General features: G+C 40.2%; 3 protein-coding genes and 1 non-coding gene across 5 annotated transcripts; 1 reads left to right on the top strand and 3 right to left on the bottom strand.

Moving 5' to 3' along the window:
• Positions 1 to 55,648: 55,648 nt before the first annotated feature.
• SMYD3 (SET and MYND domain containing 3) lies at positions 55,649 to 799,546 on the bottom strand. The gene is made up of 12 exons (XM_052653627.1): positions 799,383 to 799,546; positions 636,267 to 636,330; positions 614,234 to 614,341; positions 612,642 to 612,699; positions 610,770 to 610,906; positions 220,558 to 220,625; positions 218,939 to 219,041; positions 209,413 to 209,523; positions 166,030 to 166,117; positions 161,499 to 161,673; positions 75,650 to 75,758; positions 55,649 to 55,897 (listed from the first exon to the last, which is right to left on the bottom strand). Exons 1-12 carry the CDS (start codon positions 799,544 to 799,546, stop codon positions 55,796 to 55,798), a joined length of 1,287 nt encoding a protein of 428 aa, XP_052509587.1. The 3' UTR covers positions 55,649 to 55,795.
• On the bottom strand, positions 765,212 to 765,338 carry LOC128061897 (small nucleolar RNA SNORA18). The gene has a single exon (XR_008200752.1). It is a non-coding gene; the product is annotated as a small nucleolar RNA SNORA18 (small nucleolar RNA).
• A 19,351-nt stretch (positions 799,547 to 818,897) lies between the features above and the next one.
• Positions 818,898 to 836,159, bottom strand: TFB2M (transcription factor B2, mitochondrial). 2 transcript variants are annotated; one of them, XM_052653628.1, is made up of 8 exons: positions 835,753 to 836,159; positions 835,001 to 835,089; positions 828,427 to 828,580; positions 827,950 to 828,098; positions 825,857 to 825,946; positions 823,302 to 823,364; positions 820,735 to 820,886; positions 818,898 to 819,553 (listed from the first exon to the last, which is right to left on the bottom strand). In XM_052653628.1, the coding sequence occupies exons 1-8, from the start codon at positions 836,060 to 836,062 to the stop codon at positions 819,376 to 819,378; spliced, it is 1,185 nt and encodes a 394-aa protein (XP_052509588.1). In that variant the 5' UTR covers positions 836,063 to 836,159; the 3' UTR covers positions 818,898 to 819,375. The 2 variants fall into 2 exon arrangements, with proteins under 2 accessions (XP_052509588.1, XP_052509589.1); XM_052653629.1 differs by lacking the exons at positions 818,898 to 819,553; positions 820,735 to 820,886; positions 823,302 to 823,364 and adding an exon at positions 824,489 to 824,700.
• A 317-nt stretch (positions 836,160 to 836,476) lies between these two features.
• Positions 836,477 to 922,436, top strand: CNST (consortin, connexin sorting protein). Its single transcript, XM_052654016.1, has 11 exons — positions 836,477 to 836,585; positions 867,508 to 867,936; positions 885,679 to 885,884; positions 893,795 to 893,825; positions 895,837 to 895,923; positions 896,374 to 896,488; positions 898,671 to 898,692; positions 898,874 to 898,970; positions 908,444 to 909,330; positions 920,341 to 920,476; positions 922,117 to 922,436. Exons 2-11 carry the CDS (start codon positions 867,558 to 867,560, stop codon positions 922,320 to 922,322), a joined length of 2,166 nt encoding a protein of 721 aa, XP_052509976.1. The 5' UTR covers positions 836,477 to 836,585; positions 867,508 to 867,557; the 3' UTR covers positions 922,323 to 922,436.
• The last annotated feature ends 22,813 nt before the right edge of the window (positions 922,437 to 945,249 follow it).

Genomic DNA, 945,249 nt, shown 5'->3' with positions numbered 1-945,249 from the left:
AACCAGTTCAACGGAGCCATATTTTTGTTTCTCAGTTTTGCAAATTTATTAGAGCAGAGGATTTTTCCCAGTCTGGAGACCTTCTTGGACTTGTAAATGCTCAGAGATGGAAGTAGTATTGGTCCAGAACAAGGAAGGATGGGGGGCGGAGTTACACAACTTTTCTGTTGTCCAGAGTGCTATTTAATGCAAGAAGTTCCAGTCCTTTTGAACAAAAGCCTCCATACCAAGAAAGGACCAGGCCTCTCTGCTCAACCTTGACACCTGAAGGCAGGGAAAGGTTTCCTGTCATACATTACACACCTGTGGGGGCCAGGGTTTCATGCATGTGGGTGTACAAGGCTTGACTCCAGGAACTTTGGACTTTATTCTCAAATTGAGATGTCCATCTCTGCCACAATTCTCTTAGGGATTAGTATACCCATTTTAGTGATGGAAACCCAAAGCATGGAGTGGTCCAGGGATTATGTAATAACAGCTGTGCAACAGCAGGGTGTTTACCTACCTTCCAGTCAGGGCCTTCTTCCAGGCCTCTCTAGCCAGGCCATTGATAGACGTGCCCAGGATTTTCCAGAGTATTGTTCTTTTTGACCTCAAATGCAACATAACTTCATGAATTTATTTCCAGGCGAGGCAGTCCTGGCTAACTGACTCCTCAGCCCCAACTGCTCCCCAAGGAAAAAGAACAATTGCATTTGCCAATGCTCCTTTGTACACATACAGCCCAGCATAGCTGGCTAAACAACTGGCAAAGCTTATTGAACCCAGTAAATGGGAACCGAAGTCTTGTGAGCTTCATAGTGCAGCCCTTTACTGGTCAGAACAGGGCACAGACAACCCCCTAGACTAGGAGCCAGCTTCTGTCTGGCTTTATGTTCAATTCAGACTTGCTCCTATGGCGCCGTGCACACAGAAGCTATGCTCCATCTGATAGCTAACACGGGCTAAAATATAGTGAAATGTTACTCCAGAATGGATGGTTTCCCCCTCCAGTTTAACAAGTCACCTTGGGAGAGGCAGGCCATCCCCACCCTAACCCCATTCTGCAGGGCAGCCCCGTGGTTCTTGGGCTGGGGTGTGCTCTGGTCTCTGCACTTGCGTAAATGATTTTGTTAAACAGCAGCCTTAATGGAAATAGCTGGACCCCAAGAGATGTCAACCTGTTGAATTTGTTTGGATTTTCCACTTGGCAACCCTTTGTTTGCTGGCTTGAAATATACTATTTCATGGAAAGCCTTTGATTGAAGGACTGTCAAAGGTATCTTTCTCTTTGTTGGAAACATACACATTTGATTAGTAATCAGTGTCCTTAGCTTTTGCCCTGGCCTTATCTTCCCCACAGGTTACTTCACTGAGCTGAGTTCCTTAACAGACCAGCAAGGGGGCCCTCGTGCCTTTGCTGGAATGAGACTAAGTAGAAACATCTACAGGAATTTCAAATCTTGACCAGTGAAATCTTTCCTAGGGGTAATGGCCTTCAGTTTGCATCCTGCCTAAACCTGCTTTATATGTAACAACTTTGTGAGATAGCAAAGGGTTGAATAAAACCAAGAGCTCTCTTGCCAAGTCAGATTGGCCTCTTAAAATGCCACACTGTTGAACTTCTCGCAGGCTGCTGTTGGCCATGGAGTAGGATGAACGACTTGGCATGGAGGTTGTTCATTCTGACTTTTTCCTTTTTTTTTTCTGTTCTGACCTAAGTCAGCTACAAACAACATACCAAGTATTGATGAACTCTGTGAAGAAATCATGAATTTTATGCTATCATGTGATTGCTCCTGGTTCTATCAGTTGATTGTACAGCTGATCAGCTGTCCTGCAGCAGTTCTAGTAACCGAAGAAGAACTTCATTCAATGACCAAATGTGAAGTGGTCCAGGTCCCCTTGTGGTTTTGATGACAGATAACCTAGGAAGGCAAAGAGAATGTCAAAGAACCCATTATTCTATTCTATTATCCACAAATGAAAGGCTCAGAAAAATATTTACTTGAAATTAACATTTAGAAGCCTTGATTCTTTGTCTGAAATCCTCTTCCCTCTCCAAAGTTCAGCTCAGTGTGAGGTGGAAGCATTAGCACAAAACTCAGAGCCCCAAAGGGGAATAGTGACGTTGTTCCCTAGGAGTAAATCCATAGTGCATCTCACGATGGTGTTTCATGTTGCCACAGAGTGAGAGTTTGCTTTATCCTGGGCTTTCAAGCCGCACCTGAGAGCTGGAACCTTTGATCTTCTCATCCTTGAATTCCCCTCTACATCATGGGGAAGCTGTTGCTAACTTTCATCTCTTCCAGACTTGAAATTGAAACACCCCGTCTGTTGTTTTCTCTGCAGTTGCTATTCTGAAGGTGGGGAGCTTGAGATGCGGAAGTAGAAGTTGGTCCTGTGTTGACTCAGGTGGGGTTCATACACGAGATCCCAAACTGGGGGGAGAAGAAAGCTGTGATAAAACGCTATGCAGCCCAGAGTGGGGAATTCAGCAGGCAGGAATTTGGCCATTTGTCATAAATTAGTCTTAAACTTGAAGTCTGTGTTCCTGGAAGGGGGCAGTGACTTCACTGTAGCCGCAGAAACCATCCAGGGCTGTGGTTCAAATAGCCTGACTCATACATATGTATCTTACACTGGTTCTCGGATTCCTGTTCATTTTGAGCAAAAGACCGTTTATGGGCTTCAGGTGCTGATCATGAGTTTTGGTTACTCCGTCAGCCTTTATCACAGGTGTTACTCTTCAAAAGCAGCTGTCTGACCTGGGTTTCTTGGGATGGAGGTAGAGCTTGCAAGAGCCTGGGCTTTTGTTAAGCTCTCTCTCCACACAGTTGTCTGTGTCATTGGCCACTGCTGATGTGTAATCAAGGCTCCCACCACGAATAACGATGTGATGGATGTTTCTAAATTCCCTATTCCATAAAGGGTTTGGGCCGTAACAGACATTACTAAAGATGAGTTAATTTCAAAATGGAAACTAGAAGAATTGATGAATTTACTCATTGTGCTTTTCCTGCTGGAATATTAGCCCCACTCTTAGAGCACATATTAAAAGGTTTCCTCGCTTTTAAAGGCAATGTGTTTTAAACCCTGAAACCACGCCTGTAAGAAACATGTTGAAAGCCCCATTCTTGATGAGTTGATGCTGGATAAACCATCCATTGGCACTGGTCCTGGGGCCTGCCTGCTGCCCCGACCCAGGTAGTACTGCCCATCTTTCCTCATAGAGGACGCTCTTCAGCAGTGCCACACTGAGGCATGACTGCCTAAGGGAGGCCAGTGCAGCCCGCTTTCCTCTGTGCCCAATGAAGCAAAACTGACAGTCTCACTGACAACTGCCAGAAATGGTCTAAGTTTTTTTTGGGGGGGGGTGGGGGGCTAGTGGGAGGACAAGGTGATAGAATATAGCGTTCCTTTGGATTCTAACCTCTTTCTCTTCCTCCAGCAAAGATCTGTCAACATTTCTGGGTAAAATCTTGCAAATTGTGTCACTTAACAATCATCCTGAAAAAATACATACCTGTTCCAAACTGTTTGTCATTTCCAGATTAAAGCATCATTCCAATCCAGGAGAGGCTCATCTTCTCAAAAAATAAACAAACACAAAACTTTTTTGCACAATTTTAGAGGCTACTTATCCCATCCCTAAACAAACACATTCTGCTTTTTGGTGGCCCCCCTCAGAACCAGAGATGATGTCATAATATCAGAGACATAGTGGTGCTTGAGGTGGTATCAAGGCTTCAGTGCATATAATTAATATTCTCTAAATGCATTTCCCAGTGTCTGTATGTGTATTATAGTGAGTCCTGAAGTGCGGGCCCAGGCACATCTATTTTATATAGATAGAGAAATTACCTTCAAAACGAAAGAGGCTCACTGTTTTATTCCCCATACTGCTCACCAATACCCCACATTGTCATATTCACTTTATGAAGAAGTTATAATTTATTTGTAAACTCGGGCTGTTGTTTTGTAGCATTGCTTGTGTTTTATATTATTTATACATCATGGTTGGAAATGCGATCCAAGTGCTATGCATCAAAGTGTAAGTTTGGTGTATCTGCCTATGGCTGTTTGTTCGCCTCACTCTAAGAAAGCTCCATTAACAGAGACACAGGTCCCAGAAAGGAAAGAGAAATCAATCAGGAGAACAGGGACTAGGGTCCAATCCTTGAAGTACAGGACTGAGTTCAAAATGTAGTTTGTTTCTATAGTAGGTAAGTAGCTGAAAGGTAAAAGATCCTTTCCTTTTGAACTTGATGATAATGGACTTGGAAAGCAGCCTCCACAGGCCTTAGTGAGAGAGGATCCAGCCTCTTCCTGCTGGTCCCACACTAAATTTCTGAAAAGTGCAGACAGTATTAGGTTCCAACATTTCCCTGAGAAACCCCAGCACCCCTGGTGTTCCTAAAGGGGGTTTGGAAAAGGAACCTGAAATTCCTTACCTTGGAGATATATATATACATATATATATATATAGTACATGTTCTTTTCTGGAGAAACCAAAGCACTTTAGTGAGTCTTAAAACCCATAATACTTAAGGCATCTTGTCCCCTCCCTGAATCCCCGAGAAGCTGGGAGGGGCTGGGGGGTCAGTAGTCTCATTTGAGAGGCAGCTAAACCTAGGAGAAAAAGCCTTGAGCTTGAGCTAAGGAAGCCAGTCTCTGGGTCTGGTTTCCTCACTCGCTATGCAACCTTGGGCAAGTCGCTTCACTTTGCTGGGCCTGTGGCTCACTGATGGAAGATCGGGGGTTATATTAGCTGCCCATCTGGGATAGTGTCAAGAGAAAGGTATGGGAAGTGCTTTGAAGAGATGAAAGCTCTGCATTGGAGCTGGGGATAATCATTTTAGATGAAGAAACTGAAGTCAATAGCTAACGACTGGCCCAAGTTCACAGAGTAGGTTTATAGCAGAACCGGGATCTGAGTCCAGCATCTTGGACTCTGCCCACAAGGTGCTGTTGTACCAGGCGTGTGATATGTGGACACCCACCACACTGAGGGACTGACGTGTGTGTGTGCACAGGGGCGTATACGGATGCATGTGTACAGAAGGTATGTGACATGGTGGAAGAACATAGGACAGAAAACCTGGGTTCGAACTCCAGTTTTGACCATAGTCCTATGGCCTTGGATATATTACCCAACTTTTCTGGAACACAGTTTTCCAATTTGTAAAATGAAGACAGTGTGCTAAATGATCTTTGTGGTTCCTTCAGCTCTAGTCATGTATGTATGTGTATATAAATATGCTAATCTGTAGAAATGGGCCAACTTGAAAATTGGAGATAAGACCTGCCCAAGTGCATTTATTGTGTCAGAAACAGTGAATTCATAAACAAATTCATAAAATCTTTTTTTAAATTCAGTGGTGGTATTTAATGTCATTGTGTTAAATTCACTATTTGGATAAAAGATTGGTGCCATTTTAAAAATGAAGTTCTTAGCTTACAAGTGTTTGCTGTTAAAAACTTTTAATAAAATTTGTTAAAAGTCAGAAATTCAACTATTCTGTACTTGGGTAGGTCCCAGCAGCCTATTTGCAAACAGGCTGGTTTTGTGTATGGGCCTTCACATAGCGATAAAAGAGTTAACTGTTGGCTTGATCTTGACAAAATGTGAGCAGGCTACCTGGAGAACAGTCTGGAAATGAAAGTTATAGTTCTCAAAAACTGGTGACATGATTTCATTAAGCTGTGTGCCATTTCCAGTGTGAAGACATTGTTTGCTGGCTACGATCTCTGACTTTTTGTGGCATATGAGGTGTAAAATGTTGTCGAAAAAGAATCTGGTGTTTAAAAAGAATCAACCTATGGTGGCATTAAATGTTCATTTTTCTCCTGCTCAGAGTCATGAATTCCTCTCTCCAGTTTATCCTTCTGAACAGAGGAGGGAACAATTCAAGGTCTGGGGCAAGGGCATCTCACTAGAGCAACACCTTGGCTGAGGACTTCCTCCCAGGCCCCAGGGCCTTCCTAGGATGAAGCCTGTCTCCTCCCATTGTGGGGCTGGCCCCCAACAAGTTCAGAAGCCCAGGCAGGGGTGAGTGGATGTGGGGCTGAGTCCTGCATCCCTGAAAGTCTGCAGGTTAATGATCGCACATGAAACATGTCAAGAAGTTAGGTGTTGATGTGGTGATGGCTTTGTTGGCCTATGGACTCTGTCTCAGTCCAGTGCCTCTGGGACTAATACAGAATGGAGGCCTTGACAGTCATGAAGACTGCTTGGGCCTGGACACACAGCCCCTTGTCACAACTGTGCTGGTCTCACCTGTAACTAGGTATACTCAGGTAAGAAAGCAGGAACAGGTCAGAAACTGGAGGAAGGCCTGCTAGGTGTCCCCCATCCTCAAGAACAGTCTGGTGCCTTCCACTGAAGGTATTCCCCTGGGCAGCATGAGACACTTCTCGATGGTGGTAACCCCTCCATCCAATGAATGAGTGCTCTGCAGTCTGACAGAGGGCAGCAACCACTCCTAGCAAATCACACTCATTGTTCCTGGCACGGCGTGCTCTGAATCCATGTCTCCTGCTTTGCCGAGCCAGCCTGGACACACGCAGCGCCCATCCACCTGCTCCTCTTGTCTCCACATCCTACACTGGACCTTTGTTGGCTCACTTTGGGCCACTGTAGCTGAAGTCATAAGTTCTTAAGAAGCCAGGAGTCATAAGGGTTTTCTAGACAAAATGCCTTCAATAGAAGAGCTGGTGGAGGGGATACCTAGCCCTGGCCGTCCCCTTGGAGTGAAGAGACCATGAAGACAGCACCTAGAACTGCTTCTAACCCCTCGCTCTTCCCTCAAGGGAGGACTACCAAATATGTGATCTTATTTGTTGTTTCATCTCTAAGTCATGTCCAACTCTTTCATGACCCCATGGACTGTAGCCCGCCAGGCTCCTCTGTCCGTGGGATTTCCCAAACAAGGATACTAGAATGGGTTGCCATTTCCTACTTCAGGGGATCTTCCCAAAACCCAGAGATTGAACCTACCATCTCCTGTATTGGCAGGTGAATTCTTTACCATTGAGCTACCAGGGAAACCCATGATCTTACGTGGATTTGTCTCCTAAACCATTAAGCTCTCCCAATTGTTATTAACATAACTGTTATGTTTTTTGTCCTTTCCATCCTGTCTTTTGGTCTCAGGGAGGACATAATGACTCTGTCTATCATGGGACCATGGCACACTCCTGCAGACATGGGGACTGGAAGGACATAAAAACCAAAGCAAGGTGACACCACCTTCCAGCAGCAGCAGACCAGGCCATTGCTACATCTGCGTGGAGAAAATGCTGCCCTGTCTCACTTAGGGCCCATGGCAATGTCTGATCTTCCAGTTGAAGGTTTTGTTTCCAGAAAACCTTTATAAACATACAGAGCACTTGAATGTAAACACATTGGCCTGTCAGCAGCCAGTGTACCTAGCACCAATGGGTGTCTCTTGTTCTTCTGTATCCCCAAGGTCTAGAACAGCATCTTGAATGTGGTACTCAAACAATACTAATTGGATGCATGAGTGAATGAGTGAAAGGATCACCTTTGGAAGAAGAGGGGTCAGAAAAATCCTGGGCAGAAGTGTGTGGAAATGTCAGACTTCTTTAACAACAGAACTGAAGGTCTGCAAACGCCTCTTTGGGCATGAAGTCCGTAATTACAATCTGCACCAGGCCCGCACCAGGCAAACTGGAGCCCTTGCTTACCAGACACACAGCCCTGATTTCCCCACCACTGAGCAGCCTTGGCCTTTGGGCCTCCTAGAGATAGAAGAGTAGCATTCAAGCACATGGATGCCTTCTCACCATTTACAAAGTAACCGTGGGACACATCTTCAGTGAGGGCTTGCTTTGTCTCAGACACTGCTGGGGCTGAAAACAAAGCAGACTCCAGCCTCCAAGAGCTCAGTAAGCTGGCAATACCAGCTGGCAAACAGAAACCCCATTATAAACAGGCAAACACAGTTCCCCTCACGGTAGGGTGATGGTTTCTCCTGCCAGCCCCCACCACATGCCCCTTTTCATCTATTTGGAACCTGGGGCCAGACCTCACCTCCAAAAGAATCTTCTTGGGCCCAAGATTGGGAGGACAAGGAGGGGGCAAGGATGGAGAGAAGAAAAGTATGGATCACCCTGCAAGTCACCTTATTTCTCCTATGGAAGTTCACTCCCCATGGGGTCCCAGGCTGGCCCAGCCCTAAACCTGTCTGCTGAGGCTTGTCATCCCCGGGGCTGCTCAGCTGAGTCCTCTACCCCTTATTCGGAAGCCTTCTCCCTGCACTTACCAAGAGTCTGAAAAGAATCCAGGAGGGGTTTAGGAGTGAGGGGTAGATTGTTTCCCCCAAGCCAACATGGCCTCTCTATCTGGGGAAGAGACCTGGAGGTCACCTGAGGAAGTTGCTCTGGGAGCTCCTGGTCCACCTGTGTGCTGGGTAATCCACTTATTTTTTGAGTTGCTTCCCTGGTGGCTCAGATGGTAAAGAGTCTGCCTGCAGTGCCAGAGACCCGGGTTTGATACCTGGGTCAGGAAGATCCCCTGGAGAAGAAAATGGCAACCCAGTCCAATATTCTTGCCTGGGAATTTCCATGGATGGAGAAGCCTGGAAGGCTACAGTTCATGGGGTCACAAAGAATCCAACATGACTGAGTGACTTAACTCTCTTTCTCTCCTGCTTATTTTTTTGTTTGTAATTGTTAAATTGCCCTGATCTACCCATCCTTGGACACCTTCCTTCCATAGCAGTCCCAAGTCCAGACGTGTATGTTACATTGTCTTGTGTGTGCTTGGAAGAAAAACTCAAAATAAAGGCTTTCCACCAAACCACAGAGCTCCATCCACAAACCCCAAGTTCCCTGAAGAGCCAGCAAGAGAAAGGCTTTAAAAAAAAAAAAAAAAAACTAGGATTTTGAAAAGCTGGAAATAGAAAATAAAAATTATCTTTAATCTCACTTCAGAGAACCACTGTGATAATAGACACACAAAAACACCTGTACAAATACTGGCTAATCATAGACTTAACCCTTTTTCAAAATTTGCTTTCCTCCTCCTTAATAATCTTACCCTGTAGCTCAATCAGTAAAGAAGCTGCCTGTGATGCAGGAGACCTAGATTCAGTCCCTGGGTCAGGAAGAGCCTCTGGAGAAGGGAATGGCAATCCACTCCAGTATTCTTGTCTGGAGAATCCATGGACAGAGGAACTTGGTGGGCTACAGTCCATGAGGTCCCAAAGAGTCAGACACAACCGAGCGACTAACACTACTTCCACTAATAATCCTATGGTGCACATTGATTTCCCCAGTCAAGAACATGTGTTCTTACAACTAATGTTTAATGGCTCCTGCATATTCCATCGGGTGGATTAACCACCATTTCGGTACTACAGTTCCTTGCTATTGGACCTTAAAATTGTTCCCACTTTTTTTGGTATAAATTACATTACAATAAACATATTGAACATAAATCTCTTTTTTACATCTCTGGCAAGTCTCTTAGGATAAATCCCTAGAAGTGATTCCTCCCAAGAGGAATCCAAGATTACAAGGTGTTTTATACACAGAGAGTGGCCATGTTTTAAACCAAACATTACAAGGCATTTTATACACATGGAGAGTGACCTGAACAATTTAAAGGCCTCCTCCAATGGCCCCATTTACAGTCATCTCTTCCTCTCTAAATTCCTATTTCATTGACTCAATTACTTGTCCACCCCACAAATATATATCAAGAAGTTCCAAAGTGGGAATGAGTTCTTGCTCTAAGGTGCAACAAGTCCTTATACATTCCTTTGTATCTAATGGAAGAAAAATGTATCTGTCTCTGTATTAGGCTCTGGAGGTATAGCAGAGACAAAACTTAACTCCAGCCTTCTTAGGTCTTCTGCTGTTCCTTAGAATTAAATTGACACAAGACAGATTTACAGAAGAAACACATTTATTTAATATAAGCTTTATGTGCCACTAGAGCTTTCATTAAAAAAGAAAAAAATGAAGATCCAAAGAAGTAGCAAAGCCTAAATGCTTTTAAACTCAGCTGAAGAGAGGCAGCTGTGAAAACGGAACTAAAATATGTGGGGAGGCTAAAGGAAGATGAGTTATTTTAACAAGGCTCTACGTGTACTCTTCTCTCAACCTTGACTCCCCATCCCTCATGATAAGAACGTTTTCCTTCTCCTCGGTACTGGGAGGGCATCTGTCATAGGGGAGTTATATCTCCTGTTTTCAGGAAGAAAAGGGGGAGATCAGAACATACTTCTTACATCTGTGGTTTTTCAAGTGCCTTTAGTTCAAAATAACCCTCATGCTAAACTGGCATGTTGTGGGTGGCAGGTTCTTCAACTTTTCCAAGCACAGATCTTTCTATGACCCATAGTGTCTAGCACAGTGCTGGGCACACAACTGTTAGCACACAGAGGGTTTGGGTCATCGCTCTCAGAGAGGAACTTTTATATACATTATAAATATACACGTTTGGGGAACTCTTCCCTGAGAAGCCAAGAAGTCACAAACCTGGGTGCTAGTTTGAGAATGGCATTCTGCACTCAACTTTAAGGGGGTCAAGGGAGATCTTTGGGTTCAGATTCCTTGTCTGTGTAGAAGTGAATGTGTGGCCGAGGTCCCTTGGGCTGGTTCTGACAATGCAAGGAGACACTGTATGCAGAAGGATGTCAGAATCTGCTAATGCTCATCTGAGGTAAGCTACTAGAGCACCAGGCATTTAATAATTAGAACAAAGACCTTTCAGACATGCTTTCACTTCTCCCACCGGCTGTGCCTGTCATCCAGTGGCCTCATTCAGCACTGGTCCATGCGTTTATAACCCTCAGGGGCCGCCTCCTGTTGGACGTAGATGGGCTGTCTGGCCCCCACTCCCCAAACCCCGCCCCCAGGTGGGATGACTGATGAAGGCCCAGGTGGTGGGATTCTGCTGCACGCGTAACTTTTCTTTTGTCCCAGGTTCATAGCATCCTGCCTGCTCCCCGTCCTCAGTCACTCCGAGGAGAACCCCGTTCGAGGGGCACAGGCAGCTGCTCCAGGGGACATAGCTGCCAGCGCTTCCCTGAACGATGGGGACACAGGATCAAGGGGAACCCCAGACCCAAGGCCTCGCTCCAAACGCCCTGCTGGATGCAGGTACAATCCCCTCCCCCCACCAAGGATGGTTCAGTTTGTTTCTCAAGTCGACCACATGCCTTCAATCTAATATTACTAAGAAAAACAATTTCAAAATGCCTTAGCTATCAATTCACGAGCCCCCCTGGTTTGATTCAGGTGATGAGATTTAAACTGATTACTGTGCTGTGTGGCTCTGAGTCTTCACGTGCTGGCTAGCCATTCCTGGCGGATGGCTCCAGACTTCGCTGCAGAAGCTGACTACGCCTGAGGTGTTCCCTGCAGCTCCCGCGAACCCCGGTTCGCAAAGAACGCTTTATTGTACTGGAGCAGCCCCGGGAGCACGGTCTGCAGGCGCATCCCCGGGGCGGTCAGGCCACTCTGCGCACGCGCAGCCTCTCGATGGTTGGGGGGAGCTGCCAGGCCCGCACCGCCCGCTTCTTCTGCGGCCACCGCCCCCGGGGCGAGCAGAGGTGGTAATGGAGTCTTTGTCGAATACAAGTGAAAAATGAAGAATTACGGCTTGAGTCCGCACTGTGCACGCGCACGTGCCTGTCAGAGGAGAGACAATCCCACCCTGAACGAATGTGTGGCCGCCGGGGACTCCGCCGCGGTTCCCAGAAGTGATGGGCGCGCGGCGCCACGGTCCCGGCTCAGTCGGGCGGAGGGCGGGTCCGGGCCGGGAAGAATGGCAGTCTGCACGTGGACGCCGGGACTGCGCTTCGCAGAGCACAGCGATCCACCGTGTGCCTCGGCGCCCTCGGAGGTGCTGGTCACCCAGACCCCGTGGGACTGTGCAGCTGCCCTCTGCTTGAGCAACTTCAGTGCTGTTTCCAAGACACACCAGCTTCAGGCTGCTGATCTTTCTGGAAAGTTTTTTCACTGTGGAGGAGAAAGGAAACGTTTTAGCTTTAGAAGCTGGAACTGCCTCAAGGGCAAGGCAAAAAGGTGAGGGGACTGGAGGTTAGAAAGGTTCAGAAACTGAGGGGGAGATCAGTTTTACCTTCTCCACAGCCTCTCTCAGCCCCCTAGGCCCTGCCTCTTGAGTTTCCTTTTTTGGACACCTGAAAACCTGAACTGATTTTACAGCTTTCCCACCCCCTCACCCCAACCACCCCCCCTCCCCCGGCTCCGTCTCCCCGCCTTTGCCAACTGTTTTCACCTGGTGGCTGTATCTGAGGCGGCAGGGGTAGGCAATAATTTCATCATCCCAGTCCTTCTCCACTTCACTCAGCTGTGTGCTGGGTGGCTTCAGTCATGTCCGACTCTGTGTGATCCCATGGCCTGTAGCCCTCTAGGCTCCTCTGTCCGTGGGAATCTCCAGGCAAAGATCCTAGAGTGGGTTGCCATTTCCTCCTCCGGTGATCTTCCCGACCAAGGAATTGAACCTGTGGCTTTTATGTCTCCTGCACTGGCAGGAGGTGTTTTTTTGTTGTTTTTTTTTTAACCATTCGCCCCACCTGGGAAAACCACTTCACTCAGTATCACGTGCTTTTTTTTAATAGACAAGGAAGGCCGTTCTGTAAAAGGCCAAAATGAGCCCTTAGATGCGCTACGCCAGCCTGGAGAAAGAGAAGGGAGCGACTTGAACCCTCAGGCTTCTCGCACTTCGCATGAGGTCACCTGGTTTGTCCATGTCTCCCTCTGGCTGCGCTCTAGCAGATAACTGGGGACTTTTCGGTTCAGGAGTTCTTGGCAGGGAAGGAGGCTTCTCCTTGTCCCTGATGGAGCGTTTCGATTCACTCAGGCACAGACAGGCCGAGGGGCTTTGCTCCACAATACACCTCCCTGTAGCCTCCTGAGCCATCTCAGGCTCCAGGCCGGTGGCAGCCCCTCTTACCGGCCCCAGCTCATGATTTAAGATGGCTCAACCCCTGCGTACTCCTGTGTGACCCACAGCAGTGAACAGACATCCTTTTTCCATATGTACACACATCCTATTGGTTCTGTTTCTCTGGAGAACCCTGACTAATACAGGCTGCCTCCCACCATGACTGTGGAACTCCTTTCTCTCTAATAAGAGCTCCCTTTGGGAGAGCTCAATAAGAAAAAAGAAAAACCCTCATTAGGACTGTCCACAGGAGCAGTGACTGCGTGAACCCTAATTACTGCACCCGAATTATTATTTTCTGGTTGCGAAGGAAGGAATCTCTAAGGTCCTTATTAAAACGTAGGACACTTCTAAAGAATGATAAATTGAGAAGGCTTGAGTCTTTTTTTTTTTTTTCTTTTGCATTGACAGGAACATATAAGATCCTAAGGGCTTCTGAACCCCAACCAGGTCAGCCCAGAATGGCTTCAGCCAACATGCCCCATGGAAGGGAAGAGGCGGTAAGTAGTAATTCATGTTTATAGAGCACTTTATACTGTACTAAGTGCTTTCATATTTGTTAATGTCTTTGATTCTCATCACCACCTCCTTTAGGTTAAGTATTAGCTCACGTCTTTGGACAAGGACAAGTCAGAAGGTGAGAGTAAGGTAGGAAAAGCATTTGAAAAGAACAGGAAGAAGGACCTGCTTGTTGGTTCTTTCATGCACTCATTGCACAAATATTTATTGGTTACCACAGTGTGTCAGCTGGGGAGACAACAGTTAATGAGGGCAGTCATGGTCTTAAGTCCGTTATGAGCTTAGAGTCTAGCAAACATTTCTTCACTACCTGCCCCGGCAAAGCACTATTGGTGAAATCCAAGTGTGCATTAGCCTGCTTACTGGACGGTTTTCCAGGTCTGAAAGGTACCCTGCGGTGAACTTCCTTGTCCCCTCTAGCGTACCTCTGCCTCAGTGATGGTCACTCTCTCTTCTGTTGTGGTTACCTCTTTTATTATTTTTCTCACCAAGAGCAGGACCATTCTCTGCCCAGCCCAGCACAGTGTCTAGCCCGCAGTTCCTAAGGCATGTTTATCTACTAAAGACCTATTGTGAGCCATGCTTAGCAGCAATAACTGAGGCTGCAGGAAAGGAAGAAACCCAGGTCCTTTCCTCTAGGGATCTGGAGTCTAATGGGGAGAATGACAAATAGAGAAGCCATTATGTTGCTGTGATAAGTTTTGAGGGGAGTGAATAGATGCTTAAGCAGCACAGAGGTCTCCTTAGAACCGTCAGAAAAAGTGAGCAGAAAGTTTCCAGGCGCATGGGGGGTGGGAAGGCAGAGGGCATTTGGCACAGAGTGAGTAACATGAGCACAGGGGCACGAGGGAACAGACTGCCAGGAGCTGGGCTTGGCTGCAGGGTAGGCGGCTTCTGGTAAGGTGGAGGATGGTGAGGCTGGACGCCCTGTCAAAGGCCACAGGCTGACAAGCACAGGGACAAATGGTGGCCAGGGGTACTTGGCGCTGGTGGACAGTACTGAATCATTTTTGCCCTTTAACCCTCATGGCAGAAAAAAATGTCCTTCAGATATAAAATCACAAAATGTGTTGGAAGCAAACTCAGAAGTTATTTAGCCCAATTGTCACTGGATGCAGAGGTAATTTACCCAAAGTCACAGAGCTTATGGTAGAGACAGGACACAAGAAGTCTTCTGGTCTTTTTTACTAACATCCCACATCCTCAGGCAACAGCTGCAAGAATCTTTGTATCATTTATAGAAAACTCTCAGGAACTTTAGGGTGTGTCAACAACTTAGTCTGAAATAATTCAGGAAAAAAACAATTTTTTTCTGTCCTGGACTTGCAACTCTTCTGGAATTTTGTGATTGTTTTTTCTTCAAAACCATTCCTAACAGAATGGTTAACATATTAGTTTGCTAGGGCTGCAATAACAAAATACCACAGGCTTAAACAACTTACCCTCCTGGAGACTGGGAGACCAGTATTGAAGTGCTGGCAGGGTGGGTTTTCTCTGAAGGCCTCTCCCCTTGGCTTGCGGATGGCCACCCTCTTCCTGTATCCTCACATGATCTTTTCTCCATGCGCACACCCCTCTGGTATTTCTTTGCATGTTCAAATTTCCTCTTCTTTTAAGGACAACAGTCAGATTGGATTAGGACCCATCCCTAATAGCCTCATTTTAACTCTGTCACCTCTGAAAAAGCCCTGTGTCCAAATGCAGTCATATTTTGAGGTACTGGGGGTTAGGACTTCAACAAGCAAACTTGGGGAAGGAAGACAGAATTATCCCATAATAGTTAATTTCTTCACTTTCCTAATACCTTTCTCGTGCATGCTCGCTCACACTCACTTGCTCTCTCTTGAGTCTATACCCTCTATTTTCTGGGAATTGGCAGTGAATCTCTAGAAGGCTTATCCTATGTCTTCAGCACCCAGGAGATGAGTACTTAGTGACTGAAAATCACACATCATTGGTTTGTCTGTTCTATGTCTTCACTACTGGGCAGTGAGCTCTGATGGGCTCTGCAGTGACTGTTTTCCAGTACACAGAACAGAGCCTTGCACAAAATAGACATATTCTCAGTGGTTAAATGCACTCAATAGTCACATATCACACAGCAGTTAATTTGAAGTTTTTAAAGAAAAGCAGAAGAGCAAAAAGCTGAATAACATTTTTTAGATTAGTTAGAAATGTATATTCTATACATAAGAAATATGAACCAATAGAATGAAGTCCCAGAGTATAGTTTTCACATGTGCTTGCAGTGTGATAAGTCCGTGTTCCCTGAAGAATCATGTGCTTGCAATGTGATAAGTCCGTGTTCCCTGAAGAATCATAAAAATTCACTAATCGTCCAATATTTAATGTATGAGAAAACTACCTAAATCATGGGGGAATGTTGCTTGGTGGAGCACAATCAACTTTTTTCTCTCTTACTTGTTTCATATTTGTGATTGTACATGCATGTGCAGCCATGTGAAATCAGTGTTAATATCTGGTTTCTACAGAAGGTTCTGAAATGATAGGAAGCCTGTCTTACTAGGATATTGCAAAACTCGGCACATTGCTGTGTACAGAGAATTCACATCATGAAATACCTCAGAAACTAGTCTGTGGATGATGCTTGTTATTTTTACAGGTTTTGCTTAGTTACCCAGTCAGAGTTTCTCACGCTCTGTTGTTCTAATGACACTGGTTTATCAAATGTAAGGAGTAAAATGCCTACAGCAGAACTAAAACAATCAGAGTGGTTAATGAAAGAGAGAGAGGAGAAGAGGGGAAAAGAATAGGAAGGGTGAGTAATTCCCGTTCTCTCATAGTGGGTCATGTTTCTTAACTCAGCTATGAGGAAGTCCCAATTCATGCAAAAATAATTCTGTCTTTATTATTCCATGTCTATGGTGATTTGAGCCCTCCTTTTCTGAAGGGAAAAGAAAAGCATGTGTCTTAACAATACATTCCTCCTGTTCCCACTGAAATGTTATGTTAGTGACCGTGTTTGATCACAATATAACCTGGTTCAGACCCCCTGCTGGGCTCTTACAGACCATTGTTAATGCAGACTCCTTCAGGGGCTGTAATTTGGGATTCAATTTGCCATAAAATTGTCCTGAGTGTCACCTTGGTAATCGAAGATCATGTGACCCGTGAAACACATTGAACTGAAAGATGGCACCTCTTGAAAATTAATGTCAAATTGTTTCCAGTAGTAAAAAGGCCCTAGCCATTTTATGTGAAATGAATGTCGCTATATCTCAGAGCTGGTAAGGGGTTCAGAGGAGGATGCTCCACCCACATCCCTTGAGCTGGACCTGTAGGGTCTCAGAGCAGAGTCTTCACCATAAATACCTCAACGCTCAGCACACAGACTGGTCAACCCAGCAGCCCCTCTGGGTTTGATGGTCCTTATCTTCTTTTTAACCAAAAATCTGCATGTGGTTTAGTAAAGGGTTTTTATTCTGATTGTACATATAAAGGCAGTTTAAATGTAAAGTCTGGGCAAACAAAAGTCAGAAATAGATGTTGGATTTTGTCAGAAGCTTTTTGTGCATCTGCTGAGATGTTTATATGTTTTTTTTCTTGTTTGTTTATATGGTACATCACATTGATTGATTTGTGAAGAATCTTTGTATCCCTGGGATAAATCCCACTTGATCATGGTGTTCAGTTCAGTTCAGTTGCTCAATTATATCTGACTCTTTGTGACCCCATGGACTGCAGCATGCCAGGCTTCCCTGTCCATCACCAAATGCTAGAGCTTGCTGAAACTCATGTCCATTGAGTCGATGATACCATCTAACCCTCTCATCCTCTGTCATCCCTTTATCCACCTGCCTTCAGTCTTTCCTAGAATCAGGGTCTTTTCCCATGAGTCAGTTCTTCCTATCAAGTGGCCAGAATATTGGAGTTTCAGCTTCAGCATCGGTCCTTCAATGAATATTCAGTACTGATTTCCTTTAGGATGGACTGGTTGGATTTCCTTGCAGTCCAAGGGACTCTCAAGAGTCTTCTCCAACACCACAGTTCAAAAGCATCAATTCTTTGCCACTCAGCTTTCTTTGTAGTCCAACTCTCACATCCATACATGCCTACTGGAAAAACCATACCTTTGACTAGAGGGGCCTTTGTTGGCAACTTAATGTCTCTGCTTTTTAATATGCTGTCTAAGTTGGTCATAGCTTTTCTTCGAATGGAGCAAGCATCTTTTCATTTTATGGCTGCAGTCACCATCTTCAGTGATTTTGGAGGCCCCCCCCCAAATAAAGTCTGTTACGGTTTCCATTGTTTCCCTGTCTGTTTGCCATGAAGTGATGGGACCAGATGCCATGATCTTAGTTTTCTAAATGTTGAGTAAAACTCAAAAAAAAAAAAAAAAAAAAAAAAACAAGCCAACTTTTTCACTCTCCTCTTTCACTTTCATCAAGAGGCTCTTTAGTTCTTTGCTTTCTTCAATAAGGGTCGTGTCATCTGCATAACTGAGGTTATTGATATTTCTCCTGCCAATCTTGATTCCAGCTTGTGTTTCTTCCAGTCCAGAGTTTCTCATGATGTACTCTGCATATAAGTTAAATAAGCAGGGTGACAATATACAGCCTTGACGTACTCCTTTCCCAATTTGGAACCAGTCCATTGTTCCATGTCCAGTTCTAACTGTTGCTTCTTGACCTGCATACAGATTTCTCAGGAGGCAGGTCAAGTGGTCTGGTATTCCCATCTCTTTAAGAGTTTTCCATAGTTTGTTGTGATCTACACAGTCAAAGGCTTTGATATATAGTCAGTAAAGCAGAAGTAGATGTTTTTCTGGAACTCTCTTGCTTTTTCCATGATCCAGCAGATGTTGGCAATTTGATCTCTGGTTCCTCTGCCTTTTCTAAAACCAGCTTGAACACCTGGAAGTTCACGGTTCACGTATTGCTGAAGCCTGGCTTGGAGAATTTTGAGCATTACTTTACTAGCATGTGAGATGAGTGCAATTGTGTGGTAGTTTGAGCATTCTTTGGCATTGGGATGAAAACTGACCTTTTCCAGTCCTGTGGCCACTGCTGAGTTTTCCAAATTTGCTGGCATATTGAGTGCAGCACTTTTACAATGTCATCTTTCAGGATTAAGCTCAACTGGAATTCCATCACCTCTACTAGCTTTGTTCGTAGTGATGCTTTCTAAGGCCCACTTGACCTCATATTCCAGGATGTCTGGCTCTAGGTGAGTGATCACACCATCGTGATTGTCTGGTCGTGAAGCTCTTTTTTGTATAGTTCTCCTGTGTATTCTTGCCACCTCTTCTTAATATCTTCTGCTTCTGTTAGGTCCATACTATTTCTGTCCTTTATCGGGCCCATCTTTGCATGAAATGTTCCCTTGAATGAACATGCAAAATGTTCCCTTTGCATGAAATGTTTGTTTCCAAGGCAAACCATTCAATATCATGGTAATCCAAGCCTATGCCCCAAGCAGTAACGCTGAAGAAGCTGAAGTTGAACAGTTCTATGAAGACCTACAAGACCTTTTAGAACTAACACCCCAAAACGATGTCCTTTTCATTATAAGGGACTAGAATGCAAAAGTAGGAAGTCAAGAAACACCTGGAGTAACAGGCAAATTTGGCCTTGGAGTATGGAATGAAGCAGGGCAAAAGCTAATAGAGTTTTGCCAAGAGAGTGCACTGGTCATAGCAAATAGTCTCTTTCAACAACATAAGAGAAGACTCTACACATGGACATCACCAGATGGTCAATACTGAAATCAGATTGATCATATTCTTTGCAGCCAAAGATGGTGAAGCTCTATACAGTTAGCAAAAACAAGACCGGGAGCTGACTGTGGCTCAGATCATGAACTCCTTGTTGCCAAACTCAGACTTAATTTGAAGAAAGTAGGGGAAACCACTGGACCATTCAGGTATGACCTAAATCAAATCCCTTATAATTATGCAGTGGAAGTGAGAAATAGATTTGAGGGACTAAATCTGATAGAGTGCCTGATGAACTATGGACAGAGATTCGTGACATTGTACAGGAGATAGGGATCAAGACCATCCCCGTGGAAAAGAAATGCAAAAGAGTAAAATGGCTGTCTGAGGACGCCTTACAGGTAGCTGTGAAAAGAAGAGAAGTGAAAAGCAAAGGTGAAAAGGAAAGACATAAGCATCTGAATGCAGAGTTCCAAAGAATAGCAAGGAGAAATAAGAAAGCCTTCCTCAGTGATCAGTGCAAAGAAACAGAGGAAAACAACAGAATGGGTTCCTCTGCTGTTTCTAAATCCAGCTTGAACATTTGGAAGTTCATGGTTCACATACTGTTGAAGCCTGGCTTGGAGAATTTTGAGCGTTACTTTGCTAGTGTGTGAGATGAATGCAATTGTGCATTAGTTTGAACATTCTTTGGCATTGCCTTTCTTTGGGATTGGAATGAAAACTGACCTTTTCCAGTCTCGCAGCCACTGCTGAGTTTTCCAAATTTGCTGGTATACTGAGTGCAGCACTTTAACACCATCATCTTTTAGGATTTGAAATAGCTCAACTGGAATTCCATCACTTCCACTAGCTTGTACATAGTGATGCTTCCTAAAGCCCACTTGACTTCACATTCCAGGATGTCTGGCTCTAGGTGAGTGATCACACCATTGTGGTTATCTGAGTCCTGAAGATCTTTTTTGTATAGTTCTTCTGTGTATTCTTGCCACCTCTTCTTAATATCTTCTGCTTCTGTTCATGAATCATGGATCATGGTATATGATCCTTTTATTGTGTTGCTGGATTTTGTTTGCTAGTATTTTCTTGATGACTTTTGCATCTGTGTTCATCAGCGATATTGGCCTGTAATTTTCTTTCTTTGTGATATCTTTGGTTTCGGTATCAGGGTGATAGTGGCCTCGTAGAATGAGCTTGGGACTATTTCTTCCTCTGCAATTTTTTAGAAGAGTTTGAAAAGGATGGGTGTTAGCTCTTTTCAAAATGCTCAATAGAATTTACCTATGAAGCCAACTGGACTTTTGTTGGGAGATTTTTTTCTTTTTTAATATTTATTTATTTTTAACTGATTGCTTTACAGTAGTGGTTTGATTTCTGTCATACAGCAACATGAATTAAACATAGGTGTACGTATGTACCCTCGCTCTTGAATCTCCCTTCCACCTCCTGCCCATTCCCACACCTCTAGGTTATTACAGAGTGCCAGTTTGAGTTCCCTGAGTCATACAGCAAATTCCCATTGGCTGTCTATTTACCTGTGTTGGTGTGTATCCTTCCATGCTGCTCTCTCCTTTCATCTCACCCTCTCGCTCCTCTCCCCCATCCTTGTCCAAAACTCTGTTCTCTTATGTCTGTGTTTCCATTGCTGCTCTGTGAATAGGTTCATCAGGTTCCTCTTTCTAGATTCCATTTATATGCGTTAACAAATGATATTTGTTTCTCTCCTTATGACTGACGTCACTCTGTACAATAGGCTCTAGGTTCATCCACCTCATTAGAACTGACTCAAGTGTGCCCCTTTTATTGCTGACTAGTATCCCATTGTATATATGTACCACAGCTGCTTTATCCATTTATCTGTCAATGGACATCTAAGTGCTGCAGTGAACACTGGGATATACGTGTGTTTTCCAGTTTAGGTTTCTTCAGGGTATATGCCTAGAAGTGGTATTGCTGGGTCATGTGGTTTTACTCCTTTTTTTTTTTTTTTTTTGGAGTTCTAAAACTTATTTTAACAAGCAATTTAGTTAGAGCTTGGGAAATTCAAAGGAATTCAAATTGCATTGTATGTACATGCCAGTCCAAAGAAAGCAGATCTCATCCTCTACCAGTTATTGTATTTCCAGAGCCCTTTTCATAATTTTTTTTTAATTTTTATTTTTACTTTATTTTACTTTACAATACTGTATTGGTTTTGCCATACATTGACATGAATCCAGCACGGGTGTATATGCGTTCCCAAACATGAACCCCCCTCCCACCTCCCTCCCCATAACATCTCTCTGGGTCATCACCGTGCACCAGCCCCAAGCATGCTGTATCCTGCGTCGGACATAGACTGGCGATTCGATTCTTACATGATAGTATACATGTTACAATGCCATTCTCCCAAATCATCCCACCCTCTCCCTCTCCCTCTCCCTCAGAGTCCAAAAGTCCATTATACACATCTGTCTTTTTTGCTGCCTTGCATACAAGGTCGTCATTGCCATCTTTCTAAATTCCATATATATGTGTTAGTATACTGTATTGGTGTTTTTCTTTCTGGCTTACTTCACTCTGTATAATCAGCTCCAGTTTCATCCATCTCATCAGAACTGATTCAAATGTATTCTTTTTTAACGGCTGAGTAATACTCCATTGTGTATATGTACCAAAGCTTTCTTATCCATTCATCTGCTGATGGACATCTAGGTTGTTTCCATGTCCTGGCTATTATAAACAGTGCTGCGATGAACATTGGGGTACATGTGTCTCTTTCAATTCTGGTTTCCTTGGTGTGTATGCCCAGCAGTGGGATTGCTGGGTCATAAGGTAGTTCTATTTGCAAATTTTTAAGGAATCTCCACACTGTTCTCCAAAGTGGCTGTACCAGTTTGCATTCCCACCCACAGTGTAGGAGGGTTCCCTTTTCTCCACACCCTCTCCAGCATTTATTGCTTGCAGACTTTTGGATCGCAGCCATTCTGACTGGTGTGAAGCGGTACCTGATTGTGGTTTTGATTTGCATTTCTCTGATAATGAGTGATGTTGAGCATCTTTTCATGTGTTTGTTAGCCATCCGTATTTCTTCTTTGGAGAAATGTCTATTTAGTTCTTTGGCCCATTTTTTGATTGGGTCGTTTATTTTTCTGGAATTGAGTTGCATAAGTTGCTTGTATATTTTTGAGATTAGTTGTTTGTCAGTTGCTTCATTTGCTATTATTTTCTCCCATTCAGAAGGCTGTCTTTTCACCTTGCTTATATTTTCCTTTGTTGTGCAGAAGCTTTTAATTTTAATTAGATCCCATTTGTTTATTTTTGCTTTTATTTCCAGTATTCTGGGAGGTGGATCATAGAGGATCCTGCTGTGATTTATGTCGGAGAGTGTTTTGCCTATATTCTTCTCTAGGGGTTTTATAGTTCCTGGTCTTACATTTAGATCTTTAATCCATTTTGAGTTTATTCTTGTGTGTGGTGTTAGAAAGTGATCTAGTTTCATTCTTTTACAAGTGGTTGACCAGTTTTCCCAGCACCACTTGTTAAAGAGATTGTCTTTACTCCATTGTATATTCTTGCCTCCTTTGTCAAAGATAAGGTGTCCATATGTGTGTGGATTTATCTCTGGGCTTTCTATTTTGTTCCATTGATCTATATTTCTGTCTTTGTGCCAGTACCATACTGTCTTGATGACTGTGGCTTTGTAGTAGAGCCTGAAGTCAGGCAAGTTGATTCCTCCAGTTCCATTCTTCTTTCTCAAGATTGCTTTGGCAATTCGAGGTTTTTTGTATTTCCATACAAATCTTGAAATTATTTGTTCTAGTTCTGTGAAAAATATGGCTGGTAGCTTGATAGGGATTGCATTGAATTTGTAAATTGCTTTGGGTAGTATGCTCATTTTCACTATATTGATTCTTCCAATCCATGAACATGGTATATTTCTCCATCTATTAGTGTCCTCTTTGATTTCTTTGATCAGTGTTTTATAGTTTTCTATATATAGGTCTTTAGTTTCTTTAGGTAGATATATTCCTAAGTATTTTATTCTTTTTGTTGCAATGGTGAATGGAATTGTTTCCTTAATTTCTTTTTCTACTTTCTCATTATTGGTGTATAGGAATGCAAGGGATTTCTGTGTGTTGATTTTATATCCTGCAACTTTACTATATTCATTGATTAGCTCTAGTAATTTTCTGGTGAAGTCTTTAGGGTTTTCTATGTAGAGGATCATGTCATCTGCAAACAGTGAAAGTTTTACTTCTTCCTTTCCAATTTGGATTCCTTTTATTTCTTTTTCTGCTCTGATTGCTGTGGCCAAAACATCCAGAACTATGTTGAATAGTAGCGGTGAAAGTGGGCACCCTTGTCTTGTTCCTGACTTTAGGGGAAATGCTTTCAATTTTTCACCATTGAGGATAATGTTTGCTGTGGGTTTGTCATATATAGCTTTTATTATGTTGAGGTATGTTCCTTCTATTCCTGCTTTCTGGAGAGTTTTTATCATAAATGGATGTTGAATTTTGTCAAAGGCCTTCTCTGCATCTATTGAGATAATCATATGGCTTTTATTTTTCAATTTGTTAATGTGGTGAATTACATTGATTGACTTGCAGATATTGAAGAATCCTTGCATCCCTGGGATAAAGCCCACTTGGTCATGGTGTATGATCTTTTTAATGTGTTGTTGGATTCTGATTGCTAGAATTTTGTTAAGGATTTTTGCATCTATGTTCATCAGTGATATTGGCCTGTAGTTTTCTTTTTTTGTGGTGTCTTTGTCAGGTTTTGGTATTAGGGTGATGGTGGCCTCATAGAATGAGTTTGGAAGTTTACCTTCCTCTGCAATTTTCTGGAAGAGTTTGAGTAGGATAGGTGTTAGCTCTTCTCGAAATTTTTGGTAGAATTCAGCTGTGAAGCCGTCTGGACCTGGGCTTTTGTTTGCTGGAAGATTTCTGATTACAGTTTCAATTTCCATGCTTGTGATGGGTCTGTTAAGATTTTCTATTTCTTCCTGGTTCAGTTTTGGAAAATCGTACTTTTCTAAGAATTTGTCCATTTCTTCCATGTTGTCCATTTTATTGGCATATAATTGCTGATAGTAGTCTCTTATGATCCTTTGTATTTCTGTGTTGTCTGTTGTGATCTCTCCATTTTCATTTCTAATTTTATTGATTTGATTTTTCTCTCTGCTTCTTGATGAGTCTGGCTAATGGTTTGTCAATTTTATTTATCCTTTCAAAGAACCAGCTTTTGGCTTTGTTGATTTTTGCTATGGTCTGTTTTGTTTCTTTTGCATTTATTTCTGCCCTAATTTTTAAGATTTCTTTCCTTCTACTAACTCTGGGGCTCTCCAATTCTTCCTTTTCTAGTTGCTTTAGGTGTAGAGTTAGGTTATTTATCTGACTTTTTTCTTGTTTCTTGAGGTATTCCTGTATTGCTATGAACTTTCCTCTTAGCACTGCTTTTATAGTGTCCCACAGGTTTTGGGTTGTTGTGTTTTCATTTTCATTAGTTTCTGTGCATATTTTGATTTTTTTTTTTTTATTTCCTCTGTGATTTGTTGGTTATTCAGAAGTGTGTTGTTCAACCTCCATATGTTGGAATTTTTAATAGTTTTTCTCCTGTAATTGAGATCTAATCTTAATGCATTATGGTCAGAAAAGATGCTTGGAATGATTTTGATTTTTTTGAATTTATCAAGTTTAGATTTATGGCCCAGGATGTGATCTATCCTGGAGAATGTTCCATGAGCACTTGAGAAAAAGGTGAAATTCATTGTTTTGGGGTGAAATGTCCTATAGATATCAATTAGGTCTAACTGGTCTAATGTATCATTTAAAGTTTGCGTTTCTTTGTTGATTTTCTGTTTAGTTGATCTGTCCATAGGTGTGAGTGGGGTATTAAAGTCTCCCACTATTATTGTGTTATTGTTGATTTCCCCTTTCATACTTGTTAGCATTTGTCTTACATATTGTGGTGCTCCTATATTGGGTGCATATATATTTATAATTGTTATATCTTCTTCTTGGATTGATCCTTTGATCATTATGTAGTGGCCTTCTTTGTCTCTTTTCACAGCCTTTGTTTTAAAGTCTATTTTATTGGAAATGAGTATTGCCACTCCTGCTTTCTTTTGGTCTCTATTTGCATGGTATATCTTTTTCCAGCCCTTCACTTTCAGTCTGTATGTGTCCCTTGTTTTGAGGTGGGTCTCTTGTAAGCAGCATATAGAGGGGTCTTGTTTTTTGTATCCATTCGGCCAGTCTTTGCCTTTTGGTTGGGGCATTCAGCCCATTTACGTTTAAGGTAATTATTGATAAGTATGATCCTGTTACCATTTACTTTATTGTTTTGGGTTCGGGTTTATACGCCCTTTTTGTGTTTCCCGTCTAGAGAATATCCTTTAGAATTTGTTGGAGAGCTGGTTTGGTGGTGCTGAATTCTCTCAGCTTTTGCTTGTCTGAAAAGCTTTTGATTTCTCCTTCGTATTTGAATGAGATCCTTGCTGGGTACAGTAATCTGGGCTGTAGGTTATTTCATCACTTTAAGTATGTCTTGCCATTCCCTCCTGGCCTGAAGAGTTTCTATTGAAAGATCAGCTGTTATCCTTATGGGAATCCCCTTGTGTGTTATTTGTTGTTTTTCCCTTGCTGCTTTTAATATTTGTTCTTTGTGTTTGCTCTTTGTTAATTTGATTAATATGTGTCTTGGGGTGTTTCGCCTTGGGTTTATCCTATTTGGAACTCTCAGTGTTTCTTGGACTTGGGTGATTATTTCCTTCCCCATTTTAGGGAGGTTTTCAACTATTATCTCCTCAAGGATTTTCTCATGGTCTTTCTTTTTGTCTTCTTCTTCTGGGACTCCTATAATTCGAATGTTGGAGCATTTCATATCGTCCTGGAGGTCTCTGAGATTGTCCTCATTTCTTTTAATTCGTTTTTCTTGTTTCCTCTCTGATTCATTTATTTCTACCATTCTATCTTCTATTTCACTAATTCTATCTTCTCCCTCCGTTATTCTGCTATTTGTTGCCTCCAGAGTGTTTCTGATCTCATTTATTGCGTTATTCATTATATATTGACTCTTTTTTATTTCTTCTAGGTCCTTGTTAAACCTTTCTTGCATCTTCTCAATCCTTGTCTCTAGGCTATTTATCTGTGATTCCATTTTGCTTTCAAGATTTTGGATCATTTTCACTATCAATATTCGGAATTCTTTCTCAGGTAGATTCCCTACCTCTTCCTCTTTTGTTTGGTTTGGTGGGCAACTCTCCTGTTCCTTTACCTGCTGAGTATTCCTCTGTCTCTTCATCTTGATTATATTGCTGCGTTTGGGGTGGCCTTTTTATATTCTGGTAATTTGTGGAGTTCTCTTTATTATGGAGCTCCCTCCCTGTGGGTGGGGTTGTATCAGTGGCTTGTCTAAGTTTCCTGGTTAGGGAGGCTTGTGTTGGAGTTCTGGTGGGTGGAGCTGGGTTTCTTCTCTCTGGAGTGCAGTGGAGTGACCAGTAATGGGTTATGAGACGTCAAAGGTTTTGGAGTAACTTTGAGCTGCCTGTATATTGAAGCTCAGGGGTGTGTTCCTGTGTTGCTGGAGAATTTGCGTGGTATGTCTTGTTCTGGAACTTGTTGGTCCTTGGGTGGAGCTTGGTTTCAGTGTAGGTATGGAGGCATTTGATGAGCTCCTATTGCTTAATGTTCCCTGAATTCAGGAGTTCTCTGATGTTTTCAGGCTTTGGACTTAAGCCTCCTGCTTCTGGTTTTCAGTTTTATTTTTACAGTGGCCTCTAGACTTCTCCATCTATACAGCACCGATGATAAAACATCTAGGTTAAAGATGAAAAGTTTCTCCACATTGAGGGACACTCAGAGAGGTTCACTGTTTTTGAAGACAATGGTCTGCTTTTCTGGTTGCCTGATGTCCTCTGCCAGCCTACAGAAGTTGTTTTGTGGAGTTTGCTCAGCGTTGAAATGTTCTTTTGAGGAATTTGTGAGGGAGAAAGTGGTCTTCCCGTCCTATTCCTCTGCCAGCTTAGGACTGCCCCCTCCTTTTTTTTAAATATAAATTTATTTATTTTAATTGGAGGCTAATTACTTTACAATATTGTATTGGTTTTGCCATACATTGATGTGAATCTGCCACGGGTATTCTGGTTTTTTAAGGAATCTCCATACTCTCTTTCACAGTGGCTGTATCAATTTACAGTCCCACCAGCAGTGCAAGAGGCCTCCCTTTTCTCCACACCCTCTCCAGCACTTGTTTGTGGATTTTTTTGATGATGGCCATTCTGACTGGTGTGAGGTGATACCTCATTGTAGTTTTGATATGCATTTCTCTAATAATGAGTGATATTGAGCATATCTTCATGTGTTTCTTAGCCATCTGTATGTCTTCTTTGGAGAAATGTCTGTTTTGGTCTTTGGTCCACATTTTGATTGGACTGTTTGTTTTTCTGGTATTGAGTTGTTTGAGCTGCTTGCATATTTTGGAAATTAATCCTTTGTCAGTTGTTTCATTCGTTATTATTTTCTCCCATTCTGCGGGTAGTATTTTCACCTTGTTTTTTAGTTTGTTTGGCTGTGCAAAAGCTTTTAAGTTTAATTAGGCCCCACTTATTTATTTTTGTTTCCATTATTCCAGGAGGTAGGTCATAAAGGATCTTGCTATGATTTATGTCATACAATGTTCTGAAAGTTTTCTTCTCAGAGGTTTATAGTTTCTGGTCTTACATTTAAGTATTTAATCTATTTCAAGTTTATCTTTGTGTATGGTGTTAGGAGGTGGTCTAATTTCACTCTTTTACATGTAGTTGTCCACTTCTTTCAGTAGCACTTATTAAAAAGATTACCTTTTTCCCATTGTATATTCTGGTTTCCTTTGTCAAAGAGAAGGTGCCCATATGTATGTGGGCTTTCTGTCTTGTTCCATTGGTCTATGTTTCTTTCTTTTGTTTGAGTACCATTCTGTCTTGATGACTGTAGCTTTGTTACATAGTCTGAAATCCAGTAGGTTGATTCTTCCCAGTTCCATTCTTTTCTCAAGATTGCTTTGGTTATTTGGCATTGTTTGTGTTTGCATACTAATTGTGAAGGTTTTTGTTCTGGGTGTGTGAAAAATGCCATTGTAATTTGATAGGGATTGCATCAAATCTGTAGATGGCTTTTGGTAGTCATTTTCACAATATTGATTCTTCCAGCCCAGGGAGAAGGAATGTTCTTCCATCTGCTTGTGTCGTCTTTGACTTCTTTCATTAGTGTCTTATAGTTTTCTGAATACAGCTCTTTCGTCTCCTTCAGTTCAGTTCAGTTGCTCAGTTGTGTCTGACTCTTTGTGACCCCATGAATCGCAGCACACCAGGCCTTCCTGTCCATCACCAAATCCCGGAGTTCACTCAGATTCACGTCCATCGAGTCTGTGATGCCATCCAGCCATCTCATCCTGTCGTCCCTTCTCCTCCTGCCCCCAATCCCTCCCAGCATCAAAATCTTTTCCAGTGAGTCAACTCTTCACATGAGGTGGCCAAAGTACTGGAGTTTCAGCTTTAGCATCATTCCTTCCAAAGAAATCCCAGTTGATCTCCTTCAGAATGGACTGGTTGGATCTCCTTGCAGTCCAAGGGACTCTCAAGAGTCTTCTCCAACACCACAGTTCAAAAGCATCAATTCTTTGGCGCTCAGCCTTCTTCACAGTCAACTCTCACATCCATACATGACCACTGGAAAAACCATAGCCTTGACTAGATGGACCTTAGTCGGCAAAGTAATGTCTCTGCTTTTGAATATGCTGTCTAGGTTGGTCATAACTTTGTCTCCTTAGGTAGGTTTATTCCTAGGTCTTTTATGCTTTTTGTTGCAGTGGTAAATGGGATTGATTCATTTCTCTTTTTGATTTTTCACTGTTAGTGTATAGGGATGCAGGTGATTTCTATGTATTGATTTTGTAATTCACTGGTTCTAGTAATTTTCTGATAGTATCTTTAGGGTTTTCTGTGTTCAGTATCATGTCATCTGCAAAGAGTGAGAGTTTTACTTCTTCCTTTCCAATCTGGATTCCTTTTCTTTCTTTCTCTTCTCTGATTGCTGTAGGTAGGACTTCCAAGAGTGGGCACCCTTGTCTTGTTCCTGATTGTAGAGGGAATGCTTTGTTTCTCACCATTGAAAGTAATGTTTGCTGTGGGTTTGTTGTATGTGACCTTTATTATGTTAAGATAGGTTCCTTCTATGCCCATTTTTCGAAGAGTTTTTTTTTTTAAATCATAAATGGGTGCTGAATTTTGTCCAAAGTTTTTTCTGCATGTGTTGAAATTATCCTATGGTTTTTACCTTTTAATTTGTTAATATGGGGTATCACATTGATTGATTTGCATATATTGAAGAATGTGTTGCATCCCTGGGATAAACCTGACTTGATCATGGTGTATGATGTTTTTAATGTCTTGTTGAATTCTGTCTGCTAGAATTTTGTTGAGGATTTTTGCATCTATGTTCATCAGTGATACTGGCCTATAATTTTCTTTTTATGATATCTTTGTCTGGTTTTAGTATCAGGTTGATTGTGGCCTCGTAGAATGAGTTTGGAAGTGTTCCTTCCTCTGCAATTTTTTGGAAGAGTTTCAGAAGGATAGGCATTAACTCTTCTGTATGTGGTTGATAGAATTCACCTATAAAGCCATCTAGTCCTGGGCTTTTGTCGTTTTTTTCTTGGGAGATTTTTTATCACCATTATTTCATTGTTTGTAATTGCCTGTTCATAATTTCTGTTTCTTCCCGGTTCAGTCTTGGAAGGTTGAACTTTCCTACGAATATGTCCATTTCCTCTAGGTTGTCCATTTTATTAGTGTATAGTTGATCATAGTAGTCTCTTCTGAGCATCTGTATTTCTGCATTGTCTATTCTAACCTCTCCTGTTTCATTCCTAATTTTGTTGATTTTTTTTCCCCACTTTTCTTGATGAGTCTGGCTAATGGTTTGCCGGTTTTGTTTATCTTATCAAAGAACCAGCTTTTAGTTTTATTAACCTTTACTGTTGTTTCCTTCATTTCTTTTTCAGTTATGCTCTGATCTTTATGATTTCTTGTCTTCTACTAACTTTGGGGTTTTTCTGTTCTTTTTCCAGCTGCTTTAGGTGTAGTTAGGTTGTCTGTTCAGTGTTTTTCTTGTTTCCTGAGGTAGGATTGTATTGCTATAAACTTCCCTCTTCGAACTGCTTTTGCTGCATCCCATAGGTTTTCAATCATTGTGTTTTATTTGTCATTTGTTTCTAGCAATCTTTTGAGTTCCATTATTTCTTCAGTAACCTTTTTGTTACTTAGAAATGTATTGTTTAATCTGCATGTGTTTGTGTTTTTTGCAGTTTTTTTTCCCCTGTAATTGATATCTAGTCTCATAGAATTATGGTCAAAGAAAATGCTTGATACAGTTTCAATTTTCTTAAATTTATTGAGGCTTGATTTGTGACCCAAGATATGGTCTGTCCTGGAGAATGTTCCATATGCACTTGTATTCTGCATTTGGATGGAAGTCCTGAAGATGTCAGATCCATTTGGTCTAATGTTTCATTTAACATTTGTCTTTCCTTATTGACTTTCTGTTTTGACAATGTGCCCATTGGTGTAAGTGGGGTGTTAAAGTCTCCTACTATTATTGTGTTACTGTCAATTTCTCCTTTTATGTCTGTTTGTGTTTGCCTTATGTACTGAGGTGCTCCTGTGTTGGGTGCATAAATATTTACAATTATTGTCTTCTCGGTCTATCCCTTGATCATTATGTAGTATCCTCCTTTATCTCTTATAATAGTCTATTTTGTCTGAAATCAGAATCACCACTCTGGCTTTCATTTGATTTCTGTTTGCATCAAATATCTTTATCCGTCCTTTGACTTTCAGTCTATAAGTATCTGTAGGTCTGAAGTGGCTCTCATGTAGACAGCGTATATATGGGTCTTGTTTTTTTAATCCATTCAGCCAGTATGTCTTTTGATTGGAGTGTTTAATCCATTTACATTTTTTCCTTTTTTTAATATAAATTTATTTTAATTGAAGGGTACTTACTTTACAATATTGTATTGATTTTGCCATTTACATTTAAAGTAATTATTGATATATGTTTTTATTGGCATGTTCTTAGTTATCTTGGGTTTGTTTCCTGTTTCTTGTGTTTAATGCCTATATAAGTACCTTTAGTATTTGTTATAAAGTTAGTTTGTTGGGTGCTAAATTCTCTTAACTTTTACTTATCTGTAAAGCTTTTGATTTCTCCATCAATTTTGAATGAGATATTTGCTGAGTAGAGTAATCTTGGTTGTAGATTCCCCCCCCCCCCCCCGCCAGTATTTTAAATATATCCTGCTATTTCCTTCTGGTCTGCAGAGTTTCTGCTGAAAGATCAGCTGTTAATTGTACGGATTTTCCTCTTGTTGTTACTTGTTCCTTTTCCGTTGCTGCTTTTAATATTCTTTCTTTGTGTTTAAACTCTGTTAGCTTATTTAGTATGTGTCTCAATATGTTTCTCCTTGGGTTTATCCTGTATAGGACTCTTTTAGCTTCTTGGACTTGATTGACTATTTCCTTTCCCATGTTGGGGAAGTTTTCTACTATAATCACTTCAAAATTTTTCTCAGTGCCTTTCTTTGTCTCTTCTTCCTCTGGGACCCCTGTAACTTGAGGGCGTGTTTAATATTGTCCCAGAGGTCTCTGAGGGTATCCTCAATTCTTTCCATTCTCTTTCCTTTATTCTGCTCTTCAGCAGTTATTTCCACCATTCCATCTTCCGTCTCACTTATCTTTTGTTCTGCCTTAGTTATTCTGCTATTGGTTCCTTCTGTTTTTAATTTCAGTAATTGGGTTATTCATCTCTGTTTGTTTTTTACTTCTTCTATGTCCTTGATAGTTGATTGCTTCTTGTATTTTCTCCATTCTGTTTCCTAGGGTTGGAATATCTTTACTCTCATTATTCTGAATTATTTTTTCAGGTAGCTTGCCTGTTTCCTCTTTGTTTATTTGGTCTTGTGAGTTTCTACCTTGTTCCATCATTTGTGCTGTATATCTCTGTCTTCTCTTTTTTTTCCCCCAATTTACTCCTTTTGAGGTCTCCTTTGCCAAGGCTTTAGGGTCATATTCCTTCTTCTTTTGGTTTTTGCCCTTGGTGGGAAAGGTTGGTTCAGCTGTTTGTGTTGACTTCTTGTTGAGTGTAACTTGTGTTTACATTCTACTGGGAGCAGGTGAGTTGGGTTTTTTTTCCCCTTTTTTCCTCTGATGGGCAGGGCTGTGTGAAGTGGTATGTTTTGGAGTGTCTGTGGGAATCCTGTTGCTGATGATTGTTTTTGTGTTTTTGTCTTGCTTGTTGTTTGGGTAAAGTGTCCTGCACTGGATGTCATCGACAGCTGGGTGTTACCAGACTTTGTGCACAAGTGTAGGCCTTCCTGAAAGTTCTCAGTAATTAATACCCCTGGGGTTTGGAGCTCTCTGGCTGTCTGAGATCCTGGACTCAATACTCCCATTTCAGTGGTTCAGGCCCAGTCCTTGGACGGAGGACCGAGACTCCATAAGTTGTTTGTTATGGGGTTCAGTTCAGCTCAGTCATGTCCGACTCTTTGCGACCCCATGAATAGCAGCACGCCAGGCCTCCCTGTCCATCACCAGCTCCCGGAGTTCGCTCAGACTCACGTCCATCAAGTCAGTGATGCCATCCAGCCATCTCATCCTATGTCGTCCCCTTTTCCTCCTGCCCCCAAACCCTCCCAGCATCAGAGTCTTTTCCAGTGAGTCAACTCTTTGCATGAGGTGGCCAAAGTACTGGAGTTTCAGCTTCAGCATCATTCCCTCCAAAGAAATCCCAGGGCTGATCTCCTTCAGAATGGGATTAAAGGGGATTAAAACAAACACACCAAGACAGAAAGCAAAACATAACATGAAATAAAAGACAAACACAGATAAATGGAAAATACAGGATCAGGCAGGTAATTAGAATAACAATGGGACACATATACACACACCTACACACACACAAATATAACCAAAGTATTCCAAAGAGAAGAAAGTAAAAGAGACTGACTTGGTGAGCAAAGGAAATAAAAGATGATACTGACCAATTAAAAATAGAGCTAACTTAACACTCAGACCAGAAAACTGAGCCAGAGCGGAGTGCCAACTGGGAATATAGCAGAGAAAACATAACAAATTAACGTGCATGGTGAAAAAAGAGAGTGAAGGGGAAAACAAAGAAGGGAGAGAAAAGAGAAAAGGAAGGGGGTGAAGGAAAGGATTAAAAGAAAAACTAGAAAAGCAAAGATGAATAGACACGTGAAAAAGATTTGTATATATTAAGGAATAGCTCCAGCAGGAAAAGAACAATAAAAAAAAAAAACTGAACAAAAACAAAACAAAATTACAAAAAAGGAAGAAAAAAATCTTAAAAAAAAAAAAAAAAAAGGAAAAATCCACAGTTCCACAAAAAGCCAATGTAAAGTTCAAAGTATGTAGGGGGAATAAAAACTGATTTAAAAGAAAGAAAAAAGTTCTCAAGGTGCCTGTTCTTCTTAGTCGTGGAGTTTGCCCCCAGTGCATGGGGATGGATGAGTGTCCTGTGATGGCTTCCTGGTTGGGGGGACTTGTGCCTGTGTGCAGTTCGGTGGAGCTGGATCTCCTCTCTGTGAAAGGCAGCACAGTCTCCAGTAGGTTTTGGGGTGTCTGTGGGTGGGCAGTCCTTGGCTTAGGCTGTGGCTCAGGCAGTGACACTTCCACAGCTGTGTCAAAGTAGCCCTCCTAGTGCATCCTCACTGCTGCCAGCCCCTGATTCTCCCTGGGATCTTTGCTGTAGCTTCTGCCTCCAGCCCCACCTGTGCTGCAGGGCAGAGCCTGCTTGTGTGGCTTTTTTCTCTGCTCCCTGACCCGACCCTCTGCTCAGCTGAGGTTTGTGTGCGCATCTCTCAGCACCCTTGGCCACCCTCTGTTGGGAGGTTTTTAATTACGGTTTCATTACTTGTGATAGGCCTATCCATATTTTCTATTTATTCCTGGGTAAGTGTTGGAAAGTGTTTCCTTCAGTGAAGGAAAGTGTACCTTTCTAAGAGTTTGTCCATTTCTTCCAGGTTGTCTGTCTAATTGGCATATAGTTGCTTATAGTAGTCTCTTATGACCCTTTGTATTTCTGCTGTGTCAGTTGGAATTTCTCATTTTTCATTTCTTATTGATTTGAGACCTCTCCCTTTTTTTTCTTAATGAGTCTGGTTAAAGGTTTATCAGTTTTACCAGTTATCAATTTTACCAGAAAACTGCTGGTACTAATTGGTGAATTTGGTAATGTTACAGGATATAAAAATTAATGCACAGAAATCTCTTGCACTCTTATACACTGACAGTGAAAGATCGAAAAGAGAAATTAAGGAAACAATCCCATTTACCATTACAACAAAAATAGCAAAATATCTAGGAATAAAGCTACCTAGCAAGGCAAAAAAAACAACAACTTTATTCAGAAAATTATGCTGATGAAAGAAATCAAAGATGACACAAACGGAGAGATATACGATGTTCTTGAATTGCAAGAATAGATATTGTGAAAGTGACTATACTACTGAAAGCAGTCTACAGACTCAGTGCAATCCCTATCCCAGTGGCATTTTTCACATAGGTAGAACAAAAGTTTTATAATTTGTATGGAAACACAAAACACCTCGAATAGCCAAGGCAATTCTGAGAAAGAAAAACAAAGCTGGAGGATCAGGCTCCCTGACTTCAAACTATAGTACGAAGCTATTAATTAAGACAACATGGTACAAGCACAAAAACAGGAATATAGATCAGTGGAAAAGGATAGAAAGCCCAGAGGTAAACCGTGCACCTTTGGTCATCTAATCTATGACAAAGGAGGCAATGGAGAAAAGACAGTATCTTCAATAAATGGTGCTGGGAAAACTGAGCAGCTACATGTAAAAGAACAAAATTAAAACACTCCCTAACACCATACACAAAATGGATTAAAGACCTAAATGTAAGGCCGGACACTGTAAAACTCCTTGAGAAAAACATAGGCAGAACACTCTTTGACATAAATGGCAGCAAAATCTGTTCTGATCCACTTCCTAGAGTAATGAAAATAAAAACAAAAATAAATGGGACCGAATTAAACTTAAAAGCTTTTGCACAGCAAAGAAAACCATAAACAAGATGAAAAGACAAGCCTCAGATTGGGAGAAAATATTTACAAATGAAGCAACTGACAAGAGATTAGTCTCCAAAAGATAAACAGCTCATGCAGCTTAATATATTTTAAAAAGCCCAATCAAAAAATGTGCAGATGATCTAATAGACATTTCTCCAAAGAAGACATACAGATGGCCAACAAAAACATGAAAAGATGCTCAACATCACTAATTATTCAGTTCAGTTCAGTCACTTAGTCGTGTCCAACTCTTTGCCACCCCGTGAGTTGCAGCACGCCAGGCCTCCCTGTCCATCACCAACTCTCAGAGTTCACTCAAACTCAACGTCCATCAAGTTGGTGATGCCATCCAGCCATCTCATCCTCTGTCATCCCCTTCTCCTCCTGTCCCTGATTCCTTCCAGTATCAGAGTCTTTTCCAAGGAGTCAGCTCTTCGCATGAGGTGGCCAAAGTATTGGAGTTTCAGCTGTAGCATCATTCCTTCCAAAGAACACCCAGGACTGATCTCCTTTAAAATGGACTGGTTGTATCTCCTTGCAGTCCAGGAGACTCTCAATAGTCTTCTCCAGCACCACAGTTCAAAAGCATCAATTCTTCGGCGCTCAGCTTTCTTCACAGTCCAACTCTTGTATCCATACATGACCACTGGAAAAATCATAGCCTTGACTAGATGGACCTTTGTTGGCAAAGTAATGTCTTTGCTTTTCAATATGCTATCTAGGTTCCTTTCCTTCCAAGGAGTAAGCGTCTTTTAATTTCATGGCTGCAATCACCATCTGCAGTGACTTTGGAGCCCCCCAAAATAAAATCTGACACTGTTTCCACTGTTTCCCCATCTATTTCCCATGAAGTGATGGGACCAGATGCCGTGATCTTCATTTTCTGAATGTTGAGCTTGAAGCCAGCTTTTTCACTCTCCTCTTTCACTTTCATCAAGAGGCTTTTTAGTTCCTCTTCACTTTCTGCCATAAGGGTGGTGTCATCCGCATATCTGAGGTTATTGATATTTCTCCCGGCAATCTTGATTCCAGCTTGTGCTTCTTCCAGTCCAGCGTTTCTCATGATGTACTCTGCATATAAGTTAAAGAAGCAGGGTGACAATATACAGGCTTGACGTACTCCTTTTCCATTTGGAACCAGTCTGTTGTTCCATGTCCAGTTCTAACTGTTGCTTCCTGACCTGCATATATTATTAGAGAAATGTAAATCAAAAGTACAATAAGGTTTCATTTCACACTTCTCAGGATGGCCATCACCATAAAATCTACAAACCATAAATTCTGGAGAGGGTATGGAGTAAAGAGAACTCTCTTACACTGATGATGGAAATGTAAAGTGATACAGCCCCTATGGAGAATAGTATGGAGATTACTTAAAAAACTAAAAATAGAACTACTACATGACCTAGCAATCTCACTACTAGACATATATATACCTGAAGAAAACCATAATTCAAAAAGATACATGCACTCCAGTGATCATTGCAGCACTATTTACAATAGCCAGGACACGGAAGCAACCTAGATGTCCATCAGCAGAGGAATGATAAAGATGTGGTATATAGACACAGTGGAATATTCACTCAGCCATAACAGAAATGGAATTGGATCATCGAAAAAGCAAGAGAGCTCCAGAAGAACATCGATTTCTGCTTTCTTGACTATGCCAAAGCCTTTGACTGGGTGGATCACAATAAACTGTGGAAAATTCTGAAAGAGATGGGAATACCAGACCACCTGACCTGCCTCTTGAGAAACCTGTATGTAGGTCAGGAAGCAGCAGTTAGAACTGGACATGGAACAACAGACTGGTGCCAAATAGGAAAAGGAGTACATCAAGGCTGTATATTGTCACCCTGCTTCTTTAACTTATATGCAGAGTACATCATGAGAAACACTGGACTGGAAGAAGCACAAGCTGGAATCAAGATTGCCGGGAGAAATATCAATAACCTCAGATATGCAGATGACACCACCCTTATGGCAGAAAGTGAAGAGGAACTAAAAAGCCTCTTGAATGAGAGTGAAAGAGGAGAGTGAAAAAGTTGGCTTAAAGCTCAACATTCAGAAAACGAAGACCACGGCATCTGGTCCCATCACTTCATGGGAAGTAGATGGGGAAACAGTGGAAACAGTGTCAGACTTTATTTTTTGGGGGCTCCAAAATCACTGCAGATGGTGACTGCAGCCACGAAATTAAAAGAAGCTTACTCCTTGAAAGGAAAGTTATGACCAACCTAGATAGCACATTGAAAAGCAAAGACATTACTTTGCCAACAAAGGTCCGTCTAGTCAAGGCTGTGGTTTTTCGAGTGGTCATGTATGGATGTGAGAATTGGACTGTGAAGAAGGCTGAGTGCCAAAGAATTGATGCTTTTGAACTGTGGTGTTGGAGAAGACTCTTGAGAGTCTCTTGGACTGCAAGGAGATCCAATCAGTCCTGGGTGTTCTTTGGAAGGAATGATGCTACAGCTGAAACTCCAATACTTTGGCCACCTCATGTGAAGAGTTGACTCATTGGAAGAGACTCTGATGCTGGGAGGGTTTGGGGGCAGGAGGAGAAGGGGACGACAGAGGATGAGATGGCTGGATGGCATCACCAACTCGATGGGCGAGAGTTTGAGTGAACTCCAGGAGATGGTGATGGACAGGGAGGGCTGGTGTGCTGCGATTCATGGGATCGCAAAGAGTCGGACACGACTGAGCGACTGAACTGAACAAAAATCGTGTCCTTTACAGAGACGTGAATGGAACTAGAAACTATCATACAAAGTGAAGTCAAAAGAGAAAAACTAGTATCTTACATGGCTTTTATGTGCAATCTAGAAAAAAATGATACAGACTAACCTATTTGCCAAGCAGAAATAGACACAGACTTAGAAACAAATATATGCACACTGAGTGGGGAAGGAGAATGGGTGGGATGAATTGAGGGGTTGGTAATGACATATATACACTACTATGGATAAAATAGTTAATTAGAATCTATTGTATTGCACAGGGAACTCTACTAAATTCTCTGTGGTGGCCTAAAGTGGGAAGGAAATATAAAAAAGAATGGATGGATATATGTATGTGTATAGCTGATTACTTTGCTGTACAGCAGAAACTAACACAACATTGTAGAGAAACTATTGTTCAGTCACTAAGATGTACCTGATGCTTTGTGATCCCATGGACTGCAGCACACCAGGCTTCAAAATTTAATTATTATTCTGAAATAAAAGGATTAATGATTATAGTTATATTATTATGATTATATTATTTTTACATTGTATTTATTACATATTATATGTATACTATATAATATAATGATTACTGTATAATTATATCGATTATAGTTATATAGTGATTATAATGATTAATATTTAGTCTTAAATCTTTTCTTTTTCTTGTCTTATGACACTGGCTAGGAGCTCCTGTATAATGCTGAGAAAATATTTCTTGATAGAGTATTTCTTTTTTTAAAATAAAATATATTTGATGTGTAATATTATTGTAAGTTCAAGGTGTGTACCAAATGTTTGATTTGATATGTTTTTATGTGACTGTCATTGTAGTACTAGCACCTCTATCACATGACATAATAATCTTTTTATGTGATGGGAGTAATTAAGATTTAGTCTGTTAGCAAGTTTGATTATAATACGATATTGTTGCCTATATTCACTAAACAGTGCATTATGTCTCCAAGACTCATCTACTAATAAAGGCAAACTTCTAATTTTCACTATTAAGTGTGGTGCTTGCTATATTTTTTTGTAGATATCCTTCACCTTTTAAGGATTCTCCTTGTATTATTAAGGTTTTATTTAATCATGAAAAGATGTTGAATTTTCTTTAAATGCTTTTCTGCACATCCTGAGATGTTCACATGATAACATCTCTCTAGTGTGTAAATGTAGTGGACTTACTGTGTGTATCATCCCTTTTATTTGTGCTTACTTTGGCTTACCAGCATATTAAGTGTTGCTGACTTTGATTTACTAATATTTGTTTAGGGTTCTTATGCTTATATTCTTGTGTTTTCTTTGTACTTTTCCTGTCTGTACTGTCAGATTTTGGTACTGAGATAAAATGTATAAATTAGTTGGAAAGTGCTCCTTACTGTTCTCTTCCTTGGAAAAAAAATTGTGAAGGGTTGAATTCTTTTCTTCCTTAAATGTTTTGGTGGAATGCACTAGTAAAACCAACTCAGCTTTTCATTATTCTTTTAGAAAGAGTACTAAAGAGTATAAAGTGTTCCTTGTTGTTCATTAGTGAATTTTTTTTCAGATTTTTAAAACTTTTCTTGAGTCACCTTTGGTGAATCACATCTTTCTAGGAATTTGTTCATGTATCTATTCAAGAATTTTGGTATAAAGTTGTTAAAAATTATCTTATTTGATGCTGAGGCATCTGGAGTGCTGTTCCCTTTTCATTTCTGAGACTAGATGCTTGTAGCTTCTCTTTATTTCTTCATTAATTTTGCCAGAAGTTTGTCAGTTTTATAAGTCTTTTCAAAAGATAGACTTTTTTATTGACCCACTGTATTTTGTCCTTACTTTGTGTTTTTGCAGATTTTCCCCTGGTCTTTATCATTTCCTTCCTTCTACTTTTGTTGGGTGTATTTTCTCAGCTTTTTATAAGCTTTTGAGATAGGTTCTTAGCTCATTTATTTTTGGCCTGTTTTTTCTTTGAATAGTACAAGGACCTTGCAACATTTCTAGCCTATATATTTACACTGTCTATATCTGATTACTGCTGATCCTGCAAGTTTTTGTTATCAATCAGTTAGAATATATTTCTATTTCTTTGATCTTTAAGTTAATATCTCATTATGATTGTTGATATGTCTGTTTCTGTTAAAAGTTCTGTTCTTTTCTACCTTATAGGTACTAAGCTAAGTCACTTCAGTCGTGTCCGACTCTGTGACCCCATAGACGGCAGCCCGCCAGGCTCCCCTGTCCTTGGGATTCTCCAGGCAAGAACACTGGAGTGGGTTGCCATTTCCTTCTCCATGAAAATATTCCATAAATGAATTTCAGTAACTCTTAAACATTCCACAAAATTTCCTAAGAACCTGTGAGAGTATAATACATGACAATCCTCTCTAAAACAGAAATTCACCTATCTGCTACATTACTGCTGATGATCTGAAATGTACATGATCTCTAAAAAATAACAGTACTGAATAAAACTGAAAGGATCATCCAAGTTCCTACATAATACCAAAGTATTTATCCAAGATTACTGAATAAATCATAGCAATTTGGTATCCTTTTCAGAAAAAGAAAAATCTCAGAACTTACAAGCATGTGGCATTTCACACTGTAGGTACTAATGCTATATTATCATATGCCCTTTTAGATTTTATTTTTAGATGTCTTTATTTCATCCTTGCTATTGAACTTTTGCAGGGTATAATATTCTAGGGCAACTGTTTTCTTTCATCAGTTGAAAACAGCTTTCCATTTTTTCTGACTTCAACTGAGGCCTTTGAGAAGTCACCTGTGAATCTTAACTGGCATTCTTTTGAGGATTATCTGCCTTTTTCCTTTGGTTGCTTTTCAGATTTTGTCTTTTTTCATTCTTCTTAAATTCACAATTGATGTACCTGTTGTGAATTTCTTGTTATTTATAATGCTTGAAATTCACTGATCTTTGAATCTGTGGATTAGTGTTTTTATCAGTTTGGGGAAAGTTTCAATCATTATATGCATGAATATTTTCAACCATTATGTGCTGCATGTTCTTACTCTTTTTCCTTAATATATTTTATTGATGTATAATTGATTTACAGTGTTTCAGGTGCACAGCAAGGTGATTCAACTATACATATACACATACATTACTTTTGAAATTATTTTCCATTATAACTTATTACAAGATACTATAATTCCCTATGCTATACAGTAAAACTTTGTTGCTTATTGTATATCTAGCATTCTATCCATATGAAGTCAAACAAGTGGAATCAAAATGTCATGAATTTTTTAGTTAGGCAAAAATTCATAAGTCTTATAAAATACATAAATTATATATACAGAAAAGCTTTTCTACTATGCTTGATAAAGGCTTGAGAAACTGGGAAACTGGAAAACATAAATGAAATGGGATCATTGAGTATAAAATAGAAAAAGTGAAACAAACTAGGTAAAAGTAAAAGATAATCATATAGTCCCGTTGTTTTTAAACATGGCCACTCATTAGAAATGTATCTGGAGCTCTGAAGAGAAAAAAAAGCAATATGTAGGTATTTGTATTTTTCAAAAAATTCCAAGGTAATTCTGATATGCATCTGGATTTTAAAAAGTGATTACAGGTTTTTCTATTAAGTTGTAGTTTTGGTGATAATAGAATTCTATTGTTTTTCTGTTGACAAATCTTGATACAGTGGTATTGAGTAATAGTTACATAATCACAATAGTAAAAGATGTTTATCAGTTTTCACAATCAGTAGCCAGACACAAATTAAAAGATAATTACAGTTGCAAGCCATAAAGGGAACATGATTAAATCTCACAATATAAAATAATTACATGCAATTTAGGGGGTCAGGCAGAGTGATATGATAGGTGGAAGTGCATGCATATATATGTTTTCATCCACCCAGCCAGTCTGTGTCTTTTGGTTGGTGCATTTAATCCATTTACATTTAAGGTAATTATTGATATATATGATCCTATTACCATTTTCTTAATTATTTTGAGTTTATTTACTGTAGATCTTTTCCTTCTCTTGTGTTTCCTGCCTTGAGAATTTGCTTTAGCATTTGTTGTAAAACGGGTTGGGTGGTGCTGAATTCTCTTAACTTTTGCTTGTCTGGAAAGCTTTTGATTTCTCTATCAAATATGAATGAGAGTCTTGCTGGGTAGAATATTCTTGGTTGTAGGTTATTCCCTTTCATCACTTTAAATATATTGTGCCATTCCCAACTGGCTTGTAGAGATTCTGTTGAGAAATCAGCTGATAGCCTGATGGGGATTCCCTTGTATGCTATTTGTCATTTTTCCCCTGTTGCTTTTTATATTTTATCTCTGTCTTTAATTTTTGTCAGTTTGATTACTGAGTGTCTTGGTGTGTTCCTCCTTGGATTTATCCTGCCTGGGACTCTGTGCTTCCTGCACTTGGTTGACTATTTCCTTTCCCATTTTAGGGAAATTTTCAGCTATTGTCTCTTCAAGTATTTTCTCAGGTCTTTTCTCTCTTCTCCTTCTGGGACCCCTATAATGTGAATGTTGGTGCAGTTAATATTGTCGCAGAGGCCTCTTAGGCTGTCTTCATTTCTTTTCATTCTTTTTTTTATATGCTGTTCTGTGGCAGTAATTTCCACTATTCTGTCCTCCAGGTCATTTATCAGTTCTGCCTCCGTTATTCTGCTATGGATTCCTTCTAGTGTATTATTCATCTGTTTGTTTGTTCTTTAGTTCTTGTCGATCTTTGGTAAACATTTTTTGCATCCTCTCCATTGTTTTCCCAAGATCCTGGATCATATCTTCACTGTCATTATTCTGAATTCTTTTTTCTGGAAAGTTGCCTGTCTCCCCTTCATTTAGTTGTTTTTCTGGGGGTCTATCTTGTCCCTTCATCTGGGACTTAACTTTCTGCTTTTTCATCCTGATGAATTTCATGTAATGTGGGTTTTGTTTCAGCTGCTGTGGGATTGTGGTTCTTCTTGCTTCTTCTGTTTGCCCTCTGATGGAGGAGGTTAAGAAGCTTGTGTAGGAGGGACTGGTGATAGGGAAAAACTGGGTCTTGCTCTGGTGGGCAGGACCTTGCTCAGTAAAGCTTTTATCCAGTTATCTGCTTCTAGGTGGGGTTGTGCTCTCTCCCTGATAGTTGTTTGACCTGAGGTGACCCAGCCCTTGGGCCTACAGTAGAGTTAATGATGACGTCCAAGAGGGTTTATGCCAAGGGGGACCTCCCAGGACTGCTGCTTCTGGTGCCCCCATGCCTGTGGTGAGCCCTTGCTGACCTACGCCTCCACAGGAGACCCTCCAACACTAGCAGATAGTTTTGGTTCAGTCTCCTGTGGGGTCATTCCTCTTTCCTTCTGGGTCTTGGTTCATGCAAGATTTTGTTTGTGCCCTCCATGTCTGGAGGCTCTGTTTCCTCCAGTCCTGTGAAAGTCCTATAATCAAATCTCACTGGGCTGCAAGGTCAGATTCCCTGGGGATTCCCAGTCCCTTTGTCAGATCCCCAGGCTGGGAAGCCTGATGTTAGGTTCAGAACCTTCACAACAGTGGGAGAACTTCTTTGGTATTATTGCTCTCCAGTTTCTGGGTCACTCACCCAGTGGATATGGGATTTGATTTTATCGTGATTGCACCCCTCCTACTGTCTCCCTGCAGCTTTTTTTTTTTGGTAGGTTCCAGCATCCTCCTGTAGATGGTTTTTCAGCCGATAGTTGTAATTTTGGTGCTCTCTCAGGAGGAGATAAGTGCACGTCCTTCTGTTCCACCATCTTGAACTGGAAGCCTGCATGTTCTTACTCTTCCTTATGGATCTTAGATCAAATGTATGGTTGACCTTATTACCATTTCCTCCTCACTCTTCACTTATTTACTATATATTTTTTTTCATATTTTTCTCTCTGTGCTGCGTTATGGATCATTTCTTCTGACCTATCTTCCAGTACATGGCTTGTTTCTACTCTGACCAATTGGCTGACAAGATTATCTATTACAATTTTCATTTCACTTACTGTATTTTTTATCTCTAGAATCTGTGATTGTTTTTCAAATATATTATTTTACTTTTCATTCCTTATTCTCTATTGTTTAAAAACCTATCATTTATTATTTTAAATAGTGAACTTAATTGTTTTAAAATACGTATGGTATTTCCATGCTTGGAATGTGAGTGTGTGGCTGCTCTTTGTTGTTTTCCTGATACAGACTCGTTACTTCTGCTCTTGAGTTCCTGATTACCATTGACTGGTCATTAACTGGTCGTGAAAAATGACTTGTGCGCATTGCCAGAGTTTTTCATTTGTTTCTGCCAGAGATTTGGGGACATTATCAACTGAGAATCAACCCCGAGTCAGTTCACAACCTGAGGCTCATTGGTTAACCCAGACTTTGCCTGGTTGGACAGTAAATAAACGGAAGTTCTGGTCTCTAGGCATGACTGTCACAGAGTCTTCTTTTTGCCTCCCCTTTCATTTTCCATTTATTACTCTTTTCAATATGAAGACATTCCTGAGCCAGTCTCCTCTTAAAATAAGTATTTAGCCTTCTGGGGTCCCAGTTCAATATAAACAGAATCTCTGTTAAGTCTAACCACGTTAGAGATTTCATGAGTCTTAATTTCTGTCCCTTTTCCCCCCACAAAGCCTCTGAAATCCAAATATGCAGCACTGACAAATGCCTTTAGTGGATAAGCAGCTTTGGTTCCAATATCTAACAGTTCCCTAGCCTCTCTGTTACAGGCTTTCATCCAAAAATTAGCCTCAAAGCACCTCAGCTTCTTAATCTCTTCAGTGTTTTAAAAGTTATTTTTGTGGTTCCCCCCTCCCCCAGCATTTTCCTCATGAAAGAGTTATGCCACAAAACTCAACATTCCATAATCAGAAGCCATAAAATCTCCAAACTCTTTTATGGAATCCTATTCTAAATTATGGATAGCCAGTGGTCACTGTTATGCCCAGAGTCCGAGTCCCCAAAACTGAGAGAATAAGACGTCCACAGCGATGCAAAAGCATAAACGGGTTTGTTGCCAGCTCGAGCCAGGGCTCCCGTCTCATCCAGCGCAGTGGAGTCTTGACGAGAGCCCCGAGCCCAGATTTACAGCAGTATTTATAAGTTTAGAACAAAGACAGGGAGTTGGCAAGGGTTGATTGGCTGCAGGGGTTTCCTGGTATTTACTGATTGGCCAGTCATCATCTTTCTGATTGGCCAGAGTTACCATCTCTCTGATTGGCCAGAGTTACTATCCCCGGAAGCCCCGGAAGCATGACTCAGGGATTATTTTTGGCCTAGTGCACCTCTCTGAGCCTGTCATGGCTCTGGTGAGGTTGTAACAGTCACCAGATTTTGAGAAAATATATTATAAGAAGAATGAATAATAAAACAAAAAGAAAAAGGTAATTTGGCCAAAATCAGTTATGCAGAGAAAAAAAAATTAACCTTCTCTTCATGTCATTAGTATCCTTGGAGAGATAAGATATTGAATCCATAAAACAAGAACAAGATGCTATTTAGGAAGAACATTAGGATATAAAACAAGAGCTCTTGGAAGTTAAAAGTGCTAGCAGAAGTGAAAAAATTCTATAAAAATTTGAGACTTAAAATGGAGAGAATCTTTCATAAAGTAAAAATATAAAAGACTGAAAAATAGGGAAGAGAGACAAGAAAATTAGAGTGCTAAAATCATCTGATAGCTTCCTAAAAAAGTATTCATGGGAAACACAATGTGGGAGACTTATAGTCCTTATTTCACATTTACTTTTAATATACTAGGTTGGCATTTATCTTTCAGATTTGGGTTGTAAACAGTTTTCTCTCACAATTACTGTTAATAATGCATTTGCAGATTTTTGCTTCCTATTCCTGTGACTTTTGAATCTGCTGGCTTAAGTTCCATGGCTTAAATCATTCCTCACTTAGAAAAGGGAGAAAGATTCCTCCAGGAAATACAATAATGGCACCATTATTATGGGAGCTGAGATTTTCATGTAGTTATTTGGGCCTCTTCTTGCCTCTGAATCAACAGTAGAAACAGATTACTGATCTGGTTGGACTGAGTGATCTCTTTGGAGTTGGTGCTATACACCTGGGTAAAGGAGAACCATGTCTGAACTCAGGGGATTCTCTGAAGTGCATCTTAGTAATTGTGTATCTAGTTCAGTGAAGATTGAGGCAACCCACAAAGGCAAAACCACTAAGGACCCTGACAGTCAGGTATGAACATCTGAATCATTTCACCAGGTAAAGAACCTTGACAAGGCAAGGTGCTGAGTGAAGTCAAGAAGATCATAGAATGGATTGTAGAAGAATGAATTTTAAAATGTTAACTCCTCAGGTCAGTTTATTTCTCTTCCTCAGTTCTCGTCTCATTGCAACAAAAATTTTGAACTACAGACTAAAAGGTTTAAAACAACAGACAAGTTATAGTTCAATTCAGCACAAGCAGACGATCTTTTACTACAGACACTCCCAAGACATGGGAGCAGACCAGCAACAAAGGAGCCGTCCTCCTATCCTTCTTGACTCCCCCCTTTTTATACTTCCTGTGTTTTCCTTTTGGTTGTGCCTTGTGCAGAATAGGGTTTGTACCCACCACCAGTCAAGAAAGGGAGTGCAAATGGGCATATGCTCAAGGCCAACTGACAGCTGCAGGTTATATAACAATAGGCTCTGTTGTGCATGTCTTCCCGTAATCCTGCCTGTTATAAGCAGATGTATATATGTGTAGAATATTTATGAACCATTAATGGGCTCCTAGCTGCCCTGGGTTACTTGAGACAGCCCAGTGGTTAGTTTGTATCCATTGTGTGCCTAGGGCACATGTGCAGGAGGTAGAAACATCTCTGGTTATTTTGGTAGCATATCTGTGAGCTCTGTGTCTGGGATGGGGTTTAGAGATCAGCTTGAATCCTTTTTGGCAAGGCCACCCCTCTTTGCTCATGCCTAATTTCCTATCTAATATTCCCCTCCTCAAGTGTATGGACCCCAATTCTTTGGGAAATGGATGTCTTTCATTCTGGCTACTTCCTGCTAAGTTGGGCCTTGAGTGTCCATCACTTGCTAGCTGTCAACAAGAGGGGCTGGTAAGGACTGCTGATGTCCATCCAGGGGGGAGCAGTATGAGGAAGTTTTCAGAGAGGTCAGGGGTTAGTGTCCATGTTGCATCAGAACCAGCCTGTATTTTGTTGACACGAGTAGAAATAAACAAAGAGAGAAAGTTGAGGAAACAGGGAGCTAACAGAATTATAGGCCAGAACCACTGTAGGAGTGTATCCTTGATTGACAGAAACCGGGATGTTGCTGTGGTGACCTTGTCTTGTTATGGTCGTTTGGAGGCCTGTTCCCCTAAAGGCCTTGCTAGTAATCTCTGGAGGGCTTTGCCTACTAAATAAGTGGTAGCATATAGGGAGCTGACCAACTTCCATTCGAGGTTCCCAGGCAGAAAGAAGAGTCCCTCCTTTTGGAACCACCCCACATGATCTTGTTGAAAGCCCTCACTCTTAGCTGTGAGTGTCTCCCCTTCGGTATAGGAAGCAGTTTCTGGCAAGGTAGACTGTGGAACTAGGGTAGCAACCACTGTTATGTCACAGTTTTGTAAGGCTGCTCTCTTAGGCGCCTGATTGGCCATTTGGTTTCCTCGTGCCACCTCTATACTTTGTTTTTGGTGTCCCCTGCAGTGGGAGATGGAAGCCTCAGTGGGCAGATGGACAGATTCCAGGAGCTTAAGGATCTGGTCAGCGTATTTGATTGGGGACTTCGGGTGGTCATGTGGCCCCTCTCTTTCCAAGTGGCAGCATGTGCATATAGCACCAGAAAGGCATACATGGAGCCAGTGTAAATAGCTACTGCTTTTGCTTTCCCTGGCTCTAAAGCTCCGGTCAGAGCTATGAGCTCAGCCAGTTGGGCTGAAGCTCCTGGTGGTAAAGTTTTAGCCTCTGTGGTCTCCAAATTGAAGACTACTGCATGTCTTGCTTTCCTTTTTTTATCAAAAAGCTGCTTCCATCAGTGTGCCAAATTTTCTCAGGATTGGTCATCGGATCTTCTGAGAATCGCTCTCGTGGCTTTGTCCAATGGTCTGATGGTTTCTAGACAACAGTGGAAGGGGAGAGAGCCCTTAAGTGGGCAGAAGGGTAACTAGGTTAAGAACATCACATCACTGAACATCTAGTCAGTCCTAGATTTTCCATCAGCAGTACTTGATATCTGAGGATCCTTTGATCAGACATACATAGATGTCCTTTCCTCTTCAGTTGTTTCACTCAGTGGGTGATAAAAATAGCTTGTCCCCAAGAGAGCATTTTAAGGCATCTTCTATCAGGAGTGCAAGGCTGTAAGGTTTTGAAGGCAGGGAGGCCAGCCTCAGGCACTTGGGTTGAGCCTCTTGGAAAAGTAAGCCACTGGCTAGGGTTCAGGTCCCAACTTTTAAGTTAATACTCCCAAGGCATCAAGTCGTGGCACTGAATGTCAGGTCAGTTTATTTCTCTTCCTCAGCTATTGTCTCACTGCAACAAAAATTTGGATGACGGACTAAAGGGTTTAAAATAACAGATAAGTTATAGTTCAATTCAGCACAAGCAGACAGATATTTTACTACACAGACACTCCCAAGACATGGGAGCAGACCAGCAACAAAGGAGTCGTCCTCCTATCCCCTCTTGGCTTCCTCCTTTTTATACTTCCTGTCTTTTCCTTTTGGTTGTGCCCTGTGCAGAATAGGGCTTGTACCCACCACCAGTCAAGAAAGGGAGTGTAAATAGGCATATACTTAAGGCCGACTGACAGCTGCAAGTTCTATGACAGCAGGCTGTGTTGTGTATGTCTTCCCATAATCCTGTCTTTATAATCAGATGTATATATGTGTAGAATACTGAGGAGGCAATGGCACCCCACTCCAGTACTCTTGCCTGGAAAATCCCATGGATGGAGGAGTCTGGTAGGCTGCAGTCCATGGGATCGCGAAGAGTTGGACACGACTGAGCAACTTCACTTTCACTTTCATGCATTGGAGAAGGAAATGGCAACTCACACCAGTGTTCTTGCCTGGAGAATCCCAGGGACGAGGGAGCCTGGTGGGCTGCCCTCTGTAGGGCCGCACAGGGTCAGACATGACTGAAGGGACTCAGCAGCAGCAGCAGCAATGGGCTTCTAGCTGCCTAAGGTTACTTTAAGTCCCTGTGGTTATTTTGTATCCACCGTGTGCTTAGGGCACATGTGCCAGAGGTAGAAAAGTCTCTGTGGTTATTTTTGTAGTGTATCTGTGAGCTCTCCTTGGTGTGCCTGGGATGGGGTTTAGAGATCAACTTGGATCCTTTTTAGCTAGGCCACTCCTTCCTCAAACCTAACTTTCTACCTAACAAACTTATGAATTGTTGAGTCAAGAACCATCTGAGGAAAGTTGGTTGTGCTTACTAGTTTTATAACTGGAAGCTGGTTTATCATGGAGTAGAGTTCTTATGGAATGTTTTTGAAACCTCTGTCCAAAGGAACTCAGGGCAAAAAAGTAAAGCAAAGTCAAAAAGCAAATGCATGCTGAGAGATTATTTATTATAAAGGGAAAATCTCCCTATTATATGAAGGTCATGAGGGAAAAAACAAAAAATCTGATAGAAAAATGGACAAAGGGCATGTAAAGATGGTTCACAAAAGATAGGCAAAAAGTCTTTAAATATTTGAAGACATCCAACTTCGCTAATAAGGAGAATGCAAATTTAAACTACATTGAGATACCTACCATTTCTCACCTGTCAGCTTAGAAGAATCCATTCTGTTGGAAAGGCTGAGGGGACACAGGCATAATTATATTACCCCTCTCAAGGTAAATTTGACAGCACCTATCATATGTACATTTACCATTTGATTCATAAATTCCACTTTTAGGAAATTACCCTGAGTGTACATCTCTAGCCGCGGGACAATAAAAAATAGGCACACAGTTTTTCATTATGGCATTTTTTATAGTAGCAAAATATAATATATATTAATATATTACTTTGATATTTATATACCAGCATACATCAATAATGGGACAAACTGTAAAATCGAATTAAAAAAAGAAACCTAATTGGATATCAAATTGATTACATAATCACATGCGAAAATTTAATTCAGAATTTTAAACATAGTATTCTGAAAATACCGTCTCTTTTGCTTAAGAACAAAAAGCACTAGAAAACTTAAATTTCACTTAGTAGTTTTGCTGTTAGTGGAGGTCATAGTCATAATTTTGGAACTATTGTGTGTGTATGAGAGAAGTACAAATATGGAAGGAGGAGGAGGAAGAATACCTTAGATGCTGGATTAATATAATTTTTTTTTTTTTGGCTGAGCTGGATCTTTGTTGCTCTGCAGGCTTTTCTCTAGTTTCAGCAAGCAGGGTCTGCTCTCTAGCTGTGGTGCACAGGCTTCTCACTGCAGGGGCTTCTCTTGTTGGAGAGCCTTGGATCTAGAGTGCAGGCTCCGTTGTGGTGCTTGGGCTTAGTTGGTCCGCAGCATGTGCAGTCTTCCCAGATCAGGACTGGAACCCACGTCTCCTGCATTGGCAGGTGAATTCTTTTAGCACTGAGCCACTAGGGGAGCCCTGCAGATGCTGAAGTTTAATCGGTGGTATCAGTGTGAGCTCATGATTTTAAAAAGGCCTAGAAAGCTGTGACTCGCTAGGAGCAATAAGCAAACACAGTACCTGGATCAGGGCTTCTAATAAACCTTTCATTAGTAAAAGAAACCAGAGATCTTCAGAGAACGGTTAGTTCCAGGTCTACAGTGCAAAAGTGTAAGATGAGCCTAGAATATCTTGCTGCACCAAGTAAAAAAGTGTTCCCCAAAACATAGCAACTCATAGGAAACAGGATCCAGCTTGAAGATGATTCCAGTAGCCAAGACTGATACAACCTGAACATCAAAAATAGTAATTCTTGTTACAGAATGTAACATGTTTGGATGATTTTTAAAACAACAACAAAAAAAGGAGGCTTGGGCTAGACCTTTGAGAATGGATTCAATTTAAATAGATGGAGAAGAAAGGTAGTTTAGTCAGTAAGGAACCGGTAAAGAAGAGGGCATATTTCAGGAACCTGGAGTTGGGATGGGGTTGATCCAGCTAGACTGCAGGTTCACATGGGGATCAGTAAGCATAAGAGTTGATAGTTCCAGTGCCAATCTGAAGACTACATTTTGAGTGTAGTGGCAATGGGGAGCCACTGTAAGCTTCTGAGCAGGGGAGATATATGAGGAAAAGACAAAATAGGTGTTTTGGGAAGATGACTGGCAGCTAGATGGACAACAGGAAATAGAGGGATGGCAAGCAAGGAGATCAGTGAGGGAGTCTTTGCAGAAGTGCTGTGGCCTGCAAAGAGCCTGGGACTGGATAAGGATAGAAAGGGATGACATTTAAAAAAGCATTTCAGAGGATGAATAGACAGAACTTAGTCCTCTGAAGGACAAGGGACGAGTCAGTGACTCTTGAGTTTCTGTGCTGAAGGGTAGAAAGATGATGACGGAGCTAACCTAAATATGAGGAGCAGCGAATTGTTTTTTGATGTATTTTTTAATGGAAGATAACCTGCTTTATTTTTTTCATTTTGTATTGGAGTATAGCCGATTAACAACGTTGTGATAGCTTCAGGTGAACAGTGAAGGGAGTCAGCCATACATGTACATGTATACATTGTCCCCCAGACTCCACTCCCGTCCAGGCTGGCACATAACACTGAGCAGAATTCCATGTGCTTTACAGTAGGTCCTTGTTGGTTATCCATTTTAAATATAGCAGTGTGTGTATGTTCAGAGTTTTGATGTATTTCAAATTGGTTTTGAATATATTGACTGAGCCAATAGCATTTTGATGTTTACAGATCTCAAAAACGTCAAATGGGTGTGCCACTTTAGGGATGGTGCTGCTGAGCTTCCTCAACCAGCTTGATCTCTTACAGAGCTCAGGCGAAAGCAGGGCTCTGGTGTTTCCCTAAAGCTGCTGTCAGTGTTTGCTTTTCACAGTACTTTATGCTGCTCCACAGACAATGCTCAGAACAACCATGTGTCTGTGGAAGCCCAGTGGGCTACTCTGAGCGAATATAACATCGCCTCCTGGTTGGGCCAGAATAGAGTTTTCAAGGCACAACTCAGGGGAGAGCGCCCATATATGGAATTTCTCTTTCATCCCTGCAGTGAGGCTTGACTGAGGGGCTTCTGTGGTTTGTGGCTGTCTGGCTTCATCACAGGGTGACTGCCCTTTCTAGCCACCCCACACTCTTGCTTGGCTAAAGGAAGCCTGTGCTGAGCTCTCACAGTGAGCAGGTTTCCAGGCAGCCTTCCTCCCCTGCAGTCTTGGCATCCACATGGCATGGCTATAAATTATGCCCAGTGTGTTCATTTTCAGTTTAAATGTGTTCTCATCCCAGAGGAGCAACTAATGGCATCAAGTTACTGATGTGAAAAAGCCTGCCGCTACAATGACTATGGATTAATGAAATAGCAGACATGGAGGCTGGGGCAGCAGTAAATTGTCAGCCACCAGTGACGTGGGTTTTAAATTATATTCTCCATTTCCTTTCCGCTTCTCCCAAATTGTTTTCCTGTAGAGTTGTTCTGTAAATGTTTACCATTGTTTAAATGTTTGGTTTCTGTTAAAAGTTGGTGTAAGCTGGGCCCCTTCCTCTTAAGAGCCCTTTTCTCAGAAAACTGGAGGTGAGCTAAGAGGGATTTAAAAGCCTATCATGCTTTCTATAGGAGGCATGAAGGCAAATCTCTTAATCCTGGATCATCACTGACTGATCACTTTCATTCAGAAAATTGGCAAACACAGGGCTCTATCAGTGAATTCTGCTCATTCAGCATGTAAGTTGGCTACAGTTACCTTCTATTATGACCTTTTTCTTTTCCTAATGAATTTAAAATTCACCATGTTTCTGAAAGGCAGCGAGTCTGTTTTTCATAGATGAAGGACCCCAGGCAATCCACTGATGGGCCATAGGGAGATCAAGGATGCCTGATCCTATAAGCAAATTGCCCATATGGGTATGTTTCCCTAGAAGGAAGGTCTATGGGTTTCATCAGATTCACCAAATGTTCTGTACCCCTGAGATAGCTTAAGGGCTGCCATAGCGGACTACCATCTCCCTGTCCCCAGATCTATACCCTTGCAGTGCACTTTGTATTTCTTCTGACTGAGAGGAGTCTAGCTACCCTTTATCCTGGACTGGCATTGTGATTGGCTTTGTCCTCTGCTGTTCAGTTGCTCAGTCATGTCCAACTCTTTGCGACCACGTGGACTGCAGCATGCCAGGCTTCCCTGTCCTTCACTATGTTCTGGAGTTTGCTCAAACTCATGTCCATTGAGTTCATGATACAATCCAATCATCTCATCCTCTGTTGTCCCCTTCTCCTCCTGCCCTCAGTCTTTCCCAGCATCAGGGTCTTTTCCACTGAGTCGACTCTGCATTAGGTGGCCAAAGTATTGGAGCTTCAGCATCAGTCCTTTCAATTGATATTCAGGGTTGATTTCCTTTAGGATTAACTGGTTTGATCTCCTTGCTCTCCAAGGGACTCTCAAGAGTATTCTCCAGCACCACAATTCAAAAGCACCAATTCTTCAGGGCTCAGCCTTCTTTATGGTCCAACTCTCACATCTGTACATGGCTACTGGAAAAACCATAACTTTGAGTAGATGGACCTTTGTTGGTTTCCCCCATCTGGCCTGCCAGCAACTGCAGACAGTGAGTGTGCCCAGCTGACATCAGCCACTCCAAGGTTTATGGATTTCATTAAACTCACTAAATGTGAGTTTATGCTGAAATAGTGTAGGGGCTGCCATGGTGGATTGCATATGTGGCCGCAACTTCTTCCTCTCCACACATCTATGCTCTTGCATTGTGACTTTGCAAGAGCCAGGGGTGTATGGAGACTGGGCCAAACCAGAAGCAACTGTTCAGTCCAGATTGCTGACATACAGAATAGTGAACAAAATTAATTTATTTTGGAGTAGTTTATTATACAGTAAAACTAACTGATATAAATACTCTAACTGTGCCTTTTGAGAATGAGGGATACATCTTATTCAGACTTTGTATCTCTTTCCCGTAAGAACACAATAATCATTTAGTATGCATGTGTGCTCAGTTGTGTCCAACTGTTTTCAACCCCATGGACTGTAGCCCTCGGGCTCCTATGTCCTTGGGGTTTTCCAGGCAAGTGGGTAGCCATTTCCTTCTCCAGGGAATGAACCTGCATCTCTTACGTCTCCTGCATTGGCAGGCAGACTCTTTATCATTGCCCCACCTGGCAGTTCTCCAACCATTTAATACATATTTATTGAATTGGTTAGAACTGGTCTCTCAAAAAGACTGGGATTCAGCCACTTTCTCAAGGTCACTTAATAAATCAGGAGAGACCCCTAAGCACCTAACTCTGGCCCTCCATTTCCTTATTTATAAAATGTGCTTCAAAACACCAACCTTGTGGTGCTACTGTGGCTATTAGAGATACTGTGTGCATTAGAGATGCCCAATACTTGGCAGACAGTGGCTGCAGCCAAGCACTCTGATGAAATGGCTGCAGGACTCATCAGCATGCAGGAGATCAGGCATGTTTCGATGATCACAGTGACCACCAGGTGTGAGGCACGTGGACTCGTTTCCAGGTGTCAGCTTTCTTTGCTGCAAAATGAGGCTGGTTCCTCCTAGCTCGACCGTGTGTCTTTCTGACGTGGCTGCTGCTGCTGCTGCTGCTGCATGCAACCATGTGGCCAGAGGACTTGCCACTCCCTCCGTGGGGGTGGGGAAGCCTCCTGAAGGAACAAGAGTTGCTGCTCTGGCTTCTGCCATCACTCCCTGTATCTCATTTCCTTGCTTATAAAATCAGGTGTGGGTGACAGGAAGCTCTCTGAGAATGCTGTCAGCTGCAGGAATCCAAGGGCTTCAGTTACTACCAGAGTCTCCTCTAAGGACAGGGGACTAAACTGCTCTCAGGATCACTGAGCCGTAAGAGAAGTTACCTTGCATCTACTAGAGGAAAAGAAAAGGTGTCTGTATTTGTCTAAAGCAGAAAGAGGAAAAGCAGACCACAGAATTGGGGAATAACTAGTGAGGACAAAAGGGAAAGGAGCAAGCCTGATTTGAGCTGGGGTGCTAGAACCCTGCTTCCTGCAGGGTAATGGTGCCTCATGCTGTGTAGATCACATGGTCGAACCTTAGACATAGAGAATTACAGAAAAAACTTCCTTCCCCCAAAGCATGACACACACAGTTATGAAATGCTTAGAATGAATTACACAAAGAGCCATGAGACATATGAATTTTTTTTCTTTTCCATTAAGACCTCCTGTCCTTTTCTAATAAAACCTAATAAACCTAATATGACTTCTTTCTAAGATTTAGAATAAAACTTATTGTGTTGGAGACATATTTGGAAGTGAATAATGGACACACGTATCATTTACCACAAGCAGTGAGGACAGTATCTGAAAATCTTGCTTTTTGCCAAAACAGACATTAACTTTTGCTTGGAAGCAAATGTGAAAACAATGATTTCTATCCAACTCTCAACATATATCCAAAGAGAAAGTTAGAACTTATTCTGTTATGCTTTTAATAGGATTTTCTGTCTTTAATGTTGAGATCTTAAACATTAACATTACCAATGAAAGAAAGCAAAGAAAACAATTACCAGATGGTATTTTCAACCAAATTTTTTTATATTATAATCATGCTTCTCTAATTCTTGTGGTGTGCAAACCATATGTCTGCTTTTATTTACCTAAGTAAATATGGCACAGCATTTCCAATAGGGGAGGTCCACACAACAAACAAAATATAGATTGTGTGACCTCAATAAGGCATCCAATAAAGGTACAAGCTGGCTCTTCCTTTGCAGAGTTCTCTTAGGGTGCTCTGATGTTGGCGTCGCATTCTTCTAAGAGTAGAATCAAATCTTCAATCAGGCTGTGCTCTCTGCCATGTGTTACTCTCATAATATCAAAAGCCTGAAGGAAAAAGAAGATGGATTAGATCCCCAAGTGAGGCAGGTCCCCACCTGTTCCTCATCTTTTCTTGGGCCAGGAGCCCGGAAAAACCCGCAGCCTATAGTATGATCAGCACAGTGGTTCTCCACACTAGAAATGAAGTGACAAGGGTGAGTTTAATGTGGTGCTTGGACTTACTGCTTGAGTCTTGCTGGAACTGGTGTCCAACAATGATCTTCAGGGATTATTAGAGCTTAGATTTGGTGTAGGTAGTTAACAGAGGTTAAAGAAGAGTTACTAAAATGATTAATATTAATGATTACCATGCTGTTATCACCTTAAAAGAAGTTTTCATTTTTTCATGCTGTATTCTCATCTATATGAGACATATAACACATACATATACTTTTGGTATTCTTTTCATGTTATATGGCATTATAGCATTTGCATTTTGACATTCATTGCCTTCAGTCTGCACTAAATCTTGTCAATTCTGCCTCCAAAATATTTCTGAAATCTGGATGGATTTGTAACCACTACAATAATAGAGTATGATGGAATTAATGCTGTCAACTTCCAAAGCTAGGTCAAAAAGCCCATGCAACCTTTGCCTTGTTTATTAGTACACCTGCTCCTGGAAACAGGAGCTTCTATGCTGTGAGGAAGCCCAAGCCACATGGGGAAGCCAAGGGTAGATGCTTTGGTTGATAGTCCTAGCTGAGCCTATCTTTAAATTTTATTTATTGACTACTTTTGGCTGTGCTGGGTCTTCACTGCTGCACAGACTTTTCTCTAGTTGTGGCAAGTCGGGGTTACTCTCTACTTGTGGTGTGTGGACTTCTCATGGTGGCGGCTTCTCTTGTTGTGGAGCACAGGCGCTAGGTCGTGCAGGCTTCAGTAGTTGCAGCTCCTGGTCTCTGGAGCATAGGCTTAATAGTTGTGGCACACAGGCTTAGTTGCTCTGAGTGAACCTATCTTTAAAATCATCCTAGCCCAAACACCAGAAATGTGCATAAAGAAGCCTCCAGATGATTTCAGCCAGATTTCTAAGCTACTCTTAGAACTTTGCTGCTACTGCTGCTAAGTCGCTTCAATCGTGTCTGACTCTGTGCGACCCCAGAGATGACAGCCCACCAGGCTCCCCTGTCCCTGGGACTCTCCAGGCAAGAACACTGGAGTGGGTTTTAGATCACTACCAATTTTTTGTTATGGTGTAAATCTTCTGGCATCAGCTAGATTCCAGTCTTCCCAGCTGACACCCAAGACATTAGGGAAAAGAGGCAGGCCATTCCTACTGTGATCTGTTTGAATTCCTGATCTGAATCATCTGTGAGCATAATAAAAGGGCAGTTGTTTCACTTTGCTAAGTTTTGGGATGCTTAGTTATAGAGCAATAAATAGTCAAAATATCCACAAAATATTTTTGCAGTAAATTATAGATAAACCATATCATCCTGAGCTTCCCAAACTGGGGGCTCTCAAACAGAAGGGCTGGTCAGCTCAGTTGGTTAGAGCATGGTGCGAATAAATTACACCAGGATCAGGGGTTTGTTCCCATATGGGCCAGGCTGTGCAGTGACTATATTTATGGGCTTCCCTAGTGGCTCAGTGGTAAAGAATTTGCCTACCAGTGCAGGAAACGTGGGTTTGAGCCCTAGGTTGGGAAGATCCCTGGAGAAGGAAATGGCAACCCACTCTAGTACTCTTGGCTGGAAAATCCCATGGACAGAGGAGCCTGGTGGGCTACAGTCCCTGAGGTCGCACAGGGTTGGACATGACTGAGCGACTAAACAGCAACAAACAGAAGGATCATCAGATCCATTGTCTTCCATGTAAATGTGCCTCAAGAGATAGGTAAATACACTTTGGGTGTTTTAAGCACTCAGAAAAATACCTGGCAGGCAGTACCATGGCTTTCAGCCTTGGGTGCACAGCTGTATCAACCAGTGGGCTTCCAAAGGTGTACCAGTGCCCAGGCCCCACACATGGTCAATTGAATCCTGTTCTCTGGAGGTGAGCCTGGCCTCGGGAGAGTTTCACATGTCCTCAGGGTTGAGAACAACTGATAGAGTAAGCTTTCAACAAGTAATAACAACTATTGATTATTCAATGGTAACTTGTAGCCAACCATAATTACCCTTTTAATGGCTGTGTACAGTTCATTTCATGAGGTTTATAGATCATTATTCACTGAGCTACTCTTAGAAATTCAGATCACTACCATTTTTTTTGTGGTTGTGATGTAGATCTTTTAGCATAGGGCTTTTTTGGCTTTGCTGACTCTCTGCTTTAGATGCATTCCTGGAGGTGGGATTCCTAGGTGTGAGCATCTTTAAAGCCACAGAGACTTTAAAGCTGGGCACACAGTCTCCTGAGGAGGAAACCTGAGAGCGGAAGAAGCAAAGTGTTCAGGACTAGGAGCACTTTCCACCCGTGTTCCTGGCTTTTGGGCCTCTTTAAAAATGTTCCCTTTAGGCTTGAATGAAGGAAAACAGGCAGACAGATGGGGTCTAGATTTAGCTGCTGAGAGAAAAGAGAAAGGGAAAGAAAGGCCTGCCATCTCTGGCACTGGTGTGCCAGCCTGGAAAAGAGCTCTGCTTGTGGAATCAGCTGTAATCCTGCAGACCCATCACCCATGATACCCTAGCTGGAAAACCAGAAGGTGGCCGTGATGGAGTCAGGGTGGTGGGATTTAGTTTTTATTAACTTGATTGGGTCTTCCCTATGTAGTATCTGCAAGCAAATCCCCTAGGGTGGGTGAGTGAAGGGTGTCTGAGATAGAGGGGAGGCGTTGGGAATAGCCCGCACCTTGGAGGCAGCCAAACTCAGTGAGATGTCTTTGGGCAGAAAACCAAAATCAAATATTTGATGCCATTCAGAGAACAAATGTCTCCTGTCTCCTCCCCATACCCCCCTTGGTGCTCCATTGTTCTGGACATCTCAGGGTCTGAGGCAGAGGCATATGGGAGAGCATGATTGGACAGAGACTGGAGAGATGCTTAAAGCCCTTCATGGGAAATTCTCTCACTCAAAAGCTGCTTACGTGTTCTCCCTTCTGCTCAACAGAGGGCCAGATGTACTTGTGATCTGACAAAAGGAGTGAATGCTCCAGGAGCACTGCCTGAAAAGCTCTTTGCAGGAAGAGTCATACTGTTCTACCCCACCCCATGGACAGGAGGGCCAGAGAAAGGCCCGCCTGACCTGTGGGGGCTCTCGCCTCCCCACTCCTCCCAGTTCTCCTCTGCAGGGTGAGGGCCTGGCTTTGTTTCTCAGGACTCCCAGACCAGCTTCTCTTTGTCCTCCTTGTGTATTTCTCCACGTTCCGCCCCAAAAGATATTTCTCAGGGACTTGAGTCAGAGGCTAGGACAGTCACCTTCATACCACTCGGACAGGGTCAGGCCCGTCTGCATGTTTTCAGACCTGTTAACAGCTGTAGCTTCCTTCCTCACTGCCATTCTTTCAGTCATACGCTTCGCTGTCTCCTCCCTTCCAGCTCTAAGAATAAGGCCTACTCCTCAAGAGCCAGAGTTCATGGTGGTTGATCTGGAGTCTTCCCATTCGTTCCTGCTCATCCCACAACAGGGCAGGTGCCAGCAGGAGGCTTCTGGCCCCGCAGCCCTTCAGGATCCACAGAGCCACAGCCAGGAAGGAAAGCCTCACTTCCACACCTCCCAGCCTGTTCCCTTGCAGGAGCACCATAAAGACCATCTGGTCCAATGTCCTCATGTCTGGCCTGAGAGTGGCCCCAGGGTGGACCCAGTGTTCATTCCATGACTCTGCTCTGTGGCCTTCCCCTGCTGAGAGTCTGCAGTGACCAAGGAGAGGGCCTGGAGGGTCTCTGAGGTATGACTTCTGCAACACCTTGAGGGGCCACGAAGATCTTCCTAGTCAGGCTGCTGCTGGTTTTGACCTTCATTCTTATTTGGTGATGAATGAAGCACTAGAAGCGAAAGTGGGGTGGGGACAATCCCTGGGTGTGTATATGTAAGATCCGAGATACTAAGATTAGAGGATCTTATCTACAAGGGTGGCTAGAAGCGGAGCAGAAATGGGCATAGCTGGGAGCAGAGGACCAATATGAAGAGCCTGGGAAAAAAGTCCATATCATTTGTCTAGAAGGTAAAACCAAATATAAATATGATGAACAAGTAAATACTGTAATTTTCTCAGAGCCATGGGTGGGATAGGAGGGAAAGAAAAGAAAAAAATAGGATTTAGTTATGCGCAAAATATGATGATGACTGTGTTCTGTGTGTGTTGAGTAATACGTCAATTTGGATGTACAGGAAGCTAAAACTCACACCTGGTCAGGTAGGACATCTGGTCCTTGTCGTGGATGCCACCTGGGCCTCCAGGTAAGCTGGGGCATAATTCTCAGTGATGTCAGAAGGGAGCCTTAGGGAGCTGTCAGCACAGGCTGGCTCTCTGCGGTGGCCACAGCCCCTCAGCCTGGCAAGAAGAGGAGGGCTCCCCTCCCCCAGACAAAGTTACAGTAAATCTCTGACAAACCAGCATAATTGTTTCTGGTAGCTCTGTGTCTCCCCTTCTCTCAGCCCTGCCCAACTGCCACACATACACAAGTCGGAGAGAACGGTTTTGATTTAATTTCCTGCAGCAGTATGTAAAACAGATTAAGGAAGCATAAAACCAGAGCCGGCCTGTGCTGGGAAAAGCTTATCTCTTTCCATTAAATTTTATTTTTTTAATGGTAGCATTTAAAAAGAGCCTGGCATAATCTCCCACTGAGGACCTATTTGAAGCCTTCAAGGGGGGCTGCTGCCCCTGTGAACTGACTCTAAATGTCACAGGAGGAATGGAAGCACAGATTGTCTGCCACTTGACAGGCACGGTTCACTCAGGAGTAAAGATGCAGTCTTTAAAAGATAGGGTCCCCAGAACTGATTTCAATCTCATCACAGCATTTTTTTTAAAAGTAATTTTAGAACTGTGGTCATATATTAAATAAAATGAATATAGCTTTCTTATTAATTTTTAATAAAAATATATTAAGCTTATCAAGGATCTCATATACTCTCTCCCAAAAGCCTGAGGGAATCCAATAAATGACTTCCCCAAGCAGGATTTAAATATGGATATAAATCAGAGGGAAAAGAAATGCATGCATGATAAAATCCTCTGCAGTCAGATCACAAGAGAGGGAAATGCAGGCATGTTTTCCTCTGCCCATTCAGGATGACAGCAGAGTAGTGGGGTAGAGGGTGGTGGGCATGGGCTGGACGTGTAAGAAGACAGACCCACAACACATCCGGAAGCTCCAGAGCCATGATGGGCCCTTCACAAGGGGCAGCAGGGACTCCCAAGGCTTTTGATGACCTGCCTCAGCTCACAGCACCCTTGCAACTTCATTGTGCTCTACACTTTGTATAGGACCCACTGGAAGGACCTGTCCTCCTAGCAGGCAAAATTTCCTTAGAAGGTCTGTCTACACACTAAATATTGTCTGTGCTGTGCTTAGTCGCTCAGTCGTGTCCGACTCTTTGCGACGCATGGACTGTAGCCCGCCAGTCCCCTCTGTCCATTGGGTTTTGCAGACAAGGATACTGGAGGGGGTTGCCATGCCCTCTTCCTCCAGGGGAACTTCCCAACCCAGGGATTAAACCCAGGTCTCCTGCATCGCAGGTGAAATACTGTCTAAGCAGCTATAATGAGTAAGACTTGGCCTTTACCCTGGAAGGAGCTTTGGCACAACCAGGAGACAGGGTTATAGAAGGACAGTGTGTGACAAAGAGAGATGAGAGGTGCTGAGTATCCAGAGGAGGGAGCCCCGAAGGGGTGACAGATGTGCTGAGCTGAGGTGTGTGTCTTCCAGTGGGAGGAGCTATTCCAGAAAGAGTTGACTTCGTGTTGCTCTGTTGAACTAATCAATTGATCCAAGGCATATTTATTTGTTAAGTACCCGAGAGAGCCTGAAGACATCATGTCTCCTCCCTGAGCTTAGGTGTCCTCATTTGAATACGAGGAGATTGGATTAGATCAATTTCATTGGAGTTAGAGAATTTACCATGTATGACCTGAATCCTTTTACGTTTATTGAGACTTGTTTTATGGCCCAGAATATGGTCCTTCTTGGTATATGTTTTGTGGGTACTTAAACAAGAACATGTATTTTGTTACTGCTGGATGGAGTTTTATAAATGTCAATTGGATCCTGTTGGTTGGTGATGTTGTTAAATTCTTCTATATCCTTGCTGATTTTCTGTCCATTTCTTCTGTCTGTTGTTGACAGTGGGTGTTACATCCCCAGCTATACTCATATCCGTAAGTCTATTGCCTGTATCTCCTTTTAGCTCTATTAGTTTTTGTTTCCCATATTTTCAACTGGGTTGTTCAGTGCATACACATTTAGGATTGCTTTTAATATGTGTCCTTGATAAATTGACCTCCTTTTCCAAAATATAATATCCTTCTCTGTCTCTAGTGTCATTTTCTTTACTATGAAGTCTACTTTATCTGATTTTAATATAGCCATTCCAGCTTTCTTTTGATGAGTGGTGCTTTCATGGTATATCTTTTTCCATCCTTTTACTTTCAACCTCCCTGTATCGCTATATTTAAAGTGAGTTTCCTATAGACAACATATAGTTGGATCATTAAAAAATCCATTCTAATAATCTCTGTCATTTAGTATATTTTAGACAAGAAATTTACACTTCTTACATAGATCACTTACCTAATGTCGCTAATATATTAGAGTTTTAAGTTTGCCATTTAGAAAAATTTGTCTATTCTGATTTTTTTTTTTTGCTTTTATTTTCTTTCTCTTTCATTTCCAATGGATAGCTAACTTTTTAAAAGAATTCTATTCTGTAATGTTTTTGAGCGTATTTGTGTAGTTTTTAAATGGTTACTCTAAGTGTTATATACAGACATAGACATTGTTATTATTGTTCAGTTGCTAAGTTGTGTCTGACTCTTTGCAACCCCATGGACTGCAGCATGTCTGGTCCTCTGTCCTCCCCTATCTCCTGGAGTTTGCTCAAATTCATGTCTGTTGAGTTGGTGATGCTAACTGACCCTTTCATCTCCTCCTTCCACCTTCTCCTTTTGCCTTCAGTCTTTCCCAGCATCAGGGTCGTTTGCAGTGAGACATATATATACACAAATAGAGACATATTCAGTTGTGTATGGTATCTCTTTACACTTATACTGGTGTTCTCATTTTACCAGTTCAAGAAACCTTACCTCCCTTTATGTCTTTTATCCTCCCCTATTTTGAATATAATTGTCCTAAACATTTCCACTATATACGTTTAGAACCACAGAAGACAGTGTTATACGTTTTGTTTCAACTGTCAAAGATTAGCTAAAAAACTTAAGAGGAGAATTAAAGTCTATTTCATTTACCCTTACTTTTGCTTACCATGTTCTTTCTTCCTGATGTTCAAAGATTGCTGCTTTTATTACTTCCTTTCTGTTTAGAGAAATGCTTTAGCAATTCTTTTAGAAGAGGTCTGCTGGGGACAAATTCCCTTAGTTTTCCTTCATCTGAGAATGTTTTGATTTCCCCTTAACTCTTGAAGGCTATTTTGCTGAATGCAGGTTTTTGGCTTAACAGTTCTTTTCTTCAAGTCCTTGAAAAATGTGCCACTGTACATTTGGCCTCTGTGGTTTCTAATGAGAAAGCCACTGTAACTCAAATTGTTTTTCTCCTACAGGCAAGGTATCATTTTTCTCTTGCTGCTTTTAAGATACTGTTGTCTTTATAGTTTTCAGAAGTTTGACTAGAATGCCTTGATGTGCATTTTCTTGGATTTTTCTTATTAGGATTCACTTAGCTTCTTGAATCTGCAGGTAGATATTTTATTTTTAGTGGCATTAATTACATTCACACTGTTGTGCAGCCACTACCACTATCCATACCTAGAACTTCTGCATTATTCCAGAGTGAAGCTGTATACCCACTAAATAAGCATTCTCTATTCCTTTCGTTCTCAAGCCCTTGGTACTGCTATTCTACTTTCTGTCTCTGTGTTTGACTACTCTAGGTACCTCATATCAATGGAATCATACAACATTTGTCTTCTTGTGACTGGCTTATTTCACTTGGGGCTTCCCCGGTGGCTCAGCAGTAAAGGATCTGCCTGCAATGCAGGAGCTACAGGAGACACAGGTTCGATCCCTGGGTCAGGAAGATCCCCTGGAGAAGGGCATGGCAACCAACTCCAGTATTCTTGCCTGGAGAATCTCATGGACAGAGGAGCCTGGTGGGCTACAGTCCATGGGGTTGCAAAAAGTCAGACACGACTGAAGTGACTTAGCATGCATGCAATGTTCAACAAGTTTCATCCATGTAGTTTCACTTTTAAGGCTGAATAATATCTCATAATATGTATATTCCAGCTTTAAACTACCCACCATCCATGGACATTTAGGTTTTTCCACCTCTTAGCTGTTGTTAATAATGCTTGCTATGAACACTGGTGTACAAATATCTGTTGAAGTCCCTGCTTTCAATACTTTTGTGTACATAACCAGAGGTGTAATTGCTGGATCAAATAGTCATTCTATGTTTCACATTTTTTAGGAACTGTTATACTGTTTTCCACAGTGGCTTTTCCATTTTGTAGTCCTGTCAGTAATACGCAAGGGTTCCAGTTTCTCCACATCTATACCAATACTTGTTTCTCTTCCACGTGTTTCTTTCTTTTTTAATAATAGCTGTCCTAGTGGGTGAAAAGTAGTATCTCATTGATTCTGGTTTGCATTTCCCTAATGATTAGTGATGTTAAGCTTATTTTTTATGTGCTTTTTGGCTGGTTGTATATGTTTTTTGGAGAAATGTCTATTCAAATCCTTTGCCTGTTTTTGAACTGCACTGTTTTGATGTTGTTGTTGACATTAGGCATTCTCTATGTATTCTGGATGTTCACCACTTGCCAGAAATGTGATTTGCAAATGTTTTATTCCATTCTATGGGTTGCCTGTTGATTTTTACTATTTACTCTGTTGATCTTGTCTTTTGGTGCACATTTTTAATGTTGATGAAATTCAGCTTGTCTATTTTTTCTTTGTTGCCTGTGCTTTTGGTGCCATATTCAAAGAAACCATTGCCAAATTCGGTACCATGAAGCTTTTCCTCTGTATTCTTCTAAGAGTTTTGTAGTTTTAGCTCTTATACTAAGTCTAACCCAGGTATTACTCTTTTTAATATAGTATTAGGTGAGGATCTATCTTCATTTTTTTGCATGTGGATATCCAGTTTCCCCAGCACCATTTGTTCAATAGACTGTCCATTCTGCACTGAGTAGTCTTGTCACTCCTGTCAACAGTCATTTGACATATATATGAGAGTGTATTTCTCAGCTCTCTAGTGTATCCCATTGGCCTTCATGGCTGTCTTTATCCCGGTCCCACCTTGTTTTGATTACTGCAGTCTTACAGTAAATTTCAAAATCAAAAAGTGAGTCCTCCAACTTTTTTTTTCAAAATTGTTATGCTATTAGGGTTCCTTTAACTTTCATATGAACCTTTCCATTTCTAAAAAAAAAAAAATGTCATTGGGCTTTTGACAAGAGATTTCACTGGAACTATAGGTTGCTTTAGGTACTATTATATGTGCTTTAGGTACTTATTAACAGTAATAAGTCTTTCGATCATGAACATGGGATGTTTTCTGTTTGCGTTGTCTTATTTTTTTCAGCAGTGTTTTGTACTTTTCAGTGTATAGTCTCCTACATTCTTGGTTAAGTTAATTCCTCAGTATTTTATTTTGTTTGCTGTTGATGTTCAGTCACTCAGTCATGTCTCACTCTTTGCGAACCCATGGACTGCAGCACGCCAGGCTTCCCTGTCCTTCACCATCTGTCAGACTTTGCTCAAACTCATGTCCATTGTAGTCGATGATACCATCCAGCCACATCATCCTCTTTCATCCCCTTCTCCTCCTGCCCTCAATCTTTCTCAGCCTCGGGGTCTTTTCCGTGAGTCAGTTCTTCACATCTGGTGGCCAAAGTATTGGAGCTTCAAAATCAGTCCTTCCAGTGAATATTCAGGGTTGATTTCCTTTAGGATTGACTGGTTAGCTCTCCTTGCTGTCCAAGGGACTCTTAAGTCATCTCCAGCACCACAGTTCAAAAGCATCAATTCTTCAGTGCTCAGCCTTCTTTATGGTTCAACTCTTAAATCCGTACATGACTACTGGAAAAATTATAGCTTTGACTATACAGACCTTTGTCAGCAAAGTTATGTCTCTGCTTTTTAATATGCTGTCTAGGTCTGTTATCGCTTATCTTCCAAGGAGCTAGCATCTTTAAATTTCATGGCTGTAGTCACCATCTGCAGTGATTTTGGAGCCCAAGCAAATAATGTCTGTCACTGTTTCCATTGTTTCCCCATCTGTTTGCCATGAAATTATGGGACTGGATGCCATGATCTTAGTTTTTTGAATGTTGAGTTTTAAGCCAGCTTTTTCACTCTCCTCTTTCACTTTCATCAAGAGGATCTTTAGTTCCTCTTCACTTTCTGCCATTAGGGTGGTGTCATCTGCATATCTAAAGTTATTGATATTTCTGCCAACAATCTTGATTCCAGCTTGTGATTCATCCAGCTTGGCATCTCTCATGATGAACTCTCTACATAAGTTAAATAAGCAGGATGACAAAATACAGCCTTGATGTACTCCTTTCCAAATTTTGAACCAGTTCATTGTTACATGTCCGATTCCAGCTGTTGCTGCTTGACCTGCATACAGGTTTCTCAGGAGGCAGCTAAGGTGGTCTGCTATTCCCATCTCTTTAAGAATTTTCCACAGTTTGTAGTGATCCACACAGTCAAAGATCTTCGCGTAGTCAGTAATCAGAAGTAGATGTTTTTTCTGGAATTTTCTTGCTTTTTCTGTGATCCAGTGGATGTTGGCGATTTGATCTGTGGTTCCTCTGCCTTTTCTAAATCTGTCTTGTACATGTGGAAGTTCTTGGTTCATGTACTGTTGAAGCCTAGCTTGAAGGATTTTGAGCATTACCTTGCCAGCATGTGAAATGAGTGCAGCTGTATGGTAATTTGAACATTGTTTGGGATTAGAATGAAAACTGACTTTTTCCTGTCCTGTGGTGACTGCTGAGTTTTCCAAATTTGCTTCCCTATTGAGTGCAGCACTTTCACAGCATCATCTTTTAGGATTTGAACTAGCACAGCTGGAATTCCATCACCTCCTCTAGCTTTGTTCATAGTGATGCATCCTAAGACCCACTTGGCTTCACACTCTAGGATGTCTGGCTCTAGGTGCGTGACCACACCATCGTGGTTGTCTGGGTCATTAAGACCTTTTTTGTATAGTTCTTCTGTGTATTCTTGCCACCTCTTCTTAATATCTTCTGCTTCTATTAGGTTAATGCCTTTCATGTCCTTTATTGTGCCCATCTTTTTATGAAATGTTCCCTTGGTATCTCTAATTTTCTTGAAGAGATCGCTAGTCTTTCCCATTCTATTGCTTCCCTCTATTTCTTTGCATTGTTCACTTAAGAAGGCTTTCTTATCTCTCCTTGCTACTCTTTGGAACTCTGCATTCAGATGGGTGTACCCTTCCTTTTTCTCCCTTCCCTTTTGCTTCTCTTCTTTTCTCAGCTATTTGTAAGGTCTCCTCAGACAACCATTTTACCTTCTTGCATTTCTTTTTCTTGGCAGTGGTTTTGATTACCACCTCCTGTACAGTGTTAGAAACCTCCATACATAGTTCTTCAGGCACTCTATCAGATCTAGTTCCTTGAATCTATTTGTCACTTCCACTGGATAATCATAAGGGATTTGATTTATGTTACACCTGAATGGCCTAGTGGTTTTACCTACTTCCTTAAATTTAAGTCTGAATTTTGAAATAAGGAGTTCATGATCTGAGCCACAGTCAGCTCCAGGTCTTGTTTTTGCTGACTGTATAGAGCTTTTCCATCTTCAGCTGCAAAGAATGTAATCAATCTGTTTTTGGTGTTGATCATCTGGTGATGTCCATGTGTAGAGTCATCTCTTGTGTCGCTGGAAAAAGGTGTTTGCTATGACCAGTGCCTTCTCTTGGTAAAACTCTGTTAGCCTTTGCCCTGCTTCATTTTGTACTCCAAGGCCAAACTTGGCTGTTACTCTAGGTATCTCTTGCTTTCCTACTTTTGCATTCCAATCCCCTATGATGAAAACGACATCTTTTTTTGGTGTTCTGGAAGGTCTGGTAAGTCTTCATAGAACTGTTCAACTTCAGCTTCTTCAGCATTACTGGTTGGGGCATAGACTTGGATTACCTTGATGTTGAATGGGCTGCCTTGGAAATGAACTGAGATCATTTGGATGTTTTTGAGATTGCACCCAAGTACTGCATTTTGGACTCTCTTGTTGACTGTGAGGGCCACTCCATTTCTTCTAAGAGATTCTTGCCCACAGTAGTAGATATAATGGTCACCTGAATTAAATTAACCCATTTCCATCCATTTCAGTTCACTGATTCCTGAAATGTCCATGTTCACCCTTCCCATCTCCTGTTTGACCACTTTCAATTTACTTTGACTCGTGGACCTAACATTCCAGATTTGTATGCAATATTATTCTTTACAGCATCTGAGTTTACTTTCTCCACCAGACACATCCACAGCTGGGCGTCATTTCTGCTTTTGCTCAGCCTCTTCATTCCTTCTGGAGCTATTTCTCTGCTCTTCTCCAGTTGCATGTGGAACACCTATTGACCTGGGGGTTCATCTTTCAGTGTCATATCTTTTTGCCTTTCATACTGTTCATGTAGTTCTCAAGGCAAGAATGCTGAAGTGGTTAGATGCAATTACAAGTAGAACTGTTTTCTTAAGTTTCTTTCGGCATTGTTCCCTCTAAGTGTAATTAAACACTGCTGACTTTTGTATGTTAATTTATATCCTCCTGCTTTGCTGAATTTCTTAGTCATTTTATCTCTGTTTTTTTTGATTGGACAGCTTATATTGCTCTGTCTTCAAGTTCATTAATTCATTCTTCTTTCTGTTCTGTTGTTAAGCTCCAGTCTGTATATTTTGGCAGTTGTATTTATCAGCTTTTAAATTTCTGTTTGCTTCTTCTGTGTTAATTTCTTTGCTGCAGTATTCTATTTTTTCATTTGTTTTGAGGATGTTTGTAATTACTATTTAAGCATATTTATCATGGGTTTTAAAATCTTTGTCAGATAAGTCTAAAATCTATTATCTTTGAGTTGGCATCTATTGATTGTCTTTTTTTTCAATCAAGATTATAATCTTCATCTTTCTTATGGTGAGTGATTTTCAACTGAAACCTGGACATTGTGAGTATGACACTGAGATTTTGAATTTTATGTCAACTTTCTGTTTTAGCTGGCTTTCTCCACCATTGCTTCAACAGGAGTATGGTGGATGATACCTTGTTACTGCCTGGTAGAGGTACACGTCCAGGTTCCTCACTTGGCTGCTTGTCACTGCTGGGATTACACTTTCTGATAGGTAAATTTCTATTTGTTTCCTTAAATGCAACTTAATCACTATGCTCTCATTTTAGGATCATTCTCTTATCTTCTCCTTTCTTGGTTGAGAGACGTACTCTTGAAACTACTGTTTCCTGTTTCAGGTTAGTAGGGGCCTGTCATAAGCACCAGAGTCAGAGACTGTCAGACTCCTCTTTGAAGGCGTCACTGGCTATGGCACCTCATCTCTGCACACCTTCTTGTCCTCCCCATGTCCTTTCCATCTGTCTACATGTGTGATGATACACACTTAGAGGAGAGATTTTTTTAACCTAGAGACTGCTAGCCTAGAGAAAGTCCATGGAGAGTCTTCAGGTGGTCCCTATATCCCCTTTCCCCACCATATATATATATATATATATATATATATATATATATATATATATATATATATACACACACACACACACACACACACACACACACACATATATATAATGTTCTATGTGTGTACATTATCTCTGATGAGTCAGTGGTTCTCACACAATTCATAAATAAGAAAACGACCAGAGAGGTTAAGAATCATTGTAGCAGATTAAGAAACGGGAACAATAGATGTGCAGGCTCTAAATCATCCATTTAAGGGGGAGGACTTGAAATCAGGGTGCAGTCTGGAGTAGACACACACCAGCTTGTGCTTGGAGCTTTCCTTGAATGTGCTGAAATAGCTCCTAACTGTGTGGGTGTGAGAGGAGCTCTGTGTGGGACTGAGCCTGGGCTCCCTATTCAGGTCCAGGAAAAGCTTAAAAGATCCTCAAGATGCTTCAACATACGAAATGAGAAGAGAAAAAGCATTACAGTGTAATTTACATCTCAATAAAAGTGGCTATTGAGGGGGGTGAAGTCTGACTTTTTCCTTCTGAGTTCAGTTAACAAGGCACTGCTGACAAAGCAGCTAGTCTAGCCAGGGTGAGGGAGTTGGCAGTGTGCAGAGCTCACAGAACAGAAGCAGGCTCCCTGATAAGACAGCCCAGATGAGGACGGTTGCCCTTAAGGTCTAAGAAGTCAAATTAGTCCTAACAAAATTCTTCTTAGAAATAAATGGAAAGAAATGAAAGTAGATTAGAGACAGGACAAAGCAGGAGGGAGGTACTGTGAGGGGACCCCAGGGCTGTCCTGTGGCAGCAATCACAAGAATTTCAGCTGAGCCCAGTGGAGATGGGGGCCTAAACCAAATCAGAGCTGGGCTAAATGGATTCCTTTCCTGGAGGAGGCTGGGCCTAATTGAATCTGTAACGCATTTTTGTTTCTGAAGCTTTTCTTATTTTTGTTCCAAACTCAGCCTTTGGAACCGTTATTCAAACTCTTTCTTCCGTCCTATTATTTCTAGAGTTTCTAAGAAAGAATATCTAGGGGTGCCAGTCTAAAAAGAACATCAGTTTATTTTTTAAAAATGTTTATTTATTTTGGTTGCACTGGGTCTTCATTGCTGTGCAAGGGCTCTCTCTTGCAGAGAGTGGGGGCTACTCTTCGTTGCACTGCTCAGGCTTATCACAGTGGCCTCTCCTGTTAGCGAGCAGTCCCTAGGCTCACAGCCTTCAATAGTTGCATCTCACAGGTTAAGTAACTGTGGCTTATGGGCCTTAGAGCAGAGGCTCAGAAGTTGTGGTGCATGGGCTGCTTTGTTCTGGAGCATGTGAGATCTTCCCAGATCAGGGATCAAACCTGTGTCCCCTGTGTTGGCAGGCAGATTCTTATCCACTGTGCACCAGGGAAGTCCACGAACCTAAATTTTAAAAGGCAAGTATATATATATATATATCTTTCTTTTCCTTTCTCTGGGTCACCTGAGCCCTGAGAAACCTCAGGAGGAGAGTCTTTCTGCAGAATGAAACTGACCTGCTTCTAGACTCAGGTCCTGTGAACTTGCAAAAAGATGGATGTGTGTCGGCCATCTCTCTGTGTGACACTGTGATATATAATAAGAAATATACACTTGGTCTTCATCCCTGTTTCTGGTACCGAGCTCCTAAAACCCTTGGAATTTCCTAAGTGAGGAAAATGATCAGGGTGTCTCTTGTTATTTTAATAAGATGACTTTTAGAAGCACCTAAAATGTGGGGGCTGGTTGCTAGGATAACCATGTAATTAGAAGGTTGGAACTTTCAGTCCAACCCCTGATCTCTGAGGGAAGAGGAGCTGGAGGTTGAATCAGTCACTAGTGACCAATGATTTAATCAATCATGAGTCTCTAATGAAGTCTTCATAAAAACCCTAAAGGATAGAATGTGAGAGCTTCCGGGTTGGTGAACACATGGAGAATTGAGGAAAGTGGTATACTCGGAAGGGGCCTGGCACCTCCATGCCCTTTTCCAGTGCCCTGCCCTGTATGCATCCCTTTCATCTGGCTGCTCCTGATGTATACAGCCTTTTATAATAAATGGGTGATCTAGTAAGTAAAATGTTTCTTGGAGTCCTATGAGCTGCTCTGGCAAACTAATCAAGGCCATGGTGGGATTCTTGGAACCCTCAAGCTGTAGCCAGTCAGTCTGAAGCCTGTATGACAACCCGGGCTTGTGACTGGCATCTGAAGTGGAAGAGGCTCTTGTGGGCTGTGGAATCTGATGCCACCTCCAGGTAGATAGTGTCAGAGTTGAGTTGGCTTGTACGACACCCAGCTGGTGTCTGAGAGATGTTTGTTGATGGGGGAAAACCCCTACTGCATGCTGGAATTGGGTGAACAGAATCTTACTCTGCTAGTAAATGGCCAGCACAGGTCCATATGTGTTAGGTTAAACTGGACAAACTAGACCTGGCTGTGCCTCAGTGGGACTCTAAGCCTTAGCTCCTTTGGTTTTCAAATGGCCATGAGAATGCCTGGCCCACTGGCCTCAGATGGCCGTCATGAGGACCAGAGCATTCATGTATGCATGAGCAGGATTAATACTCTCTAGTCCCATGAGACATAAAGGATTAATTTGATTATCTGTAAAACACCTACTTGGAGGTGACCCTTGGTTAGGTCACATCATACACTTGGAAAATTTCCTCCAGAAAGTTTTTGTGGGAGATCATTCATATGGTAGACCCTCAATAAGCATTTTCTGCCCAGCTGATTTGACTGGCTGACCACCATTCACCAGAGCGGAAAAGGAGAGTTCTTCTGAAACTGCAGGAACCTTCCAGTGTTCTTCTGTCAGTCTGGGTAAAGATGTCAGACCAGGTGAATGAAATAGGAAGTGATGCTTGCCTTCAGGAATCCTAGGATTCTTCCTGTTGATGTCACTTGGAGATCAGGAAAAGACAACAGGGCTGGTATTCAACAAAAACCAGCATAAGGGAATGTCACTTTTGAGTATCCCTTTGTTCTTATTGCTCAGTCGCTAAGTTGTGTCTGCAGTGAACTGCAGCATGACCAGCTTCCCTGTCCTTCTCTGTCTTCTTGGGTTTGCCCAAACTTATGTCCGCTGAGTCAGTGCTGCCATCCAACCATCTCATCCTCTGTCACCCTCTTCTCCTCCTGCCCTCAATCTTTCCCAGCATCATGGTCTTTTCCAGTGAGTCTGCTCTTCCCATCAGGTGGCCAAAGGATTGGAGTTTCAGCTTCAGCATCATCCTTCCAGTGAATATTCAGGACTGATTTCCTTTAGGATTGACTGGTTTGATTTCCTTACTGTCCAAGGGACCCTCAAGAGTCTTCTCCAGCACCATAGTTTGAAAGCATCAATTCTTAGGCACTCAGCCTTCTTTATGGTCTAACTCTCACATCCAAACATAACTACTGGAAAAACCATAGTTTGACTATACAGACGTTTGCTGGCAAAGTGATATCTCTGCTTTTTAATATGCTGTCTAGGTTTGTCATAACTTTTCTTCCAAAGAGCAAGTGTCTTTTAATTTCACGGCTGCAGTTACCATCTGTAGTGACTTTAGAACCCAAGAAAATGAAGTCTGTCACTGTTTTCATTTTTTCCCCATCTATTTGCCATGAAGTGATGGGACCGAATGCCATGATCTTCATTTTTTGAATGTTGAGATTTAAACCAGGTTTTTCACTCTCCTTTTTCACCTTCATCAAGAAGCTCTTTAGTTCCTCTTCGATTTCTGCCATTAGGGTGGTGGTGCATATCTGAGGTTATTGATTTTTCTCCTGGCAGTCTTGATTCCGGCTTGTGATTTATCCAGCCCACCATTTCACATGATGTACTCTGCACAGAAGTTAAACCAACAGCGTGACAATGTACAGCCTTGTCATACTCCTTTCCCAGTTTGGAACAGTCCATTGTTTTGTGTCCAGTTCTAACTGTTGCTTCTTGTCCTGCATACAGATTTCTTAGGAGGCAGGTAAGGTGGTCTGCTATTCCCATCTCTTTTAAGAATCTTCCACAGTTTGTAGTGATCCACACAGTCAAAGGCTTTGGTATAGTCAGTGAGGCAGAAGTAGATGTTTTTTGGGAATTTCCTTGATTTTTCCATGACGCAAGGGATGTTGGCAATTTGCTCTGTGGTTCCTCTGCCTTTTCTGAATCCAACTTGAACATCTGGAAGTTCTCGGTTCATGTACTGTTGAAGCCTGGCTTGGAGAATTTTGAGTGTTACCTTGATAGTGTGTGTAATTTGAACATTCTCTGGTATTGCCCTTTTTTGGGATTGGAATGAAAACTGACCTTTTCCAGTCCTGTGGCCACTGCTGAGTTTTCCAAATTTCCTGCCATATTGAGTGAGGCACGTGAACAGCATCATCATTTAGGATTTGAATAGCTCAGCTGGAATTCTATCATCTCCAATGCCTTTGTTTGTAGTAGTGCTTCCTAAGGCCTGATTGACTTCTCACTTCAGGATGTCTGGCTCTAGGTGAGTGATCACACCATCATGGTTATCTGTCATTAAGATCTTTTTTGTATAGTTCTTCTATGTATTCTTGCCACCTCTTCTTAATCTCTTCTGTTTGGTCCTTGCCATTTCTTTCCTTTATTGTGCCTGTCTTTGCATGAAATATTCCCTTGGTGTCTCTAATTTTCTTGACGAGATCTCCAGTCTTTCCCTCTATTTCTTTGGTTTGTTCACTTATGAAGGCTTTCTCCTTGGTCTTCTCTGGAACTCTGCATTCAGTTGGGTATCTTTCCTTTTTCTCCTTTGTCTTTCTCAGCTATTTGTAAGGCCAGCGGCAGGATAACATGATGATATGGAAAGTATCCCTTAGGCATTTGTTATTTTTCTCATCTAAATGTGGACAACCAGCCCCTAGACACTCCCTGAGAGATCCCATTTCAGGGCCTGAGTCTCTCCACTCTTCTGCAGACAAGGGCATCATGGCCCAGAGGACCTTGGGAAGGTGCTGTCCCTGAAGCCCCACACACCAGTTCTCCGTACAAGCCACCAGTCCAGTGCCTCAACCAGAGGTGCATATGAGCTCTGCTTTTGGAAGCTCTGCCAGAGTGGAGAGGTCAGGACAGCATAGAGCCCTGGGCCTTGGTGGCAGTGGAGGCGCCTAGAGAGGGTAAGCACAGGTGTCATCCTTTACATCACATCCCAACATGAACCCAGTTCTCCCCCTTGGTCTCTTTGCACTTATTGCAAGGATTGTACTGACCTCTCCCTTCTTTTTCCAACAGTGAATACTTCCTGAGTCCCAGGTTCTTCGCTTGATGCTGAGCTGGTTTCAAAATAGACACACAGAGACCTTGCAGTCTCCTGAGGGGAGCGGCATCAGGTATTTGTGCTGCTGTGTGGTGAGGGCTCAGCTGACAGAATGAGCAGACTGCAGAAGGTCAGGGAGAAGACAGCATTCCAGTGGGCTTTAAAGGGTCAGGAGAGTTATACCAAGCCCAGGGGTTTGGGGAAAAGGCATTTAAGGCTGAGGAAACAGCTTTGAAAGGACCTAAGTGTGAGCATGCCTTGGGCACTGGTGAGTGTCTCCGTGTACACTGTCTGTAATGTGTGTGTGTGTGTGTGGAGGTGGGAAGGGAGGCTGGAGGTGAGGAGGCTGTGAAGGTGGTCCTCAGACAGGTGGTCAAGGGTCTGCAGATTTAGACTCTGTTCTGTGGGCTGAGGGCAGGGAGGCATGGAGACAGATGGGTACAGGGGTGTCTGAGGTCAGTTTGCACCAGTTAGTAAGAGTTAATTGTTACTTTTTCTGAGTTTTGTGAACTGGTTGATTTGACATTAGTAGTTTAAACTCAGTGACAGGGGAAATGTTCATACCCACTGTCATAGAAATTGGCAAACACTCCAGTGATTTTTTTTTTAACATTTATGGGCATGTGTGTGTATTAATGCATGTGTCTGCACACTGGTATAGAGTTGGTAGGCCCCTTCCTTGTGATTTCTATCAACAGGCAGAAAGAACTGCATGTGATTTTGGTACACTCACCAGCCTCAGATTCTTCATGGCTTGGGGAAACATGCCTTGGTGTAACTGCAGTTTGCCAACTTTCATTATCTGCACACCTCTGACGGGATGGTTTCCTGGGTAAAAAATCCTGGAAGAAAAAAAATGGCAAGCAGTGTGAGTAGCTCTCACCCATGCAGTCAGCATTTCATCAGGAGAATACAAAAGTGGGAGCAAATGCTGGCTGTGACTGTCAACGAGCCACTAAGCAGAATCAGCTTTGCAGCCTTGGGAACGCGATGCTGAGGGAGGAAGCTCACTGCTGGTCTCCTGCTCCCTGGAATGCCTTCTGCATTCGGGGAAAGAGATGGGACTGGAATGCCTCTCTACTAAACGCTAAGAGAAGCTCCAGCACCCAGGAAGCCTTGGACCAGAAGCTCGCCTCTCAGTATATAATGGTTAAGTAAATCAGTGATATGCCCACAACCCTCCTTTTCACCACAGAGTCCTCTGAGTCTCAGCTGCAGAGTCTATCCTTCATTGCAGCCCACCTTTCTCACTGCCCCTGTGTATTCATTCCATCATCACTGGATCCAGAGCTTTGGATTCAGACACCCCATCTGTGTTGGCCACTGTGTCCTGCGTGTAAGAACTCCACACATACTTGACCTCTTTCACCCACAGTGGAATAGAACAGAGTGTTGCAGTGGACTGAAGAATGAAAACCCAGGACTATGTTTCAGACCCAGTGTTATTTCACCTTGACTCAACAAGAACTTACTATATTAGATTCAACAAAATGTGAACAGTTCGGCCTCTTCTTCCTCCTCCATCGTCTATCCTGAGAGTCTCCTGGGCTCCTGCTGTATGACTAAGATCGATTCTAGGGCTGGAGGAGAGAGTACACTGTATATATGTGATCTTTTCCCTCGAGGCTCATAATCCCATTAGACACAAGACAGACATTCATACAACAGTTTCAAAATATCACAGGATAGAGCATGACTTAGTACACAGCAATGGTCAGTTCAAGTGTGTGGAATGAACTGAGAAAATGACACAGGAGTTACAAAGAGGAGAGTTATGATGGTTGGTGGGATCAGGGAAGGTTTCCTGGAGGAGGGGAACAGGGCACTTCAGTGGGGCTCCCTGGGATCTGGGAAGGCTTGTCTTGGTGGTGAGCGGGGAGTGGAAATGCATTCTTGCTGTTGAGTGGTGTGAGTGAAGGTGCATTCCAGATGCTGCCTGGCCAGAGACCACAGGTACTTGCCTGTAGGCCTCCAAAAGGTAATCCTAGAAGTCATGACTTACACAGGGCTTTCCATGTGCCAAGCACTGTTCTGCATTTCATTTATGAACACGTCATAGAACCCACATTTAGGCTCTACTGTGAGGTGGATTTATCAAGAGAGACATATATTCTCCAATTAGTATACTATCTGCACACCATTCCCTAGCCCTGAACCTCAGCTCTTGCCCACGTGAAATGTGATATAGAAACTTTGTTCATTCAGGCTCTTAAAGAAATGGAAAGCAGTACCCAAGAGAGGGAGGTGTTTAAATTAATAGAATGTTGGCTATGTTTCTTTTAAAGAACTAAAAAGGGAGGGGACGGAGGGAAACAAACATGACACCTGGGTCCTGGCTTTTCCTTCATCTACTGAGCCTGCCAAGAGGTCAGTCACGTCACCTCTCCCTCTTACAAAACGAACATCATTATCTACTTGTGTGGAAAAGATTTTAAGATCCCCGGACGAAAGGCTTAAGTATAGGACGCCATTGCCCTGTACTTAATTGCCTTGGACGCTTTCCTTGAAAAGCACACCTGGATTTGGAACTTTATTTTATTGCTATGAATGTGACATAATTAAATTTAAAGGCCAAAAAGTAATTTCATACTAATAATCATTCTATTCAGTGGATGTCTGTCATGTCAGTTAGCAGAAGCAAAGAAAATCTTGGGTTCTATGGTTGCAGAGAAAGTGGTGCATATAATTACTCCATGACAGGTACCTGCTCTGGTTGCTTAAAGATATTAAAAAACGAACTGGAGTTTAATCAGGAGAGGATAAGGAAGTGTCTGGGAGGGGGACTTCCACATAAGTATTTACGGAGCAGCCTTGCAGCTCTGGCAGGGGTGCTATGCATGTGCCTGGGTTGTTTCTGGAGGCCTCCCAGCTGACATATGGAATAAGCATCATGATTACTTGCCGGAATAGCACTCCAGGGAAAACTGGTGAAGCTCACTCCTGCCGGGAGAAGTTCTCTACCCAAGGCACGGCTTTCATCAGCTTTCCGCATGTGACAGTGATGAGGAGGGAGGAGGCCTGCAAGAGGTCTTCAATCACAGAATCAAGGCCAGGCTGAGGGCCTGAACCAGAGAAGGAATGAAGGATGCCCAAGGACTAAAACAGGAGTTTGAGTGGGAAGGTGAGACTCTAGAGGCAGAGAGACCTGAGGCAGGATGGTGGTGGTGAGAACAGAAGAGAAGGATCTGAAGTAAAAGATGTTCTGCAGCTGACTGGATAGGGCCTGGAGACCTGCTGAGGTCTGGCAGGCAGAGTTGACTCCACGATTCAGAAATCAAAATGCTGCCACAAAAACACAAGCAGACTGTATAAAAACAAAACTTTCATTCAGCCAGGCATTCTGCCTGTTTGGTATTATGAATTTTCTTTTCATGGGTATAGTGCTAGCAATCATGGTCCAGGATGCTGGGCCCAGAAAGGAAAAAGTGCCCTTGGTGTTTCTGTGGTGAAGAAGTGTATAGGAAGGAAGGTGTTTAAACAAGCAAGAGAAAAGCAGCAGCACATGCTAGTTTAACTAAGACCTATAAGCACCAAGATCTTGCTGCCATATTCTCCCAGAAGGCTTTGGGTCAGAGAACTGGAATGTCTCAAATTAAAAGGGGATAGAGAAAAACACACCTGATGGCAGGACCTATGTTGTTGGTCTTGCTGAAGTTTTCCCATGTGATGCAATTACAAGTCACATTTCTTCACTACAGGTAGCAGTTCTAACATTTGTATGACAGCAAAAACCACTTATTGTTAGGACTTTTTTTTTTTTAGAACTGATATAAAATGCATTACTGGATTTAAAATACGACCTTAACTATATAAACTATTTTAGTGTAATCAAGTAGCTATAATGTATTAGTATGAATTTTAGCTGATAAATGTGAAATCTAATTCTAATAATTGAATTAGAAAAATCAGCATTTTGCAACTCTTGAAGAAATAACTAATCCATGGAAAGTGTATCACTAGATGAAACCAGTAGATCAAAGAATGATGGAAAATTTTACAGTGTGTAAGGTTGTTACCATCTGAACCCAGTCATCAATCTTAGCATCACTAACATGGGACAGCCAGACATTACCTGCTGTCTGAGCTGACACAGTAAGATTTTGTACCACCTATAAAGGATCTTTGACAAAAAAAAAAAAAAAAATTTAATCAAGCCCATAAAATTCCATTTCACAGGAAAAACAATTGGTAGAGGAACAAATAAAAGCAACCAGCTAAATTCAAAATATGGGAAGTTTTACAGAACCATCGTCACCCAGGATCTTCAGCAGGTCCATGGCATGTAAAGAAAAAGGTGGCAGAGAAGGAGAAGACTCTAGATTAAAGAGATACAACAGTCAAAGGTAATTTGTAGACCTTTTTCATTTTAACTCAAAATAACTATAAAAAGATGTTTCTGAGTCAATCTAGGAAATCGGAACATGCAATGGCATTGTAAGGACATGCCCACATTTTTCAGAGATACAAACTGAAATACGCATGGATAAAATGATGTTATGACTGTGATTTGATGTAAATCTCTTCAGCATAATTTCTCCTTCCAGAAATGATGGGTTAGTTTTTTTCAGACCAAACTCCATGCTAACAAGAAACGTTAGACAAAATATTTATAAAACTGTTTGAAGGTGTTGAAGAATGACTGAGGGACTGGAGTCTGAATGATTCAAGTGGCAGAAAGAATACAATCTCAAGTAGGTAGTCCTTTGTTGCTACTTTTCCCTTTGTTGATTTCAAAGGAGAGGCAGCTAGGCTAAAGAGCTGAACAGGAGTTTTGGCAGTCTCAAAGGTATCAGTCAGTCAGTCAGTCAGTTCATTCGTGTCCAGCTCTTTGCGACCCCATGAATCGCAGCACGCCAGGCCTCCCTGTCCATCACCAACTCCCGGAGTTCACTCAGATTCATGTCCATCGAGTCAGTGATGCCATCCAGCCATCTCATCCTCTGTCGTCCCCTTCTCCTCCTGCCCTCAATCCCTACCAGCATCAAAGTCTTTTCCAATGAGTCAACTCTTCGCATGAGGTGGCCAAAGTACTGGAGTTTCAGCTTTAGCATCATTTCCTTCCAAAGAAATCCCAGGGCTGATCTCCTTCAGAATGGACTGGTTGGATCTCCTTGCAGTCCAAGGGACTCTCAGGAGTCTTCTCCAACACCACAGTTCAAAAGCATCAATTCTTCGGCACTCAGCCTTCTTCACAGTCCAACTCTCACATCTGTACATGACTACAGGAAAAACCATAGCCTTGACTAAATGGACCTTAGTCGGCAAAGTAATGTCTCTGCTTTTGAATATGCTATCTAGGTTGGTCATAACTTTTCTTCCAAGGAGTAAGCGTCTTTTAATTTCATGGCTAAAATCACCATCTGCAGTGACTTTGGAGCCCCCAAAAATAAAGTCTGACACTGTTTCCACTGTTTCCCCATCTATTTCCCATGAAGTGATGGGACCAGATGCCATGATCTTCGTTTTCTGAATGTTGAGCTTTAAGCCAACTTTTTCACTCTCCTCTTTCACTTTCATCAAGAGGCTTTTTAGTTCCTCTTCACTTTCTGCCATAAGGGTGGTGTCATCTGCATATCTGAGGTTATTGATATTTCTCCCAGCAATCTTGATTCCAGCTTGTGTTTCTTCCAGCCCAGTGTTTCTCATGATGTACTCTGCATAGAAGTTAAATAAGCAGGGTGACAATATACAGCCTCAACATACTCTTTTCCCAATTTGGAACCAGTCTGTTGTTCTAACTGTTCTAACTGTTGCTTCCTGACCTGCATACAGGTTTCTCAAGAGGCAGGTCAGGTGGTCTGGTATTCCTGTCCCTTTCAGAATTTTCCACAGTTTATTGTGATCCACACAGTCAAAGGCTTTGGCATAGTCATTAAAGCAGAAGTAGATGGTTTTCTGGAACTCTCTTGCTTTTTCGATGATCCAGGGAAAGTTGATTTGATCTCTTGTTCCTCTGCCTTTTCTAAAACCAGCTTGAACATCAGGAAGTTTATGGTTCACGTATTGCTGAAGCCTGGCTTGGAGAATTTTGAGCATTACTCAAAGGTAGGGAGACACAGAATTTGGAGTTCAGGGCTCAGCAAAGAAGAGAAGGAGCACTAATAAACACCCTTGGCTTTCATTTGTGACCCAGGGCCCCCCTCAAAGGGCTACAATTCAGGAATAGAGTAGCTTTACTTGTAATATGATGCATTTTTGTTATTGTTTAAAAAAAAAAGATCCTAACATTGGGAAACAAAACCAAAGAAAGAAAAGAATGTATAGCAAAGAGAAGCCTGGTGGGGCTGGGAGAGGCTGGGAAGACACTGGTTAAGTAGTCAGAAGCTGCCTCTTTAAGGAAAGGCTTATGATGTAGATAGAGTTAAATGCCCAATTTTGAACCTAAAAGTTTGAGTTTTAGCTTTCTTTAAAACCAATACAGTAAAGTAAAATTTAAAAAAATTTTATTTAAAAAAATTTTTTAAAGAAAAATGTACAGAGAAGACATTGCCCATGCTTGTAACTTTCAACTAGGTGTGTTTAATTAGTTTAATTTAACCCTGGATTTGTGCACAAATTTCCTCATCCTCTTGCCAGACCTGCTTATGTGCTGTCTGGTCTACTGGCAGCGTGGCTAACAGTGGGGAGATGCCATGGGCCAGCCAGCATGATGAATTATACTGTGACTATAATTTAGTCATTAAGTCCTTGGGAAAAAATGGCAATGAGATTTTCATTAGAAAAGTTCCACTTGTCCTGTATAAGCTCTATTTATTCACTTACATGGGCAACAAAACTCACCATCGAAGTTCTAAATGTGCTCTCTAAATCCCCTTAGTATCTGAATACACAGATCTCATATCACTCAGAGATCAGTTCCCAAGAAGAAGCCCTTGAGTAGAAATCTTGTTTTCATAAATTAGATTTTATTTGAGCCTGTTAGTTCAGATTTATGAATATTGTTCTGATGCTGTTTTACTGGTAATATGGCAAGTTTAGTAGCCATATTGATTATCTCACTGAAAACAATGTAAGGCGGCAGGTAAAATATTTTTTAAAGTAAGGATGTGCTGGCAAGATAGTAAAGAACCATCAGGCCAAAATCTAAATGAAGAGGTACCCTTGAGAAGTAAGGAGAGTGGTGAGATGGCTGCTCCACTGGTGTGCAGAAACCTCTGGCTTCATCTGCTGTTGGGAGCTTGTGGGGCAGAAGAGCAAGCTTAGGGTCTACCCAGTGTGGAGGGGTCTAATAGGAAAGCCTCCCCTTTGGCCAATCATGGGAGACAGATTACATTCAAAAGAGATGCAGTAAGGCTGACAGTGGAAGCCTGTAGAATGATACCTTCAATGTGCCTAGGAAAAGTGATTCCTAGACCAGTATTCTGTACCTTCAGAAATATCTTTCTCAAGAATCAAGATGGATAGCTGAAAGGTATACTTCTAGAGGTGATGAAAATGTTCTAGAATTGACTGTAGGCATGGTGTCATATCTTTGAACATAATTTAAAAAAACCACTAACTTGTACCTTTAAATGGGTTGGGTAAGTTGTATGGTGAGTGAATTGATTACAACTTAACAGAACTTTAAGAATGAGACATTAGACATATAGAAAATCTGTATAAGAAAAATTGGAAAACTCTGATGAACAAAATCAGAATAAGTGGAAAGATATTCCATGTTCACTGACAGGGACAGTCAGTGTTGTCAAAATGTCAGTTCTTCCCATTTTGATCTATAGATTCAGTGCAATCCCAAACAAAATTCTAGCAACTTATTTTGTGGATGTCAGCAAACCCATTCTAAAGTTTATATGGAGAGGCAAAAGATTCAGAATAGCCAGCACAATACTGAAACAGAACAAAGTTGGAGGACTGACACTACCCAAATTCAAGACTTACTGTAAAAGCTACAGTAATCAAGGCAGTGTGGTATTGTATTTGAGAAAGAAAAGACAAAATACTGGGTTGGTCAGTGAACTTTTTGCCCAACCCAGCAGATCAATGGAACAGAATAGAGAGCTCAGAAAGACCCACATAAACACAGTCAACTGATCTTTGACCAAAAAGCAAATGCAGTACCATGGAGCAAAGACAGTATTCTTTTTTTACCCCCTCAAGAAATGATCCCAGAACAACTGGCAATCCATATGCAAAACAAAAACAAAAAGACACAGATCTTAACACCCATCACAAAAAAGAACTCAAAACCAATCTTGGTCTGGTGGTGGCTTTTAGATACATCAAGGACACAATGAAAGTGAAAGTGAAGTCGCTCAGTTGTGTCCGACTCTTTGCGACCCCATGGACTGTAGCCTACCAGGCTCCTCCGTCCATGGGATTTTCCAGGCAAGAGTACTGGAGTGGGTTGCCATTCCCTTCTCCAGGGGCTCTTCCTGATCCAGGGATTGAACCTGGGTCTTCCACATTGTAGGCAGATGCTTTTAACATCTGAGCCACCAGGGAAGTCAAAGAAATAATTGATAAGCTGGACTTCATTAAAATAAAAAAACTTCTGCTATGTAAAAGACAATGTCAAGAGAATGGGAAGATAAACCAGACTGGAAGAAAATATTTGCAAAAGGCACTTCTCATAAAGGCTTGTTATCCTAAACATACAAAGTACTCTGAAAACCCAAGCAAAAACCCCATTTAAAAAAAATGGGTCAAAAACCTGAACAGACGTCTTACCAAAGAGGATACAAAGGTGGCAATTAATGATTATGAAAATGTGCTCCATATTATATGTCATCAAGGAAATGCAAACTAAAATAACAATGACATATGGGTATACGTCTGTTAAACAGCCAACACCCAGAACACTGGCAACACTAAGGGCTGGTGAGGAGGTAGAACAGCAGCTTTCATTCATCACTAGCGGGAATGCAAAATGGGACAGCCACTTTGGAAGAGTTTGGCAGTTTCTTACAAAACAACACATGCTAATCAGACTAAACCGCAGTATCCAGGAATTGTGCTCCTTGGTATTTACCCAAAGGAGTTGAAACCAAAAACCTACACATGGACACTTATAGCAGCTTTGTTCATGATTGCCCAAAGTTGGAAGCAACAGAAGTGTCCTTCAGTAGGTGAATAGATAAATAAACTAAGTTACTGATACATCCAGACAATGGAATATTATCCAGTGCTAAAAAGAAATGACCTATCAAGCCATGAAAAGATATGGAGGAATGAACCTTAAGTGTATAAACTGAGAAGCCAGCAACTGGAAAGGGCTACATGCCAACTGTGTGACATTCTGGAAAAGGCAAAACTATGGGGACAATAAAAAGATCAGTGGTTCCGAGGAGTTCAGAGCTGAAGGAGGGATGAACAGGCAGAGCACAGAGGCTTTCAGGGCAGTGAAATACTCTATCTACCACCATAATGATGGGAAAATGTCATATACATTTTCCATATACATATATATACATTTGTCCAAACACACAAAATGTACAGCACCAAGAGTGAACCCCAGTGTAAACCATGGGCTTTGGGTGGCTGTGATGTGTCCTTATGGGTTTCTCAGTTGTCACAAGTGTCCCATTCTGATGAGCAATGTTGATAATGAGGGATGCATGTGTGGGACAGGGAGTATATGGAAAATCTCACCACGTTCCACTCAATTTTGCTGTGACCCTAAAGCTTAAAAAAAAAAAAAACCCACAAAAAACAACAACTAAGGTGTAATTTTTTTTTAAAAAGGAATGAGGTTGAAATAAAGTCATTTTGGACAAAGAAAAGCTGAATTTGTCACCACGGATCTTAACTAAAGGAATTTCTAAACCTATATACTTCTGGTAGAAGGGAAGTAAGTGAAGATGGGAAGTCAGAGGTTCAAGAAGGACTGAAAAGAATGCTTATATGGGCAAGTCTACAAATACAAACAAAACAATTTTAGGAGGTTAAAAATACAGTAAAAGTAAAAAATATAGTAAGTACATCATATATGTCAGTAGGAAAGAAAGCAGGATTCAAGTACTCTAAAATCCTTCTATGTCCAGAAAGAACTTGTATATATATATATTTCTTTAAATAGTTCATCCATAATTTATATACCCTTTGATGTATTTAATGATATGCATTTAATTTAATAATTATTTAATAGTCTTAAATAACTGAATTAACGTTCTGTTTTAATTTCTAGGTACAAAACTATTGTGTAAAGAACAATTAGATTAATTATAATTGGCATCTGGCTGATCGCCTGGAGAATCCAATGGACAGAAAAGCCTGGCAGGCTGTACAGTCCATGGAGTCACAAGAGTTGGACATGACTTGGCAACTAAACCACCACCACTGCCCATCACTTCATGGCAAATAGCTGGGGAAGCAATGCAAGCAGTAGCAGAGTTTATTTTCTTGGGCTCCAAAATCACTGCGGACTGTGACTGCACCCATGAAATTAAAAGACACTTGCTTCTTGGAAAAAGGCTATGACAAACCTAGACAGCACACTAAAAAGCAGAGACACCACTTTACTGACAAAGATTCATATAGTCAAAGCTATGGTTTTTTCAGTAGTCATGTACATTTGTGAGACTGGGACCATAAAGAAGGCTGAATGCTGAAGAATTGATGCTTTTGAATTGGGGTGCTGGAGAAGACACTTGAGAGTCTCTTGGATGGCAAGGATACCAAACTAGTTAATCCTAAAGGAAATCAGGCAAGGACTGAATAGTCATTGCAAGGACTGATGCTGAAGCTCCAGTGCTTTGGCCACCTGATGGGAAGAAGAGCCAACTCATTGGAAAAAGAGCCCGATGCTGGGAAAGATTGAAGGCAAAAGGAGAAGGGGGCGGCAGAGGATGAGGTGGTTGGATGGCATCACTGACTCAATAGGCACGAGTTTGAGCAAACTCCAGGAGATAGTGAAGGACAAGGAAGCCAGGCCTACTGCAGACCATTGAGTCACAAAGAGTCAGACACAGCTACTGAACAATAATAACAATGAATTTAATGATCTCAAAAGGTTGAGTACTAAATGAAGAAGGGGACATTGTGGTTTTTAAAATGTACATACACACCTTTCCTTTGTTTTGAAGGAAAAAGATTTATAAAAATTAACAATAAAATGTTGCACAATCTAGTTTTACATAGAAGATGAAATACAGCTTGCCATCAGTAAGGCTAACCAAGTTGTGTGTCTGTATCTGTAATACAGTGTGTCGATATCCAACAACAGAGTGTTGTTGACATATATTCCAGAAGTGACAGGTACTTTTACTGAAATCAGCTCATACAGATGTCAGGCACTCTTTAAGAGCACCCTGAGCTCTTGAAGAAGTCTTAGGTTCCCAGAGCACAGGTGTGGGGAGGAGCTGGAATGTATGCCAAGAAACAGAGAGGTTCTCTTTTTCAGTGATTTCCAAGAGAAAATATAGCCTGTTGGAGCAGAGCAGATGCCACTGCTAAGATGTAAAATCTATGACAGTGAGTCAATAGCAGGGGTCAGCAAACTATAGCCTGAAGGCCATACCCCACCTGCAGCATGTTTCTGTACACTGTTTTGTTGGCATACATCCACGTTTATTCGTTTATATATTGTCTATGGCTACTTTCAGGCTAACTCAATAGAACTGAGAAGGTGACTGGACTGTATGACTTGCAAAGCCTAAATATTTACTGCCTGGCCCTTTAGAGAAAGTTTGCAGACAGCTGGTTTATATAGTAATGGAGTTTCTAGAAGTAAGAGGCTGGAGAGAGGCTCTCATGCAAAAAAATAAAAAAAACAACACTCTACAACAGATGACTATGAATATGTATTAGATATGTAACTATAGAGTTGTCTCTGTCACTAATAATAATGATAGCAAATACAGTTAAGAGTCCTTGCTTCCTATCAGGCACTGTTGAAGCACTTTATTCTAAAATAACCTTATATAAGTAAACTTGGTAATGATGATGGGATCCAAGAGTCTCCTCTGCAAAAAAAGTATGAAGCTGGACAAAATTGCCAAAAGCTATCACTTCAGGGCATGATAAATTGACCAAAGGCAAAGAACAGATTGAAAAGTGTTTATTCTCAAAGCAACAACAATAAAAATAGCTAGAACTTAGAGTCAGAAAAGCAGAAGTCTATAACCTGCTTGCCTGGATGAGCCACAGAATGACTGAGACAACCTCTCCATGTCACCTGGGTACCTGAGAAACTGGACATCCACAAGAAAATCTGGAGATGACTTGGGAGGTTGAGAACTGGCTACAACATTGAATGCAACCTTCCCACACGTGGCAGAAGGTAGAAGGAAGCCTTATAGGTTCAATGTGTCTGAGCAACACTTCTGCCCACGTCATTGGCTGGTCACTAAGCTGTGCAGCCAATAAATGGAGAAGCTGAGTTCAGAACCCAGCAACTGCTTCCTGAATCTGTTTTCTTTTCAGTCTGCATCTTTGCCTCACTAAATCTCCCCAGTCTAAGTTTTGCCTTAGATTAGCTCTGTGTACTTTGTTAACCTCTCATAGTACACCTAAAATATCTCCAGGTAATCTCAATAGCCCCAAATCTGATACCACTGAGTACAAGCGTGCCAGCAGCCTGACATTACCTCTTGCCACCAGGTGCCTACAGGTGAAACCAAATTGATCACTTAACTGGAAAAAAAAAATCACAAACTGTTGAAAAAATACAAAACCAGTGAATCTGCCAACATGGTTCACACAGAGAACTGGGAATCCAACATCCAAAGAAATAGCAGGATACTGTTGCTACCAGCTGTGCTCCCATTTAGGATGCCATTTGTGGAAAATATTTATCATAGTCTTCCATTTTCTCTGTGCAAAATGAAAAAATTGAGAAATGCCAAATTACATTGTTTTAAAAAATCCTGCCATAGAGCATCTCTGCTCTTACATGCTATTCTCTGAAGACATTATTGATGTTCTACCAGGTTGATGGAGTAATATAATTTGCTAGCAGGAAGAAAGGCTGGCAAAGAGAACTATGTTCATTAGAGCAATATCTTTACAATGACTTATTCCATTTTCGTTATTTTTCAAGATCACACACGTCACAGGACAGAACAGTTGGCTTGCTATGCCCTGGATATTTCAGTATTTTTACAGTTGGAAGTAGATTTTTTAACACTTCTGCAGATTACATCTATTTTTGCTAGAAAGGGCTCTTTATACTGCTGAGGAAAAGAACTCTCTGAACACCTATGTGGCTTCTGTTTACAGGCAGCTTCCCAGATTTCACTAGTGGTAAAGAACCTGCCTGCCAATGCAGGAGACCGAGTCGCAGGCTTAGTCCCTGGGTTGGGAAGATCCCCTGGAGGAGGGCATGGCAACCCACTCCAGTATTCTTGCCTGGAGAATCCCATGGACAGAGAACCTGGGGTCGCAGAGAGTCAGAGATGACTGAAGTGATTTAGTACACATGCACCATCATTTTAGACTCAGTAAGTTCCTGTGGGGCAGTCTTTTCCTTAAGCAATTCATCAAGCCCATCTAGCTGGGGCTGGACCAGCTCTAGAACTGACATCAAAGTTTTGAAGTAACTGCCATTTGTCTTCACTCATTTCATATCTCCTCCTCTTTAAAACTCTTCCCTTCAGGCTGGGACTCACCTAAGCTGCCTTCCCCACTTCCCAAGAAAGAACTCTCTTCACCCAATCAAAACTCCCAATCTTCGATTCAAATAGTCTGATTTCATCAAGGTGTTAAAAAATGCAGTCCTATTAAATTATATTTGTTTAATGGTTGATAATTTCAGAGAGGTGTTTGCATTCTGAAGAAGAAATTTTCATTAACCCAAAGAATTTCTAATGGATAAAATTCAGAACAATATAACCAGGTGATACATTCTCATTAGTGAGAAGGAAAAGTATTGGGGGGCACAAATACCTCTCAGGAATGTTTTTTAGAACTCTGGTGAGTTGAGGTTCACAAGTGTGGTAGTTGACCACTAGCCGTGGTACAGCCAAGGTGAGCACCCTCAGCCTTGCTACTGAAGTGTCCATTAGCTTGTTTAAGATGCCAGGAAGGGCCTCAAACTGCCTGACCAGACTCCACAACAATGACTAGAAAGAGAGAACCCTTTAGGCCTTTTCTTCTACTTTCTAAACTGTTGGGATTTGAAAGACTTGTTACTATGAGGTCTGTCATCTGCCTTCCTCTCTTTCTACCAGTCTTTCATGGCATTTGGCTGGCCACATGATACTCTTGGTACGTGCTTTGCTTACAGTTGTTAGAATGAATAATAAACTGTTCAGAGTTAGAAGGAATCAGAGATCATCTACTTCAGCCCCTTCAATTTAAAGACAGTGTAAAACCCAGAAAAGTTGCTCAGAGTCCACCAACTTGTGCTAAGCCATGTAGCATTAGGGTGGCACCACCCTAGTTGCAAAAAGCAAAGAGGAACTAAAGAGCCTCTTGATGATGAAGTTGAAAGAGGAAGGTGAAAAACCTGGCTTAAAACTCAACATTCAAAAAACTAAGATGGCATCCTGTCCCATCACTTTATGGGAAATAGATGGGGAAAAAATGGAAACAGTGATAGACTTTATTTTCTTGGGCTCCAAAATCACTGTGGATGGTGACTGCAACCATGAAATTAAAAGATGCTTGCTCCTTGGAAGGAAAATTGTGACAAACTTAGCATATTAAAAAGCAGAGATATCACTTTGCTGACAAAGGTCCATATAGTCAAAGCTATGGTTTTTCCAGTAGTCATGTATGGATTTGAAGGGTTAGACCATTAAGAAGGCTGTGCACTGAAGAATTGATGTTTTCAAACTGTCATACTGGAGAAGACTCTTGAGAGTCCTTGGACAGCAAGGAGATCAAACCAGTCATTCCTAAAAGGAAATCAACCCTGAATATTCATTGGAAGGACTGATGCTGACACTGAAGCTCCAGTATTTTGGCCATCTGATGTGAAGAGTGGATTCATTAGAAAAGAGCCTGATGCCGGGAAAGATTGAGGGCAGTAGGAGAGGGGAGCGACAGAGGATGGAATGGTTGGATGGCATCACTGACTCAATGGACATGAGTTTGAGTAAACTCCGGGAGACAGTGAAAGGGAGTCAGAAAGAGTCAGACTTGACTGAGCTACTGAACAAAACAACAACGTGGCATGATATTCTGCCATTGGTTTGGGACCTTTTAGGGAAGCCTGGCATGCTGCAGTCCATGGGGTTGCAAAGAGTTGGACGTGACTGAGCAACTGAACTAAACTGAGAGATAAATGTCACTGTCACCATTCAGCTATAAATGGAAAGTTGTTGCACAGAGGGGGTGAGGGCATTCCAAACCAATCACAGAACAAGAATGGCACCAGAACCCAATGAAATTTAGCATAGACCTGGGATTATTAGTAGTTTGCAACTTTGCAATCTATGGGCAAGGAAGGATTCCAATACAAAAATTAATTTTAGGCCAATGAAAGAACTCAACAAAGTCAACCTTTGACCACTGAATTCAATGAACAGAGAACATGTGACTAGGGTAATACAAACAGGGAATGACCCCAGATCTTTTATTGAGAGCCCAAATTCTTTAATGGCTATAGAATATTATTTACATTTGAGTAGAATTGTGTGGCCTGTGTTTTGGAAATTTCCTCCAAAAACTTAACTACTGGTGCCAGACAGGTAAGGTCTAAAGTAAAAAAACTTTCATAAGCTTCCCATTGTACCTCTTTCTACCATTGTCCAATTTTATTCAACACTAATAGCTGATTTCTCCTAGCCTCTCTCAAAATGTTGCTGGCACAAGGACTATATCAATTGGCTAATGGATTTCCCTGCTCAGGCATTTGAACTTTCTAGTTGAAAAGCAAAAACTCCTCGCATATTCTTGATCAAAGAAAAATCCCCATCATTGATACGACATACATCTTGGGAGAGAGAAACCAGGAGAACCCATTTATCTGATTGGTCATTTGTTAATTCATTTACTTATTCATTCATTCACTATTTACTGAACACCCATTATATTCCAGGCATTATGGAGAATATGGCTTCCCTGGTGGCTCAGATGTTAAAGCGTTTGCCTGCAATGTTGGAGACCCAGGTTCGATCCCTGGGTCAGGAAGATCCTCTGGAGAAGGAAATGGCAACCCACTCCAGTACCCTTGCTTGGAAACTCCCATGGACGGAGGAGCTTGGTATGCTACAGTCCATGGAGTCGCAAAGAGTTGGACATGACTGAGCGACTTCACTTTCCTTTTTCCTTTTCATGGAGATAAAGAGGAAATAAAGCAGATAATGGTTCTTCTCTTCATGATGCTTACATCACTGGGGATGGGCCAGACATGGTGAAGTACCGACAAGTCTGGTGAGTACCAGGTAAGCTTCTGTAGGCGTCTGTAGCAGGGGCTTCCCTGGTGATTTAGTGATCAAGAAGCCGCCTGCTGGTGTAGATGTGGGTTTGATCCCTGGGTCTGGAAGACCCCCTGAAGAAGGAAATGGCAACCCCCCACCAGTATTCTTGCCTGGAGAATTCCATGGACAGAGGAGCCTGGCGGGCTACAGTCCATGGGGTCGCAAAAGAGTCAGACACAACTGAGCGACTCAACAACAACACATAGCAGGAGACCTACTCTAAACTGGAAGGCCAGGGAAAGCCTTCTGAGAACAGGAAACAGCTGGGGTCTGATCGATGAGTCACAATCAGACTGATGAATATTCTGGGCAGAAGGAACGGTAAGTACAAAGGTCATCGGGCACAAGACAACACTTGTATTCAAAAAACTGATGAAAAGTCAGTGTTCTGAGTATGCAATGCAGGTGACACAGATCATATTGATTTGCAGCGAGAAAGAGAGAGCATATGACGGCACCTGCTGTATCCGCTTAGTCATGATTTGCAGCAAGAAAGAGAGCACGTGACGGCACCTACTGTATCTGCTTAGTCATGATTTGCAGCGAGAAAGAGAGCACATGACGGTACCTGCTGTATCCGCTTAGTCATGATTTGCAGCGAGAAAGAGAGAGCATGTGACGGCACCTGCTGTATCCGCTTAGTCATGATTTGCAGCGAGAAAAAGAACACATGAGGATACCTGCTGTATCCGCTTAATCATGATTTGCAGCAAGAAAGAGAGAGCATATGACAGCACCTGCTGTATCAGCTTAGTCAACCCCCGTGGCTCACGAGGCCACATGAGCCTGCCCTCACCCACCCGCTCGTGTCAGGTCCAAGCCAGGGAGAGTGCCCATAGTCAGTACAGCAAAGCTCGGACAAGGCAGGACCTGAGGCTCCAGAGCAATGGTACCTTTCACACCCAGCTACAAACCAGGCCAGCCAGCACCCAATCAATGTGAAGGCTTTAAAAAGAGGGAGGCACAAGCACAGTTAAAGACAGAGTGGCAGCCACATTTTGGAAGCAGGAATTGCCACAGACAAGCCATGATGGGCGGTGAATGCACTTACAATGTGATACTCTGGCACCACTGCTTGAATCATTTGCGTTGAAACAGCGAACTTCAAGAAAAACATTTGAGCATCTTTATGGATCAACCAAAAATTGAAGCTTAGCAACAGGGCCGAATTTGAATCCAAGACTCTAATGACTCTCTGTTCTAATTAACCATCAGACCTCATTAGTTTCTACTAGGGAATAAAGAATTTTTTGCTTAAATCACTGTATGTGTACTTCATTCCTACTAAGTTGCTTCAGTCACGTCTGACTCTTTGCGACCCTATGGACTGTAGCCCTCCTGGCTTCTCTGACCATGGGATTCTCCAGGCAAGAATACTGGAGTGGATTGCCATGCCCTCCTCCAGGGGATCTTCTCAACCCAGGGATCGAACCCATGGCTCTTATGGGTCCTGCATTGGTAGCTGGGTTCTTTACCCCTGGCGCCACCTAGGAAGCCCCAGTTCACTATATAGTGAGTGAAGTCGCTCAGTCGAGTCCGATTCTTAGCGACCCCACGGACTGCAGCCTACCAGGCTCCTCCGTCCGTGGGATTTTCCAGGCAAGAGTACTGGAGTGGGGTGCCATTGCCTTCTCCAAATTCACTGTATATTCCTGAGTAAATCTTATTTTTCAGTTGAAAGAGTATTGTCTCTACCTCAAAAGCCCAAGAAGCAGAAAGACGACTGATACAGATGAATCCATTGTGTAATTACAGACATATATTTTGTGTTTGTCATTAAGAAGAGATGCACAGGAGACAGGAAGAAAGGAGGCAGCTTCAGTGAGCTGCTCAGCTCACCTCTCTCTTTAGAGAGCTGTGTCATTACAAAGGGATGTCCCCAATTCCTCCCCAGCATCTAAGAATTCAGTCATTTCCTCAAACTGGCTTTTTTTTTTTTTGGCTCATTCCCTCTTTATGAAACTGTTTTGGGCATTTTGCAGGGAATGAAATCAGCTGGGTAAAAGACAACTTCTTATTTCACCTAGGCGAAGAGGTCTGGCAAGCACAGCAAGAGCCTTTCCAGATCCCTCGTGGGCACCAAAGTACTTCTTGCAACACTAGTTAATGCAGGGGATCAGTTTATCCCACTGACTCCGTGACTCTGCAAGATGGCATATGGAAACGGCAGGAGTCCCAGCGTGGGGCACTGTGACACATGTCTCTGTCGCTAACCAAGGTTTATGTGCTTACAGTCTGTGTTTTTCTTGAGTAGGGATATGGAGCAGGGCTCAGCCAGATGGATTATCATTTTCTATAGTTAATGAGTTTATCTGTCTCTTAGGAAAGAAATGCAGAGAGAGAAGGGTGAGGGGAGGGAGGGAAAAAAATGTGTCCATACTCATAGGAGCATCGGTGGACATTTGTCCTGTAGAAATTCAATTCATTAAACAGAAATTCTCATCTTTTTAGCCTCTAGCCAGGTTACGTCTGATACCCAGAAGGTCACATGTGTTTGGAAGCCACTGAAGAAGTGACACTGAGCAGCTTCTGCAGGTCAGGCAGGCTCCTCCCCTCCCCCCACACTCCCCTCTTGCTTTTCTCCCCAGAATCACTGCCTGACTCTCTTTTCTCTGAGCTGCTCCCTCCTCCCATCAGTAGCTCTTTTCTCATTTTTTCTGATTAGCTTTCATTGTCAGGCCCAATGACACAGAACCACCTGATTAGATGTATGAAAACATTCTAATCTGAAACAAGTCTATGTGTCTGTGTTAGTGGCACATGTAAATTTCTTCCCCAAAAGTCTGCTCTGAGGAATTCTGTTCATGTCACTGTTCTTGGCTTTTTCTCAAATATGGATCAAAGACTGCTATATGCCTAGGGGCTTTACATCTCTCCCTCCTCTCCACCCCCACCTTCCTCACCCCCACCCTGCAGCTTCCTTCAGTCCTGGAATATTTACTGAGTACTGAGAATTAGTCAAGCACTCTTCTAGGCCCTGGGTGAAAGTGAAGTGAAGTCGCTCAGTCGTGTCCGACTCTTTGCGACCCCTTGGACTGTAGTCTATCAGGTTCCTCCGTCCATGGGATTTTCCAGGCAACAGTACTGGAGTGGATTGCCATTTCCTTCTCCAGGGGATCTTCCCAACCCAGGGATCGAACCCAGGTCTCCCTCATTGTACACAGACGCTTTACCATTTGAGCCACCAGGGAAGTATTGTTCTACAAAAGCATTACTTCAGTTAATCCTTAACAGTAATGTGTTTAACATTATTATTCCCATTCTATATGAGAAAACTGTATCTCATAGAAGTTAAATAATTATCCCAAATCATATAACTACTATAGTGCAAAACTGGTCTATCTCTACCAGTTAATCTTTTCACAGTGCTATAAGCTATTAGGTCCCTTCATGGATCACAGCCTTATTGTGGTGAAGGAGCTTTGACACCGTGAACTATGCTGTGCAGGGCCGCCCAAGATGGACGAGTCATAGTGGAGAGTTCTGACAAAATGTAGTCCACTGGAGGAGGGAATGGCAAACTACTACAGTATTCTCGCCATGAGAACCCCATGAACAGTACAAAAAGGCAAAAAGATAAGATCCGAAAGATGAGTACCCCAGGTCAGAAGGCGTCTAAGGTGCTACTGGGGAAGATCAAAGGGCAACTACTAACAGCTCTAGAAAGAATGAAGCCACTGGGCCAAATAAGAAACGATGCCCAGTTGTGGATGTATCTGGTGGTGAAAATAATGTCCAGTGCTGTAAAGAACAATATTGCATAGGAATCTGTGGTGTGTTAAGTCCATGAATCAAGATAAATCAGGTGTGGTCAAGTAGGAGGTGAACATCAATATCTTAGGAATCAGTGAACTAAAATGGATGGAATGGGTGAATTTAATTCAGATGACCATTATATCTACTACTACTATGCCCAGTACTTTGGCCACCTCATGCGAAGAGTTGACTCACTGGAAAAGACTCTGATGCTGGGAGGGATTGGGGGCAGGAGGAGAAAGGGATGACAGAGGATGAGATGGCTGGATGGCATCACCAACTCGATGGATGTGAGTTTGAGTGAATTCTGGGAGTTGGTGATGGACAGGAAGGCCTGGCGTGCTGCGATTCATGGGGTCGCAAAGAGTCAGACACGACTGAGAGACTGAACTGAACTGAACTGAACTATGGGCAAGAATCCCTTAGAAGAAATGTGAGTAGCCCTCAGAGTTGACAAAAGACTCCAAAATGCAGTATTTGGTTGCAATCTCAAAAAAAAAAAAACCCAGAATGGACTCCGTTTATTTTCAAGGCAAAACAGTCAACATCACAGTAATCCAAGTCTGTGCCCAAACCATTCATGCCAGAGAAGCTGAAGTTGACCAGGTCTAGAAGACCTGCAAGATCTTCTAGAATTAACACCCAAAAAAAGATGTCCTTTTCATCATAGGGGATTGGAATGCAAAAGTAGGAAAGCAAGAGCTACCTGGAGTAACAGGCAAGTTTGGAATTGGAGTACAAAATGAAGCGAGGCAAAGGCTAACAGAATTTTGTCAGGAGGATACACTGGTCATAGCAAAACATCCTTTTCCAACAACACAAGAGACAACTCTATACATGGATATCATGAAATGGTCAGTACCAAAATCAGATTGCTTATATTCTTTGTGCTCAAAGATGGAGAAGCTTTATATAGTCAGCAAAAACAAGACCTGGAGCTGATTGTGATTCATATCATCAGCTCCTTACTGCCAAATTTAAGCTTAAACTGAAGAAAGTAGGGAAAACCACTAGGCCATTCAAGTATGACTTGAATCAAAATCCCTTATGATTATACAGTGGATGTGATGAATAGATTCAAGGGATTAGATACAACAGAGAGTGTGCCTGAAGAAATATGGACATAGGTTTGTAAACACTGTACAGGAGGCCATGAGCAAAACCATCCCAAAGCGGGGGGAAAATGCAATAAGGCAAAATGGTTGTCTGAGGAGGCTTTACAAATAGCTGAGGAAAGAAGAGAAGTGAAAAACAAGGGAGAAAGGGAAAGATACACCCAACTGAATGCAGAGTTTCAGGGAATATCAAGGGGAGATAAGAAAGTGTTCTTAAGTGAACAGTGCAAAGAAATAGAGGAAAACAATAGCATGAGAAAGACAAGATCTCTTCAAGAAAATTATAGAGATAGCAAGGGAACATCTGATTTCATGAAGAATGGGCATGAAAAAGGACAGAAACAGCATGGACCTAACAGAGGCACAAGAGATTAAGAAGTGGTGGCAAGCATACACAGAAGAACTGTACAAAAGAAATCTTAATGGCTGGGATAACCATGATGGTGTGGTCGCCCACCTAGAGCCAGACATCCTGGAGTGTGAAGTCAACTGGGCCTTAGGAAGTATTACTGCCAACAAAGCTAGTGGAAGTGGTGGAATTCAAGTTATTTAAAATCCTTAAAAATGCTGTTAAAGTGCTGCATTCAATATGGCAGCAAATTTGGAAAACTCAGCAGTGGCCACAGGACTGGAAAAGGTCAGTTTTAATTTCAGTCCCAAAGAAGGGCAGTGCCAAAGAATGTTCAGACTACCAGACAGTTGCCCTCATTTCCCATGCTAGAAGGATTATGTTCAAAATCCTTCAAGCTATCTTCAGCAGTACATGTACCAAGAAATTCTAGATGTACAGTCTGGGTTTAGAAAAGGCATATTGTCAACATTTGTTGGATTATAGAGAAAGCAAGGGAATTCCAGATAAGCATCTACTTCTGCTTCATTGACTATACTAAACTGGAAAATTCTTAAAGATATGGGAATAGCAGACCACCTTACCTGTTTCCTGAGAAACCTGTATGCAGGTCAAGAAGCAAGAGTTAGAACCAGACATGGAACAACTAACTGGTTCAAAACTGGGAAAGGAGTATGTCAAGGCTGTATATTGTCACCCTCCTCATTTTACTTATACACAGAGTACAGCCTGTGAAATGCTGGGCTGGATGAGTCACAGACTGGAATCAAGGTTTCCAGAAGAAATATCAACAACCATAGATAGATAGATGATACCACTCTAATGGCAGGAAGTGAAGAGGAAATAAAGAACCTTTTGATGAAGGTAAAAGAGGAGAGTGAAAAAGCTGGCTTAAAACTCAACATTCAAAAAACAAATATCATGGGATCCAGTCCCATCACTTCATGGCAAATAAAAGTGGAAAGGGTAGAAGCAGTGACAGAGTTTCTTTTCTTGGGCTTTAAAATCACTTGCAGGTGTTGTATGCAGCCACGAAACTAGAAGACACTTGCTCTTAGAAGGAAAGCTACGACAAACCTAGACAGTGTATTAAAAAACAAAGACATTACTTTACCGACAAAGGTTTGTATAGTCAAAGTTGTGGGTTTTTTCAGTACTCATGTACGAATGTGAGAGTAGGACCATAAAGAGGGCTGAGCACCAAAGAATTGATGCTTTTGAACTGTGATGCTGGACAAGACTCTTAAGAGTCCCTTGAACAGCAAGGAGATCAAACCAGTCAATCCTAAAAGAAATCAACCCTGAATATTCATTGGATGGACTGATGCTGAAGCTGAAGCTCCAATACTTTGGTCACCTGATGTGAAGATCCAACTCATTGGAAAAGACCCTGATGCTGAGAAAGATTGAAGGCAGGAGGAGAAGGGCATGACAGAGGATGAGATGGTTGAATGGCATCATCCACTCAACGGACATGAGTCTGAGCAAACTCTGGGAGATAATGAAGGACAGAGAAGCCTACTGTGCTATAGTCCACGGGGTTTCAAAGAGTTGGACACACTGAGTGACTGAATAACAACAACAAACATGCAAGGGAACTCCCATCAGGTTATCAGCTGATTTCTCAACAGAAACTCTACAAGCCAGAGTGGAAGGGCATGGTATATTTAAAGTGATGAAAGGGAAGAAACTACAACCAAGAATCCTCCACCCAGCAAGACTCTCATTCAGATCTGATGAAGAAATCAAAAGCTTTCTAGACAAACAAAAGTTAAGAGAATTTGGCACCACCAAACCAGCTGTACAACAAATGCTAAAGGAACTTCTCTAGGCAGGAAACAGAAGGAAAAGACTTACAGAAAATAAACCCAAAACAATTAAGGAAATGGTAAAAAAAAAAAAAAAAAATCACTGCAGATGGTGACTGCAGCCATGAAATTAAAAGACACTTACTCCTTGGAAGAAAAGTTATGACCAACCTAGATAGCATATTCAAAAGCAGAGACATTACTTTGTCAACAAAGGTCCGTCTAGTCAAGGCTATGGTTTTTCCTGTGGTCATGTATGGATGTGAGAGTTGGACTGTGAAGAAGGCTGAGTGCCGAAGAATTGATGCTTTTGAACTGTGGTGTTGGAGAAGACTCTTGAGAGTCCCTTGGACTGTAAGGGGATCCAACCAGTCCATCCTAAAAGAGATCAGTCCTGGGTGTTCATTGGAAGGACTGATGTTGAAGCTGAAACTCCAATACTTTGGCCACATGATGTGAAGAGCTGACTCATTTGAAAAGACCCTGATGCTGGAAAAGATTGAGGGCAGGAGGAAAAGGGGATGACAGAGGATGAGATGGTTGGATGGCATCACTGACTCAATGCACATGGGTTTGGGTGGACTCCGGCAGTCGGTGATGGACAGGGAAGCCTGGCGTGCTGCGATTCATGGGGTTGCAAAGAGTCGGACATGACTGAGTGACTGAACTGAACTAAACAGGATCATACATATCAATAATTACCTTAAATGTAAACGGATCAAATCCTGCAACCAAAAGACACAGACTTGACAGATGAACACATGTGCATGTATGCAACCTCACTTGCCACACTATTCTGCTTGAGCCCCTAAACTGTATGTAATTATATTTTATATTGTTAGGTTAATCATGTTCCCATTATGGCTTACAGTTATAATTATCTTTTATTTTTTGTCTGGCTGTTAATTGTGAAAATTGATAAATATCTTTTACTATTATGATTATGTAATTATTATTCAATACCATTATATCATGATTAGTAAAGAGAAAAATAATAGAATTCTATATCACCAAAACTTCCATCTAATAGAAAAACTTGTAATCACTTTTTAAAATCTAGATGCATATCAGAATTACCTTGGAGTTTTTTGAAAAGTACAAATGCCTAGGTAGTTGCTTTTTACTAAAAAAAAAAAAAAAAAGTTGCAAACAGCCACAAGATCTAGAAAACAGTTGCCATAGACCACACACTTCTGTCTTTTTGGCCAAACTTACCTACACGAGACACACTGACAATAGTGCTATCTGGAAATATAAAGGTCAAGATTATACATAGGAATGCCCTGATATGACAGGAAACATACTTCTTGGGTTGGGAAGCCTGATTTTATTTTGGGGATTTAGATGATGAGTTATCTGGAAGTTGGTATTATGTATGATAAGCAAACACCCCTTTTCAACAACACAAGAAATGACTCTACACATGGACATCACCAGATGGTCAATACCAAAATCAGATTGATTATATTCTTTGCAGCCAAAGATTGAGAAGCTCTATACAGTCAGCCAAAACAAGACCGGGAGCTGACTGAGGCTCAGATCATGAACTCCTTATTACAAAATTAAGACTTAAATTGAAGAAAAGTAGGAAAAACCACTAGGCCATTCAGGTATGACCTGAATCAAATCCCTTATTATTATACAATGGAAGTGACATATAGATTCAAGAAATTAGATCTGATAGAGTGCCTGAAGAACTGTGGGTGGAGGTTTGTAACACTGTACACAAGACAGTAACCAAAACCATCCCCAAGAAAAATAAATGCAGTAAGGCAAAATGTTTGTCTGAGGAGGACTTACAAATAGCTGAGAGAAAAGAAGTGAAAAAGGAAAGATATATCCATCTAAATGCAGAGTTCCAAAGAACAGCAAGGAGAGATAAGAAAGCCTTCTTAAGTGAACAGTGCAAAGAAACAGAGGAAAAGAATGGGAAAGACTAGAGATCTCTTCAAGAAAATCAGAGACACCAAGGGAACATTTCATGCAAAGACAGGCAAAATAAAGGAGAGAAATGGTATGGACCTAACAGAAGCACAATATATTGCATATTTGGAAAACTCAGCAGTGGCCACAGGACTGGAAAAGGTCAGTTTTCATTGCAGACCTGAAAAGGGGCAAGGCCAAAGAATAGTCAAACTACCGTATAACTTCGCTCATTTCACATGCTAGTAAAGTAACATTCAAAATCCTTCAAGCTAGGCTTCAACAGTACATGAACCACAAATTTCCAGATGTACAAGCTGGATTAGAAAAGGCAGAGGAACCAGATGATCTGGTTCCAGATTTGCCAACATCTGTTGGATCATAGAAAAAAGCAAGTGAATTCCAGAAAAACATCTGCTTCACTAACTACACTAAAGCCTTTGTTTGGATCACAAGACAGTGGAAACTTCTTAAAGAGATGGGAATAGCAGACCACCTTACCTGCCTCCTCAGAAACCTGTATGCAGGTCAAGAAGCAACAGTTAGAACCAGACATGGAACAATGAACTGGTTCAAAATTGAGAAAGGAGAACGTCAAAACTGTGTATTGTCACCCTGCTTATTTAACTTCTGTGCACAGTACATCATCCAAAATGCTGGACTGGATGAAGCACAAGCTGGTTTAAAGATTGCTGGGAGAAATAGCAATAACCTCAGATATGCAGATAACACCGCCCTAATGGCAGAAAGTGAAAAGGAACTAAAGAGCCTTTTGATGTAAGTGAAAGAGTGAAAAAGCTGGCTTAAAACTCAGCATTCAAAAAATGAAGATCATAGCATCCGTTCCCATCACTTCATGGCAAATAGGTGGGGAAACAATGGAAACAATGACAGACTATTTTCTTGGGCTCCAAAATCACTGCAGACAGTGACTGCAGCCATGAAATTAAAAGATGCTTGCTCCTTGGAAGAAAAGCTATAGGAAACGTAGACAGTGAATTAAAAAGCAGAGATATCACTTTGCTGACCAAGGTCCCATCTAGTCAAAGCTATGGTTTTTCCAGTAGTCATGTACAGATGTGAGAATTGGGCCATAAAGAATGCTGAGCGCCTAAGAAGTGATGCTTTTGAATTGTGGTGCTGGTGAAGACTCTTGACAGTGCCTTGAACAGCATGATGATCAAACCAGTCAATCCCAAAAGGAAATCAACCCTGAATATTCACTGGAAGGACTGATACTGAAGCTCCAATAGTTGGACCACCTGATGCAGATAGCCGACTCACTGGAAAAGACCCTGATGCTGGGAAAGATTGAGGGCAGGAGGCAAAGGGGGTGGCAGAGGATGAGATGGTTGGATGGCATCATTGACTCAATGACATGAGTTGGAGCAAACTCCCGGGAGATAGTGAAGGACAGGGAAGCCTGGTGTGCTGCAGTCCATGGGGTCACAGAGAGACGTGACTGAGGGACTGAACAACAACAACATGATAAGCAAAGATTCTGTTGTTTCAATATTTTCTAAAAGAAAATATAATAAGTTCATTTATTAGGACTAATTGGGCTGATTAAACAACTTATTTAATAGAAATTTTAAATTCTTTTAGTAAGACAGATTGTTTTATTTTATATAAGTGTGTACAATAACAGAGTGTTGGCTACTAGAATCTTGCCAGATAGAGACTCTGCCAGGGCCTGCTTTAATAAATAGTGAGGAATTGTCCATGATTAGCAGTGTTTATTTGGGATAGCATGCTTAAAGGCAGCATTAATGAGTATGTCCCCTATAATTTCCTACATATTAATCATCTGCTTTTTAGGAAACATTTTTTTTTTCTTCTATAGATACTGGAAATGTGAAGATCAGCCCAAGTCTTCTCTAAACCACCATACATTCAAAACCCATGAGGCCAAATCAAATGGATTTGATGTGCACAAAACTCTTGCATATTTTGATTTGAATTTGGAAGGAAACAGTGTAGTCACTGCATGTGCAGGCAGCTCTTTTTTTTTTTCTAAATTCATTTTTTATTAAAGGATAGCTGCTTTACAGAATTTTGTTGTTTTCTGTCAAACCTCAATATGAATCAGCCATAGGTATACATATATCCCCTCCCTTTTGAGCCTCCCTCCCATTTCCCTCCCCATCTCACCCCTGTAGGTTGTTACAGAGCCCCTGTTTGAGCTTCCTGAGCCATACAGCAAATTCCCGTTGGCTATCTATTTTACATATGGTAATATGTTTCCATGTTACTCTTTCCATACATGTCACCCTCTCCTCCCCTCTCCCCATGTCCATAAGTCTATTCTCTATGTCTGTTTCTCCATTGCTGCCCTGTAAATAAATTCTTCAGTATCATTTTTCTAGATTCTGTATATGTGCGTTAGAATACGAGATTTATCTTTCCTTTTCTGACTCATTTCACACTGTATAATAGAGTCTAGGTTCATCCACCTCATCAGAACAGACTCAAATGCATTCCATTTTATGGCTGAGTAATATTCCATTGTGTATATGGACTACAACTTCTTTATCCACTCATCAGTCGATGGACATCTAGGTTGCGTCCATGTTCTAGCTATTGTAAATAGTGCTGCAGTGAACAATGGGATACATGTGTCTTTTTCAGTTCTGGTTTCCTCAGAGTTATGCCTAGGAGTGGGATTGCTGGGTCCTAAAATTAATAAAACAGTGGTTTTATTCCTAGTTTTTTAAGGAATCTCCACACAGTCTTCCATAGCAGCTGTATCAATTTACATTCCCACCAACAGTGCAAGAGTATTCCCTTTTCTCCACACCCTCTCCAGCATTTATTGTTTGTAGACTTTTTGGTGATGGCCATTCTGACCGGTGTGAGGTGATATCTCATTGTGGTTTTGATTTGCGTTTCTCTAATAATGAGAGGTGTTGAGCATCTTTTCATGTTTTTTTTTTTTAATTGAAGGATAATTGATTTACAGAATTGTGTTGGTTTCTGCCAAACATCAACATGAATCAGCCATAGGTATACATATGTCCCTTCCCTCTTGAACCTCCCTCCTGCCTCCCTCCCCATCCTAACCCTCTAGGTTGTTACAGAGTCCCAGTTTGAGTTCCTTGAGTCATACAGCAAATTCCCGTTGGTGCTGATGAAATTATTTGCAGAGCAGCAATGGAGACACAGGCATAGAGAACGGATTCATGGAGGTGGGGGAGGAAGGAGAGGGTGGGATGTATGCAGGGAGTAATAGGCAGCTCTTTTACTGCAACTTGATCACTGCCCCAGTCTCTCAGTTTCAATCAGGCAGCAAATAGCTGGTGAAGTGAGGAGTCTCAGAGTTTCTTTCTCCTTTCTGTCTCTCTCTACAGAAGGCATCACCATTCTGATTAGTCTGTCAGAAATGAAAGGCCATGATTAAAGTGCAAAGCCCCTAAGAAATCATGATGAGTCTGAAAGGAGACATATCTATACTAGCTAGTGCACTCAGGAGCCAGATGATGGAGGAAATTGCTTCTTTGTTAGTATGAGTGAAAGTTTTCAAAACAGTCACTACAAGGAACTCTCTATTCAAGTACCAGATTGCTGGACACAGAACATGAGGGGATTTGGTGTATGTTTTCTTTTAAACAGGGCCTTCCTTCATTTGAAGGAAAGCTGCTATGTAAGTACAGGAAATGGCCAACTCTGGAGAGATTTCGGGTCTGCTGCAAATGGCCACTACTGGCAGCTTTTCCAAACTCTGCCAAGGTGTGTCTCCCCATTTGCTTCTGGTTTCCAAAAGAAAGCTGGACCAAGAGATTGTCGACGCTCATTACTACCAGTGTATTCCAGGGAATTCCATTTTCAAAAGCTGTAAGACTTCTCACGATATGAGTTCAAGGATGCTCAGTATGTGACATTAGCCCCTTGGGGCATAGAAAACAGGTTAAAGATTAGGCATAAATGTCCAGTGTTACCCTATGTGAATGAATCACAGTCCAGAAAATAGAAACAATCTTTAAAACCTTTTTTCGAAAATTATCTTACCTTTAAAAATATATACAATTCTTAGCTGTTACTGGCTACTTCAAATTCCAGGAAATCACATGTGAGATTTCTCACACCCAGTTATTGCCGTTGAGCATGGCAGCCCCAGCCGCCCTACCGCCCCGCCCGGCCCAGGCCTTTACGTCCCCAAGCTGGCCTTGGCTTCAGTCCCTCAGCCCCGCACAGAGGATGCAGTTTCCAGTGCAAGCCAGATGGGCCCCACCTGCAGAGAACTACAGTCTGAGAAGCCTTCTGAGTGAGGAGCCCTGTCTGTTTAGCGCTTGCCCGCACCCATGCACGCGCGCACACCTTGCGCCTTCTCCATGCTGAAATGTCACCAGCTTCTCAGCCTGTCCACTCCAGGGCAAGCAAGCGAGGGGCCAGTATCAAACGTCTTAGGCTCCCTGCTTTCTCCAGGCGGGGCTTGTCCCGTATGAGTCTGAACAAGAGCCAGGGGCAGGTCTCCTTAGCTCTGCCGTGGCTGTGCGTCCTGTATCTCCCGCCTTTCTGGCTCTGGATTAGTACTCCAGGCTGCACTCCTCACCCTCGCTGTTCGAGTCTCTTCAGATCGCCATCCTGCCTTTGCTCCCTATTTTCTCACTTCTCCACTTCTGTCTTTCGTTTCCCCCCGAGAACGCATCATCAGCCCCTCAGCCCTGCTGTTCTTTCGCTCCCTCTGCTTCCACCGTCTCTCCCTAACGACAGACATCCTTGTGACTTTTCCACAGCCCTTGCGTCCATGCCCCTCCCACTCCCTAAACGCTCCGTACTCTGCCTGGTTGGAAAGCGTAAATAACGTCAATCACGGGGGTAAACTGCGCAGGCACATCACGCTCCCTGCATGCCCGCAGCAGCGCTTACTGAGGCGGCAGCCATCCTGCCCTGGGGTAGGTTCTTCGTGCTGTCTGCTCATGGGCTGCTGAGCCAGAAGAGGATTCTCCTGGCAACCCCAGCCACAGGCTGTGCCTGCCCAACTGCCCACCGCAGGTTGCAGCTCAGGTATTCACACCAACTGCCCGAGCAGGTGGCATCCCCTCCAGACACCCTGTGGGGGCCTCTGCATTTAATAACAGCAACTTGAAACAACTACCAAGGTGGCAAAGCAGCCAGCCTAAGGCATGTGCCCATTTCGCCAGCCTCCTTCAGGGCCATTCATCCTGCCCCATCCTTCACGTCCTCCTCACCCCCAAACACACTGGCCTTTGTGTAGATTCTTGAGTCTGTCATATCCCTCCTGCCTCAGGACCTGTGGGCCAGCTTTTCTCCGAGACTGGCTCAGCCCTTCTCTAGTTCTGAGAGCAGTGTTCTCTTTCTACTGCCACCCTTCTGCACCCCAGACCATGCCAGGTCCTTCCATCTTAAGTTCTCATAACAGTGTATCTTCCCGGCATAGCTCTAACACAGTGCTTAACTACATGCTGTATTTTTAGAATCATGTCATTAAGGTACGGGTCTTCCCAGGTGGTGCAGTGGTAAAGAATCTGCCTGCCAATGCAGGAGATGCTGGTTCAGTCCCTAGGTTAGGAAGGTCCCCTGGAGGAGGAAATGACACCCCACTCCAGCATTCTGGAGAAGGAAATGGCAACCCACTCCAGTACTCTTGCCTGGAAAATCCCATGGAGGGAGGAGCCTGGTAGGCTACTAGTCCATGGGGTCACAAAGAGTCGGACACAACTGAGCGACTTCACTTTCACTTTCACCAGTATTCTTGCCTGGAAAAGTCCATGGACAGAGGAGCCTCATGGGCTACAAGTCCATGGGTTTGCAAAGAGTCGGATACAACTAAGCACTCACATTAAGGTATGCCTCACGCTAGGGTATGAGCTGCCTGGTGGCAGGATTCCTATATGCTTTTTTAAAAAAATACTGTATCTAATAGTGCTTGGTAAGTGGGAGATAATCAATAAATAGTTAAATATTTAAGAAGTTGATGAATGAATGGCAGAGAATGATGCGACAGAGAGCCCTAGCATGCCTGTGTAAAGAAGCAGTGAGGGAACCGTTGCAAGGCACGCTAGGTCGCTTCAGTCATGTCCAACTCTTTGCAACCCTATGGATTGTAGCCCGCTAGGCTCCTCTGTCCGACATTCTCCAGGCAAGGATACTGGAGTGGGTTGTCATTTCTTTCTCCAGAGGATGTTTCTCACCCCGGGATCAAACCTGAGTCTCTTACATCTCTTGCACTGGCAGACAGGTTCTTTACCGCTGTCACCTTCTGGGAAGCCCTCCTACTGGCTGGAAAAAAACAGAAATCTATTAGAACCAAATATGGAGCAACAGATTGGCTCAGAAAGGAGTACATCAAGGCTGTATATTGTCACTCTGCTTATTTAACTTCTGTGCAGGATACATCATGCAAAATGCTGGGCTGGATGAATCACACGCTGGAATTAGGATTGCTGGGAGAAATATCAATAACCTCAGATATGCAGATCATACCACCCTAATGGCAGAAAGTGAAGAGGAACTGCAGAGTCTTGATGAAGCTGAAAGAAGAAGGTGAAAAAGCTGGCTTAAAACTCAACATTCAAAAAATGAAGATCATGGCATCTGGTCCCACACTTCATGGCAAATAGATGGGGAAAGAATGGAAACAGATGTTATTTTCTTGGGCTCCAAAATCACTATGGACTATGACTGCAACCATAAAATTAAAAGATGCCTGCTTCTTGGAAGAAAGGCTATGACCAATCTAGACAGCATATTAAAAAGCAGAGACATTACTTTGCTAACAAAGGTCCGTGTAACCAAAGCTATGGTTTTTTCAGTAGTTGTGTACTGATGTCAGAGCTGGACAATAAAAAAGGCTGAGCACTGAAGAACTGATGCCTTCCAACTGTGGTGCTGGAGAAGACTCTTAAGATACCCTTGGACTGCATGGAGATCAAACCAGTCAGTCCTAAAGGAAATCAACCCTGAATATTCATTAGGAGGGCTGATGCTTAAGCTGAAGCTCCAGTACTTTGGCCACCTGATGGGAAGAGCAGATTCATTGGAAAAGTCTCTGATGCTGGGAAAGATTGAGGGCAGGAAAAGAAGGGGGTGACAGAGGATGAGATGGTTGGATGGCATCATTGACTCAATGAGCATGAGTTTGAGCAAACTCTGGGAGATAGTAAAGGATAAGGAAGCCTAACGTGTTGCAGTCCATGGGGTTGCAAAGAGTCTGGCACAACTAAGCGGCTGAACAACAACAAATGGATAACAATGGATGAAAATCTTTTCTTAAAGACTACATTTTATATAAAAGCATAAGGAAAGACTAGGACTTTTTTTTTTTTTTTTGCAGTTAATAATAAGGATCCTAAAATAAGCAGTAGCCAACCCAGCATCACCTATGGGAGACTGAGAGGTGCTTAGGGGAAGGTCCCCAGGACCTGGAAAAAGGGTTTGGTGTGGCTGATGAAGGACACTCTTTCCTTGGACACCGTGGCTAAAGATTAGCACTACCTTTCTGATGGGGAAGAAAGAGAAACTGTCAGAGTGGGGCCCATTTGTGGTTAGTTGCACATAACTGTATGAATTTTATGTAGTTCTCATTACAGAGCATGGGACTTAGTGATTCTCAACAGATTCTTTGTTTATCACATAAAATCCTGAGTTGACGAAGCCCTCTAGATAATATGATGTTGAGGTGCCAGAATGCACTGGGTCCAGTTTGGCTTTTAAAGTCAAGTGTCTGGTGGACAAACCAAATAAACAGCCCCACTTAGAGAATTTGATCTTAAAGAAGTTTATTTTTTGTCTGGGTGTGCTACATATTATACCAGAACCAATCACAAGTGTTTAAAATAGCTAAACTTCGAAAGATGTGTTTGATGCTTTTATACGTAAAAGCATTTTCAAAAACAATAATAATGTCAATAAACAGAGTATCAGATGTGACAAGGTAGATCACTAAGTGGCTGAAAAACTATTCCCAGAGGATGTTGATTAACGTTTCCCTCTGGCCTGCAGGGCACTGGAAATAGGCCATCCCCAGCCTGGATTTAGTCAATGTCTGTAGCCATGATCTGGATAAAGATATTTAAGACATGTTTATGAAACCTGAAGCTGCTACAAGTCCAGAGGAAGGGATAATAGCTCTATAATCTTGGCCATGTTACTTAATCCACTGGACTCTCCATTTCCTCATCTATAAAATGGGGATAATGCCTCTGACCCCAGAGGAAGAATTAACAAGCTAAAAGTACATCAAGTGAGCCAATAGGCTAGTTATCCTCCTTCTTATGCAGAGGAGTGGAATCAGGATTTTTTTTAAAGTCTCAAGTTTGAAAGGCTGAAACTAACAATAATTATATCAAAATAAAAGGGGAATCCTGCATTTACTTTTCAAAACAAAAAATGACTTCGGGGAAGGATCCACACAAAAGCAATGGCACAAGAAGAAAACAAATGAGTGGCAAACAGACAAAAACAACATCAAAAAATGAACTTGGAATAACGTCATCAAATCATGTTCTTCCAAAAGATAATGTCATTTACAGAGTCTTGATTAAGTCTTTGCTACACCAGTCCATTAAAGGAAGGTTGTCTGTTGTACAATTCAGTCCAGTGATTCCCAGGGACCTGAATTCAGGAATGTTATAACCATTGCTGTGAACATATTCCACTGTGTTTTATTTTGTAATCATTTGAGTTATTGAAAATAATTTGAGTTACTTGCAGAGTACACCTGCATATAAGCAAAAAATTACTGAAAACTCACAGAATGGGAGAAATCTGACCCGACAGCATTCCTAAGATGGAGTTTTCCTGGCCACCAGCGCAGCAGGCTGCTTTAAGGTTGTTGCAGGACTATGCATGAATCCTAGAGTGAAGAGTCAAATGTTAACCCCTCTGCTTCTCAAATCATGAGATGACTCTTTCTTCTTATTATAAATTATAAAAATAGCTACTATACTAAGATCAAAACTAATTTAATCTCTTGCAAGATGATTAGTTGTTTTTAAGATTAAAAAAAAAAAATCTTATGCCTCCTAAAGCAAAAGGACTGTGGTATTAGAGATGGAATTTGCCCATGCTTTGGATACCCTAGGTCAGTGGCTGCAGGCTGTAGTCTAGGGCCTGTCTCTGGGCTTTGAAGATTTCTGGCATTTAAGGTGGCTCCAGTTTCTAACGTTCCCTCATGTGTCTGTCTGTGACCTAAAATTTCACAATTATTAAAAAAAAAAAAAAAAAGTCAAGCTATGAAGAGGGAGGGGAATGAACTTGACTCCTCACTTGGGAAGGCCAGCATTGCTCCTGGAAATGATAGAATAAGAGGAAAAAGACAGGACTGGTAAGCCAGAGCCATAAGCCTTGTCCTAGTTCTGACTCTGGGCGCATATCTTAACTCACTGAGATTCGATATTCTCATCTGTAAAGTGAGTGGCTAGATTGTCTTTAGAGTCCTCTCCAGCTCTGAAATTCTATTCTCTGTTAATGGCTTTAGCACATAGGTAGATTGGCCTTTTGGGGATTTATGGACACTCCTCACCCCACCAACAAAGGCAGAAGTGAGTTAAAAAGCATGAATGTTTTAAGACTCACAGGACTGGCAGTGAGGCGCTGCAGTTTCTAAAAATGTCTATCTTTCCTCATTATCTGACTCACAGAACCTAAATTAACGGTGAAATTCTGGAACGGTATGCCAGAACCTCCAACTGTGACATGAGAGATGGTCATCTTGGGCACAGGGCTCAGTTATGAATGACTTGCCATATGCTCAAGCACTCTGTCATTTGCCTCCAGCTGTTTATACATCACACTGAGGCCAGGAGAGGGGCCAGTAACAAACCATCAACAACAGCAACAAAAAAATAGCAATTTATGCAAGGTTCCTGCTGCTGCTGCTGTAAAACATTTACCACGGCAAACCTGATATTTTAGATTGAACTGTATGAACCTGCCAATTTCATAGATCAGAAATGACTGGCTATCAATAGTTTCATATGGTTAAAGCTACACAAGATCCCTGATAGATAGGGAAAGTAGAGTTCTACAGATCTGCCTCTGAGTGCACTACGATCGAAAGAAGATAAATGACAATCCAAACACAAAGCCAGGACCCATAGAGGCTAAATGGTTTTCATAAAACAGAAGGACAGTTTTGGAGGTGGCGTCTGGAATAGTGGAATTAGGTGAAGGTTCAAGGGAAAGAACAAATTCACTATTTCTAGAGTTAAGAAAAATTAATAGAAAAATGACACATTTTAAAAAATTTTAAATCAGGATGTACCTGATTATGAAGCCAACACAAGGGGAAACAGCTGGAGAGAAACAGTGTTGTATTCTTGGAGCCCTGGATCCAGCTATGACTAAAGCTAGATACCCCTGAACTTTTCAGTTCCATGAGTCTTCCCACTAGAAAACATACTCACACTTACACACAAATAATAATTATGATATACACAAAAGCTTATGATGCTAGACCAGGCTGACTTAAAATGCTGAATCACAAAGAGGCAGAATCCATTTCTTATCAAACATTCAAAAAACCTTAGGCTTCTAGTCTGCTTTACAAATCCATGGGGTCAAGGCCCAGCTAGCTGAAAACTGCAGAGATAAACTGTTTATGTAAGTTTGTGAGTAAACGAAAAAAGAATATATTTCCTGTCAAAACAAGAGAAATGAAAGAGAAACTTCTCATATCCACAGGTTCAGCTAGTGTGTTATAGGGTCTAATGCAGAGCTGAAAGTCAGGCTATTTCACAATTAAGTCTTCAGAATATAAGACAGAAGCAAGTTTGTTATGCCCTCATTCATAGGCAAGCAGCTCAAGTTTAGGTAGACTGTGCGATTTGCACAAGCCAACAGCTAAGATTTGATTAAAATGATCAAATTATTAGATTAAAACTATTAGAATATTCCCATATTATGCTAATAATAAAAACATTAGAATAATACTAATAATTCTATTAGTACTAATAATTCCAAGTCAATTCTGTCTCTTTTCTGAACTGGTTAAACATTTGTGAATATGTAATACAGAAAGTAATAGCCATCTGCTCATTTGTGTCCTAAGTCTTCCTGCCCACATTCTGCTCTGATAATTTATTGTTTCAGGCAAATAAAAGATAGATTTTAATTTACTGCCAAAATGCGTGGCATGGGCAAAGGATAAGTTGGAACAAAAAAAAAATATTTTCCTTTTTACCATCTATTAGTCACCATTTGAAAATCAGTAGTCACCCCATCCGTGGCTCCAGACAACCAAGTGAAAACTGTGTTCTGTTCCCGGTTCCAATTGATGATGCATTGTGCCATTATCCTATGAGCTAATATGAGAATCAGTAGCTGCTGTCTCACCTGACAAATATCCCTTCAGAATCCAGGTTCACGCACATTACTTGAAGAATCTGCAGCTAGGAGTTTAACATAATTTATACTCCTGAGTCCCTCACTAAAGCTTCTCTATGCAGCGTATGACTTGAGACAGAAGGATAGAGAGACCAGAGTGGTTCTTTTCTTTCCCGCTCCATCATCTAGTTGGTTTTGGACATTCCTTCCATCTCTGTGGTCATCTTATTACATATTGAGGGCCTACTGTGTGCACTGGAACAAGTTAGCTGCTGGGAATATGGTGATGAGTAAGACAGTCTTTCCAGTGGTTCAGCTTCTTTGATATTCATAGGAAGGATCAAAGAGGAGAAGAATTCTAGTCTGGAGCAGTGTTAGAAAGTATTCTAAAAGTACTTCAAAGTAAGGATGTAGAATTAAAATGCACCCCCAAAAGAATGCCAATGTTCCATACTATAGACAATAATTAAAACATTAGCAGCTAGTATCTGTTGAGTACTTATTTTGTGCCAGGCATTTACTAAGATTTATATCCTTTAATCCTTATTACAATCCTATGAGGCAGGTTCTATCAGTACACTCACTTTAGAGATGGGAAAAGTGAGGCTCAGAGACACTAAGTAACCCATATCTAAAATAAGAGACCTCAAGGCAATGGAGTTGCAGCACGGCCTTATTTGACTCCTATCTAAACTCTTAGCGCTATGTTATACTGCACTAATTTACTCATAAACTTATATCCTGCCAATTTAGGACAGGATATAAGTATTTCTTAAGATGAATTTTCAAAATGTATATATTTTTTAAAAAGCCATGTCTTCCCCTAAATTAAAAATGAATCTGATTGAGGTCAGGGCATGAGGGTGGGCCTTGGCTACAAATCACAAGTAGGTTGAGGTCCAGCTGCCACTCACGTTGAGTCCCCTCCCAGCCAGCACCCGAGCGCCCCCTAGCGTCGAGGCCGGGCTGCGGGCAGGTGGGAGCTCCGCTTCAGGTGTGTTCAGCTCCAACTCGGGCCAGGCTTGCAGTCAGAGACTGGGGAGCTAACTAGGTCTGTGATAGAACAATGACCTCAGATCCAAATTCAAGAAATCACTTATTAGCACAGCCCTGCCACGCAAAGACATTTCTACCAACAAAGAGAAAAAGCGATGAAGGGAATGAGAGGAGGAAAAAACATTTGGTTAAGGCCAGACAGGGTCAGCCAATTAAGCCTCCCAACTTCTGGCCAAATGTTAATTCCTTGTCCACTGGTGACAAGTCAGGAATGGACCCTAAATTGTGCAAAGCTATTTGAAGGAAGTGAGGCTGGCAGTGAGATGTCATTACTGGCACTGGTTAGAGAGAACAGTAAGAGCCAATTTGAAAATGGCCTTTCGTTCCTGGACTGGTTACTTATTTTCTGGCCTCTAAAAAACCAAATAAAATTAAAATGCACTATTAATAACAAAACAATACTTTACTATTCCCCTTTTCAGAGACCCATCCGTGACTGCATCTGATCAAAGCTGAATTATTAAATGTCTATAGATTAATCCTCTAACTCTCAAGGGCTTGGAGTTTGTAATTTCCTTGAAAAAAAAAAATAGTCACAATCCACACCGTGAAAAATTTAATTGCACTTTAATTACCAGTTAGGCTGACTAGCATGAGATATGGGTGCCTTCAATTTCTAATAGGCATTATGATTCCAAGAGAATTTTGAAAGGAAATAATTGAATCTCTTGGGAGTTTTCTCTTCTTCTTCCACTGCCAAAATCAAAATGAGAGCAGGAAAAAAAAAAAGTAAAGGGTGATTCAAATTCTTCCAGATCATAACCCAGGACGGTCCCCTGCAATAATAAACTGGCCGTTCCCAGGCAGCTGTACTGCACATTTGGTAATATGCTAATAGAGAAACCAGTTTCCTGCAGTTGAGTTCTGGTACATTAAACAGATAAAGGCTCTGCGCTGGGGTGTTTCTTTACTAAAATCAGATCTAAAGATGTCATACTTGTTTCTTTGTTTCTAGGAGCTAGGCACTCCTGTGGGCCTGTGGACCCCACCCCAAAGCACTTATGTATACACCGGCTCCTCTCCCACCTGTTTCCATGATGTTTCAAAAATATTATTCTAAAGGAAAAAGGGTAGAAAATAACACCATTATGTCTCCAGCAAAAATAGAAATCGGAAGAATTCAAGAGGATACAAGTTTAGCTTTTCACCACTTTCACTTTATCAGAGAACCAGCTGGGAAGAGAGCAGGCCTCCTGAGAGCTGGTGCAGGGGGTGAATGGAGGCCAAGCACATGTTGGCTCCTAGGTGCCCCAAGGTTCTTGAGGTGTTTGCCGTGTCTGTGTGTGTGTGTGTGTGTGTGTGGGTGTGTGTGTGCGTGTGTGTGTGTGTTTCCATCTAGACTGTGGAATGCCTCAGCCTCTTTGGGGGTGCCATCCACCCCAGCACAGGACTTTTTATATGAAAACAAATGCGGCTGTGCTTTTTTAAAGTCAGGCTGGAGAACAAATGGGCAGATACCTGGAAGATTGAGACTGGCATATATACAACCATGTATCAAATAGGTAACTAATGAGAACCTATTGTATAGCATAGGGAATTCTACTCAGTGCTCTGTGGTGACCTAAATGGGAAGGAAATCCAAAAAAGAGGGATGTATATATATGTGTAGCTGATACATGTTGCTGTATAGCAGAAACTAACACATTGTAAAGCAACTATACTCCAATAAAAATTTTAAAAATAATAAAATAAAAAGCAAAAAAGAAAAAAAAGCTTCAAAATACAATTTTTCACGAGGTCTCCAACCTTAGAGCTCTATACTGGCTGCTGCTGCTCAGGGCTACTGGGTTTATCACCTCGGTGTTAGTGATCATTTAGTAGCTGGATTACAACTTCATTTGCTAGGCAAATGTTCAGAATTATCTGCACTTTTCTCCAGCTCTCTGTATCCAACCTGCATCAACATACAGTATTGCATGAGGTTGGGTGGGATTTGCCTGTCCCTCTCTCAGGGACCTAGGAGCTGGGTTGAGCGGTCCCATCCCAGCCATGTGGGTCCCAATGTACAGAGGAAGCACAGGCCCTTTCCTCCTGAGCCCTGTGGTTCAAGAGAAGGAAGCGGTAGACCTTAACCCTTCCATCAACACTTGGATGTATCACGTCTTGGGTATATGCTCTTGACTTCCTTGGGGTGGCAGCTGGGTGGCACAGACATGAGATACTCAGGTTAGGGACAAAGGAGGACAGCATTGGAACACCATTCTATAGATCCCCAAGTAAAGACTGTGAGCCCGCAGCGTTGAGGAAGTGAGATGCGGCAGGCATCAAACATCAGAACCTGGGCAGTCTGGACTGAAGAACAAGCAGGGATGCTGAAGTAAGGATCCAAGCCAGCCCAGCACACAGCGCTCCCCAGGGCCATGTTGCTCAGGGGGAATTCCTTGGTGAGAAGGATCTGGGAACTGGTGGCAGCAGAAGCTCCTCTCTATCCTTGACAGTTTATTATTTATAAGCACTTGGAGTAAACTGTACTGCGTCTTCATTATAGATGGTGAGCTCTCTCTCACTCGTCTCCACCAAGACTCAAGATATAGACACCTGTCTAGGTGGCTGGTATGCCCAATTTGCCACCAGAGCTGGTTTTGGTCACAGCGGAGGTGAGCCTAGGCAAGCAGGCTGCTGTGGGTGCTGTCCATTTCCCCAGCAGAAGCCAATTTCAGCGGGTTTCTGTTCTCCCTGCTGCCTGGGCAGAAGAAAGCTTTGCCTCCCTTGATTTGTGTTCTGTGTGTTGAAGCCAGATAGCCAGCGCAAGAGCTAGAGCAGCTCTTATGAGCCAGCACCGCCTCCTTGCTGGGTCCTAAGCAGGGGCCTCTTGCCCAGCAAGCTGGGAGAGGCTTGTGTTCACAGAGTCTAGAACCCATTCCGGAGCTCTTCAAGTGGGCCAAGCACGGATGGCCCACCCCCCTCGGCAACGACCACTGCCACCGTGGTACTCTTAGTGGGAGCATCCGGCCCAAGTTTCCCCTGAATGTTCCATACTCCATTTCCAGAAGTGCCAAGTCCTCATCCAAGCAAGGCTGGAACTGATGAGTGAACGCGAGTGGTCACGAGGCCAGTCTCCAGCATCAGCGCCCTGTCGACTGAAAGTTGTGTCTCCATGCAAGCCCCTCCTTCCAGGCCGGGTGGGCTGGCTCTGAGGGGCGCTCCTGCTGGCCTGCTGTCTTCGGAGCCTTGAGGGGACCTGAACAGCAGTTTTAGGTTTGAGGAGGCTGGAAGAGGAGAGCCATCAGGGTGCCTATGAGCCTCTGGTCTGTGTCAGAATGCGACAGTTTGAAAGACAGAAGTGACCTGAGAGCTGTGGAGAGAGGACCAATTTCCCTAGCGGTCCGTAGTAGCAAACTGAAATATGTTGGCAGCAGGATGCTACAAAGGGATTGGCTGCTAAAACCATGTGGCCTGGGAGACAGAGGAAATGCAGTTTCCACCTTGAGGCAGACTGGGAAAAAAAAAAAAAAAAAGACTAGGAAAGATTTTTTAGTAGCTACTGAGGTTATCAGATATTCTGACCAAAGTCCCTAGTGCTCATTATCCTTCCAATATTATTTTCTCATCTCCCTTCAGGCTCACTGGTGCATCTTCCAATTCAACGGGGCCTCCCGTTCTGAACGGAGAGCTAGCCCCTCTCAGAATGTAAAAGTGTGAAGGCGGCCCTGCAGCTGTCGCACTGGGGCAGATCCCTGTTGCGGACTCCTCCGGCCTTCCCAGGATCCCGGTGTGATGCGAATGAACACCCGGCGGCAGGTAAACAGAGTGCTAAAGTGCAAAGCGCAACTCTTATTTATAGATCAAACACCTGCCAACAATTTAAACAGTAGTTATCTAACTTGAAAGTTGAACAAGAGACTGAATGCCCCCTTGAAGCAAGTAATTTTGAAGCAGCAGTTCATGTATACAGATGTGTTTAAAGCCTACTTCAGAATGCTGTAATTATCATCAAAAAGACAGATTCCATTAAATATCTGTTATGCTTTTAGGATCTGCACTTTCAGACAGATTTGAACAAATGGCGAAAGCCTTGGGTTTCTTAACACTATATTTTAAACATTATTTCCTTAAAGGACTGGGGTTTAGGATCTTCAGAATTTGGAAAACCATCTGATCAGAGGTTTTGGGAACAGATAATGATACAATTTGGCTGTTCCTGTCATTTTGCCTTTTCAACCACAATTCTATTGCCAGCCCCCGCCTCTCTCATATACATAACAAACAATATTTGGAGAAAGCCATCTTCCTAAACACAAATCAGTGAAGAGTGAATGCATCTCTAATCACAAGCAAATAATAACTATCATTTCTTGAATGTTAAAAATAAGGTGATGTATGGTACAGGTGTACCATGAATATTATTCCATTAATACTTTTGATGAATTCTTGAAGACTAGTGTTATTACCTTCATGAGTAAAGAAATCTGTATGCAGGTCAGGAAGCAGCAGTTAGAACTGGACATGGAACAACAGACTGGTTCCAAATGGGAAAAGGAGTACGTCAAGGCTGTATATTGTCAGCCTGCTTATTTAACTTATATGCAGAGTACATCATGAGAAACGCTGGACTGAAAGAAACACAAGCTGGAATCAAGATTGCCGGGAGAAATATCAATAACCTCAGATATGCAGATGACACCACCCTTATGGCAGAAAATGAAGAGGAGCTAAAAAGCCTCTTGATGAAAGTGAAAAAGGAGAGCAAAAAAGCTGGCCTAAAGCTCAACATTCAGAAAATGAAAATCATGGCATCTGATCCCATCACTTCATGGGAAATAGAAGGGAAAACAATGGAAACAGTGTCAGACTTTATTTTCTGGGGCTCCAAAATCACTGCAGATGGTGATTACAGCCATGAAATTAAAAGACGCTTACTCCTTGGAAGAAAAGTTATGATCAACCTGGATAGTATATTCAAAAGCAGAGACATTACTTGGCCGACTAAGGTCTGTCTAGTCAAGGCTATGGTTTTTCCTGTGGTCATGTATGAATGTGAGAGTTGGACTGTGAAGAAGGCTGAGCGCTGAAGAATTGATGCTTTTGAACTGTGGTGTTGGAGAAGACTCTTGAGAGTCCCTTGGACTGCAAGGAGATCCAACCGGTCCATTCTGAAGGAGATCAGCCCTGGGATTTCTTTGGAAGGAATGATGCTGAAGCTGAAACTCCAGTACTTTGGCCACCTCATGAGAAGAGTTGAGTCATTGGAAAAGACTTTGATGCTGGGAGGGATTGGGGGCAGGAGGAGAAGGGGATGACAGAGGATGAGATGGCTGGATGGCATCACTGACTTGATGGACGTGAGTCTGAGTGAACTCTGGGAGTTGGTGATGGACAGGGAGGCCTGGTGTGCTGCGATTCATGGAGTAGCAAAGAGTCGGACACGACTGAGCGACTGAATTGAACTGAAGAGGTTTAGCACACTGAGATCACCCAACTAATAAGTAGAGGAATTTGGATTTGACCACTGGTTGGCCTGGTTCCAAAGCCCTTGTTCTGTCCACTACATCATACTAGCTTAGGAAAAAAGCACCGCCACCACCCCCTCTTACTTGCGTTGGTGTTTTTCAGTTGCTCGGTCATGTCTGATTCTTTGCAACCCCATGTACTGCAACACGCCAGACTTCCCTGTCCACCATTTCCCAGACTTTGTTCAAACTCATGTCCATTGACTGGGTGATGCCAACCAACCATCTCATCCTCGGTCACTCCCTTCTCCTCCTCTAGTCTTTCCCAGCATCAGGGGCTTTTCCAATGAGTTAGCTCTTCGCATCAGGTGGCAAACGTATTGGAGCTTCAGCATCAGTCCTTTATTGTTTCAAATTTTATTTTCCATGTACAAGGATATGGCAAGTCCTTCTGGAAGCAGGTGACGACTATGTTCAGTGGCTAGAGACTGGTCTGACCTTTGAGGCCTGAGTCAGCCCATGGACCGGACTGAGCTGCAGGCCACATCAGTCAGGCACATGTGTGGGCAGCTCATTTCCCTTCATGGCATTTCTTCTCCCCCAGGAAAATGCAAGAATGGCTTGCAGAACTCTGACGTTCCTTATAATTCTATTCTATATGCTTCCGAGTCATGACTGCCTTACCCCGGCACTGGTGAGGGCAGGTTTGTGCTCCGAAGATATAGTATGATTCTAGGCTCTGAAGGCACCTGCTCTCCTCCAGCAGAAGCTATTCCTGCAGATTGTAACACCCTCCCCCTTCCTCCAGCTCCCTGAATTGCTGGGTAAAGAATGTACAAGGCAAGGCGTGAACACAGACATGTCTTCACTGTGTTCTTTGGGAGGGTGTGCCTCTCAATTTCCTTCTTTATGACCAACATAACACTCGCAACCCGCCTCCTACCTGAGGGAGGGAGCTGTGTTGTCCGGTAAACATGCTTGGGGTCAGATCCTGCGAACCTTCCCCTAGTCAGCACAACCTGATGGAGAACATTTCCAGTCATCTGCCAAGCAGGAGAGACTCACCCAGTAACAGGAATAAAAAAAAAAGACAGGCACCCACTCAAAGGGGCGGGGTGAGAAGCACTATCTTATTTGTCAGGATATAATGATTAGTACCTCTTTTTTTTCTTTTTTGGTATAAACTACTGTGAATATTCATTGGAAGGACTGATGCTGAAGCCGAAGCTCTAATACTTTGGCCTCCTGATGCCAAGAGCCGACTCACTGGAAAAGACCCTGATGCTGGGAAAGATTGAAGGCAGGAGGAGAAGGCGGCGACAGAGGATGAGATGGTTGGATTGCATCGCTGACTCAATGGCCATAAGCCTGGGCAAAGTCTGGGAGACAGTGAAGGACAGGGAAGCCTGGTGTGCTGCAGTCCATGTGGTCGCAAAGAGTCGGACACGACTGAGTGACTGAACAACTATGAGTGAGTGACTCTCATCCAAGGAACAAGCCAGAGAGTTTGGTTTGAGCAAGGATGGAGATGCAGCCTGGGTCCAGAGGAAGATGAAGGTGGAGAGAGGCAGTGAGATGGCTTCTTTTCATTTGAAAAAATCCCTGAGATAAAATTCACAAGGTCAGCACACAGCCTGAGAGGCACAGCTCCCTCCCCTAGGTGCAGGCTCAGCAGCTGGCCTCAGAATAAGAGGAAATGAATAGCCTTGAACAAGGCAGGCTGCCCAGGCAGGAGAATCACACCTTATAGATGGCAAGAAAGCAAGCTATTCCCTGGCCTAAGAGAATTTGGGAGAAGTATATGAATAGTAATTATCTGAAAAGAGATAACAACAAAGGCTCAGAAGGCCAAGTACCAGTCCAACTAATTTACTCAACCTTTACAACAAGGCTGAAGACTAGGTGAGTTAATGACCCGCCCATCAAAGACTTTATTGTGATTTCTAGATGCTCTACAGAAGGCATCCAAATAAGACCAGAAGTTGGGGAAAGACTCTGGAAACAGAGTAGAAGGGTGGTTAAGGGTGGACTAAGGGTGGTAGCTATCTTCAGGAGAAAGGCAAAATTTAGATCTTAGATGTCATCAGCATATTAGCACCTGAACTGCTCTTTCACTTGGGTTACCTCATGGGGCCTTATCTATGCATAGATGAATCACTGGTATAAATGAGCTAAAATATTAATTGTAGTTGCATTGAGGTGATGGGGTTGTTGGGGGGAGGTGTCCATTGTTGTACCTTTAAAAAAAAAAAAGATAGCATAACTTTTATAATCAGAAAGGGGTAAAGGAAAATCAACAAAAATCCAACTGTTGTCTTTACAGTGTAACAACTGCAAAAAGGAGCTTCAGTCAACGTCAGCACACCTACTCTCTAGCAGAGGAGTAAAACATGACTATTCATGAACTATTAAGTAAGATTTGAACTGCAATCCTGAAGGAAGGCACTCAAATTTCCGGACCTGCTTTGAACAGAAACAATTTAATAATGTCATTTATAGCTGTGTCCAATTATACAAGCCATTGTTTGCATAGAAATATTAGAAAATGAAGATGAAAAATCTGTGAGGCAGCACAAGGGTAAGAACACATACAGCTCATCTTTTTAAAAGAATTCTTTTTTCAATCTCATTTAATTGGGGGTAAAAAGAGAGCTTTGTTGTTACACACTTGTTTAGCCTTGTCCTAGTACTGAACACAAGCAGCCCCAGGGACCTGTGAGACGGATGCTACTGCAGGACGTTGTTAAATGACATGTTTTTATCTCCTGTGCCTGTGCACCTGGAATTGCTGAGGAGCTGCTCTTCTGAAGGATCCGAGGTCACTTAGCTTGTACTGGCTCTGTCAGGAGCTCCAACGAGGAAGGCTTTGGGACCTTCCACCTGACAGAACTTTGGAATTCCCAGAAGTATGTTTTCCTCAGGTTCCAGATGCTCAGGAATGCCCTCATACCAGGGATTCCATCATCCCTACATTCTCTTCATTAAAGGTTCCCCAGACAACTTCCTCACAAAAGGGCCTTGGTTAGTGCTTGAGATGAAGAGTAAGCTAAGCTCACAAAAGACCATGCTGGACAAGGCCAGAGCAGGAAATGGTCTCAATCCCTTCTCTATGTCTCCAGGTGAAACAGGAGGGAGGGAGGCAGGGCAGAACATCTGAAAGAAGGACTTAGCCGGAGGACACACGACGTAAACTGATTAGAATCACACGGGTCCAAGATGGCGGACAAATCGACTTCAGCTGGGCTTAGAGCCTCAGTAGATGTTCACTGTAACACATCAGTGTGCTAAGTGATACCTCCACAGGAGCCATGACATTTCCAAGGCTGACCATCAAAGACCAAAAGAGGGTGGTGGCCCAATTCCTGGAAATCTCTGCCCCTTCCCTGGTGGCTCAGCCGGTAAGGAATCTGCCTGCAATGTGGGAAACCTGGGTTCGATTCCTGGGTTGGGAAGATCCCCTGGAGAAGGGAAAGGCTTCCCACTCCAGCATTCTGGCCTGGAGAATTCCATACAGTCCACGGGGTCACAAAGAGTTGGACACGACTGAGCAACTTTCACTTCACTTCCCCAGAATAGGTAGCCTATGAAATTAACCCAGCTCATAAAAGCTAACCACACCACATTTCAAGGCTGCTGTCTCCTTCTGAGATGGCCCACACTCTGTGGCGTGTGTTTCTAAATAAATCCACTTCTTACCTATCACTTTGCCTCTCACTGAATTTTCTCTGCAATGAGACTTCAAGAACCTGAGCTTCATTAAGTCGTGAAACCGGTATCAGTTGGAAGACTGTGAGTTCTGGCCACATTCGAGTCCCAGCCATGTGGGTTCCAGTCCCAGCCAAGTCACATGGTTTCACAGGTACAGCCTCCCAAAATGACTCGAAGGTGAGCCAGGAAACTGTTGTTACCAAATAGTGGGATCTTCAGTGTATGAAACAGAAGGCACTCTTATGTCTGTGACACCACTATACCAGACTTCCCCACTGGCTCAGGGGTAAATAATCTGCCTGCCGTGCAAGAGACCCAGGTTTGATCCCTGGGTCGGGAAGATCCCTTGGAGAAGGAAATGGGAACCCACTCCAGTACTCTTGCCTGGGAAATCCCATGGACAGAGGAGCCTGCCGGGCTACAGTCCATGGGGTCACAAGAGTTGGACACAACGTAGTGATTAAGCCACTGCCACCACTATACCCCAGGGCCTCCTTCCCAGATGCGCAGGGATGAACACTCTGTGTGTGGCTAAGAATTCGCACTGACTTGGCAAGGCTTGAGGCTCTGGTTTGGGATACACTTCAGCTTTCCTTCTGAAGTTATAAGTAGATTCAAAACTTAACAACGGAAATCTCGGACCCAGCGTTGCTTCTTATCCATGACTATAAGAAGTCAAACATCCCAACCAGAAGGAAACAAGAACACACAGAGGAAGCTCTTGTTGCCAGATGGGACGTCATGGAGGCAGAACCAGAAGAGCTGCTGGTTAACTCCGAATGAAGTTCCCCTGCCTCCCACCCAGGGGTGCACGTGGACATCACACCTGTGTTCCCCTTCTACCCCATGGTCACCTAGTCTCAGCAGTGCTCTCTAATTTTTCTTAAAGTATGGTTTATGGATAACCTGCATCAGAATAGTTGGGGAGCTAATAACAGATGTATCCCGACCAACCAAAGAAATTAATTAGAGGGCTGGGGCCTTGGGAATCGGTATGTTTAAAGTCCAGGCGATCCTGATGCATATTAACACTGAGGCATCGCACCCAAGGAAGTACTCAGATCCCATTGCCAGTGACAACCTGATGGGTGGGGAGCAGAAGCCACCATGTTCTGGCAGTGCCGCCCCTGTGTGGTTGCTGTCCTGCTTGATGGCATTCGAACACCCTTCCCAGGTAAGGATGGCGACAAAGGGTAACATCTTTAGCACTTTGTAGCCTACAAAGTTTGTCCACAGCCACTGTCCCATCACATCAACCCCTCTGAGGTATAGGCTAGAATCTGTTTTCACAAACTCAGAAATGACATGCCCTAATGGCAACCCACTCCAGTACCCTTGCCTGGAAAATCCCATGGATGGAGGAGTGTGGCAGACTACAGTCCCTGGGGTTGCAAAGAGTCGGACACGACTGAGCGACTTCACTTTCACTTTCAATAATACCACACAGTCTGCTGGTAAATAGCTGAGCTGAGACCTTGGACTTGGGTTTGGTGATTCCAAACCCTGTGATCCAGCCATTCATTAGAGCTGCCCTTCAAGTGTCCATGGTGGCTGCCCCACAGTGTTTACTTTCTCTGGCCAAGTGGGTAAGGTGCAGCTCATGGTTCTTTTAAAAGAGCGGAACACCTCTGTGGGGGTTCCTAGGTGGCTCAGCGATAAAGAATCCACCTGCTAATGGAGGAGACAGGGGTTCGATCCTGGGGTGGGGAAGATCCTCTGGAGAAGGGAATGGCAACCCACTTCAGTATTCTTGCCTGGAGAATCCCATGGATGGAGGAACCTGGTGGGCTACAGTCCACTGGGGTCACAAAGAGTCGGACACGACTCAGCAACTAAACAACAACAATAATACCTCTGTGGAAGAAGATTGGCCAGGGTACCTCAGAGAGGTTTGGGGCAAAGCCCTGGGGTATGCGAGAGGGGTCAGCATGTCCCGTGAAGCTCAATGGGAACAGAACGACAGATCCAGGCGTTCCTTCCTCCCATGAGCCTCTCCCAATTATCTGTGCCAAGAAACCGAGGTTTTCTCCAGATGGATTACAGCTGAGGAGAAGAGAAAATTTAAGTCTATTTCCATGCAGATCGCAGCAGTGGTAGACTCCCCACACAGAGTGTTCCTTGGGGGCACAATACCTTTACTCCATATCAAGACAGACCAAGGGGAGTGAGGCTCACTCTGACATTCCTGGAGTCGTGCTCAGCTGAGCAGCATCCTCAGACACAGCTCAGAATGGGAGAATGAAGCAATGCGATATTCAGCTGAGCCACTGCAAAGCCAAATATTATGCAATCCAAGGTGACCTTGACTGTGAGAGGTCCCCTTCATCTGCGTAGAAAATGCCAGATGCCGTCAGCTGCTACCAGCTGTGGTCCCAGGGGCTTAGTCGTTTCCTGGGGATGCTATACGGGCGTGGCATTCTTTGCATGGTGCCCAATTTCCCAGCTGAGGTCAAGGACTCAGCAATCGTGACCCCACTGACCTGCCATCCGCTTCAGCCACTGCCACTCCACGTGGCTCCTCCACCCGCCCACATGGCACTTGGTCTCAGTATCTCCTGCAGCTCTCCAATCAAAAGACATTTTTACACATGTGGCATAAAGCCCATTAAAAAAGAAAATCTTCCAATGAGGCTGAACTCAAATCTACAGAACAGGGCTGAGCCAAGTGAGTGTTTAATAAACAGAACTGGAGGATGGTCAGGGCAGGCCCTACTCCACTTCTGGCAGTGAGGGCGAGTGCCCTGAAGCGCGTGGACTCTGTGACAGCAAAGGGGCCTTCATTCTCTGCTTCCCTAGTTAGTACAGTCTCTGCCTGCCACCCCACAGACACGGGCCCTGTGCGGGAGGAGCTCAGTTAGCCCTTTGGCGTGAAATCAGAGTGAGAGAGGGCTTCCCAGGTGGCTCCGTGGTGAAGACCCCACCTGTCAACGCAGGAGACATAAGAGACGCCATTCGATCCCTGGGTCAGGAAGATCCCCTGGAGGAGGGCCTGGCAGCCACTCCAGTATTCTTGCCTAGAGAATTCCATGGAAAGAGGAGCCTGGTGGGCTACAGTCCATGGGGTCACAAAGAGCTGGACACGACTGAAGTGACTTAACGTGCATACACGCAGAGTGACAGAGGCCTTTGGCTTTAGAAGAATGGGGATAGATAACACACACAAAAGGGGACACAGGAAAAGCATTTAGAGAACCTGATTCCTGTCTTCTTTCTTTCTCACCTTCTTTAGGACAGCTTTTAAATTCAGTTTTAAAATTTCTTCCTCTCTCTATCCCTTCCCTAACCATTTCTGTGCTCACCTGCCCCCTCCCCCGACAGGTGTGGGTGTGCTCCTCTTTCCAAGGCTGCGTTATCTGTGCCTGGAGAAGCTCACCTCATAAAAGCAGGGAAGAAAGAGGGGAAATAAAAGCAAGTATCCTTTAAAACTCGGTGCCACACAGCACTGCAATTTCCTGGGCCAACGGCTTTGTTCAGGAAAAGCTCCCACTCATGCCAACAGGCCCAGTAGGATTTATCAAATTCAGCCATATGGACAGTATTCATAGATGTTCATTCCCAAAGCTCTTGCTTTATTGACTCTCTCTCATGTTTTCTCCCCCTAGGTTGTTCACTGAAGTGGCCGGACGACCTTTAAGAGGAGACTGGACATGCGATTTCTGCTCTCCTTTTCTGTTGAAGAGAGAGAGGACAGGCACACGGGGGAGAATGCCAGAGGAGGAAAGAATGACCTCCCTGATTCAGTCCCGGTCTTGGTCCTGGATGAAATGACGCTGGAGGAGAAGCTCTGGTGTGGCCCCAGGAACAGTGGGGCAGGCAAGGCTCCTCTCCTTCACATACAGGGACCCAGAGGCCCGGGGCCACACTTTCTGTGACCCGAAAACAGGGTCGAGTCTGCACAGCCTTGGCCCTGGGGCACTCCTCACAGTCACCCAGCGCTGCACACAGCCAGCCACTAATCAAAAGTACTGTCATCATTTAATAAGCAAACGGTCTGGAAGAAGAGACACCTCATAGCAAGGACTAGGGACTATATCCCACCAGGCCCCTCAGACCATGGGATTCTCCAGGGAAGAATACTGCAGTGGGTTGCCATGCCCTCCTCCAGAGGACCTTCCCAACCCAGGGATCCAAACTGCGTCTCCTGTGGCTCCCGCATTGCAGGTAGATTCTTTACTTCTGAGCCACCGGGGAAGCCCATTTCTTCCATACTGAGTATCAATAAAGGTTAGTTGTTTAAAAGAACAGGGAGATGAAGGGGTGACAGAGTGAACAAACATAAGGCATAAGTAAGGCATTATTCTCGCAAGCCTCAAGCCAAGCATTCACTGAGGTACTTTGACAATGCAGACCCATCAGTGCTCAGCAGGGATCTGGATATGTTACCCTTAGGGAGGCCCCCAGAGAAGCCACCCAGACCCTTGAGGACACGGCTGTGCCATAAAACAGATGTTAAAAGAAGAGGTCCTACCGTGACTCGCGGCAACCTGTGCCCACCTTCTCCTAGACTCCGTGCTCTCAGCGGCCGCCCCCAACCACCTGCGCTAGAAGACTTCACACCTGCTTGGGGTCTCAGGCTTTTCTCCAGCTGTCCCTGCCTCTCCCAGTTCCTGATCAAGAAGGAGAGTCTACCATTGTTAAGTCACTGGCATGAGATTCCTAAGTGGCTATATTAGTCTGCTGGGACTGCCATGCCAAGACACTATAAACCGGGTGGCTTCAACGACAGTTCTTTCTCACAGTTTTGGAAGCTGGAAGTACAAGTCCAAGATGCAAGCAGATTCAGTTCCTGGTGAGAACACTCTTCCTGACTTGCAGATAGCCCTCTTCTTACTGTCTCCTCACACAGCAGAGAGAAAGACAGAACTAACTTTCTGGTCTCTTATAATCCCATCACAAGGACCCCACTCTATGACCTCATCTAAATCTAATATCAATACCTCCAAAGGCCTCAGCTTCCAACACCACCATGTTGGGGGTTCTGGCTTTAACATATAAAGTTGTGTGGGACACAGACATACAGTCCATGCCAGCGACCCCTCCATCTAGTCTGCATCCCTATCATCAAACCAGGAGGTGTTCATAGGGTGGGATGAGGCCATCCTTGGCCTTCCCTGAACACCTTGCCTGTCCCTCCACTTTTCTTACCACCTTTGTGACTTCTGTTGTGTGCAGGCATTTTTTTGACCTCTCCCACAAGAGTGTAAACCCCTCTAAGAGAGGAATCGATCATAAGAGCATTTATTGAGCCTGTGCCCACTGTTCTAAATACACTGTCACTTCATTCCTATGGCAGTCTGTGAGACAGACATAAATTGTTCCTATTTCACATCTATAGCAAGCTCACAATTGGAAGAAGTAACTTGCCCAAGGTCATGCCCCAGCAGTGGCTCATCTCGGATTGGAATTGAGGTCTCAAAACTGTCGGTTATTTTCTTCCCTGAAAGCAGGGACCTCCCCTTGGTTGTCTTCGTATCCCTGCTCTTACCTCTGGCACCTGGCACAGTGCTTTCTATGTTGTATTTATTTAAATACTCATTAAATAAAAATGGAAGAATATGTATCTTTTATTCACTCCACCAAATTTTTAAAAAGTTTACAGTTGGGTAATATTAAGTATATTCACATTGCTGTGGATTAGATCTCTGGAATGTTTTCATCTTACAAAACTGAAACTCAGTACCCACCGAACAACTCCCCATTTCTCCTTTCCCCAGCCCCTGGCAACCATTATTTTATTTTCTGTTTCTATGAGTTTAATTACCTGAAATGCCTCATCTGGGTGGAATCACGCAGTATTTGCTTTTTGTGACTGTCTTATCCCACTTAGAAGAAGGCAATGGCACCCCACTCTAGTACTCTTGCCTGGAAAATCTCATGGATGGAGGAGCCTGGTTGGCTGCAGTCCATGGGGTCACGAAGAGTTGGACAAGACTGAGCGACTTCACTTTTGACTTTTCACTTTCATGCATTGGAGAAGGAAATGGGAACCTACTCCAGTGTTCTTGCCTGGAGAATCCCAGGGACGGGGGAGCCTGGTGGGCTGCCGTCTATGGGGTCGCACAGAGTCGGACACGACTGAAGTGACTTAGCAGCAGCAGCAGTATCCCACTTAGCATACTATCCTCAAGGCTCATCCATGTTGTCACAAATGCAAGATTTCCTTCTTCTTTATGGCTGAATATTATTCTAATATATATAGTCCACTAAGTTTTGTTGTTGTTGTTTTTTTTTAAATAAATGATTTTCTTTTTAGTATTTTAAAGTATTTATTGAATTTGTTATAATACTGTTATGCTTTTGGGTTTTTGGCTGCAAAGCAAGTGGATTCTTAGCTCCCTGACCAGGGACTGAACCCACATCCCCCGCAATGGAAGGTGAAGTCTTAACCACTGAACCACCAGGGAAGTCCCCTATTCCACTAGGTTCTATAATTGCCCAGTCTTATCAAGTTACTTCCTTATACACTTCTACATTTAAAATGGATAACCAACAAGACCCTACTATATATACCACAGGTAACTCTGCTCAATATTATGTGGCAGGCTGAATGGGAGGGGAGTCTGGGGAAGAATGGCTATGTGAATATGTATGAGTCCCTTTGCTGTCTACCTGAAACTATCACAACGTTGTTAATCGGCTATACTCAAAAAATACAAAGTTAAAATACAAAGTTAAAAAAAATAAACAACCCTCAATGTCACTTCACTCACAGAAGAGCTTTGATAATATGACCACCACCCCCACCAGCTGATGAACTCTCGCACTGTGCTAACCGATCCTCTCACTCTGTCCTCACAGTAATCCTTGAAGATCACGGTGTGATCTGCAGATGAGAAACTGAGGCCCAGGGAGATTAAAGAACATACTCAAGGACACGGTACTGCAGAGTGCAGCAATCTGGATCTCTGACGCCCTTCCAGGGCCCCTCTGACTCGACAGCCTGCTGCCCACCATTCATCTTTACTTCCTCCAGTGAGTGACGCAGCAGAAGCAGGGGACCAGAAGCATGAGGTGACACCCGAGGATGCACTGCCCTTTAGCTGTAGCAGCGGGGTGGAGCCCTGAACCCCCGACTCCCAGCCCAGGGCTCTCTGCCCTGCTCACCTGCCACCCACCTTCCCAGGCCACTCCTCATCTGGGTGACATGTGCACGTGATTCTCAAGTCAAATCTCATACCCTCCTCAAGGCCCAGATCAAGACTCACTTCTTCCTGTCCAAATGCTCCCACTGACTTTCCTTGTCGTTTGCTTCCCCTTTGCTTTGGGTAGCCAAATCTAGTCAGACAGACATTCTCCCAGGTAGCGTTAGAGAGTGCTTTGTGATCCTCCAAGGAAGGATGCACAAGCCCCTTCCCACCTCTCCACCTAATAGCATCCTGGGGATATGGCCAGCACTAGGTGAATGCTTTCTGACCAGATGCACCATGGAGCTGTGCGATATAAGAGCTTCTTTAGGGAACATCTGCCTCAATACTCTTACTTTCCAGATGAGAAACTGAGTCCCAAGATGTGTAGTGACCTGTCTGGTTACAGAGCTAAATAGTGAAGACTGGGGCCTTGGAACCCAGCCTTCTGTCTCCTGGTTGGAGTTCTGCTGCTGCTGTGGGTGCTGGGCCTCATCTAACCAGAGTCTTTAACTCTTCTCTGCATCAGAACTGTGTCCTAAGGCCCTAAGTGGGCAAACACAAGGAAAGAGAGGTTAAATCCTACATTTAGTCATTTTAAGGGGATATGAAAATACTACTTTTTAATTTCTAGAAGAGAAAAAAAAAAGATGAAAAGGAGTTTTGAACAGAGAGAGATACATAAAGAATAGTGACAATTCCCAGTTCTTACAGAGCTATTAAATAGCTGAAAGACAACACAGTCTCTCTGTCCTTCCTCCTCTGCCCCTGCCACCCTCGCTACAATACCGCTTGCTTTAAAGGAAGGTTTGGGAGATGTAATTCTCTCCAGGGCGAAGTGTGAAAATCTAGAAAAGGGCATTAACATTTTATGACCTCAAAATTCTTAATAAATTAACTTTATTAAAGGATCGCTGGGTTTTTAGTACCTTGAAAATGAAATTGCACCTTCTAGAAAATATATGTTCATCTCATTTGCAGGATTGCTGCACTGTTACAGCTACTCACACCTCTCTTTCCATAACAAAGAAACCGTACATTTCTGTAGCACAATTCATAAAACATCTGAGCACATTGTTTTTTTCAAATGCCTTTTCTTATAATAAACCTAGGGGATTGCCTAATGGAGGTATTTTTAAATTTAATCCACAAATGGGACTTTTGAGAGCCTACTGTGTTCTGGGCACTATTCTAGGGCCTAGGTATACAAGATTATACTAAGCAGAGAAACTTGCTGTTCTTCTGGAATGTATTCTATTCCAATTAGCTCCCCTTTCATTGGATGAGACCACTGAACCTTAGACAGCCTTAAGTGATTTGCCCACGGCGCTCTGGTTAATGAGCAAGAGGACTGGGGCTTGGATCAAGGCTTCAGATTCTCTCACTCTAGAATACGCCTGCTTTATGCAAACAGCTGTTTGTTTTCTCTAAAGTCAAGGGTCTCTCTGTTCTCCCAACACCTTCTCCTCAACTGTGGGACAAAGGTATGGGGAGCAATTGGTCTTTAACACAATCAGAGTGACTGCCCAGAAATGGATTCTGGATTTTTTCTTTTAGAAAATGATATGCAACAACTACATATCCACATGAGATAGGACTGGGCCCCTACTCTTCACTCCATACACAAAAATTAAGCCCAAATGAGTCAAAAACCTAAATATGAAAGCTGGAAACCTACTAGAAGAAAATCTAACTATAAACCTAGTAAAAGAAAATATAAGGATTAATATTCATGGCTTTGTATTAGGCAATGTTTTCTTAGATATGGTACCAAAAGCATAAGCAATAAAAGAAAACATAAATAAATTGAACATCATTAAAATTAAAACTTTTGTGCATCAAGAAGAAGAAAAGATAACCCACAGAGTGAGGGAAAACACAGGCAAATTATATGTGGGAAAGAACTTCTTTCTAGAATATATAAAGAGTTATTACAACTCAGTAAAGACAAAGGGTATGAATAGATATGAGCAAAGTATATGAACTGACACTTCGCTAAGGAATAAATAATAGTAGGCAAATTTAAACCACAGTGCAATACCAATACACATCCACTAGGTTGGCTAGAATCAAAGGACAGATAATAGCAAGTGGTGGCAAGGATAGGGAGAAACTGGAACCTTCATACACTACCGGTGAATGTGTAAAATTATGCACCCACTTTGGAAAACAGTTTGGCAGTTCCTTGAAATGTTAAACACAGAGTTACCACATGATCTAGCAATACCACTCTTAAGTATATACTTGGGAGAAATTAAAACATGCCCATACAAAAGTTCGTGCAGACACGTTCATAGCAGTATTATCCTTAACAGCTAAAAAGTGGAAAGAGCACAGATGTCCATCAGCAGATATATGGATAAATAAAATCTGGTATATCCATCAAATGGATTATTATTTATCAATAAAAAGAAACAGAGTACTAATACATGCTATAATATGGGTGAACCTTGAAAATATGATATGAAAGAAGCCAATCAAAAAAGGCCACCTACTGTATGATTCCATTTACATACACTGTCCAGAATAGGCAAATAGAGAGAGACAGAAAGCAGATTACTAGAAACTAGGGGCTGAGAGGATTGTGGTGTGACTGCTAATGAAAATGTCCTAAAATTGCATTAAAAAGGTAGTTGAGTCATAATTCTGTAAATATACTGAAAGCCATTGAGTTGCACACTTTGGCAATTGTCTACTATGTGAATTACATCTCAATAAAGCTGTAAGAAAAAGAAAAGATTATGTATAACCTAGTCTTTATGGTAAAAGATGACCTCAATAGCTATGTGTATAAGTGAGCAGGCAGCTGGCCTGGGAACAACCTTGTCTTTTACCTTCCGTAAACCTGTAGAGAATGATCCTTTAGGGAACTTTCTAGAACAAGAGTTTGTGACAGAGTGTAGTCAGCAAATATTTCCCAAACTACCATAGAAAAAGAAAGCTCAGAGATTACTGATTTTCCTGGCAGAATACAGCCTCTGGGAAGGTTGACAGCTTCCTACGGTGGCACCACATTCTCAAGTCTTTCGCCCGAGAGAGCCAATGGGGTTGCTAAGTTGCTACGTCATGGCCGATGTTTTTGTGACGTCATAGAGTGCAGCCCACCGGGCTCCCCGGTCCATGGGATTCCCCAGGCGAGAATACTGGAGTGGGTTGCTGTTTCTTCCTTCAGGGTCTCTTCTTGACCCAGGAATCAAATCTGTGTCTCCTGCATTGGCAGGCGGATTCTTTACCACAGAGCCACCAGGGAAGCCCGAGACAGACAATGCTGCTGCTAAGTCGCTTCAGTCGGGTCCGACTCTGTGTGACCCCATAGACGGCAGCCCACCAGGCTCCCCCGGCCCTGGGATTCTCCAGGCAAGAACACTGGAGTGGGTTGCCATTTCCTTCTCAAAGACAATACCTGTCTTTAAACTAGAAGAGACAGATATTTGTTTCATCTTCCTCTCCAAAGGTCACCCTCCAGCTTCAAATTGCCTCAACTGAGTTTCAGAATTATCATGGAGCGAAAGATGTAGATTCTTGGTGGGTGGCCTCTCAGCCCACGTCCCTGCCCTGCCCCCTTCCCTCTTCACAAGGGTTGGCCTGGTTTCTCTCACCACAAACAGCACTATCAACAACCACATCCAAATTCCACAGCTTCTTAGCCAAACTTGAGCTAATCCCAAGTAAACAGTACTTGAACTTCACAAGTCTGGGTCCATACGTTTGTGTGAATGACACACTTCTCAGTATTTTAGCCAGGGCCCACCCTGAGTGACTGTTTTTCTGTAATGACAGTTCTGTACCTTATTGAGGCTAATAAATGCTTGTCCTTCTCAACGGAGCTACACACAGGACCTCAAATGATGAATTGGCTGCTCTGTATACAGTGAGAGAACTCTAGCCATGACATATACAAAGAAACTAAGTGTCTTTACTCATCTTCACCGGTGGGAAGGAATCAAGACATCTATCTGGTAAGTATAGTCCCTCCATCCATGCCTATTTTGGGGCAAAGCATGTGCCTCAGTAACCTTCTCTCTCATTTGTTATTCTGCCAGAGCAGGGGCCAACTCTGCCCTTATTGCCTTGCCCCAGAGGAGCCATTAACAACTCGAGGTTTCCGTCAGCTAGAAACATACCTGCCAGACAGTTGCTTCACTGCAGCACTCACACAAAGGCAGCACTCACACAAATGTCTGGACTGAGGTCCAACAGAGTATTTTTCACTTGGTTGACATTCTTTTCAGTGTTTTCTTGTTTTCCAGTGATTGAAGGTCAAGTCTGGAGCAGGACACTGGATTAATAAAGTCCTCGTGCAATGACACATTAACCCTTCACTCACCGGAGAACCGAAAACTGCCAAGCAAGGCTCTGAGGACAACAACTTTCAAATGTCCCTCGATAACCCGAGGCTGATTCTGGAGGAGGCCAGGGTTTGTGAACGTGTGTGTGTCTGTGATGCAGGAGAACCCTGGCTCACAAGTAGGGAGTCTTGAATTGGAAACCTTGCCAGACATCACCTAAGCCGGTGTCACAGGAGCAGCGTTTGCTTCTTCCCTCAGTGATGGGTGTTAGTTTCCTAGAGCTCACTACATTTCGTGAGGGAGGGAGGGAAGGCCTTGCCAACTCTGTGTACCTTCATGCATTTCCGCCTTATTGTATAATGAATGGGAGGTCTGGGACACCCTTATCACCTTCAGAGAATCTGAAAAGGATCTGTATGTCTCATGTGACTTAAAGCCTGGCTCAGTAATCAGCCAAGAGGTTGGGTTCCACTTTTTAGGGGTCACTTATAGCAGAGCCCCTCTGGGTTCAGAAATTCTCTCTCTCTTTATTGGCTGTGCTGGGCCTTCATTGCGGTGTGCCAGCTTCTCTAGTTACGGCACTGGGGCTTAGTTGCCCCTAGGCATGTGGGATCCTAGTTACCCAACCAGGGATCAAACCAGAGTCCCCTGCACTGAAAGGTGGATTCTTAACCATTGGACCACCAAGGAAGTCACAGAAATTCTCACTTAATCAGTATGTAGCACACTCATTCCCAAACTTTACAGCTACAGTTTTTATAACTAAGAATTCACCTTGTAACGAAAGGATTCATAATAAGTAGAGTAGAGCACCTTCACCCAAGGATGCTCCATGGAACCCCAGGGTTCCCTGGGCAGTTAAGTTTGAAAAAATGTATTCCCTTTTGTTTTATTCTTTGATTCATCAATTGTAAGCTCTCCACTGATTTAATAGCAGTGCTTTTGAAAGGATGAGGAAGAAATACCTGATTACAATTACACAGTTTTGTTTTTAAATTATAAGAGTTTACATTTATCTCTACAGGCACTTACAGACTTCCTTCTTCAGTATCTCAGTAATGGTTTGTATCTAATTCTTTGCCTTCAGATTCTGAAGATTTTCTGAATCACTTTTGACCTTTGGAAATTATCTTAAATATCATAATGATGAATTGCTTTTTATAAACTTTTCATGACCTTGACTTCTTTTGCAACTTTAGGATAAAAATATAACTCTGAATCCTGTAAAGGAATATTAGATTCATGAGCCTTTTCTTTTTGCTAAGTTTATAGCTTCCTCTTTTCCTTCACTGAGTAACATGTCACTAGATGGTATCAACTTCACTTATGTGTGAGCTGGAAGCTTTTAATAAATGCTTGGAGACAGAGTTAGGGTTCTTAATAATGAAGGACTCATCATTTCAAAGAATTAGCACACCAATTTCTCATTTTGAAATCTCTATGACCCATTCCTTGAAATCTGGTTATTGCTATCAACTTTAACTACACTGCCTGCAGGGTGGCAGAAAATTTGCCTTTACAATGCTACTTCATAACAGTCTTTTCTTTTTAAAAATATTTTGCTTGTAGATAATTTTACATTTACAGAAAAGCTGCAAAGACAGTACAGAATTCCCATAATCCTTCTCCAGTTTTATTACCAAGGAACATTTGTCAAACTAAGAAACCAAAGTTGGCGTACTACTGATAATTAAGTTATAGACTTTATCTGGATTTACTAGTGTTTCCATCAATGTCCTCTCTCTCTTCTGGAATCCAATTCAGGGACAAAACTGCATTCAGTTGTCATGTCTCCCCTTTTTTTTTCTGGACCATGGCAGTTTCTTAATCTTTCCTAGACAGTCTCAAACAGCACTGGCCAAGTTACTCTATTCAATGTACCCTGATCTGGGTTTTTCTCATGACTAAATAGGGGTTATAGGTTGGTGCAAACAGTATCAGAGTTTGCCATGATAGGCACATGGCATCACTGATGATGCTAATCTGAATACTATATGGTTAAAGTGTCATTTGCTAGGCTTTTTCCACTGCAATTCATAGTCTTTTCTTTCATTCTTCCTTCCTGTTTAAAAAAATTAATTTATTTTAATTGGAGGCTAATTACTTTACAATATTGTAGTGGTTTTGCCATACATTGACATATAATAATCTTTTAAAAGTCAAAGAAAGGGACCTCCCTGGTGATACAGTGGATAGGAATCTGCCTGTCAATGCAGGGGACATGGATTCAATCCTTGGTCTGGGAAGACTCCACATGCTGAGAGGCAGCTAAGCCTGTGCCTCACAACTACTGATCCCACGCTCCAGAGCCTGTGCACCACCACGAAGAGTAGCCCCCTGCTCGCTGCTAGAGAAAGCCTGTGTGGAGCAACAGAGACCCAGCTCAAACAAAAATAAATAAAATAAATATTTTTTTAAAAAAGAGTCAATGAAAGGGTCTAAGGTAACATTTAACCTTGGGGAGCTATTTTAAGCACTCACTCAAGTTGTCATGAGATGAGCAGACCTCTGGGAAGACTAAGCCCCAGCATTTTGTGCGGTGGGGGAGCCTCAGCACATCCACACCCCCACTGGGTGCCACCTGGGGCGGGAGGAGGGTGAGGCGAGGGAGGCTCTGGGCATGCTCGCTCCCGGGTCTCACCTGCAGGACCCTGAGAATGAGCATCTTTTTAAACCTTGCTCTCTACACACATCACCCGCCTCACCCTGTTGCTGACACTGATTCGAACATTTACTGCACGTTCAGATGCATTAGAATATAGACCAATGTGCTCGTTATTTTACAATAGAATGAAGTGAACTGTAGAGGCTCTGGGCTGTCCTGTGGTACCTCATTTAATCCGCTGTTTCTCAAATTAATTTGATCACAGAGCCCTTTTTTTTTTTTCATGTCAGAGCCCTTTCTTCACCTACACCTGTGACTTACTCTTTGGAACAGAGGGGAGGGTAGTGGATTGGGTCCAAACTCTTGGGTTCTGGAGCGGAATCTGCCTCTAGTCCCACCTGCCTGACATGACCACATTTCCTCATAAAGAAATGCTCTTCAGAGCCTCTGCCATCCTCGGCGACATTTCTGAGGTATATAAATGGATTTCTCTGACCTCTCCCTCACCCTGGGAAGGCTGTGCTTGCACTTCTGTGAGCTGTGTATGGATATGCTGACAGTCCTCTGGGAGTGGCTGACCTCTGCCACCATGTCGGAGAGGAAAAACTCTCTAGCTGAGCGGCTGATCACTCCAGTGCTGACCCCGTGAGAATCCTATCAGAACTGCTCACACTCCACCATGAAGGCTGGCGGGCTGCAGCCAAGCCCTGCCCTTGCACCCCAGGCCCCCCACCCTACCCCCGTTAACCTTTCTGTCTTTTAACTGCCAGGACTCACACACGACTTTAATAGAATGCACTCCTGTTCTTTGATACAGGCTCTTTAACATCCTCTGAAGAGCACTGTATGGGCAGCCTAGTAGGCTGCAAATTTAGGAAGCAAATTATGATCACCAACCTCATTTCACCATCCTGAGTGGCCCCGATGGAGCAGTCTTCCTGTTCAGAAGATCACAGCAATGTCCTGGGTAACAATGGTTCAGTCCACAAGCGGAAAACCAAAGAGGGCGATCTAATGTCAGGCTCTGTCTTGGCTACTGACAAGGACATTTAGGACACAGGATTGTATTTTTCCTACTAAATGACAGCAGCATTTAGCAGCAGGCACACATGAGTACACAGGTGTGTAGAGGGCCATCCATCAAATGAATTAACTCCTACGGGGAGTCTCTGGGGGAAAATTCCAAATTACGGGAATTGGGAGCCTTTTCAGCTATTCGACAAGGTGGGCTTAGAGACCAACAAGGGCAGCTTTTCATTTTATTTCAAAAAATCTGTCATCTTTTGTAAAAAGAACAGTATGGTAGAAAAGGTATGGACTTGAAGTTGGACAGTCCATGATTCAAATCTTATCTCACGGGGCAAGTTTCTCAACTTCTCTGCGTTTTGGTTTTCTCACTAGTAAAATAGGAATAATAACAAGGATGACTGAAAGGACGTCCTATTGGTAATGATACATGCGTGCATGCTAAGTCGCTTCAGTCGTGCCCCACTCTTCGTGACCCTATGGGCTGTAGCCCGTCAGGCTCCTCTGCCCATGGGATTCTCCAGGCAAGAATACTGGAGTGGGTTGCATGTCCCTCTCCAGGTGATTTTCCTGACCCAGGGATTGAATCCAAGTCTCTTACGTCTCCTGCATTGGCAAGTGGGTTCTCTACCACTAGCGCCACCTGGCAATGATACAGTAAGAATCAAATGAGGTCACTTGTCTGAAGCATTTTAGCCAGTGCCTGGCACAGAGAAGATGAGTAGCAAGAAATTCCCTTACTCTGCAAACTGCCTTTACACTGGGGATTATCTCATGGTCGACACCACACGGCATGGCCTCAAATCTGCACAAGCCTGGTACGCCAACGCCCCAGCTTTGAGAGGGTCTCAGGGACAATCCAGAGAGACAGGAGCCATTCAAAGCTGTCTCTGGAGTGTGCAGCACAATCAGGACAGACGTCAGTGCCGTGAAGCGAGTCTACCTGAACAACCTGACATCACTTAGAGCTGAGGGGTCTTATTCTCTTTGGACATGATCAGAATGCTGTTTGCTCCTTCTGTTTGCTCTCTGCCCACATTTTGTTAGCGTTTATACTGCTCATGCACAAGAATCATAAGGGCAGCTAAGACTTGCAATCATACCCAGTCTGCTCTGATCAAAGTGAGTTTTAAGTACAAGTAAGGAGATTAATGTGCAGAGATTGCAAGATCCAAGACGGTCCAGGGATTGCCGCACTGGTTGGTGCCTGGTGACCAGACTGTGATCCTTAGAGCTTCAACAACTTAGATTGATGCTTTTTTATTTATTAATATTTCTTTTTGATTGTGCTGGGTCTTTGTTGCTGCACATGGGCTTTTCTCTAGTTGTGGAGAGCGGGAGCTACTCTTTGTTGTGGTAAAGCAAAGGCTTCTCATTGCGGTGACTTCTCTTGTTGTGGAGCACAGGTTCTAGGTGCATGGGCTCAGTAGTCGCAGCTTGCGGGCTCTAGAGTGCAGGATCAGCAGCTGTGGCCCAGCAGCTTAGCTGCTCTGCAGCATGTAGAATTTTCTAGAACCAGGCATTGAACCTGTGTCCCCTGCACTGGCAGGGGGATTCTTATCGACTGTACCACCAGGGAAGTTCCCTACCTTAATGCTTTGATTTCTGTTAAAATAGAGGTGCCCTTGGGAAACCCAGATTATAACTTGCCAGTCAGGAGACACCCTGTGGGACAGAAGGATCTGAGAGTGGTTTTAGAGAGGACTACAGAGAGACAAGAGTGGGGCCTTGAGCCCCTTAGGGGCTAGAGGAGTCACCAGTGAGGGGAGGCAGGGAAGGGATACAAGAGGAATGGCATCGAGGAAGAGGGTGGTGATGCCACAGACCAAGTCTGCTGCACAGACACACCCGGCACCAGGCTCAGTGAAGCTAATTCCTGCATTAACTTTGGCGACAGTGACAGACCTCAGTTCCTCATCCTTTCCATTCCTCTCCCTTCAGGACTGTAGCTGCAGGTGACTTCTGGTTAGGCAGAGACAGCTCCATGTTTTCACTTGTTTGGTCCTCCACGTGTCATCTCAGAGGTGCCTCTGTAGGCCAACACCTGAGCCCAGGAGGCCAGGCTCCTTCCTGCCAGACCAGAAGTCCCTGCTCCTTTAAACGTTGTTGTTGTTCAGTCGCCACATCGTCTGCGACTCTTTTGTGACCTCATGGTCTTTAGCCCTCCAGGCTTCACTGTCCATGAGATTTCACAGGCAAGAACACTGGAATGGGTTGCCACTTCCTTCTCCAGGGGATCTTCCCAACCCAGGGATCGACCCCACGTCTCCTGCATTGGCAGGTGGACAGGTGGATTCGTTACCCCTGAGATACTAGGGAAGCCCACTGAGAAAATTTTTTTGGCAGAAACCATTTCTGGCCAATCTGGTTAAATACTGCCATGGCCAAGGGACAAGGATGACACCCTTTGATTTATACATAAACAGACACTGGAGACCTAAGAAGTGAGACAGGATAAAGCCAGAGCAATGACTCGGTCCAGCAATGGCCTCAGTCCAGCTCCTGGCTGAGCTGAGGAGTGAGGCTGGTTTCCAACAAGACTGGATCTGAGTCGCTGCTGCTACCTTCCCTCCACATGGCGCTTTCCCCCTGCAGCCCCTGGCCCCAGACCGGCCACACACACCCTGCAGTGTTCAGGGGTCGGTGCCGAGGAGTGCTCTTTTCTTGAAGGACATCTTGAGAGAGGAGTCTGTGTTTATGAAGGTTAATTCCAAGCTCATCCAAAGGCCACCTGAGGCACTGATGTGGGTTCTGCAAGTTCCATCTGTAGCTGAGCACCTCGCTGCGGTGCACGTTTCCAGTCGGTGGACTGCCCTAAACATTCTCAGCTGCTGACAGACGAAAGCTGGCCTCGCCGGGCTGCACACATTCTTCAGTTTGCACACATACTCTTATAAGGAAGTGGGGCTTAGCAGGCACTCACTCGCGCACAGCCGGGGAGACTGCGACAAGGATGCTCACAAGGATGTCCTGACTCAAACACAGAGGTGGCTCCAATGCCTCATTTTGTGATTTTACTGTTACCAGTGTCACTGAAACCTTGGCAGAGCAGAGTCAAAAGAAAGGTGTGCCTTGAGACAAGCCCTGAGAATCCACCTTTAAAGGAACAACTCTGCTTCTGATTTGCCAAGGAACCAGGGTGTCAAACGCGCTTCCCTGGTGGCTCATCGGTAAAGAACCAGCCTGCAATGCAGGAGCCACAGGTTTGATCCCTGGATCAGGAAGATCCCCTGGAGGAGGCCATGGCAACCCACTCCAGTAGTCTTGCCTGGAAAAATCCCAACGACAGAGGAGCCTGCTGGGCCACAGTCCATGGGGTTGCACAGTCAGACACCACTGAAGTGACTTAGTACACATGCACAGCATATCAGACAGGAGCCTATTACACAATTCAGCCCCTATCCCAGGTGATCAGACTTTGTCAGGAGCTGGGGTGACTTTTTGCAGTATGGCAGAGTTCCTCATCAATCAGAAGCGATGCCAGTTGTAGCAATGGAGCAGGTCCCAGAAGGGGTGTAGGGCACCCACCTGTTTTGGTTCCTGGATGATGGGAAAGTTCCAGGATAAAAGCCTGTGTAGCTGCACAGAGGGTTTGGGTCATGGCTGCTTAACAGCAGGGAAGAAAGTATTCTAATGCCATTATGAGCATGAGTCAACACCAAGTCGAGGGGCTTCCCTAGTGGCTCAGTGGTACAGAATCTACCTGCCAACGCGGGAGACACAGGTTCGATCCCTGATCTTGGGAGATTGTCTCTGCAGCTAGGGAGCTGCAACTATTGAGCCCATGTGCTGCAACAACTGAAGCCCGAGTGCCCTAGAGCCTGTGCTCTGCAACAAGAGAAGCCACGGCAATGAGAAGCCCGCGCACCGCAACTACAGAATAGCCCCCGCTCACCGCAACTGGAGAAAGCCCACAGGCAGCAACAAAGACTCAGCACAGTCAAAAATAAATAAATAAAACTAAACAAAAACACCAAGTGGAGGTGAATCCTGGGCCAGTGAAGGGTTGAGGGTGAAGATGCAAACACCGAGAGAGCAGCATGGAAAGAAAGAAGCCTCTGTAACCTTGGCCTTTCCGATCACACCATGGTATTCCCCATGAGTTAAGGGGACCAAATTGCTACTGGATCAATAATTTGAGAATAAGGAAGTTCTAGAAAGAATGAAACCCCCTAGAGCCAGGTCTCGAGTTAGCCTGGGGGCTGGCTGGCTATAAGAGATCGACCTGAGACATTGGGAGATTTCTTCTCTGCCTCTGAGGCATTCAGTTCAATCCTCCAACAGACTCAGACCATCTCTTCTGGGCATCAGTGGCTCAGATTTCTACTCAAAACACATATATCTGTGTCTGGGGAAAGGCAAGCATGAAATATACTTCACTGAGAAGCTGAAAAGCATGGAGGGTAAGTTAATTTCCACAGAAGAAAATCACGGCGGCACAACCCAATGGAATGCATGATTCGCCTCTCCAGAGCAGACATTGATTTTCCCACCTGGGAGAATCACCAAATTAGTTGGCAGTTGAAAATATGCTCTTTTTTTTTTTCATTCCCCTTAGACCTTACATTTTATTTGAAGACCATGAAACAACAGAAGATTAAAAGTCTTATTCAGAAACAGAAGTGGAAAGGAGAATTCAGTATTTCTGTTTAGAGAAAATACTTTCAAAGGTATTTCATAATTGAAACCTAAATATGTAGGCAGAGGTGGGGGTGGGGGTTGTGTGTGGCTTTCCTTGTTTGATTCCTGTTGGATAGAGAGACAGCCCTCCTCGCGGGGGCGGGGACAGAGGAGGGGAGGAGGACAAGTAACGGGAAAAATCATTCAGGTATGACATGTTCTGCCTCTTACTAGATGTGTGACCTTGGGCGAGGCACCCAGCTCTCTCAGCCACAGCTTTAATAGCTCTAAGTTGGGGTTAATCATATCTGCTAAGATGGTTGGATGGCATCACTGACTCAACGGGCATGAATTTGACCAAACTCTGGGAGATAGTGGAGGACAGGGAAGCCTGGCGTGCTGCAGTTTATGGGATTGCCATGGCGTGCTGCGATTCATGGGGTCGCAAAGAGTCGGGCATGACTGAGCGACTGGACTGAACTGAAGAGTCGGACACGACTTGGTGACTGAGCAACAATAACAAACATCTGCTCTAATCTAGAGAGGAGGCCCTAAGTTCAGGTTTTCTGATGCCTGACTCTACAAAATATAATTTTGTAGGCCTTCTTTAAGGAAAAGAATGCAAATACAGGATTGAGAACAGGGTTTTAGAAGGGGTTCATGCAGGTGGAGAATCCTACAGTTTCGATTTCATTAGTGCCATGGTGAATTCACCTTTGCACACCGCCTATCTCAGATAAGGGATGAGGATACAAGAGGTGCTCTGCAATTGTAAGGCATTATATAAACACATGGCACTGAATTCTTCTACAAATATATAATACTTACTGTGCTAGACAGTATGCCAAGAGCAAGAGACAGAGCTGCGAAAGAGACACACATGTCCCCCCACCCCCATTCCCCTTAAGGAACCCAGAGTCCACAGGCACTGGATCAGCATCTGTGGCAGGATGTCCTCTGAATCCTGAACACAGAGGTGAAGCTGATCAGTACAGAAGGTCTGACTGCTCAGCTCCAACACCAGCCCCTTTCAGGGCTCTCCAAGGTCCTGTTCCCACACCCAGCTTTCTAGGACTTGGGTTCTACTCAGCCTCAACCTCTGCCTTTTACTCCTTCTCAAGCACTGTCTTCTGACCAGCCGCCATCCTGAAACCCACAGAGCAACAAGTCAACCTTTCTAATCATTTATTTTCAAATATGGAGGGACAGTGGTGGCCTAGGGCAGCAGGGGTAGGTGGGAGTGAGTGAGAAGATTCAGTTCAGTTCAGTCACTCAGTCATGTCCAACGCTTTGCGATCCCATGAATTGCAGCATGCCAGGCCTCCCTGTCCATCACCAACTACCAGAGTTCACTCAGACTCACGTCCATCGAGTTGGTGATGCCATCCAGCCATCTCATCCTCTGTCGTCCCCTTCTCCTCCTGCCCTCAATCCCTCCCAGCATCAGTCTTTTCCAATGAGTCAACTCTTCACATGAGGTGGCCAAAGTACTGGAGTTTCAGCTTCAGCATCAGTCCTTCCAAAGAACATCCAGGACTGATCTCGTTGCAGTCCAAGGGACTCTCAAGAGTCTTCTCCAACACCACAGTTCAAAAGCATCAATTCTTTGGTGCTCAGCTTTCTTCACAGTCCAACTCTCACATCCATACATGACTACTGGAAAAAACATAGCCTTGACTAGATGGACCTTTGTTGTCAAAGTAATGTCTCTGTTTTTGAATATGCTATCTAGGTTGGTCATAACCTTCCTTCCAAGGAGTAAGCGTCTTTTAATTTCATGGCTGCAGTCACCATCTGCAGTGATTTTGGAGCCTAAAAAAATAAAGTCTGACACTATTTCCACTGTTTCCCCATCCATTTCCCATGAAGTGATGGGACAAGATGCCATAACCTTAGTTTTCTGAATGTTGAGCTTTAACACACACATACTCATAGCTCAGTTGGTAAAGAATCTGCCTGCAATACAGGAAACCCTGGCTCAATTCCTGGGTTGGGAAGATCCGCTGGAGAAGGGATAAGAGCCACTCTAGTGAGAAGATTAGGGGATAGATAACCACTAAAGAGCATGGAGTTTCCTTAGAGGGAAATAGTGAAAATGTTCTAAAATTGATGATAGTATTAGATGTACAACTCTGGGAATATACTAAAAGCAACTGTAAATTTTAAATAAGTGACATGGCATGTGAATTATACCTCAATAAAGTTGTTAAAAAATATGAATCAAGAAGCACCTAAAATTCAAGAAAAGAGCACAGAAAAAGATCAGAATAAACTGAAGAAGAAAAAAAAACTTGAAGAAACAGAGATCATTCAGAAAATGGGAGAGAATTTTTTGAAAGACCAGTTATCTTTAGATTCGAGAAGATGCTGAGTCCGAAAATAGAATAGAGAGCTATGGAAAAGGAAAATTTCAAGAATGGACTCTGACCAATTTAGAAACAAAAAATTTTTGCTGAGATATAAAAATTCTAATAAAGGTCTGGAAGATAAAGCCAAAGATAACTCTCAGAACATAAAGCAAAAGACCCAAGACACTAGAAACATCTAACCACGAGGACTTTCAGGACAAAAGAACAGAGAAAACAGATGAAACTGAATTGAAAAAAATAAAGAAAAAATTTCCCAGAGATAAAGGAAGACAAGAGCCTTTAAAATGAAAGGGTATAGCATAAATGAAGAAAACCTATGCCTAGATACATCAATGTGAACTTTCAGAACATCAAAGAGAAGAATAGAGTCTAAAAACTTACAGAAAGATGAAATGATGATCAACAAAGAAACCCAAATCCAAGTAGAATCAGAAATAAAAAACCTTAGAATATAGGGTAGCAGGCTTTTAAAATGGCCACTGAAAGTCATTTTGATGGGAATTTTATATCTTAATTCTGCATCAAGAACAGGAGTACTAAACCTCCATCTAATGGAGTGGGAAACCAAGGAACATGCCAGAAGTGGATAGAATGAGAAATAGAAATTTCAGTATATTGCTTTAAGTTTCACAGGTATCCATTAAGGTAATTAAACAATATAATTTTGTAATGGAAAGGAAGAGGAAGGATAGAGAAAAGAGGATAGTATGAGGTAGAGTTTTGGTTTTTCTTAGCCAGGAGTTGATAATTTATTAGGTAATATACAAGAAACCTAAATCTAAAAACATCATTCAGAGGTATAAAAATAACTATTAGAAATACTGAAAACAGTAATGTTTTTTAAAAATTGCTCTTAAGAAGCAACCTTGAAAGTAGGGAGGCAGAAGCCTGTTATTTAAAAAATAAGATACAAGGTTTTAAAAAAGTTTTAAAATCTAATTAATGGAACTTTTAAATACAAAGCCCCAAAGCACCAAAGCGAGGCCAACACCTGTCACCCAAGTAGTGGTGTGAAACTCACTCCTTCATGGTTTGTGGCTTTTGCAGTTGTTTGAGACTGAAAACTATCATCTTATTCTAAACGCCTCTTCTAGACATTCACAATGTACACTAGTTTATTAAAAACCTTGAGAAATGCTGCACAAAAGAAATCAGTTTAACTCCATCTGAAAGCAGGTCAATTCACTGAAAGATAAATTTGATGAGTTATTTGCTGATTTTAACAAGTTTACTAACTGTCATTTTTTTCCTTCAAGACATGACTTATAGTGGGAATGTCTTCAAAGCTCCAACAGAAATGTTCAAGCGGCAAAGAAGTATTAAACTTGCAAAAAGTTAGTAAAATATAAATTAATAGAAATGGATACTTTCCCACAAATAAGATTGTTTAGGCTGCTTCTGGTTTCTTTTGGATGTTTCTGAATGTTGTTTTTAGGTTTGTTTAAAATGTCAAGCATGTAAAGTTTGTCTATTTCCTAATTCCTTCAGTGGCTTATCAGCCACAGTTTAGTATTTCTAGCACTTAAACATGTAAATTAAATATAAATTCAAAGGCCCCCTAAAGATATTAGAATTTTAAAGTAATTTAAGTTGAATTTAAATTCTAAATTGATAGAAATACAGAACTAAGGCTAATAAGCTTTTTAGGAATTGGCAAACGAACCTTAGAAAGAATATTAAAAATGCTTAAGTTTTTTTAAAAAATGACATTTTGACAGCATAGAAAAAAATCAAATATAGCTGAGGCAATCCTGTCACATATGAAATGTCGAATCATTCGATAGAAAAAGTGTACTATTTCAAGTAGCAGTTTTTCAAATAAACTGAATTTTGCTTTTGCTAGCATTTCAGAATTTGTATTTTCCCAACATCTTGGAGAATATCTCAGTATTAGTTCATATTCAGAAAAGTATCTTTCACTGTCCATTTATCAGACTGAACTTTTTCTTATATAAGCTGCTAGATCATCATAGGTAAATTTGGCATATGTGACAAACAGGTCTATCATGGAACTGGTGTTTGGTGAGCTGGCTACCAGTAATTGATTTTCAGCAAATTGACCTGAAGTACCTTTTCCCAGACTCACTTGACCAGAATCTTTTTTCACATCAGATCAAGAGAATAATTGTCCCCAGGGAACATACTTCGGGAAACATAACAAGAACGGGGTCAGGTGTGTGCATCAGAGGTCCTGGGGAATAGCAGACTCTGAGTTCATTAGAAACTGATAACAAGGGAACTAATGAGAAAAGGTACTTAATGTTTACCCAGATGTTACATTTTTATAAATCTGCAAACTCTTATGTTCTATTCATCCATTTCTAAGCATGAAAAATGCCACATTTTCTATTAAAATTTAAAATTAAAACCTTGTATTGTCATAGAAAACTATGGGTGAGAATGAAGTGTCAGCTTTCTTCTTCTCCTTCCGTGTTCTTTGGATCTGAGAAGCAGCATGCCTCCACATCTTAATTCCCTCCTACTCCCAGTGGCCTCTGTGATAACAGCCAGCACAGGGCTAGGAGCGAAAAAGGCAATATTCGGGGCAGAGATCACACACTGACAAGCCCGCTGGGACCGACAGGATGCGGCTGAGTGAAGTTGAAGCTGGCCTGGTCGGGGAACGGTGGGAACCTTGGCAATGGACAGAGCACAAGCCAGGTTTAAAAAGCCACTGCTGCCCTGCCCAGCGAGTAATGCTTCGGGGATATGGATCCACTGTCACCTGGACTTCCGACTTCTCAAGCGAAGCTAGAAATTCAGGCTTTTTAAAGTATAAAAATCTCTCACTTTCTAGAGGTTAGCAACTGTTTCCATTTAAAACGCAACTGATGAGAAATGTATCCTTTAAAATATATGAATATGAATGTGTATGTGTGTATATATATATATATCAGTATATATGTATACATACATATAACTTAAGCAATATTACTCTGTGAAAGTATTAGTTGCTCAGCCATGTCTGACTCTTAGTGACCCCCATGGACTGTAGCCTGCCAGGCTCCTCTGTCCACGGGATACTCCAGGCAAGAATACTGGAGTGGGTAGCCATTCTCTTCTCCAGGGGATCTTCCTGACCCAAGATCAGGAAGGGATCGAACCTGGGTTTCCTGCATTGCAGGCAGATTCTATACCTTCTGGCCACCAAGAAAGCCCCACTCTGTTTATATCTATCTATATCTATCTATATATATACACACACATACACACACACACACACCACTTAGTAGGTGGTGAGCTTCCCTGGTGGCTCAGATGGTAAAGAGTCTGCTGCAATTGCAATGCTGGAGACCTGGGTTAGATCCCTGGGTGGGGAAGATCTCCTGGAAAAGGAAATGGCAACCCACTCCAGTATTCTTGCCCGGAGAATTCCATGGACAGAAGAGCCTGGCAAGACCCATTTCATGGGGTCTCAAAGAGCTGGACAAGACTGAACGGCTAACAGTGGCTGGAGAATAATAATGTATATATTATAATTATATTATTATATATAGAATGATATATATTATTCTCTCTATATATTATTATAGTTACTATTCTACCACCTACGAAATTATAGAAAAATATTGTAAGCTATCAAAGCTACACTTACCTCAGGATGTTCTCTTACAGCCAGGCAGAGGAAGGAAAATTATGTATCATTCATAACTTAATGATAATTGAGGCAACAGAAAATCAGAGTTGAGCTGGTTGTTTTTGTACTTTATTTGTGACTAAAACTGAAGAGGTTTTGGAGGGTTCTTAAACTCACAATCTCAGCCAAAAGGGACATTAAAGCTCATCTGGACAAGCTTCCCACCTGATAAGGGAATTATTTTGATAAAATTCCAAATGATGGTCACCTGTTGTGTACACACTTCCAAAGATGGGTAATTTACTACTCTTCAAAACAGAATGGACCACTATGGGACACTTGAATTGTCATGAACTGCTCTTCCTAATATCCTGGCATGCGAAGTGTCATCTCCTAATTCCAAGTCAGACATCCTGGTTCCTCCTCCTTGGGTTATGAGGAAGAGTCTACTCCCTTCCTACATTACAGCTCTTTAAAAATTTGAAAACTTGTAACAGGTCTCGTTCACAAAGTCTCTTCATCTTGTGGTAAAACCTCTCCGTTTTTCATCTGCCATTTCCCATATAATGTCTCTACAAGATTCTTCTCATTCTGGTCACTCTCAGAGAGGAACTCTCTAGACACACTGGTGGATGCATGTATCCAGTCTCTTCCAGTTACTTAGAATCATGCAGTATACAGGCTCAGCTGGTAAAGAATTGGCCTGCAGTGCGGGAGACCTGGGTTCAATCCCTGGGTTGGGAAGATCCCCTGGAGAAGGGAAAGACTACCCACTCCAGTGTTCTAGCCTGGAGTATTCCACGCACTGTACAGTTGATGTGGTTGCAAAGAGTCAGACACGACTGAGTGACTTGCACCCACAGTATAAGGCGGCATTATCTTTCTTGGCCATTGCACTGCACTCGTCTCCTGCAACCCCCCCACAGAGAGCAGTTAGGATTCTTTATATGATATGAGCCAAGAAGTCCAGTTCAAACTGGCTGATAAAAAAATGACATCTATCAGCCTAAGTGTTGTGTAACTCAATATTATAGGGCTGAATTTGGTTTCAGGCAATGCTTAAACAATGGGAACCAGGATCTCTCTCCACTCCTTCCCTGTGCTTCCTGGGTTTCATCTCCATTCTCTCTTTATAATCTAGCAGCCTGCATCTCCTGCAGCCATATGCTTCCTCTATCATGAGGCATAGGAAAGGGAAATTTACTTTCTTAATATTGCAAATAAAAGTCTAAGAATGGACCATCATTGGCTCTAACTGGTCTGGCTTGAGTCAGGAGACCAGAGAAATATGATTTTCTAGCTTAAGCTAATCATGAACTGCCCCCGTGGTCAGTCAATCACATATAAACTACATGGCTAGGACATCTGAGGTTCTATTAAGAAAAAGAACAGAGGAATTAATGCTGGTGGGGCATCCAAAAATTATCTACTACAAAATACTACAAAAACTCTCCAGCCAGTTACTGAATTTTTTGTCACAAATGCAGACTTTTCCGTGTATCCCTGTTTAAGTTCATGTTGTTGGCACTGGCCAAATGTTTCTAATTAAGGAGATAATTCTGAAGTTTGGTTTAGTCCTCCAAAGTGTTAATTATTCTACTCAGCTTTGCATCCCTTGCAAATTTGATATACATAACTCCTATGTATTCCTCTCATTAAGTCTTTAATAAAAATGTTGATTCAGAACCAAAAAAGTGGAGCTTTGAGGCAGATACCATTATATGTTTGCCCAAAGGAGTCTATCAATCTGTTAATGGCTACAGTCCAGAAATGGCTGTTTAAAAGGCATAAACCAACTTTACTAGCCCATTTTTTTCCATCTATAGGAAACGTACCAGAAGACATTATCAAACTCCTTGATGCAATCAAGGTGTACTCTTTCTGCAGCACCTCCAAACTGAATGCAGCCTTCTGGTCATGTTCCTTAGTGCCAACAGCCAGAAACAGGTGACACACACAGGGACTGAAAACCCTGCACACGATGGACCACACGCTGCCATCGGGCGCCCTTTCTTACACAACTTCTCTGCCTCAGGTCGGGCCTCACCAGCACCCTGACCCATCCGTTGCTATTATAGCAAACAGACTTCTTAAGCAGCTATCTTGTGTTCTGATCCAACTGAATCCTGCTGCTCCTTTTAAAATTCTAGGAATCTGCTCTTGCAGAATGTCATTCCTAATTCATAACTTTAACGGTAGAATGCTGCCTTTTCTTTCTCTCCCATGTCATAACTTTTTATTTACCAGCCTTTGGACTCTTTTTCCCACCTTGGGATTTTTCCTTTTTTTTAATTTATTTTTAATTGGAGGATAATTGCTTTACAATGTTATGTTGGTTTCTGTTGTAGAACAATGTGAATCAGTCACAAGTATACATATATCCCTTCCCTCTTAAATCTCCCTCCCACCCCCATCTGCCCCCATCACCCTCCTCTAGGTTGTCACAGAGCACTGGGCTGAGCTCTGTATGCTATATCTATTTTACACAGGCTTCCTAGGTGGTACAAATGGTAAAGAATCACCCTGCAGGAGATTCAAGAGACGTGGGTTTGATCCCTGGGTGGGGAAGATCCCCTGGAGTAGGAAATGGCACCCCACTCCAGTATTCTTGCCAGCAGAATCCCATGGACAGAGGAGCTTTGTGGGCTACAGACCATGGGGTCACAAAGAGTCGGACACATGTGAGCACCATCTATGTTACACGTGGTGATATATATGAATTTTTTTCTTTCCAAAATTTTTACTAGATCATCTCTGAGTACACTAGTACAGTGGAGAACATTCTACTTTGTCCATCATTCACATCAGTCACTCATCATGACTTTTGATTCACTTGGATCGAAAGTCCAAGCTTTTGAACGCTCTCTGTCCATCCTACACCTTGTTACTGGTGTAGGATGGAAGGGCTGCCAGCACGTCGACTCCCTTGGTGCAAGCAGCAGAGGGCATGAGACCCAAAGGTGAAGCAAGTCCACCCAAAACACATGCTCTTAAATGTGCAGCTAGAGGGACTTCCCTGGCAGTCCAGTGATTATGACTTCCCACTGCCACTGCAGGGGTGCAGGTCTGATCCCTAGTCAGGGGACTAAGACCCCACGTGCTACATGGCATGGCCCCCCAAAAAACCAAAAAATTTAGAGCTAGAGGAAATACGTCTTCTTTCATCACAGAGCTAGGAGAATGTGAACAGGGGCTACTGGAAGCCATCTTCTCTACCGCACTGTGGGGAGATGGCCTGTGTGGGAAAGAATGAAGGCAATAGAGGAGGGCGCAGAGAGAAACAGATGTGGGGAGAGGAGGAGGGAAGGACTGGGAGTAAGAGAGGCAGAGACCCAGCTGATGACCCAGGCTGGATCCCTGACTTCTGTCACAGTAACTCCGTCCCTGGCTGAGCGGTTCTGTGGGCAGCAAACTCCCTTCAATGCTTAGGCAGCCTGAGATGGGTTTCTGTCACTTGTAACAAAAAGAATCATGATAGATTCATGTAGCAGGATGGCAAGGTGGTGGAGCTGGAAAGACTACTCAGCCGTCTACAGTGTAGTAACAACCCAGACTTTTATAATCAAGCAGATCCGGGGTCAAGCTGACTCAAACACTCTTCTGGAAAGTTATAATCACTATAAAATAAATAAATGTAAGGCCCGAGCCTGAACCCCAGCTCTGCCACCGAGTTGGCAAGTCACCTAGGTCTCATCCTCAGCCTTTGCATGTGGAGGACAGGGCAGGCTAACTTCCTGCTCACTGTGCTGGGAGGATAAGAGGGACGAGCAAGCTGCCTGGTCCACAGAAGGCTCTTAATAAATAAGAGCAATTACTTTTCAGTTGAGGGAAGCTGAAAGGTGGAGGAGAGCTCTTACTGTCCTCTCACCCGCTCCTCTCAAAAGAGGATGCTAAAGGATAGCTGGCGGATGCTTCTGTGACGGCTAAACCCGATTTATCTCACTCCGGGAGGATATTACGGTGATAGTTCCCATTACAAGCAAGAGCAGATTTGTTTCTCTTTAATTCTGAAGGGCAGTGTAATCGCGTGATTGGTGTGCTTTGTGTAGGAAGCGCCACTTCCATCAGCCATGCATTCTTTGTAGAGCCGGTGCTGTCTCCACTCCCCTCACGGCCCCCAGGGCCCCGCCCTGTTCAAGGCTACAGACAGCCACCCCCCTTGCACGCCAGTTTCCTTGTCCCTGGCTGGGTTGCATCCCTTGAACATATCACACATTTCCCCCCCCCCCCCCCCCCCCCCCCCCCCCCAGGCAGTATGTTGGTGGCTCACACAGTAAAGAATCTGCCTGCAATGCAGGAGACCAAGGTTGGATCCCTGGGTTGGGAAGATCCCGGTAAGAGGGGAATGGCTACCCATTCCAGTATTCGTGCCTGGAGAATTCCACAGACCGAGGCTACTGTCCATGGGGTCCAAAGACTCCTACAGGACTCAGCGACTAACACTTTCACTTTTCATGCTCTCATGAGCTTTGAACTGTCTAGGCGGAAGGATATTGTTCCAGCTCAAAATAACCTGGCTCTCTCAAGAATTGGGTCCTATCATTTTGGGCGCTATTTACTCCCCATCTTTCATTTATTTCAAGGACCTCTTACTGTTCCTTACAAATGCCATCACCATTCTCTGTAAGTGATCAAATGTATGAGGCTTGATAAATCAGCTTTACTTGTGTAATTTAATCCAAGGTCCATTCATCTATCCTTGGAGAATTTCTGAAAACTCAGTATGGACTTCACTCAAATACACAGATAAACAGAATGTGAGTGTGTGGATCAAAACATTTTTGTTTAATTATAACACATGTATTTATATGAAATTAAGGTTGGTTTTCATGGATTCATTTTGAACCTTCTGAAGCTGTATCTGTCACTTCCCCTTTCTCAGGCCTGCCTGATTTTCTGTTGGTTCCCTACAGAGGTAAATAGGAGATATATATATATATATATATGGTGTTTTTTTTTTTTTTTCTTTTTCCTCCTACTTTCTCTTCCAAGAGCTGAGAAAAAGGAAAAGAGATAGTAGCTAAGTGCCTGCAGGGGCAGCCAAGCAAGAGATTGATTCAACAGGAGAAATTCAACGCATCCCAAAAGATTCCCTAGGATTTGATATCCTGCTGCTCAGGGTACAATTTGTTGTAATAAGAAACAGAAGATTTCTGTCAGCAAAGTCAAAGTACTCAGCAATGGCTTGTGAAAGTTAAAAAAAAATGCGAAATGGAATGAGAAATGATTTTCTTCTGGAAATGTTTTCATAAACAGGAGGACTGAACACCATTTCTCAGAGGATACACACTTGTGAACGCAGAAGATGAAATGCCTTCCGGTGCAGGTGCCTGATCCCAGGATGGAGCGTGGCTTTCATCTGACGCCACAAGGAGGTTGTTTACTGAGCAACAGGCAAATGCAACATAGGAGAGGTAGGTCCTGTGTCCCCACCCAGCTTGGGGTCTCTAGAGTCAAAGTAAGAGTGGGAACAGATGAGGCTGGCCTGAGGCTGCACGATTTTCTTGTCTGAGAGGAGGAATGTGGCTATGGGCAATGGGCTGATCTAACAACTCAAGCATGGGATGGGGTGGCGGGGTAGGATGGGGAGTTGAATAAAGTTCAGCAAAGATTTCCTAGGATCAGGGCAAAGCAGAAGGTGGGGCCTCTGAAAGATGATCAGGAGGTGGCCCGCCTGTAGCCAGGAAACAAACATCAGAAGTGGTATGGCCAAGAGGCAGGAGGAAGCGTGGATTTTACGTGTGTGCTGCTATGAACAGCATGTTGGGGCAATGTGTGGGTCACCTTCCCTTCCCAGCAGGGGCTGTACATATACCAGCAGTGCCCAGTTATTTGGGAATAGCCAGGTTGAATGAGGACTTGGCTTGTGAAGCTGGCCCATGACCTAGGCCTGTTTAGAGCTAGAGCTCTGGCAAAATCTGCAGCCCTTGTTCAGAGGCCAGAGAGCCCGGGGTGGCAGCGATAGACAGAGGAACCGCTGCATCGAGGACAATGGGTGGGCTCGTGGTCACCCCTCATCTCTTTCAGAGACTGTCAGAGCCTCATGCCAACTCCAAGCACAGACTATCCTTTATTTCTTTCAGAACTAAGACCACAAAGCTGGGTTATTCTCATGTAACTGGAACCATCCAGCATACTGTCGATAAATAGGTCTTTCCCCAAACATACAGGCAGCATCTTCAGCAAGATGGCTAGAGCGAAAGAGAAGTTAGGGTACTTTTAGAGGAGTGGACCACTGAAGGTGAGATTTTTTTTTTCTGCTGCCCCAAGAAAAGTACAGTGAGAGAAACTGCTTATCCTGCTCTCCTTTCTTCTACCAACAGGCTCACACTAGCTCCAGGTTATGCATTCCTGGAAAACGGGACACTAGACATGAGCTTAAGTCAGTAGTTTAGGAAACATACGTGTACCTGAACTGCTGCAGCTCATCGGAGGTGCTGTCCTCACTGTCTTCCTTCCCCTCTCTGCCTCTGCATTTTCCTATTGTTGTATTTCTAGATTCTATATTAAAAGAGCCCTCTGGGGGCCTCCCTGATGGCTCAGTGGTAAAGAGTTCTCCTGCCAAGGCAGGAGACACGGGATCGATCCCTAAGCCAGGAACATCCCACATGCTACAGGGCAACTGAGCCTGCACTCCACAGCTACTGAACCCGCACTCCACAGCTACTAAGCCCACACTCCACAGCTACTGAGCCCGCACTCCACAGCTACTGAGCCCACACTCCACAGCTACTGAGCCCGCACTCCACAGCTACTGAGCCCGTGCTCAAGAGCCCGGGAGCTGCAACTACTAAGCCTGGGTACCTAGAGCCTGTGCTCTGCAGCAAGAGAAACCACTGGAACGAGAAGCCCATACACCACAACTACAGAGCAGCTCACACAGTAACGAAGACCCAGCCCAGCCAAAAACAAGCAAACAAAAAAATAATTTTTTTTTCAAAAAGACAGTTTTTTGGTATTAAAGTTCTGCTACTAAATGGGTAAAATTAAGATCACTTAGATCTCAATGGGCCCCTTCCCCCACAGCCAAGCAGGCGGTCACTGCCCCAGTGTCAAGGTAAGAGGCGATGGCTAAGAAATGAAGCTTATAGAACTGGCAGCAAAGAGAAAGGCCGTGATTAGAGGTAGCGGGTAATTCTGTGCTTTACACAAACATGCACACAGGGCTTAAAATCTTACACAGGGGGTTGGCCACCGAAGATACTTTAATTGAAAATTACAGTGTATAAAAAAAAATGACTAAGTGGCTAAGGGATTACTGTCCACATCAGTGAGCAGAGAATAAAACATTTGTTCATTCATTGTGTGAAATAATTCTGTAAACCTCAGCATGGAAGATAGATGGCAAACACCGTAAGCGAACAGAGCACGGGGTGAAACTCAGATGCTCGCATCCGCTCCTGGATGGAGACCTGGCTTGGCTTGATTTTCTGGGTCCTCCTCTATGAGTGTGGCTGAGGGAAGTCTTACCATACAAGACCCTGCAGTCTAGGGATGAGCTTCAGTGACAGGGATATGGAGGGGAGCATCCTCCTGGAGCCATCTCACAAGGTCTGTGTGACACGGAGACGTGAAGGAACAGCAGAGCAGGGAAGCGCTGAGTGAGTGACTGTACCCGGGTAACGTGCACTCACATGCCCTGCTGGCTCCCAGACCAGAACGTCGTATTGACGGATGACAAAAACCCCACAAAAGACCAGCTGTACATCTTCAGGGGAAAAGCCAGTTTGAAAACAGTAGTAGAAGGTACTGCTCTGACGAAGCCTTACATTTCATTAACTTATCTGCTGAAGCTTCTAAGGGAAAAGTTTAAAAATTACTGGCAAAATGAAAATGGAGGCGGCTGCTATGTAATTACTGGCAATGTCTGATTTACAGACTCTTACTTGTAACTATGTCATGTACACAAACCACTAGCTGCATTTTACTTCTGTTCTTCCCACTATTTTTTTTTCCCTGACAACAAAGCACAGAAACTGACCTAAGATGAAATCTTACTCTTTCATGCTTTCTTTCCCCTAAGGAGGATTTCATACCCCCTTACTTCTTTCTCTGATCATGGTACCATCATATATGCACTCATGCTTAAGATCCTTCATCATGCCTATCCTTCTGTGTCTTTAAAGGTAATTTACAAAATGTCATACCCAGCACTACTTGTGGACAAGTAAATCAGTCCAAGCAAACCTCACTCTATAAGAACAGACCTTGATCAGGGAAATGAGAAGGTCCTTATATATTATGAAATGAATTTAAATCAGACATCATCAAGATCATGCCATCCATTCTTAATCCTTTAGAAGAAAGAGAGACATTTTGGTGGATGGGGGACACAAATTGGTAATAGTTATCTACATTGAAAATGAACATCACCTTTGCTAGAGCAAATTAGCATTTAAGGAATTTATCATGTGGACTCACCCTATGGATTCAGTCACATTGGAACACAAGCATACAAGTACATGGCTGTTAATCAGAGTATTGTTTGACATGGTAAACATACATGGAAACCAGAGGGATGAATTATGGTACACTCATGAGATGATATACTAGCTGTCTGTTATAGAGAATAGGTACAGAATGAGGCCCAGATGTTCACATTGGTTATAAAGTGAAAAAAGTCAGTTATGGAACATGAGACAGAGAGAGACCCTATTTTTTTCCCTTCTCTCTCTTCCACAGAGGAGAATCCCACTGGCTTCTATATTCTTTTTCTCCTTCTCACCTTTCTTTCCCCACCCACCAGGCTAATAGGCATATTTAATAGATCAGGATGGGGACCAAGTCTCTTCCTAAGAAAGACAAGAAGAGAGAAAGTGAGGAAAGGAGGGGAAAGTGAGGAAAGAAGGGGATAGTGGGGCTTTGAAATATATTCAGATGAGCACCTCACACATTGAAAAGTTCAGAAAGAAACTCACCACGGCTATCGTCAGGGAGCAGGAAAGGAGTGTGAAAGAAGAGGGTGGTTTTTTACCTTTCCATTGTTTTGAAAATGTCCTTTCCTAAAAGTATACATTATTCTTACCATAAAAATTAACAGAATGTGCAGATATCTTGAAAGTACTCCTTGAAGCCTTAAAAAGCCTCTCTATTTCCATATCATCCTCTGGTTCCTAAAGAAAATCAAGTTTCATTTGTATTCAACATAATTTAAATCTTAGTTTTTAAAACTATGTACAATTTTGTTTTTGGTATTTCTTTCTTTCTTTCTTTAATTTATGGCCTACATTGATGATGCTGAGCAGACTTTCATGGGCTGGTCCAGGGGACCTCAGATGATCTGTAACACCTTCTTCAATAAGAAAATTCTTTCCAAGTTCTAAACTACCAACTGGCAAACTAACTTGCAGGACCCAATTTATCATATGGCTGAGATTTGACCGAATTAAATTTTTAAATAAAATTTGTGAAGTATCTTTAACTTACTTTCATTCTGCTTAATGTCTGCAGTGCTAAGGGACAGATGACCCTGCATATATAATCAGAGATACATGCACAGATAACCTCAGGGGACATATTATGAATCAATACTAAAGATTACACATTTTGTCCTATGTGAATTAATTCTAAATTGCTTTATGGAACATAAAGAACTTAATATTTTATGTTGCATCATAAAAGGAACTTCTATTGAGTAAAAATAAGTGGAGTGGCAAGAAGGGAGTTGAGGGCAATGCATTGATTTGGATTGGATAAAAATGGAATAATGGACACCTTCTCTCAGGTTGGCAGTTACGATTTCACCAAGGTCAGCAGTAACAAAATCTCTATGAGAGTCTTGACCTCAAGCTAGTTGTTGAAAACGGTAATATCAACATTGTAAACCTGTTACAGCAGACAGCAATCCAGTCACCTCTCAGTAACACATGCCTAACTGCCCATGTCCTTGGCTATAGGTGGACAAAAAGCCCCCCCGGAGCATCTGCTGGGCTTGCCTGGTGGCTCAGATGGTAAAGAATCTGCCTGCAATGCAGAAGACCCTGGTCAGGAAGATCCCCTGGAGGAGGAACTGGCAACCCACTTCAGTATTCTTGCCTGGAGAATTCCACAGAGGAGTCTGGTGAGCTGCAGTCCATGGAGTTGCAAATAGCTGGACATGACTGAGGGGCGAACACAACAAAACCAAGAGCGTCTGCTGGGGGATGGTGTAGACTGCTGAGTCCCTCACCTATGGCCCACTGCCCACTTTGGGATTCCCACCTCACAGTTTACGACTGTTAAAGGGCTTGAGGGGAGAAAGGACCAAGTCGGCCAGCATCCACCCCTCTCTCTTTCCTCTTAACTCTGTTGGTTCTGGGTTACTCATCTCCTTCTTCTCTGCTACAGCTCCGAAAACAAACCGTTCAGTTCCCACTCATTTGAAGTGGATCGCTGCAGATTTGATTTCTTGAAATACAGAACACCGCAGAGGAACTCTGTAACAAGCTCCAGGAGGCAAAATGGAGGGAAGCTTGGAAACATGTCACCCAGCCTAAGAACAGAGGGTACATTTACAGAGTGAACATGACCTGCCAAACACCAGAGAAACATAAGCAAATGTATTCCAAACAACATGGAGTACATTCTGGTGGATTTGGCCTCACTTACAAGAAAGGCCTCTTTGTTTGATTCAAATTTAAGTTGGTGAAACTGCCAGTTAATGAAGGGGTAAGAAAGTCCTCCAGAGAAGCCTCAGTGGGTATAGAGAAAAGAGGATTCAAAAGTACATGCAGAAGGAGCTCCCTCAAAGGCATGCTGCCTTCTTAATGAATCAGGGGACCAATGTATGTTTCTGCGCTGGGGGCAGGGGTGGCTTGGCTGCAGAAAGGAAGGGGAGGATGGATAGAAAGGGTTAGTGTGTGTCCAGCCCAGCCAGCAGCATGGGGTGAGTGGCTGCCAAGGGGGTCTGGAGGAAGGAGGATTTTTTGTCTCCTGGCTGGCATCCATTCACTCATCAGGCAGCCTGCAGTTCAGCGTCCTGAGACCCAGCCCTGAGTTCAGAGAGGTAACGCCAACCGTCCCCAACCTGCCTCTCATTGCAACACAGAGGCTCAGAAAGTGAACGAAGCCTTATCTCTTTGTATTCAATTCCTATTTTCTGAGAACCCGCAAGATTCATCATACCTAACAGACATTTCACGCTCATGGGAAAGTCTACAGTCTCAGCCCTCAAGGCAATCTCTTATAAGTTTGATTAAAGCTGACTCACAGTCTGGATTCCAAAGCTGTTCAACCACAAGGCAGTGGAAGAAACCACCTAGAGAAGCTCTGAAAAACGCCCTCAGGGTCACCTGGGTGCTGTGGCTGGCCTGTGGACTTCTGCCATGCACCTGGCTGGTGGGTCTGCACCATCTTTAGGTTCTTCTCTGTCTGCACCATGCTCCTGGCTTCCTGACCAAGCATGTCATTTCCAGCTTCCTTCCTTTGCCTGAACCCATATCCTAGATCCTGGACTTGCTTCTGTTCTTATCACGTAGATCCTGGTAACTTCCCCGCTCCACTGTCTTCCGAGGCTCTTCCTCAAGTGCAGACAGGTGGCACCCTGGGCTCTACTTCCCTCTCCTCTTTCTCCGAGGACCACTCCCCTGCCTGCTGTCCATGTTGCATAAGTCTAGACTGGATCCTCCCTCTGCTCAGTCCCTTAGGGCTGACATCATACGGTCTTCAGAGTTGCGAAACTCGACATCTCCCTGGAACAGTGCCTCTGCTACCCCCGGAAACTACCCCCCATCTCCAACCCCTGCAGGTCTCATATGCTTTCAAGGCACCTTCACCACACTCGGTGACCTTGTTTCATGCCGGAGATGGCTATTCCAACCTCAGATGGTGGTATGTATGTCTCTGTGTCCTTTCTTCTAGACTGATCTATCTCATCTTCCAAACTCAGGTTCTCTAGTTCAGTTCAGTTGCTCAATCGTGTCTGACTCTGCAATCCCATGGACTGCAGCATGCTGGGTTTCCCTGTCCATCTCCCAGAGTTTACTCAAACTCATGACATCAGTGATGTTATCCAACCATCTCGTCCCCCTTCTCCTCCCACCTTCAATCTTTCCCAGCATCAGGGTCTTTTTGAATGAGTCCATTCTTCCCATCAGGTGGCCAAAGTATTGGAGCTTCAGCATCAGTCCTTCCAATGAATATTCAGGACTGATTTTCTTTAGGATTGACTGGTTAGATATCCTTACAGTCCAAGAGACTCTCAAGAGTCTTCTCCAACACCACAGTTCAAAAGCATCAATTCTGTGCTCAGCTTTCTTTATAGTCCAACTCTCACATCCATACATGACTCCTGGAGAAACCACAGCTTTGACTAGATGGACCTTTGTTGGTAAAGTAACATCTCTGCCTTTTAATATGCTGTCTAGGTTGGTCATCAGAGAAGGCAATGGCACCCCACTCCAGTACTCTTGCCTGGAAAATCCCATGGATGGAGGAGCCTGGGAGGCTGCAGTCCATGGGGTCGCTGAGGGTCAGACACAATTGAATGACTTCACTTTCACTTTTCACTTTCATGCACTGGAGAAGGAAATGGCAACCCACTCTGGTGTTCTTGCCTGGAGAATCCCAGGGATGGGGAAGCCTGGTGGGCTGCTGTCTATGGGGTTGCAGAGAGTCGGACACGACTGAAGCGACTTAGCAGCAGCAGCAGCAGGTTGGTCATAGCTTTTCTTCCAATGGAACAAGTGTCTTTTAACTTCATGGCTGCAGTCACCATCTGCAGTGATTTTGGAGCCCCCAAAATAAAGTCTCGCACCGTTTTCATTGTTTCTCCATCTATTTTCCATGAAGTGATAGGACCAGATGCCATGTTCTTAGTTTTCTGAATGTTGAGTTTTAAGCCTACTTTTTCACTCTCTTCTTTCACTTTCATCAAGAGGCTCTTTAGTTCTTCACTTTCTGCCATTAGGGTGGTGTCATCTGCATATCTGAGGTTATTGATATTTCTCCTGGCAATCTTGATTCCAGCTTGTGCTTCATCCAGTCCAGCATTTCTCATGATGTACTCTGCATGTAAGTTAAATAACTGGGGTGACAATATACAGCCTTGACATACACCTTTCCTGATTTGGAACCAGTCTGTTGTTCCACGTCCAGTTCTAACTGTTGCTTCCTGACCTGCATACAGATTTCTCATGAGGTAGGTCAAGTGGTCTGGTATTCCCATCTCTTTAAGAATTTTCCACAGTTTGTTGTGATCCACACAGTCAAAGGCTTTGGTGTAGTCACAAAAGCAAAAGTAGACGTTTTTCTGCAACTCTCTTGCTTTTTCCATGATCCAGCAGATGTGGGCAATTTGATCTCTGGTTCCTCTGCCTTTTCTAAATTCAGCTTGAACATCTGGAAGTTCACAGTTCAAGTTCTGTTGAAGCCTGGCTTGGATAACTTTGAGTATGACTTCACTAGCACATGAGATGAATACAATTGTGCGGTAGTTTGAATATTCTTTGGCATTTCCTTTCTTTGGGATTGGAATGAAAACTGACCTTTTCCAGTCCTGTGGCCACTGCTGAGTTTTCCAAATTTGCTGGCATATTGAGTGTAGCACTTTCACAGCATCATCTTTTAGGATTTGAAACAGCTCAACTGGAATTCCATCACCTCCATAGCTTTAGGTTCTCAGCCTATTGCAAACCAGGGTCCCACACCCGCCAGTGCCAAACTCTCAGCACCAGACTTTAACACCGCTATTCCTCCCGAAGTTCCTCTGATCTGGGGTGAAACACACACTGGCCTGGAGGAGCTGAGACTAGTCAAGAAACAATGAGCAACAGTCCCTTCCTCTGACTCAGTGATGTGTTTGACAGGGCTGTCTCCCTGCTCTCCAGCTCGGGTCATAAGGCAGTTAGGAGGTCAAATGATTCAAGTGAAGGCACCCCAGCAACCATGAAGCCCTGAGAAGTGAAAGAAACCAGCGTTGCTGTCAGCCAGACAGAGGGCCCCGCACCGCGTCCATCAGCAGAGCTAATGCCACAGCCCCAGCGCACAAGCTGCGTCTGTACTGCACTCCTCTCTGCCCCCCTTGCCCCGGGCCCTGCACTTGCCTTTGCCACCTCGAGCAGCACACTTTATTAGAATCGCTGGCTCCATATAGAGACAGCATCTCACTAGTCCCTGCACAGACACAGCGCCTGACACATGGAAGGAACTTCATAATGATGAATGAACACATCAGTGAACAAAGGTTTGGCTTGACACATCAAGCGAGCAGCAGATGCAGCACTCTTATAAAGCAGCTCTGATGAGCATGGGGTCACATTTTCGAGTCTTTGCCCCTTACTCTAGCCTGTCCCCTCGACTCACCTGTAAGGTTCCATGGTCCGGATGCCGTAGAACAGCGCCTCCTCCAGCAGCCCGAGGTTGATGCACGCGTCCATGGCGCAGTCGAGCACCTTCAGCTGGTAGATGTTGATATCAGGAAGCCGCTCAGCGTTACTGCTTATGATCGACTGGCACATGGCCAGAACCTGTTCCCACTCTGTTATTAACCTCAGTTAAGGATTCATTGTGTTCATCAAGAGAAAACAAAAGTGAAATGAGATTCTCTACAAGGCTGAAGAGCTCCCAGGCACAGGAGGGAAGGAAGTGCCCATTATTTTGCACAAATGAGCTGCCTGAAAACACACTTGAGAAACAAAACATGTAAGTGGCGTCTCAGAGAAGGAATTCTGTTTACACCAACAAGCCATCTTCCAACCAAGCCTGTGCTTTGGGGGCTTAGATTTCCAGAGAGCCATTCTTTCCTCCTAGTCCTACTAGATGAATTCTCCTGAAACCTAGTCCTCAAATGAATGCAGCTACTTATTAAACTCCGCTAAAGACTAAGTTCACTTTATAATTATTTACTCTGTTAGCTGCTGTTTCAAAACTCATCTGAAATTAAAGACGCTTTAGAGAGATGCCTTTTAAAAAAAAGGAGGAGCTCATTTTTGCTTCTGTGTCATTTGAACCTTGGGCATATATGAAACCAAAAACACAACCCATAGGCACACACAAGGGAAAGCAATTGAAAGAAATCCATTCCGCTGGATCTCAAATTTTTTGAGTATAAAACAAAAGTGATCCAAGTCTATCCTTAAACAATGTGTGTGTGCTCAGCCAAATCTACTTCTTCCAGCATTCAGACTCTCAGGGCACTGCTTTCCAACCACATTAGTAAACAGTTTAAATAAACCAATCAAGTCAACTATGTGAGTGGGAGCTTGTATCTTTCTTTTTTAACTTTTTATTTTATTTTGTATTGGGGAGGGGCTTCCCTGGTGGCTCAGATGGTAAAGCATCTGCCTGCAATGCAGGAGACCTGGGTTTGATGCCTGGGTCAGAAAGATACCCTGGAGAAGAGAATGGCAGCTCACTCCAGTAGTCTTGCCTGGAGAACTCCATGGACAGAGGAGCCTGGGGAGCTATAGTCCATGGGGTGGCAAAGAGTCGGACATGACACAAAAACTATCACTAATATTACAGCCAATTAATGTTGTGGTAGTTTCAGGTGAACAGCAAAGGGACCCAGCGTTACATATACATGTATCCATTCTCCCCTAAACTCCCAAGAGCTCATATGTTTATTAATCCTCACAAGAAGTATATAATCCTCAGAAGGCAGAATACCTGGCACTACAGGCCTGACTTCCTGGGTAGAACTTCAAGCACCAAAATTCACGGGTAACAAGCCTTTCTGCACATGACGCTCTATCATTTTAGGCCGAGTCCTGTCTCTGAGGAGTTAACTGTGGTCTTAAGAGGTACATTTACTGAAGAAAAGTGACTTGGTGGCTTTCTGTTTTACTCATCTGACGTGTGTGCTTAAAGTTTACTGCACGTATTCCCTAGAGGCTGGGGGAGGCGGTGTCTTAGGCAATGCACTGGTTTTGTAACAAACTCCAGGCTAACCTCTGTGGCTTTTCATCCTAGGATTAGATATGTGATGGATTATCAGGAGGAATGACTGTCTCTTACACAATAACCCAGACATTTCTGTGGCAAGACTCTGACCCTATTTTAACATCAAGTTGTGTGACTTCCATTATTATTTGCCTATTCATTTATATACACTCCAACTCATTTTAAAGAGGTTTGGGGTGACAAGCCTTGGAAGTAAGAGCCAGATGCAGCCGCTGATAGGAATACATCTGCTTTATGCCCCAGCAAGCTGGCAGGAACCACATGACGACTTCCCTTTGCAACACTGGCAATTCTCCTGGCAAACAAGGTAAACCTTTCCTGTAAAAACACCTCAGTGAGCAAAAAAATGGAATAATTTTAACTAAGCGGCTTTTCTCCCAAGCTAATGCTAACATGTATAATGTTTGCTCAAAAATGTAGTCCCTGGCATTTGCTGGGTGTTTACCACAAGTCCCTCTGTTCCAGTGAGGAGAGCAGGGCAGACAGCCTACCTGAAGAGAAAAGAGTGCTGATGCCAGGACAGGCACCTTTCTGCAGAGTTTACCATGACTGTAAGAGAATTGAGGCGGGGAGAGAAAGGGGAACACACTGAATCCCCCTGGGAGTTAACTTCTTGAGACTCAAAGACTGACAACCCTGGCTCTTAGAATCGTCCACTGCTTACAATCCTCCCATGGTCCCCGAGCCTATACGTAACACCTAGTCTGGTGCACGACACTGAAGCAAGGCCCGGCCACGCTCCCGTCTCTCACACTGAACAACTCTAACTGGGCTGCAGGTGGCTGCGCCTTCCGCGCAGGCACAGGCTTCTCCCTCAGGGTCTCCCCTTTTCCACTGCCTGCCTGGTGAGCTCCCCCTAACCCTCCTGGGCAGTCACCTCCTCTGTGAAACCTTTAACCTCCCAAAGTTGACTGCTGTGCTTTCAATGTCCCTCAGATATTAATCTATGTATTTACTACCCAGCTACTCATGAGGGTGGGGAGTACCGGCTTGTCTTCTTAATCCTGCCTGGACCATAAGGTGGGTTATAACCAGTAAGGCGCCTGGCACAGTGTTCATCGTCAGTAAAGCTCATCCCATTGAGACTGAACTGATTATCCTTGGGCCCTAATTTCTCTGCAGGGCACTACACGGAACAAGTCTTTTCTGCAGTGTAACAACAGCTCTCTGGGCCTGAGAACAGCCATCTTGCTCTCAGATTAAACTGCTTGCCAATTGTCTCCCATCCTGTCTGCAGAGTTTCAAATACCACTTGATCCTGGTTCCATTCCTCAAAACTCATTTTCTTCTCTATCCCTTTGAATGTGTCCTACCCCAAACTGAAGAGAAAATTTTAGAAATGATCGGACTAATACTATTACCTTTCTCATTTTCTATTCTCTAGTTCTACTAATGAAGTCCAAGATCACAGGAGTGTTCCCCCCCCCCACCCCCCCGGGGTTGGGGGGGGATTATATCATACTCTTAAGTTTTATTGAATTTTGATGTTTACTAAAAATCTTAAAATTCTTTCACAGATTCTGCCATCAAACTTTATATATATTTATACACTTGAACTTTTTGGCCCAAATAGAAGATGTGAGATATCCTCTTATTGAATTTCATCTTCATCTCAGGCATCATTGCATCATTCAAACCTTCAAAGATCTTTTGAGCTCTTGATTTTGTCATCCTAGCTCTGCCATCCTTCCAGTCCAAATACTTCTGAGAATCTGATGAACCTGTGCCCTGCATCCTCAGACAAGGTGCTGAAGCAAAGATGGAAGAGGACTGGTTTGGGAACAGAGCACCCCACAGTGACAGCGATCCACTAAGCATCAGTTCTGCAGTTTGGCTCTTCAACCATTTAATGAGACGTCTGGTCACTCTAGCATCTAGCATAAATCTCTTGGTTACTTTTTTAAAATCAAATCTCTGTCTGAAGTCCACATACAAACTTTACCAAAGAAAGCCATGACTCTGTGAACTCACCCGCTCTTAAGGAACCCCTGCAGCATCCTGGCGATCACAGCTTCCTTTCCATTCCTTTCCTTCCTTCCCATTCCACAGCTCGAGATTCTTTACCAATACTGCTAACAACAAACAAAACCCCACTGGACTATAGATTTTAGGAATTACTTATTTCACCTTTAAAAAATAGGAACATTTGTCTAACTGCCTCTCCTGCTCTTTTACAACTCTTTAAAGAACACTGTATTTTGGAAACCTCATTTATAGATTTTCTTAGTGCCTGGGATATAATTTATCTGACGATGTTTTGCAATCTTTTTTTTTTTAATCTACATTAGTCTCTTTCTCCTTACCTTTCAGTTTCCTTTTGTCACATTTTTGCTCAAGCTAATTCCACTCCTGGAAGTGGCTCCCTCTCAGCCTCTGCCTGTATAAACCTTGTCCCTGATTTGGGCTACTTTTCACACAGTATAACATTGGTGGAGCTTTCCCAGAGGACCTCCATCATAAACAGTCTCTCCTTACTCTAAAGTGTACCCACTCACGGTCCTTACTATTTATGCCAAGAAAACATACTGCGTAGCACCGCTGACTACCACTGTAGTCATGACTACAGTCATTAAATTATAAGGATTTTAAGTTATACATTATAGAGATGTAGGTCATGGGAGGAAGGGAATCCAGAAATTTGTTACCTTGTACATATGTAAAGAGAGTACTCCATACTATCCTACTAATCCTAGCTATAAATTTTGATTATCAACTAATGATGGTGAGGAATTCACGTGACCTTACCACAATCTTCCCTCACCATTACTGAAATTGTTGGCTGGGGACAGGGATGCAGCCTGTGTCTATGGAACAGAATGAAGCTCTCTGGCTCATGGAGAGGTCAAAGCCTGGATTTGGATTCATTAATACCAGGCTCCAACCAGTAAGGAAGCAATCCTATAAACAACTCAGTCCATAGGTAAAAGGATACTCCAATGTGCCTTCAGTTCTTCAATTTTTTTCAGGGATTCTTGGACTTCCTTCCATACCTTTTCATCACCAGTCAGCATATCAGCATCCTGTTCAGGCCACATTAAAGAACAGAGGAAGACAAATTCCTCAATTAAAAAAATGGGCAAGAATAGACATTTCTCCAAAGAAGGTATTCAAATGACCAATGAGCACATGAAAAGATGCTCAACATTATTAGCCAACGGGGAAATGCAAATCAAAACCATAAGGAGATATCACTTTGCACCTACTAGAATGGTTATAATAAAAAAGATAATAAAATGTTGGTAAGGTTGTGGAGAAATTGATATCCTCGTACATTACTAGTAGGAAAGTAAAATAGTGTAGCCACTTTGGAAAACAGTTTGGCAGTTACTCTAAAAGTTAAACAGAGTTATTATATAACAATTCCACTCCTTCCATATATGTCCAAGAGAAATGAAAATATATGTTCATACAAAAACTTATGCATAAATGTTCACAGTTACATCATTCATAGTAACAAACAAAGTGGAAACAATCCAAATACCATCAACTAATGAATGGGTAAATAAAATGTGGCATAGTTACACAATGCAATGCTAGTTGACAATAAAAAGAACTGAAGTACTACAATAGGTACAGCATAGATTAACAGGAACAACATCATGCTAAGTGAAAGAATTCACTAACAACCACATATTATATGATTTCACCAATATGAAATGCTCAGAATAGATAAATCCATATAGACAGTTAAGTACATTAGCAAATGGCTGGGGCAGGAGGGTGGTAAGTACACAGAATTGAGGAGGGACTGCTAATGATTTTTTAGGGGTGATGAAAATGTTTAAAAGCAATCCTGGTGATAGTTGTAATCACTTTCTGATGTGATGAAAAGCTATAAATTGCTACACAAAAAGCTATCAAATTGTACACTGTAACTGAATTGTATCCTATGTGAATTATGCCTCAGTAAATATATTCATATATGTATGTATGAATATATTCAGGCTTCCTTGGTGGCGCTAGTGGTAAAGAACTTGTGTGCCAATGCAGGAGATAAAAGAGACTCGGGTTCAATCCCTGGGTTGGGAAGATCCCCTGGAGGAGGCCATGGCAACCCACTCCAGCATTCTTGCCTGGAGAATCCCTTGGACAGAGGAGCCTGGTTGGCTACAGTCCATAAGATCATAAAGAGTCAGACATGACTGAAGCACCTTAGTGCACAAGCATGTATGTGTTTATCAGGAAAGAGAACAGAGGCAAGAGCAAAAATCATTTGTCAGGAGACCCATGTATAACACCTGAATCAAATATTGAGTCATCAATCAAAATGAGGATAGGTAAAAGATGAGTACAATTATACCCAGGTGAACCAATTTGATTACTACAAAAACTAAAAAAATAATAATAATAATTTAAAAAGCAATTCAGAGATTCACAGGTGTCTCAGTGGTAAAGAATCCACCTGCAATGCAGGAGATGTGGGTTCAATCCCTAATCAGGGAAGATCCCACACGCCTCGGAACAACTGAACCATTGCGCCTGTGCTCTAGGGCCTGGGAGCTGCAACTACTAAAGCCTGAGTGCCCTAGGGCCCGTGCTCCACTACAAGACAAGCCACTGCGATGAGACGCCTGAGTACCACAACTAAAGGGTAGCTCCCACATGCTGCACGCAGCTGGGGAAAACTTTGTGAAGCAACAAAGCCCTGGCCCAGCCAAAAATAAACTAAAATATTTTTTAAAAGGCAATCCAAAATGAAAGTAGGAGTTACCATTTATTCATTGTCCATCCTCCCACTGGGTCCTCTATTTTTCCTATACATCTACATTTTAAGAACTCATAGCCACATGTGGCTGTGGCTCCCACACTGGGCAGTACAGACATATTAGAACAATTTTGTCATCACAGAAAGTTCTACTGGATGGTGCTGCTTTAAAGAGGTTAATCAAAGGCTAAGAAATTCTGGGGCATTTCCTTGGAGGTCCAGTGGCTAAGACCCTGCGCTCCCAATGCAAGAGGCCTGGGTTTGATCCCTGGATCAGAAACTAGATTCCACACGCCAAGACTAAAGATCCTACAATGAAGATCAAAGATCCCATGTGCTACAATGAAGACCGGGCACAGCCACACAAGTTAATTAAAAAGGTAAGAAATTCTCAGACTTTACTCAAAACCAGGTATTCCATATCCACTAGATTCTCAGTGGGGGTCAGGGAGAAGAGCAATTCTAGGAAGTTATATCAAATCACAGCCACTGTGGGGTGATGGTTAAACTGAAGGAGGGCAGACTTTTTTGAACTCTATGTATCTCCCTAGAGATTCTTACGTACCTTCTAGGGAAGGTTTATATCAACAGAATGACCCCTGTGAGAATCACTCCCTGAGTAAATAAGCCTGTGTTACTGGTGGGAAGATACAAGTCACTCGGGTGTGCCAGGGCAGGGGGAAAAAAAAAAAGAGGGCTACCAAGTGCCACAGAAAAGAGATCTCAAGTACAGAGAGAAGCAGAGGGGTTATGTATGAGGAAATTGTGTGTGTGTGTGTGTGTGTGTGTGTGTGTGTGTGTGTGTGTGTGAGAGAGAGAGAGTGTGTGTGTGTGTCTGTGTAACAGGGCTTTATGAGTCTCTCTATATATGTGCTGTACACATGTGTAATATGACAGGATGGTTTTTAAAAAGACACTATAAATGGACTCTGCTTTGTTTATGAAATTCTAAATAAGAACCTAGCTTTCTGTATGTATAACAGGGAAATAAAAAATCAATTGCTTTAAAAGAGGTAAACATCAATTTCCCTCCAAATACCTGCTCTAAGTCCGTCTTCATCTCCTGAAGCCTCATTTCCAACACGTGACTCCAGAGCCTTGAGTAACTTCCCAGTGCCTCCCAGATAAAGCCCACATATTAAATCTTGACAACCATGGCCATTCTTGATTAATTTTTTGTTTTATATTTCACTACTGGCAGCTGAAACCTTAGGCTCTATGCAAAATGTCTCACTTGTTGGTCTTTATGGTAGGGAGAAAGAGGATCCCCAAAAATATCCACATCCTGATCCCCAAAACCTGTGAATATGTTAGCTTACATGGCAAACAGGAATTAAGTTGCAGGTGGGACTAAGATTGTTGGTCAGCTGACTTTAAAGAAATCATCCTGGACCACCCAGGTAGACCCAGTGGAATCACAAGGGTCCTTAAAAGTGGAAAGAGGCAGAAGAGAAGGTCAGAGCAATGTGATATGAGGAGGACTCAACCTGCTTTTGCTGGCCTGGAAGATGGAGGAAGGGACCCTCAGGTCAAGGAGTACAGGCAGCTTCCAGAAGCTGGAGGTCAGGGAAATGGATTCTAGCCTGCAGCCTCTAGAAAGAGGGTAGCCTTGCCAAGACCTTGATTTTAGCCAAATGAGGCTCCTGTCAGGCTTCTGATCCACAGACTATAGATAAGAAGTTTGTGCTAAGTCACTAATTTTATGATAATTTGTTATAGCAGCCACAGGAAATGAATACAGTCCATGACATACTTCTGCTTTTGTGACCACTGGACTTTGGCACATGCCTTGCCAGTGCATGTGAGGGTCCTAAGTTGCATCAGTAGTGTTGGATTCTTTGCAAATCTATGGACTGCGGCCCACCAGGCTCCTCTGTCCATGGGATTTTCCATGCAAGAATACTGGAGTAGATTGTTATGCCCTCCTCCAGGGGATCTTCCTGAACCAGGGGTCAAACTCACATCTCTTGCACCACCTACATTGGCAGGTGGGTTCCTTAACATTAGTGCCACCTGGGAAGCCCACCCTCCCAGTATCTGAAGGTAATTAATTTGATCACTCATCTATTCAGTTAGTATCTACTGAGTGCTGTAGGCATTGCTCTAGGATAGAGAAGTAAATCTGATTTCGCTGTTGACCATCTGGTGATGTCCATGTGTAGAGTCTTCTCTTGTGTTGTTGGAAGAGGGTGTTTGCTATGACCAGTGCATTCTCTTGGCAAAACTCTATTAGCCTTTTGCCCTGCTTCATTCTGTATTCCAAGGCCAAATTTGCCTGTTACTCCAGCTGTTTCTTGACTTCCTACTTTTGCATTCCAGTCCCCTATAATGAAATGGACATCTTTTCTGGGTGTTAGTTCTAAAAGGTCTTATAGGTCTTCATTGAACTATTCAACTTCAGCTTCTTCAGCATTACTGGTCGGGGCATAGACTTGGATTACTGTGATATTGAATGGTTTGCCTTGGAAATGAACAGAGATCATTCTGTCATTTTTGAGATTGCATCCAAGTACTGCATTTTGAACTCTTCTTGACTATGATGGCTACTCCATCACAGACATCACCACATGGACATCGCCAGATGGTCAACACCAAAATCAGACTGATTATATCTTTTGCAGCCAAAGATGGAGAAGCTTTATATAGTCAGCAAAAAACAAGACCAGGAGCTGACTGTGGCTCAGATCATGAACTCCTTATTGCCAAATTCAGACTTAAATTGAATAAAGTGGGGAAAACCACTAGACCATTCAGGTATGACCTAAATTAAATCCCTTATGATTATACAGTGGAAGTGAGAAATAGATTTGACTCAATCTGACACAGTGCCTGATGAACTATGGACGGAGGTTCGTGACACTGTACAGGAGACATGAATCAAGACCATCCCCAAGAAAAAGAAATGCAAAAAAGCAAAATGGCTGTCTGAGGAAGCCTTACAAAGAGCTGTGAGAAGAAGGGAAGCAAAAACCAAAGGAGAAAAGGAATGATATACCCATTTGAATGCAGAGTTCCAAAGAATAGCAAGGAGAGATAAGAAAATCTTGCTCAGTGATCAATGCAAAGAAATAGAGGAAAACAATAGAATGGGAAAGACTAGAGATCTCTTCAAGAAAATTAGAGATACCAAGGGAACATTTCATGCAAAGATGGGCTCGATAAAGGACAGAAATGGTATGGACCTAACAGAAGCAAAAGATATGAAGAAGAGGTGGCAATAATACACAGAAGAACTGTACAAAAAAAAACCTTCAGGACCCAGATAATCACGATGGTGTGATCACTCACCTAGAGCCAGATATCCTGGAGTGTGAAGTCAAGTGGGCCTTAGGAAGCATCACTACAAACAAAGCTAGTGAAGGTGATGGAATTCCAGTTGAGAGATTTCAGATCTAAAAGACGATGCTGTGAAAGTGCTGCACTCAATATGCCAGCAAATTTGGAAAACTCAGCAGTGGTCACAGGACTGGAAAAGGTCAGTTTCCATTCCAATCCCAAAGAAAGGAAATGCTAAAGAATGCTTAAACTACAGCATAATTGCACTCACTTCACACGCTAGTAAAGTAATGCTCAAAATTCTCCAAGCCAGGCTTCAGCAATATGTGAACCATGAACTTCCAGATGTTCAAGCTGGTTTTAGAAAAGGCAGAGGAACCAGAGATCAAATTGCCAACATCCGCTGGATCATCGAAAAAGCAAGAGAGTTACAGAAAAAAACATCTATTTCTGCTTTATTGACTATGCTAAAGCCTTTGACTGTGTGGATCACAATAAACTGTGGAAAATTCTGAAAGAGATGGGAATACCAGACCACCTGACCTGTCTCTTGAGAAACCTATATGCAGGTCAGGAAGCAACAGTTAGAACTGGACATGGAACAACAGACTGGTTCCAAATAGGAAAAGGAGTACGTCAAGGCTGTATATTGTCACCCTGCTTATTTAACTTCTATGCAGAGTACATCATGAGAAACGCTGGACTGGAGGAAACACAAGCTGGAATCAAGATTGCTGGGAAAAATATCAATAACCTCAGACATGCAGATGATACCACCCTAATGGCAGAAAGTGAAGAAGAACTAAAGAGCCTCTTGATGAACGTGAAAGAGGAGAGTGAAAAAGTTGGCTTAAAGCTCAATATTCAGAAAACTAAGATAATGGCATCTGGTCCCATCACTTCATGGGAAATAAATGGGGAAACAGTGGAAACAGTGGCTGACTTTATTTTTCTGGGCTCCAAAATCACTGCAGATGGTGACTGCAGCCATGAAATTAAAAGACGCTTACTCCTTGGAAAGGAAAGTTATCACCAACCTAGACAGCATATTAAAAAGTAGAGACATTACTTTGTCAACAAAGGCCCATGTAGTCAAGGCTATGGTTTTTCCAGTAGTCATGTATGGATGTGAGAGTTGGACTATAAAGAAAGCTGAGCACCGAAGAATTGATGCTTTTGAACTGTGGTGTTGGAGAAGACTCTTGAGAGTCCCTTGGACTGCAAGGAGATTAAACCAGTCCATTCTGAAGATCAGTTCTGGGTGTTCATTAGAAAGACTGATGTTGAAGCTAAAACTCCAATACTTTGGCCACCTGCAGCGAAAAGCTGACTCATTTGAAAAGACCCTGATGCTGGGAAAGATTGAGGGTGGGAGAAGGGGACACCAGAGGATGAGATGGTTAGATGGCATACCGCCTCAATGGAGATGAGTTTGGGTGAACTTCAGGAGTTGGTAATGGACAGGGAGGCCTGGCGTGCTGCGGTTCATGGGGTCGCAAAGAGTCAGACACGACTGAGCAACAGAACTGACTGAGAAAAGTAAAAGACATCAGACAATGACAGTGTTCACAGTGAGGAGGGAGGAGGGGCTCTGTGTATGACAGAATACACACACACACACGTAAAAATATATTTGTCAGAGAGAGAAACAAACGGGAAAGAGGGAAGGGGAACACTGGTCCCAGGGCGTTTAGGGTGATCACGAAAGGCATTGCTGAGAAGATGACTCATGAGTGAAGGAGGAGGTGAGGAGCAGAGACAAGAATTCTAGGGAGAGTGAACAGTAAGTCCCACAGTACAGAAGCAGGTGCAGGCCTGAATGTTCCAGGAGCGACAAGGAGGCCAGACCCGGGCCGTCATTTGTGTGCATGTGACATCATCCTCATTCAAAGATAAGTGAAAGTGTTAGTTGCTCAGGTGAGTTGGACTCTTCGTGACCCCATGGACTATAGCCCGCCAGGCTCCTGTGTCCATGGGATTTCCCAGGCAAGAATACTGGAGTGGGTTGCCATTTCCTTCTCCAGAGGATCTTCCTGACCCAGGAATTGAACCTGGGTTTCCCCATATTGCAGGCAGGTTCTTTACCTCTTTGATTCTGCCACTTCCAAATACCAGGCACAGAACCCTGTATGGAACAAAAGCTCACTTAAACATCTGCAGAATGGCTCTGGAAGGAGAAAATGAACATTTACATGATAACAATCGGAATGGCTCTTACATGTCTCTTTATTCCTCTCACCATCCCCATAGAGCATCAATACCTATAATTTACAAAGGTGGCACAAGACAGTCCTAAAGCTTAAGTAACCACTACAAATGTCCCTTCTACATCGAATTGCCAGAGGTAAGATTCAAATCCAAGTCTGTCTGGCTCCAGAGCCCATGCTCTTTCCACCATCTTCATGTTTAATTTGAATTTGCTTTTTTTCCTAGGCTTGCTTAAAAGGTAAAACTCATGTCTGTGAGACAGTAAGTTGAACATATATTCAACTCAATCAATTTAATTTAATTGATCATAGACCAAGTCCTCTGATCTTCCTAGTCTTAGCACTTGGAAAAGGCAATGGACTCCTCCAGCATGGAACCCACAATGGGACCTGTATTCTTTCACCAAGCAGAGTGAGACCATGGCCCAGGGCAGAACAATTTCATACGGGAATTATATTCACAACTAAATCCCCACCATTATCTGAGTAACTATTCTTTGGGTTGAGCCTTAGGCTTTATTTGCTTAATAGAAGAGCAGGCAAGCTTGGAAATTGTTTCCAAACATTCAGAAACAATAGCCCTAGGGAACACTATATATTGGAGCTAGACATTCACTAACAGCTAACCATCCACACCTGGAGTGTTTCACCAAGGTGACAGTCTCCACTTCCAGGTTCCCAACACACCTCCCCTCACTGCCATGCCCTGACCCTCCCAATTCCATTCTCCCATAACTGTCCCTAAAATGGGGCCAGTCAGGAGGGGACCATTCAAAGGGGAGTGTGTGTGTATGTGTGTAACGTATATACACAAACAGAGAGACTACTTAGGGAAGCAGAACTTAAATCTTCTCCTTTTTCAATTTGCAAATAGAGGAGTAAATTAGTGTGCTCTTTTCACAGCCCCTGAGCTATGAAATTAGTAAATTTATTTCATTATTTCTTATCCAAACGTATCAAAGATGTTTGCTATCATTTAGGAAAAAAAATTTTTAAATTCCTTTTCGAATTTCAGCTTTATCTTGTAAAAGGGGCTTGAATGAATGAGTCCTGATATTTGTTTTCAGTGGTGGGAGAATATTTTATTTATAAAATATATATTATACATTATATATGTATGTATTTGTGTGTGTGTGTGTTTTGTTTTGAAATCAAATGTAGTATTGCTAAGTTTTCTACAAATGATAAACATAACTCAGACTATAAGCAGAAGGACTCCAAAGAAGGTTCTCTCTGCTGGGAAATTATGAAGAGAATTGAGAACATGTTGGTTCCAGCCCCAACAGCGCCTCTGTCCTGACCCCTGTGTGTCCCTGTGACATCCTCCTTTGTCTGCCCCCAGCTTCCTCACCGGTAAAACAAGAAGCTGGTCTCATGACCACCTGACCACTTTAGAGCCTAGAGCAGTGCAGAGCTAGTTCGGCTCTTCTTCTGGTAACCACTCCCCCGCACAGCTCCAGAAAAGTCTTTAAAAAGTGACTCCATTTTAAACAATAAAAACATGGAAACAGTTCATCCAAGGCAGGACTGTGCCAGCTCTTCTCAGAATCTGAGTAGGAATGAATCTCCTGAATTTCTCCCTTCAACTACTCAAGCTCCTCTATCTGCCCCCGCCCTCTCAGTGGCCAGGTACAAACCCCCCAACAATCTGAATTATCGCTCTTGATATTTGACTCTTTCTCGTTCATTCCCATTCTTTTCTCTCCCAGCCCCGCCTCAAATCTGACCCATCCCCTGGCTCCATCTTACTGCCAGTACACCTACTCTTCCAAGGAATCTTTGCCCTTTGGATTCTGCCAGGACTAGGACTGGAGTTTTCTGCTCTTTCCTTGCCACTTCCCAGTTGGCGCTAGTGGTAAAGAAGCCATCTGGCAATGCAGGAGACATCAGAGATGTGGGTTTGATCTGAGTCAGGAAGATCCCTGGAGAAGGAAATGGCAACCCACTCCAGTATGCTTGCCTGGAGAATCCCATGGCAGACTATAGTCCATGGGGTTGCAAAGAGTCTTAGATTGCCATTTCCATTCATTTCTCCAGCTTTCTTCCCATTTGTCTTTTAGGAGGCAGTCTCAAATGTTCTCAGTTAGGAAATCTTGTCTATCCACCCTCTGAGGCAACCCAGCCCTCCTGAAGCATCATAGCCGCTCTGCAAACCCCTCTTTAAAAAAAAAAAAGTTAAGAAAAACCTAATTCTAGTTGTTTATGTATGTACTTATTTTTGGCTGTGCTGGGTCTTTATTGCTGTGCCAGCTTTCTCTAGTTGCGGCAAGCAGAGGTTATTCTCTCATGGTGCGCAGGCTTCGCATTGCAGTGACCTCTCTTGTGGAGTAAGGGCTCCAGGGCGTGTAGGCTCAGTAGTTGTGGCCCCCTGGGGTTAGTTGCCCTGTGGCATTTGAGATCTTCCTGGCTCATAGATCAAACTTATGCCTCCTGCACTGGCAGGCGGATTCTTTACCACTGAGCCACCAGGGAAATCTTGCAATCCTCTCTCTTAGCGCCAAGGTGTCATTAATGATCTAATGTTTCTTCAATTAGCTCAGAACTTCTTGAGGGACCTTGACCTAATCATATCTATTCCCCGGGCCATCATGGTGAGCTATTCAGTAAATGTCTGGTGACAGAGTAGATGAATGCAGAGAGAGGGAACATCTACAATCCACAGGTAACAGTATTATAAGAGTAAGACAACTTGGACTTCCTTGGTGGTCCAGTCGTTACGAATCAACATGGGTTTGATCCCCAGTCTGAGAAGATCCCTCATGCTGTGGGGCAACTAAGCACTTGCGTCACAACTACTGGGCCTGTGCCCTAGAGCCTGTGCCCCACAACGAGAGAAGCCACGGCAATGAGAAGCCCGCGCGCCCCAACTAGAGAGCTGCCCCTGCTCTCCACAGCTAGAGAAAGCCCGAGAACAGCAGCAAAGACCCAGCACAGCCAAAAATAAAACAATACATTATTTAAACTACAAAAAAAGAACAAAGTACCTTAATTCTGCAACAACAAGGGCAACCTCAACCGAGGAAACAGAAGATTATTCTCTTTACTCCATATTTGCATCTTGACTTATTTCTAATACTACTATGCCAATAGTTATGTTGGAAAATGGCATGTTCTTACTAAAACTGTTGGTATTTACCAAATGACTAGATATGCATCTAGAACCTAAAGGTGACCTCTACCCCAGCACACGGAATTCCACCCAGGCTCACGAGCTGTGTTCCCAGACAGCAGCATCAAGACTGTTTGCAAGTCAGCTCTGTTGACTCCCCTGGTTTCTACCTCCAACATCACCCCGAGCCTCCTGCCACTCAGTTGGCAGACAGGCCCCTGCCCTCAACTACCCGTGGATGGATCAGCAAGGCCATCCAATTTCCCCCATGCAAAGCTGCTCAACAAATAAATGTTTTTCCCTTAAGAGTAAAAAATAGGTTCCAGATGATACGAGACAATCCACTACATCAAAGGGTGTCAGTCCGCACAGTTACATTCAGTTGGCCAAATGCTTCCTCTGGGTTTCAGAGTAGGCAGCATGCCTGCCAGCTGCCAGTGGTCCCTGATAGAACTGGAAATCTGAGTCTCTATTAATAGAGTAAGGCTGGAATCCAGCAGGACTGGTTGAGCACATCCTTGGGGAAGTGGCCAGTGGCTCTATCAGGTTCAAACATCAGAGGCAGCCATCCAGACCTACTCTGCATCTGGAACACTTACACAGATGTGTTCACTTGGCTCACAAGCATTTGATGTTGAAACTCTTGCACTGGGTTAATTTCAGATGGTTCACATTAAGAGGAAAAGGAGAAAGGCAATCTGCTTCTCTGTACTTCCTGTTATCCAATCCTCATGCAAACTCTAATTAGATTGGATTGGAGAGAGATGAGTACAGGATGGGAAATAAAATTACTGAACACATAAACTTTTCCAGTAATTCAATAATTCTAGTGTCTTAAAAGAAGAAGTTTTTTGTGGTCTGTTGTGTTTCTACAGCAAAACGAGGCTCAAATATAGTGTCTGCACTTAGGAGAGAAATTGGAAAGTCCTGAAATCAAAATTATGGGAGAAACAAAGTTTAATTTGCAGTGCTTTTTACTGAGGTCCTCTGGTTCATAGATAATATACTGAAACTAATAAATTAATATGGGCTTCCCTGGTGGTTCAAATGGTAAAGAATCCATGTGCAATGTGGGAGACCTGGGTTCAATAGCTAGGTTGGGAAGATCCCCTGGAAAAGGGAACAGCTACCCATGCCAGTATTCTGGCCTGGAAAATTCCATGGACAGAGGAAGCTGGCTGGGTACAGTCCATGGGGTCACAAAGAGTCAGACACAACTGAGCAACTTTCACTCACTCACTCACTCAATAGATTAATATACAACATCATTCAAAATCTTTATGATCCACAGGAAACAGCTCTACAGGAACCAATTTCCACCTCTTTTGAGAAAAAAAAAAACAAAACAAAAAAAACAACTGAAAACATTTCAGATTTAACGTGAGGGGAAAAATAGCTCTTTCATAAAGTGGAAAAATGGTTAAAAATAGAGCATTCACTCTTATTCATATCAACCACAAACCAGTCAGTGGGCATTATGGACAGAGAAGAAGAAAAAGAATCTTCTCTCAATGAAGCATGCTCAACTTGCAGAATGTTCTAATTAGCAATTAACAAGCAACGGTACACAATAATTAGAACTTAGTGAAAGGAACACTGGATTTAGCCCTAAAATGAATCTCGGCTCCATAGCTGAGTGATCTTGGCAAGATATTTAATCTAGCTAAAGCTAAGTTTTTCAGTGGTAACAATCCTGAGTAGATACACATTCTAACCTTTACTAGAGGCACTAATGTCATGAATGGCATCGTGCCCTGAGTTTTCACTTCCCATCCTAGAAATCAGGGGTCTGACTGGAGTCTGTTTTGTTGGTGGGAGAGAGAAAAAGTCTCATCCTCATGAAGGAGGGAGCAAATTACAATCAAGAACCACTCTGCCCACCCCCACATCTCTGTGTGTTTCATTCCCTCAACTGAGTCATCCAGACAAACTCCTCTCATGCATCAAGAACCTCTGCCCTCCATAGGCACAATCCCCTGTATATCTTCCACTGGGTTCCGGGCTAACTGTAGCTATGGGTCACACTGATGCAGATGAAAAGGATGTCATTCAGATAGGCATGGAGTACAATCACCTTGCAAAGTTTCTTTCTTTCATCTTCTTCATAAAATGCTAAAATCTCAGCGCCTACAAGGGATGTGCACCAAGAATCTACAGCCAGGCTCGAAACTCTGCACCTCCAAGAGTCTGACCAAAGCTCTAGCCTCCTGCCCCCTCGTGGCCCCTGAGCTGGCTGACCCCAGAAGAGACGTCTTCTTCTCAGGTTGGCAGGCCTCCTGCAGATAGCCAGTCCTGTCACTGTCTGGGATCCAGGTGAGCATTTGGGCAACTAGGAGCACTAAGCCCAGTCCAAACAAGTACTGATGCTGAAGAGAAGGTTCACGAAACCACCTGGGCCCATGGCAGCACTGTTCCACTTCACCTCCACAGACTGTGTTCCCACTGCTGACCTCAGAGTTTGCCAATGCCCGTTTAATTTCATTTGCCATAACTCTACTGCAGCTACAGATTCCCACAAGGCCATACACTGTGACCAATTGCAACGTCAAGGTTACACGTATAGGAACACAAAGTTGCCGGAAGGAAGGGGCATGCCCCTTCAGGGCTTCTAGGAAAGCGATCAAAGCCTTGAGCATGACTAAGAGCCACTGGCCTTTCCTAGCTGTGGCCTTAACACCTCCCCTCCCTCTGTGCTCAGTGTTCCCATCACTGCAACTAAAACTCCTTCTCCGGGAATTAAACTCATTTGCTTATATAAAATCACGTCAATTTAGAGGAAATAACAGCATCCACACACTTGGGGGAGTTTGAAAGCCTACCTATGTCAATGGTGCTTGCTGGAAATCTGCCTTTAATGTAACCATATGTGAAAAACTGACTTCCCAGGGGGCACAGTGGTAAAGAATCCACCTGCCAATGCAGGAGACGCAAGAGCCATGGGTTCCATCCCTGGTTCGGGAAGATCCCATGAAGAAGGAGGCAACCCACTCCAGTATTCTTGCCTGGAAAATGTTGTGGACAGAGGAGCCTGGAGGGCTGAGTCCATGGGGTCGCAAAGAGTCGGACAGGACTGAGCATGCGTGCATGCACGTGTGAAAAACTAGCATGACTAGCTGACATGCAAAGGCAAGTAAAGATTGCATGAAGACACTGAAGTAGCAGACACTCCTCCCACGAAAAAAGACACGTTCTTCAAAGTATATAACAGGGTTATCTGAAGCAGAAGGCTACTGGCTCTGTTTGCAAAAGCACACTTAAGCAGAATTTGTTGCAATTCCTAGCAGAGTCCTGCCAATCCTGTCATATAACCATCACAAGGAGGAAGGTTTGAGACTGGGAAAAATACAAATTATTTTACAGGAAAAACTGTCTGAATGGCAACCCTCATTAAGGTAAAGCATACCCCCAAATCTCAGGGCAGGTGTTATTTTAAGGGAGACACAAACAACAGCCCTCACCTCCGTCTGTCTGCTACACCTCCATCTCGTCATCCCTTCTTTAGGAATAGCTGCTTTCACTTTCCTCTGCAAACAGAGAGGAAGATGCTTGAAATCGCAGCTGAACAAACCCAAGTTAAGTACAGGGGCAATGTTCTAAGAGCAGCAGTTACAATGCTAGTTACAACTAGATGTGGCACTTCCAAAGACAGCTATAAATAAGATGAACAATGGTAGGATTTTACTTTCATGCTCCTGGCATAAGGGAGTGTGTGACAGGCAGCACCATGAAATGGAAACAAGGAGCCCCAACCCCAGCTCTGCTGCTGGCCAGCTGTGCACCCTGGAGGCTAACAATGCTTCCTGGCTCAGCTTCCCCAGGTGAGAACCTGATTAAAGTTACCATGGAGATGGAAACCTATCATTCTACTCCATTAGTCACCTGTGTCTGTGGTGTCTGCATGAAGAGAGACCTGAAATTCTGAAGGGTAAGACTTTGAAATTTGTGGTTGTGCAACAGGTTACAAACACGTTCATCCTCTTTTAAGCTGATTTTTCTCGCTATGAAATATACCAGTCAGAGCAGAGACAGTATGCAGAGGACTGAACGAAGACTAGACCCAATCCAGCAGAGCGCTCTACCAAACCCAGAACTTGACAGTGACCATTTAATCCACACGTCTCCCTGAACACTCGTATGTATAATGATTAGTGTTGGGAACATTCCAAACTCACACGAGAACATGCCATTTGCTTATCTCCTAAAGCAAGTACACCAGATTGGTTTGGTCTGTGATCTCAAACTGGGGGCTTCCCTGGTGGCTCAGATGGTTAAGAATCTGCCTGAAATGTGGGAGACCCTGGGTCGGGAAGATGCCCTGGAGAAGTAAACGGCAACCCACTCCAGTATTCTTGCCTGGAGAATCCCGTGGACAGAGGAGCCTGGCAGGCTGCAACAGTCCATGGGGACACAAAAAGTCAGACACAACTGACTACCTCTCAAATTTAGGGACTAATTTCGTTGGGGCTCACACTAGCAATTTCAGATAATGAGTCCTGAACAGAAGTCAGTCTACTGCTGCTGCTGCCAAGTTGCTTCAGTCGTGTCCGACTCTGTGCGACACAGACGGCATAGACTCTCTGCCCCGTAGACAGCAGCCCAACAGGCTCCCCAGTCCCTGGGATTCTCCAGGCAAGAACACTGGAGTGGGTGAACAGAAGTCTAGATATATTCGTTTAGGAGGTAATCATAAGGGCAACCAAAGGAAATGATTTAATGTGACAGCAGAATCTGTCCTATAACCCCAGTTAATGCAATCTCCATCAGCACCCCCTCCCTTTTCAGAGCTGGCTTGCACAAATTCACCAGTTCTTACTAATATCTTGTAAGGCAGCACTGAAATCGACAGACGGTGTGCCACACAGGCAGATGTTCCAAAGAAATGTCCCAATTTGAGGGGAAGAATTATCTTTAATATCTCAGTCATAATTTCAGAAATAAAGAGCCCAGAATTGCATTTGTCTCCCAGAGGAGAAAAGCCAGCACTCCTCCAGTTCTAAAATAATTCTGTTGTCTGTGAATTAATTCACCAAGAGCTCTGTTCCTGGAAGCTGGCAGGAATTGGGGTGGGAAGGGTCATTCCAGAGGGCATTATTCATAAGCTGAGGGTCTGGCAGGGAGACCACTCCTTCTAAGGTCTGGGAGAGGAGGTGACCACAGTTCAACTTTTTTTTGCCCCACCTCGAACCAACAAGAGACCCTTTACAAAATCACCAGGACTCAGATGCTCTCCCTAGCAACCGTGCCTGTCCTGGAAGTGAAGTGCTGGCCGAAGGTATGGTGAGCATTCCCTGGCATAAAGGCACACATCTGCATTTTATATTCCAGGAAACTCCAATCTGGCCCTTGGCCAGGGGACCTTTTTATAATGTCAAAGATAAAAGCACCGGCTATGTTTGGTACCCTGCCCCCACCTCCATTTTCCTATAACCATCTCGTAAACCAAGCAGGCATTACTGTTAACAGAGCCTTCCAGACAAAAGTCTGATGGAGCTTCATAAGCATTACCAGACAATGACCAGAGATGTCCCCACTTCACAGGAAGAGAAAGAGGTACAGAAAGGGACAAGGGATCTCACGGAGGGCACACTGGAAATCCTGGGTAAAACCGGAGACACACACTGCAGCATATACTCAGTATACTCCTGCTTCCAAAGAATACTCACTATATCTCCTGAACCATGAGTATCTTTCAGGTGCACCCGGCTTGTGGGCAATGTCAAATCTCAGTTCTGCCCCAACTACTACAGGTATAGGTGTAATCTGAACACTGATGTCTGATAAGGACTCTATCAAATTCTGGGTGTCCAAATAACATTTTGGGTGTATACAAGAGAACCTAATCCTCTTTTCATACCTCTTGCCCCAGGGAATGCTACAATGCCAGTTATAGAGGATTTATAAAATCATGATGTCTTAATCACTTTTTATTTTCTTTGTGAGTCATATTCAATGGGTCAAAGTACACAGCCCCAGCTATTTTCCTTTAACATTGCTATTTTACTGTTTAACTTCCTAGATTACTTGAAAGTAAGATTCTAATATTTATTACTCAATGCTCATCATCAATTAAAATAGGCATGGAATTCCTTTCTGGAAGTAGACAAATGTGAAATATCCCTCTTGCTCTGTACAAGTGTAGACAGAACCTCATTCAGAGAGTTCTCAGAGACTTCTCATTCACACATGAGGGAACCTGCTTTTCATCACCAGTGGGAGATGACTCTGTGGGACATGCCAGTTTTATATCTGTTGGGGGCTTTAGTTCACTCTAGGCATCTACAGGGTCTTCTCAGGTGGCTCAGTGGTAAAGGATTCTGCCTGCCGATGCAGGAGCCTCAGGTTCAATCCCTGGGTCGGGAATATCCCCTGGAGGAAGAAATGGCAACTCACACCAGTATTATTGCCTGGGAAATCCCACAAATAGAGGAGCCTGGTGGGCTACTGTCCATGGGGTGGCAAAAGAATCAGACACAACTAAGCGGCTAAACTACCAACAACCAACCAAGGCATCCACGGAACGCTCACTTCCTGCCCCCCCAGAAATGTATAAAGAGCAGAGGCCCCCATGCCCACGCCTGCACCAGAACGAATGTGCTTTAAGGAATACCAAGGTCTCTGACTTTGCTCCAAACTCGGACCTACTGTTCCTCCATGGGGGCAGGGAGGGCAGAAAAGGAGGAGGCGAAAGAAACATGAAGTTGGACGAGGAAGAGGGGAAGCCAGTCAAGGTGAGGTTTTCACATGAGCAGATAAATAAACTTTCTTTGCTCCAACTACAATTCAGCCAAGAAACCAACACACATTTGTTTAACCTCCAGGAAGACCAGTGACACTTCTGTAATCTAGGTTTCATGATGCTAATAACAGATTTTAGAACTGCTTTCCCATGTCTCCACTCCCATTTTTTTTTTTTAATTGAAATTTAAATTTATTTATTTATTTATTTTTTTTTTAATTTTAAAATCTTTAATTCTTACATGTGTTCCCAAACATGAACCCCCCTCCCACCTCCCTCCCCATAACATCTCTGTGGGTCATCCCCATGCACCAGCCCCAAGCATGCTGTATCCTGCATCAGACATAGACTAGCGATTCAATTCTTACATGATAGTATACATGATAGAATGCCACTCTCCCATATCATCCCACCCTCTCCCTCTCCCTCTGAGTCCAAAAGTCCGTTATAGACAGCTGCGTCTTTTTCCTGTCTTGCATACAGGGTCGTCATTGCCATCTTTCTAAATTCCGTATATATGTGTTAGTATGCTGTATTGGTGTTTTTCTTTCTGGCTTACTTCACTCTGTATAATCGGCTCCAGTTTCGTCCATCTCATCAGAACTGATTCAAATGAATTCTTTTTAACGGCTGAGTAATACTCCATTGTGTATATGTACCACAGCTTTCTTATCCATTCATCTGCTGATGGACATCTAGGTTGTTTCCATGTCCTGGCTATTATAAACAGTGCTGCGATGAACATTGGGGTACATGTGTCTCTTTCAATTCTGGTTTCCTCGGTGTGTATGCCCAGCAGTGGGATTGCTGGGTCATAAGGGAGTTCTATTTGCAATTTTTTAAGGAATCTCCACACTGTTCTCCATAGTGGCTGTACTAGTTTGCATTCCCACCAACAGTGTAGGAGGGTTCCCTTTTCTCCACACCCTCTCCAGCATTTATTGCTTGCAGATTTTTGGATCGCAGCCATTCTGACTGGTGTGAAGTGGTACCTCATTGTGGTTTTGATTTGCATTTCTCTGATAATGAGTGATGTTGAGCATCTTTTCATGTGTTTGTTAGCCATCCGTATGTCTTCTTTGGAGATGTGTCTATTTAGTTCTTTGGCCCATTTTTTGATTGGGTCGTTTATTTTTCTGGAATTGAGCTGCATAAGTTGCTTGTATATTTTTGAGATTAGTTGTTTGTCAGTTGCTTCATTTGCTATTATTTTCTCCCATTCAGAAGGCTGTCTTTTCACCTTGCTGATATTTTCCTTTGTTGTGCAGAAGCTTTTAATTTTAATTAGATCCCATTTGTTTATTTTTGCTTTTATTTCCAGAATTCTGGGGGGTGGATCATAGAGGATCCTGCTGTGATTTATGTCTGAGAGTGTTTTGCCTATGTTCTCCTCTAGGAGTTTTATAGTTTCTGGTCTTACATTTAGATCTTTAATCCATTTTGAGTTTATTTTTGTGTGTGGTGTTAGAAAGTGATCTAGTTTCATTCTTTTACAAGTGGTTGACCAGTTTTCCCAGCACCACTTGTTAAAGAGATTGTCTTTACTCCATTGTATATTCTTGCCTCCTTTGTCAAAGATAAGGTGTCCATATGTGTGTGGATTTATCTCTGGGCTTTCTATTTTGTTCCATTGATCTATATGTCTGTCTTTGTGCCAGTACCATACTGTTTTGATGACTGTGGCTTTGTAGTAGAGCCTGAAGTCAGGCAAGTTGATTCCTCCAGTTCCATTCTTCTTTCTCAAGATTGCTTTGGCAATTCGAGGTTTTTTGTATTTCCATACAAATCTTGAAATTATTTGTTCTAGTTCTGTGAAAAATATGGCTGGTAGCTTGATAGGGATTGCATTGAATTTGTAAATTGCTTTGGGTAGTATACTCATTTTCACTATATTGATTCTTCCGATCCATGAACATGGTATATTTCTCCATCTATTAGTGTCCTCTTTGATTGCTTTCATCAGTGTTTTATAGTTTTCTGTATATAGGTCTTTAGTTTCTTTGGGTAGATATATTCCTAAGTATTTTATTCTTTTCGTTGCAATGGTGAATGGAATTGTTTCCTTAATTGCTTTTTCTACTTTCTCATTATTGGTGTATAGGAATGCAAGGGATTTCTGTGTGTTGATTTTATATCCTGCAACTTTACTATATTCATTGATGAGCTCTAGTAATTTTCTGGTGGAGTCTTTAGGGTTTTCTATGTAGAGGATCATGTCATCTGCAAACAGTGAGAGTTTGACTTCTTCTTTTCCAATTTGGATTCCTTTTATTTCTTTCTCTGCTCTGATTGCTGTGGCCAAAACTTCCAGAACTATGTTGAATAGTAGCGGTGAAAGTGGACACCCTTGCCTTGTTCCTGACTTTAGGGGAAATGCTTTCAATTTTTCACCATTGAGGATAATGTTTGCTGTGGGTTTGTCATATATAGCTTTTATTATGTTGAGGTATGTTCCTTCTATTCCTGCTTTCTGGAGAGTTTTAATCATAAATGGATGTTGAATTTTGTCAAAGGCCTTCTCTGCTCCACTCCCATTTTTTAAATGTGTTTTCATTTTATAACAAAGCACCTATAGTCTTGAATAATGAGGGCACATTAAACTATTGGGAAACTATAAGCTTGTAAAATTCCTGATAATCATTTAATTTCACATTTGCTGTACCCTTTTCTATTTGTACGATGGCACCACTTCCCCATCCTGAACAAAATCTGAGAGCGTGACGCTAAAGTAGCTGTTAAGCATTTCCCAACAGGAAACGGAACTACAGAATCGACCTTACACAGCTAGCATCAGGACTAAACAAAATGCGATGCGTGTGAAGTACTCAGCACAGCAACCGGCTCACAGTAACTGCTAAACAGACAGACACACAAGCTGTATCATAACAGAAGGTGGGACAAGAGCAGACAACCCCAGGACAGTCCCAGACAGCAGCAGTCACCCAGGAGACTATAAGGAAGGGAGTGCTGAATGACTGCAGCTTTCAGGAAAGGTTCTGGGCTCAGTGAGCAGGAAGCAAGCACGAAGGGATTTATAGCTTGGCGTGAGTGGTATAAGATCAACAGATAACACAGAGAACAGAGCTACATGACTCCAAGGTTTCTCCCCTTTTCGTTTCTCCCCAGAGAAATTATTCTCAAACAGGACAGGGCAGAACAAGGTATCTTTAGGAAAGTTCCTGTGTTTAATTCCAGATGAACTAATATCCCAGGGTAGTCAAAGAACTTTGCAGAGACAGCATGAAACAATTATTATTCCTCTGATGAACTGGAGGAAAGGGAGTGGCAGCAGAAGCCCAAAGTGGTGGCATAAGAGGTCCCAAGAAAACACAAACAAAAATAAAAGTGTGCATAATAAACACATAAGCCCCCTCCCATCAGGTAACTCAGTGTCTTTCTTTGGCTAATGCTTACTGAGACTTCAAAGGATACAGTGGCATTCCTGAGTATACCAGCAAGGGAACAAGAACAACAAACCTTGCACTCTGCACTCATCTCCTCACAGAGACTGTACAAGCGCACAGGGTGAACATTACTAATAACATATATTTCTACTTCAACAAGTATTTAAGTCTTTCATGATGTTCTGAGGGCAAGGTAATTAAAATCTGAGATCTACGCTACAAAATAGTGCCCGCCATTAATAACACCATACTGTACACTTAAAATTTGCTAAGAAGGTAGAGCTCATGTTGTGTTCTTTCACAAAAACTTAGTAAGTGTAGTAAAAGGAAAGTTTTGGAGGTGACTGACATGATTATAGCATAGATTGCGGTGATTGTTTCACTGGTGTGTACTTATCTCTAGACCCATTCAGTTGTATGCATTAAATATGTACAGCTTTTTGCATGTCAATCATACTTCAATAGAGTGATTTTTTTTTTTTTTTTTTAGAAAAGATAATGAAATCTGGTTAGGATGAGAATGCATGTATAGATTCCCGGCTGACTGACCAATCAACCATGTCTTAGGACTAAATGAAGTCAACCTTGGACCACTCATTGGTAGGAATTCCTTTCCTTATTTTACAGATAAGGCTGAATTTCAGAGATCTGGCTAGCTGCAGGGGAAAAAATGATAATAACATGTATTGAGATATATTGAACTAGTTACTTTAAGTGCTTTACCTCATTTAAGCATTTCAAGAAGGTACAAGGTAAACACCAATCAGTCCCTAATTTATAGATAAGAAGACTGCAGCTGAGAAAGATGAAGTGACGTCTTCAAGTTCAAGTAGCTAGAAAGTAATGGAGATGGAACTGATCTTCGGGTTGTTTAACTGATGGCCTGAGTGCTCTGTGCTACCCTGTGCTGGGCTTAGTCCTGTTGCCCGCCAGGCTCCTCTGTCCAAGGGATTCTCCAGGCTAGAATACTGGAGTGGGTTACCATGCCCTCCTCCAGGGGATCTTCCCGACCCAGGGATGGAACGAGGGTTTCCTGCATTGAAGGTGGATTCTTTACTAGCTGAGCTACCAGGAAAGCCCCCTGCACTACTCCACCTGCCTCCAATATTCTGATGGGTGGAGTAAGGATGCTATTTACTCTCTACATAGCACTAGCGGTAAAGAACCCTTTTCCCAATGCAGGAGACGTAAGAGACGTGGGTTGGATCCCTGGGTAAGGAAGATCCCCTGTAGGAGGGTGTGGCAACACCCAGTGTTCTCACCTAGAGAATCCCGTTGACAGGGTAGCCTGGTGGGCTACAGTCCATGAGGTCAGACACAACTGAATCGATTTAGCACACACACACACTTGTACATGCTCCGCCAAGCAGAACTAGAACTCTGATGTAAGTGTAAAAAGACAAGTTTGAATTCATGAGGTTAATTAATTTGATAATCACAGTTGCCTGAGAGTGAAACGGTCTACCCGAAGACACTGAGTGTGCTAAGATCTCCACAAAAATGGGTTCACACTGAGTTCTATATCCACCAGCAGGAATAACCCCAAAGAGGTTCCTGCCCTGGTTGGGCAGGGCCTTTAAGATCCTTCCTAGTCCTGGGCTTACAGGTCTCTATGAAATTACTCTCTTACACTGTGTTAATTATAAAAAACAAAGATATCCAACAGGGTAATGTGAATAATATTTATGCTCCTGTGGTTGTAAGTCATGTCTGACTCTTTGCAACCCCACAGACTATAGCCCACCAGGCTCCTTTTTCATGGGATTTCCCAGGCAAGAATACTGGAGTGGCTGCCGTTTCCTGATGCTTCTGAGCAGCTTAGAAATATCATGTATCTTGGTACACACCACCCTGTGTGAATAAAGTCTAGTTTCACACACGCTGGAAATGTGTGCTTTCTGAGAGGACAGTATGCAAGGGGCTCAGACGGGGCGTCTCATGACTAGGTTCCTGGAACAATGCACTCAGTCTTTCTGGGTGGTTTATATGCAGGTTTGTAAGCCTTGGTGTTGGGAACCGGGATAGGTCATGTTCCAACCTAGAAACTTATGGAGGAAAATTAGGTGAGAATATTCCTTCCTCAAGCCCATCATTTATACTATTATGAAGTTGTTTTACAAGCAAAAGTCATTTCAAAGCTTCTAGTAATGCAGTTACTTGGCATATCCTATAGAACTTAATAGTAGGCAAATAGCAGTATTTTTTGACCAATTCATTCATGCAACCCAAATTTGTTATGATCAGTTGTAACTATGGCAGCAGTGTGCTAGGCATTGAGGACACCACGGAAAACAAGACTGATAAAGTCCTTCTGACTTTCTTAATAAGTGAACACACAGGCAACTACAAACAATAATGATATGTAGTAACGGTGCTCTAATGGAGATAGAGAGGGATCAGGGAATAACGTGGAAGGAGGCACCTTATTTCACAGAGGAGTCAAGGCTGCCTCTCCGAGGAAGGGAGGCTGAGCTGAAGAATGCTAAAGAAAGAGCTGGGGAGGCACAGAGACACAGATGACTGATTCAAGCACAGGCAAGCCATGTGCAAGGATCCCAGACAGCAAAGAGCTTGGTAAGTCCCTGCCAAGGGGTTGAAATTAGAACGGTGAGCAGCAGAGGCCACATGGTGACCTCACCAGGATCACTCCATCTCTCCTTCCAGTGAATGGGGTGTGGGTGAGAAGTCCCTCCTGAAAAACACCCCTCTGGTTTCTCCACAGAAAATAATTTCTGGAGCCGCAGGTAGCAAGAGGCAGACCACTTAGCACACCCCTTCAGCAAGCAGTCCAGGTAGGAGAGAATGGAGCAGAAGACATCCTTAGAGTATCAGAGCTGCTACTAGAGGGAAAGAAAGAAGTGACAGGGAGCTGGTGTGGTCACACGGTCTGGACTGGCCTCACTCTGGCGTGCTGGCTAGTGAAAACCGGTCAGGTTGATTAACCTAGCCTCCGGCTGCCTCAAACAGCTGCCACTAAACCTTCTGCACGCTTGCAACAAAAGTCCCTGTATATCCTCTGTATTCTCAGCTCTCTTAGTCATCAGACCCTTATCTCATGTAAAAGAGAACCCATCCATAGCTTGCAGTGACTACAATAAGCCAAAACTGAATTGATCATTTTGGGTGATTGCTCTAAACCTATTTTTAATGGGGGAAGGGAGGTGGGAGGTAGCAATGGAAAAGAGAACAAAGTTTGGAAAACCTGCAGTGACATCTCTGAGTCAACAATTTAAAGACTTAAAATAAATAAATAAATGTGCCAGCGCACCCTGGGGCCCCGTTCTTATTCAGATACACATCTGTTCGACAATAGAATGAGGAAGTTAATTACTTTTCTATGACACGTATGTATTTTGCGAAACGCCACACTGTACCAGTTAATAATGATCTACCTTCTGTTGACACAAAATGTTTAAATTAATAAAAATCTAAATGCTATGTCTCATAGCAAAGCACACTTAATTGAAAGGCTGGATGGTGAAGAGTAGTAATTTTCCTGGGTAAAAATTATTGGGATGAGCTTACGGCAGCATGAAAAGCTCAGTCAACAGACGGACTTACGTAGGCAAACTGTTTTCAAGCGTTTATATTTTACAGAAAGAGAAGACTAAGCTTCTCTAATTGCTAACACAGCGGCGCTGGGATTGTTCCAGAGAGAAACTGAGACTGATAGTCGGTCACTGTCCTTAGTGGACAATATCAGTGATTTTACATTTAAACCTGTCCATTCAGTCTTTAAGTTCTGAAATGACAAATGCGGAAAGGGCATAGACAATCCCTAAAAGCTTTGTTAATAACATCAAAAATCCATCTGCTCCTCACTAAGTACAACCCTGATACCTAGATGCTAAACCAACAGCATTACGGCAACAGTTTATTTCTTCCCGACTATAAAATAGTATTTGGTTACCTCAGAAAAATCCAGATAACGTCTGAAGCAGGCTCCCAGCACAAAGACTAAGGGGTGCACTTGAAATAAACTTGAACTTGTCTTGTTCAAGCCCTGAAACCACCCAAAGACAAGTCTGAAACCCAAGACACCCTGTGATAATTTTGCTATCTTCCACTTTTTCTGGGGTAAGGAACAAAATGGTCTACCACCTTTCATTTTTAAGCTCCCCCCCACCGCCCCACCCTGTCTATTTGCCACTCAATCATGCTTAAAAAGGGTTTCCCTGATAGCTCAGCTGACAAAGAATCCACCTGCAGTGTGGGAGATTTGGTTCAATTCCTGGATCGGGAAGATCCACTGGAGAAGGGATAGGCCACCCACTCCACTATTCTGGCCTGGAGAATTCCATGGACTGTATAGTCCATGGGGTCACAAGCAGTCAGATACGACTGAGCCACTTTTACTTTCATGCTTAAAAAACAGAACAAAACAAACAAAAATATTGGGACTGAGGTACAGAAGTAAACTCTATTTCCCTGTTTACTAATTTGCTTCTTTTTGTGTGCTGATCCTGAAGGACCAGGGAGGAGGACTGCCTCGTTTCCTTGTTTATTTGTTTAAGTTTATTTTTGGCTGTGCTGGGTCTTTCTTGCTGCTTTCTCTAGTCACAGTGAGCAGGATTACTCTCTAGTTGCGATGGATAGGCTTTTCATTGCAGTGACTTAAAAAAAAAATTAATTTCTGTTTTAGTCGAAGGATAATTTCTTTATAGAATTTTGTTGTTTTCTGTCAAACATCAATATGCAGTGGCTTCTTTCATTGCTGAGCCTGGGCTCTAGGTGCACGTGGGCTCAGTAGTTGCAGGTCCTGGGCTCCAGAGCGTGAGCACAGTAGTTGTGGCACACAGGCTTAGCTGCCCTGTGGCACGTGGGATCTTCCAGGAGCTGGAATTGAACCTGTGTCCCTTGTATTGGTAGGAGAATTCTTCATGACTGGACCACCAGGGAAGCCTGGAGGACTGCTTCTTTCTGACCTCTCAACATCTTTATCCCTGGAAACCAACTGGAGATCACAACACACACAGATGGCCCAAAACAGTAAGAATCCAGGCATCAACTGAATAGGCTTAACCCTCTTTTCATTCTTGCCTATTTCTGGCCTGCTTTCTCGGAGCTTCAGTTAACAGGGTCTTCTTTTAGGCCTTGGAGTAGATGGCAGGCACTCAGCAAATGCTTGCTGAACACATATGTCAAGCGGATGAGTAGATAAAGGTGAAATGACCCAAACCCACAGTGGGTGATTTTTTAAGAAGTCTTTTCTTTACTGGCAGAATGTGTGATTTTTAAAAAAAATCCTCCCCTGTCCACCCAATCTCACTTATCCAGAGAACTATTAGAGTCAAATAGGTTCCAGAACTTAAAGAATGGTAAGCTTCTTGGGAAGCCAAGCAAGAGACAGATGGGAAAGATTTTGTTCTTAGAAGATCCCCTTGAGGGGAAACACCATCATGTCTTAAAAACAAGTCTGGAAGGTCAGTACATCTAATCCAAAGGTCACTGTTGTTGCTGTTTAGTCGCTCAGCCGTGTCCAACTCTTCGCAACCCCATGGACTGTAGCCCTCCAGGCTTCTCTGTCCACGGGATTTCCCAGGCAAGAGTACTGGAATGGGTTGCCATTTCTTACTCCAGGGGATTTTCTCCACCCAGGGATCAAACCCTTGTCTCCTGCACTGCCAGGCAGGTTCTTTACCACTGAGCAACCAGGAGAGCCCTGTCTAATCCAAACATTTGCAACTGAAGTCTGTTTCCCCAGGCTTAGTTACCACTGAAGACTCCAGGTTGCCCTGCCTGGATGCAGTCCTGCCCCTTCCCCTGCAGGCTAAAGAGTCCTGTTCCCTTATCTGCCCTTAGAATCTTATTTTTCTATAGCACTTCTGCTTCTCTGAGGACATGGGAGGTTCTCCTTGTCCCTTTTTTAAGTTATGGCTGCTGGACATGGTGACTTCCAGCTTCAGAAGAGAGCTGCCCTGGGCCTTTTGTTGAGCTTGAAAGGCAATGCTATGTAATTAAGGCGGTTAGTCTGCACAGTTCTTACCACGACTTTCATTGACCTTATTCATAACAAGACACAGTTGTAAAAAGGTAGATATTCACTGACATGATGTCAAATTCGGGGAGTTTTTCTCATCTTCTGAAGGTGTGTGCCATTCCCACTGAGGAACTCTCCATGTTGAATGTGGCCTAATTGTTTAGAAATGATTAACATGTCTTTATTTCATTTGCAGAAAACATAATTTATTAATTGGCTGCTGCTTTCTGTGTTTCATTTTGAGAAGCACAATAAATAAAGAAATTAGCATAAGGAGGCACTGAAAAAAACGCGAACGTTGACTAAATTCTGAAAAAAACAAGATGATTCTAAATTAAGGATACGCAAATTTATTGCATAAAAGGCTTTAATGACAAATGTGGAGACAACTGTTTTTATGAGCCCTTAGCTGCAGCTTTCAAATTTTAATTTCATGAACAGGAAAGAATTATCAATGCTTTAACAATTTCAGGGTTCAATTTATATATCAAAAATGGAGAGACAGAAGCTCACATGTTTCTTTACTTTTTAAGAGTTCTCAGGGTCTGAAAAACAACTGGGCAATAAATGTTGAAGGAGAACAGCAGACATGCTGATGTCTGCATCTGAAGCAATACAATATCCTAATTACCGGGAAGTACAGTTCTAGTTCAGAGAACCATCACACCCTCTCCTCAGCAACTAATACTCAGCACAATTGGTACACATGCTAGTCTTTAACTGAAACACCCAGAAACAGCCTGTAAGCAGACGAGTATCTGAAATAGACCAGCTGCCATATCCCCTGATATTAACTGCACCCAATGACATCTCATTCTCTGCGGTGGTGGGGAGGGAAAAAGGCAGGGAAGAACAAAATCTGACTCCATACTGGATCTGGTTCTTTTACTTTAACCTTGGCTTTCCCTTGCTTTTGTTACTATACTCACTAACAAGATGCTGTCTGTAGCTGTAAGCATACAAAATGGCCTTTCTGCCTGAATGTTACACTAAAGTACCCTTGTTGGGATCACAAGGAAACACCCTGACCTTGCCCAGCTGTGAATGGCTTCAGGAAAGAAGAAATTAACACATTCCTTCCCAGAGGCTGGCCAAATTGAGAGATATTTTGCAGGATTTAAGGCCTTTTTACTTTACTTCCTCACCTCCTCCCCTTCTGTTGCATAAAAGAAACTAGCATCCAGACCCCTTAAAAGGGTACTCTAAGACCCTAGTCCACCATCTTGTTGGACACCCAGCTTTCCGAATAAAGTCATTATTCCTTGCCTTAACACCTCATCACCCAATTATTGGCCTGTTGTGCAGCAAGCAGATGAGTTTGACTCAGTAACACCATCACAAACATGCAACAGCAGCTTTCAAAACACCCTTCTGGATGTAATAGTTTAAGAACCTTACTAATTTCCTCACCTGTTTTGAGAGTTTCTGATTCTCCTTTGTAGAATAGTTTCTGACTTTTTTATTTCTACACACACGATTATATTTTTCCTGGCTGCTGCTGGTCAAAAGCCAACCCTCACTTTTTTTAATGGCTTCCCATCACTCTGTAATGAAAATCCAAACTCTTTGCCTGGCTTACCTCTCTCCTTGACCCCAGTCACTACCCTTACCAACCTTTATCCTCTAGGAAGACTGAACAATATGCAGTTTCCCGAAACACATGTGAGAGTTGGACCATAGAAAAGGCAGAGTGCAAAGGAACTGATGCTTTCAAACTCTGATGCTAGAGAGGACTCTAGAGAAACCTCTTCGACAGGAGATCAAACGAGTCAATTCTAAAGGAAAGCAACCCTGAACAGTCATTGGAAGGACTGATGCTCAGGCTGAAGCTCCAATACTTTGGCCACCTGATGAGAAGAACTGACTCACTGGAAAAGACTCTGACGCTGGGAAAGATTGAGGGCAGGAGGAGAAGGGGACGACAGGATGAGATGGTTGTATGGCATCACTAATTCAATGGACGTGAACTTGGCAAACTCCAGGAGACGGTGAGGGACAGAGAGGCCTGGCGTGCTGCAGTCCATGGGGTCGCAAAGAGTCAGACACGACTTGGCAACTGAACAACGATGACACACTATACTCTCCAAACCTCCAGGACATTTCCCAGGGTGTGCCCTCAGTGTGGAATGCTCCCTCTGAACCTGCCTCACTGAAAACACCTTACAACCTTTATATCTCAGGTCAATGTGAAGTCTTCTCTGACTGTGCAGGGTTATTTTTTTCCCTTTCCTTTGTTCCCACTGCACTTAAAACAGGCTTCCATTATGATAACTGCTGTACTGACAGAACTGCGTATCTGATGTCTGTGTCCACACTAGAATGTGCAGAAAGGGGAGGTCCTTTTCTCTTAGGATTACCATAGTTGGTGTATTACAAGTCTTACTTCATTAAATACTTCAGAAAGGAAGAAAGAAAGGGGGGAGAAAAGGAAGGAGGGAAGTAAACACTCAAGCAGGTTTGCTGAAAGATTGGCGATAAATGGTGACTGTGAATGAGAGATAAGCAAAAAAGGAGAAACGTCCACTCCCAAGTCCTAAGCAATACCAGAAGCCCGATTTCCTAAGAATTAATGCTCAGGCTTGGAATAGAAAAGACTTCTTGGAAATCACAGTCCTTGTTGCAGAGTGTGTCTGGGGGCTCCTTAGATGCACCACTAGCAGCTAGTGGTTTAGTCTTTTTATAGGCTCAACCTAATCTCATGTTCCTGGGTGGTTAGTGGAAGCATTAATGAACATTAGTTCTTGGTCTTGGACAGACATTACAATTAAAATACACTAAGTTATCCAATGGTAAAACAATCTATCTAAACAATACAAAAACAATCTAAAACATATACATTTTCTGTTTTTATTTCTAGAGTTCTGTCATCCAAAGGAGATGAGAAATTGGATAAAGATATTATTTTGAGTACTTCAAGATGAGTGAACAAATGGAAGTGATCTTGCAAGAAAAACAGTCAAGGGGGAACTTCTAGCCAACTTACTCTTTTAACCTTTACCTTTGCCCCCATACCCAGGTACACTACCCACAGTGCCTCATCAAAAGAGCATCACCCCAGAGTTAGCATCCCTGGGTTTTCTGGTCCTGACTCTCTAACATCACTCACTGTCCAGGTCACTTTGACTCTCCGTAAAAGGCAGGTATTGAAGCAGATGCCTAATGTTTCTTCCAGCTATTCAAACTGAACTGATACCTTCCGACATATCACTAGCCTCTTGTGATATTTGTTTATGGATCTAAGTAAAAAGCATGCTTTCTTGTGCCGATCTTTTAGGCTCTGAAAGTATGCACTCAACAATACGTAGGAAGAACCCAATCTTACCATCATCAGGTTTTGGGGTAAGAGTGTGGAGAAATGCAGACACACAAACAATATGCCGTATTTACCTGGAGCCCTAGAGCTACTTCTCAAAGCAAAGGACTAAGAAAGTGGAACCACAGTTGGTAGCCCCCATCCACAACTCACAGAGCCGCACCACACATTCTCCTAGACTCATCAATGACAACAATTCCCCAGCTTCATCCCTTCATGGAGGTGGTGTTGCTGGAGGGGCCTGCTGCTTAGTTGCTCAGTTGTATCCGACTCTGTGACTTCATGGACAGTAGCCCACCAGGCTCCTCTGTCCATGGGATTCTCCAGGCAAGAATACTGGAATAGGTTGCTATTCCCTTCTTCAGGGGATCTTTCTGACCCAGAAATCAAACCCAGGTCTCCCACACTTCAGGCAGATTCTTTACCTATCTATAACTACACAAATAGTGAGCCCCAAGGAGTTATCATGAAATTCACTATTTAGTCTGCTTATTCTCACATCACCATGGTGAGATGTCAGTGGAAGTTTGTGTGACAGAGACCCACAGGATTCCAAAAGTTTGGGAAGTCAAGCACATCATATTTCAAGGGCATTGGGCAGGTACCATGGATAAAAAGTCTTAGCCTTCAAGTCTGCTCTTGTGCCCAGCAAATAGATATGGAGGGGGAAAATGTACTTTGCAAATTAAATAAAGTTATTTTTGAGTGGCATCATATTCTCTTAGTTTCTACACAATGACAGATTATGACAATTGAAGGAATGAGAATACCCCATCTTCCCACTCCTGACTGCAGGGATATCCTTCCTCTTGTCACTGCTAAGCCAGCTACAGGTTTTAGGCACAACCCTCTGCTGCCCATTGCCCTGCAGAGAGAGCTGGGCTCACTCACTCTGGAGCCCTGAGCTGCTGTGACTGCTGAGGAGGCCTATTCTCAGGCTCAGGGCTGAGGGAGTATGGGAAACAATCCTCTGCACTGTAGTGAGAAATCAGTGGCAAGGGAAGTCTTGTCTGGCCTCCATTCCCATGGAGTTCCACGATTTCTGTTTCACTGTGGGCAAAAGATTCCAAGTATAGTCACACTCAGAAAGGAAGAAGAATTCCTGTGTGCTAAATCCGAAAAGCAGCAGCATCTCCTCTGGGAGGGAACTTGAGGAAAGAGTCCAGGATGACATCTGCTTTGTCCAGGGATCTGGGAGGAAGGGGAGGACTGGCCGGCAGGTCACTCTGGCCGGGGTCACTCCTGCTGTCTCTGCTGTCTTCCCACTCATTCAGACAGCCCCCTCCCTACCCTCCTCCCCGCACATACCCCACATCCCTATATACAGCCCAACCACACACCCTTCAGTGTGAGCCTCGTCAGGAAATGTGGGAATGAACAGGGTCACATGTGATGAAGGGTCGTGAGATGCCTCAGTCTGGACACAGGTCAGCTCCCTTCTCAGGAGGGAGTGCCCAGGCGGGGGTTGAGGGGTGGGTATCACAGGGTGAATACAAGAGTGAAAAGTACTAATCACCACAACACAGGGATCACTGGAGCCAAACAGAAGGCATTAGGAACAAAGAAGGGGAAGGAAGCAGGCAAAGATGACGAAAAGTTGGAGCAGGAAGACCTCAAAAGCTGTCAAGAAGATTAGGTGAGCAATTCGGGGAATCTGATCAGCAAGTGATGGGAACGGCGGATGCTGTAATTCCTACAACTTTCCATTTAGGCTCTTTCCTCAGACTACTCAGTAACAATAATAGCCACCATCACTGAGGAAATACCACCTCCTGAGCTAGACTTACATTATCTAATTGAACCCTCCAAGCAGCTTTGCCAGATGTGGATTATTCTCATCTTACAAAAGGAAAAACTAGGGACTATCACAGGGAAACCTGCCAACATCCAACGGTTAGGGGGCAGGAGACTCTGCACGCCTCTAAGGCACGTACAGTCAACTGCCCTGCTCCCCACCATTCAGATTTGATCTCTGGCTAGCGGCACCAGTGTTCCGCGCAGGTGTTCCAGGACTAGAACCCAACTACTCCTGTATCTAACACTGCACTCTTCCTACGATATACTATTGTCTTACGTAAGATATTGATTCAACAAATGCTACTGGAATAATGGGGCATCCATTTGCCAAAAAAATTAATAAATAAACAAACCTTGTACCACATATAAAAATTAACTAAAAAATGGATCAAGCCTCAAACTATAAAATTTCTAATAGAAGACATAGAAAAATCTTTATTCTCTTGGGTTAGGCAAAGATTTCTTAGATAGACCATCAGAAGACAGATTTGTTAAAGAAAGAGAATGAAAACTGAATGACAGTAAAATTAAAAACCTCCACCCTTCAAAATACTCTTTCAAGAGAATTAAAAGACAAGCCACAGACAAGGACAAAAGTTTTCTGAAACATGTATCTAATAAAAGACTTGGATGCAGGATAAAGAACTCTCAAAACTCAAGAAGAAGAAAATACCTAACTTTTAACATGGGCAAAAGATTTGAACAAGTAAATCACCAAATAAGTTATATAGATGGCAAATAAGCACATGAAAATAATAAATCATTAGTCTGTCCATGGGGGTTTCTCCAGGCAAGAATACTGGAGTGGGTTGTCATGCCCTTCCCCAACCCAGGGATTGAACCCACATATCTTATGTTGCCTGTATTAGGTGGGTTCTTTACCACTAGTGCCACCTGGGAAGCCCCATTAGCCATTAAAAAATGCAAATTAAAGCCAGAAAGTGATATTAACTATACGTCTATTTGAATGATTAAAAACAAAACTGATAAAATTAAGTGCTGGCAAGGAAGTGAAGTAAAATGGAACTTTCATTCATTGATGGTGGGAAATTCAAACTGGTACAGCTACTTTAAAAAACAGGTTGGCAATTTCTTATATAGTTTAGCCATATATTTACTGTACAACCCAGCAATCCTACTCCTAGATAGTTACCCAAATGAAATGAAAATTTATATTCACACAAAGACCTATATCAGTTCAGTTCAGTCACTTAGTCGTGTCCGACTCTCTGTGACCCCATGAATCGCAGCACGCCAGGCCTCCCTGTCCATCACCAACTCCCGGAGTTCACTCAGACTCACGTCCATTGAGTCAGTGATGCCATCCAGCCATCTCATCCTCGGTCGTCCCCTTCTCCTCCTGCCCCAAGTCCCTCCCAGCATCAGAGTCTTTTCCAATGAGTCAACTCTCCACATGAGGTGGCCAAAGTACTGGAGCTTCAGCTTTAGCATCATTCCTTCCAAAGAATACCCAGGACTGATCTCCTTTATATGAATGTTTAAAGTGGCTTCATTGATAACCACCACCAATTGGAAAAGAACCCAAACACCCTTCAATTGGTGAATAGATGAACTGTGGGACAGGCACATAATAGAATACAACTTGACAATAAAAAGAAACCAAATACTGAGATTATAAACTTATATGCATGTAAAAATAACATGGCTGAGTATCAAATGCATCATTCTAAATGAAGGAAGACAGAATCAAATGGCTGTAGGATCAATTTATATGACATTCTGGCAAAGGTTAAGCTATAGTGACAGGAGGTCAGGGGTTAGCAGGGGCTGGAGGTAGAGGTGGAGGCTGACTTTAAAGCAGTTATAGGGGAATCTGGGCGGGGGGGGGGGGGGGGCGCGGTGATGGGATTGATCTCTATCCGGGTAGTTGTGGTGAGGCAAATGGCATGTATTTGTCAAAACTCAGAACTGTGCAGTAAAAGAGTGAATTTTAATGGATGCAAATCATACTCCCATATTTAAAAACTAAGAGAGGGAAAATGTATATACTATTCGTGAAACTACAGAGACAATATAGTGGAGCAATTAAGAATGTAGCTCCTGAGGTTACTACATCTGCAAAGCGTGAAGAAGAGCAACCACCCTCTTATAAGATGATGGAGATTAAGTGAGAGGAGGCATATAATCATGCCCGGCACACAGTAAGAGCTCCCAAGCTTGAGCAGACAAAATATGATGATTATATTCTTTGAGGAAGAGTGCCTCCCTCTAGGGCTTCCCTGTCGGCTCAGCAGTAGAGAATCCACCTGCTAATGCAGGATCAGGAAAATTCACTGGGAGGAGAAAATGGCAACACCTTCCAGTATTTTTGCCTGGGAAATCCCATGGACAGAGGAACCTGCAAGGGTCCATGGGGTTGCAAAGTGTCAGACACGACTTAGTGACTAAACCACCACCACCACCTCCCTCCACAGCACTCCTTGAACACCGTGCACCATGTGTTGAGTGAGGTAATGTGCCCAGGACACAGAATACATACTTCCTTGTCACAGGAGCTGCCACCACTGAATCCGTTCCCCAAGCCAGAGCTGCTTCTACACCAAAAGCCCGGAGAAAAGAGCTTGTATGCAAGAATTGTAAAGGTTGTGAGATGGAATTCATGTCACCAAAAATTGTGGTGAGACCCTCTTCTTACCCTTGGGGTGGGCTTTTGGATAAACTGGAGCCATATGGTCTTGGGGGGGAAGTCAGTGTTGAAGCGCTGTGACCTGTGATATGGAAACAGCACACCCCAGGGCTAACACCACAGCTACAGTGTGTATTTCACAGCCCAATATGCTCACCGTGCCATGCCCAGAAGCCTTGCCCTGGCACTCAGAGTGACACTGCATGAGGAGTTAGGTGATTAGGAAGCCAATAAATTCCCCTCTCCTTGCTTTAACATTAATGACAGCCACGTTTGGAAAAACCATTCTTCTGGTTGTTTGGCGATACAAGACAGGTAACATATAGTACTGTTAGGTTTTACTGCTTAAAAACTTCTCACACACACATGCACAACAGTGTCTTGGTCTCTTTCCTTCAGTTTCCTGCCAAATCTTGCTAATCTTCTGAAGATAACGTAATTCTGTTATGATGAAAACTTTAGAAACAGGAAACACATTCTACTTAGATTGTTAAAACGTGAAATATAAAACAGTTCAGAGCTGACTGGGCTCATCATTCCTACCATGAGGCATTTCTGCTTACAATTAATTTAGCAAAATAGAAGAAGGCCCCAAATATATATATATATATATATATATATACAGGGTTTCTAATGACCTTTCAGTAATTGCTCATATTTCAAATAGACTCAAGTTACCACAAAAACCTCTTCCTGGGTAGAAAACCTTCATTTCCTTTGAATACAGCTTTAACTCTACACCCTTTAGTCCTTCTTCAGACAATCCTTGTTCCTCCCTTTGGGTCAAGCCTGACCCTTCTCCCCAGTTTTTCCCGTTTGGCAGTGACAGGGCAGGGACAGCACAGCACATTCAGGCACCAAGGCTGCGCTTGCCTGGCACCAGCAGTAGCCGTGACTCTAAGGGACGCTGGGCTCTGCAACCCACAGAGGTTGTTGTGGAGGGCCTCAGAGGGACCCAAGAAAAGAGACTCTCTGAAAAGAAACTGAAATGATTACCAAAGACAGTTACTAACATTGCTTTATTTCTATAGAAGAAATTGTGTATCCATAGTCGCTCAGTTGTGTCTGACTCTTTGAGACCCTTTGGACTGTAGCCTGCCAGGCTCCTCTGTCCATGGGATTCTCCAGGCAAGAATACTAGAGTGGGTTGCCGTTTTCCTCCTCCAGGGCATCTTCCCAGCCCAGGGATTGAACCTGCGTCTCCTGTGTCTTCTGCATGGCAGACCATCAGGGAAACCCCACAGAAGAAAATAAGAGCAAGTGAACTCAGAACTGTAGCACCAGGGAATGAGGAGTTTCTGAGGGTGCTTCTCCTACAGAATCATCTATTAAACTATTTTTGAAATGGATACACTTTCAGAATGACTCTACTCAACTCTCTGTCCATAGAAGGCCCAGTGATACAAGACACAGATCCCTGCTTCGCAGACAGGCTGGTACCAGGAAAAGCGCACACATGTTTGGAAGCCCTCAGGAGAATTAGATCATTGTTTATCCTCGTATCTTCTTCTGCCGCCAAAGACTTGAATTCTTAGCTATGAGAAGCGAATAGCAGGCTTCCAACATGATGGTGTAAGTTCAGACTTGGAGGTGCTCACCTCTACTCCAAAGTGATAGTAATGATAAGTAAACTATAAAAAGAGAAACAAAAATGGCTTTATTAATTAAAAAACAAGATCAACATCTCTTCTGGACAGAAATTTCAGTAGCAGAAATGCAGAGCAGTCAGCAAAACCGAAGCCAGAGCCTCAGGTCTGGAAGCCGGCAGTCACAGACACACGTTTGGCCCAATGGTTAAGAGAGAGAAAAGTGCTTCACAGAAGAAAGGTGAGCTTAAAGGCAAGGGTGAGTCTTCCCTGGTTATGAAAAGAAGCTGAAAATATAGGATGATGACATGTTTCCTGGGGATAAATATTTACAGGAACTGTTGGCCGTGGAAAGCCTAGAAGACACATAGAGTCTCTCCGGGTACAGAGTCAGATGCTTATCGCCTAGTAACCAGGTCTGCAATCTCAACATCACTGTGGTCCACACTTACAAACACCATGAAGTCTGGTTCTGAGCTGGGGCCTGAGGGAGGCAAGCAGAAAGCTATGAGAGGGCAGATGCGCAGAGAAGGAGAGAAAAGAACAAAATAAGAAGACGTCCCACTAAAAATGGGCCTGCCACACAGAATTCCAAAACACATAGTGAAATGCAAGGCTAAGGTAGATACTCAACGAAAATAAAAAAATCAAGAATCTGAATGTGATTTCACTCCAGGAAAATAAACTGAACGACCAAGCACTGAATGACCAAGACTTTAAGATTAGGATGTGCAAATAGATACCTAACAGAGAAGCACGTACTGGATATGAATAAGAAATTACAGAACAGAAACGAGTAGAAATAAAACCTAAACTGGAAGATTGGGAATAAAAAGCAAATTTGAAATCCTGCAAATAAAAAAAGTCATTAAACCAACCCAATAGCAAAACAGGGTGTGATTTAAGGGCACTTTAGTTTTAGAAACACAGAATAAATGTCAGAAGCTGAAATGGGGCACCTCTGGGGGCAAGACTTAGGGAGCAGCAGGAGAGAGAGTGTACTGAAGTTTTCACTACAGGTCTAGTACTTCAACTTTTAATAATTTTTTTTTAAATTAAAAGACTATAAGAAATAACAAAGGATTACTTGCAGGATATGTAGTCTTTGCTTTCTTCTATATAGTTCTATAATTTTACTCTTGGAATGAAGTAAGCTAGAGAGATAAGAACCTAGATTACATAAATTTTCACCTTCCTTACTTCTTTGATTAAGCTATAATGTGAAATTATATCAATCAGCCACACTGAAGAATATTATAAAAGTCAGCTATTTAAATCTTTGTGGATGTCTGGACAAGGATATTGATCATTCCGTCTCAGTGGGACCTGTGGCGGGGGCCTCAGAGACAGGAAAAAACTGCTTCAGCTGAGGAGCATGTATGTGTCCAGTCTTCCAGCTACTGTGCACTTTGAAATTAGTTTTAATACAACTTCCTTGTATTACAGATGATAGAAAAAAATCAAGAGAGGCTGAATGCCTTGTGCAACATAGATACAGGATGGACTGGAATCCAGCACTTTTTTTTTCTTAAATAATTGAGATTTTCTTGGCTATTTAAGATCAGTACACAGATATTTGGCTGCTGAGAAATTCAGAGCAAATTTGTAGTTTATTTCTTGTCACTCTACAGGTTCATATGGGATGCATTCTGGGTTCTAACTTGCTTTTATCTGATTTTTTTGTCACTTATTTTACAAATCAATGTAAAATGTATCACTGTATGGCATATGCAGCTATATATTACTGCATACATGTGTATCATGTACGCATGTGTGCCTGAAAGCCACTTCAGAATCTTTTGGATGGGGGAAGGTTATAATCAGATTAAACAAGTTAGATCAGATAACTGAAGAAGAGAAGAGAGGGAAAAGAGAAAAAAAAACCACGGTAGGCTGGACTTTGGGGACATGATCCTGGAGGACAGTGAATGCCGTGCTGAGTTTGAGGTTTATCTTGAAGACTAAAGGTAATGCTAAATATTTTTTAAAATTCTGAATAAAGCATGGAAGTAGTGCTGTTTCAGAAAACTTACTCTGAAACCAGGTACGAGACAGATGAAAGAAAGAAATTTGAGTGTCAGGTGACCATTTAGGGGCTATTTCAATAATCTAGGAATGAGGCAAGAGGGCTGTGAGTAGATCAACACTGTGTTTTAAAAGGAAGATCATATGTAACAGGTATTAGGAAAGAAAACATAGCTTTTCCTTTCACAATAAAACGAGTGACATCCAAGGAGGCATACTAGGTACTATCCACAAACTTATGGAAACAATCAACTCCATTTAGTCTGTTCTGTTTCTATTGCCTTGGATTTTGACCTGCACAAGCCAAATCATTCCAAAACCTTCTCTAGAAGGTAAGTTTTATTTCTTCCAGAAATTAAGTTGTTGCTGATTACAAAGGACAGCTAACTCCACAAATGCAAATTACCCCTGCTATTAAAAGGCCTCTTGCCTTCCTGAAACACGACACCAGGCAAGTCCAGTAACACGCAGATGTAGGCACATAATAAATACTACTTGATGCAGAAACCTGTTGAGATGAATTTTCTAGGTTCCAAGAAAAGCAGAAAAATAAGCTTGAAAACTTTAAATCTAGGAGCTGAAATAAATATAATTTTTGACTGAACTAATTTTGAATGTACGCTCTTTTGGGGATGCACTAAATTGAATTCACCTCTATATTTTTCAAATCAAATAAACAGTATAGAGAATTCAGAGGAATGTTTATATTGCTAAACAGGACAAAATTCTCAAATAGAAACTTGAAAATATAACTGATGAACTAATTGAAATCAAGTGTATATTCTCATCTAAATGTATATTCTACTCACTTCCACTAGGAAACATTTCATAGAAATAAGCTGTAATAGAGCCAGAAGGGGCCTTAAGATGATCAAGTCTTAATACCACTCCTCCCTTGTATAAATGTGAAAATGATGACGTAAAAAATCAGAGAGGAAGACTGCCTTGCTCAAGATAGATACACAAAGGACTGGAATCCAGCACAGAAAGCAAGCACTTTTTTTTTAATAATAGAGATCTTCTTGGCTGTTTTGAAGATCAGTACACAGATATTTCAGTTTGCACAGAATTCTTAAAATCTGAAAAATCATGTCATTGTGATTCTTTCCTAAACAGTTATTCTGGTGACTTTCCAGCTTAAAATTTGAAGGCAAATTTTTCTTAATAGGATATTAAAATACCAATATCTTCAAATATTGTTAAGTTGCTACATTGTAAATTTTACTAATTCACAACGTAATATCATATACACTATACATTAAAATTTTCAGCTTTCTTTCACAGCATATTACCAAAGTTACTACAGAAACTGCACTACCATGGCCAAAGATGCTAGCATGCAATTCTGACAGGGACAACCAAGACAAGGGATTTTCTTTAGGAAGTGATCCTACTGAAAACAACACAGGCATGGAAGTTCAAATGTTAAAGACACAGTAAATATACTGACTTCAAACTGCCATCTAATATGCTTTGTATTATAAGATATAAAAAGTAATCCCCATCTATGGTATGTTAAGTGGACATTCAAGACAATCAAAACCTCCTTATTCAATATCCCACTATTTTCTAGTTGTACCAAAAAAAATTAAAAAAAGATGTTTTTACCTCTTAAAAAAACCCTTGCAAGGGGAGGGAGGGACAAATTGGGAGAGTAGGACTGACATATATACATTATCACGTGTTAAATAGATAACTAGTGGGACGCTCAGAGAAGGCAATGGCACCCCACTCCAGTACTCTTGTCTGGAAAATCCCACTGATGGAGGAGCCTGGAAGGCTGCGGTCCGTGGGGTCGCTAACAGTCGGACATGACTGAACGACTTCACTTTGACTTTTCACTTTCATGCACTGGAGAAGGAAATGGCAACCCACTCCAGTGTTCTTGCCTGGAGAATCCCAGGGACGGGGAGCCTGGTGGGCTGACGTCTATGGGGTTGCACAGAGTCGGACATGACTGAAGCGACTTAGCAGCAGCAGCAGTGGGAAGCTGGTGTAGAGCACAGAGAGCTCTGCTTGGGCCTCTGTGATGACCTAGAGGGGTGTGACAGAGGGGTGGGATGGGGGAGGGGTGGGAGGGAGGCTCCAGAGTGGGGGATATATGTATACACATAGCTGATTCACCTTATTGTATAGCAGAAACTAATGCACTTATGCTCCAAAAAAAAAAATTTTTTTTTAAACCCTTCACACTTAAAAAGGGAAGGAAGTAGAATTCTCTTCTTAAAAATGTCTCCAGAGCTTCTAAAAGTCTTGTATTTACAAAATATTAGATAAAAATATTCCTCTGGGTCATGCCAGAAGGGAGACGGGACCACTGATATGACATAGCAGATGATATTAATCAGACAGCTTTTTTCTCTCCTGTTTCATCAGAGGCTAGACTTGCTTCATTTTTAGTTTCTCCATTTTCTACAGGTAAATCTTCTTCAGTTTCTTGCTTAGGCATTTTGGCCGGTTTTCCCTCTGCTCCCTTTTTCCCTTTTGTGTGCACTTTTTGGTCTGAAGAGTTTCCTTTCCTGCTGCCTCTGTGGCTTCATGTCCACGTTTTCAGGAACAGGCTTAGCTGACAACCTTGCCCATCTCTTGGGCTCCCCATTCGCCACCCCTTTGGTACAGCTGACCCTCCCCTTGGGTGTCATGATGGTGGTGGGGCAGCTGTGCGCCAGGTGCCTTTGGGCTTCTGTGCACCAACAGCCTTCCCAAAGCCAGATGCTGCCACGCCTCCTGCCCTCCAGTACTTTTTTGATGCTACAGTTTGGCCTACCTCTAACACAATATTTATAATGGTTAAAGTTATATGTCAACTTGACTGGGTCATAGGGTGCCCAGACATTTAGTCAGACATTACTCTGGGCATGCCCATGAAAGTGTTTTTGGATGAGATTAACACGTGGATAAATTGGCTTATTAATGCAGATTGTTCTCCCCGGTGTGGGTGGGCCACACTCAATCAGTTGAAGCCTTGAATAGCACAGAAAGGCTGACTCCACCACTAGTAAGAGCAAACTCCTTCTCCCTGACTACCTTCTAGGTAGTCAGGATTTCAATTTCTTCCTCCCTTTGGACTCAAACTGAAATACTGGCTTTCCTGCGTCACCAAGCTTACCAACTTTCAGACCATAACTTATGCCATCAGCAACCCTGGGTCCCCTGCCTGCCGACTGCAGGTCTTGGGACCTGTCAGTCCCCACAATCACATGAGCCAAATCCTGATAATCAATCAATCAACCTGTCTCTTTACATGTGTGCGTGCATGTGCACACACAAACACACATATACACCCTGCTCATTCTCTTTTTCTGGACAATCCTAATATTATCTCAAACTCTGAACTCCAAGGAGTAAAGAAAATGGTCTTAATGGATATGATAGACACTACAAATCAGCTACCAAAAAGCTATTCACAACTTCTTCTTCCTTATCTTTTTCTAGTATAAAGGCTGAAAAGCCAAGATTCTGTTTCCTCACCTCTTTTACAGCTGCAGGAGTATATGACACAGCTCTGACCCATAAGATACAGGTGGAAATCCCCAGGAGAGTTTCCCTTTTTTCTTTGCCTTTTATCGCCCCTTGTTTTTCCTGTATAGAGCTTGGATGCAATGACTGGGGCTTGAGGGCAGCAATCATCCTGGGGCCATGAAGACAAAAGCATATGCTAGGGCTGTCTAAGGAGGAAGACACAAGGATTCTGGGTCTGTGATGAGACCTACCAGTAGCTGCTCTCATGTTGGGCTGCTTCTCTAGAATTATTGAGAAAAACATATTACACTTACCAAAGCCAGTTTTCTTTGGGTTATCTGTTATTTGTAGCTAAACTCTTTCCTATTATTTCAGCCCATATTTCAACTATAACAATAAGCCAAAAGTGAACATGACCTGAGTTTTAATCAAATAATCACTCAAAAAAACAACTGAGGGTCTGCCATATAGATGGCATGTGGGCTTGCATGCAGTCATTAAGTCATGTCCGACTCCTTGAGATGCCATGGACTGTAGCCCACCAGGATCCTCAGTCCATAGCATTTTCAGGCAAGAATACTGGAGTGGGTTGCCACGCCCTTCTCCAAACTGGCAGGTAAGAGGCACTAAGTGCAATAGCCTTCCCATCTCCAACCAAGGATGCTGATGGGATGCTAGCTTGCTCCCAGCCATTCTAGGTTAAACTCTGAGGAGGAATTCCAGGGGATCTCTGATTTCTGGAATGCTTGTGAATGGCAAACTGGAAACACTATATTAGACTGAAGCTTGGGAAGCTATCAGTAATGAACCCAACTTTTCCCATTCCATTCATTTATTTCTATAATCTATGCTTTTTTTAAAACTAATACTGGTTTGTTTGTTTTTTTTTTTTTTGGTTTTACTATATGACGGGCATGGTTATGGCAAATTAAAGTATCAGACTGATCAAATTAATCAAAGAGTGTTTTCATTAATTCAAGATGGTGTTTCATTCAGAAGACACATCCTATTAGCAAAACTTACCATTAACTGTTTTTTTAATTGGAGGATAATTGTTTTATGATACTGTATTGGTTTCTTCTATACAACAACATGAATCAACCATAGGTATACATATGCCCCCTGCTTCTTGAACCTTTCTCTCTATAAGCTATTTTTAATGAAAAACCAATCATGATCATTGACTTCTGCATCTTTTAGAATGAGCTTATGCTCTCTTCTCATGGAGTGAAAGCAGCTACCTTTCTCCACTGAAGTGGGCACCAGAAGCCACAGGTAGTTGTCATACAGTGGAAGGAGCACTAGGTTTATCAAAAGATCGGTGTTTGAGACTTGGCGCTACCACTTTCCCTTCATCCTATCCCAGAGGCACAGCTCTGAACCTTTCCGAGTTCTGTTTCCTAATTTATGAGTCTTAAATTCAAATGAGATAATGATTACAAAAGAATTCCAACAAATATAAAACACTCGACAAAAGCAAGAGTCCATTAGACAACGTGACTGTGTGCGAACTAAGAGTAAATAGGTTCGGTGTAAGGAAAATATATGAGTAATATGAGAAAAGTTTATTTATTATCCTTATGGCATTCATTTTGACTCTTCATTTCTCAGAAAGTAAAAGTTGCTGGATAAGGAATCTCCATCTGATAAAGTATTGCAGCAGAAAGGGTTACAGGAGGAACTTTAAAGAAATAAAAACTAGATAAAACTTGGTGTATTTACTACTGAGCAATAACTGTTACCACTCATATCTTAATTAGCCTTCTTGCTATAGGCTCTAATAGCACTCTGGCCTCCGACATCTTTTCAATTACATGTTTTACACCCACATTCCTTCTAGACTCCATAGATTGTTACCTGAGATTAAACCGCTTGTTGCCTGGTGGTTGGTAAGAGTTCCAGGAAATAAAATATACACAGCACAATGAGTTATTTTATTTACCTTTGTTTCCTATTATGCACTGAGAGTCATTTACTTTTGGGTTAATGGGAAATAAAAGCAGAGTTCTCTGCAAAATCATAGGGATATTGTCTGGGTGGTGTTTCAAGCTGGTTGCATACCACATACCTTGTCCTGGGTTTGACATCGGAAACAGTCACAGTCAAAGCAGTACTGGTCCCTCAGCTGCTTCCTGCGCTCCTCGCTGGTCATCAGCATATCCAAGTAGCAGATGGTGAGCTGCGGAGGCCAAACAGAGGGAGGCGTCACATGGCTGCTGTGCCCACCTTCTTTAACAAACGGCTATTACTTCAAGTTGTTAAAGTAAAACGTGTTTTAGTTACATACCAGAAAGGGTGAGGAGATGCTTCTTACAGTCTCTCCACTCAAATGATCACATGTAAAATTTTTTAAGGCATTACCTTCCAGTCTTTGTTAGGTATATCATGCATTTAATATTTTAAAGAACTGGGCTCATCAACTCTATGTACTTTTGCACATTTTATTCACTAAACAGAAAATATCAAGAGCTGTTAAATGTTTGGTACTAGTAAGTTTTGGTGATACTTTCTGTAACCACTGGCAATCAGAGAAGCCATATTAATCCTGGCAATCAGATGGATAGCAGATTATGTAGCCAGATCGCTCTTAAATCCTACTCAATTCTATAGCTGTTTCATGGAACTTAGGCTCAACCAGATTTGGACTGTTGGAAATGAGGAGACAGTTCTTTCACTTGTGAGGATTTAAAAAGATGGAACACTTTCCAGATAGGGAGAATTTAATGTCAGGATGCGATCACTGATGAAGGTAACTAACTTGACTTCCTTGAACCCTTTTAAATATAATAACTATGCCCTGCCTTGAGTTTTAAGACAGATTTTTCACTCTCCTCTTTCACCCTCATCAACATTCAAAATGCTAAGATTATGGCATCTGGTTCCATCACTTTATGGCAGATAGAAGAGGGAAAAGTGCAACCAGTGACAGATTTTATTTCTTGGGCTTCAAAATCACTGAGGACAGTGACTGCAGCCTTGAAATTAAGAGACACTTGCTCCTTGAAAGGAAAGCTATGACAAACCCAGATAGTGCATTCAAAAACAAAGACATTACTTTCATACAGTGAAAGCTATGGTTTTTCCAGTAGTTATGTACAGATGTGAGTTGGACCATAAAGAAGGCTGAGTGCCAAGAACTGATGCTTTCGAATTGTGGTGCTGGAGAAGACTCTTGAGAGTCCCCTGAACAGCAAGGAGATCAAACCAGTCAATGTTAAAGGAAATCAACCCTGAATATTCATTGGAAGGACTGATGCTGAAGTTGAAGCTCCAACACTTTGGCCACCTGATGTAAAGAGTTGACTCACTGGAAAAGACCCTGATGCTGGGAAAGATGGAAGGCAAAAGGAGAAGAGGGCAGCAGAGGAGGAAATGGTTAGACAGCATCACCAACTCAATGGACGTGAATTTGAGCAAACTCCAGGAGACAGCGAAGGACAGGGAAGCCTGGCGTGCCATTGTGCATGGGGTTGCAAAGAGCTGGACACAACTTAGCAACTGAACAACAACATGCCTTGCACTGAATAGTGAAAGACCACAGGTGAGAGGGCACACCTGAGGGACTTTCCAGGTTTCTCTCTAGCCCTAGGTTTTCATTTCAAGATGCAGGTCTTTATGTAACATCAAGATGTTTAAACATTTCTTAGATCTCCTATCTACTGAAAGTATAATTCAAAACATACAAAATGGAACTCCAGATTTCCACAACCTTTCCCTCACAGCTGGAACATTCCTAGTCTCAGTTGATATTAATTCATCTTTTGTGTTATCCAAGTGGAGACCTTGAGGTCACCCCTGATTTCCCTTGCTTTCACTTTTCCCACTGAATCCACTAGGAAACTCTGTGGGCTCATCCATAGAAATACATCCAGAACCACTCATGTTCTACCTTTTCCTCCTATTCCATCCTTGTCTGAGCCATCATCTCTTGCCTGTAATATGCAAGTCTCACCAGGCATCCCTGCTTCTCCCCTGAGCTGCCTGCACTCCATCCTCTAAACCAGAGTGATTCACTTAAAGGTCAGTTGGATCAGATCTTTCCTCTCTTCTAAATGTTCCAACAGGTCCTCCTTTAGCTTAGAGCAAAAGCCAAGTCCTTACAATGGATTCTCATAACACGACTCAAAGTGTGGTTCTACAGCGTGGATTATAGGTCTATATTGAAGTGAGTACAGAAATGCAAAGGAAACATTTGGAAATTTTGACATCAGTCTGGTAAGAGAAATTTTATGTGGCTCTAATAAAAAATACTAGGCTCTTATTTTAAGTTCACTTTTCTTGTAATTCGTTTTCATTAAATCTTATAAAACTATCAGCTGACCATGGACTAAGGAAAAAAATAATAAAGAAACTGGTCCTTCATCACAGGTAGTGAGGGCAGCAGTGGCTTCATAAAGGTCTGTTCCCATCTCCTCTCCCCTCCTGGCTGTTTCAGGCAGTGCAGCCCCACCGGGATTTCACACACACACCTGCTTCAAGGCCTGCACATGGGAGCTTCCTCTGCCCTTCCCCCAGATCTACTATGGTGACCTCCCTCAGCTCCTTTGAGTTTCCATTAAAACTGACTTTCTCACTGAGGTCTAACCTTACTACCCTATTTATCTGGCTGCTCCAGGTCTTCAGTTGCAGCACGCAGGATCTTTAGTTGTGGCATGTGGGATAGAGTTCCCTGACCCAGGGCCCCCTTGCACTGGGAGCTCAGAGTCTCAGCCACTGGATCATGAAAGAAGTCCCCTTACAACCTTATTTAAAATAACAGCTTGACTCCTCCCTCACCCAAGGACTCCTAGTTTCCTCATCCTCTTCTAGTTTTCCTTTTTCTGTACCAGATCAGCTAGTGACACATTGCATAAATTATTTCTTTATTTGCTTTTATGTGTAGAAGTAATTAAGGGGGGTTGCCCTTTCACTTTTCACTTTCATGCATTGGAGAAGGAAATGGCAACCCACTCCAGTGCTCTTGCCTGGAGAATCCGAGGGAGAGGGGAGCCTGATGGGCTGCCGTCTATGGGGTCACACAAAGTCAGACACGACTGAAGTGACTTAGCAGCAGCAGCACCTGTGTGGTGGGGGAAGAAGCGGGTAGTAAAGAAGAAGGAGGCAGGATTATCCACTGAGGGAGATGACAAACACTCCCTAGAGTGGAACATGCCATGTGGCTTTCTGAGACTTAAAAGAAAGCATCTCCTGTCTACAAAGCCTGATCTTTCCTGTCTGACAGCATGGTAGGGCAGGGGAGGCCATACCCCGACAGAAAACATGGCTTCGGGAGGCCTCGTTAAAGCGGTCAGTGGGGAAGAACGTCAAGTTCACCCTGGCCATCACCAGGGTGACAGAAGCCACAGCCTCAGCTGGCTGGCCCTCTATAAACCCTTCCCATGTGAGGCGGCTATAACATGCTGCTCCACAAGCAGAAAACAAGAGTGCCTGTCCTTAAGGAATGTACACTGACATTACTGAATATCTACGATGTGCTGGGCACTCACCAGTGAAAACCAGCCTAGATCCATTTGGGAATTGCACCCACGTCTATTGATTCAGGCTGACACTCTTTTTACAGTAGCACGGCTCATGCCTCTGCTGGGGTGCTGGGTGGGGAAGAGGCTGGGGAGTAGAATTGCATCATGTGGGGTCTTCCATTGCAGCACACGGACCCTCTAGCTGTGTTGTGCTGGCGCCAGAGCGGGTAGCCTCAGTGGTTGCGGCACATGGGCTTAGTTGCCTGTGGCATGTAGGATCTTTCCAGATGAGGGACTGAACCCATGTCCTGTGCACTGGCAGGCAGGTTATCGGAAAAGTCCCTACGACTCTAGTTCTCCATCCAGCCCAGTGGCTCTTAGTCATCGGCCCCAAATATCAGGATTAACCAGTAATAGTTATTGGGTGATTCCAACGTGCCCAGGGTGAAACCAACAAAACCAGGCCCTGTCTCACCAGAGAAATATGCTTGACAAACCTGAGTTTATTACAAGGGCCAAAACTCATGAGTGATCATGCCAGCCAGAGAATGGGCAGCAGGAGGCCAGTTATTTCACTTAACCCCAATAGAGAGACGCCTACGGCCTCCCTCAGTATCCTGTAACTGCCTGGAACCATTACCTGGACTGTGTAATGATCTTCCAGCTGGCCACCCTGCTGGCTTTAGCCTATAGTACATCTTCTAAATTGCTTTAAGGGAGATCTTCCTAAAGTTCACATTTGATCACGTCATTTGTCTACTACACGAAGTTCTGATGCTTCCTCCTTGAATAGAGGATGAGGGTACACAAGGCTTCCCAAGCTGATTTTCTGTCTGCCTTTATAACCTCAAAATCCCCCCCACACCCTTTGGCAGTTTAGTTGCTCAGTCACGTCTGACTCCTGCAATCCCATGGACTGTAGCCCCCCCAGGCTCCTCTGTCCATGGGATTTCCTAGGCAAGAATACTGGAGTGGGTTGCCATTTCCTTCTCCAGGGGATCTTCCCAACCCAGGTTTAGAACCTGGGTCTTCTGCATTGCAGGAGGATTCTTTACCCTGCCCACTACCATCTTCCATAATTATGTATATCCAACCTAACTATGTTGAAACAGTGTACACCATGCAATGTGTATGGTGTTGACCTTCACCAGCCAGTGAATGCCCTTTCACCCATTCTCAGTCTATTCAGAACTCTCTCCTCCTTCAGGCATGGCTCAAACAGGACTCCTCCAATGAAGAATGCCCCATTCTTCTCCTTGGGCCTCTTTCACACCAGTGAAGTTTGCAAAATACACTATCAAAACTGAAGGTCTCAACAGTGAAAACATTTTTATCCATAATTTTTTTGGAAAAAAAATCCAAAATACTAACTAGTGATGACAGCTAAATCATTCTATCAACCAGAGCTAAAAACCTTTATCAAAGACTCACTGACTCACCAGTTTTAATGGAGAATCTGCTCACTCAGTATAGGGCTCATTTAGTGGGAAAAGATATCTGAAACTTTGCCATTGAGCAGTGGATGTCTTAATGGCAAAGAACAAGATCACATTAAAATATTAATGCTACTGACCGTAGCTTTGCCATTTTAGTGCAGCTCTTATAGAAAATGCAGTATATCATTCCCAACATTAGAGTAATATCCTGAAAGATATTTGCTGGATATTTAATTTGTTGCTTACTTGAAAATTTCAAGGCAAAATGAATCCCTTTTACATGAAGCCCATCTTCTCATTATGTATTTCTGAGTGGATAATAAGATCAAATTAAAATTAGACTCTGTTTTCATTTCTCAAATTACACTGTCACAATTATAAATTTTTCTAATACTGGCTCTGAATTGAAAATAGACTTTGAAAAATCCTTCCTCTCTTGGAGTAGGATTGACATATACACACCACCATGTATAAAACAGCTCGTGGGAAGCTGCTGTATAACACAGGAAGCTCAGCTCGGTGCTCTGCGATGACCTAGAGGGGGGATGGGGGCGGTTAAGAGCAAGGGTGTAGATACATACACACACACACACACACACACACACACACACACACACACACATATATACATATGGCTGATTCACGTTGTTGTACAGCAGAAACTAACACAAAACTGTAAAGCAATTGTGTGTGTGTGTGTGTGTGTGCTCAGTCATGTTCGACTCTTTGTGACCCCATGGACTGTAGCCCACCAGGCTCCTCTGTCCGTGGGATTTCACAGGCAAGCATACTGGAGTGGGTTGCTATTTCCTTGTCTGTAAAGCAATTATACTTCAATAAAAATTAATAAATAAAATCTTTTTAAAAGAAAAAGAAAAATCCTTCCTCTCTTTAAAATCAAACTTAAATGCTAATCATGTCTCTGGTCTTTGTCACAACCTTGTAGCCAGTTTTCAAATTCTGCTAATTCTCAGTTCAGTCAGTTCAGTCACTCAGCTGTGTCTGACTCTTTGCGACCTCATGGACTGTAGCACACCAAGCTTCCCTGTCCATCATCAACTTCTGGAGCTTGTTCAAACCCATGTCCATCAAGTCGGTGATGCCATCCGGCCATCTCATCCTCTGTCGTCCCCTTCTCCTCCTGCCTTCAATCTTCCCCAGTATCAGAGTCTTTTCCAATGAGTCAGTTCTTCCCATCAGGTAGCCAAAGCATTGGAGCTTCAGCTTCAGCATCAGTCCTTCCAATTCAGGGTCAATTTCCTTTAGGATTGACTGGTTTGATCTCCTTGCAGTCTAAGGGACTCTCCAGAGTCTTCTCCAGCACCAAAGTTCAAAGGCATCAATTCTTCAGCATTCAGCTTTCTTTAAGGTCCAACTCTTACATCCATACATGACTACTGGAAAAACCATAGCTTTGACTAGATGGACCTTTGTTGGCAAAGTAATGTCTCTGCTTTTGAATATGCTGTCTAGGTTGGTCACAGCTCTTCTTCCACAGAGCAAACGTCTTTTACTTTCATGGCTGCAGTCACCATCTGCAGTGATTTTGGAACCAAGGAAAAAGGCTGTCACTGTTTCCATTGTTTCCCCATCTAATTGCCACAAAGTGATGGGACCAGATGCCATGATCTTAGTTTTTTGAATGTTGAATTTTAAGCCAACTTTTTCACTTGCCTCTTTCACTTTCATCAAGAGGCTCCTCAGTTCCTCTTCACTTTCTGTCTTAAGGGTGGTATCATCTGCATATCTGGGGTTATTGATATTTCTCCTGGCAGTCTTGATTCCAGCTTGTGCTTCATCCAATCCAGCATTTTGAATGATATATTCTTCATATAAATTAAATAAGTAGGGTGACAATATACAGCCTTGACATACTCCTTTCCCAATTTGGAACCAGTCCATTGTTCCATGTCCGGTTCTAACTGTTGCTTCTTGACCTGCATACAGATTTCTCAGGAGGCAGGTCAGGTGGTCTGGTATTCCCATCTCTTGAAGAATTTTCCACAGTGTGTTGTGATCCACACAGTCAAACGCTTTGGTGTAGTCAATAAAGCAGAAGTAGATGTTTCTCTGGGACTCTCTTGCTTTTTCTATGATCCATTGGATACTAAAGGAGTCATATGCATGTGTGTGAGCATGCCTGCTCAGTCACTCAGTCATGTCCGACTCTTTGACACTATGGACTGTAGCCTACCGGGTACTCTGTCCATAGGATTCTCCAGACAAGAATACCAGAGTGGGTTGCCATTTTCTACTCTAGGGGATCTTCCCAACCCACAGATTAAACCCATGTCTCAAACCCACGGATCAAACCCTGCATTGGTAGGGGAATTCTTTACCACTGAGCCACCTGGGAAGACCTAAGGAGACACAGTAAGACACAACTGCCCGAGCTCATGCAGCTTGTCACCGAATGGAGAAGTCACTAAAAGAGCCAGAATAAATGCCAAAGAAATATTAATAACCACTCTAAGAGAGGTCTCAGAGAAAAGAATCTCATAATTTGAGAACTCAGGAAACATTTAATAGAAGAGATGATATTTGAGGGGTAAATAACATTAAGAAGGTAGAAATGCTGGGAAGACAGAGCCAGTGAACAGAGAAAGTGTATAATGGTAGGAAAACATTTATTTTCTGAACAAACTGGTATAAAAAGTACTTATGGGGACAATTCTCTCTGTTGAGAAGCCATTTTGATAAGGACTGTAGGGGGAAATATCTGAGTCTACAGGGCAGATGCTGAGCAGAAAACTACTTTGTGTGAGGCAAGAAGAAGGATTTGCTTGTTGCTTCAGAGATGGAAAGTAAAGGAAATGAAATAAGCACTAAAAGACGGTGTTTTTCAACTAAATGAAAACTAACCAAGGAGAATAATTGGCAGCCAAGCCTAGAAAACAAGATATGAAGAAATTTGTTGTTTCTGAGAAGTCCAATTGTTTCTCATAGTTTTCCTGTTTGCTTGTCAAGTTACCTATTTTTTTTTAAATTTAATAAAACAACAACAACATTATCAAAAGGCAGCCATCGCTCAGCTCCCAAACTAATGTTGTTGAAAATGGACAGCAGTCCCCTTCTTCCCTGGCTTGAAGTCACATATGGTCTAAGGAAAAAAAAATCTAAATTCCACATATTGTTGACAGATATCCCCATGTACCTACTACACCAATCCTAAACACTGGAAATTCAATTAAGTGGCTGATAAGAGACAGCTTATTCAGTCGCAACTCAGTTTGGAGGCAGTCTTATCAAAGCCAAATCCCTGTCTACATAAAATATGGTACCTCTGAGTTTAGGTTTTATTGGCTGAGTGCTGCATAAATGCAATAAAAGCTTATGATAGTCTGTTTTCCTTGCAGTAAATATCCACTTTAGCAAATTGGAAGGTAGAGGGAAACTGGGTTCTAAAAAGCATAAATATCTATAACCCAGAATTCAGAGTAGGCACTGTGCAAACTCTGTCAGGCTCGGGTTCAACAGTGCTGGAGTAGCCCATCCACAGCTGTCTTATGAGTCTTTGGACTTCTGAGAAGGGTCCTCATCAAAAGAGGCTGGCTGGGCAGCCTGCAGAACTGGAAAGGTCAAGGCCAGTTCAGTGCTGGAGGTCATACTTCCTGTCCTCTATTCCCTTCACATCTTTGATTGGACAGTTACTCTGAGAAGCTGATGCTGATAGGTTTGTAAAGGCCCAACGACAACCTGAAAGAATATAAACCTGTTTGCTTTCTTAACACAAAGGTAAAAATGAATCATCCTTGAAATGTAATTAACGGCCTTGGGAGTAAGTAAACCCTTGCGATCTGTCACAAGCTTGGGCTGACCTCTCTGACTACAGAAGGATGACCACTTGCAGAGACGCAAGAGGCCGATGCACTGTCATATGCACAAAACACACACACTATCACACACACATACACGTCTCTCCCACACACATGTGGTAGGAACTTTTCATCATCCAGGAAAATGATGATAAAAAAAAAATTTAGCCCACCTATATCTGGAAGTAATGATGGTTAAATTAGTCTCTGGGCAGAGGTATTCTTTTTTAGTTAATTTTTTGTTGGAGTATAGTGGCTTCCCTGGTGGTTCAAATAGTAAAGAATCTGCCTGCAATGTGGGAGACCTAGGTTCAATCCCTGGGTTGGAAGGATCCTCTGGAGGAGGGCATGGCAACCTACTCCAGTATTCTTGCCTGGAGAATCCCCACAGACAGAGGAGCCTGGTGGGCTACAGGCCATGGGGTTGCAAAGAGTCAGACATGACTGAGCAACTAAGCACAGCACGGCACATAGTTGCTTTACAATGTTGTGTTAGATTCTTCTGTACAGCAAAATGAATCAGTTGTAGGTATACGTATGTATAGCTGATTCCTTTTGGACTTTCTTCTCATTCAGGTCACCGCAGTGCATCAGTGGATGAATGGATAAAAGGAATTTGATATTTACATACAATGAATATCATTCAGCCATGTAAAGGAATGAAATGCGGTCATTTATAGAGACATGGATGGACCAAGAGAATGTCATACGGACTGAAGTAAGTCAGAAAGAGAAAAAAAAATATCGTATATTAACACATATATGTGGGTAGAGGTATTATATATATCTTTTCTTCAGCAGAAAGACAATGAAAAGCTGCCCTTCAGGCACAACTGGTTTTAATGGAAAAAGAGGCCAGCCAGTGGGAAACATGGGTTCCTTACCTCCTCTCCCGCCTCAACGTCTCGGACTGCACGCAGCAAGAGGTGGGGCCCATTGAACACAATCGAACAGTTGGGGTCACAGCTGTGATTGAGCAAAGACATACTGGAGGAGAGAAAAAAAAGGAGAATACTGTGGCTCAGTAGACAGAATCAAACATCTATATTTAACAACTATAAAGGCAAAAGACATTTTAATTTAGGGGCAGAGGGACAGGTAGGGTTGACAGTGTACCAGGGATTGAGTCCTCTGGGGGCACTAACCTACTTCCCATGAAGTGAAAGGCTCCCTGGGTGAAAGCTCATTAGGGAAGTTTGTTAATAAACTTTAGGGGATGGGGAGGTGGCTCACTAGGTACCAGCTACTAATGCGACCCAACATGAAGATGGGGAAAACAAACTGCCTTGCAAAGGAAAAATTTCTGAGGTAAAGGGATACTTTATTTACTTCTGAGGTAAGTAGGAAGCAGCCAAAATATCCCTGAGCTTCCCACTCAGGATCACATTTGTTGAACTCCTTTGGTGGAACTGCCAACCTCACTAGAACACATGCAACCGTGTCGCAGAATAATTAGAAGTACTTCCTCTTCAACAGAATGTTGAGATTATCTCACTACCAAAACCCTCATGCATTTCAGGCTGTGGCCAAGTCATTTCACTACCTTGGAGGAATACCTTTTACTTTTGGGAAAGGGAATGTATTTAAGCTGCCACCACATTTGATAATAATTAGAAATAACTCTAAGTGGGTATTCACTATGTAGAAAGCACCTTCTTAGCACATGATCATGTTGATCAAATTTCATCATCACAATAATCTTACGAGAGTCATTTATTGCTCCACAGCATAGACCTGTGGTTTATAACACATGAGAAATAAGAAGCTGACTTCTCAGATTCACAGTTAATTATAAGAAAAGACCCTCTTTGTATCTGGACACTAATAGTCTGAAAACAAAATGAAACTCAGTGCTCGTCAAAGGAGACTCTAGCAGCTCAGCGATACAGATCACCTGGGTGAGAGCTGGAGAGAGCTCCTTGGGAGACCAGAGCCTAAGAGGGTTCCACCTCGTGGAGCACTGGGGTTCAGAGGAGGCTGAGCCAAAAGACAAAATGGACCCAACTGGTGCATTACAGCATGTCTGGTATAATAACCATCTGATCAGCCCAGAAGGCTAGGAATAAGATCAGGGCAGGGTGGTTTACTAGCACCCACAACCCCTAACTTTTTTTAATGTTGGGGTGGTTTTTTTTCTTTTTGGTCATGCCCTATAGCATGTGGGATCCTAGTTCCCTGATCAGTGATCAAATCCATACCCTCTCTGCTGGAAGCACACAGACTTCACCACTGGACCACAGGGTAGCCCTCAACACAATTCCCAACAAGAATTTAGGTCTGAGGTCTGCCTCTCCATTAATAGCATAGAATATAATGTGGGGTTATAAAACTGTTTTCTTTAAACTTCACATTTTCCATTTTTCTTGTAATTTATCATTAAGTTTCAAGCTTAGCTCTCAAACCAGCTGCATGTAATAGCCTTTCTAACTACTTTTAAAAGGTTGGAGAGCTGGGTGGGAATTAAAGAGGCTTCTTCCAGTAAATGAAATAGCATCCACCCTACCTAGGATACAGGCCAACACCAACTTCCTGCATCTCTGCATTACAGATGGTGAAAGAGTTGCAGATCACCTGTAAAAACAAGAGGGGAACAGTCAGGATTACCTGTCACCTAAGAAACCTCATAGGCAAAAGAACACAAATTGTCGAAATAAAATGCAAGAGCCTTTTAGTAGCTGCTTTGGAAAGACTCAAGCCAAACATGGATACTCTTCCATTTGTAAAAGAACATGTCTGGGACATATTTTCCTGAAGTTTGAGAACTGATGACATATGGATAATCTTTAAAAACAATATTTTTCTGTCAATATCATGGTGACACAATAAAAAGGTCATGATATGATGCATAAAAATCTACATAGTATGTAGTGTATAAAGAAGGCTGAGTGCTGAAGAACTGATGCTTTTGAATCGTGGTGCTGGAGAAGACTCTTGAGAGGCCCTTGGACTGCAAGGAGATCAAGCCAGTCAATCCTAAAGGAAATCAACCCTGAATAGTCATTGGAAGGACTGATGCTGAAGCTCCAATACTTTGGCCACCAGATTTGAAGAGCTGACTCACTGAAAAAGACCCTGGTGCTGGGAAAGAATGAGGGCAGGAGGAGAACGGATGACAGAGGATGAGATGGTTGGATGGCGTCACCAATTCATTGGACATAAGTTTGAGGAAACTCTGGGAGATAGTGAAAGACAGGGAAGCCCGGTGTGCTGCAGGCCATGGGGTCACAAGGAGCTGGACACAACTTAGTGACTGAACAACAGTGCAGTGTGTGATCCTGTTCTTTAAATATACACACAGACACACATATGTATATTTTATATATATGTATATATATATAAAATTTGTATACATTAAAAAAAAGAACTTTGGGTGGTTAAATGCAGAAATATCAACAACATCAAATATCAACATCAAAAACAACCACCACCACCACCACCACCACCACAAAATCCTCAGGCTTAAACCAGCACAATCTAATCCTCTCCATCAAGTATTCAAAATTCAGAATGCAAATAATCTATTTACTGAGAACCAGAGTCTCACCATGTTAGATTTTTCACGCAAACAAACTGCCTACAGTTTCTGAATGCCACTGTGTACCTGGGGAATAACCGCAACTTGTCTTTTATTCCTACAAAGGGTGAAGTACATCCTGAGTAAGTCTGCGATCCAAGCTGATGACCAACCATATGAGCACAGGAAGTAATTCAATCAGGCTATGTACAGCACTGACTTGGCACATGGAACCCCACACTGAGTGTACAGCATGGTCCTATATCCTATGAGGCGATGGGGCAAAAGAAATAAAAGATACAATCACTGCACTTGGGGAACTTAAAACCTATGGAAGGGCATGTAGAACCACGGAAAGAGCAATGGACTTAGAAAATCTAGGGCCTGGCCATAAATCCGGCCTCAGGTAGGTATTAGGGATAGAACAAGAAAGAAAAAGAATTCCTGCCTTAATGGAGCTTAAGTACTAGCAGGGAAGAGATAAATATTTGATAGAAAAATGACACATGTGGATAAATGCTAAGAAAGAAATAAAGTAAAAGGGCAGAAAAAGGTGTTCAGGAAGTTTCTTTAGGACAATTAAGTTCTTAGGAACAATTAAGTTCCTTCCAGAAATCTGAAGGAACTCTGGAAATGAACATGTGTGTATCTGGGTGATGACGGTTCATGTCACAGCAAGTGCAAAGGCCCTGAGGTGGGAACGCTCCTATCTCAGGTACAAAAAAACAGCAAGGCTGATATGGCCAAAGCAGAGTAGGTAAGAAGAGAGGAGAGATATGAGATCAGAGAGGTAGCTAGATCATATAGGGACTTATCGCCATGCCTGGATTTTACTGTAAATGAGACAGAAAGCCACTGTGTTTATTCTGACCAAGGATTGATTGGATCTTATTTCTGTTTTGAAAGAATCACCCTGGCTGTTCTGTAGTGAATGGCTATAGAAACTCACAACTGGAAGTAGGGGAAATAGTTAGGAGACCAAGCCAATAGCCCAGGCAAGAGATGGTGGTGGCATGGAGGTTGGTAGCTGTAGAAACTGGGAGAAGCAGGTGGTACTGCCAATGGATTGCTTATGGAGATGAAAAGAGCCGAGGATAATGTTCAAGTATGGGGCCTGAACAAGACTGCCATCGCCGTATCTGTGAAGAAGACTGTGAAAGGAGCCAGGTTTGGTTACTGGAGTCGGGAGGAAGCCCGGTGGCTTTGTTTTAGTGACGCTAAACTTGAAGTGACCTATTAGACATCAAGCCAAGACTAAGAATGAGTAATTGGGGTTCAGGGAACAGTTAGGGCTGGACATTGACACTCAAGACAAAACAGAACAAAACCCATCAAGAAGACGACAGAAAAGGCCACTACAGACTTGAGATGAACCAGTGGCTACAGATGGATCTGGTTTGTTGTTATGAAGTTTCTGCAAAGGAAAAACCAGCGATAGGAATGTCTCTAAATCAGCTTTACGTGAAGGAACATAAAGTATGAAAAAGCATTCAGTCCTTTTAGTCTCTTTCACTGTTCCAAAGAGCTCTTAGATGAAATCTAGTGCAACCTATAATGATTTGGCATTTTTCCTCTACAATTCTGATAACACTGCAGTTTTAAGTCAGGAAATAAATTGGTGTACATACACATACTTTAGACACACACTCATTAAATTGCTGTAAGGGCATCTGTTTCATATTAAGCTGCAACAGTGTACTGCCTATACATATTTATACATAAAATGGATGTTAAAAATACAGGACAAAAGATCCTGTGCTTTGTTTTTGAAACTTCATAGATATTTTTAAATGGGTATGAATCTTTTAGGGGGAAATATACATTAGAACATCTATTTTAAATGTGTAATCAGGACTTTACCTAAAACAATTCACCAATGAAAAGCCAGGTCAAACAAATGTAATTTACTAACTAATCAAACCAAAATTAAAAATTTTTTCTCAACTATAAAGAAACTGAAAGGTTTTTTTTCCAAAAGAGGCATTCTGATGGAATTTTTAAAAAGGACAAGTGAACAAGGGGAAATATCAACTTGGCTCTCTCTTACTTCAGGAAACTCTTACTGATCCCAAGACTTAGCTGACTTTTACTTATCTCTTTAGCAGCATTTATCGCACTGAATCATTTATCCATTTACTTGGCACAACTAGATCATGAAATACTCAGAGGGCAGTGATAGAGTTGCATTCACCACTGTATCTCCCTGCCTAGCACAGTGCCTGGCACGTGGAAGACACTAAAGAACATTTTTTTCCAATAGATGGTTGCTTGGGTGTAGACCTCAGCATGCCCAGAGAGTCATTATCCAAATAGGGTATGAGAAGATGCCAGAAACATATCAAAAGCATCCTGTGGGTGTGAATAAGGGGATATGGATGTAATTCTGTACCACGAAAAAGAATAAGTAGAAGTTAACCTTCCACCTCTCTTGTCCTTAGGCATCCAACTTTTATATTTTCTGCTCATATTTCTTTGTCCTTTCTTTCTCTTTATTCCAGCTCACTTTTGTCTCATCCTCTTTTCTTTCAGTTCAGTGAAGGGGAAGGCGGTAGTATATATCAGAGGAGCATTAAGGACTTGTTTAATTCTCTGCTTAAAATGCCAGAGGTCCAATACACTGAGCACAAAATATGTATTTGGAAAACGAACGAACCAGTGACTAGATAAGTGATGGTCCTTCTCTTTTCCTTTCACTTCTCTTCCATCTTTTCTTTTTATTCTTTATTTTCTTCCCTTCTTGTCCTATTTTCACTATTATCAGTCTGTCACCATCTCTCATTCTGTCCCACTCCACAATAAGCAGGACTGTTTTAAAGTTTTATTTAACAAATTCTTAACAAGTCCCGCATTTGTATTCTGAGAGGTGTTATGTGCTAGTGTTAACTGAGCTAGCAAACAAAAGGTTTAATTTTTTGCATACAACTACTTTTATTAAAAAATATTGGTTCCATTCAGTAATATGTGATTTAAGAAAAGTGTTACAGGGATTCTTTTGACATATATAACTGATAGCAATGGTGGACATGAGTTAGCCCTCAGGTTTTATCTTTTTTGCATGAAATAACAGGTAGATAATATTTCCATATGTGCACTACTAAAATCTGAAAAGAATTCCTCTTTATACCAAGAGATAAAAGAATGTATATGGAGCCAAAACTAAAAGTTTAAACATTTTCCAAAATATTATCTCACATTTTCTTAGGAAATTAAACAGGTTAAACAATCAATGAATGAATATTTCACACTATAGAAAAGCCTATTAATGGAATTATTCCTAAGAAAGCAATTAGGTTAAAAAAGTATTTTTTAAAAACTAGCTTGACTATTACTGTAAAAATATTTCCCATGACATGAAGCTAAAACATACATTTAAAGTATTTTATAATTACTGAATGTAACATTATGTGTACTCTTTAGCCATGGAACATCTCTATTTTGTAAAAACAACAACAAAAACAAAAACTAAAGTGAACTTTAAAATAGTCTATAAACCAAATTCTTAAGTCATTTTATTCATGTTCCAGAACCTGACATTTTTGTTTTGAGTTTAAAACTTCTCTGCAGCAATCAATACCACTTATTTAAATTTCAAATCTTTTGGTCAAGTTTTCTGAACTAGAAGCCTTCTATTATAGTGCCAGACAAATAAAGATGTTTGAGACACAAGGGAAAATCACCAGCATAATGGCTTTTAATGGCAAAGCTGAACAGCTATAAGAGAGCTTACCACCGATTCAGAACACAGTAATTCTACACCCTAACAGGAGAAGCCATCCACTTCCCAGCCGCCCCCACCCAGCCCAATTACGGATTTTTACAAAGAACTGAGTCTTGTGTGCAAGTAGCTTTAGCTGGTTTCTAGCCTACTTCAAAGAATGCTTTCAATTTCAAGATATATAAATTTTAAAACACATTTAAACATAAGGGAGCTCAGTTTCTGAACTGAATATAAAGTGGTTTCCTCAAAGACCATCTGCATCTCCTTAAAAATGTCTCTACTTGAAGCATAAATAGAATGCTCACGACACAGGATTTTGACACATAGAGTTTATTAATTAGAGTACCTTTTCAAAAGGAAGCTTACTGCACTTAGTTTTATTAAGCTCTGGGGACAGAAGGAAAGGAAGAAGAGTAGGCAGGTATGAAAACCAAAAGCAGGGGTTTTCATTCAAAATAACGGCCCTCCCCGCTACTCCTTGAACTAGCAATTCTCTAACTTCACAAGCAAGATAAGCATTTCAGTCAGGGAATATTATTCTCTTTCCATAGAATATGATATTTTATTGAATAGAGAATTCTTTCCAAACATTCTCATGAGCCTTAAGAGATTAAAATCTTTATTTCTTGCTCCCTCCTATCTTCATGGCAAATGTTTATCCCTCTTTCATGACTCAAAGCAGGCCTTTCCTAATACCTCCCTCCCTCCTTTGGTCACTCACTTACAGTCTTTTCCTAGCCTTGAAGATGAAGGTTTTGCAGTCTCCAGACCGGGAGAACGATGGGAGGAGACCAGGCTGCGGAAGAAGTTTTCTCAAAAGACAAAACCATAAATTCCAGGATCCACAAGTGTTTCCCAGGCTTACAACAGTAAGGATGGTTGTGACATCTGTTTCAATTCGGATTTTTAACAATCAATATACAAGACAAGCGCTGCAATATATTTGCCCTTTATCAGGAAGTAGCTGGCGAGCCTCCGTGTTGTGTTGTGAGTGGGCCGTAAGGAGGTGGGGGCAAACCAGTCTGCTTGAGATCCCATCACTGAGCCACGTCTCTGCTGCACTGCAAGCTCCGTGGAAGTCTGACATTATAGTGTTTACTAATGTGCTATTTCATTTGCAAACCTAATGGACCACTGGTTAAAGACAGCAAGCAAGGATTGCAAGGAGGAACACAAAAATAATAATTTTATAAATAAATTATATAAAGAATTCTATAAATCTGATTCAAGATGTTCCATATAACGACTCTGATCTGGTTGAAATTCTTACATAGCACCTCCAGACATTTCTAGTGTTTAGAAAACGTTAGACAGAGAAGTATAATGAGTACATAATCTTACTTTTAGCAGGTGACATGAACTCTATTAAAGTCTTGTGCATGCTGTGCTGAGCCGCTTCAGTCGTGCCCAACTCTGTCCACTTGCAGTGTGTTATTTCTCACCTAAAACCTTCTCTCTTGCTTCATCACTTAGAACATGAAAATTGTGAAATCTAATCTATCTGGATTTAGAAAAGTAAATGATAGTAATGGCAAACATCAGGTCATAAAATAACGATACTGTCTAAGGCCAAACCAAAAATACTCATTTAAAAATCTAGTCACCTATGGTCAATTAATCCACAACAAAGGAGGCAAGATTATACAAAGTCGGAAAGATAGTCTCTTAAACAAAGGGTGCTGGGCAAACTGGATGGTTACATGTAAAAAAATGAAATTAAATCATTCCTTAATACCATATACAAAAATAAGCTCAAAATGGATTAAATGCCTAAATGTTAGACTGGACACTATAAAACTCTTAAAAAAGAATATAGGAAGAACACTCTCTGATATAAATCACAGCAATTATCTTTTTCAATCTGTCTCCTAGAATCATGGAAATAAAAACAAAAATAAACAAATAGGACCTAATTAAACTCAAAAGTTTTTGCATAGCAAAGGAAACAATAAGCAAAACGAAAAGACAACCCACAGATTGGGAGAAATTATTTGCAAATGATGAGACCAACAAGGGCTTAGTCTCCAAAATTTATAAGTGGCTCATGAGGATTAACTTCATCTAAACAAACAACCCATCCAAAAAGTGGGCAGAACCTAAAAAGACATTTCTCCAAAGAAGATATGCAGATGGCCAAGAGGCACATGAAAACATGTTCAACATCACTAGTTATTAGAGAAATGCAAATCAAAATTAAAATCAGATATCCCTCAGTTCAGTCACTCAGTTATGTCCGACTCTTTGTGACCCCATGGACTGCAACACCCCAGGCTTCCCTGTCCATCACCAACTACTGGAGCTTCCTCAAACTCATGGCCATTGAGTCGGTGATGCCATCCAACCATCTCATCCTCTGTTGCCCCCATTCTCCTCCTGCCTTCAATCTTTCCAAGCGTCAGGGTCTATTCCAATGAGTCAGTTCTTCCCATCAGGTGGTCAAAGGATTGGAGTTTCAGCTTCAGCATCAGTCCTGCCAATGAATATTCAGGACTGATTTCCTTTAGGACTGACTGGTTGGATCTCCTTGCACTCCAAGGGACTCTCAAGAGTGTGCTCCAATACCGTAGTTCAAAAGCATCAGTTCTTCGGCGCTCAGCTTTCTTTATAGTCCAACTCTCACATTTATACATGACTACTGGAAAAACCATAGCTTTGACTAGACGGACCTTACTTGGCAAAGTAATGTCTCTATTTTTAGCATGCTCTATTTTTTGGTCATAGCTTTTCTTCCAAGGAGCAAGTGTCTTTTAATTTCATGGCTGCAGTCACCATCTGCAGTGATTTTGGAGCCCCCCAAAATAAAGTCTGTCACTGTTTCCAATGTTTCCTCATCTAACTGCCATGAAGTGGTGAGACAGGATGCCATGATCTGTTTTCTGAATGTTGAGTTTTAAGCCAACTTTTTCACACTCCTCTTTCAGTTTCATCAAGAGGCTCTTTAGTTCTTCTTTGCTTTCTGCCATAAGGGTGGTGTCATCTGCATATCTGAGGTTATTGATATTTCTCCCAGCAATCTTGATTCCTGCTTGTGCTTCATCCAGTCCGGCATTTGGCATGGATATCCCTCACACCAGTCAAAATGACCAGCATAAAAAAATCCACAAACAATAAATGCTGGAAAAGGCATGGAGAGAAGGGACCCTTCTACATTGTTGGTGGGAATATATATTGGTACAGCCACTATGGAGAACAGTGTGGTGGTTCCTTAAAAAACTAAAAACAGAACTACCATCAGTTCAGTTCAGTCGCTCAGTCATGTCTGACTCTTTGAGACCCCATGAATCACAGCACGCCAGGCCTCCCTGTCCATCACCAACTCCCGGAGTTCACTCAGACTCACGTCCATCGAGTCAGTGATGCCATCCAGCCATCTCATCCTCTGTCATCCCCTTCTCCTCCTGCCCTCAATCCCTCCCAGCATCAGAGTCTTTTCCAATGAGTCAGCTCTTCGCATGAGGTGGCCAAAGTACTGGAGTTTCAGCTTTAGCATCATTCCTTCCAAAGAAATCCCAGGGCTCATCTCCTTCAGAATGGACTGATTGGATCTCCTTGCAGTCCAAGGGACTCTCAAGAGTCTTCTCCAACACCACAGTTCAAAAGCATCAATTCTTCCACTCTCAGCCTTCTTCACAGTCCAACTCTCACATCCATACATGACCACTGGAAAAACCACAGCCTTGACTAGACGGACCTTAGTCGGCAAAGTAATGTCTCTGCTTTTGAATATGCTATCTAGGTTGGTCATAACTTTTCTTCCAAGGAGAGTCTTTTAATTTCATGGCTGCAGTCACCATCTGCAGTGATTTTGGAGCCCCAAAAAATAAAGTCTGACACTGTTTCCACTGTTTCCCCATCTATTTGCCATGAAGTGATGGGACCAGATGCCATGATCTTCGTTTTCTGAATGTTGAGCTTTAAGCCAACTTTTTCACTCTCCTCTTTCACTTTCATCAAGAGGCTTTTGAGTTCCTCTTCACTTTCTGCCATAAGGGTGGTGTCATCTGCATATCTGAGGTTATTGATATTTCTCTCGGCAATCTTGATTCCAGCTTGTGTTTCTTCCAGTCTAGCATTTCTCATGATATTACCCTGCAATTCCACTTCTGGGGGTATACTCAGAGAATATCATACTTTGAAGAGACACATGCACTATATATATATACTGTGTATAAATATATATATATATAATAGTGTGTGTGTGTGTGTGTATATATATATATATATATATATATATATATATATATAGAGAGAGAGAGAGAGAGAGAGAGAGAGAGAGAGAGAGTTCAGTTGGTACAAAATCTGCCTGTAATGCAGGAGACCCCTGAAATGCAGGTTCAATTCTTAGGTCGGGAAGATCCACTGGAGGAGGGATAGGCCATCCTCTCCAGTATTCTTGGGCTTCCCTTGTGGCTCAGCTGGTAAAGAATCTGTCTGCAATGCGGGAGACCCGGGTTTGATCCCTGGGTTGGGAAGATTCCCTGGAGAAGGGAAAGGTAACCCACTCCAGTATTCTTGCCTGGAGAATTCCATGAACTGTATAGTCCAGGGGGTTGCAAAGAGTCAGACACAACTGAGTGACTTTCACTTTCAGCATTAAAAAGAATGAAATGATGCTGCAGCACCATGGATGAACCTAGAGATTGTTATACTGAGTAAAGTAAGACAGACAGAGAAGAAATACCCTATGACATCCCTTACATGGGGAACCTAAAAAGAAATGATACAAATTAATTTATTTAGAAAACAGAAACAAATTCACAGACTTAGAGAATGAACTTATGGTTGCTGGGGGGAAAGATGGCGAGAAGGGATAGTGAGGCAGTTTGGGATCGACCCATACACACTGCTCTATTTAAAATGGATAATGAGCAAAGACCTGCAGTATAGCACAGGGAACTCTGGTCAATGTTATGTGTTAGCCTGGATGGGAGGGGAGTTCAGGGGATAATGGATATATATGGTTGAATTCCTTTGCTGTTCACCTGAAACTATCACAACATTGTTAACTGGCTATACCTCAATACAAAATAAAGAGCATTAAAAAAAAAACAAAACCATGTGTTGATAAATAATGCATTGTGCAAATAATGTTTGGATAAATAATGTTTTGGGTGCAAAACTAACTTAAAGCAAATTTAACCATGTATACCACTTGTTCAATGGAAAAATTAAAAAATTGTCCTTGTGTTAAATGAATATTCATGTATGGATGTGAGTGTTGGACTATAAAGAAAGCTGAGTGCCGAAGAATTGATGCTTTTGAACTGTGGTGTTGCAGAAAATCCTTCAGAGTCCCTTGGACTGCAAGGAGATCCAACCAGTCAATCCTAAAGGAAATCAGTCCTGAATATGTATTGGAAGGAGTGATGCTGAAGCTGAAACTCCAATCCTTTGACCACCTGATGGGAAGAACTGACTCATTGGAATAGACCCTGATGCTTGGAAATATTGAAGGCAGGAGGAGAAGGGGATGACAGAGGATGAGATGACTGGCTGGCATCACTGACTGAATGGACATGTGTTTGAGTAAGTGCCAGGGGTTGGTGATGGACAGGGAAGCCTGGCATGCTGCAGTTCATGGGGTTGCAGAGTCAGACACAACTGAGTCACTAAACTGAACTAAATGAATATTATTGTTTTGGTAAATGTATTATTATACAACCTAGGTAATAAATAATCTTACTTAAGTAAACTACTTTATCACATCCCATATAACAATGTATTTGGAACTGTGTGCTTCTAGACCCTAGTACATTCAAGTACTGTTTCCACAACTTTAACAGTGCCTTTCACATTTCAAGCCGTGGTCACAAATAGTGTACCCTAGACATATGGAGGGCCTCCCCGGTGGCGCTAGTGGTAAAGAGCCCGCCTGCCAAGGCAGGAGACATAAGAGATGCAGGTTTGATCCCTGGGTTGAGAAGATCCCCTGGAAGAGGGCTTGGCAACCCACTCCAGTATTCTTGCCTGGAGAATCTCATGGACAGAAGAGCCCGGTAGGCTATAGTCTATAGGGTCACAAAGAGGTAGACACAACTGACGTGACTTCACACGCATGCACACAGACATACAGAATACTCAGCATTGACTTGCCAAGGCTAAAATCAACAGCAAGATCAGCATCATAAGTGAAGGAACAGCAATCATAAATTTGGGCTTTCTGTTTTACATTTTCCCCAAGGTCAAACAACCCAATGTTAGCAAATGAGGATTCAAAGAATGAAGCCCCTTTAGATATCATGTTTGCTTTCTAAAATCTACCCACATTTTCATTTTTCTAAGGGCTTCACTCACAGCAGAACTTATTATATCCAACAACTGTCCTTGATAATAGAAAGCCAAACAGAAATGATATTCACAAATTTGCCCATTGTTCTTTCCCTGGGGATATTACCTGGCATTTCACCTCCTTATAAGTCATCTGATGAAAAAACCACTTACTGTAGATGTCTGTCAAGTATGTATAAAAATATGAAGTCCTAGAACATGATTTCCATTGTTTAATTTTCCTCCCACATCCTGAGGCTCAGCTCTACTAGGATATTCTTAAATAATTTATTACAGGATATTCTAGGTTTCCATAGCTCTGACATAAGAGTCTTTTCTGTTAAAAATTTCACTGAGTCACGCTCCTATCCAAAAAGTTTATGACCACAGCGAATTCAACTTTTTTCCACAGAGCACACTTAAAGATTCTTTTGTTTGACCTGAATTGCAAGAAATGTTCTCTTACATGATCATTTAGTTTCATTATTCTCTTTCCATGTAAACAGAGCAAAAATCTACCCACGGACAGTTGAGTATTCCTCGCTGTAATTTTTCTGAAAGTGTGTTAGTCGCTTAGTCGTGTCCAGCTCTTTGCGACTCTATGGACTGCAGCCTGCCAAGCTCCTTTGTCCATGGAATTCTCCAGGCAAGAATACGGGAGTGGGCTGCTGTTTCCTTCTTCAGGGGAGCTTCTGGACCCAGGGACTGAACCCAGGTCTCCTGCATCCTAGGCAGATTCTTTACCGTCTGAGTCACCAGGGAAGCCAATTTTTCTGAGCTCCAGTGCTACACTTCTAAATGAAGTATGCTAGGTAATGTGTGTCCCCAGCTGAGCCTGAACTGGAGAGAGCAGAGTATGCCTCAAATCATCTGTGTTTTTCCATCAAGTTAATGGAGAAAAAGAAAACTACAGAAAAATACTCCATGTGAAAGGGAATACTGAGCACTAACCAACTGCTTGATGTAATCCCCAAATGAAAGACAAATTCACATGTGAGCTAAGGTTACACTCGCTATGTAGAAATTAAGGTGAGTTTTCTTTCCGGGAGAAATGTTGGCAGGTGAGGGTTTATCATCCTGATCATACCTGACATCTCAGGGAATGAAACCCCAGAAGCATATATTTCACCTTAGACCAGGTGTGCAGGGCTCATGTACAAGCTGCATGAACCTGTACCCGGGTGCTTTGGGGACTAGGGTTTGGAGCCGTTTCTGGCAGGCAATGGCCACGGTTGAGGAAGCACTTCAGTGGGTCAATCCCTGTGTGGTTTTCCACGCCTACCTGATCCCTGGACACTGCCTGTTGACCCATGTGAGCGGGAGCCAGGGAAGAAAGGACCCCAGACTAGAGAGAGTCACAACTCTACTCCTGTAGTCCAGTGTATGGAATGAGGCCCTGGGATGACAGTCCCTCTCGTGATCTTTCAAGGTGAGCCCCTTTATCTTCAGAAACACAGGGTCAAGTAAAAGAGAAGGTAAACCATGGCTTCATCCCCGCCCAACCCCCTTCTCTAAGAGGTGATCAGCCTTTCCCCTGCTTCCTCCAGCCACTCTTACAGACAGATACACAGAACAGACGGGTGGGATTTCAAAGCAAGGACCCCAGGTGATTATTTGTCCTTTCTTCTGGTGCCATTTTAAATTAAACAGCATAATGAATACATAAATGGTACTATTCCCAGCCTCTCTTCTGACCAAGAGCCTGAGTTGGTGACTGGATAAAACACCAACACACGCCCTGCACCACTTCGGTGGTAAGCTACAGAGATTCCTAAGGAAGGACCCCTCTCCCCATTCAGAGTTCATCAGAAAGTGATGAGGAGGGTTATCTGGAAAAGCAGACTAAATACATCTTTTCTTCTGTAACATGCATTGCTGAAAATAAAGTTTGCTAGTCTTGGCTAGGGTGTGGGACTCTGTAGTAACAAAGCAATATATTGTTGTTCAGTTACTAAGTCATGTCCGACTCTTTGCGAACCCATAGACTGCAACACGCCAGGTTTCCTTGTATTTTCAGTATCTCCTGGAGTTTGCTTAAACTCATGTTCATTGAGTCAGTGATGCCATCCAGCCATCTCATCCTCTGTCGCCCCCTTCTCCTCCTGCACTGACTCTTTCCCAGCATCAGGGTCTTTTCCAATGAGTTGGCTCCTCAAATCAGGTGGCCAAAGTATTGGAGCTTCAGCTTCAGCATCCGTCCTTCCAGTGAATATTCATGGTTGGTTTCCTTTAGGATTGACTGGTTTGATCTCCGTATTGTCCAAGGGACTCTCAAGAGTCTTCTCCAGCACTAGAGTTTGAAAGCATCAATTCTTAGGCACTCAGCCTTCTTTATGGTCCAGCTATCACATCTGTATATGACTACTGAAAAAATCATAGCTTTGACTTTACAGACCTTTGTTGGCAAAGTGACGTCTCTGCTTTTTAATAAGCTGTCTAGGTTTGAAGCATGAGCTTTAAAAAGATCTTCCCTGTTGTTGTTTGAGGTTTGACCTTTCTTGGGTAAAGAGGTCATTTATCTTTGTAAACATATAAAACATTTTTGCCTTCTCCAGTTTTCTGTTAATGGCAAAAGAATGGAAGTGAATAAAGTTCCACTGATTCTTGAGACACTAAAAAAATTTAAAAGAAAAAAAAAAAAAAGATAGACAAGCCCTGGGCTAGGGAGAGAGGCTAACTGTTGGACTTGAATCTGGTCCTGACCAAATTTTCCAGTCTATCCCGGCACTGGCCTCTCACACTGCCTTTGAATTTTCCACTCTTAATACCCTGATGTCTCTGTGGGGCAGGCCAATCTTTCTGTCTAGAATTGTCCCCTCTCCTTTTCCCACCTATTGAATGCACTCCCACTGATCCTTTGAGGTCCACCTGAAAAATCTTCCCTCCTGGGAGGCCGTTGGACTTGCCCAGCTGGGAAGTGAGGCCCCTTGGCCAGCACTCCTGCACTGCTATTCACATATCCACTGCCACCATCGATGCAGGACATCATGATGAGTTCTGAACACCCGACTTCCAGGAGGGTAGATCTTCCACTTTATCCTTTTTCTCCTCCTGGCTCAGATAGGTCTGATACATTGAGTATGTTCCAAAAATGTTTGCTGAATGAATGATTATGGACTGACTACTTTAGTGACTCTGTTAGCTTTTGTGACTTCTATATAGAAATGTTCATAAACCAAGGCAATCACCACTGTACAATCAAAAAAAAAACCAGTTCTCTTAACATCCTCCACTCTTCCACACTTTTCTCTCTCTCCCCATCTCATTCCTTCCTACAACAAAGTCACTCAGCGAATCACATAGACAGGTTCTGGAACTGTAAGAAGATATGCAGTCAGACCCTGCGTTCAAGGACTCTGAGACCAGCAGGCAAGACAGCTGTATGAACTACATCACACGCTAACTGAACTAATGCCCAGTGGAGCGGTCACTAGCTGGGCTGGGTCAGGTCAGGGAAGGCTCAATGAAGATCAGATGCCAAAAGAGGGACCCGGAGCCTGGAATCAAAAGCGTAACTCAAACTTCTTATTCCTTCTGAGACAAAGTGGGAAAATATCGACTTAATCATAAATTCTAAAAATCTGTTTCCTAAGACTGAAGAAAACTGGCATAAACTTAATACCTATACAGACCCCCTTTGACTTTTAAAAAGTTAAAGGTGGTGACATCCGATAACGGCAGCTATTACAAAGGAAACACCAACAAGTAAAAGGAATAGGGACTTAGGATTTTGCCAGATGGTAGGAAATACCCACCACATTTTCTTTCTTCGTTTAAAAAGGTCCACAAGCCTCTGAAATGTACCTTGTTTTCACTCCATATTGTGGAGAGGAGAAAAAAGGATTTAACTGTTTTCTCTGAAGAACCAGAGAAGGGTATACTTCAATTTAAAAAAAAAAAAAGGAAAGAACCAGGAAGGAGATGCAGGAAGAGCAGAATGCAAGGTGTGGGTTCACACCACTGAACCCACAATTTTCCAGCACAGCAAAACCACGACTAAACCTAAGTGCGCTGCCGGAGAGCCAGCTGACGCTTCTGCGGTGCCCTTGGAAGCGCTTCTCACTGGATTTCCTCTACTCTTGCAGTCCACCAATGAGCCGTGAGTACTGTGGCTTCATTTTAAGGATGAGGAAAAGCAGGCTCAGAGAGATCAGTGCATGTTCTCTGGGACAGATTCACTTGCTCTCACACAGCAGCAAAATGTAGTTCATCTTAGCAGAAAACTCGGTCCTGGAGGAAGTCCCAGACTGGGAGAGGGAGTTCACTGAAAGGTGAGATCTGGAAGGATGGTGTACCAGGGCCTTCAGATATGAGGATTTATTCATTCATTTATTAAGGGCCTTATATGTACCAAAAGCTCAGCTGGTAAAGAATTCGCTTGCAATGAGGGAGACCCTGGTTCGATTCCTGGGTTGGGAAGATCCCCTGGAGAATTTGATCGGCTACCCACTCCAGTATTCTTGGACTTCCCTAGTGGCTCAGCTGGTAAAGAATCCACCTGCAATGTGAGAGACCTGGGTTCGATCACTAGGTTGGGAAGATTCCCTGGAGAAGGGAAAGGTGACCCACTCCAGTATTCTTGCCTGGAGAATTCCTTGGGGTTACTAAGAGTTGGACACAACTGAGCAACCTTCAATGTGCACCAAAGCACCAGGAGCAAGGAGCAAACGCTACACCTTCCACCATTTTGTCTGGTGATCCCGGTGAAACAAGCGAGTAAAAACAAATGTCATGTTTCTCTCCAGTTCTGACAAATTTTAGCCTTCCTCAGTCAAAGATTATTTTCCTGACTACTGACCATATTTCTTTATGAGTCACTATGTCAAAATACAAGTTGCAATAATGCAGGGCACCACTCTGATCTGTCAGGTCAATTTAGAAACACATGAGTCCACTGCTCTTCCATGGCCCTGGGAGGCGGTCTGGCCTCCCCATCCCCTGATCATTCACACAAGAGATTGCTGGGGATTACTGAAGACCAGCTGGGAGATGTCAAGTAAAATGGATGGCTTTTGAATTTTCCACTCTCCCACTGTCTGACTGCAGCCCACTGCCTTCACCAAATTAGTGCCACAAAGAGAGGGATGCTCTCTCCCAGAGCAGTCTGGAAAGATCAATCAGCTATAAAAGAGCAAGTGGCTGAAGAAAGAAGGAGAAAATGAGGCCAAGGATACTCTGGCACATGACTGGCATGGTATCTGCAGGCACTCACACAGGGAGGGATCAGAGACAGAATCTACAAAGAACTCCTTCCCACGTGGTCCTCTCTCTGAAATAACCACGGTCGCTTTCTCTCTTTTCATGAATGCCTTCTGCCTTCCCACTTGATCACATTTAAACATCAGGGAATCTGTATTTTTTATGTGGGATGAAATGTGCTACATTAGGTATGTGCCTGCATTTCTATGGGCTTCCCTGGTGACTAAGTTGGTAAAGAATCTCTGCTTGCAATGTAGGACACCCAGATTCCAACCTTGGGGTCAGGAAGATTCTCCAGAGAAGGAAATGGTAACCCACTGCAGTATTCTTGCCTGGGAAATCCCATAGACAGAGGAGCCTGGTGAGCTACAGTCCATGGGGTCACGAGACCTAGACACGACTTAGCGACTAAACCACCATCACTGCATTTCTACACTATTGGCCAAATAGTTTAGATTAGGAAGAGCCCCAAAATAAAAGATCAGAAATTATCAGAAAGCTATAAACCAGAGGAATTGTGAAGATTAAGTGAGATAATAAATGCAGGCCTCAGAAAGTCTCCCGGCACACAGGAAGCTTAGTGAATAGTATCAAGATCATTATTACTGCCCAGTTTATTAACTATAAGACAAACTCAATAATTAGTAAGATACACCATCATATACACCACTAGGAAAAAAACACAACCAAACTATGTTAGGTTGTCAGTCATATAAAACAGATTCCAATTTCAGAGGTGTAAAATTATAAAAAATATGCAGCTTGGAATGAATAAAATACAACATCACTCCATAGAACTCCAGGTTCCTGGAAGAACATCAGTTGATGTTGATAAACAGCTGGTTTCTGCAGATGTCATGCCCTGAGTTTCTGACCTCACAGATCCTCTCCCACCAACAGACTGGGTTGCTCTCCTCGACTCTTACTATCACTCAAAGGTATTCACTACCAAGATGTTTTCACCATCTTCTGAATCCGTCATCACAAAACAGACTATTGTAAGTCACTCAAAACCCAAAGGACAATTGTGATATAAAGTTACATCACTTGAGCCAAGTCAACTGTCTTGCAAATTTAGCTATACTCTTGAGGCTGACCTAACGCACATATGTTCCCAGTATCTTCTTTCAATACTCAGTTAAGCAGTGCAATTTCCCCTGGAAAGGAATTTGTTACTTTAAAGCCCAACCTCACATTTTTCCCCCACCTATCATATAGCTCTCTCTAAAGAATCAAGTGAAAGCACTTTTGAGGATAGTTTGGGTGGAGACACTGCAGACAGATTTCAAAGTCACTCATCATTAGCCTGACAAGTCACACAGATAGGAATTGAATGCTCCAGAATCTTAGTTAGTTTTCAAGAAGAGTACTGGCCTTCAAGACTACTTAACACATAAGGAAATGAGAAAGATACACAAAGACATAAATAGAAACCACACAGGACTTGAAGAAAGAAAAGGTGTGTTGTTTCTACAACACCCTTGTCACTTCACTGCCAAAGAGTGGGTAATCTTCTAAAGCCTCAGCCAGAGTCCTTGGTGATCAGCAGTGCACTGCATTCCTTGGCTATACAAATATCTGAGAGTGAAACGTCCACTTAATGCTCACCTTATCCTAATGCAAATATACTCTTCAGATATATTTGTAAGAATGCTTCTTCGTGACCATAGACAAATCCTAATTATTAAAAATCAGATTATGCTGCCTGTGGTCTGGCCATTCAAACTCCCCACTTCTTTTGCATTGTCCTTCATAATGATCACACTCAGAGTTGCCTACACAAAGAAGAAACATCTGAACTTCCTAATTTGTGAGATCCAACAGTCCACCCTTACAATCACAAAAGAGTCAAGTTTTCCCTTGCTTGGGTTATACAATTTTAATTAGTTCTTTAAATGAAAAATAAAATTCCAAAAGATTCTTCCTTTACCTCCAGACTTATTTTGCACATACTCTCTCCTCATTTTCTAGCAACATCTAAATGCAAAACAGAACATATTCACTGAAGGAAACAGAATTTGATAATTAAAGCAAATAGAACAGAATTTGCATATGTAAGGTTTCCAACTTTGAATTGAGAGACAATGAGTAGAGAATTAATCTGCTATTTGTGAAAAAAAAAATCAGTAAGTTATCAATGGCAGGAAAAGAAATGTTGGTTTCAAAGAAAATAACACAGAAATACCCCTATGTGAAGATTATTATTACAAAGACAATTTGAAGGGGAAACAATAAACCAAAGCATTATCAGTAAAAGGTAAGTTCACAAAACTGAAATGCAAGGATCATTTTGGGAAATGGAGCAAAAACGAAATAGAAAGGAAAAAGGCATGAAAAGGAGGTTAAGGAAACATAAGTTGACAACAAAAAAGTTACAAGGATAGTAAACCTAAGTATGAGAATTACTGATTTCTAGTATGTATTTGGCTTGTCATGAAGAAAAATAAAAGATTGACAGGAAAAGGAACAAAGACTATGATTTTTACATGACTGCCTGATAATAATTCAGTCCAGTAAGTCAGAGTTGACTTTCAGAAGCAGATCAATGAAGATGCAGCTTACAGGTAAATGGGGAGAGTACAGTGTGGTAGGCACTATTGTTACCACTGTTCTAATCTGAGCAGATTGTGATACAGGCTCCCCAGATGCTCCTGCTACTGATTAAAGACAGGTATCTCCCCTCCCCATAGCTTCCACCATGGTGAAGATTCTGTGCAAAAGAAACACTGAAAGTCAACACGCACTAACCATATGTTTTGTAACACAGTGTAGACAGAGCAAGCTTTACTAAGCTAAAGGCAAACGAAGCATTGGCTACCCACAGCAGCAGAGAGTTGTAAAACTCTTTCTAAAATGAAGAGCCTCAACTTCCCAAATGCCCTACACATGTTGGAGTGTCACATTCCAGCCAATGCCTTTTGAACATAAGCAACTACCCTTCCCTATGCGGGGGTCCGTGCATACCCAGATGATATATCAAGCCAAAGACTAAATATCATTACTGTTAGGAAGGCACTAGAATCAAAACAGAAAGGCAGTTATCAGACAGAATAGGTAGCAATTAGAGGCTGAGCAGGAGGCTGTAGGAACTTAAAACAAAGGAGCTTGGCAAGCATGTAATCATGAAATCCCCCAAAACACCCCAGAAAGTGATAAAAATAAATACCTTTGGGTACAGTGTTTTTATTTCCCGAAAAAGGAATTCAAGACAGTTAGACCTCTTTGGTCCAGTGTATTTGGAGAAAGAAACAAAGTAAGGTGAGATGTTTTTTTCCTGTACTTGAATTTATTATAATTGGGAAACTTGTCTACACTGACATGCTGGACTCCAACTATATAAAATCTTTAAATAAACTAAAAATATTTTTCAGGATGTTATTCTGAGGCAGTAGGGATAGAAAATGTCAGGAACACAAGCTTACATGTAGGGTTCAGTATTCAAGAATGAACAGCAAAAATAACAAAAACCTGACTCAGTGGAGATGAATCTGAGTAAACCCAGGAAGATGGTGAAGGCCAGAGAGGACCTGATGCGCTGCAGTCCATGGGGTCACAGAGTCAGACACGACTTTGTGACTGAACAACAGTAAATAATATGAAGTATATTACGTGATTAGTTTTGGGCCTGTTCTTCAACTACAGTACTACATACCATAAATGAAGCCTAGAAGCTCAACATCAAGTTAAGGTTAAAATGTGTTTAGTAACTTGTACCTACTAAGGCCCCTAGAACTTCAGAAAGATTTTCAACAATGATTTTTGCTGAAATTTTAAGAGATTTTTTCTGTTTAACTTTTTTGAAATACAATAATCCTCTTTACCTTGAATAATTAAAAATAAAACAGCTAATGGATGGAATGAGTGAGTGAGTGAAGTCATTCAGTCGTGTCCGACTCTTCACGACCCCACGGACTGCAGCCCACCAGGCTCCTCTGTCCATGGGATTTTCCAGGCAAGAATACTGGAGTGGGTTGCCATTTCCTCCTCCATAGGATCTTCCAGACCCAGGGATAGAATTCAGGTCTCCCGCATTGCAGGCAGACTCTTTACCATCTGAGCCACCAGGGAATCCCAGTGGATGTAATACTTTTAAGTGAAAAGAAACTAAAAAAGGTAGCGCACGAGGTGGCGCATGTTTAGGCACTGATATGATTAAATTGGAGATAAGTGACCAAATCCTGAACTATCAACATTGTAATTAGGAAAAGCATATTTCTCCTTAGTCTTTACCCATTTGCCCCAGTATAAATATTTGTTGCAAATACTGCCAATCTTCCCCAGATAAATGTTTTAAAGATGTTAGGTAAAATGCAGTTGGTAATGCCTTTCCTGAGTTGCTTGTTATGTGGCAACTGAAATAAAAGGATGCAGATCAGGATAGGACTGATGCAGGAGTCAATGGAAGTTCAGTTCAGTCGCTCAGTCGTGTCCGATTCTTTGCGACCCCATGAATCGCAGCACGCCAGGCCTCCCAGTCCATCACCAACTCCTAGAGTTCACCCAAACTCATGTCCATTGAGTCGGTGATGCCATTCAGCCATCTCATCCTCTGTCGTCCCCTTCTCCTCCTGCCCCCAATCCCTCCCAGCATCAGAGTCTTTTCCAATGACTCAACTCGTCGCATGAGGTGGCCAAAATACTGGAGTTTCAGCTTCAGCATCAGTCCTTCCAAAGAGCACCCCGGACTGATCTCCTTTAGAATGGACTGGTTGGATCTCCTTGCAGTCCAAGGGACTCTCAAGAGTCTTCTCCAACACCACAGTTCAAAAGCATCAATTCTTCCACTCTCAGCTTTCTTCACAGTCCAACTCTCACATCCATACATGACCACTGGCAAAACGATAGCCTTGACTAGACAGACCTTTGGTGGCAAAGTAATGTCTCTGCTTTTGAATATGCTATCTAGGTTGGTCATAACTTTCCATCCAAGGAGTAAGCGTCTTTTAATTTCAATACAGTCAGCAAAAACAAGACCGGGAGCTGACTGTGGCTCAGATCATGAATTCCTTGTTGCCAAATTCAGACTTAAATTGAAAAGTAAGGAAAACCACTACACCATTCAGGTATGACCTAAATCAAACTCCTTATGATTATACAATGGAAGTGAGAAATAGATTTAAGGGACTAGATCTGATAGATAGAGTGCCTGATGAACTATGGATGGAGGTTCGTGACATTGTAAAAGAGACAGGGACCAAGACCATCCCCACGAAAAAGAAATGCAAAAATGCAAAATGGCTGTCTGGGGAGGGCTTACAAATAGCTGTGAAAACGAGAGAAGCAAAAAGCAAAGGAGAAAAGGAAAGATATAAGCATCTGAATGCAGAGTTCCAAAGAATAGCAAGGAGAGATAAGAAAGCCTTCCTCAGCGATCAAAGCAAAGAAATAGAGGAAAAGAACAGAATGGGAAAGACTAGAGATCTCTTCAAGAAAATTAGAGTCAATGTAAAACCGGGACAAAAAGGTAAGATAAAGAAAGTGGTGGATCGTTCCAAATTCAATTACCAATCAGGTCATACCTCTGTGTCACCTCTCACATTCATCCCTTTCTTTCCATTTCCACTACTTCTTACACCTTCATCTTTTGCTTGCACCTTTCCAAGGTATGCTCTCTGCGAACTCTCCCATTCCCTGCATCTTTTTCCAATCCATTCTTCAAAATGCTACCAGATAAAGAGAAATCTGAGATCCACTGAGTAGTTGCAGAATAAAGACAAAATTCTTTAGCATGACATTAGAGGTCCCGAGTCTAGCCGCATCCTTTCTTCCCTCTGCATCCAGCACTAACTGTAAGTTTCAGTTACACTGGCCTCGTTGTCATCCTCAGCCATGTCCTGTACTCAAGAGATGTTACATTTTTGTTTAGAGCGTTTCCTCTTTATTTTTTAATAATTTTATTTATGTATTACTTATTGTGGTTTGCTTTGTGTGTGTGTGCTGTGTCTTCATGGCTGCACAGGTTTTTCTCTTCTTGTGGCGGGCGGGGGCTACTGTCCAGCTGTGGAACGCAGGCTTCTCACCGTGGTGGCTTCTCTTACTGCAGAGCATGGCCTCTAGGGCGCTCGGGCTTCAGTGGCTCCTGGGCTCTAGACCACACAGCTCAACAGTTGTGGCCCAGGGCTTTTTTCCCCGGGGCATGTGGGATCTTCCCGGATCAGGGATCAAACCAGTGTCTCCTGCACTGGCAGGCAGATTCTTTATACCTGGGCCACCGGGGGAAACCCTACAGTATCTCCTCTTTAAAAAAAACTCTTCCCTCATGATCTGTGTTGCTCATAATTTTATTCACCCTGCAAGATCCAGCTTGTATGACACCTCCTTTAAGAAGCTTTCCTATAACCTATCCATTTTATTTCTCTATACTCTCATAGCACTTTACTCATATGACATTTATTATATTCTACTTTGAATTGAAACTGTAACTGAAATTATGTAAAAATTAATCTCTACACGGGACTATAAGCAACTGAACACCACGAGTCATCTCTCTCCAGCACTTTGCGGCATTTATTTGCTAATCTGTCTTTTCTATTTCAATAAACTGTAAATTTCTTGAGGTCATGATCCACACCTCCCTCTAAAAATATTTTAAGTAAAAATTAAATATGTATCAAAAATATAAATATGATACTTAATATAAATGTATGTCAAGGTTCCATTTACTCACTAAATAAACAGAAATTAACCAGAGTTTCCTGTATGGGTGGAACAGTACAATAGCCTTTGTGCTTCCCCCATCTCATTCCCTCTCCATCTTCCTGAGATTATCGCTGTCTTAATTTTGTACAACTTATTCCCTTGTTTTTATGATAGTCTTATCCCATATGCATGCATTCCTAAACAATGTTTATTTTTCATGCTTTTGGTTTCTTATGAATGGAATCATACCGATTTATTACTGTGTTGCAAACTTATATGTGTTTGGTTCTTGGATCAACATTATGCTAAGATTCACATATGTTAATGTGTGTAGCTATAGTTTATTCATTTCACTACCTAAGACAACCTCCTGCAAAGGAGCTCTGGGAGGCACATACAAGAAAAATGTCCATAGTAACATTTATAAATGTAAAAACTGCAATTGACCCGAATGTGTCTTATCAGGAGGATATGTAAACAAATCAAGATATTTTCCACACTTGTGCTTTTACTAATGTGTCTGGCACACAGTAAGTCTCCATAAGTTTTTTTTAAATAGATAAATGGATTTGAGGAAAAACAACAATTGATTCACCATGGCCTCCCCGTGCAAGCCCAACACACAACACACACTCATATGTTCAGCAAATATCTGAGACATTTATTCACAAAATCAGGTTAGCCCCTAAGGCTGGCACTGGACAGGTACTCAGATAAACTGACAGCTTAGATAAACTGCACCGAGCAAGTGAGAGAACAAAGTGGAAACTGCAATGTGGCAATCCCTGGTGGCTCAGTGGTAAAGAATCTGCCTGCCAAGCTGGAGACCCAGGTTTGATCCCTGGGTCGGGAAGATCATCTGGAGGAGGGCATGGCAACCACTCCAGTACTCTTGCCTGGAGAATCCCACGGACAGAGGAGCCTGGTGGGCTACAGCCCATGGGGTTGCAAAGAGTGAGACAACTGAGCGAGTAAACAACAATGCCTACCACCAGCTAGGTGGATGGAGTGTTACACTTGACAGTGTTAATTCTACCTGCTTACTTTTGAGGCCTTACAAACCACTGTGGCTCAAAGGCACCCTCCTTTCTCTCTGCAACCCACCCTCTCCCCCACACTTCCTCATCTCCTTTGCTACTCTCTTCTTCTGAATGAATTTGCTCTGCTACACCTGGGAAGGATTAGGGATGGTGGTAAGAACTGACCTTTGAATTTCCATTCTCTGCCTACCCATCTCAAGCTCTGACTTGCTCTAGTGATAACTACATTCTCTTAGGCAATGATCTGTCTCTCACTGTGTCACCATTTGAACACTGCAGACCCATTTTCAGGCAGTTGAACTACCCTGCCTTTTGCCTTTTTAACATATTTGATGTCAGCTCTTCAGCAAAACCTAGAAAAAATGATCACCATCCCAGCATGCTCTATGTCTATTTCTCATTTTACTGAAATAGAAACTAATTCTCAGGATAACACTGCTAGTGGAGATGCAGGGGAAGACAAATTACATCAAACCAAATAAGTATATGTTTATCTGCAGCACTAGTCAATTTACTTTCAAAAGAATTGGTGTAGAAAATGATGAAAAGGGATTAAATCCAAAGATAAAGAAAAGACTGTCAACTACAGACAAGTTTTTCCATGAAATTGAGTATTATTCATAGAAGTTCATCTCACTTTGAGTTTTGCTGTCATCATTTTACCATGGTCATAATTTAGATCTGATTATTTAGCCAAGAAAAAAAAAAAAGGCAGGGGGCTGCTATGGAAAGGAAGGAAGGAAGGGGAAAAGCCATTATTCTGACACAGCAAATATACAAATACAAAGCCACACACATCATCCTTTCCTTCACTTCCGTTTCATCATTAAATCTCCCCTCACCTGCTTTCCCATGGCTCCGCTAGTCTCATTTCCTCCTCCACGTCTCCCTTGCCTCTCTTGATAAAGATCCTTGGACAGGGCTAGAGAGTAGCCAATCCTTACTTTTTAACTTCAAGTTTTCTCCAGGCAAGGCTTTTCCTTTCTAATTTGAGTTTCCATTTCACTGCAAATAATTCAACTCTTCCTTTTACACTCTGGGTCTTTCTTAGGATGGCTATATTTCTTGCACGTGCTTTTAGCTAAAGCATATCCTCTGCTCCAGACATATTGCTACTACACTTGAGTAGGTTCAGAATCCTTCTTCAAACAAAATATATTTATCATACAAACACTGTCTCCCCCACATACTTCAATCAAATCCAGTAGCTTCCCTGACCTTTTTGTCTGACTCTCTCAGAAATCCTCATCATCTCACCCTCTTAGTTAGCCTGCTAAAAGCAGAATATCTGGAAAAATCATAACTTACCTTTCTAATCACTTTCTCTCTCAAAGCCTTAGGAAGTAATAAGCGCAATCTTTACTTTGGATTTAATTTCACTCCATAATGCAGAAATGTGTGGTTAGGTAAAAATGACAGGATCTTTGCCAAAAACAAAACAAAAACAAGACAGTCTAAAGTTAAGAGTTTACAACAGCCAAGGTAGGGCCTCTGGGTGTAATTATCACAGAGACTTTAGCAAAAGAAGAGAAAGATTTTAATAGCTACAGCGAGTCAGGAACTATGTGAGGTGCTTTCACGTACCCTTTTATCTAAACAAAAGTTGGGAAAAATTACTACCACCCTCAATTTACAGATGAAGAAACTAACGCTTAGAATGGCCTCATACTGGCGTCAGGATTTGAACCTACAGTTTTCTGATCATCATGCTCCGAAGCAGGACAAGTTAAATTTGAAGGCATCTTAAGGGGGCTCAGATGCTAAAGAATCTGCCTGCAACGCAGGAGACAGGGGTTCGATCCCTGGGTCAGGAAGACCCCCTGGAGAAGGAAATGGCAACCCACTCCAGTATTCTTGCCTAGCAAATTTCATGGACAGAGGAGCTGGCAGGCTACAGTGGGGTCGCAAAGAGTTGGACACGACGAGTGACTTTCACTAAGAGGGGTGAAGGCTAAAAAAACACTCTTCTGACAACACAGCTGCACACGATGTAGGCGGCTGCATCTTACTCCTGCGTCCTTTCCTCACCTTCTCGCCCCTCACTTGCCATAAATCTCCCTACCTCCAGCTGTACAAATCATCACACTCATCTCTAAAGTGATGCGCTAAAGAATGATTCTGAGCCTTTCCGCAGGTTCTTCCCTTTGTCTGAGATGCCCCCTCTTCTTTCTTCATCTATGTATCTACTTATTCTAAAACCCAGCTCAAGGGTCACCTCCTTCAAGCAGCTTTTCCTCACCTGGTTCCAGCCTGATTTAGATGTTTCTCCTGCACAGCAAAGCACATACCCCTCCAGAGTACTTATCCTGCTGGCTCCTCATTACTCATTTATTTGACGGTTTCCCCTACTAAGCTCCTGGAGGGCAGGAGACACATTTTATTTCACTTTGTATTACTAAAAAATAGAAAGTGCTTGAGACATCAAGGAAGAAGACTGGGACAAATGGACAGAAATCAGAGGGTAGTCTAACTGGGATCCCCATACCGAAAATCTGTAAGAGCTGGACTATCTATCTCATGAGCCAGTGTTCAAGTAGGAGCCAGATAATAACCCATCAGGGTGGTAAAGAACTCCTAACATCAAGCGAGGAGTGGTACAGATGACATAACACACCCATTCTAGCTCAGATGTTCTGTGGTTCCTGACAACTCCTGACCAAATTTCTGTGACAAAGATGAGCCAGCGTCTCAGAAGGTACCATGGCATAATAACAAGCAGACAGATACAGGAGTCAGAAAACCTGGGTTCTAGCCCTGACTCCATTGTGTGACTTTAGGGAGATACATACTTTTCCCATTTATAAAATCAAAAGTGAAAAAAGAATTGGGTGAATGCAGTCAACTGATGGCTTGGAAAATGTCCTCCCACTCTAAGAAAGGCTGTTTGTTTTCCCATCACTTACTGTGTTCTGAGCAACATACTAGGCTCCCCTGGTGGCTCAGTGCTAAAGAGCCCACCTGCCAATGCAGGAGACCGGGGTTTGATCCCTGTGTGGGGAAGACCCCCTGGAGAAGGAAATGGCAACCCACTCCAGTACTCTTGCTGGGAAAATCCCATGGACAGAGGAGCCTGGCAGGCTACAATCCACGGGGTCGCAAAAGAGTCAGACATGACTTAGCAGCTAAACAACAACATGCAACATGCTACTGTCCAAAGCCCCCTACTCATTATCTTGCACCAACACTTTTTTCTCTGTCTGATGGCTCTTTCTAAACAATAAGGTACGACATGAACAAAAAACTGAGTAAAATCTACATATTTTGCTTGAGAGCACTGGACAGGATGACTTCTGGGGGGAAAAAGCTAATAAAACAAATGAATGCAGGTAAAATCCAAGTCCAAGGGGAAATGGGTATTAGCTTACAAAATTTAATCTGTTGCACTACAGTAGACACTTAGTATTCATGGGTTTTACAATTGCATATGTGATGCTGAGGGTACATGATATGCGATCATTTGCAATTTTATTGAGAAAGATATTTGAATTCTCCTTGCTGTAAGCCTGATGTCCACAGGAAAAGGTCCATTACCTAGTGACTGATTCATGGGCTCTGTTATTCTTGGCTGTTCGTAATGAAAGCAGAAACTTGGGCAAAATGGAAAAAACTTTTTTTTTCCTGCCTGAAAATGATCCTGCTAACATGAAAACCAACTGACCGATGTTGGTGATAGAAGTGAATCAGTCTAAACAACAGCCATGTAGTAATTTTATAAATTACTTTAATCCTGATTTTATGGAATCATTACATATCTGGGTTGCTTAACTTTCTCTATTAGACTTTACATTTTTCAGGAAGAGAAAAAGGAAAAATTACATGTTATATGGCATTTTTACATTTGGAGATTTGTAGTTGCCCCAAGACACAGTCCATGTGAATGCCAAAGGTCTCCTGGATGGTATTTAAGCCCCTTAAAATGGCAACAATAAGAAAAAAAAAATTCCCCTCAAAAATACACTCAGTTTGGTGAAATGCTACCAGATGGCTTTGAAAATTACTGAGGGAAGGCAGAGTTAGATAAGATGCAAGATGTTTGTAGGTATCTAAGAAGAACTGAAGATAATCACAAACTAGGATTCATTACGTGCTCAGTTGCTTCAGTCATGTCCAACTCTGTGTGACCCTATGGACTACAGCCTGCCATGCTTCTCTGTCCACGGAATTCTCCAGGCAAGAATACTGGAGTGGGTTGCCATGCCCTCCTCCAGGGGATCTTCATGACCCAGGGATTGAACAAGCATCTCTTCAAGTCTACCTGCATTGGTAGGCGGGTTCTTTACCACAGCGCCACCTGAGAAGGGTTCATTATCCACTCAGGTTTCTCTCAGGCTCTACACAAAGAAGGTTCTCATGCTTCTCTGCAGAGATGTACAGGCTCATTTCCAACCAAGTCAACCCTCACTCCTAAGAACATAATTTTCAACCAAACAATTTTCTGGAGCTTTCCACTTTCCCCACATCAGCTGGCTAAGAAAAGTTATCTGGGTTATAACTTCATTTTTAAAGGGGATGAGTCTTTAGAGAACATTTCATCTTGTCAGCATTCTGGATCTAAATTTCCTTCTCATCCTTCCATCCTACAGCTCTCAGCTTGCATAAGACACAAAGCAAGACACACAGCTGTGAGCATCCGAGATGGCCAAGGAGGGCAAGGTGGACAAGTCACTAATCAGCTATCCAAACTGGACCCTCGAACAGAGGAATCACCCTTTTCTTCTACCTAATATTTCTGGGAGGGTTTATGGCAGTAATGGAAAATTTACATGCTGTCATATGATCCCACCATTTTTCCCCCTCCCCTCTCTAGCTCTGAATGATGTTCTAGCTGTTAAAATGCCTGACCTATTGTAGTGGTTTGAACATTGCACCCTCAGAACTCCCGGAGCCAAGAAGAGAGAGGAGGGAGACCTACAGGTCTTTTTCCCCTAAATTCATTTTACCAACACTAACGGGGCTTCCCGGGCTTCCCTCGTAGCTCAGTCAGTAAAGAATCTGCCTGCAATGTAGGAGACCTGGGTTGGATTCCTGCGTCAGGAAGATCCCCTGGAGAAGGAAACGGCAACCCCCTCCAGTATTCTTGCCCAGAGAATCCCACGGACAGAGGAGCCTGGCAGGCTACAGTGCATGGGGTCGCAAAAGAGTCAGACACGACTTAGCAACTAAACCACCACCACCAATAGGGATCCCCAGGTGGAATAGTGGCAAAGAATCTACCTACCATTGCAAGAGACAAAAGAGACGTGGGTTTGATCCCTGGGTCAGGAAGATTCCCTGGAGAGGGAAATGGCAATCCACTTCAGTATTCCTGCCTGGAAAAGACAGGACATGGACAGAGGAGTCTGGTGGTCTATAGTCCATGGGTTCACAAAGAATTGGGCATGACTGAGCACAGACAGGGCAAAATCTTTATAATGAGAATGCCTTTTTCTAACTGGAGGATAATTGCTTTATACTGTTGTGGTGGTCTCTGTTATATATCAAGGCCTCCCATTCCCCCGCCCCATGTCATCACAGAGCACCAGGCTGAGCTTTCTGTGCTTAAATCCAGTAGCTTCCCACTAGTTATCTATTTTACACATGATAATGTATACATGTCAATAAAGCAAGGTTGTCTACCTGTTTTCCTCAGGGACATAACCCTGTGCTTAAAATAGAGCCTAGAATATAGTAACATATTCAATGAAAACTTCTGAATGTGCAAATGAAAGGATGGATGAACCATAGACTTAAGGCAGCCAAGCACTGTTGTGTCTTCATAGCCACCCTCGGAAGCAGGGACAGTGGTCATCCTCCTTTTGCAGACGAGGCACCTAAGCAGTGCAATGGTGGAGTCTCTCTCCTACACGACACCACACTACACAGCCTCCCATGTGGGCCAGTAGCTGCTCTCATCTACTTCACATAAGGTATTTCCCAACACTTGACTAAAGAAAGTCAAGTGGAAGACTTTTTGGGTGGCAGAGAAGAAATGCTTCAAAACCACTGACTTCGTGGTGAGATGCAAGTTACAAATCTCACTTTTTGCTCTCTGTTTTTACCACTACCTTTGGGACTTCAAGCAAGTGGCTGAATTTCTCACTGTTTCACGTTCCCTCATCTCTCTTTATCACTTACCTTGCAAGGTTACTCTACACAAAATGATTAGAGAATCCTGGTGTTGTCAGAAATACAATTTTGCTAACATTGATTCCAGAACTGTGAGACAAGGGGAAGGACTAGGTGATCACAACACTCTTTCTAAAGTTCAGTGCCTCCGTGAGTGCAGGGCTGTCCACATGGTTATTTTATTCCTGAATATCCTTTCTGACTGAACAAGCCATATGGCTTTCGGTTTGGTTGCCAGGCAGCCTGGCCAAGCTCCTATCAACATGTCAAGTAGATGAGGTGGAGGGGAAGGAGAAACAGAACCCTGCGTGTTGGTTGTGCTGAACGGTAAAGAGAAAACAGAGACACAAAATCTTGGGCTAAGGTTTGACCTCAACAGCTGCAAAACCAATCATCTCAGTGTTTCATTAGGTTTCTAAAAACATCCATGGGAGCAAAAAAAATCACAGTAGCCCTTAATATATAATAATGCCTCTCATGGGCTTACTTCTGGTATGATGTTTTAAATATGTGACAAAACCCAAAAAGCTACAGTTTCAGATCTTGCCAGAAACTGGGATTTCACTTTAAATGTACAAGAGTCACAGGGGGCTTACTGGATAAGACATGAAGTCCTTCTTTATAAATTCTTATAAGACTAGAAACCATGGCATGCCTATGCAGGTCCAGCTGCTGGCATTTTGTTCAGGAAAATAAAATGGTCCAAAACCCTGTTTTAAAAATTGGATGAGACTTCCAGTTTCCGGCTCAGCATGTAAGGAGCTTAGAGGTTGCCACTCCATCCTAACAGCAAGTAAAACGCTGAACAAATGAAAATTTAATGATTCTGCTGAAAACTCTCAGAGAAGTGAGGTCATAGGGCAGACAGCTGCCCCCAAACTGGAAAGATAGATAGAGAATCACAACCTAAGGCAAACAGAAACCCTCAAGCAGAAACCTCCATGAAAACCAGCGCTGGCACAGGAAAACCCAAACGGTAATTGATAAATTGCTGGAAGCTCAGTGTGGACAAATCTAAGCGTGAAAAACTCTAGTGGGACTCAGGTCAGGGGTAGAGGACCCCACACCTTTGTGAGTTTTACCTCCCAGAGCTCGACCAGAGCCTCACAGTGAGTACTTGAGAAAAATCCTTTCATGTTTCCGGCAGAGGGAGGGGAAAAGGAACCATTTTGATAAACACCACAGAATTCTGTTCTTTACAAGGCCTGGCCTTGGGAGAAACTATTTACCAGAACCTATCCTGCTGGGGTTTTATCAGAGAATAAATGACCTCGGGAAGGGAAATATCCTACTCCAACTTGGCTGAATAATTCAGCCATCTTGTTCCACCTGAAAGAGGGGATAAAATTGAAGAGCACTGGTGAGGTCCACAGCCCAGGGTAGCTGCTCACCAAAAGGCTGAGACCTAATCACAGGGCTACAGGGACTTTCCTGATGGTGCAGTGGATAAGAATCCACCTATAAATGCGGTGGACACAGGTTCGATCCTTGGTCTGGGAAGATCCCACATGCCTCAGAGCAGTTAAGCCTGTGTGCCACAACTACCGAAGCCCGCACTGCAGAGCTTGTGCCCTGCGACAGGAGGAGCTACCACAATGAGAAGCCCGTGCACCACAATGAAGACTCTGCAACCAGAAGTAAACAAATCATTTTTAAAAACCACAGGGCTACAGAACACTTCCCAGTGCCTCAGACTTTATGAAAGGTCTATTTACAGCAGTTCCTTTTATCCACTACTTCACATCAACCTTTCAACAAAAAATGACAAGGCATAATAAAAAGCAAAAAAAAAAAAAAAAAAAAAAAAAAACACTGCTTGAACAGACTGAACAGTATCAGAGCCCAAATCAGGTATGGTAGCAATTTTGGAATTATCAGACCAGGAATTTCAAAATATTAATATGTCAAGGGCTTTAGTGGGAAATGTAGATAACATGCAAGAATAGATGGATATTGCAAGCAGAGAGATGGAAACTAAGAAAGAATCAAAAAAGAATGCTAGGGATTAAAACCAATGTAACAGAAATGAAGAATGCCTTTGACGGACATAGCTAAGAAAAAAATATCTCTGAACATGAGGCTATGACACAAGAACCTTCCAAATTGGAAAAGCAAAGGGGAGAAATAGAATAGAATATCCAAGAATTATGGGGCAACCATAAAAGGCATAACATATGTGAGACAGGAACACCAGGAGAAGAAAGAAAGACACAGAAGCAATATTTGAAGCAATGATGACTGAGAATTTCCCCAAAATTAAATGTCAAACACCAAACCACAGCTCCAGAAGCTCAAAGAGCCCAAGCAGGACAAATGTCCAAAATACCTACTCCTAAAGGTATCACATCTAAGCTTCAGAAATCGAAGATAAAGGAAAAAAAAAACAAACTTGAAAGAATCAGAAGAGAAAAGAATCTTACCTATAGAAGAATAAGGAAAAGAACTCACTTGACTTCTCAGAAACCATGCAAGTAAGATAGTGAAGTGAAATACTTAAAATATTGAGAAGGGGAAAAAAAACACCAACCTATTAATTTTGTTCTTTATGAAACTAGCCTTCAAAAGTGAAGGAGAAATCAAGGCTCTCTCAGACAAAGAAAAATTAACGGGATGTGTTTCCAGTAGACCCATCTTACAAGAAACATTAGTTCTCACAGAAAAGGAAAATGATATACATTGGAAATTCAGATCTATGTGGAAAAGGAAAAGCACTGAAGAAAGAATAGGTGACGGTAAAATAAAATTAAAACCCTTTTATCTTTCTTATTTTTAATTATTTAACAAAAGCTTGTTCAAAAATAGCAACAATACATTCAACTATATATATATATGCTTATATATAAATGATATGAATGACAACAATTACACAAGGAACAGGAAGGAAAAAAAAGATTATTTTGTTATTATAAGCTACACATACTACCCATGAAATAGTATAGAGTTATTTGAAAGTGGACTTGGATTGGTTGTAAATGTACATTGCAAACTCTAGGGCAACCACTAAAATGTAGCTTTAAAAGACATTTAATGGATATGCTAAGAGGAGAGAAAATAGAATCATATAAAATGCAGCTTTATTTATAACTGCCAAAACCTGAAAGCAACCAAGATGTCTTTTGGTAGGTAAGTGAAATTGTGGTTTATCCAGAAAAGAAAATATTCAGTGCTAAAAAGAAATGAGCTATCAAGTCACGAAAGACAGGGAGGAAAGGTAAATGTGTATTACTTGCTAAGTGATGAAGCCAGTTTAAAAAAGCAACATGATGATTTCAGCTATGACATTTTGGAAAAGGCAAAACTATGGAGACAATAGAAAGATCGGTGTGGCCAGAGGCTAATGGGGAGGGAAGGAGGAACGGGCAGAACGCAGAGCGTTTTGAGGGCAGTGAATCTACCCCGTGTGAGGCTGCACTGGTGGATCCATGCTATTACACATCTGTGCAAACCTAGAGAGTGCACAACACTGAGAGTGAGCCCTAAGGATGTGTCAGTGCGGGGTCACTGACTGTAACACACGTACTACTGCGGAGCGGATGCTAGTCGTGGGCGAGGTTGGGCTTGTGTGGGGACAATGGGTACACAAAAACCTACACTTTCTCTACAATTTTTCCATGAACCTAAAATTGCTCTAAAAAATAGTTTATCAATCTTGACAACCATTTTCCTCTTTCTTCCTTATCACAATTATTATTTTTCCTGCGTTATATAGCTGTTTTTAGCATGAAAATAACATATACACATTAAACAAAATGTGAAAAACAAAGGAAAAAAGAAAAAAAAAATCACTGAGAGTTTTCCAACTGGGAACTACAATTACAGGTTGTTTCCTCATAACCTTTTTTCTAAGCACAGATTTTTTTTTTTTTAATTCTGCTTAAACCTGACTGCTAAGGCTCTAACCCTGGGGAAACAAACTTTTTAGTTAATCTAGGGTCCCTATTTCCTCTTCACCCTCAAAACCTATCCTGCACCTGGGGTCTGGGGCTTGCTCTAGAAGCCATAACTCTGTGCATGAGGAGGTACCACCCTGGGTTGTAGGGAGACAGGGGAGGATCTTATGTAGTCTCTCAAACACTGCTTCTCTTTCAAGCTCTCCGTATCAACTCATCCTTCTCAGCACTCGGCTTCTTCAATTTCTGAGTGTTTCCAGAGTTCTGCAGGAAATCCGCCTGCTTCTCTTTGGCAGCCATTACTGCAGGCACTGGGTCTCACAAAGCTCTGCCCTATGCATGTAGCCATCAGACCTCCGATGGTTGCCTGTCTCCACTGCTGGTAGACTGGTGGTGTAGGTGACTGTTGGTCTCATCAGTTCTATTTCTCATTCTCCTTTTCATTGTCAAATGATGAATGGTATTTGGGAGAATGAAGAGGATGAAAGGTTTTTATTCCATCATAATTCTTATACAGTATCCTAGGTATTCGGGAGAATGAAGAGGATGAAAGGTTTTTATTCCATCATAATTCTTATACAGTATCCTAGTACTATATTCTCTGTATTATTATCGCTCTTTATTTCACTGTTAGGAATATACCCATTTCAAATATGACTGAATGTTTCTGGAAGTCTTTTTCGTGTGTTTGTTTTTAAAATTAGGAATGAGTTGTAAGATCAATGAACTGCAAAGAAGTTCGAAATTCTGAACACAATTTTCACAGGTGAAACTTCCTCTATCAACTCCTAAGATAATGCCAGGCACGTAGCTGGTGATCAATACCTGTTGAGTGATTACGGAGAAGCTGTCTGGGGGAAGGTCGATAGCGTACATAGCAGCATTTATGGAAACCTGGGCTTGTCCCTGAAAGAAAATCTGTTGTACTGTGAATTGTTTCAGTTTGAGAAGCAGGGAAGGTTGGCCTGTGACCACATCTGGTATCTATATGTACCTACTACGAAGGGTGTTGAAGCATCTGTAACACAGACTTAGTTCATCTGGTGGGCTCACCAATGACCTGCTTACTGTGTGACACAGACTTCCTGGGGCCCTCAGACCAGGGCCAGGCACAATTCAAGAATTTCTTCTTAATTAAAGCAACAGAGATCAAAGCCCTAAACAGAGTGGTAACGACAGAGCATTAAATGCAAAGTAAATGCATCATTCCTTGAATAATTCCATTTGTGACTAATTCAGCCACATGGCCATAGAAGAAATCATTTCGGCGGAATGGTTGGTACAAGGCAACAGGCAGGAAGAATGGCATGAATTAATGTCTTCATATTTCCACTGCTTATGCCTCACTTTGAGGGCATGTTTCATTTTTAAGCGTCCACCTTGTGGCTTAAGGGTGTTTCTTAACTCCCCCTAAACCTTGCATTCTGAACCAGTAGAGTGCAGTATATATTCATACCTCTGGGAAACATCTGTGACAAAGTTAATGTTTCCTGAACTCAGTAAATGAAAACCCAGACTTCTCGAGCTACTTAACAGTTTCTATGGAAAAGGTCACTTCTTCCTCAGTCTATTTCAGCACTGCTCCAATCTACGCACTGCTGTCAGAACAATCTTAGAACACAACTCTGAGCACTTTAATCCTCTCTTCAGAGATGGCTTTCCTCCGCTTCCCAGGTCCTGGCCTAAAACCCTCACCTCCTGATGCACTCAGATCTCCCCAAAATGAACTACTCTTCATTCTCTGACTAAGCCTGCACCTTTCTCACCTTTGCGCCTTAGCCACGCTGTGTCTTCTGCCTGAAATGCCCTTCATCAGACAGCTGAAATGGCAATCCTCCTTCGAGGCTCCCACTCCTTTTTTAAGAAGGAATAGTTAGAACTTTTCATTTCACCAAAATCATTCAGAACTTGCATTACACTCAAAAAGGTCACTATTCAAAGCGGAGGGTGAAAATCATTCAAGGCCAAATAAATTTTGTTACCAAAACATGTTGCACAAACTGCTATGGGGCAAAGCAGAAGGGATGGATTCTGAAGTCAGATATATGTGGCTTTATATCCTGGCTCTGACATCTTTTAATCTCTCGTGACCTTGTTTAAGTGAATCAACCTTTCTGAAACTGAGTTTTCTCCCCTGTAAAACAGACATAATGATCCGTGTTGTCACAAATGTAGGTGTTAGACACAAAACACACATTTCCCATGTTCTAATGAATAATTCTATGCTGCCCATGTCCCTCCTATGTTGTAAGTTTGGGTCTCTTCAGGTTTCTTTCTTTTGCTGGTCACTACAGAGGCTTAGTTCCCAGAGCTAGTGGAAGATGTCTCTACAGACTGTTAAGGAAATGTTCCCTCTCCCCATCCCTGATCACAAGGGAAGATAATAATATTCTCCATCAGAAAACTGAGACTTCCAGACTTCGGGGACTTCTACTGTGTCCTGTAAAAACAACCTCTAAAAACATGCAATTTTGATTGTTTTCTCAATTTTTGATGGTTTTGATTATTTGATTGTTAATAATGGGTTACCCTCGTAATACTATGGAAACGAACCTCTCATCTTCCCCCAAATGTAAGTACTTGTGAATTCTCTTCATTAAGTCATAAGGGGAGGCAAGATGAAATAAGAGTAGATCTGCAGAAGTTCTCATTTCAACTAAAATATTGAGAGCCTGGGATGAAGTTAACATGAAGTTAAAATTAACATGGAGTCACTGCGAAAATTAATCTCAATAATTCATTAATACTACTCAGCAGATAGGACATAACAAAACATAGCAATAATGTAACAACTGCAACCATCTCTTCTAGCAGTAAAGATGATGACAGAGCTTATTTTAGCACACACGCTTTCAAGGCCTCCGCCAAAACCTCTACTACGCTGAGGAAAAGCACAAGCAAAGCTCTCATGTCTGAATCAGCCGGGCTTCTCAGCCAGGGTATGTGCCTGACCCTGTTTTCCCTGCTGACTTTGCCATCCTGTCATAAATCTGTCAGCGCGAGCCCAGAAACATACTCTGTTCATTTACTTAATAGCATGCAACTCTTCAAAGGGCAAAGGGTTTTGAGGAAATCCGAACTAACCGAGGAGGGAAAAAGGCCAGAAGTGTGGATTCCTCTGCTGGAGATAAATGGTACCTATCAAACGCACACACAAATCCCTGAATAAATACGGAGAGCATTCCTTTGTGTTGCTTCAGAATTGAGACTGCATTTGGAAAAGAGCAAGGTAACTTACTTTTCGTCACACCGCTAAGTCTTCGCGCTGTCAGAATGCTATTAGCATTAATGGGAGATTTTACTACCTCTCAAAGTGTGTGTAAAAAGCAAGCGTCTCTAAAAAGTATTATTTTGTTGGCATTTATCATAAGGGCTATTAAAACAACATATAAAAATGTCAATGTTTCATCTGAATACCTAGTTGCACCCAAACTGGCTATTGCACAATTTTAGTTTACACAATCTATTAACAGAACACACACTCTAGTCTGATTAGACTACATTATTCTTCCTGAGGGAAAACCTGAAGCTACTATGTGGTGGGCTCTTGGCTTACATGATCCATGAGACTTAAAATGATGCTGTGAAGCAGCTTTCATTAACCCCACTTTTCAGAGGAGAAATCTCAAGCTTAGGAGGATTAAGGAACCTGTCCAAGGTGACATAGCTGGTAAGTGACTGAAGGAGACTCAGCCTGCAAAGCCTAACTGAAGTGAGCAGCGTACTGTCCTCAGCGTGGTCTCCTGTGCCCTGGTAACAGCTGGTCTTAGAGGGCTTCTGGGTGCCACTGACTCATTTCAACTGAAACAAGTGAGCAGGGGCCACTGATCCAAAGGTGTTCTTACCCCAGGCCATGTCCTCAAATATCTTAATAAGTACTGATGTTATTATTGTTGAGTCACTAAGTTGTGTGCCACTCTTTTGCAACGCCATGGACTGTAGCCCGTCAGGCTCCGCTGTCCATGGGATTTTCCAGGCAAGAATACTGGAGTGGGTTGCCATTTTCTTCTCCAAGAGATCTTCCTGACCCAGGGATCAAACCCGCATCTCCTGAATTAACAGGTGGATTCTTCACCACTGAGACACTTGGGAAGTCCCCTGATACCAGATTGCTTTCTTGTCCTCGCCTCTAGCTCCTGAAAAGGAGAGGACAAGGAAACCGGATTTCACATCTTAAGGATTATGCTGTGTTTTCACTCCACTACTAGGTCACAGGCACTTTAGCTGCTGGGTAAGAGGCTGGACACACACTTCTGAAGCTGTAAGTGAGTTCACATACCTGAAGCTCCACCGTCAACTCCAGAGGGTTGGAGGGCAAGGACAAAGTGCTCAATGGCAATGGGGTGGTGAGAAGAGTGCAGAGTTTGGACTCTAATAATTAGGATCCAGCTCATCCAAATCTTTGACAATTCTGCTTCCAGAAAGTCTCCTGAATGCATTCACTTCTTTCCATCCCTGCTGCCAGCCTCCTAGTTAACACCATCTTCTGTCTCTGATTGTAACAGCCTTGTACTCAGCTTCAGCTCTTGCCTTCGTGGATCCACTCAAAAGTATCAGAATCATCTTTTTAAAAACACGAATTCGATCTGGTCACGCTCATATTTCATACGTTTCAATGGTTTCCTACTGCTTTGACATAAAATAGAAACTTCTTCAAATGGCCCATGAGGTGCTGCTAGATCAGATCTGCCTGTTACCCAGTGCTCAGCGCCCCCGCCTCCAAATCACCTCTCTTCTGCACGCTCATCCGCTCAGGGTAGCTCAAATACAACCAGCGTAGCAGCCTACCCCAACCAAAAAATCTGGTTTCCTCTTCAATTTTCTCTCCATTGCCTGATAATGTTTTCTCTCACACCCTTCCAGTTACCACAATTTGTAATAGTGCCTTTATTTCTCTGGTGCTTGTTATCAGCACCTCTGAAGGGAGGTAGGAATCATGCTATATTACAACGTGGGCTCGCTCTCAGTCTATGTATATGCTCCTTCAATCCTCACCAAAACCCTATGAAGTAAAGACTAATACTATCCCCACTTTACAGATTAAGGGATCTGAGGCAAAGAGAGGTTAAGCACCTCCCTCAGGTCACACGGCTGCTGAGAAGCAGGGACAAGCACACGCCCAGGCAGCCTGGCCTCAGAGTCTGTGCTCGGCGTTACCACTGCAGGTAAGCCTCCTGTACAAGCAGCAGGCCTGGCTCATGAGGGCGCTCCATAAATACTGACTCAGGGAACAATGCAGTAAAATCGTCTAAGTCTGAACAACCGGAGAAACTGAGGACGTTTATATGTTCCCTTACTCACTCCCAGTGCAGTTATTTATGTTGGTATGCACTGTCTCTCTCCACTAATTTATAAGCTCCTCGAGGGCAAAAATCATCCTTTATCCGTCTTTATGTCTCTCACGGTATCCAACATAATGGTAGGTGCTCAGAAAAGTTTGCCTAATGTGTGCCGGCAAATTAAAAGTTAGCAGAACCAGAATTGCAATAAACTAAAAGTCACCTACGTGTTCCTATAAAAAAATAAGTACAACAGTTACCATTCATCATTTTAATCACTTACGGAGTTGATTTGATCCTACAGGTATTCTTTGTCTTTCAAAATTAAAGAGCCCTTTTATGGAGTGTGGCATTCTATTCCATGAGTGAGTAGGAATCATTTTTACTGGAAAAATGTTTAAGTGTGGGGGAAGGAAGGGAGAACTGTTTCAAAAGTCTGAATCCCCCAGGGTAGGGCACGTCCAGCCTTTCAGAGCATGGCTAGTCTACCACAAGCCTTGTGGGGAGCTCAGTGTGGCCTTACCCTCCAAGAGCCTTGTGTCTCATCAGCGCTGTTCCCCACACCACCCCTGTGCTCCTGCGGCCCAGTCTCCTCTCCCATTTCCTCCTGTCAGCTCTGACTTCTGCTAAACCAAATGATGGTGATCCATACTGCAAAGCTCTTTCTACCACGTTAAGAATTCTCTCCGGGCAACACCTAGGAGAGGGCCTACAAATTCAGGGCAGTACAGTCTAGTATGAAGTACCCATCCCTCTCAGAGTGGGTATGTATCTTTAAAGTATCTGGCTACTGTAAACCAGGCTTTCCTGGTGGCTCACATGATAAAGAATCCGCCTGCAATGCAGGAGACCTGGGTTCACTCCCTAGGATGGGAAGATCCCCTGGAGAAGGGAATGGCTTACCCATTCCAGTATTCTGGCCTAGAGAAGTCCATGGACAGAGGAGCTTGGCAGGCTACAGTCCATGGGGTTGCAAAGAGTTGGACACGACTGAGCGACTTTCACTCACTGTAAGCCAAAACACGGAAGCAACCTAAATGTCCGTTGATGGAAGAACAGATAAAGAGGATGTGGTACAGGTGCCCACTGGACTACGGCTCAGCCATTACAAAAAAGAACAAAGTGATGCCATTTGCAGCAACGTAGATGCATAGAGAGTATCACACTAAGTGAAGTTAAGCCAGAAAAAGAAAGAAAATACCATATGATATCACTTATATGTGGAATCTAAATTACGGCACAACTGAACCTATCTGTAAAACAGACTAGACACACAGACATCAGGCTTACAGTCACCAAAGAGGAGATGTGGGGAGAGGGATGGACTGGGAATTTGCGCAAGAAGCAAACTATTACGTTTAGAATGGATAAATCACAAGGTCCTACTATGGAGATAGGGAACTATATCCAATCTCCTGAGATAAACCATAATGGAAAAGAATACTTCAAAAAACAACATATATTTGTGTAAAACTGAGTCATTTTGCTGTCTAGCAGAGATTGGCACAACACTGTAAATCAAGTATACCTCAATTTTTTATAAAAAGTATATGGCTATTGTAAGAATCCAGACCTCCTTGTTCTGAAATGTGGCTTTCTGCTCCATGAGAGGACAGCAACAACAGTCGTTAGTGAAAGAATAAACCTAGCTTCCTAGTGAAGGAAATCTAGATGACTAAAGGTCTGGCATCCAGCCCTTCTCTGGAACCACCACCACACCACCAAACAGAAAGACCTTGAGGGCAGAACCAGTCAAATCAAATGCCCAAGGAGGCCAGAAGCAACAGAGGTCTGTGAATCTGTTCTAGAGGAGATGAAGGAGAGTAAAGTGGGGGTGAACAGGGAAGTTCTGTCCTATCTAAAAGTATCTGTTAGGGGTGGAATTATGTTCTCATCAAAAAAAAGACTTGCTGGACACTGGACCAACCACCAGGACCTCAGAATGCGCTTTCTTTGGATACATGCCACTGTGGGTGATTTAGTTAACATGAGATCACATAGTCGAGGGGCCCCTAATCCAATGCAAATGGTGGACCTTGTCAGAAGGCTGTATGAAGAGGGATGCACAGAAAGCTCCATGTGCAGACAGAGGCAGAGGTTCGGTGAATGCAGCTCCTAGCCAAGAAGCACCAAGGATGGTCTGCTATCACCAAGGCAGAGGAATGGGACAGGCTCACACTCAGAACCCTTAGAAGGAGCTACCCCTGCTGACACAGTGATTTCAGACTTCTATTCTTCAGGACTGTGACAGAATCAACTTCTGTTGTTGTAAGCCATTCAGTTTGTGGTACTTTGTTTTCGTATTTTGCTTTACAGCCCTAGGAAACTAACAGTGTCCAAATTCAGATGTCTTAAAAAAAAAAAACAAACAAACCTGTGTTGGCCAAACAACACATCTGTGGCCCTGATCCAGGGCCTGGCCGCCAGATTGCCTCTAATTCAGTGTTCACTATCCAGGGGGTAGTCATATTTTTGCTAAAAATCAAAAACACTGTTACAAGACTCTTTTGGGGTGGGGGGGGTGGTCAAAAAGAAAGTTCATTCTCCGGATGTAACACATCAGCATATGTTCTTCTAAAGAGCAGAATTACCTTTCAGGGTCTGGAGGTTGGAAGAAGCATGAGCTCATATGCTGGCCCTGATGCTCACCAGCTGTGGGGTTGGGCTCTCTGCACCTCAGTCACTCCATCTATAAATGGAGACGATACTGTAACATGCCTCACCCATGAGTATATACGGCACTCTGGGCAGCCTTCAGAATCACGTAGAGGAAAGAGAACTCAGCAACCAAAGCAGTGTGGTTTCTATCTTGGGTTGAATCATTTGACTGCATTTTGCTGTGCATTACTTTCTGGTTACTCTACTGTGAACTCCTCTAGGACAAGGTCTATGTCTTGGTCTTTTCGCCTTCCTTGCATGGATGTGATAGGTGGTCAAACACATTGGGAAAAGAAGGTATGAATTTACTTCATCTCTTTGACCTCTGATTGTGTACTCCCTGAGGGGAAAATCTGAGTTCTGTTTCCTCCACAGTGCCAGGCATCAGCTGAAAGGTTACGCACAGAGTAAATGGAAGTGCTCCCAAGGGAGGGATGTCTGTGGCTGGGTGAGGAAGATCCCCTGGAGAAGGGCATGGCAACCCACTCCAGTATCCTTGCCTAGGAAATCCCATGGACAGAAGAGCCTTGCGGACTACAGTCCATAGTGTCACAAAGAATCATTCACTACCAAGCTGGAAAGAGAGCCAGAATTAAATGCTTCCTTCCAAGTTCAGTGTCTGGACCTGAGTTTGCCTATTTCCTTCCTGCTTATCACACACATATGACATGTAGAGCAAATCAGGGTGATACTTCCTAACTGAAGACTCTAGGAAAACCTATTAAATCCAAGGCAGAGAAAACAGTTTCAAGAACATGACAAACGCAGCAGTCAGTAATTCTGCAACAATCAGCAAAAGGTGAGAGATACACCTACTCTATGGCTGCTGGATGCTGGCTGGAGCAATGCCTTCCAGTCTGGAAGGCAGAACCCTAGTACAGACTGTGTTATGGATGTTGCCCCACTGAATTGCTGCCGTTATCTGATACGCCAGTTACCTGTTTTGTAAATAAAGTTTTATTGATACTCAGCCCTGCCCATTCACTTACATATTGTCTATGGCAGCTTTTGTGTTCAAGGACAGAGTAGAATAGTTATAACCAAGACCAGAAAGCCTAAAATATTTATTTACTGCCTGATTCTTTATAGAAAAATCAGCCAACCTCTAATCTGAACCATCCTATAGTGTTTATGCTACAATTTTAGCTCTAAGATGATAGGAACCTTGTCTGTCTGACTCAGACTTCTATGTCTGACATTTGGAAAACCTGGTTTACAGCAGGTACTTGATAAACCTTTGAATATAGAATGAACACACAGCCAAATAAACGGTGAGATTCTATGATGGGCAGTAGCAACAGCATACCAAGTACTGGTAGGATGCCTATGGGGCCAGGCCCGTGTCCAGAGGCTCTGCCCCCTTTGAGAGGCCAAACCATGAGTAACTAGGGCTGCCACTGTATGTCCTTTGGTCAACTAAGTACCTAGGAGCACTCTGGGAGCCCAGGCTGGACAAACAACCAGGGCATAATCACTGTAAGAAATCAAAATTGCTGGCCTGTCAGGACAGATTAAACCTAACTATGAAGAACCTTTCAAAATCCTTTTTCTATATATATACATTTACATTAGAAATGTTTCAAGGGAATAAACACTTGCAAAGCGGTTCAAATTTAAGGGGTCCCTTACACAGTTGAACCCAAAACAGCTGTCAGAAGCCAAACATTTATAAACACAAATGTTCAAGGTACTGAGCAAAAAAAAAATAAAAAATAAGACTTTCAGATCTGAAAGAAAAAGCTCAATCTAACCTGCCATAACAAAAGCAAAGAAAGAAACAGAAAAGCCAGACATTTCTAAGCAAGATCCTTTAGTGTTAATATTAAAAGCATGTGTAAGTTCTGGCTCCAATAACATTGTTTATGGTTAGATTTAAAGTAAGGAAGGGTCCTTTAACTTGGAAAATGATCACATAGAACTTGTTGCATAAAGGAAGATTTTGATATTATTTTTCTTTTTTCACTTTTTCCCTCTCACTCAAAAGAACTCTTGCTTCTATGCACATGTCTTGGAGGCAGGCTTGGGTAGAAGACTCTAGGTCCTGCCTCAAGGGATTTGGGGCACAATTCATACTTGCAGGGGCTCTAAGCGCTGTGGTGTCTTCTTTACAGGAGGTCTGTAGAGCTGTGACTTTCTCCTAATCCACACATATTCTCCTTTAAAATGTTTTTGGTAATACTGAATTACCATCGTTGAAAGCAGTGGGGGGTTTAATTACTGTTATGACAGGATTACACTTAGATTTAAATAAAAGTGGCATTTATTTTCTCAGTTTCTGATCAAATATGAAACAATCAAAATACCACTCTGAAGGTTGACCTGACATTACAATAAAAGTATAATAAGTTAAATACTGTACCAAAGAAATCTCAATGTAACAGAGTTTTAAAAATTAACTGTCTCCAAAGTCCACTTGAGCTTCCCTGGTGGCTCAGATGGTAAAGAATCTGCGGGCAATGGAGGAGACCCAGGTTTGATCCCTGGGTTGGGAAGATCCCCTGGATGAGGAAATGGAAACTCACTCCAGTATTCTTACCTGGAAAATCCCATGGATGGAGGAGCCTGGTGGGCTACACCCCGTGGGGTCACAGAGTCAGACACAACTGAGCAACACACACACACACACACACATTTAAGCCCACTTACTTCATATTTATTAATAATTCAGGTACTATGGGAAAATGTGCACAGTCTATACCAATTATTTTTATAATATTAAGAAAATTTATTCCATAGGATGAGCAAAAAAATCAGACAAAGATTAAAAAAAAAATCACACTAGACTTGCTTTGAGGAGTGTTGTATTCCATTCAGAAGTAGGAATTCCCTTTTTGTAGTCACACCATGAGGGACGTGGTCAGGTGTTTCTTACAACAATTTCTAAAGTGCTGGTGCTCTGCATGATGGTACATGATGCCCCAACATGACCCTGCTCCCCTGCTACCAGATGAGAACACTCAGCAATGAAGATCTATTAATAATAGACATAACATCTCTCCCCTTCCTTATTTTGCCATGGCCTTCAGGACATAATTTTCAGTTGTAACTTTTCAAATTCTCACCCTTAAGGGATTCTGTGCCTAGATTAGAAGTAATATAAATGCATTCTTCAAAAGGTAATAGCAAAAGAAAATTAATGGCTATTACAGCAGATTGAAAGCCCCTGATGGCTCAGACAGTAAAGAGTCTGCCTGCAGTGCGGGAGACCTGGGTTCGATCTCTGTGTCGGGAAGATCCTCTAGAGAAGGAAATGGCAACCCACTCCAGTATTCCTGCCTGGAGAATCCCATGGCCATGGGATCGCAAAGAGTCAGACACGACTTCACTTTCACTTTCATTATTTTTTAATAAGAATTGGGCATGTCAAAATGATGCTTCTTTGTCAAAGTCCTTCATTATATTGAAGTCATAAGATGAAATGGCAACCACCTTTTCATGAGATCAAAAGTTCAGCCTATATGGGCCACCTGGACCCTTGACCAGACACTCAGATTTTTTTAATTGTTTGGCTTTTCTTTTTAAGATATATGTCCTGCTTTTCTCTTGATCATTTCAAACCTTCCATGTGAGAATGTTAATAAGAAGCTATTAGTAACATCTGTCAATCTCTTATTGATATGATGGATCCTTACTTGTTTTCATCTTTATTTTGGTTCTGAGTGATGTGATCTCAGCAATCTCCCAGAGTATCCAATGACTAAGACAATATTGTAAAAGCCCCATTGAAATCACAAACAAAAACCCAAAACACCTAAAGACATAGTTTCCAAACACATGGTGTGATAGGGACAGTTCGGGTTGGAAGGAATTAGAAACCAATAAGCAAAACAGCTTGCTCCTGTGAAAAATGGCCAGGAGAAAGATCCAACGAGAGAAAGAACAGAGTTATATTTTAGCTTCAGATTAATCACATTATAATTCAACTATAAGGCAACACTTTCAAAACTTAAATGGGTATTACATTAGGATAGACTCAATTAAGCCTACTCTTTTCGTGGAATCTTTCATAGACAAAGCTACTTTCTATTTCTAAAAGAAAAATTATTCAATCAGAAGCAACTTCACAACCATTTACCAAGAATCTATTTGCACTTGAACCCTACAGAGATGTTTCCCTTCCTGTGTAAGGTGTGTGTACCCACCTGGGCTCTCAATCTCACCCCTCTCCCTTCCCTTTGAAAAGTGAAAGCCACTCAGTCGTGTCCGACTCTTTGTGACCCTGTGGACTATACAGTCCATGGAATTCTCCAGGTCAGAATACTGGAGTGGGTAGTCATTCCCTTCTTCAGAGGATCTTCCCAATCCAGGGATCCAACCCAGGTCTCCCACATTGCAGGCAGATTCTTTACCACCTAAGCCACCAGGGAAGCCCTTCCCTCTAGGAGTTCTCAGACTTGAGGGTGTATCAGAATCACCTGGAGGGCTTGTTAAAACTCTGGCTGCTGGGCCGCAAACCCAGAGTTTCTGATTCAATAGGGGCTGAAAATTTACTTTTCTAAAAAAGTTTCAGGTGATATTGATGCTGTTGCCTCCAAACAAGACTTTCAGAAACACTATTCTAGAACCTGTTGGGTTGACTGTCCTCTCTTCCCAGATTCTTAAGACTCCCCCTCCATATTGCCTTTCTCTCAGCATATAAACATGTTTAAATTTCTCTCATTTAAAAATGCAAAAAATAATCTCCCTTGACCTCGTTGAGAATGGGTGTAGTGTATTTCTCTCTCCTTCCTTACGCATCCAAAATTCTTAAGAGAATGTTCTCCACATATCACTTTCTACTTTCCCACTTAACCCGCGCTGCTCTGCAGCCTGACAGCTGCCCTCTCAAATCCACTGAACCTGCACAGCCTATGCTCCTGCATAACTCGAGTTTCCAGGCTACTTCTTGGTCCCCATCTTAATCTTTCCACAATGTCTGGCGTACTCACCTGCCGAAAGGGCATTCCCTCCTCCTTTGGATTTTGTAGCATCTCTCTATCCCGGGTCTCTTACCCCTCTCTTGCTGACCCTTTTTGGTCTCCTTTGTAGGAATGTATTTTCACATCCCCCTTAGTATCGGGACTCCTTAGGTCCTTCTCCCTTGGCCCTCCTCTTCCCGCTCTACACATTTTGCCTGAGAATTGTCATTTATGCTTGTATTCCAACTATTTTCTATATCCTGATAACTCTCAAACCTACACCTCTCTCCTAAACTTCAAATACACAGCTATCAGTAAACAACTGATAGACAATTCTATTTGTCCAACAAGCACCTCAAAGATATCAATGCATAAAAGTGAACCCATTACCTTCTACTTCATTCCTGTTCTTTTTTCTTAATTTCCTGTTCCGCTTTCTTTATTTTCTATCTAATAATACCCCCCTGCTCCATTACCCACTCGTGCAAACCAGTCTGCAAGGACCAGCATGTCCTATGTCTCACATCCAATCATATCCTGAGTCTGTCCAATCCACTTCATATCTCCAAACTGGCCATTTGTTCCTATCTCCATGACCTTTGCACCAACTTAGGTCAACATCATCCAGCCTGCACCAATGATCTTCTTACTTCTAAGCCCTCCCCTTCCAAGCTCTACATTGCAAACACAGTGATCTATAGTCCTCTATGCAAAATTATTCAGTAGCTCCCATTACCACTGAGATAAAGATTTTAACTCCTGCGCATGGCATTCGGAGCTTTTAACATTTGGCTCTTCCCCATCTGTCTAACCTAATTTCTAGTCACTCCCCCCTCATATTTTAATCTCTGGTAATATTAATCTATTTAATTAAATCTTTGAATATGTCATGTTCTCTCACATCTAAAAATGTCTGTATATCCTATTCCTTCTGCCTGGAAAACTATCTATCCTTAAAGCCCTGCACTAGTTCTCTCTTCTTTCCAAAACTTTCCCCAGTCCTTTTGGATTCAGAGCCCCTTCCTGCTCCCACTCCACGTGGCACCTGCCTCCACTGAAGCAAACGACCTGTTCCTAAGGCGACCGGTGCACTAGACTGCAGAGTTCTCAGAAATAAACCTTTGAAGGGCTACTGCTGAGAGCAATACCTCGCTCACAGTATGATCCTTACTAAAAATAAGTTTTAAAGAATGTATCAGTGACCCTGAACAAGGGAACATGTTCCTCTGGCAGTCACTGAAACACTAAATTTCAGACCACCAATGTCTGATTTTGTTTTGTTTTTTCACCTCAGTTCAAATACGTTAATCTGTTTTTCATTTCATTTCTTCAAGGAACTGGGGAAGGAGACATGAAATTGGATTTGGGAATGATTAACAGTCTGTTAAAACATTTTTTGAAATGTCTCTCTCAACAGTTTTTCTCTTCTGGTTGTTAGAATAAGGGAAGCTAAGGGAAGCTGGTGAAAAAAAGGGAAAGTGTTAGTTGTTCAGTTGCGTCCAGCTCTTGGCAACTCCATGGACTGTAGCCCGTCAGGCTCCTCTGTCCATGGAATTCTCCAGGCCAGAATACTGGAGTGGGTAGCCGTTCCCTTCTCCAGGGGATCTTCCCAACCCAGGGATCACGACCCGGGTCTCCTGCACTGCAGGCAGATTCTTCACTATCTGAGCCACCAGGGAAGCCCGAGGGAAGCTGGTGTTGGGAATTTTTATTTCTGTAAGTACCGGTTTCCTAACATTCGAATCAAAGACAGTGCCTTGGAACACATTTGTGCTACATGACTCTGGACTGTTACTCCCGCATCTGGGCCAAGGAGGACAGACTACCCACACAGCCCTGAGTCAGCCCAGCTGCTTTCATATATTATGAGACCATGAACAAAATCACAAGAAGTTTTAAGGCCAGTTGTAAAGGCCCCAGTTAGCTGACTGAAACTGGTAGCCTCCCGGCACTTTCACGGTCTTCAGTGAAGGCTTTACTGCCCCGAATGGCCCACCATCGAAGCAGGACGCTCCACTCCCATCTCCTCAGTGTGAAGAGCCACCTGCGCCCGCAGGCCTCAGCGAGGGCCAGCTGGGCACGCTCCCCATCAGGGCTCAACAGTCAGGCTCTTGTCTGACAGGCGCTTCACAGAAAACCCATTCACATGGACAAATCGAGTAAACATGCATTTGAGGATCAAGAAATAAAAATAAATAGAACTAAACAAACACACTTGCATTTTACGTAAATGGCAATGCACTCTGCTGGAGAGGATATCTCCCTTAAAGTCAGTCATCACGGCTGCTGCAGAGGAAAATGCTGACAGATCTACACCAGAGAAAGCAGATCACAGTGGCCTTGGAAACAACCTACGTTGACGATGAACCTCTCATACTATGCCTCCAAACAAAGCTTAGGCCTGAAAATAAGCCGAAGCATGTCCAGAAAATCTTCAATAATCCAGAAATTTCTGTAATTGTCCACTGATAAATTTCCCAAGAGAAGAGAACTTACGCAAGGATGGGAAATTCCCAGATATTAAATATCTAGAGGATATTTGCATGCAGAGAAATGGCACACTCAGACCACAGGAAGTTACAGTCCTACCGTTTGCTGACATGGTCAGATGCCTAGAGTTGTGTGCTAACATCTACCCACCCCATACCACTACCCACTTTCTAAAGAAAATGCAGGGGAATCGCATTTTAAGAGGAAAATTAAAGTGCACCAAAAACGAGGGGTAAAAGAGATCTTGAAAATACAATTTTAAAAAGAGCTAGAGGAGCAGGGGACTTTAATTATTATCAACAGCTAATAATATCCATTGAACCCTTTCTGCATGCCAGCATCTTGCTAAGAAATGCCACATGCTTTTTAAACTTTTTCCTTGCAACAATTTTTTTTTTTTTAAATATAGGCTAATTATTCCCTTTTTACAAATAAGGAAACTAAGGCTTAGGGATAATAAGAAACTTCCCTGAACTATATGACTTATAAACAACAGAGAGGAGGGTTTGAACACAGTCTTTCTGATTCTGAAATCTCAACTGTGAAGCACAACACAAGAACCTGAAGAGGCAAATGGCCCTAGGAGATGAAACAGTCTTAAATATTTCAAGATTTGTGACATGGAAGAGAGAAGAAGTTGGTTACGTTCTAAAGTGCAGGCATGTGTGCTAAGTTGCTTTAGTTGTGTCTCTTTGCAACCCTATCGACTGCAGGCTGCCAGGCTCCTCTGTCCAAGGGATTCTCCAGGCAAGAATACTGGAGTGGGTTGCCACGCCATCTTCCAGGGGATCCTTCCAACCAAGGGATTGAACCCAAGTCTCTTATGTCTCCTGCATTGACAGGTGGGTTCTTTACCAGTAGGGCCACCTGGGAAGCCCGTATTCTAAAGTAGGAGTTCCCAAAACTGTGTATGCTAAAGGACCATCTCTGGAACTGATGCCCTGCTGGCCTGAAAACCACTGCTCTGGACCTCAGAACTGGAATAAAATGCAGAGGAGTTTCACAAGGAGGCAGGTTTAGCTTTACATTATTAAACAGATCAACCAAACCACATCTCCATTCACACACCAGACCTAACAATCAAAACTCTTCCAACATGGCAGCAGCTCCCTCCTAGGACATCACGACATAATAGATAAGAGCTCAGTGTCTGCAAACAGATGTGGCCGGTTCCACTCCTGGTTCAGCCATTTGCTAGGTGTGCAGCCTTGGTCGAGTCACTTTCTCTGAGTTTCAGCTTTTTTCAGTTACAGAATTTGACCTACCTCAAAAGACTCTTGTTATGAACTAGAGATGATTAGCTAAAATTCCAAGCACTGTGGCTGGCCTGAGACGGGTCCCCAAACACCCATGAGCAAGTGGGGCCTCTGCCTGCTTGACACGTATCCAGGCTGAGATGACAGCAAGTCTTGATAAACATCCACTCCCTTCATCCCCACCACCACCCTTCCCACATGAAATATAATGGAAGAGGCTCCAGCCTCAGCTTACAATTGGCCCAATCCAATCAGCTGACACCTGCCCCCTTGGGAGAAGCAATAACACAGCTTAAACCAATCAGCAAATACTGTTCCTCTGGCCACAGTGGCTGGTGTGAAGGGAGGCTGCATATGTGCCCTAAATGGGCCCCATTAGAATGAATTTGGGCTTCCCAGGTGCTGCAAGTGGTAAAGAACCTGCCTGACGTAAGAGACGTGGGGTTCATTCCCCGGGTTGGGAAGGTCCCTTTGAAGAGGGCATGACAACCCACTCCAACATTCTTGCCTGGAGAATCCCATGGACGGAGGAGCCTGGCAGGCTACAGCCCATGGGGTTGCACAGAGTGGGACACAACTGAAGCGTCTTAGCACACATCCAAATCCCTTTTATAATCCATGCTGCTTTGAAGTTCTTTTTCTATTACTGAGACTGCAAACATTTCAACTTATTCAGAATCGCCTCTTGGGGAGTGGTGAGATATAAACACTTGGATCATTTCTAACTTTATGATTCTGTAACTTCTTAGGACTATTTACATAATTAGTGCCTGTCATAAAATTCACAACATTTATGATGACAGGTTTCTACCTGAAGTGCCCTCTCTCACTTCTCCTGAAAAACTCCTCTGCAACTTTTAGGGCCTGTAGAGGGATAGAAATTAGCCAAGATGGCAATGGTCATGCTCTCTTGCCCCACAGCCTCTCGCTCTCACCCCTCGTTCTGTAAACAATGACTTTGCATGGTTAAGTAACAGCTGAGATCATTTATAGCAATGCATACGCACGTCATGATGTACTCACTTTGCCACGAGCCACCTTTGTTCTGTATACCTATATAGTTCAGTTGCTCAGTCGTGTCTGACTCTTTGAGACCCCTTCAGTTCTACCATATACCTATATAAGCAATACCATCAGTTCTACCACATACCTATATGAGCAATACCTGAAACAGTGCTTGTGTCAGAGTCAACCATTAGAGAATAAAGCATGTTTGACTTGCTGCAGCAACAGCCACCAGCAAAGAAAGTATGTCTGCAGTTCCTACGGCTCCTTTCATCTTCTTCCAGCTTCCCCGCTTGGGCCTTGCCTACCCTGGGTTCAGTGATCGGCAAGACAGGGCCCAACTTAAATGTACCCAAGGCTGCGAGGCCTTAAAGAGAAACACTCCCATAAGCACTCTACTCACATGGTTATAGGCAGGCCTCGGGGCTTACTGGCTGCTTGCCAGAGGCTCCACAAGGCTGCTACAAGGAAGCAGGAGGCTTCTCCCCTAATGAGAAACCCAAGAAAGAGAAGGACCAAAACAGAAGCCAATGTCTTTAATAACCCACTCTCAGAAACAGCATACCATCAGCTCTACCATGCTCTATCGGTCACACAGACCAACTCCAGTCCAAGGCAGGAGGGAATCCTATACAAGGACGTGAATACCTGGAGGCAAGAATCATGTTGGAGGCTGGCTGTCACACCATGTTCTTCCAAAAGATTTCAACAAAGGAAGCCATTGAGCATAAGAAGCACGGCTCTAGAATGTGGTCACGAGGCCTGAAGTGGTCATGGGTCGGCTACTTTCTAGTGTGTAAAACCCATCAAGGTTCAATCTCCATGATTGCAAAATGTAAATGGAATCCCAAATAATGTTTTTTTAAGAGTTATTTTGATGTGGACCATTTTACCAGTTTTAAAGTCTTCATTGTATTTGTTCCCATATTGTTTCTGTTTTATATTTTTGGTCCTCAGGCATGTGGGATCTTAACTCCCAAACCAGGGGCTGAACCTGCACCCCTGCATTGGATGGCGAAGTCTTAACCACTGGACCCCCAGAGAAGTCCCAGGAGTCCCAATTATTAATCACACTGGACGCAGAAGGCCTGCTGCTCCTGCTACGCAACGTTCATTGAGTCTTTATCATGTGCCAGACACAGTTTGGAGCATCCCATGCTTATTAACTTGTTTTCTCCTCACTACACCCCTAGGAGGTGAGCACAGTTTTTACCCCCACGTGACAGCTGCAGAGTCGGAAGCACAGAGAGGTTCATCCACTTGCCCAAAGCTGCATCACTAGGGAGGCAACCAGGATTGGAACCTAGGTGAGTTAGCACCTGAGTCCATGTTCTAAGTTGCTGTACTCTACTGGCACTCCAACAGAGAGGATGAAAATAATGCAAGCAAATACACAACTTATAAAACATTAGCAATACTAAAACTTGAAAAAAAGCAATCACACTTTAAGGTTTGGTTCAAAAACAGGCACTATGAGTGCACTTATATGAGGGACCTAGAGTAGTCAAATTCATAAAGGCAGGAAGTAGACTAGTGGATGCCGGGGGCTAGGGGAAGGAGAGGTGGAGAGCTACTGTTTAATGGATACAGAGCTTCAGTTTGCCAAGCTGAGAAAGTTCTGGAGTGGATGGTAGTGCCAGTTGCACAAACTGTGGAAGTGTTAGTCACTCAGATGTGTCTGACTCTTTGTGACCCCACGGACTGTAGCCCGCCAGGCTCCTCTGTCCACAGGATTCTCCAAGCAAGCATACTGGAATAAGTTGCCATTTCCTACTCCAGGGGATCCTCCCAACCCAGGGATTGGACCCAGGTCTTCCACACTACAGGCAGATTCTTTACCATCTAAGCCACAGGGAAGTCCACAAACTGTGGACCGTGGACCTAATGCCACAGAGTTGTATGCTTAAAAATAGTTAATGTATACCTATGGAATCTAGAAGGATGGTGCTGATGAACTTCTTAGCAGGGCAGCAGTGAAGATACAGACATTGAGAACAGACTTGTGGACACAGCAGAGGACGGAGAGGGTGGGGCGAATTGAGAGAGCAGCAGGGAAATGTACATTACCATATGCAAAATAGGAGACAGCCAGTGGAAATTTGCTGTATAATGCAGGGAGCTCAAACCCAAGCTCTGTGGCAATCCAGAGGGGTAGGGTGGGGTGGGAGATGGGAGGGAGGTTCAAGAGGGAGGGGACATATATCTGCCTACAGTTGATTCACGTTAATATATGGCAGAAACAGAATATTGTGAAGCAATTATCCTTCAATTAAAAATAAATTTAAAAGATGATAAAGTCTATGTTATGTATATTTTACCACAATTAAAAATGCAGACATGAAACTCAGTGTCTGATATTCCATTCAGAACCACACAAAATGGAAAACCCCACGTATTTAAGCACTTCAAATGCTTAGAAAATAGGTTAGTTGGAAAGCATAGAAAGGAATCCAGAGGACTTGTCCATTTTGGTTGGTTCATCATCTTTCTCTCACCTTCTTCTGACTGCTCTTTTCCTCACACACAAAAATGTTAGAACAGTTTCCTCTATGCTTGTATCTCCCAAGTTGTGTAAGTAGCAATTTTAAAGTGGAAATTGCAGCCCAATCCTAAATCCAGGGAAAATCTGCCCACACTATTAAGTGCTTCATAGCCTATACTTTAGACACTACTCTGTGATTATCATCATTTATACTCTTCCCCAGATGTCTCCTGTGTGTTTCAAGAGTCAGAAATCGGCTCCACAAACTGAAAGCATGGGAGTCAGCAGACAGGGAGCTGCTGGGACCTTGGGGTAAAGATGCACAACAAGCAGGCACCTGGTAGTCAGGGTTTCTTCCTAAACTCCTGCTGTGGACATGCTGGCTCATCAGAGGCAATGTGGGAAGGTTGCTCTCTCCCGGGGTTGGCACCTTGGATTAACGTTAGAACCCTGTCCTCAACCTCTGAAGAGGCACTTTCTCCTGGTACACTGGGGAGCCCAGGGCTCATAGCCCAGAGCTCTGGCTCCTTTCTCACCACCGTGATCGTCTTCCACATTTGGGCAGAAGGCATCTCTGGTCTCATTTCAGAAACAGAGAAGACTTTAGTCATAAACGAAGTTTCATGCCCTTAGTTAAGAACATATATTTTTAATTCACTAAGCACTTCCCTTAATTATCCATCCATGTGGATGTTATGTATGTTGTCAGCCGCTTGGTCGTGTCCGATTCTTTTTGATCACATGGACTATAGCCTGCCAGGCTCCTCCGTCCATGGGGATTCTCTGGGCAAGAATACTGGAGTGGGTAGCCATGCCCTCCTCCAGGGGATCTTCCTGACCCAGGAATCAAACCAGGGTCTACTGCACTGCAGGCAGCTTCTTTACCACTTAGCTAACCAGGGAAGCCCCATAGGCAGATCACAACACTAGGTGGTATGGAGCGAGATAAACTGAAAGATATAGAAAAGTTTTTTAAGAGAAGAAGATACCGCAAAAAGGACACAGTTTGTAAAACTCAACTTTCAAAAAAATTAACTCCTTAAAAAAAATACAAATAAAAGGACTTTTCTGGTGGTCCAGTGGTTAAGACTTTGCCTTCCAATGCAGGGGGTGCAAGAGTGATCCCTGGTCAGAGAGGCAAGACCCCCACATGCCCCATGGCCGAAAACAAAACCAAAAAATATAAAACAGAAGCAATCTTATAACAAATTCAATAAAGACTTCAAAAATGATCCACATCAAAAAAAATTTTTTTTTTAAATACAAATAAATAAAATAGTAAAACAAAGCATATCATTCACCGGCATGTTTCTGACGTCTACTTCCTACACTAACTTTTGTGCTTAGGAACACTACACATCTGAGGTGGCTTTGTAATCCTGAGGGCAGCCTGTGAAGTCTGATGCTGCAGAAAGATCACCACAACTTCTTTACTGTCTGTGAGATTTCCACTTGAATGACAGTGTGTAACCTAAGCCTTTTTATGCACCTGAACAATGGTGAGAACAGTAACAAACTCATAGCCGCTATGAGGATTCAATAGGTAATTGCGACGTGTTTGAGAAATCTTTACAGATTAGGCAGATGTGAACTGTGGATGACATTTCGAGGGAGTAATTTGTTTTCTCCTCTTTCTTTTTCTCCCAGGGAGCAGATTCTGCACAGAATCTCAGCAGAGGTAGTGGGGGCTGAGGGGGACCAGGAGGTCTGAACGATTCTTGGTAGTGCTAACATCCTGGCAGCACACTTCACTGGGAGGAGGAAATGGGTAAACACAGCCACATGCAACTTCAAGCGAGACTCCTAAGTCCTCCGTGTGGCAAGGAAGCAGCAGAGAGAGAGAGCTGCCAGCCCTGTGGCGGAGACCCAAGCCCCTACCGACTTGGTCCTGGAATGACCCCAGAACCTCCAGAGGGAGGCGGTTTTCCACCACACCAGTGGAAAGAGGAATTTGAGCCAGAAATTGGGCAGCTTTAAGGAAAAAATTTTCAGTGTTATCTCTTGCACACTGTAGTTTTTGGACTGAAGATTATACTCATTCCAGTGTCTAATTTTCCAACACATAATATATTTCTGGCAGTTAGCAATGCTCAATGCAATGAATGTTTAATAAATGTTCTTGTTTTACTTTACATACACACACACACATAAATAAGCCATCTTGTCTGACTAAAAAGAACGTAGGCATTATACTGCGTTAACGAGTAGCAGGACGTATTCTGAAATGATTCTCTATATGCTGCTAGGTACACAGAGGATGCTCAGTGAAAACCTGCTCGCTGATTGGTGACAAACCATCCAGCTGCTGCTGCTGCTGCTAAGTTGCTTCGTCGTGTTAGACTCCGTGCGACCCCATAGACGGCAGCCCATGAGACTCCCCTGTCCCTGGGATTCAAGAGTGCTGGAGTGGGGTGACATTCATTCTCCGAAACCATCCAGAGTAGGTCTTAACTCCTCCAGACCCTTGAGATCAACAGTGCAAAACCGCCAACCAGGCGGCTTTGATTAGGGATGTGTTGTAATGAATGGAACTTGTCTCTGTGTAATTTTTATAGGTGTGTATAGACTAGAACTCATGATATGTATGTTCTTTTACTTTAAACACTGTGACCTAACAACCTGAGAATGGAACAAATAGATAAACCTGGGAGGGTAGGACCTTGTCTATCTAGTTACCTAATGCATTCACAGTGTCAGAAAGAGTGCTAGGCACATAGTAGGGATTCAATAAATACCTGATACATTTTGACAGACAGTCAGAAGACACAACACCTCTATCTGCAAATACAAAATAATACAGATATTTATAAAATACAAGGTCAGTTCAGTTCAGTCGCTCAGTTGTGTCCAACTCTTTGTGACCCCGTGAATCACAGCACACCAGGCCTCCCTGTCCGTCACCAACTCCCAGAGTTCACTCAGACTCACGTCCATCGAGTCAGTGATGCCATCCAGCCACCTCATCCTCGGTCGTCCCCTTCTCCTCCTGCCCCCAATCCCTCCCAGCATCAGAGTCTTTTCCAATGAGTCAACTCTTTGCATCAGGTGGCCAAAGTACTGGAGTTTCAGCTTTAGCATCATCCCTTCCAAAGAAATCCCAGGGCTCATCTCCTTCAGAATGGACTGGTTGGATCTCCTTGCAGTCCAAGGGACTCTCAAGAGTCTTCTCCAACACCACAGTTCAAAAGCACCAATTCTTCAGCGCTCAGCTTTCTTCACAGTCCAACTCTCACATCCATACATGACCACAGGAAAAACCACAGCCTTGACTAGATGGACCTTTGTTACCAAAGTAATGTCTCTGCTTTTGAATATGCTATCTAGGTTGCTCATAACTTTTCTTCCAAGGAGTAAGTGTCTTTTAATCTCATGGCTGCAGTCACCATCTGCAGTGATTTTGGAGCCCCCCCCAAAATAAAGTCTGACACTGTTTCCACTGTTTCCCCATCTATTTCCCATGGAGTGATGGGGCTAGATGCCATGATCTTCGTTTTCTGAACGTTGAGCTTTAAGCCAACTTTTTCACTCTCCACTTTCACTTCCATCAAGAGGCTCTTTAGTTCCTCTTCACTTTCTGCCATAAGGGTGGTGTCATCTGTATATCTGAGGTTATTGATATTTCTCCCGGCAATCTTGATTCCAGCTTGTGCTTCTTCAAGCCCAGCGTTTCTCATGATGTACTCTGCATAGAAGTTAAATAAGCAGGGTCACAATATACAGCCTTGACGCACTCCTTTTCCTATTTGGAACCAGTCTGTTGTTCCATGTCCAGTTCTAACTGTTGCTTCCTGACCTGCATACAGGTTTCTCAAGAGGCAGGTCAGGTGGTCTGGTATTCCCATCTCTTTCAGAATTTTCCACAGTTTATTGTGATCCATACAGTCAAAGGCTTTGGTATAGTCAATAAAGGAGAAATAGATGTTTTTTCTGGAACTCTCTTGCTTTTTCCATGATCCAGCGGATGTTTGCAATTTGATCTCTGTTTCCTCTGCCTTTTCTAAAACCAGCTTGAACATCTGGAAGTTTATGGTTCACGTATTGCTGAAGCCTGGCTTGGAGAATTTTGAGCATTACTTTACTAGCATGTGAGATGAGTGCAATTGTGCGGTAGTTTGAGCATTCTTTGGCATTTCCTTTCTTCAGGATTGGAATGAAAACTGACCTTTTGCAGTCCTGTGGCCACTGCTGAGTTTTCCAAATTTCCTGGCATACTGAGTGCAGCACTTTGACAGCATCATCTTTCAGGATTTGAAATATCTCAACTAGAATTTCGTCACCTCCACTAGCTTTGTTCGTAGTGATGCTTTCTAAGGCCCACCTGACTTCACATTCCAGGATGTCTGGCTCTAGGTGAGTGATCACACCATCATGATTATCTGGGTCCTGAACATCTTTTTTGTACAGTTCTTCTGTGTATTCTTGCCACCTCTTCTTAATATCTTCTGCTTCTGTTAGGTCCATACCATTTCTGTCCTTTATCGAGCCCATCTTTGCATGAAATATTCTCTTGGTATCTCTAATTTTCTTGAAGAGATCTCTAGTCTTTCCCATTCTGTTCTTTTCCTCTATTTCTTTGCATTGATCGCTGAAAAAGGCTTCCTTATCTCTTCTTGCTATTCTTTGGAACTCTGCATTCAGATGCTTATATCTTTCCTTTTCTCCTTTGCTTTTCGCTTCTCTTTTTTTCACAGCTATTTGTAAGGCCTCTTCAGACAGCCATTTTGCTTTTTCACATTTCTTTTCCGTGGGGATGGTCTTGATCCCTGTCTCCTGTACAATGTCACAAACCTCCGTCCATTGTTCATCAGGCACTCTATCTATCAGATCTAGTCCCTTAAATCGCTTTCTCACTTCCACTGTATAATCATAAGGGATTTGATTGAGGTCATACCTGAATGGTCTAGTGGTTTTCCCAGCTTAAAAATAGCCAAACCCAGGATTCAAGAACCAAACAAAATCAAGAATAGCATGCAGAACAAGGGCTGGCTGGCTTTCCAGTATCCCCATCCAAAGAGGGGACACTTTCTGAGACACAAAAACCTCAAAGCCTGTGGTTGTGGAGAGAGAGCGGAGAGGAAAGAGCCACTTATTAGTCTCAGGTTTCAACTTCCTCCAGCTCCTTCCTGTTCTTCAGCAACATGCCTCTGTGCTTTGGAAGGAGGAGTCTGCCCCAGATACAAAAGCCCTAACATGACCTACATTCCGGAAAAGTTCTGATTTATGAATTGGCACTGAGACTACATTAGCTGGTACAGACAACCAGGGCGTCTGCTTTGGGGAGATGGGTATGTGGGGTGTCCTTCCACGAGTGCAGTCAGCTCTGGCTCTTGGGGCTTCTGAACTTAGTTCAGGGAATGGACTTTAATCTAAGAAATGACACACTTGCCCAACACAATGAGACATTTAGTGAACTTATTTAATGATGCTAAATACGGGGAGCCCCCTTTAAATGGAATAGCACCAGGAACAGGAAGAAAAAGACTGACTTGTTACAAGTCATCTCAGGGAAACTGAATCCGTCACCCGAGTGCTGTTGTTTTTGTTCAGTCACTAAATCACGTCTGACCCTTTGTGACCCCATGAACTACAGCACGCCAGGCTTCCTTGTCCTTCACTATCTTCTAGAGTTTGCTCAAACTCATGTCCATTGAGTTTGGTGATGCCATCCAACCATCTCATCCTCTGTCGCCTCCTTCTCCTCCTGCCCTCAATCTTTCCCAGTATCAGGGTCTTTGCCAATGAGTCAGCTCTTTGCATCAGGTGGCCAAAGTCCTGGCGCTTCAACATTAGTCCTTTGAATGAATATTCAGAGTTGATTTCCTTTCGGATTGACTGGTTTGATCTCCCTGCTGTCCAAGGGACTCTCAAGAGTCCTCCAGCACCACAATTCAAAAGCATCAATTCTTTAATGCCATCCTTCTTTATGGCTCAACTCTCACATCTGTACATGACTACTGGAAAAACCATAGCTTTGCCTAGACAGACATTTGTTGGCAAAGTGATGTCTCTTCTTTTTAATATGCTGTCTAGGTTTGTCATAGCTTTTTTTCCAAGAAGCAAACATTTTAATCAAATATAACTGGGAATGTCACTCAGTGGTGGCTGGGGGAGGGGAGAACTGGAGAACTGATTTCCCTATGAAATCAGAAGTGTGAGCATCTTTCTTTTGGCTGGAGTTCACCGAGGTTACGTCTTATGCTGTAAGACACAAAAGACTCCTTCTCTCCTCAAGAAGCTTTGGAGAGACATTAACAACTAACATATTTGTTGAACAGTGCACTTTCATCTCACGTGATTTCATTCGATTTTAGCCATGAATCACTCAAGGCAAGGACTGTTTTTCCTGGAAAAAAACTGGGATGTGGGCTTGGGGCAGAGTAGGCTGTGCTGTAAGGAACTGTCTCCAGGTCCCTTGCTGCTGCTGCTGCTGGGTTGCTTCAGTTGTGTCTGACTCTGTGCAACCCTATAGATGGCAGCCCACCAGGCTCCTCTGTCCCTGGGATTCTCCAGGCAAGAACACCGGAGTGGGTTGCCATGTCCTTCTCCAATGCATGAAAGAGAAGAGTGAAAGTGAAGAGTGAAAGTGAAGTCGCTCAGTCATGTCCGACTCTTAGCGACCCCATGGACTGCAGTCTATCAGGCTCCTCCATCCATGGGATTTTCCAGGCAAGAATACTGGAGTGGGTCGCCATTGCCTTCTCCCCAGGTCACTTAGCTATGCAAATAGCGCAGTAGGAGCAAGGGCTGCAACCCACACTCAGGAGTCCTCGCCCTTCCTCAGAACGCCAGAGCATCCAACAGCTCCAGGAAACAAGACCCAACTCAAGGCGGCTGGGAGTATGCGCAGACACAGGAGGAAGGACAAAGGTGAGCAGTGAGGACCAGGGCCCGACTGTCTGGATGCGATCAGAAGAGATGGGAGTGGGCCCAGCTGATGTCAAGCGCATCTTCAAGCCCTCAGCTGCCCTGCAGAGATAGCAGTGCGCTCTGGCAGGCGCTCAGACAAGAGGTCACGCGTAGGCGCTATTCTGGCAACAGACGGACCAACCTCTCCCTGATCTCAGCTGAAAGGTTGGACAATAACACAGTCTGTAGACAAGGAAATCCAGAGTGGGGCATTCCTCCAGGGAAAATGCTGTGCTGGACCCAGGCCAGGGCTGCCAACACCTGCGAGCAAGTGAATTCCAAAATGTACAGTCACAGGTTTAGCTCCTCTGAGGCTTGGCTCACAGTGTTTCTTCAAAAGAGAAGTGAAGACTAGAAGACATCTTCCTGCTAAGAGCCCCACTTAGGTAACATCACCACCTTTTGGGAGGGTAGGGAGATCACTAACCCTGGAAAAAAGGCACAACGAAACTTTCTTCTCTAGAACGCTCATGGTTTTGAAACTTGATAAGTTTTATCAAGACATGACTCTTGTTGAATAAATAATTCTAAGTCAGTAACCTAACCAGGGACACACATCTGAAATATAGCTTGATTTTTACGATAAATTAGCTTCATTTTATTTAATAGCCATGATTTTAGTAAGGAACTATGAGAGAAACACAATGACAAACTAGATAACAAAATGCAAACACGACTTCATTCTTATTAGGATGACTGTAAGAGAGAGAGAGAGAGAGAGAGAGAGAGAGAGAGAAAGGGAAGGAAGAAAGGGAGGAAAGAAGACGGGAGGAAGGGAAAAAGAAAAGCGAAGGAGAAAGAAGAGGAAAGAAAAAGGAAGCGTACTGGTGAGGATGTGGAGAAACTTGATCCCTTGTGCATTGCTAGTGGGAATGCAAAGCAATACAGCTGCTGGGGAAACAGGTCAGCAGTTCGTCAAAGAATTAACCTAGAATTGCCGTATGATCCGGCAATTCCACTTCTAGGTATATACCTAAAATAATTACAAGCAGGAGTACAAACTAACATGCCAACGTCCACAGCAGCTTCCTTGGTGGTTCGAACGGTAAAGAATCTGTCTGCAATGTGGGAAACCTGGGTTTGATCCCTGGCTTGGGAAGATTCCCTGGAGAAGGGAATGGCAACCCACTCCAGTGTTCTTGCCTGGAGAATCCCAGGGATCAGGGAGCCTGGTGGGCTGCCATCTATGGGGTTGCACAGAGTCGGACACGACTGAAGCGACTTAGCAGCAGCAGCAGCAGCAGAGGTTACTAGGAGTTGGGGAGAAGGGAATGGGGATTACTGCCCAATGGGGTTTGGTTTTTATTTCAGATGATGAAAATATTTTGGAAATAAAAAGTGGTAATGATTGCCTAACAATATGAATGTAATTAATGCCACTGAAATATATGTTTAAAGATGGTTAAAATGGCATGTTTTGCCACAATAAAAACAACTAAATATGAAAACAAAAGATAAGGGAGAAAGCAATGTAGAAATTTGTAAAACAACAACATAACAGAGCTTATTCATAAAGTATCTTTTTTTAAAAAAAGGGGATGTGATAGTGACACACTGCTATCATGAAGTTTATTTCCAAAAGTAGAAAAAAGAATAGGATGATGGTAATATTCACAATAGAGTTATATTAATAACATTTATATAGTACTTCTTCTACACCAGGAGTTAAGTATTATACATATATCGACTCATACAATCCTCAGAGTGATCCCTTGATGTACCTTCTACTATAAGCTCTATTTTAAAGTTGGTTATTCTGAGACACCTAATGGTTAAATGACTTGCCTAAGAAAAGACTCTGATGCTGGGAGGGATTGGGAGCAGGAGGAAAAGGGGACGACAGAGGATGAGATGGCTGGATGGCATCACCAACTCATGGACATGAGTTTGAGTGAACTCCGGGAATTGGTGATGGACAGGGAGGCCTGGTGTGCTGCAGTTCATGGGGTCACAAAGAGCTGGACACGACTGAGTGACTGAACTGAACTGAAGGTCACATAGCTAGTAAGTGGCAGATTTAAACTCAGGAAGTCTGGACCCAGAATCCATATTTTCAGAACTGATCCTTGTGCCAGTATAAATGACAAAAGGGTGCCTCCACCAAGAGGTTAAGGTTGCTGCTGCTGCTGTTAAGTCACTTCAGTCGTGTCTGACTCTGTGCGACCCCATAGACAGCAGCCCACCAGGCTCCCCTGTCCCTGGGATTCTCCAGGCAAGAACACTGGAGTGGGGTGCCATTGCCTTCTCCAGAGGTTAAGGTTAGGGCTGTATAAAAAAATTTCAGACTAACTAAAGTAAGAGAGGGGCTTCCCAGGTGGCACTAGTGGTAAAGAGCCTGCCTGCCAATGCAGGCAATGTACGAGATGTGGATTCGATCCCTGAGTTGGGAAGATCCCCTGGAGAAGGGCATGGAAACCCACTCCAGAATTCTTGCTTGGAAAATCCCATAGACAGAGGATACTGGCAGGCTACAGGCCACAGGATTGCACAGAGTTGGACATGACTGAAGTGACTTAGCTCACATGCATGCAAAGTAAAGGACAGATAAAGGTTAATGAAACTGATGTGTTCCTCTTCTTTCAAAATCAGACACTAACTGTTGAAGAAATAGTGCAGGATACCACTGATCTTTTAGGCTTACCCAAGTCCCTTCCAGGAAGATGAATAATAAAGCAGAAGGACTGGACTTGAAGTTATAAAATCTGGTTTCAAATCGCAGCCCTATCATTTACTTTACTCTTTTAAGTTTACTGAGTTTGTTACATTATAGCTTCTGTTCTCTGTTTTGGTTTTTTGGCCATGAGGCATGTGGGATCTTAACTCCCTGACCAGGGATCGAACTGGGGCTCCCTGCATTGGAAGATGAAGTTTTAACTACTGGACCACCAGGAAGCCCCTATCACCTATTTTAGTTTTTCATTTAACTAGCATTTATCAACCGTCTACTGGGCACGGGGCACAGCGTGGACCATTTCTCTTGGTGTTTTGAATCCTAGCTTCTCAGCCACAAAATGGGAAGAATTATTCCTCCCTCACCAGGTTGTCAAGAAGGTAAATGAGATAAGCTGTGACCGTTCCCGACTCCCATTTACTCTCCATAATGGCTGACTGAAGACACTTTCTCTTGCTTAACTTCTCAGAATAAAGATTCTTGATAATGATCAGATATATAAATCTCGGTGCTTGTTTTTTCAAGCCTGCCAGGCTGCAGACAAATACTCCCAAACAGCTACCTTGTGTCTTCTGCCCCTCCCTGCTTCTTACCCTCAAGCCAGCCAGATGTTGACACAAAGCAGTGTACTGATAAAAGCCTCAGAACTTCTCCAGTCTTCCCAGAAGACGTGGGAAGGAGAGAGGAGAGGAAGCAGGAGAGGAGAAAGAGAGCTCATGGAAGGAAAAAAGGAAATAGGATGTGAAGCCAGAGATGGGACGTTACCTCTGTGGCCCCCCCTCCCAGCGGGGAGGAGGGGCTGTGGCCTGAGATGGGACGTTACCTCTGTGGCCCCCTCCCAGCGGGGAGGAGGGGCTGTGGCCTGAGATGGGACGTTACCTCTGTGGCCCCCTCCCAGCGGGGAGGAGGGGCTGTGGCCTGAGATGGGACGTTACCTCTGTGGCCCCCTCCCAGCGGGGAGGAGGGGCTGTGGTCTGTAGGAGGCTCCGCCCTTCCATTTCTCTCTAGAATGTCCTGTCACATCAATCACGCCCCAAGACTGAAGATGACAGGAAACTTCTCTACACCCTCGAAACTAGCGTGCGTGCTGAGTGGCTTCAGTCGTGTCTGACTCCTTGCAATCCTTTGGACTGTAGCCCGTCTGGTTCCTCTATCCGTGGGATTCTCCAGGCAAGAATAGTGGAGTGGACTGTCATGCCCTCCTCCAGGGGATCTTCCCAACTCAGCAATCAAACTTCTCCTGCACTGGCTGGTGGGTTCTTTACTCCCAGCAACACCCGGGAGGCCCACCTTAAGCCAGAGCTGGGGTCAAAGGACTCTTCCCCATTCCCCCCTCCCCTGGCCACAACCACACAGGCACAACTACATCATCATTCTTTAGTTTGCAAGAGACCAAAACAGTCACCTCGGGGATTCTTAGGTGGTGCTAGTGGTAAGGCACATGCCTGACAATGCAGGAGATACAAGAGACGTGGGTTCAATCCCTGGGTTGGGAAGATCCCCTGGAGAAGGAAATGGCAACCCACTCCAGTATCCTTGCCTGGAGAATCCCATGGACAGAGGAGCCTGGCAGCTACAGTCCATGGGGTCGCAAAGAGTTGAGCATGACTGAAGCGACTTGCACACAAAACAGTAAATGCCCTTCCCCGGTGGCTCAGGGGTAAAGAATCCACCTGCCAGTGCAAGAGATGCGGCTTTGATCCCTGGGTTGGGAAGATCCCCTGGAGAAGGAAATGGCAACCCAGTCCAGCGTTCTTGCCTGGGAAATCACATGGACAGAGGACCTTGGCGGGCTACAGTCCACAGGGCTGCAAAAGAGTCAGACATGATTTATAACTAAACAGCAAGAAAACAGTCATTAAGGAGTTTCATTTTGGAATATTCACTAATCGAGTGAACTCAAATACACAGAACAGGTCTTATGCTGATCACTGGTTATTCACCGAGTTCCTGCTGTCTAGTAAACTGCAGGATTCTGGATGGCGGAGAACGTGTCTTACTACAACATTAAGGAATATTTGTTCAACTCATCCCTGGTTTATTCAGCACTGGAAAACAGAAAGATCAAAGATTTCTTTGAAAAAATATGCTAATGGATTGAAAGTCTGGATCACTTAAATAAAGACTGACTTATTTCACCTAAGACTTCATGTAATTTTTAAAGTCCTGTGGTGGCAAGGAAAAATCTACCAATAAACAACAAATTTATTTACACTACTTTACCCATGTCTGATGAAATGGGACCACTGTCCTGCTCCTCTGATGGAAGAGAGGAGCCAGGTTAATTCCTCAGGTCACCAGAAAGAGCCGTACTTAGGGTCATTATAGACCAGTTGTAAACACGGCCTTTCAACCGGTTCACCTGAACTTCACTGTAATTTGTTACATTGTTCATTTATGTTTTATTATTATTAAATATAAATTCTGTTTATTATTAATTAAATATTAATTACTAAACATTAAATTTAAGTATTGTTAAGTTGTTCATTGTAATTTGTTAGTGTGAATTAAACAACATCTGGGAAAATGGACTTCTGACTAGTGAGGAAGGTTTACTTCAACAGAAGATGAATTACATTGAAGAGAAAACATGCCAGGCAAGTCCAAACATGTTTGCCCACCTACAAGCTTGATTCCCATAAGCACCTCCTCCTCTTGCCAACCCATCTTCAACCTCATAGGGTGTAGGTGTTTTGAAAGTTTCTCCTTGCTCTTGGTACTATGAAGAGACAGAATCTAGCTTCATCCTAGACACCAAAGGATATGAGGAATTCATCACACTTTGAAGGGGAAAGTTTTTACATCAACCAGCCTTACCAAGCTCTAAATCTGAGAAGCATGCCTGTTTCCCACCTGGTGATCTCTGACTTTGGAAAGCTGGGATGTGAAGGCAGAAACATTAATTCTCTCACATAGCAAAGAGGAACAGTTGATAGGGACAACTGAAAATAGTTTAAATATTTTTCATGATCCCCTTTTGAATTACAAATGATAGTCAAACAGAGGTCACTTCTCTTGAGTAATCCTCAGAACTGCAGACCCTACAGTAAACAGCACTCACAGATGGTTTCCTTCCTTGCACATCAGGGCTCTCCCTCTTTGGAACTGGCAGCTTACTCAGGAGATAAGGATCTTCCTGATCTCTCCTCACTTCAAAATGAGGGGTTTAGACAGAGGCCCTGGCAGCTCCCTGTCAGTTCTGGTTCTGAATGATGCCCAAGAAGATCAAGAGCAAGTTGTATGCCTCCAATACTCTACACCCCATGCCAGAGCCCCTTTCCTTCTTCTGATTGTATTTCCTAGAGCCAAACCTACCACTTTTGAGAAAGCACCAAATTCCCTGGTGGCTCAGACGGTAAAGTGTCTGCCTACAATGCGAGAGACCCGAGTTCGAGCCCTGGGTCGGGAAGATCTCCTGGAGAAGGAAATGGCAATCCACTCCAGTACTATTGCCTGGAAAATCCCATGAACAGAGGAGCCTGGTAGGCTACAGTCTATGAGGTCACAAAGAGTCGGGCAACTGAGCGACTTCACTTTCACTTTCCAAATTCATTGTAGGGGGAAGCAGCGAGCTGAGCCCACCAAGGAGACCATGCAGGTGTAAGGAAAGACCCCAGTCTGCAGGGCAAGCCTCAGCAGGTGGTCCCACTGCATGGCCCATAAATGTCTCCGCCTATCACCGCACAGTGTAAGAGCATGATGTACCCTCAAGAGAAAAATGCATACGACTCATAAAGGAGAGAAGAGTGAAGGTTATGGGTAAAGAGGATTGGTGGGCAGGGTGTAGGAAGAAAGGCTGACGGTCTAGAGGGAAAGAATGGTAAAAGGACAAAGATATACCAAGTGAAGACATGGAAAAGAACTGGAACCAGAGTCAGACATGTGAAAAAATTCTATTATACCCATGGAACGCTAATCCACACTTCCTTGGACTTGGGAACATCCTAACAGAACAGAGTGCTCACCTGGTTCTCAAACCCATGGTGGGGCATCAGGCATATCAGTGTTACCACAGCGCCATCTAGTGGAGTGGTGGGACTTACAATGACCTAATCAGAACTGTTAACTACTGTTAATTCCTAAGCCACGTCCAACTCTTTGGGACCCCATTAACTGCAGCATGCCAGGCCCCGTCCTTCCTTGTTTCCAGGAGTTTACTCAAACTCATGTTCATTGAGTCAGTGATGCCATCCAACCATCTCGTCCTCTGTTGCCCTCTTCTTTCCTTGCCCTTAATCTTTCCCAACACCAGTGTCTTTTCCAATGGGTCAGCTCTTCGCATCAGGTGGTCAAAGTATTGGAGCTTCAGCTTCAACATCAGTCCTTCCAATGAATATTCAGGGTTGGTTTCCTTTAGGAATGACTAGTTTGATCTCCTTGCTGTCCAAGGGACTCTCAAGAGTCTTCTCCAACACCAAAATTCAAAAGCATCAATTCTTCAGTGCTCAGCCTTCTTTATGGTCCAGCTCTCACATCCATACATGACTACTGGAAAAACCACAGCTTTGACTATACAGGCCTTTGTTGGCAAAGTGATGTCTCTGCATTTTAATATGCTGTCTGGGTTTGTCATAGCTTTTCTTCCGAAGAGCAAGCATCTTTTAATTTTGTGGCTGCAGTCACCATCCACAGTGATTTTGGAGCCCAAGAAAATAAAATCCATCACTGCTTCCACTTTTTCCCATCTATCTGCCATGAAGCAATGGGACTAAATGCCCTGATCTTAGTTTTTTGAATGCTGGATTTTAAGCCAGCTTTTTCATTCTCCTCTTTTACCCTCATCAAGAGCCTCTTTAGTTCCTCTTTGCTTTCTGCCATTAGAGCAGAATTGCCTAGGACTAAGTCCATATTTTCAGTAGTCATGTATGGATGTGAGAGTTGGACTGTGAGGAAGGCTGAGCACCGAAGAATTGATGCTTCTGAACTGTGGGGTTGGAGAAGACTCTTGAGAGTCCCTTGGACTGCAAGGAGATCCAACCAGTCCGTTCTGAAGGAGATCAGTCCTGGGATTTCTTTGGAAGGACTGATGCTAAAGCTGAAACTCCAGTACTTTGGCCACCTCATGCGAAGAGTTGACTCATTGGAAAAGACTCTGATGCTGGGAGGGATTGGGGGCAGGAGGAAAAGGGGACAACAGAGGATGAGATGGCTGGATGGCATCACCGACTCGATGGACGTGAGTCTGAGTGAACTTCGGGAATTGGTGATGGACAGGGAGGCCTGACGTGCTGCAATTCATGGGGTCGCAAAGAGTTGGACACAACTGAGCGACTGAACTGAACTGAATTGAAGTCCATATTGAAAATATTCCTAGCAATAAATAAAGACGACAAAATCTATTACTAAGAAATACACACAACTTAAGTTCAAATTTTTTTTTTATGTCTGACAGGTTACCTCCTCTTAGAACAAGTGAAGCATAACTTGATATTCCACATTCTGAAAGATTCCGCCCTCTTTTAAAATTAACTCAGCTCTCAATGAAATTTTTAATGAAAAAAAATGATATTTTTTCTAACAATATCTATTTTCAGCATCTCTTCTCTTAAAATCAGATATAGATGTCATGAAATATGTTTATTATATATAATATAAATATTTCATATGTATCATTAAATACTAACATACAATTTTATTGCTTTTCTTTCTCTCTCTATGGTTTTCCCATGAAATTCCCTTGAAAAGTTACAATAGTGTAAATCTCAGTGATTTATTGTACAACTGATTATACTAGTCATATTAGGACCCAGGATACGGGGCTCCAGAAGTACTATAGATTTTTCTGTGGCATCAGGCATGAGTTCTGGGAGGTAACATAGGGTGAGGGCAAAGCACACACTTTGGTTCAGATCTCGGCCAGAATTCAGACCCTACCACTTGCTGAGTGACCTTCAGTTCAGTTCAGTCGCTCAGTCGTGTCTGACTCTTTGCGACCCCATGAATCGCAGCACGCCAGGCCTCCCTGTCCATCACCAATTCCCGAAGTTCACTCAGACTCACGTCCATCGAGTCGGTGATGCCATCCAGCCATCTCATCCTCTGTTGTCCCCTTCTCCTCCTGCCCCCAATCCCTCCCAGCATCAGAGTCTTTTCCAATGAGTCAATTCTTCGCATGAGGTGGCCAAAGCACTGGAGTTTCAGCTTTAGCATCATTCCCTCCGAAGAACACCCAGGACCGATATCCTCCAGAACTTACTCAATTTCACAAGTCTGTATCATTCCTATCTGTAAAATGGGAATGCTAACATCCACTTCACTGGATTGTTGTGAGGCTTCCGTAAAAAACAAGCCTGTAGAATGGCCAGCACAGTGCTGACATTTAGAAAGTGCTAAGTATATACTAATTCTTTTCAGCTGCCCTTTCTGAAGAGACCCAACAGAGAAAGAACAATTTTCATTTTCAGTCGAGTATCCATAGTAAGTGTCCTCTGTTTTGTTTGATATAAACACAAAGGTGAGAGAGAAGAAAAGCCCTTCCAGGATCCTGATATCTGCCCTCCAGTTTTCAACTGAGGGTCAACCTAGTAATGAGCACTAGGGTGAAAATGGAATTCTGCCAGGCAAGGTACCTGGGAGAGTTCATAACACACTTGACTTTAATTCATGTGCACTATAATCCTGCGGGTTAAAGGGCCATAAAAGTTGTTCTGGTTTTGCTTACACTTCAAAGGAAGCAATTTAATGGCCATGAATTACAGTTTCCCGATTACATTGTAACTATGAAACACAACTGTTCTGGTATGATTTCCAGTCTGGCTCCCTTACCAAAGGAACTTCAAGGAAAGAATTTAAACAAAATAACCTTTCCAGGCTTTCATCCAGCTTCCTCATGTAGGAGTCTCTATCTTGGGAGCCCAAGAATACATGTGCACACAAAGCATTATGTGGGGTTTAGGACTAGAGTATGGTGAGCCACAGAGTCGAGTTGGGGACCACCCAGGAGGAGAAGGGGATGACAGGGGATGAGATGGTTGCATGGCATCACTGACTCGATAGACATGAGTTGGAGCAAACTCCGGGAGATGGTGAAAGACTGAAAGCCTGGCATGCTTCAGTCCATGGGGTCACAAAGAGTCAGACACAACTTAGTTACTGAGCAACAACAACATGAAACGGGAAGCCACTAGACACTGCTCCCTGGGGACACCCATGTGATGACAGATGTTATCAGATATAAACAAACGGAGTAACAGTGAAAACATTTAAAGGGAGGAGGGTCCTATTAAGAATGTAAGCAAAGAAAGACTTCACAAACGAGGGCTCTTCCTATCTTTTCAATCATTCACCAATGAGGTTAAGGCAAGCCTAAGAGATCCCCATTGTCCTGAGACTCAGCAGACAAACTATAAATCTTTGCCACAGCAGCAAAGCAAAAGCTCACAGCAGCAAAGCGATCCTATGTGGGGGACTGAAGACCACACTTGGGAATGGATTTAAACCCTGGCTTATCAACGGACTAGCTGTCTGACCTTGGTAAATCAATGAGGTCTGTTTTCATAATATCTTTAAAAAAAATCAGAAGTAACTGAATTCAGATCAGTAGGTAGAGGCAATAGGTATGGTGCACTGCCCTGCCTCGCACCACCAAACACCTGTCTTTCCTGCCCATACAGAACATAGGTGGAGCACAGCGTAGCGAGCTGGCTATGTGGAAGCCCCCCACATGGACCCCATTACAGATGACACCACCCTCATGGCAGAAAGGGAAGAGGAGCTAAAAAGCCTCTTGATGAAAGTGAAAGAGGAGAGCGAAAAAGTTGGTTAAAGCTCAACATTCAGAAAACAAAGATCATGGCATCCGGTCCCATCACTTCATGGGAAATAGATGGGGAAACAGTGGAAACAGTGTCAGACTTTATTTTGGGGGGCTCCAAAATCACTGCAGATGGTGACTGCAGCCATGAAATTAAAAGATGCTTACTCCTTGGAAGAAAAGTTATGACCAACCTAGATAGCATATTCAAAAGCAGCAATATTACTTTGCTGACTAAGGTCCCTCTAGTCAAGGCTATGGTTTTTCCTGTGGTCATGTAGGGATGTGAGAGTTGGACTGTGAAGAAGGCTGAGCGCCGAAGAATTGATGCTTTTGAACTGTGGTGTTGGAGAAGACTCTTGAGAGTCCCTTGGACTGCAAGGAGATCCAACCAGTCCATTCTGAAGGAGATCAGCCCTGGGTGTTCTTTGGAAGGAATGATGCTAAAGCTGAAACTCCAGTACTTTGGCCACCTCATGCGAAGAGCTGACTCACTAGAAAAGACCCTGATGCTGGGAGGGATTGGGGGCAGGAGAAGAAGGGGACGACAGAGGATGAGATGGCTGGATGGCATCACTGACTCAATGGACGTGAGTCTGAGTGAACTCCGGGAGATGGTGATGGACAGGGAGGCCTGGCGTGCTGCAATTCATGGGGTCGCAAAGGGTCGGACACGACTGAGCGACTGAGCTGAACTGAACTGTATCAACTAACACCAGGAACACAATGAACACACAGCAGGGCTGCTGGTGACGTGACAGTGAGCAAGACAAAGGACTCTGAAACCTCTAGAACATAACAGCAATGCGCATCATGAAATTCAAGAACAGGAGCAGCCAGAGCCTGAGAAGAGTCGGGGAGGGGAAGAGTCGGATTACTCTTTCCTGGTTATTTTTCTCCTGGCAAAAGTATGCTGGGTCTTTTCCCTCCCCGCTTCCTTCCTGCTACCCCAGTTAATGGCTGAGAGAGCCTTCCCCTACTGGTCCAGAAATGAAACCAAAGCCCAAAGCTGAGGACAAGATGCTAAATTCCCCATAGCCTAAAGAGACTGTCAGAGAAACAGCCAACAGCTGGTACCATACATCCTCCCCATCAGGAGTGCTAGTAACTCTCCATGACCACACTTGTCCTTCCCAGACTGCCAAGTCTGAAAAAAATGCGAGTTTATCTTTGGCCTTGATTACAAAATGAAAAGTGGTTCTATAGGGGATGGGAGAGGGTGCTTTCCCTTCCAGAAGGGAATGTTCTTGGGTATTGATAAGTGTGCATACGTGCTAAGTCACTTCAGTCGTGTCCAACTCTTTGTGACCCTATGGACTTGTAGTCCTCTAAGTTCCTCTATCCATGGGGATTCTCCAGGCAAGAATACTGGAGTGGGTTGCCATGCCCTCCTCCAGGGGATCTGGAAGTGAGTCTTATAGACAACAGACTTGTGGTTGCCAAGGGGCGGTGGGGGAGGGATGGACTGAGAGCTTGGAGTTATTAGATCCAAATTATTACATATGGAATGGATAAACAACATGGTCCTTCTGTATTGCACAGGGAACTATATTCAATATTCTGGAGTAAACCATAACGAAAAAGAATATAAAAAAATAATGTCCATATGTGTATAACTGAGCCACTTTGTTGTACAGCAGAAATAAGTACATTATTGTAAATCAACTCTACTTCAATTAAAAGAATTTAAAAAGGAGTGAGTCTAGCATCAGTTCCCTGGTTAGGTGCCTACTTGGGCAGCCGGCTTCCTGATCTCACCTCTCCCAACCTGAGCAGGGCATATGAGAATGGGAGCGCTCACAAGAAGGCAGTGGCGTTGCCTATATGCTGTCAATTGTTTGGTCACAAATACACGTGCATCCTCTGGGACAGGCGGGTACCACACAATGCAGCTGAGCTTGAGCCATCATGCTGACGCCTAATCCCAGAGGCGGCCAACAGATCTAGCACCAAGGCTTCCACGTCCAGCACCCCCACAATGGTGGGAGGAAGACAGGGGCACGGGGCCCTCCAAATTACCCACAGAGGCCTGCTGCATGAGTTCAGTATTTGGATACTCGCCACAGAGGGTGTTATAGAGCAGTAGGGACGACCAGCATGTTCTCCCCGAAAGAAAACAGAATTTTTGTCTTGAACCATCCTCCGACTGATGGACTTCTCGGGTAGCTCAAATGGTAAAGAATTCGCCTGCAATGTGGGAGACCTGGGTTCGATCCTTGAGTCTGGAAGATCCCCTGGAGAAGGGTATGGCTACCCACTCCAGCATTCTTGCCTGGAGAATCCTATGGACAGAGGAACCTGGCGGGCTACAGTTCATGGAGTCGGACATGACTGAGCAACTGACACTTTCACTTTCACCCTCCGATTGGCCCACCAGGGCATATGTGCCAAACTTATCACAGGAGGAAATGGGAAGGAGGGGAAGGAGAGGCTCCCAATCCCCTCTCCTCTAAGCTCCCTGAGTTTTAAGTCTAACCTGTGATGGGGAGAAAGATATTTGAATCAGATGTAAAGTTAAAATTAAAATCAGATGAACTGGGCTAATTTTAATAACTAAGGGGAAACCAAGACCGTTGCCAGATATCTCATTAAGGTTCAAAAAAGGTACAGGAGGGAGATTGAACACAGAACAACTGACAGCAATAAACGCCTGAAGAAATAAGTAAATGCCCTTGGAATCTGAGGCTCCTTAATACAACAGATCCATGATTCTAACACTTTGGATGTTCATTCTATAGAGGGAGAGATGGAGACTTAGGAGAAGAAAAGGCGGTAAGGAAAGAACAGAAGATTCAAATCTGGATCTCAAAGAGCTATTAACCCTGTGTCCACCATGGCATCATTCACAGTAGCTCAGATGTGGAGATGGTCTAAACGCCCATTGAAGGATGAATGTATTTTTTAAATGTAGTACGGTTCTACAATGGACTATTACGCAGTCTTGAAAAAGAAGGCGATCTTGCAGGATGTGACAATAGGAATGAAACTTAAAGACATTATGCTAAGTAAAACAAGTCGTTCGCAGAAGCACAAATTCTGCATGAGTCCCCTGATACGAGCTATCTAAGAGAGGCAAACATATCAAAGCAAAAAACAGAACGGCTGAGACTGGGGGAAGTGAAAAGAGAGGACAGCTAATCAATGGATATAAAATTTCAGTTATGGAAGATGAACATGTTTTAGAGGTCTGTGCAACACTGTGCCTCTAGATAAGAATACAGTATTGTTCACTTAAAACTATGTTCAGAGCGTCTCATGTAAGGTATCACAATATATAAATATACATATAAATATAAATATATTTAAATAATGGAAGAAGAGGCAGAAGGGTAAGACAAGAAATACACTCCAGGGCATTTTGTACTTGGGAGTGAGAAACAGGATTAAATTCATTAGAAAAGAACGAAACTGAAATTTTGAGAAATGACAGCAATGAGTCACTTAACAAACTGTTGGGACTTCCCTGGTGGTCCAGTGGCTAAGACTCTGCATCCCCAGTGCAGGAGTCCTCGGTTCAACCCCTGGTGAGGAAACTAGGTCCCACACGCCGCAACTAAATTTGTGTGCTGCAACTAAAGATCCCATATGACATGAAAAGACCCAGCGCAGCCAAATAAATACTTTTTTTAAAAGCTATTACCAATATCAAGGGGGCGATCTCATACCAAAACAAAACCACGATAAGTCATGGCCCTTGTCCATACATCAAAGACATTTACAACAAAGCAGTGTCAACAAACGAGTGCCGTTCCCAGATGTGGGCTGTCTGGAGGGGGACCACTGGTACTGTGATTCTGTGGCAGTAATGAAGTCCCTTCCCTTCTCCTGCTTGTCCTTATTTGTAAATAGGACAAGAGGGGAGAGTAAAAAAAAAAAAAAAAAAAAAAACCTCAGGGCCTCTAAACTCTTGACAGTAATGAAGCGCCATAGGCTATGCTCCATGGCTGGTCTCGGTGACCCTGGAGACACAGTGGCAATCAAGCCCTTATCACATGCCCAGAGCCTGTTCAGGGAACCCTCGGGCCCCTGCTCACCTCTGTGAAGTCTGGGGGCCCTCTCCATATTCCACAACTCCACATAAATAAGAAATAAAGGTGGGCGCTCCTCTGGGCTGATAACCGGCTTAGCCTGAATTTCTGGGAAGGAGGCAGCCCTCCCCACGCGGCTCCCTGGGCCCATTAACATTTCTGTGCTTGGAAGTCAGCTGGGCTGAGATCCTGGTGGGAGCGAGGGCGGTATGAATGCCACCACTATTTTTCAGATCTTGAAAAGTCAGTGCTAGAAGCTCGACTAACAACAGTGCTTTGGGAGTCGCTGCATCTCTGAAGTTTTCTTTTCCTTTCTCCAGCAACACGGGGAGGGAGCGGTTTAATGAGCAGCCACAGGCCAGGGAAGCAAAGCAGCAGCGTCAACACATGAGCAAGGAGCTGGCGATTGCCTAGGCCTCCTTTTCTCATGAATGCCAAAGTCATTTGTTTTGAAAACAAGAGCCCCTCCTTTGCCCTCAGCATCCCTGTGAAGACATTAAACCACAGGATCGAGTCTGTTCAGGCTTGCAGAGTGTGGGCAAATCCACTGAGACACTGCAGCACCTTTTCCGGGTGAGATGATGGCAGAGCACCAGGGGCAGAGAGCTTACTAGAGTCTGGGGTCAGACAGACCCAGGTTCAAGTACCAGCCGAGGCAACTTGCTGGCAACGTGACTTCGGTCAAGTTGTTTAGTCTCAGATTCTTCTTAGCAAAAACTAAGGAAACTAGGGTTGCCGTGAAACGCCCGACCCCTAACACAGTCCACACTCAATAAATGTTAACTCTGTAAAACAGTGTCAAAACAAGCAAAATATCTCTAAGCGTGTGTAACTTGGCGTTGCACTGAGATATTATACTCAATGCATTTAATGCAGTATCCGTCACAATACCTGTCCAGACTGTGGCAGTCAAGTCAGAAACACTCTGTGGACCCCTGTAATGGGGGAAACACCCTACTCACATATAGAAAGTTTAGTGATGATTCATCCAGGTGGTTTTGGGGGCAGAAGAGCCTGAAGCTAGAGGACTTAATGAACCTTCTCTTAAGTGTCCTTTCCATTTGTGGGAAGATTCTACAATCATAACTTCAATGTATTCTCGTCATCTCATCTAAACTAGGAGTTTTCACACTTTTTGAAGTCATGGAAACATTTTTGAATATATATTTTTAATTGGACCCTTAACCTAGATAGCATATTTAAAGCAGAGACATTATTTTGCCAACAAAGGTCCATTTAGTCAAGGCTATGGTTTTTCCAGTGGTCATGTATGGATGTGAGAGTTGGACTGTGAAGAAAGCTGAGTGCCAAAGAATTGATGCTTTTAAACTGTGGTGTTGGAGAAGACTCTTGAGAGTCCCTTGGACTGCAAGGAGATCCAACCAGTCCATTCTAAAGGAGATCAGTCCTGGGTGTTCACTGGAAGGACTGATGCTAAAGCTGAAACTCCAATACTTTGGCCACCTCATGTGAAGAGTTGACTCATTGGAAAAGACTCTGATGCTGGGAGGGATTGGGGTCAGGAGGAGAAGGGGACAACAGAGGATGAGATGGCTGGATGGCATCACTGACTCGATGGACATGAGTTTGGGTGAACTCTGGGAATTGGTGATGGACAGGGAGGCCTGGCATGCTGCAATTCATGGGGTCGCAAAGAGTCAGACACGACTGAGTGACTGAACTGAATGACTCTGCAACATGTATATATGTAGACACACATATGCGTGAAAGGGTATCAAAGGAGAAAATAACACGGGCTTGTATGTATAATATGGGCTTCCCAGGTGGATCTAGTGGTAAAGAGTTCATCTGCCAATGTAGGAGACATAAAAGAAGTGGGATCGATCCCTGGGTCAGGAAGATCCCCTGGAAGAGGGCATGGCAACCCACTCCAGTATTCTTGCCTGGAGAATCCCACGGACAGAGTAGCCTGGTGGGCTACAGTCCAAAGAGTCACAAAGAGTCTGACGTAGCTGAAGTGACTTATTTTGCACGCATGCATGCAAGAACGTCAGATTCCAACTTAGACCATCTATTTCTAATACTGAAGATAGCAGGAGTCTTCAGACAAGTCTCAACCTTTCTGATCAGGTCTCAGAATTCTCATCATTAAAAAAAGAAAAGAAACATTAAGCATGTTTTCTTTTTCATTAAAAATGAGAAACAAAAACCCTTTGGAATACTGTTGTGACCCCAAGGAGAATAACTAGAATGAAAAGGAAGAAGCTGTTGGGAAGTGATATTGTTTCATATTAGACTGTGCATATTATAAAGTTTAGTACTGTCCTCAATAAGAATGTTGTTGTTCAGTCGCTAAGTTGTATCCGACTCTGCAGCCCCATGAACTGCAGCACGCCAGGCTTCTCTGTCCTTCACCATCGCCCTGAGTTTGCTCAAACATATGTCCATAAGAGCTTGAAATAATAATAATGATGATTTTTTAAATGACATTGGGAATGGTATTTGTGGGTGTTACAAGATGCTTCTCCACCTTTTCTGAATTTCTGATGGGAAACGGAATATAGAATCATATTTTCTATTTGGAGCAACAATTTGGTTGTAGTCAAAATGTATGAAATGATTAAAAATGGACTTTAAAAAATTGACCTCTGCTTTTATACTAGTTGACTACCAAACCTCAACCAGTGATGAAGCTTTTCCATACAGAAAGTAAGGACCTAAGTTTGGGCACGAAACACTCACCAGTGACAGCTGTGCCCAGCTTCTATCCTTGAAAGAAATGTCCAACAAAGCAAGTAATCAGATCAACATGTACCCAGAGTAAACACAGTTTAATAAACTCTTTATTTTCTTCATTTGCTACTATTTTGGTTTGCCTAAAAATGAGTTCTTACAGGAGAAATCTGAGTGTATTTTTGGCAAGCAGTTAAATGAATTACCTTTGCTGATTCATTGAATGAATAGTTATGACAGAGAAAATCCAAACAGGAAAAAGAACAGGAGATGGGGAAAAGTGAGTTTCTTCATCTTTAAACATTCATCATAAAATATTTCTTAGATTAGAGGAAATTCTTACCCATGTTTAAGGATTAGAGGTCTAAAATACCTGCCAAAACATAGCTGTTGGAAGGCATCAGATATTCACTATGATGTGCTCTTTATGGATATAAAATTTGTGTCACCTGTTTAAATTTATTGAAGATCAAAAATAATAGGCTGAAAAGGGTTAAGGGAAGATGGTATTTCCCCCAAGGAAAACTGCTTATCCTAGTTTATTTATGAGTCTTCTATGAAAACTTTGGAGAGTTTCTGTCAGAGAAAACAATCGGAAGCTTCTCCCAGAATCATGAGGCTAGAAAGAGGGCTATCACCACGTGTTCCAGGGAAACGAAAGCCTAGTATTGCAGTTGGAGTGGAAATCTACATTTTTAAATAGGATTTTATATTTATATATCCAATGCCCTATTATAAGATTAATTCAAAATATATGAAAGTACAAGAGACCTCAAAAATCTCATCCAATCTGACCTTTATTTCCCATTTTACAGATAAGGAAATCAAGGCCCTAAGAACTTACAAACTTGCCTCCAAGGTTGAGAAGTAGCCTTTAAATATCTTCTGCCTCTCATCTATTACTGTGTTTGTTTTTTTTTTAATACTCTGTCTGGGCTTTGGCTTTCTTGAATTTAAAGGCCAACATGGACACCACTGATTGTGTCAATCCTCAGTAAGACAACTTAGAGTTTACTGCTAGTGGTTTAGCAGGGTCCGAAAGTCAGCAATACATGTCTGGCACCTGTGTCTGAGAAATTTAGAAAACGAATATGAGGAAGGGGGAGGATTTAGAAAGCCACTTAGGCCACTGTCAAGGCTGTGGGTGGGAATCCCCACTCCCCAAGGTTCCAGTGTAAGGTGCTTAGAATTTAGAATGTTGAGAAATGGTCTAAAAACCAGGAACAGTTTTAGAGACTGGAATCCAACAAGGTGATGTCCTTCACCTGGCCTTGCATCGCCTTCTGACCGAGCTACCTGTTTCTCAACAGGTAAAGTTCCTTAACTCTGTGAAAGCCTTTGCATTAAACCATGGTAAATTTGTACAGTGGGTGTAGATCTCTACCAATCAAAATGGCTTGAAACCTATATGACCACACACCATCTGTCAGAAACTCCTACTAAGTTCGCATTTGTTCCACTACACACACTTAACACCAGCACTCAAGACCTCCAGGAACGAAACTATTTTCCCCACAGAAGGGCAAACACCCCGGGGGCAGAACAAGTCATCTGATATGAAAATAAGCCCACACATTGTCGTTACTGTTCAGTCACTCAGCCGTGTCCAACTCTTTGCAACCCTATGGACTGCAGCACACCAGACTTCCCTGTCCTTCACTGTTTCCCAGAATTTGCCCAAACTCATGTCCACTGAGTTGGTGATGCCATCCAGCCATCTCACCCTCTGTCACCCTCTTCTTTTGCCTTCAACCTTTCCCAGCATCAAGTCTTTCCAATGACTTGGCTCTTCACATCAGGCGGAATGCATGCATGGAGAGCAGTAAAAGCAACCAGCACTGGCCATCACGAACTGTGGGCGAGCTGCCTGCTGGATGTAACACTAGTCGAGAGCACTTTCTTACTTTTTCATCCACCGTTAGCAGCTGTAAGGAAGATAAACTCCTCTTTTGTTTTCTTGAGGGAAATAAATCACCAAAAGGGAGAGCCTTAAGCTTCCCGGTGTGAAAGAAAGCACTGAAAATCACAATGCAAACAAGGACCAATGTGCATTTTCAATGTAAATCGCCTTCGCATACACTGTGAAAACCCACATTTGCTAGCCTACTCTATAATGAATGGATGAGACTGTAAATGAGGTACTGGAGCTTCCCTGTGATGAGACAAGAGAAAAGCTCCCTGGTGTTCTCTCCTAGCATCGGCTTCCATATTTGTGCAACAGAACCTGAAGCTGTTCTCTGGTTTAAACAACAGGTGGCACCGCCAGAGCTACATTTTCCCTGGCAAGAAACCTTTGCAGTTTGCGATTTCACCTTCCAGGAGGCATCAACAGTTTTCACAATCACCTCTATCGATAGCATGTACATATGTTCCCATGTAGTAAATGCAAACACGAGCAGGGAAACGTTGGAATTTGTGCGACTGCGGTTTTACCAATCACCACCTACCATCCTCACCCCTTCCTGCACAGTCATCTACACACGGGCATAAATTCCCTCAAGGACACATCACCATAGGGAAGAAGTAGAAGGGAAAGAGATTCCCATCACGTTTGTTCTGATTTTCAATTACTGTAGACGTGTATATCCCTCCCACCCCTGACACATGCAAAAGAGAAGCGCCACAAGGTGTGGGGCACATTCTAGGCAAATGATTGAGAAATCTAGGACCTGAGAAGTCTGTTAATTAATTCACATCAAGAAACAACACTCTACTGTCCATTTTTCATAAGCACTTGTCACCCAAAAAGTCATAAGCACGTCTGCACCAAAAGAGCATGCTTAATATTTGGAAGGAAAAAATAGGTATAGAAATGGCATTTCCACGAGGAAAACACAGAACTCAGGACTTTTCTCGAAAGTGCCAAGAAGACAGATTACATTTCGTAGGTTTTTTTGTGTCTCCTTTAAATATGAGAAAATTGCCATGCCAAGAATCTCTCATTCAACACCTATGGCTCATTTTCTTTTTTCACATGCTCTTTTTTTTTTTTTATTCACAGGCACAGTTTTATTATGTAACAGCAGTTACCATATGATTTCTAGACGACAATATAATAGTTACTGGCTTGATATATTAAATTTATTTAATTTTGAGTTTGGGGGTTGCTTTTTTATTATTCTTATTAGGACAATTTAACAATGGAAATCTTGCCAATGCAGTAAGGCTGAGATCAAGATGACGGATGGGCAAGTCATGAGCCTAAAGGGATGTGCCAGGTATGAGACTGTTTGGAATGCTGAGCTGCAGAAGTACTAAAAAATGTATTTTTGTAAAAGTGGATGAGTGGGTAAGAGGAAAATTACATGGAAAATCAGGCTGCACTACGAAGAGATAACAGGCTTTTCTTGCAGTGTCTTAACTGTCATATAGTATTCAATGCCCACACTCGGAGAACAGAGAGCCTGAAACTTCTACCTGAGGAGCCTCTTGGTGTACAGTTTTACGCTATCTGATTAATATTATCTGTAAATACAAAAAAGAGAGAAGAATGGAGGGAAAAAGTCAAAATATATCTCCTAGAATTCAAAAGCATCATAGAAATTCGGCTTTCATCAGCAATTTTGTCCTAAAGTACGTGTCCTAAGCAACAAACTGTGAAGCTAAGGCCATGTGATTTCCTAGTAATCAGATAACACTTCATGCGTAATTTCTGGAGGAACTGGGGTTTCACGAAATAGCATGAACTCTGAACCAAGGCGGAGAAGGCAATGGCACCCCACTCCAGTACTCTTGCCTGGAAAATCCCATGGACAGAGGAGCCTGGTAGGCTGCAGTCCATGGGGTCGCAAAGAGTCGGACACGACTGAGCGACTTTACTTTCACTTTTCACTTTCATGCATTGGAGAAGGAAATGGCAACCCACTCCAGTGTTCTTGCCTGGAGAATCCCAGGGACGGGGGAGCCTGGTGGGCTGCCGTCTGTGGGGTCGCACAGAGTCGGACACAACTGAAGGGACTTAGCAGCAGCAGCAGCAGCAGCAGCTGACCCAAGAGGTGTGGGCTTACTCCTGACTACCACGTACCAGCTGATTAACCAGTCACATTATTAACCTCTTTAAACCCCACTTCCCAGTATTCAATGATAATATAACAAATCCTTTGTAAGGCTATTGTGAATATTTTACAAGGATTCTTTACTTATAGCAGATGTTTAATTAAAGTTTATTTGAGGCCTTCTGGACTTCAGAAGATATCTTCTTTTAATTTCCCATTAAAATACCCATGAAACTGCATGGAATCTAGCCGCAGTACTATCAACTGCAGATGAGAGAAGATTCCTTACTCAACAATATGAAAGGAGTTTCCTTTGAGGACAGCACTGGTGAATGAGTGTTCAGACTTCTAACTGGCATCTAGTGAAGCTCATGACTGGGCGATCCTGTCTGTCTGCTGGCAGATGCAGATTAGAAAGAGAAAAGCATTAACACGGGTCTCTACAGTATGAGGGAAAGAGAACTTAACACTAAAGTTACAAAATATAAGCACGTCTGAAAATGTTTCAACACAGAAAACAAGAAATCCCGTCCTCAGGGAGATGCAAGGGTCAGGTGGGACAGAGACAGGCTGAGATGAAGCAGGGATGGTGGTGGGTGCAGTGAGCTGGCTAAGGTAAAAGAAAAAAGAATACATGGAAACAGAACAACCTTAATGGAAATTAAAACATATACTGAAAAAAATTATGGGAAAAAGGGTTAGCCAATGTATGGCCATTCAGAGCTGCCTTGAAGGGCTAACACTAAGAATAATGGGGATGGGGGTTTTCCAGTCTGTTAAGGATGTTTTGTAGGTGGTAAAGAAGTCACTGTAGGTAGAGCTTATTAATAGAACTTTCTCACTTAACACTAAAACACAAATACCTCAGGATACGTACATTTAAGGCTTTTGATACTTATTGTTAATTTGCTATCCAAAGGGTTATATCAGCAAGGTATCAGCACTGCCATTTTTAATTTTGTTATTTTTTATTTCAAAAGAATATTAAACTTAAGTTGAAAAAACAGGACGGTTTATTTCTTCTGAGCCATTTGAGAGGTAGCTGCCCCACTCCCATCAAATTGTGTATTTCCTATACAACATTGTCCTACAATAGAACCGTGAAAATCAGGAAATTAACCCTGGCATATCACTGTCATCTAATCCTTAGACTCTATTTCAGGTTCGCCAATCATTTTGTAATGACTTCTATGGTAAAAGGATCCAGTTCAAAGCATCCATTTCCTTATTTCCTGACACTGACACGTTTGAAGATTAGAGGCCAGCTATATTGTAGAATGTCCCTCAATTTGGGTTTGCTTGATGTTTCTTTGTGATTAGATTCAATTTATGCATCTTTGGCTAGACTATCACAGTAACGATGCTACGTTCCCATTGTAGCCTATCAGGTGGTACCTAATTTCAATCAGTCCTACTGCTACTGCTGCTGCTAAGTCGCCTCAGTCGTGTCCAACTCTGTGCGACCCCACAGACGACAGCACACCAGGCTCCGCTGTTCCTGGGATTCTCCAGGCAAGAACACTGGAGTGGGTTGCCATTTCCTTCTCCAATGCATGAAAATGAAAAGTGAAAGTGAGGTCGTGTCCGACTCTTCGCGACCCCATGGACTGTAGCCTACCAGGCTGCTATTAACTTTGATCACTTGGCTAAGGTCGTATCTGCCAGGCTTCTCCACTGTGAAGTCACTCGTATTCATTTGTAATTAATAAGTATTTGAGGGTATGGGAGTTACTTTGAGATTTCACAAATATCTCATTTCTCCTCAAATATAGACTTTAAGCACTGATTTTATTTAGCTCAGTAGAGGATTGTGAATTCCTATTTTATTCAACAGATTATAATCTATTACAATCACTATTTTTATGCTCAAAATGACCCAGGTTTGCCAAGTGAGAGCCGCTTAAAGCTTGTTCCTGTGTCCTTTTGACATATTCCCTACCTTTCTTTGAACACTTCCTTACTTTATGCAGTGGTCCCCAACTCTAACGCTTCCTTACTTTATGGCAGTGATCCCCAACTCTTTTGGCACCAGAGACCATTTTCATGGAAGACAACTTTTCCACGGGGGGTGGGGATGGTTTGGGGATGATTCAAGTACATGACATTTATTGTGCACTTTATTCCTATTATTATTACATCAGCTCCACCTCAGATCATCAGGCATTAGATCCCAGAGTTTGGGGACCCCTGCTTTATGGAACAGTAAGATATTCCAGGCTCATCTCCTACTTCTCTGTCCCAGCCCTAAAATCAGCCATTCATCCAAGGAATACTTTAAAGGAAGCCAAGGTCTCAGACTAGGTGTGCACCATGAAGCACTGCTCACAGACCCTCTTGGTGGACAGAGCTGGGAAACAGCTGTATGAATGACACAAAGATTTACATCTGTGTTTGTTTCTACAACTCTCTCTACTGAATACCATGAGTTCACACCAATACCTTCAGTGAACAGTTGTTGTTCCATCACTAAGTCATGTCTGACGCATTGCAACCCCAAGGACTATACCAAGCTGGGCTCTTCTGTCCTCCACCGTCTCTCAGAGTTTGTTCAAATTCATGTCCATTGAGTTGGTGATACAATCTAAACATCTCATCCTCTGCAGCCTCCCTCTCCTTTTGCCTTCAATCTTTCCCAGCACCAGGGTCTTTTCCAGTGAATCAGCACTTTGCACCAAGTGGCCAAAATATCGGCGCTTCAGCAATAGTCCTTTCAATGACTATTCAGGGTTGATTTCCTTTAGGATTGGCTGGTTTGATCTCCCTGCTATCCAAGGGACTCTCCAGAGTCTTCTCCAGCACCACAGTTCGAAAGCATCACTTCCTTGGCACTCAGACTTCTTTATGGTCCAACTCTCACACCTGGTACATGACTACTGGAAAAACCATAGCTTTGACTATACAGACCTTGGTAGGTAAAGTGATGTCCCTGCTTTTCAATACACCGTCTAGGATTGTCATAACTTTCCTTCTAAGGAACAAGTGTCTTTTAATTTCATGGCTGCAGTCACCACCCACAGTGATTTTGGAGCCCAAGAAAATAAAATCTGCCACTTTTCCCCCATTTATTTGCCATGAAGTGATGGGACCAGATGCCATGATCTTAGTTTTTTGAATGTTGAGTTTTAAGCCAGTTTTTTCACTCTCCTCTTTCACCCTCATCAAGAGGCTCTTTGGCTTCTCTTCACTTTCTGCCATTAGAGTGGTATCATCTGCGTATCTGAGCTTGTTGGTATTTTTCCCAGCAATCTTGATTCCAGCTTGTGATTCATCTAGCCAGGCATTTTGCATGATATACTCTGCATGTAAGTTAAATAAGGAGGGTGACAATATGCAGCATTGGCACATTCCTTTCCCAATTGTTAACCAGTCCACTGTTGTTATCAGAGTTCATTCTAATTTCCTCCCCTTCTAAAACAAGAAGTCATGTCTGTCACTGTCCCCTGGTCCTGCTTGGATGTGGACTTGGGAATGTTCTCCTCACTCCACCTGAGTTCTGACACTCGGCTCTGGGCCACTGTGGCTTTCCTCTATCCCGGGACCCTTTCCTAACCAAGGTCCCTAATTTGCTCTGCTTCATCTAATAACTTTTGCTACTGAACCACAGGGAAATAGTGAGAACAAGATATATTACCAGCTTTATATATGAGTTTGAATGTCAAAATTCAAATGCATTTGAATGTTATGTTTGCTAGTATATTTTCTGTAGAAAAATGGTTTCATGTGTTTTGCTTATTTGTCTAAATGGATCTATGTCAATTTCATATTGATTAGCTTATGATTTTTGTACGGTAAAGGTATTAATTCTTTGGTTTCAGTGTTGCAAATAATTTCCTGATGTCTTCCTTGGTTCTTAATTTCTTTTATTTTCTTAACAAGAACGTTTACTTTGTTGATTAAGAAAATCTGAACTGTTTGTTGCTTTTCTACTGCCTCTGAGTTCCACTTGTTTTCTGAATTTGGGGCATTTCTGTTATTCTCTGCACCACTGGTTCTCAATCAGGGATAATTTTGCCCCATAGGGGACATTTGGCGATGTGCGGATACTTTAGTTTGTTGTTACCCGGGGAGGGGGAGTGTGATGTGCATCTAGTAAGTTGAAGCCAGGACTGCTGCTAATCCTCCTGCAATGCACAGGACAGCCCCACAACCAAGAACGAAATATCAACAGCGTCAAGGTTGAAAAATCCTGTTCTATATTCTCTCCAGGGCTTCCCAGGTGGCACTAGTGGTAAAGAACCTGCCTGCCAATGCAGGAGACTCCAGAGACTCAGGTATGATCCCTGGGTGAGGAAGATCCCCTGGAGGAGGAAACGGCAACCCACTCCAGTACTCTTGCCTGGGAAATCCCAGGGACAGAGGAGTCTGGCGGGCTAGAGTCCATGGGGTCACAAAGAGTTGGGCAGACTGAAGCGATTGAGCATGCATGCATGCAAGCACACATATTCTCCCCACCGCTTATAAGCTGTCTTTTCATTTCTTCCAAAACGAGATATTGGAGAAGAAAGGGTAAAAGGGGAAGGATCTTTAATGTAAACAATGACTTTCTCTGAATTTGACTTATAAATATTGATCGCAGAGCCTCCTACAATCCAAAGTGATTGTAAAAAATAAAACAAAATAAAGCTGCTATTACTATTTCCACAGAGGATTCTCTCAGGTGAAGTCTTCACATGAAGACACTCACCTGATCATTCAGTTTTAAATGTGTGTTTGCAATATTGTCAAGAACCCATATCTAGATTATCTGGCTGCATTTGCTCTATCTTAAATGCCCACAAAAAGGAAGGCAAATAACAACTTAATTGTTTCAAATCCTGTAATGCCAGTACCAAGGACCTTAGTACAAAAAAAAAAAAAATACTAATAAATACACATCTTTTAAATAAAGAGAAGTATTAAAAATAAAATCCTTGCTTCCTTGGAAATCAGGTTCCTGGAAGAAAATTTTCATATAGGAGAATAACATGAAGAACTATAACAAGAGCCAATTATCTATGCCTCCATAAAGCCGAGGGAAGAAAGAATATATAAGATATATTAGAAACAAAGGGGATTTTAAAATGTTTTCTCTTTGCACACACAGCATGTATCTTCTTGCTTATAGAATCATTGCTGGCCTGCCAGAACAGCTCACTATCATTTTCACAAGTATCCAATTCTTAGAACCCAGGGATTTCAGGAGCTCCTCTACCCAATCAGGGCAATGTCTTTGTCCCAGATCCACCTGAACATAATCCGATCCTCCTGACAGAATTGACATCTACTTTCTTCCACCCCCGCACGGGAAGGGAGTCCAATAAAACTTACCCAGAGGCTAAGGGCGAAACAAAAACCAGTGCTGTCTCCCTTTCCTTCAGCACAAGAGCTTGAAAAAAGTACCACCGGTAAAACAGTAGTCTCAGAAACTGTGATTTCCAGTGAGAAAGTGTTAAACTCATTAGAGGGGCTTCTTGTGGTCTGGATTCCCTAATGAGCTGTGGGATCTTACATAATGAGGAGCACTCTCAGTCTACATAATTCAAAAGCCTACAAACCCTGTAAATTCTGTTTCCTCTCTTACATGCACTAAACTAGCTTTTTTTTCAAATTTTTAACCACTGTAGTTTAAAACTTTTGTCTCTTTCCTGACTTGTCACAAGAAATAAAAAGCCCGTGAAAATTAAATGATTATTATTTAATAATAACAATCAAAACAGGAGCTAACATTTATTGAATTGGGGGCTTTCTATGGTGTTACTTACTATTCTAAATGCTTTACATGAGTTTACATGTGTTAATGCAATCCCATGGCAACCTATGAAGTAGATATTATTATATTATAATTATTATTCCCATTTTATAGATAAGGAAACCGAAGCCCAGGGGTTTAAATAACTTTTTCTAGGTCCGAACCAGGATTGCAATCAGAAAGCCTCATTATGAAACCCACGGTACCAACCACTATTCTGCCTCTCTCATTTCCACCCTCCTTCCAGCATTATGGGCTTCCCTGGTGGCTCAGCTGGTAAAGAATCTGCCTGCAACGCAGGAGACCTGGGTTCAGTCCCTGGGCTGGGAAGATCCTCTGGAGAAGGGAAAGGCTACCCACTCCAGTATCCTGGCCTGGAGAATTCCATGGACCGTATAGTCCGTGGGGCCGCAAAGAGTCGGACACGACTGAGCCACTTTCACTCACTCGCAGCATCATGGCTTTTCTCTTAGGTTCTTTAAGTTGTATGCTAAAAGGAATGTTACTCTGTCATGGAAAATAAAACTTTCTTCATCTTTATTTTTGATTGAATCTGAAACTTCAACATTCACTCTGCATGAAACCCAGAGTCCCCCTTTTTTTTATAAAGCCTAACTGCATGAGCATATTTACATAGTTACCAGGACAAATCTTTATAAATTTGTCTCGATCATTGGTGAATTTGATTGCAAAAAAGAACATCAGTTCTTTTGTTAAGACGACCAGCAACTATTCACAGTAACAATGGCAGAAACATGTGACTATCACAAAGTAGACATTAAATTATCTGAGAAAAAGGAAAAATGGAGCGCATCTCTCCAAACGCAGAAGAAAAGCCTCTCCACCATCTTCTGTCTCCACTCAGGGGCAAAGACTGGAAGGACACTAGCTGCCCCAGTAGCGTACAAGCAAGACTGAGGAGCTCTGAAGCCTCATGATGCACATGCAGAATTCCACTACATCTTTCTGTCTTGGTGCAAAATATAACTCTGCTGTTATGGAAGTGCTCAGAGTTCATCTTTCTGTGGTGGTTACTGTTGTTCAGTCGCTCAGTCGTGTCCTACTCTTTGCGACCCCATGGACTGCAGCGGGCCAGGCTTCCCTGTCCTTCACTATCTCCTGGAGCCTGCTCAAATTCATGTCCATTGAGTCACTGATGCAATCCATCTCATCTTCTTCCCACCCTCCTTCTCCTCCTGCCCTCAATCTTTCCCAGCATCAGGGTCTTTTCCAGTGCATCAGTTCTTCACATCAGGTGATCAAAGAATTGGAGCTTCAGCATCAGTCCTTCCAATGAACATTCAGGACTGATTTCTTTTCGGGTTGACTGGTTTGATCTCCTTGCAGTATAAGGGACTCTCAAGAGCCCCTTCCTATGGTGGGGAGAGTATATTTTGACTTTGGATCTATCCACACTATCACACAAGCCCCTGCCACACACAGGGCACTCTGTGGCCAGGCAACAGGAGAGTGTGGACTGACGCCCATGCTCAGGACTGCAGTCAATGGATCTGGAATCCTACAGCCAAAGAGACACCTGCTTTGCCAACCAGCTGCCTGATCCCTATAAGGATCTGTAGGGAGATATGAAGAAAAAAATTGCTGGAGAAGCTTCTTGGGAGGCAAGAAATTCACATATCAATCATTATATTATTGATTAGCCTCTGCACTCTCTGATGTAGTAATTAATCACTCTATTGATGAAAAGCCATCTCAGTTTTACAGTTCTGTTGTTTTCTCAGCAATACAGGCAAAGTTTCACACACACCAAATTTTATTTGTATATTATTCATTCATTTTTTAGGCAAATCTAAACCCATTCAAATGGAAAGTGGAAAAATGGAACTGCACTTTCCAGTGTGATACTGAGCATAAGATATCTTTGTAAAAGGACTGTATTATTTCAGTATTCAGTAGGTGACCTCTTTGAAGATTAGACTCCTATAGAGTAAGTCCCCCAAATTGTTCCATAATCAGGGATTCTTTTCCTAGGCTCTGAATGACTCTGATAGTTGAAACTCCATTGGCACCTGGAAGCCAGTACCACTGAACAGAATCAAAGACTGGCTGACCTTATATTAAATAAATAAAAATCTAATAAAACAACAGAAGAACTGAATTCTTTGTCATAATCAAGATGATATATTGCTATGCTTAAGACATCAGGCCCTCTGGAGATAGACTGTAACTTCTTTGCACAAGTCAGTATCATTAACAAAAAAGTTGGCTCTCAGACATCAAAAATTACATATCAAAGAGAAATATTCATTAAAATGTATACAAATATATATAGAGATGTACACATCTATACAAAGATGTTCATTATAGAAACACTTATCATGGTGTAAAAGGAAAGATGAATGTCTATTAGCAGGGGGTTGGTAACATGTATTACAGTGCACATATGGATTCTGGGGCCACCAGCCTTGGTTTAAATCCTGGTTCCACTTGGTTTAAATCCACAGTCCACAACATACTCAATGTATAACCTTGGGCAAGTTACTATACCTCTCTGAACCTTGGTTTCCTCACTATGGTTTCATAATTTCTATGAAGTGCTCTGAAACAGTGCCTGGTTCTTAGTACAAACCTAATAGCTGTTAGCTATTATTTCAGAGACATCCTGGTGAATGGTAAATTTTGATCATTTAGTGAGAATAAATGTAAAGGGTTTAATAAAATACCAGACACAGAATAAGAGCTCAACAAATGTTAGCAATCATTATGATATAACATTACCAGTATGCCTGAAGTGAAGTGAAGTCACTCAGTCGTGTCTGACTCTTTGAGATCCCATGGACTGTAGCCTACCAGACTCCTCCATCCATGGAATTTTCCAGGCAAGAATACTGGAGTGGGTTGCCATTTCCTTCTCCAGGAGATCTTCCCGATCCAGGAAATAAACTTGGGTCTCCCGCATTGTAGGCAGACGCTTTACCATCTGAGCCACCAGGGAATACCCAGTATGCTTGGTAAAACACAAACAAACTTTTTGGCCGACAAGTGACCATTAAAACAAGGATGGACCTATATTTGTTAGCATGTTAAGATGGCCTTGAGTCATTGCTGCAAGCTGTAGATGAATATAAGTAGCATACCTCTGAATGTGGGCACATGACTCTGTGTGTGTGTGTGTGTGTGTGTGTGTATGCATGCATGCATGAGCACGTGCAGGGATACATACCAACTGTGGATTCCCTTGGAAAATGAGAAGTTGCTAGGCAAAGGAAAACTTTCACTTTTACACTTTTCATGATGTGAGGGTGATCCTACATCATAACAGCAAACAGCAATCATAACCACAACTTAAATTTTCTTATCTAAATTTTAATTCTGTGAAGAATTTTCTGCTGCTGCTTCTTCACATCAGGACAGTAGGATATAATTTAGGAAGAATAAGGTCACTTGTTAGCCCAGGAATTTTTAGAGCAGCAATAAAGTATACCTCTCTACCAACTCATTGTCTAAACTTCCCAGCCAGGGTTGCCTCTCCACTTAGGACATAAGCAGATATTTGTTCCTCTCAAACTTACTGGGTATTTGTCTTGGACTGGATACCCTTGGTGAGTGAAAACAGCTAAGAGGCACAAGTGGTGGGAATTAAAGATGCATCTACTTAAAAAGCAAAGTCTTGCTAATCAGTGATTGCATCTCAAGAAATGATATGCTGAAAGCACTGATGGAAAGCTTTGTTAGAATGCATGTCCAAGCAGAACTGTGGTCCTTTATTTTTATTTTTTATTAATTTTTATTGGAATACATTGCTTTACATTGCCATGTTAGTTTCTGCTGTAAAGCAAAGTGACTCAGCTATACACATATCTCCTCTTTTATGGATTTCCTTCCAGAACTGTAGTCTTTCAAATTAGCAATTAGCAAAGTGAAGATTAGGTAATACAGCAAGCTCTAACTGATAAATCCAATGTGTCGTATTATGGAATTCAGATACAAGGAAAACTGAATCTGGGAAAATGACCAAATGAAGTTGCTTGAATCATTTTCCTTTTTTTATTTCCTCCAATGGGTTTTCACCAGAAAAGGCTCATGGTTTTTCATTTTCCAAAGTCACTACTATTTGAGAATTGTCAAGAAGACAATTCTTTTCCGTGTACAGGATGATGCTGAGAATGAATGCTTTACTTTGGGCCCTAGTCTTGTTTGGAAAATGTAGCTGTGGCTTTGATTTTGAGACAAAGAGACGTAGATAACATAGAAGAAAAGAGGAATTAAACTGCATGAGTTCAAATCTTGGCTCTCCACTTTTTAGTTATTCATGTTAGGCAAGTTGTTTAATCTCTCTGGAGTTAAGTTTCTTCATCATGTAAATGAAGGTATGCACTATTAGAATCCCGTTCATAGTACTATTCTAAGGATCATATGAGTTAATTTCTATAAAGTGCTCTAAAACAGTGACTGGTTCTTAGTACAAACTAATAGCTGTAAATTATTATTTCAGAGACATCTTTGTGAATGGTAAATTTTGATCATTTAGTGAGAATAAATAGAGAACAATGACAGATTAACTCCTTCAAATTACCATATGTATGACTACCACTATACTAGGCGGGAGGAGATGAAATAAGAAACTACAGAGGTCATCAGTTGACAGACAGTCAAATGTCTTGGTCAGGTCACCTAGGAGTGAACTCGAGCTAAAATCAGTTCTTATATCACAGTCCAGTATTTTTTTCAACCACATCCCACCATATTCTTCCTTCTGCAATATTATATGGAGGCAAAAAATAGTAATCTCAGGTACAGTAATAGATATACAATATAGTTTTTTTTAATACCTAATCCAGATGGTATGGCTAGGCCCTATATTACAGTTGATAAAAAAAAAAAGTGCTACCTAAAAATGGGTAATTTTATCTGATGAATTCCAGCAGAATCCAGACATGAATTCCAGCAGAAGGTTGAGAATCCAGTTAGAACTTTCCTGAACACCTGCCACTTATCTAGAATATGCTACCTGTAGAGGACACAGATCAATAGCCTTGGTCCCTAAGACTGTGTGAATGAGCAAGAGTGCATTGTAAAGTACTGGTAAGATCTCGGGGATATGCTCAGAGAAGGGCAGGTGCACTAGTACTCTTGGCCAATGCAGCTGAGCCACGTAGGGGGATGAGCCCCAGCATGCTGGGCTGAGAAACAGGCCTGCAGTCTGAACCCAGGATATACAATACAGCTTAATCTTTTTCCAGAGAAGGAGAACCTCAGTATAATCTCTGTCTGAACAACAAAAAAGTTAAAGACTCTATTGATGGATAGCATCTAGAAAGGAAGTTATGACAGATATGAGCCAAGAGGAAAACAAATCTAGAAATAAAATAGATCATCTTGAACGTAAGAGCACTATCAGTAAGATTTGTCTCCTCCATCCAAATGATTGCTAAACTCAGATTCCTAACATCCCTCTATAAACCAAAAAGCAGTAATCAGTGACTCTACGGATCAGGTCACTGGAATTAACTGAATCATTAAGAGAATAATGCTAAGTCTAAGTCTGTAACTCAGAAAGAAAAAGCTGGCTGGGTATCCTGTACACTCTTCTGGCCTAAACCACAGAGAGGACACAGACTCTCCAAGACTCAGTGCCTTTGGACAGAGAGGGACTTGGGTCTGCCTGTGAACTTTAGCAACATACCATCTTGATAAAAGCAGTGGGTATAATTTCTCCCTTTTGTCATCTGAATAGATCATGATTATATTATAAGTGGGTAGGGAGGTAAATAGGTGGAGAGAGAGAATCAATGGACGTGGTGAGGTTACTAAGACCCAGCAACAATGAACTAAGGAGCTATATACTAAATCCCAAGTGTTCGAAAGAGAACCCTGTCCCAGAAACAACCCTGCTCTTTTTTCAAAAACAGAGTTCTTCTAACCTTCCCTAAGTTCTGTAGATGAGATCATAAAGAGCTCTTAGATCAAGTACTCTCATTTAAATCCGTGCCATATAATTATGTTTATCTATAGGATACACTGGAGAAGGAAATGGCAACCCACTCCAGTATTTGAGCCTGGGGAATCCCATGGACAGAGGAACCTGGTGGGCTACAGTCCATGGGATTGCAAGAGTCAAACATGACTTAGTGACTAAACCACCACCACCACCACCACTACAGGATATACATAGTGTAACCATGGAACCTCAAAACACTCACTTGCCTAACAAAATGGTAGTTTTTCCATTTGTCTTTGGGAGAAGACAGGTTGGTCTTTTTAAAGTTCATCTAGAGTAATCACATGGGAGAAAGCAATGGCACCCCACTCCAGTACTCTCGCCTGGAGAATCCCATGGATGGAGGAGCCTGGTAGGCTGCAGTCGGACCCAACTGAGTGACTTCACTTTCACTTTTCACCTTCATGCACTGGAGAAGGAAATGGCAACCCACTCCAGTGTTCTTGCCTGGAGAATCCCAGGGACAGGGGAGCCTGGTGGGCTGCAGTCTATGGGGCCGCACAGAGTCGGACACGACTGAAGCGACTTAGCAGCAGCAGCAACAGCAGAGTAATCATGTAGGTAAAAAGTAGCATCTTATAGGACATGGAAAATGAAGCAGATGCTTAAAGCACTCTATACTGTATTCTAGATGGCCAATCAACTTAGGCTGTTTTGTTTAAAAAAAAAAAAACTTGTAAAATAAGCTCTTTCAAAGTTCCGTTGTTGCCAGACTTGTCACAAAGAAGGTCATAAGTACATACCAACACACAGATTATGTGCACTTAACATGTTTCACCGATGACAGCGCCCTAAGAAGACTTATTAAGCATCTTGACTATAGTTTTCAAATTTTTCTGCTGTGGAACCCTTACATCTATCAAAGCATTAAGAAAACCCCCAAAAACATAGAATCACAAAATAAATGTGATCCGATGTGATGCAAGGAAGATGTGTGTACGTGTCTGGGCTTGGGGGAAGGGGACATGAACATGTCTGTGTGAGAGGACAGGGCTGCTTCCCCAGAATGTTGTTTGAAAATCACTGATGCAGGCACTTCCTTGGTGGTCTGTCCAGGAGTTAAGACCCTGCCTGCCAATGCAGGGGACACAGGGCTCCCTGCTCAGGGCTTCGCTGGTGACTCAGGCAGTAAAAACTCCACTTACAATGCAGGAGTCCCAGGTTCGATCCTTGGGTTGGGAAGAACCCCTGGAGAAGGAAATGGCAATCCACTGCAGTCTTCTTGCCTGGTGAACTCCATGGACAGAGGAGCCTGGTGGGCTGCAGTCCATGGGATTACAAAGAGTCAGACACAACTAAGTAACTAACATTTTCACTTTCAGGGAACTAAGATCCAACATGTCTTATGGAAACTAAGCCCCTGGGTGACAATCACTGAGCCCACACTCTCTGTAGCCTATGCCCTGCAATGATAGATCCCACACACCAAGACCTGACATAGCCAAATAAAAAATTAACTTTTTTTTTTTTTAAAGAAATTCACTGAGGCAGTATAAGCCTTTCATTTGCGGATAAAATTAAAAGTGGATTCCCCTCCTGGTGATGTCACCTTATACATTAAAGCCTTTTTTTTTTTCTATATGCTTCTAGCAATAGTAGTTTATGACTCTATGATATATGGTTCTCACAGGAAATCACATAAACAAAGGGAAGATCACTGGCATGATAATCACTACAATAGATCAAACTAAACAATCCTGATGGCATATTACCTCTCTGCTAAGAAAAGAGGGAGTGAGAGCTTAAGCTCAGACCACCCTGGAATCTTACTTGTGCATTTATTATGTGTGAAACATTGAGATCTAAAACTGAGTGAAGAATTAACTGGGAAAATCTGTTATTTTAATAGAAATAATATTGACCCCTGGAAATAAACATTATTTCAGGTTACAAAGATGTTAAGTTATGGTAGAAGCTGATTTCAAAAGGCTTTGCTGCTATGAACATAAAATCAGGTCATTTTCATTCTGGCTCCATTGTAGTCTGTTGGGACTTAACTGAAATCAGCCATTTTAATTCAGAAACAATATTTAGGTTGCAGAAAGCAGTGATGACGACCCTGCCTTTGCTTAAAATCTCTGAAACAAAAGGGATATTTTCTGTAATAGCATAAATTACACAGGCTCTAAAGTTATACGGAAAAGACCCTTTCACTCTTGCAGAAATGTGCAATTCTGTGGCTGCAATTTTCTGAAACTGCTTAATAAAACTTTATCCTTTTTATCAGGAAAAAAAAAACAAGCAGAATACCAATAGCTCCATAATAGGCACCCAGGCACCAACACTCTACTTATTAGGGCACGGAGTATTAATAATTAACTGTTGGTCAAGCACACTGAGAGGACAGTTTCCTGTCAAGATGTCACCCAGAAATAGCCCTTGATATTACAGGAAGGGGCTGCAATTCCTTGCAGTGCATCTGATAACTATAAACATCGTCAGAGTTTCAGTACCTGCCACGAGCAGATCAGCTCACACCTGGATTTGTCTCACCCTGTTCCCTCCTTCCCCCACTCTCATCTTTTCCACAAACACAGCAATAATTGCTGGCATCTGTCTTTCTGAGGATCAACCGTCAGCAGCTGCCTGTCCCAGCACTGAAGGATGTATGAGCTGAAAGAGAGATGGCAACCAGATAGAAAAGGGATGGAGAGTTTCTATATATACAAGCCTGGGCTTTGCCCTTGATTCTCTGGACAAGTCCCTTCAACCTCTCAGCAAAGCAGGGATCATAAAACTTACTACCTTAGCATCAAAATGCTAGGAGCTCTAATTTAATGATGTCTATCATGGACTCTGGTACCTCTGTACTGATGCTTGTTGTCTCCTCTCATGTTCAAGTAGCATGACCATTAAACCACCTTCTCACTTTTAGGGATCCAAGGTCAGGCAGAAACAGCATCCTCAGTCTTTCATTCCACCATTACATGTAAAGACTACATACTGTATTAGAGTCCTTGACTGGAAAATGTATGGATGTGGCGAGTCAGCCAGACCCGAGTTCAAGTCATAGCTCTGCTATTTCCTAGCTATGTAAGCTTGGGCAAGGCAGCTAACTACTCTGAGCTTCAGTTTCCTCATCTAAATAATCAATAGTAGTAGTAGTAGCAATAGTAGTGGTAGCAAATAAAGAAAATGCACACTTTAGAGGATCACTGCAAGTTTCAAACAACATGTGCAGCTGCCACACAGCTTGGGAATTGTATTCCTGAGTATTTATCCCAGAGAAATGAAAATTCCTATTTCTACAAAAACCTGTGCATGAATTTTAGAGCAGCTTTACTTGAAATAGCCATAAACTAGAAGCAACTCAGATGTCCTGCATGGGGGGAAAGGTTAAACTACTTAGTAATAAATGGAATATTACTAAATCATAAATAAGGAAGAAATGATTGATACACACAACAACCTGGACAAATCTGCAGAGAATTAGGCTAAGTGAAAAAAAAAAATCCAAAAGGTTGCATAGTATATATTTCTATTTGTATATCATTCTTGAAATGACAAAATTATAGAAATGGAGTGTAGATTAGTGGCTGTTTGGACTAGAGGGGTTGAGGTGGGAAAAAAAATGGATGTAGCTAGAAAAGGGCAACATTTAAGGGATGTGTGTGGTGATGAAACGCTATTTCTTGACTATAGTAATGGCAGTGTCTGGTGATACTGTACCATAGTTCTGTAAGATATCACCCCTGGAGGAAACCAGGTTAAAAACACAGAGATCGCTTCCGTATTGTTTATGAAAACTATTAATACATGTAACTTATAATAATCTCAAAATAAAAGGTTTAATTAAAAGAAATTCTGAAGATGGTGCATATTTCAGAAGATCACACAAGGATTAAATAATATATGGAACTGAACAATAAATTATTATTAAATATTATATGGAAAATCTCCTAGAACAGTCAGTTCTTGGCAAAAACAGAGATTCACTAAGTGTTCGTTTCTTTCCCCTAGGAAGTTGTTCATAGATAGAATGTGTTCTGGTGGATTTTTCTGGTTCAAATGAAAACATAATTCCATGAAAACAGTCTGATAATAATACAAGTCTTTCTTGGCCTTTTTTTCTGTAAATCTAGACTTTCAGGAAAATTTGCATTATTTCATGTCCAACAAAATCAGCCCAATTCCCATAGAAAAACTGTGCAATTCAGACACCACCAAATTTCTTTATCAAAAATGTGAATAGTGGGGCAGGCAGCAGTGGATTTTGATTTAGTTAGCCAAAGGCCACCATCAAAAGAAAAACTATGGCCAAAAATCAGTTTGTATATTCCATTACAGGTATAGCAGGAAAAAAGAGGAGAGGATAAAACCTGGCTTCATCCACTCAAGAATTCACATCTAGTTAAGGAAGAAAAAGTCACACATGAAGAGGTCAGAGAACAAGTAAGTGGAGAAGAGACCATCAGTGCAACAAAGGTGCTGAGAAGGCAGAGGTGAGCGGGCGCTGGGATCTGGGCACATGGCTGGGAGGCGGCAAGGCAAGACCAGCAGGATGCTACAGGTCTCCATAAAGCCCCTTTGGTCCTGCTGTCTGGTACATGGCCCTGGCCTCCTGAAGGACTGCAGCTGACCTTAGTATTTTGCTGATGCTCAGAGAGAGAGCTTTCCCAGAGAGCTCTAGGCCCTCTGCCTGATCCTTACTGTATAAATGAGCTTGCATGAAGCTCCTAATTACAACACAGGCAAAGGAAAGGAAAACACACACACACATATACACATACACACACACACACACACACACACACACACACACACACACATATGCACAGTGGATGAAGCATCAGAGTGTTCTAGCCCTCAAAATAAAATGAGGACCAGACTCTTTGGCAGGACAAACATTCCCACACCTTCTCCTCCAGTTCACTGCCTCAGGATACAGAATTACCAGGCGGCCCCGTCTGAACTCTTTAGTTCTAAATTAGGGCCTGAAATGATCCAAATGCAGTCCAAATCTTTTCCATGCCCAAATGAAGGTGGTAAGGATGTCTTTATTCTAGTGATCAAAACCTGGCAATTTGCTATGTTAAACCCCTACTCCATAGCCATGTATTTGAGGAACATATGTTTTCAGAATAGCATTTATTGTATAAATGCCATCTTGTTGCAAGTCTTCCAGCTAGGAGAGTTCCCTGGAAGCTGCTGGTCCTGAGTTGAAATAAATGGAAGGGAATGAAGGTCACAGCCTACAGCAAAGTTCTGAGATGACTTCTCTGCCACTCACCAAATGAGCCTTTTGACAGACTCCAACATCAGGACAGTATTGTCATTTCATGAGGTGAGCTATTGGCAGACAGATGCCTCCGAATCACATTAATTGGAACCTCTTGTCACAAGATAGCAGCATTTCAATTTCTCTGTGGAGGCTCGTGTGCTACACATGGTATCTGGCAGGTGTAAGAATCTCATCTCTGATTGCCTATATTCTCAATCTACTTTCTCGGCCTATTTTCGTACTGCAAAGCAATTACGGTGGAAAATCAGTTTGCAACATGCGCTCATCCATATTCAGTTCTTTCCACTTCAGGCAAATATTGCCCAGAAAAAAATAAAATAAAATAAAAGGAGACAGATTTGAGAAATCCAGATCTGTTCCTGTATTTTGATCCCCTGATTGTCCAAATGTTTACTTGTTGATAATCCACAATTTGCTCCATGTCAAAATAAATATTCAAAAGACGTAGCTCCAAATAACTAAAGCATACATCTATCTCTAGGAGGGCTGACACATGCAGAGAAAAATCTCAATATATAGACCAATAGATAAGGGCAGGATAAAAGCACAATGAATTAATTGAAAGCACAATGATAGAGAATAAATAAAGTGTTATTGATTTCATGTATGCTGAGGAAAACAAAGATTTAAGAGGCAGTACCTGGGACCATGACCAACTGGCCAACAAAATGGGGCTGAGGAGGGGACAGAGCATCCTCACTGAAGCCTGAAGCCTTAAGAGCCAGCCCAGCTTGGATCTCCCAATCAGCTTCTCAGATTTTGTTTGTGAAATTAACAGAAGTCACAAGGTGGGGACTAGAATTTTGAGATTCTCCTAAATGAAATTTTCATATAAAAGCTACCTATGACTGCAACTAACTCATCCATAAGATTATTTTTACTTTATTTTTAAATAGGTAGGGGATACAATTTTTGAGGGTAGGAGCCAGGTGAGTCCTCCTTTGCCTGGCAAAGCAATAGTTATTCTTTTTTTTAAAAAAATAGGTAATTAACTGACATGAATCCAAACTGAAAAGGTTCAAAACCACAAAAAAGTCTCCCTGCCCACTCCCCCATCTTTAGAGGCATCCAACTTTATCAGCTTTACTTTTATGCATATAAAAATATGTTTACATATTCTTTTCCATCCTAATTTTTACCCAAATGGCCATATACCACACAGTCCATTTTCATTTTTTCTGCACACTAAACAATATAACTTAGATTTAATTTCATATGAGGGCATAAAGAGTGTCCTCATTCTTTTTATGACTTTATAGTATTCCATTGAACAGACATAGCTTGATTTAAATAACCAGTCTATTGGTAAATGTTATTTCCATTCTTTTCATATTACAAATAATGCTGCAGTGAATGTCACTTCAAGTATTGCTAAAGTATGTATTAAATAAATTCATAGAAGTGTAGTCGCTGAGTCAAATGGTATATGTATTTGTAAAATGTATTCACAAACACACACAATACACACACAGCTTGTTTCTCTGTACCCTCGCTAACACAGGGTACCAGTGAACACCTTGCTCTTTATGAATCTAATAGGAAAAAAAAAAAGACATTTCAGTGTAAGTTTTCACTTACATTGCTCTTATTATGAATGAGTTGAGGATCTTTCATCTGTGCCCTAGGAGGCTGACCCCTGGGGACAGCTTCACCTGACCTCTCTTGCCTGGCAAGGTTCAGTAACTGGGAGGCACCAGGAGGAGATGGGAAGGTAGGAGAGAGATATCAAGGCATTTCTTTCCTATTTCTGCCTCATCCCAATGCCACGCTTCTCATGGTGGCTATAAGCCTCTATATTCACAGCTTCCTTTGGGCAATCCGTCATCCCCCGCTGCTGTTCTCACTGAGTTCTAGCAACACTATTTTCCCTCTGTGTGCCCTCCACCCGGAGTGATGGTGATGGCTTCCTGCCCTTGCTGGTCTTTGAATGTCTCATCACACCTCGTTCATTCCCTTCATCTTGCCCCTTAATCTGAGTCTTCATTTGAAAACTGTTAGCTGATTTTGTGTTTTGCTGAGACGCTGACATACAAACCCCTTGCCTATTTTTCTACTGAGCTGTTTAGTCTCTTTCATATTGATTCATAACTGTAGGAACTCATTATTTATTAGAGCGAAGAGGGGCAAACTTTTTCTATAAAGGGCCAAACAGTAAATATTTTTGGCTTTGTGTGCCATATGGTCTTTGCTGCAACTGCTCAAGTCTGCCACCATATGGTGAAAACAGCCCCAAACAAGATGCACACTGATGGGTGTACAAATCAAGTTCTAAAAAACTCAGTTTATAAAAGCAGGCTGAGTTTGGCTTTGGGACTGTACTTACAGACCCAGCATTAAGCAAATTATCCCTTCCCTAGGTTATGAGCTGCAAATATTTTTTCCCCAGTGTGTTTTTTACAGGGGTTTGGCTATACAGATGTTTTTTTAATGTTTATTTTAACACGGTAGAATTCATCTTTTATTTATGGTTTCAGATTTTTGTGTCACACTCAAAAAAAGAACCAGGAGTCAGGAAAACCACAAGAAACTCAAAGCAGAAAGCTTGCATCTTAAATTCAATCAGGTAGCCTGTGCTACCATCAATAGTCTATTAATGAGACCACTCAGCCTTCTAAGACAAGAGTTTTAACAACATGTCTCAATTAGTGAAACCTATTTCTCAAGTAAGATCTTCCATGGAAGGAAGACTGAGGCATGACATAGACTGAGCGCCACGGCTGAGGCAAACTCTCTGCTCCCAAAGTGCGAGAGAGTGACCTTCCAGCCCACTGGATTCTGGACCGTAAAAACCACTTCTCTACACGAATACTAAGGGCCTTAGAACTCAGAAGAGCTTTTACATCATATTCTTGTAAAAATTCCAAGAATTCTCCATTGCATCATGTACAGAGGCAGATGGCACGCCCACCCCAACATCTTTCCATCAGCAGGCATACGGGACGTCTGCTGCAGGTCTCAACATGAAGGCAATCTCTCAGTGTTTCCATCTCAGGCCCACACACTACTTCCTGTATAATTCTGCTCCAGGGTATAAGGGTTCTTGGCCTTAGTTTGTAGTGAATTTAGTATAGCGAATTTCCGCTGTCTACAATTTAAAAAACAAATAACTTCCGGGAATTTTTGGAAGTAGAAACAGGGAAATTAAAGCATTGCCAATTTAAATACTTATTTCCATAAACTAGGAAAGGTTTTCCTCATAGGAAAAAGGTGTTGGGCATTCAAGTCTCTACCAGGGTTTAATATTTGAAAGCCACAGTGAGCATTGCTTATTTTCTCCCGTCATGAAGAAGCAAATCCAGTTGCAGGTGAAGGAGCAAAACGCAGACTGTGGAGATTTAGAGATTTCAACATGAATTTACCTTCTACACAATAATACTAGTAATGAGTAATAACAATCTAAAATTTTTCAGTGGAGGTACAAAAATAATCTTTGAAATTGCAATCAGTTGCTCTGTCCATGACGGAACACATTTACTCATGTTTAGAGGCCCTTCTCTCCATATATGGGTATATGCAGATGTACAAATTATATGTTCATCCATATGTAAACATAGATACAGGCAGATATATACCCACCCTCATCTAATGATATTGCCTAGAAAATATATATTAGAAAATATACATTTACAAAGGCCAACATACAAAACCAAAATGGCCAAGGTAAATATAGGCTTTGGGGAAGAAGAAAGACCCAGCACAAAAATAAGCACAATACCTAGGATAATCTGAGGGAGCCTTTGAAATGTGACCATAATATCACTGTATTCCTCAAAGGAATAACTGATGCTTACAAACTGGCTATAGACTTCTTGTCTCCATTTACTAATTGACTCAATAAATTTTACTAAGCACCTAATGTGCAAGAATACCATGTGGGATTAAAAGGGTAGGGTAATTGGTGACAGTTGAGTCACAAGATAGCAAACATCAGTTACATGGCAATAAAGAGAGGAGAACCCTTGAAAGAAAAGCTGCAGACAGGAGTGTTCTCAATTGATTAGGTCCTGTTGTAGTGGAAGCAAGGTCACAGGTTCATTCCTCTCTTTGCCAATTACCTTTTATGGTGTTTCAAAGACATAGCTCAGGCCTGAGTATTCTCAACATCCTAGCAGGAGATCAAAAGAGATTTGGGAAGAAAAGAGAATGGTTCAGCCCAAACTAATCCCAAGTACCAGAAAAGTAACTTATACTAATTCAGAGTGAATCAGTACCACTATTATTGTCTAAATTATAGTGAATGTCCAACGTAATATGTGGCTATGTACAATTAAGTATTATAAAACATTTCTCCTAGGTAGTGTTAAACTGGATTTATTCAGTCACCTAATAAGACACTCTAAAGAATCAGAGAAAGCATTCACCTTTCAAATGGATGTATTCTAATGCTTTGGTTTACAAGTAATTTGGGGCTGTTTTGGATATTTATTGCGTTACAATCTGAATGTTATTAACGTGCAAAGATTAAAAAGGAGGAGGATTTATTTAGCTCCAACCTGAGGGGTTAAAGAAATAGGAAAACCACCAAGATTCAAACTCTCGGCTTTTAATCCATCACAGCATCTTCAAAAGTCAACTACTTCTGCTTTGTCACCAGAAATCTAAGAAATGCTGTTGCTTATCTTTTCTCTTACACGAACATGAACTTGGGCTTGGAATGACTCTGACACACTTTCCTTCTCTCAAAGAACTATCCCAATAAAAGCTGACAATGCCCTCCAAACACTGCTTTCTGATAGGAATTTGCCAAATTAGTTCCAAATGCAGCCCCCAGAGCCAGAAATACTCGAGTTCAGCCACATTGGGATAAAGCCTTCTGGGTGTCAGGGTTCTCAGCTGGGGCTTATATTAAACCAGTAGTTACAAACTCTGCTTCCCAGAACCTCCCCAGAGTCCCACAGCCTGGGGGGTGGGGCAACCAAGAAAGAGGCGTCAAACTCTGGGGATCCCGTTCCCCTCACATTCCCCTCAGTAAGCATTCTATATACTCTTACCAAAATGGCTTGGTGGGCTCCTGTCTCCTCTTTCATTTAAAGAAAGGGTTTTATGCTAAAATATTTGGACAAATCCTATTCCTACAGAACGTTAACATTTTATAGTCTACCCTTCACTGATTCTACTGCGTCTTAATATCTTGCTGCTTAGAATTTTGTTTGAAAATGGTTAGATGTTGCACAAATGGCAAATAACTGAAAGACAGATGGTTGTGCTTTTTCTACTTTTGATATATAATCGGTGAAGAACTACTCACTAGGAACTACTTCCTAATTAAGACATACCTATCATCCAGAGGGGCTTTAAAGTCCCCACGCAGTGAAAACATTTGATGTTCCTTACTCTCTTCCCACAATGGAGATTTCAAAATAAAAACACTATATATCAAAAGAAAAATGCTGCATATGCTGAAATTAACTACGTCTTTACAGAACTTCTAATAGTAAATTTCTGGTTAACTTGTTCAGACTTGACCTTTTTTATGAAAGTAAATTGTCTATGTGTATGATTGCCTGTGCCTGCATCTCAGTGCTGCTAGGGCACTAAGCATGCACACAGCAGCCTGAAATCTGCCTTGTGGGCAATTCAACAATGGTTATAATCTACAAGAAAGTAATTCTAAAGAGAGCTAGTGAAACATTCACATCTAAAGCAATCAAATACACTGGCTACATTAGGAAAATATTAATTTCTGGTTCTGGGAGACAATTAGAGGGGTTCGTAATCTCTTTTCCAGTGGATCCAAATGGAGTTATAACTAGCTAAATTTAGATGGTATGAAATCCTTATTATAAAAATAAAGGTTTGACCAAATAAAAAGCTTGCATTCCTAGATGAAATTACCAATAAGGAAGTTATTATACTATGCCTTAAAGCCCTTATTGAGGTACTTTGTAACACTTTTCTCTAACAGCTTCACGTATAGAGTTAGTTTCAGTGTGTGTTCATTTCATAGTAAAGGAAATTGAAGATCAAAAGATTAAAGAATCTGTCCTAGGTCATATGACTGATAAGTGACATTTTGAGGATGTGACCCTGGGCCCATCTGATTGTTCAGTTCAGTTCAGTTCAGTCGCTCAGTCGTGTCCGACTCTTTGCGACCCCATGAATAGCAGTATTCCAGGCCTCCCTGTCCATCACCAACTCCCAGACTTCACTCAGACTCACGTCCATCGAGTCCGTAATGCCATCCAGCCATCTCATCCTCTGTCGTCCCCTCTCCTCCTGCCCCCAATCCCTACAGCATCAGAGTCTTTTCCAATGAGTCAACTCTTCGCATGACGTGGCCACAGTACTGGAGTTTCAGCTTCAGCATCATTCCTTCCAAAGAACACCCAGGGCTGATCTCCTTCAGAATGTACTGGTTGGATCTCCTTGCAGTCCAAGGGACTCTCAAGAGTCTTCTCCAACACCACAGTTCAAAAGCATCAATTCTTCGGTGCTCAGCCTTCTTCACAGTCCAATTCTCACATCCATACATGACCACAGGAAAAACCGTAGCCTTGACTAGACGGACGTTTGTTGGCAAAGTAATGTCTCTGCTTTTCAATATGCTATCTAGGTTGGTCATAACTTTTCTTCCAAGGAGTAAGCCTCTTTTAATTTCATGGCTGTAGTCACCATCTGAGGCTGTTGAGGCATGTTATCTGTACATCCTAGAATGAATATTAAACGACAACGGATAGCTTAACAGTTTCCCTCCAAAGCCTATTCTTGTTCAGATAGTCCTTTGGATTTTTTATATTCTTATATACTAATTAAAATTTCTAAGATGTTCCTCCGGATTCACAAATATATACTGCATATTATAACAATGGGGAAATTATGATTAAAAGCAAATTAATATGACAAGAAAAAAACTGGGGGGTAAAATCCCAGAAAAATAATCACAATTCAAGAACCATATGGTTGCCTGAGGAAGGAGGATGCGGGGGAAGGTGGCTAAATGAATAAAAGGGAGCAAGCTGTAAAATAAATAAGTCATGGGGGTGTAATGCACAGCATGGGGAATATAGTCAAGAATATTGTATTAACTTTGTGTGGTTACAGATGGTAACTAGACTTACTGTAGTGATCATGTTACAATGTATACAAATATCAAATCATTATGTAATATGCACGAAACTAATATAACAATGTCCGTCAATCATGCTGCAATTAAAAAAGAACCACATACTCAGACTATCTCTAAATTCCTAATTGCAAGTTATGCAAAAGGAGCATGACACGCCATGTACATCAAGAGGTGTACATGCCAAACCACAGGCGTTCAGTGGCCATAGTCCTGCTCTTTTTGGGCACTGTTAGGTTCTCTGCCCATATGAACGAATTTAATATTATGAATGAACCGATTCTATAAGGGGCACCTAGTGTGACAGCTTTAATTCAAAATGTTTCTCCTCTATCCTGCAAGAGGAAATTAAAGCTGTATAAATCAACTCTCCATGGCTGCTGTTACCTTTGGCTGAAGCCCCCGCTTCTTCCCTTCTCTGTCAAGCTACCTCCTTTTTCGTCTTCAAGACTAAACCCAAGACTCACTCCTTAAAGTAAGCCTTCTTGAATCCTACTCTAGTATGGAGGCCTTATTTTGTGCCTTGACTTGTGAACCCTACCTTTATCAAAGCCTTAACCAGATAGCCTCCTGCTATCTCTTCCACTAGGCTAAGCTTACTGAGGCTGTCTCTGGAGCGTTAATGCCTGTTCTTAGTAGATGCTTAGTAAGTATATCTTGAAGGATAAAGGAAAAATCAAAGTGCCTAAAACTATTTCCAGAACATGGTGGGAAATCTTTATCTCTTTTTTTCAGCCACTCTCACTATTTCTTTATCCTCACTCTTCCCTATATACAGATAAATACAGGCCAACATTTGCACATAACAGACACATCATTATCATGATCATCCATTCTACCTTCTGCATGGACTAACACTGTCTCCACTGCCATTATTATCAAAAACAGGCAAAAAGGAATCAAGAAATCTAAGAATTTCTGATAACATACACAACACTGTATAATTCATCAGTCTCACCATGCATTGCTGCCATTCAATCAAACAAATATTCATGGAGCTCATAGTACTGTGTAAAGCACTAAAAGCAAGTCAGTTAAGATACTCACATATTTTGAAAACAAAATCCCTGAACCATCATGGATATTCAGAAAAGTCCAGAAAAGCAAAATTAACTACTGTACATAATTAAACTACTGTGCATATACCAGGGCTTCCCTGGTGGCTCAGCTGGTAAAGAATCTGCCCGCAGTGCAGCAGACCTGGGTTCGATCCCTGGGTTGGGAAGATCCCCTGGAGAAGGGAAAGGCTACCCACTCCAGTATTCTGGCCTGGAGAATTCCATGGACTGTATCCTCCATAGGGTCGCAAAGAGTCAGACATGACTGAGCGACTTTCACTTCACATAATTAAAACATATCTTGAGATAGAACCAACACAACCAAAATATACGATTATTTTAATATGGGGAATGACCCAAAACATAGGAAATAACTCAAGGGGACATGCGGGTAGCTCCCAGCCTTTGCACAGGTAATGGCACAAAAGATAGACACACATGCCCCGTGCAGAGCACAGGTTTGTGGTAAAGAATTAATGCTGACTTAAAGTGGATACTGACTTAAAATTTGATAAATGCTGTTTACTTTTAAAACATGATTAAATAGCATTTATAATGAACATGCTTAGAAACTGATGAATAATGTATTACATATGCAGTAAAAGCAAAAAACAAAATAACTGTCTGAGGGGGTAGCTTTTCCCCAGCAACGTCCCAGAACTATGATAGTATGTTCTTTTCTCAGAAACACTGGGATTAGGACTCTGCAAGAGGCAAAAATCCTCAACACAGAGAGGAAACCGAATAACGATTCTCACCAAGGATTTCTGGGATCCATAAGTGAAGGAAAACCTGTCAGAGCACTAGGTTTAGGAAGATTCAGCATTTACTACAACTGCTGCAGTGTCCGTAGGTACATCCTGGTGAGAAACAGTAGATTCTCTAGGTATGTTTCATTTTTCTCCCAGATGTCAATGAAGTTCCCTGGCAGCCTCTTTTGTCTAAGACTTGTATTTAAAAATGAAAAGAAATCATTCCACAAAATAACATACTCCAATTCTCCTCTAATTCAACAGTTTTGTAAATAATTAAACACAGATCTAACTTTAATTGATACACAGTATATTTTTCTAAGTTAGGGGGTGCTCATTGTGCAATAAGAAGTCATTATTTGGATTCAGTTCTTAGTGTAAATTATAATCGCATCACTGACTTGATGGACATGAATTTGAGCAAGCTCCAGGAGTTGGTGATGGACAGGGAAGCCTGGCGTGCTGCAGTCCATGGTGTCGCAAAGAGTTGGACACGACTGAGCAACTGAACTGAACTGAACTGATAATGATTCGTGGTTCAATTTATGGGAAATGGCTTAAATAAGTCCATGTCTACACACACCAAAATAACATGTTCTAGATGAATACATAGCAGATAAATGAAGATATCACATGATGTCCATTTTACTTTCAGGGAAACGAACATAAACTTGCTAATGTTTATGCCAGAATAAAGACTCTCATGTAAATGGATGGCTTGGGAAAGAAATTATGTAGGTACATAAAGAAAGAACTAATTTAAAGATGATACACGCTAAATCATATTTTGCAGAGAGGCTAGAGGTCAGATCACTGAGAAAAAAATTCATCAAGTAAACTGATTTCCAGCCCCCTTCACTTGGCACAAAATTTTATGATAAATTGTTTATTTGAATTAAGGCTGCACAACAGGTAAAGAGGCCTTTATGGAGACCAGCCTGTATACAAGAAGTTAGGTCAATAAAGAGGTGTGTTAAAAATACTTAATTAGGAAAAATGAAAATTACTTAAATATGATAAAGACATTTTAGAAAATCCAATAGGAAACAATGCTCAATGGTTAAGTGTTCAAGTCATTTTTATTAAAAAGAGAAATTTGACAAGGATGGCTATCATGATCTCTTTTAAAATATTATTTTGAAAGTTCTGGTTGATATAAGAAAAATACGTATATACATACTTATATATATATATAAATTTTATATATGCACACAAATAGTCTTTACTTGCAGATAGTAAGATTATATATTTTGAAAATCCAACTTTAATTGAAAGAAATATTTAAATTAATAAGAGGATTTACTAAGATGCACAGATGAAAATAAATATACCAAAAAAATCATCAACTTTTCACTATACTAGGAGTAAACACCTAGACATTTAATAAAAATATTCAACAAAAGTAGCAATACATATCATATGACATATAGGGTAAATTTAGCAGCAAAAAATAAGATCTATATGAAGAAATATCAATAAGGAATACAAGTTAGAGAGCAAGCAATGACTGTGCCAATACAGCCCACGGACAGTCTTTCACCAAAGTACATAGAGATTAGGGCCATAAACGACAAGCCAATGTTCTTTTCACTTCAAAATGAAAGATGAGAAATTTAGTATAGGCCAACACTAGACTCATAGTCTAGAATTTTTATATCGTTATTCAATTAAGGAGATCACCAAAAAGCTCTAGCCCCACAATAGTCTCTAGACAGGTAAGTCTGGTCCAATACACAAAAAAATTTCATAGATATAATCTTAACCAACTAGGAATTCAAACAGTATCAATGTACAGTAAGGAGCCCCTCAGTATCTGTTGAGGATTAGTTCTAGGACCCCTCAAAGATACTAAAGTCTGTCTGCTCAAGTCCCTTAAATACAACAGGATAGTATTTGTGTGTAATCTATACACACCCTCCTGTATACTTTGAAGCACCTCTAGAGTATCTGTAATACCCGATACAATGTAAATGCTATGTAAGCAGTTGCTGGAGCACAGTAAATAAGTTTTGCTTTTTGGAACTTTCTGGAATTGTTTTTCTTTTTTTCTCTCCTGAATATTTTTGATCTGTGGTTGGTTGACTCTGAGGATGCAGGCCCACAAATACAGAAGAGGAGGGTATCCTAGATGGGAGGCTGGGCAAAAGATGAGGGTCTCAAGCGTAGGCCAGACTCAGCGTGCAGCTCACCTAGAATAACCAAAGGTAGTTTGCCTGGGGGAACAATATTAATCACTGTGGACGAGGGAAGAAAAAGCACAGGCAAGAAGTGTTCTGAACGTCAGGTTCAATGTATATGACTTGACCATAAAAAGGTTAAAGCAATCCCTAGGCCAGGCATGAGGAAGATCAGGAGTTAAGGATCAGGGTATGGAGAAAGAAGACTGGATCCTTGCAAGCAGTTCAAACTAAAACTGAATACTGAGAGACGGTTAGAGAATCTCTGTTACTCTGCCAGTTACATAGAAAATGCTTGTGCAGGCCACACACAGATATGAACCATCTGGGAAAGTGTGCAGGTTTCCCGGCTTCAAGTAAGTGGGCAAGACAAAAGTTCCAATAGAATATCAACCATCAAATTATATTTCAATATTGCCTCTTACTGAATAACAACTCAGAATTGTTTGGGTCCAACCACAGTTCCCTGGTGGCTCAGAGGTTAAAGCGTCTGCCCGCAAGGTGGAAGACCTGGGTTCGATCCCTGGGTCAGCCATTCCGCAATGTGGAAGACCTGGGTTCGATCCCTGGGTCAGGAAGATCCCCTGGAGAAGGAAATGGCAACCCATTCCAGTATTCTTGCCTGGAGAATCCCATGGACGGAGGAGCCTGGTGGGCTACAGTCCACGGGGTCGCCAAGAGTCAGACACGACTGAGCGATTTCACTTTCACTTTCACAGTTAAACTGATAGAATAAATTATCCAAGTGGGGAAAAGCTATGTACGTCATTAGGATCCTATGATCAGAGCTAAAGGGATGAGGAATTCAAGACCATAGATATACTCTGACTTATAAAATATAAAATTATGAAGAGGAAGACATCCTAAGAAGAATTCTTTAAAAATATGAAATTTTTGTTGAGCACACCTTAATATCAATTTCCCTTTTAAAGTGACAGACTAGGAAGTCATGCAGAAGTTGATCATCATATCTAAAACAGAGTAAAAATACTCTGAAACCTTTATATACAAATTATGTGACTAAGGCTAACATGAGTCACTTTTTATTTTCAAATTAATTTCTAGCTTAGATACATCTCCCTGACACTGGAAAAATTCAGCAATTAAACTGAAGACCAGAAAACTAATTTCTTCTCCAGTACAGAAAATACAGCAAGCAAAATGTAATTTCTTTTCCTTTTGACCTACATAATGCCAATTACTTTAGATGTTTTATTTCCCATATGCACCAGGATGTTCAAATGATACATAGCCTTCTAAGAAGATGATGCATCATTTCCCAATGGTACTCTCTCTGAAACAACAAACTTCACTTATTAATCATTGTGAAAACTGTCTGCTCACAAAAACGTGAGCAAAATTGGAAGCAAGAACCTTTCAAAAACAAACAACCAACTAAATCAGATAGGCAGATTTGAACTTTTTTTTTCATCAGGCACTGCTGGCATGATCACAAAATTTAAAAGACCCAGATGATTCTGCATAAATCTAACTCATCATCTTTCTTATAAAAAGTCCAGCTCTAATGAAGTCCATAATGATCTGAATAAGATACATTTAATTAGATTATTAACTGCAACATAAAACAGCTGCACCATGCCTTTCAACATCTTCCTCACTGAAGATCAGAGGATTGAAAGGGGTTATAAAACGGCCCATTCATTTTTCTTGTCTTTTAAAAGGAGGAAGAAAAAGAACTGTTAGGCACAACCAAAGTTCCAGACAACTTTTAACAAGTGAAATCCAAGTCTTCCATATTCTGAGACCTCACACATAGGGCATGATAAAGGTGCCAGCTGAACAGCACATTGATGGGACGGTATGAGAAAAGACAACTTTGGAAAATTCTAATAATTTCCTATGTGATAGTGATAGTACAAGACTTATTTTCTGCCTGATGATGTCTAGATGAGATAGACAAAAGGGGAAAAAATCCAGGCTAATTAAAATGCATTACAGAGATAAAACTGACATGACTCTCCAATGATAGGTATGTCCACCATGAGTTTGAGATGGTGGACTAAAGACTTATCTATCCTTCCATGAGTATATCTAACCGCTCATATACCTTGCATATATATTTTAGGTTGGAAAAAACAGGAAGTGAGAAAAATAGGCATGCAAAAAATTGCTAAGAATATCTTTAAATAAATATCTGTAGTTCCCAAATACATTATCTTGACTACTAGTGACTAAGAGCATGGCCTCTGGAGCCAGCAGAGCTCTCTTGAATCCCAGTTCTAATATTCATTAGCTCTGTGACTCTGGGCAAGTGATAGTCTCTCTCAGTGGCAGCTGCCCCACTGAACACAATGTGAACACTACAAGCTTTAGGGTAATAGAGGATCCATTGCAATCTTTGTACTTTGCTTGACCTAGAAAAAGTTTGAGGGTATACACTACCTAATTTCAAGACTTATTAAAAAGCTCTACAAATCAAGATAGTATGATATTGGAGAAAGGATAAACAGAATCGAGACTCTAGAAATAGAGCCATACATATATACATCTGGCTTCCCTGGTGGCTCAGAGGTAAAGAATCCACCTGCAATGCAGGAGACCCACAAGACACAGGTTCGATCTCTGTGTTGAGAATATACCCTGAAGTAGGAAATGGCAACCAACTCCAGTATTCTTGCTGGGAAATCTAGAGATTGCTTTACTGCTTTATATATATAAATTCATTTATATGTAAAAATTTATATATTTAAGTCAATATATATAGTCAATATAGTGTTATATATATCATATATATTTTTAATATATCATTACATATATTTTATATATATCATTATGTTTTATATATCATTATATATTTTTATATATATCATTATATATTTTTATATATCATTATATTTTATATATCATTATATATATTATATATATCATTATATGTATTTTATATATATCATTATATATATTATATTCATTATATATAATATATATCATTATATTTTATATATATCATTAAATATATATATATGTATAGTGACAATAAATATATTGTTGACTATATATAGTCAATTGATTTCCAACAAAGATGACAAGGTAATTCAATAGAAGGGAAGTCTCTTCAATAAATGATATTATAACAACTGAATATATGCATAGAAAATAAACATCAAGGCCTCCCTGGTGGTCCAATGGTTAAGATTCTCAGGCTTTCATTGTAGGGGATGAGGATTCAGTCCCTGGTTGGGGAAGTTCCACATGCAGTGAGGTGTAGCCCCGCCCAAAAAGTAACAAAAACAAGAAACATCAACCTTAACCTCACCACGTGAAAAAATTATTTCAAAATATATTATAAATCTAAACATAAAAGCTAAAGTTTAAAAAGTCTATAAGAAACTTTTTGTGAATTTCTGTTGCCAAAGATTTTTAAATAAGACACACAAAAAAAGAACCATAAAAGTAAAAAATGTTACACTGACTTTTACCAAAATTAAAACTTTTGCTCTTCAAAAGATAGCATTAAGAAAACAAAAAGGGAGATCACAGATAGGGAGAAAATGTCTGCAATGCATTATCTGACAAAGTACTCATATCCATGTTATATAAAGAAGTCTTATAATTCAATAATATAAAGCCAAAAAATATAAAATGTGGAAAAGATATGAACAAATATTTCTCAAAAGAAAAATAAAACAGCAAAAAAGCACATGAAAAGATGCTCAACCTCATTAGCTAATCAGAGAAATGCAAATAAAAACCATAATGAGATACCACTACACACCCATTAGAATTGTTTCAATTAAGGAGATTGGTCATACTAATTGTTGGCAAGGATGTAGAGCAATTGGAACTCTCATATGATGCCAGTTGGAAGTGATAAAAGGCATTATCACTCTGGAAAGCAGTTTGGCAGTTTTTTATAAAGTTAATCATAAACCCATATAATCTAGCCACTATGCCCCTAGATATTTACCTAAAAGCAATGAAAACATAGTCGATACAGAAATTTACATGTGACTATCAACAGCAAATTTATTCATAGTAAATATCCACCAATAGGTGAATGGAAAAACAAAAATGTGGTATGTCTACATAATGGAACACTACTGATCAATAAAAAAGAGTAAATTGCTGATAGTACCAAAGTGGGTGTTATCTCAAGACCATTATGCTAAATGAAATAAGTTGGTTATAAGGGTATATACTGAATGATTTGGAGAAGGCAACAGCAACCTACTCCAGTACTCTTGCCTGGAAAATCCCATGGACAGAGGAGCCTGGTAGGCTGCAGTCCATGGGGTCGCTAAGAGTCAGACATGACTGAGTAACTTCATTTTTACTTTTCACTTTCATGCATTGGAGAAGGAAATGGCAACCCACTCCAGTGTTCTTGCCTGGAGAATCCCAGGGACAGGGGAGCCTAGTGGGCTGCCATCTGTGGGGTCGCACAGAGTCAGACATGACTGAAGCGACTTAGCAGCAGCAGCAGCAACTGAATGATTTTGCTCATATAAAATGCAAATAGAGTACAGTGACAAAAAGATCAGTAGTTGGGGATGGATGGATAGAGGGCTGGACTAGAAAAGTATTCAGTTACAAAGAAGGTATACAGATGGTCATTAGTATGCACATAAAAAGATGCTCAACGTTACTAATTGTTAGAGAAATGCAAATCAAAACCACAACGAGATACCACTTCATATCCATTAGGATGTGCTTAGTCATTCAGTCGTGTCCGACTCTTTGTGACCCCAAGGACTGTAGCTCGCCAGGTTCCTCTGTTCACGGGGATTTTCCAGGCAAGAATACTTGAGAGGGTTGCCATGCCCTCCTCTAGGGGATCGTCCCAACTCAGGAATCAAACCTGGGTCTCCTGCATTATAGGTGGATTCTTTACCATGTGAGTCACCAGGGAAGCCCATATCCACTAGGATAACTATTATCAAAAACAAAAAAGTACTGGTAAAATGTAGAGCAACTGGAACCCTTATGAATTGCTGGTGAGAATGTAAAATGGTGTAGCTGCTTTGGAAAACATTATGGTGGTTTCTTGAAAAATTAGACACTATGTGATCCAGCAATTCCACTTCTAGGTAGAAAACCAAAAGAATTGAAAACAGAGACTCAGATAAGTATTTGTATACCAATGTTCACTGCAACATTAATGACCACAGCCAAAACACAGAAATAACCAAATACCAAACAAATGAGTGGATAAACAAACTGTGGTGTATACATACAATGGAATATTATTCAATAATAAAAAGGAATAAAATTCTAACAGATGCTTCAACATGGAAGCATCTTAAAAACGTATGCTAAGTGAAAAAAGGCAGACACAAAAGGAAAAATATTATATGAATCTGCTTACATGAAATATTATCTAGAACAGGCACATTCATAAGAAAGAAAGTAGGTTAGAGGTTACCAAAAGCTGGAGGGAAGGAGAGAATGAGGAGTTACTCTTTTATGGGTACAGAGTTTCTATCTGGAGTGAGAATATTGTTGAAAACAGATCGTGGTGATGGTTGTACAACATTATGAATGCAATTAAGGCCATCGAATTGTGTATTTAAAAATGATTAAAATGTTAAATTTCATATTGCATATATTTTACTGCAATAAAAAAATAGTATAATGAAAAAAGTGGAACAGGAAATCTTTTCAGAGTAATGAAAATGTTCTGTATCTTCAGTGTGATTATGGTTTCATGGGTGTATAAAACTGTCAAAACTCATCCAATTAAATAGATCCATTTAATTATATATAATTATTGCTCAGTAAAGTTGATAAGGGAAAAAAAGAGACCAACAAATTAGCGAGAATATAATTTATTATGCCTCTCTTCCCTGCTTTCCCTCATTTTATCCTGCCATATCTACTGGGTGTCCTGTCATCTCCCCTCTGCTATGAGAAGCAGGAAGGAAAGAGGAGAAAAATTCATTCATCAAACAAATACCTGGGGAGCATCTGTTTCATCGGTCACTCCAGTAACAGGTGTGTGGATGAGGAAACTTGAGGTTTGGTACCATAAAGTAATTTATCCAGGTTCCACAGAGAGTAAACAGCAGAGCTCAGTTTGCAATCACTGTCTGATGATTCAGAGTCTTCACAAGAGGTGCACTCAGAGATTTTCTCTCTGTCTGTGTCCAAAACGGGCCCAAATACATGAGGGGAATCAGTGCATAAGCAGGGTCCCACATACCGGGGCGGTGGGTGGGCGGGGAGGGGAGAGCGGAAGTACTAAGATGCAAAGCCATGACAATCGATCAAAATAAAATGTGTGGAAAACAGGTACTTTTGTTCACATTTAGGAACGTCTTGTAAAGAATTCAAAACTTCTGTCCTGAGCTATTTCTCACTTCAGTCAACATTTGAACACACAGATTAAGAGCACGTGCCCTTATGGCAACCTGCTCCAGTACTCTTGCCTGGAAAATCCCATGGATGGAGGAACCTGTGTGTCTGCAGTCCATGGGGTCACATAGAGTCAGACACGACTGAAGTGACTTAGAACAGCCCTTAATGAGCATAAGTATCGTACCTCCCAGGTCCCAATCTTGGATCTAAGAAGAGACACCATCTCTTCTTCCTGCAATTTTCTCAAAGGCAAAATTGAAATTATAATAATATCAACCTCAAAAGGTTTTGCAGTGATTAAATTAAACAATAGATGTTATACTTTAACATAATGTTGGGGACATAATATATTCTCAATAAATATTAGCCTTTTTCTTATTCTTCTTCCATAAACTCCACCTATAATATCCAGGTATGGAAAGCATAGCTATATGCAAAAATTTAAAAAAAAAAAGCAGCTTCTTAGGTGGTGGCTTAGACTCATTGGTGCTTTCCTCTCTCCCTCCCTCCTTTCTTTCCTATCCTCTCTCCCTTCCTCTCTTCTACTGTTCTTCAAATAAAGTTTTTGCATTAAAAATGTATGATGGAAACCATGAATGATAGAAGCAAACCCCAGTCAGTAACCTAAAGCAGCACATTATCTTATGAAAGAATAAATGATTCATTTCTCTTTGGCAGAATTGGGGCTTTTCCCTGTCTTTCTCTTTCTAGGGAAATAAAAACTTTACTCTTTCTCAAAAACTTGGGAGATGGCTTTTTAAAAGCCAGTATGAGGAAGCTTGAGGAGGTCTTTTTATAGCTAAGCATAACAGCTGGCAGTCTAAAGGGCCATATAAAAACATTTTGCTACTCTATAGAACTCAAATCCAAGCGGCTCAGAGAAGCAAAATCAGTTTTATTGGGGAAACAATAAAACATTGTTGGAAAATTTCAAAGTCATGCAGCACAGAAAAGGACTTTTAGTGTAATAAAAATAATGTATAGATAATGTTTCTTACAGTTAACAAAGGTACCCACTTGCCTACTCAAATCCTGTATTTCTAGGCTCCAAATTAGTAAAAGTACATGAGAAAGCAACAGATCCTTGGGGTATGATGTATGTATAGTCAAGTCAGGTGGCTTGCTGCTGCTAGGTTTTCCAAAGTAGCAGAGTCTCGGATAATAAAAGACAGTCAATTATTATAGAAAAAGAAAGAATATTCAAATTAAAATGATTATACATGTTCTACAGTAATAGGAAAGCTTTTAAATTATAATCCATTATGCTTATGAACTTATTTACAAAACAGAAATAGAGTCACAGATATAGAAAACAAACTTATGGCTAGTAGGGGAAAAGGAGAGGAGGGATAAATTGGGAGGCAGGGATTGACATACACACACTATTATATATGAAATAAATAACTAGTAAGAACCTGCCGTATAGCACAGGGAACTCTACTCAGCACTCTATAATGGCCTATATAGGAAGAGGATACATAAAAAAATGAGGAGATATATATATATGTATATAATCAGTATAGCGGATTCACTACACCTAAAACCAACAAATGTAAATCAATTATACTCCAATAAAGTTTTTTTTTTTTTTTTTAAAGAATTCAACATGCTTAAAACTGAGCAGATACTTGACCAACTGGAGGTGCTGCATCTGCTATGACCCTGGAATTAGGGTCCTTTTACTCAGATTTATTAGTGGTATGTTGAGCTGACATTAGTCATACTGCAGTCTTGAGAACCAGAACTAAAAGCAGTATCTCCAAGAAGTTATAAGAAATAATTTTAGACTTGATGCTGAGGGATAGATAGGTTAAAAACAACAAGTGTTCCTTTCCTTTTAAAAAGTCTTAAGCTTTTGTAAGAAGCTTTAGGGAAAAGGCAAATAAGACAGTTATTCTGTGGCATAGTAATATTTCATTTTCTGAAACTCAATTAGGAGAACTAATGAAGAAGAAATGTGTTTCTTGCTTGTAGAAGTCAGCTGAAACTGGTAAAAAGCCTAATTACTAGCAATAGTTGTTCAACAAAATCCATTTATATTGGAGGGCATGTAAGTATTAGCATGAAAGTTAAAATAGAGAAGACAGTGCAGAATACTTAAGTTATAATTTCAAATTTGGCAGTGCTAACAAATAGAGCTACTCGAGAGATCACTAAATTTATTGCTTTTAAAAAGTTTCTCTAAATAACATGTCAATTTATTTAAATGACTTGTCAATTTTAATGAATTTTTAGTTATTGCTGTTCCCATTTGCAGAATGAATCTGAGCTCTGAAATTATCATTCCATTTCACCAACAAAGAGACCCAGGTCTCATTTTATCTTTCTGTTGCTTTGCTAGGCAAGTCAGAAGGTGGGGAAGCAGTCACTCTCATCACTACCGGGAATACCCATTTGCTTAGCATATACTAGTCTTCCTAGTGGCTCAAATGGTAAAGAACCTGCCTGCAGTGCAGGAGACCTAGGTTTGATCTCTGGGTCAGGAAGATCCCCACTCCAGTATCCTTGCCTGGAGAATTCCATGGACAGAGGAGCTAGCAGGCTACAGTCCATAGGGTTGCAAAAAGTTGGACACAACTGAGCAACTAACACTTTTACACTTTTCACTTACCATATATTACTGGTCACCTGCCTGACACATATTCCTTCTTTTCATTTCTAACATAATCCTGGTTTTATGCAGGTAGCCACCCTCATTAGAAACAGATGTTTTAAACTCTTGTAAATGCTTAAAGGTAAAATAACAGAGAGAGATAGCTGAAACAAGATATATAAGTGGGCAGTTGGGTACCATATAAATGTTTCCCCAAATAGATAACAACTGGAAAAATGTACTGATTCATGCTCTGAGATCAAATATGTGGCAAACCACATTAAGGCCACAGAAAGTGTCTTAAAATGGTAAATTTGGTAAAATACAAAAAAAACAACCTAACAAGTAAAACCCCAGGAATAGTGCTCAGCATAAACCACAGTGTTTGTACCAACGGCTTAGGATGCATGCCCGAGTTCTCTGTCTCATTTCTCAGAACTCTCTCCCTTTTGTATTCTCTACTGCAGTCATACTGAATGATGATGTACAATTGTCAGAAGGCATCACGGTTTCCTGCCTTTGGCACTTTGTACAGACCACTTGCGCTGTCTCCCTGGAACATTTTTCTGCTTTTGCCAAGGATCAGAAGCACATATCCTTTAGGCCTTTCCTAAGACATTAACTCCCCAGGTACACCCCCTCCCCGAGTCTGGACTCTGCCATGATGCCCTGAGCTTCCTCCCCTCCATGGCATGTACTACACTGCACTGTGATTTCCAAGTTTATTTCATTTATTTATCTGCACACACTAACTATGTTCTCCGTCAGGGTATGGTCTGTGCATCCACAGTATCCGCTATGATGACTGACAAATGGTTCAGCTTAACCAATATTTGTTAATTGATTAAATGTCATCATTTTAGCAAAGGGTTCTCCTGAGGTTAGCTTTATCTCTCAGCCTTTGAGAGAGGACTCAACTTAGCTCCGGTAGAAACATTGGGAGTAGTACATTATTCATATTATTCTGTTTGTATTGGCTTTGTTCAAAAGCTAACAGCCAAATGTGTGGTCCACCTCTTGTGACTGTCTAGGTTCTCATGGCATAAAATTTGTACACAAGTCCCCAGTCTGCTTTCAACTTACTTTCCTTCCTTAACTTCTTATCCTGATTATTTCTAAACATTTTGTTTTCCTTTTTAAAAACTTAAGTTCTTGCTAGAAAAAGGAAGAATATAAATATGCATAAGGCCCAGAGACAGGAAAAGAAAACATGATCCCATTCTTCTCTAGAGAAAGTGAACCTATGATGTTTCTCAGCGACCCATTTCTAGCTGAATCCAAAGCACATCTTAAAAAAGAAAATATTTCACTTCTAGCTCTGAGCTCAACTTCATGCAATTATGTCAGTCTAACAAAAGGCACACACAGGTTGTGCCCAGATTTTCCTCAGAGGATTCAGGAACACAACTCAAAGCAGCGAGTTCAGATGTACACTTTATTTGGTCAACTCACTGCTGAGAAGCTAGGTGTAAAGTGAGTTGTGTGCAGAATCAAAATTTAAATTTACTTGAGATGCTCACCATCTAAAGGAATGCTATGGCAAATCAATGAAGTTTCTTTGGGATAAGGGTAGTAAACACCCCACAATTATACCTACTTTGTCATCCCAGATTTAACTACTAAGGCTATTTTAAAATGTACTATGAGAAAATCCTCCCCAGATTCTACCATGCAATCCTTTTGTTTCATTACCTCTAAATGTAACTCAAGTCCAAAACCAGCCAGAAAAATCAAATTAATATTAAATACTGAAACACTGTTATCAATGAATTCACACTAAAAATTATTAGCATCTCAAATGTGAGAATGTGCTCAAAGTCGTGTTAATTCCTGTCCCCTTGACAAAATTTCCTTGATAAAATCCTAAGTAAAACATTGTATTAAGAGCTGGGTGGATTCAATGTAATTAATGCACAGTTCTTGCCCTCAAGGAACTTTAATGCCTACCTAATGAGCAAACCCTCTCTGTTTCCCCCTCCCCCCATTTTCATTATTATAATATCTAACCCTGAATATTTATTGGAAGGAATGATGCTGAAGCTCCAATACTTTGGTTACCTGATGTGAAGAGCCAACTCATTGGAAAAGACCCTGAATCTGGGAAAGATTAAGGGCAAGAGGAGAAGGGGGGCAGCAGAGGATGAGATGGTTAGATAGCATCACTGACTCAATGGACATGAGTTTGAGCAAGCTCTGGGAGATGGTGAAGGACAGGGAAGCCAGGCATGCTGCAGTCCATGAGGCTGCAAAGAGTCGGACATGACTTAGTGACTGAATAACAATGATCTAACTATTACTGACATCAGACAACTTTTTTCCAAGGTTTTTTTTTCCTCCTTTGCATCTGTTTTTGCTTTACAAACACTCAAGCAGGAGATAATTTTCATTAATTTGCTTTATGAAATCCCCAACAAATAACTACAAAGAGAAGGGAACACAGAGGGAAGACATTTCATACAGAGTTGGGAAAAATAAAATCATGATGAAAATTCAATGCTTGTCACCATTAAAATATCAAAATTTAATACTAAATCTTACTAGTTTTAATTGCTGGATGAAAACTCTTTCTGAATTAAATTTAAATTTTTAAAGCATTCAGTTTAATTTATGTCAAATACAAAGGCAGCAGTTCAAACTGGGCTAATCAAATGTTGCTTAGTGGACATCCTGCTGCTGCTGCTAAGTCGCTTCAGTCGTGTCCTACTCTGTGCAACCCCGTAGACAGCAGCCCACCAGGCTCCCCCGTCCCTGGGATTCTCCAGGCAAGAACACTGGAGTGGGTTGCCATTTCCTTCTCCAGTGCATGAGAGTGAAAAGTGAAAGTGAAGTCGCTCAGCCGTGTCCGACTCTTTGTGACTCCCATGGACTGTAGCCTGCCACGCTCCTCTGTCCATGGGATTTTCCAGGCAAGAGTACTGGAGTGGGGTGCCATTGCCTTCTCCAGAGGATCTTCACAACCCAGGGATCGAACCCGGGTCTCCCGCATTGTAGGCCGACGCTTTACCATCCGAGCCACCAGGGAAGACAGTATGGTGACAGATGGAAACTAAATGTTTGGTGGTGAGCCCACTGTAGTGTGTGTACACAGAAGCAGAACTAGAACGGACATATGAAACCGACCTGATAAATCAATCTTATCTCAACTTTTTACACTTAATTAAAAGATCAGTCTTTTAATATTTTTTACATTACTTTTTCTCTTCAAATTATTTTTCACAACAGCAAAACGGTTTTAGCCAGTTTATGTCCAAAATCATAACAATTTCTAAATAAGTATAATCAGATGGAAACTCTTCTTGTGAATGAACCTGACAATGAACCATGACTTAGAAAGATGTTAAGGTGCTCAATATAATTTGAGCTAAATTCTAAATGTATAAGCAAACACCTTCTAGAACACCTGATAGATCAGGGTTTTTAAACCCTTGTTAATTGTTTGCTGCTGCTGCTAAGTCGTTTCAGTCGTGTCCAACTCTGTGCGACCCCATGGATGGCAGCCCACCAGGCTTCCCCATTCCTGGGATTCTCCTGGCAAGAACACTGGAGTGGGTTGCCATTTCCTTCTCCAATGCATGAAAGTGAAAAGTGAAGTCGCTTAGTCGTGTCTGACTCTTCGCGACCCCATGGACGGCAGCCTACCAGGCTCTTCCGTCCATGGGACTTTCCAGGCAAGAGTACTGGAGTGGGGTGCCATTGCCTTCTCCGTGTTAATTGTTTAAAGGTCCCTTATTTTGCTATCTGTCATACTGCGTATATTTAACCTACTCACAGGTATTTATGCTAATTCATTAGCTCCCCCAGTGTGGGAAGGGCAGACTTTATCATCTTAAAGCACTGATGCATAGCTTCCTGGGTCAGAGACAAATAAATCTTTTAGTATAATTGCATGTTGTTTTATGTGCTGCTGTTTCCCTGCTGGGAAAAATGCTAAAATATTTAAGGTTTACTATCTGGTGTAAGAGTGGTTTGATAATTAAAGGGTGGAACGGGAGGAGTGGATGGCAGAATTTAATACTTTATTTTAGTTGGAATAACCTCTCTTGGAATTGGTAAACTTTCAGAGAGAGTCAATAAAAGTAAAAGTTTCTGGTGAATAAGAGCTGCAAGAGTAGTTTCTGAGATCACTGTAACAGCCACCTGGAGACAGGATAGTTCAATAAAGACAGATTAGAAGAACTAGGGGCATGGGTATGTCACAAAGATCATGACTATTGCCAGGGATAAACTAAACTAAACCCTATCATCAGTACTTAAACATACTAAGCTCTAATACCGCAACTGGTTTTACATATCTATATACCAGACAGCCAGAGGAGGAGCACAGTTTTGTTCTTAATTAGCACACAATTTTGAGTTGAACTATCTGCAGGGGTTCTTCAAATACTTAATACTGCTCTGTAGACTTGTACTTCCTGGTACAAATACAGACACTCCTCCACTCTCTAATGCCCTCCTAGGGCCCACAGCCTCAGGGCTCTCCCAGGAGAGCAGAGCTCAGTAGCCAAAACTAAGGACAATTTACTCCCAGATGTGAATGTAACAAGCAGGATTATTTTCATTTGACACATTTATTCAATAACTTGATGGAAATCCATTCTCTTCTTTGGCTTGAATGAAAAACATATGTGTGACAGCAACCGGGAACAGAAATTGGAACTTTCAGATGCGTGTTACTGTATGTATCTCATGTTCTGGAGAGGACTGGCCCCGTCAGCATCATGAGGCAGGAAAACCACAAACAGTTATGAGGGCCACATATCCCAGTGCCGACTAAGCTGGTGCTGCTGGAAGAGGAGCAAACGGTCCCCAACAAGACCTTATTTGGGGGGAAAAGAGACTGGGCAGAGGTTCATGAGAATGAATCTGTGGTTTGCAACTGGCTAGTCAATTCTCAACATAAGTGAATTCAACATATGTGACTGTTTAGAAAAGCAGTTAAAGACAGCTAAATATTTCTTGGTTAATTAAGTAATTTTCATCTGTTGGTGTGGTTGGAGGAAGAAGCCTCCTGGAAGCTAGGATCAGAAAGAAGGGTTTAGTGTGAAAAACATCAGTTCCAGATGATTTTGATTATATCTAGACTAGTAAGTCTAGACAATGGAAATTAAACTATAGGTCAGCAAAAAAAGAACATTCAAGAGGTAAAAAGCTGTCCTGTCACTGCCTTTATTACAGGGATGCTTCCTTCAAGTCAGTGTTTTATAATTTTCTTCTTCATAAAAAAACTTGTATTCTGATGATACAAACAATTGAAAAAGAAAAATCAAAAGTGATAATAATATTAAACCCTTCAGCTTAATATGTCCAGGCTGATCAAAGCAATGCTCAGGAGGCTAATACCACTGGGATGGAATATGAGACGCTGGTGAAGAACAAGAGCAGAAGAGACTGTACCCTTCAGCCAGCCACACTTTCCACGTCTCTGCCAAGAGTAGAATAATGCATGTAAGTATATTGTCAATAGTCATAATGAATTACGTTAGCATTTGTTAGTTACACTAATAGAAACCACAATAATAAATACTACTCATTAGTAACAAATCAAAGAATCTCTTTCATGTGGAATCAGTATGAATGACTCTTGGCAGGAAATCAGTTTTACAGACATAACAGGCATACAATTTGCAAAGTCATTCATCCAGAATCACCACACATAGGTCCACAGGGAAAGGACCAATATGGTAGCACTAGCGGTAAAGAACCTGCCTGCCAGTGCAGGGGGACGAAAGAGACGTGGGTTCAATTCCTGGGTCGGGAAGATCCCCTGGAGGGGGGCATGGCAACCCACGCCAGTATTCTTGCCTAGAGAATCCCATGGGCAGAGGAGCCTGGCGGGCTACAGTCCATAGGGTCACAAAGAGGCAGACACAACTGAAGTGATCTAGCACACATACGCACATGGTTAATGAAAAGGCGATCTTCCTAACAAAAATAAAACACCAAAACCAACATGGGAAGAATCAGGAAACAAGGCAGCTCCCATCTGAAAATAAAATGACAGTGATCAACTAGGTAAAACACCATCTGTATCGTTCTCTCCATTTTTCAGATACTGCAACAGAGTCACAGAGATAAGTAACCTGTCCAATGGCAAACTACTAAGCCAGTGGTCTGGCTCTGGACCTTGGGTTCTTAATCTTGACATTATAGCTGCTTCTTATTGTTCTGCCATGAAAAGAAAAATTTTGAAACAAAAATCTAAAAAAAAAAGTGTTAATGTTTAGTAACAAGAAAACAAACTAGGAGAATTTGCTAGAGGCAGGAAAGTTTTATTCTGTATAAGGAAAGCTTCAAACCAGATACCTTCAACTCAACATTAATATCCAACACATTCCACATAAACAAAAGAATACTGTCATGCTAATTATGATTATGTTCCTGAACTAGATAAAAATCTTGAAGACAAGCCTCTTTACAAATGTCAATATGCAATGATGCACCATGTTTGTGTTTGCAAATAAACCATGCTAAGCATTTAAAGACAAAAATATTGTCAGAAATTAAACATAAGTTCCTGAATGCATGTATTATTTTCCTAATTATTTTAATGTTAATAAGTCAAACAAATAAACACAACCTCAAATCAAGAAACAAAGCCATCATAAAAGAGAAAGATGGCATTTGTAAGCCCAAAAGATATCACTTCAAGCTGCTTTCAAACTTATCTCCATCCAACCCCAAAAGCATGTAGAATTGCTTTGTTGCTTCATTCAACATTCATTCTTCATTCAACAGAGAATTCAACATTCTCTGCAGGCTCATTCCTGAATCAAAGGCAGCAGTATTCTCTTTTTTAGCCACCTGCTCAGGAGTTAGCACTGGGCAGGCCCTGCAGAGGGTACTGCCTCAGACCCCAACACTCTCCCCCACATCCTCAGGATATGTAGCTTCAGTTGTGAGAAGTGAATTACAACATCCCACTTTCCTGTCATGCTCATGGGTGTGGGGGTCACTTCTTAGGCCTCAATCTGTGCTTTGAGAGATGGTCACCCTCCTCTTCTTTATTTTAAGGCAATGGAGACTTGGGAGCCACAAAATCCAGAGAAACAGAAAACTAGTGAGGGGTGAACTGGCAATTCCTAAATGCATGCCAATAGCTTATGTCTTGGGTCCTCTTCTTTTCCTGTTCCCCTCTATGCCTGATGGCTGCAGGGATAACATTCACCTTACCTCTTTGTGAAAGATGAGAGAAGATGCCACAACTGTGTTAAATTCTCAAAGAAGGAGAAAGAGAAAGCAGTATTTAATATCGATCAAGTCCAATTATACTTTATTGGTGTTTAGCCAGAAATACAACTGGGCATTTCTGAAGATGCCACAACTGAGTTAAATTCTCAAAGAAGAAAAAAGAGAAAGTAGTATTTAATATCGATCAAGTCCAGTTATACTTTCTTGGCACTCAGCCAGAAACACAACTGGGTATTTCTGTAGCAATCTGTAAGAGACTTTATAAATATTTAATGCATCCATTTGAAAACACCCTTTCCTCATTCCCATTTTATCTTTTGAAAAAGATATCCAAAATGATTTTTTTAAAACATTTCAGGCTGTTAGAATACCAAAAGAGAAAAATCTCTGTCTATATTCCCTTCCCCTAACTACTCAGGGATCAGGCCCAAGGGGAGTACTCTTCACCCAGAGATATGTCAGAACTCTAATCAGAAAGTAACAGAACCAAGTAAGGCAGTGGAATAAGATGTGAAGTTAACGATCGTGTCTAACTTTGCAAAGGCAGAGTCCTAATTAGTGACAAATCGGATTGTGGAATTATTTTAATGGCATGTACCTTTCATTGCTTTCAAATGCATACAGTTAGCAGAACAAGCTACTATTTCATTAGATAATGAAACATAGATAAAAATTTATATGTAATTGGTACATTTTAAACTAGGGCTTAAAAGCTATTTATCTCTTAGTTAGAAAAATATATTCTTTTAAAGTCATTAATTGGCAGCCATAAATTTTAATTCTATTCTTGGTCTAATTATCACACATTTCAAAGTAAGTAGGTTCCAAAACAATGAGGCTTTACTGGTTCAATTAAGAATACCAGTTGAAGGGTTTCCTAAGGAGATTACAATAGGATAAATTAACTCGGAGAAAAATAGAAGTATACAAAATCAAATGTAGTAGATCTGTATGTGGTAATTATGAAAAGATATCTAAGGCCTATTAGTAAGTAAAAATAAGGATGCTCACACACACACACACACACACACACACACACACACACACACAATATAATCCTTCCTATCAAAGCAGCACGGAACAATTCTCTGTTTTTCTGTGTGTGTATGTGTGTGTGTGTGTGTGTGTGTGTGTTTGTGTGTGTGTGGTCTTGAAGATCACATGCCAAAATGTCAGCAATGGTTACCTCAGGGAAGGTGGGCAGGTAGCAGGAGAGGAAATGGGGACTGAGGACAGTGACCGGGGCAGGTTTTAGCTTTGTATGTATCTTTCAAAATTAAAGGATTATATATTTTAAGATTTCAGATTAGTTATAGCTCGCTGTAATTAATCACGCCATGACTGCTTAGTACTGAAGAGGTCTAGCACCTAAAGATACTAGGAAAGAAAGCACTATGGTAGGTGCTGCAGACGTCCCTACAGTGTGTGACTCCATTAATATTCAAACTTAAGAGATCCATGACTCAGGCACAATTTCCAAAGAAAAATGTAAATGCAGTAACTGGCAAGTTGATTGTGGTCTAGGTCTTTAATACTAGAGAAACGTCTAGATAGGATCATGCTAAATTAAGAAGTGGCCTGTACCTCCAGAGAATATACTTTGATACTTCTGAGAGTCAGACAAATTCTGAGTAAAACACATTTTGCAAATAAAAACAGGAGAAAAAAAATTATCTTCCTTTTTGTTGGCTTGCCAAAAAGCTATAAATATACACTAGAAACAACAGTTATTAAAAGTTATAATAAGGCTTCTGGTAATAGCTTCTACCATAGCAACCTTCCCAAATATAACAACAATAGACTCTGGATAAAATATAAAAACCAACTAACTGAAGGCACTGGAGAGTAATGAAAAGTGGGGCAGAAACTGTAGGGGAATTAACATTTGGAAAAAAAAAGAACAACATTTGGTGAGTTTCTTGTTTTTAAGGTTTTGTAGCTGAAGGAAAGTCTGTATCAGCTGGGCAACTGAAACTTGAAGAAAAAGAAGAAAGTAAGAAGAAATGTCCCAACAATAGCACAAAGGGGAAACTCTAAATTTACTGCATAAAATCCACTTGAATCTCTGGTTAGTTTCTTAAATCCACTTGGATCAAGCAGATGCCAATAAGCCCAGCTAAGGTCAAAGGGACTGAAATGTTGCCCTTCACAGAGTTAACCAAGTTTGGATCGTGAGTTGAGCCAAGTTAATTGCTAACAAAAACAAACAAAATCCAGTATTCTTTGGAGAAATATAACAGAGTCCCAAATCCTAGAAAATATCCAAAATAATCAGGATAAAATTCAAAATTACTAGACATGTAAAGAGAGAGGAATAGGTGATCCATTTTCCAGGGGAAAATGCAATCAGTGGAGACCAACCCAAGATGACATAAATGTTGCAGTAGCTAGATAAGAATATTTTTATTTAGGTTTTATAACTATGCCCAATGGAATAAAGGCTAATATGCTCACAATAAATGAAAAAATAGGCAATAGTATCAGAAAGTTAATGTTTTAAAAACTAGAGAGAGTCCAATGGAAATTCTAAAACCTTCAATATATGCAATAAAAAAAATTATTGGATAACTTAATAGTGGGTAGCAATAACAAAAAAAAAGTCAGTGAAATCCTCTAATCTATAGGACAAAGAGAATAAGATTGGAAAAACTTTTAAGAGCTTCAAAACCTGTGAGAAAATATCAGAAAGTCTAACGTGTGTAACTGGAGTCCAGAGAAAGCACAAGAAGAGATAGGGATGCAGGGTAGAAAAAGTTATTTGAAAACACAATGACCAAAACTTGACTAAATTTGGCAAAAGAAAAAAATATTCAAGAACTTCCAAAAACCACAAGCAGGATACATTTTTTAAAAACCTCATAGTTAGGTATCATACTCAATCTGGTGGTAAAAAAACAAACAAACAAAATGAGAAAATCTTGAAGTAGCCAGAGAGAATCATATTACAAGGACATTATTTTGAGTTCTTCCCAGAAACTGTAGAGGGTGGAAGGGCAGTGGAACAAAAGCTTTATAGTGCTGTGGTTGGTGAGGAATGGACCCTAAAAATGTATAAATCCTAATCCCCAGAGCCAGTGACCATGTTATGCGACAGATAATTAAGGCTGTAGATAGAATTAAGGGTGCAAATCAGCTGACTCTAAACTGGGGAGCTTATCCTGGATGATCTAGCTGGTCTCAGTATTATCACAAGGGTCCTTAGAAATGGGAGAAGGGAGACCAGAAAGAAGGTGCAAGAGAAATGGCAATGATAAAGAGTCAGCCTGACACTGCTGGCTTTGGTGGTGGGGCCATGAGTCTGGAAATGGGCAGTCTCTAGAAGCTGGAGAAACAAGGAAGCAGATTTTCCCTTAGAACCTCCAGAAGGAACACAGCCCTGCTGGCACCTTGATTTTAGCCAGCTGAGATCAATTTTGGACTTCGGACTTCTAGACTTGCTCTATGCCAGTAAGTTTGCGGTAAACATGTTGAGAGGGGAAGAAAACCTTGTCTCATAATTCTATATCTAGCAAAAATTATTATATAAGAATAAAAATAAAGACATTTTCATATCGAAGAAAACTAAGAGAATCCATTGCTTGCAGACCTCCTGACTTCAAGAGGTGCTACAGGAAGTTCTTCCAGCTGAAGGAAAATGGTATCAGGTGGAAATTTCAAGAAAGAATGAAAAAACTAGAAATGGTAGTTATGTGGGTAAGCATAAATGACTTTTCGCCTCTGTATTTCTTCAAAATACATAGGACTAAACAAAAAAGTAAACCATCATATTCTGAGGTTTTTGAAATACATAAATGCTAATGACAGTGAACATGTAAGTATGTGTATTATAATCCCTAAAAAAGAATACAGAGGTATAGCAAGACTAAAAGATAATAGTCAATAAAAATTTTTTCCAATCAAGCCAAGGAAGGCAAGAAAGGAGCAATAGTGGAACAAAAACCAATAGGATAGACAGAAAATAAACAGTAAGATGGCACACCTAAAAAGGGCTTTCCAGGTGGCTCAGTGGTAAAGAATCCGCCTACCAATGCAGGAGACAAGGGTTCAACCCCTGGGTCAGGAAGATCCCCTGGAGAGGGAAATGGCAACCCACTCTAGTATTCTTGCCTGGGAAATCCCATGGAGAGAGGAACATGGTGAGCTACAGTCCACAGGGTCGCAGAGTTGGACACCACTGAGCAACACCTATAAGGTACAATAACCATAGTAAAATAAAGCAGCATTTCTCTCAAAATAAGTCAATATGGACTAAATACTTCTGCCTTTGCTAAATTAAGTGGGGCTTTTGATAGGTAATTAGGTAATGAGGGTGGGGCCTTCATGAACGAGATTAGTGTTCTTATGAGAGACACAATAAAGATAATCTCCTTCTCTGCCACCTGAGGATATGGCAAGAACCTAGGAAATAGGCCCTGACCAGACCCTGAGTCTACTGGCACCTAGATTTTGGACTTCTCTAAAATCACCAGATTTGTGACAAATAAATATTTGTTGTTTCAGCTCCCCAATGTAGGGCAATTTGTACACTAGCCCAAGCTGAGTAAGACATAAGTGATATTTGAAACAACTGTTCTGCCATCATACAAGTTTAAGAAACATTGGGATAAACGAAGTTAAACACTTTTTTCTGAGCAGAATTTCTCATCCTTTAATATGCAAATATACACTGGAGCTCTCCAGGGGTTATACCACCCAAGCCCTCTACCATGATACCATCACTCACAGAGTTAGTTTTTCATGGAAAATACTTTTGGCAATGCTATTATAAAGTCTCAGCCAGCAATGATCTCATTCATTGATTCCTTGCCAACATGGTCATTTGTATAAGAAGTGGTATGAGACACACTGGCAGATTTAAACATGTACACAAACGCATATGTCCATTAAAATGTTTTAGTTCTCTACTTTTCATTCAATTAAAGAAGAATGAAAGCACAGAAAGAGATACCAAAGGGCAAAACAACAAATCCATCTCTAGCTCTGCTGGGTCCATTCACAATTCCCACTTTGCATTTCAAAAGCTGAAGAAATGAGAAGACACAGTGGAGCGGAGACTTCCTACACATGCAGCCAGCTGAGAGGAGTTTCTTCAGTACAATCCACCCACTCACCCACACTGAAAACGCCCAAGGCAGACAAATGCGGTTAGATTTCAGTGTCCTTCTAATAGACCCCACTTTACTCAGGGAAGAATCAAATCTGATTCAATGTAACTCTTTTGGGTTTTAAAAACAATTCAAAATCATAGACTTCACTGTATGGTTGATTAACTACTATATAAACTGATAATTTAAGACCACTAATGGTACTGACTAAAATAATAATGAATAAACCAAGCGCCTGACATAAATATCAGTCACCTGGCTTTCTGGCTCCTTTATTTGAACTGCTTACATTAGCATCCTATCATTTTTGCCATGGTCAAGCGAGATAAATGATTTAATTGTCTTCCTTTTGGTTAGGGTTTATAATAATAACAACAACAATAATAATAATAACAGAAGAAAACACTTTGCTTCATGGTTAGTCTACATTTATTGAACATATTTACTGTAACAGCATTTATTAAAAGTCATCATAATGACTGAGACAGGGCTCATCCTCTAAGACTGAAGTGGAATAAGTAAGCTATACACACAGATAGAAAACAAGACCGACTGTCATATGGAAGCAGAAAAGAGGAAACACTATTTCCAGTTGGAGAATCAGGAGGAAGTGGTTCTTGGTGAGTGTTTCAGAGGTGAGACTGGGGTGGGGAACCTAAGATAGAAATAAAACAGCAGAGAAGTGTAGGGCATTTAAACGAAGGGGGTAGTCCAATACAGCTGGTGTATAGAGGCGATGTGGGCAAAAGTTGTGTGGGCAAGAAAATGCTGGATATGTAATTTGGGGTCTTGATGCCAAACTAAAAAGCTTGGACCTTATTTGATAAGCAGTGGAGTTGACCAAAAAAAATTTTTTTTGCCACTTTATTTTTTAATTGAAGGATAATTGCTTTACAGAACTTTGTTGTTTTCTGTCATACATCAACAAGAATCAGCCATAGGTACACCCATGTTCCCTGCTTCCTGAACCTCTCTCCAGTCTCCCTCCCCATCCCACCCTTCTAGATTGTCACAGAGCCCCTGTTTGATTTCCCTAGGTCATACAGCAAATACCCATTGGCATCTATTTTACATATGGGAATGTAAGTTCCCATGTTACTCTCTCCATACATCTCACCCCCTCCCTCATCCCCTCCCCCCATGTCCACAGGTCTGTTCTCTATGTCTGTTTCTCCACTGCTGGCCTGAAAATAAATTCATCAGCACTGTCTTTTTAGATTCCATATATATGTGCTAGTATATGATATTTATATTTCTCTTTTTAGATTCCATGTATAAGCATCAGTATATATTATTTATATTTCTTTCTGACTTACTTCACTCTGTATAATAGGTTTTAGATTCATCCACCTCATTTGAAAGTGAAAAGTGAAAGTGAAGTCGCTCAGTCATGTCTGACTCTTTGCGACCCATAGACTGTAGCCTACCAGGCTCCTCTGTCCATGGGATTTTCCAGGCAAGAGAACTGGAGTGGATTGCCATTTCCTTCTCCAGGGGATTTTCCCAACCCAGGGCTTGAACCCAGGTCTCCTGCATTGCAGACAGACGCTTTATGGTCTGAGCCACCAGGGAAGCCCACCTCATTATAACTGACTCAAATATGTTCTTTTTTATGGCTGAGTAGTATTTCATTGTATATATGTACCACGGGTTCTTTATCCATTCATCTGTCGAGGGACATCTAGGTTGCTTCCATGTTCTAGCTACTGTAAATAGTGCTAGCTATTGTAAATAATTATTGTAAATTATAAACAATGATTGTAAATAATTAAACTATACTATAAATAATTGAACTATGAATTATCTTGCTTCTCCATTTACAACAAATATTATTTGAGAGCCTATACAGTACCAGAAACTGTGCTGAAAGTAATGGTACAGAACTGAATCCTACAAAGTCCCTCAAGAAGACGATAGCCTGGCATGGGAGCTAAATGTGTAAAGCTAAATAATTTCCAAAGCAGCAGCATGGAGAACAGATTATACTATGGTGCTGCCCAGAAATCATGCCAAGATCGGGGCTGCCTTATCCAATTCATGCCCTCTAGGCTACATGAAACAAATACACGGAAGAGTAAAGAATTTAAAATAATAAAAAAGAAAGGAAAGAATAGAGGAATAAACTTTTCCTATAATCAGAATACCCATCATTGAGAGTGCAAAATAACACCACAAACCTGAGAGAAAAAAGAGATTTCTTTTTGAGGCAAAAGTTATTGCAGAACTTTTTACACATGCTCTGGTATGCCTTTCCTGTTCTGGTGATATTCTCATTTTAAAAAGGGAAATAATGGTTTGTCAAGGAAAACAAAAACTAGTATTTTCCCTTCTTTCAAGTTTCAAAATTAGTTCAAATAAAAATCTATATTGCCAGTGTTAAATAAAAGTATAGCTCAGCAACTTCTTTTAAAGTATCTTTCATAAACCAAGCAGGAGATACACTCACAAACATACAAACACACTTTAAGAAAAAAAAAAACTTTGAGATAATATAAGCTTTTCTTTTTACTATAAAACATCTGGGCAACTTTTATTTGAGCACTTCAAATATTTTTCCCCCAAAATACTCCTTATTGGACTATTGTTATCCCAATTTTACTCTTAGAAGACAAGGCAGGGGAAAGGAATATAATGACCTAAGGACTCAAATGCCACATAAACCCCAATTACTGCACAGATGCCCTCATTTCCAGTGTTCACTAATACAGTCAAATTTCATTTCTAACAACAACAAAATGCACTCTTTTTTTAACTGGTTTCTTTCTACTCTACAACAGAGATACTGTCTCATCTCTAATAATATTCAGTTCACTTCAGTCTTGAGAGTATACGAAGTCTATCTACCTTTCAAGTGCAACACTCAAGTCCCACTGAACTAGCCCTTCACTCATCCATTCAATAGTTGCACATTCTATGTCAGACCTCTATTTGCTCCTAGAGTTACCAAAAAAAAACTCGTAAGACAAAGTCCTTGGCCTCAGAGATATAACAGAACACTGGAGGAGGTAGATAAGTAATTTTAATACCATGGGATAAGTACCCTAATCATAGAAAGAGAGAATCAGGACGCTATGGGAGAATAAAGTTATGGAATTCATCTAGACTGGAGAGTCCGAAGAAAGATACATTGAAAAGGTTCAGAACTGAAGAATGAGGTAGAGAGTGGAAGGGACACAATTCAGACATGGAACATGAGTTACAGGAATTACGTAAGGGCAGATAGCATGTAGGATTGGAGAATTTCAATATGGCAGAAGCCCAGAAGGAGCTTCTGAGGTCAAAAACGACTGGGAGGTAAGCAGGGGACGGGGTTATGAAGGGTTTTCTATTTATGTTAAGGAGTTTTACCTTTATTAGAAGCCAATGGGGAGTCACAAAGGATTTAAAGATGGCTAGTTTTTCAGTCCACATGCTGTGGAAGCCTTCTTGGCTAAAGGGAGGAAGGCAAGACAGAAAGCAAGGGTACCAGTTAGAGGCTGATTCACTGATCCTTATAGTGGTGGCCTGAACTAGGGAGTGGGCAGCAGGGATGGAGAGAAACACATAGAGATTCTGTGATTCAAAGAATGTCAGTAGGTAGAACTGACTCAGTGTATTGACTGACTTCATGTGGAGATAAGGGAGAGGGAAGAGGCAAGAGTGACCCAAGGGTCAATCTGGGTCAATCGAGAATGACTCAATTCAGTCATTCAACAATTACTTATCAAATACCTACTTCATAACATGATTCTAGGCACCAGAGATACATCAATGAACAAAAGAACATCTTTGCTACCCTCAAGAAGAAAGAGGACAGACAAAGAAACAAAGCCCTCCATGAGCCCATCTCTGCTCATTCTGGCCAAAAATCATTCCTTCCTCTTAGGTGTGCCAGAGTACACCACACACATTTCAGAACTAGATGACAAAGAGTAGAGTCATATCCTAAAGATACTGACGGTAAGTGAATCTGCCTGCAAGTCCTACTCTATGTATATTAAAGAGATGATGGGGCTGATCAAGCCTGAAAGAGGCCCTTCATGTTGAAAGAACATCTGAACAATTTAAGGACTCTTCTGTTAAAGAGTCCTTAACAGAAATATTTTTTATACATTTGGACCATTTAAGAAATTTTCAAGACAATTTGGACTCTACTTTTTTTCATGTTACGTGATAAATTAAAAACCTAATTTATTTTCCATCTCTACTTCCCAAGTAGACTCTACTGTATTTTTCATTATTTTTCTGTAATTGTTTCACCTGGGTAGGTAAGTAAAACCATTTCTGTAAGTTTCCAAGTGCAGGGAACGCAACACTGTGCCTTGTGTGTCTCCACAATCCCTGTGGTCACCAGCAGACTTCAAGGCGTATAGGAAGCGTTGAGTAAACATGAGCTTAGTGGAAACCAATGAAGCTCAGTGTATAATCTGGCTGCAAATTCTGGTCCCCAGTGCGAAAAAAAACAACAACAAAAAAACCCCATAACCCAAAACAAACTAGGGTATGTCAGCTATATAGCAAGGAAATGCAATCTGTTCCCCCAAAGAAAAGAATTTAATAAACATTTCATACAAAATCATAAATGTTAATTATAAAAACCTTTGTAAGCAAATGAATGTGATGAAAGAAAATTTCATATATCAAGGTGTGAAAAAAGTCATTCTGGCTTATAGGTGATCTGACTTGAACTTTATGCTAACCAGAACAGCATGTTTTATGACCTGTCAGTCATATATTGTACATCTGCTTTCACATTAAAAAAAAAATCAAAGAAAAGAATTCATTTACCAGATTGTTTAGATGGTCAACTTTGAAGACAGGGATAAGTGACCCTCCCCCCTTCTGATGACACCCATGCTAGGACTCCTTCAAAGATGAGGCTCTCTTCCCAGACACCAACATCATGCTGACTCGTGTACATGCTAATCTCGTTTCAAACCTTGAAGGAATGTACCCCTGTCATGTTTGATGTTTGTTCTTTGTTCTGAGAAGATATATAATAGCAGTTCAAGTATCCAAAATGGAGCCAGTGGCCATTGTTGATGTGATTTCAGATTTGTTCTTGCATCACTGAGAACATGAATGTTTTGAACTGTGTCAAACTCAAGGACACCACCAGCCATTCTCAAAACATTATCTGTTAGCAGCTGCAACCTTAGGATCTCAGGGTCTCCTCCTATAACTATGCAATGATTTTGGGCCCCAGCAAATCCTTGCTTAACAAGCACTCTTACTTCTTGGCAACTCCAATCCTAATTCTTGATGAACAATTTATGTAACGTTGTGGTTTTTTGCCTTTATAATTCTCTCCCATTTTGTAGTCCTGTGGAACACAATTCAAGTGCTTTTTAAATCTGTGGCTCCCAGGGTATAGTCTTCAGTTTGGCTCAAGTAAAACTCTTCTATTCATATTCTAGGCTGTTTATTGATTATTTTCACTGACAAATGTAATCTCTAATGACTCACTACGGAGCAGTTTAAAGTCTGAATAATCGTAAAAGAATGAGAGGGGGAGAAAGAGGAAAGGGACGATCAAGTAAAGAGATAGTTTGGGGAAAGGAGGCCTTTTCAGATGCTTTGGGGGTAATTTGGAATGTTAGTACTGTTCAGGAAAATTAAACTGCAATAATCTTTAAATTATCTTTAACTTTTTCACAAACCCTTAAGTCAATGCCCTAGGAGAACCATGTCTGTGTAGCAAAAGTCCTTTAGGAAAGCTGGGGAATCTAGAAGGAAAGAGAACTAATACTAATGCAAAAAGAAAGATTATCAGGGACGCTTTTTCCTACCACACAAAGGAGGAAGCCCTTAAGATACCTTGAACTTAAATGTTCAAGTTCAGTGTATTCTTTCTCAACAAAATACACAACCCCTTAATTATCTTCTTTCCTCTATCCAACCCCTTACTTATCTTCTTTATTGTCTATCTCCCAACTAGAATGTGAATTCTGCAATGATAGGGAACTATAAAAGAAGATAATATTTCTTACAATCTATAAGCACAGTTAAATATAGAACTATTTTCTTTTTCTTTTTCTCCTAGCTTCTATCTCTTAATTACTAGTGTGCCAACTGAGAATCAAATACATCATTCCCTCTGCTAGAAAAAATTTTAAATAAATGTCTCCAGTTGGCCTAAGGGCCGAATTGAGCTCCTGGATTTTTGAAGAGCTCCCTTCACACGAAATAAAAGCTCCAAACCAATAACAACACAGCTGGTCTTGCTTACATTTCAGACTAAGTCAAAGCCATTAGCCCCTTCCTGACTGAGTTCCAAGTTCCAACCCTTGATCCAAACAGATAAACAAAAAAACAGACAAAACACATACAAAGGTCACAAGGCAGTATCTGCTGAAGAATCACACAATTCAATTTAAACCAAAGTCAAACTAAACAAAAAACTTTGTTAGGAAAAATTATCAGAAACTTGGAAATAAGGATAACTTTGTGTCCTTTCAATGTCAGAGTGGATCTGTCTCACAGGCCTACTTGAGGATTATTTAGCAACTTAGGATCCTTTATCTTTGGCTTACTTTTTTTTATTATCTCTCAGGGTCCAGACTGCTGCTGCTTGTTAACTTGTAGATTTTTGTCCATAGAGAAGCAACTGATTTTTTTCTGGTACAAAGATAACGCCAAGATTACAGTTTCATTGCCCTATGAAATAATAACCAATTTACTAATTTTACAACCTTACTTCAATAAGTAAGTGCTTCTGAAACTTCATCTCTGGATCGGGGGGGGATCAGCTTTACCATGCTGTTGACTGCCACTTTCATTAAGCAAATGACTTTATGACATGTGTGGTAATCTTATTTTCATGTATTTTTTGAAAAACATGCCTACCTGCAGAATATAGGAAAGGTAAACTGTTATCACCCTATCAGTGAAAACAAAAGAATGTAAATCAATTGCATTATTCATTCTTCAGCATACTGATTATTGATCCTATAGTGCTGCTGTTGAATTATTTACTTTAAAAATCTAGTAATTGCAAATTATAAGTGACTATCCATATTCTTTAGTGCACATTATTTTACCCCCAAAGATGCACACTAATATTTTATGGTTAAAGCACCCAGAAGACATAAAAGAGAGTGCATATAGTTGCCAAAGGCTGAGTCTACCTGTGTTTTCCCCTTAATGCAGTCTTAAGCCGTGTTTACACTGTACACACTAAGCAATACTGCATTTTCTCTTTTAAAACCACCAGGATTTTGTCTTCCAGCAAAGGCATTGTTACACTTTCTGTAGTAACTTTTAAGTACTTCAATACAGAAGTATTACAGGGTGATGGATGTGTTTTAGTGAGTTTCAGTTCACATCCAAAAGGTATCAGTTAACATCTCAAGTAGGTTAGTGAGCCATTACTCCAGGAGTGGTTAGTTATTTTCTGACATGTTATGCCACCAAGTCAGAAGTAGCTACAAAAAGGTTTCAAATATCTTTTTCCTCTTGTCAACCTTAAAGGCGATGCTAATTTGCATAAAAGATGATAGAAATAATTTTTCCTAGGTGGATACAATGAGTGTTTAAGATATGTGGATGGATAAAAATTGGAAAAGGGAATGACAACCCACTCCACTATTCTTGCCTGGAGAATCCCATAGACAGAGGAATCTGGTGGTCTACAGTCCATGGGGTCGCACAGAGTCAGACAAGACTGAGCGATTAAGTATGCATGGATAAAAATACAATGTAAATAGGTATCTTTGCTTTGTATGAGCAGGGGATGCAAACCTAGCCTGCCCAGAGCTATTTGCCTGGTATAGCCCTGGTTTACACCACTTACCGCAGAATAATTACAAATAGCTCCTCCTTTTGTTCTCAGAAGTACCCTGGCTTGAACATTAAAGTGTATGGACACCCCTGTACAATATAGCATACACATCTTAGAATCCTCTATATTTAAAAATACAATAAAAGCTGAATGGAGCTTTGTCAACCGACTAGGTTGAATAGCTGAATCCTGAAGCTAAAACACCTTTGCATCTACCTCTAATGAATGATTCCTTGTAAGGTGCTTGTGAGAGCTCTCAAAGGACAAAGAGACGGGGGCTTCAAGAAGTTTGCAGAACAGGCAGTGTGAGTTTTTGTGCCTGTGTGGTGATGTTCATATTTGTGTGTGATACTGTCCGAGACTTGCTTTCATTACATCACCCTGCCTGGAACTGCTTGCATGACAAAGACCTTCAGTTCTCACTTCCTTCTAACAACTGGAGGCTACAGACATATTTCCACATAATTAGTCACAAATAAATTTACTTAGGTCAGTTTGCAACAGGTACCTTGAGGAAGTCACGAAGTTTGACACTAGGCACACACCTCATACCTCTGAAAACCCTGGAAAGAAAGCTGAATGGCAAAAAACTGACAGGAAGAACTGAAGTTTACCAAAAAAAAACACAGTGAGGAAGGCAGTCAAATGCTTCAGTCCCTGAGACAACGACACGACAAGGACAGACAACGGGAATGAAATACCTTAAAAACTCCCAGCTCCGGGAATTAAATCAGCCTCTGAGTTGGAAATCTTGTGATGAGCTGGATAACAACAGACTCAAACATTGTACAAATGAAACACAGCAGAGCTACCAAGAAGGTTCATGAAAGGTCTTCAAAGGAAACAGGGCTTCCTTTCACACAGACACTGAGAGCTTCTCTCCACCCCTCCCGACAGATGCAGAATGCTCAGGAGCAGTGCCAGCTGCACCATGCGCTCATTTCTCTTTACTCTCTCCTGCTATTATTACCTATAAACATGACACAGTGTGCGTGGATATGTGTTAAGGGCAAACGTACTTCGGTACTTTTGTCGCTTTGGAGCAAAACATGGCGAAACCAAAATGCACCCAAGAATTCCTCAGTCCCATTGTTAGGACCAAACTGAAGCCAGGACAGGCTCTAAGGGTCAGGCTAGGCCTGAGGTTTAGTCTCTAGGAAAGCTGAGGCACTGGGAACTCCCGCAGGCAGTGTAGCTCGACCAATCAGAAAAAATCCCGGTAGCCCCCGGCCCGCGCCAGACCTGAGCCAATCCGGATAGGGATGCGAGGTTTAAAAGTCCCATGCGTGCATAGTTTAACCAATCAGCTATGCTGTTACAGGAACAAAGAACCGTCTGTATAAAAGTAGATGTGATTCAGAGCTCCGGGCTCTCGTCAAGACTCCATTGCGCTGGATGAGACTTGAGCCCTAGCTCGAGCTAGCAATAAACCCCTTTATGCTTTTGCATTGCTGTGGATGTCTTATTCTCTCAGTTTTGGGGACTCAGACACTGGGCATAACACCATCAACTTTCAGTCATATTCTGTTATGGTAAGTATATTAAGCTGTGTGCTGACACAGGGCCTAATCTTATATAGATAAATATGAATATGTGTGTATATGTGTACATTATGAAATGAAAATACCTCCTGCCATATGAAATGTCACAGCCATCAGCGATTCCTGGCCTCCAAATGTGAATGAAGTCTCCCCAAACTGGGATCCAGTGGATGCTGCCACCCCTCCCCCCACACAGAATGCTAAAGCCCTTAAATGATACCTGATCTTTGACATTCAGACTGCCTGCTCCCTTTGTTGCAAACTTGTATATAGCCCAACTTCCCCTCCTGCCTCCTTGGAGCAGTTTCATCAGAGCTACTGAGATGCTGTCTCCCGAGGGGTTCGGAGTCCTAAACATTCCCACCAAATAAAAGAACTCTCTACTCTCAAGTTGGGACTATATTTTTTAGTCGACAGTATAAAATCATGAAGGATGTTGTCAAACACAATACAAGAAGAGGAATAATATGGATGCAACTTCATTGTAAAAGGAAAAAACATCATAGATACAGCTTATGAGGCATTATCATTGATTTTCTTTTAAGAAGATCCCAACCTAACGGAACAACTAAACACAACTTATAATTCCTCTCGACGCACTGATCTCTAGAGTTGAACTTCTGAGTTGGAAATCTTGTTTACGCCTGGCTTAGGCAATAATGACAAGCTCTGACATGCTTCTTCCGGTCAGGACCCCAAGCAAAGCCTACCAGAGCTGCTTGCCAACTCCCGTCCCTGAGACTGAGATGAGCATCCCAGGGACTGGGGCCAGACCAAAGTAACAAATCATGTGGAACTAAAACTAAAGGTTAATGGGGTTAGGGAATGCATAAGATCCTTAGTGTCAATATATTTCCTCTAAACATTTGAAAAGGAAAATTGAACATATTCAAGATTCTCTCTTAGGAATACCCACTCAGCACAGAATAGCACAACTTAATCTAATACACAATATAAAAGACCTCATTTGTCTATATACATGAAAGGGAAAGAGAGATTAAGAGAAACTAAATAAGGAAAGATGGAAAAATCTATTGAGCATGTACACTTACTAAGCATCTTTAAAATATCTTCTTTAATTTAATCTCATTTTAAATTAACTACTTTTGTAACTTATTTCTCAGACAGGCAAATGCCATTATCCTCAGCTCCCAAAGAAGGGCTCATTAGCCAGAATACCTTAGGAAGATGTCTTTTTCTTAAGAGTTACTGCTTTCTGTAGTGCACACGATGTTAATGTTAACCATTTTGCCAACTTACTTGATCATATAAGCTCTTGAAAAATTTTTATGACTCAAATGTTTTTAACAAAGGGATAAATCCTCCATATACTTGCCAGAATAAACATAATAACTAAATGAAAATGGAGGGACCCTCTATACTAATACCATCATATGACTGAAGAATAAGAATTGCTAAGATTATCTGCCTTCCCACTGCCTAGGTCCAGAACTTGAGTGAATCTGGGGAAAAGGAAGACCACATGACTGAAAAGATTGCATCCCTCTCTGTGAAAATAACTCTCTACTATCTTGCAATGCTGGCTTCCCCATTCTATCATGACTGTTTTCAGATCTTCCTGTGTGCATGCTCAGTCACTTCAGTCATGTCCAATTCTTTGCGACCCCTTGGACTGTCGCCTGCCAGGCTCCTCTGTCCATAGGAGTCTCCAGGCAAGATACTGGAGTGGGTTGTTATTCCCTTTGCCAGGGGATCTTCCTGACCCAAGGATCAAACTTACATCCCTTCTTATGTCTCCTGCATTTGTAGGCGGGTTCTTTAACACTAGTGCCACTTGGGAAGGCCCTAACTCTCCTCAAATCCACATTCGCCATTTACCCTGCTGGCAGTTTCCAGCATATGAATGCTCTTCCTGCATCTTAGAGCAAACTGAGCTTTTGGCAAGAAGTACCCCACAATTCTTGCCACCAAATCTACAAGTCCATTTGCCTATTTCCAGATTCATCCTGTCACTCATGTTTAAAGGGAATTAGAATCTTTGCTCTTTTAAATTCTTGTACAGCATCTTTCTTCCAACACTAGGCTATAAGCTTCATGAAGACAGTTGCATTGTCCTTCCTTTTTTTTTTTTAATTGGAGTAGAATTGCTTTATAATGTTGTAAAGTTTTTGCTGTACAACTAAGTGAACTAGCTACCCCTCCCTCTTGAACCTCCCTTCCTCCCTTCTCAGTCTTCTCTATATCCCTGGGTTCTAGCACATTTGGCATGTACCAGTTAGTCAACATCAGAACAAACTGTGGAAAATTCTGAAAGAGATGGGAATACCAGACCACCTGACCTGCCTCTTGAGAAACGTATATGCAGGTCAAGAAGCAAGTTAGAACCGGACATGGAACAACAGACTGGTTCCAAATCGGGAAAGGAGTACATCAAGGCTGTATATTGTCACCCTGCTTATTTAACTTATATGCAGAGTACATCATGCGAAACCCTGGGCTGGATGAAGCAGAAGCTGGAATCAAGATTGCTGCGAGAAATACCAATTAACCTCAGATATGCAGATGACACCACCCTTATGGAAGAAAGCGAAGAACTAAAGAGCCTCTTGATGAAAGTAAAGGAGGAGAGTGAAAAAGCTGGCTTAAAACTCAGCCTTCAGAAAACTAAGATCATGTCATCTGGTCCCATCACTTCCCCGCAAATAGATGGGGAAACAATGGAAACAGTGAGAGACTTTATTTATCGGGGCTCCAAAATCACTGCAGATGGTGACGCCAGCCATGAAATTAAAAGATGCTTGCTCCTTGGAAGAAAAGTTATGACCAACCTAGACAGCATATTAAAAAGAAGAGATATTACTTTGCCAACAAAGGTGCATCTAGTCAAAGCTATGGTTTTTCCAGTAGTTGGTGATGGACAGGGAGGCCTGGCTTGCTGCAATCCATGAGGTTGCAAAGGGTCGGACACGACTGAGCGACTGAATTGAACTGAGTAAATCAACAAATATTTGTTGAACAGTGAATAAAAGAAAGATCTCCTGGTTTCTCCATCAGACTTCAATAGTTATTTTTCTCCTTTTGAGACAATGGGAAAGCAACGGCAATAAAAAAAAAATCTGAGGAGCAGAGGCTCTTATAAATGCTGTAGGGGAAAAGAGTTTAGCAGTTAATTTAGCAGTGGGCCCCAGGACACTTTTCTCTAAATAAGCAAAGTGTTCTATATAAAATACTTTAACCCACTGACATAGCAACTCGACTTACAAATATGGCAAGACTACCTGCTTACAGTCCACAGGGTTGCAAAGAGTCTGACATGACTGGAGCAACTGAGCATGCATGCATGTACATACCTGCTTATGCATCTTGATTTTAATGTTTAGTATGTTAAACAAACAAACAAAAAACAGAAAAACCCCCTCAATTTGGCAAAGTTGAGTTCCAACATTGCTGTGATACGAGATTACTGTATAGTTCAGGTCCACTCTGGATTCCATATGAAGATTTAAACCAGAGCCCATTCCTCAGCATCATCCAAACATTCATCAAAACAGACTCCCAATTCTAACCGACTAGACTTATAGCAGGCAAAAGTTTAAATCTAAATTAAAAAAATTATAAAGTATCATTTATAATCTGTTTCATGCACTGAATTTCTAGCCAATGCAATACTCTTGTTCTTCTCTGGATCCCTTTGGTACATGAATTGACTATTTCTGAAACCTCCAACACAGACTAAGGGAGGGACCATAAAAATATTCAACAGGAAACACACATCTGACAAAGAAATGCCTCAGAAATGCCACAGAAATGTAATCCATGTAAAAGCACATGAGCAAACACGTACACACATGTACTCTTCAGGAGTTCTCAATTTTTTGTTCCTTCTGGCTTAAATGTTGAGAGGAATGAGAGAAATTTCACAAAGGAATCTAGTTAAAATTTTTATTTTACCCAAGAGGTAAGTCTGAAGAGACTGATGATCGTCCATTTCTATCTTCAGTACCACATCACAAAATGTTTTGAAAAATGAACACTGTATGCGCCATCTAACACACTTCCTACATTGCACCCCATTTTAATGATTTCAGAAAACCTTATAATTTTAACAGGAGGGAGTCACATGTTTATTTATCTTAGAAATATGATGACAAATTGAAATTACATTGGAGTAACTGTGGTGAAGGCATACAGAAATGGAGTAGTGCAGCCACTGAGGATCTGTTCTCAGACATGTCCCTGCTCCACTGAGAACATGAATTTTTTCTGAATGGTATCAAACCCAAGGATATCACCAACCATATTTAGAACAACACTTTCCAGCTATGACTTCAGGGTTTCAAGGTCTTTACTGTAACCATGCCTCAACTTCAGACCCCCAATCAATCCTTGCTTAAGAAGCACATTTACTTCTAGATAACTCCAATTATAATTCTTGAGAAATAATTTATGTCACTCACTGCGGCCTTGCAGTTTTTGCCTTGATAAGTTTCCTCCATTTTGTAGTCTATGTTCAAGTGCTTCTGAAATCTGTGTCTCTTGGGCTGTAGTCCTAGCAAACTACAAATCAATGTGTCTTTATCGCAATCAGGTCTCCATTTCTGCAGTTTTGGTTAACAAGTCCATATGTCTGTGTGCATTCATGCTATATACATACATGCTATATTCAGGAGAATTTCAACCATATTTTTAGTTTCAGAGGTTCTGAATCCTTGGACTCCTGTGTGGGTAATTACCTGACTCTTATTTGAAATTTCAGTGCATAAAGACATGTTTCCCAGTATTTCCCTGGTGGTCCAGTGGCTGAGTCTCCACACAACCAATGAAGTGGGCCCAGGTTCAAACCCTGGTTGGAGAACTAGATCCCATATGCCAGAATTAAGAGTTGGTATGCCACAACTCTTCAGAGTCCCCTGGACTGTAAGGAGATCAAACCAGTCAATCCTAGAGGAAATCAACCCTGAATATTCATTGGAAGAACTGATGCTGAAGCTCCAATACTTTAGCCACTTGATCAGAAGAGCCGACTCGCTGGAAAAGACCCCAATGCTGGGAAAGTTTGAAGGCAGGAGGAGAAGGGGATGACAGAAGATGAGATGGTTGCATGGCATCACCGACTCAATGGACATGAGTTTGAGCAAGCTTTGGGAGATGGTAAAGGACAAGGAAGTCTGGCGTGCTGCCATCCATGGGGTTGCAAAGAGTCAGACATGACTGAGAGGCTGAACAACAAATGCCACTAAAGATTCTGCGTGCTGCAACTAAGACCTGGTACAGCCAAGTAAATAAACAAATATATTTCTTAAAAGATTATTTTTTCCTGGTACATTCTTTTTCGTATAACTAAAACATTAGGCACTGGGAGTCAGTTGCATTCTCCATGTCCATAAATAATATCTTTATTCTTAGGATCTATTTTAATTATAAATATTTGATCCAGAGAATTATTATTTTAGAAAAGATGTATATCCAACTCATCCATATTTCTAGTTGGAATCAAACTGCCCCAAATTACTTAAGCTGTTCTTTTAAGACCGCCAGAAATATTTCTGATCTTCATAAAACCTTCACAGATCACTGAAGTTATCTTCTCCCCAAAACATTCCCATTTCACATGATCATGATTTTCATGTTTTTTGTACACCCATGAAAACAGGCTTATGACTATTCAGCCAAGGCCTCTGGTAGAAAGCTGTCCCTTCATCTTCAGTAATAGTAAAGGAGTTGAAGAGTCAGGAGAGGAATAGACACAATGACTGATTCCATTTACCATCTGTTCCCCCTCCAAATGCCAGTCACACACATTTACAACACTGTTTCATCCTATAAATCATTCAGAGTTTCTACGGTACTGTTATTCAATAATTAACTCTGAAATTAGCATAGGTGTGGGGGGTGAGAGAGGTGTTTGTATAGGGGAGATTGGGAGCAATGTGGGTAGGGAAAAAGTTTTATTTCCAATTCCCAATTTCTGAGGCTAGAAAAATCTAGTCTGGTTTTACACCTTGGTCCTTCACCAACTCAACGGACATGAATTTGAGCAAACTCCGGAAGAGAGTAGAGGAGCCTAGCGTGCTGTAGTCCAAGAGGTTGCAACGAGAGGACACAACTTAGCAACTGAACAGCAACACCCTGTAGGAGTTGCCCTCAGAGACTACGGTTCAGTCTACCACTGGATAGGCAATTATTTTCCCATCAAAGAAAAGGTGAAACTGTTTCAAATCCAGGGTTAAATTTCAGATCAATAAAATATTAAAGTTTAAAAAAAATTAGAAAAATTCTATAAAGAAGCATACAAACAGCAAAACTGACCAACACACAAGCTTTTACATGATCACTCTGTTTGTCCTAAAAGGGAAAGAAATAAGTTCTAAGGGGTGGGGGGGCAAGAAAGTTAATCATATACAAGAGCTCTTCTTTTCTCACCCCTCAGTGACAGCTACAAGTTGGTCATTAAATGGGCACTGTGGAAGCAGAGAAGATGGTGTGCTCTTTCTGAACAAAACCCTGATGTCAGCCAAGAACTGAAATCACTTCTGGCTTCACACTGGGAAAATGTGCTTTAAATTTGGCTGTGGTTGTTTTCTCTGATGGTCAAGGAGAGTATGCTAGTGATTTGTGCTTTGGCATTTCCACTGCACACTGACAGACTGCTCCTTTTAAGCACATACTCAAGTGATTTAGACAAAGTCCTGTGTATGACTGTAGCTTCACTAGAAATCCTAATAGTTCCTGGAAGAGTATGTGCTAACCCAGTAAAAAAAAAGAGTGACAGCAGGCATGAGTGATTAACTTGGTACAAATGCTGCATCAGGAATATTAATCTTGTGCTTCAAATGCTACTTTCATCTCTATTATCAAGGGATATTTTCCAAGCACAACTCTTTGTAACACCTGTAACCTTTCCATTGGGCATAGAAGAACAGTGCTCTTTTACACTGTTCTTTTATCACTGTTCATCACCTGCAAAGCTGATAACAATCTCCGAAACAGAGATAACTGCTCTTTAATCATTCAATACATTTTTTTTTCTTTAAAAGCCTTTATAGCCATTACTCATCTACGTTATACAAAATTCTCTCCTAATCATGCATGTTATCTATTCAATCTTGCTTTATTTCTTATTTTTGGCTGTGCTGGTTCTTCATTGCCGCATGGCTTTTCTCCAGTTTTGGCAGCTGGGGGCTACTCTCTAGCTGCAATGCACAAGCTTCTCATTTCCGTGGCTTCTGCTGTGGAGGACGGGCTCGAGGGTAGGTGGGCTCAGTAGCTGAAGTTCTCAGGCTCTGAAGTACAGGCTCCATAGTTGGCACATGGGCTTAGTTGCTGCTCGGCATGTGGGATCTTCCGGGACCAGGGATTGAACCGGTGTCTCTTATGTCTCCCACACTGGCAGATGGATTCTTTAACACTGAGCTACCAGGGAGGCCCTCAAATCTTACTTCAAGCATAAGATATCAATTTAGATAAAAGGCTATGTGTGGACTATTATATTTTCTAATGATAAAATGTGATGAATTAAACTGCATAGCTGTGGGGTTAATCTTACTTTTTTTTGGGGGGGGGGGGTGGTGGAGCTGCAGCTATTTTAAATGTCTATGTTTCTCCAAAAGGGAAAATGTTAAAATAACTTCAAAAATCCTTACAGGGCACAGTGCAAACTTGAGCTGCTGTTTAAAATTACCCAAGACCCATCAGATCAGAGGAAACCACTGGAGAACCAGGAATAAACACATTCCTACTTTTTGGAAAATAACCCCATACGTTAAAAATTTGAAATTTCTAACAAACACTAGAAAACAATATCTTTGGGCAACAATTTTCTAACTCATTTTTAAAATTCCAACAGATAAAGTTCTAAGATGTTATTGAAGGCTCTGTGCCTATTTGGATACACTTAAAATGTAAATAAATCTCATTTATTGGCATTTTCCCCTCTTCCCCCACTTCAGATTAAAAAAAAAAAGAAGAAGAAGAAACACACAACCTATGCAAACTTCTGGCTTATATAAAGTATCTGTGCTATATGCTCTGTCAGCTGATAAACATCCTTCATCAGGGCAGGGACAGGGCCATCAAAACATCAAAACCCACTTGATCACAAGCAAGGGAGTTTCCAACAGGTGGGGTCCCAATGGCAGGGCGGGGGTCGGACAGGGAGAATCTGTATACTCACCGCAGAGACTCCTCCAGCCCCAGTCACAGAGGCAACTGCCTGGGAGAGAGACAGAGACCTCTAGGATTATGCAGGGGTTTTACATTCAGGCTGTTTCTGGACAGAGGAAAAACACTACCATGAAGGCTGGTGATAACCTTATACTGCAAATAAGAATGAAAGAGAAAGGGGCTTACAAGCTGGGGCTTTCCATGTGCCTCACCTTTTAATCCCCAGTTTAATCCATACACAGACTCGATGAAGGGTCACAGCCTTCTGTCCTAAGCAGCCTTCAATAGGCTACATAACTTTCCCAAGCTCACGTGGTAAAAAATGAGGCAGTGAAGTTTTTGCTCACTGGACAACACTGCCACTCACATCCAAGTAACTGGGACAGGCTTCCCCTGAGTGATCCTCTAGACAGTGCTTTCTCTTCCACAGTTCATAACTTTCCAGACTTTCAGAAACCTCTGGTTTGTCTGAGTTCAAAGAATCACCCTTCAAGGCTCCGGCAGGTACACAAAGGTCCGGAATAATTGTTTTTACTTCTCCAAAACAATTAACAGAGCTATTTCTGGCTGTCCCTCAGAGCTTTAAAGTCCTATACCATGTGAGTTGCACCTCACTTCTTCAAGTTTAAGTATCCCCCAGGAATACCAGAAATTTCTTAATATTAACACACCTAACACTTATCCCACTTCCTATTTTTCATATCTAAGCAGCACCAAAATTGAAAGAGTATCTCACATTCTCTAATCTGGCTCCTTTTTGCCACGTTCTCTTCCCTGCCTTGGTTAGACTTTTCTCGTCTTTGACCTTGAGTATATGCAGAGACCTACATATTGGTATGACCCCTCCTCACATCAATGGCTTTTCCATACTATAGCCATCATCTTCCATTCCAGTGGCTATCCCCTCAGACAGCCTCCTCTGGTTGCTCAGGCTGGACTGGGTATCCTCCCCTGGTTTTCCAAAACCCCCTGCACACATCATCCTATCACTGATACATGATATTTTGATTTTGATTCTGAGTCTCAGTCTATACCATGGGCTTCCTGGTAGCTAGCAAAAATGCAACTTGACATGCCTGTCCTTAACAGGAAGAAAAAAAGTCATACAGACGGCAGCCTACCAGGCTCCCCCATCCCTGGGATTCTCCAGGCAAGAACACTGGAGTGGGTTGCCATTTCCTCCTCCAATGGAGGAGGAAAATGAAAAGTGAAAGTGAAGTCACTCAGTCATGTCTGACTCCTAGCGACCCCATGGACTGCAGCCTACCAGGCTCCTCCATCCATGGGATTTTCCAGGCAAGAGTACTGGAGTGGGTTGCCATTGCCTTCTCCGCAAACATACGTATAAGAAGGAAGTACTCCACAGTCATTAGTATCTCAATCTTTCTTAGGCTTTAACTATTTAATAGTTCATTTAACAAATACTTACTGGACTTATACCATATACCAGACACTCTATTAGGCACTCTAAGGACAGAGATGATTAGCATACAGTGCCCTGCAATATGGTAAAGGAGTCGGACATGCAAACATAATTGTTAGGTGATAAGGTAAGCACAAGATTCTCTGAAAACACAGATTGAGAAGACAAATCCATGCCTAAAGATTTGGAGAAGACTGCATAGAAGCCTAGAGGCCTGGGTTAAAGACAGTTATACTGGTAGTTTATCAGCAGGAGACACAGGGCAGGATAGCTGTGTATGCTTTGCAAGTAACAAGTCAATCAAGCCAGTAACAGAGCCCTGGTGAACCAGCTCTGAAGGAGAAACCACCTGAAAGGTCACCTTCAATCCTAATGGTATGTTCATACATCAGGATCACCATTAACACTCCTTTTAAATAAGCTAAACATGCAAAGACAGTCAGCTTCTCTCAAACCACAATTATAGTAGTATTTCCCCCAAACTTAGTAAAAATTATAAAATATCTTTTCTTTATGAATACTAGAAAGGCAATTCTGTGAGGACTGAGTAAGCAAAACTTATGGATATCAAACACTATTCCCTTCACAATTGAAAAGTAAACAGCAGTATCTTTTGTTTAAAAAGAATTGTGAAAAATGTTAAAACAAATATAGAATAGCTTGCTGCTGAATATATATATACATGTATGAAATATATGCACTCATGCTTATTTCTATTAGCTTGAATGTTTAGAGCTGCTTTATGTCTGGAGCTTTCTTCAACCAACATACTCAAAGCAAGCAGAATAGACAATATGAAAAACTAACCCCTTCACTAGCCTTACTAGAGGATTAGCAGATCTTGGTCCAAGCCTCTTTGTTGGCAAATTCTATAACTGAATAAACAGAGAGACAAGATCTACAAGGCCTCAGCACTTAGAAAATTATGACAGTGGGAAGAATGAAGAGCTGAGGTCTAAATCCTTTAAACGGGAATAATCTTTGAAGAAATCTGGCAATCTCAGTCCACTGTATTTAAGGGAATGCTTTTTTAGATACTCTGATGGATTCAAGTACTCTGAAGCAGGACCACAAAGAGCCAACTAGAAAATACTGTCAACCAGAGCTTCGGTCTGAGTTAATAACATTCTACTGGCCTGAGAAAACAACGTATATGAAAAAGATACCAGAGCCAGCTTTTGTTGAACAAAGGATCCATGGCTCCGGCAAGTGTTTATCATCTAAACCGTACTTCCAATTATATGACGACAAGCACAGTCTATGAGGAGAGACACTTATAATAACTGCCACATGATCTGCCTATCTTATCAAAGGCAAGAAAATGATGGGCTCTGTGCTTGTGCATGAACACTTTTTATCCAAGTCTTTGATTTGTATGTGTTCAGTCCAAATTCTCATGCATAATCTGGGAATCTAAAGAGCTTCGTAAGTACTAGGCGCAGATATGCAATTTAAAGTTGCCCTACTGAGCCAGTTAAACGTTCTTCTATTACAAAGTATTCATTTCTTGAGTTCTAAATAAGTGGAAAATTTAGAAAACATAGGAAAAAGATAGCTTTTCAAACAAAGAAACATCACACTGATCTGCTTCTATTTGCTCCCCAAGAACAGAACTCATTTCAACCTATTTCCTTTAAACCCACTGTTCTAACTTGGGCAAAGCACAGAGTAGGAGTTGGGAGGGGTTGTAAATTATGTTGATTCCCTGGTGTGAGCCTCACTCAGCAGGGGTGGGGGGGCGGCAGGTATCCAGCTCTCCGAAAGGATAACAAAGGCAGCAAGTTCAGGGCATGAACCAGGCTTGCTGAAAAGGTTCCAAGTCAGCTCACACTGGCCACAGGGAACCTCCCCAAATTTCCCATGCCACGGTTCTCTCCACGGTTCTTTCCCTCACATTGCCAATGTGGCCATGCAAACTCGACTTGCCTGAGGAGAGTTGACTGGAGAAGCAATACGTTCTTTATTACTCCAGAGCTCTCAAACAGACACATTGAACTCCCCTCACTCCTTTCTTCCAATTTCCAACACCAACTCCTTACCTGCAACCCCACCCCACCCAAGTTCCCAACCAGCACTTCCCACTGGGAAGGCTGTGCCACACCTAGGTAGTCACAAATCCCTTCCACTTCCTGCCTAAATCAGACTTGACCACACACCTTCTGACCTAGCACATTAATTTCTATTGTTGTTCAGTTGCTAAGTTATGTCCAACTCTTTACAACCCCATGGACTGCAGCCTTCCAGGCACCCCTGTCCTCCACTACTTCCTGGAGTTTACTTTAATTCATGTCCATTGAGTTGCTGATACTATCTAACCATTTCATCCTCTGCTGCCCTCTTCTCTCACCTTCAATTTTTCCCAGCATCAGAGTCTTTTCTGAAGAGTCAGTTTTTTGCATGAGGTAGCCAAAGTATCAGAGAGAGCTTCAGTTCAGCATCAGTCCTTCCAGTGAATATTCAGGACTGATTTCCTTTAGGATTGACTTGACTGGTTTGATCTCCTTGCTGTCCAAGAGACTCTCATGAGTCTTCTCCAGCACCACAATTCAAAAGCATCAGTTCTTTGGCACTCAGCCTTCTTTATGGTCCAACTCTCACATTCGCACATTACTACTGGAAAAACCATAGCTTTGACTAGATGGACCTTTGTCAGCAAAGTGATGTCTCTGTTTTTTAATATGCTGTCTAGGTTTGCCATTGCTTTTCTGCCAAGGAGCAAGCATCTTTTAATTTCATGGCTGCAATCACCATCCACAATGATTTTATAGCCCAAGAAAAGAAAATCTGTCACTGTTTCCACTTTTTTCCCATCTATTTGCCATGAAGTGATGGGACAATATGCCATGATCTTAGTTTATTAAATGTTGAGTTTTAAACAATTTCTTTCACACTCCTCTTTCACCCTCATCAAGAGGCTCTTTAATTCCTTTTAGCTTTCTGTCATTAGAGTGGTATCATCTGCATATCTGAGATTGTTAATATTTCTCCCAACAATCTTGATTCCAGCTTGTGATTCATCCAGCCCACCGTTTCACATGATATACTCTGCACAGAAGCTAAATAAGCAGGGTGACAGTATACAGCCCTGATATACTTCTTTCCCAATTTTGAACCAGTCCCTTGTTCCATGTTCAGTTCTAACTATTGCTTCTTGACCTGCATACAGGTTTCTCAAGAGACAGGTCAGGTGGTCTGGTATTCCCATCTCTTTAAGAATTTTCCACAGTTTGCTGTGATCCACACAGTCAAAGTCTTTAGCATAGTCAATGAAGCAGAAGCAGATGTTTTTCTGGATTCACTTGCTTTCTCTATGATCTAAAGGATGTTGGCAGTTTGACCTCTGGTTCCTCTGCCTTTTCTAAATCCAGCTTGTCTCTCAGGTAGTTCTCAGTTCATGTAAGGCTGAAGCCTGTCTTGAAGGATTTTGACCATTACCTAGCAAGCATGTGAAATGAGCGCAACCGTATGGTAGTTTGAACATTCTTTGGCACTGAACATTCTTTGGCATTGCCTTTCTTCAGGATTGCAATGAAAACTGACCTTTTCCAGTGGCCACTGCTGAGTTTTCCAAATTTACTGGCATATTAAATGCAACACTTTCACAGCATCATCTTTTAGGATTAGAAATAGCTCAGCTGGAATTCCATCACCTCCACTAGCTTTGTTCATAGTGGTGCTTCCTAAGGTCCACTTGACTTCACACTCCAGGATGCCTGGTTCTAGGTAAGTGAACACACCATCATGGTTATCCGGGTCATTAAGACTTTTATTTTGTATAGCTCTTCTGTGTATTCTTGCCATTTCTTCTTAATCTCTTCTGATTCTCTTCATTCCATACCATTTCTGTCTTTTATTGTGCCCATCTTTGCATGAAATGTTCCCTTGGTATCTCCAATTTTCTCGAAGAGATCTCTAGTCTTTCCCATTCTATTATTTTCCTTGATTTCTCTGCATTGTTCACTTAAGACTTTCTTATCTTTCCTTGCCATTCTTTGGCACTCTGCATTCAGATGGGTATATCTTTCCTTTTCTCCTTTGCCTTTCGCTTCTCTTCTTTTCTCAGCTATTTGTAAGGCCTCCTCAGACAACCATTTTGCCTTTTTTCATTTCTTTTCCTTGGGGATGGTCTTGATTACTGCCTCCTGTACAATGTCACGAACCTCTGTTCATAGTTTTTCAGGCACTCTGTCTGTCAGATCTAATCCCTTAAAGCTATTATTCACTTTCACTGTACAATTGTAAGGGATTTGATTTAGGTCATACCTGAATGGCCTAGTAGTTTTCTCTATTTTCTTCAATTTAAGCCTAAATTTCACATTAAGAAGCTGATGAGCTGAGACACAGTTAGCCCCAGGTCTTGTTTTTGCTGACAGTATAGATCTTCTTCATCTTTGGCTGCAAAGAATATAATTAATCTGATTTTGGTACTGACCATCTGGTGATGTCCATGTGCAGAGTCATCTCTTGTGTTGCTTCATTCTGCACTCCAAGGCCAAATTTGCCTGATACTCCAGGTATCTCTTGCCTTCCTACTTTTGCATTCCAATCCCCTATGATGAAAAGAACATCTCTTTTTTTGGTGTTAATTCTAGAAGGTCTTGTAGGTCTTCATAGAACCATTCAACTTTCACTTTTTTGGCATTAGTGGTTGAGGCATAGCCTTGGATTACTGTGATGTTGAATTGTTTGCCTTGGAAACAAATGGAGATCATTCTGTTATTTTGAGATTGCACCCAAGTACTGCATTTCAGACTCTTTTGTTGACTATGAGGGCTACTCCATTCCTTCTAAGGGATTCTTGCCCACAGTAGTAGATATAATGGTCATTTGAATCAAATTTGTCCATTCCTGTCCATTTTAGTTCACTGATTCCTAAAATGTCAATGTTCACTCTCACCATCTCCTACTTGACCACATCCAATTTACCTCGATTCACGGACCTAACATTTTAGGTTCCTATGCAATATTGTTCTTTGCAGCATTGGACTTTACTACCAGACATATCTACTACTGGGCATCATTTTCTCTTTGGTCCAGCCTCTTCATTCTTTCTAGAGCTTTCTCTGCTCTTCCCCAGTAGAATATTGGACATGTCCTGACCGGGGGGCCTCATCTTCCAGTGTTATATATTTTTGCCTTTTCATACTGTCCCTGGGGCTCTCGAGGGAACAATACTGGAGTGGTTTGCCATTTCTTTCTTTTTTTGTTACAATCATATTTTTCCTTCCTGTGTCTACTTATTTCTAAATTACCATTAGATTCATTTTAATATTTTATTTGTATCAAACATATGAATGTCAAATACACACCCTCAAAAATAATAAGCAATTGGGGGGAAAATATATTTACACCTGCACCTAAAGAGACAATATTGCAAAAGTGTAAATCAAGAACAAGAAAGAAGATGGAATTAACTCTCAAACTACTCAAAATGAATGATGTTCACATTCATTTGCTTGTTGCATGCCAATAAACATATCTCAAATATTTGGTCATTGCCAACTAATAAAGCCCTAAGTTAAAAGCACTATATAAATGCTTTGCATCTTTTTTAATATAAATTTATTTATTTTAATTGAAGGTTAATTACTTTTTAATATTGTATTGGTTTTTGCCATGCATCAACATGAATCCGCCGCAGGTATACACATTTTCCCCATCCTGAACCCCCCTCCCTCCTCCCTCCCCATATCATCCCTCTGGGTCGTCCCAGTGCACCAGCCCCAAGCATCCAGATTCATGCATCGAATTTGGACTGGTGATTCGTTTCATATATGATACTATACATGTTTCAATGCCATTCTCCCAAATCATCCCACCCTCCCCCTCTCCCTCAGAGTCCAAAAGACTGTTCTATACATCTGTGTCTCTTTTGCTGTCTTGCATACAAGGTTATCGTTACCATCTTTCTAAATTCCATATTTATGTGTTAGTATACTGTATTGGTGTTTTTCTTTCTGGCTTACGTCACTCTGTATAATCGGCTCCAGTTTCATCCACTTCATTAGAACTGATTCAAATGTATTCTTTTTAATGGCTGAGTATTACTCCATCGTGTATATGTACCACAGCTTTCTTATCCATTCGTCTGCTGATGGACATCTAGGTTGCTTCTATGTCCTGGTTATTATAAACAGTGCTGTGATGAACATTGGGGTACACATGTCTCTTTCAATTCTGGTTTCCTCGGTGTGTATGCCCAGCAGTGGGATTCCTGGGGCATAAGGCAGTTCTGTTTCCAGTTTTTTAAGGAATCTCCACACTGTTCTCCATAGTGGCTGTACTAGTTTGCATTCCCACCAACAGTGTAAGAGGGTTCCCTTTTCTCCATACCCTCTCCAGCATTTATTGCTTGTAGACTTTTGGATCACAGCCATTCTGACTGGTGTGAAATGGTACCTCATTGTGGTCTTGATTTGCATTTCTCTGATAATGAGTGATGTTGAGCATCTTTTCATGTGTTTGTTAGCCATCTGTATGTCTTCTTTGGAGAAATGTCTATTTAGTTCTTTGGCCCATTTTTTGATTGGGTTGTTTATTTTTCTGGAGTTGAGCTGCAGGAGTTGCTTGTATATTCTTGAGATTAGTTCTTTGTCAGTTGCTTCATTTGCTATTATTTTCTCCCATTCTGAAGGCTGTCTTTTCACCTTGCTTAGAGTTTCCTTTGTTGTTAAGAAGCTTTTAAGTTTAATTAGGTCCCATTTGTTTATTTTTGCTTTTATTTCCAGTATTCTTGGATGTGGGTCATAGAGGATCCTGCTGTGATTTATGTCGGAGAGTGTTTTGCCTATGTTCTCCTCTAGGAGTTTTATAGTTTCTGGTCTTAAGTTTAGATCTTTAATCCATTTTGAGTTTATTTTTGTGTATGGTGTTAGAAAGTGTTCTAGTTTCATTCTTTTACAAGTGGTAGACCAGTTTTCCCAGCACCACTTGTTAAAGAGATTGTCTTTATTCCGTTGTATATTCTTGCCTCCTTTGTCGAAGATAAGGTGCCCATGGGTGTGTAGATTTATCTCTGGGCTTTCTATTTTGTTCCATTGATTTATATTTCTGTCTTTGTGCCAGTACCATACTGTCTTAATGACTGTGGCTTTGTAGTAAAGCCTGAAGTCAGGCAAGTAGATTCCTCCAGTTCCATTCTTCTTTCTCAAGATTGCTTTGGCTATTTGAGGATTTTTGTATTTCCATACAAATTGTGAAATTATTTGTTCTAGTTCTGTGAAAAATACCGTTGGTAGATTGATGGGGATTGCATTGAATCTGTAGATTGCTTTGGGTAGTATATTCATTTTCTCTATATTGATTCTTTCAATCCATGATCATGGTATATTTCTCCATCTATTAGTGTCCTCTTTGATTTCTTTCACCAGTGTTTTATAGTTTTCTATATATAGGTCTTTAGTTTCTTTAGGTAGATATATTCCTATGTATTTTATTATTTTTGTTGCAATGGTGAATGGAATTGTTTCCTTAATTTCTTTTTCTGTTTTCTCATTCTTAGTGTATAGGAATGTAAGGGATTTCTGTGTGTTGATTTTATATCCTGCAACTTTACTATATTCATCGATTAGCTCTAGTAATTTTCTGGTGGAGTCTTTAGGGTTTTCTATGTAGAGGATCATGTCATCTGCAAACAGTGAGAGTTTTACTTCTTTTCCAATTTGGATTCCTTTTATTCCTTTTTCTGCTCTGTTTGCTGTGGCCAAAACTTCCAGAACTATATTGAATAGTAGCAGTGAAAGTGGGCACCCTTGTCTTGTTCCTGACTTTAGGGGAAATGCTTTCAATTTTTCACCATTGAGGATAATGTTTGCTGTGGGTTTGTATTATATAGCTTGTATTATGTTGAGGTATGTTCCTTCTATCCCTGCTTTCTGGAGAGTTTTTATCATAAATGGATGTTGAATTTTGTCAAAGGCCTTCTCTGCATCTATTGACATAATCATATGGTTTTTATTTTTAAATTTGTTAATGTGGTATATTACATTAATTGATTTGCGGATATTGAAGAATCCTTGCATCCCTGGGATAAAGCCCACTTGGTCATGGTGTATGATCTTTTTAATGTGTTGCTGGATTCTGATTGCTAGAATTTTGTTAAGGATTTTTGCATCTATGTTCATCAGTGATATTAGCCTGTAGTTTTCTTTTTTTGTGGCGTCTTTGTCAGGTTTTGGTATTACGGTGATGGTGGCCTCATAGAATGAGTTTGGAAGTTTACCTTTGCAATTTTCTGGAAGAGTTTGAGTAGGATAGGTGTTAGCTCTTCTCGAAATTTTTGGTAGAATTCAGCTGTGAAGCCGTCTGGACCTGGGCTTTTGTTTGCTGGAAGATTTCTGATTACAGTTTCAATTTCCTTGCTTGTGATGAGTCTGTTAAGATTTTCCCAGGTATTCTGAATATTCAAGAACTTACTGCCTTAGAGGGACTTCCCTATAGCTCAGACGGTAAAGAATGGACCTGCAATGCAGGAGAGCCGAGTTCAATCCCTGGGTCAGGAAGATCCCTGGGAGAAGGAAATGGCAACCCACTCCAGTATTCTTGCGTGGAGAATTCCATGGACAGAGGAGTCTGGCGGGCTACAGTCTATGGGGTCACAAAGAGTCGCCCAGGAGTAAGCAACTAACACACACTATCTTAAGGAGGTTGATGAAGATCCAGAAGCAGCAACCATAGACTTTAGAAGAAAATACTTTCTATCTTGTGTTCTTAGAGCCTACTGTTTAAACATTTAATTATTTCAAGCTAATAAATAAGAAGCTATTATTTCCTTTTAAAATCTCTTTTTAAGGAAGATAGGATATCTCTGATCCTATCAACAATCCTATCCTTGTTTATAGGATCAGAGGAAGATATGCCAATGAAAGGGTTTTCAAGTTACTAAAGGGTTTTCAAGTTTTGCAAAAACAAATAAGGAATAGATCGTGTATAACTAAATCACTTTGCTGTATACCTAAAACTAACACAACATTATTAACTATATGCCAATATTTTAAAAAAGCCAAGAGGCATCAAGAATTCACAATGGGCTCTATTACACACACACATTTTTTTTTACTTTATTTTATATACATCTTAGTATTAACACTATATTTAATAATATATAAAGTGAATACCAAAAAAAAAAATAGTACTAGCTTCATTTAATAAATAATTCACCTTCCTCACTGCCCAGCAATCTGTTATAAAGCAGATTTCATATTGATTGGCTTTGTTTTGGTGCTCTGTCTTTTGTTCGATTGACTCGTGTATCCATTCATGAGCTGAAGAGTCTTAATTACTAAGGCTTTTAAAGAAATCCTTATAAAGTAGGTCCAATTCGGCCAACATCCCCCCTCCTTCTGCTGCAGGTGTGTCTTGATTTATACCAACCCCTTCTGTCAGACAGAGTTCTGAATTATATTTTGTCATGAAATTTAATATTGGGGTTTTATTAGAAATTTGCTGTGTATAGACACGTATTTGGGGAATACTAACGTTATCATTCCTAGAAGTCTTATTGGAATAATGATTACTCCTATGAAAAGGCTTAGTGCAATTCATTTCTTTATATTTTTTATGGCTATCAATAAAATGTATATTTTATCCAATAAAAAAGTAAAGTAAAATATCTCTTTTCAAATTGCCCCAATGTTTCGTATGCCATTTACAGAATAATTATATAATGATAATAAAATACTAGAAAAATTTTCATGTTGAGTGACCTATTTTATGTTTAGTGTTTTGAATTTTACATTAAAAATGAAAGTTATGTTCATCTCTTAGTATATGACACTGCATTTCTTTAGACAGGTTCCCCTGTCCTATTAAAATAGTTTTTAAATTATAAAAGATTTATTATACCCAACTTTTTATAAACATTATTAAATAAAGACAGGTATGTGTGTGTGTGCACACACAATTTGAACCCTCTGATTAAAATATAAACCATACACATAAATCTTATAAACACATTAAAATATTGAAAAAAATTCCAAAAATAACTAAAATGCCATTTTGCCAAACTATTTCCAAGTTGTCTCTCAGCAAAGAAATGTGGAATTCCTGCCAATCTCTTCCAGCTAGTCTGTCTTTAAACAATACTAGGGACTGACAACAATTTTCAACTAACAGATTTAGCCCATCTAGTGTCCTGGGTCTAGAATGTTAAGAATTAAAAGTGGTAACTGCACAGCTTGAGCTGTGATGCTCTGGAGATGGAGGCTGCAAGAAGACCACTGGCCAACAGTCTCTAAACAAATGGGGTGGCAGCAAGTTTTCCCATATGAAAATGTCTGATAAACTACGTTTCAAGCTCTTTATTGATTCAAAAGAGAATCCATATTCACCATTCATTGTTGGGTAAAGTGTCTCAAAAAAGTGTTGACAGAGCCTCAAACTGTGAATCTAGGTCAAAAACAAGTATTTAAGATTTCAGCACAGAGTAGTTCTTATTATTAATATCCTTGAGTCGAATAGGCAAGTGATTTTCTCAGAATAATTTGAGGAAAGTTCAATTTGATCTTTATTTGGACACAAACAATCATTCAGTCCCATAGTTGGCTGTGAAATAAACAGCTTTCTCTGAGTTATTGGTAAAGGGCTAGCAAAATTCAACCACCTCATCTCTCCATCTGCCTCTGTGTTGACAATGAACTGATCTATGCACAACGCATGACTCCAGCAAAGCTGTCTGTTCAAAGAATAGAACGATATCTGCAAGAAACAATGAAGCAACTACTGAAACTGAGCACTAAAAACTGTCACCAATATCCACAATAATAAAGTTTTAAACTCAAAAAGATGTTTAAAAAAAAGAAAAAGACACCTAAAAATGATTCTGGTTTGGTCCCAGTGTGGCTGTGAAAGACTATTGTCTATTATACACTGATTCACTGACAACTGGAGGGAAAAAAATATAAATTCCAACAATTATGATGTTAATAATAATTCCATTTGCAGCAACATTCAAGAAGTTGATTAGGTGATCCTAATGGGTGATTTAAAGTGAAAGGAAAAACACCCTTAGCATAATTTAATAAGTTCTTCAGACTGAAGCATATTCAAGAGTTTCATGAAAGACCTTCTCATGGCCTTTTAATAGCTCTTTCCAGTTCCAATTAACTTGTTAAATGCCAATTCTCATTACCTCATCAGAAATCTAAAGCCAGCCCTTTCTGATTAAATCATTAAATGACCATTAACAGCACAATGCCTAGTAAGTATTTATGGACAGTCCAACACATATAAGCAGCTCATAATTTTTCATGCCAATAGAACAGAAAAGCTGGAGTTTTTTTCCAGTTAATTAAAAAAAAAAAATCAGAAGTCCCTTCATCTTTGGGATACATGAGGTTACATTTACCTAACACATCACCCTGCCTAATTGTTTAGATTAGCATAACCTTTTTGTAGACCCTCAACAGAGAGTGCAGAAATGTTGATTAACAGAGAATACATTTGCATGAAAAAGCCAGGTTGGTACTGAAGAAATCAGAAGGCACATGTCAAGTGTGAGCTGTGGCACCTACCAATGTGATGAGTAAAGTCATCCCAGTCATGAGTCACTCCAATGTCTGCAGACTTCTCCGATGGGCAAGCACCACACTGACAAGCACTGCCAATGTCAATCCCACTCTAACACTCACTGTCTACACAAATCTGCCTGCAATCTTCATTTCCCCACCTGCCCTCGAGGACTGGACAAGCCTGGCCCAAGGGACCAATGAGCACACCCAGGAGTCAGGGTGTGCATACCTTCTCAAGACAGAGGACACCCACCCACTGAACTGTTCACAGGTCAGCTCGGCCACATCCCCCCTTGGACCTGAATTTCTTGCATCAGTGAGTAACCTCAAATCCAAGAGAGTGACTCAATCTGCAGAGAAGGATCCACACCTTCCCAAAGCTTCTTTGCTTACAATGTTATACAGACTCCTGTGAATCAAATTTCTATGTACCTTTTCCCCCATGAAGTCTTACAGATATTATCATTGAGAAAACAAATTAAAACAAGATCAATAAAAACTGCCACTTAACTTACAGTTGCAGATTACTATATTGAAGCAAAGGAATTATTAAGTTTCAGTCTCTTCCACAAATCAGATAAATTGCTGAAACTTTTTTCAATGAATATGTTACTAATAACACTTTGGTTTTTTAGTTGAAACAGAGCTGACTTACATTGCTGTGTAAATTTCTGCTGTACAACATAGTGCTTCAGTTATACACACACACACACACACACATACACACATATATCCTTTTATACATTATTTTCATTATGGTTTATCACAGAATATTTAGTGTAGTTCCTTATGCTATAACAGTAGAACCTTGTTGCTATTCATCCTACATCTATTTTAATATTGTTTATGGACTAAGAAGCTTGTAATATATGAAGTTCTGTCAACTACTTCTTGAGATGCTAGGGTTGGTTCTGCTTAGAATTATACCTCTAATCGGAGGCAGCCAAATTTAAGATTTGACTGTGAAACAAAAAAAGAACTGCAATGCTAGTGCATCTCTGTATTTTCCAATTGAGAGCTTACATCAGCAAACAGGAACAAATACTGCAGCGTCACATTCATATCAATGGTTTAGTGAAGATAGGGTATTATTTTAAAAAAAAATGTTATCAGACTCTGCCTATTTATCCCTACCTCTTACAACACAGTATCTGGCACAAAATGGGCTCCTTAAATCTCTGCCAATCTCCACCCACACATTCTACAAACTTGCAGGGAATTTCCCTAATTAAATGCTCCTTGAGGTATTCTTGCTGCTGTTCAGCTGCTAAGTCGTGTCCAACTCTTTCCACCTCATGGATGGCATGCAACACACCAGGTTTCCTTGTCCTTCACTATCTCCCAGAGTTGACAGAATTTTTAACTTATTCTAAATCATCACAGTATTTAAATGCTCAGTTTATAACTCTATTTTTTCATATTTTAAAAATATGGCTTATATAAATTTTATAGTGATATTTTACGTGTATGTGTGTGCTAACTCACTTCAGTTGTGTCTAACTCTTTGGGATCCCATGGACTGTGGCTCACCAGGCTCCTCTGTCCTTGGGATTTTCCAGGCAAGAATATTGGAGTGGGTTGCCATTTCCTCCTCCAGGGGATATTCCCAACCCAGGGGTGCAACCTGTGTCTCTTAAATCTCCTGCACTAGCAGGTAGGTTTATCATTAGCACTATCTTATGTTAATATATTGTACCTGTTCTCAAATTATCTCATGCTTACATTTTAAAAAAATTTCTCTAACTATACAATCCAAGGAAAGGAAAGATTTCCCCCATTTTGTCCTTCAGTATCTTTTCACTTGTCTTCGTTTAGATAAGCAAAAAGGAAGCACCAGCAGTTGCATTTGAACTGGCTTCTTTTGTCCTCTGAGGTCAGTTCAGTTCAGTCGCTCAGTTGTGTCCGACTCTTTGCAAACCCATGAATCGCAGCACGCCAGGCCTCCCTGTCCATCACCAACACCCGGAGTTCACTGAAACTCACGTCCATTGAGTTGGTGATGCCATCCAGCCATCTCATCCTCTGTCGTCCCCTTCTCCTCCTGCCCCCAATCCCTCCCAGCATTAGAGTCTTTTCCAATGAGTCAACTCTTCGCATGAGGTGGCCAAAGTACTGGAGTTTCAGCTTTAGCATCATTCCTTCCAAAGAACACCCAGGACTGATCTCCTTTAGAATGGACTGGTTGGATCTCCTTGCAGTCCAAGGGACTCTCAAGTCTTCTACAATACCACAGTTCAAAAGCATCAATTCTTTGGCACTCAGCTTTCTTCACAGTCCAACTCTCACATCCATACATGACCACTGGAAAAACCATAGCCTTGACTAGACGGACCTTTTGTTGGCAAACTAATGTCTCTGCTTTTCAATATGCTATCTAGGTTGGTCATAACCCTCCTTCCAAGGAGTAAGCGTCTTTTAATTTCATGGCTGCAATCACCATCTGCAGTGATTTTGGAGCCCAAAAATATAAAGTCTGACACTGTTTCCACTGTTTCCCCATCTATTTCCCATGAAGTGATGGAACCAGAGGCCATGAGGTCAATTCCCTGTAAATTTGAAACGAAGGATGAAAAAGAGTAACTTTGATTTTCTTTTAGCCCCATGAACGCAAACTCTTCCATTATCAATTTTAACTACCTATTTTTACATGTTGATTACTGCCCCCCAAATCCATACCAGCTTCAATTTCTCCATAGTCCTCTCTCTGCACATGAACATTTAGCTATCTGCCAGACATCTCCAGGTGTCTTGCACAGTCTAAGGGTGAACTCATCAAATTTCTCCCCAGTATGGTTGCCCCAGGCTCTTAGTGGTGGTCCCTCCACTTACGTAGCTCAAGTTTGAACCTGTGCCATCTCATGTGCCTTCCCTCTCTCATTTTCTGACCTGAATCAACCTCTATGTCTCCTTCTATTTCTTATATTACTCCTCATTCTATTCCTGATATTGCCTGATCCTGATCATTTCTCACTTGAGTTACTGCAGTGTCTCCCCGCTAGTCTCTCTGATTCTGCCCTTGCAGGATAGAACTTTTAATCCGCTCTCCACAGTGGCCAGCATAATCTATCTAAACCTAAATTTGTTCAGTAACTCTTCCAGTGAAATCTTTCAAAGGTTCTTCATCTGACCATAAATTCTCCCATGTCATACTGGGCATTCAAGAATCTGGGCATCGCCTACCTCTCCCTCTAACCTCTACACTCCCCGCCTCTTGAAAAGTCCTTCTTACTTTGTTCACCTAACATGTACCTATCTCTTAAGACTATTCTCAAAACTTAGCTCTTCCAATGCTTTCATGGCCCTCAGGCATGTGAGCAAGATTAGCCATCCCTCCTATAACCTACGTGTGCTTAGCCACTTAGCTGGTCCGACTCTGTGTGGCCCTATGAACTGTAGCCTGCCAGGGTCCTCTATCCATGGAATTTCCCAGGCAATAACACTGGACTGGGGTGCCATTTCCTTCCCCAGAGGGTATCCCCAACCCAGGGATAAACCTGAGTTTCTGGGATCTTCTACACTGGCAGGCAGATTCTTTAACACTAGTGCCACCTGGAAAGCCATCCTTCCTATAACTAACCTACCTACCCAGACCCATATTGCTGTCCCTAAATTTAGCCTGCGAGCTCCTTTAGGGGAGGGCTTACAACTTAACATTTATATCCCCAGCTCATAACCCAGTGCTTCTCGGGAGGTAGCCTTCAATTAATATTGAAGAATGAGTGAACATATGGAGCTCAAAAGTGAGAGCTAAAGATCTTTATCAGAAAATGAAAGTCAACCATCCTAGCTGCTATTTAATAAAGAAGGTCCTCCTACTACATTCCCTAGGGCAAATCTGTATTTTTTCCTTTGTCCTCTGTATCAATTTTTACATTGCTTCTTCTATTCCTGAAATAACTTCAATTATTTTGAGACTATTGGGATCATTGAAAGTGATTTTCTATGCTCTCTCCTCTTTGCTGCAAAAATCATCAGTATTTTCATCCATGGAAAAATGTGTCCCTCTGTGATTCCATTTATCTATGTGAAGGAGGTCTGGACCCTCAGCTAGTCTCTCTCCCTGCACTCCACACCTTCACTTTCAGCTCGGAAATAGTCCTTAGGCTGATTCCCTCCTCTAAATTCCCAGAGCCAGGTCTTTATCACCTCCCACTCAGACTATTTTAACTAACTCCCTACAAGAGTCTCCCCTCCTCTACCCTCTCCTCTGAATAACTCTTTATACTATTTGGGCCCTACCGGAAATCTGTTCATGCCTTAAAATCAACTCATGTGATGAAGAAAAAAGTGTAAACGTCTTAGCCTGCAAGTACAGGCCCCAGTGCCACCTTGCTCCATTCTACCTTGCTAACCTCACCTGTCTTGCTGCATTCTAGACTCACATCCATCTGCCAATCACTGATCACTTCTCATCAAGCTACGGTCTGCCACATCTCTCCAGTTTTGCTCATGCAGTTCCTTTGACTTGATCCCTTTGTCACTTTGAAAAATCTCTACTCACCCTTTTGGAAGATCCAGTTCAAATAAGCTTCTCCTCCATAAAACTTTCCAACCTAACCAAGTTACAAATAATGACTATTTCAGGCTTTCCATAGCATTTAGTTTAGACACCTGCATGAAACACAAAATACTGGATCTATCTCTACTAAAAAAGGGACACTCCAGGCCAAAAAAAAAAAAGTCTGTGAATTACCTATCTTTGATTATTCACTACCTAAGATAAAGCCAAAGGCAAAACAAGTGCTCAAAAACAAAAGGTGAATCAAGCCATCTTCATTACAGAGCAAATTCTCAAAGGCAGGAACAATGTCTATTCATCCTTGCATTTTTAGGGGCACCTATCACAGCTCCAAGATTAAGACAAACTTGTGAAATAAAAGAATGGCTTACTTTGGGGTCAAACACACAGAATAGGTAAATCAGTTAATGTGAGATATTTGGAAAACGGAAATATTTCCAAAATGATTTAAACACTTTTATTATGAAATACTTCTGGCATACAAACCCCAGAGTACGCCACTGGCCAGGAACACAGTTATGGGTCTACTGTGAGATAAGAACCAAAATAAAGAATAATCATCTAGACACTTTTATAGCAACTTGACAAGGATGACACATACACCATCCGTGGGTTTGTCTTAAGGTACCGGCGGGGTCTTGTTGAATTTACATGGTAAGTGGCATGGATGGCAAGAGTTGCAGGCTAGCCATGGCTCAACAGGTGTGCATACCATTCGTGACAGATTGAAAGTGAAAAGAAAAAAAACAGTCTTTCACTCAGAGACAGTTTGGAAAACATGACCAAAGACAATAATATAACAATGTCCCATGTACCACAACCAATGTCTTCATACGCACCTTCCATATTTGATTGAAACCTTTTTCTCCCATGACCTAAAATAGTACAGACACAGCTGAAGCCACCTCTATGTATTTCTCCAATCCTTATGTTCTCCTTTCCTCTTCAGAGACAGCTTCCAAAATGACTTTTTAAGTAGGTTACTAAATCCTGTTTGGTGCTTTCTTGATGGTTCAGACGGTAAAGAATCTACCTGCAATGCAGGGGACCCAGGTTCGATCCCTGGGTCAGGAAGATCCCCTGGAGAAGGGACTGAAAACCCACTCCAGCATATTCTTGCTTAGAGAATTCCAAGAAAAGAGGAGCCTGATGGGCTACAGTCCATGGGGTCACAAGAGTTGGATACGACTGAGCAACAAATACAAATACAGACAATAAATCCAATTTAGTCGCACGAAATTTTCCTGCTGAGGCTTATGGGAATGTGTCACTAAAGAATACTAATATTTAACAGTGGTTGATGTTATTCTGAAGACTTCTGCCTGCTTAATATCACTGTATATGAACACCTGTGTTGCGTATCCTTATCTGTGATCCTTCGGCCACTGACAGACCTGAACTCCAAGCAAAGGAACATGTGCCACCGAAAACTTTAGTGAGAGAAAGACTTTCTTAAAATGCCCACAACCTGAAAAGAAAGATTAAAGAGCAAAGGGTGAGAGTGTGGAAAGATTCCCATTGATTTCCACTAATAAAACAGGCTTCCTGAGAACACTGGGCTGATGAGACTTAACTATCAAAGATGCATATTTCGCTGTTAGAGGTTAGCTTGGAGAAGACATGAGAGAATGAGAGAGAGAAAAGATGCCTGAAGTGATAGGTGGGAAATACGTGCTTTCCACAGAGAATCAAATGGGCACTGTGAAACCCAACACGCTTCCTGAAATTCAAACCTCTGGTTTTTACATGACTGCCAACTCATTTCCAAAGCATCCACAGCTCATCCAACTTGTTTGGCTAAGTCCTTATCGAAACTTTACAAAACTTTAATTTCAGCCTCATGAGCCCTGCAGCTGTAAATTAACTGAATAAAATTTACAAACATTATGCAGTGAGATAAAGCACTTTCAAAGCCTTTTCCCCATTCAGTTGACTTAGCTGCCAAGCATGCCAGTTTTGCTTGACATGAGTTCAGAGCCCCTGGAAATCTTCCTAATCCTACTCTCTAGGCCTTGTGCCTATTCATGGAACCATGTTAACCCATATCCGGAAAATTAATAAACCTCAGATGGGTTTAAGCACTCAGAAATACTCCCGATACTTCTTGCCATTCATTATATTTAGGCATCCTCTGCAATGGGAGAATCCTTCTCAAAGGGCCACAACAGCAGCAGATAAAATCCCTAAGGCTATTAACATGCAACAAAATATCTCATTGAAGATTTCTGGGGTCTAAAGCCAAAGTCAGGAATTAAATTTACTGAAGGTGAAATTGCTTATGCTTTGGTTTAATACAGATATTCTCCAAACTGTTTTTCTGAACTCACCCATTTCACAATGAGAGTGCAAAAATTATCATGATTTTTAAACAGCCAAGGAAGTAAAACTACTCCCTTGTCTGCCAGCAAGCAAGCAGCTCACTGGCAGTTACATGACCCTACATCATACTAACAGAGAGAAGACAAAAGACTATTAATTTCTTAAAATGCGTAGTCCTAATACACCAGGTGTCATAATTTATATACGATTTCCATGGTTACCAAGAAAGAGTTGAAATGTCCCCCTCTGGTTGATTTTCACAGCACAACTGTGACCACCTCTTCCAAAGGAGGTCAAGTCTTTCAGCTTCCATTTCCAACAATTTTATCTGCATGTGGACGCCTCCAAGCCCATCAGAGCTATGGGGACAGAGGCTTATCTCACAAGCTTCTGAGATAAGCTTCCCCCTCATGGCCAAGACTTGGGTTTGAAACAACCTCTGATAACTGACTGGTAAGGGAGTTTTGTAGATTTTTGTGAGCTCTCTGAAATATTGTTCTGAACAGTAAGGTGAGGATAACAACAGTGCTCAAGTAGGGTTGCTGTGAATGTGAAATAAGAGAAAGTAATGCAAGACCTGGGCACAGAACAAGTTCTAGATGAGAAAACTTTAGAAATGTAAATATATCTATTTTTCCCTTCTTCAGAAAAGAAACCAAAAACAGAACCAACTTATTGCACTGCTGAATTGTACTTTAAAAATATGGCCCTTGCCAAGGGGGAGGTTGGGGTTGGGGAGAGATGAATTGTGAGTTTGGGATTAGCAGATACAAACTGGGGATGGATAAACAAGATCCTACTGTATAGCACAGGGAACTATATTCAATATCCTTTTCCTTTGATAAACCATAATGGAAAAGAATATGAAAAAGAATGGTTATATATGTATAACCAAATTACTTTGCTGTACAGTAGAAATTAATACAGGATTATAAATCAACTATAATGAAATAAAATTTTACTAAATACAAGAACCAAGCAAGTTCACAATTTCTTCTTTATAACTTAATCACAGAAAAGATCAAAATATCAGGTGTTTGATGGCCATAAAAGTGATACCCCCTGCCTCTGCACTGCTCAGCAAGAACTGAATAGAGTAATTCCTTGTGATAAATGCTCACAGCTTCCCTCAAGAATTCTGGGCAGTGGGAAAATTAGCTAACTCAAACAAAGTTCATTAAATAAATAAAATTCTAACACTTGTCTCTTTGGACAAGAAACAGATGGAAACAATACAAAAGACTGCTAATGCTTCGGCAAACTAATCATTCTTCCAAATGCCATTTACAAAAGCCCACCAGACCTCCAGCTGTGGCCATGCCATGGGAACCCCCTACAGCAATTATAAGTGTATTTAACTGAAGAGCATAAACACGAGAGTATTTTTCAAAAAAGAGAACTCTCAAATAAACAAATCTAGAAAAGAATTACTGTTTTTATCACAGAGCCATAGTTTCAAGTAGCCAGTGTTAATATGAAAAAATACATATGTATATAGTAACATATATATATATTTCAGGGAGAAGGAATCCTTCCCTTCCTTTCCTTGAGTTCTTGTGACTGAACTAATAATAAAATTGACGCAGTACAGATGATCAGAAGAGAAACAAATTTTATCTCGTGTACAGAGGTCTCTTTAGAAATGGGACCTAAGAAGTCACCAAAGCAGGCAGTTTTTTTACTTTTTTGGGCAAAGAAACAACAAACACATTTGTGACGAATCAACAGGACAAAGAAAGTTAGGCTTTGAATGCTTACTTAGTGAAGAATCTAAACAGAGTTTGGGCTTGGGGCAGTAAATTAAAGAAGTAACAGATTTGTTTATACAGGCTTCTTGGCCCCAGATTTCCTAAATTTAGCAATAAGGGGTATCCTTCTTCCTTCAGAGGCCCAGAGAGTACCTTTCACATGACAGATTTATATCCTGACTTCAGGGAGTCAGAGAAGGATGGTCAGAGTGTCCCTTTTACACAGGCTGCTTCATAAGGAATTTTAACTCAAAATAATTAATTATGCCATTGAAGCACATTTTGGGGTTGCCTGCCCCAGATTCCAGTACATGCACCCACTTCATCATGTAATCTCTCAACAGTAAGAACTTCCGTCAGTTGTCATCAAGGAAACAGTGAGATCTAAGCCTGGGCAGTTTCTGGAAAATAGAAAGCCCAGAGAAACTTGCTCATACACTGAAAATTATAACTAACTTTTAGAACTAGTCGGTCTTGTTTCTGACACAAAGCATTTAAAAATCTTGGGTAAAGGAAGAATTCAGTAGAGGAATCCCTTACATAGGTGGCTGATGCCTCATCAAAACACTCAAGTGCTTACCAAGCACCTACTATCGTGTTTGTGTGCTTAGTCGCTCCGTAGCGGCCGATTCTTTGTGACCCCACAGACTGTAGCCCACCAGGCTCCTCTGTCCACAGGGATTGTCCAGGCAAGAATACTGGAGCGGGTTGCCATTTCCTTCTCCAGGGGATCTTCCCGACTCAGGGATCGAAGCCAGGTCTTCAGCATTGCAGATGGATTCTTTATGGACTGACCACCAGGGAAGCCCAGTACTATTAGTACATACCTAACGCTGTGCCAAGGAGTAGGGGTAACAACAGCAACAGCAAAGTAAAACTAGCCCCTGACCTCAAACAGTTTATGCTCCAGGGAAATAACTGACCGTGACAATGCCAGGGAGGGTCACAGGGTAGCTATGAATGCAGGGATCCCAGAACATAACCTTAGTCACAATCTCAGCAAAAGGATTATGCCCTCCCCTAATTAATGCCATCAACATTAATCCAGTCCTAACGTTCACCTTCCTCTAAATTCCTTGTTTTACTGAGTTCCTGATCCACCTAAAAAAAAATGTCATCCAAACTGGTTCAGACATCACAGCCACTGCCTGCTTCTTAACACATACCCTATACCTTCTGTTACAAATGCTTCTCAATCTGGGTCCTCACTTCCAGCATCCACATCCTTCATTATTTACTAGTTACTACTAGAATATTTTCCACAAACAAGAATCTGATTTCACTCCCTTTCTCTTGCTACATCTAATTTTTATTTACTTATTTTTGGCTACACTGGGTCTTCACTGATGCCCACCAGCTTTCTCTAAGCCCCACTGAGGGGGCTACTCTCTAGTTGCAGTGCCTGGGCCTTCTCTGTGGTGGCTTCTCTTGGCGGGGAGCACACGCTCCAGGGTGCATGGGCTTTCTAGTACTTGTGGCTCCCAGGCTCTAGAGCACAGGCTCATTAACTGAGTAAGGCACACGGGCTAAGTGGCTCTGCTGCACGTGGGATCCGACCCGGGTCTCCTTCCATTGGCTGGCAAATTCTTTACCATTGAGCCACCAGGTAAGCCCTACTCTCTTTTTTATTAATAAAACCTCTAACAGTTTCTGATGGGCAGAAGATGAAGTTCAAACTAACTGGTAAGTCCAATCAGCAAAGCAAATACTCACTTTATCCCTCCCCTCACTCCCCACACGCAAGCTAACACAGAAGCAGTCAGACTGAACTCAGCGTTGACCCCAGGACTATCAAGCCACCACCGCTCTGTACACACTCTTCCCTCTCCTTCAGTTCAGTTCAGTTCAGTTCAGTTCAGTTACTCAGTCGTGTCCCTTCTCCTTAGAAGGCCTCTTCCCCTTGGCCTTGCCCAGTGAGCTCTTTCTTCTTTCTTCTAACACACTGTCTTTGGTGTAGTCTTCTTTGGCTCCGGAAAGGTTTAACATCTGGCCCTGTGTAGCTATAATATTCTACATATGCCACAGAACTGTATTCAGTGTATTGGTGTCATTTTATTTGTCTTTTTTCTTCCTAGAAAAGGACCATTTCTTAATCATCTGCCAGAACCTAGCATAATAGGTGATACAAGGAGCATATCTGAAAAATATCTGATGAATGAACTCGCAGAATTACTAATCCATCCTCAATACAAGTCTAACAAAGGAAATTACTACCTATTAGGGTGGTACTGCACCATGTTACAAAGATAAAATTATCCTGGACCTGATAAAGAAATACTGTTATAGTTCTGGAAAGAGCCAGAATGGGAGGCTTTTAATAAATGGATTCTTTACCATTCACTGCATCCGCCTGGCTCCACTGCACTCACCTTGCAGCTTGCAAATCATTTGAGGTTTGAAGTTAGCTCAAGGGAAAATAAGACCGGCTTCTGACAAACTTATTTTTAAGCTTAAGGCCAGATTTTATTTAAAAAAAAAATAAATGCAATGTATTCTAAGAAGACTATTGAAAAAATATCTCTCTGCAGCTGAAATCTTTGTATGGTCAAGAAAACATTGTTTGCTTGCCTCCAGGAAAGTTATTAACCTATACCAAAAAAAAAAAAAAAATCAGGTTTCATCAACAGTCTCATATAGTCAGCTCTCAACAAAACGATAGAGGTCTCTGACCAAATTCTCACTTACAACCAAATAACTGATTACAGACCCTGGTCTCCAAGTTTGTTTGTCTCGCTAAAATAAATTTCTCCTGGGGCTGCGGATGCATACCAGGGAGCCAATCAGGTGGGCAGAGGCCAGGCCTCAGTGTGTGGCTGTCAATTTGCCACGTGGGAGCGCAAAGGAGGAAGCAGAGACTCGGGCAAGGGTGCAGGGAAGCCTTTCTTCCAAGGTCCCAGGACTCCCCATTAAATGCTACAGGAAGGCAGAATTCTTAGGATAAGAGTAGGACTAGGAGACCAAACAAGGCATGGTGATCCATTAACACAGTCAGAGCCCCAAATGCAGCCTCAATAGGACATACAGCAAGATATTTCTCATTCAGCAATGCACACCTAACTCCAGGGTAGACAGACTCGCAGAAGTGGCAGACCTCAGCAACAAATAAACGGAAACTGCAAATTCCGGTGAGGAAAGGTCATGGATCTAGAAGTCAGAAGTTGGGCTCTGTCTTAGCTTAGTCTCCAGATGTGTTGCCTTTGACAAGTCAGTTAACCTCGGGGGAACTCAATCTCTTCATCTGTAAAGTAAGAGTCCAATCAGATCATCTCTTAGGTCTTGTCTAATTCTGAACTACTACAATTCCACATAAGGACTCTAAGCTACAAAAATGAAGACGGTCATGATTTTAGATACTCTTCAAACACTAATTTAGGAAAGACCCTTTCATTAGGATGTTTTCTGTTTCACTGCCCATGAGATCAATCACCGCATCCTCTCACAAAGAGAAACAACCAAAATACAACAGAAATGGCATTTAAAAATTGTTTTACTGAAAACCCTCACCCAGCATAACATTTGGGTACAACATGGTATTTGAGCAAGATATTCATGTGATAGAAATATGTCTAGAGGTTTCACACTCCCTCTTAATAAATCGTTAACAAAGTTCAAACCCCCCAAAGAAGACAACTTATGTTTTTCCTAGTTAAAAGAATCCAGGTGCTAATACTACTGATGCTCTCTAAGTGATCCCATCCATAATAACCAGTGTTTGAACAGTGTTACAGCTGTCTTAAGACCTCCTGAGTTAAATGCTCTCCCTCTTATTGATATTTTGACTCTGGAACAAATGATCTTGAAGGAAACCCACGTGAGCCAGCATGGGAGGGAAAAAAGCCACAATGGGCAAGCAGAGGGTCTTTCCATGCCACACATATAAGACTGCCTACAGTGCAGAATTCAGTGCAGCCAGAAGAATCTCTGGCTTTTCCTTAACACTCTTCTGGGTAGCATTGCTCAAGAACAAGTCTACTCGAGCTCCGAATCAATCATTCCAAATCTATCATTCTATCATATATATCATTTATATAGATATAAACTCCTCTACACAAGGAGGACTGCTTTCATCCATGTGGTAATGTCTCTACACAGCTCATGGATGATCCTTCTTTCTGGGCTCCTCTTGACGAGAAGGAGTGCACAATAGTCACCAAAACAGTGGACATCATCTTTTCATCCACACAGCATTCTGCTAGTTTATGTAACATCACCATCACAGCCATCTATCTGGAGTGAACCAACGACAGTACTTTTTCCCATGTTACTCTACCATGCAGGGTGAATAATATAGTTAGCAAAAGGTCTGCTCAGTGTATGGCTGATGCAAGATAGGCCTGTTTATGATAGACAAACAAGAGCTGCTTATTAACCAGCTCTTCCGTTCAGTTCAGTTCAGTCGCTCAGTTGTGTCCAACTCTTTGCGACCCCATGAATCGCAGCACGCCAGGCCTCCCTGTCCATCATCATCTCCTGGAGTTCATTCAAACTGATGTCCATCGAGTTGTACCATCCAGCCATCTCATCCTCTGTCATCCCCTTCTCCTCCTGCCCCCAATCTCTCCCAGCATCAGAGTCTTTTCCAATGAGTCAACTCTTCGCATGAGGTGGCCAAAGTATTGGAGTTTCAGCTTTAGTATCAGTCCTTCCAATGAACACCCAGGACTGATCACCTTTAGAATGGATTGGTTGGAACTCCTTGCAATTGACCAGTTAATTTATACATACAGCACAGAAGTTAGTTTTGGAGGAATATTACTTGGCTGGTATGTTCTTACCCTAGATAGAGTGGGTGCATACCCCCTATATACTTAAAATTGCTAATTACTAAGTCATTTCCTAATGAAGGCTGTGCAGCACTTATAAACAACCCCAAATTTATGAGTTTATTCTTCAAACGATATGATAAATTATCAGACAGAGAGAAAAGCTAAACCTCATTTCCTTGTTGTTGCAAAATTTGAGCTGTTTTCTTTAAGATTTCCACTGACTATTGTGAAAAAATTCAAAATTGGTCCATTTTGGAAGAAATTTAAAACTGGCCAAATGTTCTAATAAATCTTTGTTAAATTTTTGGTTCTACAATGACTGTACTACTGGATTACTTTATTTTGTTTCTACCAAATCAGTTCTTTACTAGAGTCTCCTAAACAGGTGAATAATTAGGTTTCTTTAAGAGAAGTCACTAACAATTCACATAGATGGCTACCAAGAAAAGGATCAGAGCTAAATAGCTCCAGTATTTCTTCTTTCAAGTGCTATACAGGGCAAGGTTACTGAAAAATGTGGATTATGTGTGTTTTGAAAAATCTAAGCTTTGAGAAGGAATATCTTGATTGGTATCCAAAGATAAAACAAAGAAAATTAAAAACCAGCTAATGAACTTTTGCAAATGTACCTGGAAAACAAATTACTTCATTTAATAACATCTTAGAGAACAGCAATGCTTCTGTAATATATTTTTAGAGAAATAGTTCTGCTTCTTAAAGCACAAGTTAAAATACCAATGAAGACCAAACATCTCACAGTTGTTTTATAAAAAAGATAGAAGAGACTTAATAAACAGAGACAATCCTATTTTTTCCACTAGAATTGCTGCCAAAGGGAATACATATTTTAAAGATCAAGGCTTAGAAATGCTCTCCACGTGGTAAACAGAATAAAACCTATCACCGATCTGAAAAATTACATTAACAAACCAAATTCTATGTAGGTGACTACAAATTAGTAAAGTGATAAAAAGTGTCACCTGGAGATAATCTTAGCAAGAAGAAATGTTTCCCCCAAAAAATTTTTTTTTGCTCTTTTCTGGTTTGTCGCTAAATGATAAGATAGGGAATTTTGTTTTCACCAGAAATCTGAAGTACACAAAAGCACCAGAACAGTATTGTTCAGCTTGTGCTAAAATGGGAATGACAGAGACTGTCTCTGGTGCCTAGGTCTTTAAATAGGAATGCCACAGCTTATCACACTGTATTAGAGTTTTTCATCTGCATATTTTTTCTCCCATAGACAGAGTTCCCCATGGGATAGGACATCTGCTTCTCACTCATCCTGTATCTTCCGCACCTGTATATACACGTCAAGACTGGCAGAGAGACTTTAAACTATGGCAACTTACAATCTCATCCTTGAGCCTTTCAAAAAGAGGCTGTGGGAGCAATAAATGCATTTGCCTAGAAATGACCACCTCATTCTGCTCCTTTTGAGAATGTCCACTCCATGCTGACTCACGGTCAACAGGCAGAGATGTGGCCATGCTCTTGGCACTCCTTGAAAACCTGCTTAAGAATCCACCAAAGGAAGAGAAGTCCAGCAGGTATCCTAGGAATGGGACTTCTTGGAGATGCTGCATAGATTTCCATGGTGGGACCTATAACTTAAACCTTATACTGCTCCTAACAGAACTCCAATATCAAGAGGAGAGAAAATCACTAAGTTCAGATGGGCTCTGACAGGGGACAGCACTGAGAATTTACATACAGACACTTCAGCTACCAGCCCAGCAGGAGTAATAAGAATTGGATCTACCCTTCCACATGAAACAGCCTGGATCAGGTATATGAAAAATACGGAAAAAAAGAAAGGTTTTCATGACACTGAACATGATGAGACAAAGACCAGGGATCACTGACAGATGGGAACTGAACAAAAAGGTGACCCCAGTTCACTGCAGAGAGTTATGGCGTGGGAGAGGGAAGCCTGGTGGGTTTCCTGAGTTAAGACAATGAAGCCGAGAGTACATGGAGACCTACAGGGCTAGACCTCAGAGATCAGAATGCCGGTGAGGAAAGAACTGCACAGTGGAAACTCTACAAATCTGTGAGTGCTCACCCTTAAGTACTGAACAGACCGCTGATCAGCACAGGCACATGAGGACGTTACTCTAGCGTGGGGACAGACCGCCTGAAAGAATTAGAGGCAACAAAGCCAAAAACTTGCTCCCATCAGCCGGAGAAGAAGAGCTCAAGATTCTTAGGGCACTGGATAGAGGACTCAGAGAGTCTTGCCTTGGTAATTTCACCAAGACTAACCGTTGCTCCTGCTGTGCTGTGCTCAGCTGCTCAGTCACATCTGACTCTTTGTGAACCTGTGGACTGTATCTTGCCAGGCTCCTCTGTCCACAGGATCTCCCAGGCAAGAATGTTGGAGTGGGTTGCCATTTCCTACTCTATTACTTCTGTACAATTAGCCTTTACCAAATGACACCTTCCACATAGGGAGAGTATGAGAAGGACTGGGATCAAAAGGTAATGGACCAGATGAGCCACTAAGTGCTTTCAGTAACAATGAACTTTAATCTCATGTGTAAAGCACTTGTGTGATACACACACACACACACAAACACACACACGTTTCTGCTAGACATTAGGCTATGGTACATATCCTAACCTTGAGAGCAAAACTAACATTTCTCACTTTGTAAATCACACTGAGGCCATTTTCTTCATAGTTTATCTTCTAAAATAGGGCCATAACAAAGAAATCAATAGGATAAATTTACCACAATATAAAAACAAACACACATAATAGACTGCAGAACAGAGCTGCACCTTTATCTTCATTGGTTCTCTTGCAGAGGGAGCTCCAATAAAACTTTATGATTCCTCTTTTCACTTGTAAACCAGAGAAAGAAGTACTAGTTACTTGTTAAGCATTAGACATTGTTCTTTACTGCTGCTGCTGCTGCTAAGTCACTTCAGTTGTGTCCGACTCTGTGCAACCCCATAGACGGCAGCCCATCAGGCTCCCCCATCCCTGGGATTCTCCAGGCAAGAACACTGGAGTGGGTTGCCATTTCCTTCTCCGTTCTTTACTGCAGAATACATCAAAACACCAGACTGGCTTTCAGACAGAAGCCCTTAGCTCTGCTGTTTTACTGTGTCTTTAATCATATGGGAAAATATCAAATATTAATGAGAAACAGAATAGCTTTCATACATAGTAAATAAAACTAGTTAGCCAGGCCCATCTGCAAGACTTAAGTCATTCTTTACAGAAAAACAGTGTTGCTTCAATTAATTTAGTAACACATTTTCAAAGATCAAGGGCATGAAAACAGTCAGCTAGCTTAGACCTCATTCCTTGTAACAAACAAGGGGGGAAAATTTATGCAGGCATATTAAAAAAAAAATTATATCTCTGACTCCAAAACCAAAATTTAGTCAAGTGACATTAAGTTCCCCTTTGTTTTAGCAAGAAATGAAATGGTTTTCCTTAGAAACTCTTAACTCCAATGGATAAACATATTAGAATAAACCACAAAACGCATTGGAGCATCTGCTTTTCTGTAAACACACAAGATATCTTGCAGAAAACAAGTCTCACTGAAATCAGAACTGCACGAAATAACACACTCTACACTTGCTGATCAGATTTCAGAACAGTAAACCCTACAAATATTATATCTAGTTTGCAACATCTATATAAGCTAAAACTGCCAAGAAATCTAGATCATGCTATTTTAATTTTTTTCTAATAATTTTAGGCTTAAATAAATAAAAGGGATTAATTTCAACTTTCATTTCCTTTCAGTATATTTGTATGGCACAACCACTTCTATTAGGAGGAAGCAAACCAGGCTGTTGACGTTCCAACTGATTTCTCTACTGCCCCCTTCTGCTTAAACAGGGCACAAGAAGCAGGTTCCCCAGATGACAAAAATAACTTGAAGCCAGGTTAATAGAAGGCAAAATGTTGATGTATGGCAAAAACCACCACAATATTGTAAAGTAATTAGCCTCCAATAATATAAGGAAAAAAATTTTTTTTAATAAAAGGCTTACTGAATTTAGAAAAAAAAAATCCAGCCTACCAGTAAGACTTGATTATCTCATTGTTAAAAAAAGAGCTTTTCATTTTTCAACAGAAGTCATTTCCTGTACATCCTGAATTATGCTCAATGTGTCAGGTTATGCAAACCCAGTAACGGTACTTATACTCTTAAGCAGGAAACAACCTAGGAATCCATTTTGTCATGCACGCAGCCAGCAACTTCACATTTACAGTTAAAAAAAAAAAAGAAAAAAAAAACACTACTTTAAAAACTCAGTTCCTTTAGTCCTAAAAAACAATGCAATAATAGTATTTCTCACCACTGGTCAAATGTATATATTTTCTTTATGACAGGATATCTTTCTGTTAGGAACTTAGAAACTAATAGTTACTATATGATTATTGATGTATCTTTCGATCTCAATACCATTACAATGTAGCACAAACGACATAAATTCCCAGGAGGTGAATAACAGCTATGTAATTCCGATAATGAACTTTTAAGAGAAAAGGACTCCAAGAATAATGAGTGGTTTTGAAAGTGCCTATATATTATCAGTAACCAAGTACATAAATCAGAAGTACCATGAAGTTTTACAGATGATTATTTTAAATATGTAATAGAAGAGAGATTAAGCGGAAAGTAGCTGAACACAGCTCTGCTTTCTTGTTTATTTCTCCAAAATTCACGTTAGACAAAAAAATAAAAATAAAGAGAAGTGGAAGATACATGTTATTGCTGTCATTCAGCCTCTAAGTAATGTCTGACTCTTTGCAACCCCATGGACTGTACCCACCAGGCTCCTCTGTTCACGGGATTTCCCAGGCAAGAAGACTAGCGTATGTTGCCATTTCCTTCTCTAGAGGATCTTCCTGACCCAGAGATGGAACCCACATCTCCTGCACTGGAGGCATATTCTTTACCACGGAGCCCCCAGGGAAGCCCAGAAGATATAAGTGCTATCTTAAAGGCCATTCAAAGGGCAAAAATGATTTTAAAAGCAGATGATATTTTTTTCCAGGTAGAAGGTCTACTAAAAAAGGAAATCACAGGAGAGATAACTCAGTTCCACCCTTCATTTCAAATTCACTGAAAACTCATGGTGAGCCTAGAAGCCTACATCAAACACGGCGAGTTAATACATGTGATAATCACATGGGATACAGCCCATCTTCACCCAGGGATCAGATGAAGCCAGCTATCGTTGGTACCAACTCAAGACTCTCTGTGATGGAAAATATGAAAAAAGGAAAAAAGAAAGGCTGACAGGTACCTCCTTCTGTCAATCTAAGGCCAGTTTCAACATTACAGTCACGAAGTCTGACTCCATGGACCGTGGCCCTCCTCTGTCCATGGGATTTCCCAGGTAGGAACACTAGAGTGGGTTGCAATTCCTTCTCAGGGGATCTTCCTGATATCCAGGGATTGAACCTGCATCTCCTGAATTGGCAGGAGGGTTCTTTACCACTGACCCACCAGGGAAGCAATGCCAGTTCTCTAACCAACAAATCCTCCATCCTCTGTCAAGGAAACCCTTCTAAATTCAAATCTGATGACACACCTCTAGGTAACAGGGAATGGAGTTGCTCTCCAATATCAATTCTCCCTTCTTCTTCAATAAGGAAGACCTTCACTTTTTTTTATTTATCTGTTTTTAAATGCATGGTTAAGTAGCAGTGCTGTGGAACCTCAGCAGAGGTTACTTCAAAGGCATGGGGAACGTGCACTCATGGCTTCTCTGCCTTCTTTAATGCAAAAACAATGGCTGATGCTCCAACAGCTGCTTTGAGCCATGCAGCACCTTCGAGAAGGAAGCCAGGTACAGCAGAGCCAAAGAGAGACTCGGCCAGGACCTCTGAGGGCTTTTTAAAGCTGGTACCTCATCCCTGGAATGTTTGCCTGGTTTCTTTTATGTGAGAGTATAAACTCCTACATCTGTGCCACTGTAGTTGGGTCTCTGTCTCTTGCAGGTAAATGTTTTAATGAATACATTCCCTCCTGAATGACTCTGCATTACCCATCAGATGTCCTGAATCCTGCTTCACCTTCTGTCACATGCTATTCTGCTTTTGCTAAGAACACTGTTCCCTATCATGCCCCATATTCTCATAGATCAGGTTCCTCTGCATGAAACCAGACCCCAACCCACCCACTACTGGCTTACTAAATCCACAGTCCCACAACCTAAGTTCAAGGGTCATTCCCGTGTGGTCTTTGCTGGTCCTCTCTCCCCTTCAAGTGAGGCTTTCTTCGTCTGCCTCTCTCTTCTCCCTGTACAGCATTCCATTCACAGCCCTCCTTGTTGAATTTTAATCATCTGTATACATATCTGTCTTCTATAAATCCTTAGTCCTGAGAGCAGAGAGTGTATCACGTTCATCTCTATATCCTTAGCATCTGGCACAGTGTCTGGCTCATGACCGTTACTGGATGGCCAATATTTTGATTTATAAACAATGGATCAATGGCCAGCCAAGCTTGAATGTGACTTGTTCTGGGAAATCATTCTCCTCAACCCAATCTCTCCCTCCTCTGTGCCTGCAGAACACTCTGTACATACCACTGAAAAACAGATTGTAGTTAGGTATTCACACATTTGCCTCTCCTGCCAGACTGGGAGACCCAAAAGGGCAGAGACCATGTATCACACAGGTTGATACCAACACTGAGCACCCTGACTGACTTACCGCATTGGCTCCTAAATATTTACTCAGCACTGACACAGATCAACTAAATGAAGAATGGCCTTCTTCCATCTCCTGTTCACCACACACTGCTGCAGTAGGGATACAAAATAATCACAGAGTCTTTGCTTTGAGAAGGTCACATATACTAATAATTAGAAAGTAAGAATACAGCTTTTAAGACAGAATACTGTGTTGTGTCTGCAGTCTCTAGCCCGTATTATGTACTAGTCTGTAAATATTTCATGATACTAAAGATAAAACAAAAGTAATCTAGGATATAATCTTAAGGCATGATATTTCTTGTTTGATGAGTATTTTTAAAATCCACTTAGTAAATATGTGGCAACAAAGAATCAGTGGGAAGCTAAACATTACTGCCAACTGAGTCAGACCAAGGCTGAGACCCCTCACATTTGTTTGACTTTACTTTCCAGCATTGTCATGAATTTTGAAACCCTCCCATTTTGTCAAGGATAATTGCCCTAATTAGTGTCCATTTTAATTGTAATCTTTTACAAATGAAATACTGCAACAGTCATCTATGTCTGTTAAACAAACATTTTTTGTTTCCATACTTTCCAGTTTATTCCCAAACAAGTAACACTGTTATTTTTTCTTTCACATTTTAAAGTTAACTGCAGCTAATACCATAATAGTGGATAAAGACTTGCCCTGGCCTTCCTGGTGGCTCAGACTGCAGTCCCTGGATCTGGAGGTGGGCATGGCAATCCATTCTGGTATTCTTGCCTGGGAAATCCCATGATCAGAGGAGCCTGGCGGGCTACAGTCCATGGGGTCACAAAGAGTCGGAAACGACTGAGCCGCTAACACTTTCACTTTTTGCTTTCAAAGACTGGCCCCATGGGGCAAGGAAGAAGAATAAATTCTGGACACTGGTCCTTAAATGAGGATTCAGTGATGTCATTCTGGGATAAAGAACACAGTCTTAATGCTGGCATCTGGGAATACTACCTATGACAGGAGCATCGTAACATAACAAAGAGACTTACTAAAAGATTTCTAATAAAATAACATAAACTAAGTGAAAAATTTCATGCTCAGAATAAGACACCAGTTAATACAACACCTATATCCTCTTTTATAGTGACATATCATCTCCAACAAGCTACTGTGATATCTGAAAATATTTCTATTTCCAAGGGAAAAATAATCCCCCTTTATTCGTTCAAATTTTAAAAAGAAACATATTTTATAGAATGTCTGGGAAGGAAAAACTGATAACACAAAAAGAAAAAAAAAATTCCAACATTTTATGGAGCCAAGGAGACACAATTTCAAGAACACATATGTGTTCATCTCTAGCACACACATCTACATCCTTATGAAAATGTATTCATATAAGATGTTACTAAGAATTCTGAAAACTACTCCTTACTGCCAAATGATAAATTTGCTAAAGCCCCAAACATCTGTCATGTATTTCAAAAGTGATTCACTAAATATTAATCCTATTACATGTTAATGAAATATCCCCAGTTGCCAAATAATTTTCCAAAATGCAGTTACTCATTAAAGAAAAAAATCACATACTTGACTAAAGGACATATTTCATTTAACTCTTACTGAACCTTTTCACTGAATGCTAGGTGGTCATTTTGGTAAGTCCAGCTTTATAACAGAGCTGGAACTCAGAGACCAAATGCAAGATGGCAGGGTGTGCCACGACAGGCTAAACGCAGCTGATGTCCTAACCAAGAAGTCAAGTGAACATTCTCCCTGCTATGCAGAACTACTTTCATATCTGTACCAAAACAAATCAGTGTGGAATACAGCAATTACTAACGTCAGGCCAATCCTATGGTTCCCAAAGGAGGCATAATTGTACATTTTTGGTTCATGGAATTTATTCAGAGGGAGTTTCTGTCAGTAGAAAGCATACTTTGAGTTTTTGGTTTTTACTTTGATTTCCAGGGGACATCATCTCTAGAACGCTCAGTGAAGTCCAATAAAAGAGAAAGATATAAGGGGAGATAAGAGACTATCCTCGACAATGAATTCTCCTCCTTTTTCACCCTGTTCTCTCACCAAAAACTGAGTAACTTTAGTAAAAAAAATGGAGTTCAAAACCACAGAAATCCAAAATTCTAAAGTATCAGAATGCCTACCAGATAATAACTGAAGTTGAGTATGTTCAAAACAATTCAAAATTAAAGAGAATTTTATTGGCCTAAGTCAATCTGGGCTGTAGAATAATACCTTTTCTTTTTTCTTTGTTTTAAGTCAGTAATTCTGTTTATAGAGCATGTCTTTTAAAATTATATTTATTCTTTTTTTAAAATTTTTATTATTACTTTATTTTACTTTACAATACTGTATTGGTTTTGCCATACATTGACATGAATCCGCTACGGGTGTACATGAGTTCCCAAACATGAACCCCTCCTCCCACCTGCCACCCCATATCATCTCTCTGGATCATCCCCGTGCACCAGCCCCAAGCATCCTGTATCCTGCATCGAACATAGACTGGCAATTCGTTTCTTACATGATAGTATACATGTTTCAATGCCATTCTCCCAAATCATCCCACCTTCTCCCTCTCCCACAGAGTCCAAAAGTCTGCTCTACACATCTGTGTCTCTTTTGCTGTCTCGCATACAGGGCCATCATTACGATCTTTCTAAATTCCATATATATGTGTTAGTATACTGTATTGATGTTTTTCTTTCTGGCTTACTTCACTCTCTATAATCAGCTCCAGTTTCATCCATCTCATTAGAACTGATTCAAATGTATTCTTTTTAATGGCTGAGTAATACTCCATTGTGTATATGTTAATTGACCGATTTATTACAATATTGGTTTGATTTCTGTGATACATCAACAAGAATTAACCATAGGTATATCTATGCCCCTTCCCTCTTGAATTTCCCTCCTACCCATTTCCTTCCACCCATTCCCACCCCTCTAGGTTATTACAGAGCCCCAGTTTGAGTTCCCCGAGTCATACAGCAAATTCCCATTGGTTATCTATTTACATATAATGTATATCCTTCCATGTTACTCTCTCCTTTCATCTCACTCTCTCTCTCTTCTCCCCCACCCTTGTCTAAAAGTCTGTTCTCTATGTCTGTGTCTCCATTGCTCCTCTGTGAATAGGTTCATCAGTACCATCTTTCTTAAGCCCGCATGTATACATATAGCTGATTCACTTCGCTGGACAGCAGAAATTAACGCAACATTATAAAGCAATTATATTCCAATACAAAATAAAGATAAAAATTTTTTAAATACCTTTTCTAACAGTGACAATCCTTGGTTTGCATCTTTATATTTTTGTTTCTAATAAAATTAAAGGCATTTAAATTGCATTATATGTTTTTATTGTTTTACATAAGGTAATATATAAACTACTAGTATATAAGTCCAAAAGACCTAATTAAATCATCACACAGAAATGCATGCTTTCCTCAGAGAACCAACTTATGGTTACCAGGCAGGGAAGGTTGAGGGAAGGGATAGTTAGGGAGTTTGGGACTGACAAGTACATATTGCTGTATTTAAAATGGATAACCCACAAGGGCCTATTGTATAGCACAGGGAACTCTGCTCAATGTTATGTGACAGCCTGGATGGCAGGGACGTGTGGGGGAGATGGGAAACATGTCTATGTACGATTAAGTCCTTATACTGTCCACCGGAAATGATCCTGATATTGTTAACTGGCTCTACTAAATATAAAATCGGCTTCCCTGGTGGCTCAGATGGTAAAGAATCCGCCTGCAATGTGGGAGATCTGGGTTTGATCCCTGGATTGGGAAGATGCCCTGGAGGAGGGCATGGCAGTCCACTCCAGTATGCTTGCCTGGACAATCCCATGGAGAGAGGAGCAACAGTCCATGGGGTCACAAATAGTCGGACACGACTGAGTGACTAAGCACACACCAACATAAAACTAAAAGTTAAAAAAAAGTGCCTGCTGTCAAATTTTCCGTTTTTTTTTTTTTTTTTTTTTCTTCCAAGAAATGTGCGTTTTCGTACAGGAACCATCAAATTAATGGCAGCCCCAGCATCAAAGGCTGAGCCCAGTTCTCCACCTGCCTGCATTAGCCATCCTTCCCATCAATTCCTCATGCAGGTCGTATCAGCCACCCCTTTCACTATCCTCTGTCACTGTCATCTTTAAATGCATTGCATGCATGTATGTGTACAGGATCCATTGTGCCCGGCTCTTTGAGATCCCATGGACTGCAGTCCACCAGGCTCCTCTATTCATGGGATTTCCCAGGCAAGAATACTGGAGTGGGTTGCCTTCTCCTCCTCCAGTGGATCTTCCCAAACCAGGGATTGAACCTGAGTCTCCTGCATTTCCTGCATTGCAGGCAGATTCATTACTGCTGAGCTACTACATTTTCTTTATTTTTAAATCTCTTCATTTAACATCCTTCTTAGAAAAAAAATTTGTCTTTGTATATACATCATTGCTAAAGCCTAATACCATATTCTGTGCCTAAAAATGGTCAATATATATTTGTTGAATTAATGATGAATTAGACTACAACTATTACTGTGAAAGCAATGGTCAGTTTTAATAAGTGAAAAATAATCTTTCTGAAGTATTTAAACCTAAATTCTTGATTTAATTCTCTTGCTGCTGCTGGTTAGTCACTAAGTCATGCTCGACTCTGCAACCCCATGGACTATATAGCCTGCCAGGCTCCACCATCCATGGGATTTCCCGGGCAAGAATACTGGAGTGGGTTGCCATTTTCTTCTCCAGAGGATCTTCCTGACTCAGGGATTGAACCTGTGTCTCTATTGGCAGGTAGATTCTTTTATCACTGAGCCACCTTAGTTCTGTTGCTAACTGGCTAATGATTTCGGCCAAGTCACTAACCTCTTCAGTTTTCTGTTTCTCCACCTATTAAAGACGAAGTTAGTCAAGGTGATTTTTTTTAAAAGAAATTCTTTCCAGCGATAGACGTCTATAATTCTATATTTTTAAAAGGCTATTTTAACCGATTCAAAGTCTCTCAGTTGTGTCCAACTGTTTGCGATCTCATGGACTATTCTTGAATTCTCTAAGCCAGAATACTGGAGTGGGTGACCTTTCCTTCTCCAGGGGATCTTCTCAACCCAGGGATCGAACCCAAGTCTCCCACATTGCAGGCAGATTCTTTATCAGCTGAGCCACAAGGGAAGCCCAGTATTAACTGAATCAGCATCTAAAGTTCTTCGAAGGTGATTAAAGAAATGTCATAAAATTTGAAGATGCTGTGCTCTAATGAGAAGATGAAGTGTGGGTAGTGTCAATTTCCCAACATGTACTGATCACTGATTAAGTGTAATGGTTGGCGGCTCAGTGGTATAAAAATCTGCCTACCAACGCAAGAGATGCAGGAAACTCAGGTTCAATCTGTGGTTGAGAAGAACCCCTGGAGGAGGAAAAGGCAACCAGCTTCAGTATTCTTGCCTGTAAAATTCCATGTATAGAGGAGTCTGGAAGGTTGCAGTACATGGGGTCACAAAGAGCTGGACACGACTTAGCTACTAAGCACACACACTGTGTGAGTGCACAATACTGCTAAGACGACCCCTCGTGCTTTCGATCTAACGGGAGGAGAAATAAGTAAAAGACCAATGTAACGTAAGGCAGATGTCCTAACTGCTAGAGAGACGCACAAATAGCATAATTTTAAAAAAGAAAACAACTGGCTGTGATGTCTCAAGCTTGAACATGTCTCATGGTCACATAAGCGGACCTGGGTAGGTCTCATCCCAGGCCACATATGACCCCGAAGTAGAGTTTGATCTTCTACTCAAAACAAAATCTGACCCTATTTCCTTTAACAGATTTCTGATGTGTCAACCATTATGGAAATTTCCTCTCGTTAGTAAACATGATGACGATGGCATATTTAAAACCTTGAACAAGTTTCTTAGTACTCCACATATTGAAATAGAATCCACATTCAATTTTTCTCAAAAAAAAAACCCCAAAACCACAACCCCCCCCTGCAGAATGAATACCATTTAAGTCATTTGAATATAACTTTGATCATTTCACTCATCTTAAGAACACATACTGACTATTGTCTGTCATACCAAACAAAAGACAAAATCTTACCGTGCCCATGTGGTAAACATGATATACATTACATTACATTAATGTAATTAATACATTACACTACATACTAGAGGTTTCTGTGACGAAGAAACTAGGGCTTTCTAGATCAAGTCTTTTAGATATTTTTCATTCTGGTGTAGACAGAACAAAAAAGGAGTAAACAAAAAATAAAATGAATTAAAAAAAAAAACAGTATTAAAGAAGTGATCCCTGAGTTTACAGCAATTTTAAAAGCACAGTAGAGGACCACAATATTGATGAATTGGAAGCAAAGAAATACTCCAAGGGAGTGGTGACATATCATAAAAGACACTTTCATAAAGTTAAGCGGAGTGAGAACTGCAACAATGATGATGATCACGATCAAAAGCGGTGGCAGGGATACTGAGCAACAAACAAATGCCAGGACATGGCCATGAAATTTAGATGACGACAAAGAAAAACAGCCAATCAGTCAATAAATCACCAGTAAGAACAACAACCACCAGTTCTGTAATCAGAAAGGTGCTGAAAAGGAGTAAAAACTACCTAACAATTCACTTCCTTTTACCCATAATAACCTTTGAAGAAAGTATAAAATGTATCTCAAGAAAGGGGCTGAGGAATCTGGAGAATTAGAAACCACCTGAGCAGATTTCAGCGTCCTTACGAGTTATCAGCCAGATGTCTGGAAAGTGCTTCAAGAACAGTACCAGAGCAGGAAGGGGCACCCACACGTGGTGCAGCATGGTGCCAAGCTAAGTCAGGAAGCAAAGAGCACTGAAGCTTCGACAAGACCCCACAGGGGCACAAGTGGTGAGCAACAGCTTTAGACCAGCAGCTCTCAGTGGGAGCGGCACTGCCCCTGGGCCATTTTTGGATGTTTTCAGTGATCACAATGGGAAACTGGAGCCCAGCCTGCTAGACAGGACAGTCTTCAATAACAAAGACTTATCTTGCATCCTGCAAGTCTTTTCAATGTCTCACTGGACTTTTCTGTAGATGGAAAATTCCTGTTAATTATCTAAATTTAGAATCCAACCCCAATTTACTTAGAGACACAAAGTTTCCAACACATTTTAATAACTACTAAATTTTCAAAGACTGCCATTTCCTTGAATGTAAACTGAGGAAGGATTATACCTTGTTTCATTTGAAATTATATCAGAGTTGTTCACCATTTTGGAAAAGCATGTCAGCAAATCATGGTGTTTAATACAACATACCTGCCTCCATCTGCATTTGCAGCTGTTACTTTTACGGTTACTCCATGTGTGTCTATGTATACTTACTTAGTCATCATTTCAAAATTTCAAATATAAAGAACTTTTGCCAATACTCAGTTGAATGTTGTTTGACTTTTCTTTAATCCAAACTTATGCATGAGAAATAGGTTCAAATATCTGATTGTCTCATTACATCTCTTAGTAGAGTAACGAACAAGTATTTACATGGTAAAATGCATTTAAAGTTATCTTTCGGGACCTTCCTGGCAGTCCGGTGGTTAAGATTCCATGCTTCCACTGAAGGGGCCTCTTTCTGACCCCTGGTCAGGGAACTAGATCCCACACGCCACAACTAAAGATCCCGTGTGCCACGACTAAGACTTGGGGCAGCTAAATAAATACATATTTTAAAGTTATCTTTCTTTTTTAAAATTATAGCATTATTTTAATTTCAAAGTTCAATGTATAGGTGGTTCCTTTATCTATAAATTTCATTTTTAAAATAAAGGGGGTATATTCCAAAAGATGCTAGGAAGAGGGGGCAATGAATCTGATATGGCTGGTAACGCCTGCTTTACCTGCATCAGAGAATAGATTCTGATTTTCCTACAGAGAAAGGCAAAGGGCAACAGTATCAAAAGTTGATGCTAGCAATGAAGAAGAAAACATCACCTGATCATGACTAGAATAGGAGATTGGAAAGGGCCGCTTCCCTGTTCTTTCAGCTACATCATCTAACCAGTCTGCATAAACAGCTGACTGGCTCTCATTCACAGGAAAGGTACAAGCTTTCTTGTCAATAACTGCAACTGAGATGAGCCCTAGTATTTTCAGAAATAGTGTTGTTGCCATGTCATGATACGCTATTGGAAAGTATCTGACAAAGGACAGGTGGGAAATCTGACTCTGCAGAACAACTCTCTATTTCTGTTTTATTTTGCTTTCAAAGAGCATTTCTAAACTAGTCTAATCGGTATACTCACTGGAGTGGGGCAGAGACATTGAGAGGGGAGACATGCAAGGGAAAGGAACAGAGGAAGCTAAAGTGACTGTATATATAGCTCATGATTTCTATAATGAAAGTTAATAGTGTTAAGTATCAATTTGTTATAGTAATGATTTGTACTACACATAATAATGGTAGAAATGTATATACAAAGTAAAAACCTATTTGGTAGAGTTAATAATATTAACAAAGACCTTCAAGTTTCTCTTCAAATATCATCTTCTCAATGTAGTTCATATATACAAGGGAACATTACTCAGCCATAAAAAGGAACAAAATTGGGTCATTTGTAGTTATGTGGCTGGACCTTGAGTTTGTAATACAGACTGAAGTCAAGAAGAGAAAAACAAATATCATGTATTAATGCATATGTATGAAATCTAGAAAAATGGTACTGACGGACCTATTTGCAGGGGAGGAATAGAAATGCAGACGTAGAGGATGGACTGTGGCCACAGTGGGGTGAGGAGAGGGGCCTAACTGAGACCGTGGCGCTGACGTGGATATACTGCTGTGTGTCACACGGGAGGGAGCGGGAAACTGTATAACACAGGTTGCTCAGCTTGGTGCTCGGCGACAAACTAGAGGGGTGAGTGGGGGGCAGATGGGAGGCTCAAGAAGGGGATATATGGATACATTTCACTGACTCACTTTGCTGTACAGCAGAAAATTGTAAAGCAATTATATTCAAATTAAAAAAAAAAGTCAACTTCTCAACAAGGCCTAAAGTGACTCCATGTTTAAAATCACAACTTACTCGGCAATCGACACTCCCAGTCCCTGTCAGTTCAGTTCAGTTCAGTTGCTCAGTCGCATCCGACTCTTTGCGACCCCATGAATCGCAGCACACCAGGCCTCCCTGTCCATCACCAACTCCTGGAGTTCACTCAGACTCACGTCCATCGAGTCCGTGATGCCATCCAGCCATCTCATCCTCTGTCATCCCCTTCTCCTCCTGCCCCCGGTCCCTCCCAGCATCAGAGTCTTTTCCAATGAGTCAAATTCACATGCGGTGGCCAAAGTACGGGAGTTTCAGCTTTAGCATCAGTCCTTCCAAAGAAATCCCAGGATCTGCTCAATTTCTAGCATGCTACATAATTTACTTATTTCTTATGATTATCATTGCCTCCTGCTACTAAAATATAAGCTCCACAAGGGAAGGAACCACTGCCTGTTTTGTTTGCTTTATATTCCAGCATCTAAAAAGGGGGCTGAAACAGTAGGTGGCCTGTACCTATTTGCGGAAAGAATGAACAGCAACAACTATCATTAACTGAAGGCTTTCTATGAACCAGAAACATCCTAAAGTGCTTTACAGAGAGGATTTCTTTAATCCTTACTAATAGAGCCTGCAAAGTAAGTATTATTAACCTCCATATTACAGATGAGAAAACTGGAATTTTGAGAAGCTAAGAAAGCTGTTTACAATGGACAGCCAGTGAGCGGTAGAGCTGGCATTCACGTCAAGTTCAGGCAGTGTGAGAGGAAAGTCCATCCAATGACCAATGCAATGGATCTTGGCAAAGCTCAGACTGCATCATTCTCCCCTCAGGAGATGAAAGCGGTCTCTGGATCACTCAGCCCCAGTTGAGTTCAGTTCAGTCCATCTGCAGTGATTTTGGAGCCCCAAAAAGTAAAGTCTGACACTGTTTCCACTGTTTCCCCATCTATTTGCCATGAAGTGATGGGACCAGATGCCATGATCTTCGTTTTCTGAATGTTGAGCTTTAAGCCAACTTTTTCACTCTCCTCTTTCACTTTCATCAGGAGGCTTTTTAGTTCCTCTTCATTTTCTGCCATAAGAGTGGTGTCATCTGCATATCTGAGGTTCTTGATATTTCTCCCGGCAATCTTGATTCCAGCTTGTGCTTCTTCCAGCCCAGCGTTTCTCATGATGTACTCTGCATATAAGTTAAACAAGCAGGGTGACAATATACAGCCTTGATGTACTCCTTTTCCTATTTGGAACCAGTCCGTTGTTCCATGTCCCAGAGATAATCCCAATTTTATTCACTGGCACCCTCAGCAAGGGGCTTCCCTGGTGGCTCAGGTGGCTTGGACAGGAAGGAGATCAAACCAGTCAATCCTAAAGAACATCAACCCTGAATATTCATTGGAAGGGCTGATGCTAAAGCAGAAGCTTCAATACTTTGGCCACTTGATGTGAAGAGCCAACTCACTGGAAAAGACCCCAATGCTGGAAAAGACTGAAGGTAGGGAGCAACAGAGAATGAGAAGGTTGGATGGCACCACTGACTCAATGGACATGAGTTTAAGCAAATTCTGGGAGATGGTGAAGGACAGGGAAGTCTGGCGTGCTGCAGTTCACGAAGTCACAGAAAGTCTGACACAACTTAGCGACTGAACAATACCCTCAGCAAAATATGCACAATAAAAAACAATGTGTTAATGCACCTGTGTTTCTAAATACCTCAGTTTGGGGTCTTAGAAGCTTTGATAGGTAACTGTTGACTTAACACCTCTAAAACAAAGAATGACTTCCCCTAAACACTCCATGAGACAAAAGGAAATTTATCAAATGCGGTAAAAATAAGCTTAAGAATAGAGAAGAGCATGGCTGATCTCAGCTTCCTAAAGTGACATTTTACATTTTCTCATTTCTCAAAGTATCTTTGAGGGACTAACCTTTTGACATTCTGAGCTATTTTGTTTCAACTAACAGCATCTTCTGCTGCATGTTCACTATTCAAACTAGACCAAAGGGAACAATGACAGTCTGCATCTATGATGCTGCTGTTTAATCAACCCTGAATAAAGCGCTTGGTACACATAAGAAAAGGCACGTGTGTCAAGGGACTCACAAGAGGTTATAGGAAGGGGCTGCCAGGAGAGGACTCATCTGTTCACAGGAGAGGAGTAATTCTCCATCAGGCTGAGGAAGTTCTGAATACATTTCTTTCTCTCTTTTTTAAGCCTGAATTTTTTTAAGATAATTCTACAGTACTGTTATCTGATAAGGCAAAGATAGTACTAAACTCTTAACATATAAATATTCATAATCGTATCACAATAAATTCTTCTTCAGTATGCCCTTCACTGAATTATCTCAAGTATTTCTATAATTTAAAGTTCTGATCAATCAAGATGCAATTGTAGCTCTCTCTCCTCCTATTCAAAGGCACAGAGACTAGGAAACTAAGAATATTAAGTGATGCTACAATCTGAAGACAAGTTAAAAATGCAAAGAGAGGAGAGTATCCCCAAGAAGACAGGTTCTCCAGAAGTAGGTGACCAGACTCATACAATTCATCACATCACTTTGAGTGGCCATAGTTTAGAATTAATCTCTAGTCTAAACTATGGTTTTTCCAGGAGTCATGTATAGATGTGAGAGCTGGACCATGAAGAAGGTTGAGTGCTCAAGAATTCAGACTTTTGAACTACAGTGCTAGAGAAGATTCTTGAGAGTCCCTTGAACAGCAAGGAGATCAAACCAGTCAATCCTGAATATTCACTGAAAGGACAGATGAAACTAAAGTTCCAATACTTTGGCCATCTGATGCGAAGAACTGACTCATTTGAAAAGACCCTGATGCTGGGAAAGATTGAGGGCAGGAGGATAAGGTGACGACAGAGGATGATCTGGTTGGATGGCATCACCGACTCAATGGACATGAGCTTGAGCAAGCTCTAGGAGATGGTGAAGGACAGGGAAGCCTGGCATGCTGCAGTCCATGGAGTCACAAAGAATCAGACATGACTGAGCGACTGAACAACAACAATATATAGACAAAATTATCTCCAAAAAGATTTAGGCTCCTTCACTCTTTTATATAGTTAGTTTCTAGACCTCCATATCTTTGGTGTTATAAACAGCAGTAGAATTTGCTCAAATTGAGCTCCTATTACAAGTACTATACCCACTGAATCCCCAAAACTGAAAATTTTTAATTACAAAACAGGTAATGCAGAGTGACTGCCTCCCCTAAGAATACCAATGTATGCTAAAATGTACTGATTCTTACAGAGGGATTGCCCTTTTAAAATTCAAAACTGCATCACTCAAAGAAAATTACAACCTATATTTATTATTTATAAAGAAGCTAGAAATCTTACGTGAAAACAATGCATTTCTCTTTTCGAAAACCCAATTTTTACTCTCCTTAGATAATGGAGGATTTTAATCTCCTCCTAATCACAAGGAGAAAATGCTGCTTGGATCAAAAGCAGCAGTTACATGAATTCACTGCATTTCAGATGGTTCTGACCGTTTTGAAAGAGATCAATTTTGCATTTCCATTTCTCCTGCCTAAATCATCACAAGGGTTTAACAGACTAGAGCATCCTTTCCTCTAGCCCCTTTACTTTCTAATCTATCTTTGACATTATTACCAGAATTATCTTACTAAATCATCACAATCATGTTACTCTCTTGCTTAAAAACTTTAAATAGCTCCCTATTTACTATAGAACAAAGTCCAAACTTCATACCAGAGGATTCAAGAACCTCACAGTCAAAGCTCATTTCATCTGTCCAGTCTCCCATTGTTTAGTCGCTAAATCGTGTCCAGTGCTTTGTGACCTTATGGACTGTAGCCCACCAGGCTCCTCCATCCATAGGATCTCCCAGGCAAGTATACTGAAGTGGGTTACCATTTCCTTCTCCAGGAGATCTTTCCAACTCAGGGATCGAACCCACATCTCTTGCATCTCCTGCATTGCCAGGTGGACTTTTTTTTCCTTTTTTAACCATTGAGCCACCAGGGAAGCCTTTCAGTCCCCTATATGACAATAAAGCTCAACAGCTGCAGGGCTTCAAGGACTGGGTACACACAGAGCCCTTCCCTCCACTGATCAGCCTCACTCCACACATATTCTACTTTTTTCATGAAGATATTCCTGACCCTCATAGTTACAGTTACTTGTTTCTTCCTGTGCATTCCCACCACACACAGAGTGTTACTGCTGGAATGATGCCTAGTGTATCATGATTAATATTATCAGTGGCTGCCTGCATTGCCCTCTTGCTTGCTACTGTACAAGATCAAAGATTCTGTCTGGTTTAACTCCAGATTATCAGAGCTATCTAACAAAGAACCATGTACATGGTGGTTGCCTTGAAGTGAATGCTTACAGAGTGAAAGAATGAATAAACCATGCAGTCACCCATCCCTCCATAAGAAGGGGGAAAGATGAAGCTGTGAATCAAAGACAAGGTTTTGAACACCTGCGCTTACATATATCATCACCACAGGGTTTTCAGGATGCAAGGTAAACTTACCAAAATCAAGTAAGAGTGTATGTGTTTTTGCACACCTGCATGCACACAGGAGCACATGGATGCACAAAAATTTTAAACCAATACCATTTATAATTGCTCAAAACCGAAATACTCAGTTGTAAATCTAATGAAACATAGATAGGATCCATATGGAGAAAACGACAAGTTGATAGAGGAAATTATAGAAAATCTAAGTAAAAGGAGAGACATATCATGTTCACGGATTAGAAAACTTCACATAGTAAAAAGTGTAAATTCTCCCTAGATTGATACATAGATTTAATGTAATTAGCATCAGAATCCTAGCAACAAATTTTGTAGCTATATAAAAGATTATTCTAAAATATATCTGGGGAACTTCCCTGGTGGTCCAGTGGTTAAGATTCCATGCTTCTGCTGCAGGGGGCATGGGTTCAATCTGGTTGAGGGACTAGGACCCTGTATGCCACAGTTAAAAAAAAAATTTTTTTTTTAAATTTGAAAAGCCAAAGGAACTAGAATAGCTAAAACTATAATCAGAAAGAAAAAGGGGAAAGGTATCAGTCTACATGATTTCAAGATATCACACAGCTTATGGTGATTGAGACTGTGTGGTATTGTTAAAGGCATAGACACACAAGCAATGAAACAGAATAGTGAATCCTGAAACAAAGATAAAATCTTTTGGTTTCAGGACTAGGCAAAGAGCTCCTAGACAACACCAAAAGAACTATCCAAAAAATATTAAATACTATTGATAAACTGGACTTCAACAAAATGAAAAGCTGAGTTACATACTATGAGAAACTACTTCCAAATCATGTATCTGATAAAGAACTAGAATCTAGAATATATAAAGAACACTCAAACCTCAACAGTTTGAAAAATTGAACATTTGATTTAATGCAAAGAAGGTAACTTTCCCACAACACATCATTTAAATCAGCTCTTATAACCTGACTGAGGGAAAAAGCTCCCAGGCTCTGCAATTACTGAAAAAGTCAGTTGGTCCAGTTCCCATAATGTAAGGCAAGGATGCGAGTGTTTGCCATAGTAAATCTTCATATTTTACTAAATGGAGAAGCTAGAAAATTCAAACAAAAAAAAAAACTTCAAAAGGCCTGAATGTTATTAAACTTGCTATATAATGATAATATTTCATTGTCCCTTAGGTAGTTTTCAATTTTGTTTTACTTAGTTGGGAATTTCTACAAAAAGGCGGGTGAAGAGGCCCATCTGTTACAACTGCTGATCTGCCCTAAAACCTGATTCTGGACTCATGTCATCATTATTCTGAAAGAGATCAGGAAGCAACAGTTAGAACTGGACATGGAACAACAGACTGGTTCCAAATAGGAAAAGGAGTATGTCAAGGCTGTATATCGTCACTCTGCTTATTTAACTTCTATGCAGAGTACATCATGAGAAACGCTGGGCTGCAGGAAGCACAAGGTGGAATCAAGATTGCCGGGAGAAATATCAATAACCTCAGATACGAAGATGACACCACCCTTTTTGCAGAAAGTGAAGAGGAACTAAAAAGCCTCTTGATGAAAGTGAAAGAGAGCGAAAAAGTTGGCTTAAAGCTCAACATTCAGAAAACAAAGATCATGGCATCTGGTCCCATCACTTCATGGCAAATAGATGGGGAACCAGTAAAAACAGTGTCAGACTTTACTTTTTCGGGCTCCAAAATCACTGCAGATGGTGATTTTAGCCATGAAATTAAAAGATGCTTACTCTTTGGAAGGAAAGTTATGACCAACCTAGATAGCATATTGAAAAGCAGAGACATTACTTTGCCAACAAAGGTCCGTCTAGTCAAGGCTATGGTTTTTCCTGTGGTCATGTATGTATGTGAGAGTGGGATTGTGAAGAAAGCTGAGTACCAAAGAATTGATGCTTTTGACCTGTGATGTTGGAGAAGACTCTTGAGAGTCCCTTGGACTGCAAGGAGATCCAACCAGTCCATTCTAAAGGAGATCAGCCCTGGGATTTCTTTGGAGGGAATGATGCTGAAGCTGAAACTCCAGTACTTTGGCCACCTCATGCGAAGAGTTGACTCATTGGAAAAGACTCTGATGCTGGGAAGGATTGGGGGCAGGAGGAGAAGGGGACAACCGAGGATGAGATGGCTGGATGGCATCACTGACTCAATGGCCATGAGCCTGAGTGAACTCCGGGAGTTGGTGATGGACAGGGAGGCCTGGCGTGCTGCGATTCACGGAGTCGCAAAGAATCGGACACGACTGAGCGATTGAACTGAACTGAACTGAATGGAGGGAGGCTTATACTATACTGGGAGCAGCATGAGCAAACATCCTCTTAAAGAAATGAAAATTTTCGCTCTTTCACGAGCATATTTTTTTAAAAGTAGCAGAGTAACAGCACAATAAACTCATCTGCCATCAAAACAATACTTGAAACCATTTCATTATTTTAGTAACAGTCAGAGCTAAGTTAGCAATTGACATTGCGGTGTCTCTTATTCTTATAATTAAAATTATATTCTAAGTTTTCATTTTAAACTCCATAATGAAACCATTGCCATCGATAGGCTAAAAGTACTTCAAAAGGAATACATTATTGTTTTGATCAAACTATTTAAAAATGCATGATATTTGTACCAGAAGAACCATTTCCATACACAGGCAAAGATAGCCCTGGGGAAATGACTAGTGAAACTTCAGATAAAATGACATTTTAATCTTTCTTTACAAACCACATCTCCTACCTAACTTCACAAGCATGTCAGCTCACTTTGTCACTTACTGTATTACATTAAGAAAAATGTTTTTATTTTCTCACCTTTCCTTCTAGAAGTGGCATATGACTGACATTCAAGAGGAATCGCCTTTACTTGGAAATATTTTCTTTTAGAAATAGTAATCCAAAAGTATATTTCAACCTAAATTCCAGTAAGACATATTTTAAATTGGGGCTTTTCATAAAAGCATTTAATGAACATGCATGTATTCAGCTCAGCTAGATCAGCTATATAATTTATAGATAATCTAGATAATTTATAAATGTAGGCAAATTTTAAATTATACATTTGTAATATAATTTTCAGAAGATAAATTAAACATATATTTCTTATTTGCTCCTAGCAGGTCCACTTTTGTGTTTCAGGACCCATGAAACCCTTGAAAGTATATGCAAATGTTGTTATGTGTACTTCGTTTTAAACAGTTCCTCAAAAGAATCTGTGAATCATTAGTTTATTCCCAAATGACCATTATATTTATAAACAGCATCTCTGAGCAGAAAACAAAACATGACTCTTGGAGGACTCAAGTAACCACGTAGCTGTCCGTTTATTTCTATACCTATATGCGATGAGTTTGGATTGACCAAATTTTCCAGATGCTTGCCTGTACATTAAGCCAACCTAAAAATTATGCCGCCTAGAAAATGTTCATAGTCAAACTGCAAAGAAAATTGGGTACCTAATGCTGGAAGAACTAGCATTGGGCCCTGGGATAGTGCTGAAGTGGGCAGTAAGAACTGGAAAGGACGAAGAGCTTCTCTGACTTACAACCACATCCGTATTTGAGTGCAAAACATTACTAATATTTAAAATGCAAATATGCTCATTAAAATCAAAAAGTAAATCTTTCTCTTACAGTGATGTGTTGAAGAGCTATAATTTGGTAATATACCTCAAAATGTTTCAATTCAAACCTTTTAAGATAGGTCTAGGACTTTCCTGGTGGGGCAATGGCTAGGAATCTGCCTGCCAGTGCAGGGGTATGGGTTCAGTCCCTGGTCTGGGAAGATCCCACGTGCCACAGCGGAACTAAGCCCACACGCCATAACTACTGAGGTTGCCTTCCCTAGACCCTGTGCTCCACAGCAAGAAAAGCCACCACAATGTGAAGCCTGTGCACCACCACAAGGAATAACCCCCACTCACCACAGCTAGGGAAAGGTCACATGCAACAACCAAGACCCAGCACAACCAAAAACAAACAAGCAAATAATCAAAAAAAACTGCAAAAAACAAACAGTTTAATTAACTAATTAAATAGGTCTGTCTACACTACTCTTCTTTGTCTCATTCATCCTTCTACACTGAGTGTCAGACACAGGGGCCGGTTAACACAGGCAATTCAAATAGCTTTTGATTAATTATAATACTGCATGATCTGATTAAACACTATAATTTGAACTGCTGAAAGCTATCCAATAAGTCACCTCAGTCATGTCCAACTCTTGGCGACCCAATGAGCTGTAGCCCACCAGGCTCCTCTGTCCATGGGATTCTCCAGGCAAGAATACTGGAGCAAGTTGCCATGCCGTCCTCCAGATCTTCCTAACCCAGGGATTGAACCCGATCTCTTACGTTTCCTGTGCAGGCAGGTTCTATATCACTAGCACCACCTGAATGTGGAAATTTCACCAAAAATATAGGTAAAAATAGAACAAATATACACAGTTTAAAATCTTTTCACATTCAACTCAAAATAAAATTCTAAATAAAAGGGAAGCATATAAGATCATACAAGTAGAAAGAATTGCTAGGAGTCATCTCCTTTAAGGCTTCCCTGGTAGCACAGCTGGTAAAGAATCCGTCTGCAATGCAGGAGACCTGGGTTTGATCCCTGGGTCAGAAAGATCGCCTGGAGAAGGGAACAGCTACCCACTCCAGTATTCTGGCCTGGAGAATTTCATGGACAGAGGAGCCTGGCAGGCTACCATCCACAGGGTCACAAGGAGTCGGACACTACTGAGTGACTTTCACCTTCACTTTTTTTAAAATCTCATTTAAAAGGGGTAAAGGTGTTCCAAAAGCATCCTTTGTTCACTTCTGCAAACAGGAGAGAAAACTGGATGAGAAGAGAGGAGGATTCTTAAATCTGGCAGTGCCCACTGATAACAAGAGTATTTATTCGGGATTGTTAGATCAGTCACTGGTACTGGTTTCTCTATCATTCATATTCTTAAATCCTCTCAAATAGGAATTGCATATGTTCCCAAACTCAACAAACCATCTCAACATAGTTCCAACAGACTGGAATTAACCATACACAGAACACTCTACAGAGGTGAAAGCTTATTAGGCTAACTGACAAAAACGTAGATCTCCTTAATTTGTAGTTACCATCATGCAACAGCAAAAAACTAACCTACCTAGCTATCATTCTTCAGTTTGATATCTATTATCAATTCTAAAAGCATAAGTCCCTCTTGCTTACATCTGAAAGTTGAAAGAAAGGCAGGTATTTGAGACACATCATGGAGGAGTCTAGAGACAGTCAAGAAGAATGAATCTTTTACTGTCTACAAAAGAAATACTGACTGTACCATGGTAAAGAAAAGTGGAAAAGAAGTGGTATGTAAAGAGGGACTTGAGAATGCCTAGAAGTGAAGAAAAAAGATGGGAAAAGAGCTGGGATGAAGCAGAGCATGGGCAGTTCAGGCAGAGAGAACATACCAACCAGCAGGCAATTTTAAGATAAGGAATACAGTTTATTGAAGGAATCAGTGAGTTGAATGAATGAACTAACAAAGCAACCAATGAACAAATAAAATAAATGAGTACAGGAATGAGTGAACCTATAAGTGAATGAGGCTCATGAATGGTATGCTGGAGCTAAGGTACAGGTAGTCCTGAATGCGAAGCAATGAGTTTGAATCTTTCCTAAAAAGCAAATAAGAAAGGTGCTCCTTAAGAGTTGTATAATGTACAGTCTGCCCAACTGTATGCAGACCTGCCAAAATCAAAGAGAATTCACTGTAAGTTTTTATCACTATAAAACAAATGATTGAGGAAAATTAATTTGGAAGTAGTAGGTAAAATACAAGAAATAGAAGACATAACAGGTAACTACAATTTAAGCCACTATTTTGACTACTCAAAACCAACATGATAGGCACATAACTAGAATTTCAGCATTAATGATCTTCTTAAAAATTGAGATATAAGTCACATACCAAAATATACATGCTCTTGAAGGATATAATTCAGTGATTCAACCTTCAGTTCAGTTCAGTTCAGTTCAGTCACTCAGTCGTGTCTGACTCCTTGTGACCCCATGAATCGCAGCATGCCAGGCCTCCCTGTTCATCACCAACTCCCGGAGTTCACTCAGATTTATGTCCATCAAGTCAGTGATGCCATCCAGCCATCTCATCCTCGGTCGTCCCCTTCTCCTCCTGCCCCCAATCCCTCCCAACATCAGAGTCTTTTCCAGTGAGTCAACTCTTCGCATGAGGTGGCCAAAGTACTGGAGTTTCAGCTTCAGCATCATTCCTTCCAAAGAAATCCCAGGGCTGATCTCCTTCAGAATGGACTGGTTGGATCTCCTTGCAGTCCAAGGGACTCTCAAGAGTCTCCTCCAACACCACAGTTCAAAAGCATCAATTCTTGGGAGCTCAGCCTTCTTCACAGTCCAACTCTCACATCCATACATGACCACTGGAAAAATCATAGCCTTGACTAGACGGAACTTAGTTGGCAAAGTAGTGTCTCTGCTTTTGAATATGCTATCTAGGTTACCACTATCTAATTCCAGGAAATTTTATCACTGTACCTATTAGCAGTCACTCCCAGTTCTCCTTCCTGTCAGCCTACAGAATTAACATACCGCAATCTTAACATGAATTTCTATTTTTTATATCTCCCCAAGGTGCACATATGGTGATTTACATTGAAGAATCTCAGTAGAACATAAAAGATTATTTACTAAAGAAATACTGCCAGAACTGAGGAAGTATCAAAGAAATAAATTTTCTGTCTACCTGATGTGGCATTTTTATTTTCATTTGGTAAGTAACAACTTTCAAGGTTCATTACGTTCTTAAAGTATCACTTGGTTTCCCAATTACAAAAGCTTAAGAGTTTTTTCTGCCCTTTGGATATCATAACAATCTAAATATAGTGGCCAGATCAAAAGCTGGTTAAAGAAGATGGTGAACACCTAATCACCCACTGCAGCAACCACAGCCTTAGATGATCATTGATTTTTCCTCCAAGAATGAAACTGAAATTCTCCCAAGAATGCACAGATATTTCTCTGTAAGTCCCCAGATGGAATTAGAGGGTTATAAATTCAGTTTAATTCTTTCCCCCACCCCATTTAAGGTCAACTAAGAATGACCCTCCACTAAATTTTGTACTTATAATTCTACCACTTGGTTTTGAAATTATTGTTTAGCAGCACATTTCAAAATAAGTAAATCTCCAAATATCTCTCATAGATTATTACCGTGAATCTTAGAAGAAACCTTCCCTGATAGCTCAGCTGGTAAAGAATCCACCTGCAATGCAGGAGACCCTGGTTTGATTCCCAGGTTGGGAAGTTCCCCTGGAGAAGGGATATGCTACCCATTCCAGTATTCCTGGGCTTCCTTGGTGGCTAAGACAGTAAAGAATCTGCCTGGAATGTGGGAGACCTGGGTTCAACCCCTGGGTTGGGAAGATCCCCTAGAGGAGGGCATGGTAAACCCACTCTAGTATTCTTGCCTGGAGAATCCCTATGGATAGAGAAGCCTGGTGGGCTACAGTCCAAGAGGTCACAAAGAGTCAAACACAACTGAGTGACTAAGCACAACATTTGCCTTTATATGCCACATACACACACATACTTTTATCCCTCTGTATGTTGGAGAAGACTCTTGAGAGTCCCTTGGACTGCCAGCAGATCCAACCAGTCCATTCTGAAGGAGATCAGCCCTGGGATTTCTTTGGAGGGAATGATGCTAAAGCTGAAACTCCAGTACTTTGGCCACCTCATGCAAAAAGTTGACTCATTGGAAAAGACCCTGATGTTGGGAGGGATTGGGGGCAGGAGGAGAAGGGGATGACCGAGGATGAGATGGCTGGATGGCATCACCAACTTGATGGACATGAGTCTGAGTGAACTCCGGGAGTTGGTGATGGACAGGGAGGCCTGGCGTGCTGCAATTCATGGGGTCGCAAAGAGTTGGACACGACTGAGCAACTGAACTGAACTGAACTGATTCTTTTAAAAATGCAAAATATATTTATTTTTAAAAAATATTCTTCTAGTTAACAAACTCAGGCTGAACAAACACAAAATAGAGCTTGACTTATTTTTCCTTTTCTATGAATATGGCCCCCCTCCAAAGACTGAATTTACAAATAGGACAAATGTCGTACAGTTCTCATCTGCCCCCTTCTCACTCAGCCTTCCAAGTGCTGCATTCTCAGGACCACACCCCCTTCACACATATACACACACCGATAATAAAGGTGCTAATATTAAAACAACTGTTTCGATGATCTTCAGCTTCTGGCATCAAAATAATAAAACCAAAGCCAAATAAATATGAAGAATGTGTTTTGATTGATTCACTTTTTCCAATCGACTATTAGAAAGATCCCCTGGAGAAGAAAATGGCTACCCACTCCAGTATTCTTGCTGGGATAATTCCATGGACAGAGGGGTCTAGTGGGATATAGTCCACAGGGCTGCAAAAAGTCAGACACGACTGAGTGACTAACATGCTAACTATTAGAAGAATCTATTTTCTAAATACTTCCTACAATTCTTTGAACTGCTCTCTGAAAACGAATATATGTGAAACATGTTTTCTAAAGTGGCCAGGTCCATTAAGTTCACTGGGCACAGTCTAACCCTTTATGTTTCTTTCCAGCAACTCCCAATTTTGGGAGGGCTGTAGGGGGATTGAGATGGGAGCCAAGGGAGGTGGCCTCCTCAGGCACCGCAGCCACCAAGCTCTGTCTGAGCCATTCAGAGGAAGAGGTTTTATTTTCTCCCTTTACAATGCCTCAGGACCCTGAGGGGATCCTCCATCTATAATTCATGAGCAGCAAAAAGAACATGTTCTAATCAATAAAGAGCAACGTTGAAACTCACAGCAGGTTCCACAGGACTGATGGGGTGTTATATTAATATCTGATTAAACTTCCCAGGAAATTTAATTTTTCATAAACCAAAGACCTAAAATTAACCTTTTAACCTTATGTTTACAAAAGATCTTTCCCAAGGGCACAGAAATATTTTAGAAACATATCTTAATGAAAGCAGGAAGCTAAAAAGAGTATTTCAATACCTAGAGGATTTGCTCCAGATCACACAAAAAAAGAGAATTAGAACTTAGTTCACCTCACACTTACCTAAAACATTCTTAATTGGCATATTTTTACACACCTTTAATGATTATGTTCAAGTGCATGCTATAGCGACTTTAATAAAACACACTCAGATTTTTCAATCGCCAATTCCAAATATTCAAGAAAAGGAATTTGGAGTACTTTGCATCTTATTTCTTCTTTTCCAGTAAGCTTTGTCCATTCACAGTGAAACAATCAAATTGCAAGCCTATGTGAATTTCACAAAGTCAAATTAGTACAAGTCTAGCTATACACAAAATGAAGAAACCACAAGGATATATTGCACAGCCCAAAGAATATAGCCCGTAGTTTATTATAACTATAAATGGACTATAACATTAAAAATTGTCACTATATTGTACACCTGAAACTTATATAGTAAATCAACTAAACTATACTTTAATTTAAAAAATTAGTAAAAGTCTAAATTCTCCAGATTTTGCTTATTTATGTTTGAGGATCCCATAAGAAACCTCTCCCTGGCCACAACACTTCTCAAAGCTGCCCTGGATCCTCCATCTGGTAAATCTATATCATCTATACACTCACCTGTAGGAACACCCAACTAAATAACCCCACAAAAAGGCGTTAGACAAAGATAGTGAAATTTGATTTAATGCAGAAAAGGTGACTTTTACAAAGCTTTCATAGTGGGCAGTCAGATATTTTCATCCTCACAGAGCAGCAGCATGGTTAATAAACTGCTTGTAGAAGCTCCTGTAAAGATTTATAACTTCTGCTGGAAGAAAAGCTGGAGATTTCTTTTTCATTCTCTGACTGTACTTATAAACTACTTTCTGCAGCCCAGCAAGCCTCTCCTCGCCCAGATAGACAGCATCCTTGCAGAGCTGACAAGTGGTGATGGATGTACCCACCAGAGTATTATTGAGCATTTGAGAGGCTGTACTGCCATGTCCTTGGCACTCTTGGATGCAATCCTGTGCAGTATTTCCCCTCAGAAGCTCGAGATTCTGAGATGGAAGCAGCCTCAAAATTCTAACCCTGCCCCTTCTCAATGCAATTTCTTCTCTGATTAACACTGAAGAAGCAATGTGTTTTTGCTATTTAAAGCTCATTGTTACGTTTGCAACAGTGCCAGTTTGATTGACCCCTTATTAAACTATAGTTTTTAATGAAACTCCATTTCACATAGCATCTAAAATACTACAGCTGAATTAATTATACCCTAGAAGAAAATAACAGATTTCCCTATTTCAAATACATAATGGGAAGCTGCTGTTTTATTCCTCTAATTATATAAGAATGGACAGAGTAATATACCATCTCTATCAACAAATTTCAAGGATCTGCTTTTATCTTTTTCTTTCTTTTCTCCAGTCAGAATTGTTATTAATGACAGGAGCATATCATAATTTAATTAGCCGACACTGACTGCCAATCTATCCATTTCAATTAGAGCCATTTCATAGAACTATCCATAAAGGCAGATTCTGCATAACTAATAACATTCATAAAGAAGACCTTTAGAAACCTCACAAAAAGATACAAAATATTTGGACATAGTCATTATGTTCCCATGTCACTGGAGACTGGGGCACAGAACTTCCTCTGAAGGGGACACACATGGCTAGTTCTGAAAGCATGAAACAGGGGCCCTGGGTAGCACAAAATTGCCCAAAAGTCAACTTGGCCACCACCTCACACAAGCATTACTTAACGATATACAGTGACTCAGAAATGTGGCTCTGTTTGTGAGTGCCACGGAAGGCATTTCAAGAGACTGAGTCTCACTAACCTGCCCAATCGCATTAAAGGGGGGGAGTAGTTGCATCTTAAGAACATGATGGGAAAGGTAATTGCACCCAAATATTATATTCATGGTCTTGAGATAAGGCTGTGGGGAAGTGCTAAAGAATCTGCCTATCAATGTAGGGTCAGGAAGATCCCTTGGAGAAAGAAATGGCAACCCACTCCAGTATTTTTGCCTGGGAACTCCCATGGACAGAGGAGCCTGGCGGGCTACAGTACATGAAGCTGTAGAGTCAGACACGACCCAGAGGCGGAGCACAAGATAAAACAGACACTCAATCTGCCTGAAAAGAGCTTGGAGACAATCTCTAGAACACAGCTATTATTCTTTGTGTTAGGAAAGTGTGTGGTGTACGTGCACATATGACTCCTGAAAATTGTGTAAGTACACACCTTTAAGAAACAAAGCCGGTGGAACTGAAAAATGATAAAATCATTTTTAGGTTTATGCTCACTCCTTTTATAAAATGTCAGGCTCCTTGGAAGTAGATTTTTTTAAACAGAAATACCAATAACAGAGGAAAAGGAAATAGCAACCCACTCCAGTATTCTTGCCTGGAGAATCCCATGGACAGAGGAGCCTGGCAGTCTACAGACCATGGGGTCACGATGAGTCGGACACGACTAAAGTGACGTAGCACAACATATTGATAAAATAATTGTTTAAAATATGATTCCATTCTCAGGTCACAAGATTTTCATCCATCTACAACTTTGCAGGAACTAGACTAAATCAAACTGGAGTTATCTGAGGCCACAGGGTTTTTCCTCGTATAGGATTGTGGTAGTTTCACTGAAAAAGCCTCACATGCAGTCAAACAGGCTGAGCTCTCTAGTAACAGTTCTCATTAATTAGGTGTGTGCAGTGGAAAGAACATGGACTTGGGAATCAGATCTAACCGTCAATCTGCGCACTGCCATTGTAGCTACAATGTGACGTTGACAGATTTTGTTGACTTCTCTGAGCTTCAGATTCTTATTTGTAAAATGAGGGCATGCTAGTAACACCTAACTCATAAGGCTGTTATGAAAATTAGTTAAGTATGTAAAGTCTGTTAACTAACAAATTAGTTAAGTATTGAGCACTGAATAGCTGCTCAATAAAGTAACTTTTATTCTAACAATGATAATACATTAATTTTGGCTAATAATACTGAGTTGTTTAGGATCACATTAAATAATTTTGTGCAAATATTTAGAGAATTAAAGACACTATAGGTATCTCAGCTTCACTGGATTAAGGACAATTTGTAAAGTGTAGCTCTTGTCCCTCATTTATCTTTTTTTTTTTTCTTAGAATACATTTGAATCAATTCTAATGAGGTGGATGAAACTGGAGCCTATTATACAGAGTGAAGTAAGCCAGAAAGAAAAACACCAATATGGTATACTAATGCATATATATGGAATTTAGAAAGATGGTAATGATAACCCTCATTTATCTTGATTATCAAAGTATGGTTGTTGAATAGCTGCTGTATTACTCTTCAAGGAGCCTGCAAACTAAGGAACACAGGCTCTGGAGTCAGATGATCATGTGTTAGTTTCTAGCTTGCCCACCTTCCTAGCGGTGTAATCTTGAGTGAGTAACAGACTTCTTAAGGCCTTGACTTTATCATCCCCAAATAGCAGGTAATAATACAGTACTCACCTCACAGATAGGAGTGTTTAATGAAACAATTCCTGTAGATTCCTTAGCACAATGCCTGGCATGTCCTATGTGTCAGACATTACTATCTATTTAGTGACAATTCAAGATCATACCTCTGCTATAGAGGCTTAGAAAACTCGAAGAGTCTTGCCACTGTCAAGGAGTAAATGTGGGAATTTATTCCAGGTCTGTTTGACTTATTATAATAAACCATATGGAAGATAGACCTGGCCTCAGGGAGCTTACATATTTGGAAGGAACACATAAGAGACTGGACATTGGAACTTCCCTGGTGATCCAGGAACTAAGACTCTGTGCTCTCAATGCAAGGGGCCCAAGTTTGATCCCTGGTCAGGGAATTAGATCCCACCTGCCACAATTAAGAGTTTGCATCCCACAAGATTGAAGATCTCACATGCCACAACTAAGACCCAACACAGCAAAATGCATAAAATAATAACAATAAATAGTTTTAAAAAGATACTGAACACCACAAAATAATATGCTCTGTGATCTCACAGGAAAAATACACAAGTCTCAGGGAGCACCACCAGAGAAGGCAATGGCACCCCACTCCAGTACTCTTGCCTGGAAAATCCCATGGACGGAGGAGCCTGGTAGGCTGCAGTCCATGGGGTCGCTACTGGTCGGACATGACTGAGCGACTTCACTTTCACTTTTCACTTTCATGCATTGGAGAAGGAAATGGCAACCCACTCCAGTGTTCTTGCCTGGAGAATCCCAGGGACAGGGGAGCCTGGTGGGCTGCCGTCTATGTGGTTGCACACAGTCAGACATGACTGAAGCGACTTAGCAGCAGCAGCAGCAGGGAGCACCACAGGGGGATGAATAGTTAAGTGAATAAACATGGGATGCTTCAGAAGGCAAGAATAAAGGTAATGAAAAAATTTACATGACCTCACACTTAACCCTTTTCTTAAAACCCAATTTCCAGACATGTCTAGCAGTTCAGAACATCTGAGTATCTAGGATCCAAGCCGCAGGAGTGCAAATGCACCAAAAGGAGGGAAATGCTTGTGGACTGAACTCAGTAGGGCAAGTACGCAGAGGGTAATGTGGAGGGTTTGAGAAACAGTCTCCTGCCAACTTTTTCAAACAAGGGGAAAAAGTTCTTCTTCCACAGCTTAGGAAAGACTTTAAATGTAACAGCACACAGACCTGAGGCATGGTGAGGCACGAAAGACTGCTAGGAGATCTTTCCTGAAGGTGAGTCTTGAGGAGGACAGAATAAAAGGGCCTGGGACTTCCCTGGTGGTCCAATAGTTGAGAATCCACTTTGCAATGCAGAGGACATGAATTTGATCCCTGGGTTGGGAAGATCCCCTGGAGGAGGAAATGTCAACCCACTCTAGGATTCTCTTGCCTGGAGAATCCTCATGGACAGAGGCGCCTAGTGAGTTACAGTCCGCAGGGTAGCAAAGAGTCGGACACGACTGAGCAACTAAGCACAGCACAGCAGCACAGGGAACTAAGATCCCTCATGCCATGGGGCAACTAAACCCAAGGACTACAACTACTGAGCCTGGGAGCCACAACTAGAGAATTCATGCACAGCAAGGAAAGATCCTGTGTGCCGCAATTAAGACCCACTGAAGCCAAATAAATTAATTAATTAATTAAATTTTTTTTTTTTTAAAAAGGGACTTGAAAGGGAAGCAAGGTAAAAGAGAACTGGAGTGGGAAATAGGATGACAAAAAGGAAGTAAACTGGTTGCTGCTGCTGCTGCTGCTAAGTCGCTTCAGTCGTGTCCGACTCTGTGCGACCCCATAGACAGCAGCCCACCAGGCTCCCCCGTCCCTGGGATTCTCCAGGCAAGAACACTGGAGTGGGTTGCCATTTCCTTCTCCAATGCATGAAAGTGGAAAGTGAAAGCGAAGTCGCTCAGTCGTGTCCGACCAGTAGCGACACCATGGACTGCAGCCCACCAGGCTCCTCTGCCATGGGATTTTCCAGGCAAGAGTACTGGAGCAGGGTGCCATTGCCTTCTCCAGAGCCTCTGCTCCAGAGACACAGACCTGTAATTAACAAGCCAATAATGCATTCTGAGAGATGATGCCTCAGAAAGAAGGCTGGAGAAAAGAGAAAAAAACAGCTTAAAATTTCAGGCTCCAGACTGTTGCTAATCTAGTGAAGGGTGATGGTGCTGTCCATCTACACACTGAGGTGAACTGACAGAGAACCCACAGATGGCTCTGTGTGGTTTTGGAGTTAGACTCGGGCCATTTTCCTGTATGCCTGCACACAAGGATGATAGTCCCTGGCAGAGGACAATCTGTTCAAGAATAATTAGATGCCTCCTCACTTCTTGCCTTGGTGACAGAAGCATGCGGTATATTTACAATATCCCATTTGCTTCCATCTGAACCCATATGTTCACCGATCAGGTTAAAGCTGGAGCTGCATGCTACATTCTTCACTGTGAACAAACTCCGCTTCAGTAAACCCTCAGGGAAAGCGGGGTATCCTGCTCTGTTAATTTCCCAGGCCAAGGAATAGGAGCAGCTCTGCTGATTTATTGCTGGAGAAGGGCTATGCCTTAGAGGATTCGTGTCATAAGCTGCAGGGACAGCCAGGGGAGCAGCCTTCATTTATGGTGAGACAGGAGAGAAAAACTGGGAAATAGCCCCCATGAAGAATACGCCTTTATTACATGTTGAAAGCAATGTGAATCAGAATGTGCTCTGTGGTTATAATTCCACGCTATGATGTAGAGGCCAAGACTAAAGGGTGGAGGAAAAATGGAAGGAGAAAAAAAAAAAAAAGATGGAGAAAAATCATACAGGTATAGACTGCCTGCTGTTCAACGGCACGGGGCCAGGCGTGCTATACAGGTGATCTCAAACTGCAGGTTGCCTAGCGACATCTGAAGTTAAAAGCACAATTTCCCATTCTAGCCTCCAACACACTCCTGGGATCTGCCTTTTGTGTAGTAAGTGACAACTCATCTGTCACAGGTCTGCCATCAGAATGATGCTATGGAGAGACCTGCACCACCTAAGCACCCAAGGGACTCAAAGGCTTCATCTAGTGCTTTCAGGTGGGTGAGTAGCAAGGAAACCCTACCGTCCATGGCAGGTCCTAGAACAAATGTGTTGGGTTTAGCAATGTAGATACCTTGACAGAAAGTCTGACTAGAGTGGAGGGGGCCAAAGGGTGATAAAGTAAGTTTAAGAAAAAATGGGAGGATAAGAAGCAGAACCAGAGGATAATGACACCTCCTTTGAGAAGTGTTCCTGTAAGGGAAATGAAAGCGATGAAGTAGTAGCTGATGGAGGGTGTGGTGTCTTAAGAGGTATGAAAAGTAAGAAGGTCAAATTGGGAAATAATACCTCCTGCAGCATTTTTATTAAATTATATAAACAATAAGCACTATTAGATTCATTAGAAAATACTCTGATGCTGGGAAACATTGAAGGCAGGAGGAGAAGGGGACAACAGAGAATGAGATGATTGGATGGCATCATTGACTCAATGGACATGGGTTTGAGCAAACTCTGGGAGATGGTGAAGGACAGGGAAGCCTGGCGTGCTACACTCCATGGGGTTGCAAAGATTCAGACATGACTGAGCAACTGAACAACAAAGCACTAAAAAGTATCTGAGAGATCTAAATCGAAGTCTTTCTTTCTGTACGAAAAAAATGGAGACTCAAGAGAGTTTAGGTGACTTCTTCAAAACCCAGCACCAATGAAGAGCAAGGCTGGGTTCAGAGCCCTGAGGAATCCAAAATGTGCCAAGTAGACAGAATATTAAAATTAACTTCAGATCTTGGGTGCCTTCAAAATAGAGATCAGTATTCTAAGGACCATCTTGGAAAGTACCCATATAAGACAGGAAGCTTCCTAACATTCAAAGATACACCAACTGTCTACAATTTAACCTGAAGACTTCTCTGCTCCACCCACCACCTTGCCATGCAATACCATGTCCCTTGCGCCACTGTGACTAGACCCAATTTTTGTTTTGATTTTGCTTTTACTAAGATGTTTTGAAAGACCCTGAAGATAAAGGTATCAGATTAACTAGAAGAAGTGAACTTTTTTTTTCCTTTCAGAAGGGAAATTATAACAACCTTCATCAACAAAAGGATTAAGTCTGCTTTGTGACAGAATTGCATTAAAAAAAATGAGGCAGATAAAGAAAAGCTTTTATTATTTTAATGAATTCAAAAGCTGGAAGCATTACTGAGAAGAGCAATGTGTTCACTGCTCTAATCCAATGTAATCATGTTTAAAAAATTATTCTACTTAGGAATTTTTCTGCTACATCAGACAAAATCCAAAATGTGCCAAGTAGACAGAATATTAAATGAACTTCTGATCTTGAGTGCCTTCAAAATAGAGATCAGTATTCTAAGGACCATCTTGGAAAGTACCCATGTAAGACAGGAAGCTTCCTAATATTCAAAGATACATCAACTGTCTACAATTTAACCTGAAGATTTCTGTGTCTCCCTTTTATCTCATGTCCTAAGAAAGTTACAGTACTATACATTTTTAATCTGAATTAACCATTTACTTCTATATATAAGGAAGCCCATTTAACCTCTCTGTTCTTCTATAGCCACAGCTATTAAAAAAGAAATTCAGTTTCTGACTCATCACTAGGATTGATTTTAAAGAAAAAAATACCACAGTAACTTTTAGCATAAACATAAATTTGTTGCACAAATATTTTAATCATTTAAGTCTCAGAAGAAAACATAAAAATATTTTCTTTCTCAAACAACTTAAATGCCCAAAGAAATAAATAATACCTAAAGAAAATATATAAGACACCTATAATAAGGCTGCCTTCCTTCTCAAAATACATCAAATTTCTTGGCTATTAGATTCACGTCATTCTGCTACAATTTTGACACATATAGCTTAGATACATATACATGTATATGTATAGTACTATACATATATATGTATGTATATAGTACTATATATGTATATATGCATAGTACTATATATATACTGGTGTATATATATATGTATACGTACAGATACATATAGTACTTAGGTAACTATGGGGGCAAAAATTACTTTGATCAAGCAAAGGTAATTGTATTTCACTTGTTTGAGGTTTTTTATTTTTTACTATAGCTCACTCATGCTGAACATTTCATTTTAACAGAAAATGGTAAGTTACCAATCTCAGGTTCAGCTTAAATTTCAGCATGAGAGCAACAGTAATTATAACTAAACTTGGAAGAGAAGTTCAATTCATCTTCCTTCACATTTGTGATTAAAACCACTCATTCCAAATTATTCCAAAATCCTGTCCCAACTATCATAAAATGATTAAGCCAGGTTTAAAATACCCAAAACCTTACTAAAAATCCAATCTAGAATATAGCCCATCAATCAGGCAAAGTACTTTATACCCCAAATTGGTAACAGAATATAATATAAACTTAAAATTAATATAAATATTAACTGAACATGTGAATTGGTAATCAAGATTTTGTAATTAGGGGTCAACTATCTGTTTGATCATTTCCTAGATTCTTCCACTAACATCTTAACTGTCTACAGTCTGCTAATGCTGTTGGTGTGAGTTTTCACAAGAATGAGGGAAACAGATTACCTCCACCTTCTGAGTAGGGCTAGTAGGAAGGTCTGATGAATCATGTTTTACATCTATTGGTTAAAATAATACAATATTATGCTGCTAAAAAAAAAAATTACTATACCGCTAATTCTGGACGTGACAGACTGGGACCCAAACCAAAGACTTCTCTGCAGCCATGGAGGGGACAGACTCAGAAGCTTGTCCCAGAAAGGAAAGGCCTGACCCAACCATGAAAGACGGCAGAGATAGGGACACAGGGAGACAGAACCAACAAAGTCCCATCCATGTCCTGGCCATACAACCACGGTTATAGCCTAATGGCTTATTTTCCCATCTAGAGCCCTGCCAAAACCCCAAAGATTTGGCAGAATTTTCCCCAGTTACCAACTTGAGATTTTTTTTGAGAGAAAGTAGACTTGTTTAGAAGTTTGGCTCCAGGCTGAAATAAAATTCTTCCAAAGTTATAACTTAAAATACTATTTGAGGGGAAAACAGAGCTCTGTAACTCTCTATTTTTCATATGTCATTATGTCCTTTTTATGCAGGATGGAGTGTCTATTAGCTAGTGAGTCTGCCTGAGACAGCAGAAAAAGGACAAGGTTTGAGACCAAGCAGTTTAAAATCCTGACTCCGCTCCTTACTAAACACAGTGCAACACACAAGTAACTTTAACCTCTGACCCTCAGTTCCCCAATTTGTGAAACAGAGATAATAAGCCTGTGTTGAAAGACTATTAAAAGAACGAAAAATTAAAATAAGATTTGAAAAGGGCCTAGCCTAGAGTCTACCATTCAATGGACACTGAACAAACAATTATTTGTTCATCTTTTTCCCACAATTTCTACCAACAGACAGGTTCAAATATCACTTGAATAGATAAGCAAATATGTGGCTAGAGTGAGTGAGTGAAGTCGCTCAGTTGTGTTCGACTCTCTGCGACCCCGTGGACTGTAGCCCACCAGGCTCCTCCATCCATGGGATTCTCCAGGCAAGAATACTGGAGTGGGTTGCAACTAGTTAAGGAAATTATCTTTAAGGTTCATTTTACTCCTGGCAGTGTACTCAATACCTAATGGCCACTGGAAACGAAGATAAGAGAGTCTGGGTGATGGATAGAAGAGGCTCTCAGCAGATGGCCCACATCCTGAACAGAGAAAGATAGCTGAGAATGCCTTGCACCTAGAAGCAGGGATGATGGTGCTGGAGAAGAGAAGGGAAAAGTGTCTACGAACATACACTGCAGGCACAGTGCACTTGACAAGACAGCCACAGACCTGCAGAAATGATATGGAGAGAAGAACCTGCAGTTGGGTATGTGGGGACAGAGCATAGGGAGTACCATCTTATTTCTATTTTCATACCTAACTAATATAACTCGGTAAAGCAAGAGCTATACACTTTCAGACTGTCATCTCAAATTAGGTACTTATTAAGAGGGAAGTGGTGAGCAGAGGAAGGGAGCCAGTATCTTCTGTGCATTTACTATATTCTAAGCAGAATGAAGCTTTTTCTCATTTAATTCCATGTAATTTCATTCTGCAGAACTGCATGATTTGATTAGATATACTTCTACCATCAGTTCAGTGCAGATCGTAAGGTGCTTTTTTTTCCATAGTTTTTCATCTCTTTTTTTTTCCAGTTTATTCTTTTATTGAAGAATAAAATTTACAGAATTTTGCTGTTTTCTGTCAAACCTCAACATGAATCAGCCATAGGTATAAATATATCCCCTCTCTTTTGAACCTCCCTCCCATCTCCCACCGCATCCCACCCCTCTAGGTTGTTACAGAACCCCTGTCTGAGCTTCCTGGGCCATAAAGCAAATTCCCGTTGGCTATCTATTTCACACATGGTAATGTAAGTTTCCATGTTACTCTTTCCATACCTCTCACCCTCTCCTCCCCTCTCCCCATGTCCATAAGTCTGTTCTCTATGTGTGTTTCTCCATTGCTGCCCTGTAAATAAATTCTTCAGTACCATTTTTCTAGATTCTGTATATATGCATTAGAATACCATATTTATCTTTCTCTTTCTGACTCACTTCACTCTATATAATAGGTTCTAGGTTTATCCACCTCATCAGAACTGACTCAAATGCATTCCTTTTTATGGCTGAGTAATATTCCATTGTGTATACGTACCACATCTCCTTTATCCATTCAGATGTCAATGGACATCTAGGTTACTGCCATGTTCTAGCTATTGTAAATAGTGCTGCAATGAACAATGGGGTACATGTGTCTTTTTCAATCCTGGTTTCCTCAAGGTATATGCCAAGGAGTGGAATTGCTGGTTAATATGGTGGTTTTATTCCTACTTTTTTAAAGAATCTCCATACCGTCTTCCATAGTGGCTGTATCAATTTACATTTCCATCAATTTACATTGCAAGAGTGTTCCCTTTTCTCTACACCCTCTCCAGCATTTATTGTTTGTAGACTTTTTGATGATAGCCATTCTGACCAGTGTGAGGTGATATCTCATTGCAGTTTTGATTTACATTTCTCTAATAATGAGTGATATCGAGCATCTTTTTATGTGTTTGTTAGTCATCTGTATGTCTTCTTTGGAGAAATGTCTGTTTGAATCTTTCTCCCACTTTTTTGATTGGGTTGTTTGTTTTTCTGGCATTGAGTTGTATGACCTGCTTGTATATCTTGGAAATTAATCCTTTGTCAGTTGTTCCATTTGCTATTATTTTCTCCCATTCTGAAGGCTGTCTTTTCACCTTGCTTATAGTTTCCTTTGCTGTGCAAAAGCTTTTAGGTTTAAACAGGTCCCACTTGTTTACTTTTGTTTTTATTTCCATTACTCTAGGAGGTGTGTCGTAGAGGATCTTGCTTTATGTCATCGAGTGTTCTGCCTATGAGTTCCTCTAAGAGTTTTATAGTTTCTGTCTTCCATTTAGGTCTTTAATCCATTTTTGAGTTTTGGGTTTATTTCTGGGCTTTCTATTTTGTTCCATTGGTCTATATTTCTGTTTTTGTGCCAGTACCATATTCTCTTCATGACTGTAGCTTTGTAGTATAATCTGAAGTCAGGAAGGTTGATTCCTCCAGCTCCATTCTTCTTTCTCAGGATTGTTTTGGCTATTCAGGATCTTTTGTGTTTCCATATGAATTGTGAAATTTTTTGTTCTAGTTCTGTGAAAAATGCCAATGGTAATTTGATAGAGATCCCATTGAATCTGTAGATTGCATTTGGTAAGATAGTCATTTTCACAATACTGATTCTTCCTATCCAGGAACATGGAATATCTGTCCATTGTTTATGGTGTCTTTGATTTCTTTCATTAGTGTCTTATAATGTTCTGGGTACAGTTCTTTTGTCTCCTTAGGTAAGTTTATTCCTAGATGTTTAATTCTTTTTGTTGCAATGGTGAATGGGATTGATTCCTTAATTTCTCTTTCTGATTTTTCACTGTTAGTATATAGAAATGTAAGTGATTTCTGTGTATTGATTTTGTATCCTGCAACTTTGCTAAATTCACTGATTAGCTCTAGTCCATAAAGGTTTTTGAATGAAAGCAAATTTAATTTTGAAGCTCAAGCTATATTCTTTGAATATTATCACCAAAAAGATAACCTGGAATTCACATCAAGTATTTATTGATTTATTTGGAAAACATAACCTACTATGTATACTAGTGGTCTTCAAAGCAGCTCTCAAAGACTGTTTCAGAGAATCTGAGAGGTCAAGACTATTTTCATAATAATACCAAGATACTACTGCCTTCTTCATTCTTATCATCTTGTGGACAAAGTTTTCCAGAGGCCACACATCATATGGGATCGCAAGAGGCTGAATGCCAAAGTAGACATAAGGACTCAACCATTGTCTATTACACCAGACACTAAAGAGATTTGCAAAACTATAAAACATTGTCAATTTTCTTACTAATTTTTGTCTTTGAAAAGTTATTTTTCATAAAAATATTTTTACTAATATTTAATGGATTTAATGAATTAATAAACACTTTAAATATCTCCGTTTTAAATTTGTAACATGGCAAAAATTTATATAACCCTTATAAAAATGTATATTTGGGGTCCTCAATAACTTTGAAGAGTATAAACAGTATACTTCAAAGCACTTTGATCCTGAGATCAAAAGTTTGAGAATCACTAGTATATAGTACAGTTCATCTTTCTCCACCTACAACAAATCAAGATATGGTATGACTCAAGCTTCCCTGGTGGTACAGTGGTTAAGAATCCACCTACCAATGCAGGGGACATGGGTTTGATCCCTGGTCTGGGAAGATCCCACGTACCACGGAGCAAGTAAGCCCATGCATCACAAATACTGAGCCTGTGCTCTAGAGATGGGTGCCGCAACTACTGAGCCAACGTGTCAGAACTACTGAGTCAACGTGTCAGAACTACTGAGTCTGCGCTCTAGAGTCCATACTCCGCAACAGGAGAAGCCACCACAGTGAGAAGTCAGCAAACCACAACTAGAGAGTAGCTCCCGCTTCTGGCAACTAAATAAAACCCGCATGCAGCAACGAAGATCCAGCACACCCAAAAATAAGTAAATTAGTTTTTTAAAAAAGACAAGAAATGGTATGACACTACCCCAAATCATGCTGACCTTGCCTGGGATAACATGAAATCCAGCTTTCTACAAAGAACAAGAAACACACATCCTTTCTTCTTTTGCTCTTTCCAGACAAGCTGTATTCCTTTCTGAGTGATGCAGATAGCATTTTTAAAATTAACAAGCTGTTAAATTTTGAGGGGGCTATATTTTTGCTATGAATTTCTGGGGTTTCTGTGCTGTAGTTATTGAGATTCTCTTTGCTTAATGCATGATCAAATTTTGTAATATAGTTTTATGATCATGTAAAAGAACGAATGTACTCCTAAATGTCCCTTACTCAAAGCTGTCTCTTCTTTCTCTATAGATGTAATGTCCTCTTGAATCTCACTGAGAACAGTAATATAACTGGTTTTAAAGTTTTCTCCTATGTCCCCAATTGCTTTGGAGTGAGTCCTGGACTCTGAGGACTGCCAAGTAGCTACACACGTACAAAAATCTTTTAGAAATGTTGGCCTGTGTTGTTTGGTATTGGTACGCTCTGACAACCCATGTAAATCACTGTTCAGTGTTCGTACACTGTCCTCCATAGAGATTTTCTGTCTGTAACCCGTGGATGAAGAAGTTGCCTAGTACACTTCACTCTGGAGAATCTAAAGCCCGAAAACTTTCAATAAACTCATCACAGTTCACTGTGCTGCAGACCACACGAAGCAATGTTACTGCTAACAGTTGCTGTTTCCCAACAGAGCAGTATTAGTGCCAGTACATTTCTTCCCTATTAATGCTGATACTCTGTTCCAAGTCTTTCAGGTGAAAACTTGAACTATCTCAAATACTAAACTCTTTTTCTATAGGTAGCAAATTGTGTAGAGACTGATCAGTCAAAAATAGTGCCCATAAGAACACCTAACATGGCCAAAGTTTTTAAAGAAAATAGAATACCTCAGGAAAAGTAAACTTTCAAATGTGCGTTGGAGGAAAACCTTACCAACTCCCTCCAGACCCATGTGATACCCTCCTGTTATTAACCACTCCTCTTGCACTCTAGTCCCTGGGGTACTCTGTTCTCCAAGGACCTCAAACTCCTAAACCCACTCCAGCTCCACCCCTTTATCCATCTACCCAGACCCCAAAGGGCATCATTTAATTCCACGCAATTTCAACCGTTCTATCACCAGCATCATCAACTCCTTTTCAGTTTCATCTACTTAGCAGAATGTAACACAGAGTAGTCCACTATGCACTTGTGGGCTCGAAACCAGGAAAGCACAAGTGAGGGCTGGCTCCAGAACAGCACTGCCTGCACTTGAAAATCAGCCCTGCTACTCATTAGCTACAGAACACTGAGTGATGTATTCAACTTTCCAGTCTCATCTGCAAAATGCAGATGGTAAAGACAGGAGCTTATTTTACAGCATTGTGGTGAAAACCACACAAATTACAAATTACTTTGTGCTTACTTGGCACAAAGTAAGTGCTCAATGAATGTTTGCTATTTTTATTTGCTATAACACCTGGCTGCACTCTGTGGATTAATGCTTCAACACATATATGGTGCCTGGTTTACCCTTATAACCTGCTCATGACCCTGGAACCTTGTTGCATCGTCCAGATTCATTTCCTCAGATGTCCCCTCAAACCTCCATCTCTCTGCTCAAGCCCCAATCCTCTGTGTCTGCCCCTCCTCACCTGATGATTTTGCTCCTGATTTCACAGAAGGCACAATCTGCTACGAATTCCTACCAGTCTGTTAGCTCAGACAGTAAAGAATCTGCCTTCAGTGCAGAAGACCCAGGTTTGATCCCTGAAAATGAGGAAGATCCCCTGCTGCTGCTAAGTCACTTCAGTCATGTCCGACTCTGTGCGACCCATAGACGGCAGCCCACCAGGCTCCCCCATCCCTGGGATTCTCCAGGCAAGAATACTGGAGTGGGTTGCCATTTTCTTCTCCAATGCATGAAAGTGAAAAGTCAAAGTGAAGTCGCTCAGTCGTGTCTGACTCTTCGCGACCCCATGGACTGCAGCCTACCAGGCTCCTCCACCCATGGGATGTCCCAGGCAGGAGTACTGGAGTAGGGTGCCATTGCCTTCTCCAAAGATCTCCTAGAGAAGAGAATAACAACCCTACTCTAGTATTCTTGCCTGGAGGACCCCATGGACAGACGCAGAGAGTAGGACACAAGCGGCTAACACATTCCCCAGGAACAGCACGTATGCCCATTCTTTAAATTCTCCCTCTTTGAGAGGAATAGTCCTCTTCCTGCTGGAATAATCCATTCTCCTGTATTCTAAGCTTCATTCTTCCTGCCTCCTTCCCGCTCCAGCACTCATAACTTCTACTTCCTAATCTTTAGTTTCTTTCTGTCTCCACTAACTACCTCTCCTGCCTTAAGTTTGACTCCCAGACTTCCATCTTGAAACAGACTTCCCCCTTCTAACTCCATTCACCTCTAGCTCACTTTATTTCTCCCTTCATAGCCAAACTGCTAGGAAAAATCTCCACACTCATATTCATTACTCAAATTTTCAACATTTTATAATGTGTACTGCTGCTGCTGCTAAGTCGTTTCAGCGTGTCCGACTCTGTGCGACCCCATAGATGGCAGCCCACCAGGCTCCCCCGTCCCTGGGATTCTCCAGGCAAGAACACTGGAGTGGGTTGCCATTTCCTTCTCCAATGCATGAAAGTGAAAAGTGAAAGTGAAGTCGCTCAGTCGTGTCTGACTCTTAGCGACCCCATGGACTGCAGCCTACCAGGCTCCTCTGTCCGTGAGATTTTCCATGTACAATGACACCATTAAGCCCCTCAATCTAAACTTGCTTTGGTTTCCAATGACCTCATATGCAAAAATCAGAGGATTTTGGAGTTTGTACATTTTGCTTACTCTCCCACCCTTGAATCACTCTTGTATATTTTGGTGGCTTCATTAGACTGTAAGTTCATTAATGTCAAAACAACAGCATTATTTTGTCTCTAAATCCAAGCACATAATATGGTGCCCTGTCTGCACTGAATGAGTCAATAAAATAAAGAATCAATGAAAATAATCAGTCTTGGTGGCTCCAAAGCCTTTAGTGTGCTATCTCTGTTGATTTCACCCCTGGTAAAAACTTAAAAAGTGATTCTGTAAATTACTTTGTTGGCAAAGTGAGATATCAAGGAACCAAGGTTCTACCTGATGCTACTCTATTTAGCTCTTGGTTTTTTCCTGTGGAAATATGTTTACTGGTTTAATGAGTGATCGAGAGTTTGTCTTCAAACTCTCAGCCTAGCTCACAACACAGAAGGTTGTCCAACACACTTCAAGGCCACATAGCTTCATCAGTAGTGTTACAAATGACCCTGGAAGCTGAAGCCAGTACCCCTCCCAGTTAATCTTTCCTGTAATACAGTCTCAGATCCAGTGTTTTCTCCTCTCCTTTCCTCTAAACACAATAGGGCAGGGACTTCCCTGGCAGTCCGGTGGTTAAGATTTTGCCTTCCAATGTAGGGGGTGCAGGTTCGATCCCTGATTGGGGAGCTAAGATTCCACATGCCTCAAGGCCAAAAAAACCAAAACACAAAAAACAGAAGCAATATTGTAACAAATTCAATAAAGACTTTAAAAAAGTGTTCCACATCAAAAAAAAGATTAAAAAAAAAAAAACAATAGGATGTACTTAACAAAATTTTGCAAATAGTATTACAACATAGAAAGAACTCTTTCTTTATTGTTTATACTTTTGAGGGGAATGTTTTTAGACTTAATATTTTTAGAGCAGTTTTAGGTTAACAGCAAAATTGAGAAGATGGTACAGAGATTTCCCATGCCCCATCCCCTGCCCCACACAGGCACAGGCTCTGCCATGATCAACATCCCCACCTGAGTGGTACATTTGATACAACTGATGAACCTATTTTAACATCATAACCATCCAAAGCCTATAGTTTACATTAGGCTTCGCTCCTGGTGTGGTACATTCTATAGGTTTGGATAAATGTACAATGACACGGATCCATCATCATAGTATCATACAGAGTATTTTCACTGCCCTAAAAATGCTGTTTCCTCTATTTATCTTTCCTCAATCCCTCCAACCTCTCATAACCTACATAATTTATGACAATAACAATGTGTTAAAGAAATGAAGCTACTACAAAATTAACATTATACCAAATCAGCAAAATTAATTAATGAATTGGTTTTCTTCATTCCTAAACTTCTTTACCCTAAACAAACCATGCATCCGATGAGGAGAGTGAAAGGAATGAAGAAATTTGTTTTGTTATTATTACTATGGCAAATAATCTGGCACCACTTTAAAAAGGAAAAGATTATTGCTTCCCACTTAGCTTTGTCTCCACGGCAAATTCCAGTTCTTTGAGAATAATAAAAGACATAAAGCATATAATTTTCATCCCTTTCATCCTATAATTTTCTTGATTCAAAACAGAAACCCAGTAGGATGAGTACACTGATATTTCTATACATTTTGATTAAATAAAAATATAAAACTTCGACTCCATCAAGCAGATCTTCTCTACAGTAATCAAAACCTACCTGCAGATTAAAGAAAATATGTTATCAAATCCAATAGCTTGATCTCTCATCAACACTGAGAAGGAAATATCATCATTCATTTACTGACTGATCTCTCACCAAACATTCATTATGCTAGACACTGGCAATACAGTGAATAAGATCCACTTCCTGCCCTCAAGATTTTCAGAGTCAGCAGGAGAAACAGAACCCAAACTACAACATGGCAAGAATCTTATCTATTCTCAGCTATGACAATTCTAAGGATAGCATTTTTATTAGATCAATATTAAAGTCTGAGAGGCTTGCCTTGGCTGTTAACTTTGAACACTTAACTATTGAAGACTTCCTTCAGTTTGCTCATCATTTCCAATAAATTTAGCTAAGACCCTTTCCTCAAACAATCCTTACCCTTGGTCCACAAAACTCAAGAATTGGTAACAAAAAAAAAGTGAAAGGAAATAAAACAACAAGATGAAAAGGATTTATAAAACTCCTGCCACTGAGAAGTTGTTGATGAAGGCAGAGGACTGGTAAGTCACCACCACACAGAATCAAGGTTTTTAAACAGTTTAGACATTAAACTTCACAAAGGAACTTTCAGAATGCCATCTGCTAATCCCCTAAAGCTTATAATCCTAAGTTATTTTATTTTCCCATGAAAATAAGTTCTCCATCATGGTTACAATCCAAGGTTAACTCACCAAGACCTATTTCTTTGATTCCTTCAATAAACATTAAAAATGCCTACGAAGCACTGTGCCAAGAGTTGGGGATGTGAAGTCAAATAAGATCCAGTCTCTGCCCCAAAGAGCTTAGAGTCTAGAGGAGGAAATTAATGTTTGCAGAATAATGCTGATTTCTAGAATATTCACAAGGAATTTTGAAGAGCCAAGAAAGGGGGCATTCAAATCAGACTGAAGAGGGAGAGCCCGCCCCTGGCACATTGCCCTGTCAGAGGACATGTCGGAGCTGAATTTGAAGGTTGAGAAGGAGTCAGCTGCACTAGAAAGGGGACACTAGGTGAAGACATGAAACACACCTGAATGATGGCTGATGGCTGCTTTGAGAACCTGCAAGCCAAGCCATCTATTACAGGGCTTCTCAATTTTCACATGTCACAGAACCACATGCTTCTGATCAGTGTATTAAGGATCTGGACTCACAGTTGATATAAAAGGTGAGCTTCATAAAGACATATGTTGCCAGTGAGATGCCAGTAAGTTGTAGATTGCAGAAAACTGAGATGCTTAAATTATTCTGGTTAATGGGCTTACTCTCCACTGGTTACGTACAGTAGACTGAAAGGACAGTTGCAGGTGCAAACTGAGAGGTAAACAGACCTCCAAATAAGAGCCAGGGAGCACTGGCCCAGGAAGCGCAGGTTGCAGAATGAATTATTAATCCCTGTACTGATCCACAGTCAAAGGCAGGACTGGTTTCTAACTGAAGATATCTTATTCCGAATGCTATGACTTTAAGGTTAAAAATAGACTCATAATTCCCTCGACTCTCTTTCTCTATCACTGGTGAAAAAATGAAATAGCTCCGTTGGGTGGTAATTGATGTGTCTGACACTAAAATTTCATTCTCTATACTGCCATCCTTTGAAAGGCACAGTAAGGAAAGAAGGGTATCTTGACATGCAAAATGGCGCATTTTTGAAACGAAGCCATTGAGATATTTGTGAAAGAGCATTTTCTACTGGGACAGAAATGCAGTTCTATTTCAAAGTCCACCACACATCCCAAACTTCACTTTGAGCAAACATTTCAGAGTAAACACATATACGATGGTGAAAAGAGGAAATTTCTTTGTTTTTTAGAAATACCCAGGAAAGGTAGAGTAAGGGACAAACTTTTTATTTTCTTTTTTTATACAAACTATTGAAAAATATAAAAAGCTAGAAGTCAGAGTTCCTAGCACATAAGTGTGCAATTTATTGATCTCAGGGACATAAAGAGACACATAAGCACAGATTATATAAATATATATAATCAGTCTAATACCATTAATTTTACTTCAATTTGTTTTTCTTCTTCCCAACAAATTACTGACTAAATCAAAAAGCAGCTATTTAATCCACATAACACATCTTATATTCACTTAAAAAATATTTACTAGTATCTACTTCATATCAGACACCATCCTCCATGCAAGCAGAGCAATGAATAAGATATACTAGGTCCTTGTTGTAATGCAGCTTAATTCTACAGAGAGATGTACAGTACCAAGAAGTAAAGAAACAAGATCATTCCAGATGGTGTTAACAATTTGATAATAATAAAACAGTGATGTAACAGGAATGTGAAAGGGAAGAGTCATGATGAAAGGACCAGGGAAGGCCTCTTTGTGGAGGTTCTCTTCAACTGAAAACCAAATGATGAAAAGGAGTTGGTCATACAAATTGAAAAGGTGGCGGGTTTGGGGCGGGGGCGGGGGGGGGGGGCTTCCCTAGTGGCTCAGTGGTAAAGAATTCCCCTGCCAATGCAGGAGATGCAAGTTGATCCCTGATCTGGGAAGATTCCACATGCCGTAGAGCAACTAAGCCCGTGCACCACAACTAGTGAGCCTGTGCTCTAGAGCTGGGAGCCGCAACTACCGAAGCCCCCGTCTAGAGCCCGGCTCTGCACCAAGAGAAACCACCATGATGAGCAGCCAGTGCACCGCACCTCGAGTGTAGTCCCTGCTCACTGCCACCAGAGAAAAGCCCATACAGCAGTGAAGACCCAGCACAGCCCTAAATAAATGAATAGACAAAATTGTTTAACTAAAAAAAATTAAGTGGTGGGGAAAGAACATGTGTGTGTGCATGCTAAGTCGGTTCAGTCATGTCCAACTCTGCGACCCTATGGACTGTAGTCTGCCAGGCTCCTCCATCCGTGGGATTCTCCAGACAAGAATACTGGAGTGGGTTGCCATGCCCTCCTCCAAGGGATCCTTCTGACCTAGGGATCAAACCCATGTCTCTTATGTCTCCTGCACTGGCAGGTAGGTTCTTTACCACTAGCACCATTCAATTCTATACAAGTATAAACAGCCAGAATTAAACCCAGCTGCTTATAATAGAATACCAAATAAAATGATTTACCCAAAGGAAGTTCTTTTTCTCATAGTTTGGGTCTCCAGAGGGAGACCCAAGCTCCCGCTAATGTTTCCTTTGATACCCCTGATGTATATCTTTTCTCCTTATGCTCACCCAGAGGGCCATTCTATCACTTTGCAGGAAACCAGCATCTGGGGGGTGGAGGGGGGAAGAATGGAAAAAGGTGAAGGGTAAAAGGCCCAGCCAGTCCAGCCAGTCCCTTCATATCAGAAAATAATAGCCTCCTGAAAGCTCTGCCCATAAACCTCAATTTACATTTGCTCTGAACACTGTTCCACAGCTACTGCAAAGCAGCTTGGAAAGCTGCATGCCTTTAACTTGCCTGTACCTTTTGTAGCCCCTTTGCATCCTTGGAGCAGTTCTCTTGGGATTACTCCAGATGCTGTCTCCTGGGCTTTAAGTCCTAAAAATTCCCACTGAATAAAACATAATTCTCAACTCTTAGGCTGCGAATATTTTTTAAGTGGATAACACTCATAACCCCGTCCTCTTCCACTGCCTTCATCTCTCTGCTTTAACAAGGACTCAGAATATTGAACTGACAGAACTCGTTCTCCCAAATCCATTCTGGTTATTACCACTGTCCTATTCATTCACATTTATGAGAAGTACTTCTTTATTTGTTCTAATATTTTCATTTACCTGGTACTCTAGATAAATCTCCATGTGATTCTTTACCTATCTAATATGTATGGAAAGAAAAATAATTCTTAAAAAATCAAAACTGACTGTATCTCTTTCTGATATTGAAGTTTGGGGGAGTGAAACTCATATTAGTGGGAATATAATCTCTACACAGCTCCTATTCACTCTGAGATACCTGGGGAGGCAAGAAGAAAAGAGCGAAATTTCAAAGCTCCTGCCAGTGCATCAGTGCTGTGAAACATTAATGAGCTTCTGGATTTGCAAAGGTGGGCCCAGAGCCTAAGGATGTTTGAGAGTTAAATTGCTCTGCATAATGAAGTAAAGGTAATTGAGTTTCCTGAGGAATTGGAGAATAAAGAGGTCTGGGAAAATGGAGGGAGCAGGGAGCTGGGAGGGTGGCAGTTGTCCAGGCTCACATTAGAGCTTGCAGCGTTCCAGCATGATCCGAGAGGCAGGCAGCAGTGATTCTGTGGGCAGGCACCGGGCAAATGCTCAGAGATCACGTCACACCCAGGACAAGCCATTGGTTTTAAATCCGGAGAGCTTAAAAGGAGGCAGTGAGTCTCAAAGAAGGGTAGGAGGCCAGAGATTCTCTGGAGTCTCCAGGGCAGAGACACACGGAAGGGATTGCTTATACCTCTTGCCCTGAATGAAGGCTACTGCCCTGCATGCTGAGACAGACAGTAACATCAGAAAAGCCATGAGTTCCAGCAGTTGCTTTAGATGAACCTCATTCCCTCCCCTCATTCTCAGCACCCCCTCCCCACCACCACCACCCAGCACCTCCAAGCAGAGTCCTCTGCAAATGCAAATATAGCTGGCAGGGGCACCTGGTGTGGCTGAACCCTGATTACCAAGTGTGACACTGTTTTCTCTGTGGTAGTTTAAAAAAAAAAAAAAGTTTCCTCCAGAGACCGCTCTTCCTCTCTGGGGCCCAGTGACTTTCAGTGTAACCTTCAGTAACATTACTGTGTATTACAGTGGTTCCGAGCACCCCAACTATGCCCTGCCCTCTGGCTTCCACTTATGCTGTGCCTCACCTGCGTGCCCCCCAGTACCAGTTAAGACAGAGTTCCTTCTGTCTCCTCTACATACCAGGTTACATCCCTCCTCCCCACACACAGGCTGTTCCCTCTTTTCCATGCTGCACCTGCTTTCATAAAACTGTATCCCCTATGGGGACTCCAGAAAACCAGTTGAGGCCTCATTGCCTCCAGCAAGCCTCCCCCAGCCTGATTTGAGGGGCCTCCTTCATGCCCCCCTTCATTCTGAAGATGCTCTACCCCAGCATACCGGACTCCACTGAAGTCACTGATTTACTTCTACGCCTCCTCAATAGCTGTATCTGTTAGGGGAACACACTGACTGAAACCGCGCACCCTGGCCAGGCCCTTTAGTAACCATTCGCATGAGGTGTTTTATGACAGGAGATCCTGGTAAGGAATACGGAACTAATAAGCCACCACCAACCGGAAGAGTTCAGGAAAGGTCAAAAGGAGACACCGCGTGTCCGTCCACTTCCCAGAATCCCTCTCACTAGCATCCATCTTGGCTGAGCGATGCATGGGCCACCAGGAAAGACTCCGAATTAGAATGATTGGCCAAAGACCACCCGGAAACTAATCCCATCACCACAAAGCCCGAGACTACGAGCCTCGTGGCAGAGCTGTTCTCCAGCGTTCCCTTACCCTACTGCTCTCCACCCGGGTGCCCTTTCCCAGTAAAATTTCTTGCTTTGTCAGCACGTGTCTCCTCGGACAATTCTTTTCTGAGTGTTAGACAAGAGCCTGCTCCTGGGGCCCTGAAGGGGGGGCCTCCCCCTTCCTACAACATATCCAGAGCCTAGCACTGTGCCCACAACATAGTAACTGTTTAATAAATTTTTTATGATAAATATATGACCTAAAAGTTTTTATTTCAAAGCCTAAAAAGCTAATCAGATACAGATCTGCCCAAGAAGAGCATATTTCAAATAACTGTCCGGCAGGAATATGTCTTTCCAAGTCCTGATTTTTCCTTCAACATATAGCTATGACTCTTCTGGCCTCTATCCAGACCCTCATATTACTCCTCCCTAGTTAAACTAATAGCAGCCTTCAAACCAAAATTATGAATGCTAATTATTTCAGTCAACAAGTATGTATCACACACTTCACACAGGAAGCATGGTGCTAAGCCCTGGGAATACATTAGCAAACAAAACCGGCATTAATCCTACCCCCATGGAATTAAACCAGTGAATAAACAGCTACAATATTACAATTGTGATAAATGCTTCATGATGAAAATGACAAGGTATAATGAAGAGTATAGCAGTTTAATAGGGGAAACCTAAATCAGTCAATGCTAAAGGAAATCAACCCTGATGATTCACTGCAAAGACTGATGATTACGTTCCCATACTCTGGCCACCTGATGCAAAGAGCCGACTCACTGGAAAAGACCTTGATGCTGGGAAAGACTGCAGGCAGGAGGAGAAGGAGGCAACAGAGGTTGGGATGGTTTGATGGCATCATCGACTCAACTGACATGAGTTTGAGCAAATTCTGGGAGATAGTGAAGGACAAGAAAGCCTGGCGTGCTGCAGTCCATGGGATCTCAAAGAGTTGGACACGACTTAGCAACTGAACAATAACAACAACCTAGTCTGGGTTAGAGATGGGAGGTTTGCCTGTAGGAGTGCATGAGGATTAGGGTAGGCTTCATTTGGAAGGCAGAGTTGGCCAGCAACAGTGCATGCGTGTGCGCCTGCATGTGTGTCTGTGAAAATAGTTATTACAGAGGAAGAAGCCTGTGTGCCTCCTGAGGGAGCATAGAGAGCTTTGGGAATAGAGGAGAGGACAGTGTGGTGGGACCCTGAGCTCCCTGTACAAGTGAGTGAGGTTGAACCAAGCTGCCGCAGATCTGGCTGGCTAAGCTAAATTAGTTTTGCCTTGGTAAATCTGTCAGAGAAAGACTAACTGTACAGGCTACATCTGTAGGAGCAATCTTTCCAAAGTGAAAAAGAAGCATAATAGTGAAGTCACGGCACACAGGAATGACCATCAACTGAAGAGGCAGCATCTCCAAACTGCCTAAGTGGAGGGACAGTCTTAACCTCAATTATTCCAAGAGAACCCACCAGAACTAGGTTAAGCTAAAGAGACTCTGCATTTGGGAGTGGCGGTGCTTCTGGGAAAAGGAGTCTGTCAGATCCTGGGCACAAGTGATGGCTACGAGTCACCTCAGAGAGAGCGTGGACTAACACCATAAATACAGAAGTATTTCTGAAGATTGTAGCCAACTGACTTGAACACTGCAGGCACACCAGGCACGTGAATTCTTTTTAAATTAACAGCATAGTATGAATGCTGTTGGATCATTTAAAATTCTTATCTCCTATTTAGAAGGATCTGGAATTTTGTGTTACCTCTGAATCCAAATTTATACAGTGCTGAGGAGTCCATGGTTTTCAGGCATCATTACAAAACAACAAGCACGTCCTAACAGGTGGTGGCAGCAAAAATCTTGAATCTTGAGATCAGACTTCTTAGTTATGATGCCTACCCCGGAATCACCTCAAACTCTCAAGCACAGTAACATGTTAGGGTTATTCCAGAGGTAGAGATTACTAGTATGTCAGGATTCCCATAAAAGGATATGGTATATGCATTATACCATATACTACATGATGAACAACTTCCAACTTCCTATTTAAGTGTTATAATTACAACTCATGTTGAAGATCTTATGTTAGTAGTATTTGCTTTATGCAAGGAAAAATTATTTTCAGTTGAAATGGTAGGGTGCCAGCAGCTTACTTAATATATATCCTAAGTGGCTTAGGGGCTAAGTACATAATCCTTTCAGCTGGATGCCTCAATTACATTTATCTTATTGTAGCGACCTATTGCACAGTTAATCACCTTCAACTGTATTGTTAACCTGATGCTTTAAATATTCATATTCTCAGAACACATCAATTATTTTTCTGCCATTCTTTCACTTGAAAAGGTCCTTGGCACATTAATGGCTGGTGAGATAAAAGATGCCATGCTCCTAATATTATAAATTATTGTGACTTCTATACTCCATGACCGGTTGTAACTTGGAAAATCAAAACCACAACTATATATGACTATAAAATGACAATGAAAATAGGAGTTCATTCTATACTCAGGGGCTGTTAGACATTTTCCAGCTTGCCCTGATTTTATAAAAAGAAATGACCTTGAAAATAGTTAAACCTATCAAGTGGTAAGGCTGCAGTTCACTGAAATAGACAACATGTTCATGTCTTTATAATGCTGTTAAGCATTCATGAAAGTGAAAACAATTTTATTGCTCTTTAACCAATTTATATTTGTATTTCATAGGCTTATGTATATTCACTACAAGGCTATTCTAATCTTTGTTTACCTATAGCCCTCTGAACTTGGAAATAAAGGTCTCAGCCTGCTAGACTAGGAAAAAAAGATCAGATTTTCCAAGAGGCATAAGGATCTAGTTGATATTTTATCAGCCTGTGTTTAATTAGAGTGCTCTCTGTAAAAACACCAATTCAGATTAGCTTCCTTTGCTCAGTGTTTATTAATATAGACACTCTTTAAAAGGGAACTTATGTTGACAAATAAATTTAGCTGCTGTCACTTTATAAAAGTAACAAGAACAACAATAACAACCAAAACAAAAAGACAGTGAGATGGAAAGAAAATACCTTTGAAACCCAGAGGTTACCAGGCCCACTATGTATACTCCCTGCTGTGCTGGTACACTGCCTTCAGCTACACTTCAGGACCTCAGGGTAAAGGGAACTGAGAGAAGGTTCTACAAAAGTCAGAATCTCCATGAATTGAAGGCCAAAGATTCAGAGATCTAAAGAACAGATCCTCTAAATAAAAGAAATACTCAAGACAGAAGGTATGTTTCTGTGTTTAGCTCAAGTTCTCTGAGGGCCTCCTCTTTCACTCCCACCCTAGCCGAGTCAATTCAGAGCACGAAGTTTAAATGTACAAGTAGTGTTGAGCTGTTTTTTCCCAGTAGGTTCCTAGGAAAGGGACTTGAAGGAGAATGGTATAAAAATTAGGCTTCTTATGAGATGAGGGCCTGCTTTAGATATTCTGTAAACTGCTGGGGAAAGGGTCCCTGGAGAAAGAGAACCAGGCATGATTTTTTTGACAGAAGAGAAGCCATTTTTGGCCAAAGCCATTTTGTGGTCTAAGCTGGCCACAGTGCTTGCCCTTGAATGGATCTAAGTAGTTAATGATCTTAAAGGAAGTGGGAGACTATGGGAACAAAAGAAAAGCAATCGAGAAATGATAGTAGTCTTAGTTCTTCCTCAAAAGATGTACAGAACAATCTGATATACATTTTTTAGTCATTTGCAGGAACCAAGGCTCCCACCCAGGTAGAGGACTTAAGCACATGCTGAGATCCAGCCTGGTTAGAACCTGACCCTCGAGACCCCAATCAGCTAAAGCTTAGACTCAGCAAACTTTGCCCCAATTCTACACTAAATTGTCTTCTGCTCAAGCCCCCTCATGACTAGGCATGTACCCTTCACTTAAAGCTTCCTCAGTTTTGCTGTTCAGAGAGATGCTGCTTTGGGAAAAGTTCTCCAGTGTTCTCCTTATTTGCTGCAAGTAATAAATCCTTCCTTCTCCTGATGTTTGGCTTGGTTGTGTCTTTTGGCTCAAGAAACAGAGAAACAGAAACAGTTTTCAGGTAACAGGAGAGATGGGGGGAGGAAGAAAGATTTCTTAGAAAACATTCTTTCTACTTAATACAGGAATGAGTGGCACTGCTGGGACTATGATTAAAAAAAGCTCAGTAACTGCAGTTCTCAGTGATGTCCATGAGAAACACACTTGAAGGTGAAAAAAGTAACTGTTGTGGCCAGGTTACCAGCACTAGGATCTTCCTGGACACCCACTCATTCACTTGCTCATACTGAATGAGTATCTATCATGCGCCAGGCACGCTGTCCTTACACTGAGCAAGACTGACAATGTCTCTGCTCACATGGAGTTTACATTCTTGTAAGCGGTGCCTAATAGAAACAATAATAACCAATATCTTTGGGAGAGTAATCAGTGCTATTAGGAAAATATCCATCCATTAGTCTACCCATTCCCTCACAAAAGACTGAATGCACGTTTTGCTAGCAGCTGGAAACACACAATGGGAATTAAAACACAGGCGAAACTTGGGGATCAGTCGCATATATATGGTAATGAAGCTATAGGAATTAATGAGGTCACCCAGATAGTGCGTAGAGGACAAAGGAAAAAAGGGGGAAATAAGCCACAAACATAGAAAAAGTATTTAAATTTAAACTAGGAAAGTGTTTCAAGAAGGACCCATCCATAGTACACACATTTTTTATGTCATGGATGAAACGGAGCAGGATCCTTTAGGGCTCCTGGGCACAGAAACACTTCTGTGTTCCTCATTCCCTCATTCCTTATTTGGAAGGAATAGGCTTTGGACTCCAAGAACTTTCGTAAGTTCCACAGGGCAGGTTCAAACAGATGCCAATCATGGAAGGAAGGGGATACAGAGACAAGGGAAGAGCAGCCAAGACACCACAGTGCAGCCTTGGGGCAGGGTCCTGGCTCCACCTCAAGGGACACGCATAACAATGTCTTTGAGCTCTTCTTGAACTAAAACCCCCAACAAATGAAGACGTTAACTACTTGATGTTAACCACACAAACTCACCAGGAGAACACCTGAGGCCAGATTAAAGGAGTACAGGCCCTGCAAACGCCCTGATCCTTATTAGCAACCCCACACTGAAACCATTGCTATGAAACTCCTCACCAAATCCTCCCCAAGTTGGGACACATAGTTTTGAAGGGCATGAGCCCGCCGTGTACCCTTTTGCCTGGCAAAGACAACAAAGCTATTCCTTTCTACTTCACCCAAAACTCTGTCTCTGAGATTTGATTTGGCACTGGTACACAGAGGCCAAGTTTTCAGCACCATGGAGTCAATACCAAGAGGATCCAGGACTCACTGGATTTAGCAACAGGGTGACATCAACTAGAGCAGTTTCAATTGAGTTATAGGCCTGAACCTGAGACTGCACTGGGCAGGTGAGCCCATGAGATGTACGAAAATGCAGTCTAAGAATGCAGACAATTTCAGTTTTGATTGTGAAAGAGACTGGTTCCAGGATAAGCAGAGAAACAGTTGGGACAGAAGGGTTTTTCTTCTTTTTTTTTTTTTTTTCCCCTTTCTTTCTTCCTTTCTCTCTTCCTCCCTTCCTAAAATAGGAAAGATTTAACCATACTTAAAGGCTGAAAAGACAGACTAATGAAGAATAACTTGGTGGATTGAGGTCCCTGAAAGAATAAAACAGAGTGGGATCCAGAAAGTAGGAGGAGACTCCTTTCCCCTGGGAATTGAGGGACAGGAGGACAAAAGATGCGGAGGAGAGCAACCATGGGCTAAGGAGCAGAAGTGAAGGATTAAAGGTTGAAAGACTTCTACCTGAACGGCCTCAGGCCAGGAAAATTCTCAGGCAAGATTTACTGTGAAAGGAAGAAGCCCCCAGGGACTGGAATGTGTATTTTAGGTTAGGTTAATTGACAACTGGTAAAAGTGAATGGGAGGTTTGAGAGGGGAGAAGGTGCGTTATAGTTTAATAAATTTACTTAATAGTGGGACATATAAAATTTGTCCAACTAGGCAGAAATACTTGGGGAACACAATGATTCAAACATTTGCAAATAAACATTTTCATTCATCACTCCATGTCTGGGGTAAAAAACCTTGAAATGTAGATAGAGCTGAAGCAAAAAGCTCAGTAACACAAGAGGGTTATACAGGAGCAAATATATCTGCACACATACATCTAAACTGAAGAGGGGAGGAATTCAGAGAAATAAGGTGCATGCTCTGCGAGGCACAGTTCAGTTACCTAACCTCAGGCAAGCTGCTTCCCCTTGCCGTGTCCCAAATTCCCTTCTTTTTTTTTTTTAAAGGAAAATACTATCTATTTGCTTTCAGCTCCTCAGGGATACTGTGGAGATGAATGCACTGTATACTTAAAACTCCAAGCCAACTTAGAAAAGAAACTGAGAACATCAAAAGCCCACACTAAACTGGAACAATCTCTGGGCACTGGCTACACTGGGCCACACAATGGGAGGTTCCCTTTACACTCAGCAAGAAAAAGGTACTGATGAGTACAGGGCTCTTTTCAGGAACATTCCTCTCACCTGAATCATTTGTTCCACTGTGCATGACTGAAACTTAACGAGAAGAAAGATAGCATCACGCTGTCTGAACATGCTTGAAGGCCTGTGACTCTCTTCTTACTACTCGCTGTGGGAAAAGGCATGTTAGTTCTTTGCTTATCCAAAATGTTAAGCCCTTTATTTACCGAGTGTCAGCTCAGTCAACACAGAGGGGCAGCCTCTGATAATTCTTCAAGATGGCAGGATCCGAGAGCCTGGGAACCGTGTCAATCACTGTGCCCTGCACATGTCAAGTACTCAACCTGATCTTTGCCAGATAGTGCCTGCCTGCCTTGCTCTGCAGTAGAACATGCAAGCATGTGCTCCTTAAAAGCAGCAATATCTGCAGGCCAGGTGATGCGGGATAGCTTGCTCATTTTCATTTATTTTTTTACAGAGGTGAAATTCATATAACAAAAATTAAAATTTTTCAATGAACAACTCAGTAGCACTCATGGCACTGAAGATGTTGTAGAAGTACCACCTCCACCTAGTTGCAAAACATTTAATCACCCCAGGACGACACCTTGTACCCATTAAGCAGTTGCTCCTGACTCCCTCTTCCCACAACTCCTGGAAACCACCAATCTGAGCTCTGTCTCTGTAGGTTTATCTCTTTTGGATATTTCATATAAATGGATTCATACAATATGTGGGCTTTTTCAGGAGCTTGATTAATGGTTACATAATCATTATGTTTGGAGAAGGCAATGGCACCCCACTCCAGTACTCTTGCCTGGAAAATCCCATGGACGGAGGAGCCTGGTGGGCTGCAGTCCATGGGGTCGCTAAGAGTCAGACACGACTGAGCGACTTCACTTTCACTTTCCTTTACTTAGCATAATGTTTTTGCAATTCATCCATGCTATGGCATGCATTAACACTTCTTCCTTTTCATGACTGAAAAATATTCCACTGTATCGATATAACACAACTGGCTTATTCATTCATCCATTAATGAACATCTGGGATGTTTCTACCTTTTGAGAATAGTGCTGCTACAAACATATGTGTACATATATTTGTTAAGTATTGTTTTCCAGTCTTTTTGGAGATATACTTAGGAGCAGAATCACTTAGTCACATGATAATTCTACGTTTAATTTTTTAAGGAACTGTTTTCCACAGTGGCTGTACCACTTTGCAGTCTTACCAGGAACTGTACAAAGATTCTAACTTCTCCATATCCTCACCAACACTTCTTATTTTCCACTGTTTCGATTATAGCCATCCTAGTAAATGTTAAGTGGTACCTCACCGTGGCATTTCCCTGATGACCAATGACCTTGAGCATCTTTTCCTGTATTGATTGACAAGCTGTGTAACTTCCCTGGAGAAACGTCTATCCAAGCCCTTGGCCCATTTTTAAACTGGATTGTTTGTCTTTTAGTCATTTTTAAGCAAGGTACTCCGATACTCGTCTCTAAACATACTGCTTCAAGCAGATGAGATGCAAAACAAGATGTTAACAGTATAGTCTTAAGAGGTTATGTTCTGGAACCGGACTGCTTGGGTTCACTCTGTAACTGAACATCTTTATGACCTTGACAGAGCTATGTCTCTGAACCAGAGATTCTCATTGTAAGGTGAAGATATTAATACTAAACTTCATGGATGTGTGATGAGCAATAAATAATTTAATCAATGTAGTATACTTAACTGTGTCCAAGACAAAGTAAGAACCATAAAATTGTCAATAATCAATAAAATTTGTAGGGACAGCATCTCCATGTAATTACATATGTATTCCCATAGAGATGGGAGAAATGCATGAACCTTTACCAGATTCAGCCATGCAAGGGAAAAAGGAACTCCAGCAAGGAAATATGTTAAGTATAAATGTTAAGTATAAAATGGTCTCAAAATAATGAAAAGCACTTGGTAAAATATTGTTATTTATACCTTTAACAACATAGGAAAAGCATTCTTATACTGTAGAACAGAAGGCAGAACCCACATCGGAAAAGAAAGTTTGATGATTCAAACACTAAACAAGGACCAAACCTTCTGTCCCGACATACAGTCCCTAGAATGAAAAAAACGGAGAAAGCTTGCAGGCTACTGTATTTTATAACTGTCATTTCTTTGAAATGTCTATCCATCACTGTGAGTGAGAACAGTAAATCATATTATTGAGAAGCATCAAGATTCTCTCCTTTCTGTACAAACAAAAACTTCATCACAACCAGGGTAATCATGTCAAGCAGTGCACCCACTCATATCCAAAAGTCACATGCATCTTTCTGCTAAGTCTATGCTGCTGCCTTTATGCTTTGCAGTCTTTAGAAACGCACGTTCATTGTAACATGTGACACCAATCCAATGTCAATGTGCAAAGGCCTCTGTGCTCCAAGTCTATCCCAGATTTGATAACTAAAAGTTCTTCCAGGGTAGGGGTTCAATATCTCTTACTATATTGTTGTTGTTCAGTTGCTAAATTGTGTCTGACTTTTTGCGATCCCATGAACTGCAACATGCCAGGCTTCCCTGTTCTTCACTATCCCCCAGAGCTTGCTCAAACTCATGTCCATTGAGTCAGTGATGCCATCCAACCATCTCAACCTCTGATGCCCCCTTTTCCTCCTGCCCTCAATCTTTCCCAGCATCAGGGTCTTTTCCAATGTCTTCAGGGTCTTTGCTCTTACTATATACTCTGGTTCAATTAAATCTTCTGTTTGTAATATACAATTTCATACCTGTAATTTTTCCTGTCATTTTACACTGCTTTCAAAAGGAATGAAGTCCTGACTTCACTTGAATTCCTTAGGGAGCTTGGGTTTTCTAAAGGCTTATGTATCTTCTTCCGCACATTCCCTTCACCAGCAAATTTAAACCTTGACATACTGATTAACTTAGATTATAATTCATGAGCTCTGCAAAGGATAGAGGGAAAGGAACTAGGAGTCACGGGTAAGTGAAAGTGAAAGTGAAGTCGCTCAGTCATGTCCGACTCTTTGCAACCCATGGACTGTAGCCCACCAAGCTCCTCCATCCATGGGATTTTCCAGGCAAGAATACTGGAGTGGGTTGCCATTTCAAATTCAAGTTTATTCTCAATACTGGAACAAATGAATAAGATGGAAGGGGTGGTCAAAAATTAGTAAATCAAAAGGAAGGAAACAAATCAGTAAACGAAAAGGTAAAATGCCAAAATATAATTTACAAAGTAGAGAGAAGGGAAATTAGTGAAGGTCTGTTACAGAGCAAAAAACTTTCTCTGAAAAACCTCTAATTATATGATACATGAAATGGGCAAGCTTAAAAGTAAACTTACTGTAAAAAAGAAAAATTATGTTCTTGGGAAAGCAAATAAAAATAAGTCCTGGATTAGTCATCAAAATGTTCTTGCTTGTCCCAGATCACAGTTAAAGAACAATTAAGAGGCAGAATAATGTAATGCATACACAATGCACGGGCGGTCCCAGGTTTGAGTTCCAACTCCACAAATATGGCAAGAAGCTTAGGTCCAAAATGTAACTAATAAACTCATCTTTCCCAAATTATGGAAATGATTTTTCAAATTTGGTGACAATCAGAATTTCCTGCAGCTTAATTCTGGATGCTGCCTGTTTTTTCATTTTCTAACCATTATAGAAAGTACAGAAATCACAGAATGCTGCAGCTGCTGCTAAGTCGCTTCAGTCATGTCCGACTCTGTGCGACCCCATAGACGGCAGCCCACCAGGCTCCCCCTGTCCCTGGGATTCTCTAGGCAAGAACACTGGAATGGGTTGCCACTGCCCTCTCTGAATAAGAGAATAATACAAAGAAAAAAGAAAGGGACTCTATATATACTACATACTATAATATATATTACATACATAAATGGTTTTTCCTGTGGTCATGTATGGATGTGAGAGTTGGACTGTGAAGAAGGCTGAGCGCCCAAGAATTGATGCTTTTGAACTGTGGTGTTGGAGAAGACTCTTGAGAGTCCCTTGGACTGCAAGGAGATCCAACCAGTCCATTCTGAAGGAGATCAGCCCTGGGATTTCTTTTTTTTTTTTTTTTTTTTTTTTATTTTATTTTTTTTTTAATTATTTTTTTTTATTTTTTTTAATTTTAAAATCTTTAATTCTTACATGTGTTCCCAAACATGAACCCCCCTCCCACCTCCCTCCCCATAACATCCTGGGATTTCTTTGGAAGGAATGATGCTAAAGCTGAAACTCCAGTACTTTGGCCACCTCATGAGAAGAGTTGACTCACTGGAAAAAATTCTGATGCTGGGAGGGATTGGGGGCAGGAGGAGAAGGGGACGACGGAGGATGAGATGGCTGGATGGCATCACGGACTCGATGGACGTGAGTCTGAGTGAACTCCGGGAGATGGTGATGAACAGGGAGGCCTGGCGTGCTGCGGTTTATGAGGTCGCGAAGAGTCGGACACGACTGAGCGACAGAACTGAACTAACATACATGTTATACTTTTCCCTCTAACACTGTTTTTTCAATTTAGTTATAATTTGCAAAGAATTGCATGAATAGGTTTAGATATAATCTGATTAATTTGAATACCGATAGGCATTCATGTGACTCATGCCCCCATAAGTACATGAAGAATATCTATAACCATATACAGTATTATAATATTTTAATTTATATGCAGATGACACCACCCTTATGGCAGAAAGTGAAGAGAAGCTAAAAAGCCTCTTGATGAAAGCGAAAGAGGAGAGCGAAAAAGTTAGCTTAAAGCTCAACATTCAGAAAACGAAGATCATGGCATCCGGTCCCATCACTTCATGGGAAATAGATGGGGAAACAGTGTAAACAGTGTCAGACTTTATTTTCTTGGGCTCCAAAATCACTGCAGATGGTGACTGCAGCCATGAAATTAAAAGACGCTTACTCCTTGGAAGAAAAGTTATGACCAACCTAGATACTATATTCAAAAGCAGAGACATTACTTGGCCGACTAAGGTCCATCTAATCAAGGCTATGGTTTTCCCAGTAGTCATGTATGGATGTGAGAGTTGGACTGTGAAGAAGGCTGAGCGCTGAAGAATTGATGCTTTTGAACTGTGGTGTTGGAGAAGACTCTTGAGAGTCCCTTGGACTGCAAGGAGATCCAACCAGTCCATTCTGAAGGAGATCAGCCCTGGCATTTCTTTGGAAGGAATGATGCTAAAGCTGAAACTCCAGTACTTTGGCCACCTCATGTGAAGAGTTGACTCATTGGAAAAGACTCTGATGCTGGGAGGGATTGGGGGCAGGAGGAGAAGGGGACGACAGAGGATGAGATGGCTAGATGCTGAGTGAACTCTGGGAGATGGTGATGGACAGGGAGGCCTGGCGTGCTGCGATTCATGGGGTCGCAAAGAGTTAGACGCGACTGAGTGACTGAACTGAACTGAACTGAATTTTAAAATTAGCAGAGAACCATGGACTAGCAATCAAAGAAAACCACACTGCAGTTTATTAGGTATTTATAAGTTAAGAAAAGGAATATTTTTGGTATAGTTCCTGGTTATCATAGGCAAGAATTAACTATTTTGTGTTATCCTAAATTGAGAATTTACATATTATGATTTCTTCCCTCCAGAAATACATCTGATTACAAAATATCAGAATGATGTTGTATATATATATACATATTGTTCAATTAATATTGTACCATGGTTATTTCCCCATATTATTAAAAATGATTAATGGTTCAAGTAACTTCTTTTTAGTTTCACTTATAATTCATTTAACCACTTCACATTGCTGGACCTTTTCTTTTTTTCCATTAAAATAAAGTACAATTACTAGTTGCACCAAATAGGTTCACTATGAATTAATAATTTTACACTCTTAATAAACACTTTTAAATTTGCTTTGTACCAATCACAAATCAGTGCAAACAACAATAGCAGTAACATGGAAGTGACTTAAGTTCTTGCTAACATTTCAGCATTAACATTTCTTATTAATTCCTGCCAAATGGCATTTCCCTATTTGTCTTTCTTTGATTATTAGTAAGATTAAATATTTTTTCACATTTTTATAGGCTAATTCTTTTGTGACTTCTCTGTATATTACACTGTCTTGTCTATTGATTCTTCCATGTAAAATCTAAATAATCATCTGGAAAAAATGTCTCAAAAATACTTAGTTTGGAAAGACCGCCATATTTATAATGCTTAGCCCGTCATCTACAAATGTAGTATGTCTCTTTAATTAATCTATTATTTCTTAAAGTTTGTATTTTTTTGTACGTTCCTTGTGGTATTTGTGGCCTCTAACTACCCTATTCAAGACTTCTCAGAGATTTCTGCAAGCAAAATACATGGCATTTTCCAAAACACCCTCCAATATATTTTTTTTTAATCAGAAAATTTTCTATGGCCATGACATGGGAATGACTATGATTTCCACTTTGGTCCAATAATTACAGTTTCTTAGTTCCCGGGGAATGGGTAGGGCTGAATTAACACTGGCACAAAAAAGAATCAATTTTAATAGATATCTCAATGATAACTGAATCTGAATAAACAGTATAGTTCCTTTCAGTGGGAAACACAGTTGACATACAACATTTTTTCAGGTGTACTGCATAATGATTTGACACCTGCATACATCAATTTGACACTGCATATGTCTAGTAGCCATCTGTCCCCATACAAAGTTATTACCGTATTATTGGCCACATTCCTTATGCTGGATATTACAACCCATGGCTTATTTGTTATATAACAGTAGGTTTGTGCCCCTTAAATCCTTTAAAGGATTTCACCCAACTCCCCAACTCCTTCTGTCCTGGCATCCACCCAGATTTATTTCTTTTATGAAAGAGATAAAATTCATTCCATCAAATTTTTTTTATCTTAAACTCCATTTATATGAAATTGATATTGCAATCCCTTTCTTTTAGTTTAATTGCCTGATTTGCCTTGCCTATAATTTTACTTCAATAACAAAGTTTGAGGGAGGAGGAGAGTGTAGTCACCTGTAAATAGCTTAAATTTTACAGTATTTGTTTATTAATAATGGATTTACTCTAGGAGCTAAAATAACTCACGCATGGAACAGAGCCTCAACCAACTATTAAGTTATTAATATTTAATACATCTGCCTTTTTCTATCATGCTTTCTTCTAGTAAACACCTAATAAACTGAAATGAAGTTTTCTCTGATCATTACTCCAAGGTTCTCTGCTAATTTTAAAATCAGGAATACTATAATATTATAATACTTTCTACAATCACTGCAGATGGTGATTTGATTGCAGCCATGAAACTAAAAGACACTTACTCCTTGGAAGAAAAGTTATGACCAACCTAGATAGCATATTCAAAAGCAGAGACATTACATTGCCAACTAAGGTCCGTCTAGTCAAGGCTATGGTTTTTCCAGTGGTCACGTATGGATGTGAGAGTTGGACTGTGAAGAAAACTGAGCGCTGAAGAATTGATGCTTTTGAACTGTGGTGCTGGAGAAGACTCTTGAGAGTCCCTTGGACTGCAAGGAGATCCAACCAGTCCATTCTGAAGGAGATCAGCCCTGACATTTCTTTGGAAGGAATGATGCTAAAGCTGAAACTCCAGTACTTTGGCCACCTCATGCGAAGAGTTGACTCATTGGAAACACTTTGATGCTGGGAGGGATTGGGGGCAGGAGGAGAAGGGGACGACAGAGGATGAGATGGCTGGATGGCATCACTGACTCAATGGACGTGAGTCTGAGTGAACTCCAGGAGTTGGTGATGGACAGGGAGGCCTGGTGTGCTGCGATTCATGGGGTTGCAAAGAGTTGGACACGACTGAGCGACTGAACTGAACTGACAATCATGAAAATGCTTTACATACTGATGGGAGTACATGAATGTGTGTGTTACATGAATACCTACATATCAATATTCAGGTATCACCGAATTATATCTAGGTCTGTATCTGTTACTGTTCATGAATTATAACTCAATTTAAATAAAGAGTACTCAAGGGAAAAAATATAAGTATGATGAAAGAATCATGTGGGCTCCCCAGGTGGTGCTGGTGGTGAAGAACCCACCTGCCAATGCAGGAGACAGAAGAGATGTGGGTTCGATCCCTGGGTCAGGAAGATCCCCTGCAGGAGGGCATGGCAACCCACTCCAGTAGTCTTGCCTAGAGAATGACATGAACAGAGGAGCCTAGCAGGCTACAGTCTTAGGGTCGCAAAGAGTCAGACATGACGAAAGCAACTCAGCACACACGCAGGAAGTCATTTAATCCATGCAGAAGTGACACTGGCGATACAGACACAAGCATTCGTTTCATTTATAAAATCATGCTTGAGTACGAAATTCTGTTTTTGTTGTTCAGTTGCTAAGTTAAGTCTGACTCTTTGCGACCCCATGGACTGCAGGATGCCAAACTTTCTTCTCTATCTCTTATATAATGGTATTTTGTGAAATGGTAACGATCCCTCTGTTGCACCAAAAATTAAAGCTGAATTTCAATATGAATTATGACAATAAACACAGTATTTTCCACTTGTTATGGGAGATAAAAGAAAAAGCAGCCCTGAGATAAGCTTTTGCTGTTGTTTAGTCACTAAGTAGTGTCCAACTCTTTGTGACCCCATGGACTGAAGCCCTCCAGGCTCCTCTGTCCATGAGATTCTCCAGGCAAGAATACTGGAGTGGGTTGCCCTTTTCTTCTCCAGGGGATCTTCCTTACCTGGGGATGGAACCCATGTTTCCTGCTTTGGCAGGCAGATTCTTTACCACTAAATCACAAGGGAAGCCTTCAACAAAATAACTGCTCTAATCTTTGAAATTTAGAATAACAATTATTCATGTATTAAAAAACAAACAAACAAACAAAAAAGGTTAGGTTTTTTTCTATAAGTAACTTTTACATTTAGAGGTACCCTAAACTCTACAGTTCCTTCACTACCTAAGAATTAAAACACGAAAGATTCATATCTGCCTACTCAAGTTGAACCACTCGTTCCATCACAGATCTGAAAATACTTCATAAACCATCCGGGAAGACGGGGTGTTACAACATGAGCATTCATTCCATTTATGGAAATACAGTATCCGTCAGTCCCCTATAATTTTGCTCAACAGCAATTGCTAGGGGAAGTTTCAAATATTTGTTGGAGATACTCTTGAAAAATAGAGGACAATTTACTGGTGTGTATGACTGTCAAGTGCTAGAATATGTCAATCATCTAATTACCAACTATTCACTGAGGAGGGCTTTCAAATACATTGTAAATGAAACGTGTAAATTAGCCACAAATTTGATATATATTATGCTGGATAAAAGAGAATAGAAACCTCTTTCAAATCTGTAATTTATTCAAAGGAGTTTCCATCTTAAATACATTCCTCATGAAAAGCAATTTACATTGACCCAAGTTACTACATCTTCCATGGTTTAGAATAGGTATTTATTTATTCAAGAGCAGCAAGAGAATGGGGAACAAGTCTTCTAGTCTAAGCTAATGTTACACAAAGTCACTCAGGAGCTTTTTTATTCCATTCCAACATCCTCCTTTCCTTTCAGTTGCCTCCTCCAGGCCCCAGCAAAAACTCCATTACCAGTGACCACAAAATAATTCTTATCTTTTAACACAACACTTAGTCTCAGAAACAAGTGCAGAGTTGCAAAATTGGAGATCAGTAAACAAAATTAGCCTCCCTCAACCACTGATGAGTTCCAGCTCATCAGTCATTCCTAAATCCTCCCATTGTCATCCAAATCCAAAAAGGGAACCAAAACTTGGGGCCATATTTGGCTTTTCAGAGACCTTGGCAGATAGAGAAAACATAAAAAAAAAAGAAAAAAAAAAAAGAAAGCATTTAAAACTGAACTGATACTGTGACCAAAAAGTAATTTTTTGTTATTTAAAACAGAAATGACATACATGGCCTAAAATCAGCAACAGGAATAAAATGGCCTAAAATCAGCAACAATGAGAATAATACTTATATTGGACTTTTGTCAGTGATGCTGGTAAATGCTGGCTCTTCCCTTAGGTGGTGACGTTAGCCACTCCTGACCTAAAATAACACATACATGGACTTGTCTCACAGCACAGAGAACAACTACTGATACATTCAATATCTTGTAATAACCTATATGGCAAAGAATCTGAAAAAGAATATATGTGTATGTGTTTGTGTGTGTGTGTATAATGAAATCACTTTGGCGTACATTTGAAACTAATACAACATTGTAAATAAACTATTCCCTATTGGGTCAGTTGGTAAAGAATCTGCCTGCAGTGCAGGGGACCTGGGTTCGATCCATGGGTCCAGAATATCCCCTGGAATAGAAAATGCAAATCTACTCCAGTATTCTTGCCCGGAGAATCCCATGGACAGAGGAGCCTGGTAGGCTACTTACTGTCCATGGGGTCACAAGAGATGGACATGACTAAGCGACTAACACTTTCACACCTTCAATTTTTTAAAAAAAGGAGAAAAATAAAGAACAGACAAACATACTGTATGAATCCCCAAATTACAGACTTTAACTAAAATTGGTAGAAATACATAATATTTCGATTTAAAAATAGGGCAAAAGGAAGAGAAATTTCGAAATTTTTGTCAGGCTTATAATTTGCTTATTGTAGGAACCATTGTGATTCATATTTGGCCTGAGGGTAAAAAGATCTCTGCTTATCTCCATGACTTAGTCAAACCTTTCATAACACCAGAGATACCTATTTATGATATTAAGACCACTGCTTTCTTAAATTAGATTCTACTGTTCACTATCCTTACATCATTTAAGAATTTATAAATTTCAAAGAACATGAACAAAAATCATAACCATTCATTATTATCCAAGGTAGAGTTATAGTGTCGATTTTCTAAATAAATTCTAGACAAGTTTAATTTATTTTTACCATTTAAGTCGCTCAGTCGTGTCCGACTCTTTGCGACTCCATGGACTATAGCCTATCAGGTTCCTCCATCCATGGGATTTTCCAGGCAAGAGTGCTGGAGTGGATTGCCATTTCCTTCTTCAGGGGATCTTCCCGACCCAGGAATCGAACCCGGGTCTCCCACATTGCAGGCAGACGCTTTACTGTCTGAGCCACCAGGGAAGCCCTTCTAGGCAGGTTAGTAGTCTACTAAATAAATAAAAACAATTCATAATCCCAAATACTAACAGCAGACTAAAATGATCTTCCCAAACCTTGCTGAGTTTTAACTGCCTACACACTACTCACCAAATGAGGTTAAAAGCAGCTACAGACCCGTTAGTACTAGTCCTGTATGCCACTACCGCATAATTTAAAAGAGATTCCTCCTTGTGGTACATATACACAATGGAATGTTACTCAGCTATTAAAAAGAATGCATTTGAATCAGTTCTAATGAGGTGGATGAAACTGGAGCCTATTATACAGAGCAAAGTAAGTCAGAAAGAAAAACACCAATACAGTATATTAACACATATATATGGAATTTAGAAAGATGGCAACGATGACCCTATATGTGAGACAGCAAAAGAGACACAGATGTAAAGAACAGACTTTGGACTCTATGGGAGAAGGCAAGGGTGGGATGATTTGAGAGAATAGCATTGAAACATGTATATTATCATATGTAAAATAGATCAGCAGGTTCTATGCATGAACCCCCGTCCAGGTTCGATGCATGAGACAGGGTGCTCAGGGCCGGAGAACTGGGATGACCCTGAGGGATGGGAAGGGGAGGGAGGTGGGAGGGAGGGTCAGGATGGGGAACACATGAACACCCATGGCTGATTCATGTGAATGTATAGCAAAAACCACCACAATACTGTAATTAGCCTCCAATTAAATTTAAAACAAACAAACAATAAAAGAGATTCCTCCTAAACTCTTGGAGTTTTTAATTTTTGTACTGCCATTAAGAATTTCTAAATACTAGATGCAGTAACGCTAGGCTAGGCGATATACTGAGCAAGAAAAGTATGTTCACCCTAAAACAGAGCTCAAAAACACAATATCAAGTCAAGAGACCACTCGGGAGAAGAATAAGCATTTTCATGGCAGAAGAGCACCGAAAAGGTTAAGGAATGCACAGGGACTTGTTGAAAAGTAGATTCTGAGAAGGCTATGAGTTGCTCTCCAAGCAATGCCTAGCACATGAAATGTCCTATGAGCAGACTGGTGTCCAGTCCTATGTGAAATATGGAGAAAAAAAGAGGTAAGAAAATATGTATGGTCATGAGAACAAAGTAGATAGTGAGAAATGCAGAGACAAGTTGATGTTTCTAAGAATTTAGATTAAAACAGGAACAATTAAAAAATCAATCTCTCCAACTGCATCAATCTTATCCAGATAGATTATTCTAAACATCGGGCTTCCCAGGAGGTTCTAGTGGTAAAGAGTCCACCCGCCAATGCAGGAGACATAAGAGACGCAGGTTCGATCCCTGGGTCTAGAAGATCCCCTGAAAGAGGGCATGGCAACCCATTCCAGTGTTCTTGCCTAGAGAACCCCATGGACAGAGAAGCCTGGTAGGCTATGGTCTACATAGCGTTGCAAAGAGTCAGACATGACTAAAGCTACTTAGCACACAGGCACAATCTAACAACCCTCCCAGACCATCCTTACTCCAGGTTTCAGACCCTCTAGCTTCCTTCTTTCAAAAGGGGTGCTGCCTCTATTTTCAGATGTTTATTGGGAGCAGCTTCCTATTTGAATGTTAATTACTGTTATGACACACATGATAATTTAACTTGCTTCAGTAATTTATTCTTCCTTGTAATTAGATGTAGTAATTGGAAAATCTTCCAGAGTGTAACAACAGTTCTAAAGGTGAAATGGCAAGGGGAGGGAGCTTTCCCATAGGATTTCAACTATAAATCTGGAGCTGCCTGTTCAATGGGCAGGCACTGGATGAACCAGGCCAGGAATCAGAGATGGTCCTTCTGGAGTCACAGAGGTGGCACTTGTGACCTTTAAGAGCTGGATGATTCAAGAGGAAGGCAAAGACCCAGCATATGGTTAGTTAGAGCGACCCTGAGAAGAATATTAAACACTAAACTTGAATGAAGCCAGGCATGACACGACACAGTGCTGTTTAAAATCCTCTAGTCTGGAAGCTATTCACATACAGTTCAGAAACTCTGTGAATGAGCAGGCCAAAAATACCACTGGGGTATGATGGGCTCTATTTTTACTTGATTTACAGAAGTGTTTTGATGCTTGCCATATCATATACACTCAATAAATTATTATTGAAATAAGCAACAGAGTAATTGGATAAATGAATGGATGCATGCATGGCTTAGAAATAATTATAGCCAATACAATTCAATATATAAAACATACCAAGTATCATGCTAAACACTTTATATCTCTTTTTCTTCTCTCCCAACTTCTTTTCCATTATTCCCAAAGCCTTACTACATATCTTGACATAAGATTCTTAAAAAAAAAAAAAAATTCTATGACAGATTATTTCAAACATATGCAGAAGTAGAGAGAATAGCTCACATACCCAGATTCAGCTTCAATAATATTGACCAATTTTTTTCATTTACACCTTGTGTCATTAGCTCTCCTGTATTATTTTGAAGCCAGTTTCAAATATCATATCATTTTATGCGGCAATGTTTATAGGGTTTGGGACTCTCTGGTGGTCCAGTGGGTTGAGAGTCTGTCTTGCAATGCAGGGAATACAGTTTCAATCCCTGGTTGGGAAACTAGGATTCCACATGCCACAGGGCAGCTGGGCCCACCAATCACAACTGCTGAGCCCACACACAGCAACTAGAGAGCCTGTACACCACAACAAAGGATTCCATGTGATACAACTAAGGGCCAAATAAATATATAAATATTTTTTAAAATAATTAGAGGCTTCATTTCTAAAATTTCAATGTAAAATCCCTTAAGTATATTAATAAGAATTCCTTAATATCATTCAGGCACTATACCTTTTATCCATTATTCAGTTCAGTTCAGCCACTCAGTCGTGTCCGACTCTTTGTGACCCCATGAACCACAGCACTCCAGGCCTCCCTGTCCATCACCAACTCCCAGAGTCCACCCAAACCCATGTCCATAGAGGCGGTGATGCCATCCAACCATCTCATCCTCTGTCGTCCCCTTCTCCTCCTGCCCTCAATCTTTCCCAGCATCAGGGTCCTTTCAAATGAGTCAACTCTTCGCATGAGGTGGCCGAAGTATTGGAGTTTCAGCTTCAGCATCAGTCCTTCCAATGAACACCCAGGACTGATCTCCTTTAGGATGGACTGGTTGGACCTCCTTGCAGTCCAAGGGACTCTCAAGAGTCTTCTCCAACACCACAGTTCAAAAGCATCAATTCTTCGGTGCTCAACTTTCTTTATAGTCGAACTCTTGCATCCATACATGACCACTGGAAAAAACCATAGCCTTGACTAGACAGAACTTTGTTGGCAAAATAATGTCTCTGTTTTTTAATATGCTGTCTAAGTTGGTCATAATTTTCCTTCCAAGGAGTAAGCATCCTTTAATTTCATGGCTGCAATCACCATCTGCACTGATTTTGGAGCCCAGAAAAATAGTCAGCCACTGTTTCCCCATCTATTTCCCATGAAGTGATGGGACCGGATGCCATGATCTTCGTTTTCTGAATGTTGAGCTTTAAGCCAACTTTTTCATTCTCCTCTTTCACTTTTATCAAGAGGCTGTTTAGTTCTTCTTCACTTTCTGCCATCAGGATGGTGTCATCTGCATATCTGAGTTTAGTGATATTTCTCCCAGCAATCTAGATTCTAGTTTGTGCTTCCTCCAGCCCTGCATTTCTCATGATGTACTCTGCATATAAATTAAATAAGCAGGGTGACAATATACAGCCTTGATGTACTCCTTTTCCTATTTGGAACCAGTCTGTTGTTCCATGTCCAGTTCTAACTTTTGCTTCCTGACCTGCATATAGGTTTCTCTAGAGGCAGGTCAGGTGCTCTAGTATTCCCATCTCCTTCAGAATTTTCTACAGTTTATTGTGATTCACACAGTCAAAGGCTTTGGCATAGTCAATAAAGCAGATATAGATGTTTTTCTGGAACTCTGTTGCTTTTTTGATGATCCAGCTGCTGCTGCTGCTGCTAAGTCACTTCAGTCGTGTCCGACTCTGTGCGACCCCATAGATGGCAGCCCACCAGGCTCCCCCGTCCCTGGGATTCTCCAGGCAAGAATACTGCAGATGTTGGTAATTTGATCTCTGGTTCCTCTGCCTTTTCTAAAACTAACTTGAACATCTGGAAGTTCACAGTTCACCCATTATAGTCTTTTATAGTTTGTATATGAACGTGAAAGTGAAGTCGCTCAGTCGTGTCTGACTCTTTGCGACCCTGTGGACTGTAACCTACCAGGCTCCTCCATCCATGGGATTCTCCAGGCAAGAATACTGGAGTGGGTTGCTATTTCCTTCTCCAGGGGATCTTCCTGACCCAGGGATTGAACCCGGGTCTCCCACCTTGCAGGCAGACGCTTTAACCTCTGAGCCACCAGGGAAGCCCAGTTTGTATATAATTGTAACCAAAAGATGTCTAGACAGTAGCGTGAATTGACATATCCCATAAATTCTTTTAATCTATAGATTTCCCCTCCATCTCTTTTTTACAAAACAATCTTATTTATTTATTTATTGGCCACACTGGGTCTTCATTGCCGTTTAAGGGCTTTCTCTAGTTGCAGCAGGCAGGGGCTAGTCTCTACTTGGGGAGCTCGGGCTTCTCACTGTGGTGGCTTCCCTTGCTGCAGAGCACAGGCTCAGTAGTGGTGGTGCACAGGCTTAGCTGCTCAATGGCATGTGGGATCCTCCCGAACCAAGGATCGAACCTGTGTCTCTCGAACTGGCAGGCAGATTCTTTACCACTGAGCCACCAGGGAAGCCCTCCATCTCTTTTTTTTTCTGTTGCATTAGCTGTTGTAGCTAATGATACAAAGTCATTTACCCTGTAGAACTGCCCAGTCTAGATTATTAAAATTGTATTTCCATGATATTTAATTCAGTCTGTTCCCCTGCCCTCTGTACTTCCAGTCCCTGGGTAGTCAGAGAAAGAGGCCAGATCAGATTACAGTTTGAAATTTTGGCAAGAACACTTTAGAAGCTGTGTACTGGAGACCTACAATCTCAAGGTGCCTCTCTGTGATGTCCATAAAAAAGGGGTACTTATCACTTGGATTCATCAACTTACCGGGGGTTACAAAACAATAAATCCTGACTTTCTGACCCCTTCCTCTGTTAGCAGGACTAAACCACTCTAAAGAGAGACAGTTTCATCAACTATTTGGTAAATACGAGGTATAGTTTGTAAAGGGAAGCATGCTAAAAACTTTTTTCCTTTTATTTGTCAGTTTTCAAAGTAATGATTGACTCCCTAATATCATTACAAAAAGAACCAATAAGGGTTTAACTTTCAGCTCTGAAAATCCCTTGAGGGGACTATCCCCCACATCTGTGTCAGAAATCTAAAACTATCCGTTATCTAAGTATGTCTAAGAGTGGGAGTAAAGAAAGATAATAATCTGCTTTGAGAACATCTGTCTCCTTAAGGCCTCTTCAGCAAGCAGATTTTTTTTCCCCTTAATTTGAATATCTCCAAATAAGAAAGTTAAAAAATTCTGCATCTTTAAGAATATTAAATATCTAACACCTTTCTCTCAGAGGCATGATGCAAATGCTTGCCACCTGATTTCAGAAACTCAAAGGGCAGAAGAGAATGGGTAGCAGTCACTACACAGCTGTCCCTGGTATCTGTGGGAGTCGGCTTCCAGGAACCCCTTAAACTAAAATCCAAGGATGCTCAAGTCCCTTATATTAAATGGAGTAATATTTGCATATAGCCTACATATTTACACATTGTGCTACAATTTACGTTTTAATATTAATTTATTTTGCTGTGTTGGGTCCTAGTTGCAGCATGCAGGATCTTCCTTGCAGTGCATGGACTCTCTAGCTGTGACGTGTGGGCTTAGTTGCTCTAAAGCATGTGGGACCTCAGTTCCCTGACCAGAGATCGAGTCATAACCACTGGACCACCAGGGAAGTCCCCTCCAGAACAATTTAAGTCATCTCTAGATTACTTATAATTCCTGCACTGTGCTGTGCTTAGTTGCTCAGTCATGCCCGACTCTTTGTGACCCCATGGACTGTAGCCCGCCAGGCTCCTCTGTCCATGGGGATTCTCCAGGCAAGAATACTGGAGAATGCCCTCCTTCAGGGGATCTTCCCAATCCAGGGATCGAACCAGGCGTCCCACATTACAGGTGGATGCTTTAACCTCTGAGCCACCAGGGAAGTCCCTTATTATACCTGGTACAATGTAAATTTATGTAGGTAGTTGCTGGCAAGCAGAAAACTATAGTTTTGCTTTTTGGAACTTCCTAGAATTTAAAAAAAAAAAAATTGATCCTCAGTTAAATTTGTGGATGCAGAATCCGCACATAAGAACCCCTGGATAGAGAGAACTGACTGCCACTAGTTTCCAGCAAGAGATGCTTCCTTTTGCAAACACTCCTCAAAAGTGATATAAACAGAGTCTGTGATATAAGAAGCCATAAAGAGATGTGGGAAAAGCAACCAAATACCATGGAAATGACATATTCTACTATAGAATGTACATCATATGGCTTGTATTTTTTTTTCTGAGAAATAAAGTGATCACTTAAACTATGGTGATTACTATCATCTCTCTCTCCACATGCATTTCCATCCTTGAGAAGCAGTAGAAACTGGAGGCTGACATGGTGTGCAAACAAATGCTCTTGTGCACAGAGAACTCATTCTCCTCCTAGAGGTTCCATTCCACTCAGAGGAACGACTGTGCAGAACAGTGTCTCACGAGAGCAAGGCAAATGGAGGGCTCACCAAGAACACACTACAGTAAAAGTGACCACAGTGGAGGAAAATGTCTCTCCTATATTTTTCCTTCAGACAGACAGCCTAGTCTCCAGTCCAGCGGAAGGGAGAGGTGACCTTGAAATTATATGCAGCTGTGATATAAAAAGTCTACGTACAAAATTAATGAAAAGCATCCCACCTTTCCACCCTCCAAAGCCGAGACGGCTCAGGAACAGTAATATGCCTGACATCTTATTTGCCACATACAGGACTTGGGAAATTCAAGAATGCTAGGAATTATGTATCAATTCATGAATGGCACTTTGGGCAACCAAAGATCCTCTCTACACAGAAACACAGGAAATCTCAGAATTTCTGTTCCCCACGTGTATGGATATTTTCTTAATTTGTATAATTTTATTTATAAGAGGCAGAACTCAAGTTACTGAGTTATGAAACAAGTACATAGACTAGGGTGGTCTAGTTTGGGATCCATTCTCCAATATGAAAGGGGATGCAAGGCTTCCATCTTTGAGACATGGTATTACTTCAGCTACTTGTATGCCAAGCACCAGTTGTCTAAGTAGCATGTCCTTCAGATACCTACACACAACAGAAAGCCTAACAGAGAGAGCTGAAAAACTGGATTCTAACACCAGCATATTTATTTCCAGAATAAATTGTTTAGCAACCTTGTACCTTCATTTATCCATTTCACAGAGTTTATTTTGCAGGAGCATTTTTGAAAAATAAATTCTTTGAAATCGTCGAAGAAAGAACACAACTTTAACCTAACTATGAAGTAAACAGAAAGAAAAACTTGAATAAATCCTGCCCAGTTAATCCAACTAAAGAGAGATTAGCGAGAGAGAGATCAACTTCCAAGGCTAGGAAGGACCCATTATCAGTGGCTGTAAACATTGTCTTCTCACCAGTTCCTTACTGAGGTTAAAACCCCCACACCTCGTATTTGCATCTCCATCCTTCCTCTTCGTCCCACCATCATAGCCTTCCCCCTGCTCTCTCTTGGGTCCTCTATCACTCATCTCCCCTATTTTACCCTCATTCCCTCTACAATTATAATGTCCCTCCCACTGTCACCAATAAGACTGAGCTGAAGGGGACCTTAGAACTCTTCTACTCAAACTCCTAACCAGTAAAAATAGAAAGATGAGGCCTGAAGTGATGAAGGCACAGGCTCTGCATCATCAGGAAGCCAACCATTTGCAAAGCTCCGTCCTCATCCAGCAGTCCTCCTGGGATAGCATGGTGCTACCACCTACCTGGCACTGCTCACTCTTACCCAAGAGAGGGATTTGAGGAACCAGGTGATGCATCTCATTGTTTTCTACCAGAAGGAGGGCTTCCAGTCACAAACGCAAAAATAACACAAAAGCAACCATCTTGATCAGATTAGAATCCCATATTTGAAGGACTCCACCAAAGTCCAAACGTCTTCACCCTTAGTCCACCTCATCCAGAGAGTAATATTTGATTCCACAATGACCATCTCCCAGTGGTTCTTTCCACTACTGAATGTGACTGGAAGGATACCTTCCATGAATCAAACCTAAATCCTTCCTAGAAGAAGAAATAGCCCTTAATTCTTATATGTGATGTGTGTATGTGTATGTTAAGCACTTCAATCATGTCTGACTCTTTGTGACTTCATGGACCATACTCCACCAGGCTCCTCTGTCCATGGGATTCTCCAGGCCAAGAATACTGGAGTGGGTTGTCATGCCCTCCTCCAGGGAATCTTCTCGACCCAGGGATCAAACCCACATCCCTTATGTCTCCTGCGTTGGCAGGTGGGTTCTTGACCACTAGCACCACCAGGGAAGCCCGCTTAAATGTGATATTGAAGCACAATCACCACCAAGGTTGAAAAGGCACTCTACATAAGCCCCTAAGTGCAGGTGGGCATGGTTGCAGAAGGAACACAAGGATCTTTTCAAAAAGCACAAACCTAAACATCTCCACAGCCTTACCTTACCTTTAGGAGGTTAAATAATCTTAGTCCCTTTAGCTTTTTCAACCCTTTAATGATATTTTTGGCTTTGGTCTAAAGTCCGTTCAAACTGACTATGTTGCTTTCTGGAAGCTAGACTCTAGAACCAAAGAACAGGTTAATATAAAGACCAAGCATATCCTTAATGTAAGAGAAAAGCCATCAACAAAAGTATTAGAAACTTGTACAAGTCCAGGACAATCAAAGAAACTTCCATGCTAAAGAGCCAGTATTCAAAACAACAGTATTTTTCAGATAGAATAAACTTATGAACTTCAGGAATAATCAGAAACAAAGGAGAAAACATCAAACAAGTCTTGAAATTATTTTCAAGCACAAACTCAAATATAGTCCATTAGACATCATTTAATCTGACAGCTCTACCCATGTAGCTAAATATGAGAAGGTTAGCTTAAGAGACAAAAGCCAGAAATGTCCTAGCTAAACCCCTTAATGACACAATAAAGTTAGGAAGAAGCAAGGTGAATAAATTAGAGAAAATGCATACAAAGAATAAACAAACAAATATATGCATCAAATTTCTGACTGAGCCAGGGGAGAGTGTTCAGAAAAAATAAAATAGTGTGTACTCTTGGTATAAAGTCTTGAGAATAATAAGGCTGCCAAATTTCAAGCATCAGGGAAGTCAAGTACCAGCTCAGAAGATTATGAAAAGTTAACTTTCCAAACTGAATCTGAAAAGGAACCAAGTTAAAAGGAGGTCAGTTCATCCTAAGAAAAGCAATTTCTACTATTTGGCTGGCTGTTTCAAATTAATATCCTGGAACATTAGCAGGTTAAAGAACCCTATAAAAATGGCAGAGAGGGAAAAGCAAATGGGGTAGAAACAACAATGTTTACACTTTAATAATAGAAAGGTATTACTAGAAGGACTTACAAGGTACTAATATGACATATATGAAAGTCCAAAAGGCGAGCTTTAATAAATGATGAGAAAAGACATTAGGCATGGAAGTAAAGCCAGATGACTTGAAATAACTCTATCTACACACATACTAGATTATTTTAAACCAAGTAAGCCACCCCGAGATCCAAGAAGGATCATGCTTTATTATGCCCTAACAGGCAGCATCCCCATTACATCAAACCACCAGAGGCAGTTAGGTGGAAAACTAGAAGCGAGATGAATGCAATCAAAGAAACTTCTTGTCCTTTCCAAGATATTGTTACAAATGCTGAAAAAACCTGAAGGCATACCTTGACACCCAGAGTCCTCAGTTTTTACATTAAATATAAAAGATAAGCAAGTGCATCACCCTTTTCTTCTACGGGGAAATACTTGGACAGTAATAGTTGAAAAAACAGATGAGCCATAATAGGTCAATATAACTAACAGTTTCCAAGTCAGCACACACATTTGCAGCATCAGACTCATCAATGCTCAGTGACCTGGCCATCTCTGGAGGACAGTACTTCCTGTCATCCCCAATCTGTACCTTAGATGTGTAATTTCTGCTTCTAAAAGTATCACACCTTGTTATGGCCTGCATATCTGTGGCCCTGCAGAAGAAATATGCTGCAGCCTTGACTCACAATGTGTCTATATTTATAGAAGATGTCTCTAAGGAAGCACCTAAGAGGTCATAAGGATGGGGCCCTGAGCCAATAAAATTAGTGTCCTTTTAAGAGGAGACATCAAAGAGCTTGCCCTATTTCACCACAAGTACCCACAAAGAAAAGGCCACATGAAGACATAGCAAGAAGGCAGCCATCTGAAAGCCAGAAACAGTCCTCACCAAAAATCAAATCAGCCAGAGCCTTGATCATGGACTTCTAGGCTCCAGAACTGGCAGAAAATTAATTTCTATTGTTTAAGCCACCCAATTTGTGGTATTCTGTTACAGTAACCTGAAGTAAGACATACCTACTCTACCAATGTTTCTTAGTGACTTTCCAGACAGCAGGAATGAAATTTTAAATATATTTATTATATATGGCATAATGCAATGCTCTGTGCCTCAGAAATGCTCTTTTGAACATAATAATGGTTTAAAAATGACACTGACTGCAATAACACCTACAATTATCCATAAATGCTGCTATAAGCCAAGATATCATTTCTACAGTCAAACAAATGTTTCTCTTTATTAAAAAGTAGGCTGTCAGATGCTCACCCTTAGCTCACTCACTACTGAAAACTGTCGATAGCAACATAAGTATTATATTTCCTCCATGAGGAACATCGACAACCAGATAAAATATCTTTAACACTAATTTACGTGTACATGTGTGCTAAAAACACTATAAAGAACTACTCTTGAAATTTTTACATAAGTAAGATACTTAACTTCCTTGGTTTTATGACCATTGACCTAGATATTACCAAACGTAGGACACTGTATTTAGACTTACAGAATATAAAATTATAAAAGTACAAAATGGGGAATCATAGACCAGAGACAATTTAAGTCAACCTCATTTTTTTTTTAAATAAGAAAATCACTGATCAGTGACTTGAGTGCCTTATTAAAAGTGACATAAATAGATCCATTAATTCTCAGAATTGTGTTCTTCTATTGTGCTGTTAAGGAGTAATTTTTAAGTTAAAATCATAAATCTGAAAAAAGTGTAAAACTTTCATTAAATTCATTAATTGAGGAACCAGTGAGATGGTATAATCTATTCAAAAGAGAATCACAAGAGCAAACAAATATATAAGCATCAGTAGTACTTATTTGGAAATAAGCTAAAGTAGGCAAAATTGGAAAAACTGATCACTATACAAAGGGTAATAATCTATTGCATTCACTGATCACAATTAGCTTTTCATAGACAAGATCATTTGCTTTACTATCTGATGTCTATAATATTACAGAGCTATAAAACAGCCCAAAGACAATGCACGACAGAGAGAACCTCGTTGGTTGGGCTAGACAGCAAGTTGCATACATAGAATGTTGGATGATAAAAGGCTATCCATTCATTCAGCAGGTGCTGGCAAAGCACTGAACAAGAGAGCAGATTCCTGCCCTGGTGGAGCTTACTATCTCTGGACTGAACTGTACAAACAGGTTCTGCTCTGCACAGGATCTGTGCAGCATGGTCCTAACTTCAGCTTTCCTTTTCCTGGATAACACCCCAAGGAACATTGTGAATATCCACCTAACTGACTTCTTTTTGAATGACAAAATTCGCCATTTAACCATTCCTAAGTATTTAATTCAGTGGCATTAATTAAATTCACTATGCTGTGTAAGCATTACCACTAATTCCAAGACTTTCTCAGCACTCCAAATGGAAACTCTGCAGTAACTCTACTTTTTAAAAGTTTTTTGTTTGTATATTAAAATTAGTTTCTATTGAAGTATAGTTGCTTTACAATGTTGAGTCAGTTTTTACTATACAGCAAAGTGAATCAGCTATACGTATACACATATCCCCTCTTTTTTGGATTTCTTTCCCATTTAGGTCACCACAGAGTACTGAGTAGGGTTCCCTGAGCTGTACAGTATGTTCTCATCAGCTAGTTACCTATTTTATACATAGTATCAATAATGTATATACGTCAATCCCAATCTCTCAATGCATCCCATCCACCCTGCTTTCCCGCCTTGGTGTTTCAGTTTTTTAAAGGGCCACAGGTTACTAATATTTCAGTTAGATAAGGACTGCCTAAGATCTGTTCGTTTAACCTCTGTGATACTTTAGCCATTGTGCTTTGATTTTATCATCATTTTCCAGAAGGTAAACTTATTTTCTGAGAAGAGAAATGGCGTTTCTACCAGCCAGACACGGCAGAGAGGCACTTTCTTGTGTGCTGTACACTATGTCACCCAAGTCTCACAAACATCTAGACAGACGTTACCATCACCTTTTCACAGATAAAGAAGCTGAAGCTCAAAGGAATGAATGGATTTTCTCAAGCGTACTCAGTTAGTAAGGGAAAAGTCCAAGAATCAACACCAGTTATCCTATATTGAAGCAATGATGAAAGAAAGGAAAGCAGGGCAGAAACAAAAGGAAGAAGGGAGGGAGTGAGGGATGGAGAGAGGAAAAAAGGAGAGAGGGAAGGAAGACATATGGTTAGTTGTGGTTTTGGTACAGAGTTACCATTAAAAATAAAGATTCACTAAACACTGATTTTAATCTGAATTCTGTATTTTAAATGTTGTTTAAAAAAAACACATTCACACAAGAAGAGGTATCTACAGGAAAAAACAGGAAAGATGAAAATGATATTTTCAAAGATATAGGAGAGGCTAAGGAAGGATTTTTAAATGAATAGGCTTTGGGAGATATCCTCAATTGCCTCCCTGTAAATGTGTCAACTCAATCTCTTAGGGTGGCTGCCTTTTTCCAAAAACTGCCAAATATTTCAAGGGAAAAAATAAAGAGAAGACCCTAATGCACACCCTGCAGTTTATTGGTGTTTGTATCACAGTAGTACTCTGTGGCTTTAAGACACATTGAAACTCCATCACATGCTGCTTTAAAGACCAAATGACTAGAATAAAAACTCCCAGGGACAGCAAAGGCAAGATACTGCCAATCGTGTGTGCTTAGGAGAGGCACAATTCTCTGGAGAATGCTATAATTCTTTCCTTCTCTCTACAGGAATTTCTTTTTTTAACTGAGAAACAAGAGGAAACATGGAGACAAGTTTGGAGTCAGAATCTTATTTTTTGTGGAGCCAAATTTATTTCAAGATATCTAGATAATTAAATCTTGAAATAAATTCAGCTCCACAAAAAATAAGCATGAAATTATTATTAATCTTGTATGAGATTATTAAATACAACTCTCCTCTGAGTAACGGTCTCACATGGGGAGTTATATAAACTAGTCCTTAAAGGCATAAGCTGCAGCATCCAGAAGACCTGAATTCAAGACCCAGCTTTTCTACATACAGAGTACAAGACCTTGGCCACATAACATAACCACTACAACTCTACTTCTTCAAAGTGAAAGTGAAAGTCACTCAGCGATGTCTGACTCTTTGTGACCCCATTCTATACAGTCCATGGAATTCTCCAGGCCAGAATACTGGAATGGGCAGACTTTCCCTTCTCCAGGGGATCTTCCCAACCCAGGGATCAAACCCAGGTCTCCCACATTGCAGGCAGATTCTTTACCAGCTAAGCCACCAGGGAAGCCCTAATCAGCAACTTCTTCAAAAGTGTGCCTTGTAAGGCCGATGCGAGAATTAAGTAAAATGCTATATATAAGCACCAAACATAGCCTGGTAAACATTAAGGCTTAATACAAGCTTTATAAAGAGCAGGGACAGGAGAGGAGCAATTGAAGCACAGAGTGAGATTCAGGTTTGAAAGCACGGAGAATTTTTTTTTAATTAATACTCAGCAAGACTAAGTTAAACATATCAAGGCTTCCTTTGTCCTACAGTGAAGAAGACAACAAAAACAAAATAATTAATAATAATGAAGATCATTGGGTCAGGATTTTCAACCTGTTCTCCCGCCACTACTTTTCTCCCTTTCTTGTTTGGACGACACAGGTCCAAGATCAAAATAGAACAAAAGGAGGGAAGCAAGAGAACAGAGAAAGCAGGCACTAGAAAAACTAGTCTCAGAAAGTACACCAACATTTTCTTCATAATATTAGAAAAGATCACTAGGCAACACTCAAAAGGTAAGCTCTGAACACTGGGTGGCACTAGGTTTGACTGATCACTCCACAAACATATGCTAAGGACCCTGAACCAGTTCAGGGAGAAACTGTGGGGAAGGGAGAGAAAGCACACATCACAGTTCATTCTGATTGCCAATGTCTTACACACAAGAGTCACGACTTTTAAGATTCCTTGCCTGGATCATTCATGTTCCATCCTCATTCCCTGCATCCACAAATAATGGTTCTGCTTAAAACCATCACCACAAATTAGAGTGAAAAAATACCAGAGCACTAGGCTAGTGGATAAAAAGTATCAACATCTTTCCTCATGATAAAGGGAAGCCTTAACAAGTTATATAAGCCTTTTGTTTCTACAGAAGGAATTGGCCATTTTTAGAACGTCTTAACACATTAAAATCAGTTATATCTTTCAAAGGGGAGACCATATAACACACGTATTTATTAAAAGTGAAGTAAGCCAGAAAGAAAAACACCAATACAGTATACTAACACATATATATGGAATTTAGATAGATGGCAATGACGACCCTGTATGCAAGACAGGAAAAAAGACACAGCTGTGTATAATGGACTTTTGGACTCAGAGGGAGAGGGAGAGGGTGGGATGATTTGGGAGAATGGCATTCTATCATGTATACTATCATGTAAGAATTGAATCGCCAGTCTATGTCTGACGCAGGATACAGCATGCTTGGGGCTGGTGCATGGGGATGACCCACAGAGATGTTATGGGGAGGGAGGTGGGAGGGGGGTTCATGTTTGGGAACACATGTAAGAATTAAAGATTTTAAAATGAAAAAAAAATTAAAATTAAAATTAAAAAAAAAAAAGTGAATGCCAGAGGAGGGTGTATCTACATAGAAAAATGGCTCTGTACAGAATGCATCAAAAATATCAAACATGTGAAATCAAGAGAGAATTTTGGGGGAACTGAACTCTTGACTTGAGCAGGACAACTGAAAGGTCTTCACAGGTTCTCATCTCTGATCAACCAATAATTCATCATGTGCCACAGGGAAAATCATGAATTTCTGAAAGTCTCAGGTTCCTCTCTATATCTGCCCAACACCATACTGGGTTCTTCTGAGGATCAAATAAATTAACCCCATCGTTTTAAAAAGTTCTTGATTTCCTTCTTGGCTGTGCTGGGCCTTTGCTGCGGTTCGCGGGCTTTCTCTAGGGGCGGTACGGTTCGCGGGCTTTCTCTAGTTGCGGCAAGGCGGCGACTCCACTATAGTTGTGGTGCCTGGGCTTCAGTAGTTGCAGCACCCTCAGGCTCAGCAGTTGCAGTTCCTGAGCTCCAGAGCACAAGCTCAGTAGCTGTGGTGCACAGGCTTAGTTGCTCTGTGGCGCACAGGCTTAGTTGCTCTATGGCATGTGAGATCTTCCCAGACCAGGGGTCAAACTGTTGTCCCCTTCATCGCAAGGCAGATTCTTAACCACCACCAGGGAAGCCCTCTTCAGCAATTTCTGAATTGTGTTCCCCACTACCAACAGCCATCAGCAACCTGGGAACTTCATCAAAATGCCCAATCTCGAGCCCTCCCGAAGACCTACTAAATCAAAAACTCCAGTAATGAGTAATGTGAATGCACTATAAAGTTGAGCATCTCCACAAAAATATATAGGAAAACAATCAGAAAATCTTAAAACACTAAAGTTACAGTGGAAAAATTAAGAATGTTACATTTGTTTGAAGTTGTAAGGACTTTCACTTACACATAATTGGATACAGATAAGGCTCTCTCTGTGTGCTTTACATGCAAATTCACATTCTAACAGTCTCTTTAGTAAATGTTACTATAAAATAAGAAGAAATCTGAAATTATGGCACCTATCTATGTTAAAATGTACCATTATTTAGTCATAGCTTTAAAGGACTGGGGAAAAGAAATCAAATTAATAATCACCACATTTTCTTTAAAAGAATAAATATTAGACTAAACTGATTTAAGTCTAGTTATTAATAAAGAATGAACCTGAGATCGGCTCTCTCTTGGGGAAAGGAGAAAAATAAATTTTACTGGGATCTTTACATTTCATGGTAATGGTAAGGCATTCATTATTTTTAAAATGGTAAAATGTGAAGTCAAAATAAAAAGAATGTGGTTATAAAGGATGCATTTCAACTGACAATGGAGGCTTTCCATGTAATAAGTATAGCAAGTCTTTGAGAAATTCTAATAAGTAGAACTAAATTAAGAACAAATATGCTAAGGTGGCACTAATAGTAAAGAATCCACCTGCCAATACAGGAGAGGCAAGAGATCGACCTGCGTTTCCACCCCTGGGTCAGGAAGATCCCTGGAGGAGGAAATGACAACCCACTCCAGTATTTTCGCCTGGAAAATTCCATGGATGGAGGAGCCTGGCGGGCTACAGTCCACAGGGTCACGAAGAGGCGGACACGAGTGAGAGACCCACGAAGTGACAGTGACAGCGAGAGCCGCTCAGTCGTGCCCGACTCTCTGCGACCCCAGGGACTGCAGCCCGCCCGGCTCCTCCATCCATGGAGTTTCCCAGGCAACAGTACTGGAGTGGGTTGCCATTCCCTTCTCCAGGGCATCTTCCCAACCCAGGGATTGAACCTGGGTCTCCCATACTGCAGGCAGATTCTTTACCATTTGAGCCACCAGGGAAGCAGACGTATTCTTTACTGTCTGAGACACCAAGTGAGAGGTGGCACTATGATTGCTTTTTCATTCTAATTAAGGCCAATAAAACATGTTAAACAAAAAAAAATTCCTTATTAGAAATATTCTTAGCTTACATTTATCTTCATGTCTCATTTATTACCTCTAGTTAAGGGAAACCAAGACTGCAGCCCCTGACAAATTAGAGACGACTTGAGAGTCACATTACTAACAACATACATTTCTGAAGTAAATGAGATGGAAAAGGAAGAAGAGGCATGAAGAATAAATTCATGGTTAAAATACAATAAGGAATAGGAATAAGTAATAAGATTTGTCAAAAAAAAGTGAAATCACCAACTATTTGGAGCTTAAATTGAACTATATACCGCTTTACATATCTTTAGAACATGCTTATTACTAAGACTTTTTTAATATAATTTTTATTCTTTGGCTGTTCGTGTGTATCCAGGATCCTAGTTCCCTGACCAGGGATGGAACCTGTGCCCCCTGCAGTGGAAACACCAAGTCTTAACCACTTGACTGCCAGGGAAGTCCCTGTAAGACATTTTAAAATGTGCCCTCAGATAAAAGTCTAGGCTTATGCAGTACACTGGATGAGGTGCCTGGACAAGAAAAAAGTGTAACCCCTCAGTGGCCTTGCAGTCTGACTGACCCTGCATAGAGAGCCAAGCAGCTCCCACCGCCATCACTGTTGCCCTTTCCACACTTCTCACCAGGCTTCTTTCCCACAGTATAGACCAGATCCAGGTCAACTGCTAATCACAGCTAAGAGAAAATGACTTACCACTTCCGATACTGCTGCTGTTTAGTCTTTGTGACCTCCTGGGTGGTAGCCCACCAGGCTCCTCTGTCCATGGGATTTCCCGGGCAAGGATACTGGAACGGGTTGCCATTTCCTGAGACGCCTCCAGAAGGAGCCACTGGCAGCACAGCTACAAAAACCCCACTAGCTCCACAATCAGGCTACAAACACGGCGCCCTTAGCTCTGGAGGTACTTCCCTTTCTTTTCCTCTTTCCATAATTCTAGGCCTGCTTTTCGTTCCTTCCTACCTCTGAACCCCCTCTCAAACTTCCCCTTTTATTCAATGAGTGAAAATATATTGCAAAACTACCAAAGCATCTTGAATCATGTTCACCCAGTCCAGAGCTGGGAACAAAATGGGTACAAATGTATTAGCTATGTTCTGTTTCATTCGGGAACACAAGATTAAGAGAAGTATATTGTTTTCAGGTATATTTCTCTGTAGTTTCATAGTTCTAAAAGTTCCTGATTCCACCTTGAAATTTAAGAGATATATGTGCAATGTTGCTATATTTGGAAAGTTAAAACAAGAGATTTATTCTCCTCTAGGTTGTTATTTAAAAGAAGTATCATATAAGCCTACATACGTCCTGGAGGGAAATTGAACATTTTTTGAGTTATCTATCATGCCCCAGTTTTTGGACGTTATCTGATGAATATACATGACAAACATAGACCTCTAAAGCTGTGCTATTTAAATTAAAAACCAAATTAAGTTAAAAATTCAGTTCCTCAGGCACATTCAAGGACTCAAAAGATGCAGGTGGCCAGTGACCACCATTACTGCAGGGTCCTGATACAGGTCATCTCCATCATTACAGAAAGTTCTATGGGACAGCTCTACTGTCCTTCCTCCTTACTCAAGATTTTCCAGAAAAATATCTGTAGAATTACACTTGGTCCCTCTGGCACAATGAAGACGATTTCTGTCACACCAAAGCTCTAATTAGAACCCCGCAGCCTTCTGCATGAACTCTCCTACAGCTCCCTCATTTTTCACCGCTGCAGTTTCTTTAAAAATTCTATTGGCATATAGTTGATTTATAATGTTATGTTAGTTTCAGGTGTACAGCAAAGGGAATCACGCAGCATCTGGGATCTTAATTTCCTGACCAGGGATTAAACTTGCACCCTCTGCATTAATTAGAAGCACAGGGTCTCAAATGCTGGACTGCCAGGAAAGTTCCACACCACTGCAGTTTTTGACACTCTACCTTGCCCATTGAGAGCAGGAGTCTTCCAACCCGGACTACATTCTAACCTCTCTCGAATGTCTAGCAAAAGTTTGGATCAAAAAAAGATATCAAATTATTGCACATATGAAATAATATTGTAGTCTCCTGGAAATTCACAGGTCCGTACGAAGTATGACTCCCAAGGAAGTGACAGAAGTCAAGTTTATGCTACTGAAGTTTTACTTCAGCCCAGGAGATTGAAAGAACCTGGGCTACTGGGAAGTAAGTAATAGTAAATAACTTAATGGTTTTCAAAGCGAATGTAACAAAACTTTTTTTAAAGAGTATAATGTCCCTTTCAAATGAAAAAACTATACTTGAAGTTGAGTTCAATTTTAGTTAGATTTCCTTTAAAGTTTAAGAACAATACTGTAGCACAGGCCCACATAATGTAATGTGACATTGGGTCTCTGTGACAATAGAGAAGTTTTCATAACACCTTAAGCACATCAGGACTATATTCCAGTGACCCTCAAGGTAATACATCATTCATTCTGTCAGTTGGACAGGTATGTTCAGAAACAAAAAATGATCCAGGAAATCTTACACCATATGACACAATGCTCAAGAAAACACACACACAGACTGAAAGAACGTTATAATAATAGTTCACCTTTCTTCTACATTTTACCTTCTGTGGTTCAGTCTTTCCCTATTCTGAAAAAGAACACCTCTTTCTAAGTAATTACTTTGCAGGATACCAGAATGTATCATTACATGTCTAGATTATTAAAATGGGTGGATGGTTCTTCCACATAGCTCTAAAGCCGACTGGGAAGCTCTATGGAAACTCTGATTTTGCTGAATTTTTAACCAAAAGATTTAGAGACTTTGTCGATATCAGTCATTGTAGTGGTGGCTTTCCTGTGGTAACAGGCTTGAAAGAATGAAGATTTTTTTCAGAGTAATATATTGCCATACAAAGGACAGCACTGTCTTAGAGCTAACAAAAATAACTTTCACTGTCATTTCTGGATTCTTTTTTTAAAAACTTACTTTTAGTAATATCACAGATATTTAAAAGATTTTTAAACTCATAATATTTATAAGCCAAAATTTCTCAGATCTTTGGCAGTTCTTTAGGCTTGGGCAGGAGTGATATTTGTCCAAAATACACCTGACACAATCTTGTTTCCGGCTATCCTGTTCCCATCGTTCAATCAGTGCTAGCTATTAAAATTTCTGAAAATTACTCCAGGGCACAGATACTGTAGTTTGTCCCTTTTGCTTTTTCAGTTGTGTAACTAAGACAGTCAATCTCCAGCTTCCAAGAGCTAAATTCAATTGCTGATTTGTTCGCATTTCTAATTCTAATCCAAATTAAACAAATGAAAAGTCTATTGTAAACAAACAAACAAACAAAAAGCACAAATGGTATTCTTCACATCACTATCCAGAGAACTGTTGCTTAAAAAAAAAAAAAATCAGAAAACTATAAAGGCAAATTTAAGGAGACAGTTATGCAATTATAAGACAAAAGTGCATGTTCTTACAAAGCATGCTTTCGTTTTTAATTTCATTTTTGGCAGTTTTTGACTGTAGCTACAATAGAACATTCTTTCCCCAAGGAATAACAAATTTACACCTATTTATGTAACACTTTTGGTTACCGATATTTAAAAATACTGCTCAGTATAGAAGTTCAGGCCCCTTAAAAAAGTTAGAATTAAAATGTTTTATAAGCCCTGGCAGTAAAGACAGTCCAGTAGCAATAAGCACAACTAGCATCCAGCTCTTGGTTTCTAACATCATTCTCTAATAAAAGGAACCAGGGCTCACTGCAGAAAAGAAGGATTCAAGGAGTAGAGTGGGAAATATACAAGATAAGCCTGGAGCATTTTGTGATGCCAGGAAGTAAGGAAGAGCTATAAACAAACTCCACAAAGGTGGGACTATGTCAAAGGGACACAGAAGTCAACTGAAAGAGCTTCCAGTGACCAAAGCTGAAATACTTTGAGAAACAGCGTAAATGAAGCAGTACCGAATTATAACCAAAGTGTAAAATAAATATCCATCAGTCTATACTCAGTAAATAACTTGAATAAAATAAGGAAGAAGAGACAATATTTGTATGCAGAAGAAACCCGAAAACAATATTGGTCCATTGATTTTAACAAATGTACTATACTAGTGTAAAGTGTTAATGACAGGGAAAACAGTGTGGGATATAGGGGAATTCTGTACTATCTTCACAATTTTGCTGTAAGTTCAAATTGTTTTAAAAGTAAAAATTTATTTTGAAAGTTTATACTATCTTTTCAAAACTAAGTCATATTACATACCATTTTAGGTTTGTTTTTTAAATATTTGTTTGATGTTGCCATTGTGGTGAAGAGCATGAACAAAATCAACTGCTTGGATCTGAATCCAATTCAACCATCTACACTGATTTTTACTAGCTAAGGGCTTGCCTTGCACACAGGATATAACTAACTATGGAGACCAGCCTGACTTCGGTATATTCAGCACAATCTCTGCTTTCTCAACAAGAGAAAAATAAGTAAAGCCCAATCAGCCTTGACTTTCTTACCACAGGTTAACCATGTCTAGTGATGACCAGGCCAGTGGGTTGCTCTGAATAACACTGAGAATAAGCCGATGGCAACCTTGTCCCCATTGACAGTCAAGGCAGGTCCTCCTTTCTAAGAACAGATGTAACCAGGGAAGTGGTTAATGCCTCTGAGAAAAGTGCAGGACTGATTTTACAAACTATCAGCAGTTTCATAAAATTTGAACACTACCTGTTTATTAGTTCTAATATTCAGATGAGGCTAATGAAATTCTATTTTCTTTCCACAAGCAAAGCTTATTATAAGAAAAAGGGCAAAATGAATTTGATGAGAACATCTGAAGATACTTTTAATAAAAAATGATCAGGATTTATAGTGCTGTTGTTGTTTTTTAATTTATATGTTGTAAGATTTACAACTTTCCTACAAATGAATGCTTCTCAAATGAATATTCATGCAGCAATTGTACTGGCTTTTACCAGCTAAGATAGTCATTAAAGGCTTGTCATCTTGGTCCAACAATGCCTCTGGTGCTTCTAAATTATTAGATCTTCGTCTACTCTTTTGAATGCTATAATAGCAACATAAAACAGAATAAATTATCAGCATAAATAATCAAAGTTCACAATTTTCAGCAAAAGCTCTGAATTTTCGAACGTCACCTACTTTTTAACACAAAACCATAAAGACACATTTTCTTCATCAGATCAAATAAATGAAAAGATGAAATTAAGTGAAACAAATGAAACTAGTGAAAAGCCTGAGTAAAAGCTATTCTTTCATAAAAACATAATTAATGGAATTAAAGGGATTTTTTTTAATTTAAAACATCTTAATTAACTTTTTTAGAGTTAGACTAGCTGTTGCTATACCTAACATTAAATTTAATTTGGGATTATGCCTCAGACTGTGTAACACATGAGCTACTGTGCTAGGGCCAAATGTCCTCTGTGAAACCACTGAATTGAGAGCACCAAGGGAGCGGAAAATCTGATCTTTCTCTTCTTTGAATGCACTCCAGCACTCAGCACTGGACAGATAAAGAGGAACGTAATCAACATGTAGAGTACACCATGAGAAACGCTGGACTGGAAGAAACACAAGCTGGAATCAGGATTGCTGGGAGAAATATGAATCACCTCAGATATGCAGATGACACCACCCTTATGGCAGAAAGTGAAGAGGAGCTAAAAAACCTCTTGATGAAAGTGAAACAGGAGAGTGAAACAATTGGCTTAAAACTCAACATTCAGAAAACAAAGATCATGGCACCGGGTCCCATCACTCCATGGGAGACAGATGGGGAAACAGTGGAAACAGTGTCAGACTTTATTTTGGGGGCTCGAAAATCACTGCAGATGGTGAGTGCAGCCATGAAATTAAAAGACGCTTACTCCTTGGGAAGAAAAGTTATGACCAACCTAGATAGCATATTCAAAAGGAGAAACATTACTTTGCCGACTAAGGTCCATCTAGTCAAGGCTATGGTTTTTCCAGAGGTCATGTATGGATGTGACAGTTGGACTGTGAAGAAGGCTGAGCGCCGAAGAATTGATGCTTTTGAACTGTGGTGCTGGAGAAGACTCTTGAGAGTCCCTTGGACTGCAAGGAGATCCAACCAGTCCATTCTGAAGGAGATCAGCCCTGGCATTTCTTTGGAAGGAATGATGCTAAAGCTGAAACTCCAGTACTTTGGCCACCTCATGCGAAGAGCTGACTCATTGGAAAAGACTCTGATGCTGGGAGGGATTGGGGGCAGGAGAAGAAGGGGACGACAGAGGATGAGATGGCTGGATGGCATCACAGACTCGATGGACGTGAGTCTGAGTGAACTTCGGGAGATGGTGATGAACAGGGAGGCCTGGTGTGCTGCGATTCATGGGGTCGCAAAGAGTCGGACACGACTGAGCAACTGAACTGAACTGAATCAACACATGAATGAAAGTACCTTTGCGGGAAATTATTCAAATTTACCAGTCAAGTGTACTAGTCAGCGGACTCTGGGTATAGCAATATCAACAAAACAACCCAGGTAATTTAAGTTTAAAAAAAAGTATTTGCTATAAGGGACCAAAGCAGTTGCAGGGCTCTAAACAGTAGAAACTACTGGTCAGTCAGTCCCTTCAGGACATTATTCTACACATTTGCCAAATCACGATGCATAGCTCAAGAATCATGAGCACATCTGAACGGTTGGCTTGGCCCGTATGTATACCAGGGACCTTGATTAACAATTACACCAAGTCTCTATCCAAAAATGGAGGAGATGGTACCAAAGTAAACGTGGAGGTGCTGTTCCCAGAAGAGGGAGATACAGATGCTAGACAGAGGTCCACTGTGATGGAGAAGGAGCAGGGGATGGGAAACACCAACTAATCTCCAGGAGCTGTAGTAGGCATTTTGCTTTCACATCTCTGATTCAATTCTCCAAGCAACCAAAAATAAAGTATTATCAGCCTTATTTTACTAAAGTTTAAACGCTGAAGTTCACAACATTTAAGTTACTTAGCTGAAGTTATATAGGAAGAAACCTAGGTCTTTCTACCTGGCAATAGAAATAGAAGCTTCTTATCCAAGTACCAAGATGTGAAACATTAAACCCAGACCGTTTCAGAGATGCAAGTCTTTCTTGAAGACAACCATTTCTGACTGTTAAGGATTTCCTGCCCTCACATAATCCAGGTTTTTTCACGTAATATATACAGACTCCTTTTCATTCAATAAAAATACATTGTTTGCTTACAGATAAACCAATAGTTTGCACAGATAATGATAGAATATGGTGATAGCAAGGTAACAAATATAATTCTTAGAGATAAGTTAATGAGTTTGCTCATCTCTATAAGCTCAGAACGCCCCTCTAACTAATTCTATCAGGCCATACATATGATGCCAGTAATGAGGGACACCAGGTGAGAATATGGACACATAAGCAAAAATCACTAATCCTTAATCCCTAATGACAAACAGTCAACCCTACTAAAGGGGGTCAGAAGCGGGAGCATTTTCTAAACCAGTGCAAGTCCAGCATTTTTTCACTATGTCAAAAATGCGGGTTCATCTCCAGATCACCTTAAGCACACACAAGCAATTCAGTTTATTATTTGGGTCACTGTATCTGTAACCTAAGCGGACAGTATATGTGCTTTATGTGAAGTATTTAATTAGACAGTCAGGAATGTGGTGGTACCAGCTATATGGCCTGCTGACCTTGGTAAAGAAGGAGATACCAGCAAACTGATGATGATAATGTTCAGAGGAAACCCAGAAATGGAGCCTGTTTATGAAAATAACAGTTGCTCTAACACTGCCACATTGCAAGCCAAGACATGTCAGCCCAAGTATAGTAATCTCTCTCACATCGTTCACCTTCAGGCCTTTTCAGTTCAGTTCATTTCAGTCATTCAGTCGTGTCTGACTCTTTGCAACCCCATGAATTGCAGCATGCCAGGCCTCCCTGTCCATTACCAACTCCCGGAGTTCACTCAGACTCACGGCCATCAGGTCAGTGATGCCATCCAGCCATCTCATCCTCTGTCGTCCCCTTCTCCTCCTGCCCCCAATCCCTCCCAGCATCAGAGTCTTTTCCAATGAGTCAACTCTTTGCATGAGGTGGCCAAACTATTGGAGTTTCAGCTTCAGCATCAGTCCTTCCAATGAACACCCAGGACTAATCTCCTTTAGGATGGAACATGGAATATCTCACCATCTGTTTATGTTGTCTTTGATTTCTTTTCATCAGTGTCTTATAATTTTCTGTATGCAGTTCTTTTGTCTCCTTAGGTAGGTTTCCAAAGATGTCCCCTTTTCCTCAACTTCTCCAATCCATCACCTCTCTTCAATCAAATCACCAAGATGAGAAGAACGACAACCATGCACAGACATAAAAATGCAAATCATGCCCTCACATATCTAAGAAAATATAGCCCAAATCCTTTTTCACTCAACAAAATGTACAATACTCACTTACATGTAAACGTAGAGGCTCCATCGCTAGCGACACCATATGCTAATATTAAGTGTGAAAGAGTTAGTTGCTCAGTCATGTCTGACTCCTGGTGACTCCGTGGACTATAGCCCACCAGGCTCCTTTGTCCATGAAATTTTCTAGGCAAGAACACTAGAGTGTGTAGCCATTCCCTTCTCCAGGGAATCTTCCCAACCCAGGGATCAAACCCACGTCTCCTGCACTGCAGGCAGATTCTTTACCACTGAGTCACCAGGGATGTCCAACATTAAGGCAACAAATCCAATCTAATTGTTCCTCAACCCCTTTACAAAGAAAAAAAAAGCTGGAAACTAAGAACTCTCTCAACCTTCCTTCCTTTTTCCAAAGTGAATCCCTCTGACTCTGGAGCCGTTTTCTTCTTACTGGTGAAATAAAAGTGAAAGTCACTCAGTCATGTCCGACTCTCTGCGACCCCATGGACTATACAGTCCATGAAATTCTCTAGGCCAGAATACTGGCGAGAGTAGTCTTTCGCTTCTCCAGGGGATCTTTTCAACCCAGGGATCAAACCCAGGTCTCCCGCACTGCAGGTGGATTCTTTACTAGCTGAACCACAAGGGAAGCCCAAGAATACTGGAGTGGGTAGCCTATCGCTCCTCCAGGGGATCTTCCCGACCCAGGAATTGAACCAAGATCTCCTGCATTTCAGGTGGATTCTTTACCAACTGAGCTATCAGGGAAGCCCTCTTACAAGTAATTCAATTAAATTAACTCAATAAACATTCATCGAGTTGAGCCAGATGTGGTTAAGGTGTTGAGGATTTTTCTAGACAACAATCAGAGGCCCCTTCTTTCACAGAGCCAATAGTCTCCGCTACCTAAATCATCTTCTCTCCCTCTTGCTTCCAGGACTTCTATGTATTAATCAGCTAATGCTACCATAACAAAGTACCACAGACTGGGTGGATTAAATAACAGAAATTTATTTTCCCACAGTTCTGGAGGTTAAAGTCTGAGGTCAAGTTGGTTCCTCCTGAGGCCTCTCTGCTCAGCTTGTAGATGGCCATCTTCTTGCTGTGGCCTCTCACAGTGGTCCTCAGTGTGTGCCCCTCCCCAGAATCTCTCCTTCTTTAATAAGGAAACCTATCACATTGGATTAGGGCTCCACCTTAAAGTTTTCACTCTGAACCTCTTTAAAAACTTTATCTCCAAGGAAGGAACACTTCCAAACTCATTCTACAAGGCCACTATCACCCTGACACCAAAACAAGACAAAGACAACACACAAAAAAGACAACTACAGGGCAATAACACTGATAAGCATAGATGCAAAAATCCTCAACAAAATTTTAGCAAACAGAATTCAACAACGCATTAAAAAGCTCATATACCATGATCAAGTTGAGTTTATTCCATGGATGCAAGGATTCTTCAACATAGGCAAATCAATCAATGTGACACAACATATTAACACATTGAAAGATAAAAACCATGTGATAATCTCAATAGATGCAGAAAGTGACAAAATTCAGCACCCATTTATGATTAAAACTCTTCAAAAACTGGGCATAGATGGAACCTACAACAATACAGTAAAGGCCATACGTTATAAACCCAGAGCAAACATTATTCTCAATGGTGAAAAACTGAAAGCATTCCCTCTAAGATCAGGAACAAGACAAGGGTGTCCACCCTTACCACTATTATTCAACATAGTTTTGAAAGTTCTAGCTATAGGAATCAGAGAAGAAAAAGAAATAGGAATCCAGATTGGAAAAGAAGAAGTAAAGCTCTCACTGTTTGAAGATAATCTGATACTATACACAGAAAACCCTAAAGATACTATCAGAAAATTACTAGAGCTAATCAGTAAATTTAGCACTGTCACAGGATAAAAAATCAATACACAGAAATCACTTGCATTCCTATATACTAACACTAAAAAATCAGAAAGAGAAATTAAGGAATCAATCCCATTCACCAATGCAACACAAAGAATTAAATATCTAGGAATAAACCTACCTAAGGAGACAAAAGAACTGCATACAGAAAATTATAAGACACTGATGAAAAGAAATCAAAGACAACATAAACAGATGGCGAGATATTCCATGTTCCTGGGTAGGAAGAATCAATATTGTGAATATGACTATCCTACCAAATGTAATCTACACATACAGTGCAATCCCTATCAAATTACCAATGGCATTTTTCACAGAACTAGAACAAAAGATTTCACAATTCATATGGAAACACAAAAGACAAATAGCCACAATAGATACAATACTCCACAAGAATACTGGAGTGGGTTACCATTTCTTTCTCCAAGGGATCTTCCCAACCCAGGAATCGAACCCAGATCTCCCGCATTGGAGGCAGATGTTTTAATAGACACAATAGCCAAAGCAGCCTTGAGAAAGAATGAAGCTGGAAGAATCAACCTTCCTGACTTTAGATTATACTACAAAGCTACAGTTATGAAAAGGGTATGGTACTGGCACAAAAACAGAAATACAGACCAATGGAACAAGGTAGAAAGCCCAGAAATAAACCCATGCACCTATTGGTACCTTATTTTTGACAAAGAAGGCAAGAATATACAATGGGGCAAAGACAGCCTCTTAAAAAAGTGGTGCTGGGAAAACTGGACAGCTACATGTAAAAGAATGAAATTAGAACACTTCCTAACACCATACACAAAGATAAACTCAAAATGGATTAAAGACCTAAATGGAACACCAGAAACTATAAAACTCTTAGAGGAAAACATAGGCAGAATACTCAATGGCATAAATTAAAGCAAGATCCTCTATGACTCACTTCCTAGAGTAACGGAAATAAAAACAAAAGTAAGCAAATGGAACCTGATTAAAATCAAAAACTTTTGCACAGCAAAGGAAACTATAAGCAAGGTGAAAAGACAACCCTCAGAATGGGAGAAAATAATAGCAAATGAAACAACCGACAAAGGATTAATTCCCAAAATATATAAGCAGCTCATACAACTCAATACCAGAAAAACAAACAACCCAATCAAAAAGTGGGAAAAAGTCTTAAACAGACAATTCCTCAAAGAAGACATACAGATGGCTAACAAACACATGAGAGATGCTCAATATCGCTTATTATTAGAGAAATGCAAATCAAAACTACAATGAGATATCATCTCACATCGGTCAGAATGGCCATCATCAAAAAGTCTGCTGCTGCTAAGTCACTTCAGTCGTGTCCGACTCTGTGCAGCCCCATAGATGGCATCCCACCAGGCTCCCCCATCCCTGGGATTCTCCAGGCAAGAATACTGGAGTGGGTGGCCATTTCTTTGCCAATGCATGAAAGTGAAAAGTGAAAGTGAAGTCACTCAGTTGTGTCTGACTTTTAGCAACCCCATGGACTGCACCCTACCAGGCTCCTCCATCCATGGGATTTTCCAGACAGGAGTACTGGAGTGGGGTGCCATTGCCTTCTCCAACAATAAATGCTGGTAAGGGTGTGGAGAAGAGGGAATCCTCAGGTACTGTTAGTGCGAATATAAACTGATACAACCACCGTGGAAGAGAGTACAGAGATTCCTTTAAAAACCAGGAACAAAACCACCATATGACCCAGCAATCCCACTCCTAGGTATACACCCTGAGGAAACAAAAACTGAAAAAGACACACTTACCCCAATATTCATTCCAGCACTATTTACAACAGCTAAAACATGGATGCAATCTAGATGTCCATCTACAGATGAATAAATCTGTATATTTAAAGATTTCTTTATCCAGATGAGTAAATCTGGATAAAGAAGTTGTGGTACATATACACAATGGCATATTACTCAGCCACAAAAAGGAATGCATTTGAGTCAGTTCTAATGAGGTAGATGAACCTAGAGCATATTATACAGGGTGAAGTAAGTCAGAAAGAGAGAGATAAATATGATATACTAGTCCCATGGATGGAGGAGCCTGGTGGGCTGCAGTCAATGGGGTTGCTAAGAGTCGGACACGACTGAGCAACTTCACTTTCACTTCTCACTTTCATGCACTGGAGAAGGAAATGGCAACACTCCCCAATGTTCTTGCCTGGAGAATCCCAGGGACGGGGGAGCCTGGTGGGTTGCCTTCTATGGGGTCACACAGAGTTGGACACGACTGAAGTGACTTAGCAGCAGCAGCAACACATATATATGGAATCTAGAAAGATGGTACCAAAGAATTTATCTGCAGGGCAGCAATGGAGAAACAGACACAGAGAACAGACTGATGGACATGGGGAGAGGGGAGGAGAGGGTGAGATGTATGGAGAGAGTAACATGGAAACTTACATTACCATATGTAACACAGATAGCCAACGGGTATTTGCTGTATGTCTCAGGAAACTCAAACAGGGGCTCTGGATCAACCTAGAGGTGTGGGATGGGGCAGGAGATGGGAGCAAGGTTGAAGAGGGAGAGCATATCTGTATACCTATGGCTGATTCATGTTGAGGTTTGACAGAAAACAGCAGAATTCTATAAAGCAATTATCCTTCAATTAAAAAATACTTAAAAATTTTTTAATCTCCAAGTATATTTACATTTGGAGGTAACTGGGGATTGAGATTTTAACATATAGATTCTGCAGCAACACAATTAAGCCTGTAACTCACCTGGCCCACATCCAGTCTCACACTTGGTCCTGGTTCTTCTCCCTCATTAATAACACTCTCAAGTCTTTTTCATATTTAAACACCAGCAGGCCACCACTAGCCCATATCTTTCCCCTGTTCCATCTGGCTGTTTCCCTTAACTGCCAAGATGTGAAAATATCCCAGACTAGGAGTCTCCAGTCCAGGGGTCAGAAATGACTTAGTAACTGAACAACAACAACAAGGAGTCTCCACCTCAAAGTAGAGGGGTAGATCATCAACGCATCAGGGGGAGAACCAGAGAGCACCAGCCCATCGAAAGTTTGGCCCACTGCTAAACTTCAGTCACGTGTGAAAACAGAGCCCAGGGTATCTTGTTCTTCTGACTTTCAAGAGAACCTAGAAATATAACTTTTCCCAAGTTTTATATGCAGGTGGCAAGGAAAAAAAAAAAAACACTTTAAGTGGGCCAGAAAAGTAGACCCCAAATCTCTCTTTTTCCTAATTTTTTCCATTATCTCTTTCTTACCTTCCCCATTTCTTACCTCACTCATTCTAACATTTCTGACATCAGGTTTCTTTGCATCAATTCCTTTTTGCATATTCCACTGAAACAGTTATTGCTGAAGTCCACACAGCATCCCTGTTAACCTCCCCATTTTGAATGTGAGCTCCTTGAAGGTCTATTGTGTCTATTTTATCTCATTTGTGTCATATTTCAAATGCTTAACACTGTATCCTGAATAAATGATTATGGAGTAAAGAACTAGCTTATCTCTTTGGAGCAACCAAAATGCATGGAGGAACTATAAATCAAAGAATTCTAGCTTGAATAATTTTGTAAGGGCTCACCACTTACTTTGTTTACCTAATTCCTTCGTTATTTCAGCAAGATTCCTGCTTAGCATGTAATGTATATCCTCCTACATGGCATGAGAGCTTAAATTCCCACTTTTCTTCCTAATGGCAAATTTTAGCTTCTTAAGAGGAAAATTCTGATATAATGCTATCTTTTATTTACAAGGTCAATTATCTACATGTTTGACATTTTAGAACATAGTCAAGTATCAAGTGATGGTGGTTTAGTCACTAAGTGGTGTCCGACACTTGCGACTCCATGAACAGAGGAGCCTGGCAGGCTACAGTCCATGGGATTTGCCAGGCAAGAATACTGTAGTGGGTTGCCATTGCTTTCTCCAAGTCAAGCATCAAGAGACAAGAAATTCTATAAATTGTCAGAATGGATGGTTAATGTCAGAATAGATGGTTCAGTTCAGTTCAGTTCAGTTCAGTTCAGTAGCTCAGTCGTGTCCAACTCTTTGCAACCCCATGAATTGCAGCACTCCAGGCCTCCCTGTCCATCACCAACTCCCAGAGTCTACTCGAACTCATGTCCATTGAGTCAGTGATGTCATCCAGCCATTGCATCCTCTGTCGTCCCCTTCTCCTCCTGCCCCCAATCCCTCCCAGCATCAGGGTCTTTTCCAATGAGTCAACTCTTCACATGAGGTGGCCAAACTATTGGAGTTTCAGCTTCAGCATCAGTCCTTCCAGTGAACACTTAGGACTAATCTCCTTTAGGATGGACTGGTTGTTCATTAATTTCACTTATAAGGGAACCCTACAAGCCTTCATTCAGAAGCTTAATATCTCATGTTTTAACTTTTAAACATAACTTTATTTGGAAGAGAAATACATCTGGCCAGAACTATGTTCTATTATGTCAGCCTGAAAGCCAGACATAGCTCCTAAGATATCTGTTTATTATTCTGTAGTAGTGTCTTTTTAACTTATATGCAGAGTATATCATGTGAAATGCCAGGCTGGAAGAAGCACAAGCGGGAATCAAGATTGCCAGGAGAAATATCAATAACCTCAGATATGCAGATTACACTACCCTTTTGGCAGAAAGTGAAGAGGAACTGAAATCCTCTTAATGAAGGTGAAAGAGGAAGGTGAAAAATCTGGCTTAAAACTCAACATTCAAAAAACTAAGATCATGGCATCTAGTCCCATCACTTCATGGCAAATAGATGCGGAAACAAGGGAAACAGTGACAGACTTTATTTTCTTGGGCTCCAAGACCACTGCCAATGGTGACTGCAGCCATGAAATTAAAAGGCACTTGCTCCTTGGAAGAAAAGTTGTGACAAACCCAGACAGCGTTTTAAAAAGAGGAGATATTACTTTGCCAACAAAGGTCCATCTAGTCAAAGCTATGGTTTCTCCAATAGTCATGTATGGATGTGAGAGTTGGACCATAAAGAAGGCTGAATGCCCAAGAATTGATGCTTTTGAACTGTGGTGTTGGAGAAGACTCTTGAGAGTCCCTTGGACTACAAGGAGATCAAAGCAGTCAATTCTAAAGCAAATCACTCCGGAATATTCATTGGAATGTCTGATGGTGAAGATGAAGCTCCAATACTCTGGCCACCTGACGCAAAGAGATGACTCATTAGAAAAGACCCTGATGCTAGGAAAGACTGAAGACAGGAGGAGAAGGGACAACAAAGGAGAAGATGGTTAGCTGGCATCACTGACTCAATGGACATGAGTTTGAGCAAGCTCCAGGAGATGGTGAAGGAGAGGGAAGCCTGGCGTGCTGCAGTCCATGTGGTGCCAAAGAGTCAGACATGACAGAGAGACTGAACAACAACAACAACAACAACAAGGGGTATCTTTGGGAGGCTTTCTAGGTGGTGCTAATGGTAAAAAACTAGCCTGCCAATGCAGGAGATGTTGGAGACCCAGGTTCAATCCCTGGGTCTAGAAGGTTCCCCTGAAGGAAGGCATGGCAACTCACTCCAGTATTCTTGCCTGGAGAATCCCAAGGACAGAGGAGCCTGGTGGGCTACAGTCTGTAGGATCTCAAAGAGTCGGACATGACTATAGCAACTGAACATACATACACACACATCCCTGATATAGCATCCAGGTTAAGAGTCAGATTTTCTATTGAACATCTTACATGAAATAATGTTCTTTATTCACAGGACAATTTCAATTACATATTGAAGTAACAGAAAAAAAAAACACAGAAAACTCTGAAAATATAATTTTTTAAAACCTAGACACCATTTAAACCTAAAATGAATTAAAAAGCGAAGTATAAAATGACCAAGAAAAAAAAACAAAAAACTGATTTTATTTGTCCTTTTTTTTCCTTTTTTAAATGTTAGGCCTTCCTGGAAATCTGAATTGTGTCCTGTAATGTTTAGTCACTTTCAAAAGAATCAGAAAACTATTTTTGACCCAGCCTACCATAAAACAACTATCACTGTTTAAAAAACAAAAACACGGTCTAGATGACAGATGAATAAATATCAAACTAGGGGGTAAAATCTATACTGAAGCCAATATGCCCCCATAAAACAACATGAAACCTTCTTGTAAGAAAAGATGAGGAATTTTGAATTTCTTTTAAGTAAAAGCAACATGAATTCTGTGGGTAAATGAAGCAGTTGAATAAACTAAACAGGTATTCGAGCAGGCTGAATGTCACACACAGTTGAGCTAGTACCACATGGAAAGTTTTAGTGGGGCAAAAAAAAAAAACACACACACACACACAAAATGAACAGAAAAAAACTCTGCACAGAACTGGTATGCTTGAATATGTTTGAATGAAAGATTATAAACATTATTTTTCTCTTACTACAATGCAAAACAAGCAAAATCAATAACCAATTTTATTTCTAGATTTGTATCCATTGTAGTGTTATAAAGCCAATTTCAGCACTGCCTGAACGGAACTCCTAGCTCAGCATCTTCTCAGAAAGTAAATTTGTCATTCTGACCAGTACATAACTAATCATAAACTGGCAAAGAGAGCATTTTGTATTTGATGCTTTAATAAAATTCACAAAAGGCTGGGAAAAACACAACCTTAAAACCTTAGCTACTTTAGAGCAAGTATATTAATTTTAATATAGTTTTAGAAAGTATATCACTTCAGTTGATTTAATAACAATAAAAAGCCAGATTCATAGGAATATAATTATTATTAATTTATGATTCACTAATAGAAACAGAGATTTGCCAAAGATTCAGACGCTTTCTTAAAGAAATTTTTTTCCAAACATTTCATTGCCAGGCATTAGCAGGGAATGCCATTCTATGCCACAGCACATAAGGCAGGTATTAGGACTTCAGATTACCTAAAATGATACCACAAGAGGCATTTCTATACAAACAGAGGATGAGTCGGTTGGATGGCACCACCAACTCAGTGGACATGAGTCTGAGTGAACTCCAGGAGTTGGTGATGGACAGGGAGGCCTGGTGTGCTGCAGTCCATGGGGGTCACAAAGAGTCGGACACAACTGAGCGACTGAACTGAACTGGCAAATGGATACTGTACATTGACATTATATTTGAATTATTTGTAGACCCAAACTATATAAAATAAATATTTTACATGAAACATCACACAATTTGAATTCCTGGGTATAAATCATTCCTACATCTACTCCTCTCTTTTATTTTTTTTTATTTTTTTATTTATTTTTTTTTTTTTAATTTTAAAATCTTTAATTCTTACATGTGTTCCCAAACATGAACCCCCCCCCACCTCCCTCCCCATAACATCTCTGTGGGTCATCCCCATGCACCAGCCCCAAGCATGCTGTATCCTGCGTCAGACATAGACTAGCGATTCAATTCTTACATGATAGTATACATGATAGAATGCCATTCTCCCAAATCATCCCACCCTCTCCCTCTCCCTCTGAGTCCAAAAGTCCGTTATAGACAGCTGCGTCTTTTTCCTGTCTTGCATACAGGGTCGTCATTGCCATCTTTCTAAATTCCGTATATATGTGTTAGTATACTGTATTGGTGTTTTTCTTTCTGGCTTACTTCACTCTGTATAATCGGCTCCAGTTTTGTCCATCTCATCAGAACTGATTCAAATGAATTCTTTTTAACGGCTGAGTAATACTCCATTGCACCATCAGATTCTCATATCTATTATCCAAATGTATGTCTCTCTTTCTTATTTACGATGTGTCTTCTTCCATGTTTTCATGTTTACCCTTGGCCCATGCTATTATATTAATCTTATTTTGTAAGCCTTAACATCTCCCAGAATTCCAAGATGGAATACTGTGCCCTCATATTTCCATCTAAAATGCAGAATAAGAAGTGGAAAAGGACAATGGTTTGGATACTACTAAATAAAGCTCACTGGGGGAAAGAAACATGTCACAAGAAATGTAGCCCAGGAAAAAGTGGCATGTATGATAATATTTATCAGAGAGGAAGAGTAAAAGTTGAAAAAGCAATCCAAGAAAAGGTTGAATAATACAAAAATTTTTAAAGAAAAGGGAAAAAAGAAGCTTTAAAGTCTACAAATTTATACAACCATGGAGTATTCTTCATTCCTAACTAGAAGAAAGATAAAGAAAATAAATCACAAACAACTGGTAGGGAAAGATTTGCTTAAGAAAGCTTTTAAAGTTTCTTTTTTAGGTTGGCAGGCACTTTTTAACCATATCTACTACTCAATCTCAATTTTTCACAGGAATCACATTAATACAACTGAGGCAAGGAGCAAACACTGACAAGCCTAGGAAGGAGCACAGAAACTTGGGGTGGGGGGCGGTATGGGTATAGTTAAATAAGATGTGCAAGCTACCTCTGATGATACAGATGTAACTTGCATTCTCATAATTGTTAAATGAAGAGTGACGGGAAAGACTATGCCTCGTTCTAACATAGTCACACTAGGAGAAAGAGTTGGGAACATGAGTGAGAAGCTAGGTGCAACAACATAATCTTGGCTTAAAATATGAGAAAGATACATAAATAGTGAGAGAACAAAAGACAAGCAACTACCTGTTTGTTGAGACTTGAGACAGACTGTGCTTAAATTAAAAGACACTTACTCCTTGGAAGAAAAGCTATGACCAACCTAGATAGCATATTCAAAAGCAGAGAAATTACTTTGCCAACAAAGGTCCATCTAGTCAAGGCTATGGTTTTTCCTGTGGTCGTGTATGGATGTGAGAGTTGGACTGAGAAGAAGGCTGAGCACTGAAGAATTGATGCTTTTGAAGTGTGGTGTTGGAGAAGACTCTTGAGAGTCCCTTGGACTGCAAGGAGATCCAACCAGTCCATTCTGAAGGAGATCAGCCCTGGGTGTTCTTTGAAAGGAATGATGCTAAAGCTGAAACTCCAGTACTTTGGCCACCTCATGCGAAGAGTTGACTCATTGGAAAAGACTCTGATGCTGGGAGGGATTGGGGGCAGGAGGAGAAGGGGAAGATAGAGGATGAGATGGCTAGATGGCATCACTGACTCAATGGGCGAGAGTCTGAGTGAACTCCGGGAGTTGGTGAAGGACAGGGAGGCCTGGTGTGCTGCGATTCATGGGGTTGCAAAGAGTCAGACACAACTGAGTGACTGAACTGAACTGAACTGTGCTTAAATTTGTCCTCATGAAAAAACAAGTATAAATTTGGAATTGTAGCGTAAATCTATGGAAATTGAAGCTTTAGGATAAAGTGCACATTCGTTTGGTGATACATAGAAAATCATTTGCAAATGACTTACCATGACTATTCTAAAGACGTCCATTTTGTATTTCCAGGGAAACATAAAAAGCATGGCTTCAAAAAGAACAACAGACAGAGATGAACATGGTTTGAAAAGTCAATAGGTTGAAATGTAAAGGAAACTGGATACGATTTTTGAAACAGTAAATGGAAACTTAAAATTTGCATCCAAGACAATAAAAAGCCAAATGGACAATATAGAAAGTGAATTCTGAAGAAAAGACGACAAGTCTGGGAAATTCTTCAAAATATTAGAATAGAAGGCAGCAAACTATCGACTGAAAGCCAAATACGGCTTGCCACCTGGTTCTCTAAGTCCTGTGGGCTAAAAATGGTTTTTACAGATGAATATTTGCAATGAAGTAATGCGAAGAACTGACTCATTTGAAAAGACCCCCTTGCTGGAAAAGATTGAAGGCAGGAGGAGAAGGGGACCACAGAGGATGAGATGGCTGGAAGGCATCACTGACTTGATGGACATGAGTTCGAGTAAATTCTGGGAGTTAGTGATGGACAGCGAGGCCTGGCGTGCTCCAGTCCATGGGGTCTCAGAGTCGGACACGACTGAGCATCTAAACGGAACTGAAGGGTGAGAACTCTGAACCCCAATGAAGCGAAAGGTTGCATGCTCAGTCACTCAGTTGTGTCTGACTCTTTGTGACCCTATGCACTGTACCCCACCAGGCTCCTCTGTCCATGGAATTTTCCAGGCAAGAATACTGGAGTGGGTTGCCACTTTCTCCTCCAAGGGGTCTTCCCGACCCAGGGATCAAATCTGCATCTCCTTCATCTCCTGAACTGGCAAGCAGATTCTTTAACACTGAGCCAACCTGGGAAGCCCCCAACCAAAAGGTTATCTCTCTCCAAAAGAATTATATCTGTCTCATTAGTAGCTCCACATTACAAGAAAACAAAACAATTTAACAAAACTCTATTCAATTATTCTTTTATTTGGAATTGAACCAATAAAAAATTTATAGAAATCTGTTCTTGCTTCTGTTACAGTAGTTGCATAATATCCTCACTTTGCCTCTCAGTCTACAGAGTGTAAAATATTTACTATCTGGCTCTTTACAGAAAAAGTTTTACAACTGCTAGCTTTAGAGGAAAGAGATAAAGAGATCTACATGCTAGGAAAAAGATAATGCCTATGAGGCCAGGGACAGGAAATTCAACCAATGAATAAGGGATAACTCCAAAGAAGAACCAAAGTGAATGACATCTGTCAGTTGGTAAAATAGATGTAAAAAATTCTGTCAAGAGCAGGACAAAGAACTTAATATAGAGCCAAGAAACAAAATGAAACAGAGAGATTAAAAATTAGAGAGCAGGTAAAGATATATAAATCATAATTAAAACAGTTAACAAAGTAAAATCAGATTACAATGGAAAAGCATCTAAATAATCATACACATATATGTACAACTGAATCACTTTGCTGTATACCTGAAACACTGTAAATCAACCATACTTCAACAAAATAAGATAAATCAGATTACAAAAAATTCAGAGCAAAACCCAAGCCTGTAGGTCAATTTATATTTATACCAATCCTATGATGAAATAATTGTGAACCTTTTTCCACTCAGTCATGTACTATCAAAATATGAAAATCAAAAGCCATTAGAAATGAACACAAGCAAAGACAAATTGTAGGGGAAGACTGAAATACAGTGATCAATCCATAAGCATGGTTTGTGAAAGATTTTACCTACAGGACTGGATTATTAACACACCAACTCTGCATCTCCAAGTAATATTGCACTTTTTGAAAAATGTCCATGAAAGAGTTTGAACACCTATTTACCTATAAAACAAATCTGTAATAAACACGCTGAACATATTCTGAAACTAGAAATTACTGAATGTACATACAGAATTCTATTCATCTGAAAAAACAAACACTAGACCTACAGCAACCTATTTCTTAGAAAGTAACAAAAAAGAATTCAAGGTATAGGTTACAGCTAACACTGTGCTTGTAACTAAATTTATACCCTGAAAAATGTTCATCATGAATTTTAAAACACAGAAAAGCAAATATACAAAAAACATTCAAGTTAGCAAAAGGAAGGGGCCTTAAGAAAATCTTTTGTGTTTTTGGCTGCACAGCATGTAGGATCTTAGTTCCCTGACCAGGGATAGAACCTGCACCCCCTACAGTGGCAGCATGGAGTCTTAATCACTGAACCGTCTGGGAAGTCCCAAGGAAATCTTGAGTTTAAAGAAAATACAAAACATACATTAAATAATGGAACAGGTGGCAAAAACAGAATCATAACTTTATTGTAATGGTACTTACACTAGCAAAAATTTAGGTATAACCTAAACAATAGAAAACTACATTAATTTTAGCATATCTTTTCAATAGGATTGATTTCCTTTGCATTCTAAAACCCGGATCTACAAAGAATTTAGTGAAAGGAAACAATGTCTTTAATACAATAATAAACAAAAATGTAGAATATAAAAATTTGATATACAGCCTGATATCAACTGTGTAATAATAAAAAGAAAAAATACACAAACACAGAAAAACAACTGCAGTTATCTTTATCCCCCACGGATTTTCCATTGCACCAGGGTGAGCACCCCTAACCTCCACATTGTTCAGCCCTCAACAGTTCTGTGCAATGATTACTACAGGAAATCTAGCTCAGGTCCATCATCACGCATAGCTGGCGTAATATTTTTTTCCTTGTGAAAAGGACTTTTAAGATCTATTCTGTTAGCAGCTTTCAAATATGCAACACAATATCAGTAACTATAAATATCATGCTGTACGTTACATCCCTAGGACTTAGACAAGTAATCAGTAATCACCCTGTACCTCTCTGTTAAGTCAATGCCACCTTTTAAACCACTGTTTCGTAAACCAGTCAAACATGAACATTGCTACATCACACGGGCTCACACAAAGAGCTACACGGTTGAGACTTCCCAGGTGCCTCTCCAAAGCAGCTAACTGACTCATTTTTCCTTCAAGACACCAACACGAAAATAAGCTCAGCTATTTGGGAGCTGTCATGTTTTATTAGAAAAATTATTATTTCCTATAAATCTGTGATTTCTAAAGTCTTAAGAGACTTGACACCTTCTTAATATTGCCTATATCTTGGTGTCATGTCTTTTCATCTAAATGAATATTTATCTATGGAAAAAAATATAAAGGAAGAGCAAATTAGTATATAAAACTTCAGGTGACAAACTTTTTAGACGTATCTATTCTGGCAAGTAAGATTATACATTTTGCTTTGTGTCCATATGATGGAAAATAATTATTGAATGACAGTCATCCCTAAATCGTAGGTTAGTCGAAAGCACAGCCAGCTCTCTATATGCACCTTTTGTTTCTGCAACAGAGCTGCTGCAGGAGCCGTTATAATGGCTGCAAATTAAACAAGCAGAGTTGAGAAACCAGGCCTTTGTGAGCAAAGCTGAGACTATTCCACTGACTTCATGTGGTGAAGTGTATTACCAGGGAGCTGACATGGCAAAGGTACATATATGCTATTAAGCTGGAATGAATCCAAACATGTGGACAGTCCCTTTCTAATATTTCACTGATAATAGAGTTAAACGTTCTGAGTAGTTCATTTCCAAGGGATTGCCACACGTACCCCGTACTCAAAGTCATTTATGCCTTTCAGCTTGTTTGAAAGGTTCAGTAGTAACTCCTCAAATGTTCATTGCTTGTCATATTCTAAATTCTGAATTTCTGGATGCAAACACACAGGCGCTATTAGCACTAATGGAAGTTATATATGTGTACCTGGGAAAGAACATACATCTAGAAACCTGTTCTCTGCTGCTTAGAGGCAATCATGCTGCATTTTCTCTTGTGGGCAAAATAAAAAAATGCATTGCTATTTCTGTGGAACCATTCAGGTGTTACAGGCACTTCTATAACATCCAAGAATACATTAGCCAAAAACAACTAGAGTCATTTTTTTTTTGTCTCATCATCATTCAAGCTGAATTAATAATATTAAACAGCATGTGGGATGAGGAAAAACACAGTGCGGAGCAGCATTAAAATCCCGTTCTGCTCAAGCATGATTCATTTTGATCTTTACTACTTGATTCAGCTAAAGGCCAAACCATATATAATAGTTTAGATCCAGAAAATACATTCTTTCACTGCTGAATATGGTCCAAAATGAAGGCACCTAATTGCAAAATGGGAGCAATTTAGAAAATAAAAGCGCAATGAAAAATGTCTCTATTACAAAGCATATAAATTAAGTTCTATTTGATGACTGCCAATAGTTTAAACCTCCCTACACATACTGGTAATGCCTTTAATGCAACTTAATTTTCTTCCTATTGTGTTGTATATATTCAATGAACATCATTTTGGTAAGGGACCAAGAATAAGGTCAGAAGTGTTCATAATGATAAATTACAGACCTTAATAACTTTTGAACAGTTTTAAATGTACAAGTCATTTATAAGTCATTTAGCTTGATAAATGAATGGTTAACAAACTATATAAACTAATAAGAACCGTATGTTATTAGTCTATAGTACTACATGGCATGAAGCCAAGATCTCAAACATGGTCTAATTAGGACCAAAACTGGGCTTTGCAGCATATTTAACTGGAGAAAGGAAAAAATATCTTATTAAAAGACTATAAAAAATAATTACTCATTGATTTATGCAAATACTATATAAGCACACAAGATTTTATTAAAGGATTGGCCAGATTCACAATTGACAGACCACTAAAATGTTACCAGCTTTGGGGTTTAAAAAAAATGGATGACCTCTTGGTTCAGGTGTTTGCTTGTTCACTTGTTTTTTGTTTTCAATGAGACGCAGCTTGGAAATCTAGTCTTTGGGGTTTGTACTGCAGATTTACACCAAGCTTTGCTTGTGTACTTTGTTATACATACTCTCATTTCTTGCTCATGGGTGAGTCACATGCAGTGATGATGGGCTCCACCATCCTCAGAAGTGATAGCCCCACAGAAGTTTCTGGAAGGAACCCCAACTAGTCTCACTCTACTGAATCAAAAGCAGTTCTAATATGGAGAGACTTAAGAATCAACTTGGAGGGACTTCGCTGGTGGTTCAGTGATTAAGACTTTGCTTTCCAAAGCATGGGATGAGGGTCTGCTCCCTGGTTGGGGAGCTAGGATCCCACACACCTCATGGCCAAAGAACCAAAACATACAACAGAAGCAATATTGTAACAGATTCAATAAAGACTTTCAAAACAGTCTATAAACAATTTTGGAAAAAAAATAAAGAATCAAGTTTGAAGAGGCATAGATTGAATGAACAAGTAAAATCACAAAAGTAGTTCTTTTATTGAATTAAAACTGACAGGTGACAGTTTTAATTGAATCTAAACTTGCCTGGTAACAGTGGTGAAATCTCCTCTAATCCATCTACTTCAGTATTTCTTAAGAGTGGTACCACTGTCAGAATAACTCATGGAGCTTGTTTAAAATGAATATTCCTAAATTACCTTCCAGACCTCTGATAATAGGATCGCCAGGAACAGGGCTGAGAAATCATTTAATAAGCTACCCAGGAGATTTCACATGCCCTAAAGCTCCAGGGCTACAGTCCTAGAAAGAAGGCCCAAGAGGCTCTTCATTATACCACATGTGCATGTCGCCACGCCACCTCTAATTCCCTACCATCACACCTACAGTGCACCCATTAGCAATACAAGAGGTACCACTCTTAAGAGCAGCGTAACGCCTTGAACATTAAGCTAAATGAATGTGTGAACATATTCATGAATGAATGGATAAATGCATGAATGGGAAAACTAATAATATTTCTGGAAGGAAATAGGAATTGTGTTTCCTTTAGAATTGGCTCTGTAAATCCATTGACAGTTAGCGCTCTAAAAATTCCCAAAGTGATCCAAAGTTTTCAGTCTATATACTTGACAATATGATCTTAATGTCTCAAATATTGATCTTAGAAAATTATGAGAGAGGAAACATTGGGCCCGTGTTCTGATTCCTCAGAAACGTCACAGTGCTGCACGGCTTTCTAGCCTGCATCGTGTGCTGGTAGACACCACCACTGTCCCCGGCACATCTGCTCCGAAAGCTGTTGCTTAGCAACGGCAATCAATGCTGTATTTCCTCTTCACCATTTTCCTGAAGATTGAGACACTGCTCCAAGGTATTATTTTCAAATACCTTCTGTTTCACTGACCAAACATGTTTGTTAATTTTTCTTTTATGGGGGAAAAAAAAACCATGAACCAAATCAGCATAAGGATCCAAGAAAAGAAGAGTGAAGGAAGGTCAGTGTAACACATGGTGCTTTGGGACTTGTTTGATGAAGAAAAATTCTTTGACAGCTCATTGACTTTATTTGCTATATCCTTTCATTCTGCCACTTTAGAACTGATTTCTGCTACCTCGTGGGAGATGAAAGCCATTAGCATGAATTATCATTCTAAATGCAGATCCACAAGGTACAGCCATAAAATACAAAAAGCAAATGATTTTCAGAAACTGGTTTAATAAATATCTCACATCTCTGGTAAAGCTCCCATCGTGGTTACATTCTTACTAACCACTAGCTACATTTTCCAATAACTTTCCACTGACAGCACAACATCAGATTCCTGCATGGACACTGCTTACAGGCTAAACGACTTGGTGTTTATGATGTGATTTAGAAGCTAAATTACATAGACATGATACCAGAACTGACTTTGAGAGGAGGGGATAAGAATTCTTATTTTAAATACACCAATATGGCCTACCAATGAATGGGTTCTTCATACAAAAACAAGAAAGACACTCAGGAACTTTATGTGATGCTTTCCAATAAAAAGAGGAGGTATTTGCTTAAAATATATGCATACATATGTTAGTAAGTGGTGGAATCCATCAAGGTGGGTATTGGGTATTACATTATCATTATTTTTTATGCTTACTGAGCACGTAATATGGGCTTCCCTGGTGGCTCAGATGGTAAAGAATCCACCTGCAATGCAGGGGACCTGGGTTCAATCCCTGAGTTGGGAAGATCCCTTGGAGGAGGGCATGGCTACCCAATCCAGTATTCTTGCCTGGAGAATCCCCTATGGACAGAGGAGCCTGGCAGGCTACAGTCCATGGGGTCACAAAGAGTTGGACATGACTGAGCGACTAAGAACAATATATGCTCATATCTTTATGGGCAGCATTAAGATGAGGAAGATGTGATCCCTGTACAATCTTGTGGTAGAAACAGTCACATCAATAAGCAATGCAAAAGTAATACAGAAGAATAGAGGTATGACCTCAGGTATTTAGTTACAACAAACACCCCAGGTAATAAGGAATATATCTGCAACACAGACTAGATGAATAAATGAGAGTCCAAAGCTTTTATTTTTTTATGAAAACAGTGTTGGCAAGGTTACGATGAGATTAAAAGGCCATAATGCACTTAAAGGATATCAGGCTAGTAAACTAAATCTACCTTTCTGAAGAATATTGGCAATTAAAAAAAAAAAAAAAAACTTAAAAAAATATACTTATTTAAGACTCACAGACATAGAAAACAAACTTGTTACTAAACATGAAAGGGAGGTTAGGGATAAATTAAGAGTTTGGGATTAAAATATACACCCTACTGATATAAAAAATATATATACATACATTTAAAACTTTGACACAGTAATTGTTTAAGAAAGTAAGAAAGTATTTTAAGGAAATAATCAAAGATGTTAACAAAAGATATTTATTTTAATTACATTCATAATTATAAATACTTAAATGCCCAGTATTAGAAGAATGATTAAATGAATAATGATACAGTATATGAGAAGCACTATTGAAGTATTTTTCAGGAATATTTTATGAAAAGAAATAATTCTTATAATAAAAAGAAAAACAACAAAATAACATACAAATATGTATAGGAAACATAGTGGAGAACATATCACGATACTAGTAAACAATTACATGTTTTGTAATAAAAAAATGTCCTAGTAAATAAAATATATCAGAATTTTCTTTGAATGATTAATAGATTTTTAAATTTCCACTCAGAACTTCATTCTTCATTGGTCTCCTAAGTATTGACAAATTGAAGTATTTAAATTTCAAAAGTGTATTTAGAACAATAGTGTTCATTTCTATAAATATCTGATAAATTTTTCCAATATTTTCACAGAGAATAGTTACAATAAAAGTATATAACTTTAATGTAAAGAAAAGCATCCTTTAATAATTCAACAAACATGCACCAAGCACAGGGCATACAAACATGCATAGGATACTCTTGAAATGTTAGAGATATATTTCAATAAATTGTTTTCCATTTATGATCTTCCAGAAAATATAGAGGGGTCAGGCAAGCATTTCTCTTATATCAGAATGCCCTGTCTTTTCACAAAAGGAGTTTCTAGCGCCATCTGGAGCAGGGGGTTATGCTATCTACAATGGCAAAGCCCCTCCCAGCAGAGGGACTGAAGGGTCAAAGATGCAGAGAAACAAATGAAATTAAGAGAAACAATGGAAACGAGTAAATCTTTAAATCTTCTGTATCATGCATATATACACACACATATATATGGTTTCCCCAGTGGCTCAGCCGGTAAAGAACCGGTTTGCCAAGACAGGAGACACAAGAGACACGAGCTCAATCCCTAGGTCGGGCAGATTCCCTGGAGGAAGAAATGGCAACCCATTCCAGTATTCTTGCCTGGAAAATCCTATGGACAGAGGAACCTGGTGGGCTACAGTCCCTGGGGTCACAAAGAGTCGGACATGACTGAGTGACTGAGCAGGAGCACACAAAGACACACACAGACACACACAGACCCACACACATATATGGGTGTGTGATTATCAGTGACTATAGGTGCTGAAAAAAAGCAATTTCCTAACTCCAAAAACTGAGAGGCAGACTTTTCATTCCTTATATCAGCAGAGATTGTATCAATATCTCCACTATCAAAGGAGGAAATTGGAGTTTTGAATGGGGAAGTAACTTGGTCAGGGTCACCCAGATAACCAGCAAAAAGACAAAACTCAAGTCTAGGTCAGCTGACCACCTATATCTGTGCTCCTTCCATCATAGCAATGTGACAGCTGGGTAAATGGACTGGAGAAAGGTATCTGTTTCAAAGGAACAGCATGGGTGAAACAGGGAGCCCACGGTGCCCACGGTGCCCACGGTGTTCTCAGGCCCACACTCCCACCACCCCCAGCCAGGTCAGCTACCGCAGGGCAACGGAACACTCAGCTTCCTGGTTCATGTCAGCCTGGGACTATCGCACTGCATTTCCAGTCCAGGAGGCCCCGTTCAAAAGCCAAGATCAGTCCTACCCTGATGCTCCCCTCGGCTCACTGACTTTACCATGGTCCCAAAAACAACTGTAAACTTTGAGTAAACCTAGTTTCAAATCTACATATGACTAAAGAATGTTTCCTCCTCTCTTGGTGCTTTCTTTTCCTCAATACAGCTCTTCTTCCTCCAAGAAATGCCTTTAGAGGTACCTTGAGTATCCTAGCTTATATCTTCTGAACACCTGCTGTCAGGAGCTCTGCAGAACTGGCTCCCATAACCTTCCCTGGTTGGTGGCTCTCTTGCAACACCAAATCCACATCCTAACATCAGGAGACAGAAGTTGTAGTGAACTGGTCATGGTTTAATCTTCTAGGTACTGAAATATATACTCTCCTCCCCACCTTCTAGAAGCTGTCAGACTTTTTAAAGAAGTGATGGTTTTAGCCTAAATGGAACATGGTCTTCAAAATGCCAAGCTGTGAATATGATTTTGAAAAAGACAAGGAGGGGCGTGCTCCTTCAGATCTTGCCAGAGAAAGATTTCACATTCTAGACCACGAATCAGCAGGGAGGTGATACATTTTTAAAAGATTTTTTTGATAAAAACACACAAGATAGACTGAAGAGGAAAGAGACAAGTATCAAATGCCACAGAAATCTAGCTAGAAGTGTCCAGTCTATGCTTGAATATTAAACCAAACATGGCAAGAAATCTCAAAGGAAGAGCAAACTGAACTCTCAATTAACCATATCTGGAGGAAAGGAAAAGGAAAAGATGAAGAGATGAGTTTGAAACCAACACATTAAAGTTAATAGCATCAGCTAATTTATTAAGGATAAAAAAGAAGAAATTTAAAAGTTAGCACACTGAAGTAAATAAATAACCATACAACAAATATACCCCCAAGCAGTAGGGCTAAGATAGCAACTGTTTTAGACCACTGGGTTCTTTCATGTAAAGAGATGGTTCTGTTTTACTCAACATTTTTCCATTACGGTCACTGAAAATATTTTTTTAAAGCTTTCCAAAGATAGCTAGTGGGATATTTAGGCCGAAAAATGAAGACACAGAACCTTCTAATTACTGAGGGATGATCATTTAAAAACACAAAGAAGGAGGAAGAAAAGTCATTTTGCAGCTAAACCAGCTGAATTCTAAAATTCTATGTTCATGTTTGTGTTAGTGGCACTATAAAAGCATACATACATATATATTCTATTATGAAAGTCATTTTTTTCTACTATCTAGTAAGTTAAAATTCATGGGTACATCTTCTTTTCTTTTTTTAAAAGATTTTTTTTTACCTCTCTAACGAATGCTTCTGCTGAGCTTTCTATTTTTTGTTCATTCATATTAAAATGCAATGATTCACCAGTTATTACCACCATAGCCATACACATGCTGAAGAGAAGCTCATGATTATAATCGCCACAATTACTGACTGCTAGATAGCAAGCCTAAACAGTGTTTGAAAAAGCAGCTTCATTTCCGATGAAGATCGGGACAGTAATAAAACAGTTGCACAGTCTCTTCACTAAATACATCTTTGCATGTACGGTCGATGCATATTGTCTTGGGGCAGGTGCCAGAAAATATTAACACTTAAAGTCCTCCTGAGCTGCTGTGAAGTCAGTAGCAAAGAAAAATACAAATATGGGGGCTTCATATGGGTAGCTAAATACATAAATAACTTGAAATCATCAAAAAGCAGCAGCACAGTCGTATCTCTTATGTGATGCTTATTATTATTCAACAGCAATATATTTTTTTAATCCTCAGCCATTTAAAAAATATGTCAAGCAACACTAAATTCATCAAGCCTTAAGCCCTAAAGAAAGTTGCCAGTAATGAGGAGCAACAATAGGTTCGATTTATATTTAAGAAGAAATCCTTATTCATCTGTCTTCTCCCCATAAGTAACGTGGATTACTGTTCGTCTTCATCATTCTCCACCCATTTTCACCCAACTGGGTTGACCAGCAGCAGGACAAAATAGGGGTCAGCAAAATTCAGCTGTTCAAACAAAAGTTCAACTACAGATTGGTTTTGTTGTGTAAAGAAAACCAAATGTCTTAAAAAAAAAAAAAAGAAAAGCATACCCAGGAGGCAATGCTGGGTGAGGTCAGTCCACTTACCTTGACAGAGCTTAAAACTTACAACTATTTGGGGGAAAGTCAATGAGCTAACTACCTCTGTATCTTCCACTTGAGAGGTGAAGCTCTTTAAAAAGGACATAAAAATAATTTTTCAGTAGAATTACAGTTCTTTAACTTCATACCCAAATAATCAGCACCTCAAAGGAAAGTGAGTAAAGGGCAAAAGATGCATCACTTCCAGCTACTTAAAAAACAAAAGTTATGGGCAAACTTCAGAAAAAGTCAATCAACCAAGTGTCTTTCCACATTTGAAAGTATGGTGGACCAAATAACCCAAATAGCCCTACTGACAAATAAATGCATTACTACAATATTTGTATTCTCATTTTAGAGAAAAAAACATATATTATAACTGGAGGATTTGAATACAGACTGCTGCTGCTGCTGCTAAATTGCTTCAGTCATGTCCGACTCTGTGCGACCCCAGAGACGGCAGTCCACCAGGCTTCCCCATCCCTGGGATTCTCCAGGCAAGAACACTGGAGTGGGTTGCCATTTCCTTCTCCAATGCATGAAAGTGAAAAGTGAAAGTGAAGTCACTCAGTCGTGTCCGGCTCCTAGCGACCCCATGGACTGCAGCCCACCAGGCTCCTCTGTCCATGGGATTTGCCAGGCAAGAGTACTGCAGTGGGTTGCCATTGCCTTCTCCGGAATACAGACTAGGCATTCAATAAAATATGAAAGACTTTTTATTTATTTTCTAAGGTGTAATATGCTACTGTGATTATAAAGTATAAAGTCCTTATTTTCAGAAGATGTGCAACAAAACATCCAAGGTCAAGTGTTATGATAGCTGCAACTGACTTCCAAATGATTCAAGAAACCACCACCCACCCCTCCACACCCACAAACACAGACACAAGAGCAAATATGACAAAATACTAACAATTAATGAATCTAGGTGATACACTTCCTGTTTCATCGCTTCATCTTTTCTACATGACTGGATGTTTTTATAATTAAAAATAAAGCAAACTTAAGGTATATAAGAAGTTCCATCAAAAAAGAGAAAATTTTAAAATAATATAAAATTAATCATTTAGATGACAAGAAAGAAAAATATCACTAGATACTGCAGTGAAGCAAAAGCAGTAACCCAGAGAGGTAAGTAAACGCTGAGGCTGGCTCTCTCACTGGGGACACATGGCTAGCCCAAGGACCATGAACTTCCATTCTGACAGCAGCCAGGGAAAAAGCACTGGAAACGGTGCCTGGGTCAAACTCCTGAATAGCTCTGGATTCCAAAAGATCATACCCTTAGAGTGAATTCAAATAAACTTTTTCCACAGAAGGAACAAGGAGGTTGCCAAACTAGTGTTTAGCACTGAATAGAGTGGAGTAATACTTTTGCAGAGGATTCAAAGCCGTTAACTTGATAATTGGCCAAGCAAGCATGAAGCGTAAATTAACATTACATTTCTGGCCCAAGAAGTCTCAAACACAGAAATTAACCTTAGATTATCCTAGTGAGTCACCAGAACAAAAATCAAATTCACTTCGGATGAAAACACCTTCAATAGAAACCTCACAGAATTTCAAAAGCGCATAAGCTTGCAGTGTTTTAAAAAATCACAAAACAAAGAATTAAAACTAGTGAGAAAGACTCAGCATAAATATCATATAGCTGAATTAAGCTGGCAAAGTTTTGCAATTTGGGTTGTCAAAGTAAATGTTTAACATTTTTTAAAAACAAAAGATTATAAAAATGAGGAAAGATAAAAATATCCTTTAATGTTTAAACAAAAATATTTAGAACTATAAAATATAATTATAAGTAAACTGATAAAAATTGGCAATAATCCTTAAATCCTACAATGTCTGAAGTCAGCAAAAATTTGAAACAATACAGACTCTGATACACAGATGGTTAAGTATAAATTTATACAGTCCCCTTGGAAAATAATTTGATAGTATCTAGTGAAGCTGACATAAGCCTACTCATGGCCCAACAATTCCATTACAAGTTATACACCCTAGGAAAACTCCTGTATACTTGCAACAGGAGATAAGTATATAAATGTTCATGGCAATGGAGTGTGTAATTGTTAAAAACAGAAAGTAACTAAACTATGATATACTCACATAATAGAAAACTATACAGCAGTGAAACCGAATGGGCTATAGCTACCTTTATCATCATGAATAAATTCTAAGAATACTGGGCCAAAAAAAAAAAAAAAGAAGAAAACAATTAAACTTACTTTGACTTCAATTACATAAGGTTAAAAACATATAAAACTAAACTAGAACATCAATTGTAATATACATGTGAAAAACTATATAAAGAAAAGCCAGTGGTTTTTAAGATCTGAGATAGTGGTTACATCATAGGAGACACGGAGGTAAGATAAAGGAGGTGCAGGGAACTTCAAAGGGAGTGGGAATGTTCTGTTTGTCAGGCTGATTGATTCCAATACCTGTCTCTGTTTACTATTATCTGCGCCTTGTATTTCTGTTATAAACATTTCTGTTGTGTGTTTAATAATAAAAAAGTATTTAGCAGAACAAAGAAAGCAATATACCTGGGCATTCTGGCCAAAAGCACAATTATACTCATGCTGGCATACGGGACACATGCCTTGAAAAAAAGGAAAATAATAACATTCAGGAAGATCAAGAAAATGTGTGCTTCAAGACTATATTGGAGAACCTATCTAAAAAATAGAAACAGACTCATAGACATAAATAGGCTTGTGTTTGCCAACGCAGAGGAAGGGAGGGAGAGGAAAGAACTGGGAGTTTGGGGTTGGTGGATGCAAACTATTACATTTAGAATGGATAAACGATGAGGTCCTACTGTAGAGCTCAGAGAACTATATCCAATATCCTATGATAAACTGTAACGGAAAAGAATGCTTCGGAAAAAAAAATTATATACGGCTGTAAATCTTGTAAGTAATTTCAGACATTAAAAAAGAAGAAGAATATATGGGCAACTGCAATGATCGATCTAGTCAAGTAGACCTCCATCCTATGGTGTGCCAAGAGCTTTCCTTCAGTGTCTAGGAGATGTCAAGTCTATCTGCAACAGAGGCTGGGCTTAAGCTAAATAATTTAGCCTTTTGTTTTCCCTCCCTATTTCTGCTCATTCAGTTTCAAATCAAATGCTATCTGTAAGAGCAATTTGGGGCATTTGCTATGCTCTTCTAAACCCAGCTTTATCCTTAAATGATGACAATCTTAAAATTTCCTAGATGGACACTACCTCTTCTCACATCTGTTGATGAGGATATGACATATTTTGTGTTACACTGTCCCATCATGATTCATATTAGAGCTGAATCTGCTATTTTGCTGTGATGTTTTGGCTAGCAGCTGAACAGATGGACAGTTTTTCTCCAGAATGAATATTTGCCAACATTTGGAAGGGTGTAAAACTCATCCTCAAAGAAACCCAAACATAACCACACGGAGTCTAACAAATAATTAAAATATCCACTGTTGCAGAGAGAAGTCATCACAGAACCATGATGGGTATTCAGAAACCTTGGTATAAAATGACAGTTAATTAAAAGACCATTTTGGTAATGTTGTCAAATTAATTCTACTAATAATCACAATAGAGCTTGGAATTTGTATAGGTATTACATTCATATTCATCGAGTTCTCATGGTTTTACAAAACAGATATGGAGGTATTATTAGCCTGACTTTATACAGACAAGGAATAAAGCATAGGGAGATACTCATGTTAATGGAAAATGGGCTGATTTCAGAAATCAAACCTGGGATTTAAGCTCATCTGGGTTTCATTAGTTGCATAACTTTGAGTAAGAACTTAATTTCTCAGAGCCTCAACCTCCTTTTTTTGTAAACAGGTATAATACCACCTAACTCACAAGGTTCTTAAGAGAATTACATATAATCTATTAAAATTCCTAATAAGAGTACCTGTCATTGAGTAGGTTCTCAATAAATATACTCTTCTATTTAATAATGAAGTCCCAGTTGACAAGAAAATGTCCAAATCTTCATCTTACAGTTCAGTTCAGTCCAGTCCCTCAGTTGTGTCTGACTCTTTGCAACCCCATGAACCGCAGCACGCCAGGCCTCCCTGTCCATCACCAACACGTAGAGTCGACCCAAACCCATGTCCATCAAGTTGGTGATGCCATCCAACCATCTCACCCTCTGTCATCCCGTTCTCCTCCTGCCCTTAATATTTCCCAGCATCAGGGTCTTTTCAAATGAGTCAGCTCTTCGCATCAGGTGGCCAAAGTACTGGAGTTTCAGCTTCAACATCAGTCCTTCCAATGAACACCCAGGACTGATCTCCTTTAGGATGGACTGGTTGGACCTCCTTGCAGTCCAAGGGACTCTCAAGAGTCTTCTCCAACACCACAGTTCAAAAGCATCAATTCTTCGGTGCTCAGCTTTCTTCACAGTCCAACTGTCACATCCATACATGACCACAGGAAAAACCACAGCCTTGACTAGATGGACCTTTGTTGGCAAAGTAATGTCTCTGCTTTTTAATATGCTATCTAGGTTGGTCATAACTTTCCTTCCAAGGAGTAAGCATCTTTAATTTCATGGCTGCAATCACCATCTGCAGTAATTTTGGAGCCCAGAAAAATAAAGTCTGACACTGTTTCCACTGTTTCCCCATCTATTTCCCATGAAGTGATAGGACCAGATGCCATGATCTTCGTTTTCTGAATGTTGAGCTTTAAGCCAACTTTTTCACTCTCCTCTTTCACTTTTGTCGAGGCTTTTTAGTTCTTCTTCACTTTCTGCCATAAGGGTGGTGTCATCTGCATATCTGAGGTTATTGATATTTCTCCTGGCAATCTTGATTCCAGCTTGTGCTTTCTCCAGCCCAGCGTTTCTCATGATGTACTCTGCATATAAGTAAAATAAGCAGGGTGACAATATACAGCCTTGACGTACTCCTTTTCCTATTTGGAACCAGTCTGTTGTTCCATGTCCAGTTCTGTTGCTTCCTGACCTGCATATAGGTTTCTCAAGAGGCCCATCAGGTGGTCTGGTATTCCCATCTCCTTCAGAATTTTCCACAGTTTATTGTGGAAGGAGTCTGAGGTAACTGAGATTTAGGACAAGAGAAAAGTTTACACCTAAAATATCAATATAAACTGGAGGTTGCAAGGAACTCTAAACTTTCTATTATCACACTTCAGTGGCTTCTCACAGATACCCTGAAGGAATGGACAGAATCTATTAAGTGGGTCATTAAGTAGTTACGAAGGGACAGAACTGCCCTATTAGTAATAATCGTGACTCATCTGACACTGAATCATAATGCTCTAATATTGTTAGTTAACATCTAAGATGTGCATGTCTTTCCTATACAGTTAAATAGTATACTCCATATCACATACACACAGCCTCTGACATTCCTTCATAGATTTCCTGTTTCTGATATTGCGGATTTGTAATTCGTTGAATCCTCCCTGGAGCTTCTAGCAAACACCCCTCCTCCCAACTCCTCTGTTTCCTATGAGGGGGCAGAGGGCAGCCAGGGTTCAGAGAAGCAAGTCCCCTGCAGGCAGGAATGAGGAGAGCTGGGCACAGGAAAGGGAGGCTATAGAGGCACTCCACCCACAAATGTCCCACCAGGCAGAGAAGAAGGATGTGTAGCCAGGGAATGAGAATGACGGTTTTATCTGATCAACTATGCAGCCTGAGTTTCCTGTACTATCACAGAAACCTCCCAATCTCCATGATATTAGTTTCTTGTCTCTGTTTTTCCCGCTTGAGGGTGACACACAACACTTTATATATTTGTTCATTCTGACATTTTGAAGAAATACTCAAAATGGAGTTGTGCTCATTAAAGAGGATGTCCAGCACCCTCCTGCCTCTCTTACAGACCTGACACTATGCTGCTAGCTATTGAAGGCATGCAAGGATTTCACCTAACCTTGGTGTCACTTTAGGAGGTCCACCCCTTCTACAGTCCCCGTCTCTTCTATGCAGCATATCCTCTTATCTGACAAGCACACTTGATTAGAACCGTGTTTTGATTGGTTCCTTAGAATATGGAAAACTTCAGTAATTCTAATATGCTGAAATTGCTAAATTCTATAATTTCATTAAATGAACTTAATCAAATCATAGCATTCAGTTTGACCTGTTTCCAAAATCACTTTTGATTATACTTGAAAAGAAATGAAAAATCCTTTTAGTTAAAATACTTTTCATTTGTAAGAGGATTTCAATCCTTTGATTTCTAGCACATTTATTCAAGCATCCTTCTTGAACACATGGGATTTCTTTGTGAGGATTGCTACTACAGAGTGAACTAGACCAGCAAGGACCCTGTCCTCGTGCAGTAGAAAGACAATAAACAAGTAAATAAGTAAATGAACAACAACATTTTATACAATACTATTGTTTCAAAGAGACTATAATACAGTAGCTTTAATGGGGAGCTCCTTTAGACTGAGTGGCCAAGGAGGTCTTTCTCAGGAGTGACATCTTTACTAAGACCCACAGAATTAAGACCTTCCCAACCAGAGAACTAGCAATTACAAAGGCCTCATGTAGAAAATAACTTGGTATGTGGGTTTTTGCTCAGCCGCTCAGTCATGTCCGACTCTTTGCAACTTCGTGGACTACAGCATGCAAGGCCTCCCTGTCCTTCACTATCTCCTGGAGTTCACTCAAACTCATGTCCATTGAGTCAAGGATGGCATCCCACCATCTCATCCTCTGCTGCCACTTTATCCTCCTGCCCTCAATCTTCCCCAACATCAGGCTCTTCTCCAATTTCTCTGCTCTTCGCATCAGGTGGCCAGTACTATATTGGCCTAAACATTCATATTCTCTTTAAGTAAGTTACTGAGTTATCAGAAATCATTTATCCAAGCTTTATCCGAAAGAGTTATCTAAAAACAAAAGGCTCTAGGGCACCATGAATCTCACTTCATGCTTTTGATAAAGGAAAGCAGAGAGGAAAGAAGAGAGGCAGATGCTCTGAAAGTCAAGAAAGAATCAGTGATGATGAAATAAAGGTATTTCTGAGGGTGGCGGCAGGATGAATTGGGATTTGAGGATTGACATATATACATTATTAAGTAAATGGTTAGTGTTAGTCGCTCAGCCTTGTCTGACTCTTTGTGACCCCATGGACTGTAGCCTGCTAGGTTCTGCTGTCCATGGGATTCTTCAGGCAAGCATACTGGAGTGGGTAGCCATTCCCTTCTCCAGGGGATCTTCCTGACCCAAGGATCAAACCTGGGTCACCTGCACTGCAGCTGGCTTCTTACTACATATAAAATAGATAAGTAATGAGAACCTACTGTATAGCACCCGGAACTCTACTCAGTGCTCTGTGGTGAACTAAGTAGAAAGGCAATCAAAAAAATAGGGGATAGATGTATATGTATAGCTGAGTCACTTTGCTATACAGTAGAAACTAATATTACATTGTAAAGGAACTATACTCCAATAAAATTAATACATAAAGGCATTTATGTCTCTTTTTTAAAAGCAAGATCGGTTGCAGCAAAACATATCCTTCTTTGGAATAGGAAGGCTCCTCTCATCTTTATATACACAGTTCTTTGTTATCTTATTAAGAGCAATAAGGAATTAATTTGATATTGAAGAATGGCAGTATCTTCCACTGAAAACAATGGACAAAGTAAGTTCAAAGCAGAGAATTCCAACCAGACACAATGAAATGTCAGTCCCTTTTTAAATATCAGATACTGTTTGAATCATTTATTCTTGCTTAGGCATGTTCAGTCACTGCATCTAAACCCACACAAACCTAAAGATGTGCCTGGAGAACCAAGAGAACCAGGGGCAGATCCTAGAAAACAGGGGCCGATGTAGACCACCTCTAAATCATAACCACATCAGCAAAAATGTTTCACTGTGCTTACAAATATAGCAGTAATTACAAAGAAGGTAAGTCAAAAGAAGTGTGTATATGTGAGTGTGCACATACACTCAAAATAGGTAATAATAGAAGTTACTGTAAGAAATGGAACATATTTAAAATCCTCTCACTTTGTTTCCCATTCAAATCAACCTGCTAAAGGCTAATTCTAAAAATCCTCTCACTGAATAATAGAAATGGACCCACAACATATAATAACTCTTAGGCCCATATTTCTTTTATTCAACCTCTCTGTCCATATTTTTCTTCCAAATCTAATCAGGAGTTTAGAGGACAGATTAGGATCAACTAAAATCTTCATTTGTATAAACATGCAAATTAGCAGCATTTTGTAGGTATTAAAAGATAGCAAGGAGAGACATACCTCACAGGATACACACACAAAAAATTTTGGTGTTCTCTTCTACTTGGAAATGGGAAAACTTTCATTAGAAAGATTAAATCTGATTTTCTATTATTTCCATTCATGAAAGTCAATGTTATGTTCCAGTACCTTTCACAAGGTAAGTATCCATATTTATTAGCTCTTTTTACACTCTCTGGCCCTCATTTTGTTCTGGGGAGTTTCCCTTTACCCAAATAGTCTCTGTTAAACTGAACTTAAAGTGCAGCAATTTGATCTCTATAAACAGTCTGGACTCTGTTTTCACAGGGCAGGCTGAGGGCCTCATAACTATCAAAGCCCTGGTAACAGCCTTGAGCAGGTAGTGAACTCCTAAGTGTACTGCAAATGCAATTCCACAGCCTTCCTATTAAGTTATTGAAGGAGCATCTTTTCTACTAAACACACTTCGCATAAGTTAGGAAAAACATTTTAATTTACATGAAGACCACTTAATGATGATGCCATCTACTACATCATGGTAGTTTACAGGGGATGGAGGACATATATTCATCAGTGACTACTGGAAGGAAAATTACAAATTATGCAAAAATAAAATAGTCAATGAGTCAATGAGTCCCCCTTTCAATGCTGATTATAATCTCATTAACCACTAAAGGATTTTTACTCAAGTCATGGACTGCAGCACTGTCATCACTTGTGCTACCAATTACACCTACAAATCTTTGATGTGCCCAACTTCTTTCAACTATGAGTTATTTTGAGTGGAACTGGGAAGCACAATGATTTCTAGTCCTTTTACAACTTGATTTTCTTCTGATTTTTTTAATGAATATTTGGAATAAAGAATTGAAACTCTGTTTTAAGACTATCAAACTAACCTTTGAATAAACAGATGTGAATACCAGATCACCTTATTTGCCTCCTGAGAAATCTGTATACAGGTCAAGAAGTGACAGTAGGAACCAGACATGGAACAATGGACTGGTTCCAAATCGGGAAATGAGTACGTCATGGCTGTATATTGTCACCCTATTTATTTAATTTACATGCAGAGTACATTATGCAAAATGCCAGGCTGGATGAAGCACAAACTGGAATCAAGATTGCCAGGAGAAATATCAATAACCTCAGATGTTGCAGATGACACCACCCTTATGGCAGAAAGTGAAGAGGAACTAGAGAGACTCTTGATGAAAGCAAAAGAGGAGAATAAAAAGTTGGCTTAAAACTCAACATTCAGAAAATTAAGATCACGGTATCTGGTCCCATTACTTCATGGCAAATAGATGGGGAAACAATGGAAAAAGTCACAGACTTTATTTTCGGCTCCAAAATCACTGCAGATGGTGATTTCAGCCATGAAATTAAAAGACGCTTGCTCCTTGGAAGAAAAGTTTTGACCAACCTAGACAAGCATATTAAAAAGCAGAGATATTACTTTGCTGACAAAGCTCCATATAGTCAAAGCTATGGTTTCTCCAGTAGCCATGTATGGATGTGAGAGTTGGACCATTAAAAAGGCTGAGCGCCAAAGAACTGATGCTTTTAAACTGTGGTATTGGTGAAGACTCTTGAGAGTTCCTTGGACTACAAGGAGATCCAACCAGTCCATCCTAAAGGAAATCAGTCCTGAATATTCATTGGCAGGACTGATGATGAAGCTGAAGCTCCAATAGTTTGGCCACCTGATGGAAAGAGACAACTCACTGGAAAAGACCCTGATGTTGGGAAAGATTGGAGGCAGGAGGAGAAGGGGACGACAGAGGATGAGATGGTTGGATAGACATGAGTTTGAGCAAGCTCTGGGAGGTGGTGATGGACAGGGAAGCCTGGCATGCCGTAGTCCACGGGGTCGCAAAGATTCAGACATGAATGAGCAACTGAACTGAACCGACAGATGCAAATACACCAAAAAGGCAAAAAAATAAATAAATAAATATATTTTATATGAAAAACAGCAAAACAAAGAGTGAAGTAATCATCATCACTGAATTTTAAAGCTCAGGAAGACATTATAAATCATATAGTTCATCTTCCTTGGTTTCAAAACATATTCCTGATTTGTTTAGCATTTGATTATTAGGTGAAGTTATTTGTTCTTCCTAATTTTCTTAGCATTAATAATTAACACTTAATAACTGCATGTATAATGACTGACATATTAAATTCCATACCTCAGTAAAAATTCATGGAAAATATTAACCAAGTCCAATTTTCCCTATGTCACATGGTAAAAGGGTAGACCCTGAGGAGGAAAAAGGTAATATTTTTGCTGGGACACATCACAATACATGATTAGCTGCACTTTTCACTTTTTCTATTATTAGAGAACTATGTAGCTATTTTAGAAAATGTTCATTATATACTCTACCATTTTATGCTTCCTTACCATTTAATATACTCAAGAGCACTTGCTGCTGCTGCTGCTGCTGCTAAGTCGCTTCAGTCGTGTCCGACTCTGTGCGACCCCATAGACGGTAGCCCACCAGGCTCCTCCGTCCCTGGGAGTCTCCAGGCAAGGACGCTGGAGTGGGTTACCATGTCCTTCTCCAAGAGCGCTTAGAAAGACTAAATAAAACAACACTGAAGTGGAGAAAACTCCATCCTAAGATGCCAGGCTGTAAAACTGGGGTCTTTTGAAACTTCATTAACATTTTGAACCTAAGCAGATGACCCCTTTGGCCCCTTTAACTTTGGGTATAAAACAAGACAATACTAGTTCACACTTAATCATTCAAATAACTCTCTAAGGTCCCACCTATCTCTAAAAGCTATGGTAAATATATTTATAAACTAGGTTTGACATCACATGTCATTATTTACACTTACATAAAAATATTTCCCGTATTTCAGTTTCAAAGTTGACTTCAGAAGATGCTAAAGCAGAGCAATTCAATTGGCTTTCAATGTTTAATGAGAATAAAATAGCTTCTCCTATAGGACTCTTGAATTTATAACATTTTTAAAGGAAGGCAAAAAATTCATAGACTATTGAACTGTGTGGTACTGTATCTATTTAACTTCCAACATTTTGAGGCATAAGAAAATCAATCAAATGTCGTTCTGATTCCCACACATCCTTTCTTGCATCTTTAGTACTGGCTGGTGATTCTTAAACTGTCCCCATTCCTATCTCAGGGGCTCCCTGTACTTCCTGCTGAATGGCAGCAAAAAATCCCAAATACTCACAAATCGTAATATCTTGACCACATCTTTTGTAGTAGTTGAAGTGGCAATTTAGGTCTCAACTGTTAAAAAGTTCAAAATCCTCTACTCTACTGATATTCCTTTTATGTATCAATTTCTCAAAGAGAAAAAAAACAAGATATGTTATGCCTGACAACAATCATGGATCTGATTTTATGAAAACAGTTAAAACTCTACCATTCCTGGATGAAGCTAGAGCCTATTATATAGGATGAAGTAAGTCAGAAAGAGAAAGAGAAAAATCACATATTAACACATATATATGAATAGATAGCTGGTACTCATGAACCTGCTTGGAGGACAGCAGTGGAGATGCAGACATAGAGAACAGATTATGCACATGGTGCGGGGGGTGGGGGAGACAATGGACGGACTAGGATGGAAACATACACACCACTGTACGAGAAACAGACACCCTGTGGGAATCTGCTGCGTGCCTCAGGGAACTCAGAACAGGGCTCTGTAACAAACTAGAAGTGGGGGACGGGGTGGGAGATAGGAGGGAGGCTCAAGAGGGAGGGGACATACGTATACCTATGGGTGATTCATGCTTTGATGTATGGCAGAAACCAACACAGTACTGTAAAGCAACCGTTCTTCAATTAAAAATAAATAAATTGAAAACTCTACCATCCAGATACAATCTTTCTTCTAAAAGAAGTAAGGCTTCTTTTTAACTGTATATTATTTCATATTCTTCCATTACTTTTAGAAGTTTCAATTATCCTTGGAAATACCCATAGTAATAAAACTAAGAATGAACAAATTAATGAAGTGGGATTTTTGAGCCAGATTAAAAAAAATTTTTTTCAGATAAATTTAGACACCACATTAGCATCATTTAGATTAAGATAAGCAATTTAGAGGCCTGAAATAATTTCCACAAGTAAAGCTCCAATACTGTTTTATAATTCATTGATAATGACAATTATCCTAAGTCTGCAATTAGTAGCTCATTAATTTAAAAGTCATTATAGGAATAATGTTAGAACATCTCCTAATAAATTATCTTTGCTTATATCCAAAAATTCTACACTTTCTCCTGAGAAACTCTACATTGAGTTTTTGTTCACCTTATCATCCTGCTAAAATTCTGTTAAATCACTTTATGTCACTCATTAAAAATAAAAGGGATTAGTGTCAATTTAAGTGAAATGACTAGCAATAACCTATTGAATAATTAGTTTAGGTTAGTAGTAGGTGTCACATTGCTTCAGTCTATCTGCCACAGAACAAAATATCAATAATGTATTTAATCCTAAAAGTTTTTTACATGTTAAATCTACAGAAAAAATGATGAAAATTTTCCCTTATCCATCTCATAGAGATGTTGCAAAGTTAAATAACACACCTTTCAAGAAACTAACATAATACTGAAACTATCTCAATGTCCATGAACACCTACAAAAAATTTAAATGTATCTTCAGTCCTAAAAATCAGGGCCTGGGTTTTTCCAGTGGTTTAAACAGATGAACCCCCTAAATAAAGCATTAACATCAATGTCATTGTCCAGAGACATAAAATAATTTCAATATCATAGTATTTAAACATTAATTCAGAAACATCTTAAAATTTTTTAATTTGAAAATGCACCAAGCCTTTAAGAACCACTGCTTTTCCTACATGGTGTTTTCCAGGTATCTGTGGCACTCTGTATATAACGTTCTACATTTTTCCAATTGTTCCCTATGATCAATTCATTATTTCTCATACTATTATGATGCATGGATTAGTAATGTCAACTCTTTTTTAACAAGAAGGAAACTGGTCATTTACCTCAAATTCATACTCCACACCAGAAAGGATTTGAGTTTGCATAAACACAATTAATACAATAAGCTAACAATTTTTTTAAAGGTACACAAAGAAATCATAACCTGAAGGAAGGTATAGATTAAGATGGTGGAGTAAAAAGATTCTAAGCCCACCTCTTCAGACAGACATTATGAAAATTACAATAGGATAACTATTAGGGTATAGTTATATATAGGGTAACTACAAATAACATATAGGGTAACCATTTCTAAGAATGACCTGAAGACTAGCAGAACAGATTTTCCACAACTAAGTATATATATATACTTATATATATATATATAGGAAAGGCCACATTGAGACAGGCGGGAGGAATCTCCCTCCTAAAATTCAATACAGTCTGATCAGAACCCACACCCCTGGTGTGGTGACCCAGAAGAGGGATATCACAACCACAGAGGTACCCCTGTGAAGTGAGGAGTCTAATTCCCATACCAGCCTCTTTGACATCAGTCTTGCTATATTTTTGGATCTGTCTCCTCAAGGAAAGGAAAAAAGGGCAGAAGTAAACAAAAGGAAGTACATCAAACTAAGAAGCTTTTGCACAACAAAGTAAATCATCACCAAAAAGAAAAGACAACATAGTGAATTAAAAATGTAATTTAAAATAATCTATGGAATTAGGGGTTAATACCAAAAATTTTAATAGCACATTAATAATATAAAAAAATGACAGAACGATCTCACTTTGCTTCCAAGGCAAACCACTTAGTATCTGAGGAATCCAAGTCTATGCTCCAATCACTAATGCCAAAGAAGCTGAAGTTGAAGAGTTCTATGAAGACCTCCAAGACCTTCTAGAACTAACACCCAAAAAATATGTCTTTTTCATCACAGGGGACTGGAATGCAAAAGTAGTAAGTCAAAAGATACCTGGAGCAACAGGCGGGTTGGCCTTGGAGTACAAACCGAAGCAGGGTTAAGACTAACAGAGTTTTTTCAAGAGAATGCACTGGTCACAGCAAACAACCTTTTCCAACCACACAAGATTGACTCTACACATGGACATCACCAAGTGGTCACTGAAATCAATTGATTATATTCTTTGCAGCTGAAGATGGAGAAACTCTATACAGTCATCAAAAACAAGACCGGGAGATGACTATGGCTCAGATCACGAACTACTTAAACTGCAAAATTCAGACTTAAATTGAAAAATGTAGGAAAATCACTAGACTATTCAGGTATGACCTAAAGCAAATCCCTTACGATTATACAGTGGAAGTGTCAAAAAGATTCAAAGGATTAGATCTGACAGAAAGAGTGCCTGAAGAACTATCGACAGAGCTTCATAACATTGTACAGGAGGTGGTGATCAAAACCATGCCCAAGAAAATGAAATATAAAAAGGCTAAATGATTGTCTGAAGCCCTTTCAAATAGCTGAGAAAACGAGAGAAGTGAAAGGCAAAAGAGAAAAAGAAAGATATACCCATCTGAATGCAGAGTTCCAAAGTATAACAAGGAGAGATAAGAAAGTCTTCCTCAGTGAATAGAGGAAAACAACAGAATGGGAGAGAATAGAGATCTCGTCAAGAAAATTGGAGATAGCAAGGGAACATTTCATGCAAAATGGGGACAATAAAGGACAGAAAAGGTATGGACCCAATAGAAGCAGAAGAGATTAGGAAGAGGTGGCAAGAATACACAGAAGAACTATAAAAAAATATCTTAATGACCTGGAAAACCACAAAGCTGTGATCATTCACCTAGAGCCAGACATCCTGGAGTGCAAAGTCAAGTGGGTCTTCAGGAGCATCACAATCAATAAAGCTAGTGGAGGTGATGGAATTCTAGTTGAGCTACTTTCAATCCTAAAAGATGATTCTGTGAAAGTGCTGTACTCAATACGCCAGCAAATTTGGAAAACTAAGCCCTGGCCAGAGTGGAAAAGGTCAGTTTTCATTCCAATCCCAAAGAAGAACAATGCCAAAGAATGTTCAAACTATTGCACAACTGCACTCATTTCACATGCCAGCAAGGTAATGCTCAAAATCTTTCAAGACAGGCTTCAACAGTACATGATCTGAGAACTTCCCAATATACAAGCTGGATTTAGAAAAGGCAGAGGAATCAGAGATCAAATTTACTAACTTATTCCCTGGTGGCGCAAATGGTAAAGTGTCTGCCTGCAATATGAGAGACCAGGGTTTGATTCCCGGCTCAGGAAGATTCCCTGGAGAAGGAAATGGTAACCCACTCCAGTATTCTTGCCTGGAAAATCCCATGGGCAGAGGAGCCTGGTAGGCTACAGTCCACAGGGTCACAAAGAGTCAGATATGACTGAGTGACTTCACGTTCACTTTCACTTTTATACCATTTGGCTTATTTTTATCATTAAAGAACAGTATCATGATCTTTGTCCCCTTCTTAAGAAGAAATTCTTTTAGAGCAGTCTTATCCCAGATAACTTCATGCAGTAATAGAAATTTTCTATGTCTGCACCATTAAATATGGTTGCCAGTAGCCACATGTGGCTATTTAACACTTGAAATACTTAGTGCAACTAAAAATATAATTTTAACTTTTATTTTAATTAATTTAAACTTTAGCCAAATGCAGCTATTGGCTGTTGTATTTGACAGTTTAGTGCTAATGCATATACGCATTTGTGTGTGCTAAGTTACCTCAGACGTGTCCAACTCTTTGCAACTCCATGGACTATAACCCACCAGGCTCCTCTGTCATGGGCTGCGTCAGGAAAGAATACTGGAGTGGGTTGCCATGTCTTCCTCCAGGGGATTTTCCTGACCCAGGGATCAAACCTACGTCTTTTATGTCTGCTGCAGTGGCAGGCGGGTTCTTTACCACTAGCACCACCTGGGAGGTGCCGTGCATGTATGCATGTGCATAAATTTCTCCATCATGATAGTATCTTCCTCAGTTACTTAGCTTCCTTAGAAGTATTTTCCACATGAGTTATATTGTCATCTAAATATTTTAGTTACTTTTCTATCTAATGCATTTTATTCAACAGAATTTTTCAAATTAGGAACTCAGCATATTCTTCATCTGTGAGTTTCCTGGGTTACTGCTAAGCACTATATTGGATGCACTTAGATTCTGGTCCTCATTGATTTCTGAAAGCAGTCTTTTGTTCTCCTTAACTATCAATCATTCTTACCCTACTCTCACTGAAGATGACATTCCACTCTCAAAGAGGTATGTTTTCCATACTATTTCCTGGTTTTTTGATACGGCTTGTGGACACTTGCAGAGTAATAAAGATGCTGTCCAGAAAGCAGCTTCTGTAGTCACTGGGCAGTAGACATCAGCAGCAGCAATAGGAGGACTTATTTTAAAAAGCAAATACATATCTCTACTACAGGGAACAGTATAACAACAAAATGCAGCTGTAATATTTTTACAGTGCTCAGATAAGCATCAACATAGTAATTCTAAATTCCATATTAAAAACCGATTTGGGGGCAATTTTACTAAAATGTACATATAAACACACACTGATACACACAAAAAAAGAAAGTACTGCTTTAAATGGCAAGGGAATTACTCAAAATAAGATCCTAAGACATTTCATAACATCCTGGAGATAACATCCCCTAACATTTCAAAACCACCTTAGTCATCCAGGGTGCCGGTTATTCATCAGATACAGTACTTGACACATAAAGGCACAGCATGAATGACAATTACTGTTTTGGGTACAAATCTGTACAGATCACACACACACAGAGGATGCAATACCATTTAGCTGCCCCCAGGAAATCAATTTTTTCAAAATAAAGGGTATAATCAATGTTTATTTTGTGTTAAGGATGGGAAACCAAATGAAAGGGGAATGAAGTGACATTAAAATCCTTATGTCCCAGTTTAGTTTCTCCATGGGAGCAAACAGCAGATTTTATTAAACTTAACCTAATTTTGCTATGACAACAGTTGTATCACTTGAGATCATATTCTAAGAGAAACACAGTATTTACTCTCTTCTTGTAGCCCTTAGATCTTTCATAGTTTGACTTAAAAGTCATAGTTTTTAATGCCAATGAGAAAAATATACAGAAAGAGAGAGAGAGATTTAGGAGGGATGAGAACATTTACATTTATAATAAACCTAATGCATGCCTCTCCTTGGGAAGTTCTTTTGAGACATGAAGCTTACTCAGTGGTTAGGGGGTTAATGAATGAAATGGATTACTGCACTGAAAATAAAAATCACTATTAAAAAAAAATGTGACACCAAGAGAATTAGGCACTACATAATACTGTAACCACTGAGAATTCTCAACAGTAAAATAAAGCCTTGTAGTCCCAGCATTTTCATTAGTTTTCCAGTAGCGCTGGATGTAGAGTGAATTACAATGAGGGAGAAAGCAATGGCTGCTGCCTTTAAAGAACACACTCTGTTCAGAAAGAAAGTGCTCCTTCAAGCCACCCTGGGATGGTCACTGGCCTCTCTCACCACCATGTGTCTTAAATTTTAGTACCTTAAAGATCTCATGTAAGAGAATATTGCCTTTATCCTGCAAGACGCCAAATGCTAAATACCTAACACAGTGAACCATGCTGCAGCGTAAATTTTAACTTCAGAATACAGAATTCTACGTATCAGTTAAAACTTGTGCAAGAAGCCTTTGTAAGTACACAGTTTGGAATTAGGATTATGTTTACATTATGTGTCGATTGAAGCAGATACAAAATTAACATAAAGAACGACCAAAACCCATATAAAGGAGGAAAAAAAAATCAGGTTCTATTACCTCTGAGACTGTTTCAGTTCAAAAGGAGAAAGGAAGGGGGTGCAGATATGCACAGAGGATTGAAACATGGAATGCGACACTAAATCTGATTTTGCAGCACAGATTTCTATTTGACTTTGCATCGCTTTCTATTCTCCCAGTCGTAAAAATAGGACTACTTTTGAACCACTAACCTGGAAAAAGCTAAAGGTCAAATATCTCATTAACAGATCTGCTCTTAAGCGTAGGGCTGAGACAGAAAGTACATGATCATAGAGCAAAAAGACAAGAGTTAACACCATTTTATCCACTGTAATTAGGAAGTGTCATAAACTCTACACTAGTTTCTGTCCTAATCATCCTATATTTAACCCCTTCCAGCTCACTAAAATTGAAGAATCGGTCTCAGTCTCTACTGGAGTGTGAATCACACACTATCTTCAAGCCAGACTATGATCCCTTCCCATACACATTATTAATACATTATTCACTGAGGAAGAGGCAGAATGATAAACTATAATTCTTGCTCTCCAGTTGCTTATAGTCTTGTTAGGGATACACAACCATACACGGCTATGTAAGTAAATTAAGCACAACTGTGGTCCTCAGCTTGGCGACAGCAAGGCTCTGGGATAAATAAGTATCTATGTGCTGTGTGCTAGGTCACTTCAGTCATGTCCGACCCTTTGCAACCCTATGGAATGTAACCTGCCAAGCTCCTCTGTCCGTGGGATTCTCTAGGCAAGAATCCTGGAGTGGGTTGCCATGCCCTCCTCCAAGAAATCTTCCCGACCCAGGGACTGAATCTGTGTCTCTTATGTCCCCTAGACTGGCAGGCAGGTTCTTTCCCACTGCACCGCCTGGGAAGCCCTAAATATCTATCTAGAGGGAGCCATCTCCACTCATCAGGCTCCTGGCAGTGCCACGTCCTGTCAGAGGTCCCCCCAACAGGAAGGAAACAAAATCACTGTTTGGTGGCAGGCAACATCACAGTTTACAAGAAGAACAAAACATCTGCTGAACTTAAGGCCCTGAGTCTTTGTGCTTCGGGGTTTGTTCTGGTCTCAGTTTCCTATTTAAATTATGTTTTCTTAGTCCTGGATACTTTTAAGGCACCGTATGTAATTTTACTGCTGGTCTTCTCAAACCTTCTATGGAACAAGCTGGAGCACAAATGTGATTAAATAGCCATAGGATAAACAAACGAATGAATAAATTTAAAATATTTTATTATTAACTGATACCCAAAACAAACGAATATCTGGGCAGGAAAACATGGCTCAGTAATTGACTGACACCTTGGCCTTCCTTCTGTGTAATCTATGGTTATGTGGTTGAACTGGCAGAGTTGAAAAAAAATGGAGCTGTAACTTTTCATACAGTATGAATGAAATACAGAGTGTGAATACAGAGCAAAGTGGTTTATTGGTATTGAAGGAATGTTAATTAGCTAATGTCAGTTTAGCCGAGGGTGATATAAAAGTGTCATTAAGGCTTACTCAGAATCATATTATGTTTCAAGCATTTTCTACATTAAACTTCAAGCTTTCATCTCTGAGATACAAGTCACTGTTGTATTGATGAGATATTTTCACTTAAGTTATAAAATGTTTCATTTCTCTCTCCCTTTTGGGGTCGGGGATTACCCTGAATGCACTGTCTGCTCTTTTCTTAATATAATAGAAACTAAATACTTTAGCAGGGCTTCCCAGGGGGTGCTAGTGGAAAAGAACCTGCCTGCCTAATACAGGAGACAAAGGAGGTGTGGGTTCGATCCCTGAGTTGGGAAGATCCTCTGGAAGAGGAAATGGCAACCCACTGCAATATGCTTGCCTGGAGAACCCCATGGGAAGAGGAGCATGGTGGGCTACAACCCACAGAGTTGCAAAGAGCCTGAAGCAACTTAGCATGTACGCACACACAGATGCTAGCATGTTTCAAAATATTTTTGTTCCCAATCTTTATTCTTATTTTTAAGCTTCACTTTATTTGGAGATGAGACCCAAAGGGAAAAATAAAAGCTAGCAGCTGTTTAATTCCTAGAGCAACTTTATAGTTTATAGACCAGGTTCTTGGTCTGTTTGGCCATGGCAGAATTTATGAAAATCTAAAACATTAATGATGCCTAAAAGGCAGGCTGCCACACAGAGATGAACACACTGCCTGGTCTGAGAGCAGAATTATAGAAACTTGAAACCTCAGCATTTTGAAGATCATTGAAATATCATTTTTGTATGTGTTCAGAATATTTCACAAATAATGTTTAGATGGAGCCCATATAAACCCAATTCACATTAGAACTGAAGTATCTTTTCTGTATATAAAACTGTTGCAACCAGACAGTAAAAAAAAAGACATGTTTCAATGTTTATAGTAGGTAAAAGAAAACACTGTGGAAAAAATAAAGAAGTAAAAGCAGTATTAGTAGTGCTTCCTGTCTCTTTTTATAGTAACAAAAAATATGAAGCACAGAGAATTTGATTATATATGCGCAAGATGCGCTCTTATGGTATATACTTTATATCTGCCATTACAGACCAACAAAGAATCTTTCACTGTCAAACTGAGTGAGCTGTGGTGCATATCATGGATGGCTTTAAAGCTATTTTCCATTAATAATAAGGTATTTAAAATATGAAAATAAATGATTACAGTATATACCACTGGAGCTTTCAGTTTGCTGTTTTCTGTGAATTAAATCCTATTTATAAGGTGGTGTTATCCAAAGTGAAAGGGAAGAAAATGATCCAGAAAATCAGGAATGTTTTCACATTCACAACTGAAAACCTCATTTTCTCCAATGAAGTGAGTCAGCACTTTAGAATTAAAAATTCTACTATGCAAATAGTCTAAAGATACATTTTAAATGGAGGTCACTCAGGAAAGTGAAAAGTGCAGTGTATTTGCATTTAAGTGTCCTTGGACTCTCTCAGGTGTGGGAGCTGAGTGATGAGTAGCTGATTTGTGACCTGTAGCTAACCCCTTTTATAGTGAATTTTAGAGTTCAATAGAAAAAGAGGAAAGTGTTTTGTGTTAATGTTTCCTGTGTACAAGAGACAATAATAAAGTATTTTTTTACATGGAAAATAATTTAGCAGAGATTCTCTTAATATGTATTTTCCTCTTAATCTATTATTGTCCTTCTCCTAAACCACAAGGCTAGGCAAAAATCTATAACAGTGGTCAATTGAATCTGTGGTTGCCTGGACACATGATTTAAATTTGATGACAGAAAAGTATGCATGAAAAGAGTATGTAGTTTTTACTGATAATAGGCTACACTTCAGGCAGTATTTCACATTAAAATGAGAGATGAGTTCACTTTTATACTTAAAAACAATCACTTTTTACCTCCAAATAAAACAGGAGAAAAAAATTTTTTTAAACCTTGAAAATGTTTCTGACTTAACTCTCAATCTGTTGTGTTCTTTGGCCTTTTTGCATCAACCTTTCAAGGCAAGAATCAAAACAGTATTGAAATAGTTAAAAACATTTTTCCTAAGAATTGTCTCATAATTTAAAAAATTAAAAATTCAATATAAGGACAAACTAGTAGAATAAATATAGCCAAAGACTAATTTTGAAAGCAAAGTCCAGGAAAACTCCCAAAATATGTACGAAGAAAGACTAAGTAATGGATAATTTGAGAAATAAAAGACTTTGAGGTTAACATGCAGGAAGACCAAGACCTTTTCATCAGGATTTTCAGAAGCAAATAACAGTTGAAACAGAGAGGAGACAATAATAAATGAAATTATAGAAAAATTTTTCACAAAGCCAATAAATGCTATACTAGGCTTCAGACCAAAAAAAACTATGCGTTGGGTCAGATTTTTAAAAAAACTCAGATATTACTATTCTCAGTGATAATTTCATTGATGTAAAAGTGTGTGTGTTTCTGTATGTCTGTGCATGCATGGGTGCGTGTGTATCGCTAAATACTTCTAGAGGAAAAAAAGTAAGTTGCAAAAGGTACAAGAACTACACTAAAGTTAAATTTCTCATGTGCTGTACTGTATTATAGAAGATAATGGAGTAATATTTTTAAAGATATCAGGGAAAATAATTTAGCCAAAAATCTTAGGTAGTCAAAAATCTATTAAGGCAACAATAAAAATATTCAAATATACATGGGTATAAGCCATAATAGTACTATCCCTGATTTCTATAAGAAAAATGAGTATCTGAAGAGTTACTTTAATGAAATGACGAAGAATCCAAGAAAAAAAAAAACTTGAGATGTCAGAATCAATAGGAGATTGAATCTACTTGATCTTGATTCTTGGAAAATTTTTCTTAAATAATACAGGTTTAGAGAGTTAGGCTGTGAAGAAGGCTGAGCGCCGAAGAATTGATGCTTTTGAACTGTGGTGTTGGAGAAGACTCTTGAGAGTCCCTTGGACTGCAAGGAGATCCAACCAGTCCATTCTGAAGATCAGCCCTGAGATTTCTTTGGAAGGAATGATGCTAAAGCTGAAACTCCAGTACTTTGGCCACCTCATGCGAAGAGTTGACTCATTGGAAAAGACTCTGATGCTAGGAGGGATTGGGGGCAGGAGGAAAAGGGGACGACAGAGGATGAGATGGCTGGATGGCATCACTGACTCGATGGACGTGATTCTGAGTGAACTCCGGGTGTTGGTGATGGACAGGGAGGCCTGGTGTGCTGCGATTCATGGGGTCGCAAAGAGTCGGACACGACTGAGCAACTGAACTGAACTGACAGAATTGGATTTCCTTTTCTGCGGGTCTATTTACCTTGCCACCATATGTGGCATATGCTTAATAATATTAATATAATTAGAATATCATAAATGTTCTCTGTTGGTTTTTAGTCTCCTAAACTCAACTAATGAAAAAGTACAGAGGATGGAGTTCTAGTTTATGGAAAAGAATAGTTTATGGCAGTATAAAATAATACTATAAGAAAATCAAGAAACGTAGGAATATATTATTTAAAACTATGATGTTAGCCATCAGAACAAAAATAATATATTTTAGAAGTGTTGGTTTTAATTTTTTCAGAGACAGTGATGATGGAGGAAGGAACATTTTCATTTTACACTTAAAAATATATATGTGAATATATTAATTTCCTAGTTTTAAGAAAAGTTCAACATTTAAAGGGTATTTTCATCAATAAGGGATTGTTAAATAACAGTTCTTCCTCATAATATAGTAGATGAAACAAATGAGAAATATTAATGTATATAATCAAGATTTTTAATCAAATAACACAAACTAAGTTGTCACATGGTATGGACAGCATGACATAACTTAGGTTAAAATACTTTGAAGTTTCCATATATTAATGTGAAAAATAAATGTCTAGGAGGCTACAGAGTTGCTCTTATTTCTTCTTTTAGTTCTATAGATATATATAAGTTTATAGGGGCTTTCAACTATCACTTTTGCTTTTGTAACACTCAATAAAGACATTTTGAAAAATGAGATTGTTTGAAGCCTAGAAAAGGGGAAATGAGTTGTCCCAGATCAATCAGGAAGCAAGTGCCAGAATCAAGACTAAAATCCAGTTGGTAGCAGGGTTGCCAAGTCTTAGGGAATTTTACCCCTCCTTCCCAATTTCCATCAGCCCTCCTAAAGTGAAAGTCACTCGGTCATGTCCAACTCTTTGTGACTCCATGAACTATACAGTCCATGGAATTCTCCAAGCCAGAACACTGGAGTGGGTAGCCTCTTCCTTCTCCAGGGGATGTTCCCAACCCAGGGATTGAACCAAGGTCTCCGCATTGCAGGCAGATTCTTTACCAGCTGAGCCACAAGGGAAGCCCAAGAATACTAGAGTGGGTAGTCTATCCCTTCTCCAGTGGATCTTCCCAACCCAGGAAGCAAACCAAGGTCTCCTGCATTGTAGGCGAAACCTTTACCAACTGAGCTATCAGGGAAGTCCCTAACAGAAAAGTAACACCCCAGAAAATTGCAAAGGAAGGTAAACTTCCAAACTCATTCTATGAGGCCACCATCACCCTAACACCAAAACCTGACAAAGATGTCACAAAAAAAGAAAACTACAGGCCAATATCACTGATGAACATAGATGCAAAAATCCTCAACAAAATTCTAGCAATCAGAATCCAACAACACATTAAAAAGATCATACACCATGACCAAGTGGGCTTTATCCCAGGGATGCAAGGATTCTTCAATATCCGCAAATCAATCAATGTAATTCACCACATTAACAAATTGAAAAATAAAAGCCATATGATTATCTCAATAGATGCAGAGAAGGCCTTTGACAAAATTCAACATCCATTTATGATAAAAACTCTCCAGAAAGCAGGAATAGAAGGAACATACCTCAACATAATAAAAGCTATATATGACAAACCCACAGCAAACATTATCCTCAATGGTGAAAAATTGAAAGCATTTCCCCTAAAGTCAGGAACAAGACAAGGGTGTCCACTTTCACCGCTACTATTCAACATAGTTCTGGAAGTTTTGGCCACAGCAATCAGAGCAGAAAAAGAAATAAAAGGAATCCAAATTGGAAAAGAAGAAGTAAAACTCTCACTGTTTGCAGATGACATGATCCTCTACGTGGAAAACCCTAAAGACTCCACCAGAAAATTACTAGAGCTCATCAATGAATATAGTAAAGTCACAGGATATAAAATCAACACACAGAAATCCCTTGCATTCCTATACACTAATAATGAGAAAGTAGAAAAAGAAATTAAGGAAACAATTCCATTCACCATTGCAACGAAAAGAATAAAATACTTAGGAATATATCTACCCAAAGAAACTAAAGACCTATATATAGAAAACTATAAAACACTGATGAAAGAAATCAAAGAGGACACTAATAGATGGAGAAATATACCATGTTCATGGATCGGAAGAATCAATATAGTGAAAATGAGTATACTACCCAAAGCAATTTACAAATTCAATGCAATCCCTATCAAGCTACCAGCCATATTTTTCACAGAACTAGAACAAATCATTTCAAGATTTGTATGGAAATACAAAAAACCTCGAATTGCCAAAGCAATCTTGAGAAAGAAGAATGGAACTGGAGGAATCAACTTGCCTGACTTCAGGCTCTACTACAAAGCCACAGTCATCAAGACAGTATGGTACTGGCACAAAGACAGACATATAGATCAATGGAACAAAATAGAAAGCCCAGAGATAAATCCACACACATATGGACACCTTATCTTTGACAAAGGAGGCAAGAATATACAATGGAGTAAAGACAATCTCTTTAACAAGTGGTGCTGGGGAAACTGGTCAACCACTTGTAAAAGAATGAAACTAGATCACTTTCTAACATCGCACACAAAAATAAACTCAAAATGGATTAAAGATCTAAATGTAAGACCAGAAACTATAAAACTCCTAGAGGAGAACATAGGCAAAACACTCTCAGACATAAATCACAGCAGGATCCTCTATGATCCACCTCCCAGAATTCTGGAAATAAAAGCAAAAATAAACAAATGGGATCTAATTAAAATTAAAAGCTTCTGCACAACAAAGGAAAATATCAGCAAGGTGAAAAGACAGCCTTCTGAATGGGAGAAAATAATAGCAAATGAAGCAACTGACAAACAACTAATCTCAAAAATATACAAGCAACTTATGCAGCTCAATTCCAGAAAAATAAACGACCCAATCAAAAAATGGGCCAAAGAACTAAATAGACATTTCTCCAAAGAAGACATACGGATGGCTAACAAACACATGAAAAGATGCTCAACATCACTCATTATTAGAGAAATGCAACTCAAAACCACAATGAGGTACCACTTCACACCAGTCAGAATGGCTGCGATCCAAAAATCTGCAAGCAATAAATGCTGGAGAGGGTGTGGAGAAAAGGGAACCCTCCTACACTGTTGGTGGGAATGCAAACTAGTACAGCCACTATGGAGAACAGTGTGGAGATTCCTTAAAAAATTGCAAATAGAACTACCTTATGACCCAGCAATCCCACTGCTGGGCATACACACTGAGGAAAACAGAATTGAAAGAGACACATGTACCCCAATGTTCATCACAACACTGTTTATAATAGCCAGGACATGGAAACAACCTAGATGTCCATCAGCAGATGAATGGATAAGAAAGCTGTGGCACATATACACAATGGAGTATTACTCAGCCGTTAAAAAGAATTCATTTGATTCAGTTCTGATGAGATGGATGAAACTGGAGCCGATTATACAGAGTGAAGTAAGCCAGAAAGAAAAACACCAATACAGTATACTAACACATATATATGGAATTTAGAAAGATGGCAATGACGACCCTGTATGCAAGACAGGAAAAAAGACACAGCTGTGTATAACGGACTTTTGGACTCAGAGGGAGAGGGAGAGGGTGGGATGATTTGGGAGAATGGCATTCTATCATGTATACTATCATGTAAGAATTGAATCGCCAGTCTATGTCTGACGCAGGATACAGCATGCTTGGGGCTGGTGCATGGGGATGACCCACAGAGATGTTATGGGGAGGGAGGTGGGAGGGGGGTTCATGTTTGGGAACACATGTAAGAATTAAAGATTTTAAAATTAAAAAAAAAAAAGAAAAGTAACACCCCTAATAAAAATGTTAATACCAATTATAATAATGACAAACATATGTGTCAAGTTTTATATAAAGTGTGAATAAAAGTATCTTCAAGGGGGGAAAAATGTCTATCTCTGACATCTTGCTGGGGGATCAGGATGATAAGGAAAGACTTAATAAAGGAGGTGACAGTGGGGCAAAGCCCTGGACAATAGGCATAGGTTTTAATAGACCAAGATGTGAGCAGAGCTGTGGCCAGAGTTATTCCAGGTAGTGCAAGGGCACCAGAAAAAGAACTTGCATGACAAACGCCATCTTTTCTGTTACTATTTACATTTCTTCTAAAGTAAACCACAGGTACAGTAAGATCAAGGATCACACCACAAGGACAAAGAGAAAAGACAGGTGGTGAAAAGAAAGATAATATTTTAAAATATTTTTGACTAAGGAAAGCCATAACAATTGAATGGAAAGCTCAGCCCTGACTTTCATAACAGTTGGAAAGGAAGTGAAAAAACTGTCTGGGGGCAGTCAATATCTCAGCTTATCAGAAGAACAAAATGATGCAGAATAGAGCCTGCTAAGTTAAAGACAGCAGTCATTTACTGTGGGAAGCAAGAAAATGCTGTCACTGGCACCCGATGCTCAGGAAAGGCAACACGGAGAAGGTAGGCAGTGAGCTACATAGAGATTTTTGACTGGCATTAGGGACAAAAGCAAAGGAACCATCATAAATACAGAAACAAAGATTGGACAGGATTATCGAGCAGTTATGCCATGAGATGCTTTAGTTAAACAATCTCCCCTTTCCTCGAAATGTTTACCAAATACTCATTTCTGAGCTACATGGCCCTGCTAACTGACGCTTAACCCAAACTGATCCAAACAGACTCTGATTCCAGGGTACAAAGGTTTGAAACAGAGACACTCAGAGACAGGATACTGGTGAAGTGGTCACACGCAAGGGAGCATTCCGGAGGCTGGGCAGGTCCACAAGCTCTGGCTTGGCTACCAAGGAATTTTTTTTTTTTTTAATCTTACAAAATAATCCAAGATCCAGTCAACAAATTCCCCTTTGACCTAAGTTACCCAGAGTTGGTTTCTATTACATTCCATACCAAGTCTCTTAATTAACATACTACCTTGGGGAAATGGTTGTGGGTACACTGGAAGGAGAGAGAACCGATGTGGTAGGAACCACCTGAGGCTTTGAAGGCAGGATCAAGGTGAACCATTAGTCTAAAGGGCAGAACTGAGCTCTGGTATATGAGCTAGGTTTTAATGTAATATGGATCCAGGAACACAGAGGCTTTTGGTTTCATTCACTAAGCCTGGAGCATGTATCTTGACTGCAAACAAAAGTATCTTGCATCACTTTTTAACCAAACTTCAAGTGCCAGACTTGAGCTGTGTAACTCGGAGATGATCCCAGTCATACTGCACTGCGGGGCAGACCTGCTCAGACCTCCCTTTCCTTTTCTCCCCTTTCTTCCCCTTTCCTTTGTTGGTTGAAACATCTAAGTTTCAGAAAGGTTTCTGATTTATAGGACTCTATAGTATGTCCTTCTATATCACAAATAATTATTTTCTTGATTTATAAGTCAAGGACATTTATGAATGAGAATTTTCTCTAGCCAGACATACATATGGAAATGTATACATACCAAAGTCCTATATCTAATAAACTCATTACTGGGCCCATGCTGTGAAAAAAAAAGAGAAATAATGGCCATCTCTCCCTCTGATTATGTTTGGTTATCATGAGATCTGTAATTTGTAACAAAGGTTTACTCCAGGGAAGTCAGTGGCCATGAAGCCTGGCTGACCCAGGTCACACGGGAGCCAATCACTGATATGGCATGCAAAAAAGAACAAGCAATTCAAAAGATGATAAAACCTGAGAGTTACCAGAAAATGAAATTGGAGAGTGGGAGGTGACAGCCCAGTTACTATGCTTCCCTTACCAATTTAGTATCCAAATAAGAAGAGTCCAAGATATAGCTTCGTCCATGACAAAACTGGGTGATGGGCTTTTGAGCTAATGTAAGGGACCAATAGTGAAGAGCAATCTGTTTCACTATGCAGGTAACAAATGGCTAAACAATTAGGGACTGGGAGGGTTTCTGCTTAATAGCCTAAGGGATTTAGGGCCTTCACCTTCTGAAGATCATGTCACCACCACCTGTGCCCAGTATGAATTACACTCCAGTACTGCATTCTCATTTAAGTTAAAGCATCAATATTGATGAGATGTTCTGACCCAAGAGAGAAATGTGATATAAAATCAAAGGAATTTATTTCCCAATAGCTTAAAAAATAAAATAAAATAAGACAATAAATCAGGGTGGGATGCTCACTTGAGATGGACTTTGGTTTCTTCCTGATAAAATTACCTTCTTGATGTTGGCACCCAGGGTGTACCAGGCTAACAGTGGTATACCCAAATGAACATGCCAAGAACCAGGCAGTTGCCAACAAAGGTGAAGAGGCCAAGACCAAGACTCCAGTTAGCTAGGAGATGCATGGCTTAAAGGAGCCCCACTGATTTGATAAATAGAAGGTAATGATAACAAGGGCATTTCCAAAACTACATATCTCTAGTACCTAAGCTTCAGCCTATAGTTATGATTACCAGCCCTGTTTATTCAAAGAAACATTTAAATTATAAAGATATTCAAGTATACTTACTACATATAATGTATAAAGGAAAATAGAGAATATTAAGTATATTCTAAAAAATTCATTATTCAAAATAATAAATTAAGAGATGATTGAGATGAGATGGTTGGATAGCATCACCAATTCAATGGACATGAGTTTGAGCAAAAACTCAGAGACAATAGAAGACAGAGGAGCCTGGCGTGAGGTCCATGGGGTCCCAAAGAGTTGGATGTGATCTATTGACTGAACAATGATGACAATTTTCAAACACACATTCTTTGCATTGAATAAAGATTATTCATGTAAACTATAACCATGAAAATGTGTTTATTATATTGAACTGGACATTGCTCTAGTTATTCAAATGTGATCCTACTGGCAATGTACAATATACACTTTTCTACTGGATAATCCGGCGTCTGAGTACCTAAGGTTACTGTTATAGTGGAAATAGCAGCAATCCCAAGTAATGAGGTTTCCAAGTGGCATCACTACAATACGTGGAGTGCTCCATACTATTGCAGACCAAGTATAACTTACAAAAAATGAATTATTTATATTATATATGTATTTGTTATCATCAAAAAAGTGTTATATTAATAAATGCAATAAATGGCATGGAGCATTTACAACATGCATTAATAGTAGATCTATGATTTTATTTAATCCCCACAGGAGCCCTATGAAGCTGCTACTTTTAGCAGCCCCATTTTACAGATACAGAAACTGAGGCATACAGAATATGTCCAAAAGACACATTGTTTCTGCCAAAATTCATGCCCAATTTGATTCCAACATTTTACACTGCTGAATATGATTATACTATCTCCAGGAAGGGTAAGACATCTAAATTCCAATTATTCTGATAATTAAATGCTTTCATGGAGAAAATAACATTCAGCATATGTCTTGGTAGTTATAGGTGTCAAATACCCAGATTACACATCCAATCACTAAATGGATTAATAGGCCAAATGCTAAAACAACTTCCTTACTAGGCTGGAAGGCGATAGAGCTGTAAACTCACCTGGCTCCTGATCTGAATTCAGGCTGCTACTCCATTGTGTCAGTTGTGTTGTATGACTTTGCACTGAGTCCGCAGAGGAACCGCAGTGAAAAATTAGCTGCTCAGTATAACAAATTGCCAGATGCTGGACTCTGGCAGGTAACAGCATTTCAGAGTGTGCATGAACCTTGGAAGGAAATATCTTGAGCCCCAGACCTCGAACTTTATGTGTTACAAGCACAATGCTAAAATCTCAAGTTTCATTTCTTGTGATTAAATACACAACCTTAAAATGCTTTTTAAAGAAAAAAAGCTACAGTAGCATTTTTTATTTTCTAGCTACACGTTACCTATTTTCTTCACAGGGATAAATCAAAGTGGGTTACAATGTTTGCTTTGAAAAATTTTAGTAGCCTCTCCCTCCTAAAAGAATCCAAGTATTCTAGAATCTGGATGAACGTTCCCTCGGATGGGTAGCTGCTACGGATAAACACGACCTCAGAACTTCACTTTGTTTTTGTGAGCAAAGAGAACATATCCTTTCCTGCCTTCACTCTTGTTCATCACCAAAATTCCTCCTGCCAACCGGCCGAACCCAAAGTTCCAGAAGATTCATTCTCTTGACATTAGGTTTGAGTCTTGATTTAAATAGTTCACAGAAAGTGAGGGTATCTCTTTGGATAATTGTGAAGTACAAGGGCATTGAGTCACTGAGAAAGTGTTTGGGAGTAAAGCATTTTATAAAACTGAAAAATAACCACAAGAAAGTGAGGCTAGGGCCAATAACATAAAAACTGATGATTTAACAATTTTGCCCAGACTGTTCCTGACCACATAATCAAATCACGCCCTCTAACCAATGTAATATACACAGGAAAAGTCTGGGTACAAAACAGAAACTGGGCTCTTTGGATTTTGAAAAGATTTCACAAGATTTAAAATCTTCCTGTATCGTCCAAAAGTTGCCCTTCTTTCCAGCTTGAAACTTCTCCAGAGACAATATTTTATTGGAAAGAAATTTTCGCCAAACCAGTATATATAAACTAATTTCTCTAAGTCTGGAAACTAAACTTCCATTCAGATCTAAGTGTCTGCTTTCAGTAGTTCACAAAGGCTACCTCTTCTGCATGGTTTTGCTAATAAAGCTCAGTCTGAGTCATCTGTTCCACCATCAATTTGTTCTTGTTCAGTCTCTAAGTCAGGTCCAACTCTTTGTGACTCATGGACTGCAGCCAGTCAGGATCCTCTATTCCTCCAGTATTTCCCAGAGTTTGCTGAAATTCATGTCTATTGAGTCCCTGATGCTATCTAACCATCTCATCCTCTGCCTCCCACTTCTCCCTTTGCCTTCAATCTTTCCTAGCATTGGGGTCTTTTCCAGTAAGTCAGCTCTTCACATCAGGTGGCCAAAGTATTGGAGTTTCAGCTTCAGCAACAATCCTTCCAGTGAATATTCAGCGTTGATTTCCTTTAGGATTGACTGGTCTGATCTCTCCAGGAAGTCCAAGGGACTCTCAAGAGTCTTCTCTAGCACCTACTGATCAGTATTTCAATACTTCTCTTCCTATATCAAAGCTGCTCCTGGGCTTCCTTGTGCTTACATTCTAGTCCTCACCTGATTGCTCTGCAGTCAAGCTCTGAAAGCCTGGTTTGTAGACCCATGTCTTTGGGCAAATCATGTTACTGATCTGGCCTCAACTTCCTCATCTAAAGAAGGAAGAAACCATCTACTTGCTTCATAGTGTTGCTCTGAGGATCAACTGAAATCATGAACAAGGTGTGAAAATTATAAAGTGCAATAAAAACAGGATAATATCACTGTTGCTATTATTCAACATTCCACACTTTAATTCATAAAAAAGTGCCCACAATGGACCATTATACAGTATAGATTTGGTTCTTTTTTTTTTTTCTCAATAGTCTAGAAAAAATAATCCTGAAAAAAAAAAATTGGTTCTATAAAACTCTTCATTTAAAGTCATATTTGAGAATCATGGTACAATATGATTAAAAGCATTACCTAAGGCAACATCAAAATACAGCTTCTCTTTCCTCTTTAAAAAAATGTTTGTATGTATGTGTGTGCTGTTGTTGTTGTATATGTGTTTACGTACTTTGAAAACTAGTTTTCCTTATCATTTAATTAAGATAAGGTCACATGAAGCCTACTGCCCTTTCCTTTCATTGCACTATATCTGCTTTGGCAACTGTTTCATAGATAGGCTGTTCTATGAACTTGAAACTTATTTCCCCCTCAGATAAGTGATCTTGTCCTTTTTATATTAAAACTTTGTCTCATTTCTGCTGAGAGCAGTTGCCCCAGGCAGTCAGATATGTTCCATGTGAACTTGCCTTCAAACTGAGCCACCTGTGGCAATGTGCCTTTATGGAGTCCATTAATAATGTTAAGTGCTTGCAGGGTAAATTTAAATGCATTCCTTTCCATCCTCCTCTTTTTCTTCATTCTCCCACCAACTATTCTTTCCCCTTTTCTCTCTCTTGATACATAGCATACCTGCAAAACTGTCTCAAAAAAAACTTGGTATGAAATCAACATTTAAAAAATGTACTTCTCTATACTCATATGATACACCGATTCCATTGATTCTTCAGTCTAACGTGTCTCTACAAATTTGGCAACACTATCTAATCTGTTCTCACCTTGTGTCTACTGCGACTAATTACATTTGAAAATTTTCATTTTCACAGTGCAATACTTACATCTTCAACTCTTTTTTTCAACCATTTATCTTTTTTTTTTTTTTTTTTTTTTTACTTTACAACTCTTTCTTGAGAAATCTGGTTATCATAGAACATCTATTTAAGGAGAAGCAACTAAGCTCAGAACACTATTTTAGTGACTGCAAAACTGCAGCATGCAAGGCGATTTTTCACAAAAGCTAGGTGTAAAGACAGAGAATGTTCAGATTGCATAAGAGAATATTTTATTTTGAAAAATAAATCTTCACCAGATCCAATACATAAGTGTACAGAAAACAAGTAAGATGTTATTACACTTATATAGTGCTTTGAATCATCAAAAAAGAGCCCACGGATTACATTAGAAGTAGTCAATAGGGTTGTAACACTGACAAAATGGCAGCTTCTGTGTAACTCAATCAGAAATTAGATTACAATTGAGATTTCATTTAAGGTGATTTTCATACATTTAGAATTTTACCAAGCAAAATGGGAAAAAAGTAACTTTGAAAGACTCCTTCAAGGATAACTATGAAACTTGAGAGTGTAAATATAACTGTCCTAGATCAGACTTTAAAAGGTAGCCATCTGACACCAAAAACAAAGGCAACAAAAACAAAAGCAAAAATAAAAAACTGAGACTACATTAAGCTAAAAAGCTATTTCACAGCAAAGGAAATCACAAACAAAATGAAAAAGCAACCTACCAAATAGGAGATGATATTTGCAAATCATGTATCAGATAAGGGGTTAATAGTCAAAATATACAAAGAGCTCAAACAACTTAATAGTAAAACAACAAACCATTAAAAAATAGGCACAGGATTTGAACAGCTATTTTTTTTCCAAAGAAGGTGGAAACAGAGATGGTCAACTAACACATGCAAAGGACTCAATACCAAAAATGATCAGAGAAATACAAATCAAAGCCACAAAAAGATACTTCACACTCGTCAGAATGACCATTCTCAAAAAGACAAGAAACAACAAGTGTGGGTGAGAATAAATAAACATACATACATACCCACAGACACATACGCTGGGATATTTTTCAGCCATGAAAAAGAAAGAAATCTTGCCATTTGAGACAAGAAAGTTCATTAAGGGCATCATGCTAAGTGAAATCAGACAGAAAATGTTAAATACTTTATGATCTCACTTTTATGTGAAATCTTAAAAAAAAAAAAAAAGCTCATACATACATTGAACACAGAGGTGGTTACCACAGGCAGAGGACTGGGGGAGGACAAAATGGGTTAAGGGGGTCAAAAGGCACAAACTTCCAGTTATAAAATAAATAAGTCAAGGAGATGCAATGTACAGCATGGTGACTACAGTTAATAACAATGTGTTGCAAATATTTGAAAGTTTCGTGGTGTTGGAAAAGACTCTTGAGAGTCCCTTGGACTGCAAGGAGATTCAACCAGTCCATTCTAAAGGAGATCAGCCCTGGCATTTCTTTGGAGGGAATGATGCTAAAGCTGAAACTCCAGTACTTTGGCCACCTCATGCGACGAGTTGACTCATTGGAAAAGACTCTGATGCTGGGAGAGATTGGGGGCAGGAGGAGAAGGGGACGACAGAGGATGAGATGGCTGGATGGAATCACCAACTCGATGGTCCTAAGTTTGAGTGAACTCCGGGAGTTGGTGATGGACAGGGAGGCCTGGAGTGCTGTTCATGGGGTCACAAAGAGTTGGACACAACTAAGGGACTGAACTGAACTGAAGAGAAAAAATCTTAAAAGTTCTCATCATAAAGAAAAATTTTATAAGGATGCACAGTAACAGATGTTAATTAGACTTCTAGTGGTGACACTTTTGCAATATACACAAACACTGAATTGCTGGGGGAGCCTAGTGGGCTGCCATCTATGGGGTCGCACAGAGTTGGACGCAACTAAAGTGACTTAGCAGCAGCAACAGTGTACCTCAGATTCCTATAGTGTTGTATGCCAATTATACCTTGACAAAACCCAAAAAAACATTCAGTAACAGTTATTAGCTATAAGAGATCAATAAACTAAAAGGAAAACCTGAATTCCAACTACTTTAAGGTCTGCTAAAAATTACATACGACCTACATGTAGTTCTGGAAACTCATTTCAGGTGTGATTTTTTTTTTTTTTTTTTTTTGGCTGTGCTGACTCTGTTGCCACATGGACTTTTCTCTAGCTGCAGAGAGCAGGGGCTCCTCTCTAGCTGCAGAGAGCAGGGCCTCCTCTCTAGCTGCAGAGAGCAGGGGCGCCTCTCTAGCTGCAGAGAGCAGGGGCTCCTCTCTAGTCAAAGTGCAAGGCTTCTTACTGCAGTGGCTTCTCCTGTTGCAGAGTCCAGGCTCTAGAGAATGTGGCCTCAGTAGTTGTGGTGCACAGGCTCAATTGTGGCAGACGGGCTTAGTTGTTCTACTGCACGTGGGATCTTCCCAGACCAGGGATCAAACCCACGTTTCCTGCATTGGCAGGCGGATTCTTTACCACTGAGCCACTAGGGATGTAATTTCTTAATTCAAAGAAAATCAATGGGTAGATTTGAGTTGGGAGTAGGTAGTCTATTTGAGTTGGAGATGAGGATTGTGTTGCTGGATTTGGAGTTTGGAGATGAGGGAAAGGAACTTCACAGAGGAACAATTTTTCTCTCATGACATAAAGTAACCTGCTGCTGCTGCTGCTGCTGCTGCTCAGTCACTTCAGTTGTGTCCTGACTTCAAATAGTAGTGTCTTCCTTGAGATATTTGTATGTAAGTTGTAGAGATAAGACACCAGTTTGATCCACGGGTCAGGAAAATTTCCTGGAGAAAGAAGTGGCAACTCACTCCAGTAATTTTGCCTGGGAAATTCCATGGACAGAGGAGCCTGGCAGGCTACAGTCCATGAGGTCACAGAATCAGACACAACTTAGGAACTAAACAATAAGACATAAGACACCTTCCACAGAATGTTATCATTTTGTGACTGGAGCTCATCTCAAGTGCAAAAATAGCCAGCCTGCATCCCTAACAGGGCCCTTGAAAGTGTGCTATTTCAATTGATTCTGAATGGCTCATCTTCTGGTTCATTCTCTGTTCCCACTTCCCTACCCTACTCTACGTATCATATATAAAAATAACAAAAGATAACACACAGTGTTTGCTAAGTGCCATGGACAATTCCAAGTATACTATTAATATATCAGGTAGGAACTATGATTATATCCATTTTTCAGACAAAGAAGCTGAAGTATAGCGTGATCAGTAACTGGCCCAAGGTCACACATTCAGTGTTATGAACAAACAATACGTATAATTATGTTGACTCCAAAATATAATGAAATAAATTTGCTCTCTGTTAAAGATTGCTTTTTAATTCCATTCCAAATAGCACACTGTATTATTTTAGATTCATTCCCTTTAATTAAAGCAGCTTCCCTTTCACATTCATTCATAGTAAGATTTTACTACCTACATTAAACCCAACACCAGGTGCAAAGCACCCAGTTTTAATGAGGCCTTGGTTACTGTAAGGAATGTAGTGTACAAGGTAGAGGCACCTTTTCATAAATATTTCTTTCACAGAGAAACAAAGGCATATTTTGAAAAAGAGTATTTGTGGATTTCAGTATAGACTATGTCTGACATAGGTATATTTATACACGACTTATAAACCATATTTAAGTATGCACCAGCACAACAAAGCCTATTAATCCACAGTAAATAAACATGCACAGTTCTATTACAATACATGGAAGTCATCAAGCAGACAATTTTTTTTCATTAAACACTGAATCACTGTGTCCTGCCAGCAGCATGAAATAAATTAATGTTTAATATTTAATACTGTATGATGGTAATACTGAACCAAATGTGTATTTTAAATTTTATGTTATCTGACATTTCAATTTTAACTCAAAAGTATTTCTGAAAGAGTTGAAAATATGGGCCTGAAAGTAATAGTTTAAATTTAATAAGTGTACCTTGTTTTTGAATGCCACCTTATTGTCGTAGCATTTTATCCTTTAGTGATGATTCAAATCTAATTTCAGAAAAGATGAGGCATTACTAGCATTAAAGACATGACAAGCTTCAAATAAAAGACATTCAAAAAATCAAAAAACATACAAAGGTCATCAAATGACCTATGGTATTTAAACAATTATGTATGAAATGATCAGTTTAGAGATCAGATTTTTTTTAATGGTTAAATCTAAAGATAGATAAACACAAAACACATTATTAAAATATGACTTGACCTTAACAAGTGAAAACATTGTACTTCACACCAGCAATTTTTCTTAAAATAGCAATAAAGACTAAAACAAGTCAGTTTACTATGGTCTAGCAGGAAAAACACATCATTTTCTCTTCCTATTAAGAAAGAAAGGGAAAAGTTCTTTAAAATGAGTGGCATTTCATGCAGACAGGCACAAACCATAGCCTGTCACATGCACATCCAATCACAAGAAAAAAACACAATAACTCTTTTTATATGAACCACAAAATATGTAGCAGTGAGGGGAATAAAGCTGTTGAAATTTCAATACCTACACATCTCCTTCTGTATCCAAATTTTTATCCAATAATATAATTCTGCTGCATCCGCTCATTTCTCACATTCTCCTGTTATTACAGAGGACATTTAAATATAAAAATATTTCATGGGTTTAAGAAAATTTAAACCTATGAACAAGGAAGAATAATTATGAGCGCAGGAGCAGGGAAATGTGTAGGTGTGTTTGTGTATGTGTGTTTTCTTCTTAGAGTCCAAAATCTCTTTGGATTATTAGTGAAACTCAGACTGAATTTTAAAGCAAATACGTGGGAATGACAGCTAAAGTCCAACTTCATAATGTATAAGAATCCCCTGTTCTAAGCCATGACACATCTTGAGAATAGGGAATTTTTTTTTTTTTTTTTTTTTTTTACTTTTCACTATTTTACCAACAATTACTAACTATCTGATATGTGCCAGACATACTTCTGGGCATGTCCCATATAAGGCATACTCCCATAATTTACCTCATTTAATCTTTTAAAAAATTTTCATATTTCATATAATTTTTAAAGGTAACTTTTCATTTATGGTCATTACAAAATGTTGGCTATATCCCCCACATTATACAATATATCCTTGGGCCAATTTTACATCCAATAGTTTGTACTTCCCACTCCACTATCCTTATATTGCTCCTTCACTGGTAACCACTAATTGGCTGTTTACTTGTGAATTTGCTTCTGTTTGTTATATTCACTAGGTTGTTGTACTGTTTAGATTCCAAATAAGTGATATCATACAGTAGCTGTCTTTCTCTGTCCGACTTATATCCTTAGTATTATACCCTCCAAGTCCATCCAGGTTACTGCAAATGGCAAAAAAAAAAATTATGGCTGAGTAATATGATACCACCCTTATAGCAGAAAGTGAAGAGGAACTAAAAAGCCTCTTGATGAAAGTGAAAGAGGAGAGTGAAAAAGTTGGCTTAAAGCTCAACGTTCAGAAAACGAAGATCATGGCATCCGGTCCCATCACTTCATGGGAAATAGATGGGGAAACAGTGGAAACAGTGTCAGACTTAATTTTTTGGGGCTCCAAAATCATGGCAGATGGTGACTGCAGCGATGAAATTTAAAGATGCTTACTCCTTGGAAGAAAAGTTATGACCAACCTAGATAGTATATTCAAAAGCAGAGACATTACTTGGCCGACTAAGGTCTGTATAGTCAAGGCTATGGTTTTTCCTGTGGTCATGTATGGATGTGAGAGTTGGACTGTGAAGAAGGCTGAGTGCCCAAGAATTGATGCGTTTGAACTGTGGTGTTGGAGAAGACTCTTGAGCGTCCCTTGGACTGCAAGGAGATCCAACCAGTCCATTCTGAAGGAGATCAGCCCTGAGATTTCTTTGGAAGGAATGATGCTAAAGCTGAAACTCCAGTACTTTGGCCACCTGATGCGAAGAGTTGACTCATTGGAAAAGACTCTGATGCTGCGAAGGATTGGGGGCAGGAGGAGAAGGGGACGACCAAGGATGAGATGGCTGGATGGCATCACTGACTCGATGGACATCAATCTGAGTGAACTCTGGGTGTTGGTGATGGACAGGGAGGCCTGGTGTGCTGCGATTCGTGGGTTTGCAAAGAGTCGGACACGACTGAGCGACTGAACTGAACTGAACTGAATATTCTATTGTATTGTAAACCACATCTTTATCCATTCATCTGTGGATAGACACTTAGGTTGCTTCTATATCTTGGAAATTGTAAGTAATTCTGCTTTGAACTTTGGGGTGCATATATCTTTTTCAATTAGTGTTTTTTTCCAAATATATACCCAGGAGTATAGTTGCTGGGTCATATGGTAGTTCTATCTCTAGATTTTTGAGGAACCTCCATACTGTTTTCCACAGTGGCTGTACCAATGTCCATCACACTGATAGTGTACAAGGGTTCCCTTTTCTCCACATCCTTGCTGACAGGGAGGCCTTGCGTGCTGCGATTCATGGGGTTGCAAAGAGTCAGACACAACTGAGCGACTGAACTGAACTGCCAACATTTACTATTTGGTCTTTTTCTTTTCTTTTCCGTTATAGCCATTTTGACAGCTGTGAAGTGATATCTCATTGTGACCTTGATTTGCATTTCCCTGGTGATCTGGTGATTAGCAATGCTGAGCATCCATTCACGTGCTCTGTTGGCCATTTGCATTTTCTCTTTGGAAAAACATCTATTCAGTTCTTTTCCTCATTTTTTAATCAAATTGTTTTGTTTTTTTGATGTTGAGTTGTATAAATTGTTTATATATGTTGGATATTAATCCCTACTCAGTTATATCATTTACAAATATCTTCTCCCATTCAGTAATATTTCCATTTTGTTGAATAACTCAGTTAATCTTGACATAGTCCCTCCGATGGTGATTTTATTACCCTGTATTTCTGACGAAGAAACAAACTAAGAGTATTAACTAATTTGCCCATTTTAGATAGACCACAATTTTAATTCTGGCCCTCATTTCAGTAAATAATTTAATAATTTATTAAAAATAATAATAATTTCTTGGGACTTTCTGTATGGACCAGGCCCTCTGCTTAGCTCAGCCACCACCCTACGAGCCCATTTCCCTCTCACTTCTCCACAGCCCCAGTCCCTGACACCCAGCATGCTACCCAGCCCATATTAGGCTCTTTGTGAAGGTTCACTGAATTATTTGATTAAGTAAGTTCCTTAGCTCTACAAAATAAACATACATAGATATCTGGACCCACGGTGATATTATCTTAAAACATCTTGCCATTCAACCCCAAAATACATATTTTAAAAACAGTTTTTAAGAAGAGTAATTATTTCACTGATTATGAGCATCCAGGAAACCCACATCAGATGGCAAATACCCGCCCTTCAAACTTACACAGAGAGAGGACGTGTGGTGCAGGGTGACACATGCTACATGGTACACATTCCTTCAACCCAGTGAACAAATAAACCATCTCACAGCCATCTGACTATTTCAAGTGTGTGATCTGCATACCCAATTCCATTACCAGCATCACATGGGCATAGTCTTCTTTTTCAAACTACCAGTCAAAATAACTACCTATAACTTAGTAGTAAAAATGGGGAAGATTACTGATTTCTTTCTGAATTTCTCTATATTCCCTCAACAAATTTTGCCTTTTTATTCTAAAAAGAAAACACCAATTCCTTTCAAAGGCGTGATCAAGCCCAAAGATTTGTGATAAATCTGAGTATTTAAATCTGAACATTTAAAAAATGTGTCTCAGAAAAAAATTATACTAGCCATTTATTCATGTCTTAAATGAAAAGCATAAGATTGTAACTGGCTTAGACAATTATATTCCTCCTTGATAGATAGTACATAATTAATTTTTTAATCTCCAAATTACTAATTACTTTGATGTAAGAAGTCTTTATAACCAACAGACAGATATATCAAGCTTTCAATTTCTAAGTCATAGCCAAACAATCATTAGGAACACAAATAAATGCTTTGTTTTATTTTTTAACTTTATAACCTACATACAGGTAATGAAGAAACTCAGGTTAACAACACAATCCTCTGAGGGAGAGACAATCAGATGGAAACTTTTCCTGTTAGAAGTAAAACTCATTGCATCTTGACTAATTGCTCTTGTTTTATTCTATCACTTGGATATTCACCTCCTTTTGAATTGGCATATAATTATTCTGGAGACAATAATTCAATACAATCATCTTTCCCAGGGCCCATTTTAAGTATCTTTTTGAACAAGCAGTAGAAGACAGCAACAAAGTATAAGCTATCATGGGGCTAAAAACTAACATCATTGCCTATTAAAAATAAATAAATAACTGCCCAAATTTGGCACAGGGACACTAAATAAGCAGCATGGATAGGTCTTGACAGCCTGGGAAATATTTAGTGAGTACAGTCAAACAGTAAGTATTCATCTCAGTCACCAGCGTGAAGATGAGCAAAACAGACAATAGCTCTGCGAGAAGTTGAGAGAGCAGGCAGGCAGGAAAAATCGTTCAACAGGATAATCCTTGAAGACTGGCAGTTGTTCTGAGCTAGTTCAGAAAGAAGATGAAGCAATTAAAAACGAAATCAAACACCTCCTCTCCAGTTTATCTTTCACATTGCTACCAGATGTGAAGCACAATTCCCATCATGTTCTTCTCCGACGCAAGAAGGTAGCAGCCTAATCTCTGACAATGATTTTCAAACCTCGCTTCCTGAAACTCCAGTTGTTCTGCTGAGCTGCCAGTGTGATAGCAATGGGGAAGAGGGAGCATCCAGGGAGGGTGGAAATCCAGTGTCTCTATCAAAAAGAGTTCAGAAAGGCTGACAAACTTGCCCAAGTATCTCCCATTTCCTCTTTCGAATACACTGGGATTTTCTTGTAAAAATGTGAGAAGAAAATTCTGCTGGTAAATAACAACTGAAAATGGTTGTCTTGTTACAGTGGGTTCCATCTTCTCTGGCTGGTCGCTGGGGACGTCCATAACGAGATGCTACCCCACCTTTCAACTCTGCTTTCTCACAACTTTCTTAACACTCTCGTCACTCCAGGCAACATGACTGGGCTCTACACGTTCAATGCATACTACCTCTTTAGTCATTAACCCCACTGTCAAGAATGTCTTTTTGCTTGCCTTCAAATGCCTTGTTCCATTCAACAAATTCTAGACAATTTCTGTGGACAAAACGATTTCTTAGACATGCCCCTACTTTTAAGTAATTTTCGATTTAATGGATAAGAAAATAGACAAAACAATTGACACAATATAAATCTAAGTAAAACTGATGCTACAAAGAAGCTCAAACTCCTACAACTTCTGAGGCAAAATGGGACAAAGCAATTTTTTTCCAGTATAATCAGAAAAGTAAGGATATTTTCACTGGCTCTTGAAGGATGTGGATATGGAAAATATAGTGAAGAATAAAATTCCTACATCATAAACATATAGCACACAAGCAGGTCAAAGCACTGGCTTCCCAGGTGGCTCGGTAGTAAAGAATTCATCTGCCAGTTCAGGAGATGCAGGTTCAATCCCTGGCTCGAGAAGATCCCCTGGAGAAGGAAATAGCAACCCACTCCAGTATTCTTGCCTGAAAAATCTAATGAACCGAGGAGCCTGGCAGACTACAGTCCACGGGGTTGCAAGAGTCAGACACGACCTAATGACTAAGCAACAACAATATGTCAAAGTATCTAGTATATCCTGGGGATGTATATAAGTGGAGTGCACTGTAGTACACTGATCTGGAAAGAAACCGTGGAATAAGTTCATTAAAGGCCTAGAATGCATCAATAAAAATAACCTCTAATTTGACACAGCATTTTATAGTTCAGAAAATAGTAATTTAAAGAACAAAATATAGTAATTTTAAGAAAAAAAATAATTTATGCTTTCATATAAATTATTTCCATCAATCATCAGAGCAATCTGGCCAAGTTAGCAAGGAAAAAATGATCAACCCTATTTTACAGATGAAGAAATTGAGTTCAGTGAGAACACTGCTATTTACTAAACATTCACTATGTAACAAGCCCTTTGCAAGGTAAATAGCAAACATAATGACCCTCTGAGATAAAGAATGATTATCACTCCAGTTTTACAATTAGGACAATGAGTTCAGAAAGGCTGACAAACTTGCCCAGGGAAATGTGACCACCAGGTGACAGACTGAAGACTGGACGGGACTATGCTCTGCCGTCTTGGGAGGCAGATCTTAGAGACTGCTGAGGAGGGCAGTAGTAAGAGCCGACTGTTATTAAAAGGACTCTCAGAGTGTTTGAAAAGATAGGTTAGTGAAAAAAGAAAAAGATTATCATCAAAGTAGTCCAGAAGAGCGGAGAAGGCAATGGCACCCCACTCCAGTACTCTTGCCTGGAAAATCCCATGGACGGAGGAGCCTGGTGGGCTACAGTCCATGGGGTCACTAAGAGTCGGACACGACTGAGCAACTTCACTTTCACTTTTCACTTTCATGCATTGGAGAAGGAAATGGCAACCCACTCCAGTGTTCTTGCCTGGAGAATCCCAGGGTCGGCGGAGCCTGGTGGGCTGCTGTCTATGGGGTCACACAGAGTCGGACACAACTGAAGCGACTTAGCAGCAGCAGCAGCAGCAGCAGCAGCCCAGATGAGAAGTCTGGGTCTGAAATACCACTGAAGCAGTTAGGATGGTGCAACTGATGAATGTAAACATTAGTTGCATAGTAGAAGTGAAGCCAGAGGGTTTGACTGACCCCAGTCAGATATACCATGGTTACCCAAGTCCCATGACCTCCTCTTAAGGAGTTGCGTTGACTTCTCTTTGTCTAGATGCTCACCCCCATTCTTGTGAATACCACATAGGTAAGCATTTGTAACATTTTATCAAATCTAAAATGCCTGTGATTTTAAGATGCATTTTAAATTATGTAACAGAAACACGCTGTCAATTAATCTGCAACATGCCATGGACTTTAAAAAGCATATTGATTTCAGATAAAACAAAATACGAAATGACATCTGCATCTTAGAGTTGATGAAATATGGTAACTTTTCTATATTTGTTCAATACAACTTTCTTCTCATACTTCAACAAGACAATGTATTTCAAAAAATAGTTTTCTTAATGCAGTGCAGTGCTTTATAACCATTCTGTGGGGACTGCATGTCCTGTCTTCATAAACACAGAACACACAGTCTGGACCAAATCCTTCTTAGTCCAAAACGTTTAAGGCCTTCTTAAATTCCTGAGATCTGAAATTTAACTGGCTATTTCTCTTTACTTGTCAGAGACTCCAATGTAAACAGAGAATGTGAAAGTTAGCACTTACAAGGATGATGATATTCATGGTGATGGTGGTAGTCCTGGGGTGATGAGCCCAAAAATGCTAACTGCTATTTATTCAGTGCTTACTATGTTGCAAACACTCTGCATAGACTTTCTTGCTTAATTCTTGCAATTCTATGATACAGATAGTACCAGGAATCTTACTACTAGAAGAATGTCAGTTTCCAATTGATAATTTTGAAGAAATAAAAACCTAAAGGAGAGCGGTTTTTAAATCAAAGGTGCATATGAAGAGAAATATGCCTAAAAAATAATCCTGCCAGCTTTAGTTTATCCTGAGTTTGTGAAACATTAACTCAACTCCAGTTAATCGTGCTTGCATAGTTCTTTATTGACAATGGATCAGACGGATGTTATTGGTCAGCATATATTTCTTTCTTCTTCTTTTTTTTAAATTTTTAAAGAATAAACCCTCATTTCACAAATATGAGCCGGCAGAAAGAGACAAGATGACTCTAGAGAGCCTGCAGTCCTCATTTTTAAAGAATACATCTTTCAAGGGTGATAGTTCTTGGTATATTCACATGTTCAGCAGGTCTCAATATAAACATGAAACAACAATGAAAAGTCAGCAAATCAGCAGGAGGAATAAACATGTCAGACACAGTATAGCATTCAGTGACCACCACATATCTTAATAAATCAGCTCACTGTCCAGCTTGTATAAGCCTTCTCCCGTGGGGGCATCTTGATAAATCAAAGAAGCAACAGAAAATACTCCCGCAGTGCTTGCTTTTTTAAGTAGGATTATGTGAAAGTACCTCAGAATCACTTCCATCCCCTCACATTGACAATCTTCCAGTTAATGAGAAAATGGATTTTCTTCTCCCAAAGTATTGGGTTTGAGAATCTTCTGCTCTGCATTAACTAATTCTTCACAAATGTTTTTAATACTTAAGGTCCAGATATTTGCTATTTATAAAAACACAGATACAACTGATTCACCTCCTTATTTTAAGCTTGTTCCTCAAGACACCACTAACTTCTCAGCTCTCTTGCATGCTGAAAACCTATTTCTAAAGAGAATCATGCAAACTCCCCAAACAACTGTTCCGTGTTAGTCATCCTTAATACTCATCTAATAAATTTGTTTTTTTTGGCTCACCAGTATCAAAGCTTATGAGTCCTAAAAAGTTTGGCAATTTTTAAAGGACAGGGAGAGAATTCTACTGGAAATGCCATGCCTTTCCCTTCACACTCCTTCTTTTTAACATCAGGCAATGTTATAACCTCCTGTCAGGACCAGATCAAATCTCATTTCCAACCTGCCATAACAGAATTAACAGTTCTTCCTTCCATACTTCCAAACTTTGTGTTCATACTACTATCAGAGGACTAATAAAATGATTATAGTAAGTTGTTTATATTCCAGATAATGAAGTCTATGAAGACAGAAAACATAATTTATTCATTTTTATATGTCCAAAATGTACCTGATTCAGGGGCAGTTACTAAATAAAATGTTTGAGTAATTTGATCAATGTGACTCAAAATCTTTAGCAGTAATTTTAAGGAACATATTATAACATAGTCTTTGAAACAACAAGAAAGAAAAAATCTCTTTTTAAGTAGTAAAAATTCAAAATGGAGTATGAAGCCAAGTAAAAAATTTAAATTGCAGAAACTAATATTTTTCTTTTCTCATTCATTTCCCATGGTTTCTTAATTCTCTTCCATTAAACATCTTTTAGGGCAATTTATATTTATGAATGGTCAAGGCTGTATATTGTCACCCTGCTTATTTAACTTATATGCAGAGTACATCATGAGAAACGCTGGACTGGAAGAAGCACAAGCTAGAATCAAGATTGCTGGGAGAAATATCAATAACCTCAGATATGCAGATGACACCACCCTTATGGCAGAAAGTGAAGAGGAACTAAACAGCCTCTTGATGAAAGTGAAAGAGGAGAGTGAAAAAGTTGGTTTAAAGCTCAACATTCAGAAAACGAAGATCATGGCATCCGGTCCCATCACTTCATGGCAAACAGATGGGGAAACAGTGGAAACAGTATCAGACTTTATTTTGGGGGGCTCCAAAATCACTGCAGATGTTGACTGCAGCCATGAAATTAAAAGACACTCCTTGGAAGAAAAGTTATGACCAACCTAGATAGCATATTCAAAAGCAGAGACATTACTTTGCCAATAAAGGTCTGTCTAGTCAAGGCTACGGCTTTCCCAGTGGTCGTGTATGGATGTGAGAGTTGGACTGTGAAGAAAGCTGAGCGCCGAAGAATTGATACTTTTGAACTGTGGTTTTGGAGAAGACTCTTGAGAGTCCCTTGGACTGCAAGGTGATCCAACCAGTACATTCTGAAGGAGATCAGCCCTGGCATTTCTTTGGAAGGAATGATGCTAAAGCTGAAACTCCAGTACTCTGGCCACCTCATGTGAAGAGCTGACTTTGGAAAAGACTCTGATGCTGGGAGGGATTGGGGGCAGGAGAAGGGGACGACAGAGGATGAGATGGCTGGATGGCATCACTGACTCGATGGATGTGAGTCTGAGTGAACTCCGGGAGTTGGTGATGGACAGGGAGGCCTGGTGTGCTGCGATTCATGGGGTCGCAAAGAGTCAGACACGACTGAGTGACTGAACTGAACTGTTATCTAGTTTTATGAACCTTACAAATGTCTTGCCCGAAAGATACATACAGAATATAAACTCAGTACTGAATAATATAAAATTCACTTTGCAACTTTTTGTCAGAATATTTGCCTGCATTTTAAAAATGAAACAGAGCAATAGTAAAATATATTTGCATGGCATGAATACAAATCAGCCTAGTGATAGCTGAGTATATGCTTGGCCCAAAGAAAAAGATGGACCACAACTATAAGTACAGCCTAGATAATCTAAAAACCTAATAATCATATCTTAACATATGAACTGAAGTTTTATCAATTGGGAGAATACCTATAAAATGCTCTTCTGAGCCCAATTCTAAAGATAGAAAAAATATGGTTTATGTTATTTAATTATTCCACGTCCATAGCAAACCTCTAAAATCTGACATGAATAATGCTTTGGGGAAACATTTTCAAATTTTCATTTGAACATACTCAACTTCATATTTCTCAAATACCAGCAAACCATTCTTGGCACATAGAAGCAGAGAGATCTTGTCAAAGATAACGCTTTTAAGCCATCCCTAATTCTCCCCACCATCCAACTAGACATTATGCCCATATATGCTCAGACCACTTTTTCTGCATCTCTCTTACAACCCTTTAGACATCCTCCCTGGAATGCAACCCCCAGACAGAGACCACATCTTAGTTATCTGAGCACAGACATGTATGCTCAACAACACTTGCTGAATGGAAAGTAGGCTTTTAGTCAACCTTAATTTCAGTTCTTCACTTCAATAGACGTCTACTCCCAGACCAGGCTTAGAGCTCTTCATCATTCTTCTGTGAGTCTCTAAACAAGAAGGCCCTTTCTTTTCCTATGAGCAGTAAGAGAAGGCAGCCTTGCATAGTCACCATTCCCAGGTGTGGAGTCGTGTAAAATGATACACATTAAGATTTCTCTCCAGATTTCTTTTGGGTTTTGGAAGATCCTGTTTCCCTATTATTTCTTGCATATTTTATCACAGTATCAGTTATCAGCTGGAAATCATATCACTGTTCATAAAATGATCCAAGCTCTAGTTAACATCACCATTGCCTTGATAAATTCATTACTCTGAAGTAGTTGGAGAATTTGTAGGCTCTCACTACTAAATTAGCATCAATAAAGACCAACAAGTTTATGTGACCAAACTTAACTAATAAACAAAATCTTCCCTTTATCTATCCCACTAAATGCCAGTAATCCCACTGTATCCTTATCTAAAGCATACCATTTGAGACCCAGGGTTAGATCCTGAAGTTTCACAGTTTTCTCTGCTCACTTTTTGAATGGTATCATTACTCTTTCCAGATCTGCCACCATACTTAGTAGATCTACTGAAAAATGTAACTATAACCAATATTAATAAATTGATAAATATTGAATTGAATGACCCCTATATTATCACTGTCTTCCCTGGTAGCTCAGACAGTAAAGAATCTCCTGCAATGCAGGAGACCTGGGTTCTATCCCTGGGTTGGGAAGATCCCCTGGAGAAGGACATGGCAACCCATTCTAGTATTCTTGCCTGGAGAATTTCATGGACTGAAAAGCCTGGCAGACTATAGTCCATGCGGTTGCAAAGAATCAGACACAACTGAGCAGCTAACATTTCATTTCTTATTATCACTATAAGAATTAGTTTAATACTGCAATGTTACAATATTGCTTGTTTTGATTTTTTGGCAGCGAGGCATGTGGGATCTTAGCTCTCCAACCTGGGATCAAACCTGCATCTCCTGTCTTGGAAGACGAAGTCTTAACCACTGGACCACCAGGGAAGTCCTAATGTTGTGATGCCGATATATCCTTATTTTCTAGATCAGGAAACTGAGGCTTATAAGTTAAAAAGTTGGTGGCAAGTAATGGAGCCAGAATTAGAATCCAGATCTAATTTATAAATTAATAGTCTCTCTCCCATACTGCAGTACGACTCTTGCATTTATTCTGTCGAGTATTATTCTTGAATGACCCTAATGGCATTGGCTTAACATTTCTAGTATGTTATTTGTAAAACGGAATTCTGACACAGCAGACAGCAGGGGAGCGAGGCTGAGACTGGCTCTCTATACTGTCAGAGATGAGCTGTGTTCCCATGGGATGTGACGGTCTCTCAGGCTGCCTGCATCTGTGGTGAGACATTTCATTTCACAGAGTCTATGGGCTAGTCAATAAAATTTGGATGAATTTATACTGGATGGAAGGACTCTCAACCTGAATCAGTGAAAAACCAGAGCTGTAGAATTTTCTTAGAGTTGTGTTGCTTTCAATTATATGCAGTAAGTTAGCAATTTTAAGACAGGAAATAATCATGTGCATTTGGAAAACAGAGTCCACAGCATCCAGCAGTAGTGGCTTAAAGCAGGAGTTTTTGTTGTTGAGTTGATAAATCATGTCTGACTCTTTGCAACCCCAAGACAGTAGCCCACCAGGCTCCCCTGTGCATGGGATCTCCTAGGCAAGAATACTGGAGTGGTTTGCCATTTTCGTCTTCAGAGAAGTACCAGAATAAAACACTGGACTGAATGTCAGCGTTCTGCTCACATCAGTGTTTTTCACTATATGACTCCGCTCTTTCTTAGAAAAGTCAGGTATTGTAAGATCCCAGATGCGAAACTTAGAATACTGAAACTAAGGGGAGACTACATCACAGGTTTGTAAAATTCAGACAATACTGAAGTAATCAACTGCAGGAATCACAGAAACTGTAAAATAAGTACGTTATTATTTTAAGCCACTAAATTTGTAGCAGTTTGTCACCCACAACAGAGAACTAATCAAGACACAGAGGGAGACACTTCTTATGCGGTTTAAAAGAAAAAAATGTTGCCAGTAAAGCAGGCTTTTCCAGAACACCAGGGCTAGGCAGAGCTGTCTGTCTGTTGTACAGACCACAGAGTCACTTCTTAGTTCAGTGAGTAAGGCCGCCCTGTGTTCCTTCCTGATACCACTCTAGGCTAGCAACTTCAGCCCTAAAGCAGGACCAAATGCAGATCACAGACCTCACAACAGTCCTTACAAGCACTGCTGGGAGCATGCAACCCACTGTGCTTTGAAGCAGAGCCCTATTCCTTCCTGAGGAGACCCTTCTCCCTTGGCTCTAAGTGGCCCCAGGAGACGTGGCTCACAACAATCCTGTGGGAGCCATTAAAACCAGGAGGGGAGACTGCCGTCACCAGGCCTTACTCACGAGCATGGGCTTCTAGTCTACAACTGAAGGAGGGTACGACACTAAGGCAGGCTCTTGATTTCTACAGTATATTTAACATTCAATTCAAATATGCAGAATAGTGAACACGCCAAAGCAAACACACCGAATGGAAAGAAAAACACAGTATGCTATCATGGAAAAGATACTATAAGAAGTCTGAAGTGGGGATTCCCTGGTGCTCCAGTGGCTAGGAGTCCACCATGCAATGCAAAGGACTAGGTTCAATCCCTGATCAGGGAACTGAGATCCCACAAGCCACAAGGCAACCAAACTCATGTGCTCCAACTGCTGAGATCGCAGGCCACAACTAGGAGAGTCAGTGCACTCCAGCGAAAAGATCTCGCCAGACACCACTAAGACCCAACTCAGTCAAATTAATTAAATTGAATAAAATTTTTAATTGTTTTTAAAATAGGAAAAAGGAAGTCTGAAGTGCTCTGCCAGCAGCAGCCCTGCCCATGGAGCATCACACAGCCACCTATGAGAGGCTTATGACACTCCAGGTATCTTCCAGGTCTAACAGTTCCTACATTCTTCGGTCTTAACCTAAGAATGTCTTAGTTCAACAATTTTAGTAACAAGCACCTACTACCTTAGGAAAAGAAGTGTACTAAGACATCAGGGAAACAACTATTCAATCTGCTAAGAGTACTTATTCTCAGTAACTAAGATTAGCAGGCAAGGCTCTGAGTTTTAGCACACATTGTGTTCTCAGCATTTGAGAGTCTAATCTTTCTTTTTTTAATTTTTCTTTTTATATAAATTTATTAATTTTAATTGGAGGTTAATTACTTTACAATATTGTATTGGTTTTACCATACATTAACATGAATCCGCCACAGGTATACACGTGTTCCCCATCCTGAACCCCCCTCCCTCCTCCCTCCCCGTACCATCCCTCTGGATCGTCCCAGTGCACCAGCCCCAAGCATCCAGTATCCAGTAGAGTCTAGTCTTATTAAATGTCAACCCATACATCAAGGCTGCAAAGATAAAGGCCATTCAAATCCTCTCCTGGTAGTTTAGATGTTAAAGAATCTGCCTGCAATGCAGGAGACCTGGCTTCAATTCCTAGGTTGGGAAGATTCCCTGGAGGAGGAAGGCATGGCAACCCACACCTGTATTCTTGCCTGGAGAATACCCATGGACAGAGGAGCCGGGTGAGCTATAGTTCATGGGGTCTCAAAGACTCGGACGCGACTGAGCGACTGAGAACAGAACAACAAGATAACCTCCAGCTAATAGACAGATAGATATTTGTTATTTCACTTGAAGTTTAGCATTCAGAAGTCATGATTTCATGTACAGTTTCTTATTATGAATACAACTCTGTGAAGTATTGACATTTTATATGCAAGCTGTGAGTAGTGTTGGTTTATTGTTATAGCCAGGTAGTCCCAAAACAGGCATAAATTTAAGTATTGTGTTATAAAGCCTACCAAGTAACTAAGATCAAAGGAATACACATGCTATTTCCACGCTTCTTCTGGCATATGTCAACACAAAAGAGCCAGTGAGGAAAATAACTTTAGCTGAAAGTCCTACTCTGCCAGATCAAGAAAAAGAGAATGAATCCATCTATTTCCCATAGTTTATTTTCTGTCACTAGTAGTCTTTGTCATCCATTAAAACTGGTTAAATATTCTACCTAATTTTTTGGCAATTCTCTGCTATAGCTTGATATTTTATATTTGGACTGTATGTTTCAGTTTCTATTCTCACTCCAGTTTACAGAGAAGTAAAAAGCAGTGTGCTTGCAATGAAAGCTGGTATTAAACTGACCCCTGCTGGCCTCATCTTTTCTGCATTTGTCAGATGCGACAACACCCAGCTGCATCCTAGAGTTGAAACTGCATTTGATCAGATTCCCATACCAAACACAGGACAGTGGAAAAATATGGCTACTCCTGCAATTGTGAGTAGAAAGATGCTTTCTTCAGTTTGGCTCTTTTATTTGCAAAGACCCAGCAATTAAAATCACCCTAGTATTCCATAGCAGTGTTTCCTAGAATCTACCGATTTATTCCACAAGTCTATTTATCTAACAAACATTTACATATTTCTGAAAGAACATAGAAAAGCAGAGATACATCGAAATATAGCACCTGCCCTCTGGGTACTCACAAGCACTTAGCAGTCATTAAAAAGATACATTTGAGAATTAAATTCTAGCATATGATTGGATACCATAAAAGTGAGAAGGAAGCAGGGCTACCTTACCATATACAATGGTACAGCCTGAATCATGGGTCTGAGTTAACTCAAGATTCTTTACTGAACAAGCCTGGGAAAATGTTATCTCTTTCTTCTTTAGGAACCTACTGTACTTTATGAATAACAATGGATTCCATTTAAAAATTAATGATCTCCTATGCCTGGGACTGTGGCTGGCTGCTTTCCAAACACTATCACATTTACCTTACTTGCAACACTATGAAATAGTTATTTTATGATTAGTTTATGGATAGTGAAAGCTCTGTCATACTATACTACAATGTTTCTGTTTTAAACAGATGTTTCTCCTCTACAAGAAAATTGAGCATCTTCAGCATAGGGGATTATGCTATTGTCATTTTTGTATCCCCAGAACTGAAGACATCTCCAGTACCTGGCGTATAGTATGCAACCCAAAAATGTCTGCATAATATATGAGTGGAGACAACACTGAACAAATGTGAATTTTAAACGCATACTATGAGCACAACCTGTGCTTAAGTGTCAAGAAAGCAGTGGAAGAAAAAGTTTTGATTCCTGAATATAGTCACCCATACTCAACTGTGGCAAGAAAAGAAGAAATTCCCAAGACATGAGTTAAACAGAAGGCTATGGAAACACAGCTTAACACTATCTAGCTATAAAAACCAAATAGGAAAAGGACTCGAACATCAGAGGATGATGAAATACATGGGTGCTGGACTTTATTAGAACCTGAAACCTATTAAGAAAAGGGGAAAAGAAAAAAAAAAAGAAAACCACGAAAAGAAGGAATCATGAAAAGAAGAAAGGAAAACATGAAAACAAATACAATGTAGAGATTCAAAAACTACATCAGGTTCCCAAGAAGTTGATGTATTTTTCTTTTCCTACCTCCTCTTACTTTTCAACATCTCTTTTCTTGCCACTTAGGGACAGATGAAGATAAATGAAGTACAGTGGTTAAGCTTCTTTGTTTGGATACAAATGATCTTGTGTATCAACATTATTGTTATGTAAGCACTTTTAATACTGCTTCTAGCAGATGAGACTTCTGTTTCAACATATGTTATGGGGAAAACGGAAGAAATGTATTCATGACTAAATTAACTAAACAGTCAACAAAAACTGCCTGGAAAATATTATACATGAATCTGGTTTGTTATGGTTGCTAACAATTTAAGGTAAAACTGAGGGTGAATCTCTCTCCCCAAACAGCAACAAATAAGCCTAGATTCATTGTCAATACTTGCTATGCCACTCTGCTGCTGCTGCTGCTGCTAAGTCGCTTCAGTCGTGTCTGACTCCATGCAACCCCAGAGACGACAGCCCACCAAGGCTCCCCCGTCCCTGGGATTCTCCAGGCAAGAACACTGGAGTGGGTTGCCATTGCCTTCTCCAGCTATGCCATCCTACCCTACACCAAACCGCTACAGTAAAATCATTTCTTAAGAAGAACTGGAATTTAATCCCCTCTTGCTGCACCTTCCCTGGTACAGTAAAACAGATAGAAGAAATAGGGTTTTTCTACTCAACAACAGTGCAGAATACAAAGACTATAAAGCAGTGGTCTGGCTTATGGGTCCTGGATTCAGACTGAAGGGCCACAAATGTAATCATGGGCAAGTCCCCTACTTTTCTAAATCAAATATAATAAGATTATCTTTGTAAAACCAAACTATCACATGCAAAGAGCTTAGCATACTACATGGCAGGTAAATGTTCAATAAGCATAAGCTATAACTGTTATTACAACTCCTACATTACTTCCCTCCTAAAGTCTTGCCTTTGATTTTCAACTTGAAGAAAGAGATAGGCCCTCAGAATCCTCACTCTGGCTAAGCTGGGTTTTAAATGTGTTAGAGGAGTCCATCTCATCCTCCCTCTCCCCTTCTTGTCAATAATCAGCACTTCACGAAATGTTCCCCTGCTCACATACAACTGAAGTTCCCGTTCACATGTATTTATGATTATGTCCTTTTTTTTGGTAACTAGAGGTTTCAAATTAAACAATTTGATCCAAACTGCAATATTCTGCCCCATTGGTCCCTAAATGACACCAGCTGCTTCTGCAAGACCAGAAAAACATAAAATTGCCATACCTATGACATCAAAAGCACAAGCTCATTGGTACATAGAGCCTACAGCACTCACAGAAATCTACAAGGATCCCTACTTGCCATATCTTTAGGGTTTATATCTCCCACTTTTCACACTGTCCAGTCATAAACAAAGACCAGGGGACATTCCCGATTTCAGACTCCATGACAATTATGATTATACACAACCTCAAATACACCATTCACGACACTCCAGTTTCTAACAATTGATTAAAAATAACAAAAGGAGGTATTTGCATCAGATTAATGTTAAGCACTTACATTTAGCATATCAATACTTAAATAAAATAGCACACCAACCAGTAGAAAAATTAAACATAAACTACTCTGGAAGAAAAAGACTATATGCTATAGTTTCATTACTGACTGTAGAACATTACCAGTTTCATCTCCAACCTAGAAATCTTATTCTATATATGTATTTATAAATGTATGCATATATGTGGGCTTCCCTGATGGCTCAGAGGGGAAAGAATCCACCTGCAATGCAGGAGACACAGGAGATGCTGGTTCGATCCCTGGGTAGGGAAGATGCCCTAGAGGAGGAAATGGCAACCCAATCCAGTATTCTTGCCTGAGAAAGCTCAGGCACAGAGGAACCTGGAGGGCTATAGTCCAAAGGGGCACAAAGAGTCAGATACTAATGAGCGAGTAAGCACACACACACGCATATATATGTAAATAAAATATGAGCATGTATCATATACATAACATATAATATATATATATATATATATATATATATATATAAATGTTGGAACCAGCAGTAACCCTATTGGTTTCCTTGTTAATAAGTTAATAAATCATTGACACACTTTAGTCTGCATTTCTATGACTCAAGTTCTAACTTCTTGAAAATTATTCCTTGATATTATACTTTCTTTGCAGATTTAACAGTGTACACAAATCTACCCTCCCAATGACCTTGATCTCAAACAGGTCTTTTACAAAATAATTCAAGTAAAGTGCTGAGTACAGTTCAGAGCACATAGAAAATGCTCAGTAAATGTGTTCACAGCTGCTAGTAGTTGGCAGGGATTTTACATGACTACAAGTGGCCATTGAATCACCAACAGGAATTCAAAACAATAATCGAGGATGACCCAGGTCACCCTCAGTTACATGGAAGAATTCAGTTACAGGGAAGTCTCCCTCAGTTGAGGCCATTTGCAAACATTATGGATAGAGGAAGCCACTCTGTTCAAAATAATTCCCCAACTATCAATGCAGATGATGAGAATCACTTGAGTGTTTATCACAATAGGTATGTGGGCCTATGGGGAGAAAACAGTGATAACTTAATAAAATTAAGTACACTGATCTTAAAGAAGCCATCTCCTTGGTGACCAAAAGGGTGTTCTTCCATACTTCAAGGGGATACTTGAACGATATTCAAAACCTCAGCAATTGACAACAGAGTAAAGTTAACTATACTGGTGTGTGAGCAGAGAGGAAACTCGTCAAGGGAGGGAGCAAAAGCTCCCAGAAAGCAAAAGTATAGTTAATTTCTTAAATTATAAACTCCATAGGTATGACTTTTCTACAGGAAGTTTCTTCACAAATGAAGTGCACCTGTAAAAACAAAACCTTGTCTCAATTAAAAATGGGCTTATAAGAAACTTCAAGACTTGACTTTGACTTTAACTCAGGGGGTGAGAATTTCAGACACATCAACACACTATGAAGCCCACAGCCATCGGATGCCCTTCATTCCACTGCTTTTCTTTAAAGTGTCTGGAGCTCAGTTTTCATACTATCAATAAGCAATACCAGGACTATCTCAACAGAAGGAACCAACGTACACAAACCCCACAAAACAAAGAAGGAAAACTCTGCAGCATTCTTTTTTCCAAGTTTATCTTTTCCTTTGTCCAGATTGGGGGGTGGGGGGAAGCTAGCTTTATTCTGAAATAAAAACACGTGAGCTGCACAATTTTCATAATTTACCAACCTGACATCTTAATCAATTATCCTATCACCAAATACAGAACAGTTGAAAGAAAAGTAATAATAAATCTCTGATTTATTTATTTATAAATAAGTATATTATTTGTAAGTATATTTATTATATATACTTCTTTTCAGACAGGCAGTTTTCCACATTAAAAAATATCTAATTTCCCCTGTTTAAAAAATTAGACTATTTGTTACCTCACGATGATTCAATTAAGAAAGCTTTTAAGTACACCAGAAAATATGGAAATTAATAAAGCGATTTTAATAAAAAGAAAGAAAGCTTTGAGAATATTGGTGTTTCTATATCCTACAGAATGTTGATGATATGGTCAAAATGAGCATCAGCTATAAATAATGTGTACAGCTTGCTAACAAATTACAAAAATGTTCCCCTTTGGTTTCTTTTCTGACTACTTGTAAAATAATATTCACACACAAATTTACAATTCAAATTTGATGTCTTATGAGTACATTTTGCAGATCATGCTCTGAGAAGGGAGACAGTAAGCTAACAGTTGCACGGAAAGTATAATTTGCTCCTGGCATTTAGCCAGAAACACTAGACCAAATGTTTAGAGACCATGAGGCATCTAACAGGCCCAGGGCAGCATCTGGACTCCTCAGTACTAGTTGTTGCTGTTTGTATTTGGACCTCCAAATAAAGGGATAAATAAATCTGAAATTCACGCAAATTAAAATGTATTTATTTTACTTACAGGAGACAGAAAAGGAAGCAACTTGAAGGCCCTTCGGGAACATTTGCAACAGCACTGACAAGAAGTCCCAGTGATTTCAGCAACACTAATAAACATATGTCTGGACCTATGTTCAGCTGTAATTTACACATTAAGTATAAGCCTTTATTTTCATACTTGAGAAAACATGCCAAGTATTCACTATTTATTATCACAGTTAACTTGCAGAATGAGAAAGCTAATTATCATAGAAAGAAGAAAATATTGGTCTTGGGAAAAAAATGAATTTGATTATCATACAGGTAGGTCGTAAAGGAGTCATGACAAGCTCCCACAACTAATCCAGTATGTCTGGACCTTGAACTTGCTCTAACTGTCACATACTAAGCAGACATGATCGCTATATGGGCAAATGTAAGGCTAATAAAAATCCACTCCAACATACAAGTCACTCCAGCACACTACAACGTAATTTTTGCAGGTATGTGCTGTAATACACCATATGACACAGTAAAAGGTATGACAATTACATCTTTCTTAAAGTACTATGAGCAGGTATTGTCAACCTACTTCTTGAGATCATTCAGGGGTTAAAAGGTCTCACAGAACTAGCAGTCTGCATTCTTATCAGGGACTGAGCATAGACAGAGGGAGATCAGGCAAGGGTGAGGGGAACTGAAAAACGTAAGGGAAGAAGTCAAGAGATAAACATCTTCAAGAAAATAAATTTAGTTGATGTGAAGACTGAAGCATGAGTTGAGAAAACCTGCAGATAACATCGAGGAGGATTGCACACAACAACAATCTAGCTGCCACAGTGGGTAAAATACCTTTCTCACTGCATCTATAGTAGGAATGCCCACTGCAAAAACCAGATCACATCTGATACTGATTTTATACTTGGTGGCACCTATAAAGCCAACCTGCAGCTCCTCACCAGGAATGGAGTGTGAATCCCTAAACTACATCATATCACCCCCTCAAGACAGTGATGGGGCCACAGTCTTACAGGCAACCTCATCAAGAGTCTCAGAACTAGCAGTCCACTTCTGAGCTATGTTGATTGCCATTTTGTACAACAAATCATTCACCTCTACACATACTATGTATTGTGTATTTACTAATGGTTCACTGGCACCTCAGAGTGCTTCCGAAAGGCTACTTTAATATAAATGTGGTCAAGGTAAATTTTTTATTAAACTGTGAGTTATATTAAGCCATTATCTGAAGGTGAGTTTAAAAAAACTAGAGGACTATGAGGTCAAAATAATATAACATAGTATAATGTGGGCATTGTTGTTGTTTAGCTGCTAAGTCGTGTCCGACATTTTGCAACCCCGTGGACTGTAGCCTGCCAGGCTCCTCTGTCCATGGAATTTCCCAGGCAAGAATACTGCAGCGTGTTGCCATTTCCCTCTCCATGGGCAGATGCCCATGTATTTCTCTTTTGAGGATATAGGACACTTTAAGGCTCTCCAACTGGTGAGGCCACTCTGGTAAGTCTTCTAGCATACACAGTGGAACAACCCACAATAGTCTCAGGAGGGAAGTGTCTCTCCCAGGACTCAAGGCTAATCCCTTTGCTCTCACCTCAGAAATCTCACTTCATCACCAATGACCATCTACCCCGCTTACCTTTAAATAGGCATCCAAGCTCAAATCTCTTTAAAACAACCAACCAATGAACCAAAAAACTGCATTCCTTTTTTAACTACCATCCTATTTATTTTTATTTGTAGCCAAAATTTGTAAAAAGATTCAGCATTCATCACTCTAACCACTAAAGGATTCTTTACCGTTGAAATCAATTAACACTTTTTAGTCGTCATGATAATTGACTTCTCTACTGCATGAGACTGTGGACTTCAATCTTGAAATGTCTTTTTCTCCCATGGTTTCTATGACTTTTTTCTCTAGATTTTCCTCTGCCTTTTCCTCTCAATCAGTCACCATACCTGGCTTCTCTTTCTTTTCAGCTAGTCTCTTAAATGGGAGCTTCCCTGTTGGCTCAGCAGGTAAAGAATCTGCCTGTAATGCAATGGATCTCCTGCAATGCAGGAGTTGCAAGAGATGTGGGTTTGATTCCTGGGTTGGGAAGATTCCCCTGGAAAAGGAAATGGCAACCCACTCCAGGATTCTTGCCTGGAAAAGCCCATGGACAGAAAAGTCCAGCAGGCTACAGTCCATAGAGCTGCAGAGCTGGACATGACTGAACACATACGCAATCAGCCTCACAAATATTCCTGCTCCACAGAGTTCCACCCATACGCTTACTGTTTTCGTTGTTTCCACCATGTCCCTGCAATATTTGTACCTCCACAGAATAAGCAATCCTCTCTATATTTTTGAGAATATATACTATATTCTCAAGTCTCAATTTCCTACTCAAATTGTTCTTGAGATTCAGCTGCATATATCCAGTTTCCTGATGAATACATCCACCCAGATATCCCATAAACATCTCATACTCAACATATCCAAAGTGAAATTCATGATCTATAGAGGCAACTCCCTCTCCACTTCCTCTCTCTCCTATTCTCAACTCCCCAGGCTGTATTCATTGTCTTTCTAGGGCACTACCACTCTTTCCCCAGTGTGCCACGTTAGAAACCTGGGCATCCTCACTCCTTTCTTTCTAACCCGCACAGTGGGCAGCTTCCAAGTGCTAGCAATTCCACCTTCTCAAAAATATTGCCATTCCTTCCCTCTTCCCTTCTCACGGCCATAGTTACCACTGCCACAGTACAGGACCACATCATTTCTTGACCTGGTAACCAGCAGTCTTCTGGTCTCAGCTTTACTCTCTTCCCATCATCCTCCAAACTGAGACAGAAAGAGCTTCTGAAGCACACATCTCACCTACCAAATCCCATGTCCCTTGTCAACTTAAATGGGGACTTCCTTGGTGGTCCAGCAGATAAGAACCTGCCTTCTAAGGCAGGGAATATGGGTTAGATCCCTGGACAGGGAACTAAGATCCCATATGCCTATGGCACAACCAACCCCATGTGCTACAACTAAAGAGCCTGCAAGCCCTAGCAAGAAGCCTATGCGCCATGACAAAAGAAGTCTGCAAGCCCCACAACCAGAGAAAGCCCATGTGCCACAACGAAGACCCAGGCCAGCTAAAAAGAAAAAAATATGTATATACAGATGTTCTCCTTCAAGACAAGGCCCAACGCCTTGGCTCCAGCCTATCCTCAGCCTCATTTCTAAGCAAGTTCCTACATCCTGCCCATGCTGAATTGTTTAGCAGTTTCCCGAAAACATCTTTTATATCTGTGCCTTGACATATACTGCTTCTCTGACTGACAACTTTTGTCCCAAATTTATCTAGCTGCAAAGACTTTTCCACGGAGAAGGAAATGGCAGACCACTCCAGTATTCTTGCCTAGAAAATCCCATGGACAGAGGAGCCTGGTGGGCTGCAGTCCATAGGCTGCAGAGTCAGGCCCGATGGAGCAACTAACTGAACTAACTGAAAGGCTTTCCCATAGCCTCCCCAGGCACCTACAGCCTGGGGTAATGCCCTTCCCATGGGCTCTAAGGGCAGGAGCCCCCTGTGAATAGTAGGCAGTACTGTGACTCTCATATCTGAAGAAATAAACCAATAGTTTATATGACAAGCATGGCAGGCACTCAATGACTTTCAAAGAATGTAAGATGAACAAATAATAATTTGGCTTGACTCAACTGGTATAACAGCTGTAGAACCTAAAGAGTTTATGACAAATTAAACTTACTCAGAACTTCAGAGTAATATATTTCTTGTTGTTTTTAAGTATTAATAAAGGCTCAAAGAAGGGACCAGTCTCCAGGCCTTAATAACTTATCTTGATAGAAATATCACATATTCTTAGAGGAGTTCATATACCCTCCACAGGGTCTGACTATCCAGGCCACTGGCTAAGTCTGTCTTACTCATCTCTGCATACATGAGTCCCTGGCACAGGGTGTCACTCACAAAGTGTGATAAAGGCCTAATGAATGAGATATTATAAAGGAAAGTATAGAAACAAATAGGGCCAACCTTGTTGAAAAATTACTCATTTCTAATTTCTTGACTAGTCCAGATTTAGCTTATCAATAAGTGGTCAGCCTTCCTGAAGCCTGTATTTCCAAGAAGTATTCAGTTCAGCATTCACTTATTCAACAAATATCCAGAGTCAGCTACATGCCGGCTACCATAGAAGGCACAAGAATTGGCAGGGGAAGCAATGGAATGAGAAAAAGAACTGATTCCAAATCCACCTAGACATTTAATAGCTGTGAAATCTATGTGCCAATCAATTAAGCTCTCTGCTTATAAATGTCTTCATACATAAATGAGAGTAAAATATGCATTTCACAGGGTTACTATGAGAGTTACATGAGATAATACATAAACCCATTATGGAATAAATATATTAGTTCTTCCTATTATTCACTATGAATAAAACACTCATGCTTCACTTTATTTACATAAATCCATGAGATAAATAAGACAAGAATTAATATTCCCACTTACCATTTTTAAAAACTTGTCCCAGGGAATCTAAGCTATTTTCCCAAGACCACTCATGCAGCTGGTTGACAGCAAAAACCTTTGGTGTCAGGTACAATACTGTGATTCTCTTTACTTAGTGTCTCTTACAAACCTCACTGGTGCCAACTCTAGAAGACCTGACACCAAAGAAAGGGAGAAAGTCTAAGCTGAGAAAGTATAAGTCTTCCTAACATAGTAGCTGAGGGGTTGATGAGCAAATGAAGTGTTTAAATGAATGGTTTCCCTGCTAAAGAATTAAAGTTTTCTTAGCAAACACAGGGTACTGCCAACTATAAGACACGCCATAAAGTTATTACAGTCAGGGCAAGGTCCCCAATGTCGTAAGTTTTGCTTCAACAAGAAAATTCTAATATTAAAAACTGTCAGGTTGCCATAGTAACAATCTATTTGCAATCATGATGCTGGTAGAATTCCGTTATATTTCTCTCAAAGACAAGTAAACTAGATGTAGCCAAGGAATTTAATAAAAGTATCTGCTGGACCAAAAGCCAAGATATGACCATTTTTAGATGATATGACAGGATTTAAATACACAGCAAGAGACCCTCAGGTTACAATGAGCTCCATCAATAAAATTAAAACATTTTGACCTTGACACCAACACAAGGTATAGCTATATTATCTGGAAAACTCAATTCTCTGAGTACAAAAAAATAAATCATTAAACAACTGAGATGACAGCCACGGAACAAGAAAGTCAGAATTCATCAAAAGCAGAACAAAATCAATCCTCAAGGGAAGTATGAATTATAAAGACGAAATTTCTCACAGGAAGCTCAAGGGGTTCATTTCAGTGTTTTGTTCTGTGTGTATGTGTACATGTATTTGTTGTGGGCTGGGGGGAGGCTATATTTTGAAATCCAGGACATCCTTGGATGATTTAACCTTCTACGTTTATCTAGAAAATATCAGAAGGACATATTCAAAATAAATGGATTCTAAACAAAAAAAAAAGAGAGAAGAAAGTTACTGTTTTTAATTAGACCATTTTGAAGTCTGGACACGCAGACTGCTTAAGCACACAGGAACAATTTCTACAAAATCAGCAAAGCCTCAGCCGTGACTATGAAAATCATATAGATTTTCTCTCCTGTGAGCTTTTTAATATTTGTTTCTACAACAATCCAAGAAATGGTAACTTTTCCCCCACAACCTCAGCAGTGAACAAAGCATTCCTTTTCTGCTTGTAACGATTTCACAGAAGAGCATCTACATGCCCAATGTCCTCAAAGACAGCCAGAATAAAAATCTGCACTCCCTCTACAACAACAATAAACTGGCTTTGTTAGAAAGAATCAACATGCATAGAAAATTTCCTGAAGAAATTTTCCTGCTCATTGGCCAGCTCTTTTCTTGTATAGTCAGTGCAGAATTATAAATAACTTAATTTTGGTAATATTTTTATATTATATATACTATTATATCAGTTCAGTTCAGTTCAGTTCAGTCGCTGAGTCGTGTCCAACTCTTTGCAACCGCATGAATCGCAGCACGCCAGGCCTCCCTGTCCATCACCAACTCACTTATATGTAATACCATCGATTTTTACAAACATAACTATTTATATACAAAATAACTCGCTTGCTTTCTTAAACATAGGCCTTAAAACTATGTGTAGTCAAATTTTCTATATGTCATATTTTCCCTCTACCTTTGTAAAAATAAAACTACAGAACATGTCCCCAGATTCTCTGAAAAGAATTGGCTAAAGACACCGTTTCAAAATAACAGTTAATGTTAAAGAAAACTTTAAAATCTAGTATCTTAAATTTTATTAAATTCAAACAAAATATTAACAATGCAAATAACAACTATAGCTTGCACAGACTACATACTTTTATTTATTGTTTTTAAAGATTATGGAGATTAAGTGAAAATCATTCAGTGATGTCCTACTCTTTACGAGTCCATGGACTATACAGTCCATGAAATTCTCCAGGCCAGAATACTGGAGTGGGTAGGCTTTCCCTTCTCCACTGGATCTTCCCAACCTAGGAATCGAAATGGGGCCTCCTGCATTGCAGGTGGATTCTTTACCAACTGAGCTATCAGGGAAGACCTTATGGAGATTAAGATTAAGACCAAAGGTTTCTAGGCAGAGGAACATAGATGGAAAGAGATCAAACCAGTCAACCTGAAGGAAATCAACCTTGAATATTCACTGGAAGGACTGATGCTGAAGCTGAAGCTCCAATACTCTGGCCACCTCATTCAAAGAGCTGACTCATCAGAAAAGACCCTGATGCTGAGAAAGATTGAGGGCAGGAGGAGAAGGGGACAACAGAGGATGAGACGGCTGGATGGCCTCACCAACTCGATGGACATTTGAGCAAGTTCTGGGAGATGGCAAAGGACAGGGAAGCCTGCTTTGAGTCCATGGGGTCGCAAAAAATCAGACACAACTTGGCCACTGAACAACAACATTAAATGATAAAGGAAATATACGAGTGAGTAAAAATTTCAGGGAAAGTGCTAGATAATCATTCACTCTTTAATAAATTGAAAAGCGAGGTAGGGATATCTAGTAAAAGAGTCGGAAGTTGGAAATGCAGGGTTGGAACTGAGGGGAGCTGTCTGCAGAAGAGATAAAGATGCACTTATTGGTGAATAAGCACCAACTAAATCTAAACAAGAGGATGATCAGTTCAGTTCAGTCACTCAGTCGTGTCCGACTCTTTGCGACCCCATGAATCGCAGCACGCCAGGCCTCCCTGTCCATCACCAGCTCCCAGAGACTAGCCAAACCCATGTCCATCAAGTCGGTGATACCATCCAACCATCTCATCCATTGTCGTCCCCTTCCCCTTCTGCCCTCAATCTTTCCCAGCATCAGGGTCTTTTCAAATGAGTCAGCTCTTCGCATCAGGTGGCCAAACAAAGCATTGGAGTTTCAGCTTCAGCATCAGGCCTTCCAATGAACACCCAGGACTTTCCTTTAGGACGGACTGGTTGGATCTCCTTGCAGTCCAAGGGACTCTCAAGAGTCTTCTCCAACACCACACTTCAAGAGCATGAATTCTTCGCACTCAGCTTTCTTTATAGTCCAACTCTCACATCCATATATGCTGCTGCTGCTGCTGCTAAGTCGCTTCAGTCATGTCCGACTCTGTGTGACCCCACAGACGGCAGCCCACTAGGCTCCTCTGTCCCTTGGATTCTCCAGCCAAGAATACTGGAGTGGGCTGCCATTTCCTTCTCCAATGCATGAAAATGAAAAGTGAAAGTGAAGTCACTCAGTCATGCCCGACTCTTAGCAACCCCATGGACTGCAGCCTACCAGGTTCCTCCATCTGTGGGATTTTCCAGGCAAGCATACTGGATTGGGTTGCCATTGCCTTCTCTGATCCATACATGACCACTGGAAAAGCCATAGCCTTGACTAGATGGATCTTTGTTGGCAAAGAAATGTCTTTGCTTTTGAATACGCTATCTAGGTCGGTCATAACTTTCCTTCTAAGGAGTAAGCATCTTTTAATTTCATGGCTGCAATCACCATCTGCACTGATTTTGGAGCCCAAAAAGAGAAATTCAGCCACTGTTTCCACTGTTTCCCCATCTATTTGCCATGAAGTGATGGGACCAGATACTATGATCTTCATTTTCTGAATGTTGAGCTCTAAGCCAACTTTTTCACTCTCCTCTTTCACTTTCATCAAGAGGCTTTTTAGCTCCTCTTCACTTTCTGCCATAAGGGTGGTGTCATCTGCGTATCTGAGGTTATTGAGATTTCTCCCAGCAATCTTGATTCCAGCTTGTGCTTTCTCCAGCCCAGCGTTTCTCATGGTGTACTCTGCATATAAGTTAAATAAGCAGGGTGACAATATACAGCCTTGACCTACTCCTTTTTCTATTTGGAACCAGTCTGTTGTTCCACGTCCAGTTCTAACTGTTGCTTCCTGGCCTGCATACAGATTTCTCAAGAGGCAGGTCAGATGGTCTGGTATTCCCATCTCTTTCAGAATTTTCCACAGTTGATTGTGATCCACATACTCAAAGGCTTTGGCATAGTCAATAAAGCAGAAATAGATGTTTTTCTGGAACTCTATTGATTTTTCCATGATCCAGAGGATGTTGGCAATTTGATCTCTGGTTCCTCTGCCTTTTCGAAAACCAGCCTGAACATCTGGAAGTTTGCAGTTCACGTATTGCTGAAGCCTGGCTTGGAGAATTTTGAGCATTACTTTACTAGTGTGAGATGAGTGCAATTGTGTGGTAGTTTGAGCATTCTTTGGCATTGCCTTTCTTTGAGATTGGAATGAAAACTGACCTTTTGCAGTCCTGTGGCCACTGCTGAGTTTTCCAAATTTGCTGGTATATTGAGTGCAGCACTTCACCACATCATCTTTCAGGATTTGAAATAGCTCAACTGGAATTTGATCACCTCCACTAGCTTTGTTCATAGTAATGCTTCCTTAGGACGATATCCCTTAGGAAAATATTGTGAAAAAGAGAGCGATAAACAGAAATAAAGATAAACCTTAAGGGAGATCAAATATTTAAAGGCAGGAGGATTTTTAAAAACTAGGTGAGAAAAGTATCTTGGAAGTTCTAAGACGAGAGTTTCAAGAAGAGAGCAGTCAACAATATATGCCTCAAAGAGCTCAGCAGAACATAGTGACAGAAAAGGCATAATGGGATCTGTACTTAGGATGTAACTAGGTGCATTAGTGAAGTCATTTTCAATATAGTAGTTGAGGCTTGGCTTCAAAGGATAGAGAGTGAGACTATGGAAACAACACATCAAGATTTGTTGTATTCTTTGCCCTTAACATGAAAATCGGAAACCTCAACAAATAAAAGTTAGTGTTTCTGGACTATATAATAACCACTCTTATGTGAAAGAAACAATAGCAGATTTGTTTTTAAAGTCAAAAAACTTTAAATTACTGATTTAGACTAGGAAGCAGCAATCCATCCTTTTTTTTTTTCTCAAATCCTAGCAGTATAAATAAATTTCCCAGCCAAAAAAAAAAAAAAGAAGAGTCTATTTTCTTAGGCATCAAATGTCAAAATGTTGTTTATTTTTTCTAATATATAAATGCCATAAATCCACTGCACCAATTAAAAGATGCTATGAGTCTATCTGAGATTAGTAATGATTTTAATTAAATTAAAAGATTTTTCCTTCCAAGACTTCCATTTCTGTCCTAAATATGTGTTCTCTCTATTCACCCTTGTCTCACAGGGCAACGATCTTCATATTTTAGAGGGAGACAACATTCCTTTTTTAGTTCCTGTTAACAGAACATGTTGGATTTAATTGTCAATATTATTTATGAGTTACAAGTATAGGAGTGCTTCGCAGTATGATGACTATTCCGTCATCTGTAATTTTTAAGAGCTGCCTAATTTATTGACTATGCCAAAGCCTTTAACTGTGTGGATCACAATAAACTGTGGAAAATTCTGAAAGAGATGGGAATACCAGACCATCTAACCTGCCTCTTGAGAAATCTGTATGCAGGCCAGGAAGCAACAGTTAGAACTGGACATGGAACAACAGACTGGTTCCAAATAGGAAAAGGAGTACATCAAGGCTGTATATTGTCACCCTGCTTATTTAACTTATATGCAGAGTACATCATGAGAAACACTGGGCTGGAAGAAACACAAGCTGGAATCAAGACCGCTGGGAGAAATATCAATCACCTCAGATATGCAGATGACACCACCCTTATGGCAGAAAGTGAAGAGGAGCTAAAAAGTCTCTTGATGAAAGTGAAAGAGGAGAGTGAAAAAGTTGGCTTAGAGCTCAATATTCAGAAAACGAAGATCATGGCATCCGGTCCCATCACTCCATGGGAAATAGATGGGGAAATAGTGGAAACAGTGTCAGACTTGATTTGGGGGGGGCCTCCAAAATCACTGCAGATGGTGACTGCAGCCATGAAATTAAAAGACACTTACTCCTTGGAAGAAAAGTTATGAGCAACCTAGATAGCATATTCAAAAGCAGAGACATTACTTTGCCGACTAAGGTCCGTCTAGTCAAGGCTATGGTTTTTCCATAGGTCATGTATGGATGTGAGAGTTGGACTGAGAAGAAGGCTAAGCACCGAAGAATTGAGAGTCCCTTGGACTGCAAGGAGATCAAACCAGTCCATTCTAAAGGAGATCAACCCGGGGATTTCTTTGGAAGGAATGATGCTTAAGCTGAAACTCCAGTACTTTGGCCACCTCATGTGAAGAGTTGACTCATTGGAGAAGACTCTGATGCTGGGAGGGATTGGGGGCAGGAGGAGAAGGGGACAGCCGAGGATGAGATGGCTGGATGGCATCACGGACTCGATGGATGCGAGTCTGAGTGAACTCCGGGAGTTGGTGATGGACAGGGAGGCCTGGCGTGCTGCGATTCATGGGGTTGCAAAGAGTCAGACACGACTGAGCGACTGAACTGAACTGAATATGAAGAAGGATGGGCAGTATAATTGCTCTTTTCCTCTCTTGCTACACCCTCTTCTGGAAAGGTAATAAACAACAGAGGTTTTTTCCTTTGTCTATTTAAACCTGCAGGTTCAGAGACAGTTTTGTCAAAAACCAAAGAGAAATAAGAAGAAACTTCTAAGATAACTATTCCTAAAAGGCAAAAACATGCTTTCAGAGGTTAAAAAATAATAAGTAGCAGTATTCCTGCAGGAAAAAAGCAGGGGGAAAGATAAAATATAATGACATACCAATTTCAAGCACTAGAAACATAATGAATTGAAAAAACACTTAAATATTGAATATTAGTTTTCTTCTATAACCAAAAAGAACAGTAAAGCTAACAAACTCGGCTAATGCCTAATGGGATTCAAAGTTGTTGTTGTTGTTGTTGTTGGACATGACGTAGCAAGCCCATGGCCTGCCAGGCTCCTCTGTCCATGGGGTTTCCCAGGCAAGAACACTGGAATGGGCTGCCCTTTCCTTCAGGGGATCTTTCTGACCCAGGGATCAAACCCGCATCTCTTGCATAGGCAGTGGATTCTTTACCACTGAGCCCCCTGGGAAACCACTAAATCCAAAGTACCTGAATGTAAAGAAGAAAGCTGAGACTAGTATAGAGGTTCTCCTGTGTTTACAGTACAATTTCAGATATCATATAGGAACTGCCACATTTGGTTCCAGGTATTCTTTCATAAAATAACAGACGTGAAATGGAAGTTTTGCTCTAAAAGTAAAGCATATACCCCACCAAGTTAAAGCATTCTACATCTAATGGCTCTTAAAATAAAGCTATACAAAAAGCAATCATAATGTTGTGATAATGACTGAATCATTAAGAACATACAACATTACTTGTATATTAGACTCAACCATGCAAAGAAGGAAGAAACATTTCTACTTTCAAAAGCCAAAGAAAATATCTAGGTCTGCTTAGAACTGTCACAGCCTCAATTTCACAGAGAAAAACAGTGACAGTCTCAACGTTCTATCAAGCAAAATTTCAAGATTCAAAACCCAACACAATTTTATAACATAAGAAATTGAAATTAAATTACAAAGAGATATTATTTACAGCATTTATAAGGTTGACAAGGATTAAAAAGAATGATAATATCTCATGCTATCAAGGCTGTTAAACAAATGCACTCATACCGTGCTTATGGGGTATAAGTTAATACAATATATACTGGAGCACAATTTGGCAACATATATGTGGCTCAGCTGGTAAAGAATCCACCTGCAGCGTGGGAGAACTGGGTTCGATCCCTGGATTTGGAAGATTCCCTGGCGAAGGGAAAGGCTACCCACTCTAGTATTCTGGGCTGGAGAATTCCATGGACTATATAGTCCATGAGGTCTCAAAGAGTCAGACACAACTGAACAACTTTCACTTTCATAAAATGCACAAAAAAATTTCTTTGGAAATTCATTTTTATTAACTTATTCCCTGGTAGCTCAGATGGTAGAGTCTACCTGCTATACGAGAAACCAGGGTTCAATCCCTGGGTTGGGAAGATCCCCTGGAGAAGGAAATGGCAACCCACTCCAGTATTCTTGCCTGGAAAATTCCATGGATGGAGGACCCTGGCAGGCTATAGTCCATGGGGTCACAAAGAGACTCGACTGAGCAACTTCACTTTCCTTTCATTCTATGCCAAAAAAAAATACAATTTTATTATGTAAATATACACATATACTGACATTTCATGCAATAAAAAAACAAATTGAAATACCCTCCAAAGAGTACTAGTTATATATATATTTTGACATGCTTCATACCATGGAATGGGCTTCCCAGGTGGTGCTAGTGGTAAAGAACCTGCCTGCCAATACAGGTTAGACGGAACAAATGCAAGTTTGATCCCTGGGTAGGGAAGATCCCCTAGAGGAGGGCATGGCAACCCACTCCAGTATCCTTGCCTGGAGAATCCCATGGACACAGGAACCTGGCAGACTGCAGTCCATAGGGACACACAGAGTCAGACATGACTGAAGCAACTTAGCATGCACGCATATCATGGAACAGTATATGACTATTAAAAGAAAATTACATACGGTGGGTGTGCTTGCGGGAGTGTAAATGTTAGATATAGAAGCAGATGTAGACCCAACACCATCTATGGAGTGATGGAAAAACTGGTCTCTAAGAGGTAGGGGTTCTGAAGCACTTGAATTTCTGGTTTGCAGTTTTATTATTTTCTTTATAATGCAAATAAACATTTAAATCACTTGAACAAGTGTTTGAAATAAGTGATTACATCTATTATCACAGTTGAAAAATACATATTTGCATATATTATAGACAATGACTTGCGCTTGTGTCAAATGATGAGAGATACTTAGAGAAATGAAAGATAATGTGTTGGCTAGGTAGTTATCTATAGTCTACCACTGTTATTACACAAGAGATGAAAAGAAATACACAAAATTGTCTTCTTGGGAATACTGGTGAAAAAATTAGTCCAGCAAATGTTTAATATATTACCAGCATGAAGATGCTTTCAACCTTCAAGGTGGTAGGAGAGAGACACGGGTGGTAAAGTATGAATTGGGGTTTACATGTCTCTGTGCTGTCCAGGTACTTACACCATGGGCTCTGCAATCAGAGATACATGGTTTAGGAGCCCAATTCTGTCAGTGACTCGTTATGTGACCCTGGGGAGGTTCCTTCTCCTTTTCAAGCTTCAGTTTTTCTCCTAGAATACAGGGGTAGTAGTATTACCCCTATAAAATTGTTGGGAAGTTTTAAGAGCTAATATATGCAAGGAACAGTGCCTCGTATATGGCCAATATTCGATGTTGGCTCTTATCCTTCTCAAAGCACGCCAAGTTTGTTTCTTTCAGTAGCAATTACAAAGACCTCAGGGAATCAAAGCCTGAATTTTATTGCAGAAAAAATAAAAACAAGGGATGTTAACTTCAGATTGAATAACAAAAAACACACAACCAGTCAGTAGAATTCATTTTTCCTCTGTAATAATAATCATCCTAAAGACAGTTTTAGTATTCCAGAGATCTAAGTCCTCTGTGACTATTAATACCAACTCTGACTTTGTGACAGGTGTTAAAATAATACCAGTTCAAATTGTACATATAAAAAGCACCAAATGAAGAACAAAACCCAAATCTACCTGTCAAACATAAACGAGAACTTCGGGGAAAATCTAAACAAAGTCTTAGGAACAAATAAACTATAAAGAGAATGCAAAAAAGAACTGAAACTGTTTCCCATGCTCAAAGCACATACATTTTCATCATTCAACAGAAGGAAATCAATAAACATGTATTAAGCAATTCATTGCCCTCGGGAATATCCCATTCTATTACGGGAACCAAGATAAACCAACAAGTAACTGTGACACAAGAATTTCCAAGCACCATAGCAGTCTGACCAAGAGAAACCATACTTCTTGCCAGTCAGGAAGAAGCATACAGGTATAGTGGGAATGTTCTTCAAGTATATGAGTACAAACAAAATGGTCACAAATTGAGATTCATTCATCTAGCAAGTCTGAAGTAATAAGACTACTAGTAAGCTGTATGCACGAAATTTCTACTATCTATCAAGTGTCTATTTTGTGGAAAATATTATGTTATGTGCTACAAGGGAGCACAGTAATATTTCTGATATACCCTAAGCAAACAATGGCAAACAAATGATACACATTGTATTGTGAATTCCCCAAGGGCAACTGATGAGTCTTCTTTATCTTCATATTTTCATCTTCTTGGTCAATACCTACATAATCAATGGCATCAAATAAATGTCTGGCAAATAAGTGAATAAACAAATGACTATAATACAAAGCAGGATATTATATGTGCCGCTGAATACCAGTATCAGAGAAGTTTAGCAGAGGAACACAGAATTTGCATTAGGGCAACCAAGGAAGGGGAAGGTATATACCATTTTTGTCATCCAGCCTTCACACCCATATTCCTCTGGTAATCATCTCTTCCCCATTATCTGTCTCCCTGCTCCCATGAAGCTAACTTCAGGGGTGGGAGGTGACCTAGGCTGAGTAAGTAAAAAACACTACATCCCCCTGGTTACAGAAAAAGGTTCAAAAACTCATTCCTGACCCCAGCCATGCTAATTAGATACAATCACCACTAATCTTAGGAATTTTTCTTAAGCAACCAAAAAAACAAGTTCTTTTCCATGCTGGATTTGGAGTTGGGAGGATGAAAACTTATAGCTTGCAACCAATGTCTTGCCACCAAGAGGTAAGAGCCTGTCCAAGAATGGAGGCATCCCATGGAAAGAGAGTCTAGCAATGGAGAGATAACAGATCTTCATGATAGCTCTTGAGCCTCTAGGTTTAGCAATGCCAAAGGAGACACCTTTTAGTTCCTAGCAAGCAAATCCCTTTTTTGCTTCATTCCATATCAAGCCAGATTTTCAATCATATGAAATTAGAAGAGCTTTTGTGCAAAGATGGAATTGATCACAGAAGGATGTGGCAGGTTTTCAACAGGGAAAGAGATCCCAAATGGAAAGAACTACAAAAACAAGACGGCAGAGAAAAGAAGCAAGAAGACTACTTTAATCATAACGACTCTTTTAAAAACCTATCGCTCAAGTTTAAGCTTATATCAAGTCTGAAAGAATGGGTTGAGGTTAGCTGAGTGGGCTGCAAATAGCAAGCTGAAGTGCTATGCTACAAGGAGTAGCTGCCACCCAGCTCAAACAAATCGTTGCCACGTGGGAAATAACCCAGGGCAGCCACATCCACTCATCTCTCTCTCTCCCCTCTTCTCCTCCTCCCACCTTCCCCCTCAAATACACACACACACACACACACACACACACACGCATACATATAGTTAGTTGTTCCTCCGAAGAATCCCAAAGTTACAAGGAATCAGGGCAAACAATTTTTAAAATTATTTTTATAATATATGTATTGAGAGTGACTTTAAAGTGATTTTGTATGAGGAAAGTGATTGTTTTGTTCGTATACTATAAACTAGAATCCAGTTGGAAATATCAAGTTCAAGATGTGCAATTACAGTCTACTAACCTAAAAATAAGGAATAGCAACACAAAGTTATTTTTAAGTGTTTTAAATCAACAGATACTTAGCATGGAAAAAAGCATAATAATCTTACTGGTAAATAAAATACCATATCATGCATATAAAATTAAATAATGGTACTATATTTCAGGTGATACTAGCAACTAACAAAACAACATAATATAAAATATATTTGAATGAATTTCTAGAGACCGCATATACAAAATGACAGCAAAGAATTTGTACAAAGCAAAATAAGTTTGAAAAAAATTCCTATAAAGGTAACCATAGTACATGTAGAAATATACATCAGCTATAAAAAAAAACTAGCTCAAAGCATGCAGAAAAATAATGAATTTGAAAAAATACTCCTATAATGTGCATACATGTCATAAAAATCACTTGTTTCTCTGAATATTAGTAAATGACGAGCAACAAAAAATTGAAAATAGGATTTTAAAAAGACTTCCATGAACACAAGAAGAAAAAATAGTGAGGAAAAAGTATTTTTTCATTCACCCTCAAAACCAAGTGAATCACAGCCCAAAGCCTAAAGGCCCCCCACCACCCATCCACCCACCCACCCATGCTGCTGGAATGGGAGTATTCTCTGGACCCCCAGCATTCCTAATTAGTCACAGTCATCACTACCTTGAAAAGACTATTTTACAGCATGATCAGTGTAGAGACCTATAACATTAGCTCGAACTTAACGTTCTGTCAATGTCTCTGTTGCTTTTGAGCCCTTGGCTATAAATTAATAAATCTGTATCAGAAATAATATAAGAATAGTCCACTGGTAAATCTCTCTGGGTTGTGACTTGTTTGTTTACGTTAAAGCTACCCATGAGATATGAAACTTTCATCTTGGTTGAAAATAATTATATTCCTAAGCTCTATCACTGAGCACAGCCTTAATGCTCAACCCCAAACTATTAGCATATACCCGCTTAGTCTTACATCTCTACAATACACACATGAAATGTGAGATAACTTTTGATACAATTATTTGAAGTAAGAAATAAGTATAGCTTTACAAAAATATAATAATTCACTTTTCCAGAGGTTGCTTCAAGCTTTCATAAGTGTTCTAAATCTCTCACAATAACTGCTGAGTCCAAAAGGGTTCATAGTACACATTTTGAGGAGGAGCACAGACTTCATTTAGGAAAACAATGATTAAAGATTCCATTTCACATTTGATTAAAAAATAATAATAATAAAATATTATAAGGTACAAAACTGCCCCAGGAAATAAGTTAAACTCAAACAACAATTTAATAGAATTATACAAAACCTCATTTCAGCATAAGCCACAGCATAAGAGTTTCCTTGTTATCTTCAATATAGAACAAATTGTCCTTCTAACATAAAATACTAGGGGTCATAGTAATTTCACAGCTTTATTACATTTGAAAAAAATTTAATGGTCAAGTCAGATTACCTCCATTTTATAATATGCAGATAACAGCTACTTTCTCATAAAGATATTAAGAAATGAATATTAAAGAGAGATGATAAAGGAAATAAAACCATTTGAAAAAGATAACTTGAAATTAACATATAAGCTTCCACAGTCAAATGTAGAAGGAAAATGCTAACTAATGTTTGACTATTATTGATTATTACAGAATTTTTAATCAGAAAATCTAATATGAAAGAGCCAAAAATACTTTAAGGCCCCTTTTCATAAGTATACAAAGTTAGTTTGTTCTATGATTTTTCAACTATTATCTTGCTTTAAAAGCAAGCATGATGTTTAAGAGCTCTGCCCTCCTCTTGAATATGCTACTGATACCTACTGGCAGCATTCAACCGTGACAAACCAGGTTACGAAAGTCCTCATTCCCTTCAAGCCTGGGAAGACCTAGACTTGGTAAGTAAGCCAGACGCTGACACCCCTGATTTTGGGAACCTTCGCAAGGGCACTGCAAAATGTATTTCTGAGTGGAGTTAAAAGCTTTCAAGAGACCGTATCTTCAAGCTTTACTTGCCTGCGCCATGTTCCTCCAAAAACTTACACAGAGACAGATATATTTTATTGTTCTAATGCTCATGAATAAACATATATTCTCCATATACAAATATGAACATTTCTGCTATTCAAGCAGATGTCTATTCAAAATAGCACAATTTGGTTTACATCACCTCTGGCGAGTGAATACTTAACAGCATGATAGAGCCATTAACAGGTATGGCTTTTCAATAGACAATCACTTTAGTTAGTACCTTAGTACAATACTTAAGTGATCACTACATTAAAATAAACCTATGCTTCCAACTTAGTAAGGTATAAGTAATCCCCAAAATTACATGTGTGCACTACTTTGCAGGTTAATATTGTAAAAATGATGCTTTACAAAGGATTGAGTAAAGCAAAGGATTGCTCAGATCAGACCATTTTGACTTCTTTCTTCATGCTGGATATTTTCATTATAGAACATAACACAGTAATCAAGTTTGCAAAATCCTAAATCACCATGACTCCGCAGCCTTCCACAAAATACTTCAAAAGATATTCGCTGATTTTTCAGAACAATGGATTAACATACCAATTTAGCTAGGAGTAATTCTGAATTCAAATATGGTAGAAGCAAGGGATTTCTTTCCTAAGAATGAAAAAGAATAACTCAGTTTTTCATTAGGGGCATCCTAAGAAACATCTTATCATTTGGGTGGTGGTGGTTGTTCAGTTGCTAAGTTGTGTTCGACTCTATGTGACCCCATGGATTGCAGCACGCCAGGCCTCCCTGGCTTTCACTATCTCCCTGAATGAGTTTGCTCAAACTCATGTCTATTGAGTCAGTGATACCATCCCACCATCTTATCCTCTGTTGCTCCCTCCTCCTCCTGCCCTCAATCTTTCCCAGTATCGGGGTCTTTTCCAATGAATCGGCTCTTTGCATCAGGTGGTCAAAGTATTGGAGCTTCAGCTTCAATATCAGTCCTTCCAATGATTATTCAGAGTTGATTTCCTTTCGGGATTGATCTCCTTGCAGTCCAAGGGGACTCTCAAGAGTCTTCTCCAACACCACAATTTGAAAGCATCAATTCTTCAGCACTCTGCTTTTTTTATGGTCCAACTCTCACATCCATACATGACTACTGGAAAAACCATAGCTTTTACTACACAGACTTGCCCACAAAGTAATGTCTCTGCTTTTTAATACACTGTCTAGGTTTATCACAGCTTTTCTTCTAAGGAGAAAGCATCTTTTTAATTTTATGACTGCAGTCACCCTCTGCAGTGATTTTGGAGCCCAAGAAAATAAAGTCTGTCACTGTTTCCCCATCTATTTGCCATGAAGTGATGGGACTGGATAACATGATCTTAGTTTTTTGGATGCTGAGTTTTATGCCAGTTTTTTTCACTCTCCTCTTTCACCTTCATCAAGAGGTTCTTTAGTTCCTCTTAATGAATAAGAATAAGAAATAAGAGTGATTAGACATTTGGTCTTATTCTGAAGTAAAAAAAATGAAAGTCTTCATAGCTTCATTCCACACAACATATAAAAACAGCACCAGGGAGGGACTTTCCTGGTGGTCCAGTGGTTAAGACTCTGCATTCCCAATGCAGGGAGCACGGGTGTGATCCCTGGTCAGGGAACTTAGTATCTCACGTGCTGTCAAAATAGATAAATCTTGCTTCCTACCCTTAAAAAAATAAGATAAAAAAAAATACCAGTGAATTGCTAAATTCAATGTTGACTTTATTCCCCCTTAACACCTCCCCCCTTTCATGTGTGTTGGCCATCTTCTTTCTGAAACTGTCTTCTTTCATGGATCCCAAACCACCTGAGATCACCAAGGATCCTGAGACACCTAAGCTACTCTTTTTCCTTCATGTCATTTAAAAGATCCTTCTCAGTTTATTTTGAAAAACAAACTCAAAATAAACAACAGTCTACCACCAAACTTCCCTTGTGAAAACAAAGCTGTCATGAATCAGTGGAATCCCATCAGGATGAGGAAGAGCCAGTGGCACACGGGGGGCTCACACAGGGACGAGACTCACTGGGACAGCCACAGGTATAGGCTTCGAGGAAAATCTTAAATTATCTGCTTCTGACACAAAAGAGTCAGATTCATTAAACTTAAATCAGCAGCAAAAATCTCCTTGTTGTATGTCAGTTATACCTCAGTAAAGCTATTTTTTAAAAAAAAAAAGAGAGAAAGAAATCTCCTCGGGGGGCAGGGGGAGAAAATCTCCTTGGAATGCTCATTCCTTTGGCATCCAGGGTTATAGCAGTCTAATTCTTATCTGCAGGGCCCACACTGACTTGTGTGGGCAACAGTGGCTGCTAAATTCTAGGAAGTCAGAATTGTCTCTTGCAGCTACAGCACCTTCCCTTAAAAGCCCAAATCAAATGATGCCCCCACACCAGATGCCCATCTTAGGACTACTACAGTCATTATACACAATATTATAGTATACCAGAGAATATCCCGAGCAACTACAGTGTGCTGAATTTGGCATGCAAATTTTTTTAAAAAAGAAGATTAAGGCATAGTCTTTAATCTATGCAAGGAACTTTCAACACAAATATATGTTATTTATAAACTTCTTTAATGTCTCCTAACAGACGAGGCAGAAATGAAGTCTTAATTACCCTTCTTTTTCCACATAGTGCCATAAACAGAGACAACATACATTTGTTGAGCTGAAATGTATTAAGCTGTTTCTTTCTGACCCAAAATATCCAAGTCACTGCTTTGTTGTGACCCTACTTCTCCACTTCACCTTTGTTCTAAAAATAAACGAAGCTTAGGAATGACAAGTCAAACCAATTTTCCCTCGCTTCATTATTGCTAGTTGTTGTTATTCAGTCACCCAGTTGTGTCCGACTCTTTGTGACGCCATGGGCTGCAGCACACCAGGCTTCCCTGTCCCTCACCATCTCCCAAAGTATGCCCAAGTTCATGTCCACTGCACGGTGATGCCATCCAGCCATCTCATCCTCTGACGCCCTCTTCTCCTTCTGCCCTCAATCCTTCCCAGCATCAGGGACTTTTCCATTGAGTCAGCTGTTTGCATCAGATGACCACAATACTGAAGCTTCAGCTTCAGCATCGGTCTTTCCAATATTCAGGATTGATTTCCCTTAAGATTGACTGGTTTGATCTCCTTGCTGTCCAAGAGACTTGCAGGAGTCTTCTCCAGTACCACAGTTGGAAGGCATCAATTCTTTGGCGCTCTGCCTTTTTTACAGTCCAACTCTTAAAACCGTATGTGACTACTGGGAAGACCATAGCCTTGACTATACAGACCTTTGCCAGCAGAGTAATGTCTCTGCTTTTCAACATGCTGTCTAGGTTTGTCCTCACTTTTCTGCCAAGAAGCAATTGTCTCCTGACTTCATGGCTGCAGTTACCATCTGCAGTGATTTTAGAGTCCAAGATGAGGAAATCTGTCACTACTTCCACCTTTTCCCTTTCTATTTGCCATGAAGTAATGGGGCCGGATGCATGATCTTAGTTTTTTTAATATTTAGTTTTAAGCCAGTTCTCTCACTCTCCTCCTTGACCCTCATCAAGAGGCTCTTTAGTTTCTCTTTCCTTTCTGCCATTAGAGTGGTATCATCTGTACATGTGAAGTTGTTGATGTCTCTCCCGCCTATCTTTTTGCCGGTACATAATACTAAATACCATAGTGACACACAAAGCTGCAGAAAGAGTTTAGTCCCAGAAGAATGCCCTCCTGGCCAACTACAATGGCAATCTCTAGCAACAGAGTCTACCAAACTGACAAATCAAAGCAATAGCAGCATATGAGCCTTCAGAGGAAGAATGGCTCACATTTAAAATTTATGATTGCACAAAAGCACTCCAGAACTTTATGTTCAATGTACTGAATAAAAAGCAGCTGTTACGCAAAGAACAATTAAATGACTTCAATGTGAAAGAATTAATCACATTTCGTATACTTGGGATTCTGCTGTCACTGAAAATAAAGATGGAAGGATTGCAATGTCAATATTCTAAAAACCAACATCAAAATAAGCATCCAATCTAGGATTCATCCACAAAAATGTAAAATTACTTCCTTGCCTAAGATTTTAAAAGCTTAATCACACTAAAAAAATTTTAAAGCACTCATTCTATATTTATATAACAGAACAAAGTTATTTCTAACATCAGTATATATTTTCAATTGTTCAAAAATACTGAATGTTGAGAATTCCCTGGCAGTCCAGTGATTAAGGCTTGATACTTTCACTGTTATGTGCCTGGGTTTGATTCCTGGTTGTGTAACTAAGATCTTATAAGCCACGCAATGGGCCAAAACAAAAGAGACAAACAAAAACATTCACAAGTATAGGCCTACATGGTCTTCATGGGCTTTCCATTTCACAGAATGGACTCATATTCTAGTAAACATATTAAATTATGACATGAGTAGAAAAGTCAAAGTATAAAATATATGCAGATAAAAACATCAGAACAGGCACTTGTATTATTATACGACTCCAGTCAAGCATCTGGAGAAGGAAATGGCAACCCACTCCAGTATCTTGCCTGGAGACTCCCAGGGATGGAGGAGCCTGGTGGGCTGCTCTCTATGGGGTCGCACAGAGTCAGACATGGCTGAAGTGACTTAGCAGCAGCAGCAGCAGCAACAGTCAAGCGTCAGTTCAGTGATTGGCCAGTTTATCACAAAAGGGAATAGAACAGCCAAAACGTGCACTATGTCAAATACATCGGAAGTGAATTGAATGGCTGCATGAGGATAAATGGCAGTGTGACTACTACCCTTATTTCCTCTACTTACCAGGAAGGAAGTTTCAGGATGCTATTTTTTCTCTCATGCTCTGTGTCTACGGTAATCTGAACACCTGCTCAAGTTATTGGGTTTTGAAATTCCATTTAGGAGAGAGCAAGCTGAACTGTGTGAATGGGTATTTTGCATAGAAATGTTCCCAGGGACACTAATTAGGTTTTGGAAAAGAGGAAGTCAGTCACTTGCTAAATGGCCTCATGGCCAAAAGATAAATTTCACAGCACTCTTCCTATGAATTACAATTTAGCCAAGTAGATTCCAACCAGTTCTAGAAACAGAAGGGCAAATGGGCCCCCACAAACTTCAGTTCAGTAAAGCCCATTAAAGAAACAGTTGGTCCCTGCAAGAGGGGCTGGGGTGGGGAAGAGAAAGGCAAACTTAACCACAAATGTGCTCTGACTTAGGGAAAGCTAGACACATATGGAAATCCAGGTTTTAAAAATAGAGCAAGTTTACCAAAATAAATTTTCCTCCACAAAAAAATTCAGGACCTTCTTAATCTTCAAATTTTCCTACTTCACATAATCTGATATCTATGAAAGTTATTCATAAGCAATATTTTCAAAAAATGTACAGTATACTATTTAATACCTATTTTATCATTTAATGCCTAACGCTTATCATTTTGTTATAAATACGACAATGACAATGTTAGTCACTCAGTCATGTCCGATTCTTTGCGACCCCATGGACTGTAGCCTGCAAGGCCCCTCTGTCCATTGAATTCTTCAGGCAAGAATACGAGAGTGGATTGCCATTCCATTCTCCAGGTGATCTTCCTGAACCAGGGTTCAAACCCTGGTCTCCTGCATTGCAGGCAGATTCTTCACTGTCTCTGTCACCAAGAAAGCCCCTAGTAAACTGGTAATTTTTTAAGATCTGCTTTTTTAAAAATCATGAATCCTTTGATTCTTCACAGAGGACCAGAATGATAAGAGATAAAAAAACTATCAAAAAGGAGAAAATTACATGATTAGAATGGGAGGAAAGACTTCCCAGTGTCTGGATGTGAGATACTGCCAGTCATCTTGGGCAGCCGTTCAACCATGATGGACTGGAACCTCTGACTATGCCCTTTTGTGATAAACTGCCCAACTCCTGACAACAGCTCCTGGCTGGAGGGATGAAAGGATAGACGTTACTGCTCTTAGATTTTTTTAATCTGCTTTTTTTGTACTTCTACTTTCTCATTCCTGTCATAATGGAACATGTCCAAGGAAGTTGAGAAAGGGGGGCATTTGAAGTGAATCTTGAAGAATGAAAAGGAATTTGCCAGGAAGAATAGAAAGAGCTGCACATACAAACACTGGAATTGGGAAAGGAATCTTTACTCTTAGGGAAATGACAAATGGCAAGAGTTTAAAGTACTTTGAATCCTATTCAACTAATGCTGATAACTATTAGTATATACGTGAATTATCACACTCACTACACCACTATATTATTTCGTAATTGAAAACATGAAGTTGTTTTCAAAAGAAACTTTTAAATACCAAGATCATCTAACACTCCTTGCCATGTAGAAAATACCCTCCCAATAAACTGAAAGAACTATAACTCTAACTATACAGCTTCTACAAAATTCAAAGGACTTTGCAAGCTTCTCTTTAGTGACTTTCAGGAGGTAAGAAGTGACAAAAAATATCTAAAGATCACTGGCATATGAGGAAAATATTTTCAGCATAGAAAAAAATTATGTTTAGCAAGTATCTGAAGAAAAGCTAGAAGCCTGCCTGACAACCATTAGCAAACACACATAGATATCTTCTAGGAATGGAATTCCAAAATCTGATTACATCCTTGCTGCTGCTGCTGCTGCTGCTAAGTTGCTTCAGTCGTATCCGACTCTGTGCGACCCCATAGATGGCAGCCCACCAGGCTCCTCCATCCCTGGGATTCTTCAAGCAAGAATACTAGAGTGGGTTGCCATTTCCTTCTCCAAAGCAGAAGCCCACTCAACTACTGCTGATGATTAGCATTCAAAGCTAAATTTCCTCTGTCAAATCAGAATGACTTACAGGTATAAGCACATTACCTTAGGATCCAAAGGAACACAATGATTTCTACCTCCTTGCTTACATATCTACACACGCATGTGTGTGTGCACGCATGCACACACACACACACACACACACACACACACACACACACACCAGCAGCCATAACCAGGCTTTGCTGATTAGTCACACTGACTTTGATAACCTCTCCTTGTGTGTTCTCATATTTACTGGCAGCTTTACAAATGGGCTCAAAATAGCTTAGCCTGTCAAAAATAATTCCCTATCCAGAGGACATACTTGCCCTGCCTACATTCATTTGCTACTGTCATAGCAGCAATGCTTCAGATATCACCAGGCTTTGGAAGTGTGAAGAAACACATTGACGATGCAATAATGTGAAAAAGGAAAAGCAAGATATCAGTGACAATGTAACAATGTAAAGGAGAGAAAGAATGCATTGATTAAATCCTTGCAACTTACTAGTTACTATGCAAGGTGCTAAGAAAATGGTTACACCCCTCAAGTTAGTCTATCCAAGCAGTCACCCAGTTCCAGAAAAGGAGCAAGGAATGAGGCCTGCAGAGCCTTCAAATGCCATATTTTAAAACCTTGATTTTATATAATAGGCAGTAGGAAATCAACATTTTAAAGCAGGAGAATACAAATGATCAGATTAATTATATATATATATATAAGTGAAGTGAAATGAAGTGAAAGTTCCTCAGTCGTGTCTGACTCTTTGCAACCAGAGTGGGTAGCCTTTCCCTTCTCCAGGGGATCTTACCAACCCAGGGATTGAACCCAGGTCTCCTGCATTGCAGGCAGATTCTTTACCAGCTGAACCACAAGGAAAGCCCATTTATCTCTAAAGGCGATATCAAAAATGGGTTGAGATCCAGGAAAGGAGAAGCAAAAAAGATTAGACAGGCCACATAGGCAGGATAAAAAGAACCTTAATTAGGCCAGAGGCAAAAAATAGAAAAAGAGAGAAAAGAAAAAAAAAAAAACAGAATTAAGAGATATTTCAAAAGCAGCATAAGCAGGGCATATAGAAGGCAAGAGAGAGGGAAAATTCATTGAGAGACATCTCTGATATTCCTGATGTGGCTGACTCAGGAGACTGCCACGCCAAGAGGAAAGACAGAAAAGGTAGATAAAAAGCCCATCCTATTGAGGAGAAGGAGAAGACAACACTTTTAAGTATTGTTCATGATGAATCTGAAGTTAAAACAGATTACGCAAGTGAAGGTTTTTATTAAGTAGAAAATATGAGACTGAAGATCAGAGGAAATAGTAAGGCTCAGCAAGTTAGGCCATGACAGCGGAATGCTTGTCATTCAACAGGTATAAAGAGAATTAACAAATTATGATTTTTTTTTAAACAAAATGGTAAGAGGTGTAGAAGGTAAAACAGGGGCAGGTCACGCCACAAAAGGCAATTCAAAGATTTCTAAAATTTGGACACTATCACACCATAAGATCTGCATTCTTAAGGTTTAAGTGGGTACTGTTCTATGGACTCTTGGACAAACAAAACAAGAAAATCCACACAATCACCTATTATTATAAAAACTCCCGAGGCACCAAAACAACATAGCCTACCAATTTCTCTCTAAACCTGAAACACCAAGAGCCCATGAAAGGCTGTGAAGGATGCAACAGGCCCCAGGACACCACCCAGCAAGTAACACGGGCCTCTTCAGACACTGAGTTGGTCCGGCTAATTCAATAAAATACTGCCAGCCATGAGGAGCAGGAGGGGAAGAAAGAAAATGCTGTAAAGGGCATTTTTAATCCTGTTCATAATTCATCAGATCCTAATAAAAGAGCTCTGCATAAACAGAGCCTTGGTAATCTTTTCCTATAACATCAAAACTAAAACCAAATGTTAATTAAAATTAAACCAGCACCCACAATTGTCAAATCTGGTTATACGCAGTTTCAATGCTTTTATTTGACAAGTATTTCTTCAAAACATAGTATTTCTAAATTATTTGCCTATGTCACTCATGTCATAAACTTTAAAGGTATAACAGAAAAATAGGTGTCAAAGAAGCCAAAGATGATTTTACCCTTTACTATATATATTCTATTGTATTATAAAATGTTTTAATCCATAAATGTAAGTATTTACAGAATTACAAGAAAAAACACATCCAATAATGGCTTGAAAACAAGACAGACAAAGTTGAAGGCTCTTGAATGATTACTATTTTAATATGCAGTACTTCAAGGTTGTAGAATCTAGATTTCAAAAAGTATCTTAACTCTATGAAAATTTCATTTCAATTACCTTTATCTTCACCTACAGTTGTGGCAGCATCAGCTAAGAAATATTTGATAGGAAAAACCCACCCTCCCCTGACCCCTCATGCTATCACTTATTTAGATTTGAATATATGAAGGAGAGGTGTAAGACATGAGGCACCACCTCTATGAAAACAGAAGGAATCCCAATTAAATAATTTAAATATTTAATTTAAATAATACTATAGCAGTGCTTTAGTATTAGTGATAGAAATCTTATCAGATACATACTCCCATTTCTTTCACTCTGGTTTTTCTGCTAAGGCTTAGAGTAGTTCATAATTAGACCTTTAATATAGAACATAACACAGAATGCAGTATGGTGGGATGAGGAAAATCTAAAATCATGATACTCAAGTTAAATCTCTGGCACCTTTATTTAAAAACAATATGACCTTAAGCATTCCATCATCTGCAAAAGGAATAATAACAGCTCAGAAGGTTTTTATAAGCAATGAATGTGACTGTATTTGTTAAAGTACTTTGTAGAGTTAAAAATTAAAATAAAAAATAAAATTGGGTGACTCTAGCACTAGGCCACTTGTGATAAATCTTTCAATTGTCCTGAAATGTAAGACAAAGACCTCTGCCTAATACACACTGGTTTCCCAGTAAGTATGGGATCAAAAAAAATGAGCAATACAAGACAAATCCACAAACTGTCAAGTATCTAATACAGCAGTTCTGTTCATAACAGTTATCTGGACGGAATACATCCAGATGGTTTGGAAAGTCACCATCATTTAAACATAGCCAGACAGAAACAGAAGATATTAAGAAGAGGTGGCAAGAATACACGGAAGAACTGTACAAAAATGATCTTCATGACCCAGATAATCATGATGATGTGATCACTAATCTAGAGCCAGACATCTTGGAATGTGAAGTCAAGTGGGCCTTAGAAAGCATCACTATGAACAAAGCTAGTGGACGTGATGGAATTCCAGTTGAGCTGTTTCAAATCCTGAAAGATGATGCTCTGAAAGTGCTACACTCAATAAGCCAGCAAATTTGGAAAACTCAGCAGTGGCCACAGGACTGCAAAAGGTCAGTTTTCATTCCAATTCCACAGAAAGGCAATGCCAAAGAATGCTCAAACTACCGCACAATGGCACTAATCTCACATGCTAGTAAAATAATGCTCAAAATTCTCCAAGCCAGGCTTCAGCAATACGTGAACCGTGAACTTCCTGATGTTCAAGCTGGTTTTAGAAAAGGAAGAGGAACCAGAGATCACATTGCCAACATCCCCTGGATCATGGAAAAAGCAAGAGAGTTCCAGAAAAACATCTATTTTTGTTTTATTGACTATGCCAAAGCCTTTGACTGTGTGGATCACAATCAACTGTGGAAAATTCTGAAAGAGATGGGAATACCAGACCACCTAACCTGCCTCTTGAGAAATCTGTATGCAGGCCAGGAAGCAACAGTTAGAACTGGACATGGAAAAACAGACTGGTTTCAAATAGGAAAAGGAGTACGTCAAGGCTGTATATTGTCACCCTGCTTATTTAACTTACATGCAGAGTACATCATGAGAAATGCTGGGCTGGAAGAAACACAAGCCGAAATCAAGATTGCTGGGAGAAATATCAATAACCTCAGATATGCAGATGACACCACTCTTAGGGCAGAAGGTGGAGAGGAGCTAAAAAGCCTCTTGATGAAAGTGAAAGAGGAGAGTGAAAAAGTTGGCTTAAAACTCAACATTCAGAAAACGAAGATCATGGCATCCGGTCCCATCACTTCAAGGGAAATAGATGGGGAAACAGTGGAAACAGTGTCAGACTTTATTTTTTTGGGCTCCAAAGTCACTGCACATGGTGACTGCAGCCATGAAATTAAAAGACGCTTACTCCTTGGAAGAAAAGTTATGACCAACCTAGATAGTATATTCAAAAGCAGAGACATTACTTTGCCGACTAAGGTCCGTCTAGTCAAGGCTATGGTTTTTCCTGTGGTCATGTATGGATGTGAGAGTTGGACTGAGAAGAAGGCTGAGTGCCAAAGAATTGATGCTTTTGAACTGTGGTGTTGGAGAAGACTCTTAGGAGTCCCTTGGACTGCAAGGAGATCCAACCAGTCCATTCTGAAGGAAATCAGCCCTGGGATTTCTTTGGAAGGAATGATGCTGAAGCTGAAACTCCAGTACTTCGGCCACCTCATGCGAAGAGTTGACTCATTGGAAAAGACTCTGATGCTGGGAGGGATTGGGGGCAGGAGGAGAAGGGGACAGCCGAGGATGAGATGGCTGGATGGCATCACTGACTCGATGGACGTGAGTCTGAGTGAACTCTGGGAGATGGTGATGGACAGGGATACCTGGTGTGCTGCAATTCATGAGGTCGCAAAGAGTCGGACACGACTGAGCAACTGAACTGAACTGAGACAGAATCTCTGAGACTGAAACTCATCTTTATAGAAACAATCTAGTCTAGTTTCTAATGCTGACAAGAGTAATCCTACAGTGTAACTTATTCTTAATTTCCTGGCTTTATACTGATAACTTTCAATATAAGGAATAGAGAAGTGTGGACCCAGGGAAATGGGAAGATGTCAGTGAAAGAGTATATACCCAGCTATAAGATGAACAAATTCTGAGAATCAATTGGACAGCACGGTGATTATAGCTGATAATACTGTTTTATATTTAAAAATTGCTACATGAGTAGATCTTAACTGTTCTCACCACACACACACAAAGGTAATTATGTGATGTAATGGAGATGTTAGCTAACCGTACAGTCAGAATCATTCTGTAATATGTAAGTATATCAAAGCAACACACTGTACATATTAAACTTACACAGTGCTATATGTCAATTACATCTCAATAAAGCTAGAAAAAATATATAAGGAATAGATACTGATGAAGATTTGTTTGTGACATTAAGTTGTTTGCTCCATCACAGTTTTACTTCAACTTAGAAACTAATTCTTGAACACTCAGGCATTAGATAGGAGAAGAAGCATTTGACTGAGCTCCAAAGACTTAAATTTTAGCATCCATCCTGTCACAGGGTGACTTTTTTTCACCAACCTTCTCTTAACTGTGACTGATACATCATGGAAAGAGGTAGAGGAGAGGAAGCGGGGAGGCTAGGGAACTGGCTAGTTTCTGTGATCTTTTCAGGCCTAAAATTGTATGGTTCTCCGATGCTTAAGGAAGGAACTGGGTAACATGACCCCTATTCTCACAAAGTTTACAATCTAGCTGGGAATTTAGGAAATGAAGACATACAGCTAATGAAGAGAGAGAAAATTCACAGTTGTCAAATGATCAGTATAGAAAATACCAGTGGCTACTGATTTTACAGCATGGAAGGATCGATCCTAGTCATTTGGATTCCATCAACGATTTGAGCTGAAATGTTTAAGAATAAGCAGGACCTGGGTAGAGAGGATGGGGAAAGGTATATACTGCATTCTTCCATGATGCACCATGAAGATGACAAACACCGAGTATCTTACAAATCATCAAGCTTTACCTTATTCACGGGGCTTCCCTGGCAGCTCAGTTGGTAAAGAATCTGCCTGCAGTGTGGGAGACCCGAGTTCAATCACTAGGTTGGGAAGAGCCCTGGAGAAGGAAATGGCCACCCACTCCAGTATTCTTGCCTGGACAATTCCATGGACAGAGACGCCTGGCAGGCTACAGTCCATGGGGTCGCAAAGAGTTGGACACAGCTGAGTGACTAACACTTTCACTTTATCTTATTCATGGGGATAACCCATCCTGACATGTGCTTCTAACCTGGAATGACACACTTGCAGGACAGGAAGCTCAAAGCTATGCCAAGGCAGCCTGATACATCCTTGGACCACTCTAATGACAAAGCTCTTCTAGGTACTGAGCCATAGACAGCTTGCCCAATATGACAGGGCTTTCTGTTCTTCCTTCCTCATACTGTACAAAGAACAGCTATCTACATATGTATGTTTAATATGTAACACTAGGTACTGAAGAAAAATTTAATGAAAATTGATCCTTTCAGATAGTAATTGGGCTATTTTCTCTCCTGATCAGGCCACATTTTTTCATCTGACTTACAGAAGCCATCCCCACACTTACCTGCTTACCTTTATAACATAACACCTTATTTTCTACATCATGTAGCAATGTCTAGTTACTGCCTTCAAAACTATCACTCTGTTTCTCCCTGATATAAAATTTAACAGAAGTTTATCATATCATAATTTTTCACTACTATTAGTGTTATACCCCTAAAACTTTTTTTCCTCCCATAAGAGGTCCATCTCATTCATAACACAAATAGTCAAAGCACAATAAAATCTGAAGGCAATATCCACAATCTAAGAAAAAGATCTGAAGACTCAAACAAAAATTTTCTAAACGTGAGTTATACATCTAAAATAATTCTACTAGAAAACTGTGCTCTTACATTTCTTTTCAAGGCAAAATAACAAACTATACCATCTGCAGTTAAAAAAAAACAAAACAAAAAACTAATAATGATAGTTTATGATAAATAAGATGTTAATAAAGTATATATTTTTTCTATTTAAGAGTTTTTTTTCTTCCTAATCCTTAGTGATATACTACATCTTTTCTACTACATTACTGAATTAAAACATCTTAAATTCATTGAATCAAATGTTTTGGGGATAAAACATAATAAATTCAAGAGATAATTACTGTATACACATTGTGCTTACAATTGTCACTGGGAATGTAAAACTGTAGAACCAATGGTATGTTAAAAAGTAACAGTAACTGTTAAAAGTAATTTAAATAAAATATTTCCTATCTTTTTTTTAATTAGGGAAGTTTCGACAGCATGTGCTATCTCCTATTGTGCACACACACACACAAAAATCTTTTGGCTACAAAAAATAATTTAAGGATTGGCAAGCAATGGCCCATGGACCAAATCTGATCCACCACCTGTTTCTGCATAGACTGCAAGACAAGAATGTTTTCTTTCATTTGTAAAAGGTTGGGAAAAAATAAAAAGAATAATATTTGAGTACAAGTGAAGTTATATGAAAATCAACGCTCTATTTATGTAAACAAAGTTTTATTGGAAGACATCCATGCCAGTTCACTTATATTTTATCCATGGATGCTTTCAACTATAATGGAAGAGTTAAGGAGTTGCCATGGAAACCATGAGTAGCCCTCTCATCGTGCATTACAAATTGGCAGTAATAATTCACTTTTGCTTCTTGGCCTAAAAGTCTAAAATATTTACTATGTGGATTTTTGCAGAAAAAATTTGATGAACTCTGGAATAATTAATGTAATGATTTATAATTTCCTGAAGAATTTGTGAATAGGGCAGCTTCTGTGATTCTGAGCTATCAACTGAACTTCTTGAATTTTACCATAATATAGATTCTTTTTTTATCTAGTCTTATATATTTATAGTAATAATTTAAAAATATATTTAACTAAGGATTCTCCATAAAACAGAAAATGTACAGTTTTTATACATTCTTTGACCCAGTCAATAATTAAATGCCTACTGTGTACCATGAAGATTCCCAGGGATTCAAAATAAATAAATTGCTAGCTCTAAGAAGTCACACTCTAGTAGGGAGACACAGTACTCTAATAGAAGTTTTTGTCACTAGAGGGAAAGGCAAAGCAATGAAAGTAAAGTCTGCCATTCCGTAATGACAGATTATCATTTTTAAAATATTACCTCTATCTGAATTATTGGCAAGTTATACACTCAAATAGATAAGGCAACAAGGCTTAGCAAACACTTTTATCCATCAGTAGTTTTAATCAAAGTATTGGCCTCATATATGTAATTAACCTTGAGCAACGCAGGTATACATAAAAATGTTGATTAAGAATTTAATAATTATCCTTCTGAACTTCAGAAGTTAGCTGGCATCTGGTCCTTAACTATGATAAACAGACATCCATTCATCACAGGTTATTTATACATAAATGAAGAGAAATAGTAACTGAATGGTTAATAATGAAGAATAGAATAGATAAATATCACTAAAAATACATGACTTGTTTTGTTTTGAAATCCCAAGTGTCCTACAAATGTCACTTTGCTTGGAAGAACATTTTTGAGAATAATCATCTCTTGAATCTACTCAGACAGTCAATCTATTGTATAAAAAAAAACATAAATCATAAATGCATCAGCTCCTCATAATTAGAATGCCAAGATCTACATGCAGTTAAGTATGTTGGCTGTTTGCCCATTTTACTTAAAACCTGAATAAAAGTAAAATCCCAAAAATTAAGTCTTCTAACAGCTGTTCTGAGCAAGACAAGAGAGATGTGTTATCTAGCAGCTACCTCCAAATGTTGAGATACATGCACCCTGGTGATTAGAGGTTAGCAATCCTGGTGTGTCTGCTCGCTTTTAGTATTAAATATTTAATGGCATATTTTTCCTTAATGGAATCCAGGCACATCTGATCAGTCACTGGGATCATTTAGTAATGCAGTCAAAGTTATCATACTGCCATTTCATATAAACTTTGTAATTAGATAATCCATCATGTTACTAATTCAAAAGATTGCTTTCTTGACTACTTTAGAGCATGCTACAGTAGTGAAATCCAACTGAGCTGATCAACGAAAAGGTTCTAAAATCGGGTCCTGCATGAACTTGAAACCTTCAAGCGGCAAAGGCACACACACACTCCTGACCTTTCAAACAACAGAGGCCTATTTGTCCCACAAATTAACCTAACGGCAACACTGAAGTAAGAAGGCACCCTACATCCAGAATGAGAGGGCTAACTAGATGAAAAATTTAAGATTAAAAACTGAATATGTCAAAAACAAATCTGTTCTTCCTTTTTACTGAAGTATACCATTCTTCAGCAAATAGATCCAAAAAGGGATTATTTAGTTATTTTTTCCACCATGCTGACTTATATACTTTGCTAAAAGTATGAGGTTATGGCAGAATACCAGGGACTATTTATTAACACTCAAATGGCATATACCAAATGCAAGCATATGCTCTTTAATATATTACCATGTGTGTCTTATTTCTAACACATTTTGATTAAAAATATTAAATCGCTATTTATTTCCATCCTATGAATTAGCAAGATTCTTGTTCTAACCCATTCTTCACTGCATCTCCAATAAAAAGTAAATCTCTTCCTGTAAAAAGAATTTACTCAGAATGAAACTCAATGTAAACTCTAAGTATCATAATACAAAAAAAACCTTCTAAAATTCTCACTTTCAGATCTATGCAATCACAGTATACATTGCAAAGCCAGTTGCCACTAATAGCATGAGTCTGGAAGGCAAGATCAGGAGGTCACAGATGTACCCTTAAGAATAAAAAGAACGTTCTACCAGGAAAACTATTATTTTGTTTAAAAGAAAAAAAAAATCTTCTCAAACAGATGTGGAATTGCTAATCAAAAAATTCTGCTGCAGTTATATATTATCGAGTTAAAAAGTACTTTGTAGAGCTTTGGCAGCAATAACAATGACATATGTTTTGTGGTCAGAAAAGTCACTTTTATTCTTGTTGCTTCCAATTTAATATCTGGCTTTGAAACATTTTGCGCAACTCGTCCATTTTCTATTTTATTGTTCAGAGCTTATCATATTCTCATCAGTCTACCAAACACATTTTTAGAAAAGGAAGTTCTAAGTCCAGGAAAAAAATAAGTATATATTTTTAAAACTCTGTACAATAATTTCTAAAAAATATACTCTATGCATTGGAAATAAGCTCAAAACTAAGTCTACTGACACTAAATTTAGAAAGACCATTACCAATAATTACCAGTGTACGTTTGAGGGGATAGAATAGAGGAAATGCCATACATGTCATTTCAGTAAACTATGCCAAGACAACTAACAAAACTCTTATAATTTAATTTCATCCTTTTAAGATTCACGTGTAAGAAACATTTCAATCATCATAGAAAGCCTGCTTTTATATTTCCTCCATGAAATCCCAAGGAACTACTCTGAAATCATGAAGTTGTGATCAATGTAGGACACAGCAAATGATTTTTGATCATGATAGCTACAGGCTGAAACGAAGCCAGTTACTAGTCGAAAGGTACTATTCTCTGTTTGCAAAATTTTCTTCTCAATAACAGAGGTAATTCTGAGTATGGGACACCAGCACCGGACACAACTGTATGCAAGTATCTGTGACTCTGATTTACAGACAGCTGCAGATTACACTCCTGTTTTACACTGGAACACAAATAAAGATGGAAAACGTGGCAGTATTGGCAGAAATTAATAACATGCGTCAGACACCCTAAGTACTTTACAGTTAATCCTCACTTTAATCTATAATTATTATTATTTTCTGTGTTTTCTGTTTGTCTGCTCAGTTACTGAGCCATGTCTGACTCTTTGTGACCCCATGGGCTGTAGCCCACCAGGCTCCTCTGTCCATGGGATTTTCCAGGCAAGAATACTGGAGTGGGTTGCCATTTCCTCCTCCAGAGGATCTTGCCAACCCAGGGACTGAACCCATATCTCTTGTGTCTCCTGCATAGGCAGACAGATTCTTAACCACTAAGTCACCAGTATTATGATTATCATTCCCATTTACAGATAAGGAAATCGAGGTTGAGAGAATTTCACTTACTTGTCTGAAAAAATGACTTAACCATCACACTACTACTCAGCCTCCCATTTAAACTTGTCCTCTAACTGTCATTTTCTCACCTTTTAAAAGCTTATATTCATGACTATGCATACATACTATCTGCATATTTGTAGCAAATGTTTAGAGCTCAATCAATAGATTGAACCATAGGAGTTGTCTTACCAGTATAAATCCATTTTGAAATAGAACCAGAAGTTCTACTTCAAAATAGAAGTGGGGGAAAAAAAAAGCTGGGGAGTGGGAAGGAGGAAGGGCCTGTAGAAATGAAAACATACATTTTCCCTTCTCTAAACAATCTGAAAAAGAGCCAGTAGAGATGAGTCTGGTCTCTATTTTTGATGAAGATACAGATAATCACACGCCATCACTATTCTCACAAATATCCGCAGTATATCTCCTATCCTTTGGCCACCTTCAATACCATCATTGGTAAACCACCACTTTCCTCACACCTGATGCTTTAATTTCCATTCAGCCCCACTCTCAAGTAAGATACAATCTAAAATTTTTTTAAAAAATCATTAAGCAAATAAAGCTACAGGCAAACCACTCCCACCTTTCCATCCAACCAGATCATCACTCTGCAGCCACCCTATTTAGAAGTTCTGGAGGCACTACCACCCTCTCTAATTTCTATTACTACGGAAAATAAGCTGCATTTTAAGCATCAAAGCTTTCATTCAACTCCAACTGTAATCACTAACTGAAAATGCGTACAACTGAAACATGTATTCCACTGGTAACAACTGCCTTTTCAAATATCCTTTACAGGAAGCCAATGAATTTTTCTTAGCACAGGGGGTTAGAGGAGCTGTACCCCCTTGCTCCCCACAGGTATTTCTAGACCATTTTCTCTAATTGTTTCCAAACACCATCTTCTCTTCTGAAATGCATGCCATTAATTTCTGCTTCCTATGTGAAGTTCTCCTTGATTTCTTACCCTAGAAAAATTTCTCCTTCCCACTTAATTTTTACAACCAGGCAACAAATTCCTAAGTGGACAGGATATTTTATACAGCAAATTCCTAGCCTCTGAATCCCAATTTGTCAATTGCTCTGTGTGGGGGTGGGGGGAGTGGGGGGCTGATACTGCTAATAAGGAAGTGGTGAAAACCAGGGATACTTGGAAACATAACTGGAAAAAGACTACACTATAATGTCTTCAGAGTAATGAAGTGGGGCAGGGGGGTGGGCAGGGGGGTGGGGAGGGGGCCGTGATAAACTTTCTAAGTAAAACCAAGTCTTGAGCAGCAGAAGCACAAGAGGCACTAAGAATCTAGCCCCCAAACAAATATACACTATTTTTCAACAGAAAACCCCAGAGTGTTCAAAATATTAACTGCCAACTTTTGAGTAATTAATCATGGATTGCTACTAGAAAAAGCTATCTGCTCAGCAGAGAAGAAACGTGTTCCTAGGATTAAGAACCTTCTCATCCTCCACCAACGCCTTTCATTTCCAGGTAGTGCAAGTTTGATAAATATCTGCATATCCCCAAGAAAGACTTTTGACTTGCTGAGGTTCTTTGCCTTGGAACGTAATTTTCAGAGTTAGATTAGCCACATATTTCTATAACCCTGGCCCAAGAGTGCTTTGTACCTAGTTCACCACCAAACAAAAACAAAATAAAGCTTGCATAATTTGATCAATAAATTCACTAACAAACACCTCTCTCAGGAAGCCAAGAGGCCTGATAACAAAAGAGTAATTGTAAGGAATGTTTGGAGATCCAAGTAAAGGAGACAAACACCTGTGTGAAATCTATCAGATACATTAATAAAACAAGTTTGAAAACTACTGATGCCAACTGATAAAAACATGAGGCCTTATCAGAATTGTCTCTCTACTTTTGTGAGTGTTTGGAAAAGCCCATAATCAAAAACTCAAAAAAAATTAAGATAGAAACCAACTTGAAAAAGCTCTCAGAATTCCTTCTGTCTTAAATGACAGTGAGATGAACCGAAACATAAGCTTAGTGTGTCTAATACCTTCAGAGAACCTAAACGAATATAAATGAGTGGGAGGAAAAGCAAAACATAAAGCAGGCTTTTCTTTACTGAGGCCAGATAAAGTCAACTTTCTTTAAAGCATAAATTCGAAAGCTAGTTCCTTAGGCTGACAAATGCAGGTCAGCATGCTGACAGACTGCACACAGGGAAGCAGCAACAGGATGCAAACCTCTCTGTACTGCCCACTTCTTCTCTCTGATTAATTCTTTATTCCAGCAAGACGGAGAGGGCAGTAGCTGGGGATAAAATTTCCTGACCAGCACTCTCCACCCACTTGCAATGCATCTGTCATGATCTACATCATCACACACACTTGCAAAGTTATAAACTTAGTGGTTCATCGCTAAGCTTTACAGGACACTGATGAGCTTAATTCAATCCTAATCTTCTCTTTAAAAAAGAGTGAAGGACAGGAAGGAGGGATGGAGAAGAGGAGGGGAGAGGGAGAAGAGTTTTCTCTTTTAAGGACAAACTTATAAGCAGAAAAAATAACTACAATCTATAAAATATAAACAAAACTTTTACAAGGACGTTCAGGAGCCATAAGTCAATGCTGCTTTCCTCTGATTATTAACATATATATATATATATGTATGTACATATATATAGGTTAGTATATAGGTTAAAGTATAGATTTATATATATTAACCCAAACTTTAAGACAGAAATCACAGATTGAGTTCAATTCCCTCATAAATTACAAAAATGAATATGTTTTACTTTTGCAGCAATAACAAATATAATTTTGTGGGGAGAAGGAAAGCATATTATTAAAATTTTTCCTGGTTAATTGTAATGACAGAATTTCCCCCACTCCAAACAATACAGAGAAAACTTCATTGTAAGATTCATAAGATGAAAACTATTTTAAAAGAAACCAGAGAAATAAGACAGTAATTCACACTTTACATGGAACAATGGAAACCATTTTTAAATAGGTATTATGAACATTTATAAGTCCAGCAATTAGCACTTGAACATTTTCCAACAATAGGGAACGCTAGGAATGAAGTTATAGTCATCATAGGTATACTTTTATCTTTCAGTAGGTGTTACTTTGTATAGTAGGTAACATCAAAAGAGCTTGTGTGTGGTGTATACATAGCACTACTATAGGTAGTAATTTTCAGAAGCATGTGAAATACATATATGTGAAACCTCTCAGATGTATCATAAGCAATCCTTATATTCTGAAATTAATTTAAAATTACAGACAAACCAGAATGTAATGCTAAGATGACAGTATCAGAAAATCATAAGAACATACTCTAAAGAATCAAAATACATTTGGGAAAAACAAAAATAAATCTATAGCCATCATACTAACCACATTTAAATACTTAGAAAATAAGCAGATTATAATATAAAACATATTTTAAATATATTCACAGGATAAATATGTCACTGGATTTGTGCTTATAAAGTGTAAAATTATCAAAAATCACCCTCAAATGTAAAATTTTGCTTATTATTAAAATATATCAATATTTTGAAAGATTGATAAAATATTTAAACAAATCAAAACACACAGTATGGCAAAGTAAGGAAAGCAAACATATGATAATAGTGCAGGACATATTGATTCCTTTATCCCTGTCCCAGGGTAGACATCAAGAATTAATCAGTACATTCTGTCTCTCTGAGCCTAAACAAACCCCAGAAACATTTACAAAAAGTACACTCAGATAACCAGTGCCAAGAGATCATAATGAAATATTAACTTACACCTATTTATATTCCTAATCTAAGATTTGAGTGACTTGAAACATTTAAACAAATTTTTAGGCAATTTAGGAAATCCTTTTCAAATCAGAAATGATTATATCTTCAGTCTATTTAGAATTCACTAAATCAAGAAACGGATTCCAATAATTTTTCCACTTCAAAAGAGTTTCCATTGCTGAAACCACCACCACAAAACTAAATGAACTCAGTGGCAAACTTAAATCTATTAGTAAGAAATAAGAGAACATGTTACTCTCTCTTGAGGAAAGAAAGCACACTCTTTTGAGGGTATGCTTTCCCAGCTAACAGTGAACACTCTTGGCTGTTAATTAGCATAGTGATAAAGCAGGAAAAGTAATACTCTTTTCATTATTAGCAATACATTCTCCCATTTTCTACTCATACAGGCAGGGAAGTGATAAAAACATGAAGAGGCCTGGATTTTCATGGATCAACAACAAAATAAGGAGTAAAGGGTTGATTTATGGCATTAGCAAAGATACCAAAGTTAACACTTACTTTTGCAAAGGCTTCAAAAATGTCAAAAGAAGGTGGCAGCTGAGAAGCATCCTGTATTTCTTCTCTCATGAAATGTTGAAATGTCAATGCAAGTTGCCTGAGGCCCTCTTTCTTATCTTCAGTCAGTTTGTTAATATCTTTTTTAAACAGAAAATAAATAGCAGTATCATACAGTGAAATTTCAGTGGATAATTTTCAGGTATTCAATGGTAGCTATTAAGCCAGATATTTCCTGCCCTAGATTTCATGGGAGATCAGATGTTTGGCAGAAAACAACAAAATTCTGTAAACCAATTATCCTTAATTAAAAAATAAATTTTTTAAATGCCTATCTTTTAATTTTTGACAGCTACAAATCATTATATATACTTAACAGTTAAATTCTGCCAAATGTCATCTACAAAATAAGATCAAACACCTAGCAAAACAAAATACACACACCCACATGAAAAAACAATAAAACCAAAATCAGTAATGATGTCTGTTAGCGGATTGTCTACATTCTCCTGCACACATGCTCAAACCACCATAAATGCTTATTTCGTCAGTGAATTTAAGCAGACTTTTTCATGAAACAGTTTACAATCAGGACATGACCGATTACCATTATCATTTTAAAGGGAAAAAAAAAAAAAGAAACCCAGAAAGCAAAAATTGACAAGTTTGGTTAAATTAAGCTCAAATTGATGACATGTGTCAAGGAGAAAGTATATCAAGAAGAAAACATGGATCAACCAAAGAAATCACATCTTCAAGCTCTTTAAAGAATGAATAAACAAGATATATAAGGTTTCCATTCAAACAGAAGGAGAAAGTTCCAAAGCCAGTATCACTCCTTGAAAAACTCAGTTTCATTTATACCACAAAAGGGTTGTGAAGGCTTAAGAGTGCACAATTCAATTAATAACATTTGAGAGCACTTCACTTAAGGCAGCATGGATGACACTGCTACTGAGCAGGGCTACTGTTCATAGCAAAACTCACTTTAAGAGATGTTAATTATCTTGCAGTAATGTAACAAGAAAAAATGACTAATTAGTTCTCTATTAAAACTTGAAAACATAGATCAAGACGAACTACACCATTACTCTGGTGCTCATGTCAGGTCTACATATTTTCTCTAAATTACTTGTGCAACAGAACAATTAAGCCAATGGTTTCTTAAATAATAATTTATTATCATTGGCACTTAGGATTCCATAACCATAAATCTGGACTAGATCCTCTTATTTGTCTCCATCCAGAAATATTAAACTGTATAGCACATTTACTCCACAAGCTCTTGCTATTTTTGAGCTGAAGTCACTTGCAACTTCAGTGAAGAGGATCTGTGCCAATACGAAAGAAAGATAAACCTTACACTCACTAAACACTCGCACGCAAAGCCTCTCAGTGTTCTCAGGGAGGTTGGCCACTGCCATGGTTCAGGAGTTGAACAACACTCAGTGCTGTCAGAGAGCCCAAGTCATCAGTACCTTCTATTTTCCATATTATCTAAAGGACCAGTGAACCTAAATGTTCCTTGGAGCCCTCCATTCATATTACTGTTCCCTGACATCAAAAAGAAGCCAAGAGTGGAAGAAGAGCACACAGAGGGGAAAATAGAAGTGAAATTATTTTGTCACCTTGACTAAGGGTTATACTCCCCTCACTGCCTAACTTGAGACTCTTCTACAGCGTTTCACAAACCCCTCTATGGCCAAAGCTACCCTGGAATAAATTAAATAAGCTAATGTGTCAGCCTACATAAAAACTTGAAAAGGTTTGTTGCCTCACAAACAGAGACAGAAAAACAAAGGCAAAAATAAAGCAGCTCCTCAGCTCAGCAAATAAATTATAGAACTTTTAAAATGCTGACAGACAATCACTTACTTGATTCCAGATCATAAAATGAGTAAAGTTTTTCCGATTCAGAGGGTGTTTCTTGCATCTGTGAAGAAAGAAGGAAAACACCAAAAACAATTTAAAGTGTTCCAATATATACATGAATATGTTTAGATATCTTTAGATATTTAAATGCAAGTCTGTTAAAAAGACAATTTTCTATATATTCCTTCTCTTCATCATGTTAAAATGTATTGCAACTTGACCCACCAGTTTAATTTCTAAACACAAAATCCTTTTACAAAAAGTTTCCATACTTTTATTTTTTCCCCAGTTCTACCACTGACTTGTGTCATTGCAAGGATTTTATTACTAATTATTACAGAAAAACCAAGATAGATGAATAAAAATAAGAGTTTATTACAAAATGTGCAACCTTGGGCATGTTACTTAACCTTGAGGCAAGAGGAGTCAATTTCCTTCTGTGAAACACACATAAGAAGTAATGTATAACACTGAGTTGTTGTGGTATAAAATATGTTTAACATATAAAGCAATTAGCACATGGCCTGGAAGTAGTAAGTGCTCAATAGAAGGGAGCAATCATTATAACTACTTTTTATTAGATTCTGACTCAGTAGGTTGGGGGTGGAGATTGAGAACTAGTACCTTGGGTGATTCTGAAATAACCTATTTCTGCTCTAACAGTGGTTCTCTATCTTTTCAATATTAATAAAGTTGACAAAGTTCAGGCTCAAATATATTATTATACTTTTAATATCAAGTAATTAAAGGAATGCATAATAACAAAGTTGCTTTCAATTTACTAAAGCTTTGAAATAAATATGTGTATTATTGAGTTTAGTTCAATACAATATATACATTTGAAAATAGCAGTAAGTATATGTAACAGATGTTGTATAATCAGTCTAAAGACAATACCCATTTGGTATTCTAAATTCATCTTTTAGTACTGATGTAGCTGATACAAAACACTGCACTGGTTTTAAGTATATACTTTTACATTCCTAAAAAACCCCTATAAAATTTAATTGCCAAAGAAGTTAATAAACAACAGGATAGAATAGAGCTGAAGCTTGCAATAAAGAGATACAGGCTAAAGCCTGGGAAAAACAAAAGCTGAAAGAGAGTGATTTCATAGAATCCACTAGCCACTTTGGCAAAGTAGGAAAAGGGATGGGAGAAACAATTTCAATGGATGTTAGCTTTTTTTTAAAAAAAAAAAGCACTCTTCCTTGAATCATCTAATTAAAATCTCACTTAAAGAAGCAACCCAAAAAATGATATACTTGCCCTGTGCATTAGTTCTCAGTAGAACAGCAATAAAGGCAACGTAACAGGAATCACTAACATCTCATGCCCCAAACATGGGACCTTATGTCTCCATTCCTAAGAGAACACATACAGGGCCTTCAAAAAGGGGGCCATGCACTTCATCACTGCCACCAATGTTGTGATTAATAGAAAATAGCAAGTTTTGTCTTAAGATATTTCCTGGAATAATCCACCTTCTACTTTAATAAAGATTTAAATTTAGCCTTAAATATGACTACTACAAGCAATTGCAAGTGCTTATGTTAAGTTAAAACCCAAGCATATTTCACAAGTTTTATACTCACAAGTTTGAAAACAACTCTGCCAAGTAGTCGGACAGAGTCAGGGGGATATCTGGGTTTGCAGCTTTTAAGGCATTTGCATTCTCGCTTGTGGTCCTGCCAAGCTTTTTTCTGTTAAGACAAGAGTGAGGAGGGCATATAAGACATAAAAATCTCACTTTCGTTTATATGGGTTTTGAATGTTGAGAGTCATCAACATTAACTTAATTTTAATAGCCTAAATGTAAGTGCAAATAGGAAAGGAAAGCAATATTCTAGTATTATTATGATCCAGGATTTAGTATGCAATTACCAAGCATGGATATCAAAAGCTTCCATTTCACCTTTATCCTTTATTTGCCCCGTGGTTATTACCTGGCTGGTAGCATCCAAAGAAAGAATGATTATGTCTTTCTTAATAATTCATAAGATAGTCTCCTAGGTGATTAAATAGGATTCTTAATAGACAGTGATTTTGAATACAAAAAGAAAACATCACTCCAACTTAGAAAATAAAACTCATGGTTGAGAAAAATCAGAACAGGACAGATAGCTATCTGAATTTCTGTGCTGCTATAGTAAGTACAGAAATATCAGGAGGGCTAACAAAACTTTTAAAAATAGAAAAATCCTTTTGTTTTTTAAGATAACATAGAAAGGAGTTATTAGCTAAAATGACCAAAGGCTATTTTTACTCAGAATGGTCTTGGTTTATTTATGTTGTCCTGGCCTAATTATTAACATTCTGAAATGTTAATGGTTGGGATTGCACAGCCACTTAGCCCAGAGTCCTAGCCATGTGCTGGTGGAGTGAAGAGACCACAGAGCCGGTCACCAACATCGAAACACTAGGAGGGAGAGGACTAAATGGAGGGACGTTGTCCTCGAGTCTGAAATGCCATGACTCCTTTTATATGGGACTGCTTCTCTATGGAAATATAATCCAGGGTGTCTAATATCTAACCCTGGTGAGAGGGAGACCACTAGACCAAATATCTAATATTTCTTTTCCAAATGAGAGCTGTAAGTTCTGCTTGTGAAATGCTTCATGCTCACATTGTCTTCTTTCAGAGATTATAAATCTGCTTCCCAGATGCTGGGCCTAGGAAATCCCCCTATAAGAGGTCTCTCTTTTCCACTTAATAGCACAACATGCAGCATAACCAAACCAGTAGCTGCAGCTACTCTGAAGCTGTGACTCAGATTCAAGTTCAAGCCAGCATTCTGCTCAGAAAGACTGCCTGTGCCAGTTTGCTGGGTGAAGGCGCAGTTTGTCCACCACTATCTCCTAGTAAACCAAATCTTGGAGACATTGTTTACAAGGGGTACATCATTTCTTTTATCAACTCTACTCACAATTGCCTCATTTCATTCCTTCTTATTCACTATGGCGATGCTCTTAATGTGATTTTTTTTTTTAAGTATTTATACTTCGTGTGTGTGTGTGTGTGTGTGTTCATTCGCTCATTCGTGTTCAACCCTTTGCGACCCCATGGACTATAGCCTGCCAGGCTCCTCTGTCCATGGGATTCTCCAGGCAAGAAAACTGGAGTGGGTTGCCATTTCCTCCTCCAGCAGATCTTCCCAGGGATGGAACCTGCATCTCTTGCATCTCCTCCATTGGCCGGTAAATTCTTTACCACTGTGCAACCTAGGAAGCCCCATTTACACTTGCCTCATTTCCAAATAAAAATGAGTGTTTCAGAGAGAGGTGTGTATGAGATAAGATTGTAAAATTAGAAACAAAATGTAATGTTAAAATTATGGGGAAAAAAGTATTCTAGCATTACTTAGCATTCTACAGTGTGTCAGACACATGGCTAAGCAGTTAAAAAATATTTCACTTGATTTTCACAATAATCCAAATGGTAGATATTATCCTTATACTAAAGATGATGAAAGTAAGGCTCAAGAGCTGGAATCTAACTACCAAGCTACATAAATATACAGAGAGAGAGTATAAATTCTTAGCAAGCTAAACAGGAAAGAGAAGTAGCGATCGCGCTTGTGCACTCCATTTATATGAGTTGCCTTACAGGCAAGGAAAAAAGAAATCATAATTCTCATCTGACAGAAGAGAAAAACACATAGATTTACCAAGTATTAAATCACAGGAGGGACTTATTCCAAGAATGCTAATCAGTATACTGGACAATGTCTCTGACAATAGCTCACAACACAATGGCCTTTCATAGCGCTGCTTCTAACGTCAATAGAATACAACTCAGAGAAGACAAGATTTCCATTGCTCCAGGGGCTAACCTTGGACTACAATTAGTAAGCACCAATGTGCTGTAAGATCCCTAAAATAAATATGGTTTCACTGTCAAATAAGCTTGAAAAACATTTCATATTGTAGAACCTGCTTAGAGATTCAAAATACTTTTAGCCTACTAAAAGTTCTAAAATGCTCTGTATTTCAGAAACTTACATAAATAAGTTAATACAGAGTTTCCCGTTACTGTTATTACCATCCTTTGGGAAGTCAGGTTGGGGTATACGGACTCAGAGATACCTGTACACTTTCTTTCCTTCAGCTGGTCTTTGAATGAGGGTGGGTAAGCAGACAAATTCACAGTCATTCTCACCGACGGGGAACTAGAGCATGGATGTTTTTGATTATTGATTGAGGAGAGAACCATAGCTTTGGTGCAAGAGTTTTCATTTGATACTGAAAGTGTCTGGCTGGAAATGAACTGCAACTAGTAAAATGAGGCTGAGATAATGGATTAAATGATCTTAAGAGCAGATTTTAATTGACACTTAACTCTTAGAGATCACCCATAACTTTCATATTAAAACCTCCAGTTTTGAGCAGCTCAGCCTTTTGGAAGCTTACCAGGGAAAGGCAACTACAACATGTACCCCAGGTAACAAACCAACAGATCTGTTAGACGACATTAGTTAGAATGAAGCTTCTAAATTTTAGAAAACTCTTGGCAAAAAAGACTTTATTTCTTTAACATAATTAAAATGAGTTTTTATTCTCAGCAATAATTAGAAAGTAGACAATATATCTCTTAAGGCTATTCCTAGATCATTGCACAGAAACTTTGGACAATGTACTTATTTTCCAAACTTGCTTCAGCAAAAAAAAGAAGTTCATTATTTTCATCTTAAACCAGATCTATATAAATATGGAAGGTAATCATACCACTAGAAACCATGCTACTAGAAACTATGTTTTTAAAACATTAATTGTAGGCTTACCATAGGCTTACTAATAGAAACAAACCACAAGAAAAAGTTTAAAAAGAAATCTTTTAAGCGACTGCATTTGACTTCGAAGAAAACCTCACACTCATATAGAAACATTAGGCATCATCTTCACTCTACAAACTTTAACCAAGGAGTGCAGCTCGCCAGGCTTCTCTGTCCATGGAATTCTCCAGGCAAGAATAATAGAGTGGGTAGGCATTCCCTTCTCCAGGAAGGAGACCTTCCCAACCCAGGGATGAAACCCGGGCCTCCCATATTGCAGGCAGATTTTTTTACCATGTGAGTCATCAGATGGAGACCTCAAGGACACATTACATAAGGACACATACACTTTACATATCTGCCCCTTTCTCAAAGATAAGCCCTTGATCTACTTTTTCCTCTTTTCTTCTATTACTACAAACACAGGGTACAATTAAGATTTTATTCACAACACTAACTGTAATGTTTTCTGTTCTCATAGTTGAAAATCAACAATAAAGTATAACAAGCACAAATTAGCATGAAAGACAAAGAAAATTAAAATACTGAATTAAGAAACAAAGGCGAAAAACCAGAATTCAAAGAGACACGTGTACCCCAATGTTCATTGCAACACTGTTTATAATAGCCAGGACATGGAAGCAACCTAGGTGTCCATCAGCAGATGAATGGGTAAGAAAGCTGTGATACATATATACAATGGAGTATTACTCAGCCATTAAAAAGAATACATTTGAATCAGTTCTAGTGAGGTGGGTGAAACTGGAGCCTATTATACAGAGTGAAATAAGTCAGAAAGAAAAACACCAATACAGTATACTAATGCATATATGGAATTTAGAAAGATGGTAATGATAACCCTGTATGCGAGACAGCAAAAGAGACACAGATGTATAGAACAGTATTTTGGACTCCGTGGGAGAGGGCAAGGGTGGGATGATTTGGGAGAATGGCATTGAAACATGTATAACATGTACAATGGCATTGAAACATGGTGAAACGAATTGCCAGTCCAGGTAATGACATGCATGACACAGCATGCTCGGGGCTGGTGCACTGGGATGACCCAGAGGGATGGTATGAGGAGGGAGGTTGGAGGGGGGTTCAGGATGGGGAACATGTGTACACCCGTGGCAGATTCATGTTGATGTATGGCAAAACCAATACAATATTGTAAAGTAATTAGCCTCCAATTAAAATAAATAAATTTATATTAAACAAAATGAAAAAAAAAGAAACAAAGGCAAGGAGAGAGGAATTTTAGATAGGGCAAAAAAGAAATTAAGACATCTTTGACTCAACTCCATGTATAAGTACATGTATGACTCAAAAACAACTTCAGAGTATATACATTTTCATAAAGTTTATAGTGTTTATATTGATTCAGCATATAAACTGATGAACTAAACCCAATGGTTTTCAGTGGGAGCAATCCTAAACTTGGGAGTTTAGGATTTTATTGGGGATATTTTTGTTTGTTTGTTGTACCCATGGTGCTTGGGGAGCACCATGGGTACTTACTAGTCAGGGGCCAGAAATGCTAGACACCCTGCATAAGACTGTCCCATACAATGAAGAACTGTTCCATATCCAACAGGACTTGTAAATGTCTGATCAGACTTCCTAGAAAGGTGACAAACTTGTTCATAATTATCTGAGCCCAATCTCCTTTGTTTATATAAAGACATTTTTATGTACTTTTAATAGCACTGAATTCTCTAGGGAAATTAAGGTAAGATTGCATTTAAGAATTAAATGCTACACAATTATTCAATATTTCTCAAAAGCATCCCACTGAAGCCAAAAACAGCTTTGGTATGTGTGTTAACCAACAAAACACATTTTCTGATCTGCATTTTGCAACTTCCCTTTGCACAGTGACTCTGTACAGGTACAAGTATATGACTTCTTAATTATGTCTTCTAGTCTAGTCACACCTGAGCACTTACACACAAAAGTATATATTATTGTAAGTTATTTTAATGCTCATTTTTCTTTATGTTCCAGTTATGGCATTTATATTGATATTGAATTTTGAAAGATGTAACTAGGTAGACTGTATTACCTAAGAAATTTCATTTCAAGATAGTAGAGACGACAATATAGTAACTTAGAAAGATGAAGTTAGGCCTGAAAGAGCTGAAAACCCCAGATCTAGAACAATGCTACAGGTACACATCCAACACGCACATAAGAAAATATTTTAAAATACACAGCCTGGGACACATCCCACAGAATCTCACAGTATTGCTGAGATAGAATCTGATGTCTAAATTGTTTTTAATCACTGCGGCAGATTTCATGTGCAGCCAACATTGAAAAACCACTGAGCTAGGCTAAATTAAAAAGGGGGGTCACCATATATACAAGATAGATTAAAACTATAAAATACTATTCTATACTTAAACTATTGTCTTACAGGAATTAATATTTTTTTTGTAATGAGGTGGGAAAGAGTTTCTAGAGCAGGACATAAAACCTAGAAACCATAAATGAAAAGATGCATATGCTAAAAAACATAAAAATAAATAACTTCTATATCAGAAAGAAGAAAACCTAATATCTCAAATATGATTGAAAAATAAAGAACAACTAGGAAAACAAAATCTAAACTATGTATATGGATAGTGTTAAATGTCTCCAAAATAGAAGGAGGTCTTATAGAATAAATAAGAAAAGGGTGAATATTTCCATAAAATTAGGGGGAAAAAAGTGAAAGACATGAAGGGAAAATTCATGCCTAAAAAAGAAAAGCCAATAAACAAAAAATACAAAAAAAAAAAACAAAAAACAGTGATCAAAGAAATGCTAATAGAAACAAAATATCATAGGTGACCCATTAGTGTGCTAAAGATAAATGAAAATAACTGTATTCAAAAGTTTCTAGGGTGTAGGCAAGTGAGGACTCTCTAACTCATCATTAGAATTATAAGCTTCCCTAATCTTTCTGATGAGTGTTTGGTAGAGAACATCAGAATTTTTAATGTGCATTTTGCTGGCATAGAAGTAATATTTATAATGTGATTAACCCTAATTTAAATGATATACATAAATAAGCTGAAGAATGCTCACTGTAGATTTGTTAAAATATTAGAAAATTGGCACTAATTTTCCAGTTTTTCCTATAAGAAAAAGCCAATTTTGTTCTTCCCTGTATAGTTTCCCAATACTGTTTTCTTTTACAAATATCATACACTATATTTATAAGTAGAAGCAAACATAATTATCTTTCTTATAACTAGTATTGGTGATTCAGGGAGAAGCATTTTTATATGAAAGAGAAAAAAGTAAAATCACTATTAATAAACACAGCTGCTTAATGTTTGTTTATTTTGGAAAACCTGGTTGTAACTCCTATAATCCCTTAAATGTATTAATTTTTAAATATTAAAAAATGCTTCAATAAATTATTTTATAACAGCAAATAAATCTTTTGTAACACAAAGAATAAGTAAACTCACCAATTTTTAAATATTATTATTTTATTTTTGAGTTCCCCATGTGGCACTAGGAATAAAGAACCTGCCTGCAAATGCAGGAGACACGAGATGCAGGTCCGATCCCTGGGTCAAGAAGATCCTCTGGAGTAGGAAATGGCAACCCACCTCCAGTATTCTTTCCTGGGAAATTCCATGGACAGAGGAGCCTGGAGGGCTAAGTCCATGGGGTCATAAAGAGTTGGACACGACTGTATCATGCATATAAGAGGTGTGCAATAGATATCTGATGATTTATTCTAATATAAGTACCATTTAGGAGATACAACTTACTATATATTTATCACTGTTTATTTTAAATGTAGGCCATCCAAAAAGAAGATCAGGAAAATCCCTAACAATCCTTGCTCTGACCAGTCGGAGATGGTCTTGATTGCTTAATTACGAAAGGAGAGGACTGATGAAATGTTAGGACAGGAAGAGAAAATCCATTTATTTCTTCTTTCTTACACAAAATAACCTTTATGCTATTATCGTAATGTTTTCCTCCCTGAGTTGGACACAAAGCTACTACAGCTTAATAACCCATTTAAATACTATTTAACATTGAATTTTGGTTGGATTAAATACTCATTTTAGGGCAGCTTATTATTTTGTGGGATAGCCTGTGGGAAGGGTCGATATATATTGAGCCCAGCCTGGGTAAAATACATCTAATTTACAACTAAGGGCTCACTAGACATTTATTCTGTAACTGGACTGGATTCAATCATCTCTAAGGCAGCTTCTCAATGATTAAAAAAAAAACCCTATGATTCTGTAATATCCATTTCTAACGAATATGTGAATTATGCCAAAAAGGCATGAAACCTCTTCGTGCATGCATGCTAAGTAAGCTTCAGTTGTGTCGACTCTATGCAAACCTATGGACTGTAGCCAGCCAGGCTGCTCTGTCCCTGGGATTCTCCAGGCAAGAATACTGGAGTGGGTTGCCATGCCCTTCTCCAAGAGATCTTCCCAACCCAGGGACTGAACCCATGTGTCTAACGTCTCCTGTATTGGTAGGCGGGTTCTTTACCACTAGTGCCATGTAGAAAGCCCCTGAAACCTCCTCATGTGAGACTTATGAAAATTTGGAATGGTATTTTCCTCAGATTTGGGGTCATTTAAAGATGAAGGAAATTGGCTTAAACTGTGGAAAATTTTTTAAGCCAGCTTATTCAACAAGTTCATTTATGACTGATAACCACTATTAGCCACAATTAATAACCATTAATATGCACAATCATCTACAGTTTGTCTCCCATGAGCAAACTTAGGATATCTGAGTTGCCATGTGACTTTCAGGAAAGAAAGAGGACCCAACAGTATTCCATTCACTTGTAACCTCTTAATGGCAAATAAATAATACCTTCTTCATGCTTCAAATGTGGTACACTAATGAACTGCAGGTTGACAGATGTCTGAAGACCTGAAAAGCTGGAATCTGGGAAAAGAAAACTGGAGAGCTAAGCAGTCTATGTAACAAGCTACAGTTGACTGACAGGTATTGATTAAAATCTTGCATAAATTCTCCTTAGAGCACGCTAGAGACCTCGTGATAGACATTAGACTTTTCACTTTAAAAGCTTTCTGGATACTGTATCAAATGTAGAACAAGAGCGTCTTCCCACTGCCTTAATCAAATTAGACAGATAGGGCCAAATATAAAGACAGAGTAAGGCAAGAGGATGGTTACAGGGCAAGAAGTTGTCAAAATTAATAAATAATTACTCCTTAGGCAAATGGGGATTACAGTCTCCAGGTTAATTAAGGAACCTCATAATAAATAACAACATGTGTCCCAAAGTAAGTCAATCACCATCTAATAACAGGTTCAAGTCAAATCCATTCTGACACCTATTTTTGGAAAGTTTTATTGAAACAGCCACATTCACAGCTTACACTCACTCTTTTCATACTACAACAGAGTTGAAGAGCTGTGACAGAAATCTTACAATCCACAAAGCACGCACAAGGAGGTTTCATGCCCTTTTGACATAATTCACATATTTGTTAGGAATGGATATTACAGAATCATAGATCTTTTATCATTTATAAAATTAAAAAATGTTTATTATCTGGCCCTCCACCAAAAAAGTTTGCCAACCTCTGACCTACTGAGAGGTCGTATCAAGATGGAATGGTGCAATTGACACATTTTATCTGGAAGGGCAAAATAAATAATTCTCTACACACTTCCAATTTTCCTTGAAAGAAATCTCCATGCTAGATTAACTGAAATGTCAATGCTGAGTTCTAGTGGAACATGGCAAATGGGCACATGCATTTTATCTCCCCAACACAAGTAATCTATCAAGTTTTTAACTCCCAAAGTAAACCAGAAGGGCCATCAGTGGATGAAGGGTTTAACTTCTTTTCTGTAAGTCAGAGAGTGAGGGTAAGAGGACAGGCTAAAGAAACAGGACAAATGAGGCTGCCTCAAAGTGGCTGGAAAGTTTCTGAGTTCAGTTCAGTTCAGTTCAGTCGCTCAGTTGTGTCCAACTCTTTGCGACCCCATGAATTGCAGCATGCCAGGCCTCCCTGTCCATCACCAACTCCCAGAGTTCACTTAGACTCACAGCCATCAAGACCGTGATGCCATCCAGCCATCTCATTCTCTGTCGTCCCCTTCTCCTCCTGCCCCGAATCCCTCCCAGCACCAGAGTCTTTTCCAATGAGTCAACTCTTCTCATCAGGTGGCCAAAGTACTGGAATTTCAGCTTTAGCATCATTCCTTCCAAAGAAATCCCAGGGTTGATCTCCTTCAGAATGGACTGGTTGGATCTCCTTGCAGTCCAAGGGACTCTCAAGAGTCTTCTCCAACACCACAGTTCAAAAGCATCAATTCTTCGGCACTCAGCCTTCTTCACAGTCCAACTCTCACATCCATACATGACCTATGGAAAAACCATAGCCTTGACTAGATGGACCTTAGTCGGCAAAGTAATGTCTCTGCTTTTGAATATGCTATCTAGGTTGCTCATAACTTTTCTTCCAAGGAGTAAGTGTCTTTTAATTTCATGGCTGCAATCACCATCTGCACTGATTTTGGAGCCCAGAAAAATAAAGTCTGACACTGTTTCCACTGTTCCCCCATCTATTTGCCATGAAGTGATGGGACTGGATGCCATGATCTTCGTTTTCTGAATGTTGAGCTTTAAGCCAACTTTTTCACTCTCCTCTTTCACTTTCTTCAAGAGGCTTTTTAGTTCCTCTTCACTTTATGCCACAAGGGTGGTGTCATCTGCATATCTGAGGTGATTGATATTTCTCCCAGCAATCTTGATTCCAGCTTGTGTTTCTTCCAGTCCAGCATTTCTCATGATGTACTCTGCATAGAAGTTAAAGAAGCAGGGTCACAATATACAGCCTTGACGCACTCCTTTTCCTATTTGGAACCAGTCTGTTGTTCCATGTCCAGTTCTAACTGTTGCTTCCTGACCTGCATACAGGTTTCTCAAGAGGCAGCTCAGGTGGTCTGGTATTCCCATCTCTCTCAGAATTTTCCACAGTTTATTATGATCCACACAGTCAAAGGCTTTGGCATAGTCAATAAAGGAGAAATAGATGTTTTTCTGGAACTCTCTTGCTTTTTCCATGATCCAGCGGATGTTGGCAATTTGATCTCTGGTTCCTCTGCCTTTTCTAAAACCAGCTTGAACATCAGGAAGTTCACGAGTTAGTTACCTTCAAAATCTTCAACTCCTGCCAAGCAGAACTCAAACAAGAATCCAGAATTGAAGACAATGTATGGGGCAGAGAATGGGATTAAGGAGTGACTGAAAAAGAAAGTATTAACCAGAAGTGTCTATACAAGAGAGTCCCAAAACATCTCCTTACTACTGGCATGATTTTGAATAAGTTGTAGAGTTGAATGCAATGCTAAAATTATCTCTGATCCAGATCACTGCTTTTACTTTCTGCTTGGTCTTCCTTCCCTCATGCTCACCCCCTTATAAGGGTTTCCTCAAATAGCAGTCTCATTCTTTGAGTGGCTTAAGGTTGTGATCACTTTATTAGAGAGGAAGAAATAAGATCTATGCATACTTAATAGTTGTGGAGTGAGCAACATTTTTTAAAGAATGCATTGTTACTGCTGCTGCTAAGTCAGTTCAGTTGTGTCCGACTCTGTGCGACCCCACAGACGGCAGCCCACCCAGCTCTGACGTCCCTGGGATTCTCCAGGCAAGAACACTGGAGTGGGTTGCCATTTCCTTCCCCAATGCATAAAAGTGAAAAGTGAAAGGGAAGTCGCTCAGTCGTGTCCGACTCTTAGCGACCCCATGGACTGCGGCCCACCAGGCTCCTCCGCCCACGGGATTTTCCAGGCAAGAATACTGGAGTAGGGTGCCAAGGATACATTAAGATATAATTATATTACAATAAAATGTGCCCATTTAAGAGTATAGTTTGATGTAAATATCACCAAAATTAAGATATAGAATGTTATTACTCCCAAAAGTTCCTTTGTGGGCCTTCACATTCAAGCTCTCCATCCCCAACAACCAGAGATATGGTCTCCATTATTACAGACTATTTGTGTCTGTTCCAGAACACACTACTACTCTCCATCTGGCTTTACTGCCTCTGTAAAATGTTTCTGAGATTCAGTCACGTTGCTGCATGCATCACCAGCTGTTGTTGATGGCTGAGAAATGGTAAATTATGTGTGTATCTATGTGTATACACACGTGCACACGCAAATACAAATACACACACACCTACCTAGGAGCAGAATGCTAGGTTAGTTGGTAAGTATACATTTAACACTTTTAGAAAGCAGTTTTCCAAAGCAGGTATAACATCTCACATTCCCACCAGCAGAGTATGAGGTTCCAGTTGTTCTACTTCCTTATTAGCACTTGGTATCGTCAGTCTTTACCATTTTAGCCATTCTAGTGGGTACATCAGAGAAGGCAATGGCGCCCCACTCCAGTACTCTTGCCTGGAAAATCCCATGGACAGAGGAGCCTGGAAGGCTGCAGTCCATGGGGTCGCTGAGGGTTGGACATGACTGAGCGACTTCACTTTCACTTTTCACTTTCATGCACTGGAGAAGGAAATGGCAACCCACTCCAGTGTTCTTGCCTGGAGAATCCCAGGGATGGGGGAGCCTGGTGGGCTACCGTCTATGGGGTCACACAGAGTCGGACACAACTGAAGCGACTTAGTAGTAGTAGTAGTAGTTGTAGTAGTAGTTGTAGTAGTAGTAGTAGTAGTGGGTTTATAACGGTATCTCATTGTGCTTTTCATTTTCATTTCTCTGATGACTAATGATATTAAGCCTTTTTTCTGTATATCTCACTGAAGTGTCTATTCAAATCTTTTGTCCACTTTTCTGTATTATCTTACTATTGAATTGCAAGCACTGTTTAAAAATTATAGATACAACTCTTTGGTCAGATATATATGAATTACAAACATTTTCCCCAGCTTGTGGCTTGCCTTTTCATTTTCAACTTTGCTCTAGTCCACTTTATCCATATGTCTTATATAGTTAGTGCTTTCTGTGTCCAGCCTGAGAAACTTGACCTAGGAAATTCAAAGATTTTTCTCCTAAGTTTTCTTCTACACGTTTTATACCTTTGGCTTTTACATTTAAGCTGGTAACTATTATGAGACCTTGGTGGGGGAAGGGGTGCTGTATATATATCAATTCCTCTCCATATGCATATCTATCACTGTTTGTTGAAGATCATCCTTCCTGATTAATTCTTTATGTGGTGTATGTTTTCATTTTGATGAATGCTTGAATTCATTTATTTCAGCTTGTTTTCAATATTAGGATTAAAAAACTTAAATCAGACACATACACACACACAGAAGACTATCCTTTCTACACTGAATTACCTTGGCACCTCTGCAGAAAATAAACTGGCTATACATGTGTGGGATTGTATTCGTTTTTTAAATTTTTCTATATATTATGATGTTTTGACATCTTAAAAACCTTTCTGGCTGGAGAGAGGTTACCCATCCCAGAGCTAGCCAATTCTTGTGCATGCGTGCTAAGTCACCTCAGTCGTGTCCAGCTCTGTGCGATGCTATGGACTGTATGTAGCCCACCAGGTTCCTCTGTCCATGGGATTTGCCAGGCAAGAACACCGGAGTGGGTTGCCATGCCCACCTCCAGGAGATCTTCCTGATCCAGGGATCGAACCCACATCTCTTATGTCTCCTGCATTGGCAGGTGGGTTCTTTACCACTAGTACCACCTAGAAATAGACAGCAAAAGGCTCAGCAGGCAGCATGCCTTTGATATGCAAACTAACCAATCAGAGACCTACTTCCTCCATCTGCTTTAAAATTCAGAGTCAGGTAGGGCCACTAGCGACCACTCCTATAGCTCAAATCTCCCTGGAATTATTCAAATTAGCCAGTCTGAAACTGTTTATCTTACCCTTCCTAGCCTTTCCTGCGGAAACCTTACTAAAGGCGCTAGCCTCTAATTACCCCCCTCTTCTCCTTTCTGCCTCCTAACCACTCTGAGGCTCCCCTCATGTGATCCCGTGTGGCAATTCATGCTTCTGTTTCTAGATATATGAGTGTAATAAACTGTTTTTCCTGAGCTTCTCCAAGTCCCCTCTTGCGGCCACAACTACCTATCACAGAAAGCACACAGAACAGGGCCTATTCCTGAACTCTCTCTTCTATTCATTGTGCTGTATGTCTATCCTAAAACCATCGTCTTCATTACTGCAGCTTTAGCATGTTTAAATCAAGCGGTCTACACCCTGAAACTTTGCTCTCCTTTTAATAAAGGACTCAGTTTAAGTCTTCTGCATTAACACATAAATTTTAATCAGCTATCAATCTTTGGGACTTTGAGTAGCATTGCACTGAATCTAAATCTAGAAAGTGATATTTTGAAATCACTTATCTGTAACTTTTTATTGATTTTGAATTTTTAAAATTAACGCTTAAATTTAAACTTCGGGTTCCAGAACAGCATCCAATTATCATTAACCTTGAAAACATAAAAGCAAAGGCACAACTAGCAAACTGTGGAAAATGGAGTGACAGAGACGAGGAGAGAGTGGGAATATTAGTATCTTCACCTTTAACGCAGGGAATCAAGAGATACTGTTTAGAATTGATAAAACATGGATGGGGGCTTGCACACAACATTTAAAGTTACAAACACAAGAAAAAGAATTTAACCTAATAAACATATAATAGTTATCACAATGCTAACACAGCAAGAGCAGATTTTTTTTTCCACCTAAAAGTGGGTCTATTACACTCGCTTCCCCATGTCAGTAAAGAGAATCATCTACCCAATTTTTAAAGCCAAAAGCGAAGGAGTCACTCTTGATTCTTCTCTTCCACATCCCCATGTTCACTTCCCCTACAATTTTTTCATACAGTCTAATCCCCCGCAATCTGAGCAACACTATCCAGTTGCCTATTCAATACCTCCATGCAGATGTTTAATGGGTACAGACTAAACGTGTATAATTCTCCTCTTAGAACCTGTTCTTCACGAAGATTTCTGTAAGTCACTAATTAGCACCACATTCACCCATCGTTGCTCCAGCCAAAAACTTAAAAGTTGTATGTCTGACTGTTCTTTCTGTCTAACCTCTTACATCTAATCTATCGACAAACTCTTTTAGCTACACCTGCAAAATATGTCTCAAGGTCAATGATTTCTTACCACCTCTACCGCTACCACTCTAACCCAAGCCATCAGAGCTCTTGACTGGACCAATGCCTGACATGCTGAGTTCTCAACTTGAATGAACGTACGAATGAATGAGCATCCATGAGCAAACTCAGTCAGTTCTCAGTCAGTCCTTCAAAAGATATCTCAAATCTAACCAGTTCTCTTTGCTGTTACTACTCTGTATGAACCATCATACAGAAACCAGACTACTATAATCAACTATAGAAAAGCCTCTAATTGGTTCCTCTGTCTCTACCCCTGCCTCCTATAACCTGTTCCCACAGCAGCCAGAAAATTCCTTTAAAATTTCAATCAGACCATAATACTAATCCCCATTCGCTTCTCAGAACCCTACAGTAGCAGCTCATCACACAGAAAACAAAATGTTTATTTTTAGCCATAGAAAACAACGGCCTCATAACCTGACTCCTCCTCTCTCTCTAATCTTATCTCCTATAAAACTCTCTTTGTTGTTCACTCTGGTTCACCATATTGGCCTTCCTGTCCTTCACTGAACACACCATATTTATTCCTGCTTTTACGTTTGATGTACATCCAACCTGAAATTTCTTTCTCCAATATTCACATGTCTCGATTACTTCTTTTAGGTCTCCACTCAACTCCTGAGAGGTCTTAGATAGAGAAATATTTATCTCCCTATAGACATATATGAATATATCTCTTTTCAGTATTATATATTAGATATATAGAGAGAAGACAAATATAGATAGGTGTATGTATATATGTGTATATGTATATACATACATACATACTTATATCAAAATAGACTCCCAATCCCTATCATTTTCTCTTACCCCCTTTATTTTATGCATAAAAATAAGACAGTATTATATATCTGTCTCACAAGGAAACTGAAAGCTCCATAAAGGCAAGGATTTTCTGCGTCTTGTTCAAGAATACTCTGTCAGGGAGATGGAAGGGAGAGTCTGGAGGGAGGGGACATGGGTACACCTATGGCTGATGTTTGACAGAAAACAACAAAATTCGGTAAAGCAATTATCTTTCAATTAAAAATAAATAAGGTGGCAAAAAAAAAATTCAGTGTCAGAGTCAAGAAAAGTCCTGCCATCAGCACTACTATTTGCTGAGTAAATTAATAGATGAATGAATGATCAAGTCCTTCAAGTCTTAACTCACTGGTCTCACCTCCAACTGCTTTTTTTCCCATACAATTAATTTTGTTAAGATCTTAGTTTTTAGAGCAGTTTTAAGTTCACAGCAAATTGAGAGGAAAGTACATAAAGTTCCCATGTATCGTCTGCCCCTAGGCACATATAGCCTCCTCTGTTACCAACATCCCCATCACAGTGGTGCATGTGTTAAAACTGATGAACTTATGTTGACACAACATTACTACCCAAAGCCCACAGTTGTACACTAGGGTTCCCTCTTGGTGTTGAAAATCCTTTGTAATGGCGGTTGGGAGGCTATTTTTATATATGTATAAACGATCGTTTTCATTTTTTCATATGAATTTGTGAAGCCGTTTACATCCAGCTTCTTTTCATTTCTCTAAGATAACAAGCTTTTTCCTACTTCAGTGCCTTTACATTCGCTATTCCTTTTACATTAAAAAAATCTGCTCATGGCTGATTCATATCAATGTATGGCAAAAACCACTACAATATTGTAAAGTAATTAGCCTCCAATTAAAATAAATTAATTAAAAAAAAGAAATCTGTTCCCAGACGTTTCCAAAACTAGGTACTTTTAGATTCCAGGCCAGATGTCACCTCTACAGGAAGTCCCTTTGTAACCACCCATGCAATGGCAAGTTAATACTCAGCCAAATCATACTCACTGATATTAATACAATCACGGCATTTGTTACTGTCTCCTCACCCCTATAAACTTCATAAAAGACAGGGCCTTGTTTACTTGTTCACTGCTAACTGCCCACCACCCTAATCCCAATTTACAACAGTGACTAGCTAGCAGATACTCAGTGAATATCTGTTGGATAAACTCTGGAAGAATGGAGGATCCTGATATAGCTATGCAAGAAGAGAGACAGGAAGGAGATGCCTGTCTCTCGTCTTGCATAGGTAAGGTACGCTTACCTATTCTTCTTGAAAAGGTAAGCTACCTTCCCTGTCCATCAGAGCAGAAAGTTAACAGATAATATCTATACTGGTGAATCAAAAAATATTACTATGTCTCACTTGTACATGGAGTAAAAAAAAAAAAAACAACTTACAGATACAGAAAGCAGATAGGTAGGTATTTACCAGAGTCAGGAGACTGGGGAGGAGGTAAAGATGGTCAAGTGATACAAATTTCCACTTTATAAGAATTAAATAATTCCTGGGATGTAACGTACAGGATAGTGACTACAGTTAACAATACTGTATTGTATATCTAAAAGTGATAAAAGAATAATCTTAAATGTTCTCATCACAATAAAAAGCATGATAATTACATGTGGTGATGGATGTTAACTAAACTTATTGTGATGATCTATCAAATATATACCTATCAAATCATTATGTTGTATATCTAAAATTAACACAGCATTAAATGTTATTTATATTTCCATTAGAAAGAAATATTACTACAGACAGGTTATTTAGAGATGCTGTAATTTTTAAAATCTAATTCAACAATTGTCACTAATGAAAGGTATTCATTCAATTATTCATTCACTCAACAAATTATACTACATCTGCAGCATAGAGCACACCCTCAAGGAGCCTGACATCTAACTAGACACAGGAACTTAACCCCTAAATTAACACAATTAGTTTTCTGTATGATGAAGAAAGAACGCAAACTAGTTTCAGGGGGTTAGGAAAGAAGGGAGTGACATTTAATCCAAGTTCTAAAGGATAAATAGAAATTCAGTAGCTAGGGGGAGACTTCTGGTCTAGGTCCAGGAACTTACATAGCCAAAGGCCCTGAAGTAAAAACATGGTAAAGTCTCTGAGTTTGAATTTCATCCTGAGGAAAAGGAGGGCCAGGGTCTAAAACTGGTGAGTGAGAGACTATGCTGGCATTTCCCTGGTGGCTCAGAGAGTGAAGAACCTGCTTGCAATGCAGGAGTCCCCAGTTTGATCCCTTGCTCGGGAAGATCCCCTGGAGAAGGGATTGGCTAACCACTCCAGTATTCTTGCCTAGAGAATTCCATGGACAGAGGAGCCAGGCAGGCTGCAGTCCATGGGGTCTCAAAGAGTCAGACACAATTGAGCAACTAACACTTTCCCTAGGAAAAAAAATAAAATCACTCTGGTTCCTGTGTAGAAAATAGAAGCTGGCAGATTGAAGACTGCAGATAACCTTGGGAAAGAGATCATGGTAACGTGCACAAGAGTAGTTGTAGAGAAGCTAGAGAGAAGTGAGCCCATGCAGACCTTCAGGTGGAAGAATAAGCAGAACATGGTGGTGGATGGGATGCGGGGTCAAGAAGAATGTAAATCAGAGATTTACATTTACATTTACACCTGGGACTGCTGAGTGGTTGATGAGATTATTTACTAAGGTAGAAAAACACAGAGTAAAGCAGGTCTGGGGGAAGATAATGCCCTCAGGTATAGATACACAAGATTTAAGACACCAAGCAGAGGTGCCCGTAAGATGTGGGTCTGGTGCTCAGGAGAAAGGAAGAGGCTGGAGATGGAGTTCTGAGAAAAATTAACACAGAGATCCCAATTGAAGCCATGGGAGTAGAGGGCATCGTTCCACGGGCAAACATAGAGTGAGATAAGAAAAGCTCAAGCCCGCAGAATGCTGTAGAAATCTAAAGTTAAACATGATCAAATAATTGTAACCTTTATACAGTATTCTTTTTCTGTTCACAATTAGACATGAAGTCAACTTCTCTACAGAGCACCCAGTGCATATCCTAGCAGCCTGAAGCCCAGTTCGGCTTTCTTCATTATCATTTTGGGTTTGACAACTCATTAAATCACCCTGCTAAGTGCTCACTAATGTGGGATTCATCAAAAATGAATCAAATCATTCTACAACTAAACATCAAATGCAAACTCAAAAATATGATTCACATTTTTAAAGAGGTCTATAATTACCAACATAAAATAGAGCCTCTTCCTGCTAATATAGTACTTTTAAAAAGTAGATAAACTGCAGTTTGATGTGGTACCTAGTGCTTATTTTGCTCAGCACTTAATTCAATTAGAAATGTACATATTGTGAATCAAATTAAATCCAACAGAGATGAAGTAATAACTGGTGAACCTGTCTGAAACTGGTTTATTTGCTATCAATTTTTGAGAATTGATACAAATTCTCTACAAATTTTGAGAATTTTTGTAAGAAAACTTAGCTTACTCTTCCTCTTTGACTCATAACCATCAGTGATATTCTGATTATGCCAATATAGAAATAAAACTGGATACCATATATAAGCCACAGCCCATCTACTACAATATCTGACACCCCATAACAGAGCCTACACAGAAGAATATAAACATTTCTGACACAGCAGTAAATATGTATATATGTGTATACTATGTATGAAACATACACTAACAGTTTTCATGTATATCTTCCACTCACAAAATAAACACAAAGAGATTACCTCTGAAAAACAGAAGTAGGAATGGGGAAAGAACACTGGAGGAAGAACACGTTTTACATGGCAACCCACTCCAGTACTCTTACCTGGAGAATCCCATGGAGGAAGAAGCCTGGTAGGCTACAGTCCATGGGGTCGCAAAGAGTCAGACACGACTGAGCGACTTCACTTTCACTTTCAGTCTATAGTGTGCTAACTTTTATAATGCAAATGCATCCCGGTTTCATTTATGTTTAAAAATGAGGTGTGAAAACTGATGCCACTGATATCTTTCTTATGGACTCAGGGGACATTACACCCAGTAACACCTCAGCCTCCTGTAGACAACTCACTGATGCAATGGCCACACACATCAAATGCTAAGCTTGTGAACAAAAGTTATGTCCCCCTCGGGTAAACGTATTATAGATTTTATGTTATGAATTCACATCTTCTCTATCAATTTCCATTCCAAGTACTCTTGTTCATTACAGTTCATAGTTCAGTTGTCAGTTTAATTTTGTGCTCCTTTGAAGGTATCCGCAATAATTACAGTGTTTAATGTTGTACCTTAAGGGTGAGTTTAACAGAGCAGTTTAAATGCATATGTTCCGGCCATTCTCCGACTCCCACACCACCTTTGTGCACACACTCCATCCCCCGCCCCCCCACACACACACACACAAGCATATGCACTAACTGTGTTATAGATGGTATCTTTCATCTTACTAGCTATTTTCCTATTACCTTCTACAGTATCTGACGATGACACTATTATTAATGCTACAGTAAACAGCTAATATATGTGGTAAAAATACACGCACTATAATGAATCAAAATGACAAACCTACCCACCAGACTTCCTCTACTCATTCTAACCAGATAATGGGTTTTGCTTTTTTGTTTCTTGAATGTACTATAAAAGGAGGGAGTAGCACTGGGGAAAACATTCATGAAAACAAGGGAAAATAAAAGCAAATGTTCACGTCACTGAGAACAGAAAGGAAGCTTAGCGAGAAAATCTGTATCAAGTAACATGATAACTCATTGGTTCTATATGGAGTCTTCTTAACTTGAAGTTCCCTGAAACATGTAGCTCAGTTTCACATGAATAAAATATCTAAACCATCACCACGGACAGTCTTTCCAGAATTTATCTTGCAGAAAAGGGGTGGATTTGTTTTCATATTTTGCTTTTTGTTGCTATTATTGCTGATGATCTTATACAACTCTGACATCTTTAAAATTCTGATAGAATTTTTGGTTTACAAAATGAGGTATAGCGCATTCAATTGATTTTCATGTTCCTTATTTTTATTGGGAAAATGTTATTTCTAACCTTCTATTTCTTGTATTTTTTTTTTTGTTTGCATTCCTTGGGGATGTACTCATAAGGATGTACATCCTTATTAAAAATAAAATAAAGGCCAGGAATGAAAAGGAGATTACAATAGAAAATGGAAAGCTACAGCTAATCAGAATGTTAGAGCAAGAATAAAATTTAGGGTTAGAAGAGACATTAAGAGTTTGGCTTCTGACTACCTGGATTCATTTAACAAACTGCAGAGCCTACAAGCTGTAGAATGTTTGGCAGGCTGCTCGCCATTCTTACACCTCCGTTTCCTTAATAGTAAAATAAGCATAATAATAATAGTCCTTTGAAGATTCTTGTTAAGAATAAATTGAATACAATAGGGCACGGCATATAGTAGATGGCTAATACATATGAGCTCTTAGTAGCAGGACAAAACAGGAAACTAAGGCCCAGAGAGATTTAGTGCTTCCTCTGAGATAATTTCATCGGACTGATGGCAGAATATTATTAAAATGGGTCCTCTAATTTTTGTATGTTTCGGTTTCTTTTCCATTTAGAACACTCTATCTGTAGGCTGGAGAAATTATTTTCAAAGGAAAAAGTGATATAACAGAAATCCTTCAGATAAGCACAGCCTAGATTTAAAAGAAGGAAAAGAGGAATTTTCACTTGTGTGTGTATACATGTATGGTACACACACATACACACACACACCAAAATAAGAAACAAAATGTATGGATGGAGGGTGGGTGATAAGTGACACAAACACAAAACCTCCAATTAAGACTTTTTATTATGACACAATTCGTTAGAGCATAATTAAATTTCTTATTAAATGATTAATCATAAGGTTAGAAGAAAAGGTCATGTTGAATGTTAATTATACATCCTTTAAAGAATTTCAAAGATGTGAACAGCAGTACTCTCATAGACTGTCAGTTGTTGCAAATTAACTCAAACTCTTGAAAGGCACTAGGCATTATCTTTAAAAATTCAAACTACATATACCCTTTTACTAATCAATATAATGTGGAAAAATTTGTCCTACAATTAATTTGCACAAGGGTGCAAAAATGTGCACAAAAGGACGTTTATTGGAGCACTACTGGCAATACCAAGTATTGGGGGAAAAATCATACATTCACTAGTGGGGAAATTATGATTGTGGTACATTCATGTAATAGAATAAATGAAATGATAACAAAAGTTATTGTAGGTAGATTATTAAATGAAAAGACAAATCAAAGTATACAAGAATCTGTGCCAGAATAACCTGTATCTGCTTTTTAAAACAAAAGGTAAAGATACATGAATGTGTTTGCACAAAAAATGCTTCAAAATTACACAAGAAACTTACCAGCTCTGAGAAATGGGATTGAGGTCAAGAGGACAAGAAGATGGAGAGGAGTAAACATTTAACTTTTCTTCAATGATATATGAGCTTCGCAGATGGCTCAGCTGGTAAAGCACCTTCCTGCCAATGCAGGAGATGCAAGAGACGCAGGTATGATCCCTGCATCAGAGAGATCCAGGGAAGATCCCTGGGTTGGGAGAAAGACATGGCAACCTGCTCCAGTATTCTTGCCTGGAAAATTCCATGGACAGAGGAACCTGGTGGGCTACAGTTCATGGGGTCACTAAGAGCCAGACACATATATATACATACATATACATGTATATATTTATATACTATATAGAGTTTACATATTATATATATATAATTTTTTCCATATACATATATGATTTTTAAGTTGAAAGAAAACAATGTTACAATAAATAAAAGATTATGATGAAACAGATAGTTCAACAGGCATAACGGAGAACAAATTTAAGAGTAGAGAACTTATATACAGCAAAATTCTTACCTGACACTTAGCACTACAGTATTTGGCGATTCGGCATTGAGAGCATCGCATCAGCTTTTCCTTCCTGTTAAAGAATAAAAATAAAGTTAAAAAATAAAGTTCACATTAGGAAACGAATGAGAATCATATATGGCTGAAGAAAGAAAGAAAATGTAAGTCAGCATGCTGACACCAAGATGTTCCACTCACTCCATCTGTATAGTCCATGAGACTTAAATTTCCACAGTGGTGAACAACTTCTTTCAGTGTGAGACTAGTGATTTTTTAAAAATAACTATCATTCTTTTTTAAAAATTATGGTAAAATATATGTAACATAAAATGTGCCACTTTAACTATTGTGAAGTGCATAGTTTTAGTGGCATTAAGAACATTCATTAAGTGGCATTAAGAACATTGTTGTGTAACAATCCCTATGACTAATGTTCTTTTTAACATAAATTTAATGAAAATACAGAGATTCCCACTTAGGCAAAAAAAAAATCACTTTAATAGAGTTTTTAATCTCTGAATAAGAAATTCAGAATCTAGTCTATCAACTAACTCAAAGTATCCTATGCCTTTCAAATATAAAAACTGTCCAAGTTTAAATTTATCATATAGGTTAATTGTAATATACTCTTTCTAGGAAATGAGTTTTAATTCCATTAAATTCAATTACTACTTTCAACATGCTAAATTGAGATACACCAAAGTTATGTCCCCCTAGTTGCCTGAGGAAGAAAAAAGTCAAAACAAAGAAAAACTTTATTATAAAATGAAACAATAAATTTGATGATGAGACTCATAGTGACAAATAACAGACAGGACTGTGCACGCATGCTAAGTCACTTCAGTCATGTCTGACTCTCCACAACCCTATGGACTGTAGCCTGCCAAGCTCCTCTGCCCATGGGATTCTTCCAGCAAGAATACTGGAATGGGTTGCCATTTCCTTCTCCACAGGATCTTCCCAACCCAGGATCAAACCCCCGCCTCCTGCAGCTCCTGCACTGAAGGCAGATTCTTTACCACTAAGCCACCAGGGAAGCCCACATTATAAAATAAAAGCAATAAATCTGATGATGCAATTCATAGTGATAAATAACAGACAGGACTCTAGATACTTTCAAGGTGGCCAAGAGCATTAAAAGTCAAACTATAATACTAATACCAGTGATGAAACAACAAGAAATCTTTCTGAGCACTTCTGATGTGCCAGGTGTGGTTCAAACTTCTGTATATCTATTGACTCACCTCAGACAATTCTGTAAGTAAACAGTTTTATTGTGCTCATTTAAGAGTTACTTCAATACATTTTCAGGAGATAACAAGTAGATGACTAAGGAAACACACCATAAAGTGCAATGCGGTAGGGAGACACTGAAAGGGTAAGAACAAAAACCACAGAGAATCAAAACATGAATATATCAGGTGGCTCATTCACAGGAGAGCAGGAGTGAGATTCGGAGCATATAACATGAGGAGAGGTTAAAGGCCTAAACAAAGCAAAGTCAAAACACCTGCTTCCCCCAAGCGTAGAATTATAGCTGTCAGATATCAATATCCCAAACAACAACCCAAACCCAAACAATATGGCCTTAAAGTCCTCGATTTCAAGAATCATACTCCACTACCACTATTAGACAAAACTGGATCAAAGCAAAATCCACCCATGGGCAACTGATGAGACACGCTTCAAATAAAAGAACCCACAAATCTGGGATGAGAAGAATACGATGGGCAAATAGTAACATTAATATTAAAATTTAATTAATACTAATAGAAAAAAGCCTGTGTCACTATATCAGCATCAGAAAAAAAAAAAAAGACGTTAAAGTTAAAAATATTACTAGAGATGAATAAGTCAATACACAAAGATTAAGAGATTCCAACCACCAAGTATTAGTACCCAGCAAAAAGGGTACCCAGTCTAAAAATATGTAAAGTAGAAGTAATAGATCTAAGATAAAAATGAGGAATACATACTAAATTAATACAAGTAAAGCCTTTAAAATAGTACCTGGAATATATTAAGTACCATAACAGTATATCAATATAATAGTTATCACTATAACAAGTCTTTTTCAGGAAGTCATAGATAAAGCAGATGAAGAAAAAGGAGCTCTACAGTTTATTTGATTTCATGTAATACAGACCCTTGCACTTTTTATACCCATGTGTATTCACACACTCTCTTAAGGCACTCACTGGCCTTTTACAACATATGCCCACATACTGGGACACAGAGCAAATCTCAAAAATTACAAAGAATCAATATTGTATATATATATATGTATATATGTATATATATATAAAATTTTCTCTAACAATAAAAGAATTAGATTAGAAATCAGCATCAAAAATCAAGCAAGTAAAATCTCATATTTATGGAAATTTAAAAGCTTACCTCTATATAATTCAATGATCAAAGGAGAATTGTCATGAAAATTAGAAAATAGACTAAATAATTTTAAAAAAACTCAAAATGTAACCTAACGTAATACTTAAAGGAAAATTTATAGCTTTAAATGCTTACATTGACTGCAGCGGTATAACTTTTTATTCTGTTTTACGCTCCTCATAAAAAAAAAAAAAATGAAGACGGAATAAGTAGGAAATAGGAAACACTAACCATCACTCCCCAACCTGGAAAGGTACAACAACACCAAAAATATTATCAGAAAAAAAATACTACAGGCTTCAAGATTTTAATAAATCAGTATATTTGTGGGAGAAAACAAAAGCAACTTCCAACAGGCTTGAAAACAGAAGAAGCTCCAAACTGCCAAAAGATATCCGGCAGAAAGTCTGTCAAGCCAACTGGAGAATTGCCACCAAAATTGGGAGAGAATGCTTTCTGCAAGAACACTCCTAAGGACGAGGTCCCTGGGGCGCTTTTGAATCTTGCTTTCCTTAGACCTGGCTCCTCAGATATCTCCTCGTTTCCTTTTTTCTTGTCTAAGTTGTACAGAGGTTATTTCTGCTGCCTGCAAATAAAGATCCCCAACTATATAAAATGTTTCATCTCAATTTTTAAAAATAACCAGCAGAATCAAAACACCCAGAAGGTCAGTGATGAACCTGGTAGCAGGTATTAAAACCTCACCTTCCCACTCCATAGCTTTCAACTACAGACTTTTATGAATTTTAGCACAGACTTTCAGCAAAATGAATAGCAAGATGATTCAAAGTACTTCGATAATTTAGTTGCCATTTGATGCATAAAGAAAACTTCTTTAATATGAGTTATTTAAATGTTTGGGGTTATTTTTACACATCATATAACTATATAAATAAACTTAACTTCTCAAGTTTCAAAAAAAAAAAGTCAACTGAATCCAAGAGAAAAGGTGTCTTTGATTAGAGGAACCACTGAGCCTTTGAAGAGTTACTGCTTTTCTCTGTTGGGTAAGGTTCAGAGTAATAGCATACTAGTAACTGCCTGATGTTCAAGCTGGTTTTAGAAAAGGCAGAGGAACCAGAGACCAAATTGCCAACATCCGCTGGATCATGGAAAAAGCAAGAGACTTCCAGAAAAACATCTATTTCTGCTTTATTGACTATGCCAAAGCCTTTGACTATGTGGATTACAATAAACTGTGGAAAAATTCTGAAAGAGATGGGTATACCAGACCACCTGACCTGCCTCTTGAGAAATCTGTATGCAGGTCAGGAAGTAACAGCTAGAACTGGACATGGAACAACAGACTGGTTCCAAATATGAAAAGGAGTGCATCAAGGCTATATATTGTCACCCTGCTTATTTAACTTCTATACAGAGTACATCATGAGAAACGCTGGACTGGAAGAAACACAAGCTGGAATCAAGATTGCTGGGAGAAATATCAATCACCTCAGATATGCAGATGACACCACCCTTATGGCAGAAAGTGAAGAGGAACTAAAAAGCCTCTCGATGAAAGTGAAAGAGGAGAGTGAAAAAGTTGGCTTAAAGCTCAACATTCAGAAAACAAAGATCATGGCATCTGGTCCCATCACTTCATGGCAAATAGATGGGGAAACAGTAGAAATAGTAACAGACTTTATTTTTGGGGGCTGCAAAGTCACTGCAGATGGTGACTGTAGCCATGAAATTAAAAGACGCTTACTCCTTCAAAGAAAAGTTATGACCAACCTAGATAGCATATTCAGAAGAGAGACATTACTTTGCCGACTAAGGTCCGTCTAGTCAAGGCTATGGTTTTTCCTGTGGTCATGTACGGATGTGAGAGTTGGACTGTGAAGAAGGCTGAGCGCTGAAGAATTGATGCTTTTGAACTGTGGTGTTGGAGAAGACTCTTGAGAGTCCCTTGGACTGCAAGGAGATCCAACCAGTCCATTCTGAAGGAGATCAGCCCTGGGATTTCTTTGGAAGGAATGATGCTAAAGCTGAAACTCCAGAACTTTGGCCACCCCATGCGAAGAGTTGACTCATTGGAAAAGACTCTGATGTTGGGAGGGATTGGGGGCAGGAGGAGAAGGGGACGACAGAGGATGAGATGGCTGGATGGCATCACTGACTCGATGGATGTGAGTCTGAGTGAACTCCGGGAGATGGTGATGGACAGGGAGGCCTGGTGTGCCGCGATTCATGGGGTCGCAAAGTCGGATACGACTGAGCGACTGAACGGAACTGAAGGTTTCCCTACAGAGAAAACACTTGGGCAGCAGAGGGAGAGGAAAATAAGTATTAGAAACACAGCCACCAGACAGTTCAAGAAAACATTCTCTTTCTCTTAAAAATCAACATATCATTTCTAATTGAAAAACCCATATTTTTTCTTTAAAAAATCAGAAATGTACAGGTCAAATAAAAAGCAAAATTAATTAGAAGCCCCTAAATAAAAAGGATCACCTATTCTATGCAGTTCCAGAGGCTAAAACAAGAAATACTGAATGGAAGGTAGAGACAGGCAGATTTTGTCTAAAGGTAAAGACCTTGGGGGGCAACAGCTCAAAATTCAGAAGAAATGCCCCCGAGACAGTGGAGTTCTCAGTCTTTTGACATAAGGAGAATCTGGTACATACATTTACAGACATGATGTAAAGGAAATTCCAGCACTGCAAAGGAACATGAGTTAAGTTTCCTTCTAATTCCAAATTAATTGGTTCTCTTCCTCTTGTATAATCAACAAATATAAAATAAATTTGAAGACAAAATTTGGGCATATTATAAGGCCAAATATGATAATCTCAGAGGAGTAGAAAAGAGCGGAAAACAGCTTTCACAGACTATACGAACATCCTGTTTGCAAACTGATTATCTCAAGAGTGCATCCAGAACTAGAATTTCTGAATAAAAAACAATCTAAAGAAATAGGTTAGGAATGTATCAGTAACAGCAAAGTGATTAATTTTTATCTATTCTTCCCCTCAGGAGACAAATAGTAGTATGCTACCTCTAAACTAGACAAGATGTATTATTGTATACTAAAATAAATGGAAGTTTTAGATCCCACTGCAAAAAACTGAAAAAGGGATCCCTTATCACTTGTTCATATAAACTCAGATATGTTATTGAACACAAAGTCAACTCAGAGAAACTTCTCAGCTTCCTCAGTGCCCCAGAGAAGGTGATTCATGGAGCATAAGTGAAGTCCTCTCTTCCAAGTAAAAGTTGGCTCATAATTAGTTTTTCCAATAGCCTATGCAACTGAAGTATGGAAAAGAAATAAAAGTAAGGCAAAATTAATTGTTCTTCTAGTATACAAGTTAAAAATTTATACTGTCGACTCCTAAACAATGCAGGACGTAGGGGTGTTGGCCCTGCATGTAGGCAAAAATCTGTTTGTAACTTTATAGTGTGGCCCATGTATCCAAGGTTCTCTATCAATGATTCAACCAAACTCAGACCATGTAACACTGTAGATTATATTTTGTGAAGGAAAAAAAAAAAAAAAACTCTGCATATGAATGGACCTGTGCAGTTTAAACCTGCGTTATTCAAGGGTCAGCTGTATGTGGATATTGAGGAAACCGGTGTCTCTAAGAAATAAAAGAAATAAATTGGAAGACTGAGATTGACAAATATACACTACTATATAAAAAGTAGATAACTAATAAGGATCTGAATTAAATTCACCCATTCTCATTCATTTTAGTTCACTGACTCCTAAGATATCGATGTGTACTCTTGCCATCTCCTGTGTGGCCATGTCCAATTAACCTTGATTCATGGACCTAACATTCCAGGTTCCTACACAACACTGTTTTTTACAGCATCAGATTTTACTTTCATCACCAGACACATCCGCAACTAAGCCTCATTTCTGCTTTGGCCGAGCCATTTCGTTATTTCCAGAGTTACTAGTAATTGTCCTCCATTCTTCCCCAGTAGCATATTGGACACCATCCAACGTGGGGGGGCTCATCTTTTTGTGTCATATCTTTTTGCCTTTTTACACAGTTAATGGGGTTTTTGCAGCAGGAATACTAGAGTGGCTTGCCATTCTTTCCTCCAGTGGACCACGTTTTCTCCTAACTATCCACTATGACCTGTCCATCTTGGGTGGCCCTACAAGGCATGGCTCATAGCTTCACTGAGTTATGCAAGCTCATCATCATGGCAAGGCAGTGATCCATGAAGGGTGAACTTAATTCAGATAACCACTGTATCTACTACTGTGGTCAAGAATCACATAGAATAAATGGACTAGCCCTCATAACCAACAATACAAAATCAAGAATACGAAATGCAGTACTTGGGTGCAACCCCCAAAATAAATAAAAAACTGGATGATCTCGGTTCGTTTCCAAGTCAAACCATTCAACATCACAATAAACCAAGTCTATGCCTCAACGACTAATGTCGAAGAAGCTAAAGTTGATCAGTTCTATGAAGACATAGAAGACATCCTAGAATTAACACCAAAAAATGATGTCCTTTTCATCATAGGTGATTAGAATGCAAAAGCAGAAAATCAAGAGATACCTGGAGTAACAGGCAAGTTTGGCCTTGGAGTACAAAATGAAGCAGGTCAAACGCCAAGAGAATTCTGTGAAGAGTCATAACAAACACCCTTTTTCAACAACACAAGAGACAATTCTACACATGGACATCACCAAAGGGTCAATAAAGAAACCAAATGGATTATATTTTTTTGCAGTTGAAGATGGAGAAGCACTACTCAGTCAGCAAAAACAAGACCTGGAGCTGACTGTGGTCAGTTTCCAGCTAAAGAATTCAGGCTTAAACTAAAGAAAACAGGGAAAACAACTAGGCCAGTCAGGTATGACATAAATAAAATCCCCAATGATTATACAGTGGAGGTGATGAATGGATTCAAGGGATTAGATCTGATAAAAGAGTGCCTGAAGAACTATAGAGAGAGGTTTGTAATATTGTACAGGAGGCACTGACCAAAACCCTCTCAAAGAAAAAGCAATGCAAGAAGGCAAAGCGGTTGTCTGAGGAGGCTTTACAAATAGCTGAGGAAAGAAGAGAAGTGAAAAGCAAGTGAGAAAGGGAAAGATATACGCAACCGAATGTAGACAGAGTTTCAGAGAATAGCAAGTAGAGCCAAGAAGGCCTTCTTCAATGAACAATGCAAAGAAATGGAAGAAAGCAACAGAAGGGGAAAGATTAGAGATTTCTTCAAGAAAACTGGAGATATCAAAGGAACATGTTATGCAAAGATGGGCACAATAAAGGACAAAATAGTAAAGAACGAATAGAAGCAGAATAGATCAAGAAGAGACGGCAAGAATACACAGAAAAAATGTACAAAAAAGATATTAATGACCCAGTTTGGTCACTCACCTAGAGACAGACATGCTGGAGTGTGAACTCAAGTGGGCCTTAGGCAGCACTGCTGCCAATAAAGCTAGTGGAGGTGATCAAATTCCAGCACAGCTATTTAAAATCCTAAACGATGATGCTATAAAAGTGGGCTTCCCTGTTGGCTCAGATGGTACAGTCTGCCTGCAATGCAGGAGCTCTGGGTTCAATCACTAGGCTGAGAAGACGCCCTGGAGGAGGGCATGGCAACCTACTCTAGTATTCTTGCCTGGAGAATCACCAGGGACAGAGGTTGGGCTACAATCCAACTTAGACACTGAGTGACTAAGCATGGCACTTAAAAGGTCACCAAATTTGAAAAACCCAGCAGTGGCCACAGGACTGGAAGCCGTCAACCTTCATCCCAATTTCCAAGAAGGGCAGAACTGAAGAATGTACAAACTAATGAAAAACTGCACTCACTTCTCTTTTCAACCATTCAACAGTACTTGAAACAAGAACTTCCAGATGTACAAGCTAGGTCTACAAAGAGCAGAGGAACCAGAGATCAAACTGCCAACAGTTGTTGGATCATAGAGAAAGCAAATGAATTCCAGAAAAAAATTCTACTTCTCTTTCATTGACTATGCTAAAGCCTTTGACTGTGCTAATTTCAATTCAGTCACTCAGTCATGTCTGACTCTTTGCGATCCAGTGGACTGCAGAACGCCAGGCCTCCCTGTCCATCAACAACTCCCGGAGTTTACTCAAACTCATATTCATTGAGTCGGCGATTCCATCCAACCATCTCATCCTCTGTCATCCCCCTCTTCTCCTGCCTTCAATCTTTTCCAGCATCAGTTCAGTTCAGTTCAGTTCAGTCGCTCAGTCGTGTCCAACTCTTTGCGACCCCATGAATCGCAGAACGCCAGGCCTCCCTGTCCATCACCAACTCCCGGAGTTCACTCAGACTCACATCCATCGAGTCAGTGATGCCATCCAGCCATCTCATCCTTTGTCGTCCCCTTCTCCCCCTGCCTCCAATCCCTCCCAGCATCAAAGTCTTTTCCAATGAGTCAACTCTTCGCATGAGGTGGCCAAGTTCTGGAGTTTCAGCTTAAGCATCATTCCTTCCAAAGAAATCCCAGGGCTGATCTCCTTCAGAATGGACTGGTTGGATCTCCTTGCAGTCCAAGGGACTCTCAAGAGTCTTCTCCAACACCACAGTTCAAAAGCATCAATTCTTCGGTGCTCAGCTTTCTTCACAGTCCAACTCTCACATCCATACATGACCACAGGAAAAACCATAGCCTTGACTAGACGGACCTTAGTCGGCAAAGTAATCTCTCTGCTTTTGAATACGCTATCTATGTTGGTCAAAACTTTTCTTCGAAGGAGTAAGCATCTTTTAATTTCATGGCTACAGTCACCATCTGCAGTGATTTTGAAGCCCCCAAAAAATAAAGTCTGACAGTGTTTCCACTGTTTCCCCACCTATTTCCATGAAGCGATGGGACCGGATGCCACGATCTTTGTTTTCTGAATGTTGAGCTTTAAGCCAACTTTTTCACTCTCCTCTTTCACTTTCATCGAGAGGCTTTTTAGTTCCTCTTCACTTTCTGCCATAAGGGTGGTGTCATCTGCATATCTGAGGTGACTGATATTTCTCCCGGCAATCTTGATTCCAGCTGTGTTTCTTTCAGTCCAGCATTTCTCATGAGGTCTTCTCAACAGGTGGCCAAAGTATGGAGTTTCAGCTTCAACATCAGTCCTTCCAATGAATATTCAGGACTGATTTCCTTTAGGAAGAAGGTCGACTGTTTGGATCTCCTTTCTGTCCAGGGGACTCTCAAGACTCTTCTCCAATACCACAGTTCAAAAGCATCAATTCTTTGGTGCTCAGCTTTCTTTATAGTCCAACTCTCACATTCATACATGAATGGGAAAAACCATAGCTTGGACTAGAGGGACCTTTGTTGGAAAAGTAATGTCTCTGCTTTTTAATATGCTGTCTAGGTTGGTCATAACTTTCTTCCAAGGAACAAGCATCTTCTAATTTCATGGCTGCAGTCACCATCTGCAGTGATTTTGGAGCCCAAGAAAACAAAGTCTCTCACTGTTTCCACTGTTTCCCCATCTATTTGCCAGGAAGTGATAGGACCAGACGCCATGATCTTAGTTTTCTGAATGTTGAGATTTAAGCCAACTTTTTCATTCTTCTCTTTCACTTTCATCAAGAGGCTCTTTAGTTCTTTGCTTTCTGCTCTAAGTGTGGTATCCTTTGTGTATCTGACATTATTGATACTTCTCCCGGCAATGTTGATTCCAGCTTTTGCTTCATCCAGCACAGCATCTCTCATGATGTACTCTGCATATAAGTTAAATAAGCAGGGTGACAATATACAGCCCTGATGTACTCCTTTCCTGACTTGGAACCAGTCTGTTGTTCCATATCCAGTTTTAACTGTTGCTTCCTGACCTGCATACAGATTTATCAGGAGGCAGGTAAGGTAGTAAGGTATTCTCATCTCTTTAAGAATTTTCCATAGCTTGTTGTGATCCACACAGTCAAAGGCTTTGGCATAGTCAATAAAGCAGAAGTAGATGTTTTTCTGGAACTCTCTTGCTTTTATGATGATCCAGCAGATGTTGACAATTTGATCTCTGGTTCCTCTGCCTTTTCTAAATCCAGCTTGAACATCTAGAATTTCACAGTTCACATATTGCTGAAGCCTGGCGTGGAGAATTTTGAGCATTACTTTGCTAGTGTGTGAGACGAGTGCAACTGTATGATAGTTTGAGCATTCTTTGGCATTGCCCTTCTTTAGGATTGGAATGAAAACTGACCTTTTCCAGTCCTGTGGCCACTGCTGAGTTTTCCAACTTTGCTGGCATATTGAGTGCACCACTTTCATGGCCTCATCTTTTAGGATTTGAAATAGCTCAACGGGGATTCCATCACCTCCACTAGCCTTGTTCGTAGTGAAGCTTCCTAAAGCCCACTTGACTTCATATTCCAGGATGTCTGGCTCTAGGTAAGTGATCACACCATCGTGAGATTCTCTGGGCTGAAAAGATCTTTTCTGTATAGTTCTTCTATGTATTCATGTCACCTCTTCTTAACATCTTCTGCTTCTGTTAGGTGCATACCAGTTCTGTCCTTAATTGAGCCCATCTTTGCATGAAAAGTTCCCTTGGAACTTTTAATTTTCTTGAAGTGATCTCTAGTCTTTCCCATTCTGTTGTTTTCCTCTATTTCTTTGCACTGATCACTGAGGAAGGCTTTCTTATCCCTCCTTGCTATTCTTTGGAACTCTGCATTCAAATGGGTATTCTTTCCTTTTCTCCAGTGCCTTTTGCTTCTCTTCTTTTCTTAGCTATTTGTAAGCCCTCCTCAGACAACCATTTTGCCTTTTTGCATTTCTTCTTCTTGGGGATAGTCTTGATCACTGCCTCCTGTAAAATGTCACGAACTTAAGTCCATAGTTCTTTGAGCCCTTGAATCTATTTGTCACTTCCACTGTATAATAGTAAGGGATTTGATTTAGGTCATACCTGAATGGTCTAGAGGTTTCCCCTACTTTTCAATTTGTCTGAATTTGGCAACAAGGAGTTCATGATCTGAGCCATGGTCAGCTCCCAGTCTTGTGTTTGCTGACTGTATAGAGCTTCTCCATCTTTGGCTGCAAAGAATATAATCAGTTTGATTTCACTATTGACCATCTGGTGGTGTCCATGTGCAGAGTCTTCTCTTGTGTCGTTGGAAGAGGATGTTTGTTATGACCAGTGCGTTCTTTTGGCAAAACTCTACTAGTCTTTGCCCTGTTTCTTCTGTACTCCAAGGCCAAATTTGCCTGTTACTCCAGGTATTTCTTCACTTCCTATTTTTGCATTCCACTCCCCTATAATGAAAAGGACATCTTTTTTGTGTGCTACATCTAGAAGGCCTTGTAGGTCTTCACAGAATCATTCAACTTTAGCTTCGTCAGCATTACTGGTTGGGGCATAGACTTGGATAACCGTAATGTTGAATGGTTTGCCTGGGAAAAGAACAGAGATCATTCTGTCATTTTTGAGATTGCATCCAAGAGCCTCTTCATGAAAGTGAAAGAGGAGAAAGAAAAAGTTGGCTTAAAAGTTAACATTCAGAAAACTAAGATCATGGTATCCGGTCCCATCACTTCATGGGAAATAGATGGGGAAACAGTGGAAACAGTGGCTGACTTTATTTTTCTGGGCTCCAAAATCACTGCAGATTGTGATTACAGCCATGAAATTAAAAGATGCTTACTCCTTGGCAGGAGAGTTATGACCAATAGACAGCATATAAAAAGCAGAGACATTACTTTGCCAACAAAGGTCCATCTAGTCAAGGCTATGGTTTTTCCAGTGGTCACGTATGGATGTGACAGTTGGACTATAAAGAAAATTGAGCACCGAAGAATTGATGCTTTTGAACTGTGGTGTTGGAGAAGACTCTTGAGAGTCCCTTGGACTGCAAGGAGATCCAACAAGTCCATCCTAAAGGAGATCAGTCCTGGGTGTTCCTTGGTAGGACTGATCTTGAAGCTGAAACTCCAATACTTTGGCTACCTGATGTGAAGAGCTGACTCATTTGAAAAGACCCTGATTCTGGGAAAGATTGAGGGCAGGAGGAGAAGGGGACAACAGAGGATGAGATGGTTGGATGGCATCACCAACTCAAAGCACATGGGTGTGCGTGGACTCTGGGAGTTGGTGATGGACACGGAGGCCTGGCATGCTGCGGTTCATGGGGTCTCAAAGAGTCAGATACAACTGAGCAACTGAACTGAACTGAACTGCATTTGAGACTCTTTTGTTGACTGTGATCGCTACTCCATTTCACCTAATGGATTCTTGCCCACACCAGTAGATAACGGTCATCTGAATTATATTCACACATTCCAGTCCATTTTAGTTTGCTGATTCCTAAAATGTCGATGTTCACTCTTCCCATCTCCTGTTTGACCACTTCCAATTTGCCTTGATTCATGGACCTGACATTTCAGGTTCCTATAAAATATTGCTCTTTATAGCATATAGCTCTGGGAACTCGACTCAATACTCTGTAATAGTCTATATGGGAAGAGCATCTAAAAAAGAGTGAATACATGTATATGTAAAACATTCATTTTGCTATACACCTGAAACCAACACAACATTGTAAATCAACTGTACTCTAATAAAAATGTTTATAAAAGAAATCAAAGAAAGGGAATTAAATAGTTCCCTTAAATACCAACAATAGACTACTTGTTTAAGGGAACATCTGTCCTTCTTGGCTATCTGAGGGGGGGAAGCATCCTTACTATTCAGAAACTGCCCTAAAATAATATAGGCAGTTGCCAGGTAGAAAGAAGTTCCCTGGAAAGGATATTTTAAAAAATGAACAAACTCCACTGACTGCCAAATTTCACCCAGCCCGGGCACCTACAGAATCCATTTTAAACTTCCTCTAGAGGACAAAAAAAGAGTGCAGCTACAACACATTCATAGGTAATGTATTTATTACACAGGGTTTTCCCTAGTAATACGCCTTGATCTCCTAGAAGTCTCCCAGTATGCCTAGCAGGTGAATGTCTTCTCGAAAGCCCATTCTCACTATGGAAGGTAACTGGCTCACCACTGACCAATCAGCTACAGGCAAAGGCCCGGACACCACAGAAAAGCCAGATGACCCTCCTACCTGCTGAAGCACACTCATCTGGATGGAGCAGAGCCCAGTATGATCAGAAGCAACACAGAGCCTACTGTGTGCCTGTGCAGCCTCCTTATTCACAGTGAAGATCCCTACCCAGGGATCTTCTGCACACTGAGTATCTCAAGGACTGAATTTTAATTTGTGGCTGATCACTGTGGAAATGTAGTTTGAAGCTGATTTCTTTGGGAAGAAGTCTGAGCTAAGAAAAAGACCAGAGCACATGGAATAAAGCCTGTACCTCTTACAGTTGCTAAAGAGTATTGACTAATGGCATGTCTGATTTAGTACACTAGGCTTTTATACAAGTTTTAAGAAAGATTCTCTGAATAGAATTCCTATGAAAGTATTTTTTATATAATTAAGACCCAAGGTGCTCTATGCTGTATGAGAAATAGTGAATGTCATGAAGAAACTCTTAAGAATAAAGAATAAAAACTCTCCATCTGTTTTTAAATGGAGAAAGCCAAAATAAATAAGTGAAGGAAGTCTAAGTACAATTTTTAAAACAAAAATACCACAGAAATATTTATTTACAGAATTTTTATGTTTGTAAACTTCTTTGAAGTCACAGAATTCATTAGAAACGTTAATGCCACTTTACCAAGTTTTTGGATGCTTCTCCCTGGAAATTTCTAAAGCAAAAGAAATTCTACAGTATGAAAAAGAGATTATCCCAAATAAAATCATGGCATTATCTTCAAGGATAATGTAACATCTACTCTGGCCAAATAAAATACACTGGAAAATGGTAAACAAAAAGAACTCCTTTAGACATAAATATTTATAATAACACATTAAAAGGATACTCCATTTTTGTTTGGAAATGGTAATTGTGCTGGTTTGGGCCCAAAGGCCTTTTTAAAAATTAAAGAGATTCATACCCACCATCCACCTAACTATCCAATGGTTTTTCATACAAAACAGCAGAGTTGATCAAAATAATATAGATTTATATCACAGGAAAATAGAATCAGTTTGGATTCCTTTTTCTATAGTCCCTATCACTTTATTTCTTATTTCTAATATTTACAGTACAAAACAAGAAAATGTAATGGTTGATATTTCAGGAAAAATGAATCTGTGATTCACAGGCACCATCACATCCTCGGAGAAATACAAGTAACTTAAACCCACATTAGCTCTTAGAGAAAAGCACAGCAAAGTATTTGAGACAGGTTAGTCAAGAGAGCCTGACCATCTTACTCGAGAACTTCCTTTTTTCACTGTCTTTGGTCTCCTAAAGTTCTCCCTCTAACATCTGGATCAAGACAAGGATGTCCACTCTCACCACGTTTTTAAACATAGTTTTGGAAGTCCTAGCTACAGCAATCAGAGGAAAAAAGGAGTAAAGGAGTCCAAATTGGAAAGGAAGACGCTAAACTGTCGCTGTTCACAGATGGCATGATAATATACACAGAAGATCCTAAAGATGCTACCAGAAAACTACTAGAACCACCAATGAATTTGGAAAAGTTGCAGGTTACAAAATTAACACACAGAGATCTGTTGCATTTCTATACACTAACAACGAAATATCAGAAAAAGCAATTCAAGAAACACTTCCATTTACCATCGCATCAGAAGAATAAAATACCTAGGAACAAATCTACCTAAGGAGACCAAAGACCTGTACTCCACTGTAAGATGCTGATGAAGGGATTAGCGTTTTTATAAGAGAGACCCCAGAGAGATAGATCCCTTATCCCTTCCACTACGTGAGGACAAAGTGAGACGGTGCCAGCTATGAGCTAGGAAGAGGGCCCTTACCAGAATGTGACCTGCTGGCACCTTGATCTTGGCTTCCAGAACTGTGGGGAAAATTTTCAGTTGTTTATAAACTACCCAGTCTGTGACATTTTCTTAGAGCAGCTGGAAAGGACTGAGACACTAAGCCCACAGCCTACCGAGAGTGTAACTTTGTATCCCGTTAGCCTCGATTTTCTGCTCTGTAAAGTGACAACAAGTGATTATTCATAAGACTGTGGGGTAGGCTACACCAGATAACTTACATAAAGTGTCTGCTAACAAAGCATAGAAGCGTAGAGTGAAAACTGAGGCTTTCGAGTATACTTTCAAAGTCTCGAGATAATTTTGCCTATTTCTATGCCATGTGTGAAAATCCCACGCCCCTTCCACGGTTGCTAAAAAGGCAAAATCCACAAACGCCACAAATCTGATCATCTCTTTCAAGCACACAGACAATTCGCCATTTTTCTGAAACCCACATGTACCCAAAATACTTGCCTCTAGTTTCAAAATTTGACTCGCATCATAAGCGTTTCAGCACTCAAGTTACATTCACCGAAGTCTGTATTGTTACTGTTCTTAACTTGATCAGAATGACTAATATCAAAGTGGTCTGATTCAAGAAGGAAAAAATGTTTTACGAAAGTTTCATTTGTGGAAATTAAAATCAGAGAAGGCTGTTATATCTTCAATAATATTAAAAGGCAATGACAGCTCCTAAAATTCTGTTTGCTTTATGCAAAGTAATATCTATTATAGGTTAAGGAGGAATTAACATTTTCGCAAGAGTACAGATTTAAACTCTCATTATATGTTTCCCTATAAAACTGGATACTGTGAGCTGAACTATGGGTCATTCCAACAGCTAAGAATTGAAATCTGGAGACTTAAAGATGTGTTTTAGGCAGAGGACACATACATGAAGAAAGCTGTGACCAAAATGAATTGTTGCAGAGGGATTTGTTCCAGTGACAGCATCTGTGTTGCTAAATAGGAAATCTCTTTGCCCTAGTCAAGTAATACAATTCTTTTTTTTTTTTAACTTTATTTTACTTTACAATACTGTATTGGTTTTGCCATACATTGATATGAATCTACCACGGGTGTACATGAGTTCCCAATCCTGAACCCCCCTCCCACCTCCCTCCCCATATCATCTCTCTGGGTCATCCCAGTGCACCAGCCCCAAGCATCCTGTATCCTGTACGAACCTAGACTGGCAATTCGTTTCTTACATGATAGTATACATGTTTCAATGCCATTCTCCCAAATCATTCCACCCTCGCCCTCTCCCACAGAGTCCAAAGGTCTGTTCTATACATCTGTGTCTCTTTTGCTATCTCGCATACAGGGTTATCATTAACATTTTTCTAAATTCCATATATATGTGTTAGTATACTGTATTGGTGTTTTTCTTTCTGGCTTACTTCACTCTGTATAATAGGCTCCAGTTTCATCCACCTCATTAGAATTGATTCAAATGTATCCTTTTTAATGGCTGAGTAATACTCCATTGTGTATATGTACCACAGCTTTCTTATCCATTTGTCTGCGGATGAACATCTAGGTTGCTTCCATGTCCTGGCTATTATAAACATTGCTGTGATGAACATTGGGGAACACGTGTCTCTTTCAATTCTGGTTTCCTCAGTGTGTATTCTGACAAGTCTAAGAGACATTAATACATTCAATTTCCCTAAGTCATCTTAAAATCTAAAATAGTTTTAAATCAGGATGAAGGAAAAAAATGCTTTTGCCTAAAGACTGAAATCAGAAATGCTTTAAATATATAAGTATTGCTATTATAAATATCATACTGCATAATCATAAAAATAAAAGTACCATAGGTAAAATTTCAAAGAAGGTACAAGAAAATCTGGTCAATATTTTCATTAATATACTATAACCTAAGCCTTCAAAATGGCAAAAGATGTTCATCTTGGTTTCAAATTCAGAGTACACTTTATCAGTATGAATGAATCATCAATCATGCTTCCTCTAGTTAAAAAATAAAACAGCAGCATATTTCCATTTTAACTCCAATAGTGAGAAATCCAAAAGTCAAATTCACCATCTAATCATATTAATCTGTTCATTTCAGAGGCCTAGAGACCATTTTCTCCTTCTAGCTACTTTAAAATTTTCCTCTTTCATAATTAAGTACATTACTTTGCTTAACTTTTAACCTTAAATTTCCTCAAGTCCTCTTGGAAGTAAGCAATAATGAAATCTCAAATAACTCATTCTCAATTTTGAATAAAGTGGCCTTTTATGTTTATTAAAAAAAACACAAAAAACACTGTACTGACCTAGTCCCAAAGAAACCTTAAAAGACAAGCCCATAGGAGACACAGAATTAAATGTTTCACCAGTGAATTCATTACAATTATTAATTCCCAAGATATTTACAAAGAGAATGATCATCAGCTGATAGCCAGCTAATGAGAGTTAACAGGAGTGGTTTGTAAGGGTTTTCATGCCCGTGTGGCCCTCTTACAGTGAGTAGGTGCTATGCCTATACACGATTCTCTCACGGTCCCACAGTATTACACTCACATTATACTTATCAAAAACCTTTCTGAGCTTGATAGCAGCTTGTGACAAAATGTACACATCGCTGCAAAAGACTTATGACTACAATTTACTTGCAACTCAGTATGAAGAGTTGACTCACTGGAAAAGACCCTGATGCTGGGAGGGATTGGGGGCAAGAGGAGAAGGGGACAACAAAGGATGAGATGGTTGGATGGCATCATTGACTCGATGGATGCGAGTCTGAGTGAACTCCGGGAGTTGGTGATGGACAGGGAGGCCTGGTATGCTGCGATTCATGGGGTTGCAAAGAGTCGGACACGACTGAGCAACTGAACTGAACTGAATGAATTACCTTAATCAGATAATCATATTATTTTTCTCTAAACACTTAGTTGAGATTTCTAGGAATAGAAATTTTGTTTCAAGAAGGTATAGGAAGGGGAGAGAACTACCAGAGTGTTCAACATGAAGAAAGGTCTAGAGAGAAAAGACAGGAGAAGCTATGACAACGGACCAAAATGGAAGTTAAAAATGTACAAGAAGACAATTTCATTTGCCCTGAAATTTGGACTCCAGCTCAGTATGCAAGCAGGTATGGAATAGAGAAGGTAAACCGAGCATAAAAAGTTCCAGAAGAAGCAAACTTTAATCCTAGCTGCTTCATTTATTGCTCTACAAATGATAGTAATAAATATAATTCTGTCCTTAAAGTTGTAAGTTATTCTAATCTATGATAATAATAATAAAGGCTACCTAGAAAGTTGAACAGATTTTTCACATTACACATACTTTATGAAATTAAGTTCTTGAAATGTGGTCTGGGGGGGAGAAGTGAAGTGAAGTCGCTCAGTCGTGTCCAACTCTTTGTGACCCCACGGACTGTAGCCTACCAGGCTCCTCTGTCCATGGGATTTTCCAGGCAATAGTACTGGAGTGGATTGCCATTTCCTTCTTCAGGGAATCTTCCTGACCCAGGGATCGAACCCGGGTCTCCCACATTGTAGACAGACGCTTTACCATCTGAGCCACCAGGAGAAATAGACCAAATTGTTTAAATTTTTCTTTGAGTGATACAAATTGAGATGATTTTCCCTTTTTTCCCTCTTTTCCGATTTTATATAATAGTATTATTTTACTTCTATAACCAAATAAGCATAATAATGAAAAGCAAATATGTACTACTATTTAATGACTTTAAATTGTTCTTGGTCTAAGGCAGGACACAGAGAAAGAGACTGAATTTGAATTACAATTTATTACCATGTTGGGAATAGTAAACACAAATGTATACTTTGTTTAAACAAAATGTAAATGAAATTATATTTTATTAATTGATTTTATTTTTAACTGGTGTTTGGTACAAATGGTAGTATTAAAAAGTAAAATATTTTTACTCAGATACTATATGAGAACCTGATAATTTAAAATAATGATATCTATATTATCATAGCATATTTTAAAACATTTTCTAGAGTTAATATCTTTCAACATATAAAAACAATCATTTCTAAAATGGAACAATATGAAAAAAAATTTTTTTAAGTTCGATCAAATGAAATTTGGGCTACTCAGTCATTTTCTGAACACAAGTTTCAACTGATGCTTCATTTCTTATTATTTTCTCTGACTTATTTGGACTTCCCTGTTGGTCCAGTGGCTATGACTCTGTGTTCCCAATGCAGGGGGTCCAGGTTCGATCCCTGGTCAGGAAACTAGATCTCATCTGCTGCAACTAAGAATTTGCTGATTTATTCAACTTGAAGTTAATCCATATAAAGTAAAATTTCTTTATTCTCTTACATTATCTTTCACTTTGACTTGGAGTTAGGTAGTCAAAATACCACTTTTTTAAAAATTCCCAGAGATAAATCCACACACATATGGACACCTTATCTTTGACAAAGGAGGCAAGAATATACAATGGAGTAAAGACAATCTCTTTAACAAGTGGTGCTGGGGAAACTGGTCAACCGCTTGTAAAAGAATGAAACTAGATCACTTTCTAACACCAAACACAAAAATAAACTCAAAATGGATTAAAGATCTAAATGTAAGACCAGAAACTATAAAACTCCTAGAGGAGAACATAGGCAAAACACTCTCAGACATAAATCACAGCAGGATCCTCTATGATCGACCTCCCAGAATTCTGGAAATAAAAGCAAAAGTAAACAAATGTGATCTAATTATAATTAAAAGCTTCTGCACAACAAAGGAAAATATAAGCAAGGTGAAAAGACAGCCTTCTGAGTGGGAGAAAATAATAGCAAATGAAGCAACTGACAAACAACTAATCTCAAAAATATACAAGCAACTTATGCAGCTCAATTCCAGAAAAATAAACGACCCAATCAAAAAATGGGCCAAAGAACTAAATAGACATTTCTCCAAAGAAGACATACGGATGGCTAACAAACACATGAAAAGATGTTCAACATCACTCATTATTAGAGAAATGCAAATCAAAACCACAATGAGGTACCACTTCACACCAGTCAGAATGTCTGCAATCCAAAAATCTGCAAGCAATAAATGCTGGAGAGGGTGTGGAGAAAAGGGAACCCTCTTACACTGTTGGTGGGAATGCAAACTAGTACAGCCACTATGGAGAACAGTGTGGAGATTCCTTAAAAAATTGCAAATAGAACTGCCTTATGACCCAGCAATCCCACTGCTGGGCATACACACCGAGGAAACCAGAATTGAAAGAGACACATGTACCCCAATGTTCATCGCAGCACTGTTTATAATAGCCAGGACATGGAAACAACCTAGATGTCCATCAGCAGATGAATGGATAAGAAAGCTGTGGTACATATACACAATGGAGTATTACTCAGCCATTAAAAAGAATACATTTGAATCAGTTCTGATGAGATGGATGAAACTGGAGCCGATTATACAGAGTGAAGTAAGCCAGAAAGAAAAACACCAATACAGCATACTAACACATATATATGGAATTTAGAAAGATGGCAATGATGACCCTGTATGCAAGACAGCAAAAAAGACACAGATGTTTATAGCGGACTTTTGGACTCTGTGGGAGAGGGAGAGGGTGGGATGATTTGGGAGAATGGCATTGAAACATGTATACTATCATGTAAGAATCGAATCGCCAGTCTATGTCCGATGCAGGATACAGCATGCTTGGGGCTGGTGCACAGGGATGACCCAGAGAGATGTTATGGGGAGGGAGGTGGGAGGGGGGTTCATGTTTGGGAACGCATGTACACCTGTGGTGGATTCATGTCAATGTATGGCAAAACCAATACAGTATTGTAAAGTAAAATAAAGTAAATAAAAATTTTAAAAATAAGTAAATAAAAATTCCAGATGCAAATGGAAAAATCTTTGAGGTATGAGAGATATTAAAGGTTGTTTTCAAAACTGACCCTGTCATTCATCCACCAATTCCTTCTTCAGCAAAAATGTACTGGGTCCCTTCCAGATGCCAAGCACTTGTTTGGGCATATAGCAGAGACTGTCCATTGCTTACCCAACAACCACTTGACTCTTCCCTGCCACGGGAACTGTGATTTGTTGAAATACAAGAGATCTTTTGATTTCAGAGCATGCAAGTTGCCAACTCCAGGGGGATAAATCATCACTGGTCCAAACTAGTAAAAATCTTATGCCCATGGACACTAGTTGTTCTGAGAACGGACCATGTTACCCAGTTCTGGCTAATGTCTTGTAAAGGAATACAGCTGATCCTCATTACTCATGGATTCTTCACTAGAAAATCTGCCGACTCACTAAAATTTATTTATAACTCCAAATCAATACCTGCAGCATTTTTGCAGTCATTTGTGGATATGTGTAGAGAAGGAAAAAATTTGAGTCACCCAATGCACATGTTCCCAGCTGAGGTCAAACAAAAGGACACTCTGCTTTCTTGTTTCAGCTCTCATACTGTAAACAGGTGCCCTTTGTATGATCTATCTAGCGCCACACATCTCTTATTTTTTTCACTTTTCATTGGTGTTTTTGCTATTTTAAATGGCCAGCTAGCATAGTACTGCGATGTATCCTAAGCACAGGAAGCTATGATGTATCTTGCCCAGGAAATACGTGTGTTAGATAAGCTTCATTCAGGAATGAGTTATAGTACTACTGGCGATGAGTGCAATGTTAGTGAATCAACAATATACATTAAATAATATGTCTTTAAACAGAAACACATACAAAATAGGGTTATATATTGATTGTTGATTAAAATATGCCCAGCGACTTATAGGAACCTAACTCTGACTATCACCTAGGAGCAATGATTCAGTTTTGGCTAATTTAGTGCTTGTGGTAAATAAAAAGAATCAACTATATTTCTAATGAGAGGCATTTTGCTTATTTCAACTTTCTGAGCACAAGAAACAATAAGAGAATAAATACTATGAGACAGAAAGACCCTGATAACATCCAACAGCCAGCAGCTACCAACATCCAGACTTTGAATCAGAAAATAAGTTCCTATTTGTTTAAGCCGTTACAGTGGAAGTATCTATACAAAGATACAATTAAATGACATTTCTTTATCAATAAGCACACAGTACTCTTGAAATAAAACAACAAACATGTTCTACATTCTGAAAAACCAAGTCTTATTAAAGGTGCTTATCATGCATCTAGTCAAACGGAGTAGCTTCTGTTTGGTACCACTTTTATTTCTACCTTGCTTCCCTGGTGACTCAAACGGTTACGAATCTGCCTGCAATGCAGGAGACCGATGTTCATTCCCTGGGTTGGAAAGATCCCCTGGAGAAGAGAATGGCAGCCCACTCCAGTATTCTTGCCTGGAGAATTCCATGGACAGAGGAGCCTGGAGGCTATACTCCATGGCTTGTCAAAGAGTCTGACATAACTGAGTGGCTAACACTTCAAGATGAAGGTCAACAAACTTGCAATATTATGAACTGGTATTTAACTTTTAATAAACTTTGCATCTGTTTTTATTGTGTCCTTATAAATAGAAAAATACAGTCTCAAAAACATTTTGACACATAAGGTAAGAAGTATCTGAGAAATATGGATGAATGTGTGTGTATGTATGTGTATATATATAAAGATATATCACAATTTATTTTATCATTCCACATTGATAGAATTGGCATCATATCTATACTGATGGACATTTGGGTTTATTTTTTTACTCTTATAAACAATACTATGGTGAACACTTGCATTGTACATATATACAACGATTTTCAAAACTATTTTGGACTTTACATATACATACAACTACATAATTAACAAGAACCTACTGTACAGCACAGAAAACTCTACTCCATAATCTGTAATAGCCTCTATGGGAACAGAATCTGAAAAAGAATTGATATATGTATACATATAACTGAATCATTTGCCATACACCTGAAATGAACACAACACTGAAAATCAACTATACTCCAATATATAATACAAATTCAATGTAAAAAGAAAAAATGCTGAAGGACTCCAAAGAGGTTTGACTCATGCAGCTAACATCTCTCCATATTTCCTATATTAAAGACTAAAATTAAGAAATTTTAAAAATACTTATTAATTCATTTAAAATGATAATTATACTACATGTTGATAGAATATATTTTTATGAAAATAACTAATATTTCACAAAACAAAAATAAATTAGTGAGGAAGAGTGGCACTGTTACAAATTTATGCAAATCTTAAGTGTATGGCTGAATAAATGCAGCTGAATTCTTATCAATGTTTCTGAACTCAATCTGCTGAATAATCAATTATCATGGAGCTTCTGAGAAAATTCACTGTATGATCATGAGAAAATTAGAATGAAAAAGGCAAATACTGTCTTAATATTATTATAAAAATGGTTTTCACCTTAAAGATCCTCTGAAAGTACCTTGGGGAAAGCCCAGAAGTTTCAGGACCCCACTTTGCCTTTTGCTGCTTTAGAGCACATATTTGTAGACGTGGAATTGCTGAGTTATAAGAATACACATCTTGAAATATTTTACATGTCGACAAACAGCTCTCCAAAGCTGTTGTAAAAATTCACACTCCCTCAGCAGTGTGTGTGTGTGTGTTATTTGCTCATTCACGTCCAATTCTTTGGGACCCCATAGAAGGTAGCCCACCAGGCTCCTCTGTCCATGGAATTCTCCGCAGCAGTACAGTTCTCTTAAATACATATCTTGTCAACCCTGTTGACAGTCATTTTACTTTTTGTCAGCCTGATGGGTGTGAAATAGTATCTCGTGCTTTTGCTGGGTGTTCTCTTGATAAACAGAGCTTGAGCACCTCTGCAAGTCCATTCACCATTTTTGGTTTCTTTTGTGTGAGCTGCCTATTCATGTAATTTGCCCATTTTCAGCTGTGTTGTCTTTTAAAGAGATTAAATTTACTGAGTTTGATCTCTTGTTGGATGCATGATTTTAAATTAGTTTCTCACAGATCGAGTCTGTATTTATTCCTCAATTAGGCACTACAAGAAAAATACAATAGGTAAATCACTGAGAATGAAGCCATATGGCCTGGAACTGAACTTTCAGTTTGCTTTCTCTAAACCACTGAACTAAAGTGGGAATAATAATAACAGCAAAATTTCATGGCTATAATAAGAATTAAATAAAATATGGGAAAAACTTACTGTGCTTGGTTTATAGGAAGTGCTCCTTATAATCATCACCATGTTATTATTACCTAGGAGATTTTTTAATGGCAAACTCTAAAAGATGTTTCCAGATACTATTTGAAATACCTCAAGTGCTGGGTAAAAAACATATTAATATATTAAAAAGTTTAACCTTATAGAAATTCAGAATTTTATAAAACCTTGAATGTTTATAAATCCTTGGAATATTTTTCCCAATGATTTTCAAGTCCTTCATATATCTAACTATGAAAAATTACTGAAAAGTATAATAGCAATATAAGTAGAAGTTATTTACTGAAATATTCATGGATATAATGAGCAACCACACATAAATACACTAATAATGAAACTAGTGCTTCTGGGAGAACTGTTGGTACACATTAGTTTTAAACATTCTTGAAAGTCAACATCCAACCCAAATTAGTAGAAAACTTTTACATATCTTTCTCTTATCTCCAAAAAAAAAAAATCACAAATAATACAATGGCATTGAATACTTCTATTTTTCTACAAATATTATAAGAAAGGCTGAGAAAATCTTAACACATCCACTCCCCTCTCCTTCTCACTCATTAAGTGAGTAGTAAAAAGTTTTCTAACACTGAAAAGATAATTAATTCTTTTCAGGTAAGCTGATTCATTTTACTAAAAAGCAATCTTCCTATTTATAGCTCGGTTATAATCATCTTTGGACGATGGAAATTTATAACTGATCAACCCTGACTAAAATTAAAGAATCCCAATGGCAATAAATTATAACATCTATTTTCCCCCTGAGGGAATGAGAAAGAAAACAATTTTTGAAATGTCATTACTCAAATGGCTTTTTAAAGCCATGTGATATTTAAATGGTAAATTTTAATTATCTTTTTTTCTGATAAAAGGATCTTTTGAAAGACAAATTCTTCCTATTGTTACTGCTCTTTATTTTACTGAGCCCATAAACATCACTAAGAACTGTTTTGTACAATGGACTTTGGTAGGTTCTGTAGAAATAGGGATCATAATAAGATACAGTTCTTACTTTCAAGAACTTCTGCAACAGAAACAGAGAAGCAGGAACAGCAACAATGTTTACTATCCCGCCTGCTATGTGGAATCAGTACTGTGCTAGCCATCTGTAAGACAGTAGTGGGTGGAGAGTGGGAACCCAGATACTGAAGTAACAGAAGTAACAGTTATTGGTCACCACAGGTTCTGGAGTATGGCCACAGGAAGAGGTAGCTAAACTGGGATAAAGGGAAAGATAATAAGAAATAGGGATGAAGAGGCCAGGTGTTGGGTGGATATTCACCACACCAAGAATGACACAGAGTAATGATGAAGAAAGAAAAAGTGAGTCATGAATGTAAAGGGGTAAATGGAAGGTGAGCTGATGGGATATAAAGGCAAATGCTTCAAAGGACCTGGTAACTTCGAAGGAGAAGAAACATATCTTTAAAAGTAGCAATGGGAGCAAGAAAGACATGCAGTTTCTCTCAACACCAAGGAACATAGGATATGAGAAAAAACAGCCACTACCTGGAAGGACAGGAAGCACTGTCCTTAAGAGGCAGTCAGATTTCACTTGGAGCAACAAGAGAACATTCAGAGAAGACCTTCAGGATATTGCCTGAAGTTTTTGCTGATGATAAAGCACGTTCCAGGTGATAGAGAAGAAAGGATAGGGGAAACAATGTTAAGAAAGGGTAAAGAATGAGTGAGATTAAGATAGACAAGAGCCATTTGTTCAGTATTGATGGATAACTTTGGATATTAGCTGACTTCAGAGGCCACACTCATTTTACCTACATTCTACTCTTAAAATAGCCTTGATGCAAAATGACAAAATGTTTCAGTCAAAACGTGTAACAAATATCCAGGAAAACTCAAGATTAGAAACAAAGAGTTGTCAGAACAGAACTCATTAAAAATGATCAACGAAATCAAAACTACAGAATGGGTAAGAATTTGCTGGATTAATATGGTTAATAGGCGACGTCAGCACTGCAGACGATAGGAACAGCAGTTAAGATGCACAGATGCCAGCTAGAGGGCAGTCCTTGTGGCTGAATCAGTCGAAGGGGCCAGGCATGAATAAAACCTATAAACTGGAAAGGCACAGGGTAAGGGAAAGGTTGGTGGTAGTAAAATTACTTTCAAAACAGATGTGGTTGTATCTAGAAAATTCAGTGTTACAGTGGGTTGATCACATAGAGTTCCATTGTTTCTCTCATGTAAAACAAAGGCAGGAAATGGGGATGCTTGGAGAGATCCATGGTGACCAAGCATCCAGCTCCCTCGAATAGTTACTGGTGAGACCAAGATGCTGCTAGAGCACCAGACAGTGTATCCAATTCCAGGCAGCAAGAAGAAGTAAAAGCAAGAGACCGACACAAGCCCCCTCAGTAAGCTATCCTGGAAATCACACACAATGTTTCTTTACATCTCACTGGCCACAATAAGTCACATGGCCACATCTAACTGCATGGAAGATAGGAACATAGAATTCTTTAGCTGGAAACTGAGATAGGCAGAAGTTCAGTAACTTTCTATTGTCACATGCTAGGCACTGATTTCATCTGACTCCACAACCTACACTCCCAGCCACTGTGCCACTGCCTACGAGTGAGTCTCTTCAGTCAGGCAAGAGGCATCAAGACCTGAATCAAGGCAGGGAAAGTGAAAACAGGTGGAAGAAATGGCTTCAAAAAATAATAAAGAGCTACTTTGGAAAACAATCTAGCAATTCCTCAAAAGTTCAAACATAGAGTTTACTCAGCAATTCCACTCCTAGATACACAGATAAAAGTAATGAAAACTCAAACACATAAAATTTTGTACTTGAATGCTCATACCAGTACTATTCATAACATTTCCAAAGTGAAAAGAAACAAACGTCAACCAACGGATAAGCAGATAAAGTATGATACAGACATGCAATGGACTATTACTCAGCCATAAAAAAGAAATAAAGTATTGCTATGCCACAGCATGGAGGAACCTTGAAGAATAATGCTAAGTGAAAGGAGTCCGTCACAAAAGATCACATATTGTATGATTCTGTTGATACAATTATTCAGAATAGTCGAATCCATAAAGGAAGAAAGCAGACCAGTGGTTGCAAAGAGCTGGGGTGGGAGCAGTGGAGGATGGCGGAAGTGAGAAGTACCTCTAAGAGGTTCAGAATCTCTTTCGGAGTGACTAAATCTGGTACCATCACTTCACGGGAAATAGATGGGGAAACAGTGGAAACGCTGTCAGACTTTATTTTGGGGGGCTCCAAAATCACTGCAGATGGTGACTGCAGCCATGAAATTAAAAGACGCTTATTCCTTGGAAGGAAAGTTATGACCAACCTAGATAGCATATTGAAAAGCAGAGATATTACTTTGCCAACAAAGGTCCATCTAGTCAAGGCTATGGTTTTTCCAGTGGTCATTTATGGATGTGAGAGTTGGACTGTGAAGAAAGCTGAGTGCCGAAGAATTGATGCTTTTGGTGTTGGAGAAGACTCTTCAGAGTTTCTTGGACTGCAAGGAGATCCAACCAGTCCATTCTAAAGGAAATCAACCCTGGGTGTTCACTGGAAGGAAAATGATGCTAAAGCTGAAACTCCAATACTTTGGCCACCTCATGAGAAGAGTTGACTCATTGGAAAAGACTCTGATGCTGGGAGGGATTGGGGGCAGGAGGAGAAGGGGACGACAGAGGATGAGATGGCTAGATGGTGTCACTGATTCAATGGACATGAGTTTGAGTGAACTCCAAGAGTTGGTGATGAACAGGGAGGCCTGGCGTGCTACAATTCATGGGGTCACAAAGAATCGGACACGACTGAGTGACCGAACTGAACTGAAATGTTCTAAAATTGATTACAGTGATGGTTCCACAACTCTATAGATATGTTAAGAACCACTAACCTATATGCTTTAAATGAGTAAATATACATGTGGTACAGAGTGTGAATATCTCAATAAAGCTGTTACAGGGAGAAAAAAAAAAGATAACCAAGAGATGATATAATTTGACTCCTCTGATTAGTTCAGCTCTATTCTAAAGTCGGAGAAGGAGAGATTGTTGGGGCAAAGAAAGCTCTTGACCCCTAACATGAACATGGCTCTGTCCTTCCTTTAGAAAACGAAAGCAGCAGAATGTCCACACAATGGCTCCATCTCGCTGGGAGGATTCTAACCTCCCCACGCCCAGGCCTCATGTCCTGTCGTGGAAATGCAACAAGCCTGTCCTACCCTTCGCACTCGCTGAAACATTTCTCTCACCTTCTCCCTCCACACTACTAGAGAGCAGAGCAGACTTTATCTGACATAAAGAATACATGCAAAACAGAAGTTTACGGAGTCCCAAGAAAGGCTCCCAAAATAAAGAGTTTAAATGCAATACGAATAAGATTTCTTAATTTTGTTAGAGACAAAAGCACTGAAAGTTAGTGAGCCCAGGATACACTTATATGCAAAAGAAGATATTAAATAATTCACTTAAATTATTTAAGTTTAATATAACAGATACAGATGATAAACATCATCTCACTGATGAGATTAAAGACACCGTCTGGTAACAGAGTGAAGAAGAGAGACAAAGTATACTCTTCTGTAAAATACCATAGACAAACTGCAATCAAATCAAATAAGAAGACTTAAAGACTTTCTCACACCATGAAGACCAGTGAACTCAGACTGATTGATAATGCATTAAAGGGCAATGGGGATTTTCTTAAAAGATGAACTGCATCCGGTACCTCTCTGTAACCTCATCAGTGTCTCCCACAGTGCATTGCACATTTCACACGTAAATAAATATTTGCTAAACGAATATGTGCATTTACATAGAGAAGTACTTTCAACTAGACTGCCAAGACCAATAATGGTTGAGATCTTTAAAAGAAAACTGACAAATTTTTCCAAAATAATATTCCTAGAGGTCAAGAGGCAAATTTCAGATTGAATAGACAAATTTTAGTCTTTTGTGCTTCTCAAAACTTGTACTATTTCAAAGATAAAAGCAAAAAAAAAAAAAAAGGTCTCCACCTTCACTCAAATATTTCAACAAACACAATACAGTTTTCATGACTTTATGTTAAATGCTTAGTTAAGGGCAAACAAAATTCTCACCTGGTAATCATGCAAATTACTTAGCGTGTTCTAAGGAGAAAAAGTGTACACCACCATGCTTTTCCCATATTATTATTCATGTGCAAGTTTGAAATTTTATGAAATATGTTCAAAAGTGAAAATGGGTGCCCATATAAAATACCACTTCTTTTTTAAAAGCCAATAACATTCTCCCAAATCATCCCACCCTCTCCCTCTCCCACAGAGTCTGCTCTACACGTCTGTGTCTCTTTTGCTGTCTTGCATACAGGGTCGTCATTGCCATCTTTCTAAATTCCATATATATGTGTTAGTATACTGTGTTGGTGTTTTTCTTTCTGGCTTACTTCACTCTGTATAACCGGCTCCAGTTTCATCCATCTCATTAGAACTGATTCAAATGTATTCTTTTTAATGGCTGAGTAATACTCCATTGTGTATATGTACCACAGCTTTCTTATCCATTCATCTGCTGATGGACATCTAGGTTGCTTCCATGTCCTGGCTATTATAAACAGTGCTGCGATGATTTGGGAGAATGGCATTGAAACATGTATACTATCATGTAAGAAACCAATCGCCAGTCTATGTTCAATGCAGGATGCAGGATGCTTGGGGCTGGTGCACGGGGATGATCCAGAGGGATGATGTGGGGTGGGAGGTGGGAGGGGGGTTCATGTTTGGGAGCTCATGTACACCCATGGCGGATTCATGTCAATGTATGCCAAAACCAATACAGTATTGTAAAGTAAAACAAAGTAAAAATAAAAATTAAAAAAATTAAAGCCACTAACAGAAACACTAACAAAAATGAACATTAGGGAATTCTCATTTTTGTAAAACAAAAGAATATCTTACATTCACTTTTCACTGACTCAATGGACATGAGTTTGAGCAAACTCCAGAAGCTAGTGGACAGGGAAGCCTGGCGTTCTGGCAGTCCACGGGGTCACAAAGAGCCAGACGAGACTGAGCGACTGAACAACACCAACAAGGAACTCCTTATATTCACTTTTCAGAAAGACTTACTGAAGTGCTCTATTAAATGGGCCTGGCTGCTACACTTAAATTATTAGATGCACTAAGTTTTGCCTGCACTCGTCATGCCAAGCCTGTGTCTCCAAGCTAAAATGCAGGTCCGCTAAAATGTAAGTTCCTGACATTCTTAATGCAGTTAAAAGAATGGGTCCAGCCTCTCCTCTAACGAGGTGCCCCTTCTCCTCTGAGGGGTGGAGTCACACAGATGGAAGGCAAAAGGACCTTACAGGCATGAAAGATCCTTAAGGAATCACTAACCTAGCTTCCGTCTTCACAGTAGGACCTACCCGCTGGAGGACATCTGAATGGCAGGAGACTTCCGCCATCACTGAAAGAAGCCGTCTTGATCATATCCTCCTCCCAAATGATAGAAGGTGACAACTGCTAGTGCCAGAAGCCTGGCTTCACTTGGGAGCTTAACAGTATCCCACAACTATGGAATCTGAACCTGCATCTTAAAAATACCTTTCGGTAATTCATATTGCCTTAATAGTAGAAAAGCAGTATTCTAACCTGAAAAAAAAAAAAAAAAAAGGTCATATCTGAAATGGAATTGCAAATAATTATTTTGAATATTAAGCCTGTTTGCTTTTAAAATATATAATCTTTGAAATGGCAAGCAGCAAAATCTAACATATCATGTGAAATAAAAGCTGTCATGATGCTGCTTTTTAGAAGATGGTCAATATATTAAACTGATTCATCCCTAGCCTATAAAATTTAGGACAGAATACACATACACATATACACAACATATAATATTACATCATATTAAATATAGTCCAAAAGAAGCTAATCAGGAGAAATACAGAGTTGTAATCAATTACTAAACCATTTGTCTTCCCAGGTAGCTGAGTGGTAAAGAATCTGCTTGCCAATGCCAGAGACACAAGAGACGCAGGTTCTATCCCTGGGTCAGAAGATCCCCTGGAGAAGGAAATGGCAACCCACTCCAATATTCTTGCCTAGGAAATTCCATGGACAGAGGAACCTGGTGGGCTCCAGTTCATGGGGGTCTCAAAGAGTTGAACACCACAGATCATGCATACGCACTAAACCAAGTATGTAACCACTGGAAAATTGTAAATTGGTAGCCATCATTTTATGTAAACGTATTTGAGAACACACTGATAAAGGAAGGTCTAATTTATTTCACCAACATGAAGCTTCAAATTAGAAACATCTAGTGAAGCATTAGTGAAGCATGCAATATAGGATTAATAATTATTGGTAAAGGTGACAGGATAGCCTTACAGGGGGCCTAAAAGGCACCCAGACTAAAAGAACAGAGGTACAAAAATGCTATCAGGAATAGAAGGAGACTTCATGATCAGGAGAAAGTCAAGGAGGAATAAAAGCAAAAGTGAGTTCTAAAGCATTCCTAGGACTACGCACAGTATGTGACACAATTACTATTTTCTTAATAAGTTGCTATTCCTAAAAAATTCAAACTGATTTTAGAGGCTACAATTTCCCTTCAATGGAGCAATTTTGAAATGAAAGTGATGAGAAAAATAGAAAATGCAAATTATACAAGGGGAGTTGAGAGACCAGGGCTTTGTGAACAAGGCTGAGACTATTCCACTGGCTTCATGTGGTGAAGCGCATTAACAGGGAGCTGACATGACTGCAAAATGTCCACGTACACTATTAAGCTGAATGGGTTTTATTGCAGCTCAGTTGCAGAAACAAAAGGTACACGCAGAGATAGCTGTGCTTTGAACTGTGAAAAGTGTCAGTCGCTCAGTCATGTTCGACTCTGCAACTCCATGAACTGTTATAAACCAGGCTCCTCTGTCCATAGAATTCTCAAGGCAAGAATACTGGAATGGGTAGCCATTCCCTTTACCAGGGGATCTTCCTGACCCAGGGATCAAACCCAGGTCTCCTGCATTGTAGGCAGATTCTTTACTGCATGAACCACCAGGGAAGCCCAGTGTTTTCCATTAACCTATGATAAAAGGCTGACTATGGGCTTCCCTGGGGCTTCCCTAGTGGCTCAGATGGTAAAGCGTCTGTCTGCAATGCAGGAGACCCAGGTTCAGTCCCTGGGTTGGGAAGATCCCCTGTAGAAGGAAATGGCAGCCCACTCCAGTATTCTTGCCTGGAAAATCCCATGGACCATGGAGCCTGGTAGGCTACCATCCATGGGGTTGCAAAGAGTTGGACACGATTGAGCAACCTCACTTTCACTTTCACTTTCATGGGCTTCCCTGATGGCTCAGAGGTAAAGAATCCACCTGTAATGCAGGAGATGCAAGAGATGCAGGTTCGATCCCTAGGGTCGAGAAGATCTCCTGGAGTAGGAAATGGCAACCTGCTCCAGTATTCTTGCCTGGGAAATCCCATGGAGACGAGTCTGGTGGCTTACAGTCCATTGATTTGCAAAGAGCCTGACACAACTTTAGCAACTAAACAACAACAACAATTTTGAAGCAATATTATGACATGAAAATACTCAAGAAAACTATCTTGAAAGATAAATCAACTTTCAGATATTTTTTCTCCCATGCTATACTGTTTTAACTTCATGTTATTTTTATAACAAATTCTTGAGCACTTTTAGGATGACAGCAAAGTTGAGAAGAAGGTACAGAGATCACCCATTCACTCCGTGGCCCCCGCACATTCATAGCCACTCCCATATCATCACGCCCTCCACACCACATTTGTTACAATCAGTGAACCGACATGCATGACACATTATAAGCACCTAAAGTCCACAGTTTACATCAGGGTTCACTTTTGCTGTTATACATTTTCCAAGCTTTCATAAATGTACAATAACATATATCTATCATTAAAGTGTCAAACAGAATATTTTCACCACCCTAAAAATCCTGGGCTCCACCTATTCATCCCTCCCCTCAACTCAACCCATAGCAACCATGGGTCTTTTTCTGCCTCTGCAGTTTTTCCTTTTCTGGAATGTGATATAATTGGAGTTGTACCGTACAGACAGACTTAACAGATTATCTTCTTTCATTTAGCAATATGCATTTAAGTACCTGCCTGTCTTTCATGGCTTCGTAGATCATTCCATTTTAGCAGTGAGTAATATTCTTTCCTCAACCATATCCAGTAGATATTAGCAGATAGTAATATTAGTAGATATTAAAGAAATGAATCATTTCTGTTACAGCATTTTTTTTTTATTTCTAGCATTTCTTCTGGTTTCTTTCTTAGGATTTCTGTCTCTCTGCTAGTATTGTCCATCTGTTTTTATATACTGTCTACTTCATCCATAAGAACCCTTAACATATCCATCACAGCTGTTTTAAATTCCCAGTCTGGTAATTCCAATATCTCTGTTATATCTGGTTCTGACACTTCTTTCTCTTCAAACTGTGTTTGTCCCCTTTTGGTATGCCTTATGATTTTTTCTTCTTGATAGCTGGATATGATGTCCTGGGTAAAAGGAACTGCTGTAAACAGACCTTTAATAATGAAGTGGTGAGTCGTAGGGCAAAAGTGAGTCGTAGGGCAAAAGCAGTCTCGTGATCAGGCTTCTGCCTTTTAATGAGCCAGTGCTTCTGGACTGTGAACATCACAAGTGCATCACAAGTGTTTCTTGGGGTTGTTTTTTGTTGTTGTTTTGGTCTCTTTAGGTGAGAGAATGGCTAGCGTGGACTGGAGTTGGATATTTCCCTCTTCCCACACGGAAGGCAGAGAGGAGGTTAGTATTTCCCATCTACTGGAGCTGACTGGAGTGGGTATTTCCCTTCCTCCAGGTCCATTAGGCTCCAGTAACACTCCAGCAGGTTAGGATATGATAAGCTAATTTCTTCTGAGGGAAGCATTGTTAGGGAGTGCAAAGTGCTCTGGTGTTTTTCAGAATGGCTCCTCTTCCCCTCCCCCTGCCAGAAGCATGAGGGAATTTTTCTGCAACATTTACTGTAAGAACCTGGTCAAGCTCCCAGAGGTAAAATTCAAAAAGTATGGGCTGCCTCCCGTGACTAGGTTCCCCTAAAGTTTTTAATCCTCAGATTAAAAAGAGCCTAATATTGTAAGTCAACTATGTATCAATAAAAAATTAATTTTAAAAAGCCATTCAACAAGACCACTAAGATTATAGGCATATTTTATGCTATAATTTTCATCATTGCCTTTTTTCTCCTTCATTTATTTATTTATTTTTAAGAAATAAAAGGCAAAGAAACTCCTCTGTGTGACTCCATGGATTGTAGCCTGTTGGGCTCCTCTGTCCGTGGAATTGTCCAGGCAAGAATACTCGTGTAGGTAGCCATTCCCGTCGCCAGGCCATCTTTCCAACCCAGGGATCAAATTTGGGTCTCCTGCATTGTAGACAGATTCTTTACCATCTGAGCCACCAGGGAAGCCCATATTTAAGGTACATAATCTCAGTGGTAAGCCTGCAGTGCAGGAGATGAGGGTTCAATCCCTGGGTCAGAAGATGCCCTGGAGAAGGAAATGGCAACCCATGCCAGTGTTCTTGCCTGGAGAATCCCATGGACAGAGGAGTCTGATGGGCTACATATAGTCCATGGGGTCACAAAGAGTCAGACATGACTGAGCAGCTAACACTTTCACACTTTGAATCCTAAAAATGGTTCAATTCCTCAGTGACTAAATTTATGTCATCAGTTTAAGAAGTCATTCATTGATTTATTCATTTAACAATTACATATTAAGCCAGATACTATTTTGGCAGTGAGAAATAAGCACCGAACATTACAAAAACAGTACCTGCCTTCACAAAGCTTAGTCTTCAGCTGTAAAATAATTTAACAAGGCAACTAAAACACAGTATGTCAAGTGCTTTTTTTTTAATAACTAAGTTTTGCAACTACACCAGAAATGACTTGCACTTCAAATTTTCATTTCAGATCCATTTGCTAAAAGTCCTTGAGATATTTAGACAACCTTAAGAAACAATAACATGGTTAACAACATGAAACAGTTGTGCTATTTTATGACTTCTAAAGATTGAAGGCAGGAAGAGAAGCGGATGACAGAGAATGAGATGGCTAGATGGCAGCACTGACTCAATGGACGTCAGTTTGAGCAAGCTCTGGGAGCTGGTGATGGACAGCAAAGCGCGGCATGCTCAGTCCATGAGGTCACAAAGAGTCGGACATGACTGAGCGACCAACTGAACTGATGACTTCTAATGTTGATACAGTACAAATTCCTGCTGCTGCTAAGTCGTCAGTCGTGTCCGACTCTGTGCGACCCCATGGACTGCAGCCTACCAGGCTCCTCCATCCATGGGATTTTCCAGGCAAGAGTACTGGAGTGGGGTGCCATTGCCTTCTCCGGTACAAATTCCTAGCCACTTTCAAATTCTTGCTACTCTCAGGCTACTGCAGTTTAGATGGGAAACTTAAGATTAAAAAAAAAAGGTAAAAGAAGCAAAATGAAAAATACTAGCCATGCAATAAAATAACTAATACACTCTAATTTTTTCAGTTAATTATCCTGGGCAGAAAAGGAAAAACCGACTATGAATTACACGGTATCTGTGAGTGTATTCTTTGGGAAATACTGAAAAATGAAAACATTCACATGGAAAGAAATGGCTTTATATCCACCATTGCCTTTTTTTTCAGAAACTGAAATTCATAAATGTCACAAAATTCCATTTTGATTTACAAATAACATTTGTAAATCAAAAGAAACTGGTAATAGTCAATGAATATGATACTAGCTTTTTTTTTTAATGTTTGGGGCAGCTGAATATCAATATCACAGTACCTTAAGACATACTTCCTTAGATTAATTCAGTGATCATTTTCAAAGCAAAGCTTTCTTTCAGAGCTATAAAAAGAAAATATTTCTAGGTAACCAAAAAGAGTCATTAAACTGGAAAACACTGATAATATTAAACTCTAAAAATAATGTATGTAATAATCGTATAAAGTTTTAAAACATCCCAGTAACAATGTTTTTAAAGCTCAGAAACTCAAATATTATTTTAAGATTATTATTATAATCCATTCTACCCTAGGATAAAATAACCTCTCTAAACGGTATATACTACCTTCACCCATCCTTTCTTTTCCCAAAGGAATGGCAAAAACAGAAATGCAGTATTTTTATTGCAGTCATAGGAACATTAGTTCAAATATGTATGGAACTAAAATTCTAAATACCGTAAATAACAAAATACAGGTATTTTTTCATCCTACTGAGTAAATTCAAGATATTTGCTAACTATCTGGTCTCCAAATTTATGAATTACTATAGTATAATGTGAAGCAAAACTGTTCAAAATCAGTTAAACTCAGTCTTGATGTGCTAAAATGATTAACAACACCATCTTAAAGATAATCCCACATCTGAAACACGTGATATCTCCATGATTTCAGGGCACAAATCCTTCTATCCATCAAAGTAAATGGAAGGTTAGAGAGGTTAATAGAGACAGAGTGTCTGTAATAGACTTCTGCATTTCATCTCCACTCAATATATTCCAATGATCATTGAGCTATTTGTAATGTTCTTATGAATCGATGCTCCCTTTTACATTCCAGATAGAAGTTAGAAGCCACTGCGTGAAGCAATAAAGCTCACCTTTGCAATCCTCATCAAGCTGATCGGATGATTAAATCTATGTGAGGCTTCATAAACAATTGAAGTGCAGGCACAACTTTAATTAAAAACTCAAATGGCACTGCTAAACACCTAAATAAAACATGAACAAGTACAACAGCCACCTGCAAAGAGCAACGGCAATTTCCAGCCTCTGTTTACCGAAGAGATTTTTCTCCATTCAGATGCACAATCACCCTGGCTGTATGATCCCTGGGATAGCAGTAGCAGTCAATAATTTAAAATCATGGAAATAAATGTTGAATATATACTTACACTTTACTATGAACTGCACAGTAGCCACCAAAAATTGCTACAGACCAAAAATAACAAAGTGCTCTCATATGTTAGGATGGCGCCCAATTCTCTTTAATTCATTTTATTTATTCACTTAGTTTATTTGGCTGTGCCAGGTATTAGTTGCAGCACATGGGATCTAGTTCCCTGACCAGGGATCAAACTTGAGTCACCACCACAAAGTCTTAGCCACTAAACCTCCAGGGAAGTCCCTAGCACCCAATTCAATCCTAACTTTTCATAAAAACTTACCATTGAGGGGAAAAAAAAACAACCAAAAGCTCATATGGTAGATTGCTGATAAACAGGGTCAATTTATTCTTCACTCTGATTGCATGGCTGATGAAGGGTAATGCCGGGATGACATGACTTTTTGGTTCATCCCTGACAGAAGGAAAATTTCTGGAAGATTAAGACCACAGAGCTGGTTGGATAAGTCACTGTCTAAGTCAGAAGGCAGAGTCAGAAAGATTTGTGCTGGAGAGCAATATGCAGAGCCTGGAGCAGAAAGCCCCTTTTGTTTTCTTTTAGTAGTCTACCTTGAAATCAAATTTCCTGGTGCTAGGTCGACCTTGTTGTTTTAAGTGACAGAGTCTGACAGTATACTGTTATATTTTCCATTTATACTTCGTCTCCTCTCAGGGTCATATAATCCTGACTGTTCTCGTCAGCCCTATGTAGAGAAAACATGAAGGATTTAAGTCAGAAAGCACTCGGGTTGAACATTTAGCTCCGTCTCTTATGAGCTGTGTGATCTTGGAAAAGTTGGTTTTCCTCTGTGTAGGTCCATTTCTTCACTTACTAAATGAAGATAATAAAATTTCTCACATGACTGTTTTGAGAAGTAAATCAGATGGCATATGTGACAGTTCAGATACTCAAAAAATAAAATATGTTAATTCCCAACTCTTCTCCTTATCTTAAATATATCCTTCATTCCAGATTGCTCTTCCTACTGTTCTCTCCTTCTCAGAGGTAGATAATCCATGCCCTATCCTTGCTACCTCCCAACCATAACACAACAGAAAGTATAATCAACTGAAAGAACATTTAACCAGGAAACAACCCAGAAGTTCACTGACAGGAGAATGAATGAAGTGTGATATAAATCTATACAGTGGACTGTCATACAGCCATGAAAATGAATGGACTACAGCTACATGCAATGACAGATGAATCTTGAAACTGCAATGTTGACTACCCAAAATATCCCATTATATACATTCAGCAATGATACCACTTTATAGCACTCAAGAAATGAGACATCTGGGTTTAAGCATATATACATTTGTACTAAGCATAGAAACATCTCAGATACCCCGATTCATAGTCAGTGTTTTCACAGAAATTTATTCCTGTTTGAATACACACTTAGATTGAAATGTATACTACAACATTCATGGACACACTGAACAAAAGCAACATTCTTCTGTTCTAATACTGTAGATTTTTTTCTTTAAAATAAAGCCAGCAACATAGACCACCTTTCATTTACCTACCTTGAATTCAAATCACAATGATGGCTCTAAATGGAATTTTTTTTTCCTTTTTGTTAGAAAAGCTTTCCACATACTGTGGCAACCACAGCTGTTGAGGTCAGCAGCATCATGGCAACTATGAAAGGTCAGCAATTTAGCTCTTTCATATTGAGGTCTCAGCTGTAGATCCCATCTGTGCTGACTTCAGGCTGAAGGGAATAAATTTCTTCCAGTTTAAAAACTGAAACATATGCTGCAATAATTAAAGGTTTCTGGAGCCAGTTCAGCAGTGCCAGGGATGCTGAAGCTGAGGACCTGTGAACACACCAGAGGACTTCCCATAGGGCATCCACCTGCTAAACAAAGGATACTTCCGAAGGCGCGGCACTAAGGTCCCCATGTCCAAACAGGCAGAAAGAGACCAGTCCCACTCCCTCCATGTATTTTCTATACCTTATAACAGACTCCCTCCTGCTGAAACAGAGGGTGGTGGTTTTGCAAGTCCAGCATTTTCTCTTTGCATCTCCTTTACTTACCTAGGCCTGCACTAATACTAGACACATGTGGCTATTCATATTTCATCAAAATTCAATACAATTTTTTAATTAACTTCCTCAGTCACACTAGCTACATTTCAAGTGCTCAAGTACAACATATGACTACTGGCTGTTTACCATACAGAACATTAAAGAGAGTACTTTTGAACAGTCCTGATCCAGACACTAATGCATATTTAAAACAAAACCAGGGTTTCCCTGGTAGCTCAGCAGTCAAGAATCCGCCTGCCAAAGCAGGAGACACAGGTTCAATCCCTGGACCAGGAAGATCCCACATGCCGCAGGGCAACTAAGCCTGAGCGCCACAACCGCTGAGCCTGGGTTCTAGAGCCGGGGAGTCACAGCCACCAAAGCCCCGTGCTGGAGTCTGTGCTCTGCGACAGGAAAAGCCACCTCAATGAGAAGCCCGCACTCCGCACCTGGAGAGCAGCCCCTGCTCACTGCAACTAGAGCAGCCTGTGCAGCAACGAAGACCCAGCACAGCCAAAACTCAATCGACAAACAATAAGTTATTCAAAACAAAACCTTCACCAGACTGCTGACTATAAAAATCCTAGAGTCAGCCAGAAAATGTCAAGGATTAGTCACCCAGCACAGTTACCTGAGGTTTTTCCAGGCTTGGGTGTTCGAGGCTTCTCTTGGAACTGTCTGTATATGTCCATTTCATGGTTTAGCGGTGCCCAGTGATGAGAAAGAATGGAGCCCTGGAGCTGCATGGTTGAGTCTGACTCTCTAAACTGTGACTCTCTGAGTTACTCACCCTGTCTCATTTTCCTATATGTAAAAATGAAGTCAATAGTAACAACTTCATAGATCTGTTTAAAAATTAAATGATATAATACTTATAAAACTATTAGTACCATACTTCGTACATGTTAAGAGCTCTGTAATTGTTATCTATTAACCATTATTATCGTTGCCAAAAGGTAGACAAAGGAAATAATATGATGAATTTTATCCATTAGAATCAGTTTAGAGCTCTGCTAAAGATTCACTATGAGAGAAATCAAAATACATGATCTTACTTCATTTTCTGCACTGTATATTTACAAATTAATCATTTCCTGTCTCACTTTTTACAGGCCTGTTCACTGTGCTCACAAGTCTTGTGTACACACTCTGTGCATAGTGCTATGTGTCAAGAACTGCTCAAAGCACATAGCATGTGGCCACTAACGAAATCCTCACAGCAGTCCCACAAGGTAAGTACCTCGATGTACCTCTCCCCTTCCAGATGAGAAGCCAGAGACGCTGAGAGGTTCCGTAACCCATGCAAGATCATGCAGCTTGGAAGTGGCAGTGACTGGATTGGAATGCAGGCAATCCGGACCCAGAGTTTCTGCTCACAGTCATTATGCAATGTTTCCCTATATGCTGAAAGTTTCCTTCCCAAACACACAAAGCATTTCCAAGCTAGCTGTTACGTAATATTATTAGAAACAGACAGCTTATTTAATGGGCTTGGCAATGACAGGGAAGGGGGAAGTCTCGGGATTTGGATGTGACCACAGCAGTAATCACTATCTGGACTTCTAACCCCCCTGGCAAATGTGGAAGGAAACAAGCTCTGCTCAGGAGGGTTGGCACGGATCCCTGGGAGGTGTGGGAGCAAGCTGTGAGGGTGGATCGGATTTCACAATGAGTGGTTGCGGGGGAGGAACCACAGGCATTCACCCTGCAGGAGACAAGGGTGCTTACATCCCACAGTACATGTCACAATCCCACACAGCTTTCAGCTAGCACATTTTGGTCTAGAACCAAATTCCTTTTTACATATGGACAGAAGCAATCCTTGCATTGTTTTAGTAATTTAACATGCTGAATTTTCCAGGATTGCTATTACTAGGTAAACTAAAGAAAATTAATACTTTTTTGTCCAAAGCTATACCAAGAGTTGCTCAAGATTTCAGACGATAATGTCATGCTATTTGAATCACCAACTCAGTACATTTCTATCAGTCTTCATTAGAGCTGCATATTTATAGTAATTCTTCTATGAATTCTAATCATGCCTAAACATTCATATAAGGCAACATATACTATTTTATGATAACTTCCCATTTATTTCTTCTTTATTGTATTATTTGGGCATTATATTTGTATTTTGAAATAATGTGTATAATAAGTAGCTGTCTTAGCTAAGATTTTTTTTCCTTCAGGATAGTAAGTCTGTGTGTCTGTTTCCAAATACATGTTTACAAAAAGGGGACATAGTTCTGTGAAACAAGCTGGTGGTGCACAGAATGGAGCCATGTGATACCCACCGTGCTGCTTGCCATCAATATTTTACTGTCCTCAGAGCTTCATATCCCCTACACCAGCTTTCTGACTGCCCAGGATAAACAAAGGGAAAAATGAAACTTGCAAGTTCTCCATAGAGTCCTGGTCCCTCCCTATCCTAATCCCTACCCTGAAGCAAGTCTGCGGAAGAGAAACTACTATCCCTCCTCTTTCATTTTTTTTTTTAAATTTTTAAAATTTTTTTAATTTTATTTTTTATTATCACTGCCTTCCAGGCTGAGCCATCTTGGTTTGAATTTACCATTCTCAGCACATCCCCAAGAAGCTACAGAAAAGGCACATGACCTTAGATTGATCACCATCAAATCACCTCAAATTCTCAGCATCTTTACCCACTAGGTGAATAAGAATGACTTCACAATCCCTTGGGTAGTTCCTCCAGCACTCTCCCAGCCTGCATATAGTTTACTGATATTGCTATTTCCATCACCAAATCAAAGACAAAACACAGGACGTATATTTCATTTCCCTGACCTACCAGGCATCTCTTTAGTTTCTTACCACATAGCATCTAATGAAAGCAATTCTGTTGCCTATTTTTTTTATTTTCTATTTATTCTTCAGACATAAAACCTTAAAGCTCTCTAATACTTGATCTCTTCTCAATGCCTTCTACTCATTTCCTATACTTTAGTCAAAAATAATAGGGCAAGCATTAAATAAAAAAAGATCCCAGTAAAACAAAACAGATTGAATGACAACTACTTAACATGTGTTATAAAAGAATACTTGCTGAGTTTTAAGAGAAGGGGGTAGAGAACCCCCCTTCAGAAGATTTTCTGAATTTGCATTCCTAAATGGAACTAAGAACTGGAAAGAAAGGGAGAAGAGAAGAGCATAGCGGGCAGTTTTATAAGTCTTCTCTATACCAGACCTTCCAATCACCTGATAAAGAAGGTTACTGAACGTTTTAGTCTGAAGAAATCAACACAGAGAGGTTAGACAGTTTGCTAAAGATCTTGCATATAAAAAACCAAACAAACAAAAAACCTCCACTATGAGCGCCACCTCAGTGCTAGGATTATAAACCATGCTTGTCTAATTAGATTACACCTTTCTGCCTCTTGACAATAAGTATTAAACTGGTGCTAACAACATACCAGGAACTGTGCTATTTCTTATTTATTCACCATAATAACCCAATGAGATAGGTACCAAATTTAGCTCCATTATGCAAATGGGAAAACTGAGGCTAGGGAAAATAAGTTAAGCTGCTCAAAACCATAGGAAATAGCACAGCTCATATTCGAACCCCAGAATCCATGCCCCTCATCATAAGACTATACCCTCTGCAAAGACTAAAATTCACTAGGCAAAACTGAGTAAACAGCTAGTTTTCACCAGCCAAGATAACTAATGGAATTATAACAATTCTATTCCCAAAAGCAGAATTCCCAGGTGGCTCAGTGGTAAAGAATCTGCCTGCCAATGGAGGAGACACAGGTTCAGTCCCTGGGTAAGGAAGATCCCCTGGAGAAGGAAATGGCAACCCACGCCAGTGTTCTTGCTTGGGAAATCCCACGGACAGAGGAGCCTGGGGTGCAATGGTCCGTGGGGTCAGGACTGAGTCAAAGCTACATTCATGAGGTTGGATTAGCAAATCAAAATGGGACTGACTTTTTAAAATGTAAGAATTAAAATTCTTAAAAATCATAACCACTAACCTTAAGGATTAAATATCCTCTTTTGACGTGCTATTGTAAATACCAAACATGAAGTGATTAAAGAGATAATTCCCTTTAATTGCTCTTTATGCATGGAAAGGGAGTAGCTGAGATTTAATGGTGTAACACAGAAGTGTCTCCCTATGTCTACCCCAGTGGAAATCATTTTTCTGCTTAGACCTCCAGGCTCCTCCTTAACCGTTTAGAATCAGAGAGAAGTGGCTTCAAAACACAAAACAGAGCAGGCAATCTCTTGAGAGACTGAGGGCTGAGGCATCACACAATTTTATAAACAAGGCCAACAGTGAGAAATGTTAAGGATATACGAATATATTAGAGAAGAGCAAAAGAGTCTAAATAAACCATTTTTAAGGGCATTGAGGGATTATTCTTAGAATGTATGTTAAGAAAAGCTAAAAACATAATCCATTAAACTAACAAAGCCCTGACGTAAGAATCGGATATCCCAACTCAGCTCTGTGGACACAGAGAAAAATAGATAAGAAGAGAACCATTCCTCTTCTCCACACAGCTTAAGATTTAGAACAAATATGCTAGAAGAACTGATAGATTAATGTGTTCAGTTCAGTCGCACAGTCGTATCCAGCTTTTTGCGACCCCATCGGCTGCAGCATGCCAGGCTTCCCTGTCCGTCACCAACTCCCAGAACTTGCTCAAACTCATGTCCATCGAGTCGGTGATGCCATTCAACCATCTCATCCTCTGTCATCCCCTTCTTCTCCTGCCTTCAACCCTTCCCAGCATCAGGGTCTTTTCCAATGAGTCAGTTCTTCACATCAAGTGGCCAAAGTATAATGTGTGGTATCATGTAAATACTTCTTATTGTCAACATTCTGAAGGCTTTCATGTATATACTCTTTCTGTATCATATATGTAGACAGAATACATTTATACATATATGTATAGTCTCATATATGTTCACATAATATGTTCACAGGTAGAAACACATATGTAAATGGAAATACATGTGTGGATCGAGTAAGTGTAAATACTGGAATCAGGTTTCTCAATCCATATTGGGCAACTCTGGTGAGCAGAAGAGCATTTGTAACAAAATGCTGTTGTAATTTAAGGCTGACAACTTAGGTTTAGGAATATTTTATATTATTCTAATGAGAATAGTATCTAAACGAAGATAAAACTAATAAAACTAACTTAGAACTGTTAACCCAGATTTATTCTTAGTAATTTTTATCCAAAAACTACCACACCAATTTGTGATCTTTTTTTCTCTAAACTCAGGTAAGATTTATCGTCTCTAGGCTCAGGATTCCAGAGCTGGGAGAAGAAAGTCCTGTCTTATAAAAATAGGGATATTTTAGAACTTGGACAAAGAAAATGGTAAAGCTCATCAAATTTCCACCAAAGATGGCTGATTCTCTTTCCAATCAACCATTTTTGCTGTTCTGTATAACCACTTCTCTTCCTTAACCTATGCTAAAATTTTAGTGGGCACGATTCTTCCTGTTAATGTTTCCATTTTAATACTCTTTCTGAAGACTTAACCTTGAAGGCTTTCTGTTAGTGGGGATTTGATATATTAGAACAAGGCAGTGGATCAGAGATATGGAGGGGCTGAATCTTTCAGCTCCCTGGGAAACCATGCCAATTATGTGAACACCTTCTCTGGACATTCATAAGACCAGGTTTGGATAGGGCCATAGATTCTTGAAAATAAAACTATAGCGCTTGGGGACTGCCCCAGTCATATCTGACTCTTTGTGACCCTATGAACTGTAGCCCACCAGGCTCCTCTGTCCATGTCCAGGCAAGAACACAGGAGTGGGTTGCCATGCCCTCCTACAGGGGATCTTCCTGACCAGGGGTCGAAACAGCGTCTCATGTCTCCTGCACTGGCAGGCAGGTTCTTTACCACTAGTGCCACCTGGGAAGCCCAACATAGTCATAGATCCCAGGATTAGGATATAAACATCTTTAGGAGGCTATTACTTTGCCCCACAGTTCATTTTTGTACTTGGGCTTTAATTTCCAAAAATACTTGTTTTATGAAAAAAAAAAAAAAAAAAACGGGGTTGCAGTAACTTTTCCTTAACAATAACAGAACAGTTTTTTTGTTGTCTCATTATGTTTTCTTCCTCTTGCATTGTTTATTTTCAGAAACTTACTTAAAAATAAAAAAGTTTGTTTTGTCTGTGTCCTTCATATTAACATGTTTCCTCAAAGTCTAATGAACTTTGACTATCCCCTCTATGGTAGATATTGAAAGCTGTTTTGAAGTCAGTAAGCAAAAGCCAACTATTGAGTAGAAGGCTTCATTCTGGAGCAGCGCTATCCAGTAGAAATAAGTAATTTTAAGCTTTCTGGTAGCAACATTAAAAAGAAATGGGTTAAATTAATTTAAATAAAATTTATTTAACCTACTATATCAAAAATATCATTTCAGGGGGACTTCCCTGGTGGTGCAGTGGCTAAGACTCTGAGCTGTTGGTGCAGGGGGCCTGGGTTCGATCCCTGGTCAGGGAACTAAGAGTTAGAATGCCACAACTAAGACTTAGTGGAGCCAATTAAATACTTTTAAAAAAAAAAAAGAAAAGAAATATTATTTCAACATGTAATCACTATATCAATTATTGAGGTGCTTTATATTTTTCTCTTATGAAGTTTTTAAAATACAGAGTGAATTTTACTATCTAAAATCAGACCATCTATATTTCAATGCTCAGGAGCCTCACATTGCTCAGTGACTACCAAATTGGACAACGGAAGCCTTGAGTGATTTGGGGAAAGCCTGATTATGGGAACTGGGGCTGGTCAAAATTTCCCAGAAAAATAGAAAAGTGTCCTCCCATATCCTGCTGGGGGAGTATAAGCCCCTTTGCCATTGCTCTGGGATTCAAGTGTGCAAAGGGGTTACAACACAGTATAGACTGTCGCAACATCCCGCCCCTGCCAGTGTTCAGCCTGGCACCACTGCCTCAGCTATGCCTGATGCCCCTAGAGGGGCAATTCCCAGGCTATGCAGCATTAGGGAGACCTGAGGGTGGGGGGCATTAATTCTTTGTCGTTTCTTTCAACAGATCGTTGGCATCTTTCGAGATTCTTTTACAGGTTCAGGATGCTCGCAAACGCTCACTTTCTATCATCTGTTTAGATTTCAACTTCCTATTTTCTTTCGAAGTGAGTCTCTGACTTTTTAAATCAGCTTCTACAGTTACATTGGACGTTTTCTTCCTCCTATTTTTTACATTGTTTTCTGTTTATGCCAATTCTCCCCCCTCCTCTTAGAAAAAAAATTTCCTTTGTTATTTTTGTTGTATTTCAAGAGGGAACTGCAGTAAATGTAGGTATTTCCTCAGCCATTTTTAACTGCCTGTTTTCTGCAGTTCCACACATCTCTCTTGGTGGTCATTTGGCTGGCTGATTCTGTCTGTGCCAACCACAGCCTTCCCTTCTCCCAGGTATTTGACTGACTTACTGAGTCCTCTTCACGTCCCAAACCCTGAGAATACAGAAATGGACATGATCCCTGGTCTCTCAGTCCAGTACAGGAAGATTCACAAAGGGTAAAGAAAGGAATGAACAGATAGGTGATTTCAGTGTGTGTGTTCTTTATACCACAATCCTGAACTGGGGTGGGTGGGTGTGTGTAGGTGTGTGTGTGCATGCTCAGTCACATCCAACTCTTTCCAACCCCATGAACTGTAGCTCAACAGGCTCTTCTGTCCATGGGATTTCCCAGGCATGAATACTGGAGTGGATTGCCATTTCCAAATCCAGGAGATCCTCCCACTTAGGGACCGAAGCCTTGTCTCCTGCGTTGGCAGGCGGATTCTTTACCTTTACCACTAACATCACCTGGGTGCTTCCAGAGCACAGAAGGAAGGTGTCCAGCTTCCCCAGGCAAGCTGCCTTCCTCCACTGCACATCTGGTCTTGTCTTCTCAGCATTATTTGCCTCGTTTTCTTTTTCTTCCATTTTCATTCTTTTAGGACTTCCAAGTTTGCAAAATTTCACATGTCTCCTATTCTGGGTCAGTCAGTTCCTTTCCCAACTACAGTGTCTCACAAGCTGATCACTGCTAGATTCCTCTGTCCACCTGACCCACACAGGTCTACCATGTACAACCTGAAGGTATGCCAGGCAACGCTCACTCATGGGCAGAGAGAAAGCCCTGGGCCAATGGTGTGGTCTGGTTCAGTGTCTGTGAAATCAGTTGCTTTCTTCATTCAAAGACTAAAGAAAATGCTTAAATTTCCATCCCAGTCATTAATATGCTTTTTAAAATGTCAAATAGATAACATAAAATTTACCATTTCAACCAATTTTAAGTACAATTCACAAGGCTGTGCAATCATCAACACTGTTTTTAAAATTTTTAAGTCATCCCCCTCAAAAAGTTCTATTACCATTAAGAAATGAGTTCCACTTTCTCCTTCCCACCAGGCCCTAGTAACCTCTGATCTACTTTCTGTCTCACTGAATTTGCTTGTTCTAGGTATTTCATATAAGAAAAATCATACCACATTTGTCCCTTTGTGTTTGGCTTATTTCACTTAGCCTCGTGTTTTCAAGGTTCAATGCAGTAAAATATATCAGAACTTCATCTATTGGTTTTTGATCTTAAGATAGCCATACTAATTTTCTCTTGAAACATTTTTATGTTTTTCAATGCAAAAATGAATTTTTTTCTCCTTTTCCTTTCATATTATATGACCTTCATAACAGTTTTTTTTTTTTTCTTTAACTTTTCCCAGTGGATACTGCTCTACTTGTGTGCTTATTGATTCATGCTGATGAATAGTAATTTCATGCAAGCTATCCTGGCATGTAGGGTTCATTTTTCATGTGATCTGCATAAAAACAGTAGTGGTGAATATTAATCAAGTAAGAATGCAGACCTGAATTTCAAAAAAAGCTTAATTAGAATACACAAGTCACATGAGCCATCCCACTACAGGAAAAGTATGCTCCATATATTTGTAGCTTAAGACTTCTTGTTCCAACCTACGAATTGATATGTGTCACTGTAGGAATGCGAAATGGGGGTGGGTGGGGCAGAACTATTCCTCTCATGTGACATTCTCAAGACTGATTTTTATTATCAGGACCATATTTTACACCAAATTAAAATTGTTTTCCCAAGGACAAAAATATGGGTTTATAACTGAAAACTTAGTTATAGTAAGTTTACTTATTGAAAAATTTATATGTCAAGGTACTGTGCTGGGTGCCACATAGGAGACACAAAGAAATAAAAGTTCTCTAGGAAAATCCGGTCAGTGAATGTATCTGTAGGAAATTTATACCCATATGGATACAGTTCAGAATGTAAAAATATTTGTCACTAACATCAGAAAGTTAAACAGCAACACAGAATTAAAGCATGTATCAAGATCACAGTAAAAGTGATGTCAAAGGATAAGTAATAATAACTAAATGAACTCTGCAGTCCAGTGGCATTGAACATTTTTATTTGAAACAGTAAAACCCTTTTGTTCTCCAAAGGGAATCTTAAACCAAGTACGTTAAAAGTGTATATGTGTGTGTGGGGGGGGGTGGGGGGGGGGGGCGAGGGGGCTGTTAGCCACTCAGCTGTGTCCGACTCTTTGCAAACCCCATAGACAGTAGCCCACAAGGCTTCTCTGTCCATGGGGTTCTCCAGGCAAGAATACTGGAGTAGGGGGATCTTCCTCCTCCAGGGGATCTTCCCAACCCAGGGATCAAACCTGGGTCTCCTGCATTGCCGGCAGATTCTTTACCTTCTGGGCTACCAGGGAAGCCCTACAACTGGGGGCGGGAGAGGCAAAGACTCTTTTATTGCTAGAAGCCAGCGTTCTAGATTCAGTTCTGCCAACTGTATGCCCTGAGACTATTTACCTAAATTCTCTGTCAATTCCCTTATTAACAGATGGGATTAATAATGTGATTGTTGCTAGAATTAAAAACAATGGAGGATGTAAAGCATTCAAAAGTGTCTGGAAGGACCAAATACATCTTCACGATTAATACAGGTTTAACTCATTTTATTAAGCTTTGTTTTATTGCCCTTCACAGAGTCTGCATATTTTAAAAAATAAGCTGAAGGTTTGTGGCAACTCTGGGTTGAGCACAATTTTTCCAAAAGCACTTGCTCACTTTCACGTCTCTTGTGTCACATTTTGGTAATTCTCCCACCATTTCAAGTACTTTCATTCTTATTATATTTGTTATAGTGATGTGTGATCAGTGATCTCTGATGCTACAATTCTGATTCTTTGGGGGTAGCATGCACCTCAGCATATGAGACGGTGAACTTGACAGATACTGTGTGTGTGTTCTGACTGCTCTACTCTCCCTTCCTCTCCTCCTGCCTCCCTATTCCCTGAGACACGACAATTTGAAATTAGGCTAACTAATAACCTGAACTGAACTGAACTGAATAACCCTACAGTGGCCTCTAAATGTTCAAGCAAAGGAAAGAGTAGAATGTCTCTAACTTTAAAACAAACGCTAAACATGATTAAACTTAGTGAAGAAGGCTTGTCGAAAGCCAACACAGGCTCAAAGCTAGGCCTCTTTTGCCAAATGATTAGCCAAGTTGTGAAAGTAAAGGAAAATTTCTGGAAGGAAATTACAAGTGCTACTTCAGTGAGCACACAAATGGTAAGAAAGCAAAACAGCCTTATTGCTGATATGGAGACAGTCATAAAGATCTGGAAAGAGGGTCAAACCAGCCACAACATTCCCTTAAACCTAAGCCTGATCCACAGCAAGGCCCTAACTCTCTTCAATTCTGTGAACACTGACAGAGGTAAGGAAGTTGCATAAGAAAAGTCTGAAGCTAGCAGAGGTTACTTCCTGAGGTTTAAGGAAGGAAGCTGTCTCCAAAACATAAAAATGCAAAATGAAGCCACAAATGGTGATGTAGAAGCTGCAACAAGTTATCCAGTTAATGAAGGCAGCTAACTAAGCAACAGATTTTCACGTAAATGAAACAGCCTTCTATTGGACGAAGATCCCGTCTGGGTCGTTGGTAGCCAGAGACCAGAAAGCAATGCCTGGCTTCAAAGGACAGCCTGACTCTCTTGTTAGGGGCTAATGCAGCTGGTGACGTGAAGTTGAAGCCAGTGCTTGTTTACCATTCTGAAATCTAGGACCTCAAGAAGTATGCTAAGTCTACTCTGCCTGGGCTCTATAAATGAAACAACAAAGCCTGGATAACAGCACATCTGTTTACAACACAGTTTACTGCATGTTTAAAGCCCACTGTTGAGACCAACTGCTCAGAAAAAAAGGTTCCTTTCAAAATATCACTGCTCATTGACAAAGCACCTGGCTACCTAAGAGCTCTGGTGGAGATGTACAAGCAGATTTACGTTGCTTCTAGGCCTACCAACACAACATCTGTCTGCAGCCTTTGGATCAAAGAGTAACTTTGATTTTCAAGTCTGATTATGAAAGAAATACATTTTGTTCAGGCTAATAATTTCTCTGATGGATCTGGGGAAAGTAAACTGAAAACCTTCTGGAAAGGATTCACCATGCTAGATTCCATTAAGAATATTCCAGACTCATGGGAAGAGGTCAAAACATCAACATTAACAGGAGTTTGGAAGAAGTTGATTCTAACACTTACAGATGACTTTGAGGGGTTCGAGACTTCAGTGGAGGAAATAACTACAGATGCGGTAGAAAGAGCAAGAGAATTAGAAGCAGAATCTGAAGATGTGACTGAATTGCTGCAATCTCACGATCAACCTTTAATGAAGACAAAAAACTACAGACGGAAGTTGGGCCAGTGCCAGGTGGCATCACATAGGAACCAACATGGAATTTATATGCGGGAGAAAGAAACATCAGCCTTGTTTAATTCATTGTTAAATCTAGTCTCTGTTACTTCAGCCAAACAGATTCCCTAACTAATACTCTGTCATTTATATGTATATGTGTAACTGATTCACTATGCCGTGCAGCAGAAACCAATACAACACTAAAGCAGTGTTGTATACTCCAGTAAATTTTTTTTTAATTTAATGAATGAGGAAGTGTTTTACTGATGAGCAAAGAAAGTGGTTTTGTGAGGCAGAATCCATTCCCAGTGAAAATTACTGAAATGACAACAAAGGGTTCAGAATATTATATAAACTTAATTGATGAAGCAGCAGCAGGGTTTGAGAGGACTGACTAATTTGGGGAGAAGTTCTACTGTGAGGAGATCTGCTGGATCATAGAAAAAGCAAGGGAATTCCAGAAAAATATCTACTTCTGCTTCATTGACTACTCTAAAGCCTTTGTGTGGATCACAGCAAACTGTGGAAGATTCTGAAAGAGAAGGGAATACCATTTTACCTACTTCCTGAGAAACCGGTATGCAGGTTTAGAAGCAAGTTAGAATTGGACATGGAACAATCAGTCAGTTCAGTCGCTCAGTCGTGTTCGACTCTTTGCAACCCCATGAATCGCAGCACACCAGGCCTCCCTGTCCATCACCAACACCCGGAGTTCACTCAGATTCATGGCCATCGAGTCAGTCATGCCATCCAGCCATCTCATCCTCTGTCGTCCCCTTCTCCTCCTGCCCCCAATCCCTCCCAGCATCAAAGTCTTTTCCAATGAGTCAACTCTTTGCATGAAGTGGCCAAAGTACTGGAGTTTCAGCTTTAGCATCATTCCTTCCAAAGAAATCCCAGGGCTGATCTCCTTCAGAATGGACTGGTTGGATCTCCTTGCAGTCCAAGGGACTCTCAAGAGTCTTCTCCAACACCACAGTTCAAAAGCATCAATTCTTCAGCGCTCAGCTTTCTTTAAAATCCAACTCTCACATCCATACATGACCACTGGAAAAACCATAGCCTTGATGGCTTCAAAATTGGGAAAGGGGTACACCAAGGCTGTATATTGTCACCCTGCTTGTTTAACTTATATGTAGAGTACATCATGCGAAATGCCAGGATCGGTGAAGCACAAGCTGGAATCAAGATTTCTAGGAGAAATATCAATTACTTCAGATATGTAGATGACACCACCCTTACGGCAGAAAGCGAAGAAGAACTAAAGAGCCTCTTGATGAAAGTGAAAGAGGAGAGTGAAAAAGTAGGCTTAAAACTCAGCATTCAAAAAACAAAGATCATGGCATCTGGTCCTACTACTTGATGGCAAACAGAAGAGGCAACAATGAAAACAGCGACAGACTATTTTCTTGGGCTCCAAAATCACTGCAGACCATGACTGCACCCATGAAATTAACAGATGCTTGCTCTTTGGAAGAAAAGCTATGACAAACCTAGATGGCGGGAAACCAGAACTGAAAGAGACACGTGTACCCCAATGTTCATCGCAGCACTGTTTGTAATAGCCAGGACATGGAAGCAACCTAAGTGTCCATCAGCAGATGAATGGATAAGAAAGCTGTGGTACATATACACAATGGAGTATTCCTCAGCCATTAAAAATAATACATTTCAATCAGTTCTAATGAGGTGGATGAAACGGGAGCCTATTATACAGAGTGAAGTAAGCCAGAAAGAAAAACACCAATATAGTATACTAACGCATATATATGGAATTTACAAAGATGGTAATGATAACCCTATATGAGAGACAGCAAAAGAGACACAGATGGATAGAACAGTCTTTTGGACTCTGTGGGAGAGGGAGAGGGTGGGATGATTTGGGGGAATGGCATGGAAATATGTATAATATCATATAAGAAACAAATCACCAGTCCAAGTTTGATACAGGATGCTTGGGGCTGGTGCACTGGGATGACCTAGAGGGATGGTACGAGGAGGGAGGTGGGAGGGGGGTTCAGGATGGGGATCACGTGTACACCCGTGGAGGATTCATGTTCATGTGTGGCAGAACCAATACAATATTGTAAAGTAATTAGCCTCCAATTAAAATAAATTTAAATTTAAAAAAAAAGGCAGAGACAACACTTTGCTGTCAAAGGTCCATATAGTCAAAGCTATGTTTTTTCCAGTAGTTGTGTACAAATGTATGAGCTGGACCATAAAGAAGGCTAAGCACCAAAGAATCAAGGCTATCGAACTTGGTATTGGAGAAGACTCTTGAGAGTCAGGGATCAAACCAGTCAACCCTAAAGGAAACCAATCCTGAATATTCACTGGAAGGACTGATGCTGAAGCTGAAGCTCCAATACTTTGGCCACCTGACAGGAAGGATCGACTCATTGGAAAAGACCCTGATGCTGGGAAAGATTGAAGGCAGGAGGACAAGGGGGCAACAGAAGATGAGATGGTTGGATGGCATCACCAACTCAAAGGACATGAGTTTGAGCAAGCTCCAGGAGATGGTGAAGGACAGGGAAGCCTGGCGTGCTGCAGTCCATGGGGTTGCAAAGAGTCAAACACAACTGAGCAACTGAACAACAGCTGCTGTAAAATGCTCCTGCACACTATAGAGAAATCATTCATAAAAGGAAGAGTTAATTGATGCAGCAAATTTCACTGCTGTCTCATTTTAAGAAACTATCACAGCCATGCCAAACTCCACTGACCACCACCCTGATCAATCAGCAGCCTCCAATATCAAGGCAAGGCCTTCTATCAGCAAAGGACTCAGATGATGGCTACCATTTTTTAACAAAACTATTTTTTAAATTTAGGTTTGTACATTGCTTTTTTAGATATAATGCTTTTGCCCATTTCATAGATTGCAGTACAGTGTAAACATATCTTTTACATGCACTTGGAAACCAAAAGCATTATGACTCACTTTACTGTGATATATTTGCTCTATTGCAGTGATCTGGAAAGTAACCCATGATATCTTCAAGGTATACCTATACATGTCAAGACATGATCTTATAAAATTAAGATATCCTACAATGAAATTAACTCTAAATTCCTCAAATATCCATTCTTCAATTTTTACATTGTCATATCTAATAGGTAAGGATCAACTTTACATCATTAACTGATGAATAATCTAAATTACTAATTATAGGAAGAAGCTTATTTAATTTATATCAGTATTTCACTGTGATCAAATAAACAAAACTACCAATAAGGCTAAAACAGATGTATATTTTGAGGCACCTTACAATAAAGAACAGTAAAGGGCCTGATAAATTACCTTCTCTTTTTAAAGATTCCTTTACTGATATGTGAAAAACCAGTAAACGTTATCAAAAGAATCTGAATAAAAAGATATCAAGAGAGGCCCTTTGTATAAACACTAAAGGCAATAAAATGTAATAAAATGATAAAATCAAAAAAGTCAACCTTCAAATCCATGAGAAAAATGGGGAAAAAGATGACCTTAAAACTAAAGTTTAATTTGACTTTTTTATTTTATTGAAAGCCACAGAGCCCTAGAGTCTATATTAAGGGCAATCTGATAGGATTTAAAATACTAAATAAAAAATACTAAGAACAATTGTAGAGAATTTGAAAGTACCTGAAAATAACATAGGATAAATAAAGACAATAATATAAAAAAGAGAAGAGATTTTTAACTCTAAAATGGAGCTAGAGGAGGCTGCTGCTTGGGGAGAGGACAGCTGGAGTGCAAAGCCCCAACTATCAAGTGCAAATTGAAAAACAAACTAACATTCAAAGAGAGGTCAATACTCCTCCAAAGGAACAGGAAGGATGGGGTTAAAAAAACTTCACTGGCTACACAATTTTTCCTACAGTCAATGTTATTGCACTACACCAACATACCTACCTATGTCAAGAAATAACGAAATTATTTAATGTTTTAAAACAGTAAGAAGTTTTGAGGCCCTATGATCTGTTAAGTATATTCAAATATAATATTTCATTCCAACAGAGTCCAAAAGAAATTCAGATATTAAGAAACAACCATTTAATTCTGTGCACTGGGAAAGATGTCACAAAAAAAGATAGTATTTGATATTAAACATGAAAGACAGAAAGGATTTTCACAAATAGTAATGGAAGACAGGAATCCTTAATGGTAGGAACAAAAACAGCATCTAAAAAAATAAAATGTAGAACAGGTATGGGATACAAATTGGAATGGTGATATGGAATACTGGAGACAGGATAGAACATGGAAGAGCAACTTTGATGATTGATCAAAGAATTTTAGGGCAATCAAAAACCAATGAAGGTTTTCTGCAGATGAAATGATATAATTAATCTCCCTACTACATGTTTAATCTGATTACAATGGATTTTTAAAGGAAAAACTAGGAAGGAGACCTCATTATGAACTTGTTTAGAATGATGAATGAAAAGTTGCAAGGGACTTTGGACATTGTCTGACTCCATTCCTTCAGTTGTCAGGCTCAGAGAGTATAATCTACTTGTGGTTAGCTGAAGAATTATTAACAGAGGTTATGAGGTTTCCACACAATGAACTCATGAGTACTCTCATATCTAACATGTTTTTTAAGGATACAGATAGCTATCTTTAATACCCCAAATTTATACCATCACTTCCAAAATGAACTGAAGCCTGCTATCCATCTGTCTTTATTTTCTTTATTTCCACAAATACTTCCTGAACCCCTATTAAGGGTCAGGTACTATTCTAAAATATAAAGAAAACATTAGTTCCCTTCCTAGGTGGACTTAAAGTTCAACAGTAGAAACAAGACAAAAAACAAATCAAGACAAATGATGACACAGTGACAGGCATTATGGATAAAAGTTATGTTGGGTCAGAAGGAAAATAAGTGCAGAATGGAAGCTATTACTGTTCTATAGAGAGTAACCACAGAATGCTTTTCTCATAGGATGACATGCATGTGGTGAAAGCTGGAGACATAAGAGTATCTGAGAAGAGTGGCCCACAAAAATGGAAGAATAAACACGAAAATCCATACCAGATAAGCACTCAGCCTGCCTTAATGACGGAGGGAGGTAAGAGGAGGAAATGAGGCCAAAAAGCCAGGAAGATTCAAATCATGTAGACTTTCTGGGTCACTGAGAAGGCTTTACCACTGAAATCATCTCAGAAACAATGCAAACAGAAGACAGTGGAGCATCTTTAATGTGTTGAAATTAAAGAAAGCAATCGGGGGCTGTCAAGAAAAAAAGCAAGCCAAGCCAGAATTTTATACCAAACAAAAACATTTAAAAAGAAGCAAAATAAAAATTTTAGTTAAATGCAAAGATACTTTGGTACCAGAAGACTTGAAACTTAGAAATTTTAAAGGAAGCTGATGTTAGAAAGTGATCTAGTTTCATTCTTTTACAAGTGGTTGACCAGTTTTCCCAGCACCACTTGTTAAAGACATTGTCTTTACTCCATTGTATATTCTTGCCTCCTTTGTCAAAGATAAGGTGTCCATATGTGTGTGGATTTATCTCTGGGCTTTCTATTTTGTTCCATTGATCTATATGTCTGTCTTTGTGCCAGTACCATACTGTTTTGATGACTGTGGCTTTGTAGTAGAGCCTGAAGTCAGGCAAGTTGATTCCTCCAGTTCCATTCTTCTTTCTCAAAATTGCTTTGGCAATTCGAGGTTTTTTGTATTTCCATACAAATCTTGAAATGATTTGTTCTAGTTCTGTGAAAAATATGGCTGGTAGCTTGATAGGGATTGCATTGAATTTGTAAATTGCTTTGGGTAGTATACTCATTTTCACTATATTGATTCTTCCGATCCATGAACATGGTATATTTCTCCATCTATTAGTGATCACTTTCTAACACCGCACACAAAAATAAACTCCAAATGGATTAAAGATCTAAATGTAAGACCAGAAACTATAAAACTCCTAGAGGAGAACATAGGCAAAACACTCTCAGACATAAATCACAGCAGGATCCTCTATGATCGACCTCCCAGAATTCTGGAAATAAAAGCAAAAGTAAACAAATGTGATCTAATTATAATTAAAAGCTTCTGCACAACAAAGGAAAATATAAGCAAGGTGAAAAGACAGCCTTCTGAGTGGGAGAAAATAATAGCAAATGAAGCAACTGACAAACAACTAATCTCAAAAATATACAAGCAACTTATGCAGCTCAATTCCAGAAAAATAAACGACCCAATCAAAAAATGGGCCAAAGAACTAAATAGACATTTCTCCAAAGAAGACATACGGATGGCTAACAAACACATGAAAAGATGCTCAACATCACTCATTATTAGAGAAATGCAACTCAAAACCACAATGAGGTACCACTTCACACCAGTCAGAATGGCTGCGATCCAAAAATCTACAAGCAATAAATGCTGGAGAGGGTGTGGAGAAAAGGGAACCCTCCTACACTATTGGTGGGAATGCAAACTAGTACAGCCACTATGGAGAACAGTGTGGAGATTCCTTAAAAAATTGCAAATAGAACTCCCTTATGACCCAGCAATCCCACTGCTGGGCATACACACCGAGGAAACCAGAATTGAAAGAGACACATGTACCCCAATGTTCATCGCAGCACTGTTTATAATAGCCAGGACATGGAAACAACCTAGATGTCCATCAGCAGATGAATGGATAAGAAAGCTGTGGCACATATACACAATGGAGTATTACTCAGCCGTTAAAAAGAATTCATTTGATTCAGTTCTGATGAGATGGATGAAACTGGAGCCGATTATACAGAGTGAAGTAAGCCAGAAAGAAAAACACCAATACAGTATACTAACATATATATATGGAATTTAGAAAGATGGCAATGATGACCCTGTATGCAAGACAGGAAAAAAGACACAGATGTGTATAACGGACTTTTGGACTCAGAGGGAGAGGGAGAGGGTGGGATGATTTGGGAGAATGGCATTCTAACATGTATACTATCATGTAAGAACTGAATCGCCAGTCTATGTCTGACGCAGGATACAGCAAGCTTGGGGCTGGTGCATGGGGATGACCCACAGAGATGTTATGGGGAGGGAGGTGGGAGGGGAGTTCATGTTTGGGAATGCATGTAAAAAAAAATAAAATAAAATAAATTTCACCTGCCAACTTAAAAAATAAAATAAAATAAAATAAAATGGATAATCAAAAATAAATAAATAAATAAAGGAAGCTGATGGAAAAGAATACCAGATGGAAATCCAGATAAATCCAAAGATATATTAAAAATGCTATCTATGTGACAAAAACTTTGACTCCACACTTCCAATGAAGGGGGCACAGGTGTGATCCCTGGTCAGTGAATTAAGATCCCACATGTTGTATTGCTTGGTCAAAAAAAAAAAAAAAAGAAGAATAAAAAATTTTGTTCCACATTTTAAAATTTTACTTGAAAGATAATTTATCATTTAAAGCAAAGATGACAATATACAGTGGGGTTTATAATACATACAAGTAAAACTTATGATGAAATGGCACCAAAAATGGGAAAGGGCAAATGGAAGTATACTATGATTATAACATCCACACATTACATGTTGTGTGTGATATTATTTAATAGTAGAGATACACAGATAAGTTAGAGATAAATATTTTAAATCCTAGAGCAACAACAAAAAGTAAAACAGAGCTAACAAACCAATAAAAGAGATAAAATGGAATATTTAAAAATATTCAATTCAAAGGAAATCAGAACAAGAAATAAATAAGAAAAACAAGTATACTTAAGAAAACTTGGCAAGAAAAGTGACTACCAAGCAACATGTGTAAGCTAGTCTGACTCAGCATATCTACTGGGAATAAAGGTGAAAACCAACATCTTTACTAATGGATGTAAACGTTTACCTGTAGGTTTCACAGGTGATTTATTGTAATATGCTCATTTTGCACATTCCCTTTCAATCTGTCACACTGCACATGGTTTCCAAAATCAAGAGATGTTTTTAATTAGCCAACTAGGTTACTGATACCCACGCATTCAAATAAGCTTTTGGAAATACTAGACATCACCAAATAAAAACAGTGGTTGAGGATATATAAGAAGAAAATCAGGTGAAATATTCAATGGAAATAGTTATTTGTAAAACCCTAGTCTTTGGTTCATGGGACCATTTTGTATCTCATGTACTGTACAGTTCCTTGATCAACATACAACAGTCACATCAACATATCTGCTTGTAAAATTACACTTTTCTTGTTTCACAGTAGATAGATAAGGGTTGAACACATTAGAATTCATGTTGGCAGAGGCAAATAAAACCAAAAAAATTATCTGTTTTAAAAATAAATAATTATCTTGTCAATGTTAATTTATCCTACTTGATTAAATTTCATCGGCAAAAACCACAGGCTCAATGTAAAACTGGTCACAGCAAGAACAACTCCTTCCAAGAGCCAGTCCAGAGTTTTGAGCAGGCCTGGACGAGACCTGGAAAGAGCACAGGGCATCGGGCCCTGAGGTGGAGAAGCTCACCAGCTCTTTTCAACAGAAAAAGTGCAAAACTGCTCCCTGACTCATTTATGGGCCCACTCAGGGAAGACTGTAGCTCTCCAGGTACTGGAGATAAGATGGCAAGCAGACAACAAGGCCCATAGAGTACATCCATCTCCTCGTTTTGGCTTGAAACTAGAACACCTTCTATATCTCAGCACAGATCTGGAATGCCAGTAGAGGATGAGCTGCTTGTCTACTCAGCACCCACCACTCCCTTACAGTCTTACAGCTTTCTGCCGTGGGCCACAGCTACTCTCTGCCTCAGAGTGTTCATTGGCTAGAAGCATGTAGACAGAAGGCCAGAGTATCAGGGAGAAGCTAGCCACCAAAGCTGGGCAGGAGTTGATGAATCACATCGCCAATTATTATGGTAAGAGGTCATCAACTGTAAAATTCATCCTAACTTCAGAGATACTGAAATGTGGGAGAAAATGTTCATGTTAGCTTCAGATAATATGACTCTAATAATATGATAAGTGAAAACAGCCAGGGATCGAAAAAATCTACAACTGCTTCCCCACATATATATATCTAACATGAGTCTAGCCTGACTCCGCATGCAAGCTGAGAAATGGAACAGAAATTAGTCCTGCTGTGGCCCAGAACTTAACATCAATGGCAACTGAGAGTTGTCACAAATATCACTCCTCAGCCCCTCAATCAAACACCATACCAGGCTACAACATGCCCACCATATGTCAAGCCCAATGTGTAAGTTCTCTGAGGGAAAATGTCTTAACTCCAGCCTGATGGATATGATAGGCTGGAGGGGAGGTAAGGCAAGTACTAAGTAATTATACAGAATAATTAACAGAACGAGGTAATGCCATTAAATTGGTTTTAATAAAACACATGTATATGCGCAGTCACTCAGTCATGTCTGACTCTTGCGACTCCATGGATGTGTAGCCCACCAGGCTCCTCTGTCCATGGCATTTTCCAGGCAAGAATACTGGAGAGGGGTTGCCATTTCTTCCCCCAGAGGGGTTTTCCTGACCCAGGGATCGAACTCACCTCTCCTGCAATGGCAGGCTATTCTTTCCTACTGAGCCACCTCGAAAATCCTCAATAACCCTATACGAGTTCACAAAAAGGAAAGAGGACTGTAGACTTACTAGATCAGGCAAAGTTTCAGTATCAAGCTGGCATCAGAACTGTGCGAGCATCTGCAAGAGACGAGGGAGGCAAGAAACAAAAGAAAATAAAAAGGATATGGGCAGGCTCAGGACATTCTGGTAGAAAACCAAATATTTTTATTTCAGTGAAGCAAAGGTACAACGGAAAATGAAGCTAGAAATACAGAGTACTGGTAGGCAAGAAGAGGCACTAAATGTTTTCCAGTAGAGAAAACGACATAACCAGAGGCAGGGGGGATCCCCTAAAGAAGGCTTAGAGACACTGAATTTAAAGGGCTTCTAGGACATCTTGGTGATTTTTCTCACCTATTGCAAGGGCCCAGAATCCAGCTAGATCTGAGTCAGGAAAGCAAAAGAAAGATGTGAACTGGGAATTTTATTTAGGACTCATCTGGACCCCTCTAAGGCTCATTAGGGTTTCCCAGGCAGCTCAACCGGTAAAGAATCCGCCTGCAGTGCAGGAGACCCAGGTTCAGTCCCTGGGTCAGGAAGATCCCCGGGAGAAGGGAATGGCAATTCACTCCAGTATTCTTGCCTGGAAAATCCTATGGACAGAGGAGCCTTGCGGGCCACAGCCCATGGGGTCAGAAGAGTCAGACATGAGTTAGCAACTAAACCATCACCATTTGGACCAAATAATAGCTGAAGGTATGAAATAAGATGTTTCACTGAGAGGATGTGATACATAAGGGGAAAAAAAAAAAGGAACCCAGAGAAATAATCTGAGGATCATCACCATTAGTGGGATGAGCAGAAGAGCTCACAAAGAATAAGAAGCAGCAACCATGTAAGTGGAAAGAAAATCAGGAGAGCAGGAAAACAGCATGGAAGAAAAAGAGACATCGATACTGACAAATTTCACAGCAAGATGGAGTAAGAACCAAAACACATTCCCAGGGATTGAGGCTGCTGATGGCCTGGCTAAAAGCAGTTTAAGTGGAGTGGCAGGAATGGGAGTGGAGTGCACACTGGGAGGTCAGAACAGACTCCCCTTGAGCTGAGCCAACGGTGGTTCAGGGGTAAAGAATCTGCCTGCCAATACAGGCAATCCTGGAGGGGGAAGATACCCGGGAAGAGGAAGTGGCAACCCACTCCAGTATTTTTGCCTGGAGAATTCCATGGATAGAAGAGCCTGGCAGGCTACAGTACATGCGGTTGCAAAGAGTCAGACATGACCGAGCAACGGAGAATCCATCCAAGCTGAGTCAAAGGGACCCAGATGAACAGGGAAAGTCATCAGGTGGAAGGAAAGGAAAATAGTACCTGCAAAGGATGAGCTGGATCCAATTTCAAAATGTTTATCTTAAACAAAAAGAGCTTTAAAGCACACATTAAAAGATTTGCAAGCTCAGCAAGCATAACGAACTTGTTATTTTGAGCAAAATAATATTAATTACAATGTTAACTTTTTGAGGGAAAAGAAACTAATCAAAACTCTCATAAATACGCTGCTTAGCAAAATTTTATGAAAAGGTATATGAACGAGGTCACACCTTTTGTATGACCAATTTCTAAAAGGAACAAATCTATATATATCTGCTACATTAATTACTCTCCAATTCTGCCACAGTCTGTTCAAGCTCAACCTAGGCAGTGAAACTTCAATCTTAAATCTTCATTTTTACTCAGTTCTTCTTTTCTCAAGAAGGAGCCATTTAAAAAAAAAAAAACTCAAAATGTCCTTTATCTTTATTGAAATTTAGAAAAATCAGTCATTTCCTAAAAATCCACATTTCTGGCTACACTGCAGGAGGAAAAAAAGAGACATCACACAGTTATGTGAAAGTTTTTGCCCTCATTGTATGACTACAGATGCCACAGTAGAGTAGTGATGAAGAAGTTATGTCAAACTCAGATTGGACCATCAGTGTGAAAGTACCAGCTCCTTCAGCACTTGCTCAAAGGAAACTATCAGAGCCACGTATTATCAACTGCATGTACAAAGCAGAACTGTCAGTTATGGGATGGCCTATAAAAAGATAGACACAGTTCCTAATTACATCCATTCTTTCATTGTAATTACTCTGGAGAGTGATTACATATTTAACTTGGCTATCTTTTTTAAAAAATAAGTTGCTTTAATGAAAGTATTTTAGATAGTGATGCCACCATACATCAATTAGAAAGTTAATCATTCTCCTTGTTCTCACAGAACAATTTCAAAGGCAGTGGGGAGGTACTAGTGCTCAGTGCTTTTTAAAAAGTTAATTAGAGGGCACCCAATAAAGAGAGAGGCTTCCCAGGTGGTATCAGTGGCAAAGAACCCGCCTGCCAATGCAGGAGATGTGGGTTAAGTCCCTGGGTCAGGAAGATCCCCTGGAGGAGGGCATGGCAACCCACTCCAGCATTGTTCCCTGGAAAATCTCATGGACAAAGGAGCCCGTTGGGCTCTGGTCTACAGGGTTGCAAAGAGCTGGATGCGACTGAAGCAACTTGGCATGCATGTAGTAAGAGAAAACACCCAGGAAACAGACTTTATCAAAAACTCAAAATATGTAATCTGCGTAGAGTCAAAAAACAGCAAGAGATCCTCTTCAGTGGGCTCACTTCAGGAGAAAATTCTCTTCACTATGTCAGGTTTAGTTTTCAATATTCTACGAGACTTCACTACATAATAAATGACGACTCTAGAATCATTCTTAGAATATTTCCAAGAGACAAAGGGCAAACAAAGTCATAAGCTATGACTAACAAAGCTCCAAATTAGCTCAAATACATTACAGATTGAACTATAAATAAGAAAGGTTTCATATAATGGAATCTAAGATATTACCAATCAGCAAGCAAATGATGGGCTACAACTGTGGCACACATTACCCTCACCCTACATTCATTAATAATAAAGCAATTTATTTCCATCCAAAGTAATCCATCTTAAAATGTAAACTCATTATGATTTTATGTAGGCAAAGGTGTCATCAATAGCATTTAGCGTTAGAGGTGACTTTCAAAACATACACATAAGCTTATCTTCCAGTCTTATCAGCCTTCCTGTATGTTACTTTATACATATTTTATGCCATTCTTCCACTGCCTTCCAGAATCCCATTAGTAATCCCACACACTTCGCTCAATATGATTCAGGCCACACAATAAAATGGTTTTCTGTGTCAGCTATATTTCACAGTCTCGTTTAACTAAATAAGATCAAATGAAAGAAGGCGTGTGAAAGTGGATTTTGCACAGTCTGCCACATAGAAGACATTTAATAAACATGTGTAACCTAAATTCAGCACAACCCCTCTGGTACCAAGTCATTAAGAACTAGAAGGTTCACATTTAACAGCAAGTAGACTAACATCATAGCAACAGCTTAAGGACAAATGGAATATACCAAGAACGGAAAGTAGGGAGAAGTAAAAATATTTGACAGAATGCAGGTAAGACATGAGAATAATGTAAAAGATTCCCAGATCCAACATCCTTCAGCTATACTCTCATTATGACAAAACAGTCCATAGTCTTTTTTTCTTTTTAACAACCTTTCACTGTTTTTTGAGTTATCATAATCAACCCCTCCAAAATCATTATCTAATGTGATAAGAACTAAATGAAGTATCAAGGTACACTGATACTTCATTTTTGCCCCTGAACATGATTCTTTACCTAGAGTCAATGAATAAGTTTTATGAGATCTGCTTGTCTGATATTCTTGCAAAATATGTATAAATGCCTATTTCTACAAAGAGGTTTCATAAATTAATTTTCTTATTGCATGAGTAAGACCACAAAATAAACAGAGCAGCAGAATTTAAGTGAAGGCATTTTATTTATACTCCAAAGTTTCTTTGTTAAGACTAGCTTGTTAAGCAAAGCGCATTATGAGAAACTGTGTGTGTGTGCTAAGTCACTCTAGTCGTGTCTGACTTTGTGTGACCCTATGGACTGCAGCCCACCAAGTTCCTCTGTCCAGGGGAACTCTCCAAGCAAGAATACTGGAGTGGGTTGCTGTGCCCTCCTCCAGGGGATCTTCCCAACCCAAGTCAAACCCGTATCTCTTACATCTCCTGCACTGGCAGGTGGGTTCTTTACCACTGCACCACCTGAGAAAAAGTACAACCAAGACAAAACCTATCGCTCTTCTCTGAGTTAGGGAAGTCATCAGAAAATATTGAGAATTCCAAAATGGCTTTAGAGGGTGGAGGAAAAGGAACACTGCCGAGGTGTTGAAATTCTAAACGAGTCAAATTCCAAACAGAAGGTACAAAGAGATTGAAGACATAAAACCACATAGAATAGGATGTTCCCCATGACAATGAAATTTCCTCGACTACAATTTTTCCTACATTCTCCAATACTGCAACTTCATCAAGGGGACAGACCTGCCTTAACAGTCTTTGTACCATGTGTCCCAGCTCAACACTTGTCACATAGTCATACTCAACATTTCATGAATCAACAATGCAAGTAAGAGTTGGAAGCAAATGCCAAGTTTAAAAAATTGGGGGGCCAGAAGTTTTGGGTAGTAGTTATGTTCAAATTCACCAACTTGAGAAATAAAATGTATAGATAGATCCCAAAATATTCGAGAGGAAAATTTAGTTATAAAACCTTCTTCCTTGTTTTAATAAAACTATAAAACAAAAGTAGGAGAATGCAAAAGAACTTAATCTTCCTAAAGTGAATGGAGATTTACAAGTTTAAATTTCTTAACTGGAGATGGGAGCTTCATTTTTATAGTATCTCAGTCATCAGGCAGCAGTTTTAAAAAAACCTACAGTTGTCCCTTTAACTTTTTATCTTTAAATAATTTTAAACTTACAGAAAACCTGAATAGTACAAAGAATTCCCAAATACACTTCATCCAATTTCCACTAATATTAACATTTTACTTAATCATACCATAATTATCAAAACTAAGAAACAAAAGTTGATGAAATCATTGAGTAAACTACAGGCTTTACTCAGACTTCATCCAACTAAAATATTTGCACTAGTATCCTTGCTCTGTCCAGGATTCTACAATGCATTCAGGTACCCTGCATATCTTTAGTCTTCTTCAATCTGTGGTAATCCTTAAAGTCCTACCTTGCCTTTGACATTTGATACCATTGAAGAGTAATGATCAAGTATTTAACATCTTTCTGATGTTTTTTCACAATTAAATTGAGGTTATGCATTTTAGCAAGAGTACCACAAAGGTGAGGTGCTCTTGTCTTGATTAAGGTGGTATTTTCCAGGTTAATCCACTGTAAAGATACTCTCTTTCCCTTGTAATTAATATCTTGGAAGGGACATTCTAAGATTCTGCAAATATCCTGTTTCTAATCACACTATCATGCACTAATTTTGGCATCCATCACTGGATCTTGCCTGTGAAAATTACTACTGTAGTATTCTAATGGCAATTTTCTACTTCCCTCATCCCTTCTGCATTTACAATTCAAATTCTTCTATATGCTACCTCCCCACTCACTTATTCATTTATTTTATTTATTTGCATCAGTCTGGGCTCCTAAATATTACTTTCTTCTGTGAGTTACAGTCTAAAACTACTCCGATATTTTATGGTCCCAATTTTTCCAGCTTTGGTCATTGAGAGCTCTTTCGGGTTAGCTCCTATGCCTCTCAACATGCCCACACGCTTCTTTTAAGAACTTTCTTAGTTCTGGTAATACAAGATGCTCCTGGCTTATCTTGTATTTTCTCTCACCCAGTCCTGGGATCAACTGATTCTCAAAGGAACCCTAGCTCCATTAACTGGAGAATGGTATTTAGAAAACACAATATGGGAACCAGGTGTGCTCACTGTCAATGGGCTATCTCTGATTCTAGGTAGACCCTCTCCATGGACAGTGATAAGAAATATTGTTGGCCTCTGAACAATGTGGGGGTTAATCCTTGTATAACTAGAGTCATTCAGTCCTCCATAGCATCAGATCCCCTGCATCCCCATGTTCAACCAGCCCCAGACCACGGGCTACTGTAGTATAGTAAATACTGTACTGTATTATAGTAAACAGTATTTACTATTGCAAAATATCAGCATATAAGAGGACCCATTCAGTTCAAACCCATGTTGTTCAAGGGTCAACTGTATATGTACATATACTACCGAACACCTACATATGCACCTATATTTATTTCTATATCTGTTTACATATACAGCTGAAATATTCAGAATGAATTTATACTGATACTTCTGAATGCAATCCAGTACCACAGGGTTTATTCTACTTGGTCACATTCCTTATTTGTAATTTCTCTGGCAGAAAACTGAATCTCCTTATCTACTGTACCTACTTTTTCAACTCTAATAAACATATAGTTTCAGAATTGCTAATCCATACCTCTGTGAAAAACAAATATGCCAACAAGAGTGCAGTGCTTGTGTGCAGCTCGTTTGCCTTACAACATCCAGTCAAAAGACTATCTTCCAACATTAATCAGGCGAGCTTTTTTCCTCCCCACTCTCTTTAGTGATATGTTACTCATTTGTATTCCACGTTGTTTTCCCTTCACATCCTGGTTGTTGTTTTTAATTTATAAACAATAAAACACACTGTTTGTGGTATACAGTTCAATTTTGATAGATGGATAGAGCCATCCACCCAACACCACAGTCACAGCACAGAACAGTTCCATTACCTCCAAAATCCCCTCATGTTGCCCCTTGCAGTCAAACCTTTCCCCATCTCCAACTCTGACAACCCCTGATCTGTCTTTTCTTCCTATAGTTTTACTTTTTCCACTTTCTTTAGTGGTTTCCAATATAAAAACTGTGCTTACATTTGACTTGTTAACATCATTCCATAGCTCTTAGACGCTCTGTTCTATTTTGTGTTTTACTCTACTCTTTTTACTCTTTTTTGACTTTTTTCTCCTTTATAGTAATTTCTATTGGCCTAGTCACAAGCTCAATGATTCTGCCCTTGACGGTCAGAACTACTGATAAGCCCATCAAAGGCATTCTTCACTGCTGCTTTTCCTCAGTTCTAGTGCTTCTATTTAATTCTTTCTTATAGTTTCTATCTTTCTGCTAAAACTATCCATGTAATCCATGTTCACCTTTTTCATTAGAGCTTTCAATATAGTAATTATAGTTATTTTAAGTCAGAGAGTCCCAATGTCTATGTCATATCTAAATCTGATTTTGTTGACTACTTTGTCTCTTGGCAATAAGTGTACTGGGGGTTTTTTGATTGCCTTTTTGTAAGCCACCTAATTTTTTTTGTTGAAAGTTGAACTTGTGAAGGAGATTAAGAACTAAGGTAGTAGATATTATGCATAGAAAGCAACGTAACTCTTTTCTTTTGCTGTGTTTTTAGGGTGAAGGTTTAAATCAATCTAGTCAGATGGCTCAGCTGGTAAAAAATCCGCCTGCAATGCAGAAGACCTGGGTTCAATCCCTGGCTTGGGAAGATCCCCTGGAGAAGTAATCTGGCCTGGAGTATTCCAAGATTCCAGGCCAGTATTCTGACCTGGAGAATTCCATGGACTTTATACTCCATGGGGTTGCAAAGGGTCGGACACAACTGAGCACATTTCACTTCACTTTCTTCCAGTCAGAAATCAGGCTAGGTTTGAGATTTATTGTGGATATGGTATCCTTGGGGCATCACAGTCTAACTCCTCTCCCGGTAACTTGTTTTTAAAGTGTTTAGGGTGGGGACTGGTTCTTAATGTCTGCCCTGCTCTCAGCTTTAGTCTTTCCTTTGTGCTGCCCCTCAGGGAGGTCTGCATGGTCTGGCCAGTCTTCCAGCAGTGTTCAACTGTCACCTGTTACTCCACGCTCACCACTCTGTGATAGGAGTGAAGATTTTCTGTTGTTCTCACTAAGCATAAATCTTAGAAAGTCACTGAATCTCAAGGATGTGGCCTTCTCACTACTCCTGTCCCTTACCCAGCTGTGGTTCTGAACCCAACATGATACCCAAGTGTAGCTTTGATTCTACTTTCTACCCTCAAGTGCAAATGGGGTTTTAACAGTGCCCTAAGGCAAAGTGATTTTTCTGCCTTTTCCCCTGCTTTCATTCAGTATAGGAGAAACGGAAGATAGGGAACAAGTGTACGGGCATAATTTCTTGCTTCATCTACGGCAAGTGGCTCTTCCTACCAATCCCTATACCACCAGAGGATGCTTTCTCGAGAGTTGGCACCTGTCTTTGGGGGGGGGGAACGCCTGGTAGAGTTCATAGAGGAAAAAGCTGCAAGTGTATAGAAACTCTACCTATATGTACAGCCTGCAAAGTCTTCACATTCTCTTACCAGCCCACATTCAGCATCCATGAATTCTTCAGCTAAACTCTTGCCAGTGCCCAGCAATTGCTGCCCCGGGTAAGTAAGTGCTCATGTCTCTCTCTATAGGGACTGTTTCTCCTTAGACCTAACACCAGTGGGCAGCGCTGGAACCTAAGCTCTCTGATCAGAGTTCCAAAAAAGTTATAAGCTTGCAGTTGCACCACTTTTTGTAGAGAGGAGGAGGTCATGTTTTAAGGGTAGAGGAAATGCTCTTTCTGCACAATTTTGATTTTATTAATGCATGAACTTGTTTGCTAAAAGATAAGACTATGAAACAAAAATTAAAGCTTAGTAAAAAGTCAAAAGTACCATTCCAAATTCCAAATTAAAATAATATAATTTTTAATCTGAAAACTTAATTAGAGAGTTTTGGCTGTTCACTGAGGTGATTTTTTCCAGCTGCTTGTTGATATATCAAGGAAAGTCTATTTCCCTAACAATAGAATAAATTCAAAAACAAATTACAATAATGCATTTGGGCATACACCTAAGGAATCAGCTTAATAAAAAACATAACAGCTGATAATGATTTCTTAAAAGCATTTACTCTACATTTGACAGAATGCTTTGAGAACACCAATTATGTATTCATAGTCCCCATAATTTTGTTTTACAAAATATTTCCTCAAATCTCTTGGGAGATTACTACAGGGTTAAAAGCTGCCTTAAGATCAAAGATCAAAATACAGGAAAACCCTGTAATCTCTATAGCAGTTCACTGATCTTTCCCATCTGCTATGCAAAAAGAAGGTGTATGGTAGGTTTGAAAAAAGAAAATCTTTTTAACTAGAAATGACAGTAAACTGATTCTGGCAAACGTTCAGAGGGAATTTTTCCTTCATGAGATCCAACTCCCTTTTGCCAAAATATAAACGATGTCAACAATAGGAAAATAAAATCTAGTCAATAAAGTACTGTCTCTTATTTATATCTTTCTTCCTGCAACTATATCACATGATCACATTTCTATAATAAAACCACACACAGTAAATGAATTTTCAACCATCAAGAGGACTTCATAAGCACAGGCTTATGGGTGAATGATGAGAGACAGCTGGAGCAAGACAGTGAAAAATGTACTTAACTCAGGCCCAGAGAAATTACTTTCCTGGTATAGGCCAACAATCTGTGAGTTTCCCTAGACTTTCCTTTATGTAAAAATCTAGAAGCTCTGTCTTATATCTTCATCCCAGAAACAATCAAGAAATTGAAGATAGATGGCATGGCACATTTTTCAGAACAGAAGAAGCATTCTGTCTCATAGGCTATATCTACAATTATAGCCTTTGCTGCTAAGTCACTTCAGTCGTGTCCGACTCGGTGCAACTCCATAGACGGCAGCCCACCAGGCTCCCCCGTCCCTGGGATTCTCCAGGCAAGAACACTGGAGTGGGTTGCGATTTCCTTCTCCAATGCATGAAAGTGAAAAGTGAAAGTGAAGCCGCTCAGTCGTGTCCGACTCTTAGCAACCCCATGGACTGCAGCCTACCAGGCTTCTCCGTCCATGGGATTTTCCAGGCAAGAGTACCAGAGTGGGTTGCCATTATCAACCAGTTATTCTAGAATGGGGTCTGGTTCTTTCCCTTACCTTCTCTCTCCTCTCACAATCATTAAATTGTACATTTAAAATGGGTGCACTTCATGGTATTTAAATTATACCTTAATAAAATTGTTTAAGAAAGAAGAAATGAAATATTGGATCCATATTACTGAACCAATGCGTGAATTGACAATTTCCATTCTCCCTCCTATAAACAGAAGTGTAAGTAGGTACCTAATCAACAAATAATACTGGCACAATTAGGTATCAGCATAAAAACTATGACTCTTACTCACCACATATACAAAAATTAATTCAAAATGGATCAAAGAACTAAATGGAAGAGCTACAGCTCTTACTAGAAAATGCAGATATAAATCTTAGTGACCGTGCATTAGACAGTACTTTCGTAAGTATGACACTAAATGCACAAATAACAAAAGAAAAAATCAGTAAGTTGGACTTCATAGAAATTAAAAATTTTTGTGCATCAAAGGACACTATCAAGAAAATGAAAAGACAACTCATGAAATGAGAGAAAATATTTGAAAAATCATATATCTGATAAAGGTCTATGATTCAGAATAATGAACTCTTACAATTCAACAATAAAGAGATAAATAAACCAATATAAAAATAGTCAAAGGATTTGAACATTTCTCCAAAGAAGATGTAAAATGGCCAATGAGCAGATAAAAAATGCCCAAATCACTTATCACTGCTGCTGCTGCTGCTGCTGCTAAGTTGCCTCAGTCATATCCGACTCTGTGCGACTCCATCGATGGCAGCCCACCAGGCTCCCCCATCCCTGGGATTTGCCAGGCAAGAGTACTGGAGTGGGTTGCCATTTCCTTCTCCAATGCATGAAAGTGAAAAGTGAAAGTGAAGTCACTCAGCCGTGTCCGACTCCTAGCAACCCCATGGACAGCAGCCTACCAGGCTTCTCTGTTCATGGGATTTGCCAGGCAAGAGTACTGGAGTGGGTTGCCATTGCCTTCTCCGTCACTTATGACTAGGAAAATGCAAATCAAACCACAAAGAGACACTACTTTATACCCAGGAAGATGGCTATACTAACTTTTTTTAATGGATTAACAAGAGTTTTTGAGGATGTGGAGAAACTGGAGCCCTCATAATTGCTTGTATAAAATGGTACAGCCACTGTGCAAAAGTTTGGCAGTTCCTCAGTTCTATACACCTCACCAATCAATGCAAAGAAATAGAGGAAAACAATAGAATGGGAAACACTAGAGATCTAATCAAGAAAATTAGAGATACCAAGGGAAGATTTCGTGCAAAGATGGGCTCAATAAAGGACAGAAATGGTATGGACCTAACAGAAGCAGAAGATATTAAGAAGAGCTGGCAAGAATACACAGAAGAACTATATAAAAAAGATCTACACAACACAAATAATCATGATGGTGTGATCACTCACCTAGAGCCAGACATCCTCGAATATGAAGTCAAGTGGGCCTTAGGAAGCATCACTATGAACAAAGCTAGTGGAGATGATGGAATTGCAGTGGAGCTATTTCAAATCCTGAAAGAGGATGCTGTGAACGTGTGCCAACAAATTTGGAAAACTCAGCAATGGCCACAGGACTGGAAAAGGTCAGTTTTCATTCCAATTCCAAAGAAAGGCAATGCCAAAGAATGTTCAAACTACCTCACAATTGCACTCATCTCACACGCTAGTAAAGTAATGCTCAAAATTCTCAAAGTCAGGCTTCAGCAATACGTGAACCGTGAACTTCCAGATGTTCAAGCTGGTTTTAGAAAAGGCAGAGGAACCAAAGACCAAATTGCCAACATCTGCTGGATCATCAAAAAAGCAAGAGAGTTCCAGAAAAACATCTATTTCTGCTTTATTGACTATGCCAAAGCCTTTGACTGTGTGGATCACAACAAACTGTGGAAAATTCTTAAAAAGATGGGAATACCAGACCACCTGACCTGCCTCTTGAGAAATCTGTATGCAGATCAGGAAGCAACAGTTAGAACTGGACATGGAACAACAGACTGGTTCCAAATGGGAAAAGCAGTATGTCAAGGCTGTATATCATCACCCTGCTTATTTAACTTATATGCAGAGTACATCATGAGAAACACTGGGCTGGAAGAAGCACAAGCTGGAATCAGGATTGCGGGGAGAAATATCAATAACCTCAGATATGCAGATGACATCACCCTTATGGCAGAAAATGAAGAAGAACTAAAGAGCCTCTTGATGAAAGTGAAAGTAGAGAGTGAAAAAGTTGGCTTAAAGTTCAGCATTCAGAAAACTAAGATCATGGCATCTGGTCCCATCACTTCATGGGAAATAGACGGGGAAACAGTGGAAACAGTGTCAGACTTTATTTTTCTGGGCTCCAAAATCAGTGCAGATGGTGATTGCAGCCATGAAATTAAAAGACGCTTACTCCTTGGAAGGAAAGTTATGACCAACCTAAACAGCATATTCAAAAGCAGAGACACTACTTTGCCAACAAAGGTCTGTCTAGTCAAGGCTATGGTTTTTCCAGTGGTCATGTATGGCTGTGACAGTTGGACTATAAAGAAAGCTGAGTGCCAAAGAATTGATGCTTTTGAACTGTGGTGTTGGAGAAGACTCTTGGGAGTCCCTTGGACTGCAAGGAGATCCAACAAGTCCATCCTAAAGGAGATCAGTCCTGGGTGTTCATTGGAAGGACTGATGTTGAAGCTGAAACTCCAATACTTTGGCCAACTGATGTGACTCATTTGAAAAGACCCTGATGCTAGGAAAGATTGAGGGCAGGAGAAGGGGACGACAGAGGATGAGATGGCTGGATGGCATCACCAATTCAATAGACATGGGTTTGGGTAGACTCCAGCAGTTGGTGATGGACAGGGAGGCCTGGCATGCTGCGGTTCATGGGGTCTCAAAGAGTTGGACGTGACTGAGTGACTGAACTGAACTGAATCCCACCCTTAGGTATGTAAAATAATATATAATAAAAATTTTTGGCCACACAAAACTTGTTCACAAATGTTCACAGCAACATTATTCATAACAGAAATTTGGTGGCGGGGGGGGGGAATCCAATGTCCATCAACTAATGAATGTATAAACCAAATGTGGTGGTATATACAGACAATGAAACATTATTCAGCCATAAAAAAGAATAAAATCACAATATATACAAATAGCAAATTACAATGTACACCTAAAACTAAGTTACTGTTTATATGCCAATTACACTTCAATTTTTAAAAAACGAATGAAGTACTAACACATTCTACTGCATTAATGAACCTTGAAAGAAGTCAGTCACAAAAGACCACATATTGTGTGATTCCATTTATATGAACTGTCAGGCAAATTCAGAGAGAGAGAAAACAGACTAATAGTTACCAGAGGGTAGAGAAGGGGGAAGTTAGGAGCTATAGAGTTTGATTTCACAGTGACATAAATTTTCTAGAATTAGACAGCAGTGATATTTTCAGAACACTAAATATGCTAAAAATCCAATTGTATACTTTTAAATGGTTAAAATGGTGAATTTTTATGTTGTGTGAATTTTATCTTAATTTAAAAAAATCAAGGAGTGGAGGAAGGCATGATGGTAGTCAAATGCAGACTCTCTGAGCAGAACTACCTTCACCCATGGCTATTTCCTGGGATCACATGAACACCCTGTCACAAAAGAGTGGGCACAGCCTGAACCACTATTAAAACTTTAAGAAGACATAAGTAAGGAGACACAAGAGATGTAGGTTCGATCCCTGAGTATGGAAGATCCCCTGGAGAAGGAAATGGCAAGCCAATCCAGTATTCTTGCCTGGGAAATCCCATAGACAGAGAAGTCTGGTGGGCTACAGTCCATGGGGTCGCAGAGTCGGACATGACTGAGCGACTGAGCGGACACGAGTTAAGTAAGATTAGGAAACCGTGGCAACAGAGTCTAACAGGTGGTAGGCGTTCACATTTACTAACAGGGGCAAACTTGAATTTGGATGACCAATAGTATCCATTAAGAGGAGCATCTATACCAACAGTCCCACATGTAGACAGAGGAAGTCACAGTCCCTCAATTAGCGACTGCTGTGGGTGACCAGGACAGAATTTTCACATGGGCAGCTGCAACCCATTAGTGGGCTGTAAAATCAATGTAGGCACTCTTTAAGTGATCTAAACAAGGGACTGAAGATGAATAGAACAAAATATATCCCAGGTCACAAGTAGGAAGGCGTGATTTACTGTTTTCAACTATAAAAATACTTGTTTGAACTAACTCAAGATATAAATTTTTGCAAATTCTATTTTCAAAAAAAAAAATCTGAGAAAAGCTAGCCTACAATAGCTAGTGAAAGTCTTTGCTGCAGATGCTTAACAATACATAGGCAGAAAACAACCTATATAAACATGCTTTGGCTTTCATCATCATCAGAGCTCTCAACTTTGCTTTACAACTAGAACAAATAGCAACGTTTTTGTTGTCCCTTTAGGGGAGCGTTTAATCACTCAAGCTGTTATATTCATTTGTTAAATATATATTGTAATCCTAAATCTGAAGATAATTCTGTAGGTTTTTCTTCCTCAGTGTACATGAAATAGATATTTCAATGCTCTAGAGGACCAGTAATCTCCATGCTTCCCAAACAGAAGTCTATTAGTGAATCAGTTCCATACAGTTGCTCAGTCGTGTCCGACTCTTTGCGACCCCATGGACTGCAGCATGCCAGGCTTTCCTGTTCTTTACCAACTCCTGGAGCTTTCTTAAACCCATGTACATTGAGTTGGTGATGCCATCCAACCATCTCATCCTCTGTCGTCCCCTTCTTCTCCTACCTTCAATCTTTCCCAGCATCAGGGTCTTTTCCAAGGAGTCAGTTCTTCGCATCAGGTGGCCAAAGTATTAGTTTCAGCTTCAGCATCAGTCCTTCCAATGAATACTGAGGACTGATTTCCTTTAGGATTGTTATTAGTGAAGAGCAGTTATTAAATACTCAAGAAAGTTTCTCTCAGAAGTTCACAAATAGTGCCTTTTGTTACTTCTTATACTCACAGGGAGGCCTGGTGTGCTGCAGTCCATGGAGTCACAAAGAGCAACTAAACTGAATAGTCATGTCTAATAAAAGATAATTAAAAAAACTAAAAGCTGTATTCTCTAATTATTCTATTATGAGCACTTCCACTAAAAATTTTATTTTTTTTAATTGTTTATTCTACTTCAGAAATTGAAGATATTATTCACTTCAGAGAACTGGAGGTGCAATCTCAAATCGATTTGATTTCAAAGTTCAATTTTTTTTCCATAAATTGAAGAATGTTCTTGTAATATGGTTTTTCAAATTCAGTTAATATTTGGAAGTGATAATTCATTAGTTAATAAATAAACAAGCACTGCAATACTTACAAAACAAAAGGAAAAAGGCATATGGGGTGCTGGTGACACTGTCGTTTTCAGTTTGTAAAACTGATCAATAGTTTTTGTACTGATACATAACATTTATGTATGTTGTGTATGAGCACATGTGCATGTATGTACATATATAATTTACATATAGTTTATATACATTAACATGATTTTATATACATTGTGTATACACATTAACATATGCACTATATGTGTATAAAAATTCAATAAAATTTTTTAAAGAATTGATTTGAAAGGTTTTAGGAAAAATCCTTTTCATGGGTGTTAAGAGTTACAGCTGAGTTTGTAGAAGAATATAGGTGCTGTTATTTTGTTTTTTGAGTGGGTTTGAGTATATAAGAGTATATAGTTGCTGTTTTTTGAATGGGTTTATTTTCTAATTGTAAATTTTTATCTTCAGATATAAAGAAAACTTATCTGGCTCCATGGTTCCATGCAGTACATCATCTCCATGAATGACACATGGCAACTTTGACATACTTCATGTGGGCCAAACAATAAAGTATAATCATGTTTCAGATCCTCTGGATGGACACTGCCCAATAGAACTTTCTGCAATGGTGTAAACGTTCTATAGCTACAGGAGCCACTAGCCATACACTTAAAATGTAGGTATTTGGTTAAACCACTATTTTTTTTGTTTTTTTCGGTTGTGCTGTGAGGTTTGTGGGATTTTTACTTCCCCAACCAGGAACTGAACCAGTGCCCTAAGCAGTGAAAGCAAGGAGTCCTAGCCAAGGCACCACCAGAGAATCTGCTAAAGTACTAAATTTTTAAATTTAAATCAAATTTAAATAACCACAAGTGGCTAGAAGCTATTGTACTAGACTTTTTGATTCTAGGTAACACCCAGCACTTTCTGCTTTGCAGACAAAAAGCTATGCTTCATTTTTGTAGGTTATAGGACATTTTGTAGGACCAGAATCACTCTGACTACTACAGAAACAAGAGTAATCCTGGATATTTCTCCCTCTTGTGTGAAAATCTTCCTCTCTTTCATTAGTGACAAAAGACTACAAAAAATAAGTCTTTGAATTTAAGGCTAAAATAATTAAAACAATCCAAAGAAACCACTTAAAAAAAAAAAAAAAAAAACTCCCCTTAGTTATAAGCAGACAGGGTATGGTAGGCATATAGAGACAAAAGACCTCTTTCACACAGGGAATTAATTGATAGTTAAGGCCTGAATATGTTATGCTAGGTTGTAACTCCACTAAGTCTAGTAAGACCTTTGAGCTGTAAAATTTTCAGAATGGTCAAATTTTCACACAGAATATGAGTTAAGAAACAGTTTAAATTAATATTTACCAAACTATGTTCCTTGGATTGCAAAGAGATCAAACCAGTCAATCCTAAAGAAAATCAGTCATGAATTTTCACTGGAAGGACTGATGCTGAAGCTGAAACTCCAATACTTTGGCTACCTAACGGGAAGAATCAACTCACTGGAAAAGACCCTACACTGGGAAAGCCTGAAGGCAGGAGGAGGAGGGAACAACAGAGGATGAGATGGTTGGATGGCATCACGGACTCGATGGACATCTGTTTGAGCAAGCTCTGGGTGTTGGTGATGGACAGAGAAGCCTGGCATGCTGCAGTCCATGGGGTCACAAAGAGTTGGACACGACTGAGCAACTGAACTGAACATCCAAACTATGTTTCAAGGCATAATAGCCTTGAATAAGAAGTTAAATATGATGCCAAAAGAGGGCTCATGCTTAAGCTAGGAAATGCTGGACTAGACTAAGATAAAAGAGCTTTAGGAGAGGTATTTTTACAAATCTTTTACTAAGATAATATTCATTATGAATCTCCAAGAGGGAGATTATTGAAATTTTATGAACCTACCTGACCAAAAATCAAGGCAAATAAAGTTCTAATCAGTATTTCTCAAACTGCCTGGCAGTAAGAATCACCTAGGATCAAATACATAGATTTTCAAGCCTGGAGATTCTGAGTCAACAGGTATGGGGCAAATATTCTTACTACCCACTCCAGAAAGTTTAGGCAACATTGGTCTAGTTCATTCAGATTATCCAAGAAAAAGCTGAAACAACATATTGACAAACTTACACTGATCATCACACATACAGGTAACCACGGTGGATGCAAAAAAACAGAAAATAAGTACTGGCAAGGATATGGAGAAACTGGAAGCCTTATGCACTGTCAGTGTGAATGTGAAATGGTACGGCCACTTTGGAAAACAGAACGGCAGTTCCTAAAAAAAATTAAAAATAGAACTACCATGTGATCCAGCAATTACATTTCCGGATATATTTACAACAGAATTTAAAGAGGTTTCCTGAACAGATACTTCGATGCTCACAGCTGCACTATACAAAGAGTCAAAATACTGAAGTAATCCAAGTGTCCATCTACAGAGGAATGGATAAACAAAATATTGTATATATACAGTGGAATAGTATTCAGCGTTAAAAAGGAAGGAAATTATGACACCAGCTACAACAAGGATGAACCTTGAGGAAATTATGCTAAGTGAAATAAGCCAGTCACAGAAAGACAAATTCCATATAATTTCACTTGTATGAGGTACTTTTGAGTGGCTCAGATGGTAAATAATCTGCCTCTAATGCAGGAGACCTGGGTGCCATCCCTGGGTTGGGAAGACTTCCTGGAGAAAGGAAAGGCTACCCACTCCAGTATTCCTGCCTGGAGAATTCCATGGACAGAGGAGCCTGGCAGGCTACAGCCCTTGGGGTTGCAAAGAGTTGGACACAACTGATCAACTTTCACTCATTCATTCACTAGAGTAGTTAAATTCATAGAAAACAGAAAGGGGAAGGGGAAGTTACTATTCATGGGTACAAAGATTCAGATTTGTAAAATGAAAAGATTTCTGGAAATGGATGGTGGTGATGGTTGCAAAACCATATGAATGGATTTAATGCCACTGAAACATATAGCTAAAAATGGTTAAGGTGATACATTTGATGTTATATACACTTTACTACAACCTAAACAAGAAAATTAGATTGCCTGAGTACACAGCTAAGATTAGTGCTAGAAGCAACCTAGAACCTTCTGACTGCCAGACAAGTGTCCTTATCACCACAACCCATCACTAAGAATAGACAGCCAGGTATGGGTCTGAATATAAAACCATAGGTCCAGCATATCCTAGGTCTGAGAAGATATCACTTTCTTCAGTTCTGCTAATTTAGAATTTGTAATAACCCAAGGAAAATTATCTAACTATAATGATATCTGAGCACTGAAGAATGGATGCTTTTGAACTGTGGTGTTGGAGAAGACTCCTGAGAGTCACTTGGACTGCAAGGAGATCCTACCAGTCAATCCTAAAGGAAATCAATCCTGAATATTCATTGGAAGGACTGATGCGGAACCTGAAGCTCCAATACTCTGGCCATCTGATGTGAAGAACTGACTCATTGGAAAAGACCCTGATGCTGCGAAAGATTGAAGGCAGGAGGAAAAGGGAATGACGGAGGATGAGATGGTTGGACGGCATCACTGACTCGATGAACATGAGTTTGAGCAAGCTCTGGGAGTTGGTGATGGACAGGGAAGCCTGGCATGCTGCAGTCCATGGGGTCACAAAGAGTTGGACATGACTGAGCAACTGAACTCAACTCAACTTTAACTATGCACAGAGACTGTATGCAACCTACCTAAGAAATTACACTTCTTCAGTACTTCCATTGCATTCACTATGCTTCTAGTCTCAGTGTCTGCAGTCACCATTTCTTGAATTGAATTACGGGAGTAAAAATAAAAGGTTGACTTCTATCTAAAATTTCATTTCTCCACACACTTTCTAAGTTATTCTAGCAATAATGCATCATTTCCCACGGTTGCTTCTGAGTCCAGCTTTGCATTTTATTCAAGCTACACTAACGATTGTTTAAAATGAAGGGGCTATGTTATATACTCTAAAATTCTTAATATTATCACACGAAGACACTGAATACTAAACTCTGTGGTTTTTATATGAAATTCTGATAGAAATTTTATTACCATAGGATCACTCAAGATTTTAACCCAAATGTAACATGTGAGAAATAAAAATTTGATTGGCAGATCACGTCATCTAACATAACCTCACACAGATAAAAACCTACTTTGGATATGTTTTTAAAATGTCAAAATAGATTTTGGGAAGGTATATAATGACCAACCACTCTCTAATTCTGCATTTTTCTTTCACCAATACCACCAAATGTCATCAATATATCCTGCAAAGTAAACATCGTATCCCAAAGAGGGGTGAGTATTTTCCTCTGGCCAAAAAGAGTTAAACATTATTTCTGTAGGCAGTCATGACAGTTTTCAACAGCACTCTTAGTTTAAAAAAAAAGAAGGGAAGAAGAAGAAGGGGAAAAAAAGGAAGGACAAAAAATAGGAAGAGAGTAAAGAAAAACATTTTCTCTCAAATAGTCATGGCTATGGGGAGTTTTTTAAACTGTGAAATAATGAGAAAAACAAACATAAGATAATACTGCAATTATGTAGAAAAATAACCACTGTTAAATCAATACACATACAAAATATGTATAAGATTTTATTTTTCAAGGCCCGGGATACAGTTTTGTAATTTACTTTTATAACTCAATATGATTATGTGTCCCATGTCATTAAATATCATTAAAAAATGACTAACAAAGATACATACCTATCATATACTAAGTCCTTATCATCTGCCAGGCACTACAGTTAGCACTCTCCATAAGTTATTTCATCCTCACAAAAAGCCTGTGAGATGGTATCATAACACTCATCATACTGATGAACAACTGAGTGTTAAATATTTAGTGATATTTAGGGTTGCAGGACAAATAATTACAATAGTAGTTTGTTTTGTTTTTTTAATTACAAAGTCAAGTACAGAAGTCTTTCAGGCAGAACTTCAGTGGGAACTCTCCTCAAATCAACAAGTGCATGTCTATGAAAAAAATTTTTTAAGTACAAAAACTAAATTAAAATAGGAATACAAATATATTTAAGGTAAAGTTGAAAATGTTGACATTGATATGACTAAAAAAGAAAGCCTCACATTTGACTACCATACAGAAGTGTAGAGAGGGGTAATTCAAACAACCTGTAGCAGCAGCACGAGCTTTCACAGAAAAAGCTCACAAAATCCCTTTCATAATTACAGGGTTGGAGCCTTCTCATCTGTGACCATGTTTCTGAATGTCCTGGTTTACCCCTTGCTTTGTATTTTCCTGAGAGAAGAAGAAATCCCTTCGTGAATGGAACAATGCCCTTGGTGCCACGTGTTGTAAAGCTATCTATGCCTGCTGCTTGGTTTCAGGCCATTGGGAATTATGCACACCTGTTAATGGGAGAAACAAGGCCCTCCAATCTGATCATTTTATGCAGAAGCAAATTATAGGTAACCCTTAATCTCCATTTTGTGCCTTTCCCCTTGGCCTGCCATCCATAAGCATTCACATATTACAGGCCTATGAGGAGAAAACTTTTCCCCAAGACTTTGAAAGACCTCACTAGAAGACTCAGAAAAGACCTCTTAGAGACTCACAGAAAAGTCTCTAAGAGGATCATTGCGGGTAAAAGTCATTCTAAGGTGGTTCTTTCTTAGATCTCATTCATGGACGTTTACTTATTAAAGTCCCACAATACCTTTGCTGCAAGGTCACGTCACCTACAGGGCAAGGTCATGGTTTGAAACAACCCTGCGGAGTGTGTGATCACAGCGTTCCAAGCCACTTCCTTTCACCCTCACAAGAACCCTGTGAGGAAAGTACCACTGGTCACTCCTTCTCTGACATCACTGAAACTTGGAAATCTTCAAGAAACTGGAAAACATGCTAGTGGCTCAGCAGAGACACTGAAACAAGGACAGAGAATGGCTTCTTAATTTCCCTAAATTAACAAGACTGAAACCTTAGGGACTAAGTCATTTTTAAAGCCTACGGAAAATAGAATTTCCTGGGCTTCCCTGGTAGTTGGGTCAGTAAAGAATCTGCCTGCAGTGCAATAGACCTGGGTTTGATCCCTGGGTCAGGAAGATCCCCTAGAGGAGAAAACGGAAAACCACTCCAGCATCCTTGCCTGGAAAATCCCATGGACAGAGAAGCCTGGTGGACTGCAGTCCATGGGTTGCAGAGAGTTGGGCATGACTGAGCAACTGACCCTGAGAAACACAGAGAATATACTCCCTATTCTCTGTATTGTTGCGCCTTCTCCTCTGAAAAGGCTCACAAAGAAGATAGCCACAAATCTGACATTCAAGGCATTTAATTGTATTAAGTAAAAGTGGCAATAGAGTCATTTGTGAAATAAAAATGCTTAACATTTAGTGGCTGTTTCCTTTTAATAGGCACTGCCTAAGTGTGTTGCACACATTAACTTATTCAGTTCAGTCACTCAGTTGTGTCCAACTCTTTGCGACCCCATGAACCGCAACACACCAGGCCTCCCTGTCCATCATCAACTCCCAGAGTCCACCCAAACACATGTCCATTGAGTCAGTGATGCCATCCAACCATCTCATCCTCTGTCGTCCACTTCTCCTCCCCACCTCAATCTTTCCCAGCATCAGGTGGCCAAAGTATTGGAGTTTGAGCTTCAACATCAGTTCTTCCAATGAACACCCAGGACTGATCTCCTTTAGGATGGACTGTGCCGGGAACCAGTGTGAGGAATCCCGCCCGTGACAAGGTCATGAGGAAGGAAGCTGACATATGCAAGGCGTGCTCAGACTTCAGGGACCCCTCTGGAAATTCCTAAGCATGTACCCCAACAAAAATCTGCCGGTTTTTGTGCTCTGCTTTTCCACTCTTCTGACATTCTCTGGAAAAAGTCAATTCAGGGCTTTAGTCTTCTGCATTTGAAAGAGTGTTTCAATCCAGAAACCCCTCTGATGGCTTTCTAGCCTGCCTGCAGGACTCGTACAGCTGCGCCTGTGATTGTTTGAGGCCTCCTGACCGCAGGAGGCACGGGAAGCTTAAAACATCCTAGGAACGTAGGGGCTTCCGAGGAGTCAAAATCTTTAGAATAGGACTGATTAAAAGTTTCATTTGTTGAGTCAATGCTTGCTGCTGAATTTTCATATCCTTTATTTTTAGATTAGTTGGTATATAGAAAAACAAGTAGTAGACCTTGTATTAGCAACATTAGATCTTTGAGTTAAGTACCTTCTTTGTTATAACCCACTGCGCCTTTGTTCTATAGAGATGTAACTTTAGCGCTTTAAGGAGATGCAGATTAAAGAAAAACACTTCAGGAGAAACAAAATTAACATTCATTAAGGAAGAGAGCCAAAAAGTGTTAACAAGCCTCTTGGCCAGAAGATAATGTAAATCACCTGAGACCTTTTGTATACAAAATGATATACAGAAAGAGTCTGGGTTGCGAACACTACATAATTTTGTGTTACCCATTGATCTCCATGTTTTATCAAAAGTATAAAAGGCCTTCTGAACAATAAAGGATGGGACCAGCTTCTCGGCCAGTTTCTCGGACTAGTCTCTCGGCCTGGTTTCTTGGGAATCTGGCTCCCCCCGTGTCTCTGTCTCTCTTCTTCTCTCCCTTTCCCTCCCTCCGCTCTTTAATTTCAGGCTGAATCTCCACGTGGGGCGCGGAGGCTCGCCAGGTCTACTTACTTGCCCTGGCTGTTAAGACCCGCGCGAAAGGGAGCTTAAGGCGAGGCGCCCTTAGATATTCAAGCGGGCGCCAGTGGCCCAACGTAGATGGTGCAAATTCCTTGTCTGGAATTTTATTGGTCTTCCGCGTAAACCAAGCTATTCAGCCCTCTTCCTCCACTTAATCTTCTTACTACACTATAGTTTCTTAATCTAACCTTATATTAATAAATAAACAAGTCTTTCTACGCCAACGCCGTCCACCCTTCGAATTCCCTGGATCCACCGGGGCTGGACCCCGGCAGGACTGGTTGGATCTCCTTGCAGTCCAAGGGTCTCTCACATCAGGTGGCCAAACTATTGGAGTTTCAACTTCAGCATCAGTCCTTCCAATGAATATTCAGGACTGATTTCCTTTAAGACTGACAGGTTGGATCTCCTTGCAGGCCAAGGGACTCTCAAGAGTCTTCTCCAATACCACAGTTAACTTGTTCAGTATCCACAATAATCACATAATGTACATTCTACTGTCATCCTCTTTTGGCAAATGAACAAATGAAGGCACACTTGCCCAATAACCTGCATAGCTAATTAAAGTCAGAGCCAGAATTTGAATCCAGGAAGCCTGGCTCTAGAACCCAGAATCTTAACTTTGAGGGTATAATGTCACCTAGAGTGGGTCAGGAGAAGGCAATGGTACCCAACTCCATGGTACTCTTGCCTGGAAAATCCCATGGATGGAGGAGCCTGGCAGGCTACAGTCCATGTCGCTAAGAGTTGGATACGACTGAGCGACTTCACTTTCACTTTTCACTTTCATGCATTGAAGAAGGAAATGGCAACCCACTCCAGTGTTCTTGCCTGGAGAATCCCAGGGACGGGGGAGCCTGGTGGGCTGCCATCTATGGGGTCGCACAGAGTCGGACACGACTGCAGTGACTTAGCAGCAGCAGCAGCAGAGTGGGTCAAAACAGACTATTAAAGCTTCCTTTGCATTTTAATTAAGAATGAACTAAGGCCAAGTTTCTAAGCCACTCTCACTTGTCTTTATGAAATAAAATTTGAGAAGTAATTCATGGAGTCATGAGGATTCCATGAGTTAGTACACACAAAACACTTATCATGGCACATAAGAAACATACCATAAATGTTGAATAATACTATTATTGGGCTTTTCTTTCCCCACATCTTTCTCTTTAATGCCTTTGATGTTGACATATATCCATTCATTCAGCCGACAAGCATAAAAAGCCTACCATGTGATAGGCTCCAAGGAAAGCAATGAAGAACAACAGATACCATCATGCTTCTCACAAATTAGCCAAGAAATCCAATTTATAAATCATGTACTATATCATATGGAAGTGTTATATAGAAGACATACAGATGGCTAACAAACACATGAAAAGATGCTCAACATCACTCATTATTAGAGAAATGCAAATCAAAACCACAATGAGGTACCATTTCACACCAGTCAGAATAGCTACGATCCAAAAGTCTACAAGCAATAAATGCTGGAGAGGGTATGGAGAAAAGGGAACCCTCTTACACTGTTGGTGGGAATGCAAACTAGTACAGCCACTATGGAGAACAGTGTGGAGATTCCTTAAAAAACTGGAAACAGAACTGCCTTATGACCCAGCAATCCCACTGCTGGGCGTACACACCGAGGAAAACAGAATTGAAAGAGACACGTGTACCCCAATGTTCATCGCAGCACTGTTTATAACAGCCAGGACATGGAAGCAACCTAGATGTCCATCAGCAGATGAATGGATAAGAAAGCTGGGGTACATATACGCAATGGAGTATTACTCAGCCATTAGAAAGAATACATTTGAATCAGTTCTAATGAGGTAGATGAAACTGGAGCCGATTATACAGAGTGAAGTAAGCCAGAAAGAAAAACACCAATACAGTATACTGACACATATATATGGAATTTAGAAAGATGGTAACGATAACCCTGTATGCAAGACAGCGAAAGAGACACAGATGTATAGAACAGTCTTTTGGACTCTGTGGGAGAGGGAGAGGGTAGGATGATTTGGGAGAATGGCATTGAAACATGTATAATATCATATATGAAATGAATTGCCAGTCCAGGTTCGATGCAGGATACAGGATGCTTGGGGCTGGTGCACTGGGATGACCCAGAGGGATGGTACGGGGAGGGAGGAGGGAAGGGGGTTCAGGATGGGGAACACCTGTATACCTGTGGCGGATTCATGTTGATGTATGGCAAAACCAATACAATATTGTAAAGTAATTAATCTCCAATTAAAATAAATAAATTTAAATTTCATAAAAAAAACTATGTGAGCACAGTGGAGGTATTATTTGAGTCATACCATGAGGCACCTTTTTATCAGGCAAGAAGGGGTAATGTAACAATCCATCAGAGCTAGAGCATAGAGGACAAAAATTATGTGCCCTTAAGGAAAAAAGTTTTTTAGTGAAGGATAATTACTTTACTGAATTTTGCTGTTTTCTGTCAAACCTCAACATGAATCAACCATAGGTATACATATATCCCCTCCCTTTGGAACTCCTTCCTGTCTCCCTCCCCATCCTACCCCCTAGTCTATTAAAAGACAACTGGAAAGGTTTAGTAAGAAGAAGTAAAAAGAGTGAAAGTAGTCACACAGAAAATGAGAAAAAGAAAGACAATGTTATGATAACGTAATGTATGGCTGCTGAACTGGAGACCAGTTGGAGAATAAGTTTCAAAACAAAACACTTTTGAAGCAGGTAGGAAACTAGGCCAGAGGTTTATAGATACAGCTGTATGCTATAACTCACTGATAAAGCAAAATCATTACAGCAAACACTGGTTCTACTCCCTCAAAGCTTCTAGGGGATGAAGCAGTGCAAAAAGAGAATGGATGGATGGTCACAGATTAACTCAGGCAGGAACTTGAAGCCTTGAGAAAGAAGGTTAGTATTCCCTCTGGGCACCTAACCGCTGTGTCCACCTAACCTCAGGCTCTCTTCTCTACTCTCTAGGATTCTTGCCTACCGACTTCCCATACAAAATGCTCCACAAATCTGACTTCAAACTTGAAACTGTCTTTAAAATGTTCTTATTTAAATGAAAATACTGTGGTAGTTCTATTTTGGAGTTTGTGTACTCCTTACAGTCATTTTTGATTTTTACTCTCTTACTTCTTACATTAACATTTTGGTTCACCTACTCATATTTGGCATAAGAAGTTTTGCTCGACTTTCTCTTACCAATCAGCTCTGGTTTCATCAAGGAAGAAGATTATAGTTAACTGTTAAACTCTTCAATACCTTTGAGTGTGATTGTCAAACTAGACATTTCTGTATCTACTGTAAGTTTAATATCCACCAACGTGTCTAACAGAATTTAACACACAGCCAGACATCAATAAAATTTGAAATCTGAATTAGGAAGCTCTAGAATATAACTCCTCAAACAGAAATCATTTCCTATACAATCAATACACATGTAACATTAAAAGGCAGCCTCTATGGAAAGAGATGTGGTAACTGAGATTAATTTAATTACAGTGCTTCAGATACATAATCTAATTTTAAAACACTTAGGAGAAATCAGTCCTAAATCCTTCCTGGTACAAACAGGGGCTCTAACCAGTCTTAATCAAGGCTGATATAGGTAAAAAAGGCACAGCAATCCAACACCATGTGCTTCAAGTTCTTTGCTTTTGCACCTCCTAAAAGAATGCACTCCTCTGACATTTTTAAGTTGACCTCTTAAATTTTAATCATAAACCTAATGAAGAATTCCCAACATTATATATGTATATATTCTATTTTTTCTAGTTTTACTGAGATAAAATTGACAAAGAAAATTTGTATATTCAGGGTGTACACAATGATTTAATATACATATATATTGTGAGATGATTACCACAATCAAACTAATCAACATTTCTATCACCTCATAGAGTTATTTTCTTTTTTTGTGATAAGGAGATTTAAGATCTAGTTTCTGAGCAAATCCTAAGTACATAATACAGTCCTACCAACTATAGTCATCATACTGTGCATTAGCTCTCTAAAACTTATTTATCTTATAATTGGAAGTTTGTACCCTTTGATCAAGGTCTCACGATTTCCCCCACCCCTTGGCACCCACCATTTTATTCACTGGTTCTGTAAGTTCAACTTTTTGAGATTTCACACATAAATGATATCATACAGTATTGTCTTTCTGTGTCTGGATTATTTCACTTAGCATAACTTCCTCCAGGATCTTCATGTTGTCTCAAAAGGCAAGATTCCTTTCTTTTTTATGGTTGAATAACATTTATATTATTACATGCACATACATATACATATACATATATATATATGCCAACACTATTTTAAATACATTTTTGTTGCAACCCTGGTTACTGTAGATTTCACCCATTTATTTGTGAAATATGCTTACCAAACAATCTAGTTGCTAAGCATGTCCTCACTGTCAAATCAATAAACCAAATCAAACTAATTATCTTTCAGAAAAGCCTGACTTAATTTTTCATTTCAAATAAATGTGCTAATCTGCCTTCTCAGTAACCCCTCCCCCTCACTATACACACAGAAATCAAGTTCAACTCCAAAAGAAATAAGTCATGGACATTTGTGGTGTATTTGGTACCAAGATAAAATAAGATCCTGTCCTATCTAGGATTCTGACCAGAGCTCTGTTTGCTTTGCTATAGATTCTCACTCAGGAGCTAAGAATTGCCAAATGGTCCCTTTGTTTGGAGAGCCAGAGGTTTTTTCATCCGGAAGCAATCAACTACTGAAAGATTCACGTTGGGTGAAAAGCATGTGTGACTCCGTGGCCAAGTAGGAGGAAAGCAATTTGTGAAGCGGAAGGTAGGAAAGGAGAACCAGCCAACCACAAGTGCTCTCAGACAGCCAATTTCAGGAAAGCAGATATGTGCATTGAGCAACTAAATACCATTTAAACTACTTTTGCATGCAAAATCCCTAGAAAGTTTCCCTGAAATGCCAGGTGTATATATACCCTCTTCTGAAGACTACTAACCTAAGAACAGCTGCAGAGTGGAACTCAAAATTGAAACTCAGGCACACAAACTGAAAACTATCAGTCATAACGTCCTAAGCAAAGAAGCAGAATCAAGATACACGGCAACACAGTAAAAGCTCTAAGATACGTAGGTTCAACATAGGGAAGGCTGAGCTTGGACTTTGTAATCGTCATGCTCAGGGTTCAGATTCCAGCTCTACCACTTAAGAGTACTGTGACTTTTAAATAAATTTCTTTTTCTTTTTGGATGACCTTTATTGAGATATCATTGAGTATATAACATTGTATAAGTGTAAGATACAATATAAGGCTTGAATATATGTATATATTATGAAATGATCACCACAGTGAGTAAACATATCCATCAACTCACACAATTACAATTTTGTGTGAATTTGGTGAGAACTTTTAAAATCTTTCTCAGCAACTTTCAAATATACAATACGGCATTGTTAACTATAGTCACCATGCTATACATTAGATTAGATTTTGTCTACTGAATTTAATAGTCCTAACAGTGCTTTAGTGGAGTCCTTAGAATTTCCTATTTAGAAGATCATGCTATCATCAAACAGAGACAATTTTACTTCTTCCTTTCCAATTCAGATGGCTTTTACCTCTTTCCTTGCCTTAGGGCTCTGGCTAGGACTTGCAGTACTCTATTGAATAGAATGGTGAGAGTGGGCACCCCTGCCGTTTTGCTGATCTGATAGGAAAAGCTTTCAGTCTTTCCTCATTGAGTGTGACTTTTGACATATGCATATTAATAAGTACGGTATATCACATTCATAAAATGAAAGGAAAAAACCATACGGTCATCTCAATACAGGAAACAAAAAGCACTGGACAAAATTCAACATCCACTCACAATAAGAACTCTCAACAACTGGATAAAAAAGGAACATACTTCAACAAAGCAGGACATATACGACAAGTCCTTCATCCCCTTAAGGCTCAGTTTCCTCGACTATAAAACAGGAGTGATGGTCATCGTGTCATGATGATGACCATGTTATAAATGACTGTGCTTCACTGAATCGTTGTGAAGGTTAGATGAGATAGCAAGAGACACTTAGCACAAAACCTGCCAAGTGGTAAACATTCAATCAATGCTAACAAACAGTAATTTAGACTGTGAGAAAGGGGACTGTTGACAAAATCAAGGCAACTCAGACAAAATGGAGACATTTTCAATTATAGGCCCACCCTATGTCTCCAAAATTGACTTCCATGAATCTAACCCCAATCACAGCACAGTTGAAGAACATAAGAATCATCCTTTCTTACTATTGACCTAAGGGGTAAACAGCACTAATAAGATTCTGCTATTTTTTAAGCTACTCTCAAATCTTTATCTGAATTTCAAATTGAGTTTAAGGTGCCCAGAGTCTAATAGTATATGACACAGTTAACAAAGGAAATGAACTCAAGCGAGCTTAGTTAGAAAACCCCTACAGGTGTGAAGAGAGAGTCTTTTGCAAACCAAAAGATTTGGAATTTAATTTGTGCAAGTATGGAGGGGACTTCCAGCCAGCCATCTGTCCGGGAAAGCTTAGAACAGATAAGAACTTAATTTGTCTGGAATGACCTAGGCTTAATTTCACAAATATTTTCACTTCTGAAATGAGCCTAGAGCTTTGCCTTTGAGTGGCCATCCAAAAAATAAAAAAAAATTCCTAGACATGAAGAAATTAACTTCAATGACTCATAAAAAGTAAGGTATTACTAGACATCTGTTAATATTAAACAACATATGAACACATAATCAATGAATTGCCCCATAGATCAGGCTCATTCAAGACCACAAACAGTTAATTCTATTTCATTTTTTAAAACCTTTCTAGAAGTGGTTTGTTCTTTCATCTTTACCTCCCCACTTGCTAAGGTAAATCAGAGACCCAGGATGTAATTGTATCAATTGCCTCTAAAAACAAAGAACAAATATTGAAAGAGCAAAGAAGATACTGCACTGTCTCCCAACGCTTTTGCGGAAGCAGACCCCAAAAGCATGGCTTATGTTATTAGTGGACAAACTGTGAAACAGAGTGCAGCAGTACATGCAGCAAACAGCAAGACAGCAGAGAGCCAAGGGGTCACAGCGCTACACCCATGAGACAATGTGTTACCTCATTCATCCTAAAGACTACTCTAGAAATAATTCTATTTAATAAGAAAAGGTGCAACAACTTACTATATATAAACAATATAATCCTTCAAAGAATGTCCAAAATAAAAAGGCTATATTATCCAATAAGTTCTGGGATCTGGGAGAGACAATATACTGTGTGCTATGCTGTGCTGAGTTGCTCAGTCATGTCCAGTTCTTTGCAACCCCATGGACTGGCTCTTGCAACCCCACTAGGCTCCTCTGTCCATGGGGATTCTCCAGGCAAGATACTGGAGTGGGTTGCCATGCCCTCCTCCAGGGGATTTTCCCAACCCAGGGATCAAACCCAGGTCTCCCACACTGCAGGTGGATTCTTTACCATCTGAACCAACAGGGAAGCCCAAGAATACTGAAGTGGGTAGCCTACTGCTTCTAAAGTGGAACTTCCCAACCCAGGTATCGAACCAGGGTCTTCCGGACTGTAGGTGGAATTCTTTACCAGCTGAGCTACCAGCGAAGCCTGGTCATCCTACTCAGTTCAGTTCAGTCGCTCAGTCGTGTCCGACTCTGCAACTCCATGGACTGCAGTACGTCAGGCTTCCCTGTCCATCACCAACTCTCGGAGCTTGCTCAAACTAATGTCCATCGAATCGGTGATGCCATCCAACCAGCTGATCCTGTGTCATCCCCTTCTTCTTCTGCAACATACTAATCTTCAGTAAATGATGACTTTCACATTAAAGATAGTATCAAGCAATGCTGTTTATCTAAACCCATTCAAGCTACCTCTTTGATCTCTTTCCATTAAAAGTTTTATTTCTAAAAATTCATTAATACTTATCTATGATTGAGATTGGTACCATATGGAGATAAATTTTAGGAACCTCGGTAAGCTGAAGAATCTGATGGCACTGCTTTATTAAAAGGAAATTTCTATTACTGCATAACAGCAATTTACAATTGGCATCCTAGTTAATTTTGTCACACCATAACTTAGAGAATGTTCAAGTGGGAGGGGACATGGGTAAGGCTATGGCTGATTCATGTTGGTGTCTGGCAGAAACCAACATAATACTGTAAAGCACTTATTCTCTTCAATTATAAATAAATAAAATAAAAAGAATAAAAACAGAGATCTATAAGCTGGTAATTAAAAAAAAGATGTACAGCTTTCAAAACCATATCCTATAAATGAAATTTTTACTAAAGTATTAAATGCATTATCATTATAATGTTTGCTTTGGAAACTAGATTTAATTGTAAGAAAATCTGTGACGTTTTGTCTTTTCTGAGAAATTGGGTGGGTGATTAAATAAGTGGATTAGAGTGTGTACTATATTTTTTTGGTTCCATAAACTTTACTAACATTCAGTAATGAAATGTAGCATGAAAGAAAAAAAAAAGAATACTTGTAAAATCAGTAGCATGATTCAAATTCCTAAAAGACAGAAAAAAATGATTATTGGCTATAAAAGCCAGAAGGAAATTTCAGGCTTATGACAAGATAAAAACAGGGAAAAAAAATATTTTTTTGATATTTGAAAACATATCTAATCACCAGAGCTGCTCTCACAAATATCAGAGAGAGAGACTTACTCACAGGCCACCTACCTAAAGTTGTTGTACCTGTCTTTTAAGATTGATTCTCTCAATACAAGGATGACTGTCTTTCCAATGTTTCTTTTGCAGCCTTATAGACTACAGAAATACCCACATAAGGAGAGCGAGAAGGACACACACACATCGTAAATCACAGAGGACAGGTCAGCTTCATGCTTAGTCAATTCATTCAACATCCTTTCCCAGTTCAAGGCAGCCTCACCTTCCCTGGGGAATTAACTGCCACATAATCATCACTTGGATTATCAAGCTCTACTCTTTCACTCCCAGCTTTGTAAGAAAACTGTTTTCCTCCCACTTTTTTCAAAAAGAAAAGTTGAGGGGTAGGGGGGAAATACAACGGTCACTACTATATCCTTCCCCTAGATCCAATGTTTGTTAACAATTTGCCATGTCTGCTTATCTCTCCATACATACATCAACGTGGATGTTCTTTGGCTCATCCATTTGAAAGCTGCAGAAATCATAACTCACCCTAAAATCTCCAGCGTGTGATTCTTAAGATTAACATCTTCTGTGTGGTTACAAATTATTACTCCACCCAAGAAAATAAACAATTATATAGTATTATCTATTATTCAGTTCAGATTTCACCAGTGGGTGAAAGAACATTTGTTTTAACTTCCCCCTTCAACCTGGGTCCAGTCTAAGTTCATAGATCACAATTGGCAATTATGTCTCTTTAGCTTTATTTAGGCTAAAGAATAGTTTCTCTCTGTTTCTCTTTCTCAGACACACCAATCCACCCACCCAGCCACACCCACAAACACACCCACACACACACACACACACAGTGTGCTCTTTTATGACAATGACATTTTGAAAAGTTCCAGAAAACTCTTATTTCATGTCATGTATTTTGAACTTGACTATTTTCCTCTTCAGGCATTTACCTTGTTTTTCTATCCGCTGTGTTTCCTAAAATACTGACTTTGGTATAGGGTTGATTAGAGTCAAGTTAAACATTTTTGAGAGAATATTTCACAATGGTGATGTTCTATCATCCATCTATACTTATATGGGGGATTTCTGTTTTATGGTAGGGCTTTGCTTTTTGATTTCCTCTGTTCTCCTCCTTACCCTACTACCCTTTTTGAATACCACTATGGACTATAATTACTTTGCCGACTAAGGTCCGTCTAGTCAAGGCTATGGTTTTTGCAGTGGTCATGTATGGATGTGAGAGTTGGACTGTGAAGAAGGCTGAGCGCCCAAGAATTGATGCTTTTGAACTGTGGTGTTGGAGAAGATTCTTGAGAGTCCCTTGGACTGCAAGGAGATCCAACCAGTCCATTCTGAAGGAGATCAGCCCTGGCATTTCTTTGGAAGGAATGATGCTAAAGCTGAAACTCCAGTACTTTGGCCACCTCATGCGAAGAGTTGACTCATTGGAAAAGACTCTGATGCTGGGAGGGATTGGGGCCAGGAGGAGCAGGGGACGACAGAGGATGAGATGGCTGGATGGCATCACTGACTCGATGGCCGTGAGTCTGAGTGAAGTCTGGGAGTTGGTGATGGACAGGGAGGCCTGGTGTGCTGCGGTTCATGGGGTCGCAAAGAGTTGGACACGACTGAGCGACTGAACTGAACTGAACTGATAGACTGTAATAATAATAATGTGTGCATGCCCAGTCATATCTGACTCTTTGTGACCCCATGGAATATAGGCGTAAATGATGATGCTGTTAAAGTGCTTCACTAAGTATGCCAATAAATTTGGAAAACTCAGCAGTGGCCACAAGACTAGAAAAGGTCAATTTTCATTCCAATACCAAAGAAAAGCCATACCAAAGAATGTTCAAACTATCTCACAATTGCACTCATCTCACATGCTATCAAAGTAATGGTCAAAATTCTCCAACTGAGGCTTCAACAGTACATGAACTGAGAACTTCCAGATGTTCAAAATGGATTTAGAAAAGGCAGAAGAACCAGAGATAAAACTGCCAACATCTGCTGGATCATCGAAAAAGCAAGAGAATTCCAGAAAAACATCTGCTTCACTGACTACACTAAAGCCTTTGACTGTGTAGATCACAACGAACTGTGGACAATTCTTCAAGATACGGGAATATCAGATCACTTTACCTGCTTCCTGAGAAATCTGTATGCAGGTCAAGAAGCAACAGTTAGAACTGTACATGGAACAACAGACTGGTCCCAGATCGGGAAAGGAGACTGTCAGAGCTGTATATTGTCACCCTGCTTATTTAACTTGTATGCAGAGCACATCATGTGAAACGTCAGGCTGGATGAAGCTCAAGCTGGAATCAAGACTGCAGAGAGAAATATTAACCACCAGATATGCAGATGACACCACCCTTATGGCAGAAAGCAAACAGGAACTGAAGAGCCTCCTGCTGAAAGTGAAAGAGGAGAGTGAACATGCTGGCTTAAAACTCAATATTCAAAAAACGAAGATCATGGCATCTGGTCCCGTCACTTCAAGGCAAACAGATGGGGAAACAGTAGAAACAGTGACTGACAGACTTTATTTTCTTGGGCTCCAAGATCACTGCTGATGGTGACTGCAGCCATGAAATTAAAAGATGCTTGCTCCTTGGAAGAAAAGCTATAATCAACCTAGAAAGAAGATTAAAAAGCAGAGATATTACCTTGCCGACAAAGGTCATTTGGTCAAAGCTATGGTTTTCCCAGTAATAATATATGGATGGGAGAGTTGGACCATAAAGGAAGCTGAGTGCCGAAGAATTGATGCTCTTGAACTGTGGTGTTGGAGAAGACTGCAAGGAGACCAAACCAGTCAATCCTAAAGGAAATCAACTCTGAATATTCATTGGAAGGAACAATGATGAAGCTGAAGCTCCAATACTTTGGCCATCTGATGAAAACAGCTGACTTTGTGGAAGACCCTGATTCTGGGAGAGACTGAAAGCAGGAGGAGAAGGGAGTGACAGAGGATGAGATGGTTGGATGGCATCACTGACACGATGAACATGAGTTTGAGCAAGCTTCAGGAGTTGGTGATGGATAGGAAAGCCTGGTGTGCTGCAGTCCATAGGGTCGCAAAGAGTTGGACACAACTAAGTGACTGAACTAAACTAGACTGTAGCCTGCCAGGCTCCTCTGTTCCCGGTATTTCTCAGGCAAGAATACTGGAGTGGGTTGTCACTTTCTCCTCCAGGGGCTATGGACTAATAGATTGTTAACTATTCTAAATGCTACAATCAGACTTCTTATTCTTTCTTAAAACTCAAATTGCCCCAAATTTGACAATTAGCAAATTCTTTAAGCTGCTGCTTTTTTAAAATCTGAGTCTTAATACAGTATGATTAAAGTCACCTTTTTTTTTTAAGGTTATTTCTCTACTGAAGAAAATCACCTATTCATTCATATAAATTATTTCAAAAATTTCTCTTAAGTATTAACCATGTGCCAGATGCCTTTTTAAGTGTTGGGGATACATTAAAGAACAACACAGTCCCTACTACATGGGGCTTACGTTGTTATTTATGAAGACAAAAACAGAAAGAAAAATAACTATGTAATATATCAGATGGGGGTAAGTGCTTAGGAGAAAAATAAAGCAGTGTATGGGATGAAAAATGGGAGAGAGTTGGTATTTAGAGTAGAGAGAAGCCCCTCCAAAGAAATAACATGAGGCAGAGACTCAGATGAATTTGACTGAGTAGCTTGTAGCATCTGGAGGTTGAGAAAGCCCAGCCCTGGGAACAGAGCAAGGGGCCTGCTTGGAATGTTTGAAGATCAGCATGAAGGCGGTGTGGCTGGAGTCCAGTAAGCTGGGGGTAGTTGCAGGATGTAAGATCAGAAAAGAATGAATCCTGACATTCATCATATACTCAGTGTATAACTATGATTTGTTTTTGCTTTGTATTTGATTTTGTATTTTTGTATTTGATTTTGATTTGTATTTTTCCCCTCCTTGGACCACATAGCATGTGGGATCTTAGTTCCCCAACCAGGCTCCCCCACTGCAGCAAAACCAGAGTCTTAACCACTGGACCGCCAGAGAAGTCCCTTGTTTTGCATTTTATCATAATGATACAATTTTTTAAGCTGGAGACTGAGCATGGTTCTTAGAGTGGGTTTAAAAAAATATGAACATGTCCTAACCCCAGGAACTTGTGAAACCCACCTTGTTTGGAAGAAAGATATTTGCAGATGTAAAGAGGTTAAGGATCAGGAGATGAGCTCCGATTGGAATTACCTGGGTCGGCCCTAAATCTAGTGACAACTGTCCTTACAAGAGGCAGAAGAAAAGAAGGCAGAGAGAAGCGAAGGCCATATGAAGGTGGAGACAGAGACTGCAGTCACGCACCCACAAGCCGAGGACACCTCCCGGGCGCTCCTTTACAGAAATCGACAAACTGATTCTAAGATGTATAAAAGGAAAAGCAAAGGGCCTAAACAATTTTTATAAAGCATGAACTTGGAGAACTCACACTATCTGATGCCAACACCTACTACAAAGTTAGAGCAACCAAGACAGTACACTGTTGACATAAAGACAGCTATATATACCAAAGGAACAGCACAGCCCAAAAACAGACTCTTGTATACGGTCAAGTGGCTTTTCACAAAGGTGTTGCACTGGAGTGAACAGTGTGGCCCCGAAACTCATGGCCACCCAGAACCTCAGAATGTGACCTTATTTGGAAGCAGGGTCTTTGCAGATGTCATTAGTTAGGATGCAGTCATGCTGGATTAGGTGGGCCCTAAATCCAGTGATTGGGGTCCTTATAAGAACATACAGAGAAGACAGGCCTATGGGAAGAAAGCCACATGGCAACACAGGCAGACGGGAGAATTGTGGAGCCAAAAATGCCATCAATTTCTGGGAGCACCAGAAGCTAGGAAGAGTCAAGAAAGGGTTTCTCAATACAATGTTTCGAGAAAGCCCTGCCAAACCTTGATTTCAGACTGCCTCCAAAACTATGAGGAAAGACATCTTTCCTTTAAGTTACCGAATTTGCACTGATTTGTTAAGGCAGCCCTAGGAAACTCATACCGTTTTAGTTTGCTGTTGTTGTTTGGTTGGTTGGTTTTTATTGAGGTAAAATGAACAAAACACAAAGTTTACTTGAACGTGAGTTTTATAATCACACTGGCCTGGGTCCCCCTGCTTCATCAATCACTATGCTTTCCAGAGAATGTAGCAGGCGCTTCTTCTCTCTAGTCATGTCTGACTCTTTGCGACCCCATGGACTAGAGCCCACCAGGCTCCTATGCCCAGGTGATTTCCTAGGCAAGACTACTGCAGTGGGTTGCCATTTCCTTCTCCAGGGATCTTCCCAATCCAGGGATCGAGCTGTATTGGCAGGCAGATTCTTTACCACTGTGCCACCTGGGAAGGCCAACCGCATAGGATGACCTGCTTCTAATTAGCCTGCCCACAGCTTCCCCACACAAACAGTCTCCCATCGAGGCACACCTGAACCTTCCTTTCTGCTATCAAGGTTTCCCACTCCCCTATTTGCCTTTGAATCCCTGACAGATACAAGCATGGCTGATTCCCTTGTTACAGCAAGCACTAAATGAATAGCCATTGGTTGGTCTCATTTGCTTGGTCTTCATTTACTTCCGCAACTAGGATAAATGGAGTTGAGGTCCTCATTTTATTTTTGTGGTGTTTCTGCTCCGTATCTTAAAAATCCGTTCTTCTAAGACAGTATGATATATTGCGGGGTGGGGGTGGAGGGGCGGGGGGAGGTGGCAGTAGGGGAGGGGCACGGGGCGGGGGGGCAGGCAGCTGCTTTGGAACCAGAGAGCCCTGGGTTTCAGGATCTGACTCCTCTAGCTATGATCTTATGGAAGTTCTATAATTTCTTTGAACATCAGTTTCCTTGCCAATGTTCCCGACTGAGGGAACAGGAACCACCTACTGCTAACTGCCCTAAAAAGAGATGATGAACGCAAAGAGGAACAGTGCCTGGCACAGAATAAGTCCTCAGTGAAGTTAGCTGCTTTGATTAGGCTACAGTTTTCAGCACTGAAACACCTAACTCTGTGATTCAATAACCTGCTGTTACAGTTGGTAGTTATTTTTTGTTTCTAAGTTACGTTATTAGCAATATGGTGCCAAGTCCCTCATCTTAGAAAGCTAAGGACAGCATGGATGTGATGCTCTGACTGCAAGTGACAGAAAACCACCAAAACCAGCTCGTGCAGAACCCCACACACAGATCTAAAGTACACCTAGGGTTGACAAGGACTGAACTGAAATTAATAAGCAGTAATTCAAGAAACCAGCTTACTACTCTCCCAGGAAATGCTCGGTTTGATCACCTCACTTCTCTTTTAACTGGTTTCTTCCGTTAACTCAGCCTATACATGGCCCTTAAAAATAGCCACTCCAAGACGCTAACGATCTATAACTTGATAGGGATTTGGGTTTAAACACGTGTATATACGTCTTTCGGGCTTCCCTGGCGGCTCAAATGGTAAAGAATCTGCCTGCAATGGAGGAGACCCGGGTTCAATTCCTGGGTCGGGAAGATCCCCTGGAGAAGGGCATGGCCACCCACTCCGGTATCCTTTTTGCCTGGAGAATTCTGCGAACAGAGAAGCCTGGCAGGTACAATCCACGGGGCTCACAAAGAGTCGGGCACAGCTCAGCGACTAACTTTCTTTCACATGTATATACATTTGTCAACACTCATCTAATGGTACACTTAACACGTACACATTTCGCTGTAAGTTTGAATCTCTTTTCCTATCTCTTTCATCAAACTGTGACATGTCAAAGACAAAAAGGAAATCATATGCAATTCTAAATCCCCAACAATAGTACAATGCCTAGCATGTAGCCAAATCCCAACAAATGTTTTATTATTAAACAAAGGAAGACAAACTTAAGAAAACGAGGAATTTTACTTACTGGAATTCATCCTGAAATGTGTGTTAAAAGTCCTCATTTTAATTAGTAATTACATTCTAATTAATATAAACAGATTTAAATTTTACTTCTTATAAAGAGAAGTATATTTATAAGCAAACAATTAAGTGACAATTATGGGGCAAACTGCTCTGGCTACATGACACTACCGCCACCTAGTGGAAATAAATGAACATTACCATGACTGCAAACTCCTTAAAGTAGAAAATTTCCAACTGGGTTGGGGGACCATGAGCAAACACATTTCAATCACATTAACCAGGCACCTGCTAGGTTCTGGAAATTATGCCAGGTTCCACAAGGACAGGCAAAGATCATGACTGTTTTGATCACTGCTGTATCACTAGAGTCAAGAAGAGTGACAATATACTTTGTTCATGCATGCTCAGTTGCTTCAGTCGTATCCAACACTTTGCAACCCTATGGACTGTAGCCCGCCAGGCTCCTCTGTCCATGGGATTCCCCAGGCAAGAATACTGGAGTGGGTTGCCATGCTCTCCTCCAGGGGATCTTTCTGACCCAAGGATAGAACCCAGGTCTCCTGCAGTTCCTACACTGCAGCCGGATTCTGTACCGCTGAGCCGCCAGGGGAGCCATAATATAATGGGGTCGCACAGAGTCGGACACGCCTGAAGCAACTCAGCAGCAGCAGCAGCAGCAGCTTTCAGTAAACATCTGTAAGCTGACAACTAGATTCTACGGATTAAAAGAAGACTGAGACATGATCTTCAGTAAAGGCATTCAGCCATCCAAAGCCAACAGAATTTTACCAAGGCCACGGAATATTATTCAACATGCATGCGTGCACACACACACACACACACACACACACATACACAACTATCAAGCCATCAAGCCATTGAAAAGACATAAGGAACCTTAAATATATGTTATACTAAGTAAAAGAAGCTAGTCAGAAAAGGCTACATATATGATTCCAACTATATTACGTTCTGAAAAGGGCAAAGCTATAGAGATAGCAAAAAAAAAAAATCAGTGGCCACAAGGGGTTGGGAGGAGGGAGAGATTGACAGGCAGAGCACAGGATTTTTAGGGCAGCGAAACTACTCTGTGTGGTATTTTATTAGTGGATACACGCAGTTATACATTTGTCAAAACCCATGGAATGGTCACCCTAATGTAAACTATGGACTCCAGATGACAATGATGTGTCAGCGTGAGTTCATCAGTGACAACACGTGCACCACTCTGGCGGGGGATGTTGACAGTGGGGGAGCCCGTGCATGTGTGCGGTAGGAGGTATATGGGGGCTCTGTACGTTCCACTCAACTTTGCTATGAATCTAAAACTGCTCTTGTAAACAATCTGCTTCTAAAAACCAATATGATTTTCACCCTGATGTTCAAATAAGCAAACCCACATCTAATGAGTACATCAAAACTATGCTATTGGGAAGTAAATGCTCAGTAAACGTTATTTCCTCACCTCTACGGTGATGGTTTGGTCGCTAAGTCATGTCCAACTCTTGCGACCCCATGGACTGTAGCCTGCCGGGCTTCTCTGTCCATAGGGTTCTCCAGGCAAGAATTCTGGAGTGGGTTGCCATTTCCTTCTCCAGGGGATCTTCCCCACCCAGGAATCAAACCTGAGTCTCCTGCATTGCAGGCAGATTCTTTACCAACTGAGCTACAAGGAACAGTCCTCATCTCTGTGGCGCAGCCCTAATTCCACATCCCAAGCAGCTGCCATTAAGCAGCTATAAACAAGCCACGGGGTCTTCAACTGTAAAATTAAGACAACTAGACTAAATCTCTCAGTTCCCTTCCTAATATAACATTTTTTAAATTTTAAATGAAGAGATAATACAAGTTTAATTTTTCTAGGGTATAGAGAAAGAAGCTACATAGTAGCCTGCACCAAGTTCCTCCGTCCATGGGATTTTCAAGGCAAGAGTACTGGAGTGGATTGCCATTTCCTTCTCCAGGGAATCCTCCCAACCCAGGGATCAAACCCAGGTCTCTCACATTGTAGACAGACGCTTTACTGTCTGAGCCAGCAGGGAAGTCCAGAGAAAGAAGGAAAACTGTCAAATAATTACAGCATCACACTGACACCAAAATCTGACAAATAACATAATAAAAACTACTGCAAAAACTCTAAAAGTGATGCCCAAAAGAACTCAGGGATACATTAAATGAAAGATATGCTATGAGCACAAAATGTTCAATCTAGGAATAGAAGGATTATTAAATATTAAGTTTACCCATATAAATAATAACCACACAAATAGGTCAAAAAACAAAAGTTAATGACCATGGCAGTATATGTCAAACATATTTATGAAAAAATTACAAAACCACTCCTGATTTTTAACCCTTAGCAAAACAGCAACAGATGACTTTTTCCTTAACATAATTGAAAAATGCAAAATGTTATGGTGGTGGTGGTGGTGGTGGAGTAGCTTCCCAGGTGGCGCCAGTGGTAAAGAATCTACCTGCCAATGCAGGAGAATCAGGTTCAATCCCTGGGTTAGGGAGATCCCCTAGAGGAGGAAATGGCAACCCACTCCAGTATTCTTGCCTGGAGAATTCAACGGACAGAAGAGCCTGGTGGGTCATAGTTCATGGGGCCGCGAAGAGTCAGACACAGCTGAGCAACCAAGCACACGCCAACAGCAGGGGAGCCCGTGGATGGGATCCGAAGTGATCTTTCAGCACATTGTCAGCAAACTTCAACTGTGTGCACAACAGTCCACACTCTTATCACCCAACTAAGCACCAAATCTCGAAGCAAGGAGAGGGGGAGGGAATCTGATGGAACCGTAACCATAGATCTTCCCATTGGCTCCTCTTCCATGAAAGACCTTGGTGAAGGCCGTTAATGCCGAGATGAAGGCAGTTGCTTCAGACCAGCTGGCTCACATTAGAGCCTACATGAGTACACTGTTCACAGGGCAAAAAGGGAAATCCTGAACAAGTATATAGAAATACACTCCCCGAAAAACAAGCATCATTTCAATATGAAATCAGCTGACGAGAGAACCTGGGATTCTAAGACAGATACACAATCGTTAAGAAACCGTCATGCACTGAGATGGTGAAGATGCTTTCATTGTCAAGGATACCCCCTTAACTCATCAATCAGCTAAGCAACCAATCAATAATTTAGGGGGTTCCTACTATGTGCACAGCTCTGTAGCAGTTATAATAAAATGTAAGATAACGGTTCCATCAAGACAAATACCTATTCCACGGTTGGGGAGACAGAATAAACACAGGAAGAGAACAAAACAATACAAGAGATGGATAAGGCAACCTAATTCTCTGCTTTCTCCTAGATGTCTTAGGAATAAGCACACAAGAAGCAGTCAATCTGAACAGTTTCCTTCCTCTAACTTTCAGAAGCTGAAAGGATTGGAAGCTTTTTAAACAGACACAGGTAAATAATCTACCACAGTGGTAATGGTAATAACTGATCAGAGATTCTTGAAAACATACTAACACCTTAAAGAAATCTCAGTAATGTCTATTCTCCCACTGAACAAGGCATATTAACTAATTAATCACAATTATATTCCCAAGCCACTATGCTAGAGACCAACTGAATGAACCAAAATTAAATAGATGAAAATATTCGAAGAAATCTTATATAAAGCCTGTTACAGGACTGGAAGCAAGTTCTGAGGGCAGCTCATTCTGAAATTCTTGAGTTTGTAACCGAAAATAAGTACACGTAGCTACATAGTCACCTCTGCTTATACTGCTAGGATAAAAACTGGTGATGAGATTAAATCAACGTCCTCCCATCCCTAAGATAACCCAACCTTGAGGAAGCACAGGTGATGGCTCACTTTAATTCAACAAATATGTACTTGAGTTTTCATACTCTGCTCAGTGCCTGAAATGTGAAGTTGAATAAGACGTGGACTCGGTTTATTGTGCTTTTAAATAAATATACAGTCAAGCCCAAGTCCTTGATCTAAAAGAGCTCATGTTACAGAGTTCTTTGTCTTTGTCGGTGGTAAAAGAAAATGGCATGCTTTTAAAAAGTAAGGTTCCTTGAAACAATCCTCTTTTTCCAATCATTAACTGCCTAACCAAGAGGCTACAAAGCTGGAACATCACTACACTATACTTGTAATGAGTGATTGGAATGTGAATTAGAAATAAAACTGCATATCTCTAAAACTATAATGCTGTACTGGTTCAATGTAAAACTATGACATCCTACATCAAGAAGTTTTATTTACACAAAATCTATTCCAAAAAAAACAAGATATAAACAGCTAATACTTCATGGCCCCATTACCAAGTGTAAAGAGGTTTTCAAGTAAGAAATGTGTACTGTTGAAAGCTTTGGGAACACTGAGCCTCTACATCCTCTGGAAAAGGCAGATACAGCCTTGAGGCAAAAATGCTAGGAAGTGATAGAATGCCTTCTTTACAATTTGCAGTTAGGTTATTACCCATGATAAATTGATAACCATTCATTAACTTTGAGAGCAATAGACAACTGACAGGCTATTTCATGCCTCAAAGAATTTATAGCAAAAATGACAGGTGACTTAGAATTCAGAAAATAAAATGGATTCTTGGAAATTGTTACTTTCATGCAGCCTTCTTTTAAATAAACTTGGAAGCAGGTATAGTTATTTGCTACTGATAAGAATTAAAGGTCATGATTTTCTACATCAACGACCAAAGGATTAATGTTTATCATTTGTATCAGTCTGTCAATCAACAATATATAAATATGAATCCAGCATTAACGGTATCAGGAGATAGACTATTCACCGTGGGTCATAAAAGGGAAGAATTAGGCAAAACTCACATTAATAACTTAATTAAAACAGGGTACAATTAAGATTTAGGAATTATGTTTACAGATTCTCCTTGGCTGGCACTTCCTTGCCACCTACCTCTAAGTTGCAGCTATCCTAAGTTGCTTTAGTCGTGTCCCCCTCTTTGCAGCCCTATGGACTGTAGCACACCAGGCTCTCCTGTCCATGGGATTATCCAGGCAAAAGTACTGAAGCAAGTGGCCCTTTCCTACTCCAGAGGATCTTTTCCACCCAGGGACTAAGCAGCATCTCTTAAGTCTCCGGCATTGGCAGGCAGGCTCTTTATCACTAGAGCCACCTGGGAAGCCCATCAATTCAGTTCTGTCGCTCAGTCGTGTCTGACTCATTGACCCCATGGACTGCAGCACGCCAGGCCTCCCTGTCCATCAGCAGCTCCTGGAGTTTACTCAAAGTCATGTCCATTGGGTCGGTGATGCCATCCAACCATCTCATCCTCTGCCATCCCCTTCTCCTCCCGCCTTCAATCTTTCCCAGCATCAGAGTCTTCTCAAATGAGTCAGTTCTTCGCATCAGTTGGCCAAAATACTGGAGTTTCAGCTTCAGCATCAGTCCTTCCAATGAATATTCAGGACTGATTTCCTGTAGGATGGACTGGTTGGATCTCCTTGCTGTCCAAGGGACTCTCAAGAGTCTTCTCCAACACCACAGTTCAAAAGCATCAATTCTTCAGCGCTCAGCTTTCTTTATAGTCCAACTCTCACATCCATACATGACCACTGGAAAAACCATAGCTTTGACTAGACAAACCTTTGTTGACAAAGTAATGTCTCTGCTTTTCAATAAGCTAAGTTGGTCATAACTTTTCTTCCAAGGATCAAGAGTTTTTTAATTTCATGGTTGCAGTCACCATCTGCAGTGATTCTGGAGACCCAAAAAATAAAGTCTGACACTGTTTCCACTGTTTCCCCATCTATTTCCCATTAAGTGATGGGACCAGATGCCATGTTCTTAGTTTTTTGAATGTTGAGGTTTAAGCCAACTTTTTCACACTCCTCTTTCACTTTCATCAAGAGGCTCTTCAGTTCTTCTTCTAAAGGTGGTATCATCTGCATATCTGAGGTTGTTATTTCTCCCAGCAATCTTGATTCCAGCTTGTGCTTCATCCAGCCCAGCATTTCACATGATGTACTCTGCACAGAAGATAAATAAGCAGGGTGACAATATGCAGCCTTGACGTACTCCTTTTCCTATTTGGAACCGGTCTGTTGTTCCATGTCCAGTTCTAACTGTTGCTTCCTGACCTGCATACAGATTTCTCAGGAGGCAGGTCAGGTGGTCTGGTATCCCCATCTCTTTCAGAATTTTCCACAGTTTGTTGTGATCCACATAGTCAAAGGCTTTGGCATAGTCAATAAAACAGAAGTAGATGTTTTTCTGGAACTCTCTTGTTTTTTCAATGATCCAGTGGATATTGGCAATTTGATCTCTGGTTCCTCTGCTTTCTCTAAATCCAGCTTGAACATCTGGAAGTTCATGGTTTACATACCACTGAAGCCTGGCTTGGAGAATTTTGAGCATTACTTTCCTAGCATGTAAGATGAGTGCAATTGTGCAGTAGTTTGAGCATTCTTTGGCATTGCCTTTCTTTGGGATTGGAATGAAAACTGACCTTTTCCAGTCCTGTGGCCACTGTTGAGTTTTCCAAATTTGCTGGCATATTGAGTGCAGCACTTTCACGGCATCATCTTTTAGATCTGAAATAGCTCAACTGGAATTGCATCACCTCCACTAGCTTTGTTTGTAGTGATGCTTTCTAAGGCCCACTTGACTTCACATTCCAGGATGTCTGGCTCTAGGTGAGTGACCACACCATCATGAATATCTGGGCTGTGAAGATCTTTTTTGTATAGTTCTGTGTATTCTTGCCACGTCTTCTTAATATCTTCTGCTTCTGTTAGGTCCATACCATTTCTGTCCTGTACTGTGCCCATCTTTGCATCAAAATTTCCTTTGGTATCTCTAATTTTCTTGAAGAGATCTCTAGTCTTTCCCATTCTGTTCTTTTCCTCTATTTCTTTGCACTGATCCCTGAGGAAGGCTTTCTTATCTCTCCTTGCTATTCTTTGGAAGTCTGCATTCAAATGGGTATATCTTTCCTTTTCTCCTTTGCCTTTTTCTTCTCTTCTTTTCATAGCTGTTTGTAAGGCCTCCTCAGACAACCATTTCGCCTTTTTGCATTTCTTTTCCTTGGAGATGGTCTTGATCCCTGTCCTGTACAATGCCATGAACCTCCGTCCATAGTCCTTTAGGCACTCTTTCTATCAGATCTAGTCCCTTGAATCTATTTCTCATTTCCACTGTATAGTCATAAGGGATTTGATTTAGGTCATACCTGAATGGTCTAGTGGTTGTCCCTACTTTCTTCAATTTAAGTCTGAATTTGGCAATAAGGAGTTTATGATCTGAGCCACAGTCAGCCCGGTCTTGTTTTTGCTGACTGTATAGAGCTTCTCCATCTTTGGTTGCAAAGAATATTTTGGACTGTTTTGTTGACTGTGATGGCAACTCCATTTCTTCTAAAGGATTCTTGCCCACAGTAGATATAATGATCATCTGAGTTAAATTCACCCATTCCAGTCCATTTTAGTTCACTGATTCCTAAAATGTTGATGTTCACTCCTGCCATCTCCTGTTTGACCACTTCCAATTTGCCTCGATTCATGGACTTAACATTCCAGGTTCCTATGCAATACTGCTCTTTACAGCATTGGACTTTACTTCCATCCCCAGTCACATTCACAACTGGGTGTTGTTTTTCCTTTGTCTCCGTCTCTTCATTCTTTCCAGAGTTATTTCTGCACTGATCTCCCGTAGCATACTGGGCACCTACCGACCTGGCGAGTTCATCTTTTAGTGTCCTATCTTTTTGCCTTTTCATACTGTTCAGGGGGTTCTCAAGGCAAGAATACTGAAGTGGTTTGCCATTCCCTTCTCCAGTGGACCATGTTTTGTAAGAACTCTCCACCATGACCCATCCATCTTGGGTGACCCTACAGGGCATGGCTCATAGTTTCATGATGATCACATAGGAAGCCCTTGGTATTTCTGAATCAGGGGTTTTGTCTAATTGTATTTTCTTCTAATTCTCTCTGTTCCCAAACTGATCAAGGCATCAGCTGTCACCTGCACTCCACAATTTCCAGGATTAAAGTGACTGACAACCTTGGCTGCACATTAGCATGACCTCAGTAGCTTTTAAAACAGCAAGCTGGGTCCCCATCCCACATTAATTAAATCAGAATCTCTATAAGAAGCACCAGGTCACAGTTTTGTTGTTGTTTAGTTTCCCTAGCAGGCAGTCAAGGTCCAGACCTACTGCTCTTCTAGATCCATCACATCAACCTTCCTGATGAGCCTCACCTGAGTACCCCACAGACCCCCTCAAACTTCTCTCCTATCTGACATGTGCTTCCACCAGCACTAAGCTAGAACATTTTCTTCTCTTCTTCCTTAACTGACCCTAGGAGCATCAGGTGGTCCTTCCTCCAAGCTTCCACAGAATTCTGTCCATGCCCCCATGAGAGCATCCATCACCATTTACTGGAACTGTGCATATTTCCATCATCCCCGTAAGACTGGATTTTCTTTTTTCATTTTTGTATCCCAAGCATCCACAAATGGGTGGTTCCAAAGGGTGAGTGATAGCCAAAAAGACTAACCAAACTTTTATAATCACTTCTAAGAAGTAGCTGCAAGGCTGGAAAACAAGAGAAATAGCTAAGGGATGGTTAACCATGAAAACACAGGACGATAGTCATGGAGGAGGACACAGAAGGGAGGGGACGTGCACCTGAGCCTCCAGCCCATACACTGAGTAGACTAGGCTGATTAAGTGATCCTGTGCTGGAGCTAACCATCCTGCGGAGTCTATCCCCCCAGAGTATATCAAATATAAGTGCTTTTCACCCTCATAGCTATAGCCCTTAGGTGGATGGAGTCTTCCGTGTCTTTGCCTGGACTTCTAAAACAACATCACAATTCATGCTCATATTGTACTGCCCATTCCTTGCCACCCCAAGCTTAGACTCACCACAGAGTAACCTTTAAAAAAAGAAAATCTCCTCCCATTACTCCTGCACTGGAAATTCTCATGTAGCTCTGAGACTGAAGTCCAGATTCTCCACCATAACCTGTAAGGCCTTCCTCGAGCTGGCTCTAACCAAGCTCTTCCGCTCTTCTCCTTCCTTGTACCAATGCAACATGTACCAACGCTACATTCACACCTGACCAGCTCACAACCTCGTTCCTGTACACAAGCTGTTCTTACAGTAAAAATGTCAACCCACTACCCACCCATCTTCCAACTTTCACAGATCCTGCAAAAAAAAAAAAAAAAATCAGCTCAGCTGTTACCTCTACAGTGAAGCTACAACAGATGAACACACTCATTATGTACTGATTCTAAACGTTCTTCTAAAGGCCCTACTATGTGACAGACATTGGTATAAACATTCCTTTGTACCGTGTTCAAACTTGAGTTATGACAGTTATAACGATGTATTAATAATAACACTTGTGATTTAATCTTCTTCATCTGTTTACACATTTCTTGAAGATAAGAACTAATTTCTGGTCCAGCTCTCTTGTTTCTCTTGCTTGGGTCCAAGAGGAGGCTGGCATGCCAGGCTATGCCTAGTAAAGAGCCTCCCCTTGAGGTCAGCTCATAACTGTGGGGGGTCCTGGATAAGGCTTCGAGGACTGACACTAGCCTGAGTCCACGTGTAGAATACAAATAGTGAAAGTGAAGAGAGGTGAAATAAGATCTTCATCCCAGACGAAAAGGATAGAGGTGAAAGAGACAAATGGGGAAAGCAGAGATGAAACGGAGGTATGGGAAAATTGAAGATTAATTTCTGAGCTAACATCATGAACAAAGCTCATCAATGCATCACTTCACTGGAACAGGGCCATAACCTTCAAGGGGCAAAATGATTCTAAATACATTGTATTAATCTCTGTAACCATCCTATAGCCTAACCTAGTAATAGGATGGATGCTGCAAAAATATGCTGAATTAATTAACACTTTCGCAAACAGTAATTATATATGCATACATGTATACCGTGTGTCTTCATATGACCCAGAAGGCAAGACAAAGACATTAGAAACACTAATTTTAGAGCAGGATGTCAGAGCAGATGTAATCTAAAAGCAGTGACTTGAGATTACTAACATCTATCACACAGCACATATCAAAAGTCTAATTTATTCCAACATATACAAGTCATACTCAATTTTTAAAAAAGGCTGGACCGAAATATAAAAGAAGGAGCTTTGGACATAAATTAGCATGTGGACCGAGCACCACAGCAAACCATTCTGCAGTAAAACAAAAAAACTAAAGCAGTGAAGCAGAAAGAAACACAGATGGAACAATGCAGAACAGGCCTGGGATCGTGAAGCCTTTCCAGGTTGTGAGATGAACCTCTGCCTTTCAGTTCTATAAGATACCCTGAATCCTTTTAGTGTATGCGTCTTTGCTTAAGCTAGCTCGAACTGGTTTCTGTTACCTAAAAACAAGAAATCTTAAGTAAATATTCACACCACAAGTGCTTTGCCTCTGCTACCTTGATTACATCCAAAAACTTCATTGCCAGAAACATCTACCCCTTTTATAAATCCTGTTTCATTTCTTACTCATCTTTCCAACCTCCAATGGATTCAGTTAGCATCTAATGCGCACCTACTTCATGCCAGCCACTGCTAGCACCCGGCAACAGAATGACAAGGAAACCAGGGACCCTGCACTCAAATTCATAATCTAGCGAAGTACTTACATCAAATGTGAGTCTAGATCAATTAGTGGGTTCCTAGAGGTACTTTTCAAAATTTTGAAATATGTGAAAATAAAAGTAGAAATAAGAATAAGGTTAAACATTGCTTTCTATAACTTTCTCTCAGCTATACATGTGTTCGCAATGGATAGCTATATAATATGTATTTCTAACTAAGTCATGAACAAAGAGTTTGAAAAATACCAGTGGATCAGTATTTCTTAATAACCTCAACAAATACCAGACAGAAGTTGTGCCTCAGAGAATCCATGAGTGCTTAAATAAATAAAAAATAATTTTAATTGGTGTATCCTTAGTTTGTGTTTATTTTACATGCTTGAAAACAGTTACTGGTTTGCCTCAACTACATTAAACAGTCCTCCTTGTTTAGTTTTAATTAGCTAAGCAAATCCTTTTCTCTTTGACTTAAACAGTACAAAGAAAAGTTCAAATCAGCATGTCAGAATTATTATAAACTCTTAATTAGCTGAGTATAAATTTAGTAAATTTCTGCCTTACTTACAATGAATGCTGACTGGGAGAAACCCAATCATCACCAGGGTAACTACTGCGCTATAAGAGATAAAAAGTTAGCCTAGAAAAAGACAACCATGAGGCAGAAGATACCAGAGTTCAAATGTTACTAAAAGCCCACAATGACTCTAAATGGTCTAACGTAATTTCTGGAAAACAGTAACTGAAGAGAATGTAAGAAGACTACATCAAATGACACTTGGGTATACCCTGGCATTTTGTGTATTTTCCACATTATCTTAAACCTAAAAATCTGATTGCATTTCAAGAAAAATGATTTCAAACACATTTACTCTCTAAAGACTTCCAATCGTTATCAACTAGCAGGAGTTATGATACCCTTGATTAGTCAACAAGAATCTTTCCTGAACACCCAGCACAGGCTGCTCTAGGAATTACGCAGAACAACATAAATAACGTGGAATGCCATGAAATATTGATACTTTAAAACTCATCATAGTCAGTCTCCCAAGACAATAGAAATAAAAGCAAAAATAAACACATGGGGGACTTCCCTGGTGGTCCAGTAGTTAAGAATCTGCATTGCAATGCAGGGGACAGGAGCTCAATCCCTGCTTAGGGAAGATTCCACATGCCCTGGAGCAACTAAGCCCACGCACCACAACTCCTGAGCCTGCATACTCTAGGACCATGGTGCACGATAAGAGATGCTCGTGAGCCACAGCTAGAGAGAAGCCTGCGTGCCACAACAGAGACCCAGTGCAGCCAATTCACAAGAAAATTAAAATAAACAAATGGGACCTATTCAAACATAAGCTTTTGCACAGCAAAGGAAACTACGAACAAAACAAAAAGATGACCTATGGAATAACAGAAAATACTGGCAAATGATGTGACTGACAAGGGCTTAATTTCCAAAACACACAAACAGCTCATACAATTCAACAACCAAAAAACAAAGAACCCAATCAAAAAACAGTCAGGAGACTTAAATGGACAACCCTTCAAAGAAAACACACAAATGGCCAATAGACACATGAAAAGAAGCTTATCATTCCTAATTATTAGAAAAATGCAAGCCAAAACTACCATGAGCTACACCACCTCACACCAGTCAGAATGGTCATCATTAAAAAGTCTACAAATAGCAAATGCTGGAGAGAGTATGGAGAAAGGGAACCCTCTTGCATGTTGGTGGAAATGTAAGTTGGTCAGTCATCATGAAAAACAAGAAGGATACTCCTCAAAAAAACTAAAAGTAGAATTGCCACATGATCCAGCAATTCCACTCCTGGGCATATACATAGACAAAAGTGTAATGCAAAAAGATAAATGCACCCCTGTGCTCACAGCACCACTATTCACAATAGCCAGGACATAGAGACAACCTAAACGTCCATTTACAGCTGAACAGATAAAAGAAGATGGGGGGGGGGGGGGGGTGGTGTGTGTGTAGTGCAATATTACTCAGCCCTTAAAAAGAATGAAATAATGCCATTTGTAGCAACATGGATGGACCCAGAGACTAATACTGAACGAAACGTCATAAAGAAAAATTCCACATGATATCACCTTAATATGGAATCTAAAACATGACACAAATAAACATACCTACAAAACAGAAACAGACACACAGATATAGAGAAGAGACTTGAGGTTGCCAAAGGGAAGGAAAGGACTGGGAGTTTGGGATTATCAGAAACAAATTATTATGTATAGGACAGACAGGCAACCAGGTTCAACTCTATAGCATAGTGGACCATAATCAATGTCCTATGATAAACCATAATGGAAAAGAATATGAAAATATATACATATGTATAAGTGTATAAGTGGCATATACATATGTATACACCAAAGCCTTTGACTGTGCGGATCACAACAAACTGTGGAAACTTCTTCAAGACACGGGAACATCAGACCACCTGACCTGCCTCCTGAGAAATCTGTATGCAGGTCAAGAAGCAACAGTTAGAACTGGACATGGAACAACAGACTGGTTCCAAATTGGAAAAGGAGTACATCAAGGCTGCACATTGTCACCCTGCCTATTTAACTTCTATGCAGAGTACATCATAAGAAATGCCAGGCTGGATGAAGCACAAGCTGGAATCAAGATTGCTGGGAGAAATAACAATAATGTCAGATATGCAGATGACACCACCCTTATGGCAGGAAGTGAAGAGGAACTGAAGAGCCTCTTGATGAAAGTGAAAGAGAAGAGTGAAAAAGTTGGCTTAAAACTCAACATTCAGAAAACAACGATCATGGTACCCGATCCCATCACTATTTCCCCATGGCACGTAGATGGGGAAACAATGGAAACAGTGACAGACTTTATTTTGGGGGGTTCCAAAATCACTGCAGATGGTGACTGCAGTCATGAAATTAAAGACACTTGCTCCTTGGAAGAAAAACTATGACCAACCTAGACATATTAAAAAGCAAAGACATTACTTTGCCAACAAAGGTCCATCTAGTCAAATCTATGGTTTTTCCAGTAGCATGCATGGATGTGAGAGTTGGACTGTGAAGAAAGCTGAGCACTGAAGAATTGATGCTTTTGAACTGTGGTGTTGGAGAAGACTCTTGAGAGTCCCTTGGACTGCAAGGAGATCAGACCCTCAATCCTAAAAGAAATCAGTCCTGAATATTCATTGGAAGGACTGATGCTGAAGCTGAAACTCCATTACTCAGGCCACCTGATGTGAAGAATGGACTCGTGGAAAAGACCCTGATGCTGGGAAAGATTGAAGGCAGGAGGAGAAGGGGACGACAGAGGATGAGACGGTTGGATGGCATCACCAACTCAGACCTGAGTCTGAGCAAGCTCCAGGAGCTGGTGATGGACAAGGAAGCCTGGCGTGCAGCAGTCCATGGGGCTGCAAAGAGTCAGACACGACTGAGCGACTTCACTTTCTTTCTTTCTTTCTTGCTGTACAGCAGAAATTAATACAACATTATAAATCAATTATACTTCAACAAAATGTTTTTTAACATTCATCATAAAAACTTAGGACAATTTTAATGGCAGAAAGTGATCATGTCACAAGCATGTTTCTATAGAAAAACAAAAGCCTGTCATACAAAGCACTGCAGTCTATTTCCATGCTTTTTTGAACATATGTCATTGTGTGCTCTGTTGCTCAGTCATGTCCAACTCTTTTCAGCCCCGTGGACGTTAGCTGGCTGGGCTCCTCTGTCCATGGCATTTTCCAGGCAAGAATACTGGGGTGGGTTGCCATTCCCTACTCCAGGGGACCTTCCCAACCTGGGGATCAAACCTGCATCTCCTGCACTGGCAGGTGGATTCTTCACCATTAGTGTCTTCTGGGAAGCATATTTATTCATTAATTTTGCTAAGAAGTAGTATGTAATTGAAAGTTAAGAAAAACGTATGGAAAAAAATGACAATTGAGAAAATATCCACACAAAAATATTTTTTTCTGACACAGTAAAAGTACTATTATTTGATTTTTGCTGTGGCACACACTTCTTAGTTCTCAGAACACTCATGTTCATACGTTCATTATCATTTATTCTAAAATGATTGTACATCTGTCTAATTCTAAGGACATAAAGATAAAGGTACTCATGTTTAGAAAAGAAACAAACACATAAGCCTAACTGTAATTTAATTTGGAAAGTGTAACAGAGTGGGGAACCTAATGCGGTGTGAGATGGTAGGCAGAGCAAGGAAGGGTTTCATTCCATGAAGGAGGTAAATCTTAAAACAGAGGGTAGAAGGTAGCCAAGTTGGATGGAGGGGTGGGCGGGACAGGGAGGTGGGGGTAGACAAGTGTGCATGTGTGTGTGCGTGTGTGCGTGTGTGTGTGTATGTGTGTGTGTGTGTGTGTGTGTGTGTGTGTGTGTTGTGTATAGATACGGGGGGAAGCCTGGAATTTTGAGTAAAGCCCTGGAGAGACGAATCAGCTTGCTGGGTATGGTGGGGGACAGGAGAATTGGCTCCAGCTAATCCAGTCTGGCTGAAACAAGTTCGGGGCAGAGACAATCAGGAGATGAGCCCAGAGTTGAGAGGACGATCAGGACTGCCGGACTAAAGAAACACACTGAGGAGTTCAGACTTGCTGTTCAGTAACTAACTCATGTCTGACTCTGCAACCCATGGACTTCAGCATGCCAGGCTTCCCTGTCCTTCACTATCTCCTGGAGTTTGCTCAAATCTATGTCCACTGAGTGGGACTTGATGTTATAGGAAATCCGGATCCAAAGAAACTTCAGACAACTTATTCTGGTGGCTAACGGGGCAGACTGGTGAATGAGAGGTCAGGAGGTGGTAAAAGCCACCTTTGAGAGGCTGTGTCAGGGATGACATTCAAGTGAAATAGCAGAGGCCTAAACTCTGACATTGGTAGTAGGTATGGAAAGAAGGAGAATTCCAGCAAAATTTAGTGATACAGACCATAAAGATAGTTGGACTTGATTAGAACGAGAAGAAAGAAAAGGAAAAGGGTAAGAAATGCCTCAAGATGGAGGTGGGGGAGGGGGGAAGAATAAAGGCATGGAGGGATTTTAAGCCCTAAATTAAGAACAATAGCTACCTATCAGTAGAGCAGGAATGGAGTTGGGGAAGCAGAGGGTGGGTCAAATTGACAGTTAACAGTGACATATACACACTGCTGCTGCTGCTGCTAAGTCGGTTCAGTCATGTCCAACTCTGTGCGACCCCATAGACGGCAGCCCACCAGGCTTCCCCATCCCTGGGATTCTCCAGGCAAGAACACTGGAGTGGGTTGCCATTTCCTTCTTCATGGTTACCATTTTTTTAAAAAATCTACTCAATGTATTTGAACTTTGTATGTAAAATTTGGTTTTACGAAAAAGACGAATTTGGGGGTTTTTGAAAAGGAGGAATTCCAAAGATTTTCCTGATCCCAAACGGCTATGAAGGATTTTATTGAATGGAAGCCCTGTTTCTTTACTTCGTCGATGCCCTTCTGTTGGAAGCTTGCTGCTAAGTCGCTTCAGTCATGTCCGACTCTGTGCGACCCCAGAGACGGCAGCCCACCAGGCTCCCCCGTCCCTGGGATTCTCCAGGCAAGATCACTGGAGTGGGTTGCCATTTCCTTCTCCAATATACACACTACCTAATGTGTAAAGCAGCTAGCTAGTTGGAAGCTGCTGTATAGCACAGCTCCATGCTCTGTGATGACCTAGACAGTGGGATGGACACGGGGGAAGAAGGCTCAAGAGAGAGCGGAGACATGTCAACATACAGCTCATTCACTTCTTTGTACAGCAGAAACCAACACAACATTGTAAAGCAGTTATACTCCAATAAACAAAAAAGAACAATAGCTAGAAGGGGAATAAAAATAGATACAAGGCAACAAATTAGCAATCTACTAAAGTAGTTTATATGAGAGGTTATGGCATGATGGTTTCAACTAGGGTGAAGCCAGTAGAGACACTGAGATAAACATCTATTTAAGAAACATTTCCAAAAAATTTAAAAGTTAAAAAAAGAAATATTTCATTGCTAAAACCAGTAGGATTCACTGGTTATCAGGACTGATGTGGTAGAGAGAAAGAGAGAGAATGTCAAAGATCCCTCCCAAGGAAACACAAGGGCAAAAATGGTGGTAACAATAATTGAAATAAAGTGGAGGAAAGATGATTAAAGAAGACTGAGAACACAGTATTTTAAACATGTTCACCTCTGAGATATCTAGGAAGAAATATCAAGCAGACAGCTGAATATACAGATCTCTCAAAAGAGAGGCCTCTTTACACTAAAACTATAATTTGGGGAACTGCTAGTCTATAATTAATTGCAACGATACCCGAGATCACCAGAGGATAAGGAAGAATGTGTCCTGAAAAGATGGCCTGGGAACAGGTGCTGAAAAGATCTAAAATCTTAACTTTAGATACTAGGGGCAGGGAGGACCTACGCATGAAACTGAAGTGGAGTGTTCCATCGTAAACACAGCTTTTGAGAACTGTGCTTGTGAGAAAGAGAAGATAATACAGGAAGTAGCCTTGAGAGACAAGAGGCTAAGGTACAGGGGTGCCACTTTATTGGGGATGGAAGGCAAGGTAACACGTTTAAATGCTTGAAAGGAGGAGTCAGTAAAGAGAGAAAGATTAACAACACAAGAGAAAAATGATATTCAATAGTATAAATCCCCACAAGGCTAGAAAATGGGCTGTTCCACGTGGGGGGAACAGCTCCTCCTCTCTCAGATGGTTTCTGGTTAAACTAAAGCTTGTGTGGCTTTAGGGTGGTACTTGAAGAAGCAGTCCCCCCGATTTTCAGTTTTTCCAGCCCACCGGTCATGGTTAACCAGGACTTAGCACTAACATATTGTCGTGTGGGGCCTTTTTCCACCCCCGAGATTGGGAATGTTTATTTATTGTAAGTAAGGTCTTACTCGGTCCGGTATGTTAAAGCAAAGAAAGAATGATGATAGATTCGTTATACACTCTTTCATTAGCTTGATTTGAGGGATTTGAGACTGTCATTTGATGTATCTTCCTGCTTTAGGAACCAAATTCCCCAAAAGTGAGAAGCACGAAATGCAGGAATAAATTAAATAAAATGAAAAGCTCTCAGCTAAACCTCTTATTTATGCTTTCCAGATGCTACTATCCTTCAAGATGGTAATAAGAAGATGGGAAACTGCCCTCAATAACAACCAAAAAAGGGTAATTACATGAGGTGAATGATATGTTGACTAACCTTACTGTGGTAAACATTTTGCAAAATACACATGTACCATTACATTGTACATTTTAAACTTTCACAATATTCAACTATATATTAATACAGCTGGGGGAACGGAAATGACCAAATACCAGTTGATGGATTCCTGTCAAAATATGTCTCATCAAACCCAACAGAGATAGCAGGAGTCAGTGTTCTACCAAATAATTTGGATCCTCTCTCCAACAATGTGACTTGCTTCAGGAAAAGTGGACTAATTCACAAACTTGGTAAGTAATGCACCTGTAGGAACTTGACACTGCCATCCCTCTGAAAATGACCAAAATATGATAGCATCTACTTTTGGAATTGTGTCAAATACCCTGCTAATAACTCTTGCTCTGGCACAGGGATTCAGTACTGATACTAAAATATAAATTAATGGAAGAAGTTCTAGAGTTTGGAAGAGATATTGGAAGGACATCTGTCACTAAAACACTGGGAATCAATGTATATCTTTCCTTTATTTAGGCCAAGAGATGCACAATGTTTGACAAACTAGAGTTTTCATACAATGTAAGATGGCTTCTCTTTACCTTGACAAGAAACACCCAACATGCCTTGTTAAAAAAATTTATACATTGTTAAAATCACTCTTTTGATATACAATTCTATAATTTTTTAAAAATGCATAGAAAGATAAGCTCTATCATTCCCCAAATTCTCTTGGGGTGCTTCTTTGTACTCAATCCCTCTCTCCATCCCTTACCCCTGCCAAATGGCTTGTTGAGAGACTGTGCTACCCCCCACTGCCATGGTCCACAACCACAGTCATCTGCCTTTGTTCATTAAGTCACCACACATGGCAGCCTTTCCATCCTAAACCCAGCACCCACTAGCCCATTGAGTACCTCCACAGTCCATCACTAGAGCAAAAGGGAACTTGTGGAATCCGGGATGGCAAGTATAAAACAAGCCATGAAGAACCAGGAGTACTGTCACATTTGGCTGATCTCTTTGGCCACCCACTGGAGTGGCCTCTGCTGCTGGCCATCTGCTCTCCACTGTCACCACCTCCATTATCAAACACACCTCCCAAGCAGGTGAAGTCTTACCAACTACTTCTTTAATCTAGGTCTTTTTCCTCTTCCCACAATTTCCCTTGGTGGAAAAAGCCCTAAATATTGTAAATTTCACTACCTCATAGTCTAGATGTGGTTGTTAGGATATCAAAAGAAGCTAAAGGACAGATGCAAGCTGTTATATATAGGATGGATAAAAAGCAAGGTCCTACGGTATAGTATAGGGAACTATATTCAATATCCTGTGATAAACCATAAAAGAAAGAATGTGAAAAAGAACACATATATGTGTAACTGAATCACATATTTTTTGCTGTACAGAAGAAATTAACATTGTAAACCAAACTATACTTCAATAACATGTTTAAAAAAAATAATTTTTTTTACAAAACAAAGCTAAAGGAATTCATAAAAATAGCTGATTCAAGGAGGTAGAATATACTAGGCAAACCTAAAACAGTCTGTTGCACCAGAGAAAAAAATATGTGTTCAAAAAATATGGACGAAGACCAAAAATACAGGAGCCAGATTTAAGGGGCTCTTTTAGTCAAATCTGTGATAACTTCAACATCTAAGCAAAAAGAACAATAATGGATTGTAACTCACTGAATAAAATCAGCTTTTTTATTTTTTGAACCTATCATACTGATATCAACAGACAATAAGTAATTAAGAAGCGGGAGCTCTTCCTTTGAAGAGAATAAACACTTAAAAATGTGGAGGGAGTAAAGGAGTTTAAAAATCGTTATTTTACAACCGTCACAGTAAATTTTGGTTCCGGCAAGAACCAATCATAAAGAGATGCTAAACATATGGAGAAAAAAAAAGATGAGGATTAGACGTTTCCATGGTCTCAAAGTATCTTCCCCACCAACTGGCTTACAAGGTACAAGGGGGAAAATCGTAACTACTTTACTCAGGCAGTACCTTGACCAGGTGATGAAAATTTTATCAGTGAGGAGCACAGGGACACTGTGTGCCTCCCGACATGAGACCCTGAGAACACAACATCATTTATGTCGCCCTCTGGCTGCTGCTGCTGCTGCTAAGTCACTTCAAGGCGCACCATGAGGAAACACCAGACAAACCGTTTTAGGAACATACTAAAAAACAACCACCCTGCTTTATTCCAAAATATTAACATCATAAAAATATTAATGTCATAAGACTAAGAAAGGCTTAGGAATATTCCAGGTTAAAGAAAACTACCAAGCAATAACAACCACATGCAGTTCTAACCTGGATCTTGAATGCAAAGGGGAAAAACACACAAAGGACATTATTAGAACAATTGACAAAACTGGCAATATGGACTAAAGATACAAGTATTGTGTGAATGTTAAGTTTTCTTGATTTTATTGAGTGTACAGTGGTGATAGAAGAGAATATTGCTGTTCTTAAGAAAGACACAATAAAGTATTAAGTAAAAGGGACATTATGTGTGCAGCATACTCTCAAAAAATAGTGTGTGCCAGTGTGTGTGTGAGAGTGTGAGTAGAGATAGAGGAAAAAACAAATATGATAAACCTAATCTGGTCCCATCACTTCATGGGAAATAGATGGGGAAACAGTGGAAACAGTGTCAGACTTTACTTTGGGGGGCTCCAAAATCACTGCAGATGGTGACTGCAGCCATGAAATTAAAAGACACTTACTCCTTGGAAAGTTATGACCAACCTAGATAGCATATTGAAAAGCAGAGACATTACTTTGCCAACAAAGGTCCGTCTAGTCACGGCTATGGTTTTTCCTGTGGTCATGTATGGATGTGAGAGTTGGACTGTGAAGAAAGCTGAGTGCTGAAGAATTGATGCTTTTGAACTGTGGTGTTGGAGAAGACTCTTGAGAGTCCCTTGGACTGTAAGGAGATCCAACCAGTCCATCCTAAAGGAGATCAGTCCTGGGTGTTCTTTGGAAGGAATGATGCTAAAGCTGAAACTCCAATACTTTGGCCACCTCATGCGAAGAGTTGATTCATTGGAAAAGACTCTGATGCTGGGAGGGATTGGGGGCAGGAGGAAAAGGGGACGACAGAGGATGAGATGGCTGGATGGCATCACTGACTCGATGGACGTGAGTTTGAGTGACCTCCGGGAGTTGGTGATGGACAGGGAGGCCTGGCGTGCTGCGATTCATGGGGTCCCAAAGAGTTGGACACGACCGAGCGACTGAACTGAACTGAACGTAGCAAAGAGTTAAAATTTGCTAAACTTGGATAACAGACATGTGAGTCTTCTGTACTATTTCTTCACTCTTCTACAATATTAAAATTATTCCAAAATAAAGCTTTTTAAGTGGTTTAACCAATTTTAAAACATGTTTGAAACTAAGAATGCATTCACACTTTGTCTTTCATTTCAGCCATAATTAGCAAACTAATAAAATATAACTTCCGATGGAAAAGATATTTATATCTGTGACATAAAGCATAGATAAATATTTTATGAGAGGATTAAAGCTTCAGCTAGCATAGAAATTATGCACTGGTACTCAGCTTATTGTTTCACTTGGATTTCATCTAGGGCTCATCAGGGATCCCCTGAGTAAGATTAAAACACTTTATCTCTTATCTATAAATAGATCATTACATTTGGATATAAAAGAAGTTCTATAAAAATGGAGGAAGACAGCTCATAAAGTCAACCAGGTTAAGAACTGCACAGGCACCAAATTTGGCTCTTAATCTCATTAGCCTTTAAAAGCTAGTTAGCAGGAAGCCCAATTCAAATATAGAAAGTGGAGAACATTCAGACCTATCTTGGGAAATAAAAACTTAAGTTGTTACTTATGAAGTCTTATGCTATGGATGATTCTATAAAAATATGTAAGCACTGAACTAAAATGCCTGATTTTAGTTTTCCAATGATTTTGATGCTCTTTAAGTAATAATAATAAAGAAAAACATGGGAAGAATATAAACTAAAGATTAATTACCCAGCACAAGCCACGGGAGCCTCAGAAAAACACACACACCACACTTCTACAAACCCACTCATCTAACACTCAAACAGAAGTGCCATGTGTAATTACAAGAATCAGAGGCTTTCAACCATATGAAAAAGAATTCAGAACAGTGACAGGCAGCCCTTTCTGCAATTTAATGAGTGGATACTCCTCCACAATTGAAGCACGTTTTCTTCTGTCTTTAAATTTTTAATCAAAGTAATATATAGCATATGGTTAAAAAAACTGAAGGAGGACCAAGGGCTCCTTTCTCCTGTTCCTAAAGGCAATCATATTTAACCATTTCATTTTAGGGGTTTTCCTGCAGTTACTCTCAATTTTCTAAATAATTCATTTTTTCCAATATTTCTTCATTTATCACCTCAGAGAAGGCAATGGCACCCCACTCCAGTACTCTTGCCTGGAAAATCCCATGGACGGAGGAGCCTGGTGGGCTGCAGTCCATGGGGTCGCTAAGAGTCGGACAGGACTGAGCGACTTCACTTTCACTTTTCACTTTCATGCATCGGGGAAGGAAATGGCAACCACTCCAGTGTTTATTGCCTGGAGAATCCCAGGGACAGGGGAGCCTAGTGGGCTACGGTCTATGGGGTCACACAGAGTCAGACACGACTGAAGCGACTTGCAGCAGCAGCTTAGCTTATCACCTACAGGTATACATCTGATAGGACTGATGCTTTAGTTAACTTACACTTGCCATAAACACCCTCTCTATTCCTCTCGATGTATATCACTATTTTTAGTTTGTTACTTTTTAGATATTCTACCAATTTCTTTTTTGTTCTATCAAATACAAAATACTTTGATGACTCCTTCACAAAATAAGACTATCAGAACCTGTACCCATTCTTCTACATCTCCCAACTTCCCTCAGCTCTGCTGTATTTTTGTCCTACATTGTTGAGATTTAAAATTCACACTCCAGGGACTTCCTTGGCTAAGTGGCTGGACTCCATGCTTCCAATGCAGGGGCCCTGGGTCCTATCCTTGGTCAGAGAATTAGATTCTGCATAAAGGAAACTAAGACCTGGTGCAGCCAAATAAATAAATATTTTTTTAATAAAATAAAATTCACATTCCATTATATAGCCATAATTTTATGTGTCTTTCATGCGTTGTCTGTAGCAGTGGTTCTTAAACTGCAATGTGAATCAGAATCACCTGGAGAACTTGTTAAAACACAAGACTCGGACTTCACCTGGTGAGTTTCTGATTCTACAGATCTGAGATCTCACCTGAATCTTCACAGTACTAACAAGTTCCCAAGGGTGCTTCTGGTCCAGGGACTCAACTCTGAAGACCACTGGTCTAAAGGATAATTCTAAAGGTAAAAACCAATAAAGCACATTGCTCAACAAAGGGTCAAAAGGTACGTTAAGATTACACTTGTCTCACTGTATCGCACTGTGCACACTGTTCACTGAATCCATGGTAGACAAGACAAGACATGAGCTAAGAAGGAGCTGGAAGAAAATGCGAGGAGCCATAGGAATTGCAGACATGTTTAGTCTCTGCTGGCGGGCACAACAGCTTGTAGCAGCAGCCATAACATAACCTAACACCACACAGCCACAAGGGCTTTCCAGGTGGACCTTACATATGCTTACAGAACAGAAAGCTGCCCGTGGCCAAGCGAGTACCTCATGACGTGCATGGACAGTGCTATAAGTGATCTCAGCTATTACATAATCATTTACAAAACGTGGGGCAAGGGAACCTGGCCACGCCATGTTGCCTAATTTGCTCTTTCCCTACCCATTTCATTCTCTATGCTTATAAGGTCATGACCCTTTTGCTACTAGAAAAAGAATGCTCCTAATGCCACAATACAATACCCTTCCTGGCTACTACCAGTTGCTCCAAAGCATACCAAGTTTTAATTTGATTCATATTTAGATCAGAATTTATTGCATTATTTCCCCCTTTGGGATTTGTTTTATGTTTTTTGTGCACTTTTTACTCACCCTATCTATAGCTTAGAGTAGAAAACAAATGGCCTTCTCTTCTAATTTGAACCAAATGCATATTATAAGCAGTCATCCTGACATTTCACTACCCTACAGGTAGTCTCCTGGAGCTGAGGATAGAGGTGGGAACTGGAGACATACATTTGAGAATCATCAATTTACAGGCAATGTTTTAAGAGACAGCCAGTCAATCCTAAAGGAAATCAACCTGAATATTCATTGGAAGGACTGATGCTGAAGCTGAAGCTCCCGATACTTTGACCACCTGATGCAAAGAGCTGACTCACTGGAAAAGACCCTTATACTGGGAAAGATTTGGGACAGGAGGAGAAGAGGGCGACATTGGATAAGATGGTTGGATAGCATCACCGACTCAACAGACATGAGTTTGAGCAAACTCTAGGATAGCGAAGGACAGGGAAGCCTGGAGAACTGCAGTCCACGGGGTTGCAAAGAGTGGGACACAACTTAGCATATGAACAACAAATCTGCCTCAGGCTTATAAACTTGGGTGTAAACTTGGTAACAGATCTGGCTCAGGCTTCCCCAGCAGCTCAGCAGCCAAGAATCTGCCTCCAATGCAGGAGACGCAGGAGTCGTGGGTTCAGGTTCAATCCCTGGGTTGGGAAGATCCCCTGGAGGATGGCATGGCAACCCACCTCAGTGTTCATGCCTGGGAAATCCCATGGACAGAGGACCTGGCGGGCTACAATCCATGCGGTTGAAAGAGTCGGATATGACTGATCACGCACGCGCACGCGCACACACACACACACACACACACACACACACATAAACTTGGTGATAGATTATCTCAGGTTCACCTTTGGTATCACAAAATGACAAAGAACACTTGCAGACTGAATATAAAAATTTACTGATTATTGACTCCCACCTGTCCTTAACCCCAAAGGAGAAGAAAGTGAGATTCCTGGTCAGAAGGAATGCCCCACAATCTCACTAAGCTGTAAAGCCTATACAAAAAGGAGGAAAGCAGGCCACCATCTCAGCAACCTGTCAGTCACCTATGACACTGACTCCTTGAGCCTCTTCTGGTCAGATGAGAAACAGCTCTTCTACACAGTGAGGAGGTCTTAGCGGGTGAGCACATTCCCAGGTGCTCCAAAAAAATCCTCAGAATTTCCAGCTGTCAACAAGTGTGTCCAAAAGCTTCCCTCTCTATCCCCCACACCAACATATACACTCATCTAAAGTTCAAACTAACACTTAGAAAACCAAAAGCAAACTGCTCACAGTTTTAGAACCACAGATTTTAATTTGGCCAGTCACTTGGTGGTCATCTTAAGGGAGTCTCATGATATCATATCTAAACGTCAAGGAAAATGAAGGCCTAGAAGGACTGCCTCTACTACAGAAGATATTGAAATGCATGAGACTGAACAAAGTTCCCTAAGAAAAATGTTCAGAAAGACAAGACGACCCAGGTTGTACCTGAGGAACTCCATTTTTCGAGGGCAGGCAGAAGAGGCAGAATCAACAAATGAGACTAAGAAGTAGATAATGAGAGAATAGGGAAAACAAGAAAGTGTGGTATTACATGCAAGTCAAGAGACCTAGGGATTTTAAGAATAAGGGAGACATTAGCCATCAGGGAAGTGCAAATTAAAACCACAAGGAAATACACTTCTAACCCACTGTGATGGCTACAACCAAAACACAGAGTACAGATGTTGGCAAGGATGTGGAGAAATGAGAACCCTCTACATATGTTGGTAAGAATGTACAATGGCACTGCCACACTGGGAAACAGTCTGGCAGTTCTTCAAATGATTAAACATACATAATTCAGAAATTAAACACACATTAAAAAAATGCATGATTCAGTCCTACACATATTCCCAAGAAAAATGAAAATGTCCACACAAAAATTTATATTGTGACTGTTCACAGCAGCATTATTTACATATTATAGCCAACAGATTGGAACAATGCAAGTATCCATCAACAGACGAATGGATACTCAAAATGAAATATATACATACAATAGAATATTATTCAGCCATAAAAAAGAATAAAGTTGAGATATGCAACCAATAAAGTTGAGATATGGATGAACCCTGAAAACATTATACTAAGTGAAAAAAGCCAGTCATAAAAGGCCACATATTGTATGATTCCACTTATATGAAATATCTAGCAGAGGCAAATTCATAGAAACAGAAATTAGATTCGAGGTTACCAGGGGCTGGGGAAGAAAGAGGAGAGTTACTACGTAGTGGTTACAGAGCTTCAGTCCAGTATAATTGAAGCAGTATTGGAAATAGATAAACTATGGTATTTTAGCTATATTTCAATTCTTTAAAAAAGGAGAGAACAGGGGACTTCTCTGGTGGCACAGTGGATAGGATCCCACCAGCCAATGCAGGGGAAACGGGTTGGCTCCCTGGTCTAGGAGGATGCCACATGCCTCATGGCAACTGAGTCCACGCAAGGCAACTGAATCCATGCACGGCAACTACTGAAGCCCTGGCCCTAGAGCCTGGCTCCACAACCAGAGAAGCCACCACAACGGGAAGCCAGCACACCACAATTAGAGGGGAGCCCCCACTCCCCACAACTACAGAAAGTCCACACACAGCAATGAGGGCCCAGGGCAACCAAAACAAATACATAAAAAAGGAAAGGACCAAGAAGTCATGGGCAATTGCTCCTATATGGGGCAATCCTCCTGCCCATGACAACTAAAATCTCTGGGCAAAATATTAAAAAATCAACTACCAAAGGCACTAGAGAGCTACCAAAAGCAGAGAGAAAATCACAGGAGAAGACCAAAGTGTGGGGAGATAGGGAGTCGGGGGTTATACTTGGAAGAAGGGAATAGTCCTGGGTGAATTTCCAGGTTGGTTGGTTGGTTGGTTTGAACGACTTTTATTCTGAAGGCAGGTCCCAGTTTGTGCTATGCGGGACAGCTAAAATTAAGATAAAAATTCACAGACTTACTGGCTTGAAAAACCAGAGTTTGGGGCATCTAAAACAGCTAGCAAATGAAGGGAAGAAAGGAAAAAAGAAAGATTCAAAGAGAAGAGCACGTGTCCCCCAATTTCCAAGTATGAACTCTACCATAATTTTTGGCTGACACTTAAAAATTACACACGGATAGGGCAAGATGCCGAAGAAGGCAATGGCAACCCACTCCAGTGCTCTTGGCTGGAGAATCCCAGGGATGCGGGAGCCTGGTGGGCTGCTGTCTATGGGGTCGCACAGAGTCGGACACAACTGAAGCGACTTAGCAGCAGCAGCAGGGCAAGATGCAGGCTTCTCAGGTGGTACTAGTGGTAAAGAACCCACCTGCCAAAGCAGGAGATGCAAGAGACACAGGCTCAATCCCTGGGTCAGGAAGATCTCCTGGAAAAGGAAATAGCAACTCTCTCTGGTATTCTTGCCTGGGAAATTCCATGGACAGAAGAGCCTCATGGGCTACAGTTCATGGGGTGGCAAAGAGTTGGACATCACTGAGCAACTGAGCAGAGCAAGACGCAAGCAGCTAAAATAAAGCTAACAGAAATGAACAGAGATTTCAGCTGCTGCCCACTGCAGAGGAGAGAGTCTAGAGTTTAACTATTGTAACTAGGATCAAAGCCATAAAGGTTTCAGAGCCCTAAACACAGTGAGATGGTATGTGAAGCCTTAGGAGAGGACATTGCCCAGGGCCCTCACTTATATAATAAGTTTGAAAGGGCTTCATGTTATTATCTCTAATCAGATGATAATGGCCTGCTAGGAAGAGAAAGGTATTAAGAGGGACTAGAAGCCAATTCCACAATGCCATAGGAAGTTAGTCAAGTCTGCTCAGGGAAAAAGGAATACTAGCATGCACGACACATATCCGACATTTCTGATCTAAGAGATCAAAATCATGATTTCTGTACACCCAATAAAGCTAATGCAGAGGCCTGTATACCATGGACTCACTCTTCGTTGATGACATAACCACTTCTATGTGTTTCAATGTTCCCTGCTTCTGCTCTAAGATAAATAACCAAGTCTAGGCCAGGACAAAAAGAACTGTTTCAGGGTTTACTTCTCCAAAACCCAACTGTAGTACATGTAGTTTCGTCAGACCATTTTTTCTCTTAAAACACATACACACACACAGTGTATGTGTGTACAGTTAGGTAGATACAGCAACATAGAAATAAACAAGCTCGTGTTTGTGTGGGTATGTGCGCATGTGTGTCTGTTTAGACAATGTTGGCTGCTGTGCAAATAAAGAGAAACGTTCAAATTCAAGTTACACACTGAAGGAACAGTTGACAATATTTGTTGTCTAATTGAATGGAGAAAATGAAACAGTTCTATTTAAAGATTTCCCATGTTTTCTTACAGCTTGATTATTACTAAAGAGACAAATAAGAGTTTCTTATCAATCTGGTCTCCTCTTATTAATCTTTTCCATTCCCTTATTTAGCATGTATCTTAATGCTTTAGTTAATCGTTTTACACTGCTTAGGTTCTGGTAATAAGGAAAATCAGTAAACTACAAGTCTACAGTAAACAGCAAGTCTAACTTGCTTTATATCTTGGAGACTACTTTAGCAGTCTGGGTCTAGAACATATTCATAGTAAATCTGATTTATTATGGTACTATTTATTTTATTATACATATTTTTTTAACTGAAGAAAGTATCTTGGCTCCTTATTACTTTTGTTGATGGGTATTCTGTTCATCTCAGGGAAGAAAAATCTTTTATGACTAGCTCTATAAATCACTACTCCAGGCTTATTTCAGAACCATTTTTCTAAAAACATTGTTTTACGGCTTCACTTGCTTTTGGCTCAGGACATCACTCTCTAATAGGTCTTGTAAGGTTCAAGAAACATTTTTCTGTACTAAAGTAGCAGACACACACTATGCACTGAAAGTCCAAGACCCATTTATGACCTACATGACTGGTGAGTTTGGGAAGCTGGACACAAGTGGCTCAGTCCCTTCAGAGTTCTTTCCTGGGGTAACTCGCCTATGTCATAAACTGCAGAGAAGCAGGTCCTGCCCCTCAGGGGAAAGCCTGGGGTCATTCAGTAATGCCAAGAGACTAAGTTGGCCTCTGTTGCCTAATCCTGTGGAGGCCAACTGTTGCCATACACCAAAGTCATTTTTTCCAAATGGTCTATCACTGATAAGGCTGAGGTTTTTTTGATATTCAAAACCAAACAAAAAAATCTGTAGGGCCAGCAAACTCAGTATACCATAGGCCTACCAAAAGTTCCCAAGGTTTATTTGTAACCTAATCCTGAAAAAAAATAAAAGTGAAAGTGTCAGTTGCTCAATTGTGTCTGACTCTTTGCAACCCTATGGACTGTAACCCACCAGGCTCCTCTGTCCATGGGATTCTCCAGGCATGAATACTGGAGTGGGCTGCCATGCCCTCTTCCAGGGGATATTTCCAACCCAGGGATCAAACTCAGGTGTCCTGCAATGCAAGCAGATTCTTTACCATTTGAACCACCAAGGAAGCCCAACCTAATTCTATATACGCTTAATCACTTTTAACACCTAAATAAAGTAAAATAAAATACAAAATATTCTAATTCTACATTAGGGCACTTTCAGCATTTTTTTTTTTTTGCACAAAGTGTAAAGGGTTTTTTAATTATGCATAACACAGACCAAATTTTATTTAAGCCAATAAAGTTTTAACGAATTGCACACGTTCTGATTCTTTCTACTGCTTCACCTTAGTTCCTCCAAAGTCATAATCTTCAAGGTAAGACAGCCCTTTCAAAAAGAAGTTTTGCTCAATCCACAGCTGTCACGTCAATCAGCACAAAATTCTTTCATCTCTTTGATCTCCAGTGGAATACAGACACACTTCAAAATTTCCCACCTAAGGAAAAAGATTGTAATCTTTGGGATCCAATTTCCTGAAGCAATTTACTTTGGGACCATGGTTAGGGTCAGGAGATAGATCTGCTAGTTCTGAATTTGACAGTCTTTAAAAATATATTAAATTCAAATCATATTCACTCCTAAGCTATCACACCTTAGAACGGTACAGATTGTTGAGATATGCCAATATCTAAGATTTTAGAAGTTTGCCTGTTACGTTTTTCATAGTTTATTTGGCAGCTCTGTCTTGTAATTTTTTCCCACTGACCTAACAGTTCTATGAGTAAAGGAAACCACACAGTTACTCTATGAAGCATTTCCAACAATGTAGGTTTACAGATAAAGCCCCATCAGGACAAACCTCAAAGGGGCACTTTCAGCATTTAAACTTTGCAGTCTGTAGTTTTCCCCCACAGACAAGACAGATATACATTTTACACAGTTCTTACAGAAATTTGGCTTGACTAGCCTTTTTAAAAACTAATATTAAATAATTATTAACAGCAAAACTTAATTCTACATATAGAATTATAAAATGTAGGCACTAGGTTTTTTCTTCTCGGATATATATAGAGGATTCCAACACCTAAAGCAGAAGTCAGCAACTCTTGGAGGTTAATGGAGGAAAGAAGGTAGACAGGAAGAGGTGGGGGGAGGAAGAGAGTCTGCAGGTCATTCTCCCCCTTCCTTTCTTCCACCCTCTTTCTAAGAAGGTACAGTTTTACGAGGCAATTCAGGTAGAAAGAAAACAGCCCTATGATAACCTTAAGGTGTTGCCTTTGGTACTTTTGACAAAGATGATCAAATCCTCAACTACAACCTTCTGGTGATTTATGGGATGATTAAAGTTCTTACTGTGAGTTTGTATTTAAATTGATTTTATTCATGCTCAAAAGTTATAAGTTATCTACTTTTCACTTTGCTATTCCGTGACAAGTAACACTGATACAGAAAGATAATCATAGTATATGATCCTAAAGCTATTTTTAATACCTTCACCAATAAATTAATAATGGGGTTCATGGTAACAAACATTGGCATTTCACTCTGTAATTACTCACGTGCTGCACATAGTGTACCCCACACCTTAAAAATACCTTGCTAATTCTAACGAAGCACTTCCTGTGAACTCCATTCCTCTATGCACTGCACATATACCATTATTATCTCTGTTCTACAAATTAGGAAACTGAAACTTAGGAGGTTAAATAACTTGCCCAAAGTCACAACATTAGAAAGTGTCAGATTCACGTCCATAGCTCATGTTCAACTGGTGCTTTTCAGACTCTGAGACACAAATCACCCGAATACTTTGATTAAGCTGGCTAAGGACTGGGTCTGACATTTTACATTTCCAAAAGGCACCAATGCTGCTGGTCCACAGACCACACTTTTAGTAATAAATTCTAGATCACTTCACTCTGCTACCCAACTATACACTAGAAGAGGGTGATATTTAACTTAGGATCCAGTGACCTAAGCAAAAAGGCACTTATATCCTAACTCTAAGTACTGAATCAAGGCGCTGCTGTCAGTTTATGTGAAGAGTTTCAATTTACAATGAAGTTCTAGACCCAACTAAAATACACTTGATTTGTGCAATGTCTTTTTTTCTATTCTTAGGACAAAAGCCTATTTCTCCTATTCCCATGCAGATATACAGAAGAAAAACAACTTTTTTTTTTTAATTAGGGGGAGTGGGGAGGTAGACAAGCTTTTACAACTTGGCATTTGACTGAACATTACACATAAGAGCAGACACATCATTAATACACAAAGCTCTTGACTACTCAATTCTCAAATATGCCACAAAAAGCTTCAAAGACAGCTTGTCTCTGGATTTCTCCTGCTCAGCAACTTTTTAAAGGCGGGATTACAAAAAAATATTGTTCCAACTAGTCATGCTTGTCTACTAAAAACAACACGCTTCAAGGCCTTGCACTTAAAGACACCTCTGACACGAACTGAAATAGACTTACTTGTTTGAAACTAGACCAACGTTAAAATATGGTTAATTCCTGATATACTTAAAACTCATTTCTCTTTCTCAAAATCAAGCCATTTCTAAAAATTATGCTGTCTCTCTCTTGAGGGCTACCCAGGGTTTTCTGTGTTCGTGCACTCTATTTTTGCTCTTTATGTAATATTTGAATAAACATAATCAAGGAATTTATTAGATTTTGAAATTAAAATCTGGTCTTATGAACCAAATTACCTATAGAACTTTCTCCAACAGGTACCTTTTTTTAAAAAGAGTACTAAAAAAAAAAAAAGCACTGCCTTTTAAAATCACCTTTCAATATAAATATATTCTAATGTTCTTTTTGAAATGTAGAGAAACTACTTGAAAAAATAAGTAGAAGGGACTATTTTTATGGCTTTCCTACCAGCAAATAGGTACAAGTTTGGCAATTAGGCAGATCTGGATTTCTATTCTGGGTTTACATCCACTCTTAGTGACTGTGTGACCTAAGGGCAGGGTTATCTAAACTTGCTATGCCATAATTCTTGGTTTTTCATATAGTAAGCATTCACATAATTATTATTGCAGCAGATATTATAGAACCCTTTATATTATTAAAGAGAAAGTTAAACTTCACGGAATTTATGCAACTTGTCGAAGGTCACATAATAACTGAAAAAAAGAAAAATGAATAAGTCAGCTCTATCTGACTCCAAAGCCCATGATATCTCCTCTGACCCAGGTATTGCATTTCCAATGTAGAGTTATTGATTGCTTACCAGAGATAACAAGTATTTCTCACACGCCAAGTGGATCTTTAATTTTAAAAAGCCTATATCTATACTGTATCACAAGTGCCACCGACATCTACAGTATTGGTAGTAAGACAACCAATTATCAAATATCAACTAACTGGATGGGAAAAACATAAAGGTGAATCTCAAGTAAACACACATTAATATGTAGCTGAGGACAAAGATGACTGAGAAAATTAGCTATTAGGCCCTCCCAGGTTTTTATTCTAAACCTGTTGAAGACCCACTATGAGAGCATAGTGCTAGAGTAATATTTTACCAAACATTATAAGAGGGATTAAGAGTAAAGATAAGGACAATTTAAAACAAGAAAAAGAAACCAACTTAAACCACAAAGAATATCTAATAGCTGATGTTTTAAGTGATTGGAGATTTAATGTAATTGCATCTGAGGATATTCACCCTAAGGGGTTTTCTGGTGGCTCAGTGGTAAAAAAAAAAAAAGCCGTCTGCCAATGCAGGAGACTCAGGTTTGATCCATAGGTTGGAGAAAAAAAACAGCAACCCACTCCAGTATCCTTCCCTGGGAAATCCCATGGTCAGAGGAGGCTGGCAGGCTATCTAGATTGGTCATAACTTTCCTTCCAAGGAGTAAGTGTCTTTTAATTTCATGGCTGCAGTCACCATCTGCAGTGATTTTGGAGCTCCAAAATATAAAGTCTGACACTGTTTCCACTATTTCCCCATCTATTTGCCATGAAGTGATGGGACCAGATGCCATGATCTTAGTTTTCTGAATGGGGGTTACAAAAAAGTCGGGTATGACTTAGCAACTAAACAACAACACACTCACCTAGATACTAAGGCTCGTCTGTACAAAAGTGATAGTGGGTGAGAAAGAGTCTATGGACATGCAAGTGCTCAGTTGTAGACGCCTATCCTCTATCTTGGAGGCAGTACAAGGTCATGATTCACAGCATGGACCTGAGGGCACAAGGACCTGAGGTCACAAGGACCTGAGTTTAAGATCTAGCTCCGTCATTAACAGCTGTGTGACTTGAGTCAAGTAACCTCTTTAAGCGTTAGTGACCTCAACTGTCAAATGGGAATGAAAACCACACTTACTCTATACAGTTATTCATTTAACACACTTTCACTGAAGGTATACCTCACCATCTAGCATTGCACTGGGCACTGTGGATAAGGTGGGAAAATACGTGTAATGTGCTTGGCATGCGTCAAGAACAACCCAGGGATTTTTGTCAGTTTTGTCCCCTGCTGTTGCTCAGTACTGAGAACAATGACTGACAAGTAGAAGGCTTTAAATAAATATCTTGCTAAATAGTGAAGAAATTGGTTAGTGCCAGGTGGATCAGAAACTATTCCCTCTGCCACAACCCTTGTTAGACTCAGCCTTCTTGAGAATATACATATGTAAGCATTGCCAAAGAGGAGAGTGAAAAAGCTGGCTTAAAGCTCAACATTCAGAAAACTAAGATCACGGCATGGGAAACACTTCATGGGAAATAGATGGGGAAACAGTGGAAACAGTGTCAGACTTTATTTTGGGGGGCTCCAAAATCACTGCAGATGGTGACTGCAGCCATGAAATTAAAAGACGCTTACTCCTTGGAAGAAAAGTTATGACCAACCTAGATAGCATATTCAAAAGCAGAGACATTACTTTGCCGACTAAAGTCCGTCTAGACAAGGCTATGGTTTTTCCTGTGGTCATGTACGGATGTGAGAGTTGGACTGTGAAGAAGGCTGAGAGCCGAAGAATTGATGCTTTTGAACTGCGGTGTTGGAGAAGACTCCTGAGAGTCCCTTGGACTGTAAGGAGATCCAACCAGTCCATCCTAAAGGAGATCAGTCCTGGGTGTTCATTGGAAGGACTGATGCTGAAGCTGAAACCCCAATACTTTGGCCATCTCATGCGAAGAGCTGACTCATTGGAAAAGACTCTGATGCTGGGAGGGATTGGGGGCAGGAGGAGAAGGGGATGACAGAGGATGAGATGGCTGGATGGCATCACTGACTCGATGGATGTGAGTCTGAGTGAACTCTGGGAGTTGGTGATGGACAAGGAGCCTGGCATGCTGCGATTCATGGGGTCGCAGAGAGTCGGACACGACTGAGCGACTGAACTGAACTGAACTGAAGCACTGCCGGAAGTTCAAGTCTCCTCATTTGTTTTTAATAAGATTTAGAAGTCTAGTTCCTAAGACTCCATGTGAGATTTTCTGTCACATATTTATAGTGTTTTTAACTGAACGTTCTGTACAATAAAATATTAAAACATACAAAGGAGTAAAGTATGATGCACCTTCATGTATTCATCAACCAGCTTCAACAATAAGCAACACATTTTTCACTGTATTAAAATGTGTTTCCCAAATCTTAGCAAGGTGAGACTTATAAACTACCCATTTGGACATAACTATTAGTTCCTAGTCTAAGAGAAAGCAGGAGGTGTATGAGTTTATGCTCTCTCATACAGCTTTGGCTCTCGCATCAGCTCTCTTATAAGGTGGCACTGCATAGCAAAAATAAATTTTACTAGCAATGAGCATTCACAGAAAATATAGCAATCAATCCTCTCCTAAGCCCTTCCATTCTGCTATTTTGGGTCTTTCTGATAAATTAAAAGCAAATTTCAATGCAATCCAAGTAAGGTTTTTCGTTGTTTTGGTTGTTTTTTTTTAAAGGATCTCTTTAAATTTCAATTTTAAAAAGAACCAACAGGGAAGCCTTGCTACACAAAGATTATGAATGTAATAAATCAGCTCCATGACTTCCCTGATGGTCTAGTGGTTAAGAGTCTGCTTGCCAATGAGGAAGACACAGGTTTGATCCCTGGTCCAAGAGGATCCCACGTGCCACAGGGCAACTAAGCCAGTGATCCACAACTGCTGAGCCCACGCGCCCTCGATCCCAGGAACCGCAACTACCGAGCCCACATGCCACAACCAGCGAAGTCCAAGCACCTACAGCCTGTGCTTCGCAACAAGACAAGCCACTGCAGTGAGAAGCCTGAGCACCTCGAGAGAGTAGCCCCGCTCACTAACTAGAGAAAGCCTGCACACAGCAACAAAGACCCAGCACAGCCATGCACACATAAATAAACATTTTTTATATTAATAAATAAGTCTGCTCCAAAGACCTTCAGATCAGTATGTCAACTCCTCTCTGAGAAGCTTAAAACACTTCCATAACATCTCTCATTAAAGTGATTCTCAGTTTGCCATGAGAATCCAGGCTTCCCTGGTGGCTCAGAGGGTAAAGAGTCTGCCTGCAATGCAGGAGACCCGGGTTTGATCCCTGAGTCGGAAGATCCCTTGGAGAAGGAAATGGCAATCCACTCCAGTATTCTTGCCTGGAGAATTCCATGGACAGAGGAGCCAGGTGGGCTACAGTCCATGGGGTCACAAAGAGTCAGAGATAACTTGTGCAACTGACTCTTTTCAGTTTGTCATGAAAGGTGACGTGACACTCTGGGTCAGGCCAGGACAAACAACCTCTATACTGACGGTCTCACTTGAGGCCATTATGTGTAAAGTCATGGCAGTCCTCCTTACCAACCCAATCCTCAAAGTTACAGGCACATACTAGGCACTTTTTAATCACTTTACAAATTAATTAGTCATGTATCTAGTTCCATCAAACACAAAAGCACCCATGTGATACAAGTTCCATCAAAATTTTTTTTTTTTTTGTAACAGCTACAATGGCTGCTGGAAGCCATCTCATTCCCTTTCCAGGCCTAGATCATGGCCAAGTATAAGCAGGAACAACCAAGATAGGCTCTCCACAACCCTCAATCAGAGGCACACATAGCCATCTTCTCACATGTCCTAGGACAAACACCTACTCAATCTCAGTACAGCACCTTTTTCTAACAATGTGGCCAGCCCTTGAACTAACAGACACAGAAATTCAGCTGGTAAAATTAAGGTAACAAGCTACACGTCTTTTATAAACACAATAACCTAGGAGACGGTGAGAAACAAGTAGTACTCCAATTTCAAGTACAAGAAAATCAAAGTCATATATTCCTCCCTAGGAGAAATGGCCCCCTGGAAAACTGCCATCTAAGAACAGAGAGAAGAAAAGATATCACCACAAGCAAAGAGGGGCCAGGGAACCTCTAAGATTCCCAAGAGTCTATGGTTGTAAGTAGATTTCCCGAAGAGATAAAACTAGTTACCCCAAATTTCAGGTTTCTTCTGACTTAGACCATATGTTCTTACACAACCAGATTGATCTCACTGGCCCTCTCTTGAACCTAAACAAAACCCAGTTGTACATTTAGAGAGGATTTACTGCTCACAGCAACAAAAGTGATTTTCTACTGCACCCACGTGACTTCTTTTCTAATGTTCCTTTTTAAGTTAAGGCAATGAAAGGAGTTCTCCCTTGATGACATGTATACCTCAATTGATGCGCTTTAACATCAAACTAAGAATTAAGCTGTTGATAAGTCCTTGAAATCTGGTATTCTCATAAAACATTCACATTAATTCAAGCAAAACATTAAAGAGCATTACATAATGAGTCATACTAAACTGGCGATGAAAAGAACCACCATTAAGACACCCAGAGCATCAGTTTATCATAAGTTATCATTCACAGCATGAAAATAAGTTTTAAGACTAACATCAAAATACTCACTGAGCCCCCAAAGGTACCCTATTCTTCCCTTAAATACACAGCATTTACCAAAGCATTGTTGTATGCAAACACAAAGATTGCTTTCGCTAAAAACAAAACTATAGAACTTCTTTGTTCTTTAGAAGAACAGCCACTAAGTTATCTCTATTGCTGACCTAAAGGCTTAAGGGACCATTTACGGGAAAGAAGGTTGTGTAATTATGTAATTATGTTCTCTCATACAGCCTTGACTCTCACATCAGCTTTCTTACAAGAGCGTGGAGCAAATAAGACAGCACAACAGAGAAAAAATATATATATTTATAAATACCAGCAATGAGCATTCACAGAAAATGCAATAATCTGTATATCTCTCTTCCCTTCTCTCTTTCTCTCTCTCTCCCTTTCATCCATTCTGCTGTTTGGGGTCTTTGTCATAAAAACAAGGTCTCAATGCAGTCCAAGTAGTTTGTGGTTAATTACAAATAATATTTCAATATTAATAAACGGACCATTATTTTTTCACTATTTTAACAGATGCTATTCACAAAAAAGTTTTTAAGATAATGAAGGACAAAAAATACATAACTTTCAACCTAAAACTCTGAACTACTGGGCTAGCTACACATTACAAGAAAGGGTTTTACATATTCGTTCTTGTCTGTACAATTTTCCCTAATCTCTAAGAGAGATTATCATCGATTTTATTACATCACAGAATGTATAATTACTGTTGACATCTGACAAATTTCAAACAGGAAAGAAAAGCTTAATTAATAATAAAGTTCATGGGCTCTGACTTCAGGAATAATAGCATTAGCTGGATGACTAGGGCAAGTTAAAACTTATCTAAATTTTAGTTCCCTTATCTATAAAATGGGAATAATAAGAATATCTACCTCATGGGGCTCCTGGGCTTCCCTGGTGGCTCAGACAGTAAACGATCTGCCTACAATGCGGGAGATGGCGAGCTGGATTCCCTGGGCCGGGAAGATCCCAGGGAGAAGGGAATGGCAGCCCACTCCAGTATTTTTGCCTGGAGAATTCCATGGGCAGAGGAGCCTGGCGGGCTGCAGTCCATGGGGTCGCAAAAAGTCAGACACGACTGAGTGACTAACACTTTCACAGAGACCTCAGGAGATTTTGTGTGATTCTATAAGATAATGCACGCTGAAACCCTTGGCATTGTTCCTAACATGGCAAGTACTCTGGAAGTGTTAAATATCATCGTCCTCTATACTTACCATCACCATTTTGTTGTTGTTCAGTCTCAGTGTGTCCGATTCTTTGCGACCCCATGGACTGCAGCACACCAGGCCTCCCTGTCTTTCACCATCTCCCAGAGCTTGCTCAAACCCATGTCCATTGAGTTGAAGATGCCATCCAACCATCTCATCCTCTGTCATCCCCTTCTCCTCCTGCCTTCTATCCCTCACAGCTTCAGGGTCTTTTGCAATGAGTCGGCTGTTTGCATCAGGTGGCTAAAGTATTGGAGCTTCAGCTTCAGCATCAGTACTTCCAATTAATACTCAGGGTTGATTTCCTTTAGGATGGACTGGTTGGATCTCCTTGCAGTCCAAGGGACTCTCAAGAGTCTTCTCCAATGCCACAATTCAAAAGCATCAATTCTTCGGTGCTTAGCTTTCTTCACAGTCCAACTCTCGCATCCATACATGACCACTGGAAAAACCATGGCCTTGACTAGACGGGCCTTTGTTGGCAAAGTGATGTCTCTGCTTTTTAATACGCCATCTAGGTTTGTCATAGCTTTTCTTCCAAGGAGCAAGCATCTTTTAGTTTCATGGCTGCAGCCACCATCAGCAGTGGTTTTGGAGCCCAAGAAAATAAAGTCTGTCACTGTTTGCACTGTTTCCCCATCTATTTGCCATGAAGTGATGGGATCAGATGCCATGATCTTTATTTTTTGAATGTTGAGTTTTAACCTTCATCAAGAAGCTCTTTAGTTCCTCTTCGCTTTCTGTCATAAGGGTGGTACCATCCATCACTTATTATTTACTTATCAATCACAAATAATATCTTAGGCATTGTACTGGATCCTGGATACTTTATCATAGGTTTTCTCATTTATTTCTTTCAGCAACCTCATAAGGTAGGTACTGTTGTTATTGTTATTATTATTACTATTAACCCCATTTATCAATGAAGAAACTGGGTTCAGCAAGTAATTTTTCAGGTCCATACAATTAATAAATGGCATTTTTGTTATTGTTGTTTAGTCAATATGTTGTCTCCAACTCTTTGCGAGTTTATGGACTGCCAGGCTCCTCTGTCCCTGGGATTTTCCAAACAGGAATATTGGAATGGGTTGCCATTTTCTTTACCCAGAGATCTTCCCAACCCAGGGATCAAACCCACATCTCCCGCATTACAGGCAGATTCTTTTCCTGGTGAGCATCAGGGAAAATTCTAGTAAATAGCAAAACCAGAACCTGAACCAGAATGTATCTGATAACAAAGCTCCTTAACAGGTATGACATAAGTATTAACAGGTTGAAATTCCTCGAGAATGAGTAATAACGGATTCATTATCCAAAAGACATTATAGGTGACATTCACCTACAAGTAACTATACCAACTTCTGAATGCTTCAGCCAAAAACAGAAAAACCGAATTCCATCTATAGATTAACTAACTGACCTTTCGTTTTCTTAAAAGCTATTTTAGGGATGCGAGTGATGATTTTGATAATATACCACATTTATATAATCCTTTGGTATATAATATATACCAAATATATACTATACTATATATATATTATATATATACTATAGTAAATTGATCTTCACTATAATCCCATGGATATAGATAGGAACTATCATCTTATTAGATGAGGCAAGTGAAAGGTCACAAATCTGACAAGTAACAGAAGAAGGACTCAAACCTAAGTCTTCCCGCTCCAAGGACAGAGCAAATTTTTTTACCCCAACATGTAGACCAACAGGTTAATAAATGTTAAAAACAAATCTCAAAAAAGAGTAACGGCTTCCCTAAAAAGAGTAACGGCTCCCCTCAAAAGGAGTCCACACATCACACTCATTCTCACCCATGATCAAAAGCCTTAAAGACAAAACAGTGTGCTGTTCTCCAAATGACAACATTGAAAGGAGAAGGAACGTTAACACTCTTCAAAAAGGATGGCCACGGGACCTAGAAGGAAGGCAGAGGATCACAGTCTCCAAGATAGGAAAATAAAATTATTTACCTGTACTAAAGAAAAATAAAGAAAATAAGGGTGAAAACTATACTGAGAAATTTAATGTATATGAGGAAGAGCCATCAGAATTGCTATACACTGGCAGTACTAAAAGACATGGATCCTGCGGTCGGAGATTCCAGGGGAGACAGAAAACTATATGATAAATACAAGCTCACACAATTAACTAAAACACAATGTAGTACACAGGATAAAAGGTATATGCTATGAGAACATGGAAGAGAGAGCAACACTTTAACAACCTGGGTAATCGAGTGATCTGTTGATCTACGGAAAGAAACAGGGAAAAATAGGAGATGCTTCAAAATACAAGAAAAAGAATTTCAGGAGGTGTCAGTTTGCTACACAAATCTAAGCTCAGTTTCTAATATAGCTGCCACTTACTATGCTTTTCCATTTCGGATGCCCAGTACATGAATCATTTGACCTGTCAATAAACTGACCATCCAAAAATGCACTGCTCACTAAATCCTGCTCATTAAGGGGTGGGCTCCAAGTTACATTTAAATCAAGTTACTCATTCTGTGACTGATAAATTAATGACTAAAGACAGCTCTTACATGGCCATTTTAAAGTAGACTTCTAGAATCATCTGCTAGCTTGAGTTGTACATCTTAACTAAAGACAACAGAAGATCTTCCTATAGATCTTCCTATAGATACTAAAAGGTCAGGTTCAAGAAAATCAATCAAAAAGCAAAGTTAAGATAGATAAAAGTGAAGTTTGCCAAGAAAAAAGTCAGAGCTAAGCATAGAAAAAAAATAGTAAAAACTTTAATCAGGCTGTTGCTGAGATATGCTGCAAAAACTCACATTCAAGTAATACTTATTTCATCCCAGTAGTCTCAAATTTCAGTGCCAATAAGACAAAGTAGGCAAAAAGACAGATTCCACAGGGAATGTGTTCTTATCCTGCAGGTAAGCAAGTCTTAAAATTTGCTGCATACCAACATCACCCAGGTAGTCTAGTAAGAAAGTACACTAATGTGCCTAAAATAGTAGATATTCTGAGAAACACAGAAAAACAAAATTTAAAACAAGCCCACTGCCAGCTAATTCTGATGGTTGTGGGTCATGCTTTGAGAAACAGCAATATTCCAGGCGTTATACTAGGTACTCTCAGATGTGTTCTTTCACTTAATCTTCATAAAGATCACATGACATAGATATTATCCTTACTTTATGAATGAGGAAACAAACGTCCAGAGGTTAAGATGCCCAAAATTAAACAACTAAAGAGAAAGAAAAAGGACAGGAGACCCAAACTTAACTAGCGAGAAAGAAAAAGGACAGAAGAGAAATTTGCTGTATTAGACAGCAACTTGAAAGTAAACTAAAGAAGCTGAAAATCAAATATTCTTAAAATCATTAAAAAATAAAAATAATAGGAAGTCAGAGAGTTTCATTATCTTGTGTCACTCAAAGACACAGAGACATGAAAGACCAACACTAAAAACTATACACTATTAAGTAATAATTTAAAATTATCTCTATAAAAAGAATGTCTATATGTGCATAACTGAGTCACTTTGCTATACAGCAGAGATTGGCACAATACTGTAAATCAACTATACTTCAATTTTTTTTTAAAATTAAAATTATCTCTGTAGTTGACTACATGCAGGCTGAGGCAGAGAGTACAAGTACTTTGGTATGAAGTCTTCCATGTTTAAAATTTACTTTCTTTGAACTTTCAGTCATCTTTAACAGGTAAGTTAAATACCTATTAAAATTTATTTTGATATAAACTTCATGGTGATTACACAGAATTATAATTTTGATAAAAAGAATTCAGCCTGTGGCCCAATATATATTAGCTCTCTTAACTGGTAGTACCAACTGACAGAGCATATTAACTAATTAAAGGAAGGAGAAAGCTTCAAAGTATAAGGAAAACGTCTCAGGAGCTGGCTGTAGACATGGTGCTCTGATAACCCTGTAAATTTCAGAAACTGAAACGCTTATCAAGCATCCCTGTATGCTCAGTACTGTGCCAGGCCCTGGAAATTCACAGGCAAATAAGACTACATCCTTGTCCTCAAGGAGGCTAAACCAAATGGGAAATAAAATCTAGTAAGAACCAAACTGGGAACTAAATTATGTAATATTACCTAATACCGCAGATTAATGAAGGAAATCAGTGAGAAGTAGTGCAAGAACAGTAAGTATGAACACCTCTTACATACCAAATACTTTCACACGTTATCTCTTTTAATTCTAAGAATACCTGAGAAGTAGTGTTCAAGGTGAAGAAAGCAAAGTTCAGAGCAGGAAGTCACTTCCCTCAACTCACGTAACTATAAGGTACACTGGGAGGTAAGGCTGAACAGAGATGGGCCGGATAAGACAGGACCACTTGCTAATCTGAGAGAGCTCAGAATCAGACACTGAAGGGACGTTTATTAAGGAAGACTATTATGTCAGTACTGCACAGAACAAACCAAAAGAGGGAAGAGCTATCAAAAGATACAGTCATCTAAGAAACTGCTCTAGAAAGAAGCTGCCCCTCACTGTCAGAGCCAGCCTGGCACAATCAGCTTTGGCTAACTAACGGAAGGAGAAAATTTCAATGTGTAAGGTGTTGGCTGTAGACACAGTGCTAGGAGCTGCCCAACACTCATAGCTAGTGGGTGACATCCCCCTGTTGAAAGTAATTCCACAAGCATCATCATCAGACAAAGCTATTCTGCGGCAAAGATGGACCAAGACAAAAAATAAAAAAAGACCTCTCTGTAACCATGAACATAAAACATGAACAATGTCCAAGCCACAAAAATGATCAAACATTCCCCATCCTGGCTAACACAGGTGACTGTAGCTTCTTTATCAATCATAGTTGTAGCCTCAATTCATTCCTCATGCCTTCTCAGTTCAGTTCAGTTCAGTTCAGTCGCTCAGTCGTGTCCGACTCTTTGCGACCCCATGAATTGCAGCATGCCAGGCCTCCCTGTCCATCACCAACTCCTGGAGTTCACTCAGACTCACGGCCATCGAGTCAGTGATGCCATCCAGCCATCTCATCCTCTGTCGTCCCCTTTGCCCCCAATCCTTCCCAGCATCAGAGTCTTTTCCACTGAGTCAACTCTTTGCATGAGGTAGCCAAAGTACTGGACTTTCAGCTTCAGCATCATTCCTTCCAAAGAAATCCCAGGGCTGATCGCCTTCTAGGTAAGATTTAAATCACTGAATCGCCCTGCTTCTTGACAGCATCCAACTGCAAGCAAAGTCTTACTTCCTTGAACCCTCTCCAAATCACTTAACACAAGCCAAATCCTACAACAAATCCCTTCCAACATCCTCTGAGACACCCCACAATTCCCCCATGGTCTGTGAGTTATCTCATTGCAATGAATTAACAAACCTTACTTCGTTCAATGGCTCATATTTTCCTGGTAGTCTTTGGGTAGAGGGGGCATTGACAGAGACAGGAGCCTGTACTAACCCATAGGCAGTGGGAACACAGGAAAGAAAGAGACATTTTCAGATAAGAATGAAAAGAACTAGTAACAGACAAAGAAGAAAAAAAAAATCAAGACATACATCGCTTGGAATACTGAAATATTATGAACTTAGAGTGGATCTAGTTAAATTAGCTCATTTCTCATAGGCTATAAAAGATACAGGAAGACAAAAATATTTCGTAGGCAATTTAGAGATTAAACAATAATGATGTCTGGGTTCCAATTCCAAAGGTTCTGATTTAACAGATCTTGAGTGTAGCTTGAGCATCAGGATGTTTTAAAGCTCCCCGGTGGTTCCAAGAGCAAAGTCAAGAGTCACTATCACAGAGGATGTTCATGACTGGGAGGAAGAAGGAAAAGCAATGGGAAAGGTGAAAAAAAGACCCAAGGAATTACTGGGGCCAAAAGCTAAAATGAAAAATCTGGCTTGAAGACTGAACAGGATTCCAAGATACAGAGCAATGAAAAATGATAAAGGAGGCATTGCACTTAACAAATGATACACAGAAACCAGATGGGACTGTGAAGATAGGCTTCAGTTCAGTTGCTCAGTCGTGTCCGACTTTTTGCGACCCCATGAATTGCAGCACGCCAGGCCTCCCTGTCCATCACCAACTCCGGGAGTTCACTCAGACTCACGGCCATAGAGTCGGTGATGCCATCCAGCCATCTCATCCTCTGTCGTCCCCTTCTACTCCTGCCCTCAATCCCTCCCAGCATCAGAGTCTTTTCCAATGAGTCAACTCTTCGCATGAGGTGGCCAAAGTATAGAGTTTCAGCTTCAGCATCATTCCTTCCAAAGAAATCCCAGGGTCGATCTCCTTCAGGATGGACTGGTTGGATCTCCTTGCAGTCCAAGGGACTCTCAAGAGTCTTCTCCAACATCACAGTTCAAAAGCATCAATTCTTCAGCGCTCACCCTTCTTCACAGTCCAACTCTCACATCCATACGTGACCACTGGAAAAACCATAGCCTTGACTAGATGGACCTTAGTCGGCAAAGTAATGTCTCTGCTTTTGAATATGCTATCTAGGTTGGTCAAAATTTTGTGACTGGAAATATGGTCGACTGGTAAAGACAGTATTCGGCATTAGCGAAGTCTTCAGGAGGGAAACTTTCGGTCCTCTGAGAGTGCCTGCCTAACAACTACACCTACCACCACAAACAGCTGTAACTGCGTAACTAGTGCCTGTTGCAGCTGTGTAGAAACAGATGCAGATAGAGTCCTCCAAGTCACGTTTCTTACCTCGTGTTCCCACACTGCCACCTAGTGGGTCAAACTGGCAAGGAGCTGATTTGAACTGACAGTGATTTCTAGGTGGCTGTGAACTCATTTGGTTACAAAGCAGATGGAAAACAAGATGAATTCAAGGGTTTAAATCTTAAGGTTTTCCTCTGTTTGTTTAGAGTAGAAGATAGGCTTAAGGTACAGGGTTTCTTTTGGGGGTGTTGAAAATGTGCTAAAATTGTGGAGATGGTTGTGTAACATTTTGATGTACTTAATGCCAATGAATTATACAGTTAAAAATGGAAAAAAATGGTCTTTTATGTTATATCACTGAATATATGATATGGTATAAGAATTATATCTCAAAAAAGCTGTTACAAAAAAAAGGAGGAAGAGGCAACAAATACAGGATGATCTCAAGAACGGTAGAAGAGTTTCAAAAGGATGTGAGAAATCATTCAATCCCTTCATTTCAAAAAAAGTAAAATCGAGGCTCATAGAATTAAATCACTTATGTTACATAGACAGTAAAACCTAAGCCCCCCAAAAGGGCACTATAAGCTTATTCAATAGCCTTCTCTTGTCTCCCAGCCCTGAGAACTGATTTTTCTTAAGCTTGGTCCTCAACAGTGCTATCTTTTGCTCAGTAACTTATTACCTGGGGATCTCAGCCACACCAATGACTCCAAATAGCACCACTATCATTACTACTTGTGTCTTTATTCCAACAATTAAAGCCGAAACCCTGCAGTCATCTTTTACTTCTCCCTCGCCTGACAATCAGTCAATGAACTGTACCAACTCTTCTCTCAAAAGGACCTGTTTTATTGCCAGGCGCTCTAACACCCTCCTAACTTAGGCCTTCACGAAAGGAAATTTTCTCTTAATTGGAATCCCCACCTTCAGTCCTTCCAACATCTCTCCCCAGTCACATTCACCAAACCAGTTCTCCTGCACAAGTCTTCTCAACTTTTGTACATTTCATATTGCTACTCAAAAATCTTTATGAGCTCCTCAATACCTACAAAATAAAGTTCAAATTATTTAGCCTGGCCATCAAGGCCTTCTGTCTTCCAGAATCTATTCCAACCGTATTCACTACAACCTTCCATACGAATAACATTCCAATACAGTCAAAATGATCTGCTACAGAATCTATGGGCTTCCCAGGTGGCGCGGGTGGTAAAGAACCGCCTGCCAGTGCAGAAGACATAAGAGACACAGGGTCGATCCCTGGGTCAGAAAGATCCCCTGGCGGAGGGCATGACAACCCACTCCAGTATTCTTGCCTGGAGAATCCTATGGGGAGAGGAGCCTGGTGGGCTACAGTCCACAGGGTCACAAAGAGTCAGATAAGATTGAAGCGACTGAGCAGATACGCATAGAATCTATATGCATCTCTCCACTAGTTATGCCCCATAGCTATTATCTATTTCACTTATATTTACTATTAATCTGTTTGTCTCCCCCACCACCACCACCACCCCGTTTCCTAAAAGTTCTCAGTTCAGCCTTACCTGTAGGGCTTTAAAGATGCGGCCCGGACATCTGGATATTTTTTAAAAATTCTACAAGTAAATTTTACAAGGAGTGAACACCAATGTTTCATAGACTTTAAGAAAGTCTTCTGTAAAATGGTTAAGTTTTCAGTACCTAAACTATCTAATATCATACAGTCAAAAAACAAAAACCTGTCCAGAGAAACTGTTTCCTAAATATCCAAGCATTCTTTTCTTGATCATCTGTACAACATCAATCTAATTAATATCTATTTCTTAATAAGAGTAAACACAGTAGTTGAAAAATGCCAACAAGAATTAAATTTTTATATATTCATGAAGTTGATTTGTGAGAAATATCACAACCATTCAAATTAAAAACACAACTTCATACATGCTTGTCCCACATATGGTGATTATTTAAATATGAACAGAACATGCTAATGTAAATATCCAGTTTGAAATTCAACTGCAGAATTATTTAAGGTATCCTAAGTAGCTTGACTAAGCCCAGCTGTCAATTTCACCCTAGCCCTTGAATTTAAAGATGCAAAGAACGGAGTTAGTTATGGTGAAAAAGAGAGTAGTTGTCAACTCAGACTGAACATTATAAAAACCTGGAGAGTCTTAAAATTTCTATGCTCAAACCATACTCTAAACCAAATGAAACAGAATCTCTGGCTGGGACCCATGCATCAGTATTCTTTTAAAGGTGCTTCCCATGGGTGCACAATGTTGAGAACCTATGAATCAGAAAATCTCTCAGAGAAATCTGAGGCTCACAACTGTTTAGAGACGGAAACAAAGAGGGGGGAGGTCGCAGTTCTCTCACTGATTTATGAATGACTTTTATGTATTAAAGATATATGCTTTTCTGTGTTACAAATATGTCCCTCAGTTTCTTGGCTTCCCATTGTAAGACAGTTCTTTCATGAAGCCAAATCTGTTGATCTATCAATCTATCTTTATTCCCTTATGAGATTTCTCTCATCGTTTTTGCCTTGATGGCTAACAACAACAACAAACCAAACCAGAGAACTCCATAACATTAAAATTTTCAACCAAAGTAATGAATAAAAATCAACATTAATCTAGGACTATAAATGCTCTTAAGTATTTTAAATTGAACGTGAATAGCCCATGTGTAAAATAGTAAAATGGCAACAATCTAACTTTAAAAAGGCAATTTTTTACTGGATTCAGACAAGTAAAGTAATGGTTTTGCAACTTTTACTTTTAAAACAAAATGTGTAAGGTGTTTGTCACATGGGTGAACTGAAAAGGAACAGTTCAGATATATACCTATGCCTCTGGAAAAGCAACCATTTGAGTTCTAAGATCAGAATGTGATATAGAAGAAGAGGTCATTGCAGCCAGTCACATTTATTATTTTCATCCTAGTAAGTAATTATTATAGCAAAAGCTAGGGGGGAAATTAATTGCACAAAATATTTCCTAGTAATAAATTCCATTATAAATAGATCAAAGGCACAATTTTTCTCCCATATCATCACAAATCCAACTACCAGTTTCAGACAAGATTTTTTGACTTTCAGTATGAATAACATGATCAATATTATTAATAAGGCACTGTTGGGAATTCCATGATGACTCAGTGGTTAGGACTCCAGACTGTCACTGCCAAGGGCTCGGGTTCAATCCTTGGTCCGGGAACTAACATCCCTCAAGCCTCATGGCATGGCCAAAACAATAAATAAGGCACTGTTACCATATCAGTTTGCCAGTGCTCTTTCATTATGATGAGTTTTATATAGATATTTATGACAAAATTTGATTCTGGTTGGAGTATTTTTGGTTCAAATTCAAAACAAACATTATGGGAAATGTCAGAGGTTGAGAACAGTCATGAAGGCGATCACTCAGGGAAAATAACTGTTTTTTTTTAATATTTCTTTGGGCTTTCCTGGTGGCTCAGACAGTAAAGAATCTGCCTGCAGTGCAGGAGACAGGGGTTCAATCCCTGGGTCGGGAACTACGTAATCATTTATTTGGCTGCACTGGGTCTTTAGTTGTGGCACCTGTAATCTTTGCTGTGTCGGATGGGATCTTTCGTTGTGGCACACGGAGTCTCTAGTTGTGGTGTGCAGGTTCAGTAGTTCCAGCATGCGACCTTAGTTTCTCCACCACATGTGGGATCTTCATTTCCTGACCAGGAATCAAACCTGCGTCCCTTGCATTAGCAAGGAGGATTCTTAACCACTGGACCACCAGGGAACTCCCGATATTAAGCTTTAACAGCTGAAAACCAAGCCCCTGAGTTCAGTTCAGTTGCTAAGTCGTGTCCGACTCTTTGCGACCCCATGAATCACAGCACGCCAGGCCTCCCTGTCCATCACCAACTCCCGGAGATGTCAGTCAGAAAGTGAGGATAAGAGGACAGGTTAAAGAAACAGGACAAATGAGGCTGCCTCAAAGTGGCTGGTAAGTTTTTCAGTTCAGTTCAGTTCAGTTCAGTCTCTCAGTTGTGTCCGACTCTTTGCGACCCCATGAATCGCAGCACACCAGGCCTCCCTGTCCATCACCAACTCCCGGAATTCACTCAGACTCACAGCCATCGAGTCAGTGATGCCATCCAACCATCTCATCCTCTGTCGTCCCCTTCTCCTCCTGCCCCCAATCCCTCCCAGCATCAGAGTCTTTTCCACTGAGTCAACTCTTCGCATGAGGTAGCCAAAGTACTGGAGTTTCAGCTTCAGCATCATTCCCTCCAAAGAAATCCCACGGCTGATCTCCTTTAAAATGGACTGGTTGGATCTCCTTGCAGTCCAAGGGACTCTCTCAAGAGTCTTCTCCAACACCACAGTTCAAAACCATCAATTCTTTGGTGCTCAGCTTTCTTCACAGTCCCACTCTCGCATCCATACATGACCACTGGGAAAACCATAGCCTTGACTAGACGGACCTTTGTTGGCAAAGTAATGTCTCTGCTTTTCAATGTGTTATCTAGCTTGGTCATAACTTTTCTTCTAAGGAGTAAGCGTCTTTTAATTTCATGGCTGCACTCACCATCTGCAGTGATTTTGGAGCCCCCCAAAATAAAGTCTGACACTGTTTCCACTGTTTCCCAATCTATTTCCCATGAAGTGATGGGACCGGATGCCATGATCTTCGTTTTCTGAATGTTGAGCTTTAAGCCAACTTTTTCACTCTCCTCTTTCACTTTCATCAAGAGGCTTTTTAGCGCCTCTTCACTTTCTGCCATAAGGGTGGTTTCATCTGCATATCTGAGGTTATTGATATTTCTCCCGGCAATCTTGATTCCAGCTTGTGCTTCTCCCAGCCCAGCATTTCTCATGATATCCTCTGCATATAAGCTAAATAAGCAGGGTGACAATATACAGCCTTGATGTACTCCTTTTCCTATTTGGAACCAGTCTGTTGTTCCATGTCCAATTCTAACTGTTGCTTCCTGACCTGCATATAAGTTTCTCAAGAGGCAGGTCAGGTGGTCTGGTATTCCCATCTCTTTCAGAATTTTCCACAGTTTATTGTGTATCCTGAAAAACGTCTGCATGCTTTTCATCCACTGTCCACCAGAGGGAGCATCACATCTAATCAAGACTGCTTGCAGAACTCCCAAATAGAAAGTAGAAATCATCTAAAACATTGACCTGCAAAAATTTTAGATGTATATACAGCTTTAAAAGTAAAAAATCATAAAAATCTCCAAAATAATCTCAAATGTTATATTTATCCAATTATTGGATTGCTGAGAACTTAAGTTTAAAAATACTTAAAGAAATCACTGTCTTAATTTAGTGTAAATACAAGTTACACAGATATCTTGAAGTCACATATAGAAAATGTATATCCTGATTCAGTAAGTCTGGTGTAGCACAGAACTCTGCATTGCTAACAAGCTCCCAGTTGATAGAGATGCTACTGATTCACAGACCACATTCAGCAAGAACTGGATGACAACATACGCTGAATTTCCAAACTCATGTGTTTAACTCTTACATCAAGTAAGGAGTGGGGCCCTAAACATGAAATGCAAACATTTGGGTAGATACTCATGAAATTTGGCACCTTGAACTCCAAAATTATGTTGAATCACCTTTACCAGTAAAAGTGCTCTGAAGAGGTTGGTTTCCCTTTGCCTGAAGAACCTCCAAAGCCCTTCCCTACGCCAAGTGCCTTATAAAGGACTACTGATCCTCTCTGGGAACTACTTTCACCACCGTTGAGAGTTTCTAGATCTACGGCCAGATTCGAGTCTGGTTGGGCCCCAAGGACAAAGCTAAAAAAACGTGACCCATTTGGAGGTGAATAACACACCAAAAGTACTGCAAGATTTTACCAATTTCTATCAACAATAACTTGGGAAACACATATGGGAAAGGATGCTAAGAGTGCTGTAGTGTTGGGTTCAGGTGAAAGATAATCCTGTGTCTTTTTTTAGTATTTATTTATTTTTATTTATTTGGCCACAGTGGGTCTTCTTTGCAGCATGTGGGATCTAGTTCCCTGACCAGGGATTGAACCCAGGTCCCCTGCATTGGGAGTTTGGTGTCTTACCCACTGGACCATCAGGGAAATCCCTGGATTTTTTTTTTTCAGCTGCTCTGGGCCTCCACTGTGGTGAGTGGGCTTTCTCTAGTTACAGCACGTGGTCTGTCTTGTTGTGGCACAAAGGCTTCTCTTGTGAAACACAGGCTTTAGAGTACGTGAGCTCAGCTTCCCCATGGCATGTAGAATCTTTGTTACCTGACCAGGGATCAAACCTGCATCCCCAGAATTGGCAGGTGGATTCTTCAACACTGGACCACCAGGAAAGCCCCAATAATTCTGGATTGAGCTGAATTTATTGATATGAGTGGATTTATTGATATGGAGCCAAGACTGTGAATTCAATAGGTTGGCTCAAGCAGCTGGAAATGACTCTTAACAGTGTGCTTGGCTGGCTGGGAGCTGAACTAAAGGTTGTTGCTATTCAGTGGTTCAATCGTGTCCAACTCTTTGTGGTTCCGTGGACTGCAGAGTGCCAGGCTTCCCTGTCCTTCACTCTCTCGGAGTTTGCTCAAAGTCGTGTCCACTGAGTCAGTAACACCATCCAACCATGTTATCCTCTGTCGCCCCGTCTCCTCTTGCCCTCAATCTTTCCCAGCATCTGAGTCTTTTCCAACCTAAAGGTGACCTACAGTAAATGAAACTACAATGTCAGAAGTTTCATACACTGAGGAGGAAGTTATCTGATGGCTTAGGGAGATCACAATGCTGAGTGGATTTAATCGGTAAGACTTGCTTACCTACCCCTGAACCATGTCCCAGGAAGGATCCAGATAACTTGTCATTTACCAAGCAAAAAGAAATACCTTCAGGAGAGAAGCCCTGGCTTCCCTTAAGAGCTCCATGGTGGCTATTCTCCAGAGGCCAGGAATAAAAGTGCGAACTCCTGCCATCAGACAGGGCTCCCAAAACTGAATGGGGGATAGTGGAGCCCCATGGTAGAAGGGATGACAGTACTCAGTCACCAAAAAGAAGGTGGGAATAGATACCATAAAGGCAGCCAAAGCAGTAACCAGAAAGATTCCAACTGCAGAGATCTTTGACATAGCCTAACTAATCACTGTGTCCCTAGAACTGAAATAGAAAGGCAATCTACTAAAGTTTTACCTGATTAATATAAGGAGAAAAACTGCTAGGTCTGGCAAACAGAAGTATAACTTAAATCACTGAAAAAATAAAGTGCTGTAGTTGTTGAGTCACTCAGTTGTGTCTGACTTTTTGCGACCTCCATGGACTACAGCATACCAGGCTTCCTTGTCCTTCACTATCTCCCAGAGTTCGCTCAAACTCATGTCCATTGCAGAGAAGGCAATGGCAACCCACTCCAGTACTCTTGCCTGGAGAATCCCATGGACGGAGGAGCCTGGTGGGCTGCAGTCCATAGGGTTGCTAAGGGTTGGACATTACTGAGCAACTTCACTTTCACTTTTCACTTTCACGCTTTGTTGAAGGAAATGACAACCCACTCCAGTGTTCTTGCCTGGAGAATCCCAGGGACCAGGGAGCCTGGTGGGCTGCCATCTATGGGGTTGCACAGAGTCGGACACGACTGAAGCAACTTAGCAGCATGTCCATTGAGCCAATGATGCCATCCAACCATATCATCCTCTGGGCCCCTTTCCTCCCACCAATTCCCTTGAGCCATTTCACAGACCCAGAGCCCCTTGAGAGAAGGGAAGATCAGGTCCTTGAAGAAGAACTCTACCACAGAGTCAAATATGGATAATATAAATTTTCCTCCTAGGCTTCCCAAAAGACATCTACAGTCATTTACAAGGATAACTTTGCACTAGGGAAGAGGACATAATGCGGATGTTGGTGGGGGTGGGTTACTGGACATTGGCCCAGAACTTAATTCTTGGCCCAGAACCAAAATCTAGTCCAATCTCTCAGAAATAGAAGCTTGTGGAAGTCAGAGAATCGACAGAATTTTTAGCTCAGATTCATTTCACAGTGGGCTTGGTAAGCCCCCAAATCCACCTCACGGTTACTGTCTCCAGTTCTAGAATGCATATTTGGGAAGGACATCATCAACAACTGTCAGAACCCCCGCTCATTCCCTAACCCATGCGGTAATGGCTATTATGGTTCAAGAGGAAGCCACTAGACCTGCCTTTACCCTCCCAAACACTGAACCAAAACCAATACTGCATTTCTGGAGGGCGTAATGCTACCATCAGTGGTTTGTGAGAGGCAAAGGTGATGATTCCTCCCACATCATCACTTAACTTGCCTATATGGCAATGGAAAAGACAGATGGATCTCAGCGAATGACAGTGATTACTGGATATCAAAGTTATAGACTATTGAAAGGAGAATGTGATTCAGCTCTAAGAAGAATGAAATCACCCAAAGATGGGTAAAGAGATTTTGGATACTCTTTTTGGGAGAGGGCTAGTGTTTTCAGTTGTGCAAAGGTTAGGTGGGAGAGTGAGCTTGCACTTGTCTGTTAAGTACAGTTCAGTACAGTTAAATGAAGTATGTATAGATGATAAAAGATGACCTGTGGTGGCTTCCGCAGTTTAGCAACATAGCAAACTGGAATCACATTTACCCAAATTCCCTCTGTGTGTGATTCTAGGTGAAGGTTGGCCAAAAAAGACATGGGTGAGATTTGGAAGGCAGGAGTGCAGCCACTGACATTGCATTCTGACAGTCTGCGCAGGGCGCCACGCACTGTGGCAGCTTGCATGCACTGTCACCCATCTAACGGCTCACTGCATGGCCGGGGGCAGCAGGCAAGCTCTGTCCTCCAACAATCCCCAGTGTATCTCTTCCTGGACGTTCTTCAAGGCAAACAGTACTGTGGCAAAGAGCATCAGCAATTTCTGCAGGCCATCGGTGTCACTGAGGGGGAAGGCAATGACAGACACAGGTTCCAATTGCCCTATTAGTTCTAGCTGGATTCCAACTTGTTCTTCCTTTCTTCCACTCGATACCAGATTCTCTCTCCACCAGTTCTGCTGACTTACCAAGGTTTCAGGCCCACTACACAAAGCAGAGGCAACAGCATCTTTTCATATTGTTCATGGGGTTCTCAAGGCAAGAATGCTTCAGTGCTTTGCCATCCCCTTCTCCAGTGGACCATGTTTTATCAGAACTCTCCACCATGACCAATTCATGTTGGGTTGCCCTCATGGCATGGCTCATAGCTCCACTGAGTTACACAAGGCCGTGATCCATGCGATCATTTTGGTTAGAAATATCAATAACCTCACATATGCAGATGACATCACCCTAATGGCCCAAAACAAAGAGGAACTAAAGAGCTTCTTGATGAAGGTGAAAGAGGAGAGTTGAAAAGCTGGCTTAAAACTCAACATTCAGAAAACTAAGATCATAGCATCCGGTCCCATCACTTCATGGCAAACAGATGGGGAAAAAATTGGAAACAGTGAGACTTTATCTTCTTGGGCTCCAAAATCACTACAGAGAGTAACTGCAGCCATGAAATTAAAAGACACTTGCTCCTTGGAAGGAAAGCTATGACCAACTTGCTAAGTAAGTCACTTCAGTCGTGTCCGACTCTGTGTGACCCCATAGACGGCAGCCGACCAGGCTCCCCTGTCCCTGGGATTCTCCAGTCAAGAACACTGGAGTGGGTTGCCATTTCCTAGACAGAGTATTAAAAAGCAGAGACATCACTTTCCCAACAAAGCTCCGTCTAGTCAAAGCTGTGGTTTTTCCAGTAGTCATGTACGGATGTGAGAGCTGGACCACAAAGAAGGCTAAGTGCCAAAGAATTGATTCTTTTCAATTGTGGTGCTGGAGAAGGCTCTAGAGAGTTCCTTGGACAGCAAGATGATCAAAGAAGTCAATCCTAAAGGAAATCAACCCTGAATAGTCATTGTAAGGACTGATGCTGAAGCTGAAGCTCCAATACTTTGGCCACCTGATGCAGAGCTGACTCATTGGAAAAGACCTTAATACTAGAAAAGATTGAGGGCAGGAGGAGAAGGGGGATGAGATGGTTGGATGGCATCAACTCAATGGACATGAGCTTGTGCAAACTCCAGGAGACAGTGAAGGACAGGGAAGCCTGGTATGCTCAGTTCACTGGGTTGCAAAGAGTTGGATGAAACTGAGCAACTGAACAACAACAACAGTATTTTTATCATGTCAACTCTAATCCCTATAATCCTTATCCCCTGTCATTCAAGGATTCTGCTTCTCTGATCAAACCCTAAGTGATATAATCCCTTCCCACAAAAACCGATCAGCCTTAGAGAATAGCCTTGACAGCTGGGAGACACTGGGAAAGAACCTGTACAAATGCCCAGAATTTTTTTAACCTAAAACTTTGTGGCATCTCGCTTTTAAATACAACTGGCCAAGAATGAGCAGACGCTTAAGGATTCTTTTCCTTTCCTTTTTCCTTTTCATAGAAAATTTTAAACATTCCCCAAACTAGAGAGAACAGTATAATAAAAAACCCATCAACTAGCTTCAGAAATTATCAATACATAACCAATCTTACATAACCTAAACTTTCCAATACCTCCCAATTCCATTACTTTAAACACCAGACAGCCTGTCACGCCATCCATTATCTCAAAAAGATAAAAGCTTTCGTTGTTTTTAAACTTTTCATTTTGAAATTAATTTGATTGATTTTTATCAGTCTTTTTAGAAGTTGTAAGAAATAGTAAAGAATTTGCAGGTGTCCTTCATAAAGATTCCCTATGTTAGTATCTTACAAAACTAAAGAACAATTAACAAAATCAAAATATTAACACTGAATCAATACTTTTATCAAATCTATGGGTTTTATTCAAATTTCATCAGCTGTCTCACAAATGTCCAATTCTTTATCCAGGATCACACTTGCATTTAGTTGCCAGGCTTCCCTGAATTCAAGAGTGCTTCAGTCTCTGCCTGTCATTCACATCCTTGACATTTTTGCAGGGCACTGCCTAGTTACTTTGCAGACTCTCTCTCAGTTGGCTTCCCAAGTGGCGCTAATGGTAAAGAATCCACCTGCCAATGCAGGAGACACAAAGGACACAGTTTTGATCCCTGGGTTAGGAAGATCCCCTGGAGGAGGGCAAGGCAATCCACTCCAGTATTCTTGCCTGGAGAATCCCACGGACAGAAGACCCTGGTGGGCAAAGACTTGGGGTCACAAAGACTTGGACACAACTGAAGTGACTTAACATGCATGCACAGCTGGGTTTACGGAAGTCTCCTCAAGACTAAATTCAGGTTACATGTTCTGGCATCTATACATCACAAAAGTGACGCTGTGTCCTGTTCAGGGCATATCAAGAAGCTCATGATGTCAACTTGTGCTGTTCCTGGTGATACTAACATTGATCACCTGTTTAAATAATGCCTGCCAAGTTTCCCCATTGTAAAGTTACTGTATTTTTCCCTTGTACTTAATAAAAAAAAGGTTCTTTTGGGTTTTTCCATAAACAGCTACGGGAAAACCCGAACAACTTGCTGGCTAACCCAGGAAACAAGTTCTAGAAGAAAACATGTGTGAATTGCTTTATTACAAGAAACATTAAAAGACAAGGGATTTTTAACCAGACTTTTAACCAGTGACTTTTCTTTTCAGCCAGAAAGAAAATATTTGCAATATTTATCAAACATAAATCTAATATCTCTAATAGACAAAAAAAAATGTTTTAATCTTAGAGGAAAGAAAGGACAAAAGTCTTACAGAAAAATGGGCTAAAGATATATACAGATAATCCACCAAGAGATATCAACATGGCCTTTAAGCATATGAAAAGATGTTTAACTTTACTGATAATACAATTGTTTTTCAGGAAAATGGCTCTTTACTTTAACATACATAAATTTAATAGTACAGGGTATATTGAATTGCAAAATGCAATCACAGTAAGTATATGCAAAATTAGTTACATTTTGTTGACATACAGTAACTTTTTGATAGTGCAATTTAAATGCAAATCAAAACTATACTAAGATACCACTTCTCATCCATCAGATTAGTAAAAATTCAAAACTCTGACTACATACGAAGTCTGTGAAACTGAGGGAAACAAGCACTCATACTGCTAGAGGAAACGTAAAATGGTACCACCCTCGCCATCATAGGTATTCACACTATGACCTAGCCATCCCACTCCTAGGACTTTACCCCCAGTATACACCTGAAACAATATGAAAATACCTATGTGCAAGGTTGTTCATGACGGCACTATTCACCACTGCAAAATACTGAAAATTACCTCAATGTCCAAGCATAGGAAAATTAGAAACTATAGTACATTCATAAAATGGAGTATTATGGAGCAAGAAAAAAAGAGTAAGAAAGATCTCTGTAAACATGAAGTGATTTCCGGTAGATTCTTTAAGTGAAGAAAGCAAGTGCAAAAGAGCAAATACACTATGCTGTCTTTTGTATATGAATGGAAAATAAGACACACACACACATATGTTTCTCTTTACCAGAGAGAGAGAGAGAGAGATACACCAGAAAACAATGAAGTTGGTTACCTGCAAGGGGTGGGAGTGGGGAACAGTATGAATATGGGAGGGGTGACATTTCTCTTTTTCATAATTTGAGTTTTGGAAGCATATGAATGTTCATATATTCAAAATACAAAATTAAATCAAAAGGATAGGGAGAAAAACTACAACTGAAAGCAAAGTAAAACAAATGAATTCAACTGTATTTCTAATGAATACAAATAAATACCCTGAAGGCAGGAAAAAAAGAAGGTAAAACGAATACAGTATTTAATGATATATCCTCAGCCTCTGGCAGAGTAGAAGGAAAGGGGAAATCGCAAACAAATTCCATACTGGTCCTTTTGGTAACAATGTGGGCAAAGCAATTCTGAAACAATTTTAGATGATATACAGAATTGAGCAAATGAGTAAATACGCTGAGGCTTTCAAGGGTCAGAGTTCTCAGTGAGGAAGAAAGGATTATGGAATGAAGAAAAGTAAAAAGAACCCTGTGGAGGCAAATCTGAATTGAAAGTACTGATGTGAACTCATGACTTCTGAAATACATATTCTAAAATACATATTATATGTTGTATGTGTGTGTGCCCAGTCATGTCTCTTTTCGACCCCATGGATTGCAGCCTGCCAGGCTCCTCTGTCCATGGAATTTTCCCAGGCAAGAATACTGGAGTGGGCTGCCATTTCCTACTCCACCGGATCTTCCCAACCCAGGGACTGAACCCAAGTCTCCTGCATGGCAGGTGGATTCTTCGCCACTAGCGCCACCTGAGAAGCCCATATGTGTGTACATATATGCATATTTGCACAAACCTGCATACTTCCTAAACCCTGTCTTCTGCAAAAGTCAAAGAGCAAAGACATTCTTCAGCTACAAGAATTCAAAAGTAGAAACCAAAGCTGATTGAAATTTTCTTTTTCGGCCATCATGTCTTCACAAACAGTATTTTTGTTTACATACGTATATACATACATATTTTTTTATAAAGAAAGGGACTGTAGTTTAGTCGCTTAGTCATGTCTGACACTTTTGTGACCCCATGGACAGTAGCCCACCAGGCCCCTCTGTCCATGGAATTTTCCAGGCAAGAATACTTGAGTGAGTTGCCATTTCTTTCTCCTTTGAATGCAACTTAAAAAAAAAAGCAGACATAAACTGGCAAGCATTTCAAAATCATCTTCATCCCAAGTAATACCACCCTTTTACAATTCCAAATGAAACAAAGATTCTCTCAAAGTTTATTCAAATCTCTAATTACAAAAAATGATACAAGCTTTGAAAAATACAAAATATATTAAGGACCAAGGGATATCTTTCCCCCACTCCAAGTCTCATTCTCCAGAAGTAATCGTAACAGAACGCTGGGATGTTTTTCCAGAACTTTTCTACACACAAGCACGTATACAAAAAGATTTTCAAATACATACATTGTTCTACAACTTTATTTACCCAGTAATGTGTTATTGACATCCATCCACATGTATAGAAACAGATCCACTTCAGTCTTAACAGCCACATGCTATTCTACAATATGGCTGCAGCATAATTTAACCAGTCCTTATTAATGGACATTAAAATTCTCTCTCCCTTTCCTTTCATCACCAAATTGCTATGCTAAGTATCCTTGTGCAACCAATGTTATTTGTCAGAATCCCCTAAAATAGAGTCAAAGAAACCACAGTGCTCAATTTTGCTAGGTACTACCAAATTGCCCTCCAAAGGATGATACCAATTCACAGTCTACGAAGTTATAAAAGCTCTCTAGTCCTTATCTGTGCTTATAAGGAACATAAGGGACACTTTTTTAGAGTCACTATGAGAATTAAGTGAAGCAGTACATAAGGTAAAGTGCTTAAAATCATGCCTGTCACTGCTTAGTGTGTGCTAAGTCACTTCAGTCGTGTCCAATTCTTTGCAACCCTATGGACAGCAGCCCTCCAGGGTCCTCTGTCCTTGGGATTTCCCAGGCAAGAATACTGGAGTGGGATGCCATTTCCTTCTCCAGGGTATCTTCCCAACCCAGGAACTGAACCCACATCTCTTTATGTCTCCTGCACTGGTAGGCGGGTTCTTTACCACTAGCACGCCCTGGGAAGCCCCAGCCATTCATTGCTCAGTCAATGATAGTAAATATTACCTACGGAATAATAATTTTCAATCACCATATATTGTGATAACAAGTAAGTGGAAAATGGCTCTTACTTTCCTTTGAAAATCAAGGTTAACCACCATCCAAATCCCTTGACTCTTCAATAACCAGAACCAGCCAGAGTGAGAAGTGAGTCCTCTTAACAGACAGGCACTAACTCTATACTTTAGTTCCCGATCCCAATATATCTTGGCAGATTATGTGAAAACCAAAGCAAAGTATTATTCGTGGTTCACAACAAACATTAAAGAAGAAACCCCAGACTTTCTAAATGTTACAAAACTTGTACAGTGTTTTACAACAGAGGCTCTCAAAGGATGGTCCAGGGCCTCAGAAGCCCTCTCAGTAAGCCCACAAGGTCAGAACTATTTTGATAATAAGACATTTCTTGTCTATTTTCTTCTCTTCCTCTCATAGTATACAGTAGAGTCTTCTAGAGGCTAAATGACGTATGATTTTACAATACACTAAATGCAGGAGCAGTGATGGGAATCTGCGGGTCTTCTACTAAGCCAGACGTTAAAGAGATATTCAAAAATGTAAAACAAGCAAGTTTTCTAAGTTTTCTTTTGTTTTGAAAATATAGTCCACTTCATTAAAATCCTTGTCAAAATGTAATTATTTATTATGTCTAAATCCTGCCATCCCTTGGTATCTGCTGTGGACTGGTTTCAAGACCCCGTCAATATTAAAAGCCACAGATACTCAAGTCCCTTATGTAAAATGGCATCTTATTTGCACAGAACCTATATACATCCTTTCATATATTTTAAATCATCTCTAGAATCTAATACAATGTAAATGTATGTTAGGCAAGAATACTGGAGTGGGTTGCCAATCCCTTCTCCAGAGGTTCCCGACCCAGAGATAGAACCCAGGTGTCCTGCATTGCAAGTGTATTCTTTACCATCTGAGCCACCAGGGAACCCCCGTAAATGTATGGAAATAGTTGTAAATAAAAGTTAAATGGTCTGTAAATAGTTGCCTTCACACTGAAAATTCAAGTTTTGCTTTTAGGAACTTTCTGGAATCTTTCCGTCCCCTGAAGATTTTTGGCCAATGGTACATAATTTCAAAAGCGATCAATTTAGTTTTTTAAGCAGTAAAATCAACAAATATAACCACATTATTTATGTGGTTATGGTTTCCTTTATACCTCTTCAGAGTCCTAAGTACATTTTTTTAAAAACCCTTTTAGGAAATCTTTATAATTTTTAAGAGAGTAAAGGAGTCCTGAGACTGAAGTTTAAGAACCACGTCTATGAAATCAGCTGCTTTAAATGACAGCATAAACCAAGAGCAGTCAACCCATGGGTATTAACTAGCCCATTGCTTCACTTCTCTCTCTGTGAAGGTCAGAGGCAACCTTGAGAGGAACACCATGCCCTCACAGAAGATTTCATACGGTCTCAAGAGATGCAGTCCAAGTAGGAAAGGCAAATCCAAGTGCAGGGAAAAACACGAGTGTTCCAATGAGAATAAATCAGTGATCCCTTCATGACAAAAGGGTCTAAAATAAAATCCAACCCAGCTGCCCAGCTGGCTGTCCCCAGACATGTGCTGCCGTGTGGGGAACTCGGGATCCCTTACAAACTGCAACAGCAGAAGCCACGATGGCCACGGTGAGAGGAAGTCTGCACTGCTGAGGTCCAGGCACCAGCCTCCATCCCTGTCTCCATGGTCGCTCTGTTCTTGAGCCCTTGAACAAGCACCAGGCTCTCTGAAGAAGGAGAACTCACTGCTATCCACAAAGCAGGTCATGCTGTCTGATTAAGAACGTCCTCTGCTGTGGCATTCACATGGACCAAATGTTTTCAGGCTCAGGGCTCTGACATACAGCCCTTCCCCAAACCTCCTTGCAGAAGAAAAGGAAGAAGCAAAAGAAACAGGGATTATAACTCCCACTTAAAAAAAGAAAAATGGAAGTCATATCCAACGAGACCTTTCCCAACCCACCTCATTATCGATCCTTCTACTTTATTTATTCCAAGTCCTTGACCCACCAGTAACCCATTAGCCCTTGTCCAGGAATCTGCAAATGCTGATTTCAAGGCATCTCTCAAGGTTTCATGACCTTTGAGAGGATTTTGCTAGTCTTTCCACCTTCCAAGCTCATGCCCTCAGGAAGAGTCTACAACACTGCAGCAGTTCACTTGCACTTGCTGCTGGTATATTTCAGAAAACTAGCCCTAAACCCAGAGAATGCCTTTTATACACTATTTGAATACTGCCTGGGTTCAATCCCTGGTCCAGAAATTGAGATCCTGCAAGCCTTGCAGTGTGGCACATCCCCTCCCATACCCCAAAAATAAAAACTAACATCACAAAGGAGCATGGTTGAGACAGCAATTTTCCAGCAATAACCAGTTCTCCAAGCAGTTGGGCCCCTTGTCAGGGTGCTGGTAACACATGCTGCAAAACCCAGAGTTACCAGGCAGAATCAGAGGCCACGGACTCCCGGACTCTCAACTCCAACTACTTCTGCAGTGCAATTTTAACCGTGGATCTCCCCTGGCTCCCGCCCATTGTCAGAGCTGGGTTTCCTTCAGACTTTAAAAGAATGCTGAGAACTCCCCAATACTATTTCATGAAATACCTTTTTTTTTTTAATCATTACACTTTTTGTTAGTAAGAAAAATAAGTGATAGCAGTAACAGAATTGTATGGTAAATCAAGAAGCACCCCACATACGAAGGGCTGGGTTTGTGTAGTTTATTTTGGAAAACGGACGATTTCATCTACCTTATGACTCAAGTTTAGCTCTGATAATTTAATTAATAATTGGTCATACTGTATTTATTACAAAACTTTTCTACTCCAACTACAAAACAACTTGGCAGTCTGGTTTTATCTGTAAGATGCCCCACATCTTCCCCAATTAATGCTGTAGGGTTTAAGAAAATGAAAGTTCTCTGTTTTGGACTGCATTCAAACTCTAGATACACCTCCCAAAGGATTGAACAGAAGGAAAAGCCCAGCTTTCTAACTTGCTTGAATGAGAATTAAAGATCTATACCTTTCAGTGCTGAAGTCTTCAGCATTTCATTACTTGAAAGGAATGAACTGTTTTCAACCACACATTTTACAGAAATGTCAAGGTGTTCTCAACGAATTGTTGTTGTTACTGTGATCATTACTTTAGGAAGCAACAAATAAAATACAATTAAGTAACTTTAAAATATGAAATTAAACAAATTCCTCAATTATGAACCAAATAAGGACATAACAGTATTAATGGTCAAGCTATTGACTTAAGCTGTGCACTTAACCCCCTCACCTCCACCATCCCAATCCCAGCTTAATGGGTCTGGAAAAGAAGTCCTGGGGAAAAAATCATCCTGCCTATCTCAAACAGGGCTGTTCTCCTTGACCTATAATAGCTCAATAACAATTGTTTCTTGAATACAATTCCTATGACTGTGCATACATATTATATCAACACATTTCCATAAATTGCTGTCGCATAGCCCTTTACATTGGTCCAATGCGTCCAGGCTTATAAAACATTTTCACATAAATTCTTGCCTCTAGATAGATGGTTAAGAATTAGAGATGCCTGCACAGTTATTAAAAGTAAAGCACACTATTGAACCTCAATAACCTATGCTCCTACTGTACAGTGCCTGCGTGTGCTAAGTCGCTGCAGTCGTGTCCGACACTGTGCGACCCTATGGACTGTAGCCTGCCAGGTTCCTCTGTCCATGGAATTCCCCAGGCGAGAATACTGAAATGGGTAGCCATGCCCTCCTCCAGGGGATCTTCCCGACCCAGGGATCGAACCCAAGTCTCCTACGTCTCTATTGGCAGGCGGGTTCTTTACCACTAGCGCCCCCTGGGAAGCATCTCAATTTCAGCCCTTCTGATACACTGTAATTAATCATCTCACTCACTCCTCTGCTCCTTAAGGATTCTAAAGCATGTACCGTTCATCTTCTTATCTACACGCCCAACAGAATCTGGACCACAGGAAGTGCTCCGTAAACACCAAGAGTCTTCCGCCTCCTTCAAGCTCAGTACTTTCCTGGCTAGGCCTCCGCTATGATCCAGATTTACACCATCCCTGCGCCCACTCATCCCTACCTCCGCCAACTGTGGTTTCCGCAACTGCACCAAGGAAGCTTATACCCCAGGACGCAGACTTTTTTACTCCCCAGCAAAACTACCCACGACTAAACGCTTCCTCTTAAGTCTGCCCGCCGGCTCTCCCCAACCCATCCTGCAGCGGGTCCAGCTCTGCCCTGCACAGCTACAGGCGATGAGCCTGGGGTCCCTTCAGCCACCCGCCGCGGCAGTTCAGGCGACGGCCAGGCGGAGCCCGTCTGCCGCGAGGTGCCCTCGGGGAGCCGCGCATCTAAGCGAAGTGCGGGGCTGGGCATCTGGGCAACACCGCGGAGATCTAGTGCAGCCACGGCCCGGGAGAGTCGGGGGAGAACTGCCCCGCTACGTCCCCGGCATACCGGACCCCGCACTGTTTGGACTCGGGCGAGAGCGATACGTACCCGAGAAGGCAGCGGTCGCAGACGACACCACGACTCCCCTTGCTCACCGTGTACGCCAAAGGATCTGAGCGGAAAAGCAGTTCTCCTGGCCGCAGCGGTGCCAACGCGCGCAGCCCGTTTCCCCTGTCGGTGGTGCTGAACTTTTCCACCTTAGATGGCTCCATCCTTGCCGAGATCGGACACCTCTGCGTCTGCCGGGACCAGCAGCTAGGGTCTCGTGGGCCACCGGGAGCCGCGCGCCTGCGCTCTGCGCGCACGTACGCCCGAGGGGCGGGGCGGGCGCGTGCGGCCTCTGAGCATGCCCAGATGGGGTCCCTTCAAGGCTGGGCGCGCCGGCCGGGGACAGGAGGTGTGGGCTGTTGTTTGTGCTCTCTTGACCGTTGGTTCCTAAGGCGGCGCTGCAAGGAGAGGCGGTTTTTTCCACCGCTAACATTTTATTATGATCATTTTTCAAGGCAGACAGAAAGTTGAGAGCACAGTGCAGTGAACACCTGTATACCCTCCACCTGGATCACACAGTTCTTAGCATTTCGCAGTTTCTGCTCATTTTCTCCCGCTATATATGTATGTTTATAATAGTGATTCAAACACTTCAAAGTAAGCTATGTTGAACCATTTGAAAATTGCAGACATCATAACGTTTCACAACTCTTTACATCATGACATGGCATAAGTACTGTAACATGCATTTCCGCAGAATAACAGTATTCTGTAAAACAATATCATCAAGAAGCACAAGCTGGAATCAAGATTGCCGGGAGAAATAGCAACAACCTCACATATGCAGATGACACCACTCTTATGGCAGAAAGTGAAGAGGAACTCAAAATCCTCTTGATGAAAGTGAAAGAGGAGAGTGAAAAAGTTGGCTTAAAACTCAACATTCAGAAAACGAAGATCATGGCATCTGGTCCCATCACTTCATGGGAAATAGATGGGGAAATAGTGGAAACAGTGTCAGATTTTATTTTTGGGGGGCTCCAAAATCACTGCAGATGATGATTGCAGCCATGAAATTAAAAGACGCTTATTCCTTGGAAGGAAAGTTATGACCAACCTAGATAGCATATTCAAAAGCAGAGACATTATTTTGCCAATAAAGGTCTGTCTAGTCAAGGCTATGGTTTTTCCAGTGGTCATGTATGGATGTGAGAGTTGGATTGTGAAGAAAGCTGAGTGTGGTATTGGAGTATTTGCACTGGTATTTGAACTGTGGTGTTGGAGAAGACTCTTGAGAGTCCCTTGGACTGCAAGGAGATCCAACCAGTCCATCCTAAAGGAGATCAGTCCTGGGTGTTCTTTGGAAGGAATGATGCTAAAGCTGAAACTCCAGTACTTTGGCCACCTCATGCGAAGAGTTGACTCATTGGAAAAGACTCTGATGCTGGGAGGGATTGGGGGCAGGAGGAGAAGGGGACGACAGAGGATGAGATGGCTGGATGGCATCACCGACTCAATGGATGTGAGTTTGAGTGAAGTCCGGGAGTTGGTGATGGACAGGGAGGCCTGGCATGGGGTCGCAAAGGGTTGGACACAACTGAGCAACTGAACTGAACTGAACTGAAGAAAATTATTCTGATTGAGAGAGTAGCACTGCCATATATAAAACAGATAACTAATGGGAAACTGTTATATTGCACACAGAGCTCAGTTCTCTCCTCTGTGATGACCTTGAAGTGTCGGATGGGGGTTGGGGTGGGAGGGAGGCTCAAAAGGAAAGGTATATATGTATAAATATAGCTAATTCTTGCTATTTGTTGGATTCATGTTGTGTTGTTTCAGCAGAAACTAATGCAACATTGTAAAGCAATTATATTTCAAATTTAAATAAATTTAAAAAATGAAGCCAAGAGGTTGTCTGTCCATTCTCCTTTGGAAGATAATAGGTAATGATCATCATAATAGGTAATGATACCTATTATATGACCTTGCCTGGTCTAGTCAACTTCTGAGCCTCAGTTTCTGCATCAAAAAATGGGAAAAATAATACTGCTTCCCACGCAGTGCTACTGTGGAGATTTAGTTAGAACAAGTAAAATAGCAGTGTTGGCACATAGTATTTAATATATATGTCAGTTACTACTATGATCATTATTATTTGTGCTTATTTTCAATCACTTTAAAATTATATAAAAATAAAGACACTCCACATTTAAAAAATTTATTCTGGGAATTCCCTGGTGATCCAGGAGTTAAGACTCTGTACTTTCACTGCCGAGGGTGTGGGTTCAATCCCTGGTCCAGGAACTAAGAACCCACAAGACATGCAACCAAAAAAAAGTATTCTGTAATAGCAAGCAGAAAGCATATTCACTTTAAGAATGGCTTTGGTAACTTTTTCTTCATAAAACAGGATTGCATTTTCTTTTTCATGACAGTGACTCTTTTAAGATACTAAGCTAGGATTCTTGTTAAAATGTCCCGCATTCTGTATTTGCCTGTTACTTTCTCCTAGTGTCATTTCCTTTGTTCTGCAGTTCCCTGCATGCCCTATAAAATTCAGGCTAGATCTAAATGTTAGAAAAATAGAGGTTTGACTTGATTCAAGTTTAAGTGTTTTTTAGTAAAAATTCACACTACAAATTATAGATTGTTCACTTCATACTGCATCAGATCATATCAGAGCATGCATAATATCAAGTTGTTTGCTACTAATAAAATTAAGTTTGATCAGCTGGTAAAAGTGGGGGCTGCTAAAACTCTTCCTTATAAATGTACATTTTACCTTTGCTATTAGTAAGTAAATTTTGAGGTAATATTCTCGCACCCTAAGAATAACTTGACTTTCACAACCTTGAGAGGCAAATTTCTGGCACTTCCTAAAGTAGTCTAGCAGTGGCTGTGCTGTAGTGGAAAGAGCTGTGGGTAAGGATTTCAAACCATGACTTTGAGTCCCAGTTCTGCTGTGTGAGCTCTGGAGACTTTTCCAAGCCTGTTTAGTAAGGTTATAATGAAGATTATAATACCTTACAAAGTGATGAGGAGAAATCCTATGAAAGTATTTTTTAAAATCTTTAATTCACCTTACAAATATAGGGAGTCGTTATTCTGAGGTAAATCTTTTACATCTATAAGTTTAGTTTAATGCCTGAGCATTCACCAACACTGCTGGTATAATCATCTCATACCAGTACTTAGCATTAAGCATGATACATAGAAGCAACTCACAAACCTTTTACTGAACTAACTAACATGTCATAAGGAGTTCCAGAGAACCGGGGGCTAATTGTACCATAGAATATTCCCTGTCACTAAAGCATGCGGAGTTCTCAAGGGAAACAAGATGCTGGGTTCCATACTCAGAGATGAGATGACTTAGTCCTTCCGTTCTGGGATGTGGTTCCAGCTACCCGGACATGACCCCTTCTCCTCTCATGTATGACTTGTTCCCCTTCCCTCTGACGCAGAAAGTGAGCTGCCCCACATCTTAGAGGAATATCCTGTTCCTGCAGTCTCACTTTTTCCTAGTATGTGCATATATAAGTTTCTCATTTCCCACTGGTTGGGACTTGGCTGGTGGTGAGCCATCACCTCCCATGAAGAAAAAAGCAATATCCCAGACAATGATGCAATAAGAAAGGAAGAGCCCTATACTTCCAACTGTTCACCTAACTGGACATTTCCATGGAAGAGACAACTTGGTTAAATGGCTCTTATTTTGGTCTGTGTTAAAGAGAGAAAACCAATGTCACTACATCACAACCTCTTTAGTATCCAAAGTGCAATACCTGGGCTCTGCCCATCTGGCCTTCCCATGCAGAGTTATGGAGGCACTTTTTGCTAATACATACTTCTATTTTTCTTTGTCCCCTGCTCACGTTCATTGTTCAGGAACAACAGGAGCCAGGGCAGGCAAGAAATGCCTGGAACAAGTATCAGATACTTTCACGAGATCCAAGGGAAGTTAGGAACTCTCATCAAGCTGCCTATACCACAAGAGGTCATCTATGCTTCCAGAAAAGCTCAGTGTCCAAGAGGCTATGCACAAGAGATCTCTGTTTCATCCCATACGTGGCAACATGGAATCAAAACTTTTATCTCAGAAGCAGATGCTGGGCATCAGAAAGATAGCTACACAGCAAAAAACATGGGCACAGTTTCAGGGGTGCAAACTTCCATCTTCCTGCAATCTTAAATAATGCATTGCTCATAATTAGCATGCAGAGATTTGACAGATGAATGAATGGCAGGGCTCAGTCCCTATTCTTGTTGGTTGTTTCATGAAACTGGGTGTGATGCTGTGTGCCTGTGAGCAGTACACTGGCAAGAGAAGGCATGGGCTCCTCAATTGAAGGTTTAAGGCTCAGAAAGAATGTAGGATTTAAGTTTTGGGGATTCTTTGTTGTTTGGGGGTATTTTTGGCTGCACTGGGTCTTTATTGCAGCACAAGGGGCTCTTTGTTGGGGCCACTTGGGTTTTTACAGCTGTGGCGCAAAGGTTTAGTTGCTCTGTGGCATGTGGGATCTTAGTTCCCCAGCCAAGGACTGAACCCACATCCCCTGCATTGCCACATGGATTCTTAATCACTGGACTACCAGGGAAGTCCAAGAATTTCAGTTATTGAGATGCTATGTGAAGCCAAGATAACTCAATGTTGAGCCACAGAATGTAAAGTTGGAATGAGTTAAATAATTCCTGATTTGAGTTTAGAGTACTGAGCCTACTGTTGAGGATCTTTGGGACCCAACTGTGAACAAAAAGAGGGTTTCGAGAATTGGAAAGTAGCCTACCCCCTGCAAAGCATCTTTCTTACCAAATAGGTCACCCACTGTCCCATGCTTGACCAGTGGACACAGACTAAGGAAACTTCATACTCAGAGTCCTTCACTTAAAAAGCCCCTTTCCAAGGCTCTTAGTTTTCCTCAATGAACAAAGGAAGAAAGCAGGAGTCTCAGGCACGTAGAAGCCATGGAGTACTGGGGCTCATCCTCTATTTCCTGGTGGCAGTCTTGAGACTGTCAGCAGTCCCTCCACATCCGCATCTTCGATCCCAAGGAGAAAAGTTTAAATGAGTCACTGTTTGGGATCATTATGATCCAGACTTCACTCACCAGTCCAAGACCAACCTGGCAGAGACAGGGTTCAGGGAATGGGGAGGACCAGGTACTTCATGGAACTGGACCTGGGGCAGTGTGGAGGGAGATCAAAGGGCTGGGCCCCAAGGGGCTTGCCTTCAGGTGAGAAGCACAGCCAGTACAAAATAATGCAGAGGAAGTTAGAGACATGGAATCACCAATTAGTTAAGAGAATGAAAGAAAAAAATTCAAACTACTGCTAATGAAAAAAAAAATCATTTTAGGCAACCATGTTAGAGGGAAGACTGCATTATCTTTTCACCCTCACTATAGAAATTGATAATGTTATATTATGATATTATAATATAAACTTGTTCTCTGGGCTCAGAATTAGTTTGGGGTAACATGGCTAATGCCCAGTTGTGGATGTTTCTGGTGATGGAAGTGAAGTTCAATGCTGTAAGGAACAATATTGCATAGGAACCTGGAATGTTAGGTCGATGAATCAAACAGGAGGTCAAACAGGAGATGGCAAGAGTGAACACCAACATTTCAGGAAGCAGCAAACTAAAATGGACTGGAATGGGCAAATTTAATTCAGACGACCATTATATCTACTACAGTGGGCAAGAATCCCTTAGAAGAAATGGAGTAGTCCCTCATAGTAAACAAAAGAGTCCAAAATGCAGTACTTGGGTGCAATCTCAAAAATGACAGAATGATCTCTGTTCATTTTCAAGGCAACCACAGAGTATCACAGTAATCCAAGTCTATGCCCCAACCACTAATGCCAAAGAAGCTGAAGTTGAGTGGTTCTATGAGGACCTATAATACCTTCTAGAACTAACACCAAAAAAAAGATATCCTTTTCATCATAGCGGACTGGAATGCAAAAGTAGGAAGTCAAGAGATACCTGGAGTAACAGCCAAGTTTGGCCTTGGAGTACAAAATGAAATAGAGCAAAGGCTAATAGAGTTTTTCTCAAGAGAGCACACTGGTCATAGCAAACACCCTCTTCCAACAAAACAAGAGACAACTCTACACATGAACATCACCAGATGGTCAATTCTGAAATCAGATTGATTATATTCTTTGCAGCCAAAGATGGAGAAACTCTATACAGTCAGCAAAAACAATACCAGGAGCTGACTGTGGCTTAGACCATGAACTCCTAATTGCCAAATTCAGACTTAAATTGAAGAAAGTAGGAAAACCACTAGGTAACTCAGTTATGACCTAAATCAAATGCCTTATGATTGTACAGTGCAAGTGACAAATAGATTCAAGGGATTAGATCCGAGATTGCCTGAAGAACTATGGACAGAGGTTCATGACATTGTACAGAGGACAGTGATCAAGACCATCCCCAATAAAAAGAAATGCAAAAAGGCAAAATGGTTGTCTGAGGAGGCCTTAAATAGCTGAGAAAAGAAGAGAAGCGAAAGACAAAGGAGAAACGGTATGGACCTAATGGAAGCAGAAGATATTAAGAAGAGGTGGCAAGAATACAGAGAAGAACTATACAAAAAAGATCTTAATGACCCAGATAACCACAATGGTGTAATCACTAACCTAGAGCCAGACATCCTGGGAGGCAAAGTCAAGTGGGCCTTAGGAAGCATCAGTACAAACAAAGCTAGTGAAGGGGATGGAATTCCAGGTGAGCTATTTCAAGTTCTAAAAGGCGCTGTTAAAGTGCTACACTCAATATGCCAGCAAATTTGGAAAACTCAGCAGTGGCCACAGGACTGGAAACGGTCAGTTTTCATTCCAATCCCAAAGAAAGGCAATGCGAAGAATGTTCCAACTACCACACAATTGCACTCATCTCACATGCTAGCAAAGTAATGTTCAAATTTTTCCAAGCAAGGCTACAATACTACATGGACTGAGAACTTCCAGAGGTTCAAGCTGGATTTAGAAAAGGGAGAGGAAGCAAAGACCAAATTGCCAATATCTGTTGGATCATCAAAAAAGCAAGAGAGTTCCAGAAAAACATCTACTTCTGCTTTATTGACTACACCAAAGCCTTTGACTGTGTGGATCACAACAAACTGTGGAAAATTCTTCAAGAGAAGGGAATGTCAGACTACCTTACTCACCTATTCAGAAATCTGTATGCAGGTCAAGAAGCAACAGTTAGAACTGGACATGGAACAACAGCCTGGTTCCAAATTGGGAAAGGAGTATGTCAAAGCTGTATATTGTCACCCTGATTATTTAACTTATATGCAGAGTACATCATGCGAAATGCTGGGCTGGATGAAGCACAAGCTGGAATAAAGATTGCTGGGAGAAATATCCATAACCTCAGATACACAGATGACACCACCCTTATGGCAGAAAGCGAAGAAGAACTAAAGGGCCTCTTAATGAAAACGCAAGAGGAGAGTGAAAAAGCTGGCTTAAAACTCAACATTCAAAAACAAAGATCATGGCATCTGGTCCCATCACTTCATGGCAAATAGATGGGGAAACAGTGGAAACAATGACAGATTTTATTTGGGGGGGCTCCAAAATCACTGCAGATAATCACTACAGCCATAAATTAAAAGACGCTTGCTCCTTGGAAGAAAGTGAAGTGAGTGAAGTCGCTCAGTTGTGTCCAGCTCTTTGCGACCCCATGGACACCAGGCTCCTCTGTCCATGGGATTTTCTAGGCAAGAGTACTGGAGTGGGTTGCTATTTCCTTTTCCAGGGAATCTTCCCCACCCAGGGATTGAACCCAGGTCTTCCGCATTGTAGACAGACGCTTTACCGTCTGAGCCACCAGGGAAGTCCCACCTTGGAAGAAAAGCCATGACAAACCTAGACAGCATGTTAAAAAGCAGAGACATTACTTTGCCAACAAAGGTCTGTCTAGTCAAAGCTGTGGTTTTTCCAGTAGTCATGTATGGATGTGAGAGTTGGACTATAAAGAAAGCTGAGCACCGAAGAAGTGATGCTTTTGAACTGTGGTGTTGGAGAAGACTCTTGAGATTCTCTTGAACTGCAAGGAGATCAAACTAGTCAATCCTAAAGGAAATCAGTCCTGAATATTCATTGGAAGGACTGATGCTGAAGCTCCAATACTTTGGCCACCTGATGCGAAGAATTGACTTATTAGAAAAGACCCTGATGCTGGGAAAGAGTGAAGGTGGGAGGAGAAGGGGATGACAGACAATGAGATGGTTGAATGGCATCATGGACTCAATGCACATGAGTTTGAGCAAACTCTTGGAGCTGGTGATAGACAGGGAGGCCTGGCATGCTGCAGTCCATGGGGTTGCAAAGTCGGACACAACTGAGTGACTGAACTGAACTTTTGCTGGATTTTTTGATGTTTGTGGTATTTATCAGCTTTTAAAATTTTATATTTGTTATACTTTTTCTTATTCCAAATATGTCCTCTTGTACTTATATTTGTATTCATTATTTTGTATCCTTTTTCTTAAAAAAGATCCCTCTACTCAAAAGAACTGAGAGCAGGGACTCCAAGAGAATTCATAGCTTCACTCTTGATAATAGTCAAAAGGTATAGAAATAACCTAAGCGTCCATGTCCAGATGAATGGATAAACAAAATGTAGTCTATACATACAATGGAATATTACTCAACCTTTAAAAGTAATGAAATTTGAACATGTTACAGTGTGAATGAAACTTGAAAACATTATGCTAAGTGAAACAAGCCAGACACAAAATAACAAATACTATGAGTCCACTGATGTGAGGTCCATGGAATAGATAAGATCAGAGACAAAAAGTAGGGGCCAGAGGAGGGGAGAAATGGAAAATTCATTTAATGGATATACAGTTTCTATTTGGGATGATGAAAAAGTTTGGAAAATATATAATGGTGATAGTATCACAACAATGTGAATACACTTAGTGTCACAGAATTGAAGCTTAAAATGGTTAAAATGGCACATGTGTGTGTATGTGTGTATTTTTTCTTACTACTGTATCTATTCCATAGTTTTAAAAAGATGGCTCCCTAAAGTTGTTTAAACTTTAGGCCCACGAACTTGGATCTGTTCCTACCAATGGAATATACAGTTCCATAATAATACAAATATCATGTCCTAAAATGAAAATCATGTAGTCGGTAACAGAAAGATTAAGGGTTTTTTTTCCCCTCTCCTCTTAATAAAAAAGATTTATCAAAGTATTAGGAAATAGGAAGTTCTGCTCTTCAGAATTCCTAAATGATAAATCACAAGCATCAGATTCCATCCAAATTTCCTATTCAAAGACCACTCAGAAACTGTAAAGGTGGCTGATCATACTATAAAGTTCCCTAGGAGGGACCACATTATGGTTTAGATGTATTAGAAAAACAAAAGCTCAGAATCCCTAAGCTCTCAATCTTGTCCTGCTCTCAAGAAATTCTTGTGGGAGTTTCTCTTGTATGAAAACAGTAAAAGAAAAGGTTTATTTTAAAGAGAACTGAAGGATGTTATGAGAGGCTCATGATATATAGTAAAGGTTTCTATACCATAAATTATAAGGAAATCCTGGGTGAGATATTTCACCTGACCTTCTTTCTCAGAGTTTTGGAGAAGATTTGATGTTTCCAATAAAGAGCCTTACAAATATGCTTTAAGCGACTCCATAGACGGAAGCCCACCAGATTCCCCCGTCCGTGGCATTCTCCAGGCAAAAACACTGGAGTGGGTTGCCATTTCCTTCTCCAATGCATGAAAGTGAAAAGTGAAAGGGAAGTCGCTCAGTCGTGTCCAACTCTTTGCAACCCCATGGACTGCAGCCTACTAGGCTCCTCTATCCATGGGATTTTCCAGGCAAGAGTACTGGAGTGGGGTGCCATTGCCTTCTCCAAGAGGTAAGTTAAGTAGTAGCTATAAATCTTTAATACAGAATTACCCAGCAATTTTCATAATAAACTGAAGGAACATTTAACCAAGAATTACTGAATTATTTTAAAAGTCTATAATTAATACATATCTCATCAGGTAACTAGAATTCCTCATTCAAGCCTATATAATGGTGCAAATAATATATTCACAGGTCATGGAATTAAAAATCCCTTCCTCTTTCACTAATCCAAAGGCCCATACTTGTGGCTTGGAAGTCACCAACCACAGTCATCACTTTCAGTCAGTTCAGTTGCTCAGTCATGTCCAACTCTTTGCAACCCCATGGACTGCAGCATGCCAGGCTTCCCTGTCCATCACCAAATCCCAAAGTTTGCTCAGACTCATGTCCAAGTCCGTGATGCCATCCAACCATCTCATCCTCTGTCGTCCCCTTCTCCTCCTGCCCTCAATCTTTCAGCATCAGGGTGTTTTCCAATGAGTCAGTTCACATCAGGTGGCCAAAGTATTGGAGATTCAGCTTCAGCATCAGGGTTTCCAATGAATATTTAGGACTGATTTCCTTTAGGATTGATTGATCTCCTTGCAGTCCAAGGGATTCTCAAGAGTCTTCTCCAACATCACAGTTCAAAAGCATCAATTCTTCAGTGCTAGAAGCATGCTCATTTGTAATAGTTAAACTCAGAAGAGTCTCTGTATTAATATAGGAATGGGATGTTATTGATGAGTGCTATTAAGAGAGTATTTATATTCGAACTCTGGATTAAAAGTAATAGAATTCCATCCCAAACTAGTTTAAACAAAATAGGAAATGGATTGGTGCTGGGAGCCAGCGCGGGAGATCCCACCCATGACAAGGTCATGCGGAGGAGACCTGACAAGCAAGGCGGATCAGGACTCAAGGGACTCCCTGGACCTGCTCGAGCATCTACCCCAAATCAAAATCTGTCTGTGTGCTGTATACTATATTATGCCTTTCACCAACTCTTCTGACATTAACATGGGGCTATCCCCGACCACCTTTCTCTGGAGAAAATCAACTTAGGGCTCTAGCTGATAAGTCTCCTGGGCATGAAAGGAGCATTTCAATTCAAACCCCCCTGTTAGCATTCTAGCTTGCTTGGCAGGTTTATCCAGACTCTTGCAACTACGCATATGCTTGTTCACAACATCCCAACCATGACACGAGAAGCCTAAGCATTCTAAAAATATAGAGCCCTTCGAAGGGTGAAAAAGTTTTATTAAAGTAATACTGGTGAAGAGTTTCATTGTTGAGCCAATGCTTGCTGCCAAGTTCCCATATCCCTTATCCATTGTGTGCCTGGGAGTGCATTGGTTAATATAGTTGGAATGTAAGAAAAACAAGTAGTAGCCTTGGTATTAACCACATCAGACCTTTGAGCTAATAAGTTCTTTTTGTTGTTGTTGTAACCCACTGCACCTTTGCTCCATGAGAATGTTACTTTGTTTAGTACTTTCTGAGGCTGACAGAGATTAGAGGTATAAAGAAAAAACACTTCAAGGGAAAACAAGTTTTCTGGTTGATCAACCTTTATCAAAAAAGGGTCATAAAATATCAACAGGCCTCCAAGGCCATGAGATAATGTACACAACATAGGACGCTTGTTTATGGGAAAGGTATGCAGAAAAAAATCCTGGTTTCGCTAAGGGCAAAACTGCTGGAGTGTTTGAGCTGACTCTGCATGAGCTTGCATCTTTCATTTTCCTCTATGTACAAGTCAGGGTATAAAAGCCCCTTTTGAGAATAAAGTTACGGGCCTCGCTCACTGAAGCTTGGTCTCCCCGTGTCATTCATTCCTTCACCAATGCCTTTCATGCTGAGGATATCCCAGGACTCTGCTGGGGCTGGACCCCAGCAGATCGGCTTCAGGCATTTCCTTGGCTTTGAACATGTTTGTGGCTTCAGGTGGGCTTACCTGGTGGCTCAGTCAGTAAAGAATTGGCCTACAATACAGGAGACCACCTGCAATGCAGAAGATTGGGGTTCAATTTCTGGGTCAGAAAGATCCCCTGAAGAAGGAAATGGCAACTCACTCCAGTATTCTTGCCTAGGAAATCCCAAGAGGAGCCTGGCAGGGTACAGGTCACAGAGCTGCAAGAGTTGGACATGACTTGGCAGCTAAACCACTACCATCATGACTTCGGGTATAGCTGGGGCCAGGGGTTTGAATATCAGAATGATGTCTCCCTATTTCCATAGTTTCTCATGTTGACTTTATTTTTTAGAAGATTCTCCTTATGTGGTGGGTAAAAAAGAAATTTTCCTCCCTATAGGAAATAAACACATTGTCAGATAATTATAGAATATTCAGTTCAGTTCAGTCGCTCAGTTGTGTCCAACTCTTTGTGACCCCAAGAACCACAGCAAGCCAGGCCTCCCTGTCCATCACCAACTCCCGGAGTTTACCCAAACTCATGTCCACTGGGAGAAGGCAATGGCAACCCACTCCAGTACTCTCGCCTGGAAAATCCCATGGACGGAGGAGCCTGGTAGGATGTAGTCCATGGGGTCGCTGAGAGTCGGACATGATTGAGCGACTTCACTTTCACTTTTCACTTTCATGCATTGGAGAAGGAAGTGGTAACCCACTCCAGTGCTCTTGCCTGGAGAATCCCAGGGACAGGGGAGCCTGGTGGGCTGCCATCTGTGGGGTCGCACAGAGTCGGACACGACTGAAGCGACTTAGGAGCAGCAGTAGCAGCAGCAGCATGTCCATTGAGTCGGTGATGCCATCCAGTCGTCTCATCCTCTGTCATCCCCTTCTTCTCCTGCCCTCAATCTTTCCCAGCATCAGGGTCTTTTCAGTGAGTCAGCTCTTCACATCAGGTGGCCAGAGTATTGGAGTTTCAGCTTCAACATCAGTCCTTCCAAAGAACACCCAGAACTGATCTCCTTTATGATGGACTGGTTGGATCTCCTTGCACATAGTTAAATCCTTCTATCATGTGCACGCAAACCAAGACCCAGATAAGTAACTTGCTAAATGCTGTTCTACACTTCAGTGATGAGAGAACAAATGGTAATATTCCACAATAACAAAGAACTTTTTTTAAAAACCCTGCTAATATACAGCAAGCCTATTTTATTCCCGATCACCTTCTGCATTTACGCTGACTGTATCCTTATATACTCTACAGAGAAAAATATCTATTTTCTTAATGGGAATTTATCAATATTCTAAAACAAACACACAAGGAGATTCATAAATACCACTGAAAAAGGATCTCCTGTTGTAAGCTCTTAGCTCTCCTAGAAAACTTTAGCCACCATGATCTTCAGTTCAGTTCAGTTGCTCAGTCGTGTCCAACTCTTTGCGACCCCATGAATTGCAGCATGCCAGGCCTCCCTGTCCATCACCAACTCCCGGAGTTCACTCAAACTCATGTCCATCAAATCGGCAGTGCTATCCAGCCATCTCATCCTCTGTCGTCTCCTTCTCCTCCTGCCCCCAATCCCTTCCAGCATCAGTCTTTTCCAATGAGTCAACTCTTCGCATGAGGTGGCCAAAGTACTGGACTTTCAGCGTCAGCATCATTCCTTCCAAAGAAATCCCAGGGCTGATCTCCTTTAGAATGGACTGGTTGGATCTCCTTGCAGTCCAGGGGACTCTCAAGAGTCTTCTCCAACACCACAGTTCAAAAGCATCAATTCTTCGGTGCTCAGCTTTCTTCACAGTCCAACTCTCACATCCATACATGATCACAGGAAAAACCATAGCCTTGTCTAGATGGACCTTTGTTGGCAAAGTAATGTCTCTGCTTTTGAATATGCTATCTAGGTTGGTCATAACTTTTCTTCCAAGGAGTAAGCGTCTTTTAATTTCACGGCTGCATTCACCATCTGCACTGATTTTGGAGCCCAGAAAAATAAAGTCTGACACTGTTTCCACTGTTTCCCCATCTATTTCCCATGAAGTGATGGGACCAGATGCCATGATCTTTGTTTTCTGAATGTTGAGCTTTAAGCCAACTTTTTCACTCTCCTCTTTCACTTTCATCAAGAGGCTTTTTAGTTCCTCTTCACTTTCTGCCATAAGAGTGGTGTCATCTGCATATCTGAGGTTACTGATATATCTCCCAGCAATCTTGATTCCAGCTTGTGCTTCTTCCAACCCAGCATTTCTCATGATGTACTCTGCACAGAAATTAAATAAGCAGGGTGACAATATACAGCCTTGACATACTCCTTTTCCTATTTGGAACCAGTCTGTTGTTCCATGTCCAGTTCTAACTGTTGCTTCCTGACCTACATATAGGTTTCTCAAGAGGCAGGTCAGGTGGTCTGGTATTCCCATCTCTTTCAGAATTTTCCACAGTTTATTGTGATCCACACAATCAAAGGCTTTGGCATAGTCACTAAAGCAGAAATAGATGTTTTTTTGAAACTCTCTTGATTTTTCCATGATCCAGCGGATGTTGGCAATGTGATCTCTGGTTCCTCTACCATGATCTTACCTAGAGCTAATTGATGTTCCCAATATTCCATTTGAACATTCTACTAAACTCACCAGGTTTGGGGTATTCAAATGAATCGAATGACCCTTCCCACCAGCAAAAATAAAAGGCCTTTTGGCAAAATATCTTTGAAAGTGCTTAACCCCAAATTACATAGTACTGGACCTTTGTATCATTAGGAATCACTCCATCTTTGGCACCTTCTTATCAGAATTTAAGTGACTTGACTTTCTAACACATGCTTCAGTTATTCCAAACATTCTTCTTCCTATTACTTTCACATTCCTTGACTCTTCAGCAAGTTTGGGTCCATAGAGAGGCAGGTGCTAAGAAAAGATTAGCCATGTAAAACCTTTTTAAGAGAAGGGAGCAGAAGGCAGGAAGGGCTTCAGACTGTGACTGCAGGGTCATCTATGGGAAGAGAGAGGAAAGGCAGGAAGATTGGATAGGAAGTCCCCAAACACAGCAAAATTCAAAGAAAGTTTTAGTCAGTTCAATAGGGAGCCCTTAAGTCAAAATTGCTCTCTGAAAATGTATGTCTTCTAAATATTTTTATTTGGCTGCACCAGGTGTTAGCTGCTGCATGCAAACTCCTAGTTGTGGCATGGGGTATCTAGTTCCCTGACCAGGAATCGATCCCAAGTCCCTAGATTGGGAGAGCAGAGTCTCCGTTACTGGACCACCAGGAAAACCCCCAAATTGCCCTTTGGAGTACTGTGTGTCATCAGATGGGGACTTCCTCAGTACTTCCACCATGCTTAGTCTGGGAGCAGCCTGTAAGAAGTGTGGCCTTTGGCATAGATAGTGGGAGACTGAAGGAGTAAGAAGCTGGGGACAACAGTCAAATTGCTCCCCACATAGATGTGGCCCCCCCAATCACTGTCTTTAGGCTGCATCCATCCCATCTGAAAGACAGTGAATATCAGACTAATTTCTCACTAACAGAAATCATTCACACACACAGATCTAATAGCTAATGTCCTCAAACACAACTTTCACTTTCTATTAATCTCTTTGTCCTTTTCCTCCATTGCTCTAGTCCCAATGACACAGTATTATAGAATAAAATGATACAACTGTAAATTCTATTTCCATTCTTAGTTAGACCCTCTGTATTAGTCATTCCTAAACTCCCCAATTGCCCATAGCACTTGACAAATCTTGGTCATTCTCAAATCCCCTCTTCCATTCCACCAGAAGTGACACTGCCTGGTATTTCTCAAGAGCATACACCAGTTGTGGTTTATTGGCAAGTCGTGTCTGACTCTTGCAATCCCATGGGCTGTAGCCTGCCAGGCTCCTCTGTCCACGGGATTCTCCAGGCAAGAATATTGGAGTCAGTAGCCATTTCCTTCTCCAGGGGACCTTCCTAACCCAGGAACTGAACCCGGGTCTCCTGCATTGCAGGCAGATTCATTACCAACTGAGCTACGAGGGAAACAAAATACAGGGAAAGAGTAACGAGAATGGTGATTTGTTTTTTGTAATACTAACAGCTAACATTAATTGAGTGCCTAATATTTGTCAGACACCATCCTAGGCAGTTTGTGCAAGTAAACTTATAAATCCTCTTTCTTCCCATCAGGAGACACCGTGTAGAGATTAAGGAGCTATGCAGCTAAGGTCTCTTGTGAGGAGCAGACATTCTGGCTCAGAGAATGTGTAAGAGAGAAAGAGAGGGAGAGAGAAATTCAGTGTCAAGACTGAAAGCTCAGGGTTCTAAGTAATGAACAAGGAACCATCATTGGCATAACCCAGCCTCAGATCTGGGAGTCCTTCTCTTTTCATTGGCAGGTCCTGTTAGCTTCATGTGCATTATTTCAGGTTGATCCTTCCTGTCCCCAGGTTCTCCCAGTTAAAAGGCATTAATTCATCTTTTGCTCCCTGCGTACATGTGCCAGCACCCATACCCAACTCTTTTTACCTAGTTTCCACAAAATGTGCTTTTCTGGTCTTTTGACATCATACCGTTTCTTAAAAACATCAGCTAATTCTTCTGAGCTTTATTTATTTAACATGTCTTTCTCAGCTGACTTCATTCTTGTAACCTAGTAACATGTTTAAAGTCTTCCCAGGTAGCACTAGTGATAAAGAATCTGCCTGCCAATGCAGGAGACATAAGAGATGTGGGTTTGATCCCTGGCTGAGGAAGACCCCCTGGCAGAGGGCACAGCAACCCACTCCAGTATTCTTCCCTGGAGAATCCTGTGCACAAAGGAGCCTGGCGAGCAGGCTACAGGACATGGGGTCGCAGAGAATCTGACAGGACTGAATCCTTTTTAAGATGATGCTGTTAAAGTGCTGCACTCAGTATGCCAGCAAATTCAGAAAACTCAGCAGTGGCCAAAGGACTAGAAAATTCCAATCCCAAAGAAGCGCAATACCAAAGAATCTTCTAACTACCATACAATTGTGCTCATTTCACATGCTAGCAGGTAATGCTCAAAATCCATTCAAGCTAGCCTTCAGCAGTGCGTGAACCAAGGACTTCCAGAGGCACAAGCTAGAAAAGGCAGAGGAATCAGAGATCAAATTGCCAACATTCACTGGATCACAGAAAAAGCAAGGGAATTCCAGAAAAATATCTACTGCTTCATTGACTACACGAAAGCCTTTGACTGTGTGGATCTCAACAAACTGTGGACAATTCTGAAAGAAATGGGAATACTGGACCACCTTTTCTGCCTCCTGAGAAACCTGTACGCAGGTCAAGAAGCAACAGTTAGAACTGGATACACAACAATGAACCAGTTCAGATTGGGAAAGGAATACATCAAGGCTGTATACTGTCATACTGTTTAACTTATATACAGACGGCATGGGTGTGTGCCCAGTCGCTTCAGTCACGTCCGACTTTTTTGACTCTATGGACTGTAGCCTGCCAGGCTCATCTGTCCATGGGATTCTCCAGGCAAGCAAACTGGAGTGGGTTGCCATGCCCTCCTCCAGGGGTTCTTCCACACCCAAGGATTGAACTTATCTCCTGAAACTCCTACACTGCAGGCGGATTCTATATCGCTGAGCCACCTGGAAAGCCCTATATGCAAAGTATATCATGGACTGGAGGAATCATAAGCTGGAATTAAGATTGCCAAGAGAAACATCAACAACTTCAGATATGCAGACACCACCACCCTTATGGCAGAAAGCAAAGAGGAACTAAAGAGCCTCTTGATGAGAGTGAAAGAGGAGAGTGAAAAAGTTGGGTTAAAACTCAACATTCAAAAAACTAAGATCATGGCATCTGGTCCCATCAATTCATAGCAAATAAATGGGAAAACAATGGAAAGAGTAACAGATTTTGTTTTCTTGGGCTCTAAAATTACTGCAGATGGTGACTGCAGCCATGGAATTAAGACGCTTGCTTCTTGGAAGGAAAGTTATGACAAAGCTACACAGCATTTTAAAAAGCAGAGACATCACTTCGCCAACACTGTCCCTATAGTCAAAGCTATGATTTTTCCAGTAGTCACATATGGATGTGAGAATTGGACCATAAAGAAGGCTGAGCCCCGAAGAATTGATGCTTTCAAATTGTGGTGCTGAAGAAGACTCTTGAGAGTCCCTTGGACTGCAAGGAAATCAACCATGAATATTCATTGAAACGACTGATGCTGAAGCTCCAATACTTTGGCCACCTAATGCTGGGAAAGACTGAAGGCAAAAGAAGAGGGCAGCAGGGACAAGACGGTTAGACAGCATCACTGACTCAACGAACACAGTTTGAGCAAACTCCAGGAGATAGTGAAGGACAGGAGAGCCTGGCGTGTTGCAGCTCACGGGGTCACAAAGAGTCAAACATGACTTAGCAACTCAACAACCTATTTAAAAATCTCATCTTAAAAAAAATGAACTAAGAACTATAGGGACCCATCCTACACCTCGACTTCTTTTTCTTCCCCTATACAGCCAAGTTTACAACAAAGCACACACTCCCACCATCAGGGTTCTGGCTCCACCACTTATTTGAAACTGGCCTAACTGATAATTACATTGGTTATAATTTTAGTTAACTGACCTCTCCAGAGGCTTTGGTTACTATTGACTTCCTTGTGTTTTTACTGTGCAACAAGGCTAACTTTAATTCAAAATTCTTGGGGCACCTGTTACCATGAGCAACTACCCCCACATATTAAGCTTCATCAATTACTTTATCTTTTAGTGAATACATAATTGTTAATTTCTTTTCTTAAACTCTGTATTATATCAACATTTACCACTACCACTCCTGCTGCTGCTAAGTCACTTCAGTAGTGTCTGACTCTGTGACCCCATGGACTGTAGCCTGCCAGGCTCCTCTGTCCACAGGATTCTCCAGGCAAGAATACTGAAGTGGGCTGCCATACCCTCCTCCAGGCATGTTCCCAACCCAGGGCCTGAACCCGCCATCTCTTACATCTCCTGCATTGGCAGGCAGGTTCTTTACCACTAATGCCACCTGGGAAGCCCCACCACTCCTGATAATAACCCTGATAAATGACACTATTACTCATTAGGAAACCAAGGCCTTAGAAGAATCTATGGTGAAATAAATGTTTTAAAAAAGATTAACATAGCAGTGATAAACAAGATGTAATGAAAATGAGAGAGAAGTAGGTAAGTTTCAGGAGAAATTTAGACTTAGGCATAGGACTGAGAAGGAAGACTGAAAGACATTATGAAGATCAGGCAGATTATGTAATAGCAGGATAGGAATTGCAAGAGAAAAAAGGATTCAGAGTTTCTAGCTGGACTGAAATGTAAACCAAGGACAATAGCAGGAAAGTCAGGAAGAAATGGTTTTGCTAAGTATTATTACTAATGTGCCTTACAGTGAGTTACTAATAATATGTCTTAGGTATTATGAAGGGTTATATATAACACCAAAGAAATCTAACAGAGGAGATTAGCTATGCCTCAGGTAAAATCTAGAAGCTTCTTCAAAGAGCTAAGAAGACAGATATTTTTAATTCCATTTAGGTTTATGTAAAAGTCTTAACTTCAGATGTTCTTGATGGAACAAAAATGCATGAAACTTTTGAATAACAGACTGAATAACTCATTGAAGTACATCGACTATACAAGACAGAATTTAAAGTGAGTAAGTCAGGGTCAGTTTTATGTTTGAACAGATAGAAACAAAAAGTCACAAAATCCTATTACTTAAAATATTTTAATTTCTAAAAAAGTTTAAACCATATTAAAATTTAAATAACTGTACAGTACTTGATAATACATTTCAATAAACTGAAAAGCAAAACAAACCAATTAAATCAGTTTACTTTCCACATTTATATACACTCTTCTGCTCCCCCAGGAGGATATAAAAATCGACAGCGAAAATGGAAAATTTAAATACAGCATATGATATAAGGCCAAAAGAATTTCTAAAACTGAATTACACCTAGTAATACCCTATAACTACTAGTACGCTTACAACAGATAGGAATTTAAAACAAAACAAATCCAATTTTATTAAATCCACAATTAACAGACGTTTTCATTTCATTCATTTGAATAAAACAGCAACCACTGTTTTATCCAATACACCATTATCAGTGGCAGAAGAAATGATCTGCCTACTTGTGCAAGACAAGAACAGTTATCTTCTGAAAGGATGTGAGCTTTTCAAACTCAGTTCTTTTTCATTTGTGTCATAATTTTCAAAATAATAAGCAGCTCCAGTTAATGTCTCAGCAGTCCACTTCACTATGCGAGTGTATCCTCCATGAATTCATCATATAGCCACTTACAAGTATCATCTTTTGAACATTCTATGGTTTCAAAAAGGCGCTGAAAGTCTTCAGGGTACATATCTACTACTCTCACATCTTTAGGTTTTTTTATTTGCTTCAATATATGCACTGCATCAATTGGACTCAATGAACTGCAAAATAAACACAAAGTAGATCTGCTTAAATATGTTTCATAACAAAACTGGCAGTGAATGCTGACAGAGGTGGTTTCTAAGCCCAATTTTAAATGTCTAACAATATATGTAAATTAATACTATTAAGTTTAAGAGCCTGCATATTATATATAGCTTTACTTATGTCTATTCCTAAAGTTTCATGGCTTGCCTGCAATGAAAAGAGCAGTTTAGGCTTTAACATGTTCTAATCAGTTCTTAAGCAAAACACTAGTTTAACATTTGTCCTTCAAAATATTGTTCTGCCCACCTGTTTCATCTTTTAACTCTCTTTGCAAAAAAATTAACTCCATTTATATTTATGTAGAAGTTCAGTAAGTATACAAACGGCAGAAACTACTGTCTGTTTTCAAAGAGGAAATAATTTTTCCCATTTTTGTGTAAATATTACTGTGAATAAATTAGAAGCAGGTAATATACTTGTAATTTATAATTATAAATTATAAATAAATAAGCACTGCCTTATTCTGTATTGGTCTAGCGAGAAACCACCAGTGAGCCTCTGACAATAACAAGTAAACAATTGCAGTAAAATGTTTTGGTGGAAAATATTTCCGATACTTTTCTGACTGTGAATGGAATCCTGGTCACGGGTATAAACATCCTTGCAGTTCATAGGATCTCCAAAGCTTTAGGTAGAAATATAGAGTATGACCCACATTAGGAGGACTAGGGTGGTATAATGATTTGTGCCTACTTTGGTTAGGAAACAGAACCACCAAGGACAGGCAACGACAAGATGCAGCTGGTGGGTATGCCACCACTAATGTCAGTGGCAAGGAGCCAGTTCTTCATGTAGATTAATCTCAACAAAGATAAAACAAATTTTAAGCATCCCTAGTTGTTTTTTCAAACAAGGGGGAAAAAAATTAAGCTCAGGACAGCTTAATTGGAAAATTAAGAAAATTAATTGGAAAATTAATTTCCTTAACTGGAAAATTGTGTGGAAAATATATTTTCCTCAAAATATGTACCAGCAAAAAGGAAGTATTTTGAAGCAATATTAATAGATGAGTGAAAACATGGTCCCTCACTGTTAATGAAGCCATAAAAGATATAAAAACAAAGCTGTTAACATGAAAGCACAATTCTCACATTAAGTTGCTACTTTTGTATTTGCTTGTATAATTCTTACTTACGGTAAATGGTCTATTAGCTTGGCATTGCGTTTCATAAAACATTGCCTTAACATGTGAAAAAATACATCATAGTTAAAAGGTGTTAAGGCTCCTGTAAATAAATTTCTATGAGGAGTCAACTGAATAAAACATAGGTTTTGTTCTAATGATTCCTGCAGAGAAAGGAAAATAAAACGTATTAGTCATAAAATATTGCCCGTGAAAGACACTGTTCACTGATGCATTCAATTTACCTTTTGGAAGACAGAATCATCACAGACACTGCATGTCTCTAGAGCTTCTTTTTGGATGTGCCAATAAAGCAAGGCCCCAGTTGCTCTTAACCTGGGCTATTCTCTTGGGGGATGAGACAGTGCCCCTCTACAGGACAAAGTGTTTGCTATAAAAGGGATGGATGCCCCCAGCTCTGTGTTCCTCAGCTGCAAGGCAAACCCACTGCACGCACACCACTCAGCCAAGCAATTTCACATTTTTCCAAGGGACACCGGGGTAACAGCTGCTTAACTTGTAAGCAGGGGAAAATGAAATCCTAAATGTGACACTCAAATATACTGAGTCTCCTCTGTATTTGAGGCATAACAGCAAATACTAAACATAAAAAAATTATTGCCTTATAATTTTTATTTGGATTTTTAAAAATATAGGGTTAGCAACCACGGCCTGCCTGTTTTATACACTACGGAACTACAAATGGTTTTTACATATATAAAGGATTCTTAGAAAACAAACAATAACAACAAACCCACAAAGGATATGTGATAGATTGTATGTGGCCTGCAAAGCATAAAATATTCTCTTTTACACAAAAGGTTTGCCAACCTACTCTAGCATATAGTGTCATACAGATTAAAATAAAAACTGTATATGATTTGATGTAACGTTAAGCTGTTTCTCCCCCCTAAAATTAATTACTCAGAGCAGAGGGAGCCTTATGTTTGAGTTCTTAGGAAATCTCACATATTAGCTAATAATCTCTTATTTAGGCTGCCCAGGTGGCTGGTAAAGAATCCACCTGTCAAGCAGGAGACATGGGTTTGATCCCTTGGTCTGGAAAATCGCCCAGAGAAGGAAATGGCACCCCACTCCAGTATTCTTGCCTGGGAAATCCCATGGACAGAGGAGCCTGGCGGGCCACAGTGCATGGAGTCGCGAAAGAGTCAGACATGACTCAGCTACTACACAACAATCCCTTTCTTTACAAAAAAAGATGTATACATACACGTATGTAAACAAAAATACTATTTGTGGAAGACATGGTGGACAAAAAATAAAATTTCACTCAGCTTTGGTTTCTACTTTTGAATTCTTGTAGCTGAAGAAAAAAAAAGCAAGGCAATAAAGTTTTAAAATATTTAGCAATTATTAACTAGGGAGGGGAATAACACAATTGAAAGCATTGTTAACAAGTTTTTTAAAGGTGAATTTAAAAAGCACCTTGTACATAGATCTGGAGTTACAGATATTGGTTCATTTGATAAATAAGGAAGAAAAAAAAACTTACCTGATGTCAATGAATGGCTATTTGTATTTAATAGCTTAAGAAAAAATTTCCAGGAACAACACAAAAACATGGGTTCAAAAAAGTGGAAATCTCAAACCATGTGGACAGTGAAGATCATGTGCTTTAGAAAATCTGTTAAATATCTAAAGGTGCTTCTTAACAATTATGAACACACCAACATCAAAGATACATGTGAAGTATCTGAGTAAAAATTTCTCATGAAATGTAACATTTGGTTATTTCATCTTCATCTCTAAAAGTTTAAACAATTATGTTAGCCAAAAAATATTTTACCTTTTGACACTTTCAATGAGAAAATGAGAAAGTGTATTAAATGTAGGGGACTTACTCATTTTCAGGTCATATGGATAAATACCTAGCGGTGCCAAGCCAAAATGCACTCTTATTTTGTGAGGCTACATAAATTATGTTTACAAATAGGGAAATACCACTAAAATTGCAATGATCGCTGGTTACTCTGAAATCAGGATTATTTAAAAATTGAAAATTTTCCTTTTTTCCTTTGGTGGCAAGAGTGAGGAAAAAAACAAAGTAGGAAGCGATTGGGAACGTCAGACTGAGCTAACACACTGAGATTAGTGCATCGTTAGCATTTAATCCCAAAGTGGAACTTCTGAATAGAGTCCAAAAACTGTTATAAGTAGCTCTATATAATCTAAACAGAGGATCACTTTATAACATCATCACTTTGGTTTCTTATAAAGGGAAAAAATAAAATCTTGTTTTTAGTTTATCAAATTAGATGACTATTAAAATAACTGCATTTTCCAAATTTGAGACGTGTCTTCATATCAAAAATTAAAAAGAGAAGACAGAATCTGGGTTTAACCCTATTATTATGCTGGCATTCACTGTACAAATAGCTGAAAAATACAACTCTTTTCCAAAATAATTTGAATATATATTAAAAGCAATAAGATATATTTTTAAAAGTTCTAGATATTCTAAAATTTAAAATTTCAGTAAATACAGAATACCAGGTAATGCAAAAGAAAACAATGTTACTTTTAGAGGAAGAAAGGAAAAGGTATTCATTCGTTCTTACCCTATGCCTTTGCCTTTCCAGCTGTCCCTTAACAGTATACACGTCAAATGATGAGGAAGGCTCCTTGAGGGAAGATAAATTTTAAAAACACATTTCTTTCATTTCTTTTTGGACAAAGTGCCACACATCATTACCACCTTAAAAAATGTCTTGCCTATACAGCAGAATAAATTAAAGCCAAGTCTAACTAAATTTAAGAAAAATATGTGACAGTTAAATCATACACATTTTTCTTCTTTTTAGATAAAAGGAGGGTCAAAGGTCTATCCCAATACTAATACTCTATTACTTGCTTAGATAAACACGGTTGCCCTTAATATAATTATGTAAATACATTCTTACGTTAGCAAGCATTTCTCTATTATAGGCACAATCAGTTTAGGGGCTATCAGATCAATACTGAGGATGTTTCTGTTCTACCTCAGTGGAAAAGTCACTGATATGAATATGCTGGGACATGTAAGGAGACAAACTATGTTAATTTTTAAAAGAATCATTACTTGTTTGTGTCTAACTTTGGTATAAACAATTTTGTATGTGAAGCCATTTTAAAAGATGACCCAACTGAAAAATTGTGTGTGTGTATATACATATATATACACAAGAATTTATTGTATATGTGTACATACATTAGACACATATTTGGCTTCCCTGGTGGCTCAGATGGTAGAGAATCAGCCTGCAATGCAGGAGACCTGGGTTCGATCCCTGGGTCAGGAAAATCCCCTGGAGAAGGAAATGGCAACCCACTCCAGTATTCTTGCCTGGAGAATCCCATGGACAGAGGAGCCTGTTGGGCTTCATGGGGTTGCAAAGAGCTGGACACAACTGAGCAATTTTCACTTTCATACACACATACATTTAATTCCAAAAGAACAGCATCTGACACAGACTTAAAAGACTAAGACATAATATTGAGTGTAAGGTGTGCAAGTCTACTGTCAAAAATGATTAATTTATTACTAATTGCAGTTGCTGCTGGCATAGAATGAAAAATGCAATTGTTGCCCATCTGTGAAATTCTCAGCAGTTTCACGAATGTCACTGAGAGGAGGAAGGCAGAGCAACAACAGTCGCAGCGGGCAGTGCACAGCATGCTCCCACACCCGGTCTATCTACAGAAGTTTAGGGCTCTGCAATAGGCACAGAGAAGACCTCATTTCTACTTACCAAACCCACAGGCGAGGAAAACCTACAAGACTTTGGGAACTGGGTTTAACAACAGACCCTCCAGTAGCAGACATAGTAATATAATGGAAAACTGTTTAAAATGCTGGGTCTGGAATAACTTGTCCTTTCTGGAGGTTAATAAACGGCAAAAGTCAACATAGGGCTTCTGAAAATAAACACTGCAAAAAACAATAAAACTATCCTGAAAGCTGAAGTCCTCTGAGGGTCTCTATGAAGAAAAGAAACAAAAGTCAGGAGGAGAGAAGAGCGGAGATGAAAAGCTAACAGAATGAGAAGAGATCAGTGGGGTTAAGAGAGGATTTTAGGGAAACCAAGAATGACAGCACCAAGACTGCATTATATGGTATGGGCAGAAGGCAGGGTCAGTGCCGTGAAGGTCACAGGCGAAAAAGATTTCCGGGAATACAGAAAAAGGATGAGAGCATAATAGAAGCAGGACAAGGTACAGAGAGATCCAAACTAAGAACCTGGGATGCTCTGGAGGGAAAAGCCAGAATCAGAACAAAAGCTAAAATCAGATGAGACCACATTCTAACGGCCAAGTACGTACTGAAGATCTTAATGTGGACAAAAGCAATGACCAGACTACATGGAGAAACACTGTACGCGACTTTAAAATTAAGCAAATATATCTTTGGAAGAACAAGGGTTCGTAGAATATTCACACACATATTCCTTCTAACAATAACTTGATGGATAATCTACCATAATAAAAAACAGAATGGGCAAACTATGCTAGGAAAGAAATGGTATTTATCATTTTTTTCTTATACTTTAGGCCTCTTTTAAAAATGGCAGACACACACACACACACAAAATGGTAGCCACAAGTCATATGTAGCTCCTGCACACATAAAATGCATCCAGTATGAATTGATTTTAAGTGTAAAATACACACTGGAATTTTATTACACAAGGAAGAATGTAAATTATACAATAACCTTTTTTGACTTTTCATAACGTTACTGTTTAAAAATGTAAAATTACATATGTGGCTTGTATTATGTTTCTATTAGACAGCTCTGATCTTGCCTAAGGAAATCAACTAAAAAGGAGAATGCTCTAAAATGAGGTATTAAATAGCCATTAAAAACAAGAAAAATGTTTAGATAGAAGGGAAAAATTTTTTGTAATTGACTATTAGCTATCAAATTTTTTAAAAAGGTAAAATCTCCACTGTAAAAGAATAAAAACTTTTACAATGAAATACATATTTGTGACACAAAACATCAGCACAGTGCTCTATTATCTTAAATACTTGGGAAAAAAGAAATTTAATTTTTCTTCATTTACTGGTTACAGAAATGCAGCCTCTTTGAAAAACAATGAAGCTCTTTGTTGAAATTTAGACGGATTTTACTCACCGTACACAGGACCTTGATCGCACAAGCTGTTTGACCGAGCACACTTAATGACTGATATAAGCCTGGAGTTTGGGGATTTGCCGTTAGTTTCTAGTAAAAGGAAAATACACCAAAATCAACTGTCAGATCTTAATAGTATCTAGAAATGGTAATAGTAATATCTTAATAGTGTCTAGAAATGAAAAAAAATAAGAATTAAATGCAAAATCTTAACCATTTCAAGTCTCCTTAAACTTTCACACTGAAATATATCATCATGTACATTAAATATACGAGCTGATGGGCTAAGTATGGACTGAATGTAGTCTACCAGGCTCCACTGTGCATGGAATTATCCTGGCAGGAACACCTGAGTGGTTGACATGTCCTACTCCAGGGGATGTTCCTGACCCAGGGACTGAATTCACGTCTCCTGTGGCTCTTGCACTGGCAGGTGGATTCTTTACCACTGAGCCATCTGGAAGTTCTTCTCTTTCCAGGGACAGTCACCATTTATTTACTATTTGGATCTGGGTGAGCAAATCATCTTTTCATCTCTGGACCCTGGTCCCCCACAATCCCCATCCCAATCTGTAGCTCTTAAACAAATAAGCATTTCCAGTTATCTTGGATTAAAACATGAATAACATGAAGCATTCTGAGCAGCAAAGAAACATAACTTTCAAGGACTTTAAGAGGCCCTCAGATTTCAGAGAATAAAAAGTCTACAACTGTATGTTCACTACAGCATCATTCAGAACAGCCAAGAAAAAAATATAATCTAAGTGCCCACTGACAGTTCAGTGGGTAAAGACGACGGATAAAGATGGATATGTTCTTTAAAAATATGTGTATATATATATATAGACACGTATATATATATACATTACACACAGACACACAAAATATAACTCAGCATTAAAAAAGAATGATCTCTTGTCATTTTTTACAACAAAGGATGGATCTACAGAGTATTAAGTTATATCAAATAAGTCAGACAAAGAAAGACAAATACTGTATAATTTTATTCATATGTGGAATCTAAAAAACAAATAACAAACACAAAACAGAAACAGAATTACAGACAGAATGGAAGCTTGCCAGAGGTGAGGGGGTATGGGAATATATGAAATAGGAAAAAGAAATTAGCAGGCACATGCTCTCAGTTACAAAATAAATTTATCAGAGGGATGAAAGGTACAGTCTGGGAAATATACTCAGTGATACATCTCTGTGTGATGACAGATGCTAACTAGACTTACCATGGTGATCATTTTCTAATACATGGACAATTTAAATCACCATGTTATATATATCAGAAACTAACATAGTGTTTAGATTAATTACACTTCAAGAAACAAATTCATACATCCCAAGATTTCTCTTCACAAGGAAAAGTTATTTTTTTTTAAATTTCTATCTGTATGAGATGATGGATGCTTACCAAACTTATTATGACAATCATTTCATTATGTATATAAGTCAAAACATTATACTATATACCTTATACAGTGCTACATGTCCGTTATATCCATTGAAAGATGGTGGTGTAAATACACAATGGAGTTATTATTCAGCCTTAACAAGGAATGACATTCTGACACATGCTACAATTTGGATGAACCCTAAAAAGTGGAATAAGTAAGTGAAATAAGCCAGACACCAAGTGGAATACTGTACGATTCCATTTACATGAGGAACACAGAGTAGTCAAATTCACAGAGGCAGAAAATAAAACAACAGTTACTAGGGGTCCAGGAGATGGGGGAAGGGGAATTAGTTGTTTAGTGGATACAGTTTTAGAATGGAATGATGAAAAAGTTCTGTGAAGAGATGGATGCTAGTAATAGCTGTACACAACGCGAATGTACTTACTGCCATGCAACTGTACACTTAAAAATAGTCACAATGGTAAACTTTAGTTACGTATATTTTATCACACAAAAAACCTTTTAAAAAATAAAACCTAAGGAGTGCTCTACAGAAATTTAAAAACCTCGGTACTCTTAAATGTCATGAGCCCAAATTAAAATCATGCAGATTAAGACTAATCTGATAAAAATCACAGAACTCTTTCAAAACAAAAACTTAATCAGGTACTTGTAACAACCTACCCGGCATTCCTTTTCAGAAACAAACAAATTTAGTTCTGCTCGTCCATATTTATATACAGAAGAACAGGAATACAGGTCATGTAAAATTTTCCAAAGTGTGTTTCTCTCAGTTTTAACTGGTAAGATCCCAACTACTTTGAAAGGTAAACCTGTTAAGAATACAAGCAAATTATTTAAATAAATCATTAACATTTTTTTCCTATGAGTATACTTTACTGAGTCAAATTAAGTTAACAAACTATATTAAAGTTACTTCAATGAAAACTAAGCCTTTAGCATCATTCCATGATCTAGAACTTAGCCCCTACAAAACTGCTCTGATTGAATCCAGGTGACGGAAAAGCCATAATCAATTTAAGAGCAACTGCCCATAAACTATACTATGTAAATATTTACACAAATCCCAACAAGCCTGGTATACTGCTAAAGAAAACTGACAAACTATAAGATATGTCTCTACTGAAAGACAAAAATCACCTTTTTTCCAAGGATGTTCTTTCACTCCCAAATACTGAAAAAGCGTATCTGAAGTCATAACGGGCGGTGTCACTGTGCCACGATTTCTAGGGTCCAGTTTAAAGAAGTCACAATATATCACTTCTAGTCTTCCATTCACACTGTCTCGTAAGGACTAGAGACAGAGAGAACTTGTTCAGAAATTTTAGCGTTTCACTCTCTAGCTTCCTCTTAATTTTTCCTTTACTTTTCCTAAAGTCAGAGCCAGCAACAGAAGGAAAGCTCTTTGCCTGCTAGAAGACATAAAATATATCTCAATCTTTTTACTGCCCGTGTGTTTTTCACCTGGCAGTGCTGGAGAACTTACTAGTGAAAAGAAGTATTAGCTAGACTCTACAAACTTAATTAGAAGTTACTAAAAATCAAACAGAAGAAAGCAATGTTTTGATGTGCACCCTAAGGTTCTCATGCACAGAAAATTCTACAGGTATTAACAAGGTTTCAGTGAATATGCAATTTAAAGTTATGAGTTAAAAAAAATATACCACAAAATTAAGCTTTCTTAACTGTTTGAATTCAACCTATACGTATGACTCTCTTTCTAAATTTAGCATTTAATGATTACTTTCAAGAGGACCCCTAAAAAAAACTAGTGATAGGGAAAGGAACAGAGCTGGGAGTGGAAACAATGTATTTTTGGTCATGATAATTTTGAGACACCTATTATGTGACTTAAGTGGAGATGCAGGTAGGAAGTTGTAGACCTGGATACTGAAGTACAGGCTGAGGACATAAATGAACTGAAATAAGGCTTTTACCACAAAAGCCTTACGAAGTGGGCCTTTGGAAGTGTTAACTATGAACAAACCAAGTGGCGGTGATGGAATTCCAGCTGAGCTTTTTCAAATCCTACAAGATGATGCTGTTAAAAGTGTTGCACTCAATATGCCAGCAAATTTGGAAAACTCAGCAGTGGCCACAGGACTGGAAAAGGTCAGTTTTCATTCCAATCCTAAAGAAGGACAACGCCAAAGAATGCTCAAACTACTGCACAATTGCACTCATCTCACATGCTAGCAAGGTAATGCTCAAAATCCTTCAATCGAGGCTTCAATAGTACGTGAACTGAGAATTTCCAGACGTTCAAGCTGGATTTAGAAAAGGCAGAGGAACCAGAGATCAAACTGCCAGGATTCGCTGAATCACAGAAAAAGTGAGGATATTACAGAAAAACATCTACTTCTGCTTCATTGACTACACTAAACCCTTTGACTGTGGATCACAACAAAATGCGGAAAATTCTGAAAGAGATGGGACTACCAGACCACCTGGCCTGCCTCTTGAGAAATCTGTATGCAGGTCAGGAACCAACAGTTAGAAGCGGACATGGAACAACAGACTGTTTCCAAACTGGGAAAGGAGTACATCAAGGCGTATATTGTCACCCTGCTTACTTAACTTCGATGCAGAGTGTATCATGCAAAATGTTGGGCTGGATGAAGCGCAAGCTGGAATCAAGACTGCTGGGAGAAATATTAATAACCTCAGATATGCAGATGACACCACCCTTCCGGCAGACAGTAAAGAGGAACTGAAGAGCCTCTTGATGAAAGTGAGAGAGGAGAGTGTATCCAGTCCCATAATTTCATGGCAAAGAGATGGGGAAACAATGGAAACAGTGGCAGACTTTATTTTCTTGGGCTCCAAAATCACTGTGGACTATGATTGCATCCATAAAAATAAAAGAAAACTGCTCCTTAGAAGAAAAGCTGTGACCAACCTAGATAACATATTAAAAAGCAGAGACATCACTTTGCTGACAAAATCCGTCTAGTCAAAGCTATTGTTTTTGCTGTAGTCATGTACGGATATGAGAATTGGCCCATAAAGAAGGCTGAGCACCGAAGAAAAGATGCTTTTGAATTGTGGTACTGGAGAAGACTCTTGAGAGTCCCTTGGACAGTAAGGAGATCAAACCAGTCAATCCTAAACGAAATCAACTCTAAATATTTATTGGAAGGACTGATGTTGAAGCTGAAGCTGCAACACTCTGGCCACCTGTTGTGAAGAACCGACTCAATGGAAAAGACCCTGATGCTGGGAAAGACTGAGGGCAGGAAGAGAAGGGGGAGACAGAGGATGAGATGGTTGGATGACATCACTGACTCAATGGACAACAGTTTGATTAAACTCTGGGAGATAGTGAAGGACAGAGGAGCCTGGCGTGCTGCAGTCCAAGGGGTCGCAAAGAGTGGACACACCTGAGCAACTGAACCACCACCACAAATGATGATGTCTCTTCTACTGAACATACACAGCTATTTCTGCAACAATAGTCTTCACAATTCAAATGAGATATAACTCCATCTATTAAAAAAAAAACTAGTTGATTTACAAAAGTTGTGACATAGAACACAATTTGCAACATGTGTATCTCTGGCACATCCAAATAGGAAAACAAACTGTTCCTATTTGAAACACTGTTAATGTGGAATCTGAGGAATTTTATCAGGGAAGTGGACTAGCAGAGAGGATTTTAAATTTAGGTAAACATGCTGAGTCAAGCATTAACCTTGAAAATCCTTTTAGTTTTTAGTACAACTGAGAGCCTTTAGGTGGCTAAAAGCACTGCTTGCTAAGAGCACCACTTAAGGCCCTGATTTAGGGTTGCAAAGGTTCTATTTAATTACTTCTCTTTTATTCTGGCACATATATATGAATTCACTCAAAACTTTGAATGGCTCTTCACTTTCAGTTCAGTTCAGTCAGTCATGTCCAACTAACTCTTTGCGACCCCATGGACTGCAGCACACCAGGCCTCCCTGTCCATCAACAACTCACAGAGTTTACTCAAACTGATGTCCATAGAGTCAGTGATGCCATCCAAACATCTCATACTGTCTTCCCCTTCTCCTCCCGCCTTCAATCTTTTGCAGTATCAGGGTCTTTTCTACTGAGTCAGTTCTTCAAATCAGATGGCCAAAGTATTGGAGTTTCAGCTTCAGCATCAGTCCTTCCAATCAATATTCAGGACTGATTTCCTTTAGAATGGACTAGTTGGATCTCCTTGCTCTCCAAGGGACTCTTCATTAAGAGTCTTCTCGAACACATAGTTTAAAAGCATCAATTCTTGGCACTCAGGTTTTTTTATAGCCCAACTCTCAAATCCACACATGACTACTAGAAAAATCATAGCTTTGACTAGATGGACCTTTGTTGGCAAAGTAATTCTTTGCTTTTTAATATGCTGTCTAGTTTGGTCATAACTTTTCTTCCAAGGAGCAAGCATCTTTTAATTTCTTGGCTGTAATCACCATCTGCAGTGATTATGGAGCTCAAAAAGTTAGTCTGTCAATGCTTCCCCATCTATTTGCCATGAAGTGATGGGACCAGATGCCATGATCTTAGTTTTCTGAATGTTGAGTTTTAAGCCAACTTTTTTCACTCTCCTCTTTCACTTTCATCAAGGGACTCCTTAGTTCTTCACTTTCTGCCATAAGGGTGGTGTCATCTGCATATGAGGTTACTGATTTTCTACCAGCAAACTTGATTCCAGCTTGTGCTGCATCCAGCCCAGTGTTTCTCATGATGGACACTGCAGAGAAGTTAAATAAGCAGGCTGACAATATACAGCCTTAATGTACTTCTTTCCCAATTTGGAACCAGTCTGTTGTTCCATGTCCAGTTCTAACTGTTGCTTCCTGACCTGCATACAATTTACCAAGAGGCAGGTCAGTTGGTCTGAAATTCCCATCTCTTTAAGAATTTTCCACAATTTGTTGTGATCCACACAGTCAAAGGCTTTTGCTTAGTCAATAAAGCAGCAATAGATGTTTTTCTGGAACCCTCTTGCTTTTTTGATGATCCAATGGATGTTGGCAATTTGAACTCTGGTTTCTCTGCCTTTTCTAAATCCAGCTTGAACATCTGAAGTTCACGGTTCACATACTGTTGAAGGCTGGCTTGGAGAATTTTGAGCATTACTTTACTAGCGTGAGATGAGTGCAATTGTGCAGTAGTTTGAGCATTCTTTCGCATTGCCTTTGGGATTGGAATGAAAACTAACCTTTTCCAATCCTGTGGCCACTGCTGAGTTTCCCAAATTTGCTGGCATATTGAGTGTAGCACTTTCGGAGCATCATCTTTTAGGATTTGAAACAGCTCAACTGGAATTCCATCACCTCCACTAGTTTTGTTTGTAGTGATGCTTCCTAAGGCCCTCTTGACTTTGCATTCCAGGATGTCTGGCTTTAAGTGAGTGATCACACCAATGTGGTTATCTGGGTCATGAAGATCTTTTTTGTAGTTCTGTGTATTCTTGCCACCTCTTCTTAATATTTTCTGCTTCTGTTAGGTCCACACCATTTCTGTCCTGTATTGTGCCCATCTTTACATGAAATGTTTCCTTGATATCCCTAATTCTCTTGAAGAGATCTCTAGTCTTTCCCATTCTATTGTTTTCCTCTATTTCTTTGCATTGATCATTTAGGAAGGCTTTCTTATCTCTTCTTGCTATTCTTTGGAACTCTGCATTCAAATGGGCATAACTTTCCTTTTCTCCTTTACCTTCGCTTCTCTTCTTTTCACAGCTATTTGTAAGGCCTCCTGAGACCACCATTTTGCCTTTTTGCATTTCTTTTTCTTGGGGATGGTCTTGATCACTGCCTCCTGTATAATGTCACAAACCTCCATCCACAGTTCTTCAGGCATTCTATCAGATCTAATTCCTTGGATCTATTTGTCACTTCCACTGTGTTGTCATTAGCGATCTGATTTAGGTCATATCTGAATGGTCTAGTGATTTTTCCCTACTTTCTTCAATTAAGTCTGAATTTGGCAATAAGGAGTTTATGACCTGAGCCACAGTCAGCTCCTGGTCTTGTTTTTGCTGACTGTATAGAGCTTCTCCATTTTTGGCTGCACTTTATAACGAGTTAAAGGCTGGGCTCAAGTTATTGCTAAGGGGAGGAGGGAATGGAGAGTTAAGACGTTTAAATTTTGCACTTCTATTAACAGTTTCAGAAACATTTTCAAGGGTAGTTCTACATTCTCTCAAGAAATACTGTGTGTGAGGCATTCTCCAGACCCTAATTATCCTTTTTTCATTGATTCAATTTTTTTAAGACTTACTTTGACCTTATAGAAAACCATTGTGCTACAGGATAACAAACTGTAAACAGGACATGTCAATGCCATCTGTACTTCAGTTCACTTCAGTGATTCAAACGGGTATATCTTTCCTTTTCTTCTTTGCCATTAGCTTCTCTTCTTTTCTCAACTATTTGTAAGGCCTTCTCGGATAGCCATTTTGCCTCTTTGCATTTCTTTTTCTTGGGGATGGTCTTGATCACTGCCTCCTGTACAATGTCATGCCTCTGTTCATAGTTCTTCAGGCACTCTATCAGATCTAATCCCTTGAATCTGTCACTTCCACTGTATAATCATAAGGGATTTGATTTAGTTCATACCTGCATGGTCTAGTGATTTCACCTACTTTCTTCAATTTAAGTTTGAATTTTGCAATAAGGAGTTCATGATCTGAGCCACAGTCAGCTCCCGGTCTTGTTCTTGCTGACTGTATAGAGCTTCTCCATCTTTGGCTGCAAAGAATATAATCAATCTGATTTCAGCATTGACCATCTGGTGATGTCCATGTGTAGAGACTTCTCTTGTGTTGTTGGAAGAGGGTGCTTGCTATGACCAGTGCATTCTCTTGGAAAAACTCTGAATGTGTAGATTAATCTTCAAAAGTAGGCACCCCTCTAAATACCAAAATAAAAGCTATCTTGTTTTTAATTTCCAGGTTGAAATGACAGATGGCTTTGTTTACTAAGTCACATTCAAGATCTTGAATCTCTGAATAATTTTAAGTGTCCTTTTTCTCATCATGATTTTGGAATTTCAGCATATTTAACATCAATTAAATAACCTGATTATAACCTTGATTTTTTTCAGTTGTAGAAAAACAACCATCTAATGTGTTGTACATTTTATTTTCCTGAGTTGAATCAAATGACTTATAAAAGAAGGAAGGAAAGGAAAGAAATAAAGAAAAAGAGGCTGGCAATGAGGCCAGGAATTTCCACTTTACCGTTTACTGAACTTGTCAGCCATACATGAAGCTGAATTCACTAAAATATCCATTTGGATAATACTTTACTCCATGAAGTTTTATAAGAATACATCAAACTTCTCCAGCCTCTGAGTCCTTAAGTCCAGGGTTAGCATAGTTCCATTAACCTAATATTAGCAACTAGATTCTAAGCTCCCTTCCAAGCCCCTTGTAAGAAAGAGGCACAGGACAGTCCACTAGTGATGAGGAAACAAGCCTAGAGACACCAGCTATACATTTTGTTCAAAGTCACCCGTGTGTAGCAGAGCTAGAATTAGAAAAAAAAAGTTTGAATCCTATCTTTCAGTCAGTCAGCAATCATTGATACTTACTCTGTTCCATCCACTGAGGGTAAGGAGATATTCATGGAATAGCCTGTAAGAGTGATTGTTTAAAAATAATCTGTGTGCTTAATTTTACTTCCCTAAAACACTGGAATGTAGCTGACTGAACAATAAATTATTTTAAAAAACAAAAATATACCTTCAATCCTGGAAGAAAATGTTTGTCACTTTCAAGGGCAATGACTCTGGCACCACTTTCAAGCAATGCTCGGGTGAGTACTCCAGGACCTAACACATTAAAAGAACGAAAAGTTTATTTGCAAAAGAAACACCAAACCCTTTTCAATATCAAAGAAATTAGATGTTTTACCTGTATGATCTAATTTTAATTCTCACAACATTCCCAAAGTAGATATTACACTCCTTATTTACATATAAGGAAATCTGGGATTAGACAGTCACTTTACTCCAACATCACAACTGGTATGTGGTGCTGCATGGCTCTGAAAGCATTCTGTCAGGGAAAGAGTGAAAAACCTGCTCTCTTAATTACAATGTTCCACTACCTCTCAAGAAAAAAACACACAAAAAAGGTTGCCTCTAGCTTACCAGTTACTTATGGACTATCCGGATATTTTAATAGCAAAGATATTGCGAAACCTAAACAGAACTTGATTGCTCATGATAGGAAATGGTGCTTTAAAACATTATTCTTCAGTAAGTCTATAAATCTTGTGTTCCCATACGGTCTACGGAAAATGCACTAACGAGATGAAAAGTTCTTCTGGAAAGACAGTGAAATCTAAGAGCATGTTTTATCAAAATATTTTGTAAAGTGAAAATTGATACAGAAATATGTGAAGTCAGGATTAACACAGGCCATAAAAGTTCCTTAAACGAAGGAGTCATGACAGTACGCAGACGTGAAAATGCAGTCCGCGAGGGACTCACCTGGATTGCACTCCAGGATTAGCTGGCCAGCTTTTCGTTTTCCCCGCAGCTTGCGCACCACGGTCTCAGCCACTCTCGGACTGGTTACGTATCGCTTGGTCTCGGAGCGGGACTTGTACAGGCGAGAGGACAATTTCCCAAATCCCACATCGGGCTTCAGTTGCGGATGGAAGTCATACAAGCCACGACAGTTCTCTGCCGGGACGTCCTTCCACCTCGCCACTCCGGAATTCAAAACGCAAAATCGCCCAGCGCGGGTAAAGGCTGAAAGCGTCAGCCGAGAGGGAATTCCCGCCCCTGGGACCCACATTCTCACCCTCTAAGGCCTGTCCCAGGGTCGCCCAGGATCGTTACATTGTCGACGAACTCCACACAGGGCACACCCCACGTGCCACTTAGCCCTACTCCAGGACTAGGCCGGCGGAAGTAAACACTCCACGCTGTGCCTGCGAATGACCTCTCCGTCTTGCCTTTGCCGTCACTTCCGTTTCCTTGCCGGCGCAGACGCCGGAGGATTGAGCGTGGACGGCCGCGGAGAGAGAAGGCCCGTCTAGGCGGTGTCTGAACTCGGACTCTATGGTCGTCTGCCCTCTGTGCCTCCTCTCTAGCCGTCCGCGCTCTATGCTCCGCGGTCGCTGGCCGCCGGCCGCCCTCCCGCCTGCCGGGAGGGTTGAGCAGGAGGCGGGGCGGGAAGGCGAGAGGTGTCTCCTCCACCCGACCGGCGGGAGACCTGAGCAACCTCTGTGACAGCTCGTCGGCCGCCATGTCAGCGAGCGGGGCTGGAAACAGATTCGGCGCCCGGCGGTAGCCCTCCTTGCGTCTCCTGTTCCCAGGTAAGGAGAGGAAGAGCGAGATACAAGAGACCGGCCGGCTGGCGGCCGAGGGGAAAGCCTTTGGGACCCCTCTCGTTCCTTCCCCGGCGCTGTCCTCCTCTGGCAGCGCCGCCTCTGCCCCCCGGGTGCGGGGGAGCCCCGTTCCCTCACCTCCGCCCCTTCTCCGCTCCCCTGTTTTCCTCTTTTTCTCTCGCCGCCGTGGCCTCTCCCTGCGCCGCGCGCCCATTTCTCCCTCTCTAGGGCACTCGCGCCGGAGGTCCTCCGTCGCCCGGCTGCCCGCGGAGCCTGCGGCTTCCTCTGCGCTTCTGTTCCTTTTCATTCTGTTGCCCAGTCTCTCCACCTCTGCGGGTGATTTGTATTTTCCTTCATACCTGTTCCCCCCCTCGCCTCACCACTTAGGCTGTCAAGAAGCACCTAGTGCCTCCCTTCCATTCCTCTCTCTGGGCCAATATTTACCTTTGTTTTTATTTTTATTTGCGTGTTGTTAAAGGTGTAAAGTTAAGATTTAAAAAAGAAAAATGTAAAAGCTTAGCATTTCTTCCTAAGCTTGGAAACATTAAGGTCTTAGAATGCTTATGTTGTTGCTTTTGTAAACTTAGTCCAACACATCTTACTGTGGAATGCAATTTAAAAGAGAGATTCCAAAGACTCTAAAAATAGGATGCCCTAATGGAAAATTTGGCAGTCTTTTTAACCTCTTAGGCAGTGTTAGAAGCCTCAATTCTCTGAGAGTGATTTCAGTGTTTAAGGATTATACTCAAGAGCTTTACCAGCATCACTCTTTCTACCAAGGCAGGAAGCTGCAGGCATCCAACTTCCTATTTTAAAATATGCACCATCCTTTCTGCATACTTTACTGGCCGCGTAATTGACCTTGGCATTTTAAATACACAAGGAAAAGGTTTCTAAGGAATGTATCACTTAGCAAATAGAAGTCTGAGGGTTTACTCAGCTGGTGAATATCAAATGGAGAAGGAATTGATGGCCAACTGTGATCTTTTTCCGATTATAAATTTGTTAGGACAGCACAGAAAGTATCTTCTCAACTCTTGTGGAGCCCTGGGGACCCTTTGGTCTTAATTTTTAAAAATTCTTTTTAAAATGCGATTTTGCCATTGACAGTTCTCTAGAAGTTATTATTCTTGCACCCTCTGAATACCTGAGTGAACAGACCTGCCCCCCCATCCTTTTACTGAGCTGTCCCCTCTCTCCTTATAAAAATATTTTTGTAGATTCAGAAATACACAAGCTCTGGAGGTCTAAATATTGTTAAAATCAAAGCTGAAAGATGTGTTACAGTAAAAGAAGAAATAGTTCACGCACAGTGAATGGTTCAATTTCTCACTTTTAAAATATGCTTTTAAAAATTGTGATAAAAATACTTATCTTAAAATTTGGTTTCTTCATAATATCAGCCCTAGAGAAATTGATGTCACTTTAAATTTTGCTTTTGAGTGGTGTTATTCTCTTCTGATTTTGGAAAAGAGTATTAGGTTATGATAAGTATCTCCCCTTTTATAGTGTTAATAGTGGTTTGTTTGAGGTTGTAGGTGCTTAAACAACACAAGAGACAGAATATTGCATTTTTATTTTTCTGAGATCCCAGTTGCTAGAAATGAAAGAAATGTCTATTTTACTTTAAAGATGAACCTTATAATCAGCATTTAAACCTCCTTTATTAGAAAAACCTTGGTTGTTTATTCCCCATATTATTTTCTTAAGAAGTATAGTTTTTGCAGCTGGTACTATTTTTGCCTTTTTGAAAATATCTCTTTGGTGTCAGGCAAAATGATTCTACTGACTATTTTAAAGTTTTTTCTATTATTATCTCAATTTAACTGATAAAGAAGCCAAAATGCTTCTTTTCTTTTGACTTCTATGTTACCGTTGTGATTGGGAAATGCCAGGTGGTAAAAGTTTGTTGTCAGAATTAAGGCTGTGAGTCTACAGTAGTACTGTCCAATAGAAATACAAGGCATTAGTACACGAGCAATTTTAAGTTTTTTAGTCACATTACCAAAGTAAAAAAGAAATAGGATTAATTTCAACCTGTTTTATTTAATCCTGTATGTATCATTTCAACAAGTGATCTGTTTTAAAAGTTAACAATGAGATATTTTACATTCTTTCATACTGAGTCTGTGAAATTTCATGTGTATTTTACATTTACAGTACATTTGAATTCTGACTAGTTACTGGTCTTAGTTTGTGGCTAAGACCTTATTGGCTAGCATATTATCTATAGGATTTCTGTGTGATTCTTAAGATGTTTTCTTATCCTAAGAGTCTGGGGTAAATTCTAAAAATCCTTTTCCTGAAGTGTTAGGATGTTCAAACTGAGATGATTCTAAGCAGGATGAAGGTCCTGGAGGGTCTCTTCCTCTTAGTGTTGACTGTGTTAATACTGAGGAAGATGAACAGGTTGCCCTGTGCTTGTTTAGTGAGGGTCATAAGATGTATAGAGTGCTCAGTCATTTCCTGGGGTGTCGTTGTTACAGTTATTTACATCTGCATGTCAACAATGTGTCAAGGAACTGTGTGAGTCTTTGTCTACTAAGTCTGTTGGCATTAAGCAGGGAGAACCTGAAGACATACCAGAAGTTTGAACTTTATGGTGAACAGGTAGAATATCTGCTGTTGGAGACTTGCTCTGAAGCAGTTTCAGGTATGGCTAAGAGTTTTGTGTATGTGCTTCTCTGCATGATGGTGTTATCAAAGGAAAGATAAAATCTTGTTAGCAAAAATTAGGAAGGAAGAGGGAATGTTTTTTAACTCCCAAACACTGGGAGTAGTAGCAAAACACAAATGTGTATGGTGGTTTGGGTAAACTATAAAAGAAATATGGCAGTTTTTAGAGAACGCTACTGACATACTGACTAGGAATGTGTTTTAACTTGTTTTTGCAACAGAGATGGTGATTTACATGGAATGCCAATTGTTCAGAGCTGTTAGGACTGAAAGATAGCCCTGTTGGAAGGGTAACTGCAGCTCACAGACTTCTGTGGGTTACTATGACCCTTCATGGTTCTTATCCTGATGTCTGTATTCTGTTAAACTTTCCTAAATACTATTTTAGCTGCACGGTTTTACATTTACACTTAATGTCAAAATGTTCTTCAGGGATTAATTAGTATTCATTGTAATTTAATGTGAGAAACTTGCCTCCTCCACAACTTTTATGGTATAAATAAATCCTAAATTACTTGATCAGTAAACAGATTCCTTCTGTAAAAGCTAGTCAGTATAGACCTAGCACAGTGTTGGCAGTGTGTGCAGTATTAAAGGATCAAGGACAGATTTGGGCAAGGGCTAGTTACTGGTTGTTGCTTGTTTCATGAGAGGTGCATGCATGTTATGTAGGAAAATGTAGCATTTTCAATTGTTTTTAAATATAGGTGGCTATCCGTTGCTACCATTTTAGTTGGATAAGAGGAAATACACTGTTTTGTTCCTACAAATTAGCCTTAGCTAATTTTTCTTTAGTTAGTTAAGAAGGAGTAATTGATAGTCTGGCAATTTGCATTTTTTTTTCCAGTTTTGTTTATTTTTGGCTGTGCTGGGTCTTCGTTGCTTTTCTCTAGATGTGGCAAGCTGGGGCTGCTCTCTAGTTGTGGTGCGTGGGCTTAGTTGCCCCGTGGCATGTGATATCTTCCTGGATCAGGGATTGAACCTGTATCCCCTGCATTGGTAGGCAGATTCTTAACCACTGGCCCACCAGTGAAGTCCTGCAAGTTTTTTAAAAACCTCAATTTAAGTGGCCTCTACGAGGATTATATTTTTATTGAGAAGTTCTACATTCATATCTCATTCATGAGAAGTCATACATTCAATAATCTGTCTCAGTGCTCTTATGAATGTGTTCTTTTGTTTAGGGCCTTGAAGATTCTTGTGAATATAGGCTTCTCTTTATTTATGGATCATTCCTTTGGGGGGAAATTATATTTCCTTTGAACCAAGGGATACTTTTTAAAAATGCATTTGAAATAACTATTTTGTAATATTCTTTAATAAAAAGTAAAAAAAAATCATATCTGAACAATTTTCAAAAAAAATACATCATTAAAAAGTTCTGAATCTTACAACAGCTTGAGATTTCTTAAATTGTTTTAGTCACAGTTTTCAGATTCTGCTCTTTACCATATTTGGAGATGGAAACTTTTTGCCTTTATATGACTTCCTCCCTGCCATCTCTTAGGGCTCCCCCACCCCCCCCACCCCCGCCCGCTGACCCCCACCCCCGTTCATCATCATTAGCCATGTGGAGAGGAAAGGTAGTGTGTGTTTGTCAAAATACAGCTCAAGATTATTTTTCCCTTTGACTGTAGGACAGATTTTTTAAAAGTGACAGATTTAGTCATTTTCATTAACATTGGAGCATTTGATATTTTAATTGACTGTACATAAGAGATTTTAAGGATTTCCTTGGTAGCTCAGATGGTAAAGAGTCTCCCTGCAGTGCAGGAGACCTGAGTTCTATCCCTGGGTTGGGAAGATCCCCTGGAGAAGGAAATGGCAACCCACTCAGTATTCTTGCCTGGAAATTCCCATGGAGAGAGGAGGTTAGCAGTCTACAGTCGATGGAGTCGCAAAGAGTCGCACAAGACTGGGCAACTTCACAAGAGATTTTAGGAATTAACAGTATCTTGTGATTCAGTTCAGTTGCTCAGTTGTGTCTGACTCTTAGCGACCCCATGGACTGCAGCACACTAGGCTTCCCTGTCCATCCCCAACTCCCAGAGCTTGTTCAAACTCATGTACATTGAGTCAGTAATGCCATCCAACCATCTAATCCTCTGTCATCCCCTTCTCCTCCTGCCCTCCATCTTTTTCAGCATCAGGGTCTTTTCCAAGGAGTCAGTTCTTTGCATAAGGTGGCCAAAGTATTGGAGTTTCAGCTTTGCATCAATCCTTCCAATGAATATTCAGGACTGATTGCCTTTGGGATGGACTGGTTTGATCTCCTAGCAGTCCAAGGGACTCTCAAGAGACTTCTCCAACACATAGTTCAAAAGCATCAATTCTTTGCTGCTCAGCTTTTTTTATAGTCCAACTCTCACATCCATACATAACTACTAGAAAAACCATAGCTTTGACTAGATGGACTTTTGTTGGCAAACTAATGTCTCTGCTTTTTAATATGCTATTTAGGTTGGTCATAACTTTTCTTCCAAGGAGCAAGCGTGTTTTAATTTCATGGCTGCAGTCACCATCTGCAGTGATTTGGGAGCCCAAAAAGATACAGTCTGTCACTGTTTCCCCATCTATTTGCCATGAAGTGATGGGACCGGATGCCATGATCTTAGTTTTCTGAATGTTGAAAACTCATCAAGAGGCTCTTTAGTTCTTCTTCACTTCCTGCCATAAGGGTGTGTCATCTGCATATCTGAGAGTGATATCTCTCCTGGCAATCTTGATTCCAGCATGTGCTTCACAGGCCAGCATTTTGCATGATGTACTCTGTGTCTAAGTTAAATAATCAGAGTGACAATATACAGCCTTGACGTACTCCTTTCCAGATTTGGGACCAGTCTGTTGTTGCATGTCTAGTTTTAACTGTTACTTCTTGACCTGCATACAGATTTCTCAGGAGGCGGGTGAGGTGGTCTGGTATTCCCATCTCTTGAAGAATTTCCTGTTTGTTGTGATCCACACAGTCAAATGCTTTGGCATAGTCAGTAAAGCAGAAGTGGTTATTTTTCTGGAACTCTCTTACTTTCTTGTAATCGCCATACCTATTAAATCCTCTTATGAAAACACTGATTTTTTTAGGAAAACTACTACCTGAATAAATAATTATATTTTTTCTATGTTTGCTGCATCTTGAAAACCCAGTGAATTGGGTGGCTGTGGTTTTGTAATTTGAATGAAGGCAAACAACCATTTTGAAGAGCCTTTTATGTTATAGATTTTTAGGTAAATAGTTTCCTTAAAATATGTGAACTTTATAATAACAGGAAGAATGCTGTTGTTCCTGGATATTGGAGAGCATACCAGTTGTATTTTTAATTTATGCATGCATTGTTTTTCTTGTTCACTGTTTCTCTCTTCTGCAGGTATTAACAGTGTACAGATAAATCTTAAAAGTGATTATTGAATGAACTGAAACATTTTCCTTTAAGATTTTTCAGCAAGGACTTATTTTTGTCAACTTGCATTCTATTTATTGAATCCTCATGGAGTTTTTTTTCCCTGTTTATGAAGCACCAAAGATTAGATTTTTCTTTTTTCTACTGTGGGCATGAAAAGGTTTTCTTAAGTCAGGTCTCAGAAGGATTTATAGCAGGTAACAGAGTTGATTTCCTCTCTCCTGTTCAACCCAAATTAAAAGAGGAATGGAATTTTGTAGAAACTCTGCTGATTAGAAAACTGCAAAGTTTAGTTTCCTGAGGAAAAGACTTTATGTCCATTTGTGACTTCTTAATCTAAAATCAGTCATTAGGGTTTATTTTCTTCAACAGTTTACAAAGTAATCACTAGGTTCCTTTTGCTTCAGTAGCTAAAAAAAAAAATTGTTCTGGAGTTCTTTGTCATTCCAGTTAGAGTTTATACCTATAGCATTGCATCAGCACTGTAAAGAGCCAAAATGAGAAGCAAGGTCATGTGACTTCTTTGATCATATAATTAAATGTTTTGTAAGATGCAATGGTTTGTCTTATTAGTCTTACAGTTGAACTCTAGTTTAAAACTGACCTAATAGGTCTTATGTCAACCAAAGTTCATATTTTTGCTAGCCAGAGAAAGATTTCAAATTAACCTAAAGTAAACTATTTAATTCAGGAGATTTTTTTTTGTTATATCACTTACCCTCTTGATTAATTATAATTTTGTGGATTTTGATGCCTACAGCCTTTTTGTCCTCTTTCAGCTGCTTACCTGGGGAAAACCTAGGGATTCCCTAGTAAATCATGACAGGTCTTTGTTGCTTGAAAATATGGCTTACCTTCCCTGACAGCCTCCAAGAGTAAATGTGTGTGTGCAGAAACTTATGAGCAAAAATTCTGCTTCAGAAACACTTACCTATGGTGATGAAACAGATGTTCTACAGCTGTCTTAAAATGACAGTTGCCATGTACCTGTATAAAATTTTGCATAAAACTGTATATTTTGCTGGAGAGTTTTCATTTTGTTCCAGTGCTTCGGAGTGTGTAAAAAAATATCCAGAATAAATATCTCCTCTAGTTTATTTTGCCTAACTTCACCATTTGATTTTTTTCCTATTGTCTTCCATGTAAAGTTCAAAAGTCAGAATAGGTCATGGTTTAGTATAACGTTGGTGGTGGGGGTGGGAGTGGGTAGGTGGTAGGAATACAACAAATTTTACTCCTTTCTTTTTTCCTCTCTTTCTTCTCTATTACAGAAGTGATTGTGCTCCGGTGGGGGTGGGGGGGTGGGGGGCGGAGAGGGCAGGGGGAAGGAAGCTAAATTTTAATTTAAGGAAAACATGGTTTTTCAAAAATTAGTGTTTTTTCCTATAATGAACGTTGAACAGAAGCTTTAATTTAGCAGTCAGAATTCATTGATCTCTCTTGTCCTAGCTCTGATGCCTGGTAGACTTGCCAGGAAGAATCTTTGAGTACAAGCGGTAGCAGTATGGCTTGGGAAATGAGTTCTTGGGGCAAGAAATAGTGAGTGACTTTATTCAGAAAGCCAACAACTGAAGAGGTGATGGACTAGTGTTCCAAAGAACCATTCCTCCAGTTAGAGGTCAGGCTTCTTTTTACCGAAAGGAGTGTGCCTGTAGTTGGTTGCTGGGAACTTCTCGGTGCGGAAATCCTTTGCTCTTGCAGCTTTCCAGGTAGCCAGTCACAGTGTTCCTATAAACCGCCAGCCAGACAGATGTTATTTTTTATCCCTATGTGAACAGAAAAGTGTTTTACCTGTAGAGATCAGAGTCTTGAGATTAGGCTCTCCTGTATGTTTTAGGCTATTGGCAACATTCTAAACTTCTGGCAAAAAACAATAGATTACCAAGAGTTAAAGGAGAAGAAATAGATCCAATAAGATGTCAGATTTGTTCTTCCCTATCACACCGGGAAACGTTGCACTAATATGAGACAGTGCTAGAAATATATGCACATGTATTTTTCATTCATTATGTATATAATTCATTTATTTATTTGGCTGTGCCCTGCAGCCTATGGGATCTTAGTTCCCCAGTCAAGGACTGAACCTGGGCCCTCAGTAGTTAAACCACTCAGGCCTAACTAACTAGTGGACTGCCAAGGAATTCCTGCTAGAATAACTTTAATAGTGTCTCTTTTGTCATATGTGTTTCCTTTAGGGGATATTCTCCACTGAAATAAAATATCTTGGGGAAAAATCATATTCTATCAGCAGTCTTTCAAAGCATTCCAAGTTATCTTCCTCTGAGACAGATTTTTTTCTGTACTGGTTGGTTTTTTTTTTATTATTTTCTAAGAATTTCTTACCTAGAATAAGCTGCCTTACTCTGGAATTTTTTTTCCCCCAAACCTGCATCATCATATTTCTCTTGAATGGCTGATGGTGAGAAGGCATGTTCACTTTTACACCTACCTCCATTCTTGCCTTCCTATTAACTTTTGGTAGGCTGCAGATATAAATTAGCATGTCACCGTTGTGTCCCATCACAGTAAGAATTAATACCATTAATGTTTACTTAGATATTTTATTATAGGAGAGGAAAACAGTATCTACCTATTTGACATGGATACAATATAATCTCTGGAAACAGTCAGAGTTTTTTAACCTTGGGTCCAAGAACAGGCTTCAAGGGGTCTGTGCGCCACCTGAAATAACTCTCATAACTTAATGGTAGTATATGTGCATTTTCTTTTTTTTTAATGTGTAGTTTTCTGAGGAGACATTTCTTAGCTTTTGTCAGATTCTTCAAAGGGTCCAAGACCCTGAAGAGGATAAGACTCACAGAATTAATTTGAGCTTGGTTATAAATTGCTAATCCTTATAAGCAGCTATAGTTTTATAAACATTCCTATATATACACTCAGAATCAGGATAAAGGAAAGCTGCATTTTATGAGGCTCCCCTACCCAGTGAGAGGAATGCATTCACAGATAGGTTGATTATATATACGCATGCTCCTGATGAAGTAGAAAAACATAAGAAACTGGGTACAATTAGAAAGATTACCCTTGAACAGCAGATAGAAACATTGTACTACTGAGATAAGAAGGGGAAATAACTGATTACCAACTGACATCTGGTAACTTCTGTTTACCTGTGGCCCAGTTGAGACTGCTTTGCTAGGAATAGGAAGAGGACTGGAGGGCAGTGATGAAGGTTAGTGTCTCTTTGGGGATGTGGTTCTGGGGCTGATTGGGTAAGGATGTCTGGCCAGCGTTGAGGCTGCACCTGATGTTGGAAGGATACTGCTTTTATAGTTTCCAATCTGCATAGTTATGATTTTCTTTAGCAGCCTGGGTATAAGAGCAGAGAAGATGGTCAGGTTGATCAGGCCTGGGGTTTATAGGGTGGGTGCAGTAGACGTATAAGATAACAAAGGAAGTAGCTAGAGATGATACATAAATTCAGTGCTTGAAAAGAAAGAATGCCAGGAGTCTGACTAATGTTTAAAAAAAAATGCAGGAGTCTGGAGTTTTCAATTTGTTTTTTAATAATTTAATTTTGTTCTTTTTTTTCTTTTCGCTTTGTCCATGATGCATTATTTGGCGGAATCTCAGTTCCCCAAGTAGGAACTGAACCCAGGCCTTGGCAGTGAAAGCCGAGAATCCTAACCACTTGGCCACAAAGGAACCCCTGAGTCTGGAGTTCTTGATGTGGTTGAACTGGGTGATGGTAGTGAGGTAATGACAGTAAAGACTGAGAGTTAGAAAGAATAGGAATTTAGAACCAGACAATGGGATATTGGTAGTTGGAGATATGGAGACTCATCTGAGATGAATACAGTGTTTTGATGCACAGTAAAATCTAAGACTAGAGTGACAGTTGCTAAACTGACCAGACAATAATGTCATTATAGATTTTTGAGGCATAAAGAAACATGCATTCCATAAGTCTGTTAAGTCACTGTTTTTCCTATATAGAACACAAAGATAGTATATTCTTTTTTAAAATTTTATTAGTATTTTTAAATTAATTAATTTTTATTGGAGTATCATTGCTTTTCAAAGGTAGTGTTTTCTGAACAGTAATCTGCCTCTGGCTTATGAGAGAAAACCTTAATTAAAAGTAAACATATCAGCCTAAACTCATTTTGAAATTTCATAACTTCTGAAATGATAGAATTAATAAATTTTTACCTTTTCCTAGCTCAGGTTTATAATTTTAAAATACTGTTAAAATGGTTTTGTTCTTTATTCTAGTTGAATTGATAGGTTGATTTTAATTTACTGATATCCATTTGAACCTGCACATTAAAATGTCCATATACGCTTTGGTGAATAGTTTTGAAATATGGTAGCTTGTCAATGACCTTGAACCTAGCATTAGTTCCTGTTAGTTCATTGGCTAATGTTTGAGCTGGGTGTTCTTTGGAAGGACTGATGTTGAAGCTGAAACTCCAATACTATGGCCACCTGATGCGAAGAGCTGACTCATTGGAAAAGACCCTGATGCTGGTAAAGATTGAGGGCAGGAGGAGAAGGGGACGACAGAGGATGAGATGGTTGGATGGCATCACTGACTCGATGAACATGGGTTTGGGTGGACTCCGGGAGTTGGTGATGGACAGGGAGGCCTGGTGTGCTGCTGTTCATGGCATTGCAAAGAGTCAGACACAACTCAGTGACTGGACTGAACTGAGCCCATCGGTGATCAGCATTATACTAAGTACTGTGTGAAATGCAGTAAAAATGAGCCCTTCCATCAAAACATTTGATGAAAAGTGCAAGTCTCAAATATATATAGGTAATTTTTTAAGAAAAGGAAGGAAATTTACATGAAAACCATTTTTGGTTTTGTCTAACTTATAGTTAATTTACTAAATATTTTGTAGAATTTATTTCCTCATTTTTCCAGAATTTTAAATGCAACATTTTTGACCTACGGTTTGGTAAACATAATAGGGAAAAGTTATGTAACAGTTTAGATGAATTCATTTCTAAGATCTGTAGTGTTCCACCATAGAGGTTTCTACTTTGTGCCCTTGAGAACTGGCTTTGTAGGAACTCCTGTGTCTGTAGGTTATATATCCAGTGATTATATGCTGCTCTAAAATAGGGTCTTAAGGCAATGAGAGTCCTTTGAGATAGTGGATAAAAGCATTTCCAAAAGAAAAAAACACACACACACACGTTTATTACATGATATAATGCATGTTAAAGTGACTGCTTTTCTCAGTGTTAAGCACACAGAGCACTTAGTAAATTGGTTGTTTTGTTTTTAATTTGCTAAACTTTGTGATAACCTTGTATTTATTTGGATTATTTGTAGAGAGGTGAACAGTATTAATATATTGATTCACTGTGTAGCATTCTTAGGAGTTATAAAAAAATGTGTCCTTGATTCAGTGGTTTAATGTTTTTCTTGAATAGAAAAAATATTGTGTGTTAAATATACAGAAATACAGAAAGGAACACAGAAAACAAATACAGCAAAATACAGAAAAGTGAAAAAAAAATTGTACTCCCATCAGCCAACAGCAAGAACTGTGAACATTTCTGTATATGTACTTTCAGTGTCCCTGGAGTATGTGTAGGCATAGTTGAGATCATATTTATGATTTTAAGTTATATTTATTATAGATTCACAATGTGCACATTTTGTGGTATTGTAACATTTAGGGTATAAGCTAATTTATTTAATCATTCCCCTGAAAGTGAAAGTCACTCAGTCGTGTCTGACTCTTTGTGACTTACAGTCTATGGAATTCTTTAGGCCAGAATATTGGAGTGGGTAGCCTTTCCCTTCTCCAGGGGATCTTCCCAACCCAGGGATCAAACCCAGGTCTCCCGCATTGCAGGCAGATTCTTTATCAGCTGAGCCACAAGGGAGGCCCAAGAATACTGGGGTGGGTAGCCTAGACATTCTCCAGCGGATCTTCCCGACCCAGGAATCAAACCTGGGTCTCCTGCATTGCAGGTGGATTCTTTACCAACTGAGCTATCAGGAACATGTTATGAAATTGTTTTTTGATAAATTGTGCCAGTTTATATTCTAACTGAAAAGCATGTGACAGTGCCTATATTTCAATAGAAGATTGTTGTTGTTTAGTCACTAATCGTGTCTGACTCTTCTGCAACCCCATGGACTGTAGCCCTCCAGGAGCCTCAGGCTCTCAAGAGAAGCCTGGAAGGCTACAGTCCATGGGGTTTCAAAAGTGTCAGACCCGACTTCGCAACTAAACAACAACAGAGGGCAATGTGAGTTGAAAAGGCAACTTCAGTAGGCCTCTAGCTGCTTCTTATACTTTTCCCATGCAGCCAACCTATCATACTCATTTTCCTCTAAGAACTCCTAGTCTTTGTATCTGTACTACAGTGCCTGTCCTAGCCCGCCTCTCTTTATTGTCCATCTGTCTAATTTTTCCTTCTTAGTCCTTGTTTCAATCTTTTCTCCTCTGTCTTTTCCTGTATGGGAGGCCTACCCAGCCAGAACAACAGAGCAGAGCAGTCTGTTTTCTGCTGGCAGGGTCACTCAAGAGAGAAGGATGGCTGAGACAGTTAAGCTTAGGTATTAACAAATTTCCAAACTGATAAATCAGTTTACCTCCCCAGAGATGAATCCAAAGGAAGACATCAGGGGTGAGGGAAGCTTCTTCATAACTCTCAGTATTTACAGTAACCTTGCCACATTCTTAGTGATTAAAAAACATATATTAGCATATGTTCAATGCCTTAAAAAAATTTTTTTTTCTGAGGACAAAAATAATAAGACTGACAGCTCAATAAATAATAATCCACTTAAAAATTGGGCAGAGGATCTGAATAGACATTTCTCCAAAAACACAAATGACCAATAAATACATGGAAAGATGTTCAACATCATTAGCCGTCAGGGAAATGCAAATCAAAACTATGTATACTACTTCATATCTTTAGATAAAAAAATTGTAACCTTGTACATTGCTGGTAAGAATGTAAAATGGTAGGCCCTCTGTGGAAAATAGTATGATGCCTTCTCAGAAACTTAAACATCAAATTAGCATATGACTCATAATTCCATTCCTAGGTACATACTGAAAAGAATTGAAAACATATGTTAAAAAAACAACCCAAAAGCTTATATAGGAATGTTTGTAGCAACATTATTCATAATAGCCAGATAGTAGAAACAACCCAAATATCCATCAACTGAAGAATAGATAAAGTGGTAAACCAATATAATGGAATGTTATTTGGCAATAAAAGAAATGTAGTATTGATAATATGCTACAACATAGATGTACCTTGGAAAATATTATGCTAAGTGAAAGATGACAGTTATGAAAACCACATATTATATGATTCTCTTGATACGAAATATTCAGAATGGATTGATCATAGAGAAAGAAAGTAGACCAGTGGTTGCCTAGAGCTGGCTGGGAGAGCTGAGAGAATGGAAAGTGACTTCTAATGGGTATGTGGGGATTGGAGAGCAGGGAGGTTCTTTTTGGAATGATGAAAATGTCCCAAAATTTATTGTGACATGTGTGCACAGCTTTGTGACTATACTGAAAACGGTGGACTCGTACGTTTTAAATGTGTAAGTTCTGTGGTATGTGAGTGATATCTCAATAAAGCTATCATTTAAAAGTTCAGTTGGAAAAAAATGCATGTTTATCACAGAGAATGTATAAAACATAGAGATTTACAAAAAGAAAAAAATTGTTAGAATTTAAACATTTTCCTATTTTCATTTTTATGATAAGATAAAATGCTGCTGCTGCTGCTGCTAAGCCGCTTCAGTTGTGTCCGACTCTGTGCAACCCCATAGATGGCAGCCCACCAAGCTCCTCTGTCCCTAGGATTCTCCAGGCAAGAACACTGGAGTGGGTTGCCATTGTCTTCTTCCAAAAGAAAATAGCATAAGCTTATTCAAGATCATCATGAACACTGCCATAAAACAACTTTCTGCTATGGGATTTCAGTGCTCAGATTTCTTTTTATAATCGTGGGGTAAAATTAATAAGTTACATCTTTGGAGCAACATTATAGCATGTTGCAAAAACAAAGGTTTCTCAGTAGTTAGTAGAGAAAACTGGTGGGAAAGCTGAGTCTTAAGGTGCTCATGGTAAATAGAGGTGCTGAACTTGAAGGAACCTGTGTTATCACAGTTAATACCAAATTCAGGTTATGAACAGACATTTAATTTTTGCAGAGCAGCATCATACATCATAATAAATTAATGTTAATATTATTGGTGTTTTTGTTGCTTGTATTAATTTCAAATTTTGTTTTGGTTTAATAATTGTATGGAGTTAGAAACACATAATTCTCTTTTTACATCTTTTAATTTTAAGTAAAAGTAATTTGTCAGTTCATAAGGACTACCATAATTATATCTTTTAATAGCCATTCAAGAGGAATAATGGCATAAATAGAATTAAAAGGCCTATGATTTTATTGCTGAAGAAATGAAGGCTCAGAGGGGTTTCTTGCTCAAGCTTTTCAAACAAGTTTAGGGCTTGGTTAGAATTCAGATGTCAGTATTTATAGCCTAATTTTTTTTCTCATATGCTTTTATCACTTTTTTCTTTTGACTTATTCTCAATTATTATTGCCTTCTCCTGTGATTTCTTTCTTTCATATATGCTTTGTCACCTCAAATAGAGTACTTTTGGACACAAATTACACCTCAGTTCTTTTTGTCCTATGCTCCTGTTCACCCCGCTCCACCCTGCTCCACCTGCAGTGTACACTGCACTGAGCCTGGTGTTAGATAATTAGTTGGCTCTCAGTAGGTGTTAATAAAGGGCTTTAACTTTGCCTTCTGGGAGCCATGGAAACTTGGCCTTCAAAATTCAAGCTTGGGCCAGAGTGCAAACCTTTGGAAGTCTTGTTCTAATATGGAGCAAATATAGTAACACTTTTTCCGTAAAATACTGATTTTGGGTTTGTTTGTTTTTTTTTCTGGTCACACTGAACCAGCCCTCTCAGCAATGAGAGCGAGGAGTCCTAACCACTGGCCACCAGAGAATTCTCTTAATTCAGTACTTAGCTTTTTAGAAGCTATCCTACCCTCTGTTGTTGATGGATCATAGCAAAGTTGTAGGTTTTTTTTAAATATTGCTAAGTTGGACATCTTCCTTTTAGTACTAAAAGAACATGTACTAAAATGATTCAGGTGCAGATGTTTTTGTGGTTAAAACATCTTAACAATTGGCGTTTCTTATGAAATAAAAATGTAAGCAGTAATCCTGTCGCACTGTTATTATGACTTTGTTGTACCCCCTTCTCCTGCCCCATAGCCTCTTCCCTCTCCTACTTTTACCTCCTTATTCTAATTCTCTTTCTAGACCTTCTGGCCATTCTTCTGGGTCTGACTGAACTAACTTTGGGCCACGGAAACTCAGTAGTAGTCAGGGTGATATCCTGTAATTCATACACTGTTTTATACCCATCATTCAAATTCTCAAACTATATTTATTGCTACTTTCACTTGGACCTCTGAGATTACTCTATTATTTTAGCCTTTTACTTTTAAAATTTCAGGAGAGCCCTATTAGTAAAATAATACATTTTCTTAATTTCAGTAAGAGTGGTCATAATTTTTATTGGAACCAGTTTTATTCCATTTATTTCTTAGGTTTCAATTTGTCTTTTAAATGAGCATAGAAATATCTTTTATGTTTTTCTTTAGTGGAGAAATGCAGTCAAGAATGTGAGAAGATGAAACTTTCAAGTAAAAATTGTTGTTGAAAAAAAGGAAATTCTAGAGTAAAATTAATTTGACTTTGGTCTAGTTCTGTTTGTCTTATCTCTATATTTGAAAGGAACTTAAAACACTTCTTCTATGTTCTTTGAATAGTTAAACCTTATCCTTTAATTTACATAGCATAAAATGAAGGATATGTAATTACAGACTCAAAATTTTCTGGAAAGACAATAAGAGTGGACCCATTTAATTGAATCTTTGCTTTTTGTTCTAATTCATGCTTCTTTTTTTTTTTTTCAGATTTGCTGAATTGCCTTTTATATTTAATCTTTCAATGACAGAAGTGCTCTTTTAGAGTTTCCCCTCTATTTCTGTTTCCTACCAGATAATATTTGTGGGGTCTTTTTTGTTAAATAAAGTTTAAGTATTGAGTGATGTAACCATTTTTCCTAAGTTTATTTCCTTAGGTAAGAGGTAGTGAAAAAGAGACGTTAGTGTTTTAGTTCAACGGAACAATCATTATTTAGCACCTATTATGTGCCTCAGGCTTTGCTATGGTGTTACAAAAGAAGTAACACATTCTCTTGCTTCAGGCACTTGGATTCTACCTTGGGAGATAATATACTTGCATTGGAATAGCTTGTGAAAAAGCCCTAAAGCAATAAATAAGCAAATTTGAGGCAGCACCCACTAAATGGGGGTCCCCAACCCTGTTAGGAATCAGGCCATACACCGGGAGGTGAGTGGGTGAGTAAAAAGCTTCATCTGTATTTACAGCCACATCCCGTCGCCCACGTTATTGTCTGAGCTCCACCTCCTGTAATTAGATTCTCATAGGAATCAGAACCCTACTGAGAATGTGCATGTGAGGGATCTAGGTTGTGAACTCCCGATGAGAATCTAATCTGAAGTGGAGCTGAGGCGGTGATGCTAGCGCTGGGGAGTGACTGCAGATACAGATTCATTAGCAAAGAGGTTAACTGCAGAGACCATAATAAATCGTTTGCAGGCTCATCAAAACTCTTATCAGTGAGTAAGTGGCAAGTGACAATTAAGCCACATCTGGTAGCAGACTCTAAGTCAGAATCCAACACTTATTTTAGTCCATGTGTGGTCTCCCCTTTATTTTGTATACCACTTCCATCCATTTCTTTTTCCCACACTGCACACTTGTCTCACACAATTTTGGGAAGCCCACAATATAACCTTCACCAAAATGAGTGAAAGACAAATGTTGCTGGAGAGCTTCTTTACAAAGGGGGAAAGACCCAATGATGAGACAGCAGAAGACTCTAAGATTGCCAACAAAAAGAAAGCTGCATTTTAAAGAAAATACCAAGAGTCCTATTTAAGTTATGGGTTCATGGCAACAAGTGATTCACATTCTCCAAGCCTGCTTTTTATAATACGTGGCGACTGACTATCCAGTGAAGTCATGAAACCTTCACAACTGCTTTGCCACATGGAGACGAAGCACCCTGCATTAAAGGACAAGCCTTTGGAGATTTTCCAAAGGAAAAAGTGTGAACATGAACAGAAGCAATTATTGAAGGCCACCACTTCATCAAACGTGTCTGCACTGAGAGCATCATTCTTAGTGGCTAACTGCATTACTGAAGCTAAGAAGCCCTTTCCTGTTGGTGAAGAGTTGATCTGCTTGCTGCTTAGGACATTTGTCATGAACTTTTAGAAGAGACTGCCGTTCACAAGATGGCACGTGTTCCTCCTTTGGCTAGTACCATAACTAGACAAACTGATGAAATAGCAGAGGATATCAAGGCATAATTACCAGAGGATTAATGAGTCACTGTGGTACACAATCCAGGTTGACAAGTCTACTGATGTTGACGACAAGGCAACAATGCTTGTTTTTGTGCAAATATTTTTCAGGAGGATGTACATGAGGATATGTTACGTGCACCTTTGTTGCCAGCCAACACCACAGCTGCAGAACTATTCAAGTCTTTGAATGATTACATATCAGGAAATTGGTGATACATGAATTGGTCATTCCATACAGACAGAGCTGCTGCCATGACTGAAACTTTCTGGTTACACTACTCAGGTCACCAAGAGGTTGCTTCTGAATGTGAGTCTATGCACTGTGTCATCCATGCAGAAATGCTAGTTAGCTGAAAAATGTCACCTGAACATAACAACATTTTGCAGGGTGTGATTAAAATGAACACATTTAAGTACATGCCCTTAATTCACGTCTCTTAGCACAGCTCAGTGAGATGGACACAAGAGCACACACGTCTTCTCTTATACACAAAAGTGAGGTGTCTTTATAAAGGAAGATCACTGGCCAGAGTTTTTGAGTTACAAGAGCCACTCCAAAGATTTCTTTTAGAAGCACAGTCACCACTGGCAGTATATTTCAGTGACACAGAATGGGTGGCAAAACTTGATTACTTGTGTGACATAGCCTGCTCAAAGAACTCATTCTTTCACTTCAGGGGAGAACGACAGCGGTGTTCAAGTCAGCAGATACAGTGGCTGCATTCGAAGCCAGACTCTAATTATGGGAGCGATGAGTGAACAATTGGAATTTTTGATATTTTGAACATTTAAAGAGATTTTGAAAGAGATTGAGCCAGGGCTTTCTTTCTCCCAACTGGATGCATTATCACCTGTCTCAGCTTTCAAAAGAGTTTGAGCATTACTCCTCTACCACAAAAGACCCCTGGACTGGGAAGGAATGGCTGCCAGGTGAATCAGTTTTGTCCACTGTAGAAGAGGATCAGCTACTTGAGATTGCAAATGATGGTGGCCTTAAAAGTAGGTTTAAGTCACCTTCAAATCTTCACACGTTCTAGATCAAAGTCAAGGCAGAATATCCTGAGATTTCCACAGAAGCCCTGAAAAGCCTGCTTATATTTCCACTATCCTGTTTTTGTGAAGCAGAGTTTTCTGCAGAGACAGTAACCAAAACAAAATCACAGAGTAGAGTGGACATAAGCAACACAGTTCAGGTGTCACTGTCTCCCATCAGCCCCAGATGGGACCATCTAGTTGCAGGAAAACCAGTTCAGGGCTCCCCCTGATTCGTATTATGGTGAGCTGTATAATCATTTCATGATGTATCACAATGTAATAATAGAAATTCAGTGGACAGTAAATGTACTCGATTCATCCTGAAACCAACCCCCTCACCCCCATCCATGGAAAAATTGTCTTCCATGAACCAGTCCCTGATGCCTAAAAGGCTACACTAGATACTTTTAATAAATACAGTGTTTACTTCATTTAAAAAAAAAAAAGGTCTTTGTAAATGTTTTAGCATAGATCCAGCATAAGCTGTTTCCATCTATGACTGGACTTCTCTAAGGACAAAGAATAAATTTGTATTATATTTATTGTAAATTATATTACAGTTTCCTTTCCTCCTCCTCCTAATTTGTCCCAACTTTTCACCTTCAACAGCTTAGCTCAGATTCTACCTTGTGTGTCGTCATCAGAGGCAGCACAGACTCTCGAGCCTGTCAGCTTAGGTTTAAGTTACAATTCTGACAGCTGTTTGACCTGATAAGTACTTAACCTATCAGTGCTTTGTCTTGCTCACCCATAAAATAGAGGTGCTAATAATAACTACCTAAGAGGATTGTTTTGAGGCTTAATGAATCAGTATATACAGAGCACAGAGTAAGTACTGTATGAGTATTTGCTTTTATTCTCACACTCTGTTGTTACGGTTATTCCTCACAATAAGTGTAATCATTCTATGAAGGCATGTATTTGAACCTAAATATTTTTGGAATTTTATGTTTTTTTTAAATTATGCTTCATAACATCTGTTTTAACATACAAATAGTTCCCACCTCAATTTTTGGAGTCAGTTGATGTTATCAGGAAATGGTCACTTATCATCCTATGAATTTATAGATCCCTGGTTAACTTTTTTTTCCCCTAGTTTTCTCTTTTTCTGTTAAGTATTTATTCATTATGTCTGACTGTACGTTATACACATGTGCTCTCCACTAGCCTGTAAGTTCTTCTCAAGGAAGCATTCTGTCTCAATAGTGATGACAAATGTAACAATTATTCATCACAATGTCATGCATCTTGCTATCATTAGAATTTCATAATTAGTCCATCAAACATTTTAATATTGTGATTCAATTATAAATCATAGCTGGAAGTGCCATCCAACATTATTTCTCCTCAGTAGTTTGGGTGATATCCTGTAATCTACCCACTGTTTTATACTTGGGCTTCCCTGGTGGCTCAGTTGGTAAAGAATCTGCCTGCAGTGTGGGAGACCTGGATTTGATCCCTGGGTTGGGAAGATCCGCTGGAGAAGGGCATGGCAACCCACTCCAGTATTCTTGCCTGGAGAATCCCCGTGGACAGAGGAGCCTGGCAGGCTGCACTCCCATGGTGTCGCAAAGAGTGGCATACAACTGAGCAACTAAGCACATTAAAAATCTCAGTTCAGTTCAGTCGCTCAGTCGTGTCCGACTCTTTGTGACCCCATGAATCGCAGCACGCCAGGCCTCCCTGTCCATCACCAACTCCCGGAGTTCGCTCAGACTCACGTGCATCGAGTCAGTGATGCCATCCAGCCATCTCATCCTCTGTCGTCCCCTTCTCCTCCTGCCCCTAATCCCTCCCAGCATCAGAGTCTTTTCCAATGAGTCAACTCTTCGCATGAGGTGGCCAAAGTACTGGAGTTTCAGCTTTAGCATCATTCCTTCCAAAGAAATCCCAGGGCTGATCTCCTTCAGAATAGACTGGTTGGATCACCTTGCAGTCCAGGGGACTCTCAAGAGTCTTCTCCAACACCACAGTTGAAAAGCATCAATTCTTCAGCGCTCAGCCTTCTTCACAGTCCAACTCTACTATTAAAAATCTACTAAATACTAAATTGTTCTCAGGATTTCCAATACCAAGCTTACACACTGAAGGAGAATGTTCATTCAACAGACAGTTCTTGAGTGGTTTCTTTGCATCTAGCACTAGCCTAGGCACTAGAAAGATGTTTTCAAAAGTGGCAGTGTATGGTAATTAACAGGGCATATTCCAGATTCACATAGATCTCAGTTCAAATCTCAGTCCTGCTTCTTTCTTGCTATCTAAACATTGAGCAAGTTACTCATTTCCTTTTATGTTTCCATGAGAATGAAATGAAAAATAGAAGGATTTCCATGAGAATGAAATAAAATAAGATACGTAAAGTGTTAGTGTAATACCTGGCATTCATTAAATATTGATAAATAATCACGTATAATCAGCAGCTGTTTTAGGACAACAGAATAGGGACAATTATTCAGTAGACTTGGATTTTAACTGCCACATTGGGACAGAAAAGGAGGCCTTAAGTCCAGGCCAAGGAACCTGAACAGGGCTTGGGAACTGAGAGCTGCACACACAGCCAGGACCCTGAAGACCTCAGTTCTCCAGTGATAGATTTAGGGGAAGGGGGCATCTGCCTAGTAGCAAAGAGATGAGGAGTTTTTCTGTCTGTGCCCTGATACTCTGTTGGAAAGTGGCTTCTTTTTGTTTGTAATCATGAGTCTATTAACTCTGAAGTTTGAGGTTTATATTAATGCTTTCCTCAGTTAAGAATTAATGCAATAATTGGCCCTGGCTGGTAACATAACCAGGGATACCTGGCAAAAGCTAAAGCAGTCTGGAAGAGGTGATCCTTAAATCTGCCTATGCAAGGTCCCTACAGAGCAGCTTGTTCAAAATCACAGAATAATTCGCCAGGGTTAACAGTCGATAGAAACAACAAACAATAGATTCAGATTCCTAAGAATGAGTATTTTCTCTATAATTATATACTTAAAATATTTTAATAAAATTAATAAAATGGGATAAAAAGGAAAATGGTGCTGTCAAAAAGTTGAAGATATTTTAAGTAGTATGGTATGACTTCTAAAAATAAAAACCACAAAAACTGAGCGAACAAATTAAGCAACAAATTTTATACAGCTGAAGAAAGAAGTAGTTCACTGGATGATACGTGAAGTTTGATTTGGAATTCAGCCCCCAATCTCAATACAAAAATATAAAGAGAAATTAGAAAAGAGTCAGTGATGTAGGTCATACAGTAAGGAAATCTAATGTACATCAAATAGTAATTTTTTTCTTTTCTTGATTTAGTTTTTAATTGAAGGATAATTGCTTTACAAAATTTTGTTTTTGCCAAATCTCAACATGATTCAGCCATAGGTATACATATATCCCCTTTCTCTTGAACCTCCCTCCCATCTCCATCCCTATCCCACCCTCTAGGTTATTGCAAGAATACCTTCTATGCATAAATAAAATACGTGTTTGTTGTATTCTCTCTTAGAATCATTACCTTCACATTTTACACTAATCTAGCATTTGTTTTTCTTGACTTTGTTTTTATATTCTTTTCATTGTGTTACATAGGGCTTCTCTGGTAGCTCAGCTGGTAAAGAATCTGCCTGCAATGCAGGAGACCCCAGTTCAATTCCTGGGCAGGAAGATCCTCTGGAGAAGGGATAGGTTACCTACCCCAGTATTCTTGGGTTTCCTTGGTAGCTCAGACGGTAAAGCATCCAGCTGCAATGTGAGAGACCAGGATTTGATCCCTGAGTTGGGAAGAACCCCTGGAGAAGGGAATAGCTACCCAACTCCAGTATTCTGGCCTGGAGAATTCCATGGACTCTATAGTCCATGGGGTCGCAAAGAGTCAGACACGACTGAGCCACTTGTGCTTTCATTTGGGCTTCCCTGCTAGCTCAGTGGGTGAGAATCCACCTACAATGCAAGAGACCCCGGTTCGATTCCTAGGTCAGGAAGATCTGCTGGAGAAGGGATAGGCTACCCACTCCAGTATTCTTGGGCTTCCGTTGTGGCTCAGCTGGTAAATAATCTGTTACATAATTTGTTGTGTTTTTATTATTAGTTTATTATTTTATTGACGTATAGTTGATTTACAGTGTGTTAATTTTTGCTATACAGCAGCATGGCTTAGTTATACACATATATACATTCTTTTTTTGTATTCTTTTCTGTTATGGTTTATCCCAGGATATTAAATATAGTTCCCTGTGCTATACAGTAAGACCTTGTTGTGTATCCATTTTATACGTAGTTTTTTGCATCTATGTCTTTTGTTATATTTTTGTCTTCCTTCTTAAGACCTAAGTTTTCTATGACTTTTCAATTTATTAGGAATAAATTCCTTATTGTGAGATAGAGCTTTTTATTCTTATTAAGTAAAACAGTCTAGCTTACCTTTGTACATATTATCGTATAGAAATCATTTAGAAAGATTACTATGCACACATCTTTAGTTCAGTTCAGTCACTCTGTCATGTCCGACTCTTTGCGACCCCATGGACTGCAGCACGCCAGACCTCCCTGTCCATCACCAGCTCCCGGAGTTTACTCAAACTCACGTCCATTGAGTCGGTAATGCCATCCAACCATATCAACCTCTGTCGTCCCCTTCTCCCACCTTCAAACTTGCCCAGCATCAGGGTCTTCTCAAATGAGTCAATTCTTCTCATCAGATGGCCAAAGTATTGGAGTTTCAGCTTCACCATCAGTCCTTCCAATGAATATTCAGGACTGATTTCCTTTAGGATGGACTGGTGGATCTCCTTACTGTCCAAGGGACTTTCAAGAGTCTTCTCCAACACCACTGTTCAAAACCATCAATTCTTCAGCACTCAACTTTCTTTATAGTCCAACTCTCACATCCATACATGACTATTGGAAAAACTGTATCTTTGACTAGGTGAACCTTTGTTGGCAAAGTAATGTCTTTGCTTTTTAATATGCTGTCTAGGTTGGTCATAACTTTTCTTCCAAGGAGCAAGCATCTTTTAATTTCATAGCTGCAATCACCATCTGCAGTGATTTTGGAGCCCAAAAAAATAAAGTCTGCCACTGTTTCCCCATCTATTTGCCATGAAGTGATGGGACCAGATGCCATGATCTTAGTTTTCTGAATGTTGATTTTTAAGCCAGCCTTTTCACTCTCGTCTTTCACTTTCATCAAGAGGCTCTTTAGTTCTTCTTCACTTCCTGCCATAAGGGTGATGTCATCTGCATATCTGAGGTTATTGATATTTCTCCCAGCAGTCTTGATGCCAGCTTGTGCTTCATCCAGCCCAGCGTTTCTCATGATGTACTCTGCATATAAGTTAAATAAGCAGGGTGACAGTATACAGCCTTGATGTACTCCTTTCCCTATTTGGAACCAAGCATCTTACTAGAATTTAGGTGAAAAAGCAGATTCACATACCCAGTTTACTCCAAACATCCATAATTTTTTCAATAATTGAATCAACAACTGTTGTAGAATTTAAATTAAAATTAAAGTAAAAATTGAGTTCTTTAGTCTTACTGTTCATACTTCAAGTACTCAGGAGCCATATGTAGTTAGTGGCTACCATTGGTTAACATAGATACAGAATATAGCTAACAACTGAAAATGTCAACTAAAGGACCCTGAATCAAGCATATTATTTTAGCTAAATTTTAATGTGAAGGGAATGATATAAATTAGCAAAAACTATTTTATGGATATTACAGAGATAACATTTTAAGTGAAGTTTATGTCTGAGTGTCATATGGTCTGAGTCATTTTCAGAAAAGCTGTGGAGATAATTGCAAACTTATCTAGTGCTCAGTTTGTGGTCTTCAGGTTGAGATTCTGTTATTTCCTAGAAACTGCCTTATTGCTGTGATTGGTGCTCATTAGTGGGTTATGAAATCTGCCTAGTGGACCTTGAGTAGCATTTAAAGAAAATAAGAAATAGTATTGAACAGAATGGAGAGTGTATCAGAGTGCTTCATGTGTGTGTGTAGTCTAACCCTTGCTTCAGTTTCTTAATTTTTTAGTGTGTATTTTGTATGTACATGATCGTAGGTACATGATCTCAAATGAAAAAAATGAATTGTTAATTTGGGGCTGCAGAATTTTTGAGAATTGTTTTTCTGGGGCATGCTTTTGATTGCTGATATAGTAAATATTTCCTACAGGTACATATGTCTAAACAAAACATTAATCACAGAAAACTGTAGGTTTAGTAATGAGGTATAAGTAGTATTAGAACACATCAAGTGAGTAAGATGGCGAAATGTAAAGTCATATGTAGTTACCTTCATAGACACAGCGTAGGATTGTAGTAAATTTCTTACTCAATTCTGAGTTATTATGAGGAGGCAGATTTTAATTTATGGTTAATAGAATATGTTATTGATTTGGTAATTTGTCTTCTATATTTTGGTTTGACTGTAAGTCATCAAATTTAAACTTGCGGTTGCATCTTAATTTTTAAGAAGAATCTTGGCTTCTTGCGAAGGTAAAAGCGTAGTGTTTAGGCCTCATTTACATGAATTACAGAAAAATGGCACTCAAAATCTTCTTAAAGCATTTTAATTAAAAAATTGAATAATGTTATATATTTAACCATTCCTATAAATTAATGTTTTAATTTTAGTGACACTTGATATTTAGTCTTACCAGATAATCCATTAAGATATATCAAAAAATGAAGTCAAATAAATTCAAGTTAAAAAAGAAAAAAAGGAAGTCAGGGGCTTCCCTGGTGATTCAGATAGTAAAAAAAAAATGAAGTCAAATCATACCTGGGAGTGAGATTGGTTTTTTTTTTTTTTGACAAAATGTAGATTTGTTAGCCTATTTATTTAAGGCTGCTTCCTCAGAGTTTGGTTTTTTTTTTCAAGTTTTATGTAAGCCTCACAAATAGTTTGCTTAAAATTCTTCAGCATGGAGTCAACATGTCACATAACTTTTATGCAGTGTACATATTTGGTATGCTCTTTTGCCACAAGAGGCTGAAAACTTGGGCAGCACTTACTATCATGCTTTAAAAAGGCAAAAACTGGCAAAAATTATGCCCAAGTCAGTGCTGTGCAGTCACTGTACTGTGTCACTGTTTCTTTTGTGAGAATCGGTGCAGTCATAGGGACTCTTACATAATAGACATAGAATTTAGAGACAGCAAATGACTTAGATTGCCATTTCAACTGTACTTCTAACTTCCAGTGTTGTTGTTAGCCGCTAAGTCCTGTCCAACTCTTTAGCGACCCCATGGACTGTAGCCCGCCAGTCTCCTCTGTCTATGGGATTTCCCAGGCAAGAATACTGGAGCGGGTTACCATTTCCTTCTCCAGGGGATCTTCCCAACCTGGGGTTGAACCCGCATCTCCTTCATTGGCAAGCGGGTTCTTTACCACTAAGCCACTAGGAAAGCCAGTATAATATTAGGGCATATTTTAAAGTACTGTGTTAACTGAGGCTTCTTGCTATGATTTTCTCTTGGCTAAATGCTTTTATATAGTGCAATACAGGTGTACTTGAATATCAACTTTTTGAAATGCTGTCAGTGTAGCGTTGAGGGAAAGGGAAGAGGAGGAAGAAGAGACAAAAATAACACTTTAATTTATAACTGTTTCTAAAAGCAGTAGGACTGTACTAATTTGAAATCCCATTAAGAATATTATCCTACTGCTTAAAGTGTTCCAAATGAAATTTGTTAAAAATGAAGCTAGAAGCCAAATATTATGTAATAGGTTCCTTTACCTCTCAGAGTATGGGCAGAGGAGTACATAGGAATCCGTGTGCCTTTCTGCTTTTCAGAGGGAAACTGTAGGAAGTAAGTCCCGTACTCCTTCATACATACGTATGTACATATATACGCTGCAGAAAACTGTATATGGGAGAAACTCTGTGCATGAATGCTGTAGAGGTATACACTATATCTTACAGAATGTAGAAGTCAGGGAAGACAAATGGAGTGACTTCTGTGCCAAGCCACAAAGAATTGGTCAGTGTCTAATGATAATTACAGGACATTCATACTTAAAAGTGTTAGTATTAGAAAATAGTTTACAAAGTGGGCTTTTGAGTATTCAACTAATTACATCACCACAAAATAATAGGATGCAAAATGTCTTTAAGCCCAAAGAAATAAGACATACTTTGCTGGTAACAGATATTTAACATAAATAGTATATTAGTATATACGTCTTTTTTTTTTTTTTAAGTTCTCAGCAGAAGAAGGTGGGCTAGATAAGAAATTGTATATTGTGTGAATCCAGCAGTTCCCAGGGAAAGAGAGAACTTCCAGGAACTTGAGCTTCTTGGTTGTTAGAAGTGTGTCCTCTGTTGTAGGGTGAGAGTCTTCTCTGAGGTATACCACAGCTGGAGTGAAATATTGACTTGCTTTCGCCCCACTGTCCATAGAGCATAATTAATGAATGCAGCCTCAGGATCACAAGCATTTCATGTTCTATTTCTAAACTTATTAGCTGACCTTTGACAAGATTAGAGTGTTGGTCTGAACAGTTTAACTGGCACATGATGCTCGATAAAGTTGCAAAATGTGATTTGTAATTTTATACTCACCAGGGAGCCTTAATCACTAATTTCTAGATATCTTTATCATCTGAAATGGTATATAGAAGAGATAGTTAAAAGTTCCAGGAACTTGCTGAGATATCCCTATTGTAAATTAATACTTAGCATTCTCAAATGATGCTGCTTAGTGTTAGTCTGTTATTCAGTTCAGTGCAGTCGCTCAGTCGTGTCCAACTCTGCGACCCCATGAATCGCAGCACGCCAGGCCTCCCTGTCCATCACCAACTCCCGGAGTTCACTCAGACTCACGTGCATCGAGTCAGTGATGCCATCCAACCATCTCATCCTCTGTCGTCCCCTTCTCCTCCTGCCCCCAATCCCTCCCAGCATCAGAGTCTTTTCCAATGAGTCAACTCTTCGCATGAGGTGGCCAAAGTACTGGACTTTCAGCGTCAGCATCATTCCTTCCAAAGAAATCCCAGGGCTGATCTCCTTCAGAATGGACTGGTTGGATCTCCTTGCAGTCCAAGGGACTCTCAAGAGTCTTCTCCAACACCACAGTTGAAAAGCATCAATTCTTCTGTGCTCAGCCTTCTTCACAGTCCAACTCTCACATCCATACATGACCACAGGAAAAACCATAGCCTTGTCTAGATGGACCGTAGTCGGCAAAGTAATGTCTCTGATTTTGAATATGCTATCGAGGTTGGTCATAACTTTCCTTCCAAGGAGCAAGTGTCTTTTAATTTCATGGCTGCAGTCACCATCTGCAGTGATTTTGGAGCCCAGAAAAATAAAGTCTGACACTGTTTCCACTGTTTCCCCATCTATTTCCCATGAAGTGATGGGACCAGATGCCATGATCTTCGTTTTCTGAATGTTGAGCTTTAAGCCAACTTTTTCACTCTCCTCTTTCATTTTCATCAAGAGGCTTTTTAGTTTCTCTTCACTTTCTGCCATAAGGGTGGTGTCATCTGCATATCTGAGGTTATTGATATTTCTCCCAGCAATCTTGATTCCAGCTTGTGCTTCTTCCAGCCCAGCGTTTCTCATGATGTACTCTGCATATAAGTTAAATAAGCAAGGTGACAATATTCAGCCTTGACGTACTCCTTTTCCTATTTGGAACCAGTCTGTTGTTCCATGTCCAGTTCTAACTGTTGCTTCCTGACCTGCATACAGATTTCTCAAGAGGCAGGTCAGGTGGTCTGGTATTCCCATCTCTTTCAGAATTTTCCACAGTTTATTGTGATCCACACAGGATCACAATAAATAATTTTCAGGAGGTTTAGAAAAGCTCTGTTTCTGAACCTTAAGCCACTCGAATAAACCTGTTGTTATGCCCATCTGTGAGTTTGGGGGGCAGTATTTATGGCTGACTTTCTTGAACATTTACTGTGGGCCAGGTACTGTGGGCAGGTTACATGCTTTACCTGCCATGTCATCTAAGCCTCACAAGTGACTCTTCGAGGTAGGTATTACAGTTCTTTACTCTTACAAAGAGAAAATTAAAGCTTGGAGATGCTAGGTAATTTGCCTAAGGTCACATACACAGTTTGTTAAATGGCAGAGCTAGAAATTGAGCCTTGGTCTGCCTGTGTTCTCAGACATTATGCTGAACTGCACAGGATTTAAATCAGGAAGACCTGGTTTCAGATTCAGTTCCACTTATCTAGGAATAAATACGATTTTAATCAAGATATTTTTGCCTTTTCGAGCCCCAGAGTCTTCATCTCAAACACAGTATGAGTACCTCCATGGAGGCTTGTTTGGAGGATTAAAAATAAGATACATGAAGTGCCTGGCACAGCTTCTAACACATGAAAGAGACTCAGCAAGAGGTGACTGTTATTATTTGGGGCTCTCTAGATCGCTTTCTGCCTTCCACCTTGGCAAGAAATCTCTGTGTCTCTTTCAGATAAAAATAAAACCTTTATGTTTTCAACTGCAGATACATGCCAGAAAATAACTTGATTGTTTACATTAGAAAACAGCTGAGGCTGTTGACAGTTTTAAGAACTGACATTTCTCTTACATAGCCACATAAATTTTTCACTATTTTTACTTTTATTGTGGTAAAAATATATGACCAAAAATATGCCATTTTAACCATTTTTAAGTATGCGGTTCAGTGGCACTGTTGTGTAACTGTCACCACTGTCTCTTTCCAGATCTTATCCATCATTCTAAGCAAAATCTCTGTAACCATTAAGCTGTAACTTCCTCCCTTGCCCTCAGACCCTGTAATCTAGTTTCTATCTCTGTGCATTTGCCTATTATGAGTATTACATATAAATGAAATCATATAGTATTTATCCTTTTGTGTCGGCTTACTATTTTTAAGGTTCATCCATGATGTGACATGTATCAGAACTTTATTCCTTTTTATGGTTGAATAACATTATGTTGTATAAATATATTACCTTTTGCTTATCTCTTCATCCATCATGGGACACCATATTAGCCACATACACTTTTAAGCTCTTATTAGAATTTGAATTTTCTCATGATAGAGATCCTGAAAATACTTTATTAATCACTTTTCAATTAAAAATTATACTCTAGTTTGAATTCATTTTAGGTCTAAACTGAGTCATTCTTAGTCAAGTTAAATCATTTTACTTTTTACATTATGTATCTGTTAATGAAGAAATATAGTATATATTTTAAGGAAAATGATACCAGCCAGATTTAGATATTTTTTATATTTGATAAGCAGTACTTTTATTCTGAATCAGATAAAATATTCCAGTTGTAAGATAATTGAAAGCATGTGATCCAGTCAGTGTAGGGCTCAGGTTTGTTTTATACTTTGTTTTCTGTTTTTTTTTTTCAATTACTTTACTTAAATATGATACTTATTTACTGTGTATATTTACTGTTTCTAAAGAGCAAATAGCATTTCTATTATTAATTTGAAGAATTTATAAAATTCTTATCACTGTGTTTTTCTCAAAATTGCTGAATTATATTTGATTCAAACCCAAAGCAAAACTTGGCAACCATAAAATACCTAAATCTGGGTGGCATCATTTTTCTTAAAATATGATATACTTTTGGATGAGAAGAAGGGGAAAAAACATGACTGATACAGTCTTAAAGTCTTAATGGCTTAAAGTCTGTTTTGTATGTCTTTAAAATGTTACAAGGATTCTTGGAGTAGATTTACATTTTTTCCAAGTCTAAACTAAGTAGTCTAGAGTTAATCATGGTTCTCTCTTTTTTTAAATTGAATAAAAGAAATTTGCTGACAATTCTTAAGTACTTTTCAGGGCTTATTTTTAGAAAGTAAACTATGTAATGAGAATATATGCTACCTGAATTTTCCCCCATATACTTTTTTAAAAATTTATTTTAAAACTATCCTTAAATGTTTTCATTTGTAAATATTGCTGCTGCTTGGCCATATAAGGACTTACACTTACACTTGTCTATTAAGTGTCCAGGGATAAGATGAATGATTGGTTTTAGCAGACAACCTTATTTAAATAATAATGTCTTTCATCAAGGGGGTGGTTCCAGCATGTTGCACCATTAGAATATCTTGAGAACTTCAAAAAATACATCAATATTTAGGCTTAGTCCTCAGAAATTTTGATTTCATAGGTCTACAGTAGAACTTTGACAAGCTCCACAAGTAATAAACATGCACCCAGGATTTAGAACCATTGTATTCAAGCAGGAACCAGGTGAGGTGGGGTAGGGTTGTGAGAAAAGTAGAAATAGGAGTGAGCCTTCGTCATTTCTGTCTCTTCTATGTTTACAGTAAAACAATCCAGGAGAAGAGGAAAATGAAAGATCACTGAAAATCCAGAGTTCAAAAAATGAACTAGATTTTTCTTTTTGTCATTGTAGACATTCAAGGACTTTAATGAAACTTAAATGGTTCAACAAAAGATGCTCTAATGGATGACAGCGAAACTCCTGCATATAATCTGCAGATAGAACCACAAGATGGATGTCATCCTGGTGACGGCGTGGAAAGTATAGTAACATGCTTGCCTTCTGCATCAGATGAAAATGAAAATCAACTTGATGGGGATGGGCTTGAGCTTCTGACCAGCAGTGACAGTGCAATGGGCAAACCTGAAGTGTTGGAGCAGGACAGTCTGAACAATAATGAAAGCTGCACACCAAGCTGTGAGGTGGCTGCAAGTGAGAACTCGGAAAACATTTCTTGTGAAAGCCCCAAAGACGGGCAGGCCTTCTTGAGAAAGGACCACAAGATACCTGGAAGCAGAAGTTCAAGAGGCAAAAGAGGCACTGTAAAGAAGATACCACAAGGTATTTTTTTTTAATTATTATTTTTAACTAAGAATAAACAGTCTTCCCATCCCATACTGTGTGTATTGTCCTGCTTCTTGCTTTTCTTCTCTTAATATGTTCCAGAGCTAGTTCTGTGATAGCACATAGAAACCACAGCTGTGTGGTGTGACATGTGTGTCTATAGTGTTCATTGTATGGGTGTACCATGAAGTATTTAACCACTTGATGGCTATTCCCAGTATTCTATAATAAATGTGTTGAAGGTGGCATTTTTTGTACATGTCTTCTCCCTAGATGCTTTTAATGTATGTATATATATATATAGCCTTTTCCTATATCTGTTAGACCCTTTTCTACCAATTTCAGCATTAAAAATTTCCTTCCATTGTCACTTTGGCCTTGATTTCTAACCAGTGAGTTTATGGGCTAGTCCAGTCTTACACAGCTTTTTTGGATCTTTACATCTCACTTCATTAATGTACATTAATATACATCATATAACAATGTTGAGTAAGACATCTAGCTTTATGTTACTTTGGTTACAGAGTATTTTTCATCTGGCATATAATTTAGCAGTTAAAATTTGGAGCTATGGACTTTTTTTGCCTGAATCATAAGGCACCCTTGCGAAAAGGCAGCCTCTGGTTATTTTTTGATCAGAACCATGTGGGTCTAGAGAGTTCTGGACACCTTAGTCTGGGCCACCTTAGTGTAGCACCACTTTACCTACACCTATGGCCTGTGTGAGGCTCTGGAGAACAAAATGGACTGTCTCATCTGCCCTCTTCTACTTCTTTGGCTGATTGAGAAATATGGTCAGTCTATCCATATCCTGTTTTTTATTTGTATTTGTTTATTTGGAGTAAAATATGAAACTTCTCAGTTTCTACAAATCCTTGTTTATTCAGTAGGGCAATTTGACAACTTTTTACTGTAACTCATCATTTGGCTTTCCAATTAATGGATCCCTTTTTCTTTGCTTTTTCTTAGTAGACGTAAAGCAAAAAAATTTTTGATTTTTTGATTTGAAAGCATTTTCTTAAAAGACCTAAGTGTAAACCGATGATATACACAGCGCTGTTTGTATGTAAATTGATTTACTCTGTAAACATAAGTCAAAAGTTATTTGTTCCTTTCTAATGTGACCGTGTGATGCTTTTAAGAACTGAGACCTAGTTGCATATGTGTAACAATCAGTCATAGCTTCAAGACTGATGGCTCCTTTTATTTCTTCCATGATCTTATTCCAGTTACCCTAGGTGTGATTATATAATTTCAAGTTATTTAGTACTTATTATCCCGTGAGCAGATATGTGTAGAATTAGTATTCCTAATGCATTTGAAATATATGATTTACAAAACTTAGGGACACTTTTTATACAGATTATTTTTAAAATTATTTTATATACCTTTAATAAAATGAGTTTAAGAGTGTAAGAAAACTGAATTATGAGTTGTAAAACCTAAGTTCAAATCTCATTACTTCTGGTTGTTGGTCACTTGGTGAGTCTTAACCATTCTGTATTTTAGTTTCCACGTCTGTGTAATGATGATGTTCATCTCCACATATCTATAAAATTCCTTTTTGAGCTGTGAATTTCTCAGATTTCTGAATTGAGATGGTACAGTCTAAACTCAATTAAAATTTGGTAATCCCTCTCTAGTGTATCTGTTGAGTTTTTCATGTGTAAGCAATACATTGGTACATTTTTGTTTTTAAACATCATCTGTAACTGGAGTACTGCAAAAGCCCTCTGCAAACATTTCTTCCATCTTACGTTTTGCCAATCCATTCTGCATGTTAGGATTAAAAAGGCAGAGAGTTTATAGTTAGAGATCTAGACATGAGCATATTCTCTCTTCTCATGCTTTAATTCCTACAGCCTACATAAATAAAGTCTCACAGTTTTGCAGATAAGTACTTTTCTAATAATAGACTAGCTTCTCAGATGTGATTTGAAAGACATAGAGAACATGATGTTCAATCCCAAACCAGAAGTAACTTTTTTATAGCTGGGTGCCCTCTCAACAGTTGTTTTTTGGAAACAGACATTAAGGTGAATTTATTTACTATTATGCTTACAGGTGGTGCTAGTGGTAAAGAACCCAGCTGCCAGTGCAGGAGACCTAAGAGACGTGGGTTCAATGGCTGTGTCGGGAAGATCCCCTGGAGGAGGGCGTAGCAGCCCACTCCAGTATTCTTGCCTTTAGAATCCCATGGACAGAGGAGCCTAGCAGGCTACAGTCCACAGGGGCTCAACAGACACGACTGAAGTGACTTAGCACACATGCACACATTATGCTTAATTTGTAGTGATTTTTCATGTATCCAGTAGCTAGTACTAAGGGAAAAAAAAATTGGAGTAGTAGTGTTAGGAGACATCTTTATTTACTGGTTTTCTGGAGGCTACATTTCTGTAAACATGCTAAAACCTGGAACTTGTCCCCAGGAAAATCCAGTTGTCATTATATTACGAGAATTTTTTTTTCCTTAGGAGAATGGAATCCCCTTGATATAGTCAACTAAACAGGGTTTCAAGCTGCATTCCATCAGATTTTCCCTGTGGCTCAATCTGGTGAAGCTTTAGGTAAATATCCTAAGAACAAGTGAAAATCAATATATTTTTTATTTTTTATTGAATTATAGTTAAAACCAGTAAATTTTTAACAGCTTAATTGAGATACAATTCACATACCATATAATTCACTCATATAATAAAGTATACAATTCAGTGATTTTTAGTATATTCAGAAAGCCATGCAGTCATTACCATGGTCAGTTTTAGACAGTTTAGTTTATTTTCATTACCACAAAAAGAAACCCCGTACCTATTAACAGTCATTCCATTTACTCTGCCCTGAAACAGCCTATAGGAGCTCTCATGGGCATTCATTTGTTAAAATACCTTGGAGTTTCATGAAGTTCATTTCTTGAAGTACTTTTTCAGATCTGCTGTATATAAAATCTAAGTGTTGAGTTTAGGTTACTCAAGACAGTTGTGTGCCCTAAGTGACCCTTTTCTATGAAAGGGGAAAGGAAATAATGGTTTCTGAGTTTAAGACAGTCTGGCTGGATACCGAGGTGCTTAAATAATAAGGTAAGCTTATAGAACCAGACTGTGGCTTCATGTGGCTCATTAAATTTTCTGAAGTTCTGCTTCTTTAGGAGCTCAGCAAAGCAAGCAAGCTGAAAGAAGTGCTATTCTTTCCTCTCAAGATAAGTGTCCTTCATGGCATCTGAGAAGAAAATAAGGATATTCTTTTAAATATGTTTATGTCAGAGTCTGATATGATGGCACATTCCTACTAAAACATTTAAAACATAGGTGATTTAGGTAGTGAAAGGAGTGGCCTTTCAGCCTTGTTTGAGTCCCATTCCCCAAAAGTCATGAAATATTAATAGTAATTTTCATGTCTGCAGTCGTTCAGTTGTGGCTGACTCTTTGCTACCCTATGAACTGTAGCCCACCAAGGCTCCTGTGTCATAAAATAAAGTTGTGGCTATTTTTATGTCTTTCCTTCCTTATAGTGACATTGAAAAAAAATGTCTTCATTGCTGTGATTTCGTGTTACGATTCTTAGAACCATTGCATAAGTAAAATTCCTCAAATCGCCTGTGTATGCTGATGCCTATCTTGGCCATGAATTTGGGAAATGAATCAGAAATAAATTTCAATATGTGAGTATGCAGTTTGTATGCTAAGTTTGCTGTGCTTTGTTCCTTTTTCCTTCCAAAATTTCCTCTTTCAAAGGTTCAAGTTAGTGCTATGAAAATAGAAGAGTGCTCAGCGTTTAAATATCTTCAGTTGTTAGCTTAACACATTTAAGTAGTTAAAAGGAAATATCCCTTCCTTTTTCTTAACACTACATACTAGTATTATGAGAGACAAGGTTGAAAAATGAGTCAGCTCCTTTCTGACCTGACCTGGGGTCAGAGGGTTATCTTATGTAATTATAACGTAATTACCGGCTGCTCCAGGCAACGCATTCTCCTGCTATACCCTCAGGTGGCAGCCTCTGCCTTTAGAGGGAGCAGCACAGCGCTGTGGTTAAGATCTCAGGCCACAGTCAAACTGCCCTGTGACCTAAGGTAAGCAACCTGAATCCTCTCAACCTTGGTCCTTATAAATTAATGGCTAAGGATTAAATTAAAGACATAATAGGGTGAACCCAAGCACTTAGGAGACACTCCAGCTTATAACATAGTTTTCAAAATTGAATTGTTATCTGATAGGATAATTATCTTTGTCAACTAAAAAGAATCACAGCCTAAAGGTTGAGAATCATACTTTCTTTGACAGACAAAACTGAGAACTTAAGCCCAGGATGCAGCCTCTCATACAGCTTTACAGAACTGCTCCAAATAGGTAAGAGAGGAGCCAAGATACATAGGAGTTTTCGCAACAAAGGCCAGGTAGTGGGAATATTACAAGATCACTGTTAATTAAAGAAAAAAAGACATCTCAAATTAAGGAATTTAGTGCTTTTCTACAAATGGGAAGATGCAAGGACTTGCTGAAATCATGCATTTGATGTGCACCTCAGCCCTCTGGGACCAGTATCCTGTGCTTTCTCGTCCTGACTCTGGGTACCTCATTGGGGTGGCTGCAGTGGCTGACTACTGGATAGTGGGCATCCAGTTTCTGTCCTGAGTTCCCTCAGGGTTCACCTTCTGGGCAGCTGTAATGTGATGGCATGATGGCTTGATGGCTGCAACATCCTGTGTTTACTGATATGGCAGGTAGAATTTTTTTTTTTTTTTTCTCTGACAGCCTGTTGGAGCTCTCATGGGCATGCATTTATTAAATTCCCTTGGAGTTTCATGAAGTTCATTTCTTGAAGTACTTTTTCACATCTGTTGTATATAAAATCTAGTCTGGTAATTATTAATAGAAGTGAAGCCAAAATCCTGGAACTTAAGAATACAGTGATTGAAATGAAAATTTCACTTAAGGGGATTCAACAGCAGATTTCAGCAAGCAGGAAAAAGAATCCGTAAACTATGTCCAGAGGCATGGATTTAAATTAAAATGCTCTGAAGAATACTACTGTATAATATTTTTGTATGATAGAAACTTCGAGGTGTACATACTGTTGATTAAGAAACATCACCTCAATCTTTGGAAAGTAATACTGTTTTTGTCTTAGAGATGAGGGGAGGGGAAACATAACTGTTGCAGCCTCATGAAGATACGTTGGTGGAGAAGTTTAAATTCTGTAGAGCTCCAGGAAGACAGTTTGGTAGTTCCCTTGAAAAGTTAAACATAGAATTATCATTAAATCCACCAATTCTACTTCTAGATATGTACCCAGAGTAATTGAAACCAATGCCTCAGATAGCTGTACACCAGTGTTCAGGGCAGCATTATTCAAAGTAACCAAAAGGTGTTAACACCCCAGAATGTCCATTGATAAAATACATGAAGGAAATATATATATATGTATATGGAAACATTGTTCAGCCTTAAAAGGAGTAATAATCTGATACATGCTGCCACATGGATGAATCTTGAAGACGTTGTGCTGAGTGACACAAGCCAGACACAAAAAGACAAACACTGTGTGGCTCTGCTTCCACGAGGTACTTGGTTTAGGCAAATTCATGGAGGCAGAAAGTGGACTAGAGCTGCTGACCTGAAAAAAAAGGACAGCCTAGAAGAGAGATTGTTTAATTTGGCAGACGTTCTGAGGGTTTAAACCCAGGAGTCAACCTTTTTCCAGAGAGACTGTTCCCAAGAGGTAAGGTAAAAACTGGGAAAAAGAGCAATTTTTGCAACAAAAACGAGATGAAAAATTACCGTTAAATAAAGGAAACTAGAAAACGTTAAATAAAGAAAACTCAAGTTAATGAATTTAGTGCCTTTCTATGTATAGGAAGATGTGAAAGTCTGGACTCACTGAAATCATTCCTTTGATATGCATTATAATTATCTAGGGCCTGTATCTTGCTTTTTTCCATCCTAAATCCCCTCAGGATGCACCATTGGGGAGAGGCTGCCGTGGCTAGTATCAGTGGCTGGCAGCTTATTTGTGTCCATCCTGAGTTCTCTCGGGGCTTAGCAGCTGGGCAGCTGCAGGGGCTAATGACGTGATGGCCGCAACATTCTTTGTTTACTGATATGGCAGGCAACATTTTTCATCCACAGAGGATTCCAGATGTTAAGCAGGAGGGGAATGGGGAGTTCGTGTTTAATGGGTACAGAGTTTTTGTTTGGGTGATGAAAAGTTCTGCAAATGGTAAGTGGTGATAGTTGTACAACATTGTGAATGTAATGTCACTGTATCGCGCAGTTCAAAAGGGTTAAAATGTTAAGTTTTATGTTACATATAAAAAAATCACCAAATAACAATTCATAGAGTTCCAAATTTACTGTCATGGACATATTTAATTTGATTGCAGCTTACTGAGTTTTAAAAACAAAAGTTCTTGAACATTTTCTGAGCACTTAGTGTGTGAATGCCACCGTGATACCTGCTTTGTATGAAATATCTCATTTAATCTTCATATTAAGTACCACGATTAGCCTCAATCTCTAGAGGAGGAATCTGAAAGCACAGAGAGAAGTAACTTGCCCAGGATTGTACTGGTGACAGGTGACACTCTCAGGATTTGATCCCAGGCAGTCTGACTTCAAACTGAGCCTGATTGTTAAACTATGCTATTTGACATTTTCTAATTTTGAAGTATGTTTAAAGAAAAGTTCTGTTTCATGTCTGACTTAACATACTTTGCCACAGGACCATTTCACACATACTTTCTCTCTGAGTATGTTGCAGCCATGCTTCTTCAGAACAATTCCTGCCTACCAGCCTTAGCAAGATGAAACACGATCAGAGAAAAGGGTGTTGGTTCACCCTGAAGGAAGTGGTGGAGTTTGGTTTGTTTCATTAATTGTCTCTGAATCCTTAGATTCTTTATTTGATCTATCCTCAATGTAGTGAGAAGGACTGTCAACAATTGGGTCAAGGAAAGTTTGGGGTTTTTTGCTTTTTACTAATCTAGGATAAAAATACCTTTGTGCTACGTTGCTTCAGTCTTGTCTGACTCTTCGTGACCCTGTGGACCATAGCAAACCCACCAGGCTCCTCTGTCCATGGGGATTCTCCAGGCAAGAATACTAGAGTGGGTTGCCATGCCCTCCTCCAGGGGACCTTCCCAACCCAGGGATTGAACCCACTTCTACCATCTCCTGCGTTGGCAGGTTCCTGGAGTTCTTTACCACTAGCACCACCTGGGAATCCCCACTGACATCTTTTAGTCTTCTGGACAGTTTCTTCCTGTTTAGCCAGAGCAAGCTGATTAAAAAAGCCTGAGGACTCCCTTTAACACAAACTGGAAGTTCAAAGTTCAAGCCTCATCAAGTATTCTCTTAAATACATCAAGCCAATCACCATTCCCTGTCCTCTCAAACCATTTTTTGAACACCTTGGAAATCTTCATCCTGCCTCTTGTTGTAATATAGTCATTCAGTCATGTTCCACTATGACACCTCATGGACTGTAGCCCATCAGGCTCCTCTGTCCGTGGAATTTTCCAGGCAAGAATACTGGAGTGGGTTGCCATTTCTTTCTCCAGGGGAAAGTTTTTTTTTTTTAAGCAGTGAATGTAGTTTTGTTTCCTAATATCTTTCTTCGAAAACTCAGTGGTCTTAGTTGAAATTAGATAGATCATGGACTTGTGAATAAATAGCAGTGTTAATTTCAGTTCGGTTCAGTCACAGTCGTGTCCAACTCTTTGCAACCCCATGGACTGCAGCACGCCAGGCCTCCCTGTCCATTACCAACTCCCAGAGTTTACTCAGACTCATGTCCATTGAGTCGGTGATGCCATCCAACCATCTCATCCTTTGTTGTCCCCTTCTCCTCCTGCCTTCAATCTTTCCCAGCATCAGGGTCTTTTCAAAGGAGTCAGTTCTTCACATCCGGTGGCCAAAGTATTGGAGTTTCAGCTTCAGCATCAGTCGTTCCAATAGTGTTTGCTATGACCAGTGCGTTCTCTTGGCAAAACTCTGTTAACCTTTGCCCTGCTTCATTCTGTACTTCAAGGCCAAATTTGCCCATTACTCCAGGTATCTCTTGACTTCCTACTTTTGCTTTCCAGTCCCCTATAATGAAAAGGACATCTTTTTGGGGGTGTTAGTTCTAGAAGGTCTTGTAGGTCTTCATAGAACCGTTCAGCTTCAGCATTATTGGTCAGGGCATAGACTTGGATTACTGTGATATTGAATGGTTTGCCTTGGAAACAGATCATTCTGTCATTTTTGAGACTGCATCCAAGTGCCGCATTTCAGACTCTTTTGTTGACTATGATGGCTACTCCATTTCTTCTAAGGGATTCTTGCACATAGTAGTAGATATCATGGTCATCTGAGTTAAATTCACCCATTCCAGTCCATCTTAGTTTGCTGATTCCTAAAATGTCTATGTTCACTCTTGCCATCTCCTGTTTGACCACTTCCAATTGCCTTGATTCATGGACCTAACACCCCAGATTCCTCTGCAATACTGCTCTTTACAACATTGGACTTTACTTCCATCCCCAGTCACATCCACAACTGGGTGTTGTTTTTGCTTTGTCTCCGTCTCTTCATTCTTTCCGGAGTTTGTTCTCCACTGATCTCCAGTAGCATACTGGGCACCTACCGACCTGGCAAGTTCATCTTTTAGTGTCCTATCTTTTTGCCTTTTCATACTGTTCAGGGGGTTCTCAAGGCAAGAATACTGGAGTGGTTGCCATTCCCTTCTCCAGTGGACCACGTTTTGTCAGAACTCTCCACCATGACCCATCCGTCTTGGGTGGCCCCACACGGCATGGCTCATAGTTTCATTGAGTTAGACAAGATTGTGATCCATGTGATCAGATTGGTTAGTTTTCTGTGATTGTGGTTTTCAGTCTGTCTGCCCTCTGATGGAGAAGGATAAGAGGCTTATGGAAGCTTCCTGATGGGAGAGACTGACTGAGGGGGAAACTGGGTCTTGTTCTGATGGGCAGGCTTCCCTGATAGCTCAGTTGGTAAAGATTCTGCCTTCGATGTAGGAGACCCTATTTCAATTCCTGGGTCAGAAGATCCACTGGAGAAGGGTTAGGCTACCCACTCCGGTATTCTTGGATTTCCCTTGTGGCTCAGCTAGTAAAGAAGCCGCCTGCAATGTGGGAGACCTGGGTTCGATCCTGGGTTGGGAAGATCCCTTGGAGAAGGGAAAGGCTACCCACTCCAGTATTCTGGCCTGGAGAATTCCATGGACTGTATAGTCCATGAGATCACACATAGTCAGACATGACTGTTTCCTAACCTCTCATCTAAATGAAGTTTCTTAGGAGAGTCCATATAGGGTATATTCCTGTTTAACAGATAGGAAAATAAAGGATTAAAGAGATTGACTTTGCCTAGAGTTGCAGAACTAGAAAACAGTTGATTTTTGAATTCACAGGCAGGCACTTGACTTCCAAGCCAAGGCTCTCATTTAATCTCTGATTAATTTCAGTTGCTTCATTTATAATGTTGTGAGGATTGAGTGGCGTAGTGAATATGGGCTTGTAGTATACTCTGTAGTCTGTGGTATGTAACGTTTAACCAGCGTTTTCCCCAAGAAGTGTTCTAAGTACGTGCTGTTGGTCAGGCACGATGCTTACTGTTGATGTCACAGTGATGAAGCATACCTCTAACCCTTTAAAAGCTGACTGACCAGGCAGAGGGACCAGCATGAACAAAAACCAGATTGTTTTCTAAAGTCACACTAACCTGCATAGAAGAGAGCATCCTTATACTCTGAATAGTAGTAGACAGTATTTGAAATGATTGAACTTTTATCGTTATAATTTGAAGTATAGTTTTATAATTTTGGGTTAATTTCTGCTATGCAGCAAGATGATTCAGTTATATAAATAGACATTGTTTTTTAAAATATTCTTTTCCATTATCATAGGATACTGAAATATAGTTCCCCATTCTATACAGTAGGACTTTGTTGTTTATCATATATATATATATATATATATGTAGTAGCTTACATTTGCTAACCCCAGCCTCCCTCTCCATCCCTCTCCCAACTCTCCCCCCATTAACCACCACAGATCAGTTCTCTGTGCCTGTGAGTCTTTCTGTTTCACAGGTAGGTCATTTGTGTCGTATTTTTGATTCCACATATGAGTGATATGTGATATTTATCTTTCTGACTTAGTATGATATTCTCTAGTTGCGTCCATGTTGCTGCAGATGGCATTATTTCATTTTTTTATGGCTGAGGAATATTCCACTGAATGTATGTCCTACATCTTCCTTATTCCTTCATCTGCCAGTGGACATTTAGGTTGCTTCCATTTTTCTTGGCTATCGTTGATAGTTCTGCTATGAACGTAAGGGTGAAATACATTAAGTCTTTAAATAACCCTTCTTCCATCCCCAGACATCCCCATCAGCTTAGTTTATATCATTACTTTCACTGTTTTATCCTAAGTATAGTCATTGCTTCTGTCTTTACCTAGACCTGGATGTCTCATTGTAGCATCTTTTCAAACCCCATTTTGCCTGTGATAGTTTTTCATTATCTTGATTAATTACTACCTCAAGTACTAGCTATGAGATTTTTACCTTTAAGTTATCTGGTTACATCATTCTCCCTGTCACGTAGAGAAACAGTTAATATCTCGTCAATATATTAACAAATGGTAGATCAATGCTAGATTGTTAAAGGAGAATACTGCCAGTAATTTAGTGTTAGAGTACCTTCCTAATGAGTTAAGGTAAAGGGTACCAGCACTGATCTCCCCCAGGTGTGTCTCTTGACCACCATGAGAGACAGATTCTGAGTTGAATAAAACTGCATGTCAAAACAGACAGAATTCAGTTTGAATTTTGTCGTATGATAAATTGAGTAAAATCTCTCAGGTAAGATTACTCCTCTGATCTCTGGCCCAAGGCAGCTACAAGTAAATTTTTTTTTAAGTGTAAAACCTCAATAGGTACATGTAAAATGTGATGTCTATTTTAGAGCTTGACAAAGTTGACAGATACTAAGTGAAATGAAGGCCTATGATTTGACTGTCACCACCTACATATACTTATAAATAGAACACCAAATTGGTTAATGGCAAGTTTTAACCATAGCCCACAGATGAAGACAAATAGAATTTTTTGTTCCTGTCTGTATGTATAGATTCATATCTGACACAAGAAATCTTCATTTATGTTGAATGACAGTTTGTAGTGAAGGTGAAATTATATGTACCAGTATATGTTTTGATTTGGCTTTTCTCATTAATGATAAATATATCTTTATCATTAAAATATGTCTTTACCATTAAAAGAAAACTTTTAATGTATTAGAATGAATTTTCCTATTAATTGATGACATATTCTTAGTTTTCTCAAGCAAAACTTTTGTAAGACCAATGTGGCATGAAAAATAATTAATTTGAAATTCACGTGGAAAAATACTGGAACTTCCATGTTATGACATAAATGCTTTGTTAAGACTACTTTAAAATATTTTAGTACACTATGAACGTATCAATTCACAACATGCTAGTCATTCTGAGTACTCATGGTTATGCAAGTATTTATTTTCCTTATTGTCTTTACTAAAAATAAGTTCAAGCGTGTTCAAACTTATAGTATTGGTGAGTAATAAATAAGCAATTTGATATGCCAACATAGTTTTTATAATTCCTGTTATGCAATGTGACAATAGAAATATGAGCTTCATTAGCTTTATTTACACTTCCCTCTTAATGTTTTCTTCAAAGTAAAAAAACAGGGCTGTCTCAGAAGTGCTTTATAAGTCCTCTGACGTTTTTAATTCAAGTGACAGTAAAGCCTCAGGACATTATTTTAAGATGCTCTTTGGGAGGATACCTGGCTTTTACATTCACTATCTCATTTAATTCTCACAGTAATTTTATAAGATGGTAGAACACCCAGTTTAGAGATCGATTGGGAGGCTAGGGAGTGAAAGATTGACTGATGTGCCATAGGAATAGCTAATAAGTACTGGAAAACAGGAAGGGCACTCAGGGCTGCCCTTATGTCCCCTGTCATTCTTCTCCCAACTTTTTGGGAATAGTTTTCTCAATGCGAGTTTTTTATCCTAGCAATGTGAAATTAATTAGGATGTATTTTAAGTAGTTTAAAAATTGATGTAGCTAGAATTTGGCCAACTATTGTTTTCCTATTGAATTTTATGTGTAAAGTATATCCTTGTCACTTAATTACATGTATGATAACAATTTATGTTTCTTTGGTGGTGGGGGTTTAGTCACTAATCATGCCCGACTCTTCTGATCCCGTGGTCTGCAGCCTGCCAGCCTCCTCTATACTGGCATCTTCTCCACCCAGGGGTCAAGCTTGTATCTCCTACGTTGCAGGCAGATGCTTCACCGTCGCACCACCACGTGTGTTAGTCACTCAGTCGTGTCTGACCCTTTGTGACCCCGTGGTCTGTCCACGGAATTCTCTACACAAGAATACTGGAGTGAGTTGCCGTTCCCTTCTCCAGGAGATCTTCCCGACCCAGGGATTGAAGCGGGGTCTCCTGTATTGCAAGCAGATGTTATTTTTTTTACCATCTGATCTACCAGGGAAGCCCCAAAATTATTTCCTTAAAAGCTTAACAACACTGAAAACAGAAACCTGCTCTTCAGTGTGCAATGTTGCATAATTCTTCTTGCAAAGCCGTTCAGTTATTTTCTTGCAAACTCTGATGTGCTTCTGTTTATGCAATCCACGGTTTATGCAACCCACGGTTTATGCAAAATAGTCACAGTGGTTAAAAAAACAGCATGTGGGGTGTGTGGAGCAGCTAGAAGATACTTGTATTACACAGGTACCCTTACCTTCAGTTTTCTTAAATGATTGAACAGCCTTGTTCAGAGACGTTTCATTTATTTAAATCATCCATATTTGTGGTGTACAACATGATGATTCGATACACATAATGCAGTCAAACCAGTTAACATGTCTCATTTCATAGTTATCATTTATTACTGTGTGATGCGTGCAGCTAAAAGCTGCTCTCTTGGTGTATTTTCAGTGTTCCACGCAGTATTATTATGTAGAATCATCATGCCTGTACGTTAGACTTCTAGATTCATTCAACCTACATAACTGCAGCTCTGCACCTTTTGATCAGCATCTCCCCGTCTGCCCCCACCAGCCCCTGGCAACCATCATATTACTTTGCTTCCTTGAGTTTCACTTTAAATTTTTATTTTTTAGATTGCGCTCAGAAGTGAAATTATGTAGTATTTGTCTTTCTCTGTCTAGCTTACTTCACTCAGCATGACGACCTCCTAAATCATCCAAGTTGTCATACAAAGTAGCATTTCCTTCTTTCTCACAGTTGAAGAATACTCCATTGTATCTGTGCATCACCTTTTCTTCAGCTGTTCATCCATTGACAGACACTTGGGTTATTTCCATATCTGAACTACTGTAAGTGATGCTGTAATGAACCTTAGAGTGTAGATAATCATTTCGATTCTTGATTTTGTTCCCTTTGTGTGCATACCCAGAAGTGGAATTGCTGGATCATCTCGGAGAAGGCAATGGCACCCCGCTCCAGTACCCTTGCCTAGAGAATCCCATGGACGGAGGAGCCTCGTAGGCCGCAGTCCATGGTGTAGCTAAGAGTCGGACATGACTGAGCGACTTCACTTTCACTTTTCACTTTCACGCATTGGAGAAGGAAATGGCAACCCACTCCAGTGTTCTTGCCTGGAGAATCCCAGGGATGGGGAAGCCTGGTGGGCTGCCATCTATGGGGTCGCACGGAGTCGGACAGACTGACGCGACTTAGCAACAGCAGCAGGGTAGTTCTAGTCTTACATTTTTGAGGAGCGTTTGTACTGTTTTTCACAATAGCCGTACCGATATGTATTTCCACCAACAGTTCGATCACATTGTTTTCTTGCTGTTGAGTGGTTTGACTTCCTTATGTATTTTGGATATTAATCCCCTTTCAGATGGATGGTTAGCAAATACTTTCTCCCCCTTCATAGACTGTCTCTTCCCTTTGTTGATTGTTTCCTTTGCTGTGCTTTTTAGTTTGGTGGAATCCCATCTGCCTACTTTTGCTTTTGTTGCCTGTGCTTTTGGTGTCATGTCCAAAACAGTCTTACCTACATCAGTGTCAGGAAGCTTTTCCCCTATATTGTCTTCTAATAGTTGCATGGTTTCAGGTCTTACATTCAAATCTCAATTCCATATCAAGTTGATTTTTTGCATATGTAGTGAGATGAGTTCAATTTCATTCTTCCACATGTGGAAAGCCAGTTTTCGTAGCACTCTTTGTTGAAGAAACTGTCCTTTCTCTAATTGTGTGTGTTCTTTGGATTTTTGATAAAGATTATAAATGTGTAGAAACAAATCTGTTGCTCTGTTGTGATGCTCTATTGTGTCCCAGTGTTCTGTGCATCTGTTATTATGCCAACTATGTTATTGTTGATTACTATAATTTTGTAGTAGTTTTTGAAATCTCATAGTCAGATGCTATTAACTTTGTTGGGTTTTTTTTCTTTTTTTTTTGCTCATGATTGCTCTGCCTATATGTGATCTTTTACGGTTCTATATAAATTTTAAGACCTTTTCTAATACTTTGAAAAATGCCATTGCAATTTTGATAGGGATTCCACTGAATCTGAGGATTACTATGAGTAGCGTAGTTATTTTTTAATTCTTCCAACCCATGAGCATAGTATATCTTTCCATTTATTTGTGTCTTCTTCAATAGCTTTCAGGCTTCCCAGGTAACTCAGCTGGTAAAGAATCCATCTGCAGTGCAGGAGACCCCGGTTCAATTTCTGGGTTGGGAAGATCCCCTGGAGAAGGGATAGGCTACCCACTCTAGTATTCATGGGCTTTCCTGGTGGCTCAGATGGTAAAGAATCCACCTGCAATGCGAGAGATCTAGGTTCTGTCCCTGGGTTGGGAAGATCCCCTGGAGGACGGCATGGCAACCCACTCCAGTAATCTTGCCTGAAGAATCCCTGTGGACAGAGGACTCTGGAGGGCTTCTTTGCTGACAAAGGTCTGTATAGGCAAAGCTATGGTTTTTCCATGTACAGATGTGAGAGTTGGACCATAAAGAAGGCTGGACACCAAAGAACTGATGCTTTTGACCTGTGGTGTTGGAGAAGACTCTTGAGAGTCCCTTGGACAGCAAGGAAATCAAACCAGTCATTACTAAAGGAAGTCAATCCTGAATATTCATTGGAAGGACAGATGCAGAAGCTGAAGCTCCAACACTTTGGCCACCTGATGCAAAGAGCCGGCTCATTAGAAAAGACCCTGATGCTGGGAAAGATTGAAGGCAGGAAGAGAAAGGGACGACAGAGGATGAGATGGTTAGATGGCATCACTGACTCAATGGACATGAGTTTGAGCAAGTTCCAGGAGATGATGGACAGGGAAGCCTGGCGTGCTGCAGTCCATGGGTTCGCAAAGAGTTAGACGTGACTGAGCAACTGAACAACAACAACAGTAGCTTTCATCTACTTTGTTAAATTTATTCCAAAGTACTTTGTTGTTTTAATACTATTGTAAATAAAATAGTTTTTCTTTTTCAGATAGTTCGCTGTTAGTATATAGCAATGCAACTGATTTTTATATGGTGATTGTATATCCTGTAACTTTATTGAAATCATTTGTTGGTTCTAACAGTTTTTTAGTGAAGTCTTGAGGGTTTTCCATCTATAAGATTATATTATCTGCAAACAGAGACAGTTTCACATCTTCCTTTCTGAGTTGGATGCCTTTCATTTCTTCTTCTTGCTTGATTGCTCTGACCAGGACTTCCAGTACTATGTTGAATAGGAGTGGTGAGAGTAGGCACCCTTGTCTGGTTCCAGATCTTCAAGGAAAATATGTTAACCTTTCATTGCTGAGTATGATGTTATCTGTGAGTTTGTCATATATGGCTTTTATCGTGTTGAGGTACATTCTTCTGTACCTACTATGTTGAGAGTTTTATCATTAAAGGATATTGAATTTTGTTAAATAGTTTTTCCCACATCCAGTGAGTTGACCATGTGTTATTTATCCTTCATTCAGTTAATGTGCTGTATGACATTGATTGGTTAATGTATGTTGAATCAGCCTTGCATCCCAGGAATAAATTCTGCTTGATCACGGTGTCTGATCCTTTAAATGTGCTGTTGAATTAAGTTGCTGAGTATTTTGTTGAGAATTTTTGCACCTGTATTCATCAGAGACATTTACTTGTAGTTTACTTTTTATGTAATATCTTTATTTGGCTTTAGTATCAGGGTAATGCTGGCTTTGTAAAAATGAGATTGAGACTGTTCCCTGCTCTTTGATTTTTGGAAAAGTCTGAGAAGGATTGACACTAATTTTTCATTATATGAATTCTACCAAACATTTAATTCATAGGTGAATTTTATTATCGTTGTTGTTCAGTCACTCAGTCGTGTTTGACTCTTTGTGACCCTATGGGCTATAGCCCTCCAAGCTCCTTGTCCATAGGATTTTCCAGATAAGAATACCAGAGTGAGTTACCATTCCCTCCTCCAGGGGATCTTCCCGACCCAGGGATTGAACCTGGGTCTTCTTCATTGGCAGGTGGGTTCTTTACCACTGAGCCACCTGGGAAGCCCCTTGGTGAATTCTACCAAACATTTAATAAAAAATTAAGAAGAATTTAATTAAGAGAAATATAGAATTTGGGTGATTCGCCTTATCACAGTCTTATGTAATTTAATGTCTTGGGTATAGTAGTGTGGCTGGGAGGAAAAGGAAAGAAAACAGTATTTATCTTAGTTTCTTTGTAGTTCTCTATAGAAAGCTTCTCTTCCTACATTGGCATTACCACCATTGCAGTTAGAAAATTAGAAAGCAGAAAAATCATTCCTGTTTTTCACAAATACCATTCCTACAAAATAAAATGGCAGGCCATCTCCAGGCTGAAGGCATCTTCAATCATGGTATGCATACACTCAATCACTGAGAAAGATCCTTCCCTAGACGGACTAGCTGAAGGTAAGTACAGATGTACACAGTCTGTTCAATTTCAGTGTGAAAATTAGAACTCATGCTGAGATTTCAGTGAAGGATAAAGTTATAATGTGTTACGTTTAGAGTTTTAAAATTTGGTGTGTTATTTCAGGAGCTCTGGGCCAAGGATTTAGTCACTGATTTTTTTTTTTTCCCCAAGTTTGTTTTACTCTTTTTTACTAGGAAGAAAGTTTCTGTGACCATTAGCTCTGGACATCTGATTCCCTCTGCTCTCCTGAGCTCCAGAGGTAGTTCTAAAGTTATCAGACCGGAGTTTAGAGAAGACGGCTTAACTTCTTTAGCCTTTGGTACGATAGCCACGTTTACTTTCTCATTTAGTGCTCTTTCATTTAGAGCAAAGTATGACTTCAGATTATAGTTAATTCATTTTTCCTTTGGGAGAGTCAAGTTTTTGGTCAGATTTTAACCTACATACTTTTCTTTAGATCTCTCTTTTTTAATATTTTTAATTAAGAATATAAATTAGATTCTTAATCTACAATATATTATAAATAGAAAAGTTTATATAGAACTAACAGAATTGCTTCTGTTAACTAATTGCTAATAGAAAGAATCAGATGTCAAGCAGTCTTAACTTAATGAGGAAAATAACTTGTGGCTTCTGTGGGTTTTTTTTTTTTTTCATATAATCAGTTTTATCTGAAAATTTTATGGTTAAAAGGCATAATTATTTTAAGGTGTTCTACCATGATGGAAATTTATTCTAATGTGGGCATTTTATTTACTCTCAAAGGACTTTCTTCAGAAGATACCACACCTTTAATGCAAGAAAATATACTACATGTAGCCACACATGCCGTTAGTGATGAAGAATCTGCAGAAGTAAATGCTAACGATCAACTGGAAGCCTCAAAGTTGGTTCTGCAATCTCTGTTCTCACTTATACGAGGTGAAGTTGAGCAGTTGGATTCAAGAGCACTTCCCCTTTGCCTTCACCAGGTATCTTGCTGAACTTTCAATTGCAGCCTCACTGAAGTTCTGGGGCCAATATTTGTAATAATCTAAAATCCAATTCTCTGTAATTGATTCTGCTCCACCTGTCATTGGTGAGTCCCGGAGAAGGTGACCTTGGATCAGTAGCTGGTAGGAAATCTGGCATATCACTGACTGGTGGCCACATGTTGGTTTGGATCATCAGTCTATGGCTCATTCAATTGCTAGCTGCTTTTACTTGGTGGTGGTGGTGGTTTAGTCACTAAGTTGTGTCTGACTCTTGAAACCCCATGGACTGTAGCCTGCCAGGCTCCTCTGTTCAATGCGATTTCTCAGGCAAGAATACTTGCGTGGGTTGACATTTCCCACTCCTGGGGAATCTTGCTAATCTAGGGATCAAACCCGCGTTTCCTGCATCTTATGCATTACAGGCAGATTGATTACTGCTGAGCCACCAGGGAAGCCCCTTCTTTTACTTGGTGTGTACAGTTGAGAGTCAGTGTACTGTACAAATGAGTCAATGTAGAAAGTGCTTAGTAAGTACCAACAAGGTACCCAAAACTAAGCTAGACACTAGGCAAACAAATTACATAAGAACATGTCCTTAAGACGACACTGTGGAATAGGAAAAACAATTATGTAGCTAACTAATGGTAGAAGTCTGTATAAAGTATTAGAGTAGGTATGTGCTTCAGGTTCAGCAAAAGCACAAGATGCATGATTAACTTTGTCCTTTGGACATTAGGCAGAAATAAGGTGATTCTTGAGCTGGGTTTTGCAGGATTTATAGGCTCACAATAGATAAAGAAAGTGAACTGGCACAAAAAGAGATCAGCCTTTGCAAAGACATGACTGGGATATTATTTTGAAGATTAAGATGGAAGAGAGATGAGAATTAAGATTAGATAACTTGTAACATTAAGATCTTGCTTTTAGAGGCTGAGAGCTTTTGATTATGCAGGTGCCAAAATTAGAATTCTAGAAATATAACTCTTGATGATTGAGAAGGTAAACTAGAAGATGGAGAGCCTGGAGACTGGGAGACCTTAAGGACAGTAATACAGAAGGTTTTTTACACGAGATAATTCTGAAAAGATTAAGGTATTTATAAGCTGTGTTTTGTTTTCTTTTTTCAAAATGAAAATAATTCATATATGGGATTGGAAGAAGCTTCAATTTTATTTCACTCACTCTTCCTGTTTCATTAAACATTTGCAATAAGCAGGGGATAATTTTTTAAAAGTAAAACAGCTTTTGTCCCAATGCAGGAAAACATATATTTTTACAAATTTATATTACCTCCTGTTGGGCTTGAAGAATGCCTTTGAGAAAATGTGTACTACTTTTTGACCTCTGGTGTGTTGCTGACGTATATAATACATGTTTACCATAGTTGAGAACTGTAGTTGAGAACCACCAATACCAAGGCAGCTTTCTAATCTTTCAGCCTTCTTTAAATTTGTACAATGGATTGAGTTTGTAAAGGATATTTACTCTGTTATTTCATTCTCCAAACAATCTAGAGAGACATTATCATCATCTTAACAAATGGGAGATATAAGACTCCCTCACAAAGCAAGTTCCTTATAATTGTAGGGCTTTGTTTTGTGCTCAGTTGCTCAGCTATGTCTCACTCTTTGCAACCCCATGGACTGTGGCCCACCAGGCTCCTCCATCCATGGAATTTTCCAGGCAAGAATACGGGAGTGGGTTGCCATTTCCTGCTCTAGGGGCTCTTTCCGACCCAGGGATCGAACCCACATCTCTCAAAGCATGTGTTTTGGGGACAACCTGACAGAAATTTGAATACTGACTGTATAATAATACTACTATTGCATCATTGTCAAATTTCTTGAGATTGATAATGGAACTGAAGGTCATGTAGGCGAGTGTCTTTATTCTTGGGAAACACACGTGCAAGTAGTATTTAGGAGTAAAGTTATATAATGGCTGCAACTTAAGATATTTCAGTGGGAAAAAATGTATAAGAAAGGGAAAGAAAAAGAGAAGATTTGGCAAAATGTCAATAATTGACAAATCTAAATAAAGGTATATGACTGTTGATTTTACTATTCTTTGAAGTCTTCTGTAGAATTTCAATAATAAGTTGGGGAAATGGACATTTGGAGTAAATAGAAACAGCTAAGTGTAGCCAAACCTTTTCAAGCAGTTTATGTCACTGGGATATTGTTACATTGAATGTAAGGAGAATGCGCTTTTCTACTAGCAGGTGATCCCATAGCTGAAGCAGATCTAGTAGAAAATCACATTTTTAGGCAGGAAGATGATAACAGTCTTGATCAGATGCAGATTATTTAATTTTTTTAAATGTCTCAAAGTAGAACTCCACCTTCATCCCCTAGGAACATGTCAGTTTGCTGAGTCCTGTAGGTTTTGCTTCTGAAATACCTCAGCAGTCTGTCCTCTCCTGGCAAAGAAGATTAGAGAGTATAGTGGTGGCTTTAAAGTATGGGCTCTGGCTCTACTTTAAAATCTAACCGTAACCCTACTACTAACAAACTAAGCAGCTTTTAGTTTCATCTTCTGTAATGTTGTAGAGGACTCAGTGAAATACTGCATGTACAAGTACTTAACATATCAATAACACTTGGTATACTTAACATAAAAGTAATTAAACATTAAGCGGTAAACATTAAGCGGAACTATATTTCTCTGTCACTAATTCAAACATTGCTTGCTGGAAAGAGATGGCTGAGACTGCAGTAAGCTGAGACACCAGGGCAACAGCAGTCAGCTGATGACTGCCTTCTGTAGTCCAAGAATACAAAATATCCTGTCAGTTACTCTCAAGGGAGACACAAGTTAGAGAGAAGTGGAGTGACTTTTTTTTTTCCATTATTTAGTAATTCCCAGCAGCTCACACTGTGCCTTTCACTTGAATTTGACAGTTGTTAACATTTTGCCAGATTTTGTTTTTCCCTCCTCCCACTCAACCCTACCCCACATATTTATTTTCCATGAAACATCTTAAAGTAATTTTCAGGCATTACATCACTTCACCCTTAAATACTCGCACATAAATTTCTCAAGAACAATGACACTCTCCTAAATAACTTACAATGCCATTATCAACCCCAAGAAATGAAATGTTGGTTTAATATTATTTAATATAGAGCCTATATTTGTTTCTTCAGGTTATTCCACAAATATTCATTATAATTGGTTTCCCTCTGATCCAGGATCCAGTAAAAGAGCACACATTGCATTTGGTTGTGAACCTTCTTTAATCCTTAGTAATCCAGAACAATTCCCTGCCTTCTGTTTTATTTGTTTGTTTATTTTTGCTTTTATAACATTGACATGTCTGAAGAGTTAAGAGTTCTTGTAGAAATGTCCCATAATTAGGATCTGTCTGATTATTTCTTCGATTTGATTCAGGTTAAAATACACTGGGCAAGAATTCTACCTAGGTAACATTCCACATTCAGATGACGCTTGAACTCACTCCAGTCTGGCCTTTGTGCAGCTGCTCTGCCAGAATTGCACTGTAAATGCCAGGACTGATCTCCGTGTTGCATGCTCATGTGAATCTAGTTGTTAGTCCTCAGTTTTCTTCCTGCCGGAAGTATTAGAAGCTCTGACAAGTTGATCACATGCTCTATTTTGCAGCATTTTCTTTTGCTTTTTAGGACCCTCCACTTTCCACTTTTATATCTTACCTCACTGGATATGCCTTCTCTGGGTCATTTGTTGAGTCCTCCAAATTTTACTGATTATTAAACATTGAAGTGCTTGAGGATTCAGTTCTGCAGTATAAACTAAACATCCAGCTTCCTGAGACATCTCATGGGCCTTTCAAATTTAAGATGCCCAAAATCAGACTTTGACTTTTTTTCTCCCTTTTGTTAGATGGCATATCCATCCCTCTAGTTGCTGAGACCAAATACTTTGAAGTCATCCTTCACTTTTCCCCATGTCCATATCCAACCAGCAGATCCTGCCAATCTATTTAAAAAATATATGCAGATTCTGATGTCTTCTTTCCTCCTTGATTGCCACCATCTCAGTACAAGACACTATCAGATTTCATTCAGATTCTTTCAGTAAACTAATTGTAGAACCCTCTCTGCTTTATCTTTATTTCCATTTAGGTTTTTTTCCCCCCTCCATACAGCAGTCATTGTGATCCAGGTAAAATGTTAGTTGGGATCATGAGACTTCTCTGTTCAAAGCCATCCATTGACTTCTTTTCACATTCAGAGTAAAAGCCAAAATTCTTACCATGGCAAGACACGCCATGATCTGGCCCTGTTACCTCTTAGACCTTAATTCCTAAAACTCTCCTTCTTCACTTCTTTCCAGATACACCAGCCTCCTAGCACTTCCTCAGCTATACCAGGAATGTTCCTACGTCAGGGCCTGTGATATTTCCTTTTCATCCTTTCTCAGGAAGTCACTATATGGTGTACTCCACCAAAACGAGAGAGTAAACCAAGGAACAGAAAGATTAAGATATAAGAAAACGGGGTGCTACCCTGGAGATGGGTGAAGGGGATCTCTAGGAGAAGAGAGAGTCTTAGATGACAGCTTTGTACCAAGAAAGAGAGTGTACCCACTTCTATCTGAGCAGATCAGAAGGGTCTGGGGAGAAACTTTTATATCATTTTCTGATTTCTGAATATTCAGTGTGTCTGAATACATTGAGGGAAGATTTCAACTCTTGATAGACCAGTTGTATAAGCGATAAGTGCTTGGAAAACTATACCAAAAAAAAAAGGAAAAAAGAAACTCCAGAGAAAACAGAAAGTTTTCATGAAGGGAAAAACAATGAGAGTTTATTACACGGCTTACTCATAATAAGGTAAACATTAAATGTGTATCTACCTTTTAATACAATAGAACAACATGGGATAGGTCAATATGTGAGAGAAAGTGTGTGTGGTATATGTTTGTAGGGTAAGGCGCAAAAGACTCAATCCCCATTTTCTAAAACGGAAAAAAAAATTGAGAAATAACAAATATAAGCATAATATGTAGAGATATAGTGTTTTTTTTTAAAAAGAGACATCTTAAGTGCTTGCTCCTGAAGAAAGGAGAATAGGACATGAACAGTAGGGCCTTTCTTAAGCACACCTTATAGAACCATTTGCCTCTTTGAACCATGTGAATATATGTATTTCTGATAAAGGTAAAAGGTAAAAAGAAATTTATAATTCAAACATAAAGTGAGAGTAGTTTCTAGGTCAGCGTGGTGACAGTGGAAACAAGGAGAGGTAAATTTGAAATCTTGATATCAGGACTCGGTGTAGATAATGAAAAAAGGGATGATAAAGAAATCAGAGAAGAATAAGTCTAGGAATACCAATTCTAGGAATGGTAGTACCACTGACAGAAATAAGGAAGTATTAACGGAGAGTTAATTACAGGATAGTTACTATTTTTAACATATTATATGGATGAATATATGCTAAAGGACATTTGATATTAATGACTGTGATCACTACAGATATTCACTTACATTTTTAGCTCTCGGAACTCTTTTTTCCTTTTGGCACTTAATATGTTTTATTGATTCTTGTTTTCCAAGCATTCATTGTAAGTCTTTGTCGGTATGGACATAACATACTAATAACAGCCTTAATGATAAGAATACTAAAATAGGAAATACTGTTTTCGTAGCACTATTCTAGGTTTTTTAGCCCATTTAATCCTCACAGTATCAGAATGACACATTACTATAACCAAAGAAGATTTTTTTTAAACTTGTCTGAAGTCACACAGCCAATAAGTCATAGAGACAAGATTTAAGTCCATGTCTGGTTCCAGAGTCCACACTAAAGTTCTTGGATCTCTCAAAGATTCCATTTAAAAATTACTTTTCTTGAGGACTTCCCTGGTGGTCCAGTGGTTAAGACTCTGCACTCCCACCGCAGGGGCGTGGGTCTGATCGCTCATCAGGGGAGTTCCACAGGCCGTGTAGTGTGGCCGAAAAAAAAATTGTTTTTCTTGGGTGTGAGTAATCTCTTACACACTGACTTTGTTAATATAATGGCAGGTTAGCTTTAAATGTATATTATCTAAGTCATAAACTTGAGAGTTTTTCATATAGAAGTGAGAAGAAGTAGTTCAAATGCTGTACTCTGTCCTCAGTGAGCATGTCCTAAAACTCATCTCAGACTCAAACAGGAAACGGCTTCACTGGGATCCTTGAAGCCACTCTGTGGGACTGTGGACAAATGCATACACCTTCCTCATTCCTTTTTGTTCCCAGTAGATAAAAGATGCCCAAAACCAGGAAAACCTTAAAATGACTGCCCTCCCAAAGTGATTTTCAACTCACTTCCTCACGATTCTACTTTGCACTGGTAGAGTAGAGTATTTCTGGTCCAGAGTCAGCAAGTGCAAACCGTTTTAAGCACTTGCTGCTGTGTCCTGGGCACTGTACTAGACAGACGTTCTGTCTCCTAGAGTTGTAGGTATTACTGACCCTGTTTTACAAATAAGGAAGCCGAGGTTGAGACATGAAATGACACGTCCAGAGTCACACAGCTCGTAGTGGCAAAGCTTGGTCTAGAACACAGTCAGGTTATTCGCCTTCAAACTTTCATGTTTTTCTGCTCTACCAAGCTACCTCCTGGATTTCGACATTTGGGGCATCAAAGAAAATCACACCTTCTTTTCCCCACTTGAATTGCCAGGAGTAGGTTTTTATGGGAGAAAGCCTGTGTATGTATTTTTCAAGCTGCCCTTGCACCTGTAAGTGCCTTTTTACTTTTGAGGCCTTGGGTTTCATGATCCTGTCTTTATGGTTGCACTTATGGGACTGGAACTATCCCAGAAGTCTGAAAGCCAATGGATTAAACTGACAGTTTACAGAGAGGTGATTAGCTCCATCTATATTGTTGTTTTGCTCCTGGAAGAATGTTAGATATGTAGAATAAATTTTAAGCTAGGCAACTATTTCCTTTAAAACTATACTTTTTCCACTGTGGGATTTAGAAAAAAAAATTCCTTTTTTATTTCTAATTTATAGGTTTGACTAGTGCTTTATTGCTCTTTGTACTGATAGCTTCCTGGAAAGTAGACCTCATGATCCATAAACAGAATACCTTTTTCATTAGTGACTTAGGAAAAAGCAGGGCAAACTGAAAGTGTAAACTACTTAATGAAGTATTTTAAGTATGACAATAGTCAATTCATGCAAATATTTCTCCATGTATACTTTTGGTTTTACTGTTCTATTTATAAATGCTACATCTGAATAAAGGACCCCAAAGTTTTTAGAATCAAAGAATTTTTACATTTAAAGTTGCCCTAGAATGAATCTGCTAAGGGATGTGCCTCAACTGGGTCCAGATGCTGAGTCCCTGGACCTTGCCCTCCCATCCAGTGCCCTTTATCCTGTGCAGCACTCTATATATTCCAAACATCATTGCTCAACTAGTAGCACTTGGTCTGTCCTTTTCTGAAATATCAAAAGAGAATGAAAAATCAGTGTCCCATGAGGTAGTTTGTGAAATACTAAAGAGACGAATGGGTTTTAAGATCCCTTGTAACATGACATATTTCAGTTTTTTAGTTTATGATAAAGCCGTCCTTTCATTTGTGTTCTACTTTTATAAGCCTCGATAGCATTTCTCTCATTCTTTAGAGTTCTTATTCTAAACTCTAATGAATCCGTGATGTTTGCTTTGACTTGAAATAGAACAGAAAGAATGAGATTGTGTACAGACCAAAGAATGTCTGTGTTTGCTTTTCTTGAGACAAGTGACTTCAGAAATGTGTCTTGTGCCTAGAGTCATATTTTTTCTGAACTGGCAAATATAGTTAAATAAGAGTTTTCTTAGTTTGATATCAAAGATTTTGAGAATTTCAAGGTTTTGGTTTCTTCCAAATTTGTCTTTTTATTCAACTGTTAATTTAACTTTTTCTGTTTTTTTATTTGTTTTTAACAGATAGCAGAGTCTTATTTTCAGGAGGAGGACTGTATCCTTTTTTTAATTACAAGAAGAAATGCCTAGAACGCTTAGTGAATTGCCCACTTCTAAAATTGAGATTTACCTACAGTGAATGTATGATCTGTTGTTACTGGATTTTGTTTCATGCACCCATGTAACCATCTCAGAAAACAAGATGTAGCAAATTTGTTACTCCAGAAAATTCTCTAGAACCACCCAAGTTTGACCTCCTGTGGACAAGCTCTAATTTTACCAAAATCTAAATATTTGTGTGTGGAGGAAGGGGAGAATGCATGTTGCAAAAAAATAAAAACCCATTGGATTTGTTTTCTTTTGAATTAAACAGAAGTACATGTCAAGTAATATTCATATGATAGAGTTTGTCAGCCATATTATACATAGCAAGTCTCATGACTCTTATTATAGCTATATATATATATATAGCAAAGGGAAGATTGAGTTCTTCATTAGCGATAAACAGAATAAATGTTGTCAAGGAAGACTGCATGTTAACTTGTGTTTGTGCTGTCTCTTCAGTCATGTCTGACTCTTTACAACCCAATGGACTGTAGCCCGCCAGGCTTCTCTGTCCATGGGATTCTCCAGGCAAGAATACTGGAGTCAGTTGCCATGTCCTTCTCCAGGGGATTTTTCAGACCCAGGGATTGAACCCACGTCTCTTACATCTACCTTACATCTGCTTGTATTGACGAGCAGGTTCTTTACCACTAGCACCACCTGGAAAGCCCATAACTTTTGTAAAAGAAAGATTTATTCCTTCCATGTTTTAATTTCCCTCTCTTAAAATTGTTCTTATTTTTTCAGAGAAGGTCCAATATATACACTTTAGAGAGAACTCATCCTAAGTATCTTTATTTCCCCATTTGTGTGATTTCTTTTTTCTCCTAACCTTACTGATTTTCACTACAGATTGGAGGACAAGCAGTTGTCATCCTGAACCCCTATCAAGTAAACTAGTAAAGTGTGGTAGAAACTTAGGGCAGTGGCTGTCCGTCACTAAGTCTGAAGGAAATCAAATTCTTAAGGAAATGAAGCTTAGAACTACCCAGATGATGAGTATGATGGAGTACAGTGCAGATCGCATCAACTTCCCTGGGAGCTTCCTAGAAATGCAGACTTGTGGGCTTTAGAATCAGAGCTTCTGGGGATCAGACTTACGAATCTGTATTTTACCAAGATTTTCGAATAACATTTATGTTCAGTAAAGTGTGAGAAACATTGGTATATTTTTAAGTTGTGAGCAGAGGAAATTAGAATTGTCTCTGCTTCTCCCGGGTCTATTTTATGATCCCTGGCATATATTTAAGACACAAATGAGAGAGAGAACTGAACCTCTGAGTGACCATGGGAAGGCTAAAAAGCTAAACAATAAGTTTTTTCTCTTCCTTCTTTCTGGGTCAACATTTAGAACATGGCCCAAAGGAAGGTAGACAGTTGGACAGCTTGTCTTGACCGCATGTAATGCTAAATGTGTGATACAGATGGAGAAGGCAGAAATTCATAAGAAAATCTACCAAAAAAAAAAGTCAAATCACATAATTATAAAAATCACTGTGGCAAGTTAATTTACAAAAAAAAAAAAAATTCAGTGAGAAATAAGGATCACGGGGAGTTGAAATCGGAAACAAACATTTGACTAGAGGATAACATAGTGGCTTGACAGAAGGTAATTTAAGGAGAGAAAAAAGAGAGGGGGCACTTAGATTACGGATTCCATATGGGTCCTACTTCCAATTATATTTAATTGACTGCTAGAGGTATTATTAGCAAGCAGGCATTTCTTGAACATTAAAACCTTTTTCTGTCTCCTGTTTACTGATAGAATAGAAACCAGGTAGCTACTGCATGATACGCAGCATTAAAATTTACCTACTTCAAAACCAAGAAACCTTACTTTTTTGTTTAAATTTAAAAATATTTAGAGTCCTCTCATTTTTTGATAAGCTTCAAAATTCTCAGTTGATCTAGGACATTATTCTTTAGCCTGGATTCCTGTTTTCCTCAAATTTTCTGTTCAGATGAGAAAGCAATGAAATTCATTCAGCTCGAACGACTGTATCATGAGCAATTGCTCGCAAATCTTTCTGCCATTCAAGAACAGTGGGGTGAGTACAAACTAATGTAGAATGCAGAATTATCAATAATCTAACAAATTGCTATCTAGAAAGTTAACGTATTTGACCTGGTTTTCTAAATCAGGAAGTAGATGTTTCTAGTCAAGTTAGTGTTGCAAAGAAAGTAGCATTTTTGAAAGTAGCATTTTTACCGCAAGTTTACCTCATTTTAAGCAAGTTTTTGTCTTTGTATTTTGTTTTTCATACCAGTGCCAAGGAAAAAACACTTGTAACTTTTCATTTCTTCTGATGTCCTTGGCTGATTTAGTCTCTGGGTTATATACTTAGATCTAAAAGTAATCACTTAGCTATTTCTGTGTTAACTTTGGGCTGAAAAGATAATTTTTCATGATAATCTTTATCAGTGGTGCCACTTAAGTATTTTTTCCCTTCTAAACATGTTTTGTAATAGCTAGTGACTAACAGATATTTTAAATTTAGAAACAAAATGGAAAACTGTACAGCCACATACAGTTACACCTTTGAGGAATTCAGAAAAAGGATTTAATGGTGAAGATTTTGAACGGCTTGCTAAATTTTGTGCAACACATCACGAGTAAGTACTTGACTGTTTACAGTGAACTGGAATAGAATATTGGAGAAGCATTGTAGTCCTGAATAGTTAAAACGCAGAATTCGCTTCTTTGTTTTGCTAATGCTAACTGGAGAAATTAAAATTAATAAAATGATTAGGTTCCTTTCTCAGCTTTTATCTCAGTTTCTTACACAAAACTTAACAAAAGGTCTGTTTTACAAAATTCAAAGCACCTTCTAATTAGAAATTTTTAAATGTAACTTCTAATTTCGATTACTTTTTGCTTAAGAGATTAGGTGATTCGGATGGAAAATTTTGTGTTGGAATTTTTATTACAGTTGTTTTCCAGTGTTTGTATGTCTGTCACTGTTTGTATGTTGTAGTAAAAACACACTTTTAAGAGTAGCCTAATAGTGGAATGCAAATGCATTTAATCAGAATACCAGATAATTTTAAATTGTTTGATTTGTGTAAAGAGTTGGATTTTTAAAACTGAACATAGTAATAATAAAGCACTTAAGTATATATATTTTAATTTATTATTTGAAAACTCAGAATTATAAAGGTGAGGGGACATGATAGTTATTAAACTAGTGCAGATTTCTGGGATGTACAATTTTATTGTGTTAGTTTGAACTTTTGAAACAGTCTTTTTATGGATTCTGCATTATGACCTAATTTTAGTGTGTTAAATAGGTTAACTCTTGGCTTTGTAAAACTTTTAAATAATGGAATATTAAAAATAGATAAGGGAGATTATTTTCTTACTTTCAAAATATTCAATATAGATACTTTTCTGCTCTTCCCAGGGAACTAATAATTGTTTAATGTGTTATAAATGTTTTAATTATTTAAAAATAAATAGTTATTGAACCTAATATAGACATGACTTTTTTTCTTTTTTCTCTCTTTTTAAATAAAAGGCAACTTGCCAACACATACTGTTTTTTTAATTTTTATTGCAGTATAGTTGATTCATAATGTTGTTAGTTTCAGGTATAAAGCAAAGTGAATCAAGTTATACTTTTATACATATATATTCTTTTTTAGATTCTTTTCCCATATAGGTCATTACAGAGTATTGAGTAGAGTTCCCTATGCTATACAATAGGTCCTTATTAGTGCCAACACATAATTTAAAAACTAGCCTTCAGTCACATTGCTACACATCTGAAGAGAATATCTGACTAGTGAACAGTAAATAGTACTGTAAACCAAACCTAAAATTTTACGCTTATATTTGATAATTCCCCAAAATTATACTCCTAAAATTAATATAAAATGTTTGAGTATTAAAGCACACAGCTGAATTTTTATATGTACAGGATACATATATGTAACTAATACTCTGACCAAGAGTCAAAACAGTCCAGCCCCTCAGAAAGCTCCCTAATTTGTGTATAAAGCCAGCACCCATCCCCCTCAGGTAGTAACTGCTATCTGAGTTCTGTAACACTGTATTTGCCTGTCCTGTAGTTTTACATAAATGTAATCACACAGACTAGATTTTTGTGTCTAGCTTTTTTGCGCATGATTACGTCTGTGTTACATGTTGTTACCTGCAGTGGTAATTTGCTCTGCTTTACTCCTGTGTGGATTCATTATATGACTGTGCAGCAATTTATTTATCCATTATATTGTTAGTAGACATTTGGATTGTTTCCAGTTTTTTAATATTATGAATAAAATGGCTGTGAACATTATTGTGTATGCTTTTTGGTGAATGTGTGCAATCTTTTATCTTGAGTGTTCCCTAAAATATATTTACCGATTACGTCTATTTTTATCCTTTTCTGTGGAAAATGTGAATAAAATATCTTCCGCCATAATCAACTTTAGACAATAATGACATAAACTGAAATTTTAATATGTGTAAAATACTCTTGAAACACATTATTAGCAAAAGGTTGACATTTTTTCCCCCACTGAATCTCAGTATTTATAGCTTCTTTGGAGGTTTTTCATTAGTTATTGGTCATCTAAGAAGATTAACACATGATATAGTTGCACTTTGAACTGTGTGAACCAGTGGTAATGTTTCAGCAGTGGAAATGTTCTGTGCTAATATTAGAATCCAGAGAAGCTGTATTTTTTTTCTTTTTTTTTTTCACAGCCGTTTCAGTGACATTTGTTTGGAAGCATTTTGCTGCTATAATATTTTTTTTAATTCTTTTTTTCCCCCTTTCTCTCTTTTTTCCTACAGTCCTCTTTTATCCAAAGATAAGGTAAGAGATTTTCTTTGAAAATGTTTAGAGGAAAAACGTAGAGTGTCATGTTTTGTTGTATGGACTGGTTTAGAAAATAATGAAACCTTCCTCAAATTGTTTTCAGCCTTCTAACTTAATGCAACAGTTTTCCCCAAAGTTTTTTTTTTTTTTTTTCCTTTCTTTTTGAAAAACTTTTTAGATAGCAGCTGTCCAGAAGTCCCTGGGAAGGAAATGCTTTACGCAGTTAATAGTATCTGAAGATCCAAAGGAAAGAGGAGCTACAGCCAAAGAGCTGGGTATGTTTTTAAATTAGAAGTAGACATTAAAAATGCCTGCCTCATATAATATTTTACAAGTATTACATCTGAGTTGCTGTGAAGGAGCTTTTTTGTGCATACTGCTCCTAGATAAATAGCAAAGCAAGGGGTTTTTTTAACATCATATAATCCTATTTTTAGATATCTAGTAGTAGAAAGTATAAAATCTAAATTCTTACGAAAACATAAAATTGTTTCATGTTTTCAGTAGGTGGTTATATGTATCTAAGAGAATATGACAAGAGTGCAAATAAGCTGTGAAAGCGAATTGGTTTTAGTGCATTCAGGCATTCTTTTCTGTATAAAAACCGACAATTATTTTTACAAACTTTACCAGAAATTTTTTTCTGTAAATGTAGATATTATCAAGATAAGCTCTGTATCTTGATAGCTTATCTTAGTAATTTATTCTCTTCCTTTTTTGTTAGCTAACATGGTATACTTTAATTTGTATATATATATATTTCTAAAGCATTTATAGTTATGTTTTATACCACTGTGTCTTATGTCAAAAGTTAAGAGTTTTAGAAATTTGTTTTCTTATAGTAATAATGTATGTTCATTACAAAAACTTTAGAAACTAAAGATAGATTTTTTAAAATGTGTTTTAGGGCATTTATTTTTCCATGTATATGATTTTAGTACTACTTTATATTCCTAGGTCTGAAAACCCTGATATTAAACAGGCAGCATCATGTGTCTTAACTGAGTTGCCTGAAGAGATAATGATGATGATGATGCCCTGAATTTCACTTACCTTTTTCTCTTTTAAGTTTTTTCCCCTCAGATCTTTACTTTATCCCCTCTTCTCTTATGTGGCAAATTTGGGTTGCCTTAGGTCAATCCTACTATGTTCTGTTCTTCCTATCTCTTTTTTCTGGTCATTGTTATGTTGGAAACCAGAATATAATGAGCTTCATAATGATCTTACGGGAAAACATCACAAAGTAGTCAGCTGGTTTGGGTGTGAATACGTCTCTGTGTTGTGCACATTGGGAAGAAGGCTATTCTAAGTTTGAGTCTGACACTGCCCAGCAATAGGTCAGCACTACTTCCAGCTTAGCCTCTGCTGCAGGATGAGTGGCACAGACAGGTAAACTGAGATACTGCACATAAGCCACTTACTTGGTGCTTTGACTCACAACTAGAACCTGTGTCTTCTGGTTTCTAACTGAATTGCAGCATACTTCTGCTAAGGAAGTTGTGTGGATTATCAAATTCCACAGTGCAGACATTTCATTAGTAACCATTTTATGGGAAGGGTGTGAACTAAATTCTAGAGAAAGAAATCTTGCCAAGTCTGATAAAATAGTATCTTTTAAAGAAAAATGTCAAATCTCTCATAGTCTACTCAGACAGGTTATTCTATGAATAGATACAGAGAAATGTTAGAAAGAATATGAAAAAAATAGAAATATAAAAATATTACTTTAGATGATTTGTATTTAATATATTCTCTTTGTTTTACCCCATATTCCTTGTTTCTAATATCTTACATGTTCTACAGTGTAGAGTTTTGCTTTTCTTTCTTTATACATGTCTTGGTCTTAAGCTCCTTATATAATAAGTAACTTGCTTTTTTGTCTGTGTGTGGTTGTTGCTGGTATCAAACTTGTCTGGTTTGAATCCTCTCTCCACCACTTAAATCTGTGTGACCTTAAGAGACTTCCCTGGCAATCCAGTGGTTAAGACTCCACACTCCCAATGTAGGGGCACAGGTTTAATCTCTGGTTGAGGAGCTGAGATCCTGCATGCCACATAGTATGGCCAAAAGAAAAAGTTTGTGTGACCATAGACAAGTTGCTTAACTTTTTTCTGTCCCTCCCTTTGCTCAGCTCCAAATGTGGGTTATTTTTACCTCATAGGATTTTTATGAGGATTCAATTAGTAATTTCATTAAGGTTTAGAACAGTGCCTGGCACAAGGTAAGAAACCTACGTGCTGACTGCTCTCATTACCCTTCCTCTAGCACTTCCTCCCATGTTATCACCACCCGCTATGGCTAGTATTCCATTAATCTTCTCTATGTGTTATGCATTGCTGCTTTCCTGATTAATCTACCATGATTAAAGTCTCCAAGTTATTTACATATTACTTTATATTTTCAGTGTACTTTTATGTGTATTATTTCATCTTTTCCTCTTAACAACCGATTTAAGGTAGGCTCAGTCATTTTAAGAAACTCAGGGGAGGTAAGTGACTTATCCAAACAGAACTAATTAGAACACAAAGTTAAAATCCTGTTTTCTGGCCCTGAAGCCCATGTATTTTTATTATATTTTAATTCATTTTTATTAAGTTATATTTATATGTGAAAACATGTTACATATATACATTATAACAATGTATTAAAAAAATGAAGACCTGTGAACCTTATTCCCAACAGAGGGATTAGATTATTGTCAGTCCTCCTAGTAAAACTACCTTTGTGTTCCTTTCTATCCCATCACCTGCTTTACTCCCCTGCCCCAAGGTAGTCATTATCCCGAGTTCTCCATTTATCATTCCCTTCCCACTTTTTAATCAACTTTATTGAAGTACAATTTCTATGCAGTAAAATGTACCCATTTTAAGTGCACAGTTTGATGAGTTTTGGCAGTTGTGTACAGTCATGTACCTCCTACCCCAGTCAGAATATGGATGATTTTTATCACTCGAGAATCTTTCTCCTAATCTTCTTATACTCAGTCCTTCCCACCTCCAGTCCCAGGCAACCCAGTGCCTCCTGTTATTATCAATAGGTTTTCCCTGTTTCCGAATGTAATAGAAATAGAATTTCTCAGCATACTTTGTTTTGAGAGTTACCCTGATGACTAAATGTACCATTAATACATTCTTTTTTGTTGCTGAGTAGTATTCCATTTTTAACTTTACACAATTCGTTTATCCACATAATTGTTGATAGACATTTGAGTAATTTCCAAGTTGGAGATATCATGAATAAAACTGATAGGAAGTTGTTTTTTTGTTGTTGTTTTTGTAGCTATGTGTTTTCATTTCTCTTGGGTAAAGAACTGAAAGTAAAATCAGGGTCATATGGAAGGTACATGTTTAACTTGGTAAGGAACTGTCAAAACAGTTCTACAATGCTGTTGTCCCATTTTATACCCTGCCAGCAAATAAATGAAAATTTCAATTGCTCCAAATCCTTGCTGACATTTAATATTGTCAGTCTTTTTTTTTAAGTCATTTTAGTAGATATGAATGTCATTGTGGTTTTTAACTTGTTTTTCTCTGAGGACCAAGTGTGTACATTTTTAGTTTTGCATTAATCTCCGTAGAAGATGTACTAATTTATACTATTATCAATATTTCAAACTTAATGAAGGCACATTTTTTCATCAATCTGCCAAAATAAATATTAACATTGAAAATTTCTTTTTCAAGCCTGATATATCACTCAAATGTTTTTACATGATGATTAGTGAGATATTGAGAAGGTATAAGAAACATGTTAATTCATGAATGCTTTAGTCTCATCCATAAATAACATAGGGAATTTTTCCCTAAGGAGAATTCATGGCAGAATGAGAGTTGCGAGAATAACTCAAAGGCATGTGCGTTTGTAGAGCACATGTTAGAACTTAGATGAAGTCTAACTTCTCATTTGAGAACTACCTTTTTAATTTGATATTATTAAGTATGTCATACATTCAACTATTATTCCATTGTTAGTTCATCAGAGTAGAATTTTTTTTTTAGTGTGTCTTAAGTCAATGCAATAGGGATTAGTAGACTTACCTTACTAGATCTTTGGGCTCAAGAAAGCAAGTTAACGGAAATTCATGTTAGTATTAACAGAAACATTAGCAATAAGTTTATACTGTGATACCTGCTTGTAGAAAATTCAAAATATACTTTTGGTTAAACATAGTAGATTGACCATGTACTTCTACTTTTTTTAAAAAATACTATTGAAATGTCACAAAGGGATCCTTAAAGGCAGAAAGCCAGAAGGACAGAATTGGCAAGGAACCAGCAGCAGATAGGACATCCAGAAAATGTTGGAAGCTGGAAAGCAGATGGATGGGTGACAGCTGGCTTAACATACCGTGCATGCTCAGTCACTCAGCTGTGTCTTTGCAACTCCATGGTTTGTAGCCCACCAGGCTCCTCTGCCCATGAGATTCTCCAGGCAAGAATACCGGAGTGGGTTGCCATTACCTTCTTCAGGGGATCTTCCCCCCCGCCTCCAGAGATAGAACCTGCATCTCCTGCATTGGAAATGGATTCTTTACCACTGAGCCACCTGGGAAGCCCAGCTTAACATACCAGGGAAAGCAGAAAACTAGTGTCTACAGGGAAAAGGTTGATTTCTGCCTGAGAGGGTTTGGGAAATGGAAGCACAGAGAGGACCTCTAAATTTAAGTCAAAAAGCTGTGTAGGAAGCATTTAGACCTTGATATCCCCTCTCGACCAAATAGGAAGCCCTATTGGAAGCTAGACATAATACAGCAGTGTCTTCAAAAATGTGAGAGAAAAGGATTTCTAACCTAGAAAACTTTACCCAACCAAAGTTCTAGTCAGTGGTGAAGGAGTAAAGACTTTAAGATGTGAGTAATCTTAAAAAGTTTACCTTCCATGTATGTTTTCTTAGGAAGTGTCCTTACAATAAGAGAAAATAAACAAAGAGGAAGACCTGGGATTCAGAGAAAACAAGGTTTCCAAAATAGAGCCAAAATGAATTCCTAGGATCACTGGGAAAGGAAGTTCCAGGACAATACCTGTGTAGCAAGCCTGGAAAGGAGTTCCAGGTCAGGGACTCAAGAAGAATATGTTTTAAAACTGAAAGATTCTCTGTTGTTACATATGCCATAGTTGTCCATCTGTCAGAGTTCAAAGATGCATAGACTAAAATTATTTTTAACAAAGTAATGAGGCAGTTATCAACACAAAAGAAAACAGCATAAATGAGAAAGAAAGATGTACCATAATACACAGTCTGGGTATCTTGTGAATAATACTTACAAAGCCATAGTACTGCAAACTTTAAATATTGATTTGCCCCAGATATACGCTGAATTGTAACGGGAGCTAGAGGGGAAAGAGAGAATCTAAGGAACCGTGAGACCTAACTCTCTTCCTCAGTAGGAAGTTAGTAGGTGGTCTCTAAAACTGAAAAGTCAATAGATGACAATGGAAGTCTTCTCTAGAAATGGAGGGTACATATGAGCAGAAAAAGCTAAAGGAATTGAAAAGTAGCTGCCCCTAGAGAGCAGGAATCAGACAGATGGAAGACTAAGGCGGAAGACTGTTTTGCATTACCAGTAAAGACAGGTTTAAAACTTTTCTCCAAAAGCATAATTTGATATAACAAATTATAAAATAGCATATGTCTTATTTGATTTGGAGACTGAATATGTATTAAAAATATCATTTATATGGCATCACACATAAATTATAGCTACTGTCTTGATCTAGTCTGAAATTTTTGCTCTTTACATCTTAAATTACTATATTTTTTATATTTAATATTGTTTCTAATAGTGGAATGAAACAACTGTTCTCAGGCTATTATTTTATAAATAATACATTGTACCAATGATAGTCTTTACTGCACACCACTTACGTGTTATCTTGCTTCATTAGGAACTACTTAAATTGATTGTGTTTTGTCTGGTAACCACAGTCAGCCACTTCACTTTCCGGTTGTATTGTTAACCGAGTCCAAGCTCACTCTGCTTACTGCAGGACAAGCCAGTACATCAGAGATGAGGTGTTGGAGGCAAGGAATACGACTTTATTCAAAAAACTGGCAGACCAAGAAGATGGCAGATTAATGTCTCAAAATAGCCATCTTATGGGAGCCTGGATGTTAGGTTCTTTTATAGAACAGAGAGGGGAAGGAGGTGAGGAAGTAAAGTAAAAAGGTCCTAAGTCTTGCAGAAATCTCCTGAAATAACCAGTCTTGTGGAGGGGTTATGTTAATTTCTTTTCTGCAGCCTTGCACAGGTGAGCAGGGTCAGAATGTCTCTCTGTGAGCTGAACAAAGTACTCTAGTTTAACAGACAGGTTGGAGGGGCAGGGTTCCCTGTGGCAGGCCATTGTGTATACTTACAGTTGTAGACAGTGATTATAATAACAAAAGCAATAAAAAGCGAAGGTTAAAGTAAAAGAAACAGATCCAACATAAAGTCAGAATTTGCTCTTCCCTGTTACAATAGAATGCCATCTCAGGCTGATTCTCTAACCTTTCAATAACTTATAGCTATTAAATACTCTCACTTTGATTCTTTATGACTTAGTCCTATTACATTCCAAATTTAACACTTAAATCTCATTGTATTCAAAGCTCTTCTCTGTCCACCAGGTCTGCAAGGGCTGGGTGCGTGGTCTTTTCCCTTTTAAGCTATCTAGATTCGTGCTTAGGCCTGAATCTAGTCTATAGGGACGTTGGTGGCTCCAGCAGGACCAAGTGAGGAGGAGCTTGCTTCCAAGTCACTTTCCTGGACATTTGTGGTCCTTCAGGTAACTGACCTTCAGCTTGAGACAGCATACCCCATTCCTCTGATTTGAGGGCTTCTCTGCCATGTGTTTATGCTCTTTACTCTTTGAATTCTATGGATGTGTCTGGAAGGCTGTCTTCTGAACCTTTGGGTACTGGGAACTTGGGGAGAAGAGCTTGGATCCCTTTGCAGCTGGCTGGGGCCCTCCTTGCTCTGACCTCCCCCATCTTAACAGAGAGGCAGACCAGCAAGCTCAGTGGTGAAGGTGACAACCTAATGGGGATTAAAATGGTTTTTTGCAGTCTTCTCAACTTTGAGCGAATCTTTGTTGTTCTTCAATGCTCAGTCATGTACGACTCTTTGCTACGCCTTGGACTGCAGCATGCCTGGCTTCCCTGTCCTTCACCATCTCGTGGAGCTTTACCATCTCCCTGAGTGATTCTTTGGGGTGGGACAAAAGAAAGAATGCTGTATTCTCCCCAAAAGAGACCTCTTTTTCCTTGTCCTCTCCTCATCTGACTTTGAGTTAAGGTGTTGGGAGAGGTAATACGAACTAAGCAGTGCAGAGCTGAGTTTGCCTCTTTCTTTCCCTGATTCTCTGAAATCAGAAGATGGCATTTAAGTCCTGCCTTTGTTATGGTATGTGCCACCATTGCTAATTGTTAAATATTGAAGTACCAATACATGAAAAGCAAGGTATAATATAATCTTCACTATATTTCATCCTTGATTTTAACCTTTGGCCCAAGCATCCTTAATAATAACATCCTTAATTAATGTATTAGAAAATTACTTGTAACTTCTCAAGGGGAAGTAGTAACAGGCAGTGGTAAAAAGCAAAGTATAAGTCTTGGCACCAGGCAAAAATGGGTTTGGAATTTTGATATTTCTTTCAATTTCTATTTTAAATAAGATCAATTTAAAATACTTCCCTTTGACTTTAAACCATTAAAAAGCTTCACAAAATATATACTGAATGCATACATAAATTAGTAGATCACAGAGAAGCTTGTTCATGATTCAGCTTTCGGTTGACTGGGCTACGTCACGTTAGTCACTTTCACTTCAGCCAAGTCAAAAAGTCACTGACTGTGATCCTGTGGGCTGCAGCCTGCCAGGCTCCTCTGTCCATTGGATTGTCCAGGCAAGAATCCTGGAGTGGGTGGCCACGCCCTTTGCTAGGGGATGTTCCCGACTCAGGGATTGAACCTACGTCTCCTACATTGGCAGGTGGGTTCCTTACCACTAGTGCACCTGGGAAGCCCTTTCGGTGGATCAAGCATTCCTAACTCCTGGCATGCTGCACTTCATGGGGTTGCAAGGAGTCGGACTTAGCAACTGAACAACTATCACAGAAGTTTTAACTTATGGGCTGTAGCCTGCCAGGCTCCTCTGTCCATGGGATTTTCCAGACAATAGTCCTGGAGCAGATTGCCATTTCCTTCTCCAGGGGATCTTCCCAACCTAGGGATAAAACCCAGGTCTCCCGCATTGTAGACAAACGCTTTGCCATCTGAGCCACCAGGGAAGTCCTTATATTATTTAATTTACATCATTTTTAAATTAAATAATATATGATAAAAGAAAAAGTTAAAACTTCTGTGATAGTTGTTCAGTTGCTAAGTCCGACTCCTTGCAACCCCATGAAGTGCAGCATGCCAGGAGTTAGGAATGCTTGATCCACCGAAAGGGCTTCCCAGGTGCACTAGTGGTAAGGAACCCACCTGCCAATGCAGGAGACGTAGGTTCAATCCCTGAGTCGGGAACATCCCCTAGCGAAGGGCGTGGCCACCCACTCCAGGATTCTTGCCTGGACAATCCAATGGACAGAGGAGCCTGGCAGGCTGCAGCCCACAGGATCACAGTCAGTGACTTTTTGACTTGGCTGAAGTGAAAGTGACTAACGTGACGTAGCCCAGTCAACCGAAAGCTGAATCATGAACAAGCTTCTCTGCGATCTACTAATTTATGTATGCATTCAGTATATATTTTGTGAAGCTTTTTAATGGTTTAAAGTCAAAGGGAAGTATTTTAAATTGATTTTATTTAAAATAGAAATTGAAAGAAATATCAAAATTCCAAACCCATTTTTGCCTGGTGCCAAGACTTATGCTTTGCTTTTTACCACTGCCTGTTACTACTTCCCCTTGAGAAGTTACAAGTAATTTTCTAATACATTAATTAAGAATGTTATTATTAAGGATGCTTAAATGAATTTGAGCAGATATATGTTCCTTAGGGGCTTCCTTGGAAGCTCAGCTGGTAAAGAATCCACCTGCAATTCAGGAGATCCTGGTTTGATTCCTGGGTCAGAAATATCCCTAGAGAAGGGATAGGCTACCCACTCCAGTATTACTGGGCTTTCCTGGTGGCTCAGATGGTAAAGAATCTGCCTGCAGTGTGGGAGACCTGGTTTCAGTCCCTAGATTGGGAAGACCCCCTGGAGGAGGGCATGGCAACCCACTTCAGTATTATTACCTGGAGAATCCCCATGGAGAGAGGAGCCTGGTGGGCTGCAGTCCATGGGGTCACAGAGTCAGACACGACTGAGTGACTAAGCACAGCACAGCATGTTCCTTAATTATTAGTCTTAATAGATCAGAACCAGTATTGTTTTTCTTACAATATGATACAGTATATTTCATAAACATACTGAAAATAATTTTCCCACACTTTAATTTGTTTAAATAGACGCAGCTAATAAGTTTAGAATGTCTTTTAAACCTTTGAAAAATGACTTTTTTCAATTATAATGAAGACTAAGCAATATATTCTTGTTCTTAACATGTTTTTTAATAATCTCTTAATTTTTATATCTAAAGGATTACTTACTAAATGTTTAGAGTATTTCTTCTACTTAAAGATGCTATAATCCAACAGGTAGAATTTCCATTTCAGAGGTGCAGAGCATTACTGTGTCCCATGATCAATTCATGTCCTTTCTCTTCCCTTCTGTACAAAGTGCCATGTTGAATCTTAAAACCACTTGTTTTTCTTCATCTTCAGAGAGTGAAATTTGTCTTGGCATGGAATCAAGAAAAGAAAGCCAACGTAAAGAAGAGACCCCGGAGAGCAGTCCCTGCTGTAATGAGATGGTCAGGCAGGCAGATCCCCGGAGCCTGCCGGTAACTGCAGGGAAGGGCCACACGGAGGAGCCGCTCTGCAGCACTGAAGCCACGCAGGAGCTCCACGCCCAGCCCTCGGAGTCGGCAGGGAGCAGGTCCAGCCCCCACTCCTCAGGGAACGCTCCTGAGGATGACAGCCGCTTGCAGCTGGCTCAGACAGAGGCCTGCCAAGACCTGGCCGAAACAGAGTGCATTGCTAAGGACCCTAAGGTTTCCAGCCAGTCAGTGACAGAGCCATTGATTTCACCAGGCTCTGACCATATACCTCCTGCATTGATTTCTGAGGGTAAATACTCACAAAGAAAGGAACTCCGGTTGCCACTCTGGGATGCTTCTGAGGCGTTGCCCACAGACCAACTTGAGAACAATGAATTAAATGAGCTGCAGCAACCTGATCTCACAGAGCGTGATGGAAAATCACCACAGGGGCAGGCTGACTCAGAGGGCTCTGAGAGTGTACTTTGTGAAAATAATCCAGTGTCTGATTTAAGTACAGTGCTTCCAGAGGTGTATATGGCCCCAGAGGAACAGGGAGATAAGGAAGAACACGTCAGTAAGGAGACAGACGACTATCTGAACAGCCTTTTAGAAGGATGCTTAAAAGATACTGAAGATTCCCTCTCATACGAAGATAACCAAGAGGAAGACTCTGATTTCCTTCAAGATCTTTCTCCTGAAGAAGCATCCTATAGCCTACAGGAGAACCTGCCTTCTGATGAAAGCTGTCTCTCTCTCGATGATCTTGCAAAAAGGATAGAGATCGCAGAGGTAAATTTGAGATTTAATATAAATATAATTTTAAAAATAAGATGAAATTTGAAAGCACATATATGTTAAATATTGCCTTGCTTTTGTAAATTTTTCTCTGGCCTCAAACATGACAGGGAAATTGAGTTAGCATAAACTTTGACTTGCTATGTATAATCATGATGTTTATTCCTCAGGTAATTATATTGCATGCCTCCAGTATAGTAAATATTATATACACCATTTTTCATATTTTTATGATTTTCATTCAGCAGGCCTGGGAATTACGAACAAGACAAGATTAGTTACATTCTTGTGAGGAAATCTTATGTTTCTTTTCATACATCTAGAAGATAAAATACTACTGTTTCTTCTTAATACTAATGTATTTTTAAATTCTTTAAAACAGTATAACAATGAATGAAACATTTTAAAATACAGTAAGAGTTGGGAATACCGAATGGATTTATCAGCTCTAGGTTTGAACAAACTAAATACTGCTTGACTGAGTCAAATTTTACAAATAATTCAAAGTTTTAAAGTTTCTCTAAATAGTAATTAAGCTAATCAAAACCAAAAAAGAGGGCAGGAGAGAATATCGAAGTGACCATCCTCCTTTGTTTGAAAATACAATTTTTTAAAGTTCAGGCTGGGGTAGGGGGACCGTACCAAAACTATAGCACCTCCAAAAGGCAGCCTGGCCTAGTAGAAAGAGCAATGTGTGACAACCTTAGTTCAAATACTGACTCAGCCTTCAAATACTGACTTCAAATACTGTTACCAGCCTTATGGAGCTAACGTCTAATTCTGTTTATTTCTCTTGAGAATTAGGATGCTAACTACTTTTCTTCTTCTCTCATCTTACTTTTTTTTCCAAGTAAGCTTTTAATTTTAATTTGTATCTGTTGTTTTCTGATTCTGCGTTATCACTGAAATAAAAAGCCATGAAGATGGAAATGTAGCCAAGCCAAAGTAGACAACAGAATACATATGGAAATGAAACCCTGTGAGAGCTTTCTAAGATAACTACTGTCATGTTACTAGCTTGCTTTCTTGCAGTTTATAGTCAACTCTATCAGCTATGATTTTTTTTAATTTTTTTCTTCACAAAATAGATAAAACAGTCATTCTTTGTATTTTAACTAGATCTTTTTATTACCATTGACAGTCAATCCTCCATAAACTGACTTTTCTTCTAAAGTTTTTCCTTAAAATTGTTTAGTAGTGCTTAATAAGTGCAGAGTTTCTGTTGGGGTGATGAAAATTTTAGAAATAGATATTGGTGGTGGTTATACAACATGAATATAATTTCACCTAAAAATGGTTAAAATGGCAATGTTATATGTGTGTGTGTGTGTGTGTGTGTATAATTTTTGTATCATAATTTTTAAGAATAGAAAAAAAATTTTTAAATAGATCTAATAGTATAGCACTGGACCCAGAACTCCTTTCTCTTTATTTTCATCAGACTTCTGGTCCAGGGAATTATCAAAGCAAGGTCACAACCATATTCAAATCTAGGTTTAATATCAGAACTTTACTAACATCTAACTGCTTCTTTTCAGGTTGAATCAAGCTTACTTGTTGTATGGTCTAGTTTTACTTTTTCAAATATAAACTGTGGAGGACAGATGCTCCTGTTGAGTCTCCCTGCCTTAATGGACGTTTATCGTGGGGAATTAATTGTTGAATTAACACTGTACTACAACTAAATGGAATAGTCTTTCCTAAAACTCATAATGTCAGCTTTTCCTAGGTTTCCTCCATGGAGATTATGCTATGTACATCTTAAAATCGTCCTTCCTGTGACATTACTTTTTATACCCGATGGTCCCCTTGCCTGAAAGTCTATTGGTCTGTTAAATTGTACTGGTTTTAAAACCCCAGAAGCTGCATATGACTGACAAAGCTAGTTTACTTTTCTATGATAATGCTAAATGGACTGTTTCTGAATACTCCTTCTCCATCCTAAAAATTATACTTTAATAAAATCTGCCTAACTGTGTCAGGAGAAGTTTTTAAACTTTGAAACTGAAAATCACTGTGCTTACTGTTTCCTTAGCACCTTAAGAATGAAGTTTTGAGCTAAGTAAAATGTTCAGGTAATAGGGGGTTTGCTTTGAGGCACAAACTTCTTTTTAATCCAAACACTGTTTATTTCATGCTTTCAATGAAATTGTATTAAGGATGTCTCCCATGTGTCAGGTGATGGAGATGCAGGGAGGAGTCAGATGAAGTTCGTGGCATTTGAGGGGCTCTCTGCTGCCACACCGGTCCATACTTCTGTGAACAGAGGATACAGAACATAATTTCTTACTAACTAAATAATATTCACGGATATTTTTCCTGCCCTCAGGATCCACTGAGGCTCATAGCCTGTGTTCCTCCACATAACTGTGCTCTCCTTGTGAGTCCTTCTCTCCCAAATTCATCATTTCTTGTCAGTGACTCCACCCTCACAGATCTCCTTACCACCTGTCACACTTTCTGCCACTGTGTTCATGGTAGAATATAATGGTATGATCTCTCATTGCCATAGCTCTCTCTGCTTTCGTTCTTTTGCCATTTCTGCGTTGCTCAGCTCTGACTTCTGTGGAACTTGGCCCTGATAACCATTACCAGCACAATGGAAGTGTTTGTTGTTTTTTTTAAACACTTAGGTTCATCATTATTTCATTAAGATGAGATAATTTATACAAAATCTCATAGAGAACTAATGTGCAGTAATTCATTAATAAAGAAATATGTATCAATGAAACTTTTCTAGGTTTGGGAAATGTTTTCAAAGCCAGAATAATTTTGCTAAGTAAAATAATAGCTTAGTATCCGAAGCATTGCTGTTCTTTCTTATGTAAAAAGAGAACCTAGAACCTGACACACTGTCATCAAACGTATAATATCTACTGTCTTTTTTTAATCTTTTAAAAATATTTGTTTTTAATGGCAGGATAGTTGCTTTACAGTATTGTGTTGATTTCTACCAAACATCAACATGAAATCAGCCATAGGTTTACCCATGTCCCCTCCCACTTGAACATCCGTTCCACCTCCCTCCCCATTCTACCCCTCTCTACTGTTTTCAAAAAGCATCAAAAACATTTATGTTCATTTCATCGATTCTTAAGAAAAAAGTTCATCACATGTGGAGTGTCTGTACGTTAGAGCGATTCACTCACTTATCCCCTCATTCAGTGATTTTTATGTAACTTCTGAGTGCCATGACATTACAGGTGCAGTGATTAAAAATTCAGAGAAGGATGCTACATGTGTGAAGCCTCTGTCTAACAGTTGTCTGACTGCATGTGCTACCCATTTACTGAATTTGAGTACCCTAGTTTTTAGAAAAAGATGAAATTTTTTCTCAATACCTATAATACCCTGACGTTTTAATCTCAGAATGCAAACTCCTCTTACCCAGCAACCTAGTAATGCTAATACATCATTGACTTGCTTTGTTCTGCCCTGGGAGGGTTGCATTATTGTCTCTTTAAACTCTTTAGCTGTTCCTAGCATCAGAACCTTAGGAGGAAATATGCTATACAAGTTCAAGGAGGCAATAGGAACTAGCCTCATACTGCTATTGATAATAAAAGTCCACTCAGCTCATAGTAGGCTGCTACATATGTGGAGAAGAGGGAGTTGTTTTGTTTTCTAAATAAGTAGCACATCAAGTATTGGATGAATTTTTACAATAATTAATCTATTCACATTGAAAATAATCATAGTATGTAATTCAAGGATACCTTTATGAGCAGATTTTTGGCAACATGATATGCCATAGGAAAATAAACCATTCGTTTTTCTTCATTTAACATATGTATGTGTAATCTGTTGGCAGAGATGGCATATGTTCAGAAAACTAAAGGCTTCAGATTCAAGCGATTTTTGTTTTTAGAAAAGACGTCATAATTTCTTTACTCCTTTACTACTGCTTGGGTCTTTAAAAAACTTTTAATCTGAAAGAGGGCAACACGTGTTCCTTGTCCTGTGTCTATGTCGGCAGCATTACTTAGCTTTAGGTCTGCCTGTCACACAGGAACCAAAATAGGGAAGGACATAACCTAGAACTTTCTGATGGGGAGAAAGGTAACAACCCAGAATTGGTGTTGAGTTTGTCTCCAGAGAAACTAATCTAAGTGACTTCTGTGCAGTAGTCATCTCTGTCTCTTGGGTGGGACCGGGGATTAAGTTACATTAAGTAACCACTGTGGGATTCCCTTACCAATGTAAGATGCGAGGCTAGGATCAAGCAGCAGGATGTTAGGAAATCATATAATTAGCTCTTCCATGGATCTCAGACAAAGGAGAGTCTTAGAAACAGCAATCATGGTGTTTTTTTGAATGACTGTTTTAAGGGGAGCAGGGTAAGCCCAGCTTCGTCACCATAGAGGAAATATAGTCTTCTAATAACGTAAGAGGGTGCATGGAAAATGCTTGACCCAGGATTTATGTAAGTGTCTAATGAGCCCCAGAGGATTATCCAGGGATTACCTATCCTTTCTCTGTGCCAGATGGTCTCATCTTTGCCTTTCTTTTTTATCCTGCCCTCTAAATTTTCTGATTACTTACTGCATCTCTTATTTGTCATGTCTCTTGGACCCAGCTGCTTTCCTTTTCCATTTAAATCGTTCTTTAAATTTACATCTTTACTGCCTCTTTCTGAACTCTTGCAGTAGCTACTTAATAAGTTTCCCCATTGTTCATATCATCTTCTCCCCCTTCAAATGGTCTTATATTTAGTACTGTATAAAAGTCGTGCCTCAACAGGATCCCCCAGCCACTCAGGCAACACGGGTAAATGAAATGACTGTTATAGGTGATGGGGGAACGTTCCCATTTCTTATCTAGAAAGCTGAATAGCTTTTTGAAATTCTCTAGGTGCAATCAAACACACCTGAGGGTCTGGATCTAACACATAAACTGTGCGTTTAAACCTCTGCTATAAAATAATGTTTGCTTGTCAGTCTTTTCCCATGACTCCCTTTGGCTCCAGGATAAGGGCTGTATAGTAAATGGCTTGATATTCGAGACACTTGGTAATCTAGCCCACTTTCCCTTTCCAGCACCATCTCCTGCTGTTCCTTTGTTCTAAAACTGTTACTGTTGTCAGCCTGGCGTCCCTGCTGCCTCTCAGGTATTACTCGAATATTGTCGCCTCTGGTCTTCACCTTCTGTGTTAGTCTTAGTCTGCTCTGGAGTGACAAACGCTTTCCCCACATATTTATTTCTTGTCCACTCTCGAGGTCTAGGCTCTGCCTTTTTAGCATGTGGAGTGCCAAGCGCAATGCCTGTCATGGGCAATACTCAATAAATGCTAGCTGCTGCCATTATTTCTTGATCACCAAAGTCCATAATGTTTTTTCCTTTGACTTGCAGATGAGGGAGGGGCCTGAACATCATTCCTCCCAAAGTTCTGTCTACCTGTCCTGTTATTAAAGGGCACACACATGTGTTTGTATATTGCCCTCTTCACTAAATTGCAAGCTTCTGAAGGGTGAGGATCCTGTTGAATGCATTTTTTTTGTATTCTCTGCAAAGCCCAACAGCCACCTGTATACAATAAGCCTTCCCCTGCTCCTCTTTTCTTTTTTTGACCTAGTTCACTTAGAAAAATTAATCAGCTTTAAGGATAGATTTGGTTTTGATTATTTTAAGGGGAAAGGCTATGTTATTTGAGTAAGTATAAAGTAGCCTGCCCTCATGATACTTACTCTCTAGAGGGAGAGACACATAATAAGGTCACATAAAAATAAACAGTACCATTTTATTATATATTGATAATGGCTCTGAAGAAATTTTAGCAGGATGAAGGGGTGTAGAGAGACCAGAGTACTGGGTAGGGTGGAGGAATGGGCTCTGGCTAACCAGGGTGGAGGGGAGGGCAATGAGGGGACCAGCAGGAAGGCCAGCCAAGCTGGAGCACAGTGAACAGAACGGTAGGACGTTCAGGTGGTGAAGACAAGCTGAGCGAGTTCCTTGAGGGCCTCGTAGACCAAGGTGAGGAACTGGAATTAAACTTAACCGATGGTAACATTTTAAGATGGATTTTGAGCAGAAGATGTGATTTTATATGTTTCCTGCCTGCTCTACGGAGACTAGAAAAGTGGAGGCAGAGGCCAGAGAAAGGAGATCAATCCAGTTATTGCAATTATTCAGGTGAGAAATAGTGAAGGACTCAGTAGCAATGGATATGGTGAAGATATATTTTTATGAAGGAGGACCTAACAAGATTTGCTAATGGAGCAGTTTTGAGGGAAAGAGAATCAGGAGTTCTGTTTTGGAATCTACCTTTGGAATCATTTAAAATGATTTACTGGGGATTAAAAAGTGGGATGGTATCTTGACATTCTTACCCATTTCTTGTCCTATTTTATACTTATTAAATTGTCCCTTTAAACAAATAAAACCTAATTACAAAAACAACAGATAGTGCCTAATTTAGAAACTTAGGTGCATTATAAAACTCATATTTTTATTTTAAAAAACTTTTTTCTTTTTAAATTAATCTTGGAGCAATTCAGTATCACTGAACCTCATGATCATTTGTTTTGCACTCTCCGGATTGCAGTGTTCTAAGATGCAGCACTGTGGGGCTGGAGATAACCATTGTGTTCTTTCTAGAAGATGACTTTCCTCCATTTAGCCTCAGTTCTTGTTGCTCCAGCTGTGACTTGTTATGTTAATTTGCTGTAGTAGTAACCATGACATTAATCTACTTCCAGATGAATTGAATGGCACAAATGTTCTTTCATCTAACCATCTCCTCTCCAGTGTCTCTAGATAGATTTAGCCATTAGTTTAAGTATCTCTTAATTCAGATGACTTATAAGGATTTGTTGTATAAAGTGCTTTGGAAAGACAAAAGAAACTTACTAGGTTTATTTGAAAATTCTGTTCATCTCACTTTAATTGTAATGTATAACAAATGACACTAAGCAAAATTTTAATAATCATAGAAAATAAGATTTCTTCACATTAAGAACATGGCAGGAGGTTTAATCTTGTGTTTGTATTCAACTTTGCCAATAACTGGTGCTACAAATGTAAGCAAGTTATTTAAGCTGTTTCAGCTTGACTTCATCTGTAAAATAGGACTTAAGTATGACATATTATGTAAATGTCTTTACAGAAAGTGTAGAGATTCACTAAATTATAGTTCTTATTATGGAACCCAGATCTAAAGGACCAAACAGAGAACCATGACTTTTTCTTTCAGTGAAGAATAGTAGCAGAAAACTTCACATGTGTTTCCACAGTGAGATTGCTGGCGGTCAAGCTATTTGTAATATACTAATATGATTTATGAATATTAATTATCAAGTTAGTTGCAAACCAAGCAAAATTTGCCAGCCTTAAGGTTCTGGGTTGAGCAAAGCCTAGGTCAATAAAATAATATTATTTAATATCTATTTTCTCCTTTGAGGAGGCAGATTTAATAGCAAGGACTGTCTGTTTTTTTCCTTGTCATATTATGATTTCTTGTGCCAGCAGAGTTGCAGAATAATCTTGTTTTTATAACCAGTTCATTCTTAAAATGCTGTTTGTGATGATCATTGATATTTGAGGGGATGTGCAGGAGAGCTATTTATTTACAAATATACAGAGCTACCGTGCATGCTAACTCGCTTCAGTTGTGTCCAACTCTGTGCAGCCCTATGGACTGTATCCTGCCGGGCTCCTCTGTCCATGGGATTCTCCAGGCAAGAATACTGGAGTGGGTTGCCATGCCCTCCTCCAGGGGATCTTCCCTACAAAGGGATGGAACTCGTTTCTCTTATATCTCCTGCATTGGCAGCCTGGTTCTTTACCACTAATGCCACTTGGGAAGCCCATGAAGAGCTAGGTCAGGTGGATATTTCATTATTTTTTTTAAATTCTGCACTAATTCATAGTGTAGCACCAGTAACAATTACACTAATTGCAGCTTAGACATTCTTTTTGTTCTCAGTGTAAAGGCTTGGTATACTTTGTTTTAGTAGGAAAGGAATTTGGTAATTGAAGTGGGAAACTAAATTTAGTTTAGTTTTATTTTCTCTCTTTTTCTTTTTTTTGCTGTACCATGTAGCTTGTGGGATCTTAGTTCTCCCAACCAGGGGTTGAACCCGGGCCCTCAGCAGTGAGAGCACAGAGTCCTAACCACTGGATCACCAGAGAATTAGCTAAATTTAGTTTTTAAAGCTTTGTTTTTTGAGGTTTAAAATTTCATAACCTTTTAATCTTAACATTATGATAAAAAAATTAAAAGGCATAGAAGCATAGAATTTTTTTTAAGTAGTTTGAATAAGACACATTTCTGTGTCCCCTAAACTTAGAAACACTTGGCAAACTTTTGAATGAGACCCAAGACTAACACCTTGATCTTGTTTTAACTAACTTGCCCTTCTACCATAAAATTAAACTCTACCAAAGCCATTTCTTTAATTTTTTGTTCAATTGCCTTAGCATGGTAAGTAGGAATTTCCAGGCTAGGTGTAGGTTCTAAGACCTTTATTCAAAACTCCTCCCAGAACAGAAAAGACCTGTCTTCTGAGAGTTTCCCTTTTGGCTTGCATCTCCTATGCCTAAACTTAGTCCCACCATCCCTATAGTCTGTAGGACCAGAGTGCAAGTAAAAAAGAAGGATCCCTGGAGAAGATCCCTGAGCAAGACTAAAGGGAAATAACGGAAAACAGCACATTCCTTCACTTCAGACACTGTCTTGCTGAAACACGTTCTTGGTGGGAGAGAAAAAGGAAAAGAAAGTAAAGCCTGTGGTTAGATTTTTGCGAGGAATTAAGGGTTGAGTGGGGAGGGTGTCAAGATAGCATGCTGGCTCATCCCACATAACTATAATTCCTCATACTCTTTCTTCTTCCCTCTTTAAAAAATTTGCCAAAGTTCACTGCCACCCATGGTAAATAAAATGGGGCCACTTGGAAAGGCTTGTATCCTGTAACTACTTGACTTCTGGAGCCAAACACCCCAAAAGTAGGCCAGGCAGGAGCTAAAGTGGGGGCCTAACAGCTCCTGCACCTACTGTAGCTTCTAGGTCTTAGAAGCACCATCTGTGTCTTTCCAGATGATTTGGAGAGTTTCTCTTGGCCTTTCACCATCCATTTACTCATAGTTGCAGTTCTTTAGATTCACTGTTGGGTCTGTTTCTTGAATTTACAGATTCAAAACTCAGATCACAGTGATATACAGTTAATAGTGATGCAATTCTGGGGGTCTTCTTCAGAGCTATTCTTAATAGAATTGCTTATTCTAAGTAGTTAAAGCAACTTGAAAGCACCTGTGATAGGTGACATCACTTTTGGTAAATACTGTTTTATGGAGAAAATTGATAGTTAAGTAAATGAATCCATGAAAAGTTAATTTCCATTTTCCATGTCTTGCCCTTTAGAAACTTATTAGGACTTCTTTTTCTCCCTTAAGTACCCAGTACTTGTAAAGTTTTTCTTTGTTTTACAAAGATTCTCTTTAATGTTTTGCTTTCTGATGAAAGATTGAAAAACTATTCCTTTACATAATTTGTACTTATCATTTTAATGTCACTAAAGTACTTTAGCTTTCTCAAAAGAACTACATCATCTGAAATACATATTTTCTATAAAAAGAATAAGTTACTGACATTGATTTTTTTTTTTGAGATAATGGTTTCTATAGACCCATGTTCAGGGAAGCCCAGTAGAAGACAATATTGAGTTATTTGACCCTAAAAGCCTTGAGTTATAAAAAGAACTAATAGAATCTATAATATTTATGTATAATTTAGTATCAGAGATGGTTGGCTGGAACTCCAAATAATTTATTATCAGAGATGGTTGGCTGGAACTCCAAGTCATATTAAGTATTTTATACCATTGATCAGATAAATGACATTACAGGAAGTGGTCAGCTTACAGTGATGTGATACCTGCAAATCACTGACACGTACAATGTTAGGCACACAGTGCCCAACTATGTCATCACCTACAGCTTGTCCAAGAAGGCAGCCACAAGTCAACCTGTGTGAATCAACCTACTGCTTAGGGGGCCCTTGGTAAGGCCTCTAGTTGCCCAGCCTGGCTCTACGAACCAATTCTCTTCTCTTTCTCCCTACACCTCGGAGTCTTTTCATTCCAAAATGGCAAGGGTTTCTGTTTTGTGTTTGATCCTAAATAAAGGGAGGAAGGTGGAGGGAGAGGAGAGGTATCCCAAGTGAAAACCAGAAAGACAGCGTAGAAAGGGGTAGAGGTGGGGGACTAAAGAGATAATAGCAAACTCTATGAAGGGTCAAGTATTGAATGTTTTAGACATTATGGCCTGTATTTAGTTTTCCCATCGTAGCAGGCATACACAATATGTGGATGAGTGAGCTTGGCTGTGTTCCAATTAAATTATATCTACAAAGCTAGGCAGTGGGCCTTTGGCCTACTGGCCATAGTTTGCCACGCTATGCATACTACAGGGTAATACGTGCCTAGTAAACTGGGCCTGAGAGATAGTCTAGAAGAGAAGTTCGTAAAGTGTTTAGAGCACTGTAACATTATTTAGTAAATGTGTAGTTTCTCAGAGAAATTGAGGACAACACTGACTTTGATGTTAAAAGTTGGTATCAAGTATATTTTTAGCCTCACATACTCATTTCTTAAAAGTTGCTGATGAATGAAAAAAAAGCCTCTGTTGTAAAGCAAAACCCAGCACTCATGATTAAGCAAAGAGGGGCAGAAAGGAATCATTTCATAGATGACGTAACAGGTAAGGGGAGCTTTAAAGGAGGCCTGATTTCCAGTCGGTGCTGTGTCACACTGCCTGGCCCTGGATTCAATTCAAGGCTTTAGAAAAGAAATCAGTGTTTTAGAAGTCTGTATTTGGCAGTATCTGAATACAAGTGAAAGTATTACTCTGTAAAATTTTGATAATTGTTATGTTTTTTTTTCCCCTATGGTTAAAACTCCAATAGGAATTCCAATACTTGTTGAATTGAATTAGCCTTCTTACCATTACATGTAAAATATCACTGAGGTGTCTTACCACGGTATAACAGACGGTTCTTGTCATTTCTGACAGGTTGTTCCTGCTGAAGGACTGGTCTCTATATTGAAGAAGAGGAATGATACTGTAGGAGATCATCCCGCCCAGATGCAGCAGAAAACATCCAAGCGAAGAGTGAGATTCCAAGAAATAGACGACAGCTTAGATCAAGGTAGAGTGCTCAGCACTGTGTCTGGCACAGATTTGATCTGTGTTTGCCAAAAGAATGAATTAATGTACAATAAGATGTTTGGTAATAGGATTTGTAAAGAATATGTAGACTTAGTTGCATTATATAAAGAATCACAGAGAAGTGAACTATCATAAGTTCTTAAGTAAGTCCTAAGTATTCTGTTTGCTCGAATAAGTGACCAGTTGCAAGTTCATCTCCTTGCCTGCCTGTCCCACAGATAGTGGTCAGTGTTCAGAGCTCATCTCAGTTTCTTTGTTTAGTGTTTTGTTTTCTGACTTTTTGTTTTTAGTGACCCTGCTGTTTTTGTCTTCTTTTCAGTGACAGTCAATACTGCTTGAGTGTTGTGGAAAATATTTATAAATTACAAATATATTCTCTTCGGTGATTTCTTCTCGACTCTATGGGAAAAAAAGTGTCTCTCAAGCGCAGTAGTTTAACACTGTTGCTATTGTTTGATTTTTTTTTTTTCCCCCTCCTGGGCTTGTATTTAAGGTTGCTGTTAAGTTTACCTAAGGCCTAGGTAAATCAGAGTAGAAACATGGCCTAGAATATGTCAGTGTGCTTTTCATGTTTATAAAACAACTGCATTATTAAATAATGATGTCAATGTGTAGACACAATTTCTAAGTATGACATAAAGTGATAGCAGTAGCTGTTTCTAAATTTTTACAACTATAAAACTGGCAGGAGCCATGGAAATAATCTGTTCTCACTCCTCATTTTTACCTCTGAACCTTGCTTGTAACTATCACAGTCTTCTCCAGATAAAGTGCTCAGTTCTTTGTGCCAATTGGTACTGAATTGTTGCCTAGTAGGAGGAACCCTGGATTTAGAACTGACAGTCCCTAGTTCCTTTAGGAACCATCTCATCTTAGACTAAGTCATATAACTTTGCTCAGTAGCCACCTGCACTTCTTGGCCTCCATGTTGGACAGCACAGCTCTAAACAGTGTCAGTGCATGTAGACAAATAAAACAAAATAGATGTTTTAAAATAAATTGTATTTAAATGTTTATATATAAATATATGATAAAGAAATAGCTGAAAAAATACATAAAATAGATTGCTAACAAAGATAAGAGAGTGAGTGGGAATCATGGCAAAAACAGAAAAGATGATAAAAGTATTGAACTGACCAAACCACCCCCCCAAAAACTAAGAAACACAGCACAAATGATACAGTCCTTTTTATTTGTATGTATAAAAAGTATACTAAGTATTAACTATTAAATCTCTTAAGGTCAATTAACTATGAAGAGCTACTAAACTAAATATGTCAGTCAAAGGAGAATACAATTACATAATCCTGTTTCTAAAAAAATCCTTAACCACATGTGTTTGATCTGAGATGTACTGCCAGATTTTTTCTTCTTTTTTTATGGAAGTGGTTACATCCGTTGGATAAATGAACTAGTTTTAATTTTAGCATTTACAAGTTCCACAAGTGTCTATCTTTATGGTAACAGGTCCTCGTACAGTCATTGGTACACTAGCTTTCTAACAGGGACCATCCATAGAGGACTAATATTACAAACATCTGGTTATCTTAATCGGTGAGGCAAGATACTAGAATTTGATTCTTGTGTCAGCTTAACCTTACTCTGTTTTCCTGTTTGCAGATGAAGTTGGAGGTGGTTCCTGTATTTTACTGGTCTTGCTGTGCATAGTGACGGTTTTGCTTAGTGTGGGAGGAACTGCGTTATACTGCACTTTTGGTGACATGGAGTCACCCGTTTGTACAGACTTTGCAGACAACATGGACTTCTATTACACTAAGTTACTACAGGGAATAGCGGAACTTAAACACTGGATCTACCTCTCCTAGCAAGCGTTCACGAGGGACAGGCATGCTGGCAGTGAGCATCACAGAGGGAGACTTTCTAAGCAGCTTTTATTTCAGGAGTTCTGTAACATGCGCCGCCCCCCGCCCCCCCGCCGCCTCCCCACAGAGGAACAACAAACATCAGAAACAGCAACTGTAAATGGCAATCCAGAGGAGCTCTCAGAATAATCACATAATGAAGCGATATTGATCTGAGCACTGTGGATGGAGGGAATGGTCTTTGAACAGCATGTCCACCTCCCCCTCGCTGCTTCCTAGTGTAATGAGCTACACTGAGCAGAATTAGACAGGGCAGTGCTGGAGCCAAACCATTTTTGGCTACCTTCAAGCTAATGGTTGACTTCCCTGGTGGCTCAGATGGTAAAGCATCGGCCTACAATGCGGGAGACTCGGGTTCAATCCCTGGGTCGGGAAGATCTCCTGGAGAAGGAAATGGCAACCCACTCCAGTACCCTTGCCTGGAAAATCCGATGGACAGAGAAGCCTGGTAGGCTACAGTCCATGGGGTCGCAAAGAGTCAGACACGACTGAGCGACTTCTTCACTTCACTAAGCTAATGGTTAAAGGACACTGTTGATTTACAGTTGTTGGTCCAAAGACATTGCTTCCAGCCATCCCGCAATAAGTTTGTGTGTAATGAAAAGGCGTTTCCTTATGGTTTCAGTGTCTTTTTTAGTTCACGTTGGGAGCTATATAATTTAGGCTTTGTGCACTCTTTCCAGATTCTGTTTTCCACTTGCGAAATGGTTTTTTTTGTGTGTGTGTATGTGTGTGTTTCAGACAGTTATCATAAGCAAAAACCCAACATAAAATAACGAAGAATATTCTTTCAACATGACTACAAATGTGTAGGCACAAAACTTTCAAGAAGGCTTAACTGTGGAACAGATGAATTATAGAAATCTTGGCCCTGAATTGAGAAACTATGACAGATACAGTGACACTTAACTTGGTTAACTAGCCAGAAGTTCATCACAGGCCTAGAGATAAAACTGAATAGCTCCCTCTGAGTCTCAGGCAACCAGTTTCATCATGGATTCAATGCTTCCTGTAATGAATGCCGGATTCAGCTCAATTCAGTAAAGACCTATTGAGCACCTATTATGTTCTGAGAATCTAAGACCCCTTCTGCAAAGATAAATAAGATATTAGTTCCTGCTCTAGATGTTTTGATCCTGGTCTTAGGTAAAATAAACTAATACTTTAATGAATGAAATTAAATCATCATATATAATTCAGTATTAACAGATCAGACATTCAGATGCTTGAATGTGCATTCATATCATGGGCTTAATTCAGACCTAATATGGGGTCATTAGATGAAAATTCAATCATATCTTAAATAGACAAATGTCTGATTTTTATTTAAATCTGTCAGTTTTCCTTTCCGAAAGTACAGTGATCTAACGATTAGGAAGCCTTTCTTTAACTTTTTTATCTCATTGATAGCATTCTAAAAGAAACAAAACACATGGATTATAGTTTTCTAGCAGTGATCATTATTTCATGTTTTTCCATTAGGATCATTTGAAAGAAAAAGAGAATTTTCTTACTAGTTGTTACTGGCTGGTACAGTACATCCCTTCATGTTTCAGCTTATTTATTTAGACTTATGATTTTTAAAGGGCTTTTTATAGAAGTTGAAATTGTGTCGTTTAGCACGCATTTGGTTATACCTGATATTTAATTACTGTATACTTAGTGTTTTGATTTTCTATAATTTCAACTCAGTGTGTTTTTAGGCTTATTTTTAAATTGATGTTTTATTTTTACTTATAATACTGTTTGACTTGTCTCTATCATGCCACCATAAACTATAATATTTTCAAGGATTATAGATCAAAGATATTTATTTAGAAGTGTACAAGATACTGAAATCTAGATTCCTTATACTTAAGGCTGATTTTATTAGAAGATTATTTTAATGTTCTATGATAAATTTTAAGAATTTGTATTCAACTTGTATGTAAATATATAAAATGCTGATGGTACTATCTTATGTGGTTCTGTAAGAGACATTCACAAAGTCTACTGTGTGGCTATCCCCAACATAGACGAACCTCTTCTGTTTTACCCTCATGATTTCTAGTTACAGAAATTTGGCAATGCTGATTTCTGCCGGTTTTATGTCAAGATAAGTCAAAATTTCCTTCCTGTTCCTTTTTTTGATCACTATTGAAGTTCTAAATAATCTGTAGTATTACATTGGCCACCAGAGCCATTGCTTCTGAAACTGAGGATTTCCTGGGTGCCTTCACACTGAGGGGAAAGACCTGAGATGACGCTTTGGTCCCTGGAGGCAGCTGCATCTCAGGAAAGCCACGCTTGTCCTCACTGTGTCCCATGGAGAGGGAGCTGAGCTCAAGAGCATACTGAGGTCTTGATTTAAAATAGGCATGAAATCTCACCTAGAAAAACTAGGGCAGCTTTTAAAAATGTAATGGTCATTTATTGCATGAATTGGAGTAATTCCATCTGGTGATGGGAGAATTGTTATCTCTCACATAAAAATTCATCCAGTTTTACTATCATGTAATTTTTTCCTGTCATTGGAAAGTACTGACAACGATTTGTAACTAATCTTCCTTAAAACCTGTATTTGGGGGTAACAGATCAAGCTTGTAATTTAAAATCTACACCAACAAAATGTCTCAGAGAGTTTATTTGAATCTCTTGGGTACTGAGAAAAACCGCTTTATTTAAAGTGAAAGTAAAGTAATTTCAGAAGTTGGTCTCTGGCCCCTCAAGTAGATTACTTTGGGTAGTCTAATAGGTCCCTACGTAATGCTCCAGTGCTTCTAAAACATCTCCCCATCTGCCTGAAACAGCCACTGAAATTCACTGTAAAAATTCATTCCTTCAGATTTAAAAATCAAATCTCTCTGGGAGGTTTACTATATTGAGTTGTGAATTTGTGTATTATGCTAAGAGGATTTAAAATTTGGAGGTAGGCTTTGTTTTGAAAGGACAGATGTGAATTGGGTCTTGCTGAAATGGTAAGGTGGAGAAAGGGATAGGAATTGAGAAATGAAGAGGGAAGATTGGGAAAAGAGAAAAGAAATCTTTTACCTAGTACTTGTATTGCTGAAGCTGACTTTGTGGCATTTAACCCCAATCCAGAGAGAGACTAAATGTTTGTGTTCCCACTAACGTGACCTGTATAACTCTGTTCATTTCTGTGGGCTCAGTTCATATTAACTTACCCTTGTGGCACAGTGGTAAAGAATCCGCCTGCCAATGCAGGAGATGCGGGTTCAGTCTCTGTCAGAAAGATCCTCTGGAGAAGGAAATGACAACCCACTCCAGTATTCTTGCCTGGAAAATTCCATGGACAGAGGAGCCTGGTGGGCTACAGCCCATGGGGTCACAAAGGTGTTGGACACAACTAACCAACGTTTTCAGTACGCTTGTATACTTATGAAGTGTACATAGATTTTGCACGTTTATTCATTTGATGCTTAGATCAGTAAGCATACATCCCTTAAATCAGGCCTTGTAATTTCAGAATCCATTATAAATTCACTTCTATTATGTTGCTTCCATCTTCAAAAAGAGTAAGAGTGATCTAAGGTTTATGGTACAAATTCTGGTGCCAGCTGATATTTTAATAAACTCAAGGATAAATTAGTGAGCCTTATGTGCTAAAGAATTTTCTTTAAGGAATTCTGGTAGCATTTCAGTCTCTCTTGGTGGAGGCTACTAGACATCTCTTCTTCGCAGTCCTAGGAAGAGTTAAGTCCTAAACTCAATCTCTTGCCTGTTGCTCCAAAAACACTGCAGTACCATGAGCGACAGTGTTAACTGTTATCTGTACCTTGACAAACTGGAATGCCTACAGTTTACCTAGCACTGAGCTGGGTGTTGGGGCTCTCAAAACAAGAAATGGTACCAGCTTAAAGAAGTTAGCATCTGGCAAGGTAAATATATTTGTGAAAGGGAAGGGAGAATGAAGAAACAGAATACTACAACTCATGGAGGTGGAAGCTTAAGTTCATTCCTTTCTACCATGTATCAGGCATTAGGAGTAAAAATAAAGTTCTGTCTAGCCCACCTGCATAGCACCTTGATAGACAGGAATCTTCTCCAGGCAAAATCCTGGTAACTAATACTTTTTGCTTCTTGTTAGCATTTGTGGCATTAATAGTGGATGGGCTTTCCAAGAGTAAAAAGCTTCTTGGCAGGAGCCTTCTTCAAAATCTAAAGTCTGAATAGCACTAAATAGCACAATGAAAAACTTTCTCACAGAACTGCGTATCTAGATGCTTCTCCAGTAAATTCTAGCAGTCATGTAAGTAAGAAATAGCACCTATCCAACAAAACACTCTTTCAGAAGGAGAAAATGGACTTCCTAATTCATTTTACGAAAATAATACTGATCCATAGACCTGACTGGAATGCAAAAGTAGGAAATCAAGAAACACCTGGGGTAAAAGGCAAATTTGGCTTTGGAGTAATGGAATGAAGCAGGGCAAAGGCTAATAAAGTTTTGCCAAGAGAACACACTGGTCATAGCAAACACCCTCTTCCAACAACACAAGAGAAGACTCTACACATGGATGTCACCAGATGGTCAACAATGAAATCAGACTGATTATATTCTTTGCAGCCAAAGATGGAGAAGCTCTATACAGTCACCAAAAACAAGAGCAGGAGCTGACCTTGGCTCATATCATGAACTCCTTATTGCCAAATTCAGACTTAAATTTAAGAAAGTAGGGAAAACCACTAGACCATTCACGTGTGACCTAAATCAAATCCCTTATGATTATACAGTGGAAGTGAGAAATAGATTTAAGGGACTAGATCTGATAGAGTGCCTGATGAACTCTGAATAGAGGTTCGTAATATAGTACAGGACACAGGTATCAAGACCATCCCCATGGAAAAGAAATGCAAAATGACTGAGGAGGCCTTACAAATAGCTGTGAAAAGAGAGAAGTGAAAGCAAAGGAGAAAAGGAAAGAAATAACCATCTGAATGCAGAATTCCAAAGAATAGCAAGGAGAGAGAAGAAAGCCTTCCTCAGCAATCAATGCAAACGAATAGAGGAAAACAACAGAATGGGAAAGACTAGAGATCTCTTCAAGAAAATTAGAGATACCAAGGGAACATTTCATGCAAAGATGGGCTCGATAAAGGACAGAAATGGTATGGACCTAACAGAAGCAGAAGACATGAAGAAGAGGTGGCAAGAATACACAGAACTGTACATAAAAGAGCTTCACGACCAAGATAATCATGATGGTGTGATCACTCACCTAGAGCCAGACATCCTGGAATGTGAAGTGAAGTGGGCCTTAAAAAGAATCACTACGAACAAAGCTAGTGGAAGTGATGGAATTCCAGTGGAGCTATTTCAAATCCTGAAAGATGGTGCTGTGAAAGTGCTTCACTCAATATGCCACAAATTTGGAAAACTCAGCAGTGGCCACCGGACTGGAAAAGGTCAGTTTTCATTCCAATCCCAAAGAAAGGCAATGCCAAAGAATGCTCAAGCTACTGCACAATTGTGCTCATGTCACATGCCAGTAAAGTAATGCTCAAAATTCTCCAAGCCAGGCTTCAGCAATACGTGAACTGCGAACTTCCAGATGTTCAAGCTGGTTTTAGAAAAGGCAGAGGAACCAGAGATCAAATTGCCAGCATCTGCTGGATCATTGAAAAAGCAAGAGAATTCCAGAAAAACATCTATTTCTGCTTTAGTGACTATGCCAAAGCCTTTGACTGTGTGGATCACAATAAACTGTGGAAAACTCTGAAAGAGATGGGAATACCAGACTACCTGACCTGCCTCTTGAGAAACCTATATGCAGGTCAGGAAGCAACAGTTAGAACTGGACATGGAACAACAGACTGGTTTCAAATAAGAAAAGGAGTGTGTCAAGGCTGTGTATTGTCACCCTGCTTATTTAACTTATATGCAGAGTACATCATGAGAAATGCTGGGCTGGATGAAGCACAAGCTGGAATCAAGATTGCCGGGAGAAATATCAATAACCTCAGATATGCAGATGACACCACCCTTATAGCAGAAAGTGAAGAGGAACTACAAAGCCTCTTGATGAAAGTGAAAGAGGAGAGTGAAAAAGTTGGCTTAAAGCTCAACATTCAGAAAACGAAGATCATGGCATCTGGTCCCATCATTTCATGGGAAATAGATGTGGAAACAGTGTCAGACTTTATTTTTCTGGGCTCCAAAATCACTGCAGATGGTGACTGAAGCCATGAAATTAAAAGATGCTTACTCCTTGGAAGAAAAGTTAAATAAAAAAAGTTAGATACCAACCTAGATACCATATTCAAAAGCAGAGACATTACTTTGCCAACAAAGGTCCGTCTAGTCAAGGCTATGTTTTTTCCAGTGGTCATGTATGGATGTGAGAGTTGGACTGTGAAGAAAGCTGAGCGCCAAAGAATTGATGCTTTTGAACTGTGGTGTTGGAGAAGACTCTTGAGAGTCCCTTGGACTGCAAGGAGATCCAACCAGTCCATTCTAAAGGAGATCGGTCCTGGGTGTTCATTGGAAGGAATGATGCTAAAGCTGAAACTCCAATACTTTGGCCACCTCATGCGAAGAGTTGACTCATTGGAAAAGACCCTGATGCTGGGAGGGATTGGGGGCAGGAGGAGAAGGGGAAGATAGAGGATGAGATGGCTGGATGGCATCACTGACTCCATGAACATGAGTTTGAGTGAACTCCAGGAGTTGGAGATGGACAGGGAGGCCTGGCGTGCTGCGATTCATGGGGTCGCAAAGAGTCAGACACGACTGAGCGACTGAACTGAACTGAACTAATAGACCTGACACTGGCCCTCTTAGAATTCCATCAAAATTTGAAGTGGACAGGCTGATTTTAAAATATGTTTGGAGATGCATATGACCTAGAAGATAGCGGTGAACTTGTTAGAACAAAACTGGTAGACTTGAACTTGATTTCAAAACTGAATGCTGCAATATTCAAAACTGTGGTTTGGCAAAAGGAAAGCCCTGTGTATGTGTTCAAGTGATCTAACGTGCCAAGGCAGTTAGGGTAGAAAGGACGTCTTCAACAAATAATGCTGAAACAACTCTATGTCTCACTAGAGAATAAACTTAAACTTTTACCTTACACAAAACAAAAATTAACTTTAAAATAAATGGATATAAATGCAAAAGCTAAAACTATTAAACTTCTAAAACAGAAAATCTTCACAACCTTTGAGTAAGTAAAGATTTCTTAGAATACAAAGTACACAAACCATAAAAGGGGAAAAAAGCTGATCAGCTGGACTGTTAAAACACATGCTCTTTGAACATGGTTAGGAAAATGAAAAAACAAGCTGAAGATGGGGGGTCGGAAATTCACAATAAATTTATCAAGTAAAGGCCTTGTATTCAGAATATGTAAAGATTTCATGCAACTCAATATTATGACAACCCATTTGAAAACCCCTTTCTGTACTGAATACAAGGCCTTTACTGGATAAATTTATTTACATTAGGCATTGTGTATATATACACAATGAGCACATGAGAAGTTGCTGAATATCATTAGTCATCAAGATGCAAATGAAAACTGATACCACCACACGCCTGCTAGAGTGATTAAAAGACTGACATTACCCCAAGAATGCAAGGGTGGTTCAGCCTAAGAAAATCAATGTAATTCATCACACTGATAGGATAATGAAAAAGAACTTCATGATTATCCCAATTGATGCAGAAAAAACATTTGACAAAATTCAACATTCTTTAAGGAAATTAAGACAGCAATTTCATTTGCAGTGGAATCTGAAAGAATAAAATACCTAGGAATAAATTTAACCAAGAAAGAAAATTGTACATTGAAAACTACAAAACATTATTAAAGAAATGAAATAATATCTATATAAATGGAAAGGTATCATTGATGAATGGGAGATAATATTATTAAGTTAATAATACCTAAAGTGATCTACAGATTGAATGTAATCCCTATTTTGAGCCTATTTTGCCAAAGTAGAAAAGCCAATTATAAAATTTATATGGCACTGCAAGGGGGCCCAAAAAGCCAAAACAGTCTTGAAAAAAGAGACAAAATTGGAGGACTCACATTTCCCAATTTCAAAACTCACTACAAAACTTCAGTAACCAAAACCGTGTGATGCTGGCATAAAGATAGACCTATAGACTAATGGGGGCTTCCCTTGTGGCTCAGCTGGTAAAGAAGCCGCCTGCAATGAGGGAGACCTGGGTTTGATCCCTGGGTTGGGAAGATCCCCGGGAGAAGGGAAAGGCTACCCACTCCAGTATTCTGGCCTAGAGAATTCAGTGGACTGTATAGTTCATGGGGTTGCAAAGAGTCGGACACAAATGAGTGACCTTCACATACTCACTCACTCACTCACTCATAGACCAACAGAATAGAATTAAGAATCCAGAAACAAGCCTGTACCTCTTTGCCCAGTTGATTTATGATGAGGGCATCAGGTTCATTCAGTGAGGAAAGAAATAGTTTCAGGACACCTGGATTTCCACACCCAAAAGAAAGAAATTGAACCCCTGCCTGACAACATATACAAAAATCATCCCAAAATGGATCGATAATCTAAATATGAGCTAAACCCACAAAACTCTTAGGGGTGTATACAGCATAAGGTACATCTCCATGACGATGAATTTGGGAATGGATTCTTAGGTATGACACCAAAAGTACAAGCTACAAAAGAGAAAACAGGTAAATAGGACTTCCTCAAAAAATATGTTTTTCAATTTGTGCATCAAAGGAAATTATCAAGATAATGAAAAGACACCCCACAGAAAGGGAGGACATATGTACAATTCAGATATCTGGTAAAGGTTAAATATCCAGAATACAGAAAGGTCATTGACAGTTCAACAAAAAGACAAGCAACCCAATTTTAAAATGGGCAAGAGACTTGAATACACATTTCTCCAAAGAAGATCTACAAATGATCAATAAATACATGAAAAGATGCTCAACATCATTGATCATCGGGGAAATGCAAATCAAAGCCACAAGATGAATGAAATGGTACATACACAGCATGGACAAACCTCAAAAACATGTCATGTGAAATAAGCCAGACGCAAGAACAAATAGTGTGATTTGACTTAAATATCTGTAATAGACAAGTTCAAAGAGGCAGGAAGTAGAACAACGGTTAACGGGCTGAAGGAAGAGGGAAAGGAAAGTTATATGGGTCTAAATGTAAAAGCTAAAACTTAACTGTTTCTGTTTGGAGGATAAAAAAAATTTTTTTAAGGTAATGGTGGTGATGGCGTCACAACTTTGCAAATATACTTATTGCCGCTGAATTGTACACTTAAAAATAGTTAAAATGGCAAATTTTATGTTACACAAATTTTACCACACATGCATGTGTGCACACTTGCTGCCAAGTGTTGGTGAGGATGTGAACCAACCAAATTCACATACACAACTAGGGAGAATATGAAACAGTACCAACCATTTGGAAAACAGCTTGGCAGTTTTTTATAAAGTTAAGTACAGATCTCTGCATGACTCAGCAATTCCACACCTAGGTTCTTACCTAAGAGAGATAAAATGGACAAAAGTCCATAGCAGCCATAATAGCCAAAAAATGGAAACACCCCGTAGTTCATCACTAACACAATAGAATATTATTCAGCAATAAAAAAGAACAAACTATGGATACATAAACAAACATGGTTGAGTCTCTAACTATTCTGAGTTAAAGAAGCCAGGAAGAAAAGACTATATATTGTATGTTTCTGGTTATATAAAATTTTAGAAAGTGCAAACTAACCCCATAGTGACAGAAACAGATCCTTGAGGGGCAAAGGATGGTGGGAAGATGGATTATAAAGGTCACAGGGCAACTTCTGAAATTGATAGAAATGTACCTTGATTGTGGTCATAGTTTCATGGATGTCTACATCTTTCAAAATGCATTGTACACTTTACATAGATGCAGTTATGTGCATAAATTATACCTCAATAAAACTGTTATTAAAAAAGTTCAGTTTGTAGCTTCACAGTATCTCAAGGTATCATGAGTGGTAAGGGAATCCTTGCTAATAGAATACTTTATTCCCTTTCACTGTTGTTGCTTATTTGGGCTACACAAAAATTTTGGTGACTTCCAAGTACCACCCCTTGTTTGTACAAGACCTAACTACTACACAACTGGCTACTTAGAAAGTGTCACAATAAGCTCCTTAGTTCGAAATGCCTTGATTTCAGTCCTAAGTCTGTTCACAGCTTTTGGATCTCTCTGGCTCTTTCAGAAATGTTGGGATAGTGATTTTTTTCTGTGCTTAAAAAATGCATAGAAAAAAGACTATGCTTTTTTTTTTTCTACTTGATACAGCAGTCCAAATTTCAAACCCAATCTAATTATAGGTATTCTGTAAGGACAAACTGATCTCCCTCTGGCTGGAATACATTGATCAAGAGTGAGGTTTTGTGATTTTATTGCTTTTCTTAATTGCCTCGGATCAAGGGTCAGGAAGAAGATATGCACTTAGGGAACAGAGAAGGCTCATATCATTCATCAGAATGATGACAGCCCATAAATGGCTGGTTGTTATTTTCCAAGTACAAGATTGGAGGGTTGACAAGATCTGCACAAACTAAACAAGGAAGAGAAAAAAAAAATCCTTGCCTAAGCTTCTGGTCCAGACAGGAACTTCGTCTAAAAGCAACTATAAATATAGGCAGTCTGCTTTTTCTTTAATTTCATTTTTTCTTGATTGAAAAACTAAATTATGTAGATAGGAAAAGTAGTTCAGCCATCACTAGAGAGGAGATTGGGATATACGATAGTTTAGTGGTAAATAAAAGGCAAAGAAGGAAGGCAGTCCCCACAGTTGGAATCTGGATGAATGAGATCACAGGAACTAGCTGTTTAGTCAGCTTCCCCTTCTATATAGTTCTTTTTTTTTTTTAAGGTATTTTATTTATTTATTTGGCTGTGCCAGGTCTTGGTCCCAGCACACGGGATCTGGGGTCTTTAGTTCTGGCATGTTAGATCTACTTTCCTGACCAGTGATCAAACCCAGGGCCCCTGCACTGGAAGTGTAGCATTTAGCCACCGCACCACCAAGGAAGTGCCCCTTCTTCTCTGTATTTCTAACGTAACTTCATGATCTTTTGAATAACCAAAAGTTTTCTATTTGCCATCATGGAGGAAGGACCACTTGGAAGTCTGTATTTGGTGGATAAATGCAATGGTGGCATCAGGGTCGGCGGAGGTTCTTTGAAGCTGTGCGTGAGGATAAGAGGTGGAAATCCACTCAGAGACTTGAAGTGCCCATTGTGCCCAAAGCCCCTTTGGAGGAAAAGACTGCCAGGTGGTCCCTTCTCAACAAAGTGCTAAGTGCTGTGTCCCATCATCCTGAAACTCAGGCCACAGTTCTTTAGATCTGGGGCTTGGTGCCCCAGCCTGATGCATTCCTTCAAGCCTGAACATGAGGAAGGATAGTGATCCGGACACATGTCTAGTCTCCAAAACAACATCGAATCGGGAGTTTCAGTTAATAGTATCTGCCTGAGCAGATCCTCTCTCAGGTCCTTAGAATTTGGGGTCCAGACTTTGCATCCAGCCCTGGCAAATAGGAAGGAGGAGAAGTGGAGCAGACATCAGAGAAACCACATAGGCTGCAGTCCCCCAAACAACGGAGCCTCCAGAGCAGAGAGCGGAAACGTCTGGAATCACCAAGATCCCTCTCCCAATCAATGCTCCATTTCCAGAAGCCCTGGCACTTGGTGACCTTGGAAAGTGTCTCTTCCCTGCAAATGAAGAGGAAAAACTAGCTATGCAACAGCTCTTGTATGTAAGTATTGCCTGGCTCTTTAAAACCATGTTCCTTTAGAGTTATCAGGCGGGCATTGTTGTGTCAGAAATGAAGCTGGGATCCAAGGTGTTCCAGTGACTTCCTTAAGGTCAAAATCAAGAGAATAAGTCAAAGACTCTCCACTTCTGAACATGAAGTTGGAAATATCTACAGAGCCTTTCTCCTGGGGGTGCCGCTGCATCCTCCTCCTACTGTTTTTATTACCTACAACTTTGAACCCTCGATCACTATCACTATTGTACCCTCGATCACGATTGTACCCTCGATCACGATTACTCTGGGTCTTTGCTGTTGTTCAGTTGCTCAGTCGTGTCTGACTCTTTTGTGACCCCATGGACTGTAGCCCACCAGGCTCCTCTGTCCATGGGATTTCCCAGGCAAGAATACTAGAGTGGGTTAGAGTGGGTTTCCTTCTCCAGGGGATCTTCCTGACTCAGGGATTGAACCTGTGACTCCTGCATTGGCAGGCAGATTCTTTACTACTGAGCCACCAGGGAAGTCCACTCTGGGTCTTCAGTTCAGTTCAGTTCAGTTCAGCTCAGTCGCTCAGTCGTGTCCAACTCTTTGCAACCCCATGAATCACAGCACGCCAGGCCTCCCTGACCATCACCAACTCCCAGAGTTCACTCAAACTCATGTCCATCGAGTCAGTGATGCCATTCAGCCATCTCATCCTCTGTCGTCCCCTTCTCCTCCTGCCCCCAATCCCTCCCAGCATCAGAGTCTTTTCCAATGAGTCAACTCTTCACATGAGGTGGCCAAAGTACTGGAGTTTCAGCTTTAGCATCAGTCCTCCCAAAGAACACCCAGGGCTGATCTCCTTTAGAATGGCCTGGTTGGATCTCCTTGCAGTCTAAGGGACTCTCAAGAGTCTTCTCCAACACCATAGTCAAAAGCATCAATTCTTCAGCGCTCAGCTTTCTTCACAGTCCAACTCTCACATCTATACATGACCACTGGGAAAACCATAGCCTTGACTAGACTGACCTTAGTCGGCAAAGTAATGTCTCTGCTTTTCAATATGCTATCTAGGTTGGTCATAACTTTCCTTCTGGGTCTTACATGTGGGAAAAAAACAGCAGAGGCAGTTACTACATACTGCAGGCCACAGGCATGGGTAAGTTGGTGTGCAGGTCTTGTGTAATGGACTGTAGGGGACCCTAGTGAGAAGGCAGAGGTTTTCCTGGCAGACAATCTAAACATAGCCTAGGGATGCCAGATAAAATACAGGATGCTGGTTATCACATGAGACAAATTTGTACGACACAATTGTTTGTTGTTTATCTGAAATTCAAATTTAACTGGGCATCCTATATTTTTGTTTACTAAATGAAGGCAACCCCTATCGGTGCCACAGCATAGCACAGACACCGAGGACGAGAGGGAGGGGCTCACGAGAGCCAGAGAAGCGGAGTGGCTTAGGCGCGAGGAGCTCTGGGGAGCAGCATTCAGCCCCCCTTTCTGGATTCCCTCAGTACCTGCCATGTCTTGGTGTATAAACAGAAGACAGCACATCAACTCAGTGATTAAAATCAACGTTTGTCTACAAAAGGGTAGAAAGCGGCCAGAATTTGTTGGTCAAAAAGATCCCCTGGAGAAGGAAATGGCAACCCACTCCAGTATTCTTGCCTGGAAAACCCCATGGACAGAGGAGCCTGGCGGGCTACAGTCTGTGGGGCTGCAAACAAGCCGGACACAACTGAGCACGCACACACAAGTAGTACTCAAAACTTAGTCTTAGTTTAAAGTGCTTTCAATCTAACACAGAAATGAGAATTTAATCCGAGCTTAGAATGTGATGCAAAAAAAGTAATGTAGTACTTTACCTGAGGCGAAAGACCTTCCGAATGTGGATCTGTGTGATGTTCATCCTACGGTGCTCGTGACTGTCAACAATCTGAATTCACAGAATTGTGTTTTACTCCTGGTTTTCAGATGGCACCACCTAATAACAACAGAAGACAAGATGGTTGGATGGCATCACCAACTCAGCGGACATGAGTTTGAGCAAGCTCCCGGAGACAGTGAAGGACAGGGAAGCCTGGTGTGCTGCCTTGGGGTCACAAAGAGTCGGACACGACTGAGTGACTGAACAACAGCAATAACTCAAATAGAAGATATCGTCTCTACTGCTCCTTTTGTTTAGCTCCTAGGTCATCTAGTTTTTATTGAGCCCTTGTTGCAGATATATGAGTGGGGTGGTTGTACCTAGCCAAAACTAATTTATTCATTTCCTCCTCTAATGACAAAAGATGGCTTTTCCATTTGGTGTATCCATAGCCTTAGCTTTCGGCTGCCACCACTTTTCACCAACAACTACCTTTTAGCCCCTCTACCTTTTCGTCTTCACTCAGTGAAACCAGATTCTCAGGATGAGAGCTTTGGTCTTTTCAGTCTGACCTTCTCTCAGGACAGCAAACCCCATTTTCTGTTTAAAATGATTACTCATAAATAGAAGTACATTAGCGGTGGCCAAAATCCATCTGGTCGCTTCCCTTCTGTGCAGAGTGATGAATTGGCAAAAGGACAGGAAGGGGAGGGTGGGGGAGCAGGCGAGGCCGGGCCCTGCAGAGCCACAGTCTGTGCACAGATGCTAGGCTCCTGGTGCGGCCTGGGAAGCACCCTCCCCAGAGCTCGCTGGCTGCAGCAGATATAGGACAGAGTAAATGCCATGTCTGCCTACACGTCTGCAAAGCGGCCTTGATTTGTCAGAGGCAAAAATAGTAAGAAGAGAGGGGAAAACAATGAAAGATAAACAGGATTTCAGAAATCATGCATTTTGAGCATGTGTGTGTGTGTGTTTCACCTGTCTGTTTAGTTACTATTCAATCTAGCAAGGCATAAACACTTAAGAGATCAATCATTTAAATAACAATAAATTCATATGGCTAACATTGAAATTTTGCAGGTCTTCATTGCAGCCATGAAACTAAAAGACGCTTACTCCTTGGAAGGAAAGTTATGACCAACCTAGATAGCATATTCAAAAGCAGAGACATTACTTTGCCAACAAAGGTCCATCTAGTCAAGGCTATGGTTTCTCCATTAGTCATGTATGGATGTGAGAGTTGGACTATGAAGAAGGCTGAGCGCCGAAGAATCGATGCTTTTGAACTGTGGTGTTGGAGAAGCCTCTTGAGAGTCCCTTAGACTGCAAGGAGATCCAACCAGTCCATTCTAAAGGAGATCAGCCCTGGGTGTTCTTTGGAAGGAATGATGCTAAAGCTGAAACTCCAGTACTTTGGCCACCTCATGCAAAGAGTTGACTCATTGGAAAAGACTCTGATGCTGGGAGGGATTGGGGGCAGGAGGAGAAGGGGACGACAGAGGATGAGATGGCTGGATGGCATCACTGACTCGATGCACGTGAGTCTAAGTGAACTCCAGGAGTTGGTAATGGACAGGGAGGCCTGGCGGGCTGCAATTCCTGGGGTCACAAAGAGTCGGACACAACTGAACGACTGAACTGAACTGAACATTGAAATGGTAAAAAACAAAAATCCCAAATGCAGGCCTGAATGAGGACAGAGTGGGAAGAGATGAGAGGTGAAAAGGTGAAAGTGAAATCACTGAGTCATGTCCCACTCTTTGTGACCCCATGGACTGGGTCTTCAGGCTCAGATTGGTGTACCCACCAAACATTCCTCCTTGTAATCATGTAAAGACAAGAGCTGATGTCTCAGAAAGGCATCTGGAAATTGAAAACTGGGGTCATTAAATTCAGATGACCCCCTGAATTCTCCAGGCCAGAATACTGGAGTGGGTAACCTTTCCCTTCTCCAGGGGATCTTTCCAACTCAGGGATCAAACCCAGGTCTCCCACATTGCAGGTGGATTCTTTACCAGCTAAGCCATAAGGGAAGCCCAAGAATACTGGAGTGGGTAGCCTATGCCTTCTCCAGGGGACCTTCCCAACCTGGGAATCAAACTGGGGTCTCCTGCGTTGCAGGCAGATCCTTTACCAACTGAGCCACCAGGGAAGCCCTGAGATGAGAGGTACCTGTCTGCAAAAGCCTTTGTTCAGAAGGTGCTCACACAGCCAACAGACCTCTGCCCAGCGCCTGTGTTTCCCTTCCCCAGAGGCCCAGAGACAGTGTCCCTGGGGAAACTTCCACAGCAACCTTTCTATGACCTCACATTCTGCATGTTGTCTTCGCTACAAGGTGGAAAGTGCAGTCAGCCACTGCATTCTTTCTTGGGCTACTTATGGGTTAGGACCCTCCCAACCTCACCCTTTCCTCCTTAAATATTCTAGCTCCTATTTCTAATAGTATTGTTTTCCCCTACTTTGTCACCTATAGGTTTTTTTGTTTTTGTTTTTGTTTTTTTAGTTCTTCTGTGAAATACTCTGGTAAAAATGAAAAGAAAAGTTTTACTATTCCCATTAAGGGTAAACTGAGAGAAGTGAGAAGCCTCAGAAGACCTCAAAAGGAGAGAAGCCCAGTTTTCAATTTCCAGATGCCTTTCTGAGACATCAGCTCTTGTCTTTACATGATGACAGGGAGGAATGTTTGGTGGGTACACCAATCTGAGCCTGAAGACCTCATGAAAACACATGGACCGCTGGAGAAGGGGATGGAAGTGGGGGCTGGAAAGGGCACAAAGCCTGTCTTCAGCAGCTGTTAATGCATGTCCTCAGTCAGTTAAACCAATGAGGAGTCAGGCACTGGGAAGAAAACCTTTTGCTTTCTTCGGTAATGTTTCTAAATCTACAGATGGGGACAAGGAGGGGAGGTGCATTATTTTTCATATTTTCTAGTAAGTTTCAAAGAGAATTACTGACATGCCATTTTAATGCCTGTCATCTTTTCTGCAACACTGATCTTTGGGGGCAAGCTGGGCCCTTGTCCTTGAAACAAGTGCAGCGTTGGTGGCTCGGAGACAGCCCTGCTTACACCTTGGGGAGGCTGGCAGCATGGCAGGCGAGGATTCAGCAGCACCCCTCTAGGGTGGGGAGGGATTAGCACCCAGACAGATTCCAGAGTGGACCCTATGCTGGAGACATGGAGCACTGGGGACAAGAGGTTTGAAACAGGCAACACCAGTTCTCAGAGGCACAGAGGTAAACATGGCTTACACCCGGAGAACTCCCCGCCAATCAGAGCATGACTCCTCTCTCCTCTCCACCAGTCAAGGGTTTGCAAGTGGCAGGCTCCCCTACCAATCAGAGCCAGGCCCTCATCTCCTCGTCTTTCCTCCAATCAGGGCTTCCACCCTCCCCCTTGCCCACCAATTCCCCTGCCAAGCAGAGCCAACCTTCTAACTCATCTACGAATCAAGACTGCAGACAGAAAGAAAGCATTTTTCATCAGAGCCCATGGGAATTAGCTTCAACCTGTAGACTGATGGTGACTCTGCATAAATGCTGTAAGTCCAGGTCTTTGTTGCTCTGTTCCTATGATTACAGGAAAGGAGAAGAGCAAAGAGAAGGGAGGGCAGGGCGAGGTAGGGTTTTTAGAATTTAATAGGATTGTTTTATCTTCTTTAAAAACCCCTATGTGGGTCTTGAAAACAGAGTGCAGGGTGGTAGAGTGAAACAGGTAGAGACCACCCCTCCCTGCTTGCACATGCTCAGAAGGCCCAGGATTCTGTGGGCATGGTCCCACTCTGCACCACATGCTCAGCTCTCTTTTCCCCCTTACTTCCTCCTTCCAGTCATTTGGGTTGATTCTGTTTGGGAGTGTTTGCTTTGGCTCCTCTCCTATTTCTGTAGGAACATTGTCTTTCACATTGGGCAGTAAGAGTCTGAATCATCACAGGAAAAAATCGAAAGCATATCTCTTTCGCACAAATGTTCCCAGGACTTCTGACACTGCAAAGAAAATGTTTTCCTAATTCATGAAATGGAACTTGTTGCCCTTTGCAATACAGATCTCTGATTAAAGAAATCAGTCTAGCACAGTCCCTCCAGTCACTGCCTAATAAAATTCTTGTGCAAGTGGAGTTTTATTTGGGAGGCATTTGGTGAGGATGAGGGAAGAACCAGGTACAGATTACAAAATTTAAATTTTTATAATTTTATTCTCAGAAAACCAGTCTCACGGGTCCTTTGGATCTGGGCAGGCAGAGATTTTAAAAAAAAATTAAGGTTTCAGTGGACAGTCATTAGGACTTCCCTAGTGGCTCAGCAGTAAAGAATCCACCTGCAATGCAGGAGCTGCAGGAGATGAGGGTTCGATTCCCTGGGTGGGGAAGATCCCTTGGAGGGCATGCAACCCAGTCCAGTATTCTTGCCTGGAAAATCCCCATGGACAGAGGAGACTGGTGGGCTTCAGTTCATATGGTTGCAAAGAGTCAGACACGACCGAAGTGACTTGGCATGCATGCACAGTCGTTAAAAGCCAGTAGTGGTATGTGCTTCCATACAAATGTCCTTTGTAAACCCAGGCTTCTGTGGTAAACACAGTGGTGTGCTTCCAGAGCCCACCCAGACTTGTTGCTTCAGCTACTGGGGTGCTTTGCTGAGATTACTTGGTGACCCAGCTCCAGTTCTAGTTGGGCTATAAAGAGTCCTAGAGATAGCTGCTCAGGGAAGCTCTATGAGTGAGTTTGTTTTATAAACTCCATGGCAGGCTCACATTGTTCATCCTCAGAAAAGAGATTCCACAGGCTAGGCCTTGACTGAGAGGATGCTCTTCCGCACACAGGTCTCTTCTGCATCAGGAATGCCCTCAGCTTCCATGAGCTGCCTCTCAAGGTCACAGCCCCACCCAGGGGGCCACATCCAATGATGAGTCAAAGCCAGAGACCCTTGTGGGTTCTGCAAGGCTGTGGTTGGGGCTGTACTCAGGGCCATGTCTCCCTCTGCCCACTCCTGCTTTGGCCCCCTCTCTTCCACAGGTGTTGATCTTGAGGACGCTCCTTTATAAACATCCCGCCCCCTAAACTCCACTTCAGAGTCTGCATCCCAGGGAACCCAGCCTGCAAAGAAATTGTGCCAGTTCTCCGCTCTGTGCTGGTTATAGCACACTTGCAGAGCTGCCTTCAGTATTTGGACAAAGATTTTGTTCCATCCGCAAAGCTCACTGTGAGTCAAAGCTGCCTGAAATGAAATAAGCATCTTGTGAAGGTGAGGAGATCTTCAAAGAGGACCTGTTCAAAGGAAAACACTGTTAGAAAGATGAGGGGGATGTGAAGTGGTGAAAGCAAGACTCGTAAGGGTGGATGGACTGGATGGCCTCCAGGTTTTTTCCCACATCAAGACCTTAAGATCTGTATTAGTTTGCTAGGGCTGCCATAACCAGGTACCAGAGACGGTGTGGCTTAAACAACAGAAATTTATTTCCTCACCATTCTGGAGGCCAGAAGTCCAAGATCAAAGTGTCAGCAAGTTTATTTCTCCTGAGGCCTCTCTCCTTAGGTTAGCTGAAGACTGCTTTCTCCCTGTCTTCAGATAGTCTTCCTTCTGTCTTTTAAAATTTTTATTTATTTAGGCCACATGGCATGTAGGATCATAGTTCCCTCACCAGGAATCAAACTTGTGCCGCCTACAGTGGAAAGTGAAAGTGAAAGTCGCTCATTCGTGTCCGACTCTTTGCAACCCCATGGACTATACCTAAATTCAAGACCCAGCTTTTCTACATACAGAGTACAAGACCTTGGCCACATAACATAACCACTATAACTCTACTTCTTCAAAGTGAAAGTGAAAGTCATTCAGTCATGTCTGACTGTTTGTGACCTCATGGACTATACAGTCCATGGAATTCTCCAGGCCAGAATACTGGAGTGGGTAGCCTTTCCCTTCTCCAGGGGATCTTCCCAACCCAGGGACTGAACCCAGGTCTCCCACATTGCAGGCAGATTCTGCAGTGGAAGTGAGTGTTAATCACAGGACTTCCAGGGAACTCCCTGGTTTTGTTTTTTTTTTTTCCACAATAGTAAAACATGTTTATCAGTTTTCACAATCAATAGCCAGACAAAAAATAAAATAAAAGATAATTACAATTGCAAGCCATAATGGGAACATGGCTAACTTAACAATATAAAATGGTTACATACAATTTGAGGGAGTCAAGCAGAGAGAGGTGGTAAGTGGAAGTGCATATATGCACACTTTTTATTTACGTACTTTTAATTTTTGGCCACACCTTTTGGCGTGTGGGGTCTTAGTTCCCTGACCAGGGATTGAACCCACACCCCCTGTGTTGGAAGGCGGAATCTTGATCACTGGGTAAGTCATTGTGTCTGTGTTTTCATCTCTTCTTCTTATAAAGACTTCAGTTATGATAGATTAGGGCCCACCCATATAACCTCATTTTACCTTTATTATCTCTTTAAAGGCCCTATTTCCAAATAGTCACATTCTGAGGTACAGGGGTTAGGACTGCAATATAAGGATTTCAGAAGGCCACAGTTCAGTCCATAACAAAATCCCGAGATTTTACTGTATTCCAGATCGACAGTACACTTCAGCACACATCCAGCCTAGTGTTGTAAAAGATCAAATTCAGCAACAGAGCTCGCCAGCTTATGCTTGAAGGAGTAATTGTACAGCTACATAATTAAAGTTGCTAAACAAGAGCCAATCGTAGCCTTTTTAAAAATACATGGCTTCTCTTTATTATAAGTTTTTTTGAAAATTACAGGAAATGGTTCCTTCCCTTAGAGAAATAAAGGATGCTTGATAGCTGTGAGTCATACCACAATCTTAGCTTTTTAAAATGCTGTTGTTTTCTTATCTAGTAGCTATGAGTATCGTTATGTCCACACTACTTCATCCAGGAAATCTTAGCATTGGCCAGGCCAGCCAATGTATTTACACCAATGTATGCAGACAAACATAGACTCTACACCCAAGGAGGGACAAGGGGAGTTTCTGGACATAAGAGGATCACTGGATTTTCTGAGGATAGTAATCTGAGTATAAAAAGAAAAAGGCTACTATGATGGCTTTGTCTCTTGCATTCACTTCCTATTCATTTATTCGTCCATTCAAACAATAATCATTGGGCTCTAACTACATGGTAGGCATTGTGATAATTGATTTGGGAAAAATAACTTTGTAAAAAAAAGCAAAATCCTACCTCCAAAGAGGGAAGCTTTTGGTAAGACAAGCTGTACTGCGATGATGCTGATGCCATAAAGCCTGGGTTTTGTCATCACAAGGACTGGGCTCAAGGTCCAGCTCCACCTGGGTCAGCTGTGTGACCTTGGGCAAGTCACTCCACCTCTCTAAGCATCAATTTCTCATTTGTGTAATGAGCATAAGAATAACTCCTACATCAGCAGTTTCACTCTCCCAGTGGTAGGCTGGGAAGATTTTATCCCTCTTTTCCATAACTGCTCTCAGCATCCTCCAAAACCACCTTGAATCAGTATAAAATGTAAGTAAAAACAACATGTTTACTTGGCATTTTCTGCTTCCAGTTAGACCACAGCCCTTAAGTCCCTTGTATATAGCTACCAGTTTGCCTCATATACTGTGAAAATTAAACGAGGCAATGCATGCAATATGCTTTGCATATTAATAACGTTAGCGTTATTAAGGCATTTTGTAGTAAGTACTAGGAGTGTGTAGTGATTAGCTCATCCCAGTCCCTCCAGCCTCCAACCTTCATCTCAGGAACCCTCCTCCGTGCCAGACAAACCTACACAAGGATGTTCAAGTATGTTACTTGTAAATGATATAAGAATTCAGAGGGTAAAGGGTCACTTAATTTTTTTAAGTATGAGGACCGTTTCTGTGGAAGATGTAAGATTTAATCTGGTCCCTGAAGCATGGCAAATCAATTGGAAAGAATGACATCAACAAAGATGTGTAGATGGGGGAGAGTAAGGCACGTTCCTGTAATATGTGAGTGACCGTGTCAGATTGAGCTTTGCTGGGTGGGGTGGGAGTTTAGGCTAAGAGTAAAGACCAGAGCTAAAACTGAAGGTGTTTTTATAAGATAGGCTGAAGAGGTTGAGGTGGGTATTCTGTGGTTAGTGAGGAGCTACTGCCTAGTAACAAATCTTAAGCAGATAATTTAGATGATTAGAAATGCTTCAAGGAGACGACTCAGGTAAGAGCCTTTGGTAACCACTGAGCGTATGGGCTGAATTCGAGCAAGGAGAGGTTAGGCGAAGGGTACCAGTAGCAAAGAAATTAATGAGTTTGTCCAGAGAAGAGAAGACAAAGACCTGAGCTAAAGCAGTGGCCGTGAGACTGGCAAGAGGGCTGCAGATGGAGAAACCCACCAGGAAAATGTTCTTCTATGGGGCTTGGTGGATGAGAGGTGGTAGACAGAGAGCAACTGGGGAAGAGGAGTCAAGTGTGTCATGGTCCCTAGAGCCACACACAAAAGTAGAAGAAATAAGGAAGAGGATCTTAGAGAAAGAGGGAGACTTTGATATCAAGGTTGTCGACAGGAGTTGATGAAGTGGACAGACATCCAGAAGATATTCAGCAGACTTAGAAATTGCCCAGGTCTCAGGATTGAGTCTCTGGGTAGAGAGGTGAGCTGGGATCCATCCCTAGAGATGTCACCCCCAGTTGGAGCAGAGAAGGAGACTATTGGTGGTAGAGGGAGAGAGGTGTTTGTAGTCTGAGCAGGAAGGCTGAAGGTGTAGCAAGAGCCAGAGCCTAAGGAGAAGACACAGGTTTATGATCCATCCATCCATCCATCTGGATGTGGGGTGTATTAAAGTTTGCCCCCAAAGTCCAGAATCTCAATCTCAAGCTCACTGAGAAAGGCTGCCAGTGAGGAATCCCAGAGCAGTAGGTTTAACTTTAGGGCTCCAGGCTGCAAGAGCTCCAGGCTCCAGAGCCTCAAGAGATTAAGAAAATAAATCAAAGGAACAAGAAGAATCAAGTCTGAAAAAGACTTTTTTGTATTAGAAAAGCTCTGAGACCAGAAGTCACATTGCAAGAGATTAAAACAATAAATAGGTGGTGAAAATGTGGGAAAACTGGAGACAGAGAACATTGCTAGATTCAGTTCAGTTCAGTTCAGTCGCTCAGTTGTGTCTGACTCTTTGAGACCCCATGAATCGCAGCACGCCAGGCCTCCCTGTCCATCACCATCTCCCAGAGTTCACTCAGACTCATGTCCATCGAGTCAGTAATGCCATCCAGCCATCTCATCCTCTGTCGTCCCCTTCTCCTCC

The sequence above is a fragment of the Budorcas taxicolor genome, chromosome 16 (genome assembly GCF_023091745.1).
Source record: "Budorcas taxicolor isolate Tak-1 chromosome 16, Takin1.1, whole genome shotgun sequence".
NCBI lineage: Eukaryota > Metazoa > Chordata > Mammalia > Artiodactyla > Bovidae > Budorcas > Budorcas taxicolor.
The sequence above is the reverse complement of the archived record's forward strand: the minus strand, read 5'-3'. Positions and strand labels throughout refer to the sequence as shown.

Bases quoted from the DNA above. Each gene is read 5' to 3' on its own strand.
- CNST (XM_052654016.1), top strand. From the start codon at position 867,558: ATGGATGACAGCGAAACTCCTGCATATAATCTGCAGATAGAACCACAA. The intron at 893,826-895,836 runs GTATCCTTTTTT...TTTTCTGTTCAG, and splicing joins TTATTTTCAGGAGGAGGACT to ATGAGAAAGCAATGAAATTC. The intron at 895,924-896,373 runs GTGAGTACAAAC...TTTTAAATTTAG, and splicing joins TGCCATTCAAGAACAGTGGG to AAACAAAATGGAAAACTGTA.
- SMYD3 (XM_052653627.1), bottom strand. From the start codon at position 799,546: ATGGAGCCATCTAAGGTGGAAAAGTTCAGCACCACCGACAGGGGAAAC. The intron at 610,907-612,641 runs GTAAGTGATTGT...TGTTTAAAAAAG, and splicing joins ATTTTATGATCTGGAATCAA to ATATTAACAAACTGACTGAA. The intron at 55,898-75,649 runs GTGAGTGTACCA...TTTTTCCTTCAG, and splicing joins CCATGAAGAATCTGAGGCTG to GCTTTTGATATTATGAGAGT.
- TFB2M (XM_052653628.1), bottom strand. From the start codon at position 836,062: ATGTGGGTCCCAGGGGCGGGAATTCCCTCTCGGCTGACGCTTTCAGCC. The intron at 825,947-827,949 runs GTAGGTTGTTAC...TCCTTTTACTAG, and splicing joins TTTCTGAAAAGGAATGCCGG to AAACTAACGGCAAATCCCCA. The intron at 819,554-820,734 runs GTAAGTAAGAAT...TTTATTTTGCAG, and splicing joins AAGCTAATAGACCATTTACC to TTCATTGAGTCCAATTGATG.